At 39.4% G+C, this 1,153,433-nt stretch overlaps 1 protein-coding gene and 1 pseudogene across 3 annotated transcripts; both read left to right on the top strand.

Moving 5' to 3' along the window:
* The first annotated feature begins 232,892 nt into the window (after positions 1-232,892).
* On the top strand, positions 232,893-233,646 carry LOC100580530 (annotated as a pseudogene).
* Positions 233,647-270,569: 36,923 nt separating this feature from the next.
* On the top strand, positions 270,570-789,034 carry AFF2 (AF4/FMR2 family member 2). 3 transcript variants are annotated; one of them, XM_003271824.3, is made up of 21 exons: positions 270,570-270,842; positions 419,460-419,580; positions 429,145-430,005; positions 579,147-579,191; positions 606,826-606,912; positions 618,579-618,615; positions 618,998-619,031; positions 667,747-667,843; positions 685,557-685,594; positions 734,800-734,959; positions 736,826-737,836; positions 739,561-739,682; positions 743,934-744,156; positions 748,057-748,346; positions 748,894-748,957; positions 752,697-752,833; positions 756,829-756,900; positions 757,258-757,351; positions 759,542-759,594; positions 766,514-766,704; positions 779,635-789,034. In XM_003271824.3, the coding sequence occupies exons 1-21, from the start codon at positions 270,796-270,798 to the stop codon at positions 779,754-779,756; spliced, it is 3,906 nt and encodes a 1,301-aa protein (XP_003271872.1). In that variant the 5' UTR covers positions 270,570-270,795; the 3' UTR covers positions 779,757-789,034. The 3 variants fall into 3 exon arrangements, with proteins under 3 accessions (XP_003271872.1, XP_003271871.1, XP_012354162.1); XM_003271823.3 differs by lacking the exon at positions 606,826-606,912 and having other exon boundaries at positions 779,635-779,826; XM_012498708.2 differs by lacking the exon at positions 606,826-606,912 and having other exon boundaries at positions 270,751-270,842; positions 419,460-419,592.
* The last annotated feature ends 364,399 nt before the right edge of the window (positions 789,035-1,153,433 follow it).

The following is a 1,153,433-nucleotide window of genomic DNA, read 5'->3' on the forward strand; positions in this document are numbered from 1 at the left end:
AAGAGTGCTGCTTATGCCGCCCAATTGTGTCCTTCCCCAAAGCATGGAATCAAGTACTTCCAATTGGTTGCTGAGTCATCTGCCATGGGCCTCTCCAAATAGTAATTCTTACCTTAGCTTTTTCAGCCAAGCCAATTCCTAACCTCATACCTAAAGGTACTGGTTGAGATGATGGCTGCTGCTGTCTTGAAAGGTAATGAGGGAGGCTGGGCTGCCTGGTAGACTCAACATCATCACAGTGGCAACAGCGACAGTGCCATGTCATCAGTATCACCGAGAATCTCATGTGCTTTCCAAAGCTTTCCCATAAACTGGATTTCCTCAAGGACAGTTTGAAGAAGCTGCCTCCAGAAAAGGATAGCTGGGCTATTTTCTGCCTGCACAGTGTATCAATAAGGGAAACTAATTGCATATTTCCTAAAGCCTCTAACCTTTGACTATGAGAAAAATCTAGAAATCCTAATTTCCAGCACTCAGGTGTTTGCTGCTCAGGGAACAAGATTATTTTTCTTGTTGGCCTTAAATTTCTGTTTACATATCTATAGATATATTTGTCTCATTTGTTTGAATTTAGGTGTATCTCTCAGGAATTAGATTTTCTTTTGCCTCATTCCTTTGGTGTTTGTTGTTGTTACCCATGGTAATCCTTACAGAAAGACATGATATCAGTTGCAGGATTGTGTTTATTTTCGATGAAATAAAAGCAGAGAATACCATAAAACACAGGCAGCCCATGATGTGAGCTTACAGCTACAAATTTCTTATAACCTTAATTATGATCTTTTGTATTTTTCATTGTTTATCACTTCTCAGATGACATTGTCAAATCAATTAAGACTCCTACTAACTTAAACATTTAAAAATCCTATTCTCTATCTGAAGAGACTAACAAATGACATCATTTATTCTGAGAGCCGATTGGGTTTGGGCTTCTCAGTCAACATATTTGCAATCATCTCTTGCCTTTTGACTGTTAATTTTAGGGATTACCATAGTTAGCATTCTGCCAGTCTTCACTAGAGAAATAAATGTCCCTCATGAAAGAGAAAGTGTACACTAAACTGGAAACTGCTGCCTAGCTATAAAGATTCTGAGGGTCAGGGAAACAAAAATCTGAATGTTTGCTAAAGCAAGCTGTTCTGATCTATTTGCCACGAAATCTCTCCTCACTGTTTTCTCTTAACCCCAATCTTGTTGTATATCCTTAAGTCAAATGCCTTATTGCTGTGAATAAGAAATCCTCTTTTATAATGTGCATATATCCTTGCAGTCTGGAGACAGCCCGGCCTGGCTGTAGCTGCAGGGGCCTCTGCAGGTCTGAGGTTAGTGGGAGGAATGTTTCATGCCCAGAGTATCTGGGACTAGGGAAGTCAAGGAAGGGTAGCTGAGGTCAGTACACCGAAGGGGAGTAAACAGGTTACCAAAAGGGGAGAAAGGTTGAGATACCACTGTGGAGATAGAGAAGAATAGAGCTGGGGAGAAGAGGATTAGAGGCCATGGGTCGAATGCTAAGTGAATGGGTGGGCCTGGGAACATTCTTTGTGGCAGAGGTACTGGGCTATGACTTGCATGTGGCTTTTTATTTGAATTCCTTGTTATTTGCATGGGAGAACCTGATCAACTATATCCTGGACATGGCAAGAACATGCCTTCCTCTTATGATGAGCAAACTTTTGTGCATAGGGAAGAATTATTTTGGAAAATAAAGATATTCATCATATTAAATATTAACTATTTCCCCATTAAAAATGAAAATTGCTATATAGTCTCATGGCAAAAATGCAAATACTTACAACTTAGATTACCTACTTTATTGAAGAGCTTCAGTGAGAAAATTGGCGTTACTTTTAGTCACTGAAATTAATATCTGGACATAAGCATTCCCTTTGAAAACTGGCACAACACAGGGATGCCCTCTCTCACCACTCCTATTCAACATAGTGTTGGAAGTTCTGGCCAGGGCATTCAGGCAAGAGAAAGAAATAAAAGGTATTCAAGTAGGAAAAGAGGAAGTTAAAATGTCCCTATTTGCAGATGACATGATTATATATTTAGAAAACCCCATCATCTCAGCCCAAAATCTCCTTAAGCTGATAAGCAACTTCAGCAAAGTCTCAGGATACAAAATCAATGTGCAAAAATCGCAAGCATTCCTATACACCAATAACAGACAAACAGAAAGCCAAATCATGAGTGAACTCCCATTCACAATTGCTACAAAGAGAATAAAATACCTAGGAATCCAACTTACAAGGGGTGTGAAGGACCTCTTCAAAGAGAACTACAAACCACTGCTCAACGAAATAAGAGGACACAAACAAATAGAAGAACATTCCATGCTCATGGATAGGAAGAATCAATATTGTGAAAATGACCATACTGCCCAAGGTAATTTATAGATTCAATGCCATTCCCATCAAGCTACCAATGACTTTCTTCACAAAATTGGAAAAAAACTACTTTAAAGTTCATATGGAACCAAAAAAGAGCCCACATTGCCAAGACAATCCTAAGCCAAAAGAACAGAACTGGAGGCATCACACTACCTGACTTCAAACTATACTACAAGGCTACAGCAACCAAAACAGCATGGTACTGGTACCAAAACAGAGACATAGACCAATGGAACAGAACAGAGCCCTCAGAAATAATGCCGCATATCTACAACCATCTGATCTTTGACAAACCTGACAAAAACAAGAAATGGGGAAAGGATTCCCTATTTAATAAATGGTGCTGGGAAAACTGGCTAGCCGTATGTAGAAAGCTGAAACTGGATCCCTTCCTTACACCTTATACAAAAATTAATTCAAGATGGATTAAAGACTTACATGTTAGACCTAAAACCATAAAAACCCTAGAAGAAAACCTAGGCAATACCATTCAGGACATAGGCATGGGCAAGGACTTCATGACTAAAACACCAAAAGCAATGGCAACAAAAGCCAAAATTGACAAAAGGGATCTAATTAAACTAAAGAGCTTCTGCACAGCAAAAGAAACTACCATCAGAGTGAACAGGCAACCTACAGAATGGGAGAAAATTTTTGCAACCTACTCATCTGACAAAGGGCTAATATCTAGAATCTGCAAAGAACTTAAACAAATTTACAAGAAAAAGTCAAACAACCCTATGAAAAAGTGGGCAAAGGGTATGAACAGATCCTTTTCAAAAGAAGACATTTATGCAGCCAACAGACACAGGAAAAAATGCTCATCATCACTGGCCATCAGAGAAATGCAAATCAAAACCACAATGAGATACCATCTCACACCAGTTAGAATGGCGATCATTAAAAAGTCAGGAAACAACAGGTGCTGGAGAGGATGTGGAGAAATAGGAACACTTTTACACTGTTGGTGGTAGTGTAAACTAGTTCAACCACTGTGGAAGACAGTGTGGCGATTCCTCAAGGATCTGGAACTAGAAATACCATTTGACCCATCAATCCCATTACTGGATATATACCCAAAGGATTATAAATCATGCTACTATAAAGACACATGCACGTGTATGTTTATTGCAGCACTATTCACAATAGCAAAGACTTGGAACCAACCCAAATGTCCATCAATGATAGACTGGATTAAGAAAATGTGGCACATATACACCATGGAATACTATGCAGCCATAAAAAGGATGAGTACCTGTCCTTTGCAGGGACATGGATGAAGCTGGAACCCATCATTCTCAGCAAACTATAGCAAAGACAGAAAACCAAACACTGCATGTTCTCACTTATAGGTGGGAATTGAACAATGAGAACACTTGGACACGGGGCGGGGAACATCACACACCTTGGCCTGTCGTGGGGTGGGAGGATGGGAGAGGGATAGCATTAGGAGAAATACCTAATGTAAATGACGAGTTAATGGGTGCAGCAAACCAACACGGCACACGTATACATATGTAACAAACCTGCATGTTGTGTACATGTACCCTAGAACTTAAAGTATAATAAAAAAAATTAACTACTCATATTAAAAAAAGACTTTTTGAAAGTCGTTTTAAAGTATACATACACACACATGCACACACACACAAACAAAAGAGAACCTAATTTCAATGGGGTTAGGTCTAAAATTTTAAACTAATTTCAGTGGGGTTAGGTTTAAACATTCAAGTGTTTCATTTGCTACAGGATAATGTACAAAAAAAATGGCCATAGGTTAATATACAACAGCGTAATTACAATAAAAGGAATGGAGAGCACTGCCCATACAGATTCTGATGGGGATGGCATCCCTGAAAATTGGGCAGTATGGTAGCCCTGAGTGAGCCTTAGCAGGTGCCCTGGGTGAATGACCAAAGTAGATAAGGATAGTGATTCTGCATTCTTCAACTCTTCATTTACTCTTAATTTCTGAGAGAAGTATACATCAGGAGACACAATGAAGAGAAATATGTGTAAAGGACTGATTGACCTATTAAAATTGGAAGTTTCAAACTGCTAAAAGTAAAAAGGAGTGCAATTAATAGATGCACAGGGCCAAAATCAACTAGCACTGTTTCAGAAACTGGAATCTATGTTCACCCTAATTAGCATCCTCTGTAGCAAGAAGTCTTAACTAACCTTGACAGGAAGGAGAGTTTCAAAAACAAATGTGATTGATTGACAATGAATTTCTTTTCAGCACTTTTACCTCTAAAGTAGTTTTCTGTGGAAATTTATGGCTTTATATTAATTATCAAGTTAAGAGTCGGTCTCTATATAAAAAATCTTGAGAATTATTTTATTTAACACATATTTCTTCCATATCTCCCAGGAGAAAATATCTAGCAATTTCTTTTTTGTGTTTTTATTTTTAAAAATAAACTCACTTTCATATACACACATATCTAGGGATTTATAAAAGAAAAACTCAAATCATAAATTTCTGGGACCTTATCTATTCTTTCCTTGATTATCAGAATATTAAATGTTGATGATTTAAAAAAAAACATCTGGACATATTTGAGAAATAGCACACTGGGAGGCAATCTTCTAATATTTCTCCTGAGATGAGAGAACATGTCATAGTAAGGACAGAAGCCCACCATTGGCCTACCAGTCCTGAGTTGCTCATCACTCTTGGGTATACTAGAAGGAGTGATGGATATACTCTAAAATGGTTCCTGACCAGATGCTGGGACATGCAGTGATTTCCAGAGCTCTGGAAATTAGATCTCATAGAGCAGGTGACATTTGAGAAAAGACTTACAGCAAGTAAGGAAGTGAGCTAAGGGGTTATCTGTAGATGAATATCTGAGACAGAGAGACCAGTAGGTACAAAGGTCCTGAGACAGAAATTTGACTGGCGTGTTTGAGGAACAGTAAAGAGGCCAGTGTGTTACGTCCCCCAGGCATTATTCAGGTAGATGAGAGTGCTGCCAAGCAGGAAAAACCTTTGGCCACATTACTTTTCATTGCTGTCAGTGGCACCCTCTGAGGAGGCCCTCAGTGGGTGAGAGATGCAGGACTCTAGAGATCACGGGTGACAGTTAAAGGGAACATATATAGAAAATTGGGGTAAAAACCAAAGGCTTTGTAATTTTTTAAGTTGCTCTGAAGAGGACACTGTTAAGAGCATGAAGAGACAAGCCAAGACTAGGAGAATATATTTGCAAGTCACATATTTGACAAAGAGCTTGTAAAGAAACACACAGAAACTCAACAACATAAAAAAAAATTAAGACGGCAAAATATTTAAACAGATACCTCACCAATTAACAAAAAGTTTAAGAGGGCAAAATATTTAAAGAGACACCTCACAAATTAACATATGCAGATGGCAAAAAAGCACATAAAATTATGCTCACCATCATTTATCATTATAGAATTGTAAATCAAAGTCACTGTGAAATACCATATATACCTATTAGATTGGCTAAAATCCCCAGCACTGACAACACCAAATTTGGATAAGGATGCAGAGCAGCAGGAACTTTCATTCATTGCTGGTGGGAATGCAAAATGGTATAGCCATGTTGGAAAGCAGTTTGGCAGTGTCTTACAAAGCTAAACTTTAGTCACTTTAATGTTACTTCAGCAATCACACTCCTAGGTATAATCCAAGTGAATTGAAAACACATATCCACAGAAAAACTCGTGAATGTTCATAACAGTTTCATTCATAATCACTAAAAACTGGAAGCAACGCAGGTGTCCTTCAGTAGATGAATGAATAAACAAATATGGTCCACCCATACAATGACATACTATTAAATCAGTCTGAACAGGCGTGCTTCCATTTATATTATACTCTGGAAAAGGCAACATTTTAGAAAAAACAGATTCTTGGTTTCCAGGGATTGGGGAAGTAGGGAGGGTTGAATAGGTGAAGCACAAGAGATTTTACTAGGGTGGTAAAATTAATGTGTGTGAGTTGTATTGGTGCATTTCACACTATGCATTTGTCAAAATCCACAGAACTTTATGGCATGAATAGTAAACGTTAATGTATACAAATTTTAAAAAATCATTTTGGAAATCAGAGAATCCCAGAATGGAATAGAGAACAGGACAGAAGAACCCAACTGTATTATAAATGTATGAAATAACCTTACTGAAGGGAATGGGGGAAAATGTGCTGCCCTAAGTAACAATGGAAATGGAGTCTTTAAGAATAAAGGCCAAATAAACTGCACCTAAGCACTAACTTCTACTTAATAAAGTCATTCCCCATAGAGGTATAGATTAACAATTATGACACTGCTATACATGTATACTTGAACAACTAAGTAAATTTATGGTAGATGATGGGAACCAGGATTTTCACTGTTGAAATGGGAGCTTACAGATAAGCAATGGGAAGAAGCTAGAATGATCCATCTGATAATGAAATGGAGTTGGAGACATGGTATGAACTCATGTTTAGCTTAATTTAGATACAAATGGTTACATATAGAACTATATGTAGATATGTATATATACAGGCATTAGTAGAGATATACACCTCCTTGCTCTGTTGGCTGAGAGTGCCAGTAGCAATGAGCATACTTAGTGCTCATATTTCAGTTTCTAATACCACCCTCCAATACAAGGAACCCAGAACTCCTTTGAGAGATAGCTGATTCTAGAACTGGGTCAGGAAATATCTTAGGGTGACCCTGGGGCATTTCATAGTAACAGAAATTAAGGAAATAAACAAATTTGATAGGTATATTTCAAAGGGGCACAGAGGCCAAATGAAAGCACCCCTAATAGCTAAAGCCAGAACAATATAGCCAACAAAATAAAGTAATATTGGATTATAACTCAATGGATAAAGTAAATATCTATGAGTCCATACTGATAAAAATTAAAAGTTGTATAGGTAAATAGGGAGAGAGACAATTCTCCCATTCAGAAGAATTCTCCGGATACTCTGTTCTCCAAGAGGTGGAGCATGACTACACACTCCTGCAGTGGGTGGGGAGTGGCTTTACAGTGGAAAAACTTGATATATGCTACATCAGCCAGGTCATCAAGGTGAACATCAACAGTGATAAATCATGTTGATAATATGCTCCATTGATATGATGTGATAAGAATGGCACTTTACCTCTGTGGTCTTCCTCCCAAAAACCCATAACCCCAGTCTACTCATGAGAAGAGCATCAGAAAAATCCCAATTGAGAGACATCCTGCAAAATACCTGATCAGTACTCTTCAAAAATGTCAAGATAATTAAAAAAAAAAAAAAAGGAAAGCTTGAGAAACTGTCACAGCCAAGAAGATCCTCAAGAGACATGACCACTAAATGTTATTTGGTATCTTGGATGGGATCCTGGAGCTGAAAAAGAACTTTTAGGAAAAATCTAAGGAAATCTGACTTAATAATAATGATGTGTTTATACTAGTTCAGTAGTTGTGACAACTGGATTATACTAATGTAATTGGAAAACTGGGTGTTGAGGGTGTGTATACACAGGAACTCTTCATGCTATCCTTGCAACTTTTCTGTAAATCTGAAAACGTTCTGAAGTAGAAAAGTTTATTTAAAATGAACAACAACAATAAAGCCCACATAAGGTTTCTGGAGTCAGATTCACCTAGGTTTAGATCCTCCCTCTGCCACTTACTAGCTCGATGAACTTGGGCAAGGTACCACATCTCGCTGGGCCTCTGTTTCCTCCTGCATAAAATGGAATATGAAAATCGACCTGATAGGGTTGTTGTGAGAAATGTCATGAGGTAAGTGTGATAGCATATATAATGCACATGGCTATTAGTTAGGAAGCACTCAATGAATGGAAGGTATGGTTAAAAGCCAAGTGTGCTTTTGCTACCTGGTGGGGAGGCAGCAGCTTGCAGGGTTCCTGGAGTATGGCAGAAGAGATCAGTAAACTTTAGAAGAGAGCTGAAGCAGGAAAGAGAGCCAGCCAGGAGCATCTACCAGGAGCCAGAGTGTGGAGCTAGGAAATGGGAGCACAGTTCAGATGAGAACAAGGAGCATAAGTCAAAGGGGCTCTCAACATGAGGCTGAGCTGTTGCCCCAGACTCATTTTTAGTTTCTCTCCATATTTTCGAACATGGGAAGGCCACCTGTGTTTAAAATCTCTCAGGTGGTGTAAGCCAAGTGAGGCAAACCTCTTAAAGTGGCACTGTCATTATCTTCATTGGTATTTCTCTCACCTGCTCCTCTCTTTCATTAGTTCAATCTTTTGGTCTGATTCAATCTTATGCCAACTTTTCTAACAGGATGAAAATAAGCCATGGCTTAGAGATCTGAAGATATGTTGCTTATTGATATTATTTGAAAGAAAGTGTCATTGATATTATATTATCCAGTCCCATCTTGGGAAATAGTAGATAGGTTCTCAAAGTACATGGAGGCCAGGCTACAAATTTGCATGTACAGAGTTACTCTCTGAAAATGAGCTCTAGTTGTCCCTACTTCATTAATTTTGTGGTGCTAACTTCATTTACTAATTTAGTTTTTGCTTTATTAATTTGCTTAGAATTGCTTTAACATTTTAAATGCCAGTAGCAATTCCTCTTCCACAACTATACAATGAAAATGCGTGCTTGCATTTTCCCTTCCCATTTACTCTCTTACTTCTGCAATCTCATATACACGCCACACTTGATTTTCCAGTTTGCTAATTATCCATGGGAAATATTTGATCTCATGTTTATTCTCACCCTCCTTAACACAGGCTTTTAGCGGTTTTTATTCTTTTCCCTCTTTCTTTCAGGGGAAGAACCTAAAGAAGACCTAAAATGCTTTGGCTTTAAGATCAATACCTCTCAATTAGATGTTTCTGAGACCTTTGAATATGGGTTCTTACCTCTTCTAAGAAAAGAACTGTGACATATTGCTCTTTTGGATTCACACTGTGACAACGATGTGATACATGCACAACTACTACGCAACAGGCACTAGATGCTACCATCACAAAATCCAAAGCTAACTAGTAATGGGAGAAGGGAATTATAGAAAAACTCAGAGTCTGTACTTGGAAATGATGTGCAGGCTCTACACTTTTCCATAAAATGTATGGCACTGGGCATGGCTAAGAGAAGATACAAAATAGGGAGAAGTCAGTTGTTCAAGTTTGGTGCTGCATACCTATATGCGCTCTCCCTGTAAGACAATAGCTACTCTGGAAAATGTGCTGGTATATTCGTCCATTTTCACACTGCTGATAAAGACATACTCGAGACTGGGAAATTCACAAAAGAAAGAGGTTTAATGGACTCACAGTTCCATGCAGCTGGGGAGGCCTCACAATCACGGCACAAGGTGAAAGGCACGTCTCACATGACAGCAGACAATAGAAGAGAACTTGTACAGGGAAACTCTCCTTTATACAACTATCAGATCTCGTGAGACTTATTCACTATCATGAGAATAGCATGGGAAAGACCCGCCCCCATGATTCAATTACCTCCCACTGGGTCCTTCCCATGACACATGGGAATTCAAGATGAGATTTGGGTGAGGATACAGCTAAACCATATCAGCTGGTATTCTTAGCTCTCAGGGGATTCAAGTTGCCTAGGAGCAAAAAAAATTCTCATTCTCTCATTACTGTACAGCAGATGCTGTTCATTGATGGCAGAGCTGAGCTATGAGGAGTCTCAAGACCTTCTTCAGTGGGCCTTCATAATTTAGACTTAATTATATACTCTTAGTGCTGCCTGGTACTTTTTTTTGAAAGAACATTTTTTTGATGCAACCCACAGCTGAAATACAAGGCTCAATTTAGTGTGTTTCCAATGAAATATCATATATTTGAGGAAATTACTAAGGGGAAAGCCCAAATACCATACTGGATGGATGACTTGTCTGACCACGCAGGGGCTTCCCATTTGTGAAATAGACCACTGTAATGTGTGTTTCTTGGCAGGGCTGGTGTCTTAGTTTTTTTAAAAAAAACACCTAGTACATACGAGGGCACTCAATCTTTGAAGAACAAATGAAGCTATCATAGAAATGTGTTTATGTAACATATGTAAATATGTTACAGAAATTGGAATATTTAAAAAGTTTTAAACAAATTTGCTTCCTAGCTAAAGACAGAATAAAGAAAGAATAAGTAGCAGAGTAATAAATTTCTTTGTTTTTTTCTTCAACTTTTATTTTAAGTCCCAGGGTACATGTACAGGATGTGCAGGTTCATTACATAGGTTGACATGCGCCATGGTGGTTTGCTGCACATATCAACCCATCACGTAGGTATTAAGCCCGGCATCCATTAGCTATTCTTCCTGATGCTCTTCCTCACCCCGCATGCCCCTTCCTACAGGCCTTGTGTGAACCCCAGTGTGTGTTGTTCACCCCCATGTTTCTATGTGTCCTCATTGTTCAGCTCCCACTTATAAATGAGAATGTGCAGTGTTTGGTTTTCTCTTCCTATGTTTGGCAAAGTGATAAATTTCTATCCTGTGCAAATGACAGCCTGTGCTGAGGACAGCCTCTTAACAATGATAGCTGCTTTATTTCCTAAGTAAGTTTGATAATCACAAATCAGGCATTCATAATAAAGCCAGGATCATCCCATTTTTCTTTGGTTTAAGACGTTTCATAAGGCAGGAGGATATAGTTAAACAATGATTGGCTTTTGGACTAAGAATATACTCACAAACACCGTGAATTAATTAAAAAAACAAAACAATTTGAGCATTTTTTCCTGCTGTGGCTAATATTTGACATTTGGTACATTCATTGTAAAGTTATCAATTCCAATTTTTACTGCAAACTGAAGTGGCTATTTTATTTCTCTTTCTTTCTTTTTTTAATTTTAAACAAATGTACCAGTATTATTTTCTTTCTAAATGAGTATTATCCTTCAGACTAGTCTCCTTACTGAAAATACACTCATTCCAACGATGTCCCAATTGTTCAAATAGTTTTTGTTGCTACTCTCTTCATTCATTTATTCCATAAGTGTCTGTGCCAGACACTATGGTACATCCTGGAGACAGAGTGGAGAGCAAGGCTTGGCCTCTGACTTTCCAGAGTTTTCAGTCTAGTCTCATGGTGCTGCCCTCAAGACAGTTGTGGTTCTCATAAGAAAACCACTCATTTAATAGTTTCTTTCTCTCGCCAAATCCTTTCTGTCAGCCTGATTACAGAACCGATATACATGTATCTGAATGAGTTTTTACAAATCAAATAAAACCAAAAAAGCAAACTACCTGCCACCTTAGTAGCCTTACTTCTATCCATTAGTCTCTCTCCTCTGGGTTATCCCCACTGGTCTCCCTGCTCACTGTCTTAATCCACTACCATTTAAAACCCTTTAAAATTTTTATTTCTTCATTGTCCTTAAGAGAGGGTCAACACTACCCTTCTGATCTCATCTCTTGCCTCATCTCCTTCTTTTCATGTTTGGTAATCTAGGCTACCTCTGTGATGGGCATTATCTGAGACCTTGCAGATCTCCGGCTATCCTTCTGTTGCTTTTTACATGTGAAAGACAGGCTTTGATGGCTCTAAATCCTTAGGCCACTGTCATTGTCCCTAAAAACCTTGTAGACATTGCTCCTTTGTCTTTTGGTGTTTTTTTGTTGAAATGGACAAATAATAGATAACTTGATTTGAGTCTTTGCTGCTTGAGTGCTAACAGGAATCTTTTTAATAATAATTTATCAGGTTGTATCTGGATTATATATTGATCTTAGTTCAATTTTGTCTGAAATGTGGAAAATGGCAAACCTCTCCAAATCCAATTTCAGATAATTTTTCTGAACTGAAAATTTTCTTCGATTATAACTTTGATTGTTGTTTTTAATCCGTTTGCTCCATTTATTTCCTCAGAAGCAACTGGTACTGGTAGGTCGAATATGTCACCTGTCTTCCACAATGGTCATTTTGTTCTCTAATCCCTACCAAGCATTTTAGAGACATGTTTCGATATATTTCTCTGTTTCAATGATTCAGCTTTCTGTTGTGTCAAGTCTATTTACTCCTTTTGATTTATTCTTTCATCTTGATTATTGCATTTTTCTGTTTGGTTGCATCACGGGAATCTGGGATGGAAGACTGTATACATTCCTAAATGATCATGGAATGTGTTTGCTCCTTTATTTTCACTTTTATTGCAGATAAACCTCATTTTTTTTCTGATTGTCTCATACCTGTATTAAAGGCAATTTGGGAGGTTTTCTGGTGACCTCACTCATCTCACTGTCTTCCTGGAGGACAGATGTATGCATTTAAACACAACATAAATGCTGAATTCTGTGAATTTTGTTAGCATATCTTTAAAAGCACCAACATGCATTTACTGCAACTGCATTAGCCATAACCTGGATAGGTCTCCCATATTTTGTAACTATGTTCACAGTCCTTTTCTATAAATTGTAGTACTTTATGTTGATTCTTATTTTTAAATTAAAAAATGCATAACTAAAACTCATTTTTCCTTTCCATGTTCTTGATGTTTTCTTGTTCTTTCCATGTCTCTTTACCATGTCTCTTAGTAAATGTAGCACCTTATATACATCTGCTAATAGCTCAATTAAAACACTACATTAAATTTTGGTCATTAATTTTATTTCCTTCAAAATGAAGATAACATTTTTTCTGATCACAAAAGTAATACATACTCTATAAAAACTCGGGCAATATAGAAGCAGGTCACGTGTTTTGAAAAGACGTTCAGAGAAGGGAAAAATGATATAGGTGATAATCGTTCAATTTCTAGGGAGAAATTGATGGAACTAAATTATGCCGCCTAGGAAAGAAGTAGTTAGACATGTAGGTGCTGTTTTATTCATTTTTTGAAATTCTTAAGATAATGTCCAGGCTCTTAGAAAAGGAAGAAAATCTTTTGCCTGATAACGCTCAGAAACTGCTAAATACTTAGGAAATACAGTTATTCAAGGCTCAAAGAATATGTAGTTCAACTATCCATTTAAAAATCAGATGTTGTACATGTTTCTAACTATCTGAAATGCCTGTATGTTTATGATAGAGGGAGCATTTAATGGGGTTGGACAGACTGGATTTCCAGACTCCAAAATACAGATGATGAATTGCAAATTCCTTCTACTTTATCCCTATGGGCTATGGTTTCCTCCTTAAAAGCTGTATTTGAATGATATATAGTGGCTGGTAGTAGCCTCTAGCTCCAACCTCGGAACTCCCTTTGGAACTCTGTAAAGCGGATGGTTTTTGTTCATATTCGTTTCTTTTAAAAGAATAGATCCCATATTGTATTCTGAAGGACTGTTAGTTGGAGCAGCAATTAGTAGGACTATTAATAAGTCCTTTCAAATATAAATGTGTATGTATGCAGTTACAGATGTGACTATAAATGTGAAATGCATATATAAATAATGCATATTTTCAAGAAAATAGCAACCTTTTCTTTTTAATTTTTTTAAATTAATAGATACAACTGTACATATTTGACATGTGCAGCATGATGCTTTGGAGTATACCTACATTGAAGAATGACTAAATCTAGCGAATTAACATATGCACTACCTCACATAGTTATCATTTTTGTGCTGAAAACATTTTGCATCCACTCTCTGTATTTTTCAAGAATACATTATTAACTATATTCACCATGTTGAACAATAGATCTCTTGAACTTATTCCTCTTATCGAACTGAAGTTTTATATCCTTTGACCAACATTTCCCCAGCCACACTATAGCCACCTCAGCCTCTGGTAATTACCATTCTACTATGTTTCTATGAGGTCAACTTTTTTAGCTTCCACATATGACGGGGATCGTGTGGTATTTGTTTTTCTGTGTCTGGCTTATTTCACTTAGGTAATGTCCTCTAGGTTCATCCGTGTTGTTGCAAGTTACACAATTCCTTCTTTTTTATGACTGAATAGTATTTGTTTGTGTATATACCACATTTTCTTTATACAGTCATTAATTGGCAGACACTTAGGTTGACTCTATATCTTGGCTATTGTGAATAATGCTGCAATGAATATGGGAGTGTAGGTATCCCTTTGACATACCAATTTCATTTCCTTTGGCTATATACCCAATAGTAGGATTGCTAGATCATATGATAGTTTAATTTTTTGAGGAATCTCCATATCATTTTCAATAATGGCTCTACTAATTTACATTTCCCCCAGAGTATGCATGTGTGTCCTTTTCTCCACATCCTTTCCAACACTTGTTATCTTTTGTCTTTTTGATTATAGCCATTCTAACAGGTGTAAGGGGATATCTCATTGTGGTTTTAATTTTCATTTTCCTCGTCATTAACAATGCTGAGCATTTTTTCAAATAACTGTTGGCCAGTTCTATGTCTCCCTTTAAGAAATATCTACTCAGGTCTTTTGCCTATTTCTAAATTAGATTACTTTTTTTTTCTTTTGCTATGGAGTTGAGTTCCTCATATATTTTGTATATTAACCTCTCATCACATACATAATTTTCAAATATTTTCTCCCATTCTATAGATTGTCTCTTTACTCTGCTGATTTTTTCCCTTGCTGTGCAAAGCTTTTTAATTCAATGCAATGCCATTTGTCTATTTTTGGTTTTGTTGCCTGTGCTTTCAAGGTCATATCCAAAAATTATCAGCCAGGACAATGTCATGGAGCATTTTTCCTATGGTTTCTTCCAGTAGTTTCACAGTTTTGGGTCTTTCATTTAAGTCTTTCATGCAGGTTAAGTTGATGTTTATATATGGTGTGAGACAGGGCCTAATTTCATTCTTCTGCATGTGAATATCCAGTTTTCCCAGCACCACTTATGAGACTGCCCTTTCCCTGTTTTATGTTCTTGATACCTTTGTGGAAAATTAATTGGCTATAAATGTGTGAATTTATTTCTGAGTTGTCTATTCTGTTCCATGTGTCTGTTTTTATGCCACTCCTTTGCTGTTTTGGTTACAATAGGTTTATCATATATTTTGAAGTCAGGTAGTGTGACGCCTCAAGTTTTGCTCTTTACAGTGAAGATTCCTATGGCTAATCAGGACCTTTGTGGCTCCCTATGAATTTAAGGATAGTTCTTTGTATTTCTGTGAAGAATATCATTGTTATGTTGATAGAAGTAGTGTTGAAACTGTAGATAACTTTGGGTAGTACAAATGTTTTTAAAATATTATTTCTTCCAATTTGTGTACAGGTGATATCTCTGCATTTATTTTTGTCTTTTTCTTTCATCAATATGTTATTGCTTTCAGTGTACAGATGCCTTACCTCCTTGGTTAAGTTTATTCCTAAGTATTTGTGGGGTTTTGGAAATGAGATTGTTTTCCTGATTTCCTTTTCATATTGTTTGCTGATAGTGTATATAAATGCTACTGATTTTTGTATGTTATTTTGTATCCTGTAACTTTACTGAATTTGTTTATTAGTTATAGCAGTATTTTGGTAGAGTCTTTAGGGTTTTCTATATATAAGGTCATGTCATCTGCAAACAGGGATAATTTAAATTCTTCCTAATTTGAATGCCTTATATATTTTTTTTTGTTTTATTGCTCTAGCCTCAGACCTCTGTTACTATATTGAATAAAAATGGCAAGAGTGGGCTTCCTTTTCTGATATGGTGATATGGTTTGGCTGTGTCCCCACCCAAATCTCATCTTGAATTATAATCTTCAAGTGTCCGGAGAGGAACCTGGTGGGAGGTAATTGAATTGTGGGGGCAGTTTTCCCCATGCTGTTCTCATGATAGTGGTGAGTTCTCATGAGATCTGATGGTTTTGTACATGTCTGGCATTTGCCCTGCTGGCACTTCTCTCTCTTGCCACCATGTGAATAAGGACATGTTTTCTTCCCCTTCTGCCATGATTGTAAGTTTCCTGAAGCCTCCCCAGACACGTGGAACTGTGAGTCAGTTAAACCTCTTTTATTTATAAATTACCCAATTTCAGGTATTTCTTCATCCCAGCATGCGAACGAACTAATACAGTAAATTGGTATTAAGGTAGTAGGGTGCTGCTATAAGGATATCAAAAAATGTGGAAGTGACTTTGGAACTGGGTAACAGGCAGAGGTTGGAACACTTTGTAGGGCTCAAAAGAAGACCAAAAAATGTGGGAAAGTTTGGAACTTCCTGCAGACTTGTTGAATGGTTTTGACCAAAACGCTGATAGTGATATGGACAATGAAATCCAGGCTGAGGTGGTCTCAGATGGAGATGAGGAACTTGTTGGGAACTGGAGTAAAGGTCACTCTTTCTATGCTTGAAGAGACTGGAGGCATTTTGCCCCTGTCCTAGAGATCTGTGGAACTTTGAACTTGAAGGAGATGATTTAGGGTATCTGACAAAAGAAGTTTCTAAGCAGTGAAGTGTTCAAAAGGAAGCAGAGCATAAAAGTTTGGAAAATTTGCAGCCCAACAATGCAATAGAAAAGAAAAACCCATTTTCTGAAGAGAAATTCAGGCTGGTGGCAGAAATTTGCATACATAATGAGGAGCTGAATGTTAATCAACAAGACAATGGGGTAAATGTCTCCAGGGCACATCAGAGACCTTCACAGCAGTCCCTCTTATCAAAAGCCCAGAGGCCCAAGAGAGAAAAATGGTTGCCTGGCCAGGCCCAGGCTCCTCTGCTCTGTGCAGCCTCAGGACATGGTGCCTTGCATCCCAGCTGCTTCAGCTCCAGTGGTGGATAAAAGGGGGCAAGGTACAGCTTTAGCCATTGCTTCAGAGGGTACAAGCCCCAAGCCATGGTGGCTTCCATGTGATGTTGAGCTTGTGGGTACACAGAGGTAAAGAATTGAGGTTTGGTAACCTCCACCTAGATTTCAAAGGTTGTATGTAAATGCCTGGATGTCCAGGCAGAAGGTTGCTGCAGGGGTAGAGCCCTCATGGAGAACCTCTGGTAGGGCAGTGCAGAAGGGAAATGTGGGGTTGAAGCCCCCACACAGAGTCCCCACTGAAGCACTGCCTAGTGGAACTGTGAGAAGAGGGCCACTGTCCTCCAGACCCCAGAATGGTAGATCCTCTGACAGCTTATACCATGCACCTGGAAAAGCAGCAGATACTCAATGCAAGCCCATGAAAGCAGCTGGGAGGGGGGCTGTACCCTGCAAAGCCACAGGGGCAGAGCTGCCCAAGGCCATGGGAGCCCACCTCTTGTATCAGGGTGATCTGGATGTGAGACATGGAGTCAAAGGAGATCATTTTGGAACTTTAAAGTTTAATGACTGCCCTATTGGATTTTGGACTCGCACGGGGCCTGTAGCCCCTTTGTTTTCACCAATTACTCCCATTTGTAATGGGTGTATTTACCGAATGCCTGTACCCCCATTGTATCTAGGAAGTAACTAACCTGCTTTTTATTTTACAGGCTCACAGGTGTAAGGGACTTGCCTTGTCTGAGATGAGACTTTGGACTTGGACTTTTGAGTTAATGCTGGAATGAGTTAAGACTTTGGGGGACTGTTGGAAAGGCATGATTGTGTTTTAAAATGTGAGAACATGAGATTTGCTAGGGGCCAGGGGCACAATGATGTGTTTTGGCTGTGTCTCCACCCAAATCTCATCTGAATTGTAATCCCCACAATCCCCACATGTAGAACCTGACAGGAGGTAATTGAATCATAGAGCTGGTTTTCTCCATGATATTCTCATGATAGTGAGTGAGTTCTCATGAAATCTGTTAGTTTTATAAGTGTCTGGCATTTCCACTGCTAGCATGTCTCTCTCCTGCCACTATATGAAGAAGGATGTGTTTGCTTCCCCTTCTGCCATGATTTTAAGTTTCCTGAGGCTTCCCAGCCATGTGAATCTATGAATCAATTAAACCTCTTTTCTTTATAAATTACCCAATCTTGGGCATTCATAGCAGCATGAGAATGGACTAATACATTTTCTTATTTTGAATATCTGGGGAAAAGTTTTCAAATATTCCTGTATGAGTGTGATGTTAGCATATAATATATGACCTTTATGATATTGAGGTATACTGCTTTTATATCTAATTTGTTAAGAGTTTTTACTATAAAAGGACGTTGAATTTTTTCAAGTACTTTTTCTGCATGTACTGAAATGTTTTTTTCCTTCATTCAGTTAGTGTGATATATCACATTTATTTATTTGCATATGTTGAACCATTTTGCATCCCTGGTATGAATCCCACTTAATTACGGTGAATGATCTTTTAAATGTGCTATTGAATTCAGTTTGCTATAATAGTATTTTGCAGAATATTTTTGCATCTATGTTTCTTAGGAGTTTTGGCCTGTAGTTTTTTTTTTCAATGTCTTCATTTGACTTTGGTATCAGGGTGATGCTGGCCTTGTAAAATGATTTTGGAAGCATTCCCTCCTATTTGATGCTTTTAGATGATTTGGGAAAAATTGGTATTTAAAAAAAAATTTGGAAAGATTCAGCAGTGAAGCCATCATTTCCTGGGCTTCACTTTGATGGGAGACTTTGTATTATTGATTCAATTGCTGTACTCATTGGTATGTTAAGATTTTTTATTTCTTCACAATTAAGTCTTCGTAGGTTGTATGCATCAAGGAATTTATCCATGTCTTCTGGGTTGTCTCATTCATTGGTGTATAAGTCTTCAAAATAATCTCTTACGATCCTTCACATTTTCATGTTATGAGATGTAATGTCTCCTTTTTCTTTTTCTCTCTCTCTCTTTTTTTTCATTATACTTTAAGTTCTGGGATACATGTGCAGAACATACAGGTTTGTTACATATTGGGAGAAATTCAGCCCCGATATTTCACGTAGGTTCTTTTCTAATTTCCCTAAGTGTTGGCTGGTCTGAGAAATAAAGGGACAGAGTACAAAAGAGAGAAATTTTAAAGCTGAGTGTCCGGGGGAGACATCACAAGTTGGCAGGTTCCATGATGCCCCCCGAGCCGTAAAACCAGCAAGTTTTTATTAGTGATTTTCAAAATGGGAGGGAGTGTACGAATAGGGTGTGGGTCACAGAGATCATGTGCTTCACAAGGTAATAGAATATCACAAGGCAAATGGAGGTAGGGTGAGATCACAGGACCACAGGACTGGGGAGAAATTAAAATTGCTAATGAAGTTTCAGGCACGCATTGTCATTGATAACATCTTATCAGGAGAGTGTTTGAGAGCAGACAACTGGTCTGACCAAAATTTATTAGGCGGGAATTTCCTCGTCCTAATAAGCCTGGGAGCACTACGGGAGACAGGGGCTTATTTCATCCCTACAGCTGTAACCGTAAAAGACAGCCAACCCTGAAGCGGCCATTTCAGAGGCCTACCCTCAGGGACACATTCTCTTTCTCAGGGATGTTCCTTGCTGAGAAAAAGAATTCAGCGATATTTCTCCCATTTGCTTTTGAAAGAAGAGAAATATGGCTCTGTTCCGCCTGGCTCATCAGCAGTCAGAGTTTAAGGTTATCTCTCTTGTTCCCTGAACATTGCTGTTATCCTGTTCTTTTTTCAAGGTGCCCAGATTTCATATTGTTCAACCTCACATGCTCTACAAACAATTTGTGCAGTTAATGCAATCATCACAGGGTCCTGAGGCGACATACATCCTCCTCAGCTTACAAAGATGATGGGATTAAGAGATTAAGTAAAGACAGGCATAGGAAATCACAAGGGTATTGATTGGGGAAGTGATAAGTGTCCATGAAATCTTCACAATTTATGTTCAGAGATTGCAGTAAAGACAGGTGTAAGAAATTATAAAAGTATTAATTTGGGGAACTAATAAATGTCCATGAAATCTTCACAATTTATGTTCTTCTGCCATGTCTTCAGCCAGTCCCTCCATTCGGGGTCCCTGACTTCCCGCAACGTCTACATAAGTATACATGTGCCATGGTGGTTTGCTGCACCCATCAATGCATTATCTACATTAAGTATTTCTCCTAATGCTATCCCTCCCCTAGGCCCCCACCCCCCAACAGGCCCCAGTGTGTGATGTTCCCCTCCCTGTGTCCATGTGTTCTCATTGTTCAACTCCTACTTATGAGTGAGAACATGTGGTATTTAGTTTTTCTCTTCTTTTGTTAGCTTGCTGAGAATGATAGTTTCCAGCTGCATCCATGTCCCCACAAAGGACATGAACTCATCCTTTTTATGGCTGCATAGTATTCTGTGGTATATATGTGCCACATTTATTTTATCCAGTTTATTATTGATGGGTTTTTGTGTTGGTTCCAAGTCTTTGCTATTGTGAATAGTGCTGCAATAAACATACGTGTGCATGTTTCTTTACAGTAGATGATTTATAATGCTTTGGGTATATACCCAGTAATGGGATTGCTGGGTCAAATGGTATTTCTGATTCTAGATCCTTGAGGAATTGCCACAGTCTTCCACAATGGTTGAACTAATGTACACTCCCACAAACAGTGTAAAAGCGCCTCCTATTTCTCCACATCCTCTCCAGCATCTGTTTCCTGACTTTTTAACGATCACCATTCTAACAGGCATGAAATGGTGTCTCATCGTGGTTTTGATTTGCATTTCTCTAATGAGGTGATGCTTAGCTTTTTTCATATGTTTGCTGGCTGCAAAAATGTCTTCTTTTGAGAAGCATCTGTTCATATCCTTCAGCCACTTTTTGATGGGGTTGTTTGTTTTTTTTCTTATAAAGTTGTTTAAGTTTCTTGTAGATTCTGGATATTAGCCCTTTGTCAGATGGATAGATTTCAAAAACTTTCACCCATTCTGTAGGTTGCCTCTTCACTCTGATGACAGTTTCTTTTGCTGTGTAGAAACTCTTTAGGTTATTTAAATCTCATTTTTCAATTTTGGCTTTTGTTGCCATTGCTTTTGACATTTTAGTCATAAAGTCTTTGACCATGCCTATGTCCTGAATGGTATTGCCTAGGTTTTCTTCTAGAGTTTTTATTGTTTTCGGTCTTAGGTTTAAGTAGTTAATCCATCTTGAGTTAATTTTTGTATAAGGTGTAAGGAAGGGGTCCAGTTTCAGTTTTCTCCATATGGCTAGCCAGATTTCTCAACACCATTTATTAAATAGGGATTACATTTATTGATTTGCATATGTTGAACCAGCCTTGCATCCCAGGGATGAAGCCAACTTGATCATGGCGGATAAGCTTTTTGATGTGCTGCTGAATTAGGTTTGCCAGTATTTTATTGAGGATTTTTGCACTGATGTTCATCAGGGATATTGGCCTGAAACTTTCTTTTTTGGTGTGTCACAGCAAGGTTGTGGTATCAGGATGATGCTGGACTCATGAGTTAGGGAGGAGTCCCTCTTTTTCTATTGTTTGGAATAGTTTCATAAGGAATGATACTAACTCCTCTTTGTACGTCTGGTGGAATTTGGCTGTGAATCTCTCTGATCCTGGGCTTTTTTTGGTTGTTAGGGTATTAATTACTGCCTCAATTTCAGAACTTGTTATTGGTCTATTCAGGGATTCGACTTCTTATTGGTTCAGTCTTGGGAGGGTGTATGTGTCTAGGGATTTATCCATTTCTTCTAGATTTTCTAGTTTATTTGTGTAGAGGTGTTTATATTATTCTCTGATGGTAATTTGTATTTCTGTGGGATCAGTGGTGACATACACTTTATCATTTTTTATTGTATCTATTTGATTCTTCTCTCTTTTCTTCCTTATTAGTCTGGCTAGTGGTCTATCTATTTTGTTAATCTTTTCAAAAAACCAGCTCCTGGATTCATTGATGTTTTTGAAGGATTTTCAGCCTTTTTGCACTGGTTTTTCCTCATTTTTTGGATTTATGTACCTTTGGTCTTTGATGTTGGCGACCTTCAGATGGAGTTGTTGTGTGGATGTCCTTTTTGTTGATGTTGATGCTATTTCTTTCTGTTTGTTAGTTTTCCTTCTAACAGTCAGGCCTCTCTGCCACAGGTCTGCTGGAGTTTGCTGGAGGTCCACTCCAGACCTTGTTTGCCTAGATATCACCAGCAGAGGCTGCAGAACAGCAAAGATTGCTGTCTGTTCCTTCCTCTGGAAGCTTCATCCCAGAGGGGCACCTGCCAGATTCCAGCCAGAGCTCTCCTGTATGAGGTGTCTGATGACCCCTATTGGGAGGTGTCTCCCAGTCAGGAGGCGCAAGGGTCAGGGATCCACTTAAGGAGGCAGTCTTTCCCTTAGCAGAGCTCGAGCATTGTGCTTTGAGATCTGCTGCTCTCTTCAGTGATGGCAAGCAGGAACATTTAAGTCTGCTGAAGCTGTACCCACAGCTGCCCCTTCTCCCAGGTGCTCTTTCCCAGGGAGATGGGCGTTTTATCTATAAGACCCTGATTGGGGCTACTGCCTTTCTTTCAGAGATGCCCTGCCCAGAGAGGAGGAATCTAGAGAGGCAATCTGGCTACAGTAGCAAAGCTGCAGTGGGCTCCGCCCAGTTTGAACTTCCTGGTGGCTTTGTTTACACTGTGAGGGGAAAACCCACCTAATCAAGCCTCAGTAATGGTGGATGCCTCTCCTCCCCACCAAGCTCGAGCATCCGAGGTCCACTTCAGATTGCTGTGCTGGCAGTGAGAATTTCAAGCTAGTGGATCTTATGTTTTTGGGCTCTATGGGGATGGGATCCACTGAACTAGAGCACTTGGCTCCGTGGCTTCAGCCCCCTTTCCGGGGGAGTGAATGGTTCTGTCTCACTGGCATTCCAGGCACCACTGGGGTATGGAAAAAAAAAACTCCTGCAGCTAGCTTGGTGTCTGCCCAAAGGGCTGCCCAGTTTTGTGCTCGAAACCCTGGGCCCTGGTGGTGTATGCACCCAAATGAATCTCCTGGTCTGCAGATTGTGAAGACCATGGGAAGGGTGTAGTATCTGGGCCAGAATGCACTGCTCCTCATGGCACAGTCCCTCACGGCTTCCCTTGGCTAGGGGAGGGAGTTCCCCAACCACTTGTGCTTCCTGGGTGAGGTGGTGGCCCACCCTGCTTTGGCTCACCCTTCATGGGCTGCACCCACTGTGTAACCAGTCCCAATGAGATGAGCTGAGTACCTCAGTTGGAAATGCAGAAACCACCTACCTTCTGCGTTGATCTCGCTGGGAGCTGAATTTTTCAGATTTAAGATGCACAACCAATAAGTATAATGTGAATACTCCAAAACTGGTCCCAAGCATTTTGGATAAGGAATACTCAGCCTGTTTAAGTAGAACTACTCTTGTAATTGTAAATATCTATGAATCCAATGTTGTAATATCTTTTCTTATCCCTTTACTATGTCTATTTTATTTATTTATATTATATTATTTATTTATATACTATTTTGTGTATGTGTGTCTGTAAAGATGAAATGAGTTTCTTGTAAGCAACATATAGCTGGGTCATATTTTACAAAATGTATTTAACCACTCTGTGGCTTTTGATTGGAGAATTTCATCCATTTATATTCAAAGTAATTATTGACAGGTAAGGAATTACAACTACTATTTTGTTAATTGTTTTCTAGTTATTTTACAGATTCTTTGTTTCTTCCTCTCTTGCTGTATTCCTTTGTGACTAAATGATATTCTCTTGTAGTGTGTTTTGATTCCTTGTGTATCTACTATAGTTTTTTGCTTTGTCGTTACCATGAGGCTTATAGAAAACATCTTATTGTTATAACTGATTATTTTAAGCTTGTGACAATTTAACACTGACTGCAAAAATAAAACCCACCTTTATACTTTTAGTGCACTCCCTTTCCACATTTTGGATTTTTGATGTCACAATTTACAATTTATATCTTTCTATATTGCATATATCATAACAAATTATTGTAGCTATTATTGTTATGTTTAATAGCTTAGTCTTTTAATCTTCATACTAAAAATATCAATGATTTAAACACCACTATTATGGTATTAGAATATTCTGAATTGAACGTGTGCTTACTTTTACCAGTGAGTTTTATACTTTTAGATGTTTTCTTATTCATTAGTGTTATTTTTCTTGTAGCTTGAAGAACTTCCTTTAGCATTTTTTTGTAAGACAGGTCTGGTGGTAGTGACCTCCTTTAGCTTTTTTTCATCTAGGAAAATATTTATCTCTCTTTCATTTCTTAAGAACAGCTTTGCTGGGTATAGTATTCTTGATTGGCAAGTTTTTCTCCCCTTCAGCAATTCAGTATATCATCCCACTCTTTAATGGCCTGTAAGGTTTCTGTTGAGAAGTCTACTGTTAGATATATTGGATATCCCTTATGTCATTGGCTTCTTTTCTCTTGCTGCTTTTAGGATCCTTCCTTTGTCTTTGATCTTTGACATTTTAGTTATAATGTCATGAGAGTCTTATTCAGATTGAATCTTATTGGAGACCTTTGACTTTTGTTTACCTCAATGTTTATATTTTTATTCATGTTTGGAAAGTATTTTTTCTATTATTACTTCAAATAAGCTTTCTACCCCTTGATTTTTCTCTTCTCTTTTTATGAGACCTATGACTCAAATATTTGTTCTTTCGATGTTCTCCCATAAATCTTTTACCCTTTCTTTATTCCTTTCTGCTTTTTTCTCTGACTGTATAGTTTCAATAACCTGTCTCTGAGTTCACAGATTCATTCTTCTGCTTGGTCAGTTTTGCAGTTGATGCTCTCAATAGCATTTTTCATTTTGTTCATTGTGTTTTTCATTACCAGGATTTCTGTTTGATGTTTTTCATTGTTTCAGTCTATTAAATCTTTTGTCCTGGTCACTTACTGCTTTCCTTTTTTGTTGAATTGTTTCTCTTTATTTTCTTGAAGTTTGATGAGCTTCCTTAAAATTGTTGTTTTCAACACTTTTTCAGCACTTCATACATCTCAATTTCATTAGAGTCAGTCACTGGCACCTTATTTGATCCCACTGTGATGTCATGTTTCCTTGATCCTTGTGGTTGTGCATTGATGTCTGTGCATTGGAAGATGAAGATACTTATTCCAGTCTTCACAGACTGGCTTTGTCTAGGAAAGTCCAGTTGCAAATATGTCACTTAGGTGCATCAGAAGCCTGGGGCAGCTGCAACCAACATGGCACTGCCAGAAACTTGGGGTACCCTGTGGAAGGCACAGCACTGGGTTGGACCAGAAGCCCAAGGAAGATGCAGCCAGCATTAGACTGGGACACAAATGAAGCCAGGGGCCAGTGAGGCCTGCCTACTGCGAGGGCTGCCTGAAGCTGAGGGCTGTTGATGATGGCCTGGCCATGGTACAGGCTAGAGATTGGGTTTGCTATCCAAGGCTGATGTCTAGAGGAGCTGTGTGGCACTGTCTGGCACTGGGACAGGTCTAGAGGCTCAGTTTGTGGGTACTGGCCTTGTATATGGGGTCATGAGGATCTGCCCAGGTCTAGGTTCTACTGCAGCAATCCCAGTGTTGGGATCCCAGAAAAAGTCCTGCACTCACTGACATCTCTTTCCCCCAAGTAAAGTGTATCTTTCTTTATATTGTGCTGCCTGGTGTTGGCAGAGGGTGACCTGGCTAAGGTAAAACTGTCCTCCCTGTCCTCTTCAATGTGCCTTTTCTTATTATTGTGCTAAAACCAGGTACTCTGATATCTCACCTGTTTTCCTTAACTCTTGTGGAGGTATTTTTGTTGTTGTTGTTTGAATAGTTGCTTAAATTGATGTTTCTGCATGGGGGCAATTACTAGAGAGTACTACTCCATCATCTTGCTCTGTCCCTTCTCAAACTTACCATTTACTAGTCAAATGATATCTTAGTACTGAGCAGGTACCCAATGAAACCATTCTTATTTTCATGTAAATGGATATCTTTAGTTACTTGGCCAATTGTCCATAATTTCCAAGAACATAAACTTTACTGTGAGGAAGTTGTTTCAATACTCATTCATTCTTTCACTCATTCACTATTTTATTGAGAATCTGTTGTGTATCAAGTGTTGTACTAGCTTCTGGATAAATAATAACAAAAAGAGTAGAAGAGGCTTTGTTTCCTATGAGCTAGTAATACTCCAGTGGAGTCTACAGGTAATTATAAAATTGTACAATAAGTACAAGGACAGAAATGGCTACATGGTGCCAGTAGAGCACATAGTAGAGACATCTTACTTAGAGGGATGGACTAGAATGTAAAAGGCATGTTTATCAATGATATACATTGGCTCAGTTTCTATCACAAGGGGGGTTTCATGCTGAATTCTGAGTATTCAAGAGGTATATGACCTCAGTGGGCTTAAGATCAAATTGGTGAGAAGGAATATTTACATATTTAGGAAATAACAAGAAGACAGAATTCTTGTAGGACAGGAGTAGGAAATAGAGTTGAAGAGGTAGTTTGGAGCCATGTTGTAAAGATCCCTGAATGCTACAGTAAGAGGTTTTAAAATTTATTCAATGTACTAATGAGTAAAAAAGGGCATTGAAGGATTTTAAGAAGGGATGAATGAAAATGTCTAACTTCTCTGCTATAATATAAGCTCAAAGAATCCAGGAACTGTGTGTCCCGTGTTTGGCACTGTCAATCCAGAGCCTAGCTCAGTTTTTATCCTATAGCATGTACTCAATAAATGTATATTGACCAACAGCCTATATACAAAGTGCTGCCTTAGAAAGATAACTCTGGTTGGCCGGGCGTAGTGGCTCATGCCTGTAATCCCAGCACTTTGGAGGGCCGAGGTGGGTGGATCACAAGGTCAGGAGATCGAGACCATCCTAGCTAACACAGTGAAACCCCGTCTCTACTGAAAATACAAAAAAATTAGCTGGGTGTGGTGGCAGGTGCCTGTAGTCCTAGCCACTTGGGAGGCTGAGGCAGGAGAATGGTGTGAACCTGGGAGGCGGAGCTTGCAGTGAGCTGAGATTGAACCATTGCACTCCAGCCTGGGCAACAGAGTGAGACTCTGTCTCAAAAAAAAAAAAAAAAAAAAAAGATAACTGGCTGTGGTTAATAGCAAGTATTGGGTGGCAGACTAAAGTCAAATGAAAAAAAAGTCTGGCTGTTCTTGAGTAAAGTAATGAATGTCTGGGCTATAGAGAAAATATTGGAAACAGAATGAGGAGATGCTTGCAAGGAAGAAGTGGGTAGCACTTAATGACTGGATAGGTTAATGAGCAAGGCAAATGTTGGAAACAAGGGTTATTATAAGGTTTTAAGAGGATAATAGCAAAGAGCTGTTGGCAGAAATAGGGGAGTCTAGCAGAGAAACTAATTTGGGGAGAAAAATTATGAGTATGGGCTTTAAAAATACAAATACACTAATCCAAAAATTGTCAACTAATTTCCAATAGACTAAGTGTCTAAGAGATTGTAGACAACTAGTTTTGTCTGTTGTTATACTACATAGTGGTTATGTTCAAGCCATCAGTTATAGTAATGGTCTTATGCCAAGGCTATAATATTTTCCACACACATCAATAGGCAGGAACTCCACTATGCCTTTTAAGATGGAAGCTTTTTGAATGTACAGTGTCTTAGTCTGTTTTGTGCTGTTATAACAGAATACCTGAGACTAGGTAATTTATAATGAATAGAAATTTACTGGCACACAGTTCTGGAGGTTGGGAATTCCAAAGTCAAGATCTTTCTTAAAGGACCTTGGCGAAAGCCTTCTTGCTGCATTATCACATGGCTGAAGGCAGAAGGGCAAAAGCACAAGAAATGAACCCATTCCTACGAATACTTTTTATGTCAGCATCAATCCATTCATGAAGGTGGAGCCCTAATGACCTAAACACCTCCCATTAAGCCTTACCTCCCAACATTTGTTGCATTGAGAATTAAGTTTCCAACACATGAATTCTGGGGAACACATTCAAACCACAGCATGGAGCAAATGAATCAATCAAATGAAAGTGTAAGTGACTTCAACAGCAACTCAATAATAATAATAATAAATCATACAGAATTTTTGAAATACCTAACTATTGAAATACTATCTTTTTAAATTCAGTACTGCAATTTCAGGGTCCTGTTTCATTAACTAAAAATAATGATATGTATGTCCTTGCAGAGAACAGGAGTTGAATGGTGTTTAAAAAAATAGTAATAAAATACAATAGCAATTTACTAAGCCAATATGTCGTAACTTTGATTATGCAAAAAGTGAAGTGGAGTGTAGTGCATTTGAGGTCAACTTTTCAAAGAAGTCATCAGGGAGAAAGTAAGAAAAATGGCAAAGAGCTAAATATGCATGAAGCTGCTATTGAAGTTTAATGGAAAAATGGGGCTCTTGTCAGCTAGCTGAGTACTTAATAATGTTAACACCACTACAAACAAGTTGTGGTTTATTGCTTCAATTTCCTACTTACTGGCAAGAGAATTAACAAGACTGATGCACTAAGATCTTAGATTTCAGTCAAATTAGGTGACTAAGAGGGTGATGAAGAAACACTTGTTCTTGAAGGGAACACAACTCTATCAGGAACTTGTTACATTCTGCATCAGATCATTGGATAAGCTGCTGATTTAACAGTTACACTGAAAAAAAAACCCTTTAATCGGTCCTTTCTATACAAGAGTTATTATGTGTTACTTTATTTAAAGGAATCATATGCAGAAGTAGGAAATTTAAGTACATCTTTAAATATTTGTGTGTGGATTCAGAGATGAATAAAATACAATGACTTTGTGGATATCCCTGATTCATTCAGAGTGTAAGATACTAGTGAAGTAGACTTTTTAAAGGTGAATGTACTTTAGTTTTCCCTGAGATTTAATGGAGGCTCTCCAAGCAATTAAACGGCTCACCTGTAATGTCTTAGTCAAATAGAAACTTTCTCCTTCAAGCTCTTTCTCAGCACCAGTATGGATACTACCCAATGACAATCATCAGTGTTCGTATCTACCTTTTCTGGCTCATAAACCAGACAGAGAAAAGAGACTGGTCCATTACAAAATAGCAAGTACAGGCCAGGCATGGTGGCTCACACCTGTAATCCCAGCACTTTGGGAGGCTGAGGCTGGTGGATCACTTGAGGTCAGGAGTTCGAGACCAGCCTAGCCAACATGGTGAAACCCCATCTCTACTAAAAATACAAAAATTAGCCAGGTGTGTTGGCAGGTGCCTATAGTCCCAGCTACTCGGGAGGCTGAAGCAGGAGAATCGCTTGAACTCGGGAGGTGGAGATTGCAGTGAGCCAAGATTATGCCACTGTTCTCCAGCCTAGGTGACAGAGCAAGACTCCATCTCAAAAATGAGTAAATAAAAATTTTTAAAAAATCAAAATAACATATACATATGGCCTCTTTAGAAAAGAGTAAAACAAGAGGTAAAAATATGAGCCCAATTGATGAAGAGCTAAAGATGTTGTTGAGGAAGTATCACCGCAGCTTCAGCTTATTCAGTGAAAAATATCTATATTGGGTATACAAACTGATTAAAAGTCACCTAATAATAGTATATGGAGAAGAAACAGACTGTCATTGTTTAAAATATTAAGTTTTTCCATAGAATATGGGATGCTTTTTTAATTTGCAAGTTGATTTTTTTTTTTTACTTTAAGTTCCTGGATACATGTGCAGAATGTGCAGGTTTGTTACATAGGTATACATGTGCCATGGTGGTTTGCTGCACCTATCAACCCATCACCTAGGTTTTAAGCACTGCATGCATTAGGTATGTGTCTTATTACTCTCCCTCCCCTTGGCCTCCAACCCCTGACAGGCCCCGGTGTGTGTTGTTCCCCTCCGTGTCCATGTGTTCTCCTTGTTCAACTCCCACTTATAAGTGAGAACATGTGGCATTTGGTTTTCTTCCTGTGTTAGTTTGCTGAGAATGATGGCTTCTAGCTTCATCCATGTCCCTGCAAAGAACATGATCTCATTCTTTTTTATGGCTGTATAGTATTCCATGATGTATATGTGCCACATTTTCTTTATCCAGTCTATCACTGATGGGCATTTGGGTTGGTTCCAAGTCTTTGCTATTGTAAATAGTGCAAATTTACAAGAAAAAAAACAACCCCATCAAAAAGTGGGCAAAGGATATGTACAGACACTTCTCAAAAGAAGATATTTATGTGGCCAACGAATATGTGAAAAAAAGCTCATCATCACTGATCATTAGAGAAATACAAATCAAAACCACAATGAGATACCATCTCACGCCGGTCAAAATGGCGATTATTAAAAAGTCAGAAAATAATAGATGCTGGCGAGGCTGTGGAGAAATAGGAATGCTTTTACACCATTGGTGGGAGTGTAAATTAGTTCAACCCTTGTGGAAGAGAGGAGTGTGGCAATTCCTCAAGGATCTAGAACCAGAACTACCATTTGACCCAGCAGTCCCATTACTGGGTATATGCCCAAAGGATTATAAACCATTCTACTATAGAAACACATGTACATCTATGTTTATTGATATTTTTTCTTCAGAAGATTTACCTGGTTTGATTCTTCTATTGGAGTAGAGGTTATAGATTCATTGAATGATAGGTTATTAGACCTTAGAAATCCAGTAGTTTAAAACTTTTAGTCATGGAATTATTTTTAAAAATGAAATCTTATGTGAAAGCCCAATATATCTATGGATGAAAACAGAGCTGCTTGGGTAAAAGTGGGGAAAGGAGCTGGCCCCACCAGCCGTCCCTGCCATCTCTGCAGCAGCCACTCCTAAGGCACATTAGAGGATCCCTAGAATAGTAGGTGTGATTAGAAAACACATAAATTTCACAAATAATAAAACTAAGGCTCAGAGGTAATAAAATGACTTGGCCAAGGTCACACAACCAAGAAGGCAGAGGTAGTATTTAGGTCTTCCAAGCTGGGCTAAAGTCAAGATGTTTATAGCCACCCACTGGATGGTAAAAGGTGGCTTACCTCATCAGGCCTCTCAAACTATCACTTTTAGGCAATTTTTAGAAATAATTAACACAAAAGAGAAAGTTACATTAATTTTCCTCCCATTAAATAGATGGCTTAAGAGCAAAAGGCAAAACAACTTTTGTCTAGTGCTTGGTAGCTCTCAATTCCATGGAGGAAAGGAAGAGGCTAGGCACAGTCATTAGGAGGGCTTCTTACAGAAACCGAAGTTGCTTGGGAAATTACAGAACCATTGACTAGAATACATCAAGTACAAAAGGGATATGCAATAATAGAAAAGTAGTTATGCACCTAAGTCCTGAAATGTAGTATTACATCCATCCTGAGAGGTAATCACTCCTGTCATTGCTAAGCTCTGCAATCATTCAGTCTAGCATGATAGATGGCTTCGCACTCAATCCCATCACAGGCAGATCTTGCTTCAGAACCCTGGGCTCTTATGGCTCAGCTGAGGTTCAGGCAGAAGAGAGAAATAGCCATCCTGGCAGTTTTTCACTAACCTTTAGGTATTGGTTATTGGCCTACTTAATTGAAATAAATGATTTTTTTTCATTAGTGCTTTATGGAGCCATTTAAAATTATAATCTTTCCTGTCTCAGAATTAGTTTAATATGATCCACTATGATTACCTCTAATTGGATTTAATTTAGATTAAAATGTTTGAGCTCGTATAATGGATAAGGCTCTACTGCAGTGTGTGTGGGGAGGGGGGCATGTGGGTATGCCTGCTTAAATTTCAGGAGATTGATTTTTCTTGCTATTGACTGCTGCAATTGTATGTTACTAAATCCTGGACTAGCAAATAGTCAGAATGTCATTTTACTGCAAAAATAGTTTGTCCTTGTTGAAAGTTGTAGTTAGAGAACACAGAGTGTACTAAAATTCTATCTTGAGAAGGAATAAAATAGAGGCATGCTATTTTCTTCTATCCCTTCCCCAACCCCCATCACTGAGTATATGCTGCAACTTTTGCCCTAAAATGTGTATTTGTACCTATATATCTCTCTAAAGCTCTTGAGGTTTTGCTGGCCATTCCTCACGTGGATACTGAAGAACCCTTGTTAATGGGCAAAATGGTAAATGGCATAAGCATTTGATTCAGGGAGTAATCATGGTAGAAACAGTCTCGGGCTCTAAACAATAGATGAAATGCTCCTCGTTGTGAAAGAGTAGGGGCTGATGGTTAGCATTGCATGAGAGCCCATTCCAGACACCTAACGGTGGTGTTTGCTTTCTGCTTGCTTCTATGCCCGGAGTGGATCCTTGCTCGTGTCTTGCTGCTTCCTTCCTCTATTAGGGCTATAAAATGACTTAGTTTTGCCATAATCAGGTGACTAAAACATTGTGGTGCTTTTCTCAACATGTATTTTTAAAGCCATTTACACAGTGACACTGTGTTTTAAGAGCTCAGTGTGACTCTCCAGGGGCCTGGCACTTGCAGCTCACTAATGCACTGGCTTAGTTCCCTTTCTAACAGGAGGCACTGGTTAAAAGCCTGCTCCCACCTCAGACCCATTGATTCTAAAACCTGACTGGCCCAAAGGAGCCTTATTTTAGTGATTAAGACTTCAGATGGATTACCCTTGACTTGAATGCTATGGATGGATTTGGTTATCACAGTGTGCAGATTTAAGGTTTGCTATTGAAAGCCACAGAGATGAGATATCAGAACTGTTCCTTGTAAAATTGGAAGCATTATATACTGACTAAACATGTGCTTTAAATCCAAAAGGGCAGGAGAAGCAAATCTGGTTCTAAACCTGATGAGCATAATGCCTCCTTCCTCTGGTTTCTTTCCAATCTTTCCTAGCATTCTGGGAGCTAGAATTTACAGCCTTGGGAACCTATTAAAATGAGTTTCAGAGTATTATGGAATTAAAAATGAGGAGTTAGGAGGAAAATTTGCTTGGAACCAGGCAAATTTATCAATACTTGCATTCACTTTGGTTTTGTTCCACCTTGAAACATCTGAGCATAGAAGTGATAGAAAAATTGACTCGTCGGTACAAGTGAGATGCTAATATTACAACTGAGAAGCTGACCTTGATAACCCTGAAGGGTGAGTTGGATGTTTGTGCTTCCTCTTTTATCCTTCATAGGTTGAGTCCCCTTAGAAACTGTTACTTTTGGGGTTAGACGTTGATTATAATCAGCCTTTCCACTTGACTCTGGGTTGTTATTTTCTTGTTGAAGGATAGACAGGAAACATCAAGATAGACACCATTGTTGTCAAGAGGACTGGGTAATCCCCATTCACTATCAAGAGAAGGAAGGAAGTCCAGTTTTCATTTCCTTCTGTAAGATGGAGTATATAACAAATATAAAAACCATCAAAGAATCTATGGAGGCTTCTGTTTAGTCTACAGCCAAGAATAAGTTAAGTCTCAATGTGAAGAGTAAAGATACATCTTTAGTAACTCATATAATTTAACAAAGCAGCTCCTGAATGAAATAAATGTGAGGAAGTGTGATGTGAATCTTAATAGAAAAGAGGAACTGGTAGCACAAATAAACAGTTTTCTAGATTGTCAGGACACATGTGTTCATGTAAATCCAATCCAGAATATGAGCTAGGGATTCCCAACTCTCCTTTTGTGGCGGTACTCTCTTACTTAACAATCTTCTGTCCCAGCCCCATTCCTCTAAATAAAAGTAGTGAATGACATTTGTTTGTTATATAAGATCACTGGAGGCATTCTGAGGTGTCACAAAACCAATATTGGGAAACTAAACTAACTCTTCTGTTAAATTTGGTTTAAAGAGTTGGCAACTTTCAAATGTGTAATAAGTATGTTTAGAAATTATGAGGACAAACTTCCTTTGGGTTTTTACCAATTTCACCTTTCACCACAGCTCTTCCAACTCTGTGGCTATCTGTTTTGAGGTGGAGACTGATAAGTCCCACAGGAAACTTCAGATTCTTATCTATTCTTACTGATGCAAGAGACATCTCAGTCTCAGGGGAATTTTGTGGTCTAGTTCTTTAAATAATAGCATCCATATTAAAATGCACATTTGGTGATTTGGTGCATCTGAATAGACAAAATAAGAGGCTATATGGATTGGTTGATTGTTAGTACAGCCAGCCAAAGAGAGCACAGCGAGCAACCTACTACTGAATTTTGGAAAGGGTGAAAATAGCCAGTGGAAGCTGTTATTGTCCTTATTATTATTATCATTGTCATTGTTATAAAATAATTCACATAAAAATCTAATAAGTAGTATAAAATTAAAAGTAAAGTTTTCTTATCTCTCCCCTCAACCCCAGTCCCATTTCCTAGAGAAGCTACTTTTAGCCTTTTTAATGATTCTAGAATATCATAATACTAAAAATATAGTGTTCTTTCTTGCTTTTTCATTGTTAGATAGTACATATTGACAGTATTTTCTGTTGCTTTTATATATGAGGAATTTAGGAAACTACACTCGCTGTTTTCCACATTTCATCTCAACTTCCTGATTTTATTAGTTATATTATTTTTAAAACCGCCAGTGATTTCATTTTCAAATTTGAACAATGTATATCCAGCTCTATTTCTTGTTTCATCAAATTTTGACACTATTTATTTACTCCCTACTTTGTCAACAAAATAAACTAACACATACACACATATCCCACGTCTCCTTCTCTCCTTCTGCCTCCTGTTGTCTCCTACATCATTACTCTCATGTTGTCAAGGTTTGTAACATTTACAACGTATTCTGTAACTACTGATTTGAACCATATGAAATTGTTATTTATGTTGGTCAAAAATAGTTAAATATCAGCAGTTTTATGTGGTTCATTCCATGTTTGCAGATGACATAATCTTATATTTGGAAAAACCCAGAGTCCACCAAAAAACTATTAGAACTGATAAACAAATTCAGTAAAGTTGCAGTATACTAATACAATTATGTTTCCTTTGCTTGCCTATAGCTTGATTCTAAAAGTTGAAAGCCAATAGACATTCATAATATTAGATATATGTATGTTTCTCATGACAACAAAGTTTCATAAGATCCATGGTTTTAAATAGCATTTAATGACTTTCATAAATAAATTCCCAGTCTCAACCTGTTCCCTGTAGTACAGACTGATATCTAACTACCTACTTACCTGTGCATTCTAACATGCTATCTCAAGCTTAACTTGTCCAAAACATCTTTTTCTCTTTAATTTTTTATTTATAATTTTTGTGGGTACATAGTAGGTATATATATTTATGGGATACATGAAATGTTTTGATACAGGCATATAAAATATTAATAATCATCGTCTGGGGCCAAGATGACTGACTACAAGCAGCTATGGTGCATGACTCTCATGGAGAGGAATGAAAAGGACGAGTAAATATGGCACCTTCAACTGAAACACCCAGGGACTCACATTGGGACTGATCAGGGAAACAGCTCGACCCACAAGGAATGGAGAAAAGCAAGGCAGGGCAACAGCCCACCTGGGAGTGACATGGAACCAAGGGAATTTCCCCTGCCCAGAGAAGCAGTGAGTGAATGTGCAACCCAGGGAAACCATGCTTCTCCCATGGATCCTTGCAACCCTTGGGTCAGGAGATCCCCTCATGAACCCACTCCTCTAGGGCCTTCAGTCTGACACACAGAGCTGCATGGAATCTTGGCAGAACAGCCACTCAGGCATGCATGGAGGCCCAGGAGCTTTACCTACTGTGGCACTGGGCTTCCCGGCAAAAAAGACTGCCACTCTGGTAAGGTGGGAGGTGGGACCTCCATACATACCCCTACAGAGGGGGCTGATTCCAGGGGGGGCAGAGCAGCGATGGTCTGCGGGCCCCACCTCCACTGTGTCCCACAAGATAAGACCCACTGCTTTAGAATTCCAGCCCCACCAGCAACAGTATTGAGCCTACCTGGGATGGAGTTCTAAGGCGCGGCGGAGGAGGAGGGGCGGGCTGCCATCTTTGCTGTTTGGGCAACTCAGCCATTCTACCCTGTGAGCTTTAGAGAGTCCAAACCAACTGTGGACCAAAGGTATCTCACAGCACAGCACAGCTGCTCTACCACAGCATGGCCAGACTGCTTCTTTAAGTGGATACCTGACCTGTTCCTCCTCACTAGGCAGGACCTCCCAACTGGAGCCTCCAGTCACCCCTATTGGTGTTCTCTGGGTGACAAATATTTGAATTCTCTCTGGGATGGAGTTCCCAGAGATGGAGGTAGGCTGCCATCTTTGCTATTTGGGCAACTTAGACATTCCAGCCTGTGGGATTTGGAGAGCCCAAGCCAACCAGGGTAGAAGTGATACCTCAGCATAGCACAGCTGCTCTATGAAAATGTGGCCAGACTGCTTCCTGAAAAGGGTTCCCGATCCCATTTGTCCTCCCTGAGAGGATCTCCTAACCAGGGCCCCCAGCCACCCCTGCCAGTGTTCTCTATGGGATTGAGTTTCTGGGGGAGGGGTAGGCCGCCACCTTTGCTGTTTGGGCAACCCAGATATTCCAGTCTGCAGACTTTGGAGAGTCCAAACTGACCAGGGGTGGAAGGAATCCCCCAGCCCAGCACAGCTGCTCTACCAAAACATGGTCAGACTACTTCTTTAAGTCTGTCTCCAATCCATTCCTGCTCACTGTGTGGGACCTCTCAACTGGGGCCTCCAGCCACCCCCACTGGTGTTCTCTAGCTGACAGAGATTTGAAAACTTCTTGGACAGGGCTCCCAGAGAGAGGGGCAGACCACCATCTTTGCTGTTTCGGGAACTCAGCCATTCCAGCCTCCACACTTTGGAGAGCCAAAGCCAACTGGGGGCAGAGGCAGTACCCCAGCATAGTGCAGCTGCTCTATGAAGGCGCAGCCAGACTGCTGCTTTAAGCAGATCCCTGATCTCCTTCCTCCTGACTGGGCAAGACCTCCCAAAGGGGCTCTCCAGTCACTCCGACAGGTGCATTCAGGCCAGCAACAGGTTCATACCTGCCTGGGATGGAGCTGGCAGAGGAAGGGATGGGCTTCCATCTTTCTTGTTTTGCAGCCTTCACTAGTGATACCTCCAGGTACTGGAAAATGCGAGGCAATTAGGGACTGTAGTGGAACCCCAGCAAATGGCAGCAGCACTATGGAAAAGTGGCCAGACTATTAAAAGAAAAAAAAAAGCCATCCAAGGGTCAAGAACCTCAAAGATTAAAGGTAGGTCAGCCCACAAAGACGAGAAGGCCTCAGTGCAAGAATGCTGAAAACTCAAAAAGCCAGAGTGCTCTCTTTTCTCCAATGACTGGATCACCTCTCCAGTAAGGGTTCAGAACTGGGCTGAGGCTGAGATGGCTGAAATGACAGAAGTAGAATTCAGAATGTGGATAAACACAATCTTCACTGAGCTTAAGGAGCACATTGTAACCCAATGCAGGAAAGCTAAAAATCATAAAATATTGCAGGAAGTGACAGCCAAAATAGCCAGTATAGAGAAGAATGTAACGAACCTGATGGAGCTGAAAAACACAATGCAAGAATTTCATAATGCAATCACAAGTATTAATAGCAGAAAAGACCAAGTGGAGGAAAGAATTTCAGAGTCTGAGGACTGTGTTTCTGAAATAAGACAGAGAAGAGTAGAGAAAAAAGAATGAAAAGGAATGAACAAAACCTCCAAGAAATATTTGATTGTGTAAAGAGACTGGATCTACAACTAATTGGTGTGCCTGAAAGAGATAAGGAGAATGGAGCCAATTTGGAGAACATATTTCAGAATATCATCCAGGAGAACATCCCCAACCTAGCTAGATAGATCAACACTCAAATTCAGGAAATGCAGAGAACCCAAGTAAGATACTCCATGAGAAGATCATTCCAAAGACACATAATCATCAGATTCTTTAAGGTTGAAATGAAAGAAAAAACATTAAGGGCATCTAGAGAGAAAGGTCAGGTCATCTACAAAGGGAAACCTATTAGACTAACAGCAGACCTCTCAGGAGAAATCTTTCAAGTCAGAAGAGATTGGGGGCCAATATTCAAAATTCTTAAAGAAAAGAAATTCCAACCCAGAATTTCTTGTCCAGACAAACTAAACTTCATAAGCGAAGGACAGATAAGATCTTTTTCAGACAAGCAAATGCTGAGGGAATTCATTACCACCAGACCTGCCTTAAAAGAGATCGTGAAAGGAGCACTAAACCTAGAAGGGAAAGACCACTACCAGCCACTACAAAAACACACTGAAATACATAGACCAGTGACACTATAAAGCAAACACGTAAACAAGTCTGAAAAATAACCAGCTAACAGCATGATGACAGGATCAAATCCACACATATCAATACTAACCTTAAATGTAAATGGACTAAATGCCCCCAATTAAAAGACACAGAGTGGCAAGCTGAATCAAGAACCAAGACCCATTAGTACGCTTGTCTTCAAGAGAACCATCTCACATGCAGTGACACACACAGGCTCTAAATAAAGAGATGGAGGAAAATCTACCAAGCAAATGGAAAACAGAAAAAAGCTGGGGTCACAATCCTAGTTTCTGATGAAACAAACTTTAAACCAACAAGATCAAAAAAGACAAAGAATGGCAGTATATAATAGTAAAGGGTTCAATTCAACAAAAATAGCTAACTACCCTAAGTATATATGCACCCAATACAAGAGCACCCAGATTGATAAAGCAAGTTCTTAGAGACGTTCAAAGAGAATTAGACTCCTACATAATAGTAGTGGGAGACTGTAACACCCACTGACAATATCATCATCAAGACAGAAAATTAACAAAGATAATCAGGACCTGAACTCAGCTTGGGATCAAATCGACCTGATGGATATCTTCAGAACTGTCCACCCAAAAACAACAGAATATATATTCTTCTCATTGCCACATGCCACTTACTCTAAAACTGATCACATAATTGGAAGTAAGACCTCCTCAGCAAATGCAAAAGAACTGAAATCATAACAGCCTCTTGGACTGCAGCATAACCAAATTCAAACTCAAGACTAAGGAATTCACTCAAAACCACACAATTACATGGAAATTGAATAACCTACTCTTGAAAGACTTTGTGGTAAATAAGGAAATTAAGGCAGAAATCAAGAAGTTTTTGAAACTAATGAGATGAAAGATGCAACATACCAGAATCTCTGGGACACAGTGAAGGCAGTGTTAAGAGGGAAATTTATAGCACTAAATGCCCACATCAAAAAGAGCTCAAGATAACAACCTAACATCACAAGTAAAAGAATTAAAGAACCAAGAGCAAACAAATCCCAAAGCTAGCAGAAGACAATAAATAACCAAAATCAGAGCAGAACTGAAGGGGATAGAGACATGAAAAGCCATTCAAAAGAGCAGTGAATCCTGGAGATGTTTTTTTAAAAAATATAATAAAATAGATAGACTGCAAGCTAGAATAGTAAAGAAGAAAAGAGAGAAGATTCAAATAAACACAATTGGAAACGAAAAAGGGGATATTACCACTGACCCCACAGAAATACAACCAACCATCAGAGAATACTATAAACACCTCTAAACACACAAACTAGAAAACCTAGAAGAGATGGATAAATTCCTGAACACATACACCCTCCCAAGACTGAACAAGGAAGAAATTGATTCCCTGAGCAGATCAATAATGTGCTCTGAAGTTGAGTCAGTAATAAATAGCCTACCAACCACAAAAATCCCAGGACCTGATGGATTCACAGCTGAATTCTACCAGATATACAAAGAAGAGCTAGCACCAGTCCTACTGAAACTATTCCAAAACATTGAAAAGGAGGGACTCTTTCTAACTCATTCTATGAGGCCAGAATCATCCTGATACCAAAACCTGGCAGAGATAAAAACAAAAACAACAAAGAAAGAAAACTTCAGGCCAATATCCTTGATGAACATCGTTGCAAAAATCTTCAATAAAATACTGGCAAACTGAACGCAGCAGTACATCAAAAAGCTCATCCACCATGATCAAACAGACATTATCCCCAGGATGCAAGGTTGGTTCAACATATGCAAATCAAAAAATGTGATTCATCACATAAATAGAACTAAAGACAAAAACCACACGATTATATCAATAGACACAGAAAGGCCTTCAATAAAATTCAACATTCCATTATGTTAAAAACTCTCAGGCCGGGTGCGGTGGCTCACACCTGTAATCCCAGCACTTTGGGAGGCAGAGGCGGGCAGATCACGAGGTCAGGAGATCGAGACCATCCTGGCTAACACGGTGAAACCCCGTCTCTACTAAAAATACAAAAAATTGGCCGGGCGTGGTGGCGGGCACCTGTAGTCCCAGCTACTCGGGAGGCTGAGGCAGGAGAATGGTGTGAACCTGGGAGGCGGAGCTCGCAGTAAGCTGAGATCGCACCACTGCACTCCAGCCTGGGTGACAGAGCAGGACTCCGTCTCAAAAAAAAAAAAAAAAAACTCTCAATGAACATGGTATTAAAGGAACATACCCCAGAACAATAAGAACTATATGTGTCAAACTGACAGCCAATATCATAGTGAATGGGCAAAGGCTGGAAGCATTTTCCCTGAAAACTGGCACAAGACAAGGATGCCCTCATCACTCCTATTTCACATAGTACTGGAAGTTCTGGCCAGGGCAATCAGGAAAGAGAAAGAAATAAAGGGCATTCAAATAGGAAGACAGAAAGTCCAACTATGCCTGTTTGCAGATGACATGATCCTATATCTAGAAAGCCCTGTCTCAGCCCAAAAGCCTCTTAAACTAATAAGCAACTTCAGCAAAGTCTCAGGATACAAAATATATATGCAAAAATCACCAGCATCCCTGTACACCACCAACAACCATACTGAAAGCCAAATCAGAAATGAACTCCCATTCACGATTGTCACAAAAAGAATAAAATACCTAGGAATACAGCTAACTAGGGAGGTGAAAGATCTCTAGAAAAAGAACTACAAACCGCTGTTCAAAGAAATCAAAGATGGCACAAACAAATGTAAAAACTTCCCATGCTCATGGATAGGAAGCATCAATATTGTGAAAATGGCCCTACTGCCCTAAGCAATCTATAGATTCAGTGCTATTCCCATTTAACTACCATTGGCATTCTTCACAGAACTAGAAAATATTATTTTAGAATTCATATGGAACCAAAAAAAAAAAAAAGCCCAAATAGCCAAGGCAATCCTAAGCAATACGAACAAAGCTGGAGGTATCATGCTACCTGACCTCAGACTATACTACAGGGCTACAGTAACCAAAAGAGCATAGTACTGGTACAAGAACAGATACATAGACAAATGGAACATAATAGAGAACCCAGAAATAAGACTGCACACCTACACCTATCTGATCTTTGACAAACCTGAAAAAAGCAGGTTTGTCAAAGGATTCCCTATTCAATAAATAGTATTAGGATAACTGGCTAGCCATATGCAGAAGATTGAAACTGGACCCCTTCCTTACAACATATATAAAAATCAACTGAAGATGGAATAAGGACTTAAATACAAAACCCAAAACTATAAAAACCCCGGAATACAATCTAGGAAATACCATTCAGAATATAAGCACTGGCAAAGATTTCATGATGAAGACAGCAAAAGCAATTGCAACAATAGAACAAATTGACAAATGCGATCTAATTAAATTAAACAGCCCCTGCACTGCAAAAATAAACTATCAACAGAGTAAACAGACAACCTACAGAATGGGAGAAAATTTTTGCAAACTATGCATCTGACGAAGGTCTAATATCCAGCATCTATAAGGAACTTAAATTTGCAAGAGAAAAGCCAACAACCTCATTAAAAAGTGGGCAAAGGACATGAACACTTCTAAAGAAGACATACACGTGGCTAACAGTCATATAAATAAAAAAGCTTAACATCACTTATCATTAGAGAAATGCAAATCCAAACAACAATGAGATATCGTTTCAAACCAGTCAGAATGGCTAGTATTAAAAAGTCAAAAAATAACAGCTGCTGGTGAGGTTGTGGAGAAAAGGGAACACTTACACACTGTTTTGGGGAGTGTAAATTAGTTCTACCATTGTGGAAAGCAGTATGGTGATTGCTCAAAGAGCTAAAAGCAGAACTACCATTTGACTCAGCAATCCTATTATTGGATATATACCCAAAGGAATATAAGTAAATCTATTATAAAGACACACACACAGGTATGTTCACTGCAGCACTATTCACAATAGCAAACACATGGAATCAACCTAAATGCCCGTCAATGATAGACTGGATAAAGAAAATGTGGTACCCATATGCCGTGGCACACTATGCAGCCATAAAAAAAACAACAGGATCACGTCCTTTGCAGGGACATGGATGAAGCTGGAGGCCATTATGCTTAGTAAACTAACACAGGAACAGAAAACCAAATATTGCATATCTCACTTACAAGCGGGAGCTAAATGAGGAGAACACACGGACACAGAGAGAGGAACAACATACACTGGGGCCTATTGGAAGTTGGAGTGTGGGAGGAGGGAGTAGATCAGAAAAACTATTATGTACTAGGCCTAATACCTCGGTGATGAAATAATCCGTGCGACAAACCCCCATGACACACATTTACCTATGTAACAAATCTGTGCATATACCCCTGAACTTAAAATAAACATATATTTAAATGTGTGTGTATGTGAAATGGGGTATCCATCTCCTCAAGTCTTTATCCTTTGTGTTACAATCTATACTTGTATTTTAAAATGTACAATTAAATTACTATTGACAATAGTCACGCTGTTGTGCTATCAGGTAGTAAATCTTATTAATTCCTAGCTTGAAAAACCATCTCTCTGCCTGTTTCTGGTAAAAGACACCACTACCCATCAGTTGCTCAAACCCCAAACCTGGGAGTCATCTCAAATTCCTACCTGTCTTTCACTCCCTACTCTACTTTCAATAACATCTCCTATTGTCTCTTCCTCCAAAACATATCCTAAATTGATCAATTCTCAGCCTCTCTAATATTACCAACTTCATTCAAGCCATTATCATCTCTTGAATCATAGTCTAGCAAATATTTACCTAACGGGTCTCCCTGTTTATATTGTTGAGCTCATACCTACAGTCTATTCTCCAGAGGGTAAGCAGAATGATTTTAAAGCAGAATCGGATCATTTCCCTCCCCTCCTTAAAACCCTCCAATGGTTCTGTTGTATTTAGAATGAAAGAAGAAAATCTTTTGCATGGCCTGCAAGGCTCTGCATAATTCAGCCGCAAACAAACCTCTCTGATCATGTGTTCCATCACTCATGTCCCTCATCTGTGGTCTTTCAGCTACAGTGGCCTTGCTGTTTCTGCCCCATACCATGATGCTTCCTATATTAAGGCCTTAAAATGTGCTGTTTCCTCTGCCTGCAATACTCTGTTTTCAGATCTTTCCATGGCTGGCTCTTTGCTGTCATTCAGGTCTCAGTGCAAATATCACCTCCTTGCCTGATCACCCAATGTTAAATAGAACATACTGCCTCATCAGTGGTCACTCATAACCTGCTCTACCACCTGCCCAGCTTTATTTTCTTCATAATACTTAGAAGTTGAAATTTTCCTGTTTATTTATTTGTTCATTGTTTATCTTCCACTATCTGAATGTTTGCTCCATTATGACAGAGTATTTTTTCTGTTTTGGTTCAGTCATGTATCCCCTGAGCACCTAGGACCAATGTCCAGCATGTAATATGCACTCAAAAAATACTTATTAAACAATACACTTTCTAAAGAAAGATGCCACATTTAGTTTGCTTCATCATTTGAAACATAGCTCTTTTGTGCAGCTTTTTTTTTTTTTGCCAGAGTTTCTAATTGCCTTTTCTTCCCTCCGTCTCCCCCTCCCTTCCTTCCTTCCTTTCTTCCTTCCTGTCTCTGACAGAAGAGGCACTTGCTACTATTTCATCACTAAGAACCTCAAAGTTCTTACACATACAGTTTGTGGGATAGATTTATTTTCTTCTTAAAGATATTTTTCAAGCATTTCTCTAACTTCATGTCCAGATTGAATCAATTACCTTCTATCATTCCGGGATACATTTTTATTTCCCACTTTAAAAGTACATCCTTGAATGTTTTTCCCAAAAAAAAAATGAAAATTAAAATTTCCAAGTCTTTTTATGCAGAAAATGGCTTTACTTTGCCCTCTCAGTTGATTGTTTTTTTCTAGAAATAAAATTACAGGTTTTAATTTATTTCCCATTAGAACTTTAAAGACATTGTCCTTTACAGTTTTAATAAGGAGAGTGACATCAATCTGATACCACTCCTTTAGAGATGACTGATTTAATTGGTTTTCTTTTATATCAAGAATCTTTTCATTTGTTCGCTTATTCCACAAATGTTTATGGTGTATCTACTATATGTCAGGTAGTATTTTAGTAACTAGATTTATAGAAATGAATAAAACATTGTTCATTGTTTTGTAGGCTAAAATCCCTGCCTCATGAAGCTTATTTTCTAGTGAGTAAAGAGAATAAAAAGTATACATATATAAAATTTGTGGTATATAAGATGGTGATAAATCCTCGGTAGACAAATAAAGCATGGAGGGATAAGAAGTACTAGGGGAGGGGATTACATTTAGATAAGGTGTTCTCGGAAGTCTTCACTAGGAAAATGACTTTTGAGTAAAGATTTGAAGGAACCATAAGGATAAATCATGCCAATATCTGATGGGAAATATTTCCAAGGAAAATGAATAGTCACAAAAGCCCTGATTTTAAAGCCAGGCAAGTTCATTTCAGAAATAGTGGGGAGGGCAGATAGACCAGTGGAATAAATGAATGAGTAGTGTGAGATGAAGTCATGGGCAAGTCATGGAAGATGTGACTGGTTAGAAAAAAGAATTTGGTATTTACTCTGAGTGAGATATGAAACCACTATCAGGTTTCAAAGAAAGTCTTCTGGATTGAAATAGACTAAATGTGGGCAAAGGCAGAAGCAAGGAGACTAGTGAGAAGGGTACTGCAATAATCCAGGTAAGAATGATGATGGTTTGGATTAGGGTGGTGGCAGTTGAAGTGGTGAGGAGTGTCTAGATTCTGGATATATTTTGAGACAGACAACAAGGTTTTCTGCATGTGAAATATAGGAGAAACAAGAGTCAAGGATAAATCAAAGTATCTTTTCCTAAGCAACTGAAAATATGCCATAATTAAAGTATGTTAGGGAAATTATAGGGAGATGTTTCCTTTGGGTGGGGTGGGTGGGATATCAGAAGCTCAGTTTCATGTATCAATTTTGAGATGTCAAGTAGGCGGTTGGATATACCAATCTGGATTCAGGAGAAAAATCCAGGATGAAGATTTAAAGTTAAGACTAATCAGCCTATAACTGGTATTTAAATTCATGACACTGGATAATTCCTCTTAGGAAGTAAGAAGAGATAGAAAAGTACCAAGAACCAAGTCGTGAGTTACTTCAATGTTTACAGTCTGTGGAAATGAGAAACCATGAGAAACCAGCAAAGAGACTAGAAAGGAATGACTTGTTATCAAGAGGGGAAATCTACAGTGAATGATGTTTCCTGGAAGCTAAGTGATTTTTCTCTTTATCTTTCATGAACTGAAATTTCAACGTGAGTAGGTATGGGCCATTTTTTAAATCCTGTTTGGCACTCAAAGGGCCCTTTTTATTTTATCACCCAGGTAATCAGCATAGTACTTGATAAGGAGTTTTTTGATCTCACCCTCCTCCCACCCTTCACGCTTAAGTAGGCCATGGTGTCTGTTGTTCTCTTCTTTGTGTCCATATGCACTCAGTGTGTAGCTACCACTTATTAATGATCCCAGGATTATCTATTTCCTCTAGTGTCATTTTTTTCCCAATTCAGGCCAGTCCTTCTCTTTCATGTTGTTGTTTTTCCTCAAACATCTAATTATCTATTATTGGTCATTTTTATTTATGGATGAAGAACTATATTGACTAGAATATAGGGTTTCTTTTACAGTTATACATGTACATAACTCCAAAAGGCTACTCTCTAGATTGAAAATGCTGAATACTGAATATAGACTCTGTGGAAATGGGTTGACAGGCTTCTTTTTAGGATTTCTTAGTGGGAAGTAGGCAGGCTGCCTCAAGACTCCTCCATGTAAGTGCTAAAGTAAGGAGTCTTTACTTTGGGAGTAGAGTAATTCAGAGTTCATTTTAGAAATAGAAGACTTTCATGTATTTCATTCCTTGATGAAGTTACCTTTCCTTGTTGTGTTTTTTCTTTGTTTTATTTTGTTTTTGAGACAGAGCCTCTCTGTTGTGAGTTCAATGGCATGATCTAGGCTCACTGCAACCTCTGCCTCCCACGTTCAAGTGATTCTGGTGCCTCAGCCTCCCAAGTAGCTGGGGCTACAGGTGCATGCCACGGCACCCAGATAATTTTTGTATTTTTAGTAGAGACAGTATTTCGCCATGACAGGCCAGGCTGGTCTGGAACTGCTGACCTCAGGTGATCTGCCCACCTTGGCCTCCTAAAGTGCTGGGATTACAGGAGTGAGCCACTGTGCCAGGATTTCCTTGTTTTTTTTTTTTTTTGTTTGTTTGTTTATTTGTTTTTTGGTTTTTTGTTTTTTTTTTTTCACTTCATATGAGGTGTAGTGTCACAATACTCTGTACTCTGCCTCTTTACTTTGCTACAATATTCATCGTATTGGCCTTCTCTAGGAAAATATTCTACTCTGTTTAGGAAACTGTACTTAGAACTCCAGATAGGAATAAATATTATAGCTAGCTACTTTGTATGCATAGAATAGGGGGAGGGGACAGCTGGCCTTATTACCCACTGACAGTTTCCAATGTGACTACCCTGATATCTTTCCCAAAGCCCATTTCTGCACTTAGCACCTACTGACTATGAGCTTGATACCTTTCAGGGGCTCTTACAAAGTATCTCCACCTCCCTGAGCCTTCTTCCATATGTATTTTGGATGACACCTGGCAGTGTGGTTCTAATCAATACACTATGATGCTTCACAATATATCTTTACTTTAATTTGTTTGGGTCCATGAAGAATGGGGAAGTAAACAAAAGTGCTCAGTCATCTGGAACCAGAAATCCTGTGGCTATTTTCCAACTTTAAACACTAACTACAGTACTTTCCTCACTTTTTGGTTCATTTAATAAAATGTTTACAGCATTAAACTTTTTATGTATGATATATATGTATGATATACTCCTTTCAACAAACTGTTCTTAGCCTCCAGATATCCTACCACATGCTTACATTTTCTTCTTTTACCTGGTGGTTGGAAATGGTGGCTAGGGAAGGGAAGAAGACCTAAGGTATTTCATTTAATATCCTTTACAGCTTTATGAGGTGGATAATATCCCCATCTTACAAATGATGAAGCAGAGGCTTAGTGAATACAGGAACTAGCCCAATGCCATTTGCATTGACAGTAGTAGACCTGGTATTGGAATCCAAGTCCATTTTACTATAAACCTATACATGTGTTACAACAAGCTCCCTCCCCACCTTTCTGATATCGTCCTCTGTCATAGAAAAGAACTCTGCCCACTTTTTGATGGGGTTGTTCGTTTTTTTCTTGTAAATTTGTTTGAGTTCATTGTAGATTCTGGATATTAGCCCTTTGTCAGATGAGTAGGTTGCTAAAATTTTCTCCCATTCTGTAGGTTGCCTGTTCACTCTGATGGTAGTTTCTTTTGCTGTGCAGAAGCTCTTTAGTTTAATTAGATCCCATTTGTCAATTTTGGCTTTTGTTGCCATTGCTTTTGGTGTTTTAGACATGAAGTCCTTGCCCATGCCTATGTCCTGAATGGTATTGCCTAGGTTTTCTTGTAGGATTTTAATGGTTTTAGGTCTAACATTTAAGTCTTTAATCCATCTTGAATGAATTTTTGTATAAGGTGTAAGGAAGGGATCCAGTTTCAGCTTTCTACATATGGCTAGCCAGTTTTCCCAGCACCATTTATTAAATAGGGAATCCTTTCCCCATTTCTTGTTTTTGTCAGGTTTGTCAAAGATCAGATAGTTGTAGATATGCGGCATCATTTCTGAGGGCTCTGTTCTGTTCCATTGATCTATATCTCTGTTGTGGTACCAGTACCATGCTGTTTTGGTTACTGTAGGCTTGTAGTATAGTTTGAAGTCAGGTAGCGTGATGCCTCCAGCTTTGTTCTTTTGGCTTAGGATTGACTTGGCGATGCGGGCTCTTTTTTGGTTCCATATGAACTTTAAAGTAGTTTTTTCCAATTCTGTGAAGAAAGTCATTGGTAGCTTGATGGGGATGGCATTGAATCTATAAATTACCTTGGGCAGTATGGCCATTTTCACGATATTGATTCTTCCAACCCATGAGCATGGAATGTTCTTCCATTTGTTTGTATCCTCTTTTATTTCATTGAGCAGTGGTTTGTAGTTCTCCTTGAAGAGGTCCTTCACATCCCTTGTAAGTTGGATTCCTAGGTATTTTATCCTCTTTGAAGCAATTGTGAATGGGAGTTCACTCATTATTTGGCTCTCTGTTTGTCTGTGATTGGTGTACAAGAATGCTTGTGATTTTTGTACATTGATTTTGTATCCTGAGACTTTGCTGAAGTTGCTAATCAGCTTAAGGAGATTTTGGGGTGAGACAATGGGATTTTCTAGATATACAATCATGTCATCTGCAAACAGGGACAGTTTGACTTCTTCTTTTCCTAATTGAATACCCTTTATTTCCTTCTCCTGCCTGATTGCCCTGGCCAGAACTTCCAGCACTATGTTGAATAGGAGCGGTGAGAGAGGGCATCCCTGTCTTGTGCCAGTTTTCAGAGGGAATGCTTCCAGTTTTTGCCCATTCAGTATGATATTGGCTGTGGGTTTGTCGTATATAGCTCTTATTATTTTGAGATACGTCCCATCAATACCTAATTTATTGAGAGTTTTTAGCATGAAGGGTTGTTGAATTTTGTCAAAGGCCTTTTCTGCATCTATTGAGATAATCATGTGGTTTTTGTCTTTGGTTCTGTTTATATGCTGGATTACATTTATTGATTTGCGTATGTTGAACCAGCCTTGCATCCCAGGGATGAAGCCCACTTGATCATGGTGTATAAGCTTTTTGATGTGCTGCTGGATTCGGTTTGCCAGTATTTTACTGAGGATTTTTGCATCAATGTTCATCAAGGATATTGGTCTAAAATTCTCTTTTTTGGTTGTGTCTCTGCCTGGCTTTGGTATGAGGACGATGCTGGCTTCAAAAAGTGGGCAAAGGACATGAGCAGACACTTCTCAAAAGAAGACATTTATGCAGCCAAAAAACACATGAAGAAATGCTCATCATCACTGGCCATCAGAGAAATGCAAATCAAAACCACAGTGAGATACCATCTCACACCAGTTAGAATGGCCATCATTAAAAAAGCAGGAAACAACAGGTGCTGGAGAGGATGTGGAGAAATAGGAACACTTTTACACTGTTGGTGGGACTGTAAACTAGTTCAACCATTGTGGAAGTCAGTGTGGCGATTCCTCAGGGATCTAGAACTAGAAATACCATTTGACCCAGCCATCCCATTACTGGGTATATACCCAAAGGACTATAAATCATGCTGCTATAAAGACACATGCACACGTATGTTTATTGTGGCACTATTCACAATAGCAAAGAGTTGGAACCAACCCAAATGTCCAACAATGATAGACTGGATTAAGAAAATGTGGCACATATACACCATGGAATACTATGCAGCCATAAAAAATGATGAGTTCATGTCCTTTGTAGGGACATGGATGAAACTGGAAAACATCATTCTCAGTAAACTATCGCAAGGACAAAAAACCAAACACCGCATGTTCTCACTCATAGATGGGAATTGAACAATGAGAACTCATGGACACAGGAAGGGGAACATCACATTCCGGGGACTGTTGTGGGGTGGGGGGAGGGGGGAGGGACAGCATTAGGAGATATACCTAATGCTAAATGACGAGTTAATGGGTGCAGGAAATCAACATGGCACATGGATACATATGTAACAAACCTGCACATTGTGCACATGTACCCTAAAACCTAAAGTATAATTAAAAAAAAAAAAAAGAAAAAAAAAAGAAGAAGGAAATTTAAAAAAAAAAAAAAAAAAAGAAAAGAACTCTGCCCAACTTAATGAATAATATTTGTAGGCATTAAAAATTAAAAATTAAAATTTCCACATGGTATGTATGAGAAGCATTGTAGTTATAGGATTTAATTGGTAATGAAGTGGTTTAGTGATTTATAATCTTTTTTCTTTGTGAAACACATTGTTTTTCAAATGTTAAGAATTCTTTCTCAATGGGAAGGCTGATAGTTTGTGCCTTTTATTTCTGTCATAAGTTTAATGAATAACCAGTAAAATTCTGCTGGAGGTAGTGGTTGTGTGAGTAATTTTTGTTGTTCATGGTCTGAGTTTGCATTGCAGGCGGTTGCTCATTTTTTTCAATCTGGCAGCTTTAATAGAAGAGCAGCTATCCTGAATGCAGTTGACTGTTACTGTCCAGCTGTAACAGCTAAATCCCATAGGTACTTACTCAGTTGTAGAGCTGTGAATGCACCCAGTAAGCAACGATCTGAATAGATTGAGGGAAGTATATTGGAGAACTCAAGGAGCAGACTGGCTGTAGCAGGATAGACCCCTCAAACCAGGGCCATAGTGAGAAGTTCATCACTCTCTTCATTTTGCAGCCTCTTCTCCACTGACTGTCTTAGTCCATTTCGTGTTGCTATAAAGGAATACCTGACTGGGTAATTTATAAAGAAAACAGTTTTACTTCACTCACAGTTCTGCAGGCTGGGAAGTCTGAGAAGCATGGCACTGGCATTTACTTGGCTTCTGGTAGGGCCAGGTGCTAGGTCAAAACATGGTAGATGAGGTCAAAGGGGAAGTGGATACATGCAAAGAGAGAAAACCTGAGGGTCATCTTGGCTTTATAACAACCCACTCTCAAGGGAACTAATCCATTCCCAGGAGAGTCCCATGAGAGTGAGAACTCACTCACTACTCTAAGAATAACAACAAGTCCTTCATGAGGGATATGCCCCCATGACCCAAACACCTCCCACTAGGTTCCACCTCCAAACACTACCACATTGGGGATCAAATTTCAATATGAGTTTTGATGGGGGCAAACTCAAGCCACATTCAAACCATAGCATACCATGTAATCCGCAGTTCAACATGCAGGAACACACAGAACACAGGAAAGCACATTATAGTTACAATAGCATCCACTTCTAGCTACTAAAAAAGTGCACTTGGGTCCTGGGGATAGTGCATCTGACCCTCTTAACCTCTGTAACTCACTTTTCCACCCCAGCTTTTCTGTCCTTCAATGAGTTTGCCCTTGTTCCTGGGGACTGCTGAGCTCAAGTGTGATGTTCTTGTCTGTGTGCTGGGTCACCTTATTATAAAAACATTCAACTGCTCATCCCCTGTGTGATGTCCTGATACCCATTCTTAGACCAGAGCATCTCAGGCCTGATTCTTTCAAGGCTGATTGGACTTTCCCCCAAACAAATGTTTATTTGGTTATTACTAAATGCAAAAAAGCCTTCCATTATGAAAATAATACTAAAATATTTATGAAGATAGAATCCGACAGGGCTGGAATTTGGGAGAGGTAAGAGAGATGAGCCTTGCAAGTGTTGGATCAGCTCTCACCAAAATATTTTCTTAACATTTGAAACAAGGGCAAGAAAAAAATCTCAGAATTGCTGTTTTGCTTTTTATCACTTCAAATGAGAAGTATAAAAATGTGTTCAAAAGGTCTTAAGAGTGATATAAATGCAAAATATGACTATGTAACTAAGTCTGGCTAATTCTTTGACTCACTAAAGATTTATACTAATTTGACCCTTTTTCCCCTAAGTCATATAGAAAACGATAAGGTAGCAAACATATGCTGCAAGTATCACTCTGAGCAGAAAGAATGTGACCTGCTATTGGGGAGTATTTGGTTTAACTTTCCAGCCTTCCTTTCTTTTCTTAATTACCATTTACTTAGAACACAAAACAAAGAGAAACACAGTGCTTAGCTCCCCATCACATTTATGGAGATGCCTTTTACAGTCCCAGCTGAGAAAGGATAAGATGGCAATTGTATTTTACAAGCAATTAGAGGAATTTCTGGATTTCTACACACTCTGTGACTTGGCATCATGATAGAATCTAAAAGATTTTAATGTTAGTCCCGAAAGATGGTAAAAATCATGTCTTGTGATGTAGAAAATGGAAGTTTCTTCCAAAGCTGCATTAATGAGCCTATTTCCCTAAACCTCGTTAAGCCAACCATAGATGCTGTTCAGTTTCAGCCTATCTTACAGTTATTAGAAGATGATGTCAAAGTGGCAAAGATTTAGAATTTACAAGTTAAGACTTGGTGTTCAACTCCGGCCTTTGAACTACCCTGAAGTTGTCTTCTAATTTAATTAAAGGCACATAACTAATTCAATAAGCTACACATATCCTGACTTGGAGTGCATTGCAGGTAGTATAGGAAAAGAGGAATAAAGAAACTATGTTTTTATAAATACAGTGTAGTACAGGTGTTACTGGCTCCTGGAGATATTCAATTCCTGTGAATTAACAAACCAAAGCTGGAATTTGAGACAAGCCTAGAAAATTACAGATTAGATCATAGTAAAATAGGAAAAAAAATCAAAATCCAATAAAAGAAATTAAACTGAGTGTTTTTTTATTGGGGAAGGTATTCAACGGAGTGTGTGTGGTTGACCTAAAGGTACAAAATAAAACTTGCACCTCAATTGGGGTAGCTCAAGTTTTTGTCTGCAGAAGCATGATGCTTTTCTGTCCTCTTTCATATGGGATTGCCTAGGAGCATTCGGAAGGTGAGGATGAGAGTCAGCCATTTGACTTTATATCAGTTGCTGTTTTAAGGAAGCCATTTCTTAAAAGTGCTCATTTCTGTTTCTATGTCCAAATTTAGGAATAAAATAAATACTACAAATATCCATTAAAGCAATCCCATTTTTCACACTGCTTTACAGTTTACAAAGCACTTTGATCTCCCATCATTTAATTTAACATCTGAGAGGCAGGAAGGTAGCACAGTAGAGAGTTTGGGCTCTGGGTATCTGCCTAGTAGCTGTGTGCCCCTGGAAAAATATAGTGCCTGGCTGAGCCCCCATGTCTTCACTTGTCCTAAGGGGATCACAGTACCTACTTGTGAGAGGGATTGTGAGAAATAAAGAAAGCAATGCATGCCAAATGCCTGGTGCTGTCCTGGCACAGAAGGAAGCCCTAGCAAACATGAGCTCTCATTGTTATTAATATACCAAAGACTCTATAAATTAGGCATAATTATTTCTAAACTACAGTTCATGAATCCAAGGCTTGGGGAGGTGAAATGACTGACCAAATTAGCAGAAAAAAAGGATTTGAACTCAAGTCTTCTTATTCACTTATTCAAGTTTAGGGTGTACTCCAGTCCCCGTACCACAACTGGTTAACTAGTGTATTTGTTTCCTATGACTTCGGTAACCAATTACCACAAACTTGGTAGCTTAAAACAACATAAATTTATTTTCTCACAGTTCTTGAGGCCAGAAATACAAAATCAGTTCCACTGGGCTGAAATTAAGGTGTCAGCAAGACCCAATTCTTCCAGAGGCTCTACGGGAAAATCCATTCCTTGCCTCTTCAGCCTCTGGTGGCTGCTTACCTTCCTTTGCTTGTGGCTGCATCGCTCAAATCTCTATCTCTGTGGACACATTGCCTTATCCTTTTCTGTCGGTGTCAAATCTCCACTGCTTCACTTTTATAAGGCTACATGCAGTTACATTTAGCGCCCACCTGGATAATCTAGTGTAAATTCACCATCCTGAGATCTTTAATTTCATCACATCTGCAAAGTCCTTTTTGACCATATAAGGTAACAGAGACACATTCCAGGGATTAAGACATGGATATCTTTTGAGAGCCAGTTATTGAGTCTACCACAGCTAGTATGGAAAAATTTGTCTGGGCAACCTGTACCTAGCTTGGTTTCTACCCCATGCCAGTTTATTCAAATGCAAATCCATCTCTATTCTCCTGCTGGCTTAGACATCTGGAGCCTTGCCAGCCAATCTGGTCCCCTAGCCTGCTTTTGCATGAGCCTAGAACTTCAGAAGTCTGATTTCAGCTTCATCCTCAAGATCCACAATTGCCTTTCTGCTTGGGTCTGACCCTTACTGGTTTTTCATGCCTCTCCCCAACGTGTGACCTATACGCCCAGGGAATACCCCCAAAAGTCAGGTTAATTCCATCTCATTCAGCAAGGGTTGATCTACATTCTACAGTTAGAGAAGGGGATAGTGGGGGAAGGCTTTGATGCACTCAGATTGGCTAGGATGTGAGTCAAGGATTTCAGGGCCTATAACCCTGGACATCTTCTCTAGGACAATGGTGCTTTGAGGAAGTTCTGGAGAAGGCTGCTGCTCCATGACCGGTGCTGGCTGCTCTGTAGGCCCCTGTATAATTTTACTGATGCTTATTGAAATACACACATACACACACACACACAACATACATGTATACATGCACATGTGTATATGTGTGTATATATAATATAGTCATATATACACACATAGGATGAAGTATTTTGATGAAAAGTATAGGATATATCCATAAGTATATGCATATATCCTATACTTTTCATCAAAATACTTTATTTATATATTCTAATTCACATGACAACTCAAATGATACCACTCAGTGGTTCTTATGCATTCATTTACTGAGCACCTCCTCCATGCCAGGCCCCTTTGCTTGGGGTTAGGGATACAGAGGTGAATCTCCTGTGGTCTGCACTCTTACATGGATCACAGTTTAGGGAGTAGACAGATTTAGATATGAGTAATTAAAGAATAGAGTGATTGTTGCTATTAGACTATACAATCCTGGGATCAGGGTGAGGCGAGTGAGGTATACACCTAGGGCACAAAATTTAAGAAGTCTCCAAAATCTCAGTATTCAAGGTAATTAATATTTTACTGCAATACTTTGAAAAAAAATAATGGGAAAAAAATCCATGATGAACAAAAGTGCCTTATTTTGCCATGGAAGGTAACATATTGACAGGTTTCAAGAATTGAGTCATGAATATCTTTGGGGAAGGGGCATTATTCATCCTACCACAGGTACTAACATGTGAATGAGCAGAATACTTTGTGGGGCAGTGCCTGTAAAAGGGGAAGCTGGGAAGGGAGTGGCAGCAGTGAGTCCACCACCCACACTTACAGATAGTTACCTGTCTTCACATTGATTCTTCTAAGTGTTTGGGGGGTGCTGGCAGTAGCTGAGCTTTGGTTGGAAGTCTGTAGGATCATTTGTCTTGCCAAAATAGACTAGGCCTGATCAACTTTGGCAATCACTGCTCTGGGAAATCAAAGCAGGAGTTTGAATAGACATGTTCCACCTTGACAGGGTGCTAGCCAAACTTGGCATTATGGCCATCTGGAGAGATGACTAGTGATGTAGGTTCCATATGTGCTGGAGGGAATATTTTTTTGGATTGGTCAATGCACTGACCGCTGTGGTATCTGAAGCTAGCAAGCTTGAAATGTGTGAGTTGATGAGAGCTGATGCCTTCGGGATGACATTCTTGGAATGTTTCACCAACTTACTGAGGGTCACAATGGACAAAAGAGTTAGTGTGATGCAAATGTTAGAGGCAGCTCCTAATAGGCAGCAGATCAAGTTGAAATCTCTAAGCATATCTTGCTTGCATTGGAAAGAATTTGTCCTAGCCTGCTTCAGTTTGAAGACAAGAGCCAGGGCAGTGTGAACCTTGATTAAGTTAGTGCAGAAAAAGAAATAGAATACTTAGGATCAGAAAGTACAAGAAGGGCCAGATTTACTAGCCCACATTATACCGCTCCTCTCCTGCCCCCACATTTCATCCACATAGCATCTACCTGTTACAGAATCCTCCCAGAAGGTACATGTTTCATTTCTCAAACAAGCAAATTTTGTAGTGTTCTAGTAGATCTGTAGTCACATTTCTATTTCCAAGTCAGGGTTACATCATGGTCAGCTAAGAAATATATCTTGTTTTTAATGTAGTTTTTTTATTGTAAGTGTAATAAATATTCATTCTAAAGAAACTGGGAAAGTATAAAAAAATGAGATAAGGGGAGAAATCATATAATCAGACCCCTGAAAAACTGATTATTGAAGTATATTTTCTTTCAGTTGTTTTCAATGCATAGTGACTTTTCTATGCTTAGTTATATACATGCATGTGGGTATATATATGTGTGTGTGTATAGATGTAGAGATAGTATATATATATATGTGTGTCTATACAGGATACACACATCATATACACATATATACACACACATATATACACATATATGATTAAGAGTTTTTACAACTTTGTACTCTGATTATTTCTTACCATTCTTTGTTCTCATCTATTTTGACCTGATGATCAGCATCAGCCCACACAGTCAACCACTTCCTTCTCAAAACACTTACTTCCCTGGGCTTTTCTATCACCAAACTCCTAATTTACCTCTGATTCACTTCCCATTTGTTCTCAGAGTCCTTTGTAATCATGGCTTCCTTTGACTACTGAATGTTGGAATTCTTCAGAGCTAAGACCTTCTCCTCTTTTCTTCTGGCTTTGTATTTCTGCTCCAGGTGGTTTCTCCCATTGTCATGATTTTAAATACTGTTTGGATGCAGATGCCTCTCACATTTTGATCTCTAGTACGAACCTCTTCTTTAAAATCCAGGTTTACACACCCAGCTGCCTTACTTGACATCTCTACTAGAATGTTTCACAGGCATCTCACACTCAACAGGTCTACACAGAGCTCTTGACTTCCCCTTCCCACACCTGCCTCTCCAGTCTTGCCTGTTTCAGCAAATGTTACCGTGCTCCACCTGTTGCTCAGTCCCAAATGAAGGAGTCACCTCCATATCCCTTGCCTCTCACATCCAATCCATCACCAAGTCCTGCTTAGCCTATCCCATATTAGGCTTTGAATTGTCCCATTTCTTTCTATCTCCATTGCTATCCCTTGGGCTACCTGACTATGACAACAGTCTCTAACTCTTGTCTGTTCTAATCCATTCTCTATATAATATCCATAATCATCTTTTATAAAATAAATTATATTATGTGATAAAAATTCTTAAATATCTAGCTATTGACCTGATAAATGAATTATGGTATAAATATATGATGGAATACTATACTCTTATAAAAATGAATGAAGCAGGCAGCCGTGCACTGAAATTGAAAGATCTCCAAGATATTAAATGAAAAAAAGTCAATATACAGAGTAGCATATAATAGCAAAAGTAGTAACTTTTGGCATAAGAAATATAGATAAAACAATATCCATTTGTATCTCCATCATAACTCTAAAAGCCTTCATAATAAACTAATAAAATGGTTATTTATGGATGGGTAAGGGAAATATGTGGTAGACAGGTAAAGGGGTGGGGGCAAGACATGTCACGGTAAACCTTTTTTATATTGTTTGGATTTTTGAACCATGTGGATGTATTTCCTATTCAAAAAATAAAATTAGAAATAGCTTCCCATTGTACATAGAATAAAACTAATTTTCCCTGCCATGGTCTACAAGGCCTCTGCCCATCCACCCCCACTTCCCTACCATTCCTATCACTCTCTCACTGCTTCTCAGTTCAAATGATCTTCCTTAGTTAATCCTATACACCATGCATTTTTCCATCTCAGTGCCTTTGTACTTCCTTTTTTCTTTGCCTTGACTGCCATTTCTCCTGGTCTTCACATGGCTAACTCCATGAAATCTCTGCTAAAACATGACTTCAGGCCAGGCACAGTAGTTCATGCCTATAATCTAAGCAATTTGGGAGGCTGAGTCAGGAGGATCACTAGAACCTCGGACTTTAAAACCAGGCTGGTAAATATAGCGAGACCCCATCTCTAAACAATAAAAAATTGGTCAGGTGTGGTGGTGTGTGCCTGTAGTCCCAGCTGTTGGGGAAGCTGAGGCAGGAGGATCTCTTGATCCCAGGAGTTTGAGGCTTCAGTGAACCGTAATCACACCACTGCACTCCAGCCTGTGTGACAGAGTGAGACTCTATCCCCCCGACCAAGAAAAAAAGGTCACATCAGAGACCTTGTCCCTGAGGTGACTTGGTAGGTTCGCTGCATCCTACCTTGTATTCATCTCAATCATGGTACCTTGGTCTCTTCCTTCCTAGCACGTGCCACCATTTTTCATTGTTTTGTTTAAATAAATAATTTATTTGGTTGCTCATCATCTATCTTTCACTAGACACCAAACTTCATGAGGATGGGAACCACATATATCTTTTTCACTGTTGTATAACCAGCTTCTACCCTCTCTGCCTGATACATAGTAGGTAATCAGTAAATGTTAACTACATGTGTAAATGCAGATGTATGTCATAAGCATTTAAGCCACATCACTGTAATTTTTTTAGAATATCTTTGTAATAATTGTGTAATATTCCATCCAGTGGCTACACAATAGTTAATGCAGCCATTTTCATGTTGACACTTAGGTGGTTATCAAAAATGTATGAAAATATGCTTAACCTCAACATTGTCAAAATTGCATATAGTCATGTTTAATTTTTTATTTATGTGATAGTTTGAAAAGTGATACCTTTAAAAATTTTAATTTTTCTTTCCTTGATTACTGATACAGTATTACATGCTTTCCATATGAACCACTTGGATTTCTTTTTTATGGATTGTCCTAAACATCTTTTGAATTATATCCTTCTCTTACTCCAATGCTAATGTCTTAAATCCAGGTCTTATCATTTCTGGCCTAGATTGTTTCATAGCTTTCCTACTAGTCTTGTGATCTCTAGCCTCACTACCTTCCTTTCAGGAGAATGTATCCTTTCTCCTAAAGCCAGAGTGTCTTTTTTTTTTTCTAAAATGAATATTTGTTTATAGTATTTACAGTATTGCTTAGAACTCTTGATCCCATTGCCTAGAAGATAAAGACTAAGGTCTGTCATGTTATAGCCCACAATTATAGCCTCAAGACTTCCAGCTAAAAGTCTTACCCCTATCCAACATCACATACTCATACCCAACCCCCTGCCACACACACACACATCATGTTCATGTCTAGTTAATTACTTTCTCTGGAATTACCCTTATATCCCATCTTTCATCCAACTGGGAAACATCTGCTCATCTTTCAAGATTAGATGAAGGGTCAATTCTTCTATGAAGATTGAGTCTCCCAGTCTTGGTAAAACTGACCACTACCTTCCTCATGTTCCGCTTGTACTTCAGATTTCTATCATCGCAACTGTAATACTTGGTTGTGCTCCTTTTTTCATGTTCAATTCCTAGTAGATTTTAACTACTTTAAGAGACAGACCATTTCTTATAAACTTTACCTTCCCTAATGCCTAGCACATTTCTTGAAATATATAGTCTATAGCCAATGAATATGTATTGAAGGTATTTGCCATTATTTGAATATTAGTATTTCCTTATAGATTTATATGAGTGATTTATATGTTAAACATAATAATTCTTTGTTTTACTTATGAATATTTTCATCAGCTTACGAATTAAGTTTGATTATAATATGCTTGAATAAGTTGGTTGCTTTATACGAGTGTTAAATCTGTATAAAGTCAAATTTATTAATGTTCTAAATTATTTTTCATTATTTCTAAGTTTAGAAATTCCTATTTGCATTGGAGATTTGATAAATATTTATCTCTGTTTTCTTCTAGTTTTATTGTTTGCATTTTTTAAACATTTAACTTGGCTGGGCACAGTGGCTCATGCCTGTGATCCCAGCACTTTGGGAGGCCGAGGCGGGCAGATCACGAGGTCAGGAGATCGTGAAACCCTGTCTCTACTAAAAAAAAATACAAAAAAAAAAATAGCCAGGCATGGTGGCGGGTGCCTGTATTCCCAGCTACTAGGGAGGCTGAGGCAGGAGAATGGCGTGAACCCAGGAGGCGGAGCTTGCCATGAGCCAAGATTGCACTGCTGCACTCCAGCCTGGGTGACAGAGCGAGTCTCCGTCTCAAAAAAAAAAAATTTAACTCAATGATCCATCTGGAATTTACTTAATGGTGTGTAATAAGTATTTCATTTATTTTTCCCTAGTTAATTAACTACTTGTCCCAATATCATTTATTAATAAACCTTTTCCCCCTTGATTTGAGATACCTTTTTATCATATATTTGTTTCATATACATAGTAAGATCAGCATGGGCAATATACATGACTTCATTCATTTGTATGTCTACATTTGTTCCAGTACCCTAATGCTTTAATAATTATAGGTCTATAACCTGTATTTCAAATGCAGTAAGGTATAAATGAAATTGTTAATATCTGATATGATGAATTTCCATTAATTACTCTTGTTTTTCAAAGTTTTCTATGCAATGTTTTTCCATTTTTTTCTCAATTAAATCTTAGGATTACTTTATTGAGTTCCCAAAGGAGTACTGCTATTATTTTGTTTGGAATTCAGCTGAAATTATAAGTAATTTAAAAGAGAATTAATCTTCCTTTACCACATTTAGTCTTCCAACTCAGAAACATGGTGTTATCCCCTACTTATTCAAGTCTTTTTTAAATATATTTCTCAGTAAAGTTTTAGAGTTCTCTATTGTAGGTCTCATATGGTTCCAATTAAGATTACTCCTAGACATTTTGAATTGCATTCAGAAAACTTCTCTCTATGACCAAAAATGACCATGCAACCCACTGATAAATCTAAACCAGAATATTGGGGCTGATATTTTTTAGGCCACGTGGTCTGATGGCAATTGAGGCCATATAGTGTAGTGGTTATGTTCATAGGCTTTGGTGTCTAGATAGATGTGATTCTGAATCCTAGTTGTCACTTATTAACTATGTGACCTTGGGCAAATTATGTAAACTCTGTTTCAGCTGCTTCATCTAGAGACCAGGGATACTAACAGTACCTCTCCTCATAGGGGTTTGGTAAGGAACTTGCAGGATAATGAAAGTGAAAGCTTAACATGGTGCTTCAGACATAATAAGTGCTCAATAAATGTGAGCTAAGATGGCAGTGCTGATTAATGGTGACAACAGAGAAGAACTGGAAATAGAACTATCTTGAAAATTCTGATAGCCAAAAATCACAGGAAAATGAAAAGGAAAAATACCCAAAGGAAAGTGAAGATAAACAGGGAGAGGAAAGTTAGAAAAGAATAGGTGCTTGTGTTAGGGAGTTATAAGACTCTCTTTTCTGGTTTGAAGAATATGGAAAAAAGCTATATCATTATAGGAAGTAGCAATAAGAACTACGCTAGGGAAACTACCAGAAGCCAAGGAGAAGGAAGGGAAAGCAATGACATGCCATAGATTTGATTCATCATTTTATTAATCACAGCATATTTTGTTTGAGAATGTCAGTAGCATTCAACTAGAAGGACAGATCACTTTCTAAATGTGTACAAGCATGGAGTAGAGAATGGGGAGAATGGAAGGGAGGGAGGCAGGGAAATAGAAGAGAGGTTGGTTCTTATATGTGAATGCTTACACAAATATATACTTAATTATGCCATATGAACAGCAGAGTTTGAATTTTAATCTAGAGGTGTTTTGGCATGGTCAACTGCAAGGAGGAAACTTGATTTACTGTGTGTAACCTTGTTTGGGGAAAAATCAAATTAGCATCCTTAATTTAATCTGAAGTACAAACAGGAAGCTGAAAGCTGAGGAGCTCTGTAAAGAGAATATGGGAAAGTGTCATGTTGCCTAATGGTTCCTATTCCAACTCCTTTCTATTCCCATTAATATCCCCAAGATGCAACTCAGCAATGATATTGATATGGTTTGACTGTGTCCCCACCCAAATCTCATCTTGAATTGTAGCTCCCATATTCCCAAATGTTGTAGGAGGGACCTGGTGGGAGATAATTGAATCATGGGGGTGGCTTCCCCCATACTGTTCTCAAGGTAATGAATAAGTCTCACAAGATCTGCTCGTTTCATAAGGGGAAACTCCTTTCACTTGGCTCTCATTCTGTCTGGTCTGTCACCATGTAAGATGTGTTTTTCACCCTCCACCAGGGTTGTGAGGCCTTCCCAGCCATATAGAACTGTGAGTTCATTAAACCCCTTTTTCTTTATAAATTACCCAGTCTCGGTTATGTCTTTATCAGCAGCATGAAAACAGACTAATACAGTAAATCGGTACCAGTAAAGTGGGACAATTCTGTAAAGATACCCAAAGATGTGAAAGCGACTTTGGAACTGGGTAACAGGCAGAGCTTGGAACAGTTTGGAGGGCTCAGAAGAAGACAGGAAAATACGGGAAAGTTTGGAACTTCCTAGAGACTTGTTGAATGACTTTTACCAAAATGCTGATAATGATATGGACAATGAAATCCCAGTTGAGGTGGTCTCAGGTGGAGACAAGGAACTTCTTGGGAATTGGAGTTAGTTGAAAACATAGTAAAAGTGACTCTTGCTACATTTTAGCAAAGAGACTGGCAGCATTTTGCCCCTGCCCTAAAGATTTGTGGAACTTTTCACTTGAGGGAGATGATTTATGGTTTCTGGTGGAAGAAATTTCTAAGCAGCTAAACATTGAAGATGTGACTCGGGTGCTGTTAAAAGCATTCAGTTTTAAAAGGGAAACAGAGCATTAAAGTTCAGAAAATTTGCAGCCTGTTGATGTGACAGAAAAGAAAAACCCATTTTCTGAGGAGAAATTCAAGTCAGCTGCAGACATTTGCATAAGTAATGAGGAGTCAAATGTTAATCCCCAAGACAATGGAAAAAATGTCTCCAGGACATGCCAGAGACCTTTGTGGCAGCCCCTCCCATCACAGGCTGCTCCCCAGAGGCTTAGGAGGAAAAAATGGTTTCACTGGCCGGGCCCAGGGCCCCACTGCTACATGCAGCATAAAGACTTGGTACCCTGCTTCCCAGCCACTCTAGCCATGGCTAAAAGGGGCCAAGGTACAGCTTGAGATGTTGCTTCAGACGGTGCAAGCCCCAAGACTTGGCAGTTTCCACTGCTGAGCCTGCAGGTCTGCAGAAGTCAAGAATTGAGGCTTATAAATCTCTATCTAGATTTCAGAGGATGTATGGAAATGAATGGATGTCCAGGCAAAAGTTTGCTGCAGGGCGAGGGCCCTCATGGAGAACCTCTGCTAGGGCAGTGCAGAAGGGAATTGTCAGGTTGAAGCCCCCACACAGAGTCCCTACTGAGGCACTGCCTAGTTGAGTTATGAGAAGAGGGCCACCATCCTCCAGACCCCAGAATGGTAGATTCACCAACAGCTGGCACTGTGTGCCTGGAAAAGCTGCAGACACTCAATGCCAGCCCATGAAAGCAACCAAGAGGCAGGCTATAACCTGCAAAGCCACAGGGGCAGAGCTGCTCAAGACCATGAGAACCTACCTCTTGCATCAGTGTGAGCTGAATGTAAGACATGGAGTCAAAGGAGATCATTTTAGAGCTTTAAGATTTGATTGCCCTGCTGGATTTTGGACTTGCATGGGGCCTGTATCCCCTTCCTTTTGGCCACTGTCTCCCTTTTGGAATGGGTGTATTTAGCCAATGCCTGTACAGGCTCATAGGCAGAAGGGACTTGCCTTGTCTCAGATGAGACTTTGGGCTGTGGACTTTTGAGTTAATGCTGAAATGAGTAAAGACCTTGTGGGACTGTTGGGAAGGCATGATTGGTTTTGAAATGTGAGGACATGAAATTTGGGAGGGTCCAGGGACAGAATGATATGGCTTGGCTGTGTCCTTACCCAAATCTCATCTTGAATTATAGCTCTCACGATTTCCACGTGTTGTGGGAGGAACCCAGTAGGAAATAATTGAATCCTGGGGGCAGTTCCCCCATACTGTTTTCGTGGTAGTGAATAAGTCTCATGAGATCTGATGGTTTTATAAGGGGAAACCCCTTTTGCTTAGCTCTCATTCTCTCTTGTCTGGTGCCAGGTAAGATGTGCCTTTCACTTTCTTCCATAATTATGAGGTCTCCCCAGCCATGTGGAACTGTGAGTCCATTAAACCTCTTTTTCTTTATAAATTACCCAGTCTCAGGTATGTCTTTATCAGCAGTGTGAAAACAGACTAATACAGATATATTTAGATACAAGGTCCACTATTAAATATAAGATATTCTAGATATTCTGGAGTATGATGGCATACTCTAACATTAGTGCTGTAAAAGCCCTTCAAGACCAGCTAATTGAAGGTCTTCATTTGACCGATAGCATCACTAAGGCCCATAGGAGGGAAATGACTCATGTACAGTTGTGTGGTGAGCTGATTGGCAGAGCTACAACTGACACTGAGATCTCCTGATTCACAGTGCCTTTCTTTTCACCATAACACAGATTCTGCCTATTTTTGGAAACCCCCTAGGACATCTGTCCCTTCGCATATACTCATCCTTTGCTCTGGGACCTTCTAGTGCATGTAGGATATGTTTTATAAAAACTTACCAATGTGATTTCCTTTCTGTGGGAGACTAGGGTAATGGGAAACTAATACAGACCACATATGGAGAAGGAAAGAATATTTTCCAGAAGCTAAATTGTATTTTTATCTTTTTCCGTCTAGAGGTATTTCTGAAAAGATTTTTAAAAATTTAAATATTATCACTTTGTAGCCTCAAAGCCTGGCCTATCTGGGCAAGGTGTTCAAGATAGGCTGTGCCAATTCTGCTTTCCTTCTAGGCATCCCATGGGAAAATGGCTTACATCTATAGAACACTAGTTTTCTTCAAAGCATGTAATAACAATGATAATAACACTTACAGAAACTTTTACAGCTTTCAAAATGCATACATACTATTTTAAAAAGCTATATTATGTTTCTGATTATACACATGTTCTTGCTCTTTAAAAAAATCAAAACTATAGAAACATACAGTATAGACAGTATGTTCCCTAATCTTACACCACTGGAGATAGTTATAGCTGTTAACCATTTACCCTCTGTTTCCTGTAGACCATGTTCTTTATATATGTAGATGTATAGTTTGTTGCTATTACAAAAGGGAGCACCCAATATAAAGAATTTTCCACGTGATTTTTTTTCAACTCTCTCAATGTGTCCTGGATAGCTTTCCATCCTGATCTATGTATCTTTTTTTATTATACTTTAAGTTTTACAGTACATATACACAACATGCAGTTTTGTTACATATGTATACATGTGCCATGTTGGTGTGCTGCACCCATTAACTCATCGTTTAGCATTAGGTATATCTCCTAATGCTATCCCTCCCCCCACCGCACAATAGGCCCCAGTGTGTGATGTTCCCCTTCCTGTGTCCACGTGTTCTCATTGTTTAATTCCCACCTATGAGTGAGAACATGTGGTGTTTGGTTTTTTGTCCTTGCGATAGTTTCTCAGAATGGTGGTTTCCAGCTTCATCCATGTCCCTACAAAGGACATGAACTCATCATTTTTTTATGGCTGCATAGTATTCCATGGTGTATATGTGCCACATTTTCTTAATCCAGTCTATCATTGTTGGACATTTGGGTTGGTTCCAAGTCTTTGCTATTTTGAATAGTGCCGCATTAAACATACCTTTGAATGTGTCTTTATAGCAGCATGATTTATAATCCTTTGGGTATATACCCAGTAATGGGATGGCTGGGTCAAATGGTATTTCTAGTTCTAGATCCCTGAGGAATTGCCACACTGATTTCCACAATGGTTGAACTACTTTACAGTCCCACCAACAGTGTAAAAGTGTTCCTATTTATCAACATCCTCTCCAGCACCTGTTGTTTCCTGACTTCTTAATGATGGCCATTCTAACTGGTGTGAGATGGTATCTCATTGTGGTTTTGATTTGCATTTCTCTGATGGCCAGTGATGATGAGCATTTTTTCATGTGTCTGTTGGCTGCATAAATGTCTTGTTTTGAGAAGTGTCTGTTCATATCCTTCGCCCACTTGTTGATGGGGTTGTTTTGTTCTTGTAAATTTGTTTGAGTTCATTGTAGATTCTGGATATTAGCCCTTTGTCAGATGAGTAGATTGCAAAAATTTTCTCCCATTCTGTAGGTTGCCTGTTCACTCTGATGGTAGTTTCTTTTGCTGTGCAGAAGCTCCTTAGTTTAATTAGATCCCATTTGTCAATTTTGGCTTTTGTTGCCATTGCTTTTGGTGTTTTAGACATGAAGTCCTTGCCCATGCCTATGTCCTGAATGGTATTGCCTAGGTTTTCTTCTAGGGTTTTTATGGTTTTAGGTCTAACATTTAAGTTTTCAATCCATCTTGAATTAATTTTTGTATAGGGTGTAAGGAAGGGTCCAGTTTCAGGTTTCTCCATATGCCTAGCCAGTTTTCCCAGCACCACTTATTAAATAGGGAATCATTTCCTCATTTCTTGTTTTTGTCAGGTTTGTCAAAGATCAGATAGTTGTAGATATGTGGCATTATTTCTGAGGCCTCTGTTCTGTTCCATTGGTCTATATCTCTGTTTTGGTACCAGTACCATGCTGTTTTGGTTGCTGTAGCCTTGTAGTATAGTTTGAAGTCAGGTAGTGTGATGCCTCCAGCTTTGTTCTTTTGGCTTAGGATTGACTTGGCAATGCGGGCTCTTTTTTGGTTCCATATGAACTTTAAAGTAGTTTTTTCCAACTCTGTGAAGAAAGTCATTGGTAGCTTGATGGGGATGGCATTGAATGTATAAATTACCTTGGGCAGTATGGCCATTTTCACGATACTGATTCTTCCTACCCATGAGCATGGAATGTTCTTCCATTTGTTTGTATCCTCTTTTATTTCATTGAGCAGTGGTTTGTAGTTCTCCTTGAAGAGGTCCTTCACATCCCTTGTAAGTTGGATTCCTAGGTATTTTATTCTCTTTGTAGCAATTGTGAATGGGAGTTCACTCATGATTTAGCTCTCTGTTTGTCTGTTATTGGTGTATAGGAATGCTTGTGATTTTTGCACATTGATTTTGTATCCTGAGACTTTGCTGAAGTTGCTTATCAGCTTAAGGAGATTGGGGCTGAGACAATGGGGTTTTCTAGATATACAATCATGTCATCTGCAAACAGGGACAATTTGACTTTCTCTTTTCCTAATTGAATACCCTTTATTTCCTTCTCCTGCCTGATTGCCCTGGCCAGAACTTCCAACACTATGTTGAATAGCAGTGGTGAGAGAGGGCATGCCTGTCTTGTGCCCGTTTTCAAAGGGAATGCTTCCAGTTTTTGCCCATTCAGTATGATATTGGCTGTGGGTTTGTCATAGATAGCTCTTATTATTTTGAGATACCTAATTTTTTGAGAGTTTTTAGCATGAAGGATTGTTGAATTTTGTCAAAGGCCTTTTCTGCATCTATTGAGATAATCATGTGGTTTTTGTCATTGGTTCTGTTTATATGCTGGATTACGTTTATTGATTTGCGTATGTTGAACCAGCCTTGCATCCCAGGAATGAAGCCCACATGATCATGGTGGATAAGCTTTTTGATGTGCCGCTGGATTCAGTTTGCCAGTATTTTATTGAGGATTTTTGCATCGATGTTCATCAAGGATATTGGTCTAAAATTCTCTTTTTTTGTTGTGTCTCTGCCAGGCTTTCGTATCAGGATGATACTGGCCTCATAAAATGAGTTAGGGAGGATTCCCTCTTTTTGTATTGATTGGAATAGTTGCAGAAGGAATGGTACCAGCTCCTCCTTGTACCTCTGGGAGAATTCGGTTATGAATCCGTCTGGTCCTGGACTTTTTTTGGTTGGTAAGCTCTTACTTATTGCCTCAATTTCAGAGCCTGTTATTGGTCTATTCAGAGATTCAACTTCCTCCTGGTTTAGTCTTGGGAGGGTGTATGTGTTGAGGAATTTATCCATTTCTTCTAGATTTTCTAGTTTATTTGCGTAGAGGTGTTTATAGTATTCTCTGATGGTAGTTTGTATTTCTGTGGGATCGGTGGTGATGTCCCCTTTATCATTTTTTATTGTGTCTATTTGATTCTTCTCTCTTTTCTTCTTTATGCAGTCTATGAATTTTGTTGATCTTTTCAAAAAACTAGCTCCTGGATTCATTGATTTTTTGAAGGGTTTTTTGCATCTCTATTTCCTTCAGTTCTGCTCTGATCTTATTTATTGCCTTCTGCTAGCTTTTGAATTGTGTTTGCTCTTGCTTCTCTAGTTGTTTTAATTGTGATATTAGGGTGTCCATTTTAGATCTTTCCTGCTTTCTCTTATGGGCATTTAGTGCTATAAATTTCCCTCTACACACTGCTTTGACTGTGTCCCAGAGTTTCTGGTATGTTGTGTCTTTGTTCTCATTAGTTTCAAGGAACATCTTTATTTCTGCCTTCATTTCATTATGTACCCAGTAGTCATTCAGGAGCAGGTTGTTCTGTTTCCATGTAGTTGAGCAGTTTTGAGTGAGTTTCTTAATCCTGAGTTCTAGTTTGATTGCACTGTGGTCTGAGAGACAGTTTGTTATAATTTCTGTTCTTTTACATTTGCTGAGGAGAGCTTTACTTCCAACTCTACGGTCAATTTTGGAATAAGTGCATTGTGGTGCTGAGAAGAATGTATATTCTGTTGATTTGGGGTGGAGTGTTCTATAGATGTCTATTAGGTCCACTTAGTGCAGAGCTGAGTTCAATTCCTGGCTATCCTTGTTAACTTTCTGTCTTGTTGATCTGTCTAATGTTGACAGTGGGGTGTTAAAGTCTCCCATTATTATTGTGTGGGAGTCTAAGTCTCTTTATAGGTCACTACGGACTTGCTTTATGAATCTGGGTGCTCCTATATTGGGTGCATATATATTTAGGATAGTTAGCTCTTCTTATTGAATTGATCCCTTTACCATCATGTAATGGCCTTCTTTGTCTCCTTTGATCTTTGTTGGTTTAAAGTCTGTTTTATCAGAGACTAGGATTGCAACCCCTGCCTTTTTTTGTTTTCCATTTGCTTGGTAGATCTTCCTCCATCCCTTTATTTTGAGCCTATGTGTGTCTCTGCACGTGAGATGGGTTTCCTGAATACAGCACACTGATGGGTCTTGACTCTTTATCCAATTTGCCAGTCTGTGTCTTTTAATTGGAGCATTTAGCCCATTTACATTTAAGGTTAATATTGTTATGTGTGAATTTGATCCTGTCATTATGATGTCAGCTGGTTATTTTGCTCGTTAGTTGATGCACTTTCTCCCTAGCCTCGATGTTCTTTACAATTTGACATGTTTTTGCAGTTGCTGCTACCAGTTGTTCCTTTCCATGTTTAGTGCTTCCTTCAGGAGCTCTTATAGGGCAGGCCTGGTGGTGACAAAATCTCTCAGCATTTGCTTGTCTGTAAATGATTTTATTTCTCCTTCACTTATGAAGCTTAGTTTGGCTGGATAGGAAATTCTGGGTTGAAAATTCTTTTCTTTAAGAATGTTGAATATCGGCCCCCACTGTCTTCTGGCTTGTAGAGTTTCTGCCGAGAGATCAGCTGTTAGTCTGATGGGCTTCCCTTTGTGGGTAACCTGACCTTTCTCTCTGGCCACCCTTAACATTGTTTCCTTCATTTCAACTTTGGTGAATCTGACAATTATGTGTCTTGGAGTTGCTCTTCTCGAGGAGTATCTTTGTGGCATTCTCTGTATTTCCTGAATTGGAATATTGGCCTGCCTTGCTAGATTGGGGAAGTTCTCCTGGATAATATCCTGCAGAGTGTTTTCCAACTTGGTTCCATTCTCCCCGTCACTTTCAGGTACACCAATCAGACGTAGATTTGGTCTTTTCACATAGTCCCATATTTCTTGGAGGCTTTATTCATTACTTTTTATTCTTTTTTCTCTAAACTTCTCTTCTCACTTCATTTCATTCATTTGATCTTCCATCACTGATACTCTTTCTTCCAGTTGATTGAATCGGTTACTGAGACTTGTGCATTCATCACGTAGTTCTTGTGCCATGGTTTTCAGCTCCTTCGGGTCCGTTAAGGACTTCTCTGCATTGGTTATTCTAGTTAGCCACTTGTCTAATTTTTTTTTCAAGTTTTTTAACTTCTTTGCCATGTGTTCGAACTTCCTTCTTTTGCTCGCAGTAGTTTCATCATCTGAAGCCTTCTCTCAACTCATCAAAGTCATTCTCTGTCCAGCTTTGTTCCATTGCTGGTGAAGAGCTGCACTCCTTTGGAGGAGGAGAGGCACTCTGATTTTTAAAGTTTCCAGTTTTTCTGCTCTGTTTTTTCCCCATCTTTGTGGTTTTATCTATCTTTGGTCTTTGATGATGGTGACATACAGATGGGGTTTTGGTGTGGATGTCCTTTCTGTTTGTTAGTTTTCCTTCTAACAGTCAGGATCCTCAGCTGCAGGTCTGTTGGAGTTTGCTGGAGGTCCACTCCAGACCCTGTTTGCCTGGGTATCAGCAGCGGAGGCTGCTGAACAGCGAATATTGGTGAACAGCAAATGTTGCTGCCTGATCATTCCTCTGGAAGTTTTGTCTCATAGGGGTACCCGGCCATGTGAGGTGTCAGTCTGCCTCTACTGGGGGGTGCCTGCCAGTTAGGCTACTTGGGGGTCAGGGACCTACTTGAGGAGGCAGTGTGTCTGTTCTCAGATCTCAAGCTGCATGCTGGGAGAACCACTGCTCTCTTCAAAGTTGTCAGACAGGGACATTTAAGTCTGCAGAGGTTTCTGCTGCCTTTTGTTTGGCTGTGCCCTGCCCCCAGAGGTGGAATGTACAGAGACAGGCAGGCCTCCTTGAGCTGTGGTGCGCTCCACCCAGTTCGAGCTTCACAGCCCGCTTGTTTACCTACTCAAGCCTGGGCAATGTCAGGAGCCCCTCCCCCAGCCTTGCTGCTGCCTTGCAGTTTGATCTCAGACTGCTGTGCTAGCAATGAGTGAGGCTCCGTGGGCATAGGACCCTCCGAGCCAGGTGCGGGCTATAATCTCCTAGTGTGCCATTTGCTAGGACCCTCGGAAAAGCACATTATTAGGGTGGGAGTGACCCGATTTTCCAGGTGCCATCTGTCACCCCTTTCTTTGACTAGGAAAGGGATTTTCCTGACCCCTTGCACTTCCCAGGTGAGGCGATGCCTCACCCTGCTTTGGCTCATACTCAGTGCGCTGCACCCACTGTCCTGCACCCACTGTCTGACACTCTCCAGTGCAATGAACCCGGTCCTCAGTTGGAAATGCAGAAATCACCTAACTTCTGCATCGCTCATGCTGGGAGCTGTAGACTGGAGCTGTTCCTGTTCGGCCATCTTGGCTCCACCCCTGTATCTTATTGTTTAATGGATATGTAGTACAGTTGACCCTAGAACAACATGGGTTTGAACTGTGTAGGTCCACTTATACATGGAGTTTCTTCTACTTCTGCCAGCCCTGAGACAGCGAGACCAACTCTTTCTCTTCCTCTTTCTCCTTTGCCTACTCAACATGATGAGGATGAAGAGGATGAAAACCTTTATGATGATTTACTTGCATTTATTGGATAGTAAATGTACTTTCTCCTCCTTATGATTTTCTTAATCATATTTTATTTTTCCTAGCTTACTTTATTGTAAGAATACAGTATAGTGGTAATCAATTGTTTATGTTATTGGTAAGGCTTCCAGTCAACAGTAGACTATTAGTAGTTAAGTTTCAAGAGAGTCAAACTTATATATGGATTTTCAACTGTGTGGGAATTGGTGCCCCTAACTCCTAAGTTGTTCAAGTGTCAACTGTATTCCATTGAAGAGATACTCTTTAATCCTTATAACAGAGATCAGCAAGTTATAGCCCACCAGCCAAATCCAGCCCACCTCCTATTTTTATAAATAAAGTTTTACTAAAAGACAACCATGCTTGTTTGCCTACATGTTATTATCTATGGCTATTTTTGTGTCACAATTGCAGAGATGAGTAGTTGCCACAGAGACCATCTGGCCTTCAAAACTGAACGTATTTGCTATCTACTACCTGACTCTACAGAAAAAAGTTTTCTAACCCTGTCTTATAACAACCACCCAAATTAAGCAAGGCACAGATTGCCTTATTTGGGTAATTGTATGTGTGTCGGGGGAGGGGTGGTGAATGTTTCTGTGTGTTCATGTATGTATGTATGTGTCTTACAAATTTCATCCTATATCGTAGTCTCATTCCTGAAATACCATGTCAACTGAATCATATTTTCAATGAACTCAGTTTGCTAATTAAAGAACTATTACACCAAGTGATTTGCTCTAATGAAGAGTTCTTCTAAAAAGTGAAAAGGCAACACCTAATACCATACTGTTTTGTTCAGTATTTTGGCTTGCTGTAATGTGCCCCTGTTCATCTAAAACCCATATGTGCCAGCACACATACTTACACACTCGTAAATACATTCATATGTACATTCACATTCATATTCACTCATTCACACACACACACACACACACACACACACTCATACATGCACACAAGACAATGTAGAATGAGTAATATCATGCCATCAGCATTAGCAGGCTTGTGCTTATTTTGGCTTTCTCATTCACCTTATCCTAGGAGGTGCCACAGTCTTCAGGTCCACTGAGGGAAAGAAAGGTTTAAGAAGTGCGGCCTGGCACAGTGGATCTTACCTGTAATTCCCTCACTTTGAGAGGCTGAGGTGTAAAGACTGCTTGAGCAAGGAGTTTGAGACCAGCCTGGGCAACATAGTGAGACCTCATTTCTACAAAAACAAAAATATGAAAAGAAAAGAGCTGGTTGTGGTGGTATGTGCCTGTAGTCCAGGCTACTCAGGAGGTTGAGGCAGGTGGATTTCTTGAGCCCAGGAGTTTGAGGATGCAGTGAGCTGAGATGATGCCACTGCACGCCAGCCTAGAGGACAGAGCGAGAGCATACCTCCAAAAAAATAAAAAGGTGAGATGTAGTGGCATTGACAGGTCTATGAGCTTGAAGGTAGGAAGAACATTTGGTGGAGTGAACAGCAGGAAAGGAAACCAAGTTGGAAGTGGGGCACCCAGATGTGGAGGAAACAGGAGACTGGAGCCTCTCTAGAGAAGGCTAGCCTAGTAGAGAAACCTGATCCCATAAATCAATGGTTTGTTCCGGGGCAGAAAGGGGGATAAGAAGCCATTGGCAGTACTACAGGCAAGGTGGAATGGGAAGACCAAGCACATGGAAAAGATTGTGTCATTAATCTGAACAAGAGCAAAAAGAAAAGCCACCAGTTGTTGAATACTTCCTATGAGCTGGGCACTAGGTTAAATGCTTACCTGCTTACTTAGTTAAACCAATACTGGTCCTTCCCCTTCTTAGCTGAGCAGCTTTAGCTAAGTCACTAAACCTATCTGAGTCTCCCTTTCCTCATTTATAGACTGGGAATAATAGTGACACAGCCATCACAGGTTTCTGGTGAGGGTTAAATACTTCTAATGTGCTTAGAGCATTGCTCAGCACTTACATAATAAATGTTAGCCATCATTATCTTTGTTATCATAATTTCTTTGCCTATGACTTGGGTGCTATTATGATCACCATTTTACAGATGATGAAATAGAGGCTTAGGGAGTTTGCATGACTTATCTAAAGTGTCACAGAGAGTATGTTAGAGGAACAGGTTTTGGATCCCAAGTGAGAGTTCTTAAACACTCTACTGCAGGGCTTCTCCATCTTCCAATTGCAGATGGATCACCGGAGCATCCTATTAAAGTGCAGACCTTTAAGTCTGCAGATACGGAAAGGGGCCTGAGATTCTGCAGTTCTAAGGAGCCACCAGTGGATGCTGGGTTGCTGGTCCTTGGCCACATTTTCAGGAGTCAGGTTCTATTACCTTTCTATTAGAGACCTAGGTCCTCACACTGAGGAGATTCTTCTTAAGAATGTCTGTCTGAATTTCTCAACACTCTCCTCATTGTGTTTAGAACACTGGCTTTCAGGGTTTTTTTTTCCACCTTAGATATGAATCTCACAGAATTCAATTTAGTTTATCCTATAATTTGTCATCATTTTCAGACATGTCATTTGAATCAGCAATACATAAATACTCACCAAGTTATCCTAGCTTTGCTAGTTAAATCGCTTTTAGTGCTTATCAAATCAATTTCTGAAATGCCAGTTTCATATTGTTAATTATTACCTTTTTACTTTTATGAAAGGTAATGTATTTTCTTTGGTTCTTTTCCTAACCATCCATTCAATAAATATGCATTACCTCTCTACCATGGGCCAGGCACTGTTGTGGACACTCAGCATAGAAAAATGAATAAAAACAGGCAGCTTATCCTCAGGGAGTTGACAAGCTGTTAGAGGGAGGATAAAGAGAAAAATAAGTAAGAATACCAGCTAGCAAGTTATTGATAAATTACAATAGAGACAAGTAAATCCAGGCAGCCGGGCAGGGAGAAGGTTGGGGGTGGCGGCGGGTGAGAATAGGAGATGCTTTTTTTCTGTAGATTATCTAGGGAAGGTCGCACAAATAATGTGTCCTTTAAGCACAGCCCTCAGGAAAATGAGAGAACACTATGTGTCTATCTGGGGAAAGAATATTCTAAGCAAATATTTGGAGGAAAGGCAGGAGGAGATTGTGGGAGTCAGAGAGTAGGAGGTAGTAAGAGTTAAGTTTGGAGAAGTCATGGGGTGACACTGGCTAGGGAGTACCTTAGAGAGCTGTGGAAGAACTTGGGCTTTTACTTTCATGAGATAGGATCAATGGCAGAATTTTGAGCAGAGGAGTTTTTACAAGATGACTCTGGCTTCTGCATAAAGAATAATGAGAGGGGAGGGGTTAGGGTCAGGTAGAAATAGAACATACACCAGTTAGGAGGTTGGAAATATTTGCTTTACAGTATGTTATGATGTAAGTAAGCACTTAACCACTGGCAAGTTTACAGGGTTGAACTCTGTCCAAAGAATCAGCAATAAGGATGGCAAAAACTACCATTGACCAAGGATCTACTCTATTTCAGGCACTCAGATAATGGTTTCACATGGTGTGATCTCACTGAATCCTCACCACAACCCTATCAAGTAGGTCATGGCCATTTTCAGAGAAGGAAACCAAGGTGCAGAGAGGTTAAGCCACTTGCTCACGATCACATAGCGAAAAAAGGGCAAAATCAGGATTCAAGCTTAAGTCTCTAATTTCACAATACTATCCTTCCTCCCATAATCATAAGGATCACAATTAAAGACAGATCAAAAACTACTGTCAACTGTAATTTATCTTTATTCTATCTTTATCAATATGCTAACAAAATTCTGCTATTCCATGGCTTTATGACCAACCTTTAATTTGGAGCAATGCAAAATAACATAATGAGTATAAGGTCCTAGGCTGAGAAATTGGGTCCAATTTTATTAGATGACTCTCTTGGCAAAGGAGAAAAGAAGTCTGTTCTTAGCTGACCTATCAGCTTTCCAAAGCTTTTTGAGACAAACTCATTTTTGAGCCTCTTTTCCTCTAATTCTGATAATTTCATCAGCTACTTGTATTAAAGGGAACAGGTCACTCTCCCCGCTAGACACTGCTGATTAGTTTATGCTGGAGGCCATCTTACGTGCTTGGTTGTTTAGGACATCTTGCCTCTGTGAAGTGGCACTTAAGGCAAAACAAGGTTTTAAAGGCAAAACAAGGTTTATATTGCTTTTCAACCCTGGTGTTAGAAAAGCTTCCACTATGGATCATATGCTCATGGAATCAACTGCAATTTTTTAAGAACTTTATAGTGAATCCACTGCATCTGGGAAATTCAATTTAGTAGCCAAAAGACAAAGTCATTGCTGTAATTGTTAGGATCATATTACCTTGGAAATGCTGGAGTAACTTAAACAGAGAAAATATATTTTAGTTCCAGGTAAAACAAATCTAATAGATCCATTTAACTCAGTGATACTACCCTTTCATCCCTTCCATGCTCTCCTAAACGTGTGCATGCTCATGCTCATATATATATATATACACACACACACACACACACACACACACACACGCACACACACAGGAAAGGCTGCAAGCTGTCTTTATAGACTTTCTATTGCTTCAGAAGCCACTTCCTGGCCTGGTCTTTCATCTGAAATCTCAGTATGACATCTCAGCACTGAAGGCAGTTATTTCTGTTGGTCTCTGGTTGAGAGATAGGCAGCGTCCCATCTCCAAAGCTTCATTCTGTGGGTTGGGTAGCCATGCTGCCCCTCACCCTCACCCCAACCTGTTCCCCACCCAACATCCAGGAAAGAAGATGAAACTCTGGTGTGTAGACTTAACATTTTTTTAAAGACCGTAAATCTCTACTATTTATTGATAGCAAGTAAGCATCCTGGTGATTCACATGTATTTTCTGGCAAATGCTCACAGATACATGGCCAGCTGTTGCCCAAATTAAAGGGCATAAAGTATCCCCTGTGAGCAAAAGTTGCAAGAACTTTATCTAGAAACTGTCAAGCAAATCTTAAGGCTTTGCCACTTAACTGCCTCATGACCACAAGCAAGTAACTTCAGCTCTCTGAGCCACAGGGTTCCCATTTATAAATGAGGTAAATGGCATTTCCTTCCTTTCCACTTGCATTGGCCCTCGTTTTCCCCAATGCAGGTCCTCTGGTTTGGTGGTGAGTTGTTTTCCCATCATAGATGCCCTTAAGTGCTGTTTCCAGATAATGGGAAAGCAGAAAGCCGCAGGTGAGAACAGAGAGCTGATGGGCCACATTCTCCCTGATTAACCCCATGGGAATCCTTAGGCACATTTCAAGTCCTTTGGCCAGAATACAGGCCACCTAAGACCTTGCAGGGACTGAAGGACCAGCCTTTGGGAGAAGGGTGCTGCCTCAAGTGGCCCAAAGAAAGAGTCCCACAGGCAAATGTGGGTGCTCACTCTGTAGCCTGGGCATCTTGGGTAATGTGATATTCTGTACTTCTGGATGGTGCTTTTCAGTTTATAAAACATTTTACCATCCACAATCGCATTCAAGCTTTCCACTCATGTGTGAGGTGGGCAGGACAGTTGTTACTCTATGTCCATTTTTACAGATTAAAAAACTGAGACTCAGAGAGTTGAAGGGACTTGCTCTTAGATGCAAGAGTCCAATCCACAAGACTAGCTTTACGAATCATAAACTCAGTGCTTTTTCATTATCTCCCTACCTTACTGCCAGCTCTGTCCCTAGATTTGAAATAAGAATGCAGCTGTTTTGCCTTCATGACACCTGTGAGGAAATAGAGCTGAAATTCTCTTTGTCTACACTTAGTCCCTGATGATCTTGTGGCTTTAAATATGCACAGATGCATTTGCATCTCCAGCGTGGCATCTTTTGAACTCTAGCCTCATCTATCCAACTGACTACTTGGAGTCTCCTCTGGGATTGCTAGGAGATATTTTGAACTTAGGAGGTTCCAAACTGAAATCCTGATATTTCCCTACCCCCTGCCCAGACAGGCCATTCTTCCAGCTGCTCTGGCCAGAAGCCCTGGAGTCATCTTTGACATCTCTCCTCTTATACCTCATGTCTGAGCTATCAGCAAAATATATTCTCCAATCTAACCATTTCGTCCCCTCCCACTCCTAACAGCCGGGTCCGAGTGGGTCTCATCTCTCCCCTGCATCACTACAATCACCTCTCTGTTCCTACTGGTTCTTTCCTTTTCCCCTCAACACTTTATTCCTCCCAGAGGCAGACTGATCACATGTGAGTCACAGTATAGCCCTCCTCTTCTCAAAACCTTCCCATGGCCCCCCAAGTCACTCAGAGTAAAAGTCTCCACAGTGGCTTCTGAGGCCTTGCATGATCCAGACACCCTGTAACTTCTTTTTTTTTTTTTTTTTTTTTTTTTTTTTGAGACAGAGTCTCACTCTGTCGCCCAGGCTGGAGTGCAGTGGCGCGATCTAGGCTCACTGCAAGCTCCGCCTCCCGGGTTCACGCCGTTCTCCTGCCTCAGCCTCCCTAGTAGCTGGGACTACAGGCGCCCACAACCAGGCTCGGCTAATTTTTTGTATTTTTTTTTTTTTAGTAGAGACAGGGTTTCAACGTGTTAGCCAGGATGGTCTCAATCTCCTGACCTCGTGATCCGCCCACCTCGGCCTCCCAAAGTGCTGGGATTACAGATGTTAGCCACCGCGCCTGACCCAGACACCCTATAACTTCTTAGACCTTCTCTCTTATTACTTTCCTTTGGCTTCTCTCTTTTCCTTCTTCTTTTTTTTTTTTTTTTTTAATCTGTCACTGACTTGAAGCTCAACACTTGGCTATTCTCTTCAATCAAATTTCACTTCCCACCTAGCTGTTCCGGGAACAAACCAGACTGTTCCTACCTCAAGGCCTTTGTCTTAGCTGGTACCTCTGCCTGGACCATGTACCCTCTTCACCCAGATATCATCAGAGCTACCTCCCCACAACTCCCACAAAGTAGTGGCTTAAGACATTCTGTTGGACGGATATCTATTGAACATAGAAAGGTGGAGATAGAAAGCCAGTGAATGTCAGAGATGAGGAACTAAGGACACCAGGTCATTCAATTCATGCTGAGACCTTAGTCCCTGCCCCCAGTGCATTGTAATTTATAGGTTTGCATACCTGAATAAATCATGCTTAGGGTAACGATTAGAGACAGGATTAACAGTTGCCTCTCAAGGGCAGGGACCTGTATGCTTCATTTTTGAAACTCTAGCTACTAGCACAGCTATTAAGGTATAGAGAATGCTGAATAAAATGTTTATAGAGTACATGAAGAAATGATGGGTGATCCCATGAACAGAAAGGGGAATTATTAACTAAAGATAAAAACGCTGGTGAGAGAGAGAATAAACATCCTTAATGATGATAATAGCAAACAGTGTGTGGCATTTACTCCATGTCTGACACTATTCTAAATATTTTATACATATTAACTCATTTACTTTTCATGTAACCTTCTGAGGTATATATTTCCCCATTTTCCAATGAGGAAATGGAAATACTTTGAAGTTAAATAGCTTGACCATGACCATACAGCTACTTAAATTTAAAGCTGGGATTTGAACCCAGGCAATCTGATCCCAAATCCATGTTTTTACCTCCCACCTTATACCAAATCTAGAATTTAAGATTATTATAAATGTCTATTTTAATATGCTGAGCCCTGGAGAGATGATTAAGGAGAGAATAACACTACTAGAATTCACTATTTTCCACTGTTTTTCAACCTTTATTAGACCAAACTTTTAGACTACCTTACTGACTAATGTTTAACAAGTCATATTTTAGATTATTATTCTTGTTTTTTAAAAGCTCAATGTGATTTATGAGTTTGCATACCTACATGAGTCAGCTTTAGGATAATAATGATTACAAATGAGTTAGGGGTTGCCCCTCAAGACCAGAACCTCATATGCTTCATTTTTGAAACTAGCTTTTAGCCCAGAAGAGATACTGTTCAAATAATATAAAAATAAAAGGTTTTGCTCATGTGCTCTACTAAAAATATCATGGCTGGGGCATGGATTGGGATGACTTTGACCTAGGCTAGAATGCCATCTATCAAAGGAAAAGAATGGAAGTTATGCGATCTTGAAAACTACTTTGAGAACCAAAGAATAAATTTCTATAGACTTGTTCTACAGTAAAGAGCTCTGCCAAGATGGGTACATATTTATGCCAAGCAAGCAGAAATTAGTGTTGTTTTCATTTTGATTATTGTTCTTTGAGCATCCTGGGGAGATAGGCTAACAAGATGTGTGTGTGTATACATATATGTATATATATATTCATATATATGTATATATATAAAAGACCTATATATGAATATATGTATTCATACATATATTCATATATATTCATATATATATATTCAAGGCCATTTAAACATGTATCACTATTATTAGAATGATGAAGAGACTTAGAACTGTTTGATATTGTTATCTTTAGATTACATAATTTAACATATGGGATTTAAAACTATATTCCTATTACGCTGTTCCTTTCAGCTAGTAAAAACATTAAAATCTCAGTGAAAATTGAGTCAATAAGATCACATAATACATACTCAGCTGCATGTCTCTATTGACAAAAGTACAATGAAAACATTATGGTCTTATATAAATCTTTCTTCGTAGCTCACTGGAATAAATACATTCTTAGACAGTTTAATACTTTTTGTTAAATATATGAAGACAACAGTGAACTATACGTCCAGTAGATTGCTACCTAAGTTTTGTGATACAGTCTGTCTTTGTGGCCATCTGTGTCCCAATATAATTAAGTTATTGGATCAGTCGATTCTGACATGGGGTGTTCTATGCATCAATTTGATAGACAAAAACAGCAAGAGTTGAATAATCTTCTTGGATAGTAGTTGCCAAAACTTGCTATAGTCTTGCTGTTTAAGAGAAGCCACTAGACTTATGAATATATTCCATTAGCTTGGCAGAATGCATTTCTGTAACATGCAGTCCCTGATGCAGAAGTAGTCATCATAGGGATGTTGCGGGGAGGGACGGTGACATCATTCAGCACCATTCAATAGCCATTCACATAGTACGTGCTCTGTGCCAGGCCCTGAGGTAGGCCCTGGGGTCACAAAGATGAAGAAGTCATAGTCCTGCCCCAATTTATAGCATTCCCTTTGGCTTTGAAATAGTATCTAATAGCTTTAGCATTCAATGGGAAACATTGTGGCATTGGAAGGTAAAGGTTTTGTTTGCTTTGAGGAGGAAGGCTTCATCAGGTTGTGCTGATTCAATTGCTTGACATTTTCCTTTTCACTTTTCACCAGGGAACAATGGATTTCTGTGCAGAAATCACATGGGTTGGCAGTTTGTAATTTGGGTGATTAAGGATTTTCCTAAAAAATGTGAAGCTGACAACAGCTATAAATAAAAGTTTAACTATTCATAATTAATTTAGTCATAGTTTATGTATTACTACAAATGTTAGTAGTATCACTTGTAAATATATCATTGACTTGGAAATGAAAATGACATATTGAATTTTCTAGTCCATTCTCTATCAATGCAAAATTTTTCCCTCCTGTATTTTCTTAATTGCTTAAGCCAATCTGTCATGTTTTTAATGACTTGATATATTAATAAATTAAGGTTCAGGGCCCACAGAGGGAAAATGTATATATATATTACAGTAGATTATGTTCCTTACAGGAGGGTTATACTCCTGCCAATATCAAACTTATTTGCTTTTTAAAAAGAAAAACAAAGGAGACTTAAAATTTTAAGAGAGAATGTTGAGTTCAATATAAAGACTAGCAAGAAAATTATAGTTATTAAAAGACCTTCTATTTGAGTAAAATGATCACAATTTAATATTTAGACTCACTCTGTTGCAATATTTTTATTCCGGCTTAGTATTATAACCATTCTGGATACCACATATTTTGAGGTTTTTCCAAAATGTTCTTAAAGAAATTAATGAACAATCGACTCTTTTGGCACAGGCTGTTTCTTCATCTCTAATACTCCTGCTTTTATCCGAGACACAGTAAGCTCCAACTTTTTCACGTTTCTCCTGCTGTGAACTCCAGTATCCTATATTTTTACCTAGAAGCATGGTTCTGTTGTTTCCTCTGGTTACTGATCCCCTGCACCCCTCCCCCCGTCTCTCTCTCTCTCTCTCTCTCTTGAAATGTAGTTCCCTTCTTTCAGTACATTTTTTCCCTTCCCAAACTGGTGCCCATGGTAGAAAAATGACATGTGATTGGGGCCAATGAAGCAACTATTATTACAAATCCCAAGAACTAGGCCAGAGAAGAAATGAATAGAAAAGCAATGACTAGACTTGAGTATAATTTAAAAAAATAGAAAATACAAATGAATTATGACACCTGTCATCTCTTTAATATGGAATGCTGTCCAATACCCCAAATCACTTGACATTTATATGTGACTTTGTTTTCACAAACTCTTTGAGTACAAAGAGCTTTGTGATAATTACTTGGTTATTTATATTCATGTTCTATGTGGGAGTTCAGCATTATATCAAGATCTCTTTTACATTAGGGGAACTTGAAGATGACAGGAAGGCTGCTCTTTCAGCACCACTGACTCATGGGAAGTACAGAGGAAACCAAGAACAATGCTAATCTAAACAGCTCCACCTCCCAACTTGGACGTGGTTCTCCTTGGCATCAGTAGTTTAGAACCATTTATTATTCATTTCTTGAACGAAGGAACAGGCAATTTTTTTTCTTTCTTGAATTTGGAGATTGGAAACTTCATATTCTCACATTCAGATTCATGATTACCAGATTTTTAATTAATCTTACATATGTATCTTTTTTTTTTCTCATGCTGAAAATTTCAGTGATTTGGAAAGAGGCAAGTGGAGTCCTGGCAGAGTTTGTAGAATGGAAGGGACTGGAGTTGACTTAAATTTTGGTACTTAAGAGGCACCAAATTAGGAAAAGTTAAAAATTTTAAAAGGAAGGGATGGTCAATAGTGTAAAATTCCTGATAAAGCAGGAAGAGGGACACTCTATCCATAATATTACTAGGCCACAAGCAGGGTTCTAGAATACTGGTGCAGGAATCCTACAAAGTCTTTGTCACTTGGAAGGTCTCTTCCTCCTGGATTCTGTAGGAATGCATATCTTCCCCTAGTTGATCTTGTCATGACCATTTAGGTTTAAGAGAAGGCATCATATATTGGTTCTCTACCGTCCCTAGCAATACACTTAGGAATAGAACTGGCTTGGATTCCCAGGCCAATGTTCTTTCCCTACGTTATGCTTTTGTTGTTGAACATAGTGTTTTTAAAAATTATATCTTCATTATTTTTAATTGCTGGTTAATGGTTTTCTCTGCACTTTGTACATTTTGTCTACTGGTTTTATTTAGAGCTGGTTTCTGCATATGAAGTAAATCTGAGACAGTGGGTCCTCTTTGCCCAGATGTCTAACGCAGCCCTCCTCTCCCACTCCACTGCTCATATCCCTCTCATCACTAAGTTCTACAGTCTTATACTACTTATTACCATTTGAAAATATCGTTTTAGGTTGTTTAATTTTTTACGATCTAATTAACTCCCCAACTGGACTTTGAGCTCCTTGAAGATATAAAATTTCTTTGTTCTGGTGCTAGAACCATACCCCAAGTTCCAAACAGTGATTATCACATAGAAGCCCTTGGAATAAGGCCACTCTAGAAGTTTGTAAGAAGTTCATATTTGTCCTTTCCTCAAAAAAATAATTTGTAATAAATAAATAGATAAATAATAAACTCATTAAATGGAGTATCTGCAGTAAGGTAGCATGTGTTTATTCATTCTTTTTTGATCAAATATTTACCAAATTACTATTTGGGCTGTGCACTGAGCTAGGTGTTTAGAGTACAGTAAAAATGAGACATGGCTCCTGCCTTCAAAGAACGTATTGTCTAATAAAAAAAAGACATGTAAACAAAAATAGAAATATTGGGTAATAAAACACTACATTCAAAGTCTATATAAATCATCTCTTCCCCCTCCACCCTGGCTTCACTGGAGTCATAAAGGGATATTTAAAAAATACTGATGCCCGAAAGAAGTCAGAGACAAAAGGCCCCGTATTATTCAATTCCAGTTATGTGAAAATTTAAAATAAGCAAATGCATAGAGAGAGAAAGGAGATTAGTAGATACTGAGGGCTGAGGGGTGGAGGAAGAGAAGAAATGAGGAGTGACTGTTAATGAATATGAGGCTGGTTTTTTTTTTTTGGAATGATGAAAATGTTCTAGAATTGGATAGTGGTAATAGTTGCATAACCTTGAAAATATACTAAAAAATTCAATTTTATACTAAACGAGTGCATTATATGGTATGTGAATTATATATCAATATAATTTTTTTTAAAATTCTGATGCCTGACTTTCACTTCTAAAGATTCTGATTTAATCAGTCTAGAATGTACTGTGGGCATTGAGGTTTTCAGAGGCATCTCTGGGGACCCAGGTTGAGGACCACTGGTCTGACTACAGTGGTAGGTAAGAGAAGGCAGGGATCAATCCTGTTCAGGAGAATTAGTGGCAGAAGGTGGAAGAAGGTGGAATTAAAAGATAAACAAGTCATTTGACTTTCACAGGTGTGACTAAGACTTGATTCGACATAGAAATGGTCTATTATTGCTAATTTGCCAAGATTTTGTCAATATCTAAGCACTAATTTAACATAGTCCCTTTTATCTGCAGTGTCACTTTTCAAGGTTTCAGTTACCTGCGGTCAACCATGGTACAACAATATTAAATGTAAAATTCCAGAAATAAACAATTCCTATGTTTTAAATTGCAAACACCATTCTGAGTTGTGTGAACAAATCTTGAGCCATCCTGCTCCATCCTGCTTGGGACATGAATCATCCTTTTGTCCAGCATAGCCATGCTAGGGACGCTACTCTCCTGTTAGCCACTTAGTAGCTATCTCGGTGATCAGACTGACTGTTGTAGTATAGTAATGCTTGTGTTCAAGTAACCCTTATTTTAATTAATAACAGCCCCAAAGCACAAGAGTAGTGATGCTGGCATATTGTTAATCACTGGCTTTGCTTAATTTATAAATTAAACTTTATAATAGATATGTATGTACTTTAGAGGGAAAAAACATAGTATGTGTAGGTTTCGGTACCATCCATGGTTTCAGGCATCCATTAGGGGTCTAGAAACATATCCACCAAAGATAAGGGAGGACTGCCATATTTCTGGAGCATTGTCACTATGGCTTCTAGGTGGTCAAGCAGGTGAGATTTCTTACCTTCAAATGTAGAATATGGAATTTTACTTTTCCACATCTAAGCAGTCATATATATTCTGCTTAAATATGCATTCTGATCCTGATGTAGTAAAGTTTTTGGAATTTCACAAGGGAGTTGATAAAGCCAGTGAACATAACAAATTTTGAATAGCTTGGGATCATAAATGATTCACTCTTTGATCAGAGAGCTTTCTAAACTTTGGTAATTTTCTACCTCATAGCTGGTAAGACGGTAGATATACAGAATTAGTACAGTTTACAAAGGAAATTTCTGACATGTTAGCCTCCATTTGTGCTATTCTCAAAGTTACCTTAAAATACTAAAACAACACTAGTCAAAAGCCCTTTAATTTTGATTATTTTTGCAACAGAAAATGGCAATTTGCTCAAGGGGAGAATTAAGAAATTTGATATGAGTTAGGCTCACCACCCCACTTCATGTTTCACAATCTGAAATTTGGATGACAAGGCTGAATTATCCAATTACTGACTACAAATTCTTATTTCAGATGTTGATTAATGTTCTTGTGCTTCTCTGCCTCCTGTTACTTCAGCATTTAGAACATGATTATAGTAGACAAGAGCTTTCTTATTGGCTCGTGATGACTATAGAAACGCCACAGGAACAAAATGGTCAGGAAAGAAGACAAGAAAGAATAAGAGAAAGAGGAACACAGAGAAGGTGGTAGGGGTGGCAGAGCTATCGAAATGCAGATTAGAAGTGGCAGCTCACAGACTCATAAGGCAATAGATCACCACTTCCAAACCTTTGTGCTTATCAACATGACCTTAGTCCTTATTAAAAACACAGATCTCTAGTCCCACCACTAGAATTGAGTTCAGCAGATATAAGGTGAGGCTCTAGAATCTGAATTTTTACATGGTCTCACCCAGATGCAAATGGTTCCCAGCCCACAGTTTGAGAAACCCCGCAAGAGAGATGACATGACTAGTACTAGCAACAAAAACCACGTTTTGTAAATATAGAGCAGTTTCACTGCATTTTTCTTTTTGCTTCTCATATGATCTTAGAAGATACACTGGGTAGATATTGTTTTTCCTCATTTTAAAAATGAGTACACTAAAGTTCTAGGAAGTTAAATCATCTGAAATCCAGCTTTTTCTACCCTTAGATGACCAATCCTTTTACTAAAGGAAGAAACATGCACTAAAATAATTCAGTAATATAGAGACATTCAGTGTAAGGGCAAGCCTGCCTCATTAAGAAAATGGTCTTTAATGTAGGGTACTATTAAAGGGTAGAAGATAATAGAATATATTTTGTGGAAAGTTTTTTTAAAGTTTTAACATGTCAAAGTTTAAGACACTTCAAGTGCTTCCTTTCTTTAGTTTGAGCCTTCACTAATATAGGATCATCTAATGAAATATTTATTCAATAAATATGCTGCATAATTGAGATATTACTGGGACAGAGCTTTGCATTTGTAACCCTTTGAAAATATCTTCACTTTTCTACATATTATTTTATCCTTATTATTATCCTTTATTATTTTAAAATGTATTTACATCTTACACATATCTATGCTGTTGTGCATGTGTAAACACAATAAGCCCGTAGCAATATTCAACAATTCCTCATTAAGTCAGTATTCTCCCATACACATTGTTGTCCTACTTCATCTACCACTTTCTAAGATGTGAATCACCCATTCAGGTGCCCACTTTTTGTTTCATCCTCAAAATTGTAATTCTTTGTTCTTGATCCTCATCCCTTCACTCCGTTGAATGAGACTCTTTAAGCTCTCTTTGTGGACATTAACTTGTTTCTTCATTCTTCCTTACATAATCTTGGCTGACAAGCTCTTTTGTGGCACACTGCGAACCTATGTTGCTACATGGACTGGTGGGTTGGAGCTAGGCTCTAATCATCTTCTTCTGCCTTCATAAACTTGAGCTAAAACATGAAACTACCACAAAATTCTGTATTGATCATGTTCAGCCCTCCCTCCTCTGGTGACAAGCTGCCTTCTGACTATAAATCAAGAGGGCTATGCCAATAGTCACCTCCTGGCAGCCCTATACATTTTGAAGGGAGCCATGAAATGAACAAGAAACTAGTGCCAAAACGTTCTTGATCAATCATATAATTTCCTAATGAAAAACTCCCAAATCCTTCAGATGGTCCCTTCCTTGATTGGTGTCTTTATTCCCATGGACCAATTTATTTTAACATCTTCCCCTTCAAACAATTGTCAAGAACCCTGATGAGCCCTTCTTTGACCTTTGTATTTTGAACCCTAGCATTTTTTTTTTCACTTGAGCCCACATGTTTGTAGCTTTATGCTTTGTTTCACCAATTTTGGCTCCTGCTTCTTAAGCTTACCCTTTAGAGATTTTTAATCCATGCTGGCGTTCATCTGCTGTTTTTGCCAAGGTGATATAATACATCAGCTGTATCAGCTGTGACTGGTGTGGTTGGCCATACTAGGCCTGACAAAAGAAAGCCCCAAAGTGGACCAAACTGAACACTTTTAGTCCAGATGATACAGATGCAGAAAGTTGGAGACTGTCCCATCAAATTCAGAAAAGCAAGAATTTCAAGTATAAAAAAAAAAATCACAAACACTGGGCCCAGATGACATGGCTGTCTGAATACTATATTACCTCTCATGTAAGCTGTTCCTGGGTGCCGAATACTAAGTATCTTAGTCAGTTCACACTGCTATGACAAAATACAACAGGCTGGGTGGCTTAAACAATAGGAATGTATTTCTCACAGTTCTGGAGGCTGGAAGTCCAAGATCAGTGTGCAAACATGGTTTGATTTCATTGCGGCCTCTCTGCCTGGCTTGTAGATGGCTATTTTCTTGTGTGTATTTGAATGACAGGGAGGAAGAGCAAAAGATAGAATATGAATGCAAGCTTTCTCTTGTCTCTTATTATAAGGAAAAGTCCCATCATGAGGGTCCCACCTTCATGATCTCATCTAACCCTAATTACCTCTTAAATGTACCATCTCCAAAGACCATCATATTAGCACTTCCACATACAAATTTTGGAGAAGGGTACACAAACATTCAGTCCATAACACAAAGGGTGTGAAAGACAGCAAACCCATTTCCAATATCTCTGGCCTGGTGGACATCTCCATGTGAGCTGCCAACACTACAGAATTCAGGGCATGCCTTTGAAAGATGGAAGGGAAGCCTGGGCAGCTGAGCCCATCCCTGCATCCTTATTTCATTTGATCTTTGGTACTGCTGATCTACTGCTTTGATAATAAACCAAAGTAAAAGTGACCTCAAACCTGGATCAAACTTCATAGTTTAGTCTCGTGCAACTGTAATCAACTGTTACTTTTTTATCTCCACTGCTCTGTAGACCTTATCAGCAGGTCCACAGGCAACACATAGAGGAAGAGGCTCTGGGAGAGGCTTTGCCTCATTCTTTGCTTTATATTCATTTCTATTCCCCAAGCTGCTTTTTCTAACTTTTCTGGTTATTGATCCTGACCATGTGATTGCATTGACATTGAATAAAATCATTCTTTAAAGAATTTCTTTTTTTTATCTTTCAGAGTTGTTTTAATAATTAAACTCATAAATATGCATATATTTTTAGATGGCAGGGCATTGTACAAAAATGTGAGAAAACGTTATTGAGAACTGCTTTAAAGAGCTTAGGACAATGATGGCACAGATGGGGCTCTTTTTCCATGGAATCTCTCATTCTGTCGTTTGTCTGCTGTGGCTAGGACACAACTGTCAAAGGCAGGTGACTGAATGCAAAAAGATATTTACAATGACTGAAACTGACAAGGAGCTAATATCAAGACTAGAGAAGGACTTCCCTGCAAAGCAAACAGAAAGACAGCAGCCTAATATAAATATGAGGGAAACATATGAACAGGTAGTTCTCAGAAGGGAAAACCCAAAAAGCTTAGAAGCGTGCGAAGAAGCATTCAAAATCATTAGTAATCAGAAAAACACAATTTTAAAGGATGAGCTGTTACTTGGCAACTATTAGGCAAAATTAGTAAGAGGCAATGCTAAGTAAACAGCAGATACATGAGGGTGGAGGGGCCTGGGGCACTGATGATGGGAGAATAGACTCTGAAGCCCTGCAAAAGGGCCACCTCTAATATTTCTTGGAGATTCATACCCTGAATTCATACATTCCAGCTCTCTTTTGCTGCATAGCAAGCAACTGTATACTCAGTGGCTTTAAAAAATCAATTATTATTTTGCTCATTAGTCTTCAAATTGGGCAGTGCTTAATAGGGAAAGCTCATCTCTGCTCCTTGTGGCCAGGGTAGCTCAAAGGCTGTGGGGTGACTTGATAACTGGGGGCTGGAACCATCAGAAACTCACTCCCATGCCTGGCACTTGCTTGCTGGCCATAGGCTAGCATCCTAGTTGAGGCTGTTGGCCGGGATTCTTCCAGGTGACTTCATCTTGTGGCTGCTTAGCTGCCACTCAGCATGGTGGCTGGGTCCCAAGAGTGAGGGCCCCCACAGATCAAGAAAAAGGTGCATGATATTTCAATGACGTAGCCTTGGCATTATGTAGCACCATTTCAACTGGCTTCAAGCCCTGATCAAGAAAAGTGAATGGAAATCTCACCTCTCAATGAAGAGTGTCAAACTCACATTGTAGAAAGTGTGTGAGGATGGGATAGGTATGGTCACCATTTTTAGAAAATGCTGTCTTTTACATCCTATTACCCAGGATCTCTGCCCCTGGATTTCTACCTCAAAGGGATTCTCATTCAGGTCCACAGGATATTTCTGGCCATGTTACTACAGCACTGATTTTGGTAGTAGAAAGTTGGAGGTGAGCAGGTGTCTACCCCTGAGAGATTAGAGAGTTGAGACATGATACGCAAAACAGCATTACCCTGACACAAGAGTGTTAGCTCAGGTTGGTGCAGTGGCTCACACCTGTAATCCCAGAACTTTGGGAGGACAAGGCAGGCAGATCACTTGAGGCCAGGAGTTCCAGACCAGCTTGACCAACGTGGTGAAACTCCATCTCTACCAAATATACAAAAATTAGCTGGGCATCATGGTGTGTGCCTGTAATCCCAGTCACTTGGGAGGCTGAGACAGGAGAATAGCTTGAACCCAGGAGACAGGGATTGCAATGAACTGAGATCATGCCACTGCACTCTAGTCCGGGTGATAGAACAAGACCTTGTTTCAAAAAAAAAGAAAGTGTTAGCTCATGGCAATGTCAATGGCTCATTAAAAGAGATAGATCAACTGATCAATAGATCAATCAATCGATAGCTAGATATAGACAAAGACATGTAAATATCATATGTATCTTATTTTAATAGGTCAACAGTTAACACCATCAGATGTATAGTGCAACATCATTTGTATAAAGACACTTATACACAAAACAAAAATTCATCTTTTCCAAGAACATTTACCAAAGAAATGAATAGTTTCAACACATTACAAATGGCATCTCATGTTTGAGGACAGGACATGGGAATGGAGAAGGAAAAGACAAAAGAAGACATACTTTTTAAAAAGAAGAGGAGGAACCAAGAAATGTACTCACACAAGCATTCATTCAATTTTTAAAACACCACAGTTGCACCCCCTCATCCACAGTTTCATTCTCCACGGTGTCCATTACCTGTGGTCAATCTTGGTCCAAAAATTCTAAACAGAAAGTTTTAGGCCAGGCGTGGTGGCTCATGCCTGTAATCCCACACTTTGGGAGGCAGAGGCAGGTGGATCACCTGAGGTCAGGAATTTGAGACCAGCCTGGCCAACATGATGAAAGCCCGTCTCTACTAAAAAATAAAAAAAATTAGCCAGGTGTGGTGGCAGCCGCCTGTAATCCCAGCTACTTGGGGGACTGAGGTAGGAGAATCACTTGAAACCGGGAGGCAGAGGTTGCAGTGAGCTGAGATTGTGCCATAGCACGCACTCGAGTGCAGGCAACAAGAGCAAAACTCTGTCTCAAAAAAAAAAAAAAAGTTTCCAAAACAAACCATCCGTAAGTGTTAAGTTGATGGGAGTTCAGCATAGTGAGATGAAATCTCGCACCGCTTGCTCTGTCCCACGGAGGATGGACGTCATCCCCTTGTCCTGCATATCCATGCTGCAGGTGCCGCCCACCACTAGTCACTCAGTAGCTGTCTCAGTTATCAGATTGACGGTTGTGGAATCTCATCACATAGTCCTTTTTTTTTATTATTATTAAACTTAAAGTTTTAGGGTACATGTGCACAATGTGCAGGTTTGTTACATATGTATACATGTACCATGTTAGTGTGCTGCAACCATTAACTCGTTATTTAACATTAGGTATATCTCCTAATGCTATCCCTCCCCACTCCTCCCACCCCACAACAGGCCACGGTGTGTGATGTTCCCCTTCTTGTGTCCATGTGTTCTCATTGTTCAGTTCTCACCTATGAGTGAGAACATGCAGTGTTTGGTTTTTTGTCCTTGCAATAGTTTGCTGAGAGTGATGGTTTCCAGTTTATCCATGTCCCTACAAAGGACATGAGCTCATCATTTTTTATCACTGCATAGTATTCCATGGTGTATATGTGCGACATTTTCTTAATCCAGTCTATCCTTGTTGGACATTTGGGTTGGTTCCAAGTCTTTGCTATTGTGAATAGTGCAGCAATAAACATATGTGTGCATGTGTCTTTATAGCAGCATGATTTATAATCCTTTCGGTATATACCTAGTAATGGGATGGATGGGTCAGATGGCATTTCTAGTTCTAGATCCCTGAAGAATCGCCACACTGACTTCCACAATGGTTGAACTAGTTTACAGTCCCACCAACAGTGTAAAAGTGTTCCTATTTCTCCACATCCTCTCCAGCACCTGTTGTTTCCTGACTTTTTAATGATGGCCATTCTAACTGGTGTGAGATGGTATCTCATTGTGGTTTTGATTTGCATTTCTCTGATGGCCAGTGATGATGGGCACTTTTTCATATGTCTGTTGGCTGCATAAATGTCTTGTTTTGAGAAGTGTCTGTTCATATCCTTCGCCCACTTGTTGAAGGGGTTGTTTGTTTTTTTCTTGTAAATTTGTTTGAGCTCTTTGTAGATTCTGGATATTAGCCCTTTGTCAGATGAGTAGATTGCAAAAATTTTCTCCCATTCTGTAGGTTGCCTGTTCACTCCGATGGTAGTCTCTTTTGCTGTGCAGAAGCTCCTTAATTAGATCCTATTTGTCAATTTTGGTTTTTGTTGCCATTGCTTTTGGTGTTTTAGACATGAAGTCCTTGCCCATGCCTGTGTCCTGAATGGTATTGTCTAGGTTTTCTTCTAGGGTTTTTATGGTTTTAGGTCTAACATTTAAGTCTTTAATCCATCTTGAATGAATTTTTGTATAAGGTGTAAGGAAGGGATCCAGTTTCAGCTTTTTACATGTGGCTGGCCAGTTTTCCCAGCAGCATTTATTAAACGAGGAATCATTTCCCCATTTCTTGTTTTTGTCAGGTTTGTCAAAGATCAGATAGTTGTAGATATGTGGCATTATTTCTGAGGGCTCTGTTCTGTTCCATTGGTCTATATCTGTGTTTTGGTACCAGTACCATGCTGTTTTGGTTACTGTAGGCTTGTAGTATAGTTTGAAGTCAGGTAGCGTGATGCCTCCAGCTTTGTTCTTTTGGCTTAGGATTGACTTGGCGATGCGGGCTCTTTTTTGGTTCCATATGAACTTTAAAGTAGTTTTTTTCCAATTCTGTGAAGAAAGTCATTGGTAGCTTGATGGGGATGGCATTGAATCTACACATTACCTTGAAGAGAATGGCCATTTTCACAATATTGATTCTTCATACCCATAAGCATGGAATGTTCTTCCATTTGTTTGTATCCTCTTTTATTTCATTGAGCAGTGGTTTGTAGTTCTCCTTGAAGAGGTCCTTCACATCCCTTGTAGGTTGGATTCCTAGGTATTTTATTCTCTTTGAAGCAATTGTGAATTGGAGTTCACTCATGATTTGGCTCTCTGTTTGTCTGTGATTGGTGTACAAGAATGCTTCTGATTTTTGTACATTGATTTTGTATCCTGAGACTTTGCTGAAGTTGCTTATCAGCTTAAGGAGATTTTGGGCTGAGACGATGGGGTTCTCTAGATATACAATCATGTCATCTGCAAACAGGGACAATTTGACTTCCTCTTTTCCTAATTGAATACCCTTTATTTCCTTCTCCTGCCTGATTGCCCTGGACAGAACTTCCAACAATATGTTGAATAGGAGTGGTGAGAGAGGGCATCCCTGTCTTGTGCCAGTTTTCAAAGGGAATGCTTCCAGTTTAGACAGCTCTTATTATTTTGAGATACGTCCCATCAATACCTAATTTATTGAGAGTTTTTAGCATGAAGGGTTGTTGAATTTTGTCAAAGGCCTTTTCTGCATCTATTGAGATAATCATGTGGTTTTTGTCATTGGTTCTGTTTATATGCTGGATTACATATAACAAAGCTTCCCGCTGGCTTTGTTTACCTACTCAAGCCTCAGGAATGGCGGACGCCCCTCCCCCAGCCTCGCTGCTGCCTTGCAGTTTGATCTCAGACTGCTGTGCTAGCAATGAGCGAGGCTCCGTGGGCGTAGGACCCTCCGAGCCAGGAGCAGGATCTAATCTCCTGGTGTGCCATTTGCTAAGACCGTCAGAAAAGCCCAGTATTAGGGTGGGAGTGACCCGATTTTCCAGGTGCCGTCTTTCACCCCTTTCTTTGGCTAGGAAAGGGAATTCCCTGACCCCTTTTGCTTCCAGGGTGAGGCGATGCCTCACCCTGCTTCGGCTCACGCTCGTTGCACTGCACCCACTGTCCTGCACCCACTGTCTGACAATCCCCCGTGAGATGAACCCTGTACCTCAGTTGGAAATGCAGAAATCATTTGTCTTCTGGGTCGTTCATGCTGGGAGCTGTAGACTGGAGCTGTTCCTAATTGGCCATCTTGGCTAGACTCCAAGAATTTATTTAAGCTCCTACTATGTGCCAGGTGCTGTTCTGAGCACTGAATATACAACAGTGAACAATAGAGATACAAACTCTGCCCTGGTGATGCTGACATTAGGCAGAATATTAGATCGTAAGAGGTACCAAGCAGGGAATGGGGATAAGCAGTGCTAACGGCCACTTCAGACAGAAACTTGAACAAATTTACAAGAAAACAACAAACAACTCCATTAAAAAGTTGGCAAAGGACACAAACAGACACTTCTCAAAAGAAGACATACACGTGGCCAACAAGCATATGAAACAAAGCTTAACATCACTGATCATTAGGGAAATGCAAATCCAAACCACAATGAGATACCATCTCATGCCAGTCAGAATGGCAATTATTAAAAAGTCAAGAAACAACAGATGCTGGTGAGGCTGCAGATAAATAGGAATGCTTTTACACTGTTGGTGAGAATATAAATTCATTCCACCATTGTGGAAGACAGTGTGCAATTCCTCAGAGACCTAGAACGAGAAATACCATTTGACCCAGCAATCCCATTACTAGGTATATACCCAAAGGAATATAAATCATTCTGTTATAAAGATATATGCACACGTATGTTTACTGCAGCACTATTCACAATAGCAAAGACATAGAACCAACCCAAATGCCCATCAATGATAGACTGGATAAAGAAAATGTGGTACATATACACCATGGAACACAAAGCAGCCATGAAAAGTAAGGAGGTCATGTTCTTTGCAGGGACATGGATGGAGCTCGAAGCCATTATCCTCAGCAAACTAACAGAGGAACAGAAAACCAAACACTGCATGTTCTCACTTATAAGTAGGAGCGGAACAATGAGAACACATGGACACAGTGAGGGGAACAACACACACCGGAGCCTGTTAGGGTGGGGATATGGTGGGAGGGAGAGCATCAGGATAAATAGCTAATGTATGTGGGGTTTAATACCTAGGTGATGGTTTGATAGGTGCAGCAAACCACCATGGCATAAATTTTCCTATGTAACAAACCTGCACATCGTGCACATGTATCCTAAAACTTAAAATTTAAAAATGAAATGAAAGAAAATTTGTAAAAATTGGATAGTGGTAATGGTTGCACAACTCTATGATAAGGTACTAAAAACCACTGAATTTTGTAGTTTATAGGGATGAATTTTATGTTATGTGAATTACATCTCAATAAAGTTATAAAATAAAGAGGAAAGCCTGGCCAACAGGGCCTCTGGAGCTTTACTTCAAGTAATAGATTGTGAAAACTCAGCATGTGATACATGTGACAGGCCCACTCTTTAGGAAAAAGCATGGAGCACACTGAGAGGTGGGAGAGTGAGTGAAAGAAAGAGGATGAGTAAGTGTTTCATCTCCCCCACCCACCCCATAAGGGTGGACTTTGTGGGGAAATGGAGGTTTGACAAAAATATTCCAACCAGATTTTTGGAGAAGTTGCCAACAGAGCAGATGTATGCCATCTTCACTGTCTGAGACTCTGGAAGACCACATTTAAGAGTGTCCCTCACCAATAAGGAGTGATCATAACAGAGGAGAAATGGATACAAAAAAAGGCCACTTCTTCCATAGCTCCTTCCTGGCATAGAGGGATCCAGAAGTCTCTACCCGCTCCCAGTGAGGGACATGGAAGGTAGCTGAATGTTGAGAGCCAAGGTGACTCCATGGCAGAGGCTACAGGTGGCCAGCCTAATCCAGGGCTGGTAGAATCGTGTAGCTGAGACACAGAGGGCCTCAAGGGCAGTCATAGGATAAGGCAGGGCCTACTAGACAGGATGGAGGGCAACATCATGCCTGGATTGAGATGACAGGACAAACAGTATTTCATTAGCCCTGTACCTCATTGTTGGATGCCAGGAAGGTGGAGTATCTGAGCACATTACTATAGAGGCCATGAGCATTCACACAAGGATCTCCTTGCCAACCTCTGTTGCTATCTTGGGAAAAAAGGATATAGGGATGGGTGGTGAAACTCTGGAACACTCAGCATTTACCTAAAGGGACTAAGTTAACCCAGAAGAGACTATTTTTGATTAATGGAGACTGCATACCCACTAATTAGAGGATTTTAAGATATTCCTCATCGCCATTATTTATTGCAATAGGGACTTCAGAGAGAGATAAGAACGCTTATCAGAGTTTCTTGACCAATCATTGACACTCTGGGTAAGATAATCCTTTGTTAGGCAGGATTGTCCTGGACATTGCAAGATGTTTAGCAGCATCTAAGCCCTCTACCCATTAGATGCCAGTAGTCACTCTCCCCTCCATTCCGGAAGTCACAAAAACCTCTCCCCTCAAGAGTAAAATTGCCCCCAGCCAAGAAACATTTCATTTTATGCATTCTATACACATCTGAGGACAGAGGGCTCATTTTTCCACCCCTCTCTCTACCTACATGTTCTAGCTCAGGCCTCAAATATTCTACATGATATGAGACAAGCAAACTTCCTCTCCTGTGTGACTTCTTCCTCCTGTTGAACAATGCAAAGAGCCTGAAAGCCATGCCCTTTCCTGCATAATACATGCCCTTCTTTGTATTCAGCTTTGTTTCTTATACTAAAATTACATCCTGTTTCTTTACTCTCAGAGCCCCACAGGCTGTGTCGCGAGCTTCCTGTGTTCTGATATGATTGTATTACCTGTTCTGAGATGTGCTTTCTGCCACTAGTGTGATTTTAATTCATCCTTCCAGGTTTCCTTTGCCCTCCTGCATTCTTCCCCCTCCTACACTGCCTCCCATAGTGGCTACCCTTACCTCAGCACTCCTCTTTATTTCTTCTTTTTTGAGTTGGGTCCATCTCTCTTGGCTCTACTCAGCCCTTTTTCTCTTGGTTTATTTTCCAGTGGATTCTGGGAGGTTCCCATCCCCTACCTGTTCCACCTCCACCCTGCTGACCTCCTCTGTAGAATCTGATGAGCCATTGCTACTGGAAGAGGAAAGGCTTAACCTTCCATTCCCCACCCCATATTCCTTTCTCTGGCCCCTCTTTTTCCCCATAGCTTCTGTCTCTGTTTTTTTTGTTTCTTGTCCACTGCAAGGTGAAATTCAGCCTCTTCCTTATGTTCCTCATCTCACCCTTTCCCACGTTTGTGACATGTCTGTGGTCTTCCCTTTGTCCTGTGAAGAACAGCAGTGGGGTGGAGAGCCTAGTGCAGAGGATGCACACAGTGCCGGGACTCAGTCATTCAGACAGGGACATAGATCTTGGCACTTATACATTTCTCAGCTGTGTAAAATATGGGTAATAAGAGTACCTAATCCATAGAGGCACTGAAGGATTCAATGAGTTTGCAGTGTACAACGTTTAGTACATTCTAAACTGTATTCCCTGATATCTAGTGGATATGCAGTGAATGTTTGTCAAATGGCTAACATTTTGCATGATATGCAGCCCAAGACCTGGCACATAGTGAATGCTCAAAGTAAAAACGTTCTTCACCTGAACTGAATCAAACTCTCTTTTCGATATTAGATTTGATGGTCCAGACCTCAAAGCCAAACCTTACTTTCTTCATAAGTCACAGTCTTTTCTTCTTCAGGTTGAAACTTCTCCTATGTCTATAATTTGATTCCTCAAGAAAGCAAAGATGCTACCTTAACCTACTACACAGAATCCTTCCCAAACTATTCTTACTGACTCTTCTCCTAGTGTACCCTACGAAGTCAACTCATTATTTTTCTGCTGATTTGAAGCTTATATCAAACCTTATGGGAATTTAATCATGGCAGATTTGTCCCCAGGGTCCATGCCAATTGGGTTAGTAATCAGGATGCCCTGCACATAATCTCTGTGCAGCTTTTGAAGCAGATCCACATGCCAAATCTTCCCTGGGAGGACTCTCCCTGATCTCCTCCCCCTCAATGTGGAAAAAGTTTCTTACCTTTTCTCCTTTGTCAGCTTCTCTTCTGCCTGTATCTCTCATGGAGGGCTAAGGAGAGATGCCACTGACATTAACTGCCTCCTTTTTACCTCCTCCTTGCTCTCCATTATTTTATTCCTCTTTCCTCCACCCTGCTGCCATTCTTCAGACTTTTTTCTTTTCCCTCTGATTCTTAAACTGAATTTAATACTGCTGGATAAATTGGGCAGGTGGTATTAGATCCGTTGACAGATGAGGAAAGTCAGAGTGGCACATTACCACCATTGTTCAAGTAATAGAATGGCACAGTACTGCTGGAATCAAGATTAGACGTGAAAGTCCCGCCTCTGAGCCTGTGGATTTTTCACTTTTGTCAAAACCATATTGACTTCAAACAGAGTGTCAGTGGACATTACCAATCTCTACAAAATCTAAGATATGTTGTGTTTTTATCGTTAAAGGTTGTTACCCATAATGAAGAAAGGATTCATATTAGTCTAATACTTCCATAGAGCAGTGTTCAAAATCATTAGTGTTTTATCTCCATATTTGTCATTTGTTATTTCAAAAATTATTTATGTACATAAACAGGAAACAGTAACTACAATTTTATAGCACTTCAAATTTACAAAGTCATTTTATAACCCATTGTTTCATTTGCATCCTCAAAACAATCTTGCAGAGAGTGCATTGTTAACCCTGTTTTACAGATCATGAAACTGAGGCTCAGAAAACTTCAATAATTTAATGCGAGACACTCAGCTAGGAAATGACAGAACCTTGAGTTGGAAACTTTTCTTCCTGATTTCAAAGCTCATGCCCTTTCAGTTTGAGCATTTTACTTCACACATGAAGGGACTGCACTTCTAAAACCCATTTAGCTTAGTTTATGAATATTTATTGTCAAGAGCAGAAATGCATCAAATTTACAGGCAAACAATGTAAGGCAAATCAGTAATATTATGTTTAGCTATTGATATGAGATGATGCCACTTGCAGAAATAAAATTCGTTACAGGCAATAGATCTTTTTCATGACTAGGCTTTGCTAGATCTTATTATTTTGTAAATAGCACCAAAATAAAGGAGTTGAGTTTATTAGGGTAATTAAACAAGTTGATTTAGTCCCCAGTTGAGCACAGTGGGCCAAGGCTCGCCTGACTGCTCACTCACAGTGCACTAAAGGCCTGTGACAGGGTATGGGGAAAACAAACTGGGCTTTGCAGACCTGCATGTGAGGCACCTGCATTTTCAGCATTGGGGGCTTGATCGGGATTTCCATAATGAAATTAGAAGACAGGAAGATCTGAGACTAGATTATATAGCTCGTTGAAAATTCAAACTCTGTTTCTATGAATTATTAGAATAGATTTAATCCCCAAGTTAAAAGGTTACATGCCTGAATTCATTTTGTATAGGGAGATGAGGTTCCCTTTCAGTCTTGAGTTTGTGGATGGACCAGATAGCATGTACATGCCCAGAAGGCCAGGTGACACAATGAGGGGGTAGATGCTTATGTACATGTTTCTGGATAGAGGTTTTGTAACTTCCATGAGTTTCACAAAGAGGGCAGGGATTGGTTAGCCACTGATAAAGAGGGCAGTTGATGCATTGGGAGTGAGTAAGCCCACCTGGAGGGAGTGGGAATAGAGGAAGGTCCCAGGCAGAACCTAGAAAATCGACCAACTATAATACATATCAGACATTTTAATAAAATTATTCTCAAATCAGTGTCACATGAATTACAGATGGTGTGACTGGACATCACAATGATAAAGGTGGTGGTGATTCCTGGTGACTTTTGATTTTGGGCCTATGGATGTATCATATGTGATGCATAAACCCCTTCAAATTGGATGCAAAACTTTGTGTATATGTGCATATAAGCATGTCTAGGGAGAGGAGCTCCAGATTTCCTCAAAGTCTTAGAGAGGGTACTTGACCCCTTTGAAGGTTAGAAATCACTGTGGGGATGGAGCAAGATGGCAGAATAGAAGCCTCCATCATTATTCCTCCCCACTGGAAGAAGAAATTTTAACAATTATCTGCACACAGAAAACCACTGTCACAAGAACCGAAAATTAGGTGAGTAATCACAGTACCTAGATTTCACTTCATATTACTATAAGAGACATTGAGGAGAGCAGGAGAAACAATCTTGAATTGCCAACACCACCCCTTCCCCATCCTGCAGCAGTGGCCATGCAGCATGGAGAGAGAATCTGCACCGTGGGGAGGGAGAGCACAGAGACTGGGGAACTTTACATTGAAATCAGTGTTGCTCCGTCATAGCAGAGAATAAAGCCATGCTGGGTTCAACCAGCACCTGTTCATAGAAGGATCATTTGGAAAAGACCTGGCCAGAGGGGCATCACCCATCCCAGGGTTTCGAACATGAGTTTCTCAGCAAGCCTCGCCACCATGGGCTGAAGTGCTCTGGGGTCCTAGGTGAACTTAAAGGCAGTCTAGGACACAAGGACTACAATTTCTAGACAACTGCTAGTGCTAGGCTGGGCTTAGAGCCAGCAAACTAGGGTGGCACATGATCTAGGGAGACACCAGCTGGTGTGGCTAAGGGAGGGCTTGCACCATCCCTCCCCCAGCCCTCAGGCAGTGCAACTCACAGCAACAAAAGTGACTCCTTCCTTCTGCTTAACGAGAGGAGAGGAAAGGGTAAAGGGGACTTTGGTTTCCGCCTTGGATACCAGCTCAACCATAGTAGGATAGGGCACTAGGCAGAGTTCTGAGTCCCCCATTTCAGGACCAAGTTCACAGATGAAATTTCTAGTCACACCCAGGGCCGAAAGGGAATCTACTGCCTTGAAGGGAAGGACCCAGTCCTGGCAGGATTTATCACCCACTGACTAAAGAGCCCTTGGGCCCTGAATAACCAGCAGTGATGCCCAGGAAGTACACCATGGGCCTTGGGCTTTAAGACCTGCTGACTACAGGTGTGACCCAGCACATTCTGAGCTGTGGTGACTATGGTGAAAGACTCCTTCTGTTTGAGAAGAGCAGGGGGAAAAGTAAAGGGGACTTTGTCATGCACCTTGGGTACCAGCTCAGCCACAATTGGGTAGAGAAACAAGCAGGCTCTCAGAGTCCCCGAGTCCAGACCTAGGCCCTTGGACCGCATTTCTAGACCTGCCCTTGGCCAGAGGGGAGCCCACTGCCATAAACGATGAGTCCCAGGCCTGGTAGCATTCACCACAAGCTGATGGAAGAACTCTTGGGCTTTAGGTAAACATCAGCAGTAGCCTGGCAGAACCTCCATTGACCAGTGGTGGTGGTCACAGAGAGAGGCTTCTCTACCTGTGGAAAGGGGAGGGCAAAGTGGGAAGGACTTTGCATTCTGGTGTAAGTACCAGCTTAACCTCAGAATAGAACACTAGGTAAACTGCTGAGGTAAAGTGCTGAGGTAAACATTAGTAAACTCCAATACCTGGCTCCCAGACAGCATCCCTGGACATGCCTAGGGCCTCAGGGAATGCACCACCCGGAAGAACAGGGCCTTGGGCAAGATCCAGTGCTGTGCTGGCCTCAGGTCTCACCCTGAAGCCACAGGGGTACTTTTATCACCACACCCTCGGCTCCAGGTGGATCAGCACAGAGAGAGACTCTATTTGTTTGGGAGAAAGTAAAGGAAAAGAACAAGAGTCTCTTCCCAGAAATCCAGAGAATTCTTCCAGATCCTATACCAGACCACCAAGGCAGTACCTCTACAAGTCTGCAAAAACCACAGTGTTAGTGGGCTTGGGCCCGATTTCCTTCAAATACCTGGGAAGCCTTTCCAAGAAAGACAGGCATAAACAAGCCCAGACTGTGGAGAATACAATAAATATCTAACTCTTGAATGCCCAGACACTGACAAACATCTAGAAGCATCAACATCATCCAGGAAAACAAGACCTCACCAAAGGAACTACATAAGGCACCAGGGAACAATCCTGGAGAAAAAGATATGTGATCTTTCAGACGAAAAATTCAAAATAGCTGTCTAGAGGAAACTCAAAGAATTTCAAGGTAAAACAGAGAAGGAATTCAGACTCCTGTCAGATAAATTTAACAAAGAGATTGAAATAACAACAACAACAAAATAAAGCAGAAATTCTAGAGTTGAAAAATGCAATTGACATGTGAAAGAATGCATCAGTCTCTTAATAGCAGAAGTGATCAAGCAGTAGAAAGAATTACTGAGATTGAAGGCAGGCTATTTGAAAAAAACACAGAGAAGACAAAATAAAAAATAATGAAAAACAATGAAGCATGCCTACAGGATGTAGAAAATAAACGCAAGAGGGCAAATCTAAATGTTATTGGCCTTAAAGAGGAGGTAGAGAGATAGATATAGAAAGTTTATTCAAAGGGATAATATCAGAGAACTTCCCAAATCTAGACAAAGATATCAACGTTCAAGTACAAGAAGGTTATACAACACCAAGTAGATTTAACCCAAAGAAGTTGACATCAAGGCATTTAATAATCAAACTCCAAAAGGTCAAAAATAACAGATCGTAAAAGCAGCGAGAGAAAAGAAGCAAATAACATAGGATGGAGTTCCAATATGTCTGGCAGCATACTTTTAAGTGGAAGCTTTACAGGCCAGGAGACAGTGGCATGACATATTTAAAGTTTTGAATGAAAAATGTTTTACCCTAGAATAGTATATCCTGCAAAAATATCCTTCGAACATGAAGGAGAAATAAAGACCTTTCCAGATGATATGGATTGGCTCTGTGTCCCCACTCAAATCTCATGTTGAATTATAATTCCTAGTGTTGAAGGTGGAGCCTGGTGGGAGGTAATTGTGTCACGGGGGTGGTTTCTAATTATTTAGCGCCATCTCCTTAGTGCTATCTCATGATTAAGTTCTCATGAGATCTGGTTATTTAAAAGTATATAACACCACCCCCTTTACTCTCTCTCTCTCCTGCTCCACCATGTGAAGATTGCATCTGTTTCCCCTTCTGCCATGACTGTAAGTTTCCTGAGGCCTCCCAAGCCATGCCTCCTGTACAGCATGCAGAACTGTGACTGAATTAAACCTCTTTTCTCCATAAATTACTCAGTCTCAGGTATATTTTTATAGTGTAAGAACAGATTAAAACACCAGACAAACAAAAGCTGTGAGACTTCATCAATACCAGACCTTTTCTACAAGAAATGCTAAAGGGACTTCTTCAATCATAAAGAAAAGGATGTTAATGAGCAAGAAGAAACCATCTGAAGGTACAAAATTCAATTGTAATAGTAAGCACACAGAAAAGCACAGAATAGTGTACACTGTAATGGTGGTGTGTAAACTACTTTTGCCTTAAGTAGAAAGACTAAATGATGAACCAATAAAAATAATAACTGCAACAACTTTTCAAGACGTAGACAGTAAAATAAGACATAAAGAGAAACGAATTAAAAAGCAGAGGGATGAAGTTAAAATGTAGATATTTTATTAGTTTTCTTTTTATGTGTTTGTGTCTTTATTTGTATATGCAATCAGAGTTGTCATCAGTTTAAAACAATTGGTTATAGTGGCATTTGCAAATCTTATGGTAACCTCAAATTTAAAAAATGTGCAACAGATACACACACACACACACACACACACACACACACACACAGAACAAGAAATTAAAGCATACCACCCAAGAAAATAACCTTTGCTAAAAGGAAGACAGGAAGGAAGAGAAACCTTCAAAACCACCAAAAATAATGTCAGGAGTAAGTCCCTACTTATCAACAATAACATTGAATGTAAGTAGATTAAATTCTCCAATGAAAAGACACACAGAGACTAAATAGATGAAAAAACAAGACCCAATAATCTTTTGCCTATAAGAAACATACTTCACCTATAAATATACATATAAACTCAAAATAAAGGAAGGGAAAAAGATATTCTATGCCGATGGAAAGCAAAATGGAGCAGGAGTAGCTATACTAATATCAGACAAAATAGGTTTCAAGAAAAAAACTGCAAAGAAGAGACCAAGAAGGTTATTATATGATGATAAAAGGGTTAATTTAGCAGGAGGATATAGTGATTATAAATATATATGCACACAACACTGGAGCACCCGGATATATAAAGCAAATATTAGTAGAGTTAAAGGGAGAGGAAGACACCAATACAACAGTAACCGGAGACCTCAACACACACTTTCAGCATTAGACAGAAGTCCAGTCAGAAGATCAATAAAGAAATATCAAATTTAATGTGCACTATGGAACAAATGGACCTAATAGATATTTACAGAACATTTAATCCAATGGCACAGTACACACTCTTCTCAGCACATGGATTATTCTCATTCTGTGACCACAATGGAATAGAACTAGAAATCAATAACGAGAAATTTTGGAAGCTATATGAACACACAGAAATTAAACAATATGCTCTTGAGTGATCAGTGGGTCAATGAAAAAGATAAGAAGGAAATTGAAAAGTTTCTTAAAACAAATGAAAAAGGAAATACAACATACCAAAACCTATGGGATACAGGAAAACCAGTACTAAGAGGGAATTTTATTGCTATAAATGCCTACATCAAAATAAAAAAAAAACTTCAAATAAATAATCTAATAATGAATCTTAAAGAATTAGAAAAGCAAAAGCAAGCCAAACCCTAAATTAGGAGAAGAAAATAAATAATAAGGATCAGAGCAGAAAAAAAAATGAATTTGAAATGAAGAAAACAATACAAAAGATCAATGAAACAAAAAGTTGGTTTTATGAAAAGATAAAATTGACAAACCTTTAGCCAGACTACAGATAAAAGAGAGAAGACCCAAATAGATACAATCAGAGATTTTAAAAAATGAGATATTACAACTGAAACTCAAAGGATCATTAGTGGCCCCTATGAACAATTATGTGCCAATAAATTGGAAAATCCAGAAGAAATGGATAAATTCCTAGATACATACAACCTACTAAGATTGGACCATAAAGAAACCCAAAATCTGAGCAAACCAATAACAAGAAATGATCTAAGCTGTAATAAAAAGTCTCCCAATAAAAAAAGCCTGAGACCCAATGGCTTCACTGCTGAATTCTACCTAACATTTAAAGAAGAACTGATACCAATCCTACTATACCTGTTGTGAAATGGAGGAGGAGGGAGTACTTCCAAACTCATTGTATGAGGCCAGTATTACCCTGATACCAAAATCAGAGCAAGGACACATCAAAAAGAAAGGAAGAAAGGACGAAAGAAAGAAAAGAAAGAAAAGAAAAGAAAAAAGAAAGAAGAAAGGGAAAGAAAACTACAGGCCAGTATGTCTGATAAATATTGATGCAGAAGTCCTTAACAAAATACTAGCAAACAATATTCAGCAATACATTAAAAAGATCCTTCATCATGACCAAGTGATATTTATCATAGGGAGGTAAGGGTAGTGCAACATACACAAATTAATCAATATGATACATCATATCAACAGAGTGGAAGACAAAAATCATATGATCATTTCAATTGATGCTGAAAAAGCATTTGATAAACTTCAACATTCCTTCATGATAAAAACCCTCAAAAAATGGGTATAGAAGGAACATACCTCAACATAATAAAAGCTGTATATGACAGACCCACAGCTAGTATCATACTGAATGGGAAAAACTGAAAGCTATTCCTCTAAGACCTGAAACATGACAAGGGTGCCAACTTTCACCACTGTTATTTAACATAGTTCTGGAAGGCCTAGTTAGAGCAATCAGACAAGAGAAAGATATAAAGAACATCCAAATTGGAAAGGAAGAAGTCAAATTATCCTTGTTTGCAGATGATATTATCTCATATTAGGAAAAACCTAAAGACTCCACACAAAAAAACTATTAGAACTGATAAACGAATTCAGTAAAGTTGCAGGATACAAAATCAACATACAAAAATCCATAGTATTTCTGTATGCCAACAGTGAACAATCTGAAAAAAAAAATTGAAAGTAAGCCTATTTGCAATAGCAACAAACATAACTAAATAACTGTTAATTAACTTAACCAAAGAAGTAAATAATCCCTACAAGGGTAACTACACAAAGCTGATAAAAGAAATTGAAGAGAACAAATACAAAACATGAAAAGATATACCATGTTCATGTATTGGAAGACTCAATATTGTTAAAAAGACCATAGTACCCAAAGCAGTCTACAGATTCAATTAAATGCTGTCCCTATCAAAATACAAATGACATTCTTCACAGATTTAAAAGAAACCATCCTAAAATTTACATGGAATCACAAAAGACCAAGAAAAGCCAAAGCTATCCTAAGCATAAAGAACAAAACTGGAGGAATCACATTACCTGACTTCAAATTATACTAGAAAACTATAGTAACCAAAACAATGTGGTACTGGTATAAAAACAGACACATAGACCAATGGAGTAGAAGGCAGAACCCAGAAAGAAATCCATTGCCCACAGTTAACTCATTTTTGAGAAATGTGTGAAGAACATACATTAGGGAAAATACATTAGGGAAAATACATTAGGGTCTCTTCAATAAATGGTGCTGTGAAAACTGGATATCCATATGCAGAAGAATGAAACTAGACCCCTTTATTTCACCACATACAAAAGTCGAATCAAGATATGTTAAAGACTTCACTCTAAAATCTAAAATTATGTGACTACTACAAGAAAACATTGGGGAACATCTCCAGGTTATTGGTCTAGCCAAAAATTTCTTGAGCAATACCCCACAAGCACAGACAACCAGGGCAAAAATGCACAAATGGAATCACATCAGGTTACAAAGCTTTTGCACAGCAAAGCAAACAATCAACAAAATGAAGAGACAACCCACAAAATAGGAGAAAATATTTGCCAGCTACCCATCTAACAAGGGATTAATAACCAGAATATATAAGAAACACAAACAACTCTACAGGGAATAAAAAGTAATATTCTGATCCAAAGATGAGCAAAAGATTTGAATGGACATTTCTCAAAAAAAAAAAAGACATACAAATGGCAAACAGGCATAGGAAAAGGTGCTGAACATCACTGATCATTAGAGAAATGCAAATTGAAACCACAATGAGATATCATCTCAGTCAAGTTAAAATGGTTCATATCCAAAAGAAAGTCAATAACAGATGCTAGCAAGGATGTAAAGAAAAGAGAACCTTTGTACATCGTTGGTGGAAATATAAATTAGTACAACCAATATGGAGAACATTTTGGAGGTTCCTCAAAAAACTAAAAATAGGGATACTATATGAAGCATTCCCATTGCTGGATATATACTCAATAGAAAGAAGATAAGTATATCAAAGAGGTGTTTGCACTCCCATTATTATTACAGCAGTAATATCCAAGATTTGGAAATAACCTAAGTGTCCATTAACATAGAAAATGGGGCACTCCTAAGCTAGCAGAAGACAAAAAAAATCAGAGCTGAACTGAAGGAGATAGAGATACAATAAAACATTCAAAAGATCAGTTAATCCAAGAGCTGGTTTTTCGAGAAAATTAATAAAATAGACCTCTAGCTAGAGGAATAAAGAGAGAAGATTCAAATAAACACCATCAGAAATGATAAGGGGGATATTACCACTGAGCCCACAGAAATTCAACCAACCACCAGAGGATATTATAAACCCCTCTATGCACATAAACTGGAAAATCTAGAAGAAATGAATACACATCTGAACACATACACTGTCACAAGACTGAACGAGGAAGAAGTTGAATCCCTGAATATACCAATAATGAGTTCTGAAATTGAGGCAGTAATAAATAGCTTACCACCACCACCACCAACAAAAGGCCCAGGACCAGATGGATTCACAGCTCAATTCTACCAGATGTATGAAAATGAACTGGTGCCATTCCTACTGAAACGATTCCAAAATATTGAAAAAGAGGGACTCCTCCCTAACTCATTCTATGAGGCCAGAATCATCATGATAGCAAAACCTGGCAGAGATACAACAAAAAAAGAAAACTTCAGGCTAATATCCTTGATGAACATCGGTGCAAAAATCCTCAAGAAAACACTGGCAAACTGAATCCAGCAGCACAACAGAAAGCTTATCCACCACAAGCAAATAGGGTTCTTCCCTAGGATGCAAGGTTGGCTCAACATACATAAGCCAATAAATGTGATTCATCACATAAACAAAACTAAAGACAAAAACCACATGATTATCTCAATAGATGCAGAAAAGGCTTTCTGAAAAATTCATCCCTTCGTGTTAAAAACTCTCAATAAACCAGGTACTGAAGGAACATACCTCAGAATAATAAGAGCCATATGTGACAAACCCACAGCCAATATCATACTGAATGGGAAACAGCTGGAAGCATCCACCTTGAAAACTTGCACAAGACAAGGATGCCTTCTCTCACCACTTCTATTCAACATAATATTAGAGGTTCTGCAAGGCACTCCAGCTGATGGGCCTTGCTGAGCTCCCAGCTGACAGCCAGCACCAACCTGCAGCAGTGTAAGTGATCATCTTGTACTTTCCTGCCCAGTCAAATTTCAGATGTCTGCAACTCCAAGCACATTGAGCAAAAGGTTCACAGAGATGAGTCCAGTCCTCTGTCAACCCAGATAATCCTGAGACAATAAATAGTTATTGTTTTAAACCACTAAGTTTTGAGATAATTTTTTACACAGGAACAATCCAAATTGTTATTTTCACTTCTCGTGGGTAAGTATTAGGAGTAGAACTGCTGACAGGCCAGGCGCAGTGGCTTATGCCTGTAATCCCAGCTCTTTGGGAGGCCGAGGTGGGCAGATCACCTGAGGTCGGGAGTTCGAGACCAGCCTGACCAACATAAAGAAACCCATCTCTACTAAAAATACAAAAATTAGCTGGGCTTGGTGGTACATGCCTATAATCTCAGCTACTCGGGAGGCTGAGGCCTACCTAAACCTGGTAGGCGGAGGTTGTGGTGAGCTGAGATTGAGCCATTGCACTCCAGCCTGGGCAATAAGAGTGAAACTCCATCTCAAAAAAATAAAAAAGAAAAAAATGAGTAGAACTGCTGGATCATATAATATCTGTATATTAATCTTTATAAAAAATTACCAAATTATTATCGAAAGTAGTTTTACCACTAGCAAAGTAAGAGTGCTCTGGTTTCACCATATCCTCATCATAACTATTTTAAAATTTTAGCTACTGGGAATTATTCATGGTATCCCATTGGGTTTTTAATTATTATTTCATGATTACTAATAATGTTGAAAACTTTTCATTGTGTTTAATTATCATTTGTAAATCTTCTTTTGTGGAATCTATTTACAAATTTTTTGTCTATTTTGTTTTAAATTGAGTTTTTGCCATTTTATATTTATTTGTTGGAGTTCATTGCGCATTCTAGATACAAATCCTTTGATAGATAAATGTATTGTATTCTTTTTATATATATATATTTTTATTATACTTTAAGTTCTAGGGTACATGTGCACAACTTGCAGGTTTGTTACATATGTATACAAGTGCCATGTTACTGTGCTGCACCCATTAACTCATCATTTCCATTGGGTATATCTCCTAATGCTATCCCTTCCCCCTCCCCCCACCCCACAACAGGCCCCAGTGTGTGATGCCCCCTTCCTCTGTCCAAGTGTTCTCAGTGTTCAATTCCCAACTATGAATGATAACATGCAATATTTGGTTTTTTGTCCTTGCGGTAGTTTGCTCAGAATGATGGTTTCCAGCTTCATCCATGTCCCTACAGAGGACATGAAGGCATCCCTTTTTATGGCTGCATAGTATTCCATGGTGTATATGTGCAACATTTTCTTAATCCAGTCTATCATTGTTGGACATTTGGGTTCATTCCAAGTCTTTGCTATTGTGAATAATGCCACATTAAACATACGTGTGCATGTGTATTTATAGCAGCATGATTTATAATCCTTTCGGTACATACCCAGTAATGGGATGGATGGGTCAAATGGTATTTCTAGTTCTAGATCCCTGAGGAATCGCCACACTGACTTCCACAATGGTTGAACCAGTTTACAGTCCCACCAACTGTGTAAAAGTGTTCCTATTTATCTACATCCTCTCCAGCACCTGTTGTTTCCTGACTTTTCAATGATCGCCATTCTAACTGGTGTGAGATGGTATCTCATTGTGGTTTTGATTTGCATTCTCTGATGGCCAGTGATGATGAGCATTTTTTCATGTGACTGTTGGCTGCATAAATGTCTTGTTTTGAGAAGTGTCTGCTCATATCCTTCACCCACTTGTTGATGAGGTTGTTTGTTTTTTTCTTGTAAATTTGTTTGAGCACTTTGTAGATTCTGGATAATAGCCCTTTGTCAGAGGGGTAGATTGCAAAAATTTTCTCCCATTCTGTTGGTGGCCTGTTCACTCTGATGGTAGTTTCTTTTGCTGTGCAGAAGCTCTTTAGTTTAATTAGATCCCATTTGTCAATTTTGGCTTTTGTTGCCATTGCTTTTGGTGTTTTAGAAATGAAGTCCTTGCCCATGCCTATGTCCTGAATGGTATTGCCTCGGTTTTCTTCTAGGGTTTTTATGGTTTTAGGTCTAACATGTAAGTCCTTAATCCATCTTGAATTAATTTTTGTATAAGGTGTAAGGAAGGGATCCAGTTTCAGCTTTCTACATATGGCTAGCCAGTTTTCCCAACACCATTTGTTAAATAGGGAATCCTATCCCAATTTCTTGTTTTTGTCAGGTTTGTCAAAGATCAGATGGTTTTAGATATGCGGCATTATTTCTGAGGGCTCTGTTCTGTTCCATTGGTCTATATCTGTGTTTTGGTACCAGTACCATGCTGTTTTGGTTACTGTAGCCTTGTAGTATAGTTTGAAGTCAGGTAGCGTGATGCCCCCAGCTTTGTTCTTTTGGCTTAGGATTGACTTGGCAATGCAGGCTCTTTTTTAGTTCCATATGAATTTCAAAGTAGTTTTTTCCTATTCTGTGAAGAAAGTCATTGGTAGCTTGATGGGAATGACATTGAATCTATAAATTACCTTGGGCAGTATGGCCATTTTCACAATATTGATTCCTCCTACCCATAAGCATGGAATGTTCTTCCATTTGTTTGTATCCTCTTTTATTTCATTGAGCAGTGGTTTGTAGTTCTCCTTGAAGAGGTCCTTCACGTCCCTTGTAAGTTGGATTCCTAGGTATTTTATTCTCTTTGAAGCAATTGTGAATGCGAGTTCACTCATGATTTGGCTCCCTGTTTGTCTGTTATTGGTGTACAAGAATCCTTGTGATTTTTGCAACATTGATTTTGTATCCTGAGACTTTGCTGAAGTTGCTAATCAGCTTAAGGAGATTTTGGGCTGAGACGATGGGGTTTTCTAAATATACAATCATGTCATCTGCAAACAGGGACAATTTGACTTCCTCTTTTCCTAATTGAATACCCTTTATTTCCTTCTCATGCCTGATTGCCCTGGCCAGAACTTCCAGCACTATGTTGAATAGGAGTGGTGAGAGAGGGCATGCCTGTCTTGTGCCAGTTTTCAAAGGGAATGCTTCCAGTTTTTGCCCATTCAATGTGATATTGGCTATGGGTTTGTCATAAATAGCTCTTATTATTTTGAGATACATCCCATCAATATCTAATTTTTTGGGAGTTTTTAGCATGAAGGGCTGTTGAATTTTGTCAAAGGCCTTTTCTGCATCTATTGAGATAATCATGTGGTTTTTGTTGTTGGTTCTGTTTATATGCTGGATTACGTTTATTGATTTGCGTATGTTGAACCAGCCTTGCATCCCAGGGATGAAGCCCACTTGATCATGGTGGATAAGCTTTTTGATGTGCCACTGGATTCGGTTTGCCAGTATTTTATTGAGGATTTTTGCGTCGATGTTTATCAGGGATATTGGTCTAAAATTCTGTTTTGTTGTTGTGTCTCTGCCCAGCTTTCATATCAGGAGGATGCTGGCCTCATAAAATGAGTTAGGGAGGATTCCCTCTTTTTCTATTGATTGGAATAGTTTCAGAAGGAATGGTTTCAGCTCCTCCTTGTACTTCTGGGAGAATTCAGCTGTGAATCCGTCTGGCCCTGGACTTTTTTTCGTTGGTAAGCAATTAATTATTGCCTCAATTTCAGAGCCTGTTATTGGTATATTCAGAGATTCAACTTCTTCCTGGTTTGGTCTTGGGAGGGTGTATGTGTTGAGGAATTTATCCATTTCTTCTAGATTTTCTAGTTTATTTGCATAGAAGTGTTTATAGTATTCTCTGATGGTAGTTTGTATTTCTGTGGCATCGGTGGTGATATCCCCTTTATCATTTTTTATTGCGTCTATTTGATTCTTCTCTCTTTTCTTCTTTATTAGTCTTGCTAGTGGTCTATCAATTTTGTTGATCCTTTGAAAAAACCAGCTCCTCAATTCATTGATTTTTTGAAGGGTTCTTTGTGTCTCTATCTCCTTCAGTTCTGCTCTGATCTTAGTTATTTCTTGCCTTCTGCTAGCGTTTGAATGTGTTTGCTTTTGCTTCTCTAGTTCTTTTAATTGTGATGTTAGGGTGTCCATTTTAGATCTTTCCTGCTTTCTCTTATGGGCATTTAGTGCTATAAATTTCCTTCTACACACTGCTTTAAATGTGTCCCAGAGATTCTGGTATGTTGTGTCTTTGTTCTCGTTGGTTTCAAAGAACATCTTTATTTCTGCCTTCGTTTCATTATGTACCCAGTAGTCATTCAGGAGCAGGTTGTTCAGTTTCCATGTAGTTGAGCGGTTTTGAGTGAGTTTGTTAATCCTGAGTTCTAGTTTGATTGCACTGTGGTCTGAGAGACAGTTTGTTATAATTTCTGTTCTTTTACATTTGCTGAGGAGTGCTTTACTTCCAACTCTATGGTCAATTTTGGAATAAGTGCATTGTGGTGCTGAGAAGAATGTATATTCTGTTGATTTGGGGTGGAGAGTTCTGCAGATGTCTATTAGGTCCCCTTGGTACAGAGCTGAGTTCAATTCCTGGATATCCTTGTTAACTTTCTGTCTCCTTGATCTGTCTAATGTTGACAGTGGGGTGTTAAAGTCTCCCATTATTATTGTGTGGGAGTCTAAGTCTCTTTGTAGATCTCTAAGGACTTGCTTTATGAATCTGGCTGCTCCTGTATTGGGTGCATATATATTTAGGACAGTTAGCTCTTCTTGTTGAATTGATCCCTTTACCATTATGTAATGGCCTTCTTTGTCTCTTTTGATCTTTGTTGGTTTAAAGTCTGTTTTATCAGAGACTTGGATTGCAACCCCTTCCTTTTTTTGTTTTCCATTTGCTTGGTAGATCTTCCCCCATCCCTTTATTTTGAGCCTATGTGTGTCTCTGCACATGAGGTGGGTTTCCTGAATACAGCACACTGATAGGTCTTGACTCTATCCAGTTTGCCAGTCTGTGTCTTTTAATTGGAGCATTTAGCCCATTTGCATTTAAGGTTAATATTGTTATGTGTGAATTTGATCCTGTCATTATGATGTCAGCTGGTTATTTTGCTCATTAGTTGATGCAGTTTTTCCCTAGCATTGATGTTTTTTTTTTTTTTTTTTTTTTTTTTTTTTTTTTTTTTTACAATTTGGCATGTTTTTGCAGTTGCTGGTACCAGTTGTTCCTTTCCATGTTTAGTGCTTCCTTCAGGAGCTCTTATAGGGCAGGCCTGGTGGTGACAAAATCTCTCAGCATTTGCTTGTCTGTAAAGGATTTTATTTTTCCTTCACTTATGAAGCTTAGTTTGGCTGGATATAAAATTCTGGGTTGAAAATTCTTTTCTTTAAGACTGTTGAATATTGGCCCCCACTGTCTTCTGGCTTGTAGAGTTTCTGCCGAGAGATCAGCTGTTAGTCTGATGGGCTTGCCTTTGTGGGTAACCTGACCTTTCTCTCTGGCTGCCCTTAACATTTTTTCCTTCATTTCAACTTTAGTGAATCTGACAATTATGTGTCTTGGAGTTGCTTTTCTCGAGGAGTATCTTTGTGGCGTTCTCTGTATTTCCTGAATTTGAATGTTGGCCTGCCTTGCTAGATTGGGGAAGTTCTCCTGGATAATATCCTGCAGAGTGTTTTGCAACTTGGTTCCATTCTCCCCATCATTTTCAGGTACACCAATCAGATGTAGAATTGGTCTTTTCACATAGTCCCATATTTCTTAGAGACTTTGTTCATTTCTTTTTATTCTTTTTTCTCTAAACTTCTCTTCTCCCTTCATTTCATTCATTTGGTCTTCCATCACTGATACCCTTTCTTCCAGTTGATCGAATCAGCTACTGAAGCTTATACATTCATCACGTAGTTCTCGTGCCATGGTTTTCAGCTCCATCACGTCCTTTTAGGACTTCTCTTCATTGGTTATTCTAGTTAGCCATTCGTCTAATCTTTTTTCTAGGTTTTTAACCTCCTTGCGATGGGTTCGAACTTCCTCCTTTATCTCGGAGAAGTTTGATCATCTGAAGCCTTCTTCTCATTAAAGTCATTCTCTGTCCAGCTTTGTTCCATTGCTGGTGATTAGCTGCATTCCTTTGGAGGAGGAGAGGCACTCTGATTTTTAGAATTTTCAGTTTTTCTGCTCTGTTTTTTCCCCATCTTTGTGGTTTTATCTACCTTTGGTCTTTGATGGTGGTGACGTACAGATGGGGCTTTGGTGTGGATGTCCTTTCTGTTTGTTAGTTTTCCTTCTAACAGTCAGGACCCTCAGCTGCAGGTTTGTTGGAGTTTGCTGGAGATCCACTCCAGACCCTGTTTGCCTGGGTATCAGAAGCAGAGGCTGCTGAACAGTGAATATTGGTGAACAGCAAATGTTGCTGCCTGATCGTTCCTCTGGAAGTTTCATCTCAGAGGGGTACCCAGCCATGTGAGGTGTCAGTCTGTCCCTACTGGGGGGTGCCTCTCAGGCTACTCGGGGGTCAGGGACCCACTTGAGGAGGCAGTCTGTCTGTTCTCAGATCTCAAGCTGCATGCTGGGAGAACCACTCCTCTGTTCCAAGCTGTCAGACAGGGACATTTAAGTCTGCAGAGGTTTCTGCTGCCTTTTGTTTGGCTATGCCCTGCCCCCAGAGGTGGTGTCTACAGAGGCAGGCAGGCCTCCTTGAGCTGTGGTGGGCTCCACCCAGTTCGAGCTTCCTGGCCTGCTTTGTTTACCTACTCAAGCCTCAGCAATGGCAGGCGCCCCTCTCCCTGCCTCACTGCCACATTGCAGTTCGATCTCAGACTGCTGTGCTAGCAATGAGTGAGGTTCCATGGGCGTAGGACCCTCCGAGCCAGATGCGGGATATAATCTCTTGGTGTGCCGTTTGCTAAGACTGTTGGAAAAGCACAGTATTAGGGTGGGAGTGACCCGATTTTCCAGGTGCCGTTTGTCACCCCTTCCTTTGGCTAGGAAAGGGAATTCCCTGACCCCTTGTGCTTCCTGGGTGAGGCGATGCCTCGCCCTGCTTCGGCTCACACTCGGTGCCCTGCACCCACTGTCCTGCACCCACTGTCCAACAATCACCAGTGAGATGAACCCGGTACCTCAGTTGGAAATGCAGAAATCACCTGTCTTCTGAGTTGCTCATGCTAGGAGCTATAGACTGGAGCTGTTCCTATTCGGCCATCTTTGAACTGCCATATTGTCATTCTTTACTCCAGTCTATAGCTTGACTTTTTATTTTCTTAAGAATGTCTTTGAGGAAGAGAAAGTTTGAATTCTGATGAAGTCAAATTTACCAGTTTTTAAAATGATTAATAATATTTTATGTGTGTTCTCTCTAAGAAATCATTGTCTACCTCCAAGGTTGAAAGATTTTCTCTTACAACTCTTCTTAAAGTTTTCCTTTACCTTTTATAGTCATGTATATAGACCATATTGAATTAATTTTTTGTGAATGGACCAAAATAGTAATTGAGATACATTGTTTCATTTTTAACATAAGTATCCAATTATTATAACAAGATTTTTGAAAACTTTATTCATTACATTTACTCAGAACCAATACATGTGTATGTGTATATATATATATATATATATAAATATGTGTGTGTATGTATATATATATGTGTGTGTATATGTGTATATATGTGTGTGTATATATATATTTATGTGTGTGTATATATATATGTGTTTGCGTGTTTGTGTATATATATGTATATACATATATATGAGGTTCTGGCTAGAGAAATCAGGCAAGAGGAAGAAATAAATAGTATTCAAATAGGAGGACAGGAGGTCAAACTATGCTTGTTTGCAGATGACATAGTCCTATATCTAGAGAACCCCATCTTCTCAGCCCAAAAGCTTCTCAAGCTGATAAGCAACTTCAGCAAAGTTTCAGTATACAAAATCTATGTGTAGAAGTCACTAGTATTCTACACATCAAAAACAGTCAAGCCAGTAGCCAAATCGTGAATGAACTACCACTCACAATTGCTGCAAAAGGAATAAAATACGTAGGAATAGAGCTAAAAAGGGAAGTAAAGGACAAGTGAAAATGTCGTACATATGCACCATAGAATACTATGCAGCTATATAAAAGAATGAGATCATGTCCTTTGCAGGGACATGGATGAAGCTGGAGTCCATTATTAGCAAATAATGCAGGAACAGAAAAACAAATACTGCATGTTCTCACTAATAAGAGGGAGATAAATGATGAGAACAGATGGACACATAGAAGGAAACAATGGATACTGGGACCTACTGAAGGGCAGAGGGTGAGAGGAAGGAGAGGATCAGAAACAATAATGAATAATAGGCTTAATACCTGGGTGATGAAATAATCTGTATAATATACCCCCATGAGACAAATTTAACTATGTAACAATCCTGTACATCCTCCACATGTACCCCTGAACTTAACAGTTATAAAAAAAAAGAAAATGAGGTGCTTATACACAATGGAGTACTATTCAGTCATAAAAATGGATGAGATTCTATCATTTTCAACAACATGGAAGGAACTGGAGATCATTATGTGAAGTGAAATAAGCCAGGCACAGAAAGACAAACTGGATATTCTGACTTATTTGTCAGATCTAAAAATCAAAACAATTGAATTCATGAACACAGAGTGTAGAAGGATGGTTACCAGAGGCCGGGAATGGTAGTGGGGATCAGGGAGTAATGGTTATTGGGTACAAACAATAGTTAAGAAGAATGTATAAATCTAGTATTTGATAGCACAACAGGGAGACTACAGTCAATAATAATTTCCTTGTACATTTAAAAAGAACTAAGAATATAATTGGATTATTTGTAATACAAAGGATACATGCTTGAGGGATGGATACCCAATTTTTTATAATATGATTATTACACATTGTGTTCCTGTACCAAGATATCTCATGTACCCCATAAATATATACATCTATATACTCACAAATACTGAAAGTAAAATATTTTTTTAAAAGAATCACTACAGTGGAAGAAACATTTGTGAAGCTTTGAACTCTGACAATAACAGTGATTCAGCCTCCTTCCTATGTCAGACTCTCAGATTTACATTCCTTTCCATCTCTCTCTTTTTTGTTTATTTGACAGAGTAGTGCATTAAGTTCAGAATAATGCAGTCCAATCTGAATACATAAGAGCTGAAAGGGGAGAGCTGAAAGGAGTGTATCTGAAGGGATTACTCCAAGAAGACTCCCCCAGAAGAGGTCTCTCTTAAAGTGAGATCTAGCAGGTCTGTTTAGCACTTGATTCTTTTTTTTTTTTTAATTTTTTGGCTTTTTTTCTTTTTTATTATTATTATTGTTGTACTTTACGTTTTAGGGTACACGTTCACAATGTGCAGGTTTGTTACATGTGTATCCATGTGCCATGTTGGTGTGCTGCACCCATGAACTCGTCATTTAGCATTAGGTATATCTCCTAATGCTGCCCCTTGCCCCTCCGCCTACCCCACAACAGTCCCCAGAGTGTGATGTTCCCCTTTCTGTGTCCATGTGTTCTCATTGTTCAATTCCCACCTGTGAGTGAGAACATGCGGTGTTTGGTTTTTTGTCCTTGCGATAGTTTACTGAGAATGATGGTTTCCAGTTTCATCCATGTTCCTACAAAGGACATGAACTCATCATTTTTTATGGCTGCATAGTATTCCATGGTATATATGTGCCACATTTTCTTAATCCAGTCTATCGTTGTTGGACATTTGGGTTGGTTCCAAGTCTTTGCTATTGTGAATAGTGCCGCAATAAACATCCGTAGCACTTGATTCTTGAGCTGGCATGCAGGAACAAGGCTGCTTGGGCAGAAAGGCATGGACAAGAGGGCTTTGGATGACCACACAATTGAGTATTGCATTCACATGCAAGACAAAGTATTTCCTTTTTGATTGTGTAAGACTCTATAAATGAGCAAGGTCATTGCCAGACAGAAAACTTCATGGACTATTTATCATTATAAAGTGGGCAGAAGATATTGACTGACCTGGTGGCTTAATCAGAATTCTGAGCAAAAGCTTCATTAAATGATAATTCAGTGCATCAGATTTATATAGTCCCTGTCTTCATTAACAATATAAATATTTATTTAACATAACATTTTGGAATTGAACACAGTATGGTAATAAGTTTCTTCTCTCCCTAAGCTGCTAGCAATTGATTCTCACCTAGTTGTGTGGGTGACACTTAGGCTTTAGCCTTCTCAAGAATGATCCATGAGGCATGAGTTACTGTGCTATAATTCATATTTTGCCAGGGTTTTTAGATTTTATAAAGGAAGCTGTCCTTGGCATCAGTGGGAACTCTCCAGGAACAGACTGGATCTGTGATAGGACAGCCTCAGAATATTCTAGAATACAAATGGTGCTCTTGAGCTCCCCAATTTATTCCCAACAAGATGCTGAGGTTTTTGCAGGTATGCCCCCATTTATGTAATAGGTGTGCTTCTGAAAATCACTGTGTAAACACATCCACATACATAAATAATGAAGCTTTAAATTAACAGTATATGGTCACTATTGAAGAACAAGTTTTTGCAAAGTGCAATATCTTTTTGTAATGTGAATATCATCACTGGTTTATAAGCATGGTTTCTGGTATATTCAGCTTCTTTAGAAGTGAAACCTATTCATATGTAAGCCCAGGGAACTAGTAATTGCAGTCTTCATGTGTTCAGGCTGATTGGGTCAATATTTTTACAGGGTCTCTCTAATTCTTTTAAGTTGGGAGCAGATGGCCCTATTACATGAATGATAAGTTGTGAAAATTGAGCATAGAAGAAAAAATAGTATTAGAATCAAATAAAACTTGTTGCGAAGTTAAAATGAGACATGTCTAATGATTTGTGTGGTAATTGGGCCAAAATATTAAGTGGTTTCTATAAATGGCTGTAATTAGTGTGACTCTAGAAGGCCAGTCAAACATTTCTAGGGACAGAGGATGTTGAAGAGAGTGTTAAAGAAAAGTGACCAGACCTTTTTGAGAGCCCCTAGAGCCATAACTCAGAAGGACTCAAGGCTTTACCCCTTCAGCTAGGCATGCCAATAGCTCAGCTTTCAAGGAATTCCTGATTGATAGAGATTTATTATGTCAGACCCAAACCTGTAAGACCAAACCAGGCAAGTCATACTTATCATGGACCACTTGTTTCTCAAGTTGAGCATGACTCAGAATCCCCTGGAAAGCTTGTTAAAGCACAGAGGACTGAGACCCATTCCCAGTGCTTCTCATTCAGTAGGCCTAGGATTGGGCTCAATAATTTGTATTTCTAACAAGTTCTGATGTGATGCTATTCCTTTAGGGAGACACTCTTTGAGAATCACTGGCTTAGAGAAAGGGTGCACATCTTAGTCTGTTTTCTGCTACTATAACAGAATACCTGAGACTGGATAACTGATAAACAGTAGACATTTATTTGGCTCATGGTTCTGGAGGCTGAGTCAGCATCCAGTGAGGGCCTTTATGCTGCACCATTCCATAGTGGTGGGAGGAGGGGCAAGAGAAGTCAAGAGTAAAAAAGCAAGAGAAGGCTGAACTTGCTTTTATAACAACCAATTCTCACAATAACGAACCCACTTCTGAGATAAGGACATTAACCCATTCATGAGAGTGGAGCCCACATGGCCTAATCACATCTTAACAGTCCTACCTCCTAATATTATCACAATGGCTATTAACATTCAACATGAATTCTGGAGGGGACCTTCAAGCCATAGAAGTGCCACTGCAGGAACCTCAGGAACAAATGGCTAATCAAGAGAAGAAGCCCAACAAGTTGTCATTTTTACCTCATGACATGGAGAGAGAACTGGGTCCAGGGGTGGATGGGCTCCAAGAGCTATCAACTCTCCTCAGTATCCCTCTCCCCAGGGTCTCACTTGCATTCATGGATTCATTGGAGACATATCAGTCATGGGAACTGCAGCAGAGAAGATTACAGTCCAGAAGGTATGACGAAATGTGCGCACTGGATGAGAATCTAAGTTGACAATGCTATGTGCATGCAAGAGGTACAACTTCTAATACAACTACACTTTTCGGTTTCATTCACCTACTATTCTCCAATATGACAATTTCCCACACTCCCTCTCCACAATCACCCAATACATCTTGCTCCATTCTCCCTTAGGGGATGACCTTACATTTTATTTCATCAAAAACACCAAAACAATCCAAAGAGAATTTTCACAAGCTTCCACATCTCTCCAACCACCTTCACCTGAGCCATGTATTTGGTCTTCTGTTCCATTACACTGGGTTAATTCGAATTCTCCAGAGAAACAGAACCAACAGGATGTGTGTGTACATATATGCATAGATGATTGATAGATAGATAGATAGATAGATAGATAGATAGATAGATAATAGATAGAAAGACAGACAGATAGACTTTAAGGAATTGGCTCACACAATTGTTAGGGCTGGCAAGTCTAAAATCTGCAGGGTAGGTTGGCAGGCTGGAGACCCAGGAAAGAGTTGATGTTGCAGTTCAAGTCCAAAGGCACTCTGGAAGCAGAATTCCCTCTTCTTTGGGGTACCTCAGTTTTCCTTAAGGCCTTCAACTGATGCCTGAGGCCCACTCATATTATAGAAGGGAATCTGCTTTACTCAAACTTTACTGATTTAAATGTTAATCACATCCAAAACACCCTCACAGAAATATTCAGGATAATGTTTAACCAAATATCTGGGTAATGCAGCCCAGCCAAGTTGACACATAAAATTAGCCATCACACTGAGTTAATTGGTCATGTTCTTTCCTGGGCCAGTCCTTGCAATGGTGCCCTACCTAGATCCCATGCCCCTCACACATTCATGAACTTCTTTCCTGCCATCTGTCCTTGTTTTCCTTCCTGATCATTTCTTTCTACTTGATCTTTCTCATCAGCTATAATATCTCTCATCGTTATAAATTTTCCCTTGACCCCCATATCCTCCTCTAGCTACTTCCCAGTGGCTCTGCTCCCTTTTACAGCAAATCTTCTCCAGAGAGTTATCTATAACTGCTCTCTCAATTCTTACTTCTCCAATTCTCCATTGAACTCACTGCAATGAGTTTATTTGAATGCCTTAGCTGAAGGCCTTAAGTGAAAGCAGTCAGGCTTTCATCCCCAAAACTACACTTGTCAAGGCTACCAGTCACTCCGTTGGTGTCAAATCCAATGGATGTTGCTCAGTCCTCCTCAAGCAGCAGCATTTGGCACACTTGGTTTCTTCATTTTTCTTCAAATATGTTCTTCAGTTGTCTCTCAGTACACCGCACTCTGGATTTTGCTCTACCTCATTGGCCACTAATGTATCCGTCTTCTTTGCTGGTTTCTCCTCATCCTCCTGATTTCCAAATATCAGAGTACCCTTGGGCTTAGTCCTTGGCTCTCTCATCTTTTCTATTTATGTTCACCTGCTAGGTGATCTAATGTGGCCCCATGGTTTTAAATACTTTGGATATACTAATGACCTTAAAGTTACTCCAATAAATGTGTAACTGCACACTGGAATCAATCCAATGAAAGAAAGATACACTGTGCTATGAGATCATATGCCAGGGGTTCTTGTCCCAATCTAAAACAGGTGTTTACAAACTTTGGCCTGTAGGCCAATATTCAGCTTGCAATCTGTTTTTGCCAATAAAGTCTTATTGGAACAGAGCTACACCCATTTGTGTACTATAAGGCTGCTTTTTATACTACAATGGCAGAGTTGAATCTTTGTGACAGAGATTATACAGCCAGCAAACCTGAAAATATTTACTGTTTGGCCCAGAAGTTTGTTGATGCCTGGCTGGGAGATCAAGGAACACATGATATTTGAATTGAGGTCAGAAATTTGAATAACAGTCATCCAGGCAAAGGAGAGACAAGAGCATTTCAAGGCACTAGAACAGCACTGTACAAGCCTTGAGAGGGAAGGGAGCTTGGGGAATCAGAGGACCTAATGGAAAGCTAGTATGCCTGGAGAATGGGTTCAACATACCAAACAAGGCTGATTAATGGTGGAGGCAGTTGTGTACCTTATAAATATTGCATAAGCCAGTGCTTCCAAAACTTTATTATGTGTTAATATAAAAACACCTGTTAAAATGCAGATTCTGATTCAGTAGGTCTGGGATGGGGCCTATGATGCTGCATTTTAAGCAAGGATCAGGGGACACCTAAGTGGTATGTCTTCAGATCACATTTTGAATAGGAAGCCATGCTGAGTGGTTGGATAAGAGGCATGGGCGGGGGAAGAAGGAGTAAAGGATGATTCCAAATTTCTAACTTGAGCAAGCAGGTAATGCCACTCACTGGGATGAGAATACTGGGGACCAAGAATGTTTGAAGATGGAGACGCTGAGTTTAGTCTTGGATGAGCTAAATTTGTGGTGCCGATGGGGACATTTAGGTGTAGACCAGCAGGTAGTTGAATATTGAAGGTTGAATTTAAAGGGGGAAATTGGTACTAAGGGAGGGTTTTTCAAAATTAGATGAATGAGACTTATGCATTTTGATAGGCTGGGGAAAGGAAGGTTTAATGGGGATGTATCCAGAGGAATTGCTCCCCTTGGACAGGAAGAGGTGGGGGTGTGAAAGGTAAAAATGTTTGTTTCTGTAGATGTGGTGGGTGGAGGGGAGCTTGAAGGCACTCTCACTGTTTGCCCCTATTTCCCTTGTGAAAAAGGAAGCAAGGCCATCTGCTGACAATGAAGAGAGAGAGTTGAGAATGGAAGAAGGGGGACACATTTATGATATGTGTATGTGAAATGTCAGTAATTTGTGTCTTCAGATAAAATTGAATTTTATTTTAAGCATTGTGGCTATATGGTGTGGTGAAAAAAGCCTGAAACTTGGAGAGAATCAAGAAACCAGGGTTTTAGTAACAGCCCTGGTATTGACTTACTATTTGACACTTGACAAATTGTTTTCCCTGTCTAGGCTTCAATTTCCTTATTTATAAAATGAGAGGAGTGGGAATTTATCTCAAGGTGTCATCCAGTTTGATGGTTCTGAGTCAATACCAAAAAAATTAAATTTAGCATATAAATGAAAACAAATATTTACATTATATATAGAATTGTAATGAGAAATACTATGTCAAGAATTGGATGCGATTCAAATATACATTTTATTTCTTGTAAATTTGTTTGAGTTCATCGTAGATTCTGGATATTAGCCCTTTGTCAGATGAGTAGGTTGCAAAAATTTTCTCCCATTTTGTAGGTTGCCTGTTCACTCTGATGGTAGTTTCTTTTACTGTGCAGAAGCTCTTTAGTTTAATTAGATCCCATTTGTCAATTTTGGCTTTTGTTGCCATTGCTTTTGCTGTTTTAGACATAAAGTCCTTGCCCATGCCTATGTCCTGAATGGTATTGCCTAGGTATTCTTCTAGGATTTTTATGGTTTTAGATCTAACATGTAAGTCTTTAATCCATCTTGAATGAATTTTTGTATAAGGTGTAAGGACAGGATCCAGTTTCAGCTTTCTACATATGGCTAGCCAGTTTTCCCAGCACCATTTATTAAATAGGGAATCCTTTTCCCATTGCTTGTTTTTGTCAGGTTTGTCAAAGATCAGATAGTTGTAGATATGCGGCATTATTTCTGAGGGCTCTGTTCTGATCCATTGATCTATGTCTCTGTTGTGGTACCAGTACCATGCTGTTTTGTTTACTGTAGCCTTGTAGTATAGTTTGAAGTCAGGTAGCGTGATGCCTCCAGCTTTGTTCTTTTGGCTTAGGATTGACTTGGCGATGCAGGCTCTTTTTTGGTTCCATATGAACTTTAAAGTAGTTTTTTCCAATTCTGTGAAAAAAGTCATTGGTAGCTTGATGGGGATGGCATTGAATCTATAAATTACCTTGGGCAGTATGGCCATTTTCACGATATTGATTTTTCTAACCCACGAGCATGGAATGTTCTTCCATTTGTTTGTATCCTCTTTTATTTCATTGAGCAGTGGTTTGTAGTTCTCCTTGAAGAGGTCCTTCACATCCCTTGTAAGTTGGATTCCTAGGTATTTTATTCTCTTTGAAGCAATTGTGAATGGGAGTTCACTCATGATGTGGCTCTCTGTTTGTCTGTGATTGGTGTACAAGAATGCTTGTGATTTTTGTACATTGATTTTGTATCCTGAGACTTTGCTGAAGTTGCTTATCAGCTTAAGGAGATTTTGGGCTGAGACAATGGGGTTTTCTAGATATACAAGCATATCATCTGCAAACAGGGACAATTTGACTTCCTCTTTTCCTAATTGAATACCCTTTATTTCCTTCTCATGCCTGATTGCCCTGGCCAGAACTTCCAACACTATGTTGAACAGGAGTGGTGAGAGAGGGCATCCCTGTCTTGTGCCAGTTTTCAGAGGGAATGCTTCCAGTTTTTGCCCATTCAGTATGATATTGGCTGTGGGTTTGTCATAGATAGCTCTTATTATTTTGAGATATGTCCCATCAATACCTAATTTATTGAGAGTTTTTAGCATGAAGGGTTGTTGAATTTTGTCAAAGGCCTTTTCTGCATCAATTGAGATAATCATGTGGTTTTTGTCTTTGGTTCTGTTTATATGCTGGATTACATTTATTGATTTGCATATGTTGAACCAGCCTTGCATCCCAGGGATGAAGCCCACTTGATCATGGTGGATAAGCTTTTTGATGTGCTGCTGGATTCGGTTTGCCGTATTTTATTGAGGATTTTTGCATCAATGTTCATCAAGGATACTGGTCTGAAATTCTCTTTTTTGGTTGTGTCTCAGCCGGGCTTTGGTATCAGGATGATGCTGGCCTCATAAAATGTGTTAGGGAGGATTCCCTCTTTTTCTATCAATTGGAATAGTTTCAGAAGGAATGGTACCAGTTCCTCCTTGTACCTCTGGTAGAATTCGGCTGTGAATCCATCAGGTCCTGGACTCTTTTTGGTTGGTAAGCTATTGATTATTGCCACAATTTCAGAGCCTGTTATTGGTCTATTCAGAGATTCAACTTCTTCCTTGTTTAGTCTTGGGAGGATGTATTTGTCGAGAAATTTATCCATTTCTTCTAGATTTTCTAGTTTATTTGCGTAGAGGTGTTCGTAGTATTCTCTGATGGTAGACTGTATTTCTGTGGGATCGGTGGTGATATCCCCTTTATCATTTTTTATTGCATCTATTTGATTCTTCTCACTGGCCATCAGGGAAATGCAAATCAAAACCACAATGAGATACCATCTCACACCAGTTAGAATGGCGATCATTAAAAAGTCAGGAAACAACAGGTGCTGGAGAGGATGTGGAGAAATAGGAACACTTTTACACTGTTGGTGGGACTGTAAACTAGTTCAACCATCGTGGAAGTCAGTGTAGCGATTCCTCAGGGATCTAGAACTAGAAATACCGTTTGACCCAGCCATCCCATTACTGGGTATGTACCGAAAGGATTATAAATCATGCTGCTATAAATAACACATGCACACGTATGTTTATTGCGGCACTATTCACAATAGCAAAGACTTGGAACCAACCCAAATGTCCAACGATAGACTGGATTAAGAAAATGTGGCATATATCCACCATGGAATACTATGCATCCATAAAAAATGATGAGTTCATGTCCTTTGTAGGGACATGGGTGAAACTGGAAACCATCATTCTCAGTAAACTATCGCAAGGACAAAAAACCAAACACTGCATGTTCTCACTCATAGGTTGGAATTGAGCAATGAGAACACATGGACACAGGAAGGGGAACATCACACTCCGGGGACTGTTGTGGGGTGGGGGGAGGGGGGAGGGACAGCATTAGGAGATATACCTAATGCTAAATGATGAGTTAATGGGTGCAGCACACCAATATGGCACATGGATACATATGTAACAAACCTGCACATTGTGCACATGTACCCTAAAACTTAAAGTATAATAATAATAATAATAAAAAATATATATATACATTTTATTTGAAGTCACCCTAAAAGTAATTGCTGCATTAGAAAAGATAAGAAATTCTATAAAGATTTAGGTCTGTTAGGATTTCTGACTAAGGGTGTGCAATAATATATAACACTCATAATCTTTAAACTGTTTGGTAGTCATAAATCTGTCTTCACAAAATACCGTGGGAAACTGTTTCCCTTTTAAGATGGTATGGAAACTGAGGCAAGGAAATTGTGACTGGTCTGGAGCTTTGAAGGAATCTTGCAGTCCTGTTTATTAAAGCTGGGACGTGAGAAGGGTCATATTTGGCTGATTTTCTTTACTTGAAATGAAAAGGCTCTGGAGGAAGCTTGTAGGGAAACTGGGTCATGTCACCTTCACCTAATGACATGAAGCATATCCTATCAACAAGATTATCTTCTTTTAAGGGATATTTTAGAAGCTTCTTGAGAGCAGAAAACTATACACAACCCGTCTAGATATTTTTTACAGTTTCTAGAACGCATAGTAGGAACTAAATATGTAGTAGTTGAATAAGATTTTCTTTTTAAGCATTGTGTTTTAGAATGAGAAAGTTAGACTTTTCCCAGTAATGCCCGGCCATAATCTGAAAAGTAATGGCTGAGCCTCAGGTTCAGAGTTTTGCTCACAGAGAATGTGGCTCTTATACTTTGTTCCTGGCAGGAAATTTGTTCTTGCCCAACTTGCTCTCTGGAATGAGAAAGTGGACTTTGGCCTTTTACCAAGTTGCTGTGTCCCAATGTAACTGAAAATTTTCTTTACTGTTTTCCCATGTAGATGTTCAAAGCAATGGGGCCTCCTCCTATCTACTCCAAAGGTTTTTGTTATGATAGTTCTTCAGGACACTGAGCTCTTAGAAGAAAGGTATATATATATGTATATATATATATATATATATATGAAAAGTATTATCATATATAAAACAGATACTTTTCAGCCAAGATACATTTCAAAACCAAAATGAATACAGTTTCTGGAGTGTCAATTAATAAATATAAATGAATATACTGAACTTATCTGCATCATAGGGGAACTGAAAGAAGCAATTGATGCTTGTAAACTTTCTTGAAGTCTTTGAATTAAAGAGTCTAAAATGTGTAAGGTATGATTACCTTCCTTATTATGAAAGTTATAATTAATACACACACACATTGTTCAATTCAGATTCACAGCTAGGACTTGTTTAAATTGAACAAACCCTTTAAAATTAATATTTGGGGAGGTAATCTCTATTCCCTCTAGAGTTCTAACTCATTTGGGTGGGCACAAACTTATACAGATTCTAGTCTCACCCAAGTACATTCTGCCACCTGTATTTTGTTTTTTGGTTTTTTTTTTTGAGATGGCGTTTCACTCCTGTTTCCCAGGCTGGAGTGCAATGGAGTGATCTTGGCTCACTGCAACCTCCGCCTCCTGGGTTCAAGCGATTCTCCTGCTCAGCCTTTGAAGTAGCTGGGATTACAGGCATGCGTCACCATGCCTGGCTAATTTTTGTATTTTTAGTAGAGAGCGGGTTTTACCATGTTGATCAGGCTGGTCTCGAACTCCTGACCTCAGGTGATCCACCAGCCTCGGCCTCCAAAAGTGCTGGGATTACAGGCGTGAGCCACCGCACCTGGCCCTGCCACCTGTATTTTATAATTTTAGTAATCTGCCTTGCATTCATGGCAGGAAAAACTTAAATAACCCTGTGTTATTTATTCGAGCTTCACAGAAATCAGGAGCCAAATAAGAGGGAGGAGAGATATTTCTACATTTAGCAAGGTTACTTCAGATGGCTGGACGTTCTCTGTGACATTTGCTTTAAAAACATTCTTCCGGTTTCATTAAACTGTCTTTGATAGATATCAACCAAATATTCCCTGTAGTCTAGTTTTTCACATTCCTAAATGATTGGTATTAGAGTTAGAAGGGGAAAAGGGATATACGAGTAAATGGGCTGAGATGGGGGGCAGACAGTTGGAAGAACTCATGGGGCAGGGCAAAGGAGTGACCAGTATTCATTAAGCAACAAAAACCTGTGGAACTTTTTAGAAGTATACTGTATTTTCATTCATTTGCTGAGAATGTAGATACAATTTGTTCAGATTACAAAGGAATGTCCCGCTTAGGAACATACTGTTCAGAAGGACAGAGAACAAAATGCTTCTGCCCAAGCTCACTTGCTCAGGGTGTGCTAGGGAAAAGAAAAAAATTACCATTTTTATAGTTCAAAAACACTTGAATACTCTCCACTGTAAAATTCTTTTAACTTTGCTGTGGATTTGAATTTTCTACAATAAAATGTCAGAGAAAAAAATAGAAATGTCTCTTTACTCCTATTCCACTACCACCCCTCCCTACTTCAGGCATCAAGCACACAGAATCAGAGCTCAGTGAATCTATCTAATTACTTTGTAAATTATATATTCTAGAATGTTCTTTGCCATTCTAAGGTGAAATTTAGGCATTCCTCTCTCATCACCTAAGGAGACAACAATAATATTATCAGAGCCAAACTATAGTAAGAGGTCTTTAAATACATTGAATCATACAGGACATAGAAAAGGTGGTAATAACAGACCCATACACACACATTATTAATACCCAAGTAGCCAGAGGTGATCTGAAGTTTTCCTCTTTGGAGGTGACAGACCAAGAGGTACACAGGGAAACAGTTCACAGTAAAAGAAAAGAAAAGAAAAAAAGCAGTGGTCTTCATCATGTGGTGTACCCTGTAGCTTCTTTAAAAAAATGTGGATTGACTATTTAAAAAGTGAAGTGACCAAATCTTATTGTTCAATTACTGTTGCAATTATGAGGATTGTATTTTCCAAACCCAAACTGGGACATACACTTTGAAACTGGGACTGCCTAGAAAATTCAGAATGTGTGATATATCCAGCAGTCTGATTCTGGTCTCTTTCTTTGTACTCCATAGAACTGAAGGAAAACATTTGAGACAAAATTCTATGAAGGTTTGTTATGAATCTCATTTTATGTTAAGGGACAATTGGCATTTTTTAATTGGAGTCCTGGGGCTGAAAGCACATGTGCATAATGTAAATATCTTAATTATCATTCATTATCCATCTTCAGAGGTACATTATTATACATAATTATGCATATGCCTCTAAAGAGGTATGGTTTTTACCTACAGTGACCACAGTTCCCAAATCCCAAACCAAGAAGCATAATCAGCATGATTTAACAAGGAGATTGGATTTTTTGAAATCTGGGCTGTCCTGAAAAAGCTCAAATATCCCTTGGCAATATCTGTGTCGAATATGCATGCACCTTTTAATAAAGCAAGGCAGAATAGGCCTGTTGTTCAGAGGAAAAAGGTCAGAAGACGGTCGTGGGTGGGTGACCTTGGAGCCATTTGGTCATAACTCTTTTGCAGCTGGGAGGAGTGAGGAAGGTTAACAGCAAAAGCTCTAAGAAAAAAAAAAAAAAAAAGGTCTCCATTTGGCATTGGAGTAAAAAGAGAAAAAGAAACTAGCATTTTGAAGGGCAGGCAGTACCCTGGGAGGATTCTCTCTTAGACTGGGGACTGGGACCCTGGGCTCACTGTGTGTGAGCATATAAGCTGTGATGGGCTGAATTATATACCCCAAAACTTATAAGTTGAAATCCTAACTCCAAGTACGTCAAAATGTGACTGTATTTAGAAATAGGATGTTTAAAGACGTAGTTATGTTAAATGAGTTTAATTGGGTGTGACGTAATCCAATCGGATTGGTGTCCTTATAAGAAGAGAAGATTAGGACACAGACACACACTCACGGAAGACCATGTGAAGACACATGGAGAAGATGGCCATCTGCAAGCCAAGGAGACAAGACACAAAAGAAACCAAACCTGCAGACTTCTAACCTCCAAAACTGTGAGACAGTAAATTTCTGTTGTCTAAGCCACCCAGTCTGTGGTACAGTCAGTCCTCTTTTCCATGGGTTCAACATGTGCAAATTCAATCAATCATGGATTCAAAATTTCTAAAAATAACAATACAACAGTAACAATAACACAAAATTTTAAAAAATACAGTATAACAACTATTTACATAGCATTTACATTATATTAGGGATAAGTAATCTGGAGATGATTTAAAGTATATGAGAAGATGTGTGTAGGTTATATGCAAATACTATACCATTTTAAGTAAGGGACTTGAGCCTCCAAGGATTTTGGTATTGTGCAACCAATCCCCATAGATACCAAGGGACGACTGTACTTTATTACAGCAGCCTGCCAAACCAGCACACCAACATAATGTTGATGCACATCAGGGACTCCAACAGGAAGGGAGCCATGTGGACCTGGAAGGGAATAGGTCCTCTGGAAATTTCTTGCCCTTGGCGTTTTATTTCTCTGGTTCTTGGAGAAAGCCCCAAAAAGAAACTTAGAAAATGTGACACACTCTGAGACCTATCGTTGTGAATTTTCTACCCCTGTTTCCAGCCTTTTCAGAGTGATTTGGGCATCACATATAACCAGTGTGAGGCTTTACCAGTACTTGTATGAAATCAGCTTGCAAAGACACTGAGAAGGCTGGTACCATCAAAAAGATTCCTCATGATAGCACTGGTGGATGTTACCCTCTAGTACCCCCAAAGAGAGTTACAATGTCATGAGATGGCATCATCTTCAACTGATACCTCAATAGCTATTTGAATTTGATCACGTGCAAGGACAGTATTTGGTTGTAGTTGTTAACAGTGCCCTGGGTTATTGCAATCTCCCAGGATAGAAATCAAGAGAGATCACCAAACATAGCAGCAAAGGAAAGTTTATTCAGCTTGTGCAGAGGGATTCAGCACCAAGAAGGGGAAAAGGAATGGGCTGCTTCTTGAAGGTAGTCTGTGGGTTAGGGCAATAGGGATTTTCTAGAGGAAACTATTACATCAGGGCATGTAGGAGGCGTTTTTCTCGTGCTTGTGCATTAGCTCAACATGCTCCTTCGTACATCATATGTAGCATTAGCATTTTAAATCTCCACCCTAGGCATAACTTTTGGCATTAAAATGAGGGGTTAACCATAGTTTGGAGTTTAAGACTAAGTATACGTGAGGGGCCCCAGGGAAATCCCTAGCCTCTTGAAGTAGAAACTTTCTATTAATAGCTTCTTGGGTCTTTTGTTACTGATTGGCTGAAAGTTCGGTAAGCTACAGCTTGAGTAGTAGATTCTTGTTATTTTCCTCTAGACCATATTAAAACACGAAACCCTTAGGCAAAAAATTCATGACCAAGAACCCAAAAGCAAATGCAATGAAAACAAAAATAAATAAATGGGAACTAATTAAAGAGCTTCTGCACAGCAAAAGAAATAATCAGCAGAGTAAAGGGACAACCCACAGAGTGGGAGAAAATCTTCACAAATTACGCATCTGACAAAGGTCTCATATCCAGAATCTACAAGGAACTCAAACAAATCCGCAAGAAAAAACAAATAATCCCATCAAAAAGTGGGCAAAGGACACAAATAGACAATTCTCAAAAGAAGATACACAAATGGCCAACAAACATATGAAAACAATGCTCAACATCACTAAAAATGCAAATTAAAACCACAATGAGATACCACCTTATTTCTTCAAGAATTGTTATAACTAAAAAAATCAAAAATAGTAAATGTTGGCATGGATGTGATGAAAAGGGAACACTTTTACACTGCTGGTGGGCATGTAAACTAGTACAACCACTATGGAAAACAGAATGGAGATTCCTTAAAGTACTAAAAGTAGAACTACCATTCAATCCAGCAATCCCATTACTGGGTATCTACCCAAAGGAAATGAAGTCATTATATGGAAAAGACACATGTACACACATCTTTATAGCAGTGCAATTTGCAATTGCAAAAATGTGGAGCCAACCTAAATAACCATCAACCAACAAGTGAATAAAGAAAGTGTGGTGTACATACACCATGGAGTACTACTTAGCCATAAAATGGAACACAATGATGGCCTTTGTAGAAACTTGGATGGAGCTTGAGGTCAGTAATCTAAGTGAAGTAACTTAGGAATGGAAAACCAAATATCATATGTTATCACTTATAAGCGGAAGCTAAGCTATGAAGACACAAAAGCACAAGAATGATGTAATGGTCTTTGGGGACTCTCGGGGAAGGGTGGGAGGGGGTGAGGGATAAAAGAGTACATACTGGGTATAGTGTACACTGCTCAGGTAATGAGGGCATCAAAATCTCGGAAATCACCACTAAAGAACTTATCCATGTAACCAAAAATTACCTGTTCCTCAAAAGCTTTCTAAATTAAAATTAAAAAATAAAATAAATCAGGGAAGCAACCAACCTGCCTGTTTCATTCCTCCCTGAGAGATTGTATCCTCCTGATTCTTAAGGGGTTCTGGGTGAAGGTCTTTTTTCTGCAGCTGCTTTCCGCTGGGCATGGGCATACTCCCTATCTTCATCCCTGGGAGGAACAGTCATCTCTCATAGCTCGGTAGAGGGGCCAATATGGTCTGGACTGGCGGCCTCCAGAATTGGCTGGAAGCCTTGTATGACAACTAACTTGACATAAAATTGTTATCTGGAACACAAAAATTTTACTAGTTGGTTAAACAAACATTAAACAAACAACAGCCCAGAAATTAATAGAAAAAGCATGGCCAATAACGGCCCCAAGAAGGGAAGAAACCAAGTTATATAGGGTAAGGCTGATTTTACAGCATTCCATATCGAGTCAGCTGTTGGATTCCCTTTACCTAAAGAGTGTAGCCGCTTTGCCTGATTACAGATTGTCTGGATGTTAACTACTACTTGCCCTGTAGTATTTATCCAAGTACAGCAGGAGGTGTTGGCGACTGTGCATATGCCTCCTTGTTCTGCCAATAGATAGTCTAGGTCTAAGTTGTTATCCAACACCACATTAGTAAGAAAATTGATGGAGGTCTTCAGAACTTTCAGAGCCTTTCCTGTCTTGTCTACCGTATGACCAGTCTGTCATGTCAGATTACATAAGGTTACCTCACAGTAGGTGAAGACTCCGCAAAAGGCTACTAGTCCAATATTTAGGCCTGTTCCCACTGTGACCATGCCGAGGCCTCACCTTGTTCAACTAGGGGCCTGATGTTGGCAGGTAGAGTTACAGAAGATTACTTCATTTATCATTTCCAAGGCACATTTACCCACGAATTGTATATTGTCTATGCAAGAATAGGCCTGAGCCGGTGGAGAAAATGTATAAGAGAAGTAGGACGTGACCCATGGGAGGTGGTTATTAGGGTGGCCATAAAGAAAAACAATTCTGGGAGGAGTGCAAATGCAAATGTCCTCCTGGGTGTTATTGAGAATTGTGAGGTTCAGGTTATTAATTGTGCAACTGGGGCCTTGATAATTGTCTGTGTATTGCTCCATGATTTAATGTACTAGGTGGTCAGGGATGACCTTTGAGGTACCTTGGAGTATGGCAGATCTGCCCCCATAACTGAGCTTGTAAATTGCTGTGAACCTTTGGGGCAGTGTAAAGCCGTATTTCTAAAGTGGTGGGATGTTACCCTGCCAGTATTCACATTGCTCTGAGTAATCAGGAAGCGTTTTGCTAGCAGGTTTGGGCCCATATATTTTTAGTAATTCTATAGGGCACCAATGAGTTAACTTATATGTGCAGAATTTTAAGTTAGAGGTGGGGTACCAAGTAAAATTGTAATGAGAAGGAAAATTGCAAGGAATACATCCTGCTCAGGTCTAGTTTAATTCCTCATTTCCTATAGCGAGAGAATAGTTTTTAGCTGGGGGAAGGGTATAACAAGGAACTTGATGGGTAGGAAGCAGTCTGACAGTTAAAGGATAGGGTTTAGATAGCTGGCCTCTATTTACATGATATATGATCAGGTTTAGGGTAGACAAGTTTAAGGATCTGCAAAAGGCACACCCAAAGAGAATTGGGGGTGCCTGTGGCAAATCCAGCAGTTAGAAAGGGATTCTCCTGTACTGATGATTTTGAAGAAGCTGACTAGGCTATTGCGATTCCAGGGGCCTTGCACCCAGACTAAAAGGAAGAGGGTATAATGAGAGCATGATTAATATTCAAGGCAGGATGCCAGTTTGGTTAATAATTATGCACTTGTAAGTGACTTGATTCCAGCCAATAGGGAGCAGACAGAGTGATGCCAACCAGTAGATTATTAAGAAAACACTAACGATTAACAGGAAGAGTAAGGACACTCGTATCAGTTATTTATTTAAGAGTACTGCTTAGTTTTATTGCTGCCTTCCAGAGGCAGCTTCCTGAACAAATACTTGAGGTCCTCTGTAGGCGTCCAGGAGTAGACTGTTTCCTCTGAAAAGGGCTGTTCGTCAGGAGAAGCAAAAGATTTTATTCTAGAGACATGGACTCAAGTCGGAAGTCCTTCCAACGTTATGACTGTTGGAGTGGACAAGATAACCTGCTAAGGACCCTTCTATTTTTCAGTTAACTGATCCTCCGGTTTCCTTCTCACTATGTCTTGAGTAGGACCTGTGAACCTGGGCTAACATGGAAATGATCTGAAATCCCCTTTCCTAGCTGAGGTAATCTTAGTACTGTATTGAATGATTAACTGCTGAACTCGTCCCAAGTTAATGATGTATTTTAGAGCCTGATTTAAATCTTCATCTAGTAGAAAGCTTGTTTTGAGAAAAGGCCACCCATAGATCATTTCAAAGGGGCTGAGCTTTATGTTTCCCTTCGGGACAGCTTTTAATCTTAGTAAGGCAATAGGAAGAAACTTAATCTGTGATTCCTCGGTGTTTTGGCATAGTTTAGCCAAGGTTTTGTTTGTTTGTTTGTTTGTTTCTTAAAGAGTTTGGTTTATTCTTTCAACCTTCCTGGAATACTGAGAATGTCCGGTGGAGTGAAGTTTGTACTGGATGCCAAGACTGCTAGACAGTCCTTGGGTGACCCAGGTGATAAAAGATGGCTTGTTGTCACTTTGTAGGGAGGCTGAGAGCCTTAACCTAGGAATCATTTTTTTTCGGCAGCCATTTACAAACTTTGGTTGCTTTCTCTGTTCACATGGGAAAAGGTTTCCCCCAGCCTGTGAAAGTGTCTGCCAAAAATAAAAGATATTTGAATCACCCTTTGGGAGCATCTGTGAAAAATCAGTTTGCAATCCCCTCCAAGACAGGTCCCCCGATGTTGCACTAGAGCAGTCAGAGGTGGAGACGGTAGATAGGCTTGGGGATTATTTCTAAGACAAATTTCATATGCCTGAATTACCTGAGCCACTGTGGTTTTTAAAGCCTTGCCCAGTAGGAGATTTTGAATTAAATTTCATAGTGAGCCCCTCCTATAATAAGTTGCCTCATGAAGGCCCTTTATGATTTTCCATTGGTCAGCTTCTGGTAAGAAGAGGCATCCTTGCTAATCTTCTAGACATCCCTGACCATTTAAATTGTATCCCTCATCCTCTGGCAATTTCTGTTTTAATTGGCTCTACTGGGGAATTGAAGGCAAAGTGGAGGGTCTTATTGCAAGGGCCAAAGTGTCAAGTTAACCCTATCTACGCTGCCTGTTTGGCACTTTATCAGCCTGGTTGTTTCCTTGGTTGATTAAAGAACTGTCCTTTTGGTGCCTTTTACAATGTATAACAGCTATTTGGTCAGGGAGTTGAACTGACTCAAAAAGGGATAGAAGCACTTCTTATCTTTTATCGGGGAGCTCCTAGCAATCAATATTAACCTCTCTTTCCAGATGGCTGCATGAGCATGGAGCACCAGGAATCTATACTTAGAGTCAGTAGATACATTAAGCCTTCTTCCTTCCCCAAGCTGAAGAGCCCTGAGTAGGGCTCTGAGCTCTTTTCCTGAGCTGAAGTGCTTAGGGGAAGTGCTTTTGTTTCTATGGTTTAGTTTAGGCTGACAGCATGTCCTGCCTTCCAGACTCCATTCTCTACAAAGGTACTCCCATGTAAACCATTCTTCATCTGGATTTTCTAAGAGGGTGTCCTACAGGTCCATTCAGCTAGAATAGGTCTTCTCTAAAGTCTCCAAACAGGTGTGTTCCGGTGTCCCAAAAGTGAGTGAGGGAAGCAGGGCGGCAGGTTTAAAGGTCTAACATACCTTTAAGGTCTGGGATGTCTAGTAGCAGGGCCTGGTATTGAGTTAACCTCCCCCCAGTCAACCAGTGGTGCCCTTTTATTTCTAACACATCCTGGACCTGGTGGGGAGTGTAAACGTCAAGGAGTTGGCCTGTGTGAGTTTGGAGACCTCTCTAACCAGGAGGCTTGGGGCTGCCAGTGCTCTAAGGCAGCTGGGCCACCCCTGGGCTACTGGGTGTAATTGCTTTGAAAAGTAAGCCACTGGCCTTTGAACAGGCCCTAGCTTCCGAATTAGGACTTCCAGGGCTTATCCATACCTCTCATGTACAAAAAGAAAGAAAGTCTTCCACAAATCTGGCAAGTTCCACACATCCCAAGGCAGGAGCCTGCCAAAACTCAGATTTGAGAGTTTCATATGCTTGCTGGAAGACCTTTTTCCCAGTAGAACAGCTCTTTTTCTCCACCCTTGAGTACCTCATAAAGGGGTTTAACTATGAGGTCAAAGTTTGGGACCCAAATCTGGCAGAAGCTGGCCATCCCCAGAAATCCTCATAGCTCTCTTCTATTACCAGGGACCAGTAGGAAGCAATTACCTTCTTTCAATCTGGGGTGAGCATTCTGGCTCCTGCAGTAAGTATGAATCCTAGATAGTGAACCTGTATCTTGGAGATCTGAGTCTTTGAATAGGAGCTCTTATATCCCTAGTCAGCGAAGAAACTTAAGATTTTATTAGTATTTTGTTGAGGATCATGGAAGTCCTCACTAAGAATAAGCAAATTGTCCCCATCTTGCATACACCCTTTCAAGACTGAGCCAGGAAGAAATTGATTCCCTAAACAGACCAATAATGAGCTCTGAAATTGAATCAATAATAAATAGCCTACCAACCAAAAAAAAAAAAAAAAACCTGGGACCTGATGGATTCACAGCTGAATTCTACAAGATTTACAAAGAAGAGCTGATACAATTCCTACAGAAACTGTTCCAAGAAAATTGAGGAGGATAGACTCCTCCCCAACTCATTCTATGAAGCCAGAATCATATTGATACCAAAACATGGCAGAGACACAACAAAAAAAGAAAACTTCAGGCCAATATCCTTGACGAACATTGATGCAAAAATCCTCAGCAAAATACCTGCAAAACAAATTCATCAGCACATTAAAAAGCTAATCCACCATGATCAAGTAGGCCTCATCCCCAGGATGCAAGTTTGGTTCAACATACTCAAATCAATAAATGTGATTCACCCCATAAACAGAACTAAAGACAAAAATTGCATGAGTATGTCAATAGATGCAGAAAAGGCTTTAAATAAAATTCAACACCGCTTCATGTTAAAACTCTCAAAAAATTAGGTATTGAGGGAACATGCCTCAAAATAATAAGGGCCATCTATGACAAACCCACAGTCAATATTCATACTAAATGGGCAAAAGCTAAAAACATTCCCCTTGAAAACCAGCACAAGACAAGGATGCCCTCTCTCACCACTTCTATTCAACATAGTATTGGAAGTCCTAGCCATAGCAATCAGGCAAGAGAAAGAGATAAAGGGCATCTAAATATGATGAGAGGAAGTCAAACTATCTCTGTTTGCAGATGATATAATTTTATATCTAGAAAATCACATAGTCTCAGTTGAAAATCTCCTCCAGCTGATAAATAATTTCAGCAAAGTTGCAGGGTACAATATCAATGTACCAAAATTACTAGCATTCCTATACACCAACAACAGCCAAACCAAGAACCAAATCAGAAAAGCAATCCCACTCACAATTGCCACAAAAAGAATAAAATACCTAGGAATACAGCTAACCAGGGAGGTTAAATGTCTCTATAATGAGAATTATGAAACACTGCTGAAAGAAATCAGAGAAGACATAAACAAATGGAAATCATCTCATGATCATGGTTAGGTAGAATAAATATCAATAAAATATACTGTCCAAAGTAATTTATAGATTTAGTGCTATTCCTATTAAACTACCAAAGCCATTCTTCATAGAACTAGAAAAAAAAACTATTTTAAAATTCATGTGGAACCAAAAAAGAGCCTGAATAGCCAAGGCACTGCTAAGGAAAAAGAACAAAGCTGGAGGCATAATGTTACCTGACTTCAAACTACACTACAAGGCTATAGTAACCAAAACAGCATGGTATTGGTACAAAAACAGTCATGTAGGCAAATGGAACAGAATAGCAAATAAATAAGGCCACACATCTATGACCATCTGCCCTTCGACAAAGCTGACAAAAACTAGCAATGGAGAAAAGACTCCCTATTCAATAAATGGTGCTGGGATAACTGGCTAGCCATGTGCAGAAGGTCGAAGGTGGATGCCTTCCTTATACCATACACAATAATCAACTCAAGATGAATTAAAGACTTAAATGTAAAACCAAAAACTCTAAAAACTTGGAAGACAACCCAGGCAATACCATACTGGATATAGGCATGGGCAAAGATTTCATGATGAAGACACCAAAAGCAATCATGACAAAAGCAAAAATTGAAAAGTGGGATCTAATTAAACTTAAGAACTTCTGCACAGCAAAAGAAACTATCAACAGAGTGAACAGACAACCTAGAGAGTGGGAGAAAATATTTGCAAACTATGCATGTGACAAAAGTCTAATATGCAGCATCTATAAGGGACTTAAACAAATTTACAAGACAAAAACAACCCCATTAAAAAGTGGGCAAAGGACATGAACAGACACTTCTCAAAAGAAGACATTCATGTGGCCAAAAAACATATGAAAGAAAGCTCAACACTACTGATCATTAGAGAAATGCAAATCAAATCACAATGAAATACCATCTCATGCCAGTCAGAATGGTGATTATTAAAAAGTCAAAAAATAACAGATACTGGCAAGGTTACCAAGAATAAGGAACACTTTTACGTTGTTGGTGGGAGTGTAAATTATTTCAACCATTGTGGAAGACAATGTGGTGATTCCACAAAGACCTAGAAGCAGAAATACCATTTGACCCAGCAATCCCATTACTGAGTGTATACCCAAAGGAATATAAATCATTCTATTATAAAGATACATGCATGCATATGTTGATTACAGTGCTAGTCACAATAGCAAAGACATGGAAGCAACTTAAATGCCCATCAATGACCAGATTGGATAAAGAAAATGTGGTGCATATACACCTTGGAATACTATGCAGCCATGAAAAAGGAATGAGATCATATCCTTTGCAGGGACATAGATGGAGCTGGAGGCCATTATCCTTAGCAAAAAAACACAGGAACGGAGAACCAAATACCACATGTTCTCACTTATAAGTGGGAGCTTAATGATGAAAACACATGGACACATAGATGTGAACAACATGCCCTGGGGCCTATCAAAGAGTGGAGGGTGGGAGGAGGGAAAGGAAAAGAACAATTAGCTGTTGTGTACTAGGCTTAATACCTGAATGATGAAATAATATGTATATCAACCCCCCGTGACATGTGTTTACCTGTGTAACAAACTTTCATATGTACCTCCAAACCTAAAATAAAAGTTTTAAAAAAAAGGCCGGGTGCAGTGGCTCACACCTGTAATCCCAGCACTTTGGGAGGCTGAGTCAGGCGGATCACGAGGTCGGGAGATCGAGACCATCCTGCTAACATGGTGAAACCCTGTCTCTACTAAAAATACAAAAAAAATTACCAGACGTGGTGGCGGGCACCTGTAGTCCCAGCTACTCAGGAGGCTGAGGCAGGAGAATGGTGTGAACCCAGGAGGCGGAGCTTGCAGTGAGCCGAGATTGCACCACTGCACTCTAGCCTGGGGGATAAAGCGAGACTCTGTTTAAAAAAATAAAAAAGATATTAAAAGACACACTACAGACTGGTAGAAAATATTTGCGTATTACAAACTTGCTAAGAATTGTATTTAGAATGTATAAAAAACTCAACTCAATAATAATAAAAGTTAAAATCTATTTTTTTTTTTAAAAGAAAAGGGTACTTGTATCCAAACTGTCCTTCCAGCGCCATCTGTTACCTCCCAGAGGGGAAAGTATCTCTGAGCTGGTGGAGATAGTAAAGGAAGGTGCAAGCTTGGAACCTGATCAGAGCCCCATTGGGAATAGCACTGGGGGTTGTTGGGAAGTGGAAGGGGAAGTCCTCCCTGACCCAGCCCAATACGGCGGAGGCTCAGAGTGAGAGGAAGGAGGACCCACCAGGGCAGAAGGACTCATTGCTCCTGCCTGTTCCTGGAGAGGTGTTGAGAAGACAGCATCTACAGGGTCAAAGTCTGAAGCAGAAATTGGCTCCTTTTTCAATTGTTTAAGAGATGCCACACAGACTCTGTAGGAATCCCGGAGTTTTGGATCCTGGTTTAATTTTATAAAGGCCAGCACATATGGGATCTCAACGCATTTATTAGAATTTCTGCAATACAAATTCAATCGTAAATAGTGTTATAACTCAAAGACCTCATTCCTAGGCTGTGTCTCTTTGTCCCCCTGGGGATTCCAAAGCCAAGCAACATTACGGAGAAACATCAGCTTCTTTTTCTTTAGATTATCCAATTCAAATTCATCTCAATTACTCAGGATGCATCCTAGGGAGAAATCTTTTGGTATGCCTGCGGTGCTTTCCATGGTAGACCTGGTGTCCTATGATTAAGTAGCCTGGTGAGGGATGGAACCCTTGGCTCTGATGAACCACTCCTCTTCCCACCCAACCCAGACCCTCAGAAACCTGGTGAGAACCAGGCACGACAAGGAGGACAGAGGGAACGGAGCTGACTGAGGGAGCTTGAGAGACTCTAGCTCTCAAATTTTCTGGCCACAGCCCTCAAAATCTAATAGGTTGTACATTTTGCACCAGCTCTAAGTAGAACCTACTGTATATTTACATTCATTGACTCTGACTCTATCAAAAGATAAGGTGATGGACTAGACAAACAAAAAGAGTAAAGTGGTGATCTGGTCTAGTGAGTAAGGCCTTCTCCCAGGAATTGTGAAGGGTCAGGCTCACATGCAACAAAGACCATCAAAGGAAGTACATTTTCACTTAGACAAATGACAAAACAAATTTCCAGTTTCCAGACCCCATAAAGAAGACAGAAATTGAGGAAAGTACTGAGAAATTTCAAAGTCTGAGACAAAAGCGAACTCCAGGTTGCTGACTGCTTTTTAGCCAGCTCAAGAACAGGGGGAATTTTCCAGTTCAATACCAGAAAGCTGAGCCTGATTCACTCCAGCTACCCAAACAAAATACCAGATTGGGTAAATAGGAATCACTCCCATTGGCCAAACAGAAACTGAAACCAGGGTTCCAAGAGCTGATTGATTAAACACCAGGACTCCTGAAGAGTCAAAACAGACTGAAAAGGAAGAAGGTGAAGGGAAACAAAGGAAAGGAAAGGGAAGATAGAAGATGAATGAAAGGGAACGGAGACACACTCAGAGTCTGGATCTGATTCACCAAGGCACTAACACTGAAACAGTGGTCCAGAGTGCCAGCTTTTGTTCATGTCTGGTCAGACACCTCCATCCTCTGGGCAATCTCACTCACTCTCCTGGGACCTAAAAGGAGAGCCTCACCTGGGGTGCCACAAAATGTTACCAGCATCATGGATTCTTGTGATTTCCCAGGATAGAAAGCAAAAGATAACCAAACATAGCAGCAAAGGAAAGTTTATTCTGCTTGTGCACAGGGGAGTCAGCACCAAGAAGGGAAAAGAAATGGGTTGCTTATCGAGGGTAGTCTGTGAGTTAGCTTTATAGGAGTTTTCTACAGGAAAGTATTACATCGGGGCATGTATAGGAGAAGGAGGGATTTTTCTAGTGCTTGTGCTTTGGCTCAACATGCTTCTTCATACATCATATGTAGAATTAGCATTTTACATCTCCAACTCTGGGCATGATTTTTAACATTAAAATAAGGAAGGGGTAACTATAGTTTGAAGTTTAACTCTAACTGCACATGCAGGGCCCTGGGGAAGTCCCTAGCCCCCTGAAGCAGGAATTTGTGGTGAACAGCTTCTTGGGTCTTTTATTACTGATTGGTTGAGAGTTAGGTAAGCTACAGCTTGAGTAGGGAACTTTCATTCTTTTACTCCAGACCATATTAAAACAGGGAACCAACCAGCCTGCCTGTCTCATAGCTAGTTTGCTTTAATCTGTTCCCAGCTTACCTTCCTTTTCTCAGATGAAATGAGACTCAGATTAACCAAAATGCCATCCTACCTTTTGTCTTTTGACTAGACACATTGTAGAGGTTTGGATTTGTTAAACTGGGATGGGAAAGGCTGAGAGGGGAAATGATCCTGGGTATGCTAATGAGAAGAAAGAAAACAAGGATGGCACGGATACCTCTCTCTCCCCCTTCTGTGTCCTCTACCTGTTGTACATTCGTATGAGATAGGTATTAATATAACCTACACTTTGTAGGTGAGGAAACAGGCTCAGAGAGTGAAAGGGACTTGACCAAAGTCACAGAGCCAGTGAGTGACAGGGTCAGGGAGAGAAGCCATGTCTGCATGACTCAAAGCTTATGTCTCTAATTACCCTACATACTACCCCGCCGCCTTTGCAAGTTATAAATAGATCATGCTGGCTTTACTCATTAAGTCCTGGGTTGCTAAAGTGAAAGAAAAACTTCCTTCCCAGTATGCCTTGTACACATCCTGAAACTGAAAGAAAGCACTTTAGAACAAATTAAAGGCAGTTGTCTTCTGTGTCTTAGGGAACAAAAATACTAATTGTATTTTTAACCTCAAATTGTAGAGCCTGAAAAGACTGGCTTGAGAAGGAGCCTAGATCATTCCCTGGACACCTAGAGGTCTAGAGGGCATAATAGAGGTCCACAGGTTTTTCTCAATGTGAAACAAATAATCCTTCCAACCAGACAGAGAATTTACATATGCTCCCTTTCAGACTGGGCAGGCAGACAAAGGTCACAAGTGCTTTGACTTCGGGCTAAGGATTCTGTCAAGTCCATCACTCCTTTAACCTCACCTTCACAGCCATGATAGCTAACCCTGACTGAACACTTTCTGTGTGCCAGCCACTGTTCCACTTCCTTTACTCTTCATAACAACCCTGAGGTTATGACTTGTATCACCTCTATTTTGCAGATGAGAAACTTAAGGGCATCTCATGCTGACAAGAAACTGATTGGGAGTTACCCAATCCTTTCAATTAATTCTTTAAAAGGGAAAATTTAATTAATTACTACCTCATAAATGCAGGTGGTAAAGAAGGCTATTCAAATAAATAAATGCTGTTTGATATAGCAAAATATTTCAAAATGTGTAGTCCCCAGTGAGGAGAGTTCCTTATAAAGGTGGCCTTGATGATGAGAAGCTTTGGGCTGTCGATTATCTTAGATCATATAATGAGTGATAATCTTACTGGGCTCTCAGAGAATTCCAGGAAGTCTAATGTAAACCCTAACCTTTGGGGGCCCATCTCAGGAAGATCAGTGACCATTCTTGCTCAAATTCATCACTAGAATCTCTGGGCTGGGTCATCAGAATGACCCATTTCATATGTAAAGTCTTTGAACACAAGAAATCAGTCATCTTGTAACACTAAGATAACTCAAAAACCCAAAAACATGCAAAAAGGGACACACGTGTATGATAAATCTGTGGCTTGGGCCCCATTTATACTCCAAAATACATCACTCTTGCCTTCTGTTCTGCTTATTGTCACTGGCTGCACTTTGCTAGAATGGTCAGATCCATTGGGGGTAAAAATCCCAAGCATAGCAACAGTGTCCAAGCAGAAGCAGCAGTCAAATGTTTTTAACTATCAGAGGAAAGGCCTGTGTACCAATAATCAACTCAGAAGCCAAATCAAAGTGGCTTCCACTGTAGCAGAAATGATGTGGGGTAGAACTAGCAAGGAAGGGCAAGCAGGCCCCATCTTTTAGAGTTTTGCACCAGATCCATGGAAATCTCAGTCCAGCAAAATGTATCTCAGCCAGCTAGAAGAAAACCGCTGGCTGAAAGTTTAGTGGCAGAAAATGTGACCTGATTTTCCTCAGAAATAACAATAGTGGTCACTGAGTGATAACTAACTACATGCCAGATACTATTCTAAGTGTATGTTATCTCATTTGATTTTGTGAAGGGATACACAGCAACCCCATTTTGCATGGAGGGAAACTGAGGCTCAGGAAGATTAAGGAACTCTCCAAGGTGACACAATTTCAAAGTAGCAGGGCTAGAATTCTAATCTCAGTATGTGTAAATTCTAAGTCCATGTGTTTACTGACTAGACCACGGAATAGCAAATTTTTCCTGTAAAGAGCCGTATAAATATTTTCAGGCTTACAGACTACATGGTCTCTCTCACAATGACTATTCTGCTGTCATAGTGCAAAAGCAGCAAAGGACAATACATAAATAAATGTGCATGACTGTGTTCCAATAAATCTTTATTTTAAAACACAGGCAGTGGGCCACATTTCACCACAGTTTGCTGACCCCCGAACTAGGCTATAACACTTCCCTAGTTGTCTGAAGCAACAATTTGCTCTGGTCTTACACTTAAGTGCCCTGTAATCAGAGACAGTGGTCTATTGGAAGGAAAGGGAACTGAGCTTAAAGGTTTCGGCTCGAGCCTCAATAGTGTCACTTTTTGTGGGAACTTGGGCATGTTATGAAATGCCTTTGTGCCTTAGTTTCTCTATTTACAAATAAAAATGAGACTTACTCTTCTGCGTACCTCACTGGAATATGTTTTCAGGAAGATAGGGAAAACATGGGTGGCCTGCACCTTGACAAATGTAATTGCCATGTAAATCTTATGTGCTTACTTTTCCTTATACCAGGGAGTGGTTACCTGGAGCCCTGGCGTCTTTGGAAGGAGCAGATACCCCATAGCTTTTCTGCAGAAGCAGGTGAGTCAGGGGCACTTGCACACTCCTGTGAAACTCGATTCCTATGGCAACAAACAGAATCAGAAGCAGCTCCCATGCTGTGCAAAAGAACAATGCGAAGACAGCAAACTAGAAAGGGAAAAACAGACAAGGTATGGAATTGCAAGAATTGTCGGTTAAGCTCAGCTTGAGTGGCTAATGCTGATACCCAAATGAAATGCTGATGTTGATAATGTACTGTCTCTCTCAGTGATAGGGATTGTTTACATCGCGTGAGAGAGAGCTCTTGCCCTGTTGAAGCATGTGTTTGTGACACCATTTAACAGTTAAATAATATACTCCTTCCTGACAAGGGGCTTTTCTGTGCTCTCACATCTGGGCACTGAGAAGGAGCTTTCCAACTAATCCCAGAAACTTCCACCCATAGAAAGAGGCTGCAAGGAGGACGAGTCACTCAAGCTGAAATGGCCTGTACAGAGTATTTGGTCCAGCTCTTCATGCTCCCGGTAGGGAAACAGACCCAAGAGGTGGCCAACTGAAGGTCCTTAGATGTAAATAGCAAGACCTGCACTAGAACCTGCACAAGACCTGACTCTTTTGCCCAGTGAGTCATCCCATATTTGGAATTTGAAATGTCTGCTTCAATACACTGCTATGTATTACTGTTACTTTCTTTGAAATACCCTGATATTGGCAAATAAGCCCAAGGCAAGAATTTCCTTGCCGATTATTTTTGCAAATCTTCAGTTCAAAGCCAATTATTTGGCCTCCTTCATTCCAAAGCAATTAGGAACAAGGCCCTCTACACCTCCATTTTCCCATGCAATAATTTAAAAAATTAGGTGATAGTCAGTAGCTTGCTATTTTCTCTTAGTTCTAGTCATTATTACTTACAGTCACATGGTAAATAGTTAATACTGATTTTCAGTATGTTTTAAGAGAACAAGTGGTATCTGTTGTAAGACAACTTTTTTTCTTTCTTTTTTTTTTTTTTTTGAGATGGAATCTCGCTCTGTCACCCAGGCTAGAGTGCAGTGGTGTGATCTCAGCTCACTGAAACCTCTGCCTCCCAGGTTCAAGTGATTCTCCTGCCTCAGCCTCCTGAGTAGCTGGGATTATAGGTGTGTGCCACCACACCTGGCCAGGCTGGTCTTGAACTCCTAACCTAAGGTGATCCACCCGCCTTGGCCTCCCGAAGTGCTGGGATACAGGCATGAGCCACCACGCCTGGCCGAGACAACTTTTTTAAAGCTTTCCTTTACTAATAATATCTAGACCCAACCACTGTGTACTATCTCCTAATAAATATTTTGTAAATTTTACCCTTAAAGTTACCAAAAAATAAAATATTTTAACTTTGCCAGTCTAGGAAAACCTAAAACAACAAAACCTCTGGGTCCCTGGATGTGAGAGTTATTTTTTCCTTAATTAGCTTTTAGATATCTGCACCTATTTGCAGAGAGTTTTGTATTTTTATAATGTTTTCAGGTAAGGTATTTCCTCAACATTGCCAAGGTATTTAATTTTATCTTATGCATTGTACACATGAGGAAACATTGGGGCAAAGAGAGTTTAAATATAACAATCAAAACAAGGGATTTGGAGTCAGTGAGATTCAAGCCATAGCTCCTTTATATTCTAGTTGTATGATCATGGGATAATTACCCAAACTCTCCATCCTCAGTTTTCTCATCAATAAATAGGGAAAATAATGGTACCTGCCTCCTAGGATTGAGTTCCAGGTGAAATGAGCTAATGCAAGTATGCTTGGCAAAGATGTGCTCAATAAGTGTTAGCCATTATTTCCTTGAGGATCCTAGGAAATTGATACCACTTACATTCTACGATGCAGGATAAAAATGTGAAATATTTATTTTGAAGCCATGAATAATGTTAAATAAAAATGCAGAAATGCCAATTGTTAGTGCTGACATACACGCACCTTCTATGTTAAACCAACTTAAACTCAATTTCTCCATCAAAAATTCCATGCTGTGAGAAAATTTTTTCTGTCACCCAAATGCTTTCCCATTTTGAATGTAACTGGTATGTTTTATTAATGCTACGTTATTTCCCACTGAACCGTTTTTCCTCCAGAGCATGTGATGTCATTTATAGCCACTGGCACACACATTTCTTCCATATTTTGTCAATTAAGCATGTCATAGAATTTAATATTTACAGTCTTGTATGGTTCACTGAACTAATTGCGGAAAAGAGAAATAATGACATGGGGGGAACAAAATAAGACATTCTGCTTTCACCAAAGAACTGGGGATAGAATCCTACCCTGTTGATTTTATTACTGAATATTAAATATAATTATGGGGCTTATAATGAACATACTAATAACTTTTTTAAGCGTTTCAAAGAACAAATTAATATTTAAATATTTAATATCTGGAACTCAAACTTTCACACTCATGCTTGCCAATTCTCTCATAACAGACAAGATTTGCCTTAGGAAGCAGATGGTACAGCATGTTTGTGGAAGGTAATGTTGCTTGTTGCCAAAACCTAGGTAACACAGAGGCAATCTCATTTGTGTCAGTGAGATTTGTGTGGTAGCATGGGCAGGCCACAGAAATTTTTGGTTTTGGCATAAGCAATTATGGACAGAAACGTGTTACCCTAAAATTCCTGTGTTGAAGTCCTAACCCCAACTACCTCAGGATGTGACTGTATTTGAAGGTAGGATCTTTAAAGAGATAATTAAGGTTAAATGAAGTCATAAGGGTGGGTTCCTAATCCAATGTGACTGGTGTCCTGATAAGAAGAGGAGATCTGGACACAGACACACAGGGAAGACCATTTAAAGAAGCAGGGAAAAGGCAGCCATCTACAAGCCAAGGAGAGAGGCGTCAGAAGAAACCAACACTGCTGATAGTTTGTTCTTAGACTTCTAGTCTCCATAACTGTTAGGAAATACATTTCCGTTGTTTACGCCAACCCATCTGTGGTGCTTTGTTATGGCAGCCTGAACAAACAAATATATAAGCCCAGTCATTGATGACTTGATCCCCTCAGCTGAGGCAGGGAATCATAGTAAGTTCATATATGTGTATCCTTCCACCTCATTGACTCAATGAGTGAGGAGCAAAGCTGTCAAAACACCCAGAAGGCCCTGTCTAAAGGCCTGCCTCTCATATAACAAAGGAGCTGGAATTTCCAAACAGAAGTCAGGCATGGGACACCAGAGTACAGTCAGGGGTTCAGAAACCTAAGGATGCAAAGCGCAGGTTAAAGAGACAGCGAAGTGTCAGGAGCCACAGCAGACGGAAGGGCCATAATACAGGCTGATAATAAATGTAAGCTCAAGTAAATGGATCAAATGCCAAGATGTGAACCTGATTCAGACCGTGATTTCTGCTTTTGCAAGTGGTTTTCTTATATTCTTTCTGTAGATGCATGAACAAGTTCTGAGATGGTTAGTGTTGAGCTGGAAGAAAAAGCATGGTACAGTGAAAAGGACATTGGGCTTCCAGTAAGGAAGTCTGAACTCACATTCCTGGTTTCAAATTATTCTGGCAATGCATTGTTCTAGAATATATTAGGTATTTATTTACAGTGTGTCAAGTGCTGAGCTAGGTGCTAGGGACACAGAGGAATAAGTGATCCAGAGGGAAAGGAGAGGGAGATTAGGGAAATTGCGGCAGAGGTTAGTTACGTTAGAGCTGTAACAAAGTATGCGGTGAGGACTTTCATTTAGGTTTCATCAGAATAAACACTCTGATGACAATTCAAAACTCTGGATGAGGAAGGGGCCTCAGGATAGCTGACTAGATGCATCTGGTACTTGCCTTTCCCGCAGAGAGGAATCAAAATAGCCGGTAGATAATCACACTTCGAATATATCATCTAAGAGAGAACACTGTAGTTCAACAGATAAGTGATGTGAAGCACTGAAAGCAAGGAAGGAGAAGAAAGCCAGGAAGCCTGTTTGGCTGGAATTAGCAGAGAGTCTGGAGAGGTTCCTCAATGTGGGGAAAGGGTAAGTGAGAGACCCCCAGCAGTCCACATTTCCTTTGCAGATAATCCTAGCCACAGGAAAGCACCTTGACCCTCACAGGCCCTGAGACACACACAGGGATCTGCCTGGAGACCTTGTGAAGGCATTGCTCCAGAGAGAGGGCTCATACTGGGTCCCACAAACACCTGAGTCCCAAGAAGCTCCAGCATGGCACAATTTTGAGAGATCAGCACTCACAGACAGTGTCCTTCCCTGGGGCTCAACAGCCCCTGCATCTCTACATCCCTGGAGCCCCACTGACATTCCCTACTCATAGCCACCACCACCAGGATTGAGATGTGAGCCACAGTCAACGACTCCAAACACCCCAGCAAAGGGGTGGCCACACATTTTCACACACCCAAAGGACAAATTTGACTGGGCTTTGCTCATGCCTTGGCTCTGCACTGGTGGCAACGCCCATAGCCCCAGCTACCTGCCTACCTCTGTTTTCACTTAAAGTAACACTGCCCTCCCCAGTAGCAGGGCCACTATACAGCTGCTGCTGCCTCTACCTGAGAATTCTTCTGGGGGCCTGTGGATCACCCACCCTTGCCAACCATAACCAGTGCCTGTATACACCAACAGGGACTCTGAGGGAAGGTCTGTTTGGACCAGCTTTACCCACTCCCAGTATTCAAACACACCATCTGGGGGCTTGGCAATGGCCAAGCCCAATTCACCACTGGTGGCACCTGAGCACTCCTCCTGGGGTCTGACGTCAGACCCATCCAATCTGCTGCTACCACCACAGCTGAAACTCAACTGCACAGGCCATATGGAGGGCTGGGGACTGGCCCACCCAACACCAACACAGGCAACCACCAACCCCAACATGGACCACTTGGGTCCCAGAAGTTGTCTTACTACTGCCACCGCCATTGCTCAGGCTGCATCTGCTGCCCAGGAGCTGGAAATCTCTCTCACCTACTTAGCCCCCTACAGCCACTCCTGCCACATGATCAAGCCATCCAGAGGCCCCCAAATCAGCCCACCTAGACTTGCTAGCACAGGTGGCAGCATATGCCACCCTGGGACCCAAGAACAGGAATGCGTAACCCACTAGTGCCACCACTGGGGCCCAAAGACTAGCCCAGCTGGTGTCCCAGTCTGCAGGAAAACTTGACCACCCCCTTCATTAATAACCATGCCCTAAGCCATGAAGTAAATCACAGACACTATTGGCAGTGTTTACAGCTGAAGAAATCATACAAAGAACACACTACTGTATGCATGTAGAATCAAAGCCAAAGTGCCCTCCCAAACCAATACCATAGATACATCTTCAGGAAAAAGTCCTCCCATATAAAAATAAATTTTAAAAAATAGGAAGAAGTGACTGTTATACCAGATATGAATATATTAATGTAAGGACACAGGAAACATGAAACAGCAAAGAAATATATCATCTCCAAAGGAAAATAATAATTCTTCAGCAACAGATTCCAATCAAAAAGAAACTTACAAAATTTTAGAAAAAAATCAAAATATTCATAGTAAAGAAGCTCAGTGAGATACAAGACAATTCTGGAAAACACAAATAAATTAGAAAAACAATTCATGATATAAATGAGAAATTTACCAAATATATATACACATCAAAAATGAACCAGAAATACCAGAAGTGAAGAATTCATCGGATGAAATACAAAATACATTTGCTTCAACAATAGACTAGCTCAAGTAGAAAAATAATCTTGGGACTTGAAGACACTTCATTTTAAATAACCCTGTAAGAAAGAAATTTAAAAAAATACAAAGTGACCAAAGCCCTCATAATATATAAAATACCATGAAGAGACCAAGCATTCAAATTTTGAAGGCAAAGAGACAGCAAAAGGGTTAAAAAAGCTATTTAATGAAATAATAGATTTAAAAATTGCCAAGCCTAGCAAGGGATTCAGACATTCGCATACAGAAGTAGATACATGTCAAAAAGATCTTCTCCACAGCACATTAGTCAAACAGTTAAAAGTCAAAGAGAAAAAAATGTGTAACATTAAGAGAAAAGTGGCTGGGCACGGTGGCTCATGCCTGTAATCCCAGCACTTTGGGAGGCCAAGGCGGGTGGATCACAAGGTTAGGAGTTCAAGACCAGCCTGACCAACATGGTGAAACCCCATTTCTACTAAAAATACAAAAATTAGCTGGGCATGGTGATGTGCGCCTCAGGAGGCTGAGGCAGGAGTAATCGCTTGAACCCAGGAGGCAGAGGTTGCAGTGAGCTGAGATTGTGCCACTGCACTCCAGCCTAGGTGACAGAGTGAGACTATGTCTAAAAAAAAAAAAAAAAAAAAAGAGAGAGAGAGAGAAAAGTATCTAGTCACCTATAAAGGAAATAAAGGAATCTCTCTCAAAATAACAGAAGATTTCTCAGCAGAAACCTTATAAGCCAGAAGAGGATAGTGTGATATATTCAAAGTACTGAAAAAAAAAAAGAAAAAAAAAAAACACCCACCAGTCAGGGATCCTATACCCAGCAATACTATCTTTCATAAATGAAGGAAAAAGCAAGTGTTTTCCAGAGAAGCAAAAGCTGAGGGAATTCATCACAGCTAGACTGATTCTACAAAAAGTGTTTAAGAGAATCTTAAAGCAAGAAATGAAAGAACAATCACGAAAATATAAAAACACTGGTACAGCAACCACTAAAAGAAGAGAAACAACTCAAATGTTAGTAAGACAGAATACCACCGAACCACAATGATAAACAAAAGAGAGAAAGGAAAGACGGAAATACAAAACAACCAGAAATTAATTAGTAAAATGAAAGGAATAAGCCCTCAAATAGCAATAATAACCTTGAATGTAAACAGATAAAACTTTTCTCTTAAAAGATATAGATTGGCTAAATGGATAAAAAATATGACCCAATTATATGTTGCCTACAAAAACTCACCTTACCTGTAAAGACACATACAGTCTAAAGCAATGGAAAAAGATATTCCATGCAAATAGAAACCAAAAGCAAGCAGTAGCAACTAAACTTACATTGAATGATAAAAATGAATAAGTCAAAAACAGTAACAACAGACAAAAAGGTTATTATATAATGATAAATTAATTCATCAGGATGATACAACAATGCTAAACATATATGCACCCTACACTGGAACACCCAGAAATATGAAGCAAATATTATTAGATCTAAAGAAGTGATAGACTTCAATACAATAATACTTGGAGACTTCAACACCCCACTCTCAGCATTAGGCAGATTATCCAGACAGAAAAATAGACAAAGTTTGGATTTAAACTACACATTACATAAAACTAACTTAACAGACATTTATAGAACAGTTTATTCAACAGCTACAAAATAAGCATTTTTCTCATCAGAACATGGAAAGTTCTTCAGGATAGATCATATGTTAGGACACAAAACAAATCTCAACCAATTTTAAAAAAATGGAATCGTAACAGGTATCTTCTCAGACAATAATGGAATAAAACCAAATATTAATAGCAAGAGGAACTTTGAAAATTGTACACATACATGGAAAGTAAACAACATGCTCCTGAACAATCACTGAGTAAAGCAAGAAATTAAGGAGGAAATAAAAAAAAATTTTTGGAAAAAAATGAAAATAAAAACACAACATCCCCAAATCTATAGGATATAGCAAAAGCAATGGTATAAAGGAATTTTATAACAATAAATGCCTACATCAAAGAAGTAGAATGATTTCAAATAAACAATCTATCAATACAACCCAAGGAACTAGAAAAGCAAGAGAAAACAAAACCCCAAGTTAGAAGGAAAAAAATAATAAAAATCAGAGCAGAACTAGACAAAAATAGAGATTAAAAGAATCATGCATAGGTTTCATTAATTAAAATTTTTTTTTCAAAAAAAATAAACAACATTGATAAACCATTTGCTAGGCTAACTAAGATTAAAAAAAGAGAAGACCAAAAAAACAAAATCTGAAATAGAAAAGAAGACATAACAACTAATACCATGGAAATACAAAAAAATCATCAGAGTCTATAATCAGCAAGTATACACTAAGAAACTAGAAAACCTGGAGAAAATAGATAAATTCCGAGGTACACACAACCTACCAAGATTGAATCAGAAAAAGACATGAAAACTGAACAGACCACTAATGAGTAATGAGATCGAATCAGTAATAAAAGGCCTCCCAACAAAGATAAGTTCAGAACCTGATGTCTTCACTGCCAAATTCTACCAAACATCCAAAGAAGAACTTACACCAATTCTCAAACTATTCCAAAAAACTGAAGAGGAGGAAACTCTCTAACTAATTTTACAAAGCCAGCAATACTCTGAATTGACAAAACAGACAAGAACACAAAAAAGAAAACTACAAGCCAATATTCCTGATAAACATAGATGTAAAAACTCTCAACAAAAAACTAGCAAATTAACCCCAACAGCACATCAAAAAATAATATACCATAATCAAGTGAGATTTAACCCAAGGATGCAAGGAGGGTTCAACATACACAAACCAATAAACAATATATGTCACACCAAAAGAATCAAGGACATAAGCTATAGGATCATCTCAACAGAAACAGAAAAAGCATTCGATAAAATTCAACATCTCTTCATAATAAAAACTCTTAACCCACTAGGCATAGAAAGAATATGCCTCAACATATTAATGACCATATATGACCAACCTCAGCTACCATCATACCAAATAAGGAAAAGCTGAAAATCTTTTCCCTAAGAAGTGAAACAAGACAAGAATGCCCATTTTCACCACTCTTATTCAGTGTAGTACTGGAGGTCCTAGCCAGAGGAATTGGCAACACAAAAAGAATAGATATCCAAATTGGAAAAGAAGTCAAATTGTCCCTCTTTGTTGATTATATGATCTTATATCTAGAAAAACCTAGAGACTCCACCAAAAAACACTTAGATCTGTTAAATAAATTAAGTTGCAGGATACAAATCAACATATGAAAATCAGCAGCACTTCTATATAGCAACAATGAAATAGCTGAGAAAGAAATCAAGAAGGCAACTCCATTTACAATAGCTACAAAAAAGTAAAATACTTAAGAATAAATTTAACCAAGGAGGCAAAAGGTCTCTACAAGGAAAACGACAAAACACTGATAAAAGAAATTGAAGGGGACACAAACAAATGGGAAGACATCCCAAACTCATGAATCAGAAGAATTAATATGATTAAAATGACCAAAATGCCCAAGGCAATCTAAAGATTCAATGTAATTCCTATCCAAAATACTAATGTCATTTTTCACAGAAATAGAAAAAACACTCCAAAAATTTGTACAGAAACCAAAAGAAAAAAAAAAGAGCCAAAATATCCAAAGCAATCCTGAACAAAAATATCAAAGCTGGAGGCATTATACCATCTGACTTCAAAATATATTACAAGGCTATACTAACCAAAACAGCATGGTATTGGTAGAAAAACAGATGCATAGACCAATGGAATAGAATAGAGAACCCAGAAATAAGTCCATTTATTTACAGCCAATTGATTTTCAACAAAGGCATAGAGAGCACACATTGGAGAAAGAACACTCTCTTCAATAAATGGTTCTGAGAAAATTGAGTGCCCATATGCATAAAAATGAAACTGGACCCCTATCAAAAATACACTCAAGATAGACTAAAGACTTGAATGTAAGAACTGAAACTGTAAAACTACTAAAAGAAAACAGGGAAAACACTTCAGAACATTGGTCTAGGCAAAAATTTTATGTCTAAAACTCCAAAAGCACAAACAGCCAAAACGAAAATGGACAAATGGGACTATATTAAACTAAAAAGCTTCTACGCACCAAAGGAAACCATCAATAGAGTGCAGATACAACTTGTAGAATGGGAAAGATAACTTCAAATTCTTCATCTGACAAAGGACTAATATCCAGAATATACAAGGAACTTAAACCACTCAACAATAGAAAACAACAACAACAACAACAACAACAACAAAACCCCAAATAATCCTATTAAAAAGTGGGCAAAGGATATGAACGGACATTTCTCAGAAGAAGGTATACAAATGGCCAGAAGGTATGTGAAAAAAATGTTCGGCAGTACTAACCAAGGAAATGGAAATCAAAACCACACGAAATAACATTTTATTTGAGTTAGAATGGCTATTATTAAAAACAACAACAGTTGCTGGTAAAGATGTGGTGTAAAGGAAATTCTTGTGCACTGTTAGTAGGATTTTAAATTAGTACAGCCACTATGAAAAACAATAGGAAATTTCTCAAAAAAAGTACAAATAGAACTACCATATGGTCCAGTAATCCCCCTACTAGGTACCTATCCAAAGACAAGAAACCAACATATCAAAGGGATACCTGTACTTGCATGTTTATTGCAGCAGCAATCACAATAGCGAAGATATAGAATCAACCTATATAAATGTCCAACAATGGTTAAATGAATAAAGAAAATGTATGTGTGTGTGTATATATATGTATATATACATATATGTGTATATACATATATATGTTGTTTTATATGTGTGTGTGTATATATATAGTATATGTTTTATATATATACACACACTAACACACATATATATACACACACACATACACACATATATATACACACACACATACACACATATATATACACACACACATATATATACACACACACATATATCTATATACAAATGTGTATATATACATACATATGTGTGTGTATATACAGCTATAAAAAAAATAAAATCATGTTATTTGCAGCAGTATGGATGGAACTGGATGTCATTATGTCTAATGAAATAAGCCAAACACAGAAAGACAATTTTCTCATGTTCTTACTTATATGTGGGATCTTAAAAAGTTTATTTTTGTGGATGTAGAGAGTAGAAAAGTAGATACCAGAGGCTGGGAACAGTGCATGGGTGGAATGAGCGAATGAAGAGTGGTCAGCCAATGGGTACAAACATATAGCTAAATAGAAGATATAATTTCAAATGTTAGGTAGCAGAGTAGAGTGATTATACTTAGCAACAATGCATTGTATGTTTCTAAATAGTTAAAAGAGAGGACTTGAAATGTTCCCATTATATAGAAATGATAAATACTCAATGTGATCAACACCCCAAATACCCTGACTTGATCATTACACAGTCTATATATGTAACAAAATATCTCATGTACCTGATAAATATATATAAATATTATGCATCAGAAAAAGAAGTCCACAGCTATAGAATGTACATTCTTCTAAAGCACATGTGGAAAACTTTAAAGTTTTGACAACACCTTGGGCGAAAAGCAAGCCTAACACCTTTTAAAGTATAATAATCAGCTGTCTGCAGTAAATAAAAATTAATACAAAAAATGCAGCTAACACAGCCCCATTTGTTTGTCTTTTTTATTTTTTCATTGCTTAACTTTAATTGAAAATATAGACCTTAAAATATGGCACACTTTTTGTACTCTTTTGAAATTTCACTGTCAAACTTGTTTTGCTGTAAGTATTGTTTTCCTGATTTTGTATAGTTGTCTGGCTGTGTTCTCTTGTAGCTCATTGTGCTTCTTTAATATAATTATTGAGAATTCTTTGTTAGGTAGTTCATCAATCTCCATTTTTTCAGGGTGTGTTACTGATGATTTATTTACTTTCTTTGATGGTGTATGTTTTCCTGCTTATTCGTGATCCCTGTGGCCTTGATGTTAATTTCTCAATTTTAATTAATTTATTATGATTATGTAAGATGTTAACATTAGGAGAAGTGGGTGAAGTGTGTACAAAACATTTCTGAACTATGTTTGCAACTTTTTTATAATTCTAAAACTATTTCAAAATAAAATATTTTTAAAACATTGGTAATACCAAGGGTTGACAAGGATACAGAACAACTGGATCACTCATATATTGCTGGTGGGAATCAGTTTGACACTCTGGAAATAAGTTTGACAGTTTCTCATAAAACTAATCATACACTCAGCATGCACTAATCAGGCAAATCGTCGCTTACATTCATGGGCATTTACCCTAGGGAAATGAAAACTTATACCTGCACAAACAAATGTATAGGAATGTTTATATAAATCTCATTAATAAGAACCAAAACTAAAAATAAAATGTAGATATCCTTCAACAAGCAAATCATTAAATAAAAGTCCTGTGATCTATCCATACCACACACTGCTAGTCAGCAATAAAAAAGAATGAATTGTTGATGCACAAAACAATTTACATGGACTTAGAGGGATTTATGCTATGTAAAACACCAATATCCAAAGGTTACATGTCATACATGCATTTTAATGATATGTTGATGGCATTCTGAAAAGGCAAGACTAAAGCTATAGTGATAGATAACTAATCAATAGTTGTCAGGGGTTAGTGGTAGGGTGATGGGACAATTCTGTATTTTTATTGTCCTGGTGGTTATATGAATTTATACATGGGATAGAATTCATGGAACTACACACCAAACAGTAAAATTTACTATATGATAATTCTTAAAATAATAAAATACCTACATCAAAAATTAGTGCACTTCATACTTTTACTGTATTTATATTATAAACTTATGGAAAGGTGAAATAATTTCATTCATGGTGTTGTGTGGATTAATAGCTTATTCCTTTTAATCACTGAGTAGTATTTCATTGAATGAATAAACCATAGTTTATTTATTCAGCTATTGAATGATATCTTTATTGCTTCAAGTTTGGGGTAATTATAAATAAAGCTGCCCATAAACATCTTTATACAGGTTTTGTGTAAACATAGTTTTTTTCAATTCACTTGAAAATACCTTAGAGTGGCATTATTGGATTATATGGCAAGCATACGTTTAAATTTATAAGAAACCACCAAACTGTATTACAAAATGACTATATCATTTTGCATTCCCACCAGCAACGAATGAGAAGTATTGTTGCTCTGAATCATTGCCAGCAATTGGTGTTGTCTTTTTAAATTTACTTTAGCCCTTCTAAATAGGCATGTAGTGATTCTTACCAAAGTTTGATTTGCATCTCTCTAATGGCTAGTGATGTTGAACATCTTTTCATGCACATATTTGTTTATATCTTCTTTGGTGAAGTTTTAGTTCGAGTTTGTTGCTCTTTTTAAAATTGGGCTATTGTCTTCTTCCTATGGAGTTCTGAGAGATTTTATATATTCTAGATACAAGCCATTTGTCAGATATGTGGTTTACAAATATTTTCTCTTAATCTGCGATTCGTCTTTTTATTTATTTGACAATGTCTTTAACAGAACAACATTTTAAAAACTTTTTTAAGGACCCATTTATCTTCTTTTGCAGAATTATGCTTTGGATGCCATATCTGAGAACCTATATCCTAACCCCATGTCATGAAGATTCTCTCCTATCTTATCTACTTAATATCTTACAATTGTATGTCTTACATTTAAATCTATCATCCATTTTGAGTTAATTTTATATAAGGTGTGAAGTTTAGATAAAGAGTCATTGTTGTTGTTGTTGTTGTTGTTTAGGGATATCCAATTGCTCTAGCGTCATTTGTTGAAGACTATTCTTTCTCCATTGAATTGTTTTTGTACCTTTGTTAAAAGTCAATTGGTAATAGTTGTTTGGGTCTATTTCTGGGTTTCTTATTCTGTTCCATTCATCTATGTGTTTAGCCCTCAGCCAACAGTAAACTGTCTCAAATACTGTAGCATTATAATAAGTCTTAAAATCAGGCAAAATAATTTTTCCAAGTTTAGTCTTCTTTAAGTTTTTTTTTTTTGCTATTCTAATTCCTTTACCTTTCAATATGTATTTTAGAACCAAACTGTCTATATCTGCAAAATGATCCTGCTAGGATTTTGATAGGGACTGTGTTAAACCTATATATCAATTTGGGGAGCATTGACATGTTTGCTATGTAGAATCTTTTTATCCATGAACATAGTATTCCCTCCATTTATTTAAGTCTTTGATTTCTTTCATCATCATTTTGTGGCTTTCAGATTATAGATCCTGTGCATTTTTCAATTGTTTTTCTGTAGAGGTAGGGGTCTCACTATGTTGCACAGTCTGGTCTCAAACTCTGGCCTCCAGCAATCCTCACACCTTGAACAGACAAAGTGCTGAGATTACAGGCTGGAGCCATGATTCCAGGCCTTTGTGCACTCTTTAAATGAAATGTATACCTAAGTATGAAAAAGAGCAGGATAATGGAGGCAGGGATTGTAATTTCAAGTAGGGTAATCAAGGTGATAGTTGAGAAAAGACCTAAAAGGCATGAGGGCGTTAGTCATGCTAATATCTTGGAGAAGATAATTTCCAGTACTGCCAAAGCTCTACCAGTGGAAAACCTTTAATGCAGGAGCATTCTAGGCATAGGAAGAGGAAGGAGGCTAGTTGACTGGTGTAGGGCAAATGAAGGGGAGAGTAGCAGGAGAGGAGTAAGAAAGACAGAATAGATGGACAAGGCTGTATAGGACCTTGTAGATCAGGCCTTACACAAGACTTTGGCTTTTATCCTGAGTGAAATGGTGAGCTACTAGAGGCAAGTGTACAGAGAAGGGCCATCATCTTGTTTTGATTTTAAGAGAACCCCTCTGGCAACTATGTTGAGAACAGACTATGAGTGATCAAAGATAGAAGAAGCCAGTCCAGCTTAGGTGACTATGGAGTAAACCAGAAGTGGTTATATTCTAAAGAATTTGTTCATTCAACAAATAAGCATTGAGCAATGGTGGAGGTTGTGGGAAGTTATCAATGATGCCACCAAAATCTCAGGCAGTTATCTGGAAAGTGACAACTGTGAAACCAAATTTGGAAAAGAAAAATACATTACAACAGCATGTATAAACCATCTAATTACAAGTGTTAAAATCTAATTAGTATTCAGTTTATAACACCTAAGGTGCAAACAGCAGTGTGTGGGAAGCCTAGGATGCTGTTGGACCTATCCTCTTTGCATGGATGAACACTCTCTATTATCTACAATAAGTCTCCACATAAATATGTATGGCCTATCTACCAGCTTTGCAAAAGTTATAAGAACTCAGTATTAGGCATTGGGGAATTTGATACAGCTGAAATAGTACTGCACGGTAGGTTTATTCCTTAAGAAAACCAAAACTTGAATTAAACTGTCAGTCTTGTTGATTGGGAAAGAGAAGCAGATTTTTACTTAGTGTTGTTTCTTCTGCTTAGCCAATAATATGTGATCCCAAATCACACTTCTAGTTTTTGATGTGTGCATTCATAAGTGTTTGTCATGGGGCCTGATATAATTAAATGGATTTTCAAGTATTTTTCAAGGTACGCTGCCCTCCATCCTCAGAGTACTATGGCCATTATACTGTAGATCTTCATTAGACAAAAGCTTATAAATCTTCAGTGGCTTCATAAGGATGGATTAAAAATTAACTCAGGGTTTTTAATGTTGCAACTTATGAGCTATTGTTTTATTAGGGCATATTTTATTCCTCCTACTGCACATATCTACAAATAGCATATACCCTTAGTATAATCCCAGTACTAGTAACAGACTGTTCACTTGTTTTAAAAAGTAATTTAGACTGGAATGACTAACTATGCCCTAATTGATATAAAACAGGTTGAAGTTATTTCTTTGATTAGTTTATCATTTTTTGGCATGGGATTATCCATAATGTGAGTTATAACCTAATGGAAGCCTCTTGAAATAAATAGTAAATATAGATCTTCTAGCTTGTTATAAAGTCATTGGGTAATATAATCTTAGAGGTAGAAGCATCCCTATCTTCTAAAGGAGGAAATTCTCTCCCCCATCTCCCTAAGAATTGGTTATCAAGCCTCTGCTCAGACAGTTTTATCAATGGGGAGCTCCTTCATTTTGGAACAACCCAGTTTTATCAAATCTGTCTCTCCAGCCCTTCTACCTACTGGTCCCACTGGAATAAATCAGAACTGGTCTACTCCTTCTTCCACTTGAGAACCCTTCAAATACTTGAATCCCACTGTCCCTGTCCCCTATACCTTTCCCTGGTCTGGTTTTCTTCCTTTGGATGTCCATATTCTTCCTCACTATTGACATCCTTGGTTCTGAATACCAAACACTTTGGCACCCCAGCTGGGCCTTCCCTGGAGTCTCTTAAGATTTCTCTCTCAGCTTGTCATTTACTTTAACAAGAGAAAGAATTCACAATGTTTCTGGGTCTGAAAAGGAGTGCTAGAAGGGGAGAGAGCCCAACCATCTGGACGCCAGACTCTCTCAGAGTCATACAGGACACTCTTCAAGTGTGGTAAGGAGGCCAAAGAATGCAAACATCATAAAATTTGGGGGTCGTGCTACACAGTCCTGCTCCCTAAGTATAATCAGCCAAAAGTATTTGTTGGGTTCTACTGAAACCTCGCTATTCATTCTGTCTCCCGATAATTTAACTGATTAGTTGCTAGCAGGTACATTGGATAGTAGTGAATTAGACCACTAAATGCCCCCATTTGATTAGTAAGGTGATATAACTGGTTCACAAATAGAGTAAGGTTACTTTGGATTTCTCAGGGACCTAACTAGGTCAATTAATCAACTATTTGATCTACTGTTCAATGGCTGACCACCAGAAGCAAATGATAATTTGCCTGGATTGGGATCATTAATAATACCTAATATTGTCCGGGCATGGTGGCTCATGCCTGTAATCCCAGCACTTTGGGAGGCCGAGGCAGGTGGATCACCTGAGGTCAGGAGTTTGAGACCAGCCGGATCCACACAGTGAAATCCCATCTCTACTAAAAATATAAAAATTAGCCAGGTATGGTGGCGGGCGCCTGTAGTCCCAGCTACTTGAGAGGCTGAGACAGGAGAATTGCTTGAGCCCAGGAGCCGGAGGTTGCAGTGAGCCAAGATCACACCACTGCACTCCAGCCTGGGCAACAGAGAAAGACTCTGTCTCAAAAATAATAGTAATAGTAATAATAATACCTGATACTTATTTATTGCTTATTATATGTAAGACAGTGTGTTAAGCATTATGTAATTTAATCCTTATAATAACTTCATTAGGGAAGTTTCATTATCCACATTTTACAGATGAAAAACTGAACATCCAATGGAGCTCAAGTGACTTGCCCTGGGTTACACAGCCAGTAAATAGTGGAGATGGAATTCAAATACAAATCTGTCTTACTGCAAAAGCCCAAGCTCTTGGTCATAATATTATTGGTCTAAAGCTCTGTAGTTGTAACATCAGGCTTAGTGCTCATCATGCAAGTCTAGAGAATGAAGATATGCTCCATGTGGTGAGGTTAGAAGTTGAAGAGTTCTGGTAGGTAAGTAGGCCATTTCAGCAGAGATGCTATTCATCTGTTATTATTTATCCCTCCATATTTATGCTCAATATCATTATCCAGGAGTGGCCAAGGCCTCCTTTCCAATCCCTCCCCCTGATTCCTGAACCTCATCCTTCACAACAAAAGAGTTATCTCTGGATTCCAAGGTGTCAAATATCTGATAGGATAAACAAATTCATCTCAATATGTGAATAAAACAAGACTAGAGCACCTATGCCCCAGACTATTCCTTTATCTCTCTAGTATTATAACATGTTCTCATTTAATGGAAGACTTCTGTATGCATTCTTCTGCATTAGCTGTCAAACCTTGAAGAATCACTGAAATAATGGGGGTTTCAGAGAAACTCCTAGATAAGCAGGTGGAAGACACATGTTGGATAAGGTATAACCTTGGCGAACTTCATTGATTGCAGCTCTCTGCAGAGTTAATTCTATGGATGCATTATGAAGGCCGTCAGTTAAGAATTCAAATATTACATTTGCTTTGCATAAGAAAGTACACTTCATAGGCAGAGTGGGGGCAATGTTTTCATCTGCAGTAAAACCCCTGATTAAGCCACGTAACTAGGTTAATCAGGTGCTTTGGTTTCCTAACACAAAAAGTTTTAATGAATAGTAATACTAGATTCTTGGCAGCAATGTCAAAGATAAGCTGGTGTGTGTGTGTGTGTGTGTGTGTGTGTGTGTGTGTTTAAATGCATTTCAGATAAGATAATCAGATTACTGTCACAAAATTCTAGAGTCTCTTGGCTGTAAAGTGACATACTAAATATTGCTTTCTAATTTTCCGTTGTAATGCATGAAACAGATAAGCACATACTTTTATCAACAGCAATGAAAAATGCAAATCTATTGGAATAATAAGAAGATCTACTTAATAATGTTAATTAAGAGATAACTTTTTAAAGGAAATAATTTGCTCTTTGGAACTCTTTGATATCAAGGATCTGCTTCAGAAGGTTAAAGGTTAAGTTTTGCAATTGATCCCATGTAGAGAACTGTCTTCCAGGAATTGTTCTCATATTGTTCCAAAGTGAGCATAGAGGGAAATGTAGAAGCCAGGGATCAAAAGAAACCAAGCAATGTGAAAATGATAAATCAGTGGGGCAGATGGAATTAATTTAGCAAATAGCAAATATGTTAGCTTAAGTGTCCATTTTGCACAGTGGATATCTATAGATAGCTTATTATGAATAAACAATATACCATAATGAAATTTCACCATAGTGTTTTTGAAAAATGATGTAGTTACTCATTTGGAAGTATCCATCCAGAATGGATTATTATTAGTACTCAATTCTGAGACAGAAGAAGCAAAAAGTTTGTTCCTTGGAGAGGTTTAATTGACTCACAGTTCAGCATGGCTGGGTAGGCCTCAGGAAACTTACAATCATGGCAAAAGGGGAAGTGAACATGTCCTCCTTCACATGGTAGCAGGAAGGATAAGTGCTAAGCAAAGAAGGAAAAGCCCCTTATAAAGCCATCAGATCTCATGAGAACTCACTCACTATCATAAGAACAGAAGCATGGAGGTAACTGCCCCCATGATTCAATTACCTCCCACTAGGTCCTTCCCATGACGTGGGGATTATGGGAACTTACAGTTCAATATGGGATTTAGGTGAGGACACAGCTGATATGGTTTGGCTATGTCCCCACCCAAATCTCACCTTGAATTGTAATAATCTCCATGTGTCAAGGGTGGGGCCAGGTGAAGTTAATTGAATCATGGGGGCAGTTTCCCCCACATTGTTCCCATGGCAGTGAATAAGTCTCATGAGATCTGATGGTTCTGTAAATGGGAGTTCCCCTGCACAAGCTCTCTTGCCTGCTGCCGTGTAAGACATCCCTTTGCTCTTCCATCATCTTCCACCATGACTGTGAAGCCTCCCCAGCCATGTAGAACTGTGAGTCTATTAAACCTCTTTCCTTTATAAATTACCCAGTCTTGAGTATGTATTTATTAGCAGCGTGAGAACAGAAGCCCTTTTCCTATCTACCACCTCTGCTTCCCAATATATCCCTAGAGTTAGTGGGGAGGGTGGGTGGTATCTTCAAAGTGACCATACATTCCATCCCTGAGCTCCATCTGAACCCCATTTCTCACATCATTCTTGATTAAGAGCACAGGCTCTAGAATCTTATTATTTACATTCAAATTTCAGCTACCCCCCCCACCCCGACCGTAACTTGCCAACTGGCTCCATCCCTCAGTACCAACTAACACACAAATTGAAGAAGCTGTCACCATTTCTTTAGCTGAGTTTCTTACAGTGAAGTTGCTTAGTGAATTCCATCATTTGATGTCAAACTCCCTGCCACAACCCTATTAACTTTGAAAATCTTTTTTAATGTTTTCATTAGAAGAAAAATATCCTTCTCAATGCATTACATTATTTTATTCATACATAACTAGATATCTAGCTCTTCATTTTGAACCTAATGCTCATCGTGGGATTTGCTCCTTTGACCTTTATGATCTTGTGGAAATCAGCATAAAATATGTTCTGGGAATTCTTTTTTCTAAATATTATTTTTGACAAGTGCTGGATGTTTTAACTGATCTTTGACTTAAACCCTGGCAGTTTTATCTTTTATGTCTTCCTTTGCTCTTGTGGATGGGTTAGGGTGGTTTTTCTGAAAAGAATGTCAAAACACAGCAAATGGTTTAGAATAACTCTGTTTATATCCCTTGGTGAGAGGGGAAAGGTCTTGGGAGAGAATTAATAATGTCCTATTGCTGCTCGCAAAAGACATCAAACAAATTGGCAGTGATCTTGTTTTTCCTGCAAGATAGTACTGAAATTCATAAGGATGAACTAAAGCTGAAGAGTCTAAAGCCTGGACCAGATGAAAGGGCTATTCTGTGCAGGTCTGGGTTGTTCATTAGTGCAAGATGAGAATTCAAAGACAAGATGGCTGGTCAGTAAACTCACAGGAGACATGTATTTATGGATGGAATGAGGGTGTAAGAATTTATAGTCAGAAGCAGTATATGTTTGCTTTTGTCTATATTGTAAAATTATTCTGAACAATTTTGAAAATCACTTGCTTCCATCTGCTTCTCAAGGGAATTCTGCCAGGCTACAAGCTTTCTCTCTTTCTTCTCCCAGGTCACTGGGCATCAATGGGACAAATAATCACTCCATGGCATTAGCGTGTATATCAAGAAAGAGAAAGTCATTCTTTAATAAAGCTAGAAAACACCAATATTTTCTCAGGAGAAATTGCAATTTTCATTTTTAGTCTGCCTTGATAAAGTTGTACAAGATTCAGGACTTTCATTTTTCTCAGGTAAGTAAGGCTCCTTAACTATTATTTCTAGGGCTTTGGTGGAGCCCTTCACCTCTTGGCCTCCCAAAGAACCCAAGCTACACCCAGGCAATCATATATCACTTATAAAGCACAACATGCAATGAAGGCTTAACTTCTAGGGCAGGAAGTGGCATGAATATACCTGCAGGTTGATGCAAGTATTCTAGGAGGAAAATAGTTCTCATTTACAACCAAAACATGCACCCAGGAAGGGACACATTTTTAGAGCCCCAGATAAGGAGGCAAGTGGCCAGCGTTCCTGACCCAGCTGTCCCACAAACTCTCTATATGACCATGAGCAGGCAGCCTGCAGTTTCCCCATCTCTGATATGAACAGGTTTGACTAAGTGAAATCTAAGGAGCTTTCCTGCGCTAAAGTTGAGGTGCTTCCCTACACACTATGCAGCTGTGTCCCAGTGTGGCTTTTGGGATCCATTTCTGTGTCCAGGCTCTTTCCATACTTCTGCACTATACATTTCTATTTGCTCCCTTCCTCTGCACCTTACTCATCATTTTTCTTTTTCTCTTTGTTTCTCTAACCCCATTTCTTCCCTTTCCCCTCACCCTACATTAGGATTAAGTAAATTCCCTTTGGGATCTTTTTAATGTTCAAGTGGCATTTAGATGTTAACAAAGCTACTAACCTCTGTTCTCTTAACAAACCAGGCTTTTTTATTTTAAATCGAATTTCAAAATATGTGCAAGAAGCTCTTAATGCCCACAGGTTATGATGAGGCATTCTAGAGATCCTGCAGTAATGCTGTTTCCATCTGGCACTCAGGGACTCTTTCACCAGGCTGCTGACATCTTGTCTGCATTCAGCACTTCCCCTAACCTCATTGTTCCCCCTACCCCAAGGAGTTTCCCAGGGCTACAGAGACAAGCTGATTGTATGTGGCCCTTCTGGAAACCAAGATGCTCTAACTTGAAGAGAGTACAGCTGTTAGTTACTTGGCCAGGACCCACTCAAACAGTTATGGTGGACCTCTCCACAAGGTGGCCCTTCTAGCCTTGTGTGGCCACTATTTGAACAACTTGCAATGCTCCATCTCTCATGTACATGTGGAGTAAATCACATTCTTATTTGTTTTATAATTTGCACAGAAGATATCTGCAGCCCTTTAGGTCCTCCAGAATCACAAAATATTCCTTTGCCTCTGATCTGGGACATTGGGAAATTAATATAAGCTAACGTCTATTTGCCAAGCGCTCAGTCCCTCCTCACCATGACTCCATGGGGTAGATGCTATTATTAATATCCCTCTTCTGCAGCTGAGGAAATTGAGGCATGGAGATGTTACACAATTTGCCAGAACATATACAGTTAAGCAAGGAGCTGAGCTGAGTATCAAACCAAGGTAGCCTGGATGAAAGCATAGGTACTTAACCACTATACCATGTTCACATTTTCTTTTCCCCAGTCCCACAGCCAGTCAGTGGTGGGACTAGAAAAAGAACCCATGTCTGTCTGGGGATAGAGCCCACATCCTCAGCCAGTATGTCCTGTGGAGGCATGGTGGGGTTATGAAGCAGGCTGACCATGATGTGCCTTCTTTCTTGTGATTCTGATGCTGTAATAATTGAAGTGGGGCAGGAGAAACACAACCAACATTTGTAGATATTCAGGCTTTGGGGTATCACTTTGTAAAGGAGAAACCTGAAACTAAATGCATACCATGAGAATTACAGAACTACCAAACTAAAATGGCAGGGAAATTGTAATATCTAAAATCAGCCTGAGGCAGAATCTAATAAAGAGGGGTGGGGGTTCAGTAACTTTTTGTATTCAAACAATAAACTAATAAACTTGGCAATTGTCATAATATTTGGTTTCATTGAGAACAGAGCCTGTTTGCAACAGGGAATAACTTAATCTGTTAATTAAATACCAAATTCAGTTCTCATAAAAACATAATAACCTTTTCTTACCTTAGGATAGCTGCATCAGCAAATACTGGAATTTCTCAAGAAGGGAAATAAGGGGGTACTTATGTCTGTAATGCTCACTATTGCTTTGCCGCTATAGATTTGCAAGTTCAGCACTCCGGAGACTTTTTTTTTTTAACTTTTAGATGTTTTTTATTTATCACAATTAGTGTATGCTACTATCTGGCAACAGTAGATGACTCAGTTAAATTCATGTTACTTGAGCTACAAAAGATTCCTAGAGGAGTGTCCTGCTGTGAATTTCTACTTCTTTAAACCCGACTAACCCCTCCACCCCCAAAATTCATTTTTAACACTTTAAGAAGCAAATTAATTGATCATTAATTGATATGGTAGATAATTAAATAGAACAAGATTGAAGGGATTAACGCTTGAATATAGGGCCAATCACAAACCTCTGTGCAGGTAGGATGGTGCAGTAATTAAGCACCCAGGTATTCAAATAGACCTGGCTTTATAACCCAGCTCTTCCACTTATTTAGCTGCAGAACCATAGGTCAGTTACCTAACATCTCAAAGGCTCCTTCCCTTGTTTGGGGTTAATGATAGGTTCCTATTTCATAGTACCACTGATGTAAAGATTAAGCAAGACAGCAAGACTGAAGAGCTTGGCCCAGAGCCATCTACACTCTCCCTTTGATAAGCTAGGCTGTACTAATCCTGTGGTTTTCCAGAAGAGCCAGGCTCTCTCTGGTCTCTTTTAAGGGCTTTTAGTCCCCTTCACTTGGCCAGAAACACAACCTTCCATGTCCATTGCCTTCTATTGGCTCCCTCCTGCATGTCTTCCAGGCATGTATTCAGATATGACTTTCCTTAAGAAGTCTTTCTTATTGTTAATTGTGTTAAGTGTGATAACAGTTATGTTGAAAACAAGTTTTTAAATTTAAAGATGTGCAATAAAGTATGTATGGGTGAAATGAAATAACGTCTGATTTGCTTTGAAATAATACTTCAGGAGAAAATGGGAAGAAGAAAATAAATGAAATGAGGTTGGCAAGATGCTGATACCTGTTGAAGCTGGGATATGGGTACACAGGGGTTTAATATAGAATTCTCTTTACTTTAGGGTATATTTATATACAGATCCCCAGTAATGACTGTAGCCTCCAAAACTATCATTATCTAAATAAATGTAAAGATGTTTTTGAGTATATATTTAAGATATATTTTAAAAAAATCTTCGTTAAATCCCCTATTCAGCTTATTTAGATGTCCCTCCTAGATAATCCTTAACAGCAGTATTATCCTGTTACTGCTACCCTAATTATCTGTTCCCTGGATGGTCCCCACTATTAGACCATGAAATCCTTGAAAGTAAGAATCTGTGTATTATTCATTTATGTATCACCACACCCGAAGCAAAACATATAAATGTAAGATGAACACTATGAAAAAAAATTCATTGAGTTAAATAAACATTTTATTTAGAATGCCTCTTTCATGCTTTGAAGGCTTGTTCTCCAAGGAGTTTGTTACCAGGACCTTCCTAATTCAGTCTTAGGTGCTGAGAGTTCTGTCCTATATCAGGCACTGGCTCTTGGAACTAATTAAAGAGAAAAGCCATTGTAATACATCCTTATGCTAAGAGTCAAAAACTTGCTGTCACTAATTGTCTTTAGTTAGAAAGAGGTGAATTTCCACTTTGTCCAAAGAATGCAACATTCACTTTCTTCCGACAGCTTTAAGCTGCAACTTTGACTTAACAGATGTGTGCATAACACTTCCTTAACAGTTCCCCAGTAATGACGGTAGCCTCCAAAACTATCATGATCTAAATAGATATAAAGATGTTTTTGAGTATATATTTAAGATATATTTATGATGGCATTGATGGTACTGCTCCTGTCTCCAAAACATTTACTTGTCTGTCACTTTTACATTATGTATACAGGTAAGAACATATTTTTAGAAAATATGGTATGTTTCTGAAGATCGAAATATGATGTTAGCATATATCCCACTTGATTGTCAAAGCTTCATAACATGGCAGGGGTGAGGGGAGTTTGGGGAGATGTTGGTTGAATGATACAAAATTTTAGTTAAATAGGAGGAATAAGTTCAAGAGATCTATTTACAACATGGTGACTATAGTTAATAACAACATATTGTCTTTTAAAAATTGCTAAGAGAGTAGATTTTAATTATTCTTACCACAAAAAATAAATATGTGAAGTAATACATGTGTTAACTAGCTTATTTTGGGTATTCCACAGTGTATGCGTATTTCAAAACAACATGTTGTGCACAATAAATATACATAATTTGTATTTGTCAATTAAAATAAACAAATGTATGTGTTAAAACAAAAAAAAACTCCGTAGCACTATTCAGCCCATCTTGAAGCACTGGGGCCATTCATCATTAAGTAATTAGAGGCAAGTTAGTCACCCATTCAATAAATATCTGTTATGATCTTTTCATACTTGCCAAACCATCTTTTAGGCACTGGGAATACATTGAAGAACAAACCACATAAACACTCCTGCCATCATGGAGTTTACATTTTAGAGAATTCCACTAGTCCCATGTTAGAGACGCAAACTACTAGTATAGGAAGTTCTCACTGGGAGCTATTCACTGAGGAGCTTGTTGCACTACACTCCTTCCATCTCATCTACTAGTCAAGGACCTTGTCCTAATCATTCTCCTGTCTCCTGAGTCATCAATGTTATTTTCTCTACTAGATCATTTTCACAAATGTATACACATAATGTATCCCAATTAAGAAAAAATGCTCTTGACCCCACATTTCTCTCTAGTTACCACTCTACTTCTTTGCCCCTTTGTAGAGTAAAAACTCCTTTAAAAAGTTGCCTGTATTGATTTTCTTTACTTTCTCTCCCCCTAAATGGTCATTTTATCTCCTTTCATTCTCTCTGGAACCTGTTCATATCAAACATTCCCTTCCACCAGTATGGCTTTTGTCAAAGTTACCTATGACCTCTACTTTTTTAAACCTAACGATCGACTCCTAGTAGTTACGTTGCCTAACCTGTCAGAAGCATTTATCTCAGCTGATCAATTTCTTCTCTTTGAAAAACGTCTGGGACAGCACATTCTCCTGAGCTTCCTCTTCCCTCATAAGCCCTTCCTTCTCAATCTCCTTTGCTGGTTCTCCCTCTTTCTTCCACCTTTTATCTTTACTCCATCTACACTCACCCCTATGTTGCTATTGCCAAATTTCCTGGCTTTACTACCCATATGCCAATCACTGCCAAATGTCTATCCCCAGCCCAGATCTCTTCCCTGAACTCTAGGCTCCTACATCCACCTGCCTACTCAACATCCCTACTTGGCATCTTAAAGTTCACATAACCCAAACTGATCTCCTGATTCTTCAGTCCCTAAATATGCTCCTTCTAGAGTGTTCTCTATCTCAGTAAATGGAAACTCTAACCTCCAATTTTCCCGGTCAAAAAATCTCAAGCCGTGTTTCACTACTCTCTCTTTTTTTTCACCCTACATGCTATCCTCTAGCAAGTCCTTTCAGCTTTACCTTCAAAATTGAGCCAGAACAGAATAATTTCTCCTGACATCTACTGATCCCATCTTGGTTCAAGCCACCATCATTTCTTGATTGAATGTTCTCTACAGTAGCCTCCTATATGATTTCTCTGCCTCTACTCTTGCCCTCTACAGTCTATTTTCTTCATAGCAGCCTGAGTAATTATGTTAGAATACAAGTCAGCTCCTGTCATTGTCCTCTTTAGAGCTTTCCGATAGCCTTCTATTTCTTTTAGTGTAAAAGTCAAATTCCTACAGCCACCTATAAGACCCCCTAAACTTATTCCTTTTGCCTGAAGTAGTCTTCTCACAGATATCCACATGGCTTGCTCCTGCCCCTTCTTTGGCTCCTTGCTCAAATATCACCTTCTCAGTAAGACCTTCCCCAACTGCCCTATTCTCCACACCCTACCTCTCACCTATTTTGTTTTTATCCATAGCACTTTGTCATCATTTAACATATTGTGTATTTTACTTTCTTGTTTATTGTCTACCCCTCTGCTGCTCACCCAGAGAATATAAACACTAAAGAGAATCAGGGATTGTTGTCTGTTTTATTCATTGTTGAATACCTAGTATATACAACAATCCTGGACACATGGTAGGCACTCAGTAATATTGTTGATTACTTGAATGAATGAATAAATGAAAATTTATTCTTATACAGGTATAGGAGACACACTAAACAACAAGACATGGTCCTTGCCCCAAAAAATCCATGGCGGAAAGTAGAGAAATATAAAAGTTAACAGAATTTCTATTCAATATGTTGATTGCAGTCCTAGGTATGAATGTCAAGAAGGCTATGGGAACACATGGTAGATAATAAATGCTTACCACAGTTTTAATGAATGATTTCCAGTTAGTTTTACTAAGAAGAGAAACACTTCTCTTGAGACACTGACAGTCTCCTAATGACTCCTGTCCTTTACAATCCCTGAGGAAGGACTGGAAACTAAAGAGAAACTGTTGATATTACAATGCTAGCTTTACCATTGGAAATGTAAAGCGTTGATCTTTGTTACTTGTTAAAATCACAAAGTAAAAATGATGTTAAACTGAAAGCAAATGGCAAAAATGTGCCAGGATAGGTAGTACCCAAGAGGATTCCAATGAGGCTTATTACTCTGCATTAAGATGTAAATTGCATAGTCCTTTGAGTCAATATGAGCCGATTGTGTATTTCCTTTAGCCAAAGGTGAGTCAGTTTGAGGAGTAAAAATAAAATAACAAAAGCATGAATTGCTTAAATGAACCTTCCCCCTGCTGCTAAAACTTTGCACTGACACTGTGTCTGACAACAAAGCAATAGATTGGGAAATGAAAAAGTGAGTCAACCAATTGTTCTGCCCACATGACATAAATGCTTTGACTTCTTTACCCACTGAATTGATACTGTGTATGTGTGGTTTGAAGAGTAGAAAATGGGCCAGTGGAGGGGAGGGTATTTTGAGAAGCATTTGGTTCCACATCATTCTCTTTCTCATAATCTGACTTTTCCTGGGTGGTGAATGATTGACAGTCAGCATAAACTGTTCCGCAGCTATCCCAAACATAGTTTGCATACTGTGGTTCCAAATACTCCTGCTTCATTTTTCTTCACATCCAGGGAATAGTACATTTTGATCTGTACTAGAAGCAGACAAAGTCATCATAGGGGCCATTAGTAATTGGTACTATGGAGTAGGTATGCTCACTCAACTAAGCGGAGTACAGAGAATGAGAAAACCACATCAAGGCTGGGCTCTTTGGAATCCTTACTTTGAAGGAGCCCATGAAAGACAGAATGTAAGGGTGGTAGTCAGAGAAGTTGGAATAGTGGTCCATTTCAGTAGTGAAGGAAAGAAAGGATTTATGATAGAGGTCTGCAATGTCACATGCCTCTGAGAGGTCAAATCAGATGAGAACTAACCACAAGGTGGAAGCAACCTAAATGCCCATCAACTGATGAATGGATAAGCAAAGTGTGGTAAATCCATATAATGCAATATTATTCAACCTTCAAAAGGAATAAAGTACTGATACGTGCTACAACATGGATAAAAAGTATGCTAAATAAAGGAAGCCAGTTACAAAAGGCCACACATTGTATACTTCCACTTTGATGAGATGTCTAGAAAAAGCAAATCCATAGAGACTGAAAGCAGATTAATAATTGCTAGGGGCTGAGGGGATTGAGGGGAAATGGGGAGAGACCCTGATTAATGAGAACAGGATCTCCTTTTGGGGTGATGGCAATATTTTAGGACTAGAGGTGAACATTTCACAACAAGTGAATGTACTAAATGTCATTGAATTATACACTTTAAAATGTTAATTTTATGTTAATGTGAATTTTACCTCAATAAAAAAAGACAAGGACTGAGCATGGCCCTTGGGTTAAGAGGTCACTAAGATTTCCATAAGAGCAGTGTCAGTGGTGCGGTGAGGAAGAAGTCAGACTCTAGTCAGTTGAATGATGACTGGATATTGAGAAAGGGGATGCAAGGAGTATACAGAAATCTTTCCAGAAGTAGAAAGATAAAGTTAGAGTTGGAGGGTTAAAGGAGGATATTGTTTATTCACTCAACAATGCAGGAGACTTAGGCCGTTGTATTTGCTAAGGAGAGGCAACTAGTGGAGAGAGAGGGGCTGAGAATACAGGAGAGACACTGGCTGGCAAATAGAGTGAGTTTTCTACAGAGGCAATTGGGATGGGAGCCAGAGGTAAAGAGGTTCACTTTAAATAAAAGATGGAACTATGCTTCCTATGGGAGGCAGGGAAAAGTGATGCTAAGGCAGATGAGGGTATGTAGAGGAAGTTGAAGATTTTCCAATCTATTCACATTCTCTCTATGAGATCAGAAGCCAAGGCAATATATAGAGGAATGATTAAAACTGGCTAGTTGAAATAGCCCCCATGTGATTACCAGAAATTGACTGACTTTTCCTTTCCTATAACCGTTACTGAGGGAACAAAGACTGTTCTCAAGAGTCTTTCATTTTAATTTATTTCAGTTGTCTATATTGGGCTCATTTCAAAAAAATTCTATAACTCCTCACTCCCCACCACACACATGAATTTAAATTTTGAATTCCATTTGTCTAATGAGTAAATATATTTATAACATTAAAATAACAGTAAACCCAGTGAGCCCTCCAATTCTAATAATCTTAAAGTACAGTATCTGAGGCATCTAAAGTTCAGTGCCTTAGAGAGTTAATTAAGTCAAGTTAATTGGAAAAGATCTAATCTCCAGATAGGTAACATGGTTGATTATCTTGTTTATGCTTAAACAGAATAACAGAGGTCATTACAATACTTTTTAGAACATTATTGATTGATACATAATTTCTTAATTAATTTTGATTGACAGTATCTTGCCTCTTGAATTTACTCTTTCATCGGAATGTCCTCAGCACAATTGATCTATTGAAATCACGATGATTTAGCAAATGATCATTTGTATAATTTAGTTTTAACATACAAAATGCCCTGGCATTTGGCATTTTACTGGCACTCAGTGTAAGCCAGCACATTCACACATATGTGTGGCATGCTGCCAAGGGCCAAACTGAAAGGATGAAAGTTTCTGGGAGCAGTAGAGGTACCAATGAGTAGTTTGGACAGGATTTTTAGCACCCCCCACCCTCCTCAATCTCCATAGCTTTCTCCCATTCCGAAGCTACTTCAAGTAAACATATACTCTAGGTGAAAACTGTGGGCTTGGTCAAGTGCAGTGGCTCACCCCTGTAATCCCAACACCTTGGCAGGCTGAGGTGGGAGGATCGCTTGAGCCTAGGAGTTTGAGACCAACCTAGTCAACATAGCAAGACCCCATCTCTACAAAAAATGTAAAAATTAGCCAAGTGTAATGGTGCGTGCCCATAGTTCCAGCTACTTGGGAGGTTGAGGTAGGAAGATTGCTTGAGCCCAGGAGGTTGGGGCTGTAGTGAGCCATGATTGCGCCACTGCATCCCAGCCTGGGTAACAGAGTGAGACCGTCTCTCAGGAAAAAAAAAAAAAAAACGTATATTTGCTTGGCAAATACAACTTCAAGACAAGTTTTCTAACCCCTTCTTCCAACCAGTTTGGAATCCTCAAGTCTCTGCTCTATAGAAATGAATAAGAAGAAATGTTGGAGCTCTGCATAAGATAGTCACTTCTCAAAATGAAGCTGGGACAGGCTGCTTGGTGACTGGAAGGTACTGTAGGGGAATCTGCTTGAGAGACTGTAGAGGGAGTTTCTAGTTTCAATAGAAGTTCAGACTAATATGCTCTTCTAGGTGCATTCAATGATAAATTCTTAAATTCCAAGCTTTGCAATAAAGTTGAACCCCAAAGAGCTACCAAAGATACCTTTAACTCATTCAGGTTTTAACTATATATGTATGTCAACATATAGTTAAAACATGAATGTACGTATATACATATGCAAACATGTACATACATATATACAGTATATATGTATGTCTATATGAAGTATGTCGATATTCTGTATATACGTATGTATATATACTGTTTATGCATGTATGTGTATGTTTGTGCTGAATATGTGTGTGTTTGCATATGTATATATATGTACATTTCACTGAGATCTGTTTTACAATATTACAACTATTAAAATAGTTATCTATAACACTGTATTTCTCCCCAAATATTAATTATCAGGAAACTTAGTTACAGCAGTAGCTGTTTGTAAAAAGATATCCCCAAATAAGTTCTGAAGGCAAATTATCTTTCTTTTCTGCAATATTCCATAAGTTAAGGCTAATGATTTTAGAGCAATTATCTGGAACAAACCATGGACTTTTAGAGAAAAGGAACTCATATGGATTCTATCTCACTTTGGAGTGTTCACTTGCACATTTGTGAGTTACCTTCATCAAATGTCTACTGTTCTGACCATTTTAGAAACATAAAAGATGGAGTTCAAAGGTTCAAACTGAAGAAAATGGAGAAAATTGACAATAATACATAAAGCAGCTGTGTTTAAAATAAATCTTCAAATATTCTGTACCTCACCACTGGCACAGCTGTAGGGGAAACTGCTGTAAATGAGCATGTTTTACATTTGGACAGTATAATGAATTTTCCCATAATACTTAAGCAATTAGCCAAGCGTTAGTGTTTTGCATAGAATTTTGTCCTTGTTATAATAATTTCTTACATGTTTATATCACTTTAGAGTTTGTAGTGTTCTTTGATGTATATCCTTTTGCTTTAACAAGTTACCCAACATTTCCTCTGTGCTAGGCATTTGACACGTTCTACAATCTATCTCATTTAGCCTTCACAACAGCTCCATACAGAAGGGCCTGTGATCTCAGCTTGTGGATAAGCAGCCTGAGGCTTGGATTGAGGCTTGGATTGAGTAAGTACCTTGTGCCTGCTAATGCACCTTCAAATTAGAATATGGAGCCTGGCTTCTACCTCAGATCCAAGTTACCTGGAGCCCAATCTCTTTGCCATCATCCCTTGTGGCTTCTGAACTTTGCCTTCCCTTTCTTCTTGTTTCACTTCCACCTCTTACTTATGTGTGGTCCCATATTGTTTAAAACCTTTATTGGTAGTTACTATGGGGAAGTAGTTATATAAGACAGAGCTGCTAAACAACGACGATCATAACAATAACAATAATAACAGTAGTTGCTAATATTTATTGAGCTAAACCGACTGTGTCTGGCACTGACTAGGGGCTTTTGATTCCTTATCTCCTTGAATCCCCACACATGTATCATGTGTTGCATTTAAAACTTACTCAGTCCTGGGAGGCTGGCAAAACTAGCATCCATATCAATGGTTCCTTGAGGCTAAGAGACATGTCTAAGGTCACACTGCTTGTAGGATGAATACCAGAACTTAGGTTATCTCTCCTCCCATCAGATACCCTTACTCTCTACTGCACCTTACAAATACTAGTGATTGACCACTATATACCCCCAGATGACACTATTTACATTTGTTTTACCAATTTACTTCCACAGCAGGCACTAATACTGCAGTAAAATTAATGATTGTGTCCCTCTTTAGTGCTCTTCTATTCAAATTGCTTTATGCCCCAAGGATAGAAAAGTGATGGTCTCTCTGTGCATCTGTGTCCCTTTTTCATGTCATCTTATTCCTGACAACAAATTGAACTTCTGATGTGGACAGATAAGATTCTGACTCACCCGGGCGTGGTGGCGGGCGCCTGTAGTCCCAGCTACTCAGAGGCTGAGGCAGGAGAATGGCATGAACCCGGGAGGCGGAGCTTGCAGTGAGCCGAGATTGCGCCACTGCACTCCAGCCTGGGCGACAGAGGGAGACTCCGTCTCAAAAAAAAAAAAAAAAAAAAAGATTCTGACGCACTGAGCTGCAAGGCAGGAGTGACTCAGTAGAATAAACGTGTTCTCGTGGAAGTCTAGAAAAGTGATCTTAGGGAAGAAAAGAGCATGTACTAAGAAAATTAGGTTTGCCTCCAAGATGAGTCATGGTGTCAACGCCTCATCGGAACTAGTCCATTTTGTCCTAAGTTCTGGGAAGCAGTTAGCTACTTTGCTTCCCTTGTCTATCAGGAAGTATGATATAATGGCAAGAGCGTAGGAGGCCAGAAAATTGGGTTCTAAACTGATCTTGACCACTAACTAGCTGTGGGACCGCTTCCCTTCTCTAAGCCTAAGTCTCCTCATTGACAAAAGGAGAATGTCACACTAACTCATCTGTAAATGCCTTTTTACTTGAAAAATAATGACAGCTAAGTTTTGCAGACGGCCTCATGAACCACTTCTATGAACCTTATTGCATTTACTCATCATTACATGCTTGCAAGGGAACCATTTGTCTTTCTTCATTTTACAGATGAGAGAAAGACCAGGACTCAAGAGCCTAAGTGACTGATCCAAGGTCATACAGCTAGAAGTGATGGAGCCAGGAATCAAACTCATATATCTTTGATCCTGAACTTCATCTTTTTTTCACTACCCCACATCTACATTTGCTTATTCTATGTGTTAAACATTTGTCTGTATCTTATTGATTAACATGACAGTCTCAACAGTTGATTTAGTTGTGTGTATAGATTCTTTTCCTAAATGGCCACACATTACCTTAATTTGCTGGCTTCCAACTAAAGAAACGTGATAATTTGTAAGGAAGAATAATCTTTTATGACAGGGGTAATGGAGAAAGTAAATACTTTCTTGAATAAATAAAATTTATTAATATGCCATTGTATTTAGGGCTTAAACTTACTCAGAAACCAATAAATCCCCAAAATAATGTATCCTTCTGAAAGGCCATCCAAGACCTGCTTCTCAACCATTCACAACATCTCTATCCACACACAGGTCTGAGACAGAGACTTTGGGTGATATGTAGCCAATCAACCACACCTTGTGGCTGAGCCCTGGGGGAAGTAGACCTAACTAGAAAAACACCCAGATGGACTTTTGGCTGGGTTTCAGTAGGGGCATTCCATCTTCTCAGAAGGAGAAAACTGATAAGTCATCCTTTTTATTACTTGATGTGGTCTATGGCTTTAAATGATCCTGTTTAGTTTCTGACTCAATAAGCCTGAACCGATCTCCTAGAAGGCAAGCTCTGTGCCGTGTGGGAAATAAGAAGAATGAATAAAGATGGATGGTTCTTATTCATAAGGAGCTTCTGTACAAGTGGGGGAGACAAGTAAATCATAATTACTAATCCACACAGGATGCAGTAAATGAATAGGAACAATGGATGGGCTATGGAAGCTCAGAGTGTAGAATAAAATAAATCTGACTTGGTAGGGGCAGGGAATGGAATTGATGATCAAATGATCAAGGAAGGCTTCACAGAGGAAGTGGCACTTGAGCTGTGACTTAAGGAAGGTATGATTGCAAGAGATGGAGAACTGGAGAAACAGCATCCCAGGCTGAGAAAGCAGCATGTGGAAAGTCACAAAGGCATGAATTTTTATACTGACTATTTAGATTGTCTTGAATTCCATGCTTTATTCTGTAGGCATTAAGGAGGCGTTGCACGTTTTGGGGTAGGAGATAGATGTGATCTGTCTGGAGGTTAAGTAAGAAAAAGTAGGTGGTGGTATGGAAGGATGGATGGGGGGACAGAGGAGATACAGGATAAATTGGAGGTAATCATGAGGTTACGAAATGATGATAAGATATTGAGAGCCTGAATGGTGGTGATGGAAATGAAGACATGAATGCAATTTTTTGTGTGTTTCCACACTGGAGAGGGAGAACCTGCTCAGTTGGATATGGAGATGATGAAGAAAGACGTGACCATCTGATCTTCAATAAAGCTGACAAAAACAGGCAATGGGAAAAAAGACTCCCTATTCAATAAATGGTGCTGGTATAACTGGCTAACCATATGCAGAAGATTGAAGCTGGACCCCTTCCTTATGCCAAAAAGTCAACTCAAGATAGATTAAATACTTAAATATGAAACCCAAAATTATAAAATCCCTGGAAGACAAACTAGGAAATACCATCCTGGACATAGGAATGGGCAAAGATTTCATGACAAAGACACCAAAAGCAACCACAACAATTGACAAATGGAATCTAACTAAACTAAAGAGCCTCTGCACAGCAAACAAAACTATCAACAGAGTAAACAATCTACAGAATAGGAGAAAATACCTGCAAACTATGCATCTGAGAAAGGTCTAATATCCAGAATCTATAAGGAACTTAATTCAACAAACAAAATGCAAATAACCCCATTAAAATAGGCAAAAGACATGAACAGACACTGCTCAAAAGAAGACATACAAGGAGCCAACAAACGTGAAAAAATGCTCAACATCACTAATCATCAGAGAAATGCAAATCAAAACCACAATTAGATACCATCATGCACCAGTCAAAATGGATATTATTAGAAAGTTAAAAAAAAACAGATGTTGGCAAGGTTGTGGAGAAAAGGAATACTTATACATTGCTGATGGGGTGTGTAAATTAGTCCAACCATTGTGGAAAGCAGTATGGCAATTGCTCAGAGAGCTAAAAGCAGAACTACCATTCAACCCAGCAATCTCATTACTGGGTATATACCCAGAGGAATATAAATCATTCTCCCTCAAAAACACACGCATGCAAATGTTCATTGCAGCACTATTCACAATAGCAAAGACATGGAATCAACCTCAATACCCATAGACTGCATAAAGAAAATGTGGTACATATACACCGTGGAATACTATGCAGCCACAAAAAAGAATGAGATGATGTCCTTTGCAGAGACATGGATGGAGCTGGAGGCCATCATCCTTAGCAAACTAACTCAAGAGCAGAAAACCAAGTACCACACGTTCTCACTTATAAGAGGGAACTAAATGATGAGAACACATAGACACATAGAGGGGAACAACACACACACTGAGGCCTATCAAAGAGTGGAGGGTGGGAGGAGGGAAAGGAGAAGAAAAAATAACTATTGGGTACTCGGGTTAATACCTGGGTGATGAAGTCATCTGTACAACAACTCCCCATGACATGAGTTTACCTATGTAACAAACCTTCACATGTACCCCCGAACCTAAAATAAATGTTTTTAAAAAGCCGTAAATAAATAAATAAATAAATAAATAACTTGCATAACACTTAACTGTTACATAACACTTAACACTCACCCTGTTCTAAGGGTTTTACATAAAGTAACTTATTTAATCCTCACAAAAACTTTTAAGATAGAGACTGTCAACTTCAAACATTAAGAAACTCAGGGAAAGAGAAATATGATTTTCTGCCCAAATTCACACAGCTAGCTCTATTTTAAAGATGGGATTGAAATCCAGGCACTTTGGCTTTTGAAATCCATGTTTTTTAACCACCACTCTCAAATGCCAATAGGATTTGGGTCCGCCTGTAACCATATAGCCTTGCAAATACTTAACATTTTATCATAAATTATTGCCAATGTAAGTCCAAAATAATACCTCATAATTATTTTAATTTATATGTTTATGTTAGTGATAGAACCACTTTTGTATACTTATTGGCCATTTAAAATTTGTTCTGCTTGTTTATTTGATCATTTCCTTATTGGGATGTTTTTTCAACATTGTAGAACTATTTATATACGAGGAGCCCTGCATCTTTGTCATATATTAGGTTGAATCACATAAAATTGCCAATATTTGACCATTTTTGATCTATAAAAATGTCAGTTTCATATGGTTCAATGTAATGTATTCATTAGTCATAATAATAAGTGATATTTATTTAACACATGCAAAGCACTGTGTTTTATTTACATATATCCCCTCATTTAATTCTGACAACTACTCTAGAGTGTACATGCTATCATCTCCATTTTACAGATGAGGAAACTGAGAGGTTACAAAATTTGCTGAAGTTCGTGAAGCTAGTGGTAGGCAGGTATGGGGGGAGGGGTATCAGGATTTGACTATGGTCTTTTGGACTCAAGGGGATATGATTTTAACCACTGCGCTATATTGTTTTGCATGTTTGTATTCCAGATAACTTTTTAGACACAAGTTTCTCCAAAAAAAATCCTGGCGGAATTTTAATTTGGATTACGTTAAATTTATAGATTAATACATGGGGAATCAATATCTTTACACTATTGGGTCTTCCTATCTAAAATCAAGTTATGTTTCTCCATTAATTATTCTTTTAGCCCCTTTATAGAGTTTTATATATTTATTTACAGGATTATTCAAAATGATAATTCCAAGGACTTAATAACGTTTATCCTTTGGGTTTTTATCTTTGTGTTGCTAATGTGATGGAATTGTTTTCCATTATATAATCTAAATAGCTACTATTTGTATATAGAAAAGTATTGATTTGAGTACGTTAATTTTGTACTTATTCATTATACTAAATTCTTTCTATCTCTTGAATCTGTTTCCTTCTTTCCATCACAAGACAACCATCCTCTCTTACCTGGATGACCAGTCTCCTAACGCCTTTTTGCCTCCTAGCTTCCCTGCTAAAATTTGCCTCACACTGTTACCACAGTGAGCTTTCAAAAGTACAAATCTCATACTTGCTTTAAACCCTCAAGGGGATTTATGCCCATTGCCTTTTGGAAACATTTATGCCCCCTCACAAGGTTTACAGGTCTCCTTGTGACCCAGACTGATTTACCTACCTTTTAAGCAGTGTGTCTTGCTACTCACCCACATGGATACAATATCCTCGCCATACTAACTACTCATATTTATTATAATGCAGTGTGAACATTCATGCCTTAACACTTATTGCATCCTATGAATAGAATGCATTTCTGCCTTATTCCCCTTCTTCCTAGGGAATGACCCTTCATATCTCAGCTCCTCAGCTCTTCTCTGAAGACTTTTGAGTTCTCCAGGCAGCTTCTCCATGCCATTCACTGTGTTTCCACACTGTACCATTTATATGTCCCCAGTATTGCACTTACCATGCAGGATTGTCATTGTTTCTCTACACAGGTTAGTAGTTAAGATGGCCTTTAGAACCAGACAGATCCAAGTTCATAGCTCATGCAACCACTTGCTATTTGTGTGACCTTGGGAAGGGTATATGATCCCTTGTGGATAATAATAGATACCTCACGGGGAAATTGTGAGGATTATTTAGGACAATGTGTGCAAAGTACATAGCCTAGTGCAAGGCACGCAGTAGATACTCAGTATTTTTTTTATTTAACAATGCAGAAGATGAGAAGAGGTAAGACTAATCAGATGGCATAGGCTTCAGGGACAGAGGGGTTGCTAAAGAAGGTTTATGGAAGTTACGCTGGGGAGCAGGGAGAGAGATAGCTTATATGTTATCCTGAGGAGTGAGTACTGTGGAAAAGTGGGCAGCCTTCACTGAAGAGTATTGCTAAACAATGACACTTTAAGGGAAAATCATGTTTTGGTTAAGGCAATGATAACTGCAGAGGCAATGTTTAAGATTTTCACTGGAAGTTACATGTGATATTGTACCTGGAAACCCTCAACTCTCCTACTCTGGAGAACAAGTTGCCCTAACAGGCTGAGGCAAAAATATAGTCAATGGTGGTGAGTCATAGGAGGGATGCCAAGTGTGGAATCACCACAGATGCCAGTCAAGGTTCAACGTGACCAGCTGTTCAGGGTGCTTTGACAATCCAAAGCCTTGAAACTACCTAAAGGCTCCTTCTGAGTCAAATGTCAGAAAAATAGATCCCAAATGACTCATAATATGATTTCTCCCAGATGCTCTTTCTGATAACTTTGTTTCCAACGTTGATATCTGATGCTCTCCTAATTACTTTGGACCACTTTCTTCCTGGAAGACTCTATATGGCTCTTATCATTGAGGAGCTGCTTCGCAATGAAGATGGGAAAAGACCTCCACTATCTTCTGTTATGGTCTGAGTCCCTCAATGATGTACCCATTGCCCCCATGTATCTTCTTGGGAAGGCCTTTCTGAGGCTTTGGCTGGTATCTTAATTTCTTGTGGAATATACGTACTGGTGTTCTGGTGCTGTGATATCTGGATATGTTGAGGTATTGACCATACCCTGGCCGATGGTCTTCCTTTTGTTTATGTGGAGAGAGTCCCTGCTCTGGCAAGGGAAGAGATGAAGGGAAGGGAGGGTAGAAGAGGGGAGGGGAGGGGAGAGGAGGGGAGGAGAAGGGAGGGAACAATTTACTGTGCCTTTTAAAAAAGAGATCAGCCAATAAAAATGTAGATTTTGGAGACAGACAAATCTAGGTATAGCCTTGTCTTCATCACTTTTAGGTCTGTAGTGTGGGGCTGGTTAATCTTTCTGAGCTTTAGTTCATCTGTAAAATGAAGCCAATACTATTTCACGTGCATGAGCAAATAAACATATAAACGACTATGGATTTTTTTTTTTATACACTTTTTAAAAAGCAAAACCAGACCCAGAAGTTGTCTGATTGAGAGCACAATGGATTTAGGACCCACCCAGACCTGAGCTGGAGTCCTGGTTTGTGTGACACTGAGGAAGTCACCTTGCATTTCTAAACCTCAATGGTGTCCTGAGTGTTAAATTTCTTAAATTGAATTAAAGTCAATGTAAAGTGCACATGAAGTGCCTAGTGCAGTTTCTGAAACATAATAGGCTGTTTTAGACAGAGATCTTCAAAGAAACAGAACTAATAGCATATATAAATATATATATATATGTGTGTGTGTATATATATATATTTCTTATGAAGAATTGGTTCACATGATTATGGAGGATGAGAAGCCCTCCAATCTGCTGTCTGCAAGTTAAAAACCCAAGAAAGCTAATAGTATAATTCCAGTCTGAGCCTAAAGGCTTGAGAACCATGGGAGCTAATAGTATAATTCCTAGTCCAAGAGCAGAAGATGAGATGAGATGTCCCAGCTCAAGCTGTGATACAGAAAACAAAATGCAAGCTGGGGCTGGCAAATTCCTTCTTCCTCCACCTTTTGTTCTATTCAGACCTTCAGTGGATTCAATTATACCCACCCACACTGAGGAGAGCAATCCTCTTTATTACCGAATCCCTGCATTTAACTGCTAATCTTATCCAGAAATGCCCTCGAAGACATACTGAGAAATAAAGTTCAATCTGGGCACCCCATGGCCCAGTCAAGTTGACACATAAAATTAACCATCACATAGGGCCTCAGTAATTTTTAGCCATTGTTATCATCATCATCATTATCATCATCATCAATGGGCATGTTTGCTTTTCTAGTTATGGCATCAACAGCAGCGACAAACATTTATTTGATGCTTATTCTATCCAAACAGATATCCTCTGTTTGTTACCCCAGTTGTTACTTAAATGTTGAATAGCCTCAAATAGTGGAAGCCAAAGCTATGGTTTTGGTGGTAACATCTAGTCATCATTTATCAGTATACACAACATACGAAATTTAGAAAGCCCCTAAAAGTTCTTTGTCCTCAGACATAGGAGTATTCCCAGAGTCACAGGGGAAGGTAGAGTGCTTGAAGGTCCTGAAGCAGTTGCGATGTATTTTTAGTTCCTACATTAAAGTGTTTTCCCCCCTCTCTTTTGTATGCACATGTGTGTTGAGTGGGGTTGTGGAAGTAAGAGATCTTGAGATTGAAAATGGGCTAGATTGTCTTCTTTCTTTGTCATTTAGGAAAATGATTCACCTTTCCATTTTGGGGCCCTTTCCATAACTAAGGGGTACCTTTAGCCAATTATGACTCACTTTTCTATTTTTGTGTTATAGATTTAGACTTGAAACCTTATACAAATGCAATTTTGATATATGTTTTCTTAATAGTAAAAGTGACTAAAACTCACCGTAAAATCAAAGATCTTTGTGAAAATGTCACCAAAATGGAAAAAAAAAAAACCTTTTATATGTAGCAGCAATTTACTCTCATCTAACAATGCCAAGGGGTTGAAAGAATTATCTCAGATATTTTTAAAAATTGATGGGCTTAATTTTTTTACATCCTGGATTGTTAACAAAAGAACAGTAACAAAAAAAATTTTAGTAGGCAGACATGCACACACACCTGGGACCAATTAAATATTTTTCCTTCATCTTAATCAGAACTCTGGGGCTCCTCTCTTTCATAGTAGACTTACATTCCTCAATTTTGAAGGTTTTCTTTTCTAAATGCTATTTTTAAAAACAAATTTACTGATATTATTTGAGGATTTATTTAAATCAACAAATTACTAGTTTTAATGGTAGTAATGATATTTCACATTTGGATTGATTTTACAGATTTCAAATGACTTCCACACATTATTTTACTTGATCTTTACAACAGATAACAGTCTTATGAGGTTAGCTGGCCCATCCACATTCCCACTGTATAGATGAAGAAACTGAGTCTTAATACTAGTTCAGGATCATACGTAGGTCGTCTGATTACTTAACCCAGTGTTCTTCCAAATGCACTGCCCTACTACTCAGTCATTCTTTGTTTCCTTTTTATTCCTTTAAAATGGCATGAAGAACTCTATTAGTTTCCTGCAGCTGCTGTAACAAAGTACCACAAACTTGGTGGCTTAAAGCAATAGCAATTTATTCTCACATAATTCTGGAAGCCAGAGTCTGAAATAAAGGGATCAGTAGAGCCAGGCTTCCTCTGAAGGCACTAGAGGAGAATCCTTCTTTGCCTCTTAGCCCATCAATCCTTGGTGTTTCTTGGCATGTAGTTGCATTACTCCAATCTCTATCTTCATTGTCACGTGACCTTCTCACTGTGTGTCTCTGTGTCTTTGTCCAAATTTCTGTCTTCTCATGAGGATACCAGCCATATTAGATTAGGGCCCACTCTACTCCAGTATAACCTCATCTTAACTAATTACATCTACAATGACCCTATTTCCAAATAAGATGACATACTTGGGATTAGGGTTTTAACAAATTATTTTTGGCACAATTCAACCCATAACAAGTACAAGCCATGGCTTTCTTTTCCTGGGCGTAATTTGATAAATTACACTAAAAGAAAAAAAAAAAAGTTATCACACCAAGCATCAAAACACATATATAAATATTGACAAAAACAAAAACACACAAAAATATCTTAATCAGTGGTATAGTATTTGATGATTTCTATCTATACCACAAACGGCTGGTGGGTTGAGTTTTTTGTGTATACTTTTGAAGCATTTTCTTGTAAGTAGACATGTGTTCTCCCATAAATAATCTCTCATTTTTGAGGGATACCAAAACCTCTTAGCTCCTAAGGGGAGGGGAGGTTACTAAGGGTGGAAATTTTTGGAAAATATCTTCAGGCATATATTTGTGTCTTTCGTAATGTGGATCTGGATACCACAAAGCTGGAATTGGATCCATGTTTGAATGTGATTCTCAGGAGCAGTTGCTTTTGGGGGGTACTTAGATTTTGTGATTAGAGAGGAGTAATCAGAAGGCATTTCCTTTCAACTGGGGCAAGAGTGTAAGTTTAGCTTTGGGGTGGGACCTTGTTCAGTGCTTTGTAACACAAATCCCCATTACATTCATAACAACAGGGCTTGCAGGAGGCCTTTGAGTAAATAATGGGTTCAATGTAAGGAGCATTTAGTGAGCAGTTACTCTTTGCAAGGTCCTTTATTATGTTGGACACAGAGAGGAGTCGATCATTACACTCCAGGGAATCTAGCCTAGTTGTTCAAGTAAAAATAATACTGGCAACCTACTTTGTGCAAGGCACGGTAAAGATACTGGTGATATAAAGGTGATGAAGAGGGGAAGAAGAAGGAGGAGGTGGAGGAGGAGAAAACATCACAGGGGCATTCAATTTCTAGTGCAAGGGGGAAGGCAAGTAGGAAGGCTCATATAATTCAGCATATTCAGGCCTGTGGGAAGACAGACAAGGTGCAACTAGCACAGCCTGGGACTTCAGGCAGGACCACCACATTGCATGATTCTGAGGAACATTAGTCACATAACTTGCAATACAAGGGTCCTGGTTCTGGGGGAAGGTGCTGCTGCCTTAGCTGATTAAACGGTGAATTAGACTCAGCCAATAACATATGGAGAACAGATCCACCCCCAGTTCATACTGTTCTGCAAATTAGACAAAGTACCCCTTTCTCTAGGTGTGTGCAGCCTTTCAAATGGAATATAAGAAGTTTCGACCTGATTCTGCCAGTGGGGAGTGGAGAATTGCCTTGACTCTACTGGGCGGAGTATTAAAGTAGTAACATTAGAAAGGTTGCCAGGGTATCAATACAAAGAACAATGGAAGGGGAAGAGTGTGGAAGCAGTGAAGCCAGTTAGAGGCTATTATAAAGGTTCAGGAAGAGGAGGATGCTGTCATTTCTGACCAGGTCAGTAGCTTGGTCTTTGCACTCCTTATCTAGTCCTGCTACAACCTATTTTCAACCCAGCAGATAAAGTCAGTGTTTTAAAGCATAAGACAAATCATGTCATTGCCCTGCATATACCCTGTCAGTGGCTTCTTATTACCTCCTCACATCACTGATCTTGGCATTCAAGGCTTGGAGATGGCATAGCCTCCCTCTTCCAGTTCACCCCATCCCACTCTTCCCTTTTATTTTCTGGGATCTAGTCAAACCGATTTCTTTTCAGCACTTGAAACACAAAAAGCTCTTATCTGCTTTAAGACCTTTGCATGGACTTTTTCCTTCAGCTTGGAAAGCTTTTCCCCAGATCGTGTTATCATCCTAATCTTTTAGATCTCAGATAAAATGTCTTCTAACTCAGAGAGGTCTTTACTTTATCACTTTATTTAAAGCATCCTTTCTATTACCCTATCTCTTCATCCTACATGGTGGACACTGTTAATTGACTACATAGTGTGAATTCCCTCTTCCTGCCTAAATGGGACACTGCTTGTGTTCATGTGTTTAACTGTCTCCATTCAACTCTGTGTCTTAAAGGAATCTGATGCTGCCATAGTTGCAAGAATGGGCATGCTTAGTATACAGGTGACTGTATTTTACTTGCTAACTGTTGGTTGAGGAATGGACATGAGACCTAACTCTAGACAATGCATTCATTCATGCAACAGATGTGTTCTGCACACCTTCTGCCTTTGTTTGTGCTGCTATAACAAAATACTACAGACTGGGTGATTTATAAACAGTAGACATTTATTTCTCACAGTTCTAGACGCCAGGAAGTTCAAGATCAAGGTACCAGCAGGTTTAGTTGTCTGGTGAGGGTCTGGTCTCTGTTTCCAAGATGGTGCCCTGAATGCTGCATCCTCTGGAGGGGAGGAAAGCTATGTCTTCACATGGCAAAAGGTAGAAAGGTAAAGGGAGTAAACTCCCTCCATCACGCCTTTTTATAAAGAGCACCTAATCTCATTCACAACGGAGGAGCCCTCATGGCCTAATCACCCCTTAAATGCCACATCTCTTAATGCTATCACATTGGCAGCACATGAATTTTGCAGGGATACATTCAAATCCTAGCACCTTCTATAAACCATACAATTCTATGTCCTGGGGATACAGCAATAAACAAAGCAAATTTTAAAAATCTGCCCTCATGTAGTTTACATTGTAGTAGGGGGAACAGGCAAGGAGCTAAGGCAGAAATAAGGAGAGCAGCTTAATTATTGCAATAATCCAGGTGAGAGATGGTGACAGTGAATTAGTGAGAAGTTGTATGTTTCTGGATATATTTTTGAGGCACAATCAGGGTGAGAGATGGTGACAGTGAAGTGGTGAGAAGTTGTATGATTCTGAATATATTTTTAAGGTACAATTGATAGAATTTCTTGGTAAATTGAATATGAAGTATAAACAAAAGAGGGAGAAATCCTAGAAGATACAAAGATTATTTTTCCTGAGAAACTGAAAGAATGGAGTTGCTGTTAACTGGATTAGACAGATGGCAGGATAAGCTGGTTAGGGGGGTGGTCAGGAGTTGAATTTGGAACATTTAAGTTTGAGATGCCTGTTAGACATACAGATGGGGATATCAAATAGGCAGTTGATTATAAAAGTTCAAGGGAGAGGTCCAGATTGGAATTATAAATTTGAGAGTCATAAGCGTATAGATGATCTAAGTCTTGAGACTGGATGATATAATCATGAGACTTACTGTAGAGAAAAAAAAAAAAGAAAAGTGAAATGAGAAACAAGATATTAAGCTGAAATCTGCAGAAGAGGAGAACCAGCAAAGGTGACAGGCAAGGAATAGTCAGAAACGTAGGAAGAAAACCCTAAAAATATGGCTTAATGAAAGTCAAATGAAGAAAGTGTGTTAGGGAGGATAGAGTGATCATTTGTGTCAACGGCTACAGAAGGGCCAACCAAAATGGAGTAATGAGCACCGGATTTAGTCACATGGAAATCATGATCATTTGGGATTGCAGGCAGTGTGAGCCTGATTGGAATGGGTGGAAAAGAAAACTAGAGAAAAAGAACTTGAAGACTGTGAACATAGGTTGATCTTTCAAGTGTTTTGCTATAAACAGAAGGAGAGAACTTGGGTAGTAGCTAAAGGGGAAATATGAGTCAAGGGGTTTATTTCATTTAATTGTGTCAAGATAAAAGAAATAACAGCACATTTATACGCTCATGAGAATGATCCATTGCAGAAGAAAAACTTGATGATGGAGAAGAAAGAGATTTATTAGAACAAAGTCCTTGGTTAAGTGAGAGGTGATGAAGTGTACTGCACGGTACATTCATAAAAATTGGAGGGAAGGCAGGCTGTGTGCAAATGCAAGTAGGTGTGAGTTCACGGAAGCTTTCTTCTATTTTCTTATTGAAATAGGAAGTAAGGTCATCAACTGATAGTAAGGTGGGGGAGGAAAAGTTCAAAGTATGAGGAAAGAAACAAAGGTATATTAGTCAAGGTTCTCCAGGGAATAATACCAATAATTTATATATATATAATATATATAATTGATATATTAAATATTATATATATATATCTATTATATATAATTGATATATTAAATATTATATATATCTATTATATATATAATTGATATACTAAATATTATATATATCTATTATATATATAATTGATATATATCTATTATATATATAATTGATATATATCAATTATATATGTAATTGATATATATAAATAATATATGTGTATATATATATTATGTATTATATAGTGTATGTGTGTGGTGGGGGGAGGAGATTTAGAGATTTATTATGGGAATTGGCTCATGCAATTATGGAGTCTAGAAGTCCATGATCTGCCATCTGCAGGCTGGAGAACCAAGAAACTCAGTGGTGTAATTTAGTCTGAGTCCAAAGGCCTGAGAACCAGGGGGCCTGCTGGTTTAAGTTCTAGAGTCTGAAGGCCTGAGGACCAAAAGCTCCAATGTCTGAGAATAGGAGAAGATGAACATTTCAGCTCAAAAAGTGAAAGAATAAATTCCTCCTTCCATGACCTTTGTGTTCTATTCAGGCACTCCACTGGTTGCACGATGACCACCCACACTGGGGAAGGCAGATCTTTACTCAGTCTAATGATTCAAAGGCTAACATCTTCCAGAAACACTCTCACAGACACACCCAGAAATAATATTTCACCAGCTATCTGGACATACCTTAGACCAGTCAAGTTGTCACATACAATTAATCATCACAGAAGGTATAAAAGAATTTTCCAGAAGAGTAGAAGAAAGAATGGAGTCAGGAAATATGATTGCAAGGCAGCATTAAGAGTTTACCTAAGGCAATGGCCATTAATTTCAAGTGAGACCAGTCCTTACCGTGGTAAGGTTTTTTCTTGGCACATTCAGCTGAATGGGTAGAGACATGAGTAAAAGGTGGATATAATGAGACATGAGGAGAAGCCTGTTGCAGAATTTCTGGTAAGATTTTCCTGTCATTTATTTGAGTAGGAGTAGATCCAGATCATGTGGGAACTAAAGATTTTACAGTTTGAGGGGAGTACTCTTTGATAAAAGCAATTCAAAATTGCAAACATAAAATTGTTTATGGGATTTCATACTTAAAATGAGAACATAAATAATAAGTTATAACTTTTAAAAATCTGACATCACAGGTTCAGCAAAGCAACACATTGTTTTTATCAGCTGCCTTGCAGACCGTTACATTTTTTTTTTCCCTAGACTCTTTTTTGGCTGATACTCTTTGATCACCTCTTTTAATGACAATGATTTTGTAATATTTTCTACAGAATGATAAATTAGTGTTTCCTCTAACATGGTTGATTAAAATTTTATTTTTTTATCATTGGTAATTTAGAAGCATTACTTTGAGCATCGGAACTTGATGTTAGTACTATCAGATAGATTTTTAGAATTGTCAAATTTGGGGAAAACCTTTATCAAATTTCTTTCATAAATGTTGAAAGAAAGGTTTTTCAGGTCTTCTTGTGCAAAGATTACTCTTTGAATTAAGACACTTATAAACCAGTTTGTGGAATGGCCTCCTACAAATCGCAAACTCAGTTTTATATTCATTGTCATTAGTTCACAGCAAATTGCAAAGAAGTTTAAGCTTTTTCTCCAATATGTTTATGTGATTCACTCCTCTTCATTAAGTGGAATATCAAAAAACCCAAGTCTTTCTGTTGGATGTTTATAATTATGATGCTGATATAGGATAAAATTTCAGTTTTGCTAAGTTTGAATGAAAACCAAAATTTCTCCTTATAATTTTATGTTTGATGGTTGGAAGAATTTTTCACAGACTAGCTTCTGGCTCTGATTGTTTCAAACCTTGTTTGTGTTCTAATTCCACATATTTCTGGTATCGGGCATTGTAGGATAATACTGTGGTATGATCTCTGTCCAGCACCTTCATTTCCCTAAAATTCCCAGTGCAACCTGACCCAAGGGAAAGTGTAACCGAAGAGATTTTGGAGCAGAGAGAGTGGCTTTAACCGAAAGTGGTTAAAATCTTATCTTTTCAAATTTTATGAAAACCTATGACCTTGTGAACACATTGCTAGGCCCTACCTAGAGCTTTGAAAGGAGCCTGTTCAAGTGGGGGACCCTAAAGCTTGATTAATCTTCATTAGCATCACAATAAAGTTTCCCCTGTTTTGTGAGAGGCCCAAAAGAAAAATGACTTTGTTGTATCTTCAGGTGATACCTAAAATTGCTGCAGCATCTTCCTCCCAGGCTGAGGATGAAGCCAGTTTCAAAGATGACAGAGCAGTGATAGAGACTACATGGATCCTTGATATTGTCGAGTCATTATTGAACCAATTCTGGAGCCTACCTTACCTCTGGACTTTATTCCTTAAATGATTTTGAGTTGGAGTTTCTACTACATATAGCTGAAAGCTTCCTAATTTCCTTTGTCTACTCTCCTTTCCTCTAAGTACTTATCAATTTCCAAAATTATCTTTTGAGTTTACCTGTTTGGGGCTTTTTTGTCCTAAATGTAAGTTTTACAAGACTTTATCTTGTCTACTACAGTATCTACAAAACCAAAAACAGTGCCCAGCTCATAGTAAATGTTCAATAAGTATTTGTTGAATTCGATGAATGAATAAACAAAGTGTGGTGTTAACAGTGAGTGAGGCTGGCAACGAATCCTCACTTTTATTATGTTTTGCACTGTCAAATATGTGCACTACAGAAAAGAACCCATTTCAGTGAAAATATTCACCTGGTTATTGTGATTGCTATGTTGAAGCACTGTTGTTGCAGACATTTCTTCATTCTACTCAGGACCAACGGCCCACTGATTTCCTCCTGCCAGCAAAGGCCAGGATGCTCTGGGGACTGAATGTGCAAGCCCAAAGGTTGTATTGTCTTGTTTCCATATATAGTATTAAATTATGGGCTATCCAACAGTTAAAGAAGCTAGACCTCTTGGTAGGGAAAAGAAATAAAACATTTTCTTTGCAGAGTAACTTTTGGCTCCTAAGTATGCTTTGTTCTTCACAACCCATCTGTCACCATGTTCTGACATTTCCCTGAACAGAACATCATGTGTATTTGCCCTCATCTCTTTATTCCCTGAGTAAGCTCCTTCCTGGAGTTATCTAGTGTCCTCAGCACTTTCACAAATGTTCTTCAATAACCCACTCTCCATCTCTGGCCAGTTTCATCCTTAATTTCTCACATTAATGACTGCTTTCTACCAAGGAGCCTTTAGTGGCCTCCTGGGGTCCTGGAGGTTAAGGCTGTATTAGTTTCCTTTCAGCTTTAAGAAAAAGATATTAGATTCCCTGGATACAATTGGCAACTATAGTCTTGGTGCTAGTGACAGCAGCCAATTCCTATTGCAAGGCACAAGACCACTCCATAAACTAGAGAAAACTGCCTAAGTACTGACTCATCCATTTACTCCTTATTTATTTATTTATTTATTTATTTATTTATTATTTTCTGGGCACTTACTGTGTACCGAACACTATGGACTAAGCTGGAGATACAGAATCAGGCACAGTCCTTGCCCTGAAGGTAGTCACTGTCTGGTGGAAAAAACAGACACACAAACTGATGTTTACAATGCAGTGTAACGAGGGTAGATCAATGTTAGAAGAGCCCTTTGGAGGGTCATCTAGCCCCCTCATGGTGATGTAAAGAGGAAAATCCTATGGTAATCTAGCAAGGATGAGTACAAATTAGCCCCTTTTTGATAGAGTATTGAAGTAAGGTATTCCAGAAAAGGGAACAGCATGCACAAAGCCCTGAAAGACAGAATGTATGTAGCACATTCAAAGAATGAAGAAAATCAGTATGGTTGGTGAAAGAGTTGTGAGAATAGGGTTAGTAGATAGATGAAGCAGGAGAGGCAAGAAAGAACCAGAGCATGAAGAACTGTTAACATATTAAATGTGTCTTTATGAATTTAGACTTTGGCTCAAGAGAAGTGGATAAGTATTGATGGGTTTTCAACATGGAAGTGGCATGGTCAAATTTGCATTTTAGAAACATCACTATGGCTTCAATGAGGAAAATTGATTGGAGAGGATTCCTGTGATAGGGAGCGCAGTTGGGAGACTGGTGCAGCAGCTTAGGTGAGAGATAATGGTGACCTGATCTATGATTTTAAAAGTGAATGTGGAAAACATGAACATATTTGAAATATATTTTGGCGATGTAGTTTACAGGAATTGGTGACTAATTTAGTTGTCTGGGAGTTGAAGCATGGGGAGAAGTTAAAGTAGGGATGCGGGTAGGCAATAATTTCTTAAATGGAAAACAAAAAGCACTAGAAAATGAAATTTTAATAAAAATACATACATTGACTTTATTAAAATTAGGAACTTCTATTTGTCAAAAGATACCATTCATAGAGTGAAAAGGCAAAGTAAGGACTAGGAGAAGATGATTTGAACTCATATCTAGAATATATAAAGAAATTATATACATTAAGAAGAAAAAGCCAACCCAATTTAAAATTTGGGTAAAAGACTTGAACAATCACTTTACAAGAGGATTTGTAAATGGTCAATAAGATATGAAAAGGTGCTCAACATTACTAGTCATGAGGGAAATTTACATTAAAACCACAATGAGATATCACTATACTCCCAGCAGAATGGCTAAAATTAAGAAGGCTAACAATATCAAGCTTTGGCAAAGATGTGGAACAATTAGACCTCTCGTACACTGATGGTGGGAGTATAAATTGGTATAACCAGTTTGGAAAAGTGATCAACAACATCTAGTAAAGTCAAACATATATCTACCCTGTGACTCAAAAGTTCAACTCCTGGGATAAATAGCGGACTATGTTTACCGAAAGATGTGTATAATAATATCGATGTCATTCTTATGAGCTCCAACTGGAAAAATGCAAATCTCCATCAACAGTAGAATGGACAAACAAGTTGTGGTGTATTCATAAAATAAAATACTACAGAGAAATAAGAAGAACAAATAACTGACAGATAAAATCACATAGATACATCTCACAGATATAATGTTTATGAATGGCAAATGAGTACCTACAATATGATCCCATTTATCTGAGCAGGCACGACTGATAAAAGGTTACAGATGTCAAAAGAGTGGTTATCTTTAGATGTTGGTACTGACTGGGAAGGGGCACTAGGGAGCCTTTGGGGCACTAAAAGTCTGCCACATCTTGAGAGGGGGAGTGGTAACATGGGGGTACACACATGCAAAGATTCATTGAACTTTACACTTAGATTGTTTGCACATTGTTTGAACATAATTATAGTATATTGGGACAGGCATAGGGTTTTAGAGAGAAGATGAAGTCAAATTTGGACATTTTGAGTTGTAAGTACATAAACACATTGAAATATATCAAACCAAAACTTGGGAGAGAGGTCTAGACTTGATTCTTCAATTAGAGGCTGTTTTCCACACACAAGTTTATATGGAGGCCGTAAAACAAGATAAAAGCATGCAGTCCATAAGATTCAGAATAATGAGTGATCTTTGCTTTTAGAAACCGTATGCAAAAATATAGTGTGGAATAATGAATAACATTGTTAAAAAAATAGATCAGTTGATGGAGGGTCTTAAATCTTGATCTGGAGAGTTGGAATTTGACTTGAGGTGTAGTGGGAAGCTCTGTGGGTTCTTGAGCTTGGGAGGAAGAAAATTAACATGCTTTTAAAAGTAGATAATTCTTGTAGCCATGGGAAAGATAAACAGGAGCACACCAAGTGTATTAGTCCGTTTTCATGTTGCTGATAAAGACATACCTGAGACTGGGCAATTTACAAAAGAAAGAGGTTTAATTGGATTTACAGTTCCACGTGGCTGGGGAAGCCTCACAATCATGGCAGAAGACAAGGAGGAGAAAGTCACTTCTTACATGGATGGCAGCAAGCATAGAGAGCTTGTGCAGGAAAACTCCTACTTATAATAACCATCAGATCTTGTGAGACTTACTATCAGGAGAATGGCACAGGAAAGACCTGCCCCCAGGATTCAGTTACCTCCCACTGGGTCCCTTCCACAACACATGTGAATTCAAGATGAGATTTCGGTGGGGACACAGCCAAACCATATCACCAAGTCTGACGAGGGAAGGGCCAGTGAGGAGGCCAGCTGCAGTCATTTAGGCTTGATGTCAGAAAGGCCTGGCCAGAAGAGTGCCAATGAGAATGAAAAGGAGAAGATGCAAGACCAAGAAAGTGTCAGGAAAGAACCAACAAGACTTGGTGGCTGATGGTGTATGGATATGAGGGATAAAAAAATAAAAGCCTAGCTCCAGCTGAAATAATATGAGTTAGCAGACTTCTTCAAACCAGCACTTGAACCTATTTCATAGTTATTGAGTGCATTTAATGAGGTAACACATGTAAAGTGGTTAGCACAATGCCTCACACATGCTAAGTATTCAATTAAGTTAGCTGCTATTATTCTATCCACAGCTGCTTACTGCTAGAGAAATTTATGCAACCAGGCAGGTTGGTTCCTCTTTAAATTCCTGGTTACCAACCTCAAATGGTTCCTTAACCCAGCTTACTCCTTCACCCGCTGTACCCACTGTTTTTAATCTTTTTACCCTCCTCAAGCACCTTGCCCTGCTTCACACTTTCTGTCTAAGCATCACCTAGCCTGTCACATTACAGAGAAAACAGATGCCATCAGAACATCTGTTGATCCTTCCTCAACAGTTCACCACCCCAGTCCACATGTGTGTCTCTTTCCCATCCGCTCCTCACCTGCTGTTACCATGAAGAGGTGTGCTGTATCAAAGACCAGTACCCTGGAGAGCACCACTTCTAACCCCCACACTTGTCTCTTTAACCTCCTCATCTCTGGATCAGAGAAGGTAAAAACAAGGGCTCTTACTGCCTGGGTTTGCACACTGGCTTTGTCACTTACCAGCTGTGGAACACTGGGCAAGCCTCTTAACCTCTCGGCACCACCATGTCCTCAACTGTAAAATGGGGACAATAAACGTATCATCTTATAAGGTTGCTGTGAAGCTTCAATTAGATTATACATGAAAAGTGCTTAGCCAGTGTCCAGTATATGCTAGCTAGTGATACTATCTATTGCTCCTTGAGTCTTTCTATCAGAATTCTAATATTCTCAAGTGTCTTTCATCGTAAAAACAAAAAAGCTCCCACATACTCTTCCAACTATTGCCTTATGTATTTGCTGCAACATAACAACTGAACAAATAATGTGTACACATTACAGTCATTTCCTTTCCTCCCCATTTATTCTTCAGATTCTTCAAAACTTGTCAAAGTCACCAATAATTAAAATGTTGCAGGATCCAACAGACACTCTTCTGTCTTCATATTATTTAACCATTCAGCAGAACTTCCACGGCTTCTTGGGCATGCCCTTGTCCATTAACCCCTCACTGCCATTGATTTTAGGATTTTCTGTGATCTTGGTTTTCCTCCTACCACTTTATCAGATCTTGCATAATCTTCATTGCCCAATCCATCTCTCCCTGAACTTTAGTTACCAATGTTCTTATGGCCCTGTTCTAGACCCTCCCATAACTTCAATTACCACCTGCTTTAGTCAGGATGAGCTGTTATATTATGGTCAGAAATTAGTCCTGAAATATCAGAGATTGAAAAAAAAAAAAACAATTTATTTCACACTCGTGGCCAATGCAGGGACACTGGATGACATTTTATCATGTCCCAGTCTCATGATATGGCCTCAGTGTCCACTACATCAGGGAATCTCAAACATGGAAAACGCCCACTCCCCCCATAACTGCTTCCAACTTTACAGTGACCTGTGTCACTTTCACAGCCAAAACTAGATATATTGTTTGAATTCACTTTAAGGGAGGCTGAGAAGTCATATTATGTGCCAAGGAAGGAGAAGAGAGCTGATTATGGTGAGTTCTGACTATTTGCACCAAACCATCTATATGCCAATTAACTTGCCAAATGATATGTCTAGCTCAGACCTCTCTTCTGACTTCCAAATCTATTTAAGTTGGGATTCCTGGTTGCAAATAATAGAAATCTAATTCAAATGATTTATGGATATAACATAATTTGTTTTCCAGATTATTAAATTGTCTTAAGAAAGCTAGAGTCTGGGATATCTGCCAGAATTGAACTGGAACCAAGAAAACTAGAACCCAAGAAGGACTCTGTCCATCTAGTGCTGTATTCCTCTCTGTGTGCATCTACTTCATGATTTCCCTTTGCTTGTACCTGAATGTTTCTGCTCCTAGTTGACATTTCAGAACACAGTCACTACCATCCTTTGAATTTCCAAGTCCTCTGTTTTATATGGCAGAAGAGAATGTGACTCCTCTTTATCAGCCCTGTGTCTCAAATGCTAGGAAAGAATGTTGATTGTTTCAGCCTAGGATAGGTGCCAGCTCTCTGGCTATATCACTGTGTGTAGGGGCTCTGCAGCTAAGCTAGTGATGGAGAGTGGGCAGCAGAAGGGCAATTCGCAGAAATTAAGGACAATTTGGGGATAAACAAGACAATAGACGTCAAGTAAAAAATTTAGTAATACATTTAGCCAAGAGTTCATGAAAGTCTATTATATACCCAATCCTGTTCTGGGCACTGGGCATATATTACTGAATGAGATAGAGCCCCTGCCCTCAAAGAGGTATATTCTTATGGAGAATACTAACAAAGAAATAAATAACGTAATTTGAGGTGATAAGAAATACTAGGACGGAAAATAAAATGAAGTAAATGGAATAATGAGTGATAGGTAGTGCTACTTGAGATAGGATGATGAAGGACATGACTTCTGAAAAGGTGGCATTTGAACAGAGCCATGAATGAAATATGATAGCAATACATGAGAATATCTGGAGAATATCTGGAAGGGAGAGTGTTCTAGGCCAAGGGAAGAGAAAATACAATGGCCCTAAGGGATAAATGAGCTGGAGGAGTTCTAGGAAAAACAAGAAGAGTAAGTGAGGGTCAGAGTGGTAGGAGCTGAGCTTGGAGAAACAGGCAGGGTCAGGTTATGCCTAGTTGGCTCTGTTAAGGACTTTGGATTTAAATCTGAGTGCAGAGGGAAGTCTTTGAAGAGTTCTGAGAAGCAGGAAGATACGACTTTATTTACATTTTTGAAAGATCATTCTGGCTGCACTGATGATAAAAACCTCTAGTGGAGTGAGAGTAGGAGCAGGAAGCTGAAGTAGGGGGCTGCGGCAGTTGTTCAAGTGAGAGAGGACAGTGACTAGAGCTAGAGGGATCACAGTAGAGGTGGTGAACAGAAGTGTTTGGATCGTGGGTGCATTTTGAAGAAACAGCTGTCAGAACTACGGATAGATTGGATGTGAGGAGCGAGAGAGAGAGAGGAGAGTCATAGGTTTTCAGCTGGAGCACCCAGATAGATGGTGGTACCATTTACTGTAATGGGGAAGATGAGGAGAAGCTGTTCATTCCTGTGGAAATGAACAAGATTAAGTTATGCTTCTTTGGATAAATTAAATTTCAACAGACAGATATCAATAAGGTGGGAGCCATTGGCGTATAGATAATATAAATCCAAGGGACTCAATGTGTCATGAACACACCAAAAGATGGATGCTTGAAACCAAGCTCTCAAGCTTCCCACACCCTCTCTCCAACCTGTATCTCCTCCGGTAATCCCTAGTTCAGTAGAATGTATCACCACATAGAAGATTGTTCCTGTGAAAAAACCTGCATGTCATTGTTACTTTTTCCTCTTCATACCCAAACACCCAATTTATCACCAAGTTGTAATTGATTTCAAAGGCAAAATTTCTCTTGAATCCTACAATTTCTCACTAAAACAATTGTGTCTTTTCCCTGCTCAAAACTATTTGAGGGCTTCTCATTGCTTGAAGATAAATCCAGACCCTTCCCACAACTCACAAGGCTTTGAATGAGTGAACCACTGTGGTCCTCTCAAGCTTTATTTTATATCTCACAGGCTTCTTCCTGGTGCCCTCACTCCTGTCACACCAGCCTTTTCTCAGTTCCTTGAACACACCATGAACTCTCTCCTCCAGACCTCGTTTGTTGTTCCTGAAACACTATTTCTCCACCTCTGTGTAAGTTAACTTCTTTTTTTTTTTAATAGACATTATAGCATAGTGGTGACAAGGACAGGCTCTGCAGCTGCAGAATCTTGGAGAATTACCTAAATTTGCTGTATGCCTCAGTTTCTCCATTTGTGCAATGACGATAAATGGCTTTTGTGAGGATTAAGTGCGTTCGATCATGTAAAGCCCTTCAAATAATACCTGGCATGGAGCAATTGCCCAGGAAACAGGTGCTCTTATTCATTCATTCGGGTGCAGTTTCAATGTCCTTTCCTCAAAGAGGTCCTTTTATGATGCCAGCTGCCCCAGACATGGTTAGGTCTCCCTGGTGGATGTGCCCATGGTCCACTGTACATATCTCTATCTCCCTTATCACGATTATAGTAATTTCGTGTAATCCTGAAATTACAGCTCCTCCAATCCTGGGCTGTCTTGTTCCATCTTTCTCTAACAGTTAAACACAGTGTTTCAACATATATAACTAAACAAAGTAATACATATGCCACACACTGCTAAACATGGGGATTCAAAGATATCATCATACTCAGTAACACACACATACACACCCACATACACCAAGCTCTGTTAACTGAGTTCTAACATTTATCATTTAATGTAGTACATATAGAAAAGTAATACCCTGTTAAACATAGTATGTCACACAGATAATACTATAGTGAGTTATTCACGCACCTTGCTCTGTTAAAATAGTTTCAGCATGCATCCCTAAAGAAGTCTATATGTAGTATGTGTTGCTAAACAGTGTTTCATGCAGATATCACTGTGGTGAGTCATTCATGCACCTAGCTGTGTGAAGCATAGTTTCAAATATGCCACTAAAGAAAGCAATACATGCACCCACACTGCTAAATACAGCATTTCACAGATATGTCACTATACTCAGTACACACGCCTCAAGCTCTGTAAACAGAGTATCTTTTACGGGGCATATTTGGGAAGGTGAGAGTCAGCCTATTCCAGAGGCCACCGCTACTCTGTCTTGCTTGTGCCTTCTTGCTTCTCTCATTTCCACTTCATTTTGCAGCCTGCAATTCCTATGGACCATTTCCATAGTCCAAGGGGTGAACACACATGCTCTCACAGGAAATCCACTTATGGGTTCACTCCAGTGCTTAATAACTTTCATTGTCCAAGGCCTAGAGCCCTGCACAGCCCCAGTCTTCACAGAGAACATCCTCACCTTCGCACCTTCTCTGTGCAGATTCCCACTCAGCTTTAGGGAGGGTCCTCAGAAGAATCCATTCCTTCCCCCAGAACCTCAAACAAGGCTTTGACATTCCTAAGTCCCTTCCCTATCCCCCTGCTGGGAAGGGCTCTTTTACAGGCCTTCTCTTTCCAGGCGATCCAATGGGAAATTATTAGGAAGAGACAAGGCCTCCATACGAACCTATGTGCAGCCCCAAAGGACAAATATAAATTCTCCAAACAGAGTTGTCTGAGTCCTCTTTAAAGGACAGAAACACTTCCTGACTCCACAGCGATCAGCCCAGCTGACCCAGGAGGTACTGGAGGTAGCAATTTACTCTGCTATGCAGTGCTTTGTCAGTTCCCCTTTGTTCATTTTAATGCTTTCATGACTGTGCCCTGGAGGCCTGTAGGTGCATAAGAAATGGGAGCCATTACTGGGTTGTTGGACTTTTAATAGCCACCACTTAGCTACACAAACACCTGGCAGAAGCTTTGAATGGAAAAGGTTTCCTTTGTCTTGCCTCTTTTGAATGTGGTCAGTTTGTTAGGCAGGTTCCTCAACTGTAATCTCAGTCTGATGAAGGGGGTCCAAAGTGAGGACTCAGTATCCTCTAAGAAACTGCCAGGGGTAGAGCTGCTGATGGGACAGCACAGGGCTGTTCTTGAGTTTACCTATAAAATGATTTGAATAACTGACATTTATTTTTGCCTCAGACTGGAAGCTCTGTTTGTCCCCATATCCTAGTTCCTGGCACATAGTAAGTGCTTGATGAATATTTAGTCAAGGAATGAAACTTTCAGAAGTGTGATTAACTGCTCACATACTTAGGTAAGTTATGAGAGAATTCAGAGAGCTCAAGTGGCAGGCTACAATTTGAGCAGGAAGGAGACCAACCAAGTTCACTTTACATTAAGGACCGTGCAGTTAAGGACCCTAACTAGGAGATGAATTTGTACAGAATTTGTCTCACCAGTTACCATTGGTCCAGGTGGGAAGTCCGCGTCTTGAGGCAGAGGGCTGAAACCCAGACAAAAACTCAGTATTGTGAAGTGGCAACTTTCCCAAGGATAGCATGGGGGAAACAGGTGAGTTCTAGAGGCCTAAATAAGCACCCTGGTAGGGAAAACGTCCTGAGGAACATGGAGGTGAGATACTGGCAATCGGAAATTCCTCTGCTCAGAGCAGATGGGCAGAAGGAAGCAAACCAACAAACCTCAATGAACTTAACAAAAGAAGTCACCTCTTCACACATCCAGAATATGGATCTGAAATACAAAAGTATGAGGGCTGAGCAGTATGCAAGTAACTGGCAGTAACATTTGAGTAAATATCTTTTTAACATAGAGGCTCTGCATTCTGCCTAAGGCCAGAACAAGGCTCCAAGGGTTGATGGGATAGAACCCTCAAGTGGGTTGGGGAAATGAACTTGGCTCAGGGAAAGTTTACAAACTAAGGTCTGGATGCCAAGCAGTTCCTGACAGCAGAGGATGATGAAATTAAAAAGAGTGCCTGCATTATTTTGACCTCCTGGACACAATCCCTTCATTCCTCTTCACGTCCTTTGCTTTTGCTCTTCTCTTTCTTCCATTCTTTCTGTCAATTCCATTCTATTATTTTTCCTCCCACTTTTCCTCCTCTTGTTCTTCTCCTTCTCCTTATTCTTCTCCTTATTCCTATTCTTATTCACATTAAGCAGATAATAACTGAATACCTTCTTGTCATACAAGATTCTCACATTACCATTATTTATCTGAAGCCCAGCTCAAGACCCAAGACCGGTAGGCTCTGAGATGTCTTTCTGATCCTGACACCATTCTCATGTTTTAGTTTTTATCTTTGGAACTTATAATTCTTTTTTTTTTTTTGGTCCCATTGCCATGACCTCAATTACTGACACTTTCTAAACTTTCTAGAATTCATTTATGCCCATTGCAAGCTTTTAATGACAAGGTCTATTTCCTTGTTAAACCTTATCATCCATTCATTCATTCAAAGCATCTGTTGAGTGCCAGATCTGTTCTAGGTGCTTGTGTAATCTATAGATTTATTGCTTTCAGAAAGATAAGCACAGAAAACATATTTATTAATAGCGTCTTAGTCTGTCCAGGCTGCTGTAACAAAATACCATAAACTAAGTAGCTACTAAACAACAGAAATTTATTTCTCATAGTTTTGGGAGCTAAGAAGTCCAAGATCAGTGGACCCGCAGATTCAGCGTCTGGTGAGAGCCCGCTTCCTGGTGAGAGCCCGCTTCCTGGCTCTTCCATGGCACTTTCTAGCTGTTTCCTCACGTGGTGGGAGGGGCTAGCTAGTTCTCTGAGGTTTCTTTTATAAGGACACTAATCCCAATCATGAGGTCCCTGCCTTCATGACCTAATCATGTCTCCAAAGGCTCCACCTCCTAATACCATCACCTTGGGGATTAGGGTTTCAACATATGAATTATGGGGGGACACAAACATTCAGACCAGAGCAGTCAGATATCTTTTTAAAAAGAATGAAAGAAGACAGTGTTTAATATTCTCAGTGCTGATTAAGCAACCAAACACAGTGCAATTTTATTTTAGGACTGATAGTTGGTCTAGCCTAACTGAATTGGCTTTTTCCAGCACTTTTTGCACACCCTCAAATTTAGCCTTCTGATACCTTTTCAACTGACAAGGAAGTTAGCTGTTCTTGCTAAAGGTCATCATCATTGCAGGCTGCTGTAGTTTATTGCTCTTAACCTGGGAGAATTCCCTTTAACAGGTTCAATTTTCATAAAGTCTTTTCTGCTTTTTTGGAGCAGCCATAATTTAGTGCCCCCAATTAATTGAGGGAGCTAAAATTTCATACATAGTTAACTACATCTTCAATCAGTATTTGGTGCCTAGAAAATAAGTCCCCAGTGGACATTTGCCCCTGCAAGTCATGTTGCACTGAAAAATTGGTGCCTGTTCGCAGACTGTTTCTCCTTCAAATGTTCGAGTTCAGCAATGATAGCAGTCAGCTAAGCAGAGAGTGTTTCTGAGAAAAAGAGTGCTCAATGCTACTCTGGGGTATCTGTCAAAGAAATGGAAGTGACTTTAACTTCCTCCAAGTAGATGAGTCAATAGTTATATTATTCACTCTTCAACCCATGTTAAATAAATGAGGGTCCCCGAGAAGCTATGCATTCTCTTCTAATGGGTTGTTACTGTTGCGTAGAAGCAGTTACTCAACCCCGTTGCTGTCAGGACCTCACCGATTATAGCTGGTTCAGATATGGCAGCTCACCCTGTACCCTCCTCCAAATCCCTGGAAGAAACATCTCTGAAAGGTTTGCACAGATCTCTGACTGGGATGAACACTTCAGCAAAGGGACAGAGTCCTGTCCCTTTGGAGGAGTCAAGAGTCCCTTTTGGACTCCAAAAGCCCCGTCCCTTTTGGAGTCAGGAGGTCTGGACTCTGGACTCAACTCTGCCATTGATTCCTTGTGTGAGCTTGCACATGGCTTTTCCCCAAATCCTGCATCTGTTTCCCTGACTCCAGATCTTTGATTGTTGCCTGCTATCACTACACATTGCAGGAGAATTGAAAACAGGTATCTACTCAACAAATGTCCATAGCAGAATTATTCATAATAGTCCAAAAATAGAAACAACTCAAATGTCCATCAACTGGTGAATGAATAATCAAAATGCAGCATGTCCGTATAATAAAAACTTATTCAACCAATAAACAGGAATGAAGTACTGATACATGCTATGGTAAAAATTCACCTCGAATACATGATGTTAATTATGCTTATTGAAAGAAGCCAGAAACAGAAGGCCACAAACTGTATGATTCCATTTATATTAAATCTCCAGAATAGACAAATATATAGACACTGAAAGGAGATCAATGGTTGTCAGAGGCTAGGGGAGGGGGAATGGAGAATGACTGCTTAATAAGTATGGGGTTTCCTTTTGGGGGTGATGAAGATGTTCTTGAATTTGTTAGTGGTGAGAGTTATACAACCTTGTGAGTATACTGAAAACCACTGAATCATGCATTTTAAAATAAAAGAATCACCATAATAGCTTGTTTGAATTATGGATTCCAGTCAAGAGTGGAGCCCAGATCATCTATATTTTTAAGAAGTGGCCAGGTAACTCTAACGGTCAGACAAGTTTATAATGACTTTTTATTAAGGGTCCTATCCAGTCTCTACCATTTGACTTCTTGCTGTTCAGATTATTCATTTGTTCATCCATGCACCATTCACTGTGCACTTGAATAAATGTATCAGACAGCTCGTGGTAAAGATATGTGGAATAGACAGTTCTCACCCTAGTGAAACATACATCTAGTGCTTTGGTTACAAGAAATGTTTCTAAATGCCTTTTAAACTTCAATTCACATTCTATCAAACAACCAAACAAACTACTATAGAAAGCTCAGCACATCTACTTAATAAAACATTTTTTAGATGGAAAACGAGAATCATGATGTTGAAGAGTAGCTTCTCACCAAATTACCCTTCTTAGAGCTAGTCCTGCAGGGTCTATGACTAACTTCCAGAATCCCTTTGGTTAAATTAATAACCAAGACACTCAATGGTCTTTTGGAGCACAATAATATGGAAGACTCCACACTGAGACATCATTTCTGTGGCAGCTCTAGTCCATGGCAACACAGAAGGCTGAACACATTCAAGGTTTGGGGGAAAGCCTTTCTAACTCATGAATAGGAGGGGGCCTCACAGCAGATGCCTCTCTTGGCACTAGGAAAAAAAGCTGCTTCTCACACTGTCACTTGCTGTCATAAAGCCTTGAAAATTCTGTGATTGGCCTTGAAAAAGAAATGAAACCACTATACAATGGTGTGATTGAAATTTCAAAAAGGGTGCCACACTAATTAGTGCTTATGATTTGGAGACAAATTGCTTGAAATGATGCTGATGTTTTTGAATGCAATAGAAAAATGTATATTCTCAATCAAGAGTAGGCTCTCGAAAAGGTTTTTTTTTTTTTAATTGAATTGAAAAAAATAGGAGGGTTCATAAAAAGAGGTAGCAGAGTGAGATTCTCCCATGCACACTTTTAGAATTATGGCAGATCCTGCTACTGCCTATCTTCTCTGCATTCAGGGAGCTCCAATGTCTTCAAAGTGGTCTCCTCATATCAAGAGGAATGAGATTTGAGGAAGAGGGAAGAATGATGCAACCAAATCATTCATTTTCCTGCAAAAATATTTCTACTTTGGATAGAGATCGAGAACACCATCTATTTTTTAAAACTAGAATGCTACGAGCTTCATGAGACTCTTTTGTTCAAGCCTCCAGGCCTCTTAGCACAACTAGGTGGGGCACACCTGGAATAGAAAGCCCTATGTAGGGACTTCTGCCTATCTGGCTGGCTGCAGCAGATACTCCCACTTACTTCTCTCCTCCCCTCTTTTTTCTCCCCTCATCTATCCTCTTCCCTTTCTGTCTGTCACCCTTTGTCTACCCTGCCTCAGGCTTTGTTCTAGGTTCTGCGGAACCAGAGATAAGTTAGCCTTGTTCTTGTCCTAAGGGAGCTCACAGCCAGTGAGGGGACACAGACAGCAGACATGAATACCAGGCCAAAAAAAATCCCGTTTCAGAGGTGTGCATAGGAGGGAGCAAGTACTGGTAGCTTCGCTCGGCAGTGGTATGGCAGAGTAGATGGGCAGGGGCCAGCAAGGCTTCCCTGGGGAGAGGAGAACTGATGAGGCAGATGCTATGATTTCCTGCAGAAGAGAGGTACATTTTCAATGCAAAGGGCTTTGACCGGTCCACATGTTTGTGGGAAAGTAGGAGGAAGCCACATGAAGCCTGGACCTTTAGGTGTTTGCATGTGCCTTCTCAGGATGGTGGGGTACAAAGGCTGCTGACTTCCTGATTTCCACTGGGGATGCCTGGTTTGTCTTTTCCATGTCTGGCCCTGCAATTTTGCCATTTAGTCACAGCAAACATGCTAGGGGGTATTGCTTGTGGGAAATTTATTAAATATTTCAAACTAAATGTGGTTAGTGGAGGATTATAGAACACTTACTTTGTTACTTTGGTTAAGGGCAGGGGAGAATCTTTTTTTTTTTTTTTTTAAGGAAAAGGCTGCCCTGATTATCAGAACCCCATGAAATAAAATAAGGGTACCTGTTTTCTTCCTCGGAGGAAATACTTTTTAAAAAGCAAGACCCCTTCCAGATTTCTAAGGACTCCTGGGTTCTTGGATGCTTATGAAATAAATGTTATTTTCAGGATAGAATGTGCCTGCTAAAAATCACAGACCAAGAAGGCATCTCTCTACCTACTACATACTTGGGCTGTGGTGTGGTGGACGTGACAGGCTAGAATTTCAGGATGAGAGACTCTCTTTCCTTCTTTCTTTTGTGCTTTGGGATGTAACAGTGCTGGGGAGCTTGGTTATTCATGCACCCATCTTTTGACAAGAAGACCATGCATGGTAGTAACCTACATTTGAGAGCTTACCCCAAGGGTGGCTTAGAGTTTAGATTGATTAATATTTGTTCAGATATTATCTAATGGAATCCTTGATTTTGCAGAATGGGGAAAATTAGAGAAGGACAAGCCCCGTAATGTTTCTTTATGGAATTGAGGCTGTCCAATAGGTCTTTTATGTCTAGTTTAAGTTCACCACACGTCATCACTTATATATACATTATTATTTTCCTGTTTAGCGTATAAAATCTAAAGAAATGGTAAGACAGCCATGAGATATTGTAAGTAATCTGGTGATGAGAAAAACAGAGACATATTGCTTATTTCTCACTTTTTTCTCATGTTACTGAATGCCCTTCCCTTCTCTAGTTGTTTCCTTGTGATTTTGTGCCACAGTTTAGCACTGCACATGTCCTAATTCTGCAATATGGTTTGCTGAGTATCTCTAGGTGTGGAGAATAGAGCTGAAATAAAATGTATTTTTAGGCCATAGTTAACTCCTGCTTGCTCGTGCACAGAGATGTAGTGCTGAATAGGACATGGGCTTTGGAGGGAGCAAAAGTTGCATAAGAACCACAGTTTTGCCCTACAGGTAACAAATACTCACAGAGCAGCTGCCATTTTTTCACTTATTAGGTAAGTGAACTTGAATAACATGTTTAACTTTTGCAAACCATGGTTTTGTCATCTGTAAAATGGGAATAATCACTCCCATGCTCAAACCCCTGCACTGCCTTCCAATCACACTCAGAATAATATCCCGGGCCTTTACCATGACCCTAGGCAGGGTTTGCAAACTATCCTAAAGAGAAGAATCACCCAGAGTTTGTGTTAAAACTTTTCAATTTTGTGCCAGAAGACTGGCACTCTCTCAAATACTAGTCTTGTATTGATTATTGGTGATTTCAATACCGACATGGACGAAATTCAAACACCTTGGCCTCTCAGTTCCTTGACTTCCTCCTCTTCTCCTGTGACCTTCTTCTCTACCCCTCAGCCAGTCACTCCTATGGCATACTTTAGCTCTTCTCATTACCAATAACTACAACTCCCACAACCTCAATGTCATGTATCCTATTCTCTTTCCACCACTTCCCATCTTTCTGGCTCATTCCATCTAATGCTCTATCTCCAGTCATCCCTTCAACCATGGCAGACCGTACAATCGATTGATCCTACAAACTTTTCACTCTGATGTCCCCTCTTCCCTCCTTAATTGCATGGACAAGCATTTTAATTGCTTCCTATACGTAGCCTCAACTCCCCTGCACCCCTTTCACTTTGTTTAGCAAAACCACAATCTCAGTTAAATCTGTCTCTCTGCCTACTTTGCACTGTACTTGTGCAGTCAATCATGACTGGGAAAAAACCCACAACTATGCTGGCTGGTATCACTCTGAATTCATGACCATGAACCTCAAATGGACCCTTAATGCTGCTCAGCAATTGTAAAAGGTTTGCCAAGTTCTTCTATCTCTCCCACTCTCCAAGATGACTATTACATACCTTTTTCTACTAATCAAGCTTCCACCTCCTCCTTTCCATATTCATTTTCAGCTGATAAACATGCTTCCTATTATTCACTGAGAAAATCGAAGCAATCAGAACAGTTTACTCACATTCCTTCTACTATATCTACCAACCTGCCTTCCTTCCTGTTAACTTAATGAGCTGTTAGTGTGTCCGGAATTGGTGGGGTCTTGGTCTCACTGACTTCAAGAATGAAGCCGCGGACCCTCGCGGTGAGTGTTACAGCTCTTAAGTTGGCGCGTCTGGAGTTTGTTCCTTCTGATGTTCGGATGTGTTTGGAGTTTCTTCCTTCTGGTGGGTTCGTAGTCTCGCTGGCTCAGGAGTAAAGAAAGCTGCAGACCTTCGCGGTGAGTGTTACAGCTCTTAAGGCGGCGCGTCTGGAGTTGTTCTTTCCTCCCGGTGGGCTCGTGGTCTCGCTGGCTTCAGGAGTGAAGCTGCAGACCTTCACGGTGAGTGTTACAGCTCATAAAAGCAGTGTGGACCCAAAGAGTGAGCAGTAGCAAGATTTATTGAAAAGAGCAAAAGAACAACGCTTCCACAGTGTGGAAGGGGACCCCAGCGGGTTGCCACTGCTGGCTCGGGCAGCCTGCTTTTATTCTCTTATCTGGCCCCACCCACGTCCTGCTGATTGGTAGAGCCGAGTGATCTGTTTTGACAGGGTACTGATTGGTGTGTTTACAATCCCTGAGCTAGACACAAATGTTCTCCACCTCCCCATCAGATCAGTTAGATACAGAATATGGACACAAAGGTTCTCCACGGCCCCACCAGAGCAGCTAGATACAGAGTGTCGATTGGTGCACTCACAAACCCTGAGCTAGACACAGGGTGCTGATTGGTGTGTTTACAAACCTTGAGCTAGATACAGGGTGCCGATTGGTGTATTTACAATCCTTGAGCTAGACATAAAGGTTCTCCAAGGCCCCACCAGAGCAGCTAGATACAGAGTGTCAAATAGTGCATTCACAGACCCTGAGCTAGACACAGGGTGCTGATTGGTGTATTTACAATCCCTGAGCTAGACATACAGGTTCTCCACAGCTCCACCAGACTCAGGAGCCCAGCTGGCTTCACCCAGTGGATCCTGCACCGGGGCTGCAGGTGGAGCTGCCTGCCAGTCCCGTGCCCTGCGCTCGTACTCCTCAACCCTTGGGTGGTCGATGGGACTGGTAGTCGTGGAGCAGGGGGTGGCGCTCGTCGGGGAGGCTCAGGCTGCACAGGAGCCCATGGAGGGGGTGGGAGGCTCAGGCATGGCGGGCTGCAGGTCTGGAGCCCTGCCCCGCAGGGAGGCAGCTAAGGCCCGGTGAAAAATCGAATGCAGCGTCGGTGGGCTGGCACTGCTGGGGGACCCAGTACACCCTCCGCAGCCGCTGGCCCAGGTGCTAAGTCCCTCATTGCCCGGGGCCTGCACGGCCGGCGTGGCTGCTCCGAGTGCAGGGCCCGCCAAGCCCAAGCCCACGCCCACCCGGAACTCCAGCTGGCCCGCAAGCGCCGCGAGCAGCCCCGGTTCCCGCTTGCGCGTCTCCCTCCACACCACCCTGCAAGCTGAGGGAGCCGGCTCCCGCCTTGGCCAGCCCAGAAAGGGGCTCCCACAGTGCAGCAGTGGGCTGAAGGGCTCCTCAAGTGCCGCCAAAGTGGGAGCCCAGACAGAGGAGGCGCCGAGAGCGAGCGAGGGCTGTGAGGACTGCCAGCATGCTGTCACCTCTCATTAGTGCTCAATCTAATGGTGCGTTCATTGTCCTTATCTTATTTGACCTAGCAACAGCTTGTTGACACAGTTGACCATTCCTATCTCCGGGACACCCCCAAACTCTTGGTTTACCTTCTACTTCACTGGTTGCTCCCCACCAATCTCCTTAAACTCCTTTGCTGGCTCCTCCTCACCTACCCATTCTCTAAACACTGGAGTTGCAGAGTCAGTCCTTAGACTTTACTGTCTATACTTATTTCCTTGGTGTTTTCATCCAGTTTCATAGATTTAAATATCATCTATTTGATGACAACTCCCAAATTTATATCTCCAATCCAGACTTGATCATCCTATATAAAAACAATGCAGCTTACGTGCATCCACAGCACTGGCAGTTCCACTTATTGGGTTACGTTTTGTTTGTTCTTTAGCATGTAGCTATATCTAATGTACGATGTCATTGTTTAAAAGCCATAATCTTGCTCTGTCATTCAGGATGGAGTTCAGTGGTGCAATTACAGCTCACTGGAACCTCGAACTCCTGGGCTTAAGTAATCCTCCTGCCTCAGCCTCCAGAGTAGCTGGGACTACAGGTGTGTACCATCACATCCAGCTATATCATTTTTAAACATGTTTATTTTCTGTCTTCCCCTATTAGAACATAAGCTCCATCGAGAACATAAGCTCTTTTGTTTGTGTATGGGCTTTTTTTTTTTCCTGATGTATTCCTAGTGCCTAAAATGGTACTTTCCATGTAGTAGGTGATGAGACTATTGAATCAGAATTTCCAAGGAAAAGGCCTGGCAATTTGTATATTTGACATGGGTCCAAGGCAATTGCCTTATATTGGGAAAGTTGGAGGAGAGAGTTCTGGCCTAATTGAGGTTTTCATTGTCTGCCCCCTCCTAATCTGCTTGACCTAATTTTAGCTACTCTGTGTACTGCCCATGTTGTTTTACCACACTGGTTTTTCATGATTCTTATAACATGCCAAATATCTTCTGACCCCAGGACATTTGCACTTGCTATTCTCCCTGCCTGGAATATTCTTTGCATGACTTTATCAGTTTATTAAGGACAATATTTAGTTTGTTTGGTTTAATTTGGTTTATTCAGAACTGATAAATATTTAGGGCTGTGCTTGAAACACCCTCCAAGAGGTCTTTCCTCCTGCCATCATTCTCAATCCTCTACCTTTTTTCACAGCACTTAGCACTACCTGGAATTAGATAATACGTTTTTTTTTTTTTTTTTTTTTTTTGTCTGTCTGGATTACTGTGTGAAAGTAATAATAGCTAACACTTGACATCTGCCAGATACTATTAAAAGTACTTTGCATATAATAATTGTTTTAATCTTTACAACAACTCCAATGTAATTTTATCATACCCATTTGGTAGACATAGAAAACTGAGGCACATGAAGATTAAGTAACTAGCTCAAGGTCATACCACCAGTAAGTAGTACAGTTTGTGAATCTGGCTCCTGAATCTGCCTCTTGTTAGGTGACTTGAAGATAAAGAGGTTTGTCTATTTTCTTTACCATTGTATCTCCAGGGCTTAGAACAGAGCTAGGCACATAGTGAGTGTTCAATAATAGTTAAACATTGAATCACTATGGCTTGTATTAGTCTTTTAGGGCTGCTATAACAAAACACTGTTTTGTTTTTTTAAAAAATACATCAGACTCGGTGTCTTATACATCAGAAATTTATTTTCTCACAGTTCTGGAGACCAAAAATTCAAGATCAAAGAGTCTGCACATTTGGTCTCTCTTGAGGCCTCTCTTCTTAAATTTACAGATGGCCACCTTCTCTCTGCATCTTCATATGGCCTTCCCTCTGTGTGTGTCTGTGTCCTAATCTTGTTGTTTTATCAAGACACCAGTCCTTTTGGAATAAGGCCCCACCCTTAAGGCTTCATTTAACCTTAATCATCTCTTTAAAATCCCTGTCTTTAATTATCCTCACATTTGGCATTAAGGTTTCATCATACGAATTTGGGGAGAGGTATAATTCAGTCCGTAACAGGCTGAAGTCCAGTTCCTAGAGAATCAGGATACCAAAATCAGAGTTGCTGCCAAAGACCAGAGATGCCAGGGAAGAGAGAAATTCATGTGCCGTGTACTCCATTGGTTTTCAAACTCGTGTGTGTGTGTGTGTGTGTGTGTGTGTGTGTGTCTGAACCCGTTTCTGAAAAGAAATCTTCCATCTTCTATGGAAGCCTATTATAGCAAGCATGGAAACAGGGGTTCACTGTTGGGAGCTGAGGTGGAAGGCTGGATGGACCCCAAGCACTCACTGGGGACCCACAGACCCCAGAGGTCTCTTGACCAAATCTCAGCACCTCACTTTACTGAAAACACTTTTGAGTCTATAAAGGAGCTAGAACACTCTCTACATTCCCCATGTCTAGCAACAGGCTTGATCTCAGCTCAAAGAGAAAGCCAGAATGTCTACGTCAGCATTCATGGGCTCCAGCAGGAAGCCTGGAAGCTTTGGCAGCAGGGAACCAGGCTAGGCCTTAAACCAAGAGAGTTTAAGTTTAAGGTGGCCATCACAACTATACTAGGTGTAGTTGGGAGGCTCAACCTCATCCCAATCAAAATAATGACCACGCTGCTGCTGCCTTTGTATTATTGGCAACTCATCATCTTAAATGAGAGGTTTAGGCTGTTTGAATGAGACAAAATCCTGCAGTTAAAGTTCTCTGATTGTATAGATCTATATAGCCTTCCTTCTAAAGCACTGGAACTGTTGAAAACACTATAAATCACTCCCAAGTGCCTGAATTCAAATATTATTTCAGTATGCAAATTACAGTCATAAAGCATAATGTAGCACATTTGAATATCAAGTACAAAAGTCACCATATAAATATAAAATAGGAGTGAATGAATGTGGTCAACGTTTTATTTTATAAATGCAATTTGCCTCCTGAAGACTTTAAAGAGCTTCTGACCAATACTTGGAGAGCCCAGCTGAATTCCATAACCAGGAATTTTATTTTTCTTTTTTTTTTTTTTTTTTTTTTTTTTTTATAAAGAAAAGAAATGTATTTCTCACAGTTCTGGAAGCTTGAAGTACAATATCAAGTCCAATATCAAGCTTTAAGTCCAATATTGGGCAAGGGCCTTCCTGCTGCATCATCTCTTGGTGGAGAGTGGAAGGTCAAGAAAGCATGAGAGCAAGAGGGAAGGGGACTGAATTCCTCCTTTCATCAGGAACCTACTCCTGTGATAACTAACCCACTCCTTTTTTTTTTTTTTTTTTTTAAGTTTATTTATTTATTTTTTTTTTACAGGTTTTTTTTTTTTTTATTATACTTTAAGGTTTTAGGGTACATGTGCACAATGTGCAGGTTTGTTACATATGTATCCATGTGCCATGTTGATTTCCTGCACCCATTAACTCGTCATTTAGCATTAGGTGTATCTCCTAATGCTGTCCCTCCCCCCTCCCCCCACCCCACAACAGTCCCCGGAGTGTGATGTTCCCCTTCCTGTGTCCATGAGTTCTCATTGTTCAATTCCCACCTATGAGAGAGAACATGCGGTGTTTGGTTTTTTGTCCTTGCGATAGTTTACTGAGAATGATGTTTTCCAGTTTCATCCATGTCCCTACAAAGGACACGAACTCATCATTTTTTATGGCTGCATAGTATTCCATGGTGTATATATGCCACATTTTCTTAATCCAGTCTATCGTTGTTGGACATTTGGGTTGGTTCCAACTCTTTGCTATTGTGAATAGTGCCGCAATAAACATACGTGTGCATGTGTCTTTATAGCAGCATGATTTATAGTCCTTTGGGTATATACCCAGTAATGGGATGGCTGGGTCAAATGGTATTTCTAGTTCTAGATCCCTGAGGAATCGCCACACTGACTTCCACAATGGTTGAACTAGTTTACAGTCCCACCAACAGTGTAAAAGTGTTCCTATTTCTCCACATCCTCTCCAGCACCTGTTGTTTCCTGTTTTTTAATGATGGCCATTCTAACTGGTGTGAGATGGTATCTCACTGTGGTTTTGATTTGCATTTCTCTGATGGCCAGTGATGATGAGCATTTCTTCATGTGTTTTCTGGCTGCATAAATGTCTTCTTTTGAGAAGTGTCTGTTCATGTCCTCTGCCCACTTTTTGATGGGGTTGTTTGTTTTTTTCTTGTAAATTTGTTTGAGTTCATTGTAGATTCTGGATATTAGCCCTTTGTCAGATGAGTAGGTTGCAAAAATTTTCTCCCATTCTGTAGGTTGCCTGTTCATTCTGATGATAGTTTCTTTTGCTGTGCAGAAGCTCTTTAGTTTAATGAGATCCCATTTGTCATTTTGGCTTTTGTTGCCATTGCTTTTGGTGTTTTAGACATGAAGTCCTTGCCCACGCCTATGTCCTGAATGGTATTGCCTAGGTTTTCTTGTAGGATTTTAATGGTTTTAGGTCTAACATATAAGTCTTTAATCCATCTTGAATTAATTTTTGTATAAGGTGTAAGGAAGGGATCCAGTTGCAGCTTTCTACATATGGCTAGCCAGTTTTCCCAGCACCATTTATTAAATAGGGAATCCTTTCCCCATTTCTTGTTTTTGTCAGGTTTGTCAAAGATCAGATAGTTGTAGTATGCGGCATCATTTCTGAGGGCTCTGTTCTGTTCCATTGATCTATGTCTCTGTTGTGGTACCAGTACCATGCTGTTTTGGTTACTGTAGCCTTGTAGTATAGTTTAAAGTCAGGTAGCGTGATGCCTCCAGCTTTGTTCTTTTGGCTTAGGATTGACTTGGCGATGCGGGCTCTTTTTTGGTTCCATATGAACTTTAAAGTAGTTTTTTCCAATTCTGTGAAGAAAGTCACTGGTAGCTTGATGGGGATGGCATTGAATCTATAAATTACCTTGGGCAGTATGGCCATTTTCACGATATTGATTCTTCCAACCCATGAGCATGGAATGTTCTTCCATTTGTTTGTATCCTCTTTTATTTCATTGAGCAGTGGTTTGTAGTTCTCCTTGAAGAGGTCCTTCACATCCCTTGTAAGTTGGATTCCTAGGTATTTTATTCTCTTTGAAGCAATTGTGAATGGGAGTTCACTCATTATTTGGCTCTCTGTTTGTCTGTTATTGGTGTACAAGAATGCTTGTGATTTTTGTACATTAATTTTGTATCCTGAGACTTCGCTGAAGTTGCTAATCAGCTTAAGGAGATTTTGGGCTGAGACAATGGGGTTTTCTAGATATACAATCATGTCATCTGCAAACAGGGACAATTTGACTTCCTCTTTTCCTAATTGAATACCTTTTATTTCCTTCTCCTGCCTGATTGCTCTGGCCAGAACTTCCAGCACTATGTTGAATAGGAGTGGTGAGAGAGGGCATCCCTGTCTTGTGCCAGTTCTCAGAGGGAATGCTTCCAGTTTTTGCCCATTCAGTATGATATTGGCTGTGGGTTTGTCGTAGATAGCTCTTATTATTTTGAGATACGTCCCATCAATACCTAATTTCTTGAGAGTTTTTAGCATGAAGGGTTGTTGAATTTTGTCAAAGGCCTTTTCTGCATCTATTGAGATAATCATGTGGTTTTTGTCTTTGGTTCTGTTTATATGCTGGATTACATTTATTGATTTGCATATGTTGAACCAGCCTTGCATCCCAGGGATGAAGCCCACTTGATCATGGTGGATAAGCTTTTTGATGTGCTGCTGGATTCGGTTTGCCAGTATTTTATTGAGGATTTTTGCATCAATGTTCATCAAGGATATTGGTCTGAAATTCTCTTTTTTGGTTATGTCTCTGCCAGGTTTTGGTATCAGGACGATGCTGGCTTCATAAAATGTGTTAGGGAGGATTCCCTCTTTTTCTATCGATTGGAATAGTTTCAGAAGGAATGGTACCAGTTCCTCCTCGTATCTCTGGTAGAATTCAGCTGTGAATCCATGAGGTCCTGGACTCTTTTTGGTTGGTAAGCTATTGATTATTGCCACAATTTCAGAACCTGTTATTGATCTATTCAGAGATTCAACTTCTTCCTGGTTTAGTCTTGGGAGGGTGTATTTGTCGAGGAATTTATCCATTTCTTCTAGATTTTCTAGTTTATTTGCATAGAGGTGTTTGTAGTATTCTCTGATGGTAGATTGTATTTCTGTGGGATCGGTGTGATATCCCCTTTTTCGTTTTTTATTGCATCTATTTGATTCTTCTCTCTTTTCTTCTTTATTAGTCTTGCTAGCGGTCCATCAATTTTGTTGATCTTTTCAAAAAACCAGCTCCTGGATTCATTATTTTTTGAAGGGTTTTTTGTGTCTCTATTTCCTTCATTCTGCTCTGATTTTAGTTATTTCTAGCCTTCTGCTAGCTTTTGAATGTGTTTGCTCTTGCTTTTCTAGTTCTTTTAATTGTGATGTTAGGGGTCAATTTTGGATCTTTCCTGCTTTCTCTTGTGGGCATTTAGTGCTATAAATTTCCCTCTACACACTGCTTTGAATGTGTCCCAGAGATTCTGGTATGTTGTGTCTTTGTTCTCGTTGGTTTCAAAGAACATCTTTATTTCTGCCTTCATTTCATTATGTACCCAATAGTCATTCAGGAGCAGGTTGTTCAGTTTCCATGTAGTAGAGCGGTTTTGAGTGAGTTTCTTAATCCTGAGTTCTAGTTTGATTGCACTGTGGTCTGAGAGACAGTTTGTTATAATTTCTGTTCTTTACATTTGCTGAGGAGAGCTTTACTTCCAACTATGTGGTCAATTTTGGAATAGGTGTGGTGTGGTGCTGAAAAAAATGTATATTCTGTTGACTTGGGGTGGAGAGTTCTGTAGATGTCTATTAGGTCCACTTTATGTAGAGCTGAGTTCAATTCCTGGATATCCTGTTAACTTTCTGTCTCGTTGATCTGTCTAATGCTGACAGTGGGGTGTTAAAATCTCCCATTATTATTGTGTGGGAGTTTAAGTCCCTTTGTAGGTCACTCAGGACTTGCTTTATGAATCTGGGTGCTCCTGTGTTGGGTGCATATATATTTAGGACAGTTAGCTCTTCTTGTTGAATTGATCCCTTTACCATTATGTAATGGCCTTCTTTGTCTCTTTTGATCTTTGTTGGTTTAAAGTCTATTTTATCAGAGACTAGGATTGCAACCCCTGCCTTTTTTTGTTTTCCAGTTGCTTGATAGATCTTCCTCCATCCCTTTATTTTGAGTCTATGTGTGTCTCTGCACGTGAGATGGGTTTCCTGAATACAGCACACTGATGGGTCCTGACTCCTTATCCAGTTTGCCAGTCTGTGTCTTTTGATTGGAGCATTTAGCCCATTTACATTTAACGTTAATATTGTTATGTGTGAATCTGATCCTGTCATTATGATGTTAGTTGGTTATTTTGCTCGTTAGTTGCTATAGTTTCTTCCTAGTCTCGATGGTCTTTACAATTTGGCATGTTTTTGCAGTGGCTGGTACCAGTTGTTCCTTTCCATGTTTAGTGCTTCCTTCAGGAGCTCTTTTAGGGCAGGCCTGGTGGTGACAAAATCACTCAGCGTTTGCTTGTCTGTAAAGTGTTTTATTTCTCCTTCACTTATGAAGCTTAGTTTGGCGGGATAGGAGATTCTGGGTTGAAAATTCTTTTCTTTAAGAATGTTGAATATCGGCCCCCACTCTCTTCTGGCTTGTAGAGTTTCTGCTGAGAGATCAGCTGTTAGTCTGATGGGCTTCCCTTTGTGGGTAACCCGATCTTTCTCTCTGGCTGCCCTTAACATTTTTTCTTTCATTTCAACTTTGGTGAATCTGACAATAATGTGTCTTGGAGTTGCCCTTCTCGAGGAGTATCTTTGTGGCGTTCTCTGTATTTCCTGAATCTGAATGCTGGCCTGCCTTGCTAGATTGGGGAAGTTCTCCTGGATAATATCTTGCAGAGTGTTTTCCAACTTGGTTCCATTCTCCCCATCATTTTCAGGTACACCAATCAGACGTAGGTTTGGTCTTTTCACATAGTCCCAAATTTCTTGGAGGCTTTGTTCATTTCTTTTTATCCTTTTTTCTCTAAACTTCCCTTCTTCTTCATTTCATTCATTTCATCTTCCATCAGCGATACCCTTTCTTCCAGTTGATCGCATCTGCTACTGAGGCTTCTGCAATCTTCGCGTAGTTCTCGAAACTTGGCTTTCAGCTCCATCAGCTCCTTGAAGCCCTTCTCTCCATTGGTTATTCTAGTTATCCATTCTTCTAATTTTTTTTCAAAGTTTTTAACTTCTTTGCTGTTGTTTTGAATTTCCTCTCGTAGCTCAGAGTAGTTTGATCGTCTGAAGCCTTCTTCTCTCAACTCATCAAAGTCATCCTCCATCCAGCTTTGTTCCGTTGCTGGTGAGGAACTGCGTTCCTTTGGAGGAGGAGAGGTGCTCTGTTTTTTAGAGTTTCCAGTTTTTTTGGTCTGTTTTTTCCCCATCTTTGTGGTTTTATCTACTTTTTGTCTTTGATGATGGTGATGTACAGATGGGTTTTTGGTGTGGATGTCCTTTCTGTTTGTTAGTTTTCCTTCTACCAGACAGGACCCTCAGCTGCAGGTCTGTTGGAGTTTACTAGAGGTGCACTCCAGACCCTGTTTGGCTGGGTGTCAGCAGCAGTGGCTGCAGAACAGTGGATTTTCGTGAGACCACAAATTCAGCTGTCTGATAGTTCCTCTGAAAGTTTTGTCTCAGAGAAGTACCGGGTTGAATGAGGTGTCAGTCTGTCCCTACTGGGGGGTGCCTCCCAGTTAGGCTGCTCAGGGGTGAGGGACCCACTTTAGGAGGCAGTCTGACCGTTCTCAGATCTCCAGCTGCGTGCTGGGAGAACCACTACTCTCTTCAAAGCTGTCAGTCAGACAGGGACATTTAAGTCTGTGGAAGTTCTTGCAGAGTTTTTGTTTGTCTGTGCCCTGCCCCCAGAGGTGGAGCCTACAGAGGCAGGCAGGCGTCCTTGAGCTGTGGTGGGCTCCACCCAGTTCGAGCTTCCTGGCTGCTTTGTTTACCTAAGCAAGCCTGGGCAATGGCGGGCGCCCCTCCCCCAGCCTGGCTGCCGCCTCGCAGCTTGATCTCAGACTGCTGTGCTAGCAATCAGCGAGACTCCGTGGGCATAGGACCCTCTGAGCCGGGTGCGGGACACAATCTCCTAGTGTGCCGTTTTCCAGGCCCGTTGGAAAAGCGCAGTATTAGGATGGGACTGACCCGATATTCCAGGTGCCGTCTGCTTCCCCTTTCTTTGACTAGGAAACGGAACTCCCTGACCCCTTGCGCTTCCCGAGTGAGGCAATGCCTCGCCCTGCTTCGGCTTGCGCACAGTGCGCTTCACCGACTGTCCTGCACCCACTGTTAGGCACTCCCTAGTGAGATGAAACCGGTACCTCAAGCAGAAATGCAGAAATCACCCGTCTTCTGTGTCGCTGGGGCTGGGAGCTGGAGACCGGAGCTGTTCCTATTCGGCCATCTTGGCTCCACCCCCCCGGAATTTTATTTTTCTAATTATGAAGGAGGCAAGAATATGAATGTGTGTGTGTGCATGTGTGTGTGTGCATGTGTGTGTGTGTGTGTAATTTTGTCTTGTTCTCCATATTTCTCCATACTATCCTATTTTTAAGTAGGCTGTCTAGCTTGGCCATTCCTTGCCTCAAGGATTTTTTCAGGTTTGAAGTCAGATATATGCCCTGGACCACCTTAGTGGAAGGACTATGAAGATGGAAGAACTCAGGGGAATGGCTGCAAGGGTCATGTAGAAGAGATGCCTTACTGAAGAGTCAGGGCCTCAAGTAACAGAGCTATAGCCCTGAAGGGCCCATGATGACAGAGACAATATTTTTCCTAAGAAGAACCAGCTTTATGACCTAGAGTTCTCCTCAATGCTTTGGTGTTGTCTAAGTCCCTGCGGTTTTTATATAATCACAGGTGTGGTAGAGTCCCCACCAATGACTAAGTTTAGATAGCCTACCATTGCAAAAGTATAGGACCTCAGAAGTAGAGTTAATATGGTTTAAACAAAATGTGTGTGTCTATATATATAATATATTATATATATGTATGATATACAATGTATATTATATATTATATATGTATCATATATAACGTATATTATATATTATATATGTATCATATATAATGTACGTTATATATTATATATGTATCGTATATAATGTACGTTATATATGTATCGTATATAATGTGCGTTATATATGGATCGTATATAATGTACGTTATATATGGATCGTATATAATGTACGTTAGATATGGATCGTATATAATGTACGTTAGATATGGATCGTATATAATGTACGTTATATATGGATCGTATATAATGTACGTTATATATGGATCGTATATAATGTACGTTTTATATATGTATCGTATATAATGTATATTATATATGTATTGTATATGATGTATATTATATATGTATTATATATAATGCATATTATATATTATATATGCATTATATATAATATATATGTGATAGTTCTTTGACTTCAACCCAAACTTGTGTCCAGCCCAGAACATAAATGAGAATGAAGGCCTCATCTTTGTCAAATGCCTTGCTTCTGCTCTTTTCTTCCTTCTAAACAGTTGTATCCCATTACATCTTTTAAATTACATAGCTAATACGAGAGTACATTCTTGTTAAACAAGATTCTGAAATTTCAATTGCTTCAGTCAAGATCCAGTTCAAGATTTCTATTTTGTAGGAGGTCTTTCCCATCCTTATTTCTCTCTAATGACTTAACTCTGTCTTATTAGAACTTCAGATATTAGTTTGTTTCCCATAACCAGGACTCATTATTGATTATTTAAAGATATTCTAGAATTTCATTTATGTAAATTTTATCTGAGTAGATTACCATTTCTCAGGGGAAAGGGTTATATAAGGGCCTTTATTTCTTTGATAAAACTCATGCTCAATTCAGGCTGGGCACGGTGGCTCATGCCTGTAATCCCAGCACTTTGGGAGGCCGAGGCGGGTGGATCACGAGGTCAGGACATCGAGTCCATCCTGGCTAACACGGTGAAACCCCATCTCTACTAAAAATACAAAAAATTAGCCGGGCATGGTGGTGGGCACCTGTAGTCCTAGCTACTCGGGAGGCTGAGGCAGGAGAATGGTGTGAACCCGGGAGGTGGAGCTTGCAGTGAGCCGAGATTGTGCCACTGCACTCCACCCTGGGCGACAGAGCAAGACTCCATCTCAAAAAAACAAACAAAAAAACTTATGCTCAATTCAATAACTCAAAGCATTTGCAGAGTGCCAACTTCTGTGCCAAACAATGTATCAGGGATTTTTAAATTAATGAACAGATTAATTACTTTTGGAATTAGAAGGTTCTGACCAGATTTAGAAGAGGAGAAACTCAAAGACATAAGCACTAAAGCTGCATAACCTTCACTGACCTTGCAGTCACTCCCTTTGCACTTGGATATGAAAGATTCTATGGTTCTCAGCTTTAGGAAAACTACACTTATCCCTGCACCATTCTCTGTCTTTTTCTATTTGTCTGAAACCAATTCTCTGTACATTGTTAAAGACAGCCCTATCCATTAAGAAATGTATCATCACTTGTTACTCTAGTGTATTGTTTGGGTCAGCCTCTCTAGCATAGATTTTCTCAAAATATGGCCCAGTCCTCTAGGGTGCTTGATAGAATGCAGATTCCTGGGCCAAGTACTAGACCTTCAAAATAATATTTGCGATGAGCCTGAAAATCTGTATCATAACTTATCTACCCCAGTTGATTATGAAGTAGTATCTGAGTGCTGTATCTCTAGTACCTCTGTGGCCACTGTGGTGAATTCCATCTTGGTTCTCAGTGTCTTCACTTCATCCCATCTTCCTTAATCACACAGAGAAGACTGTCTCCTCTTTCTGAATGGCTCTCTCTAGTTTGAAGAATCAGTTCTTGCTTAGATGCAAAGCAGATCTGCCTAACAAAAACTGAGTTCAGTGGCCGACCCAGCCGATCATTTATATAACAATTTCTATTGTCCAATTTTCGGCAATTCTCCACTAATTCCAGAACCTAGATATCTTCAGGGGCGTGATCTTCCATAAACTTTCATAATTTGAGCTATATCATAATACCTTAAGTGAACATTAGTAGTGGTGTAGGCAACAATTCCACCAATGAAAAAGGAAGTTATGTGTACATTCAAAGTGATGTACACACACAGAAGCTGTTTCCCACATACTCAAAATATTAAACATGTGTATTAATTCCGGTGGTATTTATTGTTCATTTTTACATACTAGATGCTATGCTAGGCAAAGGCTAAAAAGTATTAAGAAATAATTTTCATCTCTATAGAGTTTAACAATGACATAGGTGTTAAGGCTTTCAATTGAGCAATTCTTAGATGTGGTCTGTATCTTCCCATTCTAGAGCAAGTGGTCAGGGGAACCTCTAGCTTTTTATTGGTGTTTGGCTGCTCAGCTTCCAACAGAGAAGGGTGAAAATGAAAGAAACCACTTATTAAGCCAATATTTAATGAATACCAGGCACTGTTCAGGGTCCTGGGGACACAATGGAAACAAAAACAGGCATGATTATTGCCCTCTTGGAACTGACAATCTAATGGAAGATACAGGCAATAAATACTTAAATGAACAGATGAAATTCATATTGTGAAATGCATAAACTCAGTGAAATGTCATAGTATATTCTAGGGTGGGGTGGGGTAAAGCAAAGATAAAGAGAAGTAGATGGATTCAGGATATATTTTTGAAGTAGAGCTATCCAAGTTTGCTGATAGTTTGGATGTGGTGGCATAAAAGACCAAAAGTAATCAATGATAACTCCTAGATTTCTGATTTATGCAACTGAGTGGATGATGGTGCTATTTATTGGTATGAGAAAGACGAGGCATATAACGTTGGTGGTAGATGTGCTGAGGACCTAAAAGCTCTAAATTAGATATGTTATAATTGACATGTTCTATGAGAAATGCAAGAGTATATTTTGACATGTTAGCATAAAATTCAGGGAAGGGCCAGGGCTGGAAATATAACATTGGTAGTCATCAGCCTAGATGTAGGCTAATTTAAAATTCCTGGGAAGAGAATATGGATAGAGAAGGAAGAGAAACCAAAAGCTTAATTTTTTTTTGAAGAGACACTCAAACTCACTAGTTAACTAGGAAATATAAATTAAAACAAGAATGAGATCATCCAATGGACAAGAAGACTCAGAAAAGTTAAAAATGCCAAATTTTGGTGGGGTTGTGGCATCAAGGAGCCCTCATGTACTGTTGTTGGCAAGTGGAGACTGGAGCAACCATTCTAGTGGGCAACCTGGTAGTACTTAGCCAAATTAAACACCCTCTCCATGACCTACTAATCCAGTTCCTGGGATTGTAGCTCAAAGGAATATTCACATGGGCCAAATGGGGGACATAAGCAAGGATGTTCATGGAAATTTTGACGATCAAAAAGTGGTGGTGAGTTGGAGATAATTTGTGCATCTCCAACTGAAGGAGAGGATGGCCAGGATGTGGCATGAGTACTATGCAATGCTCAGTAGTGGACCAAAGGGATCTAACTAGTGCTCAGTAAAAAAAAAGCCTGCCACATATTATGCAAGGTAATTTATGTAAGGTAAAATAGATGCATACAGGTAACTATGTGAAATGATGGATATGCTAATTAACTTGATTGTGGTAATCATTTCACAATGTATACATATGCCAAATATGTTATACACTGTAAATATATATAATTTTTTATTTGGCAATTATACCTCAATGAAACTGGAGAAAAACATGCACACGAAATGACTCTCTGTTTCATAAGAACAGCTACAAACAGAAGGATATACATTGATTATATGAGAATGGTTATCCATGAGGCCAAAGGGAAATGGGATTGGGAGTTGTTGAGAGGGAACAGACATATAAATAAAACAAGAGAAGGGCCTTGTGCGGTCCAATTATAAGGGCCATGATTTGAGAACTAATAAAACCCAATACACTTGAGGTTCAAATAAAAAGGAGAGAGATGAGAAAAGCAAGTACCAGACTGAAGAGCACCAGCATTTAGAGGTCAGGTGAGGTGAAAACCTGAGTCCACCAGTTAGGCTTTGTGTGCACCATGCCCTCAGACTAGATGCAAGATGTATTCACATATTTGTTTCCTGCCTGACCTCAGAGGATTCTCTCTTCTTGTTGTCAGGAATACTCAGAGGTTTCTCTCTTCTTGTCAAGAACTTCAATCCCCCACCTTGGCAAAGGTTTTGTAAGTTTTAACACTGGAGATATATAACACATAATTCAGAATAACCATTTCTAATTTGTTTCAAGAGATACTTTCCTTCAACTATTTAAGAATAAAAGGGGCAACAAAAATATACTGTGCCTCAGTTTTCTCAGATATGAAATGGTGATCATTTGGTTTTCATCAACTTGTGCCTGGTCTATATTGTCAGCCTCCTAACTGATTTCCTCACCTGAGAGCTCCCCTCCAGTCCTCCCTTTATATTGCCACAATGATATTTATAAAGATAAAAATGGGATCAAGTTATTTCCCTCATTAAAAGTGTTGCATGACTCACCAGTGTCTTCAGAAAAATATCCCCTGTCAGGAGCAAGGCAGCGTGATGTTGGAAGAAACTCAGGGGTTTTGGGGTAGACAAACAACTTGAAAATTAACTATCTATATGACCTTAAGCAAGTTACTGCACCTCTGAGTTTAGTTTCTATGCCTGTAAAATACGGACAATAATTCTCACCTTATAGGGTAGTGGTTCTCATGATTTAGTATGTATTAGAATCACCTGGAGAGCTTGTTAAACCACAAAGTGCTGAGACCCACCCCCAGAGCTTCTGATTCTTTAGGTCTGGGATGGACTTAAGAATCTGCATTTCTAACAAGTTCCCAGGTGATGCTGATGTTACTGGGCACTTGACTACACTTACGGAACCATTATTACAGGGTATTGTGAGGACAAGAGATTATGCATGTCGAGAGCCTCCCTACTATGCTGTCTGTAAATGAAAGTTGCTATTGTTTCTTTCATGTCCCTCCAACCACTTGGTCTCCACTTCTCCAGTTTCATTGCCCACCACCAGCCTGCACACATCCTGTGTGCCAACCACAGCAAACCACTCACTGTTCCCTGAACCTCCGGTGTAGTTTTGCCCTTGGGGACCTTTGCCTGTGCTTGTCTTTCTTCCAAGAAGGTCCCCGCCCCTCCTCCCACCTATACCACCACCGCACTTTGGAAGAATTTCCTCCTCTTCAAGGCCCAGCTCAAATGCCCAGGAAGTTTCTGCACATCTTCTTCAGTTGAAATTAATTGCTCATTCCTACAACACTTCATCCATCTATTTGTTTATTTATTCATTTTGTAAATATTTATTGAGTATGTGCTAGGCTCCATGTTGGCTGCTGGGAATGAAATGTTGAACAAAACGAGATATTATCCATGTTTCAAAAGAACTCAAAGTCTTTGAGGGGAAAAGAATTGTTACTCAAATAAATACAAATGAAAGTAAAATTACAATACTGACAAGCAATAAAAGAGGGAAGAACAGGCTGCTTTGAGCACTTTTAACAGAAAAAGATTTATAGAGGATTAAAATTCCCCTTTTCTATATGAATTGTTGAACTCTGTAAGGTTAGAATGGAGGAACAATACAAAAATGACTTGGGTTTGCATAGTGCTTTTTATAATGAACTTATTTTCTGGTCTATTATGGAGATAATTTCATTAATTCTCATAATAGCACGACGTGCAATCTCACAGCTAACACATATTGAGCACATACTAAGTTCATGCAAGTATTCTAGCTAGTACCAAGGGCTGTCAGAATAAATAAGGTGTGGCTCCTACTCTCAAATTGCTAACACCCCAGTGGGAAAGGTTATATTGCACACAAGTCTCAAACCCAAGGCATAGGGAAAAAGTATAGGAAAAGGCCTTAATCATCTAGTTCTCTCCTCCCCCACCAGAATGCAGGTAGTGACACTTTCTCCCTTGTGTACCAGTGTTGCCCAGGATCAAGACCAGTGCCTGGTGTATGATGGACAAGTGATATCTGTTAGGTGAATGAACACATCCCCACACTCGATGTGCCTGTTCAGGCTTCCATCATAATTGCCCTACACTGTTACAATCTGACCTTCCTGGCTTTAGCCATGCCACCTTCAAGCCATCCCCCTTATCACAGCAAAAACAACAACAATAAAAACCACCACCGTGAAACTCGCAACTCTTCTATCTGCTATTTAAAACTTGCCAGTGCTCCCTCTGCTCTTGGGAAAAGTCCATTATGTCTCATGTGGGCTATGAGGCCCTTTGTGATCTGGGTCTGGTGTATACCTTCTGCCTCAGCTGCTGTCCATCTTCTGCCTCGGCTGCTGTCCAGCAGCACTGCCCCCTGTGCACCCCCTACAATGTGGTCCAGCCAGAGTGTGATGCTTGTGGTTCCTCGAATGTGCCAAACTCTTTCTCCTCTGGAAACTTCATCCCTCACTTCTGTTCCCACTGCCCACTGCTGATAAATATAAGCTAAAAGTTAAATTTCCCAACTTTGAGACAACCTGCCAATAACTTCCTTATATCCTTTCTTATATCCTCAGCTTTCTATCTGAGGCTGGGAGGATGAAGTTAATTATTAATGATGATTAACAATTGGGATAGAATTCCAGTGGTTTTACAGAACAATTGTAGTTCCTGACCTAACAACCCTATTCTCAAATTAGTTTTGGATAAATATGTGATCGTTTAATGAGTGAACACAACAGCTTCCATAGGAGATCAGGTAAAGTAATAGCAGCCTGCCCTTAAAAAACAAGCTCTCCTATTTTGTTAATCAATGAGGGACTAAGAGTGTTGTTGCTTGTGGCTCTGCTAGGAACAGACCATATCTGCACATTTTAGTTTTCCTGATTTACAAATTGAAAATCAATGTGTCCTTATTAACAGTACTTTAGACCTTGGATGGGTCTGCCCCATAGATCCAAAGCATAGTATAAAGAATGGCAAACTGAAGGCCATAGCCCAATCACATGGCTGCTCCTCAAAGGAAGGCTCCAGTCTCTTAAGAAAGTCTGCATCCTCTTCCTGACATGTTGTTGACTGTTAACACCTGGCCTTTCAGTGCCATTAGAGTAAACTTCATTAAAATATTGTGGCACTTCTGCTTTTAGTAGAACTAGAAATCCGTGAAGCATGCAAACAGAGCATGAAAATGAAAAACACCAAGGATGGTTTATGAAACTTTTTCAGACCTAAGAAAAGTTTTGCTTCAGTCTGAATTTTGATTTTGGTGGGAGTCCACATGATTTCCTTCACTTAAAGCAGTAGATCCATGTCTGTTTTCTAACTAGCCTCTTCTTGGTTACATGGTTAACTGGCCTCCACAGTGCCAACTTGGGCAATTCTGACAAGGTCAGGCAGTGGGAATGTCCAGGCATAGATAGACCTCTGGTGCCCATTGCCCATTCAAAAAAGTCAAAATGTGAAGGCTGACTTACAGACTTCTGAGCAAATGTTCAGCGAGCTGAAACACCCTGGGAGACCATGACTATATCCTATGAGGATCCTCAGGCACAAATCAGTTTGTCCTATAATATAGTTGTATGCCTATCTTCTCCATAAGCGTGTCAGTCTCTGTAAGGTGAGAATTCTGATCAATCTTTTCTCTGTCTTTCAAAATCCCTTTATTCCCTCCCCCATCCTTCTCCTGAACACATGTACAGCTTCTGGCACAGTGGCTTACAGGACTTCAGGAAATTTCTTGAATCAAAAAATATCTTATATTCATGTTTGTGAGACTCAGCTATGCTGGCCTCTCACCACAGTTCAATCCATGTTAGGTATAAAGTAGAATGCCCTAAACAGTTCTCTGGAACCTCACCCTTCTGGGGGTTTAATACTGAATTTCTGGAAGACTTCCCAAAGCACAGGCTCTGAATCCAATGGAGTAGGGAGGTTTATAAATAGCAAATTTATGCCTTTTTATGCTAGAAGTTGCTTTTCATTTAATTAATGAAAAAAATCAGTGTTACTATTTTTCTTACTTTCTTTTAATGATAAAAATATAGCCATCACATTATCCTTTTATAAGTATATTGCTGATTACATATCCTGATTCTTGATTTTTTTACTCTCTGTCATACCTGAATCCTATTTATGAAGTTAATTCATCTGAAAAAGAAGTCACCCCTGCCATTTCTCAGTTCCTGCTTGTCTCACAGGTGACACGTGAGTTCCTGGATACATTCAGGCAAGACCTGAAAGTATAAAATGTTCCAGGGCTGTAAATAATGTTAGGAAACCATTCTGCCACAGCCCATGGGGACAAGTAAAAGAAACCCTGGACACTGCCGTTCTGGTAAGCTGCTGTCAGTTGAAATGTACACAACATTCTGTTCTCTCTGTTTCTAAGAAAGGAGTTATAAATATGAAAGGGCAAACCAAAACATTTGGATGCTTAGATAACTCTATCTCTGATGAGAACCCATGCTGTCTAAAAGTAGGCTAGGAACTGGTTAAATGAAGAGGTCCTAGAGATTCCCATTCAAGAACCCTGGAAGGACAACATGAGTAATTTTAATCTTAATTATTTATTGTTGCTCTGGATACCAAAGGCTGTTAGTAAAAACTAACACAACAAATTTCTAAATAATAAAGTTGAGAAATTGTTGGCTCGGGTCTGAGCCGATGGTTCCTATTCTGACTGGGTCTCTTTCAAGTGAAAATCATTTGTCATATTTCAGCCTTCCATTTTCTCTAGGCAAATGTCTTGGAGTGATCCTTGAAGCCTTTCACACTCCACATCCAAACCATTAGGAAATCTTATGGGCTTTACCCTCCAAGTTATGTGTGGAATCTGACCATTTCTAACCAACTCCACTGCTAACTACCCCAATTTAAACCACAATTTACTCTCACCTGGATGATAAATAGCCTCTTTCTTTGATCTGTGGGTTTACACATTTTATCAAAATTGAAAATTAATTGGCTATTAATTTATCAAATAGTTTTTCTTCCCTCTCTTTCTTCTTTTTTGGGGACTTCAGTTATGTATGTATTAGGGCACTCGAAGTTGTCCCACAGCTCACTGACACTGCTTATTTTATTTGTTTATTTTTAATTCCTTTGTCTCTGGGTTTCATTTTGGGTACTTCCTATTTATATATCTAACAAATTTATTGATTTTTTCTCATGCAATGCCTAATCTGCTGTTAATCCAAAATCCAGGTTACATTTTATTTTAGTCATCATCATTTTCATCTATAGAATTTCAATTTGAATCTTTTTGTATTTTCCATCTTTACTATGTTCAGTCTTTCCTCTAGCTTCTTGAGCATATGGAATATATTTTTAATATTTTTACCTACTAGTTCTATCATCTGTGTTAATTCTGGGTCAGTTTCAATTGATTGAAGTTTCTCTTTATTATAGGTGGTATTTTTCTCCTTCTTTGGATGTCTGATAATTTTTGATAGGATGCCAGACTTTGTGACTTTTTTTTTTTAGCTTGTAGGATATTGTATATTTTTATTTTCCTGTGGATATTCTTGAGCTTTATACTGAGACATAATTGCATTCCAACTTTTTGGGGGACTAAATTTGTGGTCACTTACCTTTATGGTACCCGTAACCTTGCTACTAGACAACTTGTGTTACTGTGGAGTTTGGTACTTAGAAACAACAATCTACAAACTACTCCATGAGGTCTCCCTTGATGTTCATATATAGTGCTTGTTTGTCACTTTTCACATCTTGAGTTGGGAAGCTTTATATTGCTAGTGACACTAAGTCTTCCCTAAGTCTCACAACAGTAAGTCCTCACTTAACATCATTGATCAGTTCTTGGAAACTAACTTTAAGCGAGATGACGTACAGCAGATTTTCAAGTAACATAATTTCCTTCAACATCGTTTTCTTATAATGTTGATGTTAAAAATTTGTTTTGTTATACATCATTTCACTTGAAGTCAATTTCCAAGAACCTATTGAAAATGTTAAGTGAGAACTTGCTAGAGTTTACTCATGTCCTTTCCATCTTTGTTTCTCCCCCACCTTGTTATACCCATTCCCAACCCGGGCGCACTGTCCTTAAAATTGTGTGGGGCCCTGGCCTATGATTGTTAATGAGCGTGGCTAAGGGCCTTCTAGATTTACACTCGGTGATACTGTACATGTAGGTATCTGATAGCCCCCTAATGGCCCAATAACATCAGGAGTATCCTTTTCAATTAGAAAATTTAAGGCATCATTAAACAAACAAAAAACTTGATGTAGACATGTTAATACAAAGAACATGATTATAAGCAGGATTTTCCAAATTTCTAGTGAAAATCTATTTTGCTTGCTTCTGATGCATCTATAATATAGCATAATCAGTACTTTTAGTATGAATTACAACTTAAATACATGTCATTTTCAAGTAGATGCAGATCATGTTTGTTAGGGGAGGAATAAATGATGACAAATGGAGTTGGACCATAGCATTTCCTGAATCCAGACTATTGAAATCTGCTCTAAAGTGTTAAGAATTAGGTGGTACAAATGTATTCCCTCTTGAAAAGCTTTTGTTGTATAATTTCTATGTGGGGAAAAAAAGAAGGATAGATGACAGCTAATGTATTTTTGTAAATGCAAACAGCATCTAGAGTCTGCCTGAGGAGAAATTGTCTATGAAGATCATATTTCTGAATAAAAACAGGATTTCCTTTGTGGTTTAATTCAATGAGCAATTATGGTAAAACATCATTAACTCAGATATACTCATTTTCAATATGTGATCTTTTGGACACGGTGGACAGAAGGTTACTTTTGTCTAGAAAATTTCTTCTTCATTTTTTTAAAAGATAATTCTTATCACTGCAATTTGTTTGGCCATTATCCATAACTTTGTCTTATTAGGTCCCCATCCTTGTTTGTCCTGTTATACTTGTCACCATCCCAGCTACCCACACTTCCATGCAGTTCATTTGTGGCTCATGTTCTGATCCTGATCTCACAAAGCAGAAATCCCATGAATTAACTGGGTAATGATCCTTTACCTGTGCATAGCACTTCTCACTTTATAAAAAAATTTTATTTTTGTATTTCACTTAGTCTTCATAAAAGGCTATTTTTCTCCCATTTTATAGATATGAATATTGAGGTTCAGTGCAGCAGTCATTAATACTGTTCACCACATGTTTCTACTTCTCCCCCTCCTATACAGATGCTAAGATGGCATTTCCTGGCTTCTTTATGGTTTTGTGGAGCCAGATGACTGAAAACAATGAGTGGTTAGTGGCAGTAACATGTACCACTTCTGGGAAGAGCAATTAATTGTCAATATCATACCCTCCAGGGCTGTCTTTTCTCTTTGCCACAGGGACTGCCAATGTTTGCTATAGTAGCTGCTAAGTGACTACAACGGGCATGGAACATGAGCTATGCTGGTATTTCCAAAAATGTCTTTGAGCTAAAAGAGTTAATTTTCTGTGCCACCGTTTGTCCAAGTCACTAAATAGTAAGGTGCACTGCAAATCTGCAGGAACAAATAGTATGCAAAATTTTCCAAAATTATTTTACCAGAAAAAAAGCTATCTTTTCTTGTATAAGAACTTGCAGCATTAGCATTCTGCAGAATACACTTTGGGAAGACTTGTACTAGACCCTCCTTCTGCTTCTGTTCATGCATGTTTCTTCATCTTCCTCAGGTTAAAGGCCTTGGTTAGAGATGTGGTTAGGGAAGTTTGGTGGAGGTCTAGAGGGAAATTAGAATTAGATTGAAGATCACTTACCAGCAGGATCAGCATGAGCTAGGCAGAGGGTGGTGGCCACTGAGAGTATCTAAAGAAACAAGCGCAAGGCCAGCTGGGGGTCCAAGCCCAGTGTGAATAGTGAAGAGGAAAAAAAGGGCAGTTGCCTAGAGAAAGGGACAGTCAAATGAGCCTCCAAAGGACATGGATGGTGGAAGAATCCATAGATGAGACAGACTGCTGACCAGGAAGTGAGCATGGGAAAGGCAGAGAGATACAGCCTTACTAACAGCTACTATAACAATTATTAAATCTTACAGAGAACTCACTAAGTGCTAGGTACTTTGGTTAGCACTGTTTACATTTTTCTTACTTAATCCTGCAGGCATAATTAATATCCCCACTTCATAGTTGAGGGACTTACATAGTGTTATACAAACATTAAGAATTCAAGTTGGGATTTGCATCCATATCAGCTCAATTTCAGACACCATGTTTTTAGCCACTATTCTCTACTGCCTCTCTATAGCTTATGAAGCCCAGCTCTTAAGAAATACTTTCTGCGAGTAGCTGCCACACTAGAAAGATGGCAGAGCAAGAGCAAAGAAAAATCCCTTTGGTTCCAGAAAATCTCCTGAAAAAGAGGAAGGTTTATCAAGCCCTCAAAGCCATCCAGGCAAAGCAGGCACTTTTGGCAAAGAAGGAGCAGAGGAAAGGAAAAGGGCAAAGGTTTAAGCAACTGGAATAATTCCTGCATGATTGCTGGTGGCAGAAATGTGACAAGGTGCATCTCAGACAACTAGAAGTGAAACCTCATGACTTGGAATTGCCAGATAAACATTCCTTGGCCTTTGTTGTATGCATCAAAAGGATTGATGGCATGAGTTTACTGGTGCAGACCATTGCAAGACTTCGCCTAAAGAAAATTTTTAGTGGTGTCTTTATAAAAGTCACCCCTCAGAACCTAAAAATGCTGTGTATAGTGGAACCTTATGTGACCTGGGGATTTCCAAATCTGAAGTCTGTCTGGGAACTCATTTTGAAACGTGGACAATCCAAGGTCAAGAATAAGACCATCCCCTCTGACAGACAACACAGTGATTGAGGAGCACCTGGGGAAGGTTGGTGTCATTTGCTTGGAAGACCTCATTTATGAAATTGCCTTCCCAGGGAAGCATTTCCAGGAGATCTTATGGTTCTTGTGCCCTTCCCACCTCTCAGTGGCCCATCATGCTACCAAAAATAGAGTGGGCTTTCTCAACGAGATGGGCACACCTGGCTATCAGGGTGACTGCATCAATCAGCTCATCTGCCAGCTGAACTAGACCCAGGTGCCAAACTTCAGTAATTTTTATCAATGAAGTGGAAGCATGTGTTTTTGTTTTTTGGGAATTTTTATCAAGTATCTTCAGAGAAGATTATTTCCTGCTTTGTCTTCAAAACCTGGAAAGGAAGGGTCAAAGAAAAGACAGTAGCTTATGTTCATGGCAAGCACCTCTCATCACAGCCCAGTTCCAAGGAAAAATTCCCAGCGTTTTCTACATTGTGGCTGCCGCCTCGTCTGAAATCAGCACATTCCATGGGGGAAGGAGTCCTGCTTTGCTGCATCTTCTATCCCAGGTTTAATGTTGGTAAATGAGTAGCTCTAGCATTTGTATAAAGCTTCCTAAGACTCCTGCAGCAGTCGACGAGCCCAGGGACATAATTGAATCTGGAGATTCCTAGGGCCTTGTTTTGAAAAAGACTTGAAATACACATAGGAAGAAAGGCACAAAAACAAATATTTACTTGTCTCTGAAAAAAAAGAAAGAAGAAAGGAAGAAAGAAAGAGAAATACTTTCTGCTATATTGACCTTTCTCTTTACTAGCCTAATTAGTGAGATTTGAGTGTATTCACAATGAAGAATCTAGAGCAGTAGACCTGTGGGATATAATTTTAGGGGACTTCCATGTTTGTATAACCAGGTATTCCAGTTCTTTTCTCAAAAGTCAATCTAACAGATAAATCATCTCCCAGAATGGTCATAGTCAGTAAACAAAAGGCTTTCAAAACACCTTAATAACTACAATCGCTTTCTAATATAAGGCAACATCATTTTGATCTCAAAAATAAACTGTTGTGTTTTGTGACAGAAGGAGAAACTGGATACAGACTGATCTCTCTTAGATAGATAACTGGAGAAATCCATCTGAAACTGTTAAGCCTCTAGAAGAAGATGACTTCTAATTCAGAAAGTTTCTTTTTTTCTGGCACTGCTCAAAGATTGGATTTGGATCATTTCATTTTCTCCCCTGTTTAGTTTCTGTGATTAGGTCCACAGAGTTTAAGAGATATGAGTCATAAACTTTGAAACACAAAGACCTCTGATTCATCTAGAATTTGTTGAGTAGATGAGTCAGTATATTGATTAACTTGAGTGGCTACTGACACTTTTCCTTTTCATTACTAGTCATTCAGACACAGAATGGGTGGTGAGATACTTTTTCATACTTCTTTATCATCAGATTTTGTTTTCTGTGGTTTGTTAGCTTTTTTTTCTTGGTTATCTATACAGAGATGAAAACTAAGCTATAAACAAAGGCACTGATTGTGACAGTGAGTTGAATCACTTGGTCTTTAATTATGAACTACTTGGAGACTGTTAAAACTTCGTGCAGTCTTGTATTCGTAGTGGTACAGGTTTAAAAGTCATTAAGAAACAGCATGACTAGGTTAGATAATTAATATTTGGCTTGAAAAATAAAAACATTGCAATTACAAACAGCACAACCCATGGTCAATTATCTATCACATTTTTCCCAAGTAAATTCTAAAATCCAAATGAATTTATTATGAAATTAGCCATTCATTAAGTCATTCACTCATTCAACAAACATTTATTATTTTTAACTACTGGGTGTCAGGAACTCTGCCAGAAACTGTCAAGGATCAGAGATGAAGAAAATCCCATTCCTACCCTCAAAGAGCTTATTATCTAACAAAGGAGTTAATACCTCTGCACACAAAATGCCCTTTAATACAAGATACACGTAGAAAATGAGCAAAGAAGCATCAAAGTAATTCAAGAAGAGATATACTTTCAATGGGGGAATATAGGAAAAGCATCATAGAATACATAGAGTTCTGAAAAGTAATAGGGAGCAGAGAAGGCATGATCAGAAAGTAAAATGTCATGAAACATAAGGTATATTCAGGGACTGAAACTAAGATATTTTAACAACTACAAATGCATGACATAGGGCACTGCCTCTCGAACTCTATCATTTGTAAGAATCACTTGAAGATCTTGTTAAAATGCAGAGTATTTTTTGGTAGTTCTGGGGTGGGTTATGAGATTCTTCATTTTTAGCTAGCTCCCAAGTACTGCCCATTCTGTTGGTCCATGGACCACATTTTGAATGCCAAGGTCCTAGGGCACTGTACTAGAAGTCAAAGACTGAAGAGTGCTCACAGTCAACAGTGTGATACAGACAATAAGGGCAACAGGATCTTATAGGAAGGTGAAGTCAGTAAGCACTGGAGTTGTTATAAAATGTTTCTTAGAAGAAGTAGAGCTAGAACTAAGATGTGAAAGTATAGAGGACTCATTCAGTCTAACATGTTGGAGAGGCAGAGATTCTAGGTAGGTAAAATATGGTGAGCAAATATGCAGAGGAATGCATATAGTCTGTCCGGGCAACAATAAGCAGACCAGTCTGGCTAGAGTGGAAGCTTTCTGGAGAGGATTAGTGAGTTACTATGCTGGAAGCATAGGGTTTAGACCAGATCATGGAGGTCCTTGAGAGTCAGACTAAGATGCTTCAAAATCAGCTTGAATGCAGGCTTGGCATGATGGAGATACAATATTGAAAAGTCAACAACAACAACAAAAAACCCCACAAAACTACCATCCTGTTACTAAGCCATGTACCCATAGCACTGGACCTCCCTGAAAGGTGCACTGTAAAATTTTTGTGCAGAGCTGCCATATGGGTATCTGGCAAGGAGGGCTGGTAAAATGAGTGTTTCACTGGTTGTAGCTTCCATAGAGAGTATATTTACTAATGTGTAGTACTACTGTATACCAGGAGGAAACATAAAGAATCAGAGATGCTTAAAAAGCTAAAGATTAAGAGGATGGTCAGGTGGAAGACTGAGATTTGGAAGGCAGTCATTTCAGCACTGGAGGATGGTAAAATTGCCCAGGAAGGAAGTCTAGAGCAAAAGTTCTTAACATTTTCTGCAGGGTCCTGGACTCCTTTGAAATTCAATTAAATTCTGGCCCCTTTTACCCAAATGCATAAACAGATGTACACACAAATACAATTTGGCATAAACTTACCAAGGTTTCCTGGAACCCTCAGAAGCTTTTCCATTTCTTTCTAAGATTAGAAACCTTGCTTCTAAAGAGGAAAAAAAAAAAAGTGAAGGACAAAGCCTTGGAAGAGGAAGCAGTGAAGAAAAACAAGGAGCCCTCAGGTAAGAGGAGAAACCATATATTTCTTGTAAGATTGCCTGAGCCAAGGAAAAAGAGTTTCTAGAAGGAAATGTCAACATTACAATAGGTCATAGTTCAATGAGGAAGAGCATGTTGGATCCAACCATGTTGAATCATGGTTGCTTGCAAAAGAGAATATTGAGTAGCATGCTGAGAATATGAATATAAACCCTAAGTTCAGGAGTAAGTAGACAATGAAGAAGTGGAGTTGGAAAGAAAGAGGATTATAAAAAGAGAGACAGTAGAAAAAATGAATAAGGTAGAGAGGAATTTTAGCATGAATGAGAAGAAAACCGAGGAAACTTGTGTCAGTAAATTAAGGTGTGAGATTGTCAACTGAGGAGGGTTTGTAGAGTTGGAAGCTTGATGAAATGTTGGAATTGGCTGTCATAAACATAGGGAGTCCAGAAGGGATGAAATCAAGATCTGCAATAAGTATTTGATATATTACTAATGATGAAATATATGAAGCTTTTGAGCTTACAATGTTTCTCTCTGCCATCGTTCCCCAAGGATTGGCCATTTATATCTGCCATGGTCAACTGCAAGGCTAAATTCTTGAGGCAAAATGCTGGGCATATATGCTTCAAGTCATAATCTTCTCATGTTACTGAAAAGCTGTTTTCTGTAAACAACTTTTCAAGAGTTGTTACTTCACCCATCAAATGAAATTTCTCCCGTGAAGAGGCAGTGTTACCTGTATAGATCCACTGGACAGGCAGCCATTGACAGTGAAATAAATTAAAAATTTCATTGAAATTACTGTACACACATGCATATGGGGAAGAATTTCATATTAAAATGTGAATGTAAATCATGAATATCAGATAGCCAATCAGCAAGAATTTGAAATATATAACAGTTATTGTCATACTACCCAGAGTAGTGATAGTCCAATTTGGAACATTTGAATAGAGGAAGATTTTAGTTTCCTCTGCTTCCTGGCAAAGGTCTAAAGGTCTTGAGAGGGAAATTATATGGATGAAAAAGAATAAAGACTGATCCAGGGGAGCATGGCGAGGCACAAGCACATTTTGAAGGCAAAATATGTTGCTTGTGCCTGCCAAAATTGTGAATGGGTTTGTTAGATGGATTGAAATGTAACAACTATCTACACAGTAGGCAGTCCCAAAATCATCTGATTCACTTTTATCAGGTCTGATATATGGCACCCATTGAGATTGCAGGTGTAAAGCTTGGTACGAACAGAAGCTTGTCAGAGAGGGCAGTTTCCCCTTTCTCCTTTTGAACTGGTGATTGCAGGAAGGAAGTGTTGCTGTTTTGATAATGGCACTGAATCTAGCCTTAGCGATTAAGGCTTCTACCCGTGGCAAAACTTACATTTAATTTTAATTCATAAATAGTTAGATTTTTGTGCCTCCACATGAATTTTATCGACATTTGTCCACATTACAAAAATGCAACACCAGATGACACATTTTGGCACTGCATTTAATCTCCATTTGAAAGACAGAGAATTGTAATGGGGAGTTGGCAGAGGTGTGTATCTGCATTTCTAGCTGGTTGTAGCATTTTACTTCTCTTTGAAGCTCTAAAAGTCATCACTTCTCATAAGCTGCAAGAAAATGGCTGGACTCTCAGAGATGTCAATATTTTACCATTGTCAATTTATCCAGAAGCTGAGAACACACTAATCAGTCATCTATGGCATTCTTACAAAATAACCGAACTAGAGAGCTGTAAAATATAGGGTCACAGCCTACCAGCCACTCAGTTGTTATGAATAATGTGCAGGCAACATCATCTCCATTGAAAAACATTTTCTAAAAACCTAATTGCCCTTCTGGGGTTATTCTAAGAAGAAAAGGGCATAGAACCCAAGACTTTGAAGAGGAGGACATGAACTCTGAACCCTCAGAGGTCACAAATGTCACACAGTGACAGTGGAACCCACCTATGGAGAGCAGGAGAAACATGCTCAGCCATGCATGACCGTCCAGTCAAGCATATGGCAAGAGCAATTTTCCCATTTGACATCTTCGCTCCTTTTGGGCATCTCACAATCAATCAGCCACTATTTTTGAGGGCCTACTATGTGCAGGGCCTTATGCTTGTATCTGTGGTGATCTACCAAACTGGCTGGATTCAGAAAGGACAGCACAGAGGCCTTTGCTATAACTTGTCCTCCTTTCACCAGGATTTCCAAGGTTTCTGAATATTCAAATATAGTTATGGGAGCAGGCTTAGTGTTTTCTTTAATTGAAATACAAACATATAAGGGAAGCAGAATCTTCCGATTAAAAATTGAATATTAATGTTAAAACATTTTGTGTAGAACTAAGTTTTATGTGGAGCAAATTTTTGTCCTGAGGGCAAACTCCATGATACAGAATTTGAAGAGGAAGTTGGGAACTAACTTATCTGTGCTTGAAAAGTGCAGCAGAATACCAATTATGAAGAATTAGCTGCTATCCCCCCCCCAAAAAAGGGACACACATTGTACTGCATTCTCATTCTGTTCTTTTCATTGATACGGGGAAAGGATACTACAACAGAAATGAAAAGGGAATGAGAGCCAAATTCATGGCTTGTGAATTTCAAATGCTGAGATCTAGAATGTCTAGGCATGCGACCAACCTGAATCAGCCTCCTCACCCACTCCCTTGGTACATACTCTCTGAGGGGCAATGTAGTATCATCATCAAAGTGTGACCATCACAGACAGGCTGTATGAGTGAAAATCCCAACTCCACCACATACTAGCTATGTGACCTTGGGAAAGGCCCTTAACTTCTTGGTGCCTCAGTTATTCCACCTGTAAAAATAGTGCCAAAAGTAGTACCTACCTCACTGGCACTATGCTTCCTGTACAGCCTGTATAACTATGAGCCAAATAAACCTCTTTTCTTCATAAATTAGGCAGCCTCAGGTATTCCTTTATAGCAACACAAATGGACTAACATGGGAAGGGTTGGATTACAGGAACTGTAGGAAGGTTCTAGGGTTTCAATAACAGATGTGACTTGTGCCACACTTTGTAGGTAGTGGACTAGGCAGTAGTGAGCCTCAAAGACATCTCTCTTGAACCCAACATGGCTGAGCAGCAATAGATTTGAAATGGATGAGGATATCCCTAGGTTGAAGATACAGAGGTAGCCTCTCAGCCTCTGTCAGTCCCAGAGCAGCAAGAAAGGGAGCTGGATGGTTTCCCATACACCAGAGATGGAGTCCAGGCCTGAGAAAGCCAGAATGGGGAGACGGCCCACAGAGGAGAGTGAGAGTCAGAACAGTGACAACTTGTGTGGGTGTGCTATGGTTTGTATGTTTTTCACCTCCAAAACTCATGTTGAAATTTAATTGTCATTGAAACAGTATTATGAGGTAGGACCATTAAGAGGTTATTAGTCTATGATGGCTGCACGCTTATGTATGGGATTAATGCTGTTATACAAGGGCAAGTTCCGTTCCTTTTTTGTCTCTTCTTCTGCCTTCTACCATGTGAAGATGCAGAAAGAAGGACCTCACAAGATCAGATGTCAGCACCTTGACCTTTGACTTCCAAGCCTCCATAACTGTGAGAGAATATATTTCTGTTCTTTATAAATTACTCGGCCTCAGATATTCTGTTGTAACAAAACAAAACATACTAAGGCAGGGTGCCAACATGAGAAGATGGAGCCTGCTGACGACCAGTACACTTGACCCTGGAACTCCAGAGGTAAGTGGAAACAGAGAGCCCCTGACCTGACTGAGATGGTATGTCTTCCATCTAGCAAAGTGGAGACTAGTAAAAAAGTAATTAAATTGATTTATCAAAAAAGAAGTCACAAATTTTACATACTTGTGTTTAAGGCCTGAGATTCACGCCAAGGACTCATGTTTAGTTTTTTTTTTTTTTTTTTAATAGTCACAGCTATACTATGCAGTAGTTAATATTATCCTCACTTTATAGATGGGGTATGTGAAGCTGAGGAAGACTAAGCAATTTATCTAAGGTCACAAGCCTAGCAAGTGACAGAGCTAGAATTCCAACCAGGTCTCTGGATCTAAAGGCCATGCCTGATCTTCCCACTCCTGCACTCTGCTTCTCAAGAGCTTGGAGGGACTATGCAAGTCTAGATCTCAATAAAGCAGGACTAAGATGGTCTCTATCAAATGATATAAAGCACACTTTATATCTTCTCCTGAACCTCCTTCTCTGCCCACAACTTGAACAGGTCCATTCCATGTTCCTGAAATGAACCTCCTAGCCAGGGCAAACACTTTAGCTTTGCCATACCTCTGTCTCACCTTTAACTTGTGCCTTCTTGAATCTATCTTCTACTGATAATTTTCCATATTAAACCACATAAAAATGATAGCTCTCCAATTAATTTAAAAGATCTAGGATTGAACAGAAGAAATATTAAGCTGATACGCAGATTTAGAATCAAAAGAAATCCAGTTCCAATGTCAACCCTCATAATAAGAGACCATGCTAAAATAAACCATAGGAGGTACAGTGCAAGTATTGGAGGGCATGACTACATTGGGTTTTTTTTTTCTTGATAATAAAAAGGCACCTGGTAGAGAGCCAATATTGGAGTTAAATTTACCTTATTTTCATGAATCTTTATACAACTATCTAAGCCACAGAACTTAAATACTTTATAGAAGCACACATGAGGTGCCTTTATTTGTAAAAATCTCCCCTACTTATGCAAAGAATTTTGAATCTTACTTCCTTTCTATGTTTGGAATTCTGGCTAAGCTTATTTAAATCTTTACTGACTTACCTTTAAGCAGTATCTGATTTGAATGCTTCCATTGCCTAATGCTAATATTACATTTTTCTTGATGCTTTTGGTTTCGCCTTGCTTCTTCGTCGGGTATGTCATTTTTAGAAATAGATGATCATAGTCAACATAATGCAACAAGGGGTAAATATACACAGAGAAATGTTATTTTGCATTTTCTATAGATGATAAGACTATCCCAGGTATGCATGCACAGGACTAAGCAGGCATAATTTTCACCTTTTGAATATAGTATAATAGATTCAATGCCTGATTATCCATATGTACTGTATTTTTTTGTGAATTGTTTGCATTAATTTTAATGCCTCTATCAGCTTCCCACAACTCCATGCAACATTCCTCCAAATCAACTTCCCCCATTGACTGGAATTATTTACATTTTCATTTGCTGAAAATACTGACTTATAAAACACAATTAGGAAAGTAGGCTTAATTCAAAGACAAAGTATTCTAAGCTAAGATAGAGAACACATCCAAAGCCAAACAGAAATGACTTTGGGTTTTTTGGACTTCTTGAGTTATCTGTACTATAATGCCCCTCTCTTTTATGGGTCATTGAGAGTTGGCTGTAATTTCCATTTGGTGTTAAATCATGAACGTATGAGTAGATATAAGCCAAGAAGCATGTACATCATCCATATGGAGCTGTTACAGAAAATACCCTGCTGATGCTGAAAGAGTGAAAATAAGAAGCCAATCTTGCTGGAACAGTGAAAATAAACGTGAAGATTGTGAAGATAAATGACCAGAGTATAGAAAAGTTGACCTTACTTTTCTTATTTTTTTCTATGCTACTCATTGTTCTATTTTTCAAATAAAAATTGCTGTTGAATACAGAGATTTGCATAAAATTCATGAAAAGTTGCATGCTAGAGGGCAAAACACGAGAGCTTTTCAGCATAAGTGCACATATTTGTATCTCTCAGAATAATTAGTCATATGTTTTTACCATGGTGAACATTGCAAACCATTATTCAGTTATCTGTGAAAACTTCAAATGCCCTTTTCAAACACTTTTTAAAAATAGAATAGTGAATCTGTGTATTTGAGAAAAATACGGATAAGAAGATGCTATGTATTGTCCAAGTAACTTATTAAGTCTTAAAAGAATTTTTCTTGGAGACTAAGCATCATATTTTGTAAAATTATACAGATTTAAAATGCAATAAGGTCATGTTTATCCTGGAGAAATTTGAAAACTGACATTGGTTTTAAACTTTGGTCAAATTTATTCTTGCTTTTTGACTGGGTCATTTTAGTAGTTCATTTAAAAATCATTCCAAGTACAGTATTTGTTGTATTATTAAGGAGAATAAAGAGGAAAATCAAACAGTGAAATCTTTTTTTTTTCTATTATGGTTTTATTTGACTTTACATGGCTACATGGCTGAAATATCAAGGTTGGATTATTTTTTGCATTATCTGTTTATCTTTCTTTTATAGATAAATAGTGTTAGGATTTTGCTGTTGGCAAATCACCTCTTGTTTTTGATCATGATACAAGTTAACTCTCTAGCTTATGTCCAGCTAGAAAAAAAAAAGGAAACTAGCATAAGAATGGCAAATGCCGTGGCTCACGCCTGTAATTCCAGCACTTTGGGAGGCCGAGGTGGGTGCATCACGAGGTCAGGAGATCAAGACCATCCTGGCTAACACAGTGAAACCCTGTCTCTACTAAAAATACAAAAAAATTAGCCTGGTGTGGTGGTGGGCGCCTGTAGTCCCAGCTACTCGGGAGGCTGAGGCAGGAGAATGGTGTGAACCCAGGAGGCGGAGCTTGCAGTGAGCCGAGATCGCGCCACTGCACTCCAGCCTGGGCGACAGAGCGAGACTCCATCTCAAAAAAAAAAAAAAAAAAAAAAAAAGAATGGCAAATGCCTTATTTATTGACAGAAACAGTGGACCAAGACATTTGAAATCAGTTAATTCATCTGAAATAGTGGTCCCAGGTGGACCCAGATTTGAGACTTCAGTTCTATTTAGCACAACAGGGGTATAAACTAGTCAGAAATAAATTATTTCAGAAACCTGAACCACAAAGTGGTCCAAGAAACAGCCTGCAAAGGTGGAAAGAGCAATGGATGAAGACTCAGGAAACCTAAGGTCAAGTCCTACTACTTTCACTAAGAAACAGGGAGACTTTGGACAAGTCATTTCCCGTCTCTGAGCCTATGATTCTCATCTGCAAAGTAAGAACAATAATATGTCTTCTGTTTTCTTGGGAGGATCAAATCAAAGTTTTGCAAACAATAAAATGCCAGAGCTTTGTACTGTATTCTCAGTATTGAGAAAAAGTTTTGCTATTCTTCTATAAGAATGAAGGAACTATTGGTTGTTTATCTTTATGTCATGTGTAATATATAATTTGTTGTTGTTTAATAACTATATAATGTTCCTATTCCACTAGGATGCCAGCTGGTATAGTTTACACTGAAGTCAAAACAGATAAATATGGAGATGAATCATATCAGAAAGAATAGTGGAAGCATTCATAAGCATTATATGTTAATGGTTATGCCCAAATCAATTTCCATACCCAATATTTCCATTAGGAATTTATGAAAAGTGATTTGATTTCTTTGAGCTTCTAAATTCTATTTCAATGCCTTGTTGTTCCCTAATCCTAATTCCCTAATTTTGAAAGCCTATAAGCCATCAACAGTTTTTACAATTCATTGACTAGGATATGCAGAGGGCACTCTGGGTATTCTCAAGTGGTGGCACTCAAAAAGGAACCAGGTCATTTTCTGTACTCATTTTTTTTTTCAGTGACACAATGTTGCAGTGACATTATCAGTCTCTTAATCACTCAGGTCAGACAGTGTCACCATCTCTAAGCACTGAGCAAGCAACAGAGCACTATAGTTACATAAGCTGTGCCTTGCTTGCATACTCCCTACACTTCCGCTGAGTACCCCACACCATCTTTCCAAATACTCACACAAGTAGGGCTTTGTACCCCTTCCTTAAGCCAGAGGGCGTAAGTACAACAGAATGGTCAGAATGAGAAAAACTTCGAACTCCATATTTTGGTTATAGTAAGTAGTCTTAAAGTGTCAATGACAATTATTGTCATTTAGAAGGCATTGGACTACAAGTATTCTTGGATGTCTTTCCTAGAACTGCTAGTGGCACCACTTAACTATTTTGGAACCACTGGCATACACATTGTTGGCTGGAAAATTCAACAGCTATTTCCAACTCTCTTCTCCCTGCTTCCTACAGATGTTGGAAGGCTAGGTACTTATAGCTAGGTTTGGCCAGAATTTGTTTGAGACTTGGGGAAATTATTGTGGTTTCCTGATAACAAAGCACATGTGTCTTCTTTGCATTCTTCCTGCTAAATTGAAGACATAATGTCTGAAGCTATAGCAGCCTTCATGTGACCATAAGGTTTTAAAACCTCACCACACACACACGCGCACACACACACACACACACAAACCCAAAGGCCAAAACTTTGAGTGTAGCAGAATAAAGAGACGGAAAGAGCCTGAATTCTTGAGGACACTGTTAAGCTGTTTGCTCAACGATGAGACTGCCTTACTTCATACTTAACAGTGAATATCCTCATAGATTCAAACTATACTCATCATCGGGTATTAGTTACTTTCAACCTAAAGCTTTCCTAATGAATATAAAAAGTATTCATAGGGAATACTGACAGTTTTAGAAAGGTGAATAACATTTTTCCTTAGAAATGCCCATGTCATCCATCACTTAGATTGCAAAAGCAAAAGATTAATAAAGTATATATGAAGGAGGAGCCTGACAGTAGAATTTTTTTATTAGACATCATTTTCATATCTTAAATTTTGAATTGTCCATTGCTAATGGGCAGTCCTCTCACCTCAAATTTAAATTCTTATCTTTTAATCTCTATTGAATTATAGCAATATTTTTGTTATTTTCTACCCTCCATAAAAGGGAGTAAAGTTAGTATCTACAATGTTGGGATAAAAGGCATCTTTAAATCTCTTAAAAAAAACATAAACAGACATCAAGTAGTAATTGTAGTACAGCAGCCTGCAACCTGCCTGCTAATGTAGCCTACAAAAATGACAAGGAAAAAATGAATCAATATAAAAACCATGCCCTTATCATAGCTTAAGGACAGAGAATGCCCAAACTTCAAAGTAACTGTGAGTGAAAAGATAAAATTCACCTATTCCCAGAGTTTCATCTCTCGTGGTCCTGGCCCATGTCTGTCCTACTGTAAGGCTCTGTGGCCAGCAAAGGCAGACTGTAAACAAACAAACAAACAAACAACCTCAGGGAAAACAAATGAGGGAAGCTAGAAAAATGTGCTAAGTTTATTTTAAATCTACTTCCAGAAAGAGTAAGTCCACTTTAATCCCGAAAATACTAAAATAAAAAGTTTCTAGGAAGATGAGAACATGAACTATAAGGAGAGAACTTAAAATTATACATAATTAAAAGGGGCACATATGGCTTAAAGGAGTCAAGCACTCTTTAAGCAGGCAGGCATGATGTAAAAGAGCAGGCATGATATGAAGGAATTGGCTTCAAAACACATAGCTTTGGCAGGGAGAAGAAAGTAAGAAGGAAGGGAAAAGAAACATTTGGCAACTGGGTAGTCAAAAGGAATACAAAGGCAAAGGGGGGGAAATTTAGGGCCCTGCAAGACAAAAGAGAACCATATCACCTAAGCACTTACAACTCCCACATCACAACCAAAGTACCTGGTCCTTGCTATACTGACAAAAGAAGATGGCATTTAATTTGCAGTCTTATGAAAATAACTCAGTACCATAAAAATGAACAAAAGAAAACTGGAGTTAACAAAGCTATGACAGAAAATTAGGAAACAAAATATCATATATATGAACTGAGGAACCCCCCCCCAAAAAAAACTATGAATCATATAAAGAAGTAAGTCAACACACCAAATAGAATTAAATATATTTAAACAAGCTTGTGAGGCTATAAAAAACTACCTTGAGTCAGAAAGTCAAAAACTAAAAGTAGAAATGAACTAAACACAGGAAGAAATAAAAAGAGAGATGAGTAAACTCTGCAAATAAATGGAAGAAAAATACAAAATTATCTTATAAAAGAGGAATAAACTACAAGGGATTCAAGGGAGAAGGAACGGGTTGAAATGAAAATGTAATAAGGGGCATTGAAAAAGGCAGAGAAAAAAAGCAAAAAGATTAAAAGACCACAAAATATAAGTAAAAACAGTGAAAAAGAAGGTAGTGGAAATGGAAGAGAGGCAAAGAAGGAATAATACTTGTATTACTGGAGTCCCTGGAGAAAAAAATGCAGAAACACTGAAACAGGACTAATATTTAAAACTATGAAACAAATATCTTCCCAGAAATAGAAAAATACCTGAGTTGACCCATGAGTACTTAGGGAAATTAACAGAGAATTTTCAGCTCTAAAACATGACCTGGTAACATGATTAGATTTAAAAAATAAAAGTAAAATCTTCTAGGCCTCTAGGCAAAAAGATCGATTAACTTACAAAACAATTAGACTGGCACAGAATCTTCATAATCAACATACAAGCAGAACAGCAATGAAGCAGCATTGTGAAAAATAAAATGCTCAATGAAATAAAGTATAAACCAATAATTGTATATATATATACACATTTTTTTTATTATACTTTAGGTTTTACGGTACATGGGCACAATGTGCAGGTTTGTTACATATGTATCCATGTGCCATGTTGATTTCCTGCACCCATTAACTTGTCATTTAGCATTAGGTATATCTCTGAATGCTGTCCCTCCCCCCTCCCCCAACCCCACAACAGTCCCCGGAGTGTGATGTTCCCCTTCCTGTGTCCATGAGTTCTCATTGTTCAATTCCCACCTATGAGTGAGAACATGCAGTGTTTGATTTTTTGTCCTTGCGATAGTTTACTGAGAATGATGTTTTCCAGTTTCATCCATGTCCCTACAAAGGACATGAACTCATCGTTTTTTATGGCTGCATAGTATTCCATGGTGTATATGTGCCACATTTTCTTAATCCAGTCTATCGTTGTTGGACATTTGGGTTGGTTCCAACTCTTTGCTACTGTGAATAGTGCCGCAATAAACATATGTGTGCATGTGTCTTTATAGCAGCATGATTTATAGTCCTTTGGGTATATACCCAGTAATGGGATGGCTGGGTCAAATGGTATTTCTAGTTCTAGATCCCTGAGGAATCGCCACACTGACTTCCACAATGGTTGAACTAGTTTACAGTCCCACCAACAGTGTAAAAGTGTTCCTATTTCTCCACATCCTCTCCAGCACCTGTTGTTTCCTAATTTTTTAATGATGGCCATTCTAACTGGTGTGAGATGGTATCTCACTGTGGTTTTGATTTGCATTTCTCTGATGGCCAGTGATGATGAGCATTTCTTCATGTGTTTTTTGGCTGCATAAATGTCTTCTTTTGAGAAGTGTCTGTTCATGTCCTTTGCCCACTTTTTGATGGGGTTGTTTGTTTTTTTCTTGTAAATTTGTTTGAGTTCATTGTAGATTCTGGATATTAGCCCTTTGTCAGATGAGTAGGTTGCAAAAATGTTCTCCCATTCTGTAGGTTGCCTGTTCACTCTGATGGTAGTTTCTTTTGCTGTGCAGAAGCTCTTTAGTTTAATGAGATCCCATTTGTCAATTTTGCCTTTTGTTGCCATTGCTTTTGGTGTTTTAGACATGAAGTCCTTGCCCACGCCTATGTCCTGAATGGTATTGCCTAGGTTTTCTTGTAGGATTTTAATGGTTTTAGGTCTAACATTTAAGTCTTTAATCCATCTTGAATGAATTTTTGTATAAGGTGTAAGGAAGGGATCCAGTTTCAGCTTTCTACATATGGCTAGCCAGTTTTCCCAGCACCATTTATTAAATAGGGAATCCTTTCCCCATTTCTTGTTTTTGTCAGGTTTGTCAAAGATCAGATAGTTGTAGATATGCGGCATCATTTCTGAGGGCTCTGTTCTGTTCCATTGATCTATGTCTCTGTTGTGGTACCAGTACCATGCTGTTTTGGTTACTGTAGCCTTGTAGTATAGTTTGAAGTCAGGTAGCGTGATGCCTCCAGCTTTGTTCTTTTGGCTTAGGATTATCTTGGCGATGCAGGCTCTTTTTTGGTTCCATGTGAACTTTAAAGTAGTTTTTTCCAATTCTGTGAAGAAAGTCAATAATTGTATATATTAATACAATCAGGCTCTCCTTCAAGTTTCAAGACTAGAAAACCAATTTTCAACATTCAATAATTTAAAGAATTTGATATTCATCACCTTGTTCTGTGGAATACACTAGGGGATAAGTTTCATCCAATCAAGTTATGACTGTGAAACTTCTGCAAAAGAACATATGGTGACATATTAAAACTATAAAATACAGCTAAGACAAAAAGTATGAATGAGGGTGACATATACACACACAAAAATAATCTATTGTGATAAAGTGGAAATAATGTAACTAAAATTGAGAGGAGGAAGAGTGAAAGAAAAAATATAAAGGTCACTGCTGTGTATTGAAGAATACAAATTGATTTTCTCTATTGTGTTTATTTTTTTCAATTGAATAGATCTTTCTTCTAATCTTTATTACTTACTTTCTTCTCTTAACTTTGCATCTAACTTGCTCTTTATTTTCTAGTTATTTAAGGTAGAATCAGGTTACTACCTTTAGATCTTTCTTCTTTTCTGATGTATACATTTAATGATATACATTTACCTCTGCATGCTGCATTAACTGCATCCCACAGATTTTGATATTCAGTATCAAAATGTATTCAGTTCAAAAGACTTTTTAATTTTTCTTCCAATTGCCTCTTTGATCTATGTGTTATTTAGAATGTGTTGTTTATTTTCCAAACATCTGGGTATTTTACAGATATCTTTTTGTTATTGATTTCCATATTAAGGCCATTACAGTCCAAAAATACACTTGATTATTTCTATTCTTTCAAATGTGTTGAGCTGTTATTTCATGGTACAGAATATGGCCTACCATGTGCACTTGGAAAGAATGTGTATTCTGCTGCTGCTGGGCAGAACATTCTATTAACATCAATGAGTTGGTTGACAGTGTTGTTCAGGTCATCTATATACTTTCTGATTTTCTGCCATCTTGTTTTATCAATAACTCAAAGAGGTGTATTAAAGTCTCCCACTCCAAGTATGAATTTGTCTATTTCTCCTTTCAAATTGATCAGTCTTTTTGCCTCATGTATTTTGAAGCTCTGTTATTAGATGCATATACATTTTCTAATTGTTATGTCTTCTTGAAGAATTGACCATCATTATGTAATTTACCTCTTTCCCTCTAATGATATTCTGAAGTCTACTTTGCCTGTAATTAATACAGTTTCCTTTTAGTTAATGTTTGCATGATACATCTTTGTTCATCTTTTAATTTTAACGTAACCATTCATTTGTATTTAAGGTAGGTTTCTTATCAACACAATGATATATATTAGTGCTAAAAATCATAATTTAGAATACAAATATATGACTTATAAATATTTATGCACAAAATAAGATAGCAACCACCTTTATGAAGCAAAAAATACAGGAAATGGCATTAATAATGGGAGAGATTAATAAACTAATTCCAGTACAAGGCAGATCACATTGACAAAACATAAGCAAGGACAGAGAAAATCTAAACAACACAATCAATAAAGTGTATTTTATGGATATATATTGAATGTCCTTATAATAGCAAATACACATTTTTCTGAGTCAGTTGTGGCACAATCACAATACTGATCAATACTGGAATCTAACGAATAGCTATACTGGTTTGGTTACATTTAGAAAAAGCTATAACAATAGTAAAAAGTAAAAATCAGTAAAAATATTGCATGCAATACTCTAATCACAATATAATGAGAGAAGACATTGTTATTTAAAAAGCCAGAAAATAGAAAAGGACCTTCAACCTGAAATTCAAAAAAATCTTTTTTTTTTTTTTTTTTTTTTTTTTTTTTTTTTTTTTTTTTTTTTTTTTTTTTTGAGACAGAGTCTTACTCTGTTGCCCAGGCTGGAGTACAGTGGCACGATCTTGGCTCACTGCAATCTCTGCCTCCCAGGTTGAAGCGATTCTCCTGCCTCAGCCTCCTGAGGAGCTGGGACTACAGGCATGCACCACTATGCCTGGCTAATTTTTGTATTTTTAGTAGTGATGAGGTTTCATCATGTTATCCAGGCTTGTCTAAAACTCCTGACCTCAGGCAATCCACCTGCCTCAGCCTCCCAAAGTGCTGAGATTACAGGCATGAGCCACTGCGCCTGGCCAACAACTCTTGAATGTAAGAGAAAATGTAAATTGATGTTATAGAATTAAAAAATAAAATAATGACATTAAAAACATTTCTTATCAGAATCTATGGAATGCACTCAAAACAGTGAATTAGGGGATAATTCACTACATTATACACTTACTGATAAAAGTGGACATTTGAAAATAAATGAAATGCCCAGCTCTAAAAAACTAAAAGGAGAAACACTAATAAATAAACCACAAAGTAAACAAAAAAATGAACAAGGAAGAATGTAAAGTTAAAAATAGAAATTAATGAAGCAGAGAATAGAAAAAGGTAGGTCTAATTAATCATTAAAAATTATTGGGGATTTTTTTCTTAATGTTACCAAAACATCAAAATCAGTAACTAACTAAATAAAGAAACAAAGAAGGAAGTAAAATTGTGCAAAAAAAAGAACTGATAAGAGGGAAGAAATTTAAATAAAATCTAAAGATAGTACTTTTCAGACCTCTTTGTAAATACGTTGAAAACCTAGAAAAATGGATAATTTTTAATGAAAATCCACTTACTAAAAATAAGCTCATTCAATACAGAAAATCTAAGCAGACCAATTTTCATAGGAATAGAGAAAGTTTTAAGGATTTACCTTATATTTTTAAAAAGTCACACTCAAATGGTTTTATAGGGGAACTCGATCAAGCTTTGAAATGTTAGATTGTCTCAATGTGCTATAAATTCTTTCTAAGCATTGAAAAGGAAGGAAAACGTCCTAATTACTTTTATGAAGTGAGTATAACATAAATAACTAAATCAGATGAATATAATATTAAGAAACTAAACTAGAGAATAGTATCACCTATGATTATAATGCAAAAATGATAAATAAAATATTATTAAATAGATTGCAATATCATATTATGAAAATAATATACCATAATCATGTGAGATTTATTCCAGGCATGTAAGGTTGGTTCAACAATAGAATATTCATTAACGTACTATATTGATAAATCTAAAAAATGCACAATTATGTCCATAGATGCTAAAAAAACCTTCAGCAAATTTCATTAATTTATAAAAATAAAACAAAACACTGAAGAAAACAATAATTTTATATATGACAAAAGTGTTAAATCACCAAGGTAAGATGGAATAAAGGACTTTCTCATAGGTTGTTCTGGAAAAACTGGGAAGTCAACTGATTAAAAAGAAAAGATTAATTACATCCTCATTTCACATCAATAGACTCCAAATGGATTGGGATCCAAAGGTCAAAAATACAACCTTACAAGTACGAGAAGAATACTGAGAGAATTCTTCTTTAACCTTAAGGTAAACAAACTTTAAGACCCCAAATCCAGAGCCAAAAAAGAAAAGACTGATGAATTTAACTACATACAATTAAAAGATACATGAAAAATATTATATAAAAAGTCAAAGACATCTGATAAACAGGGAGAAATATATTTGCAACATATACTACAGACAAAAGACTTATGTCCTTATGATATAAAAACTCTTAGAAATTAAGGAACAAAGCTTCTACACAACAAAAGAAACTATCAAATAGCAAACAAACAACCTACAGAATGGGAGAAGATATTTGCAAACTATGCATCCAACAAAGGCCTAATATCCAGAATCTAAGGGAACTTAAACAAATCAATAAGCAAAAACAATCCCATGAAAAAATGGACAATGGACGTGAAAAGACACTTCTCAAAAGAAGACATACAAATGGCCAAGAAATATATACGAAATGCTCAATATCATTAATCATCAGAGAAATGCAAATCAAAACCACAATGAGATACCATCTCACACCAGTCAGAATGGTTATTACTAAAATGTAAAAAAACAACAGATGTTGGCAAGGCTATGGAGAAAAGGGAATGCGTATACACTGTTGGTAGCAATGCAACTTAGTCCAGCCACTGTGGAAAGCAGTCTGGAGATTTCTCAGAGAGCTTAAAATAGAGCTCCTATTCAATCCAGCAATCCCATGACTGGATATATACCCAAAAGAAAAGGAATCATTCCACCAAAAAATCATATGAATTCATAAGTTCATTGCCACGCTATTCACAATAGCAAAGACATGGAATCAACCCAGGTGCCAATTAATGTTTGATTGGAAAAAGAAAACATGGCACATATGCACCATGGAATATTATGCAGCCATAAAAAAGAAAAAGATTATGTCTTTTGCAGAAACATGGATGGAGCTGGAGGCTATTATCATTAGCAAACTAATATAGGAACAGAAAACCAAATACTGCATGTTCTCACTTATAAATGGGAACTAGCCATTGAGCACACATGGTCATAAATATGGGAATAATAGACACTGTGGACAACTAGTGGGTGTTTGGAGGGAGGGGATTGGGTTTAAAAACCACCTATCAGGTACTATGATCACTACCTGGGTGGCGGGATTCATACTTCAAACCTCAGCATCATGTAATATTCCTATGTAACAAGCCTGCCCATATACCCCTGGTATCTAAAATAAAAGTTGAAATGAAAAAATTAAGGAACAAATGACCAAGACTTTGATAGGGACTGGGAAATAAGACAAGAACAGGCAATGCACAAATACACACAAACACACATTTCCATACAGATACACACAGACACACCCACACACTTCCTACTTCTGTCTGCCAGGACACCTGGGAGCAAGAATACCCCAGTAGCAATGAACACATCCAGTGCCCAGATCTTGGTCTCTAAACTCCTTGCTTCCATAAAGGGAACCAGGAGCTCTCAAAGAAGTGGTTGATTCTGGAGCTGGGGCAAAGAAAACACAAGATGATCCTGGAATATCTTGTGGTAATAAAAAATAAGGAAATGCTCAAAAAGGATGGATGCATATCAAAAGAAAACCACATTCCTTAATTAAACTAAAGAGCTTTTGCATGGCAAAAGGAACAGTCAGCAGAGTAAACAGACAACCCACAGAGTGGGAGAAAATCTTCACAATCTATACATCTGACAAAGGACTAATATCCAGATTCTACAACAAACTCCAACAAATTAGCAAAAAAAAAAAAAAAAAAAAAAAGTGGGCCAAGGACATGAATAGACAATTCTCAAAAGCAGATATACAAATGGCCAACAAACATATGAAAAAATGCTCAGCATCACTAATGATCAGGGAAATGCAAATCAAAACCACAATGTGATACCACCTCACTCCTGCAAGAATGGCCATGATCAAAAAATCAAAAAACAGTAGATGCTGGCATGGACGCAGTGACCAGGGAACACTTCTACACTGCTGGTGGGAATGTAAACTAGTACAGCCACTATGGAAAACAGTGTCGAGGTTCCTTAAAGAACTAAAAGTAGAACTACCATTTGATCCAGCAATCCCACTACTGGGTATCTACCCAGAGGAAAATAGGTCATTATACGAAAAAGATACTTGCACATGCATGTTTATAGCGGCAAAATTCACAATAGCAAAAATATGGAACCAGCCCAAATGCCCATCAATCAACGAGTGGATAAATAAACTGTGATGTATATATATATACACACACACATATATATAAAATATATATTGCATATATATAATATGTATTGCATGTATATGATACATATATGATGGAATACTAACCCATAAAAGGCATGAATTAATGGCATTTGCAGTGACCTGGATGAGATTGGAGACTATTATCCTAAGTGAAGTAACTCAGGAATGGAAAATCAAACATCTTATGTTCTCACTCATATGTGAGAGCTAAGCTATGAGAATGTAAAGGCTTATGAATGACACAATGGACTTTGAGGACTCAGGGGGAAAGAGTGGGAAGGGGGTGAGGGATAAAAGACTACCAATTGAGTGCAGTGCATACTGCTCGGGTGATGGGTGCACCAAAATCTCACAAATCACCACTAAAGAACTTACTCAAGTAACCAAACACCACCTGTCCCCAGTAACCTATGGAAATAAAAAAAATTTTAAAAAAAGAAAGAAAATCAGATTCCAAAATGACAGCACTCCCAATGGCCAAAGATGGAACAATTTGGAAATAAAATACATAATGATGATATTGGATTATAATTTATAGAATAAAATTAACATCCATTAATCCATATTGATATAAATAATTCAAAAAATGGGGAGGGGGTTGGGTAATTCATTCTAATAGAATAATACCAATTGATAAATGTAGAAGGAAAGAGAGAAATAGAAAATAACCACTAAAACATCACAGTAAGCTAGGTATTGTGGTGCATGCCTGTAGTCCCAATTACTTGGGAGGCTGAGGCAGAAAGATTGCTTGAGCCAAGGGGTTCAAGACCAGCCTGGGCAACATAGCAAGACCCCATCTGTTAAAACAAACAAAGAACCAACACAGTGAGGAAGAAATCTAGATGACCTAGAGTTTGTTGATGATTTTTTAGATATAACACCAAAGGCACAATCCATGAAAGAAAAAATTGATGAGCTGGGAATCATTAAAATAAAAAAAATTCTGCTCTGTGAAAGACACTGTCAAGAGAATGACAAGGCAAGCCACTGATTGAGAGATAACATTTATAAAAAGAAATCTGATAAAAGACTGTTATTCAAAAGAAAACACAAAACCAGACTAAAATATGAGCCAAAGACCTTAACAGACATCTCACTAAAGAAGATATACAGATAACGAATAAACATATGATAAGATGCTCCACATCATATTATCAGGGAAATACAAATTAAAACAATGAGATACCACTACACATCTATTCAAATAGCCAAAATCCAGAACACTGACAACATCAAATGCTGGTGAGGATGTGGAACGGCAGTAACTCTCATTCATTGCTGGTGGGAATACAAAATGGTACAGACACTTTAGATGACATTTTGGCAAGTTCTTACATAACTAAACATACTCTTACCATAAGATCCAGCAATCGTGCTTCTTGTTATTTACCCAAAGGAGTTGAAAACTCATGTCCACACAAAAACCTGCACACAGATAATGTCTATTCATAATTGCCAAAACTTAGACGCAACTAAGATGTCCTTCAGTAATTGAATGGATAAATAAACTGTAGTATATCCAGATGATGGAACATTATTCAGTGCTAAAAAGAAATAAGCTGTGAAACCATAAAAAGGTATGGAGGAAACTTAAATGCACATTACCATGTGAAAGAAGCCAATATGAAAAGGCTACATATTGCATGATTCCAACTGTATGACATTCTGGAAAAGGCAAACCTATGGAGAGAGTAAAAAGACCAATGGTTGTCCAGGGTTAAGAAAGGAGGGAGGAATGAATAGGCAGAAAACAGGGGACTTTTAGGGCAGTGAAACTACTTTTTATGATACTGTAATGGTGGATATATGTCATTATACATTTGTCCAAACCCATAGAATGTACAATGCCAAGAGTGAATCCTAATGTAAACTATGGATCCTCGGTGATAATGATGTGTCAATGTAGGTTCATCAGTTTTAACAAATGCACCACTCTGTGGAGGATGTTGATAATGGGGAAGGCTGTGTATGTGTGGAGACAGAAAGTATATGGAAAATCTCTGTACTCTCTGCTCAATTTTGCTGTGAAACTAAAAGTGTTCTAAAAGCAAACTTTATATAAAAGTAAATAAATAGCTTTGGGCATATATAGTTTAAAAAGAAAGAAATACTTGCTTATCCCTAAAACTGGGGATGGTGAGAGCAAGCATGGAATAAGCAGAGAAGGGAATTCAAATTCACAACTATTAGGTTGGTGCAAAAATAATTGCAGTTTTTGCCATTACTTTTGATGACAGAAAGCCCAGCTACTTTTAAGCTAGGCACTTTTACAAATTTAATAGTCATTTTCCATTTCAACATCCCAAGAACCTGAGTTGATATTTTGTAAGTGGACATAAAAGATGTTCAAAAATGTGTAGTGACTTGCTCAAGGTCACACAGCTCTTAAATTGGAAGATTTCTGGTAATACCTATTTTTTATGTTTATTTGTATTTTCTACATTTTCCTAGATTTAACATATATTTTGTTGGGGAATTTTTCAAACATCAAAGAAATATTAAATTATTTGAATTTGTTTAGGTCTTTTAAAGCAGTTGTTTAAATATTCCTAGAGTACCACATTAAATCAATAGAATTATAGAAAACTTGCTGGTCGAGCTATACTTTTTGCAGGTCAGTGAGCAAGTAGAGCACTACTGCCTAGACATAGAAAAGGAAGGGATTGGGGATTCCAGTTGACCCTTGAACAACACGGATTTTAACTGTGAGGGTCCACTTATACATAGAGTTTATTCAGTATGTTACATCTAGTGTGCCCACCTCTCCTGCCTTCCCTTCTACTTCCTTCACCTCTTCTGTCTCTGCTACCTCCCTTCTACTTCCTTCACCTCTTCTGTCTCTGCTACCCATGAGACAGCAAGACCATCCCCTCCTCTTCCTCTTCATCCTCAGCCTACTCAGTGTGAAGATGATGAGGATAAAGACCTTTATGATGACCCACTTCTGCTTAATGGAATAGTAAATATATTTTAAATATATTTTATCTTCCTTATGATAGTTTTACTAATACTTTATTTTCTCTAGCTTACCTTGTAAGAATACAATATATAATACATATACAAAATATGTTAATTTATTGTTTCAATTGTCAGTAAGGCTTCTGGTCAACAGTAGGCTATTAGTAGTTTAGTGTTGGGGGAGTCAAACTTTATATGCAGATATTTAACTGTTCTAGGGGTTGGTGCTCCAACCCCTGTGTTGTTCAAGGGTCAAAGGTACTTTGAACCAGCTTAGTCCTCTATCATAACAGCCCCCCATAATGTAAGGCCTCCTCAGACTTGACAAACATGATATTTAGGTCTTAATCAAACCCACTGATTAAAATGTTAAACTTGAATACAGAAGAGCTAATAGTGATCCCAGTATACCTCACCATAAGGACTTTTTTAGGTCCTGTGAAGAACTACAAAATCCTAGTCATTTTTGGTTATCGGCAGATAGTAAACTCATTTGGTTGTTCAAATCCCTCTCCTTCTTATGCTTCATTAGGTACTGACCCTGGACTCTCCGTTGGAAAACACACTTAGGGAGACTGTGGGTAAAGGACTAGCTATAAGGAGACATTAAGCCAAAGTCTTCCAAAGCTATGTGGTGGAAAATGAGCTCTTCAGTAAACCCTGAATCTTGTGTCATCCCGGCCCACTTTGTGACTTCAGCAAGGCTTTTGTCTTTTTTGAGTCTTCTCACTTTCTAAATGAGGGATGTCCTGGAAAGGAGTGGAACATTACAGAGGAACAGACCTCGATTTGAGTGTTGGCTCTGCGACCTATCAGCAGTGTGATGTTGAACAAGTTAGTTAAGTTCTTGAAGCCTTGGTTTCTTCACCTGCTGTGATGGTTAATTTTACATGTCAACTTGACTAAGCCATATGGGCAAAGATGTGAGGATAAACTGATTATTTTCGTAGTCTCAAAGTATCTTCCACAAGGTATTTATTAATTACAAGGAGAAAATTACAGTGGAAAAAGCCAGCAGATACTTTATCAAGGTTAATGCCACCAATGATAACATCACCAAATCCATGATGAGACGTACTAAGAAAGTTACAGTATTACTTCTGTGATATTCTTGCCAAAAATGCATAGCCTCCATCTAATCATGAGAAAACATCAGCTACACTCAAATTGAAAGACATTCTAAAAATAACTGACCAATATCATGAAAGTCAGGGACAGACTGAGTAACTATTTCAGACTGGAGAAGACTAGGGTGACAGGACAACTAAATGCAGTGTGGGATCCAGAATTGGATCCTCAGACAGAAGAAAAAAATGTCATGAGAGTAGAAAGTGGTGACATTTGGATAGTTTCTGCAGTTTAGTTACTAGTACTGTACCAGTTGTAATTTGTATCAAAATACAAATAATTTGTATGATTATATAAGATATTTACACTAGGGGAGGCTGGGTGAAGGGTAAATGGCAACTTTCTGTATTATTTTTGCAACTGCTCTGTATGCCTAAAGTTATTTCTTTTTTAAAAAAAAGTACAAATTAGAAAGATGCAAAAATACCTGCCCTTCTGAAGCTATCATTCTGAGAAAAAAGAAAGGAAAAAAAAGTAAAAGCATAATCATGTAAGTTAAAAAAAACCCCCAAAACCCTGGACCTATCCCCCAGGAAATATAGTGAAAACCTGGGGTAAAGCCTTCGAGGGGCTAAATATACAAACATAGATTCTTGCACTTTCATAGGTTCTGTTTGCTGACTTGAGTTGCTGCAATGGTTCTTTTATGATTCCTTGCTGTCTTTTCAATGTTAGTATGAATATATGGAGCCCTACATAGTTTGAATCAGGTGTAACAAGGACATCATCTCTGATTTCCCCACCCCTTTCAATTTCCTTCAATGGTTTTGTCTCCAAAATAGATTGTCTTTTCCACTTCTTCAAAGGGATATATGTCACTGAGAAGATTACTACTAATTTACATCTCTTAGATAATATAAGGCAGATTTTTGAGACCCAGTGGGGATTGGCCTTGGGAACTTCTGTGGAGAACCTACCCCAATCTGAATGCAGAATTAACCTCTTTTTAATGAAAATTATATATATATAATTTTATGAAAATTATATATATATAATTTTATGAAAATTATATATATATAATTTTATGAAAATTATATAATTTTATGAAAAATATATAATTTTATGAAAATTATATAATTTTATGAAAAATATATAATTTTATGAAAATTTTATATATATTTATATATATATTTTATGAAAATTATATATATATATATTCATTTAAAAGGTAATACAGGAGCATTACAAAAATTTTTGGAAAACACAGAAAAATAGAAAAACAAATCACCCACATCTCACTCCCTCGCCTCCCTCTGAAGACTATATTTACTTTGTGGTACATTTGCTTCCTTCCAGTCTTCTTCCTATGCATCTGCTTCATGTAGTTCAGACTTATGTTTATAGGATTTCATACATTTTCCTTCCATAATAAAACATTTTTCAGGTTATTACAAACCTTTTGTAAATATAACTGTAATGGCTGAGTAATATTTCTTCATGTGGCTGTTGTCTCAATCCCTTCTCCCCATTTTTTGATATTTCATTTGAAGGAATGCCTTGTTAGTTTATGTGAGCTTGAGGAGTTGTGCTACTCTTCGAGAGGATGGTGACTACTGATGTGTTTTCAGAAAAGGCATCGTGATGGAGAGGAATGAGCTCTAGGCTTGTAGCAGAAGACATGGGTTCAAATTTTGAGTTTTTAATAAAGCTTTTAAACTTCATTTGCTCATTGTTCTTTTCTGATCCATTTCCTCAGTTGCAAAATGCCATAACTTATGCATAATCTTCAAGTTTCCCTTGAGTTGTAACATTCTATGAAAAGATTATGTGTTTTCCTATTGACTTGTTTGAGTTCCTTATATATTCTGGTTATTAAATCCTTGTTGGATGGATAGTTTATAAATATTTTCTCCCATTCTGTAGGTTCTCTTCACTTTCTTTGTTTCCTTTGTTATGCTGAAGCTTTTTAGCTTGATATAATCCCATTTGTCTATTTTTTTTTGCTTTTGTTGCCTGTTCTTTTGAAGTTTTATCCAAAAAAAAAAAAGATCTTTACTCAGACCAATATCCTGTAGTGTTTCCCTGATGTTTTCTTTTAGTGGTTCCATAGTTTCAGGTCTTAGATTTAGGTCTTTAATCCATTTTGAGTTGACTTTTTTATATGATGAAAGACAGGAATCTAGTCTCACTCATCTGCATATAGATTTCCAGTTTTCCCCACACCATTTATCAAATAAACTGTCCTTTGCCCAAAGTATGTTCTTGGCACCTTTGTCAAAAATGAGTTGGCAACAACTCAATAGTAAAAAACAAAACCAAATAATCTAATTAAAAATGGGCAAAAGGCCTGCATAGACATTTCTCAAAAGAAGACATACAAATAGCCAACAGGTATGTGAAAAGATGCTCAACATCAGTAATCATTAAGAAAATGCAAATCAAAACTACAATGAGATATCCTATCATCCCAGTTAAAAAGGCATTTATCTAAGAGACAGTTAGAATGGCTATTATAAAAAAGACAATAAATAGCAAATGCTGGTGAGGATGCAGAGAAAGGGAAGTGCTCATACACTGTTGCTGGAAATGTAAATTACTACAGCCACTGTGGAAAGCAGTATGGAAGTTCCTTACAAAACAACAGAACTACCACATGATCCAGCAATCCCACTGCTGAGTATATACCCAAAAGAAAGAAAATCAGTATATTGAAGAGATCTGCACTCCCACATTTAGTGTAGCACTATTCACAATAGCCAAGATATGGGATCAACCTAAATATCTATCAATGGACGAACAGATAAAGAAAATGTGGTATATATACACAATGGAATATCATGCAGGCATAACAAATGAAATCTTGTCATTTACAGCAACATGGATGGAACCGAAGGTCATATGTTAAGTGAAATAAGCGTGGCACAGAAAAACAAATATTGCATGTTTTCACTCATGTGGTAACTTAAAAAGTGGATCTCATGGAGATAAAGAATAGAATGGTGGTTAGCAGAGGTTTAGAGGTAAGGGGAGGTGGACTATAAAGAGAAGTTGGTTAATGGGTACCAAAATACAAATAGAAAGAAGGTATAAGTTCCAGTATTCAATAGTACAGTTAGGAGACTATAGTTAACAATAATTTATTGTGTGTTTTAAAATAGAAGAACTGGAATGTTTCCAACACGAAGAAAAGATAAATATTTAAGGTAATGGGTATCCCAATACCCTGATTTAATCATTACATATTGTATACAGGTATCAAAATATCAAATATACCCTCAAAATATATACTAGTATTATATATCAAAAAATTTTGAAATGTTTTTAGTCAAAATTTTTTATTCTGTTTTCAGCAATTTTTAAAATTTTACGTGTCAATGAATCAATATTGATATTGATGTTTACATGTTAATGCTTCAACATTTATAGAGGACATGGTGATATAGTTCAAAATGTCAGGAATTGCTATCTACATTTTTTGTCAGTAGGCATACTCTTTGGCATCTGGGACCTCTAAATGAACTCTTTACAATTTTTCTATATTATCCCCAGTTTGTATAGAAAGCCTCTGTTTACACATCACAATAGCCTACATACTCTGAACCAAATTAATTGCTGACTGAGGTACTGTTGGATGTCCAAGAGGAACACTAGGCCCTTTCCTAATGGACTTATTGTTAGAAGTTTCTTCCTTATTTTATGTTTTTTTAAATAAATCGCACAGAGATTATAAACTTCTTGTTCCTATAAATGGTCCTGATGCCTGTTCAACCTTTAAAAAATGTTAACTATAAACAAAATTACTGCATAAAGTTTCTATCATATTTTTATCAGTGAACTTCTAGAAACTACACTTTGGTGAGTGCTATGTAATGGTTCTAACTGGCTGCTTGGAGTCCTATAATAAAGGTCAATGCACTGAAAAACCTACTCATTTAAAATATGCTTTTGGTTAAAAGCAGAGAATTTGGCCAAAACTGGGACATGTGAAAATGGAAAGAAAATACTAGGTAACATTTCCATTCTTCATTAGCTCTTGAATATGAGATCAAAAGATTTTCTTTACATGCACATTTGCCTCTGATGCATTCAAGGTGAATGAGAAAAGTAAGCAAAAGTTTTGTCTGCTTCAGAGATAGAATATGGTTGCCATTCGACCTAGGTGAAACATTTTCCCATACACAATCCAGCACATCAGAATGGGGAAGGCAGGATTCTACCGTGATAGATTTGGGGAGGCAGAAGGGGGGGGCTGCATGTAGGACTTTACATATGCTACGTCAGTGATGCCATGTTGGAGAAAACACACATGACTAATGAGGATAACAGAAAATGAAAGTACAGCCAGAACATTTCCCATCCTAGAGCCTGTGGCCTTCTTTTGGGTTTTATTTTTTAACTGAGAATTACTTTGCCACCTTACACGCAATAGTGCCAGTATAATTTGTTCCAGGAAGGCATGCTTTAAATAAAGCAAATTGTTTGTGCTTTCCAAGTAGAGCTGACCATTTTCTCTTTCAAGCAGTGGTATGGCAAAGTGTCTACTTAATCTGGGACCTTAAACTGGGAGCTTAATGAACACTTCTTGAAGATGGTTGATTACACAGATGATCAATCCTCAAAAAAAGTAAATCATTCTCTTACAGACTATTGGATGGAATTTTCATTTTTCTCCAAAGCATAAGTTTTTCCTTAATTTATGGTTCAAATGATAAGTATTTTAAAACATAAAATGGTATAAGATGCAGTGGCTTAAGATTTCAAGACTGCATAATTTGAGTTTCAATTGAGACTTGGGGGATCTTGTTATGGTTTTGATTCATATAACTAGCTGTGCAATCTTGGTGAGTAACCTGAGCCTCCACTGGACTACAGATAACCAATAAGGTTCCTGGTAGTGCTGATATTCTATGGTATTTTTAAAAACCCTATATGCTGGCAGAAAAGAAAAAGGCTATCTTGGGGCCATCATCCTGCTGAGAAATGTAAATGACTAAAATGTCATGATCTGATAAGTAATGTCTCAAAGTATGGCCAGTTGACCTAAGGAGATGCTATTGAGTGAGGCACAAGTATGACACCTGGAAGTGCAGCTGGGTGAGGGATATGGCCCTCTTCCAAGCTGTGGTCTCTCAGAAGATTGTGAAAGCATTTTGGTCTGGTTGGATCCCTCATAGAAATGCAAAGTAGACTATGGGGGTGGAAATGGGCAGGCACTTTTTTGCCTGTTCACCACAGATCCCATTATCATTGGTGGTGGGTCCAGAGGCATCTCATTCATTGGGGAGGTTGCAGGTTTATGGAAGAAAGAGCCTAAGGGGGCCATTGGGGTAGTGGTGGAAAGTCTCCTCAGCCATTTAACTGTTACAATCCAGGCCAACTCTGGGTCATCCTGATCATCCAGATCTGGTTTGATTGCTGTGAAAGGAGGAAGGATGAACCACCTAGTGGCAGAGAAGCACGGCCTCTTTGGAGCAGCAATTCCCGGGAGGTGATTAGGCAAAAGTTCTGGAGGCTGAGGCCTCTGCTCTCCTTTCACCCACAGAACAACACAGCCTAATTGTATCTCTGATGGCCATCACTGAGCCCAAGCATCAAAGCTTTCAAGAATAATTCAGAGCTTGAGGGGCTTACTGCATTCCATTTCCTGAAAATAAAAAGGCAGAAGCAGCTAAAAGTTGACTTTAGGCAGTCATTTCATTTCTATTAATGACACCGCCAAGGATTTTATTGTTAGCAACTTATTAGAAAAATAAAAGTTTCTCACGATGCTAATAACCAGGATGCTTTAAACAAAGACATTGATTTAAAACCCTTTAAATGTTTCAGTATGAAAATCAATGATCTGAACTCCCTCCAAAAAATAATTACCACGTAGAAATAAGTTTATATATCTTAATAAATATTACTTTAAAAGCATGAAAACTTGCAACTGGAACCCATGCCTGGTTAATATATGCCCTTTTGTAAACTAACAACAACAACAACAAAAACTAGAATAAAACATCCAAATATAGCTAGTACACTTAGCACTGCTGATGTCACCTGATGGGGAAGCCTCTAAGACATCAGCTCTAGGGATGATGAGAGCACACATTTATCTGGGGCTTTTTACCATTTACAAAGCACTCTCATATACATTAGGTTTCCTCTCTGGCCACTGGAAAAATGCTTGACTTCCCTCTGGAATCCAGTCCTTCAGCCCTGCAGAGCTGGCTCCAGGAAGAAACTGTTGGCAGCCACACTGCTGAATGGGTTGATGAGAGCAGCCCAGGGACAGCACTCGGAGCTCCAGGAAGTAGATTTCTCAATCACCATATCAGACATGGAGATTATTGATCTGGGCAATTCTGATGACTCTTCACTTTACCTCCCTCATCATTATAAGCTACCAATCTGCATTTGGCCATGGACAGGAGGTTATATAAAGGGACTTCAAATCAAGGAGCCATAGAATGCCAGAGCTGGACTGTTTCCAACTTCCTTAATTTATATACAAGAAAATGGAGCCCTCAAGAAGTTAGAAGAACGAGCCAGGGATTCGTCGTTGCGTAGCAGCATAGTCATATGCAGAAGATAACTCCCTGTGGACACCTTACAGCCCACCAACATGTGTTCCCCAACATTTAGCCAAAGAGGTTTCTTAGCCCTAGATTTATAATCTCCAGGAAAAAGGCCCATCTGAGTCTTCTTAAACGATGAAGCAAGAATTGCTCCACCGTATTCTTGCTTCCTGTTGCTTATTAGATTGACTTTCATTAATACAAGGGCATGGCTCAGTCAACTGCCTTCCTCTAATTCAGCCACAGTTGAGATCAGGGAAATTGCACCATGAGAATTTTTTTTCTAATCCAACAGTTAACTGATGCCACTTCAGTCCCAAACTCCCAGGGTATTATAGTTCATCAGGGTGGCCCTGAGACTATAAACAACAATGCCGTAAGTAGAACAAGCACTGGATTTCATGCCCAGCCCCAGCTGCTCAGCTGTCCCACCATATGCCCTTGGTGAAATCACTTTAACTTGTTTCCTCTACTGTCAAATGGAGAGTATGGTTAATTCTCTGCTTACCTCTCAGAGCTAAAGTGAGATGAAATACCTTGTGAATGCAGGATGGGGGTAGTATGGCAGTGTGGATTAGTACATGGGCTTTGCCAGCAAACCAGCTTGGGGACAAAACCTGGCTATGGCACTTATGAGCTCTGTGACTTTGAGTAAATACTCAGATTCTGTGAGCCTTGGCTTTCTCCTACAAAATAAGTAAGTACAATACTAGTATCTACCTCAGAGAATCATGCTGAGGAGTAAATGAAATAATGTATATACAATGCTTAGTACTGTGCCTGGTATATAGTGGCTCAGTCAATGTTATCTATTTTATTGTTATGCTAAATATTTAAAAGGAATTACAGCAACATGTCATCTAAAATCAGAATAACGTGACCTTTCAAATACCATAAACCTAATTAAGCAGATGATTGACATAAGGTCAGATGGTGTTCGATATTTAGGACTTAGTAGGAATCCAGAGCCAGGGACTTTAGAAGAGCTCTGAAATGGGATCATTACCTATGATAACCAGAAAACTCAAGTGTAGGGTCTTTCAATCATGATACATGATTGAGATCCAAAGTATAAATGGTAGAAACAGGAGTTGTGAAAAAAAATTACATATGCATATTCAGGAAGGTCAGAGAATTGTCCTGACCCAATTTGAAATTAACTCCTGAGATTGCTACCTATACAGAGGCTGGTTAGATAGATCCTGGAAGGGTCTACTATGTGTCAGATACCATCCTAGGCTTTGATGACATAGACTCAGGCCCTGCCCTCATAAGGCTTACAGTTTCTAGGGAGAACTGAGATTGAAATAGGCTGGGCACTGTGGCTCACGCCTGTAATCGTAACAGTTTGGGAGGCCGAGGCGGGTGGATCACTTGAAGCCAGGAGTTCGAGACCAGCTTGGCCAACATTGTGAAACCCCATCTCTACTAAAAAATACAAAAAAATTAGCTGGGCCTGGTGGTGTGTCCCTGTAATCCCAGCTACTGGGGAGGCTGAGGCAGGAGAACCTGGAAAGCGGAGGTTGCAGTGAGCTGAGATCGTACCACTGCCCACTGCACTCCAACCTGGGTGACAGAGTGGGACTCCGTCTCAAAAAAAAAGAGAGAAAAGATTGAAGTATTTCTTTAAAAGAATCATTCTGGACATTGCAGCCCATGTGTGGAAACTGCCCCAAATTCAGAGTCATGTCACTCCATTCTAAACTCATGGCAGCACCAAGTGGTTCTGTCAGAAGAGGAGCCACAGTTATGAAAGGTGGTAGTCCCCATGGTGCCCATGGAATTCTTTCCAGCAAGCTTCCCCAAATGAACTGTAACCTGGATCGTAATTTCTTCCTAGAAAGTAAGTCAGCCTGACAGCATACCAGGTCAGAAACAAATGCTTAATATTTTAAGTGGAAATCTGTGGTGTGACATGATGACACGTGTATCACACGTTGTCAATTTGTTCATTTCCTGTAACCGACATGCACAGTGCAACTTTCTTAAATTAATCCTAATTTTTAGACACTACCTGAACTTGCATGACAGTGCCTTTAGTACAACTGTACAAATGGAGGATTTCAAGTTCTTTGAAACAAAGATTAGTACCTGGAGACTACAAATTAAACTCCTTTAAAAGTAATTCAAGTCAAAAATCTCACTTTAGAAAATCTGAAAATCAGCATTTCTATAAAACCAATCCCTCTTAAAAACAATTTGTGGTTTTATCTCAATGGATTGGGGCATGGAGTCTCAGTTTTGATCCTTTCCTGTCAGAAAAGATGGCTTTCTGTTGGCCTACGGGTTCTCCCAGTAGGTTCCTTTTGGTTGGGGTTTTGTGACTAGAGGAAATTGGTGAGGCACTGGCAGGGATGGGGGATACAGTCAGAATGGGAGAAGCCAACAGAGGGAGAAGGGTCAGAGGGAGAGAAGGTTGTGCCTGCAGTTTCTAAAATATTCGGTTGAACTGAGAGTTCTGAAACTGGGGCCCGAGGTTGGTTTTGCTAGGTAAGAAAGGAGCTTTTCCAGCTGGAACAAGGGCATTAGGCTGGTGAGGGGGAGTATTCCACCTTAGCTAAGACGCCATAGTGAGTGGAATGAGAGGGAAGCAACTGGATCCCCACCACAGGCTAGATGACAGCTAGATGACCCCAGTATGACAGCAGCAGTGGGCCCTCCCTCCAGATAGCCTTTTTATTTCCTCTTGCTACTGCCCTCCATGCAAAGTGCTTTCTCCTCCCTCCTGCTAGCTTTTTGGTGGAGGAAGCATGGCTTGGATCCAGCATCCTGCCCACATATTTGAGGATTCATTGAAGAGCTGAGTTCTAGGGCCCCTGGCCCCATCAGAGCCAGGGATGCACAGAGTGAGGAGGAAGGGAGAAAGCACACCTTGGGTCAGAGAAGACAAAGATTCTACCTTGCCCAGTAGCTGATGCTCAGTGAGCAGGTGCCAGGCCCGGGCCAAGGGGCCTCGGGGACAGCCTGGCCCCTTCAGTGTTGCCTGTCTTAGCCTCATCTCTGTTTGAGGAGAGTGGCTAGGAAGTGGGGGCTCCTTCCACCCAACCCAACCTTCCTGCTTGGTTTTGATCTCAGGAAGGGAAAACCCCTGCCCCTCTTTTGAAGCAGCAGCCGGCACCACTTGTCTCTTCTCTCCTTCCCGCAGGCACTTCTGTTCATAGTGCTGCCTCTTGCTGGCTCCTTCTGCTTCTGCTTGGTCCTCCTGCTGATTGGGAAGAAAGTGCACCAGTGGGGTGATGGGGGGCTGGAACTCTTAAAGGGGCAGCTTTATTTCTGTTGAAAATTTGTTTGCCTAACATTTTTTTTTTCTATCTTTCCCCATTAAATACAATTTTGTGAGAAAAGTAAACCAGAAACAAAGTGACCATAATCACCATTTAAATGTTAATTGTAGATGTTCTGGCTTTCCTCTAAGGATTTTCAAGCAGATCAAGTACTAATGCTGGCAACAATCATCAGCAATCAAATCCAATTTGAGGATTTTTTACTGAAGGCATAAAGGTTGGGGGCCACAGATCTGAGCGAGGCCGTCCTTGTTGCTTTAAGGGCTCTCGGTCCAGGGCTGAATACTAGAATTCCATGAATAAATAAGGCACAGAGATAATTTGCAAATCCCCAGCACCATTTTTGCCAGTAACTGTTTCTCCATAGAGTCTTTTCGACCAGAGGAGTTTACAGGTAGCCAAATCTACAAACCACTTTGAGATGTAGTCTCCCCTTGGCTGCCCACTGGTTGATTTTCCATCAATCAACCAGTATCTGTGAGGACTTGGTCCCATGCAAAGTAAATAGACATCTAAGCAAAGTCCCACTGGATGCTTGAGTTGCAGAATCTTAGAGCCTTGTTTCTCTATGTTAATGATGTGCTTTTTTTCCCCCATAAAGCAATGTGAAAGAGACCAGACCCTGGGCCCCTTGTAGCTCAAATGCTGAAGTCATTCATGGTTGGAGCTGAGGCACCTTCTACTGGCTCCAGCCCTGGAAGAGCTTCCCAGGTTCTAGGTTCTAATCTGGGATCCCCCTCTAGGGGAAATATCAGATCTTGAGCATTTTAATGCCTTAGGGTCTCTGTTTCTTCAGGAAAAAAATGAAGTTAAAAGCTATTTGGATGATTTTGGTAATATGAGATAATACTGTAGAAGCATATTCAAATAGAAGGGAGAATGTCAGAGAAGTATGAGCCAGAGGGCTGCTGGGTGTTTTATGGGGAAACTGAGGCCCAGATAAGTGACTTGCTTGGAATCACACAGAGAGCTACTGGCACCCTGCTCTGTCAGGGCTCAGTCTACTGTCCTTCCCAAGAGAGTTCTAGCCTTAGGATTTGAATAATGTGCCAATACTATTCCCTCTGTATAACGACACGAAGAAGGCAAATTAGATGCCTAGGACTCCAGAATGCTCATGTCCTGAAATGCCAGAAACCGGTCCTGCCCCTTCCCACAGCCCTTTCTCTGCAAGGAGGCCAGGGAACCTTTCCCTGCAGGGAATTGGCTAAAGGGATCCACCCCTTCCTGGACCAGAGGTGGAGGTTGAAGGGAGTAGGAGGCTCGGTTAAACCCTCCACGTGCAGAAAGAGAATTTCAGGCCAGAAGGGAGACGGGCAGCCGGTGCGTGGGATACTGGGCACACACCCAGTGGTTTTCCCATTTCTCAGAGGAGGAGCGTGCAGAAGTCTTTTGCTCAAGGCACCCGGTGAATGTGCGAGGAAAGTGACAGTGGAACCCAGTTTAACAGTGTCCCAACCCCGAACTCAAGGACCACACAAGGGCAGTCATTTATTCCTATCCTTGCAGCCCACTGAATCCAGGGCCTATAGCTCGCTGACCTACTAGGTGCGCGCCTAAAGGCATGCCTGGAGGGCCTGGGTGCGGGCACGTGGAGCCACGGGGACGGTGAAGGTGACCGCCTTCTCCTTCCTGGACCCGCGTGCTACGCACTACAGACCTGACGGATGCTCAGGCCCGCAAAAGTTTGCTCCACTACTCGGGGGCTCAAGGAGCTGTGCTTGAGGTGGCAGGGGGCGACCTTCAACCCCACGGCTGTTTGTGCTGTCTTTTCTAGTTCAAAACTAATTCCCAGTGGTGGGGGTGGGCTGGGCTTTAGAGAGGGGTCCCATTCCCCAAGCCTGCGTCCCGGTCCCGCCAGCCCACCTCCTGTATCCCTGCCACGGCCCCTGCGTCCCGGGTCCGGGTCCGGGTCCGGGTCCTCAGCTCTGTGGCCGCTCCCACTAGCTGATTTTGACAGTGGGGAGTGGGAGGGGGTTCCCGAAAGGCAGGGGCGGGCGCGGCGAGCCCCTGCCAGATCCGGGGATGATAACGTGCCTGCTCCATGTCGCGGCTTCTAGCTGTCCAGGCTCCGCCCCCTGTGAGTGTGTAAGTGTGTGATGCTGCCGCGGCCGCCGCCGCCGCCTGTGCAGCCGCTGCCGCCGCCGCCGCCGCCGCCGCCGCCGCCGCCGCTGCCGCCCCGGCTGCCGCGCCGCGCCGCGCCGCTGCCTCTGCCCCGGCCGCCCCCGCCGCCGCCGCCGCCGCCGCCGGCCCGCAGCCAGCCAGGCGGGCGGCCCAGCCCGCCTGAGCCCGCAGCGGCTGCCGCCGCAGCGTCGGGGCGCTGGGTGCGCGGGCTACCGCGGACCGAGCGGACCCGAGTGGGCGACCAGGCGCTTGCCCGCCCAGTGCCACTGCCGCCGCTGCCTCTCCGGAGCACAGGACCAGACACCTCCAGCGCCCGCCGCTGCTGCCGATGCGGCCCGGACACTTTTAGCTGGGCGGGAGGGCTGGAGAGCCGGGCCGCCGAGAACCGCCAGCGAGCTGTGCAGAGAGCCGCGCCGACCCGCTGCGATCAGGGACAGGCGCCCGCCCGCCGCCGCCGCCCGGCCGCTATGGATCTATTCGACTTTTTCAGAGACTGGGACTTGGAGCAGCAGTGGTAGGTGTTGATTTTTGCCTTCTCCTTTGATGAGCGAATCTCCTGGCGAAGTCTGAGGTTTTCGCCTTTGTTAAGAGGAGCTAGAGCTGTCGTGGGGGGCGCCCCGGTCTCCCTCCCACTTGCTCTCAGCCACCTCTGGCCCCGGCCGCGCTGACTCCTAGGTCGGATGCCGCGGTGGGGGGAGGTGCGGGAAGAGGGAGGGATGCGGACCCGAAAGCGTCGCTTTGCGCTCCAAGTCTAAAGAGTTGCATTTGGCTCACATCGAATTCGGTGCCGCCCGAGGGCTGAACCGCACGACCTCCCAGGAGCTTTTCTCTCGGAGCGGCTCGCTGGTCTGGCCTCCTTGAGCCCCGGATGCCGCCCGCCCGAAATGCCTCAACTTTCCAGGTGCCCAACGCCCGCGGCGGGCCATGGGGGAAAGGCAACGGCCAGGTGCCGCCAGCAGCCCTCTGCTTCCTTGGTGGCCACCGCCCCCGCTGCCGCCACCTCCATCCCTGCGCTGCGCGGCGCGCACACCTTTACTTCTGCCGACTCAGCCCAAGTTCCCTGCACTCCCGGGTGCAGCAGCGGCTTTGGGGGCCACCACTCAGGGGACCTTGGTTCGGGGCCGACTTCGGCGCTTGGCTTTCAAGACTGAGGGTTTTTGGAGTTGGCCCCCCAAATCCGCAGCTCTGATGTCAATGCACATTTAATTACCGGCTGGATCCCCGTCGGCCTCCCACTGGGAGGCAGCCGTAGTTTTTTGTAATGGGCATCCAGCTCAGATTCAAAGGTTGAGTCAGCTCTTCACAAAATACCCTAAACTTGTCGCTGAGACATTTTGAAAGATGGTAGAAAGGTGACTGGGGAGCTGGAAAGTTGTTGCTCTCTTAGAGGTGTGCGTGCGCGTGTGCATAAATACTGATATACATATCTATTAACTTTTCAAAAACTTCACCTACTACAAACATTATCACAGTTTATTTGTCATAATACTTAAACGTATCAGATTCCCCCCACAGTCTAAGGAATTAGATGGGGAGGGGGCGCAGTGGTAACCGCTTAAAATTGCATTCTTGGTTATTGCCTTTTAAAATGTATTTAGAATGATCTGTAGTACCTCCCAATAGTGCGAAATCTTTTGCAATGTTAAACTACTAGCGGCCGTTGGTTATGAATGCTGTGTATTTTTACAAGGATTTCCCCTGTTGATGTGATATTTTAGGCAATTTCCTTCTTTAAAAAAGGGTCATATGCTTAGCCAACAGCTTCATTATGCCAATCATGCCTCCTTTAGTTGCAAATCCAAGATAATCAGAACTTAAATACATTTTATTTTACAGCAATTCCGGATAAATCCTTGAAGCACAAATTATGCTGTATCAGTATTAATCTATAAGGCGTTTTGGATACCAAGGTTTTATCAGCTCTGTAGAAATACATTGTTACATTAAAAAATGCTGTTATTTGAAAGTAAAAATTACAATAAAATTATTGCTTAATTAGATATTATGCTCCTGCACACAGCCTTTACTCTGCTTCACTAATTTATTTTGCAGAACAACTGATAACCATAGCACTACTATTTGCATACAATTTGCCTAATATATGGTGTGGGTTACATCGTTAATTTAACAGACATTGTTATAATTAATTTCATGGGTATAGTTCAAATGTTAAACATATACAAGGTATTAGGTTTTTAGAAACATGTTTTTTATATTAATTCCGGTTTAATCTTATGCATATGTAATTGCATATTTAAAGGGAATGGACTCTTTTATGTTTGATTTCTTTTAAAAAAATGATAGGTTCCCTCACCCCTGTGGGAGGCTTTCTTTTTCTTATCTTAAGGAAAATGCAAAACCTTTTTTCCTCCAGATCCCTAACTGAGACACATCAGTTAAGAAGCATAGACTTGGACACTTCGTGAATATTATGTGAAATACTGATTAATTAGTGTAACGCATCTGCATAAATAATCCTGTCCTTTCCCTCTGTACATGATCCAGGAAAATTTCTCCTTCTTACTGCTCGTGAGTGGCACACTTCGTTATGCATCTCTGTTTATAAACATTTGTAATGTGGTTGTGCTTCTGTGTTTTGTATAGCTCCACAGAGAAAAGGAACATAAATGTGACAATAGTGGATGAACTAAAAAGCTTGACATTGTCTTGAGTGGAAATTGGTACCTTTCCCACTTCTCTTTGGAAGTCCAGAGCATGCCAGTTACATGTTCATTCTATGTTTACTTCCATTTCTTGGGAGTAAATAGCTATTTAAAGTGATGGCCTCCACTCCCCACGCCCCCAAGCCCCCAGGAGGGCCAAGAAAGGAAAAAAAGACCAGCAAAGTTAACGATCTTATTTACCTTGAATTTATTCTTAACATTCACTTGTGGAACAGTAAGCTCTGAGCTATCTCTACTGCAACCCTAGATGTCTGACAATAAATGGATCAGGACAGCTTAAAAACAAACTCATTTTCCTAGACATAATGAAGAAAGACTTTACATACACAGGCATATGTGTTATTTGCAAACACTTGACTGTAGTAAACAAAAAGTGTGTGCCCATTTATAAACACACACATTTGTTAGGACAAATGCAAATGGAAAGGATGGGGTACTAATGATGCTGCAGTGTGCATGTTATGTGCAGTGTTTTGGAATGCTCACATGCCTAATGGAACATACCACTGGATTTCACAAACTGCAAGAATAACTTAATGGGTCATGCTCTGGACTCGATTAAAGGGCCAAAGCTCAAGTTCTTTAAGATTCTTGGATGAATGAGCAATGTTCACCTGAGTCTGAATTTAATATAAACCATTCTGTGAAAGAAAAAAGATGGCACAGATGTCTGTCTGTGTGCATGAAAGACATCACTTGCTCTTAAAGAAAAAGATAAATTTAAAAAAATCAAATTTCTTCATTTAAATCATTCCATAGACTTGTTTTTGGTAACCAAGTAAATGAATACTTGAGGTGACTGAAGATCATGTAATGATGTCATTAATCCCCATTTAAGAGGGAAAAAAAAGCAAATTCAGAGGGCCTACAAAATGTACAGCCTTTCAGTTCTGTAAGCACCTCCCACCCAGTATTGATTAGGTATTGCTTTGTGACAGGCCAAGGTTCTTTGTGGGCATGCTTACCTTTTCTTCATTGGAAGGAAGGAAAGGAAAGAAAAGAAAGAAAATACAGAAAGGGACACATTCTTAAAAAAAAAAAAAGAAAAGAAAACCACCTTGATAGCAAAATCAGAACGTTCAAAAGCCTAGTTAAAATCGTAGTTAAGTGATTGTGACAGTGGCTGGCTTCTCACTGCAAGGGACAGCATCAATTGTTTGTAGTTTTTATGTGATGTCTCACAAATAGCCTAATTAGAGGCAAGCTTGCAAACGGGCAGTTATACAGGAAGAGACTTAAACTCACTAAACTGTTATATAAATAGAAAGTTCAAAGGTCTGTGTGGGGCTGTCAAGGCTGAGAAGGGGCCATGTGCCGGCCAGGCTTCTCCTCCTCGGGTAAAGGCAGCCCCCAGGGCCTGCCCCAGCAGTCCGAACTGCACTTTCCCCAGTTTTCTTCGACCTTGCGAGGGCGGGGCAGTGCCGGAGAAGGGGCGGGGGGCTGCTTTCTAGACAAAAGTGAACTGTTTCAGCTCCAGCCGCGCATGGCCCATGCACTGCAGCAACCCGGCTGCCTCCTCCTGTTCTGTGCGCACAGGTCTTCCGAGGCCTCGTTAGCTACAATCCCCCAGAAGAGCGGAACAGGACTGTTTATGGATGGGAAGGTGTGGGAGATGGGAGGAACACAACCTTTGCCAACTTGGAGATACTAGGGCTGTGGTGGGGTGGGGGGAGGGGAAGTCCTGTTTTGAATAAGGCCTAGAGATTCCCAGCATTTCTTGTTCTCTACCTCCATCCATTTATCTTTCCCGTTTTCCCTCTGTGGTCTCTTAAAAGGGAGACTGCCTATGGTCTGTTTTCTTTGCTAGTACAGTGTGCATTCTCCCGTGTGTTTGAGCATTCATTCAACAAACCATTTTAGGTTGTGTTTCTTAAGGGAATGTGTGGGTAGGAGAAATTTAAGTTGGTGAAATTCACTAGTAAGGTCTCCTCCGCAACTCCCCAAACCCTCCAAAGAATAAAAGCTATCTCAGTGCATCTTAAGAGGCACATCTATTGGACACGGAAGAAAATTATCTCATGGTAGAAATCAGTTTAATGGTACATGAATTGTTTTGCTAATGATTCAGTCAAGCATTTAACAACTTTAAAATACACAAATCAAGATAGAAAATGACTGCCTCGAAAATGAATCCATCATTATAGACATGAATGAGATTCCATACATTTAAGCATCCTGTAGATGGATACAAATTATATTGTATTTAAACATGCTAATTATTGTTGAATAGAAATGGCTTTAATGTACTAACCTTTAACATGAAATAAATGCCCATTATTCTTAGCTAACATTATTTTTGCATGCAAAATTTGCACTTATTTAACATAATTTCAAAATTGTAGAAGTCCAGTGAAATGGTCTTCTCTGGAACAATTTAGAGCTATGGCCTTAAGAGCTTGTAACTGTAGGTCATACCTCAAAGAGGAAAACTGCCATATACTTGATTAGCCTGTCATGTAGACAAAACAATTTTTGCTGCAGTGACTACATTTTTCACTTGTAATTTTGTTTTTCTTTTTCTGATTGCTGTTGGATAAAGAGAGATGTCAAAAACTTGCTTACTGATAAATGGAAAGAAATGTTACTGATTAAAGAACCCAAGACCAAACTTGAAGAAACCTTTTTGAGTGTGTGTGTGTGTGTGTGTGTGTGTGTGTTTTACCTGTAGTAGAACTCAACATTATCATTGCTACTATAATTTGAGTGTTTACTCTGTGCCACAAGCTTGGACTAAATTCTGTAAAGACTCAATTTCGTTTAATCCTTCCAACAACTTTCTGAGATAGGACCTGTTGTGATCCCTGTTTAACAGATGAAGCAATGAAATCACACAGGTACTCAGTGATACAATCCAGGTTTCAGCATAGGTGAAGCTGACCCCAGAGCCTGCATCATCAACAACTGACATTTCGTCTGAACCTTTCCAACATGTGGAATGCTATTCCACATGCTATCTCATTTGATCATTGTGAATTAGAATGTTCAGGTGTTCTTGCCATTCAATTCAATCTTAGAGAGGTTGTGTGACTCACCTAAGTTCACACAGCCTGTTGGTAGTAGAGCTTGCTCAGAAATCCACATCTGCCTATTTCCAAGTCAGGTGCCTTTCCACAAAAGATCATTGCCTATTATTTTTTGCGTGGATACGAATATTTATTTAGCTGTCACTGAAACAAATGGATTGGATTGTGTATATTGTACTTGTGGAAAAAATCTGTGGAATTACCATGTAATTTGACCAGCCGTGGAACTCTGCTTTTTCCTTTTAATTAGAAAGAGAACAGTCTATATACTGATACAATCTCTTAGCATGTCATTTATGGATGCCCCTTTCATGAAAATGTGAAAATGGGAAATTATATATATATATATAGGAGACAAATCTCAAGTCTTTGAGAATTGTTCATTTAAATCTGAATGCTCAAATTTTGAAGATTTGATACTTGAACATAAAGAAGACCATGGTATATTTTTTGGCTTATTTGGATTCTCAAAACTGGAGGTGGGAAGTTGGTAACATTTCTTTCCAAAGCTTTCTAATCTTACCATATGTATTAATTGATTGGACCCTCACAATAACCTTAAAGATTTGTTGGGATTGATATTTTAGCTTCATTTTGTAGATAATAAAACGGAAGCTCAGAGAGGTTAAGTTACTTGCCTGAGTTTACACAGTAGGTGAATAGTCTTAGGACATGTGTTTGTTGCTCTTTTTGCTGCATCACCACTGTTGCATTAAGTTGTTAATATTTAAATATCCACGTTGCTTCCTAGAGAATGGTGCGTCACCCTCTGGCATCATTTAGCACAGTGTTTTTCCATCACAGGTACTCAATAAACATCTGTTGATTGATGTTAGAGTCACATTCAACTCAAAGACTGTTCCATGCAAATGCAGGTCTCTTTCAAGGATAGTTGCTTAGTAAATCCTAGTGATAATACTGTCTCTCTGCCTGTGTGATCGTATATTAGTTATTTGTAATTCTTTTCATGTCTCTTAGCCAGTCTGATCTTTTTGCAGAAAATAAAGAGAATAACCAATGGATACAGAAGAAGATTAATAGGAAAAGGCAAAAATAGTATCCATGTAATTGGCATGATTTTAAAAAACAGAATTTCTATGAATTCCAAGATATGTTTAGCCCAAAAGAAAAACAAGAGGAAAGAATATCTTTTAAGGTACGGCATTATAGGAATTAACGGACTGGTATTGTGTCTCAATCTGCATTGAGAACATTAATAAAGAATGTGTAACAAAAATCTGAGGAAAAAATGAGTGGTCGGAGGGTTGGGATTCCTCCAGCTTTCCATGAGTTTCAGTCTTTATGACTTGTATTTCACTATGAGAAGGCTGTTTTTCTACTTAACTGTAGCAGATCCACACCATAAATTATCATGACTGTTAAACAAAGGTCCAGCCCTGGGTTCTTCTAATGTAAAACTTTTATGTTACACTTTAATGAAATTTTATATGCATGTTCAAAGCAAGGCACACTTTACACCGTAGAGAGGGTGATGCACTGAATTGTTGAATTTATTTTGAAGTAAATCTTTTAGACGACCTTAGCTTCTAACATCTACCTACTTACTGAGCTGAAAAAAAGTTATTTGAGAGCTGAAAAAAATGGCATGATTTAAGCAGAGCTGACAATAGCACTATAGCTAGAATGTGATTTTGATTATGGATTGCTTACTTTATGGGATGCTGTTTTTCAAACATACCTGTGTATTTTGCTTCATTTGAAAAATAAAATCAGCTAATGTTTCAAAGTCATCTTTGATTTGGTTCTTCAGTAGGTACATTCTCTTATATGAAGGTGTAAAAGCCACACTTTGAGGAATAAACTAAGGAAACAAGCTTTGTTTTCATTACAAAATCAAAATCACTCATCTGTTTATTTTTCCAATGTTTCTTTTGTTGGAGAAATAAAAGACATTACTTCCATCCTATGAAGAACGGTTTGTTTTGTTAGATTTCCAAATAATAGTTCTCTGCATCATCTACCATCTTCAATGAAAACCAGATCTCAGTAGCAGATACTGGTTCACTTGGTGACCTTTATTAAACCATTTTCCTGGAGTCAGTTTTTGTGTTTTGTAGGCAACGTATCTCCTGGAAATAAATAGCTTTGAAATGGTTTCTTTTTTGTATAAGTAAAAAATAATATGCTACTTGTTTTGTAGTGGTGCTGAAATTGAAATCTCAGCTTTAACAATCATTGGAAGAAGTTGTTTGCTAAAATTGTGATGTCTTCTTGGTGTTTGGGTTTCTAGTATGGTTTGATCAAACCAACCAAGCAGATGGAATGTGTTGTTGTAAGGTCATTTTAACCTTTAGACTATGGCAATATGTACATGACAACCTGACTATCTGTTGAACAATGAAAAATGCAATTACATAGGCTTTACTTCCCCATTCAGGATGTCAGCCAACTAACTTTTTAATAATTTAATTTTCCAAAGGACTGATTATTTTCATGCCAGGTCGGCACAACCACAGTGACTAAATTAGACTCAGTGTGATGGATGTTTCTGATGAAGTGCCGTGGAGAGGTCTCATCAATTCGCTATTATTTATTTGCTGCCAAAGTGCTTGGCTTTGGTGTGTAGATGTTAATCAGTTCATAGAAGCTAGAGTTTTAAGGCTGGAGGGCCCCTTTGGATCATGTGATCCAGACTTCTCATTGTACAGATAAGGAGACTGAGGCCCAGGATGGGAAAATGTCTTGCCCAAGGACATCCAGTCAGTAATTGGCAAAGCCGGGTCAGGAGCCCTTATACCCTAGTTCAGTGTTTGTCATCTCTCAAGAACTGTTTGTGTTGCCTACCTACTCTGTGCCCAACACTCTGCTAGTCAGTCATTTTTAGGGAGAGGTGAAAGGACTGTAGAAGATGACCTCTGGCCTCACAGAATTTACATTGGAATGTATAATTAGAATTAGGGAAATATTATGACATGGACTGTAAGTAAAATAGGAATTCTGGGAGAGAGAGAGAATGCAAGCTAAGTAGGCAAAACAGTCCTGGTCAAGGCCCATGAAACTCTTTTATTACTATTAGTGCAGTTCAGAGTGAAATGGAAATCCAGAAATTTTTATTGTTTAGGGGACCAGGAGCATTGAATACTCAACATAAGACAATTGACTTTGGATCCTGAATTATCTGGTTTGACAGTAGCTCACATTCATCACATAATTGCCTGAGTCCTCTTTTGCTGTGTGAATGGAATATTCTTATTAACACAGACCAACATTTGCTGAGGCACAACCACAAAACTCTCCCAAGAAGAGCTTTGGAAACATTTATGCAAACATTCTTCAAAGAAATACCAAATGAAAATGTGTTTTTTTCTGAAATAATTGAAACAAGTGTTTGTAAATCGGTACAATTGCTAGCAAAATGGCCATTTTTCAAAAGAAGTGTATATTGTAGCTCTTGAGATGTTCACAAATACATTGTTTCTTTTGCTCTTTCTCCTTTTCTAAAAATAAAATTAACTATTTTGTTTGTTAGGTGTGTACCAATATTTTACCATCAGAATTTCTTTTTTCCTAAAAAGTGAGTTGGTGCCTTGGTACTGTGTGATTGGTGTTGACATCTGTATTTACAATTAGCTGTTTGGCCACCAAGTAATTCTTTGCCTGGCTATGTCATTGTTCAAATCTCAGCTCTATCTCTGGGAAGCTGCTAGCGAGCGGCAGACCTCCTGCCTCCTCCGCCCCTCAAACTTCCATACTCCTACCCAGTCTGTTCAGATGCCTGTCCTCTGTGCTTTCATACCTTCCTGAGCTGACTTCCACCTGGGCTGGATCCTGCTTTCTCCCTTCCCCAACTCTTCCTGTGCACCTTTGTTGTTGTGAAAGATGAGAATGTGTCATTTATTTTTGTATTCCCAGTCCCTGGCCCAGTATAATAACCTAATGCTGCCAGTTCAGAGTGCAGCATCATTCATTTATTCAATTAATTCAGGCACTATGCTAGCTCTTCAAAATATTAAATCTAGGTGAGAAGACCTAAAAGCAGTATTAATAATAGTAATAATTTAAGCTAATAATTACAGGTAACATTTCCTATGTTACAGGTTCTGATTTGTGTTATCCGATTTCTCTATTAACAGAGCAGGAAACTGGGACAGAAGGGTTCAGCGACTTGCCCAAGGCCATACTGGTAGTATGTTGCCGAGCTTGAATTAATCCACAGGCCATGTGAATCCTTAGCTTCTCTGCTAATCTATAAGGGTACCCTAGAATAGATGCTATACTAGTGGCAAGCCCTGCTTACGCTTGGGCTGTGTAGTAGACTGGGCTAATGAGGACTTTACCACTCATCCTTAGGATTTACAAATTGGGTCTAAGTTCATTACCAAATATGAGGCATGACTTTCCAGATATCTACTCCAACAAGAGACACACAAGTCTGTTCCTCTTTGGTGTAAGTGGCAGATTCTGTGCTTGGGAGGAAGGTATACTGGTCCATAAACCTGAACTTAATTCAAACTTGACAAGAATGTGAACTCATTAAGGGTGGAGAGTTTTGTTGGTTTCATTCACTGCTGACACTGCAATGCTTAGAACAGTGTGTGGTGCACAGTAGGTGCTCATTTATTTTTTGCTGAATAGGTAAATGGAATGATAGACAAAAACCTGCTTAATACTTTGTGTGATCAAATTTGTGAAGAGATAGCTCAAGAGGTGTAAGAATGAGGACCAAGAGAAGTGCTAAAATCACAGTGAGCAGACAGGTGGGTACAGGTAGGTGTGTTGCCTTGCCTTCTGTACATACTTTTCTGAAATAGGATGCTTATAGAAATGTTATAAATTAAATGTTCTTTATGTGCATCTTACTTGCCAGGAATACCATAGGGAAGTCTTTGTTGATGAGCAAAATCTCTCCCAAACAGCCCTAAACTTATCAGATTTGTGTACAGCATTTTTAGATTTTAGATTTTTGTGTACAGCATTTTCTTGTCATGAGGTATACCTACATTTAATATCTGCAACAGTGCTTGAAGGGTAATTGGGCAGCCTTAAAAAAAAAAAGGTGTAGTAACTTGTTACCATCCCTGAATTGTAGCTTTCATCTAGTACAAAGCGGGGAGAACAGACCTGCAACATTTGCTGAGTATTTTTCTCCACACTTTTGTAACGTGTCGTGTCTCCTCTTAGCTAGATGCCCGTTTGCTTAATAGTTCCTGCTTTGGAGGCTAACCTGGGATTTGAATTTTCCTAACATATATTTTTACATTGAACACATTTTCTATGTATGCCTCTGGAGGATTCAAATTACAATTTCATCCCAAGGATGTGCAGAAAAGTTTCCACACGTGCTGATTTTAAAGAAATCTATAAGATAATTTGGTAGGGAAAGAGGATTAGCATTTACAGAGCATTATGGCATATACTTTACAAACATCACCTCATTGAACAAGGACCCTAAAAAATAAGGGTTTTCACCCCCATTTTACAGACAAGAAAGATGAGGATCAGAGGGGTACACCCTTAACTTTCTCAAAGTCACATGATTAGCCAACAGCAGATCCCCAAGTCCAACTCAGGTTTCTTGGGCCCAAAGACCACATCCCTTCTGCTATAACCTGCCTTCACAGAGTTGAAGATGAGCTGATAATAGAGTTTGTTGGGTACCTTCAATGTACTAAAAGTAATCTGGAAAAACACCCCTGAACATTATTTTATTATTTTCAAATTGCAAAATTAAAAGGTGGCAGGCTGCAGATCAAGAAGATAGACAGAAATATGAGATGACAAAGAAATTTAGGAAATTTTAATGGGAGTGAAACACCCAGCCAGTTAAATGAACCAGACTTTAAGGTACATACTAGGAGGACAGACTGTAGATAATTAATAGGTCTTTAATAAATTGGGTCTCGTAATCGAAATGAAACTTATCTGAATATTAATTACAGATCCAGAAAAATATGCAAGAGCCATGATGGACCTTTTTTAAAAAAATAACAGTTAAATATTAACTATATATCTTTTGCTACAATTAGGCATTGTGGCCATTTAGTTTTGAAGTTCTGTAACAGTTTAAACTTCAACAGTGCAAATATATTCAGACTGTAAGTGGTAAAACTTCTTGTCAAGAATGATGAAGACTGTTTTCATTGTATTCTGATTAGCATCATACTTAGAAATTACAGTGAAATGCCAATGAGCACTCTAATGCCATTGAAAAAGGACACCCACAACACACGTCTGCCATATATACTTTGGTAAACAATTGCAGTGACTCATATACCTTGAACAAAAAATAGAAATTTCATCAACCTATTTCAAAAGGCTTGAAAGTTAAAGCGAATTCTAAATGTAGATTAGTAGCAAATGATGACAGCCGAGCCAGCATTACCTCAGTTGATTAATTTATAAGGATACTGGTCAATGATTTTACCCAACAGCTATGCATAGTAGAATCCTAATGGGATCTGTCTGTTAAAATTACATAAAGTAGGGCATTTGATTTATTTCATAGTTTCTCAGAGCTCAATTTTAACTTCATACAAATAATGCATTAGTCACCCAGGATAAATGACATGCTGAATACAGTTGTGATTTTGTCTGCTTCTCATAATCAGATTTAGCAAAGGATTACATCTGTCTTTGTAGTTTATTCCTATCCTAAATTTTGTAGGTAGAGTGGGATCTTTTCTCTTGTTTCATATCTCGTTAGATGACATCGGACCATCCAGCCCTTTCCCTGCCTCTGGGATTCTGGAGTGTGTAAGGAAGATTCACTGATTTAGGGGTAGTACTAAGAACTACCACATCTACAGTGAGGCACGTAGAAGGGTTTAAAGACGTTGCTACTCTAAATATATCATTAGGAGTACATCACTATCTATTTATATATTGCTGAACTATTTTATTTCATTTTTGAGATTCGGTTACATTCTTAAACCTGGAGTACATATTATTATAAAGCAAATTCAGTAAAATAACACTAAAATCATTCAAATGCGCTAAAGCAGGTGAAAATGTGGGGATCACCAAACTTTGCCTACGTGCCAATACTCCAAACCATCATCTCCCTCACCCTTGACCCTGGGGCTGGGAGAGTCTTTTCTTTGTGCTGTGAATGCTGCAGTAGCTGCTCCAGGGATGTGCATCTCTGAGCCTTACAGTGTCAACCCAAATATGATTTCAATGCCAAGACCTGGCTGACTTTTACAGTCTGATCACCGTTGTTTCTGTCTTTTAGTAGCTTCATTGCCTTAATGGAGGACGGAAAGGTGAGTTTGCCCAACTGAAAAACTTTGAAATCTGTTCGGCCTACACTTGCACACCAAAATTAGAAGAAGGGGGAGGTTTTAAATTCGTGGCTGGCTGGAAATACGTGGGTTTATATTTTTAAGATGTAAAAAATATGATTAGGAGAAAGTTCTCAGAACTTCATGGACATCATGTAACTCTTAGAAAGTAAGGTAAATGATAAAATATGGGATAAGTTTCCTTAAATTGAACATAATCATAAAAATTCAAGGCAAAGCAACATATTCTGCAAAATTTATGAGATTTGAGGGTGGGGGAAGAGTTTGCAAAGCTTGACAACCACCAGTGCATCTGACCTGGCACATTCCTGTTGGTAATGAGAACCTTATGGGGTGCTGGGCTCGGTTTTCTTAGGCAGGGCCTGCTCCCCAAGGGTATCATAAATGATACGCGAGTCAGGAACTTCATGGCTCATGGTATTTCTCAGGGATATTTTAGTTAATCTGTCCCACCCAGCTACAGTGGCAGAAGTTGGGAAGAGGGCCCACTCATAAATCTTTATTGAACTTTAATTAATTAACTTTAATTAATTAATTAATTGCTGTGCCATTGTTCATAGGAATTTGAAAGGGAAAGACATTTTGAATAACCATGCCTATCTGACTTTCTAGAAATGGTCCAGGTTCTTGGGGTTAATGTGACTTTTATTATTTGATAGGCACACATTTGTTTAACAATGACAATAACCAGAAAACCACAGAAGTATAAATACCAGTAATGAAAAGTTCAATGCAAAGAGGAAAAAAAAAAGAAGAAGAAAAAGTGCAATGCCAAAGTTAGGGCTATTTCTTCTGCTGTTTTCTTATGTTTTGTCTTTCCTTTTCTTTCCTTTTATTCCCACATGCTGTGAAAGTTTGGGGTTGGCCACAATCTCATTTGTGAATTTGGGCCTTCCACTGTAGGATGTGTAGGGTGGTCAGTCATGAAATGTGTATTTGTAAATATGTGTTTGTTCAAAACAGTCTTAGCACCCGGATTTCCTGAGCATAGTTCTCATATGGCTTTATTCTCAAAGGACTTCTAGCAGTGATGCTACATTTTGGTGGTGACCGTTGGAGGCAAGGAAATGGCCAAGTTGAATTGGTCTATGTGATGTTGATCCTTTAACTATGAATGTTTACTGCCTTCCCTGGGAACTTGGAGCTTAGCCGACTTTAACAGCCATAGAAGACAAGCCTGATGTTACTTCTAAATACACAACCCTCAGTTCTCTATCACCTACACTCCTCTTTCACTATCTTTTAAATTCCTGACATTTATTCATATAAACAGTTTAGTAGTTACTGTTTTATTTGATTCCTTGAATAGGTCTGACAGCATTTGGAAAAATACAGCTTATGATGTGGGCGTCATGGTCTTATTTCACTGTCGTCCTTTTAATTGTATTACTTACATCTGATAAATTTTCAGATTATTTTCTACCCTTTATTAGTGATCTAGGATACTTATGGCAGTGTTTTGAAAGGTCAGAAACACAACACTGCTTTCTGAATTTTTTCTAAAGACTGTGGTGCATTTTATGAGATAAATGTTTAAAAGGTTGTTATGAATGAGACAGCCTACACTGAATGACTGAGGAGACTGGACAAAATGAAACCTTATTTTAAAGGAAAAATAAGCCATTTTTACCTTTCGTAAGTTTACTTTGAAAGGGTAATAAACAAATTGTTTCCTCACTGGAAAAAGGGGAGGAAATAACATATTCGGGAGAAAGAAGCCTTTAATATCTTGCAGGCTGTTTTACTGTATTCTGAATTTCATGTCCAAAACTGTCATTGCTAATGTAGATTTATGAACCATCATTTAAAAAAATCCAAGGAGGCATCTTGCATTTAAATTGTAGAATTATTAGACCTTAATTTTCAATGAAATAAAAAGACACTAGAAATTCTAGCTGTTTTGCTTTAGCTAATAAAGCCATATTTATTTCTATTTCCAGTGTCTTATTTCCAGGAAGACTGAATTTTCATAAATAGACAATGGATAAGCAAGGCTTCTTAGCTTTAGTACTGATACTTTGTATCCCTCCATTATTTATTAACTGGACAATGAAGGCCCTCTGTGAGCTACATTTTTTTCATAATGATAGTCTCCCATTTAAAAATAGAGTTGTAAAAATCATAAAAGCTATAACAATATAAAAAGAAATGTGATCAATTTTTATGAATCAGTGTGAACTAATTTCAGTGGTGTGCAGGCAAAATGGTAAATGCAGCTATGGCTCAGTTCTCGTGCAATGTATGATGTGTAAAAAGAAAGGAGAATCTCCCATTGGTTCTTTGCAGCGGTTGCTCCTGATTCATGTCCCAGCAGTGGTATAGGATCTTAGAACTTCAGATCTGTAAGGTCCTTAAGGGGGATGAGAGCGAGGCCAACCCCTTGTTCGGTCTCCCCACAAGTAGTTATCCAGCTTCTGCTAGCCAAAAAACAAAAACAAAAACATAATGAGAATGAAACTACCTCCTATGGTAGCAAATTTCTTCTTTTTTGGATAGGTCAGAACAAATTCCATTGTATGTGGGCAAAGAAGCCTTCTTTGAACTTCCAGCCCTTGGTTGCAGTTCTGCCCTGGAGACCACACAAAATAGTATAAGCTCTTCAGTTCACGTCAGCCCTCCCAAGGTCAAAGGACAGCTTGCCTATCTGTGTTCACTGTGTTCTCTTTTTTTAGGGCAAAACGTCCCAAGCCAAGCTTGGAGAGACTTCAAGAAACTCTGTCTAGATATGCAGGTGGGAGGTGGCTGGGCCCTAAAGGCTCTAACTCTATTTTTAGGTTACATAGAGCAGGGAGAGGCGTCTTTATCTCCCGCATGTAAACTTTTTCAAGGGAACTTGGGCTGAGAAGCAGATATTCAACAGCCTTTTCCCAGGAAAACACCCCTCCGGATATCCTCTCTAATTGCCACAATATGAGAACCCCAAAAGATCAAAAAGCTAACAGGAACGTTTCCAGGAGGAATCAAGTAACTAATGTTGAAGCCTGATGCTTCCTGTGAAACCATACATCTCTCGCTGTCACCATATTGGCATATACTTGGCAGATGACAATAGCCCTCAGAGTTGAGCAACTACTGCACATCAGACACTCATCTGAACACTTTCCGTACACAAACTATTAATACTTCCAGTAACCTTGCGAAGTAGTAGGCAAGCTTATTGCCATTTTTATGATGGGGAAATTGAGGCCCAAAAAGGCTGAGTCACTTGCTTAAGATCACATAAGTAAGTAGTAGAGCCGGGATTTGAACCCTGGCACTGTAACACTGAACTGTGATAACAGCTTCTCACAGATAAGTCTTGAGATGTTGCTCAACGTTGGCCCCCTCTGAACAAGCTACTACTTGGAAGTTATGAAAAGCCACTCTTCTGGCTGTGACCATCGTTTCATCCTGTAATGGGGAGATTGGGACCTAGTATTATTTATTCCACTCTGATACTACATCATTGAATAGCTACATTCTCTTTGCAGTCTATTTGGTAGCTGAGCATCAGCTTTGTGATGAGTGAAATCTTAAGTATAGTGCCTCCTGAAGAGAGGAATGGGCATTCATTCATTCCTTCATTCAACAAATATATTCTTGGTGTCTACCATTAGCCAGGCACTGGGGATATCATAGTGATATTTGTATAAATGGCGCCTGGAGTCAGACCATTAAATACTTAAAGTAGAACAAGCAGTGGGCAAAAGTCCAATGCTTTTCTAAGATGCCCCAGATCGTATCTGAAAATCCTTCTGGTGGCAGAGATTGTGGCACTTTAAGATGACAAAAACAGATACCCATTTCCCAATCCTACCCAGCCTTCTCTTCAGTACCACTGCCCTCGTTGCTACATGCTGGAGATTTATGTGAATGAGATCAGCATAGGAGATGGAATTGGTCAAGCCACAGCAAATCCACTTTCAATGAAAGGGCTTGAGTCATCTGTCATATAAGGAAATACATGACACAGGGCATCTGGCTTTCTTTGTGGCTGCCAGGATGCCAAGCGGACCCAACACTCCCTTGAATGATTTTTTGTCTCTAGTACTCATTTTTTTCACTTGTTGTACAAGAGGCATCTTAAGTCAAAATCTAGCCCTTAGTACATTGTACCACATTGTTGATTACTGCAACCTTTCAGTCATTATCCAACAAATCATTTCTTGTACTGCACTATTGATTAGTTATTATAAAACCCTGAATTCAACTGTACAGTATTGGTTCTTTTTGCCAAAGGGACTGTAAATTAGAAAATAATTTTGATGGCTGGGCGCGGTGGCTCATGCCTGTAATCCCAGCACTTTGGGAGACTGAGGCGGGCGGATCACGAGGTCAGGAGATCGAGACCATCCTGGCTAACATGGTGAAACCCCGTCTCTACTAAAAATACAACAACAACAAAAAAGGAGCCAGGCGTGGTGGCGGGCGCCTGTAGTCCCAGCTACTCAGGAGGCTGAGGCAGGAGAATGTTGTGAATCTGGGAGGCAGAGCTTGCAGTAAGCCAAGATCGCGCCACTGCACTCCAGCCTGGGCGACAGTGCATGACTCCGTCTCAAAAAAAAAAAAAAAAGAAAATAATTTTGTCAAATACTATTGTCACAGCTATTAATGGGGCATCCCAAGATGAATAGTTTCTTGCTACCAAATACCTTTTATAAATATTGCGTTTAGAATTGGGTCTAGAGATTCATCTTGACTTGGGGGAAAAGTCTATTAAAAGGACTTTATATTCCATTTTGCTTTGGTCTGGACTTGGCACAGGAGTGTTGATTTTGCTAAAAAAAAACAGAGCCAGCTGTTTTCTTCCAGAGAGCCACCTTGACTATCAGTGTGGGTGTCAGATAACAGCCTTTGTGGTGAGAAGTTTATTGTATTTACCTGGGCGGTAGTCTCTAGTATTTGCAGTGCTTCATTGGCATAGTGTCTGACTTCTGCAAGAGAAGTTATCCACGACCATGGGTCATTTACTGTCTGTCAGGCGAGACATTTATAAACCAATGTCCTTTGTGCTCTGCCCTGAGCAATGACCCCACATGTGACTGAGCTTTGATGGAGAAAGGAAAAAGTGGTGTGTTGTGTTTGGTCACTTTCCACTTGAGTGGCAGTTACCTGGTAAAATTTAAGGTGGAGGAGTATGCATGTCTTGTGTTGAAGCAAAGACTGGATGGCCCTTATTAGGAATGTTGCAGAAGGAATTCCAGCATTAGATAAAGGTTGAACTAGATGACCTTTGAGGTTGTTTCAGCTGCTGGGTTTTTATGATGCTTTAAAATCCCTTAGGAGAAAAGCTGCAGTATAGGCCATTGGCTGTGAATCCCAAGCTTGAAATTGTTGGAAAATGATGCTCAAATCAAATCACATTAAATTCACTTTAAAGTTTAGAAATATACGACTTACAGTATTTTGTCTGTTGTTGGTTGGGGTAAGGGGGAGAATAGGAGGAAGATTATTGCAACATAAAATACAACAAACCATGAAAACAGCATCATACATCACAATTAAAATTTTTTTCTCAAAAAATTAAAAGATTGGGAATCACTGACCTATATATTGCCTTATTTTTCTTTTTGGCTCATTTGTGAGCTCAACAATTCGAGCCTATTAATTACTGTTGCCGCCTATTGTCATTTTAATGGCACCTTATATAAATAGAGGCAGTGAAGCTAGTTGCTACTCTCCCAACACACCCCATTTTTTTGCATTTCTGACTCAGTGCAGGGACCCTTCTCCATTTGGTTATTGGCATGCTTGTTACAGAAGTCAGTTAACTATTCTTCAGGTCAGAAGTGAGATGTTAGCATTCTCACAATGAAGAATGTATGGTTATCTCCCTCTTATCTACTCACTTTCTGTGTGTTTTTAAAATAAAACCTAAGCATCGTATTCTTCTTTGTTCATAGCATAATGGAATAAATATTACAGTCTTTGAACACATTCTTTGTGAAATCACTTGCAGCAATTTCTACTGTTTGGTTTGTACTAGACATCTCCCACTCACGTAGACATGAAAATAATACGAAGCGGAAGAAACTACAAATGAAAAAAGAAAACCAAAAAGAGTGTTTACAAATTCAGAGAATAATCTAAACTATTCTTGTGCTTATGCATTAAGGGCACATACTATGCATGTGACATCATTTAATGACATTAGAATGTGCCATTCGGAGACCCGAGGAAATAAGTTAATAAGAATGTTTACCTGTGCATATATACAGTGTGTATATATACGTACATATGTATATATACGTATATATACACACTGTATATACAAACGTATGCAAACACATATATAAGCTAGTTGTAGAGTCTAGGCTTTTGTGAAACTTAAACTCTTAAGATATATGGTCCTAATACCCCATCCCACCTCTCACCACTCCATATATACAAATAACCTTTCTTACTCTGTTAGCCTTTTTGTCTGGTTGAAGGCTGTTTTGTCTAAACATATTATGACATTTTGTTTTAAACATTTTTTTTAGAATAAAATAATGCTAGCTGCCCTGAAGATTTGTGCATTTAAAAGTAAAATAAAAGTATATAAATCTAGTTTACATCTGAGATGTTTCAAAGAGGGACTTTAACTATCTAACAATTAAAAAACTTGCAAAATCCCTTAATGTCCAAGATGGACACACCCAGCTGTATTCTTGGCCTGCTGCTTGTCTAGAACTATTTTCAAATGCTTTTGGATTCAGTGAAACCTGAAATGCATATTGCCTCAAGCCCTTTTTCTCTCTTTAACTTTGAGACTCCTGTGTATTTGGAGGGAAATGAAATACATATGTTTCTGATTCATTTACACTCATCAAAATGTTTTGTAAGAGCATTTGATGTTCTAGAAGCTTTTGTGAATTTTTGAAAATCAACTTTTGCAAACCTTCCTCACCGCTCTCACTGCCGCTTTCCATAAAAAAGTCATATTTAGCTGAGGGTAAACAAATCGAAATGCCCAACAGGGTTGAGTTCAATTCTTTGTAGCTTAGGCAGAGTGTCCTGGGGGCTCCAGGTGGTAGGCACCGGGCTCCCACGTTTTTGTGCTGGCGTAACTGGGCTCAGCAGGTTGCAATACTCTTCTGGTTCTTCTTAACACTGGCCCAGCTGTTCTTTCTTTTGGATGCAATAGAAAGAATTTCCAAATAGATTTAAACTGAACAGAGAATTGACTCCTGTAACCAGAACTTTCATTGAACTCTTTGTAGAAGAAAGGCCTTTATCCTTATTTGTCGTGTGAAATAAAATGTCTTAAGTGGGAATAACTTCCATATCTCACAGTGCCTTTTACTTCAGACTTTAGAGCTGTGTTAATAATTTTAATCGCTATACCTACGGTTCCTTTTTTTTAAAAATTAAAGAATCTGATATACAGTAATCAGAAACAGTTTTGATCAATCTCTTTCATTGTGGCTGGCGGCTCTAGCCTTTTTTGTAAAGTAATTTGTTTATGCTTACAATTACAAAGCGCTCTAATAGCCTTATTCTATAATGACCCAAACAGTGCCTCTGAGAAGTCTTTGTGTGAAAGTCAAACAGTTTAGTGCAGCATAAAGACGGCAGACATTGCCAAGGCCAGGAAAGCCATTTATCAGTGCATGCCCTACTATGCACTGAAAATGAACTTGGATAGAAGCTACCTTAAGTCTACTTCCTTCTCACAGGGGTTTGGCTTGAGGGAAGCAGGCTTTCAGGGTTGCAGTCTTATCAGTGCATCAGTGGGTCACCAGGTACCATTTGTGTGGAGCCTCTGATAATGTCACTGTCACCATTCTTGCACCCTGTGACAACACAGAGGACTGGCCAATTACAAACCCAAGAAAGCCTCTGGTAATTATTCAAATTCACGGTACATTCAGTTATAACTTACAAACTGAATGTACCACATTCAGGTTCCACAGCTACCTGAAACACACACACACACACACACACACACACACACACAGACACTTTTGCCTGGATCTTGCAAAAAATTACCCTAAAAAATAATATGTCTACCTTTGGTGGTAACTAACACTGCAGCACATTTCGTAGGAGGTAGTTTTTGTTATCAAGATATATTTCCCCTCTATCTCATAAACCTTAAGAAGGTATTGGAAACAAATTACATTGCATAGTTTATATATCCATATTTCCAAGGATTTCCATATGTCAATAAAATGCCAATCATCATATTTGTCCTGATGTGAAAGTCAGGGACAAAATGACCACCTAACTTCTCAGTTGAGGCTACATGGAATTACGTGTGAATATTTCGGATAAGATCAGATCTGATCATAAACTCTTATTTTTGTAGCATGCAAGTGTGTGGATAATGTGTAAAAAGGAAGACATAAGTCAAATATGTTACATCTGAGACTCTCTTGCACTGAGATTGAAAAGGCATTGCGTCCATGAAACAGCCCTTGTGCCGTCCAAAAGCACTGCTCCTTTCTCCTCAGTTGCATCAAATTTCTGTGGAACTCATACCATTGCCAGATTAGGGCAATCAACAGGGGCAGAGAACTTCAAATGAAACTTCTGCCCCAGTGCAAGCATTTGTCACCATATTGCCGGTGAGCCAAAATCTTTCTCCTTTGTGCTGATGGCTAAACAAGAATACTCTCACAATCTCCCCTGTTGTTCTTTTTCTAAGTGTGCCCTGAAAAAGTTCTGATGCAAAATAGTCAAATCATGGCTGTTACTTGCTTGCCACCTGTCCTGACGACAAGAGGAAATATGGGTTGCACTTACTGGACCTAAAGTCTTCACTTCTTCTCCAAGGATTGCAGGTGCACAGCTCACTATATTTAACTATGTGGGCTGTCCCAGAGGGGGCTTGTACATGCATTTGCATGGGGCAGAAAGATCAGCTCTTGCCTCCAGTCCATCTGGTGATAGGGACAGTTTCACATTATATGTGTATTTTTGGGAACATTTTGTATTAAGAGGTGAGAGTGGACTTTCTGGGCATGCAATTGTTTGTTTATGGAAACAGGCATACATTGTGTCTACAAAGCAATAGGGAAAAGGCTTTGAGGGAAAACTTCAGTCCCTTCCTGCTTGGGGAACATGCTGTGGGAACCTTTTAAGTTTTTCTATTCACTATTTTACTGTTCTAGGTCTGCACTGAGTGGGAGTTAAATTTTAAATGCACATCAGGTCTTTGCAAAGACTTTTAGTATACAATTGCTGGTACAGTTGCTTATACAATTGTACAGTTACACAATGATTACTTATGATTGATGTGTATTTAGATTGACTTTGGCTAGGCAAGAGTGGTATCACAAAACCCTGCTCCAGTTTTGAAAAAAAACTACCTTATTAATATATTCCTATCTTGTTGGTATTGTCGTATTTATACGTTCATTTCTTGCAACTAAAGCCTTCTGGCACATTCATTTATAAACTATTCCAATAAATTAGTATAAAGATCTGCTCTACGTGATCACACATGTGGGCATGCAAACACTAATAAAAGGAGAAACTGAGGCAAGGAAATCATGCAAATTTCCTGAGGTCAAATTTTGTATTGTGATAGTACTGAGAATACATCCTTGAAACAGGAATTCGACTCCAGTGACTAAAACACTTGCTCTCTGTAGCATCTTTTTGAAATGCAGGGGTGATGTATATGCATATATATATCATCTTCATTAAGAGGAAAGTGAGATATTTATGGTAGCTGCTAATGTTAATATTAATTTTCAACGTTAATAATAAAATGAGCAGAATAATGCCAATAGATCCAGGTCCTGTATATGATTAAATTTATTTATTTTAATTTTTAAGTGAAAATGTTAAATCAATTGCATGATTTCCTTTGAATTTGTAATAATGACATTATAAAACATATACATGCACATATACCCCATTCATGTAATTAAACAGATTCATCAAACATATTGTTGAAAAATCTTGGAAATGTGTGGGACAGAGGATTAATTAACTCAGAAGCATGTAAACTCTAAAAAGTTTGTTAATCTATTTTCATTATACATATGCTCTCCATGTATGATTTGTGACAGCTTAAGGACAGATGGCCGAGTAATTTACAACTCTGACTTCAATTATATACCGTGTTGTTCAAATGAAAATAGCTCTCTTGCAGCATAGACAGAGATGTTAGCAACCGTTTATAACAAGTGTTTGGAAATTAGGATGAAAGACAAAGCCTGCTTTGTTTGATTTCATGCAAAAAAATTTAGAATGCTTGTTCATAAAATAAGCTCCAAATATTAGTCTTTAGTTCTTGACAGTTTCAAAATTGTGCAAGCGTAAAATGGAATTATAACTGCTTTTCTTTTCTCTTTCATGTAGTTCATAGCAGATATTTCAACACTGTCGCTGCTCCAGAAAATCCTTGGATCCAGTTCCTCCAGATTGAGAAAGGAATGACATACTCCTTAGGGTAATCATGTAGGCAGGGATGAGGAGAATGGTCGAAGAGAGAATTCTGTGTTTTGACTTGTAAAGGCACCCACTCCACCCTTGTATTTTCAAAGTGGCTCTTAGATGTCGGGCAGTATGATTCTCATTCAAAGCCTGGGACACCAAAGAAGAAACTCTGCATCTTGCCACTTAAACTTACTGTTAGCACTTCAGTACTGATGTACAGCTTTGGTTGAAGCCTCTCTTTCTCTCTCTCTGTCTCTCTCTCTCTCTCTTTCTTTCTCTCTCTCTCTGTGTGTGTGTGTGTGTGTGTGTGTGGTTTGAAAATTGTATCCCCCTTCAGACTATAACCTAGTCTTTTAATGTGCACGAGGAGGGTAAAAGTAAATATATGTCCCTATAGAGAAAAGGAGGTAATTTATTTATTACTTTTCCATTTTTAATTTGCCCATTCTAAATAATGTTCCAGAAGGATTTGTGTGACTTAATACTTTCCAGAAAATATTCTATTTTTGTAGGCTAATGGTTCAGTTTACTTCTCATTTCTTCATTGCCTTTCAGATAAGTACTTCCACAGGAACTTAGCATTAAAATTTGCCTTTTCAAATGTACCATATGGAATTCCCAAAGGAAATAATTTTTAAAGTACCAGTCTCACTCAATTTGGCTGTAGAGCTGAGTTCTCTTCCTCTCACAACCCCCTTCCCCAATTTAAAACATTTTCATAAACTCAGAAACAGAGGAGGTAACAAGAATCTCTGGATCCATTTACAATTCAGTCATGTAGAATTTCTCAGAATATTCCCATCTTAAAGAGAATGTAGAGACAACATTTGAATGGATGACATTATGTGTGTTTCAGAAGCCGGGTGTAAAGAGCACTTTTCCATACATTTTATATCTGAGTTACCAATGCCTCATCTTCCAGAGAGCAGGCAGTAGGCGGCATGTGTGTCCTGGGACACTGAGCTTGCCTTCCTTTACTAAGGGCTGTAACTGCCACATCACCATTTGGAGTCATGACTTATAAAGTACTCAGTCTTCTTTGTTGATAACTGTTGTGGGCACCTCTCCCTTTTAAATGTTCTAAAGGAACAAGTTTTGAGAAATTAGGTCAGTTGAATTTTCTAATATTTTTGGAATGTAAATTAACTGTACAAAAAGCTTCAACTGCAGTTGTAATTGTGGCTTGTTAAAAATGAAAAACAGAGATGCCAGAATTCTATTAGGAAAAAATAATTATAGTAATATTTTCCTGCTGTATTGACCCTGCTAATTGTATAAAAGTAAGTACATTCAAAATTTAACTTATGTGTACGTGTGTGTGTGTGTGCATGTGCAGGAGAGAGAGAGAGAGGTGTTAGAGCCACTGGTTTGCTGAAGTAATAACTTTCCTTTTGTTCTTTTCTATAACCAAGCATAATAAGAGAGCTTTGACATAACATTTAAAGTCTAAACTCCAGCCAATGTCAATATTATATAGCAAATATTGACTTTAATCAAAAAGGTCTGACTGATGTTACAGCTTATAAGAACAAACAAAATTGTAACACTTATCATTAAATTACCACTATAGAAATATGTAGATGATAATCTCAGCCCAGTGAATGAGCTGATTCTCAATAGATAATGGTCCCATTAGTCAGATATTATCGTTTAGCTTATCTATATTACTTAGAAATGGTTTATATTTAAATAACCAGAATAGAAGACTTCATAAATACACATTAGGTTGTGGGCTATAGATTTCAACACTATCTATCTATAGATAAAGCTGTAAATAGATGAATATTGAATATAGTAATTTAACACTTAAGTAATTTTATAGTATCATTAAAAGGAATCACACTTGAGCCATTAATTGTAAGGATTTGAAATGTTAGAAAAAACAGTTGTGAAATTCACAGAGAAAGACAGGAAGAACATTCTAAACATCATCTATTTTGGAGATGGAAAACAACATTTGATTTCATGTATATATAATGTATCCCATAATAGGGACCCAGTGTCAGTAGGCTGAGATAACATACAAGAAATCTGGAAGTTCTGACTGCTCTGTGTGCTTGGGACCTCCACAGGGTACCAGACTTTACCAACTTCAGGACTTCCACTAGTCTGAGTAGCCAGGGCACACCGGTCACAGCTCAGAGAGACACATCCTTAGGTTTGCTGAAAACACCTGTTTCTGAGAGCAATCATAGTATAATAGCTTTGACTCAATGAAGTGATCTTCCGTGAGCAAGAAGATCAGTTGGCAGAAATCGAATAGGAAATGTGGCACAAAAAACTTGGCACTCCACTATAAGAAATAACTTCACCTTTGTTAATTCATTTAATCAGTGGATTCTTATTTTATTTAATGAGTTTTAATCCATTACTATCATCATTTATTTATTTATTCCTAAAATTTGAGGTAATTTTAGATTCACACATAGTTGCAAGAAAGAATATACAGAAGTCCTGTGTACTTTTATCCAGTTTTCCACAGTGGTAATATCTTGCAAAACTATAGTACAGTACAACCTTGTTTGTTTTTTTTTTTTTGATGCACAAATTTTCCCAGACTTGACCAGTGGGAGCTGTTTCTACCTGGCTTCTATGTCCTTTTGATTTTAATCACTTCCTTAATCTCTGGAACAAAATACTTCATGTTCACCTGGTACTTTCTCTGTTTCAGCCCCGGATTCATTTCTCTTAGAAGCCTAATTTCCTTTATTGGAAAATGGTACTTATAGAACAAGATATAGAACAAAATGGTACTTATAGAAAAGGGGATAGGTATACCTTTACTACCGGAGTTCCATTATTTCTAGGCCATCTCAGCAAATAGAGCTAGGAAATACATACACGTACATGCACATACACATACATGAACACACATCTATCTCTATTTCTATATCTGTTCATCTGTATATACAGTATATTAAAATATCATGAGGTTATAATGATCTCACCAATTCCAATAAAACACCACATTCCAGTCTTTCCCCTTTTCTTACTGGTAACTCCCTTCTCTAAAATTGAGAAATTTAGCTCACATGATCCACAATATACTTAGTTATTTGTTCAATCCAAATGTGCTAACCCCTACCACTGTGAAAAATCAGTTCAGGTAAGAGTCATCAATGGATTGTAAAAGCAGTGGGTAAAAGTTTGAGGAGTAATGAAATATTTACATAATTTCTAAGTATTTCCCTACAAAATGTTTATTAATTGCAAGCGGAAGAAGTAGCAAATTGGCAGTGGAGAAACCTGGCAGACACCACCTTAAGCAAGTGACCAAAGTGAGCATCATCAGGCATGAGACATGGAGACCTCCTGTGCCTCCTGATGAAATGCACTGAGGGGAACACAAGATCGCTTTTGTGGCATTTCTGCCAATAGTACATAATCTGGATTTAACTATGAGGAAACATCAGACAATAAACCCAAATTGAGGAACATTCTACAAAATAAGTGCCCCTTTTCTTAAAAAAATGTCAAGATAGTGAAAAATAGAACTGGAGAAGTGCTCCAGGGTAAAAGAGGCTAAAGAAACATGAAAACTAAATGCAAGGCATGAATCTAGATTGGATCTTGGACCCTTTCTTTCTTTTTTTTTCTATAAAGTATATTATCGAGACTGTTGGTGAAATCTAAATAAAGTTTGTAGGTTAGATAACAGTAGAATATCAACATACTATTTTAACTTCTCGAGGTGAGCTTCTCATTTAAAGGGAAACTGAGATCAATTCTTTTGTAAAATCAGTCATCACTTCCTACTCTTGTTAAAGGAAATTTTTTCTGTGTTGATATGTCTTTAGGTGTGAAGTGCACATATATGTTATAGAAATTCTCATGGTGTTCCTGGTGTTCAGTCTTAGACCTTTGACAAACTCCTGGTAACATGGTCGCTTGAAAGGCAGAGTGGAAATTGGGGCTAGGCATGGTGTTATGGCAATCATCTGGCTCAGGAAAGCTTCTGGAACTAGGGAGGGAAGTGCCCTCCCATTTACATTTTGGATTCACTCCAGTTCACATTTTGGATTCATTTCAGTTCATTAATTTTTTTCCTAAGCACTATAATACTTTAAAATAATAAATATTTCTAAAAGAAACAATCCGTTCTCAACTCACTTAAACCAGTGTATTCAAAAAGCCATATGAATGTTATTTTCATTCAGAAAATTACACATCTGGGTATGGAATTTGCTTCAACTTCAGCATGTTGAGTATAAGTGGTCCCTATTTTTTTTTAATAAAGGGCTTTTCTGTAGTTATCTGAGCACATTCATACAAATTTCCTTCAGATCATTAAAGTAAAAATTTTGATTTAATGCTGATAAATTATTTTAAAGATTTTCATTTAGAAACATCTTCTGTTTTCCTACTGTGCTCATAAAGTTGATAATCATAAATTATATTGATACAAATTTTGTCCCAGATTCCAGATCTGAAATATCATCAATCATAAAGATTTGTAAACAAACCAGTAAAAATAAGTCCATCTGTTTTCTACTCCAAGGGTGCTAATGGAAGTGCACACCAGTGTGATGTCCAGGACATTTTGTCTGCCTCCTTAATTAGTGAGAAAATCTGTGGTAGCCCAGTGCTGGCTTTGGTAGGTTGAGGGAGTGGACTGCCATGCATGACCCCATGACCCTTCCCATTCCATTGAAGCTTTTCTTCACCCATGATGACATGAGGCAGTGTGTTATCATTAAAGGAACACTAAGAGCATTTATCAGGCACCTTTTTTGTTCCTATGCAATGGGGCCTTTATGTACAAAAACGAAGTATAGGTAAACACAGCTACAGCAACTGGCTAATCAGTAAATGAGTAGATTGTGCTTGTGTTGACATTTCTGTTGTCAGCCTAATCATTTGTTTGTTTAGCTGATGATTGTTAACATATCAAAACTAAGCTTGAGAAGGTGATAAATTGGATGCGTGTTTGTCCAATGGTTTCTGATGCAAGATGATATTTTAGCAAAAACCTTCTGATGTGCACAGATTCTCTGATGAGGTTCAAGGAGTAAATAAATTATTCTGAGGGTAGGAGTACTCCCACCACATGGCAACCTGCTTTGAGGCTCCTAGCACCCTCAACACCAGCTTCCCAAACCAAAGAATGAGGCTTCTGGAAAACCCACCCATATTTTACTAAGCATCACCAGATGGTTGTAACGATTATTAAAACAAAATTGGAAATGTTTTTCCTCTGTTGTTGGGAATGAAGTGACGTAAGTGGCTCTCTTGGAATGGCTAAAATGATAAGGAAGCAGCAAGTGGGTAGTCAGCAGTTTCTGGAGGCACACTGTTGCCCATTTGAATCTTAGGTTAACCATGTATCCTGTGACTTTGGGCAAGTCCCTTCCCCTCTTGGTGCCCTGGTTTCCTTATCTGTAAAAAAGGGTGGTTGTGCTTATCAGGTTAATATGTGAAGGGACTGAGAAGAGTGCCTGGTATGTGGTAATACCTGTGCCTACTTCGTGGGGAAGTCAGGAGCATTAGATGACTTCGTGTGTGTCAATTATCCAGGATGGTGTCTGACTCATACTGAGCACCCAAGAAATGTTAGCTACTGTTATCATTATTGTCATTCTCAGGTCATCCGTGGGCAGATTTGCCAGCCTTTTCCATTGAAGAGCAGATACTCAATATATGGTAGCTATTGTTAATATTATATAATATTATGCCTGGCACATAAGTGCTAAAAAATATCAGTATCACTACTATTTAAAATTGTTATCACATCATGAAAATGTCCAGGAATCTTCCATTTGGTTGAATTAAAACATTTTCCAAGTTAGGTGACTTGGCAAATGTTGCCTTGGGGTGATTTTTGCAGACTGTTCATAACTCCAGTCTTTCATTCCCATCCCATGCCTTCCTCTTTTCATATGAATTAATTCTATGCATTGAGATTTCCGAAGTCTGGTGGCAATTCTTGTAAATTTGCTCCTTTTTTTTTCTTGCTTGCAATGTCTTATATAGTTAAGCTGCAATTCCCCACATCACCAGCAGGTGCTGACGACTAACACATAATATGTTTCATTCTTGAATTTTTTAAGATTGGGAAGCTTGGAATTTAGGGAAAAAATAGTGTTATACTTAGGAAATGAGAATATTGGAAATTATATAAAATAAGTTGGACTACAACAAGTATATCCTATAGGTATGGTATCCTGACTATTCTTGAGAGAGAATTGAAAGCTTAAGACCATCCTGTTTTTGTCTGTTTAATCATTTACATTTAGCTCATGTTTTGGTGGCTCTGCCAGGTGCTCAGCTGAGTGCTGTGGGACCAATGATGAGGAAAAAATGGAAAACAGACATTAACTTTGCCCTGGCTTTTTTTCTTAGGCATACAGACAGGAAAAATGGCCAGTGAATTGTTCATTAAGAAAAATATAACTTCTGTTTATTAAAATGGACTTTCTTTATTAAGATATATCAGAAAAATTAAAGCAAAAATATATATAGTAAAAGTATGAACATAACATTCAAATGCATCTTGGGATGATGAGGTAGAGGCAAACACAATTCTTCCCCATCCCCTATCTGACATAGTCTTCACAAAGCATCGTATTTGCGAGGAGGACTGAATATTCGACTTCACAAAAGAAGGCAATGAAACTTAGTACTGATCCAAATAAAATGAAATCCCATGTTCCAGAATTCTGAATATTTATTTTAGTTACAAAGTAAAGGGCAGGTTGGAAAAATGTGGCTTGTTTATCATCATTTCATAGAAGATACTGTAGGGAAACATTCAGCATTATGGAACATGAGATTTCATCTTCCGGAAAGTTGTCCCAAGTTCTACTGAGGCAAGAGGAATTCAAATATGTATTCATTTGTGCATGACTATTTATTATAGGTAATGCATGAAGTAGGAGGAGGAGCATGGGACCTCTCTGAGCCTCAGTGTCTTCATCTGTGTAATGGGGTTGTTGTGCGGCCCTAGGGCACAGTGTAGGTGAAAACATTTGTAGACTATTAAGCAGCATACAAATGTGGAAGATGATTAAGGGGTTAATGTTTTTACAAATATTGAATTTATGTTGTAAATGTATACAGCATCAATCTGTCTATATGTTAAGTTGGAAGTATTTGTATTTTTATTACCAGGAATCAGATATTTGACTGTTTTAACAGCTACGCAAGTCAGCTGGATTTCCTCAGCTTTTATTTTTATGTATTTGTGTATTTTAGAATGTTTGTGTATACATGTGAGAAGAATAAGTATTGATAGAAGATTAATTATCTTCTTTTTTTTTTAAAAAAGCAAAACATTGAACTAGCTCTTTCCTCTCTTATTTGTTCAAGTGTTGTTAACATTCTTTAATGGGGGTTGTTAATCAGTTCATCATCATCCCCAAAACTACATCACTGAAATCTAGATTTAGTAAGCCCTACTAAGACAGAACATACAAATTGATATTTGTATGTTTTCTTGATTCCCATTTTGTGCAAAGCTAACTTAAGATGCCAGTGACTCACAAAACATATTGTTTAAACATGCTCAGATTGCTAACAGACCGTACTGTTATGCCTTTTAGATTCCAATAAACCATATGAAAATGCTAATTATTGAGTCTACATTAATTTGTATAAATTATGCAAATTGAGTAGCAATTAAGTATTACTGTAGTTGAGGTGGATTCCATGCCATTTTTTAACTTAATGTTGGACTGACACAGACTCCCTTCACTAAAACAAATTGTTTTATTGTTGAGTGTTTACAAAGCAATTGCTGATGGTAATTGGTTGTGGATGACACTATTGTGCATTTCAGTAAGATTTATTTAACCATATGCACCACAACCAAAACACACAAACACAGGAAGAATGGTCAAGGAATGACTTTATGACAGTTCATTCAGAAAAAACAGAGTTTCTGTCCATGAAAATAGGCATTCTTTAAGAAAGTTATTTTAGAAACAGACAAATAAGAAAAAGGAAATCACTTGGAGAGATGTAGTTAAAGAACAATTGAAAGAAGTAGAATTGAGCAAGAAGCCAAGGCATCACATTCAGTGTTTTAAGCAGGATATTGGAAAGTAATTATAATTTTAGCTGCTTCCACAGTATATGGATGAGAAATTCAGCCCTGATTTGTTCAAACTAATTGTGTATACTTTTGCCATGGTGCACAATGGTTCTATCCAAATTACTTAGACATACACAAATATTGTAACCAAATTGTGAACCTGGATGTGTGTGTGTGTGTGTGTGTGTGTATGTATTTAACAGTCAGTCAAACAGTGTCTTCATACTTTATCAAACATTAATTAGCTAAGTTATGAAGTGTTGGCATCTTGGGAGCAGCTTAGCCAATTTTTAGTGATGTTTCATAGAAGGCTAATTCTGGAAGAGATCATCTCAACCCATTATGTGGAAACCAGGAATCTGCAGTCATGCTCTATCACCACTGAACAGAACTCAAGGTCAATTATCTTCTGTCTCTGGGATTCAGAGTGGCGTTTGCAAATGTAAAGGTTAAGCACATTGATGCAATAATTATGAAAGGAAAACAAATCTTTCCTTTAACCAGAAAGTGTTGTGTTAAAGCATGCATAAATTATGATTCACAAATATAGTAATGGCTTTAAGGTTGAAACATGGTATCCAGGTGATTAGTAGATTGTGTCAGCGTTTGATAATTTTTTGTTTGTTTGTTTTTGAGACGGAGTCTTGCTCTGTCGCCCAGGCTGGAGTGCAGTGGTGTGATCTTGGCTTAATGCAAGCTCCGACTCCCGGGTTCACGACATTCTCCTGCCTCAGCCTCCCGAGTAGCTGGGACTACAGGCTCCCGCCACCAAGCTCGGCTAATTTTTTGTATTTTTTGTAAAGATGGGGTTTCACCGTGTTAGCCAGGATGGTCTCGATCTCCTGACCTCGTGATCTGCCTGCCTTGGCCTCCCAAAGTGCTGGGATTACAGGCATGAGCCACAGCATCTGGCCCGATCATTTATTTTATGTTAGTTTCTCTAATCGGCGGTGGATTTGGAGAATCTAGATTGATGACAAGTTATCTTCCTGAAAATTGAGCCAAAATAAAGAGAATATGTTATCAAATTTCTGCCAGGGTCATATTTATGCCATTGTTCTAATAAGAACTTTAATAAGGCAAATCTAGAAATTGGTTTTACTGACTTCATGAATTTGTCTTTCATAGTCTCCAACTCAATTTTCACTTGCTTTGACTTAAAATATATCAGCATTCTGAAAATTTTGAAGTGAATCATTAAATTCAGTATTTATTACTTAATATCTTAATAATAAATGTTAAATCTCTTAATGGACTATATTTCAAATACAGCTCACTAAGTCTTCTGGTTTTCTTTTAAAAACCATGCTTCATTGTAATTCCCATTGCCACTTTTGCCAGACATCCTATTTCCCTGGCAAATCTATTGAGGAAAAATGAAGTTTTAAAGCAAGGTCTGTGCTTGGAAAATCTAATTCACTCTAACTCACTAGGTCAGTTAGAACCAAATGATTCAAATAGAATTCTACCTATAGCAAAAGAATGGAAGCTGTACATAGGGATGTGAGTGAAAGCCTTGCTGCTTTTCTCAGATAGGGTGATTGGGTGCAACAGTGGCCCAGCACTTAGCCACAAGTCTGAAGACCCCTGCCTAGGACCAGTTTCATGGCTCTTGGCAAGTTGTCAAACTCTGTGCCTGAGTGTCCTCATCTGTGACTACCATGAAGATCAAGTGGTATGCATAGGTGAAAGTTCTTTGGAATATGAAAAGGATGTATAAATGACAAGAATTCAGACTTAGTTAATAGAGCAAGGCATTTAAAAGTTGGCATCACATGTTTATTTTGGCTCAAACTGTGGCACTGCATAGTCTGCATTTGAATTCTAGAACTATCCATGTTGAGCTATGCAACCATGGACATGTCACATAGTTTTGCAGGCCCCAATTTCCGCAACTGTGAAATCGTGAAAATAACAGTATCCACCTCATAAGGTTGTTGTAAAGGTTAAAAAAAAGTAATGTCTGGCACAAAAAAAGACAATAAAGGTTAGATGTTACTACTGGGATACATTGTATCAATGATGACAGAAAGAAAAACCACTGTTCTTATTTTGCAAGTAATAGAAGATGTCTGACTAAGCTTTATTTCTTTTTGTATTCATTATCTTCCTACCAGAAGTTTTGATCCTCAAAACTTTATTGAATTGTCCTGAGTATCCCACATTTGTCCACGTAGTTTTGTTTCATTTCTAAATCACATATCCAATCTTGTTACCTGCTTGCTCAATAGAATAGGATGGCTCCTCAAATGACACCCTGAGCTGTCGTATAAGGAAACAATAAAAGGTGTGGCTTTGTGGTCAGAGAGACATGGATTTGAATGCTAACTCTTCCCCTTACTCATCATGTGGCCTGGGTAAAGTTACTTAAATTCTCCATGCCTCAATTTCATCATTTGGAAAGTGGAGATAATCATAGCACCTAAGTCATAGGGTACTCGATTGTGAGGTAATTTACACAAGGACTTGGCGAATAATAGTCACTCAGTATGATAGCTGCTACCACCATCATCGTGGTTATGATATGATTATTATGACTATTAAGAATTAAATCCAAACTCTTGAGGCTGACATTTAGAAGCCCTCTATAATGCGATCTACCTTTGTTCTTTTAATTCCTTACAAAACAGTTTTTTTTTTTGTATTAGTATGGCCCAAATATTGCATGAGGCATGCTTATATTAGCCAATCATTCACTATGTATCTGAAATTCAAATTTAACTAGGCGTCCTGTGTTTTCATTGGCTAAATCTGTCCACCCCACTCACACATTTATACCTCCCACCAGTACCTCCACCTTACTTCCTGCCAGGGGACAGAAAGACTTCCAGAAAGGCAGAGTTTCCTAAATTTACCATTTCTGAAGTCTGTACTCAAGGCGGCATTCAGGCCCTGTGCCAGGCATTGTAACAATAAATTTTTTTTATTATTTTTCTTTATTTATTTTTATTAACATTTGTTAATTCTTACTTCCCAGATGTGTAGTGTATAGAAGATTGGTGGGCCTACTCACTTTCCCCATGGCTGTAGCCTTAGTTACCCCAATCACGATCCTGCTCTGCGGCCCCCTAACTGTCACGGTGGTTCTCTGCCCTGGCTTCATCGTAGCTTGTGGCATCAGATTTTATGATGGTGTGACCCAGCATTGGCATGTTGTAAAAAGCTCCCCTAGGCAATGCCGATGTGCAGCCAGGGTGCTGAATAATTGCTAGGCTTCTGCTTCAGGCTGTTCCTTCTGCCTAGAGTGCCCCCCTCATTCTCATTCCCACATTTTTTCTTTAAGAATTCGTGCTTTGGGAGACCAAGGCAGGCGGATCACCAGGTCAAGAGATTGAGACCATCTGGCCAACATGGTGAAACCCAGTATCTACTAAAAATACAAAAATTAGCCAGGTGTGGTGGTACGCCCCTGATAGGAGGCTGAGGCAAGAGAATCGCTTGAACCCAGGAGGTGGAGGTTGCAGTGGGCCAAAGATTGCACTACTGCACTCCAGCCTGGTGACAAGAGCGAGACTCTGTCTCAAAAAAAAAAAAAAAAAGAATTCGACCATCCATTTAGACCCTAAACCATATCACTTTATTCATCTTCCTCAGACTCAACACTATCTGCCTTCCATCAGCAGGCAATCTTGGGCCTGGTTGTTGGTCCTGCAAGATTGGGAAGCCTGGAGGGCTGGGGGTGCCTGGTTGGATTCAGTGTCCCTTGCCCCAGTTCCCAGCACAGTCCCCTCAGCATTGCTGACAAGCCATTGATAGCTGCCCATTGAAATGACTGTGATATAGAGGCCCAAACTTTCTATGAAGCTAATAGAGACAGAAACTCATTATAACTTTTCTAAGTACTTGTTTATGAAGAAACCTATGCAGATATCTAGTAATCATTTTATCCCAAATTGAGATAACTATTAACAACCTGTGTTGAAACTTTAATAAAGAGAATAATAAATATCTTCATAGAAAACATTAACTGTTATGAAGCTTTGATTTTTAGTTTTACGTTGCTATCGTAAGTCCGGTAAGGTTATTTCAAAACCCATAGAGGAGACATTGAAGTGGCTTAATTATTTAATTAGCAGTAGTGAACTTTGGGAATTTTGATCTCTGTATGTGACTCCTAGACACCCATTGTGATATCTGCATTTTTGTTTAAAACAGATTAATAAGCCAATAGATTTTTTTTTTAGAAAATCTTTTCCCATCTCAGTGAGCAGTGAAATCTGAATCTATAGCTTGCAATTGAAACTATTTTTCCCCAAAGCCATTGAGGGCTTTTACTCAGTCTGTTGTAAACAATTTATTGTTAAAGTCCTAGAATATTTGCATTTTAATTAAAGAAAATTTTAATTAAATTCTAAACTTTGCTCAGAAAAGGCAAGTTTGGGCAGCGAATGCATGGTAAGGCGCCTATTCAGAGATGACTTAAACTTCAGGAATTCTGTGTTTGGTGCCATTTAAATAGCAAAGGAATGTGTGTCTTTCTTGCTTAAAAATATTTCCCAGCTGCGTTTGGGGACCCTCCCCAGGAGCATACAAGAGGTTTGGAAAAGCTACAGACTGGTTAGATGTTGAGATGTTTTAGACAGACAGAGATGGATACAACAAATCTGATTGTCATGGAGGTGGGGAAAGGGTTGGTGAAAGATGTTGCTTAGGAGAGAGGTACATATGAATAGGTACAAACATTTACTGAACACCTTCTATGTGCTGGGCACCAAGTTACCCTGAATTCAAAGATGAGTTTTGCCAAGATGATTTACGTGGTCCAGTTATAGTTGATGAGAGAGCCTGCTCTGTGATGGGAGCTGTGGGAATGGAAAGGAAAGGAGAAACTTGTTTCTAAATTTTGATTTTTTAAGTTTTTTTTTTTTTTCTTTCTAGCTAACGCTTATGTAATTGGAGCCTCTCGGATCCTGCCGTTATGCTCTAGGGCATATAGTTTGCAGTGTATGTTTTTGTTTATTTCCAGGACCTTTTACTGAGATCCATTCACTGTCAATCCCCTGGCTGCATGTGTTGCTTTTCCTCCCTGCTGCCTAGCTCAGGGCTTCAGATAGAGCTGCTTCGTTTTGGGAGGTCAGGATAATGATGCTGCCCCTTTGTTCTATCCTCCTGAAATGAAGCGCTGATAGCAGAAGGTAAAAGGCAGTGGCTTAGGGAGAAGCAGAAATGGCCCCATCGGTCGCATCAAGATTAAACAATTCTCCCATCTAATGGTAGGAAATGAGGCGTTTTCTGCGAGCCAAACCCTGATAGCTGTGTCCTTGTGGTGCCGCACAGGACGTGCGGGGGTGTAGGTACTTTGTAATGAAGCAAGTTAAGAAATAGACTCAGACGTGGGCCATCCTTCCCCTCCGCTCAAGGGCAAACTTCAGTGTCATTAGACCAACCTCCTACGTAGTATCAAAACCTCTTATTCAGAAACACTGACGGGTATTTGACTGAATTCAAGAAAATGTACTGTTTCTAATCTTGTAACTGTTTATCAAGGAATAAAATCAAGCAAAATGATGAGGACATGTATTGGATGTTTCCCTGTGTGTAAGGCATTGTGCCTAATACAGTTGTTCTCAGGTATAGGCGAGCATTAGAGTCACTGGACTGCTAGAAGCGTGCACATTGCTGAGTCTCACCCCAGAGTCTCTGCTTCAGTGTGTCTGGCGTGGGACTTGAGAAGCTCCCTTTCTGACAAGCTTCTAGGTGAAGGCCATGCTGCCGGTCCCTGGACCGCACTTGAAGTATGAGGTTGAAGGGCAACTTACGAGGTCCATGCTTTCAAAACTTTAATGTACACAGAAATCATTCAGGAATTTTGTAGAAATATAGATTATGCCTCAGAATATCTGGCAAAGCACTAACTAAATTTACCTGAAAGTTTAAGCAAAGCCTATTGATTTATTTGCCTGAAAATTTTGATTTATCAAAAATAGTATTTAAAAAGAAAATAAGCCTTTGATCACAAATAGCTACTATTTCTTAAATCCTTACCATGTGCAAGGTCTTGTGCTAAGTGCTTTGCATGTCTTATCTTATTTAGTCATTACACTAACCTTATTAAAGTGAAGACAATCCCCGTTTTACAGATGAGAAAACTGAGGGCTCAGAGAGATTACTCAAGTCATACAGCTAAGTAAATGACAGATTCCAGATCTGAACCTAGGTATGGCTGATTTTGAAGCCCTGTGACTTCTCTTTTATACTGCACTGTTTCTCTTAATAGCTACCCAAGATAGTTTCCACTCTGAAGACATTAATTTGATATTTAAACTGTCTACCCTACTGTCAATTATGTTCCTTGCTGATCCTTCTTTGACTTGTCCTCCGCTGAGCAGAGTATTTATGGCTAGACCCAGATAAGCAGACAGGCTCTGCTAACCAGAAATTAAAAAAAATTTTTTCATTAAGCGTGTGATGGGTTATAGAGTTGTAATGTTTCTTACATTTTGGGCAACCTTTAAATGTAGTATGCCCTATGACAGTTAAAGGAAGACAAGGTAATCTAATTCATTAAGCACTTATTACGTACCTTGTGCTTTAATATCTTTTTTATCTTGTAACTCTCTTAACCATCCTGAAGGTAGGAATTACCCTCCCCATTTAATGGATGATATTAGAGAAGTTTACTAACTTGTTTAGCATCACACAGCTAAACAGAGACTTGAATTGTGATTGGAAGCTGGCTATGTTAGATTTCTAAGCCATGCTATTTTCGTTAGATCATAGTGCCTCTCGGTTTCCTCATCTGTAAAATGAGGAGAATGATACTCATTATACAGGCAAATAATAATGTCTGACATAGATTAGGTGTTCAGTACATGGTAGCTATTTATTATTTTTATGAGAATCAACAAGAACTGGAAGCAACATAGATCTACAACATTGTACACCCTCATTTCTCTTTCTCTTGCTGTTCTCTCCTCTTTCTGTTGTCCTCTCCCCTCTTCCCTTTCCCCATCCAACATTCTCTAAGATTGAACTATCTTTTTTTAAAAAAAAAAAAACATTGAACTAGCTCCTTCCTGTCTTATTTGTTCAAGTGTTTTTAACATTCTTTAATGGGGGTTTTTAATCAGTTCATCATCATCACCAAAAGTACACCATTGAAATCTAGATTTAGTAAGCCCTACTAAGCCCTACTTAGGCTACAGTTTGGACACAGGGATTTTCAGGTCAGTAGTGTTCACCTTGACCCTCGCAATTACAAAGAGGAGTGCCATTAGGTTCCCACTAATTAAGGGTAAATGCTACCTGTCACTTTGAAAGTTTTGGTGTTAGAGTATGTCTGTATCTCTGGTTTAGAAAGACATGATTTAAGTTGCTAGATACAAGATGTCATTTCTTGTCTTTTCTCTTAGCCCTAAACATCAGCTTGCTTTAATTAGAAATAACTGTAAGGCATCTGCTGAAAATATGTGCACTTTCATTAATCTAGGGTTACTCAAGAGAATGGCAAAGGGGTTTCTATATTACATTTGCTAATAAAGAGTATAAACAGTATTTCAAGATGAGGACTAAAATGAAATACCTAAAACCTTACCAGGTCCAGCTGGTTCATATTTACATTGCCAGAAGGAGGGATTAGAGAAGCACTGCAAATGCACAACACCTTCTGCATTGTTAAAATTAAAGGGACAAATCGTTATCTGAAATGAGCTGCAGGCCAGAGGGGGGAAAGATAACCATATCAGCAGGAACAAAGGTTGTGGCTGACCAGCTAAAAAGTGACCTTTTTTTTTCATTTTCTCAGAATCTAAAAATGGAATGCCATTAAAATGCATTAAAAATAGGAAAAAATATAATATAAAAAAGCCAGTGTAGTCGCAGATGCTAAATTTACACTTCCCACAACAGGGATTGTGCCTTAGTGTCATTCCCATCAACCCATCAACCGAGCTTTCCCCTAAGCAGACACCACTTCCTGGGAGTACATGAAGCATTTTTGGGAGCTGCTCTCCCAGTTGGTCTCAGGCCACTAGGGTCCCATTCAGTTAGTTATTACTTCAGGACACTTACTGGTTACCTAGTGGCCCCAAATAAATGATTGCAGCTCCTAAAAATCCTGACTTCCAGAAGTAGCTCGTGCATGAGGAGAATGTGCAAAACTCATGCAATGAGATAATTCTGAGGCTTCCAGAATCCTGTTACATCCAGTATAAAGCTGTGAAGCAGCCACAGTTGGTGTCTTTCGTTAGTAAAAATCATGGACATCCTTCAGGAAGGCAAAACTACCCTCTCACTGCTAGTTTCCTTCTCCATAGCCAAGATGCGAGAAAAAATAAATGTCTAAAAATTAAAGATCTTTCAGCTACACCAGATGCCTTTGAAAAGAAACAACTCAGTCATTCAAACAGCCTGATTTTATGAGGTGACATTTTAGATTATGATATGACATTGCAGATTTGACATGATTGTGCTAATTGTGAGAAAATATGCTACTTTGATCAAACTAGAATGAAGGAAATAAAAAGACACTGTGGCTCAACTTGTAATAAAGAGCAGCTCATCCTCACAGCTTTGTGATTGTTGCTATAGTTATCTATTCAACATGGGATGCACAATACAGTTAACATTTCGTTACCAGTAGCCTGTTGCGTGCTTATTGTTAAAAGGAATTTAACATACAAGTTTTTGTAAGGGTTGTTCGCCTAATTCTGATTCCTCGTGCTGACTGGCATGAGACAGGGAGCTGGATTGTATTAAACTGGTTTTATTGTGATGTGACTGTGATGGATGTGACAAGGGCCTCTATTATTCGCTGGGGAGTGTGGCCGTTAATGAAGCCATTAGCTGAGCTAAGGCAAGTGAAGAAAATAGGGAAATTACCACTATTCTGAAGCCATTAAGTTGTAATCCACCACTTTCTCTCCTTACTCAAAAAGGCATCTTCTTTTTAAGGCCTCCCTGACTGTCCTTTAAAGATTCATTAATTCATTAACTTTCCAAGGAGATGGGGGTGGATAGCATAGTTGAAATTTTAATCAGTTCAGCGTATCATACTATTAACATTATGGCAGGGTCTGTGCTCATTGCTGGATCACATCAGGTTAATTTTTTTTTTTTTTTTTTTTTCGAGGCGGCGTCTCGCTCTCTCACCCAGGCTGGAGTGCAATGGCGCGATCTCGGCTCGCTGCAAGCTCCGCCTCCTGGGTTCACGCCATTCTCCTGCCTCAGCCTCTCCGAGTAGCTGGGACTACAGGCGCCCACCACCACGCCCGGCTAATTTTTTGTATTTTTTTTTTTTTTTTAGTAGAGACGGGGTTTCACCGTGGTCTCGATCTCCTGACCTCGTGATCCGCCCGCCTCGGCCTCCCAAAGTGCTGGGATTACAAGCGTGAGCCACTGCGCCCGGCCCACATCAGGTTATTTTTAAACAAACCACATTACAGCAGATGTCTTTCTGTTCTATGCATAACAGAAGAGCTTCCATTTGTAGAGTACTTTAGATTTCACCATGCTCTTTTATGTTTGGTTGATACCCAGGGCAGGCACTATGTACCTCTGTTATACAGATGAGTGAACTGAGGCTTAGTGAGGCTAAAATAACCTGAGGAATGAAGATCAGCCAGCCACTAGATGGGCAGAAGTGGGTTTCACCCTTAAATTCTCACTGAACCTTTGTATTATGAATCATGCTTTTTCCATGTATAGTCTTTGCTGGAAAAAAGAAAACCTCTGGTGAGCACAAATCTTTTGAAAATGAATAACTTGTGTTGTATTCTGTATTAAATGTTTTAAATATTTATTGAGCTAATCAGGGATTTGCATCTTTTAAAAACAATGGCGGTGTGCTCTGTGCAAGTCATATATGTTATATACTACCCTGTGGGTGGTTTCAGTTTACTTATAAAACGTTTAGCTCAGTCAAGTTGGGTGATGTCTACTACTTGGCAAAGCAGAGTGTTCTTAAAGACACAAGCTTTGGCTCTACAGCCCTTAGAAAACCAACATTTCCCAAGCAGAAGTTAGGACAGTTTTTTCTTTAAAGGGACAGTGAGGTCAATTCTATGCTCAATCCTTGCCATGCTAAGAAAATTTGGGACCCAGAACCAGTGCCTTGAGCACATCCCCAAATTGATGCATCTTCAAACCTATTTGTGTAGATATGTTGCACATATAATTGTTGCTACCTATTGCAAGGTCCAAATGGGTAAAGGATACACATTTTGATCTTCTACACTAGGATATTCTTGAGACCTCCTAAAAGGGAGCATGAAGAACTGAGGCTTGGCTGTCTGCTGGGCAGACCACTTTGCTTAGCAGCCATCCATGCAGACAGGTGCCCACAGGCTGAAGGGCTGTCAGGGGAAGGCAGTCACAGGAAGGAAGGAAGTGGGATAGGAACTGAAACAAAGATTATTTCTCCTCATATATTTATGAGTTCCTCTAGGTGGGCTAGAGCCTAGAGCAAGGAGAAACTCAGTATGTATTGTTAAACAGAATGGATAAAAGGAAAGGGACAGTGGCTTAAGAATTCATTGAGCAGTCTATCTTTTGGGTCATCCCCATCTTCATCACAAGTAAGTCCACACCTGGAAATGGAACTTTTCCCTCCAAACCACAGAGTTGATCACCAGGGGGAGAGCTGTAATGAAATCTGTTTCTGAAACCAGTTGGCCTTACTGCTTCTGTGTGAGTTGGTGTTAGCAAATGGTTGCATGAAACCTTCCTGATGACTTACCATCCTCTAGAGGGCAGAGCCAGGACTGGATCTGGTCCTCCTAAATTGTAGACCCTGGTATTCAAAAGAGGGTCCATGGAACAGCAGCATTGACCTCTCTTGGTATAACTTGTTGGAAATGCCCAATGTCAGGTGCCAGCCAAACTTCCTGAATCTGAGTCTGCATTGTCAAAAGATCCCCAGGGAATGCATATGCACAATAAAGACCAAAGAGCCCTGCTGTTGAGCTCACACTGCTGATGGGCTTGGTTCATTGAAATGTGAATCTTATGTGCAATGACTAAAGATTGTGTTCTTTTGCCTTACTTTTACAAAAAGAAGAAGGGAATTGATCTTTATTGGACCCCCTACCCTGTGCCAGTAACTGAATGTGCCTGGCATGCTATATTTCTGCTTGTTCAACCTTCACAACTACCCTGGGAGATAAGCATTGCCTTCCTAATCTTATAGACAAGGAATTCTAAGCTGAAAAACAAAGTGACTTGCCCAAGGCCACAGGGTAATTGTCAAGGCTGGGGTCTGAACCCTAGTTTGTGTGGTTTCAAAGTCTTCCGCATGACAGCATGCTGTAGTAGAAAGCACAGAGAGACAATCTGGAGATGAAATTGCCTGGTTCCTCGGGGAACATCTCTAGAGGATTGATTTTATTATTGTTGTTTAATAACCCTAATTATTTGAGTATATTTTTTGTAGTGGCTTACAGCATCTCTTGATAAACATGCAAGAATTGATATTTGGCAGTATTATGAAAAATAACATTGGGCTATAACAGTGTTTTCAGTTTAGATACTTTTGTTGAATGCTCAATTATCTGCACGTCTTACTTTCAACTTTTTATTAACAGGGTTAAAGTAAGTGAACAACTCTTTTGCTCCTACCATCCGTATCACTTATTTATTTTTGTCCCTCCATGTTCTGTGAAGGCAGAAGTCTTTTGAGGCTCAACAGCTAATTACCTCCCCTGGGAGAAAGCTGGGAAGACAGGAAACATCGAAAAGGTCAACTCAGTTTAAGCTGGTGATTTGCCACAATGTGAGATGAGGTGGTCACTTTCGAACTTGGAGTGAATGGTCACTAAGCGGGGACCTTGCCAGGCAGCAAGATAAGGAATCTCCCAGGGCCACCCATTTGCCTCAGGCCTTGTGTTTTATTTCATAGCCTGCTCGAATTCATTATATGGTTACATTTTTCCCAAACAAAATACTCACCGTTTAAATATAATCCAGTCCTTTCCAAGTTGACATAATTTTGGGATTTGCCATTTGAATTACCCATAAGACATCTTTCCTATATACCCATGACTGTTTCTTAAAAGAATCTCAGTTGGGAAATGATTTGCTGCCCCAAGGAAACAAGCAGGTCTACATATCCCCATCCCCACCCAGCTTTCTCTCTCTCTCTCTCTGATTTCTTCAACTCTTCCACTAGGGCTAACTGAGAATCCTCCCAATGTGTGAGTGTGTACACACATGTGTGAATGTGAGTGTGCACACATGTGTCTCAGTTTGCCTCTGTCTTAGGGATTGGGGCTGCTGTAAAGCAGCCCTTATAATGGGCAGGTTTTCCTACATGTTGATTGTTAATGAGATTAATATTTTCTCCTTTGTTATATAGGGCAATTCTGTATTAACAAGCTGTCATCTTTTTCTTTCTTACTGTGGGGCTTTCTCAACTGTCATGCCATCAGGCTCATGAGCCTTTCATGAGAAAGACATGGGCCTCTTATGAGTCCGCTGAGTTCAGTCCACATGAACAGCCAGTCCAATCACTGGCAGAATCTGTGGTAATGTGTTACAATCACCGTAGTCATGAGTAAATTTGAGAGGAGATGCTGTGAGGCTATGCAAATATCCCATTGTTTCTTAGAGCTTCACCCACTAATTTTAGCATCCATTGATGAAAGTTGCCTGCAGGAATTATTACTATGGTGTTCTAATGATGATTTTCTATTTCCCTCCTTTCATCAACCTTTATTAATTTCTTCTGTGAAGAATCCCGTCTTCTATTTATGCATTATTTGATTTGTTTTTATAAGTTGGGAATCATGGATATTTATTTTATTCTATGAGTTATAATCAAATACTGTTGTTATTTATTTTGTTGCTGAAATTGTTCTAGCTGTAGCTAGGGGTTTTCTACCCACTTCATTTCTGGTTGAGGAACAGGCTGGAGAGGGGAATGCCTTGCCCAAGATCATGCCTTTGGAGACAGCACCAGGGTTAGAACACGGATCTCTTTTTGAACTCACAGTTCAGGCCTGTCTCCATTATACTGTGCCACTTTATGAAACACTGAAAAGTATCTAGGTACACTGTCTCACTTCGCTGTGCTTTTTGTTTATCTTTTGATTAATACAGTTTTGATTGTCCTTTGGAGTTGGGTACAGGAGGAAATTTTGGGTGTCAGCCTGCTGTGTTGGAAAGCCTTTTTGTCACAGACAAATAACTTCACTAGCTTGATCTACTGTAGAGTGGAATTTAAAATAAGCTAGATGCCTTTTGTATCCCTTTTAGGTTGTTATCTGATAACAAGACAGCATACATAGGGTGATCATGCATACTGGTTTGTCTTGAGTAGTCCTACTTAGTGCCTGTTTTTCAGGTATAATCATCAGTAGTACCTTTTCCTCCCTCAAAAGTGTGCATATTTTGATGATCAGTTATATGGTCACCCCAGTCCACTGGTTTTCAAACTTTTGCTCCACATCAGAGTTACCTGGAGGGCTTAAATAAATTTGAAAAAAAAAAAAAAAAAAAAAAAAAAAAAAAAAAAAGAGTCACCTCGAGGGCTTGTTAAACTACAGACAGCTGGACCCCACCCCCCAAATTTGTGATTCACTGGGTCTGGGGTGGGGCTTGAGAATGAGCATTTCTAACACGCTCTAAGGTGCTGCAGGTGCCGCGTGGTTAATGTGTTGATTAACATCAATAAATTTCATAATATTGTAATATTTTACAGCTTGACATGATGCTATGGAATAGATTTATATTAAAAACTCTTTACTTTTTCTACCTAGTAAATTATGTTTATAGAGATGTAGTGACTGACACAAAGGTAAGATAGTAGTAATAGCACTGCTAATTATATTGCTGTACATAAAAAATGACATCACTATTATCCAGCACTGTTAATAGTCCTAAATGGAGTTGGATATAGTAACCTTTTATTTGAATATACCCTCTAATTCTTGCTGAATCTTTTTCTTCCCTACAGATTTTAAATTTTGCATAGGCTCCATAGTTTTTATTTAAAGAGAAACAGAACTGGTAGGGGAGCCAGCATAATTTTCCACTCTTTATGGCACTGACTTTGGGATTGACACCTGCGCAGGTAGAGGACCTTTTTATCTGATAGGCTAAGGGTATAAACTGACCTCATGACATGCTCTTTCATATAAAGGAGACACAAAAGATGCATGTATGCATGCACACACACTACCAACTGTGATGATGACAACAAATTTCCTTTGTTTGCTTTTTCTTGGTAGCTTTTCGGTGACTGTCATATGCTTTCTTTCTGCATCACTTCCCCACCGTAGTAGAGGAGTATGCATGAAGAACACAATGTAAGAACTGAATTTGAGACCCAGTGTGTATCATTGTGTCATGCTGTGTTTCCACATTGATATTTCCCTGACATTTCATTAATATTGTTTCATTAATACTGCTTCAATAGTATTATAAGCATAGCTCATTTTCTTCTTTCTCTATGCTGGAGAGAATCTCTTGGATGTGTACATCAATGGTTCTAATTATGTAATCAATAGTAAACCAAGTCTTGAGGCCCTGTGCCTCAGTGTTTCCTTCTCTGCAGGCCAGTATATTTAGTGTTTTTGTAGTATTGGGATTAGATGTATGATACTGCTTTGTATTTGCTGTGGCCATATGCAAAAAAGATATTACTACTTTAGCACTGATTGGGTCTCAGTTATTTGTGTGTTATCATGTATGTATTTAACTGAACAGCTACTACATGCAAGGAGCTGTGAGAAATGAACATGAGGCCAAGATATTGACCTTGCCCTCAAGGAATTTACAGTCTTGTCAGAGAGATAATCCATACCCATAAACACCATAAAAAGTAGACAGAATTAAGAAGTATGAGAGCTACACAGAGAACATGACGGGAATTCAAAGAAAGTGCTACTCCTTTCTTGGCAGTGAAGGGTCCAGAGTGGCTCTGAGGTTCATTTTGTACATGAAGAGATGAAAAAGGACAATCTAAGTGGAAGATACAGGAGAAACACGGAAACAAACAAAAGAATATCCAGGGAAATGTTTGCAGATCCCTTTGTCTGGTTGCATGACACAGAATATAGCAGAAAGCCATGAACTAGCTGAAAGTAAGAAGGATTTGGCTGGCTGCAGACAGGCAGTGCCAAAATGTGAGGGCATATTAATCCACTGTGGGCCAGTTACTATGCTAGGAATCGTATACACCTTCTCTCATTTCATCATCAAAATTTCTCTGAGGAAGGGAGTGCTTTTATTCTTTCCTTGTATTAAGGCCTGTGAATATATTTCAGAAGAAGAGCTTCCAAAATACTTCCAATAAATATGTGGGACGGTTAAGCAATGGCACAACAAATTTAGTTGCCATGACCTAGGTCTGTCCAAAGGCCCCTCTACAATTCAGAAGCTCTCAAGAGAGAAATATCAACTTCCCAAGTGTCCAGGTTTAATAACATTTGAACAAAGAAAAAGTCCGTCCTAGGAGACCTCCATTTCATCTGGAGGTATTTCCTTTCTATTAGTTCTACCTGTCTATCTACGTGTGTACCAAGAAGAGGGTCATGTTTTCCCCTTCATCCTGCACCTATCACTCTCCACTGCTCCTACCGCTAAAGCTCTTTCATCATCCGACATTGACTTGTAATTTAACAGAGGCCGTGCGCTAAGCAGGACATTGCAGTATTGGCTGGCCAGTTTGACTCAGCTGTCTTCCCACTGCAAGTCAATTGCTTTTGCCTGAAATTATTTCAGCAAGCTTTGTGCTGTATCTGTGTCACACTTTTGGCCAGTTTGTTAATGTAAGTGCTCCTTGGTAGTAGGAGTAAGATCAATTCCTGCTTTACCTACCCATGGCCCTTGGACAATACCCTCTACCCAGTGGGTTTCACCAACAGACACTTTGTGGTGGGCATATTGGCAAAAATGTTTGACTCCCAACCACTACTTCCCAAGATTTTCCCATGCACAAAGCTCTCCTTATTTGCACACTGGGGCTTTCTGTAACTGCAATATCCATCCATGTCTAAGGATGCAGCCAAATAAAGAACCTGCTTCCTTTTTATTTTATTTTATTTATTTTACTTTTTTTTTTGAGACAGAGTCTTACTCTGTTGCCCAGGCTGGAGTGCAGTGGTGCACTCTTGGCTCACTGCAGCCTCCGCCTCCTGAGTTCAAGTGATTCTCCTGCCTCAGCCTCTTGAGTAGCTGGGATTACAGGCATGTGCCACCACACCAGGCTAATTTTTGTATTTTTACTAGAGATGGGGTTTCACCATGTTGGCCAGGCTGTTCTCGAACTCCTGACCTCAAGTGATCTACCCACCTCAGCCTCCCAAAGTGCTGGGATTACAGGCGTCAGCTACTGCACCTGGTCTGCCTCCCATTTACTTTAAAACATCTGTTCTAGTCTTCCAGTGTAGGCATGGTCATAAGGTGGGAATACCTTTAATAGTTAAAATGGATTCTGACCAATTGGCTCATGAAATTAAAAGAAGATAAAAATACAATCTTTTTGGTATGCGTGCCATAATATATACTGGCTAGATACATCTTTAATCATTTTTAAAGTATTGAAATATCATCTGTCATGAAAATAACTGCATTGGTATAAAATATTTGCTTTTTATGATGTTTTTGTTTTAGTTAAAAAGATTCATAGGCTAAAAGGAACTTTAAAGGTCATCAGATTTGTTCTCATAATCTAGCAATCAGCCATTCTAGGCAAGTGAAAATGTAGTTTGCTTCTAACAGTGTCCTGAAAAGTAATTTTTCAACCTTGAGGTGGGGCTATGTCAACTATTTCCGTATCCTATTCCTTGCTTGAAAATAGCAGAGACTCAACAAATATTCACTGAAAAAGCGAATGAGCCTTAAAGGAAATGCATTTAATTGGGTAGAAAGCAAATTGTGAACACATATTTGTAGAGTGGATGCATGGAAGAAGGAATGGACAGACAAGCCACTAGGAAATTTTCTGGTATAGCTAACCTGATTTTCTCATGTTGCAGATGAAATCAGTTTGTTCTTACTCAGTTTGCACAGTGTAAGTGAGTTTCCTCAACTAGTCATCATACCCTCTCTATTTGAAGGAAGTTATTAATTCTTCCCTCAGTCCCGTCTCTTCTGGCTGAGTAATCATAGCCTCGTTTACCTTTCCTCATAGGTTCATCTTTCCAAGCCTGTGAGAGTCTCTGTGGCTCTCTGATCCCCAAATGCATCATAATCCTCTCTCTGTTTTAGAGCCTAGGCCTAGATATGCCAATGTGAGATTTACAGAGGGATTAGTGAGCATTTTGTATCTAAACCTGGATGATGACAATCACAGACTTCATTAGTGGATAAAGAAAACCATAAGACAATAGGGGTTTTGTGGGATTTGTGGCGAGTTTTTTTCAAAATTATGTTTGACCACTCTTTGCTCTTCTTTTCCCCAGTTGCTATTTCTGGAACTCACAGTTGTGATTAGACAGCATCAGAAAAGGAAGCTGCTACCTTTCACTCTTGGTTATTAAAAACAATATGTCTAATAGTTTATTACACATTTTCAAATAGCTTCCTCTAAAAACTGGAGAAAGATTTCTCCCGCCCCTATACAATTCTGTGGCTCAAAGATTGTCTTTTAGCTAGAAATATTGATTTGCTGTTGTTTAGCCCCCAATGGATGGCTTCTTATCTCTAAGACTGGATTTTTGTTAGAATGAGAGTTGACAGAATTCAGATTTAGTCAAGTGAGGTGTGTCAGAGTTGGTAAAATGTTAAAGTTTGAGAACAAATTGGATATTAACTCAGGAAATTTTGTGTGAATTTTGTCAAAAGAAGTGATTTCAGGAATCAGGGCCTTTGTGGTGTATATTTGCAGAGAATAATTATTTAATTGCAGAAGATAATTATTTAAATGCCTGAGTCTCCTTTTGGGGGAGAACTGATTTCTACAGATTTGTTTATACAGATTTAGTCATAAGGCAAACCTGAAATGAAAAATCAGTCCAAATTTTTAACAGAGAATTGCATCAGGTTTGGTACATTCGTATACTGGATGATAATGAATTTTTCTTCTTTGTACTTTTTTGAAATTTCTAATTTTGTTTTACAGTGACCCTGCATTACTTTTATACATGCTCATGTAACAAGTAAAAAAGACACAAACATGTATCAAATATGACCCCTACTTTATCAAATAAAAAAATCATATACAAATGCTCCCCCATCAAGCTATGATTTTTTGACCTTACAATGGTTTGAAAGTGATAAGCATTCAGTAGGAACCATACTTCAAATTAGTAATTCAAATGCATTTTCAGCTTACAATATTTTCAACTTATGATGGGTTTATTGAGGGGCATCTGCGAATATATATGTGCAGGAAAAAAACTAGAAGGAAGTATACCAAAATGTATTGTGTTAATGGTTATTATCAATGATTGATCAGATTACAGGCTGCTTTTATGTATTTTTCATTCTTCTCTATATTGTTACAGTTTAAAGAACATGTATATGTGAATCAGGGTTTCTTAATCTTGGCACCACTGACATTTGCAGCCAAGTAACTCTTTGTTGTGAGGGGCCATCCTGATTATCTTCCTGAGTTTCCCTGACCTCTACACACTAGATAACAGAAAAACCTATTCCTCCATAGGTGTGACAACCAAAAATGTCTTTGGACATTGCCTAATGTCTCTTGGGAGGGGGCAAAATCAACCCTGTTTGAGAACCACTGATATAAATTAAACAAGTGTTTCTTTAGTAAGGAATTTTCAAGCCATATGGAAATAAAACTAAGGCTTAAATAACTACAAATAAGGTAAGCAACAACATGGCTCCCCTACACTACTCTCTTCTCTTTCCATTCTCAGTAGAATGAAAGTGTGGGATAATGGCCTGGTTGAAGTTTACAGAGTTGTAAGGCGATGAATGGTTTTGATAAGCCACCAATTCCCTCCCCATAAAATAAATAGACTACATAAAGCAATATGGGCATAGAGATTTCTTATATGTTTAGGCACACAATTAGCACTTAATGTATGTTTAATAATAAGCAATGAACCTCTTACCAAATTAGTAGTAGAATTTATGGTCTTTCTCTACTCTAAACTCTCCTCCAGATGCTGGGAAGTGAAAAAAAAAAAAAAGAAGAAAGAAAGAAAGAAAAAGAGATTGGGCAAAAGTTGAGTTGCTTTCTGCCTGTGATCCTTGGAATCACAACTTTAAAAGTTTTGTTCTGGAGACCCTGTGTGTTGCAAAGGTCCCATTCAAGAAGAGCACTTCCTCTCTTTTGGAGAGCACCTGTTAAGTAAAGGGTTAACCTAGCAAGCTTGGGGTGTTCCAACCCTGCATATTCCAAAAACAGGGCCAATCAAGGGCTTCTGGGAGATAACTTCTAGGTCCTTGGAATATTCTGCCTGATGAGAGGGTCTTTGTATACCTGGAGAGTTGAGCCACACCAGATAGTTTATGCTAACAGTGTGGGTTATGGTAGGGTCCTTGGGCCACTGTGTATCAGTTTGACCTCTGGAGGGGCTGGAGACTGAATAACTAAAATCAGGCACGTGGGTGCTCCATGACTACTGACTAGTCCTCAATAAAAATCTGGACACCAATACTCAGGAGAGCTTTCCTGGTTGGAAATATTTTGTACATATTGTCACACATCATTGCTTGGGGAATTAACCACTGTCTTTACTACTCTCCTGGGAGAGGAAAACTAGAAGCTCATACCCGGTCTCTCACAGACCCCACCATGTGTATCTTTTTCCTTTGCTGATTTTAATCTGTATTCTTTCACTGTAGTAAACCATAGCCATGAGTATAGCACTTTCTGTGACTTGAGTCCTTCTGGCAAAACATACTTGAGGGTGGTCTTGGGAACCCCTGACACAGCCACATGTCCTTTAACTCACAGAGAGTGATGAGGAAGGTCAGGGTTGAAGCGTGGTATGAAAACCCCAAAGCCTTGCCCAGTGTGTGTCAACTCTGATTTGATGTACAGCTTGAACTGGCTATTTGGTCCTCTAGTAGGCAGGGTCTTCACAAGCCAGGTGAATGTTGGAACCCAAGGACCTGACTGGGGGGCAAGCTGCACTTCATACCTGGGGTTCTATCCACCTGGGGAGGATATTGGTCAGTATCCCCTTCCCTGAGAATCGGACACATGTGTGCATTTGCCAGGGTTTCCCTTGCCAGGCAAGCATAGCAGAGGTATGGCCTTTAATTGCCTTTGGTTCTCAAAGTGTTCTGAGCAGTATACCTGAACCGCTATGCTTGTTGGTCTGCTCACTTTGCTGTTTTGTTTTTTGAGTAGAGGGAATAAGTTTAATATTACAAAAGAAGCCTTGGCTTGACAGCATAGATAGATGCCTTTGCATGAATGAAAAAGTCAAATCTGGGAGAAAGGAGAATGGAAGGCCTTACTTATAGCTTTAGATTTTTCTCTAACGTGTTTCATTCAAAGCCTGTTTACCTCTGGATATGGAAATTGGGGACATCCTTTACTTAAAGCCTCTGCAGTGACAACAGCCTAAGTTAGGGCCCCAGCTCCATTCTAGGTATTTGTTGCTTGGTAGGAAGAAAATCAAAACAGTAAGAAATGAGTGGTTTTACTCATAGTAGCTTGATCCTGGTGGTAAGACAGGGAATTGCACTAAAGATCTGACAAATGGTGGGGATTTAAAAAATGCTCGGGGTGGTTCTCCCCTCTGTGTCAGAACACATTATTTGAGGCTAAAAGGAGAGGAGACTCTTCTTTATGTAATTTTTAAATTGAACTGTAACTAATACACAATAAAATGTACAGGTATTCAGTTCAGTGAGTTTTGACATTTGCTTACACCCAGGTAACTGCTACCCAAAACAAGATACAGACCAACTCTGTCCAATAGCAATATAATACAAGCCACATCTATAATTTTAAGTTTTTTTGCAGCCACATTAGAAAATGTAAAAAGATACAGGTGAGATTAATTTTAACACTATATTTTCAATCCAGTGTATTTGAGTCATCATCATTTCAACACATAATTAACATAGAAATTATAATTAAAATTCACATTTTCTTTTTAACAAGTCTTTGTTACAAGCATATTTTATACTTACAACACATTTCATTCAGATGCCAATACTAAAAAATTTGTGGTGGAAAACACATAACAAATGTACTGTGGCCTTCTCTGAAAGGGGTATAAAGTGCTCAGGCTGTGAATGAGTACAGGCTTCTGGAACAGACAGCTGTCCTTGGGTTTCACTTCCCAGTGACTTTGAATTCCCAGGATTCAGGAATCCCTGTGGTCAGAAGGCAGACTCCTCGAACTTGATCTGAAGACTGAAACTGTACCTGAGCCTCTATCTGTGTCCTCAACTCATTCTTTGCTGTTTGTTTATTTCTTCCATGTCCCCAGACCCTAACTTCCTTCCACTAATATTACTGAGAATTTGCCAGTGAAGGACAATCTACAGAGTGCTCCCAAGAGAAAGGCATTGTAATCCCTGGAAGAACTTATAAGTCAGTAGAAGACACTTCCAGACACCATTAAAAACTATGACATAGCCCTCAGACTAGAGTAAGGCTATGGTTAGAGGAAGCTTCCTCAGGTTAGAGGAAGGTACAACATGGAAGTATGGCTAGGAGTTGAGGATGCAAAGAGCAGGGTCTAGGAATGAATAGAGTGTGGATTAACTGTCAGATGGCCAGCTCTACTATTTATAGGCTGTGTCACCTTGAGCCAATTGCTTCATCTCTCTGGGCTTCTTTGCCATTATCTGCAAAACAGGGATAATACACATATTTACCAGAGCTGTCAAACATCAAACAAAAAAGAATATTAAACATTTGTTGCAATGACTGGCTCATTTGCTCACTCATTCATTCAACAGATATTTTAAAACATCAACCATATGCCAGGTGCTGGGCTAGTTGCTGGGGATACAGCAATAAAGTGAGGTAGGTGTGGTCTGTATTCTCTTAAAGTTTGACATCCAGTTGAGGAGTTAAATTAACAGTATTTACTATCATGGGGAGAGGCAGACATGAGAAAGGCCATGGTGCATGGTGCAGCTGAAGAAAAGTGAGAGGTTTAAATCAAGTTTACCTGTGCCCAGAGGGAGACAGGGCTGGAGGTTAGCAGAGGGTGATGAAACTGAAGGAGTTAGATTGGGTCTGCCATCACAGTCTCAATCCTGCTGAAAAAATTTTGGAAATCTTCAATAAGCTTTCCAATATTTGGGATTATTCAAGTATTTTAATAAAACTAGAATAGACTATTGTTTCTTGTGGGGATAATGGAAGACACTCCAGTTTAATTTGCATTTGCCATGTCTTACCATCCTGACTTCAGACTCTTTAAGATTAGGGAGCATGCTATCGCTGAATCTTCCACCCAAACTGCTTTTGCAGTGTAGCTTAGACTTAGATTCTTCTTGACCCTCTGCATATGTTGGCCAGAACTGGGTCTGGCACAGAATGAATGTTCAATAGATGTGTGTTGAATGGCTGGATGGGAGAATGGATGGATGCCCAAGACGCTGGCAGAGTCAGTCTGGCTATTTCAGACTCCTCCCACAAGTCAACCTCTGCAGAGAAGAGGCATCTTTCCATTCAACAGAAGGGGCCCTGGCCTAGAAGTTAAGATGTCTGGGTCTTAGCCCTGTCTCTGCCATTCATTTGTTTTGTGATCTTGGGCAAGTCACTTAACTCCTCTGGGCCTGTTGCCCAACCTGCAAAACGAATGGGCTTTGACCTCTGGGATCGCTTCTGTGTTTCACATTTCATGATCATCTGGCTCTCAAGGTTCATTTTCTCCAGTCTCCTGGCCCCTGACACTCACATGTTGTGTAAGCTGCTCACTAGCCTATATTTTGTGGAACTGAACTCAAGCCAATTAAAAACAGAGTACATTAATAAGAGTTTCAGTGAAGATGTCTGATCCCACTGTTGTTGCAAAGGATTAGTGAAGGGGCTGCGAGAGGATTATGGTCTCTGTTGAAACCTGTGTTTAATTATTCGTTCCTTTCTCTGTATTTTCATCATATACCCACTGAGTACTTGACCATTGCTGTGCATGAAGAAGAGGAAGAATTAATCCTCATCTGACCTCTATTTAAATGATACATTTTAGTTTCAACATAGAGTGATTCTAAGTTCTGCCCTGATAAGGCCAGTTTCTGCCACCTTTTTGATCTGTAACACGTTCTGCTTCCTGGTTTGAGCATCAGACTTGGATTTGTCAAGACATGTCCCTCAGCAATATCAGCATTTCTTTTTTGGGACAGTTACTGATTAAGCTCACAGCACTGGGGAGAAAGAACTGAACAGCTAGAAAGATGACAGCCAATGACTATAGGTTTCCCATCCCATTTTTGTCATCTCTCACAAAACTAAAATCACCATAAGAAATCTTTCTGCATATGTAAGAGTCTGTATTTTCAGCCTTGGAATATTCATTCAGTTTTTATGCATCTGATTATGCACATACCAATAACCCTCTAATTTATGGATGCTTGCTATTAGGTTTTGTTTAAATGAGTTCCTTCCAAAAGGAACCAGCCTTCTGTTCTAAAGAGACATGTAAACCACACGAGGTGAATTTTCCTACAACTGATTTCAAATGTGGAGTTTTCAGGGTGTAATTTAGATGTAGCTGTGGTGGTTTATGGCCACAGAAACTGTAGGTGTGTGTGTAGGAGGCTACATGGTACTTACGAATGACTGGAAGCCAGAGAGCAGAGGGAGAGAGCCAGCGGTGGAGATTTTAGCTCACTTTCACATCTCTACCCCAAGGCATTAGATGCCGCTAATTCTTCAAAAGCCAAAGATTTGTTTTACAGAAGAAATTCTGATTTGATTAAGATATTGCTTCCAGACCTAATGTTCCTTTAGCAAATCAAGCCTACATCCATGATTAGAAAAAAACTGCATGTTATCTAAGCATAGAAAAGCCACATGATTTGAAAGTATTCTACAGAAGTAACATTTAGTGTAATTACAGTACATTTAGATTAATTATAGCCGTGGTTCCGGGCGCCACCATACTTAAGGTTGTATTAGCATTTTTGTTTTTAACCCTGCGTGGAGTAAGTTTATCCTCTGGCTGCATATTTTTTTACTCCAGAAAATATTTGAGTTCCACATAATGTGAGACCAAAATTGAATGGCCTTTTCTACTTTTAGGCTAACTTTAAAAAGATATAATTTCAGAGAGGCTATTCTCTTTAAGATTGCTGTTTGTCTATAGAATCTCAAAATAGGCAGAGATTAATTTTGAAAAAGAATGAAAATGGTCATGATGCTTAGATAGGAAGTTGACTTGCTATAAATGGCTTGTGTTTCCCTTTGAAAGCCTTTATAGCATTGGCCGTAAAGTAAAACCTGGTTGACATTTAACTGCCATGTCTGTCCAGAACTTACCTATCTGACCTGAGTGTGTGGCTCCATTCAAATTGGGCCCTTAGGGAGGCACCATCTTATTCCAACAGTTCTACCTGACCAGGCAGGTAACAGTTTGAAATTTCATCTTTGTGAATGGCCTTTGGAATCTGTGGCTGGTTCTTTTTTAATATCATTTATTATAAACCCCAGATTTTCATTTCTTGATGGTAGTGGTGATTGTGATTTTTTTGAAACAACCAGAAAGTAATTTGGAGCAAGATTTGCTGAGTAAGGAGGCTGATAAGGTCGAATATAGGTTTTACTAAAAAATGAGCTGTGGCTCTAAGATAATGAGCCTAATTTTCATGCATGGTTCATAACTGTAGCTGAAGGTAATTTCCTCAGAGCAGTTCTAAACATGGTTGAAGAATGCATGTCTCCTTGAGGATGGTGTATAGTTTCCTCATAGTGTTGCTTCTAAGAGTCAGCATTTATTTAAATGTTAAATGTCTGGTGGTTTCTCTTATGAAGAGTCTCATTGTCTTATACACCATGTAAATAAAGGGAGATTTCTTTAAATTCTAAGTATTGGACTGTAATGAAACTAAAAATTGTTATGACTTATGGCCTATTTTGCTGTTGCTGTAATAGAATACCAGAGACTGGGTAATCTATAAAGAACAGAGATTTATTTGTTACAGTTCTGGAGACTGGGATGTCCAAGATCAAGGAGCTGCATCTGGCAGAGGCTTCTTGCTGTGTCCTGCCATAGCAGAAGGTGGAAGAACATGGTTCCTAACTGTAGCTGAAGGTAAATCCCTCAGAGAAAGAATACATGAAAAAGAGAGAGAAAGAGAGAGAGCAAGGTGGGAGCAAGGAGAGTGCTGAACTCTTAAAGATATCACCTCTCAACACTCTTGCATTAGGGATTAAGTTTCTAACTTTGGAGGACACATTCAAACTATAACAATCTGTCACATATAATAAAGACATTTCCCAAAATCTATTATCTTTATACAAATGAATGGAAACATTCTCAAAAATATTTGTTAATGCTAGCTAATAGTTGGCATTTTATTGAGCACTTACCATTAATCAGGCAGTGTGTTTCCTGTGCTTTAACTGGTTTACCTATGACTTTTTGAGAACCTTAGAGACTCATCCTTTCAAATGGTGCCAATTATGTTCACAGAGAGGTTAAATAACTTGTTCAAGGTACACAGCGTGTAAAATGCTGAGCTGGGATGAGAAGTCAGGCCAGTCTAACTCAGGGTCTGCGCATTTTGCCACACCTGACGCTTCAATACATTTGATAAACACATGCATCCTAAGTAGAGCCACAGATTACTGCTTCCCAGCATTCTAGCTGTTCTCTTGGTTGATCAAGGCAAAAGGAAGGACTACTCAGCCATTTATTACAGAGCAAGTTATATCAAATGAACAAAAGAAGGCAAAAGCAGTGAATTTCTCCAGCCCTCACTTGGTTTCATTTGTCTTTTCCCTTTCTATTTTGCCCTGCTAGGTTATATTTTACCTTTTCATGGTGGAGTTGTGCAGGCGAGTGGCTCTTATCAGGAACAAATGATGCCGTAAATCCGGGCTAAAATCAATGAGGTTATGAGCTCTAAGAGTGAGATGCAGTTCTGTGGGCCCAAGTGTTTTCCCTTCTTAACATGCTGCACCTTTGAAGCCAGAAGCCAGAGGCTTGGGTGTTGTTCTATACGCAGTTAGTTCTCTCATTTACAGACATATATATAGCTGCTCTGTCACTGAGCTGGGTTACCAATACCCATCTTCCCATTTTAAACAAGAGGAATGTCGAGAAGAAATAATAGAGAGTACATATGCTCTCATGCCTGTCTCCAAACATATAAGAGACAGAAAAGGAAGTGCCAAACAAAACCACCTTTTGGTAATAACACTGTAATGTAAAAATTATAGCCTGGAATTCTTGCAAATGGCTTCATCTTCCTCTCTTGGAGAGACTGGCACCATCTCTTTAGCCTTACTCAGCTAAAGGGAACTGATTTACCAGTGCCAAATGCATTAATTTAGTAAGAAAGAGAAAAATAGCAATGGATGCCATTCAGTTTTCTGATGACTGGTTATGGCCATTTTATGAAGTACTGACTTCACTTAGAGGGAACCCGTGAACAGACACCAGGCATCCTAGGTAGTGGCTGTGAGTGAGAAACATGCCCCTCAAATACTGTGTCTTCCATTCTCAGCTGTTGGTGCCCTTAGTGTGTGAGATAGTGGAAGGGTAATAGGAGAGGAGTGACCACTGGGATTTCCACTCCAAAAAGACAGGTTCAATCCTGTAAGAGAAGCTAGTTTGGCAATTGGAGTTGGCCTATTCTAGTTGACTAGTTGGGAAAATGGACTTCTTTTCTACTCCCTCATCACACAGATTTCTTGGCTTGGGGAAGGGCCATTACTAGGGTCACAACATTTTAAAAATATCACTAATCAAGATGAATATTATTTTAATGTGGTATTTGTGAAAAATCAAAACCCATGCAGAAAAATCCACAATGAATAAACAATCTGATTTTTGTTTTAGCTTTAAGTTCTGGGATACATGTGGAGAACGTTACAGGATTATTACATAGGTATACATGTGCCATGGTGGTGGTTTGCTGCACCCATCAACTCGTCATCTCCATAATGTATTTCTCCTAATGCTATCCCTTCTCTAGCCTCTCACCCCCCTACAGGCCCTGGTGTGTGATGTTCCCCTCCCTGTGTCCATGTGTTCTCATTGTTCAACACCCACTTATGAGGGAGAACATGCAGTGTTTGGTTTTCTGTTCCTGTGTTAGTTTGCTGAGAATGATGGTTTCCAGCTTCATCCATGTCCCTGCAAAGGACATGAACTCATCCTTTTTTAATGGCTGCATAGTATTCCATTATGCATATGTGCCACATTTTCTTTATCCAGTCTATCATTGATGGGCATTTGGTTTGGTTCCAAGTCTTTGCTATTGTGAATAGTGCTTCCGTAAACATACATGTGCATATGTCTTTATAGTAGAATGATTTATAATCCTTTGGGTATGTACCTAGTAATGGGATTGCTGGGTCAAATGGTATTTCTAGTTCTAGATCCTTGAGGAATTGCCATACTGTCTTCTACAATGGTTGAACTAATTTACACTCCCACCAACAGTGTAAAAGCATTCCTATTTCTCCACAACCTCTCCAGCATCTGTTGTTTCCTGACTTTTTAATGATCACCATTCTAACTGGTGTGAGATGGTATCTCATTGTGGTTTTTATTTGCATTTCTCTAATGACCAGTAATGGTGAGCTTTTTTTTCATATGTTTGTTGGCTGCATAAATGTCTTTTTTTGAGAAGTGTCTGTTCACAGCCTTCACCCACTTTTTGATGGGGTTGTTTGTTTTCTTCTTCAAACTATACTACAAGGCTACGGTAACCAAAACAGCATGGTACTGGTACCAAAACAGATATATAGACCAACAGAACAGAACTGAGGCCTCAGAAATAATGCCACACATCTACAAGCATCTGATCTTTGACAAACCTGAAAAAAACAAGCAATGGAGAAAGGATTCCCTGTTGGAAAAACTGGCTAGCCATATGCAGAAAACTGAAACTGGACCCCTTCCTTACACCTTATACAAAAATTAACTCAAGATGGATTAAAGACTTAAACGTAAGACCTAAAATCATAAAAACCCTAGAAGAAAACCTAGGCAATACTATTCAGGACATAGACATGGGCAAAGACTTCATGACTAAAACGCCAAAAGCAACGGCAACAAAAGCCAAAATTGACACATGGGGTCTAATTAAACTAAAGAGCTTCTGCACAGCAAAAGAAACTATCATCAGAGTGAACAGGCAACCTACAGAATGGGAGAAAATTTTTGCAATCTATCCATCTAACAAACAGCTAATATCCAGAATCTACAAGGAACTTAAACAAATTTGTAAGAAAATATCTGATTTTTAAACAAAGACAGGATCTGTAACAGTGCCATTCTGAGCCATATTGAAGCCTGAGGCAAAAGGAAAAAAATAAGATATTTTGGTTTTTAACAGTATTGCATTAAAATTTCATTTATCTTGATGACAGTTTTTTTCCGGGGGGGCACCTCCTGTTCTCCTCAAAGTCCAGCTCTAATGCTTTCTCCCTGGGGTTTTACCTGATTTTTCTCTGTACCCCTCGCCACTTCAGCGTGAATGTATTTCACCTCTGGTCATCCATCAATACTTTCTGCAGATCTCCTTATGGTTTCTGCCATGGTAGACCATATTTTTTATGTATTTGAAGTATTTGCATTTTTCGTAAGACAATGGCTTCCTTGAAGATGAAGTCTATGTCTTTTGCTTTTTGTATCCATAATGCCAGCCAGACATTTTGTAGGTAATAATAAACATATTTGTTGATTGTTAAAAACCAAAACATGAGTGAATGAATGAGTTAAATGAATAAATGAACATAACATTTGAGATTTCTTTTAGCATTTTATTAGTGGATTTACATTTCAACAATTATTCCTAAATATAACCTTGGGTCAATTTTGACCCTTAATTTGGGAAATCAAAGTCACCTGCAAAGAACTGGCTCTAGGGTGTTTTCTCTTATAACCATCAGACAGGGAGTCTTGTTTGCCAAAGGGGTAATGATAAAGTCATCTTCATGAACCTATCCAAGCATTGAACTCATTTTCACTACATAGAAAACTCAAGAGCAATTCAGTGTCAAATTAGTAAAGTCTTAGGACAGAGATGATATTTTGCTGAGTGTCAGCTTTCAGTTGATGCTTCATTAAGCCTATCTGGCTTTATTCTAGGGTGTGGTCCTTATCTGGGTCCCTGCCTCAGAATCAGGAGTGGGGTGGGCTTCTCTTTCCAGAAACAATCCTTACCTATACCTCGCCTCACTCCTACTGAGCCAGGATCTCTAGGGGTTGACTTCATTGGTCCTAGAAGTAATGCGGTGGAATACACTGCAGCCCTTAGTAATCTAACCTAAATGGTCTGTGTGGCCAAGCTGTTTGGAAGCCAACTTTACTTTTTTGAGGGCTACGTTTTCTTACCCATTTTTATGACAGTGATTCAGTGGTGAATTCCTTTTAGCTGAAATGGTTCAACCAAGGGGAAATAATCTTTTTTACTAAAAGAAAAAAAAAACAGAACCAGAGTGGGGCAAGTTATACAATATTCATGATCACTTCAAATTAGACAAGTAAAAGTCAATGTTGAAGTGGCCCCTTGCATGTGGAGCTATTATGATTAGGATTCAGGGTCTGTGAGATCTAATCCTAGTTGCAGGACACTGTGAAATTATTGAACTTACATATGGGAAAATGTTAATGAAAATGGTGAGTTCCCACCCCCTAACGTTGTTGCTTGTTTTAGAATTTAAGACAACAGAGTTATGCCAGCAAATGACAGCTTTGTTCTGTCTACCTGATGTCAAATGACTGGTCTGACTGATTTCTTTTTAAACCACATTTAATCAATTGTCAAGTCGCTTTGGCATCACACAGACACAGCCTGTGCTGTGCTGGGAGCTGTGTATTGATTTAGTGTTAAGAAGCCATGGCTGAATGGTGAGTAAAAGTCATGCAACACCAGAATATAAACCATGGAAAGAATGGAGACTCATAATCACACACACTGCTGCTCAGCTTTCCCAGGTTCTTCAGAAAAGTACAACCTCTAGTGTCTCCCCTGGGCCCCTTGTTTTCTGCAAGCAACTCTCCAGAAGATTCTAAACCTCACTCATAGCTACGGGTAACAAGCCACCAAAGGGCCTCAGTTTTGTCCTCTCATGTAAGCAGTCATTAAAACAATCTGTCTAACCATGCTTTCTTCCTTTGCTTCCCCAAGCCCTCTGGAAACCAAGGCTAGAGATATAGGTCAGCTTAACTATTCCAAACAAAACCCCAAACAAACCTGAAAACAACTGAGTTCAGGCTGAAGGTGATTTCATTGTTATTCCCAAGAATAATAGATGTCTCCCTTCCTCTCTCTTCCTCTCTTTATTGCTTCCCCTATTTCTTTACCTTTCTTGACCTCCTGCAAGGGGCCTGCCAAACTGGAGGCTCTGAACTAGGTACTGAGGGCTCAGTGGGGAACTTGATGCCTGGTTGCATGGAGTTTACATTTCAGGCAGGGTCTGCAGACATGAAAAAAGCCACAAAGAAAGGCACAATCCAGTTTCAGATTGCAATAAGTCATCAGAAGAAAGTAAAACAGGTTCCTGTAATGCAGTTACAGAAGAGGAAGAGGCCGACTTTAGCCTTGGTCTTCTGAGAAGGCCCTGTTTGAGCCGAGGCCTGCAGGATGAGAAGAAGCTGGTCAAGTGTGGATCTTGGGGAAGCATTTCAAGCAGATAGCAGTGCAATTACAAAAGGCCCTGAGGCAGGGACATGCCTGGCTTGTTCACAGAATAAAATGAGCCTTGTTAAGGAGGGTAACTTTATAGAGGATGAGGTTAGGGATGTAGGCAAGGATCAGATTTGTGGGTACTTCAGAGGCCCAGATAAGCAATTGGAATTGCATTCTACCTGCAATGGGAAGCCTTTGGAGGAGTTTAAGCGTGGGCAGGGGGATCTGATTTACATTTTAAAGGGGAACATTGGCTGCTATGTGGGGAACAAAATGTAGGAAGGCAAAGAAGGCAGTGGAGGCCAGCTGGGAGGCTGTCATTGCAGTGGTGTGCACCAAGGTAGTGGCCATGCAAGGAGAGAGAGGTTGGAGGTGGAGTCCACAGAAGTGACTGATGGATCCTGGGTGTGTGTGTGCATGCTGGGGGCGATGGAGGTGAATGAAAGGGAGGAGTCCAGTATACCTTCTCAATTTTTGTGTTGAGCGGCCAAGAGGATAGTGGTGCCATTTGCTATGCTTTATGCTTATATAACTAGGACAGTCCATTGAGATGATTTTTCACAAAGGACTAATCTTTGCCAAGTAAGTTTTATCTTTGGCGAGACAACAGTAAAATAAAACTATCTGCAGTACTCAAATGGTTGTCTTTTACTAGCAGATTCACACATTCATTTGTAGGATTTCTAACATTGGCGGACTGATTTTCAGCCTGGGTTATCTTCCAGACTGTGAGCTACTTCAGGGTAGATAAGACACCATATCTTATTTCTCCTGGTACTTCTAGTGTCAGTGTCAGTGACCAGCACATGCCAGGTGTTTTATAAATGCTTGTTGAAAGGAAGAGAGGAAAGACAACTGACCCTCTCCAGAACTTGACTATCTTTTATTTCTAATGCTTATCATGATAATGAAAAGGACACAAAAAGGAAAATAAAATAAGGGCATCTCTGCAGATTAGGAAGAAAACTTCAATATATCCTGAAGGGAAAAATATGATAGAACAAAACAACAGACATGCTGTAGATCACTTCTTCCCTCACTGTTGAAATATTCAATAAATCTATAGCAGCACTTACCTAACTGTCTGGCAGTATCTTAGTATTTAGGACTAAATTTCAACTCAGCTGATCCTTTGAATTCAATCCCAGATAAGTTTTAAATATGTATGTTGTTCATGTCTGAGACACTTAGGAGGACAGATATATTATCATTAGGCTATATTCAGTAACTAATAAAGAAATTATTAAGAAAGGGAAGTACAAAATGCCTATGTAATTGTAGAAGAGCTGCCTCATTCATTTGATACAATAGAGTCAGTGAGCTGTCTGGAAGAAAAACTATTTTCCTCCAAAGCATTTGGTAATTCCCTCTTGATTTGAAGAAAAAAAAAAAATCAACGTTACTCTGCATGCCATTTAGGAGGCGTTTTGATATGGCCAAAACCTACCTTTTTTCACCCCAGCCTCTGCTCTGCCATTTTACACCATTTTCCATTCTTAGTTGCTTACTCTTCTGTGCCTTTAGTCTTGCTCTTCCAGTGGCCAGGAAGCTCTCTCCCTCACTTTCTCTACTTCAAGTAGCCTAATTATCCTTCAGTGCTCAGCTCAGATGCAGTCTCCCCTAAGCAGCCTTCCTGGACTTCCCCAGGCTGAATTTATGCCTTCCTCCATGTTTCCTCTGCTTTGTATTATGTGCAGTTTTTATGGATGCCTCCTACAACTACATTGTATTTATCTGCCACAGTTCCTAGATAGCACATTCCACACAGTAATACTCAATAGGGGTTTATTGAATGCTTAAGTGGAATTGCAGTAATGTCACGGTCCTGTTTCTTATTGTCTTCCTCTGCATCAGAAGGAGGACATGTAGAATTGGCTGCTCTTTGCTTTTTACAGCAGATCAAAATAAATGCAAGCTCTGACACATTACATGGAATTGAAATTAAGAAGAAAGAGTATGATGCTTGTTATCAGTGGAATCATGGGCATGGTAGGAGAAAATTACGCTAGTGACAGGACTGCTAGTCTTAACCTAGGACACTGGCAGTAGTTGGCTTCGTGACTGCAGCCAAAGATTATACCATATTATATTAGTTGAATGGTTGAATATATATCTGTTCTTGAAGGAATAGTATGTAATTAATCTCTAGTTTTTTAAAATATATTTATGATAAGAACTCTGTTTCCCCTGTATTTTATTTTTCTTAGGTTGTTAAAAAAACTACTGACATCTTTCAAGCACTTTACTCAATATTCCCCCAAAAGCCTCAGCAGCAAAAGTTTATGAATATTTTTATTAGAGATGATTTGGATTTTATTCCTGAAACACAGAGCTAGAAAAATTTTAAGGTCATTAGCCATAAGAATTTTAAATACATTGTCGTTCGAATATGTTAGTTTTAGCTTCAAAGTTCTCTGATATCTTTAGCTTTTCCAATTTTTAAGTTAATAATGATAAAAATAAATTTCATACTTATTAGCTTTTTTCATCCTGAGGTGTTTAACCAACCTTAGGGGTACAAATATAATGTGTAGCAATCCATATGCTTGCTCATAGGTTTATGGCCCTAAGAGCATCATTTGATCACAATTATTTTTGTTTCATTGACATTCCACACAATCAACTGAAGAATTGGGTCCTAAGTTACTGGAAAAGTACAAGTAGGAACTCTTGTCTAGCCAGTTAACATGTCTTTGAGTATCTTTATTTCTATTCTTCCTTCCTTTCAACAACCCTTTGTTACATAACAGCTATGGTTGGGTTCAGAGCCCAAGACTAGTGGTATAAAGATCAACAATATTGTTAAAAGTTCATCTATATACATATATATATATATATATATTTATAAAATATACACACACATCTATGAGTTCAGTTAAAAGTATATATAAATATGTACGTGTATAGTTAGAAGTATAAATGAGAAGTACATTGTCAGATGTGTATACATATCCTTAGTAATTTTAATTTCCTAATTGTTTACTCTCTGCCAGGCACTGTGCCAAATAGTTTATGTGCCTCATCTCATTTAACACTTGCAACAACTCTGTGAGATATCATTATCATATGGTGCAAATAAGAAAACCAAGACTCAGAAATATTATTATTATCTATTTTGCCCAAGTCTCTCAGCTAATAGTTGTCACAGTCAGGGTTGAAACCCAAGTGTGTCTGACTTCCAAGCTCATTCCGTTTCCCTATGTTTGTAAGTGTCTCTGGTTGAATCAGATGCTGATTTCTTCCCGGAAGTCTAGATTCAGAATTAAAGGAACAAAAGAATGAAAGTGTTAAAATGATTGCTTGAATATCAAAACTGGATGGTCATGAATACCAAGGATCTATTTGTTTTATTATATATGCATGCTTTGGCAATCCTGAATTGGAGTAGAGTCAGCCCTCAGACAATAGTTCTCTATTTGAATCAGAGCAATGAAATGCAGCAATTCAGTGACAGTTGCATCCCCGTTAGGTTCCCCAACTGAAGACCACCTTCTGGCTGAATTACTTTATGGTGTGGTCCTTTTGGTACTTCAGTAGCTAAGAAAGTGTTTACAGATTAATAAGATGTTGAAACACCAGATGAGCCATCAAGGGGTGTGCAAGGTCTCTATCCTTAAGAATCTCCATGTTGAGAAAACTGTTCATCCTAGATAGCTGAACCATTCACCTCTTGGGATCTTTGACAATTCTGTGATTTTTGCATGACATGCACACTTATCAAGTTAATTTCACCTTAAGCCAAAATCTCGTTTGTAGCTCTTTATAACCAAAGTGCCAGCAAATCAACAAGATGTCTCTGACAACCCTTGGACTGGATTAGACTCTCTATTAGGCACTTGTGGTACTTTTTGCTTCATAGTATTTCTTACTCTTATAGTTCAGTGATTATTTGTGTAATGCCTGTCTGCCGTGCTAGACTATGAACTCCAGTTGGACAGAGACTGTATTTGTAATGCTCAGTACTCCACCTTACCTGCGGTGCTTAACCTTGTGGCTGGCAAATAGTAGGAAGTCAATAAATATTTATTGATGGAAGAGTAAATGAGTGAAATTTAATAGAAGACTGAACACATACAACCATGCAGCGGATTTAGTGTTGATTTATGCTACAGTGATTCTCATTCTTAATTTTTAAGCACACCCCTAGTTCAATACCTCTTTCATGAGCTAACAGCTCTAGGGGTTTTATGTGATAGAGGGCAATTCTGTTTGCTTGGTGATTACAAGAGGACAGATACAATATTTACTAGCCTTAGCAATTCCTGAGCAAATGTGGTCCCTGGAGAAGGGAACATAATAATAAAACAGGGAAACCTAGCCATTATCTTGAAGCAAAGCCACACAGGCATCAAGGCTGCAGCTCGCATTCCTGTGGTCTGGAGCTCTGGAGTTTTCAAGGGTTATTTATGGTGACACTGATGAGACACTTCATTTAAATACTGTAACTGCTGAAGTATTCCAGAATGAAAAACTCAGCTTACGGTGGAGTAAATACCTTGTTGACTCTTTTAACTCTCTGCTATACCATTGTTTCAAGGATTTACACTAAAATACTTGAGTCTTGAGTCCTAAAATAACCCAAGAGAGATAAACTGACCATGGCTGCCTCCTGTACATAGGATTTGGTTTCTTAAAATGAAGCTCACTCTCATCTTTACTCAGCCCATTGTTCTTTAATTGGTCAAATGACGCTATAAATGAAGGACTTTGATAGCAAAAAATAAATGTTTTATACATTGCTAGAAAAAGCTTTAGGGGAAAATTTTAGCAAAAGAACAGATTCTTTCTTGTTTCTATAGAAACCAGTAGTGATCAGGAGGAGCGAGGTGTTCTTTTAAGCATACACATTAGTAAGGCCAGCTCAGCAGTCTCCAGCATACTGGAGAGCTGGAGTCAGAGACCCGCTAGCTAGGGGAGTGCCTCTGTCTGAGTCCTTTTGATATCATTGGGAGTTGGGGACATCTTGCTGGAAATACCTGGTTCCTCATAGGCTCATATATCACAGGAAAACACAAGACACAGTCCACAGTCACTCAGCATCACAGAGCCAGAAAGGTTTTTAAAGGAATCTCCTGTCAAAAGGGGAGGTAAAAGATAAACATAGGAAAGCTTTAATATCAGATGTCAACAGGCCTTTAAACGTGCTCTTTACCACTGAGCAATAAATACCCTGGCTGTGTCCTGACCAGATCACTTATAAACTGTCCAAAGCATGCATTCGAATCATTGGATTCTATGACAATTTGTGGCCCTTTTGGTTTGTCTACTTCCATAAAATCTTTTAAAAATGAAATTTGAATTAAATGTATCTTTTTAAGTTAAATTTCTAGAGCTGTTAGATTCCTGACAAGTGAATGTTGGACAAGACTTACAATCAAATTCCAAAGCAAATACTTTTCTAAAGCCTAATCAATACTACAGCTTTCAATGATTTCTCTCGTCTTTTAAATGAAGTTTAGGTCAAATGTAATGACAGGATGAAGCAGATGCATTTTGCTTCAACCTGACATGCCCCAGAAGGTAAGAGAAATATCTGGTAACTGACAAAAGAGTTTTCTGTTTGCTTGACATTTACTTTGTATGTAAACAATCCAATATATTGGCATGTCAATATATTAGTTGGTGGTGGCCCAAAACATGATGCGAATTTAGATAGTATTTCTTTCTGCTCACAAATATACACTCTTGATCAACAAGAGAACATTTATTGCAATCTTGCCTTGCAGTTGGCAGAGCAGAATGAATCATTTTGAAATATAAACTTCCTCAGATCTAAAATATATCACAGGAAAACACAAGACATAAGGGGAGTGGATTATGAAATAAAAGGAGCATATTTCGTAGTCTATAGGTTATAATCATTAAAGATTGCCATTAGTAAGATGCTGGGCCAAATGTGTAAGACTACATTTGGTGAGCAGGTATGAAAAGCTCATGATTTCCTTGAAACTGTTCTTTGGAAGCAACACTGCATTGTAGAAGGGTAAGAAGTGGCCCCTTACTGGCTGTGTGACCTTGGGTAAGTCACTTTCCCTCTCTGACTTCAGTTTCCTCATCTGCAAAATGGTAGTAGTAAAAATGATGGTGATGGTGATGATGATCATGATGATGATGAGGAGGAGGAGGAGGAACAGAAGTAGGAATAGGAGGAAGAGGATTTCTCTATCTAGGGCTTTAACATTTAGATAAGAAAATCTAGAAAACTCTGCATATAGAAGATGTACAATGTGAGTCATGTTCCTTTCTACGTTCCCTAAGAACAAACCATATTAGTACTTAACATCTCGCTTTTACCAAGCTTTTAGCGGTCGTTTCTTTGCTATTCAATGAGAACTGAAGTTTTGCTGAAATATGAGAAAAGTAACCAAACATCTCTAAAAAACAAAACAAAAAAAATACGAGGAGTAAGAAATATGCCATATTTTCTAGACACATTTTCTTGCAGTATTTTTCCCCCGGGTGTAGAGTTAGGGTGCAAAATCTATCAAATTCTTCTATTAATTAAGAAATGTGGAGATTTGCTATATTAGAACCAAAGCTTTCCTGATTCTCTGAGGAGAACTGTGTGTGTGTTTGTCCTCTAGGGCTGAAGTCACGGTGTTAGCCCCGTGTGACATTAGTGTTCAGAAGCTCTTTCTATGCATAGATAAATCTTGGTTGCCTAGCACAGGTCGTGAAACATAATAGGGGCTCATTAAATATTTGTTTAATGAATAAATGAAATTATTATGCAATAAAATTAAAAATGTAATTCTTACCAAACTAATCTCAGTACATTTGTTTCAGTGATTTTTTCATACAATCATACATGATATCAGACCACATGTAATATATATAAAAAGGATAGCTGTCAGTAAAATGGAAAGAATCCTTATCTCCATCTCACTGGCTTGATTGATATATACTCATATCCAATATTTCCTATAGACAGGCTACCATAATTAATTTGATTATTCTTTCACATAATTTTGATGGATCAAGATGCAGACAATTTACAATTTCTACCAATCCAAAGTGTACAGTATATGTTTGTTTTGGTCTGTAATCTCCAAGCAGTCATTGTCATCACCATCAAGCCTACTTTGAACCATACAAGCTACATAGTGTCACATCTACATGGTTATAGACCCTCAGTATGCTTAAGATGAAATTTCATATCACCCAATAAGAAATCTTCATTGTTTATTAAGAATGAGTCAGGAAGAGAAAGTAGTTGTGATTTCTTGGCTTATTTCTCTGACAACCTCTTCAATTTGAACCAAGCAATCATTACTCTTTTTTTAATACACACCACACACATAGGTGGATCAAGAGTTGAAGTCTCATAACATTTAGTAAAGTAGAAATATGCATCTTCGTAGAAGAAATGTGGAATGTGTACTTGTATTCTTCCTTTTCATTTCAAAGATAGTGCTGCTTACAACACTGATGATCTGGGCATGCAGATGTGACTGAAAGGGTCAGTGTAATGACAATCCTTATACCTGAGACACAGGACGTTCTCCCTTTGCATAGGGCCTGGTGCTTTGTGTTGGTTTCCTGAAGCTGCTGAAACAAAACACCACAAATTGGTGTGGCTTAGAACAACAGAAATGTTTTGTTTCCCAGTTCTAGAGGCTACAACTTCAAAATGAAGGTGTTGGGAGGGCCATGCTTCCTCAAAGGTCCCAGGAAAGATGTGTTCCATGCCTCTTTCCTAGCTTCTGGTAACCGCAGACGTTCCTTGGATTGTTGATCCATCGCTCCAATCCTCCACCTTTACATGGCCATCTTCTTCCTGTGTCTTCCCATCCTCTTGCCTCTATGTGTGCCTGTCTCTCTGTCCAAATGTCCCTTTTTTATAAGGATACCAGTCATATTGGATTAGGGCTGACCCTAAGACCCTCATCTTAACTTGATCACCAATATAAGATCCCTATTTCCAAATTAGGTTACATTCTGATGTGCTGAAGGTTAAGACGTAAACATATTTTTTTTGGAGGGGGTGGAAACAATTCAATTCATAACAAATTTTCATACTAAAGTTTGTTATTTGCAACTGCACCTCTGGCACTTGTGGTATAGATGAAGCATTAGCTCAAAAACCCAACGTATTCTTTGGAGCTGCTTTTCTGTGCAAGCCTGTGGACTACTTAATTGTCACCAAAGTTCTACCATTAGGCCACTTGACTTGAAGCCATGCTTCTGTGGATTCTTAAAGATGACACTTCTGCCCTCCTGCCTGTGATTACTGTGCGTGATTAGCTGCAGCATTGCTTTCCAAATATTCCAGAACTTGGAATTTCCAGTAATTTAGCTTGGACTGGTCTCTACTCTGCACCACCCCCTACCCCCAACTGCAGCTCATCTAGGTTCGTAAGTTTGACTGGGTCTGAAATATATCAAGAAAATTTAAACTTTGGGGCACATTTTAAGTGGGAAAACAGATGGAAAAGCTGTATGGGAGTGTAAAGTAAAAGACTGTATTGATCAAAGAGAGGAATTCTAAAAGTCTTGTAGCTAAACTTATTCCTGTGGGAAAAGCTGCTAACCCAAATCCTCCTAGACAAATAATGCCAATTAAAAAAAGGCACTGAGTTCACTGGCTTAAAAGCAGGCATTCTCAAGATAGTATTATCATTTTAAAGCTTCTAAAAGCTTTCTGGGAAGCTTGAGTAGGTTCATTGTCCTAAGGACAGATGGACACCTGATAAAGTATTTATGGCCCAATCTAACTAAGGATCAGCACAGGGTCAAAGGGCCAGTGATAATAGGACTAATATCTCTAGATCCACCTACATATAGGAAGCACTTCCTAAAAGTTATGAGAAAAAGTTTATTCAGCCTGAGGCATTAGCAACTATTTTGATTAAATATTGGTAGGGAGCTTAAAGGTCATCATCAAGTAAGTGAAAAGACACATCACAGAATGAGAAAAATATTTGTAAACCATAGATCTGATAAGGTACTAGCATCCAGAAAAGACAAAAAAAAACTGTTACAAAATAATTCAATTAAAAATTGGCAAAGCATCTGAATATTTATTCAAAGTAGATACACAAATGCTAATAAATACATGAAAAGACACTGAATATCTTAGTCATCAGGGAAATGCAAATATTAATAAAAACCATGAGACACCACTTCACACCACTAGAATCACTATGCCCAAGAAGATACACAACAACAAGTGTTGGCGAGGATGTAGAGAAATTAACACCCTTTGCTTGTGGAAATGTATTAAATAAAATTAGCAGACACTGTGGAAAACAATTTGGGAATTCCTCAAAAGCTAAATATCGAATTTTCATGTGACCCAACAATTACGCTTCTAAGTATACATGGAATAATATTTAAGACATATGTCCACATAAAAACTTGTACTGGAGTGTTGATGGCAACATTACTTATCACAGCCAAAAGTGGGAACTACTCAAATATCCATCGACTGATGAATGGACAAACTAAATGTGGTCTATCTATACAAAGAATATTATTGAACCAAAAAAGGAATGAAGTACTGATGTGTGTCACAACTTGCACTACAGTTTGGATGAACATTGAAAACATTATGCTAAGTGAAAGAAAAAACAGACATAAAAGGTTACATATTATATGATTCAACTTATATAAAATACACATAATAGACAAATTCATAGAGTGGTTGTCAGGGGCTGCTGGGAAGGGAGAATGTAGAGTGACTGCTAATAGGTACACGTTTCTTTTTGAAGTAATAAAAATGTTCTGGAATTAGACAGTGGTGTTGCACATCTCTGAATATAAAAGGACTACAGAATTATCGACTTTGAAATGGTAAATTGTATTATCTATGAATTATATCTCAGGAAAGTTTTTAGAAAAACAGTTTCACTAACTAGCTTTAACATTCACTGATGATTCTTTGAAACAGCAACTAGATATATTGTTTACAACTTAGACCAACAATTTTTATTTCAGAAAAGAGTATTTTATCATTGGCATTTAGAATTGCTGCTGCATGGTGATGATAAACAGCAGACAGACTTAAAAAATTGTTAGGGAAATTATGTTAGAAAACATTAATCACTCTAGTTTTGTAAGAATTCACCCAGCTTCCAGAAAAAGATACACAGGCTGGTTTCAGTGTTGGATCAGCCAGCAATGACAGTCAAAACTTTGTAGTTTGCTGGCTTTTCAGTTGTAAGGTCAGCCATATACTCCTTGAAGCCTCTGGGACCCTGATCCCCAGCACATCCACTAGAGGGGGAGCAAGGGAGACAGAAGAAACATGCAATGAGTGGTCTTGGGGTGGCTAACAGCCTGTGGGAAATGCTATATGGAGTGGATAGGAATTTGAACTTCTAGACCAATGTATAGTTTCTGGGTATTGTGAGTGTCTGTGGAATGCAATAATCGATACTAACCTCTTGGTCTTTAAAATGGTGATAAAGACATTTTCTTTGTCCTCAAGAATCACATGGAAAGCACCTTAAAATTAGAATCTGTTTGCATTGGACATCAGGGATCTTTTAAAATTACATTTTAAGAAAAAAAACATGTGGAGGAAGGTTAAATTTGATGTGAACAATCCTTGAAAACCAACCGCAGACATTTAAGGTTAACATATGTCTTATTCCCACAACATAGGCAACTTTAGTGTTTTTTGCAGTCATGGATTTGGGTTAAATGATATAGAGATTTGAACCTTTACTCTTTGAGGTGAAGCTAAAAGATAGAACAAATGGAATATTTCTTGTATTTGGGGAGAAAGAAAAATCATGATTCCACAATAAAGTTAGTATTAGCGGTCATGTTCCGATGTGACAATCCAAACTAGAAATGTGGGGTAAATTTCTATTTCTGAGACTCCAAATTAAAAATCTTGGAGCTGGATTTTTTCACCCTTAGCATCGTGTACTCTGCCTTGATAAGGAGGAGACAAAGGATAAGCCAACAATCTTTTAAGATAATAAATATGGAGAGATAGTTGAGATTTAACCCAATCTATATTTCTCACAGCAACATCAGGGGTTTTGATGACCTGAATCATCCAAAGAAAGAATAAATATTGCTCAGTAAGGATTTAATAACAACTAAATTTTTTTATTGTCTGAGTCGTGGAAATCAGTAATCCTTGTGTATAGTGTACTGATGGCTCATGAAAACATTAATTCTCAACAATATGTAGTCAATTCCCACCAATCCTAAAAGCAGATTATCTAATATGTAGAGTATTTCTGGCCCTTCTGCCCTAGTGACAAAGGGAAAAGTCGGGCCTTTGTGAATGGATGTGATTGAATAGCTCTATAAGGGTTGGTGTCGACAAGGCCAAAGTTAGTGGATTCTTCATTATGATTCATGGCCTCTTGTAGGCAGAAACACCCAGCAAACTGAGCCATAACCACAGCTCTGGGTTTGGTTGCTTTGATCTTAGTCAATGACCTGGAAATCTTTCTTAATAATAGGAGCACACAGATTCATTCTGTAGCACAGCAAATTGTTTATTCTTGTTTGGGTCAAATTGTTTAGGGAAGGGGTTGTGACTGAGGATCTTACTTCTGGAGGCAAGGGATGGTGGGCTGAATTTATGGTACTTTTTCCTGCCCTGCCCTTGTGCTTCATGAAGATGATTGCACAACTGCTGTGGCCTTAGCCTTTACCCAACTGCTAATATCTAACAATAGTTACTACCATTTACTGGGTACTGGACTGTGACTTTTACTTACCTTGTCATTTAACTCTCAAGAAAAAGCTAAGAAGTACACATTATTGTTTCCATTTCAGGAATGACAAAACTGAGAGTCTGAGAAGTCTGTATGTATAGTATCAGTAACTGCTTTCATTGGAATATTGTGCAGATTCATAAATACATACATAGTGCTGGTGTGTGTGTGTGTGTGTGTGTGTGTGTGTGTGTGTGTGTGTGACTGAGCACTGGGCACTGTGCCTGGGACAAGAGAAGCACTAAGTAAATGAGAGTCACATTTTTTTTTGTCCGACATAGCACTGACTATTTTGCCGATGCCTACCTAGCAGATTCAATAGGTAATGGTTGAATTGAATTAAAATCTCACTAAATATTTTTCAAGTTGGCTTTCCTTCTGTAATTAGCTTTCTTACAATTTGAGTGGTAATTGGTTAATGGAAAGAATAATTAATAATAAAGATTTTATTTGTGGGGTGAGCATTTATCACTGTTCTCGTTTTCACACTTTTCCATCAACATTTAATTCACGAAAAGGAGTATAAGTTAACTATAGAGAAATTATATTACTAAAGATTGAATGGCAATTACAATACATAATATGTTTTCCTTTTAATTAGCAAATAGACTGTTCATTATGTTTTAGATAATTGTTACATATCACTTCATTTTATTTCTTTATCATTTGTGGCAGGTGATTACGTTTCCACAGGGTATAATTTTTAATCACATTATTTTGAAATTTGATTGCAAGATTATGCAGTACGGAATTCAGTGTATTCAAATCACCCTGAATCTCTCACATTCTTTGCTTCTGGAAAATTTGCCCTTCTTTCTTCTTCCCTGAGTATGTATGATAAGCAAGAATTCAAAATTAATGAAGCCCAGTACGGGTGTAAATCACTCTAAATTGCTCGTATCTAGAGATCTTTGAACTTGAACTCAGAAACTTCAACTTGTGTCCCATTGCAATAGCCATCTCTTTTAAAATCAGTCTTTTTTTGCTAATAAATGCAAATAATGTGTAAGTGCAAATAATAAATTATACAATAAAATAGAATATAATATATAATTATTATCTGATATTATATTATATATATAATAAATACAAGTAATAGCATCTCTGACTCCTCAAGGAGCTAAACAGCATGTGGTGTGTTGTTTCTAGCTTTCTTTTCTCCTGTCTTTGAGTAATTGAGCTGATCATGCCCGTTGTTGCCTGCTATGGGATGGACACTGCAAGTTTAGCTATGACAAGAATTCAGCAGCAGTGTACAGGTTGCTTGAAAACAGACAGACCTCCCTGCTTCTGTTTTGGTAATGTTTATAATGAAGGAAAGATCATAGGCAGCAGCACCTATTACAATTATTGTTATATTCAGGCATTGGCAGATATGGCACCCAGATGCTTTGCCACAGTTTGTCTTAGTAACAGGATTATCTGATTTCCTGCAAGTTCTGCAATGACAAAGTGGCAGCCTTTGGGGGAGAGTTTCATAGAATGAGCACTGTTTTAGGCAAAGCAGCCAACTTGGTTTAAAATCAGATCCTATCAGAGGAACGAGCAGAGTCTACAATTATAGGTCATACAAAGATTGTGAAGATACTAAACGTGAAGCAAAACTCTTTAATTTCCTATTTAATTTTGTTCTGAGGAGTTTAAATAATACTGCTTAATGCTATCAGGACGATGTCAGTACTTCAAGGAAATAACTTTCCTATTTAGACTTGGTCATGCAGTCTGTTTAACAGCTATTTCCTTTATAATGGTATGTTGCATTTCCCAGCATTCCTTAGGGCATGCAAGGAGAATGGCATGGTCTTCTTGAATAATTAATATGGTTTTCTGAGCAGTAGTCATGGAAACCCAAGCAGTGTCACATATTTGGATTATAAGAATTAGGCACATTTTGAATATAACATTTAACCAAAAAGGTGGCTACCCACCAAAGGCAAAAGTCTTTTTCCCAATTCCCCTAGTTTAGCGACATGAATGTGGTTTGGGGTGTGTGTGTGTGTGTGTGTGTGTGTGTGAGACAGAGAAAAACTAATCCTTGCTTCATAATACAATTATTTTTATATTTTTGTGTTTGAATTGCTTAATTGGTTCTCTTTGCTCTATTTTTGAATTCTCTGTTTAATTGAAATGTTTTCACATGCAAGCTTCTGTTTTCATACTTTATCTAGGGCTGCTCAGTCACAGGTTATTACTTTTTTATTAAAGAGAAAATGTAGAACTTAATTTACAATAAAATAGCGTAGACCACTCACTGTCTTGAGTATCTCTAAGGTATCACATCCTTTCTAATGCTGCCCCAAACCTCTGATGTTATTAGGTTGTAAGATTTTCAAGTGTGTTAGACAATTGCTATTCATGAAAAAGCCTAAAGTGTTACTGCGAAGTTTCTAGACCTGCTCTATTAGACCAGTTGTATATGTGGTTCTTTTATTTGTCTCAAAAAGTGTCTCTTCAGAATCAATATCGTCATTACCTTGGATGTGTGTGTGTGTGTGTGCGCGCGCGTATGCGTGGGTGCACACACGTGCGCACAAGTCAACCAGGCAATAGCAAAAAGCTATCATACAGTCTTCAGTAATGGTGTACGTGAAAAGAATAAAAATAACTGGAAGTTATTTATAGAGTATAAACCCTCTGGTTTCATAAACCGTGTATGCTGCTATTTGCTCAGTTTTATTCCACAAACAACTGCAGTGTCTAAGGCTCCCAAACCTCGGCTTTCCTAGACTGATGAAGGAAGTGATTAGTAATACCATTAACAAATAACAGAAGAGTAAAAAGAATAAAGAGAAGCAAAGATTTCTTTTTGTTACTACTTCTAGTTTTCTGCCTATTTAAAATTGTCTTTCTTACAAAAATGTGCCGTCTCATGGAAGCCCACACATGTTTTAACTATTTTCTTTTGCACTTTCATTTGTTAAATGTGCGTAAATAGTGGGGGTCTTCCTCGGAGCTCCAGATTTTCCTCTCATCTTACATTGATCCTTTCTCTATGGTGAATATGCTCAGCGGTATCATCTTTTTCCCCCAAATGCCTTTACAACAAGGTATTACTGTGTCTCACTTGCATTAGGGCCCACCTACTTTTCACCTCTGAGGCTGTTCCTGTGCTTTCATTAGGATTCCAACTGCATCGCTGGCCCAGCTTCCATCCATCTGTTGATAAGTTGCAGCTCCTCTGCGATTCTTTTTGGAATTACCAGGCAAATACTGGACTGATGCTTCAGCAAATCCCCAAATTCTTTCTTTATTTTTATTTGGTCATGTGTTACACTTACTTTCACTCTTGGCCTTTAACTTTTCTGTGAACTGACTGGGAAAATTCCAATTGGAGGTGTCTTTTCTTATATTATTTTGCTTGTGCTTTTAGGTTTTGGAAATTTGTAGTCCTGTGCTTATGAAGTTTACCTGTTTGCAAGGGCTTGTTGACTTAATCCCGTGTATCTCCACTTTATCCCTTAGGCTCTCTCCCTGACAGTTCCCTTGGTTGTTTCTTGAAGGCCAAACTGTCATTTTGATAACTTCCCAGCATCCTTCTTCTGCCTCATCATTTTTCTAGATTATTTCTTTGAGGTCCACTTAAGAGTCATCTCTTCCTCTGTTATGGTACCAGCCCCTCCCAGTCTGAACCAAGTGCCCCATGTGTAGACCATGGCATGACACTAATAGGTGTGTTGAAGGGATCAGCTTTTATGTTTCCCCTGCTGCCTGAAAACTTTGAGGTTCTTGAAAACAAAGACTGTATGTTATTCATTTTTCTATCCTCAGACCTTTGTACATTGTTCATCACATAGTAGGTGCCCAATACCTGTTCCTGGCAATGTTGGTTCCATGTTAAAGGTTGTTAGGCTGCTTCATTTTCTTACTTTGGATTATTTTTGTTATCTATAGATGCGTTCTGTTTTGGGGAAAATAAAAAACACATCATGGGATACTTGGAGACATATTTGTCAAGTAACTAGCACTTTGCAGGGCAAAAATATTCGAATATGGACTGTGAAACATTGGTTGAACGAATTAATTTTTTCTTTAATGTGTGGAGGGCATGCAGGGACATAAATATTAGACTCTAGCCTTTTAGGCAAATGTTTTAGAAAGGCACTCCTCCCCAGTGAAAATAAAATCACCATTATCACCTTAATTAATTACAAATAAAAAGGTCTTACTTTGAGATGGGTTCCACTAGAAAGGATGCCTTTTCCCAGAGGCTGAGCTCAGTTGCAGATTTTGTTTCTAGGCTACACATTAGCCATGCCTGTTAGCATAGCAGCTAAGTTGTTTCGAAGCATCAGACATTAGGGCTCTTGTAAACTTATAGAAAATGTGTCTATGGTCAGGAATGTAAGCACTCTTTGAGTGATCCAGCAGCAGACAGAATCAAATAGTAATTTGGAATAAAAGCATTTTTGTTGTGATAATTAAGCACCATTGTTAGATTCCATACGCTGAACTGAAAACCCACGTATATCTGTAATTGATGGCTGAAATGGCTGAATATAGCCTCCGTATTTGTTACCACATTGGCTCCAATATATTTGGTCTGTAAATAACATTGGAGTAGTACACACATCTATAGGGAACTAAATTTTACCTGAGATGCGCATGCACAATTTTCTCTGAGTTCAATGCAAGGCCAAACACAATTTAGTTTGGTGAATAACAGGCTTTTATCAGCAGCATGTATATCACAGCTACACATGTTTTGAAAAATAAAGTGGTTGTTGTCATTTGCCATAGTAAAAGAGAGTTGTCTGTTGTGATATATTTAAATGATGCTGTTAGTCATTTATGCCCCAACATAAATGCTGTTTCATGTTTGTTTTATTAAATATAGTAGTATTGAAAGAATATTTTGTTGCTCAAAGACCTACATGAAAACTGGACTAAATAAAATTAAGGAGCTATCTCTGCATGCAGTGTGTGGAAACCAAGTAAAAAGTTTGATGTTTTGTGACTGTGTAAATAATTTGAGGTGCTGTGAAGGATATGGAGGAGTGGCAGAATTCAGCCTGGAGTTCTTGTGTCTACTAAGAGTGAAAAAGGAAGGTAGGTCAGCATCTCTTTTGCAGTCCCATTAAACTAAGTTCTTTTGGGTGGGGCATCACTATTGTGCAGATACTGCATGATTTTTAGAGATAACATGTAACTTTGCCAGCCCCTCTGCTGCCAATTTGGTAAGAGCTCAGAGACTGAAAACTGAGCTGAACATGTTATGCTGTTTATAAACCAAGGTGCCTCTGTGGAACTAGTACTTTAATACTTGTCCAAGTAGTGCTGCATTTGCCTGGATACACTTGCCCATTCATATCCAGGGGCTTTTTGCCCATTGCCTCCTATTTGCCAGATGGCTGCTACTGGTTATGAGTCAGTGAAGCCTGTGGTTATCAAATTGAACTCAGCTTCTGGGAGGCTCTTAGGGGGCTTATCCTTGGAACCAGCCCATCCACCTTTTGTAAAATAACCCCCAAATAAAATATCTGTCATTGGATATTTATTTAAGGGGAAAATAGGTAAAATAAAATGAAAAATATTATCTTCCTATTCTTTTAGCTATGTCTGTTAGCACGGTAGCTAAGCTGTTTTGAAGCATCAGACATCAGAGCTCTTGTAAGTGTAAAGAAAATGTGTCTAGATCAGGAATGCAAGCACCCTTAGAGTGATCCAGCAGCAGACATAATCAAATAGTAATTTGAAATAAAAGGATTTTTGTTGTGATAATGAAGCAACATTTTTTCATTCAGATGAAGTTGTAGAAAAGACCAAAACAAATTTTTAAAGAAAATTATTTGAAGTTAGGCACATTTTTGAAGAAACAAGTTCATAACAGTTATATATATATATGTGTGTGTATATATATATGTATTTTTAAAAAAATAAGCTCAGATAAGTGGGTTGAAATAATTTTACTTCTTAATGTAAATAACAAATCAACTTTACACTATTATTATAGCTCTTAAAAAAACTTTTTATTTTGACATACAGAAACTTATAAGAATCATGGAAAGAATTCTCATATCCCCATTACCCAGATTCCTCCTAAGTTGACATTCGTACCACATTGCTTCCTCCTTCCCTCTCTCTCACAAATATATACATATATACACCTCCCACACACATACATATATGTGTGTATATACACACACATATATACATATGTGTGTATATACACATATGTATATATATACACACATATATATGTATATGTATACACAAACACACTTTTTTCCTGACTTGTTTGAGAATAAGTCGCAGACATATTGAACATAAAGTTCAATGTATATTTACTAAAAATATTCTTTTACATAAGCACAGCATATTGATCAAAATCAGGAAGCTAACATTGGTACTAATCTATCTAAATACTTTAATCTAAAGGCTTTATTCAGATTTTGCCAATCATTCCAATAATGTCCTTTAGAGCAAAAGAAAATCCAGGGTCATGTGGTGCATTGGATTATTATGTTTCTTAAGTCTCCTTTAATCTGGGACGTTCCTCGCTCTGTCTTTGTTATTTCATGTCCTTGATATTTTTGAAACTACAGGGCAGTTATTTTGCAAAGTGTCCTTCATTTTGGGTTTGTCTTATTAGTTTTGTCTTTGTTAGCTTTCTAGTGATTAGAGTTGTATTATGTACTACTGGCAGGAATACCACAAAAGTGACGTTGCGTTCTTCTCAGTGCATCATTTTAGGAAGAACATTGTTGATTTGTCCCATTACTGGTGATGTTAACTTTGATCATTTGCTTAAGGTGGTAAGGTGATAGAAAGCTTGTCACGGTAATGCCAGGTTTCTCCCCTGTAAAGTTAGTAATTTTTTCTTTGTAAATAGTAAATATCTTGTAGGGAAGCACTTTGAGACTATGTAAATGATCTTGCTGCTCATCAAAATTTTACCCACAAACTAATTAAAAAATAAGAAGAACATATGAATATGCTCATTTCTTCAAAGAGCATATACAAATGTCCAATAAGCATATCTAAAGATGCTCAACATCATTAATCATCAGGGAAATGCAAACCAAAACCTCAAAATCAAAACCACGGTGAGATACCACGTCACATCTGCTAAAGTAACTATGCTTAAGAAGACACATAATAACACATGCTGAAAAAGTGGAGAAATTGGAATCTTCATTCATTGCTGCTGAGAACATACAATGGTATAGCCACTGTGGGAAACAGTTTGAGAGTTCTTTAAAATGTTAAACATAGAGTTACCATATGACCCAGCAGTTTTACTCCTAAGTATATACCCAAGAGAATAGAAAACATTTGCTCACACCAGAACTTGTACACAAATTTTTATAGCAGAACTAATCACAATAACCAAAAGGTAAAAACATCCCAAATGTCTATCAACTGGTGAGTTCACAAACAAAATGTGATATATCCATATAATGGAATATTATTCAGCCACAAAAAAGGATGAAGTACTCATGCGTGTTACAACTTGTACCTCAACTTGGACAACCTTGAAAACATTATGCTAAATGAAAGAAGGCAGACACAAAAGGCCAGATATTGTATGATTCCATTTATGCAAAATGTGCAGAATAGACGAAGACACAGTGACAGAAAGTAGATTAGTGGTTGTAACTGTTTAGTGATGGAAGGATGGAGTGCAACTGCTTAATGAGTACAGGGATTCCTTGGGGTTAATAAAAAGTGTTCTGGAATTAATAATGGTTATGGTTCCATAACCTTGTGAGTATACTAAAAACATGTAAATTATACACTTTAAAATAGTAAATTGTATGGTATGTGAATTGTATCTCAGTAAAGGCATTACAAAAAATGAAGTTTCCCTCACTAGATTTAGCATTCATTGACAATTCTGCTGAATCAATTATTATTGTGGTGGATGCCAAATGGTGATTTTTTTAAAAATAGACTGTATTTTTAAGAGCATTTTTAGTTTCATAGCAAAATTGAGCAGAGGGTACAGAGATTTTCCATATGCACCCTGCCCCCATACATGTATAGCCACCCACCATAATAGTGTCATGCATAGTAGTTTCACTGTCCTAAAAGTCCCTGCAAATGCTAAGTCCTCTTAGCAGGTAGAGCTAGAAAATCCATGTGTATACATATGTTCATGTATGCATATGTATATACACACATCTATTATATATTTTTATCTTTCTTTCATACAGACTTCAATATAGACAAAGGCACACATTAAAAGCTACAAGTTTGTACTCACACTCTAATTTCCATCTGACATAACAGGGTTCATTCTTTCTTTTTCCTTTTCCGTATTTATAACTCCTTTTTCTGACATTGAGAAACCTGAGTCCAATTATTCACTGTATATTAACTAATTAACTCAATTCTAGAATACACGGAAAAGTACTTTCAGAATTGCTAACCCATGACACTATGGAAAGAAGCCTACTAGCTAGTGTACAACATTTGCTTAGAGTTATTTTTGTCTGTAGCCTAAGGACATATAGTTTGAAGACTGTATGCAAAAATCACTTACATTAGCTCTTAGTCCCCTTACGCTTCCACCCCCACTGTGGATATGTTATTCATTTGAAATATACTTAAGTTTGCTTATTTCTGTTTGAATTCCTTTAAAAGTTTTGTTTTTTCACCTTTGTTTATTTTTTCTTTTCTTTTCTTTTTGTAAAAAAAACACTGAAACGTTAACATGCTTTCAAATGTCAGAACTCTTTCATTTAAAAAGGTATCCGGGATCTTACTCAACATCAGTTTATAGAGATCTTCCTCAGTTTAAAGCTTATTTTAATTAAATAAGTCTCTAGTAGAGGAATGTTCAATAATGTGTTGGTCTCTTTACAAGAAAAAAAAAGTCATTTTATTTTCTGTTTTGAATTTTATTTTCAAATTCCTGGGTCTGAGAAACTGTTAAAATGGTGGCAGAGTATGTCCAAGGAAACATTAGCATTCAAGAGAGAAAACTAGGAAAATGACTGATGTAGTAATTAAATAATCAAGGAAGGTATTGAAAAACTGAATTTTATTGTGTCTGCTTGCCAGCTGTTAAAATGAGGAGCCCAGGTCAGCTTGACGTAGTTGTTTGCCCCTGGAGTTAAATGAAATGATTTTTTTTGTTTGTTTGTTTGTTTTTTTTTTTTTTTTTTTTTGAGACGGAGTCTTGCTCTGTTGCTCAGGCTGGAGTGCAGTCGCCCGATCTCAGCTCACTGCAACCTCCACCTCCCGGGTTCAAGCGATTCTCCTGCCTCACCCTCCTGAGTAGCTGGGACTACAAGCACATTTTTTGTATTTTTAGTAGAGACGGAATTTCACCATGTTAGACAGGATGGTCCAGATCTTCTCCTGACCTCGTGATACACCCACCTCGGCCTCCCATAGTGCTGGGATTACAGACATGAGCCACCACGCCTGGCTGAAATGATCACTTTTTAACTCAATGCCTACTTAGTGGCAAGTGCTATTTAGGACATAAAAGAAACATGAGATTTGGCTGCTGACTTTACAGAACATCAGATCTAATTGGAGAAACCAACCAAACATGTACAAAAAGAAAATTAAATCTTTCCAAATTCAGGAAAATAGAGGTGCTGTTCCAGGATACTAAATAATTACTTGACTAAATGGATTGTCCCAGCTTCCAAGGAAGCCCTGACTCCTCTGAGAGCAGTTAAAAGGTGAAGTGCTCTGAGAACTGGATTGATCGGGGGATGTCTGAGGATGAGTTAGGGTTGAGATAATTTTTGGGAGGGCACATGGATAGGTGAAAGGAACCAGGGATCTACTGCAGAAGGTAAGACAGCTACTGGGTACAAACATAGGTAGGACTGTCCAGTGGTTTTGATGAAAGAGCTAGAGCCAGACTCCCTGGATTTCACTATGGTGGCTCTGCCATTTATTAGCCCTACAATTGTGATCAAGTCACTCATTGCTCTAAGCATAAGTTACCCTCATCTATAAAATGGAGTGATAATAGTACCTGCCACCTAGAGATCTTGTGAAACCAAAATAAGATAATCCATGCAACTTTTAGCACAGTGCTTGGCACAGAGTATGCTCTCAATACGTATTTGCTATTTATCATGAAAAAGCATGAGGGCAAGGAAGCATAAGATGTAATTTAAGAAGACTGAGTGGGCCGGGCGCGGTGGCTCACGCCTGTATTCCCAGCACTTTGGGAGGCCGAGGTGGGCGGATCACGAGGTCAGGAGATCAAGACCATCCTGGCTAACATGATGAAACCCCGTCTCTACTAAAAATACAAAAAAAATTAGCCAGGCGTGGTGGCGGGGGCCTGTGGTCCCAGCTGCTCGGGAGGCTGAGGCAGGAGAGTGGCATGAACCCGGAAGGCAGAGCTTGCAGTGAGCAGAGATCATGCCACTGCACTCCAGGCTGGGCGACAGAGCAAGACTCCATCTCAAAAAAAAAAAAAAAAAAAAAGGAAGAAAAGACTGAGTAAACCAGTCTGATTGGATTAGAATGGTCAAGATGGGAGCAGTGGGAGTTAAAGCCCGAAATATATGTTGGGAACATACTACATTGTTGTGGAAAGAGCGGTACAGTAGTTAATACTTATATGTGACTTACTGTATGCTTGGCACTCATCAATGTGTTTTTTTAAAATGTATATCAGTCCATTTCTGCCTCTCGCCAACCCTATGAGAAAGGTAGTATTATTATTATCCTCAATTTACTGGTGAGGGAAAATTGAGGCACAGAGATGCTAAGTAACTTGTCCAAGATCACACAGCTTCTAAGTGGAGAATCCTGGGTGCCAGGTCAAGGTGTATTAACTAGCCTTGAATTATAGAGTTTTATAGATACTTGGAAAAACTTCTTTACCTCACTTCCAGAAGATGTGAATATGGAAGTGGAGGAATTAGTGGCAACAGCGGCAACGTTTATATTACCAGAAGATAATCTCAGTCGTGCCATGATGGAAATACATATTAGGCTTTTAGAATTTGTAGAGACTAATATTCCACAAGTGTTCATTTTAGGTAACATTAGCTTTCTTTCCTCTCATAAGTATACATTATTACAAGAGGATAATACTCAGATTGTTGAATTAGAGTGGTGATAAGTGTTTTAGTAAACCTATGGAAACACTTCTCAATCTGAGCTCTCAGTCTGCAAATTAAGCAGATACATACCCAGTTCATCTTTTCAGTGTAGTTTAAATATTTGAGACAAAGAATTCTTCAATATTTAGAGAATAGGACAGATATTGGACTAATAAGGGATGCTCCTCTGAATACTTTTACGTATTTCATTGGTGACCAAAGTACTTTTTTATTATCTATATTATAATTGATATCAATAGACAGTTTAAACCATAGGATTACAGACTCATAGAGCAGGCCTTTAGAAATTTTCTGGCCCATTCTCTTCATTTGATCTAATGGGGTAGGCTTAGACAGCGTCAATTACTTGCCCAAGGTCACACACTTAATACAGCCTCTCTTCCCTCCTTCCCTCCCTCCCTATCTCCTTCCTTTTTGGCTTCCTCCTCCTCTTCTTTTCTCCCTCCATCGCCCTTCCCCCTTCCATATTGTCTTCCAACAAACATTTGAAATTGGACACGTTCTAGGTGCTAGACCCAATTCTGAGCACTGGAGACCCAACAATTTATGAGGTAAAAGTGTTCCTTGCTCTCATAACTCTAGCCTATACTCTTAATAACTATTTCTAGACTAGAGCTTATACACTACTCCGTTACTCTGCTGAGGATTCACTGGCTCAGATATCTGGAAGGGGAGATACTTTATGCATTAAACAAAAACAGTTGTAACATACAGCCAGTATTTTGCATATTTTAGGGGATATGTACAAGAAGAGCTATTATTTTTACATTGATTCTAACAGTGTTTCCAAAGACAGAAGGAGCCAACCACTCCAAAACTGAATGGCCAATGGGAAATTACTTTTAAATATATTACTCATGATGAAAAAGCATGCATTTTAGTATATGAATATTTTATTAAGCAAAGTGCCTGTGACTGGCTCCAGAATTTTGTAATACTTAGCGTGAAATATGTAATAAATTGCATAATTGAAAAAAGAAAGGTGATTACAAAAACATGGCTTAAGGGGCTAATAACTCCTAGAAAGAGCACACCAATGCGTAACTGCTTGAGCATTAGAATACTGTATCTTGAAAAAGGCCTGTAGTGAAAGTTTGAGTTGAACCCTTAAAAGGAAACATCACACTAAAGTTACCTTTATCTCTTTGCCAAAGGAAAGCGGTTGATTGTTAAAAAGTGGCTGAAGTTGATTGCATGGTCAGCCTGGCCCTAAAGTACCCTTGCAAATGAGACAGAAAATCCAGAGTTATATGCCCTCCAACTGAGAAAGCATGTTTATTGACTTGAAGATATATTTGTTTTTCAGGCATGCTTAGAGATCTACTCTCTGTTTTCCTTAGGTATTATTCATTCTATGTATCTTCAAGTCCCATAATTTCCCAGACACACTGTATACTCTTTGCCCATAGTAGGTGTCACATGTAGGTTTGCTGATAGCATTGATTTTGCATGGGTTTCAGCTTCCCCCGAAAGGCAGTCCTTCGAGCTCCTCTTTAGGGAGCATAGGTGTGCTTTTAACTGTGGTGGCTTCATTAGTCTTGGTCCCTTCAATGCCGTTAGTGGATTTTTAACAGAAGGAAACTAGCCTGCTCCCTTACTCTCTGCAGCACGGGTTCTTACGCAGTACGTGTATTCACATGGGCTTTATACATACCACAGCTTTTCAAGTGAATGAAATGTCAACGTTAATCCAGAATTGGTGATATCTGTTCATATATGTCAAATGTAGACATTTCTAATACAGTTGTGTGAGTCTGTCAAAGTACTCCTTGAAGTGATGTGTGTGAGTAGTGCCATTGCTTTAAGAGTGGCACTCACAAAACTGGCAGAGGCCATAGTTGTGCAGCAGACAGTGAAGGTTTCACAGCTGTCACCTCATCAGGCCTCTACTTTGTTAGTCCCTCCAACAAACCAGAGGGAAACTGTTTATGGAGGGCAGAGGCAGGACTGACTCATGAATCCTGGATTCCAATAAAGATCATATTGAGTTTGTGGAGTCGTTCAGTGATTCAACTTGCAGAAATTATCATGTAAATTTTATTTCTCCAAAGCAATCATTCCTGTTCACATTTTTAAAAAAATCAAAATCTGAGTCTTACCTGATTGGTATACTTTCCTTCTACTGTGAAAGTTGTGTTTTAAGTAAAGGCAGCAATATCAAAACAGTATGCAATTTTCTACTAGCTTACCAGTGTAGTCATGTTTGTATGGTCACCCGCATGCCACTGTCTTCTTCTTTTTGATCATCTGCTCTGGATTGTTTGAGAGAGCTTGAACCAGGCTAAACTAAAGTGACTCACAGCACTGCCTGGTCTTTCTATTGTGAGTCGGCATCAGAACTTGTAGAACCGCAAAGAGATACTCAGATTTCAGTTTTCCACGTTCACTTTAGAGATCACATGAGACACTATATGTTATTGAGTAAAAGAAATTGAATCCATGCCATGGATCCATATGGCATGTGGACAGTTAAGAGCTGAACTAGGTTGGCATTTGCAGCAGGGGAGTTGGAAAAGTGGCCTGATCATACCTAGCCCAGCAGGTCTCTCGGTGCAGTGACAAGACAATCAAATTGACAGGCTTTGAGAACTTTCCTCTTTCAACATAAGGAGGGAGGGGGGCAGAGAGGCAGTGAGAGGCATTTAACTGTGCTGATGTGACTTTTTAAATTTGTTGTCACTGATGCCATGGACGTTAATTCTGGCAGGGTTAATTATGATAAATTAAAAAGCTGCTCTGAACAGACTGTACCTTTCACACTCTGATAAAGCAGGCTCTGACATGAGAACATCTCTTCATTAATATCCATCCCCAAAGGGCTACTACATGCAGCATTTGGAATATGAATCTTGAACTTCCAGGGACAATGCAGGACACCATGGAGATAGGGTTCAGGGAAGGATGACTATGCTTCTTTTACATTTTCAGGAAAACACTGCAGTGCCTGCCTGGAAATCACCTGGCTGGTGACATTTGGAAAGGAGAATTTATTTATTTGCTTGTTGGTATGTTATGAGTTTTGAAATATGATTTTAACTTCATTTCATGTAGACCTCACTACATCAGGGCTCTCAGTGTTTCTGTGTAATTCATGCAAACACCAACAGGTAGGCTTGCAGAAGCCTTGTAATTGTTTACCACTTAGTATGTCACCCAAGTGGCTCTAGGGTATGCATTTCTTTCTCAGGAAAATTTCACCAGCTCCTTACACTAGGCACTTTTCCACCAGCCTAATATATTATACTAAATAGCAATCTTGTTACACCAAATACATTGCAGAAAGTAAACTGTGAAAAAATACCAGTATAAATAGTGCAGCTCTAAGGCAGATGCTGGGGAAAAAAATAAAAGCCTTCCTATACAATATGCTTAATTTATATTATTGTAACCTGAAAGGCCATGTTTTGAAGGAAACTCACCTAGAAATGGAAGTCGGTGAAACAGTCAAATGCCGTAGCAGTGTTACCTTTCAGCAAAGATGAAGCCCTATTGTTCAATGGATTGGGAACTGAGAGCGGTCACAGAGCAGCTCTTCATGTTAAAGCTCTGTTCCAGAACACAAGTGTAGTTCCCCCTTAGTAAGGGCATCTGCTAATCATTACCGCCAAACACACAGTTGGAAAGACATTAAAATATACTACCTATTTTATACTGCAGAGCTGGCAGTGTGAACACAGAGCAATTCTTGGATTTGCTGGCTTTCTGAGGAGCTGACAGCCATTGGCTGTTAGAAAAAACAAAATATGAAAATCCATCAATATGTAATTATCTCTTTTGTCTGAAGATCATATTGCTCAAAGGGATATAATAAGGCACAACACTGTTGTTCTGCCTCTGTATTCTGTTTCATGCATTTTCCTTCCTAGTGAGCGGGCACCTACCTAGGCCTTGCTTCTGATCGTCCGCTAAGAGCTATTTGCATAGTCATAGTCTCTACATGCTTTTAGGCCTCCCTCCCTTTCTTCCTTTTTAATTTCTCAAGCCCCTGAGACATCAGTGGTTCTCTATGAGAAGCATCCTTGCCTCTTTATATTCTTAGCTAGGAAGTGGGTGACAAACCCCAATGTTGCCTCATTCAGTACCTCAGGGCATCATACCACATGGAAGTGTTCTTGGTAGCACCCTAGTGGCTTTAAGAAATACCCACATACCCATCTGGAACCCAAGAATCACGAGGAGAAGGTAGAAAGGAGCCCAGGGGTTGCTAATTTCCAAGACCAGGAATTGCCTCATTTGTTGTATTTGTTTTCCTTAGGAAATGTTTCCTACTCCCAAGACCCAGTAAAATGAATATTTTTCATTATGATTCATGGAGGGGTAAACATAGCTGGGGAAAGAATCATATGTGCAAAATAACTGGATCATAACTACTCTTGTGGCTTTTCCATTCAGAAAATACTTGTACACAGCAATTCATTGGAGGAGGGAGGTTGTGGTTTATTATATAATCCTGGTCTGCAATTTTCCTTAGATGCACAAGATGGTTGTTTCTGTTTCTCTCTGAATTACCCTTGTTGCCCTCTGGGTATTATATAAACAGTGAACTTGTATGTTCATTGAAACATTAACAATCTTCATCCAAAATGTTTGGCATAATTTTTCTTCCTCTTGAACTCATTGCTTTTTCTGTGCTGCTGTCATTGGTAATGTCATCCAAATATAATATTGGACCTAAATGCCATCAGCAGACATGAGCCACAGGGAATAGGGAATAGGCGGGGGACATAGGTCATCATAATTATGTGAAATTTCTTGGGCACTGTTTACATGGAAGGAACACTTGACTATGTGTGGAAGCTTGTCTACAAGTCAGTCTTCTGGCTTAACTCTAGGGTAAAGAGTTCCAAAGCTCTGGAGGCAGGAGACCTGGGTTCCAGGCCCAGCCCTGCTACTGCTTTGTTCTGGGCCTTTAAGTTAATTAACCAACAAGAGCCTCGGTTTCTTTCTCTACTTCAAGAATGGAGCTAATAATCATTTCTGCTCTGCTTTTTTTTTACTAAGGATCAAACGAAATGCTGTACAAGTGCTTTAGATACCAAAAAGTGCCACGCATATGCTGGTTATTCTTGTAGTTTGTATATTATGATCTAAGTCCATTATTTAATGGCTTCCAGCCACAATCAGCTCTTTCAAGGCATGGACTGGATTTATTCCATCGTTAGCGAAGAAATTTCCTTTTCTGAGAGGGCCAAGATTACATTTTGTGTAATCTTGCTTTCCATAGAAGTGACCACTTTCAAGTACTAATTTTACATGCACTTGAGCACTTGGCAAATAAAGTGAAACACTTTTTTAAAAAACACATTTTCTTTTGGACAATTGTTGCAAAACACTGATATATCATTTATCATCAGGGTAAGGATATACGCTGTTTTCAACTGCATTTCTTGTTTTCATCGAAAACGCAGCCCATTCACAACTTGTTCCTGTCTAAGGAAAAGGCTTGCACTGCCACATTTCCTCATTAGCTCTGCCTAAGACAAACTCCTGTGTCATGGCTGATGGAGCCTTTATGAGCTTTTTAGCCAAATGACTGATGTTTGCCTCGTTATGTCAGATCTGAGGGCACTCCTGGCATCTCTCTTTATTCCCTGTCTAACACCATCAATCGAGCAGCTGCCGTGCACCCATGATCAGGCTGATTATGAAAATGTGCTCAGGAGCCTGATGACTCCAGTTGTTTTTTATCTGAAGAGGCCAGTAGATGCTGGTTAGAGCTTATTGTTATTTGAACAGCAGATTTTGTCCCAGGATTAGCAGGTGAGAATCACTGGAGCTGAGTCCATAGCAGCTAGGTGAGGGCCATGAAAATTGACATTGGTTTATTATAGAAGAAGCTCCTAGAAGGACTGGTTTTGGCAATTTTAATCATTTTCCCATTCATCCCTTAGAAGATTATTTTGGCCTTTTCATTTTGGTTTCATGTCTAGACAAGTTTATTATTCTCATGACAATAGGAAGAAAGCTTTTTAAGCCCAAGGCCTGCTAAAAAAAAAAAAAAAAAAGAGTATATTTTTCCTAAGTGCATTTTTTAATGAAGATAAATATTTTTTTTATGGGGCACATCAAATTCCAGCTGTACCTTCATGAAGTTTCCCTGAATATATGATGACAGCTTTTATTTGCTGCTGAAATTAAAAGTGATCTGTGACCTTCTCTGATCCTGAGACTGTTACTGGCCTGGTAGAGTGGTCTGCAAATGATGGGGCTTGGGCTTCATTAGGGCACTGGCCTACTCCTGTGAGCTAGCTTGATGGGGTTAGGCCTTGAGGCACGTGGCCTTTGGATGGCGCTCAGCTAAGTGCCTCATCAGCAGGGAGTCAGCTCTATAACCTCCAGCTGAGCCCAGGCAGGATGAGGTTGAAACAGCCTGTTGTTTTTTCTCCTCTAGGCTTTTTTCCTTACCCAAAAGTAGCCCTGTGGCTTTTCTCTCTTACCTAGTCTCCCTTTGTATCATCTTTTACTTGGAAAACCAGAAACCTGTATTATAATTTAGTTCTGAACCTCAGGTTGTTCTGAAGTGTTTGAAATAGATTGCTCTGCTGACCCTGCAGGGGAGCCCAGGCTGACCACGCCAAAGGAGATCCTCGTGTGTTCCGGAAAACTTGGTGAGACTGTAGCTGGATCTTGATATGCTAATTTCTAGTCATTTCTGAGAAGCTGTGCATTCTCTAAACCAGCAAGTTTTTGTGGTGCTCAAACAAGTGAATGGAGGTAACAATTTTTATATTTGCTTAACACTTTTTATAATTAGTGTATCATGGCTGCGTTTCTAGCTACTGACAAGGAGTCTAGAATATGGGTGGGAGATAAAATACAATTCAAGGCCACCTGGGAGTGAAAGAGGAAGTTTGGCAAAGAACATAAGTTTTGTAACCCTTGCCTAGTGTTAGAATCACCCAGAGAGGGTTGAGAACAAACCCATGTCCAGAATCCACACCTGAACAGTTAAGTCAGAATTACTTGGATGGACCCTGTATGGGAATGTTTTCAAAGCTTCCCATGTGATTTGAGTGTGCATGCAGCCAGAGATGAGAACCACCGGTGTGGTAGAAGAAGCATGAACTTCTAAGTCAAAGATGGGAGTTTGAGCCTTGTCTTATCTCTGTGCCTTATTGGTACTGTGGACTTGGGAAAAATCATCTAACCTTTCTGTACCTCAGGATCTTCATCTGTAAAATGGGAATCAGAGTAACAGCTGCTGTGTATTGAGTGCTTTCTTTGTACCAGCTATTGTGCTGAGCACATTACATGCATTCTTGTTTAATCTTCACAAAACCTCAAACAATTTGAGAGTACTGTAGTTATCTCCATTTTACAGATTTAGAAACTGAAGCTCAGAGAGTGTGAATTATTTGTCCAGGTTGTGTGAACAATCAGCATGGAACCAGAACCCTTACCAGCTCATGTTTACTCCAGAGTCCAAGCTTTTAACCATGATTCTAGAAAGAATGACCACCACCAAAACAATTTCTTCACAGGGATATGAGTTAAGTGAGTTAATATATGTTTAAATACTCTGTGAACTGTGCATGGATATACATGTGGATGTTGCATATTAGTAGTGGTAGGAGTAAAAAGAATAGGCTGGGAATTTCGGTTTATGAAACATCAGAGTCAGTTGAAAAGCTATAGACATGCAAGCAGAAGTGAGTGGGATGCAGCTAAGCATTTGTGGGCTCTTGTGGCTCGGTTAGAGTTACAAGACAGCACTTTAGAACTGCTTAGCCTGAGCTAGTCAGGACTTACTCGGGTCTGGAATCAATTCAGAAATACATCTGGAACACCCTCCTGAGGACCTCTTTGCCTTTTGTTTATGTCTACTAAATTTCAGGTTCTTTCTCAGTTTACAGAAGTAACATCAGGCACATAATTCATGTTTTAAAAGAAGAGAGAAAGAGACGTGGTTGTCATATGTGAATTAGCTGCTTTGACTTTTTTCAATAGTGGATTGATCACATGTCTCTAATTTAACTCCCTTTTAAAACCACACCAAAACTACAATAAGGGATTTTTTTTAAAAGAAATAAACTCAAAAGGACTGCAGATATGTGAGAGGAAATAACCAAATTTCAGAAGCTGGAAAGCATTTGAGCAAATATTAGCTGATTTAGCAGATCTGGAAATCCAAATCCTAACAGTGGGAAAGCTTAGAATCAATACAATTCACACTGCAGAACCTTCAAAAAGCCAAGGAATTGGTGATAGCAGATATCCCTTGAAGCAGGAGTGAAGAGGGTATAAAATATAGAGGATTGATTGAAAGCTGTGTAAGAAGTTAGTTCCCTAATTCCTCTCCCTCACTCTTACTGCTCTTCCTTTCCCCAGCCTTGCAGAAAATGGAACTTTATTTTTTGGAGAGGATAAAACAGAGGTTTGTTGTCCTGGAGTCCTTTCCTGGAAACAGGGTTTTTTAGTGAACAAATGCATACACCACCAGCTACACACAGGGACTGCCAGTTTGCTTCCACTAGAATGCTGGCAGCGAGGATTCACTGTGACATTCCAGAAAAAAAGGAGATAAAGAGAAAATTCCACAAGCCTCCAGAAAGAAGGAGGAAGGGAGGAAGGTAGGAGAGAGGGAGAGAATAGGTATCATGCAATGGGACAGAATGGCTTTGGATTTCACAGCAACACTTGAAACTCAAAGACAATCCTGAAGGAAAATAACTTCCACCTTAATATTTCTACTTAGCCAAATTATCGATCAAGTGGGAAGGTAGAAGAAAGACATTTTCAGACACTCAAGATCTCAGAAAAAAATTGACCTCTAACCAATTTTTTCTCAGTAAGCTACAGAGGATGTATTTGTTCATCAAAGAGAAGGAATAAATCAAAGGAGAGGATAGCATATCTATAGGAAACAGGAGCCATAACACAGGAGAGAGGCCAAAGGAGTCTACCAGACAGTGGTGAAGAGAATCCCGATGTAGAGGGCAACCAGTTGAGGTTGAAGTAGGTCAGAAAGCTCTGAATGAAATTTATGAAGAAGATGAAATAGATAGCTAATGTGAGTAAATGTATTGACAGGATTTATGAGGCTAGTAGAGAGTTTGAGGTTGCATTAGTAATATGTGTGTAGAAAAATGAGCCAAACATTAATAAAAAGCCAGTCATGACGATTGACTCCAAAAAGTTGCTCAGGAAAGGAAAATCCTAGTTTAGTACATGGCTTAGGTCTGAATAACATATACCATCTAAAAATTGTAAAAATAAAAATTAATCTAACTAAACTTTTGATGTAAATATGTTGGGAAGATGGAGGGATGACAAGTATTCCAGTATGTAGTAGGGAAGGGGAAAGCAAGAAGGCCAACTAAATGCTCATTTTCCACAGAAGGAAGTCAATAGATAATACCTAAAAATAAAAAAAGTAGCAATCCAGTGTGTTTTTTAGAGAAATGAAGGCAAATGCTCCAAGAATAAAATAAAGTTGCAAGCAATTGCTTGTTGAGAAGAGGGAATAATCTAGGGGTGCAGTGCAGGGCTTGGAACTGCTTTGGGTCTTTAAGAAGCTTTGATAGGTAGTTGACTCTTGAAATCATCATATGTATACATCAATTTGATAAAAATCCCTAACATCTACTGTGCTCTTTGGCAACTACAACAATGAAAACTGCCTTGAGATAGAAAATGAAATGAAGTAGTAATAGAAACTCCTTTCCTTGGTGTAGGAGATAAGATATATATACTCCTACTAAGCAGGTGATAGTTACAAAAGAAAGAAGTCCAACAGTAAAGAAGCAAAGCCTCCATCAAACTTTTATTTTGAAGGAAAAACAATCAAACACCAATGAAATGGGCTGTAGTGCATCTGAAGGAACAAGAGCGCCGCCCGCCTCCAACCACTTCATGGCCACTTGTGTCCTGGTGTGACTGCCTAGCCAAGGGGCCAGGGAAGCTGCACAAAGACCCTTTCATCTAGCCAGGTCTCTCTCCTTAATTGCTTGCAAATCCAGTAGAGCTAACCCAAATACAATGGGTACTTGAGATGTAGCCTCTGAAAAGAGCATAAAGTGGGACGACTGTGTTCCCATCTCCTCTGACTGTAGGAATCAGGATTTCCCTGGAATTTCCCATTAGCCTCACTTTTTAGTATTTCAGCTCTCCCAATTAGGCCAAATAGTGATATGCTGAATGCTGGGGCAGATCCTAAATGTCAGTTGGCGAGGTTTAATGAAAGCGAAGAGCTCTGTGCACAGGAAAGTCATATTAACAGATATTTGTAGTCATTTGCATAATTGATGTGACTAAATAGTTTAATCAGGAGAATATTGGAAATATTTGTTACACTTTTAGCCTCCTTTTGTATTGCTCTAGGATAAAAACTGTGGAGATAACTGAAAGTATTGACTAACTCCTCAGGGAATGTGATATATCTTTTGACAATGAAAACTCCCAATAAATTCTCAGCATTACTAAGGAACAACTCAATGGACCATGTTAACACTTCCTGTCTGTCTGTCACCAGACAGCCACCGGGGTTACTGTAGCTAGGCTCTCTACAGAAAGGGTTATGACATCTGCTGGGGGGCAGATGAAGGGGTCTGGCTTACCCTATTTTCTATGGTGAAGTTACAGTTAGTTAATTTGAAATTAATAATGCCTTAGTGGAGTTTACCAAAAACCTCTGCTTGTGGGGCCTTGCAACAAAGAGGAGAATGTTTAAGCCGAAAAATGCTTAATATCTTTTAAAATCTCAAGCCGGGCTGTTTTTGTGTGTTACCCTATGAAAGGCCCTATGAGGAGGTGGAGGAGCTGAGGTGGGCAAAGAGGGGTGTGTGGAAATCTCAAAGAGCCCAGTGAGCTGGACAGCGATTTCCTTTCTCTGTGCCAGGTAAAATCAGCACAGGAGCCCTTAATCGCTTGTTGTTCTAGGGTATTATTAAGTGAATACATTTTTCATGGCCCACCTGCTAGTGTAACTAATTAACAGCCATTCTCATTAATTACATTGATCAGGATCATAAAATAATTTCAAATTGCTGAACATGATCAGCAGGAGTAAAATGGTTTCACTTTAATCCCTTAATGATTTTTTCATGATTAATCAAACAAAATATATGTAGTTATTTGATCCACTTTTTTCATCTTAGAACTGCAACTCAGGGCAATTATAGTCGACATAAAGTTGATGCAAACAGAACTATGTTTCATGCAGTAGCTAATTAAGCAATAAGACACAATGGGGTGGGGGTATATGATTATCATGAGATAATCACCCCCCGAGGAGTCACAGAGCAAAAGGTACAGTTGAGTACCTCTGCTCCCACAGGGCTGTGATTACCTTCGCATAACCACGTATCCTGCCAGCTTCTTATTGCTAATCGGAAACTCTTCGTTTTACAGAAATAAATTGAGGAAAAATGACTTTGATCATAGGAAATGGCTCACTGCAGTATAAAGGTTTCATCTATTAATAGGGACAACATTAATGCATACTTTGGAAGGTTAAATAATCATGCTGTTCTCACATCATCAATAGGAGTTGGGGGTATTTTAAATTGATTGTTTACACTTTGAAGAGTACATACGTCTGGTAGTTTGGGTGTGTGAAATGTAGTCTACAAATGTTCATACATCTAATAATTAATGTTTGATTTAATTGGAAAGGTCTTGTTTTTAAGGTACTAGACATTTTTGAATGAAATTATAAAATAATAGTAAGGCAACTCATTTCCAAAGTCTAAAAATGAGAAAAAAATACATTTGCTAAATTTTGGCCATAATTCCTCAAATCACTGCCAGCATTAAAACTTTCACGCCATCTTCCAGCCAGCAACAAGATGTGACAATGGGAAAATGAGGCCATTTAGGTGAAGGAGATAGTTCTGGCTCTGAGACATGGTTCGTCCCCTTCCTCCTCCCTAGAAATGAATAAACAAAATAAAACCCAAACAAAAAAAAAACGAAGTAAAATGACCAATATCGTTCCTGTGCCATGGCCAGGTGGCAGGGTGAGAAGGCCCTGCTTCCTAGAGTGCCACCATCCCGAGGCACTAGCGTTCTCCTATCCTTGCCTGCACACTGCATGCCATGGGAAACCAGAATTCATTCCAACCACCAGACTTAGTTACTTCTTCATCTAGGAACAATAACGGGTGTTAGAGCAGGGGTCACACAAAAGAAAAGCAAAATAAGCAGATAAAAACTTACTACCCTTTCCAGCAACTTCTAAACAATACAGAGTAGAGATAGAATCTAATGGTTGACAAACATACCTTTGGCTACCCTGGCTGTGTACTGTTTGCGTTCAATGTCTTGAATGATTTCGTTCTTGTTAACTATAAAGAGATCCCTTATAAACTTTAATGATATTAATCAACTAAACTTCCCATTTATCATGAAAAATAACTATGTATCTGATTTATGCCTAAAACAATCAGATTTATTTCATTTCATGTTTCCCTTCTGTTGGGCTAAATAATTATGGCTTTCTCAAAAGTGGTTTCTTTAAAATCGTCTTTCTCTATTTTAACTCTAGAATGGTAACAGAATAGGTAAATAGTTGTTGGCTCTTGAAGAGGTTCATCCAAATTTGCCCAAGTTTGTCTCAAAATTAGAATGCCTGGTTTAGCATCTGTAGACTTCCTGAAGGAAATGCAATCATGTACTTATTGTGACCCTGTGAAATGAATATAAATTGTGTCATATGCAGGATGCATTACTGACTTTATGACATGCATGCATTGAAAATTGAGTACGTCCTATGTATAAAAGCATCCTTCAATTTCTTATGTTTTTAAAGTAAGTTGGTTAACAATATGATGAATTGAAAAATATATATGTAAAACAATTGGACACCAGATTCAGGAATTTTCCTTAACATGTTGGTAAGTGCTGTCTTTGAAAACAAGAGTCTCACTTTAACCTTGCTAAACATTCAATTCAAGCCATATGGCTTGATCAGTTCAAACATTTGACTTGATGTGGCTCTGCTTGGCATGGGGTTCTCTACCATAGAGAAACACTTTTTGTGGTCAGGGTTATGAATGACCAAGACTTTGCTGAAAAACAAAACAGGCAGAAGATATAGGCAATCAGTATGATCTTGAAACATTGGCTTCATACTGAGTCTGCTGGTCTCTCAGCTTATCTCGGGTTCACAGCAGCACTCAAGCTTACATTATGTATTACGAAGAGGAAATGTCAGTTATTAACTTAAGTAGCATAGGTACGAATTGTAAAAGGGCTTTTAAAGTGCCAAATGCTGGAAAAAGGAAATTAAATGTAGTTATTTATGATAGAGCTTTAGAAATACTTAGATTTGTTCTTGAAAGACCTGGCATTTAGATTTTAAATCATGTTCAGTCCTGGAACTTGAACAATTCATACAAAAATAAGAATAAAGACATCTTCCCCTATAATCATCTAAGTGCATATATGTGTGTTTGGCCATGATTTCTGCTCCCCCATCCCCCAAAGCAATCAACCATCACAACCTTCTCCTTCAATAAAACATAACACTTTCTTCTGTCTGGTGAGTTGAAATGATGACAGGTGAAAAAATTGACAAGTGAAGGACATTTGTAAACTTCTTTCAATCGAGATTAATTTTTGGTTTTTGTGTATGTGTGACTCTTCCACATTTGGTGGATATCGTCTAGAGAGATCTTTGCACTTGTGAACATTACAGGTGTTTTGATCTTTCCAAGCTAAGGAGACTTGGTAGTCTTGTGAGGAATTTAGCAACACAATAGGTCTACAGATAGATAGTGCACATGGTATCAATGAAGTGCCATTTAGGAATTGCTCATTGGCCCAGACAAGTAGGAGGACAGCTTGGCGAGACAGATGGAAAGGGCTGCTGTAAGAAGGGATCAGAAAAGGCATTGCTCCTCTGCCGGCCTAAATCCACTAATCTGATGTTATTATTAGCGATAAGGAGCAGTAGCCAGAAGAAAATCTCATTCTCTACAAATGTCATTTAAATAGGACTCTGATATTTTCTGGTCAAGTCGACGGGCGTTATTCAAATGCTGAGCACTTTATTTGTAAATGCAAGAGGGAAAGAAAAGCTTCAGTCCAGCAGTACTTAGGATGTCAGCTTACTAGTATTGATTAATCGTTCAGTAGTGGCAGCTGCTTCTTTATTAAATGTGCAGCTCACCCTACAAAAGATATCAGGTGTAGGAAGTGTTTGTTGATAATTCACATTTTCTCACAATGTGGCAGAACCTACTCTTACTTGTTCAACTACTGTTCTTAGGAGTTCACCTCCTTCCATCTCCAGATGCCTGCCACCCCCAAACTCCCTGTGCCTGCTCCCAAGTCAGTTAGTAGGCTGAGCCTCCACCAAGCAGGCAGTGACTGCAACGTTTAAAAAACATATTTGGAAATATTTTAAAAGTGTTTCTAGCTAAGTGTACAGCAAATGCAAAGGCTCTGAGGTATGAATGAGCTTGGCAAGTTGAAGGAAGAGAAAGGAGGCCAGTATTGGCAAGAAGAGAGTAATTAAGTTGGAGAGTGGCATGAAATGATATAAAAGAAGTAGAGAGGACAGATACTGTAGGGCCTGGAAGGCCATGGGAAGGAGTTACATTTCATTCTGAGAGCATTTCTTTTACATTTCTTTTTCTTTCCTTGTCATTGTTTTGCTCTTTGGGAAGATCTTGCTACTTAAGTACTAATTTCAATTATAGACGTATCACATATATTGCTAATGAGTCATATTCTCAGAATTATGAAACTACTTCTTACTTGGGGAATGAGGCAGCTTAAGAAGCTGAAAGAATTCTTTGAGACCACTAGAGGTACTGTTTAGCAAGTTATCTGCTTCACAGAAATTGTACCCCAGCGAGGGCAAATATTTTCTGAAGTTTCCTAAAATATCTCCCAGTCAGAGGTGAGTTTACACTTTAGGAGAGCCTGGCATCTATGTAAATCGTCAATGAGTTTGTCCCAAATTCACCTTTAAGAAACAAAAGTCCAATAAAAAAGCTTTCTAACTCTTTCCCATCCTTCAAGATCAGTTTTAAGTTCATCTTCCTTTAGTATTCTCCAGCTCTTTAAAATTTTCTTGGCATTTAACTTCAGTGGCCCTCACTTGGCATTCAGTATAAATTAAGTGTGCATGTATTACAGGCATATCTTTTTTTTCTCCCTCCAACGAGAAAGTAGGAATTTCTTAAGGTTGTATCTTTAGTACCTGAAATCCATATATTGTGAATTTTTAAGAACAATTTATTATAAAAGATTTTAAGTTCCATAAATCACTAAAATGTCTTATAAATTTCAATATTTTAATATCCCAGTGAAAAACTCTATATGCCTCTTTCTGCAAACAGCATAAAAATGTTTTGTTAAATCCTATGTCTCCATTCAATAATGGTTTTATTGTGACTCATCAGGAAACATGGCCAATATATTGATTATTCATTCCTCATTAAATAAATTTCTTTTGAGTCATTACTGTGTGCTGCATATTCTGGATACTTGAGGATACAATAAATAACCAGACAAAACAACAAGTGATACTGTTATGAATTAAAAAGCATTGGCTACTAGAGTAAGGATGCATGGGGTAAAGTGATGGAGTGAGGGCATTACCTTTAACAGGGTGCTCAGAGGAAGGCTTTTCAGAGGAAGTGCCATTTAAAAAGAGAGCTTGGAGAAAATTGTCCCATGCTAAGTGTATGGCAAATGCAAAGGCTCTGAGGTATGAATGAGCTCGGCAAGTTGGAGAAAGAGGAAGGAGGCCAGTATTGGTAAGAAAAGAGTAATTAAGTTGGAGAGTGGCATGAAATGAAATAAAAGAAGGTGGGGACAGATATTGTAAGGCCTGGCAGGCCATGGGAAAGAGTTAGATTTCATTCTGAGAGCAGTGGGAAGTTGTTGGAGAATTTAAGCCAGGCAGTGGCAAGATTCGATTTATGTTTTATTAATAAAAATGTAGTCCTCTTCCATATGGAGAATGGATTGGCGGGTGTGGGATTGGAGGGGGTGATAGCAGAGGATGAGAGAAGAGTTGGATGTTTATTATGGCAGTTTTCCAGGTGAGAGTTGATTCTGACTTGGGCCAGGGTCATAGAAATATAGATGGAGAGAAAGGGAATACATTTTGGAGGTAGGTAGATGAAATTTGCTCATGGGGTTGAGTGAACAAAACGAACCAAGAAATGACTTGAGAGTGATTGTTGGGGCCATATAACGAGAAAAGGCTGAAGAAGAACAGGCAATGTAGAGTAACAGTTAAGAGCTCCAATTTTGCCATGCAGCAGTCTTGGTTTTGATCCTTGGACATATTCTCTAAGCTTCATTTTCCTAATCTGTAAAAGGTGAATAATAGTAGCCACTTCAAAGATTTTTTTTTAATGGAATCTGTAAGGACTAATGCAGGTAAAATAGCACAGTGCATCATAAATAATAAAGGCTTATTAGATAATTAAAAAGGAGTCTTAGGAGAGAAACAACTTTGGAAATTCATATGTTTTTTTTTAATTAAATAACTGATGGGACTTTCCCCTCTTCCAATCTGAAGTTTCTGATTTGACACATTAAAAAGTCAAGAATGTGTCTAGTGAGTCAAGGGTAATGTCAGCAGCACAGCTGGCTATCTTGAAAGATTTACCTCCACAGACCATAAGAAATAACAATATAGGAAAAGTAAATTCTACACAAAACCAAATTCTTTTAGGATAATTTGAAGACAGACAGTGCCAAATGTGAAATCACTACGTGTAAAGAGGAAAAACATATTTCACCAAATCTCAGTGTGTGATTTCATGATTCTTCCCTGACTCTGCTCTGATAAAAGACTTTGCAGTCAGCAAGGGGAGACTGAGAAAAACTTCAAAAAGGGTCGGTATGTGCAGAATTCCCTAAGTTCTTCTATGTTGAAAACTTTTATTTTCTCCTGTATCGGTATCTGAATAACAGACTGGCTAGATATAAAATCTAGCCACTTTCTTTCATTAGGTGGTTTTTTCTTTTTCCCCCATCATTGCCTTGGTTTTGAAAACTCTGATGCCAGTCTAATTCTTTTGTGTTCTGTACCTTATTTGTATTTTAGGGGGAGGCTTTGAGATGTTTATCATTATCTTCGAAATCTACTAGTTTTGCCACCAAATGCATTGAGCTGATCATTCAGGATACTTTCTCCAGATGCAGTGAGCCGTTTCAGTGGGTTGATTCAGATCTTTTTCTATTCCAGGAACATTTTCTTTTATTATAATTTTATTTATTAGCTCAGTTCCAGCATTTTTGTTTTTTCTTTTCCAGGGACCCCAATAATATAAATATAAAATAATTGTTTTTTTGCCTTTCTTCCATTTATATTACATTATTTCTGCTTCTTTTTGATTTTCTTATTTATGTAATTATCTCGGTTATTTTTCTATATTTCTTCAATGTCTCTTATTAAATTTCATTTGGATCTATTCTCCCTCGTGCACCTTGTAATTTATTCTTTATTTTTTAGATAATTTTGTCTATTTCATTTATTTATTGAGTTTCATTACTTACTTTTCATTTATTCCTGGGTTTTTTTGTACATCTCTAATTTTAGGTTTTAGATTTCTGAGTCAAGGCAGATTTTCATATCTTCAAATGCTTTTGTGAGAATATTCTTCTTGGGTATTTTAAATCTTTTTACAGTGTTGGATTATAGTTTTCTTGTACTTTGCAATTGTTTCTTGGAAGATGGGTTTACTCAACTGAAATGTATAAAATTTCACTTCCTGTGCCATGACACATTCACAAAAATTGATTGTATATTCGGTTTCATTGAAAACATGAATCATTTTCATAAAGTACAAATAGTATAATACAAATAACACTCTCCAATTGCAATGAAATAAATTGAGAAACTGCTAACAAAATAAAAACTAGATTGTCACTTTCATCTAGAAATTTTAGTTTATTTTTTATTTTTATTTTTTAAGAGACAGGGTCTCGCTCTCTCACCCAGGTTAAAGTGCAGTGGCACGCTCATAGCTCATTGCAGCCTTGAATTCCTGGGCTTCAGCAATCCTCCTACCTTGGCCTCTCAAAGTGCTGGAATTAAAGGCATGTGCCACTGCAAAAACTCCTGAATGAAAGAGGACATGCAAATTGAAATTACACATTTAAAAAAAAGGAAAATAAAACACTACATATAAAAATCTATGAGATGCATTTAAAGCAAAGATTAGAGAGAGATTCATCTCACTGAACACTTTTACCAATAAAAATGAGAGTGGAAATAAATGGGAAAATGCCCAGTTCAAAATATTAGAAAAAGAATAACAAAGTACACCAAAAGAAAGCAAAAAGAAGGAATTTGTGAAGACAAAATAGAAAATAATGAGGTAGAGAGCAGAACAATAGAGCAAATCTAATCAAGAAATCAAAGTTCTGTGATTTTTAAATTATGCAAATAAACTATTAGCTAATTTAATGAAGAAAAAGAAGTAGAAAGGAAAACTATACAAAATAAGAGATGACAAGAAGGAACTATCCTTTAGAGAAAAATAAGTTTTCAAAAATCACAAGTGTTTACTTTTCAGATATCCACATGAAGTTGAAAACCTAGATAAAAATCAATAATTTCCTAGAGAAATTCATATTACCAAGACTGAGCTCACTTGATTTTAAAAGCTTAAACAGATTAATATCCATGAAAGGAATAGAGAAAGTTATGAATGAACTACTTCACAAAAAACACCAGGCCCTGATGATTTCACAGTTCCAAAACTACTCTGTGAATATTAGGGTTGATCAAACTGTGAATATATGTTATTTGAATAACATTAATATATGTGAATATATGATAATGAGCTTAGGTTTCTCACTGTTGGAAAAAGGAGTTACAAATAAGCAAAGGGGGAAGGCCAGATTGAAACTTGTGTTGGATTGTAATTGGAGGTATCAGTATGAACTCATGTTTGATAAGTAGAGATTTAACTCATGATAAATAGATATAAAAATGCATACATTCCCATTATTTCCTAGCTGGGTTTGCTGAGAGAGCCTAGAAGTAATGACATCCTCATAGCAATAAGCACACCTTGCACCCAGATCTTAATTTCTAAATACCATACTCCGATAAGTGAAATCAGGGTCTCTTGGTGAAGTAATTGAGTCTGGCACTGGGGCCAGAAAACTGTAAACTAAACCTATAATATCTTGTGATGCTAGAAATAAGGAAGTGTTAACAAACGATCAAGGTGTCAAAAGGACAAAGGTCACAGGAGCAGGAGCCAGCACAAAAGAGCACCCAATGGTCAAATCATGGACAATTTAAATAACTAAATAAGCAGTGATAGTAACGGGTTATGATCCATAGAATAAAATATCCATGAGTTCATACAGCTATGAATCAATGAGTGAGTGAATGAATGAAATACCAAGTCACTATTAGTGAAAGACCACTCTGTAATTATCGCAGGTAAGTTCAAACAATGAATATCAAAATCTATGGATGAATATTTGAGGAGAAACAGGGTGTTAGCATAGTCTGAAAATATCTCCCCCAAATTTAGACCAGTTAAAAAGGGAAAAAGAATAACTTTAACAACTAAGATTATTGACATCTTGAACTCCCTGATGTGATGCACTGAGAAAAGTATGATAACTACAATATTACTTCTGTGATATTTGCCCAAAGGCATAACTCCATATATAATCATGATAAAACCTAGGATACACACAAATGGTATATTAAATATTCCCTTTTAGCAGGAAGCTTTTACAAAATAAATTACCAGGATTCATAAAAAGTCTCATGATCATGAAAGATGAAGAAAGATGAGGAATTAATTGTCACAGATTGGAGGAAACCAGGGAGACACAACTAAATGCAATGTAGAATCCAAGATAGGATTCTGTACAGAAAGAAGGACATTAGAGGAAAATCTTTTGAAATCTAAACAAGTGTTGTAGTTTAGTTCATTGTGTTTTATTAATGTTGATTTCCTTTTTTTTGATAATTCTATTAAGGTAATATAAGTTGCTAACACTAAGGAAAGGTGGTCAGAGAAGACACCTAAATTCTCTGTATTAAAGTCTAAAATTCTTTCAAAATAATTAAAAAAAACAAGAAGTCAAGTCAGCCTTGTGGAAAGATTTGTAAAATTTTCTAAACCCAACCTGCTTTTTAGTAGCCTGCATATTTTCTATGGTGTTTCCAAGCCTTGTAGATGCTATAGCATGTGAAGGCTATATGCCAGGTTTTTCAGTTTCTATACCATACAGGAATTACCAATTTTCAAACGATCACTTAGAACTAAAACTAGATTGTATGTAATTGAATCTTCGATGATTCAGTAGGCACTTCAGGACTTTGCAATACCTCTGGATCATGATTATAAACGTCAAATTATGGTTGTACAGCATAGGAGACTCACACAGAAGTGCCAATTAACAGAGATTCCTGGTTGATACAATGCCACATAAATGAGTGTTTTCCCAATTCAGGCCTGAATTAGTGAAAGTGAAATAAAGAACTTGCTCTCTCTTTTTAAAGCATTTACTCTAAACTCACTTGAGCTTGTTTCTGGGCATTATACAGCTCTCTTGCTCTAAGGCAATTATAAGAAATTGGCTTTGTGTGCCATGCACCGTGTTTAGGGTCATAAACGACAAGATGTAAAGCAAGAATATTGAGACCTTACTATAGGCTGAGTACTTCAAGATGAGGAAACAGAATCTCATAAAGGTAAAGTAACTGGCTCCCATGCTCACTAAGCTAGTAAAAGCTCTTGCCCAAATCGTCCAGATTCCAAAACTCAGGTTCCTTGAATTATCCAAGATTGTCTTTAGAATAGAGATATAAAATTATTTGAGAACTTGGCCTGTGATATAGTTTGGCTGTGTCCCCACCAAAATCTCATCTTGAATAGTAGATCCCATAATCCCCATGTGTCATGGGAGGGACCCGGTTGGAGGTAATTTAATCATGGCGGTGAATTTTCCAGTGCTGTTTTCGTGATAGTGAATAAGTCTTACAAGATCTCATGGTTTTATAAAGGGCAGTTCCTCTGCACAGACACTCTTGCCTGCCACCATGTAAGATGTGCCTTTGCTGCTCCTTCCCCTTTCGCCATGATTATGAGGCCTCCCTAGCCATGTGGAACTGTGAGTCCATTAAACCTCTTTTTCTTTAGAAATTACCCAGTATCGAGTATTTCTTCATAGCAGTATGAAAATGGACTAATACAGTCTATCTACATTAGAGGGCAACATCAAAGGAGCACACAACCACTCTATATAAATCCTGCAGGAATACCATTTCTCTCATCATTTGAAGATTTGTATCAATTAGTTTATGACAAAGAAACTTGATTTTATATTTAATTATAAGGAAACAAATCTCTTTTAAAAATGGTTCTACAAATCTATCTGGTTTCTTTTTTTTAGAGAAGCTATATACTGGTAATGTGCCTGGCAGGCCATTGCTATCTCATCAGACCAAGAAGAGGGTTTGGACTCCAAATGTTGCCTATTTGCTATGTGCAGCTTTTCAACAGAATAATACGATGAGTATTTTGAGAAGTTGATGATACCTTGCCATCTTCAGAATTGCTGCTAAAAGGGAATATTTAATATACCATGCAAAGAGGCAATTGTGTTTTGGAAACTAGAAGTCAGTGTAGAGCTATAATCTAGTTTTGTTGCACTTACCAAGGTCCAGGATAGAATATGACCCTTGAGAGTAAGGTTTTCTGTAAAAAGGGACAAAAAAGCCATGGTCTGGTATTGGATTATATAGTTTTGGAAGATGAATTCCAGGACTTACAGCACTGGTTTTGACATACCCCATTGTGTCAACAATTTTTTTTCCAAATGGCTTTATGGAGCTATCGTAAGGTCCTCAAAGCAAAATTAATTTTAATTAGCATACACACAGTCACATAACTATGCAGTACTTCTATAAAGAAATGGGAAAGATGTCATGAAATCTAAGAAGCACAGATATGGAATTGCATCTTCAGAATCCATGGAAAACTCTGGCTACCTGGTGACTTTTGTGTAGTTGCTTGGCTCTGGAGGAAGCTAAGGCTTGTATTCTTTATTGGTAGGGGAGTCAGTGGAATACTTCATTTCAATTAATTAATTAATTAATTTTTAGGGACAGGGTCTCACTCTGTCACCCTAGCTGGAGTGCAATGGCGTGATTGTAGGTCACTGTAACCTCAGACTTAGCCATCCTCCCACTCCAGCCTCCCAAGTAGTTAGAACCACAGGCATGCACTACTCATGCCCCCATGCCAGCTAATTAAAAAAAAAAATTGATAGAGATGGGGTCTCACTGTGTTACCTGGGCTGGGTGAAATATTGTAAACACTTCCTCAGACATCTCCAAAGTCTACATTTTACATTCTTTTCCTGAAATCCAATCTTAGTTTGTAATGGCGTATATGTGTAAAGTTGCTTTTAACAACACAAATGTTTAGTGTGGCATAGAAAGTCCTTGAGCCAAATCCCGCCTTCAATGTGCACTTAAGTTTCCATTAAAGGAGAGTGGCAACTGAGCTTATAGAGCTGAGGGTAACATTTGAATTCTTTTATAAGAAATCAGGGTACTAGGAACTAGGATATTGAATTTCACTTTTACCCATGCTGACATTGACTTTCCTCTGGAGCATCACCAACTAGTGAGATCTAGTTCAGTTGCATGATTTTTTGTTTTTCTTCAGTAACCAAAATCCAGAGATACAAATCCAGGGCTTAGGGGGCTCGCATATAGATTTGCCATATTCCTGAGGGTCTGTGAGAGCTTAATCACTTTCATATTTTATTTATAAAGCAAATGTTCCATGACATTGAAACATTAAATGTATTATACTCAGTCATGTGCAATGTATAATTTTCTAAAATCTCTGATTAATTTAATACGGGTGATTTTCATTCTTTGATATGTGGCCTTGGCGTAATTTATAACAAGCTATAAATATTTGAAATGCCATGGAAATGTGGTTTGAGGAATAGTATTAACACCTGCCTTCTGTTCTAGTTGGGTTATATTAAGTTCTGAATGTACATGGGTATGTTTCTGGGATATTATTTGAGCTGTGGTCTGTGTATGTAGTGACTGGCTGAATTAAAAGGGCTTCTCACTATTTTCTTAGCTTTTGATCTGAAACCAAGTCTAATTTTGGGTGTTTTATAGCAGCATTCCTTTTCTATACTTTGTAATTCCTTGTAGAAGCAGAAATGCCAAAGTACTTTGCATGCTAACTCCTCTCCTTCTTACTCCACACACCCTTCCCAACTCAGTATGTGCATTATAACCAGGAAATAAACAACACGATCCCTGTTAAAGCCTGTACCCTGAGACACACACGTTGGATATGGTCCTGGTGACATTCATCCCGTCATGGTATGGCTCAGCCAACCTGCCCAGGGAACTACAAGGATAAGGATTGTCTTGAAATCTGATCCCTTCCTGCTTCCTTGGGAAGGCAGGTGAAAGGGGCAGCCTCTGAGCAAAGCGGCCTAAGCTTTGCCCCTCCCACATCCATCTTGCTCTTAGGAAGGGAAAGAGTGAGTGCAAAGCAGAGCCTGTGAAAGCTTTTGGCTTTCCCTGAGCACTTCCTGGTCTCCACTACTGAGTAATCTGAACCTCATGAACCTCACTTCCCTTATCTGTCAATGATGGGTGATAATAGTGCCTATCTCATAGGATTGTTTTAAGAATTAGAGATTGCCCATGTGAAGAGAGAGAGGGGGGTGGAAGAGTGAGAGCACTCATGCACACTTGGTACACAGTATGGGTGCATTGTTATTACCGCTGTAGTTCTTTCCCCTACTATTAATAATTCTAACTGTAAATGACTTGGTATTGAGTCACAGGTGGTGAAACAACCTGTTTGTTGCTCACTTGGCAGTTAATGGCCAATCCAGTAACAGAATGTGGGATTCCTGACTCCTGCTTCGGGGTTTATTCTACCTGATCATGATGCTCTTTGCCCTCTTAGTATTCCATATTTAATGATATCTATGTTTTTGTGCATTTCCTTTCAAAATGATAAAAACCAAAGTGAAGCAAAACAGAAAACAAATATTCTTGCAAATAACATTTAGTGAGGGCAGAGGAAATTGTACTTCCCTTTTCTGTTTTTCCCCCTTTCATTCTGAGTGAGCCATAGTATTACACGTAAAAGTTGTGTAGCTGGGTCTTTTTTCTTCTACAAGATGAGTGATTTATTATTTATGGAATCAGCTTGGGATTTATTTATGCAAGTGAACTTCTGCCATTCCAACTGCATTTCCAGTGGGTAATGTGCCTGGAGAGGTGTGGGGGTTGGTGATCAGGCCGTTGCTACAATCTGGCATTTGGGAAATGGCATCAGGTTATCTCCACTTAGTGACATTGGGCTCAACTGATCTTATCAGCCTTTCAAAAGACTGCTGTGTAATAGTTGAGGGTCAGAATAAAGTATATTTTAAAATATATTTTATTTCTCTATATAGGCATCACAATCCCTTTAAAGGGTATTGAGGGAGCTTGTTAAATGGGAAATAAAGCAAGGGAGAAACAATGCTGAATGAATTATATTAGCTGACACTGAAAGCAGTAACTTATTAAAATAATGCTTTATAATTATTTTACTTGGCCCAATGTTTTTCAAATATTACTCTGTCTTCCCAGTATTCCTAGCAGAGACATGGAAGATAGGCCCATTTATCAACTATATGATGTGACGGTTAAATGGAAAGTTGAGCTAGATTTTCACTTGTGTGAATTTGCACCTGGAAGTTGGACATTCATGATCAAGTGGTCTGGCAGGTAGGGGAAGCCCTGGGTGAATGGTTGTTGTTTTAGGCAGTGAGATATTTGGAAGGTAAGTTTTCTTTGGAGAAGTTGGCTTTGCTGTCTTGTCTCCAATTTGTTGAAATTAAACACTACATCCAGGTAGTATGGTCTAATGGTTACAATAATGTTTGTGAAGATGAGAAATGTATTTGTATACACATGAGATATATTAGTTTCCCATGGCTGCTGTAACAAATCATCACACACTTAGTGGCTTAACATAACACAAATTTATTTTCCCACAGTCCTGGAGTTCAGAAATCTAAAATGGGTTAGCAGGGTTACATTCCTTCTGGAGGCTCTAGGGGAAAATCCATGACAGCACTCCCTACCCAGTACGTTCCCAAACTCATCTTCCTTTGCTTCCTTAAAATTGCTCTTTCTTCAGACAGACTGGGACACTCACTGTGCCCTGAGTGGGCTGGTTGGACTCCTATCTCTGAGCCTTACATAGTCTCCATTCTCTGTCTTGGGAGGCTCCAGTTTCAACTCCTCCATGAAGCCTTGCTTGCCCACTCCAGCCTTCAAGAATTTCTCCTTTCCCTGAACCCACCCGTAGTGGGCCCAGCCACTCATTTGGCAGTTGTTAGGGATTGTCTAAATCAGTTAATTGTCTTTATATGTCAATAGGTCTTATTTTTCCAAATAATTATTATCTTGAGATCTGGGGCCATTCCTTGCACATTTGCATGCTTTCCACTCAGCATTTACTACCTAGTAAGCCTTAAATACATATTTCTTGATAACAGCATGTGTGAATAGGGATTAACTTTGCAGGGCTTTTGTTCTGGGATTTATTTTCCTGTGCTATTAATCAGGCACTTTATGCCATTTAAATTTATTGACATTTAATTTCTTAGGAAACCCCCTCAGTCTACCATAGAGAATTATGTACTGACTCATTTTCATGACTGTGAAACTATATGAAAGTTCATGTAAGTTTTGTGGTAAGCTATACACCATTTATAGTTCTGACAATAGCGACTTTTCCTAAGCCTCAGTCCATGTATCAGACTAGGCCTATTTAAAAAGAGTTCTTATCTATGGAGATTTTTCCTCCCTGCTTAAGATGTCTGAAACCTCTATTAACAAAGCCCTCTCTTCTTGTGCATTATATTTGTAAGGCATAATCTTTGTAATTTCCTCCAAGGATTTCCTCAATATGAAAGAGTAAACTGTTTTACCAAAGCTCTTGAATATACATTGCTTTTCTAATAGGGTATTTTCCACCTGATACTGCTGTTGCTGCTGCCAAACTAAGAAGTATATGCAACCATGTTAGCAAATGAACATGCTTCTAAAAACAGACACTGCGTATGTGGGAAAAACATTTCTAGAGACTTACAAGGTTAAAAGGAGACATGATCACCAGACCAATCCTAGGTTTGTGGCTTATGTAAGACCTGGTTGGTAAGCTGGTTATTGTCCTTGTGGCAGCCCAGTAACTGGAAGAAACAGCATGCTAGCTAAGGCCAGACATTTTGTACAAGAGTATTTTCTGATTAGTAAGAAAAGATAATCAATGTGCAAGTATTTGTGATCCAATTGGTGAAATTTCCCAAGTGCTTTTGAGACCTTAGAGAATGTGGCCTTCGTGAAGTCATTCTTTGGTTCTCTGTTTCCCCCTTTTTGAAACTTGGCTCTTGAAAAGGAGGGGGAGGGAAAAAGGAGGTGGTCAATCTTTTAGAGAAGTTACAAAATAATCACGGTAGTTGTGTCAAAGCTGCCCTTTGAGACTATAATAATGATCACATCATAGATTTTAAGGCAGTCTTTCACTCACAGTTTCTAAATTGGAGAGGCTTTTGCCAGGAGACTCAATAGTGACCATAAGGATTCTTGTTAGGCTTCATTATGGCCTGCTTCCATTTTACATCCCCTAATATATTAGGCCATAGAAATCAGAAGTGTGAATTCAGCCTTTCATTTATCATTGTACCTCCCCACTTATCGTTAAATCCTTAATTTTGAAGGCTCAAGTGGCCTATTGTGCTGGCAATTAGCCAATTGCAGGTGCAAAATCTTGATGGCATCCACAGGGAGGTCTTGGTGGGAATTGTCTGAAGAAATGGATCCCTCTTTGTGCACTTGGATGCAGAATTTGTGAGGGGATGAGTGTAAAGAATATTAAATGCATAACAGATGACATCCCAGGAAAGAATTGCAAGTGAAAATGAATGTGAAATTACTTGTCTACGGATTGATCTTCTTTGATTAGGCAAAAAAAAGACCCTTCACTCTAAGCCCTTTACAATAGAAATACCCAGGGTACAGTGGGAATGGAGACATTTAGATGTATACTCCATTGCCATCTGCCTAAAGAGTTCAATAATGGGGTGGCCTTCCATGCCTTTCCGTCCCCATTCAATACCAAGGCAAAATGTTCGGGCTTGGAATGTGAGCCCCAGCACAATTTAGCCCCCAGCTTTATCTCCCATCACATGCCCTCATGAGCCCTGTGCTATAGTCTCCTGTTGTCATCTGAGCCATCTCTCTCTCTCTCTCTCTCTCTCTGAAATTCCTTTCTCTGCTTTATATACTTTAACTGATCTGTAAAGATGCACATCAGGTCCTCATCACTTCTGAGAAACGTTTCCAGGTCATTCTAGCCAAAGATAAAATCTTTATCCACCACATTCCTGCTGCACTCTGTATCTCTGTTTTTGTACTTAGCCTTGAATTAGGGTGATTTATGTCTCATTGATTTGTGTACTCCTGTAAAACCTAGCTTGGTGCTTTGGCACCGGTTCATTAAATTAATAACAACTGTATATCCAGTTTAGGAAAAACTTGACATAAGAAAATCTGAGCACATTCTTCTAAATAAGATATGTAAGAATTGGCAACTCATTAACAACTTAGTGAGTTGTTAGGGGGACCGTCAGAGACGGAGAGCTGAATTGTTAGGGTAAACTATCATCAGTTGATGCAATTAGAAATGGAGACAAACCATTTTTAAAACTGTAATCAAAGAGAAAGTGGGAATTGACTGATGATAGCTTAATTTACACACAATTTTGTGTACCTACAAGCTTTGCTTTATTTTTATTTTTTAGCTACACCTTTCTGAAATTTCTTGCATTATTGTAGAAGTAGGTGGAAAGCTGAATTGGCCCTTTGAATGAGAGCAATGTCTGCTAATGCCATTTATGAATCTAATGCTAGAGGCCAAATTGAAGAAATGAGACACAGTATTCTATTTTCAACCACCTGGAGGAGTGATCCCTGCTTGGCAAGGTGAACATCGATGAGATGCACTTTTGCCTCATCCTAGCCAGCAAGATTTAGAAAGATCAACCATCAGAGTCAGCAGATTCAAAACTACTATAGCAGGCCACCTCCTCCATATCTTTTCCTCCCTCCTTCCCTCCCTCTTTCCCTCCCTCCCTTCTCTTTCTTTTCCTTCCTTCCTTTCTTTCTTTCCTTTCTCTTTCTTTCTTTCTTTCTTTTTCTTTCTTTCCTTCCTTCCTTCCTTTCCTTATTTCCTTTTCTTCCTTCTTTCCTTCTTTCTTTTTTCTTTTCTTTTCGTTCTTTTTTCTTTTCTTTTCTTTCTCTTTCTGTCTGTCTGTCTGTCTGTCTTTCTCTTTCTCTTCCTTTCTTTCTCTTTCTTTTTCTTGCCTTCTTTCTTTTCTGCCTTTCTTCTTCCCTTTCCTTCTTTCTTTTTCACCCTTATGTTTCTTTAAAGGCAAAGATAAAGGACTAATCAGTTTTCCTTAATGAATAGATGATTCTATGCAAGAGAAAGGGGGAATGATCATTTAATAACTTTACATTATTTCCCCACACCTCCCTTATTTCTTTAGTCCCAAAGTGAACGTATATTTCTGTTGGCCGGTATAATTTTTTGCCCGGCTCCAAAATGTTGCCATCAATTCTTGAAGGTTTGCAGCAAGTTTATATGTCTTTTGTCACCCAGCACAATTCATGCCTGCTTTTTCCTCCTGTGACTTCCATACTAGGGAGGATTAAAGCCCATTTTAGCCTAAGCAAAACAAAGTTAAGAGGGTAAAATATGCAGCATGCAGAATCAAGAAATGCAACAATGCCCTCAGAAGCCAAGGGCTTACTCTCCTCAGCTAATGCACCATTTCAAGTCTCTGTCACTGGCCTTCTTGCACATAGAAGGTATGTGATAACTTTGGAAGAGATAGAATGGAATTTTACATTGACAGTGTCGTTTTTGGTGGTTTAAAGTTTAGATGGAGTTGTCAAACCATTATCGTGGCTCTGCATCATAATCTCTAAAAGAAAATTACTGTATGTGAAATTAAAATGAATAGTTTCTGATTTTCCCATCTCTTTTCTATTCGTGCCTTTAGGGGGCCTTTAAGGACTAGAAGGCAGAATATTATGAAAGGAGATAGATATATTTATTCTACTCATGAGAAGGCCCAATGCTCTTGGCTTCGCCGCCTGTGAATCATCATGTCTTTCCTCCCTTGAAGGATAAATATGGCATTCATTCCAACCCATTTAGCCCATTATTCTTTTGTATATAAAATAGGTCCAATTAAGACATTCTTGTGTTAATTTCTGCATTCTATGTATGGCTAGAAAGAATTTAAAAATATCCATCACAGCAAATGTCTCAAAATGTTTCATGCATACTGAGCATACCACTCTTGCCCCCCTCCCCAACCCAAAGGCAATAATTCACCCAATCATGGAGATTTGTGATTTTATGTTTTCCACTTACCTACATTAAGGCTCTGTGTATGCACAATTCAATATTTAGATGAAGCCATATATTTGTAAATATCTGGTTTTTTTACCAAAAGTTTTCATTTTTATCCAGATGTCTGACATCATAGAAAATCAGTCTGAGAATCTACTCTTTATATGTTAACTCATTCATGGTTACTCAAGCATACAAACAGAAAGAGACATGCTTACCTTGTTCTTGTCTGCATCCCCTGCCCCTCCTCAACGAGTGAGGGGGTGGGATCATCATGTTCTGAAGTGTCTAACTGAAATTTCATAATGTGTCTTCCACTGGTCATGGAAATTCATTAGACAAGCCACTCTGGGCTTTAATCTTCCATTTACTAGCCACATGATCTTGGGAAAGTCATTGAACTTCTCTTTGGAGCTGGCTTCTTTAACTCATAAAAATGAAAAGAACCCAGGGAAGAGTTGGGATCTTATAATTGCCAAGACACCATTGCAACCCAAAGTTCTGTGAATTTCTTTACTTCTACCTTGTATGAAAATTAACAGTTGATGAATATTATTGTGCCAGTGTCCCTTGTGTTATAATTTAGCATACTTTGAGGTGATGTTGACATCTTGTGTGTAAGTTGGTATACAATAACCCAAAGCATTGTTTTCAAAATTTCGAAATAAAAGGACAACATTTTCAAAGACCCCTTGAATGTTGAGTGTTGCATGTTGATGAAATTCACACTCACCTTATGTTTACTCCTTGTAAAATCTTTCTTGTGTATACCTGTTCGATAGAATCAGCATGTAAGAAGCTCATACAAAATATGTATCCTCAAGATCATATAATATTTGGTTACTAAAAAGATTCACTGCCAGAAGAGATACAATTATGAAGTAAAACTTTGAATTTAAAAATGTTGCTTTCCATTGAAAGGTATCTTTCCACAAGGGAGAACATGATGATAGATCTTTACACAGGAGTGACATCCAGGGAGAGCATTTAGGGTATATATGCAATGAACCTTACTTATTTTCTCTTTCTCTCTCTCTGAGTGTATCTGTACATTTATATTTATGTGTGTATATATTTATATATGAATATCTATAGTTTACATTATTAGAAGATGAAAGTTATTTATAACCTGAATTATGTTATTTCTGTGACTAACTCTTTAAAAGGTCTAAATATTTGTTTGAGTGATTAAAAAAAATCTTATTTTCTTACCTAAGGGACACTTGAGGTTTATAGCCTGTGTTAGTCTGTTATCACGCTGCTATAAAGAACTGCCCAAGATTGGGTAATTTATAAAGGAAAGAGGTTTAATTGTCTCACAGTTCCACAGGGCTGAGGAGGCCTCAGGAAACATACAATCATGGTGGAAAGGGAAATAAACACATCCTTCTTCACATGGTGGCAGGAAGGAGAAGTGCTGACCAAAGGAGGAAAAGCTTCTTATAAAACCATCAGATCTTGTGAGAACTCATTCACTATAACAAGAACAGCATGGGGGCAACTGCCCCCATGATTCAATTATCTTCACCTGGTCCTGACCTTGACACATGGGGATTATTATAATTGAAGGTGAGATTTGGGTGGGACACAGAGCCAAGCCATATCATAGCCTTGAGATTGAATGCATCTAATTTAAAAAAATACCATTTCATTGCTTTACAAATATTTTCCTTTATGATGACATCAGCAGAAATTGGTACAAGGTGGATTTTTATAAGAGGACTTCATGTTAGCTGGGACAGTTTATTTAGGCATGGTTATCATTTTCTTATGAAGGAAACAGATTGACCAAAGGGATTCTGCTGTTCGTAGAAGTGAGCAAGTACTGAACAGGGAGAAATTTCTAGTCAAAATGGATGCCTACTGAACAAGACTTTTGGTACTGAAAGAGTATTATGTTGCACCTTTTGTCTTGCTCATGACCCTAGACCCCACTGCCTGATAACCACCAGAAGGAAACACCTCCCTATGCCACTGAGTGAAGTTATGATGCAGCCTGTCCAGAGGCCAAAGAATATTAAATGAGAACACCCAAGGACACCAGAAAAATTGAGATAAACATTCTTCTCTTCCTGTTTCTTCCTCAGCTTCTTATATTCTATTTTCCTTCACTATGACCTATTATTCATCTTCAAAATCCCTCAAACTGGCAGTTTTGAAGGATTCCACAAGTAGCCTTGCATACAATCCCTCATGGCTTTCATAAAGACCCTGTCATTTGTCCTGCATGAGTCCCTCCTGACCTCTCTTATCCTGGGGCTACAGACTTTCTCCAAGATAGCTCAGGTGCTAATGTCAGCAAAACAAAACTGATAATGATTGGTACTGTGTGTGGGAGTGTAGTCTGACTATTGAAACAGCACTAGAACAAGGACTTTGGACCAAGTACATAGCTGAGCCTGGAGGTTGCACTATAAAAATGAAATCCCTCAACTTCCTTCCCTCACACATCACCTCATTTTGCTGGATGGCTCCAATGTCATTGATGAACATATTCTTTACCAGAACTGTTAACAAATAGATTGAGAAAAAGTGGGTTTCATCTTTTATTCCTGTTATTAATCTTCCAAAAGTTGGTAAGATGTCCAGAAGATGAGAGATTGTTGGAAGATTGAATGCTGCATTAATTTAAGACTTCTCTGTGTTGATAGAATATTCCACATATGCCTTCTGTAAACAACTATGCGGGAAAGATTTATCATAGTCCATGTATCTGAACTCCCAGTTGCATAAGCTACATACAGAAGTCAAGCGGATGATATGTACCCAAATATATAACAATAGTTTTTCTCCATCTTGCCTCCCTAGAGGACTTTCCCAAACCACAGTCTTGATGACTGCTATTTCACACTTTGGCTATGTGATTTTATGAGTTCTGTGTGATCTACCAGCATATTTTTGTTTGCTTTAGCAATTTTGCCAAGAAATACGTAATTATTGTCCTGACAAAGCATTTTCATCAGTGTGATTAGAAATACATTATTTTGAAGAGTGACAGTAATTGCCATTCCAATGTATATGCACTTTTGAGCTTAGCTCAGAGGGACTGAGTCCTTAGAATGTCGATAACATGAGCGTGCAGATGTAGTCAGCATTGTCAAACTCTGGAGTTCAGTCTCAACAGAACTGTCACCAGGACTAGAGTCACAGGTGTCAGTTTTTCTTAGGGAAGAGTGTCTTGGGCCATTGGTTGCATAAAGTAAGGCTTGTCTCTCATTGCTACTCAGTAGTCTAGTAAGTGATTTTCTTAGGAAATCCATACTTTGTGGTTTGTGGCTAGCAAATGTGAAGGGAATGAGTTAGGTGGCAGGGGAGCTGTGTTTGTAATAAAGATTGTTTTCATTTTTCCAATAACTCTTCACCTTCGTACCATTGTTATTCGTAATATGTGCCTTAGAACTCCCAAAATGTAAGGTAAGGACCTTTAAAAATGTATCTTAATTCATTCATTTTAGAGAAACTGAAATGTACAAATTAGTGCATTTTATCTCTGCTGGTTAATTTCTGAATCACTCATTGTGCCCTGGGTTCAATAAAAAAATATATATCATTCTTCTAGTGATTTTTGGGTTGTAATATAGACTGATCTTACTCTGGAAAAGACATTCTCATCAGAAGACCTGGATTCCAGGCTCTCTAATATTAATTTTGAGCATGCTTTGTGATTTTGAGCAAGTCTTTTTACGTATCCCTACCTTATCTTAGCTACTCCTCCCTACTGGGACTTTTATTTTTCCTCTAGGAGATTTCTGGAACTTGTTGCCTCCAAAGGAAAAGCAGGGCCTCTTTAACTCCGATTTTTAGCAACTGTAGTAACCACCCATTTCATGAAAACCTTTTATCAGAGCTGCCAACTCATACCATAAAGGATGGATTCGCATTTTTCAACTCTTCTATTTTCTGGTCTGCCCTTTGTTGGTGATTTCAATGAGTATCAAAATAGAATCCTTGCACAAGTAACATAACTCTCAGATAGCAAAATAATGATAGAAAGCACTCTCAAGGGACAGCTGTGCAAGGCAGTGAATGCTTTATGAGCCAAACAAGCACCTGAGTTCGGAAGAGATGATTCCAGGGAGCTGTCCTGGTCTAGCTGCCATAGCAGAAGTGATGGCAAGAGCTAAGGAGATACCAATTTTTATGCTTTCCTGAATCATGGGATCTGTGATTAGAGCAAGAGCCCTTTTATTGGATGAGCTTGGGACAAGTTATTGGTTGGCTAATCAAAAAGTCATTTCAAGCAAGGAATTATTTAGAAATTTTAACATATAAAGCATTTTGTTTTAATGTGTATTTTATATATATATATATATATTCATTTTCTGATTTTTGGTGGTCTTTTTTTGAGTATTGGATGGCTTATTGAAGTTCCATGTTGACTTTTTTTGTATAAACCACACCCTTTATCCATTTCCAGTTTAAGTTTCTTTGAAGTGGAACAGGACTTACAGGCACTTGGGAAATGATCTCAGCAGTTTTTTAGTGATACATTTTAATCAAGTTTCTCCAGATATTCAGCTTAGTTTTTATAGAAACAGTAAGTCTGTTTTTCACTCATATTTAGTCAGTTTATCTTATATTTGTTTCAACTATGTAATCATAATAACAACTACAATTGGCATAAACTCTCCTGTGGTAAGAATGCAACTCAACTAACAAGAACATTGTGTTTCAGGCACTCTATTGAAGAGCCCATTAGCTATGGGTATTTAGCTTTTTTTGAGTAAAATGTGTTAGGATCATCCATTCATTTATTTATTCTATTTATTGAGCTACCTACTATGTGCCAGGTACTCTGCTAGGTGCTGGGAACATATCGGTGATGTAATAAAATGCCACTGACCAGGAGCTTACATTCTAGTGGGTGAGTCAGAAAGTAAACAAGTAAATATAGCTATAGAGGTTTATCCTATTTACTTTAGTCTATTATGCATGATTTGCAATTACTAAATTATGATGTTAACAGTCAAGAGCATTAGGACTATGCTGCTAATTTAACCTTGTTACTTTAACATTGTCAATTGTTTACTTGAAATCCAGCACCTGAGTGATTGAAAAGTTTCATATTCTCAAGCCTGAAAGAGTCAAAGTGAAGTGGGGCATTTTTGTCATGTGATACCTCCTGATGCTTATAAAGTAGTTGCAAACACCAGTTGAGGCAGCCCTTTCCAAAAGCTCTGACAATGATTTCTATTCATTCAGTGCACATGGGTTGAGACCGTAGTAGTCAGGGTCCTTCAGAGAAAGAGAACCAGTAGGAGATAGTGTAGGTAAATAGATGGAGAGAGAATTTTACTTTAAGGGATTGACACACAAAATTGTGGGAGTTGGCACATCTGAAGTCTGTAGGGAAGCCAAGAGGCTGGAAATTCAGGTAAGAGTTGATGTTGCAGTCCGGAGGCAGAACTTATTTTCTGGGATACCTTAGCCCTTGCTTGTGAGATCTTCAACTGATTGGATGAGATCCACCCACATTATGGAAGGTTGACTTGACTTAAAGTCAACTTGTTGTGAACATTAATCACATCTACAAAATCCCTTCCCAGCAACACCTAAACTGGTTTTGACCAGCCGACTGGGGACCATAGCCTGGCCAAGTTGATATCTGCAGTTTACCATCACAAGTACCTACGCTACAGGTGCAGTGCTCAGTGCTGGGAGCTGACAGGCTCAGTTTCTATGCTCAAGAGCTCTAAGTCAAGACTGTCTGCTTGGAGTATCAGAACCCTACAATGTAGTAGGGAGTCAATTTCTACCGTCTTTTGTGATGTAGTCCCAGGCCAACCTGTGCCAGATTTCTGGCATAGGCTGTTTGCCTGTTCCTGCCACTCTCCTTCCCATGCCACGTTCTCATTCACTTACTCCTTGAACTCAGCATATTATTTGGTAGCCATGGTTGTATAGTATTTTAACTAAGTTGTCACTAACCTTTTACTCCAACTACACTGTAAGCTCTTCAGGGACATTATGTGTTGGCATCCTGGCAAGGAGGCTGATGAAGATGAAGCAGGGGCTTGGTAGACACAATTCAGGTGCAGTGTGTTGCCATTGATTCTAGTGGGAATTGCCCAGAGATTAAGAAATAAAAATAAAAAGTCATGAGATTAGTTCTAAAGGTTATAAAGATGGTATCATATAATATAAAGAGATCCACATGCTGTGTTTTTCTGGGCAAATCATTGCTCTTTGCTGACCCTTAGTTTTCTCATATGTAAATGAAAGGGACAGATGAAGTGTTCTCTTTGCTCTAAAAGCCAGTGATTTTAATTGACTTCCATGCAGGAGACCATGCATGTTATTTAGTATTGAAAGAATGGCAAACATTTGTTTTTTCTAAACCTTTGAAAGGCTTAGAGCTGGAAAGAAATTGTTCTTTTTAAGATCTGTGTGAATTGGTGTGCCTTAAAAAAGTGAAATGATGTGTTTGTATCTCCCATTTTACTGTGCCTAGCTTAGCGCCTGACACCAAGGAGGTGCATATTAATGTTTGCAGAAACTGACTGAAAGAAGAACTTAAATATTGGAGGGTTTATTTTAGTCCTAATATTTTATATGAATGTATTATCACTTCCATTATATAGTTCATATATATGTCCCACTCAAACATTTGAATAAATAAATTATATATATATATATAAAACTTGGTCTAGAATTTAAACCACCTCAAATCATATGAGGAACAAGAAGAGTTATATTAATAAATATATAGGTAATAAAAATAAAAATAGATAATCTGTTTGCATGGAAGATTCGTGTAGGTATTATGTATTAACATAAAATAACCACAGAGTTTCAAACTGCATCAAGCTAGAAAAGCAACTCCAGATTCATGGTCCCAAGTGTGAGCCTCTCCTATCCCAGTTCTTTTGAAAATTTCTGCCTCTTCTAACATGAGGTTTCATAATTTGGCCAACACATGTGCCTTTAAAGCCTACAGGGTTGGTAGAAGATCTGTGATAAGCTGGCAGTTTTTTTATTCAGATAGTGATTTTGTCATTGCAATATGACAAAAACTACACATCTAATTTAATTCTTAAGATGTTTCTAAACCAGTAGCTCTAGACATAGCAAGCTAATGTCAAATAACATAGGCTTATTTTGTAAGGGCCAAGTCTTTAAAATTTCTGACTTAGTGGGCAATTTTGAAGTGTCGAACAATGCATCTTCTCACAGTTAAGCTGCTTTGAATCAGCAGAGGTTTTGCAGTCCACAGTCCCTTCCCCATCACCACGTCTAACCTCGTCACCAGCCACTTTTTATTTTGAACTCCTCTCCTGTAGCACCTAATTTTGTCATTCTGTATACACAAAACTATAATTATCTAGGTTAAAATGTGTTTGATTCCATCATAACTTAAAAAAAGCTTTCTCAGGATGTATCAGCATTGAAGTTGCTCCCATCTTTTAAAGCAATGCAGCCATATTACCAGCATTATTTTACTTTGTATACCTGCTTCAATATATATCTTATATTGCCTGTGCAGTTATTTAACTTGCTGATCATAGCAAAATGAGTTTCAACTGATTTATGTGTATTTTTTCTTTATGTATAGATATACTTCTTATTGAACAATGATAACCAGAAGGAATATAAGACTAGATTGTTGAAAATCAATGTAATTAGTGTTGATTTCTCTTTACATTTCTTTTTGTTTACATATCATTAGTATTTATAAAGCTAAAATAATATTCACAGTTACTTTCAATATAACAGAAATTACTACTGCCCAAAACTAGACTATAGGGCACCCAGAATCCAGATGGGAAGTAAAATTTCTGTCACATGTCCAATTTTCCCCCAAATGGTAACAGTCCTTTTTATACGTGGACATCATCTGCATCCTAAACATGTATCAGAAACATTGATGCATCTTAGAATGGAGTTATAACAATTGCCCGAGGATGTCTGGAATTTAGTTTGTACTTAGCCCATAGCAAAATGCAAGTGAACATAAGAAAACCACTTCCAACATTTTGAGTCTCTAGTTATGAGCTCCATTTTCTCCATTGTTCTTTTTTTTTTTTTTGCATGCTAATCAGATGAGTTTGTCTCTTGTGAATCTATCTCTGCAGGCTTCTGTACCATTTCCTTGTGTCTATGAGGGACCTGTCACTCTTCACTGACTTCATCTTAATAATTTGCTTTCCCTGTGGGCCTTTCTTGTCCACAGGGATTATCTACTCCAAAGAAGGGATACCTAACTTGAGGCTCTAAGCTCAGCAGCCAGGCCCTGTCAATAGCTGTGAATAAATGACTTCTGGGCATTAAGCTGCACATGAGCTTCTAGAGGTGCAAGATTGATGTGTCCCCTCCTGGCTTAGCATGCTGGCCTGTCCTGAGACTAACGTGACTTGTAGAACTGTTACCTTGTCACTGACAGATTTGCTTAGTGGTGCTGACTTTTGGCCCCTTACTCCCCCCGCCAAAGAAAAGATCAGTGCAGCAAAAGAAATCTTCAAAGGACAGGAGAGTGGTCACTCTTTCCAGTCAGAAAGAGCATGTAGCTCAGTCAGCCTCATTATCAGTCACATCTGGCCTCCCATCAATGAGAGGACACTTCGTTTAGTGATCTAGTGCTGCCTGTCCCTTCCTCCTCTGGACCGGATGGACATCAAAAACTTCAGATGCCAGTTACCTTTCTTTCATTTCTCTAGTCTTATTAATGTGTTACTTTAAAAAAGTCACACTTTCTTTCCTCCATCAGAAAAATGTCTTTGTTCCTAAACAAACCATGATCCTTCAGCCATTCTAACTTAGAAGGGAAAGGTAAAATGCATTAGTTCAATTTAAGCACCAAAGACTGTTATCACCAATGACCTGTTTAAGCAGGGCGTATCATGGGGATTAATGACAGACTCAAGGGAGCTGATGACCCACAGCCAAACCAAAAGGCCATTAACCCCCATCAGTTATTTAATTCCTGGGGAAAACCCATTTGGAGGTAATTATTGCTGTTATAAACTGGACAAAAAACAGAGGTGCAAGAGTTATATTAATGAACCCTGATCATTTTATTTTATAATGTTAATCCAATAAAAAAGTAAATGGTTTTAAAAATTTCAGTTTCACTTTTTAATTTCTAAGGAAATGCTCCGTTGCAAAAATTGGTGGTGCCAAGAGAAGCCCATCAGTTTGGTGAACTCTCCCCCATTCTGTCTTCAATTCTTAATCTCAGACATGCTGAACTAAAGAGACATGGATGTCGGGTGGTATTGTCTTAGAGCAGCATCTCTCTACCATTTACTCTTTGTGGTTATTTGTGTTAATATTTAGCCAGACAGGCCTTCTGCTTGCCAGCTTGCACCCAAGTCATTTTACTCTCCTGGTGCGAGTTCAGGTCTCTTCTTCACTCCCTCCTCTACTCCCACCTTTGTCAACCATATTTGGCAAGAATGTACTATGTCCAAGGTGCTGTGTTCTACTGGGGGTAGGTGACATGGATGTATATTTGATATTAAAGACAAAGAGGTTAGATGATAGGATTTCTGAGATGAAAGGGGGTGCATTAGTTTCCTAGGACTGCTGTAACAAATTGCCACACACTTGGTGTCTTTAACAATGGTTATATTTTTTTTCTTACAGTTCTGGAGACCAAAAGTCTAAAATCAAGGTGTCCAGGGCCACATTGGCTCTGAAAGTTTTAGGAAAGAATTCTTCCTTGCTTCTTCCAGCTTCTCATGGTCCCAGGCATTCCTTGGCTTTTGGCTGCATTACTCCAATCTTTGTCTCCATCTTCACATGGCCTTCTCTGTGTCTCCAATCTCCCTCTCCTTTCTCTCATAAGGGCACAAGTCAATGGATTTAGGACCCACCCTAAATTCAGAATGATTTCATCTTGAGATTCTTAATTTACTGCAGTGCTAAATACCCCATTTTCAAATAAGTTCACATTCACGGGTTCTGGGTGAACATATATTTTGAAGATCACTATTCAAAATACTATAAGACTGGGCATAGTGGTTCATGCCTGTAATCTCAGTGCTTTGGGAGACTAAGGCAGGAGGATTGCTTGAGGCCAGGAGTTTGAGACCAGCCTGAGCAATATAGCACTCCATCTCCACAAAAATAAAAAATAAAAAAAATAGCTAGACATGGTGGCATGCACCTGTAGTCCTAGCTACTCCAGAGACTGATGTTGGGGAATTGCTTGAGCCCAGGAATTTGAGGCTCCAGTGAGCTATACCATGATCCCGCCATTGCACTCCAACCTGGGTGACAGAGCAAGATTCCATTTCTAAAAACAAAAACAAAAAGCCAAATGCTACAGGAAGCAAATTCCAGGCAGGATCATTAGAGAAGACTTAATAGAAGAAGTAACCTTTACATTTAGACATGTAGAAGAAAGGTTTTCCGAGGTGGAGAGAATATCATGAGGGCAGAGACACAAGACAAAGGAGGGATTGTGGCAAGGATGGAGTTGCAGAAGGATTGAATGGGGGTCAGCTTGCCCAGGCACAGAATGTAGAAGACAGAGGAGTGAGGGGCAAATTTAGGAGATGGGCAAGGGCCATATCATAACCATTGGCCTGGGAAAGACTGAACACTGTAAAATAAGACAGGAGGCTTTAGAAATGCTTATAAGAGAAAGGTAATGAAAACAGGGCAGTAGCAATATCAATTGATAGGAAGGACTGGATTCTGAAGGTAAAATGAATGGTCTGGAAGCTTGTAGATTTCATAGATGGATGAATTAGTGTGAACAAAGAGCAGTAAAGGGAAGGAGGCAAAGATGATGCCCATATGTCATGTCTGTGTGACTGGGGGTTTGGTGAAATTGATTAAAGAAATGAGCAACACAGGACAAGGAACAAGTTTGAGAAAAAAAATTGTATCATATGAACCTTGAGACATTGGAGGGCCAGGCAGAAATGATCCTCTACTAGGTGAGATTTCAGGGCTTGAGTTCAAGGGGATATCACAGGTATCTTTTATGTAGATTTGGGTGTCTTTTGTGTAGAGCATCCTTCAAAGCTCTGAGATTGGCCAAGCTGGCCAAGGGAAAGCTTATGGTGTTCGAGAAAGAGCAAGCACAAGGAGAGCCTTGGGGGCTTCCTCATTTGAAGGAGGAAAAGCCAAAGGTGGGAAAGGAGATTGTAAAGAAGAAGCCAGGGCAGCAGAATTCAGAGCTGGTGAGCCCCATTTTCCTGAAGCCAGGCAGGAAGGTGTCAGGAAAGTAGAACTGCTTTGAAGTGAGAGACTGGTGATGGGGGGACAACACTGTGAATGTACCTAATGCCACTGAGTTGGACACTTAAAAATGGTTAAAATGGCAAATTTTCTGCTATATATTTTCTATTATATATTAATATACTTTAATTTGAATAAAATATTTATGTAATATACCAAAAAAGTGGAAATGATCAACAATGTCAAATACTGTGGATGAGTCTATGGAGATAACTGGGAAAAGAAAGCAAACTACTTTTAAAATATTTGCCAGAGAGAACCAACCATGATTAGAAAGGTCATTTAGTTATCCCCAATCATCCTGATTTAGTTGGCACTTTGAAAAACATGTTAGCATATTGAGTTACTTCTTGTGTTGCACACTTGGCATTATAAAAATTGTTGGTCTGGGACAGGTAAGCAACCAAAAAAAAAAAAAAGAGAGATTTATTGGGGTATGAATGCATGGCTTCCTTAGAGCCAAAGTGGTCATACACATTGGAGCAGGGAAAGCTAGCTATGAGATTTGTTTCTAGAAATAAAATCCCAATTCTGATAGTTAATGATATGCTAATTGCTGTAAAGACATAGTGGCAGTTTCTTCAAGACTTTGACACCTTCTCCAGATTGATATAACAGCTGCACTGTATTGGAAAGCTACATTCTGCTTTGGCAGATGAACGGTGGCAGTCTCTAGCAGGCATCTCTCATGGTTTGCTAAGATATCAGTTTGACTCTAACATTTTTTTATGTGTTGGTTGGCATTGCCCATAGGAATAAGCATTTGCTCCATAAGTAAATGTGACTTTTATCGTAGTACTATTAGATATACTGAAATAAAATATGTATTTCCCAAAGTGTATCTCATTTTAAAGTAATTATCTAAGGAAAATAGAAACCTCATAAAGAATATTAATTGGCCTCAGGTGAATTACAACTGTATGACAAGAGTTTGTGTGTGTGTGTGTGTGTGTGTGTGTGTGTACTGAATGATCAGCGAGGTTGAAGGAATAGGGAGAAGATGGTAATCTCTCTATGTCTCAGTTTTCTCATCTGTAAAATGAGGGGACAGGACTGATTAGCCTCTGAAAGCGTACTTTCAATTGTAAATATTATGTGCTTCTAATATTGAGAATAGAACAGCAACAGACATGCCTAAAAGTTTGAGATAAATCTTTATATGCTTTCAAGTGGCAAACTGTTAGTTTACTTTAATGAATCCAAACTTTACGAAGTCAAATATTTGATTAATTGCATCATTAATCTGTTTCTATTAGCTGATTGAAACAAATTGTTTATTAATTTCCAGCTGGTAATATGTAAATTTATAATTTAATTAAAATCTCATTATGTATTTTTTAAGACAAAAGGCACATTGATACAGAGTTTGATGAGTGAGACACAGACAATGCTATAGAATCAGTTCAGCTGCAAGAAAGAGAATTTTTACCAGGCTCTGTGCAGAGGGAGAGCTGGGCCTGGGACCAAGCTACTGGGCCCACTTAGAATCACAGGGAAGCTTTTTATAGAATGTGAGTTCCCTTGAACACTGACATGCTTCCTCGGTGAGTCTGAAAATTAGAACTTTAGAAGTGAGAAGGCTTCTCAAGATTATCAGGCTCTAGTCCGGCTCCCTGTCAGGTATTTGAACCCACAACTCTTGAGCCTGTTCAGTGGGCCAAGCAAAGCTTGCTTCCCTGTGGATGGAACCAAACTCACCGTCATACACCTTCTTCTCTGTGAACCCCCAGGAAGTCTGCTTTATCTTCCCCAAGCTGTGCTTCAGAGATTGAAAGACAGAGCCCCTATGTGCCCCGAGTCTTGTCTTTTTAAAGGCAAAATATACCCAGGTTTTTTAACAAGTGTCCACAGGACAGCATTGTGAGCCCACTCTGCTTTCCTTGAAGCTGATACATTCCATTTTACCTAGTTCCCTAGAGAGTACCGGACCCCACAGAAATGCCCTCTGTGAGGGGTCTTACCAGAGCTTCTCTGGTCAGGGTTACCAATTCAATGTATTTTCCGTAGAGACCTGTGTGCAGGTTAGTGAAGCATCTTGATGAGGGAGGAGGTTTCTCACACAAAGGGCCTGAAGGTAGCCATTTCCCAGGGGACATTAAAGTCCCTCACTGGGCTTAAAAATGTGCAGGGGCCCACATCTTGGTGATTTGGTTTTGATTTTCTGGATAAATTTAGGGAGCAGTTATGAGTGAGATACCACAGATAAACATTTGCCTTTGCCTTTGTAGTGTAATTATTGACCATTTGGGGTAATATTTTTAGCCCTTGTTTTCCTCAAAGACTTCCCTGATTCTTGCAGGTGGGAAACACTGAAGGTCACCTGGGTGCAGGTTCCAATGATGTTTCCAAGGTGGGAGACAGCTTGCCTCCGCCCATTGCCCTCACTCCCGCCTAACAGTAGAACATTTAGGACATTTCTTTTGGGCACTTCCCTCCACTGGAGGAACAGATCTTGCAGACGAATGTCCTTTCTTGCCGCTCCTGTGTCCATTCCTGTCCCAGCCAGCCTGCCCTCCTTTCTATGTTTTATAACTTTTCTGGGCAGAAAGACAAGGAAAGCTGCTGGTGGAGTCCAGAGAATACATTCATCCCTGCTAACCTTTACAGGTTCCCCTCTCATGACTGTTCATCAAATCTCTGGTTCAGCCTGACCTGTTCTTCATAGTTGCCATTCCATAGTTTTCCTCTTGCTGTGAGCTGAGGTTCTTACTTACCCCAACCTGGGCAGATGAATTCATCTTCTGTTTCTCTAAGGAGATCGAGGTCATTTGGCCATTTGGCATGAGTTTCATAATCTTTCTTCCTCTCCACCTGTCATAGTGATTCTCACTGCTTCCAAGTATTTGTCAATCTTCAGCCGCTTCTTACTTTCCCCCACAGAGTAAGAAGTACCCTGATGCCATCCCAAATTGGTCTCTCATTCTTCATTCTGCCAGTGCATTTGAGCATCCACGAACAATGGGATGATTTTTTCCTCTTTAGGTTAGTTGCAGGGTTCCAGAAGATTATATTTGTCTGAAGATTCAATACCAGAGACGATATAGCCCAGATGGAATGTATCCTTTATCAGTCTAAGAATGTAGTGAAATTATATTGATAAATGATTTACAATTAAATCTACAGAAGAGGAAAAAAGCCCTCAATTTTGCATAAGATTGCTTTAAGAAAGTTCTTAGAGAGAGGAAATATATATGACTGTCATATATATAGAAATATATATGACTGTCAAGCACACACGTACAAGTACAAGGGCAATGCGCAAGCCTGACTGATTGAACTGGGAAAGATATAGCAAGAAATTTTCAAATTCAGACAGTTTGGTACCTACACAGACAGTGAAGAGAAGAATAAGCCAAAGAGGCCAGCTCCCTATTATCCTTTCCCCACACAACAAGAAGGACAACAGAGAAATAAAAGGGGCCAGATGGCTGTAAAGTGAGTTGTAGGATACCTCATTGCTGAGGACTTCATTCTAGTCTGAAGCTAAGTGACATTTTTACTCAGAGCTCCATTGAAAGGCAGGGGGAGGAGGGCATGGGCCAGAACCCGGGAGTTGGTGAGAAACTGGCTCGTAACAGTCTTCCAGAGGAGTTAGGGAGGTAAGTGGGAGACAGCCTCAGAACAGCTCTTTTAATAACGGCCTAACATACTCTTGTGTTTTGGGAGATCACAAGGCATTCCACAAAGGCTCAGATCAGCTATGGTTCAAACTTCTGTTTGTGTGGATACGTGCAAGGTTGCCAGGGTGCTATGCCAGAGCCATGCCCCAAGAACAGTAAGAGACCAGGTAAGGCACAGATGAATAACGTGTGTCTTAGTGTCTATTTAAAAGCCTACCTTTGTGAGGAGAGGGATTCCATTGAAATGCAGCCATCATTTTGGATTTCACTGGTCTATGAACCTGGTAGTGAGAGACTAAAAACGAATTTGTATTGAACTTGAATGTTAACTTAATAATCAAATAAATACCTTCATGTTTAATGCTTAAACAGAATTTCATTAAAATTTCTTTGACGTTAAGCCAAATTTTGAAGTGAATTGGAACTGGTTTGCATTTCTTAAATTGGTCTTTCTTTGGAAATAATGAAAAAGTGTTAGAGTCTTGGCCGAATTCCAGTGACTGTGACTCAACTTGTTAAAGTTAAATTTTAATATTTACACATTACATAGTATAATATTTATACTAGGCAACAGATTGGGTGTGTAGAATTCAAAATAGGATACACTTTGACTTGGAATTGCAGTGTGGTAGTCATTACACCCGGAGAATTGGGGGTTATCAAATACTGAGACTGAGGCAGCCTAAGCAAAGGAGTTTGAAATATAAACACTGCTAAGTGTGCAGTTCCAGCTTGTACTTATGTGTTGGTTTTCATGACAATGTGTGCTTTGTACTCTTGCTGATCATTGATTTTACTGTTGTTGAGATACTTAGGGGAAAGCTGGCTTGTACATGACACCATCTACTAGGTTGGATGATAATGTAGTCAGTGAGACTGCCAGTGACCTCCCCTCAGCCTGCCAGGAGCCAGGCTGCCTCACTACTGGAAAGTAGGAGAAGTTATGTAAAGATGAATGTAATCATAGAATCCCAGAATGTAAGAATTGCTTAGCACACTGGAAACTTTCCAGTACAAACCTCCCTGTTTTACATGTGAGGAAGCTGAGGCCCAATAGGGTTAAATGATCTGCTCAAGGTCACTGAGCTAGTTAGTGATAGAAAGATGGAAACCCAGGTCTCCACCTCTAATCCAGATAGATTCACTACCCCTGAATAGAAACTCACATGTAGTTACCTGAGATTGATCTATTTGTAGATATAGAAATAAATAATGGAGAAACTCCTGGATCAAACACCCCTAGATTTTTTGGCAATGATGTTGTAAAGGGCATTCAAGAGTCATTTATAGTGTAGAGTGCAACTGGATGATACTGCACTTCCTTTCAAAAGTCAGGGTTCCAGGAGTACTGTGAAAAAATAGCAGCAAATACAAGTTGGTGTAGTATTAAACTCTCAGGTCTAGGGCCTAGAGGGCAAGGGACTCAACACAGTGCCCTTTCTCACCCAGTCACGATCATACACAAAGGGATTACTGGGCCAACTTGTTAGGTCATGGGCACCCTGAAACCAATCTTACCACTTGTCTGAAAGAGGATTCGACACATTGAGTGAAGCGTGGGACAGTTTAACTGCATGGCTACATGCAGCCTCTTCTACTCTGTGGTACTGTAATGTAAATCTGCCTGCCTCATCCCTAAATTGTGGATGTGCATATGTATGTGCACACACACACACGCATACACAAGCCTCATCAGCATTTACCGTACCCTTATATTCAGTCATATAATTGGCTTAATAGCGTCTTGTTGTCCCTAGAAGATAAAATTGAGACAACCACTTACAAAGAAAGCATTCTGTCAGTCACTTGGCCATTTAGTCTCCACATCCTTCTTTATTTAATAACTCTTTCTACCTTGTGCCAAACCATGGGCTTTCTTTGGAGGGCTTCCAAGTTACTTTTTTCCTAAACTAATCCCACACAGTCTGGAATATGACAGCCTTTTCACATAGACTGGATTGCTTGCAGACACTATGTCCTGTTAAGTTTGTAGTGATTCATGAGCATTTTAGGTGAAACTTCCAAAACTCATTTTATCTGTTCAGCCTCCTGTTTACAAACCACAGGATACAGGAATGCTCTTTTCGCTTCCTCTTTCACCTTTCCTTTCTCCCATGAAAAAGTGAACTAAGATCAAGGGTCAGAATAACCCAAAGGGTGGTAGAGAGAAAAGAGCACTAAATGAAGAGTCAGGAGACTTGGGCTCTGGTCCAAGTCATGCCACTGACCAGGTGGATGACATTGGACAGTCGACTTCCCTTTCGTGTACCTGATCTTCCGTAAAATGGAAAATGGTGGCTTTGATCTCAATACCCTCTAATAACCTTTTGATTGAAGGTTGTTTTCACGCTCAGTTTTCTCCTGTTTTCATGTTCCTGATTTGAACTACAATAAAGTGTTTTGCAGGTGTGTGGTGTCTTTTGGGGTAATTTTCCTTCTATTGGAAGATGTATTATCATCTCTATTGTTGCAATGTCACTGAAACTCCTTATTATCAATAAAATGGATGGGTTAATATGTTAGATTTTATAAAAGAGTAACCATAGATTTCATATGACTGTAATATGTAAATGTGACAAATCCGTCTTTGATTGTTGTGCTCAAGTAAAACGTAAGAGGGTAACTGTGGCCCCACTTATCTAGGGAAATTGAGCATCTAGTTATTTGAGGTAATTTGAGCGTCTTGTGTCAGACTCCTACGCTACTTGCATATAAATAGAAAACATTTCCATGGTCACTTTTGGATGGTTACTTTTGCTGAGTTTTACAGAATAATAATACCTTACATCTCTATGCAAGTGGGACCTGCTCCCTCTTCTCTCCCTCTCTCAAAGATCTAGTGTCTCTTCTCATAGAAATAACAAGCATAAATATAAATAACGTGTATAAAGCAAATTGTCTTCAACAGACGTTTTCACATACCTTATCTTATTTGAGGGTCACAGCAATCCCTGGAGATACTTAACTGTTGAGAAGAGTCAGCCTTGCAGAGCTGAAGTGGCTCAACTCAGCTCTCATGGACATTAAATGGCAGAACAGGTGTGGATGACACGGGCCTTCAGGCTCTTCCCTGCCTCACCCAGTGGGCACTCTTCATGTGTGAGGTGGTTCTGAGAAGAGACATTTGAAAGTTTTCATAAATCATTCTCATGCATTCATTTGCCTCAGGAAGAATTTTGAAGCCCTACTGTATGTCATGTAATGGTTTGAGGCACTAGGATGACCACAGTGAACAAACCATTATACCTGTGTTAGGCAAAATAATGCCCCGCCTCCCCCAAAATGTCCATGTCCATATATATATATATATATATAATGTGAATACACTACAAGACAAAAGGGACTTTGCAGATGTGATTAAGTTAAGAAATCTCTAGCTGGGGAGATTATCCTGGATTATCGTGGTGGGCCTAAAGTGATCATAAGGGGTCTAATAAAAGGAAGGCAGAAGGGTCAGAATCAGAGAAGGAGATGTGATGAAACAAGTAGGGGTGAGAGAAAGAGAGATCTGAAGATGCTGTGCTGCTGGCCTTGAAGATAGGGGAATGATCGCCAGCCAGGCAGTGAAGGTGGTCTCTACAAGCTGGAAGAGGCAAGGATATGGATTCTCCCCTGGAGCCTTCAGAAGGAATGCAGCTCTGCCAACACCTTGATTTTAGCTCAGTGAGACCTATTTCAGACCTCCTACCTCCAGAACTGAAAGAGAATAAATTTTTTTTTGTTGTTTGAAGCCATTGCATTTGTAGTAATTTGTTACTATGAAACTGATATAATACCTGTCTTTAGAAACTCATTATGTATTTTGGAGAATGGCACATAAACAGCTCCATCAGAGAGGAATAAGTGATGTTGAAGAGAAGCTGCACACTGTTGGGGACTGGAAACTCTGAATGCAGCCTGGATGAAAGGTGCAAGGCTTCCTCAAGGAGGCAACAAGGAAGATGAATCACAGATGTATGGGCATTTCAGAAATTAGTAACTGGGGCACAATTTTGTATGTGTCACTGTGCCCAGGGTAGGGCCACTCCAGAGGGAAATGAATAATAGCCTGAGGATTCTATTTACATTGAGGAGCAGGGGGCAGAGAAGTAGGGGGCCCACCACTCATAGGATTCTGTATCCTGGCCCAGCATTGGTAGAGTTATCCTATCTGCTTCCATGGAATAAGGAAGCCCACAGCCTGGGCATCAATTATAGATCTGTGTAAAAGCTACATATATGCAATATATATCGGTGTGTGGATATATATATATGTATATATATTTTTCATCTAGTGCCCCCAGCATATATATCAGCATAATATTCAATATCCATTAACTTAGGGACACACTGTGGAATTTGAAACAGCTGAAGCTTGAAGTAGATCATATCCTTTCTTTCCAGTCTGCGTTGGATCATACATTACGATGAATAGAGGCAATTATAGGCAGATTCAATGACAGTGCTGCCATTTATTGGAGTATAATTCCTCTAGCCAATCAGTGCTCTAAGTAACAATAAATTATGTTAAACTTCCAATACTACTTGAGCATGTCGAGGGCCGTGGATCAATGAGTGTCTGATACTTGAAAAGCTTCAGCATTCAGTTCTTGTTGAATCTGTAATTAACAAATGAAACTAAACTAATCATAGTAAATTGTTCATTTGGCTACATTTTTGTTGTTGAGCACACTGAGTGCTGAGGAACAAGACTGTGAAGTGTTGCAGAGCATGGGCCCGCACTCTTCTATTTCAAGGTGCCCAGCAGCAAATGATTGCATCTATCAAAGCATGTGAATGGTGAGTTGCTGTGATAAAATGATTCATCCTTGCAGGATGCTGATTTATCTGGCTTGAACAGTATGTGTTAATAAGAGATTGTTTTATATTAAAAGGCAGAGTTTAATTTTGATAGATTGGCTAGCAATTTTCCAAGAAAGTATCAGTAAACTGAGGGAGTTCTAAAAGTTGTGTGTGAAATGTATGTGAAACAGGTAGAAAAAAACTCCTGGTGGCTTATGTGAATCAAAATTTTTTCCAGCTATTCTAAGTACCTTGGGAAAAAAAAAAAAACAGACATAAAAGGCTTCAAAACTGCACAGTTTAGATTTAAAGACACAGTTATTGGTAGATTGTCCCACTCAATTATTTAGTCTTTTTAGCATTTGTGCCTGAAAAATGACTTCATCTTGTAAAAGGCAATTTACATTAATCCCGGAATAGTGCTTAAGATCTTTAAATATTTCAGAGAAGGGCACGCACTGGTTCCCACATACCAGCACACTGTTTGTGATGTTCATTAAAAATATTAGGGACCACGATGTTCAGAAACTACTTAGCATAATTTTGTTGTACTAGTTAACTATGCACCAGTGATGCTCAATTGGGTCTTAGCATTAATACACTCATAATATGCAGTGCACTGCTTCCATATGGTGCATTGGGTAGAAGCATATTAAACATATTACACAAACAGAGCTCAACACCTCACATATTATTGATCAACAATGTACCAATTAGACAATACAACAGTCATGAAAATCAACATTGGCATATGTGCCCCAGATCCAGATGAAAGTAGATTGATGGGGAGAAATGAAAATAGAAAAGGGGAGATAATTAAACAGGATGGCATAAGGCCACATAGGTTAGACTGTTACAACAAACCCAAAGGCACAGTTTTTTATTGTCCTGAGGCACAGCACTGAAAGCAATATTGTTTAAGCTCTAAGTGACTTATTAAGTAGACCTAGAAAATTTCTACTTTTAGGCTAGTGCTGACCAATAGAAATATAATGTGGGCCACAGATACAAGCCACATATGTGAGTTTGAATTGCAGCCATATTAAAAAGGAGTATAAAGAAACAGATGAAATTAATACATTTTATTTTAACTCAATGTATGCAAAATATTTCATAATGGTGTCTGTATAAAATTATTAATGCTATATTTAATATTGTTTACATACTAAGCCTTTGACATCTGTTATATATTTTACACTTATAGTACATCTTAATACAGACTAACCATATTTCCAGTGCTCAGATTGGCTAGTGGCTCAGATTGATCAGTGGAGTTTTGGATTATTTCATTACAATTGTATCTTATCCTCTGGTTTATTTTATGCTCCTTTGGATAACTGGGTTTTTTTTTTTTTTAGAAGGCTGGGAGGGTGGGGTTGAATGTGTTAACTGCAGAGACAGAGCCTCAGAATAGTCCAGGAACTTGCCCCAGGTCACACAATCTCTAAATGGCAGAATCACTCTGGCAGGTCTTTCCACCACGTGACCTCCTCCTTCTAAAAGTCCATTCTTTGTATGTTCTTCCATATCTTTGTTTTCCATAAAAGCACAATTATCTATTAGCTAGTCAATTAATAATGATAACCCATTGTATTAGTCCATTATTGTACTGCTGTAAAGAAATAGCTGAGACTGGGTATTTCAGTCCATTTTCACACTGCTATAAAGACATTACCTGAGACTGGGTAATTTATAAAGGAAAGAGGTTTAATTGACTCACAGTTTCGCATGACAGGGGAGGCCCCTGAAAGTTATAATCATGGTGGAAGGAGAAGGGGAAGCAAGGCATGTCTTACATGGTGGCAGGAGGGGAGAGAGCAGGGGAACTGCCACACTTTAAAACCATCAGATCTTGTGAGAACTCCCTCACAATCACGAGAGCAGCATGGGGGATACCACCCCCATGATCCAATCACCCCCCAACCAGGTCCCTCCCTTGACACTTGGGGATTACAATTCAAGATGAGATTTGAGTGGGGACACAGAGCCAAACCATATCACTTGGTAATTTATAAAGAAAAGAGGTTTAATTGGCTCACTGTTCTGCAGGTGGTTCACACATGGCTTGGCTTCTGGGGGAGGCCTCAGGGAGCTTTTACTCATGGCAGAAGGCAAAGCAAGAGCAGGCACCTCACGTGGCAAAAGAAGGAGCAAGGGAGAGAGGGGAGGTGCCACACACTTAAACTACCAGATCTCATGAGAACTCATTCACTACGGCAAGTACAGCACCAAGCCATGAGGGATCTGCCCCTGTGACCTAAGCACCTCATGAGATTTGGTGCTTTTTGTCAAATATCCAAACTATATCACCCAAAGAAAGCTACTCTCTAAAAACCTTAAAATAATGTCCCTTTGCTCTAACACTTAGGACCTCTTTCTACGTTCTAGATAAACAGAATTTGAAAGCATTTTACAATGACAGCAGGGGGTGGTATAGAAGAAAAATTAACTGCACCTCGACTCAGACAATCTGCATTCATATTCTGGTTTTGCCCCGCATTACCTGAGTGACAGTGAATGCTAAGCAGTCAGCCCTTCTGGGTCTCAGTGCCTTCATCTGTGAAATGGGGAGTCAGAGTGCCTGTCTGGCCTATTTCTCAAGATTGCTGCAAGTTTTGTGTAAGATCGTATTTGTGTAAGGAATTGCTCAGTGAAAAGTACCATGCAAATGGAAGAGTCTGTTGCTTTTCAAAAGAGAAACATTTTAAAATCCCGGTATGCCCCATATTTGTTCATTTGTTTATTTGGTAATGGCATCAATAATCTGTGAATTTATTCACCTTCAAAAAAAATTCAGCCATGACAGATAAGGCTAATATCATCTCAATATATCCCCAGCTCCACCCGTCACTTGCTTAACTACCTACTGCTAGTTTGCTTGATACAAGCATTTGGTCAAAGTAAGAACATTTGTATTAAGGCCCAGTGCTAGATAGGAGACAAGCAATTGGTGCACACATAGTTTTGAATGGAAGGCTGAGCTGGTGACCCCAGGTAAGCAGAAGCCTCTCACCTCCACAACAGAAAACATTTGTGCCACTGGAATTTCTCCTATGCTGCCACATATAACATGTTTATTGTGTGTGTAAGGGTGTGTGCATGTGTGTGTGCAGTGCTGAGGCTCAAGAATGAATTACGCACTAGTGGGTAAACCCATTGGATCCACACAAGATGCAAAGGATAAACATGGCTCAAATTGAGTCAAAAAGAAAGAAGAAAAGCAAGCATTTTCTGTTTTATATTAATTGGTAGGAATGTGGACTGTAAATTTCCTCTGTGGCAGTATTTGGTGCCAAGAATGTTTTCTTTATTCAATGAGGATAGTAGAGGAGAAGAAAAATCTGCCACTAAACACTATCATACCACCTTAAGTAGTACTAAAGATAATGATTCTAATGCAGATAGAAAAAGGAGCTATTTCATCAATGATAGTAAGTTTTGTTTAAAATATGAAATATTAAAATATTAAACTGCAAGGTGTTGTCCATTTTTATTCACTGTTCTTCAGAGAGCAAATGCAAAGTTACAGAGGAATTTTATTAAAAATAGCATGCCTAGAAGAAGCATTGTTAACCAAATTACTATCACTGATATCATTTACATGTGTCATGTTTCAAAAGAAGAGTGTGTTGTTTTAATTTGCTTTTTAAACACCACAACAAGGTCTCCAAACATTTAAATAAAACAGAAACAGTTCATTAGAACAGAAGAAAACTATCTGAATATACTGGTCACAACTTGCTTAAAGCATTTCTGACAGCAGCCCTCTGTTGAAGAGAAAATTGCACAAATTGCCAGTTATTATCATTTTTAATAAATAAGCCTTCTACCTTCTCCCTCCCTCCCTCCCTCCCTCTGGCTTCTATGTGATTGTGTTCAACAAGCATATTTTCAGTGGGACCATTTCTATTACCAAGTGATTGAGCTCTGATTTACACATCAATTACCCACCTTCATGGAGATTTTCATGCTCTCCTAGCTGACATCAATGAAACATAACTGCGTAAACGCTTTATTTCATACCAGTTTTGGATAACTGAGACTGATAACTAATCATATCGAGAGACAATGTGCTATAATACACAAAACAATAAATATTTTCCTTTAAGAATCTCATCTATTCTTTATGAGTTAACCATTCACATGCTTATCTCAGTTGTCCATTTCTTCAAGGATCTTCCTGTCACTGGGTATCTCAAATGAAGTTAGGGTTTTACCCTAGAATACAAGCATTCGCAAAGGCCAAATTATCAGTTTCCAGCTTCCCCAAGGCATAGAAATTCTTATTGTTTTCCTTCCAGTGTTGTAGATCTCTTGTTCACTCTTCCATGTTTGTCCCATGGTATCATCTTTAATACCACTTCATTCATGGGTACTTGAATTAGCTGAAGTGTTCAAGTCCCAGCTGGAACACAGCTGGCTGATTTTGTTTCCTACCCCAAGCCAACCTGAGAGTGTTCCTATGGCACTTTCCTCATAAAGTTATAACATGTGTTACTCTGCACTGCAATTGTTTTGGAATGGATTTGCCTCTCCTTCTGGGCTGTGAATTTCCCAAAAGCTTTCATTATGTCTTTTTCTTCTTTTTTTCTGAGCACTAAACATGGTACCTGGCATGACGTAGATATCCAGTAAGTGTTTGTTGATTAAATAGACAAATTAATGTATTAATTAATATTTTGTCAACATTTGTCACTGAACTTAGGTAGAAAAATATGTTAGCATGTCATTTGTTCATTCCGTTGAAAAATATTTATTTTGAGCTGAACACTGAGCTTGGCATGTTTCCAGATAAATGGGAAGCAGAAATGCATTATTCCTCTCTAGTGACAGTTTCATTTAACACCCACAAGTTCTTTCAGACATAGCAGGAAAGGGGAGAAAGAAGAATGAGTTGGAAAGCCAAAGGAGAGTTGTGCCAGATAGAGTAGAAGGGACAGGATTAGAATGGATCGAGTGCAATACAGAGTAAAAAAGACAAGGTCTAGATGATCTGCACGCACTGTGAGGAGACCTGGAGATTTCATTGTGAACTGGCTCAGAAATGCAGTCTGTAGGTGCATGCATTTGGTAGTTTGAAATCAAGGTGTTGGCAGGGTTGGTTCCTTGTGACGAGTATTAGGAAGAATCTGCTAATTCTTCCTAATACCCCTGAAGTTTGAAGGAAGTATGAAGTTTCTGGTAGTTTGTTGACAATATTTGGCATTCTTTGGCTTGTAGAAGCATCACTGTGATCTCTGCCTTTACCTTCACATAGAGTTCTCTCTGTGTTTCTGTTTTCACATCTTCTCCTCTTATAAGGATGCCAGTCTTATAGGATTAGGGGCCCGCCCTAGTCCAGTATGACTTTATTTTAACTTCATTTACATCTGAAGTGACCCTGTTTCCAAATAATGTCATATTCTGAGGTACTGTGCACGAGAATCTCAACATAGGAATTGTAGGTTGGCACAATTTAACTCACAGCAGGGTTACCCTGATTCTAGTCAGGCACCTTGTTAGGGCAAGAGGGAGAAGTGTAACCTAGGGAAGAGTCACACCTATAGGTCCACATGAGAAAGCAAGCCTACGGTCGTGACAGTTTGGTGCTGCCCTACTCTCATACTCAGGCCGGGGCTCTGCAGGAGTGCATGGTAGGAGGAGGCAGGGCCAAAAGGTTAAGCCTATAGGGGGTAGAATTTGCCTGGGCAAAAATTAGTGAGTGCAGGTGGATCAAAGGGTTTCTTGAGATGTGAAAACAGAGTCAGCTTAAAATTGTCAATTATAAACTGCTCCTTAAGGGCATTAATTTCCTTAGTTTAAAAGTAATTAAGAATACTATTTCTGAGAAAATATTGTTTTAAATTAAGTAGTTATTGAAATTGCCTTGCTTTTAGCTAAATGAAAATAAAACACCTTTTAAAAGTGTCACTTATGAGAAGCCAGAAGGTTATATTAAGACTTCGACTTGGAAAGGAATTCCTGATATTTAATGGGCATAGAGAGGAAATACTTCAGGTAGCTTTTTCCTAATTTGAAAGACAGAGCTGTTCTGTGTAAGTTGGCTGCAGAAGCAACTGGTATGGAGCTTGGGACGTGGCGCATGGGATGAAGCCAGGACACATTGGGACAGGACAAGGGCTCATCAAGAGCAGAGGGCCAAGCTAAGCCTTGGGCCACTGAGCAGGGTTACTATGCCTGCCTCACTAGGGCAGGCAGGCCTGAGGAAAGAGGAAAAGGAGGAGGTGAAGGAAGAGGAGAAGGAAGACCTCATTGATGACATCAACTGTGTACTCCTGAGCAGCACCACAGATTCCATAAACTGAACCTTGCCTCAAGCCAGAATTCAAATAAACCATGAAGTACTTTAGAGCCATCACAAGTATTCTAAGTTTGTCACTGCCTCTCTGCTTCCTTTCTCGTAAATCCATGGGACCATTTCTGGTTGTGGAAAGCATCCTCCTGAAGTAAATCAAGAATTAGATCTAGTAACTTTTAAAGCTCAGCATTAGTATCAACTTTGATTGATTTAGATAGGGAATTATAAATGAGATTGGTTCAAATTGACAGTAAAGAGTGAATGAAGAAATATTGGAAGAAACATGAAGAAACAGGAAATGTATAAAAAATTGTTACCTCTGATTGGCAATGGGGAACAGGGTGGATGCTGACAAGAGTGGAAGTGGGAATGTTTTATATCAGTTTGATTTTTATGTACAGTAGTTTAAATTTTTGATCATATTCAAAAGTCATAAAATATAAATGAATACATTTGCTATATTCACTATCCGATTACATATTTGCTTGGTTTTTGACATCCATTCAAGGCCCCTACTAGTCTTCAGGAAGTATTTTTATAAGCTTCCAAGTCATGCAGTTGTTTGCAGCTCTCTTGGTTTGGCCATGTTGAGTGTGAGGCACTTGTAAGGCAGTGGTTTCTGTTACAAATGGGTCAATGAGCCGTATGAAGTGATAGTGAAGCCTCATTTTTAATTAATAGGTCAGAACTAAAGTTATTTTAAAATGATTTTCTATAAAAATGGAAATCAGACATGTAATCTAAGAGCATGTTATAAGAGCAGAAAAAAAACTCAGGGATCCTTAGATATCTATTGTGCAATAGAGCTGTAGTAGGGTATGTGCATATGGAAGAGGACAAGGATGTGCTTGACATGAGATTCAAGGAGATAAAATCAGACATTCCATAGTTGTAAAGGGATAACTGACACGTTCTGAGCTGCTTGGGGGAGAAGGGAAGTAACACTTGTTGAGGAGATAGGCACCCCTCTCAAGCAGTCAGGGATATTGGACCGTATCTCTTAGCCAACAGTTACAGTGTATGAGGACAAAAGAATTTAATTTCACTGGAGAGGTTGCTTTTAGAGGACATTTAATTGGCATACAAAGTGGTTGATATGCTGAATACTGCTGCAGGCAGATGGGAACCTTTGGGTTGCTAGAGTCATGGTCATTCTATATAAAAGTGGCATTTCCATTAAAATGGAATCCCCTGAAAATGGAGTTTTAGTGCACTCTTACAATATTTTTGACAATCAATATCCATTTGAGTGTCTACCTATGCTTGCTTTTCTGAGAAGAATGTAAACCATGCTCTAATAGCCCCTGAGAAACCGAGATATTCTGAAGATAGTTAAGATTTTAGACATACCTTCTGGATCAATTGCACTGTGCATGTTGTGTGAGCAGAGCTTAAATATGTGGATGTGCCTCTCTGTGAATAGAGTGCCCTTCTCTTCTGTGAGTGAGACTAGAATCTTTATGACCAAGAGGGTGGCCTCTGGATTCTCACAGCCCCAGCGGTTACTGTGTTTTTGTACCACTGACTAATTGTATGGTGTTGAGCATGTTAACCTCCCTGTGTCTCATGTATCTCAGTTTCCTCATCCGCAAAATGAGGATGGTATACCACTTCAGAGTTTTTGTGAGGATTAAATAAGATAATACTCATAAAAGTCCTGGAACAGTGGCTGGCATAAACAAGGAATCAACAGATAGTAACTATTAGTGTTATTGTTGTTCTTCTGCACAAGTCTGTTCTTGTAATAACTGCTTTCACCTTCAAGGCACTTTTCCCAACATATACCAGCAATGTATATTTCTACATAGTAGAATACATTAGTTCCCTAAAGGTGTTTGCTCCTTGATTTTCCTTCATGAAATAAAGAGACAAATGATCTCTTCAGGTTAAGTTTGTCAGATTTTGATATGCCCAAATGGGTCAAATAAAGAAATTCATCTATTAATATAAAGACCAGGAGTTATTTTCCATGTGATGCCTGGGACTCACTGTGAGATCCTGATGCAGTTGGTCTAATGTAGGCCCTGAGCCTGGAGATTTATAAAATCTTCTCTGGATGATTCCGATGGGCAGCCAAAATTGTGAACCAAGCGATAGAAGAAATATTTAGAAACATTTAAAAAGTTATTATTTTAAATTTCAAGTCATTATTAATTTGTGAATTACATTTTTAAATTGACCAACTTAGTGTCTCTGTCTCAGGTCATATCTGAGTCTATAGAGAAAAATTCGTAAAGGATATCTAACGAAATTAACTTAATCTGTTACTAGAAAGACTTCAGACTTCAGCAACCATGAAATTTTGCTGTGTTTTTACAGAGTAAAGAGGACCCAAAAGCTATAAAAAGATTTACATATCGCTTTATCAGGGTGTCAGTCATCTGTTAAATGTGAGCAGTCATTAGTAGTTTACAGAAGCCTTTTTTGATAACTATCATACGTAACCTTTACACTAACTGCATGCAGAGAAGACATAAAGTTTATTTTCATGTACAAAGGAGGAAACGGAGGCTTTAAATGTAAAGCAATTTATTAATGAACAAGAAACTTGTAAGTGAAAGAGACAGAGCCTGTCCCAGATCATCTGAATCTGGATGCCATCTTTTTTGGACACATTGTAAAATTCCTTAAAGCTTTCTACCTGGGAACAACAGAATCTGTTTCTTTGATTGGCATCAGGTTAGGTTTTTACTAGGTTTTTACCATTCCCAAGTGTATTAAATTATCTTTGCAGCTTGAGTATTTGGTATTTGTTACAGAGATGACAACGTCTTCTTGAGTGTTTGGTAGGCCAGTCAAAATAATTTTGTCCAAAGCCTAAGCCACACACTTTTTTTCAAAAAAGCAAATATGTTTTCCTTATGACATTTGCATTGACCATTGCTTATGTATGTACAGAAAGGTTATTCGTGTTCAGTTGGAGGATGCAGTGACTTAAAAACCTCTGACCTTAAAGAGGGAAAAGTCTAATGGGAGACTTAGAGAATCCTGGTTAAATCATTAGAAAAAAACAAGATTGAGCCCTCTTAATGAGCACAGTATATCATAGGACCAGGAATATCCATACAGTGGAATATTATTTAACTATAAAAAGAAACGAAGTCCTGACCCATGCTACAGTGTGGATGTACATTGAAAACAGTATGCTCAGTGAAAGAGGCCATGCACAAAAAACCACATGTTGCATAATTCCATGTATATGAAGTATCTAGAAGTGGCAAATTCATTCAGAGAGAAAGTAGATTAGTGGTTGCTTAGGGCTGAGCTGGATGGTAGGATTGCAGGACAGGATGATACCTAAAAGTGTACAGAGCCTCTTTTTGAGTTGATGAAAATATTCTAACATTATATCATGGTGATGGTTTCAAGACTCTGTGAATATGCTAAAAACCACTGAATTGTACACTTTAAATGGGTGAAATTGTATGCTATATTAGTTATATCTCAATCAAGCTGTTATTAATGAAAAGAGAGGACTAGAAAAGGAGCAAAGCAGGGGATACAGAAACAAGGTAGGAGGGATGGCTGTTGGGGGTTCTGCCTGACTTAATTGGAGGATGATTAGACAGGCTTTGCAGATGGGCTGAATCTTTGCTTCCATTTTCAGAAATGGAGGGGATGAGGTAGTCCCAAGATGCTCCTACATTGAAATATTAAGCCTGTTTCTGCCAGGACTTCTGGACTATTGATGTCTACATAATTTAAAAACCACAGATTTAAAGGAAAATCAAAAACAAATTGGAATGATCAGATGGGCAGCTGTCTAGAGCTAAAAACTTGTGTGTTTCTCACCTTTTCATTCTCTTCTTGATTATTTTTCATGAGAGACAGTGTTTGCAGGGAGATAGTTCATTTGCTGAAGAGAATGGTGGTATGCTGAGTTCCTCATGAGTCTCGCCATTAAATATGGCTGAGGAGGTTCTACTGGTTTTAGAAATTCCTTTCCAAGGCCGCTTACCTCCTATTCTTTTGCACACCCCCAGATCCAAGGTTCTTGTGTTTTTACTCTATATGTGTAAAATAATGATGGCCTGTTTTGAGCCGTTTTTATAGTTTTGAATTTAGCACTTTACATAATGTGGGTTAAGTTTGAAGGTATTGGATAGCAGAGATTTTCTTTTCTTAACAAAAAGAAGTTATGTAGAGATTAGATCAGTGTCAAATTCAAAATAGGACTAGGTATAGAAAAAGTATCACCTGACACTCTGGAACATATAATATGGATAAATATCTACACATGTTATAGAAGGCAGGGGTTCATTCAGAAGAACCACAGGAAGTGAGTGATAGCTTATGATTGTCCTTTGAGTGGATTAAATGTGTATTTTTATGCTTTTGCAAAGATATTAGCCAAATAAAGGTATTTAGTGTAGTTGGACTGGAAAACCAGTGAGGCTGAATTATTTACCTTCATGTACCCCGTTACTACAGTAAATCATATATTAGCAGTATTTTAAAACAAATTTATCATTTTAAAATATCAATTTTTTAAAGTTTCCCCAAGTGGCTTTGTAAAATAACCAAATTAGGTAAACAATGAGTATTAACTTCATGAAATATATGAACCAAATGGACTGAAACTGGTTTTTACTCTCCCTCGCCCAGCCTCTTCCCCACAGATGCAGTTAATTTTTATAATCCCTTTAGGGTCTGTACATTTTGATATAAGGAAACTAGTGGTTTATCTATACTCGAATCCAAATTAAATCCCTAAAGTTTTTCCCTACTGCCAATTTCTAATAAAATGCAGTCCTAAGGAAAGGTGACCAGTGGAGTGCGTGTGAAACTCATCTTCATTCTGAAGTGTGATGGAAACACAGGAGGCAGAAGGGACAAACCATGTAGCTTGACAATGTGAAAGCCTGAGTTCCAGCCTCCTAGTTCTCTGACAAACCCGCTGTGAGGCCCATTACCTTACCTTAGTTCTATTTCCTCATCTGTAAAATGAGGGCACTGTAACTAGATGATTGCTAAACTCTCTTCCTGTTTTAAACAGTGTCTGTTGTAAAAGACTAGCCTGCATTGTCAGCCTGCATGGGCTACCACTGTGCGCTAATGAAGACGGCATAATTGAACTTTCTAGATCTCACAGAATCTACATGTGCCCTGCATTTTATTGTCCCACCAATGTACCTGAGGCTTTTAATGAGCAAAATGAGAGTTATCTACATACAAGATAAGTTTCAAGTGTCTGAGAGAAGGAGAAGGCTAGGAGAAGATATTACTTGAACTTGAAGATGGAAGAAACAGATTCAGATCTTCCTTTGCCACTAGCTTGATGATGGCTTGAGGAAGCTCCCTCTGTTCCTTTTAGGAGGGCCTTAGTTTCCTCTTTTGTAAATGAGGGCATTTCCTCTGTTTGTGGTGGCCAGGGAAGCACACAGGTGGGTGAAACACAGCTAATATAAAAATCCTGGGCTGGGTGCAGTGGCTCATGCCTGTAATCCCAGCACTTTGGGAGGCTGAGACGGGTGGATCACCTGAGGTCAGGAGTTCGAGACCAGCCTGGCCAACATGGCAAAACCCCACCTCTACTAAAAATACAAAAAATTAGCCGGGCGTGGTGGCTGGTGCCTGTAATCCCAGCTACTTGGGAGGCTGAGGCAGGAGAATCACTTGAACCCGGGAGGTGGATGTTGCAGTGAGCTGAGATTATGCCATTGCACTCCAGCCTAGTCGACAAGAGGGAAAACTCCGTCTAAAAATAAAAAAAGAAAAGAAAAAAAATCCTATGATAGAGAGAAGCTTCTCACCATCATGCCTTACACCAGGGTGAATAACAAAGTAGTTAAATGGAACTTATTCTTCTTTCTGACCTTTTCCAGTCAGCTAGTGTGGATATCAATGAAATAGCGATTCCAAAAAGGTAACCTGGAGAGAGAGAAACCTAAGGCCTTTGGTTAATTCATAGTAAATTTGGCTTTGAGTGGTCAGTTTTTATATTATCATAATGTGACCAATTTTATTATATCCAGGAGAAAAAAGTTGGAAAAATATCCTAACTTGCTAAGAGTGATGAATCCTTGAGTTGAGCTTTTTGGCTTAACTTCTCAGTATGAACATGGGTTTTCATGCTGATTGATAGGATCAATTCATCCTCTCTTCATCACTGAGAATAAACTTGAATTGTTCATACCGATGATATGATGATTAATTCAGGATTCTGGCTTGAGCATTTCTTCGTGGGCTATGGAGCTCTTTTTCCTTTGGAAAGCAGGCCTGGGTGTATAAAGATATATCGAAATATCAGGGGACAGGCATATACTTTCCTGCAGCCTCTGCAGGGCTCACAGGTTCAAACACAACTTGCCTGAATCATAAGAAATTTAATTGAGTAGATAAAGAGGTCCTCATAATTATAAACTGCAGTAGGTATAACAAGAGGCTAAATACATAGCTGTGGTTTTAATTAGCTGGTGCTTCAAATTAGTAATGTTGGTTTCAGTCAGAAATCAGTGACGTTATAAACTGAAAGCCTCATCACCATGTAGTTCATTACTCATTAGACCTCACTGTGTGAAGCCTTCAATACAACGCCATGCTGAGCAAGAAAGGAAAAAGTTGGAGATATTTGGTTGCCTTCCAAGAACAGTGGAGCTCTGTGGAGATTAAATTCATTCTCGCCAGAGATATGAGAATTAACTGTTCTTTGTTGGATGTGTTAAAAAATGCAGCAGGCAGTTTTGCTTGCAACAGATAACACCCGCGTGCACACTCAATCTGCTATTCAAATTTGTGTCTGGAATTTGGTAGCTAATGAACTGATGCAAAATGCAGCCAAGAGCCTCCTAACAAATCAAAGCCAGGGCTAAAGCACGGAAAGTGCCCTTACTGCTGATCGTTTGAAAGGTTGTCATGCAAGTTGAAGCACGTTTCCTTTTCTTTTCCTTCTCCTTTCTTTTTCCTTCAGGGTTTTAATTATATCTTTCCCTCGGAGGAGAAGGAAGGTAGTTTGCAAAGCCAAGAGACCAAAGCACTTCAGTTCTCTTCATGGGAGAATTAAATGTGATCTATGGGCCTGTCATTCTGAGCTGTCAGGTGCACGAAATGAACAGATAGCTAGAAAACTGACATCCTGCTGGCATTACTCAGAAGGAAAAGACTTTGGTTCTTGTTTGTGTGTAGATACTAATCTGCTATGGAAAGCAAAGAAATTAAGTGTCCTTCTCCTTTGTAACAACCCTGCCCTCACTAAATATTGCTTTAACTTGTTACTCTACCCACCCCGTAACACCCAGTCTTTCTTACATTTGGACAAATTGATGGGATTGGATTACACACAGCCAATTTATGGTGTTGAGGTACAGTCACAAGCGCCACACTTAACGGACTGAAGATGTTACTGTGCCTGATTGTTTCCATGTCCGTCTCAAACATGGAGACATTGAGACACACAGCAATTGTTTGGGGTTCTGAGTTCAACTTGTGAATGGAAATGAAAGATGATGCTAGAAAATCTAATACCTATGGAGGGCATCTGAGACTACAAATGTTAGGCTGGCTTCCAGTATCTGGACTTGATATCTTCCTTGACCAGGCGAGGCCTAGATGTGGGGCCCTGGCTTTGGGTAGGACTCTGAAGATTTTCTTTGCTTTACTCAGACAGTGATAACATTTGCTGAATATACTCATGAATGGTCTGGTGAGCTTTAATGTATCTGATGTTGTTTGTATTATGAAAGTATAATGTGCATTTAAACATCCTATAAATGTTGTTGCTGTTTTTTCATGGAGAAATGAGTGTTCTTTATCCAGGAGATAAAGTTATCAAAGTCACTTTGAATGTGACCATTCAAGGATTCCTGTGAAGAAAAGTGGATGATTAAGTGTAGTGGCATTGTACACTCCATGTTTATCAACATCTAGTTAAGCTGCACAGATAGTTTATGTTCTAGGTTCTTACTTTGAACAAACTAGCCTACCAATGACAGGTATTAAGGTTTCGGATATAGTCAAAGCCTGTCAACTGTAGTTTTATATCAGTAGATCTCTTGTAATTCCTTTAGCTATTATGTTCATTTGCATGCCAATTATCTAATTAAGTCTTAACATGGGAATATTAACATGGGGAAGGAAACCAACATTTATCCAACACCTGCTAGGCATTTTATGTACATTTATGTAATTTAAATTTGCTCAGTGTATATATACTCACTTCGAGTAAGGTTAACATCAAAAGCATGAAAAAAGCCCAATGAATAAAATAAGATACACCACTACGAGACTTATAGATTATGGTTTAATTTGCAGTCTTCATGATGAAGAAAATAATTGTTTTCTTAGTAAGGAAGCATTCCATTCCATAAAACCAAAAGGCCTGGAATAGACCTTAAATATTGTTTAGAAGCTTTTGATCCTCCAACGGGAAAGCCTGAAATGTGATGAGAGTCACAGTTAGTCTTTATAAAACATTTCTTCATTGATGTCATTAAAGGCTTTTGACACCTCCTTTTTTTCATCCATAGTTAGTCATTTGTTATTCAAGTCAGACCCCTTTTTTTTGTGAAGAGTTTCCCAAAAAGGCTTCCATTCACCTTTGAAGAAAACTGTGAGAAGACCAACACCACAACAACCAAACAAAAAGAAGTGTAGGTGATTTGGTGATTTTTTTTTTGTGGACTTCCAAAAATGCCCTTAAGTTCTCCTGTGAGTTCATTAAAACAAGCTCACTTTGGCTATGGGCTCAGGACAGAATTCCAATTTATCTTCAGCTCCATACTTTGATAATTCCTTTCCCATAGGACTTTGTGACATCTGCGGATTCTGAGCCCTAGGTAGTTGGCAACACAATGTAACTTTAATTAAGTACTTTTCTGCACTGTGGACTGACTTTTGGGGAGTATGTAATTGCTTATAATAATCAAACAAGGACAAGGGAAGAATTTTGCTTTACTTGCTTGTCATGAATATCATTTCAAATAAGCAAGTTTTTGTTTTCTTCTTTATTCTGAAGAGCTGGTCAGGATCTTAAACTCAATAGGTGTAATGAAAAGGATTATCTGCTTTCTATGCAGTGTCAACTTGGGCAGCAAGTTGACTTGAATTTTTTTCTTATTATTGACAGCAAAGAAAATTTAAATGACTTGCATGATTCATTAATCTTTTTCTCTTTTTGTCTTTTCCTTTTCATATCAGTCACTATGAACAAGACCGTAGTGCACTTAAAAAAAGGGAATGGGAGCGGAGGAATCAAGAAGTCCAGCAAGAAGACGATCTCTTTTCTTCAGGCTTTGATCTTTTTGGGGAGCCATACAAGGTAGCTGAATATGTATGTAATTTTTCTTTCTGGAAAATGGTTGCTTGTTGCATTTTTGAACTCACTAATCAACATTTAATTTGTGTTTAAAGCACCCAACTCATTTCCAGGGGAATATATTTTACAAGTGAAATTTATACATACACTGTATTTGAGGCAACTGCAAGTTTCTGACGAAGTCTTCAGAAACAAATTTCATCTTCTTTCGGGAGCACAGTATGATTGAAGAGAGACTTGTGAGACTTCCTGTTTCCAATGAGCCCCTCTCTGCCCAACACTTCCTACAGCAAGGGATGCCCCCTTGACACTTTCTACTGCTGTGATTGTCAGTAGGCAGCTCCTGAAGACTTCATCAGAATGTCAATGGAGATGTCTGTTTCTTTTCCCAATCAGTGTCATCCATTGCAAGGCCACTGTTTTTCTTTTCCATTTTAGGTTGTTAGCAGCTCTTCAGTGGTTTGAGTGCTCTTTGAAAATCGTTGTTCTAGAATAAAGGAAAGAAGCCAATCATTTTTCCTGGTGGTTAATAATCATGGGTTAGAAGATTGTCTCAACCAGAGGGGAGTAGTATAGCTAGGTTGAATTTCTAGTGGTATTCTGGCTAGTGTGTAGCTCCAATAATCATCAAACTGCTGTGTCTACAAGTATTGATTTTACAATGACTGCTTCTGAACTTTCTATTTGGGGTAGAGATGAGAGGCGACTGGGAAGAGATTATGATGGAAGAATCTTATTGAATTGCTGGCAGCTGGTTGGTTTTTATTGAAATGTAGTAGCAGTATAATTTTCTGTAATAAAACAAAAATGATGTAAGAAATACAACAATAGAGAAAATTTTCAAGAGCTGTGATTTTAGAAGAGTACCCTTTAAGGGACAGTGACTTCTGGAAAAGGAAAGTTCTTAAGGAAGAGAGCATAGGCCCAGATACAACTTCGGGGTAGAGAGTAAGCTATTTGGATTGGTGACTGGTGAGACTAGGGTCTTGTTACCTTGTTCAAAGCAAGTAAGCAACTCTTGATTGAGACACTGCAGGAACTTTCAAGTTTGGTAGGCCTGATGAAGAAACTTAGGTCACCTAAGCTACTGGTTTTCAATCTGTCAGTAATAGTATGATCCCTAAAAAAGCAGTGTTCCCATATCAACAGGTTAATTTGTATACTACTTTGAAGGTATATATTTAGATATATAATTGGTTTAACAAACATTTATGAAGGCCTACTATGTGCTAGTCACTGCCTTACACCAGTGTACAAAGAGAAATAGAATAGTCTCTGTTTGCAAGGAGTTCCTAGTCGAGTGGCAGAGATCATTTGAACCAGTGATGGCATGCCTGCGTGGTCACAGAGAGATAGCAAGGGAAAGATCAGCGAAGACTTTGTATTCAAACTCATTATAAAGGGTTTGAACATAATTTTTTACATGATGAAAAAAATCATTACAAATATTTAAGTCATGGTATGGCCAGGACAAATGAACAGTTTAGAATGAGGATGTTGGGCAGTGTGGACAGTGGGTTGGAGGAAGGGGAAACTAAGGAAAGATAAAGAAGCTATTGTAATTGATGAGGGGAGCTTATGTCAGGAATGATTTAAGGTAGAGTAAGGAAGTTGAAATTATGGAATTGGGTGTCTAATTGCATGTGGGGAGTATGGAATAAGAATTAATGGTTCCCAAGTTTTTTATTTGAGAGGGTGGTGGTATCATGAACAAGTTGTTCAGGAGGAGAACATGATTGGTGCTTGTAGAGAAAAAATAATTAATTTAGTTTTGAGCGTGTTGGCTTTGAGATGCTGGAGAGATATCAGGAGAGAGCCATCCAGAAGGCTTGGATATATGGGTCTGAAACTCATGGGAGTGGTCAAGGGAGAAGTGTAGGTGTTATTGTCTTATAGGTATCAGTGGAAGCTGTGAGAATGCCTACCATCACTGAAGAGATTATGGAGTAAAAAGGAGGACAAACAATTCTTGGGAGTAGCACCATTTACGGGGTAAAAGAGGTGGTGAAAGCAGAGGCCAGGAAAGGAAACTCCAAAGGAATGATCAGAGTGGTAGGAAGAGAACTAGGAAAGAAACATTTAATAGAAACCTAGGGAACAAAGGATTTTATAGAGGAAGGATTTGCTGTGCCTCAGAGAGGTTAGAAAAGGTAAGAACTTTAAAGTGGCTGTTTGGATTTGGCAGTTAAGGAGTAATTGGTGACCTTACAGAGAGTTGTTTTATTTGTTGATGACAATGGTTATTGTGGGATGCCAAACTGCCAGGGGTTGGAGAATAAATGGGAAGTGGTTAAGTAAAGAAAGTGAGACAGTCAATGTAGATATGATCTTGTAGAAATGTTTTGCCTGGAGGAAAAAAGAAAGAAAGATACATTAGAAAGTAAAGGGAGGAATTATATAAAGGGAAGCTTTTTAGAAAAATGAGATAAACGTGAACATGTTTAGAGATTGATGGGAAGCAAATAACTTCAATGGTGAATGAGAAGGGGGAAGATACAGGAGAGAAGGGTGAGGCTAAGTTGAGCAAGGTCCCGGAGGAGATTAAAAATAATACAAGATGGAGAGTAGTTGAGGAATCATGAGCTATGGAGTGGAAGGTGGGAACAGAACATTAGAATGAGAACAAAGCAGGAGAGGGGAAGGAAGATTGGGGAAGTGTAAGAAATTAGGGCAGAAAATGGAGCTCCTGAAGACTTCATCAGAATGTCAATGGAGATGTCTGTTTCTTTTCCCAATCAGTGTCATTTCTGCAGAAAATGGAAGAGAGGTCAAAGCATGGTAATTGTCTTATCCTTTCTCAAGCTGAAGAAGGAACAAGGAGATAAGTTTTGCATGTTATCTTTGGATGGGTTAGAAAAATGAGCTTTACTCAAAAGGTTTATTCTTAAAATCCAGTATCCACACTATCCTCAACACTGTAATGAGGTGAAGAACTCTTGATTTATTCTCCCTTCATAATTTTAAATCACAATGAATTGATGGTCTTGTACCTTTAAGGTAAATGCCATCTTTTCACAAGGCCTGTTATATAGATCCATTTTTTAAATGTTAGCAGTGTCTTTTTGAGTAGGCAGTTGAAAAAAATCTGTTATCAACATTTTCAGAAGTTTCAAAAGCCATCTGTCTTGATATTACAAGGGTACATCAAGTAGAGACATAGATGGGAACATTTAGTATAGTGTGGGGCAGGGCCTATTGTGTGATTAGTAGCTTGTTACCTCTGTGCTTCCTGTTGGGGAAAAACCCTGTTCTTTTTTTTTTTTTTCTGAGATGGAGTCTCGCTCTATCGCCCAGTCTAGAGTGCAGTGCGACTCACTGCAGCCTCTGCCTCCCATGTTCAAGTGATTCTCCTGCCTCAGCCTCCCAAGTAGCTGGAATTACAGGTGTGCCTCACCATGCCTGACTAATTTTTGTATTCTTAGTAGAGATGGGGTTTCACCATGTTGACAAGGCTGGTCTCAAACTCCTGGCCTCAGGTGATTGCCCACCTTGACCTCCCAAAGTGCTGGGATTACAGGCGTGAGCCACTACACCCGGCCAAAACCTTTGTTCTTAAGTCAAAACTGTGAAGGAAAAGAATAATGCTAGTGATTGATGCCCTAATAATTATTTTTCTTTCACCCTTGCTTTGATGATTGGTTGTTGTCTTGAGCTGCATCCACATTCAGGGTTCCCTGGGAGAACACTGAGGAGTAACAGAGTACTAGAACTGATATTGCACCTCCATAAGGCTCCCCAGACCAAGACTGGGCTGGATACCCTTGGAGTATCTGGACATGCCAGTGGTCATGGGAGCCCTAGAGCTGGCGCATGGTCCACTGGTAGAAACGAGGACATACCACAGCTCTTCCCTAAGGTGGCAGTGGGAGTGCTTATCAAATTTAGAATAAACATGCCTGATGGTGGGTCAAGACTTTCAGGAAAGTTCTTGCTGCCCTGAAGCCTAAAACAAGGTCCAGTCACCTGTTCAATAGCCCCAGTGGTTCATAAATTAGCCAACATGAACACTGATCTCTATGACCTATTATCCTTTCTTGGCAGAAAGATAAATGGTGATCTCTCATGTTCTTGGCTAATTTCTTTCCCTTCTTTTCTTTGCCTCTACCACTGCTAGAATGGAGAGAATGTTGACCACTCCTAGATTTGGTTGGTGATAGGGAACTTCTCTCTTGGGCTACTTTTGTAGCATATGATTTTCAAATTGGAGTTTGTGGTATGCTTTTGAGAAGGATGTCTTCAAATGTGCCTGAAAAATATGAAGCCATTTGACTTGTCTAGGTTAGTGCACTAAGTTTGGTGAGGAACTGGCATGTAACAAGTGCATGCCAGCTTACTGTCTGCTAGGCACTGTGCTAGAGTTTTATGTGTGTGCTTATTTAGTCTTTATAACAATGTGTATGCTCATTTAGTCCTTATAACAACTGGGGTGTGCAACTTTCCCATGTTTTCCATGAGGAATTTTAACTCAGAGAAGCGAGATGGCTTCTTTGCATGTTCATATCCTTATACATGGCGAATTTAGACCTTGCATCCAGTTCTACATGATTCCATATTTGAAACAGGAAGTTGTTTATCCTCTGACAGGAAGTCAGAAGACTTGATAAGCTTACCTGCTGGGTGATGGTGGACAAGAAACTCCCTTTCTCTGATCCATAGGTTTTCTTTTTCCTTTCTGGATTGAATCATAGTAATTAATAAGAATAGTAACATTTTATGGCTCTTCATAGCCCAATAAGAATGAGGAAACTGAGGTGCAGAGAGGATTATTAAATGGCTTACCCAAGGTCATTTGTGTTGGGGCACACAGAGGTAGAGGCCAGATGGAGGTCAGAGCTACTCTGCTGACTCACGTGGTTGTTTTAAGGATCAAATGAAATAACCTGGCAAACCTTGCTTTGAAATCTGTAAGGTGCTATACAAATTCAGGTATTATTGTTATTATAATTAGAGTAAAGAAGGAAATAGAAACTTAGAGCTTAGAGAGATTAACTGCAAAAATACTAGAATTAGAAAAAGACAAATTACTAAATCACATGTTAGCCACAATAAAATAAAAGAAAAAAATGAGCTTCAAAACTTAAATTATTTTGCTACTTGTATTAAAAAGAAATACTATGGTACAATAGCCTCCTAGCACATTAGTCTTGCATGCAATGAAATTATACTACTGATTTGTAGATAGCATTAGAAACAAACTGAGGGAAGTTTTCATTTCCTGAAGTAATGAGAGGCAAAAAAGCTTAAATGAGGGAATGCTGTTAGTCATGAGCCACAAACCAGACATGTAATTTATGCCTGAAAATACTTGGAAAATGCATTTCCTGATGGTAGAGAAATTGTGATTACTTAGAAAATAATGGCTGCAGAGGTTACCTTTAAAGAATCAACCAGTTATCTAGACCGGGAAGTAAAGAATTGGCCAAATTGAAAGAAGCATATAATTGATTGAAATGGCTGAATTTCATTTTTGTCATGTTTATAATGTTCAATCAAGATTACCAAGAATATTTTGCTCCTTAATAGGATTACTAAGACTCTGGAGGGTGAAAAAGAACATTTAGTATGAATCAGAAGTTGCTATGGTGTATAATGAGAGTACATTGTGTAGGTGTGTATAAATGTATTTCAGGCCCCATTGGGTTTTCTATCCAGTGGTTCTCATATCTCCATCTTGAGAAATTTAAAAACTGATTGACAGTTACCCACCTCCAGTGGTGGGAAGGTAGAGTGCTTACTCTGGCGACCTGGACTGGACTGCTAATTATGTGCTGATTGTTGAATGGTGAACTTCTTGAGGCTCTGTGTCCATGTGTCCTCTGTGCATAACCCTGCCTCAGGAGGGTCTCAAATTTACCAGTGTCTGTCTTAAGAACTACTACAATAATTCCTACTTGTAGCCACAGAACATCTGTTATGCAAACCATATGGATCTTCCTTCAATCAGCAACTCAGAAAGCATCACCAGTGAACTCAACCTTGAACTGTGTGCTATACATTTCCTGTCACACGTCCTTCTGAGACAATTGCTCTATGAGGAAACTAGTCTAAGGGAGATGGCATCCCTCTGTTTCTCCAGGTTATCACAGCTTCACTCCTGTGTCATTACTGTGCAAGAAAGCTGCACACCTGGATTGTATTAGCCTAGACCTCTAAGTCCACATGCAGGCATGCTTTCACTGACTTAGTCATCATAAGAAAAAGCCTCACGAAGACATATTTGCATCATTTTGGAAAATGAGGCCCCAAAAATTGTTTCATTGCTCAAGTGTTCTTGTAAACATATCAATGAGAGGAATTCCTTTTTACATTTTATTATCAGACAACCATTTGTCTCATTTAATGAATTAGGATATGCTTCTTTCGATGAAAGATAATTCTATAACCTACGAGCTTTTCCTTTTTGCCTTAGCTACCAGGAAACTCAAAGTTCAATTTAATGTTCAATCATAGTAACCGAGTTAGCCTGATTTTTGCCTTCTATTATGTACCTTTGACTTCAGCCATTGCAAATTCTTTATTTTGATATAGACAGGGTATGAATTTTAATTTATCCTGTTCGATTCTGTAAAAATTTATTGAGTACTCCATAAGCACAAGACATGGTGCTACATCTTGGGCATATAAAAATAAATGAGATGTAGTCTCTGACCTTTAAGCACTCATAGTTTTATTCAAGAAAAGATATCATAAGTGTAGTATACACTATGTAGAAGGTTGATTTTCTAGACTTATTGAGAGAAATTTCAATTTTCCTCTAATTTTGTTCACATAGACACAGTTTTAGCCATTGGCCAATTTAGAAATTCTTTTAATTTCAAGTGTATTTTTAAAACCTAGATATGGAAAAATATATCTAAGCTTGCTTCAGAAACCCAGATCATTATAAGTAAATGTCAGTGAAGAGACATTACAAAGTAGGCAAGGTTCTCCCTACTGAGGACAAGATGAACCTCTTTTATTTACTCCTGAAACAAGAACAGGAATTTGACTAACTTGCTTGTAAGCAAATGAGCTTTCACGTTCTTGAGTCCTGATTATGTTTCCCTAAGGAGACTACAATGACTTCTCAGGGCATGGAGGTATTATTATAGTAGTCTCTATGACACCTAGGGACAAGGTTCTGATTTTGCAGAACTCTGTTTCTGTGAAAGCCAGATAATGAAATGCAGGCATTCCAATGGGAAGTGAAATGGTGTTGTTTTCCCTTGTTGGGTCAGATCATTGAATATGGCCAGACATCACTGTTCATGAGGCAAACATCTGACCCAAGAGGTAATCTGTTTGACAGGCCAAAACAACCTGCAAATGTTTAAAGCCTGCATCAGATTCTTGTTGGACCCTCAGCACAATTAAATTTCTTTGTTTTAAATTTAGAGATTGAACAGGGAGCCTGGTTTTGGCTGCTGTCCATGTGGTTCATTGTGCAACTCAGTTGAAGGAGACCACTATATACAAAGAGTTTATTCTTGTCTGGGCTAAAAAGTAATTCCTGCCATTAAAAATGACAAACCTAGAGACTTTTAGGAAATAAAAGTGACTTCTACCCATCTATAACTTTTAAATATATCTTTCAGATGTACTTTTGAAAACAGAGTGATTATTCAGCTGAGGATATACAGAATGTTAATTGTTTAATCACTACTTCAGTACTAAGGATGCGTATGATGCAATATATGATTGGAGGATAAGCAAACTAAAATTGACATATAGTTATTTGATTTCTAAAAATATCTGTCCCTGACAGAGCTCCCTTAGCATATGTTTAGCATACTTTTCCTTAATCTTTGAAATTTATATTTCTCCTATTGCCCTCATTTCTTTGGAAGTGTCTCATATGGTTTCACACACACATGGTATGAGTTAAATACATTATACGGTATATGGAGATGGTGCCAATAATGAGGCCAAGGTTACTGGTTTGATTCTCTCTCTGTTCCTTCTTGGTATCGTTTGCTGGTTCCTCATCTTCTCTCAGTCTCTTAAAGGTTGATGCTTCCCAGGGTTCTCTGCCAATCCATATCTTCTCATTCTATGTTTTCTTTCCCCAGACGACTTCATCCATTTCTGGCACTTCGCCCTCTATCCATCTGCATATCCTCCCATCTTCACATACAGAGGAAAACACACAGCCAAACAACAAGTTTAGACTGAGATGCTAGCCCTGGATAGGTATACTCCCTGTGTACACTAGGAGACTGGGCTGTGTTAAGGGCATGTGAAAAATCTTAGATGTTAAACAACTATCTTCAGCAGAGAGTGTACCAATGGTTAGATGGTCACTCCCTCCTGTGCATTGAAAATGTGCCCATGGCTTCTGAGACTTGAAAGCCACATAGGGTGGTATTTTTCCCATCTAGTGGCCCAGTTGCCAGATGGCTCCTTGAATACTGGTAGCCTTCTATCATTGCAACATCTTGGGCCAGGATAGTGCAGCCTAGGTACAAAAAGGTCCTTTGGCTTTCTGAATTCAGCAGCTTGTTTTGATAACCTCTTTGGCATATAAATAGAATAAAGAAAGCCACTTTTGGGGGTGAACAACTGAGCTTTCATCAAAGTCATTTCCAAGTATACAGCTACCCACCATTTTTTAGTCATGATAACTTTGTTTTCTGTATTACAAAAACCCATGCAGGAGCATAATTATTTTAAAAACAATCACAGCCATTTTAATAGAACAAATACATCCTACAGGGGGCGGTGTAGCTGGTATACTGATTGTCCATAAAATGATTTGGTTGCCTCTCTAACTGCTATACATTAGGCTAACATCACTTTGAAAAGATAACTTTGTTTTGGTTTACTTAAACAACAGTTTAAATACTTGAATAAATTTTCCTTAATCATTGAAAAGACACAGAAGGGCTTGAGTCACTGTTGATGAACAATTGCATCATTTCAAAGTAAATGAGTATGAATCATCAATATGTAAACACAGTCATTCCAGAATACACAGGCAAACACTAGTAATTCATAAAGTTCTTTGATTAGAAGGAATCAGATTCACTTTAGTCATGAGTTAGCTCAATTAGATGCTGTTTAATTCCATTCATTTCCTAAACTTATTATAGTCATGGTAGCACAATTTAACTGATTTTCTTATCCAATAGCCTAAGCCTTTTTCATGGTATAATGTGGTGCAAAGGCTGATATGTCAAAAATTTATATAGGTAGAAAATTCCATTATAACTCCAATGATTGGTAAGCAGAAGTTGTTAATCACAATGTAGAATGTAGCAATTCAGCTCATCTGTCACAGAATAAGTTATTTTTCTAATAAAATTAATAAATGATGTAATTTAAAAGTTTTTCTCAATGAACATGTTTAAGGACTGGCTAGGGAGTATAAAAATGTTAATCATACCCGCTCATTCCAGAAGCTTTTTCAATAGCGTTCTTGATTTTTTTTCTTACATAGCACATGAAAAGCATGAAATTATATGGCAGCAAGACATATTTAAAGAACCCCGTATGATAGTCTACGTAGGGCATCTGTTTGAAACATTAACATTAGGAAACACAAACCTATTCATTCTCTCTCCTCCCACCCCCATCTTTTTGTTATTTTAGACAAACAAAGGTGATGCACTTGCCAACCGAGTCCAGAACACGCTTGGAAACTATGATGAAATGAAGGATTTGCTAACTAATCATTCTAATCAGAATCACCTAGTGGGAATTCCAAAGAATTCTGTGCCCCAGAATCCCATCAACAAAAATGAACCAAGCTTTTTTCCAGAACAAAAGAACAGAATAATTCCACCTCACCAGGATAACACCCATCCTTCAGCACCAATGCCTCCACCTTCTGTTGTGATACTGAATTCAACTCTAATACACAGCAACAGAAAATCAAAACCTGAGTGGTCACGTGATAGTCATAACCCTAGCACTGTACTGGCCAGCCAGGCCAGTGGTCAGCCAAACAAGATGCAGACTTTGACACAGGACCAGTCTCAAGCCAAACTGGAAGACTTCTTTGTCTACCCAGCTGAACAGCCCCAGACTGGAGAAGTTGAAGAGTCAAACCCATCTACAAAGGAAGACAGTAACCCTAAGTCTAGTGGAGAAGATGCTTTCAAAGAAATCTTTCAATCCAATTCACCAGAAGAATCTGAATTCGCCGTGCAAGCACCTGGGTCTCCCCTAGTGGCTTCCTCTTTATTAGCTCCTAGCAGTGGCCTTTCAGTTCAAAACTTCCCACCAGGGCTTTACTGCAAAACAAGCATGGGGCAGCAAAAGCCAACTGCATACGTCAGACCCATGGATGGCCAGGACCAGGCACCAGACATCTCGCCAACACTGAAACCTTCAATTGAATTTGAGAACAGCTTTGGGAATCTGTCATTTGGAACACTCTTGGATGGAAAACCCAGTGCAGCCAGTTCAAAGACTAAACTGCCAAAGTTCACCATCCTCCAAACAAGTGAAGTAAGTAATTTTTAAAGTTTTGTTTGGTTTCACATTTTTTTAGTTCTCTGCTCTAACCTCTGTAATCCAGTATTCACAAGCAGCTCTCATTTACCTTAATGAGCTGTATAGGATACTCTTCAAGTTCAGGGTCTGAATTTTGATCTTCTGTTACTTGTGACATAACTGATTAACACGCTGCAAATACAGTTAAATCTCCGTAATTTGGAATGACAAAAGACAAGGTCAGTCTGACTGAGTGAATGACAAGTTGGAGTTACAAAATAGTTTCATAAAATACAGTTGTGGTAATATTATGTACAAATTAATAACATTTGAGATTATAATTGGTCATAAGTAGTATGAGGTTCATGAGAAGATTGCGAGTCACTATATGCCTTCACTACTCAGTAGCATATTCTAAACCTAAAATACAGAAATTACTTGAAGTAGAAGAATGTAGAACTGTGGTTTGCTGGAACCTGAAGTAGAAGGCATTCTTTAAGAATTTTAGTTTCTTGAGTGATTACAGAGCTATTCCTTGGCAAGATCTTAATGTTATCTCCCGTATCCATCAATCTTCCCTTCTGCATCTCCTTCCTCCACAGGTATCTACATAGCCCTTTTATTCTACCTTCATCCTTTCTGTAAAAGCAAAAGGCTTTATGAGCAACCAAAAGCCCACTGGTTTAGAATGACTAAATATCCTACCCATCTCAGGAATCATTGCCTTGTAAAAGAGAAGTCCAGAGGCACCAAAGCCTCTTCTAAGGAATGAATCGCTAATGATTGGATTCCAGGCCTTGTGGCCCCTGGGTGGGGGGCATATATGGTGCTGCCTCTCAGACACTACCATGTAAGCGGCTGTCTACTGCACCTCAAATGCTTGATTGGAAGAAGCCACTGCCTTTAGATTGGATTCCTGTCACTGGTGACTAAAGGCTTGACATAACACAGAGGAAGAAAGTAGGGTTAAATTCTTACTCAATAGGAGTGACAGGCAGTCTGTCTGAATGGTTGCAGATTCCAAGTTAGTGGTATCTGAGTTAGAGAAGTGTGACCCTATAAGCCCCCTGGCTCTCTTTATTTATCCTCAGCAGATGCGGTGATTTCAGAGGACAATGGGAAAATAAAGGGAGGGAGGCCTGGGGCTGTTGACTATATTTTCTGAATGTATGTTTTTAATATTGTTTCATTTCTGAGGCAGTTTTGCTTTTCGTATCATCATTCATCAAGTCTTGTCAAGCTTCCTCTTAAGTATCTCTCTAGTCTGTCATCTCTACCCTCACTGCCTTTGAACCACCTGTGAGCCTTCAGTGGACTGCTGTGAGAGCCCCTCTTGACTGGTCTCCTTCCCTCTAGTCTCACCTCTCTTCCATACCATCCATGCAGGCTCATCTAACAGGCAGATCTGACCATTTCACTCCCTGCTTTTGATTATTCAGTACCTTCTCATCACTTCCAGGGAAAAGTCCAAATTTCTTAGTCACACATACAAGGCTCTTCACCCTTTAGTTTCATACTCCTTTTTTTGGCTACATATTCCACTACTTCTTCATGTGCAGTTGAAATCCCAGCCATATGGGACTACCTGTGGTTCCCTGTCATGTCATGCTTTATCACGCTTCCTTGCTTTTTGGCTTGCTGTCCCCTCAGCCTAGAATGTCTTTCCCCACCCTCCCTTGTCTTCCTGGTGAAGTCCTGTTTCTCCTTCAGGTCTGGTCATTTGTCACCTTCTCTGTGAAAGCTTCCCTGATCCCCTCAGCTTAATTAAAAACCCCTTTGTCTTGGCTCCTCTAGCACCTTCTATATGCCCTGATTGGCACCGACTCCATTGTATTGTAGTGATTCAGTTATGTTTCTATGTCCTCTACTAGACTGTGAGCTCACTAAGAGCAAGGAATACCTCATTCTCTCTGTATCCCAAGCGCCTAGCAAATACTTAGCACATAGTAGATATTCAATAAATGTTTGTTGAATGAATGAATTTCAAAAATGGTTACTTGATTACATTTTCTAAGCCACAATGTTAATCAAATAACATGCACAAATGTAAACAATTGCTAGGAAATCCATCATGAGTTATATCTTTTTCAGTTGTATTCTGTCTGCCTGTTTCTTACTCTGCTCTGCTCCTGTTCTGTCATTGAGAAATCCTAGCCATAATTTCTACTGAATGACTTAATACAGGCTTTAATACTTAAAAATCAAAAAAGAGATCTGCTTTGAAAAAGTACAAGTATAATGGGAGGTGGGGATATCATTCTTGTTTCTTCTTTTGCCCTGGTATCTGCTGCTGTTCCCTCCTTACACAGCCAGAACTGATCTGGAAATAGCACTGCCCCATAAAGCAGTCTGTCAGCCTGTTTCCATACCTCATTAGTAGAGTGACAAATCACAGACCCAGCGAAATCCACTCTGTTGTAATTCTCTCTCTTATACATTCACAAAATGGCTGACCCAGATTCAGAAATGACTTCATGCTTTCACTCAGTGCTCTGGCACACCAATGAGAGGTACATTTTCAAAGACAGTCTGAGCTGTCATCAGCTCTGGAGACGATTATCCCAGGAGCAGCCTATGTGCATGCAGCCTTTGGTGATGGTACAAACAGACCTTGGTAGAGCTCTGTATGAAAAATGGGCCAGGTGCAATAAAGTCATGATAGGAGATCAGTGAAGAAAGTAATTATTTTAAAATATGGGTTTCAGGGAAGGATTTGACAGAAGAGTAGAGAGAAGCTTAAAGCCCTAAAGTCAGGGGCATATACAGAGCCCAAAGGTAATGTGAAAACCAAAAATAGGAGGAAAGGAAAAGAGAGGTTACACGGCCCAACAAGAGAGCTTAGAAGGGTGCAGATTAAAATGTGGGCATAAATATAGACAGGGTGGAGCATTATGGAGCTTTGAACCTAATGGAATTTATGTGGCTAAAACTCTGACCAAGTCTGAAAATTCACCCTATTAAATCTTGATGCACTTTTCAAAAGCACTTAGCATTAGAATTCAGCCCCAGTTCCTGGCGCCAAGAAGTTTCAGGCACTGGGTTCTGGGTCCCTAGTTAGTGTAGCCGTCTTTGATGAGTGGTAGCATTACTCTGAGTTATTACCAAAAAGGTTTGTCCGTGGAGCAATCACAGTATTTCTTTGAGTATTCTCAACTTTTTCCCTGGCTTTAGTGACAGGAGGTTGATGAGTGTTAGTGAAGTGCATTTGTGGGGAGGGTGAAGCAGGATGGGTTGAATGGCCAGAAAACAGACAGCATTCTAAGATATACAAATAAGCAGATAACATTATATTTATGAATTGAGAGATCACAAACTATTATTGAAATGTGATGTGCAAGTGTGTGTGTCCATGTTTGTTTATGTGTCCACATATTGAGTATATAGTGGGGAAATTTTTATTTTTTTATTCTTGAAACATTTCCATGCTTCTTAGAATTTCTGTATCAACAATAAGGATATTAGAAGTATAACCAACTTTATTGCAAAAGGTCAGCTTTTCAATTGAGGCATGTCATTTTAACAAATAATTTGTTTAAAAATTTTATGTTGGCCGAGCGCAGTGGCTCACGCCTGTAATCCCAGCACTTTGGGAGGTTGAGATGGGTGGATCATGAGGTCAAGAGATCTGGACCATTCTGGCCAACATGGTGAAACCCCGTCTCTACTAAAAATACAAAAAATAGCTGGTCATGGTGGCACACACATGTGGCACCAGCTACTCAGGAGGCTGAGGCAGGAGAACAGCTTGAACCCAGGAGGCAGAGGTTGCAGTGAGCCGAGGTTGCACCACTGCACTCCAGCCTGGTGACAAAGCTAGACTCTGTCTCAAAAATAAATAAATAAATAACGAAACTTCATGTCATAGAGTTTATTAACATTCCTGGCAACAACAACAACAAAATGCTGATGTGTTCTGCAGTTGGGTTTAGAATTTTCTCGGAACTGCATCTGAAAACAGTAAAAGGCCTATTTATATCAAGTAGAAACTGAGGGTTGCTTGCAGATGGTGCTTTATTAGGAAATGAATTTGTTAATAAACGTAGCTTTATACATGATTTCTTTACAGAAGTTTTTGTTTATTTTTACCTTAGGATAAAAATCTGCTAGTGTAGACAGCTTCACATTTTGGTGCAATTTGTTATTAGTATAGCTTGCCAAGTAAATAATCACATGCACATGAAAGGATTGATATCACATATTAAGTGTCTCCATCCTAAGTCAATAAGCTTTTGAAAGTACAAAACTAATGTGTAGAGTGTCATATCCCTAAAGGGTCATTTGCTTTACATGCTGCTCTTGGCTGTGATCTAAGGCTATCTGAGGCTCCAATTGCCACAAAACTAGTGGCCTTAGAAAAGTTTAATAGAAATGGTGTGGGATTTGTCTGTAGCTTATTTTAGTGGTTAGCTTTGTCAACCAGCGGGAAAATTATCGCTCACATTTGTGACTGTGCCTGTTTTGTTTCACACCCTATGTAGTGAACACCGTGAGTATAATTACCTTTATTTATTGTAAGTTAGATAGTGAACTCAGGTCCCTTGTGTGAGAACTGCAGAGAATGTTAGGATATTACCATGGGTGTTCTAGATATGTCCATGCAGCTACACAGAAATGAGACAGCTGCTTCAATGAATGGAAGGCCATCCAGTTGCTGTTTACAACTCATGCTAAGAATTTTTCACTTGACAAATTAGTCTGTTTTCATGCTGCTGATAAAGACATACCTGAGTCTGGGCATTTACAAAAGAAAGATATTTAATGGACTTACAGTTCCACGTGGCTGGGGAGGCCTCACAATCATGGTGGAAGGTGAGAGGCATATCTCACACTGTGGCAGACAAGAGAGGAGAGCTTGTGCAGGGAAACTCCCCCTTATAATAACCATCAGACCTTGTGATACTTACTAACTGTCACGAGAACATCACAGCAAAGACCTGCTCCCATGATTCAATTAGTTCCCATTGGGTTCCTCCCACAAAGCATGGGAATTACGGGAGTTACAATTCAAGATAAGATTTGAGTGGGGACACAGCCAAACCATATTAATCCGCCCCCAGCCCCTCCCAAATCTCATGTTCTCACATTTCAAATCCAATCATGCCTTCCCAACAGTACCCCAAAGTCTTAACTCATTTCAGCATTAACTCAAAAGTCCACAGTCTAAAGTCTAATCTGAATCAATGCAAGTCCCTTCTGCTTATGAGTCCATAAATTCAAAAGCAAGTTAGTTACTTTCTGGATACAATGGAGGTACAGGCATTGGGTAAATACAGCCATTCCAAATGGGAGAAATTGGCCAAAACAAAGGGGCTACAGGCCCCATGCAAGTCCGAAATCCAGCAGGGCCGTCAAACCTTAAAGCTCCAAAATGATCTCCTTTGACTCCATGTCTCACATCCAGGTCATGCTGATGCAAGAGGTGGGTTCCCATGGTCTCGGACAGCTCTGCCCCTGTGGCTTTGCAGAGCATAGCCCCCCTCCTGGCTGCTTTCATGGGCTGGCATTGAATGTCTGTGGCTTTTCCAGGTGCATGGTGCAAGCTGTTGATGGATCTACCATTCTGGGGTCTGGAGGTTGGTGGCCTTCTTCTCACAGCTCCACTAGGTGGTGCCCCAATAGGGACTCTGTGGAGGCTCTGACCCCACATTTCCCTTTCACATTGTCCTAGCAGAGGTTCTCCATGAGGGCCCTGCCTCTGCAGTGAACTTCTGCCTGGGTATCCAGGCATTTCCATACATCCTCTGAAATCTAGGTGGAGGTTCCCAAACCTCAGTTCTTGACTTCTCTGCACCTGCAGGCTCAACACCATGTGGAAGCTGCCAAAATGTTGTGTTCCATTCTCTGAAACAACAGCCCAAGCTTAGCCCCTTTTAGCCATGGCTGGAGCAACTAGAATGCAGGGTACCAAGTCCCTAGGCTGCACAGAGCTGAGGGCCCTGGACCTGGCCTATGAAACCGTCATTTCCTCCTAGGCCTCCTGGCCTGTGATGGAAGGAGCTGCTTTGAAGACCTCTGACATGCCCTGGAGACATTTTCCCTATTGTCTTGAGGGTTAACATTCGGCTCCTTGTTACTTATGCAAATTTCTGCAGCCGGCTTGAATTTCTCCTCAGGAAAGGGTATTTTCTTTTCTATTGCATTGTCAAGCTGCAAATTTTCCAAACTTTTATGCTGTGTTTCCCTTTTGAAATGGAATGCCTTTAACAACACCCAAGCCCCCTCTTGAATGCTTTGCTGCATAGAAATTTCTTCTGCCAGATACCCTAAATCATCTCTCTTAAGTTCTAAGTTCCACAAGTCTCTAGGGCTGGGGCAAAATGCCACCAATCTGTTTGCTAAAACATAACAAGAGTCACCTTTGCTCCAGTCCCCAACAAGTAACTCATCTCCATCTGAGACCACCTCACCCTGGGTTTCATTGTCCATATCATTATCAGCATTTTGGTCAAAGACAGTCAACAAGTCTCTAGGAAGTTCCAAACTTTCCCACATTTTCCTGTCTTATTCTGAGCCCTCCAAACTGTTCCAGTCTCTGCCTGTTACCCAGTTCCAAAGTTGCTTCCACATGTTCATGTATCTTTTCATCAGCACCCCACTCCTGGTACCAATTTCCTGTATTAGTCCATTTTCATGCTGCTGATAAAGACATATCTGAGACTGGGCAATTTACAAAAGAAAGATTTAATGGGCTTACAGTTCCAAGTGGCTGGGGAGGCCTCACAATTGTAGCAGTAAGTTAAAGACACGTCTCTCATGGCAACAGACAAGAGAAGAGAGCTTGTGCAGGGGAACTCCCCCTTATAATAACCATCAGATCTCTTGAGACTTACTGACTATCACGAGAACAGCACAGGAAAGACCTGCCCCCATGATTCAATTACGTCCCACCAGATTCCTCCCATGAAGCGTGGGAATTGTGGGAGTTACAATTCAAGATGAGATTTGGGTGGGGACACAGCCAAACCATATCACTTGATGTATATCACCAGTTTATTTTTTTGTGCATTCTTATGAAAATACAATAGTATTGAGTCCAAGGCTATAGCTGGGCTATTTCCACACCCATCAAAATGAAGGGATAACTTTATACTTTTAGGGTGCCAGAAAAGAATCTTGAACTTAGTATTTGTCTTATAGCTGTGTGGAATCTAGAAAGCTTTGTACCTTCTTCTCTGCTAGTCCATCCCCTGGTAGTTGCATTTTGTTTATGCTTTTTTTACTAACTCTTCCAACTCACTGGTCTCATTGGTATTCAAATTCATTTTCTTATCATATTCCTCCTAACTTTCTCTTCATATTCCCCCTAACTTTAGTGCCTCCCTACACACTGAACATGTGTAGTTGATAGTAATACAAATAGAATACCTGGCTTTGCATTCTTTGTGATGGAAAGGTTGGGGATGCTAAAAGAGAAGTGATTAGAAAAGGTGTCCTGAGCAGGGGAGACTGAGACCATTCTCACAATAGCAGGACTGATTTGTCAGGCAGGGACACATAGAGGTAACCAGGGAGGGTTTCAGAGAGAATGAATGGGAAGTTTGTTTTGAACTTGGCCTTTAATATTGGGTGGTATTAGAGTAGTTCAAGAGGAATCTGGAGAGCAGTTCGTATGTGTGCATATTAGTGATGGATAGCGATAATAGCATATACAGAAAGGGGAAGTGAGTAAAATGTGAAGTATATTCTAAGGATAGGCCAGTTTATCTGCAGCTGCGGGTATGTGGGACCAAAGTGAGAGAGCTCAAAAGCCAGACTGTCAGTTATCTTGAATTTGTTAGGCAATGTGGCAACCAGAATGTAATGCTGAGCTTGACACGTTACTTTCCCTGTCATCGTAGGAGACCTAGGATTTCTCTCAAGACAGTTGCCATCATCAATTCAAGCAGTAATTTCTGAGCTTTCCCAGGTTTGTTCTCTACTTCCCTACAAGAAGGGACATCTCAATTCTTCTCTTGTAACCATCCATTCTTTTTCAGTATGCTTCCCCAAGGATTTTTCTAAAGTAATGCTAAACTGGCTATTTTATACCATACTTTCCTTCCCTTGGAGTCCTTGTCCTCCATTCACCCCCTTTCTCTTCCATTTTTTTCATTGGCATTAGTCACACTCAGAGATAGATCTCAAGGATGGCTTCTTAAAGAGTATGCAAATACTTGGGATTTTTTTCTTTCTGTTTCCTTAAGTCCTCTTCTTTCTCATATGTATTTTTTTTCTTTTCTAAGGCTGTATGCAAGTGGTTCTAGCCATCAGCATCCTAAAACAATGTCAGTGATTTCAACATGCCATTGTGTAGGTAGATCAGAGTATTTGGTTTCAGTGCATCTTTCTTGGTGCACTGTGCTTTTAAAGCCTTTGTCATTGTTTAACACTTTTTTTTGGTTGGAAAGAAACCAAAAGATTGATTTATTCTTGCTCTGTTTTAACAAAATTTAATTCTTACGTTATACACATTTCTGTCATCATTATTAATAATGATGCAATTTAAAACAGCACTATTTGATAATTTTAGTAATTCTTCATGAGGCAGTTGAAAACAAATCTCTACTTTGGAAAGTGTGAAATATTGCAAAGCACAGTTTTAATGAGGTATACTGAGATGTGGGTTTCTCTTCTGGCCTGGACTTCGTTTGTAAAATTAAGAGAGTTATTTTGCCTTTCTAGGGCTTTTGTCACATGAGGAGATTAGACTAACTCATTGGTGGGGTTGCTTACAGCTCTAAATCTTCTCTTTGTAGTTAAGCCCAAACCTATCTTGTTTGTATAGTAATTTCAGCCATTATCTCCCCCACCCATAACCCTCTAGGAGTATCCACAGTAGAACAGCATGAAGGGATCTGAGTCCTGCTTGCACACATTCAGAACAGTTTGTGACTTTGTAAGACTAGGTAAATATGGGCAGACTCCAATTGGATCTTTTTAGGGACTGACTACCAATTCAGCTGGGGTATTCTTATATATCACCTTTTTTTTTTTTTTAAGGTAACAGCTATATGCTGCATTTTACCAGAAAGTACCAAACTGTAGACTCAGCAAATAGCCTCCTAATCCTTTTGTCACCACCCACTAAAATAATGAAAGATAGAGAACTCCTATTTTCACATTACTTCTAGGAAAATATTTTGACAGATTCAGTATGCAGTAAAATGGTAAGCTTTTGTTATGTGTGTTCCAAATCATCTTGTTATCACTGGATATATCGATTAGTTCAGTACTTTCTGAGCCAGTCATAAAAGAAGACTTCTCTCATTCTGCATTAAAGAATAAGAGAAATTGACAGGTAGATAACAATATTGATTCAACCCAAATAGTAAATGCAAGGGGCTTTAGACATAAGTCATAAATCTCTTTATGGGAGTTGTAAGTCTGGTATTTTCTATTTGACATGAAAGAAAATAATCTCTAATTAACCATCATTTTAAAGTGAACTATGCTTTGATTTGAGTTTATAATACAGGTGCCAATAACATAAACCTGTTACCTTTATACTTTGTAGTTTACAAATGCCTTCATATGTCTTATCTTATTTTGATCCAGTTCTAACGGGGTCTGGAATTATCATAATTTCCTTTACTGCAGAAACTTAGTGTCAGAGAGGCTAAGCGTCACTTGCCTAAAGGCCCACAGCCAGCAAATGGCTGTGGCAGGACCAGGACCCAGGCTTTTAGTGATACTTCCACGTGGCATTTGGGGTATGGTGTGCTACTGTATATGTATGGGTTAATTTTCTAAAAGTAGCTCCTCTACTGGCACATAGAGGGCAAGAGAATAATGAGCTGAATCCAGCTTAAGTTAAAATTCCCTTCTTAGGTTCATATTTCAAAAGTCTGGGACCAAACACACCAAAAAGAGCAATTTTTCTTGTGGTATTACAGGTTATAGTCATGTGTTTTTCATTTACAAATATGGTGAGAAGTAGTGTTTTTGCAATATTCCTAAATGAGTAACATATGACACAACTTGTTAGAGGACCTTTTCTTGGTTCATAAAGTTTCTGAGTTTTTGTGTCTTTAGTGGGATGACTTTATCAGAAATCCTCAGACAACACAGCTAAAATCTAAATTTCTGTGGTTGAAATACAGCCACCCTCAAGAGAAACCTTAGATGTAAATGAGAGGTCAGTAAAAAGTGGGTGTGAAACTAATTGCTGTAGAGGGAGTAAGACTTCTCTCAATTGTTTGAGCCCCTGAAAAATAGATTAATTTTAAAAAAAACTGTCTAGGATCATCAAATTGCAAAAGTAGTTAGCAAGGAACAGACAGAATTTGTGACATTTATTCATAGACACTAAAAGGGTGAGTGTCGCTGTACCTCAGCAAAAGAATGCAGATGGTCCATAGACAATCTACTTCAGAAAATAACTGTGAAAATCAATGAACGAAGTAGCTGTGAAAGTTCTCTGAAAAGTGTGCAAGACTCTGCAAATGGGAGGCATATTAGTTTCCTGTAGCTGCAACAGAATATCACAACTGAATGGCTTAAAACAAGAGATTTATTTTCTCACACTTCTGGAGACCAGGAGTCCAAAAAGATGCCACACTCATTCCCAGTACTCTAGAGAGAATATTTCTTTGCTTTTAAGTAGCTTCTGGTGGCGCCAGGCATTTCCTGGCTTGTGGCAGCATCATGAAAATCTCTGCGTGCATCTTCACGTGGTCTTCTTCTAGGTGTGTCTCTCTGTGTCCTCTTCTTCTAAGGACATCAGTTATTGGATTTAGGGCCCACCTTATATCCCAGATGATTCATGTCTAGATCCTTAACTACCTTCATCTGAAAATACTATACATATATCCAAAAAGGTCACATTCTGAGGTCCTGAGTGGACGTGAATTTTTAGGGAATAGTATTCAACCCTGTATAAGAGAGGTCATTCTTCCCACTTTTCAGACTAAGAATAGAGGGAGTCTATGCTGTGCTCAATGTGAAAAGCCTAAGCCAGTCTTTTGGAGGTAGGTGGGCTTCTCCACCTCAGAACTGACTTCAGGTTTAGTCCACAAGGCTTCTGAGCCAAATCTTTAAGCTGTTCAACTTTACTGCGACTATGAGAAAGACAATGGCTCTGGATAAACTGTTAAAATATAATTGTGCAAAAATGAGATTTAAAAATCTTTTAGGGAAGTATAAAGTTTCTTTTCACTTAGATAATAGATAAAAAATAATTTATTAGTACAAATTGACTTTTTTGTGAGCTAGAGCTAGGTGGGCAAACCTTTTCTGAAAAATAATTATTTTCCACTATACGGGCTATATGGTCTGTCTGTCACAAATACTTATCTCTGCTATTGTAGCATGAAAACAGCCAAAGACAGTACATAAATGAATGGATATGGGTGTGTGCCAATAAAATTTGATATATGGATACTGAAGCTTGAATATCACATATGTCCATGTGTCATGAAATATTCTTTTCCTCTTTTACAAACATCTTACAGTGTAAAAAATACTCTTAACTTGGGAGCCAAACCACAACAGGCAGTGGGCTGGATTTGGCTGGCAAAACTTAGTTTGCTGACCCCTGGGCTAGATCTAGACAAAGTTTCACACAGCAGAACAATTTTGCTTCTTGTGCCTGCTATCAACAGGAAGATGGCTTTTAGAAAGTGGGGAAAGTCAGTTTTGTTCTTGTACAGAGCAGAATCCTAGAGTCAGGAGAGGTATCTATAGTCAAGGGAGAACTGGCCAAGGGAGTAGGGGCTCTCCCAGGTCTAGGCCTACAGACAGGTGGATGTAAATGTTGTGTACCCAGGATTTGAAATACTCTTTAACACCACAAATCTCACCCTCCATTCAAGAGAATCTTTTTTTCTTAGTGACTCATAGGGTGAAGGTCATTTTACCCTTTGCTTCCTTAGAATTAGAGTGTCTGGACTCCCAGAGCAGGAAACCATTTGCATACCCAGTCTTGGACTCAGAATCACAAGATGTAAAAGAGGTGACCACAGAGATAACTGCTAAAAGGAAGCCAGCCCTATTATTTTATCTAAGGAGAAGGTGGCCTAGGCCAAACCCAATTGACATTCTGGAATCCCTTATAGATCAGAAGGACAAAAGCATGTATTTGACTTGGGTGTGGGGAGGTAAAGATTTCTAAGATTCTTGGAAAAACAAGTCCTCTTATATAGCCTACGACTTTGAGTCAAATTAGGTGAAAGAGTTGATGGTCTGTGGCAGCCCCTACAGGCTTTGCATAGCTGATGTGTAGGGGTGTTTTAGTATGTGCTTGCACATATGCATGTGTTAGGTGTCCATGTGTCTCTCTGGGGAGGGGGTGCTGAGAAAGCCAGTGGACTTCTGGAGGAGGCTAGAAATTATGGCATTCTTGGTACTTTCTGAAATTTTTGCCCACCATGCAGGGAGATATCTAGGTTCCTAAGTGATGTAGAATGAAGGAGAAATAACAGACAGGATCTGTTTAGTTAAGGCTTTAAAGATGAGGTGAGGTTCAGCAAGGGCTTTGGGAAACACATGGGTTGATGGAGAAAAAAAAAAAAAAAGGAGGCTGTATCTTAGATGTAATGAACCGCATAAAGCCTTGAAAGTTAGTGGGGCTGTAAGGTCCATGCTTCCTCTGAATGGGATCATGCCACTCACATCTTAAAGTAGGTATCATAGAAGAATGCTCCAATGATGTTGCAGTTTCATGAAGAAGTTTGGTGTTTGGAGAAGTAGCTGCTATGCTGTATAGTTTCAAGGTCACTGTTCTCATAGAAAACAGGGTGAATTGTGACTTCTGTCACTGTTCTTATAGAAAACAGGGTGAATTATGACTTCCGGAGTCAGTTAAGGAGATGGCCCCAGTTCTAGATTGAACCTGCGCTTTGGCCTTCCTCTGCTTGTCAGGTTCTCTTATTCATCCAGACCTTGAAGTGAACTTACTGGGGAAGCTGATTTCCTCTGGGACATCCAGAAATGCCTTCCTTGAGCATCTGCTGGATATGGAGACCAGGATGTTCATCCTGAGTGGGGTCTGACCAAATGTTCTCTCCTGTGTGTTGAGACCCCCAAAACTGCCTTTCTGCAGTTCTACTCTATTTAACTTGAATAAATGTGGCTTTCAGATTCTTGGGAAGATGAGAAGCTCTAACTTCCCTTCCCAGTCAAGATTGATGGATAAAAAGGGCCCACACCAGAGATGTAAGCCTGAACCCACAATCCACATATATTATAATAAATCTAGAAGGAGTGGTCTTATGTCAATACTGGAGGAAAGCGTTTAGCTCAAGGACAGACATTTTAAAAAACCTAGTGTAACATTTTCAGTAGTTCACACTGAGTTTGATACTATGAATTGTGATTTTTTTTTTTTTTTTTTTTTTTTTCTGAGACGGAGTCTCATTCTGTCACCCAGGCTGGAGTGCAGTGGCACAGTCTCGGCTCACTGCAAGCTCTGCCTCCCGGGTTCACGCCATTCTGCTGCCTCAGCCTCCCGAGTAGCTGGGACTACAGGTGCCCACCACCACGCCTGGCTTATTTTCGTATTTTTAGTTGAGACGGGGTTTCACCGTGGTCTCGATCTCCTGACCTCGTGATCCGCCTGCCTCGGCCTCCCAAAGTGCTGAGATTACAGGTGTGAGCCACCACGCCAGCCTGTGATTTTTTTAAACTCTGAAAATGTTATCTTACAGACTGTTGGCAAGATTCACTAGATACCTGTAAAATCCAGTATTTTCTTTTATTCATTCATTTACCAAATTTGCATTGAGTGCCCGTTGTGTGCCAGGTACTATGCCAGAAGCTGGAAAACTGAGATGATGACATGTTGCCTTATCTTAGGTAGCTTAAGTCCGGGGATATAGACACAAAAACAGAAAAGTCACAATCAAGTATAATAGAACAGTGTTTGGTATTCTCTTTAAGCAGAGAAAGAATAGCTATCTGAGGTGTTTAGAAAAGCTTTTTCAAGGAGGTAGTAACTTGAGGCTAGCTCTTGGAGTATGATTGGAAGTTTTCTTGTTGAAGAAGTGGAAATATAAGCTTTCCTGCAATGTAAACCCACATCAAATTGTAAACTGGCTTGATGGCTTCTGGGATTCATGAGAAACAAGAGTCAGCTCTGTTTGGAGAGAAAAAGGAAGATTGGTTGGGAAGACTGGGGGCTTGGTATCACCTCTACATGATGGGGAGTCTTTTAAATCATTAAAAGGTAGAAGGTATAAGGTATAAGTATGGTAAATAATGTTTCAGAAAAGCCATCTTGACAGGATGATTGGCAGGGGAGTTGGGGGAAGGGAGTAACATGTTAGGGCTGGTGAGATTCGAGGCAGAAAGATTGAACAGGCTGTTGAAATATTCCAGGCCAGAAATGCTAGCAATTTGAATTAGGGTCATTTCTGAGATAGATTTTTAAGTCTGATTCAATGGAATCCAGTGATTAATTAGATGGGCCATTGAAAGGAAGCCAACATAGAGGAATTTAAAATGATGTTGAGGTTTCTAGCTTGGGCAAGCAGTGGATGGTGATAGCATTACCCAAGATACCTTTCTTTGACACTGAGAGCTTCAGAAAGCAGGTAAGTTTTTCCCTTTATCTCTTTCATTGTCATGCTGTCATGATATAGGCTTTGAATGTCATGATATTTGATTAATGTTTGCACAGTGCTTCTTGTTGTAAAGCTATGTGCAAAAAATCATGATCATTTTCTTATGCTTCATTGAAAGATTTATTTCTTACAAATGGCCTTTTTGGTTCACCACTTAAAAATTAATGTCTTACCTCAGAGAGGTTTGATAGTACTTTAGAGAGCATGGGAAAATATGCTGAATATTTTCTTAGAAATCATAGAAGTGATAAGTTTCTATTAGTAATGCAGTATATTAAATATTAAATTATGTTTTGTCTTTTGTAGTTTTTGAAGTCAAACGAACACATTACCAGTTGAATTTGTCTTGTACCGATAGCTGTGGACTTTTCTATGATACTTCCTGACTTTGTTTCTTTTAGACTGCAGCTGGCTACACAGGGAACATGTTTACAATGGAGAGTGGGAATGACTTTGCACTCAGTATTATTCTCTCCCTCAGTCCCTATGATAAAATATCGATGGAGAAATCGCATCCTTTGATTTTGGTGGAGTTGGTGTAGGGTTATTCTGACTATCTGTATATAAACTGTTACCTCAAAAACTGTTCGACTCAGCTCCCTTGCCTTTATTTGGTGACCATGGACATTGCCTTTTAGTTAAGGTCAGTGAATTTCTGGTGGTAGAAGCAGGAGGAAAGAGTGGAATTGAGTGTACAATATTTTTGCACTCCATAGTTCCTAGGATTGCAATTATGTTTTTTTCAAATATAGAGAAATTAATCATAATGTATTTACTTGACTTTACTTACGCAGTCAGTCTCAGTTCTCAACTATTTGAAATTCTCTCTGTGACTCCCATATACTTTTGTATTTTGAAATTACTGTAAACATAGAGGTTTTGAGATCTGAAAGCTTCACTTCTTGCAACGAAGAATATAGAAGCCTGGCAAGAGGAGGCCTCACCAAATGTCTCACCTTGGCTAATTACAGAACTGAGCCTTGAACTCTCCACCCATAAATCTGGGCATTAAGTGAAAAGGAAAAAAAATCAGCATTTTGAAGAACAGCTTATATTCTGTTAATTCACATGAATTGAAAGAGCAGTACTCTGAGAAAACGGAATCATTATTTTCTTTGAGTGGGGGCCAAGGAGTGGCAGTAAGACTGTGGAGGTGATAGTGGCACTATTTATAAAATTATAGATTCTTGATTCTGAGAGGGCTCTGCAAAGCCAGCCAGTCCAATTGGCTTAATAGAAACACATTAGTCTGCTTTTAGGCTGCATATTCCTCACTCAGGAATGAGAAAGTCCTGAAAGGTCACAGGTGAAACCTTCATCTGAGAGAGCTTGCATCAAAAATAATCAAGTGCAGTGTGGAACTTGGCCATTTTCCATAACCCAAAGATACATATAAAAGTTCCTTAGTTGGTAGGCTCCAGCAAACGTATTAGCCATATGAAAAAGCAACATCTAACTTCTATATTTTGACTTATGAAGGAAAAGGCCTCCCTGTCACATAAATATGTTCATTTCACCTCCTGTGGGGAAAAGAAAGGAAATTGTAGCTACAGTGTGTTATTGAATCTTCCTGAAATTAGCCTTTGGAGTTTTAGAGTTTGGAAAGATTGAAAGATTGACTGCCAATGCCTTCCACACACAAAAAACAAAAAAGTATTCTATGTTTGCACCAACGCTCGTTCAAGCTGAAATACAGCTAGTCAAAACTCATGTTAAAGTTTTTCTTACATTATATAACACCGCTATATAATACATTAAAATACATACTGGATTGGAGATAAATTACTGAAGAAATACCAGATTTAGTTTGTAGGTTTTAACTGCAGCATAATTCATTGTGTGATTTACATAGGTAGACATAAGTACATTTCTTTCCAAACTATATAGCAATATATGTATAAAAGCTATAAAATAAAAAAAGCAAAACCGTACTAGATGACTGCTGAGAAAAGATGTTAATTTTTAAAATAGCAATCTGATAGTAAAGTTAACATGATACAAGAGAAAAGGTTTTACTAACAGACATTTAAAAATGATGTCTTCCTAAATCAAGAGGATATATTACTTAGAGCTAGAAATAACAGTGTTGTGCTTCCTGTTTTGAATAAGCCATTATGCATTTTTGTCTTTGCATCCCTATTTAATTTGTACAGTGTTATTTATTCCAATAATTAGTGTTAACTTTCTTGGCAGTAGGCGATATAATTACCTTTAAAATTTAAATGGGATAAAAATGCCTTGAGAACATGGTTTAGGAAAACTCTTAATATTTATTTTCACTTGTCTCTTTAATTATTCATTTATGTAGTATTTGAACGAAAATCTTGAGAAATGGAAGGCCACTGACAGAATTACTTCCCAGATGAGCAGACTTGGTTTTTCAGTTGGTTGGGTGACATTCTGGACTGCTGAGGTATTAGTGATGCCAAATGGAAGCTCTACTACCCATTCAACATTGCCAATCTAAATACATTTCACTTAGAACAGCACAGGCCACTTTTTCTTATTCTCTTTCTTCTGAAAACAAGTCATTATTTAAAATAAGCCATTATTCTGAAAATAAGCCATTCACATGACTTCTGATTTCAAATATACATATGCAGGTATTATTTTCCTAAATATATAAATTAATTTGAAACTAGTTTATAATCTTAATAAATGCTGTAACTCTGAATAAGCATACTAGTCTCCAAGAAAATCAATGTTTCAAAAGGTGAAAGGGATAAATCTAGCCTGTCTTCAGCCATTAAAAAGTACACAAGCAATGTCAAGGTAAGGTTGACAGTATTCATTCGTTTATTATGTATTGAGCACATCTACATGCATAATATAGTTTTAATCTTTACAGGGGGATCCAAAAACTTTAGAAGAAGAGATCACTGGATTTTTGCCAATTCCAGTCATAATACCTGGCACAGAGTAGGTGCTCATTAAATATATGCTGAATAAGTGAATACATCCCCTGGAGAGCTGAAGAGTTCATAGCACATCTGAAGCAATTAGACAATAATAATTAGAAAATGTGTATGCAGTTGTGTGATAACAAGTTATAAAATAAGGGTGTTGCATGTGCAGGCCTTTCTTGAAGATGACGGCCCAGAGATTGACCAGAAAGAAGTCGGACATTTGAGGAAGTTAGCCTTCTAGGTGGGAGGAATTAGATAATCAAAGATCGAGAGTAGGAGTAAGCATGGTTTCGGTAGGTATCACCCAGTCACTAAATTAAAAAAAAAAAATCAACTTCGTTTGACCTTTATCAAGCACTTATCATAGGCAGAGTATGGTGCTAGGGCTTTGAGAGATACAAAATTGGAAAAGATTGTGTTCTGCCTTCAAGAAACTTACATCTAGCAGGACAATTTTGATATATTCACAAGAACAGCAAAGCAACAAAATGAAGTAAAAAATCAGGGTTGCAGGAGAGTTCAGAGTACCATGGGAGCCCAGAGCAGAGAGAGGTGCATGCTGGCAGGTGGATTTAGGATGGCTCTAGGAAAGTATGGTGTTGGCATCTGCACTAAGCCCTATAAGACACTGGGATGAAATCATGGGCATTCATAAACTTTTGGGGCCTTCACCCTTTCTGAGAAGCTGGTAAAATCTCTACCCCCATGTCTCAGAAAAATGTGACTTGGAAATACTCAAACCATTTTTCATGCAATTGCTTAGGCTTCCTGAAGTCAAACTGTGGACCTCCAAGGGAATCCATGTACCCAGAGTTGAGACCTTTGGTGTAGTGAGAGAAAACTTGCTTTGGAAAGGGATAGAGCCATATTTAAATTGCAACTGCTACCTTTAGCTTTGTGATTTGGACAAGTTTCTCAAGCCTTCAGAGTCTCAATTTCCTCATCTGTAAAACAAGGATAATAATACTTCCTTGAGATTATTTTAGCGTAGAACAAGTTAACAGAAATCACCTGATCACACCAGGCACCAAACACATTCTACTTTTCACAATACCTTGGGGCTGCTTATGTTTTATTGAGAGCAGGGGAGTTGGCTGCATAGCTGGGTTATTATCAAGTGCTGTCTTTTTTCTATCCTTTCCTACCAATTAACAGATTATTTGTATTTTAAAATAATCCTCAACATGCAAAACTTTATGAGTACACAGGGCAAAATTAACTGAGAAATATCCCACACTGGATTCTTAGGATAAGAACACCAGAAAATGAGCCTAAATGTTCAGTTGTAATGTTGATGATCACAGTGTGCTAAAAGGTGTGTGTGTATGTGTGTTTGTGTGTGTCAGTGTGTTTGTGTGTGAGAGAGAATGAAGAAAGGAAAGAAAGAAGAAAGAAAGAAAAGAAAGAAAAAGAAAGAAAGAGAAAGGAAAGAAAGAAGAAAGAAAGGAAGGAAGGAAGGAAGGAAGGAAGGAAGGAAGGAAGGAAGAAAGAGGAATGGAATGTTAAAATGGGACTTTAGTGGTGTCTCTGTTTTTATTTTCCCCACCAGAGGGCTTTGGGCTTTCTTAGGCCTCAGGTATTTCCATCTTCATGTATTTCCCCATGGTTTGTTTTGATTTACTGATGGATGGCTCAAGATTTTGATAGAAACATGCATACTCACAAAGAAACACACACATACACATGCACAAAAGCATGCATAATAACAGAACAAAAGCAGCAGATGACAAATACATACTTTAGCTGTTGTACAAACTTATAATGTAGCTTTACAAGCATGATTTTTCTTGAAGAAATAAAAGGAGGGTAGTGATGGGTGGTTAGGTTTAGAATCAAAAGTCACTCAGCTGGTCGTTGTACAGGTGACTCAGTTTGGCTTTGTATACTGTGAACGTTTTGATTGCAGGGCTTAAAAATATGTAATCCTAATTTTAAGAAAACTAATGGAATAAACACTCATTATGCACACAAAAGCCCTTCCATTCAGCTTTTCATTGCTTTGCAGTTATTTTCTCCAAAATAAAATGAGTAATTATTTGGAAGTACTTTCAGCACATGCACCATGTGGGCTAAGCTTGTTCCCGACATCTACAATCCTTTGAATGGAAGTGCCAAAGGCCTCCTGCCACCATGGGCCACAGCCAAGTGTCATGTGAACCTGAGTCTCACAGGTTACATGGAAAATAAAGGATAGCCAGACCAACCCGCTTCTGGGAAAGATGCAAAATGCAGGAACTAGAGAACAGCGATGAGGTGTTTTTGGAGACTAGGCACCAAGTAGGTATATCTTATGTTTAAGGATGGGTGGACAGATGGATGGATGGATGGATGGATGGATGGATGGATGGATGGATGGACATTTCAAGCAAGCCTAAGGACATAGTAAGTTTAGGATCTACATAATGGCTCATCAGGGCATGCTAATTTACTTACATAAAAAAGGAATCTTTTTCAAAACATTGTACTTGTGATTTGGTTTACCAATAGTTAACATTCTATGTTTTTTAGCAAAAATGTATTAAAAATGTTCCTAACTTGTATTATTTGGATGTGTTTTTTTTCTTGTACTGAGAAATTCCAAAAAGTTTATTTGGATAGATAAATACCTAAACCTCATGTCTTTGGTAGAGTGTATCAGGGAATTATGGTGCTCAGGAAATGGCAGATATTATTCTCATTATTATTATTGTTAGAAGGACAAATAGTTCTAGAGTATCAGGAAATGAGAGTGGATATAGTGTGGTAACACTCTTGTCTGAGGTGACCTGAGTAGAGAGATCAACAGAGAACTTTGCCATCATCTAGCTGATGAGTTGTGTGGTCTTGGATTTTCTGAGCAGGTTGCGTCTACCCTCTGAGCTGACTTTCTCAGCTGTATCAGAGGGAGAAGTAATATTTGCTTTTTATTTTCTTTAAAAGGCTGTGTGACTATGTCCTGAAGTTGTGGATTGTGAGTGCTGTGTAAACCGTGAAGTGTTTTGTGCTTGCAAGATGAGGGCTTCATACATCTTCAGTAGAGCTCCCCAGATGCATTTATCTGTGCAATTAAAATTACATGTGTTCTTTTCAATTTCTATGGTTGCAAAAATGAATGTATCCGTCTACATAGTACTCAATGACAGAATGGATTTACTTTTAAAATACCATGTTTTGAGCTCTAGCTTTGCATATTTATGAACTTCTGGAGTTGTCCATGTGGATGTGTCCTGTGCTACCCTGCTTTCTTGTGAATGAAGAGGTCTGAAATGCTTCTGGAGTACTTCTATGTCAGTTTTGCTTATATGCATTTAACATGTTGGTCTTACAGGGGAGACATGTCTTTTTTAAGTATAAAGTACATATTTCTGGCCTTTTTCTCCATTCTCCATTGATAAGTTGTAACTGCAGTTTTTGTTTGTAGGCTTTCCAAGCCTGGCGATTTTTCATCTGATTCAACCTTTCCCTTGACAAAACACCAGCCTCAAATGCTTTGCCCATTCCTGGTCAAGGCTTAGACTTGCGCTCTTCCCTAGTGGCAAGAGACTTTTAGTTGGCTTGTTGCCTCCCAGAAGACTACTTTCATTGGATCACTGACTTTTTTTGGCTTTGGAGGCTTGGGGAACTATTTAGAGCATTTCTTTATATGAGGCAACATTGCCCAACAGAAAGTTACTTTCTGTGGACTTTCCAACATGAAGATGAATTTGTGCCTGGTATACATTAATTTCACCCATACTTAATATCTCAGAAGTTACCCTGTGAGACAGCCTGTGCAAACATCTTAAATGAAATAGATCTATGTACAGTCTAGCTCTGAAAGGCATTAAAAGTTTTTAAAGTGTCGTCATTAGAGAAGAAGCTATGGAGGCTACTTTTAATAAGAGTATGACAAAAGACATGTCTCTCACATAAGACCAACATGTTAAATGCACAGAAGCAAAATTAAGAATAGATTATTATTGTCATAAACTAATTAATGCATATTATTGGCCCTTACTAATCAGAGGCTTTCAAATTAGAAATAGTTAGCTCTTAGATTTCTGACATTTTTGAATTTAGCAATGTCCAGCAGTGATACTTTTGAAGGAAGCTATTGGTTGGCCTTTAAGTTTGTACCTTCAGCTTCAAATTCAGCAAGTTCATGCTGAATGAATATGGGAGCCTCAGTAGATTTTACTGAAAATGTAATACATTTCTTCAAAAAAGTTTTAAAAGGCAATATTTCAAGTTTGATTGACAAAGGAAGTATCCATAAGTGAATGAGGCAGTCCCAATTTCTAACCTGGACCCTTTCTTATAAGCACAAATTTCTGTAACTGCTCAAAATAGCACTTAGGCACTTAGAACAAATATATACCTGGCCCACCTACACACCTATTTGATTTTCCAAATGTTGGAGCTAAGCTCCTAAGATTGCAAATGAACCTCAGTAAGCAAGTATCAATTTAAAGAATAAGCACCCCAGTAGCTAAATTGAGAAATGCAATTGTAATTATTTGGTGAAATAGAAATCAGGTCATTGCAGCTGCACATTGTCGTAGAATAAGCTCAAAAGGAAAATGTCTTCATTTTGACTAACATTGCCATATTTTAACTTTGGGATTGTTATAACTTGTTTTTCCACAGGTATTATCTGTATTATGTATGTTTAGGAATCAAAGCAGTTCTTACATTTCAACAGCTAGGTAAAAATAAATGTGTGTAATTGTTGAAAAGTATTTTTAATGTTTAAGGAGAAAGCAATGCTTTTTTGATTTAAGTAGCATAACTCAGGCTGGATTCTGCAGTAGACATCCCTGACTATAGACATTTCTGCAGGCAATTAAGTGCAAATTAAGCATGCTAAGACCCAAATTAGAGTCAAATCTGATGTGAGCCAATTTACTCTGAACCACAGTCCTGGAGTGAGAAGTGATCTGCTAGGTTGCCGCTTAGCTCAGATCTTGGTGCTGCCTCCACTGGGACTGGAGGAAAAGGGGAGATGGAAGGAAGAACAATGACCAGTGGCTTAAAGTAATTTAATAATTAGCTTTCCACATTGGTTAATTTGTGCATTATTTACACAAAACCAGAAACATTTTTAACCTAGTGAATTATCCCTGCCCATAGCAGGAATTATTGGAGGATGCCACAGGAATATACAGGGCTATTGAAAGCATCTGCTTAGAGCCTTTAAAGCTTGAACCATGATAGCAGAAACGGTGACTTTATTTTTATATGAATTTGAATTTTTCTTTTTTAAAAGATTCCATTAAGCATTCAGTATTATCATTAACTAAATGACATTCCCAAACTCTAGAATGGGAGAGTAATTTCTCAGTGGAGAAATAGCTATTCTAATACATAATAAACAACGATTCTGGTGAAATACTATTGTAGATAGGAACCATTTAGGAGCCAATGTTCATGTATATGTAATAGTTTCAGAATCTAATATTCAGAATTTCCAAATATCTCCTGTTTTCTGCATAGCTACCTCCCAGCCTCGTACCAAGATATCACTTAATCTTCATTTTTTTTAAATTACCGGTCTATTTATCTCTTTTGTAAATTTTCAGGACTTTGACATAGAATGTGTCCAGGTGAAAATATATTACATTGTCTCTCTCTCTCTGTCTCAATCTCTTTCTTTCTTTCTCTCTCTCTCTCTCTCACACACATACATACATACATACATACATACATACATACATACATACACACACACTCCTAACTGTAACCATTTTCTTTCTTTTCTTCTCAGGAGATTTTAAGCAAAAACAGCTATGAATTTTTCTGTTTAACAAATACCAACATGGATTTCAGTAGTATATTAGCAGTTGAAATTTTGAAGTCTGTGAATTTTTTTTTTAGCAAAGCCTAAGTGAATCTGTGAGAACTAGTAAACATGATAACAAAATGTTGCGTCTCTTTAATTGTTTTTATTCTGACAAATTCCTGATAATTTCATATATATTTGAGGCAATCCAGAAATCGAGCAATGGGGTGAAACCATTGATCTTATTTTACATATGCTGAATGAAAGGCCCAGGAAGAGAGAGATGCCATAATTGACAACAGTTCTTCTGACTCTCACATAAATGTATGCAGCAGCAGTGCCCTTGTCTTTTGTTCTTCCTTCATTTAGACTGAGTCAATCCATCAGCACACATTGATTGAGCACCTACTCTGTGCTAGATAGTGATAGGGTGACTGTATGAGTTATTGTTCTGAGCAAGACAGTTTTTAAAGTGAAAAGGGGCATAAACCAGTGAAACAGATGCCCGACTCCAGCTGAGGGACCTTTGACAAGTGACTTAGCCTCTCTCAGTCAATTTCCTCAACTGGGGATGATGATAATATATGTATCAAGTGGCATGTGTATAGTGCCTACCAGTACCTGCTACACACAGTAGGCCCTCCAGAAGGTTTTGATTTCTTCCTCTTTCCTGGAAGCATTCCTACTTCTGGAATCCTGGGTGTTTTTGTCCAATACTTAATGGCATTTACTGAATGCTGCCTCCTATTGGGGTCCTTTGGGTGCATGCCTGTATTCTGTTAGTGCTGTTTAGACCAGAATTTGTTGGAGAGCTGGGTCTACGTCTTTTTATCTTTGCATGTACTCTGATGCTGCTAGTTAATTAATTTATTCAATAGCTATTTATTGAATACTCTCATTTAGCAAATAATATATATATATGAGTACAGAAAGATAGGCAAGTAAAACAAACCTGTGTCAAATGAAAAAATAAGAACTTGTGGAGCTTAAAGGATTGATATCGTCTCTATAGATACTTTAACGCTTAAGCAGTGGCTTGTGAGTCTAGGAAAATTTTCCTGACTACATTCAGATGTGCAGAGCATCAGTTTTGTTGTCATATATGTTGGCATTTTCGTTGGAACAAGAAGATAATAAATACAAATAACCATCTCTCTATCATAGGGTTTCCTTTTTTAAATACAACAGATTATCAGGTTTCAGTTTCAACTATGAAAACAATCTTGCCAAGAACTTATTTTTAAACCTGTAATTTTGTCAATTTTGAGATTTATTTGAATTTTTTTAGATGTCCAAAAGATAATTTATGTAGATTACAAAATCTAGTTTTCATATGAAGGTATCCTTGTTTCTTTATTTTTAATTAAAATCAATTAGGTACATATCAATGTGTTGATTTGGTAGCAGAAAATATAATGCGTAATACTTTTCATACTAGAAAAAATGTTGAAGGGCATATTTTCAATGTCATTTAGCTGATGACATTTAGAGTTTTCTACGTATTTACTTCTTAAGATGATATTGGTACTTAGGTAAGAGCTCATTATTTTAAAGCCTTTGATTTCCCTTCTGCTTGATCCTTCTGTGAAACCAGAAGCTTGTGTCTCTAGCTTCCTAGTCTCCTTTTATGCAATGTGGATTTTTTTTTGGTGTGGGTAGCACAACCAAGGATGTCAGGAGGTGTGTCGCTTTGTTTAATACACATTGATGTTGAAACATTTAAATATTGCTAAAGAAAACCAGCTGGCAAATAATTTAGACTTATGTATGGTAAGTCATTCCTTTTTCCTCTTTCTCCGCTTATCCCCATCTCTTTCCCTTCTTTCTGTATTTGATACCTACTATGCACTAGACATCAGATATGTATATGCAGCTGCCTTGTACACATCTCTATTTGGATGTTCCCATTGGGACCTCATGTTCATAATAATTAACACTGAACAGTTGATGGCGCTACTATCTATGCCAGAAGCCTGGAATCACCTACAATCCCTCCCCCTCCCTCATGTTCTATAGCCTATCAATCACCAAATCCTACCTTCCTCATTTACTTTGAAACTGTAGTTCCAACACTTTGGCCATCACCTTACAACAGGTAAGCATCATGACTCAGCTGATTTCTGCTGCTGATTTTCTTACCTCTGGCCCCACACTGCTGAACCCCTGCCTTCTCCACGTTGCAGCCAGACTGATCTCTTAGTGCCACCCATTGCCTAAAGAAAGAAGTCAAACCTCTGGAGATCCCCTTGTGACCTGGCCCTTGCTGCCCTTGCCAGCTTCTTCTAACTTACTGCCTTCCAGCTATATGAAGTGTGCCATCATACTTTTACCAGCTAATCTCAGTTTACTCTTGATATCCTTTGGGAATACTTCTCAAAGCAGGTATTCCTCTTTTCTGTTCCTGCAGTTTTTGTAGTCCTTATGCCACTGAAACTCATCTCACATTCTATTTTGATTGCCTGTTCGCATATGTTACTCTCCCAATAGCCTGGAAACTCCTTGAGGGCAAGGAGTATAGTGAAATTAATTTATCATTGTATCCCTTGTACCTAGCACAGAACCTAGCACTTAAGTAGGGGCCTAATAAATATAGTCATGAATCACTTAACAACAGGGGTGTGTTCTGAGAAGTGCATCATTAGGCAATTTATCATTTTGTGAAATATGATGGAGTGCACTTACACAAACCTAGATGGCATAGCATACCACACACCTAGGTTGTATGGCATATCCTATTGCTCCTAGGCTACAAACCTATATGGCAAGCGACTATACTAAATACTATAGGCAACTGTAACACAATGGTAAGCATTCGTGTATCTAAACATATCTAAACATTGAAAAGGTACAGTAAAAATACATTATTATAATCTTATGAGGCCACCATGACATATGTGGTTGGTTGTTGACTGAAATGACTGTACTTGCTGTAGGGTTCCTGGTTGTATTAGTTTGTTAGGTTGGCTATAACAAAGTATGTACTACAGCCTGTGTGGTTTAAGCAAGAGAAACACATTTTCTACCAGCTCTGGAAGCTAGAACACTGAGACAAAGGTGTGGACAGTGTTGGTTTCTTCTGAGCCCCCTCTCCTTGGCTTGTAGGTTGCCATCTTCTTTCTGTGTCTTCATATGATCTTCCTCTGCAAGTCTGTGTCCTAATCTCCTCTTCTTGTAAGGACACCAATTAGATTGTGTTAGGGCCCACTCAGATTACCTTGTTTTGCCTTTACCACCTTTCTTAAGGCCCTATGTCCCAAAACAGTGACATTCTGAGGTAGTGGGGGTTAGGACTTCAACATACAAATTTGGAAGGAGGCGACAAAACTCAGCCCATTGCACTTGCCCTTCAGATATTTGCAGACTAGTGCTTGATTGTCCCGAAGGCCTGTCTTACGAGATATGAATAGAAATGTTTGGAGTGGGATTTTCACAATGGCCTCCTGGAGTGTCTGTGGTTGGGAAGGTCCCAGGTTTTAAGTGTGTGTGGTCCCCAGGACCACTCCTGGGCAATGAGTTTCTCTTTTTCTAGTTCATGGATTCAACTGGTTTGATTGCTTGAGGAACAATGATGATAGGCTGTGTTCAGTAAATCAGAGTTGAACAGATGTCCTTTGGTAATATTGGCTATACTGCCAGATCTGAGGGCGTTTCCTTTACTTTCAGTGCCCAGCGAATGATATTGTAACTGTTTAGAATGTGACTATTATCAGAATGCAAACATGTTTGAAAAACTTTACCATTAGCTTCTCTGAATTGACTTACTACTGTTAAGGCAAACTTGGATACTCAGAAAGTATTTGGCTGGCTTTGTTGCATTTTCACCTTCTTGATGAATGGAATCTATTAGTTATTTGCTTATTCAGAAACATGTAAATCATCTGTAGCCAATTCTCTTTCTTAGTGTGTTTGACTGACTGACACTGTCTGCCATCTCTCAAGTATTCTTTCTGTATATAAAATCCTAGACTCCTGTGCAGTTTAAATGTAAAATTAAAATGTTACCAAAAGACTCAGGTATTTTCAGCCTGGCCCGACAGCCCCTCTCATGGAAGGCCTGTTTGAACTGATGGGCCCTTGATGTCAGCAGACCCAGACTTTTCAGGTCAGAGGAAAGAAAGTGTCTAGAATCATAGATCTTACAGAGAAAAGAGGCTACTTGCCTGCACTGCAGTTTGCAGTGAGGGACTGTTGTGATCAAATAATCAGGAAAGAGGATGCCTCAAATTGTCCGAATGTGTAATCATTTTATGCCAAGTCAAGGATAACTCAGTAACTGAGCAAAAAGCTTTTTGTTTTCCAGTTAACTAATTAGTTACAACCCGCTCTCTGGCAGCGTGGACCATAGGATCATAGAACCACAGAGAATGTAGCAGTAAGGACCCATAGGGACCATGTAGTCTAAACCTTGTTTAGACATTTAGGAAAATTGAGGCCCAAAGAAGAGAATGAACTTACTCAGGACTATGTGTTGGGCCAGAGACTGAGCTGGCACCTGCATTTAGGTCTCCTGACCCTCAGTCCAGTCTCCTTTCTTCATTATATCAGAGTGTTTAGGCCTCTGCCAGCCATCTCACCATTTAGAGGCACTACGGCTTACCATCTCAGTTGAGAGGCAAGAGTGTTTAGCAGTTAAGAGCATGTGCTCAGGGGCTAAACCGCCCAGATTTGTATCCCATACAAGCTCTATGACATTCAGCAAGGCACTTCCTGTCTGTATGAGTTTGTTAGCATTACCAGAACAAAGTACCACAGACTTGGTGGCTTAGACAACAGAAATTTACTTCCCCACAATTTTGGAGGCTAGTAGTCTAAAATAAAGGTGTCAGCAGGGTTGGTATCCTCTGAAGGTCTCTCTCCTTGGCTTGTAGATGGCCACATTCTCCCCATGTCTTCATGTGGTCTTCCCTTGTGTGTATCTTAATCTCTTGTTCTTAGAAGGGCGTTAGTCATTTTGGATTAGGGCCCACCCATATTCCCTCATTTAATCTTAATTACGTATTTAAAGACCCTATCTCCAAACATAGTCACAATCTGAGGTAGTGGAGGTTAGGACATTCATATAGGAATTGGAAGGGGGTACAATTCAGCCCATAACCATGTGTCTATGCCTCAGTTATCTTATCAACAAAACAGGGATGATAATAGATTCTACCCCAAAAGGGTGTGAAGATTAAATGAATTGGTCCAACATAGAATGCCTAGAACAGTGGTAGTGTGGGTTGTTAATTCATAAACTGACAACAACAGAATCTAGGATTTTCATTTCATTCAGAAGTATGAAATCTAAGTGTTTAAAATGTCAAAACATTTTTCCTACTTTCATTTTCTTATTCAACAGTTGTTTATTTTATATCTGTGTATCTTATATTGTGGTAGTTGCCATTCTGGTCGGAAGAAACTCATAGTCTAGAGCGGAGACACATGACTACAATGTGTACAAAGTGCAATGAAATATGAGCAGGGAGTCACTAAGAAGAGCTAATTTGACCTAGGAGAATCTAAAAGGCTTCCTGGAGGATGTGTGTGAGCAGCCAAATCATGAAGTGTAAGTAGGAATTGGTCAGCAAGCCAAATGCAGGAAAAAATTTAGACCTAGGGCACAGCATGAATAAAGTCTAGGGAATGTGGTGGTGAGTGGACCCACTGTAGTTTGGTACAGCTGGAGTATCAGCTGTGTTGGGGAAAGTGGTATGTGATGAGACTGGACATTTTGCTATGCTCAGTAGGTTAGACTCATATTCTGTACGTTGAAGCTGGCTAATAGTGATGGCTGACATTACTAATTGATTGCATCACTCATTCTCACTAATCCTGATTGAGACCTTAAAATCCATCTCAACACAGCTCTTTAGGCAACCATCGCCACTCAACTGGAGTTGGCCTGTATCCCAGCTGTAGACAGTGACAATTATTAACGAATAAAATTAAGTCAGAAATATTCATTTTACCTAAAACTACTAGACTTGAGATTATTAGTTTAAAACTGCATATTTCCTTAGGTTGCAAAAATGTTCTTTTTTTTTTTTTTTTTTTTTTTTGCCTGATTTGTAGATGTGATAGGAACATTCTCTGGAAGAACTGTAAGTAGATAACATATAGTAAATTGGGTTTACAATGATTTTCTAAAAAAAGGAGAAAAGATAAAACTGTCTCACATTTTGATCTGAATTTATCAGGCTCTTGAAGTTCAATGAAATGTTCAAATACATCATCATATCATGACCATTGGAATCTTGGCCTAAAACTCAGCATTGGAAAGTTTCAAGGAATAATACATCTTAGCGTTTTGCTTCTACTAAGGGATACGTGATTTTCCTCAAGAACGCAAACAAAGCAAAATCTTTAGGATTACCCTCTATCGTAATAAGGCAAGCATTTAGGACTGGATGTATTGGTCAGCATTACTGATTTGTGTCATAAGACCCACAGTATTCCAGAAAACTTGACCTGCTTTTCTGTGTGCCATCTTAATACTTATATTTTTGTTCAGAAAAGAAAAGTTTCCTGTTAAGGAGATAAACTAGATTAAAATGATTATTCTCAGTTTTGGTGAGTTGTATACAATTTTTATAAATCATGTACTATTCATTTCTGGCAAGATAAAGTCATTTATTTTGTGTCATACATATAATTATATATAAGCATGTAAAACTTACATGTAGTTGCATGTTCTATTTGCTTTCTTAGGTTTTCTCTTATATGTGTGCAGAGACAAAGGATGGTATCAATGAAGCCATCGGGTCAGTTTCTTGAGGAAATTGATTCTGAGATGAAGATTTTTGCATGTGGGAAGGTTCTTGGGGAGTGCATTTATGGTCAACACTTGTGAAGGAGTAAAGAAAATGAAATGACTCTTTAGAGTTGTCCTGAATTGAGGCAAGGTGCCAGTTTTTTTTTTTTTGTTTTTGTTTTTTTTGAGACGGAGTCTCGCTCTGTCGCCCAGGCTGGAGTGCAGTGGTGCGATCTTGGCTCACTACAAGCTCCACCTCCCGGGTTCACGCCATTCTCCTGCCTCAGCCTTCCGAGTAGCTGGGACTACAGGCGCCTGCCACCAGGCTGGTTAATTTTTTGTATTTTTAGTAGAGACGGGGTTTCACCGTGTTAGCCAGGATGGTCTTGAACTCCTGACCTCGTGATCCACCCGCCTCGGCCTCCCAAAGTGCTGGGATTACAGGCATGAGCCACTGTGCCCGGCCAAGGTGCCAGGTTTTTAAGCCCCTGCATCAACTAGTAATTGGATGTGGGCTGCCCCAGGAAGTAGGCACAACCCTGAGCCAGGAGCTTTCTTAGGGTAAGGGAAATTCTTGGAAAGGTGACTCAGTAGAGGGCAGCCAGCAGCCCACTCTCCCAGAAGATGAAAGAATTAGTGTTTTTGCTCAGAAAGAGGCAGGGATCTGGGACACTTGGAACACACCATGGACGTGTTCATCTGGACAAATATGCATATCCTTTGCATCTTATGGAAACCTGTCTCTACATTGATGGTCGTATATTTAATAGATGTTTAGCTTATGATTTCCCATGTCTAATTTTAGTTCTTCTACCATTTCTCTCCAGAGTGGTCTGATATAGGCTTCTTTTGCTTATGTCATCTTCAGTTGACTCAACTTGATGTCTGTTTCTGGCTCTGGCCTCCTGGACTAAGCCACATAAGAAAAGGCCATCATTTGCTATATATTGATATCATTCTCCCTTCTGTACACATCAGATCTTGTCCACCCAAGGAAAGGAAGCTAGATTGCCCATAAACAATCAGTCGTTTCAATGGAATGCATGTTCCTGGCCTCACCTGGCAATAAGTTATTATGTGGCATGAATTTACAATGAATTCAACTTCCTTTCCTGTTGCCATACTTCAAAGTGAAAGTAAAAAGCTGAGTCCCATTTAAGAATGAAACACCGGCAGACAGGAAGCTGTCCAATTGGCTAGGACTGACTTATTGATGATGCCTTATGGAGAAGGCTTTATTAGATGGAGAGGACTGTCAACTCAAGGGTGTGGGACTATTGCATACAATTTAATGTCCATCAACTTTGCTAGATAGGGGATGGAGGAGGGTCAAGTGGAGTTCATAAAGTTCGATAGCTACAATAAGCAAATTTTTTAGTGTTTTCAGTCTTAAAAGAAAACATTGGCTTTGTTGTGCCCAAATCGCCTGTGGTTTGTTTGCATGTTTTGCTGCTTTAACTCCAAGAGATAAATGTACATAAGCACTATGTGTTCATCCTGCTAATGTCATTTAATTTAATGAGTTTAGAAAAATTACTTGATTAACCTTTTATAGTAAGGGTTTTGAGAATTTATGTTTACATTTTAAATTTGAAAATAAAATAATCTATCTTCAACCATGAACAAGGTATCATAAAGCATTTTTTTTTTTTTTTTTGAGTTGGAGTCTTGCCCTGTCGCCCAGGCTGGAGTGCAGTGGCATGATCTCTGCTCACTGCAACCTCTGCCTCCCGGGTTCAAGCAATTCTGCTGCCTCAGCCTCCCAAGTAGTGGGGATTACAGGCGCCTGCCACCACGCTCGGCTAATTTTTATATCTTTAGTAGAGACAGGGTTTCACCATTTTGGCAAGGCTGGTCTCGAACTCCTGACCTCAGGTGATCCACCTGCCTCTGCCTCCCAAAGTCCTGGGATTATAGATGTGAGCCACCACGCCTGGCCTTCATAAAGCACATTTTTAACTACTACCCAGCCATTCCAGTTACCATTTGTGTGGCCTAGGTTTTACTTTTAGCTTCATTTCAACTTCACCAATAATCTTTTGAGAGCCTATTAAGTACAAATTGTATTTGTATGGTCAGGCCCCATCTGGTGACAGGTAGGGAGACTATGCATTTGGATGTTGCTGACACCTGGTCATGATGGAATCTGTGCCATTGGAAACAGAGGCCCAAGTATGTCTGAGATAATGACACTCTAGTGTAATGCATGTATATAGAATCCGAAGACAGGCCTGATGAATAACAATACCATCTGACAGCAAATAATCAACGCAGGAAATTTAGGCCACAACAGCTTGCTTGCTCTTTACACTGTCATGGTTGATTGGTTATTCTCATCACCCTTTGTTTAAAATCATTTCAGAATTAATTGGCATTCATTAACGAAAGTCTTTGCAGTGAAATTGCAGAAACAGTCATTAATGTAGCTAATAAACATAAAAAAGAAAAAAGGTCCTATTACTGGGTCCCTACAGGCTGTTAACTAACATTTTGAATAAGAATACATAAACATAAATTAAACATTTTTCAAACTGCTAAGAATGTGGGAATTTCACATGGTGGTCTGTAATAATGCTTTGAACTAATTTGTTCCTTTTTTAACATGTAGTTTAGAGAAAGTGATTCTGTTTAGAAATTATTATCTTGGGTGATCTCTCAGAGAAGCCAGGGCAAAGCCAAAGGTAAGCCATCTTATCAGCCAGTAGATTTTAACTAAAAGTAGAGCACTCGAATGTAAGTATGACAATAACAAAGTCTAACATCATGGAGTTATTTGATCACTTAGTAGGTAGGTTTCTAAGGTATAAACCTTAATGAGATTTAGAAAAGCACTCATTCCACAAGACAAAGAAACAAATCTTTCCTTTCAAGAAGTAATGCTTTATTGATCAGGTGCCTCAGTTGTGGTTTATCAGTGTTGTATAATGTTGCCATTAGAACAAACTCCAGAGAACATCCACATTATTTTGGAATGATGAAATGATGCCGACTTCTGCTTCAGTTCAAGGGCCTAGGGCTTATAAATATTTTCAAATTAGTTCTCACTCATAGGTGGGAATTGAACAATGAGAACACTCGGACACAGGAAGGGGAACATCACACACCGGGGACTGTTGTGGGGTGGGGGGAGGGGGGACAGATAGCATTAGGAGATATACCTAATGTAAATGACGAGTTAATGGGTGCAGCACACCAACATGGCACATGGATACATATGTAACAAACCTGCACGTTGTGCACATGTACCCTAAAACTTAAAGTATAATAATAATAAATAAATAAATAAATAATATTTTGAAATTAGCTTCTGACTCAGATCTTTATCTTCATATACATAGCTCTGGTTAACTCCAAAATGTGCACCATTCTAGCAGAGCCTGGATAGAAAATCCATCAAATTTTCTTATTCTTCTGTAACATGACTAGGCATTTCCAGTTATCCAAACGGAAATGGAAAAAATGGCATATAGTTTTAAAACTTTACTTTGCTATTTAAAGGATATTTGTGTCACATGTGTTTTTAAGAACAAGACAAGGTATGGAGAGAATCTGTGCTCTAACACCAAATACAGTAGAAACTCCCTTAACTCATCACCCAATTCAAAATTTGCAAGATTAACCAACACTCTCTGAACCCTGTGGGAAGTATGCTGGCTGCTGCCCATGATATATACATTGTTGGCCAGAGGCAATTTTTGGGTAGACTGCCACTTCTGCTCCCAACAGTTGAATTGGATGGCTAGTGGGGGTTAGTTGTGTTTGCTCCCAACCCTGTTAATGCCAGTTGTACATATTATTGTAGTTATGTAATTAAATTTAGTATTGCATAAACCAAAGAAAAATGAGTGGAAAAAAAGAAAATTGCTTCTCCTATAAAATGAATGTTTTGGAAAAGTTTAGTGGTACCAGTTTCCTATTTCTTCTCAAATGTCTTTAAGTTCCTACTCCACTTTCAGGAATCTCAAATGAGCAACCTTAGAGCATGTATTGTAGGTGTGTATGTTGTGGAAATCCAGTCAGTGAGTCTATACTCAAAGGCCTTGGCCTTGAGTTAAAAGATTTACAATTTTATGGATGAAGTTATAATATAATTTTTAATATACCAAATGTTGTGATACCCCATTTAAATACAATCCTTTGATTTGATGGCCAACTGAGGGTTATAGTCATTTCCAGTTGAAAGAGCTTCTCCTCTAACTGGAGAGTATCACCATTGTAGGCTGAGATTTACTGTCTCAAATGAATAATCAGTATTGAGCGTTATAGGTCTTGCCTTTATGTCTTGCTACTACATCTACAGCAGATGGGTCAGGCCATTTACCAATCCGATCTCCTCAGGCACATTTCTTTCCCTAGGCCATTGTTCGTACCATTTTTCCTTATATACAATGTTCCTTCTGTCCCCACTTTTTTCAGTCTTTCCCATTCCTCTTCAACAGGAGACGTTTATCTAATTCCTAGTTCCCTTCAGAAAAAAAAGAGCCAATTTAGGTAAATTTATAATTCTGAACTTTGGTTATTTGAGGTTATTTCATGTCTCATCTTCATACTTGAGTAGCTGAGGTCATGGGTCTGCAAGCACCTGGTGGGGTTGTTGTATATAGGATGCAACAGAGTCCAGCCCAGGGCTCTGAGCCTTTTCTACACGGAAAATGATTTTACTGCCTTTATAAATGATATGACTATAGCTGGTTTGAAATATATGTCATAGCTTTAGGCTAGAAAAATGTTTTGTTAATGTATTTGAATGTAACATACCAGGACAGGTAATTTATAATGGGATATTGATACACTTTTAACAAATTCCAGATCTCCTCAGAAGTGCAAATGCTGAATGTATTGCAACCATGTATAATTGTATTATGGCAATAAACATATACGTGTGTGTCTAGAGTACACATGTCGTTGCAGGCGTCATAGTAGAGTGGACTTATATTGAACTTTTAACTATGACTAAAGTCAGTCCTGATTTCATTTAAAAAATTGTGTTAACCTTTGGTAATTAGAATATAAAACCAGGAAGACTAAAAATTGTTAGTCTAACTTTTGTTTATTGACTAGAACATCTAAATGGCTTTAGGCATCACAAAAGTATAAAAAAAGTGGCTTCCTATTGGGTATTTGATCCATTTTAATTTATTTTTGATGCTGTATGCAGTTTCTGAATATCTTTTGTGGCTTGTAATAAAATAGCCGCAGTGCAATTTTGCATGTATGTCAAGCGACGCGTGACCTGCTATGCAAATTTAATACCAAGGTGCCAAAGCTGAATTCATAATGTTTCCCAGCTACAGAGCTGTTTAAGGCAGTTTAGAAATCAATGAATATGTAATATGAAGGTGATAAGACCTAAATAAAAACCCTATTTATCTACTATGAAAAAGTATTTATACACAGAATACTTAGCGCACGCAAAAAACGGACAGAGTTTCCAATTTTATGGTTTGCATAAACAAATGTTAAACTGCATGCTCTGAATAGATAATAATGTGGCCAGTCCCTCTGCATTGTGCTTTAAACTTTGAAAATGTTTACAGATGTGTTTCCCCTCTTAAGATATAAATAAAACAAAATGTGCAGCCGAAGCAGTGGGATCTACTCTGAGTTCTAGTGTTTTTTTTTTTTTCTGTATTTTATGTTAGCCTAGATTCTATACTTGATATAGGGCTGTACTTCTTTAATACCAGGGTAAGCAGACATGTGTTTTATGAAGTCTTGTGCTTTATTTTGCAATAAGAAAGATCAATTGACAGTGATTGATTAAAGTGAGAAAATTCTAATAACCCAGGTTACTGTAGAATGTGTAATATTATTTGGATCTGAACTTCTGATATGCCACTATTTAAATCTATATGATGCTATTGTTTCTGTTGGAGTGGTTATGCCATAATTCTGGTAAACATTTAAGGAGTTTGTGTAGTAGCTGACTACAGTGTGAGAAGAGATTAACAGGGAAGACAGGACTTGATTGATAGGAGTCAGTCCTGGCTTTTTATCATGGGAAAAATATATTTGTGCTTCTCCCCAGAGAGAAGGATAAAGCAAGGGAGTGTGTTTTTGTATGTGCAATGTGTGTGCTTACATGCATATGTGAGTGTGCTTATGTATACATGCACATGCATGCATTCACACATACACTCAGTCTGTACTGTTTATGACACCCCTGCCAGTCAGATTCCAGACACATTTATATCCTCTGGTTTAGAGTAAGCTGCTACGATAATGACAAATAGTGTTTAGAGCAGTCAAGGGAAATGTAGGGGTGAGATTTGAAAATAGCATCTATAATGCCGTCTGGGTGGTGCTGATACTTTGGAGAGCATGGAATACACCTATCTAGAGGGCAAGTGCTCTCATAACAAAGTCAGAAGAAGGTCTATATGGTAGGGAAAGTCATGACTCTTGGTAGATAATGATGAACTTTCACTCAGGGTCTGTATTTAGGTCTTTGAAGGAGGAAAATCAGTTTCTAGAAATTTAGCTCAGTTAAAGCCACAGTTGGTCCTTAGATAAGCTGCCAGAATAGACACCACAGCTAGAAAACTGATGGGTCCCTGTCTTTGAATTTTTACTTGCCATATGTTTCCTTTGGATAGCAGCATACTCAATAAGAATGCTTAAAACCAGACAGTAATTCTAAGGAAGGCCAAAATAAAGAGCAAGTATATCTGATAAAATGTCAATGTTTTAATGTTAAATTTTATTTAGATTGTTTTGGGCCATTGTATTTTCTTTTAAAAAGCTTAAACACACAGTAACTTATGCATTTCACCTGAAGGTTACATATGGTTTTACAAATGGGATGTGATTTCAGGCACTGTTCATCCTATTTAAGAAATGGAGAAACTGTCAGGGTATGTGATGTGATTCTCAAAATATCAGTGACTTATTTGGGTTGTGGAGACTGGTGAAATGGAGATGTGGCAATTACCAGGGTCATTTCAACAATGGAGACAGCCAAACTTGATAATTCAGACAAAAAATAATCTACCTTGGCCACTTTCGTTGAGCAGATGAACTAAAAAGTTGCCAAATCTCAACTTCCTGATGCTCTGTTCAAACCAGCCTTCCCTGCAACAGGACCAGGCAAGCAGGCTGACTCCCAGGGCAGGCTCTCGTTCTACTTAGCTTAATTAAATGTGTCAGGCACCCGAAGTGGTGGAGTTACCCAAGGGGGTATTTGAGCCCCATATTGATCCAAAGGAAGGGAGTACTGTTGAAGTGTGTGCGTGTGTGTGTGCACGTGTGTGCGTGTGTGTGTGTGTGTGGCGATTGGGGGGGTGGGTTCTATTCTGAAGTGCCCACCATGTTTCTAAAAGAGCCTCGGTCCTGGCACTGAAGCACTCCATCCTCCACAAGCTCCCCTGCCCTGATACGTTCTTTCCAATAAGCTCTTCTGTCCTTGGCTTTTTGCAGATGCTTCCGTGAAGAGGAAGTTAATAACGGTGTTTTGGAATATAACTACAGAAAAGCATTAAAAATTGTTGTTGTTGTTGTTGTTTAGAAAGAACATCTGTAGACTCAATTATTTTTCAAGATTCTAATTTACTGCTGTGCAAACAACAGGCCAAATTATATTATCTGTATTTAGCTCTACTCTGTTGCTATACTCCTGAGAATTTAATTGGCAAGCAAATGTCCTGTCAAAATGCCTTCTGTGGCTTGAAATCTTTCTAGCTCTTAGAGATTATAAGGCTCAAAATTAACTAGAATTCCCCTAATAAAATTTCAGTTTATATTTTGGGGCCTTTGCCCTTTGTATTCTGTGAGAACTTTTTGGTAGGTGTGATGGGAGAGAGAGAGAGAGAGAGAGAGAGAGAGAGAGAGAATGTGTGTGTGTGTGTGTGTGTGTGTGTGTGTTTTGTGCACATGTGCCCACAGCATTATAGTAAATTGCCTTGGTGGATTCCACTCAGCTGTGTAAAAATCTGTAATGCTGGCTGGAACAATTATATCGTGTCCATAATATTGAAATAGACCTCCTAGGTTTAGAGAAAAGTGGTTTTTCGCAGACAAAATTGTGTTCTAAGGGATGTGCTAGTAAGCATTTTGATGAGCACAAGCTTATGTGTGGAAAATGTTCGACCCATCTCTCAACGCCTGGTGGAACACTCACTAGTTTTAACATTTAAAGTGCTTTTTAAAAATGGCACTTTAAAGAATCATATAGGGTCCTCCATCTGTTCTGATATCCATTCCTTCATAGATAAGAAAAATATGTTCATTGTTCTAGAATTCATTGCCATGATAAATGACAAAATTTCAGGGGAATTTATATAATGTCCAAATGAGGAAAGCTAATCCAAGAAGAATCCGCATTGAAAATATAACCATTATTTCCAACCATTACCCGTGATTTTGGATGTTCAAAAATAGGAACAAAATTTTGAAATTATTTTAATACTCTACAGAATAGCACTATTTTCCTGAAGAAACATTTTTCTAGAATCATTGCTTTAGAATGTAGTTTTCAGTGCATCTTTATTGGGAACACGTTGTGGTACACTCACACACTCAGTTTTAACCCTGAAGTGTAATTTACTTAGCACTTAAATTGATTTTATTTGTGGCTGTATGTCTGTGAATTAGTCTGTAACTTACTGTGAAATTTGCCATCTCTGCCATGACCAACCCATGAAATTTATCATCTGTCTCTCTGATTTACATGAAACTCCATTTATAATCATCAAACCCAATTTACAAGTGAACAGTATTAAACTAAAATTCTGAACATTGAAGCATTTTGACATTGTATTTGCTGTGCATTGAAAAGGTAAATTACAAGTGTGAACCATGTATAGATATTTTGACATTTATATTTTTAGGTTTCATTTGATCTTAAGTGTGCCATTATTGTGAATTCATTTGCTATTACTGGAAAAGTACTTAATATAATGGATTCATTAGGTATCCACGTGGATGTCACTTTTTTTTATGTATGTTCTACTATAATTTTACTTCAATTCCGCTCTAGAATTGGTTGATGGATTCTCTCATAACTACAGTTCATTTCTAAAAATCTAAAACTCCTAACTAAATTTTCTCATACGTAAAATTGTTTAACTATATGGCTTGGAAATAGGAAATTTTACTTGGTCCTTGTTAGAAATATTGAGTAATGGCAGCTCCATTAGAATGGCGTCCATTGTTGACAACTGGGAACAATGTGGTGCAAATGGTGTTAAAGAGACATTGGTGAGGAGAAAAAGAAAAGAAATGCCATTTCCAGGTAAGTTTTTCTGCATCTTTTTTGGTAAATGCCACCATACCGAGCCCTCATTTGTTCTTGTCTTTTCTTAATGCTTTATCTGTTCCTTCAGTGCTGCAATCAGGCACAGGTGGTTCCCTTCGCCAAGTGAATGAATATTTAGTGCTGTCAGGAGTGTCCCATGAAAAAGCCCTTCCAGATACCTCCAAACTAGGCTGATTTGTCATTTCTGAACAGGGGATTCCTGTGAGTCACTTCTACACTTAAGTGAAACCTAACCAGCAGAATTACCTAACATTGCAGTTCAAACCCATGTGATTAGTGACGAATCTTCCTAGGGCATTTTAAACAAAAGTGGCTTCATATCCAATTGTACTGGAAAGGGCAGTCTGCATCAAAGCTTTGGATTGTTGAGAAACAACAGCATACGGTTATGATTTTAGCTTGTTTGTACAGCTACAGTGAACGGTTTGCTCGAGATACGATTTCGGGTAAACAAGCCCCTCTAGACTCACTTGGAAAAGAGAACAAGCTCATTGAAACTCTTTGCCTATTAGGCTCAGGAAGAAAATTGAGGCTGAAATCTGTCAATATTTATAATAGAGTATTTGATTCAGTTGTTTTATCTTATAGTAAAACCAGTCAGAAGAGACAAAGAATTTGAGGGACCAGAACAGACAAAAGTACATATAAAAGTATGTTTAGGCCGGGCGCGGTGGCTCACGCTTGTAATCCCAGCACTTTGGGAGGCTGAGGCGGGCGGATCACGAGGTCAGGAGATCAAGACCACGGTGAAACCCCGTCTCTACTAAAAATACAAAAAGTTAGCCGGGCGTGGTGGCAGGCGCCTGTAGAACCAGCTACTCCGAGAGGCTGAGGCAGAAGAATGGCGTGAACCGGGGAGGCGGAGCTTGTAGTGAGCCGAGATAGCGCCACTGCACTCCAGCCTGGGTGACAGAGCGAGACTCCATCTCAAAAAAAAAAAAAAAGTATGTTTAATAAAAGCATAGTGTCAAGGCATTTAGACGTCTCTATCCTACCTTCAGCATTTCCTGTTACCTTTAACAATGTGGTGATTCTCCACTCTAACATCAACTGCAATCTTCTCATTTCAGGAATAAATTGCATACAAAAGTTATTTTCATATTACAGGGCCAGGAAGACAAAGGAATGCCAAGCCTGGACCAAGATATTCAGATTATGATTTGTTTTCTTTTTCTAAATCCTCACTAACCATGAACCATTTCTCCCATTCATGAACTGGTAACAGGTGTCATGCCAAATGATTCTTTTAAAAATAATATATGTTTCCCACGTTGCAGGTGTGTGTATATCGCAGGAAAAATAATTGTCTGATTTATATGGATCCCCCAAGGTACATTAAACTTGGATATTAAAACAGTAGGTTTATTCTAGGTGAGGCATGGATTTAGAAGTTTAGTTTTTGTTTCAGAGTTTTTGAGAGTAAATCTCTTGCTTTAGAATTACTGATGCAGTGGAACAGACAGCGTATCAATGGTTGATTCTAAGGTAATAGAATTTAATACAGCTCACTGTATGGTTCACAACCTTTTCCTCTACCCTCTTCTTGCTACCTATGCTAATCCTTCCCAAATCCTATCTCCTGTCCACACTTAGATTTCTAACTTTATTTTATATTTACACCTGGATACCCCACACATAGTAAAAAACCCACTAATTTTATTCTTAAGAGTTTCATTTATTAGTTATAATTATTAATGGAACCTTAAATCAGCCAGAAAGATAGAACTCCATTTTCTTTTTTAATTGAGACAGGATCTTGCTCTGTTGCCCAGGCTGGAGTGCAGTGGCACAATCATGGCTCAGTGCAGCCTTGACCTCGACTTCCTGGGCTCAAATGATCCTTGCACCTCAGCCTCCCAAGTAGCTGTGACTACAGGTGCATGCCACCACACCCTGCTAATATATATATATATATATATTATAAATATATGCCTATAATTATATATATTTTTATATATATATATATTTATATATGCCTATGATTAGGCTGACTGCAAGTGGTTTTGGAACATAATTTCAGAAATTTTGTATGTTGGGTGAAATAGGAAGTACTGGAAATCCTATATATATGTATAATATATATATATATATATATGTATTTTGAGACATAGTCTTGCTCTGATGTGCAGGCTGGAGTGCAGTGGCACGATCTCAGCTCACTGCAACCTCCACTTCCCAGGTTGAAACAATTCTCCTGCTTCAGCCTCCAGAGTAGCTGGGACTACAGGTGTGAGCCACCACACTTGGCTAATTTTTGTATTTTCAGTAGAGACGGGGTTTCACCATGTTAGCCAGGCTGGTCTTGAACTCCTGACCTCAGGCAATCCACCCGCCTCGGCCTCCCAAAGTGCTAGGATTACAGGTGTGAGCCACCACACCCGGCCTAGTTTTTTTTATTATTATTTGTAGAGATGAGGATCTCACAAAGTTGCCCAAGCTGGACTCCAACTCCTGACCTCAAGCAATCCTCCCACCTCCCAAAGTACTGAGATTAGAAGCAAGAGCTACTGTGCCTGGCCCCCATCTTCTTTTATAACATAATTTGTTTCACACAGGCACTCAAGTTCAAAACCTACCTTCAACAGCCAATCCAGTACTGCCTGACAATTTACCAATTTATGATGCATTCCTCTTTGGATCTTTTAAATATTTTAATCATAACATATATCCCACTTCAATTCTTATTCTGATACTTCTACCTTTTCTTCTATAATGTGTATTCCTTGAATAGATCATGTATTATATTCATCATGGTATCCCCACTCCCCAACACAGTATCATTTACACAGTGAGTACGTCATAAATGTTTGTGAATCAAGTCAACTGGAATCAAATGGCATCCAAGTATATAATTGCACAAGGTCAAGGTGCCACAGTTAAGACCTTATAGCAGAAGCAGTACACTTCTTAGTGGTTAACATGGAATGTAGTGATCAAACAGCAAACAGACTCTTAGCCAAGAGAAAGTGTATTATTTTCCAAAAGGGCAGTGATCATGTTGCAGTTGACTCTGTACTGTTAAGACTGTGCCACAGGAGTTTCACTGAGGACTGGGTGCCACAGTTAAAGGCGCTATAAACTGGAATGAGTTAAGAGGAATGTGAGCAGAGGACTTTGAGCTTTTTCATGTGAAGCCAAGTCAGATAACTTAGGGAACAACAGAGTTTTCATTATATATCTGACAGTCTGTTGAATGGAAGGGAAGAGTAATATGGCTTGTTCTATGTGGCTATAAGGAATGAAGTCCCCATCAACTGATGAAAACTTCAGCAAGGCCAGTATTGGCTGAGTGGTCAATAATGTATGCCTCATCTTGAGTTAGAGGAAGTATGAGTTTTCTGTCACAGAAAGTGTGTAAAGAGAGGCTAGAGAAGCCCTTGAGAGAGGATGATTCATAGAGGAGTCAGGTATAAGATGAGGATCCTCATCAACTAGAGGTCTACAATTAAGAGATCTTTCTAACTATGCAATCCTGGGGCTCTATACATTTGCAGAATTAGGAGATTCTTCTTACTATGCAATCCTGGGGCTCTGTACATTTGGGAGGAGCCCTCCTTATCATCTCATAAAATATTCGTGAACTTAAGTTTTAGTTGTACATTTTGATCCTCTGTAAATCAACTGCACTTCTTAAACCCCTTAACTTATTTATTCTAGCTTCTGATATCACTCCCTTCACTTCAGTGCAAGAATCATTTGTGCTCTCCAGTAATTAACTCCAAAATCTTGTTTCTCAGAGCCTTGCATTAAAATTGCATTTTCAGAGGTGAGTGCTTCTGGTAGCCATTCTAGCTACAGTTCTTCCTGGGAAACTATATGGACATGATGTCTGCCATTTGGGAACCTGTCCATTCAGCAAGAAAACAAGTGATTCACCTTTGCATATGGAGCAATAAAATTGTAGGCCAGAGGAACTGTTTATAGCTTCTGTCAAGGGTTCTCCCACCATTGAATCCACCAGCATCACTATTGCCAAAAAGCTATCTGCCGTGGTAAACTCAGCTATTTAAAACTTTGAGAAAGCTCACGTGCCATACGACATTCATGGCACATGCTTCCACTATTGTAATACCTTCACTTTATTGGAGTTGTCCCAGATACATTTAAGTACCTGTGTGATTCCTTTTCCAGATCAGGCATGTTCAGATTAGGATCAAGAGGGTGTGTTGATGTGATAGCCCACCCCAGAATATAAGGATGCTCTTTCTTTGAGGCTTGGAATAAAATGAAAGAGAGATCACTTGAAATGCTTATGGCTTCCTATGCCCCTATTTCAGCTTTACTGACCATTTGCAAGGATGTTCCATAGTTCATGAATGCAACTCACATTTGAGTGTAGTGGGGAAAAATCATTGGCCAATTTAAAAAGTCATTGTCTGCAAATGTTTTGACTGAGTTATGCCTAAACAGAAGATTCTCTTTTTAGGATAGATATCATTCTTTCATCCTGTCTGGTGTTAGAGCCAAGCTGCTTCTTTCAGTAGTCTATCATTTCTTTTGAGGGCAGAGATTATGTCTTGTCTTTCACTGTGTAGACATAGCTTATCAGAGTCACTTGTACTCATAGTAATGGCTTTGGACCCATTTACTAGATTGAATGGTTTGAATTTATTTTGGAAAGTTGTGATCTGTTCTAGTTTTTACTTCAGTTTTAGTTTCATAACAATAGCTCTGATTTGCAAATTGGAAGAATCTAGACTGTTAGAAGACTGTCAAAATAGAATGTGAATATACAGAGACACCATCTAATTCTCATTTCTAGGGATAGTAACATGGTAAGTTCTAATGTTGCCCTAAATACATATCTTTGAGGAGTTGAAATCGTTCTGCTTGCTGTATTTGTACAGAGATATCTTTTATTCAGTTTTATCTATTCATTGTAGAGACTAAAATCTGTGTATTGTAGGTATTAACATATTAATCTTTTTAAGTTCTCCAGAATAGAATCTTTTTGGCACTTTCATGTTTGGAAATTATATCTCGTAATTAGGCATATTATCACTTTATAGAAAAATAATATATCACTACAGAACTGAAAATAATATATCTATATATTTTTTTTTCCTTTCTTTTTGGTCATTTGGGGGAAGGAAGGTGGTTTACATTGAATATCTCTTATTTGCCAAAAAGTGTGGTAAGTTTTTTTGTATACATCATTTCATTTAATTTTTGTGATTCTTTGAAGCAGGTGTTATCATCATCCCAATTTTATTAATGTTCAAACTGAGTCTCCAAGGGATTAAAGTATCTGGCTTGAGGTCATAGAATAAAGGATTTAAACTAAAAATCTGTCCAGTTTCCAAACCAATGTTTCTTTGAACTACAATAAATCCATGCAATTGGGCTTGTTGTCTGTGGCATCGTGCTTTGTGTTAGTGTTTTACTTTTGATCCAATGTCGTCATTAGAATTTTGCAATGCCTCTCATTTATTCTAATAGCTCATATTTAAAGAAATGCAGAAAGAATGGCCACTCAAATTTTAATGGTGGTAATGTTAGAGGACAGAATTGCAAATGATTCATCACAAATATAAAATAAGCACATAAAATAAAAAGAACAAAGCATACTGTTGGAATTACCCTGCAGCCCCCTAAATCTTTTAAATCCTACTAACTTGCAACCACAATTGTTGGCTTATTCTTGTTAGTGCTCCAGTATTTCAATTGTTGTTTTTTAATGCTTGCTCACTCATTGTTGCAAAATGTTCTGGTAATTGGATCTTTAAAAAATCTTCAGAATATTATAGATGAGCTTGTTTGCAAATGTGCACATATTAGAGTCTGAACTGTGCACTTTAACCATTCTAGAGATGTTGAAAACATGCTAGAAAGTTATGTCATGGAATAAAAAAGAGCTAAATCAAAGATTTAAGCTGCCTCTTGTCACTCCATTAGAGACAACTACTCACATGTACCATTGTGGTCTAAGTGAAAGGTAAATCTTACAAGTAATAGCTTTATTCTCATATTCTTTGATCAGCTGAACTCAGTTGGAACTATATAAGCAACAAAAAAATCCCCAGCAGGTTAAATCTTTGCCTTTCTTCTAATCTAAATGAAAATATTACAGTCACTAGAAATATGGTAATATGGTGCAAAATGGATCACTTCAGGTCAAGATTTCATGGGTCAACTTGTTTGTTTAAATGTAGTCCCAGATACTTGAGCGACTGAGGCAGGAGAATCACTTGAACCTGGGAGGCGGAGGTTTGCAGTGAGCCAAGATCACGCCACCGCACTCCAGCCTGGGTGATAGAGTGAGACTCCATCTCAAAAACAAACAAAAAAATAGACAAATGCTACATTAATGTTTGGGTGGTAAGATTCTATTTTGAAGTCTGAAGTTTGCAGATATGCCTATAGATTTTTGGAGTTTACCACTTTCTTATTCCGTATCACTAATGAAATACTTTAAATTACTATATACTTTACCATTTTTCTGTATTTAGTAAGAAATTTGCATTTTTGATTTGATGTAACAAAGGTTTTAATGTAATGTATGTTAGATTTTGTATTTTTTCCATTACCATTGTACTTTAACCTGACGGAATGACTGATCTCTTTGTATTAATATTGTGAATAATCATGTGAAGTGTTTTGAGACAGAGTATTATATTTGTGAGTATAATTTTATGGCTTTTCCACTTAGTAAGAACCTTTCTATTATTGTGGAAAACTAAGAAAATTGCTTTCTGCTGTACAATCTGGCATTCATTGTAGATTAAAGCTTATTTTTCTGTGAATAAAACTTATTCAATAAAATACTAAAAAATTTTTTTAGGCTAATCAAATTTTGGATTGACTGCCTTGCCAAATGTGCCAGTCATTTAACTGCCTCCCTGACCACTTTTAACTTGAATGGGAAAAGATAGGATTAGAATAACTATTTTTAAGGATGTCTCTTACACATCCTTGGCACCTAGAACAGTCATTGGCACACAATAAATGTTAATATATTGAATGTATAAATTAGTGTGTTTAATGTGAGTGCTCACCAAAGGAAAAATACAATATGCTTTTTGTCAGCTTTGCAAAATTATAATCGTACCTATCTCATGGAGTTACAGTATAAGGATAAAATTATATAATCGTGTTAAATCCTTTGAGTAGTGTATGATACATTGTAATCACTCAATAAATATTACAGTATAAAGTACGTAGTAGAGGATTTGCTTTTTACAGTGACTTTGCTGTTTGAACTGTGAGATACACATATATACACACTCGCAGGCAAGTGCACACACATAGACAGTGTGGCATGGTAGAAAGGGTAACATACTAGTGGTCAGGAGAACTGGATTGAATACTTATTCCAAAGTTTGCATGTTCTCTGAAGTCAGGAAGGCATTATTACCTATCTCGCTTCAATTGTCTGGCCTGTAAAATGGGAATTGTAATACTTGAACTGCTGGAAGGCAGGGTTTTAAGATAAACTCTCTTTAGAGGGCTTTTCAAAGGTACTTAATGGCCCTGAGTCAGTGATAAACCTAGTATAAATTAAGAAAGCCTAACATAAGAATAGGTTCATGACCTATAAATACTTAATCTAAAAATCATCACTTAATGATGATGATCACAGAACCCAGAATAGTCATGGGCTATTTAAACTGGAAAAATCCCTTACTCAACAGATTCAGAAATGGAGACCCTGTTAAATAAAGTAAATTGCCCAAAGCCAGACACAATTTCTAAGAGGAAGATTCCAATTAGAAATTACTCATTCAACTAGTGATGAACTTGATCAGGTTATTCTCATTGCATCACTGACTTGGATTAAAAAATGGCACAACAGAACTGAAGACAAATAAGGCTCTTAAAATATATGCAGTGATAAAATGGATCTCTTTCAAAATGGATGATTCTCTGCACCCTTCCTCTCTGCCTCCCTAGATAGCAGTTTCCATTCATCATATAGGCAATATAGATTTGAGAGCAATACTTATAATTTTTCTAGTCTTCTGCTCCATCTTTCTGCTTAGACAAATGGAAACATTTAAATTCTTATGATTTTATAAATAACATAGCATTACATATTTATTCTTGTGGCAAAACATATATAACATCAAATTTACCATTTTAACCATTTTTAGTGTACAATTCAGTGGCATTAAGTATGTTTGCAATATTGTATAACTATCATCATTATCTATTTCCAAAATTTTACTTTTTTGTCACATGAAACAAAAAGTCTAATATAAAACACATTGAGAAATAAAATATATGTTGATTTTTGGAAAATTTGTTAGAGTAGTGCATTAACCTCATGTAGATAATTTGCACAATGGGTTTATGTTTCTTTTTCTGTTAAATTCAGTTTAAACCATGATTTATTTGCCCTAGGTATACGTCATAGCCCTTGGAGGCAAATTTCACGTTTTTTTGAATCTGTGAAATATTACCAGTTTCATAGGTTGGGCCAAGGTCAGTTGACTGGATGAACTGTAAGAATTATCTATCTTAAAAATAACGGCTGGACTGGGCTCATTTTAATACTCTTACTGATCACCATTTTCATATATTGTTTAATTATTTAGAAACCTTTTTCTGTAATGAATTATACCTGATTAAATTACTTGCATTACCATGTGTTTAAATGTGCCAACCATAGTCAAATATTATCATTAAAATGCTTAATTTGCCAAGTATAGAGTCAAGAGCAACTCAGTAAATAAAGGATGAAGAAATTTTCTCTATGTAGAATAGTTTTTCCTTTGCTTGAATATATCATAGTTAAAAATTTTTCTAATGGAGAACAAAGGCTAGAATCCAATTCAGCTCTGGAAAAAAATCATTTTGTAAAATGGATAAACTGCCATTTTTCTTACCCAATGATTCATCATGTATTTCTAAATTCTGGTAAGAATTGTTACAAGTCTTTTCTCTAGCATTATTAGAAAATCTACATTATTATGTATGACAGACCATGTCAAAATAATTGTGTGTGGGACTAGTCTAGGTTAAAGGGAATCGTATTTGATGTTACTAATTTTCACATTATTTCACCTATAAAAATTCTTCTAGCAGCAAAAGTTTTATTGCACTGTATTTCAGAGTCTCTAATTTATTCATGGGCTAAATGTTTCATATAATGAATTTTCGAGTAAATGTATTCTGAAATTCATGCATAACCATGCCTGCTCTAAAACTATAAAAATTTGGTTAAAATTGAGGCATCTCCTCATTCCCCTTGGAAAGTATATAGGGGAACCTGGAAGATTTTATGCTAATGAAGGCAATATGGTTCAGCTTTTCTTTTTATCCAATATATTTCTTTTATTGAGTTCAAGCCATTGTCCTAATTAATAACTTTAAATGGAAGCACTTCATCAATTGTACTGAGGCACTACTACTGCTTAAAAGGTAGTATGTTCTAGGCCCATCTTGTGTCATTCAACACATGCCTTGTGATAGAGAAATATGTTCTACATTTTCTTCTGAATATTTTGTGTGGTTTAAGAGCCCTCTGCCATATGATCTTGTATCCGCCTTTCTTCCCTCCCTCATTCCCTGCTTCATCTCCTCCTTTGGATTTTTGTAGTGGTGATGGTGGTTGCTCATCTCGATGCTGTGCTACAGTCTGTGGGCATTGGTAAGAAGCATCTCTCTGGTGTGATCCACACACAATAAACAGACATGAATACAAGTAATGGTTTAAAGCATGCAGTCACATCTGCCTCCATCTTCACATGAAAGGGTGGTCTCAGGTTATTTTGGCAGGATTTTATTCTACTGTTTGTTCAATTTGCCAATGTAAAAGATAAACATAGGATTTGGAAGTATAGAGTCTATGTTTATCCTCAATACCAAGAATTCTTGTGCCTTGGGAATGTTGCTGTATGCCAAACCCAAGGCATTATATTTAAAGATTAAGTTCCTGAAAAACCCTGATTTTCAAAGAATAACATTATATTGCATTTGTAAAGTTGTAAAGTAGAATTTCATATATAAAAAATCTGTATTCACTCCCCTCAAGACAGTGAAGAAGGTCTCTTTTCCTAGGGAAAAGAACACAAATTTTAAAAGATCACATAGTGTATGTTTCTTTGTCTAGAACAGCCTCTTTGGTTTGGAATCCTTCCCTGAAAGATGGGCAATGGTCAGACTGGGCAACCCCTCCCTCAATTAAAAATAAAGGAAAAACAGACTATTATGTATAGTTTTTAATGAGTATAAAACTCAATATGCAATGAATTCAATATACCATGAAATGTCAGAAATACAATATATAATGAAATGTTTCATTTGAAGAGAGAGGCTGTTGTGCATTTATACTCATTCATTCACACATTCAGCGACATTTATTGTGTACCTACTATGGACTGGTCACTTTTCTAGGTTCTAGGGACATAATAATGAATAAAACAAGTCAGGACTCTGCCGTCTTCAAACTTGCATCCTTGAAGCGGTGGCAGATGGGTATCAGAGAATAATGAAAATAAGTATGTAAAATATACAATATGTAGGATGATGACAAGTGCTATTAAAAACATGAAATCAGCGAGGGTGTTAGAGAATGGCTCAGGGGCTCAATTTCTAAGAGTGGTTAGGAGAGGCCTAACTGATGTGACATTTGAACAAAGACTTGAAGGAATGAGGAAGCAAGCCATGGACTATGTGTGGGAAGAGCCTTCCAAACAAGGGGAACAGCAAGTGCAAAGGATGTCTGAAAAATATAAACAGGCCACAGAGGCTGGAGCAGAGTACTCAAAGGGGAGAATGGCAGCAGATGAGACAGGGAGGGGAAGGTTGTTTCCGTTTTGGGTAGGTGGAGAACAGGTCTTGGAGCAGCATCTTGCAGACCATTTATAAGGGCCCTGGATTTTACTCTAAGTGACATGGAGAGCCATTGGAGGGTTTTGAGCAGCACGAGTGAGGCACCTTTGCATCGCACTTTGGTGGTTATAGAAATGCATCAAATTTCGTCATTTCTCTTGATATGATATAGTAAACTTCGATAATGGGATTTTATAAAACTTATGTCTTTTAGGGCTAGCACCTTCAGTGTTGGGGGAGGTTGGTCTTGCAGTGAAGAATGCATAATGTGCCCTGATTAAATAATTAGCAATACATTTTACAGAAAATACCTTCAGTATGGCATTTCCAGTACTGCCTATTTCACCCAACATACAAAATTTCTGAAAAATAAATTATGTTCCAAAACCACTTGCAGTCAGCCTAATTATAGGCATCTCTATCTCTTCTATCCATTGGCAGGAATAAACTTGAAAAGGCTGCCCAGTTATTGACTCTTGAGTCCAAAAATCAATGTGTGGTAGTCAGTTCTCAAATAAAAGAGATTGGGAAGAAAGCAGGAAGAGGATTGAAAAATTGGCCTCCTCAGAAATGCACGAAGGGGACATTTGCAGTCTTAAGGGGCATATTTCCTAGTAGCATGTCTTGTAGGGGCCCTACTGAGGTAAATGAGTTAGTCTGTTTAAGAAGTTCCATTACAATGGTTCTTTCAGGGTATGAAAATGCAAAGAAGTGAATCTTTCGATGACCAGATGCATGGAAGCATGTTTTAAATGACTGCAATGTAATTGATATATGCTACCATCGGTTGTGACCCAGGTAATAGTGCAGCTAAAATAATTTCAAGTGGGTCAAGATATCCCTGGAGTACTTCCTGCAGTGTTATAAAAATCTCCCAGCAATGTGTCTTAAGTTCTGTAAATCATGTTAAACTTAATGAAACCTTCGGCAAGAGCATTCCATTTCTATGATGCATTTAACTGCAGTTGTTGACATGTTGTATCTTGATTGAAGAAATATGTAAACCTTGGATTAATTGCTTGTGGTACTAGGAATATAAAATATATTGACCACTTTTTTAAAGTAAGATTTAGGGTATGTGCCTTTATGTATAATTGATTATTCCCTAATTAACTTAAAATATGCTCTTTTAGACTTTGTTTTCCATCTAAGGCTAATATTTGCGTTCCTATGTTGTGGATTTAGTTTATGATGCTTATTTTTTAAGATAGAAAACTCTGAAACTCAAGGCTGACCTGCAGTATGTTCATCATGTTTATTCTTACTGCTTTGGCACAGTTGAGTTTGATAATAATAATGCTAGCTTAGTTCAGCCAGATTCAGTGCCCCTGGAGTACCTACTCTGTGCAGTACTGTGTTTTGTGGAAGTCGTGCAGTGTCTTCAAAATGAACAAGTATATACCATGGCTACAACACCAAAAATTTACTGGGAACCAAAATTTTATGCCAATGGCCTGTTGATAGTCTCCTTCCTCCTAAGATGTCGCCTCCAGAATGTCAGGAGCTTCCTCTGTCTCATTCACTTCTGTATCCCTAGCCCAGATTGACACATCAAGTTAACCATCCCAGTGCTGGACACAGAGCAAATGCTTACTGCATATTTGTTGAACGAATGAATAAATGTGAGAACAAACATTTGCTATATACCTACTGTGTGCAGGGGTCTGGGCCAAGTAGGTCACAGTCCCTCCTGTTGAGTAGTTTAAAGTCTTGATGATGTGGGAAATGAGGCTGAAGACAGAAATCAGAGAAACAAAAATAAAATAAAGGGAAGAGGAGAGTGCAAGTTCAAAAATGAGTTGATGGTGTCTGCCAGGAAAAACCAGGAATGCCGTCACTGCAGAGGTGGGGTTCAAGGAAGCATCCCAGGACCTTGAACAGCAGACCTTGAACACTAGGATGAAAGGTAGTCTGGCTGGGAGAATGACGTTGATAGAAGCGCTAACAAGGGAAAGGACACATTATGTTTGCAGAGCAGCAAGTGATCTGAGTTTCTTATCAAGCAATTTATAAAAATGTAGGCATGTTCCCTATCAAGCAATTAGTAAGCATGTTCTTTTAGCACCTTTAATGTCACTAGATTTAGCTTCTGGTTAGGTGTACAAGCAAAGGGGAAGAAGTTCCGCAAGTAATCCATCAAGAAAGCCCCAGATCAGCACGTATATGTACACCATTCCACTCCCACTAGTGTGTGCTCACTGGCACACACAGACATACACACACACATGCGTGCATGCTCCGGATGATTCCAAGCATAGCTCTCTCCTGTCGCTGCCAGACTTGACCTCTTCTAATGATGGGGAGCAGACCACAGAGAAGTCTCTTGCACATATCCCAATATGAGGATGACAGGGGCCATTTGAAAACGTATGTCCAAAGAGAAACCATGAGGTTTTAATTGTAGTCAAAAGCATTCTACTTACAGACTTGAATCCAGATGGATGAATTCACTGGTCAACAGCATAGGTATGAATTTGTTTAATCTACTTCATAAGAACCAAGTCAAGTTCAGATACACTTACTTTGCAGTCTAATTTTCTAGGGGTCCCAAAGTTTTAATACAATTATCTTCTCTGATTTCCCACAGGAAATGATGATCCCATACATTTAAAATGTTTTAATTACTCAAGGAGTACAGGAATACATGATTAAACACAAACACTACAGATAAGCCTCAAGTGCCCTTTTGCTTCTGTCTGAAATTCTTGTCCCTTCTCCTGCTTTTGTAGATAAAAACTGCTATGAATTTGATGCCTTCAAAGCATCATTTCTCTCTCTCTCTCTCTCTCTCTCTCTCTCTCTCTCTCTCTCTTGTGTGTGTGTGTGTGTGTGTATTCACAACCACATCATATATATTATTTTGCATAGGTGCATTTTACCTAAATAGTTATATATACATATATATGTGTGTGTGTCTGTGTGTACATATATAGTAAGTGTTGCTGTTTTCAGCTAACTATATGTCATAGTAATCTACTGGCTTTAACTCAATCCTTTGACCAGCTTTCCCAAATTCTATGCTATTAAATATGATAATGCACTGTTTATTGTGCCATCCCCTTGTTGGAGGACACTGGAGTTGTTTCCAGTTTTTTGGCTGTTGGAAACAGTGCTACACTGAACACATTTCTATACTATACTCCTAGTGCCCCCAGGGAAGAATCAAAAGAGAGAACGTTGGACCCTACAACTTAATTTTAAACAAATGTCTTCTCATAGAAGAATCTATGCCAGTGTAAGATGAGCTTCCTTATTTCCTTAACTTCTTATTTCAGGTGATATGAACGACCTTGGTTGGGGGAGTATTTCTAGATTTGTCATTATTGGTCCTACATATATTTTCCCATGACATACAGGGTGGCAGGCCATTTTCTCTCTGAGTTTACTATGGATGGCTCTGCTACAGTGTCTTGTTTTAATTACTCAAGGAATTACAACTCAAGGTGTTGAGATTGCATATCAGAGGGGATTTCTAAATGCAGGGAGCCTCTCTCTCAGTTACCTTATCTATATATACTCTTACGTAGGAATACTGACTTAACTACTTGCTCTCCCCACTCACCACAGATGCCTCTTTTGGCCTGTCTCTTCCTTCTTTCTCTCACAAATAGTTCTTGGACACCTTTATGTGCCACACACTATTGTAGACACTGGGGATCCATCAAGGAACACGGCAAAGTAAATTCTTGCCCATGTGGAGGTTATATTTTAGAGGGAGGAGACAGATAATAAATGATAAGCACAATAAGGAAAGTATAGTATGTTCAAGCATGCTAAGTGCTACAGGAAAAAAAGGAAAACAGTCTGGCAATTCTGCAAAAAGTTAAACATAAAGATATCATATGACTCAACAGTTACACTTCTAGGTATACATTTAAGAGAACTGAAACCGTACGTCCACACAGAAAAATGGCACGCAGATGTTCATAATAGCATTATTCATAATAGCCCCAAAGTGGAAACATCTCAAATCTCCATCAATGGACAAATGAATACACAAAATATGGTCTATCCATACAGTAGAATATTATTCAGCCATGTAAATGAATGAAGTACGAATACATACCACAACATAGATGAACCATAACAACATTAGGCTAACTGAAAGAGGTTCGAAACAAAACGTCACATATGTTATTTCATTAATATGAAACATTCAGAAATAGGCAAGTCCCTAGAGACAGAAAGCAGATTATCAGTTACCAGAGGCTAGGGGATGGGGAACACAGAGTAACTGCTTAATATGTAGAGTCTCTCCTTTTCGGGTGATGAAAATGTTTAAGAATCAGACAGTGGTGATGTTCACTTAACATTGTGAGTGTATTTAATGCCACTGAATTACACACTTACAACGGTTGGTGTTTAATTTTATGTCTTGTAGTGTTACCTAAATTTAAAAACATAGAGCAGGTCAAGGAGGACCTGGATTGCAGAATTGGGGTGCAATTTTGAAGGGTATCACTGAACAGGTGCCATCTGAGCTGCAAACGTACCAGGTAGCGGGGGCAGCCATTCAAAGGGTCATAAGAAGGGGCATTGCCTGGTGTGTTCAGAGAACGGGAAGGAGGCAATGTGCCTGGATGTGAGTAAAGGAAGGGCAATAGGAACAGAGGCAGCCTTGGTCTTCCTCATTCACCTGCTGTTTTAGACACCACTGGCTAAAATTGCCCACAGTTAGTTACCTGCCCAAAGTTGCAGTGATGATGGTACTGGCAGTGGTGAGGAAAAGAAGGGAAAAGGCAGAAAAATCACTCCAGATACTTCCCAAGGCCCAGAATTTGATCATACATTATTTCTTTTGACTATGAGGTTCCTTTACATGATATTTCCCCTTAGTTTTTTTTTTTAACATATTATGAGTAGAATGTATTTTTCAGTAACATTTTATCTCATATAAAGGAGTGTGGACTTACCTTTTGTAACATCAGTGAAGAAAGGTTAAGGTTCCCAAAAATTTAAAGGGATATTATTTCAGTGAATCTGTATGTGAGAATAAATTAAATAAAACAGACATGCAAAAGAAAAAGTGAATTCATTTAGAGAGAGATCATGTCCCTCTGTTCTCAGATGCTTTTGAAGAAAACATAATCATGGATAATCATCCACTGTTGCATTCTCAGGTCTCCTCTGACCCCACAAAATGAGCACAGGGTCATCATTTCCTTTTCAGAAACACTTATAAATAATTGAGCGAGGCAATGATGTGAACTGGGAAGGGCAATGGACCTAGGACTAGAAGCGTGGATTTGGGGCCCAACACTTGTATTTATAATATGTACAACCTTGGGCAAGACACTTAACCTCAGAGCTGCAGGTTCTTTATCTTCAAGTTAGAAATGATATCGTCCCTGCCTATCTAACTGGGTCACTGTGAAGTTCATATGAATCAAAGGTATATAACTGCTTTGAAAAGTACAATTTCATAAATAGAAAGTATTACTATTGGTCTTCAAACATAAAAGCGGTTATCAAGAAAACCTAAAACCTCTCTCCTTCTATGTGTGTTTGCATATTTATAATTATTTTTTGTTTTATGATAGTACACATGTGGAGTCTCTGAGCCCCCTGAGAAAAGGGAAACCTGTTTTATTCATCTCTGTATCCCTGGCACTGAGCAGAGTTCTATACACACAGTAGGAGCATAGTTAGTTAGGCTAGGGTGAGTGAATGGATAAATAAACCAACTGTATTTTGAATTATTCTCATGAGGTAATGGTTTACAGTGTCCCATGATTTGCCATGCACACTGTTTGATGGTTTGAGTACTCAGGTGTCTAAGAATGGATGGAGGAAGCTAACAAAACAGAGTTTAAATTGAGATGGTGTCATAATTGGCTTATCTATTGTGACCTAGAATAAAGAACATGGTGATTCCACAACAGTTTTGGGGCAGTCTGGGATATTAAGGTGAGTTTTGGTTGTGGCAACCCAGAGGAGGGTTGCCACAGTGGCCCATCTATCTATCCCAGATGAAAGATATGCTTCACCCCTCTTTCTTGATCCATGAAGTTCAAAAGGAGGCACCAAGCATTTCAGTCCTTCTTCAGGATGAAGGTAGGCAATATGAGTTGGCTGTAGAAGGTCTACAATCAGCCAATGGCTTAACAAGTAGCGTTTCTCCCTCTTTACAAATGAGTCCTTGATCACAGTGAGGTATTTCCTTTGGCTTAAAGATATCCAAAGCACTGATTTAAATGCAGTTCCTTAGAGGTAAAATTGTATGGATTTCCTTCTCACTAAGTAAGGAAACTGACACAAACCCCAGTTAAAGGCCTCAGGGTAGTCAGAATGCTTCACTGACTGTCCCTTTTGGAACTAAGGACAACCACAGCATAATGGATTGGATCTGAGATTCTCACGTCAGAAAGTGAACAGAAGCAAACTGAATGTCATTCTGAGACTTCAGTGAAGGATAATGTCCATTTTCTCGTCTACCAAATAGGGATAATTATCTCTAACTTACTAAGTGGTCGTGGGGATCAAAACAAACAATAACAAAACAGCCTATTTGTCTGCTATTTAAGTGCTCACATGTTCCAGAATGGATGGTGCAGGCCAACAACATGGGGTTGAGTTTAAAGTCAGAATTAGCTCCTTTATTATCAGCTAGATTTGTTGCTTTCTAACCAGCAACAATGACAACAAAACTTAGCATATGGAGGGCCCAGCAGAGTTCCTGGCATGTAGTAGGTGCTCACTGAATGTTAAGAAATACAGACCTATAATGAGGGATGCTTGGCAATGGGTATGTAGAATGCTAAAGATAACCACTCACTTTGCCCATTTACATCAGTTAGACCATTGCCACCATTTGCACTCCCAGTCTCTTCCGTTCCCCCAACTCTACTCTCTATTTCCCTCTGTGTTCTCTTGTGTCTTTCTCTGATGTTTTTCAACTCTCACTTTTTTTCCTCCCCTACTTTTTCCTTGGTTCCTCAGTGAGATCTATGAGCATAATATACTCCAACTACAGTAATTCACCTTGCTGAAGTGGCTGCTGAGTTCTGCTTTGAAGGAAATTTACTTATTTAATTTTGGTGGGGAAAAGTTGTGGCTTGACCACTTATAGAAATGTAGGTCTAGTTTTCTGGGAATGTTTAAAGAAACCATGCGCCAATGTACATTGTCTTCCTCCCTCTCTCCTTCCTTCCCTTCCTTTCTTCCTTTCTTCTTTCCTCATGCCCATCCTCCCCCTTTCTTCCTTCCTTCCTTCAATCATATATCCATATTCATATAGAGATATATATATATTTAATCTTTTACCTATAACTCTTGTCAATTCTATCTTCATTTTTCCCCTTTGGGCTTATAAGTATCTATAGTTGGGGCTCCATAAATATTTATTATGAGTAACAATGATAATAGTGATAGAAAGAGCAACACGTGCTATTCCTCAGTGCTTTTTATCTCATGTACAAAATTAAACACTAATGTTGCCATCAGTTACTCCCAAAAAGATGGTGGAAGCATATTTGTTAGTAATATTTTGATAATAACTATATAAACAGATATTTGTCATGCTATTCTGACTCCTACATCTTCATTCACAGAAGAACATTTTATTTACATTGTCAAGTAAGAGGGTGGCAATTTAAGTGAGACTTGCAATTTATCACTTGCTTTGCTTTCCAAGGCAAGTCCTGGGAGTTGCAGTTTTGAAATGGATCTAGAATCATTCTTTTCTAAATGTTTTCAAATATACTCAGAAGGATAAAACATATCTATATCCATATCTCATATTTCTATGGAGGGTTCGTAGAGATATTTGTCCTCCATAGAGATATGAGATATAGATATTACCTTCATTTGCACCCTGGGATATTTTCCTTGCCTCAGGTAGTTTAGTTGTTTAAAGCCACCAGGGTTTATAACATGTCTGTCTAACTGCCTCTTGACATTATAGGCTTAAAGTTTATGTGTAAAGAATCCACTTGGTGAAGGGCAACTTTCTTTTGGGTATATATTTTACATATCAAAGTGAGACATTCCAAAATGCAAAGGAAAATGTATGCACAGGAAGAAACATAACACTGAACAAAATTGGACAAGCCTGACAAAAAATAGGTGTGGATAAATGAAAACTTGAACCTGGCAGTGAAGAGCACATGATTTGGAGTGGGCCAACGCTGGCTCTACCATTTATTTGCTTTGGAACTCTGGGGAAAGTCCTTCTCTGGTCCTCAGTTTCCTCACATGTGAAATGGGGATAATAATAGTCTCTACCTCATAGTGTCATTGTGAGTCACAAATGAAACAAATGCATTGAAAATCATTGTGCGGATAACATGAAATAATATCTAGTGCTTAGCAGATAGAACCCTGGATAAATAGGGGCAGTTATCACTATTATCCTATCAGACAGGTTGTTTGTGTCAGCCCCTCGTTAGGATGGCATCATCTGCCTAGGACCAACAGTGGAGGGCAGTGAAGAGGCATGATTTTATTTGACTATTTCAATTAATAAGTGTATCAGGTTGCTAGGGCTGCTGTAAAATAGTACCACAAACCAGGTGGCTTAAATAACAAACATTTATCGTCTCATAGTTCTGGAGACTAGAAGACTGCAGTGATGGCAGGGCCATTTGTAGCCCCTAGGGGAAGATACTTCCTTACATTTTCTAGATTTTAGTAGCCCCGGGTGTTGCCGTAGCACTTCAATGTCTGTCACCATTGTCACATGATATTCTTCTCTGCATGGGTGTGTGTCGATGCCCAAATTTCCCTCTTCTCATAAGGACATCAGTCATATTGGATTTAGAGTGCACCCTACTCTAGTAACTGCTCGTCTTAACCTCACAAATTATTCTGCAGTGGCCCCGTTCAAAAATAAGGTCATATACACAGGTACCAGAGGTTAGGATTTCAACATATCTTTTGAGGGTGGGAATGCAGTTCAACTCATAATAGCAAGTATCTGTTAAGGTCTTATAGTATACTAGGTGCTGATCTTGATATGGAAGGACTGGTCAGAAGGGCAGAGGAAAGAGGGCTTTAAATGAGGGAAATTGTGTGAGTTCTGGTTCAGGAACAGCAACAACAACAACAACAAAAACCCACAAGATTTTGTTCAGCAAGGAACACTGTGTTGATTGTCCCAGTGAGCATGGTGGGTAGAGTTGCTGAGAAGACAGGCTAAGTGACACGTATCCACGCCTTCTGATATTTGGGGTTGTGCCGGCTCTTTTTTTGTCTTATTCCCCCTCCTTTTTTTTTTTTTTTTTTTTTAACAAAAGTTTATTTATTTATTTTTTATTATACTTTAGGTTTTAGGGTACATGTGCACAATGTGCAGATTTGTTACATATGTATCCATGTGCCATGTTGGTTTCCTGCACCCATTAACTCGTCATTTAGCATTAGGTATATCTCCTAATGCTGTCCCTCCCCCCTCCCCCCACCCCACAACAGTCCCTGGAATGTGATGTTCCCCTTCCTGTGTTCATGAGTTCTCATTGTTCAATTCCCACCTGTGAGTGAGAACATGCGGTGTTTGGTTTTTTGTCCTTGCGATAGTTTACTGAGAATGATGTTTTCCAGTTTCATCCATGTCCCTACAAAGGACACGAACTCATCATTTTTTACGGCTTCATAGTATTCCATGGTGTATATGTGCCACATTTTCTTAATCCAGTCTATTGTTGTTGGACATTTGGGTTGGTTCCAACTCTTTGCTATTGTGAATAGTGCCGCAGTAAACATATGTGTGCATGGGTCTTTATAGCAGCATGATTTATAGTCCTTTGGGTATATACCCAGTAATGGGATGGCTGGGTCAAATGGTATTTCTAGTTCTAGATCCCTGAGGAATCGCCACACTGACTTCCACAATGGTTGAACTAGTTTCCAGTCCCACCAACAGTGTAAAAGTGTTCCTATTTCTCCACATCCTCTCCAGCACCTGTTGTTTCCTGCTCTTTTAATGATGGCCATTCTAACTGGTGTGAGATGGTATCTCACTGTGGTTTTGATTTGCATTTCTCTGATGGCCAGTGATGATGAGCATTTCTTCATGTGTTTTTTGGCTGCATAAATGTCTTCTTTTGAGAAGTGTCTGTTCATGTCCTTTGCCCACTTTTTGATGGGGTTGTTTGTTCTTTTCTTGTAAATTTGTTTGAGTTCATTGTAGATTCTGGATATTAGCCCTTTGTCAGATGAGTGGGTTGCAAAAATGTTCTCCCATTTTGTAGGTTGCCTGTTCACTCTGATGGTAGTTTCTTTTGCTGTGCAGAAGCTCTTTAGTTTAATGAGATCCCATTTGTCAATTTTGGCTTTTGTTGCCATTGCTTTTGGTGTTTTAGACATGAAGTCCTTGCCCACGCCTATGTCCTGAATGGTATTGCCTAGGTTTTCTTGTAGGATTTTAATGGTTTTAGGTCTAACATTTAAGTCTTTAATCCATCTTGAATGAATTTTTGTATAAGGTGTAAGGAAGGGATCCAGTTTCAGCTTTCTACATAAGGCTAGCCAGTTTTCCCAGCACCGTTTATTAAATAGGGAATCCTTTCCCCATTTCTTGTTTTTGTCAGGTTTGTCAAAGATCAGATAGTTGTAGATATGCGGCATCATTTCTGAGGGCTCTGTTCTGTTCCATTGATCTATGTCTCTGTTGTGGTACCAGTACCATGCTGTTTGGTTACTGTAGCCTTGTAGTATAGTTTAAAGTCAGGTAGCATGATGCCTCCAGCTTTGTTCTTTTGGCTTAGGATTGACTTGGCGATGCGGGCTCTTTTTTGGTTCCATATGAACTTTAAAGTAGTTTTTTCCAATTCTTTGAAGAAAGTCATTGGCAGCTTGATGGGGATGGCATTGAATCTATAAATTACCTTGGGCAGTATGGCCATTTTCACGATATTGATTCTTCCAACCCATGAGCATGGAATGTTCTTCCATTTGTTTGTATCCTCTTTTATTTCACTGAGGAGTGGTTTGTAGTTCTCCTTGAAGAGGTCCTTCACATCCCTTGTAAGTTGGATTCCTAGGTATTTTATTCTCTTTGAAGCAATTGTGAATGGGAGTTCACTCATGATTTGGCTCTCTGTTTGTCTGTGATTGGTGTACAAGAATGCTTGTGATTTTTGTACATTGATTTTGTATCCTGAGACTTTGCTGAAGTTGCTTATCAGCTTAAGGAGATTCTGGGCTGAGACAATGGGGTTTTCTAGATATACAATCATGTCATCTGCAAACAGGGACAATTTGACTTCCTCTTTTCCTAATTGAATACCCTTTATTTCCTTCTCCTGCCTGATTGCTCTGGCCAGAACTTCCAGCACTATGTTGAATAGAAGCGGTGAGAGAGGGCATCCCTGTCTTGTGCCAGTTTTCAGAGGGAATGCTTCCAGTTTTTGCCCATTCAGTATGATATTGGCTGTGGGTTTGTCGTAGATAGCTCTTATTATTTGAGATACGTCCCATCAATACCTAATTTATTGAGAGTTTTTAGCATGTAGGGTTGTTGAATTTTGTCAAAGGCCTTTTCTGCATCAATTGAGATAATCATGTGGTTTTTGTCTTTGGTTCTGTTTATATGCTGGATTACATTTATTGATTTGTGTATGTTGAACCAGCCTTGCATCCCAGGGATGAAGCCCACTTGATTATGGTGGATAAGCTTTTTGATGTGCTGCTGGATTCGGTGTGCCAGTATTTTATTGAGGATTTTTGCATCAATGTTCATCAAGGATATTGGTCTGAAATTCTCTTTTTTGGTTATGTCTCTGCCAGGCTTTGGTATCAGGACGATGCTGGCTTCATAAAATGTGTTAGGGAGGATTCCCTCTTTTTCTATCAATTGGAATAGTTTCAGAAGGAATGGTACCAGTTCCTCCTTGTATCTCTGGTAGGATTCGGCTGTGAATCCATCTGGTCCTGGACTCTTTTTGGTTGGTAAGCTATTGATTATTGCCACAATTTCAGAACCTGTTATTGGTCTATTCAGAGATTCAACTTCTTCCTGATTTAGTCTTGGGAGGGTGTATTTGTCGAGGAATTTATCCATTTCTTCTAGATTTTCTAGTTTATTTGCATAGAGGTGTTTGTAGTATTCTCTGATGGTAGATTGTATTTCTGTGGGATCGGTGGTGATATCCCCTTTTTCATTTTTTATTGCATCTATTTGATTCTTCTCTCTTTTCTTCTTTATTCGTCTTGCTAGCGGTCTATCAATTTTGTTGATCTTTTCAAAAAACCAGCTCCTGGATTCATTAATTTTTTGAAGGGTTTTTTGTGTCTCTATTTCCTTCAGTTCTGCTCTGATTTTAGTTATTTCTAGCCTTCTGCTAGCTTTTGAATGTGTTTGCTCTTGCTTTTCTAGTTCTTTTAATTGTGATGTTAGGGTGTCAATTTTGGATCTTTCCTGCTTTCTCTTGTGGGCATTTAGTGCTATAAATTTCCCTCTACACACTGCTTTGAACGTGTCCCAGAGATTCTGGTATGTTGTGTCTTTGTTCTCCTTGGTTTCAAAGAACATCTTTATTTCTGCCTTCATTTCATTATGTACCCAATAGTCATTCAGGAGCAGGTTGTTCAGTTTCCATGTAGTAGAGCGGTTTTGAGTGAGTTTCTTAATCCTCAGTTCTAGTTTGATTGCACTGTGGTCTGAGAGACAGTTTGTTATAATTTCTGTTCTTGTACATTTGCTGAGGAGAGCTTTACTTCCAACTATGTGGTCAATTTTGGAATAGGTGTGGTGTGGTGCTGAAAAAAATGTATATTCTGTTGATTTGGGGTGGAGAGTTCTGTAGATGTCTATTAGGTCCACTTTATGTAGAGCTGAGTTCAATTCCTGGATATCCTTGTTAACTTTCTGTCTCGTTGATCTGTCTGATGTTGACAGTGGGGTGTTAAAATCTCCCATTATTATTGTGTGGTAGTTTAAGTCCCTTTGTAGGTCACTCAGGACTTGCTTTATGAATCTGGGTGCTCCTGTGTTGGGTGCATATATATTTAGGATAGTTAGCTCTTCTTGTTGAATTGATCCCTTTACCATTATATAATGGCCTTCTTTGTCTCTTTTGATCTTTGTTGGTTTAAAGTCTATTTCATCAGAGACTAGGATTGCAACCCCTGCCTTTTTTTGTTTTCCAGTTGCTTGATAGATCTTCCTCCATCCCTTTATTTTGAGTCTATGTGTGTCTCTGCACATGAGATGGGTTTCCTGAATACAGCACACTGATGGGTCCTGACTCCTTATCCAGTTTGCCAGTCTGTGTCTTTTAATTGGAGCATTTAGCCCATTTACATTTAACGTTAATATTGTTATGTGTGAATCTGATCCTGTCATTATGATGTTAGTTGGTTATTTTGCTCGTTAGTTGATGCAGTTTCTTCCTAGCCTCGATGGTCTTTACAATTTGGCATGTTTTTGCAGTGGCTGGTACCGGTTGTTCCTTTCCATGTTTAGTGCTTCCTTCAGGAGCTCTTGTAGGGCAGGCCTGGTGGTGACAAAATCACTCAGCATTTGCTTGTCTGTAAAGTATCTTATTTCTCCTTCACTTATGAAGCTTAGTTTGGCTGGATAGGAAATTCTGGGTTGAAAATTCTTTTCTTTAAGAATGTTGAATATCAGCCCCCACTCTCTTCTGGCTTGTAGAGTTTCTGCAGAGAGATCAGCTGTTAGTCTGATGGGCTTCCCTTTGTGGGTAACCCGACCTTTTTCTCTGGCTGCCCTTAACATTTTTTCCTTCATTTCAACTTTGGTGAATCTGACAATTATGTGTCTTGGAGTTGCTCTTCTCGAGGAGTATCTTTGTGGCATTCTCTGTATTTCCTGAATCTGAATGTAGGCCTGCCTTGCTAGATTGGGGAAGTTCTCCTGGATACTATCTTGCAGAGTGTTTTGCAACTTGGTTCCATTCTCCCCGTCATTTTCAGGTACACCAATCAGACGTAGGTTTGGTCTTTTCACATAGTCCGAAATTTCTTGGAGGCTTTGTTCATTTCTTTTTATTCTTTTTTCTCTAAACTTCCCTTCTCTCTTCATTTCATTCATTTCATCTTCCATCAGTGATACCCTTTCTTCCAGTTGATCGCATCTGCTACTGAGGCTTCTGCAATCTTCGCGTAGTTCTCAAAACTTGGCTTTCAGCTCCATCAGTTCCTTTAAGCCCTTCTCTCCATTGGTTATTCTAGTTATCCATTCTTCTAATTTTTTTTCAAAGTTTTTAACTTCTTTGCTATTGTTTTGAATTTCCTCTCATAGCTCAGAGTAGTTTGATCGTCTGAAGCCTTCTTCTCTCAACTCGTCAAAGTCATCCTCCATCCAGCTTTGTTCCGTTGCTGGTGAGGAACTGCGTTCCTTTGGAGGAGGAGAGGTGCTCTGCTTTTTAGAGTTTCCAGTTTTTCTGCTCTGTTTTTTCCCCATCTTTGTGGTTTTATCTACTTTTGGTCTTTGATGATGGTGATGTACAGATGGGTTTTTGGTGTGGATGTCCTTTCTGTTTGTTAGTTTTCCTTCTACCAGACAGGACCCTCAGCTGCAGGTCTGTTGGAGTTTACTAGAGGTCCACTCCAGACCCTGTTTGGCTGGGTGTCAGCAGCGGTGGCTGCAGAACAGCAGATTTTCGTGAGACCACAAATTCAGCTGTCTGATAGTTCCTCTGGAAGTTTTGTCTCAGAGGAGTATCGGGCCGAATGAGGTGTCAGTCTGTCCCTACTGGGGGGGTGCCTCCCAGTTAGGCTGCTCAGGGGTGAGGGACCCACTTTAGGAGGCAGTCTGTCAGTTCTCAGATCTCCAGCTGCGTGCTGGGAGAACCACTACTCTCTTCAAAGCTGTCAGTCAGACAGGGACATTTAAGTGTGTGGAGGTTCCTGCTGAGTTTTGTTTGTCTGTGCCCTGCCCGTAGAGGTGGAGCCTACAGAGGCAGGCAGGCCTCCTTGAGCTGTGGTGGGCTCCACCCAGTTCGAGCTTCCTGGCTGCTTTGTTTACCTAAGCAAGCCTGGGCAATGGCGGGCGCCCCTCCCCCAGCCTTGCTGCCGCCTTGCAGCTTGATCTCAGACTGCTGTGCTAGCAATCAGCGAGACTCCGTGGGCATAGGACCCTCCGAGCCAGGTGCGGGACACAATCTCCTAGTGTGCCGTTTTCCAGGCCCGTTGGAAAAGCGCAGTGTTAGGATGGGACTGACCCAATATTCCAGGTGCTGTCTGTTACCCCTTTCTTTGACTAGGAAAGGGAACTCCCTGACCTGTTGTGCTTCCCGTGTGAGGCAATGCCTCACCCTGCTTGGGCTCGTGCACAGTGCGCTTCACCGACTGTCCTGCACCCACTGTTTGGCACTCCCTAGTGAGATGAAACTGGTACCTCAAGCAGAAATGCAGAAATCACCCGTCTTCTGTGTCGCTCGGGCTGGAAGCTGGAGACTGGAGCTGCTCCTATTCGGCCATCTTGGCTCCACCTATTCCCCCTCTTAAAGAATGGCCCTTCCCTCCACTCAGGCTCGCAAGAACTCAACCAGCGAGACCTTGTAATTTCCTACCTCTTCTCATCTTCATGTGAGATGTCCTCTTTCATCAATCACTGTAGGCTGTCAAGCTGCCCTGTGCCTATATCATTACTGCTTTGAACATGGCAATGACTTCTTTCTAACTTGTTTTTCTGTTTCCAGTCCCATCTCCCTAGTTGGTCCTCCATACTATTGCATATCTGAACATGTCAACACTCTGCTAAAAACTCCATCAATGATTGTCCAACACTAACATGATGAAATTCGAACCCCTTAGTTTAGCATAAATGCCTAATATGCCTACTCCCTCAATTCTTAGGCATCCTGCAGTGCCATTACAATGAACTACCACTGTAGCATCTCAATTGCCCCAACGTGTGTCATGCCTCACTACCTTTGTATACCCCATTCCTCGGGGCAATGTTCTCTTCCTTTCTCTCCCTTTACCATCTTGCTAGCTCTTTCTCAAATCTTCACCACTCCAGTATTACCTTCTCCAGGAAGCCCTCCTTGATCTAGTGTCTAGTCTGAGATAGGTTCTCATTTTTCTCATTCTTCATGAGTGTAGGGCTGTGGTCAATCCTCTACCTTGTCATATAGCACAGTGTACCACAATCCCTAGTTACCGTGGTTTTCCACTCCACCACACAATGAGAAGTGTGGCTTGCGAAGGCCTATGGCTCATGTCTCTCTGTAGCCCCCATGCTGAGTGCTGGGCCTAGCCCAGGGCAGAAGGCCAATATAAATGTTCATGGGCTGGACAGTAGAAAGGTAGCAGGCTAGCCAACCTCATGGCCTGGGAGTTACCTCTGAGATGATTGATTCCCTAACGTCCTCTGGCAAAAATGCAGATCAAAATATCTCTTCTACCACATACAAACACTTTGACAAGGGAGAAATTTAATGCAACTGAGAGATAAGGAGACAAACTTTCTAATTATACAGCTCACGGGCCTGGTATTTGGCAGGGATCATGTGAAGCACTCACTTTTCTCCATTTTAACTCAGCATTTCCCCAAGTTTAATCATTGAGAGCACATTAGGCAGAAGATGAGGAGTGAGAATAAAAAAAAATAACTTCAGTAGACAATCACCTTGTAAACATCTTGAGATGAGGCTGGCTATTAAACAGGAACGTTCGGTACCAACTGAAGCTCAGGCGAGTTTAGCCAAGCAAATCAATGCAAGTTAATCTTTCAGTGTCAGCTGGCTGAGTTTTGGACTAGTGATGAATGCCTTGACTGGAAAGATGAAATGCTGGAATGCCAGCCAGTGTTCTGACAGCTACAGATGGTGCCAATTACTGCCAGTGGAGCCTGTCCTGCTGTGAGCCCAAGATGTCTGATTTGTGGCCACAGGAAAATGAAAAAGAGGCCTTCCAGCTGGGCCTGTCACCTGTCCTTTATTGTTCTGTAACCAAAATTGTATTCAGGTGTGAAAACCTTTTTTTTTTTTTTTTTTTTTTGGTGATGGTGGTTGGGGCATTGGACATGGGGTGGAAACAGGAACAATGTTACTCATGTTAATCATACAGCCATGCTCATTGCCAAGCATATGCCTGAGGAGGTGAAGCAAGTTACTACCAAGATTGGCCACTTCTTCCCATCCCATTCCTAGCAAACAAAAGACTGTCAATTAACCTGAAACATGGAAAAAAGCAAATGAAAATAGCCCCAAGGCTCATGATTGCCATGGGATTTTGTACACATAAGCATGATCTATTGTATCTTTTGAGGAGGATGTTTTTGCTAGGAAGACTGCTGTGCCTCTCTCCTATGGCAGACCTCAGAACTGGGTTCTCCTTGTGTTTAGGCCATGGTAACAAATGAACTTAGGTACATGTTTGGAGTCTAACACCCAATGGCCCTCTACTGTGCTCATCCTTTGAGAGAGTAGGCTGCACTCAAACTTTAGAGGTATCCAAGAACGATACCTTGGCATAAATTGCATAAATTCCATCCTCATTATAAGAGTAACAATATAAAAATAATAACATCAACAACAATATCTGCAATCACATTCATTTATTGAGAATTTATGATGAATAAAATATTAGGCCGGATCTTTTACCTACTTTGCCCTTAATCATTTTAACAAAATTGCCTGAGAGATATTACTATCCCATTTTACAAACGAAGGCACTGAGTAACAGAGAGGTTGAATGGCTTGCCCAAGGCCACAGAATTACTGAGTGATGCCACCTAGATTTGAACACAATTCTCCAAATCTTACAAGGGAGTGCAACCAAGAAGTGAAAAGAATACTATTACTTCCATGTCATATAGTTAGAGTAAGGTGTTCAATTTATGTTGGAATGAGCATAAAGGAGCTAACACTAAGCTCTTTAGTAGTAGTGGAATAGCAATAGGAAGGCCAGAAGCAACAGCAGAGTTAGTAATTAATACATCATTTAGACTTTTACTATTATTACTGTTAGCCAAGTTTTGCTTCCAGTAGGTCACCACTAAATGTTATGGTTCTGGTCCTAGATAATGGACAGATAATACTAGGCACGTGGGTAGTTTTTTTGTGAAGCAGGCAAGGACATAGGGTCAGCTGGTACCCAGTTTGAGTCAAGAAGAGACATCAGCCTAGTCTGGTTGTCAAGCCATAGGGTGGCATTTGACTCTTACAGCACACCTAAAGGAAGCCACTCTAGCCATATCCATCAATAATTCCATCAGTCCCTGGAGAACCCTTCAGAGGCAGTGTGAGGAATGGAAAAGTCAGTCCCAAAAGCCCTACCCCCACAGGGACCCTGTGAGCAGTGTCACTCCTGCATGTAATCTGCTCCACATCAACTGAACTCTCTTAACCTGGATGTTGTCCTCCATCCAGTGTGGTTTCCTAGGAGGTGGACTGGGTTCTGGGATCCTCTTATCAGGATTTGGTCTGGAAGATCGGGTACTCTAATAAAGGACCATTTCCTCCTTTAATAAAACGTGGAGCACAAACAGGCTCCAGTGCCCTCTGAGAAAATCTCAAAGACAACACAGTTTCTTAAAAGGCACTTCCTCCAACTTTGTGGGCAAGCAGAGATTAGAGTTTGGGTCCTAAGAAAAGTTAGCTCACTAAGATATGGCTGGTGCCTCTAGAACACTTTTACTTCTCTGACATAATGTCCATCTTTGGTAAACTTTCAGTGCATTTCTCCCTTTTCCTATTTTCTTACTCAACACAAATCATCATTGACTGCACTTCAACATTTCTTTCTGTCTTTGTCGAGACATCTGTGATCTCTAATTGATTTCTTCTCCAAAAGACAATTGATTATAAAAACTTAAGTGACTCAAAATTATTTTACTTGTAATACTTTAAGTTATTGTGGATAGTATATCTTGGCCACTTTAGTTTGCATTCCTGGCTTTTCAAGATGGCCAAGAGTTTCTTGAAGAACTAGCAACAAATCAGAATGATTTTTTAGTTTTAAAAGAACTTTATATTTTAAAAAAATAGAGTGTTGAAGGGCTATAGGCCAGTTTTCCTCAGTAATTTCCATGTGGCGATTGTTTAGGGGTTTTCCAAGACCATCCAGTATTCATTGACTTGCTAGAAAGACTCGTGGAACTTAACATGCAGTGAAACTCAAGACTGAGAGACACAACAATAATAAATATTACAGCAAGATCAATAAAGGAAAAGACACATCAAGAAGAGTCTTGAGGAATCCATGTGCAGGCTTCCTATGCTCTATCCCTGCCATGAGGGGCCGCACAGCAAGCTCTCACCATAGCAACAAAAATGCAGCCACATACGTGCAATGTTTCTTTCCAGGAAAATCCATTTGAGACTTAGCGTCCAAGGTTTTTACTGGGGTCTGGTCACACAGGCCCACTCTGCCTAGCAACTACCAAAATTTCAGATTCCCAGAGGGAAAACCAATTTAGGGCCCCAGGTGGGCAAAACAGTCTTGTCACTGAGGGGAAATTTCTTATCGGTATAGGGAACTGTTTACCAGTCAAGTGCCCAGACTTCAGCCGAAGACCAACCTTATAAAAAAGCCTAAGGAGAGCAGTCTCAGGCCTGCTACGTTAAACTCTGTTCTGCACATACCATCCTTTTGTCCCTTGGCCAAGGTATCTTTATAGCAAAATTACTATCAGTATGACCCCATTTGGCAGGGTGAGACTAACCTGCAGTATTGATCTCAGTCGTGTCTTTTAGGGGTCATGGATTTAGCCAGTTAAAACAAATCCCACCAATCATAAAGGTCTGTGTTAAAAAGCCAGGTGGCTTCCTTCTTAAGTTTTTGTGTGAACCATTTTGATCTGGCCTGGGGTATTGATTTAGGTGTAGCACAGCTCTGGCAGTGTGTTGGCAGCTGACCCAAAAACCTTGCAAGCCTGAAGTGGTATCCAGATAGCCAGGGCACACACAAGAAACACGATCCCCCAGGGCACACATGGTTCCCATGCAGACACACAACTTACAATTGTTAGGGCATCCTGGGCAGTACAGATTAACAGAGCCCCCAGTGTGGCCTCCCATCCAAAAAAGATGTGGCAGGCATCCTTTTTCTTGTGCTTTCTGAAAGGCAGAAGTAATGCTTTATAGTCAGATATAAATGTTTATTTATTTATTTCAAATTAATCATGACCTATAATCATTGGCTTTATTTAAGCATAATAGAATGGAAATCTGCTTTTTTTGTTTTAGAATTATCTGACTGGAATAACCTAACTGCTAAAAGCTTCTAAATTAAGATGGACAAAAATTTTTTTTCATTTTATTAAATATGTCCTATAGGAATTGAGCTATTATGCTGTCAACTTCAAACACAAATATTTAGCAAATTTTAAGATTCATTTAACAATAGAATTATACCAGCAGACAAATAGCCTTATAAAATGACCCTCAGCATCTGGGAAGCATTTCACGGTTGTGCATGTTGTATTTCCACCATATCACTTTGCAGAATTGATAGTTTCTGCTCCAAATGACTATGAATGCTAAATTGGAGTCTCTTAAATGGGAAATTGGCTTATACATTAGAACTTTTGGAAATAAAGATAAATGCAGAGAGTGAAAAGGAGGTCAGTGATGTTACAGGGCTTTACGGTTTGCAAAACACTGTCCCATAGATTCTCACAATTGTCCTCTGAGGTTGGCATTCTCATTGCCACTTTAAAAGTAAAAAAAAAAAAAAATGAGTTTGGAACACGTTGAAAATCACTCTAAATAAGCAAGTAGCAATGTATAGAATTAAACATAGATATTCTGACTCCCAACTCTACTTTTTGCACTACTATTAATACCACAAGGCTAGCTTTTAAGCCTTCAGCCTCTCACCTTGCTTCAGCATGGAAACAGCGTACAGCACTAGAGGAAGCCTAGCTGACAATTTGCTAGTGTTCTTTATAGCCTTATAGTGTCTCAAGGCTGGTGTTTCTGTTGCAGATGTTCCTCACTTCTTTGATTCAAGATCAAGAGAGTTCCTATAAAAAGATACTGTATTTTGTATGTTTTCCGTAATTGATGGTGTTGATGTCTTTGGTGTTAATACATGAGTGCTTTTGAAGAGCCATTAGAACAGAGAAAAAGTCGCAAGACACAAATCTCAACTTAACACTATTCCGAGACACTAACTAGTTAATCATTTGACTGTACATAACTAGCTGAGCTTGGGCGTGGCATGCAATTCTCACTCCAAAAAGAGCTGCTGCCACAGCGTCATCGGGTTTACTGTCCATTTTCCTTTGTTGTAGGCTATTTAACAGCAAATCTTTAGCCTTAGCCTTCCCTGGGACTGGCTTCTTGTTAAAGAAATCTCTGCTGTCTACTGAACTCATTTTCATTTCCTGTCAGCAAGAAGAGAGGGGATAAAACTGGTGCAATCCATAGGCCATAAGCCCCAAGTGGACAGTTTTCTGTAGAGCTGAAGCAGATGATGGGTGGGTTTATATAACATTAAACCCAAGTGGGTACTTACCCACTTTGCCTTGGTGCAGCATGTTTTGGACTTGGCACAAATTAGTGTGTTTGTCTTTCATTCTACTTGGCTACTAGCCAGCAAGGATACTCTATTTTCATTTTGAAATTTCACTTGGCAGATCCTTAAAAGTCACCAGAGGACTTTTCCTGAGTAATAAAAAGCAACTTTTATTGAAAACTAATTATTTTTTTAGATGAATATGCCAGCTGTTTAAAAATGCTGCAGTCATGTTAAAGCATATTTTAATAGTGTACTTGCAAATGCAGATCCAGTCGTGAAATGCTTTTTAATAGTAACTTGTAAGCACCTTATTCCAATGTACCTCTATGCCTAGTTACATGCAGGTCTGGAAATCTGATAAATGCCAAAAAATATCCACTAGGTGAGTAAATCAGTTTTTTGAAAATGGGCACATATTATAAAGTTCACTATATAACTAACAGGTTCCCCCTGCTTAGGAATGAAGACTGACAAAAGAAATGCATACAATTATTCATCGAGCAATTTTAAGCTTTTAGAAGGGAGTAGGATTGAATTACTTGGGAAGGTTGCAGTTATTCTGGGTATACTTGGGTCTGTGTGTCACTCTGCATCTTTGCCTGTGTCTACACATGTAGTTGTGTATTTCCTGTGTTCTGGGCTCCACACTAACCACTGAGATATGTATGAAACACTAAGATGAATTAAACATTGTCTTTGCCTGCCAGGGATTTACAGCTTCATGGGGTGAATCAGAAGAGAGACAAGAACAGAAATGTAAACAAGACAGAATTATGCACGTGTGAAATAGAGGCTTAAGGAATATCTTGGACTTACACAAAGCCTGGTGTACACTCTGACTCAAGGGACCAAAGAAGAGCGTGAAAATAGAGGTCCCATTTGAGCTAGGTCTTCAAGGATGAAAATGGCAACGATTAGTGGAATGTAGAGAAAGGACATTTTTCATTCATTGAAGGAATAATAACAAAGAACCAAAGAATAAAGGGGCATGGTCTGGAAGGGAGAATATCAAAGGAGATGAGGCTGGTTGGAGCAGATGATAGAAAGTCTCAATGTGACACTACAGACGTTATTTTCTTTTCTGTTTAGATTTGTGAGAGGGAGAATGGATTTGCTCTCTGTTGAGTCTAGGCTTGTGAGAAGGGAACTGGCATACCCAGGCTTTCATTCTGGTGGAGAGTAGAAAATGAATTGGAGAGTCATAAGACTAGAGACAGGGAAACAGACCAGTTAGGAGCTATAACAATAGTTCAGGGAAGGGACGACAAGGGTTTGAAAGGGGCATTAAAACAATTATCCAGTGAATTTAATCAATGCAGAGAGTGATCTGGCTAATTCAGGGAGTTGGGAAGGAGGCACTTTACTCTCAATTACTTGTTTTTATTGGCTTGACTTGGCCAGATAATTGTCTCAACTTTCCACTTTGCTATGCCTATGTCACAGCCATTGTCTAGTTTGGACAAATTGCTTAGTATCTCTAGGTTTCATTTTCACCAGCTGTAAAATAGTGATAATAATTCTTGCTACCAATGGTAATTGCCTCATAGGAATGTTCTACGCATTTGTGTGAGTGGTAGCATATCCATGGCATGCAATAATCATTAATAAGATTTCTAATACTTCTACTAATGTGCTTGAAGATCTTCTGAAAAGTCAACACACCCAAATACTAAAACACTTGAAGTGATAAAAGGGTGACTCCATTTGGTTAAGCAATAATTCCTGATGGCCTCTCTTTCATTTGCAAATCCTCTCTGATTTAATTCAAAAATTTTATTTTATAACATAAATATAATATCCAAAGTTGTCTTAAGAACCTTTCTAGGATTTTTGCAGCACATTGGAGGCTGCTTTCCACCAGCTCCAAAGCTGTTCCAAACACCAAAGATTTCCTAGACGATGAGTTTGCCTGTCTGTCTGCAGGTAACAGTTGAAGTCCAGAGGTGTTTTAGAGTTTAGCAGTGTCCTTTATTGATGACCTAAGGACCCAGTGACAGAAATAAGTTTTGTTATTTTTCTAAATCATGATGAAAACTTTAAGAAAAAAAAATGCCTTTGTTGACTGACCTCAGATTATTGTAGAGTGTTAAGAAAATTAGGTGAAGATTTAGATGACATTTTCTTTCAGGAAGTCAGCCTACTCCTCCCCCAACCTCTACTCCACAAAACAAAACTGCACATTCATGAGATGCACATGTGTTGACATGATCCAAACTATGTTTTTCAGAACATCTGGGGTTGGTTGGCCAGTATTAGCAGTACTTACAAAACAAAACACCCAAAGCCAATGTTGCATGTCAGTTCTACTACTAACAAGCAAACAAGTAAAACCATTCCTGGGGCTTAAAACTAGTTCACCAGGAAATTCAGGCAAGTGAGAATTGAGCTCCCCATTGCCAGTGCAGCTTTCTGATGGTGGTGTGGTCTCAGGAAGCCAAGCTGTGGAAGACAGAAGCTCCATTTCAGCTACTAACAGCCTAGATGTTGAAGCATGTTATTCCAGGATGAGGCGTTTGGCAGCCAGGAAGATTGTGTACATAAATCTGGGCAAGAATCTAAAGGCCTCTGTCTCAGATCAGCTCTTTCTGACAAGTCATTTCAGTGAGACCATTTCAAGGTATGGCATCCAGTTCCTTGAGTGACCTAAATCTCCCCCATGCTGCTCTACCCCCAAAAAGATCCCAAAGGATTCATTTCTATCTATGCCTAGCCAAGTGTCTTAGACCAATTTATACAGACGAGTTCTGCTGCACATGTGCACACCTCAGAGTTTAGCAGTAGCAAGCCAGGTTGTATGTATCTTTTCCCAGCTGGTCTTGGCAAAGGACCAGTCCCAAAGGACCTAAACTGAAGTGGCAACGTTTGATTTATCTAAATGAGTTGCTTTCATAGGAATGGGCAGATTTTCTCTGTGAGTGTGTGGGGCTGGCCCTGACTTGATATCTGACTACAGGTTCACTTTTTATACTCCATCCCCAAGCATCTGGGAAAATGCATTTTCCTTCAAAGTGCAACCCCTACCTTTTCTCAGAAATAACAGAAGAAAGGAAGCATTTGGGACAAAGCACTTACTTTTGAACAAGGTAGAAAACTCTTAAATTTTAGAAGGAAGAGTTTAAAAACCACTGGATACAGAGTCAAAAGGCTCATGGTTCAAGAGAAAATTCTGCCATTTTAAAAGCTACTGTGATTTTGGGGTAAGTCACTTCAGTATTCTGATCTTGTTTAGCTTCTTATGTATAGAATGGGAGTACCTAGTACCTGCTTCACCAGCCTCTCAGCATTGCTTAGAGGGCCAAAGGAGGTGATCCATATACTCATTCTTTGAAAAATATAAAGGATTGCTTATTTGGAAGTTTCTATTTGGGATGTGGTATGCTTTATGAGCAAAAAGCCCATGTTTGTCCAGATTAACTACTTGTCACTAGAGGCAGAAATAATTCAATAACTCAGCAGCCCACTCTCTTATTCAAACAACACTGAATGACATGTTTGTGGCTTCCTTTTCCTTGTATATAAATAGCACCAGCTTCAAAATGGTTTGATCTTTGGTCAAGAGGTTATTACTGACTCTGATTTAGAGATACAATTAACTTCCCATCAATAACTGTGTTCAACCTAAAATAATTATAATAATAAATATTATTTTACCAGCAAGATTTTTGTCTGGAGGTAGGGTTCACTGTTTTACCCTTGTAAGTGAACCGCTGAGAATGAAGTAATAAAAATTAGTTATTTTGACTACTCATGCCACATTGTCTGCCTGCTTGGCGTTATGTGTTAAGAACATTTAATTATGGATGGGTGAAATTGTCATTCATTTATTTATTAAAATATTTGTGACACAACACCCACATCTCCAGTACTGTCATCTTAGGTACTAAATACTATAGGATTTTTCTGCCCTCAAACGTTGTATCCCTTTAAATCTAGTATACTTTTCCTTCTTTTGTGCATTCATTCATTCATTCATTCATCCTTTCATTCATTCATCTCCTTTATAAATACTGGAATGAACCCTTTTTCTGTCTAAGAAACTGTGTTAGTGCTCTGGAAATTGAAACTCCGTAGGCTTGCCTATGATAAGACACCTGACACAAAGGAAACAATAAAGTAATTTTTATGAAAAATAAAAAATTAAAATATTACTGATGAGCAAAAATACATATTTTATCCAAGCAAAAGCCATACTTTCTGAAACTCCATGATTTGTGTTTTTGTGCTTGTACGTTTTACTTTTTTTCCTTTATAGTGCTGCCACTAAGTTAACACATCAATAGATGCACAACCCACCAGTGGATATAATTAATACTTGGAAATTGTGGCTTTCAGAAAGTCCCACCAAGCACAGGAAAATGTCTTAATTTGACAGTGGGCCTGACAGTGGAAAGACAAAACTAGCCAGTTATGCAGTGTATGGTCTATAATCTGACAGAAGGAGACCAAAACCTACCTAGCTATTTCCATCCAGTGGCCTTGGTTCCAACAATAGTGCCATTCACAGCAAGACTATTAAATATCCTTGCATGGCATCACCTTATATAAACATAGTGGTGAGGGACCAGAAGCCTGGGGACAGAACATGTGCTGCAGCCCTCTGTCCACCCAGTGGGGACCTTCCAGGCCACTTTAGACTCACACAGGGAGGTTGGTGAAGTGCTTGCTCTGCACTTTATTTGCCTCTAGTTGTTGTCTATGGATTCCTTTCCTGTAATAGGCACTTGTTTGGCTACTGTACTTGAGCTGTTGTATGATTTCAGTTCAGGAGTTTGGATGCAGTAGCCAGCGAGGACTACGAACGTAGTAGTGAGAGACCAGCCATTGAAAATGGAAGAGGAAAGGAATAGTTACTAGGCATATATTATGTGCTTGGCACTCTGTTAGGCCTTTATGCACATTATCTCATGTGTACCTCCCAACAATACTATGAACAATACTATGAAGCTAGTATTGTATCCCTACTGTGTTGCAGAGAGAACAGCCACTTTCTCAAAGCCACACAGTAAAGCATGGAGCCAGGATACCATCCCAAGTATTCCACCATATGCTTTATTCAATTCGCCACACTGACTACTACATTATCTTCCTTTGTTGAATCGGGAAATGACATATATGATATCTACTGAAGATGGGTCATTCTCTTGTTTGTCTTAGGCTAACCAGTGTCACAATTTTGAAGATGTTAACTAAAAATGTTTTAGAAATCTTAAAAAGTCTACCTCAATATTTACGAATAAGAGTCCCCCTTCCTCACCACTTCCACCAAATAATAGAGGCAGTGAAACCCAAGGTCTACCAAATGGTTCTTTGTTTTTTCATAAGTTTTGTGCATTTGTATTTTTTGTGTACCTTCAACTGGTTTGAGTATGTATGGAGACACAGGTGTGAGAACTGGAAGAACACTGAAAGATCATCTAGCATGTTTGACAGATGCAGAAATTTAAATCCAGAGAAGGAGACTGTTATTCTCTCCAAAGTCACGCAGCAAGCAAGTGAAAACACTACAACTTCACCTTGAAGAAAATGTCATTGTGTGCCTATAGCTATAAATTAGGTCACCCAGACTTATTAGGCATCTATTCGTATAAGAATAGACCCCTAGTTTTGCAGAGGTTTGACAGATATGCACAAGTGGCTTGCTTGGAAATTACATGTATCTCAGGCATTAAAGCAAGAGATAGCATGTTATCTTTGATGCTGGAAAGACCAAAGACCCAGGAAAAGAATTTTTCATCCAAGAATGGGCAAACAAATATTATCTCAGATTCTCTGATGCACAGTTCTCTTTGAGAGTCTGTGTATATTTATGCACATATCCACTTTTAGTTATTCTTTCTTTCAATCCTATGTTTAGCTTTTAGGAATTTAAACAATGTGCAATTTTTGTTTTGTTTTGTTTTGCATTTCATTAAGGCACATGAAGACTATGTTGGAACACTTGGGCTAAAATGTGGTTCTACCATATAGTTTATCAATTTTAAACAGGTCAAATATTGGTACATATGAGAATATTAAAATTTGTTGTTGTACCTCCATCTTTTTTCCTGCTTATGTAAACAAATGATGCAATTCATTGAGATTTCTTTATAGTAAAAGTAAGTGAATAGTACAAATAAGTTTCTGTTTTTTTGGAGTACCTAAATATTTATTTTATTTTATTTTTCTTTAAGTTATTGGGGTACAGGTGGTATTTGGTTGCATTAGTAAGTTTTTTAGAGGTGATTTGTGAGATTTTGGTGCACCCATTACCTGTGCAGTGTACACTGCACCCTATTTGTAGTCTTTTATCCCTCACCCCTCTCCCACTCTTCCCTGCAAGTCCCCAAAGTCCATTGTATCATTCTCATGCCTTTGCGTCCTCATAGTTTAGCTCCCACATATCAGTGAGAACATACAATGTTTGTTTTTCCATTCCTGAGTTACTTCACTTAGAATAATAGTCTCCAGTCTCATCCAGATCAGTGCAAATACTGTTAATTCATTCCTTTTTATGGCTGCATAGTATTCAATTGTATATATATACCACAGTTTCTTTATCTACTCATTGATTGATGGGCATTTGGGTTGGTTCCATGATTTTGCAATTGTAAATTGTGCTGCTATAAACATGCATGTGTGAGTATCTTTTTTCCAGTAATGACCTGTTTTCCTCTGGTTAGATACCCAGTAGTGGGATTGCTGGATCAAATGGTAGTTCTACTTTTAGTTCTTTAAGGAATCTCCACACTGTTTTCCATAGTGGCTGTACTAGTTTACATTCCCACCAGCAGTGTAGAAGTGTTCCCTGGTCACCGCATCCATGCCAACATCTACTGTTTTTTTGATTTTTTGATCATGGCCATGCTTGCAGGAGTGAGTGGTATTGCACTGTGCTTTTGATTTGCATTTCCCTGATTATTAGTGACGTTGAGCATTTTTTCCTGTGTTTGTTGGTCATTTGTATATCTTCTTTTGAGAATTGTCTATTCATGTCCTTAGCCCACTTTTTGATGGGATTTTTTTTTTTCTTACTGATTTGTTTGAGTTCGTTGTAGATTCTGGATATTAGTCCTTTGTTAGATGTATACATTGTGAAGATTTTCTCCCACTCTGTGGGTTGTCTGTTTACTCTGCTGACTGTTCCTTTTGCCATGCAAAAGCTCTCTAGTTTAATTAGATCCCAGCTATTTATCTTTGTTTTCATTGTATTTGCTTTGGGTTCTTGGTCATTAAATCTTTGCCTAAGCCAATGTCTAGAAGGGTTTTTCCGATGTTATCTTCTAGAATTTTTATAGTTTCAGGTCTTAGATTTAAGTTCTTAATCCATCTTGAGTTGATTTTTGTATAACATGACACATGAGGCTCCAGTTTCATTATCCTATATATGGCTAGCTAATTATCCCAGCACCGTTTGTTAAAAAGGGTGTCTTTTCCCCACTTTGTGATTTTGTTTGCTCTGTAGAAGATCAGTTGGGTGTAAGTATTTGGGTTAATTTCTAGGTTCTCTATTTTGTTCCATTGGTCTCTGTGCCTATTTTTATACCGGTACCACACTGTTTTGGTGACTATGGCTTTATAGTATAGCTTGAAATCAGGTAGTGTGATGCCTCCAGATTTGTTCTTTTTGCTTAGTCTTGTGTTGGCTGTGCAGGCTCTTTTTTGGTTCCATATGAATTTTAGAATTTTTTTTTCTAATTCTGTGAAGAATGATGATGGTATTTTAATGGAGCTTGTGTTGAATTTGTAGATTGCTTTTGGCAGTATGCTTATTTTTACAGTATTGATTCTACCCATCCATAACCATGGAATGTGTTTTCGTTTGTTTGTGTCATCTATGATTTCTTTCAGCAGTGTTTTGTAGTTTTCCTTGTAGATGTTTTTTTTTTTTCTCCTTTGTTAGGTATATTCCTAAGTATTTTATTTTATTTTTGCAGCTATTGTAAAAGGGATTGAGTTCTTGATTTGATTCTTTGCTTGGTTGCTGTGGTGTATAGAAGATCTACTGATTTGTGTACATTAATCTTGTATCTGGAAACTTTGCTGAATTCTTTTATCAGTTCAAGGAGCTTTCTGGAGGAGCCCTTAGGGTTTTCAAAGTAAATGATCATATCATCAGCAAACAGTTGACAGTTTGACTTTCCCTTTACCGATTTGGATGCACTCTATTTCTTTCTTTTGTCTGATTACTCTGGCTAGGGCTTCCAGTACTATGTTGAAGAGGAGTGGTGAGAGTGGGCATCCTTGTCTTGTTCCAGTTCTCAGAGTGAATGCTTTCAACTTTTCCCCATTCAGTATTATGTTGGCTGTGAGTTTGTCATAGATGGCTTTTATTACATTAAGGTATGTTCCTTGTATGCCAATTTTGCTGAGAGTTTTAATCATAAAGGGATGCTGGATTTTGCTGAATGCTTTTTCTGCATCTATTGAGATGATCATGTGATTTTTGTTTTTAATTCTGTTTATGTGGTTTGTCACATTAATTGATTTGCATATGTTAAACCATCCCTGCATCTGTGGTATGAAACCCACTAGATCATGGTGGATTATCTTTTTAATATGTTGTTGGATTCAGTTAGCTAGTGTTTTGTTAAGGATTTTAGCATCTATATTCATCAAGGATATTGGTCTGTAGTTTTCTTTTTGGTTGTGTCCTTTCCTGGTTTTAGCATTAGGGTGCTGCTGGCTTTGTAGAATGAATTAAGGAGGGTTCTTTCTTTCTCTATCTTGTGGAATAGTGTCAAAAGGATTGCTGCCAATTTTTCTTTGAATGTCTGGTAGAATTCTGCTGTGAATCCGTCTGGTCCTGGACTTTTTTTTGTTGGTGATTTTTTAATTACCGTTTCAATCTCACTGCTTGTTATTGGTCTGTTAAGAGTATCTAATACTTCCTGATTTAAGCTAGGAGGGTTGTATTGTTCCAGGAATTTATCCATCTCTTCTAGGTTTTCTAGTTTATGTGTGTAAAGGTGTTCATAGTAGCCTTGAATGATCTTCTGTATTTCAGTGGTGTCAGTTGTAATATCTTCTGTTTCACTTCTTAGTGAGGTTATTTGGATTTTCTCTCTTCTGTTCTTGGTTAATCTTGCTAATGATCTATCAAGTTTATTTATCTTTTCAAAGAACCAACTCTTTGTTTCATTTATCTTTTGAATTTTTTTTTGTTTCAATTTCATTTAGTTCTCCTCTGATCTTGGTTATTTTCTTTCTTCTGCTGGGTTTCAGTTTGGTTTGTTCTTGTTTCTCTAGTTCCTCGAGGTGTGACCTTAGATTCTCTGTTTGTGCTCTTTCAGACTTTTTGATGTAGGTGTTTAGGGCTGTGAACTTTCCTCCTGGCACCACCTTTGCTGTATCCCAGAAGTTTTGATAGGTTGTGTCATTATTGTCATTCAGTTCAAAGAACTTGTTAATTTCCATCTTGATTTCGTTTTTGACCCCATGCTCATTCAGGAGCAGGTTATTTAATTTCCATGTATTTGCATGTATTTGAAGGTTCCTTTTGGAGTTGATTTCCAGTTTTATTCCACCATGGTCTGAGAGAGTACTTGATATAATTTCAATTTTCTTAAATGTATTGAGGTTCATTTTATGGCCTATCACTCGGTCAATCTTGGAGAAACTTCCATGCACTGTTGAATAGAATGCGTATTCTACAGTTGTTGGATGAAATGTTCTGTATGTATCTGTTAAGTCCATTTGTTCCAAGGTATAGCTTAAACCCATTGTTTCTTTGTTGACTTTCTGTCTTGATGACCTGTCTAGTGCTGTCAGTGGAGTATTGAAGTCCCCCACTATTATTGTGTTGCTGTCTATCTCATTTCATAGGTCTGTTGGGAATCGTTTTATAAATTTGGGACCTCCAGTGTTAGGTGCATATATGTTTAGGATTGTGTTATTTTCCTGTTGCACAAGGCCTTTTACCATTATATAATGTCCCTCTCTGTCTCTTTTAACTGCCATTGCTTTAAAATTTCTTTTGTCTGATATAAGAATAGCTACCCCCTGCTTTACCCCCTGCTTGCTTTTGGTGTCCATTTGCATGAAATGCCTTTTTCCACCCCTTTACTTGAAGTTTATGTGAGTCCTTATGTCTTAGGTGAGTCTCCTGAAGGCAGCAGATGGTTGGTGACTTCTTATCCATTCTGCGTTTCTGTATCTTTTAAGTGGAGCATTTAGGCCACTTACATTCAATGTTAGTATTGAAATGTGAGGTACTATTGCATTCATCATGCTCCTTGTTGCCTGTGTACTTTGTTTTAGTTTTTTCTTTTTGGTTTTTAACTTGTATTTTTGTTTTATAGGTCCTGTGCAATTTATGCTTTAAAGAGGTGCTGTTTTGATGTGTTTCCAGAATTTGTTTCAAGATTTAGATCTCCTTTTAGCAGTTTTTGTAGTGGTGGCTTGGTAATGGCAAATTCTCTCAGCATTTGTTTGTCTGAAAAAGACTGTATCTTTCCTTCATATATGATGTGTACTTTCACTGGATACAAAATTCTTGGCTGATAATTGTTTTGTTTGAGGAGGCTGAAGATAGGGCCCCAATCCCTTCTAGCTTGTAGGGTTTCTGCTGAGAAATCTGCTGTTAATCTGATAGATTTTCCTTTATAGGTTATCTGGTGCTTCTGTCTCACCACTATTAAGATTTTTTCCTTCATCTTAACTTTGGATAACCCAATGACAATGTGCCTAAGTGAGGATCTTTTTGTGATGAACTTCCCAGGTGTTATTTGTGCTTCTTGTATATGCATGTCTAGATCTCTGGTAAGGCCAGGGAAGTTTTCCTCGATTATTCCCCCAAATATGTTTTCCAAGCTTTTAGAATTGTCTTCTTCCTCAGGAACACTGATTATTCTTAGGTCATAATCCCAGACTTCTCGGAAGCTTTGTTCATATTTCCTTATTCTTTTTTTCTTTGTCTTTGTTGGATTGAGCTAATTTGAAGACCTTGTCTTTGAGCTCTGAATTTCTTTCTTCTACTTGTTCAATTCTATTGCTGAGACTTTCCAGAGCATCTCACACTTCTAAAAGTGTGTCCAAAGTTTCCTGAATTTTTTATTGTTTTTTATTTAAGCTATCTATTTCCTTGAATACTTCTCCCTTTACTTCTTGTATCATTTTTTGGATTTCCTTTCATTGGGCTTTGCCTTTGGTCTTTCCCTGATTGGCTTAATAACTAACCTTCTGAATTCTTTTTCAGGTAAATCAGGTGTGTATTCTTGGTTTGGATCCACTGCTGGTGAACTAGTTTGATATTTGGGGGTGTTGAAGATCCTTGTTTTGTCACATTACCAGGGTTGGTTTTCTGGTTCCTTCTCATTTGGGTAGGCTCTGTCAGAGGGAAGGTCTAAGGGCTGAAGGCTATTGTTCAGATTCTTTTGTCCCACAGGGTGTTCCCTTGATGTAGTACCCTCCCCTTTTTCCTGGGGATGTGGCTTCCTGTGAGCCAAACTGCAGTGATGTCTCTCTTCTGATTCTAGCCACCCAGTGAGTCTACCCAGCTCCAGACTGGTACTGGGGATTGTCTGCACAGAGTCCTGTGATGTGAACTGTCTATGGGTCTCTCACCCATGGATACCAGTGCCTGTTCCGGTAGAGGTGACGGAGGGTGCAATGGACTCTGTGAGGGCCCTTAGCTTTGGTGGTTTAATGCTCTATTTTTGTGCTGGTTGACCTCCTGCCAGGAGGTGGTGCCTTACAGGAAGCATCGGCTGTAGTAGTGTAGAGAGGAACTAGTAGTGGGCTGGGCCCTAGAACTCCCAAGATTAAATGCCCTTTGTCTTCCACTACCAGGGTGGATAGAGAAGGACCATCAAGTGGGGTTGGGACTAGGTGTGTCTGAGCTCAGACTCCTTGGGTGGGTCTTGCTGTGGCTGCTGTGGGGGATGGGGGTGAGATTCCCAAGTCACTGGAGTTATGTACCTAGGAGGATTATGGCTGCCTCTGCTGAGTCTTGCAGGTAGTCAGAGAAGTGGGGGAAAGCTTGCAGTCACAGGCCTCACCCAGCTCCCACGCAAACTGAATGGCCGGTCTCACCCCCACTGTGCCTCCCCCAACAGCCCCAAGTCTGTTTCCAGAGGAAGGGCGAGACGGACTTGAAAACTTGCCCAAGGCTTTCCTCCTCTCAGCTGCTAAAGAAAAGGGCTTTAGTTCTTCACCCTGCCTGTGAAGTCGGCTTGCAGGATTCGCGCCCTCCCCTGGGTTCTGGCCAGGAGGCTTCTCACCCCATTCAAATTGTTACAAAGTCCAGCTAAAGAATTCCTTCTCCCTATGGAGTTTTACACCCTTCTCCTCTGGCCAATCTCTCAATGGATCCCTGTGGTGTCAGGCAAGAATGGGCTGCTTGGGGACCCAGTGAGCTCTCAGGACCTTTCTGCTGCTTCCTCTACCCCTGTATTTCACTTGGCTCGGCTCTCTAACTTGACTCAGCTGCAGGTAAAGTTGGAAACTTCTCCCGGAAACAGACCTTCAGCTTCTCCTGTGGGGGTGTGTATTCAAGAGAGGAGGGTCTCCCTTTCCTACTTCCACAGTTGAGGCACTCACAGTATTTGGGGTGTCTCCCGGGTCCTGCAGGAGCAGTATCCTTCCTTCAGAGGGTCTGTGGGTCCTCTCAGGATTGCTGGTTTGTTCTTGCATTCAATGTGGGGCTAAAATTCACAATGCTAGCCTCTGCATGCTGCTCTGTCCGGAGCTGCAATCTAGTCCTGCCTCCCATCCACCATGATCCCTGCAAGTAAGTTTCAATTAGTGTCCATGAGTTACAGTCAAGATGATAACTCCATACACTTCAAGCCAAGACTTCTATTAATCTTTTATATATTAAAATATAAATATCATTTATCAATGTTTACTGAACATATTTCCGCAAAGAAATCTCTTACTAGTTTCTGGATGAAAATTATACTTGATTGTGTCCTCCCAAAACTTGGACCTACCCATGTTTGTTAAAATAGGAAAGGAGAAAGTAAGATTTTGGTTTAATCATTCTATTTTGTATGAGTTTGTAGGAGGTATTAGACATTCTCTGTTTCAAGTACAATAAAAAGCTCTAAAATAAATGTAAGCATTTCAGTTTCAGTTTGCTGAGGAATATAGCATGCTATAGTGGAGTAATTACTGCATCAGAGTCAGAATCCATTGGAGTTCTGTTTTTCTGTCTATAAAGTAAAAATGGGACTAATAGAATCCCTAAAATTCTATCACGTTGTTGGAAAACTTGCATGTGCTTTGCAGGTAAGGGATTTAAGAACGATATTTGCTGTAAAAAATGTGAGATGAGTATTATTTTCCCGCAGGAATAGGATGACCAGTTGCTAAATATCAGTGGGTTATGTTCTCTATTCCTAGACCTCCCATTTCCTTCATGAACTCTTATCAGTCCATCTTTCTGAAATCACTCAAGAGGTCTGTATGTGCTTTCCAAATTTCTTTTCTTGGCTTCAGAAATTTTATTTGGGTTTTGTTCCAGCCTATATTTTATTTGTTTATGTAAAACTTGTCTCTACTCCTCTTCCTTTTTACTTTGTTTTGTGATTTGCTGCTATTTTGTGTTTCTTGACAGAGGTAAGTCATGTATTGTTCACCTGTTTATAGCTCTATTTCTAGCCAGCTCCTTCTGTCTAAACGTTCAGACTCACTTTCTCTCTCTAAAACTGACTTTAAAACTAATATTTTCTTTGCAGCTTGCAGTTCAGTATGTCTGTAAAGTTTTTGTGATACTATTTTCTTATGGACCAGAGATAAGCAAATGGTATTACATTATAATGCTCTAATACAATCAACTGTTGCATGAATGAGGTGTTTTTCAATGAGTAACGATATTTGTCAAGCAGGTATAATTCCATTTTGACTAATGGAAAGAGTTTTGTATCCTTCAATTGATGAAAGTGAAGATTTTACAGATCAAAGTTTTAATTAAAAAAATGACTACTGAAAATCGCAATGCCTGCAAGTGTTTAAATATAGCAGAGGAGCTTCTGGAGATACACATACACAAATAATTTTTCTTATTATGTACAGATATTTTGTTCTTCATGGCTTGTTAAACAATGAAAATGAATATTCGGTAATGATATTTAAATTTTGTTTGATGGGTGTGTATGTTTGTGAGTGTGTGTATCATGATGGGGAGTGGGTGAGTGCACTTGATTTATTTCCTATTTTCTTCTTGTTTCTGCTCCTTGCATTTTGCTGGAGGACCCTGAATGCTTTATTTTCTCAACCATGTCTACTCCCCCAATGACAAAGAACATTGAGGAACTACATGGATAGAAAAGGCAAGAGCTCTAATGAGGTCTTTAAAAAGGACTCCATTGGGTGGTCAGAGTAGGGTGTAATAGTTGTTTGATTTAAAATGAAGTCCTTAATGGCTTCTATCACTAATACATTCTGAATTGATTATGGGAGTGTGGAATGCTTGCAAAGAATGGAGAAAACTGCCAAATACAGACTGAATTTGTTTGAAAGGCTTTTAAAAGAGGGGGCAGAAACATAAGTAAATATGTGTATATGAAATATATAGAAGGAAATGGGTAACTGTGTGCATATGTTACTATTTTCTACTGTGGTAGGATTTCTGTATAGAAACAGCCCAAGGAATCATATCCCTAATTTTTTACATGTTATATGCTGAAAGAAAGGTGTAATTAATGGTGCTAAGAATCCAAGCAGATTACCCTTATATTTTTCAAATTGATACCTTCTACCTCATCTCATTTAATGCTCACAACAGGCCTGTGAGGTAGAGGCTCCTGTGAAGATAGAGATCCTGAGTCTCAGCACGGTTAAGTAGCAATCTGCCTTGGATTACACAGCCAATGAGTGGAAGGGCTGAGGATAAAACATGGCTCATAACCAAGTGTCCTTGTCTATTTTTTGTAATAAAATTTTATTATTTTATTATGATAATTTAGTTAAGAATCTTGCATGTATGTAAACGTGTGAAGAAGAAAACAAGTTAAGGCATAATGTCATCACCCAGCAATATCAACTACTAATGTTTTGGTTTATTTCCTATCAGATGCATGCATGGGTAGACAGAAGACAAGAATTGAGGTTATCATTGCAATCAGAGTTTTGCGCCTTGTTTTCTTCCTTGTAATACAATATGAGCTTTTTATCATGTCATTAGATAGTCTTCAGAATTATAATTTTAAACTCCCAATGCCTTTCTCCTGGTTCATGCCACCCCTTTTTAAAGGAATTCATCCATCATTGGTGACAGTCCAAAATGGAAAGATGACATATGCCAGCGATCTAAGAGCCTTCTAATACTCATGATCATATTGTCATGGGGAGGTGTCACTTTAGTGAATTTTGTTTTGTTTTTATTTTTTGTTCTGTTTCATGTTTTTCGCAGAGGGATGGAGAGAAAGGCCTCTAAGCTGTTAAGTTTTAAAGCAGACCCTGCTTCCGTTTTTAATCCTAGACTTGTCATGATTGTCTCTCTGTGATTTATCTATAAAGTAGGAGTGCCCCTCACTGGTGAGGGAAGGATTCAATGAAGATTCATGATCCCTTACTATGTAGGACTTTGGCTGAGGAAATAAAGGATAGGCTAGGATTTTCCAAGTTGTCTCTACCATGGCACAGGGAATAGTGAGTCTTGTGCCTGGCTCCCGAGTTAGGTGGATGTGTTGGTGGATTATTGCTCTTGTAAATATCCTTCTGTATATATCCTTTTGTAAATTAACAGGTGGTCAGCACTCCTAGGTTTCCATGTTGCTTTAATTCTCATTGCCATATAACTCAGAGCCAGTCATTTCCTCAGTGTGGTTTCATCTCTAAAATGAAGATGTTGGATTAGCTGATCTCCTTATTCCTGCAAGTTCTAAAATTGTTGTACATCTATTGTATGCTGTTCAGTAAATGAATGACCAGACATGAGCCCTCTAATGCAGCTCCACAGGCAGTGATGGGGAACTAGAAAACATTTTCTAATTTCCATTAACCCTTTCCCCCATCTACTCTATCTCCGGAATTATTTTTTTAGAAGCCAAGCGCTTCTTGACTTTTTGCAAAACAATATTTTGATGACTTAATTTAATATAGTTCAGCAACATATGGACTCTATTTTACTTGAAATGTCCACTGGTTTAAAAATGAAACAAAGATTTTGGCAAATGTTTTTAAAAGTATCTTGAAACTTAACCCAGGCTTTCTGTGCCTGTGCCTTTATATGAATGCGATTATTGTTCTTTTCTTGTCTCTTTAAATACTGAAGCCTGCAGTGCCTATTACAATTACATGTCCACTAAAGAAAAGTAGGCATCAGCTGACAATCATACTGCATTTTTATTATTATTGTTGTTGTTATTATTTTTAGACAGAGTCTCACTCTGTCGCCAACGCTGGGGTGTAGTGGTGCGATCTCGGTTCACTGCAACCTCTGCCTCCTGCGTTCAAGCAATTCTCCCACCTCAGCCTCCCGAGTAGCTGGGACTACAGGTGCCTGCCACCACGCCCGGCTAACTTATGTATTTTTAGTAGAGACAGGGTTTTGCCATGTTGGCCAGGCTGGTCTCGAACTCCTGACCCAAGTGATCCACCCGCCTCAGCCTTCCTAAGTGCTGGGATTACAGCTGTGAGCCACTGCGCCCATCCCACAGTGCATTATTGAAAGGGAAAAACGCCTGCATAAGCAAGCACAGTGTAGCTTATAAATTAAAAAAGAGTAGCCAAAGCAAAAAGAAGAAACAGCTACTTTATTAGTAATGTGTGATAGTGCTATAGGCAGGCAAGTAGCAATAGTCTTCTACTTACATATATTCTTAATTAATCTTGAATCCCTGACAGGCTTTTCACTGAAAATTCCATTTTGCTCCTTTGGATATCAGACCCTGTTTGTAAGATGCTATTTAGTTTTCTCCTAGCTACAGCCTAACCTTTTCTCTCTCAAGCCTTTTAAAAATAAATATTTCATAGCATAATTTGCCTTCCTTTGTAACTAGAGTGTTTTGGAAAGCTACGAATAAGAAAACACAGGTTGCAAAGCCAGGCAGAGTCCCTCCTCTTACTTCTATTGTATCAATCAGAATGTTGGTTTTTCTAAGGGGATCAATGCCATTTATCTTTTGGAGCACATTAAACCCCTGCCTAAAGGATTTAGGCTACTGTTTTCTCTTCCAGAAAGGAATTACCACAACCATACAAGTCAGCATAGTAAGAAGCTAAGAACATTTTGTCAGTTCTCCCATTCATTCATTCATTCATTCACTCATTCTACATTTCCTGCAACTTCCTATCCTGGGCAGGAGATAGATAAGTAAATAAGCAGTGACGATACCAAGCTTGAGATAGATAAGTAAATAAGCAGTGACGATACCAAGCTTTCTAATAGAGGGATAATGCAAGGAGGGGCTTACTGCCATCAGGCAAGGCTTCTCATAGTCAATTCCTTTCTGGCAGACTGAGGGCCAATTCACTGGTAGAGACTCGTTGGGATTGACATCCCAACGAGGTAGAAACAGATTGTACCAAAGCATGGAAATGCAAAATGATCTGGCCCACTTTGGAAAGAAATTCAGCCTGTGTAGTCATTGACATGGTGGCAGAGAGGTAGATGGACGGGGGATGGGGTTCCTAGATACAGAGAAGCATTAGATATTTGATCATTTCTCTAAGAAAAATACAAATAATTTTCAATGACCCCATGATTTCTACACGAAGCTCTCCTGACTCACACACCCAGAGACATTTATATCAATAAAAGTTATTGTTGGCAGTAACCAAGACTCCTCATGAACTCCTATTCACCCTTCAAGACCTAAAAAAAAGCACTTTTGTAGGGAAGCTTCCCTTGATCCTGACTTCATGTCCTCTCTCAGAGCACTGCTCAAGCATCGTCTTTTGCACTAGGCTGATTTGCCTATATTGCTCACCATTGTATCTCAAAGTTCAACATGGTGCCTGGCCACTAGAAGGAGCTTGACAAATAATTTTCGAATGAACAAAAGAATATATATTATGCCCATTAAAACTCTATGAAGGATACAGGTACAACCTTGAGCACTCATGCAAAAAAAATATTGTAGCTAAAAGAGTAAATGGAAGTAACACAGTTTGAATCTTTATTATAAGACATTTAACTTAAAAGCACCAAGTTGAAAGTTTTTGGTTTTTGATTTGTCTTTCAAAGCCCAGAGTCACTTTCCAAATAATCTGCCTGGGACTGTTTTGTTGTTTACACATCTCTTTATTTTTTTCCTGCTGTTATTTTCATTAACAACAAATACTTTAATATCATACTAAACTGAGCTACATTAGATCAACTCGAAATCTTTTAGACTCTCAAAAGCTGGGCATTACATATTCAAAACAGGACCTAATGTTTCAGAGCTTCATATTCTACTATAATTATATGGTTCAATGCAAGTGATTATATCTCTTCTTCAGTAACGGGCTGAAAAGTTTTGGTTTGCTGGTTCCCTCATAATTTACTGCCTAGGTATAATAGGCCAGTCTTGCGGAAAAAAAGATGATAAATGATGCTGGCTAGGAATCATAGATTTATTAAATTTCTATCAAACAGTGCAACAAAAAAAAATCTGCTTAAGTTAGAAATGGGCTCAAGTTTTTTAATCAAAATTCATGAGTCCTGATGCTTGGTTCAGTAGGTCCAAGGAAGGCTTGAATTGAAGACTGATTAAAGAAAATAAAAGGCTTATTTGAAGTAATTTTTCAATGACGGCTTTTAATTGGATGTTAAATCAAATTCTTATCTGCCTTTCTGCAGATAGCACATTATATAAAATACAGTTAGCGGCACTACCACTGTAACGGATACACTGAATAACAATTGACTTCTCACTTTACACTGAGAGGGTAGAAGGGCTGTGTTTGTCAGCCTGTCAGAAATTAAGTATGTAAATTAATGCTTAAGTGTATGAATATGAATATGATTTACAAGAGGCTTGGAGTATTGTTGGGGAAAATACTGAGGTTTTTCTTTCCCCTTCAAGGTTAACAAGTACTCAGTGACCTTTACAGACAGCGTGCAGCCATGAGTGTGTTAGTGTGTGTACCCACGTGTGCATTTTGCCAGTGAGCTTGGGCTGGGAGCTTAAATACTCCCGAAGAGCAAATACCAGACTCATTCTCTAATGTCCCTTTCTGCCATCCATGAATGTCAGCCCATAAAAGCAATTTCATTAGCATTTCCTCATTTTCCAATATAAGCAGTCAGTGTGGTACTAATAATGGGTCCTTATCCATCCTTTGCAGAGGATGGGTATTGTGCCCTGTGGAGGGAAGATGGGCTACCTTGACTGGGGGGCTCAGAGAGCACCCTGGCCAGCAAATGTAAGCACTTGAGACCCTATTTGGGAAAAATGGTTGGCATTCCTGAAAAAGTGCTTAACCTTTTGCAGGCCATAGTGGGGACGGGGGTGGAACAAATTCATCTTTCACAGCTGACTGAGATGAGGGTGGTTTGCAAGAGTTAATGGAACTTTTGAAAGTACTGAATTAACTCCCAGGATAGCGTCTACAGATTGAGGGAATGGAGTTTGCATAGAATGGTTTTCTCACATACATTTTTAATGGTAGATCTTTAGTAGACAGCTCATTAATTTCATGATTCATTACCATGAATAATATCCCTTAGGTTTGGGAAAATTTTCTCCCATTTTTATTCTAATTTTTGGAGGAACTGTAAAAGCTGTGCTTCACAGAATTTAAAAAGGGGAAACCCCAGTACATAGTTTAGTTACAAATACATATTAGTTTCTCTGTTGCCCTAAACAGAATAGCTTCTGTGTTGGTTTCCATGTTTGAATACACACAATATCATCATTTTGCTGATTGAGAATTATTATTTAAACTAGTGAAATTTACGTTGCCTTCCTAAATAGTCTTTGTTTTTAAATTTTAGAAACAGAGTCTAGCTCCATCACCCAGGCTGGAGTGCAATGACGTGATCATAGCTCACTATAGCATCGGACTCCTGGGCTCAACAGATCCTCCCGCTTCAGCCTTCCAAGTAGCTGGGACTTCAGGTGCATGCCACCATTCCCAGCTTGTCTGTTCCATTGCATATTTTCTTTACCACTTTTAAAGTAAAGTTATTTTAATTGACAAATTCTAAATTGCATTAATAATAATAATACCTACATCTGCTATATATTGAGTGCCTCATTTGGATCAGGCTAGTTACTTGATATTGATGGTTAACAGCAGCTTGTGGTGAGTCCTGTAGCGCCTGAGGAATATTCCAAGGCCATATGGTCAGAAGTGGCCCAGCAGGCATTGCAGCCCCACCTGGATTGACCCCAGACCCTACGTGCTGCACCATAATGTAGCATGCTTCTCTCCATCAAATCTTCATAGCACTTGCAAGGTGGTTGGCATTAAGCATCTTTTACAGATGATGAAACTGAGGCTCAGGAATGGTAAGTAATCCAGAACACAATTAAGACATTGGTGAGAAATTTGAGCAAAAAGTATTTCCATTTCTACCCTTCACCCACTGCCTCCTCCTCACCTTACACCATGAGCACTTTCTCCATCATAATGCTGAGGGCCTGCACCCTTTATTTATTTATTTATTTATTTATTTATTTATTTATTTATTTATTTTTAAGACGGAGTTTCACTCTTGTTGCCCAGGCTGGAGTGCAATGGTGCAGTCTCGGCTCATTGCAACCTCCGTTCCCCGGCTTCAAGCGATTCTCCTGCCTCAGCCTCCCGAGTAGCTGGGATTACAGGTGCCCGCCATCACGCCTGACTAATTTTCTGTATTTTTAGTAGAGACGGGGTTTCACCATGTTGGCCAGGCTGGTCTCGAACTCCTGACGTCAGGTGATTTGCCTGCCTCGGCCTCCCAAAGTGCTCGGATTACAGGTGGAGCCGCTGCGCCCAGCCGCCTGCACCCTTAACATTTATTCAGAGACTCCTATGCAGTCGTCTTTTCTGGGACCTCATCTTTGTTGGTTTTATTTTTTGGGGGGAATAGCATTTGACATTTTCCCATCCTTCTTTTGAAGACTCTTGACATTGTATTTTCTTCGCTCTCATCCCGCCTGTCTGTCTGTGATTTGCTGTTTTTCCCTTCCATCCCTCAGCATGAGGTATCATTTCAGTACTTTAACTTTGAGCCTTCTCAGTAATCAGATGTAGTCATTCTCTTATCCAGTCATTTCTTACTGTGCCATCTCTCCCAGACTGCTGTCTCACACTTCTAGCCATGCTCTACTTGTGTCAGATTTGGATTTAAATCTAGATCCTATGTAACCCTGGAAAAGTCAATGAACATTTCTATGTCTCTTCATTTGTAAACTTGGAATAATAATAGTTTTTCATAGTGTTAAATGAAGTGTAATATTTATAGGGTTAAACAGTTCTTGCAAAGATTAAAAAAATGAGATGGTGAAACTGGAGAACTGAGCACAGTGGCTTGCACATAATAAGCAGTCAGCAAATGGTAACTCTTGTTCTTGTTGCTAGCATCCACTTTTGGGTCACATGGCACAACTTGCCTTGCATTGTCATTCTTAATGACCATATCTTGTCTCTGTGATAGACCATGAGCAACTTGAAGTTGTAGATATCCATATATCATTCTGCCTCAATCAAAAGGTATATTCTTGCCTTGTCTTTTGATAACAAGCATTTAGAGTGGTTTATTTTCATTCTGTGAGCTGAGTATAACAATTTATACTTATTTCCAAATTCTCCAGTGTTTGCTGACTATAATTGAAACCACATAAAGATACTCTGTTTAAATCCCATAAGTAATAATTCTGTGCTAACAACATTTTTGAATATTTCAAGTAAATAGCCAGTTTCTCCAGAGAATTGCTAGTATCACCAACATTTTTGGTGAAGTTTCTGTCTTAGTTTGTTTACTTTTGTAGCCAGTTTGAAATGCTAGATGTGGACTGCTGTGGACAGGGTAAAAACCAACAACAAAGTTCTCTAGCTAGTTCATTACCTTCATTATGATGTATGTGACAGCCAGATTATTCCCTCTATGCAATAGTTGTGTTTTCTAAATGAGGGAGTTGCTTTGGGAATGAGGGGCCTGTGGTACTTCTACAGCATTCAGGATTTCCAGATTTGTAAACAGTTATGCACAATCTTATGATGCCCTACTCACCATGACAGAGAACATATGGCCAGACTGGCCTTTCTATAGGAGAAAGCACATTACAGGATAAGAATGTGCTAAGCAACCTCTAGTAGACAGGGCTTGTTCTCTGGAGAAGTCTACCTATTGTGATTGTGTGGGCATGTCAGTGGACATGAGGAGTTTCTGATTAGAAAGCCCATCTTGTCTTGGGTAGCCAAATAGCAGGTGCTTAAAAAATGGTGGTTTTGACACCCATCATCATTTCTTAACTAGGCCTCATGGATTCTGCCTAGTTAATTTGCCTGCTTTCTCTGACATGATTTATTTGTTCACTCTCCATGCATGTTGTCTTATTTCAATTGGGGCTGCGATAACCAAGTACCATAAACTAGGAGGCTTATAAACATTAGAAATTTATTTCTCACAGTTCCGGAGGCTGAGAAGTCCCAGATCACAGCACCAGAAGATTTGATGTCTAGTGATGTCCTCTTACACTCTTAGTATCTTCTTGCAGCAATCCTCATGTGGCAGAAAATGCAGAAAAGCAAGACAGCTTTCTGAAGCCTCTTTTATCAGGGTACCAATCCCGTTCATGAAGGAGGAGCCCTCATGACCTAATCGCCCCCCAAGGGCAACATCTTCTAATACCGTAGTATTGAGGGTGAGGATTTCAACATATGAATTTGGGGGAATGTAAACATTCAGACTATAGTACATATACTATTCCCACTGCCAGGAATACCATCCTATTTTCCCTGCTAATAATCGACTCTACCTTTGACAACAGAGCAAATAAGTTATAATATGAACTTTGTTAGTCATTGTCTTTTATCTGCTGTTGGGCTTTCCACCTACCTTTGTATCCGGTACTTACCAGGATGTCTTGAACCCAGGATGAGCTCTCTTAATGTCTGTAGAAGGAAGGAAGAGAAGGGAGGAGAAGTGGGCAATTTAGTCAAACCACTGGGGAATCAAACAACTTGTTAATAATCCCAACTATGGAGTTTGTCCATCTAGTTCTAGTCCTGAACAGCATCCCAATTTTTTAAAAAATGGATTTCAAGTGAGAGAATGCCATGTTCACATTAGTATTGAATGAGCCACAGCACGTCCCTGATTTAATTATGTTATGTGAAAATTTAAGTAGTGATGTAAGAACATATCGCTTTGAGGACATTTGCTGTTTTTTTAATTTAACCTTTGTGGCAGCAGAAACCATCTCCTCAATGAAGACCCCTAATGAAAGCTGGCAGAAATTCGTGTTTTTATTTTAACATCATGGAAGAAAAATAATATGTTACTTACATAGATATGTTTCTAATTATAGCTTTTTCATTATACTATTTTAATTGTCTTCTGAAATGCAATATTTGACATGCTGCCAGGAACTTCTCAATGATTTCTTCATTGAGCAAAGGGTTTTCAGACTTCAACTACATTTCTTAAAACTGTACACTTTCGCAACATTAAAACTCAATCTTTTCTCCCAGAGTCACGTTGCAGCTTATATTCCTCCCTTCCCAGGACACATCATGCCCCTTTGCATAAATGTGGAGGGTGAGGTAGGGAGAGCTTGAGCAGCCATTTGTAAGGCTCACTTCTTTTTAAGCTTTAAGACCGTGGGGATGTTGTGATGGTAGCTGTTTGTCTGTGGGGGAGGAAATAGGATTAAATGAAATGAAACCATACCAGAATCACTCAACTCCACATTTTTATAGTATGCATAATCTGCCTTTTTTCTGGAAGTCATGAAAGATGTTCTTTATTTCTTGTTTTACAAAAATAGCTGCCTCTGGGTATTGATAATACTAGTTTAAATTCTTCAAAAGAATCCATGAATTGTAACTGCTCTGATAGTTCTGCAGCTATTTTTAAATTTGTGTTTTTGCTGAGAAAATTATAAGCTGTGGAGTAAATTTTAAGTGCAATTATATACCCCTGGAGGAAACTTTTGAGGCAATATCATAAATGGACTTATGGGGCAACCTCCTGATAATATGGGACAGCTGATTCCATATGCATCTGGTCTTATATGCTTTGGCACATTTTCATTTATCTAATTAAACCCATTCTGACACATTTTTCATGTAATAGCTTTTCTGATAACTTTGGTTTGTAAAACATTAATATTGTATCTTTTGGGGGAAGACAACGATGTCTCTGTTTTAATCTCCTGTAGCTATGATGTGTATCCTGCACTTTACCGAGTGGCAGAAGGCACAGCTTGTCACTGTTAATTGTGACTGGGATAAGTTGTTGATGCTGAGACTCTATCCAATGTCCTGAACTGAAAAGTTTTCCATAGACTACTGACAAAAATAGGCCATGGAGTCTGTGTTCCTTCAGTTTAGTTCTACATTCCATGGAAGCCACTGCTACCTGGCCTGTTGCTTAGCCTTTCAGACATCTCTCCCATTCCTTCTGAATACATAATTGGCTCTCAATCTTACTACATATGTCTAGCTAAGGTGTGCAGAATACAAACTCCAGAGCCTCCCAATATTTAGGCAAATTCTTTTGCACTTGAGGGAGCAAGGTGATAAGTGGGGGTTTGATCAAGAGCTTCCCATCCAATCAATCATGGCTATGAACAAGAGTAGACCACAAAAGAGGAAGGCATAACTATAAGATTCCAAATCACTGAACCTACTAAAACTATTTTCCAAATCCTATTAAAAGAGCACTAACATACAATACACATTGATTATACAATAGATGCCATTATGCCACATACAATATGCAATAAACACAAGTAACCATGCTATGTAACACTTTTTATCTCTATTAATCTAATAAGCAAGCTCTAACAAGCATTAATTCAACAGTAAGTACCAATAATTGTGTTAGGCTTCTTAGAATCCTAAGAAACTTTGGAGGATTGATTTGGTTTTCCATGTATTTTTAAAGTCTTTTTTTTGCCTCTGGGAAACATGAGCTGATAACTGCTTTCTTCCCGTCAATACATTTCCCTGTAGCAAAGACCATCAGGAAGGCATGAAGAGGGCAGAAAATTTATTTGCTTTGAGGATCCAGAAGCTATCTATGGGCTCCTTCTAGGGATCCAAACATCTGACCTTTCTTAATCTCAACTAATGGAACGAGTCACCTTTCACCTCTTCTTCCTGTGTGGCCCCTTCCACTATTCCCTTTCCCTACACCAGGAAGATAGAGTCCTGTTACAGAATCCATTCAATGTTTGGATGTTGATTATACATTGTTGAAGGAACAATTAACCATTGTTACAAGCGGATGTATAAAGTGCTGAAAAGTGGTGACTTGTGATTAGAGGTGTTCCCCTTCTTTCTTGTCGAGAGACTGTTCAATTCAACTGTACTATTAAAGAACACAAGAGGAATACCACATATAACCCCTGCCCTCTGGAAGCTCATAATCTATTACGAAGACTAAGATAAATATACAAAGGATTACAATGAAATAAATAACAGGACTCTTCCTTATAACATCTTTAAGGATTCTGAATAAGTTGGATGAAGGCATCAACATGCTGATTGAGTTCATACACTCATAGATGGGCTTTTCATGTTGATTGTAGTGGTGATTACGTTTTGTAACTGTCATAGCGAGTGTAGGAGTCAAAGAGATAGATTAATATTCGAAGGCCAGGCGCGGTGGCTCACGCTTGTAATCCCAGCACTTTGGGAGGCCGAGGCGGGCAGATCACGAGGTCAGGAGATCAAGACCATGGTGAAACCCCGTCTCTACTAAAAATACAAAAAAATTAGCCGGGCGTGGTGGCGGGCGCCTGTAGTCCCAGCTACTCGGAGAGGCTGAGGCAGGAGAATGGCGTGAACCCGGGAGGCGGAGCTTGCAGTGAGCCGAGATTGTGCCACTGCACTCCAGCCTGGGTGACAGAGTGAGACTCCGTCTCAAAAAAAAAAAAAAAAAAAAAAATATTCGAAACTTCCTGATTGCTTTCCATCTTGGCATCAGTTTATCATTTTACTTGCACTTATACCAGAAACTCCCATGTTCAAACACTTCCTTCCATATTAAATATTTAGCCTTATCTTGATTATGACTGAAACTGCGTTTGTCACTTTTGTTTTCAAATCATCATGACGCTGAGACAGTTCAATGCTTTGTCTCTGCTTAATTATGATATTCAGTTACAGAAAAACGTTTCCATTTTTTTTCCAATTTGCCTTAATCAGGGCCTTAAGTCTGACCTCCTAGCTCTGAGTCATGTATTTGCTCCTCAATGAAATAGCAAAGCAGTCTCTGTTCAGGTTACACTAAATCACAAAGTGATGGGGGGTGACAGGTTCTGCAGCAAGTTAGAATCACATGCGGTTAGGTTTTTGCCTGTATGGACCAAATTCTAACAGAAAAATAAGAAAAAGAGGAGGTCACTGCATATGTCCAGATACTCTGAAGTGAGATGACAGCATTAGAGTGACAGTATCTTATTCTTCAGGCAAAGGAAGTATACAGAATTTCTAATTAGAAAATCAAAAATACTCAAACATTATTTAAATTATCGTAGGTAAAATATCCAGTGATTATCTGTTATCTATCTATCTATCTATCTATCTATCTATCTATCTATCTATCCATCCATCCATCCATCTTTCTGCTTCTGTTTACTGAGCCATCATGTGAGATTCTTCGTAAATTTTGCCTGGAACACCCAAATATCTTCCCTGAAACAAATATGCTGTTGGTCATCTGAGCCCTTTGCTCCTTCAAGGAAAATTAGTGGAGCAGAAAAACTGAAGGTGAAACACTGGCTAGTTTTAATGTTTGTAATTAGAGGTTGTTTACAAGCTTGATGGACTGGACCTGAGCCAGGAAACTATTAAAAGAGGCTGGGCCCATGTCATTGTGGAGCAATGTAGGATAGGGGATTCACATAAAATAGGCTTTAGAATGTAACAGCCTGCATTCACATTCAGGAACTGTCTCTTTCTAGCTGTAAGGAAGATATTTAACTGCCCTGAGTCTCACTTCCATTATCTGCAAAATGGGAACAATAATAATGCCTACCTTAGAGGGTTCTTTAGGATCACATGAAATAAACCATGTGAAGTGCTTAGCACAAAAATTGGCTGTGCTGTATATGTGCTAACATTTATATAGAGCTGGCTTGGTGGAAGAACGGCACTGGCTAAGATTGGTGGGAGGTAAGAACAGTTAGCAAATTAATACAGCGAGCTTCTCTCCTTGCGCTGTGTACCTTGAACTGGGAATGATCTCATATGAAAGAGTTAACTGTGCTTTCCACTTTGCTGGTGAATTATGAGAATTCTGAAGTTTATGATTTTGGAATGTGAACATTTCATTTGATAGTGGTGATTTGTGTCCTTTATAATCTGCAAATAATCAACCTATTTATTTGAAATTAAAAAGAAGGCAATTCAAGAATTGACTTATTTCCCTCTGACATCTCAGTAGTAGTACATTTGAATCTTCATTCATTCACCATGTCTAAATCATATAAACACCTGCCCAAGCATGATGAATGAAGGTATAGTTTTGAATTTTAAAAATAAAATATATGAAACAGATGTTTGCAGCAAGCTTCCTCACTTTCTGGATGATTAGATATATGTGGTGCTGACTGAATATTTTGAGGGCTCATCTGGCAGCTTAAGTACAAAGTGCATGCTTGCAAGTTAGCAACTAGAATATAAGAAGTTGAGACACATAAATGTAGTAAGTGAATAAAAGTGGAATTTTTGATTTCTCAAGTCATTACATTTGACCTGTTGACCCCTGGTCAGGGTGGGAGTTCATAAACGACAGAGAACAACAACATAACATGAGCACATGGAGTACAACAAAAGGGTCAGGAGGGGAACATAATATGAGGAGGGCGAATTTTAAAATCATATTCAATTTAAATTCATTCTGATATATTTACAAAATGTTCAGTTCTGTAACAATCTTACCTCAAGGTATAATATAGTACTGGCCACCGTGGCCAGGACTGTATTAAAGTTCCATTTGGTGTAGACCAGGAGCTTACAAATTACAAATGCTTGCTTTTACACATAAAGTATTGTTAGCACACAAATATACCCATTCATTTACATATTGTCCATAGTTGCTTTTGCACTGCAAGAGTAAAGTTGAATAGTTGTGACAGAGACCATATAGCCCACAAAGCTGAAAATGTAGTATTTGGTCTTTCGCAGGAAAGTTTGCTGACTGCGATTTTAGAGGAACGAGAAAAAAGTTATCATACACATATATGCCTATATGTTTGTCTATGTATATGTGTGTACTGTATGTGTGTGTATACCCATATATATAAAAATACAATTTAAAGCACCATATATGCATATTAATTAGAAAATTATAAAGAGTACTATACCATGCTACTAGCATGGTAGTTGGCTCTCAGTAGGTGCCCAATGAATGAGAGTTATTAGAATTAAAAATAGTCTGCATAACCTAGATTAGATCTTTAAAAAGTGTTTTGGATCAGCAAGGACTATTTTGTAAAGAAACTGAGGAGCAGGAAGACTTGTTAATTTTTGGTAAAATGAGAACTAACCCCAATCTTTACTCTTCTTTGCCAAAATTGAACACAATCATTGACTTAGTAAGACTTAAAAATCCTCAAACCATTTTAAAAATCTATCTTTCACTCTTATTTTTGTTCTTATGCTAATTATTCAAAAAGTTAAACTCTCATGCATCTCTCTGCTTTATAAGCTGGGAAGAGAACCAGCAATATCAAAAAACAAAAGTCCGTTCTCATAATAACTGTAATTTTGTCAAAACATGCAATGTCCTAAATGCTACCACGGAGCTCATTCGGAGTAAATTCATATATTTAGATGAGGTCAGGTGACATTGATAACTATATGAGTAATCCATTGTACATTTGGCCTGCTGTTATTAAAAAGTACATATTTGCATTATTTAGCATGATCCTATGTAGGGCAAAGCCTCACGCTGAGCAATCTGGTTGATTCCTGTGTATTGTATTTGAGCAAAAGACCATGTAGGTAGGGGCAGAATGCAAGAAGCAGAGTACGAAGCTCTTGAGAGTAATGTATAGAACAATTTTCTGAGGCCAAATGTTAGCTTGGAAAATTTGAGGGAAGAACTGTCAATCTAAATGTCAGGTTATTTGAAACGACATGATTCTTAAGACACAGAAACACGTTTCTCAAATATTGGATAGCTGTTTTTGTGATTTTGCATGTTTAGTTTTAAGGTTGCCCCTTTGGCAGACATTTCCTGTAACTTTTTAAAATAAAAGTGATAGAAGTTGATTGTGGAACATTGGGAAACTGCAGAAATGAATAAAAACTAGCATGAAAATCACCCATAATCTCATCAATAAGCAATAACCACTGTAGATAGCTCAGTGATATCTATGTCTCTATCTGGTTATTTTTCTCTCCAAAACAGAATCATAGTGTGTATATGGTTTTCTGTCATGCCTTTTTGAGCATTTTCACTTATCATTAATTTTTAAAACTTGAAGGAAGACCTTCTATATAATATTATAGAACATGATTACATTTTTGATTTAACCTTTCCCCTTTTGTTGAACATTTAGACACTTCCATTCTTTGGTATTGTAAATAGAGCTGCAATAAACAGCATTTTGCATGAATCATTTCATGCATGTTTAGCTTTTCTCCCTTAGGATAAAATCCTAGAAGTGGAATGATTGGATCAGAGAGTATGAACATTTTTAAGTCTATTGATACATATTTCCCAACTGTCCTGAGATTCCCAACTGAGCTGGGATTACAGGGGCCCGCCACGACGCCTGACTAATTTTTGTATTTTTAGTAGAGACTGGGTTTCACCATGTTGGCCAGGCTGGTCTCGAACTCCTGACCTCAGGTGATCCACCCGCCTCAGCCTACCAAACTGCTGGGATTACAGGCGTGAGCCACTGCACCCAGCCAAGAATGTGTTTTAAGTAGTACCAACAACAGTCCTGAATTTTCGATGCTAAACTTGGCAGTCCTGAGCAGATGAGAACAGTTGGTCATTCTATTTTGCTTTGTGTCGCCTAGACATAGGACTTAAATCCTGGAAATGTCAAGACTTTGGGTTTGGAATTTGAGAGAATCTTTACAGAAAGCTGCATTTCTGTGGGAAAGTCATTCCTTTAGTTCACATGATCCTAGAAAATATGTACACAATTATAAACCATTCTACTTTCTCTCAGGTTTTTGTACTAGACTTAACTATTTGCAAGTCATTAAGGGTTCTGATTTCTTTTGAATTATGAAATAAACACGTTTATACCCAAACTAGAAAGAATGAAGAGTTTTATTTCCCAAGAAATATTGTAGAATGAGTTCAAGGATTATTACTGAGATAAGAAAGAACGAATGCAGTGTGACAATGAAGGCCCAGTGAATTCAGAGAAGCAAAATGGTTCTGAAAGTGACATTTTCTCACATAGTCCTCTCTGCTGACATTGTAACCACTGAATGCACAGTGCAAGCATGGTGTTGATTTTAAATCACAGTCAGAGAAATAGGGGCTGGACACATTTTTCATTATGTTTTGAGGATAGAAGGATCATTATGTTATCCTAGGAATAGTTTTGTTAATGGAAATGCCTCTGATTCTCCCTAGATCTATCATAAATAGATTAAAATAGCTTCAGCAGCGTTTATCCTGTGCTTCACTTCACTTCCACGATGTACTGTGATTATGACAATGCCTGAACTGTGTCTGAGAATTGTAAGTTACATTCAGCCTGGAATAAGAAATTATTGTCCCACCAAGTAAATCCAGTAATGTCATCAACTTTTTAGGCACATTGTGAAAGCAATTGTGAATTAATACTTTTGCTTTGAGCCACAGTAGACAGAGTGGAGAGTGGACAATTCACCTGAAAGAGCTTTTTGACTTTTCTAACAAATGCATCTGCCCAAAAGCCATTTTGACTCTTTTCATAGTATTAATGTTTTAAAATTAAAAATAAAACATTGAAACTAAGCCATTTGTGATTTTCTTTGTTCCAATTTACCATAGTTGGAATTTTCATCAGATTGGAAAAATAATTCACTCCCAAGGTAACAGTTACTATGCTAGGTTTAATAACCAAACTTCGAACCCACCCAAATCAGGATTTAGAATGGAAACAGTGACACACCTCCTGAAATCTTTAAGCAGCACTGAATGGAGCTGCTTAAAAAGCCAGACTGGAGTTTTCTATGGGCCTTCTTAAAAAGAACTGCAATCCCTGCCTGGTTACAGAAAGCTGTATACAAGACAAATAAGAAATACTACCTTTCTTTCTTCTTTTCTGACAGAATTCACAAAAATTTCCTCAAGCTTTCAACAGTGTCTCTGTCAGTGGCTCCTCAGGAAGAAGGATGGCCTTCAGGCATCATCAAATATTCACAGGGAAGGAGGTTTTTAAGAATTGTAGTGCCAATTGCATGCTCACAGCTGGACTGACTCAATGGGTTATCAGACAATGGAAGGGCAAGTTTTTAGTGTTATTGAAGAGAAGCAAAATCAGTGAAAATAAATTGGAAATTTCCCTTGTGTAAAAGAGTGAAGTATGCTGAGGTATAGAAGTGCATGCCTAGAGTTTGTATCATTCATCTATTTCAACAAGTGCCTTAAGTGAGGCATTGTTGGATAGTTTGTCAATATAATAAATTGTATATACAGCTTTTATTAAAACATGAAGTCATGTCCTTAGAATATAACTAGGTAAGATTTTAACATATTCCTGTGCTAAGCTGACATTCATTGCCAAGTCTAAAAATATTGAACATAAACACCTCTATTTGCCAATAGATTTAAGTGCAACTCTTCTGCATTGGGCTCTCTCCATGTTACTTCATCTATTTATGTGGCCTTAGAAAGAATGTGTGAAGAAAGCAGTTTTACATTTAAGAACACTATTCCTATGTATTCTGACCTCAGTTTCCTTATATGTAAAATGAACTTTATATCTCTACTATTTAATGAATTTGTTGTGACAATCAAGGGTTATAATCAAGGGTAACATTGATCCTGTGTTTCACTTCACTTCCACAATGTACAAAAATATAGCTGGACAAAAGTATGGGTAGGTATAGCTTTGACCAGAATGGAAATATTTGGCTATTTGGAAACATTGAGAAATTTTTCTTTTTTTTTTATTGTTTTAAACTACTATTTAGAACTATTATGTAACATTTTACAGATAGAATAGTTGGGGAGAAAAGTCACTGTACTTGTCGCTTAGTCCTGTGGGTGTATATGGGGAGGTCATTTACAAACAATTACTAAAGATGTAGATGATTTTGATGGCATATCACTCAACTGTCCTCCAGTTTTTTTTGTTTTTAATAGAAACTTGTTCCATTATTTCGCCAATTGAAAACATTCGCAATCCAGTCTACCTTGATTTTCTGGGTCAACTCCCCATGGCTGATTAGCTCTTTAGACTGCAAACTCATTCATTTATTTATTCAACGAATGTTTACAGAGTCCTGACTCTATGTCAGGCATGATATCAGATGCTGGTACTACAGCAGCGAACACAGCAGACACCTTCTGTGTCCTCATGGAATGTAAGCTGTGTGTCTTTTCTGTTGTGGCTGTCCAAATGCCTAGCATAGTGCCTGTTGCATAGCAGATCTTAGTGAGATTTGCTGATGGGTGACAGATGATAGAGTGAATCAGTATATTATTAAAAAAGTGAGCTACAACAGTTCCTTGCAAGTGTAGACTTTGTAAGCTCCAAACACTATTCTCTGCCAATAATGAACCTCACTATATATATGTGCGGGTATATGTGTGTGTGTGTGTATGTGTGTGTGTGTGTATATATATATATATATGGAAAACTGTTGATTTTTTTTACGTATTTAAAATTTCAATAGATTTTGGGGGAACAAGTGGCGTTTGGTTACATGAATAAATTTTTTAGTGGTGATTTCTGTGATTTTGGTGCACCCATCACCTGAGCAGTGTACACTGTACCCGATGTGTAGTCTTCTATCCCTCACCCTCTCCCACACTTTCCCCTGAGTCCCCAAAGTTCATTGTATCATTCTTATGCCTTTGCATCCTCGTAGCTTAGCTCCCACTTATGAGAGAGAACATACGATGCTTGGTTTTCCATTCCTGAGTTACTTCACTTAGAATAATGGTCTCCAATTCCACCCAGGTAGCTGCGAATGCCATTATTTTGTTCCTTTTTATGGCTGAGTAGTATTCTATGGTATATACACACACACACATATATATGCCTAATGATATATATATATATAATGTGTATACATATGTATATACATATGTATATGTGTGTGTATATATATGTAGATAACATTTTCTTTATGCATTCATTGATTCACGGCCATTTGAGCTGGTTCCATATTTTTGCAATTCCAAATGGTGCTGCTTAAGCTAGATCTGCCATGCATATAATATCTCATTGTGAAGATCCAGGAAAGCAAGTTTCCTCAGATCGCTGAGGATAGTTGACTGATTCTCATTTCATGTACCCCATGCATCTTATAACTTCTCAGGAGCCCCTCTTTGCTCTGGCTGCTAGGGAACTGACTGCTTTTTGTGACCCACTTGGACTAAATATCCAGGCTTTCTAAGAAAGTACTTGTGCTACTTAATCTTGGCCTGATCCCACCATCCATATTTCTAACAGTTTTAAACATTGTTGTATTGTGTTTATATCCACAAACTGCCTGACATCTATTTTGTGACAGAACAGGATTGAACATGTAAAATACAAAAGTGCATGTGGCATGAGGTCACTGATCTTACAGCCCAGGCTGATGACACTTTTTCTGAATAGCTAACTTCTTGAACTCTGTGTTTGCTTTGCTGAATTACTGTGTATTTTAAAATAAATACACCATGTCCCTTCTCAAAACAACAAATATTGATTTCAAAAATCGTTTTTAGTTTTGAGAATCTCAAAGCATTTTATAGGTTAAAGGTATCTAGACTTGACCATACTTTTCTGCTAAAATTTATCCAGCAGTACTCGACATTGTGTTGAGCACTGATAAAGTATTTAGTGAATTTAATTATACTCCATATTTTACTTCCTGGGCTTTTCCACGGGAGTACAAATCAAAATCAAAATCTTAGTTTCTGAGATATGTGTAGAACATGTTAATCGAGTATTAAACCTCAGGTTGGCTTTCATCTCTGCATCCTAGAACCAGTATTAGTTTTAGGATGCTATATTCCAAACACTCTCTACTTTGAAGAATGGGAAGAGATTGCTACAGGGGTAATTTGTTATCTTCCACCTGATTTTTTTTTTTTTGAGAGAAGTAGGTGATATGGCATGGTGACTCTAGTTATTAACAATGTGTTGTATACTTGAAAATTGCTAAGAGACATTGTAAGTGTTCTCACCACAAATAACTAATACGTATGTGAGATAATACAAAAAAATGAAAGAAAGAATAGAAAGGTAGGTGGACCATAAAAGAACAACAGCCAACATTGAGGAATATAGAAGTCCACCTGATTATTTTTATGAAGTGGCACAGTAGAAAATTAGTAAGACAAATTGAGGATGAATGCAAGGGTGCTCCAGTTCTGGACCTCCAGAAGGACAGCTTTGAATCTCAACTGATTTTTATTTCTACTACTGTTTCTGTATTGGTGCCAGTTGGAAGCATACCATGCAAGGTGTCACCCAATCAACGAATTTGCCCAGGGAATAAACTAACAACGATAACGTTTTCCTGGAAGCTAAGGGAGTAATTAGAGCAATGACTTTTAGAGACTTCATTTCAGAAAAGTTCATGCTTTAATATTCAAATAATTACATTAATCTGTAGATTAGTCAGCTGAAATATTAAATTTTTTGGCACAAGCTTAATGAAAATTGTCATAATGGTGCCAAAAAGAAATCTTATGGCCGCCTTTTAAATACCAAAGAAATTCTCCATTGTTGTGATAAAATACAGATGTGGCATAGAAAGAAACTTGCATGGTGAGCAGAAATGGAATATATAATTAGAACAAAGAGGGCTTAAATCAAATTAATCTTCATCTGACAGGAACAGTTACATTTACATCATTGAGTGCAAAGTCATAGCCAAAACTGAAATTAGAAACAGATAATTATGATAAGAGAGGACACTTATGCTGACTTTTCCCATGCATAATTGGAAAGCATACAAAATGCAATGCTGGTTCTAATTAGAATTAGCATTAAAAGATGCCAGTTTTGATGAATTCTGGGTTTTGCCATAAAATAAGTTGTCTAAATAATTAAACTATGGACATGCAAATTTGTTTGCCTGTTTGTTGTTTGTTCACGATACAACTTTAATAGTGTCAGTGATATGAATGCTGTTAATTTCTTTTGTCAATGGCATATTGTAATTTTGTTGGCTTTGTTTTATTTCTATTTTTCTTGAGAATCTGATTTTATTCTTAAAACTCTGTCATTCATTTCTTTCTGCAAAGTCTCTTTTCGTACGTGTACTTACATATACACATGCTTTATAAAAATACAGAGTCTAATTGTTCACTTGGCATTATGAAAAGAGTGTGTATGACAGTTTCAGAAATGCTGATGTCTAAAGACTCTGTGATACAATCCTGCTTTTTCCACCTTGGAGTTCAAATGTGCTATTTCTGAATGGTTGTACTCAAAGGGAAAATGCACATCCCATTGACAAATTCTTTTTGAGATATTTCGTCCCGAATTATTTAGTAGAATCAATCCCTTGACTGGGGGACTTTTCCAGCAATCCTAGCAGTTGAGAAAAGCAGGGGCAGGTGTTGGCCATCATCTTGGGGCTTCATTAATTCATGGTAGGTGCCTCACAACTCTGTAGTCTTTGCTTTTCTTTTATTGTTGTCGTTTTAAAAAACTTTTATTTGTAGAGATGGGCTTTCGCTATAGAGTTGTTGCCCAGGCTGGTCGACAACTCCTGGGCCCAAGCGATCCTCACGCCTCAACCTCCCAAAGTGCTGGGATTACAGGCACGAGCCACCACGCCCGGCCAATCTTAGCTTTTCTTTACCTCTTGTCCAGTTACTCTTTTCTTATTTTCTTTTTTCTTCTTCCCTTTTCCTTCTCCAAGGTGAAGCTTCCAGTCTCTTCAGTAGTAGTAGTGGGTTTGGCTGTTTAACTAAATCTCCAGGGGCTCTTGGGAGCAATTTCATTCTTTTCCATTAAATTCATTCTGTCATACGATGATGCATATTATTGTAGATTGTGAAACTCCTAATTTCATTTTTCTTGGATCTGCATGAGTTTCTGTCAGGAGAAGTGGACCCAGACCAACCAATGAAAATGCATTTCAAACTCCTTATTTCTTGATTTTGGATAAAGAGTTTTTCTCCGCATAAACAAAACAGATCTCAGTTGTATAGCATACAGGGTTTCTGGCTAGGGTAACATTGAATGCGTTTCCACCTAGGGCTCTTTAAAACCCTGTGAAGGATTAGATTAAAACCTTGTGAAGGTTGTAGATTTCCTTCCTAAGAAAGTCTTCATAAGCAAGGAGGATTCTGATCCGTCAAGGATTATTTAGAGTGATGCTGCCTGAGGTTTCTCCAATTCTATGACCCTGATCACTGTCAGATTTCTTCTTGATTTAGTGTTCTCTCAAAATTTCCCAGTACTCGGAAGTGCCAAAAGAAACATCAAAGTGTGGATTCTCTCTTGAATCTTGGTTGTAGTATCTTTCCTTAGCTTTCACATTTTTCTTTGAATTGTATTTTTATTTGTTTGATTCATTTTGGTCTAAGGGCTAGGGTTAAAGGGCAAAGGAGAAAGTCATTTCATTTTAGGGACCACGGTAGAATGATACTTGAAATGCCATTTTAATATAACTTTTATTTTAGGGACCACAGTAGAATGATACTTGAAATGCCATTTTAATATAACTTCTCAGATAATTGTTTTGTACAGGTAAAGCAGTTGTTGCCAGGATGAATTATATAAATGATTCATTTATTGTATATTATGTTAAATAAAGGTAACATGGAAGAGGGAAAGGATTTTAAACATCCAAACAAAAATAATAATTTATCATAAGAAGCTCCAGTTTTTATTGTTAATGTGGTTGGATGATGTATGTTAAATAATTGTTGATTAAAAGGTAGTTGTAAAAGCTAAACATTAATAACTTAAATAACAGGATTTTATTTGAGAAGATGATATCATGGAAGAGAGTGCGATTGTGATGCAACAAGTGGCATCAATGTGACCATCTCAGGAAGATTTTTGTTTCTAAAACGCAAACAAAGCATTTCAAATGATAGACTCAAAAGAGCACTTTCATTTGAGATATTTAGTCATATAGGCTGATTTGCTTCAACCTGAATGCAAAGTTTCTCAGGGAATTTGCCCCTGAAAGCCACTAGCAACCTAAAGCTCAGTCTTAAGACAGAAAGGCATCCTAAACCCTGTGATTTCATAATATCCTTGTAACCACATGCTGAAAAACTAATTTGCTAAGAACTTAAAAGGGTTGACAAACAAATTACAGCCATCTTGATAGGGGGTGACTATTGGCATTACCAACTCAGTTGGATATTCTTAATGAAATAAGACAGCTTTATTTTGCCTTGAAATGTAGGTGAAGGATATTTAATGCTTTTAAATGAGCAATATTATGTAGTTACATAGCACTTTACATTTGCACATATCATTGAAGTCAACTCTATTTCTTTTTCCTTCAAAGGCTTCTGGGAAGTACGTCAGGATAACCAGGCCCATTGTATGGAAGGCATAATTGTAACATGTGCTCTATCTGATGAGCCTTGCCTGTGTAATCTGAACTCTTACATACTAATGGCCATCTGCCCTGGGAGTCTGACTGGTGCCTACTGCCACCTTATGCCTCCTCCATGCTGTCACTTCTGCTTGGACTACTTGACTGTTTCCACTTACTTCCTCTGCCTGGTGAACTTTTATTCATCCTACGAGAGACTGATCAAATTTGTCTCTCTTCTGAAGTTTGCTCTGCCCCTTTTCAGCCCTTTTCCGAACCCCTCAATCACCCTCACCCCCAAATCCAGCAGTTAGTCCTTCTCTCTCCTAGTTCAAACTCCCTCTGTTCTGTTCTTATGGCTACTATGGCATCTATCAAGCTGTAATATAGTGATCTCGTCACATATACTTCCTGCACTTGGTTGGCCTGGGACATGTGTCCGGGTTACCTGCAAATGTCTCCTCTCCTGAAGAAGTGGGATCCAAAACTAAGAGTCCTTAATTAAATGCAGTTCACACCTCCTTGACTTCACTTCCAGGCCTTCAGACGTGAAGCCTGCTGTTAACTACTCCTGCTGTTCTTGCTGACAATTTTATAGAGGATCTTTAAGGGCTTTCACACTGGGCCAAAAATGTGTGCATATGCATACACACACACACACACACACACACATACACACACATATTTGCAAGTTAATGTGATCTGCAAGACCTTTCAGTTTGAGAAGAATAATAGCTTTGGCTATAGAGAAGCGATTCCCACAGCTATCACGTAGAGAATAAATTAAAGTTGCCTTCTAAGGCACAGGTTAGGGAGGGAAAACACAGCATTTTGGGATCATTCACCAAAAGGTCTTCGCTGTGGCAGAAAGTTATGAGGACATGTTTTTGTTCATTGTTTTTCTCATTTGTTGTACAACTGGCCATTAAATTGTAGGTGGTTCCTCCCAGCCGACAGTCCTATCTGTGTCCTGGATGGTGGCAAGTTTGTGATGGTTCAAGATCAAGTTCAAGATCCAGATCAAGAATCGGATCTTGCCAAAATGTCACTTCTTTTTTATTTCAACTCTTCTCATTTAATTCCTTTCTACAGCCCTTTGAAGTAGATGTTATTCTTTCTCATTTAAAGGTGACAAAATTGAGGCTTTGAAGGGACAAGGAGCTTGACATGTGTACAGCTAGAGTCTTATGCTTATTGGACTGAGCCTTGAAACTGTGCAACCTCTCATTTCTTTCCACAGAATGGAGCAGGGACCCTGCTTGAAGAAAACTTGGTAGATGAAAAATCACATTACAAGACAAGTACATTAGACTTTTTATTTTTAAAAGGCTTACTATAGAAGTCTTTACAGTTTGGACTTGCTTTGTGGAAGGCAAGATGTGCCTTCCTCCTGAAGAGGTTCTATTGAATACATTGGGTAAAAGGCAGCTATAGTGTCATGAAGGCTGCCAGCAGGCATGGAGTGTGAGTGGTTTTCATGAGTGTGAGTGGTTTTCATGAATGGCAAGAATACAAACCTGTAACAGAAGAAACTAAGGTAACAGGGTAACAGGCAGCAGGGACAATGATGTACTTTGTTCCCTATCGATAAACTGTTAAACCCTTTTGCAATACACTGTTCTTTATGTTCCTCAGAATGTGTCACTGGGAAGCTCAGTTAGAAATGTAGAGCCATTTCTTAGTACATAATGGACTAAGACATCAGTCTTGCCCCTCCATCCTCAACTTGGCTCCTATTTCTCTCTGGGGTCTTTAGTTTCAATGAGAATCCAGAACAGACGTTCAGAATGTTTTGGGAGAGAGCCAGAGCCACTGGAGTAGTATGGAAAATGATGCTTCTCAGACTCAGGACTCTAAATTAGTAGAACAGATTCCAAACCCAGACCCCTTCTCCTTAACTTGATATTATATTTCAGACTGACTCCCAGGAAGAATCCCCAGATTTCCAGCTGTTGAAATGGGCAGTTACAGACAAAGAAGTGCATTTTGCAAGCCAATAAAAATGGTTCCATAGCATTGTGATCTCTGCTGCTGGGGGCAGAGCTTTCCATGGAAAGATATGCCATCTTTAGAAGTCCAGTTATCAGCAATTTCACAGGGGCCAATTCAAAGCCTTTCCAGATTATTCAGTCTTCCATCCATCTGACATACATTTGCTGAGTGCCTACTACATGCGAGTACTGTGCTAAACATCAGTGATGATGTGTGATGGGGGAAAAACTACAAAAGACAAACATTTATCATGACTGGATTAGACACTGCCTTTGTGTGGCTTGCAGATTAGGAGGGAAAATCATGTGTGTGGCATGATATTCACGCAAGCATCTAGAGCTCAAGGTAGAAACTGCTAGGAGAGGTATAGATGAACTCCAGCCAGTGTTGCTGGGGATGGCTTCAGAAGCAGAAGATTATATTTGAGAAAAATCAGCAGCCCATTCTATATGTGGACATCCTGAATTTGAAAACTGATATTTTCTTATATCAAATGACACAAATAAAATTGTTACTGCTAGATACACTTTAATCCTGTTTGGCAGGGTCCCACACACTTGAAATATCAGTGGGATTTGTAATTGTAAAGTTGGGGATATCATTCCAAGAGCAGGAGGTACTACAAATGGAGGAAATGTTAATACAAACATGGGCAAAGAGGTAGAAACTCGTGCAAATTTAAATCACATAATAAGTGATATTGTACAGCAGTCCATAATCTATTGATAACCGGGAGGGATTTTCCTGGCTCCTGTAGTCTAGAAGGGCCTCACACAAGTCTTCAATAGAACATATGAAGAGCTGGGAGAAAGCCTCTCACTCCTTCGTGAGGATGGTAAAACATGTTTTAATGCAGATACTTCCTTGATCTCCTTATGATGACCTTTCTGTTGCGGAAATTATTTGCAGCTTAATATGGTGTAAATGTATTTCACCGCAGGAGTATTGGTGCAGAAAAGAGTTAACATCGCAGTACTGAAACTGCAGTTTCCTGAAGCGCCTGCTTACAAGATTGGCCTGTGGCTGGCCTCTGGGAACATGGCTTTGAAAACGTTCCCTAATGGAAAAATGTGGCTCACTGTGCCTCAATTGTTTGCACAAACGTTGCGATTCATGCCGAATACCTGCTTTCTTTCACGGGATCTGGAATTTTTGTACATGCTAGGCAGAAGGTGCCTATGTGGCTAGTCCCAAATGAAAAGATTCAGTGCTAATTCTATAATGCGCTTCCCTGAGCAGAACTTCTCATGAGATGGAAAGAACACAAGGAAGCCTGCATATGGATTCCTCCAGACTCTGCCTATTTCTTTTTTCCTTATTTTCCTGTCGTAAGCCTTAGTCGTGAGTGAACTATATGTTGAATTCCATGGGTGTTTCTAGTGATTCTCCAAATGTGTGGGTGGTCTTATGGACCCTGCCAAACATAATTAAAGTGTATCTAGGAGTGACTATCCTCTTTGTGTTATTTGAGAGAAGAAAATACCAGTTTTCAAATTCAGGATGTCCAATTTTGGAATGTGCAGCTGATTTTTCACAAACAGAACCAAGACCTGCATTTCCTCCTTATATTCATTTTCTCCTTCTCTTTTCCATGTGTAATTGCAAGAGAATGGCCCCTGATTTTTATATTGAACTGCCTAGTAATGAGCATTCCTCCAACACACTGAATTCTCAGAAAAGAAGCCCTTTCAGGAATGTGGCCATCTTGTCTGTGTTGTGATTGGCAGTAATCCAAGTAAAGACAGTAGTAAATATGTTTTCTCCTCTCACACCAGGTGATCCTCAGTGAATCTGATTGTTGACTCATTTGCTCTCTCACTGTAACAGATGTTGCTTTTGGAGATGGAAATCAATGTTACAAAGTATTAACAAGGGGAGAACTTACAAGAAAGTGAACCTAAATGATTCTTTGCTGATTTAATACAGCCTGATCTTGGCCTGTTATGTCGGATTTTGCAAACAGATTTTAAAGGGTGTAATTTTAAGTAGGAAATTAGTTCTGTGACGTGTACATATGCATCCCAGATAGCCAAGAGTAGTGAAAGTAGGAAGACGAGACCCCAGTTTGAAATGTAAAGACAGATGGAAAGTTTACTTGAAAAAGAAACCTGCAAAATTCATGCAAGACTGGATGCAGGCAGGAGACTATTGGCCCTACAAATGTGTTTTTTGACCCATAATAGGTTACAGCCTGATTTAATAGGTCACATTTCACTGCCTTTATGGGCATCCTTACATCTTCTTTTCAGGGTAATTATCTCAACACACATCTGATGTGGCAATGTAATTGACTCTTGCTTTTGTACAGTTATAGGTTAATGAACCAGACTGACTTTTTTAGACCAAATCACTCATGTTTTGTTTTTGAAATGAAATAGAAATGTATTTAGAAGGCGATGTTTGATACATTAAAAATTCTCAGATAGCTGACAACTTTGATTTCTCATCCTTTATGCATCACAGTGTGTAGCCATGAAGAAAGGATTATAGAGGCATCTGAAAGCAGCTTGGATGTTTGAAATTTAGAATCCAAGAGGAAAGAATGGCAAAATGATGCTTTTGATGAGTTTAACGTTGGCTGTATAGAACACCATGTGATTATTATAGAAGAGTGGCTTACATTTTCAAAGTTGTTTTTTTTTTCTTTTTTTTGACCAGAGCCCCCTATGATTTTCAGGTATAATATGTGGTTACTTTAAATTTTCAGTTAAAGTTCTTTCCAAAAGTCTGTTTCAGATGCAATTTGTTTGTCCTCTGATGAAGCTGCATAAATATTTCTTTATTAATAATTTCTAAGTGGAGGTAGTAAAGATATAAAAGATATTGAAACTTAGAATTGAGATTGAGAAAACAAATGCCTTATCATTTATTTTACATTGTCATGGAGTTAGCCCTATGGAATCACCAACAAAAAATGAGCAGCAAATAATAACTAATAATTCAACCATTGATAAAGAAGGAACTCATTATGTATAGCATAATCATTTTTGTTTAAAAGTGCTTGAATTACATAGACACAGAGAGGGGAACAACACACACCAGGACCTGTTGGGAGAGGGAACTTAGAGGTCAGGTGCAGCAAACCACCATGGCACACATATATCTATGTAACAAATCTGCACGTGCTGCACATGTAGCCCATGTTTTTAGGAGAAATGAAGAAAAAATAAAAATAAAATAAAAATAGATAAAAAAGAAAGTAAAAACCAAAAATATATTGCATTTGATTAATAGAAAAACACTTGAATATATAAAAAATACTAGAAGACCATACACCAAGATGTTAAATCTAGTAATTTCTAAGTGAAGAAGCCATGGATTCTTCTTTTAAAATATATTTCCTGAATTTTATTTAGATATCATGCAATTTTTGTTATAAGATGAAAGAAAATAAATGTATCTCTTTTTACAAGTAATAATTACTGCGGGGAGGTCTGAAAATAATAGTGACTATATATTTCATTGTGGTTACGTTTTTTTCCCCAAATCTTCATGAGAAGAAAGTAATCCTCCAAAGAATTCTGTTTCCAGCTCTTATTAACTAGCCTCTTATAACCAGTTGAGGGCCAGGGCAATTTAACAAGCATTTGTGAAGAGGGTAGCCTCCTGAGTAGTAAATGAGATTCATCTTGGAAATATGCAAAATTTGGGAGAGAATTAATCAGAGTGACAAATGCAAACGATGAGTATGCTATAGAGATGTAAAGCTGCTGTTCAAGAAAAAGGAAGGAAGGAAGGAAGGAAGGGAGAGAAAGAAAACATTGTCAAAGGTTTAGTGGTAGAATTAGCTCTAATTTCAGGAGCCCTTAAAGCTGGGAAGAAGAGGACTCCAAATGCGCAGGAAACTGGGTCTCTTATAGAAAATCTGAGCTAGCAGTTGTTCATTTTGCAAAATGTCAGAATCTAGGAGAAGTGTGACCACCATGCTCCAATAAGTTATTTCATAGACATTCTTAAGCTTTTTGGAGAACACCACCATTTCCAAGAATTTCCTCTGAATGAAGAATTAGGGCTCATCTTGAGTTATTACAAGTATAACTAGCAGCACATACTCATCAGAAATGCCAAGTCAGGGTGACTGCCTAGATCCTATAATTTTTAAACTCACTTGCCATTATTAGTTTACATCCCAACTTTTCCCAAAAATGAATCAGGTCAGCCAAAAAGTCAAAATGAATGTCAGCAAAAACAATTCAAGTAAATGATTAAAGATTTATAAAAATTATTTAGCACAAGAGGGAAGAGACATACCAGGAACCTCACATACAATCACCATCCAAAATTGAGTACTTAATTTAGCACTGGTAATCTTCTTTTTAGCATGAGATAGATGTCATCTCCTCCTTGTATGAGCACAGACTGACGTGGAAGAAAACAAGAGTCTGGAAAGATTTGTCTAACACCCTATAGATTCATACTGGTTTCCCGTGCTTGATGAGCACTTTAATAATTTTCTCTCTTCCTCTCCCTTTCCCTCTTCCTTTCCACTCTGCTGAATTCATATCCTACATTCCTCTCTTATTCATCAGCCTCTCTGTGTGTTTCCCCGGAGATATACATAATTTCGCTCCTGCTATTCTAACACACATGGCCGCTGCTCTAAAAAAAATTCCTAATAGCAACCTGTGCAATTCTTCCAGAATACTCCCTCTGTCTTACTCATATTTTTGTGAATATGTTGGTTTTGCTTGGGGAAAATTTTGTTTCTTTGGGCTCCGATCAGTAGGTAAGGACTGCAGTTTATAGCTAACTGGACAGGCTGTTCTCTGTAAAACAGTAGCCCAATGCTGTGCTTATTCTTTGGTCAAATGGCAGAAAAGATCAAAAACAATGATTGTTTCATCATGTAATGAACTTATGGGATCTTTTGAGTGATTAAAATGACTGAGGTGGACTTTATTGGACTTGAACCGGCAGAGTAATTTTTATTGATTGTGTAGTTAAGCTCTTTTGCTTGATTATTTGTAATTATGCATAACCAACACATCCTTATTTTGAATGTTTATTCATGCAAATGGATACACCTTTAGTGAAAAGCTCTACAGAGTAGTATAGCCCTCTGGATATTAGCCCTTTGTCAGATGGATAGATTGCAAAATATTTCTCCCATTCTGTAGGTTGCCTGTTCACTCTGATGATAGTTTCTTGTGTGGTGCAGAAGCTCTTTAGTTGAATTAGATCCCATTTGTCAATTTTGGCTTCTGTTGCCATTGCTTTTGGTGTTTTAGTTGTAAAGCCTTTGCCCATGCCTATGTCCTGAATGGTATTGCCTAGGTTTTCTTCTAGGGTTTTTATGGTTTTAGGTCTTACATTTCAATCTTTAATCCATCTTGAGTTGATTTTTGTATACAGTTTAAGGAACGGGGTCCAGTTTCAGTTTTCTGCGTATGGCTAGCCAGTTTTCCCAACACCATTTATTAAATAGGGAATCCTTTCCCCATTGGTTGTTTTTCTCATGTTTGTCAAAGTTCAGATGGTTGTAGATATGTGGTGTTATTTCTGAGGCCTCTATTCTGTTCCATTGGTTATATATCTGTTTTGGTACCAGTACCATGCTGTTTTAGTTACCATGCCTTGTAGTATAGTTTGAAGTCAGGTAGTGTGATGCCTCCAGCTTTGTTCCTTTTGCTTAGGATTGTCTTGGCTATACGGGCTCTTTTTTGGTTCCATATGAAATTTAAAGTCGTTTTTTCTAATTCTGTGAAGAAAGTCAGTGAATGGTAGCTTGATGGGAATAGCATTGAATCTATAAATTACTTTGGGCAGTATGGCCATTTTCACAATATTGATTCTTCCTCTCCATGAGCATGGAATATTTTTCCATTTGTGTCCTCTCTTATTTCTTTGAGCAGTTGTTTATAGTTCTCCTTGAAGAGGTCCTTCACATCCCTTGTAAGTTGTATTCCCAGGTATTTTATTCTTTTTGTAGAATTGTGAATGGGAATTCACTTATGATTTGGCTCTCTGTTTGTCTATTATTGATGTATGGAAATGCTTGTGATTTTCACACATTGATTTTGTGTCCTGAGACTTTGCTGAAGTTGCTTATCAGCTTAAGAAGATTTTGGGCTGAGATGACAGAGTTTTCTAAATATACAATCATGTCATTTGCAAACAGAGATAATTTGACTTCCTCTCTTCCTATTTGGATACACTTTGTTTCTTTCTCTTGCCTGATTGCCCTGGCCAGAACTTCCAACACTATGTTGAATAGGAGTGGTGAGAGAGGGCATTCTTGTGCCAATTTTCAAAGGGAATGCTTCCAGCTTTTGCCTATTCGGTATGATGTTAGCTGTGGTTTTGTCATAAATATCTCTTATTATATTGAGATATGTTCCATTAATACCTAGTTTATTGAGTGTTTTTAGCATGAAGTGGTATTGAATTTTATCAAAGGCCTTTTCTGCATCTATGGAGATAACCATGTGGTTTTTGTCATTGGTTCTGTTTATGTGATGGATCACGTTTATTGATTTGCGTATGTTGAACTAGCCTTGCATCCCAGGGATGAAGCCGACTTAATCGTGGTGGATAAGCTTTTTGATGTGCTGCTGGATTCAGTTTGCCAGTATTTTATTGAGGATTTTTGCATTGATGTTCATGAGGGATATTGGCCTGAAATTTTCTTTTTTTGTTGTGTCTCTGCCAGGTTTTTGAATCAGGATGATGACAGTGTCATAGAATGAGTTAGGGAGGAGTCCTTTTTTTTCTGTTGTTTGGAATGATTTCAGAAGGAATGGTACCAGCTCCTCTTTGTACCTGTGGTGGAATTGGGCTGTGAATCTGTCTGGTCCTGGGCTTTTTTTTTTTTAATTTTTTGGTTGGTAGTCTATTAATTACTGTCTCAATTTCAGAACTTGTTATTGGTCTATTCAGGGATTCAATTTCTTCCTGGTTTATGTGTCCAGGAATTTATTCATTTCTTCTAGATTTTCTAGTTTATTTGCGTAGAGGGTTTTATAGTATTCTCTGATGATAGTTTTTATTTCAGTGGGATCAGTGGTGATCTCCCCTTTATCATTTTTTATTGTGTCTATTTGATTCTTCTCTCTTTTCTTCTTTATTAGTCTGGCTAGTGATCTATCTATTTTGTTAATCTTTTCAAAAAAGCAGCTCCTGAATTCATTTATTTTTTTGAAGAGTTTTTTGTGTCTCTATCTCTTTCAGTTCTGCTCTGATCTTAGTTATTTCTTGTCTTCTGCTAGCTTTTGAATTTGTTTGCTCTTGCTTCTCTAGTTTTTTTAATTGTGATGTCAATTTTAGATCTTCTTCACTTTCTCCTGTGGGCATTTAGTGCTATAAATTTCCCTCTAAACACTGCTTTAGCTGCGTCCCAGAGATTCTGGTACATTGTGTCTTTGTTCTCATTGGTTTCAAAAAACTTACTTATTTCTGCCTTAATTTTGTTGTTTACCCAGTCATCATTCAGGAGCAGGTTGTTCAGTTTCCATGTAGTTGTGTGGTTTTGAGTGAGTTTCTTAATCCTGAGTTCTAATTTGATTGCACTGTGGTCTGAGAGTCTGTTTGTTATGATTTTCATTCTTTTGCATTTGCTGAGGAGTGTTTTACTTCCAATTATGTGGTCAATTTTAGAATAAGTGCTATGTGGTGCTGACAAAAATGTATATTCTGTTGATTTGAGGTAGAGAGTTCTGTAGATGTCAATTAGGTCCACTTGGTCCAGAGTTGAGTTTAAGTCCTGAATATCCTTGTTAATTCTCTGTCTCATTGATCTGTCTAATATTGACAGTGGGGTGTTAAAGCATCCCACTATTATTGCGTGGGAGTCTAAGTCTCTTTGTAGGTCTCTAAGAACTTGCTTTATGAATCTGGGTGCTCTTGTATTGGGTGCATATATATTTAGGATAGTTAGCTCTTCTTGTTGCATTTTTTTTTTTTGCTTTCAATTTGCTTGATAAATATTCCTTCATCCCTTTATTTTGAGCCTCTGTGTGTCTTTGCATGTGAGATGGGCCTCCTGAATACAGCACACCAATGCATCTTGACACTTTATCCAGTTTGTCAATCTGTGTCTTTTAATTGGGGCATTTAGCCCATTTACATTTAAGGTTAATATTGTTATATGTGAATTTGATCCTGTCATTATGATGCTAGCTGGTTATTTTGCCCATTGGTTGGTGCAGTTTCTTCATAGTGTTGATGGTCTTTACATTTTGGTTTATTTTTGCAGTGGCTGCTACAAGTTTTTCCTTTCCATATTTAGTGCTTCCTTCAGGAGCTCTTGTAAGGCAGGCCTGGTGGTGACAAAATCCCTCAGCATTTGCTTGTCTATAAAGGATTTTACTTCTCCTTCACTTATGAAGCTTAGTTTGGCTGGATATGAAATTCTGGGTTGAAAATCCTTTTCTTTAAGAATGTTGAATATTGGCCCCCACTCTCTTCTGGCTTTTAAGGTTTCTGCAGAGAGATCTGCTGTTAATCTAATAGGCTTCCCTTTGTGGGTAACCCAACCTTTCTCTCTGGCTGCCCTTAACATTTTTTCCTTCATTTCAACCTTGGTGAATCTGATGATTATGTATCTTGGGGTTGCTCTTCTCAAGGAGTATCTTAGCGGTATACTCTGTATTTCCTGAATTTGAATGTTGGCCTGTCTTTCTAGGTTGGGGAGGTTCTCCTGGATAATATCCTGAAGAGTGTTTTCCTACTTGGTTCCATTCTCTCCTTCACTTACAGGTACATCAGTCAAACGTACGTTTGGTCTTTTTACATAGTTCCATATTTCTTGGAGGCTTTATTCATTACTTTTCATTATTTTTTCTCTAATCTTGTCTTCATGCTTTATTTCATTAAGTTGATCTTCAGTCTCTGATATCGTTTCTTCAGCTTGATCAATTTGGCTATTGATACTTGTGAATGCTTCACAAAGTTCTCTTGCTGTGTTTTTCAGCTCCATAAGGTCATTTATGTTCCTCTCTAAACCGGTTATTCTAGTTAGCAATTCCTCTGACCTTTTTTCAAGGTTCTTAGCTTCCTTGCATTAGGTTAGAACATGCTCCTTTAGCTCGGAGGAGTTTGTTGTTACCCATCTTCTGACGCCTACTTCTGTCAGTTTATCAAACTTATTCTTTGTCTAGTTTTGCTCCCTTGCTGGCAAGGAGTTGTGATCCTTTGGAAGAGAAGAGGCATTCTGGTTTTTGGAATTTTCAGACATTTTGCACTGGTTTTTCCTCATTTTCGTGGATTTATCTACCTTCAGTCTGTGCTGTTGGTGACCTTCGGATGGAGTTTTTGCATGGTCGTCCTTTTTGTTGATGTTGATGCTATTGCTTTCTGTTTGTTAGTTTTCTTCTAACAGTCCCCTCTTCTGCAGATCTGCTGGAGTTTGCTGGGGTTTTCCTCCAGACCCTGTTTGCCTGGGTATCACCAGCAGAGGCTTCAGAACAGCAAAGATTGCTGCCTGTTCCTTCCTCTGAAAGCTTCATCCCAGAAGGGCACCCGCCAGATTCCAGCTGGAGCTCTCCTGTATGAGGTGTCTGTCAACCCCTGCTGGGAGTGTCAGGGACCCACTTGAGGAGGCAGTCTGTCCCTTAGCAGAGCTCGAACGCTGTGCTGGGAGATCCACTGCTCTCTTCAGAGCCTGCAGGCAGGAACGTTTAAGTCTGCTGAAGCTGCGCCCACAGCTGCCCCTTCCCCCCAGTTGCTCTGTCCCAGGGAGATGGGAGTTTTATATATAAACCCCTGACCGGGGCTGTTGCCTTTCTTTTAGAGATCCCCTGCCCAGAGACGAGGAATGTAAATAGGCAGTCTGACTATACCGGCTTTATGGTGCTACGGTGGGCTCTGCCCAGTCCAAACTTTGTGGTGGCTTTGTTTACACTGTGAGAGGAAAACTGCCTACTCAATCCTCAGTAATGGCGTCCCAGGTCGACTTCAGACTGCTATGTTGGGGCAGTGAGAATTTCAAGCCAGTAGATCTCAGCCTGCTGAGCTCAATGGGGGTGGGATCCACTGAGCAAGACGACTTGGCTCCCTGGCTTCAGCCTTCTTTCCAGGGGAGTGAACGGCTTTGTCTCGCTGGCATTCCAGGTGCCACTGGGATATGAAGAAAAAGCTCCTGCAGCTAGCTTGGTGTCTGCCCAGTCGGCCACCCAGTTTTGTGCTCGAAACCCAGGGCCCTTGTGGTGTAGGCACCCGAGGGAATCTCCTGGTCTATAGGTTGCAAAGACCATGGGAAAAGCATAGTATCTGGGCTGGATAGCACTGCCCCTCACAGCTTCCTTTAGTTAGGGGAGGGAGTTCTCTTACCCCTTGCACTTCCAAGGTGAGGCGATGCCCCATCCTGCTTCTGCTCACCATCCTTGGGCTGCACCCACTGCCTAACCAGTCCCAATGAGATGAACTGGGTACCTCAGTTGGAAATGCAGAAATCACCTGCCTTCTGCATTGGTCTTGCTGGGAGCTGCAGACTGGAGCTGTTCCTATTTGGGCATCTTGCCCGGGAATCTTGAAGATCCTTAATCACATTTTTTCCATATAAAGTAATATAAGTTAATGTTCACAGATTCCAGGGATTTGACATGGACATATCTTTTGGGAACCATTTTCTGATCTTCCACAAAGGATATGCAACCAATAAGTGACAGAGCTGAGATTGACTGAAATTTAGGTATCTTGATAGCCAAGCCTGTGTTCTTCCAATCCTGTAGCAAACTACCCCTGTCTCTGCTCTAGAATAAATTTGGAGACCAGTCAATGTTACGTCTACATTTTGGAAGTTAGGAACTGAGTCCCCAAGAGGAGAGATGTTTTGATATCTGGTTAAGAAATAGTAATAACAAACATAAAAACAACTCAGATTCACAGTTAATAGAGCAGGATGGTTTTTCCCATTTCTCTTTAAGGAATTAAGGATTTTGCTTGGTATATTTTATTTTAAAGATTTCTGGATATTATTTGGGTTAAACTAAGCTAAAAATAATATTTTATTTTATTATGCATTTTAGTGAGCTTATTATCAGTAATATGTTTAGCATAAAATTTATTAGTGACATGCCCTTTAATTTAGCCTAATTGGTGCTAATTTAGTTAGATTGCATTAAATTACACCATTTAATGTAGCTATACGTGGGTCAAGAAATTTATTTCAAGAACTTAGGTAATTTTTCATGCAACTGAACAGTAAAAAATGGCATTTAGGTGGCTGAAAAATGCAATGTTCCAAAATAATAGTTTTCCTGAAGTCTTGTTAGAAAGGCACACAGATCTTGTCTTCCATCTCTACTCATTTTCCCAATCTGTAAAAATTAGCTAAAGTATAAATCAGGAAAAGGGGACTGACGCTTATAAGGATACTGGAATCTTTACAGACGATCCTTGTTCCAGCCTTCATTTCTGATTCACTGTGTTAGGGAGCAAATAACATTGAAAAAGAGAAAGAGGCTGTTTTCTATCCTCGATCTTTATGTCTTCCTTTTTGGATTTTGTTGGTTAGGTGATGGAAGTATGATGCTATTGATATTTCCCCCTCAGTGGTATAAAGATAAAAGCCAATTTATGTTCAGAAAACACATACACAAAAACAAAACACTTTGCCATTGTGCAGCCTGAGCCATTTTCTCAGACTCTTTTAACCACCATGAGCCACCAAGAGGTTTGGGTGAGGTTTTATGAAGACGTAAAGATCAAGGATGGGAAACAACCATTTTTTTTTATTTTTTGATGTTGTTTGTTACTTAACATAGCAAATCAGAAAGAAGGCTGGGAAAAGGTTTATTTGTAAAGATTCCGGTACACTTACAAGTGTTAATCTCCTTTTCCTGACTTGTATTTTAGTTAGTTTTTACAGATTGGGAAAATAAGTGGAGATTGTCTTTCAGGGGATCTTTCCTTGCCCACTTGTTCCTCTCATTTCTGTTAACTGTGTCAGTTCCAAACATCTCCTATAGACAACTAAATGGTTGCTGTAACACTACTGGAGCTCATTCTAGAACTTAATAACCATCCCAAGATACGATTTTTTTTTAGCTTGTCTCTAGAAAGAAGCCTTGCCTTGGTCTTGAGGGGAGGTGGATCTGCAATAATCCTAATTTGACCCATAGGTGGCTTTTTCTGCAGTTTGCTTTCAGATAGCTAACAAATGAGGGCAGACTTGCAAAAGTATAGACAGATTTGACAGAGACAGAACGCTTCTCTTAAGGGGACCTGTGAGAGTACAGGTGAACCAAGCATCAGATTCCACAGGCCTTTTGAACTAAGGGGGCATCACACAGTATTAGCAGTAGCCCTGGGTCTCTCCATGTGTTTGCAGCACAATTGAGCTGCTGCCTCTCCTCCTTAGCTTTCTATAGTTCTGGAAGCAAATGCCCCATAGCCCAATTGGTTTTGCCATTTTGCAAGTTAGAAACTCAAGCCTTCAGTGAATTTCCTCTCCAGTGGCTGAGGAGATACCAACATGGCTAGGGGGTGACAGGAGTTCAGAGTAGATTAAGGAAACTTCCCTAATGCCACAGAACTTGGAAGGTGTGCCAGCCGTTGCTGTCAATGTCCAACAATGCTGCCACCCCTAAGCAGACAGGCTGTGAGTACCACCTGGTTACTGCCACTGCCTTTTTGTGTCTCTTCCTTGCAGGAGGCAGCTGAGGTAATGTCTTTGTTCAGCCCCTAGTGCTGAGCTCTTGGGTTACTGAACCCAAGACTCAAGAAAAGTGGGACTTAATTAGGAAAAGCTGCAGGGAGCCATCAACGTGTCAGCAGTATTTTGAAGGAGAGATGAGGAAGTGGGGGATACTCTAGAGTCGGAAAGGCCAAAGGATAGTGTACAGGCTGGCAGCATTATGGCAGGGGTGCCTGTGTTGGCAAAACCCCAGGGCTGAATACCTTGATGAGGTGAAGGGTTCCCCAGTACCTAATGCTACGGTGCATTAAGGATGAGATAGTTCTCACTGAGTACTGTTCCTTGTAATAATAAAATTAATTTGACCATTTGGAACAAGATTTAGTAATGGGCCTCATCCAAGCCTCTAAATATGCATATTCCACTTTGGAACTGTACATAATTGCTCAATTGCACCTGCAAATCATGTTGTTAGCTCACTAATTATTCAAATAGTGGGGGCAATTCCACAATTGTGTATGTAATTGTGTTAATTGTTAATGCAGTTAGGTACAGGTGCACCGTGACTAATTACACATGCAGAAGCGGCTCCCAAACGGCTCACTGTCTCCATGCACGGGCTGCCCCTCTCGGAGACAGACATAAGTGGGTGACACAAACAAAGCCATAGGCCATCAGTGGGGGTCCATCTGGCAAGGCTTTCACTTGGGAGCCGCATATACATTTGGGAAACAATCAGGTCTTTGACTGAATTCAGCTGTTTTTGCTTTCGCTTCTCTAGTTCCCCCCCTTCCCCCAAGGCAGTGAGAGGCTTGGGGCACCGGGCTCCTAAGCTTGTGTGAGTATGTGTGTACGCATGCGCGTGCATATGTACACAGAGTCACACAGAAACTAGTTTGTAGGGCTCGCTCTACTCATCTTTTTGCTGATCGTTCCGTTGCCTGATGAGATTAGCTTTTAGTCCTGGATTTTATTACTATCTTTCTCTGTCATCCATATGGTTTCAGGAATCAAGTTTATCTGTACCCACTGTCAGAATATTTATGCCATTTTCAGGGTAAGAGATGTAGCCTGGGAGATGAAATTTAGGTGATTTCTGGGACATTCTTATGGCTTATGTCAATGGGACCAGAATAAGGACTGCTGCCACATTCATACTTTATCTATTTCCTCATCATTTCACCCAGGTCGGCCTCATTTTGTGGCTTGGTGCACAGCATTAGTAACAGCCTTCTTGGCTACAAGACATGTCTGATAACTGGTGAAGTAGCTTTTCTATGTCTGTGGGTCAGGGGCTGGTTGCATATCTCATGCTGTGGAAGGTATGCTATAGATATGTTCCCCAAATTTTAAGACTGACTTCTAGCAGCCATCACCATGTACTTATTGTTTTGACTTTGTGCTCTGTAAGCCTAGCTCTGAGGAACTGGCTCTCTCATAAGAATACCCTCCCTGCTATAAGGAAGGCAGGTCAGCTGTAAAAAATTAATTAGCACTGGCTTGGAAGCTCAATGCCAAAAGGAAAATAAGCCACACTTAAGACAAATCAGTCTGTGACTAAAAATGGAGAATATTTTGAGGGAGCACTGAAGTTACGGGCAAGGGAATCCATGCAAATTGGCCTCATACTGATAGAAGCAATTCACTCTGCATCACTGTTGCACAAGGAACAGAATTGACTCACTTCGTACCCAGGTCTCTGTCCCAGCAAGGTGCCCAGTGTAACATAGGGATAATATAGAACTCACATCACAGGATTGTTGTGAATGTTAAATGAGATAATCTTTGTAGGGCACTTAGCACCATGCCTAGCCCATATTAAGTATTTAGTAAATGTGACTGTATCATTACTATCATTGTTGTTACTGCTGTAATTATTTCTACCGTTGTCCTTTTACTCTATAAATATGGGAAATTAACCTGCACTGCCGTTGCCTCCCCACCCCACCCAGGCCAGTCATTAACTCTGCCCTCCTGCCATTGAGTATTGTTCATGCCTTCCTCTTGTCATTTTCTATAGTCTGCCTTGTAGTACAGGCATTCATGTATTTGTCTTCACCCACTAACTAGGCTATATGACTGAATTAATTTGCTAGGGCAGCCATAACAAAGTACCACAACTTGGGTGGCTTAAACAACAGAACTTCATTGCCTCACAGCCTGGAGGCTAGAATTCCAAGGTCAAGCTTTTGGCAGTGTTAGTATCTTTGGAGGACTGTGAGAGAAAATCAGATCCAGATCTATCGTTGGCTTGTAGATCGCCATCTTATCCATTCTTGTGTCTGCATATCCCCTTCCCTCTATGCATATCTTTGTATAAATTTCTACATTTTATAAGGCCACCAATTATAATGGATTAGGTCCCAGCCTAGTGAAATCATTTTAACTTTATTACCTCAGTAAAGGCCCTATAACTAAAGAAGGTCACACTGTGAGGTACTGGGGGTTAGGACTTCAACATGAACTTTCGGGGAACTCAACTGAACCCAAACAATCACCATCAACAATATAGTCTGCATTTTATTTGTGTTTTAAACTCCTACAGTGATGTCCAGTACAGTGCCTGGACTACATTTGAAGAAGCAATGGGCCTGATGTGGTAGAAGTCGGCAGGCCTGGGTTCTAATCTCTTTTCTCCCCACCCATGGAATGAGCCAGTCTGAGTCTAATTCTCTATCTAAATGTGAGGCTCCTCATTCCTACCTTAATGGGAGTAATAAGCACTAACGATTATATACATGCAAAGTACCTGCACATATTAGATGCTCAATAAAGTTAGTTATTACTCAAGTTTTTGCTGAGTAAACTAACGAACAAATAATGTCTGTAGGAGTGATTGAAACCTACATATCTAGTCACAACTGTTGGCCAGAGTTAAGTTTTTAACATCTTTCTTAAGTTGGCCTCTTTTTCATTTCCTTTCATGGTTTTTTACCTAGTCCATTTGTAATGGAAAGAAATTAATGCACTGGTTTGGAATGGTGTGAGCAGCCAGCCAACTTTCTGAACCAATTTTGTGAGGAACAATCAACATTGTGGCTGTGTGTGTGTGTGTGTGTGTGTATGTGTGTGTATACATAAGTTTATTTGGACAGTCCAAGTTGCCTTTTTAGGTGTGATATTTAAGTTGTGAATTGGAAAATCCAGTTTATCACTTCAAATTAAAATTTGTCTATTAAATTTCAGAAATGTACGTAATTTTGTAAGAAAATATTCCCAATGACAACACTATATCTAAGGCCATGATGTCCAGTAGTTAGGAAGCAGAAAATAGGCACTTGTCCAGAAACGAGGAGAATTCAAAGTTCACATTGACATTGTTCTTCATTATAGTTTCAGTTCAGTAACACCAGAGTGTCAAAATCAAATCCAATTTCCTTTTGCCTGCTCGTCTCAACATTGCAACAGTGGCTTAATGTGCATTATTTGCTACTTGGTTGACATAGATGGGAAAATCAGTAACACCAAAAAGCCAACCTCATAATCACTGATTTTTTCACACTGTGTCAATTGCAGTAAATCACAGAGATATAGATACGTGTATTTGTCATGTTGAAGGTGATTAAAAGATGTTGAATCTGTAATCACTACAATGAAAGAGACTGTCATCGATAAAAAGACTCTAGAGCAAGGGAGTTATATTGATCTGAGCATAGGAATTTGCAAACTCTCTTTGTCAGTATCTTGCCTTCCCAGAACTGTAAAAGATACAGTAGCACATTTTGTGGAAGAAGGTTCATATTTTAGTTCAGAGCACTTTTTTCATTTTCAGCTTCCACGTCCTAATGTGGAACTTCTCAGTGGATGGCTACATTGTCATTCATGTTATCTAAAAGTTGATCTATATCTCCCTACTAAGCTCAGCTTCCGTGCATTTGGCCACACATCCTAACTGGGTTAGGCATCATGGAAAAATCATTTGGAGTAGAGAGGGAGCTATAGAGACTGTTTATTTTCATTCAGAATTATCCACTGGCTGCAATTGGTTTCATACTAATTTTATAAAGCAGTATAGAATTGTGAGTAAAAATGCATACTAAACAACTTAATGCAATAAAAATGAAGCAAGAACACTGTACTTACATTAAGTTTTCTCTTTTCAGCAGTTACATAGAGCCATATGTCAAGAACATGTGTCTGTGTGGGCCCCATTAATATAAAACTTGCAGTATTGCAGGTCAGAGGGTCCATCGCTATTTATATTGGGGCCTAAGCCAACATTATGTGTGCCAAGTCTGTGCACCTTCCCAGTGTCCTGCTTCTGTTCTCACCACCCTCTTCTTTATGCTTGGGTGGTCATATTTTGAAATTTCCCCAGGACCAGTTTATCATGCAGTCACGTTTCTCATCACATCTGAAGGATGTTGTGCTTCGCATGGTAATGAGGCCCTCTTTGTTTCAGCTGCTGCACTGCTCTCAGTAACTCCCATCAGTTCCTGCAGTCTGAGGGCTAGTGCTGTGATGGTAGTGTGTGGAGGGTCTCTCAGGGAAAACAGCTTGCTTATTACTTGGTTGGGTTTTCAAAAACAGATTTAAATCAGTTTCAGGTTTTAAGCTGTTATGTTTACTCTGGTTTTTTAATGCATGAAAACAATTTATGAGCATCAGTTGCAAGCCTTGGGTGGTTATGTTTGTCCAGATTATTGTGCCCATGTATATACAACTTACTGCATATTTTCAAAAGGGGCTGAACCAAGTTACCGACACTCACTTGAACATGTTCTAAAGAAATGACACTCCTGGATGGCATTAATTTATTTACGAATCTATTAACTGTGATAGTGTATTTCTCACCAGAACTGCTGAAGAATATTATTTTCTGTCTTCTTTCAAAATGATTATTATTTGGTTTCAAATTGCTTTAAATTGCATCCAAAGAACATGTTTCCTCCATAGAGATATAGTCTGTCAGTTTTATAAAATAATGTGCCCATGCCTTATCTCAGCTAATTAAGCATCTAGTCCTGCAATTCTTATCTAGACCCTAGGAAATTATGAGAATTTGATGCAGTAAAAGGATGACAGGATTGAGTTTGTTTTCCCATTAGCTGATTCAACCACGATTCCAACAAAATCTATGTCCCCTGAATTTGGACAGAAATACTGGCTGTTACCAAAGATAATGATTTCACTGAAAAACTCTCTGAGATCTTATGAATCACACCTGTAAACTCATATAACATAGAAGCCAGAATAGACCAAATAGACTAGAGAGGGAATCAGGCCCCTTCATTTCATAGTGAGGAGACTTTAGCCCAGAGAGCATAGGTGATTCACCAAAGGCACACAGCTAGGTCAATTAAACTTGATTTAAAAAATGGACCCTAACTGCCAGAATAAATAGAGAGGGATAGTCCCCGTGATATATTTTGAGGCTGTCAAAGGTTGCCTTGACAGAATGGAGAACATCTGACAGGCCAACATTTACCAAGTGTTCTTAATGAAAGAATACCATGTTCCCCTGAAAGGAATCATCAATTGTAGACTATTATAAAATTACTTTCTCTTGGCATTGTTAATCAGCATAATCAATACATTTTATCTCAATTTACAGTCTTACACATCTGGGAGGTGTGCAAAACCTGGAATACCTGCTTTTCCAGCCTCTTCAATTCATAGGTGAAGAACCTGACAGAGATCTAAAGAGGGGGGAGTATAACCAGGATATTCTGACCTCAGCTGCTGGGCTCTTTATTATGGGTCATCCCTCTTCTTTCACAGTGAACCTCCCATTTAAAAAAATGGCCGATTATGAGATTTACTTATTGTCCAACTTAGCACTCTGAAAACAGAGAGCTGTAAGAATAACTCCATTGATAATGTTGAATTGCCCAAACAGTGGTACTGGTTGTCAAACGGTTAGCTTGGCTTTGCTGGTCAGAATGGCAATTATTAAAAAGTCAAGAAATAACAGATGCTGGTCAGGTTGTGGAGAAATTGGAACGCTTTGATACTGTTTAATACGGTTGGTGGGAATGTGTATTTTTTCAACCATTGTAGAAGACAGTGTGGTGATTCCTCAAAGATCTAGAACAAGAAATACCATTTGACCCAGCAAGTCCATTACTGGGTATACAACCAAACGAATATAAATCATTCTGTTACAAAGATACATGTACATGTATGTTCATTGCAGCACTATCCACAATAACAAAGACATGGAATCAACCCAAATGCCCATCAATGATAGACTGGATAAAGAAAATGTGATATGTATACACCATGGAATGCTATGTAGCCATAAAAAGAAATGAGATAATGTCCTTTGCAGGGACATGGATGGAGCTGGAAGCCATTATCCTCTGCAAAGTAACACAGGAACAGAAAACCAAACACCGTGCGTTCTTACTTATAAATAGGAGCTGAACAATGAGAACATATGGACACAGGGAGGGGAACAACACTCACTGGGGCCTGTTGGGGGTGGGGTTGGGGGAGGGAGACCATTAGGAAAAATAGCTAATGCATGCTGAGCTTAGTACCTAGGTGATGGGTTGATAGGTGCAAAAAATCACCATGGCACATGTTTACCTATGTAACAAACCTGCACATCCTGAACATGTACCCCAGAACTTAAAATAAAAATAAAAATAAAAAGATTGAAGGAGCATTTCAAACAAGACCAATTGCAAGGTCTATGCACTTTGAAAACTTTGGGAGAGAATACTGGAAAGAGCAGGTTTTCTCTCATTAGAGCTAAATGGAACCAACCAACCAGTAGTTAGTCCATTACACAGAACTCATGAGAAATGCAGCTTTTGAAAAATTAAGCTTTAAAATTCCCATAAGGAGGGCCCATTTTACCATTAAATTGTCAATTGCAGGTCAATACATATTTATTCTATGTATACTCTCACATAGACTTTCACATATGCAGAGAGAAACACTAAAGTTGCTATATTAGTCTGTTCTCATGCTGCTAATAAAGACATACCCCAAACTGGGTAATTTATAAAGGAAAGAGGTTTAATTGGCTGACAGCACCACATGGCTGGAGAGGCCTCACAATCATGATGGAAGGTGAATGGGGAACAAAGTGACATCTAACATGGCAGCAGGCAAGAGCATGTACAGGGGAACTCCCCGTTGTAAAACCATCAGATCTCATGAGACTTATTCACTATCATGGGAACAGCACAGAAAAGACCTGTCCCCTATGATTCAGTTACCTCCCACCAGGTCCCTCGCACGACATGTGGGAATTATGGGAGCTACAATTCAAGAAGAAATGTGGGTGGGCACACAGCCAAACCGTATCAGTTGCAAATTCAGAAATCCATAGCAGGTCAATTAATTGTTTTAAAACTTTCGCTCCTGAATTACTTGTCTTTATTCAACAGCCTCAAGATAATCTTAGCTTCTTGTTTGATTTAATTTGTTATGCAAAAAATAGCACCAAGTCCTCTTATGGCTGTTTTAATCACTTGCTTTTTGAGATTTTGTAAAATAGCCAATTGAGCTCCACATTGTATTTTTTGTGTGATTAATTTGAAGTGATTGTATTGGCCATAGTGGTTGTGAATGCAAGGAAATAATAATCTTATCTTGCTTATGTTTCTGAGCTGGGTATATATAACTTTATGCTTATCAGAGCAATGGACAAATTGGGCTCATTGAACTGCAACTTACATTTTCATGTTCATTCCATTGTATTATATTGGTACAACAAAGGAATTTTGCAAAATAAAAATAATGAAACAACTTATATTTTAGTAGTGGCTACTAGATTTATATATACATATAAATATAAATTCCTATTTGATAATAGGGTTGGAAACCAGTTTTTTTGTACAGTGATTAAGAACTTGGGTTTGAAGTCTCACAGACATGATTTTGTTTCTTGGCTTTATCACATATTAACTGTGGAACCTTGGGAAAATTACTGAGCCTCTATGAACCTCACTTTCATCATCTACACCATGGAGATAATAATGCCTGTAGCTTAGAGTTGTCATGTAGAAGAAGCAAGATAAAGGATAGGCCTGGTACACCTAAATGCTCAAAAAGCATGTCCTATAAAAATGACCATTTATATCCAAAAATTAGCCGGGCATGGTGGCACACACCTGTAATCCCAGCTATTCAGGAGGCTGAGGCAGGAGAATTGCTTGAACTCAGGAGGCGGAGATTGCAGTGAGCCGAGAGCGTGCCACTGCACTCCAGCCTGGGCGATAAAAACGAGACTCCATCTCCAAAAAATAAAAGTAAGATATAACCATTCTTATGACTGTTTTAACACAAAAGTAATAACAAAGGGCCTTGCTGACACAAGTTATTTTCATTTTTGTACCTTACCTTTAACTCAGTATACTATTAATCATTCAGTTGGGAAAATAATTATGTAAAATGGCAGTGCTAAGAGGTTCTTTATATAGAATTCTGTGTGCCCTGGAGGCATTTGTGAAAAAGTGTTTTCTCTAGGATGGACTAAGCCTGAAGGTTACAATGTTAGGCTATGATTTGGCTGATGGCATATACCACAATCCCTAATTAGGGAACCCTATTGAAAGCGATCATTTTCTCTTTGATGTGGCCCTTCCATTTAAGGGTTGAATATTAGGGTTACATTAATAAAACTAGACAAGAAAAGAAAGAAAGAAGACAGGAAATTTCCTACACTTTCAGAAACACAGCTCATAGACAACCTTAGAAAGGAGGCATGCCTGGATCCTTTACAGGAGTGGGGCATTTGCAGCTGCTCTAATGTGTATCTCCCCAGAAATTAACAAGTACTGTTATTTTCTGCACTTAGATCATAACTTACAAAATAGGTTTATTCATCCAACTTTCTCTTCTCAATACTTCCAAATTGCTAGCATTATATTTTCTCATCTCCTTGTTTTGAACATGGCTATGACCTCCTACACACTAGCTAACCTCACCTCTACAGCTAAAGATTCTAAGGAGGAGCTGCAGCCCTTTGCCTAACATAACATACCTGGCACTAGGCAAAGCTGTGTTCTGACTTCTTGATGGTCCAGTCTTTGGCAGCGTGGGTGGGGGAGGGCAGGGCCTACACTGCTGGGTAACTGGAGAGCAAGTGCATCAAAAAGGTGCCCACAGACTTTGCCTCCCTTTTATGTAACTTCTGTTCTTGCTTTCACACTGCTTTTTTGGACATCTTTTTGTCACAGCTTTAACAATTACCCCATCATCACAGTATTTAGAATTTTTTGAAGAGATACTATGTTTTCAGAAGCTACTGTTTTCAGAAGTAAGGTGGGGCACAACTCCTCTCCTCTCCTCCACCCCTGCTGCTTCCCAAGAGAATACAGAAGAGACTTTGTAGGACTTCCAATAGAAGAAGCTCGATTAGAGCTTCTTGAGTTGCTGAATAAAACTGCAGTCAATTCAATGGAACCAAATGGAATCATGAAGTAATGAACCCCCTGTCATGAGAGTCATGTCAGCAGTACTTGTATGATATGATGACAGGACTTGGATTGATCAGATGGTTTAAAGTTAATCCCATACCTTCCATTCACATGGTTATGTGACCTTGGGCAAATCATTTCACCTCTGTGCACTGTATTTGTCCTCATCTTTAAAATGGGACAGAAGATAGAAGGCTGGAGTATATAATCTCCGGGGCCTTTTCTCTGTCAGGAGCCTGTATAGGAGATGAGCGTATCCACTCATTTCTGGACAGGCAACTCAAAAGTATTCTATTGAGAATGAACAAGCAGCATTAGCTTTGCATGTGAATGATGGCACATTTATTATCAGATTTATTCATGTATTACCTGTCCTTCCCCTCCCTGTCTTCCAACAGATTTAGTAGATCTCAGTCAGTTTTAATGCTTTCGGCCTCTGCTGCACCTGTAGTAACTGTCTGCCAGAGGCAGCCCTTTTTCAAAGTCCCTATCTTACTGTAAGTAACCAGAATTTCTAAAGATGGAAGGGTTGCCCCTGCCAACTCTATTTCACTGTTTCTCTATTTCTTGAAAGGAGCAATGAAAGGGAGACGGTATCCAATGTTGAATAAGCAAGTGTCTGCCTTCATTCCAGCCTTGTCATGGCTCCAGTAAGCTCATTTCATCACAAATTTATGACTCCTAAAATCAATATTGACTGTGAATGTTGGGGGGAGGACAATTTTGAGGGCATATCTGAATTACCAGTGAACCCATAGGAATTCCCTTCAGTTGGGTGAAAAATGATCAAGAAACAAAAGCTAAAGGAGGAGTCAAGGACTACAGCATCAAGGTGCTGAACTCATTGTTAAACCTGAGTCCTTAGTGCTTAGCAACTTTGAAGTCCTGGATGGAGGAAAGACTTGGTCTGTTTGTGATAACAGCAGGTGCTTTCCAAGGTACAGACTGTCTGAGTCATTGTACAGGCAACATTCTCTCAAGATCTTCTTCACTTTCAAGTTTTCAACATGGCATTTTGTAGGTTCCTTTTTAGACTATCAGTATTTTGCCTTTGATGTTGATGGTCAGCTTGGAATTTGTAATAACATTATTTACCATATAACAGGGATAAATAATCTTTCATCTTGCAGAGGCGGGGGTGGGGGGGTTCATGGCAGTTTATCAAATTGTCTCCTGGATTGCTATGGCTCTAGTGGGAACTACATGGATAAATCTATGTTAAACAACGGCAGCATGAAATAGTGGAAGAAACACTGGATTGTTTAGCCAAAAACCCAGGGGCTAGTCTCCACCACCTCTGACTAGCCATAAAACTTCAGACAAATCATGCAACCTTTTGAAGCCTCACTTATTTTTCATCTTAAAAAATGAAACTCATTTTATCTTATTTGCCTACTTCAGACGATTGTTGTAAGCAACAAATGATACCGGGAGGGGGATAACAGATGGAGAGTATGTGAAAGGACTTTGTAACCTGGCAAGGACTCTAAATTTCCAAGGAATGATTTCTATTAGTGATGGTCTTAGTAGCAGTAATTGTAGAAGATATTCTTAATATCATCCTCATATATAAATTCCTTCATTCCCGTTTGTTTTCATATGCCACCAGGGTGCTGTTCTTAAAGTTTTGAATTAAGGGGTCAATATCTTCACTTTAAGGATTTAGGAGATGTCTCTCATGGGGTTAGATCATCATTTATAAAGAACTGAAACTGAGGATCTTGAAAATGCTAATTGTAAAGCTTATCATTACAGAGTAGATGTTAGATGCTGCCCTGAAACTTTGTAGCATCCTGATAAGGTGTAATGCTTTCCTTTTCAGCATAGATTGCAAAATGAAGGGTAAAACATTTAGAAATTAATAAAGCATATTTATAAAAAATATACCTGACCATGCACAGTAGCTCATGCTTGTAATCCCAGCACTTTGGGAAGCTGAGGCTGGCAGATCACGAGGTCAGGAGATCAAGACCATCCTGGCTAACACGGTGAAACCCCAACTCTACTAATAATACAAAAAAATTAGCCAGGTGTGGTGGCATGCACCTGTAGTCCCAGCTACTTGGGAGGCTGAGGCAGGAGAACTGCTCGAATCCGGGAGGTGGAGGTTGCAGTGAGCCGAGATCCCGCCATTGCACTCCAACCTGGGTGACAGAGTGAAACTCTGTCTCAAAAAAAAAAAAAAAAAAAAAATATATATATATATATATATATATACACCTAAGTGTCAGACTAGATAATTTCAAGATTAGTGTGATCATAATAAATTTTTATTTACCAAATACCCTCAGCCTAGAGTTTTTCAGATAACCAATTAAATGCACACTAAGTATAACTAATTGCATATTTAAATTGGCATATTATTTTAGGTTTAGAAGGTCCCTCTTCTTCATGATAATGCATTTTCATGAAGAAAGACCTTAAAACTGATTCTAAGGATCTTCAAATAACACGTCATAGTGTAGTATATGTTGGTGAGTTTATTTATCTTGAGTTGGGAGCATTTATAGATTCCAGCTATATGTCTTCACCACAAATCTTGTGTTTTTTTGTGTGTGTGTGTGCTCATGGCATGAGTGAGAATAAATGGAAGTTGTGGAGTCTGTGAAGGCCACTGGAGGGAGATTTCCCAATCTCCTAATATATCAGCGTCTCTTCCTGTCTGTTTCTGATGGGGTCCTACAGCAGGTCAACATCCTTAGGTAAAGAAAAGCTTCCTAAGAGTTAGCAGCAGTCATTTAAAGTAAATTAATGAAACCCTGCATCTGCTGATCTATTTGACAAGAAGGAATTCTGGCTGCCAACATTTAGAAACCACTAGAAGTAATCTCCATTGGAAACCAGGCTTCGACTTTCTGCCCTGGGCTGCCCAAAGTATTGCAGTAGAAAACGCGAAAGTAAGTTGAACTTTGAATTATAATTTCAATGACTGTCTAGCGAAATGGATTCATGCTCTGGCACTACACCTTTGAGGCTGTGGGTTGGTTCACATAAGATAAAAATCTGTCTGGCCTGACAGTTGAAAAGGTCGCAAGAACACTTGATGTCTGATGGTCTCAGTGTATTGCCAAATCTTGATTAAAATGGAAGACTTAGGAACAATTATGTTTTTTTTTCAAAGTAATCTTTTCAAACAGAGCCATTTCTACATGTTTTGGCTTTAAGTTTATTGACTTAGCCAAATATCGATTATATTTTCACTACCATTTAGCAATAACCTAATACTTAACATGAAGCTGTCACATAGTTGAGATACTTTGGCCTTGGGGCCAACATGTTATTTTTGAAAATGACATCTAATTGTCATTGTAGTATCTTTGGTATTAAAAATTGAACTATCTACATTTTAATGCTTCCACTTTAGCTCTAAAACACATTGCCTGTCATCTGCTTTCGTTATGAAAATACTTGCAGGAATGGCTTAACATGTTTACTTCTGTAGATCATGCAGGCTCTGTACCTGGGAAATGTGTAGCTTTTAATTTTAGATTAAGACTTCTACTAGCTAGAGATTAACACAAGTTGAATCTTTCAAATTAATCTGCTTTTGGGCCACAGATTGACAGACTTAACAGACACAAGTCACCTTAAAGACTGTATTCTAAGCCAACCCACTTGTTTTACATCTGGGAAAACTGTGACTTGCCCAAAGTCATACAGTTTGTCACTGAACCAATAGAGTTTCTTCAAGACAGTCAGTTCAAGTATATTAAACAGTATCTCATGAAGTACTAAAGGAATCCTGAGGGCAGGGACAAAGTGTTACATATAGATGTCCACCATACTCAGAGAAACTCTGTTCAGATTAATCTACCACATTTTCTGTTCTTAGCCAATTACATTTGACTATGCCAAAAATAAGGTACTTTTAGGAAACTACTTTCTGCCTTTTCCAAATGCCAAAGTCACTCTCTATCTGAATTTTTTCTCTTATTCAAAGTTAAGGTCCTGTCTTACTTCCTTGCTTGACCACCAGATCCATGGACAGTTTTTCCTTTTGTGACTTTCTATTAAAGTTATTGTCAGAGCCATGCATCTGGCTTTTTAAAATATGATCACCACATAAACTGGATTTCCAGGATAGCCCTGATTTCAATTCATTCTCCCCATAATTGGTATTCTAGAAATTCCCATATTTGGCCATGTAAATCACGTCATGCAAGCTGCCTTTGGTACCCACTGAAAGAAAATTTTTTTTCTGCCAATATGCCTCATTTAGGGATCAAAAAAAGGTATCTGCTAACATGCACTGTAATTCCTCACTTTAGATATGCAGGTCTTGTCTACTCGTCTATAGTATACCCTCCGTGTCTTAGTCTGTCTTGTGCTTCTATAACAGAATACCTGAGACTGGGTAATTTATAATGAACAGAAATTTATTGGCTCACAGTTTTAGAAATTGAGAAGTCCAATATCAAGATGTCAGCATCTGGCACAGGCCTTCTTTCTGCATTATAACATGGTAGAAGGCATCGCATGGAGGAAGTTGGAGGTTGGGGAGAGAGAAAGAGTGAGAGAGACAGAGGGAGAAAGAGAGAGAAGCAGAAACAAAAGAGTGCCAAACTTGTCATTTTATCAGGAACCCACTCCCATTATAATGACATTAATTTATTCATGAGGGCAGAGCCCCCATAGCCTAATCAACCTAAGGGCCCCACCTCTGAATACTGTTACAGTGGCAATTAAATTTCAACATGACGTTTTGAAAGGACAAACATTCAAGCCATAGCACTCCCTGTGGACAGCCATTGTTTGTCATGTACTGCATTTCACATAATGCTTAGCCTAGTGCACTGTGCATACTGAGGGTGCAGTGCATATTTGTCGTTTGGGATTATTTCCTTTACATGAGCAGATTTTCCAAACTCCAAATTTAGAAGTACTGCAACACATTAATTCTGGTCAAGAGTAGGTCTGGTTAGTTCATTAAGAGTTTATTTTATCGGTAATGTGTTGTGCTTGTACCTGAAATTATAAATGCCTGCCAGGTATCTGTTTATCCTACGTACTTCCACAACTCAGAAATAATCAATACCTTGTTTTCTTGTGGATGCGAGACAAGTTAGGATCACTGATGCTGGGTATATGCTGTCCACGTTAATTGGCATAGACCGTTAGGCTTCATAAACCATGGTACACCATGTATCACTCTTTCTTTGGTCTTCAGCATAAAATTCAACGGGCTTGAGATGCTCCACAGAGCTGGCCCACACTTAATGTCACAGACCCTTTATGACACACACTATGTCCATTTCAGGGGTCAGTTTTTGCAGAGTGATTTTATGGAAAAGTGCCATGCCCTTCCATGAGCCAAGAATTTCAAAGTGTCTCATAAATGGTGGACAGACAGGACCTTGGGGCCATCTCTCCAGCTAACAGAAGATACTAAGTAAGGCCCAGGGGAAGTTTAAGAAACAAACTTCTTGTGTTTGTTCTATTGATTTTCTTGCCAACAAGAAGTGTAACAAATTGTGATGTTTCCAAATAAAAGGCATCAGGAATAAGCTCCAATTTTATTGAGTGATTTCCTGGACACACATGCAGGTGCATTTTGGAAGAGGCTGGATATAGTCAGACACAGGTAACAAAGCCAGGTCACTTAACAAAGCAGGAAAGATAAGGGCTACGGTTGCAAATCATTATTTATAATCAAACAAAATGGTAATTTTGCCAACACTCCCTTCTCAAATATAAGACCATCATCATGGTAATCAAACTATTACTCTGACACAGTTTACTTATCAGGAGACCAATATGAGATTGATGACCTGAAAATGGAGGTTGTCTTTCAATTCATTTGAAATGCAAACCGAGTAGACAACCTATACCTACTGTGGCATATTTTTAAAGCAAAATCAGGCACCTACATTGACCTCCTATTTACGTTTCTTTGAGAAGAAAAGAAAATCACATAAAAGCTATCAAGAAACACATTTCACAGCAGGCAAATTAATTGGTTTTACAGTATTTGAATGGAGGGTTTGTCAAATAAAACATGCCGTGACAGTTAATAGTGTCATTTAGAGCCAGAAAATTATTGGCTTATTTGTTATTGGATAAAAGGAAGGCAAACATTTTGTATTAGAAAGTTTTAATGTGTTTAAAATCCTCATTAGGGATTAATGGACATGCTTGCTTAGCATAGCGCCTCATTAATTTGAGGCTAAACAGTTACTTCTGTGTTTCAATCTCAGTGTTGTTTCTTAACATTTTTTTTAACTTCTCTTTAATTAGATCTTGCATTTGAGTTTGGTCTCTACACCATTGGAGATGTAGATTTAATTAATGAGATTTATAAATCTAATGAAAGTGAGTTATTCTTAGCTATCGTTTCATTTTAGTGAGCAGTTAAACCACATGTAAGTGGGCGCAGATCTAAGAGATTTCAGAAGTACAGAAAAAATGTGAACTTCCCTGAATATATTTAGCTGTGTCACTTGGCATTAATAGATAAAAGTGTTTTAATTAGAGTCATAAATAATAGGGGAGCTGGCGAGGATTCAGTTCCCATGCACATGGCTTGTTCTTTAGGATCATCACTGTCAAAGAAGAGCAATTGTTACTCTGTTTCTGTGGAATTTCAGTGTCATCCACTGGCAATTAAGACAATCCTAAGTGTGGAGTATAGAGAGTCAATAAGGCGCCAAGTTCGTTAGAGTTAGTACAAAAGTAGAGCCACTTTCTATCAAGTGTATTCTGTTGTCACTGTTTTATTGAGGGCATCTGTGGGTACAATTTATAAAGTCTATTCCATTTACATTGCTTTAAGAGGAATTTAGTTAAAGGAAAAACTGGTATCTGAGTTTTTGATTTTCAAACAGACGTTTAAATCATTAGTTATTTATTTGTAAGAAGACCATTGTAGTTTCTTTAGGGTGAGGGATTGTGAATGTCAAGGTAAGTCCTTTTTTTCTAAAAGATTTTCAAAAAATAAGAGCCAAAGGTACATATTTAAAAGCTTCTTTTGTAAACGGGGTTATGGAACTTAATTTAAGACCCCATCATATACCTGTGGCAATGCCGTCAGAAATTACCAGAAAAACCTGAACTCCCACTTTTTTTTTCCCCCATGAGGAAGTCCTTGTATCTTAGACACTGTAAATGATTTGAAGAATTTGTCAATCCAAGACACATAAAAGATAATCATATTTTAAAATACTACATGATAGCAATCACATATTAAATGTGTAAAATGCTTGCTTGAATACAAAATATTTCAATGATTAAAAATAGCTCTTCTTTAAACAATTCAGAAACTCCTTCGAATGTTCTAAAGGAATGATTTCTCTCAGGAGGATATGAGTTAATCGAGTTCTCTGTGCTCCCAAAGAGACAAAGGAGCATTTAGTTAGGCCCAGAGGAGATCCTCAAGCCTTGGGGCTTATATTTGGCCCTGGGCTTAATTTCATCTGGCCTTCTGGATAATATTACAGGAGTCACTACGGTGGAGTCCTGGTCATTAGTCCTACTCCTGCGCTTTCTGCTTATTGCAGTCAGAATGAAGCCTCTTCTAGATTAGAGCATTTGGAGAACTGTGAACTGTGGTTAATTAATCAGTGTTGGAAAAAGCAGAAGCTAATAGTGAGGAGCAGTGTCACCTTCTTCCAAATCGCCAGAGCTACTTGGCCTCCAACTCCCTTCTTTCTCCCCGCCTCCTTATCCCTTCTATTATACTTCCTTAGCAAGTCTATGATCCATGTTTCTGTTTTCCAAGACAACTATTCCAACCTGTCTTTTCTCTTCCAATTTCCAGTAACCACCCCACTCTCAGCTGATGATCTTGCCGCATACTTCATAGAGAAAAATAAGATACAATCAGACAAGTATCATCTCATCTTCTCATCTTTAATTTCTCCAACCCAGCTGCTTATGTACCTAGGCACTCTGCCTTCCCTCCTGTTACAATGGAAGAAGTGTACAGAAGTGTCCATGTTCCTATTTCAGGCCAACCTCTTCAGTTGTGTCTTGATCGACTCACTCCTTCTCAAGGACTTTGCTTTTACAATCATCCACTTTCTCTTTTGCCACACTTTTTCCCTCTTCACTGAGTTCTACGCATCAAGTATATAAATATATCTTAATATCATCCCTCTTATAAAAACAAAACCAAACAAAAACCTTGACTCCACATCACCACTTCCTATTATTCCATTTCTCTACCCCCTTTCACAGTAGGAATTGTTTATTCACTCTCTCCACCTCTGCCCTTTCCACTCTCTCCTCAATACACAGTCAGGTTTACATCCCCACCATGCTGCTGAAACAGCTATGATCGAGGATACAAATGACCTAGATATTGCTAAAGCCAATGGCCTATGCTGCAGCCTCATCCTTGTTTAATGGCCAGTTTTTCCTGGAAGCACTTTTTCTTCTAGGCTATTGGGACCCCATGCTTGCTTCCATACACACTTTAAGAATTCATTTTTGGCTTTGGAATACATGACATGTTGTAGATAATATGCCATGCTATGTGGAGTGTGGCCTCCTGGCAAAAGGACTACTACATATAGCAAAATACATAAAATAAGAAAGAATAAAGCAGAGTGTTAAAAAAATCATAGAATCCAAAAGATGTGTGAAAGATCGCATAACCTGGTGACCAGCCCAAAGTGAAAGTGTTGTTATTCTGTGGCAACATAGGAAATGTAAGATAATGATGTGTGTGTGTGTGCCAGCATGTTTGATGTTAGCGTAAATTTAACTTGTTCTGTATTTTGAACAAACTGGCCTTTATTCTGAGATTATGCCTTATTAACCTTTTGGATGTTATAATGTTCTTTTACAAAATAATAGTGCCAATGGTTGATTTTGTTTTGTAATGCCCTTATTGATAAAAGAAAAAGTTAGTAATCTTATATGTGTCCCTCATTATTTTTGTACTGTTATGTGAAATACAAAACACTGGGTACTTGTAATATATTCCCATGCCTTCACTGTATAGGCTGTTTAGGCTGCAGGCTGGTGAGTGAAGAAGTGGATTGTCCCAAATTACACAGCTAATTAGTGGTAGAGCTTGGACACATAACTACTGTTTCCTGTCAGATTTTTTCACTACTTTATAAGATTTGTTACCTGAAAGTGAGATCGCTGCTTTGCAATTGTTTACTTTCTCTATATTTTGAGAGTGTGCTATGATCTTTGAAGAGGTCAAGAGCATACTACAACTTTAAAAACTCTAACATTTACTCTTTAATTGACAGAATTCAAAGGTGAACTTGCCTCCTGATGTATCTTTTTTATATATTTAGATAATGCATTAGTTCACTCCAGTTTGTACATCTCTGGTTTTGCAGTCTTCTCTTTTATTATGAGAGATTATTATGCGCCTGCACACAAGACAGTCATTACCATTAATGGGAGTGCACTAAGTAGGGATTAAGTGGAATCTAGATTTTGATCCTAAATGGTCTTTTGTTGCAGTACTAGGACTTTGGGACAGAAGTAGGTATCCTGCAGGCCCTGAGGAGTTGGCTGCTTACCTAGGAATTTCAAAAGGAAAGGACCAGGGCCAGAAGATCTGTGGATTGTAGGGCAGGCACCAAAAGAAGAAAGAAGGTCAGGAAGAGCATAGGCAAGAGAGGGCAAGCAAGTGGAGTAAGAGTCATGGAGGCTGGCAAAGAGAAGTAGGAGACAGCTTGAGTCTGATCACAGAAAGAGGGAATCATAGCAAGAAGCCTAGAGACTCTAAGTTGGAGATCTGTCCCTGTGGAACCGGGCCGGAAGACCCTACTCAGCTGGGGTGTGAGTCTGGGTAGCTGCAGCAGCAGTAACCAGAATGGCCTCACTGACTAGCCCAGGGGACTTAAGACAGGGCATCCTTGAGGGAATGTGAGCCAGGCAGCAAGGGGCTTCCAGATAGGTTCTTGATTTCTAACAGTAATATTTCTAGATGTTTACCTTGTTTTTCTCTAAGACTGTAATATACCCTCATTCCCCCCATCTCCTTTTATAGCTCACTCTTCTATAGAAACTAGTTATTAGACCAAATAAATGAACAGTGAGCTAATGGCTATTCAGAGCCCACTGAATTAAGTACTCTTCACTTGAAATTCCATCTGCCATTAGGTACTCTCAGCTGATGATGGGCCTTTCTGCATATGCATTCCACCGTTGCCCATACCTAATGTAATCACTGAAGAGATGTCCTCAGAATGAAGCATGTCACCCACCCCTCCTCCACCCTTCTCATCCCCACTCTCCCTTATCTCTGTTGTCATATCCACTCAAGTCCCATCTCCAGCCTCCTTTTTCACCTTTAATGAGAGCCAGCAGATGGAAAAGCAGCCTGAGACTCTTTACACACTGGGACCCTGAATAGGATTTAGTAATTAGCAACATTCATAAGATGTCATGGGAGCCAGTTTACAAGGCAACCAAACTATCTCCTCAGTGGTTCCAAGACTTAGAGTGCTGACACCTTTCTAAGGACTTTTGAGAGAACTTAGCATACAAAGTGCTGATGGAGACTTAACATGCACCCCCTACTAGGCTAAAGTACTTTTATATACCTCGCTTCATTTCAACATCACAAAAATCCTAGAAGTGGATTTTTAAAACTTTTTCTTACATAGGTAGGGATACAGAGGCTCAAACAAGTTCAAGTGGCTTGCCCAAGGTCATAAAGCAAGTTGAACTTCAGAAATAGGATTGAAATCCAGTTCTATGGAGCCTCAAAGACCAGCCTCTTTCCACTGCCCCCTTGGAGCCCCCAGAAAATATAGTAAATTATCTCATTCATTTGCTCAAAGAAATAGAAGTTCATGGTTGCCTTTTAGTTTTATGTTCATGTATGATTCCAAACAAAGGGTCATTTCCTGTATTGGACTTAAAAAGACATATGTTAAATTATTTTGATCTTCATGCTCTACTTTTTGTTCTTTTTGTACTTTTTTGGTGCATATTACCTTGTTTTACATGAAGTATTTTGACCAGGAGACTTACTTAAAAACTGGCCAGAAGCAGTATTTTAAAGTAAACACCAGCTCTTTGGATGCCCAGGATTTTTGCTGTATTAAAATGAAATTGGAAGATGAGCTGGTTAGCTGGACCATGTAACTGTTGTGAAATCGTTTTTGTTTTGATTAAAGTTATATTACCCGAGGACTTCTGTCTACAGCTTATGCAATATTAACTGTTCCCGTTTAATCATAGACTCATGAATACAAACTAGAATAGGGATGGTTAAGGTGAGGCAGGAAGCAAGGGACAGACAGATCCTAATGTGAACTGAGTTTGTAGTTTTCCAAATTCATTTTGGAAAACTGGGACTCCCTGGATAGAGACATAGGGGATTTCATAATGCATGCAAATAAGAACTTCAGAGGCTGCTGTCCTCTGTTTTTACAAATTACCAACGATGGGAATTACAAATTTTAAAAAGATTGAAAACTCATTTGGTAGTACAATATCATAACCTGAGTTTTTATTTTATTAGTAATTCTGTGTCAGGGGACTTCTGTGTACCATAAATCAATCATGGGGATAAATAGGGAAGTTTGTTAATGAAAGTGCAAATGGAATTAGTTTGGAAGCCGCCATCAGTGTCTGTTGTGGATATTGGTTAACTGGGCCCAGTTATTTAATTTGCAATTAAACTTTTGATTTCTAAGTTTTACTTCGAGAAAGTGTTTGTCAAGGTGGAATATGCCTAGACTAGTGGACTATGAATGCCAGGTATTGTGGGACCACCCTCAGGATGATTTTATGGGAAAATATGACCTCTCTTCTCTCACAATCCCTTAGTAATAATATACTCAGAGGCATGCATTGAGCTCCTCTGGATTAACCATGTGATGATCATTATTCTATTAATGTTTTACATTAATCTCCATGTTTTCTATTAGTGATGGCTGCTGCTTATGTCTCTCAATGCCACTATCAGGGTGTTTTTGATATCTTGTATTACCCTAATCGCTAAGAAGTATGCTCCAAACTGATTAATTCCAGAATGATCAAAACATCCTATGCAATTCATTTATTGTTGCTGCAGTTAATTGAATATTTGATGATTTAAAGGTACCCTGATTATTTCATAAGATACGTATTTATCACCAGGCAGATAATTTGTACGTGGTCTCTCTGTGGCTACGTGGGGTGGCAGCCTGCACTGTCAGGTACAGAGAGGGTAGGCACTTGTGAGGGTTCTCAGTAAACTCACCACCTGCCCGATGTGCACCTCCCTTCCCTGGCCCTCAGAGGACCACATCCGTGCCCAGCACAAGAGGGTCGTCTGGGGCCAGGAGTGAGAGCACAGCCTCCCCTGTGTGTCGTGCAGCTTGCTTTCTGCTCCAGGAGGAGGGGGCGGAGAGGGGGAATGAGAAAGGACGCTGCAGCTCTGAGTGGCTAACTTGCGCTTTGTGGACTATCTGAATACTCAAGAGTGGATTTAAAGAGAGGAGAAGGTGCCTCCGGAATTAAGCAGCAGCTTGGCAACTCAACGGGCAGCAGTTCTAATCCCAGTGCCACCATCAGCTCTCTTTCTCAGTCTCTGTCTTTCACACCTGTCCGAGTAACTCCTCCAGAATTACTGCAAAGACGTGTGGGTGTGTGTGAGAGAGAAAGAGAAAGAGAGTGCAAGAGAATAGAATTTGGGGCCGAGCCCCAGCCTTAGCTCAGCTTTCTTCCAGTGTGCAGAGTGACCCTGGTGCATCTCCGCAGGGGGCTCAGTGACTGAAGTGGCCTCAGGTGGCCCCATCACTTCTCAGCCATGTCGAATCCTTGGCCTCTCACTCCCATATGGAGCGAGGACTACGGTGGGGACCTCAACGGCTGGGAGCTTCTGTCTGACATGGCAGTGTCGGTGAACCCGGTAGGTACCCTTTCCCTGGCACTTAAATCAGACCTCCTGTTTGGTCTTGTCTGTTTCCCTGTAAATGTTGTCTCCTCAATTTGCGTGGACTCTTGAAGGCAGAAATGATGTTGTCTTCAGTGTCTTTAAATCCTCCCTCTTGGCACCATCCTGAGCACAGTGTGAGCTCAATCAGGATTTGTTGTCTAAGGAAATAAATGGGAGAGCTGATGAATAGGCGGACAGGCGAATGAATGCGATCCTATTACCCTTGTCATGACTACCTTACAATGTATGTCCCAGTGGGTTTCTAATTGTTTGTTTTCCTATCCCATCTAGACATTTAACTCTGAGAGAAAGAACCTGAGACTCAGAGTGATTTGTATTACCAACTCTCCATGCTTTGCACTGTGCTAGGCACGTAGGAAATATTTGCTGGTTAATTAAAAAGCACTTGCAGGACGGAAAAGCACTTGCGGTTCAAATGTGGTTGTCTTACGGAGAAAACAGCTGTGGGCCCGGGCTAGATGAATTTGCGGAACTAGTTACTTCATGAGAATGTTGGATTTTAGTGTTTTCTAAAGAAAAATATCTAATCACTGAGTGTGAATGCATATTTATTTGACTGCTCTTGCCTTTAGAGTTCTCTGTCTGTCCTGAGTGCTGCCGACTCCAATAGTCAGTCATTATTAGATGTGCTGCAAAGCTCCAGAGTCCACAACTCTTTCTCTTTTGACAGTATTTCTTCCCATAAAGAAGTGGATATTTATATTTCAAAGAGTAGAGGTGATATTTTCAGTTGGCAAGAGTGAGTCAAATCTTAGTTTGAAAAGACGAGAAGACAGGACTTAAGAAAAGTAAGGAGAACAACGGGACAAGGGGTAATAACTTAATTCATTGTATTGGGCTTTGCGGATTACAAAGCACATTCACATCACTTATTTCGCAGGATGCTCACAGAAACCCTGTGAGATTTAAAAAGGATGGGTATTACTATTATTCTTTCCTTTTCTTTTACATTTGGAAAAACTGGAACTCAGAAAGGTACAGTTATTAAGTCCTGTTCCCAAGTGGTAGGGCCAGGACTCCCTCCCAACCCTTTTGACTCATCAGCAGGTGCTCTTGCTGTGTCTGCATATCACTGATATATTTTCACTTTGATTTAAAAATTAACACTGATGTGTTTGTGTGGGAAAAGGCGAACAAAGACCTTTTCATGAGACTGGGCCATACATTTTTAGCCTAGGCTGCCCACTCTAATACAATGCAACAATGATATTGAAGATTTAAGCCTTTCTTATAATCCTTTGACCTTTGTATTTGGGGAATGTATTTGTTAGAAGTTCAAGAACTCTCTTGGAAAATACAGTTGCTGCAGCACTGAACAATGGAGTGAGATTGTATTTGCAGTTGAGAATTACCAGTTTAGTTGTATAATCATATAAACATGTTAGAACAGCATCTTCCAGTGTATATTCCGCAAACATTCATTGTGTGGAATAGCAGTAGTTATTAATTGGAAAATAAAACAAACAAAAAAACAACTAAAACTAAAAACCCAAGACTTAAGCCAAGGAAGTTGGGAATGTACTTTATTAAAAATTTTAGACAGGTGTCTCACAGCTTTTTATTTGCATCATGGATCTCAAAAGGGGGATACAATATGGGTTGCAGCATTTCCCATACTTCTTTGAACACAGAACCTTCTATTTTGCATAACTAGTGTCCATGGGATGGTCACCTTTTTGTACTTCCCCAGAGCTTATAGTTGTGCATTAACTATGTGATTCTTCATATTCACCTTTCTGTTGAGCCTGTAAACTCCATGAGTGAGGAAACTGTGTCTCCTTTTGCTTCCCATTGTATCTCTGCCTAGCACCAAGTGGCACAGTCTTTGGCTCTCCAAAATTATTTGTTGAATGAATGAATGAATTGTGCTACACCAAATCACCAGTGGTTCTCTATCTGAAACCTGTATTTTAGATTCTTTACAAGGTATGCCCAGCCAACTTAAGTCTTTTCTTCTACTGTTTCTTCTACCTAGTATTAGAGTATTATTGTTATTGGAAGGATGACTGTATAAATTTGTCATCCAAACTGGAGGACATTTTTGAGAGGGAAAGGGAATACTATAAATAATTACACAGATAACGAGTGTAACCTGCGGCTGTACTGGGCCATCTAGAATTGATAGCCCTTCATTATTGGTGACTGTCTCAAGCTGTCTTTCCTATTTGGGATTTTAGGCCTCTTGGAGCAGGGACCTTTCCATGTAGGAGGTCTTCAATAAATACTGGTTGTAATTAATGCATGTACAGAAGTGACTATAATGCTGTTTGAAGATTTGCTGTATTGTTTAACTTGTAGTTTTTACAGGTGAGGAAATCTAGTGCCATATTCTATTCTTCATTTCCCCAAGTATAGTTGAGTCCATACTTCAGTCTGTTGGGGAGTTAATAATCGTCCTTGCAAGAGGCCTGGGCAATGTCGATGTAATGGTAGTGCTCTCTTAACGGGATTGGGCTTTCATCTTTCAAGGCAGTGAATGAGAGACCCACTCTTCTTACCAGAGCAGGCAGGAAGCAGATGTGATCGGATTGCAATCCTGGAGAGGGTGAAGGTGTGAAGGGGAGTTAGGAATGTTTGGGGGATGCCTAAAACCTGCACAGATAATGTGGTGATCAGCAGAGATTTTTCTAGATGGTTGCCTGACTCTCAAGTTCCTGATCATGCACTGTCTTGCAGCTGGTTTCTTATTTTGTTATCTTGCTTCTTGCTTTCACTGACTATAAAGCACCTGCAGGAAAGGGCTATGGGCCTGACATGGAGTAAACCCTCAGTACATTTCTGCTAGTGACTTGAATCTTGATTCATTAGGAAGATGTCACACTGGGAAAAATGGATCATGGGATTCACCGAGTATACTTCTGAGACTTTTTCTAACTGCCAAGGCAAGCATGCAATTTACACAGGCCGTTATCCTTAGTGTTTTGTAGGCACCTAGTTGGACTCCCAAGTTCAAAAAGAACTCAATTTAATCACCAAAGTGTTTCATATAGGCCTTATATTTTTAATGAATAATATACAAAAGTATGTCAGAGAGTCAAAGATGCCTTAAAGATCACGAGATCAAGCTCCCTTTGGATAGATGAGCAAAGAGAAGCCCCAGGCGATGGGGGATGGGTCAGTGCCTGAAAGCAAATCAGTGACAGAACAAGGAGTCACTTTATTTCTGCACCATGCACTGCAATCTTACCGCTTCATTAAAGTAAAACAAAATGAGTCATTTGCAGATATTCTTTTGTATTTAACAGGAAAAAATTGACAGCTAGATTTTCTTGCTTTACAGTTTGTCCTATAGAGTAAACTATTATACAAGAAGAATAAGTAGATTGTGCCTAATGTTTTCTGTTTATTTTGTTTCAGGTAAGCCTTCCCAGTGATCCAAGCTGTGTTGAAGAAATCTTGCGGGTGAGTTTAAACCTTTATTTTTGTGCCTTTTAATAATGAAGCAATCTATCTGCTTAAGCTGTTTAAAGTAATTACTGTTCTGTTTCAATGAGTTTCATGATGGGGAATCCTAATATTCTACTTCAAGACCCTTCTGCTTATTCCAGTGGCCTCATTTCTTGCCTGTCTTCTTTCCATTTTGCAATCAAGCTAGTCTTCTAATATCACTAAGCTTCTGCCCTATCCATTCCTACATCCTTCTCAGACAGATACTCACCACCTTCTTTAGGAAACTTTCCCTGTTCAAGCACCATACCCTAAACCTTTGCCTTTTACCTTTCTGGGATCTCAGCTCAAATCTCACTGCTGCCGCCCACTACGTGGAACGTGGTTACCGAGATTGATTGTGGCCTATAATGAGGGGAAGAGATGCAGGAGTGGGAGAGGAGGAGAAGATGAGAGACTTGAAAATGATGGCATGTTGTGGAAAATGTTACTTAGGGAAGTGAGTGTATGTGTGTGAATGCCTTGGGGGCAGAACAAAGTTGAAAGAATGGCTATAATCTCTCCTGAAGTAAACAATTAAACCAAAAGAAGAAACCAAAGTTAAGCAAGAAAACCATATCTGTCTACTATCTCTGGCCATTGGCATCATAAGGCAGTATGGAATCTCAAGAATAGGAGTCATGGTAATGAGCTCCTGTCCCAGCTCTACCATTTGTCACTTCTGTGACCTTGGACAGATGACTTTATCTCTCTGAATCTCCTTTCCTTGTCTGTAAAAGAGGACAACAATACCTGCCCTAACTCCCTTACAGGCTACCAAGTGGTATATAAATGCTTGCTATTGTGATAAATGATGACCAGTGTAGTCATGTAAAAACCATGAAGGCTTTCTATCTGGGAAAGAAAATAATCTATGTGCCAGTGAAAATTCTGCACCCCCTTTCCTCAGTTACCAAAGTCACTCCAACTCCCTCCTGAACCCCCTCTCACTGTAAGTGCCTTCTCAGCAGCCCAGTGTGTGAAGCAAGCCCTGAGAAAATGCAGCCAAAGGAATAGTCAAGAGCCAAAAGCTGTTTACCATTGAACTGGCTTGCCACCTGGAGTATACCTGATGTACACATTCGTGCACCTGTTTCAGCCCAAGAACATTGTTCTTGACTATTAAAGAGATGAGTCAGTCATATCGCTTTGATCAGCAATGAGACTATATGGATTAGGGCAGGGGTTCCCAATCCCAAGGCAATGGACTGGTACCATGTGTTCCTCATGAGAATGTAATGCCTTGATGATCTCAGGTGGAACAGTTTCATCCAAAACCACCTCTCCACCCCTACTCCCATTCCCTACCCCCTCATCTGTGGAAAAATTGTCTTCCATGAAACCAGTGCCTGGTGCTAAAAAGGTTGGGGACTGCTAGATTAGGACTATGCTGACTACTTCGGTAAGATAAGAACCCAGCACCCCCTCAGTCATCTGTCTCAGGGGCCTGACTTTTTGGGTGGAGACGAGGCAGCTGTTATGAGCGCCACAAAAGGAATGCACACTGGGAACTCAGGCCTTTCCCATTGGGAAAATACATTCAATCCTTGCTCACTTGTCAACAGCCTTCCTTAACAGAGGTAATAACATTGAAAGAAATGTCTTACTCTGCTCTAGATAGTAACCTTGTTATTCCTTTCTTCTCCGAGTCACAAGCATAAATAAACTCAGTGGCCTTTTTCTAAACTCCCAAAGGAATGCCAGGCATATCTCAAAATCTCACTAATTTGTCACAATTGAAATTACCTACTTAAAAGCAACCCGGCCCTGGTGCCTAGGTGGTTATGTGACTAAATGCAGGAAGGAGGGTGAACACCTGGCTGAGGCTGGCGACACCAGTCTCCTAAAGGAGCCACTTAAAGAAACAACAGAATTTCACTTACACATGGAAAGAAAAGAAGCAGGTTGCCTTAATAAGCTCACAAAAGATAACATGCTTTGAGAAAGTAACAAAAGTCCTTCTGTTATTCTTGAAAGAGAATCTAGAGAAATGTCTCTTTTTTTTGAAGGGCTATAGAGTGTATAGAATTCTTTTTTTTTTTTCCAACAACACTCTTAATGAGTGGGCCTTCCTTTATTAAAGAAAGAATGTTTCATTCCCCATGCTTCAAATAAAAATAAGCTTTCTGAAATTTGCTTCCCCAATTTTATGGCTAATTGTTAAATTTTTATAGACCACCTTGCATGTCACAATAGAGCATGCTTGTTGGGCTTTTTGTCTTAATTACACATTCATGTTCCTTTTGGTTTGAGGGCCTTAGAGGCCTGTGACGGGTTCCGCAGTAAATTTGTCACCTCATTCCCCATAAACCCCTTTCTTAGGGAAAAGTACATTTTATCTTTCTCCCTACCTCTCCTGGCCATGCTCGCGGCTTTTCAAACTAAGCAGAGGCCCAAACAAGGTCATCTCTCCTCACTGAGGGGAGCTATGCAGAGGAAGGAGCACTAGCCCCGAGTGGAGGAGCTGGCTTCCAGTTGCTCATCAGATTCCCTTATTTTTCTAGCTGTGTTGCTTTTCAGTGTCTTCATCTAGAAGCATCTGCTAGTTATTACCCCGCCCATCTCTCTGCCCACCTCCAATGAAGGAATATTTAAATTATACACATTGTTTGCATCTGCACCATGAAAATCTGAGTCCATTTGCTCTCCCAACTTTCCCACCTCCCTGATCCCCCTTTTTTCCCTCTACAGCCTGGCAAGCAAACACATACAAATCCACTTCATCTCACGTGGGGACAGACTTATTTTATTAACCAAATGCAACACAACCAGCCTTTCCCCACTCTCAGCCCCTCAATCCTCCAGACTATGGAAATACTTTTGCCTTATGTGTTTTGTTATGGCCCCCTTTCTCAAAATGCTGTCCAAATTCAAGCCAGTTGGTTTCTCTTGAAAGCCCCTCTCACCATTCACCTGGCGATGTTCTCAGCTCCCCTTCAAACCAGCGGGTCCACTTTTCTTTCTTTGCCCCCCTGGGCAAAGTGCTATAATATGCTGGAGCGCACCTTGTCTGGTCTTCCAGCAATTTCCTTCTTGCCCTCACGCCCTCACAGATGCAATCAGATTGTAACAGGCTAACTTGACCTGATGTGTCAACCTTATTTTCCTATAGCAGGTGATGGATTTTCAAAGCGCTTGAACCTCGTTGTCTTATTTGGTCATATGGAGTAAGGTAGTTTCTTATTATTTCGTGAAATCGAAGTCCAGAGAGGTTAAATGACCTGCAATCCAGTGTGGGGCTGGTATGTGGCAGAAGTAAAATAGTATCTGGACTTTGTTTTCTAAATCTAGTGATCTTTGCACTACACCCAACTCTCAATCACCCTGTCACAAATCTAGAGTGAGAATCTCTGGATGTTAAAAAAAAACTTGCTTCAGACAGTAGCTGACATTTCCAGCAACTTTAAGAATACCAGCAAACCAACATAATTTGAACAGATCTTAGAAATTAATTCTTCTTTTTTGCCATTCTTTAATATTTTGAATCTCATTTCAAATAGTAATAAAACAATAGCAAATTTGCTTCTAATAATAAAACAACTGATAATAGTAATGTGTTGTCTATTGCATGCCAGGCACAGTTCATAAACACATTATGTCTTTGAACCTTTACAATAACCCTCAAAAATTGTATTATTAGTCATGCTTTACAGAATGGTAAAGAATGAAAGTCAGAGAGGTGAAGTAATTTGCCTCAGGTCACAGTTCTCCAGGTCTCTGACAAGAGTCATGCTATCCGTTCTTCTGCTCCTGTTGGCTTATCCGAATCCATTCTTATTTAACAGGCTCCAGTCTGCTTTATGATTAACATTATAGTGGATTCAACCACCAATTCATTTCAGCTTCTGTTGTTTCCTCAATTTGTACAAATTCAGTTACGCCAGAATAATTTAAGTAGTTTTTTGAACAAACTAGAATTCATTGGCCTACAACAGCTTTCCACCAAACTGACCTTCTCCCACAAAATGAGCTGTACAAATTCAGATGTCTTTGCTCCTTTTCAGGCATATTATTGCTTATTATGAATTTTACAAATCAGAAACTTAAAGGCAGCAATCTGCGCAATGCATCCCAGCTTTTACACTTGCTTCCATCAGCATGCTGTTTACTCTTTAGAGTCAAGCTACCCTCACGTGCAAATGGAAATGAAAAATAATAACAGCTCTGGCCACAGTGATGGCATTTTGCAGTTACAATTCATCAATCATGTGAGGGATTCCTAGGCAGCTCATCTGTAATAATATGGGTACCAGCAGCAGCTTCTTTTCTGAGCTCTGTGGGGTTTTATGGATCCTAGAGTAATCATTTCTGGAAGAGTTAAGCCAAGGAGAGCAGCATGCTCTAAATGCTACTAGCTAAGGATGGATGCTCAATGATTATTTGTTCTACAGTAGTATGATTTATTTGTTCATAGCAAGAATTTACTTTAAAAAATCAAGAAACTATCAAATCCTTTCTGGAATCAAAAATGCAGATAGCGCATTTCTTTTAGATTTGATGCTAAACAGATTGTCTCTCCTAGCAAAGCACCTTCTGTAGTTGATAATTTCATAGGCAAACATCTGTAAGGGTAATTCAATGTTTATGAGGGATGCTGAATTTGCTAGCTAGGATTTAGGGAACTTGATTTGATAAACTGTATCTCCTTACAGATTTCTTCCTGCCATATGGATCAGGTTGGTAAACACCTACTTGGCCACCTCTTTTTGATTACAGTATGATCTGTGTTTACAGCATTCTAAATTATGGCAATTCTACTTATTAGGCTTGTGTTTTAGTTAACAGTTTTAGCATGGAAAAAATTTACCAAATATTTACAGGGCAGTGCTTGTTATTTTATTTTTATTTTTTAACAGGGAAATAAATGAAAAAGCCCATCTTGCAAGTAAGAAAAAAAATGGATCAGGGAACAAAATTGGTCAGACAATTATGTCTGAAAGGAAATTTGATTATATTATCATAACTATGCAGCATAATCAAGCACCTTTCAGTAGAATTTCTTTTATAAATTTAACCAATAATTAGGCAATTGGTTTTATATCCTGTCAAATTAATGTATAAATAATGTTCAACTTGGATTCATGCAAACGATTTTCTATATAGCTGTCTTAAATAGGAATCCTTCTGGAATGTTTCAGAAAGCATGTATCTTATTTGGATGTGGACTTTTAAAATTATAGCTTCTTGAAATAGTAATATAGTGTTCCACCCAAGAAAGACAATTCCTAAATATAATTTAGACTATAATTAATGTTAACATTGATGGAGTCAAATAAATGAACTAACTAATGATTGTGCCCTTTGCTAATCTGATGACTAGTTCTTACCTAATGGCACTGGGAAATATGTAAATTTGTCAGCAGGTGAAAATGCCCTTGACTGGGTAAATTATGTGCAGTATTACCTTTTCTGAAGCTAATTCAAAGCACTAATGGACTTCATACGTAGCATGCATATGTGAGGTGAGGTATTCATGGAACCAAATTAGCTCATAAGAGATATTATCCATTATATGCCTCCTAGTAATCATTTCCTCTTTTCTCAAACACAAACCAACCCAGAAGAAAGATGCTAAATTTAATTATAACAACTTTATGTGAACAATGCAGGTAAGCCATCCAGTGTGCTTCCAAATGCACTTAGAACCTGTCAAGCAGTTCAAATATTTTTATGTGGAATCTAGGGGTTTGCAGCTAGTGTATGAGGTGAATTTTAAATGATTTTACAGACGTCATTGGGAAAGTGAGTAATATGAGTAATGAGGTGAGTGGGCCAGTGAATCATGGGAAACTGTCAAACATGGGGAGATGTCAGGGAAGAGATGATGTCAAATAGAAGTAACTTAGCAACCCAGCATTTAGCTGTCCGGAGAATGAGCAAGAGTAGCCCCTTTAAAATAGCTGAGTAAATTTATCAGTTCCTATATATCTTAGGTATGCTATAAAAATAAGTCTGTTCTCTGTCAACCTGTTTCTTTTTGTGAATATGGTGATTTGTGATTTTCTGTTGAACTGGATGAAAGCAGGTGAGAATTTAGGCCATGTGTAGAATTTACACCTGTTTTCTGTATCTTGGATGTAAGGAGAGAGTAATGAAACAACACACTGGTTTGCCAAAAAACATTCTAAGCTTATCTGAAAGAAGTAACAGCTTCTAAGTGTTGTCTGAGAACCAGCATTTTTGTACTAGCTTTGCTAGTGGGATTGGGCTGGGGAAAGGAGAAGTAATGCAAGGAAGTTAACCATTCCACTTGCATCTGTGTACAGGTGAAACTCGTGTCTCTGAAAAACACATTGAGGAAGTAGCCTCTTGGAATCAATTTGGTAGGCATCTCCCAGTTTTGAAATGAAAGAAAGAAGGAAAGAATAAACAAGGCTTGTCCCTTCTCTCGTTTGTCACTAGAAGCATTCAGGAGAATGAGAAAAATAAACTTAAACTCCATAACTGATGTAACCAAAGGGTATCCATAAGCCTGACTCACAATTTATTTTGTGAAAGTCAAACAGGGAAGAAGCCAATAAGTGATTCCCATGGTCTTGGATTTGTGGCATAGTAGATGAAAGAAACACTGATTTTCAGAATAAGTGGAACATGGTGAAAAGCAAAAACAGTATTAGAATAATAAGAATGGGCATTAAAGTTGGAGATGGGAGCTTCCACGGACCAAGTTTGGGACACAGTCTTGAGAAGTAGGGAAGGCAGGACTGAATGAGAAATTACATAAATGATCCATATTTCTGGAAGGCACTTTGTTAGTGAGGCAAGGTGGATGAATGAGATGCTGCTTTGCAAGTAGCCTGTAGGGCTGATGTCTATTGATAACAGAGAAGTAAAGCCTGAAAGCATTTGGGCACACAGCCTTGTATTCTGAAGAGAATTCCTGCTAGTCTGGAATTCAGCCACAGCCCTGACTGGTCCTGGGAGAACTCTTGACATGAACAAAAAATAGTAATAAAAAAGAATCACCACAAGAGCTATGCAAAAAAAAATATACACAAAAAGCATGTGAGAAAAGTGTACCAGAAAAACAATATTGTTATGGAAAAATTAAAGCTGTGACCAACATAGTGGCATGAATTTGTTGAAACCATGAAGCAATTTTATCTGAAAAGACAAGAACAAAATCAGTGATACAGGAACTTAAAGATGCTATTTAAAAAATAGATAAATCAAGAGGTGTGAATTAATGAATTATGAACGAAAATCGTTATGATTAATTCAAGATCCTTTTCCCAAATAAAACAATAATACAATAAAATAGATACTTGGTTACTTAACATCATCAAGAAAAAAGGGAAAACACTAATACATAAAACAAGAACTAATAAACAGAAATAACTTCAGATACGGAGAAAACTAAGAGAATAATGAGTAGCAATTTTCTCAGCTCTGTACAAATAAATATAAACTGGTGGATGAAATGGATGGTTTTTCTAGTGAAATGTAATTGACAGAGATTAACTCCAGAAAACACAGAAAATCTCAACAGGCTTATCGCCATCAATGAAATGAAGACTCTCCCCACCCCTTAACAAAAGCGTCACTCCCAGATGGGATTTTGTGAGGAAATTAAACTAAACTTTCACAAAATATGACAGTATAACTTTTACACAACATAGAACAAAAAGAAAAATTTGCAAAGTACTTTTTAGAAAAGCCAGCCTAGCTTTTATTTTGATACTAAAATCTGACAAAAATAGAACACAAAAAAGAAAATTGCATAATAGTGTCATTTATGATTATTGTTGCAAAGCTCCTTAATGAAATACTAACAAACAGAATCAGACAGCACTTTAAAGGATATACAACATCACCAAGTGAGTTTTATTCCAGGAGTATAAAACTGGTTCAGTGTTAAGAAATCCATTTGTATAATGCCTTTTACAAAGAGAATAAAAAAAGAAAAATTACACAGTCATCTTCATATAGATGATAAAAGACACTTGACAAAACTGAACACACATTCTTGATAAAATAGAAATAAGTGGAAACATATTTAATGTGATAAAATATATCCACCTTAACCCAAAGGCTAGTATCACATTTCATGGAGAAACTCTCAAAGCATTCTCATTATAGTCAAGAAAAAGACTAGACGTTCTTTATACCACTATCATTTTATGTTTTTCTGCAGGTTAGCCAAGACAATTAAATATGTAAAGAATAAGAGGCATTAAAGTGAGAGATAATGCTTAAAATGGTTACTATTTGTACATTATACATATATTGTTTTCCTGGAAACCAGAAGCAAATTAACTAAAAACACTATTATGATTAATACACAAATTCAGCAAAGTTGCTGTGCAAAATAAATGTATGGCAATAAATGGTTTTACATATAAAGCAACCACTATAAGATGTAAGGGGCAAAAAAAATCCGTTTACACCTTATGAATTGATGTAACAAGAATTGTGCCAGAGCTATATAAACAAACTAAGTCACTATGAGAGATGCCAAAGAATACTTAAATAAAAAGGCATACAATTCCTGAATAGGAAGACAATGTCACAGACATTTGTGTTCTCCCTAAGTTAATCTTGGATCCTTACCTCACGCCATACAAAAACATTACTTCTAGATGTATTAAAGATTAAAAACAAAAACATAAAATATTAAAGGTATATATGGGAGATTTTAATTTATTTCTAATTTTCAGATCAAGTCTCAGAATTAGATGGCAGAGATAAGCAGTCAGGGGAAAGTTCAGAGGTTAGAGGAGACTGGAGAATGAAAGAGTAATGGAAAGAGAGAGAAGTCTCTCACTCTAAGGGAATATAGTAAGATTATGAGGCAACATCAAGGCTCCAGGTGATATTGAAGATATTATATTTATACAGGTTTCAATCTGTAGATTGTATAATTTCCTCCAGCAGTGCTTATTTCATTACCCAGAGACCACAGGCTAATGGGTCGATGACAGCCTGGAGGCATTAGAGAGGTTGAAAATTGCCCCAAGTCATATATTCATATGGTTATGAAGCAGCTGACACAGAATTGGAACTCATGTTGGCCTGAATCCAAAGTACATACTAATAGTAGTACTACTTACCTAGCATTTTTTTGTACCTGGCACTGTTAGAAGAATTTCACATATAGTAACTCATATAATCACTATATCAATGCCAAGAAGCAAGTACTATTATCATCCCCTTATTAGATAATGATATGGAAGTACTCTGAGCTTAAGTGACTTTCTAAGTTTGACAGCTAACCAGTGGCAGGGCCAAAATTTCAAACCAAGCAGTTTTTGGTGATTATGAATAATGTGGGTATTAATAATTGTATACAGATTTTTGCATGAACACATGTTTTCATTTATCTTTGGAATATACCTAGGAGTGGGATCGCAGAGTCATATGCTTAGAGTATGTTTAAATTTATAAAAACCATACTAAATTGCTTTTAGAGTGGCTGTACCATTTTGCATTTACACCAGCCAAGTATGAAAGACCACTTACTCAGCATGTACTTATTTCCCATTTGTATATCTTTTTTGATGAAGTGTCTGTTCAAATCATTTACTCATTTACTAAATCAGGTTGTCTGTTACCTTATAAATGAATCTTGAGAGTTTTTATTGTTTCTGGACGTAAGTCGTTTGTCAGATATGTGATTTGCAAATATTTTCTCTCGGACTGTGGCTTGTCTTTTCATTCTCTTAGTGATATCCTTCTAAGAACAAAATTTCTTTATTTTGATAAAATCCAATTTATCTTTATTTCATGTTATGGATTATTATTTTGTTGTCAAGTCTAAGAACGTTTGGGTTAATTCAAGGTCAAAAAAATTCTCTCCCATGTTTTATTCTAAGAGTTTTATTTAAGTCTTCATTTTGGATTAATTTTGATATGTGATGTGAGGTATAGGTTGAGATTTACATTGTGTTCCAGCACGATTTATTGAAAAGATTGTATTTAATCTTTCTCCATTGAATTGCTTTTGCATTTTTGTAAAAAGTCAATTGACCATATTTGTGTGGGTCTACTTCTGGACTCCCCAGTCTCTTCTACTTGTCTATGTCCCTGACCTTTCACCAATACCATAATGTCTTAATTTCTGTAGATATTGTAAGTCTGAAAATAGCATAATGTGAATCTTCCAACTTTGTTCTTTTCCTAAAATGGTTTAGCTATTCTAGTTCCTTTTCCCTTTTCCTTTCCATATGAATTTTAGATATATTATTTATATTTACAAAGAATTCTGCTTGAATGTTGGCTAGTATTGCATTACATCTATAAATCAATTTTGGGGGAATTAACACCTTTACTGTGTTGCATCTTGCATCTCATGGATGTGGTCAATGTGCCTCTCCATTTATTTGGGTTGGCTACTCTATTTTTAGAGGGACACTGGTAATCTATAATCCCACTTTAGAAAATTCATGCTATGAGAAAAATCCAAGCTCCTAGAAAAACTATGTGAACAAAATTATTCATTACACAATTCTTTGTAATAGCAAAAAATGCTACTATATATTTAACAATAGGAGAATAGTTAAGCAAACTCAGATTTATACATTCAGAATCATAACCAACCATTAAAAAGATGGCTTTGCTGATGATGTAACAACATGAGGAAAAATTATGAGATAATGTTAAGTGAAATAACCAGAATATAACATTTTATGTACTTAAGTATTATATCTCTATAAAAATATGACTAAAAACAAACTGAAGGAAAATATTTTGAAATGATAGTTCTTATTTTGTTAGAGTCAGAATTATGGGTGAGTTTCTTCTTTTTTATATTTTCTCAATTTCTATAATTTATATTACTTTCATAAAAATATTTAAGAGGCAATTTACTCATGTAACGAACATGCATGTTTACCCCCTGAACTTAAATAAAAATGAAAAAACAATTTAAGAGGTATATTGCTGAACTAAAATGCACTTAGCAAAAAGTAACCAGGATAGTGGGTAGTTTCCAAACTAGAACGTCTAAAGAGACAGACTAGATTAAACAGCAGAAAATTGAACTAGAAGAGGGAGCAGGCTGTGGCTGCCTGAGAGACTATGCTGTGGAAGCAAGAGACTCAGAGGCTGCATCTGGGATAGAAGGCCTAAAATGGTGGAATCCAACTTTTGAGGGGCACTTATAGAGGGATAAGTATTAGGGCAATAAAAGCAAGAATGTTCTGGGGGGTGGGACATCATGGTTAAGACAGTAGAGCTCAGCTCTTCTCCCTTGCTGAATGTTTTTGGGTAAATTAACCTTTTTGTACCTCATTTAAAAAAGTGAGGTAATATGCCCTAATTCTCAGAATTATAGGGACAATTAAATGAGATGATGCATATGAAACCTCTAGAATAGTGCTTGGAGCACTCGATTAGATCCTTCCTTTCTCCCCTGTTCTAATTGGTAGATCTTTCCAAGGGTAGAAGGAGGTGAGGTCTTTGTCACTGAAAGTGTTCAAATAGAGGCACTGTGCTCCCCCAGTACCTAGAGGATAAACTTCCAAACCCAGATCTTGGCAGTCAAAGTCCTTCCTTTATGTCACCACTCATGCCTACCTCACATATTGCCAAGTCTCCCAACTGTGTGCCCTTTTCCACATCCATTGCAGACTTCTCCCCCTTTATCAAATGTGCCATCTCCTCCTCTGCCTCTGTGTGTTGCCCCCTCCCTCTGCCTGTGATCTCATCCACTCCTGTCTTTGTCTGGTGACCTCCTATTTACACTATGTAAGATCCACCACAGAGATCACAGATATTAATGAATTAATTTCTCTATCTGTCTTCTAGGTCCCCACAGCAATTTTTATGTATCTACACTTGGCCTTTGTATGTGTGTATGTTGGGGAGTTGCCTCTTATGGTAGAATGTGAGGTCCATTAGGTTATAGTCTGTGTGGAAATCCTTACTCTGTCTCTTTGGCCAATTCCAGAAGGCCCCCCCCACATACATGCACACAAAGGTGACAAGTGTAGGTGCATAAAAAGTGCATAGATTAGATGCAATGTGTTTATTAAATGACTTAAATTTTTAGAGGAATGGTTAGAGAAAATGACCTCATAGTGTTATTTCCACCCAAGGTACAATAATGATTTGATTTCCCATGAACATATTACAAGCTAATAAGCGGATAATAGTGCTTACTGAGTAGAATAATTATACAAATATTGGGCATTTTAATGACTCCATTTCTTATTTCTCCAAATGATATATTATCACCATTTGTGTGCTTTTTCCATTGCCAATTTCTTTTTAAGAAGGGCAAAATGCCACATGCAGCTCCAATCATTTAGATGTGTCTGGATTCTTGGAAACTTGACTACCCTATGTTCTCCTACAAATGGACTGTGAGAGCTTGCTTGGAGGTTGTAGCAGGGAAGCACAGCTGCTCCTATACCTTTGACCTAAGAAGGGTTCAACTCTATAGATAAGCAGTGGTAAGAGCGAGAAATGACACCCATCTAGCCAGCCAGATCAGTTGAATCAATCCTGACGTTCAGTGGGGTAACAGATGTCGCAGCCAGATAGTCCTCACATCCTCAATTGCAAATTATTATTTAATATCATTGTTATAGTCCATTTTTAATATTGTTCCTCAAAATACAATAATGCTAGCATTATCAATTTAAACAAGGTACTGAATAAAGACAGGGCCCCATATGCTGCTACAATGGGAGAGATTTTCAAATCTCTCAAATAATGTTTTGGCACCATTCACTGTGCTTATTATCACTGTGATCACAAGAAAAGAGCTTCCACAAGATGTGTTTTCTTCTCTAGAGTGATTCCTCCAGGGTGTGTGTGTGTGTGTGTGTGTGTGTGTGTGTGTGGCTGATAGCCTGTAAGTTGCTTCCATCAAACACTCCATTCCCCAAAGCCCTTCATTATTGAAATGAACACACTAACACGAACAGACTCGTCCTGCTCTTTTCCTGGCAACATGTTAACCGGAAATTGCAGAATCATAAAATAAATAACTAAGGCCAATCTAAAACTAAGGTGTAAAAACAGCATCCTGGCTGTCTGGGCCTCTGCTTATTTTCTATTCAACTCCCTTACTACTTCTCAGGACCTGTTGGGTTTAGAGGATACCTGAAAAGCTAGTCCATCCTCCAACTTTGCAGCCTCCTCACTGCTCTTTAATCCAGGAGCTCCCAGCACATCCTCACACCCCTAGTGCTTTTGATGCAAAAGTGAATAGCAGGTCTGACACCTGGAGAATCCACCCTGATGTTGTTAGAGCCTGGTCTGCTCCTGTCCTATGTTGCAGAGTGGAGACCATGCAGCATCGGCCTTTGAAAGAACTGGGATTAAGATGAAAACAATGTGCCAGTGACACTGGACCAGACATCAAGAGACCTCAGAGCTAGTTCTGACACTGCCACTACCTTATTCTGTGACCCTTGGCTAGTCTCTTAACCATTGTGTGCTTCAGGTTCTCCATCTGTAAAGTGTTGAATTTTTTGCACCCTCCAGTACAGAAACACCAACCACATGTGGCTGGCCATTTGAATTTAAATTAATTAAATTTTAATAAAATAAAAGTTCAGTTCCTCATCCATTTCAAGTTCTCATTAGTGACATGTGGCCAGTGTTTGCCATATTAGACAACACAAAACTCAACATTTCCATCACTGTAGAAAGATACAGTGAACAGAACTGCCCCAGATATCTCTTCAGATTTGCCCTAGGTTTTTATTCTGAGTTTTATCATCAAATAAAACCAAATATTGTTTTACCTTCTAGACTGTGTATTCTAGACTGTGTTTAGAGTATATCTGACTAATTTATTTCCTCCTGAGTCTTATATACAATACATTGATCAAATTCGACTCTAGTTCTGAGCAGTGCCCCTACTATATAAGACAGAACAAAAAATAAGTCTGAGTAGGTAGAAAAAGATAAAGCAAGTATTCCCACCAGAGAAGTTTCAGGCATACGCCTGGTTTGTTGGGCAATGCAGGGACCCATGTACTCCTAAGTCAGGCCTCAGGCAAAGTGTCTTTCCCTATGTTCAATAAGATTAATAATGCTTTCATCCCTAGGCTCTGGAAATAAGAGGGTACATCAGACCGTTGAATGGCCCTTTTAGGAGAGAAATGATACTATAACAACCCAGGAATTGATTCATATTTGCTTCCTCTCTCTCTCTTCCTCTCTCACTCTCTCTTTCCTGCACTCTTCAGCTTTTCCATCTCTTTAGACATCCACCTAAGGTACATCATTAAAGGAAGTACCACAGCAGCACTTGGACAGCTCCAGTGGCTTTAATTGTCCCATTTCTTCATTAAGGGAAGTTGCTTACCTACACCTTGCACAGGGGCTTAAGATCTGGATTATTAACGTTAAAATGCACTGAGTCCTGAGAAAAGCCATTCATTGTACAAACTTTCAGTTATGTAGGGTAAATAAATTCTGAAGAGGTACTGTATTACATACTCAAAATTTACTAAAAGAGTGGATCTTAAATGTTCTCACAACACTTAAACAACAAATAAAGGTAGCTATGTGAGTTGGTGGACATATTAATTAGCTTGATTATGGCAATCATTTTACAATGTACACATACATCAAAACCTCACATTGTATATCATAAATATATATTAATAATTTATTTTGTCAGTTATACCTCCATAAAGTTGGAGAATAAAAAGCCATTACTTGGAATGCATTCTGGTGACAAGGGAAATTTAATAAATTTGTGCCTCTCCTTAGGGATTGGCTTATTTTTACTGACTTGCCATTTGGATTGTGTGACCCTCACACTTGCCATTGGGTTGTGTGTGGCATGAGTAAGGGCAGTGGTTTCAAAACAATTATAAGTTGGGTTCTGTGGTTCATGCCTGTAATCCCAGCACTTTGGGAGGCTGAGGTGAGAGGATTGCTTGAGACCAGGAGTTCAAGACCAGCCTGGGGCAACAAAAGGAGACCCACATGTCTATAAAAATAAGTTAATTAGCTGGGCGTGGTGGTGCACACCTGTAGTCTCAGCTACTCGGGGAGGCTGAGGCAGGAGGATTGCTTGAGCCCAGGAGTTGGAGGCTGCAGTGAGCCACGATCACACCATTGCACACCACTCACTCTGAGGTGACAGAGTGAGACCTCATCTCTAAAACCACACACACACACACACACACACACACAATGATGATAATGTACTTCTTATAACCACCAAATTATAATGGACTTCCAGAAAGGTGTGGGAGCTTTGTTCCTGCTACATCATTGGAGTGTTCCCTTTTAGAAAACCTGTCCTATGGAGTACGGTGGTGCCTAAAACCTAGAGCTCAAAGCCAGACACCTGGGCAGAGGTCCTTGAGCTGCATGACATTGTCTCCAAAACTCAGTTATCTGACCTATGAAATGAGAACAAGAAAAACTACTTCTCTGTATTATTGAGTGGATTAAATATGGTAACATAAATGAAACAGTGAATTCTAACCCCCAAATACATACAAGCTCCTATTGGATTGCTATTGTGACTCTTCTTGTTATTCAGAAATTCCAAATATTTTCAAAAGGTAACATTGAATTTCATATTTCAACCCTTCACATACTCTCTATCTGATTTGGCCAAGGAGTTTAGATTGCCCCTGTGATTTTCTTGAATATTAAATACGTAAGCTCCTTTCATGTCTTAACAGAGTAGTTTTTTTTTCATTTTTGACCACTCCATAGTTCATAAGGCACATTGCAGCTTTTCAAATTGTCAAATTTGTTTAATTAGCCCAGAGACCCTGCCCGGTTGGTTTTTGTCAGCTGTATATCAGTCTCTGTGGGTAGCTTGCAAATCTCTGACCAGGGTTTGGGTTTTTTTTTTTAATCATTTTGCACATTTCTTTCCTTCTTTAATACAAATTAAGGAGAGACTAGATGAGCAGGAGGCAGTGGTGGGGGTGGGAGTGGGAGGGCAACGTACTGTGGCACTGGTTGGCAACTGGCTTTTGGACAAGAGTTACAAATTGATTACAATTACAAAACCCAGGCCTGAGAGATCCAGGTTTATGTGTGTGTTGTGGGTTGGGTAGAGGTCTCCTTGAGCTATTTATTTACTTCAAGACCAATGTTTCATTTGCACACTGAAACCTTCCTAGGTAAGGGTTTGACATTGTTCCCTTTGAATCTTCTATTTGGTGCTTGGCTAAATTTATAGCCAGGAGTAAAAGTATTGATCTGGTTACCCAAAAAGATGTTTTGGGCCAAAAAAAAGGTAGAGGTTTAAAGAGGATTTAGAGACATCCATGGGCAGTGGATTCTCAGAGGGTTATTAGGGAAGCTTGCAAGGGGCGGGGGGTGGGGGTAATTGGAATGCACCCCTTCCTTATGGTGAGTAAATGTTTTGAAGTACAAATATGGATGCCCTAAAAGATGTCAATGGGAAACTATTAATAAAAGAAACTTTATAATAGTCTCCCTGTGTGATTGTTACCTTTTAATTAAAAAAGAAAAGACTTGGTAGTGAAATCCAATAATCAGATTGGATTGATGTTTAACAAATACTTAGTATAAAATATCAGATATGAATCAATAGCTACTTGTAGCTTATGCTGGCAGTGGCTGTTTACATCAAGGCAGAGAGGGACCTGCTTTCCTGGGTTTAACACAGGATTGAAGCTTTATAGCATGCCTGTGGGGCCACATTTTTCTACATACTGCTGGCCCCCAGTGTTCATATTGAGTTTAGAAAGTTCTCCTTCTTCATCAGTCAAATATCCTTTTAGAAAAAATATGCCTCTCACTTGTGCTGCGTTTTTGCCACTGTTGATATGGAATAAAGATGCTATTTATTTTCCGTTATTTGGAGTAATTGTAGAGAAAAACGAATCTGGGGAGAGGAGTGACTGTCCAGGCATTCAGAAATACTCAACCTATTAGGGGCTTGGAATACTTGGAGGGGGCTTTTCTGAATCAATTTCACTGTGACTTAGTAGTGGTTTTCATGTTGTTAAATTCAGACTACTGCAAGGAATTTGATACCTCTGTTGGTTTATTTTTATTTTTATTGAGGCTTATCTGTGGGTGGGGGGCAGGAGAGAGGGCCTGGTGTTCAGTAGTTAGATTGACATCTTGTGATAGATTTGTTAGTTAATTTCATGTGACTGGGACAAACCAGTTCTCTTTCCTGCCCCTGGCACTGTGATTCTAAGATTGAAATAGCTGTTTCAGAGGAAAGACAATTCCATGCAAATCATATTGGATGGAGTTTCAGCTGTATTAGGGGCCTGGTACCTTATTTTTACTGAGCTCAGGAATAATGAGAGACCAAAGCTATAGCCAAGTTCTTCACTGGAGGCTTCTTTCCATGAAAATAGATATTACTTCTTTATTCCCCAGCAATTGAGCCTTTGTCCCTTCTAAAAGCAGTTGTCATGAACTCCTCATTACCATTTTTCTTAACGTGATAAGTGTAAACTACAAGAAAGCTATCATGTTTGAAAAGCTACAGCAGCCCTTAGAAATGGAATACTAACATGCCTTGTGTACTTCTTTGAAAAGGCTTAGACTGAGGATTGTGTGAAATATATCCTTCTGCCCCCCTTTGCCTAGAGTTGTCATTCTCTAGTACCTTTCACTTACAGCATAAGCTGGCTTTCTAAAGGACTGCTGTGTTGTTGCATCGACACCATATCTCTCCAACAATATGAAATCAACAAATCCTTTTGGCAATTTCTGAAACATATAACAAATTGTGCATTATTCTCTAAAAAAATCAACTTTGATGGGCTTATTTTATTTCTACTTCGAATGGTAACTGATAATTGTTATTACCTTACTCTCATTCCAATTATCAATACTCTAGCTACAGAGAGTACCACCAGACCCTGTACCAGGACCTAGTCTAGCCTCCTGGCTGTTAGATACCTTGCAAGGAGTAGACACTCAGTAAATGTTTTCTGAATGAATGAAATTAAATATAGATTGTTAGAAATGGTGCTGGAGGAGAAACCAATGAAAGTGTGTGAGTTTTATCAAGTTGGTTTGCCTGAGCTGGTGCTAAAGGAGCAAATTGGAAGGTAACCATTAAGAAACATCTCATGCTGTGAGGATATAGCATGTCATTCCATCTTTTGAAGTGACTCTGAAAGGAAAAAAAAAAAACATGGCTGTAGTATTATGAAAGCCTGGTGAATTATCTCAAATCAGTATATTTTAAGTGGTGGTCATTGGATGTAGTTGACGGCAAAATAATTTGAAACAGAAGAGCTGGAAATTCAACATTGCAATTAAAAATCACTTTTGAAAAGAGTTACAATGTTCTGATGTCAAAATTAGCTTAAGAATGTAAGAAACAATTTCAAGGTTTAGAAATGTTAAGAACTGGCCCTCAAGAAACCCCAGAATCCTCACATACCTGAACTGGACCACTTAGCAAAAGCCCTCTACCTTGATTCCCTTTTTGATACTGCTCTTTGCAGAACAGTTTCTCAGTGGCCAGTTCTTACATTTCTAAGCTTTGAAATTGTGTTAATTTTGCCTGTACCAAACAAGGCAAACAATTCAGTGTTGTTCAATCTGATAACATTTCCTAGTGGGGTGTTCAGTCTTCTATTCTGACTGATTCAACCTAATTTAGACAAAGATGAAGGTCTTAATAAAGATTAAAATTTACAAGGCAATCATGTGTTTAGGGAGTCAAATACCATTAGTTAGATGGGCTGTGGCCTCAGGTTGCTGCTGCTGAAACCTTTTGCTGAACTAAAAAGGTCTGGTTGAATTCTGCCCAGTATATCACTATAGTGTTCTGTTCCCTTGTATTTACCTTTGGAGACCTTTCTTTGCAGTGTCTGAATATAGAATGCCCGAGGAGTAACTGGGCCAAAAAAAGTTGCATGAATAGGCCCTGCACATGGTCATATATGTTCCTGTTGTATTCAGTGGGTGAAATGGAATTGATTGCATCTGGCAATGGCAAGAAGATGGCTTGATTGATTTCCTGATTGAGTGCACAGTGGAGATTCAGAATACTGATCACTATACTTCCCAATTGTACATTATAATTAGGGCCCTTTTTCAGTGGAACCCTGGTTTGGGGGCTGCCAGGATGAAGGCAGCCAATGTGAGCTGAACTTTTTGCATGTACAGTCCTGGGTCCGAAGGAGAATATTTCCAGATTCCCTTAAACAACTGCCAGCACTAAAGAGTTTGAATACAGAATTCAATTATTTATTTGAAGAAACATCATCAGGGTTTTTATACCATGCCATTTAAATCATAAGTTAGTGTTAGAAACTTTTAAAAGAATTGCATTTTGCATTGACCCATTGTTATGCCATGGCCAAGAAGTTATGTTTAATGTAACAGTTGATTTTACAATTCCTCTCTATGAGCACTTGCATGGAAATTAGAGGAGCAATCTCAGGAGACTGTCTTAACAGCATTCCAAACAGAAGAATATTCATTCAATTGAATGTAACAGAGTTTTGACCACTAGAAAAGCTTGGCAGGAATGGTTAGTGATCAAGCCCAGGAAAGTCTATGGTTCCACTGTTGTTAGATTTTCTAAGAGTTTAGCAAACAATCAGACAAATTGGGCTGTTAGCTGTCTCACTGTGAGACAATAGGCTCCCCTCAGTGTGTTTCCCCCACCCCATCCCTGGGAGAATGATAAATTTCCTTAGCCAATTTAGGCAGCCATGTTTATATGTCATGCAAAACAACTGCTCCAAATTCAGTTTTGCATCTTCTCATGTATATCTTTGACTTTACAGAAGTAAAGTGTATGATTATCTGATTAGGTAAAGCAGCACAGTTGGTTCACAACACCCACTCCACCACCTTTTAGGAATCCCTTTTCACTGCTCTAGGCAGAGGACATTTCGCCTTCAGAGATGAACTGCTCACTGCCTTCTAAGGCAGTAGGCTCCATGATTGGAAACCTCACATGATTGGAAATTCTTTATTAGTTTGAGCTAAAATTGGTCCCCCGATAACTTTACCCATACAGCCAGTCCTAAACTCTTGGTCCACAAAGCAGGTCTCAAATCTCTTTCATGTGAAAGACTTTCATGGATTTAAAGACACTCCTCACTCTCCCTTTTCTGTGGACTAAACTTTCCCTGTTTCTTTAATGTGTATGTATACATGAGATGAGCTTTCCAAGCTCTTACCATTCTGGTAGCTGTCCCTTAAATATATTGCAGTATTCCCATGTCCCCACTGAGATGGGACATCCAGGAGAGCACTCTGAGAGGGCCCTGAGAGGAAAAAGATCAGTAGCTCTTCCCACATGCCCTACTTCCCTCCAAGGGGAATTTCATTTGGAACAGCCAAGCTCCCTGACCCTGAGCAAAGGGCCCCTGTCCTTCCGAAGCCTGCCTGAGGGGGCCTAGTCGGAGAAACAGGTAAGTTCCTGTGTCTGTAGAGGATGCACAGCAGCCTGGCTACATTCTGGCACACCACACTGGGAGCAGCAGCCTGTGCAGATCGCATCCAGCCCCCTGAATCCTTTTACAAATGGCTGTGTGGCTCCCTCCATGGGCCCATCTATCGGGGGAACCCACCCCCAATAATTCATCATTATTTCACATAGGTTCTTTTCTATTTCCCTAAGTGTTGGCCAGTCTGAGAAATGAAGGGAAAGAGTACAAAGAGAGAAATTTTTAAAGCTGGGTGTCCGGGGCAGACATCACATGTCGGCAGGTTCCGTGATGCCCCCCAAGCCACAAAACCAGCAAGTTTTTATTTGGTATTTTCAAAAGAGGAGGGAGTGTACAAATAGAGTGTGGGTCACGGAGATCACATGCTTCACAAGGTAATAAAATGTCACAAGGCAAATGGAGGCAGGGAGAGATCACAGGACCAGGGCGAAATTAAAATTACTATGAAGTTTCGGGCATGCATTGTCATTGATAACATCTTATCAGGAGACAGGGTTTGAGAGCAGACAACTGGTCTGACCAAAATTTATTAAGCAGGAATTTCCTCATCCTAATAAGCCTGCGAGCGCTATGGGAGACCGGGGCTTATTTCATCCCTTATCTACAACTGTAAAAGACAGACTTCCCAAAGCGGCCATTTTAGAGGCCTCCCCTTGGGAACGCATTCTCCTTCTCAGGGATGTTCCTTGCTGAGAAAAAGAATTCAGTGATATTTTCCTATTTACTTTTGAAAGAAGAGAAATATGGCTCTGTTGCACCTGGCCCACAGGCGGCCAGACTTTAAGGTTATCTCCCTTGTTCCCTGAACATCGCTGTTATCCTGTTCTTTTTTCAAGGTGCCCAGATTTCATATTGTTCAAACACACATGCTCTACAAACAATTTGTGCAGTTAACACAATCCTCACAGGGTCCTGAGGGAACATTCATCCTCAGCTTACGAAGATGACAGGATTAAGAGATTAAAGTAAAGACAGGCATAGGAAATCACAAGGGTATTGATTGAGGAAGTGATAAATGTCCATTAAATCTTCACAATTTATGTTCAGAGATTGCAGTAAAGACAGGCATAAGAAATTATAAAAGTATTAATTTGGGGAACTAATAAATGTCCATGAAATCTTCACAATTTATGTTCTTCTGCCATGGCTTCAGCTGGTCCCTCCATTTGGGGTCCCTGACTTCCCACAACACCCATCTTAACCCTACTCCTGCTATTGTTGTCCATTTCCTATTAACACCCCCACTGCTGCTGCAGATAAGGGTGCTAATGCCCCTGCCTGGCTTTGCTCTCCTATCAGGGAGGAGCAGAGCATCCTACAGGCCGGTTAGCAATTGACAGCAGATTGAGGGTCAAGGAAGGATTTGTTTGCTGCTCTCCTGAACCCTAGCCCCAGGGCAGCCCTTTCTAGGCATCCTAAGGGCACTTGTGCCTTACTCCCTTGCAACCTGGTGCTTAGCTGCTTCATTCCTCCTTTTCTGGCTCCTCACACAGAACTGTCAGGAACCATGGATACAAAGGGTCTAAATCATTCATTCAAACAAATTAGGTTTTTCTGGTAAGTCATTAACACCTCCTCCACACACACACACACACACACGTTTTTGTAAATGCATAAGGACCTTTAGATAAAAAAACAGATTCAGCAGTATAATAACAAGACCTCACTCACATAAATGTTTTCAGGTTTAATTTAGTTTTGGAGAAGGAAAGACGCTGATGTTTCTTCATCCTTAGTTTGTGGTGATTTGTAAAGCTACTCAGTAGGATACCTTTTGGGAGTACGCTATCTGTAAAGCAAAACTAAAAAATAAAAGAGGGAAGGAAAAGAAAAACTGAAGGAAGGAAGGAGGGAGAAAGGAAGGAAGCAAGGAAGGGAGGGCCCTTCCAATGGAAGTCAGACACCAAGGTTAGTTACCATGACTCAGTTACCATGACTCGTGAGTCATTTACTTCTGATTTCCTGTGAAAATATTGATAAACTTGAACCCGATTTTGCAGATGTATTCTTCTATTCAACCATATTGTTATTTGAGCCACTCAGCTGTTCACACTAATTCTTAATCACAAGAATTTGTGAATACTTCCAAAATTGCATTTATTACGTTCTTGATATTTTAGTAGAGGGAAGGGAGAAAGGTGTAGGCAAGCTCCATCTTGAGCCTTGGGCAGATCACAAGCTGCCTGGTTGCTAAGCCAAGGCATGCAGGCTCATACTGACAATGCCATAGCCATACCTATGGGGCTGGTAGCAATGAGCTTTGAATGTGTACAAAACTATATGGTTTCCAAAGCCCTTACACAATTATTCATTTGCTTTCCCTTATGTCAAGCCTGTGAGGTAGGCAGAACAGGTAGAATTAGAGATGAACAGTATTGCTAACTGGGAGAACTAGAGGCCATCCAAGTCAAAGCCCACATGTTATAAGCAGGAAAGCTGAGGCCCAGAATGGACGAGCAACTTGACCAGGGCCACCCACATAGCTTTTGGCAGAGCTAGGCTTGAGTTAAGTTCTCCCTATCTTAATACTTAGTCCAAGTTGCTTTTGGGGCTCTCTCTGACTGTAACAACAACAATGAAATATGTGAACTGTCATCATCATTTGCGTTCATTAAGGTGGTCATTTGAAAAATCGCCCTAATCATCTCTTCAGTTTGAGCTCTTTTACAGTAAGTACCTGAATATTTATGCTTAACCTAAACACACTATTTGAACAGCTACTATGTGCCAGGTATAATGATAGCCTCTAAAAGGGATACACACACACTCACACACACATAAACACACATGTGTGTTCAAAAACACTGCTCCTCTCACTTCAACTGTTGAAGCCTTTTCCAAATGCCTAGCACAGTGACTTTCCCCACAACCTTGTTCTCTGCACTTTTCTCATTCCCCTCTCAAGGTGATTCACATGTCAGGCAGTGAACGCTTCAAAAAGAGGTCCTTGACTTTATCATTTCCATGTCCTAGTGACTGGTTTATAATGGCTACACACGCCTGTAATCCCAGCACTTTGGGAGGCCGAGGTGGACTGATCACAAGGTCAGGAGTTTGAGACTAGCCTGGCCAATATGGTGAAACCCTGTCTCTACTAAAAAATACAAAAATTAGCCTAGCGTGGTGGCACGCACCTGTAGTCTCAGCTACTTGGGAGGCTGAGGCAGGAGAATCACTGGAACCTGGGAGGCACAGGTTGCAGTGAGCCAATATGGCACCACTGCACTCCAGCCTAGGCGACAGAGCGAGACTCCATCTCAAAAAAATAAAAAATAAAAAATTAGTAGAACAAATGCGAAGAATCCACCAAACAGACCTGCCATTTGCTGTGTAACCTTGGACAAGTTGCTTTACCTCTTTGTGCTTCAATTCCTTGTCTGTGAAAAGGGTGTGAGGCTAATCCCTGCCTGTTTAGTTTCTAGTACAAAAAGACCAACCAATTGCTACACACTAGGCAGGAGAGATACAAAGGTGAATAAGGTAAGGCTTGTGACAACATACTAGTTACTTGAGATAACAGCTATTCAGGTAGCTGTGTGTTAGATGAGTACAGGATCCATTTGAGATTAGCAAAGCCTGGAACACAGACTGTCTTCTGCCCTTCAGCCTGTGGCATACCCAGCTTTCGTGTCTAAATTGGGCAAAGCAAGGATACTTGCAAGTGGTTTTGGATTTGTTTTGAGTCCTAGCCGTGAGCTATTGTTAGGATAATATGGTGGAAAATTGAGCCTTTTGTGATTTTGTGGGGTTTGACTTTGGAGTCTTCATATCACATTAATATAAGTGTCTTCCTATTATTAGAAGTTATGTAGAATGCTCTATCACTTGTGAAATCCATTCTTTGCCAAATACTAAAAGATAAAACAGTATTCCTTAGTCTTTTCTTCATTATCCATGTTAGTCAATCTTACAGAGGAAGAAATATTTGTTATAGTGGAAAGTGTGCACTCTTGTACCAGTAATCAACCTTCACTTGCTACTAAATGTAAGGCTATGTATAAGTGACCTCACCTCTTAGAACCCCCATTACCTCAGTTGCCCATTGGGAATATGAATTCCTGCTTTCTCTCTCTGTCTCTCTCTCTCTCTCTCTCTCTCTCAAAGGATCAAAGGATCCCAAACATAAAGCAGTGCTTCTCTGTGGAAGTTCAGACCAGTCTCAGATGTGCGTGTGTGTGTGTGTGTGTGTGTATGTAACTTATTTTTGTTAAAAGAGAAGTGATTCTTGGTGTTGTGTACAGGTACTCATCATTGGATCCTGTTATAAAAGCTGTGGCAACATTTTGGGAGCAGGGGCTCATCCCTACCTGATGACTGGGTGAAGGATTAGTAAAGTTGGGTAAGAATGCATAGGTGTCTTATCTTAGGAATAGCAAGAACATAAAATAGATTAATATCCTTCAAGTGTTAATGAAAAGGATAACAATGGAATATCTGCTGTGAATGTGCCACACTTTACAAGTCTAATTTATTTTGAGAAGTGAAAGAGCTTACTTGCTCCAAAGTCCTTTGCAGAAGATATTCTTTCAGGAAATTATACTCCTTTCAACTACATCCTGCCTACCATAATCAAATGCATCAGCGGTAACATGGACTCAGTGTGCTGTTTCATGAAATTTCACATTTTCAAATACAGTTCAAAATCACTTGTAATTGAAAATGTAGAAGTTTGTGCAGTTCCATGTGGATTGGCTAACAGGGCAGTGCACTCCACTGGTAATTCAAGATAATCAGGTTCTGCCTCCGAGTAAATACAGAAAACCTAGGGGAAAAGGTACACCTTTGAGAAGTGACTTTATTCTTCCCGGTGTCTGAAACACCTTTTAATAAACCCAAAGGCACACCTCTAAAATCAGTGGTGAAAGGGGATAAAACTAAGCCTCTAATCAATTTAGGCATACCCAGTAGTTGCTGAAAACAGACAACACTCCTTTTCCTAGAAGAGACTTACCTGCTGTTTTATTGACTCTGGCTAAATATGAACTATATTTTATTTATTTTGAGAAAAAAATTATTTTAATTGACAAAAATTGTATATACTTATGTGGTAAAACATGATGTTTTGATATGTATATACATTGTGGAATGATTACATCAAGTTAATTTACATATCCATCACCTCACATACTTTTTTTTTTTTGAGATGGAGTCTTGCTCTGTCACCAGGATGGAGTGTAGTGGCACAATCTTGACACACTGCAACCTCCACCTCCCAGGTTCAAGCGATTCTCCTGCCTCAGCCTCCCGAGTACCTGGGACTATAGGCGCGTGCCACCACGCCCAACTAATTTTTGTATTTTTAGTAGAGACGGGATTTCACTATGTTGGCCAGGATGGTCTCGATCTCTTGACCTGGTGATCCACCCACCTCAGGCTCCCAAAATGTTGGAATTACAGGCCACCGTACCCAGTCCACCTCACATACTTTTTTTATGGTGAGAACATTTAAACTCTGTCTTAGCAATTTTCAAGTATACAGTACATTATTTACTATTAATAACTATAGTCACCATCTTATGCAACTGATCTTCAGAACTTACTCCTTCAAACTGAAATTTTGTACCCTTATACCAACAGCTCCCCCATCCCAAGCTATATATTTTAAATGATCTGACTATTTTGGAGACCAGTCTTAATCAAGAAAAACCATCTAAATTGTAAAAGAGATCATTGAGTATTTTTAAAACTCAGAGTAATTAGAATTACTGTTGTCACATATATTTACTTTGTGGCCAGTTTTGATGAATACATGAGTAGGATTTGTCATGAATGTTATCAACTGGATACAAATGCGCAACTCAAAAACACTTGGAAGTAGTCTATCTCTTAAGTAGGTTAAGCATCTGCTCTAAATTGTGTTTGCATTTTTAATGTACTTACCTCCTCCTTTTTAAATCGTGCTAGGTAAAATTCAATCTTTGTCAGAATAATACTTACAAATTCTGCTTCAGCAGTGCCACTGTGAATGAATCTGTGAAGTATCTCCTTGCATTGCAGCTCTTCATACATCAAAGACTCTTTTTGAACTGAGTAATTATAGAAGGAAAAAAACCTTGTTTTAGTGCTACCTGAGAGTTCTTATTAATATTACCTTTGAAATGACTAATTATGTGACTTATAAAGACTGGAAAAAAACAAGTATTATGTAACTTACTCATTAAAAAAGACTTTCATAATTTTGATCCCTTCCATCCTTCCCCAAATCCCTACTTTATTTCTATCATGACTTTTTTTTTAATGCTTAATGGTTATATATGAAAATGATGACTCCAACACATACTGACTCCCTCCTGCTTCACAAAACTTATCATCTTTCTGTTGCTGGGATTTTGAGCATGTGATTCAATTATCCTTGCTCTTAGCGTAAAGCATGTTGGCCACATGCCCTAAGACTCAAGTAAGATTTGAAAAGCACCTCTTTCAAACTGAGTATTTGAAAGAGCTGAGAGGGTGCCCCTGCTGATAACAGAGGGTGGGAGCCTAAGGGGCTTTTCCTGTTTTGAGACTTGAACTCAAAGATACACTGTCTGTGTGTATGGCTGTGTGGGACTGAGCTACCAATCACATAGTAACCTTCTCTATGAATGAGAAAGAATTCCCCTCAGTGGCTTCATCTTTGCATGGAAAAACCCACAGTATGTGCATCATGGGTCACTAACCGTTGGGCTGTATCAAGAGAAGATGAGTATCAGAAGGCAGTGACAGTACTGTCCTCCCTTGAGCTGACAGATCACACCTGGAACAGGATACCATGAGTTACAAGAGCCCCGGGCAATCTGGAGTTCCTCCTGGAAGCACCAAAGATAGTGACAGTGTACAGAAATTGAGCATTAGAAGGAAAGTTGAAAGTTCCCAATAAATGAATGAACAAGCTGAGAATGTCTCAGCCTGGAGAAGAGACGATGCCAGGGGATAGGATTACTATCTTCCAACAGCTGAAGGCTTGTCATTCAAAAGAAGGAGGAGATGCATTCTGTGCAGCTCCAAAGTACAGTCTATAAGTAGAAGTTCCTGGGGGATAAGTTTTTAACTCACAAAAAAGGAAGAATAGCCTGATCAGGCTGTCTCAACATGGAGCAGGCTGCTTCAAGCAGCAGCAAGCTCCCTGTCACTGGCAGTGTGAAAACATCTGCTGGATGGTCCAAATAACTTTAAATTCACCTTAAATATTAGGTCAATAAGTTAGTATTTATAAAGGACCTACACTGTTTAGTGGTAAGAAAGAGCTTGATTTTTTAATTGCCCTCAAATAAAGTTGCTTTATTTTTCCTCATTAGGAGATGACCCATTCCTGGCCTACTCCTCTCACTTCCATGCATACTGCTGGACACTCTGAGCAGAACACCTTTTCCATCCCAGGACAGGTCAGTTCTCTTCCTTCTTGCATTTTTCTTTGTCTTATTTTAATTATACCAATCTTCCAGCTGGATTCTCAGTGACAAAAATGGCCTTGGTCTTCCAATGCCACAAAATCTAGACTCTCTCTCTTGCCCCTCTGAATAGCAATATAAAAATATTTTTTTTTTGCCTTCAAACTATGTTCTCAATTTAATTTCTTTTTTTATTATTATACTTTAGGTTTTAGGGTACATGTGCACAATGTGCAGGATTGTTACATATGTATCCATGTGCCATGTTGGTGTGCTGCACCCATTAACTCGTCATTTAGCATTAGGTATATCTCCTAATGCTGTCCCTCCCCCCTCCCCCCATCCCACAACAGTCCCCGGAGTGTGATGTTCCCCTTCCTGTGTCCATGAGTTCTCATTGTTCAATTCCCACCTATGAGTGAGAACATGCGGTGTTTGGTTTTTTGTCCTTGCGATAGTTTACTGAGAATGATGGTTTCCAGTTTCATCCATGTCCCTACAAAGGACATGAACTATCATTTTTTATGGCTGCATAGTATTCCATGGTGTGTATGTGCCACATTTTCTTAATCCAGTCTATCGTTGTTGGACATTTGGGTTCCAAGTCTTTGCTATTGTGAATAGTACCACAATAAACATACGTGTGCATGTGTCTTTATAGCAGCATGATTTATAGTCCTTTGGGTATATACCCAGTAATGGAATGGCTGGGTCAAATGGTATTTCTAGCTCTAGATCCCTGAGGAATCGCCACACTGACTTCCACAATGGTTGAACTAGTTTACAGTCCCACCAACAGTGTAAAAGTGTTCCTATTTCTCCACATCTTCTCCAGCACCTGTTGTTTCCTGACTTTTTAATGATGGCCATTCTAACTGGTGTGAGATGGTATCTCATTGGGGTTTTGATTTGCATTTCTCTGATGGCCAGTGATGATGAGCATTTTTTCATGTGTTTTTTGGCTGCATAAATGTCTTCTTTTGAGAAGTATCTGTTCATGTCCTTCGCCCACTTTTTGATGGGGTTGTTTGTTTTTTTCTTGTAAATTTGTTTGAGTTCATTGTAGACTCTGGATATTAGCCCTTTGTCAGGTGAGTAGGTTGCAAAAATTTTCTCCCACTCTGTAGGTTGCCTGTTCACTCTGATGGTAGTTTCTGTTGCTGTGCAGAAGCTCTTTAGTTTAATGAGATCCCATTTGTCAATTTTGGCTTTTGTTGCCATTGCTTTTGGTGTTTTAGACATGAAGTCCTTGCCCACGCCTATGTCCTGAATGGTATTGCCTAGGTTTTCTTCTAGGGTTTTTATGGTTTTAGGTCTAACATGTAAGTCTTTAATCCATCTTGAATTAATTTTTGTATAAGGTGTAAGGAAGGGATCCAGTTTCAGCTTTGTACATACGGCTAGCCAGTTTTCCCAGCACCATTTATTAAATAGGGAATCCTTTCCCCATTTCTTGTTTTTCTCAGGTTTGTCAAAGATCAGATAGTTGTAGATATGCAGCATCATTTCTGAGGGCTCTGTTCTGTTCCATTGATCTATGTCTCTGTTGTGGTACCAGTACCATGCTGTTTTGGTTACTGTAGCCTTGTAGTATAGTTTGAAGTCAGGTAGCGTGATGCCTCCAGCTTTGTTCTTTTGGCTTAGGATTGACTTGGCGATGCGGGCTCTTTTTTGGTTCCATATGAACTTTAAAGTAGTTTTTTCCAATTCTGTGAAGAAAGTCATTGGTAGCTTGATGGGGATGGCATTGAATCTATAAATTACCTTGGGCAGTATGGCCATTTTCACGATATTGATTCTTCCAACCCATGAGCATGGAATGTTCTTCCATTTGTTTGTATCGTCTTTTATTTCATTGAGCAGTGGTTTGTAGTTCTCCTTGAAGAGGTCCTTCACGTCCCTTGTGAGTTGGATTCCTAGGTATGTTATTCTCTTTGAAGCAATTGTGAATGGGAGTTCACTCATGATTTGGCTCTCTGTTTGTCTGTGATTTGTGTACAAGAATGCTTGTGATTTTTGTACATTGATTTTGTATCCTGAGACTTTGCTGAAGTTGCTAATCAGCTTAAGGAGATTCTGGGCTGAGACAATGGGGTTTTCTAGATATACAATCATGTCATCTGCAAACAGGGACAATTTGACTTCCTCTTTTCCTAATTGAATACCCTTTATTTCCTTCTCCTGCCTGACTTCCAGCACTATGTTGAACAGGAGTGGTGAGAGAGGGCATCCCTGTCTTGTGCCAGTTTTCAAAGGGAATGCTTCCAGTTTTTGCCCATTCAGTATGATATTGGCTGTGGGTTTGTCATAGATAGCTCTTATTATTTTGAGATATGTCCCATCAATACCTAATTTATTGAGAGTTTTTAGCATGAAGGGTTGTTGAACTTTGTCAGAGGCCTTTTCTGCATCTATTGAGATAATCATGTGGTTTTTGTCCTTGGTTCTGTTTATATGCTGGATTACATTTATTGATTTGCATATGTTGAACCAGCCTTGCATCCCAGGGATGAAGCCCACTTGATCATGGTGGATAAGCTTTTTGATGTGCTGCTGGATTCGGTTTGCCAGTATTTTATTGAGGATTTTTGCATCAATGTTCATCAAGGATATTGGTCTGAAATTCTGTTTTTTGGTTATGTCTCTGCCAGGCTTTGGTATCAGGACGATGCTGGCCTCATAAAATGTGTTAGGGAGGATTCCCTCTTTTTCTATCAATTGTAATAGTTTCAGAAGGAATGGTACCAGTTCCTCCTTGTACCTCTGGTAGAATTCGCTGTGAATCCATCAGGTCCTGGACTCTTTTTGGTTGGTAAGCTATTGATTATTGCCACAATTTCAGAACCTGTTATTGGTCTATTCAGAGATTCAACTTCTTCCTGGTTTAGTCTTGGGAGGGTGTATTTGTCGAGGAATTTATCCATTTCTTCTAGATTTTCTAGTTTATTTGCATAGAGGTGTTTGTAGTATTCTCTGATGGTAGATTGTATTTCTGTGGGATCGGTGGTGATATCCCCTTTTTCATTTTTTATTGCATCTATTTGATTCTTCTCTCTTTTCTTCTTTATTAGTCTTGCTAGCGGTCTATCAATTTTGTTGATCTTTTCAAAAAACCAGCTCCTGGATTCATTAATTTTTTGAAGGGTTTTTTGTGTCTCTATTTCCTTCAGTTCTGCTCTGATTTTAGTTATTTCAAGCCTTCTGCTAGCTTTTGAATGTGTTTGCTCTTGCTTTTCTAGTTCTTTTAATTGTGATGTTAGGGTGTCAATTTTGGATCTTTCCTGCTTTCTCTTGTGGGCATTTAGTGCTATAAATTTCCCTCTACACACTGCTTTGAACGTGTCCCAGAGATTCTGGTATGTTGTGTCTTTGTTCTCGTTGGTTTCAAAGAACATCTTTATTTCTGCCTTCATTTCATTATGTACCCAATAGTCATTCAGGAGCAGGTTGTTCAGTTTCCATGTAGTTGAGTGGTTTTGAGTGGGTTTCTTAACCCTGAGTTCTAGTTTGATTGCACTGTGATCTGAGAGACAGTTTGTTATAATTTCTGTTCTTTTACATTTGCTGAGGAGAGCTTTACTTCCAACTATGTGGTCAATTTTGGAATAGGTGTGGTGTGGTGCTGAAAAAAATGTATATTCTGTTGATTTGGGGTGGAGAGTTCTGTAGAGGTCTATTAGGTCCACTTTGTGCAGAGCTGAGTTCAATTCCTGGATATCCTTGTTAACTTTCTGTCTCGTTGATCTGTCTAGTGTTGACAGTGGGGTGTTAAAATCTCCCATTATTACTGTGTGGGAGTTTAAGTCCCTTTGTAGATCACTCAGGACTTGCTTTATGAATCTGGGTGCTCCTGTGTTAGGTGCATATATATTTAGGATAGTTAGCTCTTCTTGTTGAATTGATCCCTTTACCATTATGTAATGGCCTTCTTTGTCTCTTTTGATCTTTGTTGGTTTAAAGTCTGTTTTATCAGAGACTAGGATTGCAACCCCTGCCTTTTTTTGTTTTCCATTTGCTTGATAGATCTTCCTCCATCCCTTTATTTTGAGTCTATGTGTGTCTGTGCACGTGAGATGGGTTTCCTGAATACAGCACACTGATGGGTCCTGACTCCTTATCCAGTTTGCCAGTCTGTGTCTTTTAATTGGAGCATTTAGCCCATTTACATTTAAAGTGAATATTGTTATGTGTGAATTTGATCCTGTCATTATGATGTCAGTTGGTTATTTTGCTCGTTAGTTGATGCAGTTTCTTCCTAGCCTCGATGGTCTTTACAATTTGGCATGTTTTTGCAGTGGCTGGTAGCGGTTGTTCCTTTCCATGTTTAGTGCTTCCTTCAGGAGCTCTTGTAGGGCAGGCCTGGTGCTGAGAAAATCACTCAGCATTTGCTTGTCTGTAAAGTATTTTATTTCTTCTTCACTTATGAAGCTTAGTTTAGCTGGATATGAAATTCTGGGTTGAAAATTCTTTTCTTTAAGAATGTTGAGTATCGGCTCCCACTCTCTTCTGGCTTGTAGAGTTTCTGCCGAGAGATCCGCTGTTAGTCTGATGGGCTTCCCTTTGTGGGTAACCCGACCTTTCTCTCTGGCCGCCCTTAACATTTTTTCCTTCATTTCAACTTTGGTGAATCTGACAATTATGTGTCTTGGAGTTGCTCTTCTCGAGGAGTATCTTTGTGGCGTTCTCTGTATTTCCTGAATCTGAATGTTGGCCTGCCTTTCTAGATTGGGGAAGTTCTCCTGGATAATATCTTGCAGAGTGTTTTGCAACTTGGTTCCATTCTCCCTGTCATTTTCAGGTACACCAATGAGACGTAGGTTTGGTCTTTTCACATAGTCCCAAATTTCTTGGAGGCTTTGTTCATTTCTTTTTATTCTTTTTTCTCTAAACTTCCCTTCTCGCTTCATTTCATTCATCTTCCATCACTGATACCCTTTCTTCCAGTTGATCGCATCTGCTACCGAGGCTTCTGCAATCTTCGCGTAGTTCTCGATACTTGGCTTTCAGCTCCATCAGCTCCTTGAAGCCCTTCTCTCCATTGGTTATTCTAGTTATCCATTCATCTAATTTTTTTTCAAAGTTTTTAACTTCTTTGCTATTGTTTTGAATTTCCTCCCATAGCTCGGAGTAGTTTGATCGTCTGAAGCCTTCTTCTCTCAGCTCGTCAAAGTCATTCTCCGTCCAGCTTTGTTCCGTTGCTGGTGAGGAACTGCGTTCCTTTGGAGGAGGAGAGGTGCTCTGCTTTTTAGAGTTTCCAGTTTTTCTGCTCTGTTTTTTCCCCATCTTTGTGGTTTTATCTACTTTTGGTCTTTGATGATGGTGATGTACAGATGGGTTTTTGGTGTGGATGTCCTTTCTGTTTGTTAGTTTTCCTTCTACCAGACAGGACCCTAAGCTGCAGGTCTGTTGGAGTTTGCTAGAGGTCCACTCCAGACCCTGTTTGGCTGGGTGTCAGCAGCGGTGGCTGCAGAACAGCAGATTTTCGTGAGACCACAAATTCAGCTGTCTGATAGTTCCTCTGGAAGTTTTGTCTCAGAGGAGTACCTGGCCGAATGAGGTGTCAGTCTGTCCCTACTGGGGGGTGCCTCCCAGTTAGGCTGCTCAGGGGTGAGGGACCCACTTTAGGAGGCAGTCTGTCCATTCTCAGATCTCCAGCTGCGTGCTGGGAGAACCACTACTCTCTTCAAAGCTGTCAGTCAGACAGGGACATTTAAGTCTGCAGAGGTTCCTGCTGAATTTTTGTTTGTCTGTGCCCTGCCCGTGGAGGTGGAGCCTACAGAGGCAGGCAGGCCTCCTTGAGCTGTGATGGGCTCCACCCAGTTCAAGCTTCCTGGCTGCTTTGTTTACCTAAGCAAGCCTGGGCAATGGCGGGTGCCCCTCCCGCAGCCTCGCTGCTGCCTCGCAGTTTGATCTCAGACTACTGTGCTAGCATTCAGCAAGACTCCGTGAGCATAGGACCCTCCAAGCCAGGTGCAGGACACAATCTCCTGGTGTGCCGTTTTCCAAGCCCGTTGGAAAAGTGCAGTATTAGGGTGGGACTGACCTGATTTTCCAGGTGCTGTCTGTTACCCCTTTCTTTGACTAGGAAAGGGAACTCCCTGACACCTTGCACTTCCCGTGTGAGGCAATGCCTCGCCCTGCTTCGGCTCGTGGACAGTGTGCTTCACCGACTGTCCTGCACCCACTGTTTGGCACTCCCTAGTGAGATGAACCCGGTACCTCAAACGGAAATGCAGAAATCACCGGTCTTCTGTGTAGCTCAGGCTGGGAGCTGGAGACCGGAGCTGTTCCTATTCGGCCATCTTGGCTCCACCCCCAAAATAATTTTTATTGAAAGTGAGTCTTTAAAACAAAATACACACAGATACCAGCATGCATATCTTACTCCACAGGGTGTTGCCACTGTCCAAGTCACTGTGCCTAGAACAGATGAGACAGAGATTGAATAACTCGTCCCTTAAGAAATATCAAATAGATGATGGAACAGCAGCATTCAAGATTTTAAAGTTACAAAACCTATACTCTTTAATGAACTGATTTTCATTTTTATCCCCTTCCAGTTCTTGCTCACAAGAAGACAGATCTTTACAAAACAAGACATCACACTGACAGAGCTTTATCTTCTACAGTTCTATTGTCAAATGTTTAATATTAGTTTTATTTACCTTCTCTCAGTAAGATTTGCTTTATTTCCATAACTTTTTAAAATGTCTAGACATGGCTATTCTAACATACTTTAAAAATATATATAATGTCTTCCTTTCTTCCTCCATTCCTTTCTTCCTTCCATCCATTTATTCAGAAATCGTTTACTGAGAAGATACAGTGGGCTTAAAGGTAGGGGTGAAGAAAAACCGTCTATATGCTATCACGTAGATCACAAAACAATGTAGTAAATGTCTTCATAGAGAAGACAAGACTCAGAGTCGTATCTAACACTCCCCTGGGGAGTTGAAGAAGCGCTCACCACTCAGGTGGAAACATTTAGAGGATGATTAAGACTCTTACAGGTGAAGAAGGGGCCAAGAGAAGAATACCGCATGCAGAAGACTAGTGTGAGCAAGGTCATGAGAGATGAGGGATCATGCTATAGTGCATGGTGATATAAGGTCTCAAGTGGCAGGATTAAAGTTTGTGTGATGGGGAGTGGAAAGAGAGGAAACCTGGGCAAATAGATGCATAGTTGGAAAACGCCTTGGATACCACCTCAAGGAGTTTGGACTTTATTTGTAGAAGGAGAAACACCCAAAGGAGAAACCCTTAGATTTTAGGGTCATGATTTTGACAGTAACACTGATCTAAACTTTGCTTAATGATCTTCCTTCACCTATGAAAGAGGTCAGAACTAAACAAACAGCTAACCTCACTGTCCCAGTATGGCTGTGTGCTATTCCTTTTTGCATTCACACCCACCCTTTTTAGGCTTCTGTTCTCCTTTCCCCTGGCATCTCCAGCAAACGGAGTTATCTATCCAGTTCAGGTCCAACACTTGTACAGCAACTGCAGTGTTTTCAGCTGGGTTCTCCAATTTTGGAGATAATTTGTGCAACGTGCAATTTTGACATTTGTAAGTGTATACAATAGAACTGTTGTTTAAATGGGCTTTTATAGTAAGTGCACAATTTGAAATCAAGCACAGTTTGCATTTTCTGCCAATTATCTGTGCCACCATCAACCCCATGACAAAGGTAGAAGCAAGTTGCCTAAAATGGTGAAAGCAAGAAGTCTACACACCCACTCCTGTTTCATTTGATTCCTGCCAAAACGTTGGTTTGAAAGAAAAGTACATTTTAAATAACAACCAACACATACAATGGCACCATGTGCCTCACATCATTCTAAGCACTTAATATATAGTAAATAATTGAATCCCCACTACAACCCAAAGAGATCGGTAATTTTACTACCCCAATTTACAGAGGAGGAAACATGGTAGTTAAGTAATGTGCTCAGGATTATCCAGTTAATAAATAAGGGAACCAGTATTTAGATCCAGGTGTTCCTGGCACCAGTGGTCATACTGTCTCTCTGTATATCTTTTATCACACAGGCTCACTGATGCCCCAGTTCAAATTGTATCTTCCAAAACATGGCCATCCCTATATGTAACAAAGGTGATTTCCCTTTGCTCAGTGCTTGCACCAGAACTAGGTGACAGCATCCTTTCAGAAAGCATCAGTTTCTTACATCCATGACAGAGCTTGCCCAGAGGAAAGAGTGCTGTCTTAAGAGCTGCATTCCCAGCTGGTTTTAATCCTGGCACTGCCATTTGCTTGCTGTGTGGTCCTGTTCAAGTTCCTCTAAGCCTTTGTTTCCCCATCTGTATTGGGGCGTGGTGTGTGTGTGTGTTTGTGTGTGTGTGTGTACACTATATATTCCCAATGGATTTTCTAGGTAAAATAGTTGATGATTCTGTAAGCTTACTAAAACAAATACAGTTGAAAATTCTCAACTTACTTAAGCTTACTTACCAATTTCAAACTGAAAATGCCATGTTTTCTCATAAACGATGAAAAACCTCACAAGGAAGGGAGTAAGTGCATGCCAAGTAGAATTGAGGGAATAATAATATCCTCAGGAGAAGTTTAATAAAGTTTTCCTGGAGGCAAACATCCTCTAGAACAGAGGTTGGCAAACTACGGCCCATAGGTTTTTACATCTTTAAAGGGTTAACATTTTCAAAAGAAAAATAATATGTTATTATGAATAATATTCACATGAGTGTGGAATTCAAATGTCAGTGTCTATAAATCAAACTTTCTTGGAATCCAGTCACACCCACTTGTTTACGCATTGTCCATGACTGCTTGCACACTACAATGGCAGAGTCTGGTAATTATGACAGAGATGGTATGTCTCCCAGGGCCTAAAACATCTACTATCTGGCCCTTTGCAGGAAAAGTTAGCTGACCCTTGCTCTAGAATCTAGATCCTTTAGGAACTTCTGATTTTAGGATTATTGTCAAGGCTATTGCTTAAAAGAACCTCATATAAGTTTGTGAAAAGAACTTGGCATCATTATATTCTACTGCAAAAATTACATGTATGACATGTCTATGAAAGAAATGCATAAAGCAAAGTCAGGCATTTAAAATAAATTTGTATTATTTGTTGTGCATTAACAATTACTGTGAGAACTGTGCAGATTATTTCTACAACCAAGCTATTTCCAATTGGGGCTGGATACGTACGTAAAGTAACTTTGGTGATATACAAAGGTGTTTCATTTGTTTTCATTTGATTTCTAGTTTAAGAAATGTGAAATCCAATGCATAATAATCAAAACATCATAGGTACCTCATAAACATATACGCCTACTATGTACCAAAAAATTAAAAATTAAAAAATAAAGTAAAAAGAAGTGTGAAATTCAGTTTAACATTAAAAATTGTATCAAGAATAAATATCGGTTACTCCAATTCGGTGAATGACATAATCTTCCAGTTTGCTGTGTGCATTGTTGCACTGATGCTCTGGAAGAACTGATTGTTTAGGTGTAAAGTCCAAAATATGTGGATGAAGGTTAAAAATTCAGGCATAAGACCAGTACAAAGACTGACTGCATGTTTTACTCTCTGATCAGATATTTGGCTTAATTGACTTTGGAACTTGTCATTTAATTTCCTGGAGGTATACAAGCCCAAACTCATCCTGTACCTTTGTAATGAAATCCCTTAAATGGTAACAGATAAAAATACTTGTATATAGTTACAGAGATATAAATGGTTAACAAGTCATTTATTTGACACTCTGGAAAATGAGATGTTCTGGATAATTAAAATTATTGGAGAACTGAAGGTTATTATTCCAAAGGAATCATGCAGTATAAATTATTTTGAAGTGTAATTAATATTTTCCTGACTTCTTTTAAATATTATATCAAGCATGCTTTACTCTTTCTTGATAACTTATATATTATTATGAATGTAAGTTATTGTAGTATGTGTAATATTATACTATGCTGCAATTATGTTCTCAGGGTCTATTAAGACAGGTGGGAATGCTTGACTCTATATTAAATGACTGTAGATTCTTGTGCTTTTTAAGTTCAGACTTTTCTGTGTCATTTTTGTGGGCTCCTTTGCTATTGGTTTTCACCTGTCAGTTTTCTCAGTGCCTGTGCCTCTAGAAGTATTTCCCCTTCCTTGCCATCTGTGATTTGAAAATGAGTGAGAATCATTTGAGTCCTTTGTCAAAAGACAGTTCTCTATCAGGGAGAGCACAGAAGCCTCTGAGCAGCAAACTATATGGGCTTTGTGACAGACAGTTCTTTCTCTAAGAGGCCTTTTCTGCCTCTTGTTGAGTTTGTGGTAGTCTTCTGGAGTGGTGATCTTGTCAGAAGACAAATCTCTTGAGCAACAGAATCATACCAAATAGGTTGGAAATTTCATTTTTGGTTAAAGCAAAGTGTTATAGTTCTTGCTTACTTTTTATAAAAGATAAAGAATGCTGTGAGCCTAGTTTTCATCTACAGAGGGTCAATATTAGGCTTAATAAATAGATTACTTGGAACAATGATTGATATAACTAATTCTTGTATTTACTTGAATTCATTGTCTCCAGTTTTTGGAATGCCTGTATTGCGGTTTGTACCATTTCTCTTCCATCCACACAGTGCCATGTGTGCCCTGAACGTTACTGTAATGCTTTTGCCTTCAAGTTTTATCAGTATCCACGCAGGTGTGCCACACTCCAAGCAAGGCAGCATGTGCAAATCTGGATTTCTAAAAACAGTGAATGAATTGTGTATAGTGTGACTTTCAAATCAAATTTAAATTCCTTTAAATAACACAGTCCACTAACATTTCACATTGCTTCCTATACTTCGACAGACTTGCAATGCAGTTTTTTTTTTTTTTTTTTTTTTTTTTTGAGACGGAGTCTCGCTCTGTCACCCAGGCTGGAGTGCAGTGGCGCAATCTCGGCTCACTGCAAGCTCCGCCTCCCGGGTTCACGCCATTCTCCTGCCTCAGCCTCTCCGAGTAGCTGGGACTACAGGCGCCCGCCACCACGCCCGGCTAATTTTTTGTATTTTTAGTGGAGACGGGGTTTCACCATGGTCTCGATCTCCTGACCTCGTGATTCGCCCACCTCGGCCTCCCAAAGTGCTGGGATTACAAGCTTGAGCCACGGCTCCCGGCCTGCAATGCAGTTTTAAGAACACTTCTTATATATAAAATGAGGTACATCTGTGCACATGTGTCATAGAAAGTTGGATCTGTTTCTATAAAAGGGAAAAACTGGGCAGATCTATTAATTATCATCTTGTTTACAGTTTTACAAAAAACATGATCATCTGTTTGAACCAAGTCCTCTTTATTCTTTTAGAGGCATCGTTTTCCAGCTAAGTGAGAAATTATACACTTCAATTTCACACATATGGGTCATTTGTTCCCATGTTACACACATTTCCAAATAGATACCAGTCTTACTTATAATTTTGATTAAATGGCAGTTATGATCATGTTGCAGCAGGTTTGGCTGGCAAATGTTTATCCTTCAAATAAAGCTATAGACAAAAGCCTAATTAATGGAATTGTTAACAGCAGTTTCCTATTTGCAAACATTAGTCAACTATATCTTCAGCAATAATTAATATACCTCTTATTCTCCTTGTGTCATTTAACTAATGTTTGTGTCATGTATGTTATTCCTTGTAGGAATCGCAGCATCTGACCCCAGGATTCACCTTACAAAGTAAGTGGTTTTGAAAAATCCTTCTTAGTCCAAACATCCATGTCCTCTGCTCCCTCATTTTTTCCTTTTTCCTACTTAAAATCATTAAAACATGAAAGAACAACAATAACAAAAAGTTATTTTAATTGTTAATTTTTAGCTCTCAGAAATAAGTGAGAAGATGCAGTTTGTCCTTCTGTACCTGGCCTTTTTCACTTAACATAATGACTTCCAGTCCCATGGTATATCTAATTGGTTCCCTTTTTTTTTTTTTTTTTTTTCATCTGTTACTTATCTCAAGAAGGTAACTCAGGGGACTGCATGTTTGGAGATCAATTTAATTCAGAATAATCATTTGACAGTAGGAACATAAACAGTAATTGTTTATATCTTTTCTTTTCAGAGTGGAATGACCCAACCACCAGAGCTTCTACAAAGTCAGTATCTTTCAAATCGTGAGTAGTTGGATTTCCAAATCAGGCCTTTTTGGGGATATTTGGCAAGGAAACAGTGCCTCAATGCTGATCCAATCTTGTTCTCTCCTCTGCTCCTTGAAACTATGAACCTTGACTCATAATAATATGTAGTTTGGTTGGGGTGGGGGGAGAATCAAATTTCCCATTGCCTTAGTCTACTTGGACTGCTATAACAAATACTATAAACAACATGGCTTATAAACAACAGAAATTTATTTCCCATAGTTTTGGAGCCTGAGAAGTTTGAGATCAATGCACCAGCATGAAGGGCATCTTGTGAGGGACCATTTCCTCACAGAAAGCTGTTTTCTTACTCTAATCCCACATGGTAGAAGCGGTGAGGGGTCTCTCTCAGGCCTCCTCTTATAAGGGCACTAATCCCATTCATGAGGGCTCAACTCTCATGTCATGATCCCCTCCCCAAATACCCATGTCCTAATACTATCACCTTGGGGGGTGAGGATTTTGGCATATTAATTTTGGAGTAATACAAACAGATTATAGGACCCATAATAAGTAAATAACAGTAAAAGTTAATGAGATCACCATTAAGCTCTCTAAGTTTGTAAATACAGACCAGGTCAATACCTGGGATACGAAAACAACTGTGATTTCAGTGAAAAATAAATCTCTAGATGGCTTGTTTCCCACATTTTAACTAGTTGTTCAAACACTGTATAGTATCAGCTAAAGACATTATTTTACACAATATTCAGTCACCACTGACTAGGATGGATGAGGGAATCTAAGCAGCCATAATTGGACATGAAATGTTGAGTGGATCGCTATGGCCAGCCAGCCCAAGACCTCACTGTTTGCAGGTCATCAGGCACCGGTATATTAAAGACAAACAAGGGCATCCAGGAAGAGCCGGAATAAGACATTACATGATGGTAGGTTGACGTTCAGAAGCCAGGGCCCTACAATTCACTCAGCACTGTCTTCATTTTTTATTAATGCTAACTGAAGGAGGGGTTTGGAGAAACCAATTTCCTCATATTAACTATTGTAGATTTTCTAATATCCATTTGTCCAAGAGAGTATCAAGGGAGTATTATTTCTCTCACAACTTCTTTCATATCTAATAATAGAAAATGGAAGTCGATTTTTTTGTGTAATAGGCACATACTTGGAATTTTTCAAAATGAAATAATTTATGACATTCAAGTGGCCTAATGGCACACTTGAAGTGAATTGCTCACCTTTTGGAAGATCATGAATAATTGCATAAAACAACTGGGAATGACTCCCAAATAGACTGAGGATTTGAGAAAGTAAGTGGCATTTCTACGTTCTTGGTGCAGTGCCGTAGCAAAGCCCCAAAGCCCTGACCCCATCACTGGTCCATTTATTTGCTTTTCTAGACTGATCTGTGCCTTCTAATTCAAAGTTCAATTTCAACAACCAAGAATTCTCAATTTTAAGAAGCAAGAAAAAACAAGAGAAGGGGATAATAAAACCATAATCCCGATTTAAGGACCAAATTATATGAAAACACAAAAATCAAAGTCATCTTTGATGCTGTACATTTTAGCTTTTCCATTAATCACATTTTGAATTGCCCTCCACCTTGTTATTCTAGGAAACAATAGATCTAATCCTCCCTGCCTTCACTCCTGCCTCACTTCATCCCCATTAAAAAGTCGATAAGATTCACATACATACACACACACAGACACACACACACACACACACACACTCACTCACATGCATTTAGGAAATCAACACAAGTTTCCAAACTTGAAAAAAATATAAAAATATATTTTCCTATGTAAAATTATCTTACTCCTAAAGCAAGAGTATTAGGCTCCCACTGTGAAATATGCTGCTTTCCATATATACCATAGAATGCAATGTTTCAGTAGTTTATAACTAACAGAAATAAACTCGTCAATTGTGGTTTATAGTTAGAGGCTGCATTTCCAGAGAACAGCACTTCGCAGCACAGTAATATATAGTGTAGTCAATATGACTAAAATACTCTATAGGAAGCATCAGTAAAACTAGAAGACACTGAGTCCATTTTATGAATGAGCTCCTCTCTTTTTGTCTGTTTGATCTAAAGTCCAAGCACCATCCATCAGATTTTAGCTGCAATAAGTTCCCTTCTTACTGTAGGGTATGGGTTTAACATAGGACAGATCAGAATTGTAATAAAGTTATTTTTATTTTTAGCTTCCAAATTATCGGCTTAGCCATTACTATCATTCTCCCACATTTAACTACAGTGTGCTTTTTAAGCCACCTCCTAAGATTTTCCATTTGGCAGCGTAATCCTCCAGGTGATTAAGATCATTCTGAGTGCAGACAGACTGCTAATGCCTGCACCTTGGTGAGAAGCAGCCTGTAAGTCAGCTGTGATGCAGGAAAGACCCAAGGCCAGAAAATGTCCCAAGCACACTCTTGACAGTGCAGTAAAGAGAGATTAGAGTCTTGTAAAACAGAATCCCTTAATTACTGGGACACTTCATTACTTTTCCTCATCTTGGCCTGTTTTCCCTGGTTGACAAAACGCAGATCTTCCATTGGAGTATGCATTGTTTAGAAGGACTATACACATGGGCACCAGGTCTGAAAACATTGACCACAGTGGGCCTGAGTATAAACTTGCACCTAGCCAGTCTCCCTCTTTCTTTTTGACAATTACTGCTGTCTCTGAGCCTGACCCCAACAATATGACTGGCTTTTTGGAAAACTGGGTATTTTCCTTCTCAGTATACTCCATTGGCATACAGTGCTTTTTATCAGTGTCCATTCATGCCATGACATCCTACCTGCTTCAGCTGGAACTCTGAATGCTTATGAGGCAAGAGTACTGAATTGAGGAAGTTTGGAGACCTAGGTTTAATCCCCTCCTTTGTGTCAGTTGTGTTATTGTGGGGGAAAGCACTGACCTAGTATCTAGAAGATATGAGGTTAAATCACAGGAGAATTTATTTTTATTTTAAACTATACAGACAGAGTCTCTTAAAGGAAATTAAACAAATTAATGAGTATATGTGTCTACACATGCAGGTACACCAACAAACACTTGTCAGTGTTCAAATTTAAGCAGTTATACTTTTTAGTAATTAAATCTAGCAACATAAAAATACATTTAACTTTAATCATTAATACTTTCTGGAGGAAAAAAGACCAGAAGTTGGTCTCCCACCCCTCAGCCTCTGTGATTCTGAGCTATGTTACAGTCTTGGAACAGGCCCCACCTAGGTCTTCTAAATCAAACGAAGTTTCTAATCTCCCACAAAAATGTCTCTGTTCCCAAAAAGAGGGTGAAACATGGGCATAAGAAGGTGAAATTGTAGTTCTCAGGGCTGTGGAGTTGTATGTTTACACAGTAATATCATGTCTGTCTATTCTGTCTCAAAGAGATCTTTTTATTTCAATGACAGGATTCAGACTCTGAATGGACTCACCAGACATTGTGTTGCTTTGTAGTTTCTTTTTCTTTTTCTTTTTCTTTGTTTTTCCCCAAGATGGAGTCTCGCTCTGTCCCCCAGGCTGGAGTGCAGTGGCAGGATCTCGGCTCACTGCAAGCTCCGCCTCCCAGGTTCACGCCATTCTCCTGCCTCAGCCTCCTGAGTAGCTGGGACTACAGGTGCCCGCCACCTGTAGTTTCTTAATGAAGTTATTAAAGAGCAGTGAGGGAGAAAACAGAAACCAAGCCGAAGAACTTGGATTTTCTTTGTTCAGTTGGATTGATTCATCCAGTATATTATAACATCTTGCCACTTACCTGTCAGTTCAATGGCCTTCCCAAATGCATGACCTTGTTGGTCTTTTATGGGACATCATACATAGGAATAGATAAGATGTATTAAGTTGCCCCGGAAAGGACTTTCAAGCAGGTTCCATGAACTCAAGGGTGTACATCCAGTTAGTTCTTAACTTCAGTTTTGTGAGGACTGTTGAGGAGATGGCAGCTCCAAATATCAAGCTCCTTTGTAAAACTTGGTTGTTAGCATTTGGACTATGTCCAGGTGGAAACCATCCAGACCCCCATTTAACTGAGCAGCTCCTGTGTTTTAAACCATGCTGTCAAGATGCCTGGATAGTTTCCATAAAATCTTAATATAGCCATAATGTTGTTTTTTTTTTTTTATAAAACCAGTTCGCCAACTTATGGCATTAACTGTATGTTTTAAAACATCCAAACTCTGGATCCAGAGAGTTGATGGAAGGTCTTATGGAGACAGATTGGTTGAGGCCAGCCTGAGTTTACATGTGGGTGGTTGTTATGCATGTCAGATGAAGACATCCTTGATTGTAGCAATAGTCAGGAAGAAAAGGCACTATACTATCACGGGAATGACAGACACAAATAATAATTACTGTGCTGTTGAGAACAGGTGCCAGGTGCTTTTATGTACATTGCCTTATTAAAGTTGCTAGGCATCATGGAGGTGCTCCAAATTATTCCCATCTTACAGATGAGCAAAGCAAAGCTAGAATAATAGTCCTTCCTCCTGAAGTGTACACAGTCCAGTAGGAAGACAAACTGGCCATGCCCACTTATTTTGAATGGGTATTTTGGCTACAAACATACAGAAGAGCCCTCTGAGTCACAATGCTCCTTAGTGAAAAAGTTTGAATGCAGGCCGAGGGCCCTGTGAGTTCAAAGCTCTCTCTCATCCTGCTGAGTTGCCCTTCCTCACGGGATTTGATAAGTTCAGGGATTTAGTATGCCAAAGTTTTCCTTTTGTACCTGGACACCACATTCCGACAACCTGGTGGGATGTACTCCCATAAGAAATTATACCGCTCTGTTTTCGATGACACAAAACTGGGTCAAAATTGTTTTATGCAACTAAAATGTCATTATTTCTAAAGTTTTCTGTAAGTGCTATGAAAATTTCATTACCAAAGAGAATAGAAAGACCGTGAGAATGTTTTCCAGATTGCTATAACCAATACAGGAATTACATTATTTTTAGATCAATTTTGAAAATATTTTTACTAAAAAACAATTGATATTCATTACAACCCTGGCCATCCTTTTACCAAAGCCTTCATCATTGGAAATGTTTCCTTCGAGATTTTGATTTGAAATTTAAGAACTGCAATGCATTATTGCAGAGCAATAACCCACTTTCTAGCAATTTCATATATTGTTCCCCATGTAGATGTTTGATCTGCTACTTGGATGCAATTTTGGTAGCAAAGTGACTTTGTAATGGGGCAAGGAAGAAATGACTGTTATTTTCTTAATCAGATTAATTCTTAATCAGAATACATGATTTGGTACTTGGAATTTAAAAATACTGCAGTTTGAGGCTTATAAAAGCCAAACTAACTCTCCTGATAAACTGGTAATCTTGATAACTTTACTAGTTGCAGACATTTTGGTTTTTAAATCAAGAAGTATACCAACTCTTGCTTTTAGCTTGTCTTGTATGCCCTGCATCTCTGAGCTTGCCAACTTTTCCTAAGGACTTAATATATTTTTGGAAGTTCTCCACTGCATCAGGGGCAGCCACCTGGGAGCAGAGAAAACAAAATTTGGCAGCCTGTTCAAGCTGTGAATTAAAGGTAATTCACAGTTTGAAATGAATCAGCGTGTGGTCCTTGAGAAGAGTAATCAGACATCAAGAGGATTTTATGTTGAGGATTGTATATTGGCTAATGTGACAACAAGCAATATTGGCATTTGGAATGTTTGCATCAAGAAGCACTGAAGCTGCCGGGGCTTGATGGGTACCAAGATCTAAAATGGGGGCTCCCTTCAAAGAGAGCTGTAGATTTACATTTCTGTCACAAAAGCTGAAAACAAAGATGGGTTGGCTCAGCCATCATAGTTGAAAGATTAGATCTGATTTTTGTGGTGGTGTTCATGGACCTAAGTCTATCATAGGATTTGTATATCTCAGATGACTTTTGAGACACCTCTGTAATTGAAAGCAAATTCTCTATCTCCCTCTCCCCCCCGCCCCCCACCGCCCCTCTCTCTCTCCTTCTCTCTCTTTCTCTCTGGGAAAAGGCAAACATCACTTCCTTTCTACTAGATTTCATTTTTTCTTCAACAAATATGCATTCAGTATCTACTATATGTAAGGCTCTGGGCCAAAACACTGGTAACTCAGGGTGAAACACTGCACATCATTGTCTCAAGGAACTCATGGTTTAGTGAAGATAAGACTTGCACCGACAATGCCAGCAACCCAACTAACTCATTGAGTGCCTACTATGTGCCAGGCACTTCCCATGCACTTTTTCTCCTTACAAGCAATCCCATGGGGTTCATCATCATTATAGTGTACAGAAGTAGAAACCCAGCTCGGAGACATTGAGTGAGTTGCTCAAAGTGGCACAGTAACAAAGAGGGAGGCAGAACAGGACTGGCTCCAGAACATATGCTCTTAACTTACACTAAAGCCATCCCATGAGTCATTTGGAAGTGGCTTTAGGGATTTGCAGTCAGGTGTGATCTTGCCCAGGCATTAGGCCAAAATGGACTAACCACAATGCAAGCCAAAATGGCAATGCCAAAACATTTCCAATGATGAAGGCTTTGGTAAAAGGATGGCCAGGGTTGTAATGAGTATCAATTGTTTTTTAGTAAAAATATTTTCAAAATTGATCTAAAAATAATGTAATTCCTGTATTGGTTATAGCAATCTGGAAAACATTCTCACGGTCTTTCTATTCTCTTTGGTAATGACATTTTCATAGCACTTACAGAAAACTTTAGAAATAATGACATTTTAGTTGCATATTCCCTTCAGTGAGGCTGAAGGATCTATTCCTGCAAGGGACTTAGACCATCACAAAAATAAAATTCATAGAAGATTGATTTTGGTGGCATATCCCTTCAGAAATGTCCATTGTGCCACATTAAAGTGAAGAGAAAACTAATATTTGGGTCTATTTTTATAAGAGACTCATCCATCGCCTTTCATGCTTACCAACTTGTTTGATAATTAGAAAGTGGCTTTATATCCTCATGGTGAAATAATTTTCAAAAATGTGCCCATCTGTTATCAACCACAGTGGCATATTTCCAGATTCTTCTCAGCATTTTTAAACAGTAACTGGGAGTGAAGCAAATAATGCTGGTGGAAGGCACTGAAATTAATAAGCAAGGGACCAAAGTTAAAAAAAATTCAGTTGTATAATTGAATGTAATGTTGTGATAACACCCCCCCCACACACACACACATGCATACATATGCTCTATATCCCAGAATAGTAGGTCACTCTAATGTTGTCTGATCTAATGAGATGCACACTCTTTTTTCAGTTATTACATTGTAAAGTGCTATGATCGAGATACTTTTCATGTGCACAGTGAATGATAATTTTAACACACTTTCACACAGTACATTAGCCCATGTGAGTGGCACAGCATTCCTGTTAGATAGCCAATTGAAAAGAAACCAGGCACAGGGAGAGGAAGAGATTTTCCTAAAGTCCTCCACCTAGGGAGTGGCAGGGCTGGGACTAGAAGCCAGGATTCTGCATTCTCAGAATATGCTGCCTTGTCCCCAGATTCCCCAGATGGCTGCAGGGCCAGAACTCATCAGAGTCCTGACAAGTCTTCCAGGCCCAGAAGAAGAATATATAACAGCAGTGTAGACACGCTCCATGGATTATTCTTAGAATTTATAAAGAAACAAACAAACAAAATCCAACTGAGACTGGAGTAGAGGAGAAGAAATATCCGCTTCTGAACTATTCATTTTGTTTTTCCCTCCTATCAAGCATCTCACAAACAGCCAGATCCTTTACCACAATTACGTTACTGGGAGTGTTAGGTTTAAATGGTCTGCTCTTGACACCTTCTCAGAGTTGCTAAAAGCCCCTCCATTTTACACTGACGAGTAGGGAGCAGTGTTGGCAGAATACCGCAGATGCACGCAAAATTACAGCTGTAAAATCAGTTGAAGAATCTGACAAATGCCTTTCTTTGTGGTTCATCCACCCACTTTAACAATGAGGACCAAAAAAGGAAAAGGTCTCAAAGCCATTTGCTTGACATCTACAAATATGCTGCCAAGACTGGAACAGAGTAGGTGGGATGGAGTAGATGGGGTTGGGGTAGGTCTTCTGAAAACCAAAAGAATAAAATTTATTTTCTTTGCTACCCTGTGGGTTTTTGACACTGAAGATCTACAGTAGAACCCCATAGTACACTGCCTTGTCCTTGCCAAAGGTTCTAGGGTCCCTGAGAGAGCAGTAAGTGAGAGAAAAGTATCCAGAGAAGAGTAGAAGCTAATGATTTAGCAACCTATAACTCTGACAGCTCCATTGCCTGATTTCTGGAGTTACTTGTTTTGGCATAAGAAGCCCACTTTATAAAAATTCCAGATGGAGATTTCAATTTTGTAACTACATAGAGTATTTCTTCTTTTTTTCTTTTTTTTAACTTTTATTTTAGGTTTGGGGGTACATGTGACACGGGGGTTTGTTATACGTATTGTTTCTTCAACAAGTTATAAAGCCCAGTACTCAATAGTTATCTTTTCTGCTCCCCTCCCTCCTTACACCCTGTCCTCTCAAGTAGACCCCAGTATCTGCTGCTTCATTCGGTGTGTTCATAAGTTCTTAACATTTAGCTTCCACCTGTAAGTGAGAAGATGCAGTATTTGGTTTTCTGTTCCTGCGCTAGTTTGCTAAGGATAATAGCCTCCAGCTCCATCCATGTTTCTGCAGAAGACATGATCTCATTCTTTTATACGGCTGCATAGCATTCCATGGGATATATGTGCCACATTTTCTTTATACAATCTGTCTTTGATGGGCATTTAGGTTGATTCCATGACTTTGGTATTGTGAATAGTGCTGCAGTGAACATATGTGTGCATGTGTCTTTATGGTACAATGATTTATATTCCTCTGGGTATATAACCAGTAATGAGATTGCTGGGTCGAATGGTAGTTCTGCTTTTAGCTCTTTGAGGAATCACCATACTGCTTTCCACAATGGTTGAACTAATTTACACTCCCACCAGCAGTATATAAGTGTTCCTTTTCTCCATAACCTCGCCAGCAGCTGGGTTTTTTTTTTTTTTTGACTTTTAAATAATATGTGAGTACATAGAATATTTTCATATTTTTCAAAAGAAAAATCTTTTAAAGTACCTATTCCTCATAATATCTAGAAATTGTCTAGGCCATCTAAAAATTGAAAGGGTCATTCTAGGTTTCTCCAAAATAATTTTTGTGTATCATATGGTATAGAAAGAAAGGAAGAAAACAATCTGGATGTGAGCAGTATTCTCGGGTAATTGCAACCACCACTTTTGGCACCTGCTATATACCTGGCACCATGAAATATTTTATAAGCATCAGCTATTTCATGCTCACAGCAACCTTGTGAGATAGATATCACTATCTCCATTGCCATCGTCACCACTATCATCACTCCCAGGATTGTACTCTCAAGGGCTCAGAGAGAATGCCAAACACCTGTGGCTGCACAGCCACTGCTGGTAGTCATCTTTGAAGTCAGGCCTGCCTGGTTCTCTTTCCACTGTGCAATTTCACTGGTTCACTTGTTTAATCACCTTCTAGCCTCATAATGTCTCTGAGAGGTTGATAAGATTAAACTGATTTTATGGAGAAGGAAATTTCGTCCCAGAACAGTTAAATGACTTGCTCAAGATCACACAGCTAGTTGTTGAGGGAGATGAAATTTCACTCCAGGATTCTTGGATTACAAAATTCAAACCTTTTTTAATACCCTGTTTGCCTCACCCACATAAAGTTGCAATTGAGCTGTTACTAATTGTTAAATACAAAGGAAAAATAACAAAATAATCTTAAAAATACTACTACTTTCTAGTTCTTTGGCATTATGTGTTTTCTACACATACTGTTATATAACACATAATATATATTGTTATATTGTTAAATCTTTTAGATTTGGTCTTTACTCAATTTCTGGAGCAAGGAGACAGGGGAGGGAGCCATTATTGCCCTAGAGAGGTCACAGATGTGGGGCATCCATTTCCGAGTGGCTTAAGTTCCAGCGCTGTCACTCCCCTGTCATGTGACCTGATGAATTTATTCGGTGCTTTTCTGAGCCTTTGTTTCTTCATATAATAAAACAGAGATGATATATTACTCAGACTCTGTAGCGAATTGTGTTGTCAACAGATGAGCTCATGAATGAGCTTTGCATTCACCTACTCTCATTGGTTCTCTTTCCATGTTAGAAGTGAGGAAAGTCATGCCCAGGTGACCTAAGTGAGGCTTCCCAGCTCACACAGGTAATAGTGTTGCCAAAGCTCAGTCCTGTTTCTTGACTCCTAGTTGAGCGCTATTTTTGCTAATCTTGGCCATTATTTTTCAAAAGTGTTTTGTCAATGCAGTTTGAATCAAAAAATCAACTGCCAGTGCTGTCAGAGAGCGATAGACTTAAAATCAATAACTATGTGTGCCACTCCTCTCCTAATTAGATATCCCCAGCATGTTTCTGGATGTTTCATGCTGCTGAGAAGAGTGACTGCATTTTTCCACTCAATTATACCCAAGGAAACATTGTTCAATTTAGTAATAGTTTTAGCACTTGTAGAATAATTTGAAAACTTTAGAAAAATCTCATACGTTTTACAATCTCACTGTCTTAGAGAATGGGATTATGGAACTAGGTCTACCCTTTATCTTCATGCTTTTATGCAGCACTTTAAAATTTTGATATTGAAGAGGGCCTGAAACTGGGTGACCTGTGTTGCCCTTTACTACTGGATTAAAATTTCAGGTTGCTACTATGGTAACCGTACCTTGAAAATTAGATCCTGACAGAGTCACTAAGAAATGTAAAAGTGCACTGCTGCCATGAACTTTGAAGAAAGGTTGCATACAATTGTCAGCGACAGCCTCTTAATTGAAATAATCTGCCTTTCTTTCCCATCTGCTAGAAAGGGTTTGTGTGTCTTGGGGAGGAGGGACAAAAAGATTATATCTTGATGGATTTTTAACACAAAAATGGCTGTAGTTCGAAGCAGAGCTGTTTTCTGCATGAAATTTAAATCAACTTCAGCTCAATTTATGCTATTCAGAAAGAAATGCGATACTCAGTATTCACGGTGGCAAGAAGCCAAGATGCACAGTAAAGATGTAACGATACTGAGAGAAGATACTGCTGGGGATCTATCCCAGAAAAACCCCAGTGGCCCCAGGGTCCAAATGGCAACCTCTTTCAAACCACAGATTTCTGTGCCCAGGCTTCTGGGAAGTTGGGGAATGCAGAGCAGCCGCATGACAGACTTTCAGATCAAGAGGGCCAGCAGTCACTGATTGGCTTAGTGGCATGAAAGCTGAAATCATATTGATACTCCCAGAGCCAGGGAAATGAAACAAGCAACATAGGGTCTCTTGGCTTTCAGGAACATGAGGGTGAATGGCACTTGCAATTTCAGGAATTCCTTTGTGCATGTCTTTCCCAAGGCAAGCACATCACGGTGTGTCTGGCTTTATAATTAGCTGTGGCTGTATCTGTGTTTCCATAACAGGATTTTTGTTGTTGTTGTTATTGGGCCTTTTTCTTTTCTTTATTTTTTTCGACATTCTCATAGAAGGATTTTGATTTGTGCTTCTAATGCCACACATAGAAAATGACTCTTTAACTCTCTGAAGGGCAAAAATTTCAGACCAAAAGTGATGTTCTCACTCTGAGAATGTGGGTATACTATTTTGCACACAACAGATATCAAATATTAAATCTGTTGGACAATATCAAGTAGTTGGGACTGAGGGATGTGGAGCCATAGGAATTCTCACCACCTAGTGGTGGGAGAGTACCTTGAGGGGTAGTTCTATCTAAAGACTGGGTAGAATCGCCTCTCACCTCATTTGCGAGTCTCTTCATTGTGGTTTGGTCAGCGTGGGTACTGAGGAGACTGTGATAGTGATGATTGAATTGTGATATACTTCCAAACCCAAGCAATGCCCATGAAAGCCCAACAAAGACAGTCTTCTACCTGTGAGGACTGTGGAACCACAGGTAGCAGGATGTTTGACTCTCCTGAACATAATAGTTTCACAACTCTATTTACCTGAGTGGAAGGGGTGGTATCCACTCCCCTATTTCTTCAGCAGCCGGTACAGGAAGAACCTATTACACAACAGATAACCAGAAAATATTCTTGAGTGTAAAGTGAAAGAATGATCCAGAAGGTGTCACTTGCTCTGAAGTAATATTTTTTTTTATATATTGTATTCTTACATTTGTTAATCCATATTTTAAAAGTAGTATCGTAAGAAGAAATATAAATGCATGCATGTGTGCTCATATGTATGTGGCTGGAAAGCAAATACAATGCAGAATTTGAAGTGGACAGGCTCTGTAGCTGTAATGGCTGGGTTCAAATCCCAGCTCCACCATCTTTTAGCCATGTGATCTTGGTCAAGTTACTTAACCTCTCTATCACTCAGTTTCCTCATCTGTAAAATGGTGAGTAGTAATAGCACCTACATGATATGATTAAATGATTGAAGTGCTTATCACAGTGCCTGGTACATAGGAATTTTTTGATAAACACTTTTATTAGTCATGTTCATGATTATTGAGGTCGTGATCACTGAGTCTTTTGAGTGAGTGCTGTTTGTACTACATTCCAATCTTCAGTCACTTGGGAAGCTTTTCACTCTATTCCCTGACTTGTCCTGGAGGTCTCCAGTTGGAGAAAGACCTGTCCAGAAAGAGCAAACCTGGACTACATTGAACATTTCCTCGGCTCACCTGCCTACCCCAGTCCCAGAGGATAAAAACAAAGAATGGCTAGAACGTCTTAAATGTATACATATTTGGTACTAGGCACAGTCTTCTCGTTCTTGGAGCTCATCACAGCATCTTATCCCAGTCACAATTGTACTCTTAGTTTGTAGTTATTTCTAAAAATAAAAGCTAGGACTTATTAAGTGCCAAGCACTGTGCTGAGTGTTTTATATCCACTAGCTAATTGACTATTTACAACCCAGTGAGATGTAGGCACTGCCATTACCCACATTTTACAAATGAAGAACTGGGTTTCATGACTTGAAGCTAAATTTTTATAGCCAGTAATGATGGATTCATTACTTGAACGTATGTCTGGTTGGCTCCAGTAAGAGACCCCTTAACCCTGGCCCTCCTGCCTACCCATGGACTCTCCAATTGCAGAGTCCACCTGGACTTGATTGTCTTGGGAAATGGCAGCACCTCCTCAGAGGTGGTGGAACAAATACAAGAATACATGAGGGAGGAAACAATGGAGGACAGGAATTTGGCCAGAGATATTCTCTGCTCCTGAGTCCCAAAACATCCTCTCACATTTTGTAAAATCACCACTGGGATAATTTGCTGAGTCATAATTTTTAATTCTGTGGTTCACATATATATGAAAAACTACTTTTGAAATATGTCACAAGCATGTTGTCAATTTTCTAATCAGGTGGAACAAATTCTTTTCTTTATTCCCAGTTTTTGCATGCATAAAGGAAGTCGTCTGAATAAGAAAACATGTCAATAAAATTTCATGGAATAGCCTCTGCCATTCTGTGAAATAAACATTCCATTCCCTTGCCTGGGCAAATTGTTCCTGTTGCTGCATATCTACTTCTGTTTCCTTGGTCTAAAAAGACACTTCAGACTCTGCCTTTAATTATGATAAGGCTTGACTATTAACCCTTGAGAATTAAACTTATTTTTGCTAGGAGGGAAGGTAAAATAACATTTAAATTGGTTTTAAGAGTAGGAATGGAATCTCAGAAGACACACTAATGTAGAATACACTGTATATCAAAATATATAAGTGCATAGTTGTAACAGTGGCTTAGTAAACTTATTGCTGAGTGAACTATCAAAAATAATTCACCAAGGTACTATTTCCCATACTCCTAAGCGCTGAGTTAAGAGAGTAATGCCATAAAGTACATATGCACTGTTTAAAAATATTTGTGTGTTTTTTAAAAAATACTTTCTTCAGGCCCAATAGACGAATCATTTTTTCTTCCCTTGCTAAAATGTACACTGTAAGGAATTTAACTAAGTGGTATATTAAGTGAGGGTCTAAAATAGTTGTAGAAGATAACAATTCTGAGCAAAGAAATGTCTTTAGCAATTTGATTCTGTTGTTAACTTTATAAAATAGAATTAAAAGAAGTTCAGTTATAGCTTTCCAATTTTTCACATAATTTAGCATTTCATACTCACTGTATTTGCTACTGGCACTTTTATTGTAAAAGCCTGAAACTGCAGGTCAAATGAGTACTTATGTGGATATAAATAAACTGATTTTTGTTTTTCAGAGAAAGATCTTTCTCTGAACAGCAATGATTTATCCAAGTTAAGAGACTACCTCTGTGGAAGAGCAACTCTCTTGAAAAACATTCTTTACATAAGGTTTTATGCAAAACTCCTAGAAACCTGTTCAAAAATTATAGAATAATAGGAGGTGTTCCTAAGCTTTCAACCCTCCAATGCTCTTGCTTAAATTTTAGATCTCAACTAAAGTAACTTGACTTTTCAAATTATGTTTCAATTCAGGTTTGTTGTCTTTTAATTCCATATTAAAAAGTTTGATGAGATTATGATGAGAAGAGGGGGGAGATGATAAGGCAGTTCATTATGCACATCAAAGCATTTCAAAACATTTCTGGTTTAAAGCCATTAAATAATTTCCCAAATTTGAACCTGTGGTATAAAACTCTTTTTTTAGTCTAATTCCAATAATGTAAATGGGATACATGTGGAAAGATTTCAAAGCAACGTTTCTTATAAATAGAATTTCAATAGCTTCTTCTTTTAAAAGGAAAGCAAGGGGTAAAGTGGATGAATCATGACAGTCTCCCATAATGAGAAAACAGAGAAAATGCACATTCACATGCCCACCCTATTATGGTGTAGTTTGGCTGCATGATGATTATTACTGAATGATTGTAATACACAATTTTACATGGGAGATAAAAAGAAAATCATATATAGATGTTTTCCCACTTGAAGCAAACCTGTCACAAAAATTCTAGCACATATTTCCAAACAGATAAAAAGGTAGTTTTTCACCCTTAAAAAGAATCCTTCACTTTGAAAATGATTCACCGCAGTTTAAATAGTAAGCTCATCTCATGCATTTACAATATGGTTTGATTTTCAAAACATCAATTTACATGCACTTTCCAGTAACAAATCTATTGTGCCATGTGATGCTTACTTGTATAGGATAAAAAAGCAAAAGTATTTTTTTCTAATTAATACACAATATTATAATGTACAACATACAAATATCAATACATTTTGTTCAAACTAATAATAAGTACTTGGAAATGGAGATGCAAGAAAACCCCATTTCATTCACAACAGTTATATGGATTTACATTAAAAAACTATAAAATGACACTGAAGTACATAAACAAGGTTTGAAAGAACTAGAAAGATATATATGTTCTCACAGCAGAAGTGTTATAGTGTTATTTCTCCCAAAATTAATTTATAATGCAATTCCAATTAGAATTCCTCAAAATGATTCTTTTTGGCATGAGACAAATTATTTTATAGTTCGTACACTAAAAGGGTAAATGCTCAACCATAGTAAATGAAAAGAAAGAACAGTAGAAAAGATTTTCATTACTAGATATATGAGAAAACTACAATCCGCTTTAATAAAATCAATACATTATTAGCATGAAAATAGATACTAGATCAACAGAAGAGACAATTCAATCTCTCTCCCTATATATGTATGTAATTGATTCAAAGAGAAAAAAATGGATATGTAATGATGATACTGGCACTACTAGATCTCCATTTAGAAGAAAACAAAGGTAGTTTCCTATCACATTTAAATATATTAATGTAGGAAGAGAATGAGAAAAAATAACTAATGGTTACTGGGCTCAATATCTGGATGATTAAATAATCTGTACAACAAACCCCCATGACAAGAGTTTACCTACGTAGCAAACCTGCACTTGTACCTCTGAAATTAAAATAAAAGTTAAAAAAGATACAAATATAAAATATAAAACAACAATAATGAAAATACCTTTAGTAAAAATTCTTGGAACTCTGTTTCTACAATCTAGGGGAGAGGGTCCTTCTTAATTAAGTCAGAAATCCAGAAGTTCTAAAAGATGAATAACTATAAACAACTGAAATATAACATTTGTATTGAAAAAGATGCCATGTTTCTATAAACAAATGGAATTTTCCTACATACAATGAAATGAAAGTTTGTATGAATAAAAATTAAGTTTGTATGAAGAATAAAATAAAAACAGAAAAACAAATGTAGACAAATATTTGTTTAAAAATTATTAAAATGTATAATTAAAAATTAAAATATTTAATTAAAAATTTAAAACACTATATAGCACATCTGACATGCCAGGCAGTATTCTAAGCTCTTTACCTGTTTTATGTCGTTTATTCTTTTTTAATTAATTTATTTTTTTTATTATACTGTAAGTTCTAGGGTACATGTGCACAATGTGCAGGTTTGATGCATAGGTATACATGTGCCATGTTGGTTTGCTGCACCCATCAACTCATCATTTACATTAGGTATTTCTCCTAATGCTATCCCATGCACTTTCCGGTAACAAATCTATTGTGCCAAGTGATGCTTACTTGTACAGGATAAAAAAGCAGAAGTATTTTTTTTTTAAATTTGAGTCAATGGTTTATAGTTTGTTTGTCTTTAATATTAACTATTTATAGTCCAGCAGATTTTGCTAACACAAGTTGAGATGGAGATGCCACTGGCTGCCTAAAAGCTAATTCTGTAAAGCTCATTCTTGATTGTCAAAATGCCGTATTTCAGCAGCAGCCGATCAAATACGGCCTTGTTCTTGTTCTCGTTCTCATGGGAATCTAATCCTTGAGTCCCTTCTTTCCCCTTAAATTTGTCTAGTTCACAGACACATTCCATGAGCTGAAAATCTAACAATAAATTGAGAAAATTAGATCAGTTTGCATAACATGTGAAAAGGAATGTAACCTTTGTTTGCACAATATTCACAGCCAAGGTAAAATGGACAGATCAGTAACTGGAAGTGTGGTGTAGCACCTCACAGAACATGAATTCTCTAAAGAACGCTGGCAACCCATGTGAAAATGTTACCTGGAATCATCATTTTGAATAGAGCAAAATGACGTTGGAAAAGAGCTAGGGCTGAGCTGTGCAGCGTCATTTGAGATCTGTGCATCCAGAAACTATAAGCACATCTTGAATACAGAAGACGCACTTCCCTGCTTTCACTGTAATATTTTAAATAGTGTGCTGGCTGGCTTTGCTTTTTAAAACAAACGTGTTTAATCTTTGTTAGGGAGAGGGTGAAACCACACAGGAACATTTACAGCAATATGTAAATTGACATTATATGGATTTTCTACTCTCCTAAGAAACTTTATTAGGGAAAGTCACTTTTTTTCTGCATAAAAATAGCAGCCCCTAAAATATATCTAAGCAGTTAAGGCTTCACCCCAATAGCTTGAGTAAACACATTTTTTAACTTTCCCATGGAATTCAACTTTGAAGGTTTTACATAAGGTAATTCTGAAATGGTTGTACAGAGTTAATCCTGGGTCTTTTATTTATAAAGCATTAATTTCAGACTTTTTAAAAAATGTAATTGTCTCAGATAATTTCTGAGAACAAATTGAGCTTCTAAGATTTAAAAAGGAAAGATCCAATTCTGTTTATTTGTGGCCACCAAGCAGGTCAGTGGGAGAATCATGTATGTGTCAATGAGTGATTATTTTGAGAAATTGAGTATACTGACTCTCATCTTCTAATTGAAAACTGGGTTGCTGCTGTGCTTTTTAAAAAGTTACTTATTAATATCAGACAACTGTCCTTGGAAGCTTTAGGCTATATGGTCTTATTTATGCCATGCAAATGATGTGAATAGTTGAGGCAAATAAAATCAGAGAAAAAGAAAATAACCTCTTTTTTCTGTCAATTATGTGTATGTGTGAGGCAAAATTATTTTAAGTACGAAATATTTAGATTCTCTTTTTCTAAATCCTTTATCATGAAATAGTTCCTATGAAATATTAATTGGTATTCAGCAAAAAAGGGAATTATATGATCCAACATATTTGGGAAACAGCGGGTTAAAAAAACTAACAAGTCTTTTCATTGTAGGAATTCTTTGAGCCTTTAATATGCAAATGCTCACTGTGTTTCTACAAGAGGGGTGTAGAATATGAAGTGTTTTTCAAACTAACTTGGCTATAGAATTTTTTTTTCCCAGAATCTCTACCAACATGATGTGGAATAATTTGGGCCACTCCAATCTAGGTAACTACACCATTATAGAGTTCTTTGTGCGTATGTAGACTCAGCTTCAATATCTAACTGGAATATGGATGCTCATTATCTTTTATCTTGCCATCTTCACTCCACCTTTACTCTAGTTGCCCCGCCACGTCTGAAAATACATTTTAAATCAAATATCCCTTATAGGCAGCTTAGTGAAATTACAGATAATTTGTATTTCAAAATTATGGGGGCTTTATTTTTGTATTGATAATATGGAGGGTGTTCTGAAATTCCACCAACTTTCACCCAGATTTCTTTTGTGAGGAGCCTTTTGTCTGTTTTTTTTTTTTTTTTTTTTTTTCCCCTTCAGACCACCTGCAACTGTAAGTTGTCTCCGGGGTGGCTGGCTGGGATCATCTTCCTTCACTGTGAAGAGAAAAGCTGGCTGAATAGAGACAAAAACACTGCATACTCACTGAACATTCTTGGGAGATAATTTGCTGCCATGTTTTATAAAACCGGGGACTGGATGTGCTTAAGAGCTTTTTATTAAATATTGCCAAGAGAGATAATAGTCCTATTATCCGGGTGACTTTCAAGACCATTCTGAATGTTAGTGTTATTGAAAACGCAGTAAAGTCAACTCTCAAATCTAAGCATGTGGATCGTCCACTTCAGACTGTGTCTTCCTTAGCTGGCTTGCTGAGGCCACTCAGCCCAGCTCTGGGCTGCCTTCCCCTGACCTCTGTGGGAACGTGTTTTGAGAATGCAAACACGCATAACATTAGACTGAGAAAAAATGCAATTAAGAAGATATTTTTTAAAAAATGACGGGAGGAGGTGATGCATTATACACAATCCAGAGTCTAAAGGAAAGGACTTCCCATTATGCCCTCATTTTCTGTGCACTGCTTGGCTCTATTAACACCAGTAATCCAGAGCTGATGTAGTCCTTCCGAAACAGCCAAATTATATTTTCAGCAAGGCCAAGAATGTGTCCTTTATTTAAGCACTTTCTTGATAACTGATCTATTATGAGAAGCATTTACTACATAGTTAAACTGGCAAGAACTAGAATTTCTGGTTTTCTGATCTACACACTTAGAGCAAATATGTTTCTGTGTACACAGTACTTCATTTAATTATCATTTTAATTACTTTATTGACTTAAACATTAGTATTGAACACATTTTACAATAATGAATACACAAGCAATTTATAATTTTCATGATTTCTTATCTCATTCACATTATCTGAAGCTTGATAGCAGATAATTAGTTGATTGAATATGGAAACACTCGAAATATTGTTGGGTAGCAGAGATGAGCTCCAATTAGTTGACTCTTTCTTCCCTCACCAATTACATATTTTTTTATATTTATTTCTGGTATATACTCAATATTTATAATATGCATGTGTGGAATTTGTACAGAGGGAGATGGCTCAGTGATTGTATTTGGACTATATTGTAAAAAAGCTACCTTATAATATCTATGAAGACAAATATTGAAATTTTTATTTCTGGAATTAACATTTTACTTTAGAGTTTCTCATTAATCATTACTTTTGTTTATTTTATGTATGTGTTAGAGACATGATTTGAAAATATTTTTCTCAGCAAACTGGGTAGGGTTAAATTTAGAAACTTGACAATAGAAGAACTATCTGCAGAAAATACCAAAGATGAAAATGCAAAATGCTGAGAGGCTGGTACAAAAGTACAGTTTACAAGACTGTACTCTCCTTGAGGTTGGAAGTTGCTAGAGAAAAGTGGCTGATGGTCTCACACCTCATCTAGCTAAACTCACTTTCCATTATCTTGGTTACCTGCACTATGAAGTGGCCATTCAACTTTATTTAATGTTTGCAAAGTCTGGCTGATTGATTGCCTGTTCACTGAGGTTTGGGGAACCTCAGATTGAAACATTATCCAGGCAGTAGCAACATGTACTTTTTCAAGGGCATTTAAAGGAATACTAGTAAACTTCCGGTGGGTATTCCAAGTCTAGATTTATGGTTATTCTTTGAGGAAATACCAAGAGTAAGTAGAGATACCTGGCTTATCTTGTAAAGTTGAGGTAATCATTTTGTAGGGATGCTTTTCACTGTTAGCTGAGCCTTCTCTTGCTGTTGCAATTTTATTTGTCCACAGGGAGAAAATGGGTAGGGTGGGAACAATGCTAGGAATCCAGGTAGCAGTGTGTGATGAAATGTATATTTTCAACTACAAAGAAAAGATAAATTAATTCTTAGAAGTCAGAAGATTCTTATGTTTGCTATAAGATAAAATTCTGCTGACAAATCCACCTCAGGTGGACCTGGCTTTGGGGAGGAAGGTCCTTAATTTGCTTTTCTCCCCAAATTCTGATGAAAGCCAAGAGAAAAATCAATTAACAAGTATCAAACCAGGGCTCAAAGATGCCCTGATGCGGCACTGCGTGTTCATTGGTAAGCCCCAGTGTACTGTGAGCAAGTCGTCATCATTTGGTGTGTGGCTGATGAGAGATATTTAACTCAAAGAGAAGTGGCATAATCATTGAATTTGACTCTGACAGTTGACTTACCCTGAAAGCCCAGAGTATATTGGCTTCAAATGGTTAACTGATACAATTTTCAACAGAATATTCTCCTCCAACTGGTTGGAGATCCAACTCAGTGACTTGAGATTAGCTGAAAGGTGGAAAGGCTTCTCTGCCTCCGTAACTTCTGTTTTAGCAATGGATAACTAGGAGTTTTGTTGGTGGTATGGTTAATATAGATAACAGGCATTTCTTTTGGGCAGGAGAGCCTTGCTATTTGAGGTGAAGCCCAATGGCTTAACTTTCCCCCAAATTCCACAAACACAATATAAACAGATTTTTTTCCCATGAACTCTATTCTAGTGTCCTAGAAACAGGTAGATTTATGCAGATTAATTTGGCATAGTACAGCAAATTGCTGCTATGAGATATATCATATAATTACTTCCTAGCTCAGGCTAGCTAATGGCTAGAACGAAATAAAACATAAAAATATATTTACACAGATTGTTTTATAAGTCAGATAAAGCTTTTTGTTACCTACCACTGGAACTGGAGTGTTTTTGCAGGCAGCATAAGGGTTGTTCATGTAATACTTTCATTATTTCCAGCAAGTGTAAAACAAAATAAAAACAAGAACATTGAATTTAGCCGCCATTAACTACCATTAACTGTAATTTTTCCTGACAAGCTCTCGCTCATCTGATGATGAGTGAAACGCTGGGAAAAGTCGACTGAAAAATTATATAAACGTTGATGAAATATGCCCTTGTATTTTAAGCATGCCCAGTTCAGACATTTAAAATCGAGCAATTTATAATGTGTTAGCAGCCAGAACTCCATTGTGTTTTAAATAAATTTATTTTTCTACTTCTTGTGAGACTCTAAGTCACTGTAAGAAGACTCATGACATTTCACTGTACAAGGCAGGTCACAAATTGAATAATGTGGAATAACTTTATTAGAGAACTGAAGAAAATGATATGGCAATAATGTGTTTTACAGTAAAATTTGATAGCCCTCTAAAGATCAATGAGTGTGTTTGTTTACTTTGAAGTGAAAGGACAAAGGCTTCATAATGGAATTCAGAGAAATGCCTGAATTAAAGGCATCATTGCCAGATAAAATGGCTTTCCTAGTCTGTGGTGAATTCAGAAAACCTACCACGTACTTTGCAGTAGAAAGAATAGCCTAGGTACTGTCTGTGATAATATGTCATTATAAAGCTGCCCTGGAATGAATGAAAGTCCTCTTGTGGCCACACAGAATAAAACAAGCTGCAAGTCACAAGGTTCTTGTCCTGTCCCAAACATTGATTGAAAGGGCACTTTATAAAGGGAGAAAGAAACAGCGGGGGCACCCTCATTTGCATCACCAAACCCTAATGATGGAGGCGCTTTTATGGACACACTGTGTACACAGAATAGGTTCAATTAAAAAGAAGCCATTTTACACTGGCCTTTACCCCACCAGGATTTTTTTTTTAAAGACAAAACAAAGACCATTTATCTGGGTAACAATACATTACTTTAAAAAATGAGGCAGAGTGTAGAACATAGGGTAGGCAAGAGGCGTGGGTCTCCCATGGTTTTATCTTTGCCACTCCTTTTCTTAGCCAGTGCACTGTAGACGTCATGAAAGCATATCTTTGTCAAAATAAGGTAAATACGAATGACGATTAGAGTAGGCAGGAATCTTGTAGCTGACCCTGACTAGGAAGAGCAAGATTCAGAACTTCACTTGAGTTTAAAATGAAGTTCCATTAGCAGGGACCAAAATGAATTGCTGTCTGATAATTCTGGCCTCGATAAAACGAGTTGGGCGTTTGAGTTCAGTGCCTATGGACAGATGTTCCACAGACAAAAAACGAGGCTCTTAATTGGCACTAATTAGCACCCTTGTTGGCAGGGAGAGATTGACAAGGTTATTTCTATGGCACTTCCCCTGCTGACTCCCATAGCTGTTCTTTCCAGGATAAGGGGAGAGCAATGTAGGTAAACTTACGCTCTTAGCCTTCAAGGATTATTTGTGCCCCCAAACAAAGACAGTCTTCGCATTTCTAAGCTGTCAACTTAGTAAGATTCTTTGCCTAGGATATACATTGGCTTTTATTTTTAATTAAATAAAGTGTAATTAGTAGGAAACAATCAATACGGTAGAGTGACAAGCACTTTTATGTTGGTTTGTTTGTCCCTGCTTAAAGAAGCAGAAGCAAAAAGAAAAAAAGAAAGAAGCTGTATGAAGGATGAGAAAAACAATCTAAGCACATTATAGATGTTAACACTAGTAGAGAACAAAGAAGGTGTTTTATACTGGCACAAATTCCTGCAACCTGCTGTGCAATACATCTTTTCAATGCTTTGTTTATAATCACCTTCATCTGTAAAATGGGAAAATGCCACCAGCCTCCTGAGAGGACTAAAGTCTATAAAGAACCTGGATGTCCTGGGGCATAAAGATGTATTAAAATTATAAGCTATCTCTAAAATGAGTAGCATGCTGAAGGAGCTGTGGCTGCATTCTAATATACATGAAGCAGAGCTATATGGAAGTATGCTTTAAGTTTCTGCAAATGCTTCTCTCTCTATAATTGCAAAGTTGAGAATTATGCAAAAGTAGTTATTTTGCATGTATTCAATTTAGTGCTAATAAGGAATTCAAAGAATGGATTAAAGTCATTTTTAGTAACTTGACAGATTTTTGTATACCGTAGCATGATGGTGTACACTGCTGAAGAGCTGGAGAGGCTTTTAAATCTAGACTAAGCCCGTTTATTTTTCTAGGAAGACCGAGGGATTCGATATCCAGAACTAGATTCAAAGAATGCTCATCAACAACACACATGTGGTAGAAATCATGTGTGGGAATGGGGCAGCTGGATGGCAGGTCCCTGAGAAGCAGAGCCTGACATAGGCATTTCTGTGAATGAGCTTTAAAGAAAAAGAAATCTGTAAGGAAGTGAAGAGAACAAGTGGGATGATGGGCTTGGCTGCAGCTTGATCCCATGAGGAGTCCTAGAGCATGAACCAAATCACAGAGTTGTCCCACACTGAGGCAAGATGGGGCCAGCCGTTTGGCTGGATACTGGCTGAACACATTCCTGTCATTTGGATAGGGGTTTCCCATCCAAGAGCAAAGTGGCTTTCCTTCTGCCAAGGGCAAGTATCTGGAGAAGGGCCCACCTGGAGGTCCCTGGAGAAGGACCCACAATGGCTAGAGCATCTGTGCACCAGTCTGGTAAAAGAGATGAGGGAAGGGCCATGCTACCAGCCTTCACTACAGGGCTAAGGTTGGTAGAGCCAGGTAGCTTCCTATCTAAGCAAGGCCTTTTGTTTCCTGAGCAACTTTCAGAAGAGCATGGTGTTGACTGAGCAGAATAAAGCCCATCCTTAGATAGTGAAATTTTTAAAAAGTATCCTTTGATAATTAGCAACAGTATGCACATAGATGAGCTAAGCGATATTTTCTTTGATGCGAACAGTACTTCTTGAAGTACAAGAAGACAACACAGATGTTTATTTGGCTTCTTATGTGTTCAGATACTATGGAAACAGAATTCCCAGTTCCTCAAACAAAACATTCTCATTCATACCTGTCCATACTTGCATGTGCCTCCTGTGTCATGCCTCTGCCTGTGGTACTCTGGAATCCTTGTCTTCTATTCACTTCTTAAGATTGCACACCAGCATAAATTCCTAGGTGAAGATTTCCTAGAACACAGGTCCACCCAATGAAAAATTCACTACAGAAGCTATGTAAATACTCCAAGTTCCAAAGGCAAAGGGATTTCCAGTACTTCCTCAAGGCCATCTCTCATAGCTTAGATTTCCTGTCCACACCCTGGAACCTAAAGCCTAGGCTCCTCTCAGTTCACTCACACTCTCTGCCCCTGAAGGCATTTTCCTTGTCACCAAGCACCTACTACAATTGAAGAGGGTACAGTCAGTCCCAAGCAGCCCTACCAGGTTTCTCTTACCTCCTCACCATGGATGCCTGGTATCCCTTCCTCATCAGCATTCTCTGATGCTGACACTGGATCCCATCCAAGAGCCGTACACTGTGCTGGTACATCACAATGCCAACCACCCTTTTTACATACTCTTAAAACAACCACCACCAGATGCCCTCAGCTCTTCTTCCCCCAAGGCCACAAAAATCTGCAGACTCCATGCATCCCAGTAGTGATTTTCAGAGACTGTGGCTTCTGTTGCCCTTGAAGAATCCTAATTAGGGGAATCGCCTGGCCAAAGTTATGCTTTAGAATGATTACTGAAGCCATAGTGAGAGATCTTGAAGGCTTGAAATAAGGTAGGGATAGAGAAGAGAGGACAGACTGGAGAAAGGTCTGATATCTGTGTTCCCGTCAATGGATTTGAGTAACTGACAAGATGTGTGAAGTGAGAAAGAGAATAGAAGTGTTAAAATGATCAAGCTTGCTTGCTTGATAATTTGGGTAGGTGGTAATACAACAGAGATATCTTAGTCAATTTGTACTGCTATAACAAAATACCTAAGACTGGGTAGTTTATGAAGAAGAGAAATTTATTTCTTCAGAGTTCTGGAGGCTAGAAGTCCAAGACCAAGACACCAGCAGGTTCAGTTGTCTGGTGAGCACCTGTTATCTGCTTCCAAGATAATGCCTTGTTGCTGCTTCCCTAGGAGGGATGAATGCCGTGTGCTTACATGGTAGATAGAACAAAATGGCAAAAACGGCTTAACGAGTTCCCTCCAGCCTTTTATAAGGCACTAATCCCATGTGTGAGGGCAGAGCCCTCATGGCCTAGTCACCTCCTAAAGGGTCCACCTTTTAATACTGTTGCACTGGGGATTAGGTTTCAACATGAATTTTGGAAGAGACACAAACATGCAAACCATGGCAGATGCAAAAGTAAAGCAGAAGAATTAACTTCTGACACATGCTACAACATGGATTAAACTCAAAAACATTATGCTAAGTGAAATATCATATGCTAAAAGCCACATATTATGTGAGTCCCTTGATAAGAAATATCTAGAATAGGCAAATCAATAGAGACAGAAAGCAGATTAGAGGTTGCCCAGGGATGGAAGGTAGAGGGGATAGAGGGATTGGGAGAATGATAGTTAAAAGTTACAGGGCTTCATTCTGGAGTGGTGAAAATGTTCCCGAACTAGATCATGGTGATGGCTGGACAACACTGCAAAGACACTAAAAAGCACAGAATAGTCCATTTTAAAATGATAAGTGTTATATGTATTTTATTACAAAATAAGTAGATAGATTAAAAATAAAACAAAATAAATGAAGGAATGCATACATACATACATACTGAAACCAGTAGGAGGGACATGCCAGAGATGTGAGCTCAGTTTTAGTTTTCTTAGGCTTGAGGCGTTTGTGGAACTTGGTGGTGGAACTGGATTTAGGTGCCAGGAGCTCAAAAGAGCGTTATAGCTGTCAGGGCTGTAAATGCATTGCCTCAGCCCACCCATTTTGGAGAGCTGGGAAGGTAGGAACTGGGGCAAAGCCCTGTATTAGTTTCCTGGAGCTGCTATAACAGAGTACCACAAGTTGGAAGGCTTAAAGCAACAGGAATGTCCTGTCTTCCTAACTTCCAGATGTTAGAAGTCCAATGACAAGGAGTTGGTTCCTTCTTAGGTTGTAAGAGAAGGATCTGTTCCAGGCCTCCCTCCTTGGCTCATAGACATCTGTCTTCTCTCTCCCTGAGTCTCTTCACATACTCATCCTTCTATGGCTGACTGTATCCAAATTTCCCCTTCTTATAAGGACACCAGTCATATTGGATTAGGGACCACCGTAAGGACCTCAAGACCTTATCTCCAAATAAGACCACATTCTGAAATTCTGGGGGTTAGGGCTTCAACATATGAGTTTTAGGTAGGAACGCAATTCACTCCCTAACAAGCCCATTTCCTGAGTTTCCCTTTTCTGAATGGCAGCAATATTAATGATCCTCCAGTTGCAGTAGTAATCAGCTGCACAGTTCTGTCCCATCCTAGGTAGTGGGAATTTGGGGGTACTTTCCATTCTTCTGCAATCTCTCAGAATAACATGGACTTAGGGAGCTGACTCAAGAGTCATCTGCCTGCAGTCATTTTCAAATAACATTGTTATTGCAATTACCAAGTTGAGAAAAGCCTGCTCAACCACTACTTGGGCAATTGATAAGGTAATGAAAAAAACAAACAGATTTACTTTTTTATGTGAAGACAAAATGTTTGTAGGAAGCAGCTCTCACATTCTTTGTAAGCAGCTCTGCTCTGTGGATTTTCTCAGCATCTTTGACCAAGCCTGGCTTGTGACCATCTTGTTATCCTATGGTAGTTCATTCTCTGTTTTTGTGGTGGGACATTGTGCCAAGAGAACTCGCTCAAGACCAAGGGACAGATCAGGCTGTTGTCCCACATTTTCTTTCCACTAAATCACAGTTTTCTTTCAAGGGAAGGTGGCTATTGTGAAGCTGTCAAACTAGCTGTTAAATGGGCTGAAGTGAAGGCTCCTATTAACAACAGCAGCTATCTCTGTCAGATTCAAGCTCTGCAGACAGTTACAAGGCAATTTGGCCCTGATAGGTGGGCTATTAAAAATAACCAAAGGCAAGAAGAATGAGAGAGGAACACCCTTTTTACTTCCTGGTCTCAAAACTAAGGGGGCAACTGAATATTTCACACTTGGACCTAGCCTGCAGTTAGTGTGGCCTTCATAATCTCACAGGGACAAGGCATCCTCCCTCCCTGGTTGTTTTCCTTTAGCCAGGTCTGGGAATGGAAGGTGGCAGTAGGGGAGACAGCAACAAGGTCTCTATCAAGTTCAAGGCCGCCAAAGAGTTCTGAATGCTGATCATAATTGGAAACAGTGTCACTGGTGAGGGCAGTATGTGTGCTCTGTGTGTGTGGTTGTGGGGAGCGGGTGGGGGACAGTGATGATGCCCTCTGCATGAGAAAGAGCAGTGTGGGCAGTTTTACAGGGTCATATCCAAGACTGTGAAGGTTAGACGACAGACAACCGGAAGAGAATTAAAGGGAAATTATCTCTCAGCTTAAGGGAGCCCCAACTTAAATTGGATTTGTGAGTTAACATTTGCCTTACTGTAGGAGTTACACACCAGTACAGGGCCCTGATAGGAGCCTGGCTACCTAACCCCTCGTGTCATGGTTTGGAAAATCAATTAGCCAGTGAAGGACCAGGCCTTGCGTAGACTCAGCAGAGGGGAAACTGTCGCATCCCAGGCAGTCTGCACCTCTGACCAGCAAGAATGGACACCTTTTTCTTCTGTTGAAATAGATTCAGAGTCCCATTTTACCTGTGCTGAATGAATTCATATATAACATGACCCTTACCCCAGCTTCTTCTGTAATCACCAAAATGTGAGCCTCCTTCCATCAGCCCTCACATCGTATTAGAGCAACTCATCCAAATTGGCAGCCCACACTAACCACATGCCTGCCTGTGGGCTTTATTGGGAATGGGGGCAGGTGATTTGTACTGGTGAGAGGAACATTGCACAGACAGATTCCTTCTGTACTACCCTCAGGTTTGGAAATTCCAAAGTCAGGGAGGAGGAGAAGAGTCTTTGCCCACAGGATCTTGGCTTGGTCTCCACCCCATCCAGACAGCCGTCTCTTTAATATAATTCTTTGTCTCTCCTGGAAAAGACAAAGCTCTTTTCCCTTGGTGAGGCTTCTGCTGGTTGTATCAATTGCAGTTTTAATGTAGGGAAAAAATACAGTGAGAAAGAGATTAGGCAGGAAAAAATAGCACTTTTTCTCTGTGTTTTTCTTGGCAGATATGTCTAGGAATGCATTGGAGACCTTCTGCCATACTTCGTTATGCAGGACAGTAAGCAGAGTGGTTAGGGACATGGGCTTTGGAATCAGGCCACTGTGGATTGCCAGACCAGCTCTCTGTTCTTCTCTTGTCCAGCTGTGAGACTTTTTTTAAAAAAATGACAGCTCTATTTAGATGCATCTAACATAAAATTTACCATTGTAAAGTATACAATTCAGTGTTTTCTAGTATATTCACAGAGTTGTGAAACCATCACCACTCTCTAATTCTAGAATATTTTCATCACCCCGAAAGAATCTTCATAACATTAGCAATCACTCCCCTTGCCCCATCCCCCCAAGCCCTGGCAACCAGTATCTTTCTGTCTCTACAGATTTGCCTGTTTGAGACATTTCATATGAAAGGAATCATGTAATATGTGGCCTTTGGTGACTGGTTTATTGCACTTGGCATAATATTTTCAAGGCTTATTCATGTTGTACCATGTGTCAGTACTTTCTTCCTTTTTATAGCTGAATAATCATTCATTTCATGGATCTATCACATCATGTTTATCCATTCCATCAGTTCGTTGACATTTGTGCTGTTTCTACTTTATGTCTATTCCCCGATGGTTAATGATGTTGAGCATCTTTTCATCTGCTTATTGGCCATTTGTCTTTCTGTGTCTGTCAGTCTGGGCTGCTATAACAAGAATCCCGTAGGCTGGGTGGCTTAAACAACAAACATTTGTTTCTCACGTAAGTGGTGATTGGGAAGTCCATGATCAGGGTGCCAGTATGGTTGGGTTCTGGTAAAAACCCTCATCCTGATATCCTCACATGGTAGAAAGAATGAAAGGAAGCAAGCTCTCTTGGGTCTCTTCTTAGAAGGTCTCTAATCCCATCATGAGTATTCAACCGTTGTGACCCAGTCACCTCCCAAAGACTCCACCTCCTAATATCATCACATTGTGGATTAGAGTTTCAACTCTATATGACTTTGAGGGAGGAGGACACACAAACATTCAGTCCATAGTGGTATCTTCTGTGGAAAAATGTCTATTCAGATCCTTCAGCCCTCACATCGTATTAGAGCAACTCATCCAAATTGGCAGCCCACATTAACCACATGCCTGCCTGTGGGCTTTATTGGGAATGGGGACAGGTGATTTGTACTGTTGAGAGGGACATTGCACAGACAGATTCCTTCTCTACTACCCTCAGGTTTGGAAATTCCAAAGTCAGGGAGGGGGAGAAGAGTCTTTGCCCACAGGATCTTGCCTTACTGTAGGAGTTACACACCAGTACAGGGCCCTGATAGGGGCCCGGCTACCTAACTCCTTGCGTCATGGTTTGGAAAATCAATTAGCCAGTGAAGGACTGGGCCTTGCATAGACTCAGCAGAGGAGAAACTGCTGCAACCCAGGCAGTCTGCACCTCTGACCAGCAAGAATGGACACGTTTTTCTTCTGTTGAAATAGATTCAGACACTTTAATTGGGTTACTTATCATTTTATTGCTGAGTTTCCAGGGTTCCTTATAAATTCTGGATACTAGATCCTTATCAGATATATGACCCACAAATATTTTCTCCCATTCTGTGTGTTTTCTTCTTAACTTTTTTAAGCCTGAATTTCCTCACTTGAACAGAGAAAATACAAGTACAACCTCCCAAATTTCGTGGAAAGAGTCAATGAAGTGATCCATTAGAGCACTTAGAGAAATGAATGTCTGCCACACATTAAGCTTACCTCAATAAGTCTTAGTTATTATTAGCTAGTATTGGCTGACTTGGATTTATTGTGAGACAGAGGCAAGGTGTAAGCCCTCAAGTCATAATTGTACATCTGACAGGTGTGATGCGAAAGGTTCAAAGTGCTTTGATTAAACTAACTTGTTATTCCTAGAATGATTGGAGCAATTTTTTTTAGGGACTATGTTTTTATTCTGAATAGATTTCCCAGTTCTAGATATTAAATGCTAAGTCTTGGCCAGTATTGGGGTCTGCTATTCTCCACGTATCTATATTAATAGTTCTTTCTGATTCTATCTAGACGGCTAGTTACCTATCTATCAAGAATGTGAGTCTGTGAATAACAGGATAGAAATAGTCAAGTTCTGGGGCAAGTACTCAGAATTGGCACCCTCTTACCTGAAGCCAAATCAGGAAAGAATAGAGCTCCAATTTCACAAGATGTTCATCCACTATATGTAAAACCTACTCTAATGTCTCTCTGTTGTTGCTTAAAGTGCTTTCTTCAACCAGAGACCTGGTGATTTCCTCTACAGTGATTCTTTTAAGGCTGCTTCTAAATACATTGATATAAGAACCATTGATATAAGAACTATAAATTTATAGTGTAAACAAGTTTCCTGCAAAAGCTAAGTATATCACGCAACTCATTTAACATGCACAGAAGGAGCCATTAAATTATTTCAGTCCCATTACTCAAAATGTTCAGAAAATTCTTCTGTATTAAGGCTCCAGTTTGCCTTAATATCAGTAATAGTGGAAGCGGTGGCATTTATCAAGTGCTCACGACGAACTCTTTTCACATATTATTTCAGCTAGTCTTTGCAACAACTGTCCAAAGTTGCTATAAGTAGCCCTGTTTTAGAGACGAAAAAAAATGACGACTCAGAGAGGTCAATTAGTTTGCCCAGATTTGTACACTTAGTAAATGCAAGAGCACAGGCTGGACCTGTAGTCTATTCAGCTCCCAACCCTTTGCTATTTCCTTTACATATTGTTACCCCTAAGGACATTGAATTACAGAGCCTTTGATTGTTAGACAACTGAGTTATTTCTGTGTTTCAGAATTAGAAAGCCAATCCCTTCTAATTCATTAATATGTGGTAATACAGAACAGTTTAGGTAAGTGTGTCATTTGCTGACGGTGGCCCTCCCTTTTCTTGAGAATCCTCCTCTCTGGTTCAGTTTTTCTTTATGAGTCAGTGGCAGTGCTAAGATGATGGCCTTACATGTGTTCAGCAGGGTCACAGGAATAAGAAACACTCATGGTATATTGGTGAGCTACAGAGAATTCATTTGCCGTAAGTTGAAATTTGGAGAGAGATGGCCAAAATGACTCAACATGGTTGGCTTTCCACTTCAATGTAATTGTGCCATGTGCTATAATTTATAGTGTAAACAAGTTTCCTGCAAAAGCTAAATATATCATGCAACTCATTTAACATGCACAGAAGGAGCCATTAAATTATTTCAGTCCCATTACTCAAAATGTTCAGAAAATTCCTCTGTATTAGAGCCAGTGCAGGATTGGCTCTGCAGCCAAGTGCACCAACATAAATGTTGAATTCTCAGAAGGAAATGCATGCCTCATACTGTTACTTAGGGAAAATATATGCCCAGACATTGTGGAGCCCCTTCTAAAACAATTCTCATTTTGTTAAAACAATACTATCAAATTTTCAATCAGGTTATAAAGCATCTCTGCATTTATAAAGCTTGCAGACAGTTGTGAATATCAATAAAAAGGTGATGTGTTTTTAAAGGATTAATAATTTATGAACCATGGAAATGGAAACTGAGGCTTTTTATGTCATTTTCTAATTTTGTCTACCTACATGGAAAGAATGCCTTGTGGAAGCCATATGTGATGCCTTAAAACTGTTTAAATTGGAGTAATTATCAGAACAAATGGTGTCACTGGATGATATTAGTCTGTTTGTGTTCCTTCTGTCTACCCAATGAATCAACACTAATACATATTTTTAAAAACATTTGAAACATGGTCATCTGTGGTTTCTTTTTTGTTTTAAAGTATATGTTTAAAAATTGATCTAACCTTCCATACATACTAAAACATACCTTAGATTGAGAGTTTGCAGTTACATATTCCTTATGCAAAAAGGGAGTATCCTTCTCTACTTAGCTGTTAAAGAGTTTGGATAAGGAATGGATATAAAATTTTGTCAAGCATATTTTTGGCCTCTATTGAGGTGATCATCTGGTTTTCATCATTTTATTTGTTGATGATGTGCTATGTTCTACAAATAGACATTTCATTATCAAAATGTTTTAGCACTCCTGGAATGATACTAGATTAATATTTGATGATATATAGTTCAGTTGCATTTTAGGTAGATTTGAATTTTCAACATTTGAAAAAGTTGATATAGTAATATTAAAAAGGTTCTCATTATTAATAACATGATCTACTTCTGTTTCTGGCATGCAAAAGCTATTTGTGGCAAATATACAGTTATTTTCCTTCTTTCAATTTTTACTTTAACATGAGAACACATTTCTCTAGTTTGCCTTGTTTCCAAATAAAATGACATCTGATGTGTCAGGATAATTCAAGCTGAACTATCTTGAGCCAATAATCACAGATGATAAAGATTGGGTGATTCCTATGTGCTAGGGGTTTGAAGTGAGATATTGCATTTAATAGTTATAGCAATTCTATAAGACACTCAGAAGTTCAAGGGATTTGATCCGAGGTGACACAGCTAGTCAGAGTTTGAACTTGCGTCTATCTGACTGCAGTGCAAGCTCTATTGCTACACTGAGCTTTTCGGTGTACTCAGTAGCCACACACAAGTCAATTAGCTTTGCAAAGTGGAAAGTTACTGGTCTCTGAGGACTCTGAATATTGGCTAGTTCTTATGGATGTGTGTGCCCTTGGACCCAACATGTTACGTGATGAGCTCTGGCTAGCTTAGCATGCATGCATCACCCCAGCAGAGAAACAAGTCCATTAGCTATTGTTCTGTTTATGGTAATGATACTACCAGCCTTTGTTAGAATTTTAATGTGGACAGCACATTCACAATGAGACCTTAGTAAATGAGAGTTATGCTCAGCAGGTCACCAGGATCTGAAACTCAGGTCTTGTAAGGAGTAGTTATCAACTTACAAGGATGTCTGGTGGTGTAAGGGAGCATTTTTACCATGGCACCCTGGAGAACCTGCAGGTATCCAAATAGGCCATATAAGCAGAGGCTTGAACCACAGCTAATCTGAGCCTTGGTGGAACACCCAGTGATCCTCCCAGAACAAGAGAGGACAAGAAGATTGTGAGATGTGCTTTAAGGCCATCTCCCACTCACTTCCCTATCTCCTTTGGAATGCTGTTATGAGACAGTTTCCCATCACCTCCCAGGTTCTGTTGAGGAGTTTTCTGTCTTGCCCTCCACAGAATAGAACTCTAGCCTATACAACTGCTAAGCCAAAGTCTAAAATTGACTCCTCAGCTACAGTGTGTCCTATAACTTGGTCTTCAGTCATCTGGCCTCTTTTGGTTGGTATCCTCCTTTTTGGTGTGTGGGACAAGAGTCGGGGGTCAGCTGGCACCTTTGGCAATTCTTCTTTTATTTCAAGCCTAATTTAGTAAGTACTAAACTATCTTTATCTAAAAGTGGACCTGCATCTTTATTGGTTGAATTAGCCAGGCCTTGGCCTTGACCTTGCCCTGTCTTGTATGTGTGTGTAACAGGTGGTACTCATACTCATCTGCTGGAATGCTCACAGGGGTCCTGGGCTGCATGTGCCCAAGAAGGTCTATCCAGCTCTACAGAGTTAAAATACTGTCAATATGGGTTAGAAAGCAATCTACCTCTTCCCCTAAACCGGAGTGTGGAGAGTGATTTTGATGCAGCCAAAAGAGCTGAGCATACAAATCAGGTGGGATTTTTATAAATAACTGAGCAACAGTGCTGTCAACATTTTAGTTGGGCCTACATTGTCAGGCCTGAATATTTTGCTTAAATAATCTGAAATAAAATGTGAATTCTTTATGCATCAGCATAAGGGAAATCCTATTTGCTGTGTCAATTCAGGTAAACAGGCCTTCTTGACAACCTTTCTGTGGAAATGGGTTTGAAAAATGGTTTAAAGCACTCCAAGCTAAAGTGTTCTGTTATCAGCAGCTGAAAATTTGCCATGCATCACATAGGACTAAGAATTGGTCCTTGCCCCCATTGAGTTTAATGTAAGACACAATGGCTGTCAGCAGGTGTGAGTTGTAGTGCACTTAACAGCGACTTAGTATTTCTGTTGTTTTGGACAGTTTCCTTAGATAGATATTAATGGACCAACTCCATAAAGGAGTTATTTCCTTAATCATTTGACAATTAGGAGCTGATGTGAAGAGCTGAGTAATGAAGTACCCTTTGTGATTGTACTTTGGAGGTAACCACAGGGGTTTTTTATATCTAATCTGCTGTAGTTGCTCTAAGAACCTGAAGGGAGACTGAGAGGGACAACTCCAAAAGGAATTCTGCCTTTCCTCATCACTTGAAAATGAAAGCTAACCAGTGACTGGGTTTGTCTCCAAAGAGAAATGCTGAGTACTAGAGACACTCTTCTGCCTGATAGAGAAAGGTCCTAGCATAAGTCCTCACTCGGCATCTGAGCCTTATCAAAATGAGGAGACATTCGATAGACAGGCAGCCTAGTGTGAGGGAAGGCTTTGATGTCCGGTGGAATTCCTAATTTAAATTCAGTGTTCTCAGACAGCCTTGAATGTTAGGATCATCAGTGTCCGAATTCAGTTGACTCCAATTCTGAAATGTCTCTAGAATCTGGTCTCCACTATTTTTACTGTCTGTGCCCTGACCCAGACCACCAGCCTGTGTTACCTGGAGTACTACAATGGCAGTCTAACTGGTTTCCTTGCTGCCTCCTTCTTTCAGTCAATCTATATTCTTTACTTCCTGAAATCTCACCCACAAATACCAAGCCTAGTATATGGTCTTGAATGAATTCCTATTGCTCCACTTGGATGACTTTCCATATCACCTAGTATGACTCAAAGGAAATTCTTTGAAGATGACTTGTACCGCCCTACCAAAGAGCAGAACAGCAGCTAGCAGGGTCCATACTTGAAATTTTTTTAAAGATAAAAGATTCTGTGTTCTTCTTTGGAATTATCCTCGCATTTGTTTTCAGGCCCAGGTTGATCTACTGAGTTATGGTCTTCTCCGGGGAAATTCACTCTTAAATGTTTTAACACACACACTTCTAAAAAATGATACAAGACTGTTTCGTTGTGTGTAACATTTTCTTGAAAGCCATCTGAATTCTATTAGGCACTTTGTCATTTGCATGATAACTTGAGTTCCCACATTGAGAGGACATTATATAACCCAGAGAAATATACTAAGAAAATGAAAATCAAATCCAAAATAGTGACAGTAGCGCAGAAAATTGGTATTGTGCTGAATGTATGTGACCAATTCTAAGGAATTCCAAGGTTGAAGAGGTGACAGTTTGATTCAAGTCAATAGTCATATACGTCAGGGTTCACCCTATTAGCTTTGGCTTGTGTTTACAATATAGACATAGATTCATATGTACCACATATGTGCCCAGGCAAAAGGATAGTTACTCTACTATTCTCCTACTGTTGTTTGAGAACTCAGCACTCTTGGCTGTCAGACTATGTGGCACTTTCTGAACCTCTGAGATACATATTATTTTTATTCCCATTGCATAGAAGAGAAAACTGAGTTTCAGAGAGGGTAGGTAAATTAAACTCAGGTTCTCTTATTAAATCCTATGCAATATCTATGGAGCCATAACCATCTCCATAAAACGAGGAATCTTAACTAGATGAGTTGTTTTTAGGCTTTGTTCCTGCAAATCCCTGGGAGTTAACAAAACAAACTGCTTTAATCTTATTTGAGGTTTCCTGTAAGGTTTCATTTGGCTACACAAGAAAAGATTTTTGAGTTTAAGAGTTTGAAAATCATTGGCTTAAAGCAAGGGTCAGCAAACTTTATTTTGATAAAGACCTAGATAGTAAATATTTTAAGCCTTCGTTTGGTAGCAACTACTCAACCTGGCCATTGTAGCTCAAAAGCAGCCGTGGATGATATATAATGAATGGGAGTGGCTGTAGTCCAATAACACTTTATTTATGGATAATGAAATCTAAGTTCCATATAAATTTTTATGTGTCACGAAATATTCTTCTTCTTTTGATTTTTTTACACAAAGCAGAAGGCTGCTTTGGCTGCTTTGGGCTGAGGCCTTCAGTTGGCCAATGCCTGGATTAGATGGCCTGTAAGGGAACTCCTAGTTCTCACACTAAGGAGCCCAATTAATCTTATGAAATACCTATTTTCTGAACCCCCTGGAAGGCCATCAGCTACGGAAGACAATCTTTATCAGGCCCACGTGCCCATGGCAAGGTGCATGTTTAGACCCTGCCTGTGGGCACAGTGGTTGGCACTGGGCTAGAGGTCCACACCTGATAGATCTTGGAGATTTGTTCCTATAGAGTATAATACAGATTTTCAAACTGGTTGTCACTGCCACAGCCCTCAGACAGGGATTCTGTAGGATTCCCAGTGAGGTGGTGGCCATTGAATCAAAGTTTTAAGTTAAAACCTTGGGAAAATGAAATGTAGCTCCTCCTAAGAGGGAAAAAACAGCCTGAGCACCTTTACTGCAGGGAAGAAGAATGAATTCCCTGAAAAATATCACCTCCTCTTCCTTATCACCTGCCTTCCTACCAACAAATGATTCAATGCTATGGAGACTACAAAGCACTAGATAGGCAAATGTATAATTCCCTGAGTAATTCTAAACCAGTCATGTTTTATTTCTTTTAGATGACTTTATGAAGAGGAAGTGCCCTTTAAGGAGTCAAGAGGGCTAAGTTACTATTCTAGAAGAGGGACCAGAGTAAGACTCTGCCTAATGAGAACATGCTAGGCTGTGTTATTATCCTCAAGGTCAACTGTGTCATTCATTTGAGCCATGAGAAACTTACTCTGGTTGCCATGAACTCTGGGGTATTTAGAAAGACAATGATAATTTAAACCAGTAACCAGAAGACCCCAAACTCATTGGGCCAGAAGTTATAGCTCTATGTTTTAGTTAAGAGCTTAAAACCTGAGTGTAATAGCCTCCTCCCTCTCCTATATGACAGAGGTAGCAACACTGGTTCTGTCTCCAACATCATTACAAATCTAGTCTCTGAGTGTGGACTATAGAGAACAAGACTCCAGCCGCAAGGTAGAAGGTACAGGAAAGCACATGGCAACTCCTAACTGGCAGATCATTCTCACAATTAAAGGTATTGAACAATAGAAAGGTATTGTTAGCTACCTATCAGAGAAAACATGTATGACCATATGTTAGGGATGTTGCAGTTCTCTCCACTAGGTGACACAGTGACATGGTGAAAGAGATAGCACTCTCAAGTACTTCCAACTGGAAGAGTACATCTGAGAATCAGTCACCAGCATTGCAGCTAGCACCATAGATACCTTGAAGCTGGAATCTAGCCAGTATCAAGTGCTGCTGTCTGCCAAGAGGAACACCATTTTGTAGTTCACAAAAAGGCACTGTGTAGGCTTGCAAGTCCTGAGAACAACTCAGTGTCCCAACGGTTGTTTCTGAGCAAGGATTCTGGATCAACTAGGAGCCTATTATGCCCAGTCTTACACACAAACTTCAGAGACAGATGTGTGTTGGAACAGCTTCCTGAGAGTGACAGGCCTAAAGACACGGTGCTCAAGGTGAGCACAACTTCAAGTGGGGGGTCGCCCTTGGTTCATTTCTCTGGATCAGCAGGTAGCTTCCCAGGTATAAGATTCAGAACATCGGGGCCACTCATTTTTTTCTGAACTCTCACTTGGTACCGTCTGGATGTTTCCTCTTGCAACTGGCTTTCAAATTTCTGGGATATCTTAAGCACTCCAAGAGGATCTAAGAAAACCCAAGACAGACCTGATGGATTTAGGCCATTTCTAGAAGAGTAAACCAAAGCTCCGAAACTTTCCAAACTCCTTTAAGGTCTTTGAACCTCTCCTTATTTGGTCAAGGGTTTCCAATGATGTGTGGGGCCTGATACCTCTGCCAGTCTCTGGGTTAACACATCAGCTTTTAAAAATTATTATTCCCACTTCTACAACAAAATTCCTTTAACAATAATAATAACAATATCAATAGTAACTAAGATGAAAGTGATAGCTGGTAGCTATATTGGCTACTAGGCAATTTGTATAAACTTTATTTTCTAATTCTAAAAATTGTCCAGAGTAGGTATTATTATTGCCCATTTTAACATATAGAAAATTGAGATTCAAGGGGCCTTATTTACTGGATTAAAAAAAAAAAAACAAATCCATTAGGAATTCCTGTATTTGAACTCAGGTCTGTTTGGCTCTCGAGACCTTGCTCTTAAGTCCATGCTGACTCAACCAAGCGCTTCTTCCTGCAGCCTTCTATAATAATGTTTCAAGCCCTCTATTTTTCCCTCTTCAAAATCATCTAAGCATTCCACTATGTAAATTGGCAAGGTTTTTGGAGAGTGATCTTATGATTTTATGGTTATCATTCACATGGGACCTGTCATGTCATAGTGCACTAGAATGTTTCAGTGCAAAGAGCCCTTGGAGGCCACTAGGTTCAGCTTGAAGCTCAGAAAACAAAGGACAAAGATCCTCTTTTGGTCCATTCCATCTCATCCAAATTTCACTATCTGAGCTTTCATAGGATCATCTCCTCAGGGCAAGAACTTGGTTTTTTGTTCACAGTTTTATAGATTATTCTATGTCTTAATACTATAAATTATAGGTCATAGTAAAAATAAAAACATCATTTTTACACCAAGATGAACATTGTGGATGACTAGACCCTGAACAGACAACAGACTTCACTAAGGAGGTCTAATTGGTTCTGTTTTCACCTAATTGAAAAGTTGAAGAACAGTGTCTGTTTTTTTTTTAAGATCACACACACAGGCATACATTTATATGAGCAATTTTTTTCACATTATGTGTGATGAATTTGTCTATGGAATTATAACCTCATGAAAAGAGATTATCATTTTTCTGCTGAGACGACCTTAACTGCATTGGGTGTGAATGGTGCTGCTATAATAATTAAATCTAAAATCTTTCATAATCTTACGCTTTCCCTAGAGTAATGTTCAGCATTAACCAAGGATGAAAATGCAAACAAGTACATGTATATTCAATAATAAAGCTTAATAGGTCAGGGAAGAAGTGGAATGAAATGAATGCCTAGTGCCTCCAGAGATAACTAATAGTAATTTGCCTTCCTAGTTACTTCTTTGACTTGTGTTTACTGGGACTTAAATATGTGCATCAGATTTTCCTTTATTAACAATCAAATCCATACCAAGCTTGTTGCATGGTGGGGGTGGGGGGAGGTTGTTTAATGTCAATCGCTGTGTGGATTGGCTGCCTACTTCCAGAACTGTACGTTGGAGTGCATTTCATCTCCATGTTAAAAATCATATAATGTTGATTGGAGAGTAAAATAACTGCGGAGTTCAGACCTCTGTGCTCTGACTCTGGATGTGCTACTTCTACCTGAAGGAGAGAAACCTGAAGACCACAAGCACATTTCTACATCTGGCCTTGAGATGCCCTTAGACATTTCCCAAGTCATCATGGATTACCTTCAGATTGTTCAGAAAATTAAAAGGAGAGGAGCAAAGGCACACAGAAACTTCTGCTTCTGATTACTTTTTAATAGTATTAATGAAGTCCATTATTTCCAACTGAGATAGCTTTCCAAATTAATGGTGCCCCGCATTATTAGTTTTGTGCTTTCATAAAGCACTTTCACATGCATTAGCTCCTGTTATGCTCACCACCACCCTCCTGTGATGGAACCAAAGTATTATCCCATTGAACAGATGAGGGACACAGATGAATCTCAGAGCTGGTAAATTACCCCAGATATTGGGGTTTATGATTAGCCAGCAATTGAATCCCAGTATCTTGACTCCATGCTAATATGTTTTGTGAGGTTTTTGTTATTGCTGTCAATTTTATTGAATATACCATTTTTTATAAGTTGTACACTCTAGGAGAAAACCTTGTATACTCCCAATTCTGGCTGGAGATGAGCTAGGTTCCATGTTTGCCTCCGTGATTTCTAGCTGTGTGTTCACAAGCAAGCTCCTTAACCTCTCTAAACCTCAGAGTCTCCATCTGAAAAATGCAGCCGTAACACCATCTCCTTCATAGAAGTATTGTGAGAACCAAATTCCATGCTGCTGGTCAAATACTTAGGACTTTCTCTGTCTCTGAAAATTGACCCTCTAAATGCAGGAATTATTTACCATTTCTTTTGCTGAATACTTGAATATAAGTTAACACATGGATATTCCCTAGATGTATTGAGATACACACACACACACACACACACACACACACACACACACACACACGGAAAGTAAAGCCATTTATAATAACAAGCATAGATAGTTTTTAAATATTTGAGTTCTATAGCTTATGAGAATGATACAGTCTTCATTTCCCACAATGTGTTCTAAAGAATTTTTTTTTTTATTATTATACTTTAGGTTTTAGGGTACATGTGCACAATGTGCAGGTTTGTTACATATGTATCCATGTGCCATGTTGATTTCCTGCACCCATTAACTCGTCATTTAGCATTAGGTATATCTCCTAATGCTGTCCCTCCTCCCTCCCCCTACCCCACAACAGTCCCTGGAATGTGATGTTCCCCTTCCTGTGTCCATGAGTTCTCATTGTTCAATTCCCACCTATGAGTGAGAACATGCGGTGTTTGGTTTTTTGTCCTTGCGATAGTTTACTGAGAATGATGTTTTCCAGTTTCATCCATGTCCCTACAAAGGACACGAACTCATCATTTTTTATGGCTGCATAGTATTCCATGGTGTATATGTGCCACATTTTCTTAATCCAGTCTATCGTTGCTGGATATTTGGGTTGGTTCCAAGTCTTTGCTATTGTGAATAGTGCCGCAATAAACATACGTGTGCATGTGTCTTTATAGCAGCATGATTTCTAGTCCTTTGGGTATATACCCAGTAATGGGATGGCTGGGTCAAATGGTATTTCTAGTTCTAGATCCCTGAGGAGTCGCCACACTGACTTCCACAATGGTTGAACTAGTTTACAGTCCCACCAACAGTGTAAAAGTGTTCCTATTTCTCCACATCCTCTCCAGCACCTGTTGTTTCCTGATTTTTTAATGATGGCCATTCTAACTGGTGTGAGATGGTATCTCACTGTGGTTTTGATTTGCATTTCTCTGATGGCCAGTGATGATGAGCATTTCTTCATGTGTTTTTTGGCTGCATAAATGTCTTCTTTTGAGAAGTGTCTGTTCATGTCCTTTGCCCACGTTTTGATGGGGTTGTTTGTTTTTTTCTTGTAAATTTGTTTGAGTTCATTGTAGATTCTGGATATTAGCCCTTTGTCAGATGAGTAGGTTGCAAAAATTTTCTCCCATTCTGTAGGTTGCCTGTTCACTCTGATGGTAGTTTCTTTTGCTGTGCAGAAGCTCTTTAGTTTAATGAGATCCCATTTGTCAATTTTGGCTTTTGTTGCCATTGCTTTTGGTGTTTTAGACATGAAGTCCTTGCCCACGCCTATGTCCTGAATGGTGTTGCCTAGGTTTTCTTGTAGGATTTTAATGGTTTTAGGTCTAACATTTAAGTCTTTAATCCATCTTGAATGAATTTTTGTATAAGGTGTAAGGAAGGGATCCAGTTTCAGCTTTCTACATATGGCCGGCCAGTTTTCCCAGCACCATTTATTAAATAGGGAATCCTTTCCCCATTTCTTGTTTTTGTCAGGTTTGTCAAAGATCAGATAGTTGTAGATATGCGGCATCATTTCTGAGGGCTCTGTTCTGTTCCATTGATCTATATCTCTGTTGTGGTACCAGTACCATGCTGTTTTGGTTACTGTAGCCTTGTAGTATAGTTTGAAGTCAGGTAGCGTGATGCCTCCAGCTTTGTTCTTTTGGCTTAGGATTGACTTGGCGACGCGGGCTCTTTTTTGGTTCCATATGAACTTTAAAGTAGTTTTTTCCAATTCTGTGAAGAAAGTCATTGGTAGCTTGATGGGGATGGCATTGAATCTATAAATTACTTTGGGCAGTATGGCCATTTTCACGATATTGATTCTTCCAACCCATGAGCATGGAATGTTCTTCCATTTGTTTGTATCCTCTTTTATTTCATTGAGCAGTGGTTTGTAGTTCTCCTTGAAGAGGTCCTTCACATCCCTTGTAAGTTGGATTCCTAGGTATTTTATTCTCTTTGAAGCAATTGTGAATGGGAGTTCACTCATGATTTGGCTCTCTGTTTGTCTGTGATTGGTGTACAAGAATGCTTGTGATTTTTGTACATTGATTTTGTATCCTGAGACTTTGCTGAAGTTGCTAATCAGCTTAAGGAGATTTTCGGCTGGACAATGGGATTTTCTAGATATACAATCATGTCATCTGCAAACAGGGACAGTTTGACTTCCTCTTTTCCTAATTGAATACCCTTTATTTCCTTCTCCTGCCTGATTGCTCTGGCCAGAACTTCCAGCACTATGTTGAATAGGAGCGGTGAGAGAGGGCATCCCTTTCTTGTGCCAGTTTTCAGAGGGAATGCTTCCAGTTTTTGCCCATTCAGTATGATATTGGCTGTGGGTTTGTCGTAGATAGCTCTTATTATTTTGAGATACGTCCCATCAATACCTAATTTATTGAGAGTTTTTAGCATGAAGGGTTGTTGAATTTTATCAAAGGCCTTTTCTGCATCTATTGAGATAATCATGTGGTTTTTGTCTTTGGTTCTGTTTATATGCTGGATTACATTTATTGATTTGCGTATGTTGAACCAGCCTTGCATCCCAGGGATGAAGCCCACTTGATCATGGTGATAAGCTTTTTGATGTGCTGCTGGATTGGTTTGCCAGTATTTTATTGAGGATTTTTGCATCAATGTTCATCAAGGATATTGGTCTAAAATTCTCTTTTTTGGTTGTGTCTCTGCCTGGCTTTGGTATCAGGACGATGCTGGTATAAAATGTGTTAGGAGGATTCCCTCTTTTTCTATCGATTGGAATAGTTTCAGAAGGAATGGTACCAGTTCCTCCTTGTACCTCTGGTAGAATTCAGCTGTGAATCCATCAGGTCCTGGACTCTTTTTGGTTGGTAAGCTATTGATTATTGCCACAATTTCAGAACCTGTTATTGGTCTATTCAGAGATTCGACTTCTTCCTGATTTAGTCTTGGGAGGGTGTATTTGTCGAGGAATTTATCCATCTCTTCTAGATTTTCTAGTTTATTTGCATAGAGGTATTTGTAGTATTCTCTGATGGTAGATTGTATTTCTGTGGGATCGGTGGTGATATCCCCTTTTTCATTTTTTATTGCATCCATTTGATTCTTCTCTCTTTTCTTCTTTATTAGTCTTGCTAGCAGTCTATGAATTTTGTTGATCTTCTCAAAAAACCAGCTCCTGGATTCATTAATTTTTTGAAGGGCTTTTTGTGTCTCCATTTCCTTCAGTTCTGCTCTGATTTTAGTTATTTCTAGCCTTCTGCTAGCTTTTGAATGTGTTTGCTCTTGCTTTTCTAGTTCTTTTAATTGTGATGTTAGGGTGTCAATTTTGGATCTTTCCTGCTTTCTCTTGTGGGCATTTAGTGCTATAAATTTCCCTCTACACACTGCTTTGAACGTGTCCCAGAGATTCTGGTATGTTGTGTCTTTGTTCTCGTTGGTTTCAAAGAACATCTTTATTTCTGCCTTCATTTCATTATGTACCCAATAGTCATTCAGGAGCAGGTTGTTCAGTTTCCATGTAGTTGACCGGTTTTGAGTGAGTTTTTTAATCCTGAGTTCTAGTTTGATTGCACTGTGGTCTGAGAGACAGTTTGTTATAATTTCTGTTCTTTACATTTGCTGAGGAGAGCTTTACTTCCAACTATGTGGTCAATTTTGGAATAGGTGTGGTGTGGTGCTGAAAAAAATGTATATTCTGTTGATTTGGGGTGGAGAGTTCTGTAGATGTCTATTAGGTCCACTTTGTTTAGAGCTGAGTTCATTCCTGGATATCCTTGTTAACTTTCTGTCTCGATGATCTGTCTAATGTTGACAGTGGGGTGTTAAAATCTCCCATTATTATTGTGTGGGAGTTTAAGTCCCTTTGTAGGTCACTCAGGACTTGCTTTATGAATCTGGGTGCTCCTGTGTTGGGTGCATATATATTTAGGATAGTTAGCTCTTCTTGTCGAATTTATCCCTTTACCATGATGTAATGGCCTTCTTTGTCTCTTTTGATCTTTGTTGGTTTAAAGTCTATTTTATCAGAGACTAGGATTGCAACCCCTGCCTTTTTTTGTTTTCCATTTGCTTGATAGATCTTCCTCCATCCCTTTATTTTGAGTCTATGTGTGTCTCTGCACGTGAGATGGGTTTCCTGAATACAGCACACTGATGGGTCCTGACTCCTTATCCAGTTTGCCAGTCTGTGTCTTTTAATTGGAGCATTTAGCCCATTTACATTTAACGTTAATATTGTTATGTGTGAATCTGATCCTGTCATTATGATGTTAGTTGGTTATTTTGCTCATTAGTTGATGCAGTTTCCTCCTAGCCTCGATGGTCTTTACAATTTGGCATGTTTTTGCAGTGGCTGGTACTGGTTGTTCCTTTCCATGTCTAGTGCTTCCTTCAGGAGCTCTTTTAGGGCAGGCCTGGTGGTGACAAAATCACTCAGCGTTTGCTTGTCTGTAAAGTATTTTATTTCTCCTTCACTTATGAAGCTTAGTTTGGCTGGATAGGAAATTCTGGGTTGAAAATTCTTTTCTTTAAGAATGTTGAATATCAGCCCCCACTCTCTTCTGGCTTGTAGAGTTTCTGCAGAGAGATCAGCTGTTAGTCTGATGGGCTTCCCTTTGTGGGTAACCCGACCTTTCTCTCTGGCTGCCCTTAACATTTTTTCCTTCATTTCAACTTTGGTGAATCTGACAATTATGTGTCTTGGAGTTGCTCTTCTCAAGGAGTATCTTTGTGGCGTTCTCTGTATTTCCTGAATCTGAATGTTGGCCTGCCTTGCTAGATTGGGGAAGTTCTCCTGGATAATATCTTGCAGAGTGTTTTCCAACTTGGTTCCATTCTACCCGTCATTTTCAGGTACACCAATCAGACGTAGGTTTGGTCGTTTCATGTAGTCCCAAATTTCTTGGAGGCTTTGTTCATTTCTTTTTATTCTTTTTTCTCTAGACTTCCCTTCTCTCTTCATTTCATTCATTTCATCTTCCATCAGTGATACCCTTTCTTCCAGTTGATCCCATCTGCTACTGAGGCTTCTGCAATCTTCACGTAGTTCTCGAAACTTGGCTTTCAGCTCCATCAGCTCCTTTAAGCCCTTCTCTCCATTGCTTATTCTAGTTATCCATTCTTCTAATTTTTTTTCAAAGTTTTTAACTTCTTTGCTATTGTTTTGAATTTCCTCTCGTAGCTCAGAGTAGTTTGATCGTCTGACGTCTTCTTCTCTCAACTCGTCAAAGTCATCCTCCATCCAGCTTTGTTCCGTTGCTGGTGAGGAACTGCGTTCCTTTGGAGGAGGAGAGGTGCTCTGCTTTTTAGAGTTTCCAGTTTTTCTGCTCTGTTTTTTCCCCATCTTTGTGGTTTTATCTACTTTTGGTCTTTGATGATGGTGATGTACAGATGGGTTTTTGGTGTGGATGTCCTTTCTGTTTGTTAGTTTTCCTTGTACCAGACAGGACCCTCAGCTGCAGGTCTGTTGGAGTTTACTAGAGGTCCACTCCAGACCCTGTTTGGCTGGGTGTCAGCAGCGGTGGCTGCAGAACAGCGGATTTTCGTGAGACCACAATTTCAGCTGTCTGATAGTTCCTCTGGAAGTTTTGTCTCAGAGGAGTACCAGGCGGAGTGAGGTGTCAGTCTGTCCCTACTGGGGGGGGGTGCCTCCCAGTTAGGCTGCTCAGGGGTGAGGGACCCACTTTAGGGGGCAGTCTGTCAGTTCTCAGATCTCCAGCTGCGTGCTGAGAGAACCACTACTCTCTTCAAAGCTGTCAGTCAGACAGGGACATTTAAGTCTCTGGAATTTCCTGCTGACTTTTTGTTTGTCTGTGCCCTGCCCCCAGAGGTGGAGCCTACAGAGGCAGACAGGCCTCCTTGAGCTGTGGTGGGCTCCACCCAGTTCGAGCTTCCGGGCTGCTTTGTTTACCTAAGCAAGCCTGGGCAATGGCGGGCGCCCCTCCCCCAGCCTTGCTGCGGCCTTGCAGCTTGATCTCAGACTGCTGTGCTAGCAATCAGCGAGACTCCGTGGGCATAGGACCCTCCGAGCCAGATGCGGGACACAATCTCCTAGTGTGCCGTTTTCCAGGCCCGTTGGGAAAGCGCAGTATGAGGGTGGGACTGACCCGATTATCCAGGTGCAGTCTGTTACCCCTTTCTTTGACTAGGAAAGGGAACTCCCTGACCCCTTGCGCTTCCCGAGTGAGGCAGTGCCTTGCCCTGCTTCGGCTCGCGCAGGGTGCGCTTCACCGACTGTCCTGCACCCACTGTTTGGCACTCCCTAGTGAGATGAAACCGGTACCTCAAGCAGAAATGCAGAAATCACCAGTCTTCTGTGTCGCTGGGGCTGGGAGCTGGAGACTGGAGCTGTTCCTATTCGGCCATCTTGGCTCCACCCCCCGAGATCAAGAATTATTTGCTCAGAGTCATAAGCCTGCAACTGCAAAAGAAATACCAAGATACATTTTTTTCTCCTTCTCTAAGATCTTCAAAACATCCATTAGTCTCTTGAAGGACAGTCATAAATCCTGCAAATTTAGTTTATCCGAAAGCCATTCCAACAGTTGTCCTTCCCACCAATCATCCTTTATATCAGTCTTTGGTTTGCAGACCTCAGTGTACACATTCTAGTGTTATGTGACTGAGCATGAAAGTGGGGGAGCTGTGCTTTTTTTGGAGAGTTATTGGATATCCCCTCTGCCCTGACCCTCTTTTCAATATTTGAACATAACCTCTGAAGTAACTTTCCCCCTATTTATCAAATTAGAAGCTTACTTTTCCCTTCTGGCTTCTCTTCTGGAAAAATACCCAAGTGGGATTACAGAGATGGAAATTTTAGGAGTGGCTCTAGCACTAACTATTAATAGCTGGGTGAGCTTGAGCAAAGCAATTCACCTCTCTGAATCTTTCCTTCCTTGTCTGCGAAATGAGGCCAGTAGACTCTATCATTTGTGGGAAGATGCTGTGGAGCACAGTGAGGTGAAAATGCTGCACCCCCTGCCCTCATGGGAATTACGGACTAGCGGGGAGAGATTCAGTGGAAAGCTGTGCTGTGATCCAGCTGGAGCTGAGGGTTGGGCAGAGGAAAAAAATATTCTTCCTGAGATGAGAGTTCCTTCTAGAAAACTTTTGTAGAGAAAGTGGGATCATCGGGCTACAAAGGATAAATAGGATTTCCAGAGTTAAGAGATTTCTAGCCCTGGAGCTGAGCCTGATGCAGAGCCTAGATGCAAGAAAGAGCAATATATGCATAGGAAATGGTCATTGGTCCAGAGAGGCTGAGACTGTCCCCTCTTGAAGCCTAAGGATGAGGTATAAAGTTGTATTTAATAAATAAAAATATGAACACCAATAGGTCTTTAAAGACAGTGTAGCTGGAATTTTAAGATAATAAGCTATTCTTCCTGCTGTAGCTCACACTTGGAGAGGATGCCACTGGAATTAATATCCCTATAGAAACAAAAGGCTCTGTGGCGCCATAAACAATCTTGAAAGTGCTAGTTCATCACCAAAATCCAGACCACTCATTTTTCGGGTGCCTTGCCTTAGGAGAGAAAGATTTCTTATCCACATCATGGGCTTACATCCCTCAGATCAAATTTTACAGGAAGAGAATCAGAAGGTTAATGACTAGCCATTTCTCTCCCAGCTCTTTTGTGGCCACCTAGCTACCCAGCAGCAGAGGGCACTGAAAGGCAGTGCAGGTTCACTATGCCTTTTACCTCCGTCATCCAGAGAGACCCAGCAGGCTTTGACAACAGCCTCTAGAGCTAGGGACTGTTATAATGCCCCTCTTCTTTCATGGGAAACTCTGAGCACCTTGTCCTGTAGAGATCCAGTGCCACATCCCACATACACAGCGATTGATCAGTACATTTATTGCACTTTAAGTAGTAAAAATGTATAGAATCCAGTCATCTCTGGAGATGCTGAAATAGTCTTTTCCCCTTGATTTAGGGGAAGGTAGAGAGGGAAGATATGTGCAAAGTATGACATAAATATCTACTTAGCTGAAACAATCTTGGTTCCCTCTACAACTTTGAAGGATTTGCAGCTGTCAGAGTGTGGCTCCAATACTTTATTCTTATTGCAAGATGTATCTGAGGATGATTTAGAAAATATGCCTTCTAACTCAAACACCACTCTGATCTCTTTGTAGGATGCTTGAGGATGACCTGAAGCTGAGCAGTGATGAAGATGACCTTGAGCCTGTGAAGACCTTGACCACTCAGTGCACTGCCACTGAGCTCTACCAAGTAAGAAGAGCTTAGGGCTTTGTTTTGGGACTAAGGGTGGAGCAGGAGGAACTGGAATGGCTTTGACATGCTTTCACATGCACAAACTTCCCCAAGCTTTATCTCTGGGCTTTGGAGAGAGGGAAAGAAGCAAAGATGAGCATAGTGTTCTGGAACAGGTCAAATCAGCTCAAACTTCCATTAAAGCTATAGTAAGGAGATGCGGAGCTCTTTAAAACTGCTTTCAACCCCCTCCCATCTCTCTCTCTGTTCCATACACAAATGCTGGTCAGTAGTAAGCAATAGAGATTGTCTTGCCCTCCCTTGGACTACTTATTGTCTTGGGTGAGGTATAATTTTCATTTGGTGACTCTGGTGTGAGGCTTGGAAGCCATACTCATTAATTTAGATATAAATGTGATGCTTCATTCACCTTTCCCAGATGCACCATTTCAGAATGCAGTTGAGAATCAATACGCAACATCTTGCCATTAAATGAACCTTTAGGCAGAAGACATTTGGCAAAAACTTGTGGCTGCCCTTGTATCCTTCTATTCCACATTTTAAGCATTTACAGTATTTTACCACCAAATGAGATGGCAGGAATGTGTGTTTTCAGCATTTCAATGAGATTGGACTTTATGATTTGAAAAGGCAAAGTATCATTTATGACTCATGAGAATGGCAACCTAGTGCGTGGTGTCAATGATGCTTGCACATTTTCTCTTTGAGAGAGAACTGTCTCGAATGTGGGGTCCTTCTGGGTGTGCTTATCACCTCAAGTGAGGAATGCAGAAGGATTGCCTTTCTTTAAATCCAGTACCTGACCAAGATCTTCCTACAGTGAAGTCTGCTACATTATAAAACAGACTGTTTAAAGGAATGCTCATGCACTGGTATGTCAAGAGAGTTAACAAATATGGAATTCCATGTTCATTGAACATTTCATGAGGAAGAGCCTACAAAGAAAAGCTTAGGAAAAATTATCAAGGCTCAGCTACTCTATTCTCATCTACAGTTGTTTACCACACTAGAACTCCTACCATTCTGGTATACTTTAAAAATCAAATCCATCTTCAACATTATGTGGCCAAAACTTTCATCTACTTTACTTTCTCTACTTTCTTGTGCTTGAATTTTAGTAATATGTAAAAAATAATTGCATCTTTGCAAGTTTAGTGCTTTATCAAGAACAACCACAGGGTAAGTGCAGACTACATAGTGCTGGCCTAAGCCAATTTCACAACTTTTTCCCAAGGGCTTGCTGTACCTTTACTGAATGCAAGCTGTCTCCCTCCTACTTGAGTTGGGCTTTATAGCAAATGTAAAATGCACACTTAATTTCCAAAAATTGTCATTTCTGATTCACACATTTAATACGCCAATGGCAGAAGCATCATATTTGTAAGTAAAACAAAAGCAAAAACGAAAACCTTGTAGATCATTGATTTTGACAGATAAAAAGTTGCTTTTTAATGGAAATGTTTAAAGTAGAATTCAATAATAATTGAAAGTAGATTTTGCACATTGACTTCCTCTTTATGTAATTTTATGAATGTAATCTGCTTTTTAACTTATAAAGTTATTTTCTGTATTTATCTTAAAATTGGCAAAGGGTCTGTTGGCCTGAATCATCTGGGTTTTAGGGTATATTCACTGACTTTTTGTAAGTGCTGAGACTCTCAGATGATCAGGATTAGTGGGTTGGAACCTTTTTATGACATGCTGCCGCTAGTCATGATGTCTTCCTCAAAAAGGCTTTGGTTCTCAGTGAAAATTTGATGGGGAGATTGAACTGGGGGCTCTAAGGTGAGGCAAAATGACAACTTATTCCCTCTAGCTGAGTCCTAGGAGCAAGATATAGGCACAAGGTTATAAACATTTGCAAATGAACCCTCCTTGTAGAGTTTGAAGATGAGTTACAAGGCCTGGAAGGCTATAGACCAAAAGAGAATGCTTGTGCAGTAGTGGCAGCAGTAATACTAGCAATGTTTGCAGAGCTCTGCCTTTAGGATGCATAATGTCCTTTTGTAAAAGTAAATGGGTTTAAATAATTTTCTTTTTTTATTGCGGCAAAATTCACATAACATAAAATTAACCATTTTAAAGTGTTCAATTCTGTGACACTTAATACATTCACAAGATTGTGCATCCATCCCAGTTCCAGAATTTTTCATCACTCCAAGTGGAAACTCCATACGCATTAAACAGTTACTCCCCATTTCCCCCTCCCCTAACCCCGACAACTGCTAATCTACTTTTTGTCTCTATGGATTTGTCTATTTCATGTAACTGGAATCCTATAATATGTGACCCTTTTTGTCTGGCTTCTTTCACTTACCATAATGTTTTCTTGGTTGTTCGATGTCGTGTATCAGTACTTCATTTTGTTTTATGGCTAGGTAGCATTCCATTGTATGAATAAACCACATTTTCTTTATCTGCTCATCATTTGATGGACATTTTGGTTGTTTCCAACTTTTGGCTACTGTGAATAGTGCTACTGTGAAGATTTGTGTACAAGTTTCACATGGACATGTTTTCTTTCTGGTGTGTACCTAGAAGTGGAATTGATGAGTCACATGGTAATTCTACAGTTAACTTATAGAGGAATCACCAAAGTCATTTTGTTTTAGATAATATAGTGCCATGTATATAACATAGTACTGTTCACTCATCTTTGAATTGGGACAGTCATACCTCCAGCACCATCATAAGGAGGAGTACTGAGACTACCATTTTTGGAACCACTCTTGCTCTGTGCCAGGCACAAGCTAGGTGTGGTGTCTCATTTGAACCTTACAGCAAACCTTAGCAGTAGGTTTGGGCCTCCTGGCTGAGCAAAAGAATTGCAGAGTCATTCCATTTGTGGCAGAATGATTGGGGAGAAAGCATACAGACAAATGAATTGGTCCGTAAAACTGTGCTCAAGACCCCAGACAACACTGCTGGTTTCAGCTGACATAATAGTTAGAAATGGCTCAGAACCCAGTGGCTGCATTCATGCAGACATAGTCCAATAAAAAAGCCATTTACTTTCTGGAGACGTCCCCAAATCATCTCATCCATAATCATCACACCTTGACTCATTTGAAGAAACTCAAATTATCCAGGTGTAGTGAGTACACAGCAATCTTTTTCAAACAGTGTCTAAGAGCTTATACTGTGGGCTTAGAGCATAAGCATCCCCGAGAGAATACATTTCAAATACATGTATGAAAATGAAACACAGGATCAAGTTGTGTCAGCTTCTAAACTGGCATTTGGGTACTGAGTATCTTACAATCAGAACAGCCTCCCGTTTTTCTGCTACTTCCACCTTCCACAGCAGTATTAGCCAGGCTGAGCCAGGTGACAGGTCATGTGCGCAAACACAAGCAGAGCAAGTAGGGTATGTTTAAATGCTAAATATTATTCCCTCAAATGGGAAAATGCAACATGAGTCCAGAATGGGGGAATTATTATATATAAATTAAATATGCCAAATGGTCAGCCATAGAGACTCATGATCATAAGAAAACATTTTTAACAGAAGATTTTACCTTTGAATGACTCTTTAAAGTCAGAGATATATAATCACACATGTGCATGGCTTCAATGAAGACGCGATAGTGATTGCAGCCTGAAAATACCTGTTAAAACTTTGTGTTTTCTCTCCGGTCCTCTACTGCATTTGACTTTCTTGGTTGGGACTATTTGGGCAGCAGACATATCTATGCTGTGTTCTAAGGTGGTGGGACAATGCTGGGACAGTGTAGGAGAGTGTGTGAGAGTATAGCTTTATAGTCACACAAACATGGCTTTGAATTCTAGTTCTGCCACTCTCAAACTGGTTGACCTTGGGCAAAGACCTAAGTACCTATAAAATAGAGGTAAAAATAGCACCTTCTTCATTGGGTCATACTGGGGATTCAATGATTAGGTCAGTCAATACAGGCAAAAGCACCTGACGCTATGCTTAGCACATAGTAAGTACTCATCACTTTATGTGATAATAATCATCATCATTATGAGTGCTACTAATGATCTAAAAAGCTTCACATTCTTTGAGATACTACATATATTTACTTTCCCTTTTCTTGTAAGGAATGGGATGTTAAAGACAGCTGCTGGGTTTTCTATCCTGTATATGGCAAACTTGAATGAAAATGTTTGTCATCCTAAAGTTTATTAGCTGTGTGCCTGGCCATGAGTGATTTTAAGTGTAGATATTAAGAACATAGTTTTTGGAATAAAGAAGCCTAGAGTTTAATCCCAGGCCTCAAATACTAGCTGTATACTAGCTGTATGGCACTGGGAAAGTTGTTTAACATCTCTAAGTCTCAGATCTCTTACCAGTAGACTGGAATAAGCCAGCCTTGTCTAACTCTTAGGAGTATTGTAAGGATCAAGTGAAGACAGTGTATGAGAAAATGCCTTGAACTACAAAATAGGTGGTTACTCTTCCTTGTGGTCCTTTTAAACATTAACTGGCAGCCCTCTCTTTAGGATCCATAGGGAAATAGACATAGCCCTTCATTTTGGCCTAGGTATCCATAGGGATCTGTTAGGAGCTGCATTGCGTGTCTTAACTGGCCCCCAAAGGCAGCCATCAGATACAAATGACCTTAACTTTCCTTTAAGCCCTGACAACTTTTAAACTAGAGATCTCAGAAAGAAAGGCTAGGTTGCCAATGATCTGCACCAAGTCCTCCAGGAAATTATGTGTCTCTAAAAGAGTTTTTCTTCCAAGGATTGGCGTGGGTGGAGAGTTGATTCATACCCTTCTATTGCAGTTCTTACCTTCTCTTTCTGAGCTCATGCTGTGCCCTAGAGAAAGGCTTGAAGGCTCTTCTAGGATGCTATACTCACCTTGGCTCTCTCTCAGGAGCTATCCCTGAATGGGAGATAAATAACAATTTGAAGTTGACATTGGACATTGCAAACATCCAGAACAGTGTTGGAATTAGACATAGTGCTATGTACTTAGTGTCTGAATAAACATGTGGTGCAATGTATTTTTTAAGTTTGATATCAATGGCATGGTTGAGATTTGGGGGGCACATGATGTCCATTACCTGGCTGACTGCGTTTTTTACTTCTCAGCTGCCACTGTTGGCATCATAGATATAAAATCCGGCCCTGGCCCTCCCCATGAAACACTTATTGAATTGCCATTTTCAAGCCAGTCCTCCAGGGCAGGCAGAGATGGCCACTGGAGTTTGGCTAGGGAGTGGCCTGACACAGGAGGACAGACTTTTTGGGAGTGGGAATATGTTGTGTTCTCTGTATGCCCCTGCCTCATACCACTAAACCTCTGGTTTTTCTTTTTTGTCAGTTTTTCTTTTCATTTTTCTCGAGGTTAAAGGAACCCCTGAAAATTAGGAGTTAAACCTGGAATCAATTTTCATTTACAGCTGAGAAGCAGTTATTGATGCTGTGCTTGCAGCTCAATAAAAGATCTAAAGATATAGACCTTGTGCTTCTCTTTCAATATAAGCAGCCTAATCAGTCTCAAATGTTTTTTTAACAAAGAAATTGTATCGACACGTTTATTTAAAATCGCTGTCTTTTAAAGTTTTAAACTATCCGCAATTTGACTTATTCCAAAGGCTTCTAGAATGTGTGGTGGGCAAACTCCAAAGCTCCCTCCAGCACATGTTCTTAGAGCCAGGCAAACATCTGCTTAATATTTAATTGAGTGATATTATGATGTCTGATTTCCACAGCCCTAAACATGTAGTCTGGTGTCCACAGGTAGCGGGATGGCTTGTGATGCCTGGGTTCTGAAGCCTAGTTAGATCTGGGCATGGCTGTCTCATGCCCCAGTTAGCTCACATTGGCAATAGAAGCAGCAGACTTTAGAAATCTAAAAGGCATAAAAGAGATAGGTCTTGTTAGAAACTTCCTTTAGGGCATTATAACATTAATAACATCTTATTAATATGAATTAGATTGAAATATTAGATGACTTCATTTAGCACAGTTAGAAGTCCAGAAAACATTTGATATGACTGAAAATGTTCAATTAGTGACCAGGTTCACTAAAAGGCTCTACATAAAGCTTGGAGTAGTATGCTAGTGCTTTAAAAACAGAACTGAACCATTAAAATTTTCTTTGAACACAAAACATGCTAATGTGTTGTGTCTGGGCACATGATTGTGAGTAGCTCCAGTGTACCCAATTTTATTTAACCCCATCTTATTTCTTTTTCCACCAAAGAAGTATCCTGGTATTCTGTGAAATGTTCACCTAATTGAAAGCATATTAATTATTGGAGATGTATGGACTTTCCAACTAGACACTAGCAGCAGAGTTGCACCTTAAGCATATGAGCATTTACAGAAAACAATAATCTTCTTAGATCTTCCCCTCCGCTTCATAGTTTTGGTTTTTTTTTGTTTTTAAATCTTCAGATTACTGATTACCTAACACAAAAAAGTTGCTTTTAATCCAGTTTCTTTAATCCGGGTCTTATATTTGATCCATTTGGATTTGTTTGTTGTTTGCTGGTGGTCATGGTCATGGTTGTTGTTCTTGTTGAGCGAGCTTACTGGCCTGCTTGCTATTTGAGAATTTCAAATGAAATAATTACACAGCCACTGAAGACCCAAACATTCTGGCAGCTTTGGGATGTGTTCCTGATACCTGTGATGCACACTGAACTTTCAGAACCTAGTAGCCACATTATATTGAAAGCCTGCATTTATATTTTAAGTTTGCTAATGAAAAAGATGCAATGAATTTTACTCCTGCTATCAGCTGGCTCTTTTGAAGTTGGTGTGCTGTATAGAATAGATTAGTTGTGACAACAGATACTCTTCCCTGCTGTAATTGGTCCTATTTTAAAGCCACAGTTCTCCCTCATCATACTGAACAAGTTGTTACCTCCCCAAGGTTTCTCTGCGTTTCTATTGACTTTGTTATCAGCAGAAAGGCTGGGGAAAGCCTCTTCGGTAATGACATCGATACGACACACACAGCAAGAGAGGTCAGCCTGTCAGAGCTCTAGAAACAGCAGATGGATTAGGATGAAACTGGGTGCAAAATAACTTTGATAGAGTCTTTTAATGTAAACAGTTTATCTGTCATTGCCTTTCATTGAAATCCCTCACAGAATGATAGCATTTGGGCCTTTAAGGTTACAGAATGTAGCTGAATAAAATCCATACATTGTCATACTCAAACTATCCACCAATTAGAGAATGAGAGGACATTTTAATTTATTCATTAAAGACAGGAGAGTAAATAGGATAACATATAAGGTTAATAGAATAACATTGGCCTTCATATTCCCAAGATTGTATTTCCCATTTGGCTATATTAGCACAGAGACTAGATTAATAAGAAACTGCTTAGGGCTTGTATGATGTGGTTTTTAATATGCTTGAGACAAGTCTGTGACTGTTTAGAAACCTGTGTGTTGAATTTTTTTGTTACAATTAGGTCTTCTCCTTTAGTACCAATTTTTTTGACTTGTAAGTTATATACAATAGAATGCTTTGAGCATACAGAGATGCATAGAAGTGTAATGTTTTTATGTATTGTGCTTATCACATGGTCAGTAATGACCAAATACTGGCTAATGTCTAATAAACTTTGTGAATTATCCAACTATGAGCATTTCAGTTGCAAAGTCCATAGCTCTTTTGCTTAGCTTAGCACTTTTCCACAATGACCTTAAGTCAGACACTGGTGAGGGTATGTTGCTTGCCCCAAGATCCAAACAGAAACAAAAATGGATATGATCTGTCATTTCAAAATAGATAATGCTCATGTATGACAGGGATGACCACAGCCTTTGCACCCACAAGAGCACACAGCATATATATGGTTCTGTGAAGAGTGTGGCAGTGAGAGAGCAGCCACCTCTGGAAAGCTGGGGACCAGTAAGTACAGATTTCAGTTGAAGTGCCTGGAGAAAAGAGTCCTCATCATGTTGCCGTTTCTGGGCTGGAGGAAGTGACTAGACATCATTGGTCCTTTCTTCACGCAAGCCCCACCCCCTCTTTGGTCCAAGCACATTCTTTTTCTTAAGTCTCTTCATCATCCCAATTAGGGTCCTAATCCATTCTTGCAGCCTGGAAGTTTCACTCTGGAGTCATTCGTAAGTAAATCCCAGGAAATGCACCATGTGTGCCTAACTTCACTGGTAGTTTCCAAGCCTTGAGTTTAATCAGGGTTCTAGAATATACCTAGAACAGTATTCACATCTCAAGCAAAAGTCATATAATGAAACACTTTGCCACTTTGAAAAAGTAAGATTTTGAAACTTATATTCTGGCTTGAAAAATTTACTGGGGCTTTGGTTTAGGGCTCAAGAATGCTTAACTCTACCCCCTCCCCCCAGATATCTGCCATCTGCCAAAAAAAGTCACCAGGCAGGCTGCAAACACCAAGGACCTTGTTCTGCATGGAAAACTGAATTGATATTTTCTTAAGCAGCTATATTTACTTTTATCTTTACTTATCAAGAGCAAAGAGCATAAGCATTGTAAGTGCATAGAAGAGTTTCCAAATTTGAGATTAACCAATCTAACATTAACCATTCAAAATACAGGTGGATGGGCAGAAAAAAGAAACAAAACTTTCCAAAATGTATGGGGCCACATAACTCGTATTTCACACAACAAAAATTTCATAGGAGTCTTTGGAACATTTTACTAAAAACGTATAAACTTGCTAAAGCTAGTTTCTTGTTAATGGAGGTCGACTAAAACTTCATATTTAACCCTGAATCATATATATGTATGTGTGTTTCTCAAAAAACTAAAAATAGAACTACTATATGATCAACAATCTCACTACTGGGTAGTTTTCCAAAGTAAAGAAAATCAGTATATTAAAGGAATACTTGCACCACCATGTTTACTGCTGCACAAGTCACAATAGCTAAGATATGGAATCAATCTAAATGTTCATCAACAGATAAATGGTTAAAATGTGAGATATATATATATATATATATACACATATATACAAAATTGATTACTATTTAGCCATAAAAGAGTATAAAATCCTGTCATTTCTGGCAACATTGCTGCAAAAAAGGAGGGCTTTAGTTCTTCCCCCTCCTGTGGAGTCTGCAGTCCGGATTCATGCCCTTCCCCAAGTTCTGGCCAGGAGATTTCTCAATGGGTTCAAATTGTTACAAAGGTCAGCTGGAGGTTTCCTTCTCCCTGTAGCCTTTTCTGAGTGCCCCTGGCAGCCCTCCTAAAGGACCCCTGTGAGGCAAAGCTGAAATTGCTTACTGGGGGCCCAGCAAGCCCACAGGGCTTTTCCCGCTTCTTCCTCTACCCCTGTATTTTGCTAGCAGGGGTATTGTGCTTACAATAAAAATGGCTATATTTTTATTGTAGGGATACAGGGAACCAAGTTACAATTGGCAACATTAAATTCACACAGACAATGAGGGAAAGAGAGAATAAAAGTGTACAGACCAAATGTGTTAATAACCATGTAATTTTATTTGAATGTTGACGTAAGTGACACCCACCCACCACCTTAAACACACACATATAAATGAAGTCTGCAATAACATCCTTTTGTCTTATTGACAACGAGTATGGCCATGCTACTATATGACTGTATTTGTGGTGTTCTGGCTGTGAACAGTGTACTCTGTGAGTGAGTGTGTGTGTGTGTGTGTGTAAGAGAGGGAGGGGGAGGGGGGAGAGAGAGAGATACAGAGATTACAGAGATACCGAGACAAATAGAAATTCTGTGCATTACTGACTGGCACACCACTGCCCTCACCTCTGGATGTCTGTTCCAATCCCATATGCTCTGTTGTGTTCCTCTGTGAAGGCAGTAGTGCAGTGGTACTTGTGATAATTCGTCAGAAAAGTGGAAGAACCTGACCTCTTATATCCTCATTTGACCTCTTCTTCTCCCCTCTGTATCTTCTCACCTCTCCTGCCCAACCATTCTTACCTCTCTAATATTTCTTCTCCCAGCCCTCACTTGGAGCAGAATCACAGCATGAGCTCAGGTTCTTAAAGATAGTGATTAGGTTCTCCTTCAAGCCTCTGAGCCACGAGCCTGCCTGGTAACGTGGAGAAAACTTTATAGTGAGTGAGGGCATCCCTATGACCAGGCATGTCCCAGAATCCCCGAGCCTAGCCTTCAGAATCCTCTGGGCATAAACATGGACTCGAGGGTCATTAAGTCTTATTAAGTCTTTATTCCTCTTTGCTGCATCTGCAGAGAAGCACCGTGCTAGATACAACTCCTTAGCTCAGGGGAGCAGATGTGTCATGAAATGAGGGGAAGGTAACTATCCTGAAGAGAGAGGAATCTGTTTGGGGGACGATGTTAATTCAGCTTCCCTCGGGAGCTGTGAAAACATTGATTTTATACCATTAAGTCTTCACAGTGTGACCATGAAACTGTTCTCAGCAACTTTTCTGTTTTAATATATTTGTGTAAATCCTGATATAGTTTCACAAGTGTTACAATTGAGGCTTCAAAAGATGAAGGAGAAGACATCTAAAATAGACAAATTAGACTCTGTGGCACAACTCTGTTTATTGGCAGTGTGCATGCCTGCAGATAATGGCAGCAACTATCTTCCAACCCAGCAAGATTCTCCTTCTCAGTCTATAACTAATGGTGAACAGATACAGTATTTGGAGAGAGGCTTGCATGTGTTTCAGCTCTTTTGGCAGAAGGTGAAGAAAATTCCACATTTTTTTTTCTGATAAAACATATTATATTGTCCCTTCCAGCCAGAGCAGAAGTAGTGTTTCCTGAGAGGCTCCCTTCCTGAATGATGATAGGATAGATCTGATAATACTACCAGGACATGCTACAGAGCCTGGTTTTCCTGACTATGGTTAGAAATAGACTGAGGGAAAATTTAGTACATTAGACAATTAGTTGGTATTTTTTGCCTCCTAGTTCAGACTATTTTGAGTCGTTAGCACAGAAATAGTAATGCTGTCTGTGGTCCAAGAGACATTCTGGTTTGATCGGCCATGTTCTTGTGTTCATTACTTCTCCTGATTAACGAGAAAGTAACTCCCTAGCTTCCTGTTTCTCCCTCATTGTGTCCATCTTCCTTATTGTATCCACATTTATCTTCCCAAATCAAGTCTGACTCTATCCAATTTATGCTTAAAATTCCTTCCCTTGAACCCTACATTCTTCATTGTATACTACAGACTTTATATAATAAAGGGCAAACACCATTCTTGCAAAGTCCTTCACTCAATATTCAATCACACATATATATGATTCAGGGCTAAATATGAAGCCTTAGTCCACTTCATATATATAATATATATCCACATGTGTATATATATATAAATACATGTATTTATATATATCCATATGTATATAATCCTTTTAGATATATGTGAAATACTCCTGTGTGTGTGTTAAAATATGGAATACCAGACCTTAAAATGACCATAGAGAGTTTTTACTCCAGCTTTCTAATTTTCTCAATAAGAAAACTGAGATACAAAGCAGTCAGTTAGTATTTAGTATATAAATAAAAATGTAGTCTCATCACCCAGAGTATAATGTGTTTCAAAGGGATAAGAAGCCTTATCACACTAGTAGGTTAATGATAAAGATATTTTATCAGTATTTCCTGCCAATTAGGTTTTTGAATACGTAATTGAGTACCTACTATGTACTAATAGTACACTTCCCATTTCTTCTGGTTATGCATGATAGGGAGAAAACCTCTATTAGGCATTGATTGTCTCTCACTAAAAGATACATGTCATTTTGTGAAGTGTGCCCCCTTAGCATCAGGGGCAAGAGGGCTCAGATTGGTTAGGGGAAAGAAAATTGAATTTTCAAACCCACAAACCCCAGGGGAACAGAGTGACCAAGTGCCACTTACATTGGGCCTCCTGACTGGGGAAAAATAAACACCTCAAAGCAATACTGAAGTGCTTGCCTGGCATCTCCATATTTACTGCACTTAGAGAATGATTAGTGTCAACAGATGACTTTGTGGGTGAAACATGCTTCTTCACCAAAGACAGTACATTTTTCATGAAGTTACAATAAACCAAACCTTAGTTATAAACGAAATTTCCAACTGACAAATGGATCTTGCTAAAGGATTTTCTATCCAGCGACATAGCCAGATTGAAGGGAGCAAGTCTTTATGGAATGCAGGCACTTCTGAATGCTGTTATCACATCATCTTTGGGCTGGATGCTCACAAGACTCTGGCTACCATGGTAGTGAAATGCACATGCAGGTACAAGTAATACCTGCTATTCAGTGGCTATTCAACTGGCTGTGGCAGGGTCTTGAATGGCAGTGTGAGTGAAATTGATATTTACTCAATGAGCAATGGGAAGCCATGAAGGATTATGACAATGAGAGCAATGTGATCAAAGTGGAGCCTTAGGAAGATTCATCTTGAAGTAGAACATAAAATAGATTTAGAATAGGGAGACCAGTAGAGAAGTGAGGTGGCAGTGGCCATAGTTCTGGTGAGAGGCAATACAAATCAAGTTAGCAGTAGTTGCAGGAAGAGTGAGGAAGGCACAGGTAGCTACAAGCCTTCTTCCAGAAAGTGGGATGGGAAATTCACCCTGTGAATGCTGCTCCAGACTCCCTCCTCTTTGGAGTGTAAACAAGAGCCTTACATTCAGTTGCAGGATGAATTTAGATGCACATCAGCCTGGAGCTCAGCTCTTCCTCCAGAGGCTTATTTTTTCCCTCCATACAGAGCTTAGTGTCCTCTGGCACATTTTCATGCCCAGAGCATAATGTCCAGGCCTATGAGTTCGCCTAGTCATTCTTGATTCATTTATCTCATCAATGTGTAAGTGACTGTTAAGTGCAAGACATAGTTCTATCCACTGAGAACAAATTTTCCCCAACCTCTGCCTGTCAAAAGTATATTCCTGCCCCTGTTATGTATAGCAAAGACCTATTTCACTGATTATTAGAAAAGAATGAATAAAGTTAAAATGTGGAAAGCCCAGTGATCTAAAGATAGGGAACATGTTTTTGCTTCCTAGAGGTTCAAGGTTCAAATACAGGATGTTTCCATGCACGTTTTCAGGCATCCATAATAATGGTTAGTGTTTTCCTAAATATTATAATCCCTGTATGACAAGTCAGAAATTCAGGCATCCAGGTGTTGCAAAATGTTGAGTGACATTTTGTCCTCTTAATCTGCCACCCTTGGCTGTGTGTGCTTAATGCCAGCTGGGGTTTAGCCTACAGGATACATTGTCTTTTGCCATTTTACTCATTCCAGTGAAATCTATTTAAATGCTGTAATTAAGCGATTCATTTTTATATTTAAGCAAGTGCTGTCAGTATATGCCTCTTCAATTGTTTTAGCCAATTCTGTCGGTATTGATTTTAGGCCATCTGAATACCCTAATGATGAGTTCATTTGTTAATAGAAGAGTTTCTCTTCTGAACTTAGGCAATCGATGCAATTTACCAATACATGCTGCTAGGTTAGGGTATAGCTGTGCCTCACAGAACAATCATGTGAAAAAAAGTTAAATCCAAAACAAAACAAAGAAGCACAAAACCAATGCAATTAATTGTTTTTCTGTCTTTTTCCATGTTGTTGAATACCCAGTTATTTGAAATTATCTGAATGATTGGCTTTTCCCTTTTGATTAAGAAATGTAAAAACCCAGTTTGGATGTATCTGCTAGTAGAATGAAAGGAAAATGCATATGACATGGAAATGTAAAAAGCATATAGAGCAATACTAATAAAATCACATTTTATGCTTAACTGACAGTATTATTATTGATTATGGAAAAAACTAATACCTGAGTCCACTGCCACAATATCTCTAGGCCGTCCAAATGTTCACTTTGACAGTCTCAACATACAGGAAACATATTGCATTAGATTTGTTTTCTGTAAAAGGAGGGGGATGATAAGTCTGACTGTTCAGAGCATGCTTCTTACAACCCCCAAAAGATTCTCTACATTTTCTATAAATATATATTTCTAGTCCAATAGACATGTATAAATACATTTAATTTATATTTAAATAAATATAAATAAATTTGCTGATAATGAGAGAGAAGTCACCTCAGAAATGCTCCTTGGAATCAGAGAAGTTTCTTCTTCCTTGCATTTAATTTCTCAAGATACTCCATGACAGAGGTGGCCCATGTAGAAGAGGAGCTTCAGGGCTTCCCCATCCTCAGAGTCCAATGTTAATAAAAAAGTAAAGAGCCCTCTGATGGAGTGAAGTGTGGAAGGAGGGGCTACTAAAGGAGAGATAAACTGGAAAATATGGAATCATCCTAGGCTTCCTTGGAAACACAGAGAAAGAGAGAGAAAAGAGAGAAAGACAAATAGAGAGAAGGAGAGATCTGTAGAATCTAAACATATCAAAGTCTTCTGTGAATAGCACTTTCCAGACAGAAGCTTTCTATTCACTCCAGAACCACTACTGATATGGAGAGTAGAAGATAGTGGTTCCTATAATCCTCATTGGAATAACTACGTAGGTTTCATACCACAACGTGGCCTCTACTCAGTAAGCCCATAAACTATCTGGCTGTAAAAATCTATGCATGAACACCTGTGTAGAAAGCAGTCACAATCAAGGTGCACTGCATTTACATATCATGTTGCAGCTTCCAGAGCACTGTTGTCAGTGTTGGCTACTCACAACCACCCTTGCTGTAGAAAATGCAGGAATTATTATCTTCATTTTTAAAATGAAGAAACTGATGCTCAGAGGTGTTTAGTACTTGCCAATAGGGTAAGTGGCAAATCTGGGACTAGAACCCAGGTTTTTAACATTTCTGGCACAGCACTCTCTCCACTCTAGCCTATTACCTCTCATCACACCATACTGGAGTACATTCTCTAACATTTTAATTTCTTTTATTGCTTTTTTCTTATACTAGAGCTTCCTCAATTGTGAGATAAGTATCATGATAGGGAACCATGGCACAAAATAAGGAGAATATAGGTTTTTAAAAGCATGTAGACGTTATAAATTAAAGCAGCATAACTGTTAACTCTCCAGCCTCCATTTTCCAATCAGTTTAAATTACTTTAATGTATGTTTTTAAACTTAAAATTAGCTGCAATCCCAATATGTAACTGTCTTGATGTTTGGTGAATTGTGCTATGTCATTTCCTTTTAATTTTCCTCCTTTTGCAGTGTGTCTTACATTCTGGCATGTGTATCTGGAACTTGGGATTGTCTTCTTATGTCCCATCATTTCAAAAGAGAAATTCTCTCTTTGTGTATCTTGTAGAATAATTCACGTATCATTTGTACATAAATAATTCACTTAAAATTTTTTCCTCAAAGTCTCTTCATGTAATAATTCCTCATAGCATGCCTAAAACAACATCAAATTACAGTGAAAGCAAAGTAACACATTGCGAGCTTTTTCTCATATGGCAAGGTTCTCTGCCATCATTTACTCTACCATCATTTACTTGCCATCATTCACTTGAGAGATTCAAGGTGATGAGCACACAAGAGGATGACATGAGGACATCTGACTAGAGCTGTTGGGACATCAGAATGATCACAAGTTAATTTCCAAAGAAAAGAGAACCTCTCAGCATAGACATTTTCAATCAATAGCCAGGCAACCCAGAAAAAAATAATTTGAAGGAAGTTATTTTCCTATGTTGGCTCTATAAAAAGATGTATGTTTCAAAGAAACTGGCCTCAAACATGATCATGTTCCTCCTGATCAGAGAAAAATAACGGGGTCTAATTGACAGTTCTAAAGCATAGAGCAGAGAGGGTATTTTCAAAAAACGTGCCTCCGAATCAAAGGGAGGATAAGCAATGTCACTTTGATTTTTCCCTCTTCCTGTCTCCTGCCAGTGGCAAGCTCATCCTATCACATCCAGCATGCTTTAAAAGGAAACCACTTGAACACAGCACCCATTACTTTGTGATAACCTAAGTCTTCTAGAACAGACTTACCTGGATTCTAAGGGATTGAAAAAAGTGGATTCACATGATTTCCACAGTGCCATGTCTTCAGCCTACTACTATATCTTATTGCAAACCAGACAGGCTTGGGAGAGAAAAGGGTTTTTTAAAACAAAGGCAGATGTGAGTGTGCATGTATGTGCAGACTGGGTCCTGCTGCTGTAGGAAAGGTGCATGGCAGTCCCCACTTCCTGCCAGCACTGCTTCTCCCTTTGTTCTTCTGACTTGGGAGAATCTGCAGGATGAGTGAGGTTCGCATCCTCTGTACACGGACTGCAAATGGACAAGTTTTCATATCCAAGATACATGTGACACATGAGTTGGGCCAGCCAGACACGTATTTCTTGTTTTCTCATTTTCACCTCTTACCTCATTCCTTAGCTTTTTTCCTATTCTAGCACTTGCCAAAATTCAACCTCAGGCACAGATGGTGAGAAAATGATTTTTGCCTACCAAGCCAAAGAAAGTGCCCAAATATTAATGGTTATTTATCTAGAAACAGAACCTGAGACTTAATAAATGGAAGCATGGATTTCCAGCACTAACATCTAAACTTTGGAAGTGTTTTGTTCAGTTGTTAGGCATAGAGGTCTTCAGTATGTTGAATATCACTTGTCACCCAGAATGTCAAGTTCAGAGTTAGATTATATGTTGTCTCTGCTAAAAGTGGTTGCCTCTGTATTCTAATTTACAGCAGTATTCTCTTCTCTGTAGCCCTTACCCACCTCCAAGATTCACAAATATAAAGGTCCCCAAACAGATACTTTTTTAAAGGACCTGAACAACCCTGAGGTTGTCAAATGGCTGCTTCAATGCTCTTTTTATCAAACATAATGTCTATAGCCTGAAAAAGTCTATGGGAGTACAAGTTTGGTTCTGATTACATAATTATGCTACAGAAATATGAAAAAAAATCATCACTAAAACCCTCCAGGTGCTTAAACAGTTTGATAGACTGTAGCCATTCTGCCATCAGCACCCCCAGCTGTGTTGCTTAGCAACATTTTAATTCCAGAAGAATCGAAGGAGCTGAAATCCCTGTGGAGAAGGAAACAGAAATAAGAGGGCTGTTGACAGATGATCTGAGTTGTTTCTTCTAATATACTGTGAAGATCACTAGCTCTTTTCATGAATGATAAATGGACTGTACACAGATCAATGGGTTCAGCACTAAACTGGAACCAGGCTCCATGTCTAAGGCAATGCAGGCCAAGAGGCCCAGAGATTTCCTCATTTCTATGATTTGGTGTATATTTTCTTCAAGGTTCCACAGGAGGAAATTGATCTGAGTATTCAGTCATTCCTTGCCCTTCTGTGGTGTCAGCTAATAAACCTGATTTTAGAAATGGACACTCGACTTTCTATCATGGTGGAAGTATGGCCAGGTGTCAGTAGTAGTGCTAGGGTGAGCAGTTCCCTACCACAAATCTAAAAATGCAGGATATGCCCACGACCATTCTGTCTGTATCTGTTTCCCCAACCTGTCATTACAACCCAATCAGGTCCAAACAGGGTAAGATTAGAGTGAAAGGTGGGAAGAGAGGGACCCTAGTTGTGCACCCAGAAGTCCACTTTTATGGTCCCTGATGAACTTTCTAGGCAGTCCTCACAATGCCCACCTGTACTGGAAAGCTGCACTTGGATAGGTAACCATGTTTCCCAGGAGAAGAAAATTGCTTTCTGAGTCTCCAGTCTGCTTATCTACAGCACCCTGTTTCGGTTAGCTCCTTATGTTTCTGAAGAGCATTTTATATTGCTTATTGTTTTGGTAGCTAGTTGCAATGATTATGCCTGCTAATATTGTCTAATTGCATTTTTTCTTCTGTTTACAGGCTGTTGAAAAGGCAAAACCTAGGAATAATCCTGTGAAGTAAGTTATTATTTTTATTAGTTGCAAATGTTAATTTTAATGGACTCGATGCATGTGAAAAAATAAGGTCATAAAAGAGACCTTGGATTTTGAGTTAATCTCTATTCACGACAATTTAAAGACAAAAACAAAACAAGCCAAAAAAATCCTCCAATGAGCAGGGACCAGCTTATATTTTTCCCCGTGTTCCTGGTGAAGAAATGCCCCAAGTTGTACCCAGTTTACATAAATTAATATGTGCAATCCATGAATAGCTGCCAAATACTATTATAATCATATTCAATACATAGTACTTCAAGCCTTTGGGTTTTGCACATGCTAAAAAGATTACATTTTTAATTGCAAACCTTGGACCTATGACAGAGACATAAATGACTGAAAGTGTGCCAAGTGATTTCCAGCCACGTGGGGAGGTTTGGCACCTTGGCATCAAGGCCTCAATACTCTGTTAATGAAAAGCTCATAAAATATACTTAACTAAAGGCTTTTCTTTATGTTTTAGCTAACAGACAGCAATTCCCAAGGCATTTTATGAGATACTCTTAAATCACAAACAAGCTACACAGACCTCTTTTAAATATAGTACATCTTAGACATCCTGTCTCTTCCAGAAGGGAGACTTTCAAATTAAGAAGGATGGCTGTCTTGTCATTTGGGTTTGTAACATCTGATTGCAGTGTTACAATGCATGCTAGTCCTGCCAGCTCTGTGGCTGAGGGAGGACTTTCTCTATTTGCTGGGTTATTATAGGTCTGGTAATATCACATCTCGAGGAACTATGTGTTAATTTATTTCGGCTGACTTCCATTATAGTTGGTACCAAATACAGAAATGGAGAGTACATAGATTTTTAAGTTTCTGGGAGAATGGATCAGCTAATGCCAATGACAAGAAGCCTGCTTATGTTTTGTATAATAAAATAACTAAATTTCCACGACACCAGGGTAGCATTTAGCATACCATTAAATCTAAGCCCTAGTACGTTTTTCCAAAAGGCGTTGTGTACTTTGCTTTTAAGTTTCATTTTTCTTAGGCCAAAGAATATTCCCTATCAGGCTCTGTAACATCTACAGAGGCATCCATAGTCTGGAGATACATTATGTTGTAGTCTTATGGAAGTATTTGTAGTAGCTGAGGTTTTGTCAGGTCGTGCAGTTGGGGGTTGAAATCTTCTCTGCAGCCTGATTTCTTTTCCGTCTGAATGCCCTAAAGGCTCCTCCACGGTGAGCCTGTGGCTGGCAAGCTGGGAGAATTAGAGGATGGTGCTAATGAGGCCAGGGTCAGGGCTTTTGTCCCTGGGTGGGCGATTAGTGAACTTCTTTCCTGCAGTTCAACTTCACTCCTTCCTCCAGTCCGCCTGCATGCAGATGTGTGCCCCAGGTCACAAGGAGTGGGGCTAGGGCTGGAGGAATGTAAATCAAGGCCCTCAATGGCAAATGTCTCCAAGCTCCAGCACTCCCAATAGGAAGTGATTCCCAAGCTGCATTTTTGCATGCATAGAATAGCCCATTGGCAGTGTTTGGAGTTGCATTTAATTCTATTCTAATGGCCTAGAAGCAGGACCTGTTTTCTCTTTGCTCCTTGTGAGCATTTGACCCTACAGTAATTGTATTTTTATGAGTTCTTATTAATTCGCAGTGCAGACTCTATCTGCTGTCTAGTGTTTTGAGGAATGTTATAAAAAGAAGGAACGGAAACTAGAAGAGTCAAAGGATTATTGAGCTTTGTGCTTTAAATATATTTGAAAATCCGCTTAGTAATAAACCTAAGTCATAACTAACAGGTAGGTGTTTAGAATTGTCTTCTAATTAAATAAGATACTGTTCTCAGGATGAGTTTGGGTTCATGATACCAAACTCAGCACTTGAAGAAGGAGACTTCCTCAAGACCTCAGCTCAGAAACAAAAACTCCACAGCAGGGTTCCGTTGCTCCGCCTGACAGGAGAACAGAGTCAAAGTTTTTAGAAAGTTTTATATATAATGGTCCTTTTGCCATTTCTGATGACATCAAAGGCATCCCTCCTGAGGAAATCTCAACTGCACAACCCTACTATGCCCGCAGTTCAGCAGGAAGCAGTTAGAGCAGTCGTTGGCCAACCTCCCCAACAGCACTTGGGTTTTCCCATTGAGAGGGGGACTGAGAGACAGGACTAGCTGGATTTCCCAGGCCGACTAGCAATTCCTAAGCCTAGCTGGGGAAGGTGACCACACCCCCCTTTAAACACGGGGCTTGTAACTCAACTCACACCCGACCAATCAGATAGTAAAGAGAGTTCACTAAAATACCAATTAGGCTAAAAATAGGAGGTAAAGAAATAATCAAATCATCTATCGCCAGAGAGCACGGGGAGAGGGACAATGATCGGGATGTAAACCCAGGCATTTGAGCCAGATCAGGTAACCCTCTTTGGGTCCCCTCCCATTGTATGGGAGCTCTGTTTTCACTCTATTAAATCTTGCAACTGCACACTCTTCTGGTCTGTGTTTGTTCCGGCTCGAGCTGAGCTTTTGCTCGCCGTCCACCACTGCTGAATGCCACCATTGCAGACCTGCCCTTGACTTCCACCCCTCCGGATCTGGCAGGGTGTCCGCTGCACTCCTGATCCAGCGAGGCACCCATTGCCACTCCCGATTGGGCTAAAGGCTTGCCATTGTTCCTGCACAGCTAAGTGCCTGGGTTTGTCCTAATCAGGCTGAACACTGGTCGCTGGGTTCCACGGTTCTCTTCCATGACCCACAGCTTCTAACAGAGCTATAACACTCACCACATGGCCCAAGGTTCCATTCATTGGAATCCCAAGGTCAGAGAACAAAAGTCCTGCCCCATCTTGGGAGTGGCCACCACCATCTTGGAAGCTCGAAGAACAAAGACACTCCCCCAGTAACACTAGAGAACTTCAGTTACACACAGTGCACTGGAACCCCAAATAGAGTAAAGATTCAATACATGTTTTCTGAATGAATAAGTAAAAAAATTGGACATATCCCAGAAAACAGGGATTCTTCCAGGAAAATAGGTTTCTTCCAGGAACCTAGCCTGCAGGCTTGACAAGGCTGGTGGCTCTCTTCTAGTAGAGTGTCACCGTCATGTTAAAAGGACATGTGTATTGTAACTAACCAAGTGGTCCAGTCCTATCGGGTGAAATTCACCCCTGATATTTCATGTAGGTTCTTTTCTATTTTCCCCAAGTGTCAGCCAGTCTGAGAAATAAAGGGACAGAGTACAAAAGAGAGAAATTTTAAAGCTGGGTGTCGGGGGGAGACATCACATGTCAGCAGGTTCTGTGATGACCCCCAAGCTGCAAAACCAGCAAGTTTTTATTAGTGATTTTCAAAAGGGGAGGGAGTGTACGAATAGGGTGTGGGTCACAGAGATCACATGCTTCACAAGGTAATTGAATATCACAAGGCAAATGGAGGCAGGGCGAGATCACAGGACCACAGGACTGGGGCAAAATTAAAATTGCTAATGAAGTTTCGGGCACGTATTGTCATTGATAACATCTTATCAGGAGACAGGGTTTGAGAGCAGACAACCAGTCCGACCAAAATTTATTAGGCGGGAATTTCCTTGTCCTAATAAGCCTGGGAGCGCTATGGGAGACTGGGGCTTATTTCATCCCACAGCTACGACCATAAAAGACAGCCGCCCCCAAAGCAGCCATTTCAGAGGCCTCCTCTCAGGGACGCATTCTCTTTCTCAGGGATGTTACTTGCTGACAAAAAGAATTCAGTGATATTTCTCCTACTTGCTTTTGAAAGAAGAGAAATATGGCTCTGTTCCGCCTGGCTCACCAGCGGTCAGAGTTTAAGGTTATCTCTCTTGTTCCCTGAACATTGCTGTTATCCTGTTCTTTTTTCAAGGTGCCCAGATTTCATATTGTTCAAACACACATGCTCTACAAACAATTTGTGCAGTTAACGAAATCATCACAGGGTCCTGAGACGACTTACATCCTCCTCAGCTTTTGAAGATGATGGGATTAAGAGATTAAAGTAAAGACAGGCATAGGAAATCACAAGGGTATTGATTGGGGAAGTGATAAGTGTCCATGAAATCTTCACAATTTATGTTCAGAGATTGCAGTAAAGACAGGCGTAAGAAATTATAAAAGTATTAACTTGGGGAACGAATAAATGTCCATGAAATCTTCACAATTTATATTCGTCTGCCATGGCTTCAGCCAGTCCCTCCATTCGGGGTCCCTGACTTCCTACAACACAGTCCCTGTTATTCTTGACTCACGCCACATGTAAAAATGTTCCTCCATTGCTCTGGTTCTTTCTAGCTGTTTTGTTTCTGACCAGTTCCTTGTTTGATCTCGTAACAAGAAATAACATTTGATTGTCTTTTTGAGCATACAATGAAAATTGTGTACAGTTTTACTGGAAAACAGAGGCCCAGCGGCATCATTTACAACTCAAGTATGAACACAAATTGGTAAATATGAACATGTGTGTGGTTTCATATAGCCCTTTGGTGTAGAGTTTGGCAAATGGTTGAAAAAAATCAAAAGAACGTTTTTTGACATGTGAAAATTATATGAAATTCAAATTTCAGTAAGCATAAATAAAGTTTTATTGGAACACAGCCACACTCATTCATTTCCATATTGTCTGTGGCTGCTTTTGTGCTACAATGGCAGACTTGAGTAGTTGTGACATAAAATGTATGTAGCCTATAAAGCTGTACACTTTTACCATCTGGCCCCTTATAGAAAGTTTGTGGACTCCTGCTCTAGTTGGTGAGGTAGAAAAAAGCATTAAGCTTTTTTGTGATGCTGAAGGTTAAACTATCAATCCTTTCTCCTTTGGCCTTTAAAACAATTAGTTTTACTGAGCCCTTATTGTGTGTTTAGGACTTTCTAGGGTTGATGTGCCACTTAATTCTCATTCAGAGCAAACAGATTCGCTCTTCACTCACTACCTTTGAAAATCATACGGATATGAGATCCATTGACAGGGCATTGATGCCTCAGAAACAAATGAACGCATAGAACACATATCTAGAGCATACTGCTAGTCTTCCAAATTGTGTGTGGATGGATTTATTGCAAAGGGCATATTAATTTTCTAAAATTCTGTCACTTCCACATCTAACTAAGGCTAAATTAGCTTTCAGTTATGGTGATGGTAAATAAACTTATTAGCGCATGGCTAATAAGTTTCTAAAAGTTTTGCCTCCTTCCCCCTATTTCTTAACCACTCTTTCAATTTATTTTTAATATTTTCATGGCTGTAAGCTGCTTCTTTCATTGCCATAGGGAAACTGTGATATACAGTAATTATGCTCCATATAAAAAAGAAATTAAATATATGCCTAGTGAATGTAAGCACATAATGTACCTGGATACACTAATGCCATTTCCTTGAAACATTAAATATTACCTCTGAGGGTAAGACTCAAACATGAGTGTTCTTAAGATCACTGATCAGGACAAGAGAAAACTGGTCTATTTCTCACTATATAGGAACCATACTGTTATCAGAGCTTGATTAGTATGTTCAAATTATGGCTCTCTAATGTGTCAGAAAGACTTTCACTTGTATTTTAATGCTCTGCAGCAGTCATCTCCAAGATTTCATTGTGACAGCAAGGCCTGCGAGATGTACAGATTTCTTCCACCATATGTGACTTATCACATACATTTTTTTCAAAAACACATTTCTGTTATTAAGACATATGTGATAGTACATTTCTGAAAATGTGAATTGCTTTTGGCTAAAAGCCATGCACTAATAAGTTGAGTTGAATCTAACCAAGGTTGACATCTGTTACCAAAAGAGAGAGAGAAAGAAACAGAGAGAGAGAGCATACACACACTGTTGTCAAGCATAAAATTCTTCCCTGCTTTTACACTTTAACAACATTAAACAATGTGATGGTCGTCTTTCACAATTCAGGATCAGAATCCACTCTGCTTAGGAAATTACTGTTTTTTTAGGACCTGATTCATCATAGATATGGTGCTTTCATTAGTGAAAATGACAAATAGCCACAAAAATTTTCCTGACCATGATATTTGCACATTATTCATTTATTCATCTGATGAATATTTATTTAGGTTCTACAACATTCTGGGAACTGTGATAGCTGCTGAGGGAATTAAAAGTAAATCTGACACAAGTCCTACCCTTGAGGAGTTTAGAGTCCAACAGAGAAGATAAAATCGGTTTGTAAAAAATTAAATACAAGATATATAGGGAGAGAAATGTTTGTTAAGTGGGGAACAGATAAAGTACAGGGAGGCTCTAAGAACAAAAAATGCTTCTAGTTAACACTGTCAAAGATGGAAGGGACAATGGGGGAAGAGAAAACATTTGCACCAGGATTTTAAGGGCTGCCGGTTTGCGACACTGGTGCTGAGGTATGGCAAGGGAAAGCAAGGAGCCCAGGATGCCTGATGGGATGCAGGCAGTGAAAGACCAGGTTGGAAACCAAGGCTGAGTAGAAATGGTAGCTTAGGGCCCTCAGAGCTCACCCAGATGGAAGAGATTCACATGGTAGAGTCAAATGGCATTGAAGAGCTCTTCACTTGGTACTGAATGTGAATTATCAATCAGTCCCCTAATTATTAAACACAAAGGGTTGATAGACCTGGGTTCTAGTCTTGAATCTGATATTAGTTTGTAGTATGAAATTGCATGCGTCACCTCCTTGTTATAGGCCTCAGCTAGATTATTTATATGGACATTCCACTTCTTTAAAAAAGCCAAAGCCTGGAAGTCTGTTTTATGATTATACTCATTTTAGAACAATATTAGCCCTGTTAGTTCAATGTAGATTCATGCATGCACATAAATTATATATATGTGTGTGTGTGTGTGTGTGTATAATGCATCTGTATTTAACTCCACACACACACGTGCACACACACATAATGCCTTTCCCCACCATTTTCACCTTTTACATTTGTGGAATAAAGGACAAGAAGCCACATCATTAGAGTTTAAAAAAGATATCTTAGGTAGAAAATAAGTGTGGCTCCAAAGACACTGGGTAAAGCCTTTGAAATGGCCCCCTAGGACCAAAGGTAATTTTGCATTTGGAGTCCATATCTCTTGTGATGTTCTTGTATACATGCACATCACAGACATGCAGAATGTCAGTTAAGTCACCATTCTGAATGATAAGGCAGTGGAATCTGATTTGTGTTCTGCCAAACAAGTTTTGTGGGATTGTCTCCTTGAGAATAAAAGGCTCCAGCACCAAGAAGTTTTGGCATCTTCTATCATATCCCTTCCCTGGAGCATCACTGTGCACATTCACATAATGTAGGCTCAGAGAAGGAGTTCTGTTTAGCTTTGTCTTACCTAAGGATTCCCAAATGTGTTTGACCAGAGGATAGCTTTGTCTGGCAGGGCAAATGTTTCATGAAACACAGAATTGAGTGTTGTTGCTAACAATAAAGTGGCTTCATTCCATTTAAAAATGTTTAATTCCACATTTGTTGGCAAGGTCACAGAGAAAAGGGACTCTTGTACACTGCTGGTGGGAGTGTAAATTAGTTCAGCCATTGTGGATAGTAATGTGGCAAATCCTCAAAGAACTTAAAACAGAATTACTGTTCGGCCCAACAATCCCATTTTTGGGTATATACCCAAAGGAATATAAATCATTCCACCATAGAGACATATGCATGTGTATGTTCGTTGCAGCACTATTGACAATAGCAAATACATGGACTCAACCTAAATCCCCATCCATGGAAGACTGGGTAAAGAAAATATGGTGTATATACACCATGGAATACTATGCAGCCATAAAAATGAGTGAAATTATGTGATTTGCAACAGCATGGGCAGAGCTGGAGGCCATTATCCTAAGCAAAGTAATGCAGGAACAGAAAACCAAAAACTGCATTATTTTTTAAAATTTTACTTGAAGTTCTGGTATACATGTGCAGAACATGCAGGTTTGTTACATAGGTATATGTGTGCCGTGGTCATTTGCTGCGCATATTGACCCGCCCTCTAGGTTCCCTCCCATAGCGCTCCAGCCCCCATCAGGCCCTGGTGTGTGTGTTCCCCTCCCTGTGCCCATGTGTTCTCATTGTTCAACTCCCACTTATGAGTGAGAACATAAATACTGCATATTTTTAGTGGGAGCTAAACAATGAGAACAATGGACACAACGAAAGGAACAACAGACAACTGGGCCTATTGCAGGGTGGAGGGTGGGAAGAGGGAGAGGATTAGAAATAAACACCTACAAGATACTATGCTTATTACCTGAATGATGAAATAATCTGTAAATCCAACCCCCATTACATGCAGTTTACCTATATAACAAACCTGCACATGTACCCCTGAACCTAAAATAAAAGTTTTCTAAAAAAAGAAAATGAATTGACTGTAAATGCTTAGATTTATTTCTGGATTCTCTATTCTGTGCCATTCTTCTGTGTGGCTCCTATGTCTCTTTTACAGTGTGACACTGTTAGTTGTTTTTATGGATTATAAATGCCCTGAGACACAGTCCTCAATGAAGGTATAGGAAATTTTGGGGTGGGTCCCACTGAGTGAGATACATGAAGCTAAGTAGTCCCCAGTGAGCTTCATCAGATCAGTGGGCAAAATGCCCAGTCCACTCATTTCAGGATAATGAGGCACCCTCAACAATGTGCTTCCTACATCCTCCCCAAACCTCTAGTCAATCTCTAACTGGCTCTCGCCAATTTAAGGACAATTAATGGAAAGATACCAATAACATCTCTCTCTAAATAGCTGCATAAAATAAATTGGGCTCTTTGTGTTGTTCAGATAGCCACAATTGGATGCAACAGGTTCCAGCAATCATCCTCACAGCTAATGAAATTTGCACAAATGTCTGAACACCTTCCTTTTCATTGGTATTTGGATTTGTACCGTCTAGGCAATCTCAGATGAGAAAACTGAGACCCAAAGAGCAAACTACCCAGAACCCCAAGTTTCCAGGAACTTTTCAGCTTTTACCAACTCCCTCTCAGGACACACATGTCCACTTTCAATGCCTACAAATGTGTTATTGGTTTTTTCAGTTGTATTATGTAACTTTATTTAACAATTTATTTTCTTAGAACATGACACCAAATGTGTCAAAAATTAATGAATCATCAGATTTGCGGGTTCTTTAACAATTATGCCAACTTCAATTATATTAAATTTATATCTATAAGGATAAGTTTCTTCAAAACTTCAAACACATTAGTTGCCAAATTACCATCACTCCTCTTTCCAAAAGTTTTATGAGAACCTTTTCTCTTTAGGTGTTAAATTAATACCCTAATAACCATAGGGATAAAATAGAAACAGAAAACACCCATTTATTGGTGAATCTGATGGACCTCAACTAAGCCAGCAAATGTGGAATTAAACCATTTTAAAGGGACCTAAACCATGTTATTTTTAGTATCAACATTCATAAAATACTGCCTGGTCCACGTGTTAGTTTCTAACTCTGTCCTTCTTAGTGTTTGCTGTTTAGACAAGAACGGACAACGCTGTTTAATCTGCCCACACAAGTCAGCTCAGTTTGGGGTACATAAGAGTTACACCTAGAATTTTATTTCAATATTGCCATGTAGTGATCTTTCAGTAACTGTCAAAAATTTAGAGTCACATAGCTAACCTGCTAGAATTCAAGCAAGCCACACATTTGCTCTTTTAACAAACAATAATGTTGTCCCTACTGTGTGCCAGACACAGTTGATAGAGAGATTAGTTAAACAAGATCCCTACTGTGAGAGTCCCCACACACTGGTAGGGAAAGACAAAGCCATTACACTACAGAATAGGTCGTTTGTATGATTGAAGCATGTGTAGCATTCTATGGGGCAGAGATGAAGGAGGGAGCAACTGCTGAGAGTGAGCTCTCCCTATCTCAGCAGGAGTCCCCCAGTGAACAGTGGGGAGAGGCCTTTCAAGAGAGCAGAACAACACTTTCAAAAGGCACTAAGAGAAGAAAGCAGATGCTGTGTTGTGAGCAATGTCTGGTACTTAGAGGCAGCTTGCGGGTGGGGGGGGGCATTTTTCACAGTAGCGGAAAATACCAAGTGTGTGAGTTGCAGAATAGAAAAGAAAGGAAAGAGTTGTTGCATGTGCCAGTATACCTAAAGCATCACACTGCCAAATATTAATACTTGGGCCCTACTTTTGGTATTAGGAGGAGAGCAGTGCAGTGTGGGTGAAACTAACAAAATGCTGGAAAGGATTCTTTTATTCTAGAAAGTTAAAGGTTAGAGTTAGGGAGAGATTATAAGGTGCTCTTTTCAAACTGTTTGCAAATAAATAGACACATCAAATCCTTTCTGATTATATCTAGCTAATCCTTCCCTGTGGACTTTTATGTAAATCTCAGCTTGTATAGAGTTCCTGTAAGCATTCAGCTGTTCCCTTGTGGCTTCATGAACCCTTGATTATTTCTTGCATTTTTCAAAATGTTTCTTTCATACAATTCCTTTCACATTACACAAATGTCTAGGCTACACTAAGATATAGTATTTTAGGCATGACACAAAACACTATTATTTTAGCTTCAGTTTCTGAATTCACATCACAGACATAAAATTTCTTTCTGAATGTATTTTTGTCAGCCCAAAACATAAGCACAGTAGGGCTATTTTTATTTTTAGGGAAATGATGCATGCCCCCATGGTGACTATACACAGGGGTCCAAACAGTAAATCATGTCCTCTGTCGACCGCAGAATGCGTTCAGGGTCAAGAGCCTGAGGTAGTAAGTTATTATTCAGTTGACTAGTAGTTTGGGGGGACTGAGAACTACAGAAATGACTCATTTTGACCAGGGACTTAAATAGGAAACAAATAGTATCTGCTTTCTTAAAGCTTTTGCCTAAATCAACAGGAGTTAACTAGAGAGCCACCACTGAAAAAAAAAAAAAAATTAAATCATTCTTCCACAGGAAAATGTTTTTATTTGTAGAATTTATAGCATAGGGGTATATTGCATGTCATTATAATCCAGTTTTTATATGCACATGTGTTTATATACTCTATATCAGCATACCCTCATGCACCATGGTAATTTAAATCCAAGGCAGAATTGTTCCCCTTGTTGGGGCAGGCAGAGGCAGCCATAACTAAAAGAAGGTCTCAAATCTTTTTCTCAATTCTCATTCCTTTTCCAATTTGTTTACTGCCTTCTGCACCTCTCAGCACCATACTGTCACAACAAGTGGGTCACACGTACTTAGGGAAAGCATTTCAGAAAACTGTTGTGGCTTATATTCCTCCATGGAAGCCTGGCAAAGGGAGCTCAGGGCAGCCAAAGAGTTCATTTGTACTCATTCATGTTTGCATTATCAAACGCTGCAGTGTGGTTGCTGGGGATCTGCTAATAATAGCATCTACGTCTAAAATCACAACTTATTCATCTCTCTCACGAGCTGGAGATGTGTGTAACTTCCAACACTGGCTAGGTGAAAGTTTAACTTGACTCATACCATGTTGCAAGGGTTTAATAGCAAATTAGACATGTTAGAAAACTTGCTTTAAATATATATGTGGATGTGTATATACACTCTCTACATACACATTGTACACTCACATATAATTTAAGCTTCACCTATTTCCAAATAGGGAGGTAACATAATTGAAACAAGATTGTAGAGGAGAATGTTAAAAGAAAACAGAAGAACCTATTTCCAAACACTACAGAAACATCTGTTTACGTATGTGATGGAACTAGAGAAAGCTATGTGTTTTTAAAATCAACACCCAAATAAGGGCCGCCCTACAGTGACACAGCAGAGAACAGCTGTGCCCTTCCTGCAATGATGCTGTTGTGGTGCACAGCCCATTGGGAGATCCCCTTGGAGAGTGCAGTCAAACCATGTATGAGGTTCTTCTCCTGGTCTTAGTGATGGGTAATAGACTTTTGAATGTGGTTTTAACTGGGTGTTGTTGTTGTTGTTGTTGTTGTTGTTTTATTTTGAGACGGAGTCTTGCTCTGTCGCCCAGGTTGGAGTGCAGTCGCGCGATCTCGGCTCACTGCAAGCTCCGCCTCCTGGGTTCACGCCATTCTCCTGCCTCAGCCTCCCAAGTAGCTGGGACTACAGGCACCCGCCACCATGCCCAGACAATTTTTTGTATTTTTAGTAGAGATGGGGTTTCACCAGATTAGCCAGGATGGTCTCGATCTCCTGACCTCGTGATCCGCCCGCCTCGGCCTCCCAAAGTGCTGGGATTACAGGCGTAAGCCACTGCGCCCGGCCGGTTTTAACTTTTAAAAACTAATCTAAGATGGTGATTTGGAGCCATGGATGTTGAAAAACAGTTGTAAATCAAATCAGTTAGTGTGGTTCAAAATAAGAATGATTTCCTCTTGCACATAGTGAATGCCTTGAAGAGGAATTTTACAAGGCTTTGAGCAGGAATAACAATATTGGACCACTGCTGTATACAAAATAGTGTACAACCTGTACACGCTCACTCTCTTTACCCTACTTTATTTTTTCTCTTAAGTACTCATCATTCTCTCTCACTCTGTCCCTTTCTCTCTCTCCCTCCATGTTTTGAAGTGTCACCTCCCACAAGAATGTAAGGTCCATACAAGTGAGAATGTTGTTTTAGTCACTGCTGTAACCCTAGCATCTCAAATAGTAGCTATCATATAACAACAGCTCAGTATCTTGAATGAGTAAGTGCAAGCATCTAAGGATATGACTTTAAAGTTCAACCATCCTAGTTTAGTTTGAGTATGCGTTTAGTGTTAGAATAAGTATGATTTTGTGCTGCTCTTTGGAAATCATACTGAACTAATTATTAACCATTGGGTAAATTATTTCCTTTTCTTGGAAAGGAATAGAGTCTTATTTTATAATAATCTATATTCCATATTAGCTTTACTCTGAGCCATCATAAAGCTAGTTTTACTGTTATTAATAGAGCTAGAATTTGACCCTCCAAGTGATTCTTCTGGTGTATATCTCCCTTCATACTTTTGATTCATTCCCTTTACAAACTGAAAAGAGGAGGCACAGGAGTGAAGATGTCGGCCTCCCTATGAATGGGGGTTAATGCATGGGTAGTTATATTTGATGTATGTCATTAGGCATTTTCAAGAATGACAGAAGTCAAATTTTCATAACATGGGACAAGGAAACAAAAACATCATGAAGTTAACAGTTGAAAACACATGCAATTTTCTATTTTTGAAAGGCATCTTGATCCTCAGAAATCTGCAGGATTGGACACACAGCAGCCAATTTCAGAACCCACACACTTGTCCTCTTCTTTGGAGTTATGGAGTCTGAGATGCATCTGATACTTCCCTTTTGTCCTTCCTGCGATACTCCACTATCACAGGACTAAGAAGCATTCAGCAGCTTTTCCCATTGGCCAATAGTTGGAGAAGTTGGATGGCTCCAAAGCTCTAAGGGAGCTGCCCTTAAGCAAGGCTTGACTCACTGTCACGGATGTTTCTAGCCACAAGGTCTAGCCAATACCTCTGCAAAGTGGTTTAACTAAACAAGCTTTCTTTAATTTTATATTCTTCTCATGAATATGTAAGTCATTAAATCCTTTGGTCACATCTCAGTGATGGGGTAAAAATACCCCTCACTTAATATTGAAGTGTACAAAAGAAATAAACAAACAGACAGACAAAACCCAAGACCGTGTTACAGGAAATAACATTGCTACAAGGTTAATTTTGCCTCATACAGCATTGCCTAGAATTGAATTGCCTGATCTCCTCCCTCGGGGGTTGCTCCAATGCTTGCAATAACCAAGGCTGATTTTATTGGAAAATCACCTCTAGATGAAGAACATACTCCAGAGGAGATTTTATATGGGACAAACTGGTTTCTGGTGCCAGTGGCATGTTATCCAGGTTAGCACTCTTTGAGTTCCCAATCTTTCTGTTCATTCAGGCAGCACATTCATTAGCAACCCGTAAAACAGGGGAGAATAACTAGCCATATCAGGGAATTTACTTTAAATTGTTTTCAAGACTTATTGGCTAGCAGGCCAGTATTCAAATTGTAGCTCTCAACATGTACATTGAATGTTTTACTAGTAGTGGTGAGACTCACGGTAGTTTTTATTTCAAATGCTTAACAGATAACTCTTTAACATAATATAGGACACTCAAAGATCCTGACTAATTGGGAAGAATTATGGAGGGTAGATTGATAGGAGAGAGTATGATGATACTGAGTAGTGAAGATCTCATATTACCTTTGTAGGTACAGCTTATCAAACAGGCATTTCCTGTTAGTTGGCTTTTTCAATTATAAAAAGAATCCATAGTTATCTTCACAGCACAGTGTAGCACAACTCACCCGGAGACACAAATTTGGAAATATACCCCAGCTTCCAAACTTCACCAAGTGGAAATGGAGAATATTATAAATGGAATACATTGAGCCTCCAGGAGGAAGGAAAGGGAAGAGGAAATTGATAGAGAAGCCATACATCAGCGAACGCTGGTGACCTTGGGATGACATTAATTCTAGAGGCTAGAGGACAGACACTCAAAAGCTGATTTGATTCAAGGTGGGATAGTTGGAGAAAAATCCAGAAAGGATAGTTTTATGAACAAGAGAGGGAAACAGCATATATCTCATCAAAGTACAGACTGCATCTGATCCTTGAGCTTCTTAGGCGAAACCTACAATAAGAAGGAGAGAAACGAACCTCCTGTTGTATTCCTTTTGAAAGTCTCTCTGCCTGAGCCACTCACCAAAGCACAAGAAAACTTGTTCAGAGACAATGTACCTAATGCCTACTTCTAGATTTGTAATAATTCAGACATTAATGTAAAAAGCCAAAATGTCTGTCTATGCTGACTGGTTGGTACCTTCCTTTTATGAATTTTGTGTCCAGATTACTATTATTTACTCTAACTGAGAGAGGGAAAGTAAAACAATTCCAAAGATTCAGCACTGACACAAAGCTTTTTAACTACTGATGTAAGTGGCATATGGCTTAATACTTGGGTTTTCAGCAATCAAAAAGCAACCCTGTGCAATATCACCGTAGCTCAGTTCCCAGTGGGCATAAGAGATGATTAGATATATTGAGTTCTTTGTGTCATTCAAAGAATAAAGAATCTCATACACATTGGTGTTAGCTTCCTCTCACTTCATTTCAATTTTCAATAACCAGTGTCATCACTTGTAACAGTTTCTTCATAATGAAACCTCATGTCGAATTGGATTTGTCTTTCAAGTGAAAGCATATTGGGAAGCCTTCTGAAACCTGATCCTTGAAATAATTTTTACTGCTACAAAATTTTTACATATATATATAAAAATATATAATTATTTATTTCAAATTCCCCAAAGAAGAATAATATAGAAAATGAATAATAAAACAAAATTATGACATTTGAAAAAAGTTATAGGTTCACTTTTCATATTTGACAAGTCTGGGGGAAGAAGTGCTCTGGTGAATCCAAATAATTTGGTTAATAGAGCTACCACATATAGAGAGAATGATTTTCAAGGAATTAGAAGGCTATATACCCTTAATAAAAAAAAAGAAAAAGAAACAATGTGATCCATAATATAATCTTTTCTAATTCAGAAAGACCATATAAGACTATCACTGTGAATAGTTCTCATTGTGCCATTTGCACAGAAATTCTGATTGCTCAAAAGTTCTAGGTGCTTGGACACAATCATGCTCAGTCTCATTTTCCAGAATATCAAATTATGTTCTTGGATTTGGTAGTTTGGTGTTAAATCACGCCTTTGCTCTATGTGGCTTCCTACCACCTCAACAAAACTATAGTCGATCACACAGTGATGTAAAAAAAACATGGTAGTGTCTGCACAAATTCTACAGTGTCCAGGTTAAGTCAAGCATTGCCTAGACATTTTGTCTCCTACTTTCTCAACATGAAGATAGTTGAATTGGGGTAGTTTTTCTATAGATTATAGATTATTGAGAGTAGAACTCCCCCAAGGCTTTTTAATAGTATAGATGACTGAAATCCATACATATTGATCCTTGTAACCCTTGGAGTGACAAGGGGTAGGAGCCCTGTAGCCTCTTGACTGCAAACCATCATGTTAGTTTATCCTGACATACTATTCCAATTCTTTCCTTTGTGGGCCAAGATTTGTAAAAGGTTAGGAATTACTATCCTAGAGATTTAGGTGTTGCATATCCATGTTCATTTTTTCAAAATTAAAATTCTATAAATCGAGGTAAAGTACTCAGATGGTAAAAGCTTTGAAGTCATGGTTCTCCCTTCCTTCAGCCAATTTGATGAGCTAAATAAGCATTTCTTAAAGTATTGTCCATGAATGGTGTTTTGAGGGATGTCAATAGGTATTGTGAAGGACAAAAATGTGTATGTCTTTGGGGTGTGTGTGTGTAAGTGTGTGTGTGTGTGCATGTGTGTGTGTGTGTGTGTGTGTGTGTATTTGGTGGAGGGTGGTTAAATAAGTATGGGAAATTCTGAGTTTTAAAATTTTTCTTCTAAGTTGAATTTTGAGCCCTTAATATTACATTGTGCACCTCTAAGATGGGGGACATAGTTTATTGTTGTGTTTCCATAGCTTATTTGACCCTAGAAGCTTTTTGCCTATGGAATATCAGAATCAACTTTGAGACATGCTGGAATGAGTAAAGTTGAGTTGTGTTGGTGATTTCGACGCATCAGTGGGTTAAGGAAAGTCATTGTCATGTAAGGCTACCCCTAACTGAGCCAGAAGCAAAAATGTCTTTAGGCAACATGTTTCTGGCATATGGAGCCACTGCAGCAAACCCTGGAAGGTCCACCAGCCTACCAGTGGGGCCACTAAGCTGGACAGTGGTCCAAAGCAGGGAGTCTTTAAGCCACAGCCTCATTGCAAGCAGGTAAATTGAGCTAAAAAGTTGGAGATTTATGGTTCAACTAATTAGGTGATTATGAATACTCATATTGGCTAGGTCAGCATCCTTAGTAATGTCTATTCCTCTCTTAGAACTTTCCCCATGGTAGACATATAAAGTGGGGTTTTTGAGATCATTACACAATTTTTAACAGCTTTATTGAGATATAATTCACATACCATACAGTTCACTGATTTATACAATTCATTGGCTTATATATTCACAGATTTTTGTAACAATCACCGCAATCAGTTTTAGAACATTTCTCTCACCCCCCAAGGAAGCCCTGTACCCGTTAAGCAGTCACTCCTCATTTCTCCCTCCAGTAAGCCTTGACCAGTAAACTACTTTCTGTCTCTATGGATTCACTTATTCTGGATAGTTCATAAAAATGGAATCATACAGTATGTAACATTTTGTGTCTTAGTATGTTCTCAAATTCATCCATGTTTTAGCATGGGTTAGAACCACTAGCTGACTCTAACCAGGGAATGTTACTAGGAATAAAAGAATGGTCTTCCCTTTTCTACATTCCAAATGTATAGGGAGAAGGAATTTGACGGCATTTTAAGAACATTGAGAGATATTGAAACAAAAGTAAATTATAACTTGAGACATTCTGATGCTTAAGATAAAATGACTCTATTATGTGGATCCTTCTCAAAAGCATTGAACATCTTGTGGATTAGTTTTTAGTAAGCTGGTGTTAAGTATGAATGGTGTTCTTCAATTCTGTAAACTATTCGTCCTACTTGCAAAACAAGGAGGTGGTGTGGCTATTGTATCACATATCTATGGCTTCCCAATTCATATTCTTACATCTGGCAATTTCCTATTTTATGAAATATTTTAATATGGCAAACTCATTTCAATTACACAGTCATTATAAGTTTTGCCAAGGTTGGGTATGGATCGTTTTGTGTTCATTAGAGCACAAAATTAGAATTTTCATTGCTGCAACCGTAAACACCATTGACACAAAGGATTTGAGCATTTTCTCATAAAATCTTGGACAAGTGATCATTGTTGTTTTCCCTGTTTTTCAGCATATTTTAATTTTTTGAAACTATTTTCTGTATTTCCTCCCCTGGTATATTTCTTTTGGCCTAGAAGTGATTCTCTTCCAAACGGATGATGTCGCACCCAATGCATGAACTAGTGAACACAGAGAGCACCATCCCTAGAGTCAGGGGAAGGAGAATAAATTATTTCTTTAATTTTCTCAGCTTTAGTTGGTCCAAAGTCTGGCAGTTAGACCTGAGTAAGTCTGGAAAAACCGTCTGGCACACCTACATCTGTTCTCACATTTGCCAATCAGGATTTATCAAAAATCAATGACTCAAAAACATGAAGCTCTTGAGAGGTGCTAATTTGTGGCTAAAGAATAATTCAAATGCAGCAGCATTTGGTCTTCATGGAATATGGTTTTGATTTTGGGAAATTCAATGACTGTTTCATCTTGCTCTCTTATATTCTCTGTTAAAAGAAGAAAAACTGGAAAGTAGTTCTAATCTAAGGACTTTATTTCCCCTGTATTTGTCCCTTTGGAAATTTGGAATAACTTTGCCAAGGGGATTTAGATACATCAGTGCTATTTATTTATTAATGGTCACTCATACATCCCTGATCTCTTCCTACTTATCAGGATGTTCTCGGCAAAACACCAACACTTGATTCTGTTTTTCACTTACCATCCCTTTTCTCCAACCCTCTGCCTGTTATTCGAAGTCAATCACCTGTGAAGAAGGTGACTCCCATTCCTCTCCCTCCCAGGCAGCAAAGAGGAGATAACATTCATTATTCATTGCAGTGTTTCCACTTTGCCAAGATATATTCTCTTACTTCAAATTCAGAACAGCTTATTGGCTTCTGGGAGTTCAACAGCCATGGGTGGAGGAACATGTTCATTAGAGGAAGCACATGACTCTGCCAGATTTAACTGACAGATTTTGAAGCTGGAGCAAGCAGTTGGCTGACACTCTTCAGGCATGAATGTCCTTTGGCTCGTGCTGTGCTCATTGTTACACAGGTGCTCCTTATAAAGTACGTGCACATTTCTAACATAAAACCAATAATGTCATTCACATACCAAAAACTATAGGGAGCTTATGCCTCTGTGACAAATTTGAGATGGGAGCAATCTACACTATGATGTATATGTATAGTATGATGCATATGTAACTGACTAGATTATACTTTGATACAGTTAGATTGCATTTATCAGACTTCATAGATTTGGAGATTAAAATGATTTGCTTTTGAACCTCATATGCTTGGGACAAGAGGTTTTGTCTCTGAAAGCCAAAAGCTTCTTGTCAAAAGGTAGCTTCCTTAATATTGCTTCTAAGGTCAGCTTTATGATGTCTGGTCTAGAGTATAAACAATTAAACTCTACTACTGTTTGCAAAAATTTTGAAACAGAAAGATACCAAACCATATTTAGCTCACTAGTAAGTAAAAACGAAAGTGTGTGTGATAGATGAAATATGGGCATGTGTTAAAAAAAAAAAAAACATGGTGTATATTAGCAGAGTTGAACTGGGTCCCACAGATACAGCACAGAGAATAGAAAACTACTTCAACTTCTAAGAAAACACTCAATTGTTTGCTTTGTAGGATGTATATAGTCTTTGCCTAGAAGAGTTTTATTCTCTGTGAGGGAATCCACGGTGTACCAAATATTCCCTCTTGCAGGATCACAAATCACTTTCTAAATCCAACCAAAAGCTTCTCTGATTGCATGTGTTTATGAGGCTGGTGAGTGTCCAGGCCTTTGAAGAAGGAAGACTGTTTGGGTATATTTGTTACAGAAAAAGGAAGTTATGGAGGTTTCTCTGGAGCTGTTTATCTTTTGTGAAAAAGTAGAATATGTCAAAATAGAGCCACAGCTTAAACTCTGGCAGTTCCCAGCAAATAAACGAGGCCTAATTATATTTAGGACTTCAGGTCTATTTAAATCAATAATAACAGTGGAAATGACCACCAGATTTTCAATTTTTCTATAAAAAGTGAATTGAATGTCAGCTTCATATACTTTGGATGAGCCTCAACTCTTCCTAGAATGGAATAGCAACTATAGGAAATCAAAATGTAAAACCTTTTTACTATATGGACTTTGATTTTCTTCAGGGACAGAATTAACCACCAAAGATAATGATTAAACCTACCAGCTAATGAAAAGACAACAGTGAGATAGTGAGATTTGTAGAAAACCCATCATGTATATGCATGGGTGTGCATGTTTGCGGGGGTGTTTGTATACACTTTTGGCAAACATCGGTTTTCTTTCACTGGAGGCAAATCTGCCTAAATTCAGTGTTCTTACCTGAAGCCTATGCCTTCCATGCAGATGAACAATGCTAGATGTTATGAGATTATGAAAAATGGAGATAGCTTGGACGATTAGCACCTCTTCCAAGGAAAATATTCTCCTTAATTTGATGCACGTGAATGGAAATGTGTTGAGCCTCTACTCTGCTAGACACAGTAGGGAATTCCAAAATGAGGAAGCCAACGCCTGCCTATAGGTGCATTAGAGGTTAGGTGGGGTGGGAGCAGGGAAAGGAGGAATTCAGACACACAGCTTCTTCTACTTCCAAATAGATGCCAACCCAAGTATGACACAGAATAACTTATAAAATGTTAGAATCAGGCCAAAATTCCCCATCTAGTTTCAACAACCTTTGAGTAATATAGGCTTACACTGCTTCTGTTGAGTTCTAATGTCTACACACTTTATCTCACATTTTGTCAGAAGGTTCTTTGTAGGCTGAATATCAGCAGACAGCCCAGCCAGATCTACTCAGTAAGTGAATGCATATAACAAGACACTTGCACAGACATCTAAATCTAACCATTCCATCAAACAGTAATAAAAAGTAAATCTGCATGATATTAGATCAGATTATTTTAATGATTTTCTTTTAAGAGCAGCTGTCCAGTTTGCATACATCCCTTCTTGAATCAAAAGAAGGGGGGAAATGCATGAGCACTACGGCTCCACACAGTTCTAATCCTGTCTAATCTGTGAATCTCTATCTGCTAATGTGTAGCTTCCTGTCAGTAGATAGCCATAGGGATAAACTTAAGAATATTCAGCGGTGTTATCCCAAATCTTAAAGAAACCATTATACCGATGAGATGTTATCATCTTTATTTTTAGAGAAAATTTTAAAGACCAGAAAATAATTTGAACTTTTTAACCAGCTTATAGAGTTAGTGCCTAGAACACAGTAGGTATTTAATATGTTTAAATATTTGAATGCAAGAAATATTAAAGAAAACCTCAGCCTATAGGACAACATTTCCACAGGGTGTGTTACAGGCACACTTGTCCCAAGGGATGCTAAGAAGTCAGCAGTTTGGTGTTCCAAACAGTTACCTCCATGACAGAATGCTGGCTGATGGCTCTGGCCTTGGGAGTGCATGCCTCCTATAAGGCTTTCAAAGAACCTAGGTTACAAGAGGCATAGCCTGGAGTAGTGAGGGGCACAGTGTTTGGGTTCAAATCCCAGCTCTGTCACTTCCTCACTGGGTAGTTTTGGGCAAGTTGCTTTAGCTCTCTTTGTTTCCCTTCCCTCATCTGTGTAATGGGGATAATGATAGAATGTGCCTTATAGTGTTGTGATGGAGATTAAATGAGGTGATATGTGTAAGGCAGCTGGAAGAGTGTAGCTATGCAAGCCTTGGTATGATGTTCATTCCCATATTGGATAGCCTACCAGATGGGTTCAATGGCAAGAGTTCCATACCTGCTGTAAGAAGACCTGGATTTGAAATCTGGTTAGCTTTGTGGCCTTGGGCAATTTCTTTAACCTTTTTTAGCCTTAGTTTCCTTGTTTCTAAAATGAAATAATGCTTCCTATAACTGCTGTGAGGATTAAAAAAGAGAACTAAATGAGATTCTATGTGTACAAAAATCCCTGGCATATGGTAAGTGCTGGATAAGTATCTTCTGAGTCTGCTGGATGAGGGTCCTTAGAGCAATGGCCCCCACACCCAGCCACGCTTAAGCTGACCTGGTATTCCTGGTATTTTTCTTGCCTTATCTTGCAGCTCTAGTGCTTCCCATGTACTGTGCATTATGTAGAGAGTAAATCGAGAGGTGGGGAAGCATCAAGCCTGTACTGGAAGTTCCATTTTAGGCCGAGGCTTGCTATGTCCTAAAAGAAAATAACAAAGTATGTGTTGGTATCTTTTGCCAAGAGCGACCTAAACACATCAAAGCCTGACAGTTCTATTTATTTGGTCTCTTCTGAGATGAAAAGGGGTGAATGGAAATTCTCGCACTCCACATCACACTGGTTGCATGAGCTCCCTCTCTACCACTGACAGTGGCCGACTGATGGTATAGTTTAGGAGGGAGAGTCTTCCTCCACCCTAGTCATTACTCTTGTTGGGGATCTGTGGGAAATCAATTTCATTGCAGAGCAGGAATGGAAGTAGCCGTGAATTCCATAGTTTCTAAATGAAGACACAGCATATGGAGAATACAGAGTGGAATTTATAGCTCATAATTACAGAGGATATGTTGTCGGTCAAGTCCATCTTGCTGGTGCTCACAGCAATCCATTCCTGCCCACATTAAAGCATGGCCAAATTGCAGTAACCTCCTGGCCATTTTCCCAGTGATTGAACCTTGCACACCACTTCAGTCCATATTCATTGATTTTCATCAATCAAATGAAAGCTTATTGGTGGATCTATTTGGGTGACCTCTTTGAATAAAAGCCTCAGTGTCACATGGAAAAAACAGCTTATGAGTTCTGCTCTGATGTTCTAATTGAAAGAAATACAAAGCATTTAGCAGGCGCCCACCTCACAGTTCTACTTTTCCCCAGATATTTTCAGATTTTCCAACCCTGAGACCTAAGGCGTCACTTTATCTAGTGATTGTGTTTGAGGTTTCTTATGAATTCTCATCATCGGTTTACCTTTTGGTGCCACTCTGAGTAATGTTAGGATTTTTTCTTATGGTATGCCTGAGACTTAAACTTTACAATTTATCCAGAGAGCTAATACATTTTGGAAAAAAAGAGAAATTGGGACCTTGAGCATGGACATTTATCAGTAACTACTAATGCTATGACTAGTGAATTATTTAGAGAAAGGGAGGGAGTATGGCTGAGGCAGGATTCAAGGCAGAGAATATGTGTTGGCAGAAACCTTATAGCAGTCAGACTAAATAAGCTTAATAATTTTCTTTTCTTATTTAAACAAGTAACACTTTTACTGTAAATCATTCCTCCCTGTTTTCTTCTCTCCTTTTCTCTCTTTTATCTTGTTTTTCTTTTTTGCTGCATGTCTGCCTCTTCTTCTCTTTCCTGTTTCCTCACAGTCCTCTTTCTTTTTCTTTCCTTTTTTTTCTGTCGTACATTCTCACACTCTACCCGCCAGGGCTGAAACTCCACTATAGTCTCATTAGACTGTAGTTTATAGAAGGAAAGTAAAGATACCTGGAGGCTAGGCTAAAGGGAAGGGTCCTCCAGCTATTCTCTTGTGCTCGGTTATTATTTTGAACACTAAACAGCAATTCACTCACAGGCAAGAGGGATGTGGCGTTCTGCATTCTACTGAGATGTTGACTTCTTTCATGGAATGTCATGAACAATGTTTATTACCAAAGCACTGTCAAACTCCCTATTTTTGGAGATGGAATGAATGATGTTATAATGTTTTTACACATTCACTATTGAATTGTACTTTATTGAAATAAAACAACATTGGGGAAGGAATTATTAAGTATATCAAACTGGCATCTTTCAGGTGGTATTTCCATGTGCTGAGTTACTGAAATGAATGCAAAGATGATCAGGGATTTTCACCGTATTCCTGAAGATACAGATGGTATCCAACATCTCCTCAATGAAGGCTTTGGCTCTGTTTTTCATAAGGTTCCCACTCTGTTCATATGAAGTAGTGTATCTTAAATATAAACCTATCATCAGGTTTAGCAAATCAATACCATAAGAGTGTGAAATGTTCCCCACAACTCTCTACAAGGGCATTTCACAGTAAAAGCAATTGAAAAAGAAGCTGCAATGGAATATCTTATGAGATAGCCATTTAGATCACAAAAGGGCCATAAAAGTCACAAGCAGTTTGTGTGAAGCAAGGTTCATAATATAACCATACAGGACTGGAAAGAAAGAGGAAAATTGCAAACCAATTTGTGGTTATAGCTTTTTCTGTCAATTCTACTGGGATTTAAAACTTGTAAAAGGTAGAAACTTCTGCCAGCTTACATTATGTAGAGAGACTGTGATAACCATAATCACAGTAGCCAAACAAACACCAATTATTTGAAGCCAATAAAGTCTTTATTAACTTCAAAGCAATTAGTGCTTCTTGGATTTATTAAGCCTCAGAATGAGAAGATGCCACCCAAGACCATTTGTCAGCAACAGATTTGGGAGTCATCCCGGGATGCTTCATTTACATATTTCAAAATGGTTTTGCAATTGAAGGATGAATAGTTTGAAGTTGAATAGAAGAAAGAGTGGCCCTGCTTTGGGGAGCCTATAGAGGCTCCAAGATGGCACTCAGAAGCAGGCCCTGTTTGGTATTTAATGCTGTCAGACAACCTACCATGTCCATCATTTCAGGCTCTGCAGACCCAGCTAGCTTTCTCAAAGCAATTGCGGTAATAATTGCTGTCTATACTGAGGGCCTGCTGGGCACCACGATTTCTATACGCATCATCTCTAATCAGTTCATCAGCTCTGCAAGGCCTTATTCTCTTCTTATAGATGAGGAAACTGAGGCTGAGAAAAGTTAATTAATAGTAGTTGAGAATGGAACCCAAGGTTGCTTGGTTACCTCACTTGTGATCTTGCCAGGTTCCTCCTTCACTTGATGAGTCAGTTGATGGCCAGAGCCACACCACACACATTTTTCTACTTGAGTCACATTGACATTACCAAATTGAGACTAATCTTCATGTCCTCTTAGACTGGAGGCAGGAGCTGACAGATCTCCTGGCTATATGTAATTCTGTATTTCTTGCTCTAGCTTTAAATTAATCTCTCCCAAATGGTAAGAAAACTAATTAGATTACAATTGCAAGTCTTTTAGCATGTATCTTTATGATTCACTGTTGATTATAAGCTGATGCACAGCCAGTCTATCCAGATCTTTATTTCCATCTGAGCAATAAAAGTAGTTTCTGGTTTCCCTTCAGTTAACATTTCTCTTTAAAGAGCAGCATTCCATTAATGAAGACATATGAAATGAAATTTTGTTGCTGCTGTACTCAATCTGATTTCTGCAAACAAATGAAAAGTAATACTGCCTCTTTTAATATCATTAGGAAACCTGACATCTCATAATTATCTTTAGGTTGTAGTATAGCTGAGGCACGAGTCCTAGTATTTTTGTGCCACTTGGGCGTCACTGAAGTTCTTTCCTCAAATGGCAAAACAGATTACACCGGTGTTCTTGTCATCTGTCTATGTAGTCTTTCTGAGACCAGACAAAAATGTCTATTTCTGTGTTTTGCAAAATCTTCACTCACCCCAAGAGTTCATGCCTGTAGAGCACTCTCAGCAGATCACTCACTAGTTGTAGCTTAGCTAAGAGTCTGGAACCCAGTAGGTATTATCCCCTTTCTTGGCTTATAAAAACCAAAGATGAGAGGAAACCCAGATTCAAGTTGTCCAGAAGAGTTCTGGAAGTCCCCAGGGCTCAAAGCCAGCTCTGAAAGATCCTACAAAATGAGTCACACTCTAGTACATGGAAGTCAGTGGGCATCCACTACTTGCTAAATTTATGGGCAGAAAGCACACTTTGCCTGAGTGTATGCTGCAGCATCATAGCCTTAGGCAGAACTGTGACACAAGAAGCCGGAGATGAGACAGACCTGAGCCATTCTGACACTGCTGTGTTTCCAGCTCTGTGGCCTCAAACTCGTCTAGTTTCCTTCAAGAGCATCATGATTTTTACTGGCAAATGGGAATAAGTAAATGGAGGTTACAATCTCTGCACTGGCTCCCTCACAAGGTCACTTCAAGGAACAAAGAGAGGATGTTCTTTGTCCAAATTATGTATAAATGATAAGAGGCTATAAATTAACGTGAGATTATTCTCATCGTACAGTATCCAAAGAGGTAGGTAAAACATCAGGTCTCAACATGCCCTGGCCTACAGTAAACATTAGAAAATATCCTATGAATCTGGAAAATCTTTCACACTGAACTATACCAGCTTCCTTCATTAAAGGGGAAGCAAAGGCCAAAGGGGAAGCCCTGGTGGGGGCTGAAGTTGTTCAGGACACTTGCCATTTCTACACTGGAATGGAATTACTCAGGGGATAGCAGAAGCCCTCTGTGTTTCTGAGCCAGCCTAGGCCATTGTGAAATGTCCACTGTCCCAGCATTACCTCCCTGGCATAGAAACTAGTGATCACCTCAAATAGCCAGGGCCAATTAGCAGCAGAACCTTGCCTGCAAGCCACTACATGTCCAAATGCTCTGTTCTCCATCCCCATTCACTACTGGCATTCTAAATGTCGAATTTCAATTGCATTGGTCCCAAACCACGTATGTGTATCACAAATAAAGCAAGGACTCTTTGAGGCCTCTGGCTACTCAACCTGGAAAGATGTCTATCACCTTGCTAATCACAGACCTGAAGCTGATGAGGGTTTAAATAACACAGTGCTCCTGGTCCCATGGCCACTAAGGCAGTGCTATTTCTGCAGCTTCTGCTGGCTGACTTCAGATAGAGTCTTGGGATAAGTGATATTTTTGCAAACTCCAAATGCCTCTGAGTAATGGGTTTCATTCATTTCATCAAATACCACATTTTACAGCTGGTTGTGCTAAGTGGACATTTAAGAATTCATATGCAGCCGAGCACGGTGGCTCACGCCTGTAATCCCAGCACTTTGGGAGGCTGAGGTGGGTGGATCACGTGAGGTCAGGAGATCGAGACCATCCTGGGTAACACGGTGAAACCCCGTCTCTATTAAAAATACAAAAAATTATCCGGGCGTGGTGGCACACACCTGTAGTCCCAGCTACTCAGGAGGCTGAGGCAGGAGAACCGCTTGAACCTGGGAGGCAGAGGTTGCAGTGAGCCGAGATCACGCCACTGCACTCCAGCCTGGGTGACAGAGCGAGACTCTGTCTCAAAAAAAAAGAAATTCATATACAAGCCATGTTTGTGATTTGCATTCTCAACACTGAGTTATTTCATAGTATCTGCCCATTGCAGTGCACTGATATTTTAAGTAATATCTCTGCTTCTTAGAGTAAAAATTTTTAAATGTGATGGTTACTATAGCCATTATAACCCATTTATCAGAGTGGTACAGTTATAAATTGTACTGCTCCAATTAATTTGTAACTTTAGTCACTATATAAACACAAATCACACCAACTAGCATCATCTTATTTGCATGTTTTACACAATTTTCATCATCTATAATGACTTACATTGTTGAAATAGATTTGTTAATGTTACTCAGAAAGACAGAAGCAAATTACCTTGTTTTCTCTTGTAACTGTTAATAAGGTGAAGGCTGAAATGCATGTTTTTATTCTGCTGTAGGTATTATGTCGTATTTGGAAAGGAGTGGGGTTCTCTTTCTGAAAATGCATTGGGAAATTCTGGTTTTGACTGGGTGAGTGCTGGAGAACTAGTTCAGAACACCATTATGGGAAGAATCCACTCCAGAAAGAAAAGAGTGATGATCACAGTCTGTTCAGCCTTAAATCCAACAATTTGGACTGTTCATTTGCTACTTACATGTAATTGGGACTTCATATTTTCTTTGTTGCTGTTGCTGCTACTGCTGATATCAGGAAACATGTCTTAGGCTAACATCATCCTCGGTATGGCAGATATGTAGTAGACTCCACTGGGGGCCAAGAGACTAGCACTCTCCCACCAAATCTGCCTCCAACTCAGGATTTCACTGTTGTCAATTCCCTTTCCTCTCTGGGCATCAATTTATGCTCCTGTTGAGTGGAAGAATAGATGAGACATTCTCCAAGTTCAGCTCTAAAAAGTTTGATGGGAAATTTTATAAATTTGGATCTGCTTGTGAGGATGAATCATGGAACTGAAGGTACCGCTTAGGTTGAGATCAGGTATAGCCTGTGCAACTTAATCTTCTGAGAATTTCTCAGATTGGAAACAAGTGAGAGTTATTCTGGATTTCCTCGGGATTCACAAGAAACTATAGGCCTGCTGAGAGGCTACTGCTCCTTTGTGGGTTTGAAAAGAATGATTTTCTTGGGCATCTACCACTCTATTTGTTGTTCCCTTTTGCATAATAGGAAGAGTTTTGGAGTGAGGTAGACCTAGATATGACTGCTAGCTCTTCCAATTATAGCTTGTGATCATTGGCAAACTTACTTAAGCTACCTGAGCCTCAGTGTCTGGGAAGCAGCTACACATTAAGAAGCCTTTCTTGCCTACCTTCCAACATCAAACTCGTGAACACAGTCTCCCTCCGGTTGGGTTAACTGGGTTCCAGCATTATTCCTATCTCTTCAAAGAATGACTGTGAAGATTGAGAACACTTGTGTGAAGTACTCAACTGCTACCACCGAGTAGTTGCTCAATAAATAGGTTGTTTTGTTCCTGTTTTCTGTTATTAGGGGTTCACTTTGTCTGTTGTTGAAACCATCAAGCTTACCATAATTTTGAAAACACACACTTTTACATCTATTCGCATTCATTCATTTGTGTATTAAATATTCATTAAATGCCTACTAGTTCTCAGGGACTTTTCTAGGAACTAGAGATACAGCAAAAAACAAAACAGTCCAAAGCTCTGCCCTAGTGGAGTTTATATTCTCTCGGGTGGAGACAGACAATAAACAATATGAAAGTATAATGATAAAATATATTGGAAGGTGATAAATATTCTAGACAGAAATAAATCAGGGGATTGTGCTAGAGATGGATGAGGTAGAGCTGTAGTTTTAAATGGGGTTATCAGGGAAGGCTTTTCTGAGAGCTGTATCGAGCAAAGACCAAAAGGAATTAAGGGAGTGAGCCCTGCAGAGATTGCAGGGAAGAACATTTCAGGAAAAGGAATAGCACGTGCAAAGGCCTTGAGGCAAGAGTATACCTGGTGTGCCTTAGAAACAGTAAAGAAGATAGTTCAGCTGAAGCAGAGTAAGCAAGGGTAAGAATGTTGGGGAAGGAGATCAGAACTTGCACTGGGAATTAGACTGTACAAGAGCTGGTAGGCCATTGAAAAGACTTGGCCTAGACTGAGTGAATTGGGAGCTGCGAGAGAATTTCGAGCAGAAGAAAGATACGATCTGAATTATGTCATAATGAGATCACACTATACCTATTGACAAAGGACTATGGGAAGGGAGCAGGGGTAGAAACAGAGAGAACAGTAAGGAAGCTATTACCATAAGCCAAATGAGAAGGATGGTGGCTTGTATCAGGGTAGTGGTGATGAGCGGTGAAGTGTGGATGGATTATTGATGTATTTTGAAAGGAGAACAGATAAGATTTGCTAATGGAGTAAGTGAATAGAGATACAGACAAAAAAGAAAGGTCAAAAACAATTCCATGAGTTTCAGCCTGAGCACTTGGAAAGGTGGTATTTGCTATTAGCTGAGTCATTTACTATAATTATTATTTACAGGTAGCATGATAACAATTAAGACCATATGGAAATATTTGAATAATTTTTTTTCAATAAACAGAGTGGGAGACTGTTAGCTGCTTGTTATCTATTACCAATATTGAGGGGGAATGTCCAAAATATGTGAGATCATTTCTCCTTACACTGACCAGTGCCTCCTCCTTTCCTTCCCACCTGGTCATTCCTTTGATTGACTTTCATAAGTCCAGGCTAGAATTACATGCCCCAAATCAGTGGTTCTCAAACTTGGAAATCAACTATGGCGCTTGTTAAGAAATCCAGGTATGAGATCACCCTCTCACATCCATGGAATCTGACTGCTGAAGCATAAACACACAGCATTCACACACATCAAGTTGTCACATATTTTTACATGACTGAAACAGTCAAATACCTGGTTTGTGGTTGATCACTAGTCAGCTTTCAAAATAAAATAGCTGGGTGTTTTAAAGAAAACATTTTTTCTGTCCAGGTTATCTGTACTCATCAGCTTCTGCCCACCACCGAAGTCAAATGGCCATAACCGATCTTATCCAGATGGGGGTTTAGGCAGTTGATGGACGCACTCACGTGACCTTTAGTTCCCTGAATGCAGTTTTGTTTGGCCTCCATTCCTCTTTTGACAGTTTCAAGAGCCGGATTAGTAAATCTCCAAGGTCTTCTACACCCATATGATTCTATGATACTGTGATTCTGCTACGTTGCTATGCAATTGTTATTAGAAGGCCATTTACCCCTTAAGCCTGGGCATTCAAAGAACTAGAAACCTAAATGATGATGACAGATATCTTATTTAAATTTCACATAAGAATTAATTCCAAGTCAATTCAACGTAGCATAGTAGTAAAAGATCATACAGCCTTTGTGATTGGAAAGACTCATTCGAACCTTGATGCAGGTTGCTTAACGCCTCTACACCTCAGTTGCTCACCTGCAAAGTGAAGGTAATAACAGCATGTGCACCATACTCCTATTATAAGGATGAAGTGAGGTTTCATGAAAAGTAGTTAGCACATTACCTGACACACAGTGTGTCTCATAAAAGTAGCTATCACCATCACCATCACCATCATCATCATCATCATCGCTATTAACTGAAGAATAATAGATAAACATGCATTTTCAATTGTCATTGAAAGGCGGAGAGAAGGCTGCAAATAATTTTATGAAAGCATATGTTTAAAGATTTTAGGACTAGCTCTTCAACAGGTTTGTCTGAATACACACATATGGATGGGTGATTGGTTGAAATAGAGCATAATTTTTCAAAGTGTGTTTAGGCAAAACAAAAACAACCAAAAAGCATAATTTTTTTTTTCCTAGCCATTTACTGGCTGTGATACCTTGGACAAAGTCATGGCACATATTAAGAACTAAACAAACAAAGTTTTATTGGTATTATTGTTATTTTACATATATATTATATATATATATATACACACACACACACACATAATGGTGACAAAAGAACCATGTTGGACAAAAAATATTTATATGCATGATGTCCTAATAACTTTGTTAGGTCTTACACTCAAGCATCAGACTCAGAAGAGAGGAACATAACATATTTTGAAATTAGGTTTATATAAGACTTTCTCTTTATAAGCTACAGATTGTTGATAGGCTAACAATAAGCTTAAACTTGTGTCATTTGAAACTACACACACACACACACACACACACACATATATGAATCTGTGCATTCTGATACAATTCTATGCCCAAATTTCATATTCCTATCATCCTTTTCTATATCAGTAGCTCATTTTCAGAGGTAATGTTATTGGTGCTCTTCACTCTCATGGACAAATTAAGTCCAAATCAACACATACCAGACCTTCCTGACGCTCTCAGCAGACACCCAACTTCGTGATCCTTGGTTTCATGTGAAATTTCCTCCTCCTAAAGGCCAGACAGGAAATCAGGACTTGGAATAAGCACAGCTCTCCAGCTCTGCTCCTGCCTTGGCAATTTTGATGTTTCACAAGAATTGCTGTGTTTTTTATAAGAATGATAAAAAGGCAGATATAAAGGCAAATATCAAGAAGACTTCTGGCTGACAAAAGCAGAATTTGGAGAGAAATGTGAAAATAGCGACTTACTTCAGCAATAGAGGGAGTATATTTTATACTTTAGTTTTTTTTTTTTGTAAAATCATGACTTTCTAGTAAATGACATCCTAGAAGATATTTATCAAAGCAAGAAAGCTGTGGAAAAGAGCACCTCGCATTCACTTTAATATTTTGCCTTTTCTTTTGACATTTTCTTGCCTAGAGATCTAATTCCATTAAATATGTACTTTTTTTGGCTGGAAGTCTTCTTTGTGGATCTTTCAGATAAATCTTAAAAGTACATAAGGTCTGTAGGGCAGCTTTTTTTTAAAGTGCAAATGAGACACACAGTAGAATATTGTCTATGAGGGTTTCCAAATTATTTATACTTCTGCAGAAATTTACCTTGCATTTTCTGTGATAATGATAAGGGAAAAGGTAAGATTCCAATATGCCTTCTGTGGAGCACTGTCAAACCATATTAGTCCTATTTAATATCTGACATGCAGGAATTTACTTTGGCTGATACCCACTTTGATTGGCTTTATTAGGCGTTGTCAAGGCTGTAACTTTGCCTGATGGACAAGGTAAATAGAAGTGTAATCAAGTGTCAAGTTAGCAGTGCACTCGGTAATATTCCATCATGCCTTTGCAAAGGGACATGGCTTCACTACTCTGCTTCACCATGACACTTCTCTAGGACTTTGGAGTGAACATGTTTGCTAAATTGGAAGATTACATTCCCACTGTGGTGAATTGGAATGTCTCCTAGTAGACTTCCAAGCATATACTGTTGCATCCATAATTTCTTCTGTTGCTTTTATTTATCATTCCCTATGCCTCCAACTATTTTTCTGCATTCCTATGAAATCAAACTCCCGCCACAGGATTCACAAATGTAGGTTTTTAGAATGTCACATTTTATGGTTAGTCACTGTGGGAAACGGGCTACAGTTGAGGGGACCCAAAGTTGGAGTTGAGGGTAGGAGTAATCTAGATTTGGGTTATGCTCTGCAGCAGAACTACCACTTCATTACTACATATCTTCTAGGTGTGATCTTTTCAGTACGTAAGACCTTCAGTATATCAAGGGAAAATGCAAAGTCATTGAATAAACTGAGTAGGAGCACTGAGAAGCTACGGCAGGGCTGAAATACTCAGGTTAATATGTGACATTACTCAGAGGCTCAGTAATGCAGTGCAGGCTCCAGCCTTCTCCTGCAAACCAGCTCAATTGATGGCTGCCGGCTAAGCTGGTAGTCCTATGGGATAGGAGAGGAGTCCACAGTTAAGAATAGTTTTTCCTTTGCATTATAAAGGCTGGAAAAAAGTCTGTGATTATAAGGTTCTCTGCTTCCAAATGATCCATCTAAAAACTATGAGACTAGACATTAGAAAGACAAATATGAGAACCCAGAAGAAAGAAGAAAAGAAAGGGAAATAAAGAAAAGCGTATAGCCCTAAACACAACTAAATCATATCCCCAGTCCACCTTAGACCTCTGGTTTGTTAAAAACAACTTTGCATGAGAAGAGTTGATTCATTTTTCCCCCACATATATCTTACAGCTTTGGTCATTAGATAACTGTAGTAGTTTTACACAACTAATTTTTCTATTGCCAAAGACAAAGATGTGTTGGAATTTTTGCATGGTGGAGGAGATAGTGGGAATGAAGGGAGAGTGCAAAATATGTTGCCTTTGCAAAATTGTCATCGAAAGGATAGCCAGAACATAAATGATACTGTTTTGGCTTCAAAAGGGTAAGCAGGTGTCTTCAAAGTCCCAAATGAGCTGTGTACAAGCTTGTACAAACAAGCGCAGAATCAGGCCTGTTTGTTATTCACACAAACAGAGTGTAAACCATGTGAATTCCACAGTTCCCAGGATTCAGATGGTGCACAATGGTCCATAATGAGCAGCACCTGTGCTTACCTCAATTACCAGACAGTTCTCAACAGCAGCAGAAAGGGCTCACTAGAATTGTTTTTCAATAATAGATTTAGTTATGTCTTTCATAATTGGATTCAAAAGCTCAAAATTTCATTTTGCAACTTGTTCATAAAATTTGTATGAAAAAGTCTGGCATTTATTCAAAAGAAATAGTCTATGAAGAAAAAATTGCAAAACAGCCAACCGCTGGTAACTAAGCAGGCAAATTATAGTCCAAGCACTTGGCAAATACACCGTCTTTTTATTATTTCAGTAATTGAATTTCTGTTAAAGCATGGAGCATAATTTAACATGAGGAATTTATTTATAATACAATAATGTTTCAGTAATAAATGCATTGTGATTGTCACTTTTAATGGAGTCTTATGTATTCCCTCTGAGACTGTGTGGCAGACTTTGAGACAGCCACTGCACCAGTGTTGTTTGTAGACAATCGAATTAATTGGAGACATGGTCATTAACTCGACCTGAATACCTCTGATTGCTTCTGTAAATAAGGTTAGAGACCAAATGGCTAATCTTCGTTGTCATTATAGATTCCTCTTACATTTTCACACTGCCTTGTATATTAAGATCATTTTGCTAAGCAGCTTTTGAGACTCTCCTTATATTTACAGTATTGTCTTGCATGGCACATAACCATAATTGTATCAGACTTATATTACATTCTCCATATCTTTATAAAGCACAATACTAAAAAGGAACCTATGTTGAATCACAACTCATAAAAACCATCAGACCAATAAATGAATAAACCACAGTGTATAAACCATCGTATTAAAGGAAAGTAAAACCACACCGCAAAAGTTGCTTTGGTCTCCTCTTACCGATCCTCTTAACACAGGATGGCCTCCCAAAGATGCAATCACTAAAGAAAGAGCACAACAAGGAAAGCATTGATTAAAATATCTTTATGTTTCAGTTGATGTCATGCCCTTTCTTGCCCTTCTGTAACAACATTAGTAACATGCAAATCAGAGGAGGTTAGGTACTTTCTCCTTGTTCAGTCTAGAATGGAGTTACCTAAGAACTATTTCAAATACAGATATTAAAAACTTTTAAATATTTGACTTACCATGTTATATTTTGTATCCTGTTATAGGCATGCAAGATATTTAGAGGGGATTTGGAGAAAAAGATCTCCTCCCTTTATGACTCAAATAATTCAAAAAGTGCGTATACTGGAAACATCTCTAAAAATGGACTTTCCAGTCATTTTATAATTCAGACACATTATAAAGGACCATTAAAAATGTACAGCATTATGTTGAATAATGAGACATTTACAAGTAGGATACCACAAAGAGATGAAAAAGAAGGAAGAGGAGGAGCAGGAGGAGGAGGAAGACAAGAAAGAGGAAGGAGGAAAGAAAAGTAATTCTGTGCTTTTATTTTTCCCTTGGCAAGATTGAAATATACTGAATATATAAAAAAGATAATTTATACTAGATCTGTATAAATTATCTATACTACTAGAAGAGTAGATCACTTCCTCATTGTTGTACCAAGCCACTGGAAGCCTATCAGTTTTCATGAGTTCCATGCCTAACTGAAAGTGTTGACATTTTCTTTGGATATTAAACGGGTCATGCCTAAAAGAGAAAAATAATGACCATTTCAATTATTTCAGACTTTTTGCCTTTATATATTCTTATTTTAACACTAATCTTTGTGTATATGATGAAAATGTTACATTTGACTCTCATACATATGAATGTACATATGTGTATGCTAGTAATCATGGCTAGAACCCAAATGCGGGTTGTTGTAAACATTGGCTGGCAGCAATATCATTTTTAATAAATGACTAATGGCCAACATGTGCTGCAGAAGTCAACATTTCTGTCCTTAGCCAGCTAATAGTAACATTATTTTTAAATTAATGTTATGCACACCATTTGAAGGATGACACTTCTCCCAATGTTTTTACTTCTTAGCCAGCCTTCTCAATTAGTGCTGAAATGATTCTACTTTCTTGGTATTAGCCTTCTTGGATTTTAACCAACAGGTGTACACACTCTCACATATACACTCACTCAAATGCAGACTTGCACACGTGCACTCATACATACATACACACACATTCATCCATTCACAAGGTGCAGGTATACATACACATGCACACGCATATTATCTCTTATTTAAACACCTTGAATTTAGGCACAGTTCTCTGAAATGCGTATTGAAATATAATTATAGTGAAAGGGAACATTTTGGCATATAAGCTTTCTGGAAAATGACTCTCTGCCAGTGTTTTGCCCAAGTTTCTAACTGGCACAGTAACGTACCCAGGTTTTGTCATTAAGAAGCTATAGTAGTATGGGACTCACAGAAACTGCACTGCATTTTGAGATGTTGATACCATCAGACTAGAAATTACTCTTATCTCACTAAAAGTACATGTCTCCCATGCTTTGCAAGTAAGAATATTTTGTTTGTTTGTTTTGGACATTTAAACCCCACCCCCCAAGTTGTCAAAGCCTTGTGTACACTATAATCCCTAAGATGTGCATTTGTTTGAATTTAGTAGGTAGGGACCCTGTAGCATTGTGATTTGCTGTTGACATACTAAAGGGGCATATGATGTAACCTTCAGAAAATGCGGATTTCTAGATTTTTCTGATGAAGTGGTTGACCACAAATGTAATTTGCTTAACCCCAGAAGGTATTTTAATTCCCTGTTTTAAATCCATTTTATTCTAAATTCTTCCTTCTTTGAAATTGCTACATTTCCTAAATCCCTCTTAATAACAAAACCAAACATCCTGACCTTATTACTACCAGCCTGTTTGTCATCATCACAGGTCCTGCCAGTTCTTGGTGAAATGCCTAAGTTTGTTTCCAATTCTTTCTGTGTCAGTATTTAATAGACTCTGTGTTCATTTGTAACACAGGATTGTCATTCCTCTTGCTATTGATCTAGTTGTAAGCCCTGCCATTCCACATACAGGAGTCAGTGTTGAGTAAGGCTGCCTGTACTTAGCTATCTTAACACTGGTGGCCATGTACAGACTTCCTCTTGATGTCAAAGGCAAGTTGGGTACAATATCAAATGAGTTCCCCTAACATGAGGAAATTGTGTTCCTCTTTTCTTCTCCCATTTCCACTTGGCCTCCTTCAATTTAGCATTGATGAGAAGGGAGACTATTAGCTAGAAGGTAAGATTTTCAGGCAGACTAAAGATCTAGTATTTCCTATGCTGTCATTCAAAATAACAGGCATATGAACTTCTGTTTAAGATAGCTGGGCTTTTTGACTAGAGGGCTTTTGTGTAGAAGATTTAAGATGTCAGCTTTAAATATGACATTGATAGTCTTTGGCAAAGAATGGGAGTGAATTTTTGTAGAAACTGCCTTTTTTTCTGACTGTTTATTAATGGTCTTTGTGATTTATAGTAAATGCTGGGGAGGATTTCCAGGCCCATTTATCATGAGAAGGGAACACCTTCTTGTTCTTAATGTGAGTGTGTCATAATTAGCAATGCATGTGGGCCAGGAGATTTAGCTCTGCCTTTTCTGAAAGTCCTTCAACCTCATATTTAATCCCAAACTGATCGAATATTTTTTCTTCTTTGAGGAAATTAATTATGCCACTGGAAAAATCATCAACTAGAAGGGGAGTTGATAACAGGCACAATGTAGGCTGGGTTGGCTAATGTATCAAAATGACATGATTAGAGTAACTCACATCTTAGACAAATTGGAATAATGGAGTCATCATTCTAATTAAAAACAGGAAGGTCTGTTTGTATGTAGCATTCATTTTCAGTAAGAGCCACACCATTTGTTTTTCATGTTCATGCATGTTTGTACACTCTGCGACCCATCAATGGCTGTTGCTCTAAATACCAATTACATTAAAAATATCCATCCAGATACTTTGCATTTTGTCAATGGAACTGAAGCTGAAGAAGGAGTTGGGCACTGTGTCATATGGCCAGCATCCATAGAGGCGGTTGAAAGGTTACAAATCCATCATCCTGCAACCTATTTGCCTGATTATTTTCATCAAATTAACTTATGCTTCATGATGTTTTTGTGTTCCATAGGCTGGCCTAAGTACTGGCTTCTGTTGATAACCAGTAACGCATAGACATTTCACAGTTAAGTATTGTTCTTTACCAGGTGACTTTGTGCTTCATTTCTATATATTATAAGGCCATTTGAAGTATTTTCTTATAACAATAAAATTATATACAATTTATCATGCCGGTCACCCTGGGATATGCAAAATGACTTTACATTCTGGTCGCTGCCATCAAGGAATGTACAATTTAGTGGTGCAGGTTAGCACAATGAAATAAAATCATCTGAGAATAATGAAGTGATAAACTGTGATGCAAAACAGGGAGGTATCTGTAAGAATTAAAAAGTCATTAGCGATGACCTCATATTATTTGAATTTGAGCTTGAAAGATAAAGATTTAACCAAGCAGAAGAGAGGGGAAAAGTGTCACTGTAGATAGAGCAAACAGGATAAGCAAAGGCATGGAGGCAATGTGGGAGCAGAGAGGAGACAAAAGTTGCATTTGTGTTGGGAATAACAATCAGAAATAAAACTGACACTATGGTAGGGTGTTGATGGAGATCTAGCTCTGAGAACCTCATAGCAAAGAGTGTATATATCTGCCAGAAAGTCATTGTTAATTCTGAAATAGAGAGATCTCATGATACAACATATTGTCACGGACAATGAGTATAAAAGAGCAAAGCTTTTAGTTCACCAAGGAATGAGGTCAAGGCGAGTAAGAAAAGAACATTGGATTTGCGACCAGGCACGGTAGCTCACGCCTGTAGTCCCAGCACTTTGGGAGGACAAGGTGGGTGAATCACGAGGTCAGGAGTTCGAGACCAGCCTTGCCAACATGGTGAAACCACATCTCTACTAAAAATACAAAAAATTAGCTGGGCATGGTGGCACACACTTGTGGTCCCAGCTACTCGGGAGGCTGAGGCAGGAGAATTGCTTGAACCCAGGAGGCGGAGGTTGCAGTGAGCTGTGATCGTGCCACTGCACTCCAGCCCAGGCGATAGTGTGAGACTCCATCTCAGAAAAAAAAAAAAATAGAAAAGAAAAGGACATTGGATTTGCAATGATGAGTCGGTAAAAGAAGGGTTGTTGCTGGCAGTTAAGAAGTAGTTTTAGTAGCCCAAAGAGTTTCAAAGCCTAATTACTAGGCCTGAAGAAGTTTCTAGTGATGAGGAAGTGGAACCAATAAGTGTTGACTTTGACCACATCTTTAAGACGTTTTCATGGTGGAAGACAGTCAGTGACTTTTTCCTGATTAGGAATGTATGGGCTAGTCTGGGTGACCACCCAGAAGGCCTGTCTGTACATCATCCACTTCTCTTGGCAATATGTTGTGTTGCTGCCTTGTGAGGGTTAGATACAGCAATTTTGCAAGTTACAGTTTTTGCCATTCACTTAGATTTCTGATGATCATGTTTACAATACAGTTATGAAGTAAGATTCATTCAGTAAGGAAACTATATGACTTTTATTTTAGAAATTGCACATGTGACTTTGAATAGGCCGACTGCAACAAGGTTTTCCTAGCACACAGCGTTGGTGTCCTTCAGTGTTTTCAACACCAAATTCTTACAACCAGCTTCATTAGGTCACCTGAAGAAAACTTTTTGGATTAATTTTGAGTCTTATTGCTTTCTGAGATGATTAGAAAGATGAGTTTTGTAGTGGGTTTTGATTATTTTCATTGCCTCAAGCTTGACAGTGTTTAGTTGATGGTCACAGTAGCCTAGTGAATAGATATCCTTCGATACCTATTCCTTCTACCTTCTAGTGTTCTTGTGGCAATCAAATCATGGGAGTTAACTTGCTTGAAAACTATCAAGTGCTCTGCACTTAAAAGTATTCTGATCTTATTGATCTGATGACGATGATATCCTCTTGGAACGATAGGGTCACAGAGCAATAGGGATGTTAAGTGCCTACCCAAAGGCAGAGGATATGTCTGTGGACAGTCCTCCCTGAGATTTATAGAGAAGACTTCTTTATGGCTTTACTCTAGGGTGTATTAAGCACACTAAGCATTTTACAGAATATGTGGTTGATAAAGCCTCTGGTCTTAGAAGCTTACCTTCTAAATCAAGTGTCTGTGATACATCAGGTAACAGATCAGACATGAAGGGAAGCAGACAATACTGATAAGGAGAATGGCATTGACCAACATCACAAAAGAGATGTAGTCTAAGGAGAGATTGGAAGAGCAATGCTCACTTCCCAAATTGAGCAGCAGGTCTAAGTACATTGAGTAATAGGAAAGAAGACATAAAGCAGGGAAAAAGGCAGAGGCTTATGCTAAGCCACTGTGAGACTATCTGCAGGAAGACCTGTGCCTGTCTAAGCATGCTTTGTACTTTCCTAGGGAATTCAGCCCGCCAGCTGCCTGGGTTCTCCTGACAAGCAGCTGGGCCCCGTCTCCAGGCCAGCTTTTGGAACACAGTGGAGGAGATTACTCCACGGAAGCAATTTCTGGGTTTAAGACACCCAGTGGAAGTACACAGCCTGCTCCACCTATGATTTGTGACTGATGTGATTCTTTATGGGAAGGTCTTGACCTTGTTATAGACTCCTGGAGGCTGGCCCTTTCTGGGTTTCTTGTGAATGCAAGCTGCCACTCAATCATTCATTCTCAGCTTTGCAGAGGCCAGAGCTCACGGGAGTCAGTGTTCACATCCACTTGCTTGCCTTTCTTCTCTCCTTTGCTCCCATTTTTAAAAATGGGCTTTAAAGGCAAAAGGTACAAAAATACTTGGCTTTATATGATTTTTTTCCCACCTGTTTGGCTGTTTGATTGAAATAGCTCTGTCTCATGCCAGAAAAGCCAGTGTGATTTTTAAAATTATTTCCATAGAAACCGAAATATCAGTTTATTCTCCCATATGCAAATTGCAATGCTTTCAAGACATAATGGTCCATTAGCCAACGTTGGCCAGTCTTACTGGGAACATGCTGACATCCTCCATAGTGTCACCTCACCATGTACCATGGTGAGGTTGAATCCAGGTGCCTTTTTTTCATTCAGGTTGAATCCAGGTGCCTTTTTTTCATTCCTTTGAAATTGCAATATTGAAGTTAATCTCATAGTATCCTTAAAACTATTTTTCAACTTGGGATGGTTTGGTGCTACATCTCAGTATTCTCATCTGTAAACTGGAAGTAGTTAGAGTATCTAATTTATGGTGTTGTGGTGCAAATTAAGAGAGAACTGCAGGGAAAGTGCTCAGCAGCCCAGTTCCTGGCATATAATGAACACTAGCACTACCAGGACAAATTATGCCCTGGATCCCCACTATGGCCATGGATATAGCCTGCTATGACCCTGACCCTTGGCTTGGGCAGTGGCAAGCCACCTTTGAACGTCATTAGTGATCCATAGGACATGTTCACAGGAAAGAAACATACATTAAGTGAACTGCTGGTGTGGGCAAGTAGGTTCAGGAAAGTGGTAAATTGATATCCCAGCTTATCAGAAGGAATCTGATAGAAATTGTTCAGGAATAATTGCCTAAAGAAAGCTTAAATTTCACCAAGTCAGATTTAAAATGATACAAGGTAGTCAACTTTCTCTGTTGCTAAAGGAGGACAGAATAATTATGAAAAAGTGAAATTCACAGTTCACCTCAAAATTTGGTTTTAGCCTTTAGTTTCAAATTCGTAACTCACCAACTTCTTTTTCTCCCAGTGGCTCCCATCAGAATAGCCCCATGTAGATATTAACCTTGCCGGGCTCAGTGTGGTCCACTGGGAGTTATCTGCATCACCTGTGATTATATTGGAACTGCAGAACTCAGACCTTGCCCTGGGCCTACCTAATTAGAATCTGCAGGTTAATAAGATCTCCGGGTGATTCCTATGCACATTAAATTTGGAGAAGCATGGGTTTGTGAGTTTTCTCACCTAAATTACCTCATCCAGCCCTTGTAAAAACCTATGGGATATATTATCCCCATTTTACAGGTAAGGAAACTGAGACCCTTATGTTAAGTGCCTAGCCTAAGGTCATACAATGATGAAGTATCCAAGGTGACCCTCAAAAGCAGATCATCTGACTTCCAACCCTATGCTCTTCCCATTGTACTAAAACTGACTCTTTAAAACCAGTAAGGAAAATGCAGCTGTCTAGATATGTGGCGGTGGATTGAAAATGGGAGACGGGGCACAGGTAGGAAAAGAAGAGGCCAAGTGCCTGAGTCTGGTCAGTCTACAGAAAGGACAACCAAGCCCTGATTAGTTGTGAGTCAAACATGGTGCTGAAAAGCCATTGCCAAAATCACTCATAATTATCATCTCAGAAAGGAAGTAGGGGTTGAGTAAGTTAGAAGAAATAGGAACCAACAGCTGGTGATCGAAGAATGTAAAAAGCCGGTCATTTACAGTTATCATAAAAGTTCCAAACAGTCTGTTTGCAGCCTCTCTGGAAGATGTAACCTCTCATTGCACCACTGATGTGGCATTAATCTACTAGCAACTTTTTACTCAGAGATCTGCTTCCCAGCACGTCATTTAGCCATCAAGGTTCCCTTCCCAGGATGGGCTTATATGTTTGGACTTCTCTGAAGGGAAACTAAATTTTACAAACAAAAGAAAATCGGTTCAGGTGTAAGAGGGTGCACTCAGAATTTTAATTATTTGGATCTTGTATTACCTTCCTATTGCTGCTGTAACAAATTACCTCAAACTTAGTGGTTTAAAACAACACACATTTGTTATCCTAGAGTTCTGGAGGTCAAAAGTCAGATGTGGGTCTCACATGGTTAAAATCAAGGTGTCAGCATGGCTGCATTCCTTTCTGAAGGTTCTAAGGAACAAACTGTTTCCTACTCAAGTTATTAGCAGAATTCAATTCCTTATGGTTATAGGACAGAACTCTCCATCGTCTTGCTGGCTGTTAACTGAGGGCCAGTTCCAGCTTCTAGAGGCTGCCACATTCCTTGACTTTTGGCCTCCTTTGTCCATCTTCAAACGCCAGCATAGCAGGTCAAGTCTTTCTTACATGGCATCACTCTGGCCTCCTCTTCTGCCTCCCTCTTTCACTTGCAAGGATCCCCGTGATTACATTGGGCCCACTTGGATAATCCAGGATAATCTCCCCATCTCAAGATCCTTAATATTTACATGTGTGAAATCACCTTGGCTATATAAGGTAACATATTCAGAAGTTCTATGGATCAGGATATGGACATCTTTGGGTCAGTCATTACTCCATCAACCACAGATCACTTCAGTCATTCAGGGCTTTAAGCAATGTCATGTATAGTAACTTGTCTGAGAAAATGAATAGGAATGAATAGGTGTGGACCTCCTTATTACTCTTTGCAAGTAAATTGAGGCGGCTCTACTTCAAACATCAGGATGAGATAACAGGACAAACATCTTAGTGTATACATGTTAGGCAAAGATAATCTTTTTTTGAAGTTATATCAGGGTGTGGCCCAGATCACAACTGGACCATGATCGACTGTCTGCTCATCAATAGCATCAGAGAATTAGCAGAAAATATATTTGATTGTGACTTGCTTGTGATGATATTGGGATATGAATTATTTTATTTTCAAATTGTGCTCGGGGGGCATCCCAAGGAGGTGGGGAAGCTGCTGGGAACATAGGCTCCCTCCCCTCTCCACATCCCTTGTTTCTTTTTTCCACCAGAGCAATTCTGTTTTTATCGGTTTTATATATTATTCTTCTGTGTACACTTTCTATTTCTGCATACACTATTTGTTGCAGAAATGGGCTAAGTGGATTTTCAGGGGACAGGGGAGATGGGGGAAGATTTCAAAACTGCTGACACAGACAAAATGGAATCTTCCCACTCTCTGGCTAGAATAAGTTCAGGGTTCAGAGTGTCTGCCTCTGGTGGCCTAATGTGATGAGGCAGACTTAATGCTCCAGTTCTGGAACCCAGAGTTCAGAGACAAAAACGAGGGAGGAAGGGAGATAAGATCAGCTGCGGATGTTGATTCCTTTGCCTGAAGTTCATCTGATTACAGCTTAATGATGAAATCAAATATGAAACCGTTCTAAATTACCTAATAGACAGACATTTTATCCCAGTAAAACTGGAACACAGTCAAGCTGATGAAATTCATACAAGTCTTAACTGAAGAGGAGAGTTTCACATAGGACTCTCCCATTAAACATCTCATGCTCCATGTCTTTGGCAAGTTCTGGGCCTTGTGAAATGTGTTGCCAAGATCAATACCCTGTGGACTTGCTTATAGAATCTTCCCATGTACATTTCCTGTACATAGTCTGGATGCCCACACAGCTTGATGGAGCAGAATGGCCAATTCATCATCTCTGTTTAACTCCAGAGAAAGGGATTTACAGTTAAATTAGAATTAGACTCAAACAGCACTGGTGCAGGTGTTTGGCTTTCTGGAGGCTGTTAATCTGAATTAGTAAAAAGTCTGACTTATAAAATAGCCTTACAGAAGTGCAGTTTTAATCCTGTGAGGTTTATACAATAACCCTGTAACTGATAAAGTATTGTAGAGACAGGACATTCCTAGACTTGCCTTAAGGAGCAGATTGGATTGCACAAATGTCTCCTCACATGTTTTCTCATAAAGTCCATAAACAGCCTCACTTAAAATCTCCAATACACTTTAGATTCATAAGGATTATAATCTTTGAGTTGGAAGACCCCTTAAATTTTGTGAGTAGTGGGGCCAGTGGTGCAAGTGGTAAAGGAATTTACCAATACAGTTGTAGGTAAAGAAAGGAAGATTTATTAAAGTATGAAAAGATGTTGCAAGGTTGCAACAGCAGAGAAGGGGCTGTCCGCAAAGAGGCAGGGGCTGGAGGGAAGTTTTATAGGGTCGTGCTGGAGGGGGCTATGTGCAGAATGAGGTCATTTTGCCCATGAAACAGGGTCATTGTGCCTGTGGAATGAGATCATTGTTTGGGATTAGCCATCTCTCAGAACAATTGTTCATTGTTCTTCCCCACCTGGGCCCTCCTACACCTGGGGGCCCTTCCTCATTGTTGCCTACTTATCAGGACTCCATACTAAAGATCATCCAACCCCACTTCAGACCCACAATAAGGATTCTTCTCCCACATTCTTTATAGCCGCTGGCTATCTGCTCACCTAAAGTGCAGGGTTCACTGGCAATGCAAGGTAGTACATTCTTTCTGTGGTCAGCTGTAAGTTTTTAAAAGCATTTCCTGATGTTGAGGTAAAATCTTCCTGACTAGATCTCCAACTCATTGGTTTTGTATTTACCGTGGAAGTTCAGAACAAGGCCACTCTTTCCCTGCCGCCAGGGCAGACCTGCGCATTGTTTGAAAATTTTCAGTATATGTGCCCCTCCCCCGACCCCCAACCCAGAGTCTTCTTCAGGCAGAACAGTCGGTTTCTTCAATGTGGCCTTTGGCCTCTCCATCTTTTCTGCATCTATTCATTAATTGTGGTGCTACACATTAATCCCTTTATTGCAGAAGAGTCTGGGTGGTGTAAGCATAGAAAGACTATCACGTATAGAGTCTAGGGTGCCCAGACTATTCTCTTAAAGCCCATCTTTTTCCCCTGGCACTCTCAAGCTTTCCACCAGGGCCAACCCTGTCTGGAGAAGGCATCTTAAATGCCTCCCCAGCTTCTGTCCCACTGGCCTACTCTTTGATCACCTTCCCCAGCTTTGGATTCCCCCACTAGGGTCACTGACTTGCTAAGCCAGCTTCTCTGCCCCCAGTCTGGCCTATGACCATGAAGACCTAATGAATGGGTTTGGGATTAAAATGAAGCTTAGTTCTACTTGGTAAAGATGGCTCACTCTGATGAATATGATAGCAAAATCTGATCTTTGAAAAGGTTGAGCAGCTGACTTTGAAGTCATTACAAATGTGGGTCCTTTGAGAAGTTTTATTACATTGTAGTGAAGTTACTGAGTACACTTTTAATATTTACAGACTATAGAGTGGATGGTTTAATATAGCAAATGTTAATTATTTTTAGTATCAGACATTATGTTTGTTGTAATCACTAGCATTCTTTTTAAAAGCAGGTTATTGAAATATGAAAGTAAATGATGTGTGGAAAATAACATTAATACAGTTTTAGTGAATGAAGAATATATAAACTGTGCGTTAGTTTTTCATCTCCTAGGCAGAATCAAGTATTACATGGGCTAGCTTTACTCATAGCCACTTTAATGTACATCTGGAAAATAAATTAGTAACGTATGAAAATAAATGTAGCAGAAGTGGAAATTTAACTAGCTGAACAGCTAACAGATTTCAGTGAAGAACTGAAAGTGACATATTATGATGCTTTGCCAACTTGAAAGTTCCATGGTATATTCCAGACAAGAATGTGGCCTTAAACCAACTATTCAGATATTGATGTTTGTCCTGCTTTTAAAGACAGTGTTTCAGTTTTGTACTCACGTTTTGTCCCTGGGAGCAGTCCCAACCGGGCGCAAGGTAGGCCCACAGGAAATGAGGCCCAGACTCAGATGTAAAGCTTACATTCCTTAGCAGACTGGCTGCATCTACAGTCTCCAGCAAGCCCATGAGCAGAAGATGGAGAGTAGAGGCACAGGAAAGGTGCTGGTGAGAGCAATTTTGCCTCCATTTAAGCAACCATTATTCCCTTCCACAAACTCTGCCTCTCCATTTCCACCTGTGCAACTTCCCAGAGAAAGCAATTCCTTTTCATTAACACACTGAAGTCCTTCACCCCTAGTCTGAGTTCTCATGGTGTCCTCCCTGAATTAAAGTCCCTCCTTCTTATCCCCATATCTGTATGTGTAAGTAGAAAAAGCTGATGTACTTCTTGTTCTTCTTATACTAATTTCCTCTATGTGTTCATTGTCAAAATTGACTGTGCATGGAGTCCCACCTGAGAACACAGAAACAGATTTAGCTATAAAAATTCTTAAGATACATAATTTCAGGTCTCATTTCATTGGGTCTCAGTCAAGGTTGCCCTTATGTTTAAAACAGTTTTAATTTCATGTCTTTATTTATATCTACTTACAAGTATTGTCACATTTTCATATATGATTTCTATTCACATCCATAATTTCTTACAATTCTGAAATTCAAAAAGTTCTGAGAACCAATATTTTTTCTAACCTTGAGACAAACTCATTTGATGATAAAACCTGACCTAAACTGTTGTAAAGATATTTATTTAAAACATTTATGTATTCCTCTTACTGTGAATGTTACTGCAACAATAGCAACAAGTTTTATTAAGGGGTGCTTATCCAGATCCCACTGAGAATATTATATATGGTATATTCAGCATATTACTTTTTAAAATTAAAAACATCTGAATACCAGAATACATCTGTTCTCAGAAGGGCTTTAGATAGGAAAGATATATACAAAACACATACACACACACACACACACACACACCCCAATTTTTTTTACTAAATCCATGAAACTTTGATTTAGCTAAGGAATAAGTTGATTTTGGTAAATAAATCATCCGTGCTTCATGTGTATCACCTTAATGTATTTGGTTTTGAGGGAGTAATCCCAGGGATTTTTTGTTTCTTACAGAAGTTGCTACAAAATTATCTAGTAAGTGGAACTCTATCCAGAAATATTCCAAAGTCAACCTAGAGTCTATTTTAGCTTAGTAATAGCAGGATGACCAGCTTCGTTTTAAAAGAAATGAGTGCATAAATGTGAAATGACACTAGGAAACAGCCTTTTCTCTTGAGAATCATAAATGTGGATACAAATTAGATTTTATCCCTCAATCCACCACCCAGTATTCTCAGTGTTGCAGATGCTCTGTGTTATATTTAAAACTTGGGAGGAATTGAGGCCAAGTTAGCCTAATCTCTGGATTAGTCTCACTTAGATTTCTGTTCTCTCAATCTTTATTTAGTAACCAAAGACAAAAACAATTGATTAGATTTAAAGAGAACTTTGCATAAATAGGGTATCATTACTGACACTAAAGAGAGATCTACAGAGGAATGCAGGGAAATAAGAACCCTGTTATAGGTCTCCTCCCTTTCCCCCCCACTGCTGGAGGAAGACACACAGTTCCCAGGAGATACAGTAGTCTCCTTATTTCTTGTACTTTCCCTAATCTCTTGATGTACTTGGCAGAGAAATGTACTTGTAGTTCGCATTTACTTAGCAGATAGCAGTTTAAAATGAGCTTTCACTATGTGAAAGAAAATGTCTACCTGGGAGATTAAAGGGCCAGTCTTTAAGGACACACGGCACAGGAAGTGGAAAGGCCCTCTGCACTGAGTAGTGACTGATGAGGAACCCGTGCTGGCTTTGAAGAGATCCTATTCCTTCCCAAGCAGCAGCTCAGTATGGCTCCAGCTCAGCGAGTGAGAGTTGTAATGTTGGAGAACAGGCTCTAGTGAGGGCATGGGGTGGGGTCATGAACTCGTTTGGGTTCAGGCAATGAATAAAGGTCTGTGCTCCTTGAGTTGGGGGCTGGGGAATCCTTGAGGATCCTCTTTCTCACATTTGAACATGGGGCCACAGGACCAGGTGACCTCCAGGACCATACTGGGCTCTCTTGACTGAGCTGCTGTGTCAGATTTGGGGAATGTGAGGCAGAGAGCAAGTCAAGTTGCTGCTGCATGCAAGAGGCTGCGAAGGCCCAGTAGACGGCAAACAGACAAACAGGCCCCGAGCACTCCCCTCCCCATGAGCTAAACTGATCTCCAAAGAGGGGTTAGGCTGAAGAGACAGAGGGAGATTAGAACCTTCCCCCAAATTTAGAGACCCATTTCTGAGAGAAAGCAAAATTCAGTCCAAAGCGACAATGAGAAAAAGAAAGGTGATGGCATACCCCAGTGTGCCAAGATGCAGCTGAGGCTGACTTGTTATAGGATACAGAGAGCAAACGATCGGTAAGGAGGAGTATTAATTATCAATAAAGGCAGAGTAGCAAATGGTGTCACTTTCCAAATGCTTTGCTTGGTCAGCTTTACAAATTTAAAATCAATCATTACAGCTGGTTGCTCTCTTATGATCATAACTCCTTGTAAGAGTTACAAAGAGGTCATAAAAAGTATGGTGGAGGAGGCCTAGAAGTGTGTTGTCTCATTCCCTTATTCATGCACCCAACAGACAGAAATTGAGGACCAACTCTAGTCACTTTGGGGCTGAGCGCCAGGCCCTCAGCAATGAATATGCTCAGCACAGCTAGTGCCCTTTGAAGGAGCTGGGGGGCCAGGGTGCTAGGTGCTAGTCTTGGCTCTCCAACTAGCTGCGAGGCAGAGACCAGCTCCATCCCCTTTCTACCTCAGTTTCCTCTAATTAAAATGATAATTGAACTCACTGCTTCTTGGTAATAGAACCATATACCATATGTTTAGCTAAGATCAGAGCCCCTTGATGAACTTGTGGGGTATTGAACAAGGGGGCAACAAAAAATGAAAAACTACCTTAACTGAAAAAAAAAGGGACAGTTCAACATCTAAGGCACTACATCTATATCTGCATCCAGAAGGCCTGCAAACTTGGCTTAAGGTTTTTATGTTGAGTGAGGGTGGCAAGGCTTTTCTGGAAGACAAGGCAGTGTGATGGAAAGCCAAGGAACTTGCATACACATAGGCCTGGTTCTCCTCAAACCTTTCAACTTGGGCCAGTCACTGGGCCTCCTAAGCCTCACGTTTCCTATCTGTAAAATGGGAACAGTAAACCCCACTCTACCTGCATTTCACGGATCATAGACCCTTCAGCTGAACTGGGCTGTTTTCCATCTTATTTGAGAGTAAATGAGGCAATGAATTATGTTGTTTTTCTTTCAGCCCACCCTTGGCCACTCCCCAGCCCCCACCTGCAGTGCAAGCCAGCGGGGGTTCTGGCAGCTCCAGCGAATCGGAGAGCAGCTCTGAGTCAGATTCAGACACTGAAAGTAGCACCACTGACAGCGAATCTAATGAGGCACCTCGTGTGGCAACTCCAGAGGTGAGTGAAGGTGCCAGGGCCCTAACCATGATCTGCCTGTCCCGGAGGCAGCACCCTCAACACACACACACGCACGCACACACACACACACAGTTTCAGCACAATAATTAATAATTAATTTAGCACAATAACCACTTCAGAGAAGTATCCAGATATTTAACAGCATTTTTAAAAAACATATATTCACATGCTCCTAACATGCATACATTTTTGGCTGTGTGACTGATTTGCTGTGTGACTCTCTTAGCTTCTCTTAGCATAGTAAAACTAGCATAGTAATGAATAGACTAGCAGCTTGTCTTCTGAGAGACCCAATGAAGCCAGTCAAGATCCAATTCTGGCCTTGGGGACACTAACCCATACTCGTGATTAAAGTGTGAATTGCCACTTGGCAAGTAAGACCCAAGAAGTATGGCTTGCCTTAAAGGTAAAATGATTATTTAAATGTTATATGTTCTTTATTTTAATATGCATCCTTCAAGTGTGTTTGATAATAATTCACCAAAACATTTAACACAGCTCCATGAAATACTGAAATAATAATTCTGAAATAAAAGAATTTGCTTCACATCCTCTGTGAGTCCAGGATAGCAGCTCAATTTCCCTGAGCCTGCATTTGGTACAGCAAGTAAATTCCACCCTCAACCCCCGGCTCTTCATACACTTGTTTTTCAATAATCAGGAAAGAAAACTAGGAGACAATAATAATATTACTGCTATTAATAATAGAGATACCTGTTGAACATGGACCATGCATGTGCCAGGCACTGTGCTGGGCTCTTGACTTGCATTTTCTCATATCATCCTCATGACAACCTTACAGAGTACTTATTATTATTTTTGTTTTACAAATGAGAGAATAAGGTTCTAGGAGGTTAAAAAGAGCTTTCCCAAGACCTCACAGACAGACAGTAGTAGAGCCAGGACTGAAAACCCCGGTCCACGTGTATCCAGAGCTGATGTTCTCAACCCGAGAGCTCCGCTGCCCACAGTGGCAGCTGATACAACTTCCTCAACCTTTGCCTGCCATTGTCTTGTGCAGGTTGCTGTCACAACTACTCAAGTGTTTTTAATTCTGTCACCCTCTATTGGCTGGTACCATAAGCCTCAGCTGATGGCTTTCAAAAGAAGAGCTCTTCTAATAAAAATGATGGCTCTTTTTTCAGCTGGCAGAACTCAGAGTTAGGAATCAAGGACCCGAATAGTATGCATCATTGCCATGGTTTAGTGGATGCTAATGTCTGCATGCATGTTCCTATAAATTGGTTATTGCCCATACACCAAGGAAAGCTCAGTGGTTTCTATTTTTTGGAAGTAAAATCTTTTTGTCCTTCAGTAAAAATACAAAAGGCCTGATCTGTTTGCAGGGAATGACAGCATCATATAGAAGGCACTGGCACTCTGGCAGCTGGAAAGCCTTTCCTTTTGAATTATACTTGAGGTGCGCCTACATTCCTTTCAGGATCAGAGACTATTACCTCTGCCTCCTGGTGAGAGGTTGAGTGATGATTCCCACAAAGGATTTTGGAAACAGGTTTTCCTCATGGGCATCCCTGCCAACGCACTGGAACATCTCTCTGTGAATAATTCTTTTCTTCCTGGCCAAAGTAGAGAATATTTTCAGAGAAGAAGTAGAAATGAGCTTAAATAAGTAGACTGCAGCTGGTTTGTATCTGGCTATTTAGGTCATTTGAATATTATGGATAGTGGGTATGTGCAGGTGTGTGTGTATGAGTGTGTGTATTTGTATATGTGTGAACGGTCACTTGACATCCAAAGCTTTTAGTAGTAGTCTCTGTACTGAGGGTTCTCTTGAATCCTTCCCAAGTGTAAAAATCGTTCTTGCTGCTGTTTCTCAATCTGCAGCCTGAGCCACCCTCAACCAACAAGTGGCAACTGGATAAATGGCTTAACAAAGTGACATCCCAGAACAAGTCTTTTATTTGTGGCCAAAATGAAACACCCATGGAGACTATTTCTCTGCCTCCTCCAATCATCCAACCAATGGAAGTCCAGATGAAAGCGAAGACGAATGCCAGTCAGGTCCCAGCTGAACCCAAAGAAAGGCCTCTCCTCAGTCTCATTAGGGAGAAAGCCCGTCCACGGCCCACTCAGAAAATTCCAGAAACAAAGGCTTTGAAGCATAAGTTGTCAACAACTAGTGAGACAGTGTCCCAAAGGACAATTGGGAAAAAACAGCCCAAAAAAGTTGAGAAGAACACAAGCATTGACGAGTTTACCTGGCCCAAACCAAATATTACCAGCAGCACTCCCAAAGAAAAAGAAAGTGTGGAGCTTCATGATCCACCAAGAGGCCGCAACAAAGCCACTGCCCACAAACCAGCCCCTAGGAAAGAACCAAGACCTAACATCCCCTTGGCTCCCGAGAAGAAGAAGTACAGAGGGCCTGGCAAGATTGTGCCAAAGTCTCGGGAATTCATTGAAACAGATTCATCTACATCTGACTCCAACACAGATCAGGAAGAGACCCTGCAAATCAAAGTCCTGCCTCCATGCATTATTTCTGGAGGTAATACTGCCAAATCCAAGGAAATCTGTGGTGCCAGCCTGACCCTCAGCACCTTAATGAGTAGCAGTGGCAGCAACAACAACTTATCCATCAGTAATGAAGAGCCAACATTTTCACCCATTCCTGTCATGCAAACTGAAATGCTGTCCCCTCTGCAAGATCATGAGAACCTGAAAAACCTCTGGGTGAAGATTGACCTTGACTTACTCTCTAGAGTACCTGGCCACAACTCACTCCATGCAGCACCTGCCAAGCCAGACCACAAGGAGACTGCCACAAAACCTAAGCGTCAGACAACTGTCACAGCTGTGGAGAAACCAGCCCCTAAGGGCAAGCGTAAGCACAAGGTGAGCTGTCCAAAGTGGCCTGCCACGTGCTTGTGAGCAGTGTTTGTGTGTTGTCTAACTTGATCTTGAGCCTCATTTTCAAGGAAGCCAATGGCAGTGCATTGCAGATTTTGGTAAAGGTGATGATGCTTTCTGTGGGAAATGCAGTATTTGACATGACCAGAGAGGAAAAACTAGGAATGATCTGTAGCCAGTGGCAAGAGTGTCCATTATGGCATATGAGGGCTTATGTTGTGTAGGAAATAAAAATATGAAGAAAGTCTCCTTACTTAGGCAAGGCACACAAGTGCCCTCAATGTCCGAATGCATCTTCTAGGGCTTTTTCATTTCTCTGGACAAACATTAGCATCTCCACAGCCCAGTTATACTCTAAGTCTCCTGGGTCCTACCAACCACATGTTCTGCCCAGCCTGCTGGGATCACTGATCTATGTGGTAGGCTTGATTTGGGAAAATCTTACCTGCAGAAGGTTAGAGCTGAATTCCAAGGCTATAAAGTATACTCATAAGGTGAAATCCAGAGTGGCCCTTTTCATCTGAACTATGTCTAGAGAAATGGTTTGGTATCCAGTACGCTCATTCTGTCGTATCTCCACATCTCAGGGTAGTTTTTTTTAGAGTGACGTTATCTCATGATGATATTCAGGTAATCTTATTTCTAAGGCTGCCACAGTGGCTAGAGAGGAGGTTCCCAGTCCTTTCTTCATTTATTCTGTCCCTTTCCAGGAAAGACTTAAGATTCCTCATTGAGCCGCAGCCCCCACTGTGGCTAGGCCATCCTACTGACTAGGATGATGCAAAAATGATGGCAGTCATCATTCAGCTTGATTTTACAAGTTCCAAAACAGAGGATATTCTCTCTGAGTTGCATACCTAATGAGAGTACAGTTTGAGCATCCCAAATCTAAAAATCCAAAATCCAAAATGCTCCAAATCTGAAACTTTTTGAGCACTGACATGACACTAAGGAGAAATAAGTGTTCATTGGAGCATTTTCAGATTTTGGATTTTTGAATTTGAGATGCTCAACTGGTAAGTTTAATGCAGATATTCCAAAATTCAAAAATATTCAAAGTCTGAAACACTTCTGGTCCCAACTATTCTGGATAATAGCTGCTCAACCTATATTCCAAAATAGGGACCAAGAAGTCAAAGGCCTTTGCCCTACCATTGATTCTCCACCTTTAGTGCTGACGACAGTACAACCACAGCTGACAGTGTACCTTCAAAACAGCACATGCAAAAGTCCAAAGGTGTGCTTTGAACATGGTTCATTTCCTTGCATGGTGCTCATTGTGTAAGCAACCTTTATATGTCAGCCATGATCCCCATGCTGCTCGGACAGGATTTATGTCACATTCAAGTCACAATGTTAGTTTCTAAACTACTCATTTGTGGGGGCATTGTTGATGGGAGAAGTGTCCAAAAATTGTATTAATAGATTCTCTTTACTTTTGTCGTGAGATTCCCATGCCACCCAGTCTTTACACAGAGGTTCAGATTACACAGTTCTACTCTCTCAAATGCCAGCTTCTTTGTAGGACTAGGCTAGGCAAGGTTGATTGCTTTTCTGTCTGATCAAAGGTGCACATTTAAGTCACCTACCTAATCTAGAAGTTAAAATAAAAGCAAACTATGTATCTTGCTCATTTTTAGTGTATAAAATATGATTGTCTGAATGGTGCCATGCATTTCAAGCTCTGTGTATTTTTTTCCCTGTTAAAGCCAACAGAAGTTGCAGAGAAGATCCCTGAGAAGAAGCAGCGCCTGGAGGAGGCCACAACTATCTGCTTGCTCCCCCCTTGCATCTCACCAGCCCCACCCCACAAGCCTCCCAACACTAGAGAGTGAGTTTGCCCTGGCTCTGTATGATGGCTTGGTATGATTGTTCAGACTCCTGAGAAATCCTAATTGAACCTGTTTAGGGGATCTTGCCCCAGACTTTAAGGTAAAAAACAGGAGTCTCTCAGTCAAGGCCTGACAGCTGTCCCTGGCCACTGGTCTAACAAGGGTGTGATAAGGGGTACAACATAGGCTGCCAGAATTGGGGTGACTTCATGAGCTTTTAGCAACATTTCTTTACTCTAATTCAGATTTATCACTAAAATTAGTCAAAACGAACTTTTAGCACTCAGTGAAGCGTAAAAGGAAGTAAATAAATTAACAAGAAGCATCAAGAGAACCCCTATCACTTTAACCAGATCACCTGCTTCTACCCAACATTCAGTTCTGATGGTGATTACTCAATTTCCCTGGAAAAGCAACTCCTTGATCTTGACAGAATGAGGCAGCTGCTTCCTCTTTGATGTTATTACTTAACATTGATATGAATCTTGAGGACCAGTAGCTATGTCCGGAACTCCACAGAAGCCAAGGGAATGAAAAAAAAAAAAAGAAGCCATCTTTTCCTGACACAGAACTGTCCCAGGAGGAGGGCCACTCCCAGACAGCTCATCTCTCTGGCCTCCCCAAACATGTCATTCCAAGGAGCTGGCACCTGTTCTTCCTTCTCTCTCTGTGTGGAAGGTTCCAGAGTCCGGCAGGAGGCGTCCTGGCACCTCCTCATTCAAACAGCTTGAGTCTTCTTCAGAGAAGTCCTGCCTTCTGTTTCTGCCAAGCATTGTGACCAAGTTATTTCTGTCTTATAAATATCACTTAACTAACAATCATGTCAGCTACTTGAACCATTCTGTCTGAGTAATTATTGCCATAAATTCATTCAATGTTAGAGATTACTTCCATCAAAGCCAGTTTTGGAGCCTATTAGCAGCCCAGAGCAGAGAGGCAATCTGGCTAACTGCAGCTAACAATTGATTTCACAGATTACAGTTTAACATCAGTGATATGGCATCAATCTGCTACAGATAAGATGTCGGAAATAAGTTATCAGCTTACATTTGTCTGGATCTTTGTTGTTTTGAGATGAAAGGAAAGAAAAGATCAATTACCACTAGATCTGGTTTAACTAATAAGGAGATTTGGGTCCTGGGCTGCCCCCCGCCCTGAGGATCAGTAGTTATTGGTGAGGTTCGTCTGTATTCTCTGATGTAACGTTGCTCTGAAACATCCCTTCACATACATACTTGAAGTTCTCAGAACTAGAGACCCTTCCAGTGGAGCAAGCTGACCCCTTCACCTGAGGGTAGACCAGGCATGTGAGGAGGCATGCTCCCCTGATGGTCAGACATGGTCATTCCAGAGCCCTCCTCCGTTGTTTGCAAGGAGGAAGGACTAAAATGGCATCGCTGTGGTGGCATTATTCCCTCAGTGTCCAGGCTTGGACCAGTTTGGGCCATCCAGCCTTGCCACAACCTTCAGTCCCCACTGCTACACTCTCTAGGTGACCCAGTGGCCTGTCGCCTTCCCCATCTTATAAAAGAGAGATGACCAAGTATTACATAAAGGTCTAGTCATTTGAGTTGGTTCTTACCAAATGTCACACTCAGGGTTGGGGTCCAACCCCAGCTGAGGTCTGAGGGGAGTGTGTGGATGTGGAGCAGGGAAGCTTGAAGAACACTCAAAAGACAGCAGGTAAATGAGACATAGCTTTATTTAGCAGCTCCTTCACACGATGAGTGTTACATTTCTACATTACACAAACAATAGTGGCTGAGAGCCAGGTGGTGAGCTTCTCTGTGTTACATCTTCATGGCTATGATTATGTAAGACATGGGACTGTGCGCTTGTGCCCCAATCCACTGAGTCATCTAGGCTGTTTACCTCAGCCTATGCCTGCTGCCCTATGCCTGCTCGGCTGCAGCACAGCCATGTTTCTTACACCAAATGGTGTCTTTAATCCACTATCTTTATAATGTCTCTGCTTTTTTAGTAGGTGGGAAAGCAGTGTTTCCCTTGTAGCATTTATCATTCAGAAAGAGCCTCAATTAGTTTCTTATGCCCATCAAACAGATGAGTTTTCTCTGGAAAACTTTCTGGAGTTGAGGAAGAATGAAGCAATGACTGACCTCTTAGGGGTCTCCTCCTGGGAATCCTCTCCTCAAGCTTTGCACCTTTGTGCCTTATTAACCTTTCAAACAAAATGGGAGACAACATTCACTTTTCTAAATGACTATTCTAAACCTAACAAAGATTCCACACCAGACTATGACAGCTATAGTTCCCCATAGTTCAACAGAAGGACTCTCCTGGACCTCCCCTTCTTCTTTAGAGCTGGTACCTTCAGCAGGCCCTCTGAGGAATTGAGTGCAGGTGGTGATGCTCTTCTTTTGTCTCCTGTTCTACTCTGGCGTACTGGAAGAGGTACCCAAAGACACAAAAGCTGTTTTTGTAGTTGTAAGTCATAACAATGACTGAGTGGCCTCTAGAAAATGCTCCCTAGGTGTCTTTCACCAAGGAAGTCCTTAAAGACCCCATGGTTCCAGATCATGACCAGGCAGATGTAAAGGGGGCCAGGTCACGGGTGCTCACTGTACAGAATGCACTGAATCCCCGCTGGTTGATTTAGTGGCAGACAGGCAGGCATTGCATGACTGTGGTTGCCAATGGCAAATTAACTGCCTCTCAGAAGCAGCTCTTTCCATTGCAGCCCCCAGTTTCTCCTCAGGCAGCTCAAGTAGTGGGGGAGTATTTACAGCTAATAAACCACCATTCACCTCCTGTAGATGCCATAGCAATGCTTGACATCCACACACGTAAATTCCCAAAGGCCTGGTGCCTTTGTAATTATTACACTTAATGTGATCTGCTATTTGTGGAGCTTCCTCATGGACAAGAATCTTAATCCATATGTTCACCATCATTTTAATCGGGCATCACTACTGTTTTAAAATGGTTATACATGTCAAAGCAATTTTTAAAATCCATTGGAAAGTATTTTTAATTAATTTTAATCAATTGAGGTAATGATAGAAATAGTTGCGTTTCTTCAGTTTCGCTACACAACAAACATTAACATAGGGCCACATTTATGCAACAAAAGATGGAGAAGATGACACATATTACAATTAGCAATTTTGTGCAACACAGTGGAAGTGGGCCAAGGAGTCTGCATTGACTTCTGTTTCAGGGAATCAGACCACTTGAATGCTTGTTCATCTTTGATTTGTTGCTTTGAGATATTGTAAATCTTTATTTCTAGACACTGACTGAAATTGACCAAGAGGAAAACATAAATTCTTGTTGACTTAATTTGCTATTGAAAATTGTAGTCAATAATCATGAAAAGTAAATAGCTGCACAGTGCAATATTAGTTGTCTAAGAAAAGATTAAAATCCAAGTAATCTTCATTGATTAGTCTAAGACAGTAACTAAAATGAAAATCCATGACCCAATTACCATGTTAAGCAGCTAGCATAAGGTTTCAGTTGTTCTGTTTTATTTGAAGTCTCAGACTATTTGATGGTGCCCATTTAATGGGCAGATAAATCAGTTTGAAAGCACGGGAGTACTTTTAAAATTGCAGATGTCTAGTGTGAATATGACAAAATAATATTTTTAAATGGAGTTTTGTAAAGTGGAGTACATCAGTACTTCAATATAACAATTTAAGGTCAGAGGCTGATTATGCTTGGCGTTGGAGTAGAACATTCTGTATATACAATTTGCAATGTATGTCGCAATACTATTTAGTGCATTATTTATTTCTAAGTAATGCATAAGCATAATATTTCTTAAGAAAATATTCTTCCACTGATTCTTTATTGTGCCATTTATTGCATGATTGTGAAGTTAAGTCCTAGGGCAAAATAAGTAGGAACCGTCCTGAAAAATGATGGGATTAAAGTCTTCATTGTATTTTCCATAAAAATCTAATTAACAGTAATCTTGAAAAGTTGAAAATATCCTACTGTAGCACACTCCATTAGGCATTTACATTTGTCATGGAGTGCTGCTGCAAAGACATGAGTTTATTCTTGGATACATATGTATGCATATATCTATATTTATATAGAGAGATATCTATATTTATATAGATATCTATGTCTATGTCTATGGGCATTTTTAGATATGCTCTTCACCATAGGTAGATGGATAGCAGTTAAAATATGACTTCAGCTGACAGTACTAGCATCATGGGGAAAATCGGAATAAAGAGAGAGAAGACTTTGTGACACCCTACACTTCTTGTTTTCCACAGAAATAATTCATCCAGGAGAGCAAATAGAAGAAAGGAAGAAAAACTATTTCCTCCTCCACTTTCCCCACTGCCAGAGGACCCTCCACGCCGCAGAAATGTCAGTGGCAATAATGGTCCCTTTGGTCAAGACAAAAACATCGCCATGACTGGACAAGTCACATCTACCAAACCTAAGAGAACTGAAGGCAAATTCTGTGCTACTTTCAAAGGGATATCGGTAAATGTAAGCATCTTGGAAGAAATATTATAATTGTCAGGTAGAAACAAATTAACGCAGCTCATCTAACTTGATCATTTGGGGATGTTGCAGGAGGAAGGGAGGAAGATGCAGAGAAGAAATATGAGAGGCCTGTGTATACAAATACACAAACTCTCCATTATTTCTCTTTGTATAGTGCCTAGTATATTGTCACAAATAATTAGGGATTATAAATGATACAGATGTTATAATGACAATGATAATGCTTAAAAGAATCTGCAAAGTCATTTCCACAAGGGCTAAAATCTACTGGGGAAACATGATAAATATATTAATATTTGCTCCTAGAAATATATCATCCTTCTTAGGGAAATCACTAGGCTTCTCTGATAGCAGTGAGCAACCAGTGCCTCTTCTTGGGCCATTCTTTCTATTAGTGATTTGAAATCTAGGAGACTTTGTGGCATAATTTTTGCCTTAGTCTGTGAGTTAAGACACTTAACTCTTAACTTGTATAGTGCTAGCACTGCAACAAATTTGCTCTATGACTCTGGGCCAATCATGAAACATCTCTGAGATAATAAAATGAGTGGATTTGACTAGATGATCTATAAAGCTTCTAGCTCCAAAAACGTTTGCAATTTTGTGCTCGCAGAGTCTTCTCTATTCCATTTAGGCATGAAGTCCTGTTTATTAACTCAACGGGTGAGTGAGTGTGGAGAGATGACATTTTTATATAACTTACATGATCACGGCTGAATTCAGCCATTTCCAGTCAGATGTGCCAGGACTGACATAAATGCCACGTATGGTGGATGTAATGTTTTGGGGTTCTTGCCACACATATCTTGGCCATAGAGACAAATGACACTGTCTTGGGCTGGCCTAACTGTTTGGTCTAGGCCAATCTGGCTGTGGCAGTGGAGACACAAAGCTGGCTTACAAGTTTTTTATGGCTCTGTTTCCTTTAAAATGTCTGGGTTGAAAAAAAATCCTCATTTTCTTCGTATCCATCATAACAATTTGTAGATGCATAGGTTCTCAGCACATTTATATCAGTGAGATCTAGGTGGTAATAATTATTTTGTATTCAGAAGGTCCAGGATGAAGTGTAAAAGATCCATATAAATATAAGAAATACATTTCACATTTGGCTTTTATCTTTAAAGTGACCCTGTTGACTATGGCAAGTGTCCGTGCATACGTGCATGCATGCACTCAGCAAACACTGAGGGCACTGGGCTGTGGGGTGGAGGGATAGTATCGTAAATCAGAGATGGCTCCAGTGCTCAAAGAGCTCTCAGTCTAAAGTGAGCAATGAGACACGTGCTCAAAGGACTAGAATATAAAATAGCTGGTGATTGGTGTCTTAGGGCAGGGATAGAGACAGGTCTCTGAATGGTCCAAGGAGGATTAAAGCACTTCTGGCTGTAGGCATAAGGTAGTTTTCCTGGTGGAGGAGGCATTTCCTGAGTTGATCCTTAATAGATGAGTAGGGTTTAAAAATGAAGGGAAGTGGATGAAGAAAATGTGGTCTATCCACACAGTGGAAAAGGAAGGAAATCCTGTCATATGCTACAACATGGATGAACCTTTGAGACATTATGCTAAGTGAAATAAGCCAGACACCAAAGGCCAAGACCATATGATTCCATTGACATGAGGTCCCTAGAGTAGTTAAATTCATAGAGACAGACAGTAGAATGGGGGTTGCAAGGGTCTAAGGCAAAGGGTAAATGGGGAGATACTGTTTAATGGGTACAGAGTTTCAGTTTTGCAAGATGAAAAGAGTTCTGGAGATTGGTTGCACAACAATGTGAATGTACTTAACATGACTGAACTGTACACTTAAGAATGGTTAAGATGATAAATTTTATTATATCTGTGTTTTACCACAATTATAAAAATTTCAAAATGCAATAAAAATAATAAGTTGAATAAATTATCACAAGGTAGTTAAAAAAGAAACAAATGAATGGAAGGCTTTTTGAAATCTAAAACTTCACATGTATCAAATCAGGAAAGTGAAAAAAGCAGGGACATGTTCAGTTCAGTTGAAACTAAGGTTCATGGAAGGGAACAGTCAGAGATTGGGCCGAAAGCTGCAGCCAAATCAGGTAGGGCCTTGAATGCCAGCAAAGGAGCTTCAGCTTTGAGTGTGCATTTGAGTGCAGGGCAGGGAGATGCTAGGAACTTTGTTCAGGAAGCTCAAGCTAGCAGACAGCAGATTGAGGGTGGAGGGAGAAGCTAGCTCAAGGGCTGGAAGTCCAGTCAGGAGACTTTGTTAGTCTCAGTGAGAAGCCGTGAGGGCCTGCATTTTGAGGCTTTGAGGGAGAAAGGGACAAATTCAAGAGATGTTGGGGAGATACAATTAATAGGAGTAATTAACTGCAATTAACTGGTAATGTTGAGGGAAAAAAATTAAAGATGAAATAGAGCAATGGTTTTCAAAAAGAGTTCTAGGAGCATTATCATTTTTCAAAGCAAAGTAATTTTCAGAACTTCAATATATAAAGCCGATTAAAGCAGAGCAGCTCAAATGGAAGGAAAGGTGGGGAGTCTCTACCTTGCCAGATTCGGTGCCGCTAACCCAGATACTACTGCAGTTCCCTGTGTCACTGTGCCAAAGTCAGTTTGGAAACTCTTTATTGACACGGAGAAATTCAGCTTTGATGACAGGGAAGACCATCCTACCATTAACAGAAAGAGGAAACTGGTTTGATTAGTGATTTGATTTGCCAAAAATTTGAGGTGCTAATGGCCATGTTGGTAGAATTGTCCTAAGATGGTCACTGTAGGCTGGAGCTTTGGAGATTGGGTAAGATTGAGGTTTCCATTTGGGTGTTACCTACTTATTGTTGAATCTGTGCCAACAACACACAAGATTGACAGATCATATCAGGAAAGAAGAGAACTGCGGAGTGAACTTTGGGGAACACCAACCTTAGAGAGATACCAATTCAGAAGAGCAGAAGGAAGAGGAGGCACCATGGGAAGTATGGTCAGAGAGAGAACAGTCAGGAGAGTCCCACAGTTGGTGGGGGCGGGAGGGCAGAGTCAGCCACCTGAACACGGCAGGTAGTCTTGTGATACCACACTGTCACATAATTACAAATCTTACCACCTCCTTTCTCCATCCTCTCTATAGCAATGACAGTTCAAAGCAAAGCCCTTGTAAATATCTTACCCATTTGATTTTGGACCTGGTAGAAATGAGGCTTCACCATCCCAAGATTTCAAAACAAAATGGAGACACACTCACATTTCACTTAGCTAGAAACCAATCAAGTGCCTCACATGAACAAAAGGGCTGCTTCAACCTCAGTTCAGCCAGGGCAGGGATGATTAGAGTACAGTTTCCTGGTATTTTGCTGGACCGTATCCGGTATTTTGCAGAGTGACCTGAGTACGTTACTTACCCTAGAGAAAGCTTCTGGGTTGGTTCCCTTATCAAAAATATCCACATCGGGGTTAAGGGATTTATTTAATTTCTCTATCTCTCCCTCTCTTTGTCCATGCATCTCTTCCTTTCTCCCTCCGTCCTCCTCTCTCCTCTCTATATTCTTCCTTCCCTTTCCCCTCACATTTACCACTGGATTTAGACCTTTGCCGTGGCCGTCTTAATGGGATGGTGGAGCTATGTAATCACAGCACCCAATTAGCTTGATGTTTGGTGTCATCATAGAACAAAAGCTGGTGATTCATGGCATTCATAAAATATCCAGGGTCACCTATTTATCCTCAAGCTGTGTGCATTGTTTTCTTTCTTTCTTTCTTTCTTTCTTTCTTTCTTTCTTTCTTTCTTTCTTTCTTTCTTTCTTTTTTTTGCCTTCTTTCGTAAGGTGCTTGACATTCAAAGCATTTATGACAAGATGTTTTAAAAAGCTGGAGCTAATGGAAACTATTTGTCCTCCTTTTTCCCAGGAGGGGGACACTCCAAAAAAGGCATCCTCTGCCACCATCACTGTCACCAATACTGCTATTGCCACTGCTACTGTCACTGCTACTGCCATTGTCACCACCACTGTCACAGCTACTGCCACCGCCACGGCCACCACCACAACTACTACCACTACCATTTCTACCATCACCTCTACCATCACTACTGGCCTCATGGATAGCAGTCACCTGGAGATGACGTCCTGGGCGGCTCTGCCCCTTCTATCCAGCAGCAGCACCAATGTCCGGAGACCCAAGCTCACTTTTGATGACTCGTATGTTGTTCCAGATTATCATGGACAGTTTGGAGTAGTGAATGGGGGGTGGGGGTAGCATGGCTTTTCTAGTGCTGTGCATGTGTCACCCCAAATAAGACCTCAGCATCAAATCCTATACCCTTAGAAGTACACCCCACCCCCTGCGTACACACTCACCACTCTGTCCCCACCAAGAAATGTTTTTGGCCCATTGTAATTATGCAGCAGTTACTGTTCCAAAGGCAGATTGTTTTGTCCTTTCCTATCCATGTCCTCACATATAACCAACACATAGATGTATAGCTAGGTTTTGTCTGATCTATTTGGACAACTGTAATGGTTGGGGTTGGAGGATGTGGTTATTTATCCTAATGGGCCATTATGTACTTCAGATTTCATTTACAGTATTATTTCAAGGTTGGTTATGATATGAATGACAGCATTAGTCTGCCTTTTTCAAGGCATTATATGGGAATAAATTTATAGCAGAAAGGGTTTGATGATTCAGTCTTTTAATGAAAAGATGAAGCATTGGTTTCTGAAAGAGCTTGTTTTGTTTATTTAGGGTTCACAATGCTGATTATTACATGCAAGAAGCTAAGAAGCTGAAGCACAAAGCTGATGCACTGGTAGGTTTCCTTTTTCTCATTGCTTTGTTCCCGTTAAGGATTTATGTTTCAAAGGAAAACAAAGAAAGCACTTTTCCAAACAAATTTTCAGTATCACAGCCCACACCTGCCTGTCAACACATTGCTGCCCTGACATAGGGAGATTTGAACTAGTGAATTACTTAGCTCTGTAATTCCCAAAGTTCTCAGGGCTTGGTTATCATGTCATTTGTTTTCCCACTGTTCTTCCCCTTACCCCAACTTCAGAAGCTCAATGGCATATACCACTGTCATTATCTTTCAAGTGAATTTAGAATGACTTATGAAACTTCCCTGGAAATGGTGTGCTTTTTTGGTCCAGTAAGCCAGAACTCGTGTGGGAATGTGAGAGTTGTTTAGAGCTGTCTAAATGGCCTTAACAATTGGCTTTGGGAAAACTAGGCCTGAGGAAAAACTCAGCTCCTTGCTGCATTTGATGACATGTTTTCAGAGTGAGCCCCACAGTTAGGCTGGGGCCCCAAGCAGAGAAAAGAAATGCTGTCATCTGGATTTCTCAAGATACTTTGCCCAGCTGCCTCCAAGGGTTTTAGCCACCTAGATCAGTGATAAGCTTAACATTTTGAGTTGTTTGATTTGGTTGAGGCTCCTAACAGTGGGTTTCAACCACACATCACATTGAAAGCTTTAGAATAACTCTGATGCCTAGCCCATATCCCAGACCAATGAAATAAGAATTTCTGAGACTGGGACCCAGGAATGAGTATTAAAGCTCCCCAGGAGACTCCCAAGTGCAGATATTTAAGAACCACTGTCCTAGGGAAGGCCCTAAATTCAGGCTTCTCACTTTGACCAAACCCCATTGGGTTAAAAAATAGCATCCTCAAACATTGCATTGTGTCCTGCTAGGACTTATTTGTCCCAGTGGTGTTTGATATTGGGAATGCTGTGATGAAATACCATGACTAGTGTGTGGCCAACATCAACTGTCCATGATCCTTACATCTGCCATTCCCCTACTTTCTGTCATTTCCCTGCTGTAGTACAAATTGCTTAGTGTCTGCAGGTGACCTTTCTGTGGTGTAAATTGTTCCTTAGAAGCAATTTTCCCCTGCTCCTGCAGACAAAAATGACAAGGCAGGCTGGGTGCTAGCTCCATTGGAGATGCCAGGACAACTGTGCCTGTGACCATTGCATAGGTGATGAGAGATTTGAAAGGCACTGGATGGTAATGCTGCTGCCTCAAAGACCAAAGGTTTTCTCTACATGTCCTCAACTCTGTGGCACTACAGAGCACTCAAGTGCTCCTAGGGTTTGCCCTCTGTCAAAATTGGGGTTAGGGAGCATACACATGTTCCACTGACAAGCTGTTACATGAGCTGATGAAGACTGGGATGTATATAGGAGACCATGTAAGTGAAATGTTTGAAGAACTGAGAAAAATCGGTACCACAGACATATATACATATGATTATGAACTAACATCACTCTACATTCCAAGGTTGTGTTTATATGTATATCTTTCAAGGGATCACATTTGGCCTAATCCATTTAGAATATGCATTCCCAATTGGGGAGATGCTGCCCCTATGGGGGCAAAAATTGGCTTTGGAGATGGGGTGAAAAGGTCTTAGTTATTTCAATGGGGTGTGACCCTCCAAAGGGCCACAGGGCATAAAGGGAGAATAAATATATTTCTTGTATTAAAATTTCATTGGGGGTACGTGAAAAAAATACAGTGATCCCTCTGTATCCATAGAAGATTGGTTCCAGGACCCCCTCGGACACCAAAATCCTCAGATGCTCAAGCCTCTGATATAAAATGGCCATTTGCATATAACCTGTTCACATCCTCTAATATACATTAAATCATCTCTAGATCACTTATAGTATCTAATACAATGCAATGCTATGTTAAGAGTTGTTACACTGAATTGTTTAGGGAATGATGACAAGAAAAAGTCTGTATATGTTCAGTGCAAATGGAACCATTCATTTTTTTCTGAATATTTTTGATTTAAGATTGGTTAAATCCATGGATGCAGAACCCACTGATACAGAGGGCTGACTGTATCTTAAAAATTCCTTGTTGTTGTTGGGGGGTGATATTGAAAAAAAAAAAGGTTGCAGAACACTTAGAGGAATGATATTTTTGCTAGGCTTATGCGTATATTAGCCTGGGAAGCACCCTTATAGTTTAAGCCACTCATTTTATGGATGGGGAAACAGTCCCAGGGGTAGGCGGCATAACTTGACTATTAATTGGCATTGTGGTCATGTAATTTTCTGTCTGGACATCAGCTACTCCTAGGGAAGAAGGGGTTTAGGCTAGGCGATCTTTACAGATCTCTCCAGCTATTGGGTTATGAATGAAAAGTCGGTTTCAGAAATCAGGATCTAAGAAAAATTTCCAAATGAGAGAGCCAGTGGAGCCAGATGACCTAAGGAAATTGTCTTGTAAGGCAAAAGAGAAAGGACCTAGTTTGCATATATGTACACAGGTTTTCACGAAATCAGCTTGAATTTGCTTGAAACCGATATTTCTCCACGGTAGCTTACAGAAAGAAAACCACAGAATTCCTGCAGCTCATAAAAGCTGAAGAACATTTATTGTAAAAAGTCATTTACATTAAGAGATTCTGCAGGACCTCTAACTAATCATTTTATAGTTGTACTTAATCCTTTGCTAGAGACAGCTACTCTGGCATTTTGAGAATTGAAACTTTCACAGTTGCATAGAAAATATTTTGATAAAAGTTATACAAGAAAATTAAAATAGCTAAATCTGCATTATATTCCTTCTTTTACATAAAATACCATATTAGTGGAATTCTTACATCCTGCTATCAAAAATTGAAAATGTTAAATCCTGTTATAAAATGCTCACTATAAAAGTGTCATATATAATATTCATTACACATAAAAAAGAAATCAGTATGTCTAAGTCAGTTTAATCATGACCATTATCAGGGCTAAAACCTTTGCAATAAAATTTTACTAAACTAAAATATTTAGTAGTACTATATTTTTTGACTTTTTGACACACTATTTCAAACTATCATTTACAAGGAAAGTGATGTGATTATTGTCAACAGTCATACTACAGCTTCCCATTTTTCATGACAATAGCATCAATTTGTTAATCTTCTCCTGAGAGTGAAGTTGATGTGCTCACAGAGTTCTAAAGCAAAAATGCATGTGTTCATTGTCCGTGAGACTTATAAAAAGCAGCCCTTAGTTGCAAGTACTGTCTATAGGACACTACAGTGAGCAGATAGTTTAGTAAATTTCATGAATAGAAACTAGTTGAAGCGATGATTTGGATTCAGGTCCACCAAAAAGATAGCAATAACAGCAACAACATTGCCACAAACCACATACGATACCCTGCCTGCATTTTTCTCTTCTCAACTAGCCTTGGTGTCATGATGATAGAACCTTAAGCCAGTAACTTCATTGTTAAGACCAATTCATACATTGTCTTCTGTATCAGGGTTTCTTAGCCTGGGCACTGCTGACATTTTGGGCCAGTTCATTCTCTATCGTGGGAGCTATTTTGGGCATTGCAGAAGTTTATAAGCATTTCTGGCCCCTGTTCACCAGATGCCCTCTCTCCCCAGGGGTGACAACTGAAAGTGTCTCCAGACATTGCCAAATGTTCCCTGTGGGAAGGGGGCAAAACTACCCCCCAGTTTCAAACCACTCTTTTATATGAAGGAGAAAACAGAGAGTATTATCTTGACGAGTCCTCTTCCTGTTTCAGTTCGAGAAATTTGGCAAAGCTGTGAATTATGCTGATGCTGCCCTCTCCTTCACTGAATGTGGCAATGCCATGGAACGCGACCCTCTGGAAGCAAAGTCCCCATACACCATGTACTCTGAGACTGTGGAGCTCCTCAGGTGAGTGGCCTTTCTGCAATCATCTTCCTACACTCATTTCAGCTAGAATTAGAAGCTATGTTTTAAAAAATATATCATTTCCACTTATTAATAATTTGTCCAAGCCATCCTCTTAGAAGTCATCATAATTAGTTCTTGCCATTTTATTAATATCATGGAAAATTTATAATTGATGAACGCTGATTTTATAAATTATCCCCTCCAGAAGTTATAATGTGAGTGTTATAATTTTCAATATTCGTAACATTAAAATGGAAATGTAGTGGGTAGAAATAAGTATAATCATTTTACCATTTAGCATTGACTTATCTTTTCAAAGGTGCAGTTTTATAATTCAAAAAAATGGTGCTCTTAGGATTTCTATTACAAACCATGTTTTCTAAAAATTTTTATCTTGGTTATTAAAAAGGGAGGGGCACTGTTCCAACTCAGAGTTGGTGTTTAAGGCTGCAGGTGTGGAGTAGACTTTCCATGCATCTGGAATTAGGGAAATAGATGAGGTGCTAGTAGGGGCTGGCGGTACAGATGAGAGGATGAGAATAAGAGAGGGGATATTAACTGCACACATTATTGGTTTCATTTACATTTTAAATGAAATTTTCTGGCTGTTGGTCTTGGTGGTGTAGAAATTCTGTGTTATCAAAAAATTCATAGAAGAAGAGGAAGAAGAGGTAGAAGAAGAAATAATCCATTCTGGTGTTATCCAGTGATTTTTAGATATTTGTACAGTAATTTAATCCACCCCTGAATAGTGGATAAGCACCATCGTTCACTAGATGGACTAAATAATCACTTTTGATTGATTGAATAAGCAGTTTTTTACCTGAAAAGTCCTATGTCCAGTCCCATCTGGCTTGATTAATCAATAATGCCAGGACTGGTTTATACTATCTTGCTTGTACCTGCATTAACTGTTACAAATCTGAGGATATTTGTACCTAAATCTTCAGACAAACATTGGACAGATTTAGTGTGCATATTTTCCCAGTGACACATTCCAAAAGATAAAAAGAACTATTTTCTTTAAAGCAACTCTGCTCACATAGAATCAGAAGTTTAGTTAGAGCCACAAAAGTAGGGTGATTATAAGGGCAGCTCTAGCCTTGCCTGCTGAGCCAATCAGCCATCTTTCTCTTTGCACTGCTCTGAAATGTAGGCACTGAGAAAAGTGTCAAGTATTTCTCCTTGACTTATTTTATATACTGTGAAAAGCACCACCACCATTCTGTAGCTTTCAAGGAGAAATTGAATGCTCAGTGTCTAGTCAAACTACCTGTGATTTTCAAAGATACACAAGGTGAACATACTGGCAAAAATTATAAGGATTCAAAACTGAAGGGAAACATTAGTGAACAAACACAGGGACAATTCATGCTCTCTATTCATTCAAAAATGCAAATTAAAACAAGGCACTTTTTAAATTAACAAGAAAACGTAACAATGTTAATATCTAGCACTAAAAACTACAGCAAAAAAAGGCCTAGCAGTGAACGAGACCTCTCCTACGCAGCTGATGGGAATGGAAATTGATTATTGTAAATTGAGGGAAATTTGGCATTGTGTAGGGAAAGCCATACAAATGAGTATTCATATCTTTTGATCCAGTACTTTAACTGTGGAAATCTGAGTTTTCTCTCCTGAAGAAAACAATTGTAAAGACTAGAACAGGTAATCGGTATGGTGTTCAATTTGACATTATATATAATAGCACACAATTGGAAGCACACCAAATAATAATAGAAAAGTAATTGCATAGTAGGACACTCAACAGAATACTTTGCAGTGATTGAAATACAACAATGACAGAGACTATGTAGCCACACAAAATATATTTATAATATGATGTTAAAATAAAATCAAGCTGCAGAATAACATGCACACTACAATTATGATCATGAAAAGTTTGTATATGCATCTGAACCAAACTGGAAGGGAAATGAAATCATAGCTGTAATAAGTGAGTGAGATTATGGGTGTTTTCCCTCTCTGCATATGCTTCTTTCTTATTTTCTTTTAAGAAAACACATGCTGTCTTAAAAATATGAAAGTAAAATACAAATTTCATTTTATGGTAAAAGTGCAACGTGAATCATTAAGTAATTTTCTTTTAATTATTCACAAAAAAGTTATTTAGGGAAAAAACATGATTTATGTTTTACTATATGCTATTTCACTTCCCATAGAAGTTTATTTCAATGAAATCTGAAAGCCAATGGAGAATTTACGAGCATTCACTTTAAAGTCAGTGTTTTTAAACTTTATTTTGAGGTAATTGTAGTTGCACATGCAGTTGTAAGAACTAATACAGAGAGTTCCTGTGTACCCTTCACCCAGTCTCCCCCAATGGGAACATCTTGCTTAACTATATTACAGTATCACAGCCTGAACATTGACATTGAAACACTCCAAAGACTTCATTCAGATTTCACCAGTTTTGTTTTGTTCCCAACTTCACCATTTTTGCATGTACCCATTTATGTCTTCTCTATGTTTTACTTTTTTTATACTTTCTGTAAATTACATGTGTGTATAATTTTTTTTAATGAGAGGAATTTCAGTTGGGAATAACATGAGTTAAAGCAACTAGGTCTTCTGGTCCATTTAAGCAATTGAAACTCCACTATCAAGTCACTTCAAATGTGGTTGCAATTAGAGGGTGAGTGTAATGTGAACATAGTTTTTAGTAGTGCAATATCATGTTGAAGAAATTTTTATTACTTTCTCCCCGACAGTATGCTGGCTACAGAGAGAGAGCCCCATTTTCTTCATTCAAGTAATTATAGTTGCTCTGAGCTCTGGGAATCTGCAATAGAAATGTATTTGTGAAAACAAGTGGGGCATCACAATGACTTGACATTTCAGTGATCCAACTGTCAAAGAAAGCTAGATTTATTACATAATAAAAATTCCTTTGCTTAATATTGCAACAAAAGAAGGGACCCACATTAAATGTACAAGTGCCTTTCCTGGAAAATGTTCACTCAACAGAAATAGAGCAATAACCAGGAGAGCAAGGCGGCTAGAATGCTGAGGAGGCCGAGTCTTAGGGGGTGAGCCTAGGCTCCCCAGTGTTCTGCGGGGGAAGGTTGCTGAAAGCGAGGAGTCAGGCATGCCAGCTCAGTGGCCCTGCAGGCTTTCCGTCGCCTTCTTATAAATGAGAACTTTCAACTTCCTTCTGCCACACTGAACTCCATTACTTATTCTACTACAAGTACCTGTGAAATTGCATTAAAGCTCAGACAATGATTTTATGCAATGAATTGATTTTCAAGAGTCTAAAAGCCCTGAATGGGATGTACTCGGCTAAAAGGAAAAAAAATGGGAACTACTCAACCTTTTATCACCCCAGTGCAGAACAGTAACAATTAAGGAGAATAGAAAGACAAAATATACAAGCATCATAAATTCAGGGTGCTTAGACCTTAAAATGCTGTGAAATCGACCTTCCTTTAAAAAAAAAAAAAAAAACCAAAACCACTTTCAATAGGAATATATGCAAAACCTGAGCCATTAGAAAAGACCTTTTAACTGTGTGATTAAGGTCTCCCTATGCTCATGTCAGACATAGTTATATATTATTTACCTAATCTGTCATAAACTGAACTGAAACTGACATTCTTGTCCACCTCTCATTGAAAACCAGTCATATTATTTAGCTACAGTGTTCCTAGAAACAGTATTTTACCAGCATTTAGACACACACACACACACACACACAAACTCACGGTAATTCCACAGCATTGTCGTAAGGCTCATGATTTCACTGCCTTCTCCAGAGTTCAACTCTGTATTTCACATGAGTCCTCTTATGACATTTTGATCATCATTTTGTGTATGTTTTCGGGGAAGCATGCTTTTGCCCACATGCACCAGTCAGTCCTCTTGCCCAGAGCAAATGTGGGAATAACTCATTCAGGCAATCAGAATACAAATGACTTTGGGCATTTCTGAAGGGTAATACAGATTTCACTTTAGCTTTTCTTTTCTCTTCAAAGGTATGCAATGAGGCTGAAGAACTTTGCAAGTCCCTTGGCTTCGGATGGGGACAAAAAGCTAGCAGTACTATGGTGAGTCCCATGGAGGCCACAAGGAAATTGCTGAAATGTCATAGAAGGATTTGAAAACTCTAGATCAACTTAGGCTGCTTACCCCAGATCATTACTCTTGTTTTCCATTAAACTATTAAAGGATAACTAATGGATTTCTTCAGTCACTGACTAAACATTTACTCTCCTAATTTACACCCTTATCAAAATGGGATTTTAACGCTTGCCCCTTCCCTCTTTAGAATTTCTTTATTTACTTATGTTTCTCAATCTAACCATAGGAGAGTAACTGCAAATTGTGAATCAGCAGTCTTCTTAACAGTTTATAAAGTTTCACTAAGCACTGGCATTAACAGAAGCCTTTCCTCATCACCACAGCTACCGATGTTTATCACTCCTCTATTTGAGAATGTTTAAGCTGAAGAAGGACCATGCTATGAAGTACTCCAGATCACTGATGGAATATTTTAAGGTAATGCTTTTTTTGTATAATTTATAGGTACAGGATGATAAAATCACTAATAAGACATGACATGCAGGTTATCGAATGTCAAATGCTGCCAAAGGCTTAACCTCTCTCCTCCCCGCTGGCCATGGCCGTCCTACCCCTCCTTAAGGGCTCAGCAAGGAGTTTATGTCTGATTTGATTCCAGGGAGAGAAGGCACGATGGTGCAATCCCCTGACTTTTTTCCAGACTCACCAAATGACCCTTGGCAGTCTCCTGGTTGCAGTGAGGAGTATGTCACCTTTTTGCTGCTCTGTGAGGTGGTCACAGCTTGTGGCTATAGGTATGGCCAGTCTTTTGTTAAATGATAGGTCAGCCCAGGAATCTCTCAGAAGTGAGAGAAGTCACTGTGGCCACCCTGGCTGTATGTGCACGTCCACACCCCTGGAAGGCCTTTGTCCATGGGGAGTCTTGGAGTGCAGTAGTTGTAATTAAAAACAACTGATTGCTTTGGTTACCAAAACAAACAAACAAAGCCATATTGTAGGGAGCTGGGGCTTTTAGCTTGTAAGCACAAAAAAGACAGGCAATCTCAAAATGCAATGCCAAAATTTGAGAATAAGCCCAGGTAAAAATTGCAAACAGCAACTTCATACTAGGCCTGGTCACTGTACCCTCCAACACCAGTCATGATTTAGAGTTGGGGAGACTCAATGCTCCTTCTGTTGGGCAGGTCTAAAACGAAAAGGACATGATTTTTTTCTTTTTTGCCAAGTGCATGAGACCTCTTGGCTAAATCATACCAAAGTAGTTGTTTGAAATGAGCGAAATTATGGCCTTACGTGAAACATGCAGTGAGTGGAAGTGCACAGCTATTTATGAAGACACTGTGGCACAGTTGGGAAAAAGAGCATGTTCCCCAGCTATTATGTAGTATGGCCATAATGCCATAAGGCCAGTATTGATGTGGGTAAAAGGGAGTCATATACAACAGGCCCTCTTCTCTTCATATGTCTACACTCTTAACTTCTGCTTTACAAAGTTCCTTATTGAACTTCAGTGGGCATCAGAATCCCCCAGAGGGCTTGTGAAACAAGAATGCTGTTCCCCAGCCCCCAGATATCTGATTCTGTAGGTCTGAGGCCTGGCCCCAGAATTTGTATTGCTCATAAGTTCCCTGGTGATGCTGCTGCTGCTGTTCTTGTGATCACACTTTGAGACCCACTGATGTAATATTTGCCCTCTTTGGCCTACCCTATATAGTTTACAGGTATTGTAAAACTCCAAACAAATACTAAATAATTCATTCATCCAGGAGTGTGTCGAGCTTTCCTGAGATTAAAAACTGGAGTCTGCAGAATGCGCCTTAGGTGTGGGTCTACAAAGCCCCAGAGAAGTATTCCGTTCTCACTGGACTCCCGAAAATGCTGACTCTTTCCCTGACCCTCCTTTTGCAAAGGGGGCTGGGCTAGCAGCAAAGAGGCAGAAGATGAGCATCAACTCACAATGAGCCTCATACCTGTCCTGTAGTGGTAATGCTGAATGTCAGTTTTCCCTCTGGTCCACAAGTATGTGGTCTTGAAAATACAAGGAAGCCCATCCTTTAAACCAGCCCACTTCCATCAGAGGAACAAAGGCATGTTTGGTATTTGATTGCAGTGCATCCCTGGACCAGTCACTTTGTTAAATAGGGAAGCTCTTTAGCCATGAGGGTTTGCGTGTAAATATAGCAAATCAAGGTGATTCCTGAAAACAAACAAACAAACAAATGAAAATACTGCTTGGCTCTGACACATTCTTGGATTATTAGAAATGACAGCTCACTCTGCATCCCAGGGAAAAAGTTTGCAATTGGAGCTAAAGGTGAAAAGCTTACTTGCACTCTGAAGAGCTTGTTTTGCAGAATAAATTTCAGATGAGGATAATTAAACCACTTCTTGGAGAACCGAGTCTGATTTCACTGGGCCTTTTAGTATATAAGATCTTTCATCAAGTGACTTTCATGGTCCTGATTGGAGCCCACTAATTATCCTAACCAGCTATTTTCATCGAGTGTGCGTCGTGGTGTGCTGACGTGCACATACATCCCAGCTCTGCATCCCGAAATGCTGCAATCAATATTAATGTACTCTAAATCACACTTCCATCTGTTTCTGAATTAATAAAACACAAAATAGATGTCCTTATTTCCCTTTCTCTCTCTCTCTCTCTTTTAGCAAAATGCTTCAAAAGTCGCACAGATACCATCTCCATGGGTAGGCAATGGAAAGTAAGTATTTTATGAAAATTGCTTTTTCATGAAGATGAGTGATTCAATAGACCCCAAATATTTTGCATTGACAAGTCAGGAGTGAAGGTCAATTCTAGAACTACAGTCATTTTGTACATACAAAATTTCAGCCAGGCTTCAGCTAATGGCAAGACAGAAAAGTTTAAAAAGATGTGGTTCACAGTTATTTAACTATTTGATCTTTAAGCCAAATTATAGCCATAAAAATATCTGCTAATAAGATGGCAAGCACCGTGCCATTTTAGGGAGGCAGGATAAAGTTAACTCCACTGCAGTGATTTTTCAATGATTCACTCAATAATGAAAGACCAATGAAATATTCATTGATATATGGTAAGTGCTGTTTAATAAAACCAAAGGCATAATGGTGCTGAAAATGTGAAGGCACTTGGTCAGCCAGTTATCCAAGCCTTCATGATAATTTTTATATTAATACTAAAATGCCCTAACCTAAGATAGAAAAGCATCCACTATAATGCTGATTGGAGGCTCAGGGAACTCACCTGCGCCTGAGGCCTTATTTAGAGTTCTATCTGCTTGGGACAGCTCAGTCTTAATAGCAGTGGAGTAGGGGCCCAAAAACCGTTGACCTGGTGCTGAAGCTGCACTTGGTTTACAGGGTAAGCTAAGAGGGCCCCTTCCTCTATCTGGGCTTGTTCTTTATTGCTAAAATGAAGGGGTTGGACCCAATGCCCTCGAAGGCCCACTGAAGAGATGTCTCTTATAGAGAGTGAGTTTGAATCCCAGTTCTGTGCCAGCTGTGAAGTTAGCTAACTTGCCTGAGCATCAGTTTCTCCTCTGATTCCCAAATACCCCTCACCAGCCCAAGCCCATACCCCTCAGTGATGGGAAGGGAAACTAGATGACTGTGGACATAGACCGTTTTATAACTCCAAGCTGCTTTTTCAGTTTTTCATCACTTCAAAATTCCTGCATCTCTGATCAAAATAATTTCTTCAAGAATAAAACAGTCTCTACTGCCACTTTATAAATATCTAGAAAACATACTCCAAAAGCAATGGGACAATGAACTCTACTTTGAAATCATAAAAACGTTCAGTGCGAGGGAACAGATCCATTGAAAACTACACATTAACTCAATTACTGCACTGAAAGGAAGCACTGTTTAAAATGTTGAATTAGGTCTTGCTCTTATATTGACGAACAAAAGGGAAAGAGTGCTTCTCTCTTAAGAGAAAAAATAAGTTCAGAAAATAAAAATAACCAGAGAAAGGCCCAGCTCTGTTTTCTGTGAGCACAGAGTAAAGTAAGGGCAAGGGCAGGTAAGCAGCTATTAAAGAATCACTGGGGAAAAAAGAGTTTTTGTAAAAAAAATTCTGAAACGAAAGAACTCAAGCACAACCTAAGCTTGGGAAGTTGCATGAAAAGCCTCCTGAAATGATTTTTAAGCAGATTTCGCATGAAGAAAGCACATTCCCTTTGGTAGGCCACAGAGCTTTTGACTGAGGCAACTCAAAACAGTCACTCAGGGGTTATGTCTCGTTCATTCAGCAAATGCTTTGCGTGCATCTGCAGCACGATGGGCTGGGGACAGAAAGCTGAATTTGATATGGTCCCTGCACTCCAGAAGCACACAGTCCAGTGAAAGGAGGTGACAGGTATGAACAAGGTGCTGTGGAAGCCTAGGAGAAGGAGCTTGGGCCTCCCTGCGTGACCAGGAAGGGCTTCTTGTCTGCAAGCAAGATTATGGCCTTGTTTCTGTGTGAATGAGGGTGGTGTCCCCCATGGAGGGTTCTCACAGCACCTTCCAGGAGCAGCACCCTCTGACTTCAAACCCTCCTAGGCTGGCTAGCAATTGGGGAAGTCAGCTGCCCAGAGGTGGTTAAGGGCTCTGCAGGAAATTATATGGAGAGATGAGCAGAGGGTTAAGAACAGACATTCAGGAACTGCTTCCGTGGAAGCTGGGGAAAGAAAGTGCAAAGAAGCAATTGGAAGAAGCAGCAGAAAAATCTGCTGAGTTTACAGCAGGGGCCAGGAAACTTTTTTTATTTAAAGCACCAGACACTATATATTTTGGGCTTTGTGCTAAGAGGTGAAACCAAGGCTACTATGTAGAAAAATATGAGAGAAAACAAATTTTCACAAAATTTTTACTGATAAGATTCAAAATATAGTAACAATTATGTATAATTTTTGAAATACAAGTCTATTGGTGAGAAGAATGTAAATCTTTTTCATAACATTTTGCTTAATTGGGGTTCAAAGTTAGTGTTCCCTCTCAACAAATCAATTGCAAATGTTCATCTTTTGCAAACTATTCAGAGCTCACAGGCCATAGAGAAACACAAGATGGGCCAGATTTGCTGACTCTTGATACAGGGTTCTGGAATCCAGATTGTGGAGACTTTAAAAAGGCTGAGCAACAATTTCGAATGTCACAGAGAGATAATAAAAAGAAAGAAGCTGGGCAAATATGGATGGCAGGACTTTGAGGTGACATGGTGGAATGGAAAGAGAATGAAGAGAATGGGCTTTGGAGGAAAATGGACCTGCTATTAGATCCTGGCTTTTCGGCTCTCTGGGCTCTGTGGCCCTCAGGACGGAGCTGAACTTCTCTGAGGCCACAAACAGTGGCAGCAGAACTTTCCCTGCAGAGTTATGGTGAGGCTTGGACAGAATATTGGTGAAGCCCTGAACTATGCTTGGCACATAGAGACTGTGCAACAAATGATGGCTGCTGCAGCTACTGTTGCCATGATTACTGTTGTAATTGTTACCTATTTAAGTTAGAAAGGATAATGATCCTACCTCTAGAATTCCCACAGCACTTGCTTAGCACCACAGTTTTGGCACTTACTCCAGATTGCCAGAAAAGAATGTATTTTGCTCCTCTATTTTACTCTTTGCTCTTTTACAACAAGTAGCCATCCATCCTATCATTCCCCAAATACTTATTGAGTGCCTACCTTATGTGAGACACTCTGCCAGGCCTTTTGTAGACATATCCCCTATCCTCGTGCTATATATGCTATTCTCCTTCTACCTTCCAGAGCACTTTATATGTAGTAGATACTAAACAAAGAATAGAAGCAAGTCATTCATTTATTCAACTGGTGTTCATTGAGAACATATATGCCAGACACTGTTCTAGATACTGAAGTATGGCACAGAGTGAAATAGACCAAAAAAAACCAAACAAACAAACAAAAAACTGCCCTCATCAAGGTTACATTCTGTTGAAGGAGAAAGATAACAACAAACATGTGGCATGCTAGGTGGTGGGAAGTGTCATGGAGAAAACTGAAACAAGGAAGGCAGGCAGAAAGGGCTGCTGTGGAGAGGGGAGGGAGCAGTGGTACCATGCTGAATCTTGAGTAGGGATTTTTAGAGAAGGATGATGGTAGAGCAAGCCATAGCAATACTGGAGGAGTTTCTTCCAAGCAGAGGGATGGCAGCTGCCTCTGAAGCAGGAGGGAGCATGCCTGACAAGTTCAAGGACCAGCATGGCAGGGTGTGGCTTAGAGGTGAGAGGATGGTGGGTTGGACCAGGATGGTAGTGGCGGAAGTGGTAGGAAGCATGTGCTTCTGTGTGCATGCTCATTTGCATGTGCCATGGAAATGTGGAGAAAAGGGTGAGATCTGCAAGTAGATACACACAAAGAACAGGAAGGGAAACCCCACGCAGTGATGAGAGCTAAGTCAGAGTTGGAGAGCACACTGAAGTGAGTGGGCCCTGCATCAGCCCTCTCTTAGCCACAGTCACAACTTCTTAGGCAGGTTTTCATTTATTGAGCACAAGGTAGTGTGCAGACATGCGCATCAGAATATGTCAGACCTTAGAGCCTAGTGTGAGAACAGTAACAATTGAAAACAGACGCTTAGCCTAGCTCTTCTTGCCTCCACCACTGAGTATTTAAAATAAATAAATTAGAGAATAGTAGGGAGAAAAGTCCCCAATAACACTTCAGTGTAATAAAGTAAAAAGGGCTTTTCAAGATGTATGTGGTAAAGAGAGATGATTTGGTTTCTCTTGTGACTCCTGGGCATGATTGGAAATCATCGAATCCAACCTTTTCTTGCAGTCAAGAAAAGTAAGGCCGAGCAAGGAGAAGGGATGTGCTCAGGGGCACACAGCAATTTTATGGCAGGGCCAGGGCTAGAGTCCACATCTCCTGGGATTCCAGTACCTCTTTCCCTGCACCATGTGGTCTCTCTTTCCCTTTTGTTTTCTTTTTTTTTTTTTTTTTTTTTTTTTTTGGAGCTGGAGTCTCACTGTCACCCAGGCTGGGGTGCAGTGTCTCGGCTCACTGCAACCTCTGCCTCCTCAGATCAAGCGATTCTCCTGCTTCAGCCTCCCAAGTATCTGGGACTACAGACGTGTGCCACCACGCCCAGCTAATTTTTGTATTTTTAGTAGAGATGGGGTTTCACCATGTTGGCCAGGCTGGTTTTTAAACTCCTGACCTCAGGTGATCCGACCCCTTTGGCCTCCCAAAGTACTGGGATTACAGGCATGAGCCCCTGCGCCTGGCCTTTTTTTTGTTTTGTTTTGTTTTGTTTGTTTTTTTTGGAGATAGAGCACTCTGTCACCCAGGCTGAAGTGCAGTGTCTCAGCTCACTGCAACCTCTGCCTCTTCAGATCAAGCGATTCTCCTGCTTCAGCCTCCCAAGTAGCTGGGACTACAGGCATGTGCCACCAAGCCCAGCTAATTTTTTTGTATTTTTAGTAGAGACGGTGTTTCACCATGTTGGCCAGGCTGGTTTTCGAACTCCTGACCTCAGGTGGTCCGACCCCCTTGGCCTCCCAAAGTACTGGGATTACAAGCATGAGCCCCTGTGCCTGGCCTTTTTTTTTTTTTTTTTTTTTTTTTTTTTTTTTTTTATGATACAGCCTTGCTCTGACTCCCAGGCTGGAGCACGGTTGTGTGATCATGGCTCACTGCAGCCTCAATCTCCTGGGCTCAAGCGATCCTCTCGCTTCAGCCTCCCGAGTAGCTGCAACTACAGGCACATGTCACATGCCTTTCTAACTAACTTCTTTCAACATTTGTGGCACATGACAGCTTTGTCATTTTCTCTAAGAATTACAAATGAGAAAGTCTTTCTTTCTTGCCATAAATGGACATTTAAGAGTTAATGACTAACACTGGGGAAAAAAACTAGGAAATAGCTTTTGCAATCTACCACAACAAAGAAACCCAGCTTTCACTGCCTTTTGGTCATTTCACTGTCTTCTGTGCCTAGACCCCTTAGCTTGGACATCTCCTCATCCCATTCCTACCTTAAGAATAAATCTTTCTATCAAGAAGTAACAAAGTAGCTCAGAAATTATAAACATAGCAGAAACACTCTCGAACCCATTCACACCAGACAAGCACAGAGCAAGTGTGAGGACGAACTTGCTCCCTCAGACCAGACCAGAACATACCAGAAAATAGATGGTTTGCAGAAATGGTCCAACTCTCTCCTATAACTGTAGGCACAGTCTATGTGAGTCTCAAGAGCATTGCAGTTGTAATTGTTCCCAGATCTAGTCAGCAGCATTTCAGCATTTTGGTATGCTACAATTGCCGTTTCCCCCAAATCATCTGTATGTGCTGCCCATCAGGGTGCACATCTGTTCTGGAAGCCACCCTGGAAAACTAGAGTTGCCAACAATAGCAACTGTAAGGGGGTTGGGGGTGGGGCAGAAGACAGAGTTCCTTGATTGTGTGATAAGGTGTGTTCAGAGGAATAAGGAAGAGATTCTTTCAAACATGCAGACTCATGGAGTCCTAAAGACATCTTCCCTCCATTTCATTTACTCACTCATTATGTTCTGTCCTGACAAATTGATGTGTTTGCCTGGGCAGATGTTCAACGTGTGACTGGAGGAGGATAGAGAACCAGAGGGGCACACAGACCTTGCTCCTGTGCACAGGAAGCCACCCATGCTTTAGTGACTGTTCCTGGGCAAGCCTTCAGGTTCCTTAGGTAGCCAGATCTAATCCTGGGCCCTGGAGGAAAAACGACCCCCATGCTGTATACAGCCAGCAGGTGACTCCTTGTTGCTAATATTAAAGAATGTAATGAAAATGTGTGTCTAAACACTGGTACTCTCTGAAGTGGAAACTCTGAAGACTCCTTTTTATAAATCAGCATGCAGGTAAATAGTCAGCAATTAACAGCCCATCTCTGTAGCATGTCTTAAAGAATCCTAAAGAGAGAGAATACTACTTTTCCCAGCTTCCCAAATACTGCTCCTTGGGGGGCTGTACGAATTGCACGTTGTTTATTGTGGTAACTGTATTTGGAGCAAACTGACATTGTGGTTTCCACAGAACACTTTGATGATAGACCAGTATCGGACATCAAGTGTTTTCTAACTGCTGATAGCTGTTCCGGCAGCAGGTAGAGAAATCATCATAGCTCTGAGCTGTTTCTCTGAAACATCACAACACTTGTTATATGTAGTCAAAGAAAGAGCTATATTTGTGGGTAGAATTAATGCCAGAGAAATATACACCCAGCCCTCTCTGGTATTTGAAGACAAAAGCAGTGGTGTGCATGGAGCCCTCGGTGGTGGTCAAAGGCAGTGGAGACTTTGGTGTTTAATGTTAGAAAAGAAGAAGAGTGGGCCCCATTCTATAGCCTGGCACTGTAGCTCTGGGTGGCTTGGTCAGATGAGGCGGGTATGGGGTGGTAATAATCTCTGTATCCACTAGAGCCTCTGGAAAAAGCTATTGCATTGACAAAAGCTATAGATGTACTGTGAGAAGAGTCAGTGGGATGTGAGAACAAGCTCCACTCTGATGGGGCTTCACATATGTACACTATGCTAAACTTCACTCTGGCAAATGGCATTCTGATGAGATCCCAGCGTGATGGGGAAGGCCTAGAACCCCACTGTCACTCTTTCCTGCCAGCCTAACAAGGCTTGTCTCTTTCCATTCCTCAGGAACACTCCATCCCCAGTGTCTCTCAACAACGTCTCCCCCATCAACGCAATGGGGAACTGTAACAATGGCCCAGTCACCATTCCCCAGCGCATTCACCACATGGCTGCCAGCCACGTCAACATCACTAGCAATGTGTTACGGGGCTATGAACACTGGGATATGGCCGACAAACTGACAAGAGAAAACAAAGGTATGCTCATCTCTTCTACCCATATAGCTCACAGACCGTGATGGAGTTAACTTCACTTTGAAGGACTTGAGTTATACTTGGTGGCCTTATATGTTTCTGTCTCTCTGATTTCCAGGACTTAGATAAGGGGAGATGGAGTTCGCTCAGGGCTGACACAGTGACCTATTATTCCTGAGAGCGTAAAAAAGCCCTGAAATTTTGTCCTCCTTTAAAGCTTAAACTAATTTGAACTGTGATGGGTTTTGAATTTCACTCACTGGCAAAGATCAACACAGAGAAACAGAGGCAAAGACAAAAATAATGATTTACAAATTAATTGTGATCCTGTTGGCTCCTGTTATTATTATTATTTTTTTGAGAAGTGAGGTTGAACTAAGGCCTTCAACCTTCAATATAATTATTAGCTCCAGTTGAGTACACGATAACGCAGCTTGCATTTGGAAGCAAGGGCCAAAGTTCAGCTAGTACTTTTCACACACCAATGGCTGGGATGAAGAATCAGGGTGCTGTTCATGACGACACTTGAACTTTGCTACAAAACAAATGCAAAGAGGACCCTGCTTTACCAGAGTGAATCCGTGGTCTTTGGTGACTCATGCTGACATCTGTGACCTTAGCTGTCATTGAGGATCACAACAAAGCCTCACTACCCTAATGAAGGTGGGAAGTAAAATTAAACTGCACGTTTGTCCCAGCCATTCATTTGACTTGGCTGATTCTGGCCCAGCAGTCACAGACTGCTCCACACCAGTCAAGGTGGGGACAAATGTGGGCTACCCATTACTACTGTATCACTGAGCATGTGGGGAAACCATCTCACTGGAATAGGAAGGATGCAGATTTTGCAACCCAATCATTTAAGTTTGAATCCTACCTGGGTCATGCATTACCTGGGCAACATAGGCAAGTTAATTAAATCTGTGAGCTACTTCCCAGCTTCTGTCTCTATAATGGACATAACAGTGATGATGATGGTGAAACTTCCCAGATGGATGATAGAGATGGGTTGAATTAAATAATAGGTGTAAAGCACCTAGTATAAAATTCTGAGTTCAAGGTGGAAATTCTACAAAGATTTATTATCTTTCCTTACTCCAAAATATTATGTATCTATATAACTCAAAGATTTTGTGGCTCACAAAGCACATTCCATAATTTGAGACCTCACCCCTCAATGCAGCTATAAACTTACACTGACTCCTGGGAATATCTGCATGTATTGGTTCTACAGGTTTGTGCAGCAATTTCTATATGCCAAGAACTGCACTATTGCTTTATCATTTGTTGTCTCATTTGCCCTTATTTCATACATGAGGAAACTGAGGCTCTATGAGATTAAGAAACTCACCCATGTTATCACAGCTCTTGCTTGTTAGAAGCAGGAATCTAGAAGTGTCTGATTCCAGAGTCTCATCTCTTAATCAATAGGCTACACTGCCCATCTAGAGAGCAAGTTTAATGACAGGTCCTCAGAGACCTTTGGTGAGATCCCGAACCAGTTATCTGAGCAATGGATAATTATTAAATTGTCTACTTTTCTATACCTCTGGAAATTCAGAGACAACTGGCCTATACAACCAGACTCATCCAGAGGTTCTAGAATTGCAAGTGAAGATGGACACATCTTAAAATTTACCTAGCATGTCTGCCTCTACTATTTCTCTTATTTTGTATTAGTAACTGGAGGGCAGTTCAATATTTATGGATTTCCTTCATCATTGCATCCATTTTCAAAATCTGTTAAAGTATTTCCTTCTAAATTAACTTCAGAACTTTCCAGGAGCAATGTGGTGGCTGTGCTGATGTTAGGGTGAAATGGTGTTAATCTTGTCATTAGCACAGTGTGTCAAAGAGTTGCTAAATTCCCTGTGTCATTTTGAATGAAAACAACTCCGTCACTCCACCAGCAGAGAGAAAATGTGTCCTGTTAATGCTGTCATTGGGGTTTTCAGTGGACTGGGGAGGACTAGTGTGAAATCTGCTCAAAGCCTTGAGTTTCATACTTTGTAATTTCTGATCTACTTAGCTTTGGGGAGTCTATTCACATCTACCTTGTCGACATAGAAAAGAGAGAACTGAAGAGCTTCCCTTTTAGTTGCAGCTCTGCATCTCACTGGAGACCACCATGTATTTGCATGTTTTTTTACCCAGTGGAGATGGGTGAAGTTGGTTCTCCCAGTGAAATGTCTCCACTCCTGCCTCATACTGCCCACCATGCAGCTGCAGATGGCTTATTGTAAAAGGTTCTGGTGCTGAAACGAGCCAATGGCACTTACGCTACCCTCTGGCCTTTGGTCTAGAAGCTTACCTACCCAGCTGCTTATACTGCTCATTTGGAGCAGTTATTAAAATGGTGTCTAATTAAGAATGCCACAGAGAGCTTTGTACAGAATACCCAGGGAACATCCTGGCTCATATGAGGCTCACATTCATTCAACAATGACTAGGTCCTTAAATATTTTTCTTAATACTGTATTACATAGGAAAATATTTTAGATGCCAGAAATAATTTATTCTTTTATCAGCAGAAATTATTTTATTGCATAGTACAGGTTAAAAAGTATCATATAATCAAATGAGGTTGACACCTAGAGAAGGATCCCATATGTTATATATAACATGAAGAGTAAATGCATTGTAATGCATTGTAAATGCACTGTCTCTCAGACCACAGTGCAATCAAACTAGAACTCAGGATTAAGAAACTCACTCAAAACTGCTCAACTACATGGAAACTGAACAACCTGCTCCTGAATGACTATTGGGTACATAATGAAATGAAGGCAGAAATAAAGATGTTCTTTGAAACCAACGAGAACAAAGACACAACATACCAGAATCTCTGGGACACGTTCAAAGCAGTGTGTAGAGGGAAATTTATAGCACTAAATGCCCACAAGAGAAAGCAGGAAAGATCCAAAATTGACACCCTATCATCACAATTAAAAGAACTAGAAAAGCAAGAGCAAACACATTCAAAAGCTAGCAGAAGGCTAGAAATAACTAAAATCAGAGTAGAACTGAAGGAAATAGAGACACAAAAAACCCTTCAAAAAATTAATGAATCCAGGAGCTGGTTTTTTGAGAAGATCAACAAAATTGATAGACTGCTAGCAAGACTAATAAAGAAGAAAAGAGAGAAGAATCAAATAGATGCAATAAAAAATGGAAAAGGGGATATCACCATGTATCCCACAGAAATACAATCTACCATCAGAGAATACTACAAACACCTCTATGCAAATAAACTAGAAAATCTAGAAGAAATGGATAAATTCCCTGACACATACACCCTCCCAAGACTAAATCAGGAAGAAGTTGAATCTCTGAATAGACCAATAACAGGTTCTGAAATTGTGGCAATAATCAATAGCTTACCAACCAAAAAGAGTCCAGGACCTGATGGATTCACAGCTGAATTCTACCAGAGGTACAAGGAGGAACTGGTACCATTCCTTCTGAAACTATTCCAATCGATAGAAAAAGAGGGAATCCTCCCTAACACATTTTATGAAGCCAGCATCGTCCTGATACCAAAGCCTGGCAGAGACATAACCAAAAAAGAGAATTTCAGACCAATATCCCTGATGAACATTGATGCAAAAATCCTCAATAAAATACTGGCAAACCCAATCCAGCAGCACATCAAAAAGCTTATCCACCATAATCAAGTGGGCTTCATCCCTGGGATGCAAGGCTGGTTCAACATACGCAAATCAATAAATGCAATCCAGCATATAAACAGAACCAAAGACAAAAACCACATGATTATCTCAATAGATACAGAAAAGGCCTTTGACAAAATTCAATAACCTTTCATGCTAAAAACTCTCAATAAATTAGGAATTGATGGGACTTATCTCAAAATAATAACAGCTATCTACAACAAACCCACAGCCAATATCATACTGAATGGGCAAAAACTGGAAGCATTCCCTCTGAAAACTGGCACAAGACAGGGATGCCCTCTCTCACCACTCCTATTCAACATAGTGCTGGAAGTTCTGGCCAGAGCAATCAGGCAGGAGAAGGAAATAAAGGGTATTCAATTAGGAAAAGAGGAAGTCAAACTGTCCCTGATTGCAGATGACATGATTGTATATCTAGCAAACCCCATTGTGTCAGCCCAAAATCTCCTTAAGCTGATTAGCAACTTCAGCAAAGTCTCAGGATACAAAATCAATGTACAAAAATCACAAGCATTCTTGTACACCAATCACAGACAAACAGAGAGCCAAATCATGAGTGAACTCCCATTCACAATTGCTTCAAAGAGAATAAAATACCTAGGAATCCAACTTACAAGGGATGTGAAGGACCTCTTCAAGGAGAACTACAAACCACTGCTCAATGAAATAAAAGAGGATACAAACAAATGGAAGAACATTCATGCTCATGGGTTGGAAGAATCAATATCGTGAAAATGGCCATACTGCCCAAGGTAATTTATAGATTCAATGCCATCCCCATCAAGCTACCAATGACTTTCTTCACAGAATTGGAAAAAACTACTTTAAAGTTCATATGGAACCAAAAAAGAGCCCGCATCGCCAAGTCAATCCTAAGCCAAAAGAACAAAGCTGGAGGCATCATGCTACCTGACTTCAAACTATACTACAAGCCTACAGTAACCAAAACAGCATGGTACTGGTGCCACAACAGAGACATAGATCAATGGAACAGAACAGAGCCCTCAGAAATGATGCCGCATATCTACAACTATCTGATCTTTGACAAACCTGACAAAAACAAGAAATGGGGAAAGGATTCCCTATTTAATAAATGGTGCTGGGAAAACTGGCTAGCCATATGTAGAAAGCTGAAACTGGATCCCTTCCTTACACCTTATACAAAAATTCATTCAAGATGGATTAAAGACTTAAATGTTAGACCTAAAACCATTAAAATCCTACAAGAAAACCTAGGCAATACCATTCAGGACATAGGCGTGGGCAAGGACTTCATGTCTAAAAAACCAAAAGCAATGGCAACAAAAGCCAAAGTTGACAAATGGGATCTAATTAAACTAAAGAGCTTCTGCACAGCAAAAGAAACTACCATCAGAGTGAACAGGCACCCTAGAGAATGGGAGAAAAATTTTGCAACCTACTCATCTGACAAAGGGCTAATATCCAGAATCTACAATGAACTCAAACAAATTTACAAGAAAAAAACAAACAACCCCATCAAAAAGTGGGCAAAGGACATGAACAGACACTTCTCAAAAGAAGACATTTATGCAGCCAAAAAACACATGAAGAAATGCTCATCATCACTGGCCATCAGAGAAATGCAAATCAAAACCACAGTGAGATACCATCTCACACCAGTTAGAATGGCCATCATTAAAAAAGCAGGAAACAACAGGTGCTGGAGAGGATGTGGAGAAAAAGGAACACTTTTACACTGTTGGTGGGACTGTAAACTAGTTCAACCATTGTGGAAGTCAGTGTGGCGATTCCTCAGGGATCTAGAACTAGAAATACCATTTGACCCAGCCATCCCATTACTGGGTATATACCCAAAGGACTATAAATCATGCTGCTATAAAAACACATGCACACGTATGTTTATTGCGGCACTATTCACAATAGCAAAGAGTTGGAACCAACCCAAATGTCCAACAACGATAGACTGGATTAAGAAAATGTGGCACATATGGGGTGGAGCCAAGATGGCCAAAGAGGAACAGCTCCGGTCTACAGCTCCCAGCCCCAGCGACACAAAAGACGGGTGATTTCTGCATTTCTGCTTGAGGTACCGGTTTCATCTCACTAGGGAGTGCCAAACAGTGGGTGCAGGACAGTCGGTGAAGTGCACTGTGCACGAGCCAAAGCAGGGCGGGGCATTGCCTCACTCGGGAAGCGCAAGGGGTCAGGGAGTTCCCTTTCCTAGTCAAAGAAAGGGGTAACGGACGGCACCTGGAATATCGGGTCAGTCCCATCCTAACACTGTGCTTTTCCAACGGGCCTGGAAAACGGCACACTAGGAGATTGTGTCCCGCACCTGGCTCGGAGGGTCCTATGCCCACGGAGTCTCGCTGATTGCTAGCACAGCAGTCTGAGATGAAGCTGCAAGGTGGCAGCCAGGCTGGGAGAGGGGCGCCCGCCATTGCCTAGGCTTGCTTAGGTAAACAAAGCAGCCAGGAAGCTCGAACTGGGTGGAGCCCACCACAGCTCAAGGAGGCCTGCCTGCCTCTGTAGGCTCCACCTCTTGGGGCAGGGCACAGACAAACAAAAACTCAGCAGGAACCTCCACAGACTTAAATGTCCCTGTCTGACTGACAGCTTTGAAGAGAGTAGTGGTTCTCCCAGCATGCAGCTGGAGATCTGAGAAGGGACAGACTGCCTCCTAAAGTGGGTCCCTCACCCCTGAGCAGCCTAACTGGGAGGCACCCCCCCAGTAGGGACAGACTGACACCTCATTCGGCCCGGTACTCCTCTGAGACAAAACTTCCAGAGGAACTATCAGACAGCTGAATTTGTGGTCTCACGAAAATCCGCTGTTCCGCAGCCACTGCTGCTGACACCCAGCCAAACAGGGTCTGGAGTGGACCTCTAATAAACTCCAAAGACCTGCAGCTGAGGGTCCTGTCTCATAGAAGGAAAACTAACAAACAGAAAGGACATCCACACCAAAAACCCATCTGTACATCACCATCATCAAAGACAAAAAGTAGATAAAACCACAAAGATAGGGAAAAAACAGAGCAGAAAAACTGGAAACTCTAAAAAGCAGAGCGCCTCTCCTCCTCCATAGGAATGCAGTTCCTCACCAGCAACGGAACAAAGCTGGATGGAGATGACTTTGATGAGTTGAGAGAAGAAGGCTGCAGACGATCAAACTACTCTGAGCTACGAGAGGAAATTCAAAACAATAGCAAAGAAGTTAAAAACTTTGAAAAAAAATTAGAAGAATGGATAACTAGAATAAGCAATGGAGAGAAGGGCTTAAAGGAGCTGATGGAGCTGAAAGCCAAGTTTCGAGAACTACGTGAAGATTGCAGAAGCCTCAGTAGCAGATGCGATCAACTGGAAGAAAGGGTATTGCTGATGGAAGATGAAATGAATGAAATGAAGAGAGAAGTGAAGTTTAGAGAAAAAAGAATAAAAAGAAATGAACAAAGCCTCCAAGAAATTTGGGACTATGTGAAAAGACCAAACCTACGTCTGATTGGTGTACCTGAAAATGACGGGGAGAATGGAACCAAGCTGGAAAACATTCTGCAAGATATTATCCAGGAGAACTTCCCCAATCTAGCAAGGCAGGCCAACATTCAGATTCAGGAAATACAGAGAACGCCACAAAGATACTCCTCGAGAAGAGCAACTCCAAGACACATAATTGTCAGATTCACCAAAGTTGAAATGAAGGAAAAAATGTTAAGGGCAGCCAGAGAGAAAGGTCGGGTTACCCACAAAGGGAAGCCCATCAGACTAACAGCTGATCTCTCGGCAGAAACTCTACAAGCCAGAAGAGAGTGGAGGCCGATATTCAACATTCTTAAAGAAAAGAATTTTCAACCCAGAATTTCATATCCAGCCAAACTAAGCTTCATAAGTGAAGGAGGAATAAAATACTTTTCAGACAAGCAAACGCTGAGTGATTTTGTCACCACCAGGCCTGCCCTAAAAGAGCTCCTGAAGGAAGCACTAAACATGGAAAGGAACAACCGGTACCAGCCACTGAAAACACATACCAAATTGTAAAGACCATCGAGGCTAGGAAGAAACTGCATCAACTAATGAGCAAAATTACCAACTAACATCATAATGACAGGATCAGATTCACACATAACAATATTAACATTAAATGTAAATGGGCTAAATGCTCCAATTAAAAGACACAGACTGGCAAACTGGATAAGGAGTCAGGACCCATCAGTGTGCTGTATTCAGGAAACCCATCTCACGTGCAGAGACACACATAGACTCAAAATAAAGGGATGGAGGAAGATCTATCAAGCAACTGGAAAACAAAAAAAGGCAGGGGTTGCAATCCTAGTCTCTGATAAAATAGACTTTAAACCAACAAAGATCAAAAGAGACAAAGAAGGCCATTACATAATGGTAAAGGGATCAATTCAACAAGAAGAGCTAACTATCCTAAATATATATGCACCCAACACAGGAGCACCCAGATTCATAAAGCAAGTCCTGAGTGACCTACAAAGGGACTTAAACTACCACACAATAATAATGGGAGATTTTGACACCCCACTGTCAACACTAGACAGATCAATGAGACAGAAAGTTAACAAGGATATCTAGGAATTGAACTCAGCTCTACATAAAGTGGACCTAATAGACATCTACGGAACTCTCCACCCCAAATCAACAGAATATACATTTTTTTCAGCACCACACCACACCTATTCCAAAATTGACCAGATAGTTGGAAGTAAAGCTCTCCTCAGCAAATGTACAAGAACAGAAATTATAACAAACTGTCTCTCAGACCACAGTGCAATCAAACTAGAACTCAGGATTAAGAAACTCACTCAAAACTGCTCAACTACATGGAAACTGAACAACCTGCTCCTGAATGACTATTGGGTACATAATGAAATGAAGGCAGAAATAAAGATGTTCTTTGAAACCAATGACAACAAAGACACAACATACCAGAATCTCTGGGACACGTTCAAAGCAGTGTGTATAGGGAAATTTATAGCAATAAATGCCCACAAGAGAAAGCAGGAAAGATCCAAAATTGACACCCTAACATCACAATTAAAAGAACTAGAAAAGCAAGAGCAAACACATTCAAAAGCTAGCAGAAGGCTAGAAATAACTAAAATCAGAGCAGAACTGAAGGAAATAGAGACACAAAAAACCCTTCAAAAAATTAATGAATCCAGGAGCTGGTTTTTTGAAAAGATCACCAAAATTGATAGACCACTAGCAAGACTAATAAAGAAGAAAAGAGAGAAGAATCAAATAGATGCAATAAAAAATGAAAAAGGGGATATCACCACCGATCCCACAGAAATACAATCTAACATCAGAGAATACTACAAACACCTCTATGCAAATAAACTAGAAAATCTAGAAGAAATGGATAAATTCCCTGACACATACACCCTCCCAAGACTAAATCAGGAAGAAGTTGAATCTCTGAATAGACCAATAACAGGTTCTGAAATTGTGGCAATAATCAATAGCTTACCAACCAAAAAGAGTCCAGGACCTGATGGATTCACAGTTGAATTCTACCAGAGGTACAAGGAGGAACTGGTACCATTCCTTCTGAAACTATTCCAATCGATAGAAAAAGAGGGAATCCTCCCTAACACATTTTATGAAGCCAGCATCGTCCTGATACCAAAGCCTGGCAGAGACATAACCAAAAAAGAGAATTTCAGACCAATATCCTTGATGAACATTGATGCAAAAATCCTCAATAAAATACTGGCAAACCCAATCCAGCAGCACATCAAAAGCTTATCCACCATAATCAAGTGGGCTTCATCCCTGGGATGCAAGGCTGGTTCAACATACGCAAATCAATAAATGCAATCCAGCATATAAACAGAACCAAAGACAAAAACCACATGATTATCTCAATAGATGCGGAAAAGGCCTTTGACAAAATTCAATAACCCTTCATGCTAAAAACTCTCAATAAATTAGGTATTGATGGGACTTATCTCAAAATAATAACAGCTATCTACGACAAACCCACAGCCAATATCATACTGAATGGGCAAAAACTGGAAGCATTCCCTCTGAAAACTGGCACAAGACAGGGATGCCCTCTCTCACCACTCCTATTCAACATAGTGCTGGAAGTTCTGGCCAGAGCAATCAGGCAGGAGAAGGAAATAAAGGGTATTCAATTAGGAAAAGAGGAAGTCAAACTGTCTCTGTTTGCAGATGACATGATTGTATATCTAGCAAACCCCATTGTGTCAGCCCAAAATCTCCTTAAGCTGATTAGCAACTTCAGCAAAGTCTCAGGATACAAAATCAATGTACAAAAATCACAAGCATTCTTGTACACCAATCACAGACAAACAGAGAGCCAAATCATGAGTGAACTCCCACTCACAATTGCTTCAAAGAGAATAAAATACCTAGGAATCCAACTTACAAGGGATGTGAAGGACCTCTTCAAGGAGAACTACAAACCACTGCTCAATGAAATAAAAGAGGATACAAACAAATGGAAGAACATTCATGCTCATGGGTTGGAAGAATCAATATCGTGAAAATGGCCATACTGCCCAAGGTAATTTATAGATTCAATGCCATCCCCATCAAGCTACCAATGACTTTCTTCACAGAATTGGAAAAAACTACTTTAAAGTTCATATGGAACCAAAAAAGAGCCCGCATCGCCAAGTCAATCCTAAGCCAAAAGAACAAAGCTGGAGGCATCACGCTACCTGACTTCAAACTATACTACAAGCCTACAGTAACCAAAACAGCATGGTACTGGTGCCACAACAGAGACATAGATCAATGGAACAGAACAGAGCCCTCAGAAATGATGCCGCATATCTACAACTATCTGATCTTTGACAAACCTGACAAAAACAAGAATTGGGGAAAGGATTCCCTATTTAATAAGTGGTGCTGGGAAAACTGGCTAGTCATATGTAGAAAGCTGAAACTGGATCCCTTCCTTACACCTTATACAAAAATTAATTCAAGATGGATTAAAGACTTAAATGTTAGACCTAAAACCATTAAAATCCTACAAGAAATCCTAGGCAACATCATTCAGGACATAGGTGTGTGCAAGGACTTCATGTCTAACACACCAAAAGCAATGGCAACAAAAGCCAAAATTGACAAATGGGATCTAATTAAACTAAAGAGCTTCTGCACAGCAAAAGAAACTACCATCAGAGTGAACAGGCAACCTAGAGAATGGGAGAAAATTTTTGCAACCTACTCATCTGACAAAGGGCTAATATCCAGAATCTACAATGAACTCAAACAAATTTACAAGAAAAAAACAAACAACCCCATCAAAACGTGGGCAAAGGACATGAACAGACACTTCTCAAAAGAAGACATTTATGCAGCCAAAAAACACATGAAGAAATGCTCATCATCACTGGCCATCAGAGAAATGCAAATCAAAACCACAGTGAGATACCATCTCACACCAGTTAGAATGGCCATCATTAAAAAGTCAGGAAACAACAGGTGCTGGAGAGGATGTGGAGAAATAGGAACACTTTTACACTGTTGGTGGGACTGTAAACTAGTTCAACCATTGTGGAAGTCAGTGTGGTGATTCCTCAGGGATCTAGAACTAGAAATACCATTTGACCCAGCCATCCCCTTACTGGGTATATACCCAAAGGACTATAAATCATGCTGCTATAAAGACACATGCACACGTATGTTTATTGCCGCACTATTCACAATAGCAAAGAGTTGGAACCAACCCAAATATCCAACAACAATAGACTGGATTAAGAAAATGTGGCACATATACACCATGGAATACTATGCAGCCATAAAAAATGATGAGTTCGTGTCCTTTTTAGGGACATGGATGAAACTGGAAAACATCATTCTCAGTAAACTATTGCAAGGACAAAAAACCAAACACCGCATGTTCTCACTCATAGGTGGGAATTGAACAATGAGAACTCATGGACACAGGAAGGGGAACATCACACTCCGGGGACTGTTGTGGGGTGGGGGGAGGGGGGAGGGACAGCATTAGGAGATATACCTAATACTAAATGATGAGTTAATGGGTGCAGGAAATCAACATGGCACATGGATACATATGTAACAAACGTGCACATTGTGCACATGTACCCTAAAACCTAAAACCTAAATTATAATTTAAAAAAAAGAAATTATTTTATTGCATAGTACAGGTTAAAAAGTATCATATAATCAAATGAGGTTGACACCTAGAGAAGGATCCCATATGTTATATATAACATGAAGAGTAAATGCATTGTTTGATGAAATTCCATCTGCTGAGCAATCAAGCACATGTAACCCATGCATGGAAATCACTTTCCAAGAAGGCAGGAGAGCATCCCACGTTAGGGCAGTCTCCAGTCCCATCCCCTCACCCCACCCCCTGACATGGATTCCTTGCTGCCAGCCAGCACATAGCTGAGGCTGCTTCCTTTGCCAGAGAGCTCTCTCATAACCAAGTGCCAGGCAAATGAATTCATACATGAAAAGGGAACACCTAGCTAGTTTTTAGAGATCATATAGTTTTTCCCACATAGTACTTCTATCACCTAAGGCAGACATTCCAAAACTCCAGTCACGCTAGTTAGCAGTGTAGCCTCAGGGCTGCCCCCTTCCCTAAGTGAACCAAGGGGAAATCAGCTGGGCATTCTTACCATTCGTGTCCTAGGTCAGGGACAGGAAAAGTTGTTAAGTGACAGATACTTGCAGGCCATTTTCCATCCCCAATGAAATTGGTAAGAAGACTTACAGAATCAAATTCCTCCTAGATGTTTATTTAGCTGTGGAGGCTGATGGCTATTATTAACGTCCAGATTCATGGGCCTTGTCTAGACCATGCCAAGAAAACTCAGTAAACTCGGTTCATTTAGACAAAAGGAAAAGAGGATATTTTCAATTCAGTAACACATTCAATGACAAACAGCTTGACATTAGATAGACCATGGCTCCCTACAATTTTGTGTAGAAATACCCTTTTCTAAATATAAATGTATAATCTATGAAAACATAAATTTATTATGTACTGCAGAGTTTTTGGAGCTCACTAAAGATTAAAATAATAGGGCTTGATAAACTTGTGGAGTTTTGATCTCCTGGTAGGCACTCTATAAATGTTTGTTGAATGAATGAATGGACAAATGAATCACATTTCCATTGTCCACGTGGTTGTGGTGTTGTGTGAAAGCAGCTTCTCAATGTGGTGCATATTTTCATGATATCATATAAAGGCCTAACTGAGAACTGCTCTGCTTTTCAGAATTCTTTGGTGATCTGGACACGCTGATGGGGCCTCTGACCCAGCACAGCAGCATGACCAATCTTGTCCGCTACGTTCGCCAAGGACTGTGTTGGCTGCGCATCGATGCCCACTTGTTGTAGTGGGTGTTCTCAGATCTCTAGCATCACCACCCATCACTCTACCTCTACCAGCGCACTGATGGTCACTGGTGGAACTCCACTCATTGGGGAAAGTTCCCTTTAGTTATGTTTGTTTTTATGCTTCTTTTGTTATCTGTGAAAAACAGAAGTCATTGTAAGTTGACACTACAACTTAAGGGCAGTGTACGTTTTATTACTTAGTCATTTTTTTTTTTTTAGCATTTGATATGCATTTCTCAGATTCCACCATCTTTTTGTGCTTTATGGAATGACAGTCCCTACAATATTGTTTTAAGCCCACACTACCCAAAACAAAGAATGGGAAGCACTTGTGATAAAGACAGGCTCCTGAGAAATACAAGTGGTCTTACATATACATGAGAACTTAGACACAAGGGACCATCCCCCAAACTATACTCTTATACCCAGAAAAGAATATATTTCAGAATCTATCGTTAAACTTCTGTGTATCCCACAGATTCAATCTTCAGGTGAGAATTTTCATTGTCAAAACCCACTGGTTAGATGTTGTAGCAAAATCATAAAATCAAGAGTATCAAGAAAATGAATGAGCATAGCAATGCTACTCTTAAAAAGATGCTATGCCACACAACCAGAGGACTTTCTTCTTAGCATCCCTTTCCTGATTCCCTATTTTGTTAATTTTAATGATAAGAAGAAAGGGTGACATTTATTTTGACAAGTTTTAGGCATCAGCTGGCATCAGTGTTTTTCAACTCTATTATTTGAAGTGTAAATCCTCACCTGGGGTTCTCTGTGTGCAAAGCTGTCCTTTTGAGGAACAGTTTGGTGGATGCATGCCTCAGTAGCCAAAATGCTACACTCTAGACTTACAACTGGGAGTTAAGAGAGGTCTGGAAAGTGTCCAACAAGGAATTCACACCTCTGCCTCCTTTGCAACAACAACATTTACACAGTTGGTAAGTGGGTCCATAACTGGCAGGATTTTTAAATTGTATTTTGCTCACATCTATGGGAACAAAAGTCAAGTTATCACTACCTAGAAGTAATAATATACAGTTTTCTTCCTAGTGGCTTGAAAATCTGGACTTCCTCAATTATTATTCACATTTTCTCTCTTACAGGGTTTCTGTTTTCTACTTTCTTTTTTCTCTTATCTGTGTTTCCTTTTCCTTTGTTTGGCTCATTAACTTTTGACTGAATTACAATTACTCCTTTTATTAAAGTCCATATTATCATGAATCACTTCCATGAAAATTCCTAAGAAAACTCCAAACTCTCTAAATAGTAGCTAGCTTTTATTTTTTTTAAAATGAGTCATGGGGTAGTGCTTCACCTTGAGATGCTTTGAAAGAACCCTAAACATTGGGAGCCATTCACCTAATTTGGAGCTATTTCTCACTGGTTGTGACTACCCCCTTATGATCCTTTACATTCATTTTATGTCCCTAAACATCACAATGTAAATATCATTTTTGATGTTCCAGCTCACCAGAAGATTCTTACACTTGGGGTAAACACTATCCATGCATTACTTACTGGTAATTACCTGCTGGTATATAATTCCATGTAGCCTTTAATATGCTGGGTTATCAAATTCTGTTCACTGAGTTATGACCAGATAAATAATAGATATGCACATGAAAGATGCAAACGTGTATGATTATTAAAGCAAGCCACGCAGGTCCATGATAGAAACAGCAGGTGATGACTCTGCACTCTCATTGTCAAGGTTAGATATATCCCCAGTTGCAAAACAGCCAGACTTGAGCTGTGCTCTGGTCATCTTTGAGTTTAAGGCCCTTTGTTGTATAAGGCTGTGGAAGTTGTACTCCAATGGCTGAAGCCATGTTGTTAATATGGCTGATGGGAGCATCCCAGCAGCTGAACCCAGTACTTTTTATGCTCCCACTGTGGTTGAGCTTTATGTTTACAGTCTCAGCAACAACACTTATGCATCCACACACACACAAATGAAACCTGAAAGAATCTTTTCTGAGCCTCTTAAAAGAGGAAAATGATAACATTAAAGACTCTGAACACCCAAGGTTGGTGTCACATACAAAAATTAAGCTGATGACTTTGCAGTGACTCAAGTTCTCTGTTTATCATGGTTTACCAGGTAGAGTGCCTGGCTATTACTATATAATGAAGCCCACTGGCTTGACTTGTAAGTTCAACCTAAACCACAATCCTAGACCATCATGGATTTAGGAGTAGATTCTTCTTGAAATCCCACATCCAGAAACTAGACATTAGAATGTTGAGGCAGTTTCCCAGAGAAACAAGCATATTGCCTCAGGGATGAAAGACTTGTAGTTCTAGTTTCAGTGACTTGTTATATCTACTTACATACAACAGGGAGGCAAGAGGATTATCTGTCATCTCTGGTGACTGAGTGTAAAATATGTGCCAAGTCTGCAGCACAGTGACCAAATCTGACAATCGAGCTCGGGATCACCACTTGATTATGTAGTAGACTCATTTATAAAGCAGCTTAGGAACTAATTAAACATGGAGGATGAATTACCTTCCTATCCCTTGAGATAAGACATCTTTCAGTTTCATGATTAAGGATTGTTGCTGTTTTATAGTTACTCTATTCATCACAGTGTAAATGGTGATGCGTGTCGTAGGTGTGCAGCTATTTGAGGGACTAAGGGATGGAGATACTCTGTCAAATGAGTCTCTTCAGTATACCAGTTTGTGGGAGGGATATGAGACATGTGGATGGCAGTGAGAGATCGTGCCTCTAGATCTTGATGGTGGCTTGGTGAGACACACTTAAATAAGCACATGGAGGTTAGAATAGAGGGCAGAGTAAAAGGAAGCTCCATCTGAGCAAGTACACCAAATGATCTCAGCCCTGCAACTTGACCCAGGTAGGGCCACCACTACGCCTTCACTTGTCACCCAAGCTCCAACCACAGAGAGTTTGACAAGTTTGTGTTATGATGTTGGCTTGGCTTTGTATTTTTAATTAACTTTGGATTTTTAGTGGTTTTGTCATATAACTGTCTGAGTTTGGTAGGTAGGATTACTTTGAAAAGGGTTTACTAGTGTGGTCCTCCGGGTAGAATTTAGCTGTAAGCATGTTGTTAGCCAGCCTGTAGACTGTTAATTACTTAATAATCGCATTGGGAAAATACTAGTAGTTTTATATTTGGATGACATAATTGGAAAAGCAGATTAGCTGCTACTACTTTTAAAAGACTTAAGGTCGGGATGCCTTTTTTTCCATGTAAGGAAATGAAAAGATCAAAATCTTCAGGCAATAAGCAAGTTGCAAAATTAGAAACCATTGGCTAAAAATGTGTTTTGTTGAGTTTCCAAATGGATGAATTTTCATTTGGACATTACATCACTAAATTCATTAGATTTTGTCTGCATTGGAAAGATACTCTTCTAGCATATCTTTCCCAAAGATATCTAATTTGGATTCTGTTTTATGCAAATTTGCATCCCGGAGGTTGAAGTTGGAGTTTGAGGTTGGAAAATATTTTTGAAGGCAGAATCAGTTGAGTTGTGAGGGTGAAGCCTCACATACTTCTCAACAGACATGATAAAATTCACCTGCATGAGTTGGCAGGTGGGAGAAGCAAACTGGATCACTGGGTAAGACTACTCAGTAAAGCAATGAACTGCTTGCTTAGAGAAGCATCACTATCCCCATTGAGAAAAATGTGTGGCAAGATGATACAGCTACACAGTATCAAATGAATGGGTCAATTCAGCGCCCCCAAATTTAATTCTGTGGGGAAAAATTATTGAGCCAGTTGTCAGTGTTCTGTTACACGACTGGCAGACTAAATTCTTCATCGTTGTTGTCATTGTTGTTGTTGTTTCTCATTTTCACTCGCACAGCCTTATTCTCATAATTAAAATCTAATTCATTTTCTCTTTAGTGTTCGTAGACTCCAACAACAGAAGTGGCATCTGTGTATTCATAATCAGCATCTACCCTGGCAGGAGACTAATCAGATAGGCCGGTCTCAGATATTAATCTTACCACCTGATATTTTTGGTGAAGGAAAAATTATTAATTCTCTTTCCATCCTCCTCCTCAGAAATATAGAAGCCCTCTTTGCCAAAATCATCACATTTTACTCTGTAATCTACCAGCTAAAAGAAAATTGCATTGTGGGGAGGGCGGAAAGGGGGTGGGGGTGGAGGGTGGGGAAGCCCCACAAAGCCAGATTGCAGTTCTTGCCCCTTTTTGCGTCTGACATGAGATGTTAAAGAATTATTCATAGTGCTCACATTGGGTTAGGGGACACTGAACTGCTTTTTAGATCCATGATCAGTCATCATTCTTCTAAGAGATTGGAGCTTTGCTGTTTCATTAACTGTGCAGTGTAGACTAATGGTGTTTAATAAAAATCATTCAAAATTTCAAACTCTTTTGCCAGTGACCTCAATTTTGTTGGCTCTTTGATTTGTATCAGACTTTGAGGAGGGAAGGGGGAAGTGAAGGAAGCCTACTTCCAGGCCCCTGACAGGATGCTGCAGTGGCAAGCTCAAGCTCGCCTGCCTGCCAGCAGTTGCTGGTGAGCAGCAGCATGCAGACCAGCTGTGGGAAGCCTCCTGAAGAATGCCCCAGCTGATGCTTTCAGCTGGGAATAGTTTGTTCCTATTGGGGAACTCATTGTTCTCCAGTCTCTGCAACGGGAAGCCAGCTGTCATATTCGGAGGGAATTTCAGATGCTTTACCTTTTTGGTTTTGTCCTGCATCACTCACGTGGCTATGAAATAGAAGTGTCTCTGAGAATAGAGCCCAATGTGGTGACAATGGGTAGTCAAATGCACCCCAGATGCTCAAGCCCTCTTGTGGTTCTGCAGTGTTTATGAAATTGGGGGGAAGGAGACCCTGGATAGTAAGCAAAATTGGAGATAATCCAACCAGGCTAAGTTAATGCTGTGTTGCCCAGATCAAGATCTAGCTTCTCATTTGGTCAGCCTAGTGTGCAACCAGTGGTGTGCTGGTAAAATGTTTAACAGCCAGCTCACTGAGAATAGAAAGCACCTGGTTTGCACTGTTTGCCAATTTCCATGGCATAAATACTACCACTTTAGATAATTTTAAGCTACTGACTGTGATGTCACTGAACACATGGTTGGAAAGAGATGCACACAGTTGGTTCTTGCAAGCCTGGGCAAAAATGCTTCAACACACTACTGGATGCAGCCAGTCAGAGGGTTCATATTTAATATATGTGTTCATGTGGACACACACAGACACACACACAAACTCACCCTTACACACACACTTCAATGACTAAAACAATTACATAGTTTTAAGATGTGAATCAATGTGTGAATGTAGAAAGCTTATGATAAGGCCCTAGAGGTATGGGTTGCCCTGGAAGCCTAGGTTTTAAGCAGGAGAATAGCTGAGAAGAATGAAGCCCTCCTGAGCTGAAAGGAGAGATGGATCAATGGAGATGGTTTCATCATCTCCTTCCATATCTCACAGGTAAAATGGGCACTCAGAAAACCCTCATGATTGATTTTTTAAAAAGATAAGTGAGTGTTTTTTTATTTTATTATTATTATCATCATTATTTTGATTTACAAGTGCTATTTGTAACGTTTACATGTAACTGGGATAAAGTATTTATGGGAACTCTATGGAGAATAGCACAATCCAGAATTTACTGTGTTTTTCTTTTATGTGACATGGAAACTCAGTAATTCTCCCATCTTCACATTGTTGTTCATAAGATTTTTTTACTTTAGTTATTAGGGAATCTAAGTTTTTTGTTAACATTTGCTTTTAGTTAAAAGTATCTACTTACTGTTTTAGCTCTTAATTCACACCAGAATATCTCTGTATCAATTACATGACTAATATTCAGAAACAATAATCCAAACCAAAATAATTCTTTTTTCCACCCAGTACGAAGAAAACTAAGCTCAGTAACAAGAAGGCATAAAGTATATAATGAGGCTTTCATTAAATACACACACACACACACACACACACTCACACACACATACACTTTTTAAATTAGGCCTCCACACATAAATCATTTTGAAAGTAGAATAGAAAATCTCAAAGAATTCATTCTCCTGGTCCTGTGCATATTCTGCAGTTAATAAGAGGTTTGTATCTGGAAAGATTGAAGAACTTGTTCTAAAATCTTACTTTTCAAAAAAAACATTTCCATTTTCTGTCTGGGCCTGTATCCATGGTTGAATGTTAGCCCTGGAGGAGATCCATGTCTTACTCGCTCTTTCTGGCCCTTCTGTCTTTTGCCTCTGCAATTCTTTTTGTAGCTGGCACAATAGCAGGGACTGGGGGTCTATCCTTTCATGGTATTGCTACAATATTTGTCCTTACTGGAAAATGGTAACATCCGGGTCTGATTTAATTGGCATTACACTTACACAGGGACTCTGAGCACCCCCCCTCACCACACCAGACAGTGGACCAGTTTTCACAGCTACAAAGAGCTAGAAATGTGTTTAACATCATCCAGTACATCCCCTACTTCAAAACCATCCTCACTAATCAATCATATTCACCCATAAATATTACAAATGAGATTGATTCCATCTCAAGACAATTTGTCAAATACTTAATTTTCTTCCTGGATGATTCTACTTACTGCATATTTTAGAAAGAGAAATGTCTGAGATAAAATCCCTCACATTTACTCAATATTACAAATTACTGTTTCTACTCCTATTCTGAGTAGTGCTTCTGAAGATTGTTTGCTGTGGTGTTGTCTTTGATAAAATGAATGTCAGTAGTGAGCCTTTCAGAGATACCATGCTCAGAAATCCTCTTTGGGATCAGAAGATACCTAAAATTCTCCCCCTTTGCCCACTTGGTTAGATGAGTGACATATTCTTTGGATCCTGCAAAGAAGAGATTGGTTTCTTTTCTTTTCTGGTGGTGGTAGTGGTTGTATCTGTGGCTGTGATGGTTGTTGTTACTTGTCTCTCTCTCTCTGGCTCTGGCTTTTGCTTTCCTGCTAATGTTCTTTCTCTTTCCAAACAAATAGTTAAATTAAATGTGAGCTTCTGAATTGTACTTGTTCATGCTTTTAAAACATAACAGATTAATAAAAATAGATGTGTTCTGATTTAAAACATGCCCCCTGGAAAGGCATGCTATATTATGAAATCGTGATAATATAACTGCATTATTACATGGCAGTATAAATATTAGTCTGTTGAATTCATTTGTCCAATTGTATAACTTTGTGGAGCAGTGTTTTGACCTTTGCTACATATTTTGGAGCAAGTGGAGTGGTTGCAGGCAGATGAGACAGTGTTATATCAGGATTTTTCAATGAACTTTAGTTGGAGGCCTGGCAATTACAAACATCTTCAGATGTTTCTGTAACCATTATAAATATGAAAAAAACCTCTTCAAAAAATTTCCCAGAGTACTTCAGTCAAGACTTTTTAGGTTCATCTTTTTTTTTTTCATTTCTCCTTTTCCTTTTCCATTATTTTTCGATGGGGGTTTGTTATCATTGACTGAAGAAATATTTTGATTGCAATGGTCTCTCTCTCTCTCTCTGTGTCTCTCCTCTATTCTTTCCTCCTTCCCTCTATCCATCACCCCTCATTAAGATATTGAAATCTGGAGTCTTTGATAAATCTGCATTAGACCAGGCTATACGCTAGGAATGAAATCTGGCAAACATCGATGGGTTTTCAAAGAATGCTCCATGTTCACTGGGCCCTTTCACACCCCACAGTGATAAATGAAAAGGATAGAGGTAGTTTTTGCAAAAGGGCACTTTGATAATATCCTCTGAGACCTAATGCAGATTAGCAAATGACTCCACCTATTTTTCCAGTAAGTAAATTGACTGAGACTTGCAAAATACCCCTGAGAGTTGTCAGGGGTGTCTTCTGCCTGGTCTATAGTGTGTGTGTTTGCTTTGTATCTAACAGGCACATTCACGTCTCGTGTACTCATATGAAGTATTTCCTAACATTCCCATTAGCCTGTATATAAGAATCAGAAAGATAATCCCAACATGTTGTAAATGAAGATGTGACTCTATAACCTTTCTCTTCTTCCTGGAATAAAAAAGACATTTTCATGCATATTTTAAACAGAAATTTTGTATATTTAAGTGTCATGGAAAATATTTATTAACTGGGATACAAATGGGAATTTAATTGTCATCATATGCTTTGTGTGTGGGGATGCTTACCAACACCATGTCGCTGGACCATTGTGGCAAGCCATAACTGCACAAAGAGTACACATCGTCAGTGTGTGTGTGTGTGTGTGTGTCCCTGCATGTGCAACATGTCTAGCTTGCTGTCCTTCATGGGATTTTAGCTTTCCCTTCTTGAAAAACATTATTTTACAGTTCCAGGAGGCCCTGGTTACATTACTATATGAAGGCAGTGATTTGAAATGAAAATTCCTTTCCTCTTGGAAGCTTTGGTCATAATATCATGGTTCAGTTAAACGGATTCCACTGGACTTTGTGATGAAAAAGGCTCTGTTAAAATCCAATTGAGTTTCCAAGAGGAAATTGTAGCAGGTCAAGATGCATGAGAGGGAAGATGGAGGCCACCTCGGCTGGAGAACATGAGCTGAGTTGAGCCCTCAGTGTTGAAGTTGACTTGCTCCAAGCTGCAGTCTAAAACCCTGGGGCCCATGCCTGGCCTATGCTCCCTCCCAAGTAAGTAGAGGAGCAGAACCATCAGGAACAGCCTGCCTGGCTCTTAAGAAGAAAACTTGCTGACGTCCTGTCCCCAAAGGAAGACCCTTTCCCCAAAGGCACCCCAGGTGGCCATTAAATTGTGATGATCATTCAGAAAGTGCCCCCTTGGCTTTATGAGAATCCAGTTAGTCTTCTGAACCACCTTTTCTTGGGTGCAGATTTCCAACATTCATGCTCATTGCAGATCCACCAACTGTCACTGTTCTTAAAAAGCATGCTCGTCTTGTCAGAATTTCAGTAAGTTCCAATTTCCTGTACAGACCAGGGTAAACTGTTCTAACATCAATCAATTAATGAAATGTTATCTGATTTTTAAAAGCTGGTTTCATGTGCTTTATGTGTATAAAACTATATCTGCCTGTGTGGCTTTGCATTTCAAATGTGTGGCGCACAAGCGTTTTGTTGGTGCTTTGTTCTCAGTACAGTAACTCGGTGTACAAACATTTTAATGTGGTTTTGTTGTTTTCCAACAAGATGTCTCTGTAAAAATGATATTGGCTGAGCTGGTGCGTTGGTTTCTCTCATAGAGGCATTAACTATACTGCCAATGCATTGAATTATTTAAAAATGCAAAATAAAATTTTTATGAAAATCTCATTTTAGACATGTAGATCATTCTGCTTAGAGATGTTCCAAGCCATAGTACCTTGTTATCAACTCTTCCACATTATAATACATAGCCAGTGCCCCCGCTTACATCAACATCCATAAAACTGACGGCCATAAAGAAAATAACTCTCACAAAGCCAATTCATTTTATAAGAGAGACCCTTGGACCATCATTCAAAGCCCATTTAAGAGAAAATTGTAAAATATTTGGTTATCTGGATTCCTGGTACACAGCACAAAAAGCTTGCAAAGTATAAAGTTATAACTAGAAGATGCTGACAAAAGACTGAGAATTATAAAACTAGACTGAAAACTTAAAAACACAGCTGGCAATGGCCATTTACTGCAGACGGGTATGCAGCCAGTAGCCCTGGGAGGACAGCACAAGCAATAATTTTGGGTCACAATAATGTCTGAAAGTCATCAGGAAAAGGTTAAGTATACTCTTAACTAACACAAAAACTCATGCCATATATTTTAGAACCGTCTCCTTCAAAAAGATTTTCTGGACAGTTAAAGGGTAGGTTTCAGGTATCTAGAAATTTCATTTACATGAAATGTATTCTCTGGCCATGTAAAGTGAGGAATTGCAATGCTAAGACTACACGGCACAAAACACCTGTCAGTAAACGCAACATTAACAGCTTGGCTAGATTTCCTGTGAACAAATGAACTACACACTTGGCTTGACCAGATATTGTGACTCTGCATAATCATAATCATAATCATAGTCCAAGTGTAAGCACGAATATAGCTAAATGTGATTAAAACTGATAGTTGTAATACCGCCACTGTGAATTCCAAATCCTTTCCAAAATGGAAAGGCCACAATATCTGTAAATATGAACATTTTTATTGTGAGATGATGGGGAAATATTTGAGCTGAGTAAATAGAGCTAAATGGATTATAAATGTGTTCTCAAGCAACCAAGTTTTTTTCTGCTTCTCTCAAAACAAACAGATACCATAAATGATGACCATGCGTGGGTAAAAGTATACACACATGCAGAGAAGAACTTAGAGGAAATATACAGAATGACATTTTAAAAAATTAGGAGTGCTGGCATTATGCTAATTGATTAGTTTTTGTGACATTTACAACCAGTAAGGCACTACTGGCCAGGCACTGTTTTAGTACTTTCTTATATATTAATGCATGTAATTATTTTAAAAGCCCTATGAGATAGGTACTAGTATATCTCTGTTGTATAGATGACAACATGGAGACACAAAGAGGTCTTCAGGAAAGCAACTTTCCTGAAGTCACACAGCCAGGTGTGTGACCCCAGTGTGGCCCCAAAGGCTTTAATCTTAACCACTATCCTCTACTACTTGTTGTTATTATTAATAATGCTACTGATTCTATAACATATATTATTTTCATTTTAGTAAAGAAGGACCACAGGCCCTCAGGAAGTGATTTCTTCTCAGTCTTTCCAGAGGTCTCTAAAGGAAAGGCATTGGGCCAATCTTCCAGAAACACCTTTTCCTGTGAAGACAGACCAGGGCACAGGAGGAGTCAGCAACTCAGAAAAAGTTTGGTGAGGTGGGGCCCCTTAGTCTTGGAAGTAACAAATAGAAGAAGAGATGGCACCACCTTCCTGGCTGTCACTCTGGCTGAGATAAAGATCAGGCGTTGGATTGGCAGAGCTATTTATTTATTTATTTATTTGAGACAGGGTCTCATTCTGTTGCCCAGACTGGAGTGCAGTGGCACAATAACAGCTCACTGCAACCTCCACCTCCCGGGATCAAATGATCTTCCTGTCAGAGGTGTTTGAACCAGAGTAGCTCTATCTTGAATAGGGGCTAGGTGAAATAAGGCTGAGACCTACTAGGTTGCATTCCCAGGAGGTTAAGGCATTCTTAGTCACAGGATGAGATAGCAGTTCAGCAAAAGATACAAATCACAAAGACCTTGCTGATAAAAGAGTTTGCAGTAAAGAAGCTGGCCAAATCCTGCAAAACCAAGATGGCAACGGAAGTGACCTCTGGTGGTCCTGACTTCTCATTATACACTAATTATAATGCATTAGCATGCTAAAAGACATTCCCATTAGCACCATGATAGTTTACAAATGCAATGGCAACCTCTGGAAGTTACCCTATATGGTCTTAAAAGGGGAAGAACCCTCAGTTCCAGGAAGTGCCCACCCCTTTCCCAGAAAACTCATGAATAATCTACCCCTCGTTTAGCATATAATCAAGAACTAACCATAAAAATGGCCATCCAGCAGCTCATGCTACTGCTCTGCCTATGGAGTAGCCATTCTTTTATTCCTTTACTTTCTTAATAAATTTGCTTTCACTTTATTCTATGGATTTGCCTGAATTCTTTCTTGCATGATATCTAAGAACCCTCTCTTGGAGTCTGGATCAGGATACCTTTCCAATAACACTCCCACCTCAGCCTCCAGAGTAGCTGGGACTATAGATGCAAGGCATCATGTCCAGATAATTTTTGTATTTTTAGTAAAGATAGGATTTCACCATGTTGTGCAGACTGGTCTCTAACTCCTGCGCTCAAGTGATCCACTCATCTCGGCCTCCCAAAGTGCTGGGATTACAGGCGTGACCACTGTGCCCTGCCGATTGGTCAGAGTTTTAAAATCAGTTCACTTTAAGACAGGCCCAGCCCCACCCTAACTCCTACTCCTTGCCTCTGAGGTGCAGACACTGGTTCAGAAGGGAAGTACAACATCCCAGGGGAGTGAGTCCCCTGGGCTTTTGGCAGGATTTTAAATGAGGTTCTCACTGCCTGAATTAAGTGAGACATGTAAGAGGAAGAAAGCCCCACTTTCTTCCTCGCAAAATGAAGTTGGTCATAGCCACCTTCTCCCTGCTACCCAGAGATGAGCAAGATGTTATCTAGACTGGTGTTTCTCATCCTACATTCTCTCTTGGAAACCCTGAGGTTTTCCAAATAATTTCTTCTGACACACTGTCATTACCAAGGCCAAGAGACTTAATCCTCTGAGGGTGTAAGAGTAGTGAGGCAACTTCAAGGTTGCCTGTCTAGCAAAGGATATGCCACAAGTGGCACAATGCATCACACAGAGGGCTAGGAATACACTGAGGCTCATGCTTTGGGGAAAGAATATGTTTAGTTTTGTGAGTTTCTCCAGGAAACACATTTTAGCTTAGGTGGGAGATTTTGTTTCATCCCCCTTTTTAAGAAAAGGGAATAAAATTGTAAAAACGTTAGCTGTGATATGAAAGAGAATCTATACAATTTGTTAAGGGAAATTTGGCCAATACGTTTCAGGTACAGGCATTTGAAATTGACTCATGTTATCAAAGCCCTTTGCAATTATGCAGGTCATGAGCTGGAGATCTCCTGGGATTGACAGTTACACAAACTAGTGTGTGAGTTCAGGAGTTCAGTGAGAGGCAGGAAATGACTTTCAATCCCTGTCTTTCTAGCTCTGGGACTCTCCATCTTGAAGTTCGGGGGACTTTTAAAAATGCAAATGTCAGGCTTCCGATTCAGAGATTGATTCCATAGGTGTGTGTCAAAGATCTCTGATATCTGTATCTTTTAAGGCTCCCTTTTTGGTTCTTGTGTGAAACCAGGATGAAGAACCACAGTTCTAGGCTTATCAGAGAAAAGGCCTGGTTACCTATTTATCCCACCCACCTTTTTGCGGGAACAGGAGATAATGGTGTTTCTAGTGCTCTAGAAAAAACATCCCACAGGAATCCAAGCTCTGAGTATTCTTCTCCAGGGAAGGAATTTCCTTTCATGCTTTTATAACTCTCCAGGAATTTTCCAGTTAGCTCAAACCACAATGCACTTGAACATATTCTCATTTCCAAAATAAGATATGCCCTGCAGCAGGCCAGAGATGTAAGGGGAAACTCATGAGGAAGAATGTACCTCTCTGGAAACAATTCTCTTCAGCATGGCTGGACCTGGGCAGAGGATTATGTTGTGGATCTGAGTTTCTCCCACAACTCTCAACTCTGAGGACACAGCAGTGAATGACCAGAAAGGATCCAGAAGGAACCTTCTCCCATAGAGGTTCATTTTAAAAGTCCTCCCTACAGTCTTCCCCTATGTTGTTTACATTTTCATAGCAGGCAAGGAATGTTTAGCTCAAAAGCCCTAGGACAAAATCAAAATTTTACACATCAAATTGTTTTAAATATAGCCAGAATAAGCAGATTTTTAGCAGTTTAGAGCTTGCTTGTTTTGCATACCTCATGAAACTGTGCCCAACGTCTCTTAGGCATAGATCAGATAACCCAGATAAAGACCATGGCTGCCCTTCAGAGCTGTCTGACCCAGAGACTCCGCATTGAGTTGCTGAGTGATATCAGCTAGATATAGAAGCCCACTCTTTCCCCTCTCTCTCCCTGCTACCAGGTCCCTAGCTCTCCTCGCCTTCCTAGCGATGGCCTCTGGACCCTAGCATCTGGAAGGTCTGATTCTGTGAAGGACTTTCTCTCACCCCTCCACATGCAAACCTGTCAGTGTCATCCAAATAAAGCTTGTTTTGTGCTACTGCCACCTCACGGTGATATCCTTTTCCTTGATCAGCCCCCAAATTTCCTCAAACTCACCACACCAGGAATCAAAAAAGGGCCTTGAAAGGTCAACTGACAAGGGGAAGAGGCAAGCTTTATTTGAGGTCTCCTCCTGGAAGTCCCAAAGCATCCTGGCCACCCCACTAAACTGACCAAGTCTTGGGCCAAGAATCACTGAATAAGTTCCATGATGGACACCAAACACATCCTAAAGCATTGCCCTCACTGAGAAAGAGCCAGCTCCTTCAAAGTATGGCCCAAACACCTCCAGTGCCCTGTTGGTGTGCCTTGCTCTGGACTTTAGGCCCAGCTCATCTCCCACACTCTGGCACAGAGCACCTTTGCCTTGGCTGAGCTTTAAATCTTACTAATTCTGGGAGCCCATCCCAGAAATTCTGATCTAGTTGATTTGGATACTACTCTCTACCTCCAACCCTCAACTTCCATAAATGGGTAGTTTGTAAGGTTTTCCAAGTAATTCTAATCAGTAGTCAGAACTAAGAATCCACTTTCTAGCCAAAGCTCCTTCATCAGGGGCTGTACACCTTACCCCCCACCTCCACCAATGTCTGGCAGTGGTGGACTGGATCCTTGAATATGGCCGAATTTCTGGGCCTATAGCCTATCTTTGGTAGATAATCAAAGGTCATTCAAAAGCCATTGGACATTTGGGAACTCATATTCAAACCTCATGGTGTACACTTAAGATCCCAGAATATCCTTAAAATCCCTGTGGAATCTGTTACTAATAGAAATAGCCACCCACAAAATAATCATAATCTTTGCTAATTAAACTGTCAAGTGTAAGTTGTAGTCCCTTATGAACTAAGCCATGCCAGTGCCTTCTCAGATTATAACCCTTAGTTTGGGGCAGAGAGGAGGCCTAGATTTGCATCTAAGCTCTAGGGAGACATGCACTGGTGTCCCATGATTCCATCAAGGCTTTGAGTGAAATAAAGGCTCTTTAAGAGAGACAGCATTGTTTAGGGCACATCTGGATACAAGACGACTGAGAAAAAAGTTTCTTCCATTTGGGATTTCAGATTTATATTTGACTATCCAGTTGAATCCACAGTCTTAATCAGCTCAGAACACAAAACACATCATCTGCAAGGTACAGGTGATGTCTTACGTTAGCTTCTATTATTGGGTAACAAAGTATCACAAACTTAGTGGCTTAAAACAATGTATGCATTTATGACCTCTCAGTTTCGGTGGGTCAGGAGTCTGGGCACAGCTTAACTGGGTCCTTTACTCAGATTCTCACGAGGGTGCAATCAAGGTATTTGCCAGAGCTGTGATCAGCTGCAGCTCTGGGTCTCCTTTTACACTTCCTCGGGTTGTTGGCAGAGTTCATTTTTTTGCAGCCATGAAACTCAGGTTATCTTGCTTCCTCAAGACCAACAGAAGATGGGGCCTGTCCTCTAGACCCTCTTTCAAAATTTCCCCTAATTCAGACCCTCCCAGAATAATCTCTGTGTTAATGAACTCAAATTAAACCGATGAGGGGCCTTAATTACTTCTGCAAAATCCCTTCACCTTTGCCATATAATGCAACCTAGTCACACAAGTGACATTCATCGTCTTCACAGGTCCTGCCCACACTCAAGGGGGCTTATGCAGGGTGTGCATACCAGGGGGCCTGAATCTTATGGGCCATCTTAGATTTATTTCTACCCCATTCCCCTTAGGTGCAAGAAGACTTCACATCCTGCACAGAAGACTCTTCTGCCTTCCTATTATCCCTGGAGCAGTGGACCTGGAGCTACTTAAACTATGGCCTTGCAACCAACACCATCCTTTTCTCTGTGCCTTAGTTTCTCCAAGCAGAAAATTATTCAAACAACCCTTACTTCTGTGCTTCTTAAAGGAGCGTTATAAATTAATGAATTAATTGTGTTAAGCTCATTAGTCAAAGGTGCTATAGAAATGCAAATTATTGTTATTTTGAAATCTTGTGGCTGTCATCACAAAATTCGCACTTAGTTATTAGACACTGTGCCTTTGCCATCTATCAGCCCCTAGTTCACTAACAATGCTCATATTTTGCTTCAAACCATTAATTTGGAAATAACCACCTTGGTGCTCATGATGTGCTGATGAGGAATTATCTGCCCTGGGAACTTGCCAGCAAGAATAATTAAAAAAAAAAAAAAAGATTTGCATTAGCTGAAGCTCAAAGATGACAGCCAATAAGGAAGAAGGAAGAATATATTCCCACTGTTTGCTTCTCTTACCCTCCAGAGATTGCAGAATGCTTTCTGACATCTCTCACATCCCAGGGAGCCCCAATGTCCTGATGGGTGAGGTGCAGACTGACTCCTCTTTTCTTTTGACTATAGCTGCAGATGCCCTAAGATGACGTAAGGCTTCCTGGCCAGGGGGCTTGCCAAGGACAACTTCCTTTTCTGGCCCCTGCTTTCCAAGCACTCCTGGAAGACCTAAGCCCTGCTCCCCACATAGCATCAGACTCTTGATGGGGCCAAGTTTTATTTCTCTCAGTCTTCATCTATAGTCCCTGCCTACTTCCACCACTTCCCCTTGAGCTGTTTTCCTTGCTCCCGAGCTTTTTCCTTGCAATCGACGCTGCCCTTGTTGGTCATGGGGGAATCTCTGATCTACAGGCAGATCCTTTATCTTTTCAGGAAACTCCTAGCCTGTCTCCAGCCCTAGAGGGTTCTCTTAAATCCATCCTCCTTAGGAGCACTCCCCAAGGTTTACCCCAGCCTCTGCCTCTCTGTCCTTCTCTAGGAGCCAATGGGTAGAGACAGGATTGAGTGGGTGGGAATGGAGAGGAAAGCAGGCCTTGACCTAGAAATACCCAAGTCTGAGGCCTTTCGTTTGTGTTCATCCCTAGCTGGTGCAGTACCTCTCACTCGCTGCACTGACAAAGGGCTGGACCCCAGCTGCTCCACACTCTTGAGGTGGTTCAGCCCTCCACTAGCTCCAGGAGACTTCCATGTAGCCATTGGTGCCAGAGCTGTGCAGCTCAGCTGTAATCCTCCCAGGGACAGGCTGACAAGATTTGAATGTGCAGAGTTGTAGGAGCCATCTGGGAATAGATCTGCCATTCTCCTTAGCTCTGAGCTGGAAAAAGTTCTAACTGCTTGCCATGGAAAAGTCTGAAGAATTTCTGCCCTTGGGTCAGTTGTGCCTAGTTATGGGTTGAATTCACGTCAGAGTCCTAACTCATAGTACTTCAGAATGTGACCTTATTTGGAGAAAGAGTCTTTCAGAAGTAATCAAGTTAAAATACACTCATTAAGCTCAGTGCTAATCCAACATGGCTGGTGTTCTCAGACAAAGGGGATATTTGGAGACAGACTCACACAGAGGAAGAAGGCCATGTAAATGTGAAGATGGCCATCTATAAGCCAAGGAGAGAGGCCCAGAACACATCCTTCCTTTACAGCTCTCAGAAGGAACCAACCCGCTGATGCTTTGATTTTAGACTTCCAGCCTCTAAATCTGTGACACACACACACACACACACACACACACACACACACACACACATATATATATGTATATTTGAGATGGAGTCTCGCTCTGTCACCCAGGCTGGAGTACAATGGTACGATCTCAGCTCACTGCAACCTCTGCCTCCTGGGTTCAAGCGATTCTCCTGCCTCAGCCTCTTGAGTAGCTGGGATTACAGGCACCTGCCACCATGCCCAGCTAATTTTTTGTATTTTTAGTAGAGACGGGGTTTCACCATGTTGGCCGGGCTGGTCTTGAACTCCTGACCTCAGGTGATCCGCCAACCTCGGCCTCTCAAAGTGCTGGGATTACAGGCGTTGAGCCACCACGCCCAGCCTTACTTTATATTGTTTAAGCAACCAAGTCTGTCGTACTTTGTTACGGCAGTCCTAGCAAATTAATATAGCAGTCATTCCTTTATTTGATAAGTAGTCATTATGTGCACAGTATGAGGTTCTGGGACCTCATGGGGGAGCAAAACCAGATATTCCCCCACCCTCATGGATCATATGGTCCAAAGGGAGAGAGAGCCATCCAGCAGGTATTTACAGAAATAAATGGAAAATTGCAACTAAGATGAATACTGTGAAGAAAAATTGCCTGCTACTGTAAAAGCCTAGCGCATAATGGGAAGTGGGTGGCAAGTCAAGGAAGGCTTCACTGAGGAGGTATCACTTGATCTGAAACCTGAAAGCTACGTAAGCCTCAAGTAGACAAGGAAGAGAGGGAAGAGCAGTTCAGGCCTAGGGTGTACTTGGTACAAAGGCCCTACGCTAGGACCTGCTGCAGGCCCCCACTCAGACTCTCAGATGGCCTTCAAACATGCTGTCACCCTTACAGCCCATGCATGAGTGCCATTAGCCATTGTCAGCTCTGTGAGGGCATCCCCAAAGGACCCTCAATGGAGGATACCCATCACTAAGGGAGGAAGAATTCTGATGAGAAGAAGGCCTGGGAACTAATGCAAGAACAGACTTGCCCAAATACTGGCTTTAGTTTTCTGCCCTCTGAGTCCATGACATATGAACCAAAGACAGCACAGGTGTCACATGATGGAGTCATGAGAAGGCTGGCCTTGGCTGGAATAGTCATTCTGCCACTTTCTGGTCAACTCATCATTTAACCTTTCTGAGTTTCATTTTTCTCACCTGTAAAATGGAGACAATAAAGTGCCTCCCAATTTTAACCCCATATAAAGGGTATATATAGCACAGGAGAAATACTCAATAACTACCACTATTAACCTAGCAATTCTACCCATACTCTACTCCTCTACATTCACATATGGCATTGGGATTGTTTCTGGAAATGGGGAGTGGTAGACACATTATACCCTTAAGATTAACCTTCCCTAGACCCCTTAGCAGAATACAGGTGGTAGGGTATGAGAAGGCAAGTCAAGCAGGTTGGGCCCTGTGAGGAGAGGGCGCCTCCAATTAGGCCAAAGGCCAGTGGAATGGGTATTGAGTAGTCAAGGAGAGGAGGCAGGGCGAAGGGAGCTGCTCCCTAGACCTGCCTCCAACCCCAACTGGTCCTGGCCTACCACTTCTGGCCATGTAGCTATATTTCCTTCCTGATTTTCAGGGACTGTAATTTATGGCTTGGCAAACTATGACTTCTTTGTAGTGGAGCCATTGTGTTTGTTAGCATAATCATTTCGCAGAAAAAATGTCAATAAAGGCTGGGGAGTGAAACACAAAACCCCCCACAACCCCAACTGCTAAATAATTTCTGGAATGAGTTGTCAGGAACCTTTTATTTACTGATTTTGCGCATTTCATTTATTTCTGGCACAGGGCCAACCTTCCTGACAGTTAAGATTTATTGATTTAATTGCCTAGGGTAACCATGCAATAAAATCATCTCAAAGATAAATTTTCATGGCACTGTGCAGCAGGGAGGTAATTTTTCAAATGCTACGGCTATATTTCTGCAGGTTACAGGTGCAAAATTTGCTTAAAGCTGGGATGTCTCATTATTGCAGCTAAGGAACATTGAGGACCAGCTCTTTAGTGTAAATTCTATAGAGGAGAGAGTGAGACACACAAAGAGACAGAGAGAGAGGGAAAGAGGTAGGGACAGGGAAGGAAGAGAGAGAGAGAGAGAGTGAATGAACAAGAGAGCACAGCCCTTTCAGGAAAGAAATGATATTTCCTTAATTGGTTCATATATTCAATGCCCATGAGAAAGTGGGGCTTCACTTTAATTAGGAATGGGCTTGGAGGTTATTTACAGTGTTCTGTGGAATCATTTGTTTCCAGCTGTGCGACGCTTCGTATGGCATGAGCCTCACAAGGTAGATGATTGCCACTTGTGACATTCGCGTTTATTGCTTCTTTAGATCTTTTTATTTACCCTGTTAAAGTGCTCATATGGCTCCGAACAATGGGTAAATGAAAAACTCTGATTAACTCCCAGGTTAATGGTAACCTTTCGGGAAGTCAGAAATAGCATAAACTTTTAACAATGTGAAATCTTTTCTTATCTCTCTTGATTTATTTTACAGTGTTTTTGCTTTGATTGCAGGTTTCAGATGGTGCCGTTTAATAGCTTATTAAACTTGCAGCCTAGCAGGTCTGCTGTTTGGATAAAATTTTATTTTTGCTCAGGTGTAAACTTTTGGAGCAGATAGGGATTTTTTTCCACCTTATTGAATTCCAGTGACCAGGGTCTTGCTGATTTTCTCAAATGTTCTTTGTGTGATGCAGGACCATGCAGGAACCAGTCTGAAATGGTTGCCCTTGAAACTTCATCCTTGCCCATAGTGGAGAAGGATGACAACCTGGGATGGAAAAGGGAGCTTCAGGCTTTTCAGATGAGTCTGAAAAAGGAGCCAAGAGCTATTAATATGTGTTATATTTAAATTGAGCCCCAGCCTCCTCAATGCTCAGATGGTGAAACTGAAGCCCAGAGAGTTAAGAGTAGAGCTCCTAAAAGCAGACCTTCTGATGCTCAGGGCAAATCATCTCGTTTTTCTACTACCTGTACTGCCCTGTTCACATTACTCACTGCAGTATAGTCCAAGTGCACATTAGCTTGGGAGACATCCCTCTCTTTACTTCAGTTTCTGTTTATAGATAAAGGGGGTTGGAGTAGATGCTCACTACATGCTCACCTACCTCTGACAGGCTGTGATTCTAAGGACATGTGCATATCTAGCCAGTCTTACTCCCGCCCCCTGGCCATTAATACAACTGAACCCATTCTCCCCATGAACCATTAGATTTCATTAATTCAATATGCACATGTGCCAATGGCCCAGACTCACATGATCCACTGTTTCATGGCTACATATTCTCTTCCAATGGAGTAGGCTTTGCGTAGTTCATAGCTTGTGATTTGCAGAACTACAACAGAGTGAAATTAGACTTTGACTAAAGAGGAAGCAATAGAAATATGAACTAAAACGAAGTGGTGAGCACAGCTGACTGTGCAGACATGTTTCCCTGATGTAGCCAGTGGCTGGGTGGAAACTAATCTGATGTGGGGGTGTCTGTGGCAATGTTTCTGAGGGTCAGTGCCAGGACTGGTTGCTAGGCACTGGGTCTGTGTGTGTGCATATTCACATAACCCACCCAGATGTGGAAAGAGGCCATTCTAACTAGGGTCCTACACAGGAGGGAGTGCAAAGAATGAGAGGCTATGTGAGCACTGAGGGGATCATACCAAACCTGGCTCAATTGTCCTGACTGGCCGCTGCCCAGCAAACTAAGGTTTGGGGTGTTCCATATTTGCATTGTAGCAACAGCCTCATATCTGTTCTTTCTGCTTCCACTCTTGCCCTCTCTAATATACTCTAACTGTAGCCAGAGGCACCTTTTTAACATGCAAATTTGATGATGCCAATTCTCCATTTATAATCCTTGAGAGACTCCCCATCACTCCCAGGATAAAGTCCAGAAGCCTTGGTGCGATGTGAGAAGACCTGGATGTCCTGGCGCCTGCCTTGCTCTCCAGCTGTCCTCTTCCAACCAATTACCAATTCCTCTAGAGCTTCATTGAATGGGCCAGCAATCAACCCAGGTGCTCAAATGAAGCATGTGCATGCGTATGTGCATGCGTACCTGTATGTGTGCACACACAAGCATGCACACACACACACACACACACACACACAAACACACAGAGTTCTCCTTGATTTTCTCCTTTCCATAATCACTTATATCCAATCCATCGAGAAGTCCTGTCAACTCAACTTCTAAAACAAATCCATAAGCCATCTCTTTCCTTCACCTCCACTGCCTCCACGCTGGTTCAAGCCACCATTATCTCTCATTTGTTCAGTAGCATATTAAAGAGTCTTAAAAGTCTCCTGGAAAAGGAAAGCTGTTGAACTATGGTTAACCCTCAAGTTCCCAAATATATTTGACAATGACTTTTGTTGAACAACAGTTAACATTCACTCCGCAACTATTTTTTGAGGGCTTTATGTTATAAATTGTCTAGGTGTTGAGAATATATCATTGAAAACAAAAAGACGAATTCTATGCTCTTACAGAGCTTACAGTCTAGTGAGGAAGAAAGGCAATACACAAAATAAACTCTAGAACACCAGGTAATAAGTGCTGCTCAACTGGGACGAGAGGATGACTGGGAGGGATTCAAACGAAAACGCGCAGGGTTGGCTCTCCACAGGAGTACAGACAATTCGTCCGTTGTGACAGAAGGGCATGCAGTGGACATTGGCACACACATCTGAGAATGAAATGTTCTAGTGTTCCAGGAAAATGTGCAGGAAATTCTACCTAGAGGAGAATTGCCTAACTCAAGAAACCTCTTGCTCCAGCTGAGTTTTTCACTATGTCTTAGCTCTTGCCAGCACTGACTCCTTCATCCACCCCTCCAACATACTTATACGCCTCTCCACTCCAGCAGCACCCAGCTACTTTCCATTTCCCCAAAAATACCTAGTGAATTTCTGTACCCACACTGCCCTCTTTACTTGAAGTGCAGATTGGCCCCTTCTTTGTCTGGCAAAATCAGACTTGTTTTTGTATCCTTTATCTCTTTAGCAGTTAGCACAAGGTCTTGCCTGGAGTTGATGCTCTGAAAATCGTAACTTGAATTATTCTACCTTACTCTTTGCTTACTTAACTCTTCCCTTCCCACAGCCACACCATTGTTATTACTTTTCAAAGGAGAAAACTAAAGCCTCACCACAAGACTTCCCAGGCCAAGAGGCTGTCATGCCCCCATTTGGACACAAAAGGATGTCTTAAGGCCTCTGGCTCCCAGTGCCCCAGATATCCCTAAGAGAAAGCCCTATATGAAGAATAGGAAGCTCAGAGTTGCTCTGCCCCCTCCCCTCTACAAATCCTGAGAGTGAAGGCTCAGCTCAAACCAGCACTTCTGAGTCTCTGATTCTTTCCACTTGTTCCCAAGTTACTACAAGGGGGCATGTGAAAGCAATCAAGGTCCTTCCCCAGGCAAAGAAGACAATGGCCAATAAAGGGCTAGTTCTTGCCAAGAGAGTGGTTTGGGGACCATAGAAGGGCAAGGCTGAAAGTTGATCCCTTGTGAAGATTTCTATGAGCTTGTTAGGACCCACTTAGTCCAAGGTAACGGGTGGAAAAATGAAGGTCTCCCTCATATGGAAGACGTTAAGATTATAAAGCAGGAAGTTCATGGTAGGGAGGATATTAAAAAGCACACGTTGGTGCTAATTTGGAAACAGTCATTTGGAAGAATGTACAGGAATGGGGCAGATCTGGCAGTGCTCTCTGGTATAGAAAGCTGGGGGTATATTTCTCAATTGATCACCAGCCGGAAGTTCAAATGCACCAAAGCCTTTATGGCTCCGCATTAACATTTTAAAGTCCACTGGGACATTCATGTCTCTCTAATTAGAAAATTCCCATTGTCAGGGGTTCGAGGCTTCCAGCCTGACAGAACCACTAAGGACCTTTCCAACGTAGTGGTCTATCTGCACTTGTATAGAAGGAATGGCCAGTTTTCTTGGCTTGTCTATGCAGGGGATTTACCAATGAATTTGGCCTGGTGTGCACTACAGTGACCATTAAAATGTAAGCATGACACATGTAAATTCAGGCCAGAAGGGTTTAAATAAACTGCAGTGGGTAGAATCTAAAGCTGTTTCTGTTGCTGAATGGGTTCAACTCACAGGCATGTGTCCGTGAACACTCTGCTGATTTGCTATCATCTTCATGAGCCTGGTTGGTGTGCTGGCAGCAGCCAGGATAAAGCACATTTCCCATTGAATCAGGTCATTGCTATGGAGCCAAGCAAAACACATCACTTGAGGTTTCTTCTGCCTATAGTTGTCCTTCCCCAGGGTACCTGTGTCTTAGCATGGCCAACTGGATCAGGATGAGAGAAGCCAGTGGCATAAGCCCCGACCGCTGATTCAACAGCAAAGTAGAACATTGGAAGAAACTAAACTGGGTCTTCAGAGATCATCTCATTATCTCCACCTGGGTCTGGCTTCATATTGATTTGAGCTGCTCTGCCTACGTCCCAGCCCCCATCTTCTGTGAAGCTACCCAATGTCTCATTTACTCATATGCTCATGAGCTCAACAGTCACTGGACACTCACTATGTACCGAGCACTTTGCTGGTCATTAAGAATACAAAAATGAATGTGACAGGCTCCCCTCCTCAAGGGGAGACAAGAGGCCCCCAGAAAACCTGTGCTGAGAGACCTGTGGGTGGTGATGAGTACATAGCCACATGCCCCTTTCTCTATGTCAGCAGATGTCAAGCTTTATATTCTTAATAACTATTGAGGACCCTAAACAACTTGCATTTACATGGATTACGTCTATCACTATCTACCATATTAGAAGTTAAGACTAAGATATTAAAAATATTAATTTGTTAAATAACTACAAAATAAAAAATCAGTCCAGTACATGGTGTCATAAACAGCGCATGTTTATGAAAAGTAACTATATTTTTTCAAAACAAAAATTAGTTAGAAGAGATGCATTGTTTTTCAGTATTTCAAATGTCTAATCTCGCCTTAATGAAAGATAGATGGATTCTTCCACTTCTGCATTGAATCTGTTTGCAGTATGTTGCTCCGTTTGAAGTATGTGAAGAAAATGCACATAGATACGCATTTAGAAAAAATAAAATTAATAGGCCAGATAATTTTGAATATTCTTCACTGATGCAACATGAAAAATCTCAACAAAAGGGGCTTTTTAAAAAGTTTAGTAACAATAAAGATCTAAAACTATATCAATGAATGATTGTACTCTGCTATATTAAAATCCATTGATCTCTCTATCACTTTGAATGGATTTTTAAGCAGTCATGCTTTTGTAACACTGTGCACTGTTCATTTGGAAAACAATGGTGCCCTGAGTTGTGTCTTTTAAATGATGATACCTTTCATTATGTAATACCCCAAAGCCACATTTGTTAATATCACCACTGATCTGATGGAAAATGTCTTTGGCTATTGGGAAGCTGTCAAGCTCACAGTGGTGAATCTACGTTTCCCAAAATTCTAATTTTTGCTTGAAAGCTCAAATTTTGTCATTGGAAAGAAATTAATTTTTTTTTTTATTTTTGAAGTGGCAGGGTCACTGTTCACTTTTGAGAAGATGCTTACTAAATACTTAAGTCTAAGTCACTGTAGATTGTCCCACGTAATTTCAAGTCAAAATGGGGTTCTATGAAAAAAAATTCAGCCAGTTCATCTCACAACTCAATTGCACAAGTGGTTTTCTTTGAGTCAACAATTGTATTTTAGTGTATAACAAATGCTTTATATGTAGTTCCCATTTTGTCACACATAATATTAAAAAGACCTGTACTCAAGGCTTGAGCTTTCATAAAATTAATAACTTTTTCAACTTCTTCAAGGACATTCTTAAGTGAAACTGTTTTTTTCACTGCAAGTGTGGCAGTGAAGAAGCCAAAAACTACTAGTACAGTTTGGCGTTACTGGTTTGATTTGTATCCGGGTGCCAGTAGTTTTACTCACTACTGCTTTTGCTGGTCATTAAGAATACAAAAATGAATGTGACAGGCTCCCCTCCTCAAGGGGAGACAAGAGGCCCCCAGAAAACCTGTGCTGAGAGACCTGTGGGTGGTGATGAGTACATAGCCACATGCCCCTTTCTCTATGTCAGCAGATGTCAAGCTTTATATTCTTAATAACTATTATATTCTTAATAACTATTGAGGACCCTAAACAACTTGCATTTTGCAGATGTCAAGCCAGAGAAAAAAGCAAATAATGAAAATAGTTTTTACTTCACAGAATCTCCAAAAGAGTCTCTGGGTGCCCATGAGTCTATGGATCACACTTCAAGAATCATTGTTCTGTTTAATTTTCATGCCACTCCCTTTGAAATGGGTGCCTAGGTTCACCAGACTCTGGGACCTGTGCCATTGAGTCTGCCTCTATGCATAAACCCCATCCAGTCTGCAAACTTTGTGAGGATGGGATTCTGCTCATTGTTGTATTCATGTCATCAGGCACAGGGTCTGATATGTGGCAGGCCCTCCTTTAATATTTGTTGAATGAAAAAATGAATGAATGAACGAATGAATTGCTTGAGAGTGAAGCTGAATATAGGGTACTGTGAAAGGTTCACCAGGAGGTAGCTACTATGCTCTCTAATTTATTTCTCCACTTTTCTGATTTCTGTATATGTAAGAATGGACTATACCTCTCATGGAAGAGGAGTGCTTTCAGAGACGAGCAAAAGCTACATTTACAGAGCCTTCTCTGCAGGGAGTGTTTGCAGAAGTCCTAAAATTGCTCACTCAAAGGGAGCTTAGTGAGAAAAATGAAAATTCCACTCCTTTTCTTGCAAAGGCTATTTCATTTTCCATTTTAAGATACTGATGATGCTAGCCTAATGGGGTCTATTGACAGAGGAGATGGAACCAGGAGGGCCCTCAGGGAGAGAAGGCTGCACCTAAAGGGCAGATTGGAGTGAACCACAATGAGGCACATAAAATTGGTCTTCTGAGCCACTCTACAGAAAGCCTTAGACATGAAAGCCACATCTGAAAACAAATCCCACATTGAAAAGGTAGCTCACGTAGATCACAGAAGAAGCAGGAGCTATGTGCAAGACAGCAGCCCTCAGGGAAGTTTTCTTCTGTTCTGAGTTGTGTGTGAATTCGTCCAGCAAACATGACTGTGGGAAACCCTTCTGTCGTGTTCACTGTGGCCTAGGACATTGCCTGGCCAACAGTAGGAGCTCGATTGAATTAATGAATTAATGCATTAATGAATGCTGAGAACTGTATAATTCAAAGAGCATATTTTGCTACAACAGGCTACTCCTCTTTACAGACTTCCACCTTACCTGCTTTGGTTCTGCTTTCCACAGGCTGAAATGCTATTCTTTGTCAACATCAACCTCTCCCTACTCACCCGTGAGTCTCCATACCAGGCCAACCCCCTATGAAGACACCGTCTTTCTCAGGCCTTGACTCCACTTGCCATGGAAGAGTTGACCTTAGCTAGGAGCACACACAAGACTTTTTTCTCCCCATTCTACAGTTTAGAATAATGCTGGAGAAGGGGCTGTCCAGAAAGGCAGGGCTGCCCCTGGGATGTAAAGGGTCCTAGGCAAATATTTTTGTGGGTTGTTCTCTATATGAACAATTTAATGAAAACATGTATTGTGAAGTTCATGGGCCCACATGAGGTATAGTGATTTGTTGATGAAGATTGAGCATTATAGGGGGAGAGGAGGTACTTAGCTGTTTGTTTACTGTGCCGTTAGTGCTTGTGAAGTTTCCCCATAGGGTTCAGGTTCCACATCTTCTTGCTTGGGCTCAGCAAGCATGTCTTTATGTTCCTAATTGTCTATTGCACCACACATGACTAAGGTGATATCTCCCACTGAGAGGAAAAGGGAGCATCACTGTTGTTTCTCAGTGTGCCATGGCTCTTGAGCACCTACTTGTACTGAAACAGTCTGGATCTTCCTACCTCTACAGGCCCCTGATACCCTTAAGTTCATGCTGGCTACACCAAGACCCATGACACTGCCATTATCCACCAGGCTGCCTGTGAATATCAGCTCCCTGTCGACTCTCAGACGTTGTTACTGTGCTTCGTTGATGATGAGCGCAAAGGCACACCTTCTCCCGAGTGCGCAGGAAAATGTGAACAATATGTCACTTTATGGTCATGTTCAATATACCATTTGGCACTTTATAGCATACATGTAGAATGACACATCTTCCAACCATAGCCTCTCTTGAACCCTGGAGGCCATAATCATCACATTCCTAGGATGGGATATCTTTCCATGTTGACTGCACCTCTGTATTCTACACATGCCACCACAAGCAGGGAGGATGAGTGGCGGGGGCAGGGGGCCCACTGGCAGAGCATGAAAAGTGATCACATTCATGTAAGGAATGATCATGACATCATCACATGATTGAAAGCAAAAGAGGAAATTTATCAGAAAGGCCCATTGAAAAAGTGAGACAACAATATCAGAAGCTCACAGAGATAGAAATAGTTAACTCCATATGACTGCTTGACAAGTGCCACAGAGCCCATAGAGTGGTGTCCTGGGTGTCAGTGGAAGGGGTCATATCAGGTAAAAAAACTCCTGCCACAACTTCCACCTCTGGTGCTATAGACTAAAGGTGGGCACACAGATGGGCAAAGACTCATGCATGGGCCCACACATGCAACTCAAGCCCAACTGGTGATGGTATACTAACAGGATCCTGGAGCTCTGAACCTATCCTATGTCAGTCAAGTCAGCATGTCAGCATTATTCTAGCAGCCCAGTCTTGCACAATTTCCTGAAAGAAATGCCATACAACACACTGGAACAACTTGTAGATATGAGTCCAGGAGCTCCAAAGGGGATCTAGTTGACCCCATGATCACCTGTGCCCTGTGAGGGCACCACAGGGGAACTGGTGGAGAGTACACAAAGAGAAGAAATGGAGACTGGAACTTACATGGGTCCCTGTTTGGGCTCAGGGCGCCCTGTTCAACTGGCACTGCCAGTCTGTCTGGTCCCTCTCACTGGAAGGGGACTTAGAAACTTTCAAGGGAAGGTTTTCTGGTGATCGGGACCTATAAAGGACCCAGTCCAGACTGGCAACACCCTTCCTGGATGATACTACTGGCCCTGTCCAGTCACAGGTACCAGATGGGGTCTTAGAAAATTCTGGAAAGCATTCCAAAGCAGGGGACCCCCTGAGGAATAGGGACTGGACGAGAGGATATGTTTGCTCAGGTCTGAGGGTGGTATTGCAGCTAGAGACTGTATTTCCGAGCTCTCCTTGAATCTAGGTAGAGTTATAAGACTAGTTCTCACAATGGAATGTGAGTGGAATTAATGTGTAGTCCTTCCAGGCCAAACCAATAAAAAAACCAGAAATGATTTGTCCACCTTTCCTTTCCATTTCTGCCAGCTGGTAGCAGAGTTCTCTGAGGCCCTAGTTGTGGCACATCCACAAGATGGAAGGACCCAATGTCCCTAGATCATACGTGCAGGAAAGGCTGCCAACCAGCAATTTCCATAAGGCACTGCCACCTGAATGAGAAATAAACTTCTATTGTGTAAAGCTACTGACATTTGGGAGGTTTATTTGTTAGAGAACCAAGTGTTATTCAAAATGTAAAGTTCAGGTTTACATGGGGCTTACATTAAGAGTGGGCATGATACAGTCTTAAAGCTCTCCAAATGTGTCTTCTAGCCTTCTGATTACCAGCAACCTCATTAAATCTGACGTAGCTTGGGATTCAGTGGGACTGTAGCAGGTGAAGATACAAAATGCCTAGAGGTCACAGCTCAGGAGACAAGGATTAGGAAAAGGGATAGGTCTGTCTTTTTCGTGTTTTGCATTTCTAGCTGCACTCTGCAAAACTGACACTTGCAGGTTCAGACAACTGTGTCTGAGCTCTCCACAAAAATTCTCCAATGTCCAGGAGCCCTTGTAGACATAAGGGATCTAGGACAATGGTGGTTAACCCTGGAACTAAAAAAGTATAGAAAGGGGCTGGGCGCTGGGGCTCATGCCTGCAATTCCAGCACTTTGGGAAGCCCAGGCGGGTGGATCACTGGAGGTCGGGAGTTCGAGACCAGCCTGACCAATATGGAGAAACCCCATCTCTACTAAAAATACAAAATTAGCTGGGCATGGTGGTGCATGCCTGTGATCCCACCTACTCAGGAAGCTGAGGCAGGAGAATCGCTTGAACACAGGAGGCGGAGGTTGCGGTGAGATCGTGCCATTGCACTCCAACCTGGGCAACAAGAGCGAAACTCCATCTCAAAAGAAAAAAAAAAGTATAGAAAGGTAATGAGGTTGATTTGTGCTCCCTGAATTTATTAGGCAGAGCTTTGATTGACTACATGATTTCATGGCCCTTCATAGTCTTCATTTTACTTTGAAATATAGCATATAGAACACTAATAATAGATGATATTGATTTAATGGGATATTTTCATGAGGAATAGATTTTTATGAGATGCAACAGTACTTATTTGAAACATATTGACATTTTTAGTGCATGCTGAACAGCTTCCAGATTTACAGGCTACAGCCTTATAATAGAAAAAACAACAATGAAGATCATTAGGAATCCTAAATTAAATTGGAAATCTTTAAGAACTATAAAGTTTTAGTCAGAAAGTGACTGTCAAGAGGGTCCTAAGTATTAACTCTGGGATTTCCAGCCACAGCAATCATGCCTTAGAAAACAATAGAAATCATAGTTCATTTTTAGCCATTTTACTACGGAACTCATCCCAATAGGAAATGTCTTGGCTTTACTCCAAACCTGGGAGTTTTTAGCAAGTATGTTCTCTTCTTTTGTGGTTACCCTGCTATCAAAGCCCAAGAAACACTGCATAGCTAAGTGATAGAGTTATATGAGCGAGACAGGGAGATAAAAACAGCGTGAAAAGCAACATCTCCATCATCAACTGGTTGTCAGCTTCTAAATATATCACTAGTCCCTTGAGGGTTGAAACACTGTCAGTTACTCATCTTTGTAAATTCTTCCAAGCAATCACAAAGTAAGTCTAATTCAATAATGTACACATAGTAGGAATCAAAGGTCACTTATCTATTGACTTATTTATTCATTAAATGTATATTTCCTGAAGCCTACTCTGTGCTGAGCCATCGGGATGCAGAAAGAGATAAACAATTCTTAACCTTAGGCCTTCAGTTTCACATACAACAGCAGAGACAAACCACATCTAGTAGATTACCACAATCTAATTTGATCAGCATGAACAGAAATGTACTCTTGTAGAATATTTAATGGTGTGAAGAGTGTTCAAAATATAGCAGACTACAAAAAGGGAGATAACAGTATCTTATCTAAATAATAATTTATATAATAATCTTATCTAAATAATAATAGATAACCATCATTATTTTTGTATAACACTGAAACAGCATTATAATAATAAGGTAAGCATATTTTTGCAAAGAAAAAATTGCAGACTTCTAATTAAGATAGTATTCTCAGTTCATATTCTGAACCATGTCCTACCACATCACCCTTTCTCCCTCCCTCTTCCCTTCCCATTCTATAGACATACATCACTGTTAGAAAAAATGTACAGAGAAAATTTTAAAAGAAAACAGCCACACTCCAAGACAGAATGATAACCCTTAATAGAGAAAAGCAAAGTAGCACATAGGATGAAGTGTCCAGGATGGTGTACAGGGCATGGTTTTTAAAACAACCAGAAGTGCATAGAAGTTTCTGAAGTTGGATGAGGCACGGAAATACACCACACAACATGGAAAAGGATGCAAGGCTTGTTGCTTGAAATGAGGACTTGGGATGGTGCTCCACTCAGACATTTAAGCTGAGAGCCAAATCAAGAATGCAATCCCATTCACAATACCACAAAAAGAATAAAAATACATAGAAATACAGATAGGTAAGGATAAAGAAGTGGAATATATCTACAAGAAGAACTACAAAACACTGCTCAAAGAAATCAGAGATGACACAAACAAATGGAAAAACACTCCATGAACATGTATAGGAAGAATCAATGTTGTTAAAATGGCCATACTGCCCAAAGCAACTTACAGATTCAATGCTATTCCTCTCAAAATACTGCTGACATTCTTTACAGAATTAGAAAAAACTATCTTAAAATACACATGGAACAAATAAAAGAGCCCAAATTGCCAAGGCAATCCTAAGCTAAAAGAACAAAACTGGGGGCATCCCATAACCCGACTTTAAACTATATTACAGAGCTACAGTAATCAAAACAGCATGGTACTGGTACAGAAACAGACACCTAGACCAATGGAACAAGCTAGAGAGCCCAGAAATAATGCTGCACATGTAAAACCATCTGATCTTCAACAAAATTGACAAAAACAAGCAATGGAGAAAGGCTCCTTATTCAATAAATGGGAATGAAATAGTTATGGTTATGGTTATAATAGAATGGTTATGGTCATAATAGAAAGGCTATGAAATAACTGGCTAGGCATATGCAGAAGATTGAAACTGGACACCTTCCTTACACCATATACTAAAATAAGTTCATGATGCATCAAAGACTTAAATGTAAGCTCAAAAACTATAAACACCATGGAAAATAACCTAGGAAATAGTATTCTGGACATAGGACCTGGCAAGGATTTCATGATGCAGATGCCAAAAGCAATTGCAGCAAAACCAAAAATTGACAAATAGGACCTAATTAAACTAAATATCTTCTGCACAGCCAAAGAAGCTGTCAGAAGAGTAAATAGACAATGTACAAATGGGAGAAATTATTTGCAAGCTATGCATCCAAAAATGGTCTAGTATCCAGTATCTACAAAGAACTTAAATCAACAAGCAAACAACAAATAACCCTATGAGAAAAGGGTAAGGGACATGAACAGATACTTCTCAAAAGAAGATATACAAGCAGCCAAGAAACATGAAAAAATGCTCAATATTACTAATCATCAGAGAAATGCAAATCAAAAACACAATGAGATACCATCTCACACCAATCAGAATGGCTATTAATAAAAAGTCAAAAATAACAGATGCTGGCAAAGTTGTGGAGAAAAGGGAATATTTATACACTGCTGGTGGGAGTGCAAATTAGTTCAGCCATTGTAGAAAGCAGTGTGGTGATTTCTCAAAGAACTTAAAATAAAACTACCATTTGTACCCGCGATTCCATTATTGGGTATATACCCAAAGGAATATAAATTGTTCTACCATCAAGACACATGCATGCATACGTTCCTCACAGCTCTATTCACAATCGCAAAGACAAAGAATCAATGGTAGACTGCACAAAGAAGATGTGGTACATATACACCATGGAATACTATGCAGCCATAAAAAAGAATGCAGTCATGTCCTTTGCAGCAACATGGATGGAGCTGGAGGCCATGATCCTACGTGAACTAACACAAGAACAGAAAACCAAATACTGCATGTTCTTACTTATAAGTTGGTGCTAAACAATGAGAACACATGGACACAAAGAAGGAAACAATAGATATCATGTTCTACTTGGTGGTGGAGGGTGGGAGGACAGTGAGGATGGAAAAACTACCTTTTGGGTAGCAAGCTTATTACCTAATGAAGCACATCAGATCGATTTCATCTGGATTATTTCTTCTTTTGAGAAATGTCTATTTTGAGAAATGTCTATTCAGGTCTTTTGCCCATTTTTAAATATATATATATATATATATGTACAAATGGGAGAAAGTATTCGCAAACTATGCATCCAAAAACATACCAAATAGATATATATTTTTTTTCCTATTGAGTTGTTTGAGCTTCTTTTATATTTTGATTATTAGTCTCTTGTCAGATGGGTAGTTTGCAAATTTTTTTTTCCCATTCTGTGGGCTGTCTCTTCACTTTGTTGATTGTTTCATTTGCTGTGCAGAAACTTTTTAGATTGATGTGATCCCATTTGTCCATTTTTGCTTTAGTCATCTGTGCTTTTGAGGTCATACTCAAGAAATCTTTGCCCAGACCAATGTTCTGGAGATTTTCCTCAATGTTTTCTTCTAGAAGTTTCATAGTCTCAGGCCTTAAATTTAAGTGTTTAATCCATTTTGATTTGATTTTTGTGTATAGTTAGAGATAAGGGTCTAGGTACATTAATCTGTATATAATTGTTCAGTTTTCCCAGCACCATTTTTTGAAGAAACTGTCCTTTCCCTGCAGTACGTTTTTGATGCCTTTGTCAAAAATGAGTTGACTGTTAATGTGTGGATTTATTTCTGTGTCCTCTTTTCTGTTCCATTGGTCTATGTGTCTGTTTTTATGCCAGGACCATGCTGTTTTGATTACTATAGCTCTTTAGTATAGTTTGAAGTCAGGTACTGTGATTCCTCCAGCTTTGTTCTTTTGCTCAGGATTGCTTTGGCTACTCTGTTTTTTTTTTTTTTTTTTTTTTTTGCCAATAAATTGGAAAACCTAGAAGAAATGGATATATTCCTAGACATGTACAACCTACCAAGACTGAACCATGAAAAAATCCAAAACCTGAATATACCAATAACAAGTACCAAGATAGACGCCATAATAAAAGGTCTCAGATCAAAGAAAAGCCCAGGACCTGATGGCTTCACCACTGAATTCTAGTAAATATTTAAAGAACTAATATCAGTCCTACTCAAACTATTCCAGAGAAGCAGCACTATTTCTGAAAGTCCCAAACTGGAAAAACCCAAATGTGTATTAACAATACAGATAAATAAATTATGCTGTAATTATATAATAGACTACTATACAGCAATAAGAATGAATGGTCTACTTCTACATGAAACAACATGGATGAATTCACAAACAGAGGTGAATAGAAGCATCCAGATGCAAATAGGTAGAAAATGTATGATTCTATGTGTTTAAACTTTGAAAAACAGGCATATTAATCTAAGGCAATAGAAGTTAAAAATCATGGTTATCTTTGAAGAGGTGGGTGTGGAAAATGATTGGGAGGGTACAAGAGAAGGGCTTCTGGATGTTAGTAATGTTGTATTTCTTGATCTAAATGGTACTGACATAGATGTATTCACTTGGTGAAAATTTTTCAAACCATACCCTTATAATTTATGGACTTTTATGTGTGTAGAAAATTTATAATGGACAAAAGTCATCTAAAATTGCTAAGTGAAAAAATCAGAATAGAAAAAATATTTATATATTCTCATTTATCTAAAAAGGGGAGGAAGCGAATGCACACAAACATACATACACACACACATATCTGTGTGTCTTTGCTGTACCCCTGCTCCCTCCCCACAAAAAGCATGGAAGGATAGCCATAATATTTTTAAAATGGCAGCTTACAGGAAAAAGTAAGTCACAAGATGGGAGTATAGCGATGAAAGCCATGTCTCCTGGGGATACTTGGATTGTATATTATACTTTGGAATGATATGAATGTTTTACATAATGTTCAAGGATAATTGAATGAAAATGAGAACAAATCTACTCCTATAAACTGGAAACAAAATTAAATGAATGAAACTGCGTACTGAGTTTGTGGCAGAGCCACACAGAAAGAGATTATTTCAACTGTCACTAATTGGACCATTCATCCCTAGCAGGATATACCCTAGGACAAAAAAAAAATGCCAATCAAACAATGACAAAAATTCAACCAAAGCAAACTCAAAACCCCACAACAACAAAGCAAAACAAACAAGCAAAAGAGAACTGGAAAAAAAATAAACAGTTTTCAGTAACATTGGTAATAAAAATTATTATTGTTCTTTGAAACAATTACATATGTATAATTTATATATAAATTATACATCTATAATGAAGGAATTAGGTTAATCATGTCTTTAACAGTGAGGTTTTCCTCTCCACAAAAAAAAGAAATAGAAACATAAAATTAAAGAAACTGACTATAAAGTTTATGAACCTGATTTTGATTTAGAAGTATTATTATAAATTGAACGTGTATTTGGACTCTGATTTGAATAAACTAAGTGCAAAAAATTAAGAAAACTTGAAAATAAATTTGTACTATTACTGAATATTTGATAATATTAAGGAATTAATCATCATTTCAATTGTGAAATATTCTGTAATAAAAGTTTTTTAAAGTGTGTTTAAAATTCCAAGCAGTATAAATAAAATGAAACCCTCACCATCTACATCTAGACACATCATAATAAACTTCATGTTCTGATATGAAGGAAAAAGAAAAAATCTTAAACACTCTGGTAAAGGCAGTGTATTAGTTAGCTATTGCTGCATAATAGATTATCCCAAAGCTTAGGGGCTTAAAATAACAAACATTTATTATCTCACAGTTTTGCTGGCCCAGAAATCTGGGTGAAGCTTACCTAGTTGACTCAGCCTTAATTTCTCATACAAGACTGCAATCAAGATGTTAAATGGGGCAGCAGTGGCATCTGAAGGCTGAACTATGAGAGACTTTGCTTCCATGTTTACTTATGTGAGCTTAGCAATATTCAGTTTCTCACTGGTTATTGGATTGAGGGTCTCAGCTCTTTTCTAGCTGTTGGCTAAAGGTCTCCTTCAGTTCCTTGCTACATATAACTCTCCATAAAAAGTTCACAACAAGGCAGCTGACTTCATCAGAACAACCAAGTGGGGGAGGAGTAGAGGGCATCTAAGATTTTCTCTAATTTAATCTTCGAAGTAACATCTCATCATTGCTGTCATATTCTATTCATTAGAAGAAAGTCACTAGGCTCAGCCCATACTCATGGGCAGGGGGAATACACAAGGGCACACATACCAGCAAGTTGAGATTCTTAGGCATCATTCATTTTAGACGTTGCCTACTACTGGCAGATGAAGAAGTAAAAATTAGACTCACAGCAGATTTTTCAACAGCGATAATGGATTCTAATGATTCTAAGATAATGAGAGAATATCTTCAAAGTGCTGAAGGAAAATAGCAACCAACCTAAAATTTTATTCCAAGCTAAATTAGGTATAATAAAAGAGATGTTTCTTCAAGAGTCAATTTTTTAAAAAGAAAAGTATTTTTTAAAAAGATAATAGCTCTGGAGTAAGCACAATCATTCAACATACCCAGGATTCTATGTCAAGATTAATTTGGTATAGAATTCAATAATAAATGTACAATAAAAGATGATTTTTCATACAAAAAATAAGAGCGTTTCCCACAACTACAAAGGATATATTTCAACAGAATGAAGAAAAATGATGGAAGAAGGAAATAGCAGGATCCAAGAATCAGCAGAAATGATAGGAACTAAAACCTGTCACATCAGGGTGAAAAGGAAGCCAAATGTAGTCACAAACAGATGACTTTTTTGAGACCAAGGAGAATCATAAATTTGATCCAGCACCTTGGGCAGCAATTTCCACGTCAACTTACCAAGGAAGAAATCAAAGCCCTTGGTAGGTTACATGACCAGCACATGATGCAAGATAGAGCTTCACCCTTCCACATACCCCTCCCAAAAAAACCTTTGGGTAAGTCCCAGGAAATAGTTGGAGACCATTGATATAAAATATTACTGAATTTTTTCCATAAAAGATGGAATTTCAGCTAGAGACTCTTTTTCTTGACCTATAAATATTTCACTATGAGCTTCCCTTCTTGCTCCAAAATGAAAACAGGGAGGAATCAACATTTTCTGAGTGTGAGAGGTCTATGAAGCTACCAGAAGGAAAAAGACTAAGGGATGCAAATAAAGAAGAAGGCCAGAAAGAAGGGACTCTCAGATTTCCATTCAAGATAATATATTTTTAGACTTAGGAAAACTTATAAAAATAGGGCAAAACAAAATAAGATTGTAAAGCTATACTTTCAAATGTTTACAATGATCATGTATGGGAAATACATATATGGAAGTATATATGTGGAAGTATAGTAGTCTCTTCTTATGGAGGGATATGTTCCAAGACTGCCAACAGATGCCTGAAACTGCATATCGTGCTGAACCCAATATTTACTATGTTTTTTTCTTATACACATGTACATATGATAGAGTTTAATTTATAAATTAGGCACAGTACTCTTGCACTTTGTGGTCATTATGAAGTAAAATAAGGGTTAGTTAAATGCAACGACTGCAGTACCAAAATAGTGAATCTGATCACCAAGATGGCTGCTAAATGACTGATGGGCTACAGGTAGTGTCTACAGTGTGGAGACACTGGACAAAGAGAGGATCGCCTTCCAGACAGAATGGAGCCAGACAATGCGAGATTTCATAACACTATTCAGAAAGGTGCACAATTTAAAATGTATGAATCATGTATTTCTGGAGTTTTCTATTTAATACTTTTGAATTGTGGTTTACTGTGGGTTACTGAAACCATGGATGAGGACAGGCTGGTTTCAGTTACCCACTGGATACGGGGACTACTGCACTGGTGATTTTAATTTTCTTTCTTTTTTATGCATTTTTGTAAGTTACTACTATGATAACATTTATTTATTATAATAATAAAATGCCTCTCTCAAAAATGAATGAAAAGTAAGTTTTACAAAAATATTTTTATATTTTCTGTGTCCTGAGGCTTTGTCAGAGCATGTTAGAGATGGAGGAGTTGAACATGGTACAGGAAAATATTGTAAACGTGTCTCATCCCAGCCCTCCACCAGCATCAGTTAAGTATTGCACCAAATTGCATATAACTTCTTGTGAGAGTCATTAGTGCTAATCACCCAATATTTCTGGCTCTCTGTCTTCTAGGCACATGGTAGGATTGTACCTCCCCACCCTTCTTTGAAGTTAGGTTGGGACATGTGACTTGATTTGCCCATAAAATATGAGTACAAGTGACACTGTCACTTCTGGATGCAATTTGCTGCATAGTATTCCACTTTCTGAGGTAATCATGAGCTCGCATACTGAGGTGGAGCCTCCAGAAGTCTGGGTTTCTGAATGGCTGCAATGAGCAGAGACCCTCCACTGACTCATGTTGGATATATAGCATGAGTGAGAAACAGACCTTTATTGTTACTCCACTCAGATTTGAGAGTTGTTTGTTACTGCAGCACCTTCTAGTCTATCCTCACTGGTACATTTTCCTTTGGGGATCTGAGAGAATCATATTAAAAGCCAGCTGTGTACCTCTCACAGCTCTATTACTGAGCATCTTCTGCAAAATTAATCATGCTTATCTTAGAACAGTCTATGAAACCTAAACCTTAACAATTCTTCTTAGGTATTTCTCATAGGATAGCCATCATGCAATCAACAAAGGAGAAAGATATTAACCCCCTTCCCCGTGATTTGTGGTTCAAGATTTAGCCTTCTATCCGTATTAATCTGTTCTTGCAGAGCTATAAATGACTACTTGAGGCTGAGCACAGTGGTTCGCGCCGGTAATCCCAGCACTTTGGGAGGCCGAGGTGGGTGGCTCACTGGAGGCGAGGAGTTCAAGACCAGCCTGGCCAACATTGGCCAACATGGTGGAACCCCGTCTCTACTAAAAATACAAAAATTAGCCAGGTTTGGTGGCATGTGCCTGTAGTCCCAGCTACTCAGGAGGCTGAGACAGGAGAATCGCTTAAACCCGGGAGGCAGAGGCTGCAGTGAGCTGAGATCATGTGACTGCACTCCAGCCTGGGCAACACAGGGAGACTCCATCTCAAAAAAAAAAAAAAAAAAAAAAAAAAAAAAAAAAAAAAAGAACTACCTGAAACTGGGTAATTTATAAAGAAAAGAGGTTTAATTGGCTCATGGTTCTACAAGCTCTACAGGAAACATGGTTCAGGAGACCTCAAGAAACTTACAATCATGACGAAAGGTGAAGGCCTTCACACAGCCAGAGCAGGAGGAAGAGAGAAATGAGACGTGGGTGCTACACACTTTTAAACAACCAGATCTCATGAGAAATCTATTATGGGACAGAACTAGGTGGATGTTGCTAAACCATTATAAACCACCCCCGTGATCCAATCAGCTCCAACCAGGCCCCACCTCCAACACTGGGAATTATAATTCAGCATGAGATTTGCGTGGAGACACAAGGCCAAACCATATCATATCATAGGCCAGATGTCAGTTGAAACCAGCATTCTCCTAAACAAATTAACTTGGGAACTAAAGTGGCTGAAATCCATCAAAATGGCCTATAGTAGATAAAATGTAGAATATGGCATGTGGCAATAACAACCTACATGAGGTGAGGGAGACAGAGATGAGGGAGCATAAATCAACCAGCCATTTCTTCATGGAGGTAAAGGGCCAGTGCCTGCACCAGAGAAAAGTGACGTGGATCTTCCCAGTGATGACAATAGAGGCTTCTTGGAGTAACACAAAGAGTATTGACTCAGAAACTAGGAGACAAAGGCTATAGTCTCAGATCTGCCACTAATTCACAGTGTAACCTTGGGCAAGTCCCTTGGCTTCTCTGTCTCCCCATTTGTAAGATGAATGTGTTGGGTGGCCTCTGGGCTGTAACACTCAAGTGCCTTCTGGAACTAGGCAGATAACACAAATAGGTTATGTGCTTCAACTGAGCCTACTGCAGTAGGCAGTGGTAGGAACTTAAATGAACACATGCCCTGCCTAAAGGAATCAAATTCAAGTTTTTAAAACATTATAGAAGAAAGCGGAAAGGCATGTGTGGGTCTCATTTGACTAGTACACCTCTAGTCTATGATTGACCCCTGGTTAGTCTTGAAATATCTATCTATGCAATATTGTATTGTTAGGGCTTCTCACTTTTTCTGCTGACAAATTGTAGAACACAATGGACCCAGTATAGGCCTCCCACAATGTCTTCCAAATGATAGGCTTAAAGTCACCTGATGACTTCACCTTTAACTTTTAACACTTTATGCTTAGAAGATTTGCCCCAGTAGCCAGGGCTTCAGAAGGATCTATTCCTATTACTCACTCATGAAACGTCTCTAGTACTCACTCAGAAAAAAATCTCAGGATTGCTGTCCATTTTGGCCTTCCTTTCCCCATGCAAATGGCTAACTGCCTTGGAATCCCAGAGGCAGTGCAAGGCAGAGGGGAGAGGGAGAATAAAAGAAAATTGCTTTAAATGGGCTAAATATACCTATGAAGCAAAAAAGCAAATTTTCCTACAAGGCAAATGCATCAATTAAACCTTTCAATGGAAAGATGTTACTTATGCTCTCAGCATTAGTCTGGAATATATATTACAGAACTCTATTTACTCCTCTAATTAATATAAATGAGTGGTTACTATAGCAATTATTGCATTATATGATGCACATAAAACTCTGGCTATGCTTAGAGCTAGGGTCAATATTTTAAATCACTCTTGACTCATCATGAATCAAATATCCCTTTCTGGATATTCCAATGCACGAAGGTTGAGCCTTTATTAGTAATAATGGAATGTGGAATTAATGTAGCACATTTTATCTTCAACGTGGTTTAACTATATTAACTAGCTAAATTCCACAGCATTCTCTCTGTGAGCATCTGTCTCTCCCACCTTTCAGATGGGGAACCACCATAACCACAAAGGAGGTCTGTTGAAGGGCATTCCTCTTTGCTATGGTTTGGAAATCCAGGATAAAGAGTTTTATTATCTGTCTTAGGAATGACATAAGAAAGAAGAATTTACATCAAATCAGAATTCACAGATGCCTTTTGGTATGTGCCTGAGGGAAAGTGTCTGAGGAAATGTGAGAAGCCTGGAGTAGCCAGGTGGGGAGAAATGGGGAGGGGGTGGAGAAAGAGAGTGGATAAATTCGGCCTGACAGCCTGATGGCCTGAGACATACCAGGGAGGGGGATGGATGTGCAGCTCTCCTCTCTGATGCTTCTGTCTCTCAGCATCCTTTTCTGTGGCAAATCAATTCCCCAGGCCCCTGATGCCACGTGGCACTTACCATAGCCTGGAACTATACTCCCTCCATTGCTTGACTGTCTGCTCCTCTGGGGCAGAGGTAGGCCTGATCCCTCTCTGTGCTCTCTCAGCAATGAGTACAAAATCTGGCACAGAAGAGGTGCCAGATCAGGGTCAGCTTCATGGGCATGCAGTCAGAGTAGCTCCCCAGGGCTCCAAGCTCAGAGCTCATAAGGGTTTTGTGCTTCACTTAATGCTCAGTGGTCACTGTCTTGAAATTCTTCATAATTTCATTTGAATTTGTGTTTTATAAATGAAATCTGGTGAGACAATAAGGCCTCAGTTCACCTCCCACCAACCCCCTACCTCTCTGGAATAGGTGCTTGGCTACCTGCTCCCCTGACCCTGGTATTCTAGGGACCACCAGTCTTCTCCCTTCACATCACCTCCCACAGACTATAGTTGCCCTCTGCCCCTGGCAAGGGCCTGAGCATGGAAATCAGGCACACAGGTACTGTGGAGTGTCAGGGTGAGTCATGGCTTCACAGCACATTCAGCAACTAGGCAGGGATGAGCCTTGCATCTACCCCTGACCAGGGTACTGTAGATGTCCTGGAGGAGAGGTTGCAGTCTCCAGCAGTCTCCTGTATGCTGTGGGTTGGGGTGGCCATCCAATGTGAAGGAGAGATGCTTAGCTTGGCTTCTCTGCTCTCAAGCACTCAGCCAGGGCTGTGTGTGTATATGTCTAGGAGCTGGCAGGAGGGAGAATCTGGCTGCTGGTGGACCTTCTGGGGTCCCCTGGGTATCTCTGAGGTTTGTACTCTCCTTGCAAGTATCTCTGTGGCCAACGGAATGTAGCATTAAATAGCAAATAAAAATCACCAGGACAGGTCAGAGAGAAAAGGTAGAAGAAAGAAAAGAAAGTTTTATATTTTTGTAACTTTAACAGCATTTCCCCTGAATATTGAACAAGGGAACCATATTTTAATTTTCTACTGGGTCCTGAAAATTGTGTAGCCAACTTGTCTTCAATAAAGACTCATTAATAATAATAGATATTTTATGTCGGGCAATTGTTCTGACTAGGCACTATGCTAGGTTTGCATGCATCATTTCATCTAATCCCTATGACAGCCTTATGAGGCAAGGCAATTTCTTACTACTTCCATCACTTAAGAGATTGTGTTCATAGGCATGTTAATCATCTTTTATGTGCCTCAGTTTTCTCATCTGTAAAATGGGCCATAATAGGTTAAACTACATGAAATTGTCATTTCGTACATCAGAAATGGTTAAATATTGGCAGTTGTGTATGATTCAATTCCTCCTAGGAGTGCAGGGAAGATATAATGACATAACATAAAAGTATTGAGAAAAGTGCCCAGCCCAAAATAATCAATTAATGGTAACTATAGTCGACTTTTGTTAATAGTAATGATATTTTTAGTAGTACATGATTCTTCTTTTCATACATAACGAAACAGGGGCTCCTAGAAGTTGGGTGACACAGCCAGAAACAGGTAAGTCTGAGATGGGAACTGGCCTTCACTGCTTGAGCTGGATTGCCCTGCTTCCATGGGTATTTGGAGAAAGCACCAGGCTCCTCCCATCTTGGTACAACCTTGGCCCAAGGAAGTGTGCCCTGAGCTGCAGCCCTGACAGGTCTCTGTGAATCCACCCATAACACTGTCAAAGCCCTTACTAGCATTGCTTTTTCTCCATCTCTAAAATGAGAGAAATTTCCTCAACCTGAGAACGCAGCGCATATATGTGCGTTGACAGTAAGAGGGCAGCTTGTCAGCAAGGTATTGTCTAAAGAAAATGAGTGTTTTCTTCTATTTAAATCCAGTTTTCCAAGGACAGACATGTCTCAAGATTTGTCCTCTCTGATGTCTTCTTTCTTGGAGGACTCATCAGGATTATAACTGCAATTGATTTCTTTTTATTAGCTGAAGATGAACTGTAAAAGGGTAAAGGTTCATTTTGGGTAAATCCTCAAAAGTTCGGAAAGCTCCCAAGACTCCTGCTGAACTTTCTTAATTTCTCCACAGCTTTACGTTCTGTGTAATTATCCATATTTGTGAAGGGTAAACTGCTCTTGGCTTCTTCATCTCTGTCACTTCCGATTGCTTGCTGGTCCCAGAAGCACCACTGCTCTGCGTAAGAGTCCCACGGTGATTTCTTCAGAGCCCACACAAGGTCAGCATTGCCTGGGAAGGCACAGAGGCAGTTCTTCCCTAAGGATCCCAGGCCTAACAAAGTGGATTCCATTTTAAAAAGAAAGCCAATAGTCAGGGGCCAGTGGGGAAAAAGTCCTGAAATTAAGAATGTTTAAAAAATGAAAGGCCCTTCAAAAATGAATGTGTTACTAAATCTTCCTGGGAAGTAAGACCTTAGTAATGGTTCCCATTTCTCTTACTCACTGAAGAGTGAACAAAAACGTCTCTTCCACTCTCATTTCCAAGAATTTCCTGACAAAGCCATTCCAACAGTCTTTCTGAGGAATTTTGAGAAGCGTTTTTTAACCCCAGTCCAGTCTTAAGACAACACTGCCCCTGACCAGTGAGAGGAGAAGGTAGGTAAAGTGACCTGGAAATGCTTCACATCCAGGCCTGTCCTTCCACAGGAGACAGTCCCAGAGGTTGTAAAGCTCACAGCACCATCTGAGAGTTAGGAGCCCTCAGTTCACGACCTGGCTTTGCCACTCACCCCCAGGGATACCTTGCCTCAGCCATTCTCCCTTTTGGCTTTTGGTTTCATCACCAGGAAAATAAAGGTTTGGATGCAATCTCTAAAGAACTCTTCAGTTTCAACACCCTACTTTAAAAATGTAGTGATGATAATATTAATGGAAATTACATAATAATACTACCTATTACTAAGAATCTATTATGTGCAATGCCACTTAGTAGCTAAGTGAACTTAGGGCAAGTTACTTAAACTCTGTGCCTCTGTTTCTTCATTTGCAAAATGAGGATGATAATAAGACTCACCTCCCACATAGGATTCTTGTGAAAATGAAATGAGTTAATTAATCTACATAAAATTCTATATGCTTGGCACATTGGAAGGCCTCAAGAAATGTTATCTGTGACATTATTACTATCTGCCTCGCATTATGTTAGGTGCTTTGTACAAATTAGGTGGTCTGTGCACCTCCTTCAGTGCTAAACTCGCTACTCAAATTAGCTCATCTGGAGATGGGGTTATAGGTTACCTGCAGAGTGATAGAAGTAACAGAATTAGTGAGAAAAGGGGTAGATTAGTTTCATGTAAAAAATTATGATTTTAACTAAATGTTTTAAATGTCTTTAGTATTTAGTCTATACTCAAATATAAGTGTCCTTGTGAACTGATGGAGTCCTCACAATAATTCTAGGGATCCACAACCACTGAGGTCCATGTCTCCTCCAACAGGAACAGCTTACCAAGACCATGTCAATTAACTTCCCACTTCCCACTCTAGCTTCTCTGAGGGGCCTGGGCCAGGCCTGGGTAGTGAAGAAAGCACACAAGTGTCTTTGTCTTCATCCTAATTCTGCTAGTCTCTAGTTCTGGACCTGAGAATGAGGCTAATCTCTGGACATTGTTTTCCCTGGCTAGAAAATGAGGGGTAGACCAGCCAGATGGTCTTACAGGCCAGTTCTACCACCCTAGTATTAAATGGTGCTAAATGAAATTTTATCCACAACTTATATTGATGGCTCTGTCTACTTGAAGAAAATTACTACCTTCCTAAGTAAGATAAAGTTTATATACTTCAAGGCTAGCAATCTCATGCCAGAGGGAGATTCTTGAAGTCAGAAGGTCAACTTTGTAAGCTGTATCTTGCACCCTTACCTAAAACCAGCCTCGTTCGTTGTGTGACCTCTCTGATTCCAGATGTGGCTCATGCACTGGCATTATTGGAAGTAGAGAGAGGGTACGGTGGTGGAGGTAGCCCCATCCCGTTACTCATCATTCTGGCTAGAGTGTGGACATAGGACTTTGCACTTTACTACTTCACAGCTTAACGGAGACATGGCTGGAGCATTTAAGTAAGACTTTACTAAAGGCTTGAGAAAAACAACCAGAAAATTAACCAAAGTGAGCTAAGAATCTATATAATCTGTCTTGCAAGCTTAGTTTTACTCTCTAGGGAGCCCCTAGCTCCTGCTCCATTCTAGCTCATGGTCTGCCTACAAGCTCAGCAAAAGCAATCTTGGCAAGCACCCAGAGATACTAGCTCAGAGATCTGTACTCCCGAAATAGTAGACTGCAAAATATCCGCTTAAAGAGTATTCAGGTCCCCTTCCCCTCTCCTGGCTTCCTCAAGGCCACCTACCTAGTTTTAGTTGTCTAAGAATCCACCTTCTTTAATTATAGACCCTGGGAATCAGAACAGAGCACTACCATGGACTACCCAGACAACTTGAACTTGACTGAAATGTAACATAGTAATAGCAATTCTTATAGCTGCACCAAGAACTAACATGTTTGTCTATTCAGGCACTGTTCTAAGCAATTTACATGGGCTAATTTACTTCTCACAACAAGGTTATGAGGTTGATACTATTATCCTCATTAACAGATGAGGAAACTGAGGGCCATAGAGGGGAAATAACCTGCCCAAGGCCACAAAGCAAATTCCAGCAGAGTTGGGAATCCAGCCCAGGCAGTCTGACTCCAGAGTCTCCATGTTTAACTGATGCACTATGTGTGAGATACATCCAGAAAGAGCCCAGGACTAAGCGAGTCCTGAAATGAATTGGAGAGAACAGTTCTCAACATTAAGCAATATGCTCAGGTCTAGTAGGTGTTAGATAAATGACCATCTTTTGAATGAGTACATAAGGAATTGCCTCAAACTGCTGACAGGCTAGAGGAGAGAGACAGGTACACAGACACATAATGACATAATGCCATGCACGCAAAGAGGAAAGTTACTGTCTTTTCTTCTCTTGAGTTCGGCATAAAGTATGAAAGAAGCAAGTAGGTCCTTCTTCCAGGGCAAGCTTGCCAAGTCTCTCAGAGTGTACTGCTTCTATGAATACAGAGAGTATGTTGCTCCTCATTGTTTTGGTAGGCCACACTCGATATGTAAAGTATGTAAGAAATTATTACAGAGCGAAGGCAGAATTTTAGAATATAGAAATGTCTTCTCATCCATTAGGATGGCTACTATCAATATAACAGGAAATAGCAAGTGTTAGATGTGGAGAAATTGGAACCTCTTGGCACTGTTGGTGAGAATGTAAAATGGCACAGCTGCTGTAGATGACAGTATGGCAGTTCCTCAAAAAATTAAAAATAGAACTACCATATGATCCAGCAGTTTCAATTCTGGGAATATATCCAAAAGAACTGAAAGCAAGATCTCAAAGAGATATTCGCATACCCATGTTCATAGCAGCATTATTCACAATAGCTAAGAGGTGGAAGCAACCCAAATGTCTATCAACGGAAGAACTGATAAACAAAACATGGTTCATACATACAGTGTAATATTATTTAGCCTTCAAAAAGAAGGAAATTATGTCATATGCCACAGCATGAATCAACTTTGAGGATATTATGCTTAGTGAAATAAGCCAGTCACAAAAGACCAATATTGCATGATTCCACTTATATGAAGTCCGTATAGTAGTCAAAGTCATAGAGACAGATAGTAGAATGATGGTTTCCAGGCATTGTGGGGAGGGAGAAATGGGGATTATTGTTTAATGGGTATAGAGTTTCAGTTTTACAAGATGAAAATGTTCTGGAGATTGGTTTCAAGCAATGTGAACAGAGTTAACACTACTGAACTATACACTTGTAAGTAGTTAAGATGATAAATTTGATGGTATGTGTATTTTACCACAAATTTTAAAAAAGCATAAACATAAATCATGGTAGTTGTGCTGTAATCCTGATCAAATATAAAGGCATAATTTTGTGGTGATGCCCAAAGTATTGCTGACTCATAAGAATCTTTGTTCACACTGATGCAACCTTGATTTCTAAGCATAACATGAAATGGCAGCCAGATGCACCTGGAATCCACAAATGAAACCCACTTTGCCCTTTTTTTCTGTTTCTGCAAGTCTTTTTTCCATATTAGCACATTATTAGCAACATAACATGCCAACTGCCTAATTGAGAAGACATAGCCACAGCGTAATGATCAATGTGTTCAATAATCATAACAATATTTATTCTGCAAGGGATAAAGACGATCAGAGTCTTGTAACAGGGCCCTAACATGGAAGCTATTGTATTCCCATTTAAACTGAAAAGAGGAATCCACGATCTGTGCTGCATGTTAAACAATGAAAGCCCATGAAAGGCAATTAATGGCCCAGTGCAGTAAAGACTGGGATACTTCAGTGCCTGGCTACAGCAAGCCTTGTTCTCCACCAGTGTCTGGGGTCTTTGGGATAAATGGAGCCCAAGAGGCTTCTGAAGCACTCACTCAGCAAAGGCAGCCTTTATCTAATCCTTCCATTTGACAAGTTTGTCAATCACCATGTACTCACTTGGGTGGGCCCCTGAGAGAATCTCTGATTGAGCTCATTTTTAAGAACTGTTTAGTCCCACTGGGGAAGACATAACATGAAGTTTTTGAGTCCAAAAATCCTGGATTCAAATTGTAGCTCTTCCACTTAGCGGTAGTGTGATTAGAAAACTTGTTTTCCTCTGAGTTTCAGTTTCTTCTGTAAAATAAGGATAATAACAGTATTGGTCTCATAGAGTTGTTGTGAGGATTAGTGGGATAATACATGTAAAGCACAACAACAGTACTTGGAATTTATTATTAATAATTCCATAATACATTATTGCTATTGCTATTATTGCTATTTTAATATTGTGCTCAGAAAATGAAGTGTCTAATGACTTTCCTGAAGTATTTCTGTGACTTAGAGTTCCTGGAAAAGAGAAAGGTGAATATCTTCAATAACTGCTACATTGGGACACGGTTCAGTCAGCTAACAAGTAACTCCTGAGGACTCAAGGGGCTATATAGCATAGTATTGTCCTGGAACACTGCTGAATTTTTACCTTGGTCTTCTATTAGTTATATGGCTGTGCATTTAGTAGCTTCAATAAATGTGGCTGCAAGGAGATGTCAGAGCATGCACTGCCATGGCTCAGTTCAGAGATTTCTGCTGTGTCAGCAGAGCCCTCAACCACTACACTTCCCTATCACCAACACAGCATTTGCTAAGTAGCTTGGCTCAGAACCAGTAGTAGAAAAACCTGAAAGCCCAAGTCTTCCTCCTAGAGCTACTGCAGGTATTTCTTGATCAGCCTTGAATGGCCTGACCACCAGAGATGCCTCCCTTACCTCATAGAGATTAGCCTCCCCTCAAAGAATTACTAGAGTTTCCCCATACCAGTTAGGTGGTTGTCTGAGGGCCTGTGAAGGAAGGACGTTGCCAATCAGCACACCCACTGGCTAACATAGACTCCAGGCTGCACCTGGTGTAGACCAGGTCTTAATTATTTCTAATAATTTTAAATAGAATATCTCATTCTGAGAGCATTTATCAGGTGCTTAGACATGGTTCTAAACACTTTACATGTATTCACTTATTTAATGCTCACAAGAACCCTATGAAGTAGATGCTCAAAGAGGTCAAGTCTTCTGGCTACTTTCCATAGACCTCAGCTGGAATGAGGCTCCTGCAGCTGCTTAGTGTCCATCTCAGTTCATTTCGTGCTGCAACAACCGAATACCTGAGATTGGGTAATTTATAAGGAACAGAAATGTATTTCCTCACAGCTCTAGAGGTTGGCATGTCCAAGATCAAGGCACCAGCATCTGGTGAGAACCTTGCTGCTGTTATCACTCCATAGCAGAAGGCAGAAGGGCATGAGAAAGAGAGAAAAAAGGGCCAAACTTGCCCTTTTATAACAAACCCACTCCTGCAATAATGGCATTAATCCCTTCATGAGGGTGGAGTCCTCATGGCCTAATCCATCTCTTAAAGGTTTCACTTCTTAATACTGTTACAATGGCAATTAAATCTCAACATGAGTCTTAGGACAAACATTCAAACCATAGCAGTCCCTCAAAGACTCAAATTACACTATATAGGAAATTCTGGTGTAAAGCCATATTCCCTATCCAAACAAACTTCTGTCTACCTATGAACTGAGGGCAACCAAGGTTAAGGTACAAAAAAGGAATCAGAAGTGTTTTTGTTTTTTTTGTTTGTTTGTTTGCTTGTTTGTTTGTTTGTTTTTGAGATGGAGTCTCACTCTGTTGCCCAGGCTGGAGTGCAGTGGCGCTATCTTGGCTCACTGCAACCTCCACTTCCTGGGTTCAAGTGATTCTCCTGCCTCAGCCTCCCGAGTAGCTGGGACTACAGGCGTGTGCCACCATGCCCGGCTAACTTTTTGTATTTTTAGTAGGGGCGGGGTTTCACCGTGTTAGCCAGGATGGTCTCAATCTCCTGACCTTGTGATCTGCCCACCTCGGCCTCCCAAAGTGCTGGGATTACAGGTGTGAGCCACTGCGCCTGGCCGGAAGTGTTACTTTTGAAGTAATGGAAATGATTTGGAGTTTCAGCACTAACGCTATAATACTGAGATAATACATGTGGGGTAGATTAATAAATGAATAAATCATATTAATGGTTTTTCAGCAAAGATTTATGTTAAATGACCTAATACCTAAAAAACAAAAAAGCACATTGGTAAGAAGAGGTTTTCACTTCCATTTTGTGGGACCCAGAGCTCAGGAAACAGAGAAATAATTATATTGTTTTCCAAACCTCTGTTATGCCCTGAAATGGAAGTGGGAGAAGAACAGAGAACTCAGGAATAGGGAAGCATGATGCTTTGGGCACCTGGGTAGTGTGTATCCAATGCAGTAAAGGTGGAAATTGGCTTTTGTCTGTCAAACCACAAGAGGCCCTTGCAGACTCTTTCTTCCCCACTGGGCCATTGAACATGAAGTTATGAAATGACTACAGCCCTCCCAGGGTCTTGCATCTGGCCAGAAACCCACTGAAAGCCTTGTCTTAATGCTATTTCCTAGGGAAGTACCTTTACAGGCAACTCAGCCCAGCCCTGCACTATTAGCTTCAGATGATCTGGGCAATGCAGATTTATTATCCTTAATCTAGCGGTTTAGTCTCATTCCCAGGAAAGAGCTTTGAATCCTGGTTTCAGTAAACATCTTCTAATCTGTAAGCTATTTATCAAATATGAATGCGCTTTTTGAAATGAGTAACTCATTTCCCTAGCGGTTTTGTTCCGAAAATAATTGAAAGTGACAATACAAAGAATTACACATAGAGTTGAATCATCATAAAATAAATATAAAGTTGGAACTGCCCTTGGAGGCTCACTCTCTTGTACAGCTTCCTCTCTGAGGAGGCACAGATACTTCCATAGGCAAATCTATGTTCCATTATTGATTAGCTTTTAGACTCTTGTTACATATTATATTAGAATGGTTCTGTGAATAAAGAATGAATAGTCCACCCATACATATAAACATCTTATGAAAGAGCTTCTAACTTTTTTAAAGGAAACCTCATTTGGGCAAAATTTGAGAAAATAACACAAGCCATTAAACCCATCTTCTAGGTGACTTCTTACATTTCTATTCTGTTCTTTTCAGAAGGAAGCCAAAGATCACATTTACCCAATTTGGCCTGTAGGTACACAAGTGTGTGTGTGTGTGTGTGTGTGTGTGTGTGTGCATGTCTGTGTATATGTACCCACCACTTTGAGCAGCAATTTGAAACTAAGGCATTAGATGACATTCTAAAGGAGAATAAATGATGTATGAGACTATTCTTTAAGATTAGCCATTAAAAGTATAAGGTTGATGTTTAAAGGGGGATTCAAGTTCAAATATTCTTAAGTTTAGCCAAAAATATCTGGCAGCACACTCTTACTCCTGCTTCCTCTCCCTCTCCTGCTCTCCCTGAATTTTCCCTGATTATGGTCGGGAAAGTTTATTCCCTTTTAAAGACTCATGTGATTAAAATGAGGGTCTACCTGGATAATCCAGTACAATCTTCCCATTTCAAGGTCATTCACTTTGATCCCATTTGCAAAGTTAACTTAGCCATGTAAGGTAATAGGTTCTGGATTTAGGACATAGATATATCTGTGGGGGGCCATTACTCTGCCTTCTGCAGAGCTCCATCATTTTTTTTTTCCTTGTGATGGTGGTAATACTAGGAGAACCTCCCTACTTCCATTGGATCTGAAGAAAACAAGAGTTTATTCAATCTAAGAAACTAAAGAAAGAGCCTCCAGTGTTTCAGCCATTATGGTGCTCATTGAGACGCTCACTGTCTACAGCCTATCAGCAAAATGAGAAACTCATCTAGTTGGCTCAGATGAATCTGCACACTCAGGCCCTCTGGTGTTTGGGGTCCATGATACAACCTGGCTACTTAATAGCTCTTCTTTCCTGAAATGAGAAATTGTTTCTGCAGAGGTGGAAATTTTCGACTTCCATAAAATTGTACTTTTACAGTTGTCTGTTGTTCACAGATATATAAAGTATGTATACTTTTAACATAAAAACCACATTTTCTTTTGCCAAATTAGCACATACCATGCTTTTGCTTTCACTTGATAAATATATATTTTTATTTAAATGCCTACTAAATAGCAATGCAATTGTACACTGAAGGTAATGGAAAACTTAGCTGAGATGCCATAATCACCTTTTAAGTTAAATTGCTAGGCTTTCACTGAATCATGATTCCATGGCAGTTAAAACAACTGTAGGCGGCTGATGCTGAGAAGATCAATTGCATTTTTCAGCACAGGGAAGTAATGTATTTGCCCCCCTCAAAAGGTGTTTAAGTAATAAAATATTTCACAATGCAAATTGGCTGCTGAGGCAGGGAAGGCAGTAATTTCCAGTGAGGTTTGGTGTGGGAGTTGATTCAGGCGCTACAACTCACACAGACAAATCCAGGCTGCCAAGTCTAGAGCATTAGCAATGTCTTATAAATTTAGGCAGTTCAGAATGTATAATTCAGCCTGAAAAAATAAACAATCCCTTTCTCCCCTTCACTTCCTGTGTAATTAAGGAAAATACTGACTTAGTTGCCTGGATAATTACAGTGCTGTAGGCCTGGCCTCAGGCAGTTTACAGAAGCGCCAGTAATACCATCTGAAAAGTGAAAAATATCAGGCAATCAACTGTTGGCTTTGTCAAATAACTGGTTTAAATGATTTCCTTACTCCTGTCCATTTTGAATTGAAGAGAAAATGTTAATTTGCCTGAGGGGTTCACTGCATACACATTTGGGCTATGGAAGATGCTGACAAGGACACTCCTGAATGTCTGCTATTTTATACAGTGAGCTCTCCCATTCACCCGGTGACTCCCAGCCTTAAAACCAGAGACAACACCGATTCCCTCCTGTGATCCTACTTCATCAAGGAAATTGAAGCCAAGGGGCATGAATTCATCTCAATTTTATGCCCTCTCCCCATCTGCTAAAGTATTCTCTAGGCCCATTCTTACTTGTCTCCCTCTTATTAGTTGTATGAACTCGAACAAGCCATTTAACCTCTGTGAGCCTCAGTTTGCTCATCTGTAGATAGGAAAGATTTGAAGGCACACTATAATAGGTGCTCTAGGAAGTATGAGTGAAGATGATGATGGGAGTGTGATAATGGTGACTCTGCTGTGCCTCCTGAGGGAAGAAGGAGGAAAATGGGGTGAGACTGGGGAGTTGCCTGCCTCAGAGCATCTCTGCTTTGCCTTTCTCCACCCCTCACTTCTCTATCTCATCTCAACTCACTCAGTTGAGGGCTTAGATGAGAGAAGGGGGAGGGGGAGGATATAATATAACTCTAGAACACACAATGGTGAACAGTTCTGAGAGAGGTCAATTTGCCTTTCGTGCTTCTTCCTCTCTACTGGGAGAAGGAACCTGTATCAAGGGATAAGTGGAACCAGAAGCACAACCATAAGTTTCCTAATCTAAACATGCAAACAAAACATGGTTTGTAATCCAGAAGCATTTATCTACTATGTGGATTTTTTTCAGATTAGTGGATTAGGTGTTCAAATAGAGGCAGGAAAATCATAGGCTATGGAATCAGTGAGATGTGGTTTGAAGCTCTAGTTCTTCATGTACAAGCCTTTATAATACTGGGCTACTCACCTTACCTTTCACAGTCTTGGTCATCTTACTTTTACAATGAGAATGAGAATTACAGGGGTCTTGGTCACTTTTAAACATATGGAACTGTTATAATAGCTATTTTTGTGTTTTTAAAATAAGCTTTCTTAGAATAGTTTTAGATTTAGAGAAAAATTACAAAGATAGTAAAAAGAGTAATCATGTACTCCACATCAATTTTCCCCTATTGTTAACATCTTACACTAGTATGACATATTTGTTACAACTATTGATCTGATGTCAATACATTATTGTTACTAAAGTCCATATTAATTTTCTTAGGTTTTTTTTTTTTTTTTTTTTTTGAGATGGAGTCTCGCTCTGACACCCAGGCTGGAGTGCAGTGGTGCAATCTTGGCTCACCGCAACCCCCACCTCCCAGGTTCAAGCAATTCTCCTGCCTCAGCCTCCCAAGTCTTAGTTTTTACCTAATGTTATTTTTGTGTTCCAGGATCCCATCTGGGGTTACATTTCATTGTCATGTCTCCTTAGGTTCCTCTTGGCTGTGTCAGTGTCTCAGGCTTGACTTATTTTTGATAACCTTGATGGTTTTATGGAATACAGATAGTCCCCAACACAATGGTTTGTTTGACTTAAGATTTTTTGAATTTACGATGGTGCAAAAATGATATAGAGTCAAAAGAAACTGTATTTTAGTACAGTATTCAACAAATTACATGAGCTATTTGATACTTTATTATAAAATAGACCTTGTGTTATATGATTTTACCTAACTGTTGGCTAGGATAAGCTATGATGTTCCATAGGTTAGGTGTATTAAATACATTTCAACTTAATATTTTCAACTTATGATGGGTTTATTGGAATATAACCCCATCATAAATTGAGGAGCATCTGTATTGGTGAGGTATTTTGTCAAATGACCATAAACTGGGAATTGTCTGATTTTTTTTCATAACTAGATTGTTATTATGGGTTTTGGGGAGGAAAGCCACAGAAGTAAAGTGCCATTTTCATTACATCATCTCAAAAGAACATGACATCACCATCTGCCATCCATTTACTTATTGTTTTCAATCCCATTCTACATGTACAATGGTTTCAGAATTTTTCATCCATACAGTAAAAAACAACTTCGCCAATACAGTTTTTGTCTTTAGACTTAACATCTCTACTTGTTTCCAAAGTTGCTTAAGTCAGCAAATTTTCCCCTACCCCTTTTAGTGTGGTTATGTCACACATTTCTAACACAACTAGATTATTTTGTCACAGTCTGCCAATTTGGGTTCATAATCTCCCAAATGATTTTCTAAATGTACATACATTAAGATTCATACTTTGTGCTTGTGTGGTTATTGACAAATACAGTGTCATGTACCCACCACTACAATATAATACAGAGTAGTTGCACCACCCTAAGAAATCCCATAGGCTTCACCTATTCAATCATACCCCCATCCCAAACCTCTGGCAACTATCGACCTGTTTTCTGACTTTATTTTGTCTTTTCCAGAATGTCATATAAATGGAATCATATTGTGCATATTCATTTTAAACTGGCTTCTTTTACTTAGCAAGATGTATTTAAGATTCATCTATGATTTTGTGTGGCCTGATATCTCATTCCTTTTCATGATTATATAGTATTCTATTATATGGATGTACCACAGTTTGTTAATTCATTTGCTAATTGAAGATATCTTGGCTGCTCCCAGTTTTTGCCGATTATGGTTAAAACTGCTATAAATATTCACATGCAGGTTTTCTGTGTAAATGTAACTTTTCAAGTCAGTTGGGTAAATACCTAGAAGCACAATTGGATTTTATGGTAAGACTATATTCAGCTCTGTAAGAAACTGCCAAGCTGCCTATCAACGTGGCTGTACCAGTTTGCATTCCTACCATCAATGAATGAGAGTACATGTTGCTCCATGTCCTCACCAGAAATTGGCAATATCTGTTTTTTGGATTTGGGTCTTCTAATATGCACGTAGTGGTATCTCATTGTTGTTGTAATTGGCAATTCCCTAACAACAAAAGACACTGAACCTCCTTTCACGTGTTTATTTGTTATGTGTACATCATCCTTGGTGAGATATTTGTTCAGATGCTTTGTACATTTTTAAGTTGGGTGGTTTGATTTCTTATTGTTGAATTTTAAGTGTTCTTTATGTATTTTGTATACAAGTCCTTTATCAGTCTGTGACTTGTCTTTTGATTCCCCTAACAGTGTCTTTCATGGAGTAAATTTTTAAAATTTCAGTAAAGTCAAACTAATGCACGTTTTATTTCATAGACCATGTTTTTGGTGTTATATGAAAAAATTATCACCAAACCCAAGGCCATGCTGATTTTCTCCTGTATTCTTCTAGAAGCTTAAAGGTTTTGCATTATGAACTTATCTTCTCATTTTTAAAATGTTTTGCATTTCACATTTATGTCCTTGATCCATTTTAATTTTATTTTTTTTAATTTAGGGTGTAAGGTCTGTGTCCAAGTTCTTTTTTTTCTTTTTGCTTATGAATCCCAAGTTGTCCCAGCTCCATTTGTATTCTTTTAAACTGGCTTCTTTTACTTAGAAAGATATATTTAAGATTCATCCACGATCTGTATTCTTTCTCCATTTGTATTCCTTCTCTATCAAACTGCCTTTGTGCTTTGGAAAAAATCAGTTGACTATAATTGTGTGATTCCATTTCTGATCTATTTGGCTTTACGGATCCATATGCTTATTTTACACCAATACCACACTGCCTTGATTAAAGTTGTTCTGTAGAAAGTTTTGAAATTGGGTAATATGAGTCATCCATCTATGTTTTTCTTTTTCAGAATTGTGATGGTTATTATAGGTCATTTGCTTTACATATAAGTTTTATAATCAGTTTGCCAATACGGTTTCTTTTAAAAAAAAAAAAAAAAAAAAGAAGAAGCCCTTCTAAGAGTTTAAATGGGATTGTGTTGAATTTGCAAATCAAATGAGGAAGAACTGATATCTTTACAATAGTGAGTCTTCTATTCATGGATTATCTCTCAATTTTTTTGTATATTTGATTTATTTTATCAGTGTTTTGTAGTTTCCTGAGCTCAGATATCAAAAGTATTTTGTTAAATTAATACCTTAGTATTTCATTTTTGCTTTTATTATAAGTAATATATTTTAAAATTCAAATTTCAATTGTCCGTTGCTGATATATAGGAAAGCATTCGACTTTTGTATATAGACTTGTACCCTGCAATCTTGATATACTCAGATTAGTTCCAGGAATATTTTTTAATTTGTTTGGGCTTTCTACATAGAAAATCATGTATCTTCAAAGAAAGACACTTTCCTTTCCAATCTGTACACATTTTATTCCTTTTACTTATTGCACAAGCTAGGACTTCCAGTTGTCTTAGGACTTCCTATTCCTGTGTTGAATTGGAGTGGTGAAAAAGGATACCGTTGCCTTGTTTCTTATCTTAAGAAGAAAGTATTCAGCCTCTCTCTATCATAAAACTTATGGCTGTAAGTTTTTCATATATGCTCTTTATTAGCATAAGGAAATTCACTTCTTTTCCTAGCTTTTGAGAGTTTTTATTATGAATATGTATAGAACTTTGTCAGATGCTTTGTCTGCATCTATAGTTATAGCCTCATTGTTTTTCCTATTAATGCTGTTAATATGTTGAATTGCATTGACTGATTTATTAATGTTGAGCCAGCATGTATTTCTGGAATGAACCCCACTTGTTTATAATGCATTATCCTTTTTATATATTGCTGGATTTTATTTGCTAGTATTTTGTTTAGAATTTTTTGCATCTGTGTTCAGGAGAAATAGTATGTAATTTTCTTTTCCTGAAACGGCTCTGCATAATTTTCATATTAGAGTAATTCTGGCCTCAGAAGATGAGTTGGGTAGTGTTCCTTCTGCTATTTTCTGGAAGAGATTGTGTAAAATTGATATTAAGTCTTCCTTAAGTTTTTTGTAGCATTCATGAAAAAAGACATCTGGGCTAGATGGTTTACTTGTTTGCTATGGAATGTTTTAAACTACTAATTCAATTTATTTTCATAGATTTAGCACTTCCAGGTCATCCACTTCTCATTGAGTGAATATTCTTGGTTTGTGTGTTCCAAAAGATTGGTTCATTTTATCTAAGTTATCAGCTTTATGTGGACATAGAGTTGTTCATAGTGTTCTCATATTGTCTTATTTAATATTCATAAAATCATTAGTGATGAAACTTCTTTCATTCTTGATGTTGGTAATTTGTGTCTTCTCTCTTTTGTCTTCATTGGCCTAGCTAGAGGCTTGTCAATTTTATTGATCTTTTCAAAGAACCACCTTTTGGTTTTGCTGATTTTCTCTCATTTTTCTGTTTTTTATTTCATTGGTTTCTGGCTTAATATTTATTATTTTCTTTCTTCTGCTTACTTTAGTTTATTTTTTAATTCGTTCTCTATTTTCTATAGTAGGATCTTGGGATTATTAATTTTAGATCATTTTTATTTTCTAATATTTGCAAGTAATTCTATAAATATCTCTCTAAGCACTGTTTTAGCTGTATCACGCAAATTTGATAAGATATATTTTCATTTTCATTCACTTTAATAAATCTTTAACTTTCTCCAGACACTTCTTTTTTGACCAATGATTTATTTAAAAATGTGTAGTTTACCAAACATTTCAGACTTTTCCAGCTGTCTTTTTGTTATTACTTTCTAATTTAGTTACATTTTTGTCAGAGGACATATTTTATATAATTTCTTTTTGTTTAGATTTGTTAATGTGTGTTTTATGACCAATAATGTTATCTATCTTGGTGAATGTTTCATGTATACTTCCGAAGAATGTGTATTCTTTTATTGGATGGATTCTGCTATAAATGTAATTTAGATCAAGTTGATTGATTGATAGTACCATTCGGGTCATATTTATCATTACTGATTTTCTGCTTCCTAGATCTTGCAATTAATGACAGAGAGGTGTTGAAGTCTCTAATTGTAATGGTGGACTGATTATCTATTTCTCCTTTTAGGTCTATCAGATTTTACCTCATGTATTTTGATACTCTGTTACTAGGTGCATACATGTTAGGAATTGTTACGTGTCTTTGGAAAATTTACCTTTTAACATTATGTAATGTTCCTCTTAATCCCTGTTAATCTTCATTATTCTAAAGTTTGCTTGTCTAAAATTAAGAGAGCTACTCCAGCTTTCTTTTGATTAGTGTTGGCATAAGGTAACTTTCTTCATCTTTACTTTTAACCTATTCGAATCTTCATAATTAATTTTATAAACAATATGCACTTTACCTTTCTATTTAAAATATATTCTGACAACTTCTGCCCTTAACTGGCATATTTAGAGAATTCATATTGGCAGTGGTTATTGATCTACCATTTTTGCAACTATTTTCTTTTTATTTATTTCTTTTTCTCCCTCTCTGTTTTCTCTAGTTTTACGTGAGCATTTTATATGATTCCAATTTATTCATTTTACTTGCGTATAATTTATACATGATTTGTAAAAACTTTTAGTGTTGTCCTATGGTTTACAATATACATTATTAAATAAATAATCTATGCCCTCAAACAACACTATACCAGTTCACATAGAATACAGGTATTTTAGGCCGGACGCGGTGGCTCATGCCTGTAATCCCAGCACTTTGGGAGGCCAAGGTGGGCGGGTCACGAGGTCAGGAGATGGAGACCATCCTAGCTAACACGGTGAAACCCCATCTATACTAAAAAAAATACAAAAAATTAGCCGGGCGTGGTGGCAGGTGCCTGTAGTCCCAGCTACTAGGGAGGCTGAGGCAGGAGAATGGCATGAACCTGGGAGGCGGAGCTTGCAGTGAGCTGAGATTGCGCCACTGCACTCCAGCCTGGGTGACAGAGCAAGACTGTCTCAAAAAAATAAATAAATAAAAAGAATACAGGCATTTTATAGCAGAGTAGTCTCATGTTCTTTGTTCTGTCTCTTATGACATCGCAGTAATTCACTTAACTTCTTATCCATTTGCTATAAACATTCAATAAATTGTTATTATTATTGCTTTAAACGAGCATTTATCTTTTACCAATTAAGAATAAGAAAGATATTGCAGTGAGAAAAGGATAGTCTCTTCAATAAATGGTTTTGGGAAAACTGGATAACCACATGCAAAAGAATGAAATTAGACACTCATCTCACGCCATACAAAAATCAACTGAAAATCGATTAAATACTTAAGCATAAGACAAGAAACAGTAAATCTACTAGAAGAAAACACTAAAAAAACTACATGACATTGGTCTGGGAAGCTATTTTTCAGATTCGATCCCCCAAGTTGAAGCAATAAAAGCAAAAATAGACAAACAGAATCACATCAAATTGCTGGACACGGTGGCTCATGCATGTAATCCCAGCACTTTGGGAAGCCAAGGTGGGAGGATTGCTTGAGGCCAGAACTTTGAGACCAGTCTAGGCAACACAGTGAGAACTTGCCTCTACAAAAAATTTAAAAACTAGCCAGGCGTGGTTGTGCATGCCTGTAGTCCCAGCTACTTGGGAGGCTGAGGCAAAATGATTGCTTGAGCCCAGGAAGTCAAGGCTGCAGTGAGCCATAATCACACCACTGCACTCCAACCTGGGCAACAGAGTGAGATGCTGTCTCAAAAATATATATATCAAACCAAAAGGCTTCTGCAAAGGAAACAATTAGGAATGAGAAGAGACAGCCTATGAATTGGGAGAATATATTTGCAAGCCATACATCTGCTAAGAAGTTGTATGAGAAATTCCAACAACTGAATAGCAAGAATACAAAAAATTCAATTCAAAAATGAGCAAGAGACTTGAATAGACATTTCTCAAAAGAAGACATACAAAGAAACAACAGATGCCGAAGAGGTTATGGAGAAAAAGGAACACTTTTACACTGTTGGTAGAAATGCGTTAGTTCAACCAATGTGGAACACATTGTGAATGTGGTGATTCCCCAAAGATCTAGAAGCAGAAATACTATTTGATCCAGCAAACCCATTACTGGGTATATACCCAAAAGAATATAAATCATTCTACTATAAAGATACATGCACATGTATGTTTATTGCAGCACTATTCACAATAGTGAAGACATGGAATCAACCCAAATGCCCATCAATGATAGACTGGATAAAGAAAATGTGGTACATTTACACCATGGAATAGTATGCATCCATAAAAGGGAATGAGATTATGTCCTTTGCTGGGACATGGATGGAGCTGGAAGCCATTATCGTCAGCAAACTAATGTAGGAACAGAAAACCGAACACCATGTTCTCACTTATAAGTGAGAGCTGAACAATGAAAACACATGGACACATGGTGGGGTACAACACACACTGGGGCCTGTCCAGAGTGTCGGGGGAGGGAGAGCATCAGAAAGAATAGCTAATGGATGCAGGGCTTAATACCAGGTGAGGGGTTGATCTGTGCAGCAAACCACCATGGCACATGTTTACCTATGTAAAAAACCTGCATATCCTGCACATTTACCCTGGAACTTAAAATAAAAGTTAATGAGAAAAGAAGAAGACATACAATGAGCAACAGATATTTTTTAAAATGCTCAACATCACTAATATTAGGAATATGCAAATTAAAACCACAATGAGATATTATCTTACACCTGTCAGATGGCAATTCTCAAAAAGACTAAAGATAACAAGTGTTGGCAAGGATGTAAAAAAGGGAACTCTGTACATTGTTGATGGGAATGTAAATTAGTACATCCATTATGGAAAACTGTATGGAGGTTCCTCAAAAAACTGAAAATAAAACATCCATATGATCCAGCAACTCCACTACTGGGTATATATTCAAATGGTATATCAAAGAGATATCTGCATTCCCTTGTTTATTGCAGCACTACTCACAACACTAAATTACAGAATCAACCAAAGTGCCCACCAACAGATGAATGGATAAAGAAAATGAGGTATATATATATGCAGTGGAATACTATTCAGCCTTAAAAAGAAGGAAATTCTGTCATTTGTGACAACATGGATAAAATTATGCTAAGTGAAATAAGCCAGGCACAAAAAGACAAAATACACATGTTCTCACTCATATGTGGAATATAAAACAAACTTACAGAATCAGAGAGCAAAATGGTGGTTACAGAGACTGGTAGGGAGAATTGGGAGATGACGGCCAAAGAGTACAAAATCTCAGAGAAGAATAAAGTATTTTTTGAGATCTATTGCACAGCGTGGTGAATATAGTTAATAATAGTGTATTTTACATTTCAAAATTGCTAGGAGTCAATCTAAAATATGCTCACTATAAAAAATAAGTACTCTAGGTGATTGATATGTTAATTAGCTTGATTTAATTATGCCACATTTAAAAAATAAATTATAATATCACTTTGTACCCCACAAATATATACAATTATAAATTATCAATTCATAACAAAAAAATAAGAAAAATGAAAGATTTTATTTTACTTTCATGTATTCATTTTATGACACTCTTCCTTCCTTTATGTAGCATCTAGATTCTGTCCAATATCATTTGGCTTCTGTGCGAATAACTTTTAATATTTCTTGCATAATAGGTCTGCCAAGAGTGAATTCCCTGATTTTTTTTATATAAGAATGTCTATTTCTCTTTCATTTTTAAAGGATAATTTTGCTGAACATAGAATTCTATGTTGGTGGTTTGGAAGAAAATTCATCATTTAAAGTGTACAATTTAGTGATTTTTAGTATATGCATAGCTTTTGCAACCATCATCACTGCCTAATTCTAGAATATTTTCATTACCTTAAAAAGAAACACAATAAGACTACCGGTTAGCAGTCACCTTCCTTCCACCTCCCCCTGTCCTAGGCCCTGGCATCCACTAATGTATTTTCTGTCTCTATAGAATTGCCCAGTATGGATATTTCATATGAGTGTAATCACACAATATATAGCTTTTTGTGTCTGTCTTCTTTAAATTAACATAATTATTTCAGAACTGTAGCATGTTGTAGCATGCATCAAAACTACAGTCCTTTTATGGCCAGATAATATTTTATTGTACAGATATACCAAGTTTTGTTTATTCAGTTGATGGATCTTTGGGTTGCTTTCACTTTTTGGTTATTAGAAATAATGCTGCTAGGAACATTTGTGTTCAAGTCTTTGTGTACACATACATTTTCAGTTTTCTTTGGTAGACACCTAGGAGTGGAATTTCTGGATCATATAATATCCCTATGTTAACTTCCTAGGGAAATTCCAAAATATTTTCCACAGAGATTGCACCATTTTACTTTCCCACCAGCAATGTATGAAAGCTTCAATTTCTCAACATCCTTGTCACACTTGATGTTTTCTGTTTCTTCATCATAGCCATCTATGCAGGTGTGTAGTGCTTACTTACATTCCTATATCTTTTTCAATGAATTGGCTGTACAAATCTGTTGTCTATTTTTTTATGTTGTTGTCTTCCACATATTTTGTGAGATATATCCATAAGTATTTCATACATTAATGCTAGTGGAAATGCCTTTACTTTTTAAAAATGTTTTGATTATTTGTCCTAGTATATTAAAAAATGAATTTATATATTGACCTTTATCTTGAAACTTTGCTAAAATCACTTACTAGTTTTAGTAGTTTTTTTGTAGATTTCATTGGATATTCTACATAAATGATCAAGCCATCTGCAAATAAAAACAGTTTTAGTTCTTTTCCAAACTTGATGTTTCTGATACTGTTTTATAGTCTGATTTCATGGCCAGAACTTCAGTAAAATGGAAGTGAATATCTTTTTCTTGATCCTTACATTAGAATTAAAACATTCAGTCTTCTACCATAAAGTATGATGTTACCTACTTGGTTTTTTTTAGATGCTCTTCATCAGTTTGAGGAAATTTTCCTTCTATCTCTAATTTGATGAGAGTATTCTTAAAGTAAAGAATATGTATTGGATCTTATCAAATTATTCCTCTGCATTTATTGAGATGATCATAAAGCTTTTCATTTTTAGTTTTTTAATAATACGAATTACATCGATTTTCAAATGTTTAACCAACCCTTCTGGTCTCACTTGATCATGGTGCATTGATTTTTTATGTACTGATGGACTCTGTACTTCATTCTAGGTATTTTCTATATGTCATCAACAACACAAATTTCTCCTTCTGCCATGCCTAATTTGCTGTTAATTCCATCCACTGTGTTTGTCACTTCAGACACTGTAGTTTTCATCTCCATAAGATAATTTGGGGTCTATTTTATGATTTCCATGTCTCTTCCTTAATTTTTGGACATATGAAATACAGTTGTTATAACTATTTTAATGCCCTGTCTCACAATTCTGAAATCTGTGCTAGTTCTGGGTCAGATTTGATTTCTCAAGGTAATTTTCATTTGATTTTTCTTAACTTAGTGAGGTTAAACATCTTTTAATATGGTTAAGACTGGTTCTATATCTTTTGTGTAAATTATCTGCTCATGTCTTTTTTCACATTTTTCTATCAGGTTTTTGGTATTTTATTTCAACAATTTTTAAAGTTTTTACATGTTAGTGATATTAATGATCTAGGTTATAAATTTTCTCCAGTTTTTCAGTTGCCTTTTGAATTTGTTATGGTGGTTTTGTTCTGCTTTTTAAAATTTTCAGCAGTGTGATGCATCTTGGGTGAGTATACAACCAGCAGACACCAGAAAGTTAAGTGCTGCAAAGGAAATCATGGGAAGCCCCGCTAACCCCAAAGGTTGTGTGCTCAGGGGACTTCAGGCAGGCGGAATCCGCTAGTTGATCAGAAATATAAGACCTATGGATAACTTCACAATCTCTTTTCCCTTTCCTTCAGGGCCAAAAATTTGAGTTGGAGACCCTCTAACTAGGGAGCTACATGGATATAAATTAATCACACAGTGCCCCATCCAAGAAACTGGAAGCTTGTTAGAGCTATTCATAAAAATGAATTCTACCAGTGTATCAACTGTGAGGCAAGATCCCAGGAGGGTAGGATGCTAACAGTGACAGCAATAAAATAAGGTGAGAAAAGCATCTGGCTTGTGAGGACAGATTTTGAGAAGACCTTTGCACCTAAAGGTCACACACCTCTGCTAAGGCAAGCTCCTCCATGAGAATACTCATCAGTCTTAGGTGGGAGTTTTCTGCATGCAATCTCCCAACATAACTTCTGGCATATGAATATCTGCCTCATCTCTCCTAGGCTGTTAAAACCCAAGTCCAGTACTACATCTGCTGAGATGACCATGACCCCAAGGTTTGAGATGAGATAAGGATACCCAGTGAAGCAAGTCTGTTTACTGAACACAGACTAAGGGCAGTGATTTCAGAATGGATTATGAAAAACTGAGGAGAGTTGCATGGAGAGTTTAACGGATTATTAAAAACAGAGGATGTTGGGAAAAGGAGATGGGATGGAAAAGTTTTCTGGTGGTAGCCATGAAGTGAGAAGTCTTCCATGTGCATAAGATAAATTTTTAGTAGGAAAATGGATGATTTATGTCTCCACAGACACTTAAATATGGCCACATCACCATGGGTAGATTGTAAGTAAGACATACAAAAACTAGGTAATGGTGAAGAATGGTAGAAAACAGAATGTAACACTGAATGGGGTGGCTGTGGAGAAAGGCTTGAAAGAGACATCCTCTCCTTGTCACGTGGTCCACCAGAAATAACATGGGAAGATAAGGACGGTGACAGGTAAGTCTGGAAGCTCTTTTGGGGGTGCAAAAGAAGTGCTCCCTTTCTCCAACTAGAACTTTATGACTTCCCTCACATTACCCCTTCCACATTACCCCTTCCCGTAATAAGTTGTCAGGATAGTGCATTTGATATCTAAGCCTCTCTCCCTCGACCACCCAGGACTACCATTGTCTGGGCTGGGTAGTGGCTTACTGACCAATCAAAGCTCAGGGGTGAGGCTCATCACTGTCCTGGGAGGGGTATATATAGGAAGAGCAGGTGGGCTGAGGTAGACCATTGAGACACACTAACATGGTGAAGATGACCAGGACACCATGAGCTTCCAGCCCAGTTGTGGAACAACCACCTGCTGACACCAAAGAGCCAAGGAAGAGGGAGGCCCATTCTCAACCAAAGTCCAAAAGTCCTATCAAGGTGAGGAACCCACCCAAGCTCCTCCTTGTCTTCCCCTTGACTCCTCCCTCCCAAGACTCCTACCCTGTTCTTGCCTGACACAACCCCCACCCCAGACTGTACCGCTTCTCATGAAGCCCCTGTTCCCACCCCTCCTCCATCTACTTCCTTAAAACAGATGCCCTTCTGTGATCTCCTTGTTGTCCTTCCAGGTTCCCAAGACTACCCGAAGGAAAAAGGAACCCTTTGAGGAAGTTCCAAGAAAAAGGCCACTCCCTAAAAGACCACCTCTTTAAGAAAACATGAGAAAGAGAGCAGGCCAACACTATCTGGCCACTGTGACCAGCTGAATGAGGAGCTCAGTTAAAATGAGTCACAGCAGGACCAAAAAAGTGAGGAGACCTCCACCATCTGCAGAGTCTCCCTGGCAGCTAGTAATTTCAGGGCAAGGCCAGAGACCTCAGATCTATCTGAAAAGTCTCCAGAGGTCTGATCCCAGATAAATAACCAACAGGGTCTGGAGTACATTCTACACCCCACTGGGTATGCCCCATGGTGATGAAAATAAAATAAACCTGTTGTAAAATGATATGTGTGTCTGCATGCTCTAGGATGGTGGGGAGAGAGGAAGGAGGGAAGAGGTGCTGTGTGGGAAGGGAGGGAAGTAGATTCTGTGGGGTTGGGGTCAGACAGACAGGTCCACAGTTAACCAGACATGGCGGATAATGATTAGGTAAGTGCTGAACACTGAAGACAAATTTCCTACTGAACACTTTCACCAATGGGTAAGGTGGAAAAGGCCTTGGTATCTTTGCCTGTGGGGTTGGGGGGCAGACCCAGATGAGATGTGATGTGTGGGGTGACAATGACACTCCCCAAAAAAAGGCAGGCAACAAAATCAACTGCAGGCCACCTACCTGATAATGGTGCTTGTTGCACTCTACCCTATGATGTAAGCACCTAAAAGCCTTCAGAAAACCCCAAACATCTTACCTTTCTAAAAGTTAGTCCAAAGAATTAAAATAGTGGTGTTTCTGGAGATGTCATACACAACACTGATTATGCAACTTTCTTGCTAAGAAAAGGGGCGGAGTAGTGGATGAGTGGATGAACAAGGGAGTAGCAGTTGGGGGTAGTGGTCTGCGTTCCACGCAGGCAATAAAGTAAAGCATTATCTGCAGAGGTTTTGTTTTCTTTTCTTTTGTTTTGTTTTTTCTATAAACATAAACCCCAAAAAAGTTATTCCTGTTTTTAATTATCACCTTCACACTCCAAAATTTTTGAATAATGTCAGATGTCAGTGATGAAATACTCTTCACTCCCCACAAAGTCTTTTGTTGGTCTAAGTTCCAAAAGTTTGGTGTGATTTATGTTGTATGTATATGTGTATGTGTATGTGTGTTTGTGTGTGTATATATATGAATGAAATTATTTCATGTTACCACATTCTTAGCACTTACCCCTTAAAAACCAATGTATTCTTCAAGGGAGTTAATTTGGAGAGCTCCCTGTTATACAGGTTGGCCCCCAACCCTGGCTGACAGTTACCATTGCTCCTTCTTGTAGCAAGTTTCTAATGGTTTGAAATGGCTTTAGGTCACTTTCAGTGCAATCCCAGTCTTCAATTCCTGTGTTGATGTGTGGAATACCTATATCTTATGTTGAAACAGTAGATTATAAACAAACAATGATAGCACAAAGATTGTAAAGGTTTACACTACCGCATTAACTTGTTTTTGTTTATGTTTAAATCAGCAAAACGGTGTGAACTCTTAGGTGCAAAGTTTTGCTTGAGAAGTCCAAAATTTTCCTGTATTCGAGCATAAAGTATTTTATACTTATTTTGAAAAAGTCTTCATTTTTCAAAAATAAAAAAATAAAAATAAAGCGGAATTTATTCTTCTTTAATTGTCAGTTACTTATTTTAAGACTATAGAACAAAGCAGGAAAATAAAGCATTACATTAGTTGTGGTTACTTAAATTGTACCCTTTGCAGATGTTTTGGTTGCCTTAAAATATTTTTACTGCCTTAATTATAAATAAAAGTCAATAAAATAAGTTTTAAAATATGTATATATTTGAAGCATTATTATTATTTTCCTTATATTATTGAAAATGTGTTCAATTAAGGAAAGAGTGTTAAAAAAATACGACTTTCTGGTATGGAATACATTATGTATGCTACTGGTGGGAGACTTTTTTTTGCCAAAACCTTTTTTAATTCACCTGTAGTGTCCAGGCTTTATTTTGTATTTTTGCTGAGACCTTTCCCTCCAATTCCTACTTTACTAAGAGTTTCTATAAGGAATGATTGTTGGATTTTGTTAAATGTTCATTCTGCATCTATTGTTTTCTTTTTTAGTTTGTTAATAAGGTAAATTACATTGACTGATTTTCAAATGCTTAAGCAACCCTACATTCCTGGGAAAAGCTTCACTTGATCATGGTGTATTATCCATTTTATATATGGATGAACTCTGTCTCATTCTAGGTGGCTTCTACTGCTATGTCTTCAAGGTACACAAGCCTTTCCTTCTGCTATGTCTAATTTACTGTTAATATTATCAAATGTATTTTTCATCACAAATGCTAATTTTTATTTCTATAAGCACAAGCTAGGTGATATTTATGTCTCCCATAATTCTACTATACTGTTTGAACATATAGAATTCAGTTTTAATAACCATTTTAATGTCTTTGTCTAATTCTAAAATCTGTCAGTTTGCAGACAGTTTCCATTTCTCAGGATAGGTTTTTTAAATTTAAATTCAATGTTTCTTTTCATTTTAAATTAGTCGTCGTCTTCTAAGGCTACTATAAGAAAATGCCATAAATTGGATGGCTTATAAAGATGGATAGTTATTTCTCACAGTTCTAGAGGCTGAGAAATCCAACTTCAAGGCAACAGCAGATTTGCTGTCTGTTGAGGGCCTGCTCCCTGATTCATAGTCAAATGTCTTCTTGATGTGACTTCAGATGGTAGAAAGAGCAAGGAGGGTCTCTCCCTCGGACCTCTTTTATAAAAACCCTAATCCCATTCATAATGGCTCCACTCTCAGGACCTAAACACCTCCCAAATGCTCCACTTCCTAATACCATCACCTTAGGTGTTAAGATTTCAACTTATGAATTTTAGGGGGACACGCATATTCAGTGTATTGCACTTAACTTAGTGAGGTTAACCAGCCTTAAATATGGTTAAGGACTATTTCTATACCTACTTATGAATTGCCTGCTCATGTCTTTTTCATATTTTTCTATTAGATTGGGGTCCATTGTCCAAAAATTTGTCAGTCTTTACAAATTAGGGATATTAGCCCTCTAAGCTACACATATTTGTAGCCCTCTACATTACAACTTTGTCCCCAATTTGTCAGTTGTCTTCTGATTTATTTCATGTTGTGTTTTGTTTTTCCTTCCAAAATTTTAAGAAATGTAATGCATTTTGAGTGAGAAGAAGGCAATCAGTGGACACCAGGAAGTAAGTGCTTCACAGGACACCCTGGGAAGCCCCACTATGCCAAATAGGTGTGTGCTCAGGTGAGGACTACAAACTGGCTCAATTTGCTAGTCAATTAGGAACCTAAGGGCTGGAGTAAACCCCACCATGCCTTTCCTCCAGGTCCACAAACCCAAATGATAGATCCTATACTTGGGGAGCTACATGGACACGACTTGATCACATAGTGTCTCCTTCAGGAAGCTGGAAGCTTGTTATAACTAGAGCCAACTTCGTAAGCATGCAACCTACATACTCGCACAGGGCCTGAAGCTTAGAAGGGCTCCGTGTACTTGGTTTAATGCTCTACTGTAGGAGTCTTGAATTTTGTAATAATTTTTGAACAGGAGTCATATTTTCATTTTACACTTGCCTTGAAAGTTATGTAATTGGTTTTTTCCCCACCTTCAGGCTTCTAGAATCAGTATTTCTGTGGTGAGTGCTAGACCTAGAAGTAAAAAGGCTTCAGTCCCATTGCTCTACTACTTCCCAGCTGCAAATAATTCTGTGACTTTTTCCTCCTATTTCACATGGGAAACACATAAAGACATAGAAAACAAATATGTTCCTCAGGATACTCCCCCCAGCAGGTCCTCATGCTGGCCTGTTGCGACTTCCAATCTGGCATGCATGCAAAACCAAGACACCAGCTGTTGGAGTCTCCTGTCTGCATCAGGAAAACTCATATGGAACTTGTTCTTTCACCTTCCAGTTGAACTTATACCTTGAAACCACAGGCAGCCTGGCAAGTAGGCAATATGGACTGACTCCCGGAGTTGAAATCCTTGAATACTTTTCACTTCTAAGTTCTGAAATGAGGCCATGATCTGCTGGAGCATTGTGGTATCCTTTGCCTCTGAGTCAGAGGAAAGGAACTGGCAAAGGCTTTGTAGGTTGTCAGGACATCAAAAGGCCCTTATGACCTTTTTATAATTGTAAAGGATTCAGCAAGATTTGGATGAGATTTTGCCTCAAGCACTTACAAATTCTACCATGAGGAAAAGGTGATTAGCAAAATATGTTGGTCAGATATCAAAAGCAGCAGCGTATAGATGACCCCAGATGAAACCTCACTTTTCTTTCCCAGGTATGGATCAAGCCAAATGAAAGTGCTTTATCTGTTTTGGAAACCTGGATTTTCACCATCTGGTCCAACAGTCATGGAAATCTGAGAAAGCAGATTTCAAACACTAGTGACCACATATTCTGGAGAATGAAACATTCAGGGCACCACAGGCAGCTTTTTTCATACCTTCGTTTTCTAACTTGTTAGCTAAAAGAGTTCTTACCTGCCATAAAAGCCATGTCATCTATGTATTTCATAGATGTTTCAAGTTAATAGTGACCCAAGTACAGCAAAAGGGCATTTTGTACCTTTTAGGAATTGCCTAAAGGTGTTCCTTTCTGCATTGCCTCTTGTGCTAAGCTTTTTCCAGGGCCGAAGATGAGCATGAGGGTCCCACTTCCTACATGTCTTGTGGCATGACAGCTCCAAACCATACCAGCATTCCCATGTCTCCTTACATTTAGGCAACTTTTAAAAATGGGATGACCAGGAACTGCTGAAATGTGGAGGGAGATTGATTGTATTCATTCTGTGTGTTTAGAGGTGACGCATTAGGACAAATGGGCTTGGCAGTTGTGGGACAGGTACCTACCATTGCCAAGACACTTCAATTCTGACCTGTGACAGAGTTCTTGGGAGAGCTAGCTGAATCAATCTCCCAGGCCTTTATTTGTGATATGTAGTGATAGAGGCTCATTCACAGGTGACAAAGATCTAAGCATGCTTGGTGAATGGAGTACTGGCTGGTCTGCCATGTGAAACAATGGAAGCAATCGCTTTAGGGGTGCTTTAACTCCTTAGGCCCCTGTGATATAATTTGGTGGTTACCTGATTCGTGAGCCACTAATGTCCTGATTTTTCACCAATAGAAGCAGACCCCTTATTTTGAAAAGACTGCTAAACATCAATTATCAGGCAATGACCTCTGAGGCAGGCTGCACTAGTAGCAGTTCCCAGCCCTCATCCCAGCTTTCTCTCATTGGAGAGATCAGTATCCAGAAGTATATGACTCTCTGAAGTGAAACAGATTCTAATCCAAAATAAGTAAACATATTTCCTCTTAACAAATAAAAATGCTTCAAACTGAGAAGGCAGAAAGGCAAACACAATTCCCTTTCAAAGACAAACAAAGCCTTCGAATTGTGTGGTTCAACACAGTGTCTTTAAATATCTTACACCACTTCTGCAATGTGCAAAATTGCTATATATAAAAAATGCAGGGGGGTGGAGCCAAGATGGCCAAATAGGAACAGCTCCGGTATACAGCTCCCAGCGTGAGGGATGCAGAAGACGGGTGATTTCTGCATTTCCATCTGAGGTACCGGGTTCATCTCACTAGGGAGTGCCAAACAGTGGGTGCAGGACAGTCGGTTTAGCACACTGTGCCAGAGCCCAGCCGAAGCAGGGTGAGGCATTGTCTCACTCGGGAAGCACAAGGGGTCAGAGAGTTCCCTTTCCTAGTCAAATAAAGGGGTGACAGATGGCACCTGGAAAATCAGGTCACTCCCACCCTAATACTGCGCTTTTCCAACAGGCTTGGAAAACGGCACACCAGGAGATTGTGTCCTGCACGTGGCTCAGAGGGTCCTATGCCCACGGAGTCTCGCTGATTGCTAGCACAGCAGTCTGAGATCAAACTGCAAGGTGGCAGCGAGGCTGGGGGAGGGGCTCCTGCCATTGCCCAAGCTTGCTTAGGTAAACAAAGCAGCCAGGAAGCTCGAACTGGGTGGAGCCCACCACAGCTCAAGGAGGCCTGCATGCCCCTGTAGGCTCCACCTCTGGGGGCAGGGCACAGACGAAGTCAGCAGTAACCTCTGCGGACTTATATGTCCCTGTCGGACAGCTTTGAAGAGAGTAGTGGTTCTCCCAGCACACAGCTGGAGATCTGAGAACGGGCAGACTGCCTCCTCAAGTGGGTCCCTGGCCCCCGAGCAGCCTAACTGGGAGGCACCCCCTAGTCGGGACAGACTGACACCTCACTCGGCCAGGTACTCCTCTGAGACAAAATTTCCAGAGGAACTATCAGACAGCTGAATTTGTGGTTCACGAATATCCGCTGTTCTGCAGCCGCTGCTGCTGACACCCAGGCAAACAGGGTCTGGAGTGGACCTCTAGCAAACTCCAACAGACCTGCAGCTGAGGGTCCTGTCTGTTAGAAGGAAAACTAACAAACAGAAAGGACACCCACACCAAAAACCCATCTGTACATCACCATCATCAAAGACCAAAAGTAGAAAAAACTGCAAAGATGGGGAGAAAACAGAGCAGAAAAACTGGAAACTCTAAAAAGCAGAGCACCTCTCCTCCTCCAAAGGAACACAGTTCCTCACCAGCAACAGAACAAAGCTGGATGGAGAATGACTTTGACGATTTGAGAGAAGAAGGCTTCAGACGATCAAACTACTCTGAGCTACAGGAGGAAATTCAAATCAATGGCAAAGAAGTTAAAAACTTTGAAAAAAAATTAGATGAATGTTTAACTAAAATGACCAATGCAGAGAAGTGCTTAAAGGAGCTGATGGAGCTGAAAGCCAAGTTTCCAGAACTACGTGAAGAACACAGAAGCCTCAGTAGCCAATGCGATCAACTGGAAGAAAGGGTATCGCTGATGGAAGATGAAATGAAGCGAGAACGGAAGTTTAGAGAAAAAAGAATAAAAAGAAATGAACAAAGCCTCCAAGAAATATGGGACTATGTGAAAAGAACAAACCTATGTCTCATTGGTGTACCTGAAAGTGACAGGGAGAATGGAACCAAGTTGGAAAACACTCTGCAAGATATTAGCCAGGAGAACTTCCCCAATCTAGCAAGGCAGGCCAACATTCAGATGCAGGAAATACAGAGAACACCACAAAGATACTCCTTGAGAAGAGCAACTCCAAGACACATAATTGTCAGATTCACCAAAGTTGAAATGAAGGAAAAAATGTTAAGGGCAGCCAGAGAGAAAGGTCGGGTTACCCACAAAGGGAAGCCCATCAGACTAACAGCTGATCTCTCGGCAGAAACTCTACAAGCCAGAAGACAGTGGGGGCTGATATTCAACATTCTTAAAGAAAAGAATTTTCAACCCAGAATTTCATATCCAGCCAAATTAAGCTTCATAAGTGAAGGAGAAATAAAATACTTTACAGACAAGCAAATGCTGAGAGATTTTGTCACCACCAGGCCTGCCCTAAAAGAGCTCCTGAAGGAAGCACTAAACATGGAAAGGAACAACCGGTACCAGCCACTGCAAAAACATGCCAAATTGTAAAGACCATCGAGGCTAGAAAGAAACTGCATCAATTAACGAGCAAAATAACCAACTAACATCATAATGACAGGATCAAATTCACACATAACAATATTAATTTTAAATGTAAATGGGCTAAATGCTCCAATTAAAAGACACAGACTGGCAAACTGGATAAGGAGTCAAGACCCATCAGTGTGCTGTATTCAGCAAACCCATCTCACGTGCAGTGAGACACATAGACTCAAAATAAAGGGATGGAGGAAGATCTACCAAGCAAATGGAAAACAAAAAAAGGTAGGGGTTGCAATCCTAGTCTCTCATAAAATAGACTTTAAACCAACAAAGATCAAAAGAGACAAAGAAGGCCATTACATAATGGTAAAGAGATCAATTCAACAAGAAGAGCTAACTATCCTAAATATATATGCACCCAATACAGGAGCACCCAGATTCATAAAGCAAGTCCTGAGTGACCTACAAAGAAACTTAGACTCCCACACAATAATAATGGGAGATTTTAACACCCTACTGTCAACATTAGACAGATCAACAAGACAGAAAGTTAACAAGGATACCCAGGAATTGAACTCAGCTCTGCACCAAGCGGACCTAATAGACATCTACAGAACTCTCCACCCCAAATAAACAGAATATATATTTTTTTCAGCACCACACGACACCTATTCCAAAATTGACCAACTAGTTGGAAGTAAAGCTCTCCTCAGCAAATGTAAAAGAACAGAAATTATAACAAACTGTCTCTCAGACCACAGTGTGATCAAAATAGAACTCAGGATTAAGAAATTCACTCAAAACCGCTCAACTACATGGAAACTGAACAACCTGCTCCTGAATGACTACTGGGTACATAACGAAATCAAGGCAGAAATAAAGATGTTCTTTGAAACCAACGAGAACAAAGACACAACATACCAGAATCTCTGGGACACATTCAAACCATTGTGTAGAGGGAAATTTATAGCACTAAATGCCCACAAGAGAAAGCAGGAAAGATCCAAAATTGACACCCTAACATCACAATTAAAAGAACTAGAAAAGCAAGAGCAAACACATTCAAAAGCTAGCAGAAGGCAAGAAATAACTAAAATCAGAGCAGAACTGAAGGAAATAGAGACACAAAAAACCCTTCAAAAAATTAATGAATCCAGGAGCTGGTTTTTTGAAAAGATCAACAAAATTGATAGACTGCTAGTAAGACTAATAAAGAAGAAAAGAGAGAAGAATCAAATAGATGCAATAAAAAATGATAAAGGGGATATCACCACTGATCCCACAGAAATACAATCTACCATCAGAGAATACTACAAACATCTCTATGCAAATAAACTAGAAAATCTAGAAAAAATGGATAAATTTCTTGACAAATACACCCTCCCAAGACTAAACCAGGAAGAAGTTGAATCTCTGAATAGACCAATAACAGGCTCTGAAATTGTGGCAATAATCAATAGCTCACCAACCAAAAAGAGTCCAGGACCTGATGGATTCACAGCTGAATTCTCCCAGAAGTACAAGGAGGAACTGGTACCATTCCTTCTGAAACTATTCCAATCAATAGAAAAAGAGGGAATCCTCCCTAGCACATTTTATGAGGCCAGCATCATCCTGATACCAAAGCCTGGCAGAGACACAACCAAAAAAGAGAATTGCAGACCAATATCCTTGATGAACATTGATGCAAAAATCCTCAATAAAATACTGGCAAACCAAATCCAGCAGCACATCAAAAAGCTTATACACCATGATCAAGTGGGCTTCATCCCTGGGATGCAAGGCTGGTTCAACATATGCAAATCAATAAAGGTAATCCAGCATATAAATCCAGCAGAACCAAAAACAAAAACCACATGATTATCTCAATAGATGCAGAAAAGGCCTTTGACAAAATTCAACAACCTTCATGCTAAAAACTCTCAATAAATTAGGTATTGATGGGACATATCTCAAAATAATAAGAGCTATCTATGACAAACCCACAGCCAATATCATATTGAATGGGCAAAAACTGGAAGCATTCCCTTTGAAAACTGGCACAAGACAGGGATGCCCTCTCTCACCACTCCTATTCAACATAGTGCTGGAAGTTCTGGCCAGGGCAATCAGGCAGGAGAAGGAAATAAAGGGTATTCAATTAGGAAAAGAGGAAGTCAAATTGTCCGTGTTTGCAGATGACATGATTGTATATCTAGAAAACCCCATTGTCTCAGCCCAAAATCTCCTTAAGCTGATAAGCAACTTCAGCAAAGTCTCAGGATACAAAATCAACGTACAAAAATCACAAGCATTCTTGTACACCAATAACAAACAGAGAGCCAAATCATGAGTGAACTCCCATTCACAATTGCTTCAAAAATAATAAAATACCTAGGAATCCAACTTACAAGGGATGAGAAGGACCTCTTCAAGGAGAACTACAAACCACTGCTCAATGAAATAAAAGAGGATACAAACAAATGGAAGAACATTCCATGCTCATGGGTTGGAAGAATCAATATTGTGAAAATGGCCATACTGCCCAAGGTAATTTATAGATTCAATGCCATCCCCATCAAGCTACCAATGACTTTCTTCACAGAATTGGAAAAAACTACTTTAAAGTTCATATGGAACCAAAAAAGAGCCCGCATCCCCAAGTCAATCCTAAGCCAAAAGAACAAAGCTGGAGGCATCATGCTACCTGACTTCAAACTATACTACAAGGCTACAGTAAACAAAACAGCATGGTACTGGTACCAAAACAGAGACATAGATCAATGGAACAGAACAGAGCCCTCAGTAATAATGCCGCATATCTACAACTATCTGATCTTTGACAAACCTGACAAAAACAAGCAATGGGATAAGGATTCCCTATTTAATAAATGGTGCTGGGAAAACCGGCTAGCCATATGTAGAAAGCTGAAACTGGATCCCTTCCTTACACCTTATACAAAAATTCATTCAAGATGGATTAAATACTTACATGTTAGACCTAAAACCATAAAAACCCTAGAAGAAAACCTAGGCAATACCATTCAGGACATAGGCATGGGCAAGGACTTCATGTCTAAAACACAAAAAGCAATGGCAACAAAAGCCAAAATTGACAAATGGGATCTAATTAAACTAAAGAGTTTCTGCACGGCAAAAGAAACTACCATCAGAGTGAACAGGCAACCTACAAAATGGGAGAAAATGTTTGCAACCTACTCATCTGACAAAGGGCTAATATCCAGAATCTACAAAGAACTCAAACAAATTTACAAGAAAAAAACAAACAACCCCATCAAAAAGTGGGCAAAGGATATGAACAGACACTTCTCAAAAGAAGATGTTTATGCAGCCGAAAGACACATGAAAAAATGCTCATCATCACTGGCCATCAGAGAAATGCAAATCAAAACCACAATGAGATGCCATCTCACACCAGTTAGAATGGCCATCATTAAAAAGTCAGGAAACAACAGGTGCTGGAGAGGATGTGGAGAAATAGGAACACTTTTACACTGTTGGTGGGACTGTAAACTAGTTCAACCACTGTGGAAGTCAGTGTGGCGATTCCTCAGGGATCTAGAACTAGAAATACCATTTGACCCAGCCATCCCATTACTGGGTATATACCCAAAGGACTATAAATCATGCTGCTATAAAGACACATGCACACCTATGTTTGTTGCGGCACTATTCACAATAGCAAAGACTTGGAACCAACCCAAATGTCCAACAACGATAGACTGGATTAAGAAAATGTGGCACATATACACCATGGAATACTATGCAGCCATAAAAAATGATGAGTTCATGTCCTTTGTAGGGACATGGATGAAACTGGAAACCATCATTCTCAGTAAACTATCGCAAGGACAAAAAACCAAACACTGCATGTTCTCACTCATAGGTGGGAATTGAACAATGAGAACACATGGACACAGGAAGGGGAACATCACACTCTGGGGACTGTTGTGGCGGGGGGGGAGGGAGGAGGGACATCATTAGGAGATATACCTAATGCTAAATGACGAGTTAATGGGTGCAGCACACCAACATGGCACATGGATACATATGTAACAAACCTGCGCATTGTGCACATGTACCCTAAAATTTAAAGTATAATAATAATGATAAAAAAATGCAACATGCAAAAAAAATTTTAAATTATAATCCAAGTCACACCCATTAGGATGGCCTTCAAAAAAGCAAAACAAAACAAAAGAGAAAATAACAACTGCTGGCAAAGATGAAGAGCAAAGGGAACTGTGCACTGCTGGTGGGAAGACAAATTGATACAGTCGCTATGAACAACAATACAGAGTTTCCTCAAAAGCTAAAAATAGGAGTACCCATGATTCAGCAATCTTATTACTGGATATTTATCCAAAGAATATAAAATCATTATATTGAAGAGATATGAACACTCTCATGTTCATTTCAGTATTATTTACAATAGCCAAGAGGTGAAAATAATGTAAATGTTCAACAAATAATGAATAAAGGAAATGTGTTATATTCATACAATGGAACATTCAGCCTTTTTTTAAAAAAAACAAAAGTCCTATCATGCTACTATATGGATGAAACCTGAGTACATTAGATTAAGTGAAATAAGCCAATCACAGAAGGGCAAATACTGTATGAATACACATATATGAAGTATTTAAAGTAGTCAACCCATAGAAACAAAAAGTAGAATGGTGGTTGCCAGGGGCTGGGATTAGGGGGAAAAGGGAAGTTGCTGATCAATGGGTATACAGTTTTGGTTATGCAAGATGAAAATAAATTCTATAAATCTGACATATAACAATGTGCATATAGTTATCTGTACTGTACTGTACATTTCAAAGTTATTAGGAGAATATATTTGATGTTATGTTTTTTTTTAACCAAAGTATAAAAGTACTTTATTTGCAGAAGCATCAATAGTAGCTGCAAGTGGTTGGCTGCAGTAGGCTTGTGATGGGCCCAAAGGATGCTCTCCAACTCTGAACAATTCAGGCGATATAGAGGATCCAGGGCCACTCTAGGCACCCATCTTACTACCCTTCCAACTTCACCCATTTTCTCATTATTTGTTAGGCTATATCACTCCTCTTCTTAAATGAGAAAACTAAGACTATATGTCTAGCAACATCTTGAAAAGCCACTTAAATCACCTATGTCTTTAAACAAAGCTCAAGTACAACATGGGCTCTGACAGGCCATGAAGAGTGGAACTGGCAAGATAAAGACTGGGGATGAAGTGGGTAGCCAGGTGTCTTAGTCTATTGAACTAGTTATAACATAATACCATAAGCAATAGAAATTGATTTCTCACAGTTCCAGAGTCTGGCAGTCTGAGATCAGGGTGCCAGCATGGTTGAATTCTGGTGAGGACCCTCTTCTTGGTCACGGAATGCTGTCTTCTTGTGTCCTCACATAGCAGAAAGACAGCAAGCAAGCTCTCTGTGGCCTCTTTTTTAAGGGCACTAATCCAGTTCAGGAGGGCTTTACCCTTATGACAATCACATGACTCCCACAGGCTCCATCTTTAAATACCATCAAATTGAGGGCAGAGATAGCACCATATAAATTTTGTGGGGGCACAAATATTCAGTCCACAGCACAGGGCTTTGAGCTTCACCAGTGAGCCTCATAGGTCATCAATTCTGCTGAATCTGGGGCCAGTGATTCTCAGGATGGCTTCTAGCTGCAATTAATAATGTTTGATAAGGAGAGCCCCAGCATTTCAAAGCCAGAAAGCATACTTGACTGACTTTATTTATCTGCCATTCATGGTTGTATTAGTCCATTCTCACACTGCTATAAACAACTACCTGAGACTGGGTAATTTATAAAGAAAAGAGGTTTAATTGACTCACAGTTACATAGGCTATATAGGAAGTATGGCTGGGAAGGCCTCAGGAAAGTTTCAATCGTGGCAGAAGGCGAATGGGAAGCAAGCACATCTTACCATGGCAGAACAGGAGAGAGAGAGCTAAGGTGGAAGTGCTACACACTTTCAAAACAACCATGAGAACTCTATCACAAGAACAGCAAGGGGAAAGTACACTCCCATGATTCAATCACGTCCTGTCAAGCTCCCCCTTCAATACGTAGGGATTACAATTCAACATGAGATTTGGGTGGGGACACAGAGCTAAACCCTATCAATGATTCTGTCCCCTCGTGCACTTGCTCAGTCATTCATAACACACACATTTTCATGCCTTCTGTGTGTCTGACACTGTGCCAGGCCCAGAGGGCATGGTAGAGAAAGGTGGCCAGAGGAGCACAAGAGAAAATCTTTTGACCTGGGCTCTAGACCAATATTTCTCTACCCATAAAACCACAGATTTCTGAGGGGCTTTGGAGTTAAGAAGATTCAGCATGGAAAGCAAGCACCAACTCCGGACTGAATAAATAGTATAGGTGATTCATAGAGGTACTATAGCATAGTGGTCAAGAGCTGGGGCCCCAGAGCCAGACTACTTGGGTTCAAATCCCAGTTCTGACATGTGGGTAGTTTCTTCATTGTGTCATGCCCCATGTTTCCTCATCTATGTAATTGAAATACATAATAATATTTACCCAAGAGTTAGCATATGTAAAGCATATAAATATTTGATTATTATTACGTATGTGCCACATTTTTTCAAATGTCTCTAGATGCTGTTATAATAAATTAAATATAAACTTGTTTTTAAATGTAACCTAATGTAGCTTATGGTTATTCTGCATTTTCTCAATCAACTGATGCCAAAAAATATAAATATTTTCAAGAGAGGATATTGCTATTTATTTGTATGTACAAAACAAAAGATGGCACACCTCCTTGATGCCGTTGCCCCATGATTCTGGTGCTTTCCAGCCATTTCCTGACATAGAGTCTAAGATTAGGGATTGGCTGGGTCCAGTTTCTCATCCCAGCTCTGCTCTGTCAAGCATTCAAAAACATTTATTAAGAAACTAATTATACAAGGCCCAGGGTGAAATACTACCTCTTACCTGCAAGCCCTGCAACAAATTATTTCATCTGCCTAAATATCATTTTTAACCTGTAAATTCGACATCTAACTTCCAGTTCATTTTGAAAATTAGAGGAGCAATACATGTAAAATCATCTAGCACAGTGCCTGGCACAGAAACTATGCCCAATAAATGTATATTTTCTTTCTAACTCATGATATGACAGTTGAGAAATGGCTGCATAACCTGCCTAATCCTTTAAATATGAGAAATCATATTTGGTTTCATGATACTCACAGAAGTGAAATGTACCCTGCTCTATTCAAGCACAGGTTGATGATGGTATAAAAATGAGATTCCATAAAGCATATCCTGGCTATGGGCTGCTGCTGCCCTTTACGAAAAAGAATCCAGCACACAAACACTGGTTAGGAGAGACTCTAGCCTAGAAATGCTCAGTGGCTCAGAACTTAATCGGTTGGGTGTCAACATTCAGTTATTAATATGGCTCCTAAGGGTTTCTAATCTATATCAATGTCCTTTAGATAAACATGCAGCCCCCAAGGCCAAAGGGAGGAGGAGCATGGCTATGAATTCTAGGATGAAGGATAGAAGGATGGATGGAGGCAGACCAGGAACCTCAATTAACCCCAAATGTGTAACACTCATTTGTAATTTCATCCCTGTGGTTTACATGGCATTAGAGTCTATGCATGAAGAACACTGCAGTAATGATGATAAATCCCTACCACATCAGAGATCAGAGTGACATGTGCTATGAGCTTCCTGGAAAAAGGTTACACATCCCCCAACCTGGCATAGAAGATAAAGGAATGAACAAGTTGGATAATGACCCTTCCCTCATGAGCTTATAGTCTAGTAGAGGGACAGATAACAAACACATGAGTATACAATATCAGGTGGTGCTAAGCACTATGAAGCAAACTGAATCAGGGCAAGAGGTCCATGACTGACATATTAAGTGAGGCTGGGGGTAAAGGTGTTCTTTTAAGATAGAGGGGTGAGGGAAACTGTCTCTGGGGAGGTAGCTTTGAACAGAGGGAAGTATGTGGTAAGGGAGGAAGCCTTGTGAGGATCTGGGGAAAGTGTCTCAGTCCGATGGCAAAGCAAGTGCAAAGGATTTGAGGCATGAATGACCTTGGTGAGTCCAGGAATAGCATGAAGAGCAGCATGGAGGTTGTGAGTAAGAAAAAGTGCAGGAGAAGAGGTTAAAATGGTAGTCAAGATATGACCACTTCTAGCCACCTCTGTCACTACCACCGTGGTCTAAGCCACCACCATATCTTGCCTGGATTCCAATATAGCCTACTTAACTGATATCCCAGGTTCTGCTCTTGATCTCATTCAGTCCGTTCTACTGGTTCCCAAATTTTGCTGTGCATTGGAATCACCTGGGGAGTTTTATTTATTTATTGTTAATTCATGTTTTTGAATAATGTCTGTTCACAAGTGGCAAAACATTCCAAAGGCTAGTAGTGGCAGAATCAGGATTTGAAACTACTCAATTAATTCCTGAGCCTCTTCCACCATAGCTATTATAGTTTACTGCCTACCTGCAAAGTAAAGATACTAAATAGATCACAATTACATAGCACCTACTATGTGTTGTTAGTCACTATCTTACATATATTAACTCGTTCAATCTTCATGGCAATCCTATGAGGTCAGTTTTACTTTTAACCTATGATAGGGATGAGGAAACTGAGGCTCAGAGATGTTACACTGTTTACCTAAGTTCACACAGCTAGTAGGTGGTGAGTTTGGTATTTGAACCCATGTAATCTGGCTCTAGAGCATTCATTTTCAAGAGAGTTCATATTACTACCAAGGGGACAATAATTTATTTTTTGCAGGATGAAAAATTATTACTCTTACATATAAGACCCAAATATACATACAGTACCTAAATAGTATATTAGTCAAGTTTCTCCAGAGAAACAGAACTAATAGGATATGTGTATATATTTATACAAAGATATAGATATTATAAGGAATTGGCTCATGTGATTATGGAGACTGGCAAGTCCAAAATCGGCAGGGTGGGCTGGCAGCCTGGAAATCCAGGAGAGTCAATGTTCCAGTTCAAGTCTGAAAGCCATCTGCTATAGAACCAGAAAGCACTGATGTTGCAAATGAAATCTAAAGATAATTTGCTGGGGAATTCTCTCTTGCTTGGGGGAGGCTGGTCCTTTTGTTTTATTCATCCTTTGAACTGATTCGATGAAGCCCACCCATATCATAAAGGGTAATCCGATTTACTCAAAGTTCACTGATTTTAAATGTTAAATCCATCCAAAAACACCTTACAGAGGCACCCAAAGTAATGTTTGACCAAAATATCTGGGAACGTTAGGGTCCAACCACTATAACACATAAAACTAACCATCACAAATAGATGTACAGTATATCTGTGGTATTAACATCTCATGGGGAAAGCAAATTGGATTTTTTTTAAGTTTGAAAGTCTCCTTGAGTGGAGGGTGTATGGGCAATAATGAAAAAAGAGATTGAGAAACACTGTGCTAGAGTGTGCCTTCAATCATCACACAGTTTAGGACAGTCAATCAGCTAAAGAAACCACATAGGTGGACAAGTGGCTTAGCTATAATAACTGGCTAACTAATACTTATTGCCAGCATGTAATGTGCAGATACTATGATTACATTTTTACATACATGTGCAGGGAGTATGGGAGTATGGCTAACCACTGTCATGGTTCCAGCTTGCTCTATTTAGCTCCTTCCTCCCTCTCCAGGGGTAGGGGCTCTTACAGGTGTAGGGGCTACCTCTACTACCCAAATTCCCCTTCTTTGAGATAAAGGTGTCATGGGCATTATGGGCTGGTGTCCACTGAGATAATAAGTCAAAGACAGAGCAAAGCATGACTGGGCATCTCTCCTGCTAGAGTTCAGAACCCCACCCTTACTGTACAGATAGGGGTGGTGAAGAGGTTATAGGCTCTGGGTGGGAAGTTCATGGGCAAGCAAGACTGTGACTTGTGGGCCCTTTAAGACAACTTTACTGACATCAGATCCCAGGATTTTAGGGCCCACCCCAAAAACGTTCTCACTTGTGCCTCACTGGGGAGCTGTTAAAATTTCCCATACCCAGGTCACGCACTTAAGTAAAGCGGAAGACTTGTGGGTGGGAGTCAGGCATCAGCATTTTGTAACAATCCCCATGTGATTCCACTGTGTAGCAAAATTTAACAATCTCTGCCTCATTTTCAACACTGCTTCTAGAGTTATTTTAAAAAATCAAGTCTAGTCATACATTTCTCCCCTGCTTAAAACCCTCCAGTGGTTTCCTATTGCACTTAAAGTCCACCTTTTTCATGTGACCTATAAGCCCATCTCCCTGTTGTTACCTGAGTGCGTTCCTCCTCCACTTACTATGCTTTAACTGACCTCTTTTTGTTCCTCAAAGATGCTGAGCTTGTCCTGCCTCAGAGCCCTTGTACCTCAACATTGGAATACTATTCCTAACCCTAACTCTTTTTGTTATTTAGATCTCATCCCAAATATCACCTCCCCTAAGATTCCTTCCCTGATTCTTCTAGATGATTTTGTACACAGACAACCTTTATGTAAATGCTGTGATGTGCCACCAAGATTCCCCTTCAGGGACTGAAGAACTTGCCCCAGCTGGTGAGAAAGTTGTCAGTACTTGACTTTGGCTGGAAAGACTGTAACTTTTCAGGTGCAGCCTGCATCCAGTGACTTGCCATTGGTAAAGTTTGTGGGCACAGACACCTTGCTGTAATGTGGGACAACTCTGAAGGTCCATCCCAGCCTCAGCACTCCCCAACAGGTGACAGAAGGCTTGGCTGAGAATACATCACAGCCCAAATTCTCCCTTGTCCAATTCTGCTTCTTCCCCTTCCATAGCTGTTGATCCCAAGAGCATTTCCCAAGGATATTCTTGTACATTAATTTGCATCTCAGAGTCCAAGGTAACTAAAACTGCAAAGGTTGCTGCCAGGAGTAATCTGAGAAAGGAAACACTAAGATGGCATTCTGGAGCTGGACCACCTGCCAGACAGCTGGCACCGTGGACCCCTTCACTGGAGATAGGTGGCACAGAAATAGCTCTAGCACAGGGCAACAATTTAATTGTTAACAATTTTACCTGTGGGCAGTGGGATGTGATGCTTGTGGAAAGAAATTCACTAGCAAGAGTAGAATTGGCTGGCCTGTGTTAAGCATAATTAATGCTTTGGAGAAAGGTAACAAAAGGCTACAAGTGATTATTGTAGAAGGTAAAGAGGTTCTCATATCTTGCATCCAGAGAGCAGAGAAAGCTAAGACCCAGGCTTAAAAATGAATCATCTAAGTAACAAAGCTCCAAAGAAGTTTAAACTCCCAACCACAGATGTTAGACCAAAGCCAGGGCCCTGATTGGGAAAGAATGGGGCACCAAATCATAGTGTGGGGACACCTGGTTTGATATACCGGCAATCTGGAATCCTCAGGATTTCTCCCAAACCTTGTGCATATGCAGAAGTGGCCCACTCTTTCCTAGAAATGCTGTTTTCTTTCCTGATGATGATGCAGAGGCCTCTCCCTTGAAAATGACACATGCATTCTCAGGGTCTGCCTCTGCCTCTTCTTCTGGCAGATAGTCCAATAGGGAGGTTATGTCGCAATATAACCTGGCTGGGGGAAATGATGGGCCTACTAAGGGAAGAAAGGAACTTGACCTCAAAGAAGCTGCTGAACCTAGTCAACCTGAACCAACCAGCAGGAGTCAGGAGAATGTGCATGGGACTGAATTCACAGGGTACTGGATCAAAAGGAAGTCAGAATATTAAACTGGATAAAAGGTATTTATATGAGAGCACCAATAGACAAAAGACTTAACACTCTGGCAAGGACCCTGGGAGATGATATGAAAATGCTGCCTAAGATGATGCTTAGAAATATGGAAAAAAACAGTAGTCTGCACCAATTAAGGTAGAAATGCCAGAATTGTTGAGACAGGCAGTAGTAAAAGGAATTAAAGGCCCTGGGAAGTGGGCATGCTACAGTAGCTATCCCATGGAAGTCTGGAATTCCTACTGGATGAATATGTTGTACAGGAGGGTATGGAGGATATATCATTTCCCAAGGCCATTGGGAAAACACAGGAGAGAGGAACACCAGCATCACTAAGGTCAGTGGTGGATCTCCCCTGCAGGACAGGGCAGATGGTAGTACAGGAGATCATAGAGATGAGTTTACTGATAGCAATAAGAATAGCAATAGAGGGCAGATGATAGTATTTTACCATCAGAAGCAATGAGTATAATTACTGTAATGAGCAGCAAAATCAGAGTTGCCATGAGGACCTGACCTATAGAGAGCTATGGAGACAGTTAAAAAAACACAGTATCCTTAGGGACAAGCTAGATGGGCAGCCAGCAACTGTAGCATTCAATCTATACAGTCAGAGGAAATCAAGGATGGGTGAGCAAGAGGTTGCGGGAAGTCACACTGACAAAAGTCAAAATTCCTTGTTTAGTTTCTACACCTGAGCAAATTTTCAGATCTGGAATCCACTGAATGGAGGCTGGGTCCCTGGGAGGAAGGCAAGTATATATGGTAATGATTACATGTTCTCAAAAGGGACAAATGGTCATTTACTTGGATAACTGTATAGTTGTGAAAAGAGACTATCCAAATATTTCACAACATCCAAGTTTCTACTGATAACTAAGGACTTGAAACATCATGATGACTCTCAAATACAGTAGGGGCATATGAGGACCAGGTAACCAATGTAGCCCTGGCCCAGATCTGGCTCAACAATGTGTCCGCAGGATCCACAGACCCGAATGATAATCACTGATTCCTCTAGTTTTCAAATGTACAATTGGAATTGACACACTTGGTAGCTGACACATGACCTGAATTAGTTTCTTGGCCTGACAGATAAGAGGTATAATAGTGGAGCAGGCCAAATGAAGCCCCTTGTGTCACTTGGGTTTATGGTAATCCGAAATAGGATAATCACAACAAAGACTTCTAGGGTTGAAGAAGAGCAAGGTCATGCCATCTATGGTGGAGAATTAGATAACTTCTATAAAACAATCTCTGGCATGCTACCAGGCGCTGATAGAGATGAAGTGTCTGATCATGAGTCATTAAATGACCATGGAGCCAGAGCTTCTGTACATGAGCTGGGTAGCTGGGTGATTTTAGACCCACCAAGTCATAAGGTTAGGTATACTCAGCAGCAATCCATTGTAAGAGCAGCTGATGGAGGAGGGAAAACACAGAGTTTCTTTCTCAGGCTGGCTGAAGAAATAGGAAGCAAGCTGAAGACAGACCATAGCTGCATTGTAGCCCACTGAGGGGTGACCTTAAAAGAAGCAGTGAAGGTAAATCCTCCCAATAGGCAGAGCTTTGGGTGGTGCAGTTGTTCATTCACTTTATTTGAAAAGAGATATCCTGAGGTTATAATATATAAGGAATCACAGGGAATTACCAATAGATTGGTTGGAACTTAGGTGACCCAGTCAGTTGCCTAATCTTGATGGTGAATAGACAAGATTAGCAAACATGGACTGAAAAGGTGAACAGGGATTCGGGCATGTCAGAGACAAGACTTCAATCATGCCACCACATAAGCTATCGGGGGACCTGCCCCGATAATCACGTAGGTTCTTTTCTATTTTCCTAAGTGTCAGCTGGCTTGAGAATTAAAGGGACAGAGTTCAAAAGAGAAATTTAAAAGCTGGGCGTCCGGGGGAGACATCAGACATTGGTAGGATCCGTGATGGCCCACAAGCCACAAAAACCAGCAAGTTTTTATTAGGGAGTTTCAAAAGGGGAGGGAGTATACGAACAGGTGTGGGTGACAGACATCAAGTACTTAACAGGGTAATAGAATATCACAAGGCAAGTGGAGGCAGGGCGAGATCACAGGACCGAGGCGAAATTAAAATTGCTAATGAAGTTTTGGGCACCACTGTCATTGATAACATCTTATCAGGAGACAGGGTTTTGAGATCAACCGGTCTGACCAAAATTTATTAGGCGGGAATTTCCTCTTCCTAATAAGCCTGGGAGCGCTATGGGAGACTGGAGTTTATTTCACCCCTGCAGTTTCGACCATAAGAGAGAGTACACCCCGGGGGGGCCAGTTCAGAGACCTACTCCTAGGTGCGCATTCTCCTTCTCAGGGATATTCCATGCTGAGAAAAAGAATTCAGCGATATTTCTCCCATTTGCTTTTGAAAGAAGAGAAATATGGCTCTGTTCTGCCCGGCTCACTGGCAGTCAGAATTTAAGGTTATCTCTCTTATTCCCTGAACAATTGCTGTTATCCTGTTCTTTTTTCAGGGTGCCCACACTTCATATTGCTCAAACACACATGCTGTACAATTTTTGTAGTTAACGCAATTATTACAGGGTCCTGGAATGATATACATCCTCCTCAACTGACAGGATTAAGAGATTAAAGTAAAGAGAGGCATAGGAAATCACAAGGGTATTGATTGGGGAAGTGATAAGTGTCCATGAAATCTTCACAATTTATGTTTAGAGATTGCAGTAAAGACAGGCGTAAGAAATTACAAAAGTATTAATTTGGGGAACTAATAAATGTCCATAAAATCTTCACAATCCACGTTCTTCTGCCATGGCTTCAGCCGGTCCCTCCGTTTGGGGTCCCTGACTTCCCGGCAACAATAAGCCACCAAGACCAGTGAAAGTCCTAACTGAGGAAAAGAAGAATTTGGAAAGGAGACTAGATGAGAGAGATATTGAGTGTCAGTTGTGGCCTCAAAACTAGTTGCAACAACAAGGGCTATAATTTGTCTCATAAACCCTCTTACAAATTTTTCCCCAGGAAAAGAAACTCACCAGAGTTCTGGAGTTGATGCTCCCAGAATTTGAATAAAGAAGGTGGTCCAAGTGGCAGAAGAGATGGACTCTAGTGGTTCTTAAAAATGTACAACCCAAACGTGCCTTCAGGACTGAAGCGTTTATTTCCCCAGCTTCCACCGGAGCTACTGGGCTTATAGTTTTCAGCTGTCAGCTCTCTTTGGAAATTGCCTTCAGCTGAACCTCTCCCAAGTTCCTATCACCCTCCCTAAGGGAATTTGCGCCCAATGACTGATAAGTGTGAGTGTAAAAATGCTTCATCTTTTTGCCGTAATGTGGCACAACTCTGAAGGGTTGTCTCAGCTTGGCACCTCCGTTGGAGTCAGGCCTTTGTTGAACAGTGTTACAGTTCAACTTTTCCCTCTGCCAATCTTTCTTCCCTTTCTTCTCCACCCTTCCACAGTTGTTGATCCTGAGGTAGCTCTCTAATAAATTTCCTGTATACTAATCTTTGTCTCACAGTCAGCTTTGTGGAAAATCCAACGTGCAAAACATGCACACACACACACACACACACACACACCCTTGTAGTAATTCTCTATTATACGACCATTTAATTGCTCCACTAGAGTTACAATACATAAACTTTTCCTACGCATTTTTTGGTTGCCTATTATCTGTTTCTTCTCCTAAACATGAATGCCACAAGAGCAGGGGCTGCACATTGTTTATTCCCCATGACTGACTGTATCCTTAGTCCCTCCTTTGTACATATATGTAAGGAACATAGTTATGCTACAGACAGGCAGGCATAGGCCGAGGCAAACACCCTGCATGACTCAGTGAGATTGGAGTGCAGGCACACAATTCTGTGCATTATATAACCACAGCTATGTAGCCATAATATGGGAAGGCTCATCACCTGGCTCTCAGCCACTATTGTCTGTAGGTGTATAAATGCAGCACTGACAGTGAAAGAGCTGCTGAATAAAGCCATGTCCCATCTATCTGCTGTCTCTCAAGTGTTCTTCCAGCTCCCTGCCCTCCGTCTACCCTCTCGCCTCAGACCTCAACTGGGGCTTGAACCTGACATTTGACATAGTCGGCAGGATAAGGTGAGTGGGCCTTAAGCCCCTGAGGCTCCCGGGTTGGCTATGTGGCTGCAGAATGGGTTGTGGTTCCCGGTGGCAGCGGTGCTACTAGGATGGGCCCCAAAGGAAACGTGGGAGGTAGTGGAGGGGTCTCCCATGAGTGTGGAGAAAGCACTGAAGGAGCCGGAAGCACGTAGCACCGAGGAGGAATGCACCTTCACTGGCAGAGTTGGATGGGTGTTTCTGACTGAACTGTGGGAAGTACATGTTCAGTTCATGTGGGATACTGCACAGGTAAGGGACCTTCAAGCACAAGCCACATGCCTGGGGGCCCAAATACACAGCTTGGAGAAAAACCTGGGGGTAAGGGACATCCAGGCGCAAACAGGGCGCTTAGAGGCCCAGATAAACGGCCTGGAACAGGAGTTAGAGACTGCTGTCAGTGCGACCTTGAGCCCGTCCTCCTGGCCAGAAACTCCTGTTTGGTCTGATGCTGAGGAGGAGGAGGCTCCCTCACTGCGGGCTCACCTCATGATCCATCAGAAGGTAGAACATGAGCAGCCAATGGGGCCTCAGGGGTGGGCTCAGGGACCCCCTACCATGGTGGAACAGACTTCCTATAGTGCCTATACCCCCACTGAGCTGCGGGAGTTAGGTAAGCAATGTCAGCAGCGTCCGGGGGAGCCCCTCCCTGCTTGGTTACTCTGCCTTTGGGACGAAGGCGCTGACAGCATTTCCTGCTCTGCCTCTGAGATGGAGAAGCTGGTTTCTATTACAACTAACCCCTCCCTTTGTCAGTGGCTGCAGCTGAGCCAACAGTTAGCAAAGGGCAAAATGACCACACTCTGATTGAGTGGCTGATGGCAGCCATACAAACTGTGTGGAACGATGCTGGAGAAATACCAGAAACTGTGAGTATGGCAATCATATACAGATTTAATGCAGATACTCCGGGAGATGGGTATGTGGCAGGCCATGGTTGATCTGAGTACCCGAGGGCCAGATGATGAATGCTTTACCTCCCCACATGAGGGATCTTGTGCTGGGCTCAGTGCCCCCGCGTGCTTTTGGCTCTCTGGCCACTGTCCTCACCCTGTATGTGGGATGTCACTTACATGAAGTGACTAAGGCAGCCCTCAGGGAGGCAGAAGGCCATTGGCAGGACTGGGGAGTCCGTGCCATAAAAAAGGGGAAGATGCTCCCTCCACAGGTAATCACCCCACGAGATAAAAAGGAGCCCCAGTGGGTGACTTGCATGCAGATGTGGATTGATTTAATTTCAGATGGGGTTGCTCAAGAGAAAATTGGCAGGCAACCCAATGGAATGCTGTTGGCTCTGTGGAGGCAACTGTCCCCAGAGCAACAATTCCGGAAAATGCCCAAGAGGGGGCAAAACAATGTTGCTCAACCTAATCCCACTGGGACGCTTCAACTCCAGGACTATTTGCAGGCAGGTGAAGATATGAAGACTTTCCTGTTTGATTATGGAACTGACCCAAGATGCCTGGCTCTGGGGGACACCAGATGACTGGAGGCCATATGTAGAGCTGGCAATCCACTGGTCCCCCATGAATGTACAGTGGGTCCTAGCACAGGTAGATACTGGTGCAGACTGCAGTCTTGTTTATGGGAACCTGGGTAACTTTCCAGGCAGAGCTGCATTTATTAATGGTTATGGGGGCCAGTCAGTGAAGGGGAAACCTGTGTCTCTGAATCTTGGCATTGGTCGCTTGGCTCCTCCACCTATACACTACGTATGTCTCTCCCATACCTGAATATATTTTGGGGATGGACATTTTGCATGGTCTGAAGTTACACCCATGGCTGGAGAATTCAGACTCCAAATCTGTGTAGTAAAGCCGGTACTGCATGGACATATACATCACCAGCCCCAAGTTCTGCCACAACGCTGACGGGTTACTTCCGCTCATCAATACCATTTGCCAGGGGGGCATATGGAGATAACTGAGACTATTAAGAAGTTAAAGGAGGTGCAAATAGTGCATGGCACCCATAGCCCCTACAATTTCCTGGTATGGCCAGTCAGAAAGCCTGATGGGACTTGACAGACGACAGTGGATTATTGGAAACTGAATAAAGTAACACTCCTGCATGCAGCTGTACCTCCCATCATGGATTTGATGGACCACTTGACAATGGAACTGGGACAGTACCACTATGTTGTAGACTTGGCTAATGCATTCTTCTCCATTGACATTGCTCCAGAGAGCCAGGAATGGTTTGCCTTCACATGGAAAGAACAATGAACATTCACCATGCTGCCACAGGGTGCATAGCCCCACCATTTGTCATGGTATTGTTGCCATGGATTTAGTTGCCTGGAAATTTCCAAAAGAGGTCCACTTGTTCCATTATATTGATGATATTATGTTAACCTCTGATTCTCTTGCAGATTTAGAAGTGGTGGCACCCTTCTGGCGGCAACATTTGGCAGCATGCGGTTGGACTGTCAATGAATCCAAGGTCCAAAGGCCTGGATTGTCTACCAAATCCTTGGGGCTTATTTGGTCAGGTAAGACAAAGGCCATACCAGAGGCTGTCATTGATAAAATCCAGGCATACCCCCAACCCACCACGGTGAGGCAGCTGCAGACTTTTGTGGGCCTCTTGGGGGTATTGGCAGGCATCTGTGCCCCATTTGGCTCAAATGATAAAACCATTGTACTGGTTAACAAAAAGGGGGGCTACCTGGGATTGGGATGATGAGGCTGAGACAGCCTTTCTGGCCGCCAAGTGGACTGTTCAGCAAGCACAGGGCTTACAAGTGATAGATCGGGGTGCCCATTCGAACTTGAAATATATGTGACTACAGATGGTTTTGGCTGGGGCTTATGGTAGCACACGAAGCATTTCAGAATGCCAGTGGGCTTTTGGTCCCAACTTTGGAAGGGAGCAGAGCTCCAGTATTCGTTGATAGAGAGGCAGTTAGCTGCTACATATGCTGCCCTTCAGGCGTGTGAGAGCATGATGGGATGGGCTACAGTTGTCATCCAATGGATGGCTTACTCAATAGCAGGGTGGGTATGCTCCTGAGTAATGACCCTCCACACTGGGATGACACAAACACCCACTTTAGCAAAGTGGGGTGCCTACTCGGAACAGTGAAGTACACTGAGTACAAGTCCCTTAGTAGCAGAATTACAAGAGGTCTTGGGGCCTATAGTCCTAATGCAAGATAAGCCCATAGGGCCTGAGGCACCCTAGACCTTGAGCCATCACTGTTTAAGGAAGGGTGCATCCCCCCGCCCCCATTCCTGATGGTGCAAGGTATATGGATGAATCCAGCCAGGGTGATGCTGCTGCCTGGACTGCTATTACAGTCCAGCCTAGTCCTGACACTATATGGTTTCATACTGGGTGTGGACAAAGCAGCCAATGGGCTGAACTCAGAGCAGTGTGGATGGTGATCACCAAAGAGGAGTCATCTATGACAATCTGCACCAATAGTTGGGCAGTCTATTGAGGCTTAACTTATGGTTGACCACCTGGAAGTTACAGAATTGGCTTGTAGGCCATCAGCCCACTTGGGGCCAAACTATGTGGCAAGACCTTTGGGAAACAGGTCATCAGAAAGATGTAACTATCTATCAAGTGTCAGGCTGTATGCCTTTGGCCGCCCCCAGTAATGATGAGGCAGATGCCTCGGCCAAGGTCCAGTGGTTAGAGTCGGCATGAGATGTGGACTTGTGGCTACACAGGAAACTTGGACATGCAGGGGATAAGCTGATGCAACAGGTCAGTTGGTGCTGGGATCTGTCTTTGCCCCAGCAGGACATTCACAAGGCCTGCCAGAAGTGACCAGTGTGTGATCAGGCATACCTTAGACAGAGACAACTGCCTAGTGTAACACAACAAGTGGACAGTAGGGTGGATGCCCTTGACCAGATGGCAAATAGATTACATTGGACCACTGCCAAAATCGCAGGGCTACACACATGCACTGACTGCTGTAGACATGGCCACCAGCCTGTTGTTTACCTACCCTTGCATCGTGGCCAACCAGCAACACATCATTCAAGCCCCGCAACACTTATGTGCCTTATACAGCCATCCCCTGACCATTGAAAGTGATAGGGGAACTCATTTCACTGGACAGCAGGCACAACAGTGGGCACAGCAGATGGTCATACAATTGGGGTTTCATGTTCCTTATAACTCACAAGCCGCTGGCATGATTGAGTGATATAATAGACTCCTGAAGAACAGGTTACATTTGCATGTTACTCCCCTGTCTTTGCGGGCCTGGAGTTCCAGGCTGGACCTGATGCTCCAAATCTTGAATGGGCGGCCACAGAAAGGTGGCTCAGCCCCAGTGGAGGCACTGTTACACCAGGCCGGCACCCCTATCCAGCTACAGATACACACCAAGGATGACCTGTTACAACCAGATATGGGGACAAACGGTAATCTGTTGTTGCCTGCCCCAACGCCCCTGAAGGCAGGGGGAGAGAAAACCTGATGTTGGCCATGTACCCTCCAAGCCCCCAATTGCAGATGGTTGGCTATCATAGCCCGCTGTGGGGAGGGCTTGCAGTATGACTTACATGTTACTCTTTGGGTATTTAATGTGTGGCCTCCACGACTGACCGTTCTTAGGAGAACGGCCAGGGAAGGGACCCTCCCCCAGGGGACATATATGCTGTCTGTGTGGCCTATCATGAGCTCCCCTGTGACACTGGCATGGGTACAGAACCCAAAAGAACCACGGGGAGCTGAGAAGGTGTGGTACCATCACCCAGTGCAGAAGCCCTTGGTGGCAGCACTGTTATCCAGAGATAAAAATTTGACCTGTATTTTGCCTGAGGGACATGATTTACCCCTCTTATTACCTGTGCCTGCTTTGTCGTTTCGGCCATAGGTTGGCATGCTCCAACATCATTGTGGACAGGGCCCACACCTATGGCAAAGTGACCAATGTCTCCAACTGTTGGATCTGCACTGTCCTTCCAGCAGCAGCTGTAGACAGCCTGCCCTGGCATGTACATTCAGCTTCTGTGAAAAACTGGATGTGGCTAGAGACTTGGGGTCCCATGGACGATGGTTGGGATGCAACATGGTAAACTTTGGATAGGGGGCATTGCAAAACCTGCATTGCAAAAAATGCCTGCCCCCTGGCTGACCCATAGCATTCATGATGAATGGGGCTGGCTAATGAGAGAACACGTGGTGCCCCCATTGCAGGTACCATAATATATAGATCAACACTGGGGTAAAGTCACTGTGGGATGGTTGCCCACTGTGGCCTGTAAAAACATAACACATGTCACCACACCAAGGCTGTGGTGGAACAAGCAGCCTTACCGAGGCTGAGCCCTGCTGGACTTTGTGTCCCTGGGAGTTTATGGGTCTGAGGGGACACGGGATGGCCATATCTGCCAGCCAATTGGACTGGATGTTTTACTTGGCGGTGCCCTTATGTGCCTGCCACCATACTTCCCTCATTGCCTAGGTGCCTGCACAACTGGAAGGTGCTACATTCCTGGGTTTCGCGAGTGTGGTGGGCCCCCTGGTGGCTCTACCCCTTAGCAATAACTATCATTGGAGCAGTTTTCATCACTGTAGAAATGCAGATTACAGCCCTTGCAGAACACACAGTTCAGGTCCTGAATTACACCAGAGTTGCCCTCCTTCTATTAATTGATGAGGTTGGTCAAACCAGGAAAGTAGTGCTGCAAAACTGGATGGCCTTAGACATAGTAACAGCTGACCAAGGTGGCACCTGTGCCCTTATAGGGTCACAATGTTGTACATATATCCCTGACAACCACCAGAACATAATAGCAGCTTTACAAGGGGTGTTACAGGAGATTAAGGTGATTGAGTGCCTTACTGATGACCCCCTATGGAGATGGTGGGCGTCTCTGGGCTCTAACCTACATTGAGCCCTAATAATGATGGGTAGTTATAGCAGGAATATTAGTGATAGGTTGTTGCTCCCTGTATTGTTGCTGTGGCCTATGGGTTCAGGGTGCCATCATATGTACACAGGTCCCCACTAAGAGGACTCCCTGAGCCTAGGGGATGGATTGTAAGGAAGATGGCTGTACTGCAGCCAGGCAGGCATAGGCCGAGGTAAACATCCTGCATGACCCAGTGGGATTGGAGTGCAGGTGCACAATTCCGTGCATTGTATAACCACAGCTATGTAGCCATAACATGGGAAGGCTCATCACCTGGCTCTGAGCCACTATTGTCTGTGAGGTGTATAAATATTGTCTGTGAGGTGTATAAATGCAGGACTGACACTGTGAAAGAGCTGCTGAATAAAGCCATGTCCCATCTACCTGCTGTCTCTTGAGTGTTCTTCCAACTCCCTGTTCCCTGTCCACCCAGTCCCTTTGGACCTCAGCTGGGGCTTGAACCTGATAATATAGTTCCTCAATACTTTTTTTTTTCTTTTTCTTTTTTTTTTTTTGAGACAGAGTCTGGCTCTGTCACCCAGGCTGGAGTAGAGTGGCACGATCTCGGCTCACTGCAAGCTCCACCTCCCAGGTTCACGTCATTCTCCTGCCTCAGCCTCCCGAGTAGCTGGGACTACAGGCACCAGCCACCATGCCCAGCTAATTTTTTGTATTTTTAGTAGAGACGGGGTTTCACCGTGTTGGCCAGGATGGTCTCGATCTCCTGACCTCATGATCCACCCGCCTCGGCCTCCCAAAGTGCTGGGATTACAGGCGTGAGCCACAGTGCCCGGCCAGTTCCTCAATACTTTTTAAAAGAATAAATGAATATATGAATGATGAAAGACAAATAACACTATTTTAGAGGTCTGAGGTATGTCTCTTGCTTGTTCTAGGGGCTCCTCAGCATTGATTTGGCTGAGGAAATGACAGATGCATGATAGAAAAAGGGGAGTACCAGCCAGGCTTAATGAGAGACTGATAGCTTCCTCCACCCACTTCTACCAGCACCGTGAGCAGAGCAAAGTCAGAGTTTATGACTTAAAATTAGGCCTCAGGAATGGAGGAAGGTATCCAAGTCCCTCGAAGAGCAGGAAATCTGGAACAGCCTGTGTGCTGGTTATTATCCATTAGCCACATCTCCATCTATACTCCACTCCAGAAAATTGATCTCTATGAACTTCAGACCCAGGTTCCTTGATTACGGCTAATGGATGGGTGGCTAGTTAGGCAACTGGAGAGAACAATATTGGCATTTTTATGACAAGGTTTGAAGAGGTAGGTGCCCATCTCAGAATGGGCACAGGGTGTTAAAATAAATGTGTCTTAGGCAAAATCCAAGAGACAGCCAAAAAACTGAGTGCCCAAAGTGTGAGACAGGGAAAGCCCACCCCTGAACACACATCCTCCCTGGGGAACCTGAAAATCCAGATCATGGGAGAAGGATTTAACCTTACCTAGAGCTGAAACAAATTTAGAGAGCTGAGAGAAATATAAAAGTAGAAGAAGCAGCAGGAAGAGCCCTGTAGGCATTCCCAGACCCGAACGAAGCCAGTGAAACCCATTTCTGACTTTATCACCCAGGGATCCTTTGGGAGGCTTCCAGTGGAATTGGGGAAAGACCACAGGGAGAAGGAAACTTCCAGTTGAACTTTACAATAATTTTGACTGGGCGTGAATTTTCCAGGGCAGAATCCGGGGGTGCAGGGCGAATTGGAAGTGCAGGTATGAGCACAGAAGCCATGGCATGGAGGGGGTGAAGCCTGAAAGTCCTGTGGGGAGGCTTATAGCCTGGGGCAAATTCCCAGCCCTGCTCACCAGCTACCTGGATATAAACTCAGTGCTGCTGGGGTAGCACCACAGAAGTGAGACTGGCCTTTCTGGCTGTATGGGAGCTGGGTGAGGCCTGTCACTGCTAGCTTTCCCTCACTTCCCTGGTGGCCTGTATGAGGCAGCAGAGGCAATTCCCCCAGGAATGTAACTTTATTGGCCTGAGAAACACACCCCATCCCCCAGAGCACCTGCAGAAAGCCCAAGGAGATTCTGAGCTCAGGCAGGTCTAACCCTGCCCCCACCTGATGGTCTTTCTCTACCAACCCTGGTAGCCAAAAACAAAAGACATAATCTCAAAAGACATAAGCCCTATAGCCCCACCCACTGCCTGAGAAACCCAGTATTTATCCAGGAGACCCTAGGGCAAGCTTGTATCCTCCCTACACTATCATAGCTGATGCTCTCTTGAAATCGCCACCTCCTGCCTGGAGGCCAACCAACACTAACCATTACAGCAGCTCCTAAAACAACAATCCCGCCCCAAGAAAGAAGAAAACGACAGCTAACCTCCCCGCCTGTAACATCCTGGCTAGCCAGAGGTCCTGAGTCTGTCCACATGACAACTTTACTGCCAGGACAACTAGCATTTGAGAAAACCAGCACACGAAACAAAACGACAACCAAGGTCCCACACAAAGTCCACTTCACTCCCCTGCCACCTCCACTGGAGCAGGTGCTGGTATCCACAGCTGAGAGATCTGAAGATGGATCATATCACAGGAGTCTTTGCAGACACTCCCCAGTACCAGCCTGGGGCCCAGTATCTCCACTGGGTGGCTAGACCCAGAAGAGAAATAACAATCACTGCATTCTGGCTCTCTGGAAGCCCCATCCCTAGGGGAAGGGGGAGAGCACTATGTCAAGTGAGCATCCTCGGGATAAAAGAATCTGAACAGCAGCACTTGAACCTCAGATCTTTCCTCTGACATAGTGTACCCAAATGAGAAGAAACTAGAAAAATAATTCAGTAATATGACAAAACAGGGTTATTTAACACTCCCCAAAGATCACACTAGCTTACCAGCAATGGATACAAACCAGGAAGAAATCTCTGAATTGCCAGAAAAAGAATTCAGAAGGTTGATTATTAAGCTACTCACAGAGGCACTGGAGAAAGGTGAATACCAACTTAAATACATTTTTAAAATATTACAGGATATGGTTGGAGAAATCTCCAGAGAAATCGATAGCATAAATAAAAAAAAATCACAACTTCTGGAAATAAAAGACACACTTAGATAAATGCAATATACACTGAAAAGTCTTGACAATAGAATTGAACAAGTAGGAAAAAGAATTTCAGAGCTCAAAGACAAGGCTTTCAAATTAACCCAATCTGACAACGAAAAGAAAAAAGAATTTAAAAAAAAATGAACAAAGTCTCCAAGAAGTTTGGGATTATGTTAAATGACCAAACCTAAGATTAATCGGTGTTCTCAAGGAAGAAGAGAAATCTAAAAGTTTGGAAAACTTATTTTAGGGAATAATTTAGGAAAACTTCCCTGGCCTTGCTAGAGATTTAGACATCCACATATAAGAAGCTCAAAGAGTACCCAGGTTATCTAAAGTCAAGATGAAGGAAAGAATCTTAAGAGCTGTGACACAAAAGCATCAGGTAAGCTATAAAGGAAAATCTATCAGATTAACAGCAGATTTATCAGCAGAAGCCCTACAAGCTAGAAGGGATTGAGGTCCTATCTTTAGCCTCCTTAAACAAAACAACCATCAGCCAAGAATTTTGTATCCAGCAAAACTAAGCTTCATAAATAAAAGAAAAATACAGTCTTTTCCAGGCAAGCAAATGCTAGGAGAATTTGCCACTACCAAGCCAGAACTATAAGAACTGCTAAAAGGAGCTCTAAATCTTGAAACAAAACCTTGAAATTCGCCTTGAAATTAGAGCAGAAATCTTACGGAACCTATAAAACAATAACACAATTAAAAAATGAAAGTATTCAGGCAACAATTAGCATGATGAATAGAATAGTGCCTCACATCTCAATGCTAATGCTGAATGCAAATGACCTAAATGCTCCACTTAAAAGATACAGAATGGCAGAATGGATAATAATTCAACAACCAAGTGTCTACTGTCTTCAAGAGACTCACTTAATACATAAGCACTCACATAAAGTAAAGAGGTGGAAAAAGATATTCCATGCAAATAGACACCACAACCTAGCAGGAGTAGCTATACATATATTTGACAAAACAGACTTTAAGGCAACAACAATTAAAAAGACAAAGAGGGACATTATATAATGATAAAAGGATTAGTCCACCAGGAAAATATCACAGTCCTACATATCTATGCACCTAACACTGGAGCTCCCAAATTTATAAACAATTACTACTAAAACCTAAGAAATGAGATAAACAGCAACACAATAATAGTGGGGAACTTTAATACTCCGCTGACAGCCTAGACAGGTCATCAAGACAGAAAGTCAACAAAGAAAGAATATAAACTATACCCTAAAACAAATGGACTTAACATATATGTACAGATCATTTTACCCAACAACTGCAGAATATACATTCTTTTCATCAGCACATAGAACATTCTTCAAGACAGACCATACGATAGGGCACAAAACAAGTCTCAATACATTCAAGAAAAATAAAATTATATCAAGTACTCTGTCAGACCACAGACCACAGCAGAAGTGAATGAAATTGAAACAAAAAAATACCAAAAGATAAATGAAACAAAAAGTTCTTTGAATAAACAAAATTAATAGACCATTAACAAGATTAATCAATAAGAGAGAAAATCCAAATAAACTCAATTAGAAACAAAATGGGAGATATTACAACTGCTACCATGGAAATAAAAAAGATAATTCAAGGCTACTATGAACACCTTTACACACACAAACTAGAAAAGTTAACGAAATGGATAAATTCCTGGAAATATACAGCTCTTCTAGATTAAAACAGGAAGCCATAGAAACTCTGAACAGACAAATAACAAGCAGCAAGATTAAAAGGGAAATTTAAAAATTGCCAACAAAAAAGTTCATAACCAGATGGATTCACACCTGAATTCTATCAGATATTCAAAGAAGAATTGTTACCAATCCTGTTGACACCATTCCAAAAGATAGAGAAAGAGGGAGCTCTCATTTAATTATTCTATGAAGCCAGTATTATCCTAATACCAAAACCAGGAAAGGACATAACAAAAAAAAAGAAAACTACAGACCAATGTCCCTGATGAACACTGATGCAAAAATCCTCAACAAAATACTAGCTAACTGAATCCAACAGCATATCAAAAAGATAATATACCATGATCAAGTGGGTTTTATACCAGGAATGCAGTAATGGTTTAACATACACAAGTCAATAAATGTGATACACCACATAAACAGAATTAAAAACAAAAATCCCATGATCATCTCAACAGATGCAGAAAAAGCACTTGACATAATCCAGCATCTCTTTATGATTAAAACCCTCAGCAAAATCGGCATAGAAGGGACATATCTTATGGTAATAAAAGCCATCTATGGAAAACCCACAGCCAAAATTATACTGAATGGGGAAAAGTTGAAAGCATTGCCCCTGAGAACTGGAACAAGACAAGGATGCCCACTTTCACCTCTTCTATTCAACATACTCCTGGAAGTCCTAGCCAGTACAATCAGACAAGAAAAAGAAATAAAGGGCATCCAAATTAGTAAGAAGAAACCAAAGAGTTGCTGTTCACCAATGATATGATCAAATACCTAGAAAACACTAAAGACTCATCCAAAAAAGCTCCTAGAACTGATCAATGAATTCAGTAAAGTTTCAAAATACAAAATCAATATACACAAATCAGAAGCTCTGCTATACACCTACAGCGACCCAGCTGAGAATCAAATTAAGAACTCAATCTCTTTTATAAGAGCTGCAAAAATAATAAAATACTTGGGAATATACCTAACCAAAGAGGTGAAAGACCTCTACAAGGAAAACTACAAAACACTGCTGAAAGAGACAATAGATGACACAAACAAATGGAAACACTTCCCATTATCATGGATGGGTAGAATCGATATTGTGAAAATGACCATACTGCCAAAAGCAATCTACAAATTCAATGCAGTTCCCATCAAAATACCATTACCATTCTCAGAACTAGAAAAAAACAATCCTGAAATTCATATAAAAAATGCCTTCATAACCAAAGCAAGACTAAGCAAAAAGAACAAATCTGGAGGCATCACATTACCTGACTTCAAACCATTCTACAAGCCATAGTCACAAAAACAGCATAAAAATATGTACTGGCATAAAAATAGGCACATAGACCAATGGAACAGAGTAGAGAACCCTGAAATAAAGTCAAATACTTACAGCCAACTTTGACAAAGCAAACAAAAACGTAATGTTTGGAAAGGACAACCTATTCAACAAATGGTGCTGGGATAATTGGCAAGCCACATGGAGAAGAATGAAACTGGGTCCTCATCTCTCACCTTATACAAAAATCAACTCAAGATGGATCAAAGACTTAAATCTAAGACCTGAAACCCTAAAGATTCTAGAAGATAACATCGGAAAAAGCTCTTCTAGCCATTGGCTTAGGCAAAGACTTCATGACCAAGAACCCAAAATCAAATGCAACAGAAACAAAGATAAATAGATGGGACTTAATTAAACTCAAAAGCCTTTGCACAGCAAAAGAAATAATCAGCAGAGTTAACAGACAACCCACAGAGTAGGAGAAAATCTTTGCAAACTATGCATCTGACAAAGGGCTAATATCCAGAATCTACGAGGAACTCAAACAAATCAGTAAGAGAAAAAACCAAACAATCCTATCAAAATTGGGAGAAGGAAATGAATAGACACTTTCCAAAAGAATATATACAAATTGCCAACAAACATATGGAAAAACATATGAAAAAATGCTCCGCATCACTAATGATAGGGGAAATGAAATCAAAACCACAATACGGTGCCACCTTTTTCCTACAAGAATGGCCATAAAAAAAAAATTTTTTTAAAAAGAGATGTTGGTGGAGATGTGGTGAAAAGGGAACACTTTTACACTGCTGGTGGGAATGTAAGCTGGTACAATCAATATGGAAAACAGTGTGGAGATTCCTTAAAGAACTAAAAGTAGATCTATGATTTGATCCAACAATCCCATTCCTGGGTATCTACCCAAAGAAAAATAAGTCATTATACGAAAAAGATACACACACACAGATGTTTATAGCAGCACAATTCACAATTGCAAAAATATGGAAACAGCCCAAATGCCCACCAATCAATGAGTGGATGAAGAAATGTTGGTATATACATACCATGGAATACTACTCAGCCATAAAAAGGAATGAAATTATGGTACTTATGCATGTAACCAAACATCACTTGTTCCCCAAAACCTATTGAAATTATACACACACACACACACACACATATATATATGTCTTACACGTGTTCTTGCCAAAGAGGCTTGCCACTCCAGAGGAGGCCCCTGATAACCTGGTAGGCAAGATGAGACTTCCCCAGCTACATCAATATTTGCTCAATAGGCTTGTGTACAAAGTGGCCACAGTGGCATGGATGAAGGCTATGAATGGGCTCCATAACATGGCCTTCTGCTCACCAGGTTTGACTGGGATACTGTCACTACAGGGTGACAAGCCTGTCGACAGAAGAGGCCAATGCTGATCTCCAACATGGTACCTCTCACTTGGAATGCTGATGTGTCCAGAGTTGGTTCCTTCCGGTGGGTTCTTGGTCTTGCTGACTTCAAGAATGAAGCCACAAGTCTTCGCGGTGCAAGTTATAACTCTTAAAGGTGGCACAGACCCAAACAGTGAGCAGCAGCAAGATTTATTGTGAAGAGCAAAAGAACAAAGCTTCCACAGCCTGGAAGGGGACCCGAGCAGGTCGCCAACGTTTATTCCCTTATTTGTCCCCGTCCACATCCTGCTGATTGGTCCATTTTATAGAGCTCTGATTGGTCCACTTTACAAACCTCTAGCTAGCCACAGAGCACTGATTGGTGTGTTTTTACAGAGCACTGATTGGCGCATTTTAGAATCCTCTTGTAAGACAGAAAAGTTCTCTGGGTCCCCACTCGGCCCAGATGTCCAGCTGGCTTCACCTCTCACTGAGTTAACCATCTAATGTCGGGTTTGTGCTGTACCATCATGAAGGAAGCAGAAATTTGTCTTTGTGGGAACAAATATTTTTCTGAGCACTGATTTGCCTTTCAAATCCACAGCACTTCTTCCACCCCCACCATTTATGGATTTAGGGAATATTTTTTGCTCCACCTTGTTATCACCCACAGCATTGCCTCTTTTGACCAGAGAATTAATTTTGCAGCAAAAGTGGAGTCATTGTATTTTTCCTGTGGAATTCACTAGTGTTAACATGTGTCCCCTCACTCAGAGGCCTAATAGAAGATGAGATGGCATACTGGAGACTCAGTGATAATGCCAGCAGGGAGATAACACGCTGCAAAATTGAGGTGCTGATCTATAGGATGCACTATATGTTTTAAAACAGCATATAAACAGCACCAAAGACAAAAACCACATGATTATCTCAATAGATGCAGAAAAGGCCTTTGACAAAATTCAACAACCCTTCATGCTAAAAACTCTCAATAAATTAGGTATTGATGGGACGTACCTCAAAATAATAAGAGCTATCTATGACAAACCCACAGCCAATATCATACTGAATGGGCAAAAACTGGAAGCATTCCCTTTGAAAACTGGCACAAGACAGGGATGCCCTCTCTCACCACTCCTACTCAACATAGTGCTGGAAGTTCTGGCCAGGGCAATCAGGCAGGAGAAAGAAATAAAGGGTATTCAATTAGGAAAAGAGGAAGTCAAATTGTCCCTGTTTGCAGATGACATGATTGTATATTTACAAAACCCCATCATCTCAGCCCAAAATTTCCTTAATCTGATAAGCAACTTCAGCAAAGTCTCAGGATAAAAAATCAATGTGCAAAAATCACAAGCATTCTTATATACCAATAACAGACAAACAGAGAGCCAAATCATGAGTGAACTCCCATTCACAATTGCTTCAAAGAGAATAAAATACCTAGGAATCCAACTTACAAGGGATGTGAAGGACCTCTTCAAGGAGAACTACAAACCACTGCTCAACCAAATAAAAGAGGACACAAACAAATGGAAGAACATTCTATGCTCGTGGATAGGAAGAATCAATATCATAAAAATGACCATAATGCCCAAGGTAATTTATAGATTCAATGTCATCCCCATCAAGCTACCAATGACTTTCTTCAGAGAATTGGAAAATACTACTTTAAAGTTCATGTGGAACCAAAAAAGAGCCCACATTTCCAAGACAATCCTAAGCCAAAAGAACAAAGCTGGAGGCATCATGCTACCTGACTTCAAACTATACTACAAGGCTACAGTAACCAAAACAGCATGGTACTGGTACCAAAACAGAGATATAGACCAATGGAACAGAACAGAGCCCTCAGAAATAATGCCACACATTTACAACCATCTGATCTTTGACAAACCTGACAAAAACAAGAAATGGGGAAAGGATTCCCTATTTAATAAATGGTGCTGGGAAAACTGGCTAGACATAGAAAGCTGAAACTGGATCCCTTCCTTACACCTTAAACAAAAATTAATTCAAGATGGATTGAAAACTTAAATGTTAGACCTAAACCATAAAAACCCTAGAAGAAAACCTAGGCAATACCATTCAGGACATAGGCATGGGCAAGGACTTCATGTCTAAAACACCAAAAGCAATGGCTACAAAAGCCAAAATTGACAAATGGGATCTAATTAAACTAAAGAGCTTCTGCACAGCAAAAGAAACTACCATCAGAGTGAACAGGCAATCTAGAGAATGGGAGAAAATTTTTGCAATCTACTCATCTGAGAAAGGGCTAATATCCAGAATCTACAAAGAACTCAAACAAATTTACAAGAAAAAAACAAACAACCCCATCAAAAAGTGGGCAAAGTATATGAACAGACACTTCTCAAAAGAAGATGTTTATGCAGCCGAAAGACACTGAAAAAATGCTCATCATCACTGGCCATCAGAGAAATGCAAATCAAAACCACAATGAGATACCATCTCACACCAGTTAGAATGGCCATCATTAAAAAGTCAGGAAACAACAGGTGCTGGAGAGGATGTGGAGAAATAGGAACACTTTTACACTGTTGGTGGGACTGTTAACTAGTTCAACCATTGTGGAAGACAGTGTGGCATTTCCTCGGGGATCTGGAACTAAAAATACCATTTGACTCAGCCATCCCATTACTGGGTATATACCCAAAGGATTATAAATCATGCTGCTATAAAGACACATGTGCACATATGTTTATTGTGGCACTATTTACAATAGCAAAGACTTGGAACCAACCCAAATGTCCAACAACGATAGACTGGATTAAGAAAATGTGGCACTTATACATCATGGAATACTATGCAGCCATAAAAAATGATGAGTTTATGTCCTTTGTAGGGACATGGATGAAGCTGGAAACCATCATTCTCAGCAAACTATTGCAAGGACAAAAAGCCAAACACTGCATGTTCTCACTCATAGGTGGGAATTGAACAATGAGAACACTGACACAGGAAGGGGAACATCACACACCGGGGCCTGTCGTGGGGTTTGGGGAAGGGGGAGGGATAGCATTAGGAGATATACCTAATGTAAATGACAATGTAATGTTAATGGGTGCGGCACACCAACATGGCACATGTATACATATGTAACAAACCTGCACGTTGTGCACATGAACTTAAAGTATAATAAAACTTGAAGAACTTAAAGTATAATAAAAAATAAATAAATAGATAAATAAATAAAACATTAGTCAAGATACGGTGATTTTCCATAGCCAGAATACACAGGTCTGGGAACCAAAGGGAATAAATAAAAATGACCTCAATCACTATTATACATTACGTAGGTGTGCTTCCTGTCTCTCAGGCCTTCAGGTTAATGGGTTTGGAAGTGCCAGTACCCAAGGGAAGAATATTTCCACCAGAGAATAATGGTTATGGTTCTCATTGTCAGGAGATTAGCTGAGCTGGGAGAGCCAGCTGAGCTGCCAGGTGTCATTGTAGCCCATGTAACAAGTTACAAATGAGTTACGCCTCTAATCACTTACTAAGATGGTATTAGCAAGAGTCTAAACCAGAGTGCCAACTCCTTGTTTTATTTCCTCCTATGGAATGGCACACAAATTGAGGGCCCAGTGGATCAGTGCGGACATGGGAGTCATCTCACTATTGAAGGAGCCCTAAATAAAAGGCTCCAGTAGTTTTATGGGCCCTGGAATGGGGAATGGGAGAAAGAAGAGAGCTCAGAGTGAAAAAATACTAGGTCCTGAGTCAGGGTGTGAAGTGTCTTCAAGGTTTTCCCTCCTCCTCCCATAAGAAGGTCTCAGCAGAGATGCCTGAGAAAGGCCTCTGCCCAAGGCCTCAGAGAGTCCAGGAGTTAAGCTGTCCAGGCTAGGAAAATAAATATGTAAAGATCATGACTGGCTAGAAGGATCTAAGGCCTTGACTCCAACTCTGTTTCTGTGCACCAAGTCTAGTGTGAAGAGGGAAGATTTGTATCTGCCAAGTAAACTCTTTGTAATCGCCTATGGTCAGGCCTGAAATATCACACGTAGGTTTTTAAGCAGGAGCTGATGAATTAGAAGTTGACACTGCCTACTGATCATTTCAGGTTCCCCAATATGCTGAACCAAGAGGTAGAGAAACAAGTGACCATACTGGGTGGGGTGATTGATCCTGATTGCCAAGATAAAATTGAGTTCCTGTTACACACTAGCAGCCAGGAGGACTGAAAATGGACCTAGGTGATTCACTGAGGTCCTTCTAGCATTCCCATTGTCAATAACAAAAGTTAATATAAGACTGAGGCAATTCAATAAGAGTGAACCATTAAGGACTTAGATCCTGTGGGAATGAAGTTTTGGGTCATCATGCCATGTAAAAATTCTTGCAGATATCAGAGAGTAGAAAGAAGGTGGAATGGGTACATAAACAAGGCAGATACGATTTATCAATGGAGGCCTGATGATCAGCTACAGAAAAGGGAACTATGGTAGCCATGTGTTTTGTATGAATTATTTCCCTCCCTTCATCCTGGTTCATTACAGGAAGAGTATCAGGTCCCCTTAATATTTCTAACTTCGTGAAGTGTGTTCTAGGCAGGAATATGAATAAAGATATATGAACTTGTGATACATTGGCTAATGGGACTTTTGAGGACAGGAGTTTCTTCATCTAGGCAAAAGTGAGACTAGGTGCTTCAAGGCAAAGTGGGCCTGTAGGGTTTATTTCCAATTTTCCCACAGCAAAATCCATCATCCACCCTTCTCTGTTCTTCTCTGTACCCCCATGAGACTGCCTCACCTGGACTCCCTAGCTTCTGGTTGAGTTTGGCCAATTCGAGCAACAGTAAGAGATAAGAGGGTGAGAGGAAAGAGGTTGGGATACTGACTCTCTCCTCACCTAGTCCCCACAGTGCCATAGATTTTCAGTGGCTGCTTTCCTTTACCCATGGCCCAACAGGGTAGCAGCTGTTCTACGGGTTTAACTCTCACTGAGCGGTAGTAATGATGTTATTACTCCTGCCCCTTTAGGCCTTAGAGATGTAACAGCTTCTCATTGTTGCTAGCCTCTGCGTGCCCCACTACTCAGGCATTGAAGAGTGTCAGTTCCCTTAACCTTCCCCATACTTTTATACATAGTTCCTTCATTAAATTCTTTTCAGTTAAACCCTTTTGCATATGCTCTCTCTTTGCTCTAGAATTCTAGCAAATACACATGAGGATGAGGATTTCTGTGATGTGAGATTTTATGGAGAGATAGGTTTATGGGAAGTTCTAAGATAAGGAAGGTAAAGTTGGAGAGGAATAGATGTCTAGAGAATAATGGCTAAAATCCCTCACAATGTTTCTTTTCTAAACTTCAAAAAGAATGTCACTACTTAGCTTTTTTTCTGGACAGCCATAGGCTAGGCTGGGAATAGTGGCTGGAGAGTCCTAGAACTCTAGGCTTTCAAGCCCCTTTCTTGTTCATGGGTGGGAAAGTTGGAGTAACCTAACCCATCAGAGGGAGACTGTAATACTCTCTTTCTTTATTCTAGCCTCATCCTTGTTTGCCTTTCTTTGATTATCTGATGAAAAACAATCTAAATTATTTTACTGACGTCATTGCTATTCCAGTTACAAGAAATTACCCAAGGAAGTTAAATCAGTAAATTTCGAAGGTGAAACTCCAAGTGATCCTTACATTATAACTCTCTCACTGGGTACAAATTTCAGTTTTTGTGGTGGAAAAGAAACAATGCTTAGCCCTAATGCCCCTTCCCAATAAATTAGTTATACAACTTTGGGAACATTTTCTAATGTATATGAGCTTCATATGGGACTTGTATACCTCTTGCGGTTATTATAGGCTAATGAATATAAATCTTAGATAGGCCAAAAGTGAAAATGCCAAATGCACCCTTAGACTCCTTCTTAGAGGGTATCAGCTACCACCTACTGTATAGCCAGTTGTTATATGAAATATTCAGTAAATAAATTTATTGAGTACATGTTATATGCCTGGCACTGTGCAGAGCAAGTTATGCACATAACTCTCAAGAAATGAACAAGATATCCAAACGTGAACCCATTTTAAAATTCTTTTGGATGGATTGTTTTGAAGCAATAGCCAGATTCTTGGCCATATTCTTCCTCACTGGGACTCTTGGTCTCACTTTTATATTGAAAAGGCTTAACTACACATTCTAAGCTTATCACAGATGATAACTTATTCCCAGATAACTGGATGTATAATATACCTCCTCCAACATAAATTCATATCATTAAAAGGATTCCAGAAGATCTGATACATACATATCTATGTATATATCATATACATATGTATAGAGATATGTATATATGTATATGTATATAGATATGTATATATCATATATATATATATATATATATATATATATACAGGTGTATACACCTATATATGTATACAGGTGCCCATTTCATGCACACACACATCTTTCCACTCAGCAAGTGGAAATTATGATTAAAATTTACTGATGACTTATCATGTGTTCAATGTCATTCATTATGCTAGGTGTAGTTTACATATTATTTCATTTAATCCATATAAGCAGCCTATGTAGTAAATTCTGATTCTCATATTTTGCAGATAAGACTTAGTTTAAATGATTCACCCAAGGACACATAGATATAGTCAATGGTGGAGGTGGGATTTGAATTCAGTTTTGTCTGACTCCAAAAGGTGTCCCTGAACACCTCGCTCTACTTCAATTAATAGATGTGGCTGTGTTCTTTATCATATGACCCTCATCCTTCATGAGCTATGGTTTGGGTAAGGTTTGTTTATCCCTACCAAAAGTTATGTTGAAATTTGATCTTCAGTATGGTGGTGTTGGGAGGTGGGGCCAAGTGGGAGGTGTCTGCATCATGGGGGCAGATCCCTCATGAATGGCTTAGTGCCATTCTCACAGTAGCGATTAAGTTTTCACTCTGACAGGACAGAATTCGTTCTTGTGGCAATGGATTCGTTTCCTTGAAAGTGCATTGTTTTAAAACTAAAATGCCCTTCAAGTTTTGCCTCCTCTCGCGTGTCCACTTCCTCTTTGACTTTCTCTGACATGTTATAATGTAGCACAAAAAGCCCTAACTAGAAGCCAAGCAGATGCCAGCACCTCACTTCTTGAACTTCTCAGTTGATAGAACCATGAGCTAAATAGACACTTTTTTTTGTATAAACTACCCAATCTCAGGTGTTCTGTTATAGCAACACTAAACAGATTAATGCAGGGTATATGAAAAAATGCTCAACATCACTAATCATCAGAGAAATGCAAATCCAAATCACAATGAAATATTATTTCTTTATCTCTCTCCTGTTAGAATGGCTTTTATAAAAAGGCAGGCAATAATAGATGCTGGTGAGAATGTGGAGAAAAGGCAATCCTTGTACACTGTTGGTGGGAATGTAAATTAGTACAATCACTTTGGAAAATTTTACAGAGGTTCCTAAAAATAAAAATGGAACTACCATATGATCCAGCAATCCCACTACTGGGTATATATCCAAAGGAAAAGAAATCAGTATATCAGATATGTCTGTACTCCTGTGTTCATTGCAGCATTATTCACAATAGCTAAGATATGGAATTAGCCGGAGTGTCCATCAACAGATTAATGGATAAAGACAATGTGGTATATATACACAATGAAATAATATTTGGCCATAAGAAGAAAATTCTGTCATTCACAATAATATGGAAGAACCTGGAGGACATCATGTTAAGTGAAATTAGGCACAGAAAGACACATATTGCATGATCTCACACATATGTGGAATCTAAATAAGTTGATCTCATAGAAATAGAGAGTAGAATGATTGTTACCAGAGGCTGTGCTGATTGGGAGGGATGGGGAGAGGTTGGTCAAAGGATACAAAATTACAGTTAGGTAGGAGAAATAAATTCAACAAATCTACTTTCAGCATGGTGACTATATTTAAAGATGATGTATTCTTTACTTTTTTTACTTTTATTTTAGATATTTAGATGAGCAGGTTTGTTAATGGCAGTGAGCATATTACCCAGTAGGTAATTTTTTCAACTCACGCCCCCCCTCCCTAATTTCCTCCCAACTCCAGCAGTCTGCAGTATCCATTATTCCTATGCTTATGTCCATGGGTGCTCAATGTCTAGCCCCCACTTGTACATTAGAACATGCAGTATTCGATTGTCTAATTGTGCATTAATTTGCTTAAGATTATGTCCTCCAGCTGCGTCCATATTGCTACTAAGGACATGATTTCATTCTTTTATATGGCTGTGTAGTATTCCATTGTGTATATGTACCACATTTTCTTTATACAGTCCACCATTGATGGGCACCTAGGTTGAATCCATGTTTTTGCTATCATGAATAGCACAGCAATGAACACATAAGTGCATGTGTCTTTTCAGTATAATGATCTATTTTCCTTTGGGTGTATACCCAGTAATGGGATTGTTGAGTCGAATAGTAGCTCTGTTTTAAGTTATTTGAGAAATCTCCAAATTGCTTTCCACAGTGGCTGAACCAATTTACATTCCTGCCAACAGTGTATAAGTGTCCCGCTTTCTCCACAGCTACACCAGCATCTATTTTTCTGACTTTTTAAATAGCCATTCTGACTGGAGTGAGATGGTATCTCCTTGTGGTTTTGATTTGCATTTATCTGATGATTACTGATATTGAGTACTTTTTTCATATGTTTTTGGTCACTTGTATGTCTTCTTTTAAGAAGTGTCTGTCCCTGTTCTTTGCCCATTTTTTTTTCATGATGTTATTTGATTTTGCTTGTTGATTTGTTTAAGTTTCTTATAGATTCTGGATACTAGCCCGTTGCCAGATGCATAGTTTGTGAGCATTTTCTCCCATTCTGTAGGTCATCTGTTAACTCTGTTGATAGTTTCTTTTGCTGAGCAGAAGCTCCTTAGTTTAATTAGGTCCCACTTGTCAATTTTTGCTTCTGTTGTGATTGCTTTTTGGGACTTAGCCAAAAATTCTTTGCCAAGGCTGATGTTGAGAATATTTTCTAGGTTGTCTTCTGTGGTTTTTATAGTTTGAGGCATTACTTTTAAATCTTTAATCCATCTTGAGTTAATTTTGCATATGATGAAAGGTAAAGGCCCAGTTTCATTCTTCTGCATATGGCTAGCCAGTTATCCCAGCAACGTTTTTTCAATAGCAAGTCCTTTCCCTATTGCTTGGTTTTGTTGGCCTTGTGGAAGATCTGATGGTTGTAGGTGTGCATCTTTGTTTCTGAGTTTTCTATTCTGTTCCATATGTCTATGTGTCTGTTATTGTACTAGTACCATGCTGTTGTGGTTACTGTAGCCTTATAGTGTATTTTGAAGTTGAGTAGTTCTATTCTTGAAAAATGCTAAAAGAGGCCAGGCGCCATGGCTCATGCCTGTAATCCCAGCACTTTGGGAGGCCAAGGTGGGTGGATCACTTGAGGTCAGGAGCTTGAGACCAGCTTGACCAACATGGTGAAACCCTGTCTCTACTAAAAATACAAAATTAGCTAAGCATGGTGGCGCACGCCTGTAATCCCAGCTATTCAGGAGGCTGAGGCAGGAAAATCGCTTGAACCCAGGAGGCAGAGGTTGCAGTGAGCCAAGATCACGCCATTGCACTCCAGCCTGGGCGACAAGAGAGAAGCTCCAACTCAAAAAAAAAAAAATGCTAAAAGAGTGGATAAGTATTCTTATCACAAAATGATAACTATGTGAGGCAATATGTTAATTAACTAGATTTAACCATTCCACAATATATATATTTCAAAACATCATATTGTTCAAGAAAAATATCTGCACTGCGAAGTTTATTACAGCGCTACATTATCTATCAATTTACAAATAAATACATTTGAACATTCTACCTAAAAGTTCTACTCATCAAAGATTAATTTCTATGAAATGTTTAATAGAAACTAAATGACTAAAACAGATACATATTTATCACTTTTTCTCAAAAAGTTAAATTTGGTTTGTCATTCTCTGTGACCTGGGAAATGTTATAAAAATTGGATGAGCTAGCTCCAGCATTTTCACAGTTCTCAACTGTGAAAGCATAAATAAAAAAGAGTATTTTCTTCATGTATTGTTGAAATGAAGCATGTAAATGCAGAGAGAGTAAGCAAACTACTTCAAGACCCTTTCAAGCAACCAAAAAATGACCCAAGTAGTCAATTCCATTCAAAGGAAAAGAGTGAGGTAGTTGCTAACCAGAGCCAAAAGCAGCAGAGGTAGCACATCGGAAAAGAATATTCCACCTACATTGCAGTGCAGCAAACACAGTGACCTCACAGTGCCATTGTCATGCATACCAACACACACTCACACCTTTTTACACCTGAACATAGATTTTCAGTAAATTCAACACTAAAAGTACGAAGGAAAGTTCAATGGACAAAGAATGGCCCAGAGACTTCAATTTCCCTTTATGACATACTAGATTATTCAAACAACCTTCCAACACTAAACAACAAAAGATTAACAACAAATATTTTTTAGCTTTTTGAAGATGTGATAACAGAGTAAAGAATTACAAGGTCAAAATCTAAAGGGAAAAAGAAATACACAAGTTTATAAAGAGGTAAACTGAGACCACTTTTGCTAAAGGCATATGCCAATCTTCTCTATTTTTAACTTGGGTTTTCTGAGGAGGCCAAAGGTCAAAACATAGGGCCCACCCAAAGTGGGAGACATCAGACAGAATAATCTTTTTACTTTAAACTTGGGTTTCAAAGGGCCGCCTCCTCAGTGTAAAGATGAACCATGTGTAAACCTACCACTTTACCCCCAGATTACTGTAAAGAAAGTTGCCTTAGTACTAAGGGGGAATTCACCCTCAGAAGTAGTAATCATAAGCTAATATTCATAAAGATTCAAAGCCCAACTGGCCAAGGTCTGCATGATCCCAAACACCAAAAGGCATGAATTTAAATTAAAATGGTTCCAGGCTGCTAGTGACCCTGGTACCTGGCAGAAACAAATGCAATCCTACTCTTGAGAAAAGCTTCACTGCCATAAACAATTTCTATAAATAATTTTTAAAGGACAAGAATTAGAACACAACTTAAAAAACTAAAGAAATAAGGAATAATGAGAATGATTAAATAGTAAAATCAACATTAGAAACAGACCTGAAAGACATTAGATATTAGAATTATAGAACAAGACTATAAAACAGCTATATTTTATATGCCTAAAAGTGCAAGTTTGAAAATACATACAGGAAATAGGAAACCATAGAAAAGCAGATGTTTTAAAAGATAAATAGGCCTTCTAAAAATAGACAAAATATGGAAAATACAAAAAAAGACTGTAAAAAATATAGAGGCTAGTGGAATAAGTGGGGGAGGGTTGGAAGAAAAAGAAAGAAAGGCAAGAAGGAGGGAAGGAAGGAGGAAGGAAAGAAGAAACGAAGGAAGAATATTGAAATAAATGAGGAGATGTACTATGTTCACGGAATAGAAGACTCTCATTGTAATATATTAATTTTCTCAAAGCCAATCTATAGATTATGAGAGGATTTGGTATATTGGATATCAACACTTGTTATAAAACTACAGTAATTGAGACAGCATAGCATGAATACACAGAGAAATAAACAGACAAGGTGATCAGAATAGAAAGCCTAGAAATAGACCCACACACATATGGACTCTTTTTTATGTAAAGGTGACATTATACAGCACTGGAGAAAGAATAGCCTTTCCAATAAATGACATTGAATCAATAGGATGTATATTTGCAAAAAGATGAAATTGGGCCTGTTCCTCATTCTATACATGAAAATAAATTAATTGTATCTTGCAGAGCTAAATATGAATGACAAAACACTAAACCTTTTAGAAATTAATATAGGAGAGTATATTTATAACCTGAAGATAGAAACAAAATTGTAAATAGGACACTAAAATCAATAAGCAATAAAGGAAAATATTATTAAGTTGGAGTACATTAAATAAATAATTTTTATCCAAAGACTTCATTAAAAGAGAGAAAAGGCAAGCAATGCTTTCTTCTTTGCTTTTTATACTTCACTATGCATATAATAGATAGAGTGCTTATTAAAAATATAAATCAGATCCCATCACTCCTCACTTACAGCCTTCCAAACTTCTTACCCTAGCCCACACTTTGTCTAGTATCACTCTCCCTTGTCCATTATAATTCAGCTACACTCCAATTTCCTTCCCTCCTGTCTCTGGAACTTCACACATACTGTCTTTCTTCTACTCCTCAAATCCTTCTTTCCTTCAAATTCTTCAGGTATCAGCCTAAATGTCTACTCCTTAAAAAAACTGTCTTTGACCAACTATTATGAAGTCTATTTCTACATTATTGAATCTTAGAACACCCTTGCTTTTTCTTTCATAGTACTTATAATGTATTTTCATTATATAAATCAGATTTTTTACTTGTCCACTGAATTTCTGCCCTATTAGACGTAGATTCCAAAAATGTGTTGAACATGAATGGATTGATGGATGGATGACTGAGCAATTCAGAATTTGCTTTTTACATTTGGTGAAAAGTCTCCATTTCCAGACTCCAAATCCAATAATTTTATTTCACCAAATATCTTTTCTGGTAGGCAAAGGATTAGTCATTTTTCTATCCACTCATTGATTCAATCATACATTCAACAAGTATTTTAGAAGAGGCTATTTGGGTAAGTGGATGGTGGTTAAGCCATTGAATGACCACATTTATGAATGAAAAGAGAAACACAAGGGTATGGTGAGATTCTTATATACAAATACACTTTAAGGACCCACAAAAATATGATTTGAGGGAGAAGTTTTCTGTATTTCAGTTGTGACTTTCTTTGCCATTGTAATAGTGAGATAGTAACATGCTCTGTAATGTCAACTACTTTTTATTCCAAAATTTGCAAATGAGTCATCAGTTATTTCTGTCAAGTTTTCTCAAGTATCATATAACAGCTGTATTTTGGAAATTACATTGTTTACTGAGTTAACTATTATATCTTGTGGTTGTCTGAAAGTGTGAACAATTTTGGCAGCATCTTCCAAATATACTACCTCTTTAGTAAGCATAGGAAACAATTAAGAGAAATTAAAATGTCCGGTGGCTGTAAAACATGGCTGCAAATTATTGGACACTCTTCTCATTGAGTGATGGAGTCCATGCCCCCTCCGTTTGAATCTGAGCGGGCTGTGACTTCTTTGATAATTAGAATACGTCAGAAGTGACATTGTGTGACTTCCAAGACCAGTTTATGAAAGGCTAGACCAATCCTTCCTAGTTCTCTTGGAACATTTACTCTCTTTGAAAGCGTCATCTCAGGATGCTCTCTTGCAGAAGACAGCTGTCATATTGTAAGAGGCCCCAATCATATGGCAGGCTACATGTAGGTACTCTGGTCAACAATTTCGGCTGAGTCCAGCCTTTAAGACATCATAGCCTAGGCATTAGATAAATGAGGGAAGAACCCTCCAAGTAATTCCAGTCTTCAGCTATTCAAATTATCCCGGTCATATGTGTTCCCAGCTGAGGCCCCACAATACATGGAACAATCCCCACAGTGTTCTGTCCAAATTCTTGACTCAAGAATCCTTGAGTATAATAAATCAATGGTTGTTGGTTTTGACACTAAATTCAGAGTAGTTTGTTGTGTAGCAATAATAATTGAAAAAAGATGATGAAATGAAAATTTTGGCTGAAGCACTGAAAAGTGGCAACATCTTAAATATGGAATTTTAAAACATAAATAAATAAATAAATAAATAAATGCATTGTAAAAAGATTACAAAGCAGGGTGGGAATGATAGTTTGGAGGCAATAGTCTCATCTTTCAAGGATAAATTATTGGACAATGTCCCTGGATTATAGGATTGTTCATATTTGATCCATAATTTAGGAAGGATCAAACACTCTTATTAGTTTAATTATTTAAAGGTTAGTGTTCTCACATCCTCAGGCATCTCTAACATAGTAATCAGTATAGAAGTAAAAAAATATGTAGCCATAAGCAACAACAAAAACAACAAATAAAATAGATTGGTGGATAAATAGAAGAATGAATAGATAGGTAGATACAGCAAGCATGGTGATAAAATAAGTGTAGTAAAAGGTTAATTGTAGAATATGGGCATATGGAGGTATATTATATCTATAGCTGTGTAACAAATAATTCCAAAAGTTAGTGCTTTCAAACAGAAAACCTTCATCACCTCAAAATGTCTGTGGGTCAGAAATCTGAGTATAGTTTAGCTTGTCTTCTGGCTCTGTCTCTCACAAGGGCTGCAATCAAGGTGTCACTGCTGCTGCAGTCATTTTAAAGCTTGACAGTAGTAGATCCGTTTCTAAGTTCAAGAGGTTGTTGACAGGGTTCAATGTCTTGCACAATGTTGGCCAGGGCCTTTCTTGGTTCTTTGTCATATGGGCTTCTCTACAGGTCTACAGGACAGTTTACAACATGGCAGCTGGCTCCCTTCAGAGTGAGGCAGCAAGAGGACAAAATAATGCTAGCAAGATAGAAGTTACAGTCTTCTGTAGCCAAAATGTCACTCTCATATCATCAAGATGAACTTATATTTACTCTTAAGAAGTCAACGAAGCAAGTATAATGGCTTAGAAAGATTTCCAACTGAAAGAGCTCAAATCAAAAGTGTTATTGAGCTGAAGGCTATAAACTATAAACTTCAGTTTTCTGAAATATTTCTTTATACAGAAGAGCAGCATTCTGCTGCTTTCCTGAAGAAGCCTTCCCTGACCTATGAAGATTCCATCCTTCCTTATTAAACCCCTGCATTTTTGCTTCAGAGTGCTTGCAACCATGGCAATCCACCAAGCCTATGATTCCTACCTAGTGTTACCAGATAAAATATGGACTCTGGTTAAATTGGAATTTCAGATAAATACATTTTAAAGGGTATGTCCCAAATATTGCACGAGTTATATATTTAAAAGTATTCATTGTTTCTCTGAATGTCAACTTTAAGCATCCTATATTTTTATTTTCTAATCTGGCCACCCTGTCCCTCTAGATCTCTCCTGCTGAAGCCCGTGGACCTCCCACGCTCTCTCTCTTTGATTGCCCTGGGACTTTTCACCTTTCCACCTTGCAAGCCTGAAGGAAAGAGGAGACTGGGGTAGTCCAGGCTCCAGCTGCCAGAAGCTAGACAGGGCTATGGAATTGCTGCTGGCATCCACAATTAGCCCCGGGAGTACATTTTCCCATAGAAACAATAATCTTAATGGCGGCTGGCTTTCTAGTGCTATGGGCCCTATAGTCCAGCCATATTCTTGGTTAAATAGGCCTTTGTGGACTGGCCTGGGAACCTTCTCACCATTTGTAACATTGTTTCCATGGGAAAAATGCTTCTCAAGTTCCAAACAACTGACTTACAAACAAACTTTTGGAACAAAACGCTTTGCTAAATTGGAGAAGGCCTGTAGACTCTCCCAGAGTCATTCAAAGGCTGGTGACTTCACTCCAAGATGTTAGCAAAGTTTGGGCCTGCTTAGCATACCAAAGGGAGGCCACTGGGTTTGCTAAAGAAACTTTAATAAGCAAACAGACAAGATTGACAGATCCATAATAGACAAGCTGACTCTGTCTTTGATTGGCTACATAGACGAGCATTTACACTGAATGATTTCCTTTAATCAAACACATGCCTTATCTGGACAGGCAGGACACTTATCCAACTAAGTGGGTGGCTATTAAGGAGATGGCAGGTATTCTGTATCTAATTGTACATTTAGCACCCTTTCACATACACCAGCGCGCCAGAGGAAAGACAAGCTTATTTTTTCCCTCTATTGTCCGATACTTTCAATGTTTCATTGGTTCGTTCACCTTGACGAAAACAGAGCAATTACGCAGCTTTCATCTGCTTCTTTGAAAGGCGTACGGAAAATTCTGCTTTCAAGAAAAAATTATTAATTCCACAAAAGTACTTCAAGGCATTCTGAGATGTGGTCTCCCATATTGCTGAAATTACATGCAGTGCTGCAGCATTTGCATAACAAATGTGACAGAATGGTTACTTAAGAGACTAAAACAGGAGGACTGAAATGTATAGAGATACCTCATTTCTCATTAATTATTATTCGAAATGAAATGTAATGCCACTAGCTATAGTATGCCAGAAGTAGAAGAAGGAAATATATCATCATGTATTTAAAAATTCTTACAGAGTATAATAATAATTAAGAAATTATGACACTACTGATCTTTTAGAAGCAATGTAGCCACCTGTTCATTCCTTTATTAATCACCGATTTTCTTCCTCTTTAACACTGCACATTAAAGATTATTAAAGGGAAGAATACAAAAATAGAGGTAGGGAGAGATAATTTATATTATGTAGCAAAAGTATATTAAAACGTATCATTTTAATTAAGACTTTCACTAGTAGAGAAAGTCATTTTTTGGTCTGGTTTATAACAACATATAATTTGACTTAAAAGAATAGCAATGCATATTAATAATTATTATTGTTGTTATTATTAATTTGCTCTAAAATTAGCTGTAAGTGATTCTTTTTTCTCCTTTGAGCAGCAAGCAATCCCTATCATAAAACTGTGTTTACTGGGTGGTTGAGAGAGATGCATTCAGTCAGGGCTGTAAATAGGAGGAAGGTAGTGAGATTCTCAGGGGGAATGATGGGGTAGGGTGCTGCCTGTGCAGGAAAGCTTGGTCCATATGTCCCAATCAGCTGAGTTTCTGCCTTAGAAACTGGTGTGTGACCCTCATAGCTACTGGGCAGACATTGATGCCACAGGGGGCAGCAACAAATGCCTGTTTAAAGATGCTGGAAAGGAAAGTGGAAGTTAGAGTCACAAATCGCTATTCAAGTTCTAAACGGGCAATTTTTTTTTATCATGTAACCCTGAGCCAGTCAGATTCAATTACTTTTTTTTTTTTTTTTTGCAAAATCTTTCCAGGCTTTATTAAAAATATCCCAAAGGTCTTGATTGTTATTTTTAAAACTATGAATTTGGAAACTGCTTGTTAACAAAATAAAGCAATCAACATAATCATTTATTCTGGTAATAATTATCATATAAACATTAAATTGTTTTATTGGTTGAATTGTGAGAACTCTAGCTATCAAAGCTTATTCACAAACTTGATTTTTAATTTTATTTTTAAAGTTAACGTAAAGTAAAATTGACTTTTGGGGGTGTATAGTCCTATGAATTTTAACACGTGTAAATTTGTGTAACTACCAACACAATAAAGAAACGAATAAATCCATCACCCCATAAAACTTTCCCCTGCTATTCCTTTATAGTAACAATTCTCCCACCCCTTTATAGTGGCAATCTCTCCCACCCTTCCCTGGCAACCACCGATCTGTTCTCTATCACTATAATTTTGTCTTTTCAAAAATGTCACATAAGTGGAATCGTACAGTATGCCACCTTTTGAAACTGTCTTCTTTCACTCAGCATGCCTTTGAGATTCATCCAAGTTATTGTGCTTAGCTGAAGTTCTCCCCTTTAATGGTTGTGTGGTATTCCATTGCATAAATGTACCACGATTTGTTTAACCAATCATTTACCCATTGAAGAACATTTGGGTTGTTTCCAGGTTTTGGTGATTATAAATATATCTGCTATGATCTGTGATTATGCATAGGCTTTTGTGTGAACACAAGCTTTTATTTCTCTAGGAAACAGTGATTAACTGAGTCATATAGTAAGTATAAATTTAACTTTGTAAGAAATTGACACTCTATTTTCTAGAGCAACTGCACCATTTTGCTTTCCCACCAGCAACGTGTGAGAGCTTCAGTCACTTTGCGTTCTTGTCAGCACTTCATAGGGTGAATATTTTTTATTTCAGCCATTCCAATAGGTTTGTAATGGTATTTAATTGTAGTTTTCATTTAAATTTCCCTCATGCGCAATTGTATTGAACATCTTCATGTGCTTATTTTTCTGTGCTTCATGTGCTTCATCTGTATATTTTCATCCGTGATGTGTTTGTTGAAGTGTTTTGCCCACTTCTTTTCAATTAGGTTATTTCCTTAGTGTTGAGTTTTGAGAATTTCATATGTATTTGCATACAAATCTTTTGTCAGCTATGTGGTTTGCAAATATTTTCTCCCAGTCAGTAATTACCTTTTAATTATCCTGACAGTGGCTTTGACAAAGAAAAATGGTTAATTTTGATGGAGTCTGATCTATCATTTTTTTCTTCTTTTATAGATTTCTGTGTGTGTGTTCTGTCTCAGAATTCTTTGCCTAAGTCCAGATTACAAAACTTTTGTTTTTCCCAAAAGTTGTTGTTTTAGGCTTTACATTTAGATATATGATACATTTTCTGCAAATTTCTGTATAAAGTATGAAGTTTAGGACAAGGTTTATTGTTTTACCTATGGATGTCCAATTAATCACCATCATTTGTTGAACAGGCTATCCTTCCTCCATTGACTTGGTTTTGTATCTTTGTCAAAAATCAATAGGTAACATCTCTTACCTGGAACAGAGATCAACAAACTGTGACCCACAGGCCAAATCTCGGTCACCACTAGTTTTTGTAAAAACAGTTTTATTGGAACACAGACATATCCACTTGTTTATGTATTGTTTATAGCTGCTTTCATGCTGCAAGAGAAGAGTTAAGTAGTTGTCACAGAGACCATATGGCTTGCAAAGTTAAAACTATTTTCTATCTCGTCCTTTACAGATAAAGCTTGCCCATTGTCTAGACTACTAAAGTAGCCCCTATAGTACAATGAGCAGGACTATCAGACAATGACTTTGGCTGTACATTTTGGATTGCCTGGAGAATGAACTAGTAGAAGCTGGGGTTCTGACTTCTCCTAGGGGAAGGGGCTGCACCAAAACTCAAGTTCCCACGGGACTGGTGCCTTTTTCACTGTAGCAATGAAGACTGTAACATTCCATGGGTAATTGGCATTCCCAGACAACTCTTGTAAATCACTGCCACCTCAAATCCAAACTGCCTGTTGCTCAGCAGCTTGTATATTCCCCCATTGATATGACTGCTTCTTCACATTTACCCAGTAAAAAGGAGGCCTAGCAATGGGGTATGTTCTCCTTACTAAGACCCAGTAGTGCTCTGGCTCTTGGCTTGCATCTTCATGGGATGACAGGAGAATGGAGAGTCTGTGATTTTTTTTTCTGGCTGTTCTGTACCTGCAAATTTTTTATTTTTCTCAATAAAGCCTATCCCTTAACCTACACTATGTGACTGTGAAGTTCACACTGAAGAGTTATGCATGACAACGGATCACCCTGATGAGATCCATCTTGCATGCCATTTGGGGCACCAGAGAGACCCACCTACCACTACAGTCTCCTAACTTGCCTCCCTGCACCCACATTGATTCTCTTTCAATGTCTTATTCACACTGCAGCTAGTGTGGGTCTTTCTAAACAAACCTGCCGAGTTACCCACTTTCCCCCATCAACCCAATTTAAGACATTTCAATGGCTTCCCATTGGTCTTAAAATAGAGCAAAATCATACACATAGCTTAATATGACAGCATGATCTGGCCTTTACCCTTCTCTCCAGCCTTATCTTCCACTATTTTTTCCTCTCTGATCTCTAGCCAAACAATATTTTCTCAGTCACTTATAATAAATACGTTCCCTCCTGCTAGTAGGCACATCCTCTTTCATCTAGCTGGAATGCTTTACCCTTTGCTTCTCCTATTCTTGAGTTTGAATCAAATGTTTCTTCCCCAGCGAGGGCTTTTCTCAACCCCTAGTCACATTCCCATAGCATCAGGAAGTCTAGGAAATATTTTACACTTATTTGTATGAGTACGTAGTTAGAGTCTGTTTTCCTCACTAGACTATAAGATTCATGTCTCTTTTTGGTCACAAGGAGCCTAGTTTATAATGCCTGTAATAAAGTGGGTGTTCAATAATATTAGCTGAACATACTACTTTAAGTATAACATAGAAAAAGCTAAGCCTCAAAGAGCACATATTATATGATTCTGCTTATATGAAATGTCCAGAAAAGACAAATCTAAAAAGAAATAACATAAATTAGTGATTGCCTAGGGCTGGAGGAAGGAATGGTGATTAAATGTACACTGGCATGAATAATTTTACTGAGGTAATGGAAATGTTCTAAAACTGCACAACTCGGTAAATTTATGAAAAAATCATTATATTATAAATTTAAATTCCTGTATATAGTTGGGTCCTATAGCTTTTCAAGTTTATTCTGACAATCTCTATCTTTTAATATGTGTGTTTAAACCATTTGTATTTAATGTAATGGCTGATAGGTTTAGATTTGAATTCATCATTTATTATTTGTTTTCTTTTGGTTTTCTCTATTTTTCACCCATTTGATTTCACTCTTCTGTCTTCTTCAGGTTTATTTGAACATAAGATACGCATGTCAATTTATCTACTGTGTTTTTGATTACACATCTGTGATTCTTTTTAAATTTGTTGCTCTAGTAATTACAATATACATGTTTAACTTTTTATAGTCTACTTAGAACTAATCAATTGCCACTTCAAAGGAATATAGAGCTCTCATCATCATATTGGTCCTTTTACCCTCCCCCATTTTATATTATATTAATAGTTGAGTTCTGTATTATACCTTTGTACATTAAAACCCAATCGGTGTTATAAGTTTTGATTTTTTTTTAGATGTAGTCTCACCCTGTTGCCCAGGCTGGAGTGCAGTGGCATGATCACAACTGACTGCCACCTCGAACTCCTGGGCTCAAGTGATCCTCCCACCTCAGCCTTCCGAATAGCTGGGACTGCAGGAACACACCACCATGCCCAGGAAAATGTTTTAATTTTGTAGAGACAGAGTCTCACTATGTTGCCCAGGCTGGACTTGAACTCTTGGGCTCAAGTGATCCTCCCGAACCAGCCTCCCAAAGTGCTGGGATTATGGGTGTGAGCCACTGTTCTCAGCAACTCTTGATTTCAACTCTTGAATATATTTTAAGAATCAAGATAAGAATAGTCTAATTATCATTTATGTTACACTTCTTTCATTCCAGGTGTTTCATATTTCCTTCTGGTATCGTATCCCTCTCGGAGTAAAGAACTCTTAGCAAATCTTTAGAGCAGTTATACTAGAAATTAATTCTCTTACTTTCCCTTCATTTGAGAATATCTGTATTTTACCTTTGTTTTTCCTGAAGTATATTTCCACCTAGAATTCTGGAATGGCACTCTTTTCTTTTAGAATTTAAAAAAATGTTTTGAACTTTCATTCTAGCCTAAATGGTTTCTGATGAGTGTCAAACATTCCCTGAGCAGTAACATTGTAGCAACTATTATGTTGGCTTGTTACAGTTCCAAAGATTAAGCTAGTAAGGAGATAGACAGCAAGTCCAAATGGAGTTAGACAGCTGTACTCACACTGATAGCATAAGCAAGATCAGCATGGTGTCAACTATCTGCACCCCTATTCCCACAGGATGACACTGAACTGGGTGGACCAGATGATCAAAAATATAAGCTGAGGATTGCTCTGTCATGTAACAGCCAACTCTAGACTTTAGTTAAAGGGGAGAAGGCAAGGTGAATAGCCCTACACGTCACCAGAATCAGGGAGTTAGGATGAGGACCTTGCTCATGGCAGCCTCTCAAAAAATAGGGAGGCAAGTGAGAAACTTGCAATCACTCCTAATATGTTGCCTATCATACCATGTTTCAGAAAGATCACAGGATTAGGTCAAGGTATGGTTTAGCCTTGCCTGTGGAACCTATGTGGAAATGTGCAAGATGGTCAGAGTGCCATAGTGGAGCTGTTCCACTGTGATAAGAAATCCACAGACAGGCAAGTCATTGTTTCCTTATAACTCACGTATTATATTTGTCTGGCTACAGTTGAGAATTTTTCCTTTATCTTTAGTTTTCAGCAGTTTTAATATGATATGCTTGGGCCTGGATTTTTTTTAGACTTAACTTGTTTAGATTTCACTAAGCTTCCTAGATCTGTGGGTTTATGTCTTTTATCAAACATGGGCATTTTTCAGTCATTATTTCTTCAAATTTTACCCGCATCACATTCGTTATTCTCTATTTGTGGGAATCCTATAACTTCAACCCCTCTTATCAGAAAAATAGATTTCCCTTTTGAAACCACCTTTGAAAAGTCTATGACAGTGAGAGAAATCCAACATGGCTAGCTCCTTCTTGGTTCTAGCCTCACAGGCTGGCTGTCTTCACTCATTCCTGGGCATTGGCCAAGCTAACTAAGCAAGGAATTTAGTTTATGGTTTCACTTGGAAGAAAGAATTATAATAGTCCCTTCCTAAAACTAATCCCCTCTATGTTTGGGGGGCTGAAACAATCTTCATAAAACTAATGAAAGACCACAAGATTAGATTATGGGAAGGACCTAATTCTGCTAAAACATAGGCACATTTTATATAATCTCTTACTGCTCAAGAGTCAATATGGCCAGACATTATAAGATTTTTGACTTCCTTCCTCAATTGCTTCTATATATAACATCATTATCATAGAACCTCAGATTGGTCTTTTGAGATTTTTTTCAGACTTTTGCATTCTGGCAACTGACTCACCCCACCCAGACACAAGACTCAAGGAGTCCTATGGCCTCACCCAGAGGTAGACTCATTGCATGAAGACCATTTTCCACACCCCATGACTGTGTCTCCAACCAATCAGCAGCACCCATTCCCTAGCCCCTTGCCTACCAAACTATCCTTGAAAAACCCTAACCGCTGAACCTTCATAGAGACTTATTTGAGTGACAACTCTAGGATTGCCTCTTGGTGGCCTTGTGTTAATTAAACTCTTTCTTGAGCAGGAGTTTCTACTCTTATATCAGATAAAAGGCTTTAAAACAATAAAAATTAAAGACAAGGAAGGGCATCACATAAGGGTAAACAAGGATAAAGATAAACAAGAAGACATAACTATTTTAATTATATATGCACCTAACAGAGCACCCTGATTCATAAAACAAGTTTTTCTTGGCCTATGAAAACACATAGACAACCACACAAACTATTAATAGTGAGAGCCTTCAACATCTCCACTGAAAGCTTTAGACAGATCATCAAGGCAGAAAACTGATAAAGAAGCTCTAGACTTAAACTCGACACTTGACCAATTGGACCTAATAGACAGCTACAGAACACTCCACCCAAAAACCACAGCATATACTTCTGATCTGCACATGGAACATATGCTAAGATCAACCACATGATCAGTCATGAAGCAAGTCTCAATAAATTCAAAAGCATTGACATTGTACCAAACACACTCTCAGAACACAGTGCAAATGGAGAGAAAGGATATTAGAGTTTGAAAGAAAAAAACAGGCGTTGCAATTCTACTCTCTGACAAAACAGACTTTAAACCAACAAAAATCAAAAAATACAAAGAAGGGCATTATGTAATGGTAAAGGGAACAATTCAACAAGAAGAGCTAACTATTCTGAAAATATATGCACCCAATACAGGAACACCCAGATTCATAAAACATGTTCTTAGAGACCTACAAAGAGATTTAGACTCCCACACAATAATAGTGGGAGACTTTAACACCCCACTGTCAGTATTAGACAAATCAATGAGACAGAAAATTAACAAGGATATTCAGGACTTGAACTCAGCCCTAGATCAAGTGGACCTAGTAGACGACTACAGAACTCTCTACCCTAAATCAACAGAATATACATTCTTCTCTGTGCCACATGACACTTACTCTAAAATTAACCACATAATTGGAAGTAAAACACACCTTCACAAATGCAAAAGAACTGAAATCATAACAAACATTCTCTCAGACCACAGTGCAATAAAATTAGAATTCAGGATTAAGAAACTCACTCAAAACCACACAATTTCATGGAAATTGAACAATCTGCTCCTGAATGACTCCTGGGTAAATAATGAAGTTAAGGCAGAAATCAAGAAGTTATTTAAAGCCAATGAGAACAAAGAGACAACATATCAGAATTTCTGGGATGTAGCTAAAGCAGTGTTAAGAGGGAAATTGATAGCACTAAATGCCCACATCAGAAAGCTAGAAAGATCTCAACATCACATTTAAAAGAGCTAGAGAGGCAAGACCAAACTAATCCAAAGGCTGGAAGAAGAAAAGAAATACCTAAGGTCAGAGAAGTATTGATGGGCATACAGACATGAAAAACCCTCCAAAAAATCAACAAATCCAGGAGTTGGCTTTTTGAAAAACAATAACAAAATACATAGACCACTAGCTAGACTACTAAAGAAGAGGAGAGAGAAGAATCAAATAGACACAATAAAAAATAATAAAGGGGATATAACCACTGATCCCACAGAAATACAAACTACCATCGGAGAATACTATAAACACCTCTACACAAATAAACTAGAAAATCTAAAAGAAATGGATAAATTCTTGGACACATACACCCTCCCAAGACTAAACCAGGAAGAAGTCAAATCCTTGAATAGACCAATAACATGCTCTGAAATTGAGGAAGTAATTAATAGCCTACCAATCAAAAAAGGCCCAGGACCAGACAGATGCAGAGCTGAATTCTACCAGAAATACAAAGAGGAGCTGGTACCATTACTTCTGAAACTATTCCAAACAATATAAAAAGAGGGACTCCTCCCTAACTCATTTTATGAGGCCAGCGTCATGCTGATACCAAAACCTGGCAGAGACACAAGAAAGAAAGAAAATTTCAGGCAATACTATTCAAGAGATAGGCATGGGCAAAAATTTTATGATGAAATCACCAAAAGCAATTGCAACAAAAGCCAAAATTGACAAATGGGATCTAATGAAACTAAAGAGCTTCTGGGCACAGCAAAAGAAACTATCATCAGAGTGAACAGGCAACCTTACAGAATGGGAGAAAATTTTTGCAATCTACCCATCCGATAAAGGTCAGATATCCAGAATTTACAAGGAACTTAAACATGTTTACAAGAAAAAAACAACCCCATCAAAAAGTGGGCAAAAGATATGAAGAGTCACTCCTCAAAAGAAGACATTTACATGGCCAACAAACATATGAAAAAAAGCTCAACATCACTGATGATCATAGAAATGCAAATCAAAACCACAATGAGATACTGTCTCACAACAGTCAGAATGGTGATTATTAAGAAGTTAGGAAACAATAGATGCTGGCAAGGCTACAGAGAAGCAGGAACCCCTTTACACTGGGAATGTAAATTAGTTCAACCATTGTGGAAGACAGTATGGCAATTCCTCAAGGATCTAGAACCAAAAATACCATATGACCCAGCAATCCCATTACTGGGTATATACCTAAAGGAATATAAATCATTCTACTATAAAGACACATGCACATGTAGGTTTATTGCAGCACTATTTACAATAGCAAAGACATGGAACCAACCCAAATGCCCATCAATGATAGACTAGATAAAGAAAATGTGTTACATATACACTATGGAATACTATTCAGCAATAAAAAGGAATGAGATCATGTCCTTTGCAGGGACATGGATGAAGCTGGAAGCCATGATCCTCAGCAAACTAATACAGGAACAGAAAACCAAATGCCGCATGTTCTCACTCATAATTCAGAGTTGAACATTGAGAACACATGGATGCAGAGAGGGGAACAACACACACCAGGGCCTCTTAGCAGGTAGTGGGTGCAGGGAGAGAACTTAGAGGGAGAATCAATAGGTGCAGCAAACCACCATGGCACATGTATACCTATGTAACAAACCTGCACATTCTGCACATGTATCCCATTTATTATTTTAGAAGAAATGAAGGGGAAAAAAAGACTAACAAAGTAAACAAAAAAGAAAATCTAAATAAGTACAATCAGAAATGACAAAAATGAAATTGCAACTGATCCCAAAGAAATACAAAAGATCCTCAGAGAATACCATGAACAATTCTGTGCACACAAATTAGTACCTCCAGAGGAAATGGATAAATTCCTGGAAACACATAATCTCCCAAGATGGAATCAGGAAGACATTAAAACCCTGAGTAGACCAATATTGATCTATGAAATTGAATCAGAAAAAACAAACCTACCAACCACAAAATGCCTCGATCAGATGGATTCACAGCCAAGTTCTACCAGATGCATAAAGAAGAACTATACCTATCCTACTGCAACTATTCCAAAAAATTGAGGAGAAAGAACTACCTAACTCATTCTATGAGGCCAGCATCAGCTTAATACTGCAAAAATCTGGCAGTGACACAACAAAAAAGGAAACTTCAGGCCAATATCTCTGATGAACATAGATGTAAAAATTCTCAACAAAATATTAGCAAATCGAATCCAGCAGCACAACCAAAAGTTAATACACCATGATCAAGTAGGCTTTATTCCTGAGATGCAAAGCCGGTTTGACATATGCTCTTCAAGAGATGTGATTCACCACACAAACAGAATTAAAACAAAAAACATATTATCATCTCAATAGATGCTGAAAAAGCTTTGGATAAAATCCAGCATCACTTCACAATAAAAACCCTCAAAAAACTAGGCATCAAAGTGTGTCCAGAATTGGTGGGTTCTTGGTCTCACTGACTTCAAGAACGAAGCCACGGACCCTCACAGTGAGTGTTACAGTTCTTAAAGACGGTGTGTCAGGAGTCTTGTTCCTTCTGATGTTCGGACGAGTCCAGAGTTTCTTCTTACTGGTGGGTTCATGGTCTCACTGACTTCAGGAGTGAAGTTGCAGACCTTCTCGCTGAGTGTTACAGCTCTTAAAGGCAGCACATCTCGAGTTGTTCGTGCATCCCAGCCAGAGTTGTTCATCCCTCCTGGTGGGTTCCTGATCTTGCTGGCTTCAGGAGTGAAGCTGCAGACCTTCGCAGTGAGTGTTACAGCTCATAAAGGCAGTGCAGACCCAAAAAGTGAGCAACAGCAAGATTTATTGTGAAGACCAAAACAACAAAGCTTCCACAGGGTGGAAGGAGACCTGAACAGGTTGCTGCTGCTGGTTCAGGTGGCCTGCTTTTATTGCCTTATCTGGCCCCACCCACATCCTGCTGATTGGTCCATTTTACAGAGAAATGATTGGTCCATTTTACAGAGAGCTGATTGGTCCATTTTACAGAGAGCTGATTGGTCCGTTTTGATAGAGTGCTGATTGGTGCGTTTGCAAACTTTTAGCTAGACACAGAGTGCTGATTGGTACGTTTACAATCCTTTAGCTAGACACAAAAATTCTCCAAGTCCCCACCTGATTAGCTAGACACAGAGTGCTGATTGGTGCATTTATAATCCTTTAGCTAGACAGAAAAGTTCTCCAAGACCCCACCCTTCCCAGAAGCCCAGCCAGCCTTACCTCTCACTGGCACTGGCCGGGGGACTTTGCAGCACCTAGCCCGGGCACTCTGGCAGCCCAGAGGGAGCTCGTCCAGGACAACCAAGAGGAAAAGAGGGGAAGCGAGAAAGAGATGGAGACCCGCCATCGTGGCCAATGACCCCGCGAAGAGGGAACAGCAGTCCACGCACAGGACCCAGCCTCTCATCAAGCCCAGCAGGCGCTGGACCTAGCCTCTGATCAAGCCCAGCAGGTGCCAGCCTGCGCGCTGAGTGCAGGGTCCGCTAAGCCCGCACCCACTGGGAACCCCTGCAGGACCACCAGGGCCGCACGCAGCCCGGGCTCCCGCCCACACCTCTCCCTCCACACCTCCCTGCAAGCAGAGTGAGCGGCTCTGGCCTGGGCCAGTCCCAGAGAGGGGCCCCCACAGCGCAGCGGTGGGCTGAAGGGCTCCTCGAGCGCGGCCAGAGTGGACGCCGGGGCCGAGGAGGCACTGATAGTGAGCGAGGGCTGCTAGCACGTTGTCACCTCTCAAAAGTAACATACTTCAAAATAGCCATCTATGACAAACCCATAGCCAACATCATACTGAATGGGCAAAAGTTAGAACAATTCCACTTGAGACTGGAACTAGAAAAGGATGCCCACTCTCACAACTCCTATTCAACATAGTACCAAAAGTCCTAGCCAGAACAATCAGGGAACAGAATGAAATAAGACACATCCAAATAAGAAATGAAGTCAAACTATCTGTCTTTGCTGATGACATAATTTCATGCCTAGAAAGCTGTTAAGACTCTGACTGAAAGCTACTAGAATTGATAAATAATTTTAGCAATGTTTTAGGATACAAAATCAATGTACAAAAATCAGTAGCATTTCTATACACCAATAACATCCAGGTTGAGAGTCCAGTCAGGAACACGATCCCATTTACAATAGCCACAAAAAAAAAAAAAAAAATACTTAGGAATATAGCTAACCAAGGAAGTGGAAGATCTCTACAAGGACTACAAAACACTGCTGAAAGAACTCAGATATAACACGAATAAACAGGAAAACATTCTAGGCGCATGGATTGGAAAAATCAATATTGTTAAAACGGCCATACTGCTCAAAGCAATTTAGAGATTCACTGCTGTTCCCATCAAGCTACTGATGTCATTCTTCACAAAATTAGAAAAAACTATTATAAAATTCATATGGAGCCAAAAAAGAGCCTGAATAGCCAAAACAGTCCTAAGCAAAAAGAACAAAGCTGGAGGCATCACACTACCCAATTTCAAACTGTACTATAAGGTTACAGTAACCAAAACAGCAGGGTGCTGATACAAAAACAGACACAAAGACAAGCAGAACAGAATAGAAACCTCAGAAATAAAGACACACGCCCACAACCATCTGATCTTTGACAAGGCTGACAAAACAAATGGGGAAAGGACTCCCTCTTCAATAAGTGGTGGTGGAATAATTGGCTAGCCATATGCAGAAGAAGGAAACTGGACTGTTACCTTCAACCATATACAAAAATTAACTCAACATGAGTTAAAGATCTAAATGTAAGACCTCAAACGATAAAAATACTAGAAGAAAACCTTCTCAACATCAGCCTTGGCAAAGAATCTTTGGCTAAGTCCCCAAATCCAATAGCAACAAAAACAAAAATTGACAGGTGGAACCTAATTAAACTAAATAACTTCTGCATGGCAAAAGAAACTATCAACAGAGTAAACAATCTACAGAATGGGAGAAAATATTTGCAAATTAAGCACCCAAAAATGGTCTAGTATCCAGAATCTACAAGGAACTTAAATCAACAAGCAAAAAACAAATAACCACATGAAAAAATTGGCGAAGGACACAAACAGACCCTTCTCAAAAGAAGATGTACAAGCAGCCAAGAAACATGAAAAAATGCTCAATATCACTAATCATCAGAGAAATGAAATCAAAACCACAAGGAAATACCATCTCACACCAGTCAGAATGCCTATTTTTAAAAAGTCAAAAAACAACAGCAACCAATAAACAGATGCTGGCAAGGCTGTGGAGAAAAGGGAATACTTATATACTGTTGGTGGGAATGTAAATTAGTTCAGTTACTGTGGAAAACAATTTGGAAATTTCTCAAAGAACTTAAAACAGCTACCATTCGATTCAACAATCCCATTACGGGGTGTATACCCAAAGGAAAATAGATAATTATACCAAAAAGACATATACACTTGTATGTTCATTGCTGTGCTATTTATGATAGCAAAGACATGGAATTAACCTAATGTGCCCATCAATGGTGGATCCTATACAGAAAATGTAATACATACACACCATGGAATACCATGCAGCCATAGAAAAGAACAAAATACTGTCCTTTGCAGCAACATAGATGGAGCTAGAGTCCATAATCCTAGGTAAATTAGCACAGGAAGAAAAAACCAAATCCCACATGTCTCACTTATAAGTGGGAGCTAAACATTGAGCACCGTGGACATAAACATGGGAACAACAGACACTACAGATTACTAGATTGGGGAGGAAAGGAGGAGGCCAAGGGCTAAAAAACTACCTATTGGTACTATGCTCACTACCTAGATGTGATATACCACGTAACACAACTGCACATGTACCCACTGTATACAAAATAAAAGTTGAAATTTAAAAAATAAACACATAAGCTCTTTCTCCGCTGCAAAACCACAGTCTCAGTGAATTGGTTTTGTCCATGCAATGGGCAGAAAGAACCCATCAGGTACTTACACTTTCTCACAGTTTTCAGCACCTGGAGCCTTGCTGCCATCACTGTTAGTATCACCACTACTACTGCGGGACTGTCTGGGGGCTGAGAAGGAAAAGAAGAAAAAAAAAAGTAAAATGAATCCTACTGCCTCTGAATATTAGTTATCCACTTTCCTGCTTCTTAAACCAGAACTATGTTTTTCCTGCAGTTCTGTCTAGGTCCCTACCTTGGACTCAGGACTGGAGATACTGGAGGGAAAAAATGGGAAACTCGCCAACAGTTGGTTGGTACTTCAAATTCTCATCTTCCTCTTCAATTTTCCTGCTACCATTTACTTTTCAAAGCTCTCACTTAGCTGCTGCATGTAATCTGTTTAAATTTTATAACTGTATTCACTAAGAAAGACAAGGTAGAGTATGGTGACTCCATCTTAACTCTTGAAGCCAGGACTTTCTCAGCCTCAATTTTGTCACCTGAGAACTGAAACCATCAGTGGTTACGCAGCATAATTGCATTAAGAACATGATCTTACTATTCCAGGAAGTTCTTATCTGGGAAAATGAAATTGTATATAATTTTTGGTTGTTTCAGGGACTTCCTAAAAATTCAAATATTTGAACAAAAGAACACTCATCTAATTCTCATCAGGGCAATGGGCCCCTTCTCAAATTGGCAAGTCATTCAGTGTACTTTTTTTGTTATTGTTACTCGTCAAGGCTTGCTTCAAAACCCTTACCTCACTGTGTTCATCAGTTCCAAATGATTGAAATATCACAAATTATTCCAATCCTAATCATGCTCCAGCATTGAGTTATCTATTCTAAATCAGACCCCCAAAGTCTTATGCATATCTTACTATTGACTACCCCTTCCTAGACATTACTAAGACAGGCAAATACTGATATCTCTTATTGCAGTATGGGATAAATGGACTTAGCTTGATCAATCAAAACATTATTATGGTGTATCATAATATATATATATATATAATATATATGTGTATATATGTATGTATATATGTATGTATATATATATACATATATATATTATATGTATATATATATATATTCTCTTTTTCTGGAGAACCCTAACTGGGACACATACCATTATATATACATATGTGTATGTGTGTGTGTGTGTGTATATATATGTATGTGTATGTGTATATATATATATATTTGTGTGTGTACCAGTTATGTGTGTGTGTGTGTGTGTGTGTGTGTGTGTGTATAAAACAAGGAATTGACTTGCCTGATTATGGAGGCTAAGTGCCATAATCTGCCGTCTAAAATTTGGAGAACAAGGGAAGTTGATGGTGTAATATCAGTCCAAACTTGAAGGCTTAAGAACTGGAAGACTAACGGTGTAAGTCCTGGCCTGAGTCCAAAGGCCTAAGAACTGGCTCTGATGTCTGAGGGTAGGAGAAGACAGATGTCTCCACTCAAGCAGATAGGAAATTCTCCCTTCATCTACCTTTTTCCTCTATTCGATGGATTGGATGATGCCCACCCACATTGGTGAGGGTGGATCTTCTTTACCAATTGATAGACCAATTCAGTCTACCAATTCAAATGCTAATCTCTTCCTGAAACACCCTCACAGACACACCCAGAAATGATGTTTTGCCAGCTATCTGGGCATCCCTTAGCCTACCCAATTTGACACATACAATTAACCATCACAGATGTGTGTGTGTGTGTGTGTGTTTGTGTGTGTGTTTGTAGAAGTCAGCAATTGACAGACCTATCCAAAAATATTCTTGTGGGACCAATTTAGCAATTGAAAACACTTACCAGTTCCTCTACTTTCACAAAAATAGTTTAGACAAATCACTAAAGATCTTAACAAGAGTTTATATATCACAAATGAGAGGCATGAAAATTACCCAGTTTATTTACACCTGCCAACCTTTATGGACTAGAAAGTTCCCTGGATATCGCCATCCCAGTATTGTCAATAAGAAGTTTTCCACTTGTTTTGCCTTGTTACACGATACCCAGAAGACAATTTTATTTTTCTACATCCACTTCTATGTTCAAGAACTTTTCTATATTAGAGTCATGTAGTTAGCTCCCATCTTCTGAGTCTCTCTCAAGCTCCCAGACACCCACCTGAAAACACTTAACTTCTGTACCTTTTTTCTTTGAACCAATGTTCCTTCTTTTCATACGTACAAAACTATCACCTGTTCTGTAGAGAACCAAACCATAATTATTGGATGCTTGAACTGTAAATGCCACACACTAGTGTGTTAATATAGGTATGTGTGTAGTTAAATAAATATGTCTGAGCTAACGGAAGAAAAATAACTCATTTGCCCTTAATCCAATTTATTTACAGGCTATATGACTTGTCTGCTTTTTTAAAAATTTTGCCTAATATCTCAAAGGCTCTTCTCCCCTTTTTGCTTTTTATTTTAAACAAGACTGACATTAATGTCTTTAAAAGTATCATGTAAATATGTTATGCATGGTGTACCAAAATGTGAGGCATTGCGAGTTTAGAATCTGTCTTTAACATTTTCCATTGCATTTTAGAAATATTTGATGTAGTTTGTCATGTTGCAGTTTCCTTTGTTTCTCCAGCTTTTTTTCACTACCCAAAAGTCTCCACTTCTGCTTGACCATCTACTCCACTCTTCTTTCCATTTCCTATCTCGAATCCCCCTTTCTCTAATTACTTCTATCAAGTTTGACTCACATATACTTAAACGAAGATTTGTTTCTGGTAAAGTATACAGAAATAAAGCTATGTACACTAGAATTTTGCTTGAGGGGAACTCACAGTGGGGAAAGGATTTGTATAATTCCATTTTTTCTTTGGGGACTTTATCTCTGTTCTCTGGGCTTCTTATCAAACCAATTCACAGGGCTCTTCTGTACAATATTTGCATTTCCCTGTTTACAAATCACTTTGATATACATTTGATCCTTGCGAGAACTGCTTAAGACAGGGAACAGCATTACCCTTCTTGAACAGATTAGGAAACTGAGGCTCACCCAAAAAAGGGACACCATGGGCCATGTGCTAAACTAGGCAGATTTTCCACGTTTTAAAAAAAATTTACTCATTCATTTATTTACTCACAAAATATCTAATGCACTCTTAGGCCGTGTGAATTTCTGTGTTAGGCGCTAGGCCTTGATCCTATATTACTTTCAGACTTCTGAAGTATACAGATAAGACACCTTCCCTTAGAATTTGGATGATAAAATTCTTTTGCTTAACTGCCTTTTTTATTTCTAGATCAAACCCAGGTGTATTTCAGCTCAACCCAAGTTGAATTAGAAATTAATGAAAGGAGACAGAAACAACACTAAATTGGAACTCAAGAGACATTAGGTACCAAACCTTACTCAGTCTTTCACTCCAAGTATGACCTTAGACAACTCTGTTTTTCTCTCTGAGCCTCAGCTTTTCCATCTTTAAAGAAAGGCATTAGACTAGCGGTACGTACAGCTCTAAGAATCTGCCTTTAAAGATTCATATTAATTGGCCTTTACTATCTATTCAAAGGCCAGTGACTCTTAGTGGTGAATGAGGACTACATTCCCCAAGGTGGGGTGTCAGAATCTCAGAGTGTGTGGAATTTAAAAAAAAAATGCTTTTAATATTATAATTTTGTATTTCAAAAAGCGAGAAAAAACGCTATCGGTTTTTTATTGAAACTGTCAAATGCAAACTTATGGTAGCCCTCTAGAGTCGTGAGAACACAGAACATAAATGGAATTTTTACAGTTAATGTAGGGTGGGAGGAATAGCATACTATCCTTTGACCTAAAGTGTCCATAAGTCTTAAGAAGTAGAGAATGCTCTGCTTAGCTTGCAGGGGTGGCAGGCAGGGTTGGAGCAGGCATCGCAGACCCTGTGGCCACCGTTAAGAGTTTCTGGTGGGTTGCCTGCTGGGTGTCACTCCCTCCTCCTTCCTCTAGGTCCCTGTCTGTCTTGTGGGGAGGAGGCTTTTGCTGCAGTGCTCTCTCATGACCACAGCAGCTCCCCTTTCCGATGGAGCTACTGACTGAATTACTGCCTGCTGCAAGCCAAGTGTATTATTTAACAGTCATTTACCTTGTTTCACTGTCTTCCTTTGTAGACAATTTAATCTTGGTTTTGATCTCCATGTTGTGCTTTTAACCATTTGGTCTCCTAACTTGTTGATTTCAGCAAGCATGCCCTTGCTGCCCATTCCTGCCTTGATTTCATCTCTCATTTCACCTAACTTGTCTCTCTCCCTGGGCACTCCTTCTCACTGTTTTTTATTTCCACTTTGCCAATTAGCACTTTGGTGTACACCCTCTCTCCCAGCCTCATCCGTAGCTTTTGTCTATCTAGCATTTAGCCACACATATCTTTCTGTCATATTCTTGCAGATTACTAGACCCGATGCATCAATTTCCCCCCTTTTTGCCTGAGAAAATAGTTACTCGCTGAATGATTGTGCTTTTCAAGCCTCCCGTACTTGAAGCTCACAAATTATCATTGATCAAAGACTTTCATTAAGTGCATCATTAAGCAAATACTATTCTTTAACACACCTGCAACCCGTCTTTCCCAGAAGAAGAAAGCAGAGAGAAGACCAGGGCAATTCCGTTGCTAAGTTCTTCCTATGAAGATGGCGTGAAGAGCAGCCCTTCATCTCCATGGGGCTGCTCTCGTCTCCACATGAGCACATAACTGGCAGTGACATAAATCAATTTTTTACGGATTAACACAGGCTTCCATGCAGAAGACAGGCAGGGCTCCTAGTGACTCGCATCTGAAGAATGCTCCTGATTTCTTTTCTTGCTCCCTTTAAAATAAAATAAATACAGAGGGTTGGAGTTGAAAGTCTCCTGAATGCTAGCAAAGCTCTGTTGAACGAAGCAAGTTGCCACGCACTGCTGAACTCTCTTTGCTCCCAGAAATGCCACTTGAGCCACCTTCCAAACCTCAGCCTCTGTGGCACCACTTTGAAAAGGCATTGTTTCTATTTCAACTGCTAAATGTGGCCACTGACTCCTCATTTACCCCTTTGAAGCCCAGCAAAAAGGGGGAAATTGGAGGGAGGAAAGCACCTGGGAAAAGCCGCCCAAGAGCAAACATCAAAATGCCTACACCCTGCATGTGTTAGAAAAAAAAAATCAGTGAAACCCAGTGGGAGCCAATAGCATGTGTTTCTTATTCTTAAAACCCCAGCAGGCTTCACTCTACCCAGACCAACTTTTGAAATGTAAAGGAGAAAAAAAGAAAGAGGAGATGATTAACAAAGAAGAAAAGCCATGCTTAGATGATGATTTTATTTCCCAGATACGCCTTTCCTGCCTCATTAATATACTTCTGGAGTGGATGAAAGTACTTGGCATCCAAAGCAGGTAGTAATGGCCCATCAAGAGATACCATGTCAGCTTCCTTAATGCCTTATCAAAGGTTTATTGAAGAATTCAGTCATCTTACTACTCTCACTGGTTTTAAAGAGTTACATGAAGACGAATGAAATGCCCCTCTCCTTCATACGTTTTCCCTCAACCATTTCTGACAATATCTTTCATGTATAAATCATTCTTCTCTGATAGCATTTGGCTGGGTCTATCATATTAACAATGGGACCAAGACAATGCCAAAGGTCTGGGTAAATGCTTTATGTTCATTTAAAGATGCAGAAATGTGTTCACAGCATATTAAACCCCAGAGAGCAGTGGGCCGTTGTTCATGTTATGTACAATATTACTGGTGCTGAAGCAACTTGGGCTTTGTAAAGTGGCAAATATATTATTAGAAGTCTGTATAGAGCTGTAGTTGAGACTATATTATTAGTAACAACAAAATGGAAAAGCTATCTCTTACCAGTGGTTTTACTGAAACCAAGCTTGAATGGCTTTTGCCAGCTTGCCTCTGTGTAGTAGTGGAAGCAGATTTACCCAGGTGCCCAAACTTGAGAGGTTCAATGTGCCAGAAACTAGCAGTGGGGCTAGTCTCTGGTGTATGAAAGGCCAACCCATTCCACCCCATCATCATTCTGCCATTTCCTCTGGTTCCAGGCTTTGAACCATATTTGGACCCTTTCTCTGCCTCTCATCAGATGCTATTATGTCCCGTTGTTTCTCTGTCTTATAGAGTCTTCTACCTGCTTCAGCCTTTCTGGGGCTGCCCTTGCTTAGCACCTCATCACCTGTTGTTGGGATACTGTAATAATATCTCCAGGGGTCTGCATGCCTGTGTTGTTCCACCCAAGGCACCATGGCAGTTTCTATCCTGAAATTCAGCTCTGATCACTTGCCTCCCTGCTCATCACTCCCATCACAAAACCTTAAAAGACTTCAATTTGCTTGCATAAGAAAGTCCTATTGCCTTGTCCTGACATTTAAAGACATGGTCCAATGAGAACACTTGGACATAGGGTTGGGAACATCACACACTGGGGCCTGTCGTGGGGTGGGGGGAGGGGGGAGGGATAGCATTAGGAGACATACCTAATGTAAATGACGAGTTAGCAGGTGCAGCACACCAACATGGCACATGTATACATATGTAACAAACCTGCACGTTGCACACATGTACCCTAGAACTCAAAGTATAATAATAAAAAAACATTGAAAATAAAAAGAAAATAAATAAAGACATGTTCCATGAGAATCCAGAAGCCCTATTCGTACCACATTTCCACACCAATATTTTGCTACTACAACCCTTCATGTAATCCTCTCCTCCAGACAACTAAAATACTTGTTCTGCGTACACCTAACAAACATTTCTTCCATATTTTACCCTTTGTTCCCACCCCATGCCTACATATCCAACTCTTCTCCATCCTTCAAGATATAGTTCAAAGGTCAATTCCCCCATAAAGTCTTCTGTTTCCCACAGCCAGAAGTGATTGCTTCCTCTTCTGACCCCCACTCAGAGTACTTGCTTTCTGCCTCTGTTGTGCTTTGTCACTCTCTAGCCTATATTTGAATAATTCCTCCTGATACATGTAATAGCAGTTTTTATTTTATAAAATTGCTATGTATCTTAGTACTATGGTCTGAATGTTTGTGTCAGCCCTAAATTCATATGTTAAAATCCTAACTCTCAGGATGATGATGTTAGGAGGCAAGGCCTTTGGGAGGAGATCAGGTCATAAGGGTGGAGCCCTCAGAAATGGAATTAATGCCCTCATAAAAGGGGCCCAATGGACCTAGGTCACCTCTTCTACTTCTGTGTCTCTCTATAAGGACACAGAGAGAAAATGTTATCTATGAACCAGGAAATGGGCTCTTATCAGATACCAGTTCTGCCAGCACCTTGGTTTGGTCTTCCCAGCCTCCAGAACTGTGAGAAATAAATCTCTCTTGCTTACAAGCCATCCATTCTATGGTATTTTGTTATGGCAGCCTGAACTAAGACTCTTTATAATCTGCGTCACAACTCTATCACATAGGTAGGCATTATCATCCTAATTTCACAGATGAAGAAACTGAGACTGAGAATGATGAAATGAGTTGTCCAAGGACCTACAGTTTGTGGCAGATTCAGGAGTTGAACCCAAGTTTATTCCTCCAATTCCAAGTTTATAACTCCTGCTTGTCAATATGAGGAAATGTGGTTGAAGTTTTTTTTTTTGAGAAATCAGATTTTAATTAGAATGATAGTTATTTGATTCAACTGATCCACTTATCTTCCTCCTCTAAATGATTTGGGTGTGTGGATGTCATAGGACAGTGGGAAGGATCAGTTTGAAACTGTGTTTTGCCACCTTTGGCTTATATGTTCTTGGCAAATCACTTTCCTAATTTGGTCTTCACTTTCCTGATGTGTGACATGGACATAATTGTGCTTACTGTCAAAAGACAAAATTACAACACATTTAGTTTAAAGATCTAATTGGTTTTTATTTGCAATCTGGGAATTTGGCAACACCTCATTTCATAAAATAGAATGACTGTCTCTGGGCATGACAGAACAATTGGTTTCTGTAGGGTGGGAAAAAGCAAACAGAACAATAAAAAAAGCAAATTGCTTAACATCAGGTGATTACCAGTCACTCTTCTTGTAAGGGTTAAAGAGAAGGGGATTTCCTTATTACACTGGTTCAGGGAGACTGGGCTTTTTCGGATTGGTTGCTGTGAATCTCCTGTTTTCAGGGAAAAAAAAAAAAAACTGGCCTATTTGGGGATCTACCTGCTTTCATAAAGTTTCAGTTTGATTGTTTGGCACTCGGCATAAGTGACTCCATTTTTGTTTGGCCTGGTTTGTTGGGGCCCAGTACAGGAGACTAGTCCAAAGCAACGGCCTCCCATTAACTTCAGCATTACCTAGTCAGAATTAAGAGGATAATGTAGTTGCCAGAGGATTGGTCATCACCACCCCTTTACTTATGTGCTCTGGGTCCTCCCTGGGGTACTTAACACAGTTCCTCACCCACTTTGGGAAATAGGGAGCACTGAGATAAATACTCCTACCCCTGCCAGCAACTTTTACCTGACTCCTGTCCTAGGATAAATCAATGCAGCAGATTGTTTTCTGACCTTTTCTAAGTGAGATGTGCTCAGCAGTATCCTGAAGAGCCAGTTTTCTTTTTCAAAAATAACTTCAGGCAAATGGTAAGGCATTTATCCCCTGGATCCTGCTCTGCTCATAGCTCTACCCAGAGCACACCCAGGGTTGGGAATCCATCATTTGGAGGTAAAAATAACCACTATTAGATGCAAAAGACTAATTTGTGATAAGACCACTTTGTGGTGACTGGACTAATTTAACTCAATTGGCTAGAGCACAGTGCTCACAGGCCAAGGGTTCCAGATTGATCCACATGTGGACCACTTGACCTGGTAGCATGCTGTCCCATTCATTCCTCCAGGCAATTTGTCATAGGCCTTTCCTCTTTGACAATTATTGGGAAACTGAGTGATTGATTCAAAGTGGGAATAAATAATAGAGACAGAAATGAAAACAGAGGTAAATGGTAGGAACTAAAAGAAAGCTAAGTAAGGTAAACATAAAGAAATATATAAAAAACCAATCATTTTTCAAAGTGAATCCACTCATACAACTCCACCCAGGTCAAGAAATAGAACATTACCTGGATCCCAGAAGTCTTCCTCATGATCAATTCCAAGCACTATTGTCTTCTTCAAGGGGTATGAATTTTCTCAGAAAGCCAGATCCAGAGGAGGTGAAACTTCTGGAAGGCAACCAGTATGGAAGACAAGTTACTTCCCTTTGACTTTATCATTTTTCCCCACTGTAGTATCAAAAAGATAATGCCTACCTTGGAAGGCTATTGTGATAATTAAATGAAGTCATGCATAGCTGTACAAAAGGTTCCTGACATAAGATGTTTTGACTTACAATTTTTCAACTTTACAACGATGGTGCAAAAGGGATATGCATTTAGTGGAAATGGTACTTTGAATTTTGATCTTTTCCTACTCTACCGATATGTGTTGTGATACTCTGTTGTGATACTGGGCAGCAGCAAAGAGCTGCAGCTCCCAGTTAGCCATGACATCACAAAGATAAAGAACCCATACTCTACAGTGTACTGTATTGCCAGATGATTTTGCCCAACTGTGGGCTAACGTAAGCGTTCTGAGCATGTTTAAGGTAAGTTGGGCCAAGGTATGATGTTAGGTAGGTTAGGTGTATTAAGTGCATTTTCCACTTACGGTATTTTGAATTTATGATGGGTTTATCAGGACATAACCCCACTGTAAGTCAAAGAGCATCTGTATAAACTTAATAGGTGCTCAATGAATAGGTGCTGTTATTTTACCATCAGTATTATTGGTGAGTTTGGATGATGGATGATGCAGTGTAAACCCAAACTCAAGGCATGTGCACGGTGCCATCTACACTTTAATGTATCTCAATAGCAGCTGCTGCAAGAGATGTAGCCTGTGGCTGCTCTCATCAACAGATACAAGACCTGTTCCTACAAACCTCACTGAGGTCCAGGCTGTGGATGCCCAAGAGTTCATTCTACCTGCTTCATTAAATAACTGATGTGTTTCTGGGCAATCAGGCCCAATCTCAGCCCTGCCACCTATAATTAGTTTGAACTGCAGGCAAATGCTGAACAGAGCCCAGCAGCAGTTCCTCAAGGGAAGGGCTGCAGGATCAGGGTTGGGGAATAGAACATAGAGAGTCTGAGGGCTATAATGGGTAACCTGAGAAAGAATAGGGCGATGTGTTCAGAATGCCCTCAAACCATTTTTTGTGAATTTCTATGATCTTGTTACAGTCATCTCTTTTTAGTTGTGTGTATTCTGATGAGTTGAGAAATGGGTCACCTTTTCTGTTCTTCTAAAGAACAATTAGCAGCAGGTGGGGATGGTGATTGGTTAAACTTACTTTAAAAAATTATGTCAATAATCATGGCTTCCATGATCCTTTGCTTCAAAACACTCAAAGGAAAAAAAACACTTGGTAATATCTGGTAAGATATTTCTTGCCCTCAGGAGAAAGTAAAGCTATGGTCTTTGCTTTTGGGGCTTCCTTTTTACAATGCCTGATCATCCTCCCATTGAATTTCATCTTATCTTTGGGCCCACCTGATGCCTGCAGGCATCAGCCCCTGTCCTCTTCCTACTGTCTAGGATTCTTATCTACAGCGATGGACACTCAGCTTGGGCTTTTCAGCCATGATTGCTTGAAGGCTTCTCTTTAGAAACTCTGGTATCCTGAGAAAACCACTGCTCTTTGAAGAGACTAGGTCCAGCTTATGCTTCTCCCACCTTGGGAAGCTTTCCTGGATGCACCCAAGTAGACTTGGTCCCTCCCCTCCTTGTTGCCACTCTTATAGGAATCTGGAGCTCAGCACAGATTCCTCTGCATTGAAATGTATTGTTCATCTCTTTGTCTCACATTCTGATCTCCCTGAGTGCTAAGAGCAATTTCCTTATTCTTCCCTATATCTTCAGCTTTTAGCTCAGTTCCTGGTACATAAAGGTAAGCAGTAATCTCCCAGATTGATGAATAAATATTTGTGCTGATCATACACTATGAAAAAATCAATTGCCAGCTCTTTTTATCTACATTTTTCCTATAGAGTGATAATAAAGTAATAATAATTTCAGTAATAATTTCAATCTTTCTTACATTCAACCTAAGGTAGAAATTTGTTTTAGTGACATATCTCCTTGTATTAAACAATAACAAACAAAGTTACTTTGCCCAGGCTGCCTTGTCTCTTGACACGTTTACCTTCGCCTTTCTTTTCAGATTCCCCAGTGGATATTCAGGTCTTCTAGGCCCATCACATCCCTCAACCTTAGGTTTCAATATTTGACTATAAATTTGGGGGGCTTAAAGAGTAACATTCAACTCCCACTACAGCCAAGTATTTAAAGTTGTCCTACAATTAGCCACCAAACTGCTTTTTAAGTCTTATATCACAGCATCCCTTTGGAGTTTGGGTCACACTGGACAACTCCTGTTTTTGTTACATATACAATCACCTTTCATGGCTTCACACCTGAAGGTTGGTCTTGTTGAAATGTAATCTCCATTGTTGGAAGTAGGGCCTTGTAGGAGGTGTTTGGAACATTGGGGGCAGATCCTTCATGAATGGCTTGGGCTATCCCCCTGGTGATAAGCGAGTGCTCACTCTGAGTTTACACAAAATCTGCTCATTTAAAAGTATGTGGCACGACCCCTCCATCTTGCTCCTGCTTTCACCATGTGAGACACCTGCTCCCCCTTTGCCTTCTGCCATGATTTTAAGCTTTCTGAGGCCTCGCTAGAAGCCAAGAAGATGCCTGCAGAACCATGAGCCAATTGAACCTCCTTTCTTTATAAATTAGCCAATCTCAGGTGTTCATTTATGGTAATGCAAGAATGGCTTAATACAACACTTTTGTTCAAACTGGTCACTCCTACAACTCCCTTCCCTACCCTTTTGGCCTACTGCCGTCTTACTGAGGTTCACATTCAACTCTAATGTCATCTCCACTATACAATAAGTTACCTCCTTCTCTATACTCCCATGATTCTTTGTATGCACTTTTCTGATCACAATTATCTTTTATATCTTACAATATTATTACTTGTGAGCCTGTCTGGTACCTGCCTAGTCTTCATAATCCTGTGCATTCTCCATGATGGTATCTATCATACCTGTCCCAAGTGAGTGCCCAAAAGATTCATAATCTATCCCTCAAATGTAATTTTATTTAACATAGAATTTAAGAACCTTAAAATGTGCTTAGATAAAATCAAACAAATTATCATTTGAAAACAGGATTTCTCTATTAACTTTTCCTGAAAACAGTTTTACTTATCAGAAGAAAGCAAATTCATCATAATTAACTAGGAATCCTTTTGTAAGATTTCTCAAATCAGTAAAGATATCTTAGTTGGATCATACAGCCCTCATTACTTGATCATATATGACAATGATTCAACTGTCATTAAATAGGAATTAAAATATTTTCCTGATGATCTTTAATTGAACATGCATTTTAATATGTATTGATGGAACTCTAATGAGGACTACAGGCAGCAGAGTTACCACAGATCAGAAATCATTTTTCCCTAATGCCAATTATTGAGGGTCAATTGCCATTTTCATCTTGAGATGTGATTTTCAGGTAAAACTGACTCACAGTCATGAGCTGAATGTGAAATACTTGATTCTGAAAGGCAAGTCACAGAAACCATGCAATTTTTGGAGATTAAAAATGGTCTATTGCTTTCTTTGGGGTTGGCTATGAAAAGAAATCACCATGTATGGAATTGCTTTGCTTTGGGTGAATTGCTTTTGTACTTTAGTAGTTAAACCAGAATTATTTTCCAAAATGAACTCTTTCAACAATTTCTGAGGGATACCCTGTGAATGATGCTTGCACATTTGGCAATCAGTTGGCCCTTTCCCGTTGTGCCACTGCTCATTCACAACCTTCCCATAAACCAAGCAGTCAGGAGTCTCTTGATAATAAGAAAAAACGGAGAATGTACTGATGACTTTTCCTTCCCACCCAAGTTGGAAGGAAAGCCTGGTTGAGGTCTATGAGCTGTTTTCTATCCATTTAGGTCACTTAACACCTTATCAAACTAAGTCATTTATTGAGCATTAAAATTAATGTCCAAGAACATTAAATGTAAGTGAACATATCCGGGAGATTTAATCACTCTGTCTAATCAACCTAAAGGCTCTAAAAGCTAAACAAGCAGTCTGTGTGAGGAGTTACATCAGAAAGGTCAAAGGGTGCTGACTATCCTAACACCAGATCACAAGCTTCAAAACAAGGGCCAGTCAAAAGTGACAGATTCTAGCCATGATGATGTATGGAGACCTTCTCGGGTGACCTGAGGTGTCAACTCACAATGTAATGACTCATCAGTGAGGAAGAATGGTGGAAAGGGATCAGGAAAACAGTAATCTGGTTATGACATGTAATGTATGCCTAGAAACGAGGGTCAATTTCACCCAGACCGCCTTTTTAGCCTTGAAAAACTGAATCAACACAAATGAATGGAGTTCTGAAAGTTCAAAAGGTTTTCTTTGAGAGAAAAAAAAAAAGATTGCTTCCTTAAAATCAAGCAATCACTCAGGAGGCATACAATGCTATTACTTCCAAATGTCTCTCATTACCACTCAGAATATTTTTGTCTCAGATTTATGGCAGTTTGATTTTGTTTTCCCTCAAACCTTTCTTTACCAAAGAATCCCTTTTAATTTGTAACTTGAAAAAAAATTCCCCACAGACATTTGCAGACAACTGCTGCCTAGTACTGCAAATTCTGCTTTCAAATAGGATTCAATTTTTGTTCATTTTCAACCTGAATCCTTTTGTTCTGTACAGCGGAAGCATGCATTTCTATTTCCACTGCCTTTTGTACTTTTCTTATTAAGACTCCTGGCCCATTTAAAAAATCAAGCGTTTTGAAGGCAGATTAATAAAAATCAGAAACAACAACAGATTTATGTTCTCAAGAACACACGTAACCACCCTGATGTCACCAAGAGCAGTGGATATTGGAGGCCAGAGTCTCACTTGACAGACAAATGTATTTATTGCATCTACATCTTAGTCACTTGGGTTGAACAAAGGAACCCACTTAGCAATTCACTTATTGCACCCAAATTCCAAGGCTTGTTTCATCTTGGAAAATTTGCGAGGTTTCCAGATGCTGACAACACGAGACAGTAACTATGATGTCTACAGTGAGGGCACAGGGTGACCCTCAGGAAATTTCTCATCATTGCCATGGCAATGATGGCTGCATAGGTGCAGTCTTTGTGTTGGTTGGAAAGGTTTTAAAATGCAGAGTTTGCGGAGTAAGGATGGTAAGACAGAGTAGCCCTTAGACAATCCACTGTATAATTAGCTTCTGCTGAAATTAAAGGCTAAGTGACATGTTATCTTGCTGTCAACTTGAACATGATTGCAAGAGATTTAACATAAATCATACTATCCTTTTCCTGTATATAGCATTACCCTTAAAACACACACACACACACACACACACACAGATGTATAGATTCTGTTTGGAATAAGCCTGCCCTTCCCCTATCCTGCTGAATAAAATTTGCTACTTGTTTTAAAATAGCAACTGTTTTTAATCAGCTCAATATAGATAAAAGCCAAACACCCAAAGAAGCCCACATGGAAAAGTTTCCTTTGAGTTGTAGCTGACGTTATTCTCCATATTTTTAGATTTAGCAAATATAGATCCAAGCCAGTTTTAGCTATCTCAAATTTTAAAGAGTATTAGAAGTATCCCACTTTATTTTTGGTAGAAGGAAGGTTATTGTACCTTGGTTGCACTTAGGATTTGAGACTTTGAAATTATTCCCTGTGTTGAATTCCAGGTTGGGGTTGGGGCTGAGATGGGGATAGGAGATCTGTTCAGGCTGGTTTCCAATTCAATCCTGTTTGCAAGTAGGGAAACCTGATCCTACCTACACAGGGCTCACTGTAAGAGACCTTTGGTTTTTTAGGTGAAGGTCTCCAATTTCTTTTTTTTTTTTTTTAAGAGAAAACCTGGACTCAATCCATCTAAGCGAAGGGCAGGTCTTTTAGTTTATTTAAGTCTCAAATGGGGAAAAAAGCCCCCTTAGACATAACCCTTTGGTTACAAATCTATTGTAACCTTTTCCAGGCAAGTCACATTTCCCTCTCCAGTTTCCAATGTATAAATACGAGAGGTGCACAGGAACAGCCCTTTCCAGATCATTGAAGTATAAAGTTAGTTATTCTTCTATTAAATATTGACCAAGATGGTATCCTTATTTACAAGATTCAGTACTCCTCCACCACTCCCACTACATACACTACGAACTCTTAATGGATTTTTGTCCTTGAATAAGACAACCTGACTCATCTGTGGAATGATTCACTGCTCCTTAGAGCATATATTATTCCAATTCTCAAGAGTTAAAAATGTTCAGACAGAAGTGAACCATACAAAAGTCAAAGGAAAAACAAATTAGTGGACAATCATCATGCAGCAAAAGAAAATCTAAATTGTGTTCCACAGACGTGTATACTTCGCCAAAACGTGGCAAAATTGAGTCAAAAATGGAACATTTTTATTCTAAACACTGCATCAATCCAGAGGTTAATATAATAATTTCCTCCTTATAAACGTGGCTAAAAGCTGTGAATAAAACCTGGAAAAAAATTACATAGACAAAAATGACCACAGCCAAAAATGAATGCATAAGAGACTGGCTGAAAGGTTTAAAGCACTGTGTCTGTCAAGTAGGAAGGAGAAGGCCTCTCTGAGAGGAGAGAGAACTGTTAAATCATTTGTGAATTGATCCTGTTGATTTTATGAGGTGTGTGACAGAGTTAGGAAATAGTTTATGCACAAATATATGGTCCACAAATGAACAGATATAGTCATATCATTTCTAAAGGACAGTATAGCATTGGTTAAATGACTATTTCCTTACTAATGATATCAACTTCAAAAATTGTTTCTATCTAGTACTGATTTTTATGAAGAGGATTTACAACCAGATCCATATAATATATTATGCAAAGCAATTTTGTTGGAGGGAACATTGGATTGGCTCAGATCTGACTCAGCATCTTGCCTTCATGGGATTGGTTGTTAAAAGACCAGAATAAGCATTCATACGCTGTGTCCCAAAAAACTCCGGAATCAAGCTGCAGTGCTCCAGACAAAGGCTTCGAGGCATTTTTTAAAGATAAGGTAGAGTCTGGCCACCAAAAAAGGCAAGACATGGAGGCAGTGTATCCAACTGCCTGGGTTCAAATGCTGACCCTACTACCACTAGCTATGTGAATATGGTTATGTTAATGTCTCTGAACTTCACTTTCCACATCTGTAAACTGGAGATCACCATAGTGCCTACTTCAGTGGGTTGTGTTGTAAAAATAAAAGGAGATTACACACGTTAAGCACTTAGAAGAATGATGCAGTGTAAGCACTAACTGAATGTTAACTCTTGTTTCTGCTGATGCATAAAGTAGTCTAGAACCTTGGTGGAAGATTTCACACACATGGCTGCCTTTGAGATTGTACCCACAAGTTACCACTGATCAAAATATAACCTAGCCTCCACATAAGAGTAGGAAAAGACAAGAGTGAGGATAGAACTTTGTAATTGGCATCTTCTTTCTCGGCAAGTTCTTCTTATTTTATTTATATATTGAGCAACAAGTATGGCTCAGGCGCAAAGAATAGAACAATGATATAGATCGCTGTGGTCCTTGAATGAGTGGAGCTTACAATCTACCCTATGCTCACACTTGTGGCCCTGAGGGATCTAGAATGGCTTTTTTGTCACCATGTGGAGACTCCTGTTTTTCTTCCTCTGCAGCCCCCATGGCTTGAGACACAAGTTATCAAACTGTCTCCAAAATAACACGACTGATTGCTTTCAGAATTTCAAGATTTGCTGTAAATATTTGTGTGAAAATGAACAGGTTTGATAACTTCTATGATTTTTATTTATGTTTCTGTGTTTGGTATTTTTAATCTGCCTAGTTCCACAAAGGTTGTGACACAATTAAATGATATACTCCACAATAAGACAAAAATAAGTGTGGAGGCTCCCCTCAACATAGCAGATTAAGCCCGTCCTTCCTCATATTATTAGAAAATACAGAAAAATATGTTTTATAGGGAAGTAATAAATGTAAAGAAGTGCTGATAAACAAGAAAGACTGTCATTGGGAGACCAGAAATGTTAAGGAATCCCTGGAAGATAGAAAACAGATTGGAGTGAAACTGAGACCAACGTACACATAGAAGATCTCTTCAAGCTCACAATCAGTAGAATCAAGTAGCCGGAGAGGCTCCAGGGTTAACAGTTAAGGTAATTAATTTGGGAACTGCTTCCAAGAAGAATTCTAGAAAAACAAAAGAGAGAGATGATGGAGGGAAAAATGGTAAGAATAATTAATATCTACTCTTAGAAAAGTTCAAGTATACAATGCATTATTAATTATAGTCACCATGCTATATGTTAGCTTTCCAGAACTTACTCATCTTAAGTTTGTACACTTTGACCAACAACCACACCCCAGACCGTGGCAACCACCATTTAATTTTTTGTTTCTATGAGTTCAGTGTTTTTTAGATTTCATCTATAATTGAGATCATGCAATATTTGTCTTTCTGTGTCTGGCTTATTTCACTTAACATAATATCCTCCAGGTTCATCCTGGTTGTCACAAATGGCAGGATTTCCTTCTTTTTAATGGTTGAATATATGTATACATAAACACACACAATGGAATATGTATATGTATGTATATATATATTCCTTATATATGTGTATATATATATTTCATATATATACAGAAAATGTGAGACATATGTTTATCAGTGAATGCTTAGGTTGTTTTCATATCTTGGCTATTGTGAATAGTGCTACAATGAACATGGGAGTGCAGATACCTCTTTGACATACTGATTTCATTGCCTTTGGATATGTGCCCAGGAGTGGAATTGCTGGATCATATAATAGTTCTACTTTTCGTTTTTTGAGAAATTTTCATACTATTTTCCATAATGGCGATACCAATGAACTATCCCATCAACAGTGTATAAGGGTTCTCTTTTCTCTACATCTTTACCAAAACTTACATTCTGACTTTTTAATAATAGCTATCCTAATGTGTATGAAGTGACATCTCATTGTGGTTTTAATTTGCATTTCTATGATGATTAATAATGTTGAGCACATTTTCATATACCTGTTGGGCATTTGTGTATTTTATTTGGAAAAAATGCCTATTCAGTTCCTTTGCCCATTTTATTTATTTATTTATTTATTTTTATTATTATTATACTTTAAGTTTTAGGGTACATGTGCACAATGTGCAGGTTTGTTACATATGTATACATGTGCCATGTTGGTGTGCTGCACCCATTAACTCATTTAGCAATAGGTATATCTCCTAATGCTATCCCTCCCCCCTCCCCCCACCCCACAACAGTCCCCGGAGTGTGATGTTCCCCTTCCTGTGTCCATGTGTTCCCATTGTTCAATTCCCACCTATGAGTGAGAACATGCGGTGTTTGGTTTTTTGTCCTTGCGATAGTTTACTGAGAACGATGATTTCCAGTTTCATCCATGTCCCTACAAAGGACATGAACTCATCATTTTTTATGGCTGCATAGTATTCCCTGGTGTATATGTGCCACATTTTCTTAATCCAGTCTATTGTTGTTGGACATTTGGGTTGGTTCCAAGTCTTTGCTATTGTGAATACTGCTGCAATAAACATACGTGTGCATGTGTCCTTATAGCAGCATGATTTATAGTCCTTTAGGTATATACCCAGTAATGGGATGGCTGGGTCAAATGGTATTTCTAGTTCTAGATACCTGAGGAATTGCCACACTGACGTCCACAATGGTTAAACTAGTTTACAGTCCCACCAACAGTGTAAAAGTGTTCCTATTTTTCCACAATCTCTCCAGCACCTGTTGTTTCCTGACTTTTTAATGATCGCCATTCTAACTGGTGTGACATGGTATCTCATTGTGGTTTTGATTTGCATTTCTCTGATGGCCAGTGATGATGAGCATTTTTTCATGTGTTTTTCGGCTGCATAAATGTCTTCTTTTCAGAAGTGTCTGTTCATGTCCTTTGCCCACTTTTTGATGGGGTTGTTTTTTTTCTTGTAAATTTGTTTGAGTTCATTGTAGATTCTGGATATTAGCCCTTTGTCAGATGAGTAGGTTGCAAAAATGTTCTCCCATTTTGTACGTTGCCTGTTCACTCTGATGGTAGTTTCTTTTGCTGTGCAGAAGCTCTTTAGTTTAATTAGATCCCATTTGTCAATTTTGGCTTTTGTTGCCATTGCTTTTTGTGTTTTAGACATGAAGTCCTTGCCCATGCCTATGTCCTGAATGGTATTGCCTTGGTTTTCTTCTAGGGTTTTTATGGTTTTAGGTCTAACATTTAAGTCTTTAATCCATCTTGAATTAATTTCTGTATATGGTGTAAGGAAGGGATCCAGTTTCAGCTTTCTACATATGACTAGCCAGTTTTCTCAGCACCATTTATTAAATAGGGAATCCTTTCCCCATTGCTTGTTTTTTCAGGTTTGTCAAAGATCAGATAGTTGTAGATATGCGGCATTATTTCTGAGGGCTCTGTTCTGTTCCATTGATCTATATCTCTGTTTTGGTACCAGTACCATGCTGTTTTGGTTACTGTAGCCTTGTAGTATAGTTTGAAGTCAGGTAGCGTGATGCCTCCAGCTTTGTTCTTTTGGCTTAGGATTGACTTGGCAATGTGGGCTCTTTTTTGGTTCCATATGAACTTTAAAGTAGTTTTTTCCAATTCTGTGAAGAAAGTCATTGGTAGCTTGATGGGGATGGCATTGAATCTATAAATTACCTTGGGCAGTATGGCCATTTTCATGATATTGATTCTTCCAACCCATGAGCATGGAATGTTCTTCCATTTGTTTGTATCCTCTTTTATTTCACTGAGCAATGGTTTGTAGTTCTCCTTGAAGACATCCTTCACGTCCCTTGTAAGTTGGATTCCTAGGTATTTTATTCTCTTTGAAGCAATTGTGAATGTGAGTTCACTCGATTTGGCTCTTCACAATGATTTGGCTCTCTGTTTGTCTGTTATTGGTATATAAGAATGCTTGTGATTTTTGCACATTGATTTTGTATCCTGAGACTTTGCTGAAGTTGCTTATCAGCTTAAGGAGATTTTGGGCTGAGACAATGGGGTTTTCTAGATATACAATCATGTCATCTGCAAACAGGGACAATTTGACTTCCTCTTTTCCTAATTGAATACCCTTTATTTCCTTCTCCTGCCTGATTGCCCTGGCCAGAACTTCCAACACTATGTTGAATAGGAGTGGTGAGAGAGGGCATCCCTGTCTTGTACCAGTTTTCAAAGGGAATGCTTCCAGTTTTTGCCCATTCAGTATGATATTGGCTGTGGGTTTATCACAGATAGCTCTTATTATTTTGAGATACGTCCCATCAATACCTAATTTATTGAGAGTTTTTAGCATGAAGGGTTGTTGAATTTTGTCAAAGGCCTTTTCTGCATCTATTGAGATAATCACATGCTTTTTGTCTTTGGTTCTGTTTATATGCTGGATTACATTTATTGATTTGCATATGTTGAACCAGCCTTGCATCCCAGGGATGAAGCCCACTTGATCGTGGTCAATAAGCTTTTTGATGTGCTGCTGGATTCAGTTTGCCAGTATTTCATTGAGGATTTTTGCATCAATGTTCATCAAGGATATTGGTCTGAAATTCTCTTTTCTGGTTGTGTCTCTGCCCGACTTTGGTATCAGGATGATGCTGGCTTCATAAAATGAGTTAGGGAGGGTTCCCTCTTTTTCTATTGATTGGAATAGTTTCAGAAGGAATGGTACCAGTTCCTCCTTGTACCTCTGGTAGAATTCGGCTGTGAATCCATCTGGTCCTGGACTCTTTTTGGTTGGTAAGCTATTGATTATTGCCATGATTTCAGAGCCTGTTATTGGTCTATTCAGAGATTCAACTTCTTCCTGGTTTAGTCTTGGGAGGGTGTATGTGTCGAGGAATTTATTCATTTCTTCTAGATTTTCTAGTTTATTTCTGTAGAGGTGTTTGAAGTATTCTCTGATGGTAGTTTGTATTTCTGTGGGATCGGTGGTGATATCTCCTTTATCATTTTTTATTGCATCTATTTGATTCTTCTCTCTTTTCTTCTTTATTAGTCTTGTTGGTGGTCTATCAATTTTGTTGATCTTTTCAAAAGACCAGCTCCTGGATTCATTAATTTTTTGAAGGGTTTTTTGTGTTTCTATATCCTTCAGTTCTGCTCTGATTTTAGTTATTTCTTGCCTTCTGCTAGCTTTTGAATGTGTTTGCTCTTGCTTTTCTAGTTCTTTTAATTGTGATGTTAGGGTGTCAATTTTGGATCTTTCCTGCTTTCTCTTGTGGGCATTTAGTGCTATAAATTTACCTCTACACACTGCTTTGAATGTGTCCCAGAGATTCTGGTATGTTGTGTCTTTTTTCTCATTGGTTTCAAAGAACATCTTTATTTCTGCCTTGATTTCATTATGTACCCAGTAGTCATTCAGGAGCAGGTTGTTCAGTTTCCATGTAGTTGAGAGGTTTTGAGTGAGTTTCTTAATCCTGAGTTCTAGTTTGATTGCACTGTGGTCTGAGAGACAGTTTGTTATAATTTCTGTTCTTTTACATTTGCTGAGGACAGCCTTACTTCCAACTATGTGGTCAATTTTTGAATAGGTATGGCGTGGTGCTGAAAAATAATTATATTTTGTTGATTTGGGGTGGAGAGTTCCGTAGATGTCTATTAGGTCCGCTTGGTGCAGAGCTGAGTTCAATTCCTGGGTATCCTTTTTAACTTTCTGTCTTGTTGATCTGTCTAATGTTGACAGTGGGGTGCTAAAGTCTCTCATTATTATTGTGTGGGAGTCTAAGTCTCTTTGTAGCTCACTGAGGACTTGCTTTATGAATCTGGGTGCTCCTGTGTTGGGTGCATATATATTTAGGATAGTTAGCTCTTCTTGTTGAATGGATCCCTTTACCATTATGTAATGGGCCTTCTTTGTCTCTTTTGATCTTTGTTGGTTTAAAGTCTATTTTATCAGAGACTAGGATTGCAACCCCTGCCTTTTTTTGTTTTCCATTTGCTTGGTAGATCTTCCTCCATCCTTTCATTTTGAGCCTATGTGTGTCTCTGCACATGAGATGGGTTTCCTGAATACAGCACACTGATGGGTCTTGACTCTTTATCCAATTTGCCAGTCTGTGTCTTTTAATTGTAGCATTTAGTCCATTTACATTTAAAGTTAATATTGTCATGTGAGAATTTGATCCTGTCATTATGATGTTAGCTGGTTATTTTGCTCGTTAGTTGATGCAGTTTCTTCCTAGCCTTGATGGTCCTTACAATTTGGCATGATTTTGCAGTGGCTGGTACCAGTTGTTCCTTTCCATGTTTAGTGCTTCCTTCAGGAGCTCTTTTAGGGGAGGCCTGGTGGTGGCAAAATCTCTCAGCATTTGCTTGTCTGTAAAGTATTTTATTTCTCCTTCACTTATGAAGCTTAGTTTGGCTGGATATGAAACTCTGGGTTGAAAATTCTTTTCTTTAAGAATGTTGAATATTGGTCCCCACTCTCTTCTGGCTTGTAGAGTTTCTGCCGAGAGATCAGCTGTTAGTCTGATGGGCTTCCCTTTGTGGGTAACCCGACCTTTCTCTCTGGCTGCTCGTAACATTTTTTCCTTCATTTCAACTTTGGTGAATCTGACAATTATGTGTCTTGGAGTTGCTCTTCTCGAGGAATATCTTTGTGGTGTTCTCTGTATTTCCTGCATCTGAATGTTGGCCTGCCTTGCTAGATTGGGGAAGTTCTCCTGGATAATATCCTGCAGAGTGTTTTCCAACTTGGTTCCATTCTCCCTGTCACTTTCAGGTATGCCAATCAGACGTAGATTTGGTCTTTTCACATAGTCCCATATTTCTTGGAGGCTTTGTTCATTTCTTTTTATTCTTTTTTCTCTAAACTTCCCTTCTCGCTTCATTTCATTCATTTAATCTTCCATCACTGATACCCTTCTTCCAGTTGATCGCATTGGCTCCTGAGGCTTTTGCATTCTTCACGTAGTTCTTGAGCCTTGGCTTTCAGCTCCATCAGCTCCTTTAAGCACTTCTCTGTATTGGTTATTCTAGTTATACATTCGTCTAAATTTTTTTCAAAGTTTTTAACTTCTTTGCCTTTCGTTTGAATTTCCTCCTGTAGCTCAGAGTATTTTGATCGTCTGAAGCCTTCTTCTCTCAACTCATCAAAGTCATTCTCCATCCAGCTTTGTTCTGTTGCTGGTGAGGAACTGCGTTCCTTTGGAGGAGGAGAGGTGCTCTGCTTTTTAGAGTTTCCAGTTTTTCTGCTCTGTTTTTTCCCCATCTTTTTGGTTTTATCTACTTTTGGTCTTTGATGATGGTGATGTACAGATGGGTTTTTGGTGTGGATGTCCTTTCTGTTTGTTAGTTTTCCTTCTAACAGACAGGACCCTCAGCTGCAGGTCTGTTGGAGTTTGCTAGATGTCCACTCCAGACCCTGTTTGCCTGGGTCTCAGCAGCGGAGGCTGCAGAACAGCAGATTTTCATGAAATGCAAATGCTGCTGCCTGATCGTTCTTCTGGAAGTTTTGTCTCAGAGGAGTACCCGGCTGTGTGAGATGTCAGTCTGCCCCCACTTAGGGGTGCCTCCCAGTTAGGCTGCTCGGGGGTCAGGGGTCAGGGACCCACTTGAGGAGGCATTCTGCCCGTTCTCAGATCTCCAGCTGCATGCTGGTAGAACCACTTCTCTCTTCAAAGCTGTCAGACAGGGACATTTAAGACTGCAGAAGTTACTGCTGTCTTTTTGTTTGTCTGTGCCCTGCCTCCAGAGGTGGAGCCTACAGAGGCAGGCAGGCCTCTTTGAGCTGTGGTGGGCTCCACCCAGTTCCAGCTTCCTGGCTGCTTTGTTTACCTAAGCAAGCCTGGGCAATGGCGGGCGCCCCTCCCCCAGCCTCGCTGCCGCCTTGCAGTTTGATCTCAGACTGCTGTGCTAGAAATCAGCAAGACTCCGTGGGTGTAGGACCCTCCAAGCCAGTTGCGGGATATAATCTCCTGGTGTGCCATTTTTTAAGCCCGTCGGAAAAGCACAGTATTAGAGTGGGAGTGACCCGATTTTCCAGGTGCCGTCTGTCACCCCTTTCTTTGACTAGGAAAGGGAACTCCCTGACCCCTTGCGCTTCCTGAGTGTGGCAATGCCTTGCCCTGCTTTGGCTCATGCACGGTGCGCTTCACCCGCTGTCCTGCACCCACTGTCTGGCACTCCCTAGTGAGATGAACCCAGTACCTCAGATGGAAATGCAGAAATCACCCGTCTTCTGCGTTGCTCACGCTGGGAGCTGTAGACTGGAGCTGTTCCTATTCGGCCATCTTCGAAACTAGCCCTTTGCCCATTTTAAAATTGTGTGTGTGTGTGTGTGTGTGTGTGTGTGTGTGTTTGTTTTTCTTTTCTTGCTATTATTTGAATCTTTATCACAAAAATGGTTTGCAAATATTTTCTCCCATTCTATAGGTGGCCTTTTCATTTTGTTGATTGTTGCTTTGCTGTGCTGAAACCTTTTAGATTGATATAGTTTCATTTGTTTATTTTTACTTACATTTGTTGCCTGTGCTTTGGTGTTGTATCCAAAAATGATTGCTAAGGTGACCATCAAGGAGTTTTCTCCCTGTGTTTTCTTCTAGGACTTTTATAGTTTCAGGTCTTACATTTAAATCCTTAATCCTTTTTAAGATGATTTTTGTGTATGGTATCAGATAAAGGTCCAATTTATCATTTTGCAAGTGGATATTCAATTTTCCCAAAACTATTTACCGAAGAGACTATTCTTTTCCTATTGTGTATTCTTGATGCCTTTGTCAAAGATTTGTTGACTACATATGTGTAGGTTTATTTCTAGTACTATATTAAACAGAAGTGTGATGAGAGTGGGTGGGTATACTTATAGTGTTCCTGATCTTAGGGAAAAAGCTTTCAGCTTGTCACATTTGAGTATGAGTTTAGTTACAAGCTTGTCATACATAGCCTTTATTATGTTGAGATACATTCCTTCCATGGTGTATTTGTTGGGATATTTTGTCATGAAACAATGGTAAATGGTGTCAAATATTTTTTCTGCATCTATTGCGATGATCATATTATTTTAATCCTTCATTCTGTTAATGTAATGTATCACACTTATTTACTTGTGTATGTCGAGTCATCCTTGGATTTCAGAGATAAATCCCAGGTAATCATGGTGTAAGGTCCTTGATATGTGCTGTGGGATTCAGTTTGTTAGTATTTTGTTAAGGACTTTTGCATCTATGTTCTTCAGGGATATTGAACTTTCCTTCTAACTTTCTTTTCTTGTAGTGTCTTTCTCTGGCTTTGGAATAGACATATTGCTGGACTCCACTTCAAGAGAAGAAGAAGAAAGAAGACACATCCAAACCAAGTAGAAATGAGAAAAGGAATACAACTGCATATAGCTATTAAGATTTTATAAATTACAAGAGGATTAGAGGATTTATAAGCTTATTCCGATAATTTTGACAGTCAAGAAAGCTTCCACATGATGTAAATTGTTTCACAGCATTTAAGGACATTGACAGTTTACTTTCAAGTTCCACAAGGCTACACTACCTTTATATTTACAAAAGATAAGTTTAGCACTGTCAGGCCTCTGAGCCCAAGCCAAGCCATCCCATCTCCTGTGACTTGCATGTATACATCCAGATGGCCTGAAGTAACTGAAGATCCACAAAAGAAGTAAAAATAGCCTTAACTGATGACATTCCACCATTGCGATTTGTTTCTGCCCCACCCTAACTGATCAATGTACTTTGTAATCTCCCCCACCCTTAAGAAGCTTTTTTGTAATTCTCCCCACCCTTGAGAATGTACTTTGTGAGATCCACCCCTGCCCGCAAAACATTGCTCTTAACTTCACCGCCTATCCCAAAACCTATAAAATCCAGCCCAGTTCATGGCTTGTTTGGCAGCAACCCTGAGACGCTTTATAGCTGTAGACCCTAAAAGGTCAAAAGGCCGTCTTATTCTCAATATACATTTTATCACCCAATCTGCTCCCGACATTAAATAAAACCCCCAAAATTAGAATCTGCCCTCAAACACCACAACAGGACTTAATTAACCTCACCTTCAAGGTGTGCAATAATAGAAAAAAGTTTCAATTCCTTGCCTCCACTGTGAGAGAAACCCCGGCCACATCTCCAGCACACAAGAACTTCCAAACGCCTGAACCACAGCAGCCAGGTGCTCCTCCAGAACCTCATCCCCCAGGAGCTTGCTACACGTGCAAGAAATCTGGCCACTGGGCCAAGGAATGCCCACAGCCCAGGATTCCTCCGAAGCTGCATCCCATCTGTATGGGACCCCACTGAAAATCGGACTGTTCAACTCACCTGGCAGCCACTCCCAGAGTCCCTGGATCTCTGGCCCAAGGCTCTCTGACTGACTCCTTCCCAGATCTTCTCAGTTTAGCAGCTGAAGACTGACACTGCCTGATTGCCTTGGAAGCCCGCTAAACCATCACAGATGCCGAGCTTTGGGTAACTCTCACAGTGGAAGGTAAGCCCGTCCCCTTCTTCATCAATATGGAGGCTACCCACTCCACATTACCTTCTTTTCAAGGGCCTGTTTCCCTTGCCTCTGTAACTGTTGTGGTTATTGATGGCCAGGCTTCTAAACCTTTTAAAACTCCCCAACTCTGGTGCCAACTTAGACAATACTCTTTTAAGCACTCCATTTTAGCTATCCCCACCTGCCCAGTTCCCTTATTAGGCCGAGACACTTTAACTAAATTATCTGCTTCCCTATTCCTGGACTACAGCCACATCTCATTGCTGCCCTTTTCCCCAACCCAAAGCCTCCTTCCCATCTTCCTCTCATATCCCCCCACCTTAACCCACAAGTATGGGACATCTCTACTCCTTCCCTGGCAACCGATCATGCACTCCTTACCATCTCATTAAAACCTAATCACCCTTACCCCGCTCAATGCCAATATCCCATCCCACAGCATCCTTTGAAAGGATTAAAGCCTGTTATCACTCGCCTGCTACAGCATGGGCTTCTAAAACCTATAAACTCCCCTTACAATTCCCCCATTTCACCTGTCCTAAAACCAGACAAGGCTTACAGGTTAGTTCAAGATCTGCACCTTATCAACCAAATTGTTTTGCCTATCCACCCCATGATGCCAAACCCATATATTCTCCTATCTTCAATACCTCCCTCTACTACCCATTATTCTGTTCTGGATCTCAAACGTGCTTTTTTTACTATTCCTTTGCACCCTTCATCCCGGCCTCTCTTTGCTTTCACTTAGACTGACCCTGACACTCATCAGGCTCAGCAAATTACCTGGGCTGTACTGCTGCAAGTCTTCACAGACGGCCCCCATTACTTCAGTCAAGCCCAAATTTCTTCCTCATCTGTTACCTATCTTGGCATAATTCTCATAAAAACACATGTTCTCTCCCTGCTGATCGTGTCGGATTAATCTCCCAAACCTCAATCCCTCACAAAACAACAACTCCTTTCCTTCCTAGGCATGGTTAGTGGGGTCAGAATTCTTACACAAGAGCCAGGACCGCACCCTGTAGCCTTTCTGTCCAAACAACTTGACCTTAGTGTTTTAGCCTAGCCATCATGTCTCCGTGCAGCAGCTGCTGCCACCCTAATACGTTTAGAGGCCCTCAAAATCACAAACTATGCTCAGCTTACTCTCTACATTTCTCATAACTTCCAAAATCTATTTTCTTCCTCATACCTGACGCATATACTTTCTGCTCCCTGGCTCCTTCAGCTGTACTCACTCTTTGTTAAGTCCCACAATTACCATTGTTCCTGGCCGGACCTCAATCTGGCCTCCCACATTATTCCTGATACCACACCTGGCCCCCATGACTGTATCTCTCTGATCCACCTGACATTCACCCCATTTCCCCATATTTCCTTCTTTCCTGTTCCTCACCCTGATCACGCTTGATTTATTGATGGCAGTTCCACCAGGTCTAATCGCCACACACCAGCAAAGGCAGGCTATGCTATATAGTACAAGCCACTAGCCCGCCTCTTAGAACCTCTCATTTCCTTTCCATCATGGAAATCTATCCTCAAGGAAATAACTTCTCAGTGTTCCATCTGCTATTCTACTACTCCTCAGGGATTATTCAGGCCCCCTCCCTTCCCTACACATCAAGCTTGAAGATTTGCCCCCAGCCGGGACTGGCAAATTAGCTTTACTCAACATGCCCCGAGTCAGATAACTAAAATACCTCTTAGTCTAAGTAGACACTTTCACTGGATAGGTAGAGGCCTTTCCTACAGGGTCTGAGAAGACCACCGCAGTCATTTCTTCCCTTCTGTCAGACATAATTCCTCAGTTTAGCCTTTCCACCTCTATACAGTCTGGTAACAGACCAGCCTTTATTAGTCAAATCAGCCAAGCAGTTTTTCAGGCTCTTAGTATTCAGTGAAACCTTTATATCCCTTACTGTCCTCCGTCTTCAAGAAAAGTAGAACAGACTAAAGGTCTTTTAAAAACACACCTCACCAAGCTCAGCCACCAACTTAAAAAGGACTGGACAATAATTTTACCACTTTTGCTTCTCAGAATTCAGGCCTGTCCTCGGAATGCTACAAGGTACAGCCCATTTGAGCTCCTTTTTATTAGGCCCCAGTCTCATTCCAGACACCAGACCAACTTAGAATGTGCCCCCAAAAAACTTGTCATCCTACTATTTCTGTCTAGTCATACTCCTATTCTCCATTCTCAACTACTCATACATGCCCTGCTCTTGTTTACACTGCTGGTTTACACTGTTTCTCCAAGCCATCACAGCTGATATCTCCTTGTGCTATCCCCAAACTGCCACTCTTAGCTCTTGAAGTAAATAAATAATCTTTGCTGGCAGGACTATGCTGAATCTCCTTAGGCACTCTCTAATCAGATGTCCTAGGTCCTCCCAATTCTTAGACCTTTTATACCTGTTTTTCTCCTTCTCTTATTCCATTTAGTTTTTCAATTCATACAAAATCGTATCCAGGCCATCACCAATAAATCTACACGACAAATGTTTCTTCTAACAGTCCCACAATATCACCCCTTACCACAAAATCTTCCTTCAGCTTAATCTCTCCCACTCTAGTTTCCCACGCCGCCCCTAATCCCCCTTGAAGCAGCCCTGAGAAACATCACCCATTCTCTCTCCACACCACCCCCCAAAATTTTCACCACCCCAACACTTCAACACTATTTTGTTTTATTTTTCTTATTAATATAAGAAGGCAGGAATGTCAGGCCTCTGAGCCCAAGCCAAGCCATCGCATCACCTATGACTTGCACGTATACATCCAGATGGCCTGAAGTAACTGAAGATCCACAAAAGAAGTAAAAATAGCCTTAACTGATGACATTCCACCATTGTGATTTGTTTCTGCCCCACCCTAACTGATCAATGTACTTTGTAATCTCCCCCACGCTTAAGAAGGTTCTTTGTAATTCTCCCTATCTCTGAGAATGTACTTTGCGAGATCCACCCCCTGCCCCCAAAACATTGCTCCTAACTCCACCGCCTATCCCAAAAACCTATAAGAACTAATGATAATCCACCACCCTTTGCTGACTCTCTTTTCGGACTCAGCCCGCCTGCACCCAGGTGAAATAAACAGCCATGTTGCTCACACAAAGCCTGTTTGGTGGTCTCTTTACACGGACACGCATGAAAAGCACCAAAGGAGAACCTATAACCATTCTCTTCTCTGAAAATATATCTAAAATACTAAGTAAAATAGTGGCAATCAATTGCAGCAGCTGATCAAGTAGGCTGTGGCAAAGACTGCCAGTTGCCTGTCCATTATCTACTCCCCTGTTCTTTCTTTCTAGTAGAATCTTAATTTTATTTAGTAGGGAAAAGTGCCCAAATGAAAAGAAAAAGAAAAAAAAGAAAAGAACAAAATTTCCAATCCTGCCTGTAGATATATGTGATGATGTAGCTAACTCAGTGCTGGAAAATGAGATGTAAGTAGAATTACTGAGTGGGAACTCTATGAAAGTCCTTAAAATAGGTACATGCAGGTAGCCTAATCTCTTTTACTTTCTCTCTCCCCTGTAATGAATACTCTGCATTTCTTCCTCCAGAATTGCTCTACCCTTTTCCATTCTGCTGTATGGCCCCAGGCCAACCTGTATGGATCTCATCAGTGTCCTTGTCCTCTGGCTTCTTGTTTGGGTTTGGCCGATGAGAGGCACCAGTAGGAGAGTGATGCTGGAAGGGAAGAGAAATCAAGATCTTTATTCCCTGGGCTCTCTCTCTGTTGGGCCACAAGTTGACAGTGGCTTCTTATCTCTACCAAAGGCCACAGCTCTGATCAGGCAACCCTCCCTTACAACCATAGCTGCAGCTCTTTTTGTATTACTATAATCATTCCTGTCCCTTTCCCCTTCAAGCCAAGGAATGGTAATGGCTCCCTATTGTTGCTAACTCCTGGGTTTCTTACCATCCCTTTTTTATTTCTCTCTGCCCATATAATTGTAAAAAGTCCATCCATTAAATTTGATCAGTTAACTCACCTGTTTCTTGCCAGGACATTGACTTATACATTCATTCAGTCTCCTGTGTGGAACATAGGTGTGTTACCTGGAGTTAACTTCTTTTGTGTTTCCAATTCAGCTATCACATTATTTCCTGGAGACTGTGTAGGCCAAAGACTAGTTTGAGTGTATAAGGGTGATGTGGTAAATAAATGGATAGTAGGGATAGAAAGGTGTGACACATTATTATTTCATGTATTCCAATGGAATGAATGCTTATGTTCCCCCAAAATGTATATGTTGAAATCCTACCCTCCTAATGCAGTGTTATTATCAGTTGAGGCATTTGGAAGGTGATTAGGTCATGAAGTTGGAACCCTCATGAATAAGATTAGTGTTCTTATAAAAGAAACTTTAGAGAGCTCACACACCCTCTTTCTATCATATGAAGACGCAGCAAGAAGATGATAGTCTGCAACCCAGAAGGGTGGCCTCATCAGAACCTGACCATAATGGCACACCGATCTTAGACTTTAAGCCTCCAGAACTATGAGAAATAGATGTTTGTTGTTTAAACTACTCAGTGTGTGGTCACTGGTTATAGCATCCAGAACTAAGATGTATATCAGCCCACCACATGCAATAATATGTCATCAGTTGACTTTTTCTTCAGGTGAAGATAATTAGCTAGTGATGGGAAAGAGTACAACTCTTGAAGATCAAGCCACTTGACCCAGTTTGTTTTTAATAAATTTCTATATCTAATCCTCCACATAAAACATCATGCCAGCTTAACCCTGAAGGGGTCAATTCAGATCCTTCACTGAAATGCCCCATTTGAGCAAGTCTCCAAAATCAGAATGGTCTTTACTGGCATTGTTTCAATGCAGTGAGGAAATCTTATCCTTCTTTTCAAAATCACATGCAGCATCTTTCCCCTTGACAGTCAGCATACTTCATTGTAGAAAAGCAGAGTCTTAGATTCATTGCTTGATTCATGGCAACCTGAAAAGAAATGTAATCAAGCACATATTTTGATCATATTAGTAATTGTCATTATTCCTTTCTAAACTGAGACAAGATCAGGAGACCAGTTGTTGACCACTAGTTATTTTCTATAAACAAACCTATGTACGCTTGGACATTCAGGCATAACCTCTAATGTTTCATTTGGCAACACCCTTCCTTTATGTACACATTGCAGATTCTCTATCAGTACTAATCCAGATGCACTGTTTCCTCCAGTTTAAATAATCACTCGTGAAATAATTATTAAGTAAATTAAGAAAGCCCCCTCCCCTTCTGTACTGTCAGTGATAAATATAACAATAATAAAAGTAATTGAATTCAACAATCATATATGTCCCACACATATGCCAAAAGCTGATTTATACTCTATACATGAGTGGTTTTGTTTTGTGAAATATCTGCTTTCATGCACACATGATAGTAATTGCTCTTTCTTTTGTCTGTTATTGATGTTTTGTAACATCCAACAGTGTCATCTAACACCTTTTTCTTCTTTCTCTCTGAGCAGTATATTTATCACTAAATTGGCAATGCTATCACAAACTTCTTGGTAATCAAGTGGCTTCATACCTGTGATGAAATCTGAGTATGTGTTTGGCTGTATGAAAGAGACCAAAATTACCAGAGGCTTCTATCTTTTATAACAGTCTGGAGTTAGAAGATTCAGGAATGGCACGTAGGCTCTGCTCCAGGAAGTCATCCAGAGATCTAGGCTTCTTCTAGCTTATTGCTTCTCCTTCTTTTAAGTGCTGTCCTCACCCGTGTGGTTCAAGATAGCTCACTACCACATCCATAATGCAGGCAGCAAATGGGAGAAAAAGGGGAGAAGGCACAAGGTCTCTTTCCTTTAAGGACATACTCAAGTCTCATGAATCACTTGCCTTCATATTCATTGGCTAGAATTCAGTCACTTGGCCACACATAGCTGCAAAGAAGCTAAGCAATTACACATTTGTTCTGAGTGTCCATGTGCCCAACTAAAATGTCAGAGTTTTTCTTTCTGCAAAGAAAGTGGAGCACAGATATGGGTGACCTCTGTCACTTCTTGATATTTCTACAAGCAGCAAATCCTTAAATAGTGCTCTTGTAGTTTGAACCTGTTCTTTGTGTTTAATTAATTACTAGAAAACTTAATTGTCCACTTGAATAACAAATATTTAATGTCATGTGTTTTGTTAGAAAAGGACATGAAAGCTGTGATGCGTTTATGCAACCATTTAACAATTTCTAATATTTTGAAGTCATAAGCATGTTTCCTCATCACACTTTTCCTTTTCTCTCTTTCTCCCTTCCTTCCTTCTTTTCCGCTTTCCTTTCTTCCTTTTTTATTTTTGCCTGCTTACATGAAATCATCCCAATCACACATTCACTTGTCCTAGAGCTTACAGGTACATGGTCTATATTTGTTCTTGAGTCCTGCTCACCATTTAAATTTACCACTTTATTCTGAGTTACAATGTTTTGGTTACCATTTTCATAAGTTTTTTATATACTTCATTAAACAATTTTAAGTCACTAATCTATTTTTGAATTGAGCTTAAAATCAAGCACAAGGAACAACAAAAAATACTGTAGAACACTAATAAGCAATAATATACAAATGACATAAAAATATGAAAATGAAGAACTATCTTATAATTAATATTAGGCAAGAGAAGTTAATCAACTAAGTCCTTATAGTGGATGTGCGATTTTAAGACTATAATGATTATTAAGAACATTAAGACATTTCTGTGACAATCATAATTAATCTTACATTTCAAATCTAGGGAACATATGTGAATAAATTAATTTCGTTGCTTTTTCCACTGAAACTATGGAACGTTTTTGGAATCACTTGATATCCCATCAGAGATCTATATTGGTGTTCTGAAGCCTGCACTTTGAGAAATACTATTTCCTTACTTAAATTGGCCCTGGTGTGGTTTGTATACTCATTTGCCCAGATCAACCAATCTGTTTCAGCCTGGTATTGTAGCCAGCAAAAAAGATTAAGGCAGAAGAGTGGTTGTTCCTGTTATTATATGGTGGGGCATATATTAGGAGTTTGGGAGCAAGAAAGGCAGAAAATCAATACTATTTAACAAAATAATCTTATTAACAGGGATTTTAATATATCTGAAAAATCAGTGTCAGTCAGTGGTGTAGTGGATTACTAAGTCACCTTTGCTATCCAGTGGTTGCTTTTCTCTAACTTCAGAAAGATTTGGAGAGATAATTTAGACATACATTCAACCTAGATTCCAGTGATCCTTTAATTTTTAAAATTTCTGGCAACACTACTAACACGCTAACATTCTAAGACCAAAGTTCTCGTGAAACATGGAGATCAAAATGACTGTCAACCCACCATTTACCCTTTGCAGACTTTGTAGGATGGAAAATTTACATAAGTAGAATATAATCAGTGAAAGGAAGAATGTCTCTGGCATGTGTTAAAGCTAAGGAAGACATGGCTTACGGATAGCTTTCATCTGGGGCCTGGAAAGCTGAGCAGATCATTTTCCTTGACTTCTTTCTCTTGATCTTCACTGGATCACAACTTCACTGGGCCAGTGTTTGGGGGAGCCTTCTCCAAACTTATGGAGGTAATAAAGTTGACATAGAGCAGCAACATCACATAGTTATTTTAAAATTTGTGAGAAATATGGAAGATTTTAAGGAGCTAGAGTAAGACTGATATCTAACTCGTTGATCTCAATGGAGTGTATTTCTGACTGAACTAGAATTGTGAAAATTGATGGATCAAAAGGGATTTGCTTACTTCAAAAATTTTTTGCATCCTTTCATCAAATTGGAGAACGTCAGGACTACAAAAGACCTTAAATGGGCATATAAATCTTCCTCCTATTTTACTCCATCTGCTAGTTAATTATCCTACGGTACTGGTACTATGTAATACCAAAATGACCAATCACCATCTATATTAGTAAGATATTACCACAATAATGTTGCATAACAAGCTCCCCTCCTAAAACTCAGCACAATGCAATAATAGCTATTTCATTTGCATTCACATATTCGTGGATTGGCTAGAGATCAGCTGATGAAAGGTGGGCTCAGCTGGGCTTTGCTCTAAGTTGTGGGTTGGATCCAGGTCTGTTCTACAGGTCTCTCATTTTCCTTGGGCAGTGGCTAAATGAGCATATTCTCATGGTGAAATGAAGGAGTGCAGGAGAATAACTTAACTTTACAAGCACATTTCAAGCTCTGTTAGCATCAAATCTATTAACATTATATTTGGCAAGGCCAAAATCAAGGAGGCAGGAAAATACACTCTACCTGCCACAAGGTTATGGCACAGATGTGGATGCATTAAAAATATTACAGGGCAGTGAAAAATTGGGAGCAATAATTTAGTCTACCACACCATCCCCATGTCTTTCAACTGTTTCTCATACAACATGATTCTGAGACCTCTCTCCATCCTGGGAGCTCTCCCCTTAGCATGATCATGTTTTTCCTTATTTCTCTGATGATGCACTGGGCTCATGGCTATATAATATTTCAGGCATGGTTGATAGTCAGCAGATACAAACCAGAGGTCATCCCTTTATATTAGCTGTGGCATCTGTTAGCTCTGGTTCCATGTATCGCTGGAACTATACACAGTAGAGCCAATTTATCACCACTGTCTTTGTGAAGGTCTATTTTACATGACGTGAGATTCTAGTGACATTTTTGGTATCAATACGTTGCTAACAAGTTATTAATTACCCACCATACTCTTTAATTAACTATCTTAATAATAAAGTTTCCATTTCCATTCTCATTTTGCAGTCAGTTAATGCTTTGCTTAGGAAGAACACATCTTACAGCATATTTTATATAATCTATTGAAGTAGCATGCTTTTTTAACAAACCAATCAGAATATATGAGTGTAAGTGTGTGTGTGTGTGTGTGTGTGTAAATTCTCCAAATGAATAGTCTGTTTTAAAGTGGGAAGTCATAAACATATTCAAAATGTTTGTGAACATACTTTTGAATGTACAGTACATGCCATAGCATGGCATGTATAAAATCCATGGGCATTCACAATAGATTTAGATGTAGATCCTTGGAGACTGCAACTCTGCTTATATAGAAACAGCAGTCAAGGTCCCGTTTCTTACTATTCTAATGGGCATATTGTTAGATCTTATGGAAGAAAATGAAAAAAAAAAAAAACTGTTTAGCATAGCTGTTCTAACACCATATACCTTTTTTCAGAGTCCTGAAAAAGTACATAAGTGACTTTCAAATCCTAAAACAGAAAGTAGCGCCCAGAGATCGGTGCTATAATTAATGATCTCAAGATGGCTTAGCAATAATTCTGATCTATCAGCTTTTGCACATTGCTATTCCCCTATCAAAAGGTGGAGTGTTTTTCCCTCCCTTTGAACCCAGGCAGGCTTTTGTAACTGCCTCAACGATGTAGTAGAAGTAACAATGTGACGCTAGTGCGTGAAAGGCAACACGACTTTCACCTACCCACCCCATTCCTCCCTTGAGATGCTTGTCTTTGGAACCTAGCCACCACGATGTGAGGAAGACAAGTAGCCACATGGAAAGACTATTTGTAGGCTTTAAAGCTAAAGCCTGGGAAGTCTAGTCTGCTAGCTGACAGATGACGGTACCAGCTACCACACAATGTGAGTAAGTTAGCTTTCAGATGATTCTACCCTCCAGCCTTTCAGACAATTTGCTGAGGTTGAGTACAGCAGAGAGGGGCATCCCTGTCAAGCCCTACTCAAATTTCAAATTGATGAGCAAAATAAATGTTTTCTGAGGTACCTGTTATACGGTAGATAACTGGAACAGAAGCAGGACAGAGAAATCGATCATTGGCTTGAGGGGTTGAGGGGACAATAGAGAGTGGAGATAGTGGGTAAAAGAGGTGTTTTGAGAAAAGCAGAAGAAAAATAATGAGTTTGGTTTTAAATATGTGGTGTTTGAGCTGCCTGAGAGAGGTAAACAAGTAGAGCTGTCCAGTAAGCATGTGAATATAACAAGTTGAAAAGTTTGAGGAGTCATCCCTCCGAAAAGAGTACTGGCCTGGGAGGCTACAGACAGGATCGCTCATTACTTAACCCCTAACTTGCTGAGTGACCGTGGGCAAGCCCTATTCCTCTCTCAGAATCAATACTCCTGATATACACTGAGAGAGGTGAAATTTTAGGGTTCATTTTTTGCTCTAACAGCGTGTAACAGTGTTTATTATCAGATGCTTATGTATTTCTTGTTCTGTCACAGAAACATAATACAGTTGAAATCCTGGTGATCTTAAATAAGTTTACCATTCAATGAAGATAATTCAAAGATCAAATTTATCATCTAAGAGCTTCTGAAAGAAAAAAGACATCAAATGTAACTTGGACTTCTCAGAGTAGCATTAATAAGACTCTCTTATGTACTCACAGAATATAATTCACCTCAGAAAATCAACCTCAGGAAGCCCACATGATATGGGGTGTGTTGACTCTGTCACGAATAGAAAGGGGGTACTTCCGACCAATCCTAAGCTAGGTATATTGGAACATGTGACCATTACTTTCAAACAGATTGTACATAATTCCAACGTTGACTCTCTGCTTTTATCATGGAGCTATTTCCAATATCATGTTTCCAGTGTGGTTCTTAATCTTGTTGGAGTTTCCAAGAAAGCTAGGGAAAGTCTATCCAGCAGAGACTTTCTGTACACAATTTTTCATGCAGTCATGAGGAGTTTACAGATCTCCCCTTCCAGATCATGGACTAGCAGGCTAAGCACCTTCAAATTAAGACTGTTATATTCTCTTTACCAGTAGATCAACTTCCAAACAACACTTACTGTGTAATCATGGGCAGGCTTCTCAAATTCCTTACCTACCCTGCTTTCCCATTTATTGTTTTATTATAATCTTTTTAAAAATAGGCTTTAGTTTTAGAGCAGTTTTAGGGTATCAGGAAAATAATGCAAAGCATAGAGCTTCTATACATCCCATTACCTCACACATGCACAACCTTCCCTATTATTGATATCCCCCACCACAATGGTACATTTCTTGCAACTGATGAACCTACATTGACGCTTAATTCTTACCCAAAGTCCATAGCTTATGTGACGGTTCATACTTGGTGTTGTACATTCTTTGAGTTTCAACAAATGTATGATGACATGCATCAGTAGTTTCACTGCCCTAAAAATCCATTACCTATTCATTCCATTTAAAAAATCAGTGAGTTTTTAATGTCTTCATAGTTTTACCTTTTCAAAAATGTCATATAGCTGGAACCATATAGTTAGTAAAGTTTTCAGACTGGGTTCTGGGTTCTTTCACTTAGTAATATGCCTTCAGGTTTCCTCCATGTCTTTTTGTGGCTTGACAGTAGCTTATTTCTTTTTAGTGCTGAATAATATTCCATTGTCTTGATATATCAGTTTGTTTATCCATTCACTGACTGAAGAACATCTTTGTTGCTTCCAAGTTTTGGCAATTATAAATAAAGCTGTTCTAGTTTCTAGTTTGATGATAGATTGTATAACAAATGGGTGTGAAATTTTGTCAAATTCTATTTCTGTACCTGTTCATATGATTATGTGATTTTTCATTTTTAGTCTGTTGATGTGATGGATTATCATTTATTGTTTTAAGGGCAGTAAATAAGCAGAGAGAATAATATCTACCTTACAGTGTCATTTTAAGGCCTTAACTGACTAATGCATGTAAAAGGCCTAGCCTTGCAAATGGCATGTAATAGGAGTACAGTAACTTACCATTTTCTTCTTTTTAATCCCTCCAACAAAGGTGTTAACTACTGATGCTCAAGCCATGATCCCCAATCTGCTCCCAGAAAAGCTCTAAATCTCCTGCCAGAGGAGCACCCAGGCACTTGGAAGGACTCTACCACCATGTGGCTACCTCAGCCTTCTGATCCTTGCTAACTTATCAAAGGGCAAGTTTTGTGGTGTAGTGCTCTTACAATATCTTCAAAACAATAATTATCAACATCATCACACACAGTTTTCTTATGCTTAACAGTGCAAGTGCCTGCAAGATCATTACATATGAACTGATAAACAGATTTTTTTGACCCTACAATCTGTGAAATATCACAACTGGTACAATGGAACAAAAAGTCCATGGCTTAGAGACCATCAGTGTTTAATTCCTCCCAGAGAGTGTTTGGAGAGATCCAGATTCATGTCAGTGACTTAATGGAGCTTTCAAACATGTTGACCAGAAATAGGATGGACTCCGGTAGGAGTATTGTCCACAGTAAATTACATGCACACTTTGAGAATTGAGATGGCAAGAGATAAGCATTTTCTTAGACTGGCTGTCATGAAGTTCTGAAACAGGCACACTTTGAAGATTAAGGCTTGCCTACTCTATCTTCTGTAACCCTCTGACTTTGTTGTATAAAATAGAACGGGTTGGGGGGGGTCACATGGAGTAGGTTAAAGCCGAAGTCTAGCAAAAGAATACATTAAGACAGACATGGATCTTCCCTGTGTGTCCCAGAGCCAGGCCTGACTCCTGAGGAGCCCTGCTAGAGGGCCTGTGTGCCTGTGGGTGTGGGTTGTGGTCTGCTGAGTCATTGCTCTTTATTATAATTACAACTAATGAGGCTGTTGCTTTACAGGCAATTTTGTGGGCTTTCCTGCAGTTTTACTAGTTAGGAAGTAATTCATAACTATGAAGACTCTGCCTTCTTCCTAAATTTATGTGCCTAGGGAAGGGAGGTGTCTTATGTCAGAGGCGCCAAAGAAACTGCCATAGCAAAAGTCAGTCCCCATTCATTCCATGCAGCAAACATCCATTGACAGCCCCCTTGGGGTCAGGCCCTGGGGTGGGGGTGGGAAGTTGGAGAGGCGGCAGGGTTGAAGATGACATAATCCATGCCTTCACAGAGCTTGCAGTCTTATGGCGGTAACAGACATGCAAACAGGTCATTCAAAAGCCAAAGGCAAAGCCAAGAGAGACCTGGAAAATCACCAGAAAGCACCTGGGATGCTGTTCAACTAAAAATCCCCAGATGAAAATGTCTTCAATCCAGAAAAAGAAGGCCAGGTCTTCTTATGCCATTGCCCTATTAAAAAAAAAAAAAAACTTTCCACAGATCCTCAGCAACTTAGAGAAAACAATTCAAACTTCAATTGTCACTTTACAAAAGCTGGCTCCATTCTACCTTATAACCTTATCTCCTCTGGTCAAGGCTTCGTTCTGCCCCTGTGTTTTCTCACTGCTATACTGTTTCCCCTGTCTTGTGGGGTTTTAAAAATAATTTTTAAATAATTTTTATTGTGAAAATTATACAAGCTAGTGAAAATAAGTAAAACTGATGGTGGCAGCAGCCTATCTAGAGTGGCTGCTTTGACGATGCCAGCAGCAGCGGGGAAGGCACGGCAAGGGCTACGCACTCTGTGGAGCCAGTGGCTGCTATAAACAGGTGACCAAGTGGGAGCCCCACCAAGTTGACATGGCAGGAGCCCCTGCTCCCGGGTGCAGCTGTAGCCACCCAGCCATGGCTCTAGACCCAGGCATCCCTGCACTCTTGGGAGCCCAGGGAGTGCCTGCTCCTGCTCCCTGCTCCTGGTGTCTGCTCCAGTGAGGAGCAAAGTTGTGGTAAACCCGGCTGGGTGTGCACATGCTTGGGGTGGCATTGACATGCTAGCCCTCTGCTGCCTTGGCCCCCTCTGGACTTTGGGAACTGACAAGCACAGGACGGATGCTGGGGGGCTGACGGTGGCTTGGCATGGGTCTACAGGCACTCCCCGGCATGGAAAGCCTGGGCACCATGGGTGGCATGTTGACAGCAGCAGAGGCAGACGGGTTCCTGGGGGAAGGGGCGGGTCCCCAGTGAAACCTCATCTTCAAGCCAGACCTGAAGCCTGGGGCCCAGGGGCCAGGCTGCCAGTTCAGGTGGAGTCCACCACATGGAGTGAGAATTTCATTGATGCCTTTCAGACAATTGAATGGTGCTTTTTCAGGCCCACCCATGGCCACTCATGGACCAATCAGCATGCACTCCCTCCATTCTGAGCACATGAAAACCCCCAGACTCAGCTAGATATAGATACTCATCTGGACGACCTGCCTGTGGAAAGGAGCTACCCATTTCGGGTCTCTTGAGAGCTGTTCTGTCACTCAGTAAAGCTCCTTTCCACTTTCCTCACCTTTCAGTTGTCCACATAACCTCATTCTTCCTGGACATGGGACAAGAACACAGGACCTACCAAATGACAGGAATAAAAGGACCTATAACATATTCCTGACTGGCTTTCTGAGCTTCAGGTGGTAACAAGCTCCTGGACTGTGGGGTTGAACAGTGGCAACCCTTCTGGGGGCCCAAACCTTGGGATTCCCCAAGCCGGAGCTGCTGTAACACCATAGCCCTCCTGCCCTCTGTCAGTGCCAGGCAGCCACCCCACACGACAGGAAGCAGCAGCGGAGCCAGGCCAGCCCAGTAGCCACCAGCTAGAGTGAGGTGGTAGGACTGAAACAGCTGTAATACAAATGGGCTGAAATACACCCTTCCAAAACACACCCCCACTCCCCCTCCACTCACCATGCTGAGGGCCACAGGAAGGAGAGAAGAGCTGTGGCCCTTCTGGAAGCCCAGACCTCAGAGATTCCTGAGCCAGGGTTATGACATGCTCTAACACCCTCTTTGGGGCTCTATGGTTCCTGGCATCTCTGAGCTTTCAGGTGCCACCACGTTGTCTTATCCAGATGCTGGTGCTGGCAGTGGAAGCAGCTTGTAGTACATCTGGTCCAACTGCAGTCTCACATGGAGCTGGGCTGGTGTGCCTGGCTGTGAGCAGTGGCCGGACCCCATGCTCGCTCGCTCACACACCCCTTTCTGCTCCACGCCTGACTTGCCCTTGGCAGGCATGGAATCCAAGCCAGTAGCACAAGCTGAGCACAGCCTGCCAGGCCTAGTGGGTGGAACGAGCCCAGCGGACGTGAGCAAAACTCAAACAGAGATGCCACCAGCCACAGTTTCTGGCTGGTGAATCGACACACAAAGAATCCTGTGACAAAACCATCCAATGATGATACACTAAAAATGCTTATAATCTTCCCGTTTTCCCATTTTTGAGGTAATCAATGTAAAAAGTCTGGTGCCTCTCCATTCAAGCCTTTCTCTAGGCTTATGTGAATATATATTCCTCTGTTTTGAAGGCCAACTCCCTCTTGCTTCCCCCTAGTCATTACATATTCTAATCCTACCTATCTTCAAAAGCCATTTTCCAACTCTTCAAGAAGTCTTTCCAGAACTTCCTTCCAGTTGGAAGAAATCTTTATCATCTTCATGCTCAAATTATAATGATAACAACATAACAACAAAAATGGCTAACATTTTCTAAGGACCAAGTATGTACCTGCTCCTGATAACTGTATGTATTTATCTATTTTAATCCTCCCAACTAAAAGTGGACACTATTTTATCCCTCTTATAAATAAAGAATTTGAGGCTCAGCAGATTTTTAAAACCTTGTCCAGGTTCTCCATTTAATAAGGAGAGGAGCTGGAACTTGAACCCAGGTCTGTGTGTGCTAAAGACAGTGCCCTTTGCATTCCACTCAACTACTGTTTGGGCAGATTTCATATTTCCCCAGTGGAACCTGAGTTCTCTAACAGAAGGATACACTGCGATGTGTGGTGTATCATGAGCTCAGAAACTGTTGTGGAATGCTTCTTATTTTTTGAAGATGGCAGAGTAAAGTGTAATCAAAAGCTCACATTTGACAAAAAATGTGTGTGATAGAAGTGATTTTTCTCTACTCAGGATCCAAGATTTTACTCAAAATATGAGGGAAAACTCTAAAAGCCCCCAGAAGTTAGATAAGTGAATTCTAAGGCTACACCTTGTGACAGCTGTTATATATCACCTGAGGCCATTGTGCAGTTCAACTGTGTTCCTGTTCCTTGAAAGTATCTTGGGTATCACATTCAAGGGATTTAAGGTGGGGGTTATTTTAGCAGCCATAAAGTATGATCTAGTTAAAGGCCTACTTGCTCTATGCCTATCCTACTACCAATAATCAATATGCCAGTTCAGTTTGGGATAAGACTTACTGACCGTGTCCCAGAATTAAAACCTTCACAGGTTAAATGAGTTTCTCAGCTCCTCACCAGCAACCATTATGGTTTATTTGCAAATGGTCAAGTAAGTGTTCTCAAAGCATGAATGGCCCACAAATGGAAAGCAGAGACATATTTCAATTCGATCTACTTCCTCATATTTCCTTATGCAACATTCAGGCTAAGAATTTCTGAAAAAGAAGATACGATACTTCATAACATTAGTAAGTTTCCAGAAAAATTGTAAAACTTTTATTAAAATAAGGGTAATCACCCACATTTTCTTTAGAGTCAGGGGATAGAATTCCTTTCTCATCTAAAATTAGCTTTGAAATTTTGTCTTTTGCATACTGTGGAGGGTGAAAAATTTGGAAAGCCTGAGTAACTGTTTTGATGATCCTGTTTGGAAATATGTGAGGTTTTTATTATAATTAGCTGTAGGGAGATAATTACTACAACCACTACAAAATCAGGCACTCCTTTATTGTTTTACATAAAAAATTATTGACACATAATAGATGTGCATAGTTTTGGGTGCATGTGATAATTTAATGAATTTAAATTTAAAAAAAATTAAAAAGAAAGATACTAACCTTATAGAATGAGTTAGGAAGGGATCCTTCCTCCTTGACTTTTTGGAATAGTTTCAGTAAGATTGGTGCCAGCTCTTCTTTATATATCTTGTAGAATTCAGTTGTGAATCCATCTGGTCAAGGGCTTTTTCTGGTTGGTAGTGTTTTTTTTTTTTTTTTAAATTACTGATTCAATTTCAGAACCTGTTATTAGTCTGTTCTGGGTATCAATTTCTTCCTGTTTTAATCTTGGGAGATTGTATGTTTCCAGTAATTTATCAATCTCTTCTAGGTTTTCTAGTTTGTGTGCATAGAGGTGTTTATAATAGTCTCTGAAGTTTTTATTTGTATTTCTGTGGAGTCAGTGGTAATGCCCCTTTGTCATTTTTTATTGTATTTATTTGGATTTTCTCTTTTATTATTTATTAGTCTTGGTAGTGATCTATCAATCGTATTTATTATTCAAAAATCAACTTTTGGTTGTGTTGTTCTTTTGTATGGCTTTTCTCATCTCCATTTTGTTCATTTCAGCTGCAATTTTGGTTATTTCATTTTTCTGCTACCTTTGGTGTTGGTTTGCTCTTGTTTTTCTAGTTCCTCTAGGTATGATGTTAGGTTGTTAATCTGGAATCTTTCTAACTTGTTGATGTGGGCATTTAGCACTATAAACTTCCCTCTTAACATTGCTTTAACTGTGTCGCAGAGATTCTGATATGTTTTATCTTTGTTTTTATTACTTTCAAAGAATTTCTTGATTTCTGCCTTAATTTCATTGTTTACCCAAAGTCACTGAGAAACAGATTATTTAATTTCCATTCTTCTTATTAATTTATATTTTTATAAGTCTGTGGTTGGCATAATTTTCTTTGTTTTCTTTTTTCAATTTGTTGAGAATTCCTTTATGGCCAAGAATCTGGTCAATTTGAGAGTATGCACCTTGTGCAGATGAGAAGAATGTGTATTCTGTTTTTGTTGGGTGGACCATTCTGTAGATGAGTGTTAGGGCCATTTGGTCAAGTGTAGAGTTTGAGTTCTGAGTATCTTTGTTAGTATTTGGCCATGATGATTTGTCTAATACAGTCAGTGGGGTGTTGAAGTCTTCCACTATTATTATGTGGTTATCTAAGTCTCTTTGTAAGTGTCTAAGAGGTGGTTTTATGGATCTGGGTGCTGCAGTGTTGGGTGCATATATATTTAGGATATATTACATAATGACAAAGTGTTCAATTCAACAAGAAGATTTTGTTATCATTACGTAATATCCTTCTTTGTCCTTTTTTATCATTGTTAGCTTAAAGTCTGTTTTGTTTGAAATAAGAATAGTGACTCCTGCTCTTTTTTGTCTTTCATTTGTTTGATAGATCTTACTGCATCCCTTTACTTAGAGCCTATGAATAAACTTGCATGTGACATGGATGTCTTGAAGACAGTATACAATTGGGTGTTCCTTCTTTATCCAACTTGCCACTCTGTGCCTTTTTTTTTTTTTTTTGAGATGGAGTCTTGCTCTGTCACCCAGGCTGGAGTGCAGTGGTGCAGTCTTGGCTCACTGCAACCTCTGCCTCCCAGGTTCAAGCAATTCTCCTCTCTCAGCCTCCCCAGTAGCTGGGACTACAGGTGCACACCACCTCGCCCGGCTAATTTTTGTATTTGTAGAGACGAGACTTCACCATATTGGTCAGGCTGGTCTCAAACTCCTGACCTCAGGCAATCCACCCTCCTCGGTCTCCCAAAGTGCTGGGATTACAGGCATGAGCCACCACATCCAGCCCACTCTGTGCCTTTTAAGCGGGGCATTTAGCCCATTTATGTTCAAGATTAATATTGATAGGTACAGATTTGATTCTGTCATTGTGTTGTTAGCTGGTTGTTATGTGCACTTGATTGTGTAGTTGCTTTATAGTGTCAATGGTCTACAGACTTAAGTGTGTTTTTGCAGTGGCAGATACCAGTATTTTATGTTTAGCACTCCCTTAAGGACCTCTTTTAAGGCAGATCTGGTGATAATGAATTCCCATAGTATCTGCTTGTCTGAAAAAGGATTTATTTCTCCTCCACTTATAAAGCTTAGTTTGGCTGGATATAAAATTCTTGGTTGAAATTTGTTTAAGAATATTGAATATAATCCCCCAATCTCTTCTGGCTTGTAGGGTTTCTGAGGAAAGGTCTACTGTTGCCGGGCGCGGTGGCTCACGCTTGTAATCCCAGCACTTTGGGAGGCCAAGGCGGGCAGATCACAAGGTCAGGAGATGAGACCACGTGAACCCATCTCTACTAAAATACAAAAATTAGCCGGGCGTGGTGGCGGCGCTGTAGTCCAGCTGCTCGGAGAGGCTGAGGCAGGAGAATGGCGTGAACCCGGGAGGCGGAGCTTGCAGTGAGCCGAGATCGCGCCACTGCACTCCAGCCTGGTGACAGAGCGAGACTCCGTCTCAAAAAAAAAAAAAAAAAAAAAGTCTACTGTTATCCTGAGTGGGTTCTGTTTGTAGGCAACCGGCCTCTTCCCTTTAGCTGACTTTAACATTTTTCTTTTATATTTACCTTGGAGAATCTGATGACTATGTGTCTTAGAGATGTTTTACTTGTATAGCATCTCACAGGGGTTCTCTAAATTTCCAGAATTTGCATGTTGACCTTGCTGGCAAGGTTGGGGAAAATTTCCATGTATCATATCTTCAAATATGTTTTCCAAGTTGCTTGCTCTCTCTCCCACTCTCTCATGGATGCTGAAGAGTTGTAGATTCCATCTCTTTACATAATCCCATGTTTCTCAGATATTTTGTTCATTAATTTTTTTCTTTACATTTATGTTACTGAGTTAATTAAAAGAACTGGTCTTTGGCCAGGCACAGTGGCTCACACCTGTAATCCCAGCATTTTGAGAGGCCAAGGCAGGTGGATCTTTTGAGGTCAGGAGTTCAAGACAAGCCTGACCAACATGGAGAAACCCCGTCTCTACTGAAAATACAAAAATTAGCCAGGCATGGTGGTGCATGCCTATAATCCCAGCTACTCAGGAGGCTGAGGCAGGAAAATCACTTGAACCCAGGAGGTGGAGGTTGCAGTGAGCTGAAATCACACCATTACACTCCAGTCTGGGCAACAAGAGTGAAGCTCCGTCTCAAAAGAAAAAAAAAAAAAAAAGAACTGGTCTTCAGGCTCTGAGATTATTTTCTCAGCTTGGTCTATTCTGCTGTTAATACTTCTGATTATGTTATGAAATTCTTGTAGTGAGTTTTTCAGCTTTATCTGTGCAGTTTGGTTCTTTCTGAAAATGGCAACCTCATCTTTCATCTCTTGACTCATTTTACTAGATTCCTTGAAAGGGGTTTCAAGTTTCTCCTGCATCTCAGTGATCTTTGTTGACATCCAGATTCTCAATTTTATGCCTGTCATTTTAGCCATTTCATTCTGATTAACTATTTCTAGGGAGCTAGTGCAGTATTGGAGGTAAGGAGACATTCTGGCTTTTAGAGTTTCCAGAGTTCTTTCACTGGTTCTTTCTCATCTGTATGGGCTGATGTTCCTTTAAATGTCGTGCAATTTGAGTATGGCCAGTTGTCTTCATTTCTGGATGTTTTCAGAGGGCTGAGGCTTTCTGAAAGGCCCTTATTTGTGGTTGAATTCTTGTCTTTGGTTTCACAGGGGGGTATATTCACAAAGTATTTTGGCATTGAAGTTTCAGCTTCAATCCAGTAAATCCAGTAGATGGTGCTTAAGCATAATGGATGGTAGGTAAGCCCTTAGCCAAGTGGCTCTTCTGTATTTCCTTGCATTTGTAGCCATGCTCCCTCTCAGTGCTCTGAGAGTGTGGGCTCCTTTCCCCCTCAGTGCTGGCTGTAGATGTCGGCTTGACACTCCCAGTCTGTGTACTGCAGCTGTGGGGCTAGCTCAGGCTTTTGTTCCCTCTCCAACTTGGGCACAGCATGGGCAGAAACCTTGGCACTGGCAATGGCAGAGGGCCTTTCACTTGTCCCTTGGTACTCCACGCCAGAGAAACACACAGCAGCTACCAATCAGAAACATCAGCCTAGGGTGGGGCAGCTGCATTGTGGGCCCAAACTGAGGAGCCCTGCCTGGTGAGGAGCAAGAGGGTGGGGGGCTTGCAGGGAAGACAGTCTGGCTTCTTCTCTGTATGGTGGCTATGGCATGCTGGAGGTGCGAGTAAAGCACTCAGGCTCTTTGTTCCCTTCTTGGACTGGTGGTAGCAAGGGCAGGTACTGCTACATTGGCAGTAGCAGAGGGGCTGTCAGATACCTCTGGGAATTCCACCCTAGAGAGACGCAAAACACTGCTAAGGGGAATCTTCAGGCCAGGGTGAGGTGGCTACACTGCAGGCCCATGCCAGGGGTCCTTCTGATAAGGACAGGAGAGAGGGAAATACTGGGTAGAAGACAGCAGTTTCCTGGCAAAGGCCCCATCCTCAAGCCTGAAGACCCGCAGCCCTAAATGAAGACAGACATTCCTGTTTTTGCACCCAAAAATTTGCCTTTTGGCCCACGATGACCCCTGTCCTGCACCCACATAAACCTCAAACCCCAGGCTTCAGAAGCAGACCAGCAAGCCAGCAGATCAGCAGACAATGGCAGAATGACACAGCAGAGAAAGAGAGAAGAGGAAGATCATCTGAACACCAAGAGGAGTTCCACTGAAGTGGTTGGAGAGGAGTCCACTGGGGGACCCAACTCCAGGGTTATATCACCTTTCCACTCCATCCCCTTCTTCTAGCTCCCCATGCATCCGGCGGAAAGCCACCTCCACCACTCAGTAAAACTCTGCATTCATCCTTCAGGCCCATGTGTGACCCAATTTTTCTTGGATACTGGGCGAGAACTTGGGATACAGAAAGCTGTCACATTGGCCTTCTGCCCTTGCAAAAAGACACAGGCCCTATTGAGCTGAATAACACTCAAGCAAAGATGACACTGCTGCAGTGGCAATGGAGAAGAACCTGTGGGATTCTCTGCCTCTGGGATTTCCTCCTCAGAGAAATGCAGTGTTGCCACCCACTGAAATGTTCAGGCAGGGGTGACACAGTTGTACTGGAGGCGCAGGTTAGGAGGTCCACCCCAGTAAAGAATAGGAAGGGCAGGGACTCATGGGGAAAACTGTTTGGCTGCTTTTCCATAAGGCAGCTGTGGTTTGCTGGAGGCCTATGATAGAACTTAGGCTCTTTCCTCCCTCCCTCCACAGACTGAGGGCTGTATGAGTGGGGGCTGTGGCAGCTGCAACATTGATGGGCCTGTCAGTTGCCTCTGGGACCTCCATCCCAGAGAAATGTAGATCTTCTATGGGTCCAAGTGCTCAGGAAGGGGTAGGGTGACTGCACTGGGTTCCTAGGCCAGTTGACTATGCCTGACAAAGTGTACCAGAGACAAGGCCTATAGTTCATCTGCTCCTCAGCACCATGGATGTAGTCACTATCCTGGGGGCATGCAAGCTGGAGCTGGGGTGCTTGGGGATTCAAGGACCTTGGGCTCCATGTAGGCCTGAGCAGCAGCTCTTTCCAGCTTCCATGCAGCTCTCAATTCAGTCTGGAGGCCCTTGGAGGAGGGAGCAAGGGAGAATTTCCTATGCCCAGGATTGCAAAAGTCTGTGGCAGAAGTGTCAGTCTCTAGGGGTTCTCACTCACTCATTTCCCATGGTGGGAAGCCTCACTTGGCTCTGCACCAATCCTGAGTGGGTGGCTGTCCTGTCTTGCTTTTCTCTGCTCTACATGGGTCACATTGCTTCTTTGATGACTCTCAAGAAAGCAATGTTCAGGATGTCCTCCTGAACATTCCAGTTGAAGAGCTAGTGTTAACTAGCCAGTCTCATCTGCTTTCTGTGAGAGTGGCACACACTAGCTACTTCTAGTCAGTCACCTTGCCCAAGACAAATTTGAAGTTAAGATTTTAACATATGAATTTTTTGGGGGGGGAGTGGGGGGCAGATACAAACATTCAGTCCATAACACTTCATGATAAAAACACTCAAACAACTAGAAAAAGAAGGAAACTCCCTTAACCTATTGCATCTATGAAAAACCTACAAATGTCATTATACATAATGGTGAGGGACTGAATGCTGTCCCCCAATATCAGGAAGAAAAAAAATATGTTCACTTTTTCCACTTCCATTCAACACTGTAGTGAAGTTTCAAGCCAGGACAATCAAGCAATAAAACAAAATAGAGTATTCTGGCAGTTGTTCAAATTATTAAACATAGAGTTACCTCGTATGACACAAATTTCACCATCTCCTTGACTCTCTTTTTAATTGTTGTCATTCTAATAAGTATGTAGTAGTATCTCATTGTGGTTTTAATATGCATTTCCCTAATGACTAATGATGTTGAGAATCTTCTCATGTGTTTATTTGCTGTCTATGCATCTTCATAGGTTTAAAGTTTATTTAAATCCTTTGTTCATTTGTTCATTCGGGTGTTCATTTTCTTATTATTGAGTTTTGAAAGTTGTTTATATGTTCTAGAATTAAATCCTTTATCAGCTATATTATTTATATGCTTTGCAACTATGTTCTCTCAGTCTACGCCTTTTATGCATTCTCTTTTTTTTTTTTTTTTTTTTGAGACGGAGTCTTGCTCTGTCGCCCAGGCTGGAGTGCAGTGGCTCAATCTCGGCTCACTGCAAGCTCCGCCTCCCGGGTTCACGCCATTCTCCTGCCTCAGCCTCTCTGAGTAGCTGGGACTACAGGCGCCCGCCACCACGCCCGGCTAATTTTTTGTATTTTTAGTAGAGACGGGGTTTCACCGTGGTCTCGATCTCCTGACCTCGTGATCCGCCCACCTCGGCCTCCCAAAGTGCTGGGATTACAGGCGTGAGCCACCGCGCCCGGCTGTATTCTCTGACAGTGTCTTTCAAAGAACAGAAATGTTTATTTTGATAAAGTTCAATTTATCATTTTCATTACTCTTCTATTAATCATGACTTTGGTGCTGTAGCAAAGACATCTTTGTTTAACTGAAGGTCACAATTTTCTCCTATGCTTACTTCCAGAAGTTTCACAATTTTAGGTTTTATATTTATGCCTGTGATTCGAGTTAATTTTCTTAAATGGTATAAAGTATGGAACCAAGGTTATGTTTTATTTTTTGTGTGTTTTTCCATACAGATATCCAGTTGCTCCAGCATCATTTATTGCAATGTACTGTTCTTTCTCCACTTTATTGCCTTTGTTCTTTCATTTACATTAAATTGATCATATCTTCTGGTTCATTGATCTATGTTTCTATATTTATGTCACTACCTTGCTTTCTGTAGCTTTATAATAAGTCTTGAATTCAGGTGGTGAAAATCCTTTAACTTTTTTCTCCTTTTTCAAAGTTCTGGTTATTGTGGGTTCTTTGAATTTCCATACAAATTATAAGACCAGTTTGTCAATTTCTTAAAAGAACTGCTGGAATTTTAAATGGGACTATGTTGGCTCTGTACATTAATTTGGGGAGCATTGACACATTAACAATCCATGAATATGTTACAGATCCCCATTTAGTTATGGGTGCCTCAATTTTCTTAGCAATATTTTATAGCTTTCAGTGTACAGTTCTTTTGCATGTTTTGTCAAATGTATCCCTATATATTTTTAAGCTATTGTAAATGGTATTGTAATGGTACTGTTTTTAAATTTCAATTTCTGAATGTTCTTTGCTGCTATTTAGAACTACAATTAATTGTTGTACATTGATCTTATATCTGCTAAATTCAATTATTAGTTCAAATAGTTTTCTTGCAGATTCAATCAGATTTTCTATCTAGATATACATGTCATCTGCAAATAAAGATAATTTAATTTTTATTTTAAATCTAGATGCTTTTTATTTCTTTCAGTTTTCTTATTTACACTGGTGAAAACCTTCACTACAATGTTGAAGTAGTGGTCTTTAGCAGACTAAAGAATCCTTCTCTTCTTAGTTTACTGAGCATTTTTATCAGGAATGGATGTTGGATTTTGTCAATGCAAGGTTAGCTGAATATTTGAAAATCAATATAATTTACTGTATTAACAGACTACAAAAGTATATAATCACCTCAATAGGAAACATTCGACAAAATCCAATTCAATTTTCTGGAAGAGTTTGCAAATTGCTATTATTTCTTTTTCTAGGATTTAGTAGGATTCACCAGTGAATCTACATGGCTCCAGAGTTGTCTTTGTAGGAAGGTGATTAACTACAAATTCGATTTCTATAATAGATATAGCTTATTTAGATTTTCTATAGCTTTTCCAGTGAGATTTGATACTTTGCATCTTTCACAGAATTTTATCACTATATCTAACTTCATAATATTATTGACAAAATATTATTGGTAATAGTCCCTTATTTTTTTTTACCATCTAATGTATCTGAAGAGATGTCACCTCTGTCACTCCTGATTTGTGTCATCTCTATGTTTTCTTACTAGTCTGGCTAGAAGCTTATCAATTTTACTGATCTTCTTAAAGAACTACCCATTTCATTGATTTTAAAAAATATTCTGCTGTATTTTATTTCATTGATTTCTTCTCTGATTGTTATTATTTTCTTTTTCCTGCTTAATTTATGTTTTATTTGCTTTTCTTAATCTAATTTTTAAATATTAGTGCTGATGTAATTGATTTGAAACCTTTCTTCATTTCCAATATAAGCATTGTTTAAGAAGACAAAAATATAGCTATTTATTCTTTTTCAGTATGTTTCATTACTACTAAGGTATAAGTGTTTAAATTGTTTATGTAAGCAGTTATTCTTTTTACCCCAGTTTTACATTTTGTACCACGAGTTACAACCTCCCACACAGCATAAAACAAAATATCATTTAAAATGTGATATCCTGGCCGGGCGCGGTGGCTCAAGGCCTGTAATCTCAGCACTTTGGGAGGCTGAGGCAGGCGGATCATGAGATCAGGAGATCGAGACCATCCTGGCTAACACGGTGAAACCCCATCTCTACTAAAAACACAAAAAAATTAGCCGGGCGTGGTGGCGGGCACCTGTGGTCCCAGCTACTCAGGAGGCTGAGGCAGGAGAATGGCATGAACCCCAGCAGACAGAGCTTGCAGTGAGCCGAGATTGCGCCACTGCACTCCAGCCTGGGCGACAGAGTGAGACTCCGTCTCAAAAAAATAAAATGTGATATCCTGCAAAAACTACAGTCAAATTCATCAATTAGAATATATTGCATCTAAATTCGAAACATATTTAAACTTTTAAAAACAATTTCAACTTTTATTTTAGATTCAGGGGGTACATGTGCAGGTTTGTTACATGGGTATATTGTGTGATGCTGAAGTTTTGGGTATGAATAATCCCACAACCCAGGTAGTCAGCATAGTACCCAATAGGTAGTTTTACAGCCATTACTCCCCTAGCTCTAACCCCTCTCTTGTAGTCCCCAGTGTCTATTGTTGCCACCTTTATGTCCATGTGCACCCAATGTTTCTAATATAAACTTTTTGATACTTATAAATTTCCCTCTAATGACTACTTAAGCTGCATTCTACAAATTTTAATATGTCGTATTTTTATTTCTATTTATTTTTGGATACCTTATAATTTCTCTTTTCATTGATTTTATCAACCCATTGGTTATTTGAAAGTGTGTTGTTTACTTGCAAATAGTTGTATTTCTAGCATTGATTTCTAATTTAATTCCATGTTGTCAAAGAACATAAGTTGTGTTTTTAAATTCATGTTCTAGAATATGATTTATTTTGTTAAATGTTCTGTGTACACTAAAAATAATTTGTATTTTGCTTTTGAGTGGAATGTTTTATAAATGTCAATTAGATTAGCTTGGCTGAGACTGTTGTTCAAATCTCCAATAATCTAATTGATTTTCTGTCTACTTGCTCTGTCAATTATTGATAGAGGGGTGTTGAAATCTGTAATTGTGAATTTGTCTATTTTTCTTTGAAATTCTATTAGTTTTTGTTTTTTGAGTTTTGAAGCTCCATTTTAAGGTTTATGAACATTTAAGATTCTTATGTCCTCTTGATGAATTGACTCCTTTATCATTATAAAATTACTCTCTTTGCCCCAGTAATATTTTTGTTCTGAAATCTACTTTGTCTAATATTAATAAGGCCACTCCAGCTTTCCTTTCATTAGTATTTGCAAGATATTTCATTTTCTGTCTGTTTGCTTTTAGACTGTTTGTGCCTTTATGTTTAAAGTTGTTTCCTCCTAGGGAGCATATAATTGGCTCATGCTTTTTTTAAATTGAATCTGACAATCTGTTCTTTAATTGGTATTGTGAAACCATTTACATTTAATCTTATTATTGATATGATTGTGTTTAAATTTATCCTTTTGATATTGTTTTCTATTTTTTCCATTAGTTCTTTGTTCCTTTTCCCCCTCTTTTCCCAACTTGGATAATCAAGTAATTTTTTGTGTGTTTTTGAGACGGAGTCTCGCTCTGTCGCCCAGGCTGGAGTGCAGTGGCGTGATCTTGGCTCACTGCAAGCTCCACCTCCTGGGTTCACACCATTCTCCTGCCTCAGCCTCCCAAGTAGCTGGGACCACAGGTGCCTGCCACCACACCTGGCTAATTTTTTTGTATTTTTAGTAGAGATGGGGTTTCACCGTGTTAGCCAGGATGGTCTCGATCTCCTGACCTTGTGATCCGCCCACCTCGGCCTCCCAAAGTGCTGGGATTACAGGCGTGAGCCACTGTGCCAGGCCGCTAATCAAGTAATTTTTATACTTTCCTTTTATATCCTTTGTTTTCTTATTCATTATAACTATTTGTAATGTTTCTTTAGTGGTTGCTTTAGGATAGATTTATAGTATACATCTTTAACTTGTCACAACATGCTTTCAAGTGATGTTATTACCACTTCATGTATAGTATAAGAACCTCAATACAGTATTACTTTTAATTGTCCTCTTCCAACCTTTTTTATATTATCCACATTACATTCTATAATACTTTTACATATATTATAAACCCCACAATACATTCTTATTTTTGCTTTAAATGGTCAATTATCTTTTACAGAGGTTAAGAAAAAAATGTCAATCATACTTACTCATGCCAATAAATTTCCCGTATTTTTCATTCTTTATAGATCCAGATTTACATCTGGTATGATATTCCTTGTGCTAAAAGAAATTCATTAAAAATTTATTGTCATGCAATTCTGTGGGTAATGCGTTATTTCAGCTTTTGTATGTTGGAAAACGTTCTTATTTCATCTTCATCGTTGAAAGATATTTTAGCTGGATTTGATGGCGAGTTTATATGTTAACTTGGCTAGGCTATATAATACCACATTATTCAATTAAAGACGAATCTACTTGCTGCTGTTAAAATACTTTTTTAGATGTAGATAACATCTACAATTGGTTGAAATTAAGTAAAGGAGATTATCTTCAATAATCTGGATGGGGCTTATCCGATTACTTCAATGGCCTTAAGAACAAAACAGGTTTCCTTGAGCAGGAAAATATTCTGCTTCAAGAATGCAGCATCAGCTCCTGCCTGAGAATTCTCAGCCTACAGCTCTGTTCTATGGATTTGGGGACTGCCATTCACCAAAACTGCATGAGCCAATTCCTTAAAATAACTAGCAACTCCCCAACTACCCCTCTCTCCTACTGGCCCTGTTTTCCTAAGAACACTGATTGGTATGCTGGATAAAAATTCTAGGTCACAAGATTTTTTTCTTTCAGCATTTTAAAGAAGTTACTCCACTCTCTCCTCATTTGCATTTTTTCTGATGAGAAATGTGCTGACTTCCTTATTTTTACTCTTCTATGTATATTCTATTTTTTTGTCTGCTTTTAAGATTTTTTTGTTTATTACTAATTTTAAGTAATTTGATTATCATGTATCTTGGTATTAATTTGCTTCATGTTTCTTATTCTTGGGTATGTTTGAGTTTCATGAATTTGTAGGTGTATTAGTTCATTCTCATGCTGCTAATAAAGATGTACTGATACTGAGCAATTTTTAAAGAAAGAGGTTTTATTGACTCACAGTTTTGCATGGCTGGGAAGCCTAGGAAACTTACGATCATGGCAGAAAGGGAAGCAAACACCTCTTTCTTCACATGGCAGCAGCAAGGAGAACTGCTCAGCAAAAGGGGGAAAAGCCCCGTATAAAACCATCAAATCAATCACTATAGCAAGAACAGCAGCATGGGGTAACTGCCCCCATGATTCAATTACCTCATATTGGGTCCCTCCCACAATACATGGGAGCTAGAATTCAAGATGAGATTTGCGTGGGGACACAGCCAAACCATAACATTCCACCCCTGGCCCCTTCCAAATCTCATGTTCTCACATTTCAAAACCAATCATGCCTTCTCAACAGTCCCCTACAGTCTTAATTCATTCCAGCATTAACTCAAAGTCAAACTCAAAAGACTCATCTGAGACAAGACAATTTCCTTCCACCTATGAGCCTGTAAAATCAAAAGCAAGTTAGTTACTTCCTAGATACAATGGAGGTACAGGAATTGGTTAAATACAACCATTCCAAATGGGAGAAATTGGCCAAAACAAAGGGGCTACAGGCCCCATGCAAGCCTGAAATCCAACAGGGCTGTCATTAAACCTTAAAGTTCCAAAATGATCTCCTTTGACTCTTTCATGCGCGTCCGTGTGAAGAGACCACCAAACAGGCTTTGTGTGAGCAACATGGCTGTTTATTTCACCTGGGTGCCGGGGGGCTGAGTCTGAAAAGAGAGCCAGTAAAGGGAGATAGGGGTGGGGCCGTTTTATAGGATTTAGGTAGGTAAAGGAAAATTACAGTCAAAGGGGGGTTATTCTCTGGCGGGCAGAGTGGGGGTCACAAGGTGCTCAGTAAGGGAGCTTTTGAGCCAGGAGAAGGAATTTCACAAGACAATGTCATCAGTTAAGGCAGGAACAGGCCATTTTCACTTCTTTTGTGGTGGAATGTCATCAGTTAAGGCAGGAACCGGCCATCTGGATGTGTACGTGCAGGCCACAGGGGATATGATGGCTTAGCTTGGGCTCAGAGGCCTGACAGACTCCATGTCTCACATCCAGGTCACACTGATGCACGAGGTAGGTTCCCATGGTCTTTGGCACCTCCACCCCTGTGGCTTTGTGAGGTACAGCCTCCCTCCCAGCTCATTTCATGAGATGGCACTGAGTGTCTGTGGCTTTTCCATTTCCACAGTGCAAGCTGTTGGTGGATCTAACATTCTGGGGTTTGGAGGATGGCAGCCCTCTTCTCGCAGCTCCACTAGGCAGTGCCCCAGTGGGGTCTCTGTGTGGAGGCTCTCACCCCACATTTCCCTTGCACACTGCCCTAGCAGAGGTTCTACATCCAGGCATTTCTATACATCCTTTGAAATCTAGGTGGAAGTTCTCGAACTTCAATTCTTGACTTCTCTGCACCAGCAGGCCCAATATCACGTGTAAGCCACCAAGGCTTGGAGCTGGTACCCTCTGAAGCAACAGGCTGAGTTGGTCCCTTTTAGCCATGGCTGGAACTGAAGCAGATGAGATGAAAGGCACCATGTCCCAAGGCTGCATAGAGCAGGGGCGTCCTGGGCCTCGCCCATGAAACCATTTTCCCCGCCTAGGCTTCCAGGTCTGTGATGGGAGGGGCTGCCATAAAGGACTCTGACATGCCCTGGAGACATTTTTCCCATTGTCTTGGTGATTAATATTTTGCACCTAGTCACTCATGCAAATTTCTGCAGCAAGCTTGAATTTCTCCCCAGAAAATGGGGTTTTCTTCTTTATCACATAGTCAGGCTGCAAATTTTCCAAATTTTTATGTTCTGCTTCCTCTTCAACACTTTTCTGCTTAGAAATGTCTTCTGCCAGATACCCTAAATCAACTCTCTCAAGTTTAAAGTTCCACAAATCTCTAGGGCAGAGGCAAAGTGCTGCCGGTCTTTCTGTATAACAAGAGTGATCTTTACTCCAGTTCCCAACAAGTTCCTCATTTCCATCTGAGACCACCTTATCCTGGACTTTATTGTCCAAATCACTATCAGCATTCTGGTCAAAGACATTCAACAAGTCTCTAAGAAGTTCCAAAGTTTCCCACATCTTGTCTTCTGAACCCTCCAAGTCTCTAGGAAGTTCCAAACTTTCCCTCATTTTTATCTTCTTCTGAGCCCTCCAAACTGTTCCAACCTCTGCCTTTTACTCAATTCCACAGTCACTTCCACATTTTCAGGTATCTTGATAGCAGCATTCCACTACCCAGTACCAATTTACTGTATTAGTCCATTCTGATGCTGCTAATAATGACATACCCAATACTGGGTAATTTATACAGGAAAGAGATTTAAGTGACTCACAGTTCTGCATGGCTGGGGAGGCCTCATGAAACTTACAATCATGGCAGAGGGAGAAACAAACATTTCCTTCTTCCAGTGGTGGCAGCAAGGAGAAGTCCCCAGAAAAAGTGGAAAAAGCCCCTTATAAAACCATCAGGTCACTCACTATCCAGAGAACACCAGCATGGGGGTAACCACCCCAATAACTCCCTCTGGGTCCCTCCCATAACATATGGGGATTATGGGAGCTACAATTCAGAATGAAGTTTGGATGGGGACACAGCCAAACCGTATCAGTTGGTTTATAGCTTATATCAAATTTGAAAAAAGTTTCATTCATTATTACTTCAAATATATTTTCTGCTTTCTTCTCTACCTCACCCTCTCTTCTTCTAGGAATCTAACTACATATATAGTAGGGTGCTCAAAATTGTCACACAGCACACTGACGTTTTGTTCATTTATCTTTAGTCTATGTTTTTATTTTGGATATTTGCTATTGCTAGTCTTCAAATTCACTAACCATTTTTGATTTTTAATTTTTGTGAGCACACAGTAGTGGGGGTGGAGGTGTAGAGATTATTAATGGGTACAAAAAAACAGAAATAAAATAAATAAGACCTGTTATTTGATAGCACAACAGGGTGACTATAGTCAATAATAACTTATTTGTACATTTCAAAATTGTACATTTTTTAAAAAGAGTGCAACTTACTTGTACCACAAGGATAAATGCTTAAAGGGATGGCTGCCCCATTCTCCATCATGTGATTATCATGCTTTGTATGCCTGTATTAAAACATCTCATGTCAACTGAGGGGCAAGATGGTCTACTGGAGACAGCCAGGAAGAACATCTGCCACCAAGAGACTGGGACATCAGGAAGATTGGTGCACTAGAGGGAGAGCATCAGGGTAAATAGCTAATGCACGTGGAGCAGATCTTCAGAGAGAAGGCATTGAGAGTGGATGGAGGAAAGACGCAGATGCTGGAATGAACGAGGAGGCAGCTAGGAACCCTGAATAGTGATAAAACACACTGGGACTCAGTCCTGGTCCCCAATGACTCCTGGGGAATGGGTAAGTTAAACAGGCAAAGAACAACCCATTCTCACCACAGGCCTCTGGAATCCCAGCAGAAGGAGACCCTGTGGTCACCATGAACACTTGAGTTCACAGGGAAAGTTGCTTAGAGAAGTGTTAGGGGCAGAACTCCAGCTGGCACAGAGCCCAGAGGGTTTAGTGTGGGAGAATCTGTAGTGGAACACAGCCAGGGAAGCCCATCTGCCTAGGCTCAACTTGCTCCTATAGAAGACTTTAGCTGTAGAGGAACTATGGGACCTGAACTCTGCAGGGTAGTCCTGCCCATGAGAGAGGTCCAGTCCAACCTGAGCATGTGTCAGTCTGCTGGCCTCTCCTGGGACTCAGCCTGGCCATGCTTGCTTGCACAGCAGCCTCTGGTGCCCAGGGGGCATACCCCCTTGGGGCCTGCATCATAGCTTCTGAACTGGCGGACTATGCCTGACCAGCAGAGAGCTTCTACAGAGTGGCCCCTGTGGACATGCTCCAGCCTGCCCATGCCCTCCCCCTACTGCAGCCTCCCCCATGTCACTTTGCCTGCATACACTTGCCCACAGCCACCTTCAACATCACTTTGCCAGTGCATGTTTGCACAGGTGAACTTTGCCTCTCCTTCCCTACCAGTGCAAATGAGTGTGTGCACCCTGTGGTGCCACTGCTGCCAACATGAGTCCACGCCTGCCCCTCCTCCATCATACTGCCAAGATTCTTGTGTCGAATCCTGGCTCCCTAAAATGTTCCAGAAACAAAGCCAGTTGACTGAACCCACCTTATATCATAATCAAACCTTCAAGGTCATCAAATAGGACAAAGGAAATAAAAAATTTCCTAAGAACAGCAATTTCAATGATTGATGGAACATCAGCCCATAAAGTTGAGAACGAACCGGCGCAAGAACTGCGACAACTCAAAAAGTCAGAATGTCTTCTTTCCTCCAACAATGGCACTAATTCTCCAACGAGGGTTTTTACCCAGGCTGAGATGGCTAAAATGATAGAAATAGAATTCAGACTATGAATAGGAACGAAGATCATCAAGATTTAAGAGAATGTTGAAACTCAATCTAAGGAAGCTAAAATCACAATAAAATGATACAAGAGCTGACAGATAAAATAGCCAGTATAGAAAAATAATGTAAGTGACCTGATATAGCTGAAAAACACACTACAAGAATTTCATGATGCAATAGCAATTGTTAACAGCAGAATAGACCAAGCTGAGGAAAAAATCTCAGAGCTTGAAGATTTGCTTTCTGAAATAAGACAGTCAGTCCCTGAAAGACATGGGGAGAAAGAAAGCAACTTGGAAAACATGTTTCAGAATACCCATGAGAATTTCCCCAGTGTAGCTAGAGAGGCCAATGTTCAAACTCAAGAAATGCAGAGAATCTCCACAAGATACTTCACAAGAAGATCATCACCAAGACACATAATCATCAGATTCTCCAAGGTTGAAATGAAAGAAAAAATGTTAAAAATAGCTAGAGACAAAGGACAAGTCACCTATCAAGAGAAGCCCATTGGGCTTACAATAGACCTCTCAGCTGAAGCCCTATAAGCCAGAAGAGATTGGCGACAAAAATTCAACATTCTTAAACAAAAGAAATTCCAATCAAGAATTTCATACCCAGCCAAACTACACTTCCCAATCAAATAAAATTCTTTTCAGATAAGCAAATGTTGAGGGAATTTATAACTATCAGATCTGCCTTACAAGAGCTCCTGAAAGAAGCATTAAATATGGAAAGGAAAGATCATTACCAGCCACTACAAAAACATACTTACATACATGAAATAGTCACACTATAAAGCAACCATACAAAGAAGTCTGCATAATAATAATACTTTGATGACAGGATCAAATCCACAGATATCAATACTAACCTTGAATGTAAATGGACTAAATGCCCCAATTAAAAGATACAGAGTGGAAAGTTGGATAAAGAAGCAAGACCCAATGGTATGCTCTCTGAGAGACCAATCTCACATGCAGTGACACTCACATGCTGAAAGTAAAGGGATGGAGGAAAATCTATCAAGCAAATGGAAAACAGAAAAAATGGCGGTTGAGATCCTAATTTCAGGCAAAACAGACTTTAAACAAACAACGATAAAAAAAGACAAAGAAGGGCATTATTACATAATGGTAAAGGGTTCAATTCAACGAGAAGACCTAACTATCCCAAATATATATACACCCAACCCAGGTTCATAAAGCAAGTTCTTAGAGACCTTCAAAGAGATTTAGACTCCCACACAATAATGGTGGGAGACTTCACCCCATTGGCAATATTAGACAGATCATCAAGGCAGAAAATTAGCAAAGATATTCAGGAACTGAACTCAACACTGGACCAAATTGACCTGATAGACATCTATAGAACTCTCCACCCCAAAACAACAGAATATACATTCTTATCATGGCCACATGACATGTATTCTAAAATCAACCACACAATTTGACATAAAATAATACTCAGCAAATGCAAAAATAACTTAAATAATACCAACCGCTCACTCAGACCACGGTGCGATAAAAATAGAAATCAAGACTGAGAAAGTCACTCAAAACCATACAATTACATGGAAATTAAACAACTTGCTCCTGAATGACTTTTGGGTAAATAATGAAATTAAGGTAGAAATAAAAAGTTCTTTAAAACTAATGGGAACAAAAATACAACATACCAGGATCTCTGGGACATACCTAGGGAAGTGCTAAGAGAGAAATTTATAGCACTAAACACCCACATCAAAAAGGTAGAAAGATCTCAAATTAACAATCTAACATCACAATTAAAAAAACTAGAATAGCAAGTGCAAACCAATCCTAAAGCTAGCAGAAGACAAGAAATAATCAAAATCAGAGCTGAACTCTGTGAAAGAAACCTGAAAAAGCATTCAAAAAAATCAACAATCCAGGAACTGGATCTTTTTAAAAAAAGTTAATAAGATGTATAAACCACTGGTTAGATTAATAAAGAAGAAAAAAGAGAAAATCCAAATAAACATACTTAGAAACAACAAAGGGGATGTTACCACTGACACCACAGAAATACAAATAACCCTCAGAGACTACAAAGAACACCTCTATGCACACAAACCAGAAAATTTAGAAGAGGTGGATAAATTCCTAGACACGTACACCCTCCCAAGACTGAAACAGGAAGAGATTGAATTACTGAGCGACCAATAACAAGCTCCAAAACTGAATCAGTAACAAATAGCCTACCAACCAAAAAAAGCACAGGACCACATGGATTCACAGCCAAATTGTACTAGATGTATAAAGAATAGCTGGTACAATTCCTACCGACACAATTCCAAAAAATTGAGGAGGAGGGACTCATCCCCAGCTCATTCGATGAGGCCAGCATCATCTGATATCAAAACCTGAAAACCATACAACCAGAAAAGAAAACTTCTGGCCAATATCCTTGCAAACTGAATCCAGCAGCACATCAGAAATCCAGTCTACCACGATCAAGTAGGCTTTATTCCTGGGTTGCAGGGTAGGTTCAACATATGCAAATCAATAAATGTAATTCATCACATAAACAGAACTAAATACAAAAACTACATGATTATCTCAATAGATGCAAAAAGGCTTTCAATAAAATTCAATACTGCTTTAGGTTAAAAACTCTCAGTAAACTAGGTATGGATGGAACATCCCTCAAAGTAATAAGAGCCATCTATGACAAACTCATGACAAACTCAAATCCAACATAATCCTAAATGGGCAAAAGCTGTAAGTGTTCCTCTTGAAAACGGTATAAGAAAGGATGCCTTCTCACCACTCCTATTCAATATAGCAATGGAAGTCCTGGCCAGAGGAATCGAGCAAGAGAAAGAAATACAATGCATCCAAATATGAAGAGAGGAAGTAAAACTATTCCTGGTTGCAGACAACATGATTCTATATTTAGAAAACCACATAGTATGAGCCTGAAAGCTCCCTAAGCTGATAAACAACTTCAGCAAAGTTTCAGGATACAAAATCAACACACAAAAATCACTAGCATTACTATACACCAATAATAGCCAAGCCAAGAGCGAAATCAACAATGAAATCACATTCACAATCGCCACAAAAAGAATAAAATACCTAGGAATCCAGCTATCCAGGGAGATGAAAGATATCTACAATGATAATTACAAACACTGCTTAAAGGAATCAGAAATGACACAAACAAATGAAAAAATGCTCCATGTTCATGGATGGGAACAATCAATATCATTAAAATGGCCATGCTGCCCAAAGCAAGTTACAAATTCAATGTTATTTCTATCAAATTACCAATAACATTCTTCACAAAACTAGAAAAACTATTTTAAAATTCACGTAGAAATGAAAAAGAGTCAGAATAACCAAGGCAATCCTAAGCAAAAGAACAAGATAGAGGCATCACATTACCAGACTTCAAATAATACTACAGGGTTACAGTAATCAAAACACCATGGCACTGATACAAAACTAGACACATAGACCGATGGAACAGAGTAGAGACCCTAGAAATAAGGCTGCACACCTACAACTAGCTATCTGATCTTCAACAATGCTAGCAAAAACAAACAATGGGGAAAGGACATGCTTTTTAATAAATGGTGCTGGGATAACTGGCTAAACTTATGCAGGAGATTGAAACTGAACCCCTTCTTTAAACTATACTCAAAAATCAACTCGATTAATTAAAGACTTAAAACTCAAAATCTATAAAAACCCTAGAAGGAAATCTAGGCATTACCATTCAGGACATAGGCACAGGAAAAGATTTCATGATGAAGACACCAAAAGCGATCGCAACCAAAGCAAATATCGACAACTGGGATCTAATTAAACTCTAGAGTTTCTGTACAGCAAAAGATACTATCAACAGACTAAACAGACAACCTACAGATTGGGAGAAGCTATTTACAAACCATGCATCAGACAAAAGTCTAATATTTTTCATCTATAAGGAACTTAAAAAAATTTACAAGAAAAAGCAAACCCCATTAAAAAGGGGGCGAAGGACATGAACACTTTTCAAAAGAAGACATACCATGCAACCAATAAGCATATGAAAAAAAGCTCAGTATCACTGTTATTAGAGAAATGCAAATCAAAACTACAATGAGATACCATCTGACACCAGACAAAATGGCCATTACTAAAAAGTCAAACAAATAACAGATGCTGGTAAGGTTGTAGAGAAAAGAGAACACTTACAGACCTGCTGCTGGGTGTGTAAATCAGTTCAACCACTGTGAAAAGCAGTGTGGTGATGCCTAAAAGAGCTAAAAACGGAACTACCATTCAACCCATCAATCCCATTACTGAGTACATACCCAAAGGAATATAAATTGTTCTATCATAAAGACACATGCATGTATATGTTCACTGCAGCACTATTCACAATAGAAAAGACAGGAAATCAAACTGGATAAAGACAAATGTGGTACATATACACAATGGAATACTGTGCAGCCATAAAAAATAATGAAATCATGTTCTTCACAAAAACATGGATGGAGCTGGAGGCAATTATCCTTGGCAAACTAACACAGGACACAAAACCAAATACCATATGGTATCACTTATAAGTGAGCAGCTTAATGTTTAGAATGCATGGATACAAACAAGGGAGTAACAGACACTAGGACCTCTCTGAGTGTGGGGGTTGGGAGGAGGGATAGGATCAGAAAAAATAACTATTTGGATACTAGGCTTAGTACTTGGGTAATGAAATAATCTGTAAAACAAAGGTCTGTAACATGAGTTTACCTATTTAACAAACTTGAATATGTACCTCTGAACCTAAAATAAAAGTTTATTTAAAAAATCTCATGTACCCCAATAAATAGATACACCAACTATGTATCCATAAGTTCACTAATCTTTTATTCTGCAATGTCTAATCTGCTGTTAATAGAATAGCATCCATTGGATTGTTATTGTCAGACATTATGATTTTATTTCTAGATGTTAGGCTTGGGTTTTTTCCATACATTTTGTATCTCAACTTAATATTTTTAATATTTCCCTTGGCTTCTTGAACATACAGAATATAGATATAATAATCATTTAATATTATTGCCTATTAACTCTGTCATCTGTATCATTTCTGAATCTGTTTTTGTTGATAAATTTTATTTTTTTCCTGTTTCTCTGCATGACTGATAATTTTTATTGGATGTAGACATTCTATCTTTTAAATTGATGTGTGTTGTATATTTTTGTATTTCTATAGTCTCAAGGTTTTTTTGTAAACTCACCTAAATTACTTGGAAATAGTGTTATCCTTTAAGGTCTTACTTTCTAGCTTTCTGAAAGGGGACCAGAGAAGCATTTACTTTAGGGTTAATTTTTCTGTATGACTGAGGTAAACCTCATCTATATATTCAACTTAATGTCCAATGAGTTATGAGATTTTCCACTATGAACAAGCACTATTCCAGGAAATGTATGGACTCCATGGATAGTTCCATCTATTTCTTTTTAGGTGGTTCTTTTCATGACCTTGGGTACTTTCGTCACATGTATGCACTTACTAGTACTTGGTTGAATACTCATGGGAGACTCTGTGCAGATCTCTAGAGTTCTTTCTCTATGTAGCTTATCTTCTCTGGTATTTTACCCTGTGATCTCCAGCTGCCACAGCCTACATGGACTCCTAATTCTTTCTTCTCAAATTAGGGAAATAACTCTACCTACTATCTAGCTTGAGGAATTTCTCTAAATAGTAAGCTAAACCAATTGTAGGCTATATTTGTTTCCTGTCCCTCTAGGATCACAGTTCTTCATTGTCTAATCTTTAATGTTTTGAGAATTGTCATTTCATAGAGTTTGCCTTTGTATGTTATTTCATCTGGGAGGGAAAAACTAGACCCTGTGATTTCAATTTACTTAGAAGCAAAAGTCTTCAGTAGTTTATTTTAACGGAAGAGGCTTGAGCATGTTTTAAGGCAAAGAGGAAGGTTATCATTGAGAAGGGGTGGTTTAATATTTAAAAAGGAGACAATCAATGGTGCTCAGTTGTTGAGAAGTCTGATGTGGATGGAATCTAGAATACAGGTGGAAAACTATTGGGCAAAATTCACCGCTGATATTTCACATAGTTTCTTTTCTATTTTCCCTAAGTGTTGGATGGTCTGGGGGAGACATCACATGTCTGCAGGTTCCGTGATGCCTCCCAAGCCACAAAACCAGCAAGTTTTTATTAGTGATTTTCAAAAGGGGAGGGAGTGTATGAATAGGGTGTGGGTCACAGAGATCACATGCTTCACAAGGTAATAAGATATCACAAGGTAAATGGAGGCAGGGTGAGATCACAGGACCACAGGACTGGGGCAAAATTAAAATTGCTAATGAAGTTTTGGGCACGCATTGTCATTGATAACATCTTATCAGGAAACAGGGTTTGAGAGCAGACAACTGGTCTGACCAAAATTTATTAGGCGGGAATTTCCTCATCCTAATAAGCCTGGGAGTGCTATGGGAGTCTGGGGCTTATTTCATCCCTATAGCTGCTACTGTAAAAGACAGCCGCCCCCAAAGCAGCCATTTTAGAGGCCTACCCTCAGGGACACATTCTTTTTCTCAGGGATATTCCTTGCTGAGAAAAAGAATTCAGTGATATTTCTCCCATTTGCTTTTGAAAGAAGAGAAATATGGCTCTGATCTGCTTGGCTCACCGGCAGTCAGAGTTTAAGGTTATCTCTCTTGTTCCCTGAAGATTGCTGTTATCTTGTTCTTTTTTCAAGGTGCCCAGATTTCATATTGTTCAAATACATGCTCTACAAACAATTTGTGCAGTTAACACAATCATCACAGGATCCTGAGGTGACATATATCCTCCTCAGCTTACAAAGGCAATGGGATTAAGAGATTAAAGTAAAGACAGGCATAGGAAATCACAAGGGTATTGATTGGGGAAGTGATAAGTGTCCATGAAATCTTCACAATTTGCAGTAAAGACAGGTATAAGAAATTATAAAAGTACTAATTTGGGGAACTAATAAATGTCCATGAAATCTTCACAATCCACGTTCTTCTGCCTTGGCTTCAGCTGGTCCCTCTGTTCGGGGTCCCTGACTTCCCACAACAGAAAACTGACTTTATATAGGAGGAAGAGCAAATCCTGTGTTATAATAGGAGGGATGGAGAAGAGGATGGGTGTATATGTGGCAGGATTTTCCATTTAATGGGCTCTATTTTTCTACTAAATAGAAGGAAAAGACATCTGCTGAGAATGAAGAAGGTGGTAGAGGTTAGCAACATTTTAAGAGGCACATGTAGTTTTAAGAAAAGTTGTAGAAAGAGTAAAACTGTTTGACCAGAAAAACATACAAGGAAGGTCAAGCCTTATTAATGATCCATTTAAGGCTCATGATCATAAATACGTATTGGAACAAATCTAGCCTAATATCTCCTCTTGACCATGAATAGCTCAAATTCAACATCTTCACAACTGAAAACATAATTTTAAAGTGACTCCCTGACATGGTTAACTGGATGAATGAAAAATTACATTTGTTGAAATGGTCAGTGTAAGAGGAGGGAGAACTTAGAACAGAGATGTGTTTAATTTTGGACAACCCAAATTTAGGAGAAGTTAGTGACCACCAAGACCACCCAACTTCAGCTTCATGTAATAGATCACACTGATTCCAATGGCAATATTTAGTCCTCAGTATTCAATACCATTAATAATCTTGACAAAAGCTAATTGATATGGTTTGGATATTTGAGCCCTCCAAATCTCATGCTGAAATTTCAAAGCTGAAGGTGGGACCTAGTGGAAGGTATTTGGGTCATGGGGGTGTATTCCTCATAAATGACTTGGTGCCATCTTCATGGTAGTGAGTTTGTTCTTGCTCTATGAGTTTCCACAGGAGCTGGTTGTTAAAGAGCCCCACACCTCCTCCCCTCTGTCTTGCCTCCTCTCTCTGCATGTGATTTCTGCACACACTGGCTCCCCTTCACCGTCCAACATAAGTAGAAGAAGCTTGAGGCCCTCACCAGATTCAAATGCTAGATTCATATTTCTTGTACAGCCTGCAGAACCAGGAGCCAAATAAACCTCTTTTCTTTATAAATTACCCACCCTCAGATATTCCTTTATAGCAGCATAGGAACAGACAAAGACACCAATTCAGTGAGTGGTAGCAGATGAGATGAGGTGGTAACTGGTCAGGACAAGGGTAGGAAGAGGAAATACAGACCAAAGAGCATCTTTAAAAGAGATAAATGATTGGAGCATGTTTAAACATTATTGGAAAAGACACAGTGTAAAGAGGAAAATGGTGAATATACATAAGAAAGAAAGAAATTATCATTGCTTTATGATTTTGTAAAATTGGGCAGGGATGGGATACATAGCGTAGATGAAAATATTGGCTTTATTATTTTTTACGGCCCACAATTATGCAGATAGAAGCTATCAATAAAGCAAACTACATGAGATTACCATAGACTCCTGATTATAAATGCCTCTGCAAAATGTGTGTGTTGTATCACTAAAAGAATCAGCATAGGCATAAATGTTCCCCTGACATGACAGAAAATAATTTCCCAAGATAAAATAGAGGGCTACATTTTAGTAGCTTTTTTAATTTGAGAAGCTTTCAGAAGTAATTGGCCCTGGTCAAAACTAAAGTTATCTTTGTAGACCTTGTAAACACTCACTACAATATAAATAAACAACACTCAGCAGGAAAACTTGGTCAGTTATTCCAGGGCACATTTGGCAGACAACTCATCTTAGCAGCCTCATATAGAATCAGACCTTCTGAGGAGTGTGAATGAGTGTTTTCTATGGCTGAAGGGAGTAACACCCACTTTGAAATTCTTCTAGGCCAAGTGTATTAGTGTATTCTCACACTGCTATAAAGCATACTATCTGAAGCTTGGTAATTACAAAAGAAGGAAGTTCAAATGACTCACAGTTCTGCAGACTTAACAGGAAGCATGGCTAGGAGGTCTCAGGAAACTTACAATCAAGGCAGAAGGGGAGGCAGGCATGTCTTACATGGCAGCAGGTGAGAGAAGAGTGCCAACGGGGGAAATGCCAGGTGCTTATAAAACCATCGGATCTATGAGATCTCCCTCACTATCATGAGAACATCATAAGGGAGACCGCCCCCATGATCCAATATTTAATCATTTCCCATCAGGTTCCTCCCTTGCCACATGGGGATTACAATTCAAGATGAGATTTGGGTGGGGACACAGAGCCAAACCATATAATTCCACCCCTGGCTCTTCCCAAATCTCATGTCTTCACATTTTAAAACCAATCATGCCTTCCCAACAGTCCCCCAAAGTCTTAACTCATTCCAGCATTAACTCAAAAGTCCAAGTCCCAAGTTTCATTTGAGAGACAAGGCAAATCCCTTCAGCCTATCAACATGTAAAATCAAAAGCAAGTTAGTTACTTCCAAGATACAGTGGGGTACAGACATTGGGTAAATGATCCCATTCCAAATAGGAGAAATTGGCCAAAGCAAAGGGTCACAGGCCCCATGCAAATCCGAAACCCAGTGGGGCAGTCATTACATCTTAAAACTCTGAAATGATCTCCTTTGACTCCATGTCTCACATCCAGGGCATGCTAATGCAAAGGGCGGGCTCCCTCAACCTTGGCCAGTTCCTTTACTAGCTGTTGTTCAGTGCCTGTGGCTTTTCCAGGCACATGGTGCAAGCTGTCAGTGAATCTATCATTCTGGGGTCTGGAGGACAGTGGTTGTCTTCTCACAGTTCCATTAGGCAGTGCCCCACTAGGGACTCTGTGTGGGGACTCCAACCCCACATTTCCCTTCCACACTGCTCTAGCAGAGGTTCTTCATGAAGGCTCCACTCCTGAAGCAAACTTCTGCATGCATTTCCATACATCCTCTGAAATCTAAGTGGAGGTTCCCAAACATCAATTCTTGACTTTTGTGCACTTGCAGGCCTGACACTACATGGAAGCTGCCAAGACTTGGGGCTTGAACACCCTGAAACAATGGCTGGAGCTGACTGTACCTTGGCCCCTTTTAGCCATGGCTGGAGCTGGAGTGGTTGGGACACGGGGCACCAAGACCCTGGGCTGCTTTTGCATGGAGCAGAGGTGTTCTGGGCCTAGCCCAGAAAACCATTTTTCCCTCCTAGGCTTCTGGGCCTGTAATAGGAGTGGCTGTTGTGAAGGTCTCTGAAATGTGCTGGAGACATTTTCCCCATTGTCTTAACAATCAGCTCCTCATTACTTATGCAAATTTCTGCAGCCAGCTTGAATTCCTCCCCAGAAAACGGGTTTCTCTTTTCTATCACTTGGTTATGCTACAAATTTTCCATACTCTTACGCTTTGCTTCCCCTTTAAACATAAGTTCCAATTCAAACCATCTGTCTGTGAGCATGCATAACTGAATGCTTTCAGAATCAACCAGGTGACCTCTTGAATACTGTGCTGCTTAGAAATGTCTTTTGCCAGATTCCTTAAATTATCTCTCTCAAGTTCAAATTTCCACAGGTCTCCAAGGCAGGGATGAAATGCCTCCATTCTCTCTTTTTTCATTATACTTTAATTTCTAGGGCACATGTGCAGAACATGCAGGTTTGTTATATGTGTATACATGTGCCATGTTGGTGTGCTGCACCCGTTAACTCATCATTTACATTAGGTATATCTCCTAATGCTATCCCTCCCCCCTCTCCCCACCCCACAACAGGCCCCAGTGTGTGATGTTCCCCAGCCTGTGTCCACATGTTCTCATTGTTCAATTCCCACCTATGAGTGAGAACATGCAGCATTTGGTTTTCTGTCCTTGTCATAATTTGCTCAGAATGATGGTTTCCAGCTTCATCCATGTCCCTGCAAAGGACATGAACTCATCCTTTTTTATGGCTGCATAGTATTCCATGGTATATATGTGCCACATTTTCTTAATCCAATCTATCATTGATGGACATTTGGGTTGGTTCCAAGTCTTTGCCATTGTGAATAGTGCCACAATAAACATACGTGTGCATGTGTCTTTATAGCCACCTGATTTATAATCCTTTGGGCATATACACAGTAATGGGATTGCTGGGTCAAATGGTATTTCTAGTTCTAGATCCCTGAGGAATCACCGCACAGCCTTCCACAATGATTGAACTAGTTTACAGTCTCACCAACAGTGTAAAACTGTTCCTATTTCTCCACAACTTCTCCAGCACCTGTTGTTTCCTGATTTTTTAGTGATCACCATTCTAACTGGTGTGAGATGGTATCTCATTGTGGTTTTGATTTGCATTTCTCTGATGGCCAGTGATGATGAGCATTTTTTCATGTGTCTGTTGGCTGCATGAATGTCTTCTTTTGAGATCCTCCATTCTCTTTGCTATGGCATAGCAAGAGTCACCTTTGCTCCAGTTCCCAATAAGTTCCTCATCTCCATCTGAGACCACCTCAGCCTAGACTTCATTGTCCACATTACTATCTGCATTTTGGTCAAAACCATTAAACAAGTCTCTAGGAAGTTCCAAACTTTCCCACATCTTCCTGTCTTCTTCTGAGCCCTCCAAACTGTTCCAACATCTGCCTGTTACCCAGTTCCAAAGCTGCTTCTCATTAAGTTGTGGAACTCCAGGATGTCAGTGAAGTACTTGTCCAAGAGGTAGCATATCATTGTAGTAAAAGCATGAATCTTGAAGCCACATTGCCTGAGTTCAACTCCTGACCAATGCTTACTGGCTGTGTTACCTTCGGAAAGTATTTTTTAAAGATATCTTTGCTTTACTTTCCTTATCTGTAAAACAGGAAGGGGGGGAAGTTATAGTACCTATCCCATAGGATGAAGATTAAATGAATTAATCTTTGTAAAGCACTTAGAGTAGTGTCAGGTACATGGTAAATATTTAGTGTTTGTTACATAGAAAGTAATATTTAAATTGGTGAAGAACTGCATTGTGAGAGAAATTCTGTCTACAAGATAAACTTTTATCTGGGTGAAAATATTGATCACTGTAGTTAACTTTAATAGCATCACCAACTTGTCTATTTGCTAAGTTATATTAATCTTAGCTTAACTGACTAACCAGGTTACAAGATATGTTAAACAGAGTACCAAAGTTTTGAAGTGGATGCCATAAAACTAGCAAAACTCTAGCAGAGAGGTATAAAAATTGAAGAAGTTTATATTGAACATGCTATTTATAGACACTATAGCTTGTGTCTGAGTTGTTCTTTAAAGTGAAAGTGTTATTCCATGAGAAAAGCAGATAATTCAGCTCATAACTCCAAGCTGAGACAATCAATGGACTTTGGTATATGGCAGAAGTGCTTTTATATGAACTTCCCATTTTGTCACATGGAATATTAAAAAGACTTGTGCTCAAGGGTCAATATTTAATATAACTAATAATTTTTAATGATGCATCAAGGACATTCTTATGTGAAATTGGCTTTTTTTTTTACTACAAGCATGTGACAGTGAATAAAACAATGGCTACTAACATGTTTTTTTTTTGCCACTGTATTGATTCACTAAAATCATGGTAAATAAATATGCTATAAAAAGTGATATTTCAAAATTAAAATTTCAGACAAAAACATCCTCCTGAATTTAATCAGCATAACAGTTTTTAGTAAAAAAAAAAACAAATATATATATATAGTGGAACAAAGTTGAATTGTGCATTAAGTCGAAATGAACCCAAACATTTTGCTTGGCATACATACCAAGTAAGAGGGATGAAGAGGTAGCTTCATTCTGTTGTGCAAATGAGCTATTTCACATATTTCAACATGACGTGATTTTTCTTTATTTTCCTCTAAAGTTGATTTTCTGTTCTATAATTTTATTTTTAGATGCAGTATCAATACAAGATAATCATGAGTCCCTCCACCCCAGCAAAGAAAAATAGATCAAGATTATAATGTATACAGAAAAATAAAGCATAATAAACCTTGATTACTTTAAACCTTATGTTCAGACTATATTTATTTTCACATTGTTGTTTATTACATACATATACTTGTTTTCATTGTTTAATTATGCAATTTTCTTGTTCAGTATAGGTGATAATTGCTTATGTATCTTGGATTGAGATGAATGCATAATAATTTTTCCTGTTAAAATTAGTGGGATTTTTTTTCATTTAACAGCTTTTCACTCAGCAGCAGGGTTTTCAGGAGCAAATTAAAGCCATTAAAATAGGGATAGATATGTGCTATCTAGTATTTTAGTTATATTCATCAAGAGTGTTGTTCAGGATATCTAAGACATAATACTGTTGGAAACTGAAGTTCCCTAACTCCTCTTTAAATAAAAGTAATCAACTGACACATTAATGTAAGGGTGGCCCCATGTTGAATGTAATCTTATTATCACCACAAAATCTCATTCTCAAATAATGATCAGTTCACACTGACATGTATGTATATCTTTATTGATTTATATCCCTATACTTTCTCAAAAAATTTTGCAGCAGTGTACAATGGCATAATTTAATCAAAGCTCCTAGATCATTATCTTGAAAGTAGTAAGAACTCAAGAAATGTTTGTTGTTATTGTCATTATACAGATACACATTGAAATCAGTAGGATAAAACTGGAAGATTAATTATATGCAAATGCAAAGGGAAAATAAGCTAACATTAAGCTCTGAGAGTTACAGTGATTGAGCATTAAACTTCACTCAGATTTTCCAAGCAACTAGAGGAAAAGGGCTATAGAAGTATTTTCTGACAGAAGGAAATCTAACAATTCTTCAAGGAAATTAAACTTTCTCTTGGTAGTGTGGTTTTTATACCAGGGACTGTGAAAAACATAATGGACAGTATCTTACATGATAGTTTTGTAGTAAACGCAGCAGTTAATTTATACATCCATTCATTTAGAAAATATTTTGTCATTTTCTTTGTGGCCAAGGGCATAACAATAAAGCACAACTCAGTTAGGGCATCTCTATAGCGAGCTAAACAAATGAGGCCAAGTATAAAGCTTTCCAGAAATCTAGATTATGAAGGTTAGAATTTACACTACCTAGTGTAACAATACCTACTAACAAAAAACAATACCTACTAACAAAAAAAACTTACCAACAAATAAACATGTTAGTAGCCATTGTTTTATTCACTGTCTCATGCTTATAGTAAAAAAAAAAAGCCAATTTCACGTAAGAATGTCTTTTATGAATCATTAATTATATTAAAAGTATTAATTATCTTGACCCTTGAGCACATCTTTTTAATATTCCATGTGACAAAATGGGAAGCTCATATGAGAACACTTCTGCCATGTACCAAAGTCCAGTGATTGTCAGATTGGAGTTGCAAGCTGAATTATCTGCTTTTCTCATGGCATTACACTTACTTTAAAGAACAACTCGGAAACAAACTATAGTTACTCAAATTTGGGTATTTAGCGGACATTTCCTTGAAAATGAACAAAATGAGCCTACTACTTCAAGAAAAACAACTGACAGGCTGGGTGCAGCAGCTCACACCCATAATCCCAGCACTTTGGGAGGCCGAGGTGGGCAGATCACGTGAGGTCAGGAGTTCGAGACCAGCCTGGCCAACATGGTGAAACCTTGTCTCTACTAAAAACACAAAAATTAGCCGGGTGTGGTGGTGTGCACCTGTAATCCCAGCTACTTGGGAGGCTGAGGTAGGAGAATTGCTTGAACCCGGGAGGCAGAGGTTGCAGTGAGCTGAGATCATGCCACTGCACTACAGCCTGGCAGACAGAGTGAGATTCTGTCTTAAAAAAAAGAAAGAAAGAAAAAAGGAAAAGGAGAAAAACAACTGACGGTATTTGTTGCCTATGATAAATTCCATCATTAAAGTGAAAATTAGAATTTAGGAAAATTTGAAGCTACCACCTAGAATTTGACAGCTTTCCAGTACTTAAGGATTTTTATGAGTTGGGGGGAACATTAATGAATGTGAATTCCTGATGTTTCATATTGAAATATGTGAACACTTGGAAGATCTGCATAACTCAGTGAACCAGTATTTTACCAAAAAAATCCTAATGTATAACACTAAAAAGTTATGCTTGAGTAAAAGATTCAAAGTGTAAGCAAGACCAATGGATTTTTATATAACTGAGTATAAAAGATTCATTGATATGATTTCAGAATTCAGACTTTAACTTTTAAAAAGCAACTTTTGGGGGTTTGATGTAATATCAAAGAAGAATCTCCACAATTATATAAAAAAAGGAATAGAAACCTCACTTTTCCTACTATGTATCTGTGTGAGGTCATATTTCCTTTAACCAAAATAATACAATGCAACAGATTGAATACAAAAGCAAATACGAGAATCCAACTACCTTTTATTAAAGGAAACATTAAAGAGATTTAAAAAATATTAAAACAATGGAACCCTCCTGACTAAATTGTTTTGTTTCAGAAAATGTATTTCATAAAATAATGTTTTAATTATAGCAAATACTTTGTTATTGTTCTAAAATAAATAAATATGTAAAAATTGAATCAGTTTTAATTTTGAATATGGTAAATATCGAGAGTTATAAACCATATAAACAAAAAATCTTTGAGTTTTTAAATAATTTTCAAGGGTGCAAAAAGTTCCTAAACCTACATCATTTGAAAACACTGCTTTGGCAATAGAGGTTTAAGCACTTTCTGGAGAAACTTATAAAACTTTAAAGACATTAAAGCAAACTGAACAAATGGAGAAATGGGTGATGTTCTCGGATAAGAAGACTTGGTATTGTAAAGATGTAATTCTCTCTAAATTGATCTATAGATTCAAAGCAATTTCAATAAAAATTGCAATTTTTTCCCAGGGGAGGTTACACTTATTCTAAATTTTACATGGAAAGAGCAAATGTCTTAAAATAGTCAATGCACTCCTAAAAAAAAGAACAAGGTAGGGAGAATTAGCCTACTTAATATCAAGACATAATTTTAAGCTACAGTAAATAAGATGGTGCAAGATTGTCCCTGGGATAAACAGGTTAGTGTAAAAGATTAGAGAGCCCAGAAAACAACCTACACATATACGGAAATGCTGTATGACAGAATAACATTGCAGACCATGGGTAGAAACACCATTCAAAATATAGTACTGAGACAATTGGCTATTCACATAAAGAAAAATATAAAATTGAATCCCTATCTCATAGCATAATATAAATTCAATTCTAAGTGGAGTAAGCACTTGAATGTGAACTTTAAAAGTATTCAAACTTTTACAAAAATAATACATTTCCAATATAACCTTAGAGTGGGAAAATTTTAAAACAAGTCACAAAAGGCACGAATTATAAAGGGAATGACTAATAAATTCAAATACGTCAAAATTAAGATATTTGGTTCATCAAAAGACACAATGAAGGGAACAGAAAAACAAGCTACAAGCTGGGTAAAAATTTTTGTAACATGTATCACCTACAAATAATTAGCATCCAAAACATATAAACGACTCTTATAAACCACTTAGAAAAATACACATAGCCCAACAGAAAAAATATATATATAGCACAAAAACTGAATAGGCATTTCCCAGAAGATGAAATACAAATGGCCCATACACTATGGATAGATGCCCATTCTCGTTAGTAATCAGGCAAATGCAAGTTGAAACCGCAATGACATATCATTTTATACACAAAACATTGGCAACTATTAATAGGTCTGACAAAAGTAAGTGTCAGCAAGGATGCAGAGAAACAGGATTTGGGTGCTGCTGGTGGGCATCTGAATTGGTGTAGCTACTGTGGCATCATAGACATGTACTGCTCATCCCCCTCTCTTTTCACAGGGCCAGACCTCTATTGAGGTCTGAAGCTTCTCTTTGTCTACACCTTTCTCTCCCCATTATCCTTCACACATTTCCCTAACAAATCTCTTGAATATCAAATTCCATTCTGGCAGATGCTTCTTAAAACACAAAGTGACTCAAGCTCTTTGGAAAATATCTTCACATTACCTGGTAAGGTTGAACCTGGCATGTTTTATAATCCAGTGACTTTACTCTTAAGTATGGCCTAGAAAAATTTATACCATGAGAAATGTACAAGAATCTTCATAGCAGCATTGTACCAAATAGCCAAAACCTGGAAATAAGTCAAATTATTGATCACTGGCAGAATATGTAAATAAATTGTGGTTTATTCACATAATGATTACTTTACAGCCTGGGCTACTCTGTTTATGGCAGAACTCCAGGGAAGGGGGCATTCACACAGGCTAAGAAATACAGATAGATGCATCAACCTGGAAAACTTCAAAAAGGACAAAATGAATAAAAGAAGCAAACAACAGAAAATTCCCTAAAGCATGATTTCATTCAAAGCCCCAAACCAGGCAAAACTAGATAATACACTGCTCAGGAATGTACGTATAAGCACAAAAACTAAGGGAGGAGTAGGGGTAATTCTATGATTTGGGTATCTTAATTTTTATCTAGAAGATGGGAAAAACAAAGAGCAAACGAGTAATCAATACAAATTCCGGAGAAAGGTTACAACTAGGGCAAGGAAGGAGGAACAGGGCATAGAGGGGGCTTCTAAATTACTGGTAATATTTCTTAAGGTGGGTGGTGGGTAATTTTTTATTAACTATTATTAGTAGTATTATTTTGTATGCATGATATACTCCACAATATTTTGAAGGGGCTGGCACCTCCATGCCATAACAATTTAAAACAACCTTTTGGCCATCTCTTCTTAAAACCAACTCCAATAACTTTCAGCATATGCTTTACTAGGTCGATGCGCTAAACCTGATTTGGGGAAAGGAAATCATAAGCAGTTGCTAATGACGATGTTCACATTTCTCCTGTTTACATAGTGAACATGTTCTCTGGAGAGCAGAGATAGTCACAACAGATAAAACAGGTGTGCTGCTGGATGCTTTCCTCAAGTCCCAATTAGTCATGCAGCAAAAGAAACACAAAATAAAGCAGGCCTGTGTTTAAGTGGCTATAAAGGTAATTTTATAGAAATATCATGTGTGAATGCTTCCCTTTCAGAGTCGGAGAATTTGAGGAGGTGAGTTTGTGAGGGAGCTCCCTCACAAGACACGGCTAGCAGAAACAACCCCTTCCTTCTTCCTTCATTTTCACAGACACAGTGTGTGTAGGTGGAAGTGCTTCTTAACCAACCATTGGGCATCACTCTGGCTATGGCCAGATGTAGCAGCTTCATAACAAGCCCTTTAACATTCCCACTGCTCTGGGGTGAAGATGCTCCAGGAAGGTCTCTGTCAGGGACAGGAATGCCCCACCATTGAATGAGAATGGTCCAGAGTAATCCTGAAAAGAAGGAATACATAGTTTCAAGCAGTCCAATGGCCCCAACTGCTGTACACAGGCTCTCCTGTTAACTCCATTTTCCCGGTAATAATACCAAGAGGGCATTTGCAGAATTATCTCATCAAAAGATAAGAAAACATAATGGTGTTTCGACATATGTAATTTTGACAACAATCTCATGAAGCAGATACTTATCAACCCCATTTTACAGGTGAGAAAACTAAGGCACAAGAAGAGAAGTTACATGCCCAAGGGCACTCAGCTTATGAGTGGTATAGGTCTCCTAGCATTGGATCACAGAGCTCATTCACAGTCTCTGTCCCCTGCAGTATGCTACTTTCCATGCTTTGTGGACTGTGAGACCCAAGTCTCTCTTATCCATCCCTCTTTTCCATTCCCACCTACACTCACTTCTCTCAATAAGTCTCTCAGTACTTTTCTACTTGATTATTTGAAGAGCCTTTTGAAGGGTCTCTCCGCTCCCTGTCTCTGGCCTCCTCTGTTCATCCATTACATTGTCCATTGACTGCCTTCTCTATGTAGCCTCCATGTATCGCCACACCCCATTCTCCTTCCCTGAGCTCCTATGGCATTTTGCTTGAACCACTTTTGAGTAGTGAGTTCATGCAGCATTGTATATGGCACAATTATATCCCCCAATTATAACACTTCTTATAACATTCTAGGCAATGCAAATGCACTTTTGGCCTTTTTAGCAATCATGTTAGTTTTAGTCTCAGTGCACAGGAATTAGGAGTGATTCCTACTGGCAATAATTTGAAGGAAAAAAAGAGGGAATAAGAGGTAGAGAAATAAAAAGGGAAGTAAAGGGAAACGCAAAGAAGGAGTTGAGAGTCTTGCAATAAAACCTGAGGAGGAAAAAAAAGAAGTTAAGGAAAGGTTAAACAAGGCCAAGATCAATACACTTGGTCTTGCTGTTTTCCCCATGCAGAACCAAGGCCAACAAAGACAGTGGCTGACCCTGCCAAGTGTAGCCTGGTATCTATTGATATAGTGCAGTAGTCCAGACATTAGGACAGTATATTAAGGTGGAAGCGAGGGTAACCCCTCTACCACTGTAGAGTGTAGGGCAAATAAAGGTTGTTCAACGGAGAAGGGACCCAGAGATGGAAGTCTCCGCAGCCTTAGATCAACCTAGAGGGGCCTTGAACATGATTCATAACCTCAGTCCCCTTAATCCTTTTTTTTTCATGAGGTCTAAATTTCTTCAGGGATGAATAATTTTGTGTAATAAATATAATAATAGCAGTACAACACATTTAATATCTGCTGTGTGCCAGACACTAGACTAAATGCTTTCTGTACATTATCCCATTAATCCTCAAAACATAAACGAGTTAGATTAAGAAAGAAAGTATCATTTTCTTCATTTCACAACAGAACTAATATAGGTTTTACAGATGTAGTGCCTTGCCTAAGGCTACACAGTTGTAAGGGGGAAAATCGGGGATTCAAACACAGAGGGCTGTGACTCTGAAGCTGGTGCCTTCACCCATTAGTCTTTGCTGTTTCCCAGACTGTGCTCCAGGGAGAGACTAGGGTGGTAATGGGATACACTGCAAGTGTTATGGGAGGGAAGGAAAGGGAAAGACTGTTTCAAACTAAGTAAATCCATGAAAACTTTGAAGAGGAGGTAGGCTTCATTGAAATATATTGTCATTACAGGGGAGCATCTGTACTACTGCACTGTATCAGTAGATACCAGGCTACACTTGACAGGGTCAGCACTGTCAATTTCCTCCAGCCAGACACGATCAGGAGCATACTGTAGTTCAACAAATCAGAACTATTGATTTGTTGCAATGAGGGTGACCACACATCATGAGGAATTGTATGGTGCCACAAGAAGAGGAGGATAGACAGCACTTATAAGATTATCATAGGATCTGGGATTGCATTAAGTGGTTTAGGGGAAGGTTCAATGAAGTGGGACTTTGTTATGGATTGGATGCTGTGAGGAGTGGGGGTAATTCTATGATTTGAGTATCTTAATTTTTATCTTGAAGATGGGAAAAACAAAATGAAAATAGGTCTATAACTGGTTAAAAAAAAGTAGCAGTTACTCATATTAGCCAGGATAGTGGGATATTTGATTGGTTTTGTGCTTTGGACAATGTTTTTATTTATGCCTGTGCTCAGACTTGTTTACAAGTAATCTTGATCCATCAAAGCCACAGAATGGCGTTATCTGATGTTGACCCTCTGTGTAATTGTTTATGCTTAACCAGAGAACACCAAGGTCTAGTTGTGAATGCTCAACCAGCTTTCAGATGTCAGCGGCTGCTTTTCTCTCCTTTAACACTTAACTTCTGTTCTTAGTCCTTCAGTCATGGGTTTCAGCTATTTAAAGCCAAATAGATACATTTAATGAGATAATACACACAAGGATGATAACTATCACTTACTGAATGCCAGGTACCATGATAAGAACTCGGTAAACAATGACTTATTTAATTATATGCAATCAAGTAATGTAGTGTTAAATATTATTATCTCCATACTTTTTATTATTGTAAAAACATACAACACAAAAACCTCCATCTAAACCATTTTTTAAGTGCACAGTACAATAGTTTTAACTATGTGAACATTGTTGTACAACAGATCTCTATAACGTTTGAATCTTGCAAAACTGAATCTCTGTACCCATTGAACAACTCCTATTTACCTCTCTCTATAGCCCCTAACAACCAGTATTCTACTTTCTTCTTCTATGAATTTGACTACTTTGGATACCTCATATAGGTGGATTAATGCAGTATTTGGCTTTCTGTGTTTGGCTTATTTCACTTAGCATAATGTTCTCAATAATATATCCTTAGCATATTACTTCATATGATACAACCTGGATGAACTTGGAAGTTGTACCATATGACAGAATTTTCTTCTTCTTCAAGACTGAGTAATATTTGATTGTATGTATGTACCACCTTTTCTTTATCCATTTATCAATCACTGGACATTTAGGTTGCTTCCACTTCTTGGCTATTGTGAATAATGCTGCAATGATCATGGCTGTGCAAATATCTCTTTGATATCCTGTTTTCAATCCTTTCAGATATAAATCCAACAGTGGAATTGCTGGATCATATGGTAATTCTATATTTAATGTTTTGAAGAACTTCTGCACTGTTTTCCATAGTGGCTGCATCATTTTACATTCTCAGTAACAGTGCACAAGGATTCCAATTCTTGCACATTTTTCTCAACACTTATTTTCCATTTTTGAATAGTGGCCATCCTAATGGATGTGAAGTGATATCACATGGTAGTTTTGACTTGCATTTCCCTGATGATTAGTGATGCTGAGTATTTTTACATATACTTGTTGGCCATTTGTATATCATCTTTGGAGAAATGTCTATTCAAGTCCTTTTCCCATTATTAATTGAATTATTTGGTTTTTGTTGTTGAGTTGAGGAATACTTGATATATTCTGGATATTAACCCCATATCAGATATATGCTTGCAAATATTTTCCTTTCTTTCTTTTTTTTTAAAAAAATTTATTTTAATTTTAAATTCCTGGACACATGTGCAGGACGTGCAGGTTTGTTATATAAGTAAATGAGTGCCATAGTGGTTTGCTGCACCTATTAACCCATCACGTAGGTATTAAGCCCTGCATGCATTAGCTCTTTATCCTGATGCTCTCCCTCCCCTGGCCCCAACGTGTGTTGCTCCCCTCCCTGTGTCCATGTGTTCTCACTGTTCAGCTCCCACTTACAAGTGAGAATATGCAGTGTTTGGTTTTCTGTTCCTGTTTTAGTTTTCTGAGGATCATGGCTTCCAGTTCCATCCATGTCCGTGCAAAGGAAATGATCTAGTTCCTTTTTATGGCTGCATAGTTTTCCATGGTGTATATGTACCACATTTTCTTTATCCAATCTATCATTGATGGGCATTTGGGTTGATTCCATGTCTTTGCTATTCTGAATAGTGCTGCAATAAACATACATGTGCATGTATTTTTGTAATAGAATGATTTATGTTCCTTTGGGTATATACCCAGTAATGTGATTTTGGGTCAAATGGTATTTCTGGTTCTAGATCTTTGAGGAATCACCACACCATCTTCTACAATGGCTGAACTAATACCCACCAACCATGAAAAAGCATTCCTATTTCTCCATAGCCTCACCAGCATCTGTTGTTTCTTGACTTTTTAATAATTGAGTTTCTAACTGGTGTGAGATGGTATCTCATTGTGGTTTTGATTTGCATTCCTCTGATGATCAATGATGTTGAGCTTTTTTTCATATGTTTATTGGGTGCCTGTATGTTTTCTTTTGAGAAGGGTCTGTTCCTGTCATTTGCCCACTTTTTAATGGGGTTGTTTGTTTTGTTCTTGTAAATTTGTTTAAGTTCCTTATGTAGATTCTGGATATTAGACCTCTGTCAGATAGATAGATAGATAGACAGATTACAAAAAATTCCTCCCATTCTGTAGGTTGTGTGTTCACTCTGATGATAGTTTCTTTTGTTCTTTAGTTTAATTAGATTCCATTTGTCAATTTTTGCTTTTGTTGCAATTGCTTTTGACATTTTTGTTATGAAATCTTTGCCTGTGCCTATGTCCTGAATGGTATTGCCTAGATTTTCTTCTAGGGTTTTTATAGTTTTGGCTTTTACATTTAAGTCTTTAATCCATGTTGAGTTAATTTTTGTATAAGGTATAAGGAAGATGTCCAGTTTAAATTTTCTGCATATGGCTAGCCAGTTTTTCCAGCACCATTTATTAAATTGGGAATTCTTTCCCCATTGCTTGTTTTTGTCAGGTTTATAAAAAATCTGATGGTTGTATATGTGTGGTGTTATTTCTGAGATCTCTATCCTGTTCCATTGGTCTATGTGTCTGTTTTTGTACCAGTATTATGTTGTTTTGATTACTGTAGCCTCATAGTATAGTTTGTAGTCAGATAGCATGATGACTCCAGCTTTGTTCTTTTTGCTTAGGATTGTCTTGGCTATGCGGGCTCTTCTTTGGTTCCATAAGAATTTTAAAGTACTTTTTTCTAATTATGTGAAGTATGTTAATGGTAGTTTAATGAGTACAGCATTGAATCTATAATTTACTTTGGGCAGTATGGCCATTTTCATGATATTGATTCTTCTTATCCATGAGCATGGAATGTTTTTCCTTTTGTTTGTGTCCTCTCTTATTTCCTTGAGCAGTGGTTTGTAGTTCTTGAAGAGGTCCTTCACATCCTTTGTTAGCTGTATTCCTAGGCATTTTATTTTCTTTGTAGCAATTATGAATGAGAGTTCATTCATGATTTGGCTCTCTGCTTGTCTATTGTTGGTGTATAGGAATGATTTTGAATTTTGCACATTGATTTTTGCATCCTGAGACAGCTCAAGTTGCTTATCAGCTTAAGAAGCTTTTGGGCTGAGATGATGGGGTTTTCTAGATATAGGATTTTGTCTTGTAGAGTTTCTGCCAAAAGATCCACTGTTAGTCTGATGGGCTTCCCTTTGCGGGGAAGCCACCTTTCTCTCTGACTGCCCTTAACATTTTTTCCTTCATTTCAACCTTGGTGAATCTGACAATTATGTGTCTTGGGGTTGCTCTTCTTGAGGAGTATCTTTGTGGTGTTCTCTGCATTTCCTGAATTTGAATGTTGGCCTGCCTTGCTAGGTTGGGGAAGTTATCCTGGATAATATACTGAAGAATGTTTTTCAACTTGGTTCTGTTCTCCCCGTCACTTTCAGGTACACCAATCAAACATAGATTTGGTCTTTTCACATAGTCCCGTATTTCTTGGAGGCTTTGTTAATTTATTTTTACTCTTTTTTCTCTAAACTTCTCTTCTTGCTTCATTTCATTCATTTGATCTTCAATCACTGATACCCTTTCTTCCACTTGATCGAATTGGCTACTGAAGTTTGTGCATCCAGCCTGCCTTACAAGAGTTCCTGAAGGATGCACTAAACATGGAAAGGTACAACCAGTACCAGCCACTGCAAAAACATGCCAAATTGTAAAGACCACCGAGGCTATGAAGAAACTGCATCAACTAATGAGCAAAATAACCAGCTAACCTCATAATGACAGGATCAAATTCACACATAACAATATTAATCTTAAATGTAAATGGGCTAAATACGCCAATTAAAAGACACAGACTGGCAAATTGGATAAAGAGTCAAGACCCATCAGTGTGCTGTATTCCAGAGACCCACTCACATGCAGAGACACACATAGGCTCAAAGTAAAGGGAAGGAGGAAGATCTACCAAGCAAATGGAAAACAAAAAAAAAAGCAGGGGTTGCAATCCTAGTCTCTGTAAAACAGACTTTAAACCAACAAAGATCAAAAGAGACAAAGAAGGCCATTACATAATGGTAAAGGGATCAATTCAACAAGAGCTAACTATCCTAAATATATATGCACCCAATACAGGAGCACCCAGATTGACAGACCAAGTCCTTAGAAACCAACAAAGAGACTTAGACTCCCACACAATAATAATGGGAGACATTAACACCCCACTGTCAACATTAGACAGATCAATGAGACAGAAAGTTAACAAGGATATCCAGGAATTGAACTCAGCTCTGCACCAAGCAGACCTAATAGACATCTACAGAACTGTCCACCCAAAATCAACAGAATATACATTCTTCTCAGCACCCATCACACTTATTCCAAAATTGACCACATAGTTGGAAGTAAACCACTCCTCAGCAAATGTAAAAGAACAGAAATCACAACAGTCTCTCAGACCACAGTGCAATCAAACTAGAACTCAGGATTAAGAAACTCACTCAAAACTGCACAACTACATGGGAACTGAACAACCTGCTCCTGAATGACTACTGGGTAAATAACAAAAGGAAGGCAGAAATAAAGATGCTCTTTGAAACTAATGAAACCAAAGACACAACATATCAGAATATCTGGGACACATTTAAAGCAGTGTGTAGAGGGAAATTTATAGCACTAAATGCCCACAAGAGAAAGCAGGAAAGATCTAAAATCAACTCCCTAACATCACAATTTAAAGAACTAGAGAAGCAAGAGCAAACACATTCAATAGCTTGCAGAAGGAAAGAAATAACTAAGATCAGAGCAGAACTGAAGGAGATAGAGACACAAAAAACCCTTCAAAAATTAATGAATATAGGAGCTGGTTTTTTGAAAAGATCAACAAAATAAATAGACCGCTAGGAAGACTAATAAAGAAGAAAAGAGAGAAGAATCAAATAGACGCAATAAAAAATGATAAAGGGGATATCACCACTGATCCCACAGAAATACAAACTACCACCAGAGAATACTATAAACACCTCTATGCAAATAAACTAGAAAATCTAGAAGAAATGGATAACTTCCTGGACACATACACCCTCCCAAGACTAAACCAGGAAGAAGTTGAATCCCTGAATAGACCAATAACAGGCTCTGAAATTGAGGCAATAATTAATAGCCTACCAACCAAAAAAAGTCCAGGACCAGACAGATCCACAGCCAAATCCTACCAGAAGTACAAAGAGGAGCTGATACCATTTCTTCTGAAACTATTCCAATCAATAGAAAAAAAGAGACAATCCCCCCTAATTTATTTTATGAGGCCAGCATCATCCTGATGCCAAAACCTGGCAGAGACACAACAAAAAAAAGAGAATTTTAGACCAATATTCCTGATGAACATCAATGCAAAAATCCTCAATAAAATACTGGCAAACTGAATCCAGCAGCACATCAAAAAGCTTATCCACCACAGTCAAGTGGGCTTCATCCCTGGGATGCAAGGCTGGTTCAACATATGCAAATCAATAAACGTAATCCAGCATATAAACAGAACCAAAGACAAAAACCACATGATTATCTCAATAGATGCAGAAAAGGCCTTCAACAAAATTCAACAGCCCTTCATGCTAAAAACTCTCAATAAACTAGGTATTGATGGAACATATCTCAAAATAATAAGAGCTATTTATGACAAACCCACATCCAATATCATACTGAATGGGGAAAAACTGGAAGCATTCCCTTTGAAAACTGGCACAAGACAGGGATGCCCTCTCTCACCACTCCTATTCAACATAGTGTTGGAACTTCTGGCCAGGGCAATCAGGCAGGAGAAAGAAATAAAGGGTATTCAACTAGGAAAAGAGAAAGTAAAATTGTCCTTGTTTGCAGATGACATGACTGTATATTTAGAAAACCCCAACGTCTCAGTCCAAAATCTCCTTAAGCTGAAAGCAACTTCAGCAAAGTCTCAGGATACAAAATCAATGTGCAAAAATCACAAGCATTCCTATACACCAATAACAGACAAAACAGAGAGCCAAATCATAAATGAACTCCCATTCACAATTGCTTCAAAGAGAATAAAATACCTAGGAATCCAACTTACAAGGGATGTGAAGGACCTCTTCAAGGAGAACTACAAACCACTGCTCAACGAAATAAAAGAGGACACAAACAGATGGAAGAACATTCCATGCTCGTGGATAGGAAGAATCAATATCATGAAAATGGCCATACTGCCCAAGGTAATTTATAGATTCAATGTCATCCCCATCAAGCTACCAATGACTTTCTTCACAGAATTGGAAAAAACTACTTTAAAGTTCATATGGAACCAAAAAAGAGCCCACATTTCCAAGACAATCCTAAGCCAAAAGAACAAAGCTGGAGGCATCATGCTACCTGACTTCAAACTATAGTACAAGGCTACAGTAACCAAAACAGCATGGTACTGGTACCAAAACAGAGATAGAGACCAATGGAACAGAACAGAGCCCTCAGAAATAACACCACACGTCTACAACCATCTGATCTTTGATAAACCTGACATAAACAAGCAATGGGGAAAGGATTCCCTATTTAATCAATGGTGCTGGGAAAACTGGCTTGCCATATGTAGAAAGCTGAAACTGGATCCCTTCCTTACACCTTATACAAAAAATAATTCAAGATGGATTAAAGACTTAAATGTTAGACCTAAAACCATAAAAATCCTAGAAGAAAACTTAGGCAATACCATTCAGGACAGAGGCATGGGCAAGGACTTCATGACTAAAATACCAAAAGCAATGGCAACAAAAGCCAAAATTGACAAATAGGATCTAATTAAACTAAAGAGCTTCTGCACAGCAAAAGAAACTACCATCAGAGTGAACAGGCAACCTACAGAATGGGAGAAAATTTTTGCAATCTACCTATCTGACAAAGGGCTAATATCCAGAATCTACAAAGAACTGAAATATATTTACAAGAAAAAAATCAAACAACCCCATCAAAAAGTGGGCAAAGATTTGAACAGACACTTCTCAAAAGAAGACATTTAGGCAGACAACAGACACATGAAAAAATGCTCATCATCACTGGCCATCAGAGAAATGCAAATCAAAGCCACAATGAGATATCATCTCACACCAGTTAGAATGGTGATCATTAAAAAGTCAGGAAACAACAGGTGCTGGAGAGGATATGGAGAAATGGGAACGCTTTTACACTGCTGGTGAGTGTGTAAGCTAGTTCAGTCATTGTGGAAGACAGTGTGGTGATTCCTCAAGGATCTAGAACTAGAAATACCATTTGATCCAGCCATCTTATTACTGGATATATACCCAAAGGATTATAAATCATGCTGCTATGAAGACACATGCACACGTATGTTTATTGCGGCACTATTCACAATAGCAAAGACTTGGAACCAACCCAAATGTCCATCAATGACAGACTGGATTAAGAAAATGTGGCACATATACACCATGGAATACTATGTAGCCATAAAAAAGGATGAGTTCATGTCCTTTGTAGGGACATGGATGAAGCTGGAAACCATCATTCTGAGCAAACTATCGCAAGGTCAGAAAACCAGACACCACATGTTCTCACTCATAGGTGGGAATTGAACAATAAGAACACTTGGACACAGGGCGAAGAATATCACACACCAGGGTGTGTCATGGGGTGGGGGGAGGGGGGAGAGATAGCATTAAGAGAAATGCCTAATGTAAATGATGAGTTAATGGGTGCAGCACACCAACATGGCACATGTATACATATGTAACAAACCTGCACGTTGTGCACATGTACCCTAAAACTTAAAGTATTAATAATAATAATAATAAAACACATAACAAAAAGGGATTATATCATCTACAAACAGAGGTTGTTTGACTTTCTCTCTTCCTATTGAATATTCTTTGTTTCTTTCTCTTGCATGATTGCCCTGGCCAGAACTTCCAATAATATGTTGAATAGGAGTGGTGAGAGAGGGCATCCTTATCTTACGCTGGTTTTCAAGGGTGATGCTTCCAGCTTTTACCCATTCAGTATGATATTGGCTGTGGGTCTGTCATAAATGGCTCTTATTATTTTGAGGTGTGTTCCATGAATAGATATTTGGGATAGTGCATATATATTTGGGATAGTTAGGTCTTCTTGTTGAAACTTTTCCCATTATGTAATGGTCTTCTTTGTCTTTTTTTATCTTTGTTGGTTTAAAGTCTATTTTGTCAGAAACTAGGATTGCAAACCCTGCTTTTTTCTTTCCAGTTGCTTGGTAAATTTTCCTCTATCTCTTTATTTTGAGCCTATGTGCGTCTTTGCACGTGAGATGGGTCTCTTGAAGAGAGCATACCATTGGATTGTGCTTCTTTATCCAGGTTGCCATTCTGTGTCTTTTAATTGGGGCTTTTAGCCCACTTACATTTACATTTAAGGTTAATATTGTTATGTGTGAATTTGATGCTGTCGTCATGATGCTAGCTGGTTATTTTTCAGACTTGTCAATATAGTTGCTTCATAGTGTCATTAGTCTTTGTACTTCAGTGTGTTTTTTTAGTGGCTGGTTTTTCCTTTCCATATTTAGTGCCTCCTTCAGGAGTTCTTGCAAGGCAGGCCTGGTGGTTACAAATTCTCTCAGCATTTGTTTGTCTGAAAAGGATTTTACTTCTTCACTTATGAAGCTTAGTTTGGCCAGATATGAAATTCTGGGTTGGAAATCCTTTTGTTTAAGAATGTTGAATATTGGCATCCAACCTATTCTTGCTTGTAGGGTTTCTGCTGAGAGATCCACTGTTAGTCTGATCGGTTTCCTGTTGTAGGTGACCTGGCCTTTCTTTCTGGCTGCCCTTCACATTTTTTTCCTTCATTTCGACTTTGGAGAATTTGATGATTATGTGCCTCAGGGTTCATCTTCTCATGGAGTATCTTTCAGAGAACTGGAGTTATCTGAATTTCTTGAATTTGAATGTTGACCTGTCTTATTAGGTTGGGGAAGTTCTCCTGGATGATATCCTGAAGTATATTTTCCAACTTGGTTCCATTCTCCCCATCTCTTTCAGGTACCCAATCAGTTGCAGGTTCAGTTTTCTTTACATAATCCCATAGTTCTTGGAGGTTTTCTTCACTCCTTTTCATTATTTTTTCTCTAATCTTGTCTGCCTGTCTTATTTCAGCAAGATAGTCTTCAAGCTCTCAAATTCTTTCCTCTGCTTGGTCTATTCACCTATTGATACTTGTGGTTGCATTGTGAAGTTCTTGTGCTGCGTTTTTCAGCTCCATCAGGTCATTATCTTCCTTTCTTAACTGGTTATTCTGGTTAACAGTTCCTGTAATATTTTATCATGGTTCTTAGCTTCTTTGTATTGGGTTAGAACATGTTCCTTTAGCTCAGCAAAATTCATTATTACTCACCTTCTGAAGCCTACATCTATCAACTCATCCATATCAGCCTCTGCCCAGTTCTGTGCCCTTGCTGGAGAGGTGTTGCGATCATTTGGAGGAGTTGAGACACTCTGGCTTTTTAAGTTTTCAGTGTTTTTTCACTGATTCTTTATCATCTTTGTGAGTTTATCTAGCTTTGATCTTTGAGGCTGCTGACCTTTGCATGGGGTTTTTGTGGGAACTTTTTTGTTCATGCTGTTGTTGTTGTTGCTTTCTGTTTGTTTGTTTTTCTTTTAGCAGTCAGGCCACTCTTCCATAGATCTGCTGCAGTTTGCTGGGGTTCCACTCCAGACCCTATTTTCCTGGGTCCCTCCCGCACCTGGAGGTGTCACCAGTGGAGGCTGCAGAACAGCAACAACAGCTGCCTGACCCTTCCTCTGGAATCTCTGTCACTGAAGGGCACCAACGTGATGCCAGTAGGAGCGCTCCTACATATAAGGTGTCTGGTGACCCCTCTTGGGAGATCTCACCCAGTCAGGAGGCACAGGATCCAGGACCTGCTTAACAAAGCACTCTGGTTACTCCTTGGCAGAGGGGGAGCACTGTGCTGGGGGGAATCTCACTCATCTGGACTGCCTGGATGCCTCGGAGCCAGCAGGTGGAAAGACCAAGTCTGCTGATACACAGAGAATGTGGTTGCCCCTCCTCTCAGAGGCTCAGTCCCAGGGAGATCAGAGGCCTTGGTGGCATGGGCTTACAAGGGGGATCTCCTGATCCATAGGTTGCACAGATCTGTGGGAAAAGTGTGGTTTCCCAGACAGGGTAGCATGATCTCTCACTGCCTCCCTTGGCTGAGGGTGGGAGTTCCCTTTGCCCCATGTGGCTTCCAGGTGGGCCATCACATCACTCTACTTTTCCTCACTCTTCATGAGTCACACCAACCGCCTAGTCAGTCCAAATGAGAGAACCTGGATACCTCTGTTGACGATGCAGGATTCACTTGCCATTTTGTTCTTCTCTTTGTGGGAGCTTCCGACGACAGCTATTTCTAGTAGGTCATCTTGGCCCCTTGATTTTTGTTTTTAATTCTGTTTATGTGATGTATCACATTTATTGATGTGCATATGTTAAACCAACCCTGCATCCCTGGTATGAAACCCACTTGGTGATGGTGGATTATCTTTTTGATATGCTGTTGGATTCAGTTAGAATTTTTGGAGGATTTTTGCATTTATGTTAATCAGGGATATTGGTCTGTAGTTTTTTTGTTGTTGTTATGTCCTTTCCTGGTTTGGGTATTAGGATAATACTAGTTTCATAGAATGATTTAGGAAGGATTCTCTCTTTCTCTATCTTTTGTAATAGTTTCAGTAGTATTGGAACCAATTCTGTTTTGAATGTCTGACAGAATTCAGCTGTGAATCTGCCTGGTCATAGACATTTTTGGTGGCAATTTTTTTTATTACCATTTCAATCTTGCTACCAGTCATTCGTCTGTTCAGAGATTTTATTTCTTCCTGGTTTAACCTAGGATGGTTGTATATCTCCAGGAATTTATTCATCTCCTCTAGGTTTTCTAGTTTGTACATATAAAGGTATTCATAGTCGTCTTGAAAGATCTTTTGTATTTCTGTGGTACCGTTTGTGATATCTCCCATTTTGTTTCGAATTGACCTAATTTGGATATTCTGTCTTCTTTTCTTGGTTAATCTCAATAATGATCTATTAATTTTGTTTATCTTTTCAAAGAACAAGATTTTCTTTTATTTATCTTTCATATTTTTTGTTTCAATTTAATTTAGTTCTGCTCTGATCTTTGTTATTTATTTTCCTCTGTTGGGTTTGGGATTGGTTTGTTCTTTTTTCTCTACTTCCTTGAGGTGCGACCTTAGATTGTCTATTTGTGTTCTTTCAGACTTTTTGATGTAGGCATTTAATGCTGTGAACTTTCCTCTTAGTACTGCTTTTGCTGTATCACAAAGGTTTTGATAGATTGTGTCACTATTATTCTGCTCAAGGAATCTTTAAATTTCCATCTTGATTTCATTGTTTACCCTAAGATTACTCAGGAGCAGGTTATTTAATTTCCATGTATTTGTATAGTTTTGAGGGTTCCTTTTAGAGTTAATTTCCAGTTTTACTCCACTGTGGTCTGAGAGAGTGTTTGATACAATTTTGTTTTTCTTAAATTTACTGAGACTTGATTTGTGGTCTATCATACAGTATCTCTTAGAGAATGCTCCATGTACTGATGAAAAGAATGTATATTCTGCAGTTGTTGGGTAGAATGTTCTATAAATATCTGTTAAGTCCATTTGTTCTAGGGTATAGTTTAAGTCCATAGCTTATTTGTTCATCCTTTACATATCGTTCAACTCCCTAAATCCATTTCAGCACTAGATAAGGTTAAATTCTTCTCCCATGATCTAGCTTTTTAGGTTCCCCACTAGTGATGTGTGTTCAGAGGCAGACATTTCCCCCTCTCATATGTTGGGAACTCACAGTTTTTTGGCTGTCTCATGGAGTTTGCAGTGGCCAGCTGCTACTTTCAAAGGGTCTGTGAATCCTTGCCTTTTTCTTGGTATATTCCTGTGGTTGCTCTTGGAGCAAAAAGTTCACAGTGTGAGTTTCCACATGCTTATCTGTCCATCCAAGCGGGAGATTTACATTAGTTCTGTCTCCTATCTGCCATTTTTCTGGTCCTCCTCTTTCATTTCTGATATTAGTTGTTTGAGTCTTCTGTCTTCTTTCTTGGTATAGTTAAAAGTTCATCAAATTTTTTTGATCTTTAAAAAAAACCCATAACTCATAGTTCTTTTATTTTTATTTTTACTTTTTCTATTTTCTATTTCATTTATTTCTGCTCTAATATTTATTATTTTCTTCCTTCTACTAAATCTGGGCTTAGTTTCATTCTATTTTTCCAGTTCCTTGGAATATGAAGTTAGATTGTTGATTTGATATCTTTCTTCTTTTAATGTAGGCATTTATTACTATAAATCTTCCTTTCACTACTTATTTTACTGCATTCCATAAAAATTTTGGTATGTTGTATTTTTATTTGTCTCAAGATATTTTACTATTTTCCTTGTGATTTCTTCTTTGGCTCATTGGTTGTTCAATAGTGTATTGTTTAGTTTCCACATATTTTTGAATTTTCCAGTTTTTTTCCTTTTTCTATTGATTACTACTTTTGTTCCATTGTGGTCAGAAAACATCTTTGTTATAATTTTAATTTTGTTACATTTGTTAAAACTTGTTTTGTGGCCTAACATGTGATCTATTCTAAAGAATGTTCTATGTTTGTTTGAAAATAATGTGCATTCTGCTGTTGTTTAGTAAAGCATCTTGTATATGTCTGTTAGGTCCAATTGGTCTATAGTGTTGTTCAAGTCCTCTATTTCCTAATTGATCTTCTGTGTGTTTGTTCTTTCTGTTATTGAAAATGGGCTATTGAAATCTCACAGCATTATTGTATTACTACTATTTTTCTCATCAGTTCTGCCAATCTTTGCTTCTTATATTTGGCTACTCTGCTGTTAGGTGTGTACGAATTTGTGATTCTTGCTGAGTTACACTCATTAACTTCCTTGCTAAATGGTATCCCGAATCTCCATATTCCAGTTATTTTTATACATTTATCATTCATTACTTTTTATAACAACATTATAGCATTAATAGAAATCAAAAACAGACTAATGTACCTGCAGTCCCACTAGCTATATGAATCAAACAGGATCTCATAATCAGAGACCATCAGTTTTTGAGTCCTGATTTTGCCACTCCCTAGCAATGTGGTCTGAAGCCGCTCAGCTTCACTAAGCTTCATGCTCATCCTGCAGAATGAGCATGACAATAATGCCAACCACCCAGGGATTTTGTAAGCATTAAATGAAATAATGTACTTAAAAGTACCTCAGAACTGTAATTTACTGGGTACTTTGGTTATAATTACTTTTGTCTTTTATATTCTCTTCCCACTCTTGTCCATAAGCATATAGAACTTTCCCAGCTACGATTGTTTTACACATAAATTCGTAACTTGCCCTTTGCTCTTATCATGGACTTGCTGGCTTGTTGCTATATCACCACTATCATCATTTTTAAGGTTGTAGGCTACGTTAAGTGGATGTACCAAATGTACCAAAATGCATTAAATCATTTCCCTCACTGTTGAGTAGTGTATCTATTTGTGAAATTTTACTATATAGATAACAAAAATGAGCATCTTTTAATGCTTTGTAAGTTTTTGAACATCAACAGGACATTTAAACTCAAAGTCTCTAAGGGCTTAAGAAGTTTTTCTTCTGAGTATGTAAATGGTCAACATCAGGCTTGCTGCCAGTAAGGCTTTCATGAGCCAGAGCTGTTCTGCCACAAAGACACTACTGAAGGGCCCATAAATTGTGCTTGTGCCCCTGCAAAGACAAGAAACAAAGACAGAGTAGGGCCTGGGCAATGATTTCTCAGTGTGACGTGCGAGTTACTATGCATATTGCTGGGAGCAATTATTTAGGAATCGGAATAGATGTAAACACAGCTTTCAAGCACCACAAGCAAAAATCCTTGCCCAAAGAGGTTACTATTTAAAAATCATCTAATTTGATGTGGGAACAAAGAGCAAAGCCACTCAGGCTTCCAGTCACAAAAAATCTGGACATGAAATTAGTGCCATCAGAGAGGTCTTGCTAGGAGGCAGGTCTGGGGCAGGTCAGAGTTGGAAAAATGATCAGAAGGAAAAGAGACCAAAGCCAAACACCACTCGGGAGGAAGGAAAGACTAGGAGAGCAGAGGCAGTTAGGTAAAGCAAGAGAAATCAGAATCTAACCCTAGGGGAAGAAGCTCCTTCAAAGCTACCTCATTAGGAAAGACCAGGTGGAGTGGAGAGAAATGGCCTCTCCTTTTAATGGAAACAAACAAACAAACAAATCAAAAAAAAAAAAAAAAAAAAAAACAGATGGTGACTGACTTCAGGAACAGGAAGTGGCCCCAGAGGACACAGATGCTAACCATCATATAAACCCAGGGAAAAGCCAGACTCCCTCCACTGTGACACATGGAAGAGGTGATGGGGAGTAGATGCAATCACAGACTAATTTGACAGTGTCATTTCCCTGCTTAAGACCCTTCAAAAGTTCCCCTTTGCTTTTAGGACAAAATCTGATTCCATGGTATGGCTCACAAGGCCCTGAACCTTCTGACCCCTCCCACTTGCCAGCTTCATGTCTTCTCACTGCCCATTGTTCTGGTTCAAAGCTTGCTCTCTCAGTTCTTTGAAAGAGTTTTGCTTTCTTTCACTTTCAAACCTTCTTACATCCTGTTCCTTCTGCTTGCAACACTCTCCCTTCCCACTTTCCTCACCTAGCTAATTCCTATTCATCGTTAGAGTCTCAATTTAAATGTCACTTTTTCCTGGAAGTATATGTTTATGCACTCCTTGGCATTTTGTGTATATTCTGTAGTGACACTGGCCACAGTCTTTAGTAACTGTTTACTTTCCTGTCTCTGCATAATCCGTAAGGTCAAATGAACCAGGTACTACATCTTTCTTCGTCCTCACTAACTCCCTAGTGTCTGGCATAGAGTAGGTACTTGATAAGTATTTTGAATAAAATAATAAATAGATGCAAGCAAATGAACCAATTACTTTTAGTTCATTCACCATTTACTGAGTGCATAGTCTGTAGAAAGCTTTGTTCTAAAAGTAGTTAACAAGACAGCATGGTCCCCATCCCTGTTTGAGCCCTCTGTCTAGGCTACTGGGAGCATAGACAGGCACACAAACAATCCAGATATAATTAATAATCCAAGAGCGATGCAGAGTGCTCTTAGTGAATGGGGCAGGTAGTCATATCAAAGAGGAAGAAAGAGGAAGACTCCATGGAGACAAAAGGATGGGAGTTTGGCCTTGTAGGTCCAGTAATGCTTTAGCAGACAAAGAAGGGTGAGGAAATGTGTTTCTGGGAAATAGAGTAGCTACAGCAAAGTCGTGGAACCAGGAAAGAATGGAAGATGTTCGGTGGACAGCGGGCAGGCTGGGTGACCACTGTCAGAGATACATACTTGGTCTGTGAGATGAGAATGGAAGGTAGACAGTGGCCAGATCACAGAGGGTCGTATTTGCCAAGCTGAAGAAAATGGACTTTAGCCCATAGTCAATGGGGAGATATATATATATCATGTTTGAGCACGGAAGTCACAGTAGAACAGCTTTTCTGTGGTTGATGGGCAAACTGCCAGAGGACAACAGCCTGCATGACTGGGGAATCCTCATTTTGTAAGAACCAAGCCTGGGAGAAAATTTTCTAAGAAAAACCTGCATTTCATAGTTTATAGTATAAAACTATAAATGTTTATCCAATTACAGAAGATATAGAAAGAATGTTGGCTGAATCCTGGAATACTTGAATGAAATGGGCTCATTTGGGGCCAAACTTATGATATGCATTTACCTGGCATATACCAACCAAACAGAATGGCTGCAATATAGGCACAGGTGAGAGGTACAAAATGGCTGCAGTGGAAAGGATGAAGGACAGGAAGACAGGTTAGGATTCTAACTCCAGCTCTGCCTCTGGCTTGCTGTGCAACCTTAAGCAAGTTCCTTCTTCCCCTTGGGTCTCTGTTTTCTCTGCTAAACCCTTTTCATTCTAATGTTGTATAGTCAGATGGGAATCTCAGAGTACACAGTTTAATTTCAGAAGATGTCCCATCCCAAGGCTGCTGTTAGCCTTTGTGAAAATAAAAGAAGAAGTGCCCCTCCCTCTAGACACTTTACTTACTTTAGTCAGACAACTTCTCTAAGAAATCCACAAATCTTTTCCATCTACTAAGTGAGGGGCATCCCCTAGGGCTGTACAGTGCACAACCCACACAATCGTCTGGCGACCCTAGACTCATACAGTACTCATGTCCAAAAAGAGAGGCTGAGAAAGTCATTGGGCTGACCCAGTGAGATACTTATTACTGTTTTAGAACAGATAAGGAAAAATGTGCCTTTTGAGGTGAGCAAAGTAGATTATAAAAAGCCTGTCATAAGCAAGAATAACAATGACTCCCATCAACAAGGCGATCGTGGCAGTCCTGCAGCCTTCCCTTCTCAATCCACCATGCAAAACTTTCTGAAAATGACTTTAGCCAGAGACTTACAAGCAGATGTGGGGCTGGGGGCATAAGGATTAATTGAATAACCCAATTGCTTTGGGTGGCAGAAAAGGGATGCTTTCCTGGCTGGCCTCTATGTAGATGATGACAGCTACTTGAGCATGTCCTCTCAAGCAAGATTTCCTCAAAATCATTTCAAAAGGAGCCTTACACTGTGGGGACTTTCTCAGACACTTCAGACACTCAGATACAGAGAGCAACGGTGGACTTGGCATGTAAGTCTACTGAATATTTTCAAGGACTGGTGTTTCTTCCTCCACAGAAGAAAGCTTTGTAGCACGTGATGAGTACATTTATCTAAGACTAACTTATTTACCAGCAACTAAAACATGAAATTAGCCAGTCCTTAAAGGTGATTTTGTCTTTCTCTGCCTGATGCTTTAATAAATCATCCCAATCAAGGTCGGCAGGCATTGGGGGAAGGTACCACATTTGCTTTTCATATTCTCACGTTCTGCACGAACAATCGTTTTCCATTCAGGGCCTGTGATGACCCCCTTGAGACCGTCTGCATGATCTTGTGATTTCTAGTTTCTAGGGGACTGGCCCTGTATTTGCCTTGGCAGACTATAACAGAAAACTTTCTTTCCTTTTTTTGGTTTCAAAATGTAAAATCCTGGGAATGTTTTAGAAACAGGCCTCTGACCAAGACAATGTTTCCACTGTAATAGAACATAACAGGGAAGGTTCTCATGAGCAGAATCCTTCTCCTTCTCTAGCCATATTACTTTAAAAGAGTGAAACAGACTTTATGTGATAGGTCATATTTCTATCAATCTCTCCTGCTGCCATATGTATGAAACACATTCCTCTTGTGTTGACAGCCCAGAAGCCCCAGAAGATGCCATTTTTTTTCTGCCAAATGGTAAACTTACATGCTTCTAGGAGAAAGAGGGACTTAGATAGGATGGGGATGGTCCAGCTAATGGTCCAGCAATGGTCAATAATGCTGATGGTGACAGTCATCCTAAGGTCTAAGGTCAGAGGGGTCTTTCTCCTGGGCTGAGGGGGTGTGAAGGAGGACCTATAAGATGTGAACCTTAGCAATCTACTTAGGAAGATAGGCAATGTGCAAACTGGCCCAGGGCTCCCAGTGCTAGGCTAGCCATAGGTCTCTAGTAATCAGCCTGTTCTGCAATGGAAAGAGTGCTCCTGAGGATTTTAAAAACCAACAAGATATGAAAATTACTCACCCCATTTAGGTTTTTGGTCTTCCTATGTAGGCATTACATTAGCTGAATCCAAATTTCCTTATTGGGTATTTGTATTTTCTTCAAATTTTTATGCTGTACAAAACAAAACAAAACAAATGGGCACTCCTGACACCAGGATCTGGAAATGAGGAAGCACATTAACAACTATCATGATCTTAGAGAGCATTTTTTTAATTTTAAAAATAATTGCTAAATTTTCGTGATGCCTTCAATAATAATTTCATGAATCAAGCCACCATTTATCTCATTTGATAGCCAGTTCCACATTTTACCTGAAAAAGGAAGCCATGAGGAAGCTCAAAATTTTGCTGTCTGCTAACCTACATTTTTTGCTTTTCCAAAATATTAACTCTTTGTGATGCTTTTAACAGAAATGAAGACAATAAAATTAGCTTTGACATTTTATCACGAAGTTAAGATACTAAAGGAAAATGCCAGAGTGCCTATTCTGGTGAGAAGGAGAGATGAAGAGAGAGAGAAAGGTAGAGAGAAGTGAATCTTTGAACTTTGGAGCCTCAGTTTTTCACTTGTAAAAACAAGGCTGTTAACACAGGTGGATGGTGGTGATTAGAACTAATGTATGGTACCTCTTCTCAGTGGCAGCCTGATTCATGACACCAGCTCTGAAGGAACTAATGAAAACAAAAAAATGGGACATCACTGTCTAACGATCATCCGAGTCATTTTTTGAGGACCTACTATGAGTCACATGCTGGACTGGGTATGCATCATCAAGCCCTCTCAAGTCCTTTATGGACCAGATGAGAAATACATAAACCAATTAAAACCTTTCTGGGCCGGGCGTGGTGGCTCACGCTTGTAATCCCAGCACTTTGGGAGGCCGAGGTGGGCGGACCACGAGGTCAGGAGATCGAGACCACGGTGAAACCCCGTCTCTACTAAAAATACAAAAATTAGCCAGGCGTGGTGGCGGGCGCCTGTAGTCCCAGCTAGTCGGAAAGGCTGAGGCAGGAGAATGGCGTGAACCCAGGAGGCGGAGCTTGCAGTGAGCTGAGATTGCGCCACTGCACTCCAGCCTGGGCGACAGAGCGAGACTCCGTCTCAAAAAAAAAAACAAAAAACCTTCTCTGGTTGATGCTTCTTCACATTAACTCCATGAAGTAGATATTATTATTTCACCCAATTTATGGATAAGGAAACTAAGGCTGAGGCAGGTCAAGTAATTGGCCCAAGATCACAAATTAGTAACTAGAAAAGCTGTGCTCTTAACCCAAAACCACGGAATGCCAGATTATCTGCTTTTCCCAGAATGGGTATGACTGAAGTTTTTCAATGGTATCATAGAATCAGAAATATTACAACTGGAAGAGATCTCAAGAAATTATCTAACCCACCCGTCTCTTTCCACAATTGAGAAAATTGAAGTTCAAATTGAATAAGTGATTTAACCTCAGTCACATAGAAAATGATTGGCAGAGCTGGAAAAAGAATGAAAGTTTGCAGGTACAGGAAGGATGTTCCCTGGGGGAGCAGCTCTCTTCCATAAGACCACACTGCTCAGAAGAGAAAAAGGAGGGAACTAGCAGCCTAGACTCCTGCCACCTGGCTCAGGGCCTGTCCTCTTCTAGCAGGGGTTCTTGACCTGCAAACTGTGAACTTGGATTGGAAAAAAGTTATGTTGTTAATTTCACCAACTTCTAAGTAAATTTAGAATTTCCCCTAATTAATGAATATAGGTAATAAACCACAGCAGTATTAGCAGTACTTTTGACATGTTATCAAGATAAATTATAGATATTTGCAAATCTGTATCTAGATTAGAGTTATTGAACATATCTCAAAATGTCATTTATACTCACTACTCTAAAATTATAGTACTTGTTCATAGGAAGGAGTACATATGTTACTGTATTACAAATTTGTTTGTAAAAACATTTTATAACTATATTTCAATATTATTTGTGTCTTTTGTAACCTCATTTATTTTATTATATTCATTTAAATACCATTTTCTGATCTGGGCCTATAGGATTCACCAGACCACCAAAGGGGCCAGGGTACCAATACAGGTTAAGACTACCTGCCACATAGTGAACAGTGCTCTCATTCAGACAAGGTTAACCTCTAGGTGGGAGGACAACAGCCAAATCCTGTCTCACCAATAAATGACATTCTCTTCTAAATCTCCAAATGTGTGTCTAATGACATGCCCCAAAATGGACCTGAAATCAGTTCTTCCCATGATTGGATTTCAACCGTACCCTCTTTCCTAACTAAACACAGAAGAAAGATGGTAATGAGCCAACAACAGCTGAGGGACAAAGAAAGATCTTGCCCCCACTACAAATGCTTTTGGAAGGCAGAGAGCTGGCTCTTCATACTCAGATCACAAACTCACCAACTAGCAACAGAGTGTATGTCCCCACTCCAAAAGTTCTGGAACACACAGTCGCTGGGATCACAGAAGGGAAAAATGGGCTGAAGTAATTCTAAGAATTTCTCACTTAGGAGCACATAAAATGAGCAACAAAGTAATTAAGGGACATATCATTAAAAGGTCCCTGTTAAACTTTCTCTCCTAAGGCAGTCTGATGCTAGAGATGGCCAGAATATACCTGTAAATACGCAACTGCTGGAGCAATTATGAGAGCTAGCTGACCATTTCTCATTTGGGGAAACAACTGCCTAATTGCATCCTTAACAAAGTATTTGCAGATATTGTCAATACATGCAAAAGAGAAGGTCACTAAGAGCTATGACCATGAGCGTCATTATCACAATATGAAGTCCTTCTACAGCAAGAGTGAGGAGACCCAGAAGCCAGCAGCTTTCCTGTGGATCAGTCATCCTGGTTGAACAGAGAGGAATGAAATAAGATAGGAAAAGTGAACAAACTATGTTATTCTCCAAGGGCCTGAACCAGGCTTCTGGAATGGTCAGCCTCAATCAGGCTTATTTAACTGCAAGAGAAGTGGCCCCAAGGTATCACATGAGGAATGAGACAGGGAGGGCAGCTGGCTCCCCTATTTTCAGACCTGGCATGATACAATACTGGTTGAACACTTGTAAAGTTTGGTCAGACCCTCCAAAGCAACCCTGCCTTCATTAACGATGCATCACATGGATTGAACTGCGGCCATTGCTCTGAATTGCTACATCTGCCCACAGAGCTGACTGAAGATGTGACTTTTTAAAAACAACCGCAAAGCTCAAGATTTGGCTATAAAAAGCTTCTCTTCTCTTTTATAATCATCAAAGGAATTGGGGAAGGGTTTCACTTGCCTGTGTCTCTCGGTACCATGATCGCACTCACCTGTTGGTCAGACAGCTGCTTCCTGTTCACCCTGACAAATCAGAGACTCAAGAAATGCCAGAGGTGGGAGGGCCTTTGGAGCGCATGAAGGCCCACTCCTCATGTATTTTTCAGATGAGGAAGTAGAGGGAGAGAAGAAGCTTGTTTGAGATCACACAGAAAGTTAGGGAGAGAACTGAGACAAGAATCCAGTCCTCCAGGGGCAGTGGCCAGGATACCACCTGCTTGTCAATTGCTCCTTGATATGAAATGTACATAGATGACCCCTGAAAGTAAATAATATGTGTGATAGAACCTTGACAGATCCAAGACAAGTCACTTCTGGCCTCCTCTTCCTCCTGAACCTGTCCCAAGGAGCACTCAGCTGCACCCCAATTCTGATTAATATCTGGCAGATAGAATTCCCTGTACCTGTGTTGTCCCCAAGATTTCCCAAAGTGAATGGCACGGGAAAAAATGCACAAACTAATGGTGGCTGGAGATGGCAGAATCTTGTGGCAGGCAAAGCCATAAAAATAGAGAACAACTATTTTCTAGGCATAAATATAAAACTCCTCTGGGAATTTATCTGAAAGAAAAGTGTTTCTGTAAAATTGTGTTATAATCTAAGTTATATTATTTGGAGCTATGTAAATGTGGACTAATAAATAACACATAAAATAAAACGGCACTTTATGAGGAAGACTCATCCTGTATTTCAAGTATTTTCTCACTCTAAAATTTGTTATTTAATATGGACGCTTTTTGCCACAAAATTTCTAGAGTTTATTCAATATCTTTTATGTGCTTTACAAGGTCATTAGAGAATTTATTTGCTCTTTCCCTTACAGATTGGAAGGTGGGCAGTGATATATGAGGTTTCACATTTTATTTATTCACCAAACTGTTCCAGATGTGATCCCATCATTTATCCACTGACACATCAAACCTGCTGGGTGCCCTGCACACTGACCTCCTCCCAACATTTTCTTTCATGCTCTTAAAGTTACAGCAGGGCTCACTTCAATGGGAAGACAAGAGAATTGCTATTTGGGGAGAGGTGGTGGCAAGAGGGAGACGATCAAACTTCAGTAATAAAAAATTTAATTGCTTGGCTACAATTTGGAAACAATATCCAGGTGGAAAACTGACCCAATACCTTTCACCTAAACCACTGCTTCCTGCTTGCCCTCCACACAGGGCTGCATGCCTCAGATTTGGAATGTGCAGAATCTGAATAAATGGAATTGAGCAGGTACTAAATCATTTCCCCCTTCTCCAAGTGATTTGTCACCGTAATAAGCATTCTGAGGGTGATAGACCTTTTATTACTACACACTGTTAAGCAGGAAGGAGGCTGCAATGTATTCCTGGCACTCTTTAGGAAAAATAATTACCCCATGCAGACATTTTTTAAAATATCGATTTAACAGAAAGAGTTATATTTAAACCCAAGTGCTTATTTAGTACAAAATATGAAACATTGTTATGTTTGCATTGGAGAAGATAATGGTGACTCATTCTATGCCACCACCGTCTCTGAGATGCAATCCACATTTTCCAAAACAACCTCTCAACATATTTTGGTAGGGACAAAGAGAGAAAGAGGCTTCCCAAAAGAGGGTTTCTCATTTGGGAAGCCTCTCCATAATGCCAGTTTTATGTAAACTATAAGCACTCATGCTGCCATCTAACATTCGGAAAGCATTTTATAATTTGCTTAATGATGTCATATGCTTTATCCTGTTCGATCCCTACAACAGCATTATGAGGATTTCAGGGCTGATGTTATTAGTCCCATATTCCGGAGGAAAATACTGAGGCTCAGAGAGACTGAAAGGATAATGTAAAAGTATACCATATATCTAGAATTGGCACTATAGCCAGTGTTGCCAAACTTAGTAAAAATAATTTAGCATATTACGTGGTACATAGCTGTACTAAAATATTATTCATTATTCATTTGAAATTCAAATTCAACTGTGTATTCTGTATTTTATCTGGTTACTCTAACTGTAATGGGATGCCAAAATGAGAAGTCCTAATGGCTTCTTGCCTCTGGTTAGAAAAGTGTGGGTGACTGGCCCACAGTCCCATTGTAAGTAAATGGCAAAGTTGGAAATTCAGGTCATTTATTTCACCTCTTAGCTGAGTATTGACACTTGGGACCAGAGGCAGGAGAATGGGCACGTGCTGTGGTGTTGTGACAGGACGTCAACATGCTCAGGCCAACAGAGGTGACAAACAGTTCTCTCAGGCCCTTGGAGTTCCTATGCACAGCTAATGCAATGACCCAAGGGCCATCTTTGCCTGGAATCACCCACACTTATCCAAATCCAAACTAACTCAACCTAACAACCACAGTACCAAAATAGATGGTTCTCTTAAAGTGGACGTAAGAATATATGCTCAGTCTCAACTCAAAATACAGAAATGTACATCAAAGCAATGCAATACCATTTTTCTACTTATCACATTGGCAACACACTACACTATATTATACTTGGTGTGGATAAGAGGGGGAGTAAGAAAATGACCTCTTTTATACTGTTAGTGAGAGTATAAATAGAGATCATCTTTCTGGAGATTGATTTGGCACTATCCATGGCAATGTAAAACTCACCTACAATTTGACCCAGCATTTTCTAAGATATGACAACAAAAGCACAAGCAACTAAGATAGCTGATTATATGTGTCAAGCTGACTGGACTAACAGATGCCCAGATAGCTGTTTAAATATTATTTCTAGGTGTGTGTGTGTGATATTGTTTGGCTGTGTCCCCACCCAAATTTCATATTAAATTGTAGTTCTGATATTCCCCACGTGTCATGAAAGGGACGCAGTAGGAGGTAATTGAACCATGGGGGCAGATTTTTCCCGTGCTGTTCTTGTCATAGTAAATAAGTCTCATGAAATCTGATGGTTTTATAAAGGGCAGGTCACCTGCACACACTCTTGCCTGACCCCACGTAAGATGTGCTTTTCCTTCTCTTTTGCATTCCACCATGATGGTGAGGCCTTCCCAGCCATGTGGAGCTATGAGTCCATTAAACCTCTGTTTCTTTATAAATTACCCAGTCTTGGATATGTCTTTATTAGCAGCATGAGAACAGACTAATACAGTAAATTGGTACCAGTAGAGTGGGGTGCTGCTGTAAAGATCCCTGAAAATGTGGAAGTGACTTTGGAACTGGGTAATAGGCAGAGGTTGGAACAGTTAGGAGGGCTCAGAAGAAGATAAGAAAATGTGGGAAACTTTGGAACTCCCTAGAGACTTGGAGGGCTCAGAAGACAGGAAGATGTGAGAAAGTTTAGAAATTCCTAGAGACTTGTTGAATGGCTTTGACAAAAAATGCTGATAGTGATATGGACAATGAAATCCAGGCTGAGGTGGTCTCAGATGGAGATGAGGAACTTGTTGAGAACAGGAGTAAAGGTCACTCTTGCTATGCAAAGAGACGTGATATTTTGCCCCTGCCCTAGAGATCTGTGGAAATTTGAACTTGAGAGAGATGATTTAGGGCATCTGGTGGAAGAAATTGCTAAGCAGCAAAGCGTTCGAGAGGTGACAGAGCATAAAAGTTTGGAAAATTTGCAACTTGACGATGCAGTAGAAAAGAAAAATCCATTTTCTAGGGAGAAATTCAAGCTGGCTGCAGAAATTTGCATAAGTAACAGGGAGACAAATGTTAATCACCAAGACGATGGGAAGATGTCTCCAGGGCATGTCAGAGACCTTTATGGCAGCCCCTCTCATCACAGGCCCAGAAACCTAGGAAGGAAAAATGGTTTCATGGGCCAGGCCCAGGACTCCCCCGCTTTGTGCAGCTTAGGGACTTAGTGTCCTGCATCTCAGCCACTGCAGCCATGGCTAAAAGAAGCCAGTGTACAGCTCAGGCTGTGGCTTCAGAGGGTACAAGTCCCAAGTCTTGGCAGCTTCCATGTAGTGTTGAGCCTGTGGGTATACAGAAGTCAAGAATTGAGGTTTGGGAACCTCCGCCTAGATTTCAGAAGATGTATGGAAATGCCTGGGTGTCCAGGCAGAAGTTTGCTGCAGGGGTGGAGTCCTCATGGAGAACCTCTGCTCGGGCAGAGCAGAAGGGAAATGCAGGGTAGGAGCCCCCACACAGAGTCCCCACTGAGGCACTGCCTAGTGGAGTTGTGAGAAGAGGACCACTGTCCTCCAGACCCCAGAATGTTAGAGCCACCAACAGCTTGCACCATGCACCTGGAAAAGCCACAGATGCTCAACCCCAGCCCATGAAAGCAGCTGGAAGGGGAGCTATACCCTGCAAAACCACAGGGGCCAAGCTACCCAAGGCCATGGGAGCCCACCTCTTGCATCAGCATGACCTGGATGTGAGTCATGGAGTCAAAGGAGATCATTTTGGTGCTTTAAGACTTGACTGCCCCCCTGGATTTTGGACTTGCATGGGGCCTGTAGTCCCTTTGTTTTGGTCAATTTATCCTGTTTGGACTGGGAACATTTACCCAATGCCTGTACCTCCATTGTCTCTAGGAGGTAACTAACTTGCTTTCTATTTTACAGGCTCATAGCTGGAAGGGACTTGCCTTGTCTTAGATGAGAGTTTGGACTTGGACTTTTGAGTTAATGCTGAAATGAGTTAAAATTTTGGGGTACTGCTGAGAAGGCATGATTGGTTTTGAAATGTGAGGATATGAGGTTGGGGAGCATCCAGGGGTGAACTGATATGGTTTGGCTGTGTCCCCATCCAAATGTCATCTTGACCTGTAGTTCCCATAATCCCCACGTGTCCTGGGAGGAATCCAGTGGGAGTGGGAGGTAATTGAAATATGGGGGAGGGTTTTTCCCATGCTCTTCTTGTGATAGTGAATAAGTCTCACAATATCTGATTGTTTGATAAAGGGCAGTTTCCCTGCACACACACTCTCGCCTGCTGCCATGTAAGACACGCCTTTGCTCCTCCTTTGCCTTCTGCCATGATTGTGAGTCCACCCAAGCCATGTAGAACTGTGAGTCCATTAAACCTCTTTTTCTTTATAAATTACCCAGTACTGGGTATGTCCTTATTAGCCGTGTGAAAAGGAGCTAATATAGTGTGTGTTTTTAGAAAAGACTAGCATTTGAATTGCTAGGCCTAGTAAAAATATTTTCTTCAGCATTGTGGGTGACCATCATCCAATTTACAGAGAGCCTAGATAGAACAAAAAGGCAGAGGATGGGCAAATTGACTCTCTGCTCTTAAGCAGAGACATCCATCTTCTCCTGCCCTTGGACATGGGTGCTTTTTATTTTCCAGCCTTTGGACTTGTACCAGATCTTACACTATTGTTCCCCAGTTCTTAGGCCTTTCGATTTGGAGTAGGATTTATACCCACTCCCCATTCTTAGGTCTTTGGAATTGGAATAGGACTCACACCATTGGCTCCCTGGTTCTCAGGCCTTCGGGCGGCTTCAACTGTAACTATACCATGGCTTTCTATGGTCTCCTGCTTGCAGACAGTAGATTGCAGGACTTCTCAGACTCCATAATTACATGAGCAAATTCTGCACACTAAATCTCTTTCTATATTTCTAAATATATCCCATTGACTCTATTTCTCCGGAAAGCCCCAACTAGTACTGAAGGAATCCATTTCTTCAGATTTCAATCAAAATATGTAACAATCTTTTTTAATTTTTGTAGCTAAGTCATTTTATCAAAAGCAAAAGACAGCTGGACTGTATAAGTGGTAAATTTGGAGGTGACAGCTTGAGGAGACCATGAAGAGATTTTGAAGGACTGACACTATTATGAATTGATCAGGAAAAAAAAAAATTTTAATTTTCCAGTTACATGGTTAACCCTAAAGACAAGAAAGATATAACCCTGCCAGTATAGTTTGTTATTTTATGAGGTAAAAGATGAATGGCTTTAATGAGCAAGCATTGAAACATTTGAGCTCTCCTTCAAAGAAAAGGGAAAATGAAAAGTAGTTGTTAAGCATGGACAATATGCAAGGAAGGCACTGCAGTAGACCTATGGCCCTAAGAGTCAGTGACCAGACACCATTTCCATGCATCTATCCACCAGAGTCCTAGTCTTGCTCTACCCTTAGGAGATCAGAGACACATGTCTAAACTGCAAATCAAAAGAATATAGTAGAATGCAAAGAGCTCCAGCCTAAGATTTACATTAGAGATTTACTGCTTGGATCTCAGGTAAGTGCTTTAACTTCTCTAGATCTTGATTTTCTTAATCTGCAGCATGGGAATTATAATGCTTGTCTTATATATCACAGGGCCAATACTGTGTTAAAAGTAGAAATAACAGGTGAGAATGTTGACAAAAGTAAAACCATAACATAGATGCCTGGTCCTGTAGTAATGAGGCTTGGACTGGAGAAGACATTAAAGGTATGTCTCAATTCTGCATGGGCTGGCCTCATGATCTTGGAAAATTATTCCATTGCTTTAAGGACTTTCCGGATAGGAGAACAGAAGAGCCTAGTTTGGCTACTATTCAGTCTCAAATATGTGTAAGGCATTGGTTGTTAACTTTGTAAAAATAGTGATTTCAACCTTGCACTCCTATGTCCTCAGAAAAAATTTTCTGAGAGCTAAATTGCTGTGGATTGCAGATGATGCCATGTATAAGTGGTAGGTGTCTCATGCTTGAGGATCTCTTGGGATATGTTGAAGGCTAGAGTGGCATGTTCACTCCTCCTACTCATATGGCCCCTCTCACCAAAAAGCCTATAGAGACAGCCTCTTTGGATGAGCATATCTAGCATTTTCTTTTCATGTGTTATAATTAGACTGTAATGATGTATCACAAACTGGATTTTTAAAACTATACCCTTAGTGTTGAGTAGACAAAAATGCTTTAAGTGTTGCATTAGTTTTATATCTACTTTACGTAAGTTACCTTTCTATATAAATTTCTTCACTAAAGACATGATTCTTCATTTGTTGTCTGCTCAGGAAAATTTTGTTCTTTGCAGTTGTCTACATTGTATTTAGCTTTTCATTAGTTTTTACTCTGGTTTGAGTAAAATCGAAGTATATTTTGCAATCTTTTTTTTCTTCTTCTGTTTACAGGTGTTTTTATTTTGTCATCTCGGTAACAATATTTTTCAGATCTATTTATAATCTTTTAATATCCACATAGTTTCTTCTACCACTTAAAAATCTAAAAATTCAACTACACGCTGAATGTCCTGAATTTAATAGATATTCTTTAGGAAATAATTTAAGTAATAAACCACTAAGCATGCCTCCCCAAAATGTAGGAATTTAGCAGTTTAAATTTACTTGTTCTTGGTTCTATGAATAATATAATATTTCAGCGTATCCCCAAAAACTCTCCAGCCAAGGTGCTCTGAGGTTGCGAGGGGCCTGTGTCCATCTCAGGGCTGTTGTGAGAATTACATGCGGCCATGAAGGGACAAGTCTTTGTCCTCTATCCACATGTGAGTAATCATTTTTATCCATGCCACTCATACATTTGGCAAGATAAATCAAACTTTCAATTTTGGAAGACCAAAAATGGTGGTATCAAGGAATACATCACCATGCTGTTAAACCCAGAGTGATGTACACCCCTCTCAGAAGGCAGGTGCCAGATTCATAATGTGAATAATCCTACTTATTACTGCAGAAACATCATTTGTTTGATTAGAAGTTGCTTCCCTAGTATTATGTAATACACAATATATGCACTTTATTGCCTTTTTAAAATCTGAAATTTGTAAAACTCTGAACCACACCTGGCTCCAAGAGTTTCAGGCAAGGGATAGTGGACATGTAGAGTATAGTGATTTAAAAGGTGGGCTCTGAAGCCAGACCTCCTGTCTCTTGTCTCAGCTTTACCATCTAATAGCTGTGTGGCCTCTGGTTAGTTACTTTACCTCTCTAAGCCTTGATGAAAATAGTGGAACCTAGTTCATAGGGCTATAAAAATTGAGTGAGGGAATAAACATAAAGTACTTAGAAAGCGCTTGATGTTAAGAATAATGACCTGGGGACAACTGACATAAACCTGGACTCCCCAGGAAGCCAGGCTCCTACATCCTAGGATATATCAGCCATCATCAAAGAGGTGAGCTCTAGAGAATCTGGCGACACTGGTTGCTGGAAAAGAGTGAAGGGAAACATTTACTGATAAAACTAAACCTCACTGCCATCATTTAGGGTCCCAATGTTTGATACCTGACATGTTCTTTCAAATCTAGGCTTGACTTTGCTATGAACTTACATTGTGAGCTTGAGCAAGCGACTCACCCTTTCTGGACCTTTGGATCATGAACGAGTAAATTAGATTATTTCCAAAGGCCGTCCAGCTGGAACACATTGGCTACAATAGGAACATACAGCAGAAGAACAACTCTGGTTGGGGATTTGAAAACCTCTCTCACTTGCTAATTCCTGGGGCCTAAGGCAACACAATCCTTGTTTTCATAACCCAGAGTTATGTCCAGGGCCAGACCAGAGCAGCAGATGGACAGACCTGACTCCTAGACGTTTGTAATTGATCAGGACACACTGTAATGAAGTAATTTTCTTGTCTTCATTCTCCATGTCAGCAGGGGCCTGTCTGCCATGTAGGAAGGGTGACAGAGTAATCTGAGCCGCCGCTGAAAACCTGCTTTTTCTCCACAGTTATTTCGCCTGCCACTAGCTGTGGCAGGCAGTGGGAAAGAGTCCAGACAAGCAGGGGAATTGGGATGCTCTCAAAATATCATACAGGAACTTTAAAAATTGAACTGATTTATGCTTTGTAATGCTTTCAATAATGTGTAAATGAAGTTAGAACTTGAATCTGAATTTAAGGAAAAATTTTATGTTACTAGACATGAAAGGGCCACAGAAAAATCTCATTGTATGATAACGCTCTCTCTGCTGTACCAAGAATTGCACTTTGCATAAATAATGGATCCTGGGGTAGAATGTGTAACATGCATTACTTTTCAGCATCAAAGAATGCTCAAAATTACCTGGAGGTCTGAAAACTCCTCTGGGGCTTATGAATTCCTGGGTTCAGGCAAAGCCTTGCCACTGTAAATCTGGCTTACAAGCTCTCCAAGCTCAAAGTGCTGCCATGGAAACTTGACACATGCCTCATCCTTCTCAACTGAGATATGGGCATCATAGGCTCATAATTTGCCCCAACCCACACTCTGGATTAAGAAATAATCCACAGTCTCAGTAGGGATCTATGTGGAAGATAATACTTCTCCACCCAGGGACCCTGTGCCAAAGGTCAAGTTATGTGACTTCAGAGTAGCTGAGGCCCTAGAATGCCTCCCACACATACATTCTCTGAGCCAGTGGCCTATATTTTCCCCCTAAGGTTTTATTATCTTGCATTTTTTTAACCTCAGAGAATTTTACAATAGCTAGATTTGGGACAAAGAAAATAAACATGGCTCCAGCAAAACCAGTTGCATATGGTATTGAAACAAAGACTTAGGGAGGAAAAATGCAACACAGACCTGAGTGTTGTAGCCCGTTTGCTAGTGTAACCTTCTCTGCCCATTGGGAACAGCTGGAAAAGCTCTCCTGAAACCCAGAGGCCCTGAGTTGTCATAAAAATCCAGTTAATTTGTCTTCAGTCTGATTTGAGGTGAGTATAACAAACATCTCTGGGAGCATCGTGCTTCTGCCTACCAAAATCTTCAGCACAGCATTTGTTGGTCTTATGGAAACCTGCTAGTGGGGTCTGCTTAGCATATCAAAAGGCAAAGGGAATTTGACACTTTCATTACTAAAAGCTTTTTCTAGAAGTTAGCATTATGTATGCCTAGTTCTGAAGACTACTAGATATTGTTTCACACTTGAAATATCATAAGCGAAAATACTAGGTAGAGTATAAAGTATTACATAGTATAGAGATGTCACATGGAAGTTCTGAAATTGTATGGTTTATCCCAGTTGGGCCACATCATGAAACTGGAGAGGTGTGTTGGGTGCAGCATGAACCAGGACAGAGGAAAGCAGAGAGAAGGTGCTCCACACTGATGAAGCAGCCAGAGGAATGGGCCTTGGCAGTGGGAGGGGAACATCTGGGCTCAGGCTCTAGACACGGTAAGTGTGGCTTTGCCTTGGCTGGGGCCAGTGGCAGGTTAATAATTTTGTGTTACAGTAAGGATTAGAGCACAGGTTATTACCGCAAACATACTAGTGAGGCAGGCCTGGCAAAGAGAAGACTAAAAGGGGCAAGCTGCTGTCAAGGAGTCCATGTCTGGGACCCCAGATCCATAACATTCTGGGGCTAACCCAAATCACCTGAGGCCCCAGTCTCATGACCAATGGTCTATTTTTATGCACAAAGATTGTAGTCCCACTTACAACCAGCCCATCTGGTGTTAGAATGGTGATTATTAATGTCATACAAGCCTGGCATAAATACAGAACTTGTGCTTTTCAAAGCATATCTTCATCAATAAATTCATGTTTGCCTTCACACAAAAACATTTTAGGCAAGTAAGGCGGTTGTTAATCTTCACCTGCATAGAAAGAGAAAGTCTTACCTAAGGTCACCCAGCCAGCCAAGGACAGAGGAAAGTGGCCTATCTTCTGATCTCAGGTTTTTCACCAGTTTCATGCCCTTTTTAAGGACTGACCCATGCAAATTTAGCCAGGTTTCTACTGGTGAATAGCTCATTTCCATAGGGCCTCCATATCCTGGGCTGCTTAGGACCATGGCCCCTCCATTTTCCAATAGGTCTGCAATTTAAAAACTGCATTTTGATGAGAAGCATCTGGAGTCTGATAAAAGCTAATTACAGTTAAGAAATATGAAAATTGAGAACTCAGGAGAAGATCAGCTTCTACTACTGCCTGGGCAGAATAATCAAGAAATTAGCACAAACTGATGGTGACCACGAAGAGACACTAGAGGGTAATTGAAGTATTAAAATTAAAGATATTCTGGCAAGTGGTTTGTCCCTTGAGAATCCAGGCCGTCTTCCTTGCTATAAGACATAATATGACGGAAGAGCTTTTCAACAAAGCAATGGGGGCTCTGTAGAAGGGTTGCCTCATAAGCTTGGGCTGAGGCTGGGGCAGAGGGATGCTGGTTAATGAGTAGGCTTTTCTGCATGAAGTGTGAGGACGCTGGTTGGGCCCCACACTTTCAGGGTTGCTCTAACAAAGTAAAGCAAGTACAGAGAATGGCAATCAGAGAGAAGGGTCTGAACTCACAGCATGGGAAAACCTTTAGAGATGGCCAGGCTTTTTGTTGGTTGGGCAATGGCTCTAGATGAATACAGTTGGTATTTTCAGTTATTTTAGTGAAGACATCATGAGGAGAGGAGATTGTACATATTCTCTAGACTACCAAAGGAATAGCTAAAACTACATTTAAAACATTTTTAACCAAACATTGTTGAGCTCCTTTCACGTGCCATGCAAGGGACCTATGGTTTCCATACATGGTCTCATGTAATCCTCAGACCACCCATGAAGTAGGGTCCAATCTGCAAAACAAGGTATTATTCTTCTTTTATAGTTGGTAAACAGACTCAGAGAGACAAAGTGGCTTCCCCAGAGTCAAATGAAGGAAGACTGAATCTTGACATTAGTTCTGTCCTGCTCCTTATCCACTACTTCACACAGATCTTAATTTGACATAAGAAACACTGAACATTTAGAGATATGCCACAATAGGACTCATGCTTCATGAGGTAATGAATTCACTATCATTTGAAACATTCAAACAGAAGCTGGATAACAATTGACAGATAATTCAGATACTATGTACAGGTTGCAGCATATGACCTCTAACATGCCTACCAACACTGAGCAGTTGGACTTAGCCACCTGTAAAGCATGTGTGAAGTGGGTGGGGTACACGTTGTAAATAAATCCCTCATTGATCCCCAGTAACTAGAAAAAAGGGAAATCGATGACTCACAAATCATTCTAAATCCTTCTTTTAGCCTTCTAATCCAGGGGCTATTCACTACCCACTTCACGAAGTTCCCTAATTTGACAGCAGCCTCCTGTTTTCTTACCCTTTAAAATAATGTAGAAAAATATCCGTAGAAGAAAAAGGGGGACAGATGTGATGAGCAGCTTAACATGGAGAACAATTTGCAGAAAGGTCCAGGGGAAAAAAATAAGGTGGCCCACCATGACACAGTAACGGTCAATATTTTCACCAATTGACCATTTTCCAGAAGGCACAGGATCTTACTGAAGCTAATAAATTTTAATCTTCATTCTCAAGCTACATAATACGATCCTTAAGAAGAGTACCTTTCACTCTAAACTACACCCACCCCACCATCTGGTCATCCTCCCAAGGAATTAGGCTCCAACATTTCCATCCAATCTCTGGCAAATCTTGACTCTGTGAACTCTGAACATGCTTACTGGCTGAGCCTTGATGTGCATTCTAACACAATGTCATTTGGTAATATGATCAAAGCAGACACTCTTAAATAATTAACCTTGGGAATACAAGTATATGTGGAGAGACAATCAGTGTGTTACATCTTTATGCCCCGTCTATTTCTCCAGAAGGATTTTAGACAGCCTAAGTATGATATATCTTAGTACCAATACAATAAAACAAAATTATTAAACAAGAATAAAAAATAGAAGGGCCAAGTATTAAGGAGTTAAAGGGAGAAAAAAAGGATTATATGGGAAGATCTGGGTCAGACTCCAAACGCGGATGCCTAAAGGGGCCAGGCAAGTAAAATAAATGCGTGGGGCCAGGTTTGAGACAATTGAGATAAGTAGGGCCTGTGGAATTGATGAATATATATATATATGCTCAAAAGCTACGTGTGTTCATGAGTCATTTAACAATAAGGATATGAACTAGAGTCACTTAACGATGGAGATATGTTCTGAGAAATATTTCATCAGGGAATTTTTATCGTTGTGCAAACATCATAGAGTCTACTTACACAAACTTAGGTGTAAGTAGGTGGTATAGCCTGCTACATATCTAGGCTATATTGTATAGCCTATTGCTCCTAGACTAGGGAATAGCATTGAATCTATAAATTACTTTGGGCAGTAAGGCCATTTTCATGATGTTGACTTTTCCTATTCATGAGGATGGAATATGTTTCCACTCATTTGTGTCCTCTCTTATTTCCCTGAGCAGTAGTTTGTAGGTCTCCTTGAAGAGATTTTTCCTGTCCCTGGTTAGCTGTATTCTTATTTTATTCTCTTTGTAGCAATTGTGAGTCAATTGGGAGTTAATTCATGATTTGGCTCTCTGCTTGTCTATTGTTGGTATATAGGACTGCTTGTGATTTTTGCACATTGATTTTGTATCCTGAGGCTTTGCTGAAGTTGCTTATCAGCTTAAGGAGTTTGGGGGCTGAAATGATGGGGTTTTCTAAATATAGGATCATGTCGTCTGCAAACAAAGACCATTTAACTTCCTCTCTTTCTATTTGAATATGCTTTATTTCTTTCTCTTGCCTGATTGCTCTAGCCAGAACTTCCAATACTATGTTGAATAGGAGTGGTTAGAGAGGACATCCTTGTCTTGTGCCAGTTTTCAAAAGGAATGCTTCTAGCTTTTGCCAATGTAGTATGATATTGGCTACAGGTTTGTTATAAATAGCTCTTATTATTTTGAGATACATTCCACCAATACCTAGTTTATTGATCGTTTTTAACATGAAGGGATGTTGAATTTTATCAAAGGCCTTTTCTGCATCTATTAAGATAATCATGTGTTTTTTGTCATCGGTTCTGTTTATGTGATGGATTATGTTTATTGATTTGCATATGTTGAACCAGCCTTGCATCCCAAGAATGAAGCTGACTTGATTGTGATGGATAAGTTTTATGATGGGCTGCTGGATTTGGTTTGCCAGTAGTTTATTGAGGATTTTCGCATCCATGTTCATCAGGGATATTGGCCTGAAGTTTTCTTTATTTGTTGTGTCTCTCCCAAGTTTTGGTATCAGGATGATGCTGGCCTCGTAAAATGAGTTAGGGAGGAGCCCCTCCTTTTCAATTGTTTAGAATAGTTTCTGAGGAATTGATACCATCTCCTCTTTGTACCTCTGGTGGAATTTGGCTGTGAATCCATCTGGTCCTGGGCTTTTGTTGGTTGCTAGGCTATTTATTACTGCCTCAATTTCAGAACTTGCTATTGGTTTATTCAGGGATTCAAGTTCTTCCTGGTTTAGTCTTGGGAGGGTGTATGTGTCCAGGAATTTATCCATTTCTCCTAGATTTTCTAGTTTATTTACATAGAGGTCTTTATAGTATTCTCTGATTGTAGTTTTTATTTTTGTAGGGTCAGTGGTGATATCCCATTTATCATTTTTACTTGTGTCTATTTGATTCTTCTCTCCCTTCTTCTTTAGTAGTCTAGCTAGAGGTTTATCTATTTTATTAATTTTTTAAAAATGCCTCCTGTATTCATTGATATTTTGAAGGGTTTTTTGTGTCTCTATCCCCTTCAGTTCTGCTCTGATCTTAGTTATTTCTTGTCTTCTGCTAGCTTTTGGATATATTTGCTCTTGCTTCTCCAGTTCTTTTAATTGTGATGTTAGGGTGTCAATTTGAGATCTTTCTAGCTTTCTGATGTGGGTATTTAGTGCTATAAATTTCCCTCTTAACACTGCTTTAGCTGCATCCCAGAGATTCTGGTACATTGTTTCTTTGTTCTCATTGGTTTGTTTCAAAGAACTTCTTGATTTCTGCCTTAATTTCGTTATTTACCCAGGAGTCATTCAGGATCAGGTTGTTCAATTTCTATGCAGTTGTGTGGTTTTGAGTGAGTTTCTTAATCCCGAGTTCTAATTTGATTGCACTGTGGTCTGACAGACTGTTATGATTTCAGTTCTTTTGCAATTGCAGAGGAGTGTTTTACTTCCAATTATGTGGTCGATTTTAGAGTAAGTGCCATGTGGCACTGAGAAGAATGTATATTCTGTTGATCTGGGGTGGTGAGTTCTATAGATATCTATTAGATCCACTTGATCCAGAGCTGAGTTCAAGTCCTAAATATCCTTGTTAATGTTCTGTCTCGTTCATCTGTCTAATATTGACAATGGGGTGTTAAAGTCTCCCACTGTTATTGTGTAGGCATCTAAGTCTCTTTGTAGGTCTCTAAGAACTTGTTTTATGAATCTGGGTGCTCTTGTATTGGGTGCATATATATTTAGGGTAGTTAGCTCTTCTTGTTGAATTGATCCCTTTACCATTATGGAATGCCCTTCTTTGTCTTTTTTGTTATTTTTTGGTTTAAAATCTGTTTTGTCACAGACTGAGATTGCAACCCCTGCTTTTTTCTGCTTTATATTTTCTTGGTTAATTTTCCTCCATCCCTTTATTTTGAAGCTATGTGTGTCTTTGCATGTGAGACGGATCTCTTGAATAAAGCACACTGATGGGTCTTGACTCTTCATCCAATTTGCAAGCCCGTGTCTATTAATTGGGGCATTTATCCTATTTACATTAAGGGTAATATTGTTATGTGTGAATTTGATCCTGTCATCATGATGCTAGTTGGTAATTTGGCACACTAGTTGATGCTGTCTCTTCACAGTGTCATTAGTCTTTATATTTTCTTCTGTTTTTCAGTGGCTGATACCAGTGTTTCCTTTTTATATTTAGTACTTACTTCAGGAACTCTTGCAAGGCAGGCCTAGTAGTGACGAATTCCCTCAGCATTTGCTTGTCTAAAAAAGATTTTATTTCTCCTTCACTTAAGAAGCTTAGTTTGGCCAGATATGAAATTCTGGGTTGAAAATTATTTTCTTTAAGAATGTTGAATATTGGCCTGCACTCTTCTGGTTTGTAGGGTTTCTGCTGAGAGATCTGCTGTTAGTCTGATGGGCTTCCCTTTGTAGGTGGCCTGGCCTTTCTCTCTGGCTGCCCTTAACATTTTTTCCTTCATTTCGTCCTTGGAGAACCTGATGATTATGTGTGTTGGGAGTGATCTTCTCGTGGAGCATATTAGTGGGGTTCTCTGTATTTCCTGAATTTGAATGTGGCCCTGTCTTGCTAGGTTGGGGAAGTTGTTCTGGATAATATCCTGAAGTGTGTTTTTCAACTTGGTTCCATTCTGCCCATCTCTTTTAAGTACTCCAATCAGTCACATGTTGAGTCTTTTTACATAGTCCCATATTTCTTGGAGGTTTTGTTTATTCCTTTTATTTCTTTTTTCTCTAATCTTGTCTGCCTACCTTATTTCAGCAAGATAGTCTTCCATCACTGATATTCTTTCTTCTGCTTGATCAATTTGACTATTGATACTTGTGTATGCTTCACCAAGTTCTTGTGCTATGTTTTTCAGCTGCATCAGGTTATTTGTTTCTCTCTAAACTGGTTATTCTAGTTAGCAGCTCCTCTAACCTTTTATCAAGGCTCTTGGCTTCTTTGCATTGGGTTAGAACATGCTCCTTTACCTCAGTGAACTTTGTTATTACCCACCTTCTGAAGCCTACTTCTGTCAATTCATCCATCTCATCCTCCATCCAGCTCTGCACCCTTGCTGGAGAGGTGTTGTGATCATTTGGAGGAGAAGAGGCACTCTTGCCTTTTGGGTTTTCAGTGTTTTGTTGTTGTTGTTGATTCTTTCTCATCTTCATCAGGTTGTCTACTTTCGATCTTTGAGGATGCTGACCCTTGGATGAGGTTTTTGTGGGGACTATTTTTTGTTGATGCTGTTGTTGTTGCTTTAATTGTTTGTTTTTCTTTCAATTCAGGTCCCTCTTCTGTAGGGCTGCTGTGGTTTGCTGGGGGTCCATTTCAGGTCCTATTCATCTTGTTTGCTCTCATGCCTGGAGATGTCACTTGAGGAAGCTGGAGAACAGCAAAGATGGGTGTCTGTTCCTTCCTCTGGGATCACTGACCTCGAGGGGCACCAACCTGATGCCAGGAGGAATGCTCCTGTACAGGATATCTGACAGCCTCTGTTGGGGTTTCTCACACAGTTGGGTGGCTCAGGAAGCAGGACCCATTTAATGTGGCATTTTGGATCTCCTTTGGTGGAGGGGGTATGCTGCACTGGGGGGAAACCCACTCATCTGTGTGCCTGGATTCCTCAAAGCTAGCAGAAGGAAAGACCAAGTCTGCTGATCCGTGGAGACTACAGCCACCCCTCCCACTAGGGAACCAGGCCCAGGGAGATCAGAATTCATCCCTGAGCCCCTGGCTGGAGTTGTAGTTCCTGCAGGGAGGCCCTGCAGCCCTGGTGTTGGCTGCTGACCCTCCCCCAAGGAGCTCGGGCAGCTTAGATTGCAGGCAGCCACAGCAGTAGTGATGGTCACCCCTTCCTTGGGGAACTTGGAAGGCTCAGGCCAATTCTAGCCCAGTGGCTGTTGAGAATCTGCATGGCTCCATGGTTAAGATACAAGGCCCCAGCAGTGTGGGATCCTGAGTGGGATCTTCTGATCTGTGGGTTGCACAGTTCCACGGAAAAAGCACAATTTCCCAGTCTGGGTAGCATGCTCACTCACCACCTCCCTTGGTTGGGGGTGGGGCTCCCCTGCCCCCTGTGGTTCTCAAATGGGCGGCTGCATGATGCTGCTCTTTCTTCCTCTCTGTGGGTCACATCAACTGCCTAGTCAGTCCTAATGACAGAACCTGGATACCTCAGTTGCCAGTGCAGGGTTTGGACCCTGTTTTGGATTTTTTTGATTGGAGCCTCCGATCACTGTTGCTTCTAGTTGACCATCTTGGACCCGCCCCACCAGCTCCTGGTTTTTTTATACCTTATAGCCAGTCAGCAAAACCATGCAAGCTCTACCTTCAAAATATATTCAGAAGCTGAACCCTTCTCTTTCCCTCTATTGAAACCACTCAGGCCTAAGCTGCCATCTTCTCTGGTTCACTTTATTGCAATAGCCTCCTAGCTAGACTCGCTATTTCCGTTCTTCCCCCAAACCACTTCAGTATAGTCCCAGTATAGCAGGCAGAATGGATCTTTCAAAATGTTCATGTTTTTCCCATCACTGACACTTTCCACAGGCTCTTCATCTCATTCAAACTAAAAGTCAGTCTTTACAAGGGTCTAGAATGCCCTCCATGCTCTAGTCCCTTGTTGCCTATCTGACTTCATTTGTTACCATTCTCCTCAATCCCCTCTGCTGTTCCTCAAACAAGCTGGCCATGTGACTTACTCAGGGCCTCAGCAAGTGCTTTTCACTCTACCTTCAATTCTCTTTCCTCAGATATTCACGGGGTTTTCTCCTCCCTTCAGTTATGTTTTTACTCAAATATTATTTTCTCAGGGAGTCCTTCCCTGGCCATCCTGTTTAAAACTATCATCCTCCCCTCTCCTAAACTCCTAATTTTCCTTCCTGGCATTATTATTCCCAGTAGCACTTTTTACCAGCTAACATACTATATAAGTGACTTATTTACTTCACTTATTGATTGATTATCTGCCTACATGGAGGACAATCCAATCCTACATTGGGCATTGGAAAATAAACTCTCACGAGGGCAAAGATACAGGAATCTTTGTTTATATCATGACTCCATTCCCAGTGTCTATCATAATGCCTGACATTTAGTAGATGCTTAAAAAATATTTGTTGAATCATAATGGATGAATAAATTCTTTTTACTGTTCCTTGATGCCTCAGCAAAAATAATAATTATCAGTAAACGTTACTATTTATTGAGGATCTGACACTCAGATGCTGTATGTACTTTATCTCACTTAATCATCCAAATATTCCTGCAATATAAACTGTATTATGTATATTTCACAGAGGAATAAAACTGCTAATAGACAGAATACAGGGTAGGAGGGAGGATAATAACAGCAAACATTTATTGAACATGCACTACTAAGTGCTGGCTGCCATTCTAAGAGTTTATTATGCTGTCTCTCATTTAATACTCCTAAAGTGTTATTATTATTCCAATTTTGCAAATGAGAAAACTGAGTCATAGAGGTTTTGAATGACTTTATCAATGTCACACAACTGGTTAAAAATGGCCCTAGGAGTCACACCCAAGCATCAGACTTCAAGGTTCAGGCTCACATTTACCTATGTAACAAACCTACACATGTACCCCTGAACTTAAAATAAAAGTTGAAAATTTAAAAAAAATAAAAAATGAAGAGTTACATTTTGGCCATGCAGGATTTAGGATGCTTATGAGACATCCAAGGGGAAATGTAAAGAAAACAGTTGACTGTGCAAGTCTGCAGCTCAGGGAAAAAAGTCTAGACTAGAAATACCAGTTTGGAAGCCATGAGCATAAAGTTGATATTTAAAGCCATGAGAATGGATGTAATCATGGCTCCTTGTGTGTCTGTGCTATGCACAGATATATTGCAGCAAAGGTTGACTGGGGAAAGAAATAATACATCCCAAATGTATAAATGAAGCTTTCCTTTGAGATGAGCATAGTCCCAGCCTATAGGTGATATTCTGGTTACTCCATGCTGAATTGGATATAGATCCTCTTTCTGTCAACATTGAAGAGCACCTCTCATTCTTTCTAACCCTCTCTTGGGACCACGAGTTTGAATTATCTGCATTACAGTTCTGTCAAAAACCCAGAGGAAGCTGTTGATATTCGAGAGTGCCAGTTTTACGGAATTCCTCCAAATTGTCAAAGCTTTATCCTCCTTTCATACCAGCGCACCAGGAAGCTACAGACCTGGTCTCTCTCACTCTGCTCCCAGTGGAACTGCCTTTACAAAACTATAGCTTAACATTATGCATTTGGATTTTCCTGAGGGCCCACATAATAGACACCATATGTAAAATATCAGTACATTTCTTAGGTAAAACTCTTGTTAGGTATACTATCCATTGTGTCATACAAGTTCCCTTAAGCAAAGACTTAGGCAACAATTTGTTCTTAGAGTTCTGAAATTTAAAAAACAAGTTTTCTCTCTTTATAGGCTAGTCTACTTCCTTTTGTGAGCAGCTGAAGACCCTCTAGGCCATGATTTGTCCATCTTTGCCTTGTCTTATAGGAACTTCAGGGTTAAATCATTGCTTATCTTTAACAGTTTCTCTTCATCTGCATCAGGAGTCATAATCTGGGGTGCAAATTATGCCTACTGATGAATTGTGTTCAGCTGGCTTTGTGTTTAAAAATACTGCACTCGTGTCACATAATATTTTGGTTAACAATGGACCACATATAAGACGGTGGTTTTATAAGGTTATAATAGCATATTTTTACTGTACCTTTTCTATATTTGGATACATTTAGATACACAAATACTTACCATACTGTTACAGTTGCCTACAGTATTCGGTACAGTAAAATAGTATACAGGATTTTAGTCTACGAGCTATGCTATTCCCATCAAACTACCCTTGACGTTCTTCACATAATTAGAAAAAAACTGCTTTAAACTTCATATGGAACCAAAAAAGATCCCACACAGCCAAGACAATCCTAAGCAAAAAAGACAAAGCTGGAGGCATCACACTACCTGACTTTAAATGATACTACAAGGCTACAGTAATGAAAACGTCATGGTGCTGGTACCAGAACAGACATATAGACTAATGGAGCAGAACAGAGACCTCAGAAATAAGACCACACATCTACAACCATCTGATCTTTGACAAACCTGACAAAAACAAGCAATGAGGAAAGGATTCCATATTTAATAAATGGTGCTGGAAAACTGGCTAGCCATCCGCAGAAAACTGAAACTAGACCCCTTCCTTACACCTTATACAAAAATTAACTCAAGATGGATTAAAGGCTTAAATGTAAAACCCAAAACCATAAAAACCCTAGAAGAAAACCTAGGCAATACCATTCAATTCATAGGCATGGACAAAAATTTTATGATGAAATCACCAAAAGCAGTTGCAACAAAAGCTAAAATTAACAAATGGGATCTAATTAAAGAACTTCTGCACAGCAAAAGAAGCTATCATCAGAATGAATAGGCAACCTACAGAATGGGAGAAAACTTTTGCAATCTATCCATCTCACAAAGGCCTAATACCAGAACTTACAAGGAACTTAAACAAATTTACAAGAAAAAAAAAACATCAAAAAGTGGGCAAAGGATATGGACAGACACTTCTCAAAAGACGGCATTTATGCGGCCAACAAACGTGAAAAAAAGCTCAACATCACTGATCATTAGAGGAATGCAAATGAAAACCACAATGAGATACTATCTCATGCCAGTCAGAATGGCTATTATTAAAAAGTCAAAGAACAACAGATGCTGGGAAGACTGTAGAGAATTAGGGAACACTTTTACATTTTTGGTGGGAATGTAAATTAGTTCAACTATTTTGGAAGACAGTGTGGTGATTCTTCAAGGATCTAGAACCAGAAATATCATTTGACCCAGCAATCTCATTACTGGATGTATACCCAGAGAAATATAAATCATTCTATTATAAAGATACATGAACATGTATCTTTATTGCAGCACTATTCATAATAGCAAAGACATGGAACCAACCCAAATGCCCACCAATAATTGACTGAATAAAGAAAATGTGGTACATATACACTACGGACTACTATGCAGCCGTAAAAAGGAACGAGATCATATCTTTTGCAGGGACATGGATGAAACTGGAAGCTATGATCCTCAGCAAACTAACATAGGAACAGAAAACCAAATACTGCATGTGCTCACTCATAAGTGGGAGTTTAACAATGAAAACACAAGGACACAAGGAGGGGAACAACAGACACCAGGACCTGTGGGGGGTGGTGAGGGGAGGGAGAGAAGGACAAATAGCTAATGCACGCAGAGCTTAAAACCTAGGTGACAGGTTGATAGGTACAGCAAACCACCATGGCTCACGTATACCTATGTAACAAAGCTAACCTGCACATTCTGCACATGTATCCCAGAATTTATAGTAAAAAAAAAAAAAAAAAAAAAGAAAAAAAAAACAGAAGTCAAGGATGATTTGAAATGTTGGAATCGGAAAGAACTGGTTCCAAATCCAGCTGCTGTGTTTGAATCCAAGTGGCAAATTACAGTCACTGCAGCAGGGGCCCAAAAGCACCTAGAACTCTGAGAGGGGTAAGTCTTCCCCATTTGGAACAGCTTTGGTCCCAAGAGGTTGGGGAATTAAACAAGAAATCCATAGTACAAAGACGTCAGGAAAATCTACAAATTTACAAAAAAATGCAATTTAAAATATTCCATAAGCCAAAGAAAAAGTCTCAGTAAAGTGTTAAAAATATACTTAACTGAATAAAAATGCAAATACAACATATAAAAATCTATGGGATGCAGCCAAAGGTGCACATAGAGTAAAGTATACAGCTCTGTTTATTTTAGAAAATAAGAAAGATCTCAAATAAGCTTGCAATTCAAGATACAAATGTGACCAACAAACATATGAAAAACCGCTCAACATCACTGATTATTAGAGAAATGCAAATCAAAACCACAATGAGACACCATCTCACTCCAGTCAGTATGGAGATTATTAAAAAGTCAAGAAACAACAGATGCTGGCGAGGCTCTGGAGAAATAGGAACACTTTTACACTGTTGATGGGAATGTAAATTAGTTCGACCATTGTGGAAGACAGTGTGGTGATTCCTCAAAGATCTAGAACCAGAAATACCATTTGACCATGCAATCCCATTACTAGGTATACACCCAAAGGAATATAAATCATTCTGTCATAAGGATACATACATGTGTATGTTCCTCACAGCACTATTCACAATAACAAAGACATGGAATCAACCCAAATGTCCATAAATGATAGACTGGATGAAGAAAATGTGGTACATATACACCATGGAATACTATGCAGCCATAAAAAGCAATGAGATCATGCCCTTTGCAAGGACATAGATGGTGCTAGAAGCCATTATCCTCAGCAAACCAACGCAGGAACAGAAAACCAAACACTGCATGTTCTCATTTACAAGTGGGAGCCGAGCAATAAGAACACATGGACTCAGGGAAAGGAACAACACACACCGGGGCCTGTTGGGGTGGGGGTGCAGTGGGGGGGCTGAGCATCAGGATAAATAGCTAATGCATGCAGGGCTTAATACTTAGGTGATGGGTTGATAGGTGCAGCAAACCACCATGGCATACGTTTACCTGTGTAACAATCCTGCACGCCCTGCACATGTATCCTGAAAATTAAAATAAAATTTTTAAAAGATATGAAAAAAGCAAAAGCAAGTGGAAGAAAGAGGATAGTAAAAATAAGAGCAGAAATCAATGAAATTTAAAACAATAAAAAAAACCGAAATAAAAAATTTAAAAAAAATCAATAAAATTGATATCACCCACAGCAAGACTTATTAAAAAAAAGAGAGAAGACACAAATTAATATCAGAAATAAAATAGGGAATATCCCTAGAAACCCTACAAACAATAAAAGAGAAGTAAGGGAATCATATGAACAACTCTATTTATATATATTTGGCAATTTAGATTAAATAGACCAGTTCCTTGAAAACCACAAGCTATCAAAACTTATTAAAAAGGAATGCATAAATCTATATAGTACCATAGTTAATAAAGAAATTGAATCTGTAGTTTAAAACTTTCAAAAAAGAAATGAAAAATTTATTAGCGAATTCTATTAAGCACTCATATAAGATATAACACCCATTTTACATAATCTCTTCCCAAAATTAGAATAGGAGGAAACACTTCCTGATTCATTTTATGAGGCCATTATGACTGTGATACCAAAGTCAGACAAACTAATTATAAGAAAAGTACGGACCAATACTCCTCATGAATGCAAAGTTCTTCAACAAAATATTAGCAAATAAAATTCAGCAATATGCAAAAAGAATTATATGTAAAAGGAATAATAATAAAGAAATTATAACATTGGTTCTATATTCAATCAATGAATGTAATCCATCATATTAACAGTATAAAGAAGAAAACGTAATCCTAACAACAGACGCAGAAGAAGCATTTGACATAATGTAATATACATTTACAAGAAACACTTCCTCAACTGATAAGGGCATCTATCAAAAAGCCTACAGCTAGCATAATGTTTTAATGGTGAAAGACTAAACACTTTCCCCTTAAGATTTAAAACAAGGCTAGAATGTCTACTTTCACCACTCCTATTCAATATCTTACTGAAAGTCTTAGTGCAATAAAGAAGGAAAAAGAACTAAGAACCATACAGATTGGGAAGGAAGAAATAATATCGTCCCTATTTTATTTGGCATGATTGCTTATGTAGAGCATCCTAAGGTATCTACAAAAATCTCCCAGAACTAATAAGTGAGTTAATAAAAGTCACAGGATAGAATATCAACACACAAAAATCCAACATATTTCTAAATACTAGCAATGAAGATTTGGAGACCACAATTTTTTTTAAATGCCATTTACAATAGCTAAAAAATATGTAGGTATAAATGTAGCAAAACGTGTATAGAATGTGTATGCTTAAAATTACGAAACATTGATGGAAAACAAGACAACCGAAAGAAATGGAGAGACAAACTATGTTTACAGATTGGAAGACTCAACATATTAGCAATATTTCCCAAAACTGTTCTATATATTTAATAAAATTCTAACTAAAATCCCAGCAGGATTTTTAATAGATACAGACAAGGTAACTCTAAAATTTATGTGGAAAAGAAAAGGAACCCAAACAGTGAAAACAATTTGAAAGAATAATGTTGAAAGACGCACTACGCAGTTTTACAACCTATTATCTGTATATAGCTACAGTAATAAATACAGTGTGATATTGGTAGACATATAGATTGATGGAACAGAATTATGTCCAGAAAATGATCCACACAAATAAGTTCAATTGATTTTTGACAGAGGAAAGATAGTCTTTTCAAAAAATGGTTTTACAAAATTTGAACATGTATAGGAAAAACAGACATCTTATTTTACCTAACTTCACACCTTATAAAAATTAAATGGATCATCAATCTAAATGTAAAACATGATATTGTGAAAGATTTACAAGAAAACACAGGAGAAAAATTCTGTAAGCTTAAGTTATGCAATGATTTCTTAGACATGACCAATGGACTGATGCATAGAAGAAAAATTGATAAATTGGACTTCAGCAAACTGAAAAATTTTGCTGTGCGATACACTGTAAGAAAATGAAAATACAATCTAAAGACTTGTGAAAATATGTTTCAAATTATATATGTGATAAAAGACTTTACTGAACATATAAAGAGACTCAACAATAGTTCAACAATAAGAAAACAATGCAATTAGAAAATGGGTTAGAGACCTGAAGAGACGCTTTACCAAAGAAGATATATGAAAGGTGAATGTGCATATGAAAACATGTTCAGCGTCGCTAGCTATCAGGGAAATGCAAATTAAAACCACAATGATATATCACTACAAACCTATGAGAATGGCTAAAATAAAAAATACTGACAAAGTGTCAGTGAGCAACTGAAATTCATATACATTGTTGGTGGGAATTCAAAATGGTACAGCCACTCCAGAAAACAGGTTGTTTTGTTATAAAGTTAAGCATGCACTAACCATATAACCCACCTATAGCGCTCTTGAACATTTTCCCCAGAGATATTAAAACTTATATCCACACAAAAACATATGTATCTATGCTCAGAGCAGCTTATTTACAATAGCCTCATGCTGGAAACAACTCAAACGTCCCTCAATAGGAGAATAGATCAACAAACTAAGATACATGTATACAGTGGACTACTCAGCAATAAAAAATAGTCATAGGTATCAACTTGGATGAATCTAAAAGGCATTATGCTGAGTCAAAAGGCTAGTCTCAAGTTGTATTCTATATTATCCATTTATATAACAGTCTCCAAAAGGTAAAACTGTAGTAGTGAAGAACAATATTGTGTGTAAAATTCTAGACTCCTATTCTGTTACACTGAACTATGTGTCTGTACTTAGTGTTGGATTACGAGTGTCTCAAAGGAAACAGCCATATCACATTCACCTTTGAACTCCCAATACCTTGCACATGGTAGACTCTCTCTAAAGATTGCTGGATTAAAGAATGCTGACTTTGAAATTTCACATATGGAGATACAGGTGGGCAAATTCAGAAATAGAACCCAAGTCATGGCCTTTCACATCTATACACCTCCATCTACCAATACTCAGAAATAGCGACTACTCCAGCATATCTTCTATAAGAATAATCACTCTCAGCTCTCCCTCATTATAACTGCTGTGCACAACAGCCAAGCTAAAGGATAGGCCATCACAAAAGTAGCCTTGCTCTAAGTAATTCCAAACCTTGATGAGCTAAGTTTTTGCTCAGATGGTGAGGGGGACTTTCATTTGTTCATCAGTCTCCTTGGCTGGGAAATTTATGGTAAATTGGCAAGGTACCCTCAATTATACTGCAAATTTTTTTAAAGAACTGCCAGTGAAATTTTTCAGATGGGTCTTTCATTATCTCAGATTCTGACAATTTCAGGCCAAATCCTTAGCATAATTTTATAGAAGTCACGGAGTGTCAATTTTGTGAGTCTTGGCAAGTCATGTGTTATTTTTTTTATTGGCTTAGAAGTTTGTACATTTTATGCTTTTGTAGTTTTGAGGCCAGAATACAGCAGTTGTCCATTTGCTCATGTTTATAAGGTTGGTAGCTGATGGTTACACCCATATATCCCATCAACATTTGTGGAGACTGTGGCAATCAGATATGGCCACATTATTCCATATTGGCCAAACTTCATTCAACCATCCAAACCAATTATATGCCTAATAAATTAGGCCCTGATTCTAGTCTTGTTTGTTATAAACACATTCAAATAATCTTAAGGCAAATCACACAAAATAAATGAAATCAGCAAAAACAAATCCTTTTGCAAATTAACATTACACATTTATTATTTACCCATGCAGATAGCTAATCCTGCAAACCACTGTCTCCATGGAAGCACCTATCAAAGCTCGTACTCTCTGCTGCATACCTCCAGTCTATGGTCAGAGGCTCATGTGTGTCTGAAGCTTCATAGCGTCTGTCAGTCCATGCATCCAAGCTGGCTGGGTCACTGCTCCAGGACAGTATCCTGCATGCCAAATGATAAAATTAGTGAATTTAAACAAATAGAAACTACAGAAATCCTCAGGTTGTTTGTCAACTTTGTGTAGGTCACCTGCTGTTGCTTTGCAGGTATCCTTAGTTTGGTAGTTCTCAGTGTGAACTGCACATTAGAATTACTTGAGGAGCTTTTTAAACACATCCATGGCCAGAATTTACACCAGAACAGTTAACTTTGAATCTCTGGAAGTGAGACTGGGCATTGATATTGTAAAAACTTTCCAGGTGTTTCCAATGTGCTGCTATAGTTGAGAAGTGCTTCTCTGGATGAACCACAGTTACAGACACTCCCATACAGTCATTGTGGACTTGCGCAACTCTAATTTCATTTGTAATATTCATATGCCAGAATGATTTGGTAAAAAATGAATTTTCACCTGGGAGTAGTTTGTCCTTCCAAAAGAATCTCTATTGGTAGAACTATTGAGGGAGGAAGAAAAATTTGCAATCAAATGTTGGCCCCCAGGCTCTCTTTGTAGTCAGTCCCCCAAGTTGTACATCTTCTTAGGGATAGTTTTACTTCCTTCACTACAGATGTTTGGGTAGATCTGAGCTATGACGTAAGTTCACTATGCCTACTGATAACAGTGGCAAGGGGATGAAAGTTTTCCTCCAAGCTGTATTCTCAAAATGGTGTCCTTAGGGAGCCTTACAGAACAAGTCCTGTACCACACCAGGGCTGAAAAGTCAGCTGATATTTTGTCTCAGTCTCTTTAAATGACCTTAATTTACTAACACAAACATACCTTAGAAGCATGTAAAATATCTATAATAATATAGATAATATATAATATTATAGATAATAAAATATCTATAATAAAATATAAAGATATATTCCATATTCACAAGTGGGAATAATTAATATTGTTCAAATGTTCATACTGTCAAAAATAATCTACAGATCCAATGCAATCTCTATCAAAATTCTAGTTACATTTTTCACAGAAATAAAAAACATCTTAAAACTTATATGGTAGCACAAAAGATCCCAAATAACCAAAGCAATCTTGAGAACAAAGAACAAAGCCATCAGACTGCCTGATTTCAAAATCTACTACCAAGCTATAACAACCAAAACAGCGTACTACTGGTATAAGAATAGAAACATAGACCAAGGGAACAGACTAGAGAACCCAGAAATAAATCAACCCATTTATGGTCAATTGATTTTCAATGAGGATGCCAAGAACACACAATAGAGAAAGGACAGCCTCTTCAATAAACAGTGCTGGAAAAACTGGATATTCACATGCTGAAGAATAAAATTAGAGACTCTCATCCTATCCCATATACAAAATTAAACTCAAAATGTATTAAAGACTTAAACACAAGATATGAAACTGTAAAACTACTAGAAGAAAACCTAGGGAAAAGCTTCATGACATTGTTCTGGGCAATGATTTTATGGCTAAGGATTGAAAAGCACAGACAACCAAAGCAAAAACTGGCAAATGAGTTTACATCAAGTTAAAATAAAAAGCTTCTGCACAGCAAAGGAAATAATCAACAGACTGAAGAGACAACCTACAGAATGGGAGAAAATATTTGCAAACCATGCATCTGATACAGAGTTAATATCCAAAATATATAAGGAACTCAAACAACTCAATAGTAAGAAAGTAAGTAACCAGATTTAAAAATGGGCAAAGAACCCAAATAGACATTTCTGAAAAGAATACATACAAATGGCCAGCAGACATATGAAAAAATGCTCAACATCATTAATCATGAGGGAAATACTAATTTAACAACAAGGAGATATCACCACATACCTGTTAAAATGACTGCTATCAAAAGACAAAAGATGAGAATTGTTGGTGAGGATGTGGAGAAAAAGGAATCCTGGTACACCGTTGGTGGGAATGTAAAGACATTATGTAGTATAGTACAGAGCTTCATCAGAAAACCAAAACTAGAACTACCATGATCCAGCAATCCTTCTTCTGAGTACATACCCAAAGGAAATTAAATCAGTATGTTGAAGAGATAGCTTGTGTTCTCATGTTCATTGTAGCATTATTCACAATAGTCGAGATATGGAGTTAACCTAAGTATCCATCAATGAATCAATGAATGAATGAATGAATGAAAACAGAAAATGCAATACACTGCATAAATATAAAATAGAATACTATTATCCCTTTTAAAAGAAGAAAATCCTGTCATTTGGGACAACATGAATAAGCCTGGTAATAAATTTATAATAATAGCTAACGTATATTGCCAGGTATTAAATACTACTATTAATTTATTTAATATTTATAACTCCTTATTTCCTCCATTTTGTGGGTTGTCTTTTCACTTTCTTATTTTTTTAAGATTGGAGAGTTGCCTTTTATTTTTAAAGATTGGAGATCCACCTTTTATTTTTAATTTTTTGGTGGTACATAGTAGGTATATATTAATGGGGTACATGAGATACATTAATACAGGAATACAATGTGTAATAATTACATCAGGGTAAATGGTATAAGTATCACATCAAGAATTTACCCTTTCTTTGTGTTACAAACAATCCAATTTTAGTTATTTTAAAAGGTACAATAAATTACTGTTGGCTGTAGTCACCATGTTGTGCTCTTAAGTAATAGATCTTATTCATTCTATCTAACAATAATTTTGTACCTATTAATCATTCCCACTCCCCCTCCCCCCAATACTACCCTTCCCATCCTCTGGTAACCGTCATTGTACTATCTCCATGAGTTAAATTGTCTTAATATTTTTAGCAATGATAAGTGAGTGAGAACATGCAAAGTTTGTATTTCTGTGCCTGGTTTATTTCATTTAACATAATCACCTTCAGCTGTGTCCATGTTGCTGCAAATTACGAGATCTCATTCTTTTCCATGGCTGAATAGTACTCCATTGTGTATATGTACCACATTTTCTTCATCCATTTGCCTGTTGATGGACACTTAGGTTGCTTCTAAATCTTGGCTATTGTGAATAGTGCAGCAATAAACATAGGAGTACAGATAGCTCTTCAATATACCGATTTCCTTTCTTTTGGGTATATACCTAGCAGTGGAATTGCCAGATCATATGGTAGTTTTTTAGTTTTTTGAGGAACCTCCAAACTGTTCTCCATACTAGTTGTATTAATTTACCTTCCCACCAACAGTGTACGAGGGCTCCCTTTCCTCCACATTCTTGCCAGCATTCATTATTGCGTGTATTTTGGATAAAGCTATTCCAACTGGGGCAAGATGATAGCTCAATGTAGTTTTGACTTACATTTCTCTGAGTACCTTTTCCTATGCCTCTTTGCATAGGAAACAGGCACAGAACATTTGTATGTCTTCTTTTGAGTAATGTCTATTTAGATCTTTTGTTCATTTTTAAACCAGATTATTAGCTTTTTTTCTGATTGAGTTAATATATTCCAGTTATTAATCACTTGTCAGGTGGGTAGCTTGTAAATATTTTCTCCCATTCTGTACGTTGTCTTTTCACTTTGTTAATTATTTCTTTTGCTGTGCAGAAGGTTTTTAGCTTGATATTATCTCATTTGTCCATTTTTGCTTTGGTTCCCTGTGCTTTTGGGGTATTACTCAAGAAGTCTTTGATCATTTTGCATGTCCTAGAGAGTGTCCTCGATGTTGTCTTGTAGAAGTTTCATAGTTTAAAGTTTTAGATTTAAGCATGTAGTCCATCTTGATTTCATTGTGGAATATGGTGAGAGATAGGAGTATAATCTCATTCTTTTGCATATGGCTATCCAGTTTTCTCAGCATCATTTAATGAAGGGACTGTCCTTTCTGCAATGTGTGTTCTTGGCACCTTTGTCAAAAAGAAGTCACTATAGATGTACAGATTTATTTCTGGGTTCTCTATTATGTTCCGTTAGTCCATGTGTCTGTTTTTATGACAGTACCATGCTGTTTTGGTTACTATACCTCTGTAGTATTATTTGAATTCAGGTAATGTGATGCCTTTGTGTTATTTTTGCTCAGTACAACTTTGGCTATTCAGGGATTTTGTGGTTTGATATAAATTTTAGAATTATTTTTCTATTTCTGGGAAGAATGTCATTGATATTCTGATAGAGATTGCATTGAATCTGTAGACTGTTCTGGATAGTATGAACATTTTGACAATATTAATTCTTCCAATCTATGAACATGAAATATCATTCCATTTTTTGGTGTCCTCTTCAATTTCTTGCATCCATGTTTTATAGTTTTCTCTGTAGATATATATATATTTTTTTAGATGGAGTTTCGCTCTTGTCACCCAGGCTGGAGTGCAGTGGTGCAATCTCAGCTCACTGCAACCTCCACCTCCCAGGTTCAAGCGATTCTCCTGCCTCAGCCTCCAGAGTAGCTGAGACTACAGGTGCCCGCCACCATGCCTGGCTAATTTTTGTATTATTAGTAGAGATGGGGTTTCACCATGTTGGCCAAAATGTTCTCAAACTCCTGACCTTGTGATCCGCCTGCCTCGGCCTCCCAAAGTACTGGAATTATAGGCATGAGCCACCGCACCCGGCCCATTGTAGAGATGTTTTTGCATCTTGTGGTTAAGTTTATTCCTAGGTATTTTATTTTATATGTAGCTATTATAAATACCATTACTGTCCTGATTTCTTTTTCAGATCGCTTGCTGTTGGCATGTGGATATGCTACCAATTTTGTAAGTTTATTTTGTATGCTGCAACATTACTGAAAATGTTTATCAATCCTAATAGTTTTTTGGTGGAGTCTTTAGGTTTTCCAAATAAAGATCATAACATCTGCAAAAAAGGGTAATTTGACTTCTTCCTTTTCAATTTGTATGTGCTTTATTTCTTTCTCTTGCCTGATTGCTTTAACTAGAACTTCCAGTAGTATGTTGAACAACAGTGGTGAAAATGGGCTTCCTTGTCATGTTCCAGATCTAAGAGGAAAGGCTTTTTTATTATTATTCTTGATCTTTGGGAGTTCGCTTATTTAATGTCTCTGAGGTAGTGTTCTTTTGGTTAAATCTGCTTGATGTTCTATCACCTTCTTCTACCTGAATATTGATATCTACTATAGGTTTGCAAAGCTGTTATTATTCCTTTCAATAAACTTCATACCCTAATCTTTCCCTCTCCACTTCCTCTTTAAGACCAATAACTCTTAGATTTGCCCTTTTTAGGCTATTTTCCAGATCTTGTAGGCATACTTCATAGGTTTATATTCTTTTTTCTTTTGTTTGCTCTGACTTTATATTTTCAAATAGGCTGTCTCCAAGTTCACTAATTCTTTCTTCTTGTTCAGTTCTGCTGTTAAGAGATTCTGGATGTCAATTGCATTTCTCAGCTCCAGAATTTCTGCTCAATTCTTTTTAATTATTTAATCTATTTGTTAAATTTATTATAGGATTCTGAATTCCTTCTCTGTGTTATCTTGGGTTTTCTTGAGCTTCCTCAAATAGCTATTTTGAATTACATGTCCGAAAGGTCACGTATCTCTGTCTCTCTGGGACTGATCACTGGTGCCTTATTTAGTTGTTTTGGTGAGGTCATGTTTTTCTGGATGGTCTTGATGCTTGTAGATGTTTGTCAGTGTCTGGGCATTGAAGAGATAGGTATTTATTGTACCTTTCTCAGTCTGGGCTTTTTTGTACCAGTATTTTTTGAGAAAGCTTTCCGGGTATTTGTAGTGACTTGGGTGTGGTAATCTAAATCTATGTTAATTACAGCCATGTCTGCTTCAGGGAACACCTCAAGCCCAGTAATCCTGTGGCTCTTGCAGACTTATGGAGGTACTGCCTTGGTGGTCTTGGATAAGATCTGGGATCATTTATTGGATTACCATGAAGAGACACTTGTTCCCTTCCCTTACTTTTCCCCAAACAAATGGAGTCTGTTTCTGCCGAGCTTCCTGGAGCTGGGAGAGGGATGACACAATCATCCCCATGGCTACCACCTCTGGTAGTATGCTGAGTCAGACCTGAAGCCAGAATAGCCCAGGATCTCACCCAAAGTCCGAGTGACCACTGCCTGTCTACTGGATATGTTCACTCAAGGCCCAAGGACTCTGCAATCAGAAGGTGGCAAATCCAGCCAGGTTTGTGTCCTTCCCTTCAGGGAAGTGAGTTCCCCCAGCTCCAGATGGGTCCAGATATGCTGTCCTGGAGCCCGAGCTTGGAGTTGGGGGCCTTCGGAATCTACCTGAGGCTGTATTCTACTGCAGCTGAGCTGATGCCCAAGCCAGAAGACAAAGTCTTTTGCACTCTCCCCTCCCTTTTCTTCAAGCAGAGGAGTCTGTTCCTGGGCCACCACTGCCTCAGGCCCAATACAAGTACTGCCTGGTTATCACTGATGTTCACTTAAGGCCCAAAAGCACTTCAGTTAGCTTGCAGCAAATGCTGCCAGACCTCACTGTCCCCCTTCAGGGCAGTGGGCTCCCCTCTGGCCCAGGGAAGGTCCAGAAATGCCATCCAGGAGCCACGTCCTGGAATTGGTGACCCCAGGAGCCCACTTGGTACTCTACCCCACTGTGGCCGAGCTGGTACCCAAGCTGCAAGACACAGTCTCCTTTACTCTTCCCTCCTCTTTTTCTCAGGCAGAAGGTATATCTCCCCCACCACAGATGGGAATGTACTGGGTCACACCTGAATCCAGCACAGCTCTGAGTCTCATCCAAGGTCCATGGTGAATACTGCCTGGTACCACTGTTGATTATTCAGGGTCCAAGGGCCCTTTAGTTAGCAGATGATGGATTCTGCTAGGACTGGGCCCTTCCCTTCAAGGCAGCAGGTTCCCTTCTGGCCCAGAATTTGTTTAGAAATGTAATCCCAGAGCTAGACCCTGGAATGGCAGCCTCAGTACTCTCCCTGGCATCATATTCTATTCTGGCTGAGCCGGTATCCAAGTTGCAAGTCAAAGCCCTCTTTATTCTCACCTCTCCTCTCCTCAAGCAGAGGGAAGTAGTCTCTCCTAGAGCTGTGAACTGAACTGCCTGGGGTTAGGGGAGGAGTGACACAAGTACTCCCTTGGCCTCGCTAGCTGGTGTCCCATGAAGTCATGTGCACCCCAAGTCCACTGGCTCCAAGCCCAGCATAGCACCAAGACTTGCCCAGAAATTGCAGTCCTTGTGGCCTAGACTGCCTTTCAAGTTTATTAAGACTCCAGAGAACTTTAGCTTATGTTGGAGGAGCTTGCTGGAATCCAGGTTCCAACGACTGGGATGGACGATTTGCCTCTGGGTAGGGCTGGTCAAAAAGCTCTCTCCACGGGTGCTGGCTGAGTTCTGTCTTTATTGTTTTCCACTGTGACAGAGCAGTACTGAGTTCCAATGCAATGTCCCACAGGTGCTACACTTGCCCTCCCCCAGGCACACAGATTCTCTGCACCATGTGGACCCTGCCAGGGGATGCGGGAGGAGTGGTGTTGGCAATTCAAGACTATCTTTCCTATCTTCTTCAGTGCCTCTTTCAGTGACATGCAGCTAAAACCAGGTATTGTGATCACTCACTTGACTTTTAGTACTTTTTTGTGTGTAGATAGCCATTCAACTTGGTGTTCCTATGTGAAGGGACTGTCACTGGAGGCTTCTCTTTGCCCATTTTGCTAGATCTCCTCCGAGTTTTGCCCTTCATTTTCTTGATAGTATACTTTGAATTGTAAAAGTTTTGCTTTTGATGAAGCCCAATTTATCTATTTTTTATTTGGATGCTTGTGCTTTTGGTGTCATAGCTAAGAAATCACTGCCTAGTGCAAGGTCACAAACACTTATCCTTATATTTTCTTCTAAAAATTCTGTAGATTTAGCTCTTACATTTAGATGTTTGATGAATTTTGAGTTAATATTTGCATATGGTATGAAGTAAAGGTACACATTCGTTTGCCTGAGATATTTAGTTGTCCTAGAGCCATTTGTTGAAGTCAGAATCCCCCAAAACTTAAAACTAATTGTCTACTGCTGACCAGAAGCCTTACAGATAACAAATATTAACAGTAAATTAACACATATTTTGTATATTATATGTATCATATACTTTATTCTTTGAAAGTAAGCTAGAGAAAAGAAAGCATTATTAAGAAATTTATAAGAAGGAGAAAAACATTTACTAGTCTTTAAGTGGAAGTGTATTAACATAAAGGTCTTCATCCTAGCCAACTTCATGTTGAGTAGGCTGAGGAGGAGGAAGAGGGGGTTGATCTTGCTGTCTCAGGGGTGGCCTAAATGGAAGAAAATCTGTGTATAAATGGAACCTTGAAGTTCAAATCCATATTGTTCAAGAGTCACATTTATATGCTTCTAGTTGCCATGCTCTCTCTCTCTCTGCCTGACTCTTCATCCTGTCTCCTGTGATGTGGGAATGAAGCATTGCCCTCCTAACTCATTGTACTCTACCTGTCCAGAAGCTGTAAGAAAAAAAAAATCTTTGAACTTACTTCCTTTTGTGGTGGTATATTGAATTTGTGCCTTCCATCTGATGAATCAGGGGCTGCCCCAGGTCAAATTTTCCCCAGAATGCCAGAGAGAACAAAAGGTCAGACTCCTAGCTCCAGAGTGATGGTCATGCAGGCATAAACTGGACACGAGTCAGACAAGAGCTGCAAGGGCATCTGCCAGTATAAACAAGTTTCCCATGCGAGGGACCCCTTGGTTGCATGTTGAACAAGTAGGCATTAAGTCATTCACTAGGTAAAAAAAAATTATCTTATGAAAGGCACAATATAAACTCTAATGTCCAGCTTCTCTTCATTTTCCATTAGGGCAGGGTTACTAGTTGCTCTGGTACTGGAACCCTAATTTAGCTGGAGGCTCTCAAAACACAGTATCACATTGTCTTGCTTTCTGGAAATTTGTAGTAAGTTTTGAAATCAGAATGTGTGAGTCCTTCAACTTTGTTTTTCTTTCCCAAGATTGTTTTGGCATTAAAGTTCCCTTGCATTTCTATAAAAATTTTGGAATGAGCTTGTCCATTTCTGCAAAAGATGGCAGCTTGATAGGAATTGGATCAAACTAGTATATTGATATTGAGAGTATTGTCATCTAATGCATATTAAACATTCCAATCCATGAACACAGGCTTTCTATTTCTTTATGTCTTATTTTTATTGTCAATTTCACTAGGCTATCTAATTGTCAACATACATTGCCAACATCTTCTTGATTGATTTACCCTTTATCATTATAAAATGTTCTCTTTATCTTTAGTAATAATTTATTTTTGTTAAAGTCTGTTGTCTCTGATATTATTCTAGCCATTCCAACTCTCTCTTTTTATCATTTGCATGGTATATCTCTTTTCATCCTTTTATTTTTCATCCTGTTTGTATTTTTGAATTTAACATGAGTCTTCTGTAGACATGATACAGTTGGATCACATTTTTATCCATTATGTCAATCTCTTAATTGTAGAGCTTAATTCATTTACATTTAATGTAACTACAGATAGAGAAGAACGCAATTGTGCCATTTGGCTACATCTTTTATATATGCCATACCATTTGTTCTTAGTTTCCTCTATTACTAGAGGAAATTTGTGGCAAATAGATATCTTTTAGTGTACCATTTTAATTCCCTTGACACTTTGTTTACTATATATTTTTCAGTTATTTTCCTGGTGTTTGCCCTGGGGGTTAAAAATAACACCTTAATTTAGAATAATCTTATTCAGATTAATACTCATTTAACTTCAATAGTATGCAAAAGCTTTGTACCTGCAGTTTCAAACTCTGACTTCCTGCTGTTATTGTCACAAGTTACTCTTTATACACTGAGTTCTCATTCACATAAATTTACAATTATTGCTGTGTGCAGTTGTCTTTTCGAATAACTAGAAAAAGAGGATTTACAAATTAAAAATTCATTTATACTGTCTTTTATATTTACCTATGTAATTACCTCTGCTGATGTTCTTTTTTCCCACTTGTATTTGACTTACTGCTCTCTAGTCTCCTTCTATGTAAGCTTTAAGGATTCCCCTTAGCATTTCTTACAGGGCAGATCTGTTAGCAATGAACTCTTCCCAGAATCTTTTTTTTTCTATCTTGAGATGTCTTAATTTCTCCTTCATTTTTGAAGGATAGTTTTCCCAGATGTAGAATTCCTGGGTGCAAGCATTTTTTTTTTATTTCAGCACCTTGACTATGCCATCTTACCGTCTTCTGGCTGATATGATCTCCAGTGAGAAATTAGCTGCTAATTTTATTGAGTATCCCTTGTAGGTGGTGATGAGTTGTTTCTCTTGCTGCTTTCAAGATTCTGTCTTTGCCTTTGAACAGTTTGGTTATGATGTGTCTAGGTGTGGATCTCTTTGAGTTTATCCTTCTTATAGTTCATTGAACTTATCAGATTACAAATTAATAGTTTTTTATAAAATTCGGTAATTTTTCAGCCATTATTTTCTCCCATACTTCTTTTGCCACTTTGTCTCTCTCATTCTGGAACTTCCATTATACCTATGTTAGTACACTTGATGGTGTCTCACAGGTCTCAGATGGCCTTGCTCTTTTTCCTTCACTCATTTTTCTATTTCTAAAACAGGATAATTTCCCTTGTTGAAACTTTACAAAGCACTTGTGGACATGCATTCCCCAGCCTTTCTTCCAAGGCTTTTTGGTTAATCTATTGTTTGCCCTGATTATTATGCATTGCCTCAAGCAGCAAAGACTAAAACTTTTGCCTATAAGTGTTTTTGACAAATGCCCCCAGGGTAGCATCATGAGCAGTGGGAGAGTTCTGAGTCAGATGAAATAAAGAGAGGGCTTCTGGTTGGATCTTCCAGGGAACCACTAGATAAAATAATGACAATTATTTGCAAATGAAATCTCTACCCCCTCCAGAACCAGTAATATGGGCTGTTATATTTAAGGATAACTCTGAGCTGGTTAGTGAGGAATAGTACTAGGGTAAACGAAAATACCATAAAGCTTGTTGTTCTTATTGAGATTCAGCAGTGCATTTTTTGAATAAGTGCCCCCATGGGTTGCTGCAAGGCTTGGTTAACTTTCAGAGTTACAAAAAAGTTGACTCTGATAATTTTTGCCGGTTTTTTAAATTGAGTTTTTTGGGAGGCAGATTTTTGGAGTTCCTTATTCCAGCATTTCAATGAGTTCACCTTTTATACCATTTTTGAGCATTTTCTGTGTTACAGACACAGAAATATCTGTCTTTATAATGACCTCATTTCATCCTTGTAATAGCACTTTAATGTGGGTATCATTCTGTTTTAATAGATAGAAATTTATGATAAAAACACTCTAAAATTGAATTATAATGATTGTTGTAAAACTCAGTAAACTTAAGAGAAATCATTGAATTGTACACTTAAAAATGCATAAGAAAACTGAGGCTCACAGACATGAGATTACACTTGGAAGTAGCAGAACTGTATTAATCTGTTTTCACACTGTCAACAAAGACATACCTGAGACTGGGCAATTTATAAAGAAAAAGAGGTTTAATAAACTCACAGTTCCACATGGCTGGGGAGGCCTCACAACTATGGCAGAAGGCGAAAGGCAGGCACATCTTACATGGCAGCAGTCAAGAGAGAACGAGAGCCAAGCCAAAGGGGAAACCCCTTATAAAACCATCAGATCTCCTGAGAACTCACTCACTACCACAAGAACAGTATGGGGGAAACAGTCCCCATCATTCAATTATCACCCACCAGGTCCTTCCCACAACATGTGGGAATTATGGGAGCTAAAATGCAAGATGAAATTTGGGTGGGGACACAGCCAAACCATATCATTCCACGCCTGGCCCCTCCCAAATCTCATGTCCACACATTTCAAAACCAATCATGCCTTCCCAACAGTCCCCCAAAGTCTTAACTCATTTCAGCATTAACTCAAAAGTCCACAGTCCAAAGTCTTATCTGAGACAAGGCCAGTCCCTCCCGCCTATGAGCATGTAAAATCCAAACCAAGTTAGTTACTTCCTAGATACAATTAGGTAAATATACCCATTCCAAATGAGAGAAATTGGCCAAAACCAGGGGTCTAAAGGCCCCATACAAGTACAAAATCCAGTGGGGCAGTCAAATCTGAAAGCTTCAAAATAATCTCCATTGACTCCGTGTCTCAAATCCGGGTCACACTGATGCAAGAGGTGGGTTCCCATGGTCTTGGGCAGCTCCAGCCCTGTGGCTTTGCAGGGTACAGCCTCCTTCCTGGCTGCTTTCACGGGCTGGCGTTGAGTGTCTGTGGCTTTTCCAGGCACACATGCAAGCTGTTGGTGGATCTACCATTCTGGGGTCTGGAGGACAGTGGCCCTCTTCTCACAGCACCACTAGGCAATGCCCCAATGGGGACTCTGTGTGGGGGCTTCAACCCCACATTTCCCTTCCTCAATGCCCTAGTTGAGGTTCTCCATGAGCGCCCTGCCCCTGGAGCAAGCTTCTGCCTGGACATCGAGGTGTTTCCATACATACTCTGAAATCTAGGCAGAAGTTCCCAAACCTCAATTCTTTACTTCTGTGAACCTGCAGGCTCAACACCATGTGCAAGCTGCCAAGGCTTGGGGCTTGCACCCTCTGAAGCCATGCACCGAGCTGTACCTTGGTGCCTTTTAGCCATAACTAGAGCAGCTGGGATGGAGGGCACCAAGTCCCTAGGCTGCACATAGTCGAGAGCCCTGAGCCCACCCCAAGAAACTATTTTTTTCCTCTTAGGCCTTGGGGTCCTTGATGAGAGGGACTGCCTCAAAGGTCTCTGACGTGCCTTGGAGCCATTTTCCCCATTGTCTTAGCCATTAACATTTGTCTTTTGGTTACTGATGCAAATTTCTGCAGCCAGCTTGATTTTCTCTTCAGAAAATGAGTTTTTCTTATCTATTCCACGTCAGGCTGCAAATTTTCAGAACTTTTATTCTGTCTCCCTTTTAAAACTGAATGCTTTTAACAGCCCCCAAGTCACATTTTGAATGCTTTGCTGCTTAGAAATTTCTTCCACCAAATACCCTAAATCATCTCTCTCAAGTTTAAAGTTCCACAAATCCCTAGGGGAGAGGCAAAATGCCACCAGTCTCTTTGCTAAAACATAGCAAGTGTGGCCTTTACTCCAGTTCCCAACAAGTTCCTCATCTCCATCTGAAATCACCTCAGCCTGGATTTCATTGTCCTTGTAATTATTAGCATTTTGGTCAAAGCCATTCAACAAGTCTCTAGGAAGTTCCAAACTTTCCCAAATTTTCCTGTCTTCTTCTGAGCCCTCCAAACTGTTCCAACCTCTGCCTGTTTACTCAGTTCCAAAGCTGTTTCCACATTTTTGGGTATCTTTACAGCAGTGCTCCACTCTATCAGTACCAATTTACTATATTAGTCATTTTCACAGTGCTGATAAAGACGTACCTGAGACTCGGTAATTTATAAAGAAAAAAAGAGTTTAATGGACTTACATTTCCACGTGGCTTGGGGGGCCTCACAATCACGGTGGAAGGCAAAAAGCTTGTCTTGCATGGCAATAGGCAAGAGAGAATGAGAGCCAAGTGAAAGGGGAAACCCCTTATAAAACCATCAGATCTCATGAGACTTTTTCACTACCATGAGAACAGTATGGGGGAGACCACCCCCATGATTCGGTTATCTCCCACTGGTTTCCTCCCACAACATGTGGGAACTATGGGAGCTACAACTCAAGATGAGATTTGGGTGAGGACACATCCAAACCATATCTTGAACCATAATCTAAATCCAGGTCTGTCTAAGTTAAAAAAAAGTTTTTCTACATCAGGCGGCCTCCTATGGTGGGGTCAAGCTGAAAGCTTGCTAAATCAAAATAAAGAAGATATAGGGAAATTGCTACCAGTTGAGGCTGGAAGTGAGCACCACAGATGGTCCCACATTCCCACAGGGAATAAGCACTTCCATAGGTTTTGTTCAAGTTATTATCAGATGAAATGTACAATAGGGAATGCATAAGTAAGGTGCAGCTGCACTAAGTTGCTCTGTGTTCTTTCCATGTGGCTGTTCCCCTGGCTTTCCAGGGATAAGTGTACTTTTTATAAAATTGACCTCTGTTTGTATGGAATTTTCTTTAAGGCCAAGTTTAACATCTCTGACTTCACAGAGAAAGATCTTGAAAGCCCTAGAAGATTTAAAGAAGAAAGCACTTTCTCAGAAAGCCCTTCCTGACTTTCAGGCCAGGACAAACCCCTTCTTTATAGGCTGTTGAGGGTCTCTTAACCTTCCCTTTGGAGCACTTGTTATTATAATTTTACATGTATTAATATTACTACTGATTGTTTCCCCCATAAGACTTCAAGCTCCTTGAGAGTAGGTAAACTGACCCTCTTTTCACCTCTGTGCCAGTGTCTGACAGATAGAAGGTGCTCAGCAAATATTTGTGAATGAATTAACAGAAAACTTAGCTTCCTTCCTTTATACAGTCTGACCTTGAAATTAATCTCTTTTAAGAGGATAAAATATTAAAAATATGGAGCATTGGTAAAAATAAATAAGATACAATATAGTAAAAAGAGACACAGAAGAAATAATCAAACCATTCTTCTAGGAGTAGATCCAGGTCTTGTTGTGTCTAAACCTCATAGAATTTGAGGAAGCCCTCTTTAAGAAAAAGAATTTCTGCCAAAATACATAATTTCTAGGACCCCCACCCAGTCACAGACATGGGCACAAATTATTAAGGTCCCTTATTATCTGGGCAAAAGCAGCTGTAAGATTCTGCCAGGAAGCTCGTGCAGAGTCCACAGATAAACCCCACCTGGAGCCAAGACCCCTGGCTGTGGGCTTGCCTAGCATAGAGGGAGCATTTGATCTCCAGCAGCCACAGAAAGGGTGTGCTGCTATCCCCCTAACAAGTTTCCAGGCAGCTAGCAGTGCCACCTTCTCATCAATATCTCTGGGTTCCAAGTACCCTAGGTAGCCGACTATGATTAACCCCTGTTGTAGATTGCTCAGGACAGTCTTTTGGTTTCCTGCTCCCTAGAGGCACAGAGAAGAGGATACAGGCCTTCCTTTTGGAGAGAGAGAGAGAGATGAGGTGAAAAGGAATATTGTAAAGACTAGCAAGATCCTTGAGAACAGGGAGTGCACCAGAGACATCACCTCTGGCTATGCGGGCACAGAGTATGTACTCAGCTAATATCTGTGGCATCAAAGTGGACACAGTCTGACAAAAAGAGCCACCTTCCAGTCTTGTTTCAATCCCAGCCCTCCAGCCTAGTAGGAAGCTGCAGACTTACTCAGTGTCTGCTTGGCAATCACCAATGCTTCCTTCCTTCTTAGACCAAAGCTGCATCTCTCTCTATTAACTGAGCCACAGAATACACAGGCCTTTTGATATTACTTCAAAATAGTGTCCTTTTGCAGAAATCATGCCATCAATCCAATGGACATGCCTCCCTCTGCGAACAGTGAGGCCAGGGACAAATAAATGGCCAGTGCACATCATGAATCCCTCCGTGACAGGGCAGCTTGGAGAAAGGAATGGAGTTCAGCACATTTGTATAAAATAAAAATGGATGGGTTCTGTTCTGCAACGATCTGAATTTCAGCCACTCTGACATCTAAAAATGCCTTGCCCATCTTCTTCACTGTCAAATACTTTAGAGCTTGGGCTGCTTGTCAGGGCTTTTTAGTGGGAATATAAGCCTAAAAGGATACACTTTCAAAAGAATTCCTGCACCTTTCACTAACGGCAAGGCAACCAGATCTCCTAACTTCTGCAATTCAGGGCCCACCTGTAGACCAGCTTTACCATGCTCAGAAAGGGAAAAGAAGAACAAGGGCAATGGCCACTAGCAGGAGTGGAGCATCCAATTGCCAAGTCTTGAACTTGCTCCCCATTTGTCATTTCTCCATTTATGTAACAAATATTTGCTATACCCACAGTGACAGGTGACCCGGTGATCTCTCAGGAAGAGACCATATCTTGTTTCTTTTGTTGTAAATGATCATGAATTCAGGATGGAAAGAGATGTGGCCCTGGCCCTCAAGGAGATCACAAGATAGCAAGGAGACAGATAACTAACCCAATTAGAATGAATTATGACCAGTATGGTGATAAAGATAGGCACAGGTGCTATGCTAACACATAGAGAAAACCCCTAGTCTCCAGGGATGGTGCAAGGTTTCCTGAATGAAGTGACATCTAAGATGATATCATAGAAGTGAACAGCACTAAGCCTGATAAAGGCAGAAGGGTGTTGCAGGCTATTCCATCAGGCTTAACCTGTGGTTAGAGTGGCCCCAAAAGCAGTAGCAGGGGTATTTCTGCAAAGGATTGCCCCAAACAGGGCCAGTTGGGATTCCAAAGAAAGAAGGACTAAATGCCATGGAGATCCATCCAAAGCATTTATTAAGAGAATTTACATACAGAGTTCTGTATGTAAATTTGAGCAGTCCTCAAAATGGACAGTGAGCAGGAGAATTTCCACCTAGGTAGTCTGCAACAAGGGGGTTGGGCTATGGAGTTTATGTGCGGCTTTAAGTATCTAGCTCAGGGGGAGGGGCTATTTTTTGTCTGTAGCAATATGTTTGATTTTTTAGTTTTTTGGACTATAGCCTAAACAAGTTTATCAGTGTTTGGGAATATTCAAGACCCTGGCTTGTGTTCAAGCCTGCAGGGAAAAACACGTAGCTGGCCAGGTAGCAGAGAGGTCAAGACAATCTGTGTTCCTTGATCAGGAACACAGCAGGGAGTACTACGGTACTCCACACAGACAAAGGGAAGTACAAGGCCAAAGGCTTAGAGATAAATAAGAACAGGACACATTGTGGGGACCTAAAGAAACTTAGGCTGGCTAAAGAATCCAGTTTTGTCTGTCTGGCTAATGGCAAAGAAGCAAGATAGGAGCCTGGTAATGAAACCATATTAAGAAGTTTGAATTACTATTGCAGTAATGGAGCTATTGAAAGGTTACAATCAATAAAGTAGCTGGTTAGTTTTCAATTCTGGAAATCCCTCTCTGGCTATAGAGTGAAAGGTTGAAGGAGGAGAGACTATCCATATGCAAGATGGTTTAAATAGTCCAAGAGATGATGGTTGCCTGAACTTAGCTGGAGACAGTAGGAATGGAGAAGAGTAAACAGATTCAAGAGGTATTTTCAGAGCTATATTCAATGGCACATGTAGGAAAAGAAACAGGGCTGCGTATTTCCCTTCCCCAGGGCTTAAGTGAGAGACTGGAGACAGTGTCTAGAAGGGAAAGCAACTTTAGATATGAGTCAAAAAATTGCTGCTACCAAGAGGTCCAAGGAGGCAAAAGCCAGGAGTAGGACTCCGAAGAACAGGCCATCTTTCTGCCAGGGAAGCTATTGTCTGGGTAACCATTGAGGAGCAGGATCTAACTGATGGGAGATTGAGAGTGTCAAGAACTGGGTCCTCAAGGAATAGTTAGCTCCTGATAGCTAAGAAATAGGATCTAACTCAAAATCTCACCATGCCGCTCCCATGCTATCTATTCCATTCAAGATAATCTCAAAAACAGAAGGAAGCCAGGGCCCAAAGTTTATAAGCATCAGTAGCTTCAGTCATCATTGTGTGGGGTAAGGATTCTGGAAGGGTTCAGTTGGCAGATCCTGCTCCACAAGGCATCAGCTGGGCTCACTTGGTGGTGTCAGCTGACAGGTGGGCCAATTTGCAAAATTTAAGATGGCTTCAGCCACATGTCTGGTGCCCCAGCTTCTGGGGATGGTTGGAAGTTTTCCACTCAGGGGGGATTATTGACCAGAATGCTTACACATGGCTTCAGGGTAGTTAGAGTTCATCCACAGCATCCCAGAGCTCCCAGAGAGGTGTCTCAAGATTCAGAAAATTGGTACACATCACTGCCATTGTATTCTACTCGTCAAAGATCGTGTAGATATAGATTCCTCTTGATGGAAGGAATGCCAACAACTTTGCATCCATCTTTAATTCACCATGAGACCTGAAAAGACATAAGGTAGGTAAAGTGCTTAGCATAGTGTCTGACACATAGTAAGCACACGATACAGGAATAGAATTTTTTGTAGCTAATGGCAAGGTTCAAGTGAAGAAAACCATGAATTGGAAGGTATTTGCATAGTTCTCAAGCTATTGTGGCTCTTCACTAGTTAATATGATCCAATCCAGAGCTATATTCTGCTCTCAATCCCTTGGGCAGTTTGATAATTACATCTTCTGCATCTACAGTTTTGTTTGTTTGTTTGTTTGTTTGTTTGCTGAGAAGAAGAAATAAGGTCATTGTAGAGACTGGAGTCTATGTGCAAAAATTAAAATCTGTGTGTCAGCGTGTCCTCAAAATCAGTGGACAGGAGGGAAGAGAAGCAAAAGCATGCAGGGCACGCCATGGCAAAATATTTGGGCTGCTGAGAGCCCCTGACCCACAGAGCTGCCATTGCTTTTGGTCCCAGGATTTAGTGCCAGACTCACAGAGATGTCGTGAGACAGTGAGACCTCCTGGCACTGGAAAAGGTCATGTACCACACAACATGAGTACCCTCCTGAAACTACCTTCCTATCCAAATGCCTCCTTGAAAATCCCAACTCAATTGAAAAAGAAAAATCTGTCAGTCCCGATATATTAGAAAGACAATTCAAGCAGCTGCTATTTGTATTTTATTTTTAGACATCTTTAATTTTTCCTTCAGACTGATCACAATTTCTATAATATTATTTCTTCTTCTAGGTCAAACAACATCTGTTGTATAAAAAAATAAACTAATTCACATTGTCAAGTTTACAACTTCCATTTTTATTGTGCTGCAGCAATATCATGCAGTTATTTTATTTCCCCTCAGAAGAAGTCGTTATGGTTGATGGTGTCAATCGACCATAGATTAAAGGGTCCCCAAACAGACTGTGGCACATTGTTGAAGCTTTTAGTGTCAATAATCCTTGAGTAGGCTCTGATATGATTAACTACAATAACTCTAAATGATCAATTCCTGTTTATTGTTAAAATGGAACTCTGCTTATGCCAAGGAATACCTTTCAGAAAGTTCCTTTCCACCACATTTGTGTTTCTTCCTGTCTTAGGATCTCCATTAAATAAGAAATCTGAGTGAAGTCACTTTTGCAGCTTGGTCCTAATCATGAGGAAGGGATGTTATTAAAAGAAGCAAATGAGCAAGTTTTTGACTAATGAGCAGGTTACTATAGCTAAAAATTACTGAAGAATTAACCCCCTGGCCTCCTTTCGGTTTGGTGCACATGCTGTTTGCTTCTTCGGCCTGGAAACCTCTTCCCCACCCCTTCCTTTAGTTAACGCCTACACATTCTTCAGATCTCAGCTCAATTGTCACTTTCATTTTAAATCCCCTCTCCCAGCAGAATAGGTAAAATCCCCTTACTCTACATTCTTGCCACACCATGTACCTTTCTGCCGGCGCACTTACCACAGTTGCAATTTTGTTTAAATTTGTGAGATCATTCACTGAAATGTATACCTCTCCCACCAAACTAGAAGATCTGAGTAGAGGGACCATGTCTAATTCGCTCATCATTATATCCCTAGCACCTGGCACAATACTTGGAATATAGTAATCATTCAATAAGTATTTGAAGAGTCATCAAACTAGCTCTGTTCCTGTATCTGGACAGGCAGCTCTAGCTGCTGTGGCATACAGCCCCAGAATCTCAGTGGATTAACACAATAAAGATTTCTTTCTCATTCACATCAAAATATAACATAGATTGGACAGCTCTCATTGGAGGCTATTTTCCACGTGATTATCTAGGGATCCAGATTTCTTCCATCTAGTGATGCTACAGTCTTCAACATATAGTGAGCCCTCTGTAAAGGCAGGTTCTGCATTCACAGATTCAACCAACTGCAGACAGAAAATATTCAGGAAAATAACAAATGAAAAATAACAATACAACAGTAAAAAATACAAACAGAAGAAAACGATACAGTATAACAACTATTTACATAGCATTCACATTGTGTTAGGTATTAAAAGTAATCTCAATATGATTTGAAGTATTGGTGAGGATATGTGTAGGTTATATGCAAGTACTATACCATTCTATATCACAGACTTGAGCACCCACAAATTTTGGGATCTGCAGAGGTCCTGGAACTCATCCCTGTGAATACTGAGGGATAGCTATATAGTGTGAAAAATCTCTAAAGAAGGGAACAAGAAAGCATGGACAGAGGTATAAGGGATTCTATAGCCAGGCTTAGAAATGGCACACTCTCACTTGTGCTCACACTCCATCCAACCCGACCATAAGCAGGGCTAAGAAATGTAGTCTTTCTGTGTACCCAGGAAGAGAAAACAGGATTGGTGAATATCCAGTCCATCTTTGCCACGTGCTGTTCCACAGCTTACCACCTTTTACAAAAATGAATACCAATAAGAAATCAACAAACCCCAAAATATTGTGCTCACTTTCTCTTCCTACTCTTATACCTTACCTTAGCCATCCTTGACTCCAATTAGAGTTGAGGGCTTTAAATCAATGGTGTCTTGGTTAAATATTGTTTAAGAAGCAAGTAGATACCTAGAAAACTGAAAAACATAACCAACCCAGGTCAGCTCCCTCATCAAAACCCTCTAATAGCTTCCCATCACTTGTCACAGACATACAAGGTTTTCCATGCTTTGGTTCTTGATACCTTTCCAGAAGCAAGCAGGAGATTTGTTTAAGGTAACTTGTTTTATCTTGAATATTCATGTGGCTGGGTGTGGTGGCTCACACCTGTAATCCCAGCACTTTGGGAGGCCAAGGCAGGTGGATCACCTGACATCAGGAGTTCAAGATGAGCCTGACCAACATGGTGAAACCGTGTCTCTACTAAATATATATTTTAAAAAAATAGCCTAGCATGGTGGCACATGACTGTAATCCCAGCTACTTGGGAGGCTGAGGCAGGAGAATCCCTTGAACCCGGGAGGCCGAAGTTGCAGTGAGCCAAGATTGTGCCATTGCACTCCAGCCTGGACAACAGAGTGAAACGGTCTCATGAATAAATAAATACACAAACAAACAAATAAATATTCACGTGAAATTTTTCATTCTGCTCCAAAATATACTTATGGGTATTTAAATTTAAACTGGCTCCCTAGAAATTTCTAAACACAGTGATGGTTCCAGGAAGATGTCCTGCCATTATTCAGGTTTTAGAATGTTGTCTAGCATGAGTGCAAAGGTTTAAGCAGCACAGCCCTTGAAGCCCTTAGAAAAGCAGTGTTAAACTGACTCTACTAGAAAGAGCCCAGCAGAGATGCTCCTGCCTCGGACCCTGTCTTAGTTTGCTTGGGCTGCCCTGACAAAGTACCACAGGCTGTGTGGTTTAATCAATAGACGTTTATTTCCTCATAGTCCTGGAGGCTGGAAATCTGAGATCAAGATGTCAGCAAGGTTGGTTCCTCTCAAAGCTTCTCTCTTTGGCTTTCAGATGGCCACCTTTTCCCTGTGTCCTCACATAGCCTTTCCTATGTGTGTGTCTGTGTCCTAATCTGTTCTTCCTTTCAGGACACCAGTTGGATTGGATTAGGGCTTACCCATATGACCTCATTTTACCTCTTTAAAGGCCTATCTCCTATCTCCAAATACAGTTACAATCTGAAGCATAGGAGCTTAGGACTTCAATGTATGAATTTGAGGGGCACACAATTCAGCCCCTAACAAACTCCCAAGGTAATCTGAAGAATACTGCAAGAAAAGAAAAATTCCCCTATGAATTCGTTGCAAGAAATAAATGGCCCGTCCCTCAACATACATACATATCTACCCATGTTTTGGCAGTTTTAGATTCAGAGCATTTTGATTTAGGGAATTTTTGCATCTGTCTTGTGGCTGTAGAGGAGTTTTGTGCTTTGTGGCACTGTTTCGTAGTTGGTTTTTCCATGGCTGCTGCACATCTAAAGCAATAAAAGGGATTTGAATTGCAATAATTTGCCTTCTCTCTGTCACTCATAGTGCCCTGACTTGGTTGCCAAGATTTTGAGAAAAATCACAGTTATACACACACTTTCTGTGCTGATACCTGCCACCCCTCTATTTGTTTTCTGATAAATATGCCCTTTCCCTGGAATTCTACTCAAATGCCAGTCTGTGATTGATTCTGGTGCCTGTCTTGTCCCTGTGTTATATGACAGCCCTTCCTGCATAAGAAGCCCTGCCCCTTCAGAGAAATGTGCTCAGAACTCAGTCTCCTCACTCTTCCCCCAGCCAGCACTCAGCAGCTGCTGAGCAGAAATGCGTTTTGGGAATGCCAGTGTGACAATTACACAGGTACCTAGGAGAACCAAAAGCTCTGGTCTCGGCTGCATGATGGCTTCAGGGAAATTAAGTGCAAGCTGTTTGGTGAATATTTCTCCTTAGGACATCATGAAATCCCAGAGGTGGGGATGCGTGGACGGTGCCTGCCTGTTTCTTTTCCCCTTCTCCCCCAAGCTTCTAGAAAGAAGAAAGAAAAAACTGCAGCTTAGTATTTGATATTTTGAATTAATTAGAGCCCCAAATCCCACACCAGCCAGCAGGCTTCTTAATGAGGCCAATGTATTCATCTTCTTCAGGGATCATTACAGTGCCTCACGATGCCCTATGGGTTTCAAAGCACTACTGCACACCACTGCTACATCTGGGATCCACAATCACCTTGGTAGGTGGTCAAGACAGAAGTCATTCTTTCCGTTCCTAGATGAGCTTTCAGGGATGTTGAGTCACTTTTTCAAGGTCACATAACTAATAAGCACTAGAAACCGGATTTGAACTCAGCTGGTCTGCTACCAGGTTCCATGCAGTTAACCACTGCTGTTCTACACTGCCTCTCCAGAAAGATGCACAGCTGCTTCATGACAGAGTTATTTAGGGATGCAGAAAAAAATACAGAGGTTCAGTAAAATTTGAATTTCAGATAAACAATTAATAAGTTTTTTGTATAAGTTTGTCCCATAGTTATGCTTATCTCACAAATCGCATGGAAAATACTTACATGTACTAAACATTTATTTGATGTTTACCTGAAATGTAAATTTAATTGGATATTCTGTTTTGTATTTGCTAAATCAGCCAATGCCATACTCAGCACTATCCTAACAAGGCTGGCCAACCACCTGGCCTGACCAGCTATACTCCAGCCATACCCATGCCTGCCTAATGCCACTTTCTTTTACTGACCCTGGCTTGAAGCTTACCAGCCATGCCTTCTCCATCCTCCTGACTTCACCTGCTTAATCTGTCCCCAAGCCCCAGGCAGTCAGCATTAGCTTTGGTTCTTTCACCTGGCCCTTCCTTCCCACTCCCGTAAGCACCACTGTGATCCAGAAGCCTATTACCTCTCACCCAGATCATGACCAAAGTTCCAGTTGCTGCATTCAACAGATGATTGGCAGACATTTTCTGACCAAAGCGCAGGACATTTATCTATTCAAAACTTGCTAAAGGCTCCCTAAGTTTCTTAGTGTGGCCTTTAGAGCTTTTTGGTTGGGGTCCAACTTGACATTGCCACCTCCTCTCCCCACCCCTACCACAGTTGAGTGTGGATTATAAGCCTCAGCCACACTGAGGACCCCAGTTTCCCACTTTTGTTTGCTTCTGTCACTCCATTGACCTTGAATCTCACCTCCCTTGGCATCCTCAAGTCCAGTTTGACAACCACTGCCTCCAGGAAATATTTTATCCTTTCCACTCACACAGCCATAAGTGATTTTGCCTCTGGCTCAACTCTGACAGTGCTTCCTAACCCTTTTTGGTACATGCCATAATATCGTTCTTTTCTTGTTTTGGCCTATGTCTTAGCTCTTCTCTCCACTGTCTTACATTCGTAGAGGACAAGAGCTATTTTTGTGTTTTGTTTCTTCTCTAAAGGGCTTAGCACAGTTTATGTCACATGATAGAAGTTCCATAGAAATGTTTGGATATAAGTGAATGGCCTGATCCCAGAACCATTCTCTACTCAGTGACACTTACTCTATGCCAACATTGGGCCAAACATGGAATTAGAGTGATCACTAGGATCTGGGTCTTATCTTAAAGGCATACCATAAAAGCAAAGCAACCTTAACTGGAATGAAACTAGACCACCCTGAAACCAATCTAAGATCAGTGTTTCTGCAAAAGAATCACACACCCAACTCCAGAATGATTTGAAGAATAGGGGAGGACTTCACTCAATAACCCTTGAGAAGGTTGGAGAGCGTATGGAGAGGTGAGGACAAAAGTACATCTTACAACATGCAGCAAAATATTCTCTAAGTCCTCTTCCAATTCTCCATCCCAAACCCACTCTTTGTGGTACCTACTTATTCCATCTATTTCTCTCCCTTCTCCCCTAATGTCAAAAAGCAGCTCTCATTTGGCCTCGATGGTGCTCCATCCTCAATCCGGCCCTCTCCTGGGATTTTGTGTGGTTTTGAAATATTGCTGCCCACTTTCTCATATTAAGCCATTGAGCCCTTCTCTTGGTTTCCATGGCTACATCCCCAGGCACTACCTGCACAACAGAGTACCTAGAGAGGCCAAGGAAAAAAAATATTAATTTTTTCCCACCACAAATTGATCAGACACTCTGTGAGGGCCTTCGAAAGGTATAGAAAAAAAAGGCCCAGAAAGAAGAAAAGCAAAGAATGGGCAGGAAGACATGAGGAGGGGGCCAGAGGCCCGTACTGCTCCTTCATCTTTGATGACATTTTCTCTTCCAAGTCCTCCTTGCAACTTGTAGTATGCTGTCTCTAAAGTGGCCTCTGAGATAACACCCAATGGCCCCATCTCTTGGGATCAATGCCCTGTGTCATTCTCTCCTGTTAGGCTTGGGCTGGACCTAATGACTCACTTAAAACCAAATATGGCAGAAGTGATGGGATGTGACTTCTGAGATTAGGTTATTAAAAAACTCCAGTTTCCGAGGGCTCAGTTCCATTCCATTGGTCTATATCTCTGTTTTTGTTACCAGTACCATGCTGTTTTGGTTACTTTAGCCTTGTATTATAGTTTGAAGTCAGGTAGCATGATGCCTCCAGCTTTGTTCTTTTGGCTTAGGATTGTCTTGGAAATGCGGGCTCTTTTTTGGTTCCATATGAACTTTAAAGTAGTTTTTTTCCCATTCTGTGAAGAAAGTCATTGGTAGCTTTATGGGGATGGCATTAAATCTATAAATTACCTTGGGCAGTATGGCCATTTTCATGATATTGATTCTTCCTATCCACGAGCATGGAATGTTCTTCCATCTGTTCGTGTCCTCTTTTATTTCGTTGAGCAGTGGTTTGTAGTTCTCCTTGAAGAAGTCCTTCACATCCCTTGTAAGTTGGATTCCTAGGTATTTTATTCTCTTTGAAGCAATTGTGAGTGGGAATTCACTCATGATTTGGCTCTCTGTTTTGTCTGTTATTGGTATATAGGAATGCTTGTGATTTTTGCACATTGATTTTGTATCCTGAGACTTTGCTGAAGTTGCTTTCAGCTTAAGGAGATTTTGGACTGAGATGATGGGGTTTTCTAAATATACAATCATGTCATCTGCAAACAGGGACAATTTGACTTTCTCTTTTCCTAAGTGAATACGCTTTATTTCTTTCTCCTGCCTGATTGCCCTGGCCAGAACTTCCAGCACTATGTTGAATAGGAGTGGTGAGAGAGGGCATCCCTGTCTTGTGCCAGTTTTCAAAGGGAATGCTTCCAGTTTTTGACCATTCAGTATGATATTGGATGTGGGTTTGTCATAAATAGCTCTTATTATTTTGAGATACGTCCCATCAATACCTAATTTATTGAGAGTTTTTAGGGCTGTTGGGGAAAGGATTCCCTATTTAATAAATGGTGCTGGGAAAACTGGCTAGCCACATGCAGAAAGCTGAAACTGGATCCCTTCTTTACACCTTATACAAAAATTAATTCAAGATGGATTAAAGACTTTAATTTTAGACCTAAAACCATAAAAAACCCTAGAAGAAAACCTAGGCAATACAATTCAGGACATAGGCATGGGCAAGGACTTCATGTCTAAAACACCAAAAGCAATGGCAACAAAAGCCAAAATTGACAAATATATAATTAAACTAAAGAGCTTCTGCACAGCAAAAGAAACTACCATCAGAGTGAACACGTAACCTACGGAATGGGAGAAAATGTTGGCAATCTACTCATCTGACAAAGGGCTAATATCTAGGATCTACAAAGAACTCAAACAAATTTACAAGAAAAAAACAAACAACCCCATCAAAAAGTGGGCGAAGGACATGAACAGACACTTCTCAAAAGAAGACATTTATGCAGCCAACAGACACGTGAAAAAATGTTCATCACTGGCCATCAGAGAAATGCAAATCAAAACCACAATGAGATACCATCTCACACCAGTTAGAATGGCCATCATTAAAAAGTCAGGAAACAACAGGTGCTGGAGAAGTTGTGGAGAAATAGGAACACTTTTACACTGTTGGTGGGACTGTAAACTGGTTCAACCATTGTGGAATACAGTGTGGCAATTCCTCAAGGATCTAGAACTAGACATACCATTTGACCCAGCCATCCCATTACTGGGTATATACCCAAAGGATTATAAATCATGCTGCTATAAAGACACATGCACATGTATGTTTATTGTGGCACTATTCACAATAGCAAAGACTTGGAACCAACCCAAATGTCCATCAATGATAGACTGGATTAAGAAAATGTGGCAAATATACACCATGGAATACTATGCAGCCATTAAAAAGGATGAGTTCATGTCCTTTGTAGGGACATGGATGAAGCTGGAAACCATCATTCTCAGCAAACTATCGCAGGGACAAAAAACCAAACACCACATGTGCTCACTCATAGGTGGGAATTGAACAATGAGAACACTTGGACACAGGGTTGGGAACATCACACACTGGGGCCTGTCGGGTCAGGGAAGGGGTGAGGGATAGCATTAGGAGATAGATATAACTAATGTAAATGACAAATTAATAGGTGCAGCACACCAACATGGCACATGTATACATATGTAACAAACCTGCACGTTGTGCACATGTACCCTAGAACTTAAAGTATAATAAAAAAAAGGCAAAGAATAAAAATCAAAAAACAAACAAAAAAACCTCCAGTTTCCGTCTTAGTGTCTTTCTCTTGCTTGTACTCTCTTGCTCTCTCTTAGATTGCTCCTTCTAGGTAAATCCAGCTGCCATGCCATCATTTGGAGGGGTCCATGTGCATGAGCTTGCACCCATTTCCCCACAGTTGACCCTTGAGATGACTGCAGCTCCAACTGCCATCATGACTGCATGACATACCTTGAGCTAGTGGCCTCCAGCTAAGCTGCACCCAGATTTCTGACCCATACAAACTGTGAGATAATAATTGTTGGTTGTTTTAAGCCACTAAGTTTTGGGGTGATTTTGTTTGTTATGCAGCAATAGATAACTAATACACAGCTGAAATTTCCTCATGCTTCACTGTGACTCAAGCACACCCACCCTACTTCATGTCCAAATGTCATTTTATAATGCTGCAGTTGAAATGATAAAGCTGGTGGTCTCCAGAGACACTTGTAGGGCTTTTATAGCTGTTACAAATTCTGCTTCATGAATCCCAGACCCATATGCAAATGTGAAGCTCAACCTTTGATAAGCCATTTGATTTCCCTTTTAGCTAATGAAGTGAAAATACACCATTTTACACTAAGATTAAATTGCGAAAATGTTTCACTCCTGTCCCCAGTTAGTTGTAATTAAAAATAGAAATGGAAGAACAGGAAAAGTCACTGACTCTCTTCTGGCATACTGAGCAACGGAAGGGGAAACTGTGATCCTCTGCAACTTCTAAGTGGAGGTAAAAGGGTGGGCATGGGGGAGCAGGGTGAGAGCACAGTCCTGCCCAAACTGGCAAAGGGTGTGCAGTCATCCCCCAGCAGCTCAGAATGCCAGAAGAAATATTTCCCCATGCTTTCTGGGGAGAAGGAAAGGAGGGAGAGCATTCCTATTTCTCAATGTCTGCTTAACACAGAGCATCTTAACTTGGGGCTCACAAATACTTAGTAGGACATGATTGAGTTTTATAGGGTCTGGAAATTGCTGACACATAGTAAGAACTTGAACGTGTAAAAAAATGAAGTGTGTGTGTGTGTGTGTATGTGTGTATGTATGTATGGGTGAGGGAGGTGTTTAGGTATGTTGTGTGGCTGAGACAGAGAGTGAGTGAGGGAGTGTATATGCACCTCTGTGTAGGTGTGTTGTGTATAGGGATCTATGTGTGAGAGATAAAATAGGTGAGAACCATATATACAAATGTGTGTGTGTGTTTAGGTACCCATGTGTACAAGAGACAGCATGAGTGAGGAAGCATCTATGAGCCTATGTGTCTCTGTGTGAGGATATTTGTGTAAGTATACAAATACTAGGGTTATCTATGTATGAGCTACGGTATATCTATGTATGTGTGGGTGTGAAAGTATGGGTGAGTGGTAGATACGTATGAATGTGCATTATGGACATGAGAGAAAAGTGGCTCTCTGATTCCGTAATGCTTAAGAATCCCCTGGGCATCTTGTTAGGAAGGTAGGTCCTCAGTCCCTACCTCCTGAGATTCTAATTCAGTAATCTGGGGAGGGGCCCAGAAATCTGTAGGTTTTTATCCTGATGGTTCTCAGGCAGGTAGGTCCAGAGAGAAACACTAAACCCAGAGACCCAGAGTGAAAAGGAACTGTAAAAGTCATCATTCCACAGATGAGTAAACTAGGTCTGGAGGAGGAAAGTGGCTTGTTGCAGGCCACACAACTAACGAATGAAAGCCACGACTCAAACCCTGGCTTCCTGTCTACCAGCTCAGTATACATTCAGCTACAGCAATATTTCTCCAATGGGAAGAGACTTGGGGAGAGAGTCACATGAGGGCTTTATTCAATGTCCCCCATCCCATATAGTGGCCCTTGAGAATCCTTGTCATAGTGAACATTTGTTTGTGCTGATTATATGCCAGGAGGGTGTTGGGGGAGAAACCAGGACTTGGTATCATGTCACATCCCTGCTAGGACTACTGTATTAAACAGCAAAGGCAAAGCACATCCCTGTAAAGTGAGCCCTGTGTAGGGGGACATCCTAGCTGGAAGTCCCAAATATTCTACCCAACGAGCAGCTGGGATGAGGGGGCAGATACCCTCCTGGCAATAATTGGGCTCACGGATGATTCTGTCTTCACACAAACTGGGCGTAGCCAATGGCATTTCATAGGAGAGACCCTTCAAAGACATACTCACAAAAGAGCCAAGTGCTATTTTTAATTCAACCATCATGCCATCTAACAACCTCTCTCATTACCCTCTACCTCACCCATTCATCTCAGATGCTGAACATTGTCGGATGCTTTTTAAAAATCTAAGCACACTGTAGCCCCTGAGTTTCCTTTATCTGCCATGACAGCAGTGTCTTCAAAGAACTTCCGTAGGTTATTTTAAAATGACCTCCTCTAGCTTGGAGCTTAGTTTCCCAGAGAGCTTTCACTTCAGTGCTGGATGTGAGAGGGGGAGGACCAGGAAGGCTGATTCGGCAGCCCTGCTGAGGCAACAGTGAGCACTGGCAGAGAACTGTGTGTGAGGCCCAAAGAGTTAGTGATAGATGTGAGGGGAGGATCTGCCTCTTTCATGAGCTGATGTCAACTCCTTCACTCCTGGTGTCTTCATCTCTGCACCAGCTTAGCCAAGGGAAGGATGGAGCCACTTCACCCCGATCCTGACCATTTCATTTACCATGGTGCTGTAGACACACGGGGGCCACTAGCATGCCAGCAGCCACCACAGACAATAACTCAATAAAGAGATTGGCTAGGCCACAATCCCACAATCCATTGTTCTGTGCTCTTTCCATCCTGTTCATGAGGCAGGAGGCTAATAAACAGCCAAGCAATACAGGGCTGAGTTGAACAGAGATGATTAGGACACTTGAAGTCTCCTTTGTGGCTCTTGAAGTCTCCTTTGTGGCTCAATAAAGGTTGAGCCAGTGGTGGAAAGCATCTTCAGGGAAGCCCAAGCTTGCCATCTGAAGCATAGAGCTGTTGATTCCGCCTGGGATTTTCCCATTATTCACTGTGTTTCATGTAGGGATTAGCTGAAACCTGATTTCCTGGGCTCTCAGGCTTTCACTGCTTAGGTCCTTCCTGTGGAGTCTCACAGCCTTTTCCCTGAGCCTTTCAAAGGCCTACACCTCTGTGCCTCTATATCACTAATGCTGTACACTTCTCAGTCAGGATATAGCTCTGGAAGGCAGGGCTTCCGTGCCAGGCATGCACCTTGCCCAAGACCCTTCAAATTATGCGTGTTTGGAAATGTGTGTATCTCTGTTTCTGGGCAAAAATTGGATGCTCAGAACCTCCCTCCACTGTAGGCTAGGATGTGTTACCTCTGTTGGTGGCCACATACTGCCCTGTGACATGGGAAATGCAGGAAAGAGAGCAGGATATCACCTCTCTAGGCCCCCACATGTCCCAGGCACAGGCATAAGATCTCAATCCTCACAAAGATCCTGTGATTTATCCTCCAATTACAGTTGAAGAAATTGAGGCCTAGAAATATTTGGTAATTTTCCAATATAGCTAGTAAATTGGCAGAGCTGGATTGTAACTCAGATTATCATGAGGATTAAATGAGCTGGTGCAGGTAAAACCACAGACCTCCAAACAGTGCTAAACAGGAGCTCTTCTCACCCTCCTCTCATGCAGCAGTTCAGTTGTAGCACCAGCATAAGGAATTGCCCATCTCTGGGCTTGGGTTTTTGCATCCATCAACTAAGGGGATTGACTTTCCAAAGTGTGTTTCTCTGAATACTGTGGAAAGAAGAAAGCAACAAGGAGAAGGAGTGAAAGCCGCCTCTAAAACCACGAGGCTTTCCTTTCCCCTTCAAGCAGCAGTTCTCAGACTGGGGGTAGTGGAGAGGGTTCAAGAGAGCTGCAGACCCTCCCAAACAACATTGTGTGCATGTGCCTGGGTGGATTTTCCTGGAGAAGGTGGTCATAGCTTCAATTCAGGGCCAACACCCAAAAGAAACTATTAAAGGTAAATCCTTCGAGAGGGCACCCAACATCCATTGGGCATTTATTCCAAGCTCAAGTTTCCTTATTACTGTAAAAGGCTAACGTTATTTTTAAAAGCTGTACTTAAGAATTTGAGGCACCATTTGTATGTAGACTAAGTCAATCAAGAGAGGCCTTGGAATCAGATAAACTGGAATTCAGTTGCAGCTCTGCCATTTGCTGGCTGTATAATCCTGGCGCAGTTACTTCAGTGAGCCTCCCTGAGCCTCACTGAGCTTCACTGAGTTGACACGTAGTAAACATATCAACTGAGGAAAAGTATTACTACAACCTGGCACATGGTAGGCATTGGTTAAATGCTGTTGTCCTTTCTTTTCTTCTAAATCTAAATGCAAAGTAAAGTTTTAATTATTCCTCAGAGTTGGCAGAATCTCAACTCTGAAATAGTTATTATTGCTCTTGCTGTTGTTAGCTAACAATTATGGAGTGCTTACTATATGCCAGGCACTGTCTTTAATGATGTTCATATATTTACTCATGAGACTTATTCACTACCACGAGAAAACTATAGGGGAAACTGCCCCCCATTATTCAATTTTCTCCCATTGGCTCCCTCCCACAACACATGGGAATTATGGGAGCTACAATTCAAGATGAGATTTTGGTGGGGACACGGCCAAACCATATCAGAAGTGCTCATAAACCTGGGCTTTCCTCAATCCTGTGGGAGGAGCCTGAGCTCATCTCTAACCCCAGGACCCTAGGCTCTGGCAAGGGCTTCAGGCTTATGGCTAGACTATTGTTACCATGACGCTCCCACTGCAGGCTGGACTCAACCTTATCTTCTGGACTCAGGAAGCCAGACACATATTAATTCCTGCCATTACAATCTCCACGCATTTATGCATGCATGCATTCATTCATAAATAAATGCATTATTTATTCATTTGACATTTCCTTCCCTTTTTGCATCACTACCCTCCCCCCTTCTTTCACCTCCTTTCACTTCTGTCTCATTCTCCATAACACATGTCAACAACCTCAATGATATCTTTCAATATTTTTCTGTATGCTCAAATACATTTGGGGCAGTTGATCATTGTTTTAGAAATCTGAGATCACAATGTGTACAATTTCTGCACAGTACTTTCCTCACTCAGAAATCTCTCTCAGAAATCTTTCTAGGTAAACTGGTAAAGCTCTAGCTTGGTTTTTTTTTTTTTTTTCATGGATGCAGTCAAATTCATCATCCAACTTAACTTTCAGCCATACGTAAGTGTTGGCAGTTCCCTGAATACCCCAGACTGTATCCCATCTCTATGCCTTTGCCCATCCTGCTCCGTGGACCTGGCAAGTACATTTCCCTATTGACCTGAGGGATACTTCCTCCTCTGTAAAGACTCAGCTCATAGCAAATCTTTCCTGCCAACAAATGATCTGGCAGAAGTGACCCTGCTCTCCTTTGTGTCCTCAAGGTGCCCTGAACAGACTTCTATCTGAGAGTGTCTAAGATGTTAAGTGAGATATTGATATCTGTCTCCCCCAACAAGACTCTAAGTTCAGGAAAAGAAGATTTGTCTGTTTTGCTCACTGCTGGAATACTGTAGGTACCCAATAAATATTCTGAGGCCAGGTGTGGTGGTTCATGCCTGTAATTCTAGCACTTTCAGAGGCCGAGGTGGGAGGATCCCCTGAGCTCAGCAGTTTGAGGCCAGCCTGGGCAACATGGGGAAACCATGTCTCTACAGAAAATACAAAAAAAAAAAAAAAAATGGCCAGGCGCGGTGGCTCATGCCTGTAATCCCAACACTTTGGGAGGCTGAGGCCGGCAGATCACCTGAGGTCAGGAGCTTGAGACAAGCCTGGACAATATAGTGTAACCCGATCTCTACTAAAAATACAAAAATTAGCCAGGCATGCTGGCATGCCCCTGTAGTCTCAGCTACACAGGAGACTGAGGCAGAAGAATCACTTGAATCCAGGAGACAGAGGTTGCAGTGAGCTGAGATGGAGCCACTGCACTCCAACCTGGACAACACAGCGAGACTCCATCTCAAAATAAATAAATAAATAAATAAATAGACAGACAATACAAAAAAAATAGCCAGGACTGGTGGTGTGCATCTGTAGCCCAGCTACCTGGGGAACTGAGGCAGGAGGATCCTTTGAGCCAGGGAGGTTGAGGCTACAGTGAGCCAAGATTGTATCACTGCACTCCAGTCTGGGCAACAGACTGAGACTCTGTCTCAAAAAAAAAATTAGACATGATGGATGGATGAATGAATAAATGAATGAGGATAACGAAAGCCTGAACCGAAGGACCAGCAGTGGAAGAGGAGTGACACTGGCACACTTCAGAGCTATTTATGAGGTAGAACTGCCAAGACTTGGCAATTAGCTTAAGGGAGGGTTTCTTATTTCCACAAGAACAGAATAGGCACTATGAAAGGTCGTGTTAGTCTTGTTTGTGGTTTCCTCCCCATTGCCTAGATTGAATAGCGCCTAGTGCATAGTTGGTGCTAAATAAATATTTATAAAATAAATTAATTGCACTGGATTCAGGGACCTCCAGCCTGGGCCTTGTCACTGACCCAGAGGAATAGATCCTTCAGCAACCCAAGCGTCTCACCTTGTCGGCTCTCAAAGACTTCTGCTCTCTGCTTGCTCTCCTGTACTATCCAAATCATGATGCAAGATCCTTCTCCCTTGGAATCTTTCTGAAGTCCTCACCTCAGTTATTTCCAGCCCAAGCCTGTGCTGATGAATGACTGTGTTTGTGTGTGTGTGTGCATGTGCCCATGTGCATATGTGCAGCTGTGTGCGTGCAAATGGTGTGGGTGTGAAGTAAGATTCCCAGCAGGAGGCTCAGAATATTTCTATCACAGAAAGAGGGAGCAGAGCTCAGGGGTTGTTCTTAGCAGCAGCAGAGAAAACTGATACTCCTGTGCTGAGGTGAGGGTGGGCAGGGCTGCCTCACTCTCCTGTTGGCACCAGGTCAGAATCCAGGGCATGGAGAGAAACCTTTAGCCAAATCCCTAGGAAGGCTTCATCAAAAGAGGATCCCCCGCCATGCTCCTAGCCCCATCTACAAGAGGGGTCCCCAAAGGCTGAACATTGCTTGGGGGTAGCAAGGAATAGAGTAGTGAAGAGTGATTCCTTCTTGGGACAATGGCCACACTCCCCTATAGTTTCTGCCATAAATCAAATTTAGAGGCCCAAGGAATTCATGACACTATAACAAAGCAATAGCCTAAGCAAACACACTGATGATGACGAGTACAGAAATTTCCACAGGCTAGTGAGGAGCTCTGATATGTGTCCTGAGGGTACATAAAGAACAGACTGAACTGGATGGTAGGGCCCAGACCATGGTGTTCCTTGAATGTCTTTTTAAAAGGTTTGGGCTTTATCCTGAAGGCAGTTTGAGGAGTAGGGGGTATAATCCATGAAAGAGTTTAGGCAGGGAGGTGACATAATCAGCTTTCGATCTGCAGTCACTCTGGTGGCAATGTGGAAAACAGACTGGATGGAAGCAAGATTTAGGTACAGAGGAACAAAGAAGAGACTGTGAAGATTTCACTGGCACCATATATATGAAGGGAACATGGGAAAAGTGGATCATCAAGAGATGCTTAAGGGATAGGCTTAATAGAACCAGGACAGTTGCAAGGGAATGTAGAGCAGGACTAGATTTCAAAGAGATGATGGGAAATCGTGGAAGATGGGCTGGAGTTGAAGGAAGATTTGAAGGAAAGGGGCAAGAGTTGTGTCAGAGGTGACTCAAGCTTTACAAAGAGCCAGGAACAGAAAAGATAAACAAAAGGTCCTCAGGGAAGTGTTGGTGTGGTTGGAGGGCTTTGGGGACAACAGGAGTGCAGAAGCCTGTCTTGACCAGTTAAACTGGGGGTCTCAGCTGTCAGCCTAGTGTAAATGCCCAGCAGGCAGTTGGGAAGAGAGGTTGGCACTGGAAAGAGCAACCTGAATTTGACAGCATGAGATGACTCAACCCACAAGCTGGGCCAGTGCTATGTCACTGATCCAGAACACAGGCTCAGACAAATTGGACAATCCTGGCCTGCAACTTGGCACAAGGCACATGCCATCCTGCCTCCCAGCAACAGGTTCTCACAATCTAAAATCCACCTCCTACATGTATGGCTTGAAGGAGATGCATTTAACTTAGATTTGGAATATAAAATGTGTATACAACCATTTATTCCATTAGTACATTTACTTTCCACCTCAGAACTAAATGCCTCTACTAATTAAATACATTTATTTTAACTGCAGAAGCATTTATTTCCAAAATAAGGACATGTTAATTATCTGCAAAGTGAAATTAACCCCAGGATGCTAATCTGTATATTCATCTGCCTGGATATATGTTACCCATGGATGCCTGGCTGTGCTGCCAACCGTTGCACAACACTGTTCAATGCACTCTTACCACCTGCATCCCCATCCTTCTTGTTATCGTCTTACTGATAACTGCATGGTTGATGTGGAATGTGTAATTTAAATATTACCACACTCATTCCAAGCCTAAGAAGACTACAGATACAGGATTCACAAGCAGGTTCTGATATAATTCAAGGGCATTTTTACCGGGAGAGGAGGTAACTGTCTCCAACTACCCTGAGGAGATTTTTGCTCATGTTTTATGAGAACTGACACCTTAATTCTCTTGTCACTGACATTTCCTAGACATGGGTACATATCTGTAATTCTCATGATATGTCATTAGTATTAATTAAGCCACATCAATAGCATAATTTAGCTAGTCAGTCAACATCTTCTGAGAGCTCTCAGTGGGGATAGCCCTAACTCAGAGCACTGGAGAGTTAATAAGGGAAAAGAAAATGCAGGAATAGAAAGAGTTTTCCAGAAAGATGGGCATTCTTGCCTTCACAGCCACTGGGGAGTCACTTGCAGAAACTTCAAGAAGGAGTGAGGTCTTCTTTTATGATATAACATCTGTTTTTCTCATCTGCACAATGGAGCAGAAATACCTTGCAACAGTCTGGCATCAAGGGGAGGAGCTTCAGAGAGAGTAGGCTTCAGTGCCCCCGGGGAAAGACAAATGGAATGCAATTGGTTCCAGCAGGAATTTGGCAACTCTGTGGACCAAATTCTGGCCTTTGGTCTACCAAGTCTGATCAGTCAGAAGTGAAAAAGTAAGAGAGCCCTCTCAGTTAACAGAATGTCTTCTCTCTTCCTTCCTTTACATTCCTCTCTCTCCCTGCCTCCTTCCCTTTCTCATTCCTTTTATCCCATCCTTTCTTTCTTCCAAAATATTTTTTGAGCATATACTATGAGCATTTACTATTTACTTAGACACTATGCTAAGTAGTGGAGGGACAATAGTGAACAAATAAAAGTTCCTTCTTCTAAGCAGCTAGGATTCTAGTGAGGGGAGAGAATCATAAGTAAACAAATGAACAAACCAAACAATATGTCAGCTGGTGAGAAGTGTTATAAAAAATAAATGAGAATACAGGAACAGAAGTGATGAGAGTGGATGAGTATTTTAACTTCAGTTAGTTCCCTGTGTAGCATAGACATAGTAGAAGTCAGCAGGAAGGAGAATATTCCTACTCTTGGATACCCAGACTCATGAGGCATGCATGCAGTGTTAGTAGCAGTGGAAATAAATGTTGCATTTTTAAAGTGCTAGCTTGGTGCTACTGGAACTACATATTTTATACATCCAAATGGCTTTCCTAGCCAAGTACCATGTGCTCATGCCTACAAAAAAGACAGAGGTCATTACCACCTACTTTTTCCCTTGGGCTAGCACCAACTTGACTCCCCAAAGGAAGGCTCAAGAGCATTAATTTGGGGATTCCCTGACTTCTGATGAGTGGTAGGACACATAAAAAGGAAATGCAAGTCAGAAGTTATGTTTCTACTTCCATGAATGAGATGTGGGTTGGGCTCAAGGTGAATAAGAGGCTAGAACTGAATGGTTTGAGAGTGATCCAGAAGATGGCATTGTCTAAACATCAGGGTTAACTGCAGCTACATTGAAGAATTCCAAATTAGGGATTTAAACCCCAAGTCCTCTGGTCCCCTATGCATCCTTGATTGTAGTATGTAGAAGAATATGGATGTGCATAGGCCATTTTACACATAAATTTTTTAAATACACTAAAGTACACTAATGTGTTACGCACCAAGTTCAAGATGCTTGAACTTTGCTTTGCTTGGCAGCCGGTGGTTCTAAGAACTAGACTCAAGATGTGGGCATTAGCAAATAGTTCCAATAAAGGAGGACAGAGGAAAGATTGCCTTCATATGCCCATTGATGTCTACCAACTTGAAAGGATATATCATGCTATTGAGGTTCCTGTCCCTTCTTAGTGACCAGAGAAAATGGTAATTTAAGATGGAATTATCTAGAAGACTTAGCCTATGTAGATGACTATTATATATCAATCTGTGCATTTGTTTTGGTCCATCTCCTCCCAGGTTGATGGATGCAGCAAACCACCATGGCACGTGTACACCTATGTAAGAAAACTGCACGTTCTGCACATGTATCCCAGAACTTAAAGCATAATTAAAAAATAATAAAACTTGCTATGCTATAACTTGACAAAGCAGAAGACTGGGAAAAAAGGTGGTTTTTCAAATGGGATATTTTAGCCCTGAGATAAAAAAGAAACAAGCCAGAAGTATTAATAAAAGGAACAACAGAAGCTGCTATGAGTAAAAACAGAGCATAGGATTATCATTACTTAATTCAACAAGCATATGTTTTTCACTCACATCACAGTTCAAATGGATCTTTGCCAACCAGTCTTTCACTTGGTTCCTTAGGATCCTGGCTTCTCAAAAAAAAAAAAGAAAAAGAAGAAGAAGAAGAACGAAAAAGAGTGGATGCTTCATGATAATTTCAGGTACTGCTGCAGCATTAGCGCCTAAATAATGTCTGACTCAGAGTAGATACTCAACAAATATTTGTTGCATGAATGAATGACATAACTGCTTGCAACACATCTTTGAGAGAGCACAAGCTGCAGCCCCTTAAGGTACTGGGCTGCCTAGAGAGGGCTGTTTGTTTTCTTATGATTCACTTTTGAGAGTTCTCTGTATAAATCTAAATATAAGTCTTTGTCAGGTATTTGCTTTGCAAATATTTTCTGTGCCTTGTCTTTTTATTATTTTATCAGTGTCCTGTAAAGGAGATGAATTTTTTTATTTTGTCCAGTTTATCATTTGGTTCTTTTATGGATTGTGCTTTTGGTGTCATATCTAAGAAATCATTGCCTAACCCAAAGTCATAGATTTTCTTCTAAAAGTTTTACAGTTTTAGGTTTTACGTTTAGGTCTGTGTTCTATTTCAAATTAATTTCTGATTATGGTGAGGTAGTGGTCAAGGTTCTTTTTTTGCATTTGAATACTCAATTGTTCCAGCATCATTTATTGAAAAGATTATTCTTCCAGCTCCATCCACATCCCTGCAAAGGAAATGTTATCATTCCTTGTTACAGCTGCATAGTATTCCATGGTGTGTATGTACCACATTTTCTTCATCAAATCTGTCACTGATGGGCATTTGAGTTGATTCTTTCTCCACAAATACAGCAATATTTGCAATAGCACACTATTGTAAACAATGTAAATGTTCATCAATAGGGGACGAGTTAAATAAATTCCAGCATATTTATCCAGTGGAAATCCACGGCACCACTAAAAAGAATGTTAATAGCTCTATACATACTTATTTTGAGCAATATTTATGCCCTGTTAAGTAGACATAACATTTTAAATTGAAATAAAATTAATTTTCATATATTTTCCTGTTAACCATATGTTCACATCTTTTCATCCAATAAATATTCATTGAGATGTTCTTATGTGCAGGCACTGTTCTAGGCACTGAGGATACAGCAGTGATATCTAGTGGGAGAAAGCAGATAATAAACAAATAATTAGTGTGATGGTTAATTGCATGTGTCAACTTGGCTGAGCTAAGGGATGCTCAGATAGCTGCTAAAACATTATTTCTGGATGTGTCTGTGAGGGTGTTTCCAGAAGAAATTGGCATTTGAGTCAGTAGACTGAGTAAAGAAGATCCAACCTGACCAATGTGAGTGGCCATCATCTAATCCATTGAGGGCACAAATGGAACAAAAACATCATAGAAGGTAAAATTCTCTCTTCTTATATTGATCTGGGACATCTGTCTTCTCCTGTCCTGGGACTTTGGTGCTCCTGGTTCTCAGATCTTTGGACTCAGATCAGGACTTACACCACTGGCTCCCCTGGTTCTCAGGGCTTCTGGTTTGGACTGGAACCACACCACTGGCTTACCTGGGTCTCCAGCTTGTAGATGGCAGATCATGGTGCTGCTCAGACTACATGACAGTGTGAGACAATCCTTCATCCTGAATCTCTTTCTATATAGCTATATATTTCTTATTGATTCTCTCTGGAGACCTCTGATGAACACAAGTAGCTACACACAAAATTTGATCATGATAAGTGCCATGGAGAGAAATAAAACAGGGTAAGAAAGACGTGGAGTGTGGGGTTGAAGCGTTACAATTTTAATAGGGTGGATATGGACAGTTTTACCAAGAAGGTGACATTTGAGTAAAGACTTAAAGGAGGTGAAAATGTGAGTTACACAGACATCTTGGAGACAAGCATTACATGGTGAGGAAAAGCAAGGCCCCCAAAGCAAGAGCTGTTGGAGGAATTTCAAGGAGGCCAGTGTGGCTGGAACAGAGTGAGCAAGTGGAATGGAGTGGCAGGGAATGAGTGAGGGAGACAACAGCTTAGTAGGGCCTTGTGGGCTACTGGAAAGACTTTGGCTTTGACTCTCAGTGAGATAAGGAGGTATTTGAAGGAGTTTCAGCAGAGAAGGAACAATTCTGTTTATTTTTAGGAGCTCTTTATATATTTAGGAAATTACTTCTTTGTCAGTCATATATTTTGGAATTTGTCGTTCCCCATTTGTCATTTCTGTTTCTACATTTTGCTTATAATATTTTTCTATGTAAACCTTAATGTGTACTTGGTTAAATTGATAAATTCTTTGTATAATTAATAGCTAGCTATTGTTGGCCTACCTATAATTAATTTCTGCTTTATCTGGTAATAGGCCTGAATTTTCATTTGGGATCCAGCCCTCTCCCTCACACTATGCAGGGCCTGGAAGACTAAAGCCTGCTGGAAATAACTCCAGCTTGGCCCTGCCAAACATTACAACACCTAGTGCCTGCTCTCCCCACTATAGTGACTGATTTGGGCAGGAATGAGACCACAGCCACTCCAAGAGCCCAGCTGTTGGCTATCAGTAACATCTTCTCCTCTAAACAGGAGATCCAGCTATATTGAAGGCTTCCAAAATTACCCTATGCCTACCTGTCACAGGAATGTTCAGAGGACTAAGCCTCTGCCTTTCTCCACCCCATACTTACTTCATATGGAAATATGAATGGGCAACTTCACAATTTATTATTTACATCACCTAGACGCAAGTCAGAGGGAGAAGCAACAAATCAGCAGTACCTAAGAAGTTCTCAAGTCCTCAAGGTGAACTTTACCTATATATACAAAATATATTTGCCTCCTTCCTTTAACCCTTTTTCTTACTCCCACCACTTTCCACCCAATGTGTAATAATGTTAGTCACTTCATAGAGTTCTTACGAGAAGTTAAATGAGGAAATCATGTAACCCACTGAGGGCTGGCAACAAGCTCTGAATAAGTGCTATTCAGTTATGAGTATTATTATCTCCCTTGGGCTGGATTCACAGTGTCACCTCTTCTGGGACCATAGTAAGCCAATGGTTCCAGCTCCTTCTATTATGTCATTTTAATTTGGGGAATGGCTTAACATATTAGATGATCCTTTATGTGCCTGAGCAGTCTTTCTTTGATGGTATTTCTATGATCTTATGAAGAGCTAGATGTTGCCGCTCCATTTTATCTTGCTGGTGGCAGCTGGTGTTTAGCCAACTTGTCTTTTTTTTCTGTCTTTATATTTTTGGTTTTGTTTTTTGGCAGAAGCCTGTGTTTTTCAGATTACTTTTTGCTTGTGTCTACTTTTTCCCAAAACAATATTACATATCAAACTTATTGTATATTTAAGTTTATTTTATGCATCAAAAGTTGCATTGAATTTCTATGCTATTGTGGGGCAAATTGACATCAATGTAATTTAACTGACTTTATCCCAAATTAGGCTATGTCTTTCCATATATTCAAATCTTCTTTTATGTCCCTCAACAGTTTCCTTCATATAAATATTGCATATTTCTAATTAAGTTTATTTTTCTAATCTCCATTTTGGATGTCTTAAATATAGTCTTTTCTCCCTTTGCTCTTTATCAAAGATCGGCAAACTATCGCCTGTTTTTGTAAATAAAGTTTTGTAATAAAGTTTAAATGGCCACTCCCATTTATTTACATGTTGAGTATGGCAGCTTTCAGACTGAAATGGCAGAATGAAGTGGTCATAACAGAAACCATATGGCCTGGAAAGCCAAATATATTTATTATTTGGCATTTTACAAAAAAAGTTTGCCAACCTCTGCTTTATATTTTTTATCTAGTTGTTATTCGAGAATAAAGAAAGCTATTGATATTTGTATATTAATTTTTTACCCAGCTACCTTACTGTTCTTGTTACTTAATAGTTTACAGTATTTCTTTTAGTTTTTCCAGGTGTAACATCTGTAAATATTAATAAATCTATTTGCTAATATTTCATTTAGCATTTTTATATCTATACTCACATGAGAAGTTGTCTTTAATTTTCTTTTGTATTTATCAACCTGTGTTCACTCAGGAAAATGAAGCCACTTAAGTATACCAGGAGTGGAGGGTTTAATAGAGAAATGAGGGCTTATTTGAATTTTGGGAAAGCTGATGAAATAGGTCAGCAGAGTCACTGCAGAAGACCAGAAGACCAGGAAAGTTACATCTGGAAGGTTAGGGAAGCAGACACTAAAGACTTAAGCCTGAAGCATAGAAGTAAGGATCCTTCAATACTTATTGGGAAACTTCTGGAATTCTCAAGAACCTCTGAGAAATCTCCCATTCTGTGGCAATAAAGTGGTGGTACTCAAGCCATTACCAACATGGTTCATATGTCTCATTGCTCTATGTCCAAAGACAAATGGTCTCTGCTTCTCTTCTGTCTCCTAAATCTCTTAAGATTTCCTCTTATTTGTTTAAGTCTAACCCAGAAGACTTACATGGCAGGTAATTCTGGGAAATGTATTCCCAGAATTGGGGATAATACCAAGTTGACAACAGAAAATCTAGCACCCTTGTTAAGGTTTTGGCATCAGTGATTTCTTGGTGCTCTAAATAGTTCTTATGATTATTCCGTGGGTGCTTAAAAAGAATATGTATTCTCTGATTTAAGAATATGTAATTGATTTAACTTATTGATTAGATATTAATAAAATAGATTTTTAAATTACCTTATTAATTTGGTTAAGTCCTCCACAACTACTTATTTTTTGACTATTTGTCATGGAAAGGTGTAGCTAAATAACTACTCTATATGTGTTTCTAGTTCTCTCTGTATTCTTTACATTTTGCTTTATAATTGTTTTCTTTCTTAGAGACAGGGTCTTGCTGTGTTGCCCAGGCCAGAGTGCAGTGGCATGATCATAGCTCACTGTAGCCTTGAACTCCTGGGCTCAAGCAATCCTCCTGCCTCAGCTTCTCAAGTAGATGGGACTACAGGTGTGCACTACCACACCCTGCTAATTTTTTTCTTATTTTTATTTTTAGTGATGGAGTCATGCTATGATGCTCAGAGTGGTCTCGAGCTCCTGGCCTCAAGCAATCCTCCCACCTCAGCCCCCTGAGTAGCTGGGATTATAGGTGAGAGGCACCATGCCTGGATTTGCTTTATAAATTTTGATATGTTACTTGGTGCATAGATATTCATTGCTGTTAGACCTTTATTATGTGTTGTACCCTGCCCTTCTTTGTTTCACTTTTCCTTGAATTCAGCCTTGTCTGATATTAATTTTCAGCTGTCTGCTTTCTTCTTATTTCCATTTTTCTAATATGCTTTTGCCTACTCATTTGCTTTCAATTTTTTCTGAGTCATTTCATTCTAGATGAGTATATTACAGTCAGTACTTAATTGGGTTTTTCTTTGTCACTGAATATGAGTGTCTCTTTTCCTGTGTATTGATAGGGTAGATATGTGTAGTATGAGTGTTGCAATTTTTTTAAAAACTTTGATTTCTCTGCTTTGTTTTATTTGGGGTCTCTGGTTATTTTTTAAGGTGTATAGTGTCATTTTTAATGTTTGCCTCTGTAAAAATAATTTTATAGGCTGTACTTAATCTTCTATGTATTTAGCTAGGATCTATTGACTCTTCAATAACAGTAGTAAATGTCCCTACTTCTAACTCCCCTTGCCCTCCACCTTTTAATTTTGTGGGGTATACTACTGGCGTTAGTTTTTCTAGTGGTTAATTTTATACATTTAAATAGGTTTATACCTTTTAAACTTTAATGGCCACCTTTAAAAATATTTTGACCCCACCTACTATAACAAATAAGCATGCCATCTTACATGCACAATCTCACTTTCTCTCCCCTTACATTCCCTAATTTTTACTGGGTATTTTAATATTTCTTCATCATCATGGTTGATTACATTTACATGTATATTGCAGTGGTAGTTCCCATAATTGTTATAACGTTTAACCATAGTTCTACATTTATTTTTGCCACCGCTTTTCTCATTCACCTTTTGGTTCAACTTTATCTTCTAGTAGTGTCTACAAAAAAGTGTTGTTGGAAACTATAGCCCATGAAACACTATTGCATATTTGAAAATATTTATCTGTCACCATTACACCTGAATGACAGTTTAGCTAGGTCAAATTTACTGGCTCACATCATCTTTTTTTGGTAATTTTTTAAGCACTTCTCTACTGTCATGTAATGTTGTATGTAGGATAGCCTAAAGCCAACTTGTGTTTTTTTATTTTGCTGTTATAGTAGTTTGATCATTTTTGCCTGGATGACCCATAGGATTATTTTTTCTTTGTCTTTATTTCAGGAAACCTTACTAGACTATGGTTCAGTGCTGACTAGACATTTTTTTTCCTTAAGAAACACCATGCCCTTTAGATCCTTAGATTCAAATCTTTTTTAATATCAGTAAAGTTTTTAAAATTACGTATTTGGATATTTTATACTTTTCTAGTTTTTTCTTCTTAAAAAAGAAAACATTAATTCTAGTGTTGTCACCCCTTTGCCTGTCTTCCATATCTACAATTTTCTTCTAATCACTTTTTATAATTTCCATTTCATTTTGCTCAATTGCCTCAAAGCCGCTATCTATTTTTCTGCTGTCAACAATCCGTACTCTTACATCAGCTAGTATGATAATATTGTGTCACCATTTACTACTATTTACAAGCTAACCATAATTTCTCTGATGATTTTAGTATTCTCTTCTACTTTGTGTCCTAGATACAGGCAGCTCAATTTTAATTTTTGTTGCTTTTCTTGATTCCTTATACCTCTGCATTAAGCTCTTAATTCACAAATTCAATTGTTAAGTTACTGAGTTCTTAAATATTTGGTCATGATTTTCATCTACTCCACATCAAAATGTTCATACTGCGTAGGCTGTTTGCCTTTTTTGTCCTGCTATTTTCCACCATTTTGTGGTATTTTTGTATGGATCTCCTTGTTCCTTTTTTATTAGTAGTCATCCTTGAGTGAGCAGAAATCTTCCTAGAGCAGGTATTTGAAAGAAGTAGTGTGGAAGAGGGGCTGGGGCTGTGTTCTGCATTAGTAGAAAATCCCCTAATTCTTAGTAAAATCCTTTATGATTCATGGTCTTGTGGGAGAAGGTTGTGAAGTGGGTTTTGTGAATGTGCTTCGTGTGCAATACAGAGTCACTGAGAGGTGGTTTAACCTTTCTTCTTAGCTCACAAAGAATGGCTACTACAGAGCTGCTTAACACCCACAGTTTTTCTTCTACATGCTGCACATTTACAAAGATGGAGTCTCTGTGAGTTTTCTCACTCATTCCTACCTCCCTTGCCATTTTAAAGTATCCAAGGAAGTTGGGGAGATTCCCTCAGCTAAACAGGCACCCAGATCTTATTGTTGCAAACAAAAGATTATTAGATTTGCCCTCTGAGTAGGTCAGCTACTTTGGAGAATTTTGTGCTCTGCCAGCTCTCCTCAAGATTTGGAAAAGCAGTTATTTTCTATTGGAGCCCCCATCACTCCAGTCCAAAGTTCACTGCATGTGACATCCCATCTTATTTGTCCGGTTCCTGATTATAGGAGTTTCCTAGTTTCAACAAAAATACTGTCTTTGTTTTTGTTTCTCATTCATTTTTCCCCAATTTTGTTTCGAAGGGAAAAGTAAAAACATTCTTACTCTAACATCTTAAAATTAATGTCTGGGAGGAACCTAAACTGCTCATTAATATATGCTATGCTGTATGTGATATGGCAGAGACTGCTACCTGTCCACCAGAATCTATTTATTTTTCTTGGATGCACAATAAGACTACATTTCCTAGTCTCCCTTGCAATTACATGTGACCATGTGATTAAGATTTAGTGGATGAAATTTAAGCAGAAGCAAGGTGTGTAAATTCTAGGGCTGGCCCATTAAAAACTTTAACATGGGCACCTGTGTGTTTTTCTCTTTCTGTTTAATTGGGTTGGAGATAATCACAGTGATGCTGAAAGCCACGTGCTAAAGAAGGCAGAGCCTCCTTCTGCTTGGGCTCCTGAATGATTGTGTGGAACAGAGGCCCTTGCCACTCTTGGGCCATTCTGGATTGTTACATGCACAAAGAGTAAAGTTCTTTTCTGTTAAGCCATTACATGTATGGGTTTATTTGCTGTTACAGCCTATTCCAACCCAAATGATATAGTGAGGGAGGCAGGACAAGGAAGAAACCTATTCAGTATGGAGTTATCCTTAGGGACAAGTTATAAAAATTATAAGGATCAGACACCACTGCTGGTTGATCCATTATAGACCAGAATAAGCAGGTGGTATGATTCCAGAAGGAGATGCCACGGTTGTGTGTGAGAGAGATTAACCATTCCTATAAACAGAAGGGTCAAAGAAAGTAGCCAGTCTCTAGAATGCTTATATTAAGGAGGATTGTGATTACCTGTATATAAAGTATAGGAAGAAAATGGGGCAGGGCAATTAAGGTGAATTGCAGACACAACTATTTATGCATATTAATTTGAATTTAAATTTAAACTTAATTTAAGGATAATTTAAAGGAAAATCTTCCGTTACCTATTTCATGCTGAAGGGGTCTTTCAAGTTGTCAGACTCTCTCTATATAAATAAGACTGCATAATCCAGACCCTTCGGAATCCAGAGATGAATTGCATGTGGTAGCTGATGGGTGGGAAGCCCACAGAGCAGCACTTCTGGTCATTGCCATCCAGCTAGCTGGTGCTCTCAGAAGAATGAGATAAAGAGGCATGACTTTCAAGCTTCCTCTGCCGCACAAGGTGAGTTTGGGTTCCAGACTTCTTCCTAGCCCCTGTTTCTGCTTCCTCTGATTTAATACCCAGTCATTGAGTACCTACTAAACACTCGGCGTTAAACTGAAAAGAACAGGGAAGTCAACAACCTTTTACCAATGCCTGATGGGGGTAAAGACATGACCCATCCCTCAAAGAGCTTGTGGTCTTCCCGTGGCAATGCCCTTCCTCCCTAGGCCAGATGGACTGTGAAAAACAGCAGTCTCAAGTGGATTTACTGGGAAGCTCATGAAGACTCAGCTAAATGGGCCATATTTGCAGGGACCCCTTACAAGGCTCTGCACTTGATTTTGTAATTTTGAATTATTTTTCTCAAAAAGGCCTTCCAAATTATGTAAGCTTCAGGCCCTATAAAACTTGGATCTGTTCCGTTGAAGCCACATAATCTGATCAGAAATAATTTTCAGGGCTCATTGGGTGCTGGAGAATTCATGGTTAGATATTTAAATAAAAATGCAGAGAATTTATAGGACTTTCTAATTGAGACCAAGGCTTTTTTTTCTGGTAGCTTGACTGCCAGGAAACAGAAAGCGGGGCATCTCCACCTGCTGGCAGAAGACCAAAACTACACCATATTGCATTGACCGCAGACATCAGGCTTTGTTTCCTTTTAAGTGAATAGGTGAAATCAATCAAGCAAACTGGAATTAGGAAACAGAAGGACCACTCACAACCATACCTCCACAGCAAAGCTAACACTTTCATTTTGAATAACCCCTTTCCAGCCCCTGTTTACATCATTCACATTTTTACATGGACATAATAGTGTTTCAGGCAGTCCTGCTCTACAGAAGGCATTTGTTTCGCTGACCATAAGCATCTTACGTGCTTCTGCATTGTCTTTATAGCCAGCTGTCTCAAGTTCTACATCATCTGTCAATGATGAGTCCTGAGTAAATTCAGCAGTCTCCTCTAAGTAACTTGTATATATCCCTTTTATAAAGAATGCTGCAGTGGCCACCCTTAAGTATAGAACTTTGTCTTTCCCAGGCATTACTTACAGGAAACTGGGGACCAAATGCCACTCCATAGCATAGCTTAGAAGAAGTGAGATTCCAAAGGACAGAGTGGCCTGACACATATGTAGTAGATGACTAGACAAATGAGAGTGCATGAGTGAGTCTGTTGTCAGTGGATGACACACAATGCAACCCCAAGGGCCTGCTCCAATTTGCACGGTCCCTAAAACATCCCAGGGATCCAGTCTTATTGCAGTCTCATCAACATTGACAATAATCATTTAGAGAATTTTCACCATGAGACTTTTGACACTCTGCTCTGGGATTTTGCAGTTCCAATTGCTTTAACAATTTATATAGTCACTCAAATGTAGAATCCAGTGAATTATTAATGACAATTTTGCTCCGCATATTGAAAGGGCATTCTATATTAATCAATTACAAATCATGATAAATTGCTTTCTAAAAATTATACACTTGAAACCCAGAAATGTTCAAGCCCCTCACCAGTTTACATACATCCTTAACCGTGGCTTGTTAACTGAGTGACCAGGAAACAGAGAAAAGAGGATGTACTTAATGAATAACTGGCCAGAAGTCAGAAGACCTAGATTTTCTTCCTATCCCTTCCATAGATTTGCTCTGTGACCCTAGACAATTCATATGCTCCCTCTGTTACCATACTTTTAAGCTGAAGGGGTTATAGTGCATACTTTCTGAAGTCCTTCTAACACTGGAGATCTATGAGTTCATAAGATCACAGAGAGACTTGGACTTTTCAGCGATCACTAGGCATAAGAAAGTCCTCAAGGACATCCTCTTCCTAGACCAACCACTCCAAGCTAAGACCTTAATGGGTCTACACTGTCATCCATTTATATAGGAGAGAGGATGGTACAAGCTAAGTGAAAGTCTGTTGTCAACTTAGGAACTAGGGTACAGTTCCAGCAATCAATCTCCATGGAGGGTTAGCAGAAGTCTGGCCTAGCCAATGAGGGTTTGGCACTGCCATATGCTACTAGAAAACACATGCGTTCATGCCAGGCAACAGGGTGGGAAGTGCAATGCCATTAAGGACCATAGCTTAGCCTACTAAACTAGCCTGGGATTGAGTTACTGAGCTCAAAATACAATTCAGCACACTTTCCTGCCCACTTGGCCAGCCCCTGGAGAACTCCAGGGACAAGGCAAGTCTGGAGTTTGTCCCCAAGGAACTCCCAGTCTAGTGGAGGAGATGGGCCCACAGCAGAGTTACAAATGTCCAAAATAAGAGCACAAATTCCTGGGTTCTTAAAGAGAGTTCAAGCACACACACACACACACACACACACAGAGAGAGAGAGAAATTAATTTAGATAAGGAAGGGAGGAGGGAGAGATGGTGCCAGCAATGGCTTCCTGAGGAAGTATCACTTGTGATGGGTCTTTTAGGTGGTGAGTTGGGCATTGATAGAAAGCAATCAAAAGGGCACGAGATAGGGTAGCTGTCAGGAAAACAAAACAAAACAAAACAAAACAAAACAAAACGAAGGTCTAGAGGCATGAAAGCACGGGTGTGCTTGTGTAGCAATGAAGAATGTGGTTTGGCCAAAGCATAGGATTCACAGAAGGACCTCCCCAGTCCATCAGTAGTCTCTCCTTCGCAGGAGTCCACTGTGGCTGGACGAGGAACAGATCAAAACAGGTCTTGTTTGAGGCTTGGCCCAACAAAAGGGCCAGTTGTTGACCAGGGCTTCCTTTACCCTTAGCTTTCCCTCCCCCTAGTGTAGTCAGAAACACCAAAGGCAGTCCCAGAGTGTTGCGCCAAAACAAATGCACATCAGGCTATTGTCATCAGGAGCCGGTGTCTTGTTCTGTTTGTTTTAAGAAGACATAAGTGAAATAACCAGGTCTCTGAAGAGAGGGCAGAATTGGGTTTGTCCCCAAGGAAAATGAGGTTTCTCCACCATGGCTGTTCTCCCCATGCAGCAGCGGCCAGGGGTCCCCAGCAGCTCTTTGCTCAGTGCCCCTGCTGCTAGGCCTGATGCTTCCCATATGGTCAGCTCAGATGCGCAACACTTCTCCATTTTTATTATTTGAGCAATATAATCATTATTGCTTTTGTTACCCAAAATCTTATAAACACCCATTTAAGAGTAATGTAGGAATCATTTTTCTCTTTTATTTGATGAACTAATCTTTCTGGTTGGCTCTTGAGGTGGGAGGGGCGGGCGATGGGGACCAGCCTACTTCATCTCACTCTTTCCTAGGCCTGCTCCTTAGGCACATGCCTCACAAATCCCACCTCCGCAGGTTGGAAAAGGGGCCCACAGAGGATCTCAGGTATCTGAGGAAGGGCCAGAGGCTATTTGGCCTGACATCCTGAAACATCACCAGCCAGGAGCCGTAACTCCTTTAGGCTAGCCTGCCTGCAACTGGGTCAGGTATAGCAAAAACGATTGATCTCACCTTCTAATTTTCAATGAGTGCGAGTGGCTGTCTGGAGTGCTGTGTTGGGAAGGAGTCTGAGGCAGCATCTGGACCCTGTGTAAATATGTCTTTCCTGTTCCTGATGAAGCTTTCAAGACATAAGATTTTAGAAAGCGTTGGCTCAAGTTGTAGGTTGCGGGAGGAAGGAATTAGTAAGAGCCATCATAAACTCGACATCTATTGTGTTCTAGGAGCTGTGACCACTCCCTTCTTTTTAGTCGGGGAGGTCAGGATCTCACTATGTCACCCAGGCTAGAGTGCAATGGTGTGATTATTGCTCATTGTAGTCTTGAATTCCCGGGCTCAAGTAATCCTCCTGCCTCAGCCTTCTGAGTAGGTGGGACTAGTGGTGTGCACCACCACACTCGGCTTACTCCTTCCTTTGTATCCTGCTGCATCATTAGTGCATGATACCTACCACCCCCTCAGAGGCCCAGCCTAGTGCGGTCTCTCAGAAAAACACCCTTTGAGTCAACAGAGACAAACTTAGGGGGTGCCTGACTCCAAAGTCCAGGCCTTCCTCCTTTGAGGAACAGCATGGCTTCTCCAGGGAGTATCGTTCCACGGAGACAGGGCCTGCAGACAGATCTCATTTTCATCTGTTCTTTTACTAGCCCTTGGAGGATTTGCTCCAAAAACCTGAGGCACTGAGGTTTACTCCAGCTTTACTTCCCCCATACCTGGTGAACAACTCTGGCCCAGTTTCCCCACAGCAAGGCCCATGGCTCTAACAGAGCCAGAGAGGCAGTCTCAGCTAAGAAGAGCTGTATCCTCCAGGGACCAGCAGGAACTTCCAGAGATATCCTACAAGCTCCAACTGCTGGGAAAAGCAGACTGGGGTCTTCCTCAGGCTCCACCAAAGATAGCCAAGTGGCAGCAATGACATGAGCACCTCATCCCTGTCCTAGACCCTGGCAACTCCATGAGAGGAAGGCTCTGAATTCACCTCTGTTCCCAGGATGTGTGATATCAATGCACATTGTCATACCAAATACACCTGCCAAACTTGAGAACCCCTGGGAAGTGACCAGAATGCCACTGAATTCAACACCTTAGACCAATGAACATGACCTGGGTCCTGTAGGATAGGAGGCAGCAGCAGTGTATACCCAGACCTGACCTCAAGAACATCTCTGACTTTTAGACATGGCAGGAACATTGGAATCTCTGCCCCCACTTTTTTAAAAATCTATTTGGATACATGATACATGGATACAAATGTAACAAACCTGCACATTGTGCACATGTACCCTAAAACTTAAAGTATAATAATAATAATAATAATAATCTATTTGGATTCCACAAAAAAAAATTGATTTTGAAAAAGGAAAATTTCACTCCCTAAAAACAAGAGTGAACATTTTATCAATCAAAAGTAACAACTCATTTACAGAAAGGGAACAGGCCCAGAAAAGAAGAGGCCTTTCCCTTAGTCTCACAGTTAGATTTTTTTATGGCAAAGCACAGACTAGAATGTATTCTTCCTGAAGCATATGGTATGGACTGAATGTTTGTGTACCTACCCCTCAAATTTATATGTTGAAGCCCAATCCCCAATAGGATGTAATTAGGAGATGAGGCCTTTGGGAGGTAATTAAGTTATAAAGGTAGAGCCCTCATGAATGGGATTAGTGCCCTTATAAGAGAAACAAGAGAGATGATCTCTTTCTTGACCACGTGAGGATACAGCTAAAAGATGATCATCTGCAAACCAGGACAAGAGCCCTCCCTAGACAATTTATCAGCACTTTGATCTTGGACTTCCCTACCTCCAGAAATATGAGAAATAAATGTTTATTATTTAAGCCATCCAGTCTATGGTTATTCTGTTATAGCTGCCTAAACTAAGACACCATACTATCCAAGCACATTGACACAAGGCTATTTCATCCCCTGAGAGCTCTGCTAGAGGTTATGAGCTCATGTGACCTGTTGAGTGGCAGAAGTAAGAAAGCAAGTGTCTTAGCTTGTTGAGGCTACTGTAACAAAATGCCACCAACTGGGTGGCTTAAACAACAGGAATGTATTTTTTCACAGGTTTGGAGGCTGGAAATCTGAGATCAAGGTGTTTGCAGGGCTGTTTCCTTGACTTATAGAAGCATCACCCCGATCTCTGCCTTCATGCTCACATGGTGTTCTTCCTGTGTGCATATCCATCTCTGTGTCCAAATGTCCCCTTTTAATAAGGACACAGGTCATTAGGTTAAGGCCCATCCCAATTACCTCATCTTAACTTGATTACATCTTAAAAGATGATTTTCATCTAAATAAGATTACATTCTGAGATACTAGGGTTTAGGACTTTAACATACGAATTTAGGGGTTGTCTCAGTCTGTTTTCTGTTGCTTACAACAGAATATCTGAAATTGGGTAATTTATAAAGAAAAGAAATTTATTGCTTACAGTTGTGGAGGCTGAACTGTCTCTCTTTTTCTTTCTATAAAGCCACCAGTCCCAATTCCATGATAACCCATTAATCCATTAACCCATCAATCTATAAATGAATTAATTGGCCACGCACGGTGGCTCACGCCTGTAATCCCAGCACTTTGGGAGGCTGAGGCAGGTGGATTGCTTGAGGTCAGGAGTGCAAGACCACCTGGCCAACATGGTGAAGCCCCGTCTCTACTAAAAATACAAAAATTAGCCAGGCGTGGTCGTGGGCACCTGTAATCCCAGTTACTTGGGAGGCTGAGGCAGGAGAACTGCTTGAGCCCAGGAGGCGGAGGTTGCAGTGAACCAAGATTGTGCCACTGTACTCCAGCCTGGGCAACAGAGTGAGACTCCGTCTCAAAAAAAGAAAAAAAAGAATTAATTGATTCATGATGGCAGAGCCCTCATGACCCAATCACCTCTCAAAGGCTCCATCTCTCAATACTGCCAAATTGGGGTTAAGTTTCAACATGAGGTTTGGAGGAGACAAAATTCCAAACCATAACGGGGCTATGGACAAAATTCAACCCCTAACGGTAAGTATAATTAGAGGCCAGAGGTCAGAAATAAACAGTGAGTTCGCAAAAGCCCAAAGGGCTTTCTGAGTGAGACGGGTGCTGGAAAGGGGATAGGGAAGGCAGCTCTGCTCCTTGTTTTCCCAGTCTCTGCAAGCACATGTGGCCAGAGTTACTGAAGCACCAGTAGTAACAATGCTCTCATTGTCCCCTTCCTTCTCCATCTTCCATGCGCATGTACTCACCAACAGGCATAACGGCATGGCCAGGAACGTCAAACTAGAAACCACCTCGAAGATACTAAACTTCACAAAGTGCTTTCCTTTTACAGTAGAATAAGCCAATTGTCCTTCAATGGACTGGCAGGATTTGTAGCTCTCAGCTTCTGTAGCTTCAGGGATATCCACAGAATAATAGCAGTTGAATGTCTTTTAAACTCAATTGCTGGTTTTATGCAATCCTATTTGGAGAGCAAGTGGCCCAGAGAGAAGGGACTTACCCAAGGTCACACAGTGAGTTAGAGACAGCCTTAGAACTCAGTCCCCAGTTTCCACCTTCTTATAAGAACTATCAGATCATGGGGATGCCCAAGCTCAATGTTGTTTTTTCTGTGCTACCCTCCTTCTAGCATGCCATGTTGCTTACCTCAGTGGAAAGTTAGTAACAGGTTTTCCCGCCATATATGGACCCTAAAGATATTCAACAGGGACCTGCTAGAAATACTGTCTTGCTCCAAAGAAGGGACACCTTGTGGTGGTGGTGGTGTGTGTGTGTGTGTGTGTGTGTGTGTGTGTGTGAAGGGCGTGCATTTCCAGCATCGAAATATGAGCTTTGCACTAGTTGTATATCTCCACCTTCCCTGTCAGTTGTAACTTCCTACTCTTTGGCAGCCCGCCCTTGAAAATATATTGCCTCAAATCTCAATGCTGCTTCTGCGCTGCTGGTAGGCCTAGGAATCAACGGCAAGTAACAACCTACTATGTGGAGGCCGTGAGAAAGATTTCTGAATGAAGTCCACGTGCACATGGACTTTATTGCAACTACACCGACTGCTGAGGTGGTGGGAGGGATTTGACTTTTTCTCATTCTTGATTGAATATCAAACAGCTGACAGGGTAGCCAGGTTTGAGATCTTAGATGGTGAGTAAGGAAGGATCTAGAGAACACAGTGTCCAAGCTCAGGTTCTAGGGTGCTGAAAGCCTGGAGTACAGCAGAGTACTGGCAGCTGCTTGTTACTCAATAGAAGGGGTACTCAGATACTTGGATCTCACTAACGGTCTCAAAGGATGACATGTTCTCCAGAAACATGGCCTCTTCTTTGGTGAAGTCATTGACCCTGTGCCAAGATGCTTGTCAGTTAGCCATTTGACTAAAAGGCAATTCTTCTAAATGTTTCCTCAGCAAGACCCACGACACAAAATTTGTCTGGGGACACTTGCATTTGTCACCTTTCTAACTGCCAGCTATTATTAAAGGCATTAGAATAGACCTAGAGTAACTATTTCACCATTAACATAAAGATGGCTTTTAAGTTGTCCTGGAATAAAAGAAATTGTGAGACTGTTCAAATGTAAGAGGTCAAGAACCCAAGTGAGTGGCTGTTTCATTTTTTTAAGTATCTAATAATTTGCATGTAAGAGATTTCATACAATGAAATGAATTGAAAAATGAAGGTGGGAATAATGTTTATCTTACCTTTCTAAGTCACAAAATGTACTACAGAACTGAAATGTCATACCAGCCCAATGAATTTTTATAAGCTACCCATTTTGTACTGTCTGTTAAATAATACTGCTCTTAGATTCATCATCAAAAATCCCTCAGAATCGTTATTTTAAAATCTAACCAGAAAATATAGTTGACATCCAATTCATCAGCATTCTTATTAATATGTGTCAAGCTATATGGCAGGTCCTATACTGTGTACCGTATATTTTATCTCCTGCGCCCTTGGCAACAACCCAATGCGGCAGATATTAACATCATTTTATAGCTGGGGAAACTGAGGTCCAGGGAATTGAAATAACTTGCTCCAAGTCACACAACTAATAAGAGGTAGAGCCAGAATTTGAACTGAGGTATTTCTTCTTTTTTGCTACTATCTGTTCAATAATCAACCAATAGTAGCCATGTGGCTCTGCATAGACTATGGTGGGGAATCACTTGGCCAAGGTTTGTTCCCCCTTTGTAGAAGATGAGAGATCAGTTTTCACAGCCATATAAATTGTGAAATGCCTCTCTCGCATAATCTCATATTTGGTCCCGTTGACAAGCCAATCCAACATTTTCTTCCAATGAGACATAGAAAGTAGGAATATTTATTTATGAGAACGAGTCTACATCACCTTCCAATTAGGGGCTCACATGCCCTACTTGGGCAGCCTACCTCCGTAACTTATCCTCTTCTCTGGATTAACACCTTGAGATGACTTGTATCTGGGAGCATACCATTTGCATTTACTGAATAAATAAATGAGATTATTATTCATTATTACAAAGGGGGTGCTGCGAAAAGGGGGTCTCTGACAGTGAGCTGGGTGAGACCCAAATGAGATGAAAGAGTTTTAGGAATGAAACAGTGTGTTTTCAGGAGCAGTGTGTTTCTCCAGCCCCAAGACCCTTTATAGAAACAAATTTGTTTGGAACAGATTTGCTGTGTTGATGAGTTCACCCATTATGACTTGGGCAACATGGGTGAGACAACATGTTCTCCTGGCACAAATGCCGATCTTAGATTCTCTTCTCTCCCTGTGGGTAGAAAGCATTTCTGAAAGAAATGGGAAACATCTGGGGAAAAATACAACATCAGATGCCACCCGCCAGATTAGCTCCTGAGATACATTTCCTGAGGAAGAAGAATACAACCTTAATGCAATTAGATGACAATACTGCCAGCCAACCAAGAAGCTAAAAGGTTTAGGTATCTCCCTAAGTTCTAAGTGGCTTTGTGTGCACCAGTTTAACTTTCCACCAAGATTTTAGGAGTGTGACATTGGAGCCTATGAATTTAGATAGCTCATTGGTTGTGGGACACTAACCACGCACCAGTATCAAGTATGTTTTTAGATCCCTCAAACATGAGGAAAATTCAGGTAGAGTATTGCATGTTACCACCTACTGCAGATTCGGACACAGCTCTGAATTTCTATTATGGCCTTATTTATAACTTTCAGACTTCATTAATTCAGGTAGAATTATGATTTGGCTTTGGCTTTTTATTAAGGTTGTGTGTGACAAAAAAATTATGCTTTCAATTTGTAAAAGCAAATACCTATGTGAGACCTGTCATGGCCAGCACGAGCTGCAGACAGTCACGTTGATGGGGTTAATTGCCATTTTAAAATAATTCACTGCCTCCAGATTGATTCTTCTGTTTTTTGTCTTTACACAACATTACTGTGTCTCACTCTAATTATTCAATGCTAAGTTCATACTTCTGAAGCAGGAGACTGGAGTCAGAGGAAATGGTGTTTGATTTGTTGCCATGGAAACATCTCGCTGTAGATGGACTCTAATCCCATGACAACTCTCTCTCTCTTAAGAACCATTTTTTTCTGACATAATAAAAATCTGATCAAGGTCAGATTTAATAACCATCTCAATTCCCTGACTTTCTCCTGTATTTGGTGTCAGAGAGTCATTTTGACAAAGCGATGATTAAAAGAACTTTTGCTTGCTTTCTGTATAAAATTATTGTTTGTGCCTCTAAATATATAAACCTGGCTCTGTGTCACATTAATTTGCAGCCATACCCTTTGTTATTGCATAATTTCTGCATTAAAAAAGTTACTTACAATTGAATTGTTTGCACTACGTTGGCAGATGTTAACATTTTGTGGTGCATTGTTCTTGCTAATACATACATTAGGGGTATCAATAAAGCTTATCATTTGTCAACAAATGGTGTTTACAGTATTAACAAATGCCACGATCATTTATCTTTCAGTTTGTATTGTAATAATTTTCTGAACTGATTATCATGCAAGTATGCAGTTCATTGAGATGGGAACTGTGCAATGCTGCACTGAAATGAAATTAAATGCTTCATGTTCAGAAAGGTAAATGAGAAATTGCCTGCTGTGTGACCTTAAGCAAGGCCCTTCCTCTCTGGGCCTCTGTGGCCTCATCTGTACAATGAGAGTTGAGACCACATGATCTCTAAGGACCCCTCCTACATCTGGCAGACCCTGATCTGCATCAGCCTTGCCGGGTAAGGGTCATAGGCTCCTGCCTGGACCCTCTTTCTGAGGGTTTTATGAATCCTGGGTATATAACCGAGTCTCCTACTTGCCATGCATATGGCACTTGGCCAGTCCCAAAGCTTTTAATTTGCTTCATTATAGCCTTACACTCATCTTGTGAAGGGGAAGGGCAGAGATTTTTAACTCCAGTTTATAGGTGAAGAGCCTGAGACTCAGAAAGGTTAAACCACATGTTCAACATCACACAGCTTCTATTTAGTATAACTAGATCTCATATTCCCATTCTTTCACACGGTCAATGGAGTCATGTTAGTGAAACATTGCTAGGTATACAGATGCATCCAACATCATTTGTTGACAAATGATAAGCTTTATTGATACCCCTAATATATGTATTAGCAAGAACAATGCACCACAGAATGTTCACATCTGCCAACTTAGTGCAAACAATTCAATTTTAAGTAACTTTTTTAATGCAGAAATTATGCATCAAACCCCTTTCAGACTCATAATTTTTTTTTTTTTTTTTGAGACAAAGTCTCGCTCTGTTGCCCAGGCTGGAGCGCAGTGGTGCGATCTTGGCTCACTGCAAGCCCCTCCTCCTGGGTTTACGCCATTCTCCTGCCCCAGCTTCCCGAGTGGCTGGGACTACAGGCACCCGCCACCACGTCTGGCTAATGTTTTTGTATTTTTAGTAGAGACGGGGTTTCACCGTGTTAGCCAGGATGGCCTCGATCTCCTGACCTCGTGATCCACCTGCCTCAGCCTCCCAAAGTGCTGGGATTACAGGCGTGAGCCACCGCGCCTGGCCCAGACAATTTTGAATTCCAGCTGGACTTCTTACTACTTGTGCATCCTGAGGGAAATTATATCAACTATCTCTACCTCAGTTTCTTTATCTGTAACAAGGGGAAGATAACAACAACACCTCACTGGGCTGTGAAGTTAATTAAGGGAGATTATGCATGTAAAATGCTTACCACAGAGCCTGGCACACAGTAGGTGCTTATAATGGCAATGACAATGAGCATCACCATCACCCCCACTATCCACTCCAGAATACTACACCAAAATATTACAAATCCTGCTCAGTGGTCTCCACTGGCAGGGAGTAGGGTCCTCCCAGCTGTCCACCCTCTGACAGCTACCTTTACGTACTCACTGGAGATCCAGGGGCTTTCTTTTCCTTTCCCAGGCTTTTGCACATTCATCATTCCCAGTGACTACAAATCTTACAGAAAAATACCAAACATAAAATAAACCAGATGCCTACATGCTTAAATCATTCCATTCCTTGACAGTCATTCTGTAAACATGGTTCTGATCTCCCTTTAGACATAATGGGCCCATGATTTGTGTGACAAATGTAGCAGATGCAAATATTTTTCTTGCCTACTTTTCTGCTTTCCTTCCACGAGTCATCAGAGCTTGTTCCACAGAAATCTGTGAAAGTGTCATTCTCTAGAGTGAGAGTCTACATAAGGCCAGGTCACCTGAGAGACCACCATCCATCTGGACAGGGATTTTCTCCCATACTTGACTTGCTTTGCAATTCTATCAATGTCTGAATACACTGGCCTGGTGCAAGTCTTAGAGTGATGTAGAGGGGGGATGAACAACTTTTCATTGCTTAGGAGGATGCAGCTTCATCTACCTGCCTCCTAGCAAGGAAAACCTTGGTCCTCAGTACTTTCAATTGTTTTTCATACTTGTTCTTGTTTATCGGTTGCTATGTGCCAAGGCATAGAAGACAACCCAATTCTGACTCTGGGGCCTCCATGAATTGTTCATGCAACTCTTCTCTCCTGGCTTCCCATCTGATACCCCTCAACACACACACACACGCACACACACACACACACACACACACACATACACACACCATACTCACCTTAAAATAAGTGGCTTGGATGAAATGGCTTCCAATAAGCCCTTTTGTGCTGACAGTGGGGAAATGGGTAATTTGTCTCAGCCCCCCTGCTGGATACACGTCCGGCCAGCAGGACTGTGAATAATTGCTCTCAGGGCTACAGGCTCAAGGAGGGGCAAACATTGAGTCATTGTTGCCCACTGCTCTTGTAAAACTCACTTATTTTTCCATTTAAAATGAACCAATGAAGAAATACGTTAAACAAGAAGTGAAATATTTTACAGACTTATGAGACTTATGAACAAGGTTTTGCTCTCTGAATGTTAGTGCAGAGAGTACACTAAAAATATATGCAAGGTGGTAACTGGATTATACTCTCTTCAATGGCCGTAACAATACCTTCATCTCTGATGAGATTTTAAATAATTGAGTGAACTGTGGCAGGTAGTAACAGCACATAAGATGATATGGTTAGGCTTTGTGTCCCCACTCAAATCTCGTCTTGAATTGTAATCTTCATAATCCCCACATGTCAAGGGAGAGATAGGTGGAGGTGACTGAATCATGGGAATACTGTTCTCATGATAGTGAGTGAGTTCTCACAAGATCTGATGGTTTTATAAGGGGCTTTTCCCTCTTCACTCAGCACTTCTTCCTGCTGCTTTGTGAAAAAGGTGTCTTGCTTCCCCTTTGCCTTCCACCATGATTGCAACTTTCCTGGGACCTCCCCAGCCATGCAGAACTGTGAGTCAATTAAATCTCTTTCCTTTATAAATGTTCCAGTCTTGGGCAGTTGTTTATAGTAGTATGAAAAGGGAGTCAGGTAAAGAGACCAAATTTCTATTTATCTCCCAACTCCTACGCAGCCCTCCCTCATGGATTATCCAGTTTGATTTTGGGCTAGCCAGTCTGGTTTTGTGGCAAGTCTAAGTTTACAAAAATGTTTTAAAAGTACTACTACCTTTATAATATCCTCCAAATGGATGATCTCTCCATTTACTATGCTACTTCCATGATTCAAACCCTCACCACTTCTCTCCTTGTCACTATACCAGCCTCTTAGCTGGTCTCTCTGCCCTCTGTCACTCTCCTTCCATTAGGGAGATCTTGCTAAAACCTAACTCTCTCAAAAATAAAATGCACACCTTATTATGTCCTTGAAATCCTTTATAAACTGTCTACTCTTTTCAGAATAAATCTCAAGCTCCTAAGGGGGGCCCACTAGGCCCACCTGATTTGACTCAACCCACCTCTTTGACTCAGCTCTTCTCTTCTGTCGTGTGCCAAATAATATCACCCTCTGGCTCATTCATCAATTAATTCATTATTTCTCTTCCTCTGCTTCTCCCAACACTTGTATCTAGAAGAAGGGACCACTGGCATTAATTAAATACCTTCTTGGTAGATTACCTACAAAAATGGTCACAGCAATCTCTTCCCTTCCTATATACACACAATGCTCCCTACCCATCAAGTCGAGTTAATTTGCTCTCCCCTTGACTCTGGAATACATAGCCCTGTGACTTGCTTTGGTCAATAGAATGTGACAGAAGTGACAGTGTGACTTATAAGCTTAAGCCTTAAGAAGCCTTGGAAGCTTCTGTTTTCGCTTTTGAAACGCTCACCATTGTGTAAGGAAGCTCAGCCTAAACTACTGAATAAAAAGAGAACACTTGAAGAGAGAGGCCCTGGGACCACATGGAGAGAGACAATCACTCATCTAACATTCAAGGACACAGCAATGAACACTCATAGGTCCTCTTATATGATAAGCAGAACATGGGCTGTGATCAAAGCAGAGAATGGGCTACAGAGACTAGATATTTCAATTCTACCAGTTATATTGCCTGCGTGACCTTGAAGAAAGCATATAACTTCCCTGGCTCTCAGGATCCTTGACTGTACAATGAATGTGAAAGGAATAGCTCTGCTTACCTCACAGGGCTATGATCAGACCCAGATGAGATTCTGTGGCCTGAGTAAAGGGCTCCATCTATCATGAAGTGCTGAATCTAGGTAATGTGATGTCCCAGTTGGCTCAAGCAAGGACTGAGTAATCTGAGCAGGTCTCCCAGATAATGTGAAGTGGGGACAGAAAGTTTGAGGAGGATTTCACAAGGAATGAGGAAAATATGAGGAAGTTTCCCCAGGTTATAAGGCTCAATTACAACAAAGAGAGACAAATCTGTCCCTTGATAACCAATCCAGCTGTGCCTGTCTCTATAACCAAGCTAGTAATGATCCTTTCCCCGTTATTTACCCCGAGTGCCACTGCAGAGTCTGGAACAGGTTAGTGGACTCCCAGTGCTGAAAAGAAAATGACCAATCATTTGGGGCTACCAGATATTGAACTGCTGTCAATTGCCTGGTGACCAAAGCCATGACTGTTCTCTCTTGCTCCCCCAGTTTCTCTACATTCCAGTCTTAATTTTGTAAGAATGCATGTCAAAAAATTTTATGGCAAGAACCAAGAACTGAAATAAAAGTCACCACAAGCAAATAAGAGCAATTGCTGTCAGAAATCACATGCAGATCGGTTTTGGCAAATATTGGGAAATGTCTCACGATGCTCCAGTGAGCACTGAGAAATGCCCCCAGAGTCCCTGCTGACAGTATGGCAGAAAGGTACAGGTGAGGGCAAAGAGCAGAAGGCAGGAGCTCGCTTCCACTTGACAGAAAGTTCCATAACAAAATCTCCATTACCTTTAATGATTAGTGTTCAGTTTTGCCTTCCTAATTAGTGATTTCACCCATTCTCTTTGGGAAAAGCACACTGCACGAGAAGTCAGGAGACCCCTGTTGGAATCCCTGGTTTGCCTCCTACAAGCTGAGTGAACTTGGGCAGAGGCTTTGACTTCTCTGATTCAGTTTTCTCATCTGTGACATGGGGTGAATCTCCACCTACCCCACAAGCTTCTGTGAGAGAAGAGAGGGCAATGTAATTTGAAGGCTGCAAAATGCTAGAAAAATGGAAGTGATTTTTATGATTAAATCAAGACTTGGAATTTACACGTTTGCTGCCTGCTCTCGAGGTTGAAACTAGAGCTCAAAGGTCAAGTGCAATTCATTAAAACCTAATTAGAAGACAAATTGTCTTTCATTTAAACATGTGATACAGAATACAGCCGCTTAAGGAATAAGGATAGTTTATTTTAAACTCTTTGTTTCAATTCAAAGCTTCCAGGATTTATGGAGCAGCTGCTCTGTGCAGGCCTTCTGAAGGGGACAAAAAGAAGCAGAGGGCACCATGCCCACCTTCCTAGAGCTTGCAGTCCAATATGGATGAGAAGACAAGGCCACAAATAAACAAGAGACAGAGCATGCTTGGGGGCTGAAATAGCTACAACACTAATGCCATAGGCTAGGGTTCCCTTGTGTGCAGGTGTGTTATCTAATTGGGAAGAAGTTAAGACAGTACTAAAAGAAGGACTTGAAGGAGCAGCATGTGTGTTGGCAGAGACAGGCAGCAGACAGAAGCAAAGTAGCAGAGGTGGCAGAATGTGGGCCTAGTCCAGAAACCCCCAGGGTCTGGCCTGGCTGTGGCACGTGTAGCCCACAGACAAGCTGAAGACATGAGGCCTTTCCTTGAAAGCCAGGAAGATCAAACTCAGGAATTAGACCTTCAGTCAGTTGTCAGTGCAGAGTTGTAGACAGCACAGGATTGATCAGAAATGACTCCATGTACTTTGATTATCTTCTCTTTACTTAAATGACTCCAGAGTTTTCCTATTTCATTGTCATGCCCAAATGCAAGATTATACATACTTGATCTGACCTTGGTCTTAAACAACCCAGCTTCTTCACTCAGCCAGGCTTCCTTTCCTTCCATAATCATTTATTGAGCACTGTGATGGCTTTTTGATGTGTCAGATATTTTACACTCATGGGGACTCAGCTACAGTCCCCATTTAGTCAATCAAACATGAATCTAGGTGCTACGGTGGAAGGGATTTTGCAGATGTGTTTAAATTTCCTAATGAGTTCACTGAAGTTAACTTAAGGGAGATTATCTTGGGTGGGCCAGACTTAATCAGATGAGTCTTTCAAAAGAGAGTTTAGGCCTTCCATGAGGCAGAGATTCCAAACAGCTCCTGCTCACAGCGTTTCAGCCTGTCTTCTCTCCTGACTGCTGCCTGTGGATAACAAGCTTCAGCCAGTGTCTGTGAAGTTCTAGCCTGCTGGCCTGCTTGTGATCTTTCCTTTCTGGCTGCCTGCTCTGCAGACTTCAGACTTATTTAGCCAGGCCTGACAATCACATACGCTAGTTCTTTGCATACACACACACACACACACACACTCAAGTTGAGTATCACTTATCCGAAATTCTTGTGACCAGAAACATTTTGGATTTCAGATTTTTTACAGATTTTGGAATATTCGTATTTTACTTACTGTTTGAGCATCTCTGATCTGAAAATTCAAAATCCAAAATGCTCCATTGAGCATTTCCTTTGACCATCATGACCACGCTCACAAAGTTTTGGATTCTGGATTGTTTTGGATTTCAAATTTTTGGATTATGGATGCTCAACCTGTATATAATACATGGTGTATATAATATATATTATGTAGTATATATAATAGTGTAGTTTTATATATATATATATACACACATGCATATACATATATATCTAGAAAGATAGATAGATAGATAGATAGATATGCTATATCTGTGTATCTTACTGTTACTTATGTTTCTTTGGTTGAATCCTGACTGACACAAGGAACTGCCCAGTACAAAACTCTGTGCAGGGTACTAATGGTATAGTGGTGAGCGAGACATAGTCCCTGTCACCAAGGAGCTCATGATTTATTGGAGATGAAACAGACAAGCCAACTGGCATTTCCAGATAGCAGATCAGTGCTGGGAAAGGGTGGCATGGGAGCACAAAACAAAAGGACATTTAACCTAGAATGGGGAGGTAAGGGATGCTATAGGGAGATATAATGACAAAGTAGAAACCTGAAGGATAAGGAATTTGCCAGATTAATGGGGAGAAATGAAAGGCGTTCCCAGCAGAGGAAGCATTCCCAATGCTGAGAATATCTTGCTACTCATTCAAGAAAATTCTGAAGTAAAATACTCTGAACTCAATAAATATTTTTGGGATTAATTACTTTATACACATAAGGGAAAAAGAAGACATTGCCCTGGGTAGGAATATAAGCCAGGACCAAGCATTGCTTGTTGAAGTAAGGAAACAAATGAGAAACAAACAATTCCAGAAATTGAGAAGAAGAGAGAAAAAAGTAAGGTCTGCAAAGATCCTTTGAATAAGTAGTTAACCTGAGCACAGTCTAGGAAAGGCCCACTGGACTTCTTTCCACACGCAGAATCTTGCATTTGGTACTACACATCAATTTGTTGAGACCTGTACCGAGTGACAGTGTAGTTGTAAGATGAAAGAAGCCCCCGAGGTACAGAGTGTTGATGAATATAGGCCAAAGGAAGGTCAAGGTCACATGGTGGAAAAGAAGATCATGTCTGATAAAGGGGACTATATCTCCCAGAGCAAAAGACCTTGGCCATATTTGTAGATACAGTCTTTCAAATAGTTTCAATTTTTATTCAAGCTTTTAATGTAATTATTTGGCAGTAATCCAGGAAACAAAATATAAAAACAAATGTAAAGGGAAAGAAGATATGGCTGCCTTAAGTTTAAGAGAAAGGACTGATGCAGTGCAAAATGGAATCTAGCCTAGAAAGATAGATCTGATAATAATAGTGAAAGGTGTTTAAAAGTGCCTGGCACAGCTCTACAGAACAAGATTGGTGAGATATTGATCCCTTGAGGAAATGACCAAGCCCACCAAGCAGCAATCCCCAGGAAGGTTGCTCTAAAAAAGAGGAAAACCAACCAATCTTTTTTCATGGTGGGTCAATTCTGCTGATTCCAGTGACATTTAGCTGTTGACTTTTTAGAGTCTGAAACTATACTTAGCAAAAGAAAATTGCACTGACAAAAACTATGGACATAATAGTAGTAATACACCATGTTATTCCTCTGGTTTTTCTTCCAAAATCTCCGAGGTTAAGCATGCTTTATCCATCCACTTAACCGTGCTTAATGCCAGGCACTAGAACTCTAGAGATGAATCTGTCAGGGTGCTTGCCCTCAAGGAACATTCTCCTGAGAGGCTCCAAGAGATAAAAGTGGAGGAGAAGCTAGGAGAAAAGTCTACCTGGGACTCCAAAGGAGTCAGTTCTACTGAACAGGGGATGGTTCCCAGCTAGAATGGCTGTTCGCCAGTTGGACAGCCATCATGAAGAGGTGAGAATGTTCCAGGCAGAACGAGTCATGGGAGGCAAGATTCAGAGTCTTGAAACTTCTGGAACTAGGGGTATATCCTACTGGCTAGAGAGTTAGAGGGGAAGAGAGTGCTGAGAGGGAGGTAAGAGTGATCCTGTAACCAGTGGTTCTCAATTCTGTACATGAGAGTCACCTGGAAACATAGAAAATTAGCAATACATGGAACCCAATAGAGACCACTGAGCCAGGATTTGTAACATTTTGGTGCAGACCAACACTGGCAAACCAAGGATGGAGACATTGAAGAATCCTTGCAGGGTTCTTTGATGATGAATGCCATGTTCATCAGACCTTGAATGATATTTAGAGCCTTAATAGGCATTTCAGCCACAAGTGTTTTCCATTAAAACCTTTACACGTGCTGACTGCTATTAAATTTAAAAATTTTAACCAGCCTTTTTCACAAAGCCCAAAGTGTATTTTCCATGTAATTGTGCTGACACAACAGGGATTTAGTCAACTCAGTCATGGAAAATCCTCACTCTCAATGTCATGAACCTCTTATTTTTTTCATTTTTCCCACTTTTGTTTGCCATTGTTCAGGACAGAGGCCTTCCCTGTGACTTCCCTTCAGCATCAGCATCAGCATTCAAGAAACTGGCATTACTCACTCTGAAGAGCTGCGGGAAAAAGAGGTAAAGAAGTGAGAACTTCTCCAAAGCTGTTCCAGGGGAGAGGGCTGCAGACTGGAAGTCCTGCATAAGCTGACGTCTGTGCTGAGAATGAAGGTTGTTCCAGAAATTGAGAAGAAGAGAGAAAAAAGAAAATATTTCTGGCACCATCACCAGATAGTTCTCAAATAGGTACACAAGTTACCCTTAAACATATAAAAAGGTGGTCAACTTACTCATGTTAAGATAAATGCAAATTAAAGCTACACTGAGACTTCTGGTTCCAGGAAAAAAATAGGATTTTTTTCATTGCACACTTCCAGTAATGGGGGGTACATGGCATTTCTCCCTAAGTACAGCTGAAAACCCTGGACACTATATATATAAAACAAACATGAGAAGACTGTGAACATCAGAGAGAAGGAGGCATTCCAGGACCTGGGCATGACATGACAGTGAGTTTCCTGGTTTTTTTTTTTTTTTCCACTCATATATTCCACCTGAGAGTGAAGAACCTGGCAATGTGGAAAGGCCAATAGGTACAGGAAAAAAGGAAATTTCCACAAAAGTCTACTTTCTTCAGCCAAAGGACCCGGAAAGGAGCAGCCACATTGAGACAAAATTATTGAACAACAGTCACTCAATTTTAGTCAAACATCACAGAAAGAACTATGGCCCCAGCCCCATTCCAGCCAACAAAGACTGAGTGGGGAGCCTCAACTTCCACCCTCACCACACTGAAACCAAGCACCACAAGAGTGGTGTCACAGAAGGCCAAGTGATGAGCTAGGATTTTCAACCCCCTCTCCCCAGCAGTAAAGAGGCTGCCATCATGCTGTGTCACCAGAGGGCACACGGAGCCCATTGGGAACAAGAAGCCCCATCCCTCTTGCTACAGTGGTGTCAGAGGACACTTAGTGGAATCTACATTTTCACCATCACCCATTGGTGACAAAGCTACCCCCAGTGGTGTCAGGGGAGACCATACAGGGAAGCAGAATTTCTACCTCTGAACAGCAGTAATAAGGTGTCCTTCCCTCTCCCTGCTTGAGTGGTATTATTGAAGGTATCTCCTGCTGGCAGAAATCAACCCTGCCCCACTATGCAGTATCAGTGGAGGCCCTGTGAAGGGTAGTAATGAAGTGTCTTTCCCCATCTGGACCAGGGATGTATCAGTGGAAGCCTGGTGGGGAGTCTGAATGAATTTCTACCTCCGTCCAGCAGTAATAAGAATCCCTGAGTGTCAACAGAGGCCCAGAGGAGAACCTGGAATTCCATCCTCAACTAGCAGCAATGAAGCAGCACTCCTGTTCTCAATCAAGCTGGAACTCAATTGAATACGCTTGTTGGTGGTAGTGGTATTTATAGGGGCGACAGCTCCAAAACTACTTTTTGTGTATTATGGAAATGAGCAAAGAATAAATTCATTAATGTTGTTGGAAACTAAAGTTCTCACTCTGGAAGAAAACTTATATAAATATAAAATAGGGGAAGAGAGAAAGAACATTGAATTAAAACTAAAAGTATCATTATCAAGTTACAATTTAAAATTTGGGGTGGGTACGTGTGTGTGCGTGTGTGTGTGTGTATATACTTCTATCTCTGTCCATTGAAAGAAGCTAGAAACATGGATACCCTATTGACAATGAGCTCACCTAGCAACCAAATATTGGTTTAAACTCCCCACTCAAAAGAGCCAGAGCTTCTTGGAAAAGTGGCTGATTCCAGGCTAGGGCAGAGTAGGGGATCCCTGTTGAGGCAGCCACCCCGTCTTAGTCAGTTGTCTGTTGGCATCTTCTGTGATAACAGCTGACTGGACTACAGGACAGTGGACCAAAAAGCCAAAGGAAAACCAGTCATTTGGGGCCTGAGCCTGATCGTGGTCAGGGGCATCCCAAGAAGCCTCTCAGTCAGGACTGCCTTGCTATGCTCCCTCAGTATTAAGTTCTCTTGAAGACTTTGGCCTGCCTCAACAGTGCCACAAGGAGTTAATAGAAAATGTTTGCACCCTCACCTGGGCTAGCTGTTTAGCAAGGACTGGACATAGTATTAGGGGCAGCCAAAGCCAGAGCAGCCCCAGAAGGACTATGGTTCCCCAGTGTTCCCTCAGTGTCTCCTGAAGTTCTTTTTGGCTTCTCTTTTGGGAAACTCAGATGGTTCTTACAACAGAAAACATGGTCTCCAACAAGCTTGGGTGAAGCCTAATAGGGTTTGATCATTTTGGTTACCTGCTTTGGTTTTTGGCAACTTTATGTTGGGAAGTGGTTCTCACTCCTTCATGCAGTGGGAGCCTAGAAGGGCCATCAATCTGGGAGGGAAGCTTTTCCAGTATCTTGTATGATGTGTGCCAGGAGGAGGTGCCCACAGCTGCTCTGCTGGTATTGAGATGGGTCAGGATGTGGACTCTGACCTCAGTAGTGGCTGGGCTTCTCAGTTGGGCAGTCCTTCCTTCAGATGTCTACTTTTTAAGCAGCACTTATTTTGTACCAGCTCAAAAAATACTGAGAAGCTATTTTGTTCTGGGAACTAGAGGTCCAAAGATAAAGAAGTTGTGCCTTGTTCTTAAGGATCCCAGACTTTGGCCATAGAGAGATAACTAAACTAACAAGTACAACATGGTGTAGAACATTCTGCAATTGAGGTAAGATCAAAATGCACAGTAACACTCAGGACCACCTTTCACCTCTTAGATTGGTAAAACTGCCTAGAGGAGACAGATATAAAGCAAATAATACCACCAAGGTTTGCATAATTACAAACCATGAGAAATGCTATGACAGGATGCTATTCTAGAGGGGAAAAAGCTGAGTTCAGTTTGTACATGTTGAGTTTGAGGGACCTGTGAGCTAGTACCTGCACTTTGTATTACAGAAGAGACGTAAGTAGAAATCTAGTCCAACGAATAAGGAGGCTTGATCTTGTACCTCTTAACCCTCTTCTCACTGGCAAAGTAAGTAACAGAACCAAGAGTTGCAAAGGATACAAAGTGCCCTTGGGCAATTGTGAATTAATTTAATAAATTTTATGCCTGATAAATTCAGGGCTATACTTGGGCTGGTAAATGACTGGGTCCTACAGATCCTCTAAGTGAAATACAGACTGCTGGGATTCCAAGGGTCTTGGAGATTGCCTACTAAAAATTCTTCACTTTACAGATAAGAAACCCTCAGCCCAGAGAGCAGATCTGCTCAAGTTAATATGGCTGGTTTTTGAGATGCTACACACTTAGGTTTTCTTTAGTGACTTTTTGACCTTGAGCAAGTTCTCTAAGCCCCTTGTGCTTCAGTTTCCTCATGGTTAAATGAGGAATAGTGAGAGCATCTACTCCATAGGCATGTTGTGCTACTTCTTTGGTGGCACTGGAGTCTGTGTCCTCTAGCTGAAGTCTTCCTTCAAAGGGTCAGCCAACCTAGTGAGTACTCTTGCAGGCAGAAGGTGACTGGACCCTGTGTTTGCCCAGAGGCAGTTTTAGTATTAGGGCTTCCTGCACAGAGATCTGGCATGTGGGGGAAATGCCTAGGCTGCTATATCCATTGGATTACAAGTTGAATTGATAACAACTATAGTCATAACCATTCGCATTGAGCATCAACCACGTGCCAGGCACTGTGTTAGAGACTTTATTCATTGCATGGCTAACCATAAAACCAGTCTCACAAAGTAAATAGGATCATTCCTATTTTACAGAAGAAAGTGAAGCAAGTGAGAAACTAAATAAATATTCCAAGAAATATGACAAGTGACTATCCTTCATATATAAAAACTCTCATAAATCAGAAAGTGGAAAACAACACAAAAGAGGCAAAAGACACAAATAGACAATGATAACATATGCATCATATATATTTAATAAACTTTAAAATGCCAACATGATTGATAATCAAAGAAATGCAAATGAACATAAGACAACATTATTTGCCCATCAAATTAGCAAAAATTTTAAACATAAAAATACATAAAATTGGCAAAGCGGATGGAATATGACTATTTATACACTTATGTTAAATTACCAACTGGTAAGACTTTTCTGAAAGGCAATTTGGTAAATTATATGAAAATCTTTGAAAATCTATATTGTTTGACTCAATATTTCTATTTACAAAAATGTATCCTACAGGGATAATTAGAAAAATGCATCCATTTGTGAATGAGAGCATTTGACACTATTATTAAAAGTCTAATTAGTCAACTAAACTCTGGCATATTTATGTGATAGAGTACAACTCGGCATTAAAATTACGTTTTTAAAAGTATACTATTCATAATATAATTAATAAGCAAAATAAAATAGGATACAAAATATCCAGCATGACCTCAATCTTATGTTTGTACAGACATACACACTTAATACATTCATGCATATGTCTATATGTTCATAGAAAAATTCTGAAATACAAAAATATTTTAACAGAAGGATCTCAGAGAGGTAGGAATATTGGTGATTTAAAAATGTTCTTTTCTGCATTTTCCAATTTTGTTCAGTAACTTTATAATCAGAAAATGCATATATTTACCAAAAGACAACTGTAAGTTATTCTAAATGAGTTTGTACCTCCTGGCCTGGGTAAATTCTGCCCCAAGGCTCATCATAATGACAGAATAATTAAAGTCTAGCAATCCTTGAGAAATTTCTCTTGTAAGAACAGGAATGATATTGGGACACTAGAAAAGACAACATTCTATCCCAATTTTACAATATGAGAAGGTGGCAAATTCTATAAATCAGATAGTTTAGTGGATTTATAACCAGTTGAATGACTGCCTGTATGCCTCAAATTCTAATTAACTCAAACATGTTAGAGGCAGGGGGATCTGAGGCCCATCTAGTGTAACAATTTCCAACAAACTCTTGGATGCAGATGTTGATGGCCTATAGATCAAATTGACAAATATCACAAAGCTGGGAAGGAAATAAACTATATCAAAGAGAATGAGGACACACAGTTATTTAAACGGAGGAGTTGGTGAAAAAATATGAAGATGAAGTTTAATAAAGATAGTGCAAAATTCTGCACTTAGGTCCAAAAAGTCAATGTTTTTAGGGGAAGACCTGAATAAATGGCATTCATAAAAATGAATTGTGGGTTTTTAATAAGGACCAGTTGTATCCCAAACAATTGTGAGATGGGGCTTCCCTGAAGACCAGTGTCTGATAGGGCTCTCTGAATAGAATATGTGGCTCAGAACAAGTGAGGTGATGACCCAGCCCAACTCTGTCCCAAGGAGACCACAGCTGGAGGGACTCAGTTCTTGGCAACATGCTCTCAGAGGGACATTGAATTCTTGAACTTTGATAAGAGTAGGTGACCAGCAAGGCAAGCTGGCTCATCTGTCACAGGGATTTTTGAACTGGAGATGTTTGATCCAAATAAGAGAAAGATTGAGATGTGCTCAGGGATTTGGCTTACTCTGGGTGGTTCCAAGAGGGTCTGAATAGGGTTCAGCACAAGGAAAGTCTTTGAATGGGGTATCTGCTCCCTGAGGGAGTAACAGCCTGAATGGCCACTCAGGTGAACACTAGTTCACCTATATTGAAACAGGAGAGCTCCCTGAACCCCCTCGCATGACATGCGACAGGTGTGTAGCTTGTCTCTTCGTCCACCACACACTCAAACCCCTTACAGGAGGGGGCGCATGCAGACAGGCAGGTGCATGAACCAGGGCAAGTGTTTTTGGGCTCTGGCCCCATGGTAGTGTCTAGGACTGGGTGCCTGTGACTCCTGGAGCCCCAGTGAGCATGTTACAGTGCTTTTATTTTTAGCTCTGCTGTTTACAGATGGCTTAAGTGTTAACCAGCTCAGCACCCTCTTGGCATCCGGGTCCTTGTCTGGCATCCAGGAAGAATCAGGTCACACACAGACTTGAAGGACGGTGAATGCAGAGGTTTTATTGAATGGTGAAGGTGGCTCCTTCATCATTGGCTTCGCCATCCCATTGGCTCCCAACAGGATGGATGGGGAACTGGAAAGGAGATGGAGTGGGAAGATAATCTTCTCCTGGAGTTTGGCCATCCTGTGGCTGCTCTCCTCTCCAACCGTCCCCGGCTGAACTCCTCTCAACATCCAGACAGATGCTCCTTCTCTTCTCTCCTTCTCTGCCATGCCACTCTTCTGTTCCTCTGATCTTCTGCTCATCTTCTTGTGGAGTCTGGGGTTTGAGGCTTATTTGAGTACAGGATAGGGGGCTGTGGTGAGCCAAAAGGCAACATTTGGGAGCAAATTCAGGAATGCCCATTCCCTTTTAGGGCTGCGGGTTTCCAGGCTTAAGGGCGAGGCCTTTGCTAGGGAAACATCCTCTTTTAACCAGTATTTCCTTGCCTCCTGTCCATATCAATATGTCCTCCAAGATTCATTCAGTGAGCCATTTCCCTGATATTCACCTAAATAAAAGCCCTAGTGTTATGTAGACCTAGGAGTCTAGCCGTTGCTGGTCTATAATTATTAGGTAGGTGCAAAAGTAATTGCAGTTTTTGCAAATACTTTTAATGGCAAAAACCGCAATTACTTTTGCACCATCCTAATACTAGAATGTAGCTGGAAAGAGTGATCTATTAAAGTGACCCTTGCAAAGCCATGTTTGTGGTTCTTCCTTGGTCCCAAGATGGGGAGACAGGACAAAGTATACAACAAATGCTCTCTTAGGTTTCTCCTGTCATGAAAACCAAGCCCCCCTTTCCAGGTGACAAGAATGGAGAAACAATTATCTAGTGACTTGTCTCTTCCAGGCTTCTGTTCAGATCCATTCCACGTAATTTCTAGAAAATGTTTCACAAATCATAGATGTGTATCAGGTATGTCACTTGCACAAAATTTTTCATTAGTTCCTCAGTGTCCAGGGGAATGAGGCAGCCCTCCCTTCTTTTAGCCAAGCATCTGAGGCCTGCCACAGTCTGTTCCTACGCTCACTTTCCCCACACAACCTCGGCTCCATTCCAATGAAATGGACTCCTCCTTCCCCTTTCCCAAGCATTCCCAAAACATTCCCACCTGCATACATCTGCTTCTGCTGTGTGTCAACCTAGAAGGCCTTCTTGCCCTGCCCTCCTCTCCACCAAGCTGATCCTCTGCTTCCCTGAAGGCCTGCCCTACACCGCTGTGGCCTATCACCCCCTTTAGGCAACTAACCAAGGACACCAGATGGCATATGCTCTCTCAGGGAGGCTTAAATCCCTCAACTTTGTATCCTGCACCCCAACACAGGCCTTGCTTAATAGATGTCTAGCAAGGAGGGCACAGATGTGGCAGTGCAGCCACAGAGATCTGGGAAGGTCATTAAGTAGAATAATATCCCAGAAGGGTGTGTATGCTCTGCTGTTCCCTATTATCCTGTCTGCTTGTACCTTTCAGGTCCTTGACAATTTATGGTGCAGCAAAAATCCCATTAGAACAGGCTACATGAATATGTTCAAATTATGTCATTGTATTGGAATTTGGGTGTGTTGAAGGCAATTCCAAATAAAGAAAATTACTGTCCAGGAGTTAGGCAATTTTCATTAGAGTAGAATTTGCTTTGTCATGTCATTAACAGGAAAAAGATCTACTTAGTCCTGACGTTGCCCAGAGAATGAAGTGATAAATACCTGGACAAAAATTGTAATTACAGTTCGTAAAAGCTAAACATAGCCCTTCTAGTTTTTAATTAGAGTATATGTTATGTGGCTGAGGGTGACTGATGGATGGAATTTGGTGCCATAGGATCAGAGACCCGGAGCAGCATGGTTCTGTGTGTAGCCAAAAGCAAGTGACTATTAGATGACGTAGCTTGTGATGCTAAGCCCTGACTATATATTTATATTTTGTGTATAAACATGATAGCCTCTCTTCTGTTACTCTGAGGAATCTTTGATAATTCGCATGTGAAATTAAAGGCATATTATTCATTCAGTTATTTATTATTCTCTGTAAAATGAGTTAGGAATTTGTCCCCGTGAATAATGTTAGCCGTAATAGTTAATTTACTCCTATTCATTGGCAGTAATAAAAATGTACAAGGGGAGGCAGAAACATTATTATTTCTTGCTTGAAGTGCAATTTCATGTGGTGAGAAAAACATGTTAATATGCTGCAAAGTGCTACAGGAATTTAGTTCTCAAAGGAATGGCGGTATTAAATGTATTCTGACAAGAAGGAGCCTCAGAAGGGAAACATTTATCTTCATAAAGTCATTAAATTTACTGAGCAGCATCACATTCTTCCTGCAATCTGCTCACTCCATTAAAGGCGAAGCCATGGAACTGGCTCTGTCACATGAGAGGCCCCTGCATCTCTGAACAGAGGAAGAATGGTGTTCTTTCTCCTAATATTGGGTTTCCCCCTCAAAACCAACAAGCTCACGCACAGATCCACACATGGGTGCTCTGCTACCTCTTTCCAAAACAAATAAATGAGGTACTGACAAGATTCTTCCTTTCTCCACGATCAGATGATTCTCCATGTGACTAAGAAAAAAACAGATTTTGCAAAGCCTCCTGTTTCATCGTTCCAGGAGACTCTTGGCTCCGTGGGTGTTTTCCCATCCTGCTGAGTTGGAGTCCAGGCAGCTCACACAGGTCAGGGTCAGCACGATAGCATGAGTTGTTCTGCAGAGCAGTTTTGTGTGTATGCATTTCAAAATCAAGGTATTCTTATTCATACACAATACATCAATCAGTGTTTTTGAAAATCACAGCAAAAGACAGGGCTCTGGTACCTTGGAGTTATACATTTCCCTTGTTCTTTTCAATAGATAGGTGTCATTAATGAGCTAAAATCACCAAGAAATGCAAACAGACTTCAGAAGCAAAGTCATGCTGTCAGCTTGGACACATGGCAGGGAATGAAAACAAATTGAATAGTTTTCAATAAATTATAATATCATTCCCATTCACCTGATACCTTTCTTCCCAACACTTTGCAAACAGCTGTTCTCTGAGGAAGAGGACAAATATCTTGCCTGCATTCATGTTAAGAGAAAGAATGTAATTTCAAGTGCAGTTGTGGATAATGATTTTAAAATCCCAGCGCAAATGTATCTAGAGAAGAAAATGTCTCTAACTGAACTAAGAAGCTAAGGGTTCCTCCACACTGCAGCACAAACCACAGCTAGGGCTGCCTAAAGACAAATACAGAAGAGTCAAGCCATTTGTTTGGTGACATGAAAACCAAACCATTGAAGGGATCTAACTGTAAGCTCCAAGAGGTCAGAGACAATATATTTCTTGATCACTGTTATAGTACAAGCTCTTAACCCATAGGTGCTCAATATATATTTGTTAAGTAAAAGAACGGATGCATAGATGAATTGCTCAGTTTTGCTCCAGGTGTTTGCAGGGTCAGATGGATGAATTGCTAATCTTGTCCTCCAAGCAATATTGGCCTGTCCAAAGGAAACTAGGTTTTATTAGCAAGATGAATTCTGACATGTTTAACCAGGTAGAGAGAATCTGCAGTGACCAATTCCCAGAATTGGGATTCTCCATTCTGAGAGAAGAATAATATTTGTTGTGTCTAGCATGTGCTAAGTACTTGAGCTGTGTTTTTATTGAGTCCTTAGAACAGCCCATTTTACAAATTAGGACTCTTAAAAAGGTTAAGTAATTTGCCTAAGAGGACACAGCTAGTAACTGGTAGAAAAGTACCTACAACTCCTTCATTCATGTGCCAACTATCCAGTACACGGCTTCTACATGCCAAGCCCTATTCTCAGTGCAGGTTTGACCACAATGAACAAGAGAACACAGTTCTTGTCTTCCTGGAGCCAATGATCTAAAGTTGGAGACTGTCATTAAACAATTAATATTCCACTTAATCACATGACTACACTGCTGATAAGTACTACAAAGAAGAAGCACACAGTGGTATGAGAACAAATAGTAGATGAAACTACTCTTATTTTGGGCAAGGATCAGACAGGCTTCCTTGAAAAAGTGACATTTGAGCAATACTTTTAAGGATAAATAAGAAATAACCAGATCAAAAGAGCAGAAGGGGAGGGTATTCCATGCAAATGGATCATGTGGAAAGAAAGGACCAGAGGTGGAAAAGAATATATATCTTCTGAGAGACCAAAAGGCAGCCTGTGTGACTGGAGGGCAGAGAGTGAAGGAACAAATGGCTCAGGATGTGGCCAAAAAAGGCAAAAGTGATCATTAGCTGGTGTTAAGGATTTGACCTAATAATTGCAAGGTTCTAAGCAATGAGGAAAATGTCCTAATAAGGTCTGCATTAGTAAGAATCACTTTCGCCAATGGATGGAGTACAGATTGAAAGCAGGTAAGGGGAGAAACTGACAGAGGACTCCTTCTCCTGGAGTTGGGAAACCAGGACAGTGAGGACTAAGCTCTGATTTTTTCTTATCTTGCCCAAATTCTTATCTAAGGGTCTGGGGAGCCATGCCCTACAAACCACATATTCTCATCAGATGGGTTTTATTTAACCCTATATATTGTGACTTACCTTCCAATTTGACTCTGGCATAACATTATGTGACAAAGAGGAAATAAAAATATTTTACCCCAAAATATGTTTCTTTGCCATATTTTGAAATGGCCCTGCAAAGCCGTCCTTTGTGGTGAAAATTTGCATCTGTAAAGAGTCTCTATTCACACAGCTAGATCTTCTTCTTCCAGGCCCTCCTAATCCTAAAGAGATTAAATGAGAATCTAGCACCTTTTAAAGATCTGAATAGGAAACATTTGTCATCTATTGTCTCTAAGGGCAACCACTATGAGACTTCAAAAGAAACTTGGTCTTCACAATCTTTTTTCTTAACCTGAACATTTCCTTTCTATTGATTCCAGGTCTTTAGACAAACTCGACCAATTGTCAACCAGAAAATGTTTCAATTTACATATAGCCTGGAAGCACGCCTCCACCCCCCTTTAAATTCTTCCGCCTTTCTGGACCAAACCAATGTATTTCTCAAATGTGTTTGATTGCTGTCTCATGTCTCCCTAAAATGTATAAAACCAAGCTGCACCCTGACCACCTTAGGCACATGTTCTCAGGACCTCCCGTGGGCTGTGTCACAGGCCATGGGCACTCATATTTGGTTCAGAATAAATCTCTTCAAATATTTTACAGAGTTTGACACTTTTCATTGATAACAATTGTCCAGATGAGAGATGATGTGGCTTAGGTTGGCAGAAAAGAATGAAGACAGGAGTACATAGGAGAAAGATATTCAGGAGGTGCCATCTACAGAGCTGGGAGCAAGGAGAAAGAGGTATCAAAGATGACTCTCAGATTCTGGACGGAGCAACTAAATAGATGACAGTACACTACTCTGAGATATGCCTTGGAAGAAGGAGAACACTTTGCCTAGCTGGCATATTTACTCCACATTCCAGCAGAAAAACCTTTTTGACTCAACCACTGTGAGGACTCCATCCTTGGCCTAGTGATTTACGTCAATTTTAGAGGTAAAGTATCATTCTCACTCAGGAAGGTATCTGAACTGGTCAATGCAAGCTCAAATGACATTCCACGGGAAGACAAATGCCCATGTAGATTACAGACCAAGGTGCTTTTCTTTAAAAATGATATTAATTGGGTGGTTGTAGCATTCGGGTTACCACCCATAAGCAACCCACCTCTGTTCAGCCTTTCTGCAGTTGTGCCACCAGGTTTCCCAACCCAACAGCACCTGATTTTCAGCACTAATGCTCATTAATAGAGAGTGCAGAAGACACCAGTGATGGCCCAAGTGTTTCTCTAAGCCTCACTCAGTCTGTTCAATTTAGAATATCTGCCCTCCATAACTGATCTGGTGATCTGCCAGGCCATTTGAGGGCCCACAGAGGAGAAGAAGGCAGAAGAAGTTTCAAAAAAATGGACTGTGCAGAGCTCAATGTTTAACAGCCTAATGACTCTGTGAGACAGTCTATCAAGAACAAGTTGAGCAATCTTTGCCTGAACAGAATGATAGCAGGGCCCTTCAAAGAGGTACTTGCTCCCATAAAGCAAGATAAGATCATTTCCTTTTAGCACTATTTTACTGATGAGTCAAAAAGAGAACTTGACCTGGCCCCAAGCATGGATTTTTACAGCATCAAATTTCTACATATGTAGCATGTCTAAATAAAGAAAATTCTTTTATCCAACAAATATTTATGAGAAAATGGAAAATTAAATGTTCAAGAGTAACTCATGTCTGAGCAACATGGCCATCATTCTGCAGACCTTTCATTAATTACAATAATGCCCCATGGTTTCTAGAGGACTACTCTATGTGAGGCTCTCTCTCCCATCTCTCACTGTCTCCCTCTGTAGCCTCAGGTTGTCGGCCTTTTGGACTCCCTTCTCTGGCTTTCTGGATTTGATTTACCTCTTGGCTCTTAACTCCAAATGCTTTTATAAAATCAGTGTTCCTCCACAATTTCAAAAGCAAGATTTCCCTATGATCCTCAGCTTCTTAAAGCTCTTCCAGCTGAGCCACACCCAGGAACAAGCTCTGAATAGCTCACCAGTAGCCTTTGAACCTAGCATTATTTTATCTGGTAGTGTGCACAGATATACACAGACATATACATGAGCACTGCTGCTCCCATATACACTCCTTCCAATCAATCACCTTTCTCACAGGTCACACATGTCAGGCTCATATTCTCCAGGGTAGCAGAACTTGTGGCACCATGCTCTCACCAACTCATCTAACTAGACCCAGATGTGCCTAAGGTACCAGACCATGTATCTTGGGAGAAATCTTAGAATGTGAAGAGTCAATCACTTTAGCAGTGATAGCCAAAGATCCCACTACTGATCATGGTGGGGCAGAAGAGGGAATCTCCTCTGAAGCAGTTCCTGGGCCAGTGACAATGCTAGGACAAGGCAGACAATCCTAGTATATGGCAGACAGACCTTAAGGTAACCCCTGATTATTCCCATCTCCTGGTGTTCATGCCTTTGTATAATATCTTCTCTGAGTATAAATGGTACCAGTGATTTGCTTCAAACCATACAGAATGTAACCTACAGAATGGGAGTCATGGAATGTCATTCCCATGATTACCTTGTTATATAGGACTCCACCATAGCAGACTAGAAGGAGAGATTCTCCTTTATGGCTTGATGAAGTAAACAGCCATGTTGAGGAAGCCCTTGTGACAAAGAAGGTCAAGTGGCCCCCAGCCCACAGTCAGGAACAAAAGCCAAAGACCTTCAGTCATACAGCCACAAGGAAATTAATTCTACCATAAAACTGAATAGGATTGGAAGTAGATTCTTCCCCATCCAAGCCTCCAGAAGAAACCTCAGCCCTAGACAATATTTTGATTTCAGCCTTGTGAGACCCTGATCAGAGGGCCCAGTTAAGCTGTGTCCAGACCTTTGACACACAGACACTGTGAGATAAAAAATGTGTGTTGTTTTAAGCTGTTAAATGTGTGATAATTTGTTATGCAGTGATAGAAAACTAATACAAAAGGCCTAGAATCAAAGGCTTATGGAAAACAAGGAGTTCAGAATTAGTCAGTCCAGACTGACTTCAGGCTGTGTGGGAGAGGGGACAGGTGGAAGGAGCAATGGTGGGTAGAAGCATAAGAAAAGTCAGAGCTGGAAAAACCCTAAACATCAGCGCAAAGGAAACACCTCAGTCTGCCATCCCAAGCTCTTGCTGTCTTCACCCCTGCTTCCTAGCTTTCGTTCAAATATGTATACGTTGTATCCTCCATTCTATTCATTCAACCCAGAAATCCTGAGCACCTCTCATGTGCCAAGTCCTTCTTAGATCCTGAGAGGAGGAGACATGAGAAAGTCAAGGTCATTGTTTCTTAGGGGTTCAGGGAATTATCTTGGCTCCCAAAGGGAACTGATGGAGCCAGGATGCTTGTTTAAAATGTAATCTCCTGGGCCCTACCCGCAGAGATTCTCAGTAGGTAGGTCTCAGTCAGGGTACAGGCATTCATACTGTAAACACACATCTCATCTGATTCTTATGCAGGTAGTCCAGAGTCAATACATTAAACACTGACCTATAGGGCCATTTGTGGGTTTCCAATAGAAGAATGACAAGATAAAGCTTACATTTTAAGAGGCTCGTTTTGGCTGCTGCATGGAAAATGAACTGATGGGGATAAGGGTGGAAGCATGGGACAAGCAGAAGCTATGACCATAGTACAGGAGAGAAAATAGTGTGGCTTGACCAGGATAGAATCAACAAGGTTAGAGAGAAATAGATGGATATAGGCCATATGACGGAGGTGGAGCCAGCAGAACTTGCTGTTGAGTTGAATGTGAGGAGTGAGATGGGGAAGAACTGAGGATGATGCCATTATTATGATTATAACTACTAAAGTTACAAGTCTATTGTTTTCATCCCATAGTACAATACTTATGAAAGGGAACAGGTAAATACAAAATCAATTTTTCCCATCATAATAATTTAAGTAACTGATTGCAACACATTGATTTCCTTAAATCAAGAGCTGTGTCCATCATCATGACTGAATCAATTGTTTAAATATCATTCCTCAGACAAAATAGCAAAAGCACCCCCTTGTTTATGAAGTGTATGACTTCTTTCAGACAAGTCTACTTCAAATTGTTTCAAACTGTTCATAAAATGTTTCAAGAAGGGATCATAAAACTCTAAAGGCTTTCAAACTGGATAAGGATGCCCTCTTTTCTATGAAGATGAGAAGACAAGTACAAAAGAGTTAAGTACGCACACAATTGCCATAGAAACATTTCCTGAGTGGGGTAGACTGATTTGGGAAACAATAATTTCTATTGGGTACCTACTTTGTATGTGTGAGTGTTTAAAAAAAAATTAATCTCACTTAATCTTTATAATGACCCTGTGAGGTAAAGACCATTATTATCCCCATTTTATTTTCAGTACTTCATAAAGGTGGCAGAATGTCAAGGAATTATTAAACAAATAATAACTTTTACCTCACCTCTCCCATCCAAATAAATTCCAATTAATTAAAAAGTTACATTTTGGAAATAAATGTATTAAACAGTACATCAAAATGTAGGTAATGTCAGATCATGGGGTGGAGAAAAATTTTCTGTACATGAGAAAAAGGTCATTTGTTTCTTAAGTTTTTCTTATGGAATGTTTAGGTGCAGATATTTTAAATGCATATCTGTAGTCAAATTTAATAGTGTTTTTCAAATGCTTCTTCAAAGTGGGAAAATATATAGCCACTATAACACAGAGCTAATAAACTCTTCACTGTGTGGTGGCTGCTTCGGTGTCAGACTGCTTCAAGCATGTTGGCCACTTGCTAGCTGTATGACTTGGAGCAAATTATTTTAACTTCCCTGTTCCTATTTTCAGCATCTGTAAAATGGGAATAATAATAGTACCTACCTATTTGCATTTTATGAGGATTTAAAAAGTTAATAAATATAACATGCTTAGAACTGGGCCTACCACGCCATAAATGTTCAATGAATATTATCTATTAGTCTTTTTTTATTATGAAAATTACTACTACAATGCATTAAGAGAATAATCACAATCTCCAAAGAAAAATAAACATATCTCATAAGAAATAATTTACAAATAAAAAATATAAATGACCAATAAACAATTCTAAATGTTCAACCACACTAGTAATAGAAGAACTGGAAATTTAAAAAGTAAGTAATATTTTTCACCTATCAATTAGACAAAAAAGAACATTTAATTATAATATTCTGGATTGGCACACACCTATAGAAACATTCATCTATACTGCTGGCCAAAGTGAAAACTGGTACAATCATTCTTAAAAGCAATTTAGGAGTAAGAACCTATACCCCTACAAATGACCAGGCCCTTTGGCTGAATGGCCTGACATCTAGGAATCCAGTCTAAGGAACTTATTACATAAACAAATACTCATGTGCAAGGAAGTCCATTGTGGCAGTTTTTCCAAAAATTTGAAAACGGCCAAATGTTCAACAGTAGGAAAAGATATTATGGTACCACCATACATGAGAATAGTATGATGTTGCTGCTAAAAATCACATTTTCAAAAAGTATTTCATGATACATAGAGATATTCAAGATATAGTAAGTCAAAGAAGCAGTATACAAACCAGTCTGATCCCATGCATGGATGCACACCTGTGCGTACAAAATACTCTGAAAGAAAATACGCTATAACATCAACTATGGTTATCACTGAGAGGTGAGATCAAGAGTAATTTTTATTTTCTTCTTTATGCTTATCTTTAACACATTTCATAAAATAATCATGTATTATTTTATCAAGGAAAACATAATTAAAATAAATTTGTGTTTGGTGCTAGGATATGTGGAATCTTAAGAAATTCCAGGAAACCAGAACAGGTGAAACTTTATTAGATAAAGCTTTCTTCTTTGTAGTAAGTAATATGTTTAACTGATCTTAGTTCCAAGATCATCAGAGGTTACAGAGGGAGCCTTGGCACTGACTTCTCCTTGGTGATCACATCTTCTCTGGAACCAGGGAAAAAGAAGGGGGATCTTCCTGGAAGTAGTTTTTTTTGCATGGCAACTTTCTTCCAGGCTTCTAGGCTTTTCCTCCTGTCTGCATGCTCACTTCCTTTCTACCATGTTGTAGGTAGTGTGTAGCCCTTTCCCAATCTCTCTAGAAAAAAAAAATCTGAGCTAGGATGCTGAGAAGCTTACTCTTGCCTTTATGTTGAGATTATTAAATTTGTTCTTTGCTATGTTTGGGGGTTGGTATTTGGATCTGCTATCTTGGCTGTTACTGATGTTAGCTCTGTCTGCTTGATCCAGGGAGTCTGTACCTTGAGTGATGTCCCTTGGAATAACAGAAACATTATTGCTATGGTTTGAATGTTCCTCTCCAAAATTTAGGTGTTGCCAATGTAATAGTGGTAAGAGGTGGGGTCTTTAAGAGGTGTTTGGGCCATGAAGAGTAATCCTTCATAAACGAGATAAAGGCTCTTACAAAAGAGACTTCATGCAGCATTCAGTTTGCTTGGCTTTTTGCCTTCTTTTCTCCAGATGATGCAGCAAAAAGGCATCATCTTGGAAGCAGACGGCAGCCCTCACCAGACAACTGGACCTGGAGGTATCTTGATCTTGGACTTCCTAGCCTCCAGAATTGTGGGAAAATATAATACATTTCTGTTCTTTATAAATTACCCCATCTCATATATTTTGTTATAGCAACACAAATGAACCAGGCAACTATTTTTCTATAGTTTCTCTCAGCAAAGAGGTAGCCATTTGGCTACTTGGTAAGGACCCAGATTCTGTTTTCAACATTAACTGTATATTTTCACTCCCTCAGGGATCCTTCTAGAATAGGCAAAGCCTTGGGCCAGGCTGGGACTATGGCAGCATAAGTGTGGCACCTAGTGGCTCCTTGAATTGTATGCTGTAGGTACTTCACTTACCACACACATCCTAGTCCCTGCCCTGCTGAAACAGAAGACTAACATTTATCCCTAACAAAAAATGTTCAAAGGTTTAAAGTTAGAAAAACATTGATGGCAGACAGCTATTTTGTTTCCTTTTTTCAACTTTGAGGTATAAACATTACATATATTCAAGGGTACATTGCAATGTTTTGATGTACAGGCATATCTCATCTGCACTTCACAGATATTGTATTTTTCACACATTAAAGGTCTGTGGCAACTCTACATCCAGGAAGTCCATCAGCACCATTTTTCCAACAGCATGTGCTCACTTTTAATCTCTGTGTCACATTTTGGTAATTCTCACAATATTTCAGACTTTTTATTATTATATCTGTGATGAGTTATCTTTGATGTTACTATTGTAACTGTTTTGGGGCACTGCAAACCATGCCCAAAGAAGTTGGCAAACTTTATTGATAAATAATGTGTGTTCAGACTCCTCCACTGACCAGCTTTTTCCCCATCTCTTTCCTTCTACTCAGGCCTCCCTGTACCCTGAGACATGCAATATTGAAATTGGGCCAATTAATAACCCTACAGTGGCCTCTAAGTGTTTAAGTGAAGAGAAGAATCATACATCTCTCACTTTAAATCGAAAGCTAGAAATGATTAAGTTTAGTGAGGAAGGCATGTTGAAAGCTGAGTGATAGAGTTTAGATATGTGTCCCCACCAAAATCTCATGTTGAATTGTAATCCCCGGTGCTGAAGAAGGGGCCTGGTAGGAGGTGTTTTGATCATGGGGGTGGATCACTCATGGCTTGGTCCTGTCTTCACAACAGTGAGTGAGTTTTCATAAGATCTGGTCATTTAAAAGTGTGTGGCACCTCCACCCCAACTCTGTCTCACTTGTTTCTGCTTTCACCATCTGATGTGCCTGCTCCCCCTTCACCTCCTTCCATGATTATAAGCTTCTCAAGGCCTCCCCAGAAGTCAAGCAGATGCCAGCACCATGCTTCCTGTAAAGCCTGTAGAACTGTGAGTCAATTGAACCCCTTTTCTTTATAAATTACCCAGCCTCAGGTATCTCTTTATAGCAATGCAAGAATTGCCTAATACACAGAAATAAGTCAAAAGCTAGGCCTCTTGTGTCAGTTAGCCAAGTTGTGAATGCAAAAGAAAAGTTCTTGAAGGAAATTAAAAGTGCACACATGAATGATAAGAAAGCAAAATAGCCTTATTGCTGATATGGAGACAGTTTTAGTGACTTGGATAGAAGTTCAAACCACTCACAACACTCCCTTAAGCCAAAGCTCAATCTAGAGTAACGCTCTAACTCTCTTCAATTCTGTTAGGGCTGAGAGAGGTAAGGAAGCTGCAGAAAAAAAAGTCTGAAGCTCACAGATGTGGGTTCATGAAGTTTAAGAAAAGAAGACATCTACATAACATAAAATTGCAAAGTGAAGTAGTAAGTGTTGATGGAGATGCTGCAGCCAAGTTATTCAGAAGATCCTGCTTAGATAATTAATGAAAGTGGCTTCATTAAACAATAGACTTTAAATACAGGTAAAACAGCCTAATATTGGCTACTTGCCCATTTCACACATGGGGAACTCAGACATAGAGAGGTTAAGTAATTTGCCCAAGAATGCACAGCTACTTAGTAGCAGAGCCAGGATTTGGGATGCAGGCAGTCTGATCCCAGAGCCTGTATGTCTAACCGCTTTCTCTACTGCCTTGTACTATAAACACTTGCTATTGGCTTTCCACTACAGATAAAGCATGGAAGGATAAATTATAGCCATTAGAGAGAATAGAAATGCTATAAGCCTTGCTATTGGAAATGCAAAATGCAACCCCTTTATGGAGAGAAATTTGGTAATATTTAGCAAAAGTATGTGTATTTGCCTTTTGACCTGACAATACCAATTCTAGGAATCGATCCCACTAATATACTGGCCAATATATGAAAACACATATATACAAAGCTATTCATTACAGAATAATTTGTAACAGCAAAAGTCTAGTAACAGCACAAATGTTCAATAGGGGATTGGTTGAACAAACTACAGTGCATCTACACAATGGAGCACTATGCAGCTGTTAAATGAGGAAGAGCTCTATAAATAAATAAAGTCAGTGGAGAGAAGTTTGTGGAGGTGATAGATAAGTTTACGGCCTTGACTGTGGTGGTGATGCACTAAGTAAGTGTGTACTCATCTCCAAACTCATCAAGTTGCATATATTAAATATGTTCATCTTTTAAAACATGAAGAAAATCTCAATATACTGCTGTAAAGTGACTTCCAGGAAATTTTGTTAAGTTAAAATAAGGTGTAGAAAAATGCTAACATCATTTCGTCATTGATCCAAGAATAGAGGGATACAAATATAATATATGAATATTCTTCTATTAAAACATTAAAAAATAGAAGGATGAAACTTAAAATTTTTGAAATGGTTGCCTCTAGAGTTGGATGGAAACAAGGTAGAGAGGAAAGAGATAGAAGCTAGACTTATTTGAATATATCTTGGCTTGCAGATTTGACTTTGGAACAATGTAACCATATTATATAATCATAAAACAACATTATAAAATAGCAATTCCTAAAAATTGAAAGCAAAATGACATAAACTAATCTAAATGTATATGTAGTTGGTGACAGAGAGAAACTATTCCACATGACTTCTAAACACAGGAATTTGATAGTATATCCCCAGAGAGATTTATTTTAAGGACAAAAATAACTTTAAAAAACGTAAATTATTTACAGTAATTATGTTGGTAGTGGTAGCATCAGTACTGTTATTCTGAAACAGTTCTATTTGTAAGGTGAGATAAATTGAATAAGTAATTGTGTGATATTTTAATTCTATCAGTCCCTGTGGCCCTGAAAACTGGGATTCTTAGTGTGGGAGTAAGATGATATGGATGTAAGACTGCAGTTACATAAATACCCTGTAGTACTGAATTTGAATTGATATGAACTCATGTTATATTTAATCTTAAAAATACATTTCCTACTGTTACAATTTGTTTAGAATTTGTCTAGCCAATTTCCCGATTTTCACCAGAAATCCACCCCCATGGAAAAAAAAAATACATTTCTAGCATTTCCACTGAAATGCTCTAGAAACACTGACTGATCCAATATAAATGTATCCCCTTAAAATGCAGATTCTGGCCTTGAAATACCATTTCCCACTAAAAGAAATGAAATGCCCTTAGAGAAATGGCTGATTCCAGATCTGGGTCAGGAAACGCGCAAGATGAGCATGGTGTGTCTTGTCCTACCAGATAACAAGGAAACTATAAAACTACTAGGGCTGTGGCAAAAGGACTCAGGAAACAACTTACTGGCCAAAGATGGCACAATTTAAGTATCAAAAATGACTGCCATTGAACACATTTAATATATTTAAATCCATAATTTTATTATCAAAAAATCTAGTTGGTCACTTTTTTTCTGATGATAGGGAATCAACTTATTATTTTGAAAATTCATAATTAAAAGGAAAGAATCAGGTATTAGATCTGTATTCCCTATATGAACTATACTACTGGGCAACCAAATCATAGATGAAGAAAATTTATTCTTATAGAAGTATTCTAACTAATAAGTGAAAATATAACCAGAATTAGAATATCACCATTTTGCAATCACTAATGAAGTGACGGATCTAAACACTGAGCAATAACGTTTGCTATTATAACAAAACCTAAAGCTCTACCTGCTGAAGGAGACAACCAACACTATATATGACACATTACTTTTACCTCCTCCAAATCAACTCTGAATCAGATCAAGCCTATAGATCCAACTACCAATTCATATGAAATACAAAGGTCAGAGGAACATCTTAACCTATACCATAGGGATTCAATCAACAAAATCCAGACTGTGAGAACCTCTACAGGAAAAATGTCAACTTTTTTTCAGAAAATAAATTATGAGAACAAAAAGATGGAAGAATTTCTTATAGTTTTTAAATATTCTAAAAGACAAATCAATCAATTATAATACATGGACTTTATTTGGATCCTGATTCAAAAAAGTGTATACTGTGTGTATACGTGTATGTAATTGAAAATTTGAACATTGACCAGATATTTGATAATATTCAGAAATTTTTGCTATATTTATATACGATAATTGCATTTTAGTTATGTTATAAAATATTTCATAACTTTTATTGATACATGCTAAAATATGTGTGGATTAAATTATACAAAGCGTGGGATTTGCTTCAAAATAATACAGGAGGGAGGAAGTAGATGGAGCCAGAGATGCAACAAAACTGGGCCTGAATTGGTAATTATTAAAGCTGGATAATGGGTACGTGGTGGTTTTTCATACTATTCTCTTTACTCCTGTGCATTTAAAATCTTTCTAATTTTAAAAAACAAAGGTCAAGCTGTCTGGCATTAATTGGTAGAAAAAGAGAAGGAAAGGTGGAGGAAGAGGTAGGGACACTACAATATTATTCTCATCCCAGAAAATGGAAAGTTAAGAAACTCTTTTAAAAAATGACAACCAAGAAATAGAGGTCTGCTATTTAAAGTTACAATGTAACTAATAAGAAATGTTATTATTTAAAGTTATAATGTAACTAATGAGAGAACTAAACAATAAAATATCCACCAAATTGTGGAAGATATATTAGTTAACAATTATTGCATGATAAATTACCCCAAAACTTATTTGCTGAAAGCAACAAACATTTTCTTGCTATTTCTGAGGGTCAGGAACCTGAGAGCAGCTTAGCTAAGTGGCTCTGGTTCAGAGTCTTTCAAGAAGTTACAGTCAAGCTGTTGGCCCTGGCTGTCATCTGAAAGTTTGACTGGAGCTGGGGGATGTTCTTCTAAGACAGCTTGTTCACATGGCTGTTTGCAGGAGGCCTCAATTCCTTACAGACTGTTGACTGTAAGTCTCAGCTCCTTGCCATGTGGACCTCTCCACAGGACTATTTGAGTGTCCTCAAGACACAGCAGCTGGCCTCACCCAGTATGAGTGATGGGGGGCAGGGAGGGAGTGAAAGAGACCAAGGTAGAATCTACAATGTTTTTTATAACCTAACCTCAGAAGTGGATACCATCACTTCAACCATATGATACTGGTCATGCGGCTCAACTATGGACCCTGGTACAATATGGGAGGGAATTATACAAGGATGTGAATAACAGGAGGTGGAGATAATTGAGGGCCATCTTGGAAGTTGACCACCTCCAAGAAGTGAAAGGTAGTATCCATAAGTGATTGTCTTTAAAAATATATAAATAGATAGATATCACAATATGAATATATTCTTTACAGTTATAGAGTTAGCCAACAGAAAAGCTTAAAGCAGGTATAATTAAAGATGTCCACTACCAGGGAATGAGGGTGGGGCAGGAGAGGGATAAGGTGTAGAAATATTGCTTTTTGTTTTAGTCCCCTTTATGCTACTTGATTTTTACCATGTTTCTTCATTCGAGTGCAATTACAAAATCAAAGTGACTTGAAAAGTGCTCCCTTACAAAGATAGTACTAAGTATCTTTGTATATACTTCCTTGATCTGAATTCAGAGGTCAGCGAGGGGCAAGCTCAGGAGTCTGGACCATAAATGGTGCTAGCAAAGATTAGGCAATAGGTCCAGGAAACAAGGATCAAGAGCCGGGCTCAACATAGAGCCACAGTCTTTGTGAATCTACCGCTCCCAGGCACAGGGAAAAAAATACCCCAACTGTCAAGCTCCAATAGGCATCCCTCAGAGGCCAGCGTGGCCCGAGAAAGGATCATCTCACAAAGCTTTGGATTTCAGATCAAGCCCACAGTAGCCTCTCTAGGTTAGGTGCTTTATAAGTGTTCTCTTGACCACCTGTGTGGAACAAACTATGACACAGGCAATGAGGAAATATTTTTGAGCTTCCCACACTTTTTTGGCAACTGCCATCAGGCCCCTCAACATCTCAAGATCAAACATTTATGCAAGAAAGGAATCTGTCATCATTAGAAAGATCTGCCTACTGGAACATCCTGCCCTTTGGCCCTCATGGGTAGGAGCATTAAGCTTTGTTTAGATTAGTTCGATGGCTGACTTGGATGGTGACTTAGACTTACCCACATTTCAAATTCACTTGGCTTTATAGACTTAAAACTTCTGAGGGTCCTCAGAACCCTACTCTGATAGACCTTCAGTGTCCTCCCACCACTCCACCTCCCATCCTCAATGATCTACAGCTGCTCAGAAGAACCTCTTGTTCCTAAAACAATGAAGATACACTTTTCTAAAAGAGTCTCTGCACTTAAAAGACTAATCTAAAACACAGTTTAATATGGCTATGAGTATTTAATATTATTATGGTTGTCAGTTCATTTAAATATTTTAATGAGTGGCTTTATTATGCCTCTGTCCTATTATGCTTCTGTCCTAAGGCTTTAGGCATAGTACAGTTGTAAAACTCCAATATCCTTGTGGCCATATTTCTTTGGCATTTTAGTAGTTTGTGGAAGAGGTTGAAATCATGATTGTTATGGCTCACACCAACAGATGACATCAACAGTGATTTTGTACAAAGAACCTTGAACTAGGTATCAGGAGCCTTGCATTTAAATTCCATATCAAAACATAATATTGTATACCTTCAATATATGCACTTTTTATTCATCATTTATACCTCAATAAAGCTGGAGAAAATAAATAATATATAAATGATGAAATACAGAACTAAACAAATGGTATAACTATGTTAATAATTGAAAAAATGATGGATAAAAAGTAAAAATTACAGCTGAGTAAAAAAATAAATAAATTCCAGATCTGCCACTTACCAGCTAGGTGACCTTGGATGAGCATCTTAGCCAGTGTGAGCCTGTGTTTTGTTATCTGTAAAATTAAGATAATGAGCCTGACTAAAATAGTTTTTTATGAATCAAACTGGATAACATGTGAACTTATTTTCTTTCTTTCTTTTTTTTTTTTTTTTTGAGACGGAGTCTCGCTCTGTTGCCCAGGCTGGAGTGCAGTGGCACTATCTCTGCTCACTACAACCTCTGCCTCCCAGGTTCAAGCAATTTTCCTGCCTTAGCCTCCTGAGTAGCTGGGATTACAGGCACGCGCTACCATACCCCGCTAACTTTTTTTTTGTCTTTTTAGTAGAGATGGGGTTTGACCATATTGGGCAGGCTGACCTCAAACTCCTGACCTTGTGATCTGCCCACCTCAGCCTCCCAAAATGCTGGGATTGCAGGCGTGAGCCACTGTGCCCAGCTGTGAACATATTTTCTAAACTGTAAAGTGAACGGCACATAGAAAAGATTTACACTCCTTTGTACAAGTGTAAAACTATGTAGTAATATGAAAAGCTAAATTCTAAGTTTTCTCATTCACAAAGACATGCTGAGCTTCCACCATTCACCTAGGAGGAACTCTCCACCCCTTTTTGTCTCAGAGCCTGCTTGTATCAGCTGTGTCTGTGAGCAACACAGAAGAGCCACCCCATACCCATAGTGCCTGCACAGTGTCTGGCACAAAGGACACCTGACACACACTTACTTCACTGAAATGAACAGCCCTCCCTCCCACCAAAATTCTATTAAGCCTCTACTTCCAGGGCTCTCTGAAAGCTGCTGCATCCCATAGTCCAGAGAGATCACATGACTTACTGCATGGCCTCCTGCAGCTAGCCTTTACCTTGAGTCTATGAACATCAGCAATGGTATCTGACCACAGGCTCCCTTGGCTTGGAGGGTAACTTGGAATTACCCACAATTCAAATGTGATTGGCTTTATAGACTTAAAACTTCTGCTATTTTTATTAGAATTTGACCTCAGTATGGATCATAGATGCTTAGTTTCTTCCTCTCTTAATTTTTAGAGATTGATTAGTATAGTAGGAATTCAGTTGCTTTCTAAGATATTTATGCTTTTTAGTTTCATCCAGGACTGGAAAGATATCAAGGCAACAAGACTTGTGTATCAGTCACAGCCAGAGTCATTGGCAGATGGGACTATAGGTAAAATGAGACTGGACCCAGTTTGGGCCAACAAGTGGCACAGGAATTAGCAAAGGGTGACAAAGATTATATTTCTAGTAGAATTGGGCAAGGTTCAAGGAAGCCAGAAGCAGCAAGTTCAGTAGAGGCCAAGAGTTCTGTTTACCTGCTAAGAGAGGAGCAGAAAAAGACACTCAGATATCCTGGCAAACTTCCTGAAAGACAGAGCTGTTAGACTGAGGATGTGTTCTGATTGCTGGCCTCTGAGCTTCACTGTTAGACACTCGGCATTCAGTTCTGCTGGATCTTCAACCCCTTCCTCCAGCCCCCATCACTTTTAGAGCTGGTGTTGGACCAACTAAGCCCAAAGACATAAAACAAAAGGGCAAAGATATATCTACAAATACAAATAAACACGATTGGTACTATTACTATCAAAGTAGAGTTTAAGGCAACAGTATTAAGCAGAAGAGAGAGATTTTATATAAATAAAACACACAGTTCAGCAAAAAGTAGTAAGCATTGTGAATCTTAGAATACCAAACTATCCAGCATCAACTTTTTTTTTTTGAGACAGGGTCTCGCTCTGTCACCCAGGCTGGGGTGCAGTGGCACGATCTCGGCTCACTGCAACCTCTGCCTCTTGGGTTCAAACAATTCTCCTGCCTCAGCCTCCCAAGTAGTTGGGATTACAGGCACGCATCACCACGCCTGGCTAATTTTTGTATTTTTAGTAGAGACAGAGTTTCCTCATGTTGGCCAGACTGGTCTCAAACTCATGACCTCAGGTGATCTGCCCACCTCGGCCTCCCAAAGTGCTGCGGGGATTACAGACATGAGCCACCTTGCCCAGCCCAGCTTCAAAATTTATAAAGCAAAATTATAGAACAAAGAGGAGGACATGAAAATGGAGAGGAAAATCAGACCCACGTGGTGGAGGGACTTGAATACTTTGGAAGGAATCTGTACTCTATAGGAGACAGGAAACCAAGTAATCTCTCTGGTCCTTGTCTGTGCCTTTGATTTTCCTGCTTGTGTCAAGCTCTGTCTGTGAGCAACCCCAGGAAGCTACCCTGCATCCCCAGTGTCAGCCACATTGGACACAGAGGCCACCTAGGACATACAACTACTCTAGAATAAATGGAAATGATCTCCATGACCCTGCTCCCCATCCAAACTAAATTCATTCTTGAAGATACATATCACAACCCATCTCTTATATTAAGTTTTCTTCCCACCCAATGTCCCTCATGACCTCCTTCTCCCACCTCTGAGCCCTTGGAACGATCATCAGTAAAACTCTTTGGGAAATTAATCACACCCTGCTTGTGACCTATCTTCTTCTGTGTTATCTATTTGAGCTATTGCTTGAATCTTGCCTTATCACTTCACTTTTCACAAACTTGTTTTTATCTGCCAGACTTAGCTATATACCTCAGAGGCCTGATGTGGTCTGATATTTTTTGTTATTGTTTAGAGCAGCATCACCATCCTGCTAGAACAACTGCATACGTAGAGTGCTTTCTGAGAAAGCGGACTCTGGGACAGTGGGTGGATGGGCCTGAAAGGCAAGAGGCTTTCTCTGATAGGAACCTGCTATGATCATACAAGGCAGGGGTAAGGAGATTTTCGTGGTTAATACTATATGTCATATGCCCATAGGATGCTCAGATATCTTATTCAAAACATTATTTCTGGGTATGTCTGTGAGAATGTTTCTGGAAGAGATTGGCATTTGAATTGGTTGAATGAGCAAAAAATATGGCTCTCCCCAATGTGGGTGGGCATTATCCAATCTGTTGAGGGCCTAAATAAAACAAAAAGGCAGAGGAAGATTGGATTTGTCCTCCCTCTGCCTGAATGCTTGAATGAAGAACATCGATCTTCTCCTACCTTCGGAGCTCCTGGTTCTCAGGCTTTCAGAATCAGATAGGAATCTATACCAATGGCCCTCCAGTTATCAGAATTTCCATTTATACCACTGGCTTTCCTGGGGCTTCATCTTGCAGACAGAAGATCATGGGACTTCTCAGCCTTCAAATCACATGAGTCAATGCCTTATAATAATTATAATAATTTCAGATAGATAGATGATAGATAGATAATCCGAAACAACTGTTTCAGTCAGATACGTGCATTTGTATGTGTGTATATATATTCTCCTATTTGTTCTGTTTCTTTGTGTCTCTGGAGAACCCTGACTGATACAGAGATGGTATTTGCTTACGCTACAAGGAAATGATGAAAGTAAATTCTCAGGAAGAAACAAGGCTGAATGGGCTAAAAGAAGTAAGAGAGTCAAGGATATCTCTAGCTGATTTGGTTATGATCTTCAAGGTTCCAAGCATAGTGCTGACATCCATGACCCAAGATAAGCCCTCCATACCAAGAGGGCACTATTTGCCAAAGGCCATTTGATCAGTTGGTTCAGGACCAAATCATCCACTGCTTCTGACCCATGTAGGATGGCACAGGGAAGGAGGAAGGGTAGTTCAGCAGAGACCACTCTCATGCAAGCATTCTGCCTGTGTTCCTGGCACTTCCAGTGCCCCACCCTGCAGATTACCCAAGCCCTTTTCAGACCAAAAGATGAAGATCCCTATGGAGGAGTGGAACACCCCTCTGGCTCCCAATATCAAAGATTAGATACAAGCCCTGTCTAGAGCCCACCAGCTCTAGATGCCAGACCACAAAGGGCTCCTCAGAAAGCATGATTCTCCCCCACTCCCCTGGTGTGCTTAGCAGCAGACACGTGGCTCACCAGTGTAACTATACCCCCACCCCAATGCATCTAAGGGCAGTCCTTCCTCTGCTACCTGAACACGGCCCTCAGAAGCTGGCTTCTCCACGTGCTCCAGGCAGAAGTAATGGTTCCCTCAAATCATTCAGTTTGTACTTCTCTGGGAAAGGCTGTATGGAAGAGGGAAAATCACCGGGACTTGAGAGTCAGAGAAACCTGGGTTAGTATCTTTATGACCCTGAGCAAATCATCTCCCATATCTGGGCTACATACCCAACAGGTTGTTGCCAGGGTTAAATGGCACCAAGCACAAGTAGGCACCCAAGAAGCAGTAACAGTTATTGCTATCACTCTGTGCTGTGATAAAGTTAATCAAGGAAAAGTTCAGAAAGAGAAGCAATCTGTGAATGTCTGGAGTACTGAAACAGGCTTGCCTAAGGCCTGAGCAGAGCCTTAGCTTAGTCTGCCTCTTGCACAGGTGAGGCTCACAATTGCCCAAAACATCCCTACAGGAGACCCAGCAGGGGTTGAACTCCCCTTCCTGCTGGCCAAGCCTGGAGCCTGCATCTTATTTGCATACTGATTAACACTAGTTAGGAGAAATGCATGATCATGATCCTTGTCCTGTAAAGGCTAGGTAGAAACAAAGTCAATGTGAAGCAGAATAGTCTTTCAGCCAACTGGATATGCTTACTCCCTGAAGCAACAACTGAGGAGGGCTTTGAACTCTGCTGGGAGCTTGCTAGCATCTCAGGAAACTCTCTTGAAGGGACTGAAATTCTCTTGCAGGGACTGAGTCAATGAGCCATGCCCCTTCTGTGTGTACAGTTTCTAGCTTTTTGGTTTTGTTTTTTTTTTTTTGGAGACGGAGTCTCGCTCTGTCACCAGGCTGGAGTGCAGTGGTGCGATCTCGGCTCACTGCAACTTCCGCCTCCCAGGTTCAAGCGATTCTCCTGCCTCAGCCTCCCAAGTAGCTGGGAGTACAGGCACATGCCACCACGCCCAGCTAATTTTTGTATTTTTAGTAGAGACGGGGTTTCAACATGTTGGCTAGGATGGTCTCTATCTCTTGACCTCGTGATCTCCTGGTCTCCCAAAGTGCTGGGATTACAGGCGTGAGCCACCGTGCCCAGCCTTCTAAGGCATTTTTACAGCCATTTTCTCATCCGGTCCTCTAAATAACCCTGTGAGATAGGTATAAATAAACCCATTTCACAGAGCAAGAGACTGCAGGCTCAGAAGGATAAAGAGATTAATCTAAGGTCACTCATATATATATATATATATATATATCACACACATACATGTGGTTTTCAAGTTCAAATTCAAACAAGTCTGTCTGGAGCCCCCAGAACTCATGCTTTCTACCCCACTCCACTACCCCTTAGTACTTCCTTCTCCCTTCTTTACTACCCTGCCAAAAACTTCTATCATTCTCTAATTTAGTCTTCTTTTCTGTGGCTCCTGCTCACCTAGTTGTTTATAGCCACAGAATCTAGCCAAGCCTTCAGGCCAGAAAAATGAAGACACCTACAAGCAGTGACCCGGCAGCTTCTGTTTTCAACAGTTTAATTTCAAAGGAAATGGACCTCACTTAACTAAATTTCCTCTTCTATTTTTTCTAGCTATTAAAGAACTTGCATATCTAATAAATATTTAATAGGAATTTCCCTCCAGCTGAATTCAGGCCCCTTAGCATCTCATTACTATGTCTTAGAATAGTATCCTCATTGTCACTTGCTTAATTATGCTCAGAAAGAGTTGAATTGTATGGCTGTTGGGATCAGAAAGTGATTAAATTCACTTGGCAAGACTTTGGATATCTCATTATGATCCTCATTTAGCACTTCTAATGGAGTTATTTTTTTTTTTCCCCAATACTGACTTGGGAAAGGCTTGCTCAGTGTAGCTATTTCCCTAAGCCTTGCACAACTTCATACTGTGCCAGAAAAGATCAGAAGTTACTTCACACCTCATTTGCACTCCCAAGAAAAACAGCCATCCAAAGTACAATGATATAAGGCCCTGGAGATAGGGGTGGGGAAGTTAGACTTTGAGACACTTTCCAGATCACTCAGCCTAGTCCTGTCTGATGGTTGAATCCCTTTTCCAGCAGCAGTATCAAAGGCTAGTCCAGGTCTGGCTTGGATTCCTCCAGTATCAGGAAATTCACTTGGCCTTAAGGCAGCCTACTCTCTCTTTAAAGGACTCAGTAAAACCTTCATTGCTTTCAATCAATGGTCCTCACACTGCTCTCCAGGTCATCCCTGGCTTTGTTTGAGAATAAATTATATCTCTCTTTTAGAAGATCCTTTGGTGATTTGGAGATTCATTCTAATGGCCACTTGAATCTTCTCTTCTATCAGTTAAGTATCCCCATTTCCTTCCTCCATTTCTCATATGATTTCCAGTCCTTTTCTCAACTAAATAATACTCTCTTATCTTTCTTCTTCCCCTGCTTCCTTCCTCCTTTTTCTTCTTGAGTGCCTACCCTCCTAAGTAAAAGCTGTAAAGGTAGATTCTGGACATAGAGCAGTGAATATGTCAAATACGACCCCTGCCCTCCCTTCAACGGCTTAGAATCTAAGTGGAGAGAGAAACAAGCACACAGACCTCTACAATGGTGATGTAGGCAGTATGTGAGTAACAAGAGGTGGAGAAGTATCTGACATTTATTGAATGTTGACTTTGTGCCCAGCTCTATGCAAAGTACTTTCTATTATTTCACTTATTCACAATACCCCACTTCTTCAGAGGAGGAAACTGAAGCACACAGAAGTTAAGTAATTTTCCCAAGATCACACAATAAGTAGCAGATCAAAGATATAAATCCATAGAATACACTGTTATCAGACTCTTTGAATATAGAACCCAGATTTTGATTCAATACCTCAAGAGTCCTCTGATCAGTCAAGAAAGCACAGCACTTCACGTCTGAATACTCTGTCTTTGCCTCCATCTGAACTCCTCTTTCTTGTCTTGGGAGCATGACCCTTCCAAATGCTGGTTCCTTTAAATGTGTTGACAACAAAACCCAGAGATTCTGTTTGCGTATTGCTCATCTCAAGCAGCCCCTCTGAGCCCCCTTCCACCCTGCCCCTCCCCGAGCTTTCCCTCACAGAAGAGTTCCTGCTAGGCCCCTGCACCTAGATCCACATGCCTGCAGGCCCAGTTTTGACCAAAAAGAATTGAATCCTGGAAGGGTGGCCTAAAGGAGGGTTCTGACTGATAGCCAGATGTTTCCCAACATCCCTGGGCCTTATTTTTGGAAAAACTTGTTTCTTCTGCACATGAATGAAACAGATACGACAGTGCTAGTCACAGGTTCCAGCCCAAACTAACTGTATTTTACTCATGTCTCTTCTTTGGTTGAACCTTTCTGATAAAAGGTTGACATGCCAGGGGTGAGGCCAGTAGGCAAACAAGTTTAAAAAAGTGTACTCTGACTTCCAAGGAGAGGTGAGATGGAGCAGGGAATCTCCCTATTATGGGTCTAGGGCCCCCCAAGCTGGAAATAAAGGAAAATCTTGAGCTCCTTCAAGGGAAATTCTAGGCACCTAGTTAGCCCTAAGAAGTAAATAAGCAGCTTGATAAGCAAGAAAGTAATAGCAGCTTAAAACACTAGCCAAGGAAGTTAGAGTCAGGAAGTATTTGGCTCCCCTCTGGTAAGATGGAACTGAAGACTGAACTCTGACCACTGTTCTTTGTTCTAAATTTCTTCCTGAGGAGCCTGGAGGGAGTCACACCCATGAGCCAGAGCTATCATTATTTTCGGCTGATCCCAAATTTTTAAAGAATGCTTCTCTTCTGTAACCAATTGCAAATCAGAAAATCTTTTACTCTACCTATGACCTATAAGCCACTGCTTCAAAAAGAGCCCACATTGCCAAGTGAATCCTAAGCCAAAAGAACAAAGCTGGAGGCATCACACTACCTGACTTCAAACTATACTACAAGGCTACAGTAAACAAAACAGCATGGTACTGGTACTAAAACAGAGATATAGACCAATGGAACAGAACAGAGCCCTCAGAAATAATGCCACATATCTACAACTATCTGATCTTTGACAAACCTGACAAAAACAAGAAATGGGGAAAGGATTCCCTATTTAATCAATGGTGCTGGGAAAACTGGCTAGCCATATGTAGAAAGCTGAAATTGGATCCCTTCCTTACACCTTATACAAAAATTAACTCAAGATGGACTAAGACTTAAATGTTAGACCTAAAACCATAAAAACCTTAGAAGAAAACTTAGGCAATACCATTCAGGACATAGGTATGGGCAAGGACTTCATGTCTAAAACACCAAAAGCAATGGCAACAAAAGCCAAAATTGACAAATGGGATCTAATTAAACTAAAGAGTTTCTGCACAGCAAAAGAAACTACCATCAGAGTGAACAGGTAACCTGCAGAATGGGGGAAAATTTTTGCAATCTACTCATCTGACAAAGGGCTAATATCCAGAATCTACAATGAACTCAAACAAATTTACAAGAAAAAAACAAAAAAAACATCAAAAAGTGGGCAAAGGATATGAACAGACACTTCTCGAAAGAAGACATTTATGCAACCAAAAGACACATGAAAAAATGCTCATCATCACTGGCCATCAAAGAAGTGCAAATCAAAACCACAATGAGATACCATCTCACACCAGTTAGAATGGCCATCATTAAAAAGTCAGGAAACAACAGGTGCTGGAGAGGTTGTGGAGAAATAGGAACACTTTTACACTGTTGGTGGGACTGTAAACTAGTTCAACCATCGTGGAAGTCAGTGTGGCGATTCCTCAGGGATCTAGAACTAAAAATACCATTTGACCCAGCCATCCCATTACTGGGTATATACCCAAAGGATTATAAATCAGGTGGCTATAAAGACACATGCACATGTATGTTTATTGTGGCACTATTCACAATAGCAAAGACCTGGAACCAACCCAAATGTCCAACAATGATAGACTGGATCAAGAAAATGTGGCACATATACACCATGGAATACTATGCAGCCATAAAAAATGATGAGTTCATGTCCTTTGTAGGGACATGGATGAAGCTGGAAACCATCATTCTCAGCAAACTATTGCAAGGACAAAAACCAAATGCCACATGTTCTCACTCATAGGTGGCAATTGAGCAATGAGAACACATGGACAAAGGAAGGGGAACATCACACACCAGGGCCTGTTGTGGGGTGGGGGAAGGGGGGAGGGACAGCATTAGGAGATATATCTAATGGTAAATGACGAGTTACTGGGTGCAGCACACCAACATGGCACATGTATACATATGCAACAAACCTGCGCATTGTGCACATGTACCCTAAAACTTAAAGTATAATAAAAAAAAGATATCCCACCCTTTTAGGCCAAAACCAATGTGTAATCTCTATGTATTGATTTGTGATTTTGCCTACAACTTCTGCTTTCCTGAAATTTATCCCCCTTTAAAAACCTCTTGCTTGCAAGATATCAGGGAGGTCTGGATTTGAGCATTAGCTGCCTAGTCCTTCTTGCTTGGTGCCCTGCACATAAACATCCTCTTTTCTCCCATTGCAAACCTTGATGTTAATATCTGGTCTTCATGTGCCCTTTGAGCAGATCCCAGTTCAGTTCTAAAACAGAGGCTACTCCTTGCATGAGAAGAATCAATCTGAAAACTAAAATGGGTCACCCCAGTTCTGTCACCAAGTTGCACTGTGAGCTTGAACAAGTCTCTTCCCCTACCTAGGTCCTTCATTTCTGAAATAATGAGTGGTTTAAGCAAGCCAACTTCCGTGGGCCCCTCTAGCTTTAAGATATGATGAGTTCAAGTCCATTTATTAAGAACTTTCTCTTTCAAGAACATCTGTAAGTGCCTACTAAGTGCAAATCCCTGTAGAGAAGGGACAAACTTGATTCTAGGGAAGAATTATTGAGGAGCCAGAGGCGACCAATGTGATGAAAAATCTCAGCCCTCCCTAAGACCTCCTTTTTGCCCAATTGGTGGCTTTTTGCAAGCCTAGCCCCATGTCCTTAGAAGCACCAGTACCAAACAGCAGGGCAGAAGGAGGAAGTTCCAACCTCAACTATAAACTGGTTTCTAGTAGCTTTCAGGCTACTCCCCCAGTAATAAGCCAGCTATCTTGACTCTGGGACCAGAGATCCTTCTAATTTGCTTCTTCCCGAGAAAGGTAGGAGAATTAAATGCAATCCCTGACTTGCCAAACTCAAACTAAGATGACGTTCCACAAACACATGGAACCATTGTCAGTATTCACCACTATTAGGGTTATCATCTGTCCTCAAACAAAACAGGAGAGCAGAGTGCGGATGAAGGTATTTTTGTCTTATGTGGATGCTTACCAAAGGGTGACCTCAGGAGAGCAGAACTTTAATAATTAAGTGGATAGGATGAGCTGTTCTGTGGATACTAGCAGCTGCCTTCCCCAATCTCTCCTGTGATTGCCTGATGGGCTCATGAACAAAGTGGCCATGGTGGTAGGGATGGAGGTTATGCATGGGCTCAGGAACATGGTCTTCTACTTACCAAGGCTCACCTGGATACAACTATGCTGAGTGCTCAATTTACAAGCAGTAGATACCAACACTGAGCCTCTGGTAATGGTACCATTCCTGAGGGTAATCACGAAGCTATTTGGTGGCAGGTTGATTGCACTGGATGACTTGCATCATGGAAGGAGCAGTGTTTTATCCTTACTGGAAAAGACACTTACCCTGGCTATGGATTTGTCCTCCCTGCATACAAAGATTCTGCTATAATTACCATCCATAGACTTATGGAATGTCTTATTCACCAACATGATATTCTTCACAGCATTGTTTCTGACCCAGGAACTCATTTCACAGCAAAAGAAGTGTAGCAATGGGCTCATGCTCATGGAATTCACTTGTTTACCTTGTCCCCACTATCCTGAAGCAGCTGGCTTGATAAAATGGTGGAATGGCTTTTTGGAGACTCAGTTAGTGCCAGCTAGGTGGTATTATCTTGCTAGGGAATGGTTCTCCAAAAGGCTGTAAACTCTGAATCAGTGTATAATATGTATTGGTGTGTCTTTTACAGCCAGGATTTATGGGGCCAGGAATCAAAGTGTGGAAATGGGAGTGGTTCCATTCACTCTTACTCCTAGTTACCCACTAGAAAACTTGTTTTGAGATAATAATTAATTTTTTATTTTAATTTTGTGGATACATAGTAGGTGTATATATTTATGGGTTACATGAAATATTTTGATACATTCTTGCAATGCATAACAATCACTTCAGGGTAAATGGGGTACCCATCACCTCAAGCATTTATGCTTTGTGTTACAAACAATCCAGTTATACTCTTTTAGTTATTTAAAAATGTACAATTAAATTATTTTTGACTATAGTTACCCTGTTGTGTTAGCAAATATTAGGTTTTATTCATCGTTTCTAACTATTATCTGTGCCCATTAACCACCTCTACCCTGTCCCATCTCCCCAACTACCCTTTCCAACCTCTGGTAACCATCCTTTTTCTATCTCCATGAGTTCAAATGTTTTAATATTTTTGCTCTCACAAGCATATGAGAATATTTGAGTTTGTCTTTGTGTGCTTGATTATTTCACTAAACATAATGACCTCCAGTTTAATCAATGTTGTTGCAAATGACAGGATTTTATTTTTTATGGCTGAATAATACTCCATTGTGTATATGTACCATATTTACCCATTCATGAGTTGATGGACACTTAGGTTTCTTCCAAATATTAGCTATTGTAAATAGTGCTGCAAAAAAAAAACATGAGAACGCAGACAACTCTTCAATATATTATTTCCTTTCTTTTGGGTATATACTTAGCAGTGGTATTGCTGGATCATATGGTGGCTCTATTTTTACTTTTTTGAGGAACTTCCAAAGTACTCTCCATAATGGCTGTACTAATTTACATTCCCACCAACAGCGTACAAAAGTTCTCTTTTCTCTACACCCTCACCAGCATTTGTTATTTCCTGTTTTTGGACATAAGCCATTTTAACTGGGGCAATATGATATCTCATTGTGGTTTTTATTTGCATTTATCTGATGATCAACAATGGTGAGCACCTTTTCCCATACCTGTTTGCAATTTGTATGTCTTCTTTTGAGAAACAACTATTCTTACCTCTTGCCCATTTAAAAAATTGGATTATTAGATTTTTTTTCCTATACACTTGTTTGATATGGTTTGGCTGTGTCCCCACCCAAATCTTATCTTGAATTGTAGCTCCCATAATCCTCACGTGTTGTGGGAGGGACCTGTTGGGAGGTAATTGAATCACAGGGATGGGTTTTTCCCATGTTGCTCTCATGATAGTGAATAAGTCTCATGAGATCTCATGGTTTTATAAAAGGGCAGTTCCCCTGAACATGCTCCCTTGCCTGGCACCATGTAAGATGTGTCTTTGCTCCTCCATTGCCTTCTGCCATGATTGTGAGGCCTCCCCAGCCATGTGATACTGTGAGTCCATTAAACCTCTTTTTCTTTACAAATCACCCAGTCTCAGGTAAGTCTTTATTCGCAGTACGAGAACAGACTAATACAGTAAATTGGTACTAGGTAGTGGGGTGCTCCTATAAAGATACCTGAAAATGTGGAAGCAACTTTGGAATTGGGTAACAGGCAGAGGTTGGAAAAGTTCGCAGGGCTCAGAAGAAGATAAGAAAATGTGGGAAAGTTTGGAACTTCCTAGATACTTGGGATGGGGTCTCAGAAGACAGGAAGATGTGGGAAAGTTTGGAATTTCCTAGAGACTTGTTGAATGGCATTGACCAAAATGCTGACAGTGATATGAACAATAAGGTCCAGGCTGAGGTGGTCTCAGAAGGAGATGAGAAACTGGTTGGGAACTGGAGTAAAGGTCAATCTTGCTATACAAAGAGACTGGTGGCATTTTGCCACTGCCCTAGAGATTTATGGAACTTTGAACTTGAGAGAGATGATTTAGGGTATCTGGCAGAAGAAATGTCTAAGTGGCAAAGTGTTCAAGAGAAAGCAGAGCATAAAAGTTTGGAAAATTTGCAGCCTGACAATACAATAAAAAAGAAAAACCCATTTTGTCGGGAGAAATTCAAGCCTGCTGGCCGGGCGCGGTGGCTCATGCTTGTAATCCCAGCACTTTGGGAGGCCGAGGCGGGTGGATCACGAGGTCAGGAGATCGAGACCACGGTGAAACCCCATCTCTACTAAAAATACAAAAAAATTAGCTGGGCGTGGTGGCGGGCACCTGTAGTCCCAGCTACTGGGAGAGGCTGAGGCAGGAGAATGGCGTGGACCCGGAAGGCGGAGATTGCAGTGAGCCAAGATTGCACCACTGCACTCCAGCCTGGGCAACAGAGCAAGATTCTGTCTCAAAAAAAAAAAAAAAATTCAAGCCTGCTGCAGAAATTTGCATAAGTAAAGAGGAGCCCACTGTTAATCATCAAGACAATGAGGAAAATATCTCCAGGTCATGTCAGAGACCTTTGTGGCAGCCCCTCGCATCACAGACCCAGAGGCCTAGGAGGAAAAAATGGCTTTATAGGCTAGGCCTAGGGTCCACCCTGCTGTGTGCAGCCTAGGGACTTGGTGCACTCATCCCACCCTCTCCAGCCATGGCTAAAAGGGGCCAAGGTACAGCTTGGGCCATGGCTGAAAGGGGCCAAGATACAGCTTGGGTCATGACTTTGGAGGGTGCAAGCCCCAAACCTTGGCAGCTTCCATGTAGTGTTGAGCCCATGGGTACACAGAAGTCAAGAACTGAAGTTTGGAAACCTCCACCTAGATTTCAGAGGATGTATGGAAATGCCTGGATGTCCAGGCAGTAGTTTCCTGCAGGGGCAGGGCCCTCATGGAGAAACTCTGCTAGGGCAGTGCAGAAAGGAAATGTGTGATCAGAGCCCCTACACAGAGTCCGCACTGGGGCATTGCCTAGTGGAGCTGTGATGGGAGGGCCACTGTCCTCTAGACCCCAGAATAGTAGATCCACCTACAGCTTGCACTGTGCCCCTGGAAAACCCACAGACACTCAATGCCAGCCTGTGACAGCAGCCCGAAGTATGGCTGTATCCTGCAAAGCCACAGGGGATGGGCTGCCCAAGGCCATGGGACTTTACCTTTTGCATCAGTGTGACCTGGCTGTGAGACACGGAGTCTAAGGAGATGATTTTGGAACTTTAAGGTTTAATGACTGTCCTATTGAATTTCAGACTTGCATGGGGCCTATAGCCCCTTTGTTTTGGCCAATTACTCCCACTTAGAATGGGTATATTTACACAATGCCTGTCCCCCATTGTATCTAGGAAGTAACTAACTTGCTTTTGATTTTACAGGCTCATAGGTAGAAGGGAGTTGCCTTGTCTCAGATGAGACTTTGGACTTGGACTTTTGAGTTAATGCTAGAATCAACTAAGACTTTGGGGGAATGTTGGTAACGCATGATTGGTTTGGAAATGTGAAGACATGAGATTTGGGAGGGGCCAGAGGTGAAATGGTTTGGTTGTGTCCCCACCCAAATATCTTGAATTGTAACTCCCATAATCCCCATGTGTTATGGGAGAGATCTAGTGGGAGGCAATTGCATCATGGGGATGGTTTCTCCTGTGCTGTTCTTGTGATGGTGAATAAGTCTCATGAGATCGGGTGGTTTTATAAAAGGGCAGTTCCCCACACACACTCTCTTGCTTGCCACCATGTAAGATGTGCCTTTGCTCCTCCTTTGCTTTCTGCCATGATTGTGAGACCTCTTCAGCCATGTGAAACTGTGAGCCCATTAAACCTCTTTTTCTTTACAAATTAATGAGTCTTGGATATGTCTTTATTAGCAGCATGAGAACAGACTAATACAACATCCTTATATATTCTGGGTTTTTTTGTTTTGTTTTGTTTTGAGACAGAGTCTTGTTCTGTCACCCAGGCTGGAGTGCAGCAGTGTGACCTCAGCTCACTGCAACCTCCACCTCCCAGGTTCAAGCGATTCTTCTGCCTCAGCCTCCCGAGTAGCTGGGACTACAGGCATCTGCCACCTTGCCCAACTAATTTTTGTATTTTTAGTAGAGATGGTGTTTCTCTATGTTGGCTAGGATGGTCTTGAACTCCTGACTTCGTGATCCGCCCATCTTGGCCTCCCAAAGTGCTAGGATGACAGGTGTGAGCCACCATGCCCAGCCTATTCTGGTTATTAATCTCTTTTCAGATGCATAGTTTGCAAATATTTTCTCCCATTCTGTGAGTTATCTCTTCACTTTTTTTTATTATATCCTTGATAGATAGATAGATAGATAGATAGATAGATAGATGGATAGAGATAGATAGATAGATAGAGATTTATCATGAGAGATTGGCTCACATGATTATTGAGATTGAGACATCCTGTGATTTGCCATCTGCAAGCTGGAAGCCCAGGAATGCCAGTGGTATACTTGATGTAATCTCATTTGTCCATTTTTGCTTTGGCTGCCTGTACTTGTGAGGTATTGCTCAAAAAATTGTTGCCCAGACCAATGTTTTGGAGATTTTCCTCAATATTTTCTTGTAGTCGTTTCATAGCTTGAGTTTTTAGATTTAAGTCTTTAATCCACTTTGATTTAATTTCTATATGTGGTGAGAGAGGGGCCTTGTCTCATTATTCTGCATATAGATATCCAGTTTTCCCAGCACCATTTATTGAAGAGACAGTCTTTTCCCTAGTGTATGTTCTTGACACCTTTGTCAAAAATGTAGATGTATGGATTTATTTCTGGGTTTTCTATTCTGTTCCCCTTGTTTATGTGTCTGTTTTTGTGCCAGTAGCATGCTGTTGCAGTTACTACAGCTCTGTAGTATAATTTGAAGTAGGTAATGTAATTTTTCCAATTGTGACCTTTTGCTTAGGATAGCTTTATCTATTCTGAGTCTTCTTTGTTTTCATACCAATGTTAAAATTTTTTTTCTATTTCTGTGAAGAATGTCATTGATATTTTGATAGAGGTTTCATTGAATCTGTAGATTGCTTTGGGTGGTATGGACACTTTAACAATATTGATTCTTCTAATCTATGAATATGGAGTATCTTTCCATTTTTTGTGTCCTCTCCAATTTCTTACATGAATGTTTTATCGTTTTCATTGTAGAGATCTTTCACTACTTTGGTTAATTCCTAGATATTTAATTTTATGTGTGGCTATTGTAAATGAAATTGCTTCTTTATTTCTTTTTCAGATTGTTCACTGCTGGCATATAGAAATCCTACTTACTTTTGTGTATCAATTTTGTATCCTGAAACTTTAAATAATTTATTTATCAGTTCTAATAGTTTTTTTGTGGATTCTTTAGGTTTTTCCAAATGTAAGATCATATTATCTGCTAACAATAATAATTTGACTTCTTCTTTTCCACTTTGGATGCCTTTTATTTCTTTCTCTTATCTGATTGCTCTAGCTAGAATTTCTAGTACTGTGTGGAATAACAGTGGTGAAGGTGGGCATCCTTGTCTTGCTCCAGATCACAGAGGAAAAGCTTTCAGTTTTTCCCCATCCAGGATGATACTATCTGTGAGTTTGTCATATATGGCTTCAGTTATGTTGAGGTATGTTCCCACTATTCCCATTTTTCTGAGGGTTATTATCAGAAAGAGACGTTGAAATTTGTCAAATGCTTCTTCAGCATCAATTGAAATGATCATATGGTTTTTTTCCTTCATTCTGTTGATATGATGTATCATATTGATTGATTTGCATATGTTGAACTATCTTTGCATCCCTGGGATAAATCCCATTTGGTCCTGATTAATGATCTTTTTAATGTGTTATTGAATTCAGTTCCACTGGCCTAAATATATTAGTTCCAAAAGGAAGGATGCTTCTACCAAGAGAGACAACGATTCCATTTAATTGGCAAATAAGATTGCCACCTTGCTACTTTGGGCTCCTCATGCCTCTGAGTCAACAGGCCAAGAAGGGAGTTATGGTGTTGGCTGCAGTGATCGAGTCACAATGTCAAGGGGGAAATTGGACTACTGCTCCACAATGGAAGCAAAGAAGAATATGTCTGGAGTAACAGTGATCCCTTAGGATGTCTCTTAGTATTATCATACCCTGCGATTAAGGTTAATGGGGAAAAAAATCCATGTAGGACTATGAATGTCCCAGATCCTTCAAGAATGAAGGTCTAGGTCATCCTGCCAGGTAAAGAACCATGACCAGTTGAGGTTGTTGCTGAAGACAAAAGGAATCCAACATGGGTAATAGAAAAAGGGGGTAATAAATACCAGCTACTATCATGAGACCAGTTATGGAAACAGGGGCTATAATTGTCATGAGTATTTCTTTCTTATTTTACATAAATACATTTGTGTGAATAAATTTAAACTTAGTGTGAAAAAAAGAGAATAGGGAAATATTAAGCAAATATCTTTGTTTTGTTTCCTCTTGTATTCCCTTATCATGTAACATAAGATGTATTGAGTTTGTATTAGTTTTTAAGTAATGTTAATGTTACCTCATAGTATTTAAGTTAGAGGATATCAGAAGAAGAATAAACGTCACTCAAGGACTTCATCTCCTCTTATGGGAAAAGGATAAGTGTGTATTAGTTGCACAGAGAACAGTTGTATCATGTTAGCTAATTATGACTTTGTTATTGTCTTTATTTGGAAATTTTTTTTTTTTTTTTTTTTTTTTTGAGGCAGAGTTTCACTCTTGTTGCCAGGCTGGAGTGCAATAGCACAATCTCGGCTCACCGCAACCTCTGCCTCCCGAGTTCAAGCGATTCTCCTGCCTCAGCCTCCCGAGTAGCTGGAATTACAGGGATGCACCATCATGCCAGGCTAATTTTTTGTATTTTTAGTAGAGATGTGGTTTCTCCATGTTGGTGAGGCTGATCCTGAACTCCTGACCTCAGGTGATCCGCCCGCCTCAGCCTCCCAAAATGCTGAGATTACAGGCGTGAGCCACGGCGCCCAGCCTTTATTTGGAGATTAAGTATGGCTTAAGGAGATGCATACAGGTGTGAAGTTGACAAGGAGAGGAATTGTGATGGTTAACTTTATGTGTCAACTTAACTAGGCTAAGAGATGCCCTGATAGCTGGTAAAACATTATTTCTGGGGGCATCTCTGAAGGTGTTTCTGAAAGAGATTAACATTTGAATTAGTGGACTGAGTAAAGAAGATGGCCCTCCTCAATGTGGGTGGGCCTCATCTAATCCATTGAGGGCCTAAACAAAACAAAAAGATGGAAGGAGGAATTCACACTCTCTCCTTGAGCTGGGCTGTCTGTCTTCTCCTGCCTTTGGACATTAGCAATCCTGGTTCCTGCACTTTTGGACTCAGACCAGGACTTACACCTTTGGCTTCCCTGGTTCTCAGGCCTTCAGGCTTGTACTGGAAATATACCACTGGCTTTCCTGGACTTCTAGCTGACAGATGGCAAATGATGGGACGTCTCAGTCTCCATAATCATGTAAGCCAATCCCTCGTGGTAAATCTCTTTATAGGCCGGGCACGGTGGCTCATGCCTGTAATCCCAGCACTTTGAGAGGCCGAAGCGGGCAGATCGCCTTGAGGTCAGGAGTTTGAGGCGAGCCTGGCCAACATGGTGAAATGCTGTCTCTACTAAAAATTCAAAAATTGGCCTGGCATGGTGGCAGGCGCCTGTAATCCCATCTACTAGGGAGGCTGAGGCGGGAGAATCGCTTGAACCCGGGAGGCAGGGGTTGCATTGAGCCAAGATCAAGCCACTGCACTCCAGCCTGGGAGACAGAGCAAGACTCTGTCTCAAAAAAATACATAAATAAAATAAGATAAATCTCTTTATACACACACACACACACAATTGGCTTTGTTTCTCTGAAGAACCCTGACTAATACAGTGTCTGTCTCTGCAGTGTGGCGAGAACAGACTTAGTTTGAAAAACAGACAAAAGAATAGGAAGGAACTTAATCGGCAAACAGTAACTACAGCACTGTTCTAGATCCTTTACAAAGATTAGGTTATTTAATCATCATCACAATCATTTGCAGTAGATACCATTGCTATTATCATATTATAGGAGAAAAAACTAGGGCACAGAAAGGTTAAATAACTTGCCCCAGGTCACACAGTTTGTAAACAGCAGAGCTGGGATTAGAACCCAGGTAATCTAGCTCCAGAATTTGTACTTGGAACCATGATGCTATGCTGAGAAACAGAGGCTGTTTTCAATATCCCTGATTTGCAATTGCTAATAGGCTTGAACTCCACATTCAGTGCTCTTTCCCTTACATGGCACTGCCTCTCATATAACTGTATGCTCACTGAAGATCCACTATAGAAAGTTACATCTGGAAGAACCTAAAAATCCTCAAGGCTTTGCTCAGACCAGAGATCAGTGCTTCTCCAAAGGCGTGTTTGATGTTCTTGTGAAGTTTCACAGGAGACTTGCTTCTGAGGTCCATGGCATTGATCTTATTCACAGCCTTGTTCTCATTTATCATGATTCTTTAATCAATAGATACTTCAGCAACTGGAACTTTGGGCTCGTATTCATGGAGATGACATTTGGCTGAGGCCAGTCTCCTTTCAGACGACCAATACAACTCCCCTACCAGGGAGCAGATCCAAGACTCCTGCAGTTTCTGAGGCATAAGCCTTTTTCTCCACGGAAGGTGAGGCCAATGGTTCAAAGTTGTCACTTGGCTTTCGTATAATAAATGTCTGTCTTGGGAGATTAACGGGCTTCATTTCCTTTTCCTTCATTTCATGTGGCCTACTTGGCTTGCAGGTAATTTTAACAGCAAGAAAAGGAGATGGAAACAGCTTGTTGAAAGCAATACAGTGCTCTGTCGGTTCTCTGTAAGATATTTTCCAGAGGCTTTCTCCCCCTCCACTTCCCCTTCCATGAGCAGGACTATAAAAGGCAGAGAGTGCCTTCTGTCAGAATCTGCAGCCTGGAAGATAATTCTCTGGGGAGACACACCAACTAACCAGTTCAGAGGACTTTCCTACCCCTGAAGCTTTAGAATATATTTCACAGCCTTCTCTGAATTCTCATATCTAAATATATGCAGGTAATAAAACTACTATAAAACAACAATGACATAGTTAAACAAAAATGCCTGACGGTTTTATTCTTTTTTTATCCTTCATCTCTGGGAAGGAGAAACATCGTATAGGCACTTTAATGAGAAAGCCCCACCTTGAAAGTAGATGAGGCAACGTTTCCTGAAGCTTACGTCTTGGTCCCACCTTTCAGAACAAATGATTTTAATTCACAATGTCTTCATCACTAAGGTCATCTTTGTAAGATCACTCTGACAAGAAGCAAGTCTGCAACATGAAAAATAACTCCTGTGTCATGGTTTTTCCTAGCCTAAAAGAAATTCACACATGATTAGAAATTATTCTTTGTGGTAAATGGCAGGAAAAATACCTGGAAAGGTGGAAATGATCACAAATAAAACAGCTGAAAGAAGATGGTTAATTGTTGATTGAATTTTGACATTAGCTCTATAGATAAATAGCCCCATCAAGTGCTTTTTAGGAAGTGTCAGTACTGGCTTCTTTATGGTATTTAATCAGAGAAATAAAAGATGGAAGAAAATCCATTTTTATTAAGTTTCTACAGAGCTGAGGGCACAATGCTAAGTGCTTTCCTGCACACTACTTATTTACGCCGCAGAATGCTCCTGTGAGAGTGGTATTACCATTAACTTCAACAGATTAGGAAACCAAGGCTCAGAGAGGTAAGTGGTTTGCCAAAGGTCACATGACTAGGAAGTGGCAGAGCTGGGGTTCAAATATCATGTTGCTTTACTTTTTTCTGAGGCAACTATAGAGAAATACCATAGCAAATACAACCAATAATTTTGACCTGCAAGAAATCTGGGGTTTCCCAGAGTCTGATATCCTTCAGCACATACTGTTTCTCCATCTAACAGTCTCATTTAATGAGTAGGAAAATCCTTCCTAGGGTCCCCTGTACTTTGACTCTGACTATTCTTTGTAGGTATCCTTTGAGTTTTAGCTATTTGGTCAGTTTCATGATTCATTCTTCTGGTATTTTCCAGAGGCCACAGAATAGATAGTTGACCACCTCCATTACTCAGGAATATTTTGGTTTCAACTGAAAGAAACCAAATTCATTCTAGCCTAAGCATTCCCCGGCAAAAAAAAATTCCAAAAAGTGTTTTAAAGTAATATTTTAAAATAAAAAGTCCAAGGAAAGTTTGAAAATTCAAGCCCTGGGAAGGGCAAGAATCCTCAAAAACAATGGGAACCAGGAATTCAAATACCATTAGCTAGCTCACCCATAAGCATATGCACATTCACTTGTAAATTGTGTGTGTGTGTATGTGTGTATGTGCATGCAAACGCACATGCACTAAAACCTTACGAGGTGTAGCTACAGGCCTGATTCTTTTGAGGTTAAGTTCAAAACTCTTACAGAAGGGAGTACATCCAGCTTGGGACAGTGCCTACACCACTGAACCAAACAATAGTGGCCAAAGGGCAAGGTCAGTACATGGCCACATCAAAGATAATGATGTAAAAGGAGAGAGGCTTAGGAAAAGTTATGATACAGGCAATCCTACTGAAGCCTGTTTATCAGTTTATGGATGAGCTACACTTAAAAGTGCCCACCCTAGTCCAATTAGTTACAGTTGAGAACAGTCATGTTGTACTAAGCACATCCCACTAAGGGCTACCCCTTGAGCTGGGGCTGAGCATGGGACAGGCACTCTACTACACATATTCAAAACCTATTCCGAATCTGGGAGCCGCTGAAGCACTTAGATATAGCACTCAACCCCCTGACAGCCACAATTAAGGGCTAAGACCCAGAAAAGCTGTGTGACACAAAAGTGATGGCACACTCTTCACCTTGAGCCTCTTTTTTCAAGAAACATTACTCAGGCCCTGGCCAGCTGACAATTCTGCCACAACCAACTCAAGGATCACTAAGGAAATACTCTCACAGAAAGAATTTGCCACAAAAAGACTATTAAGAGCCCTACTCATCACTCATTTAATTTCCATTCATTTTTCATATCCACAGAGACCATCTCTTGCCCACTTAAATTTGGCCTCCATTTCTTCTCCCATCATGAACAGGAGTAGAATTGGTATCTAAGTTTGTTTTACCTGCAGTGAATCTCAGAGATCAACTTAGCGCTCATTAACATCTCATCTCAGTTTCCTAGAGGAATTTTCTGTTCCATCTCTCATTATCAGAGACTGTAAGCCAGTGGCCCATTGGTGACTCTGGTCTGCAGACCTGCACTGAATGACACGCACAGTATTTTTAAAAATATGAATTACCTGCCAACATTTAGAACTTAGGAAATTTACATAAATATGTAAGTTTCCAGCTTCTCATGAAAACATGAACGATCTGGCCCCACTTGACCTCCCTCCACACAGGAGTTCCTCCTGGAAACAATCAGCTAGAGCTCAGTGTGATTGCTCACTTCCTTGGGGCATGTGCTCTTCATATCACCCTCTGTTGTCTTAAATCCACTTCCCTCAGTACCTTTACTTGCTACCTGCCTGGCCCCTGTAGGTGTTTGAGTTTGAAAGCCCTGCCTTCAATGATTTTTGAATTCCAATATTGGTAACAAGGCTGGTGTATGTCTTTCCATCTCAAATCATTCTTTTTGGAACGATTACTTATACTTTATAAAATATTATTTTTAAAGATAGATCGATACAGAACTTTTAATGGCTTTATAATACCTTTAGGATAAAGTTCAAACCCTTAGCAAAACATTCCAGAAAACCTTCATAATCTAACTCTAAACTGTGTTTACAGACCACAGCTCATAATACCCTATCATGTGTGCTCTGCAACAGCCGCATTCTGATGATTTCAGCCACTCTTCATTTCTTAGGCCCACCATTGTGATTTCCTGTCTCTGTCACAACTCATTCTCCCTCTGCCTAGAATACTCTTTGCCTGGTTGCCTGGCCAGGTAACTTTTAATACCATTGTATAGCCCAGATGCAATACCATCTCCTCTCCATAGCCCTTCAAATCATGTGCCTGTCCAGGGTCACCTGCTAACCCATACAGTGCCTTAGTGAGAATTTTTAAAATACATCCCTTCCTTCAGACATATTCCTTTATCTGCCAGAAAAGTGCCCTAATGTAGATATTTTGGGTACCTACACTGTGGGTGGTTTCTACTTAAATTTGTCACCTTTGCGCAGTGCATGATCTGCATGGCTGTACATAGTCATCCTTCTCTTGTCAGGGGCAATTTAGCAACTCTTCTGTGTTCCTACAGTAATGTTCCACACTTCTGGCATAGAATGAAAAACATCACAGTATAATGAACTTCCCATGTCTGTCATCCCTACAGACACGCATGCCACGAGTTCCTAGGGGGCATTCTGATGATTTCAGTTTTCTCAGGACACATGGAGGGCAGTCCATAATGGGCATTGAATCAGTTTGTCAACTGTTGAATTGCACACACCCAGCAGCTGGATAGACTGAATGGAAAGTAGCAAGATCAGAGTGTCCAAAGACATAACTAGAAAGGAGTGGAGGGTACAGTTCACAAAGGGGCCCAGAGACCCCCTTAGAAGCAACTAGCTTTGAATTGTTGGGAAAAATATTAGAGATCTATAATCCTATTAAAATAAAAACCAACAAGACTGAACTAAAACGTGTTATGTTATTCCATTCTCAAAATGGATTTTTCTTTATATTTTTCTAACTCCTAACACAATAAAATAGCTTCATTCTGACAGTCATCTTACTTAAATGAAAACATGATTTAACAAAATGATACTTTATGAGCTGTAAACCAAGCAAATATTT

This window comes from Nomascus leucogenys, chromosome X (assembly GCF_006542625.1).
Source record: "Nomascus leucogenys isolate Asia chromosome X, Asia_NLE_v1, whole genome shotgun sequence".
Lineage (NCBI taxonomy): Eukaryota > Metazoa > Chordata > Mammalia > Primates > Hylobatidae > Nomascus > Nomascus leucogenys.

Bases quoted from the DNA above. Each gene is read 5' to 3' on its own strand.
- AFF2 (XM_003271824.3), top strand. From the start codon at position 270,796: ATGGATCTATTCGACTTTTTCAGAGACTGGGACTTGGAGCAGCAGTG. The intron at 606,913-618,578 runs GTCAGTTCTCTT...TATTCCTTGTAG, and splicing joins CCTTTTCCATCCCAGGACAG to GAATCGCAGCATCTGACCCC. The intron at 748,347-748,893 runs GTATGTTGTTCC...TTGTTTATTTAG, and splicing joins AAGCTCACTTTTGATGACTC to GGTTCACAATGCTGATTATT.